This window comes from Lagenorhynchus albirostris, chromosome 6, assembly GCF_949774975.1.
Source record: "Lagenorhynchus albirostris chromosome 6, mLagAlb1.1, whole genome shotgun sequence".
NCBI classification, from domain to species: Eukaryota; Metazoa; Chordata; class Mammalia; order Artiodactyla; family Delphinidae; genus Lagenorhynchus; species Lagenorhynchus albirostris.
Genome location: NC_083100.1, coordinates 93,079,433 through 94,074,391, shown reverse-complemented (window position 1 = coordinate 94,074,391; position 994,959 = coordinate 93,079,433). Strand labels below are relative to the sequence as shown.

The window sequence follows — 994,959 nt, the reverse complement described above, 5'->3', positions numbered from 1 at the left end:
GTTGCAGGGAGTAGGGGCCACTCTTCATTGCGGTGCCCGGGCCCCTCATTGCAGTGGCTTCAGCAGTTGCAGAGCACAGGCTCTAGGCGCGTGGGTCTCAGTAGTTGTGGCTCTCGGGCTCCAGAGCACAGGCTCAGCAGCTGTGGCGCACGGACCCAGTTGCTCCGCAGCACGTGGGATCCTCCCGGACCAGGGCTCGAACCCATGTCCCCTGCACTGGCAGGCAGACTCCCAACCACTGTGCCATCAGGGAAGCCGAAATTTTCAAGATTTTTAAATGAGAAGAATATGCTGTATATCTTATGCCTCTCCCATTCTAAAAACCTTCTAAGGCAGAAAATTTCCAACTTTGGACAAGAAGTTTCGTAATTCTTTAATAATGCCTAAATCAAGTAAAGATAAAAAATTTTTTTATTTATTTAAATATTTTTGGCTTTGTTGGGTCTTTGTTTCTGTGCGAGGGCTTTCTCTAGTTGTGGCAGGCAGGGCCACTCCTCATCGCGGTGCACAGACCTGTCACTATCACGGCCTCTTTTGTTGCAGACCACAGGCTCCAGACGCGCAGGCTCAGTAGTTGTGGCTCACGGGCTGAGTTGCTCCGCGGCATGTGGGATCTTCGCAGACCAGGGCTCGAACCCGTGTCCCCTGCATTGGCAGGCAGATTCTCAACCCCAGCACCACCAGGGAAGCCTTAAAAAACATCTTGATTAACTGTTGTCTTATCACCGCCACATAGCTGACTTGATTGTTTTTTTTCTTTCCAATGGTTTAGTTAATTGCTTAGTCTTGATATTTCTTTCTCCTAATGCTAACAGCTAGCTCTTTTATCATTCAAAATAGTAGAATGGCCTAGCATCTCACTTTGAAATTAAACTGATATGCTTATTTCACAGACTTTTTGTTGAGTGGAGTGATCGTATCATAAAATCTCTCTCTGCGTGATTGTTTCATTCCTCTTTGCCTTGCCCTGTGACTGTTAAGCCCAACTGAGTGGTCTTAGGTCACCTTGAATCAGCACAAATCTCCTCTCTCTGCTGTACTGGATCCTAGAATTAGACATGAGCTCAGAGAGGTCCAAAGGGTAAATTATGGGAACTCTTATTAACAGATTATGGTGAGAGAAACAATGACTAAACTTGCTTCACTAGTCACATTCTGAGACCAGGAGCGAATTGATCATGGTTTCCAACCTAACACCTTTAAATTTGAATCTCTTTATTGCTATGGGACAGGGTAATGTTTTATGATCTGCAACAATATTCTTATGACCTTTTCTCCATCAAAAGTCATGATTCAAAAGAGTTAGCATGGGACCAAGAATCGATGAACTGCCACTACCTTGATATGTGGCCTTAAGCAAGTCATTTATCTTGTTAGGACCTTGTTTTGCTCATCTGCCTTGATTAGTGTTTCTTCACGTGGTGTCCTTTGATCTCCAGTATTCTGGACCCCACTCCAGGCCTACTGAACACCATCTCTGGGGTGATGTCCAGTAATCTCCATTTTTTTTTTTTTTTTTGTAATCTCCATTTTTAACAATCTCTTCAGCTGTTGTTTAACGCTAAAGTTTGACGTAGCTTCAGACTTCCATCTTCATCCTATTATACTAATTGATCCTTTTACAATAGATCATGTTCTTGACTATACTTTTGTTCTGGAAGTTTCATCTTCCTTTTTTATTCCCAAAACAAAATTCATGTGAAATACTGAGAAAGAGCTTTGGCCATCTTTTCTTATTTGATGACAAGATAAATAGGTAGCAAACAGAATTAGGAAACTGCAATTCTGACATGAAAGACTGTTTATTAACCCTCTAATTTTTAAAAGAAATTGTTTACGTCTCCTATCCTAAAAGAGCAGGCTGACATGTAATCTTTAGATAACTGTAAATCGTTACTATAAATTCTTTTTGATAATTGACAATGCTTTCTGCAATAATTAGTAACATTTGGGGGGTAGGGAGCTGTATACTCAAGAATTATTTGACATTCCCAGGAAGTACCAAAAGAGTAAGTATTTAAACAAGTAAAACAAAGGACCAATATCATAAGAATAATAGATAGCAACCTCTAACATCTGTACATCACTTTGCAACTTCGAAGTCCCTTTTGTGACCATGCATGTGCGTTTCATATATATATACATTATATATATATATCTTATATATATACAGCATTTAATATATATTCACTATATATTTATATATATATAAAGAATTATATATATATAGCAATCTATATGTCTAGGTTTGCAAATGACTTTGTAAGTAACAATGGCAGAGACCCCCTTCCTTGGGTGCTGACTGACCACTTATACTCACGCGTGATGCCTAAGGAGCTCAGACAGAACCTCCGCATGTCTACAGAGGGTTAACATCAAGACTCTCAAACAGGTCCACATCTCTCACAGCCAGCATCAGAGGGGTGAAGCCATGTTGGTTTGGGAAATTTATATCTAGGAACTCTTCAGATGCCTTTATTTTTATTTACTTATTTTTTAACATCTTTATTGGAATATAATTGCTTTACAATGGTGTGTTAGCTTCCGCTTTTCAGATGCCTTTAAAAACATGAACCTTTATTTCTGTTATGTCTTTACTGCATGTCTCTTAATACTAATCTTTGCATTTTCATTGTTTGGCCAAATTCTCAACTTTAAGTCATTCTTCCTCAGTATCTTGAGAGGGAGCCGATTAACTGAAAGAACACAGGCCCGAGAGACAGACAGATCTCTGTTTGAACTTGAACTCCTTAAATTGGTTATTTAACCTCCCTGACAGGGTTATATCAAGGACAGTCTGTTAAAAGTTGATCAAATCACCCTAATGAAATAAGGGACCCCTAGTTAAATAATGAATACTTTTCATCTGGGACATAATCATACTAAAAAATTATTTGGTATTTATCTGAAATTCAAATTTAAATGAGTGTCCTGTATTTTTTTTTTTTGAGTGTCCTGTATTTTTATTTGCAAAATCTTGCAACCCTATACACTGAACTTCAGGGGCTTCAGCTGCAAAGTGGGAATAATAGTGTTTTCCCTGCAGGGTTGTTTTGATGATTGGAGATAGATAGAATATGAAAAGCACTGAGAAGAGTGTTTGCTACATGCACAGTAAACATTTGTGGAATGAATGAATGATTTACAATTACAAGGTAGCTTATTTAACAGTATTTATATAGTCAAATGGATGTGAATATATAGATGTTATATTTTTTTTAATGAAAGTAAAATTTAATTTGGATAATTCAGAACTGAGAAGCTACTGGAAGGCCAAATTATCCAAATTGTTTATTTTCTAGACCAAAGTAACTCATGAATTTCCATCTCTATTTCACTTTATGCCATGTCAATACAGTCGGTGTCTCTACCCCAGTTTCTCCGGGGACAGACTGGAGATAATGATATTACCTCAGAGGGGAGCTGTGGGAATTAATCAGTTATTATTTTTTTAACCTCTGAAAAGAAACCACTTCTTATATCAATGTTTATTATTAGTTAGAACTAACATGAAAGTTTTGAGCTGAGAATAGTTTTCCAATAGTGCAGTAATTTGAGGATCTGTTGATTAAGCTCTGGATCCAGTTACAGGTACCAGTTTTTTAAAACTTAGAGGCTTATCTTGAGGAGTGAAAAATGTGGTTATGAAAACAGACATTGTCCCACTACTGGGAATATACCCTGAGAAAGCCATAATTCAAAAAAAGCCATGTACCAAAATGTTCATTGCAGCTCTATTTACAATAGCCAGGACGTGGAAGCAACCTAAGTGTCCAGCAACAGATGAATGGATAAAGAATATGTGGCACATATATACAATGGAATATTACTCAGCCATAAAAAGGAACAAAACTGAGTTATTTTTAGTGAGGTGGATGGACCTAGAGACTGTCATACAGAGTGAAGTAAGTCAGAAAGAGAAAAACAAATACCGTATGCTAACAGATATATATGGAATCTGAAAAAAAAGAAAATGGTCAGAAGAACCTAGGGGTAAGATGGGAATAAAGATGTAAAGATGCAGACCTGCTAGAGAATGGACTTGAGTATATGGGGAGGGGGAAGGGTAAGCTGGAACAAAGTGAGAGAGTGGCATGGACATATATACACTACCAAACATAAAATAGATAGCTAGTGGGAAGCAGCCGCATAGCACAGGGAGATCAGCTCGGTGCTTTGTGACCACCTAGACAGGTGGGATAGGGAGGGTGTGAGGGAGGGAGATGCAAGAGGGAAGAGATATGGGAACATATGTATATTTATAACTGATTCACTTTGTTATAAAGCAGAAACTGACACACCATTGTAAAGCAATTATACTCTAATAAAAACGTTTAAAAAATACATATATATATGGTGATGGAGCTAACAGATTAAAAAAAAAGAAAACAGACATTGAATGACAGCAACAACTGTTGAAAATACCATTAAAATAAAATTTAGTGTCTTACAAAAATATTTCTAAACCTCAGTTTATGATGTATGGCAATTTTAGACTATCGCTTAGTACAACAAAATAAGTTAGAGTCCTTTGGATTTTGTTGTCTGTTTCCTTGACCTCTAGGTGACCAGAATATCTTTCACTTTTTCTTTATCTGTGTCTCTACCATAAGGGAATAGAAGAAACTTTCCTAGCAGCAATTGATTTTCTTTCAGTTGGAAAGTCATGTGATCTGACATTACCTCTGAAGGTAAATGCCAAGAGTAGCCAGTTGCCATTTACCAGTAATTAATGTCCTTGATTATGCATGTGGTTTTGCAAGTTACTTTGGGAAAGAGTCTCTATGGCCAGAAAATCTAAATAAGATCAATACCCTAAAAAGACAGCATGTAAAAATGTATTCTCTTAGCATTTAAAAATGTATTCTCTTAACTTTAATCACAACTAAATATTATGCAAAGCATAGGCTCTCTGATTCCCTTTTCAAGATAAAGATAATACCTGCAAATGGTCCGAAGGGATCTAAACAGCAATCGTACAAATGGCAATGATGTCAAGGGAACGCCTGTGAGCAAGTTGACAGTGGTTCTCCAGCAGCATCCTTGGGAGCACATTATTTCCCAGGGGTGCCACATGACTTCTCCTCGCATCCAGCCGGAAGAAGGTGTACATAGGCTGCTGCTGTGTTCTTTTATTATTTTGTTTTCCACCCCAAGTGTCCAATTTAATTCTGTTTCTTTCTCATATTTCCTGCCTGAAACTTTCTGGAACTGCATTTGAAAAGAACTTATTTTTCTTTAAAAAGAGTCATACGTAGTCTGTTCCCTTCTCACCCTTCACCCACCCACCAAAGACAGAAGCAAACATCAGATTAAATGACCAGCAAGAGCTGAAGTTGTTCAAGGTCATCTTGACATGAAATTTGTAGAAGTTGCATTTGGGGAGCCTGGATTCCATTGATGGCCAAGAGTTTCCTTTGGACATCACAATTAGCCACATGGACCGCGGTTTGATTTCTGTAATTGCAAAGGGTGATATCTACTCCGTTTTCCAGAAGCAATCCAACAACCTGCAACACCACAGCATTCTAATTTAGCCTTTTTGAGTACCAATAGTGTCTTCTGGGTTGGGTATAAAACTTATTTAGTGGGGCACAGCTCTGATTCATGATATGAGAAAGGAGAATAAGAGAGGCATAAAAATGAAGGATTGTTGTGGTTGCAGGTGACTGCTATTGCCTTTTTTTAATTTGGGAAACAAAAAATCTCCATGATATGGTTAGCTTGGGGATACCTTTTTTTTTTTTTTTTTTTTTCGGTACTCGGGCCTCTCACTGTTGTGGCCTCTCCCGTTGCGGAGCACAGGCTCCGGACGCGCAGGCTCAGCGGCCATGGCTCACGGGCCCAGCCGCTCCGCGGCATGTGGGATCTTCCTGGACCGGGGCACGAACCCGTGTCCCCTGCATCGGCAGGCGGACTCTCAACCACTGCACCCCCAGGGAAGCCCCGATCTTGTTACTTTTTAACGTGACATGTTGTTTTTAAGATTTAGCCTTATACTTATGTGTACCCCTGGTCGTTTGCTTCTAATGGCTGAATGGTATGCATCCGCCATATTCAATGTCTCTTCGCTTGGTGATGGACATCTAAGTTGCCTCCAACTTCCCACTCCGCAAACGACACTGTAAATATCCTTGTTCAGGCCTTGTCATGCACTGTGCAAAAGTTTCACGGAGTGAATGGTTTGAGTTCATTTAATTTCACTAAATACTGCTGGGGTTGTTCTCCAGAATGACTGCATCAGTTTACATTTCCACCAGCAGTGCCTGTCTCTTTCCTTAAAGCTCTTCTAAATGAAGCAGACATTTGGCTGATCGCTGTCACTTAATCATCATTATCCTAATCATTAACATTGAGTAAGCAGGGTATTTGGAACTTTAAAAAAAGCTGAGGAGCAAATGATACACTCAGAATCAGGCCACAGAAAAATTTAAAACCAATATACATGTCTATTCCAGCAAACTGCTTTGCAACTTGGATTTATATACTTATATTTGAAAACAATATTTGCAGTATCATTTCAGTTAAAAGAAATGCTTTCAGAAACAAAAGATAATTAAAACCTGTCCTTCAATAAAGATGAAAACTGGATAATCAAATAACAACTAGACTAGAAATGCATATTTATATCACCAGCTCATCTATAAAGTGGAAATAAAACCCCAAAGATATTTTTTCCCAAGCTTATTACCCCTAGCAATGAAATGACAATGCATGTTATGGAATTGTGGCTTAACTCTTAAGTGAGAGCATTTCAAAAGTAGTATCTACCTCAAAAATAAAAACTAAAATTAATATTTAAACCAACTGCAACTCAAAAGTTATTAAGTCAAATCACTACATTACTGGGCAATGTGGTCGTTTATTTGGTAATCTACTGTCTCATACACTCAGCAGTGACTGGAGGAGGAAAATAATAATTGAATTGACATACAGCAGTATCGCTATACATAGGTAGCTCTTTCAATGAGAGTGGACGGACCCACCCTGCTTTTTATTAGTAAGCTCCATTTCCTTTTCTGATCTTCAGTCTGTACATTTCCATCTTAAGTTTTTTCATGAAAAAGATTTTCTCAATTTTTGTTTTAGGATTGCTTTGATCAACGATTTTTTTAAGCAATAACATTTCATTCCACAGGGTTTGCTGGTTTAGCATCTATTGAAGCCCCGTTCTTGTATCTTTAATTGTATGTATGATTAATCTACAATACTTGTAAAACAAAATCTTTTTATTATACTTTACATATGATTTGGAATCTTATGTAATTAAGACTTAAAGCAATGGGAGTCTCCTTTTATGTTAAGAAAATATAGCCAAGAACACATACAATACTGAGTGGCACAAGAAGGTTTAAACCATGTGAAGTTAACACATATATAGGTGATTAAACTAAAATGAAAGATTGTTGCTGGGTATAATTCAGTGGACATAAGTTTTTTTTTTTTTTTTTTTTTGCGGTACGCAGACCTGTCACTGCTGCGGCCTTTCCCGTTGCGGAGCACAGGCTCCGGACGCGCAGGCTCAGCAGCCATGGCTCACGGGCCCAGCCACTCCGCGGCATGTGGGATCTTCCCAGACCGGGGCACGAACCCGTGTCCCCTGCATCGGCAGGCGGACTCTCAACCACTGCGCCACCAGGGAAGCCCAACATAAGTGTTTTTATATACTTTTCTTGTCCTTCCCAGTTTAGCCTACTGGTTTAGAGACATTTATATAAAGTATTGCATGGGATTGTTTCAATATCTGAAAAGTCAAAAATAGCTTATTATAACGACTCTAAGGATATAATTATTTGAGATTAGGACACAGTTTCCTCTATCAGTTTACCTGATGTTCCTCCTCTGGGACATCCTTGGGGAGAAAAAAGAAAAAGTTGCAACATTTAGTATTATCCAAAATGTGATGAAAAGTGGAGATTTGGCTTACCTGTGGTATGTTTTACAGAGGAAGTTGGTACACTGTTGAAGAAACACCAAGCCAAACAGCAGTCAACATCATTCTAATTCATCGTGGCACTGATTTCTGGGACAGCTGTCAACCCACACTTCAACAAGGGATCCATTTAAAAGCAGCATAGATATTGATTTTTTTCTTTGATTATTTTCCAGTGGTTCACAGCTCACAGTACTTGAAAAAAAAAGATATTTAAAGCTGGTTCTGCGTGCACAAACCCTTCAGTTAGCTGCAGGGACTGCTTAGTTTACGGCCTGTCACCTGGGCAACCATCCACTGTGCATTTAGCTTGGAGATTTGAAAGCAGTACAATTTCATTCAAGAAGGAAAACAAGTGTGTACACTCTTCGAAGTTGCTGTTTAGATGTTTAAAAGAGTTCGACCCCTATGGACTTCCACAGTTGGCACAATTGCCATTATCACCTTATCCACTGAGATTTTTTCCAGGAAAGCTGTACCTTTATAATTGCTGTAATGTGCCAAAAGGGCCCCTTTCCAAATCTGAATATGGGTTACAGAGTGAGAATCCCAGATTACTCCCAAAGTCGTTGTATTCTTAGAGTCATGCTTGAGAAAGCACTAGTTCTCACTTATGTGAGAACATATTTCTTGTCTAGACTTGTGCTATTTCAGAGCGAAAGCTTCAGTAAATGGACTGGATTTTTGTCTGAGTCATAAATGGTAATAAATCCAGCTGAAAGAGACTTTAAACTGTGGTCTACAAAAACATACTCATGAGGAAGTAGACTCAGGGCACTCCAAAAAATAAGGTCACCTGGCATCCCTGTGCCGCCAGATTCTTTTCCACCACTTACTGAAGGATGCAGGGGTTTCTCTTCTAAAGATGTACTTAACACTACATATATTCAACTGAAAAGGATTTAAATATTTTATCATAACAACAACTAACATTTATTACATGCTTCCTAGGTTCGTCTTTTACATGAATGATGTCATTGAACCCTCACAACAACTCTATGGAATAGATACTATAATCACCATCTTTCCCATGTTACAGATGAGGACAATGAGGCTTAGACACTTTAAGCTAACAAATGGTAGAGCCTGGGATTAAATCTAAACAGCCTGGGGCTTCTCTGGTGGCGCAGTGGTTGAGAGTCCGCCTGCTGATGCAGGGGACATGGGCTCGTGCCCCGGTCCGGGAAGATCCCACGTACCGCGGAGCGGCTGGGCTCGTGAGCCATGGCCGCTGAGCCTGCGCGTCCGGAGCCTGTGCTCCACAACGGGAGAGGCCACAACAGTGAGAGGCCCGTGTACCGCAAAAAAAAAAAAAAATCTAAACAGCCTGACAACCATGTTGAAATATTCACCACTTTTACTAAGCTAACATGCAACACACACACACACACACACACACACACACACACACACAGTTACACACTCGCTCACACACACTTCTCTGGTGAGTGAACACGACAGGGTAAAAACCACTCAGAGATTGCTAGGTTTCTGTATACTCTTTCATCAACCAATTCAGTCTGACGCAGATTGACACGAATCCAAGTACAAAGCAGTTTGTTACTGCTTTACTTCCTACATCCTACCTTGTTTCTACTCCCAGGAGGAATAGTACTCTCTCTTAGCTTTTATGTCAAGGAAAGTTACAAGTACTGTAGTTTCCGATGTTTAGCACTTCTGCAGCGTTACCCTTGGGTTCAGGATGGTCTGCAATCCATGAATCTTTCACTTGGTTCCCCAAAGAGTAATCCTCGTCCTGTGTCTCGTTTTGAGAAATAGTCATTCATTCAAATCATGTTTTTTCAAGAAACTCAGGTTTTCAGAAAAGTGATGAGACAAACATGCAAAACTAGGGCAGTATTAGGTGATAAGGCCACCAGAGAGCTGTGTAAAATGCTCTAAGGAAGCGCGGGAGAGGAGTGTCTAACTTTTGGAGATATACCATGTTCATAATTAGGAGGCTTGATGTTGTAAAGACATAAATTCTTCTAGAAGTGTCACAATCAAAATCATAAAGTTATTTGGGGAGCATTAACAAGCTGATTTTAAAATTTATATGAAAATTTAAAGGGCCCTAAATAATGAAGATACCCATAAAGGGGAATAAGGTGCTATTTGAATGGAATAGCAGAGAGATCCCATAAACACACCCATACATACATGGTATACACACTTGGTATGCAACCGGGGTAGCATTGCAAATAGTGGGAAAAACATGATCTGTTCAATAATGTGGAGCCAATGCGGTACCCATATGGGAAAAATAGATCTTCTCCTCACACTATATGCAGAAATAAATTCCATTACTTCAAGACCTATATGTGAAAGGTAATACTAAAATGCTTTTAAAGGGACTTCCCTAGCGGTCCAGTGGTTAAGGCTTCACACTTCCACTGCAGGGAGCGTGGGCTTGATCCCTGGTCGGGGAGCTAACATCCTACATGCCCCGTGGTGCGGCCAAAATAAAATAAAATAAAAATACTTCCAGAATAGATTATAGTAGAATATCTTCATGAGCTCAAACTAGGGCAAGATTTCTTTTTTGGGGCGGGGGGAGAAGATTTCTTAAAAAAGACACAAAGTACAGTAACCATAAAGTAAAGTATTGAAATTTTGACTACATTAAAAGTAAGAACTTCTGTTCATAGAAAGACACCATTAAATGAGTGTGACAGGCACAGATGTGCCACTCAGAGCCCCCTTCAAGAAATGACTTGCTGCCCAGCTGCAAGTAGTGTGGTTTGATGACCGCCTCCAGCTATTAGCTTAGTCACGTTTGCCTAGCTGTGGAGCCAAGGTCATGCTATTCTTGAGGTGGTCCCCAGGCAAAAACTGACCAGTGATAGTCAAGGTCACTCTCGTCTTGGGGAGGTCCCTGGCCAACGACTAACTGAACTCGGCAGTGGTACAAGGGGCTTGTCATTTCTGCCCAACGGAACACTCATATAATGGAATATTTCTGTCCCAGTGCTCCCCGTGGGCTGGCAGAGACTCTCTGAGGTTGGAATTTTTGTCTGATGGCAATCCCTGCCCAACCTTACCTCCTCCCTTGTCCTTCACAGGTGTTACTCCTCAGTAAAATCATTTTCACTTTCAATTCCAGCTCAGTGTCTGCTTTGCAGAGCACCAATTTGCCAAAGCTAACAGGCAAGTCACAGAGTGGGAGAGATATTTGCTGCCTATATAAACAATATTGGGGTCATGCATAGAATATATAAATAAATTCTAGATGTCAATAAATGACAGACAGCCCTATAAAAATAATTTTAAAACTCAATTTTCCACTTTCACACACACACAAAGGATATCCAAATGGCCAATAAGCAAACAAAAAAGTGCTTAACCTAAACAGCAATAGGGAACTGCCAATTAAGATCACAGTGGAGGGCTTCTCTGGTGGCGCAGCGGTTGAGCGTCCACCTACTGAAGCAGGGGACACAGTTCGTGCCCCGGTCCGGGAAAATCCCACATGCCGTGGAACAGCTAGGCCCGTGAGCCATGGCCGCTGAGCCTGCGCGTCTGGAGCCTGTGTTCTGCAACGGGAGAGACCACAACAATGAGAGGACCACATTCTGCAAAAAAAAAAAAAAAAATTATCACAGTGAAATACTCCGTACACCCATCGGAATTGCAAAAATTTTGTAAATCTGAAAATTCCAAGTGTTGGTGTGGATAAAGAGCAATGAGGATTCTCATAAACTGCTGGTGGGAATATAATTTGCTAAACCACTTTGAAACACCAGCATTATCTAGTAATGTTGATAACACTCTTATCCCATAACCTAGCAAATCCACTCCTAGTATCTCTCACAAATATATACCAGGGCACAGGTACAGGAATATTTACAGCAGTATTACTCACCAAAACCTGAAAACAATCTAAATGCCCATAAGTAGTTGAAGAGATAAATAAATTGTGTTATATTCATATGAAGGAATACCACATAGCAATAGAATAAATGAATTACTACTATGCATAGCAGTGTAGATGAATCTCGAAAGCACGATGTTGAACAAAAGAAGTAAAATACACGCAGAAAAATAGAATGATTCTATTTAAGGCAGGCAGCACTAAAATATATTGTTTATGGATAGAATTTTATTACAGGTAATAAAACCACAAAGATTAACAAGGAAATCACCCCACAAAAGTCAGGATAATACTTGTGTCTATAGTGAGGTGGGTCTATAATTGATAGGGGGCACATGAATGCTGGAAATATTCTATTTCTATTTCATCTGGTTGATATGTGGATGTTTGATTTATGAAATAGTAAGAAAACTAATGAAATTTTTCTTACAATTACAGAAGATACACAGGAGCTGAGACCTGGCGGATGAGAATGAACAGGTCATACAAGAGCCTGTGGAAGAGCATTCCACAGAGAGAGTGTTGCCAGTGCAAAAGGCTAGGGAAAGGGAAGAACTTGAAGCTCTGTTCAAAAAACTAAATGGAGGTTGTGACTCAAGCACAATTGATTAAAGCAGAAAGTGGTAGTGTATGAGGATTGCATAGCAGGGTAATGCCGGATCATGCAGGTCACAGTGAGGAGTTTGAATTTTATTCCAAGGGCAATATAAAGCCACTGAGTTTTTAAAATTAATTAATTAATTAGTTTTTATTTTGGGCTGTGTTGGGTCTTCATTGCTGTGTGCAGGCGTTCTCTAGTTGCAGCAAGCGGGGGGCTACTCTTCGTTGTGGTGCGCAGGCTTCTCACTGCGGTGGCTTCTCTTGTTGTGGAGGACAGGCTTTAGGTGTGCAGGCTTCAGTAGTTGTGGCTCACAGACTTTAAAGTGCAGGCTCAGTGGTTGTGGCGCCCGGGCTTAGTTGCTCTGAGGCATGTGGGATCTTCCCGGACCAGGGCTCGAACCCGTGTCCGCTGCATTGGCAGGCGGATTCTTAACCACTGTGCCACCAGGGAAGCCCCCATTGATGGGTTTTAAACAGGAAACTGGCATGGTCTGCTTTCCTTTTTTTTCAGAAGGTCATTCTGGTTGATGTATGGAAAACGAATTGGAGGATGGATCCACTTCTAGAAATGGTAAAATAGCTCCTGCTGGGATAGGAAGGGATCAAGGAAGACTATTAAATTTGGGGCTTAAGCAAATGTAAAAATGGGATCTCATTTATCAAGATGTAGAGAGTGGGAGAGGAACATTTGGGGCAAAAAAATCAAGAATTGTTTTTTAGACCTACTTAAGTTTGAGATGTTTGTTAATCTTCTAAAAATTGTTATAAGTAAGGCAGCTGGATGCAGAAATCTGCAGTTCAGGGGCTGCTTTTTGGCTAGGAGATAAAAATTTCAGGGTCATCTACATATAGATGACATAAGATCACGTTTGAAGGTCAATGGTTTGGACCCTTTATTCTTTTCTAATGTAATCATAAAGGCTATACATTTTGGGAACTCCCTAGTGGTCTAGTGGTTAGGACTTGGTGCTTTCACAAAAAAAAAATAAGAAAAAAAGGCTATACATTTCCCTCTAGGCACTGCTTTTGCTGTATCCCACAAATTTTGATATGCTGTATTTTTATTGTCATTCATTTCAAAATATGTTTAAATTTCTCTGATGATGATTTGTTCTTTGATACCTGGCTTTCTTATAAGTGTGTTGTATAATTTCCAAAGAGTTGAGAGTCGTCTATATATGGATGTAAGGTTAAACTACCTGAACGTGTACCTGAAAGAAAAGGAGGGCCCACTCATTCATTCATTCAACATCATATATTGAATGTCTTTTTTTGTGAAAAGCTTTATTCTAAGCACTGGAGAAATGCCAGATAAACAAGATAGTAGGATAAATGAATACATAATCAAGGTATTATACCATCAAATTGTTATAAATGCCATGAAGAAAATTAAAGTGATAGAGATTGATAGTTGTGGGTAAGAGAGTGTTTGTTTTATTAGATTGTATGCTCATGGAAGGTCTCCATTACAGGTAAACATTTGATCTATTACCTGAATGAAGAGAAGCAGCCAGTCCATTGTAGAGTGGGTGGCAGAGCATTCTAGGCAGTGGGAATAGCTGGTACAAATGTCCTAACGTATACATAAATATAACATGTTAAAGTTACAGAAAGAAGGAAGATGGTGAAGGTATTAGAATTGAGATTGGAGAGGTATGTAGGGGCCAGATCTTGAAGGACCTCATAGACATAGTAAGGAGTTTGATTTATTCCAAGTGAAATATAAAACCATCAGAGCATTTTCCTCAAGGGAGTGACAAGGTCTGATTTGGTTTTTATAAAAAATCGTATCAATAGTTCTACAGAGAAAAGATTGTAGGGTGCAGCAGTGGAAGTCAGAGGTGAATGTAAAAGCAGCTGGTGCTTGGTTTACCATAAGTAAACCCAGGGAGTGGAAGCTTTGAAGGCAAAGAATATAACTATAAGAGTGCTCTTGGTTGAAGGACATTCTTATGAGTATATTTTTGTAAAAACTAAGGCAGAGTGAAATAAAAGGCCTTGGGAAATGACTGCTTGCGTGAGGTTTCTATTACTTCTTTGGCACAAAGAAAGCAATTTGGAATAAATTTTTATAGGCTATGATTAAAGATGCTCAGAACCAAACTTCTAATACTTCTATTTCCTCACCACTGGCCACCTCTGATCATGGTTAAATATGGAAAAACTACAGGCTTACTTTTTTCTCTTTCCCACTACGGAGAATCTGGTAGTGTTTGGGAAGACGTACACGTATGGGGCCTATTCCTTTTTTCGTTTTAAATAAATACATTTATTTATTTTTGGCTGCATTGGGTCTTCGTTGCTGTGCAGGGTCTTTCTCTAGTTGTGGCGAGCGGGGGCTACTCTTCATTGTGGTGTGCAGACTTCTCACTGTGGTGGCTTCTCTGTTGCAGAGCATGGGCTCTAGGTGCATGGGCTTCAGGAACTGTGACACGTGGGCTTGGTACTTGTGGCTCTAGAGCACAGGCTCAGTTGTTGTAGCACACGGGCTTAGTTGCTCCGCGGCATGTGGAATCTTCCCGGACCAGGGCTCGAACCCGTGTGCCCTGCACTGGCAGGCGGATTCTCAACCACTGCACTGCCAGGTAAGTCCAGGCCTATTTACTATTTATTGAATATTTAAGTATTAAGCAGGAAGAAGTTAAGACAGCTGGCCTGTCATCAATTTCTCTCCTATTACTAGGAGTGGAGAGGTCAACATACTCTTAGACAAAGAAAGAAAGTAGATGACCCAGTATTGTAAACATGACAATAACTGAACCTCTTGGAAGATACATGGTTATTTGCTAAGAGGAGCATCCTTGTTCGTGGAATGATCTTTACACGATATCCCTACTTCTTTAGGATTACTTGTGGTGAATCTATGAATTTAAGGAACATGGCTTCCTGAAAAATGTTACAAAACCATTCAGCTATATGCCCATAAAATGGAAATGTTTCATTACAGAGAGCTTATGTCTTACATGGGAAGAAAGGACCTGGGAGCTCGCCTCAGTTTCTCAGACCTTCCCCTGCTTTGCCTGTTCCTGTTGATTGATTATATTCCTGAAATTATTCATAAAGCTTGATACTGGAAGAGATCTTAGATTTGCATGAATCTGATTTGACAATATGATCCTTCGTGTTACACACACACACACACACACACACACACATATTCAGCTACTGGATGCAGTTATCTTTGAAACATGCCTTTTGAGTTCCCACCTGTAGGTGACATCAAACACTGATATTTTGAGACAGAAGAGCAGAAAAGTTAAAACAATAAGCAAAGATTCTGGGGACAGCAAGGAGCCCTAGAAGAGGAGTCAGGATTACTGAGCTCTCTTCTTTAATGTTATCTAGCTGTGTGACTTGGGCTTAGTTTTCCTATTTATATATTGAAAGGGTTGTGTAATATGATTTCAGAAACCACCTCTGGTTCTAAAAATTTGGGAATCCAAAACAGAAAGTAAGAAAAACAATTTCATTGTATGAGAAAAACCAAGAAATGAGGGACTTCCCTGGTGGCGCAGTGGTTAAGAATACGCCTGCCAATGCAGGGCACACGGGTTCGAGCCCTGGTCCGGGAAGATCCCACATGCCGCGGAGCAACTAAGCCTCTGTGCCACAACTACTGAGTCTGCGAGCCACAACTACTGAGCCCGTGAGCCACAACTACTGAGCCCGCGAGCCACAACTACTGAAGCCCGTGCACCTAGGGCCTGTGCTTCACAGCAAGAGAAGCCACCGTAATGAGAAGCCTGTGCACTGCAACAAAGAGTAGTCCCTGCTCGCCGCAACTAGAGAAAGCCCACGCACACAGCAACAAATACCCAACGCAGCCAGAAGTAAATAAATAAATAAATTAATTAATAAAAACAAACCAAAAAAAACCCAAGAAATGAGAAATAACACTGGGATCAAGCCTCCCTCTGGTGGTCACCACATTCAAAAGCCTGCCCTCATTCAGCCATATCCTCAGGGCCTTTGTATTCCCAGGTTCTTCTTGCCTCTCAGATCCAATATGTACCCCTCCAATCCACTTTATTCTCCTGTCATTTTGTACTTCTATTATGACAGAGGCAGCCTTGTTTTAGAGTTATTTTAATCTCTCCATCAGATTCTAGTTTCTAGAGGACAAGGAATGTGTTTTAATTATCTTTGTTTCTCCTATTGTGTTTATGTGTTTTACCCATAGCAAGTTCTTGGTGACTATTTCTCGAACTGAATATATGCCCAGAAGAGCGAAAAAACTGAAGAATTTTATGTAGTGGCACATTGCTTACTATAGGCACTTTGCTTACTCAAGTTCTCAGTAGAGCTATGTTTTTTGTTTGTTTGTTTGTTTGTTTTTATTACATTCTGGCGAGGTAGAGAGAAGGAGAAAGAATCTCAGTGAGCAGTAGTAGCAAATGAGATGCTGTAAGGTGGGGGGGACTTGAAAAGGACAACAGTTAAAGTTTTGAATCCAATGTTAGCTATAAGAATGCATTAATGAATAATTGAAAAAATCTGGGCAACCCCAATGTATTGAGTAGGAAAGGATTAAAGGATTTTAAAGTTCTAAAAAGAGCTCTTCTGCTGAGGCAGCAGTGGTTTGGATGTGAGCTACCTCTTCTGCATGTTAAGCACGACCTCTTTGTCCCCTGCAGCACAGTTGTAGAAATAGGTGGAAGCCTCTTCAGGAAGCCCATGAAGGGGGCTGTTAAGGAACACACTTTTCCTAGGAACACTTTCTCCCAAATCTCTTCTTTTCCACTTAAAAGGTGGTGGAGGGAGTGGAGGGTTGGGGGGTTGGTGAAGGAAAGGAAGGAAGATAAACTGGGCATCTTGGTGGATGGAGAAGAGAGACAAAGGAGATCACTGAGGTCCAAGGGGCGTAATAGTCTAGAGAAATTTGATAGAGAGAGACCAGGGTTTTCTGTGATGCTGAATGCAGGGGGTGGTGGTATTTTCGTTAACTAAGGTGTTTTGTTTTACAGCCCAGAAAGAGAATGTGAGCAGGGACAACTCCGGTTCTATGAGATGAAGCCAAAAATGACATTCCTTAAAGCCTTGGCAACAAAATATGATTTAATGTCAGCTTCATCTGGACAGATTTTATAAAAGACACAGAGTCTGGGATGAAAAACAAGTGAAAGATTTGAAATCACTCTTTATAGGGGAAGGATATGAATGGCCAACAAATGCATGTAAAATTGTTTAACCTCACCAGGGATCAAGGAAATGCAGATCAAACCACTTTTTGTTCAGCATGCTGGCAAAATTTTAAAAGATGCCTGATATTAAATGTGTGGGGAAATGACTATTCTTTTACACTCTTAGTGGGTATATAAATTAATAATGCTCTTTTTGGACATTGCAATCTGGTGCTATCTATTACATTTTAAAATGTACGTACTCTTTAACCCAGCATTTCCATTTCTCACTATCCACCCTAGAGTAATTCTCACACATGTTCACAAAGATGCAGGTATAATGAATTTTTACCCGAGGTTTTTTTTTTTTTTTTTTGGAGCTCTTTTATCATGGAAAATTTCAAACATGCAAAGTAAACAGTAGTAGTATAATGAGCCCCCATGCACTTGTCACCCATCTAAGGATGTTATTAATAGCTTAAAGTAGTGAATAGTCTACATGTCAAGTCATGGGAGAAAATTAAATAAAAAGTAGTACATCCATACTTTGAATTTTGGAATGCTTTGCAGCAGTATGAAAAAGGTGGAAAGAGCTTTATATAACTTTCTAAATGGGTTCCAACATATAGCTAAGTAAAAAAAACTGAGTTGCCAAATAACCCACATAGTATGATACTGGTAGGTTGAAGAGGTTCAGAGCACATGCTCAGGAGCCAGCCCTACCACTTAGGAAGTGTGTGACTTGGGCAAGTTACCTGTTCTCTTTCTGCTTCAGTTTCCTCATCTGTAAAGTAAGGATGAATGAAAATAATAGTATCTACCTCATAGGGTAATTGTGAGAATGTTTGGCATGCATTAAGTACTAGACATTCTTACTTGTACAAAAAATTGATCAAAAGAAGGTAAAACTCTGTATTTTATATATACAAATATTTATGTAAAAGCATAGGAAAGATTCTGAAATTATTCACACTTAACTGGTATTAGTGATTTTATCTTGGGGGTATGGGAATTGAGAGGACGGTCAAGGAGGCCATTTGTTTTATGTATATCATTTGACCCTTTTACTATGAGAAGACATTCCTATTACTTGTATAACGCTCTGACAAATTAAACAATTCCCAGGCTCTACCTTTGGAGATAAATAGTGATTTAAATATTTCTTACTTGGAAGTATATTGCAGTATATAGATGGGCAAAAGCAAAGAGCAGGGATAAATGGAAGATATAAGATACACTGCAGCAGAACTGCAGAAGCAGTTGAGATGGAAATTAATCCATCTAGTCTCATTATAAACTAGACTGAAGTGGATGGTGAAAGGGATTTGAGGAGCAGATCTGAAGAGCACATAAGCACACATTTGGAGATATTATTAATGTAAATGTAGTTAGTGGGACTTACTAATATTTTGCATTTATTCATCATCTGTGGCTAGAATAGTTCTTATCCCTCACAAGGAAAGACTGGAGATTAAATAAGAATATGCCTGTGTAAAATATGGTAATGGTCCATATATACCCAACACCCGTAAAAGAATATGCTTATTCTGTAAACTTGTACATAATTCTTATGATTCTTTTTTTTTTTTTTTTTTTGTGGTACACAGGCCTCTCACTGTTGTGGCCTCTCCCGTTGTGGAGCACAGGCTCCGGACGCGCAGGCTCAGCGGCCATGGCTCACGGGCCCAGCCGCTCCGCGGCATGTGGGATCTTCCCGGACCGGGGCACGAACCCGTGTCCCCTGAATCGGCAGGAGGACTCTCAACCACTGCACCACCAGGGAAGCCCTCTTATGATTCTTTTTAATTAATTCTTTTGTTTTCCACATTCTGAGTTCAAAAATACATTAACCTTAAAATATTTTAAATAGAAAAACATTAACTTGGGCAAACTAAATCAACCTGGCAACAGGTAGTGTCCTTGCTGGATCTACCAGATGAGAAGTTAAGTTACAACTTTAGGAATTAGAACTAGCTGTTCTTGACTTATTATCATCTAGAAGGACTTCAATTAATTTATACTTGAAACTTCCTAAAGGCAGGCACCTTGTTTTTAAGTTTTCATTTCCCATTTTCTAAAACAGCACCAGGCACCTAACAGCTGCTTTTAACAGGTGTTTATTGAATGAAGGAAGGAGTGAATGAATGGTGAGTGAAGGAAGGTTTAAATCACTTCTCCTGAAATTCTCTGGAGATTCCTGCCTTGGTGAGTGTACCTCTTTCTAGTTCAAGAAATAGTGGATTACTTATTTAGGATATATGATATTGCGTGTGTGTGTTCAGAAAGGTCACTTGATTATTTTCCCACTACTAATTTTACAAAGAGCTTTAAGAAGTTGGATAATCATCATGCATCCCTTTCTAAATCATATTATAGTTCTTCATGTCTTATCTCAGACTGTGGACACCTTGAGGGCAGGGATTATTATTCTTTGAATCACTCCTTACAATTGACCATGACATGCCATGACAGTGGCTACTTGATAAATATTATTGAATTAATGAATGAATAAATGCTGACAATTTTCATAACATTGATTTAGAGAATTTCTCATATTCTGTTCTCATATTGTGTCTTCCTCTTCCAGCTGTACCTTCTATTGCAACTGGTCTCACAGCTGTATTGTTGAAAATTCCTGATTCTCTTTGCACTGAGGGCATCAAGGCAGGTGAGGATGGTGTAATCCCACAGCTGTTGCTTCTCTCACTAAGACCTAATTAAACTGTGATGCCCCTACATTCCTCTGGGGACTAAGCCTAGGGTGACTTTTCCAGGCTTCTAATCTCTTAAATTGCCTATGCATCAAAATTCTCCCCGGGGCCATTATTGGTAACACCTTGAAATAAGTGAAAGTTAAGCCAGAGAGGGAGTACACTTGCATGGAAAAGCCCTTGCCTTTGGACTTGTAGCAAAATAGCTCTTAATACTGAAGAAACAAAATCTTTTCTGCTTTGTGAACCAGTGAAAATCTAATAAAAGCGTGTCTCTCCAGAGTACTTTACATTATTAGCGTCCTGGCTTCACACTTCACTTTAACAAATAACTTATTTTAAAAGTTTCTCCAGGGAGGAGATAAGGAACCAAAAATATCTTGGAAGAAAACTTTACCTAGCAACCTGATCAGGCTGTTTCATACAGTTTCTGAAATTTAACCTCATGCAGCAAAGTGTTTGTGGCTTTTTTAGTTTCTGATTTTGGTATGTACAGAAACTTCTTCATGGTTAAGCAAGCAGGGAAAAAGAGTAGTGCCTTACACGTGAGTAGCACTTTATGGCTTTCATTATATAAAGCATTCATTATAATTGCTACTATCATAATTGATCACTTACTACAGGACATTGTGCTAACCATTCTACATATGTACAGAGAACTTAATCTTTGCCACAGTCCTATGCGGTAAAGGAGTATTACAAATCCTATTTTACTAATGAAGAAACTGAGGTTTAGAGGAGTTATGTAATTTGCCCAATGTCATATAGTTAGTAAATGGCTGAACCTGGATTTGTTTGACCTTAAAACCTGCAAACTTATTTCACTTGGAGAGAACCTTAAAAAGTTTTACGTGAACAGCTCTTTTCCTTTCATATGTACCACTGTCCCAATGTCTATGTCTGTCTCCAGCTTTTTCCTCCCTTCTTTCCGTTCTCAAGAAAAGCCAACCTCACAACATATCCTTTCCCTCCTGCTACATGTGCTCCGAATTCCTGGTACCACCTTGCTCCACAACTCCAGGCAGCGCTGTCCACAAGGTGCTTTCTGTGAGTGGCACCTCCTGAAGCAAGACTTCAGCATGCCATGTGAATGCTGCCCCCTGGGGTTGTGTGACTGCCAGCTCTGTGGATTTCCTGCCTCTCACTTTATGAAGAACTTCAGTCTTGCATCTCCCCTCCATCATCAATCTCTCTCTCATGCTCCTAGATTATTCGAATCAGCATACAAACATAGCCACTATCCTCTACCTTAAAGACAAACAAAACCCAAGAAACAACACCAACAATCACCCTTGACCTTATATTCCTCTTTCACCTGCTTTATCAACAGCAATCAATATATTTTTAAAAATATTTACTTATCTATTTATTTGGCTGCGCCTGGTCTTTAGTTGCAGCATGCGAGCTCTTAGTTGCAGCATGCGGGATCTAGTTCCCTGACCAGGGATCAAACCTGCGACCCCTGCATTGGGAGCACAGAGTCTTAACCACTGGACCACCAGAGAAGTCCTAGCAGCAGTCAATATTTACCATCCCGAAACATTCTCCTTTCTCGAGTTCTATGCCATTACTCTTTCCGTGTTTTCCTATTTCTCTACCCACTCCTTTCCTCTCTCACTATATACTTTCCTTTATCCATTCTCTAAATACAAAATTTCTTCAAGCTTTTTATGAGGCTCCTCTTCTTCTTTCTATATTCTCTTAAGTCTTCTCATCTGTTCTTGTGATTTAAAATACTCCCAAGTGCATATCTTTACCCCAGATCTTGCCTCTGAGTTCTATTCTTACACCCAATGTTCTCCTTTACAGCTCCCCTTGAATATCTTACAAGCATGTCAAACTTAACGCTTCCCAAACCAAACTCTAATTTTCTTGCTCCTTCCCATCTTCATCTCAGAAAATGGCATCATCCTCACACAGTTGCTTAGGCCAGAATCTTGCAAAATATCTTTGATTCCTACCTTTCCCTTATCCCTGCATTTAATCCATCATCAAGTCCTGTCTATTGTTTCTCCAAAATACATATCAAATCAGTTTACCTTGTCTGCTGACCCCCCTAGTCAAAGCCTCCACACCATCTCTCTTTGGATGCTTTAATAGTCACGAGCTGTTCCTATTTCTTCTTTTGTCCCCCTCCCCAATCCGTTCCTGTAGCATCCAGATTTTTGCAAAATGTAAATTGGATCACAATACTCTCTTGCTTAAAACATTTTAGTGAGGTCCATTGTGCTTCACATAAGGGCCATACAGAAGGCCCTATACGGTCTGGCACATGCCTACCTCTCCAACTTCATTGCAACCACTGTGCTCTAAGTGTCCTCTTTCAGTTCACTAGACAGATCAGACTTTCCTACGTTTAAGCCTCTGGATATGCTATTCTCTGTCCTTAAAAGTCTTCCCTGCCCCCAACCTGGCTGCCTCCACCTTATCCTTCAGCTGGCCCCCAAGATTCTTCTTGTGAAGGTCACCAATGACCTCCACGTTGCTAACAGTGATACTGATACATGTAGCATCTCCTCTTTCTGTTTGTGCAGTAATTTCCAGTTTCCCTACTTGATCTTGAGTTCCTTGAAATCAGGGATTGTATCTGCCGTATGTCTTCATTTCCCTGCCGTCTACCATAATGGTTGGCTTATAGTAGGTATTTAATAAATGCTTATAAATGAATGAAGGTGGAAGTTCAGACCTCTTGGGAAAGATTGCTGCAGTAGTAACCCCCAACTCCCACTAGTGTAGTGAACAGAAACTAGAAAGAATATTAAGAGACAGGGATTCAAGTCTTGGCACTGGCAATAATTATCAAATTCTTCTGACCTAATTTAACTCATCTGCATCATCTACATCACTAAATTTTTGATATCTCTTGCTCTTAAGATTAAAAATTTTAATTGCTAAAGCTGTATTTCTGAGTCCTCTACCCACGAATCCCTTCTTGTGAGTTGCAGAAAATCAATAAATGAGATTTAATTTTTAAAAAACTTTAAAAAAATTTATTTTTTAAATTTATTTATTTTTTGCTGCATTGGGTCTTTGTTGCCATGCATGGGCTTTCCCTAGTTGTGGCGAGCGGGGGATACTCTTTGTTGAGGTGCATGGGCTTCTCATTGGGGTGGCTTCTCTTCTTGAACTGCATGGGCTCTAGGACTGCAGGCTTCAGTAGTTGTGGCACACGGGCTCAGTACTTGTGGCTTGTGGGCTCTAGAGTGCAGGCTCAGTAGTTGTGGCGCATGGGCTTAGTTGCTCCATGGCACGTGGGATCTTCCTGGACCAGGGATCAAACCTGTGTCCCCTGCATTGGCAGGCGGATTCTTAACCACTGCACCACCAGGGAAGCCCTTTAAAAAACTTTTAAAAAGCTTTTAATTACGAAAAATTTCAGGCCTAACAGAAGTAGGGGATAGTATAAATACCCAGGTAACCATCAGCAGCTTAAACAATAATCCACTCATGGCTAATCTTGTTTTATTTCTAGCTCTATCCACTCCTCCCTCCCCTCATTTTGAAACAAATCCTGGACATGGTATGATTTCCTCTGTAAATATTTCAGAATGTATGAGATATAATTACTAAATGCTAGCTGGCACTCCTTCTGTTCCTCAGTGACTTAAAAAGTGTTGTGTTCATTGCACAGCATGTTGCTCTTCTCAGAAACCAGATAAATAGCATAATGATTTTATTTGATGACTTACCCAAACTAAACTCTCTGAGGGGTAGGGGTAAGGGAGGGTGGATATTATGGCATCTAGCTCAGTGCCTTGCAATCAATCAACAGAGGTGGAAAGAAAAACAGAAACACAAGCGATGTGTTTCAGGTTTTTTAATACACTGGTACCCACATGGGTCTAGGGCCTTGTCTTACCTCTTTGCTTCTGTTCCTTTCCTGAATTCATTGCTCTACAGGAAAATTTTAAATTGTATTAAATCAGCCAAAGAACGGGGACTTGAGGGCAGAGTAAATTCTTCCTCCTCAGGAACAAAAAACATTAAAAAAGAAAAATCAAATGATTTCAACCTGAGATTTTTCCTAGCGGGACTCCGAGGGCGGGGCTGCGCGGAGGCCCCGCCCTTCCCCTCCCCGCCTCCGCCAGCTCTCGGCTCTCCTCCCCGCCACCGCCCCCCGCCCTCCGGCTCTTCTTCCCGGCAGCCCTAGCGCCCGCCTCGGCGTTCTTCAAGATGGCGGCCGACAGTGAGGTGAGGTGTTCACTCCCTCCGTATCCCTATCTCTGTATAAGTTTGCTCCTCCGTGTCAGCGCCCCGGAGCTCAATCTCTTTCTTTCCTTTCACTTCCCACAGCCCGAGTCCGAGGTATTTGAGATCACGGACTTCACCACTGCCTCGGAATGGGAAAGGTGAGTCGTTATCATTGGTTACCAGCACTTTGGGACCCGGCGTCTCCCCCCGCTACTCCCCCAGCATAGACTCCCCCAACCCAGACGCCACTTCTGCGGGAATAGTAAGACCCGTGGGTGTCCGGGTCTCCGCCTCCTCGCTGCTGTGGTCGGCCGCAAGCCTCTTCTGCGTCTCGCGTCTGACCAGCCCCGGCCCGCCCACATCAGCCAAACCCCGGAGGAGTTTAGTTTTCTCCGCTCTCCGGCCACTCTCCTTAGACCTTTGGTTCTCCAGAAACAGTTCCCAGGCTACCGCTGCCGTTCCTGCGTTCCTTTCCGTGTACGTCATTTTGTTATAGTGAGCAATAAACTTCGCAGGTGCTTTTTTCATCTTGCCGTGTACGTCCTTTTTAGGAGGAGGCCTTTCTTCAGAGTCCTGGTGGTTGTCCGTCTGCCACTCCCACCAGCTCCATCTTGTCTTTTAGAATAACCTTTCGAAATAGTCCGCGTCTGGCTTGGGAACGCTTTGATTCGAGTTGTTCCATTTCAGTGGGTAATGGGCCCAGGCTTCCGGTGCCATTAAACTCCCAGTTGAAACAGCTACGTCAAACTGTAGGATCGCTGGAATTAGTTGAAGGCCAAGTTTGGGGAGGAGTGATAGCTTGGATCCAGGTGTTATCAGTTTGATGTCCCAGAGGCCCTTCAGGTTTTCTGAGTGTTGAGGTCAGTAGTTAGCTTGTTGGAACATTTTATAATCTTTCTGGTTGGGAGAGGAAATCCATCTGGATGTGAATGTCATGTCATTAAACGGCATAGAAGAGATCCCTGCTGGGCTACTTGTTTGACCTGTTGTCCCTTCCCCCGCCCCCCCCAAAAAGTGGGTAAGACACAAGCACAGTGGCAAGGCTTTATTGAGCAAGTACTGTGTGTTCAGAACTATACTAACAGAGAAGAACAAAGCCAAAACAAAACTCTTTTTCCATGTGTTAAAAAAACAAAACAGCAAATAGTTAAATTACTTTAAGGATGCTATTGCTGTGGATTATAATTGTTGGAGGTATTTTCATAGAAAAGATAGGAAATGTGCTGGGCCTGGAAAGTGGAAAGTAATTGGTTAAATACGAGAAGGCCCTGACGTGAACAGAGACAGGTGAAAACCTTTGGGATTTAATGAAATGTCTTTACTGGAGTGAAGGCTGTTTGTTGAAGGGAAGTAAACAAGATTATTAAGGAGGATAGGACCAGGTTATAGATAGCTTCCAAAGCTAAGTAAAGGAATCTAAATTTGGTGCTTTAAGACCAGTGATTCTCAAACTTCAGTGTGCGTCAGAATCATAGTTGATGATTCTGTATGCCTGAGATTCAAAAATTTGCATTTCTAACAAGCTCCCAGGTGATGCTGCTGCTACTGCTGGTCAGGAGACCACACTTTAGAACATTAAAGAGCAGTAGTGAGGGGCCCTTGATTTTAAAGTGGCAAAGTGATATGAGAGTGGTTTGAGGAGATGAGGTAAAATGAAGTTACTTTGATTAGGTTGTTGATTTGGAGACTGAAGAGAGAGGCTAGGAGGGAAGATTGTTAGACATTTCAAAGAAGTCGATGATAGGCTTGATGAAATGTACAAGTAGAAAAAAAACCCTGTGGAAATGCAGTTTCTTGCCTGAGAGAATGAAGATAGGAAAGTGGCAAAGTGAGAAGAATCCAGTTTTAGACCTGTTGAATTTGAAATAATAACTTAATGTCTTAAAGGTAGTTGGAAAATGTAATTTGAATCTTGGAGAGTGGGATGAGGAAACAAGAGGAAACAAGAGTATTTAATGGAAAAATGATTACTTTCCACTAGCTAAATATTTAAAGTATCCTGAAGTGGACTGTTAAATCCTTTAGCTCCTTATTTGGAAGTAATTGTTAACACAGCTTTGAAAACTACCACAAAGTAGGAACTTTGAGTTTTGACTTTTAAGCTCTTGTTTCTAGAGTAAAACCAGTGTTTTACAGTTTGTGGGAAAATGTTAAGACTTTGGAGTCTTTTAAACCTTGAGTTTAATGTTTGAATGAAATTTCTTGTCAGTATGTTATGAGCCATATGGACAGTTTATTGAGAGAAGCCAATAACTCTTTTTATCCCTTGTCAATTGAAAAAATACTGAGTACCCATGTGTCAGGCACAGTGCAGGGCATTAGGGATGTGGTGGTCAGTGAAAGCATATGGTTCCTGCTCTTGCTGAACGTACAGACTAATGGAATAGATAGATATGAATCAAATAATAGTACAGGAGCCTGTAATTACAATTGAAATACTGAGAAGAGAAAGAAACCTGGTCTTTTAAGAGCATTTAACAAAAAAACGTAATACAGAATGAGAAGTAAGAGGAAGTGACTCTTCAGGTGAGATCTGGAGAGCTTTCAGGGATAAAGTTATTACATTTTTCTAATCAAATATCAATACTTACAGGATAGAGTCCTATTTTGGTTTGTTTTAGTACTGATAGGATTCATACAATGAATATTTTAAGATGTTCCTTCTTTTACCGTGAAAGCTGTATTATTTTAAATTATTTTTATTATAATACATCATTATAAAATAAAAAAGAAAGAAAAATCACCTGTAATCCTACCAGCAGGAGATAGCTACGGTTAATATTTTGAGAAAATTCCTTGTAATCTGTGTGTTGTAAACTTTTTGTGTTAAACTGTATTAATATTTATTTCTAAAATCATTTTTTAAAATTTATTTATTTTTGGCTGCGTTGGGTCTTCGTTGCTATGCGTGGGCTTTCTCTAGTTGTGGCGAGCAGGGGCTACTCTTTGTCGTGACATGCGGGCTTCTCTGTGCGGTGGCTTCTTTTGTTGTGGGCAACGGATTCCAGGCATGCAGGCTTCAGTAGTTGTGGCACGTGGGCCCAGTAGTTGTGGCACACAGGCTTAGTTGCTCTGCAGCATGTGGGATCTTCCTGGACCAGGGCTCGAACCTGTGTCTCCTGCATTGGCAGGCAGATTCTTAACCACTGCGCCACTGGGGAAGTCCCAATATTTATTTGTATAGCTTCCATTTTTTCATCTAACATATGGACATTATCTTATTTCCTCAAATGGGCTTCAAAACATGATTTTTAATGGGTGCATATTAGTCCTTTGAATGGATGTACCATTAATTTACAGCTGGTTGCTGCAGTTGGACTTTAAGGCAGTTTCTAGTTTTTTACCTTTATAAATGTAATGTGTATTTCACATACAGATTTTTGCTCACGTATGCCTACATTTAAATTTTTTAGTTCTTTTTTTGCAAACGTGTTTATTTATTTCTAGAGCACTCTTCATAAAAACTGATAATTGCCATTTTAACCCCCTCAAAATATTGTATTAATTAATATCTTTTTTTAAATTTTAAAGAGGAGGTAATTAGAAGGTTCAGTTGAATCATAAAAACTCCCATTACTACCGTTACACCAAGAATGTAAATAAATAATTTATAATGTCACTGACAGGAAAAACCTGTTACTTTTGAATATATTTTGACTAGAATTAACTCTAGTACTCTAGCACTCTAGCAATACTATGTAAGTGTTTTAGGAGAGCCGTGTTGCTGTTAGATTGCATCATACATATACAGTGTAAGAAGGCAGCTTATTAGAGTAATAACAGGTCTTCTGACAGTGTCCTTTAATATGTATTGAACACTGCTACTGAGATGTGACGGTGTTCATTTGCTGAAATTGAGCATGTTGCTAGTCAGCGTTCATTCTCTTTAATAGTTCTGCTTGATCATTAGAATTAAAATCAGACAGTGAATAGTTTAAAAATCTGTTGATTATTCCTTAAAGCTGACAAATCTACTTTCAGTTTCTTGCCAGCTGTCCCTTAAAACTTGTTTTGTTTTAATGGGAAAGTTCCCAAATAATATTTTTTGGGGGAGGGGGAGGCAAATCAGGGAATTCATAAGTATCTTTAAAGGAAAAGTTAATTTAAATAGATCAGTTATTTGGAGGGTAGTGAAGAAATCATTAGCTTCATAATTATCTTTACTAGTATCATTTTAGTCTGTCAGTTTTCCTGTCTCAAATTTATTATATTCATTTCAATATGGAGGGATTTACTCTTATATTTTGTAGAAGGCAGAACAGGTTTTGTTGGGTTGGCAGTAGACTTAAAAAAAATCAATCTAAGAAATCTAAACAATTTTGCATTGTTTTGATTTTTTTAGCAGAAACTTTAAATCCACGTATTATCAAGGGAATTTATTATTTTTTAAAATTTATTTATTTTTGGTGGCGTTGGGTGTTTGTTGCTGCACACGGGCTTTTTCTAGTTGCGGAGAGCGGGGGCTACTCTTCCTTGCAGTGCGCAGGCTTCTCAGTGTGGTGGCTTCTCTTGTCGCAGAGCATGGGCTCTAGGTGCGCGGGCTTCAGTAGTTGTGGCACACGGGCTGTAGAGTGCAGACTCAGTAGTTGTGGCACATGGGCTTAGTTACTCCGCGGCATGTGGGATCTTACTGGAAAAGGGATGGAACCCGTGACCCCTGCATTGGCCGGCAGATTCATAACCACTGGGCCACCAGGGAAGTCCCTCAATCTAAGAATTCTTGGGCTAAAGATTATTTTCATTTTCATTTCACATCCATAAATTAGGCTAACAATACTAAACTTGCTCAGCCTTCTTTGTTGAAAGTGTTAAAATATTAAAAAAAACTTTTAAAGGAATTATATAACAATAGGAAAAAATGTGGTTACATATTTAGAAAGTTTTTTCCTCTTTCCTAGGTTTATTTCCAAAATTGAAGAAGTCTTGAATGACTGGAAACTGATTGGAAACTCTTTGGGAAAGCCACTTGAAAAGGTCAGATCTATTTGCTGGTGTCTCTAAATGAGTATTTGCTTTAAAACTTCTATTTTTAAGTCTTTTGCTGCATTTGGTACATTTAAAGTAAATGCTTTTCAAGTTATATATAATCTATGAACATAGAACGGCATCTGGAAGAACTTGGATTGGAATCTATGGCGAACAATATTTGTAAGATACTTGTGACCTGTTTTTTAAATAATAAAATTTTGTATGTGTAATGTCATTCTTTGTGAGTGATTTTATTTCTGTTTCTCCTGATGTTTACTTCTCTCTTGCTTTCTCCCTTAGAATGTTCAAAAATAGTTTTTCAGATTTTTTTGGTCAGAGAAAAATTGCAACTACCAACTTCTTGGGTAGTATTTTGCGTAACTAATGAGGAAAAATCTTGGTTTCAAAAACTAACTTGATGTCATTAGTAGTTATTTTTCTCAGTTTTTGTTTTTTATGATACCACTAATAATGTTTGTCCTTCCCCTCTTCTTTTATAACTTTATGGATGTTTTGAGGATATTTGAGAATGAAAAACAAGAATGAAAAAAAAATTCAAAATTGAGGTGAAACTAATCCTAATTTAAGATATTGATAGTTTTGCTCATAAACCATGCTCCAAATGTTTACTGAAACACATACTCTGAGAACAAACCTAGATTTCCTGTATTTCACTGAAGGGAACTAACAATTTGATTCTAAGCTTATATAGATGCTCTCTTTGTTAGGTAAATGCTTTTCAAGTAAATTTGATCATTGTTTTTGTTAAAAATCTATTCTTAAAAAAAAAAAGAAAAATAAATCTATACTTAACTGCATTTTATCCCTATGTAAGGAACTCTCAATTCTCAATATTTGCTAGGGTTTTTCAGCTTTAATTGTGATGTTAGCAGAATTTGAGACTCTCAAAATACTATGATTTTTTTCTTTATCCATATGAATAAGAGCAGAAAAAGAAATCACATCATTTAATATAGTGTAATATATATACATTAAATCAACTGTGTTTAAATATTTTATGATTGTATTTTTGGATAGAGGAAATGTGAAGTTCTGAAACACAGATATTCTATTCCACTTGAAACAAAGACATAGCAGTTGATATAAAAGCCAATAAAAGGCAAAATAAGCTGGATATAACTGGAGTGGGAAGTGATTTGTACTGTCAAAAAGAGAGCTAAACTGTGTATTTGTGAGCTCTGATATTATATTCCTTAATGCTTTGATTTACACATATTCACTGGGTATCCTTTATGTGCCATGTCTGAAGAAGTAGTGAATAGGATAAGATCCTTGTTTGCCATTGCACATGAATTTTCATGAGAGAGAGGTAATTAATAAGTAAATAAGATTAAAATTCTAGATGCTAAATTCAACTTTGGGATTTAAGTTGGGTAATGTATTCAAAGTAGGTAGCATATTGCTATCAGGTAGTAGGGGCAAAAGGAGTGTTTTCTCCTTACAGGTAGTAGTAAATAAATCAAATATGGAAAATATGAACACATTTCAAGGTGAGCTGTAACTATGATGAATAAGGTTAAAGAAAGTGTAAAGGAGTATATATATGCTGTATATATTCAGCATAAAAAAGAAAATTTAGAGCATACCTTAGTAAGAGATTGTAGTTTATATCATGGACAGTGATTACCAGTTCTCTTCCTCCACTGAGGGAGAATTAAGAGAAATTATTTTTTAAATACCTTTAATTATGGAAAATTTCAAAAATAGTATAGGGAACCTCCATGTGTGTGTCACTCAGGTTCAACAATTCTTTTATTTCTTATTTCAATATTACCACTATCTACTCACCACCCCTACTAGATTTTTTTTAAATAAAGTTACATAATGCACAAAACTGCTTATTTTGATAAATGTTTATATCATGTAAGATTCCTCACTCAAGAGATTGGACATTTCTGTCATCCCAGAAATGTCCATAGTGAACCTTTCCACTTGATTCCCATGTTCCTCACTCATGTCTTCTCCCTGCAACCCCCCCTGCCCCCTGCCCTTCCAAGGCATCTGCTGTTCTTTTCCTTTTTTCTTTTAAACCATAGATTACTTTTGCCTGCTCTGTGATTGGATATACATGCTATCATACAGTACATGCTCTTTATGCTGGCTTGTTTTACATAATATTTGAGATTATTTTAGGTTGTTGCAGGTATCAGTATTTTTATTGCTGAGTAGTAGTCTGTTGTATGAATATACCACAGTGTGTCACTTGTTGACAGACATTTGCTATTATGAATAAAGCAGAACATTCTTACATGAGGCCTTTTGTAGAGGTATGTTTTTATTTCTCTTGGGTAAATACTTAGGAGTAGAATTACTGGGTCATAGGCTAAGTGTATGCTTAACTTTATGAGAAATTGCTAGATCTTTTGTAACATTTTACCTACCCACTAGCAATATGTGAGAGTTTGGGTCATTTCATATATTCACCAACAGTTGTTCGTTTTCAGCCTTGTAAATTTTAGTCCTCCTAATGGGTATGTAGCTTGTGGAATTAATTTGTATTTCTCTTTCTGGTTTTACTTTTGTATTTCTGTGATGAATATTGGTATTGACTACTTTTTTCGTGTGCTTGTTAGCCATTTGTGTGTTGTCTTTTGTGAAATGACTGTTCAAGTTTTTTGTCCATATTTTAAATTGGGTTGAGTTTTTATTGAGTTGTAGAGATCTTTTAGTTCTATTATATATTTTGCTTTTAAGTCTTTTCACAGATAGTACTTTTGCTAGGTTGTGAAGATATGTTGTCTTCTAGAATTTATCATTTTAGCTTTTATTTAGGTATATGACCCATCATGAACTAATGACATGTATGGTGTGAGGTGGGAATCACAGTTCAGTTTTTTACTTATGGCTATCTTGTTCTAGAACCTTATGTTGAAAACACTTTTTTTCTCCATTGAATTGCTTTGTTGCCTTTGTCAGACAGTTGACCTAGGGGGATCATCTTCTGGAATCTGTATTCTGTTTTATTAATCTGTTTGAAAATCCTGATGTCAATACCACATTGTCTTGACTACTGTAGTTTAGGGTTTCCCAGTTATGGCACTATTGAAATTTTGGGCAAGGTTGTTGTGGGGCTGTCTCGCGTATTATAGAATTTTAGTAGTATCCCTGTCCTCTACCTGTTAGATCCCAGTAGCATCCTACCCATGGTGAAAACCAAAAATGTATCTAGACATTGCCAAATGTCCCCTGAGGTGCAAAATTGCCTCCAACTGAGAACCACTGAATAGCTTTAGAGTAAGTCCCAAATTTAGTTAATGTAAATTCTCTAGCTTTTGTTGTTTTCCCAAATTGTTTTGTCTATTCTAGGACCTTTGTTTTCATTATTAATTTCAGAATGAGCTTGTCAGTTTATATAAAAACATTATAATTATGCTAGGACTATGATTGGGATTGTGTTGAATTTATAGATTACTTTGAGGAGAAGTAACATTTTGACAATCTTGAAGCTTGACATCTCTTCACTTATTAAGTTATCTTTATCGCAGCAATGTTTTATAGTTTTTGATGAGGTCTTGCATTTTTTTTGTTAAATTTATTACTAAATATGTTATATGATGCAGTTGTAAATGGAATTGTTTTTAAATTTTCTTTTTCGTTTGTTGCTAGTGCATAGACATGCAATGAATTTTGTATATTGATTTGGTATCTTGAGATCTGGTTAAATGTAAAGATTCATAATCTTTTTGTTAATTCTTTTGCATCTTCTACATGCATAGTCATTTTGTTTGCAAATAGGGACAGTTTTACTTCTTTTTCAATTTTTGTACCTTGCATTTCTTATTTTTAATTGCACCAACTGGGACCTTTAATAAAATTTTGAATGGAATTGTTGAGAGTAGACATCCTTGCCTCCTTCCCAATTTTAGGGGGGAAATGTCCAGCATTTCAATACTCAGAATTGTAGATTTTTCATATAACACAGGGGAAATTCTGTTCTTAATTAGCTGAGAGGTTTTTTTGAAATCATGGGTATAATTTATTCAAATCTTATTCTGTACCTATTGAAACAATCACATGGTTTTTCTTTTTTTCTTTTCTTTTTTTTTTTTTTTTTTTTTGGTACGCGGGCCTCTCACTGTTGTGGCCTCTCCCCGTTGCGGAGTGCAGGCTCAGAGGCCATGGCTCACGGGCCCAGCCGCTCCGCGGCATGTGGGATCTTCCCAGACCGGGGCACGAACCTGTGTCCCCTGCATCGGCAGGCAGACTCTCAACCACTGCGCCACCAGGGAAGTCCCTGGTTTTTCTTTTTTATTCTCTGAATATGGTTAAGTATGTTGATTAATTTTTTTTTTATTGTGGTAAAATATATACAGATGGTCTCCACCTTATGGTGGTCTGACTTAGGATTTTTCGATGGGTATGGTACAAAAGTGATACACTCAGTGGAAATTGTACTTTGAATTTTGATCTTTTCCCAGGCTAGCCTGTGTGGTACAGTACTCTCTTGTGATGCTGGGCAGCAAGCTGCAGCTCCCAGTAAACCATTCAGTCACGAGGGTAAGCAACTGATACACTTAAAACCGTTCTGTACCCATGTAACCATTCTGTTTTTCACTTTGAGTACTCAATAAATTACATGAGGTAGTCAACATTTCATTACAAAATAGGCTCTGTGTTAGATGATTTTGTCTAACTAGGCTAATGTTAAGTGTTCTGAGCATGTTTAAGGTAGGCTAAGCTAAGCTATAATATATGATAGATTAGGTGTATTATGTTGACGTAACGATATTTCTAACCTGTTACGAGTTTATTGGGCCATAATAACACCATCATAAATCAAGGATGATTTGTACTTATGGTTTACCACTTTAACCATTTTTAAGTGTAAAATTCAGTGGCGTTACATTGTTGAAGTTTTCATCAACCCAAACTGAAACTCCCCTCCCCACCAACCCGAAGCCCCTGGTAACCACTGTTCTACTTCTGTTTCCATGAATTCACTAATTTACATCCTTCATATAGGTGGGATCATGCAATATTTGTCCTTTTGTATCTGGTTGGTTTCACCTAGCATACTTAATGTCTTCAAGGTTCATCCATGTGGTAGAATGTGTCAGAATTTCATTCCTTTTTAAGTTGGAATAATACTCCATTGGATGTATATGTACCACATTTTGCTTATCCATTCATCTATCAATGGACACTTGGGTTATTTCCACTTTCTGGCTTTTGTGAATAATGCTGCTGTGAGCATGGGTGTGTAAATATCTGTTTGAGTCCCGTTCAGTTCTTTTAGATATGTACCCAGAAGTGGAATATTTGCATCATATGCTAATTCTATTTTTAATTTTTTGAAGAATTGCCATACTGTTGGCTGGCTAAAAATACTGTTTTTCTTTATCTAAAAGTATCTTTATTGTACTTGATTTTTGAAGAGTAGTTTTGCTGAAGAATTCTGGCTGAAAAGTTTCCCCTCCAGTTCTTTAAAGTTACAGTTCCATTGTCTTCTGTTCTCTATAATTTCTGCTGAGAAGTTAGATGGCATTTATATTTTTGTTCTAGCTAGGTGTTTTTTTCCTCAGGCTACGTTCAAGATTTTTTTTTCTGTATCTTTTTAAGCCGTCTTAACTATGAATGTGCATAGGTTTATTTTGTTTGTATTTTTCCTGTTTAGTTTTATTAATACTGAATAGGTAAATTTTTTGTTTTTCACCAAACTGGGGAAGTTTTGGCCATTATTTTAAAAATAGATTTCTGGCCTATTCTTTTTTTCTGTGATTTAAGTTATGTTTGACTTCTTGATACTGATCCACAGGTCTCTGAGGCTCTGCTCTCCTCAGTCTTTTTTCTCTCAGATAATTTCTCAGGATTTATCTTCTGTTGTCTCCAGTTTGCTGTTAAACCCACTTAATGTATCTTACAATTTAATTATTGTAGTTTTTAGTGTAGAATTTGTATTTGGTTCCTTTTATAATTTCCAATTATCTGTGATTGCTTATCTCTAAAGTTGTTTGAAAATATTTTCCTTTAGTCCTCCAATTGCAACATCTACATCTTGAGGTTGGATTTTGTTTACTCTATTCCCTTGCGTATACGTCACATTTTCTTGGTTTTTTATTTGTTTTGTGTTTTTTCTGTGTGTATACTGGATAGTAATTTCTTAATTTTACGCTTGTATTTTGAATGAAGTTTAGGGACTAGATTCTGTTGTGTTCTCTGAAGAATATTTTTTTGTTCTAGCAAGCAGTTTGCTTAATTGGATTAAAATTCCATTCTCTTTTCAGTGGTGACAACAGCTGAAATCTTTTCTTTTAAGTTCCTTCTTTGTCACTGTACCCTGGAGTCTCTACAGCACATGCATGGTTTAGCAGTTAACCAAGATTTGGGGCAGAGTTTATATGCAAATTTTGGGGCTTACCCCCTAGTTGTGCACAGATTAGACTGCCATTAGGTCAGAAATTCTCGTGGTGTGGTCTGAGGACCTCTTTTGGACCCTGAGAGCCTTTCAAGGTTGACAAGGTCTTGCCTTTTCCAACTATATTGTGTATGTGATGCCTTTTTTTCTTTATATGCTTCAGGAAGAACAATGGATTACAAAGAGTGAATGAAGATGCAGATATGAGAATCCAGTTGTCTTTTAAAAACTATATAATAAAGAGATTTACAAAATGTAAAACTCTACCGCTCTTCTTGTTAATATTTTTTTGTTCTGGAAAATATTAAAATTTTATTTTAATAGGTAATAAGTTCATTGTCATTTTAAATGATTTTTTTTTTTTTGAGGTACTCGGGCCTCTCACTGTTGTGGCCTCTCCCGTTGCAGAGCACAGGCTCCAGACGCACAGGCTCAGCGGCTGTGGCTCACGGGCCCAGCTGCTCCGCGGCATGTGGGATCTTCCCGGACCGGGGCACAAACCCGTGTCCCCTGCATCAGCAGGCGAAGTCTCAACCACTGTGCCACCACGGAAGCCCTAAGTGAATTTAAAAATTAAATTTTTTTTCCTTTCTAATTTCTTACATGGGGTACTCAGTACTTTTAAGAAAGTAAAGGAATCCTGAGGCAGAAAAATTTGAGACTGCTGTCTTAGACGAGAAGTTACAAAATGCAGATCTCATTGGATGCAGTTTCATTTTTTCATGGATAAACTCTCAAGTTTCTGTCTCCATTTGGTCACTCTCCAGAGCCTTGAAAAAATGTTTTTTTTTAAAAACAGATTTTATAAGTTTTATCTAAAGGAGGGTTAATCTGTCCAACCAGGCAAGGAGGGACTTCCCTTGTGGCGCAGTGGTTAAGAATCCGCCTGCCAGTGCAGGGGACACGGGTTTGATCCCTGGTCCGGGAAGATCCCACATGCCATGGAGCACCTAAGCCCGTGTGCCACAACTACTGAGCCTGCGCTCTAGAACCCATGCACCGCAACTACTGAGCCCATGTGCCGCAACTACTGAAGCCCATGTGCACTAGGGCCCATGTGCCGCAACTACTGAGCCCATGCACCGCAACTACTGAAGCCCACGTGCTCTAGGGCCTGCTTGCCACAACAACTGAGCCCATGCACCGCAACTACTGAAGCCCATGTGCTCTAGGGCCCGCTTGCCGCAACAACTGAGCCCGTATGCTGCAACTACTGAAACCTGTGTACCTAGAGACTGTGCTCTGCAACGAGAGAAGCCACCGTAACAAGACGCCTGCGCACCGCCATGAAGAGTAGCCCCTGCTTGCTGCAACTAGAGAACGCCCATGTGCAGCAATGAAGACCCATCACAACCAAAGATTAAAAAAAAAAAAAAGAGGAGGAAGTGGCAGTTATTGACTATTAGCTATGGTACTATGCAACATAATTGTGACTCCTCCTGTTAATCCTTAGACAAATTTTGGTGATGAACTATTACCGTATTTTATGGACAAGAAATGAGGCGTGGGTGCTTGTAGTAATTTCCCCAAAGCCATGTTGTCAGAAGTTGGTTTAAGCAGGATAGTAGGTCACGCTTGCCTTCAAAGACCCACATTTCTATTTTACTCTGCTCTTTTTGGCTTCAGAGATTTAAGAAAATGTAAAATTACATAAGGAAGTATTAGAATAGGTTTCTAAGGCAGATTTTGGAATTTTAGTTTCTTGGGCTTAATAAAATAGATAAAAATCTTGGTGGTATGAATATGATCCTGCTTGAAGACAAGGAAATTAAAGAAATGACCTTTTAAATTCTTTTTAGTCTTGTAATTTCGTGATTCTATGTATCTAGCAAAAATTTGAAGTACTTTTCATGAGATGTTAAGTTTAGGTATGGCATGATCTGAGAATAGAACTGTTTATGCTCTTTTTTTTTTTTTACTTATTTTGGCTGCACTGGGATCTTCATTGCGGCATGTGGGATCTTTAGTTTGCGGCACCCGGGCTTCTTAATTGCAGCATGAGAACTGTTAGTTGCGGCATGCGTGGGGGATCTAGTTCCCGACCAGGGATCCAACCTGGGCCCTCTGCATCGGGAGTGAGGCATCTTACCCACTGGAGCACCAGGGAAGTCCCAGTCAGTGACTGACTCTTATCTCACTGAAAGATAAGAAGAAAGATGGAAGAAAGATTATTATGGAAGAAAAATTCTTTCTTATGGAAGAAAGATTATTAACTTTAGAATATTAATAAAAGAAGAATGACTTTAATAGTAGTGAAATGTGTTGAGATTTTTCATACCCACCCAGTAGACTGGAATGACATTTATTTCAGTACTTAAATTTCATAAGGCAAATGTAAAATAAATTTTAATTATAGTTTTGCTCTTGTTGAGAAACTTCCCAAACTACAGTAACAATAGGTCAGACTTGTGACTGATACCACCATTATAAACAATTTATATTTCTTTATTTGCCTTCTCTCCAAACACTGAAGTGTCACATGGATCATTAGAGTGGGGGGAGTGGAGATTTTTTAAACGCTAAAGTTTTGGGAGACTAGACAGTTGAGGATCAGTCAGTGATGAGAATATGGTGTTTCTGAAATGAAGTAAATCAAAATGAAAGCAACATTGAGTTGCCTGTAACATTTTTAGGAATAGGATTATTTAAATTAATGTTTATACTCCTTTTGCTTTAAATAGTAATCATGTCTCTAGCTTTTCTGGATATTATACAGAAGGAAAAATATTTTATATTTCCTCTGCTTTCAAATTGGAAGTTTTTGGAGTTCTTTGCTGTTACTGTGTTAAAAATTTTATTGTAATAAATGGCAGACGATATCTTTAAGAGACAGCATAGCATAGCGATGAAGAGTACGGGCCCTAGGGAATTCCCTGGCAGTACAATGGTTAGGACTCCACGCTTCCACTGCAGGGGGCACGGGTTCGATCCCTTGTCAAGGAACTAGGATCCTGCATGCAGAGCAGTGCAGCCAAAAAATACATAAATAAATGAAGTGGTCCAAAAAAAAAAGAGTATGGGCCCTACAATCATATGGCTTGTATTAGAATTCTAGTTTGTTTCTTTTTTTTTTTTTTTTTTTTTTTTTTTTTTTGCGGTGCGCGGGCCTCTCACTGCTACGGCCTCTCCTGCTGCGGAGCACAGGCTCCGGACGCGCAGGCTCAGCGGCCATGGCTCACAGGCCCAGCCGCTCCGTGGCATGTGGGATCTTCCCAGACCGGGGCATGAACCCGTGTCCCCTGCATCGGCAGGCGGACTCTCAACCACTGCGCCACAAGGGAAGCCCCTTCTTAACTTATTTTTATTAAGGTATACTTGATGTACAATATTATATAAATTACAGGTGTACAGCAGTGATTCACAGTTTTTAAGGGTTATGCTCCATTTATAGTTATTATAAAATATTGGTTATACTCCCTGTGCTGTACAATGTATCCTTGTAGCTTATTTATTTTATACATAATAGTTTGTACCTCTTGATTTTCTCCCCCTTCCCTCTCTCCACTGGTAGCCACTAGTTTGTTCTTTATATCTCTGATTTTATTTCTGTTTTGTTACATCCATTTGTTTGTTTTATTCTTTAGACTCCACATATAAGTGATTACAGTATTTGCCTTTCTCTGACTTACTTCCCTAAGCATAAGACCCTCCAGGTCTATCCATGTTGTTGCAAATTGCAAAATTTCATTCTTGTTTTATGGCTGAGTAATATTCCATTGTGTGTGTGTGTATATATGTATCTATATATCACATCTTTTTTCCTTTTTGCTATTTAAAAATTTTTATGCCATTTTTAAAGATTATTTTCCATTTACAGTTATTACAAAATATTGGCTATGTTCTCTGTGTTGTACAATACATCCTTGAGCCTGTCTTACAGACATAGCTGTTACCTCCCACTCCACCCCTATAGTGCCACCCCTCCCACCCCATAACCACTAGTTTGTTCTCTGGATCTGTGAGTCTGCTTTCATTTTTGTTATATTCACTAGTTGGCTGTAGTTTTTAGATTCTACATGTAGATGATATCATACAGTATTTGCTTTTCCCTGACTTGTTTCACTTAGCGTAATGCCCTCCAAGTCCATCCATATTGCTGCAAATTGCAAAATTTTGTTCTTTTTTATGGCTGAGTAATAGTCCGTGTGTGTGTGTGTGTGTGTGTGTGTGTGTGTATATATATATATATATATATAAAACATATCTTTATCCATTCATCAGTTGATGGACACTTAGGTTGTTTCTATATCTTGGCAATTGTAAATAATGCTGCTATGAACATTGGGGTCCATGTATATTTTCGAATTAGGGTTTTTGTTTTTTTCAGATATATACCCAGGAATGGAATTGCTGCGTCATATGGTAGTTCTGTTTTTAGTTTTTTGAGGAAACCTCTGTACTGTTTTCCACAGTGGCTGCACCAACTTACATTCCCAATAACAGTGTATGAGGGATTCCTTTTCTCCACATGCTCACCAACATTTGTTATTTGTGGTCTTTTTTTTCTTTTTTTTTTTTTTTTTGTGGTACTCGGGCCTCTCACTGTTGTGGCCTCTCCTGCCGCGGAGCACAGGCTCCGGATGCGCAGCCTTAGCGGCCATGGCTCACGGGCCCAGCCGCTCCGCGGCATGTGGGATCTTCCTGGACCGGGGCACGAACCCGCGTCCCCTGCATCGGCAGGCGGACTCTCAACCACCTCGCCACCAGAGAAGCCCTATTTGTGGTCTTTTTGATGATAGCCATTCTGAAAGGTGTAAGGTGATATCTTATTGTGGTTTTAATTTGCATTTCTCTGATGATTAACAATGTTTTCATGTGCCTGTTGGCCATCTGTATATCTTCTTCGGAAAAATGTCTATTCAGGTCTTCTGCCAATTTTTTCATTCATATTGAGTTGTTTTTTTGATATTGAGTTGTGTGAGCCATTTGTATATTTTGGGAATTAACTTCTTATCAGTCATACCATTTGAAAATATTTTCTCCCATTCAATAGGTAGTCTCTTTGTTTTGTTGGTGGTTTCCTTTGCTGTGCGAAATCTTTTAAGTCTAATTGGGTACCATTTGTTTATTTTGGCTTTTATTTCCTTTGCTTTAGGAGAAAGATTCAAAAAAAAAAAATTGCTACATCTTATGCCAGAGTGTTCTGCCTATGTTTTCTTCTAGGAGTTTTATGGTTTCTGGTCTTACGTTTAGGTCTTTAATCCATTTTAAGTTTATTTTTGTATATGGTGTTAGAGAATGTTCTAATTTCATTCTTTTACACGTAGCTGTCCAGCTTTCCCAGAACCACTTATCGAAGGCTGTCTTTTCTTCAATGTATATTCTTGCCTCCTTGGTCATAGATTAATTGACTCTAAGTGTGTGGGTTTATTTCTGGGCTCTCCATTCTGTTACACTGATTTATGTGTGTTTTTGTGCCAGTATCTTACTGTTTTTTGTTTGTTTGGCCATGCTGCACGACTTGCGGGATCTTAGTTCCCTGACCAGGGATTGAACCTGGGCACTTGGCAGTGAAAGCGTGGAGCCCTGACCACTGGACCTCCAGGGAATTCCCCATGCTGTTTTGATTACTGTAGCTTTGTAGTATAGTCGGAAGTCAGGGAGCATGATTCCTCCAACTCTGTTCTTCTTTTTTAGGATTATTTTCACTATTTGGGGTCTTTTGAGTTTCCCAAGAAACTTTAAAATTATTGGCTCTAGTTTGGAATTCCCTGGTGATCCAGTGGTTAGGACTCTGCTTTCACTATGGGGGGCAAGGGTTCAGTCCCTGGTTGGGGAACTAAGATCCTGCATGCTGTGTGGCACAGACCAAAAAAAAAAAAAAATTCTAGTTCTGTGAAAAATGCCTTTGGTTTTTTTTTTTTTTTTTTTTTTTTTTTTGTGGTACATGGGCCTCTCACTGTTGTGGCCTCTTCTGTTGCGGAGCACAGGCTCCGGACGCGCAGGCTCAGCGGCCATGGCTCACGGGCTTAGCTGCTCCGCGGCATGTGGGATCTTCCTGGACCGGGGCACGAACCCGCGTCCCCTGCATCGGCAGGCGGACTCTCAACCACTGTGCCATCAGGGAAGCCCATGCCTTTGGTATTTTGATAGAGATTGCACTGAATCTGTAGATTGTCTTGAGTAGTATGGTCATTTTAACAATGTTAATTCTTCCAATCCATGAACACGATATATCTCTCCATCTGTTTGTGTCATCTTTAATTTCTTTCATCAGGGTCTTACAGTTTTCTGAGTGTGGGTCTTTTACTTCCTTAGATAAGTTTATTCTTACGTATTTTGTTCTTTTTGATGTGATGGTAAATGGGATTGTTTCCTTAATTTCTTTTACTGATAGTTCGTTGTTTGTGTGTAGAAATGCAACAGATTTCTGTATACTGATTTTGTATCCTGCAACTTTACTGCATTCATTAATGAGTTCTAGTAGTTTTCTGGTGATTTCTAAATTAAAATTTTTTTTATTGAGTATAGTTGATGTACAATGTTGTGGCAATCTCTGCTGTACAGCAGAGTGACTCACACACATACAGACATTCCTTTTTTCATATTCTTTTCCATTATGGTTTATCACAGGATATCGAATATAGTTCCCTGTGCTATACAGTAGGACCTTGTTGTTTATCCTTCCTATGTATAATAGTTTACATCTGCTAATCCCACACTCCCAGTCCTTCCCTCTCAGGAATTCTAGTTTTAGTGCTTATTTCCTTTGTGGCATTGGGCCATCTCAATTAGTTTTTGCTGCTGCTGAGGTTGCCTCTCTTAAAAGTATTCACCAGAAGCTTTAAAATGATATTTGCTTAAGTAGAATAGAATATAAACTAATAGAATTACTTAACATTTATTTGCTATAAAAAGTATCATTTGCTTCCTTAGAGCTCCTAGAAGTTAAAAACTTAGCACCTAGCTGGGAAAAAATAAAACTACGTAATGTATTTTGGCTGAAAAGTTTCAGGTAAAGGTTCAGGTTTCATCAGAGATAGATGAGACGTCTCTTCAGACATTTTTAGTTCTATTATTTCATAGTTTTTATCTTCGTATATTTTAAAAGATTTTTGGGGGACTTCCCAGGTGGCACAGTTGTTAGGAATCCGCTTCTCGTTGTGGTGGCTTAGCATGTGGTGGCTCTGTGCGTGTGGGCTTCAGTAGTTGTGGCACGTGGGCTCAGTAGTTGTGGCTTGAGGGCGCTAGAGTGCAGGTTCAGTAGTTGCTCCATGGCATGTAGGATCTTCCTGGATCGGGGCTCGAACCCACATCCCCTGCATTGGCAGGTGGATTCTTAATCACTGCGCCACCAGGGAAGTCCCTGGTGTATTTTAAAGTAAGTTAGTATTTAGTTGAATTTGTCTGCATTTAATTTTGTAGGTAGCCCTTTTCTTTATATTTTGATTTTATTTTTTATTTTTTTCCTCCTTTGACTTAGTAATTTTTCTCCTTTTTTCTTTGATTTTGATTTAGTAATTTGATTTTTTCCTCCTCATGAATTTTATATATACTGCAATTGGGAAGTCTAATGGGTGAGTCATTTTCTAAAAATTTGGTTGTAAATATGGCTGTTGAGAATTTTGACTGTATTTTTCTATAGTGAGGAGGAAATGTTTAAATTATGTTTTCAGGGTAGTGCCCAAAATATTAAAATTCTCTCCCTATTACTGGAGCCATGTAGTAAGTCTCTTCAGCTCCTTCCTTTTGTTTGTTTATTGTTTTATTCACTTTTCATTCATTCATTTATAGAGTTCCTACTATGGATCAGGAATTGTTATTCTGCTTCCTGTTGATTAAAACAACCTCTCGGCTTCCCTGGTGGCGCAGTGGTTGAGAGTCCGCCTGCTGATGCAGGGGACACGGGTTCGTGCCCCGGTCCGGGAAGATCCCACATGCCGCGGAACGGCTAGGCCCGTGAGCCATGGCCACTGAGCCTGCGCGTCTGGAGCCTGTGCTCCATAACGGGAGAGGCCACGATAGTGAGAGGCCCGCGTACCGCAAAAAAAAAAAAACAAAACAACAACCTCTCTACCCTCCCTCACCTCCAGATTGTTAAATACTTTAACTCTTTACTCCATAGTCATTTTATCTATTCCTCAGCTATCAGTATAGTCAACCCTCCGTATCTGTGGGTTCCACATCTGCAGATTCAACTGAGGATCAAAAATATTGTAAAAAAAAAAAATAAGTTCCAGAAAGTTCCAAAAAGCAAAACTTGAATTTGTGGCACTGGCAACTATTTACATAGTATTTACAACTATTTATATAGCATCTACATTGTATTAGTTATTATAAGTAATCTAGAGGTGATTTAAAGTACACAAGAGGATGTGCATAGTTTCTGTGCAAATATTACACTATTTTATGTAAGGGACTTGAGTATCTGATGATTTTGGTATCTTAGGGGGCTGTGGGAGAGACGTCCGTAGACCAGTTCTCTGCGGACACCAATGGAGGGCTGTATTCTTTCTGTTCCTCCCTCCATAAAGTGTACAACTAATGACTTGTAGGTGTTCAAGCAGTTAATCCCAAATTAGATCTCTGAACTCAGTTGCTTAAGCAAGTTATGGTTGGGACTTCCCTGGCAGTCCAGTGGTTAGCATTCCACGCTTGCAATGCAGGGGGCATGGGTTCGATCCCTGGTCAGGGAACAAGGATCCCACATGCCATGTGGTGCAGCCAAAAATAAATAAATAAATAAAAATAAAAAATTTAGGGAAAAAAATTATGGTGGAAGTTAGGTTTTATCATGTTAGTAGAATTAGAGTTAAGCCAGTTTAAAGGATGAAGTTCTTTGTGGACAGAGGGAGTCTTAACCCAGAGTCTTAGGTCTCTTTAATACGAGTTCTTAACCCAGAGTCTTAGGTCTCTTTAAATTGTGTACATGCTTAATTTTTTTATACATGCTTAATTTTTAATGTGAATATGCATGATTTTCCTGGCAGATGGTCCAGAGCTTTCATCGGATACTTAAAGGAACCGGTGACTCAAAAAAGATTAAATAAAAGCTACTATTTTAAATTTTGTTTCGTATGCATTTACTATTTAAAAAATTAATGTATTTTGTTTTGGTTGAGTACATATCCAAAGGCTTACTTGATCTTGAAGTTTTTTTCTTTAATTAAATTTTGGCTGCGTTCTTTGTTGCTGCTCACAGACTGTCTCTAGTTGCAGTGAGCGGGGGCTACTTGTTGCAGTGCGTGGACTTCTCGCTGCAGTGGCTTCTCTTGTTGAGGAGTACGGGTTCTAGGCATGTGGGCTTCAGTTGTGGCACGTGGGCTCAATAGTTGTGGCTCGTGGGCTCTAGAGCGCAGGCTCAGTAGTTGTGACGCACGGGCTTGGTTGCTCTGCAGCATGTGGGATCTTCCCGGACCAGGGCTCGAACCCGTGTCCCCTGCATTGGCAGGCGGATTCTTAACCACTGTGCCACCAGGGAAGTCCGATCATGAAGTTCTGTACCCCACACACAGGTCTAATAATTTTTAAGACAGTGAAATTTGTCCTTAATATACCTCTACCTCCCTAGTCTTTTACTCAGTCTCTGGTATCCTGGCCTCAAGTTTTGATGGTCCGCCCTACCCTTAAAATGTTGAATGCTCCAAAATTACCTACTTCTTTCCTTTGTTTCCTGTTTCTATCCCCATCTCCAAAATATAATGCTAATCTTACTTGGGTTAGTAGATTGTAGTTTTTTATTAATTTATTTAAAAAAGATTTGAATGGGTGATAATCACTTGATCTTACAAGAAGTATTTTGGTTTCGTATGTTACTAAAATGTTAAAGGAAAATAAAAATGAAATTGAAATTGTTACTCTTCCAGGGAGAGTTCCTTATCCTATCAATGACTAAAGTAATTCACAGGAACTGCTTTTGGGCTCCTAGCCTGAATTCCTTTCCACCATATAATGCTCAAGTTTTTAATGTTTTTAAGAGGACACCTGTGGAATTTCAGAAAAATGTAAGAAAAGTAAATAAACAGCTTTAGATTGTATGGAGAAATATTTGGGGGCAAGATATCTGTCATATGGCCTAGAAGGTTATCTTCTGAAGTCAGTTTCCTGAAATTGTCTTTCCTGTCCTTTCCATTCTGTAGTTTTGAGGTCAGAATATTTTTATTAAAATTTAAAATACCCTGTAATTACAAAAATAATATAACCAAATCAAATAATGTTTGTATTTCAAAAGTGACAGTTTCCTCCTCATCACTTCCTTTCCGCCCATCTCCTTTTCAGAGCTAACAGTGTTTAACTGTTTGATATTCTATCCCGTGTGTGTGTGTCATACCTTTAAAAAAAAAAGATCTGTTTTGTGCTACAACTGCCTTTTTTAAAAAACTTTATATTTTGTTGGCTTTTTTTCCAAGATAAGACACAGGCATTTATCTCATTATTTTAATGCTTGCATTGTAGTGTACTGTATAACTGTACCATAATGTCTTTGTTTATATTCCTATTGAAAGGATATTTAATTTTCAATTTTTGCAGTTGTAGCACTGGGGTAGTAAGCATTTTTGTACATACATTTCCAGACTTGTATGAATATTTCTATAACACTTCTAAAAGTAGGATTACTAAGTCAAAGGGAATGTGTTTTTTATTTTTGATAAATACAGCTTTGTTTTCCACCAAGATGATTGAATGTACTTCTGCTCTCCTCATGCATGGCACATGAATGCACACATTTCCTCAGTCCTCCAACACGATTTTCATTATATTTTTGTCAATATAAAACTATCTAATTTTTATGTTTATTTTCCTGAGCACTGTTGAAAATGAGTGTTCCTTCATGTTTATTAAACATTAGAATTTCCCTTTCGATTGCTCATTGCTCATTATATACATTGACCAATTTTCTACTATCTTTCTTATTGAGTTATAGAAGGGCTTTGTTAATAACTGTTTCAGATCTTTTGCCTAGCCTGTCATTTTTCTTTTAATTTGAATGTGTCTTTTGCATTACAAAAATTATAAATTTTTCATTTTAGTAAAGAACATAAGAAAACTTGTAAAAAAATTACCAATTTAACCATTGTTAAGTGTACACTTCAGGCATTAATTAAGTGCATTCACACTGTTGTGCAATGATTACCACCATCCATATCGAGAACTTTTTCATCATCCTGAACTGAAACTATACTCATTAAACACTAACAATATCATATGAGAGGAATCATCCAATATTTATGTCTGGCTTGTTTCTCTTAGCATAGTGTCTTCAAAGTTTACCCATATTGTAGTGTGTATCAGTTTCATTCCTTTTTAAGGCTGAAATAAAATTCCATTGTATGTATATGCTACACTTTGTTAATCCATTCATTTATTTGTCATTAGACACAGGTTGCTTCTACCTTTGGCTATTGCAAATAATGCTGCTATGAATATGGTTGTACAAATACCAGTTTGAGTCCCTGCTTTTAAGTCTTTTGGGTATATACCCAAAAATGGAATTGCTAGATCATTGGTAGTTCTATTTTTAAGTTTTTGAAGAACCACCATATTGTTTTCCACAGGAGCTGCATCATTTTACATTTCCACTGGCAATGCACAAGGGTTCCAGTTTCTCCTCATCCACACCAACACTTGTGTTTTTTTTTTTTTTGTGGCCATCTTAATGGGTGTAAAGTGGTTTTGATCTCATTGTGGCTTTGTTTTGCATTTCCCTAATGATTAGTGATGTTGAGCATCTTTTCTTGTGCTTATTGGCCTTTTTGTATATCTGCTATGGAGATGATTTTGCTCATTTTTGTTTAACATCTTTAATGGAGTATAATTGCTTACCAATGGTGTGTTAATTTCCGCTTTATAACAAAGTGTACCAGCTATACATATATCCCCATATCTCCTTCCTCTTGCGTCTCCCTCCCACCCTCCTTATCCCATCCCTCTAGGTGGTCACAAAGCACCAAGCTGATCTCCCTGTGCTATGTGGCAGCTTCCAACTAGCTATCTGTTTCACATTTGGTCCATGCCACTGTCTCACTTCGTCCCAGCATACCCTTCCCCCTCCCTGTGTCCTCAGGTCCATTCTGTACGTCTGTGTCTTTATTCCTGTCCTGGCCTGAGGTTCTTCAGAACCTTTTTTTTTTTTAGATTCCATGTATATATGTTAGCATATGGTATTTGTTTTTCTCTTTCTGACTTACTTCACTCTGTATGACAGATTCTAGGTCCATCCACCTCACTACAAATAACTCAATTTCTTTTCTTTTTATGGCTGAGTAATACTCCATTGTAAATATGAGCCACATTTTCTTTAGCCATTCATCAGTTGATGACACTTAGGTTGCTTCCATGTCCTGGCTATTGTAAATAGAGCTGCAGTGAACATTTTGGTACATGACTCTTTTTGAATTATGGTTTTCTCAGGGTATATGCCCAGTAATGGGATTGCTGGGTCGTATGGTAGTTCTATTTGTAGTTTTTTAAGGAACTTCCATACTGTTCTCCATAGTGGCTGTATCAGTTTCCGTTCCCACCAACAGTGCAAGAGTGTTCCCTTTTCTCCACACCCTCTCCAGCATTTATCGTTTCTAGATTTTTTGATGATGGCCATTCTGACTGGTGTGAGATGGTATCTCATTGTAGTTTTGATTTGCATTTCTCTAATGATTAATGATGTTGTGCATTCTTTCATGTGTTTGTTGGCAATCTGTATATCTTCTTTAGAGAAATGTCTGTTTAGGTCTTCTGCCCATTTTTGGATTGGGTTGTTTGTTTTTTTGTTATTGAGCTGCATGAGCTGCTTGTAAATTTTGGAGACTGATCATTTGTCAGTTGCTTCATTTGCAAATATTTTCTCCCATTATGAGGATTGTCTTTTGGTCTTGTTTATGGTTTCCTTTGCTGTGCAAAAGCTTTGAAGTTTCATTAGGTCCCATTTGTTTATTCTTGTTTTTATTTCCATTTCTCTAGGTGGTGGGTAAAAAGGATCTTGCTGTGATTTATGTCATAGAGTGTCCTGCCTATGTTTTCCTCTAAGAGTTTGATAGTGTAAGGCCAGTTTGATAGTGTCTGGCCTTACATTGTGTTTAATCCATTTTGAGTTTATTTTTGTGTATGGTGTTAGGGAGTATTCTAACTTCATACTTGTACATGTAGCTGTCCAGTTTTCCCAGCACCACTTATTGAAGAGGCTGTCTTTTCTCCACTGTGTATTCTTGCCTCCTTTATCAAAGATATCTCCTTTATCAAAGATAAGGTGACCATATGTGTGTGGGTTTATTTCTGGGCTTTCTGTCCTGTTTCATTGATCTATATTTCTTTTTTTGTTCCAGTACCATACTGTTTGATTACTGTAGCTTTGTAGCATTGTCTGAAGTCAGGGAGCCTGATTCCTCCAGCTCCGTTTTTCTTTCTCAAGATTGCTTTGGCTCTTCGGGGTCTTTTGTGTTTCCATACAAATTGTGAAATGTTTTGTTCTAGGTCTGTTAAAAATGCCAGTGGTAGTTTGATAGGGATTGCAATGAATCTGTAGACTGCTTTGGATAATATAGTCACTTTCACAATGTTGATTCTTCCAATCCAAGAACATGGTATATCTCTCCATCTATTTATATCATCTTTAATTTCTTTCATCACTGTCTTGTAGTTTTTTGCATACAGGTCTTTTGTCTCCTTAGGTAGGTTTATTCCTAGGTATTTTATTCTTTTTGTTGCAGTGGTAAATGGGAGGGTTTCCTTAATTTCTCTTTCAGATTTTTCATCATCAGTGTATAAGAATGCAAGAGATTTCTGTGCATTAATTTTGTATCCTGCTACTTTGCCAAATTCATTGATTAGCTCTAGTAGTTTTCTGGTAGCATCTTTAGGATTCTGTACATGTAGCGTCACGTCATCTGCAAACAGTGACAGCTTTACTTCTTTTCCGATTTGAATTCCTTTTATTTCTTTTTCTTCTCTGATTGCTGTGGCTAAAACTTCCAAAGCTATGTTGAATAATAGTGGTGAGAGTGGACAACCTTGTCTTGTTCTTGATCTTAGAGGAAATGGTTTCAGTTTTTTACCATTGAGAACGATGTTGTCTGTGGGTTCGTCATATATGGCCTTTATTATGTTGAGGAAAGTTCCCTCTGTGCCTACCTTCTGGAGGGTTTTTTTTTTTATCATAAATGGGTGTTGAATTTTGTCGAAAGCTTTTTCTGCATCATTTGAGAGGATCATATGGTTTCTCTCCTTCAATTTGTTAATGTGGTTTATCACATTGATTGATCTGTGTATATTGAAGAATCCTTGCATTCCTGGGATAAGCCCTGCTTGACCATGGTGTATGATCCTTTTAATGTGCTGTTGGAATCTGTTTGCTAGTATTTTGTTGAGGATATTTGTATCGATGTTCATCAGTGATATTGGCCTGTAGTTTTCTTTCTTTATGACATCTTTGTCTGGTTTTGGTATCAGGGTGATGGTGGCCTTGTAGAATGAGTTTTGGAGTGTTCCTCCCTCTGCTATATTTTGGAAGAGTTTGAGAAGGATAGGTGTTAGCTCTTCTGTAAGTGTTTGATAGAATTCACCTGTGAAGCCATCTGGTCCTGGGGTTTTGTTTGTTGGAAGATTTTTAATCACAGTTTCAGTTTCAGTGCTTGTGATTGGTCTGTTTATGTTTTCTATTTCTTCCTTGTTCCGTCTTGGAAGGTTGTGCTTTTCTAAGAATGTGTCCATTTCTTCCAGGTTGTCCATTTTATTGGCATACAGTTGCTTGTAGTAGTCTCTCATGATCCTTTGTATTTCTGCAGTGTCAGTTGTTACTTCTCCTTTTTCATTTCTAATTGTGTGGATTTGAGTCTTCTCCCTTTTTTTCTTGATGAGTCTGGCTAATGGTTTATCAATTTTGTTTATCTTCTCAAAGAACCGGCTTTTAGTTTTATTGATGTTTGGTATTGTTTCCTTCATTTCTTCTTCATTTATTTCTCATCTGATTCTTATGATTTCTTTCCTTCTGCTAACTTTAGGGTTTTTTGGTTCTTCTTTCTCTAATTGCTTTAGGTGCAAGGTTAGGTTGTTTGAGGTGTTTCTTGTTCTTGAGGTAGGATTGTATTGCTATAAACTTCCCTCTTAGAACTGCTTTTGCTGCATCCCATAGGTTTTGGGTCATCATGTTTTCATTGTCATTTGTTTCTAGGTGTGTTTTGATTTCTCCTTTGATTTCTTCAGTGGTCTCTTGGTTATTTAGTAGTGTATTGTTTAGCCTCCACGTGTTTGTATTTTGTACAGTTTTTTTCCTGCAGTTGATATCTAGTCTCAGTGTTGTGCTCGGAAAAGATATTTGATACGATTTCAATTTTCTTAAATTTACCCAAGGCTTGATTTGTGACCCAAGATATGATCTGTCCCGGAGAATGTTCCATTAGCACTTGAGATGTATTCTGTTGTTTTTGGATGGAATGTCCTATAAATATCAATTAAGTCCATCTTGTTTAATGTATCATTTAAAGCTTGTGTTTCCTTATTTATTTTCATTTTGGATGATCTGTCCATTGGTGAAAGTGGGGTGTTAAAGTCCCCTACTATGATTGTGTTACTGTTGATTTCCCCTTTTATGGCTGTTAACATTTGCCTTATGTATTGGGGTGCTTGTATGTTGCGTGCTTAAATATTTACAATTGTTATATCTTCTTGTATTGATACCTTGAGCATTATGTAGTATCTTTGTCTTTTGTAATAATCTTTATTTTAAAGTTTATTTTGTCTGATACGAGAATTGCTGCTCTAGCTTTCTTTTGGTTTCCATTTGCATGGAATACCTTTTTCCATCCCCTCACTTTCAGTCTGTATGTGTCCCTAGGTCTGAAGTGGGTCTCTTGTAGACAGCATATATATGGGTTCTGTTTTTGTATCCATTCAGCCAGTGTGTGTCTTTTGCTTAGAGCATTTAATCCATTTACATTTAAGGTAGTTATCAATATGTATGTTTCTGTTACCATTTTCTTAATGTTTTGCGTTTGTTATTGTAGGTCTTTTCCTTCTCTTGCATTTCCTGCCTAGAGAAGTTCCTTTAACATTTGTTGTAAAGCTGGTTTGGTGGTGCTGAATTCTCTTAGCCTTTGCTTATCTCTTAAGGTTTTAATTTCTTCCTCGAATCTGAAAGAGATTGTTGCTGGGGAGAGTAATCTTGGTTGTGGGTTTTTCTCTTTCATCACTTTAAATATGTCCTGCCACTCCCTTCTGGCTTTCAGAGTTTCTGCTGAAAGATCAGCTGTTAACCTTATGGGGATTCCCTTGTGTCTTATTTGTTGTTTTTCCCTTGCTGCTTTTAATACTTTTTCTCTGTATTTAATTTTTGATAGTTTGCTTAATATGTGTCTTGGTGTGTTTTTCCTAGGTTTTATCCTGTATGGGACTCTCTGCCCTTCTTGGTATTGATTGACTGTTTCCTTTCCCATGTTAGGGAAGTTTTGAACTATAATTTTTCCAAATATTTTCTCAGTCTCTTTCTTTCTTTCTTCTTCTTCTGGGACCCCTATAATTTGAATGTTGGTTCATTTAATGTCCCAGAGGTCTCTGAGACTCTCCTCAATTCTTTTCATTGTTTTTTTTTTTTAATCTGCTCTGCAGTAGTTATTTCCACTATTTTATCTTCCAGGTCCCTTATCCATTCTTCTGCCTCATTTATTCTCTATTGATTCCTTCTAGAGATTTTCAAATTCATTTATTGTGGTGTTCATCATAATTTGTTTGCTCTTTAGTTCTTTTAGGTCCTTGTTCAGTGTTTCTTGTATTTTCTCTGTTGTATCTACAAGATTTTGGATCATCTTTACTATCATTACTCTGAATTGTTTTTCAGGTAGACTGCCTATTTCCTGTTCCTTTGTGTGATTGGTGTGTTTTTACCTTGCTCCCTCATCCGCTGTGTGTTTCTCTCTCTTCTCAATTTGCTTACCTTACTGTGTTTGGGGTCTGCTTTTCACAGGGTGCAGGTTCGTAGTTCATGTTGTTTTTGGTGTCTGTCCCCAGTGGCTAAGGTTGCTTCAGTGGGTTTTGTAGGCTTCCTGGTGGAGGGGAATGGTGCCTGTGTTCTGGTTGATGAGTCTGGATCTTGTCTTTCTGGTGGGCAGGACAGCATCTGGTGGTGTGTTTTGGGGTGTCTGTGGACTTACTATGATTTTAGGCAGCCTCTGTGCTAATGGGTGGGGTTGTGTTCCTGTCTTGTTAGTTGTTTCACATAGGGTTTCCAGCACTGTAGCTTGCTGGTCGTTGAGTAGAGCTGGGTTTTAGCATTGAGATGGAGATCTCTGGGAGAGCTTTTGCCGTTTATTACTTGGAGCTGGGAGGTCTCTGGTGGACCAATGTCCTGAACTCGTCTCTCCTACCTCAGAGGCACAGGCCTGACAACCGGCCAGAGCACCAAGACCCTGTCAGCCACATGGCTCAGAAGAAAAGGGAGGAAAAAAAATTAAAAAAAAATAGTTATTAAAATAAAAAAATTATTAAAAATAACAAAAAATTAAAAAGTAATTAAAAAAAAGAAAAGAAAGAAGAGAGCAACCAAACCAAAAAACAAATCCACCAGTGATAACAAGTGCTAAAAACTATACTAAAAAAACAAAAACACAGACAGAACCGTAGGACAAGTGGTAAAAGCAGTTATATAGGCAAAATCACACAAAGAAGCATACATCTACACCCACAAAAAGACAAAAAGGAAAAAAATATATATAATCCTTATAAAGAGAGAGAGCAAGCAAATCAATAAGTCTATCAATGATGATAAATTCTAAATACTAAACTAAGATAAACATAAAACCAGAAATAAATTAGATGCAGAAAGCAAACCCCAAGTCTACAGTTGCCCCCAGAGTCCACCGCCTCAATTTGGGATGATTTTTTGTCTATTCAGGTACTTCAGTGATGCGGGGTACATCAAGTTGATTGTGGAGACTTAATCCGCTGCTCCTGAGGCTGCTGGGAGAGATTTCCCTTTCTTTTCTTTGTTCGTACAGCTCCTGGGGTTCAGCTTTGGATTTGGCCCCGGCTCTGCGTGTAGGTCTCCTGAGGGCGTCTGTTCCTGCCCAGACAGGATGGATTTAAAGTAGCAGCTGATTAGGGGGCTCTGGCTCACTGAGGCCTGGGGGAGGTGGGGGGTAGAGAATGCAGGGCGAGCCTGCGACAGCAGAGGCCGGTGTGACATTGCAACAGCCTGAGGCCCCATGTGTTCTCCTGGGGAAGTTGTCCCTGGATCACGGGACCCTGGTAGTGGCGGGCTGCACAGGCTCCTGGGAGGAGTGGTGTGGATAGTGACCTGTGATTGCGCACAAGCTTCTTGGTGACTGCAGCAGCAGCCTTAGCGTCTTATGCTCGTCTAGTGTCCGTGCTGATAGCTGCGGCTCGCGCCCATCTCTGGAGCTCGTTTAGGCGATGCTCTGAATTCCCTCTCCTTCTGCACCCCGAAACAATGGTGTCTTGCCTCTTAGGCAGGTCCAGAGTTTCTCCCGGACTCCCTCCTGGCTAGCTGTGGCGCACTAGCCCCCTTCAGGTTGTTTTCATGCAGCCAACCCCAGTCCTCCCCCTGGGGTCTGATCTCCGAAGCCCGAGCCTCAGCTCCCAGCCCCTGCCCGTCCTGGTGGGTGAGCAGACAAGCCTCTCGGGCTGGTGAGTGCTGGTCAGCACCCATCCTCTGTGCGGGAATCTCTCCGCTTTGCCCTCTGCACCCCTGTTGCTGCGCTGTCCTCTGTGGCTCCGAAGCTTCCCCCCCTGCCCACCCTCGGTCTCTACTAGTGAAGGCGCTTCCTAGTGTGTGGAAACTTTTCCTCCTTCACAGCTCCCTCCCAGAGGTGCAGGTTCCCTCCCAGAGGTGCAGGTTCCGTCCTTATTCTTTCGTCTCTGTTTTTTCTTTTTTCTTTTGCCCTACCCAGGTACGTGGGGAGTTTCTTGCCTTTTGCGAAGTCTCAGTCTTCTGCCACAGTTCAGTAGGTGTTCTGTAGGAGTTGTTCCACATGTAGATGTGTTTCTGATATATTTGTGGGGAGGAAGGTGATCTCCATGTCTTACTCCTCTGCCATCTTGAAGGTCTCTTTGCTCACTTTTTAATGCACATGTTAAGTTGTAAGAGTTCTTTATTACATTCTAGGTATTAATCTCTTATTGAGTTGGCCAAAATGTTCGTTCGGGTTTTTCCATAAGATGTTATGGAAAAACCCGAACGAACGTTTTGGCCTACCCAATATATGATACATAACCTGCAAATATTTTTTCCTATCTTCTTCCCTACCTTAGCTCTTTCCTATTTCTTCTTTCCATCCAGGGTGTTCAGAGGAATTCTCCTCAACTAATACCGTTATCTCATTACAAGCCTACACAGAAGCCTTCAAAGGCTCTTCATTGCCCACAGGGTGAAGTTGAAACTCCTAGAACTGATATTCATAGACATCAACTGTCAGGTCTCTCTCTACCTTTTTTCTCTATTCCTTCTAGGAAACTTCAGCTGAATTGGACTATTTATTCCCTAAATTTGACATCCAGTGTCCTGCCCCAGACCATTATCTGTTCTTTCTTATTAGCCTTACCTTACCTACAGACTAATGGGGATCCACTTTTCTGAATGAATCCATTTCTGACTCACTTGATATTTATCCAACCATCTCCTTAAGCTCTGACCCATATATTGTTCTCCTTGTTTATCTTGTTCGCATATGTACTATTGAATTTATATATGTATATGTGCGTGTTTATGTCTATCTGCCTTAGCTTCTACTGGAAAGAACCAGGCTGTGGTGGATCAAATTCTAGCTTTAGTACTTAATGGTATGGTAGCCTTGGACAGGTTTTTAAATCTTTGAACCTTTTCTTATCTATAAAATAGGGTTGAAACTTATATGACAGCGTTAGGAGATTTTATGTATGTAGACACACAATCATGAACATACACATATAATTACACATTAATTACTTGACTTAGTAGACACTCAGTGGGTGTAGTTCTTATCCTGAAGGTCAGGGAAGTAATCTGTACAGACATTTAAAAAATGTCTGGGGCTTCCCTGGTGGCGCAGTAGTTAAGAATCCACCTGCCAATGCAGGGGACAGGCGTTCGAGTCCTGGTTTGGGAAGATCCCACATGCCGCGGAGCACCTAAGCCTGTGCACCACAACTACTGAGCCAGCGCTTTGGAGCCCGCAAGCCACAACTACTGAGCCCGTGTGCTACAACTACTGAAGTTCGTGCACCTAGAGCCCATGTTCCACAACAAGAAAAGCCACTGCAATGAGAAGCCCGTGCACCGTAACGAAGAGTAGCTCCCGCTTGCCACAACTAGAGAAAGCCCGTATGCAGCAATGAAGACCCAGTGCAGCCAAAGATAAATAAATAAATAAAATAAATAAATAAATAGCTAGAGGTGCTGGAGAGGTGCTTGGTGTGGGCCAGGGTGCCCACAGTTTGTGTGTGGTTTTGGGAAACCAGCCAGAGCCCAAGGAAGTTTCACTCTTCTTCCTAGGCCTTATTCCTGGGAGTAAGCAAGCATGTGTGTGCATTCTTCAGGAGTAGAATCTCAGTTTCTTATAGCCCTCCTATAAGTCCCACTAGTTTTCAAACCAGCTAAGGAGACACATCTTCCTGGTATTGAACCCCAGGGAGGTGGTGCTCAATATGTGGCTTGGACCACTCACTCCCCACGGAGGATCTCTGAGCCTGTGATATCCGTCTCCTCTTCTGTGTCGCCTCCTAGTGCTGCAGATCCTGATTGCTTCTCCTCACTTTCTACCTGACTTTGTGTGGATCTTTCCTCATAGCCTTGGTTGAAGAAGAGTCCTTCTGTCATTCTCCAATTTGTTTTCAATAAGAATTCCTCATGTAGCTGTATTGTGATGTGTTCCTGTGGGGAGGTGAGCTCAGCATTCTCCTACTCCACCAATTGATCTCCTCCCTTGATGTTATCTTTTAATTATAGCCATCCTAGTGGATATGAAGTGATGTCTCACTGTGGCTTTGATTTGCAGTTTCCTAATGGCTGTTCATGTTGAACATTTTCTCATGTTATTTTAATTTATTAATTTATATTTTTTGGCTGCATTGGGTCTTTGTTGCTGTGCATGGGCTTTCTCTAGTTGCGTCGAGTGGGGGTTACTCTTCGTTGCGGTGCGCAGGCTTCTCATTGTGGTGGCTTTTCTTGTTCCAGAGCACGGGCTCTAGGTGCGTGGGCTTCAGTAGTTGCAGTCTGTGGGCTCAGTAGTTGTGGCTCGCAGGCTCCAGAGCACAGGCTCAGTAGTTGTGGTGCCTGGACTTTGTTGCTCTGCAGCATGTGGGATCTTCCCAGACTAGGGCTCGAACCCATTTCCGCTGCATTGGCAGGCGGATTCTTAACTGCTGCGCTACCAGGGAAGTCCCTTTCTCATGTTCTTATTGGCCACTTGTATATCTTCTTTAGAGAAATGTCTTTTCAGATCCTTTGCCCATTTTTTTTCTAAAGTAGATTTATTTATTTATTTTTATTTTTTTGGCTGCACTGGGCAGCATGTGGGATCTTAGTTGCTGACTAGGGATCAAACCCACACCCCCTGCAGTGGAAGCTTGGAGTCTTAAGCACTGGACTACCAGGAAAGTCCCTGCCCATTTTTATTTTTATTTTATTTTATTTTATTTTTTGTGGTTCGCGGGCCTGTCACTGTTGTGGCCTCTCCCGTCGCAGAGCACAGGCTACGGACGCGCAGGCTCAGCGGCCATGGCTCACGGGCCCAGCCGCCCCTCGGCATATGGGATCCTCCCAGACCGGGGCACGAACTCGTGTCCCCTGCATCAGCAGGCAGACTCTCAACCACTGCGCCACCAGGGAAGCCTCCTGCCCATTTTTAAATTGGATTATTTATCTTTTTATTATTCATTTGTAAATGTTCTTTGTATATTCTGGATATAAGTCCCTTATGAGATATATAATTCACGCATTTTTTCCCATTTGCCATGTTGCAGCATGTATTGTGGTCTGTCTTTTCACTTTCTTGATGGTGTCTATAGTTATTGCTCTTCCATTTAGGTCTGTCATCCATTTTGAGTTAGTTTTCATGCCTAGTGTAAGGATAAAGGTTCCAACTTCTTTTTTTTTGCATGCGGATATTCAGTTGTCCCAACATAGATAGATGGCTTTTTAATATTTGTATTTCAATACTGCAAACGTTCAAAAAGATTTCCTCCATCAGTGCATGAAAACTTTCATTTTTAGCTTTATACCAAGGTTTTGATTACCTTGGTTGCACATTAGAATCACTTGGGGAGCTTTTGAAAAATTCTAGGGTTTCGACACAACCTCAGAGATTCTGATTTAATTAGTCTGTTCTGGAGCCTAGTTATCAGTATGTTTTTGAAAGCCTTGTAGTTGATTATGAAGTCTAATTAGGGTGAGAACCACAGTTCTGTGCTCTTCAAAAAAAGAAATGGAAAAAAAACCCACTAGGTTTTATGCTTCACTATATTTTTTTCCTCTTCAATAATGTGTTGCTTTTGTCAATAGAAGAAAAAATTTTTTAATAATTTGTTAAACAGTAATTTAAACAGAGTTTTAGTTTTATAATGAAAGATTATATTTTTAATGGTAGCTTGTTTATGATGTGAAATTTGATTCTGGTAACCAATAAATCTTAAAGATGGCTTATGTTTAGGTGTTACAGAAAATCCCTTAATCCAGGAAGGCAGTGAGTTTATCCACGTGTTTGATTTATACCATGAGGAAATTAACTTCACGAGGAACTCAACATGAGGACTGTGATGTACATATGTCAGTTCAAGTCAGAGAGCATACCTTTAGGGACTGGGTTGTGTGGTATTTCAAGTTGTTAGACTAGACCTCTGACTATATATTCTGTGTACTTACTGAAATATTTCCAGTATATTTGGAAAACATGGGTTTCTTTGTGAATACTGATAAAGGTAATTCCTAAGATACTTATTAAGCATGTAGGCACTGTTAAGTTCTGGGCTGCAAAGAATAGACTGTAGTCTTTGCTCTTTACAGTCTAATGGAGAAATAGATATATAAGTAAGTGACTTGAATAAGAAGCCATTCTAATGATTTGAACAAGACATTGAGGATCATTACCTTTCATGGAAGTAAAGCAGATTTTCTACAGGAAATAACATTTAGGATGAGTTTTGAAGAATGAATATGTGAAGGGTATGCTAAGAGGAAGTAGAGAAGAGCAGGATAAATAGTTTGTGCCCAGATGTCAAAGATAAAGCACACCTCTGAGGAAATACAAGTTGTTAGGTTCGTAACACAGGGTAGGTGGAAGGTAACCATGGGAGATAAACCAGCAAAGGGGTGGGGCCAAGTCTGGTGGGTTTGTGTTTCTACCAGTCCAAGAAGTGCCTTCGGTTTTTAAGTAAAAATAAAAGATACATTCTTCATTTTCACCAAGAACTTTATTGAACAATGTATTCACCCTTTTGTTCCACTACCTTCTTCCATTTTTCAGGCAACTTCATAATTCCATCTTCCCAAAACTTTTTACCTTTTTAAGCAAAGAACTCTTCCAGGTGCCTTTTACAGTCTTGCAGGGAATTGAAATTTTTTCCATTAAGAGAATTTTATAAAGACCAAAATAAATGGAAATCCAAAGATGCAATGTCTGGTGAATACAGTGGATGAATCAGAACCAGCCAAGCTGTAACAGTTTTTGCCTGGTCATCAGAGAAACATGCGGTCTTGCGTCATCCTGATGGAAGGTTATGCGTTTTCTCTTGACTCATTCTGGATGCTCTTTGTTGAGTGCTGCTTTCAGTTGGTCTAACTGGGAGCAATACTTGTTGGAATTAATCGTTTGGTTTTCTAGAAGGAGGTCATAATAAAGGACTCCCTTCCAATCCCACCATATATACAACATCACCTTCTTTGGATGAAGACGGGCCTTTGGTGTGGTTGGTGGCGGTTCATTTCACTTTCCCCACGATCTCTTCCGTTCCACATTATTGTACAGTTTCTGCTTTTCATCGCCTGTCACAATTTATTTTAAAAATGGAACATTTTCGTTATATTTAAGTAGAGAATTGAATACAGAAATACAGTCAAGAAGTTTTTTTTCACTTAACTTATGTGGAACCCAAACATCAAAGCAATTCACATAACCAAGCTGGTGCAAATGATTTTCAGTGCTTGATTTGGATATTTTGAGTAGGTCGGCTGTCTCCCGCACTGTATAACATTGATTGTTCTCAGTTAATGTTTTGATTTGATCGCTGTCAACTTCAACTGGTCTACCTGAACATGGAGCATCGTCCAGCGAGAAATCTCCAGCACAAAACTTCGTAAACCACTTTTGACACATTCGATCAGTCACAGCACCTTCTCCATACACTGCACAAATCTTTTTTTTGCATTTCAGTTGCGTTTTACCTTTCTTGAAATAATAAAGCATAATATGCCGAAAATGTTGCTTTTTTCTTTCATCTTCAGTATTAAAATGGCTACACAAAAATTCACCAGTTTTGATAAATCTTTTCTTAAATGCATGCTGATATGACAGCTGTCACATACAGTCTAACAAAATTGTTTCAAATGAAGTTAAAGACAACTAAGTGCTACTAGAGCCATCTTACAGAAAAAACCAAATGAACCTTTTGGCCAACCCAGTAATGCCACACTTAGAGGTGCTTGTGATGAGCCATTTTTGTATTATGACTTATAATTATATTACATGTTTATATCCCTTTTTAATGTTTTTGTTTTATATATCATATGCATAATATATTGCTACAGTAATGCTTAATTTGTTAATAAAAATATACATATATGGAGGTGGATACTCAAAATCTTTTACTGATAGAATACCTGATTAAACATCTCTGAAAGCCACTTATAGGTTATGGAAATCCACTAAAGTATTTTAAACAGAAGAACAATATCAGATTTATATTTTAGGAAGAAAGATTGTAGGGTAGGGATACGGAGACCAGTAGAAAGCTATTAAAATAGTCTGGGCCTGACATTGTGAAGGGCTCAACTAAAAGAGTGACCTTTATCTTGCTGAGGTCTTTGGCCCTCCAAAGTTCTGGCTGAGAATATTTCTTAATTACCTAAAATTTATTAAGTTGAAAGATGAGTGGAAAGGATTGTTGGGTCCACATGATGATGTTTAGTGCATGTTGTTCTTACATAATTGCCATTATCTTTTCTCTTGGAAAAAAAGCGTCTTCCTCTCCCTACCTACCGCATTTTCCTCAGAAGTTTAATATTCCCCCATATCTCCTTATCTCTTTTTAAAGAGGTGTTCTATTGGTGTTTTTTCTTTGTTGGGTTATAGTTTACATACAGTAAAATGGACAAAATTCAGATTTACAGTTTATTTTGACAAATGTATGTACCCATGTTACTACCATCTAAAGTAAAAAATAATTTTCATCATCCCAGAAAGATACCTTGTTTTTCTCTCTATCTCTTAAGTAACCATAGTTCTTATTTCTTTCACTATATATTAATTCTACCCGTTCTTGAGTTTCATATAAGTGGAATCATACACTATGCATTCGTGTCTGACTTTTTGCTCAACATAATATTTTAAGAATTCATCCATGTTACACACATCATTTTTTGGATCGTATGACTGTACCACAGTGTGTTTATCCTTTCTCCTATTGATAAATATTTAAATTGTTTCCATTTTTTTCTTATTATTAATAATCTGCTATGAACAATTTGGTGAACATATGCTTTGATTTTTCTTGAGTATATTCTTAGGAGCAGAATTGCTAGGTCTTGTGTTCAGTTTTATTAGAAACTGCCAAACTTTTCTAAAGTACAAGATTGTACCATTGTATACTCTTAGCAGTATGTGAGATTTCAAGTTGCTCTACATTCTGACAGTTGGCATTGTCAGATTTTTATTTTTAGTCATCTTACTGGGTGTGAAGTGGTATCTCATTGTGGTTTTAATTTGCATTTCGCTGTCGACTACTGAAATTCAGTAGTATTTGGTGATTCATCACAGTTAACTATTTATTAGTCATTCATACCTTCTTTTGCTAAGTGTCTGTTCAAGTATTTTGCTCATTAAAAAATATTGGATTGTTTCGTTTTAAAAATTATTCTCGTACATCCTGGTTGTGAGTCTTTTGTCAGATATATGTATTTTGAGTTTTCCCATTAGTCTATGGCTTTCCTAATCATTTTCTTAATTGTGTCTTTTGATGAGCATGTTTATTTTAGTGAAGTTCATTTTCTCAGTTTTTGATTTTATTGTTAGTGACTTTTGTGTCTTGTCAAAGGAATTTTTGCCTATTTTAAGGTTGTGAGGATATTCTGTGTTCTCTTCCATATGAATATCTAATTATTTCAGAACCATTTGTTGAAAAGACCTTTCCCTACTGAATTGTAGAGGCTCCTCTGTTGTAAAAGGAAGTATTAGTGTGAATATATTTCTGGACTATCTGTTATGTTTCATTGATCTATTTGTCCTTATGCCAGTACTGTACTGTCTTAATTGCTGTAGCAAAGTAAATCTTAAAATCAGGTAGTATACTTTTCATCAAAAATTATTTTAGCTATTCTAGGGTCTTTGGATTTTCATGTTAGTTTTAGAATCAGCTTGGCAGTTTTTACGAAATGCCTGCTGGGATTTTGATTAGCATTGTGTTGAAGTTATAGATCAATTTGGGAGAATCAACATCTTAATGGTGTTGTGTTTTCCAGTCCATGTACATGAAATATCTCTGTTTAGGTCTTTAATATCTTTTAGTAATGCTTTGAGGTATCTTAGGTAGAGTTCTTGCTCATCTTTCATTGTCTTTTCACTAGATATTTGATTTTTTTTGATGTTATAAGAGTGGTATTTAAAAAAAATTAATTTCCCAAGCGTTTGCTCAGTATATGTATATAAAAATTCACATGATTTTTGTATACTGACCTTGAATTCCACAACTTTATAAACTCAGTTAGTTTTGGTACTTTGTAGATTCCTTTGGATATGTTATGTACATAATCATGCCATCTGTGAATGCAGACAGCTTTCTTTCTAGTCTGTGTGCTTAATTCTTTTTATTTTCTAATTAGGGCCATCAGAAGTTATTTTTGATGAATTACTAGATTAATTCTGAACTAGAGTTATCCTTTCTGGTTCTAGTAGTAAATATACACCATACTGGAATTTGGTGTCAAGTGACTGTATCATAATGGAATGGAAGGAGGGAGGTTGGAGTGTTGTTTTTCAGTTAAGCTAAATTATCTTAAAAAGTTTGTTTTGGATACAGAACCTGCATGCCCTCTATATTGAATACAACCAAATCCACCTTGAGATAGCTGTTCAGTAAGGTTGACAGTTGTACCTAGAATGCAGGATTAGGGTCAGATAATGTTTCTTGTATCATTTTAAGGGAATATTTCATAATGCCATTTGCAGCAACATGGATGGACCTAGAGATTATCATACTAAGTGAAGTAAGTCAGAAAGAAAAAGACAGATACCATATGGTATCACTTATATGTGGAATCTAACATATGACACAGGGCTTCCCTGGTGGCACAGTGGTTGAGAGTTCACCTGCCAGTGCAAGGGACACGGGTTCGTGCCCCCGTCCGGGAAGGTCCCACATGCTGCGGAGCGGCTGGGCCCGTGAGCCATGGTCGCTGAGCCTGCGCGTCCGGAGCCTGTGCTCCGCAACGGGAGAGGCCACAACAGTGAGAGGCCCGGGTACTGCAAAAAGAAAAGAAAAATAAAATATGACACAAATGAACTTACCTATGAAACAGAAACAGACTCATAGACATATAGAGAACAGACTTGTGATTGCCAAGGGGGAGGGGAGGACTGGGAGTTTGGGACTAGCAGATGTGTAAACTATTATATATAGAATGGATAAACAGCAAGGTCCTATTGTATAGCACAGGGAACTATATTCAGTATTCTGTAATAAACCATAATGGAAAAGAATATGAAAAAGTATGGATTGTATAACTGAATCACTTTGCTGTACATCAGAAACTAGCATAACATTGTAAATTGACTATATTTCAATTAAAAATATGGCAAAAAAAAATTTCAGGTTTTCTGCAAGCTTGAAAAGGGGACTTATCTCTCACTTTCCGGACTTTCCCCCCCACCTTAGTTTTAGCTTTCACTGCTTTATTGTGGGCATTCTTCCTAGCAAACCAAGCTCTTACGTATATCATTTATTACTTGCTGCAGTTTGAGACTTTTGGTACAGGCCATATATATCTTAACACAGGTTAACCTCACTTTAAAGAAACCCAGTGTATAAAAATCATAGTTTTTGATATGTATCATACATGGTGATTATTCTCCTAATAAAAAGATTCAGAATTATAAATACCTTGCCAGGAACACATAAAACTTAGGTACAGTCTGAAAAACACTTTTAAAAAATTCAGTAATGCAGAGAATCATTCCTTACATTTTTCCTGTCTAGTTTTGGGCTATGTGTATTTGGAAGTTGCTGAGTTGGTATTTCTGCCTTGTAGTGGTGGTGCTATGCTGTAATGACTATCTGTAATATCCCTCCAGTGGAAAGAATAGCTATGGGAGACTAGAGGACTTGTGGCAAAAATCCTTTTTTATGGTTATGTTGTGTAAGTAAGAGGGCTGTTTGGAATTTTTAATTAAAATATTTTCCAATGAAGAAGTTGCTGTTTAATTGAAAATATTTGAATGCCAAAGGTTGATAAAGAAGCTTGCAGAACCTGTTAAGCAAATAAGTACTACAGATTTCATGTGACTTAAATTGATTTTACAAATTTGCTTTTCTTTTTCTGAAGCAATTTCTGATATCCAGTAATTCTGTGTACCATGTAGTGATGTTATTAGATTTGAGATCTTTATAATAAAAATAATATTGTGTATTTTTTTATAATTTTTAAAATTTATGAAACTTAACTATTTTCAGTTAAAAACTACTCACAGATTCTGCTGTTGGTAGAGAAGGTGTTGGGGTTTTATTGGTGTGTGAAGAGGCATGGGATTTACTGTATATTCATGATTTTATATAGAGACTCATCTTACAAAAATTACTTGAAAATTACAATTTTGTAAGTCACTTGATAGTTAATATTCTAGGGGAATTTTCTTCTAAAGGAGCACTGATAAATAGTTTATAAAATAATTTCCTCTTTGTTTATTCACTTACATATTTTTCCTTTTCCTTTTATTATGGGAAGGATAAATATAGGATCGAACTTTTAGATTAATGGGCAGAAAAAGGGAAAAAAGATCTGTGGTTAATAAACCTAATGGTAACTATTGAATACCATAAAGTAGATGTTTTTCCTTTTTTTGTTTTTTTTGTTAAATACAGGGTATATTTACTTCTGGCACATGGGAAGAGAAATCAGATGAGATTTCATTTGCTGATTTCAAGTTCTCAATCACTCATCATTATCTTGTACAAGAATTCCCTGATAAAGAAGGAAAGGATGAAGTATTAGAAGGTAAGTTTGTACTACATATTTTTAAACTCTTGTAAGAGTGATTATAATTTTGAATTATGAATTTAGTTCTCTTAATTAAGTAGTATCCTCTGGAGATATTTTACATATGCAGAGTCGTTTCACATCTGAAATAGAGTATGATCTTTGCAGAGGAAAAATTGCAGCATCATTTATTTTAAAATTAATTAAATCAGCACATATTTATTGAATGCCTGAGATGTGCTCGGTACTCTGCTAAGCCCAACTGAGAAAAGTTTACATTCCAGTAGGGGAGATAAGGTCTATAAGTAAGTAACAATAGTAAGAGGTAAAAAGTGGTAAGTGCCATCCCAAAGCACAAAGTCTTACTGGAGTTCAGAATAGGAAAGATCACTTTTAGTCCAGAGAGATTAGAGAAGATGTTATAGAGAATTAAGTAACTAAGCTGGGCTTTGAAGAATTTTAAAAAAGTTATTGATTAGTCAGTGTCATGTTTTGGATATACCCCAGACTTCAGAGTCAGATCAAGTGGATTAAAATTCTGGTTTTTCTACTTACTAGTTACTTGACCTTTCTAAATTTGACTGATCTCATTTGTAAAATGGAGTAATACTACCTGGAGGGTTAATGGGAGGATTTCATAAGATACTGTACATAAGCACCTATCTCATGATTACTGATGTTTACCAGGCTCTTGTATAAGCATTGCAGTTAGTATTCAAGTTAGCAAACATCATTTGCAGCTTAATAAATAATTTTTTTTTTTTTTTTTTTTTTCGGTACGTGAGCCTCTCACTGCTGTGGCCTCTCCCGTTGCGGAGCACAGGCTCCGCGGCATGTGGGATCTTCCCGAACCGGGGCACGAACCCCTGTCCCCTGCATCGGCAGGTGGACTCTCAACCACTGCGCCACCAGGGAAACCCTTAATAAATAATTTTAAGAGTTAGTTTCTTCCCCAAAAAGGCATATATTTTATTTGCTAGGCATAATTTACAAACTTGCAAAGGCAACTTGATTTTATATTATCAGTCATTTTAAGAGAAAGATCCATTTTAAGAGTTTTTTTTTTTTTTTTTGCGGTACGCGGGCCTCTCACTGTTGTGGCCTCTCCCATTGTGGAGCACAGGCTCCGGATGCGCAGGCTCAGCGGCCATGGCTCACGGGCCCAGCCGCTTTGCGGCATATGGGATCTTCCCGGACCGGGGCACGAACCCGTGTCCCCTGCATCGGCAGGCGGACTCTCAACCACTGCACCACCAGGGAAGCCCCTAGAATCAGTGTTTCTGAGATGAATAGAGATGAGAGAATAGATGAATAGATGATGAGAGAAGGTGAATGGATTTAAGGTAGTTAAGGCATTATTGCTGCATGTGTGTATGTATTGGGCAGTTTTAATTTGGTCGTGATTGAAGCTGTAACTAATGGTAGAAGCTACAAGCAAACCATTAGCTCAGTTAATTTGGAGATACATGTTTAAAACGATTATCACAGGTCAGAAGATTTGAACACCGGTCTTTTATTTATTGGAGTTGCTTATTGTTTTAATTAGAGCATCAAGTCATTAGTGTTCTCCTATTCTTTTTTCAAATTAACAAAATACAAATTTGCTCAGCAAGTATAGCTATACAGCAAAAGGAAATTGGTTTTTTTTTTGGCTGCACAGCGTGGCATGCGGGATCTTCCCCGACCAGGGATCGAACCTGCGCCCCCAACAGTGGAAGTGCGGAGTCCTAACCACTGGACCTCCAGGGAGGTTCCAGGAAATATTTTTATAAACATTATTCTTTATGCTTTGAATTTATTATGCATTTACGAGTGTAAGTAATTATCATTGATGTTAGTATCTTATTATGGATAGTAATGCATGTACTTACAGATATATGGGTTATAAAGGAGAAGCTGCGTAGTGGTTTTACAAGAATATTTAAGACGGCCAGGGGTGAGCAAAGGCTAGCCATGGGAGGTGTATAGAGTTGACAGACTTCTAATTTTGGAGAAAAGTAAAGACAAGGGCAGGCTAAGAAGAACAAATAAAACAAGGTTTTCTAGTAAGGAATGAGAAATTGTTTGAATCATGATTTAGAAGAATGGAAAATATAAACATGGGAATGATATATATATCAATATATATTTTTTTATGGACTTTTTTTTTTTTTAAAAGAAAAGGGAGAGAGCAAGCGAGACACTGGTCTTCCTCCAAAGCTTAGAGTTAGCCTTAGATACAAATCGTTAAGCAGTCGCAAAACTACATGGACTAGCAAGACATGTCATAGAATGATTTCTTTAAATCATGTGATAAAATTCTGCCTTAGAATGAACATACTCACTTTTTAATTATCAAATATTTCTGTAGATGTTATTCCACAATCTATGCAAGATTTGCTGTGTATGAATAATGACTTTCCTCCCAGAGCACATTGCCTGGTAAGATGGTAAGTATACATTTTACTCAGATAACTTTTAGTATGTATGTCAGGAAGGCCCCATGACTGACTCCAGGTTTGATGATTTTCTAGGAGTTCCCACTGGGCTCAGCATGTAGTTGCTCTTATTGCTAGGATTTCTTAGAGTGACAGCATGCAAAGCAAAATCAGCAAAGGGAAAAGGTGCCTTAGGCAAAGTTTGGAGGAAGTGCAAGTGTTTAAGAGTCCTTTCCTAATGGAGTCACAGAGGACATATTCAGTTCCTTTAGCAACAAGTTGTGACAACACATATGAAACGTTTTCTACCAGAGAAGCTTGTTAAAGCCTCAGCTCTCAGGTTTTTAATTAGGGGCTGGTCACGTAGGCACCCTCTGACTGTTACATAACAAAATTTCAGACTCCTAAAAGGAAAGCAGGTGTTCAGCATAAACCACTTTGTTTGTACAAACAGTTTAGGCACAGTAACTCATCAGTTAGGGAAAATGGTGAGACGCCTCCACAAATCCAGGTTCCCAGGTACCAGCCAACGGGCAGCTTTAGAAGTAGGCCTTTCTGAGGATAGCAGTCATAGTCCTGCTGTTAAATCCTTTCTGAACAGTATGTGTCATAATCTAGGTTGTACCTAACTATAATTCTGATGACTAGCATAGAACGCTTAAATATCATAGGAAACTTAATATATATTGCTGAAAATTGAATTGACATAAAATGTTGATCTCAAACAGTTATGTGATAACATCAAAACTCTCTTACGTCTATTAAACTTTCTAAAGGTCTTTTAATCGTTTTTCAATTATTCTCAGCATCTCTTTATTTTGAAGAGGTTGGTGTTAAAACATACTACCATCAAAATGGCCCAAGTATGAGTATATGGTCAAGGAAGGAGACCTAGTTGAAGGAAATTTATATACTGGTTTTAAATTATTCTGTTGGTGTGAGTTGGTCTTTTGATTTTTTTTATTAAAGAATTTCTAAGGAAAGGGAAAATGACAGTATCTGTGTTTGTTTCTTTTTTCTTCATTCCATTGTGATTACTATATCAAGTAGATTATGTAGCACTAAAAAGAAGAAAACTATTTGCAAGTGCAATAAACTGGTTAATGTTTCACAAATAGTCCTGTTATTTTAATCTGATCTTTTAAAAACTGTGAACTTAACTACAAAAGGAATTTAATGAATAAATTACCCATTTAATTTAATCTATCTAGATTTTTATCTTTTAAAATGTGAATACATACATTTAACATGACAAAATATGTCAGAAGGCAGCTTGTATCATAGAGCATGCATTTATGTGCATTCATTCATTCAGCATTAATTGACCATCTACTGTTTGGTCAGACGCTGAATTAGACAAACTAATGTTTAATTTCTAGCTCAAGTACTTATTATCTCAGCAACTTTGGGCAAGTTATTTAATTTCTCTGATTTGGTTTCTGCATTGGTAAAGTAAGAATAATAAATAATAAGTGCCTTTGAGAGTAACTGTGAGGATTTAATAAGATAATAACACATAGTGCATATATCAAAATCTCACTGCTGTTATATAATTTCTGTTCAGCTTTTTAATATATATTTCAAAAAAGTGTATTTGACAAGTAGTCCATAGTTAAATATTCATTGAATAAATACATGAAACCTTTCTATGTATGAAATTAATAAATCACTTGTTAGTGATTTCTTTATTAACGGAAGTCACTTGTTAGTAGTTTTTTTTTAAAGTAAATTTATTTGTTTTATTTATTTTTGGCTGCGTTGCGTCTTCGTTGCTGCACGCGGCCTTTCTCTAGTTGCAGCAAGCGGGGGCTACTCTTTATTGCAGAGGACAGGCTTCTAATTGTGGTGGCCTCTCTTGTTGCAGAGCACAGGCTATAGGTGCGTGGGCTCAGTAGTTGTGGCTTGAGGGCTCTAGAGCGCAGGCTCGGTAGTTGTCGCGCATGGGCTTAGTTGCTTCGCACCATGTGGGATCTTCCTAGACCAGGGCTTGAACCTGTGTCCGCTGCATTGGTAGGTGGATTCTTTTTTTTTTTTCTTTTTTGCGGTGGGCGGGCCTCTCACTGTTGTGGCCTCTCCCGTTGTGGAGCACAGGATCCGGACGCACAGGCTCAGCGGCCATGGCTCACAGGCCTAGCTGCTCCGTGGCATGTGGGATCTTCCCGGACTGGGGCACGAACCCGTGTCCCCTGCATCGGCAGGCGGACTCTCAACCACTGCGCCACCAGGGAAGCCCTGGTAGGTGGATTCTTAACCACAGCGCCACCAGGGAGCTCCCAGTAGTTTTTTTTTTTTAATATTCCCATTTGCTTTTTAAACATTTTATTTTTAAAATTAGCATAAAGTAAATTGACCTTTTTTTTGTTTTTGGTGAACAGTTCACTGAACTTTAACACATGTATAGGTTTTTTTTTCCCTTAACATCTTTATTGGAGTATAATTGCTTTACAATGGTGTGTTAGTTTCTGCTTTATAACAAAGTGAATCAGTTATACATATACATATGTTCCGATATTTCTTCCCTCTTGTGTTTCCTTCCCTCCCACCCTCCCTATCCCACCCCTCTAGGTGGTCACAAACCACCGAGCTGATCTCCCCGTGCTATGTGGCTGCTTCCCACTAGCTATCTATTTTACGTTTGGTAGTGTATATATGTCCATGCCAGTCTCTCAGGTTGTCACAGCTTACCCTTCCCCCTCCCCGTATCCTCAAGTCCATTCTCTAGTAGGTCTGTGTCTTTATTCCCGTCTTACCCCTAGGTTCTTCATGACCTTTTTTTTCCCCTTAGATTCCATATATATGTGTTAGCATACGGTATTTGTTTTTCTCCTTCTGACTTACTTCACTCTGTATACAGACTCTAGGTCCATCCACCTCACTACAAATAACTCAGTTCGTTTCTTTTTATGGCTGAGTAATATTCCATTGTACATATGTGCCACAACTTCTTTATCCATTCATATGTCAGTGGACACTTAGGTTGCTTCCATGTCCTGGCTATTGTAAACAGAGCTGCAATGAACATTTTGGTACATGACTCTTTTTTTTTTTTTTTTTTTTGCGGTACGCGGGCCTCTCACTGTTGTGGCCTCTCCGGTGGCGGAGCACAGGCTGCGGACACACAGGCTCAGCGGCCATGGCCCACGGGCGCAGCCGCTCCGCGGCATGTGGGATCCTCCTGGACTGGGGCACAGACCTGCGTCCCCTGCATCGGCAGGCGGACTTTCAACCGCTGCGCCACCAGGGAAGCCCACGTGACTCTTTTTGAATTATGGTCTTCTCAGGGTATATGCCCAGTAGTGGGATTGCTGGGTCGTATGGTAGTTCTATTTGTAGTTTTGTAAGGAACCTCCATACTGTTCTCCATAGTGGCTGTATCAATTTACATTCCCACCAACAGTGCAAGAGTGTTCCCTTTTCTCCACACCCTCTCCAGCATTTATTGTTTCTAGATTTTTTGATGATGGCCATTCTGACTGGTGTGAGATGATATCTCATTGTCGTTTTGATTTGCATTTCTCTAATGATTAATGATGTTGAGCATTCGTTCATGTGTTTGTTGGCAATCTGTATATCTTCGTTGGAGAAATGTCTATTTAGGTCTCCTGCCCATTTTTGGATTGGGTTGTTTTTTCGTTATTGAGCTGCATGAGCTGCTTGTAAATTTTGGAGATTAATCCTTTGTCAGTTGCTTCATTTGCAAATATTTTCTCCCATTCTGAGGGTTGTCGTTTGGTCTTGTTTATGTTTTCCTTTGCTGTGCAAAAGCTTTGAAGTTTCATTAGGTCCCATTTGTTTATTTTTCTTTTTATTTCCATTTCTCTAGGAGGTGGATCAAAAAGATTCTTGCTGTGATTTATGTCATAGAGTGTTCTGCCTATGTTTTCCTCTAAGAGTTTGATAGTGTCTGGCCTTACATTTAGCTCTTTAATCCATTTTGAGTTTATTTTTGTGTATGGTGTTAGGGAGTGTTGTAATTTCATACTTCTACATGTACCTGTCCACTTTTCCCAGCACCACTTATTGAAGAGGCTGTCTTTTCTCCACTGTGTATTCTTGCCTCCTTTATCAAAGGTAAGGTGACCATATGTGCGTGGGTTTATCTCTGGGTTTTCTGTCCTGTTCCATTGGTTTATATTTCTGTTTTTGCCAGTACCATACTGTCTTGATTACTGTAGCTTTGTAGTATAGTCTGAAGTCAGGGAGCCTGATTCCTCCAGCTCCATTTTTCGTTCTCAAGATTGCTTTGGCTCTTCGGGGTCTTTTGTGTTTCCATACAGATTGTGAAATTTTTTGTTCTAGTTCTATGAAAAATGCCAGTGGTAGTTTGATAGGGATTGCATTGAATCCGTGGATTGCTTTGGGTAGTACAGTCATTTTCACAGCGTTGATTCTTCCAATCCAAGAACATGGTATATCTCTCCATCTATTTATATCATCTTTAATTTCTTTCATCAGTGTCTTATAATTTTCTGCATATAGGTCTTTTGTCTCCTTAGGTAGGTTTATTCCTACATATTTTATTCTTCTTGTTGCAATGGTAAATGGGAGTGTTTTCTTAATTTCACTTTTAGATTTTTCATCATTAGTGTATAGGAATGCCAGAGTCTCTGTGCACAAATTTTGTATTCTGCTACTTTACCAAATTCATTGATTAGCTCTAGTAGTTTTCTGGTAGCATCTTTAGGATTCTCTAGGTATAGTATCATGTCATCTACAAACAGTGCCAGCTTTAGTTCTTCTTTTCCAATTTGGATTCCTTTTATTTCTTTTTTTTCTCTGATTGCTGTGGCTAAAACTTCCCAAGCTATGTTGAATAATAGTGGTGAGAGTGGGCGACCTTGTCTTGTTCTTGATCTTAGTGGAAATGGTTTCAGTTTTTCACCATTGAGAACGATGTTGGCTGTGGGTTTGTCATATATGGCCTTTATTATGTTGAGGAAAGTTCGCTCTATGCCTACTTTCTGCAGGGTTTTTATCATAAATGGGTGTTGAATTTTGTCGAAAGCTTTCTCTGCATCATTTGAGAGGATCGTATGGTTTTTCTCCTTCAATTTGTTAATATGGTGTATCACATTATTGATTTGCATTTATTGAAGAATCCTTGCATTCCTGGAATAAACCCCACTTGATCATGGTGTATGATCCTTTTAATGTGCTGTTGGATCCTGTTTGCTAGAATTTTGTTGAGGATTTTTGCATCTATGTTCATCAGTGATATTGGCCTGTAGTTTTCTTTCTTTGTGACATCCTTGTCTGGTTTTGGTATTAAGGTGATGGTGGCCTCGCAGAATGAATTTGGGAGTGTTCCTCCCTCTGCTATATTTTGGAAGAGTTTGAGAAGGATAGGTGTTAGCTCTTCTCTAAATGTTTGATAGAATTCGCCTGTGAAGCCATCTGGTCCTGGGGTTTTGTTTGTCGGAAGATTTTTAATCTCAGTTTCAATTTCAGTGCTTGTGATTGGTCTGTTCATATTTTCTATTTCTTCCTGGTTCAGTCTCAGCAGGTTGTGCATTTCTAAGAATTTGTCCATTTCTTCCAGGTGTCCATTTTATTGGCATAGAGTTGCTTGTAGTAATCTCTCATGATCCTTTGTATTTCTGCAGTGTCAGTTGTTACTTCTCCTTTTTCATTTCTAATTGTGTGGATTTGAGTCTTCTCCCTTTTTTTCTTGATGAGTCTGGCTAATGGTTTATCAATTTTGTTTATCTTCTCAAAGAACCAGCTTTTAGTTTCATTAATCTTTGCTGTCATTTCCTTCATTTCTTTTTCATTTATTTCTGATCTGATCTTTATGATTTCTTTCCTTCTGCTAACTTTGGGGGTTTTTTGTTCTTCTTTCTCTAATTGCTTTAGGTGCAAGTTTAGGTTGTTTATTTGAGACGTTTCCCGTTTATTAAGGTAGGATTGTATTGCTCTAAACTTCCCTCTTAGAACTCTTTTGCTGCATCCCATAGGTCTTGGGTCGTCGTGTTTTCATTGTCATTTGCTTCTAGGTATTTTTTGATTTCCTCTTTGATTTCTTCAGTGATCTCTTGGTTATTAAGTAGTGTATTGTTTACTGTCCATGTGTTTGTATTTTTTTACAGATCTTTTCCTGTAATTGATATCTAGTCTCATAGCATTGTGGTCAGAAAAGATACTTGATACGTTTCAGTTTTCTTAAATTTACCAAGGCTTGATTTGTGACCCAAGATATGATGTACCCTGGAGAATGTTCCATGAGCACTTGAGAAAAATGTATATTCTGTTGTTTTTGGATGGAATGTCCTATAAATATCAATTAAATCCATGTTGTTTAATGTATCATTTTAAGCTTGTGTTTCCTTATTTATTTTCATTTTGTATGATCTGTCCTTGGTGAAAGTGGGGTATTAAAGTCCCCTACTATGATTGTGTTACTGTCGATTTCCCGTTTTATGGCTGTTAGTATTTGCCTTATTTATTGAGGTACTCCTATGTTGGGTGCATAAATATTTACAATTGTTATATCTTATTGGATCGATCCCTTGATCATTATGTAGTGTCCTTCTTTGTGTCTTTTAATAGCCTTAAAGTCTATTTTGTCTGATATAAGAATTGCTACTCCAGCTTTCTTTTGGTTTCCATTTGCATGAAATATCTTTTTCCATCCCCTCACTTTCAGTCTGTATGTGTCCCTAGGTCTGAAGTGGGTGTCTTGTAGACAGCATATATACGGGTCTTGTTTTTGTGTCCATTCAGCCAATCTGTGTCTTTTGGTGGGAGCGTTTAGTCCTTTCACATTTAAGGTAATTATCGATATGTATGTTCTTAATCCCATTTTCTTAATTGTTTTGGCTTTGTTATTGTAGGTCTTTTCTTTCTCTTGTGTTTCTTGCCTAGAGAAGTTCCTTTAGCATTTGCTGTAAAGCTGGTTTGGTGGTGCTTAACTCTCTCAGCTTTGCTTGTCTGTAAAGGTTTTAATTTCTCCAGCAAATCTGAATGAGATCCTTGCTGGGTATAGTAATCTTGGTTGTAGGTTTTTCTCCTTCATCACTTTAAATACGTCCTGCCAGTTTCTTCTGGCTTGCAGAGTTTCTCCTGAAAGATCAGCTGTTAACCTTATGGGGATTCACTTGTGTGTTATTTGTTGTTTTTCCCTTGCTGCTTTTAATGTGTTTTCTTTGTATTTAATTTTTGATAGTTTGATTAATATGTTTCTTGGCGTGTTTCTCCTTGGATTTATCCTGTATGGGACTCTCTGTGCTTCCTGGGCTTGATTAATTATTTCCTTTTCCATATTAGGGAAGTTTTCAACTGTAATCTCTTCAAATATTTTCTCAGTCCCTTTCTTTTTTTCTTCTTCTTCTGGGACCCCTATAATTCGAATGTTGGTGCGTTTAATGTTGTCCCAGAGGTCTCTGAGACTGTCCTCAGTTCTTTTCATTCTTTTTTCTTTATTCTGCTCTGCAGTAGTTATTTCCACTATTTTATCTTCCAGGTCACTTATGCGTTCTTTTGCTTCAGTTATTCTGCTATTGATCCCATCTAGAGTATTTTTAATTTCATTTATTGTGTTGTTCATCATTGCTTGTTTCCTCTTTAGTTCTTCTAGGTCCTTGTTAAATGTTTCTTGTATTTTCTCTATTCTATTTCCAAGATTTTGGATCATCTTTACTATCATTATTCTGAACTCTTTTTCAGGTAGACTGCCTATTTCCTCTTCATTTGTTAGGTCTGGTGGGTTTTTACCTTGCTCCTTCATCTGCTGTGTTTTTTTCTGTCTTTTCATTTTGCTTATCTTACTGTGTTTGAGGTCTCTTTTTCACAGGCTGCAGGTTCATAGTTCCCATTGTTTTTGGTGTCTGTCCCCAGTGGCTAAGGTTGGTTCTGTGGGTTGTGTAGGCTTCCTGGTGGAGGTGACTATGCCTGTAGTTTGGTGGATGAGGCTGGATCTTGTCTTTCTGGTGGGCAGGTCCACGATTGGTGGTGTGTTTTGGGGTGTCTGTGGCCTTGTTATGATTTTAGGCAGCCTTTCTGCTAATGGATGAGGCTGTGTTCCTGTTTTGCTAGTTGTTTGGCATAGGGTGTCAAGCACTGTAGTTGCTGGTCGTTGAGTGAAGCTGGGTCTTGGTGTTGAGATGGAGATCTCTGGGAGATGTTCGCCATTTGATACTACGTGGAGCTGGGTGGTCTCTTGTGGACCAGTGTCCAGAAGTTGGCTCTCCCACCTCAGAGGCACAGGATTGACTCCTGGCTGGAGCACCAAGAGCCTTTCATCCACATGGCTCAGAATAAAAGGGGTTAAAGGAGCAGCTGATTCGCGGACTCTGGCTCACTCAGGGGGCGGGGATGGAGGGGTACGTGTGTGGGGTGAGCTTGCGGTGGCAGCAGCCAGCGTGATATTGCACCAGCCTGCGGCACGCCGTGCATTCTCCCGGGCAAGTTGTCCCTGGATCTTTGGACCCTGGCAGTGGCAGGCTGCACAGGCTCCCAGGAGGGGAGGTGTGGACAGTGACCTGTGCTTGCACACAGGTTTCTTTGGTGGCCGCAGCAGCAGTCTTAGCGTCTCATGCCCGTCTCTGGGGTCCCCGCTGATAGCCGCGGCTCGCGCCCGTCTCTGGGGCTCCTTTAAGCAGCGCTCTTAATCCCCTCTCCTCACGCACCAGGAAACAAAGAGGGAAGGAAAAGTCTCTTGCCTCTTCAGCAGGTCCAGAATTTTTCCTGGACTCCCTCCTGGCTAACCGTGGCGCACTAACCCCCTTCAGGCTGTGTTCACGCCGCCAACCCCAATCCTTTCACTGGGATCGGACCGAAGCCCAAGCCTCAGCTCCCAGCCTCGCCTGCCCTGGTGGGGGAGCAGACAAGCCTCTCGGCCTGGTGAGTGCCGGTCGGCACTGATCCTTTGTGCGGGAATCTCTCTGCTTTGCCCCCCGCTCCCCTGTTGCTGTGCTCTCTTCCGCGGCTCCGAAGCTTCCCCCCTCCGCCACCCGCAGTCTCCGCCTGCGAAGGGGCTTCTAGTGTGTGGAATCCTTCCTCCTTCACAGCTCCCTCCCACTGGTGCAGGTCCCGTCCCTATTCTTTTGTCTCTGTTTTTTCTTTTGCACTACCCAGGTACGTGGGGAGTTTCTTGCCTTTTGGGAGGTCAGAGGTCTTCTGCCAGCGTTCAGTAGGTGTTCTATAGGAGCAGTTCCACGAGTAGATGTATTTCTGATGTATCTGTGGGGAGGAAGGTGATCTCTGCGTCTTAGTCTTCCGCCACCTTCTCAAATCACCTCCATGTATAGGTTTTTTAAAATTGCTACCACAGTCAGAATGTAGAACAGTTCTGTAACCTCCCCCAAACTCCTCTTCTCTGTTACAATGCTGACAGTCACTGATATGTTCTGAATCACTATAGTTTTGTCCTTTCAGGAGTGTCATAGAGATGGACTCAAAGAGTAATCATGTGAGACTGGCTTCTATCACTCAGCATAATGCTTTTGAGATCCTTTGAAGTAATTTTTTTTTTTTTTTTTTTTTTTTTGCGGTACGCGGGCCTCTCACTGTTGTGGCCTCTTCCGCTGTGGAGCACAGGCTCCGGATGCGCAGGCTCAGCGGCCATGGCCCACGGGCTCAGCTGCTCTGGGGCATGTGGGATCCTCCCGGACCGGGGCATGAACCTGCGTCCCCTGCATCGGCAGGCGGACCCTCAACCACTGCGCCACCAGGGAAGCCCCTGAAGTAATTTTTTATCAATAGTTTTATCCTTTTTATTGCTGAGTAGTATTCTGTTTTAAGGATATACCACAGTTTAATCATTTACCTGTTGAGGGGTAGTAGGATTGTTTCTAGGATTGGACATTTATGAATAGAGCTGCTGTAAATATTTTTGTATAGATGTTTTATATGAAAATATAGTTTCAGTTTACTTGGGTAGATATCTAGGGTGGGATTAAGTCATTTGGCGAGTGTATATTTAGCTTTATAAGAAACAGCCAAACTGAGTTCCAGAGTGACTGTACCATTTTGCATTCTCATCAACAATGTATGAGAGTTTCAGTTGCTCTATATCCGCAGTAGTACTTGGTGTCAGTTATTTTAGTTTTAGCCATTCTAATAGGTATGTTGTGATATCTCATGCTGGTTTTAATTTGAATTTTGAATATCTGTCATGTGTTTATTTGCCATCGTATATACTCTATGGTGAAGTGTCTGTTCAAGTCTTTTATGCACTTTTTAATTGGGTTGTTTTCTTACTGCTGTGTTTTGAGAGTTCTTTATATATTCTGAATACCCATATTTCCTCTGGACAGTAGTTTATCTTTTCATTCTCTTACTAGTGTCTTTTCCAGAATAAAAATTTTAAATTTGATGAAGTTCAATTTATTAGATTTTTACTTTATAGATCATGCTTTAGTGCCATGTCCGAGAACACTTGCACAAGGTCACAAAGCCTTTCTTCTATTTGATAAAAATATATAAACTTAAAAAATTTTTTGGCTTATTTTAGATTTATGAAAAGTTATAAAGATAGTACAGACTGTCCCGGGATACCCTTCACCCAGTTTTCCCTACTGTTAACAGTTTATGTTACCATGGTATGTGTGTCAAAACTGAGAAACTGGGCTTCCCCGGTGGCGCAATGGTTGAGAGTCCACCTGCCGACGCAGGGGACACGGGTTCGTGCCCCGGTCTGGGAAGATCCCACATGCTGCGGAGCGGCTGCGCCCATGAGCCATGGCCGCTGAGCCTGCGCGTCTGGAGCCTGTTGCTCCGCAACGGGAGAGGCCACAACAGTGAGAGGCCCGCATACCGAAAAAGAAAAACAAACAAACAAACTGAGAAACCAACAGTGGTACATTATTATTAGTTAAACTTTATTTAACTAGTTTTTCCACTAACATCCATTTTCTGTTGCAAGATCTAATCTGGGATACCTCATTGCATGTAGTTAGATCTCCTTAGTTTCTTTAGTCTCCGTTCTGTGAAAATTTCTGTCTTTCCTCATTTTTCATCACTTTGAGCTTTTGAGGGGTACTAGTCAGGTATTTTGTAGAATCTCCTTCAATTTGGGTTTGTGTCTTTTTAAAAACTTTTTAAAGTAAGAAAAATTATTTTATGGTTACACGTGGGTTATGACTTTCGGAGAGAATACCATAGAGGTGAAATGCCTTTTTATCATATCATATCAGAAGGTCATGTTATCATCATGACTTAGTCACTGGTGATATTAACTTTGATCACATTGTCAATTCTGTGTTTTATTCTAAAAGTTTTACATTTTATATTTAGAGCTATTATCTATTTCAAGTTAATTTTCGGATAAGATTCTTTTTTTTGCATGTGGATGTTTACTTGTGCCAACCTCATTTGTTGAAGAGTTTCCTTTCATCATTGACTTACTTCTGCACCTTTGTCCAAGATCGTTTGGCCATATTTGTGTGGGTTTGTGTCTTGGTTGCTATAGTTTTGTAATAAGCCTTTAAATTAGGTAGTGTGATTCCTTCAATTTTTTTTTTTTAAATTTTCAAAGTTGTTTTGGCTACTCTAGCTCCTTTGCTTTTCTATTTAAATTTTAGAATTGGTTTATCTGTGTCTACAAAAAGTCCTGTTAGAATTTTGATTGGAATTGCTTTGAGTCTGTAGATCAGTTTGGTGGAGAATTGGTATGTTTACTATGCTAAGTCTTCCATTTTATGATCATGGTTTCTCCAATTATTTAGGTCTTCTTTGATTTCAGCAGACAGATCCTGTATATGTTTTGTTAGATTTGTATCTAATTACTGCTTTTTTAAAAGGAGCTATTGTAATGGTATTATTTAAACATTTTTCATATCCAGCTCTTTGTTACTAGTATGTAGGAATATGACTGATTTTTGTGCATTGACCTTATATCCCATGACCTTACTAAATTCAGTTATTAGTTCTTGGAGTTTTGTGATGTCTTTTGGATTCTCTTTGTAAACAGTCATGTTGTCTGTGCATAGGGGTAGTTTTATTTCTTCCTTTCCAATATCTGGTTCTGTTTTTCTCCTTGCCTTTTTTTTTTTTTTTTTTTTTTTACGGTACGCGGGCCTGTCACTGTTGTGGCCTCTCCCGTTGCGGAGCACAGGCTCCGGACGCGCAGGCTCAGCGGCCATGGCTCACAGGCCCAGCTGCTCCGCGGCATGTGGGATCTTCCCGGACGGGGGCACGAACCCGTGTCCCCTGCATCGGCAGGCGGACTCTCAACCACTGCACCACCAGGGAAGCCTTTCCTTGCCTTTTAAACTGGCTAAGGCTCCAGTAAAATACTGAATAGGAATGATGAGAGTGGACGTCTTTGTCTTGCTCCTAATCTCAGAGGGAAAGCATTTAGTCTTTTACTATTAAATATGTTAGGTGTAGTTTTTTCATAGATGCTCTTTATTAGGTTGAGAATGTTCTATTCCTAGTACGCTGAGAGCTTTTATATGAATGGATGTTGAATTTTGTCAAGTGCATTTTTTGCTTGAATTGATATGATCATTTCTTTCTTGTTTCTTTTTTTTTAAATTATTTTTTGGCTGTGTTGGGTCTTCGTTGCTGCGCGCGGGCTTTCTCCAGTTGCGGTGAGAGGGGGCTACTCTTCGTTGCGATGCGTGGGCTTCTCATTGTGGTGGCTTCTCTTGTTGCGGAGCACGGGCTCTAGGCGCACACGCTTCAGTAGTTGTGGCTCGTGGGCTCTAGAGTGCAGGCTCAGTAGTTGTGGTGCACGGGCTTAGTTGCTCTGCGGCATGTGGGATCTTCCCGGACCAGGGCTCGAACCCGTGTCCGCTGCATTGGCAGGCAGATTCTTTTTTTTTTTTTTTTTTTAGCGGTATGCGGGCCTTTCACTGTTGTGGCCTCTTCAGTTGCAGAGCACAGTCATCCAGACACGCAGGCTCAGCGGCTATGCCTTACGGGCCCAGCCGCTCCGCGGCATGTGGGATCTTCCCGGACTGGGGCACGAACCCGCGTCCCCTGCGTCGGCAGGCGGATTCCCAACCACTGCGCCACCAGGGAAGCCCTGGCAGGCAGATTCTTAACCATTGTGCCACCAGGGAAGTCCCTATTTGTTTTTTCTGTAGATTTTTAATATGGTGATTACTTTGGTTGATTTTGGTAGATAGCTCTTTAGCTTTGCATCGCAAGATGAACTCTACTTCAGCTTCTTCATGGTGTAATTTGTATTTGTGCTTATGTGTATTGCTGAATTTGATATGCAGGTATTTGGTTGAGGACTTTAGTGTCGGTGTTAATAAGAAATATTGGTCTTTAGTTTTCCTATATTTTGATTTTGATGTCAGAGAAATGCTGGCCTCATAACATAAATTGGGAAGTAATTTGTTCACTTCTGTTTTCTGGAAGAAACTGTGTAAAATTGATGTTATCTTCTTTAATATTTGGTAGAATTGCCATTGAAACCATCTGGGCCTGGAGTTGTTTTATTGAGGTGGCAGTCTCTTCTAAGATCCAGGCTTTAAGGAGAAGTCGTAGTTGCAGTTCCTTGCCTCATGTACACCCATATCCCTGAGGGGCCATTCAAAACGTTTCAACCTGTGTACTGATTTGGATTGATGGAAAGTCTGTGCACAGACAATGCTTGATTAAATATAAAGGATACAGAAGGAAGCTGATGTGTTTAGGGTACTTTGTAGAGAGATTGGTAACATCATCAGAAAAAGTATGCAGCTTCTTACTCTGAGTCCCTCATAAGCAAGGGATGCCAATATCTGAGTCATATTATACTTTTGGAAGCGTAGTTTCGAGACCTAGCCTTATTTATATTTATTATGAGGCTCGGGCAATTTAGACATAACCTAGCCTGGATACATGCCAAAGACAGCTTCCCTTGGGCTGGTTATACCTTATCAGTCTCAGAGTGATATAATTCATATTATTTATGTGAATTTAGCTAAGCTAAATATGTGGTATTCTCAGACATAAACAGACTTTTCTTCCATCACTCTCTGTCTAGTCTATCGAAGCACCTTCAGTTTTGCAGACAGCTTTGTGAGCCGTACTAATAGGCTTTTAGCATCTGAAAGGCTTATCCTGTAAAATCCCAATCCCTAGTCCCTAGCTGTTAGGGCCTATATCCAGAGTTGATAATGCCCTGGTTTTCTTCAGAGTCACCTTTGCATGCTTACTTCTGCCATTCAGTTCCCTCTTTGTTTCTGTGACTCAGGAATCGCCTCTTTATTCTTTCGAGTTCAGCTGTGTATTTCAAAAACATCATCATGTCTTATTAGGTATTTTGGTGTGTTTGGGGGGAAGGAGGACCTGTGTCATGTCAATCTGCTGTATCACTTCCATTTTTTAAATTTGATTTTTCTTAAAGGTTAGAAGACCAACAACCATCTTTTGAGAACTATTTGAAAATTAGACATATTAAAAGTATGTGTGTTTTCTTTTACTCAGCAAACATGCTTTTTAAACACTTACTGTGAGCCAGGTACTGGGATATGAAAGATAAAATGTGGTCCCTGCCACAGTGAGCTTTGGGATTAGAAGAGGGATAGAGACAAGGGAACAAATGGCAACACTGTTGGTAAGTGCTCTCATGGAGGGCAGCACAGGGCTTGATGCAAACTCATAGGAGATACTGCCTTTCTAGACAGATCAAGTCAGGAAAATGTTTCCAGAAGAGGTGATGCCTTACCTGAATCCTGCAAGGCAAGTGAGAATAAGCCAGGTGAAGTTAGATGAAAAGGTATTCAAGGCCAAAGAAGAGCATCAGTAGACGTGATGATGCCTAAATGAACTTGAAACCTGTGAGTAGTTTGGTAAGCCTGGAGTATGGCAGCTGAGTGTGGAGAATGGCAAAAGATGAGGTGGTGTCTGTGTATTTGGAGCCTAAGGTGAACTGGGCATCTTAAGGAGATTTCATAATGTTTGCATACTTATGTTTTTTTACAGAATTTTAAAATTATAATTGTTAAAAATAAAAATTCTTAAAATTTTCAAGGATACAAATTAATCACCATGGTTCTTAGCAACTGAAGAATAAGATACACAGAAGTTTTCACCTATAAATATTTCATTCTTTTAATTGAACTAAAGTTAATAAAGCAGACACTGAAAATTTGAGGTATTATGCAAAATATTTATACCATACATAATACAGTTAGTAAAGACTGACCCTGTCAGAATGAGAAAAACTTAACATATGATTAATCAAAATTCTATTAATCTATTAAAGATTCTATTAATCTTTAGAAAATAGAACATTTATGTCAAATGCTGAATTTTGATGGTTTAAGTTTATCAATCTACACCTATTTTGATATATCCTAGTTTCAGTTTTTATATCAGGCACATGCCAGATTAGTTTTAAGCCTGTTTAACTTTTTAAAGGATATTTTATAAAACTGGTCTCAAGAAGATACGTGGGCATGATTGCTGCTGAACCTGGACTTGGGTCTGCACAGCACAGCCAATCAACTAAAACCGCGTTGTGGTGAAGTAAAGTGCATCATTTATTGCAATGTACCAAGCAAGGAGAACGGGCAGCTCATGCTCAAAAGACCCAACTCTGCAATGGCTTTTCCAAGGCACCGCATGGTCCATGATCAGCTTGTGCTCTGTTCTTGGACTGGTTGGCATCAAGGTGAAGTTTCACACATCATCAGTCTTCTGGCTCCAACCAGTTTGGGGTCTTCGTGCTTGGGGTCGGCAGTTTTCATCTGGTGGGGATCTGGTTTCTGTAAAAACAAGTTAGGAATGTGTGTGAGACCTTTATATCTTTCAGGGAACTGGGAGTTCAGTGACTCTGCTCTATGGCTGATTTATAGTCTAAATTGTTACCAGTTTCTTGGCCCAACATCTTTGCTTTGTCTCTACATGCTTACATTTCCTAATAATTAACTCTTGAGCCAGCCTTTTGAGATTCAGGGGAGGTCTGGGAGACTAAAGCAAAAGCCTCTTGCTTCAAAAAACAGGGACACAAAGGCTTGTTTACAGTTTCACGATCAAGTTTTATAGTCTAGGCAAGGTAACTGTTCTTAATGATGTGATCTGTTGGCTGATTCTCTCTGCCTCCTTATATAACCTATCCTTTAAATACCTTCTAATGGCCTGATGCTGAAATCATCATTAGAGATTTATTCCCTTCATTATTTGTTACTTATTAAAAGAAAATTAGCCCTAGAAATGACACAGACATTAGCCTTAGCAGACATTTATGTCCAAAGGTAAATTTATGAGATACTTCTTGAGCAGAGGGTGTGGTGGCCAGGATAATGAACCTCTGTACCTCCTAAAGATGTCCACATCCTAGAACATGTGAGTATAGGTTATGTGGCAAGAAGGAATCAAGAGAGCAGATGGAATTAGGGTTGCTAATCAGCTGATTTTAAGATGGGGAGATTTTTCCTGGGTTATCTGGGTGGGCTGAGTATAATCACAAAAGTTCTTAAAAGTAGAAAAAAGAGGCAGAAGATAGTCAGTGTCAGAGTGTTGTGATGTGAGAATAACTTGGCCTGCTGTTCCTGGATTTGAAGATGGAAGAAGGTCATGAGCCAAGGAATGAAGGTAGCCCCTAGAAACTGGGAAAGGCAAGGAATGGATTCTCCCTTAGAGTCTCCAGAAGGAATATAGCCTTGCTGACACCTTGACTTAGCCTGGTGAGACTTGCATCAGACTTCTAACTTATAGAACTGAAAGATAATAAATTTGTGTTTTTCTAAGCTGCCAAGTTGGTGGTAATTTGTTATAGCAGCTATATGAAAATAATACAGAAAGTGAGAGCATAAATGTTATATGCCTGAAGAGACTTTACTGAGATTAGAAAAATACACTGAAAGTACAGCTAGATTTAACTGAGGACAGATTTTTGTCTCTGATTTTACCTTTGTCTAGACTGGTCTTTGGGCTTTCACCTTCAATCACACTTCATTGGTCACCACAAAGAAACAGCAGCAGCGTAAGCAGCAGTCCATAAGAAATCTTGTCAGCTGTGTAGTTGAATAATTACGATAGCTTTTTAAAAAAAGATTCATATTTGTGATTTTAATGTATTTTTTTTCTAGTCCTAGAAAGAGATACGTGTAAAAGAACCTGATAGTTTTGAAAGAATGGTATTTAGCCCTAAGGACCTGTAAAATGTTCTTATTCTTTCAGAAGCAAACGTTTAGAGGACTTCCGGTAACTGTGACATGAAGAATTGTCAATTCCTCTCTGGAAAAAAAAAGTGTGAAAAAAAAGTATGAAACTGGAAAAAAAATAATCAAAACAACCATTTCAAGGCACTAGAGGCAAATAAATTTAGGAGCATTTATTCTTGAACAACTGCTAGAGCTTAGGTAAGAGTAGAGGGAACCTCTGGCCCTTTTGCCCGTTGCTGTTTCTGTCACCTCCCCCTCTTCTCCCCAGTCTGTGTTGATGAGAACTGTAGCTTTCCAGTCTAGGTTGGCCATGAAAACCATAAGCTCTATTGCCAGATGGGCAGATTTGATTCTGGGTGGAGGGCAAAAGCCTGTGGCTTTGCCTACTAAAAGTAGCAGACTCAATTGAGAATGGATGGGGAAACCCTGTACCTTTGCTAGGTCAAGGTTCCACACCTAGTCCAAAGCCGGTGGTGGATTATTCAGAAATGTAACAGGGAGATCCTGTATGAAAGCCATAGTAGAGCTGGATACACTCTGTACACATCCCTGTGTGATAGGGAAACTACATGTGTGCGTGGAAGACCCAAGAGAGCCCTAACTTGAGAACTGGTTGCAACTTTGTATGCATTCCCCAACCTGGACACACAGATCAGCCAGCAGAAGGAAAGCGTTATGGGCTCAGCTGTTTGAGCACAATCTGTGCCCAAATTACTGATTTACCACTAAGCTATACAGACAAGGGGTAGCCCCTAGGGAGCCAGGCTAAAAAATAAGATTACTGAATAGAGACATAAGTAACAATACTTTGGGGAATACAGATTGCACAGTTGTAGTCTGCAATTTACTAAATACAAACAAACAAAAAAGAAACTAACAACCAGCAGAAAGTTAAACAGGACCTGATTTTACTACAATATGTTATTTAAATGTAATTTTCAACCACAAATTAATAGATTTGCAAGGTCACACAGGGAAGTGTGACACCTGTAAGTCGAAAAAAACAGTCGGTAGAAATGGACTCTTTATTGGGTCCAGAGGTTGGATGCAGCAATAACTTCAAAGCACTTATAAGTGTGTTCAAAGAATTAAAGGAACTGTATCGAAAGAATTAAAAATAGACTAACAATGAGTCAAATAGGAAGCCTCAATAAATAGAAATTATAATAAAGAACTAAATGGAAATTCCTAGAGTTGTAAAGGATAGCTGAAATAAACTTTGACCAGATATGCTTAAAAGCAGATCTGAGATAGCAGAATAAAGAGTTGGTAGATTTGAAAGATTAATAGAAATTATCCAATCCAAAGAATAAAAGAAAAAATTAGAGAAAGATGAACAGAACTTTAGAGATGCATGGGTCAGTATCATTGTTCCAAAGTATACTGTAATGGGAATCCCAGATGAAGAGAAAGAAAAGGGCAGAAAATATTATTTCAGAAATAATGGCTGAAAACTTCCCAGGTATGATGGAGAAAAAAAAAAAATTCCTCAGGGACCCTAGAATCTCAGTGAACTCCAAGTAGGATAAACACAAAAGAGAACCACACCTAGATACATTCTAGTCAACTTGCTGAAACCCAAAGACAAAGAGAATCAAAAACAGCAAGGGAAAAATGACTCATCATGTACAGGAGGACAATACTGCTTGCTGACTTCTCATTAAAAGCAGTGGGAGTCAGAGGGCAGTACAGTGACATATTCAGAGTGCTGAAACAGAAAAAACTATCAACCAGGAATTCTATAGCCACCAAAACTAACTTTCAAAAATAAAGGTGAGGGGGCTTCCCTGGTGGTGCAGTGGTTGAGAATCCACCTGCCAATGCAGGGGACACGGGTTCCATCCCTGGTCCGGGAGGATCCCACATGCCAGGAGCAGCTAAGCCCGTGAGCCACAACTACTGAGCCTGTATGCCATAACTACTGAAGCCTGTGTTTCTGGAGCCTGTGCTCCACAACAAAAGAAGCCACTGCAATGAGAAGCCTACACACTGCAATGAAGAGTGGCCTCTGCTCACCACAACTAGAGAGAGCCCACGTGCAGTGTACAACGAGGACCCAACACAGCCAAAAATAAATAAATAAATTTATTAAAAAAAAAGAAAATGTGAAATAACAACATTGTCATATAAACAAAGCCTGAGAGAATTCATTGTAGGCTCACCTGCCTTACTGGCAGTATTAAAGAAAGCAGTAACGCGTATCCACAGGAAGAAATGAAGAGCATTGGAAATTCCCTAATAAATACAAAAGATATATTCTCCTATTTTTTTAAAACATAAGTTTGCTTAAGCAATAATTATAGCACTGTATTGTTGGGTTTGTAACATGTATCCATAATATATATGACAATATTGCACAAAGGGGAAGAAATGGAGCTATGTTGTATAAAATTGCTAGATTTTACCAAAATTAATAACCTAGCAGTGTTACTGAACCAGACTTGGGTCCATTTGCCTGTGTGCAGGCAAGCCAGTCTACTGGCACTGGGTTGTGGTGAAGGAAAGTGCAGCATTTATTGCAGGGAGCCAAGCAAGGAGTCCAGGGCAGCCAGTGCTTAAAAGACCCGAAGGCTTTCAAGGAAAGGTTTATAAAGACGGGGTGAGGGAGGGGGTGGTTTGTGGGGTGTGTGATCAGCTTGTGGACATTCTTCTGATGGGTTGGTAGTGAGGTAATTGGAAGTCAGCATCATCAACCTTCTGCTTCCAACCAGTCTGGGCCCTACATGGCCACAGACAGTTAACTTCTCCCACCTGGTGGGGGTTTCAGTAACTTCAAAACAGCTCAAAGGATGTGGCTCAGAATATTTAATTCCTCCTCCCTTGAGGAATTAAAGGTCCTTGACTTTGTTTATGGCTAAACTATTACTATTTTGTCTTGCTTGACTGTTTTTCTTTCTGCATTTTCTCACTTCTCTGATTAAGTTTATTCTTTGACTAAAGTTTTTCTACAGACAGAAGGTAGGCAGAGGACATGGGTGGGAGTCCTGTTCCAGGAAGGGCCCAGAGGGTCCTGCTAGGTTATAGTAGATTATAAATTAAAGATACAGAATGCAATATTAAAGGATCATTGGGGGAGAACATTGAAAAAAAGCAGTTGTTTATTGAACACTTCCATTTTCTCACTTTTTTTTTTTTTTTTTGCGGTACGCGGGCCTCTCACCGCTGTGGCCTCTCCTGTTGCGGAGCACAGGCTCTGGGCGAGCAGGCTCAGCGGCCACGGCTCACGGGCCCAGCCGCTCCGCGGCACGTGGGATCTTCCCGGACCGCGGCACGAACCCATGTCCCCTGCATCGGCAGGCGGACTCTCAACGACTGTGCCACCAGGGAAGCCCCTCTAAGTTACTTTTGTAGATGCTAGGGATTTAAATATGTCAAAGAAATGGTTTTGTCATTGTTTACCACCACCGTTTTTGGTGATCCATTATTTTATGCATATATTCTTTATAAAACTGTTTGAAGAGGCTCTGAATATATTTCTTTCTAAAGTAATACATGTAAGGATTTTAAAATTGTAGCAAGCAAGAAAGAAAAAGCCATCTCAAAACAAAAGAGACAAAAGAGTGGTAGATTGTCCTATCTTTCTCAATTGGAGGATGTGATGCTAAGGCTCATTTATATTTAAACTTAGTATTTAGTATACATATGTAATTTGTTAGATAAAACAACTCTATTATTAAGTATTGCCATAGTGGGATTTTTATTTTTTATGTTGATGCATTTGAGGTCTGAATAAATTTAAATCGCTAAAGTAGAAATTGTAGGAAATATAAAGATTTATTAATGAAACTCATTATCTTACATCACATTCCCCCTTCACTTTTCCCACTCTCTCCTCCACATCCTTCCCTTTTCCACATACACAGAAATGTGGGCTAAAACATCTCATGCTTTCTTAATTTTGGATAACCAAGCACAAAACCATGTGAAGTGTGTGTTATATCCATCATATACTTTTTATGAATATGAGATATATGTATATGTATTTTTGTGCATTGGGGAATTTTTTAATATGGATTTTACTATACGTATTGTTGTGATAAATATTTCTTTTTTCTCAGCATTTCATATAGCCTTATATCATTAAGTTCAGATTTACCTTATTTTTTTAATGACTGTTAAATTTTTCCTAGTATAGGGAGTACTGTAATTACCCATTTCTCTGTTGAAGGAGCTTAAAGTTGTTTCTGGTTTTCCACAATTAAACTATTATAATGAAGTTCATATATCTTTGTGCATTTGTATGAATGTTTTTGTAGCATAGATATAGAGAGATATAATTCAAATTTTGTGATTTTTTTTTTTTTGGCTGTACGCGGGCCTCTCACTGCTGTGGCCTCTCCCGTTGCGGAGCACAGGCTCCGGACGTGCAGGCTCAGCGGCCATGGCTCACGGGCCCAGCCGCTCTGTGGCATGTGGGATCTTCCCAGACCGGGGCACGAGCCCATGTCCCCTGCATCGGCAGGCAGACTCTCAACCACTGTGCCACCAGGGAAGCCCAAATTTTGTGAATTTCAAATATTGATAAATTTTACCTTTTTGTCCTATGGAAATGTTTTAAGAGTTTATACCACCACCTGTGTGGCATATCCCAAGCTCTTGCCAACACTGGATCTTATCAGTGTTTTATATTTTTTGCAGATTTAATAGGTTGTGATATCTTTTTTTTAAAGTGCTTTATTTATTTATTTTTTGCTGTGTTGGGTCTTTGTTTCTGTGTGAGGGCTTTCTCTAGTTGTGATGAGTGGGGACCACTCTTCATCGCGGTGCGCGGGCCTCTCACTGTTGTGGCCTCTCTTGTTGCGGAGCACAGGCTCCAGACGCGCAGGCTCAGTAGTTGTGGCTCACGGGCCCAGTTGCTCCGCGGCATGTGGGATCCTCCCAGACCAGGGCTTGAACCCGTGTCTCCTGCATTGGCAGGCAGACTCTCAACCACTGCGCCACCAGGGAAGCCCCTAGGTTGTGATACCTTGTTTCATTTACCTAGTCACTGTTGAGGTTGAAAATCTTTTAATAGAATTATTAGCCATTTATATTTCTCATTATTGGAAATATATATTAATTTTGCTTATTTATTAATTTTTTATTGTGGTGACACACAACAAAATTTACCATTTTAACCATTTTTAAGTGTACCATTCAGTGGCGTTAAGTACTTTCAAATTTTTTGCAGCTGTCACCACTGTCCATCTTCGGAACTTTTTCATTTTCCCATATTGAAACTCTGTATTCATTAAACAATAACTCCCCATTCCTTCCTACCCTAGCCCCTGCTAAGTACCATTCTACTTTCTGCCTCTATGAGTTTGACTACTCTGTGTACCTCATATAAGTAGAATCATAAAATATTTATCCTTTTGTGACTGGCTTATTTCACTTAACATAATGTCTTCAAATTTCATCTATGTTGTAGTATGTAGAATGTCTTTCCTTTTAAGGATGAATAATATTTCATTGTATGTATGTCCCACATTTTGTTTATCCATTCATCTGTTAATTGACAGTTGGTTTGTTTCCACCTTTTGACTGTTGAGGATAATGCTGCTGTGAACATGGGTGTTCAAATATCTGTTTTGAGTCTATGCTTTTAATTCTTTTGGGTATTGGCCCAGATGTGGAATTGCTGGTCATCCTGTGTTTTAGATTTTTGAAGAACCACTGTGTTCTTTTCCATAGCAGCTGTACCATTTAGCATTTCCACCAGTCATGCTCAAGCATTCTAATTTTTCCATATCCATGTCAATACTTGTTTTCTGTGTTGTTTTGCTTTTTTTTGTGGTATGCGGGCCTCTCACTGTTGTGGCCTCTCCTGTTGCGGAGCACAGGCTCCGTACGCGCAGGCTCAGCGGCCATGGCTCACGGGCCCAGCCGCTCCGCGGCATGTGGGATCCTCCCGGACCGGGGCACGAACCCACGTCCCCTGCATTGGCAGGCGGACTCTCAACCACTGCGCCACCAGGGAAGCCCTGTTTTGCTTTTTTAATGATAGCCATTCTAATAGATGTGAAGTAGTATCTTGTGGTTTTGATTTACATTTCCCTAATAATTAGTAATGTTGGCTACATCTTTTCATGTGCTTATTTGCAATTTGTATATCTTCTTCAGAGTAATGTCTATTGAAATCCTTTGTCCTTTTTTTTTTTTTTTTTTTTTTTTTGCGGTACGCGGGCCTCTCACTGTTGTGGCCTCTCCCGTTGCGGAGCACAGGCTCTGGATGCTCAGGCTCAGCAGCCATGGCTCACGGGCCCAGCCACTGCATGGCATGTGGGATCTTCCCGGACTGGGGCACGAACCTGTGTCCCCTGCATCGGCAGGCGGACTCTCAACCACTGCGCCACCAGGGAAGCCCCCGTTTGTCCATTTTTTAATGTTTTGTTGATTTTGCTCAGTTTTTAAAGCTCCCACCTAATGTTTGTTTACTTGATGAAGGCATGATCTCAGGCTCAAGTAGTTCTAGTAGGGAAAGTAAATCAATGATTTATATTGAACTTTAAAAAAAAATTAATTCCTCGTTACTGCCACTAGGAGGCTTAGCAAGTGTAATCAGGTTTCTTGACAAAGCCAGTGTGCATAAAAACAACCTTTTTTTTTGGTAAGGTATAATTGATATATAATGTTATATTAGTTTCAGGTGTACAACATAATGCTTTGGTATTTGTATATATTGTGAAACGATCACCATAGTAAGTCCTGTTATTATCTGTTAGCATACACAGTTACAATTTTTTTTCTTGTGATGAGAACTTTTAAGATTTATTCTCTTAGCAACTTGCAAATATGCAGTACAGTATTATTAACTGTAGTCACCATGCTGTACATTACATTGCCATGACTTACTTTATAACTGGAAATTTGTACCTTTTGATCCTTTCACCCATTTCGAGCACCTCTGACACACCACCTCTGGGAGCCAACAATCTGTTGTCTGTATCTATGACCTAGGTGTTTTTTTTGTTTTTTTCGTTTGTTTTCTGGTTTTGTTTTTTTTTTGATTCCATATGTAAGTGAGAATCATATGTTATTTTGTCTTTCTCTGTCTGACTTATTTCAATTAGCATAATGTCCTCAAGTCCATCCATGTTGTTGCAAATGGTAAGATTTCATCCTTTTCTATGACAGAATAATATTCCATTGTATATGTATACCACCTTTTTTTAATCCATTCATCCATCAATGGATACTTAAGTTGTTTCCATATCTTGGCTATTGTAAATAATGCTGCATTGAACATGGGGGTGCATATATCTTTTTGAATTAGTTTTTGTTTTCTTTGGATAAACACCCAGAAATAGAATTGCTGGATCATATGGTAGCTCTGTTTAAAAATTTTTTGGAGGCACCTCCATACTGTTTTTCCTGCTGGCTGCACCAATTTACATTCCCACCAGGGTTCCCTTTTTTTTATATCCTTGCCAGTACTTGTTTTTGTTTTTTTTTAATTTTATTTATTTATTTTTGGTTGCATTGGGTCTTCGTTGCCTCTTGCAGGCTTTCTCTAGTTGTGGCGAGTGAGAGCTACTCTTCTTTGTGGTGCGTGGGCTTCTCATTGTGGTGGTTTCTCTTGTTGCAGAGCATGGGCTCTAGGTGCGCGGGCTTCAGTAGTTGTGGCACGTGGGCTCAGTAATCGTGGCTCATGGGCCGTAGAGCGCAGGCTCAGTAGTTGTGGCGCGCGGGCTTAGTTGCTCCACGGCATGTGGGATCTTCCCAGACCAGGGCTCGAACCCATGTCCCCTGCATTGGCAGGCGGATTCTTAACCACTGCGCCACCAGGGAACCGCTTGTTTTTCTTTTCTTTTTGATGATAGCCACTCTAAAAGGTATAAGGCGATTTGTCATTGTGGTTTTGATTTACATTTCCCTGATGATTAGTGATGTTGAGCATCTTTTCATGTACCTGTCAACCACTTGTATATATTGATCTCTTAATGATAATAGAAAAAATACATTCGAAATCCAAGAAGAGAGCATATTTAACAGGGGTAATGGGGTGGTATTTGAGATAAATCTTCAAAATAAGAATCCATTGCTATTCTGTGATGGCAGTTGAGTGTAGGGGAAACATTCCAGGTAATGGAAACAAAGTACTGATCAGTAGGGGAGATGAACCTTTGAAAAGAAGGTACAAAAAGTATATGTAATGCAATCTTTTTTGAGGATAGGATGAGTAAATGGATGGATGGAATAGTTCTGGAAGAATGACCAAGAAACTGTTGGCAGTGGTTTCACTCTAGTGCCTGGGGATACCAAGGCAAAATATTGTTTTGTTTCCTTTCTTCCAAGGACATTAAGAAAAGAAAGAAGAAAACTGTATTTAAAGACCTTTAGAGCTTAAAAATCACAGCTCTGGGTTCTTTACAGTATTTGATGCTGCTTCTACATAACTAATTTTGATTTCAGGGGTAGGAGGGTGGAGGTGAGGTGAGAAGATGAAAGAAATTTTTGTTATCTAAACAGTAAACAGGTTATGGGTTGGACTTCAAAATTTTTTTTTTTTTTTTGTGGTACGTGGGCCTCTCACTGTTGTGGCCTCTCCTGTTGCGGATCACAGGCTCCGGATGCACAGGCTCAGCGGCCATGGTTCATGAGCCGAGCCGCTCCGCGGCATGTGGGATCTTCCCAGACCGGGGCATGAACCTATGTCCCCTGCATCGGCAGGCGGAATCTCAACCACTGTGCTACCAGGGAAGCCCTAAAATGTTTTAAATCTTTTTTTTTTATTGCTGTTTTGGGGGATTTCTTGAGAATGTTCATAAAAATAAGCATTCATAACTGTTTACATAGAGTTAAAATAAATTAGGCAAATGAGTAATGCCTTTTATAAATTTATTTAAAAAATATTATTAAATAAAAATACATTGGGGAGTGAATAGGGTAGGAATTTTCAGGAGGCAAGATCACCAATTTGACCTTAACATTTTTGTAAATTTTGGCTACAAATCTGTGGTTTTTAAAGGACTTGTCAACTAAATGAGAAGTTTTCATTACTGTGGGATACCGTAGCAAGAATAAGCCATTTTCTGATAATTTTGTGATTCCTATCTAATATGTTATTGAGTAAAAGAATATAAGAATTCCTTAATTAGGATACTAGAGTAAACCGTGTTCTCAGCACAAGTACATCATGGCTGATAATTCTTTTCCTGACATTTAGGGAATCAGTTAAACTTTATCTTTCCACATTAGTGGACTTAATGTTATCTGTTAATTAACGCAAGATGTCAGTGCTGGCTTTCATCTTTTATTTTTGAAAGCTAACTTTTAAGACAAACCTGTTATTTAATGTTTTTTCTTTGTGATTTCAGTAAACTGCTCCTAATTTGTAAAGAATAGAGAGAAAATAGTAGATGAATGATGGAAATTTTTCACCAAATGAAGGAAATACAGGTTGTTATAGATTCAATTGCCATTTAAGAAAGAAAGAAAGACCTGTGGTTCAAGCCTAATTTCCTTCAGGGAAATTTTTTCATGTTTCTCAAATAATAAATTTTTGTATTCTGACATTTTCCCCTGTTTAATGGCAGTTATTCTTTTTTTTTTTTTTTTTTTTAAGGTATGGACTCCGAGAGTTTGTGGTGATCGCCCCTGCCGCAAATAATGATGCTGTTCTCAGTGAATCTAAGTGCAATCTTCTTCTGAGTTCTGTGTCTGTTGCTTTGGGAAACACTGGCTGGTAGGTGGACATTTCGAAAAACCTTGAGATGAGTTTAAGAACTATTCTAAATTATAATTTATGAGGGAAAATGATTACTGTTAGGTTTTTGATTATGATTAAGATTAGTACTTGTACATTATTATATTGGAATAAGGTATATAAGGACAAACTCAACAAAACCTTTAGGGAAAGCATTTCTAAAGGGAAACTTACTGAAATATTACATGAATATTTAAAATGGAGAATAAATGGTATATTTTTGTATTTTGCTTCCAAATGTTTATTTAAATTTTGGTGCAAAATCTAATTTTAAAACTTGATGACAGAGCATCGCCTTGTTCAGCCTCAGCTAGGAACATGCATTCAGGTAACTCAAATTTTTTGTTTCTCTGCACATGTCTTCAAATGCTTTGAAAGTGCTACGAGTATTGATTTTGAGATTACAAATAGATTTTAGTGAGTAGGCTAATTTGCGGTTATGGAAATCTTTGAATAAGGAGGAGAACTATGTCCTCAAATGATAAAGTACAAAATAATTCACCACTAGTGTGGGTTTAATTTATATTGCTTAATACCTGTGAATCAAGTTTTATTATGATCTTGGAAAGCCTCATATGATAGGATCACTTTTATTCAAGAAAATTTTTATTCTGCTTTTTTATGACTTTCAGCCATTTTAAAATAGTTTTCTGACTACAAAGTGCCACTAAGTGATAATTTCTTCAGTTTATTAGTGTAAGGAGAAAAGGAACTAAGTGTTTTTGTTTTAAATATAAGTCTGTGGAGTATTCCTTGTTTAGTGCTTTTAAATAGTTGAGATTAAAATAATGTAATAGTGGAAAAACTTGAGATTTAGGAGTTATTCAGTGTTTAGTGAACTTACAGTCTATTCCTTTTTAATTATGCCCTATAGCCAGGTGCCACTCTTCGTGCAAATTCATCAGAAATGGCGAAGAACGTATGTGGGAGAATGTCAGGGTCCTGGTGTCCGAACTGATTTTGAAATGGTTCATCTTCGAAAAGTGCCAAATCAGTACACTCATTTATCAGGTCTGCTGGATATCTTCAAATCAAAGATTGTGAGTTGGCATTGATATTTTCAGTCTTATAAAAGCAGTAATTTGGTAATTTTATCGATTACATAGAAATATTTCTAATGTTGAAATGTAATTACTTAGAAGAAAGATGTAATTGACTACATAAATTACTGTGTTGTTTCAACAAAGAGTCCAATTAGATTTTTAGTGTACTAATGCTCTGATTTTGTTTGTTCAGTTTGTTAACATTTATCCCCTACGTTATTAACTCTTTATACTCCTTTTCCTCTAATGAGTAATGTTGCCAACTTCACCACATGAGTGAGCTTCAGCATAGTTGCTTGTTCAGGGCTCTGACTATGAGTAACTGAGATGTGAACTCTTTGGGTTCTGAATTGCTTTTTTTCCCCCAAGGGTCTATTTAATTTGATGTTTAAGATTAATCAGTCTTATATTCTATGACTGAGAACAGCAGGGCTGAATTGGATGTGCTCAGTATATCTTTGGTGTTTTTTAAAAACACTATCACAGAGATATGGATGATTTGCCTGTGCTACTCTGGGGGAAGAATTAGGGTCTAGATTGAGGAGCTATTTGTGAATACCTCTAGAAAAGAGAGCAAAACAAGGTAAGTAAGTGGTGGAAGGGATTCTCCACTTAGAGAAGTAGTTCCCTTGAGTGATTAAGTTGACATCCGTTACACTAAAAGTGATCAAACTTGATTAACAAACTGATATTAGATATCTCCTGGTATGGTACATTGAATAGGATATATCATCTGTGTTGCATTCCTGCTAAAAATGTTTAACATAAATCGAAACATGAGGAAACAATCACATATTTCCAAAATGAGCCATATTTTATAAAGTAAAGCCCAGACTCTTTAAAAATGTCAGTATCATGATAGGCAAAACAAAGGTTGGGAGCTGTTTAGCCTAAAGGAGACTGAAGTAACATAACATGCATGATCCTTGATCAAAACAAAATAGCCACAGAGGACGCAATTGGGACAGTTGGGGCAATTTTAATATGGACTATATGTTAGAAAATAGTATCAATATTAAACTTCTTGAGTGTGATAACCCTTATTCATAAGAATTACATGCTAAGTATTTAGGGGTGAATTGCCATGATGCCTACAACTTACTTTCAGATGTTCAGCCAAAAAAATTATTTATGTAAATATATGATAGTATGTGCGTGTATCAAAATGTTAATTGGTGAACTTGGTGAAAGTCATACCGGTATTCATTACGCTAGCTTTGCAACCTTTCTGAAGGTTTGCAAATTTTGAAAAGGAAAAAAATGTGAGAAAAAACGCTGAAATGTCTTTTTTAACATACATTGTTTGTAGAAAGATATTTAGGATTAGAATTTAATTTCATAAAAAATATGTTTTCAATTTTGAGGCCATAAATAGCAGGGTGGTAGGATTATCACCACCCAGATAAATCCGTTTGATATTTTTTAAAAAGTCTGCATATACTGGGTTAAGAAATTTAAGTATAAACTTCTCTATACCCTTAGTCCCTTTCCTCAAAATAACTATTGTTAGCTGTTTCTTGTGATTATCTCTATTAAAAAAAGCATAGAAGCATATCTTTTAGAAAGTTCCATGTCTGTATGTAACTTTTTTTCAGAACCTTTCTGGACTCTGAAATGCTTTAAGTACTGCTTAATTCTACACGTGTTGCTTTGAGAAATTTTTGAAAAAGTCAAGTATGCGTTATTTCTACCCCATTAGTTTTACTTTGTTCTCACCAGAAGTCTTCAATTATATTTAATTATTTTAGATCAAATTCTAGTCAGATGCAAATATTAATGCTTTATTCCTCTTCTTAAAAAACATTAGTGAACGTTATTTTCATGGATCTTTTATGTCACTCTTATGTTACGCAATTTCTCTTTACTGAAACTGGGGACCACCTTGATCTGTGGAGCCTGACTTTCATTATGACTATTTACTAATTGTACTTAAAAAAAAAGTGTTCTTAATCAGTTTATCACATCATCTGTCAGAACTTTCACAAACCTCTTGTCTAAATATGAAACATTTCTCAAAGTTGATTTGATAGAGTTGAACTTAAGATAATTGAGACCTGGTTTGGGTACTTTAGTTGTTTTACATAGTTAAAGCTACCCAATATGTGGCTCTCTTATACTTTCTTTATAAAGCTATCTTTAAATATTACTCTTTAAATCTACTAGAAGTGTTCCAAGGCACTCACCCTCCACTAGCAGCTTATTTCATTTTCACATGGATCTAATTATTAGAAAAGGCTTCATTGGCAGGGTGGCAGCAGAGGGTGCTTGTCCTTGGAATCACATAAAATTTAAGTTTAAATCCTCTTTTGCCATATAATCCTCTAAGTATTTGAAAACTCTCATACCCTAGTCTTTCCTTTTTCAGTTTAGACATTCTTCATTCTATCAGATGTTCCTTATATTTCATAGTTTTATATTCTGATTGTTGTTTTGGATATTTGTCTTTTTTAGAACTACATTTCTTCATGTTCTGGGGAAATTTTGTTTGCAGGCTCATTTGAATGAAGGCTTTATTTACAGTTTTTAACTTTCTCTCCCATCCTCTCTAGTGGTTTTGTAATTTTTGTGGTTGCTCCTTACCTGCAGAATATTTCAGACACTGGTCTTAAAATGGTGTTTGGAGCCTTTTGCTCCATATTGATATTGGGGTATTGCACATTGAGTCTTGGACTCACTGGATTGCTTGCTTGGGTCATGAGAGTGGGTTTGTCCCCCGCTCACACAACTTTCCCTAGCCCCATACCTTCCAACAAAGCCACTGCATGAAGCAGGAGTGCCCTGCCCCAGCGTCTGCCTTAAGCCGAGAGTCTTACAGTACCCTCATTCTGGGCGGAGTACTTTTGGTTCCATTTAATGCAGTCTGTAATCCTGGCTCTCACTGCCTTCGTCTGCATGTGGAACTCAGCAAGCATATGCCTTGAACCCCATTTAACACTTTGGATTTTCTGTACCTTTTATAAGGCCCACAAAGATATTCATGTGATGTTTGGTCCTAGACATTTCTTTTTGGTCATCTCTTTCTGTATTTGTCTATATTGCTATGTGACTGGAGCGGAGGTTATGTGTCAAAGTGACCTTGTTATGGTTTCTAGATCATTTACACCCAATTACAGGTGAATGCTCATTTGATATCTAGACCTGAGTAAAAAATAAATATTCCTGACCAGCCAGAATCTTACCTTGCTTGTCTAGGACACAGCAGCCCAAAACTGAATTATTCGCTTTTTTTTTTTGGCAGCTACCTTATTTTGTGACTTGAGATTGAGTTTGTATTCAGTTAAAGTTACTAATGACTCTGGAAACTGGGTAGATATGCAGAATACTATTGAATCTACATTTTCACAAGCTTACTAGGTCATTCCTATGCATATTTAGGTCCTATTTCACATTAATATAGGTTAACCATTATTAAGGGAAGCTGAAATTGTGGGATGTTTGGATGATATTATTAATTTTTATGATTTTTAATGAATATAAAGATAGATCTAAATTTTCTGATTCATTAATATAAACTACATGAGTGGCCATTTGTCACAGTCTAAAATTCTGGTTAAATATTTAAGACTGGCTTTAATTTGAGTTTATTTTCATTTAAAAGAAAGAAAAGACATCATCTTCTCAAACCTAGTGTTATACTTTATATAATAGTTTTACCTTATTTAAAAAATGAGTCACATTTTTTTCCACATTCAACATGGCTGAAGAGAATAGTAAGAAATTTGTTTGTATAATTAAAATTGTATAAGATATTTTGAAAGAGCACTTTACATAATAAAATTTAATATCTCTTTTCCTGGTAGTAGTTTAAACAGCTTTATTTTAATGTAATTTGCTCTCTGGCATTAATTCATCTCTTGAGCTTTTAAGCTGTGAGAATTTCTCCCATGAAAATGATTTCCTAAATTCTGCACCTTTGGCTCTAATAACTTAGTGACTTTGTTTTCCTTTTTAATGGCTAGAATATCATACATTTTTCATGGCTAGAATGTGCGTGCCATATCTAACACTAATCTGAAAATCCACATTTCATGAAGGTAGTAATTTATCCATTCCAGTAGTTTGAAATTTGGTTCTGGTATTTACAAGGGTACTAACATTTACATGGTATTGTCTTTGCATTTATTTCCTAGGGATGCACTTTAACTCCATTGCCTCCAGTTAGTATTGCTATACGGTTTACCTATGTACTTCAGGATTGGCAGCAGTATTTTTGGCCTCAGCAGCCTCCAGGTGAGATAATTTAGAACTATATTTAACTTACTGAATATAAATGGAGAGAAAATATATTCAGAAATTAAAACTGTTTAACAATGTGTTTCAAGTGTTTGAAATATTTGTAACTCACTTTAAATGTAATATTGCTGATTTCTTTGCCTTTATCATATTTTTTCTCTTAAAAAAAGCTGTGTAGGTTGTTCTAGAGACAGAATTATTCTATACTTGACAATCTGTTTTTTTTTTTTTTGGTGGTACGCGGGCCTCTCACTGTTGTGGCCTCTCCCGTTGTGGAGCACAGGCTCTGGACACGCAGGCTCAGCGGCCATGGCTCACGGGCCTAGCCGCCCTGCGGCATGTGGGATTTTCCCTGACCGGGGCATGAACCCGTGTACCCTGCATCGGCAGGCGGACTCTCAACCACTGCGCCACTGGGGAAGCCCTGACAATCTGTTTTTGAAAGCTAATATTATTTATAAAGCATTCCCTTGCCGTGGAACATCGTGTGCTGCAAATTAGTACGTAATGAGTAAAATGTCTACTTTCAGAATATAATAAGAGAAGCCACCCTCATAGGCTGCGAACAGACACGCACAGAACCTTATAGAGAGTAGAGTTTGAAGAAGAGGGCTAAATAAGGAAAGCAGAAAAGAGAAAAAGGTGTATATACATATACACTTACGCTGGGAAGAGCTGTAGAGTATTTTACTTTAACTTGCATTTTTATAAAACTGTGATTAAAATCATTTTACCTACTTAACCATTGATATACTGATTCATTAACAGTCATTAATTATTAGCCTATAATAGGCCGGCTCTGCCAGGACACAGATATGAACAGACATTATCTGAGTTCTAGAAAAGCTCAGCCTGGTGGACTTTTAGCTTAATTAAGTGAGGTTTAGGTTCCTGGATGTTTCTCTCACAAAAAGTGCAATTATATCCAAGTCTATCTAATAAGAAATTTAATATAAACTTATAAAATAATTACAAGGATTTTACTAGCCTGAAAACATTTTCCATTCTACCTTCCTCAAAGAGAAATAAATTATAATAAAATAATATTCTTTACTGTTTATTTTTGTTCCAAAATGGTTGGTTTGTTTATGAGATTGAAAATACTAAATTGATTATCTTCGGATGTTACTAAAATTAATGTAGTACATTTAGCTTTTGGTGGTTATATATACTACTGTTTTATTTTATATACCACTGAATAATTTGAAAGTAATGTGCAGTAAAAGAACTCCATCTAAACTACAGCAGAGGGAAATAAAAGCTAAGCTGAGATTTATATTAGAAGACTCAAATGTTTGTTTTGGTAATTTTAGTTTCCAGACAACAGTACGCCTTTGTTAATGTTCTATTGCTAGTTTTTTAAAATGGGCATCAAAATATTAACCTTCTTTCTCAGTGGATTGAAAACCATATAAATTTTTAATATTTTCTCTTTTAAGGGGAAGGGACTGAACATGTAATATGGGCCAGACACTGTGCCTGGCATTTTATATACTGTTTCAGGTAATTCCCATTTACCTATGAGACAAGTATTGTTATCTTTCTTAGAGAACAAAAGTAACTGGCCCAAGGCCACATGGTCACCAGGTGATAAAGTTCACATTTAAATCCTGGTCAAACTCCAAGTCCCATCATCCTTTCATTCTACAGTGTAGCTTTTCAACTTTTAATTTGAGTAAAAATTTTGTACAGTTATAGTCTATTAATAATTTTTAGCTTACTGGTTTAAAAAATGTGCTTAGGACTTCCCTGGCGGTCCAGTGGTTAAGACTCCATGCTTCCACTGCAGTGGGGGCATGGGTTCAATACCTGGTCAGGGAACTAAGTTCCTGCATGCAGTGCGGCGTGGCAAAAAAAAAAAAAAAAAGTGCTTATTGTAAATTTTGAACTCTTAATTCACATCTTATAGTAAAGCTAGTCATTGTGATCTTTATTGTAAGCATTCTTTAGTTGGAAAAATGGAATGAATTGACTTGAGAAAATTTACTGAATCAAGTAATTGAGCCATATTTAATAACTAATTTTAATAATTTAGTTAGGGTGTAGATAATTGTCAAACATAATTTTGGCAAATCTGGGAGTGTTCATAACTCAACAGTAGACTTTAATTTTAGAAATTCTTAGTGTAGTGTGAATAATTAAAAACAACCATCTATTATTTCAAAGGGAAATGTTTTTGAAGTCGTTTAGAAGTGTTTATTACTTCTTCAAGAGGGATGGAGCTAAGGGGTGATATACCCTCTAAATTCTCCTCTAATCTCAGATACCATTCATAATGGAATGGAAATTCTTTTCTGAACTTCAGATATTTCTGTGTACTGTCAGCTGATATAAGGTTTTATTAATGATGACTAATTTGGGCTATTCAGAAATTATTGACAGCAAAACTGATGAATGTAGGTTGATGATTAAATTTTTTAATACTCAGATAATCTTTCTTTTAGATGCTATTAATCACATTCTGAGAAAATGAAAAGAAATTTACAGGAATATTATTCTCTTGAGTGATATTTAAGGACTATTTCCGAAGAGTAAAATTTAGAGTGCATAGCTTGAATACAGCACTTTACAAATAGGAATTAAATGTGTCCTTTTACTATAACATTCTTGGGGGAAGTCTTTAATATCTGACTGTTCTCTAACTTGCTATATGTATCTTAATGTAGACACTATTAAAACTTTAATTTCTCAAAGGGCTGACCTACCTAGATTTAAATTCTTATTTCTCCATTTTTGGCTAACTGATGGAAAATTTTTTTTTTTCTTGTTCAGATATAGATGCCCTTGTAGGAGGAGAAGTGGGAGGCCTGGAGTTTGGCAAGTTACCATTTGGTGCTTGTGAAGATCCTATTAGGTGCGAATTTCATTATATCATTTGAATTATGGGACTTTTACTTTTTAAATTATATTGATGTTGATTTTACTGTGTTTTATAATACTGCAGCCTCCTGGAATGAATGTAGTACTGGAAATAGAGACCTAAATGTAACAATCTGTCCATCTTTGTGTTTTTCTCTGTAACTTAAGAAGTAAAAGAGGGTTTAAAGTAATACATAAAATGTACAGAATATAATTTGTTGATTATTCCATATAGAAGTGGTTCTTGGTATACTTTGGGGGAAATATTTTAAATATTGAAAAGCACAGACAATATTTTAGAGTTTGGGTGTCAGAAAGACATTTTTTTTTTTTGGCACGTGGGCTCAGTAGTTGTGGCTCTCAGGCTCTAGAGCACAGGCTCAGTAGTTGTGGCACACGGGCTTAGTTGCTCCGCAGCATGTGGGATCCTCCCGGACCAGGGCTCGAACCCATGTCCCCTGCATTGGCAGGCAGACTCCCAACCACTGGGCCACCAGGGAAGTCCCCAGACAATATTTTATATAACAAACTTTCATATGTCCATGACCCAGAATTAACAGTTGTTTTCATTTTTCGTGGCCACTTCTTCAAAATACAGAAATTAAGAGATAAGTAAGAGACACAAGTGTGACCTTATAGGTTACCCAGTTGCTTTTCTAGAAGAACTACTGAACTTAAAAAAAAACTGTTTCACAAGAAAATGCAGGGGTTGAAAAATTTAATCACTGATAGCAAAATATTTGGAAAATATAAATGGTGCAGATATAAAAACTGTCTCATTTTTTAAACTATTTGGTTATTTAAAAAAATATATTCACATGTATACATATATCTTTAATACTCTCACATAAAGGTAGAAATAATAATACTTTTAACTTAAAAATCATTTAAGGGAGACAATAAAGTGAGTATCTTTTAAAATTGATATTTATTATATGTGCCTGGCACTATACCAAGTAAGGAAGATACCTAAGTAAATAAAACAGACAGTTTCTGCCTTCTTGGCATTTACAGTCTACTTAAAGGAAGTAGACGAACTAATCACCTAAATAAACATACAATTACAAATTGTGGGATAATTTGAAGGAAAAGTACAGGATGTAATGACAGTAAAATGAGGAACTAGTTTAGATTGATATGCCATCAGTAAAGTCTTCTCAAAGGAAGTGAAATTTATTCTGAGTGTCAATTAGGGGAGGATTTAGCCAGGCAAAGAGTGAGAGAATGACCATTCCAGGTGGAAGGAACAGCATGTGCAAAGTGCCTTGATGCAGGAAAGAGCTTGGCGAGTTTACTGAAGAAAATAGAAGGTGGCTATCATGGCTAGAATGTAGTGAGCAAGGGAGAAAAGGTGTAAGGTGGATTACAGATATATTTGTGGCCCTCCAACTGGTTGATTTATTTGAATTTCACTTAGGGAAAATTTTAGGGGGAGAGAAATAAATTGACCTGGTAGAAATCTGAAGGTTTAATGATTAAATATTTCTTCCAAATTTATATCATGATGTGGAGTCAGTCAGCAAAGGAACAAGTGATTGAAGAAGAACACAGAAATAAGTTGAGGATAAGATGGTGTACATTGGCAGACCATTTAAATCAAACAGTGATTAGCAAATGTTGTGGGCACTATGCTTTTGAAAAGGCATCTTTGGTAGTGGAAGAGGAAATGAAGAGGCTTTTTCCGGTGTCTTCTCTCCTTGTCAAAGAAATTGTTCTATAGTTAGAGGGAGAGGCGAGGCCATAGTCATAAAAACTTAGGAACTGAATCTGCGGTTCATACCTAAAAATATTCAGGAGTGTATAGTTTTAAACCTCTAACCATTCATGTCCTCTGATATCACATACTGTTTGTGGTCATTTTTTTTACATTAAAAAGTAGTTTTATTTAAAGTAATAAATTCACGTTCAGTGGAAAAAATTTAGATAACGTTAAAAAAGGCAAAAATCATATGTTTAGTAGTCAGATTGTTTAGTTGCAAATGGTACTCGTCAACTCTAATTCAAGCAAATAATCAGTTTATTGGAAACGTATTTGGTAACTCAGACTCAGAAGTTTAATTGGGTCCATTGTAGAACTGGGCTCAGAAAATAGGCTTGAGCCAGTGGTGCCTAGTTGTCCGGTTCATAACCAAGGTTACACTGCATTGTTGTGTAGTGCTAGCCCTGCTCTCACAGTGAATTCCTAACTGTACTTGTAGATTCAGTGTCTCAGACAGGAGTTGCTAGTTAGTTGAGCATCACCAAATATCAGAGAAGTGAAATAATTGGCTCTTTTGGCTTCTGTATTCTACAAACATAAGAAGTGAGTTCAGAATCTAGACAGGAAAAAAACAATCAGTAAATTCATAACCCCCCTAGTCATAGGTGATCACTGACAACAGCTTGTTATATGTGCTTCCAGTATTTTTCATATGCATGAAGTAGGTATATATATGTACATGTTTATGTATATATATGCAACAAGGGCTCCCAACACCACCCTTAGGTTGATTTGCTAGGAAGACTCACAGGACGCAACCATAGTTGTGCTCATGCCTATGATTTATTACAGCAAAAGGATACAATGCAAAAAATGGCAGAGGGAAAAGGCACATAGGGTGAGGTCCAGAGAAAACCAAGGACAAGCTTCCTCTCCCAGTGTAGTCACACAGGACACGTTTAATCCTCCCAGCAATGAACTGTGACATGTATGAAAGGCTGTGTACCAGGGAAGCTCATTAGAGGCTCAACACTTGGGGTTTTTAATCAGAGACTGGTCATGTAGGCACCCTCTGCCTAGCATGTACCAGAAGGAAACCAGATGTTTGCATAAACTGTATTGTTTGCACAGGTAATTTAGGCAGAGTGAACCATTCTTATCAGGGAAAGGTAGGAATCCTCCTGAAATTCAAGTTTCCAGATGTCAAGCCAGGGGCCAACCTTGCAAGTAGGCCTTTCTAAGTATCAGGCCTGCTATGATAACTCTTTTCTGCACAGTATTTTTGTACATTTTATAAATGTTTGTCATCTTGTACATTTTTTGTGGCTTGTTTTTGATTTTATAATTTCACATGAAAACTTTCTGAAATTTAATATTCATCTATAATAAGAGGTCAGCAAACTATGACCGGTGGACCAAATCTGGCCAATATAGCCTGTTTTTGTATAGGTAATGAGCTAAAAATGCTTTATACATTTTTAAGGGTTTTAAAAGAAAAAAAAACAAGAATATAACAGAAACTACATGGTCCATAAAAAGCCCCAAATACTTACTTTCTGGTCCTTTGTAGAAAAAGTATGCCAATCCCTGATCTGTATCATGGTGTTTTCAAAATTGAGATATAATTTATGTACCATAAAATTCACAATTTTAAAGTATACAGTTTAGTGTTTTTAGTGTTTACAGAGTTGTACAGCCATCATCAGTATCTAATTCTGGAACACTTTCATTACCCCCAAAAGAAACCCCTCACCTCTTAACTGTCATCCCCTCCTAGGCTCCTTAGGCCCTCTAGCTCTAGACAAATATTAATCTACTTTTTGCCTGTATGGATTTGACTGTTCTGGACATTTCATATAGATTGGGTTATACCATATATGACCTTTTGTGTCTGGCTTCTTAGCATGTTTTAGAGGTTCATCCACATTTAGCATGAGTCAGTACATCATTGCTTTTTGTGACTGTATAATATGCCATGGTATGCAATACTACCACATTTTATTTATCCATTCATCAGCTGATAGACATTTGCTTTACTTATACTTTTGGCTATTATGTATAGCATAGTTTTTTCTTGCAGACATTAACTTTATATGAATGTGCTACCGTTTGCTAAACTGGGTGTTTACAGTTTTATTGTATTATAAATAATGACCACTTTTAACATATATGTACATCTCTGGTTATTTACTGAAGATACAATTCTAGAAGTAGAATTGTTGAGTCAGGATGTATATATACAGTATTAAAGCTTATGGACATATTCTACGTTTTGTTTATTTTAGTGAACTCCACTTAGCAACTACATGGCCTCACCTGACTGAAGGTATCATTGTGGATAATGATGTTTATTCGTAAGTATGTTAAGAGTAGTACTTAGAGGTTCACAAACTTCAGTAGAATAAATTAACTGCCAAGTGGTTAGCAATTTTTCTTTGTATCAGTTTCTGATACAGTTGGTTGTTGTTTTTCTGTTTTTAAAGATCACTTTTTAGACTGATTGATATGTATTATAGATGTGTTTTAAGCTGTGGGCTTTGGAGATAGGGTCCTTAGTTCTGGGAAAATGAGCAATCTGAATCTTACTTGGTTTTAGCAAAGGTGTTTTTAAGCAGTTTGGGATTCAATGCATAATTCTGTTGAACTTTTCTTAGCTGGTAAGAAGCATTTGATAAAGGACTTTGAAGAGATGATGGTTATCAAAATATGTGGGAATAATATTTCATCATTAAATGTCAAATAACAGAACATCCATGTCATATACTCCTGGGCAATACAAAATTGCACAGGAAAAAATTGAAAATTACAGCGAGCACTATCCTGGAAGAACATGGAGAAGGAGGAACATAATTTTAGTACAGTCTCATGGTTGATGCAGAACAGTGAGAAATAGATGACTTTTTTTTAATAATTAAAATAAATGTGTTGTATTTTCTGACAGTAAAAGTAACATGAACTTTTAAAATCAGATGATTTAGATGAATAAATTAAAAGAAGAAAGTAGGGCTTCCCTGGTGGCGCAGTGGTTGAGAGTCCGCCTGCTGATGCAGGGGACACGGGTTCGTGCCCCGGTCCGGGAAGATCTGACATGCCGCGGAGCGGCTGGGCCCGTGAGCCATGGCCGCTGAGCCTGCGCGTCTGGAGCCTGTGCTCCGCAACGGGAGAGGCCACAACAGTGAGAGGCCCGCATACCGCAAAAAAAAAAAAAAGAAGAAAGTAAAGACTACCTACAATTCCATTACTTAAAAAATAACCAGTTAGCATTTTGGGGGTATATCTTTTTAAGGTATAAATTTATATATTAATTTGCTTCATTCATTTAATACCTTTATTCATTTAATAAATGTAGATCTGTGTTGTCACTTTTTAAATTGCTGCATAGTATTCCGTTAAGTGAATGCACCATAATCTGATTAACTGAGAAAATGGGGCACTTTTGATCTTGTGGAAATTTTTATAGTTTCTTTTTTTATTAATAAATAATGTAACAAAAAGCAGATTAAAATTATTATGGATTCTTGCTTGTTTCTCATTTCATTGTCTTTATTCCTAAAATGTAATTCTCATTAGATTATCATTGTATGTTGCCTGTCAGGATCATTCTTATGTTTTTTGATTAGTTTGTTTTGTTTTTCCTTTTGTGCTTTTTTTGTCTATGAAGTTTGATGTCTTAAGGTTTTATTTTTTTTAACTTATCTAAATGGTCTGCATATGAATAACAGTAAGTTTAAGGGAGGCAAAATGGATTGCTTGTCCTTCTGTATAATGTTTTTATTGGACTGCATTTTGGTAAATGTATGAGTCTTGCAGATTGCCATAAATAGGATCTTGTGTTTATTGTTTTGCCTTTTAGTGATTTGGATCCTATTCAGGCTCCCCATTGGTCTGTTAGAGTTCGAAAAGCTGATAATCCTCAGTGTTTGCTAGGTAAGATATTTATGTTCCTTTCCTGAAATAACACAAATCTGTCTCTCCTCCAGATCAGGAACACTGAATGTATTCTTTATACTTTATTTCACCTATCCAAAAAGTATTTTTTATTTTTATTGTTTTACATTGTGACCTCCTCGGGTCTGTTAAAGTTCGAAAAGCTGATAATCCTCAGTGTTTGCTAGGTAAGATATTTATGTTCCTTTCCTGAAATAACACAAATCTGTCTCTCCTCCAGATCAGGAACACTGAATGTATTCTTTATACTTTATTTCACCTATCCAAAAAGTATTTTTTATTTTTATTGTTTTACATTGTGACCTCCTCGGTTAACTCCATTACTAGCAGACTTGCTTTCTTGTCATTTGGGTTTTTTGGCCTCTCCCACTGCGGAGCACAGGCTCCGGATGCGCAGGCTCAGTGGCCATGGCTCCACGGGCCCAGCCACTCTGTGGCATGTGGGATCTTCCCGGACCGGGGCACAAACCCGTGTCCCCTGCATTGGCAGGCGGACTCTCAACCACTGAGCCACCAGGGAAGCCCCAAATCTTTTTTCTGATAGAGGAAAAGAGGTGTTAATAATCTTGTACACATCATAGGGATATCTGAAGAAGTCAGTGGAATAACATAAATAGAAATACTTTGAAAGCTATCCATTGGTATTCAGATCCTATTATTATATCCCATGTCTAGAATTATCTTTCCCTTCCCATTTTTGTAGGTAATACCTCTTTCATGAAATCTTCTGAACCTATCTCCTCTTTCCAGTCTTTTTCTCTTATATTTAGTACACATGAAAATTATTTTCTCCATTTCTGTGTTCATCCATGCCACCTTTATTTCATTTAACCTGATAAATTACCATTCAACCTAGGAGTTACTGATGACAATATTAGGGCATTTCTCTAAAGCATTTTTTCTTGGGCTCTTTATCATTCATCATGTGCTGTTTATTAAATGCTTATTAGCACTGCCATCTGTGCTAACTATATAATAGTGAACACAAAGATAAGGTAAAATTCCTGCCATCAGTGAATTTGTCTTGGGGTATAGGGAGATAGTAGAGGGTTTATATCAAGAGTTTGAGTTGGATAGACCTTGTTTGAAATCCTAGATCCACCAGTTTGAGCAAGTTTCACAATCTCTTCCAGTGTCAGTCAGATAGAGGTAACAATAGTACATACTTCAGAGTGTTAGTAAGAGGATCAAATAAAATAAGATCATGTACGTGTGTGTATGTGTATCACATTTAACGCAGTGCCTACTATAATGAGTATTCAATAAATGGTTTCTCTTGCTTAATCATTGATTTACTAAATTATTAAATTTAGTCACTAAATTTCTTCCTAGTTCCTTATTATTCCTCAGCCGCTGACTTTTGTGATAATTACAGAGGACCTTAGAATTAAAAGTATTCTTCTCATTTTAAGCTTCTGCCCCTTAATCTCACCCTGTCTCTTTAACTTTATGTTTATATGACTAGATTATAGGATTATGTAGTCATATACTACAATAAGCTATAGTCATATAGTTTATATGACTAGATTATAGGATTTTCCTACTTGTCTGAAGAACTCCAGAAAATGTTCCAGGTTTATTCAGAACTAGTTGGTGAATTCTCAAACTTGGATATAATTAGTATATTGTATTGTCTAATAATTTTAGTACTGATGGTTCTTGTTAAGATTTAATTTCTTTGTGCAAACGTATCTCATAGAAGCTCTTTAGAAGATATCAAACCTTTTCCCCCTTTCTTATAATGACACAAAGCATATCATTAACATGCAGTTGAAGCTGAAATAACTTCATCCTACATGATTTTTTAATCCTGTAGAAACATGTCTTTAGAATTTATTTTTATTTTTCTAATGGATTCAGAATTCTAGTAGGGTGGCAGCTAGGGAAAGAAGACCACTACATATATATAGTAATATTCTTGTTACTTGTACAACTTAATGAGAATAGATACTATTTGTCTTATTCAGGCAAATAGTAACTGCTTAATATATCAGGTTCAATTATTTTTTCCTTTCATTCTAGAAGTAATTCTAAGGAAAAACTTTTACTATCCTGGACTATGGAGAGAAAGCAAGGCTACCTTTTAAATAGGATTACTTTTTGGATTGGGTAGAAAAACTGGTTCTTTTTCTATCATATCTTAGCTAATAGCTTTTGTGAAAAGACATGTACTTTTATTTATAGGACTGATTTCTTTCAGTTACGTTTCAAAAATGAGTAACATTTTTTTCTATGTAGGTGATTTTGTCACTGAGTTTTTTAAAATTTGCCGTCGAAAGGAGTCAACTGATGAGATTCTCGGACGATCCACATTTGAGGAAGAAGGAAGAGGTGACACCTTTCTCTTTTTTTAAAACTTATTTTCAAATGTTCCAGCAACTTTTCATCTATTTTTCTAATTTGAGTTATGTTGGGGAAGCAAGTTTTGATGAACTAGGCAGCTACCATTTTCTCCAGGCTATATATACCCTGAGTTAAAACATTGTGTGATTAATAAGTTCTTTCCACCAAAAATGTAAGATATTTTGAAAAGAGGTTTATTTTTGAAGTTCCCTGGGCAGAAATTATGTTACACCTTTGTCAATCATGCATCCATATAAAGCTGAACATGTGTATTAGTAAAAAGTCACTAATGAAAAGAGTGACTAAAATATTCTGTACAGTCATCAGTATATTCATCACTTTAACCTGCCAAGGTTGGTGATATAATATGTATTCATTTCTATTCTTTTTATAGAAGCTGCTGATATAACTCATGCTTTGTCAAAGTTGACAGAGCCTGCACCGGTTCCAATTCATAAATTATCAGTTTCAAATATGGTACACACTGCAAAGAAGAAAATACGAAAACAGAGAGGTGTAGAAGAATCACCACTGAATAATGATGTCCTCAATACAATTCTCTTGGTAAACTAAATGTAATGTTTTTATATGTCTATATGCACACTCATTTATTCATTATCTATTCAGTCCCATCTATGTGGCAGGCACTGGATTGGGAATATAAAATGAGTAAAACATCGTCTCCACAATGAGTTCCCACTAGTGTAGTGGGAAGAAGGAAAGTAAATAGTAGTTACAGTACCATGTTACATGTGAGAATTCTGGCAAAGGGGCTGTGAGAACACGGCAGAGGGTTCATCTGTCTCTGTCTGAGCAGTGGGGATCAGGGAAAGCTTCATAAAGAGGGACAGAAGGTTTAGAAGCAGAGGAATAGCAGAAGCCTGAGAGAGCATGTTGGACAGTTTGGTGTATGGCAGGGTACTTCTCAGAGGGTGGCCAGGGACGAGGAGAGTAGGAGGTAACCTGCCATGTTGAAGCACTGGGCTTCATCTTAACAGTTTAATGCCATTTTAAGCAGAAGGTTGACATGATCAGAATGGTATTCTCGAAAACTTTCTTTCACAACAGTCCAGAGAAAACTTCATAGCGAGTACTAGAAGGGGCTAGGGTGTCCCCTAGGTATAGGGTGGTGGAACAGGCCTGGCCTAGGAGCCATACACAGGGTTTAATCCTGACTTATGGTATGACTTTGAACAAGCCATTTAACTTCAGTTTCTTCATTTGAAATGAGTCTAATGAAAACCTGTGAGATTGTTGTGAGTACTAAAGGACCTTCTGTTACACTGGCATAAAACAGGCCTTTGCTAGATGATAGCTCCTCTTACTATAATTGTAGTTAAAATCGTACTTCTGGCAATTTGTGCACTGAGACGTTCTTGGGAAAAACCTTCAAGAGTAGTGCAATGAAAAGGATATAGGACTTGAAAACTTGATGTTAATCTTATCCCTGCTGTTTACTTGAGCAAGACTTTTAGCCACATTTTTAGTTTGTATATTTGTAAGATGTGGGCACTGATACGTAGCTCACGTAGTGGTAGGAGAATAGGATACTGTTTGTAAATGTGCTTAGTAGTGGAGGTTGGCACTTGGTAGTTCCTCTCATTTAAAAAAGTCTGTTTAGCATGTTCTGTAATATGTGGCAAAGTATGCATAGTAAAAGGAGTTACAAATCAGCAGTACCACAAAGCACTTGGGAGGAATAGTGATAAAAGGATTGAAAGTAAATTTCTGTAGAGAAGGCCCCTTCTTGAGAATGTATCCTTAGAGATTTTATTCCAATTATATAGCTTTTTACCACTTCTCCCCACCCTCTCTCACACACAGACACACAGACACACACACAGACACACACACACACACACACACACACACACACACACACACACACACACACACACACACACACACACACACACACACACACACACACACACACACTCCCTCACACATGTTAACAGAAATCATGTGGAAAGGATACACTGGTCATTACAGGTTTAGTCTGCTTCCCACTTTCTATGGGTATCTCGTAAGATAAAATTACGGGTCTTTAATATCATACTTGTAGCATTTCATGTATAAAAACCCATGGATGATTCTTCTCTACAGAGCCTCATGAATGTTTGGGTGTTTTAAAATTTTCTTTTATAATTTTGTCTTTTTAATAATAACGTTAAAAAAAATTTAATGACATTGGATGAGCCTGAAATCATAGTGAAGAGATTCTGGTTTTACATTCTGTAAACTGAACAATTCACAGAACCAGGTGGTTACACAGTCAAGAAAAATCTGATTTTAAAATTGACTAGTCACTGAAACAATGTATTTTTGAAGAAAAATAGAAAATGTTTGAGGTATTGTAGAACTAACTGGGCAGTACAGTAAGAGCATTCTCATCATTTTAAAAACAAAACCATTAAAGAGTCAGTGTTTATATGAGTTACAAAAGTCAACAAAATGAGAAATTTCGTTGAAGATGTGATTATTTTCTTTCTTCCTCCCTCCTAAGTTCTTATTCCCTGATGCTGCTTCTGAGAAACCGTTAGATGGGACTTCTTCAACAGACAACAGTAATCCTCCATTAGAGAGTGAAGAATATGTAAGTTAATTAATATTAAAATATTTTATTTTTTTATTTATTAAAAAATTTTAAAAAATATTTGTTTTATTTATTTATTTTTGGCTGCATTGGGTCTTCGCTGCTGCGTGCAGCCTTTCTCTAGTTGTGGCGAGCGGGAACTACTTTTCGTTGCAGTGTGCGGGCTTCTCATTGGGATGGCTTGTCTTGTTGCAGAGCACAGGCTCTAGGTGTGTGGGCTTCTGTAGTTGTGGCACGTGGGCTCAGTAGTTGTGGCTCACAGTCTCTAGAGCGCAGGCCCAGTAGCTGTGGCTCATGGGCTTAGTTGCTCTGCAGCACATGGGATCTTCCTGGACTAGGGCTTGAACCGCTGTCCCCTGTATTGGCAGGCGGATTCTTAACCACTGCACCACCAGGGGAGCCCTAAAATATTTTAAATGCATTGAATTTCTAGGGGTTTTGCTATATTTCTAGCAACTGTCATGAAATCTAGTTCACAACAGTGACTACTGTAAACAGTTTTATAGCTCTGCATCTGTCATTTAAGCTTTCTTTTCTCAATTTATCAAAGACTTGGATGAGGAAAACGTGAACATTTTCTAGCACTCACTATAAAGCTTTCTCTGTTTTGAAATAGGGATCTTTTTATTTTAAAAATCACCTTAGTAAAACTTGAGTGAAGATGATATCATGGCCTTCATTCAGACAATGCCCTACTATAGAATATTGGCATAGATATATATTTTGGGTAGAACTTTTCTGGAAACAGTGAAAAAAATAACAAATATATTGTGCATGGTTATAGGATTGCCTTCATTTTACACTTTTCATAAATCATCAAATTTTGCAGCAGATTCTTCTTTGTATTTCAAAACTGGACAGAGAGTGGAAAATTCTTTAATGAAGTAACATGTAAAATGAAGTAGAATTTTCATGTTTTCCTCTTTCAAGTCTTTGATAAATTGAAAAATGAGAGTTTAAATGACAGGTGTGCAGATATATCAAATTGTTAACAATAGTTATTTTGGGGAAGTGATTTCATGAACTGAGGAGGAAAAGTAGGCTTTACATTTTCAGTTTATACAGTTCTGATTTTATGTTTTTGACTTTGACAAGTGGGTACTCATTTGTAATTAGAAGATTTTTATAACAACACATGAAATTTGGAATATATCTTGAAGATTCCACAGAAGAAATTGAAGGCTATAACTTTAGGCTCACTAAACTATAGCTTCACTTTTTGATACTTACAGAGATCTTGAAAACATGGAGCTGCCTAAGAACAATTTAGGCAATAATGTATTAGACATATGATAAAAGCAGGTTTGGTAGGATAGATTAATTTCAGTATTAAAATCTCTACCTACACAGTTTTTGATTATACATGTAAATATGTTGTTAACAAGTTTTGCTTTGTTTCTGTTTTGTTAAATTTAGAATCTCTACAATCAGTTCAAATCTGCACCATCTGATAGTTTAACATACAAATTGGCTTTGTGTCTTTGTATGATCAATTTCTACCATGGAGGACTGAAAGGAGTGGCACATCTCTGGCAGGAGTTTGTTCTTGAAATGCGTTTCAGATGGGAGAACAACTTTCTGATTCCAGGGTAATAATTTCAGTTTCCAGCTTTAGAGATAGGATTTTTGTTTGTTCGCAAAATTTGACTTTTGACCCATTAATTCTCCTCTTCTAGGAAATCTGCCCTAAGAAAGTGGTAAGAAACTTAGGACACGATTTCTGTTCAGAGGTATTCACTGCAGCAAATTTATAATAGAAAAAAAAAGTTAAACAACCTAAATATCAAACATTAAAGAATGGTTAAATAAATCATGATGTGTCTCTATAATGGAAAGTTTTTTTCCCAAGAATCTCTAATAACATGGAAAGTGGTCACAATATTTGTAGTAAAGTAGAATATAGTGTTATGTATACAGAGTGCTTTCAACTATGCTTTCAATTATGCTGATAGAGAATACTGAAAATATATAGAATATATATAGAAATATGTATAGAAAAATAATTGGAAAGAAATACAACCAGATGTTAACAGTAGTTTTCCCAGGTGTGAATTATGTTTTTATTTTGCTCTTTATACATTTGTGTGTACATTTGTGTTCTAAATCTGTCATGAACATACATTTTTATAGTTGGAGGGAAAAAAACATCTTATAGTTCATAAGTTCAGGTATTAGACATTACCTATAATTTTTGGGTATAATTTATATTGACATTTCATTTAAAGAGTTTAGTTAGCATATATGTTGGTACTGCATAGGTTACTGCCCATTTACCTGTGCTACTCAAACTAAGGGAGGAGAGTCATGATATAAGTAATATAAAGTGGTATTTGATCCAAAAATGTTTACTCTTGGGTCATTTGCCAGCCTCTGCTTAGCTGGATTCTCTCTTGGCTGATTACTGGGAACCTAGTGATTTAGCCTAGGGGCAGTCCAGGCTCCCTTTAGCAAAAGGGAGGTGGAGATCAATGGAATTTATATTGAGAATCCACCATGATTGAGAAATGAATATATAATATAATCTCTTTTGTAAGGCATGAAATACTACATGCTAGCTACTTCCTAGGGTGAATTTCTAGGCTTTAAATTTTTTTCAAGTTTCTGTTAGCTTGAGAGCTATCACTAGTTTGCTGTTACTGTTGGTGAATTATGGACTAGGGGGATAAAATAAATTTTGATCTTTTAATTTTATTTGGTCCATCTCAGTTGCCTTATCTGTAGAAACCTAGTTTTGATTTATCAATGTGGCTAAAATATAAAAAAAGTATAAAATATGAATATCTGAAGCAATTTTACTAAGCTGTTTTTCCCATTACTTTATTTGATAGATTAGCAAGTGGACCCCCAGATCTAAGATGTTGTTTACTGCATCAGAAACTACAGGTAAAGATTTCCCAGTGACAGTATATAAATGTGGTCTTGGTTCAATCGGAGCTTATTCTGATATTAAATGTGATAATGGATTATAGGCTATTCTCATTGTGGTGCTGTAGGTTACTTAAGTCATTGTCATTCACAACAAGGTCCAGGGAAAGGGTGGAGAATGAAAATAAAATATTCAAGTAGTGGATAGATTTTTATTTTACTGTAACTGTCACTGACGGAACGGCTATTTCCTCAGTCCTTGTCCTCCCCGAGGAAAAACTTCAGTCGAGAGACATAGAGCAGTTTTAAGCAGCAGCAGTTTTATTAAGCAAAGCGGAAGTACACTCCTGAGAAAGGATGAGAGCGGGCTGTCTGGAAACCAGAAGCCATCCTGCAGTGGGGATAGGGTTGGTTTTCAGGAAGAAAGTCCCTTCGTGTGTCATTTGACTGACAAGTTGATTGACAGCTTTAGGTTACGTAACTTTTCTCCTTGTGCGCAGGCGCTTAACGCATAAGCACCCAAGTGAAGCCTATGGGCGTGTGGGGAAAACTGTAGTGCTCATTTATTACAAATACGGCAAAATGAGCCCTGGGTTACTTTGAATCACCTTTTAGGTCTTGGTGCTCCTGCGCCAACCTATGCTGGTGGGTTTTATCTAGGTTGGTTGTAATAAGGCTGGAAACTTAGCAGTCCTTGACCACAGAAGGGAGGATCTCTGGGCATGTTCTGATCACCGGTGTCCAGGTTGGGGAGAGAAGGATGACCCTGTCCAGAATGGGGCAGGGACCTGCTTATGTCTGACTAACTGCCTGACAATTCAAATATGAATGTTTTTTCAGATGTTAAATTGTTGTATTGAACGAAAGAAGGCACGTGATGAGGGGAGAAAGACAAGTCCTTCAGATAATGTAACTAATACATATTCAGGGGATGCTGGAAAATCTGGAGACCAGCTGGGGCCAGACAATCTAAAAGATATGGATAAGGAAAAGGGAGAGGTGGGAAAATCATGGGATTCTTGGAGTGACAGTGAGGAAGAATTTTTTGAATGCCTAAGTGATACTGAAGAACTTAAGGGAAATGGACAAGAGAGTGGCAAGAAAGGAGGACCTAAGGAGATGGCAAGTTTAAAGCCAGAAGGACGACTCCATCAGCATGGGAAACTTAATCTGCTACATAATGGAGAACCTCTATATATTCCAGTGACCCAGGTAGGACATGGACTGGTTCTTTAAGTTTTATTTTTTGTTGGTTATATAACTTCATCCTAGTAAGAAATAATTGCTTTGGGTAGAGGCAATTCTTTAAACAGTTCTATGTTCAGAGATCTATAAATTTGACTTTTGGGGCTTTTAGGTCTACTATTTGTACAACTGAGAAATGTTTTGAAGTTTCAGTAGATAGTAGCTCATCATGTATAAGGTGATCTGATAGTTCATCTTAAACTTAGTGGTGGGTACTCAGATGTTTAAAAAAACAAAATCCAAAAATATTGGAAGAACAAAAGTAAAAATTCTTTAATTATATAATTAGTTTTTATCTGTTCTAATATGCAGTTTGAATCCATTTTATACCATTAGGAAGTAGAACAGCAACAACTCAAAACCTAAGGAAGAGCAATAGTTTTTGTTGGGTTTTTTTGCATAGGTAATAAGTGAATACATTTTATTGTGAAAAACTCAACCTAGAAAAAGTAAAAGCCACCACCCACTAATTCCAATTCTAATCTGTAGAAGTAACCACTATTATTGGTTTGGGTTATAATTTCTTACACCTGTTTCTATGCTTTGATGTATGTATGTGTATGCATATGATACATAGTTTTGTGGATTTTTAAAAATGTGTGCATTGGTGTGTAGTTTTTTAACTTAATGTGTCTTGAAGATCTCTTCATGTCATTACATGTGGACCTACTTCATCTCTTTAACTGCTGTGTAATATTCCATGGCATGGAAGAGTGATAAGCTTATTGAACCATTACCCTCTTAATGTACAATGTTATTTGCAGCTTATTGCTATTACAGTGCTACAGTAATGTAGCAGATTCTTGTAGTTTTTCATATATTATCTGTTCACATATGAGTGTTTCTCTAAGGAAGAAATGAGAAATGGAATTTCTAGAAAATCATATATATAAGCTATAAAATTCCTCTTCAAAAGGGCTGCACCTATTTTATACTCTGTCACTGATGAATATAGGAGTAAGAGAATAACATTCTCTCCCCAACTTCCCTTTTACACTTTCTTCCTCCATAAATATGTATTGAGTGTCTAATACATGCCAACCACTGTCCTAGGCCTTAGGATTTTAGTAGCAAACTATATAGTAAGGTTCTTGCACTCACGTTACTTGTATTCATATTTAATTTAATTTTTTAAATTGACATTACCAGTCAAAAAAATTTTTGCCAATACGATGGGCAAAAGTGGTATCTCAGTGTTCTAGATTGTAGTTCCCTGATTTTTGATGAACCTAAGTATCTTTTAATATGTTTATGCCATCCTTTCCTGTGAATTGCATTCCATTTTTCTTTTAGGTTGCTGTCCTATTCTTATTGATTTATATGAGTCCTTCATATATTAGATATAAATCCTCTGTTATATACATTGTGTATGTTTTCTCCTAGTTATTTTTAAAACATTTGTTTACTTATCTATTGAGTTAATTATAACTAAATAAAGTGCACAAATCTTAAGTGTACAGCTTGGTGGGTTTTTTCATATTTAAAAACCCATGTAAAACTAATAGAATGTTATATGTCAATTATATCTCAATAAAAAAATTAACTCAGAAAAATAAAAAATATAAAAATAAAAACTCATGTAACTACCACCCATATCAAGATATAGAAAATTCTCAATATCCTAGAACAGCAATAATCAGTAGAACTTTTTGTGAAGATGGACACGTATATTTTCTGTGTTCTCTAGTACTATAGCCATTATCTGTATGTAGCTATTGAGTGCTTGAAATGTGGCTAGTGCAACTAAGGAACTGAATTTTTAATTTAATCTTTTAAAATTTAAATAGGCAGATGTATTGAGTACTCCCCTCCAGGTAATTCTGTTTTCTAACTTAGCATAGGTTAGTTTTGTCAATTTTTGGATATCATAAATGTAATCATACTTTGCTTGCTCTCTTGTATATGAATGGAATTATGTACTCTTGTGTTGTGCTTTTTTATTTAACAACCGTCTGTGAGATTCATCTATGTCATTATATGAATCAGTATTTATGCATATTGTATTACTTTATAGTATTCTGTTATATGAATGTGCCACTCAGTTCTTATATTGCTTATCCATTCACCTGCTGATGCAATTTGAGTTGTTTACAGTTTGAGCTATTATAAACAAATGAAAATTCTTATGTGTCTTTTGGTGAACATACTCATTTTCTTTTGGATATATTCTTTTTTTTTTTTTTTTTTAAATTTTATTTATTTATTTATTTTTGCTGTGTTGGGTCTTCGTTTCTGTGTGCGGGCTTTCTCTAGTTGCGGGGGCCATTCTTTATCGCGGTGCGGAGGCCTCTCACTATCACGGCCTCTCTAGTTGCGGAGCACAGGCTCCAGACGCGCAGGCTCAGTAGTTGTGGCTCACGGGCCTAGTTGCTCCGCAGCATGTGGGATCTTCCCAGACCAGGGCTCAAACCCGTGTCCCCTGCATTAGCAGGCAGATTCTCAACCACTGCGCCACCAGGGAAGCCCTGGATATATTCTTAAGAGTAGAATTGTTGAGCCCTGTGGTAGCAATATGTTTGAGCTTTAGTAGATATTGCTAAACAGTCTCCCAAAGTGATTGAACTAATTTACATTCCCTCCAACAATGCATAATAATTGTGGTTTATTCCACATAATCTCTTACATTTGATGTGTCAGGGGTCCCAACACCACTCCCAGGTTTGGTGATTTGCTTGGAGGACTCACAGGACTCAGTATATAGTCATGCTCACAGCTGTAACTTAATAGAGCAAAGGGACACAAAGTGAAAGGAAATGGCACATGGGACAAAGTTCAGAGGATATCAAGCACAAGCTTCCAAGAGTCTCCTCGCAGTAGTCACACAAGATGCACTTAACTCCACAACTGATCGTGACCACATGTGAAATGTTATCTACTAGGGAAACTTGTCAGAGGCTCAGTGCTCAGGGTTTTTTTTTTACTGGGGCCTGGTCACAAAGCACCCTCTGCCTAGCATGTGCCAAAATTCCAGACTCCCAGAAGGAAAGCAGGTATTCAGCATAAACCATATTGTTTGCACAAAGAGTTTACACATAGTGAACCATTTTTATCAGTTTGGAGTATGGTGCGACTCTGCCAGGATCCAGGTTCCCAGAAGCCAGCTGAGGGCCAACTTTGCAAACAGGCCTTTCTGAAGATAATAGTCTAAGGCCTGCTATGTTAACTCTTCTCTGCACACTTGATAATTTCAATCATTTTAATTTTTGCCTTTCTGAGGGGTATGTAGTAGTATCTCATGTTTTCACATTTCCCTGATGAATAATGACACTGAACACATTTTCATATATTTATTGCCCACTTGGATATTTTCTTGGTCAAGTGCCTGTTCAAGACCTTTACCTATTTTTTCAAAATTAGTCGTCTTTTTCCCTATTGCTTTGTAGGAATTCTTCATATATTCTGGATATGAGTTCTGAGGTGTATATATCTGTATTTGTCTGTCTGTCTATCTATAACAAATAATTTCTCCTAGTTGGTGGCTTGCCTGTTCACTTTCTTAATGATGCCTTTTGTTGAATAGGCATTTTTAATTTTAATAAGGTCTGATCTACCAATATTTTTCTTATGTGGATACTGCTTTTGTCTCCTGTTAAGAAATTAACTACCCCAAGGTCCTGGAGATACTCTCTTGTGTTTCCTTCTGGAAGCTTTATGGTTTTACCTATCACATTTATGTTTTTGATCCACCTCAAATTGACTGTGTTTGGTGTGTGGAAGAGATTAAGATTCTCTTTTTTCTGTAAGGGTGTACAGTTGTGTTCCAACACCATTATTCAGAAGACCTGCCTTTTCCCACGGAGTGGCAGTGACATCTTTGTTGTAAATCAAGTGATTGTATGTGTGTTGGTCTCTTTCTGGACCATTTATTCTGTTAGTCTCTTTGTTTATCCTTGTGCCAGTAATGTACTGTCCTTATTACTATAGTTTTATAAAAATCTTTCTATCTTGTAGTTTAAATCTTCTAACTTTGTTCTTCAAGATTATCTTGACTCTTCTTTTCCTTTTTATGTAAATTTGGGAAACTGTTTGTCAGTTTCCACACATAAAATAATCCTGCTGGGATTTTAATTCATATTGTATCAAATTAGATTTAGAATTAGCATTGCATTGCATTGGAGAGAATTGATATCTTAACAATATTGAGTCTCGTGACCATGAAATGTCTTTCATTTTATTGAATGTTCCCTTTACTTTCCCTTATCAGTGTTTTTTAGTTTTTAATGTAGAGGTTTTGCATATCTTTTATTAAATTTATGTCAAAATATAATATTTGTAATTTTTCAAATATTGTAAATGGTATTTTTAAATTTCATTTAAAAACATTTTCCCTGATATGTAGAAATAGTTTATTATTGTATATTGACCTTGAATCTAACAACCTTATTACATTCACTTATTGTTTCTAGTATATTTGGAGTTTTCTATACACACAGTCATGTTATCTGTTAATAGACAATTTGAATTTTGATTTTCTGGCCTGTACATTTTTTAATTCTTCTTCATTTCCTATTGTACTGGCTAGGACCTCAGGTACAGTGTTGAACAGTGGACATCCTCCTCTTGTTCCCAGTCTCAGAAGGAAAGCATGTGATAATCTTTGAGTGTATCTGGTGTAGGTATCATTTATCATATGAAGGAAATTTTCTCCTATCCCTAGTTTCTGAGAGTTTTTTTCATGATCAGGTATTGTATTTTATCAAATGTTTGTCTTGCATATTGAGGTAATAAGATAATTGTGAGTTCTAAATGAAATAGTGAGTTTTAAATATGATAAGTGAATGATACCATGTCTAGTCCAAAATAAGTACTCAATTTTTGGCTATTCTTTTTTTTTTAAAATTGGAGTAAAATTGCTTTACAATGTTGTGTTAGTTTCTGCTGTACAATGAAGTGAATCAGCTATATGTATACCTATATCCCCTCCCTCTTGGACCTCCCTCTCACCCTTCAACCCATCCCACCCATCTAGGCCATCACAGAGCACCAAGCTGAGCTCCCTGTGCTGTACACCAGGTTCCCACTAGCTAGCTATTTTACACATGGTAGTGTATATATGTCAAACCTAGTCTCCCAATTTTGTCCCACCCTCCCCTTCCCCCCAACCCCCCCGCCGTGTCCACATGTCTGTTCTCTACATCTACGAATAGGTTCATCTGTACTGTTTTTCTAGATTCCACATATATGCGTTAATATATGGTATTTCTGGCTTACTTCACTCTGTATGACAGACTCTAGGCTATTATTCTTTTTTTTTTTAGGCTATTATTCTTTTGAGGACTTTTTCTTATATAAGACCTAAGAGGCTAGTATCGCTTCTCAGGCTGCAAGGATTGACTTAAAGGTTTTTTAACCAGTTTTCATATTTTGAGATGGGTTGATCCGTTGTAATAATTGTGCAGTGGGATGTTGGGATGATTGCTTGATAATTTTAAACATGGATTCTCTTAACTTTTTTTCCCATGCTTACATTGTTTCTTTGCCAGGTGGCTGTCATTTATGACATTAGTTTTGTTTGTTTGACAGGCCTTGTCTTTTTGCTTCTTTATATTATTTTAAAAGTAATTATATTTTAGATACTTCATCACTAACTGTTAGTACTAGGACAGACTATTCTAATGCTAGAAACCAAGTGTATATTTTTTCAAATTTTGTTGGAGTGCATGCAGTTGGTATTGAGGTCTTGTGGCATAGACTGGGATGTTGGAATCTAGCGGAGCTAGATTTGTAGCCTGGCACCACCCTTATTTTTAGCTAGTATTGCTAGTAGAGGCTATGTTTCCTTTCTGAGCCTTGTTTTTCTCTCTTAAAAAAAAGTTTGCATTTTCTAGAATTTTATATAAATTTTATGTAATTACAGTATGGTTTTTGTGTGTGTGAATTCTTTTAGCATAATTATTTTGAGATTCATATATGTTGTTGTGTGTATCAGTAGTTCATTCATTTTTATTGCTTAGTAGTGTTCCTCAGCATGGATATAGCACAGTTCATCTATTCACTTTTTGATAGACTTTCCAAAAATGGGCATAAGGAAGCTTTTTATCTTGATTGTAGTGACTGCTTCATGGGTATGTAGTTAACAAATGTACCCTTTAAATTACTGTATGTTGATTATACTTCAAAAAATACTGTTTAAAAATTTGTCATATGATCAGTGGTTGACAAGAAGAAAAAAATGAAAGTATTTCTGTCTTGTTCTAATGTATCTTCAGTTTGAAAACCCTGCCTATTTATTTATTTAATAAACAAATATTAAATACTTTAAAAGCCAATAATAGTTTGTATTACTTTGGGTTGTTCAGGGTTAAATTACACATCATATTTAAAGATAATTGGCATGTAAGTGTTCAGTGAAGTTTAATATTTTATGTGCTTTCTTTTTCCAAGTTTTAATTAACAGTACTCCCTATTTTTAATGAACTTGTTGCATATATGTTGGTTTGATTGGGTTAATGAAGAATCAGAGGAAGTTGTTCTGGAAGCTCAAGCTTTATTTTTCTTCAGAATGCTATGTCTTCCTCATTTATTTCAGATGCTTTAGTTTCCACATTCAAATTTGTAATCCAAGTCTGGAATAATTTAAACTTACTTTTCTCTCAACATGCATCTTATGTATTTAGAAATTAATTTTTGTCTTACCTTTAGGTAAATCGGGGCAAATTTTTAATCTGTTTTACTTTCTTTAAAGTTAATCTTATTTGAATTATAACCATTGTATATGTACGTATAGAAAATGTTTGGAATTCAAAATGATCCCAGTTGAAACCATTATAATTTCAGACTTTAGAAATTAGCTTAAAATGTGCTGTTAATCCATTGCCATTTCACCAAAAAGAAAAAGTAAATAATAAGACTGTATATCGGTCCTACTTCTAAGAATTTAAATATACTCCCTTATTCCTTTCATGTAGACTTAGGTCAACCTAAAATTTATGGCTAGGAAAGGCTTAAAAATTTTTCTCAGCATTTTAGAGCAGGGGCTAGAAGAGAAATTTGTAGAGAATCTGTTAAAGCAGGAGTTCTTAGTTAGTGGATTAGATCCAAACTAATAGTTCTCAAAGCCAGCGTTAGATAGATGTCCTAGATTCTCCCTTCAGTTTGCCACTTGAGAGTTTGCCACTTCGATGATGTTGGGCAAGATGCTGTCTCTGCATTCGGTTTCACCACATGTAAAATGCACTGATGACTTCTCAGTGATTAGCGATGAGATCATGTGTATGAGAAAGCTTTGGGCATATTCAGAAATGGTACATATAAGAATGTGTGGCCCTCATGTTCTTTGCTGCTTGTATTCCTCTTGATCAAGTTTTTCACTTACAGTTGGCCAGAGTTCCCAGGTGGGAGGGGTAGTCAGTATCCTTTCAGTATCTCCTCCCTTCCCTCAGGAGGCTAAAGGACAATGAAAAGGAGTTCCTTTTTAATGGGAATAATGAGGGCCTCTGCTCCTGAGTATACTGCTTCATTGGAGATTCATGTTATTTTTGAATCTGAGGAATTTTGATATCATAGGGAAAGTAGAGTAAAAAACTTAAAATACAGCCTAAGTATTTTGTCTCTAATTGCAAGTGTTTATTGAGCTTGTGCCAGGATCTGTTCTTCACAACAGTGAGTCACATAAAGCTGGAGTAATTGCCCAAGGTTATACAGCTGGGATTCAAATACAGGCATGTTGTTTCTAGAGCCCAAACTCTTAACGGGTCTGTCATACTGTCTTACCAATTATTATTCAACCCCAAGTATCAGGGTGAGACTTTGAAAGTGATGCATGTTCATTGTAGAGAAAGCAAAACAAAAGCTCGTATTTCCATAATCCAGAGATAAACTGTTAAAGTAGTTCCTCCCCATTTTTTCCTATATCAAACCATTTCCGTTATTGTACATTCAGATTCTTTCCAATTTTCACACTGTTATAGATAATACTACAGTGATATTTCTAGAAGTGGAATTCTTGGGTCAGAAGGCATGATCATAAATGCTTGCCATGTATTGATTTCCAGATTGTTGTCTGGGAAGATTTATATTCTCTCCAGCACTGTTTGTAAGTGCCCTTGTAGGTTTGTTTCAAAAATGAGAATGATATAAGAAAAAAGTTACTTTCTTTTGTTTGTTGCTGTGTTTTGAATGCCATACCTTTACCATGCTTCTACTTTATTTCTGACAGATATCTGCAAAAATTATTTATCTCTGTGGAAGTGGTTCTCAACTGGGGAGTGTGTTTTGCCTCCCAGGGGTATTTGGCAAGGTCTGGAAACATTTTTGATTGTCATGAGGTGGAGTGGTACTACAGGCAGTAGTGGGCAGAGGCCAGAGATATGCTGCTAAACATCCTACAATGCATAGAACAGGCACCACGACAGTATCCAGTCTAAACTGTCAGTAGTACTGAGGCTAAGAAAACTTGCTTTTATTAAGCTCCTGAAATCTAGAAGGAATCTATTTATTGACAAGACACTTACTTCTGCTAGGTCTTATCCTATTTAGGAATAAAGGAGTTCATGTTTTTCTGGCTTTAACAACAAAGCAGGCAAGATTTGTTTGGTTAGTCTCTGGATTGTTGAGTTCTTCATATTTCAAATATAAAATCTAATGGAATCAATTCTCAGAGAACTTTCCTAAGCCCCCCTGAACAGTTTTGAAATGTTTTCTGTCTCTCTCTTAATGATTCTACAGTTGTATTTTCCTTTAGATTTGCCTTAGCTGCTGTTTTATTTGGGGTTACCATTAAAATATATAATGTCTCTGATTCCCCAAAGTAAAAAACAACTTCTTGTGGGAATTGGTAATTTGAATGTGTTTGGAACATAAACTCAAAGCTACTCCTCCAACATAAAATATAGTTATTTGGGGTTCAATTCTTTTCAGTTTTCTTCTCTTACTAGGTATAATAAAAACCTTGTTGCAACTAATAATGGCATTCATAAAAATATCTTAGGACTTCATTTCTTTGTCATTAATAGGCAGGAAGATGTTCAGTGCATCCAGTTCCTCTCTTACCTATGGTCAAGGAAACATGAAAATCTTATCTGTTGGCTGGCGGGGCGGGGTGGGGGGCAGTGCACTGACAGTCATACTTATTCTTCTTGTTACTTTTTCATGTAGGTTCCAGAAAACTTGCAAATTTCTCTGAATTCTTTTAAATACATATCTTGTGACTGCTATAGCTGAAATAATTGTTGTCTTTGTTCTATTTTTATAGTTCTGCTTTCTCTAAAAAAAGCTATTCACGAGCTTTGTCCTTTTGTGCTTCGCAGGAACCAGCACCTATGACAGAAGATCTGCTAGAAGAGCAGTCGGAGGTTCTAGCTAAATTGGGTACATCGGCAGAAGGGGCTCACCTCCGAGCACGCATGCAGAGTGCCTGTCTGCTCTCAGATATGGAGTCTTTTAAGGTGGGTCACGTTATCAGAGCTCGGGAGTCTATTTTGAGCTATTCTGGGATGAAGCTGTGAAAGTCACTCTGTAAAGTGGTGTAAAGGCCTGCATGTCTTTTTTTTTTATTAAATGTTTAAATTTCATTCGTAGTTACAACAGCCTACCTCCATCCCCTAAAGGTCATAGTCAAACTTGCTTCTTGAGTTTAAAAAAGAAAAGAACAATCTTTTTTAAAAGATTCTATATTTTTAAAATAAATTTATTTTATTTATTTTTGGCTGCATTGGTTGGGTCTTTGTTGCTACACGTGGGCTTTCTCTGGTTGCTGTGAGCGGGGGCTACTCTTTGATGTGGTGCATGGGCTTCTCATTGCGGTGGCTTCTCTTGTGGCAGAGCACGGGCTCTAGGCATGTGGGCTTTAGTAGTTGTGGCGTGCGGGCTCTAGAGCGCAGGCTCAGTAGTTGTGGTGCCCGGGCTTAGTTGCTCTGCAGCATGTGGGATCTTCCCAGACCAGGGCTCAAACCCGTGTCCCCTGCATTGGCAGGCGGATTCTTAACCACTGCATCACCAGGGAAGTCTGAAAAGAATAATCTTTGAATAATGGTTGGAAGTTGAGAACTGAATCATTTCTATATGAGGATTGGGAAGTTTTCTTCCTTTAGGTATGTTCAGTCAATTTAATGCAAGGTTTTTAGAAATCCTTAGGATTTAACATAGGCTGCTTCATTCAGCAAACCTTTGGTTACCTGCTTTGTGACAGACACTGTGATTAGGTAATTAAGAAGTACAATGTTTATCCTCAGTTACAGTCTATTGAGGTTGTGGGAGGAGATATGTAAATAATTACTATGTGATGAGTTCTCTTAGGAGAGCAAGGTCAAAAAGGTGACTGACTGTACTGAGTGGAGGTCATGGAAAATTTTTCAGAAGCATCACAGTTTAGGATGAATAGGCATTTGCTACCTGGAGAAGAATATTTTAGGCTTAGATACAGGCCTGTATCTAGAACACAAAGGATTCAGAGAATGGTTACACTTAGCTTATTAATTTAAAAACCAAGTGATGAAGAAAGTCTTTCTGGATCATTTATTTTTGAAAGCAGAGGCAAATCCATGTACATTAAAAAAAAAAAATGGGTAGCTCAGTTGGCCACAGGGCTTCCTTTTCCTATTATTGATACTCTGAACTGTCTCCCATGCCCAGACTTTCTTCCTTAACCTACTGCTACCTGTGATGGCCTCCATTTTTTCATTCCACAGCTCCTACTCAGTCCTGTTTTTGTGCTAGGTAGGCCAGCCTGAGTTTGATATTTCAACATAAACACCCCGTGAAAACCTATGCTACTTTCATCTTCCCTGCTAGCAGAGAGTGACAATAAAAGGGAGTCTTTTTATTCCCTGCTTGTTTCCCCCACCTTTCCTAAAAGAAGAAATCTTCAGTAAACCTCTCAAGAGCTGCATGTTTTCCATAGGGATTAGAAAGACACAGAAAATCTTTGAGTTCTATTCCGCTGTGAGGCAAGAAAAAGAGATGTGTTTTAAAGCAGATAGTTGGTACAGTGGATAAAGAGAAGCCAATTGGCTCTCAGGGTATGTGTTAAATCAAAAAGTTAGAGGAGGGAATTGGCTTAGGGTGTGTGTGCACAGTAGGAAGTACTGGCCTCCATAGCAGCTATTTTTTTTACCTGACCTTTAGCTGCCTTCATATTCATCTGTCCCTCTTCTGCTGCAGTGTCCTTGTAGAAGCATGTACAGGAGGAAATTCCAAATTGGAGCTGTAAAAGCTCTTCCCCATAGAAACCTTTGCTCCTCAAGGTGCTATATAATTCCTTTAACACGGTGCTTCAGCAAAACTGTGGTTCGTTAGACTCTTTTGGACTAACCTGGGTAATGTAAAAATCTCTTCAATAACATTGTTTTAACCAGAAAATAGATTATATGACAAATAACCAACTTACACATCTGCCCATATGTGGGAATCAGATAATATATTTAAGGAAATACGTAGTCATGCTAAAATAGGTATGGTTGCCTTTCCCTTTTTGTATAGGGATGACTTGGTATTAGGGGCCATGGGAGAGTCCCCAGAGCTTTGCATAAATGCTGATAGGTACATGAGGCACCTACACTGCACAGTTCCAGAAGGACAAGGCCTGTTCTCGAGCATGCCCTTGGAGTATATACCTGTAAGAGTAGAAAGAAGATCAGCCATAGCTGAAGTGAGTCTTGAGCCTCTCCTAGTAGCGCTATGTTCTGTCTGGTATAATAAAGACAACCAGAAGGAAGAATTCTGGTGTGAACTGTCTTTCTTTAACCCATTCTGTAGTACAAGAGTTCAGTCTTGTTTTCTTTTTCAGGTTCATTCTCTTCGCTCAAGGCCTATCTCTCTAGTTTCCTGAGATGTTTTCATGAGGGTGTGGTGTTGCCTGGTTAATATCCAGTCTTAGTACATGAATCCTGAATCATGCAGTAATCTTGACCCATTGCAGTTCACAGCAGTTTTTTGTTGCTGTGATGCCATAGCCCTTAGAAGTTTATGTTGTTGGCTGTCAGTTAAGAACCCTCCTAATTTCTCATCCCTTTGGGGATTTCCTAATATTGGTGGGGATGATTATACTGGCAGCCAGTAAGCTCAATAAGGAGAAGTTGGTAGTTTTGCTCTTCAAATTTAAGACTAACCATTCTCATCATGTTGGTTTTCATTTTGGTGTGAGGTTAATTTAATTTAAAAAGAAAGAAAATGACCATAATGCTTAACACTTTTTAGTAATGCTTACATCACTTACTGTTTCAGGCAATTAAATATAGTACTCATAGCAGGATGAATATGTTGTGGTAGAGAATTATAACCAAAAAGGTATGTGTTTAACATGTGTACACATATCTTTTGAATATTAAGGGGATGATATATATGCCCATCCTTAATACTCTACTAATATATTACTGGGCACTGGCAAAAAGACCTCCATGCCTTACCACTAACACTGTAAAAGCCTCTCCCTTTTTTTTCAGGCTTAAATGTAGAAGTACTTAAAGGATTTTGGCATGCATCATTGTTAATTCTATGGAATTATCCACTAAATAAAACTTTAATTAGTTTGGTTTCAGAAGCCTGAAAAACAGTGATTTTAATTCAAATTCCTTAGTGGCACAAAAGCACATTTTAATTCCAATTCCTTAATGGCACAAAAGCAGTTTATGTAATGGTAACTTGTTATATAAAGCATGAGAATTTGATGGTTGAATAGAACATTTTTGAGGTTAGCTGATATTTATTGCAGTATCAGTATTGACTTATCGAGGAAAAAAAGAGCAGAACTTTTCCATCATTGGGTTATTATTCTGATCATATTGTGTATTATTTAATTTACTTGACTTGAGCTTATTGATACTTTTCTAAGTATTGAGTAGTTATTATACTATAATTTTAAATTAACTTATATAACTTATAGTCTGAGATTTATTTTCACTTTACATCAAATTTTTATTTCCAAATTCATCAAATGAAAACGTTTTCTTTTTCTTTAAAATGGGGGCAGCAAAAATAAAGTACTTTTGGTGCTTTAACATCTGATCTGATTTAAAGGTGACATTGTAACTCAAGTCACATACTAGATTTTGTAAAGATTGGTCTTTTTGTGAAAGTGAAAGTATGATTTTTGAAAACAGGTTTATCAATAACTGTTGATTTTTATTTGATTCTGCTGAATTTTTTGTCTGTTTTAGGCAGCTAATCCAGGTTGTTTTCTGGAAGATTTTGTGAGGTGGTACTCACCCCGGGATTACATTGAAGAGGAAGTGATTGATGAAAAGGGCAACATGGTTCTGAAAGGAGAACTGAGCGCCCGAATGAAGATTCCAAGCAATATGTGGGTAGAAGCCTGGGAAACAGCTAAGCCAATTCCCGCTAGAAGGCAAAGGAGACTCTTTGATGATACACGGGAAGCAGAAAAGGTAACTGATGTTTGAGTATACTGCTAATTGTTGTTCTAGTATTTTAAAATGTATGATAGATATGAAAGCTTTGGACATACTTGAGAAGCAAAGCATTGAAATGTAATGAACCTTTTACATATTGAATATTCACATTTAAGATTTTAGAACTGGTTACAGGTAGTCCAAAGGATAAGACATGCATATTTTACATAGAATGTTTACCATTGGACCATCTCACAGCATATGTCAGAAGCCTTAAAAATGATCATGTCTTTTGACTTAGCAGTTCTACTGCCAAAAAAATGTATTAAAGGAATAATGAGAGATACATAAAGATCAGTGTTCAAGAATGATGTTCAAAAAGTTTCATAGTGAAAAAGTAGATACAGCCAACATTTCCAAAAATAAGGCTTTGTTTAATAAATTATGATATATCATTTAGTAGACTACTTTGCAATTATTAAAAAAACATTGGAGTTCTGGAGAATATTGGCAGCCACCTGATATCAAGTTGTCCCACATACCCTTCCACCCACCCAACTCCCAAAAAACCCCATGAAATTAAGTAGAGTACAGAAATCCATGCTGTCAGCATTACTACAGTTAGAGACTACAGTGATCTTTGAATTAACTAAGTAAGTAGAGAAATAAGCCAGATTCCAGTGGATTTCCCACCGTTGTAAGCCTGTGGGTGTAGAGAGTTTGGACAGGGAGTCTTAAGAAGAAATGCTGAGGGATACAGAAGACTTAAATGCAGCCCAGTCACTCCAGAAAGACTGCTCCTAACACTAAGTGTCAAAATACTCAACACAGGTAGGGCTTGAGAGTTAACAGCACTGGCTACAGGGAAGTGGCTTGACAGTAAGCAGGACCAGAAGTGGACATTCAGAGAGACTCTGCCTTAGGAAGAACCAGGTAGATAAGTAGGAATGATATACCCCTTAGAGATAAAGCATTGATGGGAACGAAGGAAACAAGGGGAAGATTAAAGATTCTGTAGGAATGAAAGAGAAATAAGACATATCAACCTCCCTCATCTCCCGCCATCCATTAAAGAAATTATGCAGAAGAGGGCACTTTTGAACTGTGACATGACCAATAATAGCAAAGAGCAGACCACATCTATATAAAACTACTATAAAAAAACAGAAAGCACAAATTGGATCATTTCAGCTAATAAAAACATTTCCCAGAAAACTGACCACAAAGCAGAAGAAAATTGTAACGTAACAGTCCATACTGAGTCAAATATTCTCAAACAAGCATGGGGGATATGAAAAATCATGTTTAATTAGAAATACTAAAAACAAGAGCACAAATGAATCCAAAACCCCACAGAGAAATGAAACTACTGTTGATTTAACTCAGGATAGAAGTATAAGAAAAAGACAACCATATCAAAAACAAAGACTAAATTACATGGCACCCACAGAAGAATAGGTTCATATTTAAATTTAATAAAAGACATTGAGGAAAAGCAGCAAAACAGCCAAGAGAAAGAAAATGAGATAAAGGAGTAAAGGGACTGGGGAGAAAATAGTAAAAATGAAAGATAGGAAAAGTAGGAATAATACTCATTTTATCAGAGTCCTTGAAGCAGAAAAATCAAAGCACTAGAACAGAACTAATACTTAAAACTGCAATTTAAGAAAAACTTTCTGGTTATGAAAGAAAACCCAAATTTACACATTGAAAGGGCTCACTGGGTACAGGGGAAAGTTGACTAGGAGTAGTGAACTCCAAATTATGTCACTGTAATACTACTAGACCTTAAATATTTAAAAAACAAAAATAAGAAACTCAGACCCTGCAGGCAAAAACATGAAAATAATTTACAAGGGAAAGAGAACGAGAGAGTTGTCAGATTTCTCAACAGCAGGGCAGTGTGGAGCAGTTTTCAAGAAGTATAAGGAAAAAATACACACTAAAGATTTTACATTCCACCAAGATGTCCAGGTAGTGAAGGCTATAAAAAATGTTTTCTCTGAGTTTTTGCCCAAATAACTGTATACGTGTGCCCTTCCTGAGGAGTCCACTACAGCTGCCCCAGTCCAATAGAACTTCCTACAGTGTTCAGAATGGTTATAGCTATGCTGTCCAAAATGGTAGCCCCTGGCCATATGTGGCTTTAATGAGCACTTGAAATGTGGCTTGTATAACATAGGAACTGGATTTCTAAATGGCTGCATTTGGCTAGTGGCTGCCTTATTGAACAATATAGTATAGGAGGATGAACTTAACCAAGAGATGAATAGGGAAATTTTGGCAAAGGGCTTATGGGTGAGCATTTCATTTATTTAATTTTAGAGCTAAGACTAAAACTAGATGGGGACATGGGTAGAAGAAGAATATGTAAAAACTGTATATTAGGGCAAAGTAGAGAGAATGCAGCTATAAAAGTTGGGATGGAAAAAGAGATAAGGAGGAAAGTAGAATGAAATCATTGACTGTTACATAGATAATAAGTGGTAAGCAAAGGATACCATTTAAAATTATCAGGCCAGTTCATAAAATAGATAAAGATATAAGTGAATTAAGGGCAGCATAAAAGGTATTAATACAAGGTTATATACTAGAATAAAAATATAAACCTTCTTAAGTACAATGGAAAAATTATTCAAAAGCAAAGAACACACACCAAATAGAGTAACACATAATAAAAATCATATCACATGCAGAGTAATTACAGTATAAGATAGTCATATAAAACCCAACTCTGCTGTCAACAAGGCATTCTGTTATTCTTTTTATGAAGTAACTATAACAATGTACCTAAACCTGTAGCCTTCAGAAAGGCTACAAAGTAAACAATGGACAGAGATTTACCAGGTAAATGAAAACATTAAGAAAGCAGGAGTTTTAATCCTAATGCCAAACAAAATAGAATTGAAGCAGAAAAGCATTAAATGAGATACACAAGGATGCTTTATAGTCTAAAAGTGATATTTCACAATGAGGATATATAGTTGTTAATGTTTATGTACTAGATAACACAGTAACCATTTGTATAAAACAGAAACCATGGGAGATGCAAAAAGAAATAGATCAAAACACACTAATAACAGGACTTTTAACACACTCAATACAAGACAGGTAAACAAAACTAAGAAAAGATCTAAACAAGATAATAAGGTTGATCTTTTAGATGTATCTCAAACACTATACCTTGATAATAGAAACTGTACTTTCTTTTCAAGCACACATGGAACATTCACAAAAACTGATAGTAGGGACTTCCCTGGTGGCGCAGTGGTTAAGAATCCACTTGCCAATGCAAGGGACACAGGTTCAAGCCCTGGTCTGGGAAGATACCACATGCCGCGGAGCAACTAAGCCCGTGCGCCACAACTACTGAGCCTGAGCTCTAGAGCCCGCGAGCCACAACTACTGAGCCCGTGGGCCACAACAACTGAAGCCCGCGCACCTAGAGCCCATGCTCCGCTACAAGAGAAGCCACCTCAGTGAGAAGCCTATGTACCACAACAAAGAGTAGCCCCTGCTCACTGCAACTAGAGAAAGCCCGTGCACAGCAACGAAGACCCAATGCAGCCCCCCCAAGAAAGAAAAAGAAATTTATATAAAGAAACAAAAACAAAAAACTGATAGTATGTTAGGGCACAAAGAAAACATCAGTGGGTTTCATAGTGGCAATAAGACCAATACTCTGATCTCTGCAATAAAACTAGTAATTAAAAATTTAAAACCCTAGGCCTTCCAACTGGAAATTTAAACAGCACTTAGGTGAAAGGGGAAATACAAAGAGGAACTATAGAATTCCTGAAAAATAATGATGATGAAAATACTGCCTAACAGAGCCTATAGGATATATTTAAGAAGCGATCAAAGGAAAATCCATAGCCCTAAATACCTACATCAAGAAAAAGCAAAAGAGGTGGTGCAGTGGTTAAGAATCCGCCTGCTGGTGCAGGGGACACGGGTTCAATCTCTGGTCCGGGAAGATCCCACATGCTGCGGAGCAACTAAGTCTGCGCCACAACTACTGAGCCTGTGCTCTAGAGCCCGCGAGCCACAATTACTGAAGCCCGTGCACCTAGAGCCTGTGCTCCGCAACAAGAGAAGCCACCACAATGAGAAGCCTGTACGCTGCAACTAGAGAAAGCCCACGCACAGCAACGAAGACCCAATGTAGCCAAAAATAAATAATAAAATAAATTTATTAAAAAAATTATTTAAAAAAGCAAAAGAATGAAAATTATTGGATTAATAAATTCCTAACTCAAAAACCTAGAAAAAGAACAACAAAGTAAAACCAGATGAAAATTAAGGAAGGGCAGTCATAAAGATAAAATGCAGATAACAGTGAGGTAGAGAACAGAAAAACAGATCAAATTAATCTGGTTTAAAAAAAAAATCAAAGTAGATAAGCCGTTAGCTACCTTAATCACAAAAGAAAGGAAAAACACGCATATGCAAAATAAATGATGAAAAGGGCAAATGACTATTGATTCAGAGGAAGTATTTTTTTAAACATACTGAAAATTTGAAAACTGAGATGAAATGGATGATTTTTTAGGAAAATGCAGTGTACCAAAACTGACCCCAGTAAAGACAAAGTATATATAAACAGACCAGTTTCCAAAGAAGAAATAGAGACAGTTATCAAGGAATAACCCTGTAAAAAAGCACCAGGCCTAGATCGTTTCACAGGAGAATAGAGAGACCATGTAGTTCCACTGCTGCACAAATTGTTTCAATGCATAGTAATTGAAGGAAATTTTCCAGAGTCTTTTTATGAAGTAACTATAACAATGTACCTAAACCTGATAGAGACAGCATACAAAAAAAAAGTTACAGACCAGTAATAAGAAATTGAATGCAAAAATGCTAAGTGAACAGACTCTATTATCACTTTAAGAAAATAACACATGTTGATTGAATGCGAGGGTGATTATTTGGAACTCTATTTATACAGTATAATTGACTGGATTAACAAGTCTAAGAAAATTGTATCATTATGAAGCAGAGGCATAGGAGCTAAAAAGAAAAAAACTTTGCAGATTATGTGGCAGTATACTGGAAAAAATCTAAAGAATCATTGTTAAAACTAATTCAAGCAAAAGAATTCAGCAAGGTAGCAGGATATAAAGTTAATATACAACTAGTAGCACTCATGTACACAAATAATAGCTATTCTGAAGATGTAAATGTCATTATCTTTTCACTATAAGAAGAAAAAAAGCCATTAAAATACTTGGGAATAAACTTTAACAAGAAATCCTTGAAATCTGAATAAAGAAAACAAAACGCTCCTGAAAAACACAGTTGAACAAATAGAAAGATAACCCTTGTTCCTGGTTAGGAAGTCTCAATATCATTAAGGTCAGTTCTACCTAAATCAATTTATAAATTTAGTGCAATCCCAATAAAAACACTAAAAGGCTTTATTATGGAGCCAGACAAGTTGGTACTAAAGTTCATATGGAGAAATAAAAATGCAAGTTAGGACTCAGGGGTTTGGAGAGTAGACGTTAATGGATTTCTTTTTGGGGTGCTGAAAATGTTATAAAATTGATTGTGGTTTTTGGTTGTACAACTCTGTAAATATACCTAAAACCACTGAATTGTACACTTTAAGTGGGTGAATTGTTGTTTAAAAAGCACATGCAGGAATAGCTAAGAACAGGTTGAAAAGAAAGAGCTATGGGGGAAGGGAGGGAAAGGGTGGCAACTAACCCAACCAGATTTTAAAGCACAGTACAAAGCCTCACTATTTAAATAATGTGATACTGGCGCATAAATAGCTCAGTGAAACGGAATGGAAAAGTCCATAACTACATGTGGAAATCTAGTATATGATGAAGATGGCATCTCAATCACTGGGGTATAGATGGCCTTTTTAATAAATGGTCTTGAGATAACAATAACCTTTTGGAAAAAGATAAATTAGTTCTCTCTCATATACCATAGACAAGAATGGACTGAAGATGAAGCTGTAGGAGCACTAGAAGAAAACATGGGTGAATTCCTCTGTAACCTGAATTTAGAGAAAGGAGTCAAAACCGAGATGCAGTTAAAAATATGATTGATAGAATTTGTTTAAAAAAAAAAACTCTTGCATGACAAAAAGAAAAGTAAATTCAAAAGACAAATGATAAACTGAGAGAAATATTTGTAAACTGGGAGAATATGTATTGCAGATAAAGGGCCAAATACTATAGAAAAATGGTCAGGAGATATGAGTAGAGAACTCACCATGAAAAGGATAATTACCCTTAAACCTATCAAAAGATGTTCAACTTCATTCATGATAAGAGAAATGCAAATTAAAACTGTACTGAGATAACCATTTCTCACAATCAGATTGGCAAAAATTCAAAAGCTTGATAAATAGTGAGACCATGAGGCACCAGGCCCTCTCATACAGTACTGGTAAGAGGCTAGATGGTCCAAGCCCCTGTGGAGGGGAATTTGGCAGTATTTAACAAAATTTACATATGCATTTACCCTTTAACCTAGAAGCAATCCCATTTCTAGGAATTTACCCTAATATTTTCAACAGAACAAAAATACAGATGCATTAAGTTATTCATTGCTGCATTACTTGTAATTACAAAATACTGGAAACTATCTACATGCCCAAACTTAGGAGCTTTGTGGAATAAACTGTGGTTCATCTACATAACTGAGTACTATGTAGCGGTTTAAAAAAAAAAAGAAAAAAGGAGAAAAACCTTTATTAACTGATAGAAATCAGCTTCTAGGATATGTTTTTAAGAGAGAAGTATTAAAAGTGTATAAAAGTAAAGTATAAAAGAGTATCAAGGAGTATAGTAAAGAAAAGTATAAACGAGTATAAAAATAAAGTATAAGAGTATAGCTTCATTTTGTGTTTAAAAAAACGGGGGCGTCAATTAAGAAAACATATCTATTTATGTTTACAAAAAGACACTCAGTAAGGATAAACCAGAAAACACTGAAATTAGTTACCCAGAAGGTTTGGAGGGGGAGGGAAAGATAGAGTGGGAGGAATATGGGGGGCAGGGGTTACACTTAGAAAAGAGTGTGCTTTCTGTATACATTTGACTCTGGAAAAATGTAATGGTCTACATTCAAAACTTAAATCAAGAAGAATAGAAAGAGGGGAAATAACCTAAGACTGAAAGCAAGCTGAGATAAACTAGCTGTATTTCAAACAAATAACATCTACACTGAAAGGGGGATGGAGTGGGAGGAAGAAATCTAATTCAGGTAATTAATGGACAAAAGATATGTTTGACTGTATACCCTCAGGTGTGGTGGGTGGCGGGAGACCACAGGAAACAAATCTTAAACTCGTACTTTCTAGGTTTGTTTTTATAGTGATATGGGTAAGCAATTCTGAAACTTGTAGATGGATTATTGTTTGAGCAAATGAGTAATTTGGTATTGTTGGGAGCCAGAATTCTCATTGTGGAAGTGAGATGCAAACGTGGAATTGAGGAAGGCAAAGAAGACCCAGTGGCAGTGATTGGAATTGGAGGTATTGGTATGGACTCATAGGTTTCTAAAATACGGATAGGTATGTGGGTATGTACATATGTATATATATAAGCATACATTTCCTAGCTCACTTCTGTAGGGATCTAGAAGCAGTGACATCCTGGTAGCAGTGAGCACATATATTTTGATTTCTGGAACATTCCTTACTAAAAGGAACCATGCTTTCTTCAGAGAAATGGCTGATTTCAGGATTGGGGCAGGGAAGGTGTAAGATGTATGGAAGATCATGTGTTGCCAGAAAATAAGGAAGTGTTTTTTAAAAAGATGGCGGCATTTCATAAGTAGCTAGGTTGAAGGGGCTCTTACTGGCCAAATCTGGACAATTTGAGTGCCAGATAAGGACAGTAATGAATTATAAACCATTGGATAGAAATCATAACCCATGGGTCCACATTGATAATATGTAGATAAATAAAGAAATGGGAGAGAAGGGAGGGCATTACAGCACAAAGATGAATGATATAGAGGATACGTTGGAGTTGGAAACTTCATTTTACAACCATATTTATAGTAACTGGTTCAGGTAAGAATCATCAATAGATATTAAGTCTAGGTGGAAATCTGGGTAAAGAGTGTCATACCTGCATGGTTTTAAAGTGGCTCTTTACAGATTATACTTCTGAATTGCAAGGGAATAAATAATAAGTATGCACTGGAGAAATGGGACAGTACCTTGACTGAATGATCAAAATGAATATCACCAATAAGGGGCAGATTGTCTGCATTGAGATGTGATAATCTGAAGAGTCCAACATCACTTATGTACTGTTTGGTCCAAGAGTGCATAATCTGCATCTAATAATGAGGAAACATTAGAGAAACCCCAAATGAGAAACACTGTGTTTTAAAAAGAGCTAAAAAAAAAAAAAAAAAAAACACAACTGTGGGAGAAGATTAAAGAAACACAGGAACCAACTGAAAGATTACCCAATGGCCAACACTGGAACAATTTGTGCAATAATAAATAAAACAGTATTGGATTATAATCAAAATATAAATATCCTTGAGTCTATAGTGATAAAAATAAATCATGGAATAAATTGGAGAGGAGAGACAAATCTCCCATGCATAAGAACTCTAAATCTACTCTGCCATCAAGGAAATGGAGCATATCTCTGCACTCCATAAGTGTGGGCTGTGCACGGTGACTTCCTTCTATAGTACAGTGTGCAGCGTAGGGGAAATGAGTAGCTGTACAGTGCAGAAACCTGACAAACACCACCTTAGCCAGGTGAGCAAGGGTGACAACAGGGATAATAAGTCACATCTTGATATGATATGATGAAAATGGCACTCTACCTCTTTGGTCTTCCTCCCCAAAACATATAACTGCAGTTTAATTATCAGAAAAACAGCAAATAAGTCATAATTGAGGGACTTTTTACAAAGTACCAGACTAGAATTCCTCAAAACTGTCTAAGGCCAGTAAAAACAAGAAAGTCTGAGAAACTGTCACATCCAAGGGGAGCCTAGAAACATTACTACTAAATATAATGTGATATCCTGGATGGGATCCTGGAATAGGAAATGGACATTAGATAAAAACTAAGGAAACTTTGTACACAAATATTGAGAGCCTCATTATTCATAATAGCCCCAAAGTGAAACTAATCCAAATGTCTATCAACTGATGAATACATAAGCAAAATGTTGTATATCCATACAATGGAATATAACTCAGCCATAAAAATGGAGTTCTGATATATGTTGTAACACAGATGAACCTTGAAAGCATTATGCTGAGTGAAAGAAGCCAGAAACAGAAGGCCACATATTACATGGTTCCACTTACATGGATTATCCAGAATAGGCAAGTCCATGGCGAAGGAAAGTTAGTTTAGTAGTTGCTGGGGGATTGGGGGTAGTGACTGCTTTTGGCCACTGGGTTTCTTTTTGGGGTAATGAAAATTTTCTGGACTTAGATAGTGGTGATAGTTGCATAACCTTGCAAATATGCTAAAAACCACTGAAATGTACATTTTAAAGTGGTGAATTTTATGGTATGTAAATTATATCTCAATTCCTTAAAACTAAGGAAATAGAAATAAAGTATGGAATTTAGTTCACCAAAAAAGGGAGGATGACTATACTCAAAATGTCAGTGTTATAAAAGACAGACTGGAAAACTTCCAGATTCATTGAGATTAGAAAGGTGTGATAACTAAAGCCAATGCATGATCTTTAACTGGATCCCGTATGGTGGTGGGAAAAGGTTATAAAAGACATTATTCAGTCAATTGACAAAGTTGTACTAAGGATAATAGCTTAGATTAAAAGTATTTGATCAGTGTTAATTTAGTTTGACTACATTCTTAATTTTAGGAAATACACACAGATACTTGGAGTTAAAGGGACATCGTATATGGAACTTGATCTCAAATTATTCAGAAAAAAATGTATGTGTGTATATATTTTATGCACCTACAGAGGAGGAGAGATACATGTGATAAAAGAGATGAGGTAAAAGGTTAGCAAATCAATGTAGGCAAAGGGTTTACAAATACTTTGTATTCTTGGAAATTTGTTTTTCTGTGAGTTAAGGAAAACAGCATTTGGAATAGTGTTAACAAGGATGTTCAACAGTGGGAGCTCATATTATTACTCTATATAAGAATGTAAATCTGTTCAAATACTTGGTAAAATAATTTGGAATATGACTTCAGTATTTGAAAAATAATAATTTTGGCATTGTCTATTTTTAGATAGATATCCTGAAGAAATTCCTCTACATGTGCACCACAAACATGAAATAATGTGACAGGAACATTATTTTAATAGCCAAAAAATGGGGGGGGCATTTTAATACAGCAGTGAAAATGAGTAGACTAGAGCATGTATCAGTATTAACATCTATGCATCTCAGAAATAATGCTGAATGAAAAACAAGTCACTGAGGAGCATAACCAGAAGCAATCCATTTATACAAAGAATTAAAACCAGACAAAACTAAGCAACACATTGTTTAGGGCTACGTACATATGTGAGACAGCTATGAAGAAAAACGAAAGAAGGGAGGGCACAAGGGGGACTTGGAAAGTACTGGTGATCTGTTTCTTAAGCTTCTTGGTGTATAAACGAGTGTTTGTGTTTTCTGTATTTATAAAATACTCTGGGTATGTGTATTTTTAAAAAGTTTTTAAATTTTAAAAACGTTTCAAAACGCAAAACCCTCCAAGGCAAATAATTTTAAACCATAAATCATTAAATGAGCAAAGCAAGTTATGAAATTGTGTATGAGTTTTTGTTAAGAAATTGCATATGCATCTGTATCTTTGTGTTTATAGAAATAAGTCTGAGAAGAAAAACACAAAACTGTTGTTCCTTAGGAAGTAGGATTTCTAGAGAACTTTTGCATTATACTTCTTTGTATTTACTTATGTACTTTTGAGATCTGTGAGCATTTATCAGCCAGGCTCATATTTTGAGATTATATTTCTTTTGTCTTTACTACTGTTGAATAAAGAGCTTAAAGGTAGGGTCCAAGTGTTATACATACTTTTCTGTGTGTTTTTTTTAATCAGAAAAATAATAAAACAATTTCCATTTTAGAAAATAAAACCAAAAAATTTAGAGGAAGGTCACTAGCAATGTTTAGAAATCTTAACTGAGGAATGCAGGTTACAAAACAGTATTTTACATACTTAATATTAGTTCACTTAATATATTATGTATATTCAAAATCTTAAAAATATCCTGGAATGAAAATGCTCCACCACTAACAATTATTATTTCTAGGTGGTATAATTTTCAGGTGGTTTTAATTTTCTTTGTATTTTCCTAATCTGCATGTATTACATATGGAAGTAGGAAAAAAAATTATGAGAGTATTCACCATTATTAAGGACTGAAGTTCTTAGATGATTTCAGTAACATTATTCTTACCTTTGGGAGTAGCAGCTACTTACCTGACTGAGCAGCGGTAGGTACTAAGAGAAGAGAAGAGAAGAGAGCTCATCTCTACCCTTGTTACAGATGTGAGTTCAGTGGTACTCTTTCATCGGGTTGGCCAAAAAGTGCCTTCGGTTTATCTTTTTGAGCAAAGAACTGTTCCAGGTGCCTTTTACAGTCTTTCAGGGAATTGAAATTTTTTCCATTTAGAGAATTTTGTAAAGACCGAGATAAATGGAAATCCAAAGGTGCAATGTCTGGTGAATACAACCAGTGAATCAGAACTTCCCAGCCAAGCTGTAACTGTTTTTGTCTCATCATCAAAGAAACATGTGGTCTTGCATTATCCTCATGGAAGATTATGCATTTACTGTTGACTAATTCTGGATACTTTTCATTGAGTGCTGCTTTCAGTTGGTCTGATTGGGAGCAGTATTTGTTGGAATTAATCATTTGGTTTTCTGGAAGGAGCTCATAATAGAGGACTCCCTTCCAATCCCACCATATACACAACATCACCTTCTTTGCATGAAGACCAGCCTTTGTTGTGGTTGGTGGTGGTTCATTTCGCTTGCTCCACGATCTCTTCCATTCCACATTGTCGTATTGTTTCATTGCCTATCACAGTCTGTTTTAAAAATGGAACGTTTGGGACTTCCCTGGTGGTGCAGTGTTAAGAATCTGCCTGCCAGTGCAGGGGACACGGGTTCGAGCCCTGGTCTGGGAAGATCCCACATGCCACGGAGCAACTAAGCCCGTGTGCCACGACTACTGAGCCTGCGCTTGAGCCGACAAGCCACAACTACTGAGCCCATGTGCCACAACTAGAGCCCATGCACCGCAACAAAGAGTAGCTCCCGTTCGCCATAAGTAGAGAAAGCCTGCGTGCAGCAACGAAGACCCAATGCAGCCATAAATAAATAAATAAACAAACAAACAAAAACAAACCCGGAACGTTTTCATTACATTTAAGTAGAGAATTGCACGCAGAAATATGGTCAAGAAGGTTTTGTTCCCTTAACTTATGTGGAACCCAAACATCACATAACCAAGCTGGTGCAAATTTTCAACGCTCGATTTGGATGTTTTGAGTATGTCATCTATCTCCCGCGTGGTATAACGTTGATTGTTCTCAATGTCTCAGTTTGATCCCTATCAACTTCAACTGGTCTTCCCGAGTGTGGAGCATCATCTAACAAGAAACCTCCAACACGAAACTTCTCAAACCACTTTTGACGTGTTTGATCAGTCACAGCACCTTCTCCATACACTGCACAAATCTTTTTTTTGCATTTCAGTTGCGTTTTTACCTTTCTTGAAATAATAAAGCATAATATGCCAAAAATGTTGCCTTTTTTCTTCCATCTTCAATATTAAAATGGCTACACAAATATCCACCAATTGTGCTAAGTCTTTTTTTAAATGCACACTGATATGACAGCTGTCACATACGATCTAACAAAATTATTTCGAATGAAGTTAAAGAAAACTAAGTTGCTGCTAGAGCCATCTCACGGAAAAAAGTGAACGAACCTTTTGGCCGACCCAATAAATGGCTGCTTTATTCTTTGACAACTGCATTGATCAGTTATCTAACTTCATGTCTCCTTCAGGTGCTGCACTATCTGGCAGTACAGAAACCTGCAGACCTTGCTAGGCACCTGTTACCTTGTGTAATTCATGCAGCCGTACTCAAGGTAAAGGAGGAAGGTAAATGTCTTATTTGATTAGTCATTAGTTCATTTCCAAAATAAAAGTAGATTTTGCCTAACTTATCTGATGATGGCTTTGATATTTTTAAAAATAGAAAGTCTGGAAAACATTTCTTCAGTTAAGAAGATTATAAAGCAAATAATATCTCATTCCAGTAAAGTTTTGCACTTCCCCAATCCAGAAGACAAGAAATTGGAAGTAAGTCTGATCTTTCCAAGTGTTCTCCCCAGTTGGCAATAATAATTTTAAAGATACATTTTTTAAAGGCTTTTTGCTGTCTTCCAATGTATGCCTCTCCCCTTTCGCACTGTTAGGAAATCATCCATCAAATTACTAATGTAGAAGCTATAATTGCTAGAGCCCGATCACTGAAAGCCAAGTTTGGAACTGAGAAATGTGAACAAGAGGAGGAAAAGGAAGATCTTGAAAGGTAATTGGTATCTGACTAACTCATTTTTATCTGCAAATAGGAAAAGCCACCACTCTCTTTAGAAAATTTTTGTAAAATATTGAGAATCTTTTGTAGTGTTCCTCTATTTTTTGTAACAAGCATTGGCTAGAGACAGAGAAATATTTGTTTATCATAGGATTTGACCTCTCCTGTATCTCTTGAGTATTTGCCACGTGTTTCCATTCCTCCCACTTTTAGAACGAAGGCTTCCAGGTCTCTCTTTCTAGGAGTGTCCTTGTTCGCTCTTGGAGTAGTTGCCTGTGGAGGAACTGGCTGTTTACTCTTTGTTACTTGCAGGGCCCCAGAGCTTTGCTTTCCACTCTCACTGTTCCTTAAGTACAGGCAGAGGTGTTCTGAAACTATTTCTGCTGAATATTCCTAGTTTTTACACAAGATTTACTAAAGAGTTACTAAATCTTCTGAACCAGATTTGTGGTAGCAAATGTGCATACCTTCTGTGCTTTGTGAATGTGTTTTGAAAGAGTGACCAGATGGCCTCTCCATGATGAGGCAAATGATTGGGTCAGTCTTTTCCTCCTTCCAAGATTTGGACCATTTCGAAGGGATCCTGTCACTGTGGGTCCCTGTTCATTTTTTGTCTGAGGTACTTGAAAGGACGATGTTGTTTCAATAAGTGATAAAGTGTTTCCAAATTAGCTACTTGAGCAGCTTGAATTTGTTATAACTAAAATTTTCATCAGTCTTTCCATGAGAAATGGCATTATTGATGATAAATAATTAATATTATATGACAAGGCATTTGCTATAGCTTTTAACAAGTTCTTGTTTGAATATTATATTTTTTGTTGAAATTTTTGCCCAGCCTTCTTTGCTCTTGAAAATTCCTTCCTCTTAAATGAGAAGAATATGCTCTAATCACAGGAATTGTTTCTAAGATAGCAGTATGAGTTAGTGAGCAGGTGGTGCAGAGTTGGTGGCTCTGTGCCTTCGACTCTCTTAGCTCCACCATACGTTGTCTGTGATATACTTGGAAGTAGAGTGTTTCTAGCACATAATGGCACAGCTTACAATTGAGACTTTGCCCAGCAAAACATGTATTTTAAGCACATGCACACACACGCACTCACACTCACACTCACTCATACACCTTAAAAGAACAAAAATAAGGACCATTGCTTTGCTGTATAAATTAAACATGGTTTTTGTTGTTAAAAATATTTTTAAAAATCTTTTATTTAGTGTAGCATCTTCTATAGTCTGAAAGAAATAGACTGAATATTTTTTTCTTACACTTTGACAGAGATGGGCTTTTAAAAAAATTTACAAAAACAGTTGAAAGGCAGTAAGATTGTCATTTGAGTCGATTTTAATTCCAAATGTTGATCTGTCCTGTTAAAAAATTTCCACTCCAGCCTTGGTGTAGGGTTTGCCAGTATCATTTTGACGGTTTGTCCCCCGAAATGAATCAGGGAGGATTGACCCAGTGTGAACTGAGCAGCTCGTTTTCTATCCTTTCATTACCTCTCTCTTCCAGGTTTGTGAGTTGCCTTTTGGAGCAACCTGAGGTGTTAGTTGTCGGTGCAGGAAGAGGACACGCTGGCAGGATCATTCACAAGCTGTTTGTGAATGCTCAGAGGGTATGTGAGATTCCTTATTGACTGTGTCATGATCTCTCCAGGCCTCTGCTCAGTAAGGTACTGTTTTGATTCCCACACATGGCCGATTCTACAGCTGCTAATAACAGCATTGGATTCGAACACTGAAGAAATAATGACTCTCAACAGTAACTTTTTAGTCTTTGAAATCCATCTGCTTTCTTACATGTTTAAATAAAATGATAAGTTTATTTTAGTACCTAAATTTCAGAAGTTAAAATGGCCTGAAATTCCTTGTTAACGAATCTGATAGGGACTTGTTTAGCAATGGCCAGTGCTGTGCTGTGGAAAAAATGTTTACTACTTTCAAATTAGAGTTTAGTTTTACCAGTTTTAAACTCCATGTACTGCAATGGATTCACAACTTAGCTTGGAGTTAGTAAATCTAACTATTCTTATAATGGTGAAGAGATCTAACTTCAGAGGGTTCCTAAGAAGGAAAAGCAAGATTCAGATTTTTAGGACTATGGAAAACAGTCTTCAGCACAGAAAGAAAGCTCAATTTGAAAACTTTCCTGGGTCATTAGCTCTACTGATAAAAATTTTAAAAATCGTATAGTACCTCTGACATTCTAAAACTGTTACGATTTGGATTTTTATGAGGATGGTATTAGTTATACTTTGGGTTGATTCTCTCTGTACTGATCTTGTTTACTGGTTAAGAGGTGCTGGTATTCCGTAGGTGATTCTCACATCAGGACTCATTAAAGATTATGATAAAAGTATTTTGAAGTGTACTAAATACAGGGTGCCCCTTATGTAGCACTGTGATGACACTGGAATGGCCCAGTTTTGAAGGTATAATTCTCACAGTCAAATGAGAAAAAGAATTTTCGTGGGTTTACACATGGAATAAAAACTTCATAATCTCCTTTGAGTCAGTCTGGAGTGCATCGAATATATGAATTTGAATATATTGAATTTGAATATATTCAAAATCATAGCCAAATATACTGATAGAAATTTTAGCAAGAACTAAAACCTGAGATTATTTATGGGGTGGCCCGCTAAATTTAAGGATTTCAAGTTAAAAACCAAATATTTCCTTATAAATTAAAGTTCTAGGAAACAATAGATGCTTACTTTGATTTATTTTGTTTTTCTCTCTGGCATGAAACCAGAACCAAGTCTGTTTTCACATCCTGTGATATATTTGCCAGTTTACTAGCCAGCGCTTATAAGCACATTTCCTTGTTAACACCAATATGAATTTTCCTTATACTGCAAAAACTCTTTCATTTTTTAAAACCTGTGTGTTAAGACAATTTAAAATCTGAAGTATTTATAAAATATTTTTAATGCTGAGAGTAGAACACTCTCATTGTTCTAAATACGTAAGCAAAATTATTTTCCCCAATATGGAAATAAGCTTTTTCCCTGAGACTGTAAGTAAAGTCTTACTGTAAAAATTTGGATAATACAGAGAATTATAATGAAAAATTAATGACACTGAAAAATGAATCACATTAATCTCACTACCCACTGGTGATCACTGTCAACATTTAACATCTAGTATATACAAATATATGTAAATTTTACAAAATAGGATTATATTACATAGTTTACTTTGTTCTTACTTTCCGCTCAATGTAATTATCTTTCTGCATTAGTAAATATAAGAGTGTATCATCTTTTCCCTGGGCTTATTGTATAGCTAATCCCCTTTAATGGATACTGAAATTGTACATTCATCCCACATTTTATAATTTTAAAATATTTTAAACTTTCAAACCTTGAAGTGAATGTTTTTAGGGAATTGGCAGACTGTAATCCATATAACAAGCACCTGGTTGGTACATTTTTAAACTCACCTTTTAAATATCTGGCTAATTAATAGAAACCATTCAAATTTATTCACATAATTTTTCATAATTGATACTTTATATCAATTCTATTAAATCAAGATGTTAACTTTTTTAAACTTATAAAATTTCACTGAAAATATTTTATAGCCTACAGTAATTTTACATATTTAGAACTTTTCCTTAAAATCATACATTTTAATAAACTTTCATCATGATTTTGTCAGTGGTATATCCATATTTAAATGGAATTCAGCAAACAGACCACTGATTGGATTTTGCCTTAGTCTTTCTAAATTGAATAAGTCAGACATCTAGTCTTAAATTCATTGGGTTATCTATTTTTCAAGACATGAGTACTTTTTTTAGTATCTTAATCTTTGGGAAAAGAGCTAGATTTTTGCTGAATCATTTCCCCATTAAGTGACACTCTGTACGTTGCCTCTTTAGCCATCAGATGCATGAGTAGTGAGATTTGTCTGCTCAGTTGGACGGCTAGGTGTGTTGTATGTGGTGTGTTTTTGTCTTGATATTCTTTTGATAGGATCATGTTCCTTAATGTAGTGCATGCTGTCTCTGAAATAATCTTGCAGTCTCTTGTCTAGCTCTTTTTAAACCATCTTGCTTGTTTCCCTTTCATCACTGTTTCTTTTCTCACCCTTTCTCAAGCTGACTGAATCTTCTGATGAGGTAACAAAATAGCCTTTGTCCCTCATAGTTCCTTGTTCCTTCCCATCCCTCTAACTTCATAAGGTCATTAAGACTAACCAACCACCTCTTTAGCAGTCTGGGTTTGGCATACCTTTCTTGCTGGTGTTTAGCATAACATGATTTCATATTTCCATTGCCAAAGCAATTATTTTTTTCCAAATTGATGGTATTGTGAAAGAAACATAGTGATCAGAGTTAAAATGAAAGCTCTAGTTGAATACGTATTTTATTCAATTATAATGAAAAAATAGATGCCTTTAATATTGAGAACTTCTCTTGTGGCCACTGCTACATTTCATGGACCTCTGTCACTTCCGCGTTACATTAGTCACCCACCCAGCAAACAAAACCAGTGTCCTCAGTTTTAATTTGACAAATGAACCTTAAAAAGAATTGAAAGAATCGGTAAAAAAATCATCTTTCCAGACTCTGGAGAGCAGCATTTCCTTACTGGACTGAGGACATCAGACTTGGACTTGGGTCATTGCTAGAAGAAATGTATAGAAACCAGAACAGCTCCATTGTCCCTCTTCATCAGATGTCTGAATATGGCCCTCACTTTCCAAAGCAGATTGCCTGGCAGTCATTATCTTCTGTCTGTGTCACCAGTTTATTTGTAATCTCTGGCTGCTCATGCAGTGTTTCAAGCTTCTTGCATTTTCTGTGTTGTGATTTTTGAGCAATCATAACATAACTGACTGCATTACTGAGTAATGTAGAACATTTTAATGTATTTATCATGCTTATTCAGCTGTCCTTCAAAATGATCTGAGTTTAGCATTCGGCCTGCTCTTGAACTAGCATGTGATTCTCTTCAAGGCTGCAGCCATGGCTCCGCCGGAGGAGGATCTGAAGAGGATGGTCCCCCCGGAAGAGAAGAGGCAGAACCTGGCGGCAGACTTCCCACCCGCTGCGGGCCGGGAGCTCATTTTGCGCACGACCGTGCCCCGCCCCGCTCCCTACTCCCGGGCTCTGCCTCAGCGCATGTACAGTGTCCTCACCAAAGAGGATTTCAGGCTTGCAGGTGCCTTTTCATCAGATACCTCCTTCTTCTAATCCTTCTAGAGTTCCCTCATTTGTGGCTTCACAGACAGTGCTAACCCCTTCTGTGGGAAGGAGGTTGTGCCAGTCAGAACCTGAGAGGCCATGAAGAGGACCTGTCCAGTTTGGTGATCAAGAATCATACCAGCATCTGAGAGACTTTCCACTGGGCTGTCTAGGGTCTTGTGGGGGCAGAGGAATGGGCTTCAGCTATTGAAAGATTTCTTTCCCAAAGAGATGGCCCTTGTTGTTTGGGGGATGGGGGGGACCAGAACAACAGCAGGAGGTCTGTGTACTCCCTCCAGCAGGATTGTGTTCATTTCTTCTTTTCCATGACTATCCCTTAGGCTATTGCCCTGCATTCATAGTCTCTGTAAACACCTATTATATTTATTAGTATCAAGTATGCAAAGTAGAGTACCAGTTAACTCAGATTTCTGGATATTTTGGTGGTAGCTTCTACTCCCAGAATCTGTTTTTAAAATACTAAATGACATTCTGTTTATTCAGTCACCTGGTGGCCATCTTTACTGTACTAATTGACTTTTGATGAGCATTTTGAATATTCTAGGAGAAAGCCTGGAATTTCACAGTCTATGTGTTTTTCCATGTAACTGTGACTTAAATGTATTCCTTCCGATAAAAAAACTATATATTAAATGTCACTGCAAATTAGTTTTATATCTCTCGTAAGGTTTGTTTCTCTGACTTGTTTTTTCTTTGGTTGCCCTGGAAGATATCACCCTGCAGATCATTGTTCTCTCTCTTGCTGTACAACATGCATTCCTTTTTTTGTGGTTGCTTGCAGTATCTAATGAAGCAGAGATGAGCACACGCTAAAAATATAGCCTCTGAACGTAGAGATTATTGTGCAGTTAGTATAATTTGGCATATGTGCTAATGTAATGAATAGAAGATTACTTCAGTGAACTATTTTGCTTTTGTATTATAGTTAAAATGAAGATAATTGATGGGGGATGTGTAGCACCCAGCATAAGGATAACAACAACATATTTCTAGTTATATGACGATCAAGATTTATCAAGTCTGTGTTGCTATATGGCCTCTGTTCAGTAATCTTAAATCTATTTTTAGGGCTAAAATTCCCACTTTAATCCAAAGTAAAAAATGATTATACTGAAGCATAGACCTTGCCTATGTAACTTTAAAGAATTAATAGAGCTCTGTAAACCCTATGTTATATTATTTTCGTTAAAAAATGTAAATATGTGTGTACATATATGTATATATATGCATATATATATATATGTATGTATGTATGTAGTATAGGAGGCTCTAGCTGATTACCTCCTGGCCTTCACAGCACTCTTCTCTGAGATGCTGGATTTGACTGCTGCTGGTAAACCACACAGTGCAGCCCGAGGACTGAGCGCAGTACCAAGGAGAAACATACCTTTCAAGGACAGCGTTTGTCTGCTTTCTAATGAGGAAGTTAATAACAAAAAAACATTTTTCAAAGAGAGGTTGGACTTTAAAAAGGCGTTGTGAATCTAATAAAAGGGAAGGTGTTGCTTTCTCTGGCTAATTTTCTCTTCTTTTCTCCCCTCCAGTGGGCATTTTGTTCTTATTTCAATTAGTTTTATGCTGTCTCAGATTTTCCTAAATATTTGCAGCCTGCTGAGTCTTGCAGGGATCTCAGGAACACTTTGTGCCTTTTTTAATGACATTATCCCATTTTACTTTTATTATAGTTAATGTGTTTGTTGATTTTAAGATATTTTAAAGTATCTACTTCGTATCAGGTACTGTACTAGGCAATTAAGGTAAAACAGAAACCGAACATACTCCCTCCTTTCAGTGACCTTCCCATCAGGTAGGGAAGACTGAGGTAACATTGCTATAAAACGGAGAGTGCAGTCAACTCGACGGTATGAACTAGAGGTCCAACGTTTATTTAGTAATTCATTCATTTGTTTGTAGTGGAGACTAATACATGCAGTAATAGTGAATAGAGGACTTCCCTGGTGGTGCAGTGGTTAAGAAGCCGCCTGCCAACGCAGGGGAAATGGGTTGGAGCCCTGGTCCGGGAAGATCCCACATGCTGCGGAGCAGCTAAGCCTGTGCACCACAGCTACTGAGCCTGCGCTCTACAGCCCACATGCCGCAACTACTGAGCCCGTGTGCCTAGAGCCCATGCTCTGCAGCAAAGAGAAGCCACCACAATGAGAAGCCTGCGCACCACAACAAAGTAGTCCCCGCTCGCCACAGCTAGAGAGCCCGCGCGCAGCAGCGAAGACTCAACACAGCCAAAAATAAATAAATAAATTTGTGTTTTTAAAAATAGTGAATATGAGGGGTTATGGGAGAGGTTTTTCAGTCAGGCTTTAGGGATCAGGGAAATCTTTCTAGAGGAGATGATTTCTAAGTAGGAGCTGAGGTGGGAAGTATGGAAAATTGCTTGCAAAGAAGAACTATAGTTATTTCCCCGTCCCTGTACGCTTGCCCTAATTGTAATTGTGTCGCTGCTCCCATGAAGTGGACTTTATCTTTCCAGCCCTTCATTCTGGACTTTGCCGTGTCTTTCTTTGGTCAATGGGGTGTTAGCAAGCGTGACACAGGCAGAGACTTGAAAAGTATTTGCACGTTGAGGTTTGCCTTCTCTTCCTCCTGGGAACTGTGAGACATGCAAAGAAGCCTGCAGAAGGAAGAGAGAGTTGGCGTGGTCTTTTATGCTGCAAAAATGAACCGATACAGGAGGGCGTAGGAAGATTGTTACGGGTAGAGAACACAGAATGTGCAGAAAACTCAGGAGCAAAGGAAAATGTATCTTTGGAGAATAGCCAGCATTTCAGTTTGGCTGGGTGAGGTACCCAGAGTAGAAAGAGGCAAGATGTGAAGATGGTGAGGTCACTGAGGTGAGATGAGGAAGTTCTGGGTAAACCACAGCAAGAAGTTAGGGCCGTGTCTTTGGGGCACTGGTGAGTCAAGAGTTTGAAGCAAGGGAGTGACGTGGTGGGTTTTAGACCCACCTCTCTAAATGGATTGGAGAGGCTAAGAAGTATTTACACGTCCTAGATCTGGTACTAAATTGGAAAGTAGCAATTATATCATCAGTGGCTTTTTCCCCCTCCTTTGTGCTTTGTAACATGTTGCAGAGAGCCTGACAAGTGCTTGTGGAACCAACAGGAGGTGTCCTCACGTGGGCCCTCCCACTTTATGTGTCCCTATACCACCATAGTAATCCAGATTTTTCTTCAGGATGGGATTTTTAAAACTCTCTAAGCATTTATTTTTATATTCCATTCATTAGTTCAGCAGATGTTTATTGAGTGCCAGCTATGTGCCAGGTACTGTCCTAGGCGATGGGGATACAGCAGTGAACAGGACAGGTAAAAGGCCCTCAATGGCGTTTACATCAAGGGATAAGTATGATCAAATTACCTGAGTGGGGGGATAGTGGTTTATGGACAGGTGATAAAGGAAGGCCTGTGAAGCAGTGACATTGAACAGAAACCTGAATGAAGTGAGGGAGTTGGCCTTGTGGGCGCCTGGGAGATGACCCCAGACGGGATAGAAAAAGGCAGAGGTATGAGTAAACGTGGTATGTCAGAGGCGCCGAGAAAAGGCCAGAGTGGCCAGGGAGCAGAGTAGGAGAGGGAAAAGGATGAAGAAATGAAAGTTGGGCAAAGGTGCAAAGACCAGATCACACTAAACATTAGGAGTTGGGATTTGTTTTCTTGATTGAAAGGGAAAGCCAGTGGAGAATTTTGAAGGGGGCGGGCGGGTGGGGCATGGTGTCATGATCTGACATTTGGAAACTCTTCACTCTGGCTGCTGTGTGGAGAATACACTGCAGAGGCAGGGGTGCAAGCAGTGAAACTAGGAGTGTTGATGGTTTGCACTGGAGTGGTAGCAGCGGAGGGGGTAAAAGGTGATCAGATTTGGTACACGTTTTGGAAGCAGAATGCACAGAATATGCTGACGGAATTACTGAGGGTATGAGAAAGAGTCAAGGGTGAGCTGGAAGTTTGGGGCCTGAGTAACCGAGTGATGCTGTCACATACTGAGATGGGGAAGGCTGAGGGGAGAGCAGGTTTGCAGGGAGGATGCAAATAAAGATTTGGAGTTAGGACTTGCTAACTCTGAGCTAACAATTAGATCTACCTGGGCGAGCCAGCGTCTGGGGTGGCCGCAGTGGCTCCCCGCCTCCTCCCTCCTGGGATTCACACCCTTGTGTAGTCTCCACCCCAAAATTGTACCAGAGCTGGGCTTTGTGGTGAGAAGAACACGGAAAAAGTGTTGGTGTGTCACTCCCAAGATTAGGTTAGGAAAGACATGCGTCTCAGAGTGGCTTTCTCTCTCGGATCACTCACTCTGGGGGAAGTCGACTGCCAGGTTGCAAACAACCCTAGGGAGAGGCCCACATCCTGAGGAATGGGGGCTCCTGCCAGAAGCCATGTGAGCTTGGAAGTGGATTCTCCCCAGTCTCAGAAGACTGCAGCCTCCTGAGGGACCTTGCACCAGAACTGCCAGGCTAAGCTGCTCGTGGTTTGCCGACCCTCAGAAACCGTGAGAGAATGTTATTTTAAGCTTCTGAATTTGGGGGCCATTTTATACAGCAATAGATAATTAATACAGTTAGAAGTGATTGTGTAAGTTTGGAGTTTAAGGAAAAGGTTAGGGCTTGTGCTATAAATTGGGAAATTCAGATACAGTATTTAAGCCATAGGACAGTATGAGACCACTCAGAAGTGAACACAATGCAAAGAGATGGTCTGGGGATTGAACCAGATATCAGGAAGAGGAGGAGGACGGCCAGAGGACACAGGGAAGGAGTAACCACTGATGTAGAAGGAAAGCCAGAAGTGTGATGTTCTAGAAGCCAAGGAAAAAAAAAAATTGAAGGAGGGAGTTGATCAACTGGGTCAAATGCCATTGAGACACTGAGTAAGATGCGGCCTAAGCACTGACTGGTGCGTACCTGTGCTTGCAGAGTAACAAATGCAATCAGAGAGGTAATACAGTTCTTACTGGGAAAGAACAGAGGTGACCACCGGGTGGGAAGATTCGTGTCCCCGCCAACCAGTGCTGCACTTAACACTTCCTCCCTATACCAGATGGGGTTTTGGTTGCTGTGTACTCCTCCTTGCCAGGAACTGAAGGACTACTCAGCTGGGTGAGTAGGGGGTGGGTGCAGGAGGGTAAGATGAGGGAGAGGGCAAGAGCATGAAGCCAGTTCAGTCTGTTTCAAGCCAACTGTAACCCGCTCTTGCTGCCTGCGCATTTCTTCTGGGCATGCAGGGTCATGGATAGGACTTGGCATTCAGCAAACAGTGAACGAATGAATGCATCTCAGTGGCAAAACTTGTCTTTGAATCTTCTCAACTCAATTTCTTTGTCACTGGGCACCATAAAACCAGAGTGTCGCAGGATATTAGCTCCTGAAAGCCAAAGGCTGCTGCCAGCATTTCTCTAGCTCTGAGAAGTGGAGCTTGGCATCAGCCTGTGAAAGTGGGCTGGCCTAATTCTTGAAATACAAAATAAAGCTAGTTCATATTAACACAACTTCTTTGCCAGCAGTTTTTCCCCTGGGAGCTTGTGATGTCTGACTGGTGGTTGTGGATAAATTGCCCCATGAAGGCTGGCCTACTGCAGGGATCATTTCTGGGCTGAGCTTACCTGCCAAGGAGGGCAGCCGGACCGAAGGCCCCTGCTTGGCCCCTACCTGGAGAGGACAGGAACGTGGCTCAGTCTCTGATTGGGTCTCTGGGGATGTGCCCCTCTCATCCCCTCCCCGAGGCCAACCTCGGCAGTTCCTGGCAGAGATCTTAATGTCGCCTCAGAGGCACATTTCCCTCTGCTGCTTTGTGGCTGAGTGAGCCTCTCAAAGGAAGGTACATATCTGCCCTATCAGGTTGAAAAAAAAAAAAAGCTGGATTTTTTTTTTCATGCAAAACCATGATAGAATGTTTATTTTTTGTTTAAGTTTGCAGGTTTGTCTCCATCTTTGTCCCAGAATAAGGTAGACGAATGGCCTGTGAGGGAGCCATGTGCAGGCTGGGCCGGCTGGTGCTGCAGATGCTGTTAGCTGGGTTCAAAGCTGGTGAGTTGACCGTCTATAGTACTGAGCAGGCCTGTGATAAAAAGTATTTCCCAGGAGAGAAAAAGAGAATTCGTCACTATTAGTTTCCTAAGGCTGCGGTAACAAAGTATCACAACCTGGGTGGCATAAAAAATGGCAGAAATTTATTGTCTCACAGTTCTGGAGGCTCCAAGTTGGAAATCAAGGTGTTGGCAGGACGGTGCTCCCCCTGAAGTGTGTAGGGAAGGAGCCTGCCTTGCCTGTTTCTAGCTGCCGGTGGTTGCTGGCATCCTTGTTCCTTGGCTTCCAGCTGCAGCGCTTCTGTCTCTGCCTCTGTCATCACATGGCAGAGTGTCCCTCCACCCCACCGTTGAGTCTGTGTCTGTTTTTTTGGACACCAGCCATCCTGCTCCAGTATGACCTCATCTGAACTAGTTACATCTGCAGTGACCTTATTTCCAAACAAGGTCACGGTCTGAAGTACTGGGGTTAGGACTTCAACATATCTTACTTTTTTGGACGGGCGCTGGGGTCACAGTTCAACCCCTAAAAGCGTCGTTCAAAAGACATCCAGATGGATATGTGCCCCTCTAGTTGCTGGTAGGCCCTGGGCCTGATGGCCGAAGCACAGACCTGGCTTAGGAGAGATCAAATCCCAGCTTTTACCAGCCACAAGACGCCAAACCTCTTCCTCTGCAAGATGGGGTGTTACAAAAACTAAACAAGATAATATCTGAAAAGTGCCCAGCATGCTCCAGGTACTTAGCTGTACTAAGTGGCCCAGCTGTGGACGAATGACCGCTTAGCTGTTGGCTACAAGCTCTGGTTTTCACGTGACGACACGTCCAGCAGCCGGTGTTCATAGAGATGATGCAACGAGAGAGGGACTTCGAAATCTCCTACCCTCTCATCAAACGAGTGGTTTTCTTTTGATTCCTTTCCCCCTCCTTGGCACCCGGCTCCATGGAGGAAGTTACAGTTAAAGGCTGAGTAGACTTTATCGAGGCGGAGGGCTGGGGCAGGAACCTGGGAAGAGTCCTGGCTCGTTCCAGGCTGCAGGCTTATCTGCAGAGGCCCCCAGCCCCGATGCCAGTGTGGCCAGAGCAGAGAGGGAAGCGGCGGCCGGTTCAGCACCTCACATGCCCCTTTGGGGAGTTTGGAGCTTGTTGAGTGAGAACAAAGAAGCTCTGGAAGGTTTTCAGTAGAGGAACAGAGGTGTGAGACGAGACTTACCCATCAGGAGCTAGAGTGGTCGCCATGGTGATCCCCGCACGAGATGGCAGTGGCCTTGACCACGGCAGTAGTGAGGGGGTGAGAGATTCAGCAAGCGACACTGGCAGGACTTGGAGAAGCCGGGGTGGTGGGCAGTGAAAGCCGGGGTGAGTCTGGACGCCCTGCTCTGACCCCTGAGGGGCAGTGGCTCTGCTGGGAGAGGGACCCGTGGCTCGTAACCAGCCACCTGGCGGCACGACAGCCTCCAGCGAGGGTACCCGGCTGGGCGCTCCAGTGCGACTTGCACCCTGTCTGTCACCTGACAGGATGGGCTGCAGTCTCGCGAGGGAGCCCAGTGCTCCCAGCGTCAGGGAGCCCCAGTCTTACCGCTGGCTGATAACGGGGGAGGGAGTGTGCACTGCGCGACTTACCTTTCCTTGAGCGGCCTCCGCTACAAACACTTGTCAGGACGCTGACCTGGGCTCCCTCCGTAGTCACATGATGTGACACACTGATGTGTCAATGTGGATCAGAACTTTCCTCAGGTTCTTCAGCCATTTGACAGTTTGAGTAAATAATGACTTGTCAGTGCTATTTATTCACATTCCTCTTTCTCAGCCCTGTTTTTGGCCCAGAACACTCTTTATTTTTGTCTGTGTTACATAATGAGGGAACGGCATTCTTAGTAACCCACTGTCACTCCTGTGTTATCTTGCCTACATGAAAAAAGGAAATATTTTTAGAGTGTGAATTTCCCAAACGTCCTCTACTATTTCTGGGGCTGAAGGCATAACGTCATGGCGGGAGGGTGGCATGGGGAGAGGGCCCAGTCGTCTCCTGTTTGGCCGGGGCTGACCCTGGGCCTCAGGAGCTGGCTGGACATCCTGTCTGCCCCATCCTGTCCCGGCTAAGTGGCGGAGGCTCCTCTCTGCCCAGGGTTTTACGTGTTCAGCAGCGGATTCAGGAGCCTAGGAATAATCTTAATTGATATTCTTCATTCCTATTGTTTCAGGATATTCAAAAGAGTGGTCGGGCGGGGGGGAATGACCACAAGCAGTGAACCCCTCTTCTTAAGCACACAAGTGACAGGCTCATCCCCTATGTGGGGCGTGCCTGTCAAACCGGGGAGGCGAAAGTGCCTTGCATAAGTTTGAAAGGCTCCTTCCTGGCCGGCCATCTGGAGGCTTCCCTGAAATGGGTGTGACGGGGCCAGTGAAGTCCCAACAGGATGGGCTCGGCTGAGCCAAAGAACGTCTATAAAAGCAAATCTGGGGGCTGCCCTGGGGGCGCAGTGGTTAAGAATCCGCCTGCCAATGCAGGGGACCGGCGTTCGAGCCCTGGTCCGGGAAGATCCCACATGCCGCGGGGCAACTAAGCCCGTGCGCCACAGCTACTGAGCCTGCGCTCTAGAGCCTGAGAGCCACAACTACTGAGCCCACGAGCCACAACTACTGAAGCCCGTGCGCCTAGAGCCCATGCTCTGCAACAAGAGAAGCCACTGCAATGAGAACCCCTCGCACTGCAACGAAGATTAGCCCCCGCTCGCCGCAACTAGAGAAGAGCCTGCACGCAGCAATGAAGACCCAACACAGCCAAAAACAAAAAAGTTTGTCCAAAGAGCCTGGGCGTTTCAGGTCTTGCCAATCTGGCTGGAGAGCCAGACATGTTTCCTTCCTGTGTTTATGGGATTCCCCAACAGCGTCCTGGTTGAAAACCACTTCTGGAAGCTGGTGCACAACCACCTATGGGGAAAGGTGACCCACCTCTAGGCTGGGAGGAGTCGAGACAGACTTCCCTGGGCTGTAATGGGAACAGTTGACCCAGCAAGTCCTGTGGGAGAGTCAGGAGACAGGGGACCCTCACCACTGAGAAGTCATCTGAAACCTTTGCAAATGGCCACATTATACATGATCTTAGGGCAGATCATCTCCCACAGTTAAATAAACTACTCCAGAGTTTCTCAAACATGAACAATGTACGGTGCCTCTTAAAGGACGAGCTTCTTGCAGACCCTGGCATTGCCTTTGGCTCACTTAGCAGCACTGTGATAGTAATCTCAACTGGGGACGTAGGCACCCCAATCTTCAGAGGAGCCAGAATAGCTGGTAGTCATCGCTTAGATTATCACTGAAATGAAAAAACACTTTTAAAAGGATCAGAGAACTCAGACCCCAGAGACTACATTCTCAGACCCTGTGGTGGGAGAAAGGCCTGTGCAACCTGTGGGACATGGCAGAGAGCTGCTTCCAGGTGGAAACACAGCACATTAGCTTAATACTCACAGTCCTGTGAAAAATGAGCAACACCCAGCTGAAACTACACATCCTCTCCAAGGGTTTACTGCACACAAGATGTTCCTGGCCTGAAGAAGTATACTTAGGCCCATGGGCGCAGGTGTTCTCCTAGCCCTCCTCCCACCTCTGTGGAGAGGACAGTTCTAGGTCTGTCTATGACCATCGTACGTACTCTCAGGGTTAGTGATGGGAGGAGCTGTGCAGGGTGGAAGCAGCTAGTCTGAGAGCTGAAGGGCCTGGCCAGATGCACGGGAAGGTCAAAGGTTCAGTCCACATGCATGTCTCGGGTGCAGCTTGAGGTAGCCATGACGTGTGGTCACTAGGCTGATGCACGGATTTGAATCATTCCTGGAAATAAGAAGGCTAGTGGGTGACTGTACCTGACCACCCAGCATCTGCCTCTCCATGTTCACGTAGGTTCCATGAGAAAAACTGGCTCTGTAAAGAAAGCAAGCTAGAGGGGGAAGAGATTTAGTGAAAGGGTGACTGGATGTTTGTGTCCCCCTGGAATTCATATGTTGAAATCCTAATCCCCAGTGTGATGGTATTAGGAGTTGGGGTCCTTTGGAAGGTGATTAGGTCATGAGGGTGGAACCCTAACAAATGGGATTAGTATTCTTATAAAAGAGACCCCAGAGAGCTCTCCCCCTCTTCCTGCCGTATAAGGACACAGTGAAAAGTCAGCAGCTTGTGTCCCAAAAGAGGGCCTTCACTAGAACTTGGCCATGGTGGCACCATGATCTCAGATTTCCAGCCTCCAGAACCGTGAGAGATAGATTTCTCTTGTTGATAAGCCACCCAGTTTAGGTATTTTGTTATAGCAGCTTGAGCTAAGACAGGCTGGCTTTAAATTAAAGAGTGGTTTTCAAATTTTTGGTTGGTTAGTGATGTAATTAAACACAATGAATATAATACAGCATTAGTGGCAGAACTTTATAAATGACTTCAGGCTTATATTTACAACATCATTAAAGGTCACATATTTTTCAATTTCATGCGGAAAAGTATTGGTTAGAGGGATGCAGTTGGGTTCTTTTGGTTGTAAGCAATAAAGACCAGAAGTAAGGATTCATGGGGAGCAGTGAGGGTCATGAAATGAAACTGAGCCATCATAGGCCTGACCACATGGAGTCTAGAGTCTAGGGTTTCGGATTTGGGTCAGCTCTAGAGAATCTTTGCAGCAGGAATTCCTGGCTTCTCACCCTAGTGTATGACCGTGAATGTGACTTGGCTCCGAGTAACTGTCTTTCTGTCCCTGTACGAGCTGGCTTCCTCCTCTTGTCCAGTTTGATTCCTCTGGACTTTCCGCTTGCTCAGGGTCCATGGCAAGTTCTCCACCTTCTACATCACCACTTTTCAATACCACCTTCTGTTGATAACTAGCTCGGTCTTTCACTTTTCTAGTTCCATAGAGAAGCATCCAATCAGCCCACTTCACCTTTTCATCCAGCCTGTTAGGCATAATTTGTGGGCCAGCCTTGGGTTGTCCCTTCAGCTGTGGTGAGAAATGTTCATGGATATCACATGCTTACTGCCCCCTTAGGAGGGTCATGAACCAGAAAGAATCCTTTAGAAGATGGTGTGGCTGTAACTCCAGCATGGTTGGGTTTATTAGTTATTAGTTATTCCTGAAGGTTTCTATTTAACTTTTTTTTTTTGAAACTTAGAAAGTTGCAAGGATAGTACAAAGAAATTCTGTAAATCCTTTACGCAGATTCACCCATTGTAAATATTTTGCCATTTTGGTTTTCTAGGCCAAGTTATCTGTGTTAGATAGAAATTATGAATCCCCCATCCCCCTTCTGCCCACCTTAACGTTTCCTCCCCACCACGTTCTGATGGAGAGAAATGACCAAAGCTATGTGTGGTCGATTCTCAGGAAAGAACTTGTCAGAACAGTCACTGAGCTGATTTAGGAAATACATTTTCAAATTTGAATCCTCCTTATTAGATGCTGTAGTGATCTAGTGATATTTTTATTATGTATGACAAAATCAGTGCAATTAAAGTTTAAGGAAAGATAAAGAAAATGGCATCCTAGATACTCTGAAAAACCATACCCATAGCAACTGAAATTCTGGATAAATACTAAATGTCTTTTAAAATGCATACTATGCAGATTTTAGTATATGTGTTGCCGAAGCGAGCACATATGCAGATTTTAATTTTTAAAAAAGATACAATTTACAATAGCAAAAAACATTATTTACCTAGTGATAAATATGGCAAAAGATATGCAAGCTTTTTAAAGGAGAAAATAAATTAGGAGGTCTTGCTATATGAGATAGTAAGACGCCGTAATGTTAAAGTAATTAAAAGAGTATGCTATTGACTCAAAGTAGTTCAACAGAACAGACAGAAACCCAGAAGTAGACCCAGACATATAAGGACACTTAAGTTCTGATAGAGACAGTAAGGCAGATCGGTGGGGAAATGATGGGATAGTCAATAAACAGTGCTTGGACAAGAGGTCATCCTTGTATCTCAAGAGGGAAAAATAAATGAAATTGGACCCATATATTACTCCATACTCAAAAATCAATTCCTGGCAGATTAAAGACTGTTATGTAAAAGGAAAACATATAAAATGTTTAGAATACTATGTGGGAAAGTAGCTTTAAATTTTTAGAGTAGGGGGGTCTTCTTAAATAAAACACAAAGAATATGACCCATAAAGGAAAAGACTGATAAATTTGGCTGCATTAATATTAATAAGGGAACTTCTGTTCAACAAACACCATAAAGAATGAGAGACAAACTACAGACTGGAAAAAGAGATTTGTCACAGTGAGATACCATTTCACACATACCAGATGGGCACAAATTTTAAAGTTAGATGATACTCAGGTGTTGACAAGGATTTCCAGCAACAGACACTCTTACCTGTTGCTGGCAAGAGTGTAAGTTGGTACAACTTCGGAAGATAGTTTTGCATTCCCTAATAAAATCTGAACAAGTACATACCCTACAGCCCAGTAATCTGTTCCTGGGTGTGTGCTGTAGGGAGTGGTTCTCAAAGTGTGGTCCCCAGAACAGCAACATCAGTATCTCCTGGGAACTTGTAGAGATGCACATTCTCCAGCCACCCAGACCTGCTGAGCCAGAAACTGCGGCTGGGGACAGTGGTTCTGTTTGTGGGGAAGGGAAGGAGATAACGGGAAGAGCGTACAGGCGTTAAAGGTACTGGGGATAGCCTATTTTTAAGCTAGGTGGTGAGTTCACTGCTGTTCACTATTTTAAAAAATAGTATACTCAGTGGGAACTGAAAGTTTCAGTCACGTGAGATGTAGGACTGCGTGACTGAGAGGTAAATGAAATGACGAGCAAGCCTGCCCAACCTGCCGGCCAGTTCTGGGGGTCTGGCTGTCAGATCCAAACTTGTCTGGTCCATGAGGCAGTTTGATGCCAGTTTTGGTGGCTTAGGTATCTACCCTGGCTTAAATGTGGATGGGGACAATTCTGGATCTTATGACGGTGGAACTTCAAAGGGATTAGTAGGGAGGATTAGGAAATGCGGACACCTGCCTTTAGCCTCTCCACTCCAGGAGTCAGGGCTGTCTGCCATTTTGCCACCTGACCTCACCCTCCCCTCTGTGTCTCCTCTTCTGTCACACAGGATGAGACCTATGGCTAAAGGCCATATGGCAATGTCTTATATGTACCTTTTTATACATATCATACAATAAAAAAAGGTTTTGGTTCTGAACAGTAATTTTTTAAATCTCTTAGTTCATTTACATGGACATGTCTCATTTTTTAAAATTAGTTTTTATTGGAGTATAGTTGCTTTACAATGTTGTGTTTCTTGCTGTACAGCAAAGTGAATCAGTCATATGTATACATATATCCACTCTTTTTTAGATTTACTTCCCATTTAGATCACCACAGAGCATTGAGTAGGTTTCCCTATGCTATACAGTAGGTTCTCATTAGTTATCTGTTTTATACATAGCAGTGTATATATGTCAATCCCAATCTCCCAATTCATCCCAACCCCCCTTGGTAATCATACATTTATTCTCTACAGCTGTGACTCTATTTCTGCTTTGCAAATAAGTTCAGCTCTACCATTTTTCTAGATTCCACATATAAGCGATATTATATATTTTTCTCTCTTTCTGACTTACTTCACTTTGTATGACATTCTCTAGGTCCATCCACGTCTCTGCAAATGGCACTATTTCGTTCCTCTTTGTGGCTGAGTAATATTCAGTAAATGCTGGAGAGGGTGTGGAGAAAAGGGAACCCTCCTGCACTGTTGGTGGGAATGTAAATTGGTACAGCCACTATGGAGAACAGTCTGGAGGTTCCTTAAAAAACTAAAAGCAGGACTTCCCTGCTGGCGCAGTGGTTAAGAATCCACCTGCCAATGCAGGGGACATGGGTTCGATCCCTGGGCCAGGAAGATCCCACATGCTATGGAGCAGCTAAGCCTGTGGCCCACAACTACTGAGCCTGCGCTCTAGAGCCTGTGAGCCACAACTACTGAAGTCTGCCCACCTAGAGCCCATGCTCCGCAACAAGAGAAGCCACTGCTATGAGAAGCCCGCGCACCTCAATGAAGAGTAGCCCCTGCTCACTGCAACTAGAGAAAGCCCGCACGCAAGGAAGACCCAACACAGCCTTTGGGTCTTTTTATAAATTAAATTTATATTAAAAAAAACCCTAAAAGCAGAATTACCATATGACCCAGCAATCCCACTCCTAGGCATATATCCAGAGAAAACCATGATTTGAAAGGATGCATGCACCCCGATGTTCATTGCAGCACTATTTACAATAGCCAGGACATGGAAGCAACCTAAATGTCCAGCGACAGGAATAGTTAAACAGGATGCAGCACACATGGACATGTCTCATTTACATGAGACATTTAGAAAGGTCATCTATCTTTACCCCAAAAAACTCTTGTAACAAATATTTCCCTGAAATAATGAGAGATGGTCAGTAGGTCATTTAGCCACATGACAGAGCAATAAGACTCACCTATAGGCCTATAGGAATGTCTTCCAGGCAGAACCTGAAAATGTAGTACTGCCACCTCAGTGGTGAATTCAGAGTCTCTCTCAGTAATTATCTTGGAATAGATCATTGAGCAGACAGAAAACTTGCTGTTTGTAACCACATACGTATTTGAGTTTGTCCTCTCCTTGATCACATGCCCCTTCCTCCAGCCCCCAAATGTAATCACTCTGTGAGTTTTCTGTTAGCCATGCCTTGCTTTTCTTTATACTTTCACCACACAGGAATGTGGTGTTAAACACATTCTTAGTGTTCCCCGACACATTATCAAGTTTGTGTGTTTTTGACCTTCATATAAATGAAATCAAAGTGTGTGTAGTCTTCCTGACTTGCTTGGATTGTAGTTTCTATTTGTGATAACCACTCATATGTTGACGTACATAACCTAAGTTTATTAATTTTCACAGCTGTATAGTGTTTTTTTTTTGTTTTTTGTGTTTTTTTTGCTGTACGTGGGCCTCTCACTGTTGTGGCCCCTCCCGCTGCGCAGCACAGGCTCCGGACGCACAGGCTCCGCGGCCATGGCTCACGGGCCCAGCCGCTCCGCGGCACACGGGATCCTCCCGGACCGGGGCACGAACTCACGTCCCCTGCATCGGCAGGCGGACTCTCAACCACTGCGCCACCAGGGAAGCCCTGTATAGTGTTTTGTTGTGGAACATATCCAGTTTATCCAGTCTTCTTTAAGAGCATTCGGGTGGTCCAGACATTTCGCTATTATAAACAGTGCTCTGTGAGCATTCTGGGGCCACTCCTCATCCACACGCAGTTTCTCTAGTGTATGTACCTGGTGAGGGATCTGCACCATCAACTTTATTGGATGATTCACAGTGTTTTCCAAAGTGGTTGAACTAATTTATACTCCCACTAGTTCTGGATGAGATTTTTTTTTTTACTCCATATTCTTGCTAGCTCTTGATATTGACAAAGATAAATTTTTTTAAATTAATTTATTTTTTGGCTGCTTTGGGTCTTTGTTGTTACACGTGGGCTTTCTCTAGTTGTGGCGAGCAGGGGCTCCTCTTCGTTGCAGTGCGCAGGCTTCTCATTGTGGTGGCTTCTCTTGTTGAGGAGCATGGGCTCTAGGTGCAAGGGCTTCAGTAGTTATGGCACTCAGGCTCAGTAGTTGTGGCTCGCGGGCTCTAGGGCACAGGCTCAGTAGCTGTGGCGCATGGGTTTAGTTGCTCCAGCGGCATGTGGGATCTTCCCAGACAAGGGCTCGAACCCGTGTCCCCTGCACTGGCAGGCGGGTTCTTAACCACTGCACCGCCAGGGAAGTCCCGACAAAGATAAATTTTTTTTACCAATTCGATGCATGTGAAATGTTATTATGGTTTTAAACTGCATTTGCTGAGGTTTACCATATTGGGTTAGTTACCTTAAAAAGAAAAAAAAAATGCAGAAGTTCTCTTTGTCTTGCCCATTTGGCAGTATTATAAACAACTTTCCTGGAAGCAACTGGGATTCCACATGGATATTCACAGCATGATCCCCCCAAACAGAGCAAAACATCTTCAGGGTTGTAACATGAAGCTGAGCTGCTACCAGCACTGTTATTCAGAAGTGACAGGCTCCTTGCTAGATTGAGTGTGAAAGTGAAAGCCTTGCTGCTTCTAGAATGGAAGACAAGTACCAATGACTTGTGTGGACTCCAGTCCCTTCTAGAACCTTATGCCTGGAAGATACAACTCACTCACTTGCTACATGGCAGCCTCTAGGATGGCTACAGGGTTTCCCTGTGGAGGCTTCTGCTTCAACAGTGGCTTCCCAGGTGTCTACACATTTCATGCTTGCCTTACAAGGGAAGGATCCATCCTAATCCAGTGGGCATTTTGAAAAAAGAAGGAACTGAAAGCCCTTCAGTAAAGAACAGAAAGTAAAGCCAAACCAAACTTAACTTCACAAATCTTTTTTTATAAGGTGAGAGTCTAGAGCTGGGTTGTTCAATATAGTGGCCATTGCCACCTGTGGCTGCTGAGCACTTGAAACATGGCTACTCCAGCTGAGGAGCTGAGTTTTAAATTGTGTTAAATTTAATTAATTTAAATTGAGAAACTGAAGCAATATAAAATATTTTTCTGTTAAACCCATTTTTGGTTTGGTAGTACAACATTTCAAACTGTTGAAAATTTACCATCTGAATTGATGTTCTCTAAGTATGAAATAATACACACTTTTGAAGACGGTATAAAATTTTTTATGTTGATTACATACTGACTAATCATATTTTTGATACGCTAGGTTAAATATATTGTTAAAGTACTTACCTGTTTCTTTTTGCTTTATTAAGTGGTTACTGGGAAATTTTAAGTTACATATGTGGAGTGACATCAGGGAAGATGGTAGAGTAGGAAGTGCCAGGAGTCCACCTCCCTACCTAGACAACTATACCGGCAGAATCTGCCTGATGTGACTCTTCTAGACCTCTGCAGTCTATTCAAAAGTTGCAAATTCCAGGGGAAGCCCTGACAGTAAATTGTGGTTAATTTTGGTTAATTTCACCTCTTAGCACATCAGTGGCTCCCCGTCAACCACTACCATCCCCCCACCAGAGGCAGCCATGCACATGTACTTGTAGTAGCCTGCGCACAGCTTATGGGAGCCAGGGTGAACAGCAAGAACCTTGTCCTCCAAATATCAGGGATCTGCGTTCTGATTGCTGCTTCTGATTGCAGAGATACAGACACTGTGGTGGGCAGCCATTGTTCCAGTCCCACCATCTGAAGAGACTTACAGGGGATTTAAAGACCCAGAGCTTATCCATTCCCTCATTCATTATTCCCTTTCTCCCCTTTTGGGCACTAGACATTTAAGGACTAGGACATTCAAAACCAATTGAATATCCATAGAAAGTCACTGTATATACCCAGGGAAAGGTGCAGGCTCAGAAAAGACAGGAGAAGACCCTGACTTTATACCTCAGGCTAATCCTTGGCACAAAGGCACCAAACAACAACAACAAAAACAACAACATCAGTAAACCCTGGAGCAGGCAGACAATCTGATTTCCAGAGTTACCAGTATAATTCAAATGTCTGATTTTCAACAAAATATCACAAGGAAAGTATGGCCAATTCAAAGGAAAAAGTAAATCAACAGAAACCATCCCTGAGAAAGACCAGATAGTGGACTTATTAGAAGAATACTTTAGAACAACTGTCTTAAAGATGCTCAAAGAGCTATCGGAAGATGAAAATAAAGTCAAGAAAACAATGTAGGAATAATTTGTAAATATTAGTAAAGAGAAGACATAAAAAGGAACTAAAAAAAAATTCTGGAACCAAAAAGTACAATAATTGAAATGAAAAATTCACTAGAGGGAGTCAGAAGCAGATTTGAGAAAGAAAAAGAAAGAAACTTATAGAAAAGATGATTGAAATTATCGAGTTGAGTAACAGAAAGAAAAAAAACTGAAGAAAAGTGAATAGAGCCTGCAGAACCTGTGAGATACTGTAAAGAAGACGGACATATGCCTCGTGGGAGTCTCATAGGAGAACAGAGAGACAAAGGGGCAGGGAGATTATCTGAAGAAGTAACGGCCAAAACCTTCTCACGTGTGATGAAATACACAAATATTAATATCCGAGAAGCTCAATGAACACCAAGTAGAATGTGCACAAAAAGGTGCACATTGAGACACATTTAATGAAACTGTCAAAGACAAAGACAAAGAGAGAGTCTTGAAAGCATTAAGAGAGAAGTGACTCATCACATATAAGAGAGAGATCTTAAATAAGAGCATGTGGAGATTTCTCATCCGAAACCTGAGAGGCCAGTATACAGTGGGTTGATACATTTAAAAGGCTGCAAGAAGAAGAAGAAGGAAAAAAAAAAAACCTTGTCAACCAAGAATACTTCATCTGCCAAAACTGTCCTTCAAAAATGAGAGAGAAATTAAGACACCCTCAGATAAACAAAAGCTGAAGGAATTCATTACCAGTAGACCTGCCCTGCAGGAAATGCTACAGGGAGTCCTTCAGGTTGAAATGAAAGGACACTAGGCACTAACTCAAATCCATATGAAGAAATAAATATTTATAGTAAAGATAAATACATGGGAAATTATAAAAGCTAGTAAATTGTAAGTGGAATACCACTTTTTTTTCCCTACATGATTTAAAAGACTAATGCATAGAAAAATTATTAGCCTATGTTTTTGAACACACAGTGCATAAAGATGTAATTTTGTGACATCAGTAACTGAAGGGGGTTGGGGAATGGAGCTGTATGGAAACAGTTTTGTATGTTATTGAAGTTAAGATGGTGTTAGAACCTTAGGATGTTAAATGTAATCCCTATGGTAACCACAAAGAAATTAAAATGTCTCACTACAAAAAAATCCACTAAGCACAAAAGAAGACAACAATGCAAGTACTGAGGGACAAAAAGCTATAAGGTATATAGAAAACAAATAACAAATGATACTTTATTTTTACTTTTATTTTTTATTGAATAGATTTGACAGTAAGACATCGTGTAAGTTTAAGTTATATAGCATGTTACTTTGAAACATTTACATATTGTAGTATGATGGCTGATGAGGCTATTATTTCTCACATCACGTAATTATAGTACAAAATTATTGTCTATATTCATTTCATTATACTGTGCATTAGATCACTATGGCTTCTTTACTACTTGTTGACAAGTTTGTACCCTTAAACACCATCACTCTTATCCCTATTCCCATCCCCTGGTAACGACCATTTCACTGTTTTATTACACGTTTAATTTTTTTTAGATTTCACATATAAATGATATCATTCAGTACTTTCTGACTTATCTTGCTTAGCATAATGTACTTAAGGTTTATCCATGTTGTCACAAATGGGAGGATATCCTCCTTTCTCATGGCTGAATGATATTCTATCATATATACATACCACTTTTTTTGTCCATTTATCCGTTGATGGGCATTTGGGTACCATATCTTGGTTATTGTGAATAATGCTGCAATAAACATGGGAGTTCAAGTATCTCCTGGAAATCTTGTTTTCATTTTCTTCGGGTATATACCCAAAAGTGTAATTGCTGGATCATATTTCTATTTTTAATTTTTTCCCTTTTTTTACAAATTGAGGTATAGTCGATTTACAATATTTTATAAGTTTCTGGTACACAACACAGTGATTCACAATTTTTAAAGGTTATATACCATTTATAGTTATTATACATTCCCTGTGCTGTGCAATATATCCTTGTAGCTAATTTATTTTATGCATAGTAGTTTGTACCTCTTAATCCCCTAACCCTCCTCGCTTCCCTCTCCCCATTGGTAACCACAAGGTTGTTCTCTAGATCTGTGAGTCTGTTTCTTCTTGTTATATTCACTAGTTTATTTTTTACATTCCACATGTAAGTGATATCATACAGTATTTGTCTTTCTCTGACTTATCTCACTAAGCAAGATACCCTCCAAGTCCATCCATGTTGTTGCAAGTGGCAAAATTTCATTCTTTTTTATGGCTGAGTAGTATTCCATTGTGTGTGTGTGTGTGAATGTGTGTGTGTGTGTATGTGTATGTATTCATTCCACATCTTTATCCATTCATGTGTTGGTGGACACTTAGGTTGCTTCCATATCATGGCTATTGAAAATAATGCTGCTAGAAACTTTGGGTTGCATATATCTTTTGAATTGATTGTTTCAGTTTCTTCAGATATAAACCAGGAGTGGAATTGCTGGATCATATGGTAGTACCATTTTTAGTTTTCTGAGGAATCTTCATACTGTTTTTACAGTGGCTGCACCAATTTACATTTCCACCAGCAGTATTTGAGGGTTCCCTTTTCTCCACATCCTCACCAGCATTTGTTTTCTCTTCTCTTTTTGATAATAGTCATCCTAACAGGTGTGATGTGATATCCCATGTGGTTCTGATTTGGATTTCTCTGACAATTAATGCTGTTGAGCACCTTTTCATGTGCCTGTTGGCCACCTGTATGTCTTCTTTGGAGAAATGTCTGTTCAGGTCTTCTGTCCACTTTTAGTTTGTTTCTTTTTTCTGGTTGGTTTTTTTTTTTTGATACTGAATTGTATGAGTTGTATATATATTTTGGATATTAACCCCTTATCAGTCACATCATTTGCAAATATTTCTCCCATTCAGTAGGTTGTATTTTCCTTTTTGCTGTGCAAAAGCTTTTAAGTTTAATTACGTTTTAGTTATTTATTTTTGTTTTTGTTTCCTTTGCCTTAGGAGGTAGATCTAAAAAAATATTGCTACAATTTATGTCAAAGAGTGTTCTTCCCATGTTTTCTTTTAGGAGTTTTATGGTCTCCAGTCTTACATTTAGGTCTTTAATCCATTTTGAGTTTATTTTTGTATATGGTATTAGAAAATGTTCTAATTTCATTCTTTTACACATAGTGGCCCAGTTTCCCCAGCACCATGTATTGAAGAAACTGTCTTTTCTCCATTGTATATTCTTGCCTCCTTTGTTGTAGATTAATTGAATTTAAGTGTGTGGGTTTTTTTCTATGCTCTCTATTCTGTTCAACTGATCTATCTGTCTGTTTTTGTGCCAGTACAATATTTGATTACTGTAGTTTTGTAGTATAGTCTGAAGCCAGGGATCATACCTCCAGCTCTATTCTTTCAACATTTGAAGAACCTCCATATTGTTTTCCATAATGGTTGGACCAAGTTACATTCTCACCAACAATGTATATATGTTCCCTTTTCACCACATCCTCACCAGCACTTGCTGTCTCTTCTTGATGAAAGCCATTCTAACAGGTGTGAGGTGATATCTCATTGTGGTATTGATTTTCATTTCTCTGACGATTAGTAAGGTTGAACATTTTTTCATGTGTCTGTTGGTCATTTTGATGTCCTCTTTGGAAAAATGTCTAGTTAGTTCTTCGCCCATTTAAAAAATTGGATTTTGTTGTTGTTACTGAGTTCTTTATATATTTTGGATATTAACCACTTATTGGATATATGGTTTGCAAAATTTTCCTCCCATTCTGTAGGTTTTTTCATTTTGTTAACTGTTTCTTTTGCTATGCAGAAGCTTTTGCATTTGATGTAGTTACACTGTTATTATTTTTTTTTGGTATGCGGGCCTCTCACTGTTGTGGCCTCTCCCGTTGCGGAGCACAGGCTCCAGACGCGCAGGCTCAGTGGCCACGGCTCATGGGGCCAGCCACTCTGTGGCATGTGGGATCTTCCCGGACCAGGGCACGAACCCGTGTCTCCTGTATTGGCAGGTGGACTCTCAAACACTGCGCCACCAGGGAAGCCCGATGTAGTTACATTATTGATGAGCTTCTTCCCTATGTTTTATTCTAGGAGTTTTATGTTATCAGGTCTTATGTTTAAGTCTTTGATCCGTTTTGAGTTAATTTTTGTGAACAGTATGAGACAGGGGTCCAATTTCGTTGTTCTGCATGTATTTCTCCACTTTTCCCAGCAAGATTTGTTTTGTTTTGTTTTGTGTTTTTTTGCGGTACGCGGGCCTCTCACTGTCGTGGCCTCTCCCGCTGTGGAGCACAGGCTCCGAATGCACAGGCTCAGCGGCCATGGCTCACAGGCCCAGCCCCTCTGCGGCATGTGGGATCTTCCCGGACCGGGGCACGAACCTGTGTCCCCTGCATTGGCAGGCGGATTCTCAACCACTGCGCCACCAGGGAAGCCCCCAGCAAGATTATTTGAAGAGACTATCCTTTATCCATTGGGTATTCTTGGCTCCCATGTTGAATAATGGTTGACAGTATATAGCAGGATTTGATTTGGGGGCTTTATTTTGTTTCACTGGTTAGTGTGTCTCTTTTTGTGCCAGTACCATACTGTTTTCCTTACTATGGCTTTGTAGTATAATTTGAAATCTGTAACTGTAATACCTCTGACTCTGTTCTTTTTTTTCTCAGGATTGCTTTGGCTATTTGGGGTCTTTTGTGGTTCCATACAAATTTTAGGATTGTTTCTTCTACTTCGGTGAAGAATGGCTTTGGTATTTTGGTGGGAGTTACACTGAATGTGTAGATGGCTTTGAGTACTGTGGCCATTTTAACAATATTAATTTTTCCAGTCCATGGACAAGGGATGTCTTTCCATTTATTTGTGTCATCTTTAAATTCTTTCAGCAAAGCCTTGTAGTTTTCATTGAACAGCTCTTTCACTTCCTTGGTTAAATTTATTCTAAAGTGTTTTATTATTTTTGATGCTATTGTGAATGGGATGGTTTTATTTCTTTTTCAGATGCTTCATCATTAGTGTAAAGGAATACAGTTGCTTTCTGTATGTTGATTCAACCACTTTACTAAAATCATTGATTAATTCCAACAGTTTTATGACTGACTCTTTGGGATTTTTCTATATATAAGGTCATATAATCATCAAATAGTGAAAATTTTACTTCTTTCTTTCTGATTCAGATACGTTTTATTTTGTTGTTTGCCTATTTGCTCTAGCTAGGATTTCCAGTACTATTTTGAATAGAAGTGGTGAGAGTGGCATCCTTGTCTTGTTCTTGATTTTAGAGGAAACACTTCAGTTTTTCTCCACTGAGTTGAAGAAAATGTTGGCTGTGGGTTTGTGATATATGGCCCTTATTATGTTGAAGTATGTTCCTTTTATACCTAATCTGTTAAGGGTTTTTATCACGAAAGGCGTTGTATTTTGTCAAATACTTTTTCTGTTTCTAGTGAGTTGATTCCTTCATTTTCATCTTTCATTTTATTAATGTGATGTACTTATTGATTTGCATATGTTGAATCATCCTTGCATCCCGGGGATAAATACCACTTGGTCATGGTGCATAATCCTTTTAAAGTGTTCTTGAATTTGGTTTGCTAATTTTTTTGAGAATTTATACATCAATATACATCAGGGATATTCGTCTATAGTTTTCTTTTCTTGTGGTATCCTTATCCGGTTTTGGTATCATAATGTTGGCTTTGTAGGATGAGTTTGGAAGTGTTCCCTTCTCAGTAATTTAGAAGAATTTGAGGAGGATTGGTGTTAATTCTTCTCTAAATGTTTGTTAAGATTCTCTAGTGAAGCCGTTTGGTTCTGGAATTTTCTGTGTGGGGAATTTTTGATTACTGATTCAATCTCTTTAGTCATTATTGGTCTGTTCAGATTTTCTCTTTCTTCCTGATTCAGTCTTGGTAGGTTATATGGTCTAGAAATATATACATTTCTTCTAGGTTATGTAATTTGTTAGCATATAATTGTTCATAGTAGTCTCTTATGATTCTGTGTGTTTCTGCAGTATCAGTTGTAATGTCTCCTGTTTTGTGTCTAATTTTTAGTCTTCTCTATTTCATCATCAATTAGTCCAGCTAAAGTTTGGTCAGTTTTATTTATCTTTTCAAAGAACCGACCTTACTTTTGTTGTTCCTTTCTATTGTTTTTTTTCTGGTGTCTATCTCATTTATACCTTTTCTTTTTTTATTTTCCTCCTTCTGCTAATTTTGGGCTTAACTTGTTCTTTTTCTAGTCCCTTGAGGTGTAAGGTTAGGTTGTTTATCTGAGATATTGCTTATCATTTACTGTATGAATTTTTGCTGCAGGCTTGCCTCTGAGAACTGCTTTTGCTACATCCTACAATATTTTGTATGTTGTATTTTCATTTGTATTAAAATAATTTTTCATTTCCAGTTTCATTTCTTTTTTGACCCAAGGGTTGTTTAGAAGTGTGTTTTTAGTTTCCACATATTTGTAGATATTCTCACTTTTCTCATTTCTAGTTTTATATTATTGTGGTCAGAAAAGATAGCTGGATGATTTCAATCTTCTTAAATTTGCGAAGATTTTTTTTTTGTGGCCTATCACATGATTTATTCTAGAGGATGTTCCATGTGCATTTGAGAAGAATGTGTATTCTGGTGCTGTTGGACTGAATGTTCTGTATATCTATTAAGTCCATTTGTTCTAAAGTGTGGTTCAATTCAAGTATTTTCTTGTTGATTTTCTGTCTAGATGATCTATCCATTGGTGATAGAGAGGTACTGAAGTCCCCTACAATTACTGTATTGTTGTCTATTTCTCCCTTAATATCTGTTATTATTTGCGTAATATATTTTGGTGCTTGGGAGTTGGGAGCCTGTATATTTACAGTAATATATCTTCTTTTTAAATTATTATTATTTTATTGAAGTATAGTTAATTTCCAATGTTGTGTTAGTTTCAAATGTATAGCAGAGTGACTCAGTTATACATATATTAATACGTTTTATATATATATATATATAATACATATATTCTTTTCCAGATTCTTTTCCATTATAGGTTATTATAAGATATTGAGTATAGTTCCCTGTGCTATACAGTAGGTCCTTGTTGTTTATCCATTTTATATATAGTAGTGTGTATTTGTTAATCCCGATCTCCAAATTTACCTCCCCCCACTCCCCACTATCCCCTTTGGTAACCATAAGTTTGTTTTCTATGTTTGTGAGTCTATTTCTGTTTTACATATAAATTCATTTATACCATTTTTTAAGGTTCCACAAATAATGATATCATATGATGTTTGTCTTTGACTTACTTAACACAATAATCTCTATATCCATTCATGTTGCTGCAGATGGCATTATTCTTTTTTATGGCTGAGTAATATTCCATTAAATTCACACACGCACACGCACACATACACACACCGCATCTTCTTTCTCCATCTGTTGATAGACATTTAGGTTGCTTCCATGTCTTGGACATTGGAAACAGTGTTGCTGTGAACACTGGGGTATATGTATGTTTTCAAATTATAGTTTTTGTGTTTTCCAGATATATGCCCAGGAGTGGAGTTACTGGATCTTATGGTAGGTCTATTTTTAGTTTTTTAAGGAAACTTCATACTGTTTTTTATAGTGGTTGTACCAATATACATTACCACTAACAGTATAGGAGGGTCCCTTTTCTCCCCACCCTCTCCAGCATTTATTATTTGTAAACTTTTTGATGATGGCCATTCTGACCAATGTAAGGTTGGTAAAAGGCAATATGATGATCTCAAGAATAAAATTAATAAACAGAAGGAGTACTTTACCAAATAAAAATTTTAAAAGATGAACTAAGCAGAAATTCTGGAATTAAAGAACTTGATAAGTGAGAAGAATGCATTAGAAATAGAGGAGATCAGATGGAAGAGAGAATCAGTAAGCTGGAAAATAGAAAACTAGAAATGAATCAGGAGAGAGAAATCACTTTTTTAAATGTGAAAAAAATCCTATTAGAGCAATCAGACTCCATTAAAAAGCCAACAAAAGAATAAGGATATTCCAGAAGGAGAAGAGAAGGGGAAGAGGGTGACAGTTTATTTAAGGAAATAGCTGAGAACTTCCCAAACCTGGGAAAAGGAACTGGATATAGAAGTCTACAAAACTAATAGCTACCTGCCACTAAGGCTGGAAGCACGCACACACACACACACACACACACACACACACACACACACACACACACACAATGCTGGTGGTTAAAAAAAAGGGGGGGGCGGTGGAAGAGTGGCAGGAGGTTTGTACTTAGCACTTGCAGCTATGGGTGTGCCCATGGCTCAGTAGGGGCATCCTCAAGTGGGAGGGTTGTAGAGGATTGTGGGTGGTTGTCTTGCCAGAATCCTGGGGCAGACAGCAGTAGACACTTTTCTTCAGTTCTCTTGTCTACTACCTCCTTTTCCTTTCTCTCCTCCCAGTCACTGAGGTCTCTCCTCAGAGAGCAGCAGATCCCTCTAGCTGCAGATGTGCAACAGGACAGATACCATTCACTGCTTCCATTCTTTACTCAGTCTGCCAAAGAGGTTGTGCCACCAACCCCTGGACCTGCTGCTGCCTTCTGTGCTGCTGCTGGCTACACTGCAACTCCTCTTGCTCCACAGCTTCCTCCGTGGTACAATCCACCCACATTTGGGTTCACATATGGATGATCTCTTGGGTTTCCTGGTATGATGTGTGGAGGTACTCTTTTTCGGTTAGTTATGGATGTCTGATTAATTATAAATTAAAGGGGAGAGAATGCTGACATCACTGTCAGTAATAACTTTAAATATAAGTGGATCAAACCCTTCCATCAAAAGATACAGAGGCTTCGGTTGCAGCGCACGGAGAGGACTGGGGTTGGCGGTGTGAACACAGCCTGCAGGGGGTTAGTGCACCACGGCTAGCCGGGAGGGAGTCCGGGGAAAAGTCTGGACCTGCCGAAGAGGCAGGAGACATTTTCTTCCCTCTTTGTTTCCTGGTGCGCGAGGAGAGGGGATTAAGAGCGCTGCTTAAAGGAGCTCCAGAGACGGGCACTAGCCACAGCTAAAAGCGCAGACCCCAGAGAGGGGCATGAGACAGACACTGAGGCTGCTGCTGCCGCCACCAAGAAGCCTGTGTGTGAGCACAGGTCACTCTCCACACCTCCCCTCCCGGGAGCCTGTGCAGCCCGCCACGGTCCCGAGATCCAGGGACAACTTCCCCGGGAGAACGCACCGCACGCCTCAGGCTGGTGCAACGTCATGCCAGCCTCTGCCGCCAAAGGCTCGCCCCGCACTCCGTGCCCCTTCCTTCGCCCAGCCTGAGTGAGCCAGAGTCCCCGAAGCAGCTGCTCCTTTAACCCCGTCCAGTCTGAGCGAAGAACAGATGCCCTCTGGTGACCTACACGCAGAGGCGGGGCCAAATCCAAAGCTGAGCCCCGGGAGCTGTGAGAACAAAGAAGAGAAAGGGAAATCTCTCCCAGCAGCCTCAGAAGCAGCGCATTAAAGGTCCACAATCAACTTGATGTACCCTGCATCTGTGGAATACATGAATAGACAACAAACCATCCCAAATTGAGGAGCCGTGTAGATGAAAGGCTCTTGGTGCTGCAGCCAGGAGTCAGTGCTGTGCCTCTGATGTGGGAGAGCCAACTTCAGGACACTGGTACACAAGAGACATCCCAGCTCCACATAATATCAAATGGCGAAAATCTCCCAGAGATCTCCATCTCAACACCAGCACCCAGCTTCACTCAACGACCAGCAAACTACAGTGCTGGACACCCTATGCCAAACAATAGCAAGACAGGAACACAACCCCACCCATTAGCAGAGAGGCTACCTAAAATCATAATAAGTCCACAGACACCCCAAAACACACCAGCAGACGTGGACCTGCCCACCAGGGCAGCCTACACAACCCACTGAACCAACCTTAGCCACCTGGGACAGACACCAAAAACAACAGGAACTACGAACCTGCAGCCTGCAAAAAGGAGACCCCAAACACAGTAAGATAAGCAAAATGAAAAGACAGAAAAAAACACAGCAGATGAAGGAGCAAGGTAAAAACCCACCAGACCTAACAAATGAAGAGGAAATAGGCAGTCTACCTGAAAAAGAGTTCAGAATAATGATAGTAAAGATGATCCAAAATCTTGGAAATAGAATAGAGAAAATACAAGAAACATTTAACAAGGACCTAGAAGAACTAAAGAGGAAACAAGCAATGATGAACAACACAATAAATGAAATTAAAAATACTCTAGAAGGGATCAATAGCAGAATAACTGAAGCAAAAGAACGCATAAGTGACCTGGAAGATAAAATAGTGGAAATAACTACGGCAGAGCAGAATAAAGAAAAAAGAATGAAAAGAACTGAGGACAGTCTCAGAGACCTCTGGGACAACATTCGAAGTATAGGGGTTCCAGAAGAAGAAGAGAAAAAGAAAGGGACTGAGAAAATATTTGAAGAAATTATAGTTGAAAACTTCCCTAATATGAGAAAGGAAATAGTTATTCAAATCCAGGAAGCACAGAGAGTCCCATACAGGATAAATCCAAGGAGAAATACGCCAAGACACATATTAATCAAACTGTCTAAAATTAAATACAAAGAAAGCATATTAAAAGCAGCAAGGGAAAAACAACAAATAACACATAAGGGAATCCCCATAAGGTTAACAGCTGATCTTTCAGCAGAAACTCTGAAAGCCAGAAGGGAGTGGCAGGACATATTTAAAGTGATGAAGGAGAAGAACCTGCAACCAAGACTACTCTACCCAGCAAGGATCTCATTCAGATTTGATGGAGAAATTAAAACCTTTACAGACAAGCAAGAGCTGAGAGAGTTCAGCACCACCAAACCAGCTTTACAACAAATGCTAAAGGAACTTCTCTAGGCAAGAAACACAAGAGAAGGAAAAGACCTACAATAACAAAGCCAAAACAATTAAAAAAATGGGAATAGGAACATACATATCGATAATTACCTTAAATGTAAATGGACTAAATGCTCCCACCAAAAGACACAGATTGGCTGAATGGATACTAAAACAATACCCATATATATGCTGTCTACAAGAGACCCACTTCGGACCTAGAGACACATACAGACTGAAAGTAAGGGATTGGAAAAAGATATTACATGGAAATGGAAACCAAAAGAAAGCTGGAGTAGCAATTCTCATATCAGACAAAATAGACTTTAAAATAAAGACTATTAGAAGAGACAAAGAAGGACACTACATAATGATCAAGGGATCGATCCAAGAAGAAGATATAACAATTGTAAATATTTATGCACCCAGCATAGGGGCACCTGAATACATAACGCAAATGCTAACAGCCATAAAAGGGGAAATCGACGGTAACACATTCATAGTAGGAGACTTTAACACCCCACTTTCACCAATGGACAGATCATCCAAAATTAAAATAAATAAGGAAACACAAGCTTTAAATGATACATTAAACAAGATGGATTTAATTGATATTTATAGGACATTCCATCCAAAAACAACAGAATACACATTTTTCTCAAGTGCTCATGGAACATTCTCCAGGACAGATCATATCCTGGATCACAAATCAAGCCTTGGTAAATTTAAGAAAATTGAAATTGTATCAAGTATCTTTTCCAACCACAACGCTATGAGACTAGATATCAATTACAGGAAAAGATCTGTAAAAAATACAAACACATGTACGGTAACAATACACTACTTAATAACGAAGTGATCACTGAAGAAATCAAAGAGGAAATAAAAAAATACCTAGAAACAAATGACAATGGAGACACGACGACCCAAAACCTATGGGATGCAGCAAAAGCAGTTCTAAGAGGGAAGTTTATAGCAATACAATCCTACCCTAAGAAACAGGAAACATCTCAAATAAACAACTTAACCTTGCACCTAAAGCAATTACAGAAAGAACAAAAAAACCCCAAAGTTAGCAGAAGGAAAGAAATCATAAAGATCAGATCACAAATAAATGAAAAAGAAATGAAGGAAACGACAGCAAAGATTAATAAAACTAAAAGCTGGTTCTTTGAGAAGATAAACAAAATTGATAAACCATTAGCCAGACTCATCAAGAAAAAAAGGGAGAAGACTCAAATCAATAGAATTAGAAATGAAAAAGAAGTAACAACTGACACTGCAGAAATACAAAGGATCACAAGAGATTACTACAAGCAACTCTATGCCAATAAAATGGACACCTGGAAGAAATGGACAAATTCTTAGAAATGCACAACCTGCTGAGACTGAACCAGGAAGAAATAGAAAATATGAACAGACCAATCACAAGCACTGAAATTGAAACTGAGATTAAAAATCTTCCAACAAACAAAACCCCAGGACCAGACGGCTTCACAGGCGAATTCTACCAAACATTTAGAGAAGAGCTAACACCTATCCTTCTCAAACTCTTCCAAAATATAGCAGAGGGAGGAACACTCCCAAATTCATTCTACGAGGCCACCATCACCTTAATACCAAAACCAGACAAGGATGTCACAAAGAAAGAAAACTACAGGCCAATATCACTGATGAACATAGATGCAAAAATCCTCAACAAAATTCTAGCAAACAGGATCCAACAGCACATTAAAAGGATCATACACCATGATCAAGTGGGGTTTATTCCAGGAATGCAAGGATTCTTCAATATATGCAAATCAATAATGTGATACACCATATTAACAAATTGAAGGAGAAAAACCATATGATCATCTCAGTAGATGCAGAGAAAGCTTTTGACAAAATTCAGCACCCATTTATAACAAAAACCCTGCAGTGAGTAGGCACAGAGGGAACTTTCCTCAACATAATAAAGGCCATATATGACAAACCCACAGCCAACATTGTCCTCAGTGGTGAAAAACTGAAAGCATTTCCACTAAGATCAGGAACAAGACAAGGTTGCCCACTCTCACCACTCTTATTCAACATAGTTTTGGAAGTTTCAGCCACAGCAATCAGAGAAGAAAAGGAAATAAAAGGAATCCAAATCGGAAAAGAAGAAGTAAAGCTGTCAATGTTTGCAGATGACATGATCCTATACATAGAGAATCCTAAAGGTGCTACCAGAAAACTACTAGAGCTAATCAATGAATTTGGTAAAGTAACAGGATACAAAATTAATGCACAGAAATCTCTGGCATTCCTATATACTAATGATGAAAAATCTGAAAGTGAAATCAAGAAAACACTCCCATTTACCACTGCAACAAAAAGAATAAAATATCTAGGAATAAACTTATCTAAGGAGACAAAAGACCTGCATGCAGAAAATTATAAGACACTGATGAAAGAAATTAAAGATGATATAAATAGATGGAGAGATATACCATTTTCTTGGATTGGAAGAATCAACATTGTGAAAATGACTCTACTACCCAAAGCAATCTACAGATTCAATGCAATCCCTATCAAACTACCACTGGCATTTTTCACAGAACTAGAACAAAAAATTTCACAATCTGTATGGAAACACAAAAGACCCCGAATAGCCAAAGCAATCTTGAGAACGAAAAATGGAGCTGGAGCAATCAGGCTCCCTGACTTCAGACTATACTACAAAGCTACAGTTATCAAGACAGTATGGTACTGGCACAAAAACAGAAAGATCAATGGAACAGGATAGAAAGCCCAGCGATAAACCTATGTACATATGGTCACCTTATCTTTGATAAAGGAGGCAGGAATGTACAGTGGAGGAAGGACAGCCTCTTCAATAAGTGGTGCTGGGAAAACTGGACAGGTACATGTAAAAGAATGAGATTAGATCACTTCCTAACACCATACACAAAAATAAGCTCAAAATGCATTAAAGACGTAAATGTAAGGCCCGAAATTATCAAACTCTTAGAGGAAAACATAGGTAGGACACTCTATGACATAAATCACAGCAAGATCCTTTTTGACCCACCTCCTAGAGAAATGGAAATAAAAACAAAAATAAACAAATGGGACCTAATGAAACTTCAAATCTTTTGCACAGCAAAGGAAACCATAAACAAGACCAAAAGACAACCCTCAGAATGGGAGAAAATATTTGCAAATGAAGCAACTGACAAAGGATAATTTCCAAAATTTACAAGCAGCTCATGCAGCTCAATAACAAAAAATCAAACAACCCAATCCAAAAATGGGTAGAAGACGTAAATAGACTTTTCTTCAAAGAAGACATACAGACTGCCAACAGACACATGAAAGAATGCTCAACATCATTAATCATTAGAGAAATGCATATCAAAACTACAATGAGATATCATCTCACACCAGTCAGAATGGCCATCATCAAAAAATCTAGGAACAATAAATGCTGGAGAGGGTGTGGAGAAAAGGGAACACTCTTGCATTGCTGGTGGGAATGTGAATTGGTACAGCCACTATGGAGAACAGTATGGAGGTTCCTTAAAAAACTACAAATAGAACTACCATATGACCCAGCAATCCCATACTGGGCATATACCCTGAGAAAACCATAATTCAAAAAGAGTCATGTACCAAAATGTTCATTGCAGCTCTATTTACAATAGCCCGGAGATGGAAGCAACCTAAGTGTCCATCATCGGATGAATGGATAAAGAAGATGTGGCACATATATACAATGGAATATTACTCAGCCTTAAAAAGAAACGAAATTGAGCTATTTGTAATGAGGTGGATAGATGTAGAGTCTGTCATACAGAGTGAAGTAAGTCAGAAAGAGAAAGACAAATACCGTATGCTAACACATATATATGGAATCTAAAAGAAAAAGGTTATGAAGAACCTAGGAGTAAGACAGGAATAAAGACACAGACCTACTAGAGAATGGACTTGAGGATATGGGGAGGTGGAAGAGTAAACTGTGACAAAGTGAGAGAGTGGCATGGACATATATACGAAACGTAAAACAGATAGCTAGTGGGAAGCAGGCACGTAGCACAGGGAGATCAGCTCGGTGCTTTGTGACCTAGAGGGGTGGGATAAGGAGGGTGGGAGGGACGGAGATGCAAGAGGGAAGAGATATAGGAACATATGTGTATGTATAACTGATTCACTTTGTTATAAAGCAGAAACTAATACACCACTGTAAAGCAATTATACTCCAATAAAGATGTAAAAAAAAAAACCCAGCAGTCTCAAAGCCATAAGTATTGTCAAAAGAAAAAAAATCAGAATAGACATAACCTAATAATACAGTGAGACTTTTTCAAGAAAATTAAAAAAAAACAAACAAAAGATACAGACTGGCAGAAACAAACAAACAAAAATGATCCAACTATATACTGTTTATAAGACTCACTTTAGATCCAAAGACAGAAACAGGTTAAAAGTGAAAGGACCAAGAAAAAAAAAAGTGAAAAGACAGAAAAGGATATTCCGTGCAAACAGCAACCAAAGACAGCAGGGGCAGCTATAATAATATCAGACAAAATAGTATTATTTAAATCAAAAATGGTTACAAAAGACAATGAAGGATATTATATATTAATAAAAGATTCAATAGAACAAGAAAGTAAAATAATTATAAACTTCATTAATGTATCTAATAACAGGACATCAAAATACATAAAGCAAAAAAATGACAGAAGAAACAGTTTTAAAATAGTTGGAAACTTCAATATCTCATTCTCCACAATGGATAGAAAAGACAGGTAGAAGATAAGTACAAAAATAGAGGACTTACGGACTTCCCTGGTGGTGCAGTGGTTAAGAATCTGCCTGCCAATGCAGGGGACATGGGTTCGATCCCTGGTCTGGGAAGATCCCACAAGCTGTGGAACAACTAAGCCTTGTGCCACAACTACTGAGCCTGTGCTCTAGAGCCCAGGCACCACAGCTACTGAGCCCACGCACCACAACTGCTGAAACCTGCGTGCCCTAGAGCCTGTGCGCTGCAACTACTGAGCCCATACGCCTCAACTACTGAAGCCCACGCACCCTAGAGCTTGCATGCCACAACTACTGAGCCCACATGCCTCAACTACTGAAGCCTGTGCACTCTAGGGCCTGCATGCCACAACTACTGAGCCCGCATGCTGCAACTACTGAAGCCCACGCAGCTAGAGCCTGTGCTTCACAATAAGAGAAGCCACTGCAGTGAGAAGCCTGTGCACCACAATGAAGAGTAGCCCCTGCTTGCCACAACTAGAGAAAGCCCGCGTGCCACAACTAGAGAAAGACCGCGTGCAGCAACAAAGACGCAATGCAGCCAAAAAAAAAAAAAAAAGACAAAGACTTGTTTTCTTTGTCAGGAGAAAGAAAACAATACAATAAACCAACTAGATCAAACATAAATATACAGAACATTCTACCCCAAAATAACAGAATATACATACTTCTCAGGGGCATATGGGACATTCTCCAGGGTAGATCATATGTATACTAGGCTATAAATCGTCTTAATAGATTTTTTAAAAATTTATTTATTTTCAGTATCTGCAAATCAATCAGTGTGATACACCACATTAACAAACTGAACAATAAAAACCATATGATCATCTCAGTAGATGCAGAAAAAGCTTTTGAGAAAATTCAGTGGAATGGGATAGGAAGCTCAGAAATAAACCCAGACACCTATGGTCAATGAGTCCGTGACAAAGGAGGTAAGAATATATAATGGAGAAAAGACAGTCTCTTCAATAAGTGGTGCTGGGAAAACTGGACAGCTACATGTAAAAGAATGAAGTTAGAACACTCCCTAACACCATACACAAAAATAAACTCCAAATGGATTAAAGACTTAAATGTAAGACCAGACACTATAAAACTTTCAGAGGAAAACATAGGACAAACACTCTTTGACATAAACCACAGCAAGATCTTTTTTGACCCATCTCCTAGAGTAACAGAAATTAAAACAAAAATAAACAAATGGGACTTAATTAAACTTAAAAGCTTTTGCACAGCAAAGGAAACCATAAAGAAAACGAAAAGACAACCCATAGAATGGGAGAAAATATTTTCAAACAAAGCAAACTACAAAGGGATTAATCTCCAAAATATACAAAGAGCTCAAATACCTCAATACCAAAAACAAAACCCCCCAAAAAACAACCCAATCCCCAAATGGGCAGAAGACCTAAATACACATTTCTCCAAAGAAGATATACAGATTGCCAACAAACACATGAAAGGATGCTCAACATCACTAATCATTAGAGAAATGCAAATCAAAACTACAATGAGGCATCACCTCACACCAGTCAGAATGGCCATCATCAAAAGGTCTACAAACAATAAATGCTGGAGAGTGTGTGGAGAAAAGGGAACCCTCTTCCACTGTTGGTGGGAATGTAAATGGTACAGCCACTATGGAGAACAGTATGGAGGTTCCTTAAAAAACTAAAAATAGAGTTACCATATGACCCAGCAATCCCACTACTGGGCATATATCTGGAGAAAACCATAATTAAACAGATACATGCACCCCAATGTTTATTGCAGCACTATATCCAATAGCCAAGACATGGAAACAAACTAAATGTCCACTGACAGAGAAATGGATAAAGAAAATGTGCTACATTTTTACAATGGAATATTACTCAGCCACAAAAGGGAACAAAATAATGCCATTTGCAACAACATGGATGGACCTAGAGATTATCATACTAAATGAAGTAAGTCAGACAGAGAAAGACAAATATCATATAATATCACTCATATGTGGAATCTAATTTTAAAAATGATACAAATGAACTTATTTACAAAACAGACTTACAGATATTGAAAACAAATTTATGGTTACCAAAGGGGAAACGTGGTGGGGAGTGATGAATCAGGAGCTTGGGATTAACATACACACACTACTTACTCTACATAAGATAGATAACCAACAAGGACCCTAGTATATGGCACAGGGAATTCTACTCAATATTCTGTGATAACCTATATAAGCAAAGAATCTGAAAAAGAATGAATATACATATATGTATAACTGAATCCCTCTGCTGAACATCTGAAGCTGTACATCTGAAACTAACACAAAATTGTAAATCAACTATAATTCAATAAAATAAAAAAAAAACCCCATGCACCTATGGTCAATTAATCCATGACAAACAAGACAAGAATATACAATGGAGAAAACACAGTCTTTTCAATAAGTGGTGCTGGGAAAACTGGACAGCAACATGTAAAAGAATGAAATTAGAACATTCTCTAACACCACACACAAAAATAAACTCAAAATGGATCAAAGACCTAAATGTAAGGCCGGACACTATAAAACTTAGAGGAAAACATAGGCAGATCACTTTTTTACATAAATCGCAGCAATATCTTTTTTGATCCACTTCCTAGAGTAATAAAAATAAACAAATAGGACCTAATTAAACTCAAAATCTTTTGCAAAGCAAAGGAAACCATAAATAAAAAGACAAGACAACCCTCAGAATGGGAGAAAATATTTGCAAATGAAACAACCAACAGGGGATTAATCTCCAAAATATACAAACAGCTCATGCAGCTCAATATCTAAAAAACAAACAACCCGATCCAAAAAATGGGCAGAAGAGTGATACCTCCACATATGTTCTTCTTTCTCAAGACTGATTTGGCTATTTGGGGTCATTTATGGTTCCATACAAATTTTACGATTTTTTTCTACTTGAAAACGCCATGGGAATTTTGATAGGGATTGCATTGAATCTGTAGATTACTTCGGGTGGTATGGATATTTTAACAATATTTATTTGTCTGATCCATGAATGTGGAATTTTTTCCATTTGTTGGTGTCTTCTTCATTTTCTTTCGCCAAAGACTTGTAGTTTCAGTGTACAAATCTTTCACCTTCTTGGTTAAATATATTCCTAACTACTTTAATTTTTTTGATGCTCTTATAGCATTTTTAACTGGTTGGAATTTTGAAATCTGGCAAATAGAGAAACCATCTTCATGGGTCATTCCATCTCAAACCATCATACAGTTCCTACATCTAAGAATTTTCTCCCTAGAATTACCACTTTAGTTTGATCTAAAGAGCAAGCTCCACTCAAATCTGACCTACTTAGACCAAAGTCTCACTTGCAGACACCTCATGCTGGAGGAAAAGCAGTGTGCTGGCTTCTCAGCTCTCAGCTGTGAGGAATCCTAGGTTACCCTGGTAATGAGGCAGAAAACTGCAAAAAGCCTGACCAGCAAAGCAGAAAGGAGGCCAAAGAAAGACCAACTAATTTATAAAATGAACGATACTATTGGATCTCATACAATGAAATACTGTAAACTTAATAAAAACTCCGTAAGGTTCATGATTGTATAATATTTATAAAAATAAGTCCTCTATGTTGTAAAATACTAGCTACTAATTAAAACTAAAGAGTGCTCAAACTAATGTGGTTTACATCCAAACAGTATTTACAAACAGGACTTTTGTGAATGTAGTTCTTCCTTGGCCCTGTATTTTGTGGAGTTCTGACACTTTGCTCTCATGATTCTGACGTACTGCAGGATTATGCCTTGGTTTTCTTTTACCATCACTCTTTTATTTTTGAATATCAATCAGTCACATTTTAATATTACCCTTGCACTTTAACATATATCTCCATCTGATCATGTTTCAGTATAAAGTGTTTTATCATCATCATTCCTTTTAAAAGAGGTTCCAGGAATACACTTTTAATAAAACAGGATTTTAAGAACAAAAAATGGTAACCAGGAGACAAAGGGTGCTTTGACAGTATGCCTAGATTTATGCATTAAAACAAACTAATTAAAAAATGAAGTTTAAGTGGCATTTTGTTTTCAGTTTTTAAACATTTTTAACAATTACTTTAGCCAGAACCCCTGAATTTGTCCACAAACACCATGGGTCCAATTAGCTTATCTTCAAAAGCATCTTTTCAATAGACAATTGGCTAAGAAATAAAACAAAGAAGACAACATTCAAAATGTGTACCCCAGTCCCATTTTGGAGGCATTTAGTGAACAAGAGTCTCTATTGCATACTAAGCAGGCAGGTCACAATTGGCCCAGAAGTCCTAAATAATGATGATTTGCCTCTGAAATTTCCCTTATGGTTTTACAATGTTCCATTTAGACACACAGCAGTCCAGAACCAATACTAATCCAGCAGCGTTTTTCAAGTAATCGAGAGTATATTTTTCAAAAACAATCTATGCATAATACTGTAATTAGGGTACAAAGGAATTGAAAGCTTAACAAAACCTTACCGAAACGAGAGTCTGCACAAAATCAAGAAGATCATAGAAATATTTAGTATTGTATCTCATTTTCTGTTAAAACTTTCAAAAGCTACTGAACACAAAAAGCTTCAAACATGAAAAGGGAAGTCGAAGTCTTGATTTTTGTTCTGAAAATTTTCATTCTTAAAATATTACACGAGAGCTTCCCTGGTGGCGCAGTGGTTAAGAATCTGCCTGCCAACGCAGGGGACACGGGTTCGAGCCCTGGTCCGGGAAGATCCCACATGCCGCGGAGCAACTAAACTCATGCGCCACAACTACTGAGCCTGTGCTCTAGAGCCTGCAAGCCACAACTACTGAGCCTGTGAGCCACAACTACTGAGCCCGTGAGCCACAACTACAGGAGCCCGCATGCCTAGAGCCCGTGCTCCGCAGCAAGAGAAGCCACCACAATGAGAAGCCTGCGCACCGCAACGAAGAGTAGCCTCCGCTCGCCACAACTAGAGAAAGCCTGCTTGCATTAACAAAGACCCAACGCAGTCAAGAAAATAAAATAAATTTATAAAAAAAAATTACACTAACATGAAAAATAATTTATGTTGAATTCTCCACATACGAACCATAATCTTCTATTCAAAAATGTTGATACTTCATTTCTTTACTAAATATCTTGTGATGTCTGATCCATGCTTTGATGCTAGAGATCGTCTTCTCACCTGACTTCTTTCCTTGGCTTGTCTTGCAGTTCTCTAAGAGTTAAAAAAAAAAATGCATGTGTACACATGTTAAAAAAAAAAGTACTGGCTACAGAAACTCAAAAACTCTTTGTATTCTGTTAAAAAAATATACATTATCAACACACTCATTTACCAGTGCTTTGCAATGAGGGGGTTACTAAGCCACAAGCAGAGGACTCCAGTAGCTCTGAGGTCGTAGGTTCACTTAGGACCAGATGCTGAGGAGAAAATGCACAGCTTTGGGGGCTGTCTTGCTACCCAGTGAGATGGTAAATACCTCATTTGTGGACTAGGGGAGGCCATGATTCCCCTCACCCACATGGCAATTTCCCAGACTGTAGTGTGTGCAGGGCCCACCCACCTCCTGTTCTCTGGGCTCTGAAGCCTTTCCCAACCCAACAGCCAAGCCAACGCAAAAAACCAAAACGAGATAGAACAGAACTGGATTCTTCTGCTGCTCCCACAAATAAAGTTTTTCATAAGACTCTGAAAAAGTGATTACAGAGGGTGCAACATTCTCTTTTGCTATATCTTCATTTTCTTATAGGTCTTGAATGTGCTAATAATTTGCACAGCTGAGAAATCAGATGACTTTTTTTCCCCAGCTGAAGTCCATGTACATGTGAAGTGATCCAGGTGGAAGGGGTAAGGAGAGAAAAAAGGTTAAAACTAAAAATAAATAAAAAGCCCTGCTTATGAGATGATCCCGTTTATGTAAATATTATGTTTGTGGAGAAATTGAGGAATCTGAAATATTAAAAGGAGGCTAAGAAAGTGCTCATATGATATGAACACTGGCAAAGGAGCTGAACAGTTCTCAAAAGTGTAGGACTTCCCTGGTGGTCCAGTGGTTAAGACTCCACGCTTCCAACGCAGGGTGCATGGGTTTGCTCCCTGGTCGGGGAACTAAGATCCCATATAGCGCATGGCACGGCCAAAAAATGAAAGAAAAAAAAAGGTGTAAATACAATTGATGAGCATTTTTACAAACATCAGGGTCTTTTGTAAACACAATAATTCTTCTCTCACCGCATCGGCAATAACAAGTGCAGTTAAACGGGCACTCCCGTTCAGTGCCGGGGGGGAAGGAGCGTATATGAGCGTAGTCCTTTGGAAAACAGCTTGGAGAAAATTTATCTCCTACAGTCTCAAAAATATCTAAACACTTGACTCAGTGATTTTTACATCTGAGAATCTAAAGGAACAACCTCAAAATGTAAAAAATTATATACAGAAAAACGCGGTTGGCAGCATTGTGTATATGCACCAAAAAATGTAAACAACTTCAGCGTTCATCAGTATGAGAATGGCTGAATAAACCAAAGTAGAAACATATTCAACAGGACAATAGCAGCCATTTCAGATGATAAACACTGAATGCTTATCATGGGAATGGGAAAATGCTTAAATGTTGCCATAATTAAAAAAAAAGTTGGATACAAAGTTGCATATTGAATGTGTGCTTCTTTCTAAGATTATATCTCAAGAGGCAGATCCTATGACCTTTTGCTGAACTGCCTGTTAAAAATTCATCCTAGTTGACAGACAATATTATGTCATTCTCTTCTTCTCCTCTTAAGCAATAGGTAATTGCTCCAAGATGTACCAAGGTTAACAGGTTTCACATTTAGGTCAGCAGTGTAATGTTTGCATGTTGAACTGAGTTGGTCCTAGAGATAATTTATTAATGTTCTCAGATATTTCAGGACATATTTAGCTGCAGATGCAAACATATGTCACTGTCCCCATTTACTAAACTTCTAGTTTGAGGATCTGGATCTTTTCAAGACTATGCAATATGTAAGTTGTATTCATTTTCTTCTAGGTGGTGGTGAAAATTTCCTGGTCCTAGAATGAATAGAAAGGGAAGCAGTTTGTTTTTCATCTGTGACTGAGAGCTTGCATAGGCCCCAAGAGAAAACTCAAGTGTTAAGTGATGAAAAGAATAAAATAAATCTCGGATCCCAGACTAGGGATATAGATTCACACACGTAATCTTCCACACCTGTATGCACAATTTTCAATTTGATATCTCAAGATGGAGTCAAATGTGTCTGCGAGCTTCACTGACCTCTTTGTGACAGATTGTGCAGAGGGTCTGCAGGTTGTCCAGGGAGCACTGTCCTCCTCCACCAGACACTGGCTTGATGTGGTCCACCTGCCAGAAATGCCCTTCCCCTGGGTTTCTTATCATTTCATTAAGCTGTAATAAGAACACAAGATCAGCAATTTTCAACATACACTGTGGGAACTGTTGGGTTTGCATTGTGCAATCATGTTCACACAGCAGAATCACAGGGAAAAATACATTAGGATGGTTTAGCTTTTTTTTTTTTATATAGCTTTTATTGTGAGTAGGAAAAACCCTCTAGGTTAGCAATTTGAAAGCAATAAAAAATATGTTTCTGAAAAAGGTTTTTTCCCCCCCTTACCTAACCCATTTTGAAAAAATTACAAGTATAAAATACCAAGCCTTCTGACAGACTGGGAATAATCAATTGCTTCTGCACCTTTGAGCTAGTTTATATAGTCACTAAAACAAAACTGAGAAAAAAAAAAAAGAACAGATTAGAAATGAAAAACTTCTGAATATTACTGACTCGTCTTTTAATTGTTGACCTAAATGCATTTGTTAGTATACCAATGACAGTTTAATATTAACAGATATCACCCAGAACTTTTATGCTATTACCTGGGAACCTCCTAAGTTACATGGACTGGAATCAAATTTCTAGAACAAATCTCTGTTGCTTGCATATTTGGAATAAAAAAGATGTTCATTTAAAGCAGCCACTATTTAGGCCAGTCCATATATGCATACTTCATATTTAACGAATAATAACCTACATTCAAACGGGATGTATTTTAGCATTTTATCTGAGGTAGTAAAACCAGCTCACAACATAGCAGTGTAGAGTTGTTTAAATATCACAAAGACGAGTGTGAAGACGATATTATAATATCTTCCTTGTTCCTTGGTCTTGAACAAGGAAGATATTATAATCGACTTCAAGGCTGCTGGCCATGGGAATCTGTGACATAGCTCTAAAGTGCTTTAGGAAAGTTGTCAGGCCCATGGATGGCTCAGGGACCTTAGCAGCAGTGTCTGGCCCAAGAGCAGCCCCAGGAAGCAGCAAATTGGAGCAGTAACCTTTGTCCACCTTAACTCTGTTACAGATGGACTGACTGTCTCTTCTACACTGAACTTCCCAAATTCTGTTAGAAGATATATAATGATTTTTATTTTTGAGGTTGGCATTGTGGGAGGAGACTTCATGTGGCAGTCTTGTGCATCAAGCAAATGGCATATTCTTAGGAAAAAAAAATCCATTTTGGTTCTGTCTTTTGTAACCGATTCTTCTGTGCCGAGCAGTCTCCATTCTGACAGATCCTGTGATCCAGAAGGTGCTTCTTTATTCTTCCCAGCAATTCGGAATCACTTGGGGCCAGTCTTCAACATCCTAAACTCACCTCCAGAAAGAATCACTCCCTCTCCCACTGGTCATTCCATCTGGGCCCTGCGGTGCTCCTGATTCTCTGAGTGCTTCTCTTTTAGATGTGTACTGTGTAACTTGTGCATTCTTGGACAGACTGCTTTCAAGATGTTCTTGAGTCATTTCATTGTGTGTCTTCTGGAAGCCTCCACATGGAGGCAGCAGCAAGCAACTGGAGTCTGGCTGACACCTCCGGGATGGGTGTGACGTGACCCTCACCAGTTAGACCAAAGGATCTTTCAGGAACTCTGGATAACATTAGGGGAAGAGTGCATTTCCCTAACAAAGTCATGCTAATTCATCTTTGCAGAAATGCTTATTAATTCTGTCATGATTCAGCAATACTAGGTAAATAAAAATATAAGATTTGACTCCCTGGCTGGAACTTACCCAATATTTTAGCAGACGGAGAGTGATTTTTTTCAAAACTAAGCTTACTACAAAATTACACATTTTGCTCTAGTTTGAAATTTAGTACTTATCAGATCACAACACTGGAAATCCAACTGAGTTTTGGGAGTCAAAGTAAATACTGAGAATAGTGTGCTAAGAATACTATTTTTGTCATGAATTACATTTTACAATGGGATAAACATATATAAGTTTTCTTCTCATTGTAACGACTACATTTTGGGGGTTATCTGTTTACCCCTTGTCATTCAATATTAACACCATGAAAAGTGGAACAAGCATACCGTAAGTGCCTCTCAATGCAATGTACCATCTGTTAAGGTCTCTTCCCAAAATAATCTAGTCAGAATCTAATTAAACCTCTAGATCTTATAACCATTATTCAGGAAATCAGGGGGGATAGAGAAACATGTCAGACAACATCATGAGGATACAGGGAGACAAATCCAGAATGTGGGAAATTCTAAAGGCAAATGTAACAATTTATAGTGTAAAAAAGGGATGGGGTGATATTACAGATTATATGGAACGTAAAAGGTGTAATGACCAAATGCAATGTGTGGGTGATATTTTGATCCTAATTTGAAGAAAGCAATTGTAAAAAGACATTTCTGAGAGAACATGGGAAACCAAACACGGACTTACTATAACTGCGGAATTATAATTGTGTTGGGTGTGATAATGGATATTGGGATATTTAAAAGAGAGACCTATGATGAAGAAACCATAATGGAAGAGAATATTAAAAAAAGAATGTATATATATGTATAACTGAGTCATTTTTCTGTACAGTAGTAATTAACACAACATTGTAAATCAACTATACTTCAATTAAAAGAATAAATAAATAAATAATAAAAGAGAGAAAGAAAAAGGGGGGGAGGGAGAAAGAAAGTCTTTATCTGTGAGACACACATAATGAAAGTATTTAAGGGTGAAATGAAACGCTGTCTGGAATTTGGTTTAAAATAATTCCAGGAGAGAGAAAGAATTGAGGTGAGGGACAGATGAAGATGAATGGCAAAATGTTGATAACTGTTAAAGTTTGGTGATGGGTATGTGGGTCCATCATTCTCTCTACTTTTGTATATGTATTTGAAAATCCCCATATTAAAAAGTTTAAAAAAAGAAAGTGAGTCAGTATTCATCACTCAGTGCAATGTTGCCTTCTATCAGTCACATGATTATAATTTACCTGTTCTAATGGGAGCTTTGAGGTCCAGGTAAGATCCAGAAGATTCTTCCTCTGACTTTTAGGGGCATCTCTCAGACGTAAAAAAAGTTCTTGTGCATTCAGATTACATAGCTGACACACGCCATGTTCAATTTCAAATACTTTGGCCCGCAGGTAACTGTTATTAGATCGAATCCAAAACTCCTCCTGACATTTCAGAGAGCAAAACCGTGAATCCCAAGCATTTGCTTTATGCTCTTGCTTACTGTGGCAAGTGGGTTGCTGACAGCGAAGGCAAAGTGGATTTCCTTCATTATCCACAGCTTGCAAATAGCCTTTGGATGTAGAAGGTTTCACAGTGAGATCAGCTTGGGCTGTGCTGGGATTTAGAAATGGGACACAAGCTCCATCTTCAAAAAATTCTCTAGAATGAGCAAAATATTGATTAGGTAACTAATGAAGGCTTACTCTATTCAAAGTAATTTTTACTTCATTTAAAGGTCTTCAAAGTTTCTATACTGATAAACAGTAAATATGGGGCCCACAGATTTTGTGATTCAGTGTGGAAATGAAATAGCTATAGTCGGCACACTCTACTCCACGGCAAGTAAAAGAAGGAATGTTGTGTTCAAAAAAATAAATTTGCAAAAAAATATGCTGCCTCTCTTGGGAACTTAGATGTCTTCAAGTTACACACTCAGACTCTCGAGAAGGAAAATGAGAAGTTAGAAAATGCTTCTTTAGGCTGGGAAAGGACAGGGTGATGGAAAACCTCAGCTAAAGTTAGTGGCTACCCTGCTCTCTAGATGTGTCAGGTCACACACCCCATTAGGACCGAGAGGCCGTTACCAAGGCTTCCAGGAACACTCTCTTCCGGCCTCTGCTGGCCTTCAGGAAAAAGATCATTCATATCCATTAAGTGACAGAGCCAGGGAGTTAACAGTGCTGATAGGAATTAGAACAGGAGACTTGCTAAATACGCACCTCCTACGGGTAAACTCTGAGTCGACAGAATTAAAATTAGAGATGAAACATGGTAGGACATAAACTCCATTTGTTAGAATAAAAGGAAAAGGTACATTACTCAGTTTTGTTGAAAAGTCCTACATGGGAATTACAATAGCTGCTTTGCTCATTTTCCATGGCTGGCTGTTAGAGTGTTAAAAGAAAACTTTTTATGATAGTAAGAACTCAAGACTGGGGGGCAGAGCCCAGATTTGACCTCAGCTCTGCTAGCATCTAGTGGCCTGGGGCAGGTCACTTGACCCACCTGCAGGATCCTTCTTTACCTCTAATTTCTAAGATGAGGGCATCAGGAGCCTCACAGGGTTGCTAGGAGGACAGAAGAGCTATTACATTGTAAAAGCTTTTTGTAACCTGTAAAGTAGCCACACAAAGGTAAAGTATTATTACAAAAATGAAAGCATAAATTTAAAGGAATAGTCTTAGTACTACTATGCCCGACAAGTAAAAAAAAACCCCTTACTTTGTAGAAGGGACCCCTGGCCTGGACCCCTTTGTGATCAGACGGACATGGCCCCCATCATTCTTCACCTTGTCCACTGAGGCTACAGCAACATCTTCTTTGGTTATGTATCTAAAACAAATACATGTGAAGTAGATTTCCTCTCTCCTATAACAGTTTCTCTAGTTCATGTTCACATTTCTCCTTGTGAAAGCAATAGGAGAAAAAGAAATATATGAGTCTATTCATTGTGCTAATACTTAAATTAGGGAATGGAATTTTTTCCCTCTACATTGGTCTCCACATGTAGGAAACACATCTCTTTGTTCCAAATTAGTTTTCTCAAGATTTATTTTTCTAAGAAATTCAAGAGTCATTCAATATCCTTTGGACAAATTTTCACTTAGGGGAAAAAAGGCGTGGGTGTAGGAATAAGAAATGATCAAATACATGCACCACTGACAGCCGTAAGTAAACTGCTTGCCAAGCTGTGCAGAAAATCTCTAACTGGATTTTCACCTGCCTATTGGTCTTCTCTTCAAGGCTCCTCACATCACCTTAATCAGTTATAACAGTGTATCAATGTATTCAGATAAAGTGATTCTCTTTTTAGTTAATTAGATTCAATCACATTGTCTATAATCTTAAGGTTGTTTCCATTATTATCAGCTCATATAGAGTTTATGGAATCTTCCACTGAAATAAAGCCACTCTTGATGTGGGATTCAGAACCTTATTACACAACACTATCAATACCACATAATGGTTTAGGGACTGGAAGTAAAGAGGAAAGTTATTCCAATTAAAGGTGACGGGGGAATTTAAGTAGGTGAAATGCAATTACCCAATTAATTCCTTCTAATTAGCATGGCCTAGTTTCTCTAGTAGTTTACACCTATTGCAATTTTCTTTAAAAATTACTTTAAACATGCATTTTTTTCATATTCTCAAATACTTCTTCATTTGGTAACTTGACAATAAAATTCAAGTTAAATCACAATGGAATTGTGCAGTTACAGGTAAAATTTTAGAAATTTGCTTTTATGTTGTTGAAGTAGATTTAGTAATTAATAGAATTCCTCCTTTTTATAAAGTAGTTTATTAATTTTTTGATGAGGTGATACATGCACATATTTCACAATTTTAAAGGCACGCACTGCTTTATATGGTGAACAGTGTTTCCCTTCCATTCCCATCCTTTTCTCCCCGCTTCCCCAAACTATCTCTGTTGCCAATTTTCAATACATCCTTCTAGAAATAGTTCATTTTTTATGTGTATAACTTTTATTTCTTTCTTTGTATTTTTATGGACATACAATTCACATACCATAAAATTTACCATTTTCAAGTTTACAATTCAGTGCATTTTAGTATATTCATAAGGCTGTACAACCTTCACCACTATCTAGTTCCAGAACATTTTTATCACCCCCAAAAGAAACCCATAGCCATTAGCAGTCACTCCCCATTATACTTTTTATTTTTAAAAACAAATGGTGGCATAATATACACATTAGTCTTCACCTTGCTCTTTTTACCTAAACATACATCTTGGAGATCTTTCCATTTTAGCACACATAGAATTGCCCTATTTTTTTAAATGGCTGCATGTTATTTCATCATTTCGACAAACCATATGATGTATCTTACCAGTCTCTGATTAATGTCCATTTAGGTTGTTCCAGTCTCTGCTATCACAAACAATGCTGTACAAAATATCCCCATCCCAAATATCCCTATTTTCTACACAAGAAGTAGCTGTAGAATAAATTCCCAGAAGTAGAATTGCTGGGTCAAAGATCTTGGGTGCTTTAAATTTGGACAGATTTTGACAAATTGTTCTCCTCTGGTTTTGTACAAATTTATACATCCACCAGCAATGGAGAGCCCGTTTCCTCACACTTTCACTAGCACAAGGTATATCAGTTAAAAATATCTCTGCTAATGGTGATAGGTATCTTGTTATAGCTTTACATTTGCATTTCTTCTGTTAAGAGGAAGGATGACTATCTTTTCACATGTTGGCATTTCTACTTGTGTGTCTTTCTTAAAGCAAAAAAAAGAATCACAGTGAATTCTTTAAGTATTCTTTAACTTGCCCTTTTAGCTCCTAAATTCCCTCCCCCCTCCTATCTTCAACCATTTCATTCCCTTGACAAAAGCACTTTGCTAAAGTATTCCGGCATATTCTAAAAGAACTCAAAAGCTTCTAGCTTTGATGGGCAATGGGATATTAAGCCTTGCCTCAGGGATTATTCAATGTTTAAAAGCTTAGAAGCTTAATTTAGTAACTTTAAAAGATGCTGAGAAAGCTGGGACTTCCCTGGTGGTGCAGTGGTTGGGAGTCCGCCTGCCAATGCAGGGGACATGGGTTCAAGCCCTGGTCCGGGAAGATCCCACATGCTGCGGAGCAACTAAGCCTGTGTGCCACAACTAGTGAGCCTGCGCTCTAGAGCCCACGAGCCACAACTACAGAAGCCCGCGTGCCTAGAGCCCGTGCTCCGCAACAAGAGAAGCCACCGCAATGAGAGGTCCGCGCACCACAATGAAGAGTAGCCCCCGCTCGCCACAACTAGAGAAAGCCCGTGCACAGCAACGAAGACCCAACGCAGCCACAAATAAATTAATTCATTAATTAAAAAAAAAGATGCTGAGAAATCTATTCAGAGATTTAAGAACTAAAAATAACCAGAGGTTACTTCCTATGAGAGGTTTAAGTACAAATTTTTGGAAACCACAAGAAATGGATCAATCAACCCCAAAGTGGGTTGCTGGCAACTTTTCAAACGTAGCTGCGTTACCAATATTTAATTTTCCATTGAGTTTTGCCAGAAAGTTCATGTAAGCACACCAACTTTCAAAAGGATTATGGTAAATCCGAATTTTGACAGATAGGGAAGGAAGAATGCTGTCTACTCAAATAATTCCTGGATGGGGGTGATCAGAGGAGATGGCAAGTTTTGCAGTAAAAGAGGAGTGAGTTGGAAGGTGGCCTGAACCAATGAGAAGAGTGGTGGGCTCAGGACTGCCCTGGTGGTGCAGTGGTTAAGACTGTGGTCCCAATGCAGGGGGCCTGGGTTCGATCCCTGGTCAGAGCACTAGATCCCACATGCATGCCACAACTAAAGAGCCCACATGCTGCAACTAAGGAACCCGTCTGCTGCAACCAAGACCCAGCACAACCAAAAAAAAAAAAAAAAAAAAGAAAGAACAGTGCTGGGCTCTAGGCTGTTGACTTGCTTTAGAGATCAGCTGTGGCTAGAGGATAAATTTGGCATTCTAAACCCACAGGTTTCCAAGTGAATCAGACCTGCCCTTTGACAAGTGGAAACCCACTTAGGAACCTAAACAATGGCTGGTGATCTTGGCTTCTATTTATATTTAAGAGTGAGCTGCTCAAAAGCTGACTACAAACTCTGAGCTTGGACGCAGCCTGCAAATGAGTGGATGCCACTGGAGGATAATCATGTTGGGAGTTCTAGCCATTGCTTTTGGGAGAATTCCTGAAAACTAGTATATATGTGTCTTTATTCTGAAGCCATTCCATCTTTTCAGAGATGAATCCTCTAATCTCATGCCTAGAAAGTAAAATGTGGCTGTTGGTATGGCAGCTGAGCCAAGAAAGGGACCTGGGGAGTGTAGTTTCCAGTATAACGCCTCTCCATTTATCTCCACTGAGGTTGGTGTTTCCAAGACTGGTGCCTCTCTTGTTCAGTTTCTCTATAGAGGACAGTGGGAAGGCAAGGCATCCAATGTCTAACTGCTCCTCATATAGACTTCCAATCAATGCTGTTGTGTAGCCCCATCTTTCATACCTGCTTTCAGAGAGACACAGTTACTCCAGTTTACTGAGACTTACTGGAGTTCTACAGCCAGAATCAGCATGCTTCCTCAAAGCATCCCCCTCTGCAGGTGCACATGTTTCATTTTCATGGCTCTGCTAAGTCCATGTCCCTGGAGCCCCCTCTCTCCACCTCTCTTTCATCAGTGACCAAGGTCTCTAGATCTACCTCTGTAACACATCTCTTTACTCTCTTTCCTCCATTCCCATTTCTAATGCCTCAATAAAAGCCCTCATCTTTTTTCTCCAGGTCTACTGTAATAGTCTCTTAACTTCTATGGTAAGCAGAATTTTAAAGATAGCTCCCTAGGAGTCCTGTCCCCTGGTATTCAATTGAACACTTATCTGGGTAATGCTGTAAAGGGATGCTGCAGATGTAATTAAGGTTATGAATTAGCTGACCTTAAGACAGGGAGCAATTCAAAGCATGAGAAGGATTTCACACACCACTTCTGATCCTGAGATGTAGGGGCCCATGTGCTAGAAGTAAAAAGAAGCTGAGAGTGGCTCCCAGTTGACAGTCAGCAAGGAAACCTAAGTCCTACAACCACAATGAACTGAATTCTGTTAACAACCTGAATGTGTGTGGAAATGGATTCTTCCCAGACTATCAGTAAGAGCCCAGCCATCTTTTTTTCAGCCTCGTAAAATCCAGAGCAGAGAAACAAGTAGAGCCAACTCAGACTGCTGACTTAAAAACTGTGAGATAAATTTCTGTTGTTTTAAGCTGCTAAGTTTGTGGTAATTTGTCACGGCAGCCACAGGAAGCTAATGCCACTTGTCTCCCTTCGAGTCTTGCCCTTTCAGTCTAATCTTCCAACTGCTGCCAGAGTGAGCTCTTAAAATACAAATCTGATTATTTACTCCGCTGCTTGTTAACATAGTTTTATCTTTAATATATCACCTACATATATTTTTATAAATAACACTGTGTGTCTGACTTGGTTTTATATTGATTTTATGACTTTTGCTTTTACACCTGACCAGCCTTCTTTCTGAGGTGGTGCTTCCATGTCTGCTGGAGAAGAAACAATGGGGCATGCTGTAAATTCAGTTAGGAAGGGTATTATGATCATGTAAAGAGAAGACCAATACTTCAACTAAGACTATGGTTATAAAAATGAAAAAAGGAGAGGACTGGAAGAAGTATTGAGAAAAGTAAAACAGGCATCGTGTTTTTTGTTAAGTGTGTGTGTATATGTATGTGTAGGTTTCTGTGTGTATGTATAAATACACACATATATTTTTAGTGTATTTTTTACATAAGGCAATACACACTCATGGGAAAATTCAACCAGTATAAAGAGTTGAGGCGATAGTCCAAAACTGGCAGCTCATGGATATATCCAACGAGTCAAAAGGCTTTATTTGACTCTTACAGTGTTTTATTTTTTAATCTGAATTTGAGTGACGTTAGATGGGTTATGTACTTTCTAATTTGCTATAGCTCTGCTCCCTACCCCATCCTTTTCTAGTTTTACACCTGATCTCATTCATTCATTTACAGTTCCTTGCTTTGTTTTTACTCACATGAGTTTGTAATCCCAGCAAAAAATATAAAGTCCCTACCATCTCCACAAATCTTCTAATCGTATGGTGTAGAGTAGAACTTCTCAACAGTGCACTAGTGACATTTTGAAATCAGTAACTATTTGTTTGTTCCTGTTCACTGCAGAATTTTTAGCAATATCCCAGCCTCTACCCACTAGATGTTCCCAGTTGTATCCCCTAATTGTGAAAATCTAAAAATGTCTCACAAGACTGCTACCCAGAGAAGAAATTGCCCGTTTGAGAACAAAGTCCTAGAGAAACCTCTGATACGTGTTTCTAAGGTATCCTCCCCGACACTTACTATGTCAATGATAGCAATTATATGTTTGTGTCTCCATCCTTTTTTATACTTATTTTTACCCTTAACAATTTATCACAAACATCGTTCCTTGTTCTCGCATATGAATATACCACAGCTCTATTCTGAAACAGCTGAAGAGATTTTCACAGTATTGCAATATAATGTAGTTAACCAGCTGCACCCCTTCACATCGCATTGATGGATTTTTTTCACCTGTGTGCATGGAAAAAGCTAGAGATCATAAAATGATGGAATGTGAGGATGAAGAGAGTACAGGTATATGGAGACAGCAAGAGCTAAAGGAAGGGGCTTTTTCTGCCAATGCTGCTGTTGGGTTTGGTGCTTTGTGATCTCTTCCAAAGCAAGAGTTGGGGTGTAGAATGGCTGACTGCTTTCCCTGTGAATCTTTGCTTCATGCTGAACAAGAGTCTACAGAGAATGGGGATTTCAGATCACACAAGGGGATGTCTGAGTGAGGCAAAGATGATGATGATGCCAAGAAAGGAAAGGTAGTGTGCAGAGAGTAGAAAGGGACCTATAATGATAAAGGCAAGACAGTTACAAATGTGAGACATTTAACCTTTCCTATTACGTTGTTTCCAACCATGGGCATGAAAATTGTTAACCTTCTGCTACTTGCCTGGTAGTACATCAAACAGAACCAGCTCCCATGCTGCATGGTACCCAAGATTCACACTCCAAGAATGAAGGGCAGATGGGGCCCAGAGGCAGGTTCCACTGTTATATCAGGGAAATGTTTTCCTCTTGTCAACCAGTAGCCCAGGCTGGGCAGGTCACAGGTCAGATCAACCTGGGACTCTGGCCTCTCTCTTGACGAGCAGGACCCATAGTGAGCAAGACCCCCCCCCCCCAGACAACTTGAATCCTTTCCAGCAGATATGATCAAGTTCACAAAATATAAGCTGTCATTTGATGTATAATTTTCTCTTAACTCATCAGGATCTCATTAGTGGTTAATAAAATGCCTTAGACCCTCCGGTAGAAATAACTATGACGAGTAATAAAGTACGAAATAAAGACAGACAACTCATACCTCCTGGTACTGTTTTGTTTGGTTTGCTGCTTTGTGATCTCTTCCAGAGCAAGAATTGGGCTGCAGAACAGCTGCCCACTTTTCCTGATTATCCTTTGCTTCATAGCAGTTAGACTGCTCCATTCTCGAACAAACCTCAAAATCTGGCAGAAAATGAGATAATGAAAGGAGTGTACAGCTCGCCAGGCATCTTCCTTTGAAAGTGAGGCTACTTATAACATCTGAAAACTGATGTTTCATTATATCCCCCAAATAGGCTTTGAGTTTCACAGTTTAAGGCTTCCTTCAATTTGATGCAGTTCTCCTCTCTTTATTGTGAACTATCTATGGCCAGTTCTGCATAGGTCTCGTTTAAGCCATAGACTCTCTAAAGGCACGCTTCAGGACACTCAGCCTATGTCTTTAATGCACATAGAGACCAAAAGTGGTCTGGCTGTTGGAAAGACACACCCCACCAGTGGCCGAGGCAAAACTGGTCTTGGGGACAGTGGGTCTTGTGGTGGTGACAGTCACAGTGCAACATCTGAGCATCGCTTGTACCTGACTACCTACGTTCTCACAGGAAAGAAGCCGTCAATAATAAATCTGGCACCTTTTATTAGGGTTGCCATTACTCTTACTTATTGGTCAGTTATAGGTAATTGGTTATTTTCTGGCAATCTGAGAATCAAGATTACATGATACCAAAGAAAAGAGCTCATGGCTACCTTTTCCTTTGAGACAGGTGCAGCCAACCAAGGGCAACGTTTCATTTCCGCTCAAAGGGCAAAAACATAATCACTATTTTCTTGTAAAAAGTGGTACACTGCCTGCTGGCTCAGCCCCTGCGATGCTGACCCTTCTTAGCAGTGAAGATAAATCAGCCACAGAGGAGAACTAAGGACTCCCCAACGGGTATGTGGCCTGCGGCTGCACACACATGCTTGCAGCAACGAATGGAGTCACCTCACGTGGTATTATCCCTGCTCTCAGAGCTTGTCAGTGTTAGAACTTAATCTACAAAGATAAAAGGTGGTTCTGTCAGATACAAACATCACAGTTGCTAATCCTGTGAATGAGAAATTAAATGATGTGAGGATGATTCTATACACAGAAACAGCAAACCTAGGTGTGATCATTTGCCAAGGAAACAGATTTCATTTTATTCTTAGCACCGGGGTAATTCATAGGCACTGCCTGGACTGATTAAAATGCAACCAGTGATTTGACTCTGCAACGGGCCACAAAGTGCTCTGCTTTTATTAAACTCAAAAAAGGTCATTAAAATTACTCAACAAATTTTCATTTAGAACAAACGCGCAGGACTATTCTTACCAGGGAGCGATTTTGCTTCAGCTGAAAGCTTGCTGGTAAATCTTCCCAAAGGTCTAATTTTATATCCAAAGGAATGAAATTACAGTTCATCTGGTTTCCATCCTGATTATAGATTAGGAAGGCAATATTAATACATTTTGTCTGTAGGCACTAATAATTATTTTAAAAGTAAAGAATTCTATTATGGCATCACATGCCCAGTCTCCTAAAAGATAAACTGAGGAGGCTCATTCTAGACAAGATTCCACCCACACAGCTCCCCTGAAAGAACGCTGAGTGGAGAAGGAGGGCCAGGCTCTCACGCCCTCTGGGTGTCCTCACTGCATTCAATCTTAAGGGTAAGCGATCCCATGCAGAGGGGTGTGGTCAGTCAAATACGAGGTTTAAACATGAAGTATTTCTTTTACAAAGGGAAAGAAGAATCTTTGTATACGGATATCTACTGTATAAACAATAGTTGAACCCACATTCTATAGAATTCTCTCAGCCAAAAGGTAACGTTACAGTTCCCACATCACTTTGGGGGAAAAAACATACAAAAAGTACTTACATAGTGATTAAAAGTTTAGATATGTAATCATTACTCTAAACTCTGCATTAGACACGGGATTCTGGCTGAAATGAACAGTTCTTTAGAGGTATACTATTAACATGACATAAGATGCTAAACATCTGTTACTGCTCCTCCTTTTAAAGGGTGCTCTTTTAGGCACTGAACTAGGATTTTTATCCAAATTTCTGTTTCTAGATTTTATTTCAGATCTCCTAAGGTAAAAAGGAAAGCTTTCATCTGAACTCTCCTGTAGCTGTGAAAATCCCTGTTGACATTTCATCTGCTTAGTGTCTCAGGTTTAGAAAACTGATTGAACAACATTTCACGGCAAGGGGACATGTAAGTATTTAGAAGAGTCATAAAAATGCACTTGAGACTAGTGCACAGGCGGGGCGTTCGAGCCAGAATGTGGGTCAGGGAGGCCACGGTATTTGCCCGGCGGTGGGCACACTCCACTCTCTACCAGGAGTTTGCAGTTTCTCTCCGGTCTCCACCCAAGGGGGAAACACCCTGATCAGATGATCCAGGATGCAGAGGCTTCACTGAGAGTAAAAAGTTTAAGGGCTTCTGAATTCCTGTACGTGCTCTGCCTGGGGTCCGCCTTCCGGCTTCTCGACCTTCCAGCCCCTGGGGGATCCGTTCTCTGTTATTCTCAGATCATGTAGACATGATGGTCTGAGAAGCACAGCCTGGAACTCCCCATATGAGGGGACAAGGAAGCGCAGGCACTTAGACCTGTCTCTAGGTGAGCAGAGGGGTGCTTGGTGCTCCCCGAGTCTAGACGTTCCACATGGTGGACCAAAGTCCAAGCCTTTAAGGGGAACGTGTCCTGTCTTCATTCTCAGTATCGCTCTTGGTGGTGGTCCCACAGTGGAGGCTGCCTGGGGCTTCTGGTATTCAGGATCCTAGCCATCTCTAATCTTCTAGCAGTATCTTCTAATATTCAGTTAGAACTGAAGATTATTACGTGGTACACCATCTATCTGTATCTAATATTTGGTTTATCAGAAAACCCATAACTGAGTTTGGGCAGCTCCAACCTAAGTTATCTTTAAAAAGGCATTCTGAGAATTCCCTGGTAGTCCAGTGGTTAGGGCTCCACATTTCCACTGTGGAGGACAGGATGGGTGAGGGTTCTAGCCCTGGTAGGGGAACTAAGATTCCGCATGCCGTGTGGTACAGCCAAAAAACAAAACAAAACAAAACAAGACCAAAAAGGCATTCTTTCAATAGGGTGACCCATGAGTTTAAAAACGCACAAATACTATTTTATGATACTTATGAAGATTAGAGGTTTGAAACCGTAGAACAAACAAAAGTGTTCATAATCTTAGCAATTTTTTCTCTCAAACACTCACACTAGTTATTCTCGACCAAAGATTCTCACATGGTCTGCAAGAACTTTTCAGAAGATCCAGAGAGTCACAAGAGTTTTATAATAATAGTACAACATCATTGGCCTTTTTCACTCTCATTCTCTTATGAATGTACAGTGAAGTTTCCCATGCACAGGCAGATCTGAGAATCCCACTGTCTTCTACTGAGACTTCAGAGGAAATTGCTAAAACTGTAAAACAATGCCACTTTCCTCACTGAACACTGTTTTTGTTTTGGCAGATATAATTAGTTTTCATAAAAATATGCTTCTATAAATATGTAATGGACTTACTCTTAAGCAAATATTTTAAAGTGTTTCCATTTTAATTTCAAACAGTAAACATCAATAGATATAACACACATAAACAAAAGCTCTTTGGGTCCTCAACAAATTTTAGGAGTGCAGAGAGGTCCTGAAAAGTCTGAGTGCTGCTAACCCGGGCTATGGCGGGAATCGGAGCAATCATATTGTTAAAGCTTCCTAGGGTTTACTCCACACGGATGGGCAGGCTTAGGCTTCTGTAGAGACGCTACTGCTGCTGTAGCTGCAGGATCAGTGCAGGAGCCAACTCTGAGTGAGAGCTCATGACGGCCAGGCACTGCGCTAAGTCCCCTACAGGAATTAGCTTATTTTGTCCTGGCAACAACTCCTCCATATTTTACAGTTGAGGAGACTGAGGCACGGAGCAGTTAAGTACTGTGTCCAAGATTCCACAGTTAGTGACAGGTTTGAACTGAGGCACCCTGGCCCTGAAGTCTACACTCTTAACTACTATGCTGTTTACCTATCATTGCCTTTAGATTTAACAGAGGAATTTGAAAATTAGCTTTAAGGAGGAAAAGAACTTGATGCCTATCTCATTGCTAATAAAATTAATTATCTCCACTGAAACATGAAAAAAGGAAGCCTTTTGTAGGTTTCCAGAATCCACATGATGCTTACCTTAGTATAGACGTGAATCCGGTCAGTGTTCTGACTCGCACAAAACATTAAGGTATCACACACTGGCAAAGTGTCCGTACTCTTCAACTGTTCTAATAAACAAGATAAAAAAGAACCTGAAGGTGAATCTGCCCTCTGTCCAAAACAGCTTATTCTAATCTTCTGTGGGTTAGGATGATAAAATGGCTATAACAAATATATCAACATATTTGACAAAGTACATGTGTCTGGGTGTGAAATAAAACATGGTAGGCCATCTAAGAGCAGATTGGCTTATGTGGTAACCAGTTGCTTTGAACTGTTGCTAATGACCCAACAAGAAAAAAAGAAATTCAGCATTCGCTACAAAGATAAGAGTCAGGCATAAGGGAGAGCTTCCTGCCCCTCAAGAGTCCTTATCGATCTTGAAGGCTTCTAGAATCTATTCCTGTTGCTAGAGAGGGTTTAAGTTAAGACTGAAGGAGCACCATTTTGATTATCAGCAGCAATACAGCTATGTCGAGGGCCACCTAAATGACTGATGGCCGATGGCCTGGTGCCTCACATTCAAAGGAGATGAGTGGAGAAGCCTCCTTTCTGATAATCCCTCTTTATTTTTCCTTTCTCAGTCCTACTGACCAATATATTCTGCAAGAGAAATAGGGTTATTCAAGCAGATCTAAATAATAATTACAGTTAGCACTTATCAAGCACTTAAAATGTGCCAGGTACTGTTCCAAGTACATATATTAACACCTCTCAGAAATTAAGTAGTGCATTTTACAGAGGAGGAAACTGAGGCACATTAATCTGCCCAAGGCCACTAGTAAGAGACCAGTAATCTGGCTCCAGAGCCTGTGCCCTTAACCTCTGCCATAGTTCCTCAGTGACCTTTTAAGGTATTTTTCCAGATCTAGAAGTCTATGATTTGTTTGAGATTCTCTTTAGCCATGTCATCTACTTTAATTTTTCTAATTAAGGCATCAGTCACTTTACAAACTTGGATTGTGGATTATTCCCATATTTCATAAATTCAAAATGTACATTTTTTTCCACACTTTAACATCTCTGAAATTGGCATGTCTTACAGTCAATAATCGTGGCATTTTACAACCATGGTTGGCCAGGTGGCAGTTGTGAGGAAGTTGTCACTGCCTGAGCATAAGCTTAGTCATAACTACAATATCGTTGTCACTTTGACACTACGCTTGAGATACAAGCATTGTTGTTACTGAGTATTAAGTTTAATTACCTTTAAAATGTCTTCAAAATGTTTCACTATGGTTTGGGATTGAAATGAAAAGTTATCATGTATACGAAAAACTTGGACGCAGAGCAGAAGAGCATAAATTTGTTATTAAAGAAGCAACTATGTATCACCAGAGGAATAACCAGAATTTCTCATTGAGAAATTTCTTATTCTTGCCAAGGAATAACCAAGTGCTCCACGGGACCTAAGAAAGGGAGATCACTGCAAACAGAGAAAGATGTGTTATATTTGAATCCTGAAATGTGCAAAAGGGTTGTCTATTACATGCCAAGCAAGGCAAGGGAAGGCAGGAGAAGCTGCCAGATCCCTCAGAACAAATGCAAGTGATGTCAAAGCAACAGAGGGTCTTATGATCTGGTCTGGGCTATCATTAATTTATTGTGTCGTAGCTTAATTGACAGAGTTGTTTTCTTCTTTAATGTACATAAAGTAAGTGCATCTCATAATCACTGTGTCTCCAGATTTGAAGAACTACGGTTAACGCATTAATGCTTAAAGACCAGAAGTCATTCTTTGATAAAAAGCATTTCGAGAACAACTCCAAGTCAGTGGACATTCTTGGTAGCTAGTAGCTACATTAGGGGACATATTTTTCTTTTCATTGTTTTCATGAAGTATAATTTAATGGTTTGAAACTACAGATAATGCATCTTTTGAAGATATAGCCATCCTTCCAGACCCCTAGAATTCCAGTTAGAACGAAACTACAGTTCCAGCGTGGTATATACCGCTCTGGTTCTAAAAGAGCATATGTGGATAGAAGAAGCATTTTACTATAATGTGCCTTCTCTGTCTTCCTTCTGTTTTTCAAGGAAATTCATGTTAGTGAGTGGACGTGAAGCATATCGCTTTTGTGGCAGTCTCAGTCCAGTGATTTGAGAAGTAAAAAAAAAAAAAAAAAAAGAGAGAGAAGAGGGAATAGGTATGGGGGAAATGCTGGCATTGTCTACTGGATGAGGTCAATGCAAGTTTCAATAGCAGAATAGAATTTTTAAAAGTTTAGTGATTTTTGGATACCAAGGGGGAAAAGGCGGGTAGGGTGGATTGGGAGATTGGGATTGACATACATACACTACTATGTATAAAAGAGATAACTAATGGGGCTTCCCTGGTGGCGCAGTGGTTGAGAGTCCACCTGCCGATGCTAGTGGTCATGGGTTCGTGCCCCAGTCCGGGAGATCCCACATGCCGCGGAGCGGTTAGGCCCGTGAGCCATGGCCGCTAAGCCTGTGAGTCCGGAACCTGTGCTCCGTTAACGGGAGAGGCCACAACAGTGAGAGGCCCGCGTACCGCGAAAAAAAAAAAAAAAAAAAAAGATAACTAATGAAAACAGACTGTATACCACAGGGAACTGTACCCAATGCTCTGTGGTGACCTGAATGGGAAGGAAACCCAAGGAAGAGGGGATATATGTACACGTGTGGCTGATTCACTTTGCTGCACAGCAGAAATTAACACAGTATTATAAAGCTAGTATACTCCGGTAAATAAATAAATAAATAAATAAAAGTCTAGTGATTTTTGAAAAGTATGTGTAAGTAAAGCTAACATATGTCTTCATCAGGGGACCAATTTGTAACTAATACACCAGTATTTCCCTGCCATAGATGGAGAGACTCATGGCCCAGCTGATGACAATTGCCAGTTGCTGATTCTGGGTCTGATGTTTAGTTAACCGAGCAGTACGCTATCCTAGAGCAACAGCTTCATCAGCACTGGAGGGACTGTCACAGCAAGAACAAGGAAACTAGAGACAAAGAGTCTGAGTCTACATTGTCTACTTAAAGGCCGTTAAAATTAACAGATCTAAACAGGATCCATTGTAAGATAGTTCTGGGAAGACCTTGAGGAATTAGAGGAAAGGAAAGCTGAGTAAAGAAGAAAGGAGGATGCCCTGAGCTCAGAAATACTTAAATGAACATTTCATTTTAGAGCTATGAACCCAACTCTAAATTATCTATGTTTAACAGCAACTACCTTAAAAGAAAAACTGACAGTCCATCCCAACCATTTTGGGGTTGTTATAATGAGAACATCAACCTGTGGGTTACTATGGTCACCAACTGAGTAACAAAGAAAATAACCCAAAAGTACGCACAATCTTTTGCCAGTTGGCCCATAAAGAGTGATGTATGACATATAGGCTGGTATTTGCTAACCATCACAGCTGTAAATGATGAATGGAAACAACAAAAAAGTAAATAAATCTGAGACACTACATGGCTGGTTCCAAACACAGTCATGATTCACACAGTCTTGAAATTATTAAAAAAAAAAACCCTCAAAACCCTAAATATAAAATATGCCAATTAATTGTAGCCATTTAAAAGAAATTCATGTGTGAAGGGTTAATGACCTCCTAAGTGGCTGTTAATAATCTGTCAATCTTACAACAATCCACATGGTCCAAAGGAACCCCCAAACATTAAAACCACCCTCTCACCGGGAGAATGGGCCAGGCTCGGTGGAGGCCGGGCAACAGGCCTGAGATAGTACATGCGGCCACGTATGGGTTTAGCTCTCTGTGTAACATCTGAATGTCAGCAGCTCTGCTCTTCCAGCCATCTGGTGCTTATGTATGTAGTTACAAGTAGTTGGTATTTTTAATACAAAAGGGAATACAAGGAACCTGGAACAAGGTAGTAATCGCAAGTCTACTAACAGTATTATGTGTCTACGTATATGGTTATTATTTGGATCCTGGAAATGGAAGCAAGACTTACCATCACCTGGCTGGGGTGTGAGTCTGTCCTCACCCTCAGTTTTTGAAACTTCCTCCTGGCTCTCAGCTAACGGTTCAGGTGCTGAATGTGCAAGGACTTGTTTTTCCCCGTCAGAACTAGTCCATATTTTTTCGGAGGTGTCTTTCCGAGAATCATCTTTCTCGTTTCTGTTTTTATACTGGGTGTGGTGGAGGCTATCTATTTGTAGAACAAATTTATACAACAAATAAACAAATTAGTTTATTAAAATCAAACAAATAATTTACATTTAGGTAAAGTCATTATGTACTCTAAGCCCAATATAGAAAAGTAAGGTTAAAAAAAAGTCACAGCTAGGTTTTATAAAAAGAAACAAAGTCAACAATGTTTGTTCTTTCTTTCAAAACATGCATCGGGAGTCACTAAATACCAAGTACTACTCTAGGTGCTGGAGAGGCAGAGCAGAAAAGACAAGACAGAAATTTCCCTGCTTCCTGGGGATTCCATTCCAAGGGGCAGAAATAAACAGGTAAACAAATAGGATCTTTTCAGATAAAGAGAGTAAGTGAGTAAGGGGATGGGGTAGGAGGAGAAAAGTCAGCAGGCCCTTTTGAGCTGAGAGCTGCTCAGGAATCTAGGAAGCCTGGCCCCAGGGGGCCTGTATTCTTAGATTAGATTCTTAGTGTAACTGGAAGCCATTAAAGGGTTTTAAGCAAAGGAATGTAATGATCTGAGTTTTTAAAGGATCACTCTGCTGTGTAGAGAAGGACCAGCCTCAGGGAGACTTCTGAGGTCCTGAGAGAGAGATGATGGTGGCTTCCAGTGGGACGGTAGCAGTGAAGATGAAGTGGCTGGAATCAAGATACATTGTAGAGGTTATACTAGCAGAACTTCATGAAGTGGCAGGAGAGGGAAGAATCAAAGATACTGCCTCTAGGTTTTTAACACGATGTGGGGAAGATGGGGGGAGAGAAGATTTAGTGTTAGATGTGGTGGTGGTGAATCAAGAATTCCATTTTGGACAAGTTAAGCTTGAGGTACCCATTTGGACATCCAGGTGGAGATGTTACATAGGCCACTAGATACATCCAATCTGGAATTCAAGATACGTCCAATCTGGGCATATGAGCTATAAGATGCTGAGTATAAGCACTAGCTGTTAAGAACAAAGCACAATACTAGTGTTCAATGTATATTATACCAAATTTTATCTAACATACTAGAGACTGCGTTAGCAACCTTTATAGGACTTTCCAGTCCTATATCCTAATATTGCTCCTTTAAGTTTTTGAATTCCACTGTTTCCTCAAACTGTTATATGGCAGGTATTGATTTAAAAATGTGGATGAATTATGGGGGGGGAGGGATAGTTAGGGAGTTTGGGATAGACATCTACATGCTGCTATATTTAAAATGGATAACCAACAAGGACCTACTGTACAGCACAGGGAACTCTGCTCAATATTATGTAACAACCCAATTGGGAAAAGAATTTGAAAAAGAATGGATACATGTATACTATAACTGAGTCACTCTGTCATACACCTGAAACTGACACAACATTGTTAACCAATTATACTCCAATATAAAATAAAAAGTTTAAAATAATAAACTAAACTAAAATGTAGATGGATTAGAATTAATTCCGCTTTTTAATGCTTTTGGGATGCATCCACACCAAGGTTGGAAATCATTATGTCAAACTGCAGTAGTATTAATCTAATAATTATAACTATCATACACAGTAATATCACCATTACTTAGAATATGTATTGCTCTTGGGGACTTCCCTGGTGGCACAATGGTTAAGAATCCACCTGCCAATGCAGGGGACGTGGGTTCGAGCCCTGGTCCGGGAAGATCCCATATGCTGCGGAGGAACTAAGCCCATGCGCCACAACTACTGAGCCTGTGTGCCACAACTACTGAAGCCTGCGCACCTAGAGCCCATGCTCTGCAACAAGAGAAGCCACCGCAGTGAGAAGCCTGCGCACCATAACGAAGAGTAGCCCCTGCTCGCTGCAACTAGAGAAAGCCTGCACACAGCAACGAAGACCCAACACAGCCAAAAATAAATAAATAAATAGATTGATTTAAAGAAAAAAGAAAGAATATGTATTGCTCTTAATCAGACTGTTTCATATTCACAAAAGGTGTTTTGTTTTTCTTAGACTGCTTGACAGTTTGCTTATTAAATCATGGTTCTAGAAATCTTCATTGCTGCTCTTAGTATCACAGAGGAAAATCAGAACTATAAAACCCTATTAGGACTTCCCTGGTGGTGCAGCGGTTAAGAGTCCACCTGCCAATGCAGGGGACACAGGTTTGAGCCCTGGTCCGGGAAGATCCCACATGCCGTGGAGCAACAAAGCCCGTGCACCACAACTACTGAGCCTGCGCTCTAGAGCCCGTGAGCCTCAACTACTGAAGTCCGCATGCCTAGAGCCCGTGCTCCGCAACAAGAGAAGCCACCGCAATGAGAAGCCCACACACCACAAGGAAGAGTAGCCCCCGCTCGCCGCAACTAGAGAATGCCCGCACGTTCAGCAACAAAGACCCAACTCAGCCAAAAATTAAAAAAAAAGAAAAAACCCTATTAAACTATGATTTTTATTGCTCAGTCACTCAATTTATAGACTTCATGTGAACTGATATTATTTTGTAGTCACGAGATATTTTATTTTTATTGCCTGTAGCAGTTGGAAATTGAATGAGATAATGCAAATTGTGGGAGACATTATATGGAATAAGCTTGTGGCTCCAATTTAGTTCATAGACAACAGGTGTCCACATTACAAATATAACCACCCAGATGGCAGACTTGTCAGTTTTGGTAGGAACACCCAGAATTGAAGGAGGAAAGACTCAGCTACTGATTACATTTTCTTTCACATCAAAACTAAGGCAGAGGAGAGCAAGGAAAGCAGGAAGGAACTGGAGCATCAGAGCTTCTATCTTTGCTGAGTCTTCGTTAATGTCAATACTCAGAATAATTCACATAAGATGGAAAAGTGGATGTGTATAATTATTACAGCTGATAAAATTTTATTTTATTTATGATCTTTTCCAGTTTCCAAAACGGTCAACTTGGCATTTTCAGTTGCCATAAAAATGGTCTCTAAAATTGGAAACAAAAGGAATACTAATGATCTTTTCTTAAGACAACCACAGTTGTTAATAATCATTTCAAAAATAAAACATCAGAAAATGGCATATCATGCTAGAAAAATATACTCTGAGGTATGTTTCTGATTTCTAGTTTTAAACAGCATGTTTTAGAAAAGAATAAATTCATAAAATAGACAGGAAATTGGTTTTTAAAAGAAGATCTATAGAGGAATTTTTATGATTTGTCATGGAAGAAACATTGGCACAATGTATATTTTACTAGGCAAAGAAGCTACGCTGGATTCATTTTGCTATTAAAAATAATAATCTGTAATTTATTTAAAAACAAGTATTATCTACAAAAGAAAGAAAACAGCAGGTCTATGACTATAAGGCATATTTGCTGCCATAGCAACAGAGCTTCTATTCCTGCCCACTGAATTCACATCCTGTTGGCATTAATCAGAAATGTCCATTTGTGCCAAATTAATGCCATGTCACAGACGCTGGGGGATATACATTCTTGACAGAACTGGGAGATTTTCACATTCCACAAGGGGATAAATTCACAGTCTTCACTATGTGAAGTTCTTCCTCCAGCTTAAAAGCTAAAGTTGGTACCCAGTCACACAGATCTCTGATGATAGCAGTTGTCTCTAAAAGCACAGGTTATCTGAGGACACCACTGACAGCCCCCCTCATGGTTGCCCTCTGTGTACTCACCAGCACTGCCCTGAGGATTCTCACACATTTCACAGCAAGGTAACACTGAGTTATTAATATAGGTGCAGAGAGCACACTGCCAGCCCTCACCAGGAAGGGGTGGAGTGGTGGCCTGGGCCTTGGCCTCACAGATCCTGTCTATGAGCGGAGCTTTGGTCTGCCCGGGCTGGGATGGTTTCTCCTCCAGGGGACTGCAGTGGTCATCGGTGGTGACTGATTTCATTTTTTTAGCTTCAGGTTCAAGATCACTTTCATAATCTCTTGTAGCTGTTTTTCCAAGGTCTGCAGGTACTACAGTATTTTTCTCCTGGAAGACCCTTGATTCATCACAGGAAGTCACCAACTGTCTCTTCTTAGGGTTTGGTAAAAAGAATGATCGAATATCATGCTGTTTTTCTTTTTCAAACTAGGAAAAATAAAGGTATTAAATTAAGAGGCTATTGAGTATGTTCTTCCTAAATGAAACAGGTTAACAAACTCTTTTCATTAGCCATATTCCTTTATCTTTTGAATCTCTTGTTGGAAATGAATTCAATCATGCAATGACTCTTCATATATCCATACATGTAGAATACCACTAACACCTCCATATACTTTCTGTGTCTAACTTTTTTTAGCACTTACAATGTGCCAAGTACTTTATATAAATCGACTCATTTAATCCTCATGCTAGCTCTGTGAGGCAGGTACTAGTGCTGTTATTCTTCCCATATTTCAGATGAGGACACTAAAGCTTTAGAGAAGTTAGGTAACTTGGCTATATGAGTTATATAATAAAAATATACTTTATAAACTATCTGCTCTAGATGTATGTCAAGGAAAGGAGGCAACTGTGTGTTTAAAAATTTCAAGTCAATCAAGACCTAGAAAAATGTTTTCATGACCAAACTATAAACACGAACAATGTTCATAAACAATATGTTTTTCATATTAAAATACTTTCCTGACCAGGGAGTATTTTTCAAATAGCATTAAAGATATCAATTAGAACAGCTTCTTTAATAGACACAATTTAATAATTATCTTTTTTTTCTTTCTTTTTTTTTTTTTTTTTTTTTTTTGCGTTACTTGGGCCTCTCACTGTTGTGGCCTCTCCCATTGCGGAGCACAGGCTCCGGACGCGCAGGCTCAGCGGCCATGGCTCACGGGCCCAGCCGCTCCGCACGGCATGTGGGATCTTCCCAGACCGGGGCACGAACCTGTGTCCCCTGCATCGGCAGGCAGACTCTCAACCACTGCGCCACCAGGGAAGCCCAATAATTATCTTTTTAAGAAATATATCTCTCTTTTCTCAGAACAGCAACTTCACTGTCTCATGTTTTTCATCTTCTTTTCAATGTGTAAATCTCAATCTCCTAGAGAAAGGAGGATACCCATCTCCGCAAATGATTAGCCAGCAGTTAAGGTAAATTAAAGGAGTCCTGCTAAGGCCTGCATTGGGTACCATGGTGGACACACACAGTGCCAGACTGCATTTCCAAAGATGGTCATACCAATTCTTATCCCATTTCGTGTACTTGTGACATTGACACACCTACATTTAGAGGTGGGGTCTGTGTTCCTCTCCCTTGAACCTGGGTGGACCTTTGTATCAGTCTCAACCAGCAGAATGCAGTGAAAGTATCACTGTGTGACTTTTGAGGCTAGGTTCTAGAAGCTAACGTGGCTGCTGGCGCTCTGTCTCTTCTTCTCTGTATCTTTTGGGAGGGACACTAGCCTTTGAAACATAGCCAGCATGTTGTGGGGAAGCCCAGGCCACATGGAGAAACCATGTATGGGTATTCAAGCTGACAGCCCCATGTAGGCCCCTAGGTGACAGCCAGCATCCATTATCAGACATGGGAGTGAAGAGGCTTTCAGATGTTTCCTGCTCCCAGTCTTGGGATTTTCCAGCAAAGGTCCCGGTCCTCATGGAGCAGATACGTCATCTCCATTGTACCCTGGTTGAATTCCTTATCCACAGAAACCATGAGAAATAATACATAACTATTGTCGTTTTAAGGCACTAAGTTTTGGGGTAATTTGTTATGCCACAATAGATTACAGAGACAGACACTATAGATAATGACATCCAAATAGTGCAAAGAGATAGTTTACATAATAAATCTTATCTTTCTTTCTTAGTAGTGTTGCATAAGAAAGATTTAGCCAATTAATGGAGACAGAAGGATTAGTGGTTACCGGGAGCTGTGAGAAAGGGAAACAGGGAGTTATTGCTAAATGGTTACAGAGTCTCTGTTTGGGGTAATAAAAAAGTTTTGAAAATAGTGGTGATGGTTGCACAACATTGTGAATGTAATTAATGTCACTGAATAATACACTAAAAATGGTTAAGATGGCAAATTTTACGATTATATATAATCACAAATTTTTTAATTTCAAAAAAGGTTAAAAAGGTAAGAAAAGAAGAAGGAATATTTATGTTGTTCCCATATTGGTAAAATTAAAACATATATTATAGGAAAAAAGGTACCACCCCCCAATAATGTACAACTTTGATTTTGTATGACTGTTATTTATATATTCTCATATACTATTAAAAAGTTATCTAATAAGTTGTGGAAGTTACAGAATTTAGATTAAAATATAAAGAATGAAATCAATAAGACAAGATTTTTAAAACAATGCACAAGGGAAATTCTAAGAAAGGGTGGAGGACAGCAGAGAGATTATCAGACTAATGGAGTTTGGTGTTAAAAAAGTAACAAGGATACAAAGAGAGTTATGTATCTAAAGAGAATGTTCTATCCCATATAATAGGACTGCAAAGAGAGCTTACAGAATTTTGAAAATATTGGCAAATGTTCAGCAAATGTGAACAAATTCTACCGGCTATTTCTAGTTAAACCATAATGATTTTACAAGACAGGTTAACTTTCTGAGTCCCTGTGCATGTCTGGAAATGAATGACCTGATTTTGCCCTAACTCTCAGTAGTTTTGTTGGGCATACAATTCTTCAAAATCTTTAAAGACATTGCTCTATTTCTTCCAACATCTGATGATACTGACAATGTTCCTTTGTAGGCTGCAAACTCTTTCTTCATTTTAGAGGCTTCTGGGGCCTTTTTATCCGTGGTATTCTAAAATTTCACAATGATCAGTGTCTATATATCTCTATCTGTGTCATCTATATCTATATGCTTTCTGCCCAGCACCCTGAACACCTTATTAATTTTGTATAGTATTGATCATCTTTAGTTCTTAGAAACTTCTATTCTTCCTTGATAGTTTCTTCCTCTTCATTTTCTCTTTTATCTTTTTCTGGAATTCCTGTTAGCAGAATGTTGAACCTAGATATTTATGGCATCTTTTGTTCTCATATTTTCCTTCCTTTTGTCTTTTTACCCTCTAAACTCTTGGTGTTTAGCTCTATTTTATCTTTCAGCCCTTCTATAACATTATTTTAGTTTGGCAGTCATATTTTTAACATCTGTGTTCTTTTTTTGTTTTGTTTTTTGTTTGTTTTGGCTGCAGTGCGTGGCTTGCAGGATTCCTAGTTCCCCGACCAGGGACTGAACCCTGGGCCCAGGTAGTGAAAGCGCTGAGTCCTAACCACTGGGAATTCCCTCTAATATCTAGAAGTTCCTTCTTGTTCCTTTTTTTTTAAATAGTATTCTGATTTTATTTATATTTGCAATATCATCTCAAATCTAAAACTATGAATTAGTTTTTAAAAAGTTATCTCTATGATCAATTTTTGTATTAGTTTATTTTTGTTCACATTTTTCATGCCACAGATTTCCTCCTCAAATTTCCAATGACCTCATACATAAGAATGAAGGAATAGGAGGGTTGCCTAGGAACTTAGGACACACGGGGCTTATCACCAAGTAGATCGAGTAGGACATACTGATTGAACGCGAGGGGTGAGGAAGATGGAGGGGACCACAGTGATACTCGGACTCCATTGTAGGGATGACATTTTCAGTTACTGTAACAGGGAATATAGGAAGATAAATGGGCTCATTAGAAGACAAAAAGAGAAGAGGTAAGGAAATAAAAGTTCATTTTTAGACATGTGTGAGGACTGGTGTGTGCCAGGGTAGCGAGTTCCAGGAAGCAGGTCCAGAGTTCAAGGGAAAGAGACACCTGGATTTGCACGTGTGGGAACCACTGACATACAGAGGTGGTTATAGTCAGAGGCCTGGATGTCATGAACAAAGGGAGGAGGAAGTAAGAAAAGGTAAAAGTCATGGACATGAGCAGAGGGACATTAAGGGTGGAATGAGGAGGAAGAGATACCGAGGAAGGGAACAGAAGGAACAGTAAGAAGGGTAGAAAAGCCAGGAGAGTAATGGCTTTAGTGCGCCTGTGTTTTGGTTTCCATTCATTATCCTAGGTACTCAGGAAGCATTTCAATCAGAAAAACCCATGTCCTTCAGATCTGGGAGATTTTCTTCTATTATTTTTTCTTCCTCTGTTGTCTCTGTCTTTTCTTTCTGGAATTCCTATTAGGCAAAATCTTCTGAACTGATCATTTGATCTTCTTCACTTTTTTGCACACTTTTCCATTTCTCTTTGTTTTACTTTTTGTGTGATTTCCTCATTATCTTCCTTTCCATCCTTGTCAGATTATTATTTTCTGATATTACAAGTTCAATTTCTAAGAGCTTTTCCTCGTTCTCTGATTTTTCCCTTTCCTTGTTCTTGTTTCTTGGGTGCAGTAATTTCTTTTACTTCTCTGTGAATATCAATGAAAGGCTCTTTGTTTGTTTACTTCAGCTCATTACACCATCTCTGCTTCTTTTGTATCCTTTCTTGTCTTGCATGCTTATTTTTGTCTTTGCATCACCCATGAGAGGATTTCCTCCAAACTTGGTGGCCTTCACTGTCCATTCACATTTAAGAATAAGACACTAAAATGCCATTGGAAATTCCAAGTGGGGGACCTCACTAAAGGTCATCAGTGACTGTTTGTCAGGGGGTCCCTTTCAGGCTCATAGTCTTTTTTGGGTCCAGTCAATTTCTCCAGAAAGGAGTCCTTCAATCTCCTGCCAGAAGGATACAATGCTGGCTACCAGTGATCTGGAGGCTGATCAGGAGAAGGGTGCTAAGGATTTCACCATTGATAATGGAGTCTTCCAGTTAATATGTTTATTTTCAATTTACTGCCTTACCCCACTCCCTCCACTGGCCCTTCTCCTAGATATGCTTTTTAAAGAGGAACAAGTAAAACAGCGAAATAAATGAATAAAATGTCAAAAACAAAGAATACAAAAAGTAAAATAAATAAAATATATAAAGCAGGCCACTGTCACCTATGCTGAATAATGTTTAAATAACATCAGCATCTTTTGTCCCATGCTACATTTTAAAGGATTTGTTTCCAGCTGTCCAAAACGTTTTAATCCCTCCATCTCCCCGCCACCAAAAAATAAAAATTAAAAAGATTATTTCAGATTTGTTTATAAAAAAACAACCCTCCCCAAAACCTAAGAAATCTTAAAAAAAATTCTCAGGGCCTTAAAATATCAGGTCTTACAGCTGACCTCTTTAATTAAGCTATTTAATTAAGCCGTTTTAAAAATAACTTCATTTACTATGTAAGCAGTGACTAATTTTAGAAATCAGCATTTGAGAAACTCCCATTATGTATCAGAAGCAGGTTGAGAGTAAAGGTTAGCAGTGACTGACAGCAATCAGAAATTGATGTATACCTCCACCACAACAAGGGTTAACTTACAGTGCCTGGGAGTAGCCAGTATGGGGGCAATTTTGAAATCATGGCTGCTTGGGTAAAAATAAAGTGAGACTGGAGAATATAAAATACAGAAAAGGAGCCGTGGGTGGAAAGGGGATCATTTTATATAATTTTGGGAACCAAAGGATACACTTGAGGTATAATTTTAGAAAAAGGAGAGGACAAGATTAATCAGTAGACTTTAATGTTATGATGGCTAAACTGCACAATGATGAATGTGGTTACAGGTAGTGGACCTTACGAGTTAGTGCCCCGGCCACAGGGCTGGCAGAAGCATAAGGCCTAACAGGAATAATAAAGACTTCCTTTGAGATAATCAATTAGAAACCTGGTCTATATTATCAGTTGTATGTTTTTAGATTGAAGCCTCTGAGTAGTCAGGCAGGAAGTTGGTTGGTTAGGTTTCTCTGACATTCAACGGCTATGACTGACAGAGAAATAGGTGAGAAAATCTCTGGGACACAGCCTGACGATAATTACATGCATTAGGTGGGAACAGAGAAGGGTTAAAAGGTTTACTGAATAGGAGTTCTTAACTTGGGATCCATGGGCCTCTCACAAGAGGCCTTCAGTGAGCCTGAGAAACCCCTGAAATTGTCCATCCAGCTCACACCCGCCAAGCTGTCATCACCAAGGAGCTGAATGAAATCATCTCCGGTGCCGCAGCTCTGGACTAATGAAAATCGAGTTTCATCCTCAGACAAGAGGCAAAGACGATTCAGCCAGCTGATTTTGTTTTTAGCTTACTGCTGTCCTTGTCAGAAGAAACTGTTGGTCCATTGGTTAAATTACTAAAGATAGCAAGATATTTGTAAATTATCTTACAATAAATCTTACAGTAAATCATGACTATTTGTAAAGAAACTGTATTAAGTGACCCTTTTAATGTGTGATGAATAAGGAACTTAAAAGTAGGTGCTTCTAAATAAGAGGAGCAATCTAAGATTATAGTGATTTTTATCACAAGGCTTTGGAGAAAATACAGTTAAGTCAACATGCCTGTGTAATAAGAAATGTAGAAAACGGAAGAACATATTCCTGCCCTCAGTTATACAGCTGACACTCAGTTACTGTGTTCCTGTCTTTTGTTCAATACTGTTTTTGAAAAGCAAAAGAAGAAATATTGCTTTTGGTGAGAAGTGCTGGGAATAAAAACTGCAAAATGCTTAAGGTAGCAAAATGCGTGTGTTTATTTGAAAGGTTCAGGGACCTAATACATTTGCTCTGTTTTGCACCATGGTAAACAACTGCTCTTTAGAGATAAATCCCCTGGCCATGATGATAGGATTAAAAGTCTGTTATTAGAACTGAAGGAGAGGAAAAGGAAATCTGGTTAAACTCATAAAACACAATAAAACACTTCAAAGCCTGGTGCCATTCCAGTGCAGCACACGCCACCAACAAGAGCACTGGTGTCGGGTTTAATAGACTTTGATCAAAGGGCAGCTCTGGGAGAAACCAGTACTGCCTCATGTCTTTCCTCTCCTGTTCCCCAAAGAATTAACAAAACCACCGTTTACAAATGGGTGACTGGGACATCTTGCGGGTCTCTTGAATGGCAGGCGACTGATGATTGGAACTGGAAGTAAAAAGGCTTCACTAACATTTAAACAAGCCAGGGGATATACAGTGACAAAAGTAGGGTTTCAGTCATCTAACTGAAAAATGAATTTAAATTCTCCTAAAAAAGAAATGACTTTTTTCAGATTTCACACAATGTCCATCCCTGTGTACTAATTAAATAAAATTTTGGCAGTGATCCACTCTTAGGCACAACAAGTTTTTCTCTGTGGGCATAGAGAAAACAAAGCAAACAAAATAAAACAACACTCTGGTTAAAAAACCAAAGTGGTAAAAAAGAAAATGTTATTACTTATTTTTAAAGATGACATCAAAAGCAGTGTAGGCTGGGCTTCCCTGGTGGTGCAGTGGTTAAAAATCTGCCTGCCAATGTAGGGGGCACGGGTTCGAGCCCTGGTCTGGGAAGATCTCACATGCTGCGGAGCAACTAAGCCCGTGCGCTACAACTACTGAGCCTGTGCTCTAGGGCTCTGAGCCCGCATGCCACAACTACTGAAGCCCTAGTGCGCCTAGAGCCTGTGCTCCGCGACAAGAGAAGCTACTGCAATGAGAAGCCCGCACACCGCAATGAAGACCCAACACAGCCAAAAATAAATAAATTAAATAAATCAATTAAAAAAAAAAAGCAGTGCAGGCAAATGTCTTTGGTAACAGCCACCTCAATAAGGGCAATTAGAATTCACAGCAAAATATTACACATAACACAGTGCACGGATCACTAGAACATGACGGACAGGGGTAAATTCATCAGGGCCGACGTGCCATAATCTCTCTCCTAAGCTCTAGGCCTGACCTCCAAATGCCTCACAGACATCAGCTGAGTGGTTCAGAGGCTCCTCAAACTCCAGGGGGCCTGAGCGGGGTCTTCACTCTGCCCGTAAGCCTGCTCACCTTCTACCATCACAATCTCTTTGCTCTTCACTGTTTACCAAATTAATATGAAGTCCTCTGCTATGGATTCTCCAGTTTTAGACTAAACTGGATCACTTCCTATGGCTTCCATTTGTCCTGCCCTTACCTACTGGCATGCCTCTGGTTATGGCATCTCCCTTAAATGCCTGCTTCAATCCCTTCTACTCCTCCTGTACCTGCTGCTGTTAGACAGGTACCTCCTAGGCCTCACTATGATGATTCTACCTCTGAAATGTCTGGCATTTTTCTATCTCTATTCCTACTACCACTGTTAGGAGTTCAGGGTGGAGTTTAGTGCCCCATACCCCGGTTGGGAATCCCTGACAAAGGAGACTTTTAAATAGTAATAGCCTTATGAATAAAAAGGAACTGGCTGGGGCTTCCCTGGTGGCGCAGTGGTTGAGAGTCCACCTGCCGATGCAGGGGACACTGGTTCATGCCCTGGTCCGGGAAGATCCCACATGCCGCGGAACGGCTGGGCCCGTGAGCCATGGCCGCTGAGCCTGTGCGTCCGGAGCCTGTGCTCCGCAACGGGAGGGGCCACGGCAGTGAGAGGCCCACGTACAGCAAAAAAAAAAAAAAAAAAAAAAAGGAACTGGCTTTAGTAATAAACCTGTAAGTGCCTAAAAGCACCCAAGTAAAATTTGGTAAAAGGTATATTAAAAAAACCAACCAGAACCCAAGGCCATAATGGGACTTCCTACTTCTCACCCCAAATCGAACAGAGAAGACTACAGGGCCTGCTTCCGGTGGAGACATAGTACAGGAGAAGCATGCCTCTGTGAAGCACTAGCCCTGAACTGTGGCCCAAGTTCTCAGGCTGAAAAAAATTAGATTAACAACTCCTCCTCTGGGGTTGGGGAGAAACCCCTGAGGAGTGGAAACAGAAAATCCCTTTACCACAGGTTCAAACTGGATGGGAGGGAGGACAGAAGAAATCCATTCCCCAGATCCCGCTGCCTCCAAGAACCTCTGTCCCTTCTCCCTCCCATTCATTTCCCACACTGCCACGAGGAGCACCTTGAGAAAGCAGAAATCTGACCATGCTATTTATCTGCTTAAAAGCCTCTGATGACACTACACTACTTCCCTAGGATACAGTGCAACTGCTTGGCATGGCATGCGTGGGCTCCACTCCATCTGATTGGTGCCAAAGGTTCAGGCTTCCTCTCCTTTGACTCACTTCTCAGTGTGCCCTGCACTCACACATTTGCATGGAATTCCCATTCCCAGGACGTCTGTTCCTATCACTGGGCTTTGGGGCATGCTTTTGGTGGTCCCTCTGCCTGAACCAGGACCCACTCCTTTTTTTTTTTTTTTTTTTTTTTTTAGGACCCACTCCTTTTGAACTCATTCTTCATAATCCAGCTCTGATGTTTTTCAAGGGAAACTTTCCCACATGCCCCAAGTATTTATTTATTCTATCCTATGTTTCCAGAGCCTGGTTATATATCTCTATTTTCACATTTATATTGCATTAAAATGATTCGCTTATGATCATCTCTCCCAGTTACAGAGTAAGCTCCAAAATAAAGTTAGCTGTTTTCCTTATCTTTGCACCTAGCATATAGTCTTTTTAAAATAACAGCTTTAGGGACTTCCCTGGCGGTCCAGTAGTTAAGACTTGGCGCTTCCACTGCAAGGGGCACGGGTCTGATCCCTGGTCAGGGAACTAAGATCCTGCTTGCAGTGTGGTACAGCCAAAAAAAAGAAAAAAGAAAAACAGAAAAAAAGAAAATAACAGCTTTAGTGAGATGTAATCTATTTATATACTATAAAATTCACTCTTTTAAAGTGTCTAATTCAGGGCCTTTTAGTATAATTATGTAACCATCACCACTGTTTAATTGTAAAACACTTCCATCACCCTCAAAAAGAAACCCCATACCAAGTAAGCAGCCTCTTCCCATCCCTCCCTCCCTCAAGCCCCTGGCAACCACTAATCTACTTTATATCTCTATGTACTTGCCTATTCTGGCCACTAAATATAAATGGAACCAAACAACATGTGGCCTTTTGTGTCTGTCTTCTTTCACTTAGCAAAACGTTTTCAGGATTCATCTATGTTGCAGCATGCATCAGAACTTCACTCCTTTTTATGGGTGAATAATATTCCATTGTATGGAGATATATATATATATATATATATACATATATATATATATATATATACACCATATTTTTTTGTTCATCAACTGATAGACATTTGGACTGTTCTCAATTTTTTGGCTATTATGAGGCATGCTGCTATGACATTTATGTACTAGGTTTTATGTGGATATATGTTTCCAACTCCCTTAGGAGTACAGAATTGCTGAGTCATACATTAAATCTGTGTTTTTACATTTTAAGAAACTGTCAGGCTGTTTTTCAAAATGGCTGCACCATTTTCCATTCCTGCCAGCAGTGTATAAATGTTCTAATTTCTCTGCATCTGTGCCAATATATGTTGTCTGTCTTTTTAATTTTAGTCATTCTAGTGGGTGTGAAGTGGTATCTCCTTGTGGTTTTGATTTGCATTTCATATAATCTTTTTTAAAATTAATTTTTATTGGAGTATAGTTGACTTACAATGTTGTGTTAGTTTCTTTCCTTTCTTTTTTTTGAGAAAGATGATTCTTTCTTTCTCTTGGCTGTGCCGGCTCTTAGTTGTGGCATGCGGGATCTTTGTTGTGGCATGTAGGATCTTTAGTTGAGGCTTGCATGTGGGAACTAATTCCCCGACCAGGGATCGAATCTGGGCCCCCTGCACTGGGAGCTTGGAGTCTTACCCACTGGACCACCAGGGAAGTCCCTACAATGTTGTGTTAGTTTCTGCTGTACAGCAACGTGAAAGAATTATACATAATAATCTTAATAACTGTTTATATAATGAATAATCTTTGAATACCCTATACATAGTAAGACAGGCTGGGACATGGGACCTGGGACCCTTTGCTGCAATGCTTGCACCTGAACAAACGTTTCCTCCAGCAACAAAATACAAAGAAACTATAAGAAACTAAAAATAACTGTGTGCATGGCAGTTGGGGCAAATTATGGACACCAAGATGCAAAAAGACCAAAAAGCCCAACTGCCACTTCTGAAGGGCCGGGAGCAAAAGCAGGGGGTTGGGAGCAAAAGCAGCGACTGCACATGCTCCCTACACAAAACACCACCGAAGGGGTGGGCAGACCACTTAAGCCCCCACTCTGGCCTGACCCCTGGACACACCCCTGCCCTCATCCCACATAAGGATCCAGCTCACTCCCCCTGAGCGAGCAAGCAAGCAAGGGAAGCTGTTGCTTGTTCCCGCTCCCCCCCTGCTGCAGCAGGGGGCCCAATAGAGCCTTGCCTGAATTTCTTGTCTGGCCTCTGATCAATTTCTATTGATTAAGGAGGCCAAGAACCCTGGTCCGTAACAGTAGTAAACATCCCATAAACACTAGCTAACCAAACTGAAGTGTTTCAATGTTCTTTTCATTCCACAGATAACTGTTGAGCCACAATGGGCTAACTCTAATGCATCTAGTATAGTTTGGCAAGGTTATGAAGGTAGACTTTGCAGCAAAAAGACCTGAGTTCAAATCCCAACTCTGCTACTTACTGGCTGTATGAACTTGGGCAGGCAATTCAATCTTCCTGAGCTTTAGTGGGGGCATGGTAACAGTATCTGCCTTATGGTGTAGCTGTGAAGGTTAAATAAGGTCATGAGTGTTCAGGGCTTGGCACAGTGGCTATGGGGAATACTCAGTACATGTTAATTATTTTCACTGAGTGAAATGAAGTCATAAAGGTAAACAAGAAAAATGCCTAATAATAGCACTATATGATGTAAGCTGTGACAGAGATATTTATGTCTCTATCCATAACAATGAGGCTACCCTCTTGTTCTTATTATTAGGCAATTATGCAAACTAATTACATCATGTTTACATAATGGTTTGAATTCTAAAATACATATTAAATAAATATTCTAATTTAAGATGTGTTACCTTCAAGAAAGTAGTGTTTTAGCATACTGAGAAACAAGAGATTTGGGATAAGAATGATTTATACTTCATGAATATAGAGCTCTTGTGGTCAACTTTCTTTTTGCTTTCACTGTTTTTTAAAGTAGACCATATGTGGGAAACAAGGTTATTTTTTATATGTATGAGACAATTTCTTATTTGCACTTCTTAGCTCACAACAAAACAAACATTTTGTACAATGCTGGCATTTAATAAAAAATGTAAAGCTTATTTTTGAAGTTTTGGGGCATATTTTTAAATTTCACAGCGTGCTTAAGAGTTCTCATTTTCAGGGACTTCCCTGGTGGCGCAGTGGTTAAGAATCCGCCTGCCAATGCAGGGGACATGGGTTCGAGCCCTGCTCTGGGAAGACGCCACATGCCATGGAGCAACTAAGCCCATGTGCCACAACTACTGGGCCTGTGCTCTAGAGCCCGCGAGCCACAACTACTGAGCCCACGTGCCACAACTACTGAATCCCGCGTGCCTAGAGCCCGTGCTCTGCAACAAGAGAAGCCACCTCAATGAGAAGCCCATGCACTGCAATGAAGAGTAGCCCCCACTCGCCACAACTAGAGAAAGCCCGCGCACAGCAACAAAGACCCAATGCAGTCAAAAATAAATAAAATAAATACATTAAAAAAAAAGAGTTCATTTTCAACTACATAGAATTTTTTTTTCAGCAGACCAGTAATCATCCTGTATATTTTTAATGCAAATATGGGTGTTTCAAATGTAAATTTGCTTTGGGTGAAGAATGTTCTAGGTGGCCTTGAGGACAGCAGACCAGGGGACTTAAGAATGATTATGACAGAGAAAAGGCAGGGTGTGAGCCAGGTCAAAGATGTAAGTACTACCACAAGGAAAGGAAGATGAGACAACCAGGGAGAGGCTAGTGAGAAGAAAGGAAAATCGGGAGATAATTGAACTAAAAGCCTACAAAAATGAAAACAACTGCTGAGGGAAAGCAGAGACCACAGTGTGGCTAAATTTGGGAACTATCTAGAGATCTGTTCCAAAATGGAAAGAGAACTACTGTCTGAAGTAACGAAATGGAAGCAGCTCTGGCTCAGCGAGATTTGGAGAAGAGAAACCAAGCAGAAAGAAGATTTATCCTACGCAGGAGCTGGACTTGTTACCCATATTAGGTTAGAATCCTTTCTTTTACTTATCTATGAGTCTCTTACACACCAAGTTTCTCTTCAGATACATTATTTTATATATATATAAAATAAATGAAAGGGACCTCAGAAGCCATCTAGTGATCTAGGGACTTAAAATGGCTGCATAAATGCTGCTGCTGGCTCTTATCCATTATGGGCCAAAAGAGGACCGGAAAAGGTCCTAAAGAGGTTAACGGAAGGGCCCAATTTCCCACAGCTATGGCTAAAAGAAGGGATACCCCTGAGATGATGGCAGGAAAAAATGAAAATTAGAGAGGCAGGCTTCCTATTTGAATACTCCACTCATTCTATTTTATTCAGAAACAGCCTGTAGTTACTTGGAAATGACAATATAGAATAATATAGCTCATACCTTTCTCTCCTTCCATCTGGAGATGCCCTACTTTATCACTCCATGGAAGCCAATGTAGGAAAATCAAAACACTGCAAAACCAAGAGTACTTAGAAGCCATGCACATTCAAACGTAGAATAAAGGAAGAAGCTTGAGAAAGTGGATTGCATCTGAGACAGTCACCCTGGTGATGGACTCCCAGGCGGGACTGGTTACTGAAGGGATAGCCACCTAGGCTTTCCTTGTGGTGGTGGAATTATTTCTTTTCATTTGAGTTGGACTTCAATTTGAGCTTCATTTGGGTTAATAAATAACTGCTTTAAAAATGTAAATATATCTAGGATGGGTAAAGAATTGTGACTCATACATTTGTGTGGATTAATTCCATGCAGGGTGTTATTTAAATACTTAGCAACAGCTACAGCAGGGGATGAACCAGACTTCTAGAGGCCCATGCTGTGCAGCATAATGACGAGGTCCAGGAGGCCCTAGCGGTGGGGTGAGGGAGTACAGTGAAGGGACTGAAGAAGTGGCTATGGACCGTTACCAAAATACTTAACATTTAACAGCCAGTACACCTATATCCATATATACTGGTAGAGTACTAGCCCCAGTTCCATACATTTTTTAATCCCGATAAATTAGCTGAGTTATGTGACAGACAGAGAATTCTGATTAAGAGAGGAGGGAGACAAAAATAATGCCGCTCTGGAATGAACCCCAGGGGAGAAATAAGGCAGGAAAGAGCAAAACTAATATAAAAATTTTTTTCAGGAAAATATTCTCTCATCCTCCTTCTCTTCTTCCTAACCAGAGGTCTCTCTGTCCCCAGGACCCATAATCATACTAATATTAGCTCTAGGTTAATTCACAGAAAACAATTTGCCAAAAGCCCATATGCTGAAAGTCAATCCACCTGAAACCCAATTCACTGAAGACCAACTTGCCAAATTTACCACATTTATTGGCCATCTAAAAAATCATTTATAGAGTCCACAGCATTTTGAATGTGATGATACTGGGAGGGTTAAGAAGACTATGGGGAACTAGGGACCCAGGGACCTGGAGTCTCCTGACTCTTTCTGCCTCAGTTCATCCTCTCCCTGCCCTGCAGGCTCACTCTCTGCACCCTGGTCTCCTCCTGTTTGAGCCTCCTGGTCTCTCTTTCTCTAGAGCTGACGGCCTGGGCTGAGCCATGCACTGACTAACACATAGTCTGTTCCTCTGGCCTTGGAAGGTCCCTCTTCTTTGCCCCAGCTCTAACCTCCAGCTGCAGCAGCCAGATGCCGGGACAGAGATAAAGTGAACGTTCCTTAAAATGCTGACACTACAGAAATATTCATAAGCTGTTAAAAACCATCCAATTAGAACTGTTATCAACATTTTAGTTAAACAAGTTTTTGATGACAATGGGCAAAATTAGTTAATTTGGCAAAGTTTAATCGGCAAAATTGGAAGTATCCTAAAAATGCTAAATGTAGACAATTTTTTTTAAAGGCTTTAAAAAAGGATCTGAAAGACATCATTATAGATAGAAAAATTCCCATAGGAAATGCTGAAATTCTGGCAACATTCAGAAGAAAAACATGTTGGTTAAATTTCCTTAGGACCTCTCAACAAATTGAACATTTCTTAAGATGCATGAAGCTGGAGGGTATAAAGACAAAAACCGATGAGCAGCAACCTCACCTAAGGTCCTTTAAAACACACTTCACATCCTGGCCAACAAACAAAGAAACAAAAACAAATACAAAGCAAAACAAAGCAAACTGAACAAATGGTCTCCACATTACAAGATTCCAGTTTATATAAAACCATCTGTGTAAAAGACATGCATTGAGAAATCTGTGCAAGGTAACACACTGAACTATGAAAGATAAACACCTAATTCAGGAACGCAAGATTTGGTAAGGATGACTAGGCAATTTTTTTTTAAACTTTGTACACAGATATACACTTTTCTTCAGAGACACTTAAAAACAATAAACATGTATAAATGTGGGAAGATGTGTTTCAAGTTCTTAATATTTATCTTAGAAACTAACTCAGACATAGTTCAACAGGGAATTTTAGAGAAAGAACAGCTACAAGTCATGGTTTTAGTTATATTTTTTAAATACCTATGATATCTATTGATTTTTATAGACCAAAATATAATATAATAAGCACTACTAAAAGAAAAGTTTTTAAAATAAAAGAAAAATGTCTTAGAAATAATTCTTCTATTTTTTTAGCAAATTTGACAGAATGGCATTCTAGTATTCTAGAAAAGAAAAATATACTAGCCCTCCAATAGGATACATAAGAAACTTAGTAAGATTCCACATAAAAAACATGTTTTTATGGAACTAAACTTGACATTAAAATTTTAATTTTGCATTATGAGAAAATGTGTACAGACTTCAATTTCACTCCTATAATATCTGATCCATTCTTTCAAAAATTAAACTCCCTATAACTCTCACACTATATTGCTCCAGAAGGGCTAGGAAAAAAAGCAGACAGTTTGAATGACTATAAGCTTCTGTATTATTTCTTATTCAGTTTATATATGGCCTCCAAAAAGCATCTGTTACTGTACAGAGAATATAACAAATATCCATATACCCACCATTCAAAATTTATAAGTACTAATATTGTAATAGTTACTTTTGATACTTTTTTAAAATGAAAGAAATAAAATATTTCTGATAAAGCTGCTACCACACTTTTAGTCTTCCTCAGACCCATTCTCCTCCTCTTCCAGAGGCAATAAATTTATTATGTATTCTTCCAATCTTTGTTTATATATATCATTACATATATATGTATTCATAAATACATAATATTTGTGTGTATGCTCTGCATTTAAAAAACTAACATTATGTTTTCAAAATCTGATCATGTTAATGCATATAAACCTAATTCATTCATGTTAACTTCTAAGTAGTATCTTATGACAATTTATGTAGCCATTCTCCTACTGAAAGGCATTTTGGTTGTTTCCAATTTTCTGCATTCTAAAAACTGACTTGGTACACATCCTTATACATGTACCCTTATACACACGCAGGAGAATATATCCCTAGCAATGGAATTGTTTGGTTGTAGGAATGAGGTACCACCTCACACCAGTCAGAATGACCATCATTAAAAAGTCAACAAATAAGAAATCCTGCAATCCCACTCCCAGGCATATATCTGGAAAAGACGAAAACTCTAATCGGAAAAGATAATGTACTCCAATGTTCACAGAAGCACTATTTATAAGAGCCAAGACACAGAAGCAATCCAAATGCCCATGTTTAAGAAGATGTGGTATAAATATACAATGGAATATCACTCAGCCATATTAAAAATGAAAAAAAGAATGAAATAATGCCATTTTTAGCAACATGGATGGATCCAGAGATTATCATAGTAAGTGAAGTAAGTCAGATAGAGAGAGACAAATATCATATGATATCACTTATATGTGGTATATATATATATGTCACAGAAATAATACATATATATACACACACACAAATAATGCTGGAGTGGGTGCGGCAAAAAGGGAACCCTCCTATACTGTTGGTGGGAGTGTAAATTGGTGCAGCCACTATGGAAAACAGTATGGAGGTTCCTCAAAAAACTAAAAATAGAATTGTCATATGATCCAGCAATCCCACTCCTGGGTGTATATCTGGAGAAAACTCTAATTCAAAAAGATACATGCACCCCAATGTTCATTGCAGCACTACTTACAATAGTCAAGACATGGAAACAACCTAAATACCCACTGACAGATGAAATTGTGGCATACACACACACACACAAACACACACAGTGGAATACTAGCCAGCCATAAAAGAATGAAATAATGCCATTTGCAGCAACATGGATAAACCTAGAGATTATCATACTAAGTGAAGTAAGTCAGAGAAAGACAAGTATCATATGATTATCACTTATATGTAGAATTTAAAATATAATACAATTGAACTTATTTGTAAAACAGAAACAGACTCACAGATAGAAAACAAACTTATGAATACCAAAGGGGAAAGGGAGGGAGGGGAGGGATAAATTAGGAGTATGGGATTAACAGATACAAACTACTATACATAAAATAGATAAACAACAAGATCCTACTGTATAACACAGGGAACTATATTCAATATCTTGTAAGATCCTATAATGGAAAATAATCTGAATATATATATATATGGCTGCATCACTTTGCTTTAGACCTGAAACTAACACAATATTGTAAATCAACTACACTTCAATAGAAAAACCCCAAAAACAACAACCAAAAAAACCAAACCAAAACATAAAATAAAATAAAGGAGCTTCCACTAACCAGATCTTTAAAAAAAAAAAAAAAAGGCAAAGATTATAACACACTAAATAATAATAATAGAATCCCCAAGTTCATAATGATATTTTTTTTTAAATGAGAAGCTTTTCTTCACAGAACAGCTAATAAATAAAGAAGCAATGATGGAATTGGAAAAAACACTATTTCAAAACTGGTTCAGGCAAAGATCAATGAATGCTAAAACCACTGTGTGAAAGTTTGGGGAACAGGATAGTCACGTGATCTCAAAGTATCACACCATAGATTACATACTAATTGTAAAGAGAAAAGGGTACCTTTATGAATTTGTCTTATTTTGGCGAAGCTAGTTTCTTTTCATGTTTTTTTCTATTCTGGTCTCCTCTGATGCTCACATGGTTTGCCTATTTTTCTGTTGGCTTGTTTGCTTTACTAATTGAATTGTATAAATTCTTTATATACTTTGGACACTGTAATGCAAATATCTTTACTGAGTATGTGACTTGTGTATGTTACTTTTTGTGGCAAATTTAATACATCTTTCCCTACCCTCAGGGTCACAGAGATAGTCTCCCATATTTTCTTCTTAAGGCTGGATTCTACTTAGCTTGTTTTTCTAAGGACATGAACAGTAAGCACTGATCTATAACTGTTGGAAGATACAAGCCACTGTTGCAGCCTCCTTATAATCAAAGTCATCTTTTAGTTCTTAGAGTTTTTCCATCTTTATGTGGAGGCTTTTCAATAGCATGAACGATTGAAAATTGCTATTTAAAACAATATATGATAAAGTTATATATTAAAAACAATTGAAAAGAATGTCATATAATCTTACATGAGTGAACAACATTTCATTCCTGAGCTCTTCAGACTTTTCATTTGGAGTCCAAGCTTCAGCAAACTGCAGGAAATCCCATTTTTCCTTATCACCCTCCTCAGCCTTAAGTTTTTCCTTCCTACCATTCAGTGTGCTCCCTGTAACCTGAGCCTGTAAGATGATAAAATATATGAATTTTACAACAGGTCACCTCACAGCTGACATTTACTAAGTAGTAACTTGATTTTGCATTTAAATCACAAGCAATCCAATAAAGAAAATCTTACTGTTTCAACTTATCAAGGGCTTTAGTAATATAATTATTTATAATTACAACCAAATTGCCAAGTCAATGATTCCTATGCTTAATGAGGAAAAGGTTAACTAGAGAAGCTATACTATTTGCTTTTCTCATAAAAACTTTTATTCTAATATTTATAAACTTTGAAATTGAACATACATATGATTGGCCATTTTGAATATCTATACTCAGTGCTTGAAAGCCATCCTCTAGACCTTAGTCAAGTCCTTTCTATAAACATCCCTCAAGGTTGGGGAGAAGAGACAGCTGAGTGGACGGAGCAAGCAACATCCCTAATACCTTTGCTAGAATCCGGGTACAGGCTGTCCTCTGTCCAAAATTTAGCCCAGAACTCAAGAATCCTGTTGAAAAAGGGTTTATTCTTAGCTGACAAAAAGCTAAGGGGTTTGAAAGCATTTTAGTTCCTTACTAGCTCATCCTCCCCTAGCTGCTAAAATGGTAGAAGAAGGGCTTGGAAGACAATAGGAACACACATAAATTCATGTCTGTCTCTCATTACCGAGGATAGCAGGTAGAGTACTACCAATTGAAGCCTTTTCTGGACTTGGTCCCTATCAACATCAATATCTTAGTGTACTTCGATATCCTTTGCCTGAAAACACTAAAACTCAGCCTCTTAACTCATGCAGGCTATGGGTAATAATGAGTAAGTGGTAACCTGGTTTAAATTCAAGCTTTACCTTGCGATTCAACATTCCCCACATAAGGGTGTCTAGAGTCCCATTTGCAATAAGGTAGTGAATATTCACAGAACTGCACTGTCCAATCCGGTGAGCACGGTCTTCTGCTTGTTTTATGTGTCCAGGGTCCCAATACAACTCAGCAAATACAACATGACTTGCAGCAGTAAATGTCAAACCCTATGCAAAATAAAGAAACTGAGATGCAAATAAACTGAGAATTTAGCATAGAGCCATATATAATAAAGTCTTTTGAGTATGTTCAATGGACAAGAGAACACTGAAGGACTTAAAAACAAATGAGTCTTTCATTTTAAGCCAAATTAAGAAAATTTAATTCATGAAAGGCAAATGAAGACTGCTTATTGCAAGATAGCCAGGTGAACTACAAAGAACACATTTAAAAGGTACTTCAATATTTCAAAAGTCAGTTTAATGGATACATATATAAACAAAATCACTTTAACCTCTGATGAAGACTGGATTCACATTACCACTGGAAAATCTAATAAAATATATTATAAATGAGAATATAATTTCTAACACATGGTATCCATGGCAACTATGACAGCAATGACATCCTCTATTCATTTAATTCATACTGCTGTTCTATAAAGCAAGAAAATCATGTCTACAGTCACACTCTTTTCTTTCTATGGAATTTCTCATGTTGCATCCCAAAGACTCTGACATTTACTGACTTGTATCTTGATGTATAAAACACAACTGCATTTTTGTGCAATTGCATTTTATATCAGTTTGAAATAATGTAACATTAAAAATATTAACTAAGTCTTGTTTTACAATTAATATATGAAATAATGCAAATCTCCTCAAACTAAAAATGTGTCAAAAAATGCATGACTTTAAAGTGGATAGGCCGAGCGAAATGTGGACCATAATTACGCTATTGCTACATAGTGGTAAGTGATATTAGGTGGTCAGCAGAAATACCTACTATACTTTCGAAGTGTCATCTAATCCAATCTATGCTGTTGTTCACGTGTACTGGAACTTCTATAAGTGACTGTTGTGACCGCTGTGCTGTTATTTTAACTTGAAGTATTTTTATATCACATAGCATCATACTAGCATTCATTAAATGGCGGCACCAGTTCTCAAGCTGAACTTAGAAGTAATAAAAACATGGAGAGAGTCAAATACACACCATGCTAAACTGTGCTGCTGTTTAGGATATAAAATGCCACACATTGAGAGATAATGTAGAAAAATTAAGTAGTATTGATATTTAAAGATGGACACCTTTAAGTGTGTAATAAGTATCATAGGACCATATAAGAATCCACGTTGACGTTGGCAGGATCAACGTCACACAAAGATGATACTAAATTGGGCTTCCCTGGCAGTAAGTGATTAAAATTCCGTGCTTCCACTGCAGGGGCATGGGTTCGATCCCTGGTCGGGGAACTAAGATCCTACCTGTGGCGCTGCATGGCCAAAAAAAAAAAAAAAAAGATGCTACTAAATTACAATGGAAGAGTCACAAACCTCCAAAACAAAGCCCTTTCTACAATACCTTCCTTTATTGCTATGAAGATATTAGTATTCAAGTATATGAGTTTTGAACTATACAAGGTCTTCAGGAATACAGCCTTGAATAAAATGTGAGTGCCTTGCAAAATCTTAATTTCAGAAAGTCTTTTATCAGGTCACTCCAAGACTCTCCTGCCCAGCTTCCTCCTACTTATCTTCTCCTGAGCTATCAGTATTCCATTTCTACTTTTAAGCTCTTTTTGATGATATTCTCTATGGCTGAAATATTCTAACAGATATAAAACTAGATTACTGGAAATTTAATCCAACATGAGGAAAGTGTTGAGACAACTCTCCTTTTGGCTAGAACTCCTAGTGAGTTAGTTCTAGAACTTCTTCATTCTCATGGATTCTCACTATATATACAGTTTTATATACATCAGTTAGCTGGGTAAAAGGAGAACTTTGGCCCTGGTCCAGATTCCGGAATCCACAGAAGCTGCCAGATATGCCATATAGCAGGTTGGATATTTAACAGCAATATGCTCAATTACTTTTCCCTATGTTAAATATCCTGGCTTAGACGTTTACATCAAAATATTTTAGAATGTTAGTAGGAAAGACATCCAGAAGGATCCCCTCTTACACAGGGTGGCAGAGACTAATATCTATTCTTTGCTTATTCCTTTGTAATGTGACACCTGATGTTTAATATGACTAACTGGAATAACGGTTACTTTCTCCAACTTCCCTTGAAGTTAGTTGTGGCCCTTGGACTAACTGCAGGCCAGTGAGATACAGCATGCCTTTCTCCAGTCAACTGCCTGGATCGCAGATGTGATGGATAAGCTCTAGCAGCCCTCTTAGATGGAAGCAACCTAAATGCCCATCGACAGACAAATGGATAAAGAAGGTGTGGTACATATATACAATGGAATATTACTCAGCCATAAAACGGAATGAAATTGGGTCATTTGTAGAGACGTGGATGGACCTAGAGACTGTCACAGAGAGTGAAGTTAAGTCAGAAAGTGGAAAACAAATATCGTATATTAACGCATGTATGTGGAACCTAGAAAATTGGTACAGATGAACCAGTCTGCAGGGCAGAAATTGAGACACACATGTAGAGAACAAACGTATGGACACCAAGGGGGGAAAGCCGCGGGGAGTGGGGATGGTGGTGTGATGAATTGGGCGATTGGGATTGATATGTATACACTGATGTGTATAAAATGGATGACAAATAAGAACCTGCTGTACAAAAAAAAATTAATTAAATTAAATTAAATTTAAAAAAAAGAGATATCTGCTAGGAGTGGTAAAGCAGAAAACCAGAAGGGGCCTAAGTGCTAAGAAACTACCATGCTAGCCTTAGACTGCCTATATCAGAGAATAAAACTTTGTGATTTTAGTCATTCTTAATTTGGGTTTTCATTTACTTACAGCCAAACCTAACTCTAAAGGACAAACCAAGGGCACTCTATGAAAAGTTCAGAAAGACAGAAGAGTTCTTTTCCCTCAGGCCACCTTGCCTCACAGACTCTGATGAAAACAACCAAAGATAAGTGCTATAAAGAAAGGGATGAGAAAAGTCTACGCAAATTCAAAGGAAGGAAAAGATCATGGAAAAGTATTATAATCACACTAGCTATATTCTTTTAGGAAATTATCTCCTTGAAAATTTAGGAAGCTTAGTCAGAGGTGTGGAGGTCTCCTTCTGTTACACTTTCTAGCACTCTCCAAAGTAGAATGAATATTTATCACACCAGATATAAAGTTATAGTTATGGTTAATCATCTTGACATTTTTATCATCTCAACAATTCATTATCAAATTTAGACCTGAAACTTCTTACCTGACCAGCAGCCTGAATGCTTAGAATAGCCACACGAGTCTCAGGATCCTTTTGAAACTGATTAACCAGATGTATTCTTTCTGAAGATGGGACACTTCCATCAATCCTAATGTAACGAGTCTACCACCAACAACAAGGGAAATGGCAAAATTAGGACAAGCTCCTATGCATCCACCTTATTATACATATTTTACAGCTTATTTTTATGTTCACATAATAAAACAGAAAGTGGTGAAGATGACAGGTTAGTAAATGTTACACAAGAAGAATTTTTTTTTTTTTTACTAATATCATAGTACTCTATTTGTTGTTTGATAGACAGTTGTTTCCACTTCTGGGGTATTGCAAACTGTGCTGCAGGGAATACCTTCACAGATGTCTCTGTCTCTTTGTGTTCCTGTGTCAGTTTATCTGAAGTATGTATTCAGGAGTAGAAGTCCTGGATCGATTTTAAATGTTATCCCTTCCAAGGCAGTCTCCCAACCAGATGATAGTGCCCAAAAAGTTGTTGCTAAGAAACAGCACAGAAGGCGTCCCCAATGGTGTTGACGATGAGCAGGAGTTGGTCTAGCTGGTGTCAGGACTTAATGAAGCTCAGGTTCTTGATGTCTCATCACAGAAAGAATTCAGTGAGAGACAAAGTGATAGGCAAGAAGCGGATTTATTCAGAGAGAAACACACTCCCCAGACAGAGTGTGGGTCATCTCAGGAGGTGAGAAAGGCCAATACAAGAAGAATCTTAACCAGATTTATTTAAAGCTTCTTGTAACAATTTTGTATTTTTAAATCTTTTAAGCTACTTGAGAGTGGGATCTATGTCTAGTTCATCTTCATACCATCAATGCCAGGTGTGATGCCACATATATAACAGGAGCTCTATAATCATTACTGGATTAAGCTAATGTTGTTATCAGTAACATTCTATGTAAATTAATAAGCAAACTTTAAATCATGGATCAGACTAATTCTAAAGTAACAGGATCACTAATTCCAAAGTAAAAGTAAAGTCAGACATGTGAGAAAAGAAAAAGAAGATTCTGCCCATGTATTAGGGATTCATGAAGAGTAGTCCGGAAATGTCACAACATTAACTGGGAAAACATTTTTTTTAATGTACCATCTGAGTTCTCTTTTCTCACATTATTAAACTTAAAAGAAATATGTGACATGGTCATCTCCACTGAGGTAGGGAACCAAGACACCCAAATACATTTTTACGAAGTGAGGAAACATTAAATGCTAAACTGAACAGTGCTATCTTTTAAGAACGATGTGAGTTAAGAAAAAGGAGCAATCAGTGTGTGTTAGAATAGCTAAAAAGAACTTATTACTCAACTTTGTAAAAACAAATATAAGCCCTGAATTTCAAATTGCCTCATTTTTATATGCACTTTTATGGAAAACGTTGCCTTAAATAGTTGAGACATACAAATACTCAGTTTTATAAGGGAATCATCAAGTTAATCATTAAATAGAATGCCCCTTATCAACTTTCTATGTCTTCACAAAACAGATATAAATTGACCAGTGATCCACTTAATATCCATCAAGGAAGATTACAGAATCTTTTGAGGGTCTTTCTAAAGAAAACACATTGTCAGGCTAGGGAGAGTTTTACCTACGTTTTTAACTCTTAGTGATGCTAAATGGGATTCTAAACATACCAGTAAAGTGGGAGTGGGAAGAGACACACTTAGAAGAGATTCCGGTGGTTTTAAGGTGTAATGAATCAGAATAAAAAATCTAACGTTACTGTTCAATCATTTAAAATTTATTTCTAAGGCTAATTATCTCTTCCTCAGAGGGTGTTTCACAGATACAATGTGATAATGATAAAGCATCTTTTAATATACAGCACTTTACTATATCATATTATCATAAATCTTTCTATGAAGAAAACACTAGAATTACATCTTTGGTAATGTTAATGAACATATTAGCAAATGCTTGAATATGTATACAAAGTTTTAAAAAAATATGGCTTTATTCCTCCCTTTAAAATATCCACCTGCACAGGCAAGTGGTTCTGCTGCTACATGTATATTAAGCTCATATAATTTGTCAGGAACTTTCTCTGGCCGATTCAGAGCACCTCTGGAAGCCCTTAGCACATATGACACATTTACACTGGATGTAACCAGGTTTACACTCTGAAAGAAAAAATGGCAGATGCTGTGGCCGATAGGGCTCTTGGAAAACAAGGTGGACGGAATAGAATGCAGTGAGGCCAGCAGGTTTGGTGGCGCTTACCTGGGCATATGTTTCAAACCCACCTACACTAAATCTTAATGATCATATTCTATAGAGTAGGCTGCCTGGAAGTTTAAAAGGTATGACTGCGGCTGGGCACTAAAATTGGCTGAAATCATTCTTTTTTCCCCTCAAAATCACCCACATTCTAAGGCCACCATGTTGGTAAACAAAAAATTTTAACTGTCTATACCAATCTCAAATGGTAACAAAACCAGAATTCACATTATAGCCTATCAAGGCAGCATATTTTAATCAATCCAGATAATTTGATCAGTGGAAAATTATGACTGGTATAAAAGGGAAAACTTAATAGTATATTATCAATACAACAGAAATATAATATTAGTATAACTGCAATAAAAATACATAATAATAATTTATAGATATAATACCATCCCATCATCTAAAGAAGGCAAAAAAGCTCAGTTATAAAACTACAATTGATGTTTAGTATATTAAAAACTGCATTCTAGGGTTTCCCTGGTGGCGCAGTAGTTGAGAGTCTGCCTGCCGATGCAGGGGACGCAGGTTCATGCCCCGGTCCGGGAAGATCTCACATGCTGCGAAGTGGCCGGGCCCGTGAGCCATGGCAGCTGAGCCTGCGCGTCTGGAGCCTGTGCTCCGCAACGGGAGAGGCCACAACAGTGAGAGGCCCATGTACCGAAAAAACAAAACAAAAAACAAAAAACCCCCCTGCATTCTAAGAAGTACTTTATAGAATTATGGTAACATACCTTGTTTTCTATGACGGCTTCTGTGCAAGCTTGGAGCATGCTTAAATGATGTGCAAAAATCAGAAATTTAAGCGAATCATTCCGAAGCATCATCTTAATATAATCCTTTACAGCACCTGCCTAAATATTAAAAGTTAAACCTTATTAATGTCATAAAAATGTTTATTAAAAAATCATGTCATTTTCTTTAATAAAGCAAGAAAAACTTGGAAAATCAGTAAGTTTCTATGAACTTTTAATTGTTTTGTTCTCTAGGTAGCTTAAAGTAGAAGCCCACAAGTAAAGGAGCACACGGAAGAAGAGGGACAAGAGAGGGAAAAAAACTGAGAAGTAAAACAAGAACAAGATAAGAATTAGATTTTAAAAAACAAAACAGGGAAAGAGTCTCAAAGGAAAGTAGGTAGTCAAGTTGGCTGTGGCCAGGAAGGGGTTGGTGGTTTTGTTTAGAAAGTAATTTTCAAAAAAAGCTCATATAGGGACTTTCCTGGTGGTCCAGTGGGTAGGGCTCTGCCCTCCCAATGCAGGGGGCCTGGGTTCAATCCCTGGTCAGGGAACTAGATCCCACATGCATACTGCAACTAAGAAGTCTGCATGCTGCAACTAAGAGCCTGCATGCAACTAAAGATCCTGCATGCTGCAAGGAAGATCCCACATGTCGCAATGAAAACCTAGTACAGTCAAGATAAATAAATAAATATTTTTTTTAAAAAGGGGCTCATATAGAAGACTAAGTGGAATAGAGTGAAGGAGAAAATGGAAGATAAAAAGTCAAATGACATTTTTTTGTGTGTGGGAAAGACTGAAAAAGTAAGAAAGCTGGGCTGAAGTTTAAAGATTATGAAAAGTTGGGCTATTCATTTTTTTAAACTAAGAAACTTAGGTAGGTTTACAAATAGGTTGTTGAAGGTGCAGAAAGGCTAAGAGAAATGGAAAATGAGGGGATTTAGCTTGCCTCTAGGACGGAGAAGTTCTCAGAAGAGGCTGGAGTAATGCGATTAAGAGCACAAGAGAGAACAGGGAGGAATACAAAAAAATTGTGAGGTAGAAGGGAGAAAATCAAACAAGTTCATACTGAATAGGGTTTTCTTAGTTAACTTGAGGCCAGGTTACCAATTAAGAGTAAGAAATCAATATGAGATGAATTAAATAGGAGTTAAATTTAAAGTGGATAGCATGAATTAAATTTAAAACATGAATATAGTGTCTCTTAACTGTGAAAAACTAGTTAGACATTTTGGGAAAAGATAGCAGGCTGAATATATTTAACCTCCACTCCTTCTCAGTGCTATATTTAAATGATAGAAAAATGTATAGAGAAAAAGAAAATTGGAGACAGATCAATAGCAACAAAACTTTGGAAGCTAAAAAGTAGACAGATGCCTGGTAACTGATTAGCCAACCTGACAGTTCTTAAGCTGCCAGTACAGAGTGTTGAGAAGTACCTGATTTAAAATGGAGTGATCTGAAAGTGATCAGGAAATGTCACCTCTGGAAGTGAGGATCGGGGTGTGGCTAAAACAGGAGGATTGTTTGAAAGATTGTTTAAGTAGCTGAATATGTGCAACACTGATCCATATCCTTTCTCTACGTAGTCCACATAATAGATGACTTCCCAATCCATCCTGGCAGAAAACTATAGATTTGTTTTCTGGAAAGGGCAAAATAGAGGGTATCTAGATGGAGGAATCCTACATTGATGGTAGGTCATCCTGCAAAAATCATGGGAATTAAATGAAAGTTACATAATAAAGGCTGAGATCTATCCCTCCCCCTCCCCCTTCTTATCCCCAAGGGTTCCAAAACAGACAAACAGGCTTATGTCCTCTAGGCAGGGGAGCAGAATCATATAAAATGATCCTTTTCTAGAATATCTGACCAAAGACAAAAGACTAAAGATATTGATTTTGGGGTTCCTCAACAAGACATCCCAATCAGATCACTTTTTATTGAAGGCCATAGTTTACAAGACATATCCACGAAGAGCTTCTAGTCAGCATTTAATGTCTTACTTGTAAATATAAGCAAACAACCAAGGATCACCAGACATTTATGGAAAGCAACCTATATGAACAGATAAACTATGCAGAGAGAGGAAAAAAACTAGAAGAGATTACATTTATAAAACAAGAACAGGATGCTACAAAAAAGGGAAGAGTTGGGGGGGTGGGGTGGGGGAGTACTCTTGAAGAGTAAAAATATAGTAGCAGAAATTAAAAATGCACTGGTTACTAAGCTAAGAAAATCTTCCAGGAAGTAGATGGAAAAAAATACAGAAAATATAAAATATAAGAAAATTATAGAACCAGGCCATGAGGGCAATATATGAAAAATAGAAGTTCCAGAAAACAATACAGAAAAAAAGGAAATAATAAAAAAATTAAGAATATTTTATAGAACTTAAAGCTGTAAGTTTCAAAAATGGAAACTGTAAAATGCCCACTGAAGATCCTTCACAATGGATGAAAATGGATCCAGAGCGAGGCCCATCATCATGAAATTTTAGAACACTGGGGACAAACAAACGATTCTCTAAACTTCCAGAGAGGGGAAGAATAGATTTCAAGAACAAAACAAAATAAAAAATTTGAATTGCATTGGATATCTCAACATCAATACTGAAAATTTTGAGAGAAAGTGATTTCTAACTAACAATTTATGTTCAGCCAAATGAAAAATCAGATATAAAAGTAGAACAAAGCCATTTTCAAATATGCAGGGGTTTCAAACAATTTACCTCCAATATACGCTTTCTTGGGAGGCTACTAGAGAATGTGGTCCAGCCAAACAATGGAGTAAACAAATAAAGAAAGTAATATATATGTAAAAAAAGAGGTAATTCAGCACACAGGAGAAATAAAGAAAACCCCCTGGATGAGAGCTCTGCAACAGATCCAAAGAGCAATGGTCCAGACTGCAGCTGATCAAATGCTGCAGGGAAGATTTGTTTAAGAAGATAAAATTAATGCAATTCTAATGTTTATAGGTACTGAGAGAAGACTGAACAACTAAGGTAAAGTTTGAGGATGAATTAGTGAAAATGAGTTGTAAAAGAAAAAAGAAAATATCCATAGTATATCGATAGTATATTACATGGTTCATCTGTAAATATTATAAACATGGTTCTAATAATATACATGGTGAATAGTGATCAAGCCAAAATTAGTATACATTTCTATAAAATTAGTAAAACTGTATCTCTTCAACTCTTTCTATTGATAGATTGATCTGTCAATTTATCAATCTACCTACCTCCCTACCTATCACTTTGTTAGAAGAATGGGAATAGGGGAAAGGTCTGGGTTTGAGGGTGGGGCTGAGGGGTGAAAGAGATAAAATTGTATCTTCCATATTGGGAAGCCAATAGATGACAGCTCAAATTACAAAGCAAGCAGTAATACACACCAAGAAGCAAGATAAACACATTGCTGAGGGATTTGAAGTAAATCCCCAAAAAATCAGCTAAAAAAAAAGAAAGTGGTTGCCTCTGGGGAATAAGTTTAGGGGACCATTATTTTTTGAAATGTCTATTTCTTCTCGTTAAATTATGATCATATGTAGCTTTGATAATAACTAAAAAAATTTTAAAACGGGGGCATTTTGAAATTGAAAAATACCTATTTAAAATTCATGCAGATGACTATGAAGTCACAAGATTGATTCTGCAAGCTAAATTTTGTATGTCTAAGTCTTCTAAACAATCAAAATTCACACAATGAGACTGGAGGCTGTTAAGAACTTTAGCCTTGGACTTCAGTGCCTCAGAAAGTGGAAATGAAGCCCTCTCAAAATAAGGAGCTATAAATTCCAGATATGTTGCCATGGTAACTGAACCACTTTAATAAACTGCATGTTTGCCTAAAGAGCTATATTTACTGTGATAAGCCTTTCAAAAAGTACATATCAAGTTGGAGTATTTTTAAGGTGCATTCATTTACCAGCCACTGCAGACTTGCAAACTATATAATCACTGTACCCCTAGTCTCAGATGCATTCCCCACCTCTTCACAAGCAAGCTGTTTCTGCCAGTCTCCTCCACTAACATCAAACCCTCCTCAGTACAACCAGAAACTGCTCATGCCAAAGCTCAAGCCCCCACTCCCTATTCCTTCCAATCACAGGTTCAGAAAGGCTTATGGTTACTATTAACATAAAGTTCAATTATATAAAGTTCAATGGCCTAAACAGTCTCTCGGGACTAACCTGTTAACTTAACCATCATTGTGACATTGCTTCCTAGGAGAGAATGTGTTTGGAGAACCAAAACATCTACGTAACAAAGGAACTTCGGGATTCTCTTAGGTTCTTAGGTTGGGGACTGCACAGGTTTGCATTTTAAAATTAACTATACGTGCATTTCCCCTGTTCTGATTCTATTCTAAATAAAACAGTCACTGCATTGTCATATTTTAAGGCATCTGAGCAGAAATTTGTTTTTAAAGTATCTTAAGTGCATATTATATAGGAATGGCAGGTTCTGTCAATGGTCAGCATTTTGATTATACTGGTTCAGGTTTTGTAGAAGCTGCCATGTTCACAATTCCATCTTATTTTACTGAAATTGGTCTGTTAGTACTGTGTCTGTGAGTCAAAGTTCTAATTTAAATAATTAATGAAGACCACACACTTCATCTCATTTAAAGAAATGCAGAAATAAAGAGAATATGTTGTACAATTTATTTCTACATTTTTTTTTCAGTGAATAGGTGTACATCATATTTTGAAGTAAAAGTAGTTAAAGAAAAACCTACATTGCATTAAAGACCTGATGAAAGGTACTTTACGTTGTCAGCCTTTAATCATAAAATAAGACTGAGAAAGAGTGAAAAAAGAAAACAACACCCAACTGGAGCTGTGACAAAGACTTTCTCCTTGACCGAACTTCAGTTACGCTTCTCTGAGCCCTGTTTTTGACTAGGCCTCAACTTTGGCCTTCTGTCTTGCCCTTGCCAGGCCCAGTCTTCACAAGAATCCTGCTAAGTCAGTTTATCAAGAATGCTTCCACACTTGACACCTGATCGACTCTTGGTATCTGATCAAGCTCCTCATCCCCACTTTTGATAGCTAATTCCTTTGCCTTCTTTTAGCAAGAAACCTGTTTTGGCCTTGGTTTCAAACTGACAAGTGCAGACAACCCCGCTGCAAGGAGCTCTAGAATCACCAGTTATCCAAGTAGGAGAGTGAGCGACCAAAGAAACCATAAATGATTTAATGAGCCATTCACAGTTTCACTGTACCAGCCTGCGTACTTAGACATGCATAGTTTAATCTTCCAGACAAGCACATGCTGCTGGCAGAAGCAACCAGTTTAGCAAGAATCCCCCTACCCTTGATGTCTCCTCTTAGTAATTTTCCATCCACCAACCTCTTGATCCTGCTTGTTGGCTATAAATCCCCACCTCTCCCTGTGTTCAGCGATGAGTGATCTCTCTCCTCAACTGCAGTAGCGTTGACTCCAAGTCTTCCTTACTGTTTTAACAAGGATCAGAAAAGAAGCTTCTCCTTAAGTTTTGAAGTCCTCAGGCCCCAGACTAAACGGCAGTTCTGTTTAGATATCTGGTGGGCACATACTTTAAGGACAACTCTTTAAGCCCTTATTAGTCAACAAGAGGTGAATTGTGATAGGTCTAAGCAAGCCTAGCACTTTCATTCCCCCTGCAAGTGATTCTGACTAGTAAGAAACATGGGAAGTTTGCTGGAGGTTTCAAAAAAATCCTAACTGACAAAAGGGACATTATGGAAAGCTCTTCCTTGCTTTGGACATATGGCCTGCACTTGATACCAGGAATTGCAGCGGTCACCCTGAGGCTACTATGGAGGCTATTGATGAAAGCATTGAATAGCCTTTAGTATATTCAGAGTTGTACATCCTTCACCACAATTTCAGAATATCTTCATTACCCCGCACAAAATCTTTCATCTCTTAGCAATCACCCCACCCCCACTGCAGGTCCCTGGATCACCCCTAGCTGTAGGCAAACACTAATCTATTTTCTGTATCTATGGACTGGACTATTTTGTTTTTTAAATTTATTTATTTATTTATTTTTGGCTGCATTGGGTCTTCGTTGCTGCCCGCGGGCTTTTCTCTAGTTGTGGCAAGCGGGGGCTACTCTTCGTTGCGGTGTGTGGGCTTCTCATTGCAGTGGCTTCTCTTGTTGCGGAACACAGGCTCTAGGCGCGCGGGTTTCAGTAGTTGCAGAACATAGGCTCAGCAGTTGTGGCTTGCAGGCTCTAGAGCACAGGCTCAGCAGTTATGGTGCACGGGCTTAGCTGCTCCGCAGCATGTGGGATCTTCCCGGACCAGGGCTCAAACCCACGTCCCCTGCAGTGGCAGGCGGACTCTCAACCACTGCGCCACCAGGGAAGCCCAACTGGACTATTTTGACATTTAATATAAGTGGAATCACATAATATGTGGTCTTGTGTGACTGGCTTCTTTATTAGCATAATGTTTTAATCCACATTGTAGCATTTTTCAGTGTTTAACTTCTTTTTTTTATTGCCAAATAACATTCCATTGTGTGGACATACCACATTTTATTTGTCCATTCATCAGTTGATATCCTCTCTGCCTCTTTTATTTTTATAATTTATTTATTTTATTTTATTTATTTTTGGCTGTGTTGGGTCTTTGTTGCTGCACGCAGGCTTCCTCTAGCTGCGGCAAGTGGGGGTTACTCTTCATTGCGGTGCGTGTGGTTCTCATTGTGGTGGCTTATCTTGTTGTGGAGCATGGGCTCTAGGCACATGGGCTTCAGCAGTTGTGGCACACAGGTTCAGTAGTTGTGGCTAGTGGGCTGTAGAGCGCAGGCTCAGTAGTTGCGGCACACAGGCTTAGTTGCTCCGCAGATGTGGGATCTTCCTGGACCAGGGATCGAACCCGTGTCCCTGGCAGGTGGATTCTTAACCACTGCACCACCAGGGAAGTCCCACCTCTCTTGTTTTTATTCACTTATCTATTTCACCTTATAGTGTTTCTTATTAATTTATTTGTGATAACTTACCTTTTATCCTTTAAAATGATCTTAAATGAAGAAAGGAAAGTAACAAGTAAAAGAGAACATGCATTGCTTATTCACCTCCCTACTTGCCCTGCAGACCATCACAAAGAAGGGCTAGCAATTTGTCTTCTGCTATCCCTTTCCTGCTGCCAATGGTTCTTAATTTAGAAACCATTCCATCAACCTGAAAAAATATTTTCAAATCTGGTAGAAGACAGCCTTCAGGGGAAAATGGTCATTCCATACTCTATCAGTGTTCTGGACATTTTTACAGAGCCCCATGCCAAAATTTCCCCATAGAAAACTTCCAAAAATAGTTTGGGTGAACTATTAGAAGCATGATTTTCTTATCTCTAGGCATGCTTATGAATCCATCTGTAAACAGAAATCTAACACTTCTAATACATCTAATCTTTTGACACTGGCCCAGTTTTGCAAGCAGCCCATTTTACACTGAGAAACAGAAGGGCTCTGATACCGTATGTAAGAAGAGAGTAACCCCAATTTAATACCTTAGCCAACACAATTTTACAAAAGAACCTGAGATCCTAAACCTTTCCATAAAACTTTTTGGAACAAGATATAATAAAGCAATTGTTCTACCTAATCATTCTATCTAATCTATTTATCTGGCAAGGATGGATGAGAGAGAACATTCCCATGAATAACCTACTCCATCGGGTTAACCAAATTTAGACAAAGTTAGAAAGTAAAGGCAATAGTATTAGGAACTTAACTTTCTTCATAAAGGTTGATTTCATGTGAATTTGATCATAAAAGTCATTGATCAAAAGAGCTAATCTAATTCTTTAAAAACTGAATCAATTTTGAGAAACATTCTCAATTTCTTTCTAAATTCCATCCATCGATCATGTCAATAAGGTTATCAACTTTGTACAACTGAAGTTAAGCATGAATAAATCTTCTTTGGGTGTGTAAAATGATAACATACAGAATGTATAGACTTCTAAATTCTATATCTTCTTTCTCTATGCCTGTACAGGGATGCTAAAAAATCACTAATAGGGAAACAGGAGTCACCATAAACCCATGGTCACCGACAAATATTAAATATTCTGCTATCCTAGTGGAATGATGGGTAAGTGCACGTACTCTGTAGCCAAACTGTCTATGTTCAAATCCTGCCTCCGTCATTTACAATCTAAGGGTCCCTGAGCAAGTCACTTAAACTCTGTGCCTTGTTTCCCCAACGTATAAAAGGGGATAAAAATTACTTACTACCTTTACAGTGGTAAGAATTAAATGAGTTAGTGCATAAAATATGCTTGGAACAGTTGGCACGTGGTAACACTGTAAAAGTGTTAGCTCTTATTATTACTATATTCCTCCAGTAAACTGCAAGAACAATTTCAACCTTTGCCACTTTCTTCGAAATCAGAACCTATGCCTCTTAGCTCTCAAACTTCCCACTGCCCAGAGAAAACAGAACTCATCACGTGAGAATTCTGTTACCTTTCCTTACTTTTACTCATCGTCACTTCCTTTCCTTTTGTACAAGAGAGGTATTTCTTCTCTTCTCTAAGGCAAATCTCTCCACCTGTGATCCAGACTTAACCATTCCTGCCATCCCAAAAACCTAAACCAATCTTCCTTCTCAAGTGGATATTTCCACATCTTTACTAAAGCCTTCCTCCATTCCACATAGCCACGTAGCTAACATACCATCTCCTTCCTGCTCTAAAATGATAATATCATTGTTTTATTTGCCCTTTATTATTACTGACCATCTCCTTACTAATAAACAGGGGCCTACAGTGCCCGGTTCAGAGCCAGACACCCTTTCCTAAACAAAACAATTGGCTCAGGAAGAGGCACCCTAGTCTCACGACATCCCAGTCCCTGTGTGGCAGGAACATTGCAGTGACCTCATTATACCTCACTGCATATTATAAGTAGGATTCTACCTGTTTAAGTGGCTGAGGCAACACAGCAAACAGAAAATGTGCTTTGTGTTTAAAGCAATTTGCCTGTGCAAAGATTTTAAGGCACTAAGAAATGCTGCCATCCCCACAGTGACAGGATATTTAAAATTATGGGTTGACTTAATCACTTTCATAGAAAAATAACTGGCATTTCTCTTAAAATGGTTTTCTCTAAAAATGAGACATTGTTACAAAGTACCAGAAAATAACCGGGAGTTCACATACAACTTACATCTGTTTTTTTCTAGGAGAGTATTAGGCTGATCCTAAATCTAAAGAGTCTGTTCAAGACTTGTGGTTGCCAAGAGGAAGGGAGGGGATGGGGGAAGGATGGATTGGGAGTTTCAGACTAGCAGATGTAAACTATTATTGTAGAATGGATAAACAACAAGTTCCTACTGTGTAGCACAGGAAACTATATTCAATATTCTGTGACAAACCATAATGGAAAAGAATATAAAAAAGAATGTATACATATATAACTGAATCATTGTGCTGTACAGCAGAAACTAAAACAACATTGTCAATCAACTATACTTCAATTGAAAAAAAAAGAATCTGTTCATTTTTATCGATTATATTCTCAACAAATATTACAGAGAAATAAAAATAATGTTACAGAGGAAGAAAAGTAATTATAATTATCTGAGATCCTTCAGTAACTGACTTTGTACTAGTAACAGTTATTATTTTACGGTCTTTTCCTTTGTTTAGTGTTTATCATTATCATTTACTGCTTACCATTATCATTATTAAATTTTTTATTAAGAAATATCTGAAAAAGAGATCTCAATAATGTAAAAACAAACATACTTAAAACTTATACAGCCCCTATCCCCCAAAGAAGTACAAGTACTTAATCTCAAAAGGCAGAACAGGATAAATGTTTATACAGCACATGGATGACATGTCAACACCATTATATAGTATCACACTGTATACATGAAAAATTATCAGATTAATATGACCTAATTTGCTGACATGACCTAATTTGAAACACTGGTACTGTATTCCCATCTGCCTAAGACATTGCAGGATATAAGAAAAAGAGAAAAGATGAGAGCAGATAAAGAAACCTGTCCTGGAGATCTATAAAACTAGCATAGATGGAGACCCATTTGTCTGGAAGATTTTATGCATAACTCTGCCTGGAGTAAAGTAAGAGCGGATGACCCACAGAGGTCCTTTCTAGCCCACTGCTCCCTAACCACAATGAATGGACAGTGTTACAACAGTGATATAGATGGATGTGGGAAGTACTTGCTTCCTCAGAAGATCTGACAAGAACAAGATTTTACACTTTACATGTTATTTATTATGAAGTTATAGCCTTTAAAAAATTAAATATCACAAATCATGAAGAGTTCGCTTTACTTTAGGTAGTAATTAAGTATATGCCTCTAAAATTGCATATCCTGGGGAATTCCCTGGCGGTCCAGTGGTTAGGACTCCCTGCTTTCACTGCTGAGGGCCTGGGTTTGATCCCTGCTCAGGCAACTAAGATCCCACAAGCCTCGTGGCGCGGCCAAATAAATAAATAAAATAATAAAATAAAATAAAATAAAACAGCACATCCTATAAGTATACTCACACAAATGCATTTACTTGAAAACTCATTTTCTTTAAATGTTCCTTCTTACTCTCATCAAGATTTTCGAATTTATATAAACTATCATTAGATAGTTCTAATTATCCTTAAATTTCTCGACTTAATTGTTCAAGTGATTCAATAAAAAGAAAAGCATTTCCGATATGATGCTGCAGAGTACAAAACAAATCTTCTATTACCTCATAGCTCGAGCCTTGTGAATTTGGCACAGATCATACTGAATGGGGAACTACGCACAAAAGGTATCTCCTGTTTCTCCCAGTCTCCGTGAATGGCAGAAACATCAACCCAGTTGGCCAAGCAAAAAAATCTAGTAGGCTTTTACCCTCTCCTCCATATTCAGTCGAACACCAATGTCTTAATATATTTTGGATTATTCTTTCTTTCCAGTTAAGATGTGGTACAGCCACTACCCTTGGTTCAGATCACCTAGGTGACCAGTGCGGCATCCCAACTGGATTCCCTGCCTACAGGCTTATTCCTCCCAATGCATTCTCCACAGACAGGCATACCTTGGAGATACTGCAGATTCAGTTGCAGACCACAGAAATAAAGCAAATATTATAAGAAAGTGAGTCACATGAATTTTTTGGTTTCCCAGTGTGTTCGAAAGTTATGTTTAAACTATGCTGTAGTCTATGAAGTATGCAATAGCATTATGTCTAAAAGAATGATGTACATATCTTAATTTAAAAATACTTTATTGCTAAAAGATGCTAACCATCTGGGCCTTCAGCGTGTCATAATCTTTTTGCTGGTGGAGCATCTTGCCTAGATGCTGATGGCTGCTGACTGATCAGGGTGATGGTTGCTGAAGGTTGGGGTGGCTGTAGCAGTACCTTAAAATAACACTGAAGTTTGCTGCATGAATCGACTCTTCCTTTCACAAACAATTTCCTTGTAGCCTGCAATGCTGTTTGATAGCATCCTACCACAGCAGAAGTTCTTTCAAAACTGGAATCAATCCTCTCAAACTCTGCCGTTGCTTTATCAACTAAATTTAGGTCATATTCTAAATCCTTTGTCATTTCAACAAACTTCACCAGGAATAGATTTCATCTCAAGAAACCACTTTCTTTGCTCATCCATGGAAGCAACCCCTTTTCACTAAAGTTTTACCATGAGATTGCAGCAATCCAGTCACATCTTGAGGCTCCACTTTTAATTCTAGTTCTCTTGCTATTTTCTACCGCATCTGCAGTTACTTCCTCCACTGAAGTCTTGAACCCCTCAAAGTCATCCTGGAGGGTTGGACTCCAACTTCCTTCGAACTCCTGTTAATGTTGATATTTTGACCTCTTCCCATGAATCACAAATGTTCTTAATGGCATCTAGAATGGTGAATCCTTTCCAGAAGGTTTTCAATTTACTTTGCCCAGATCTAAATGAGGAATCACTATTTATGGCAGCTACAGCCTTATGAAATATATTTCTTAAAGAATAAGTGTTGAAAGTTGAAATTGTTCCATGATCCACGGGGCTACAGAATAGATATTGTGTTAGCAGGCATGAAAACAACATGAATCTCAATTTATGTCTCCATCAGACCAGGTACATTGTCAATGGGCAGTAGTATTTTGAAAGAAATCTTTTCTGAGCACTGTTCTCAACAGTGGGCTTAAAATATTCAGTCAGTAAACCATGTTGTAAACAGATGTGCTGTCAACCAGGTTTTCTCGTTCCATCTATACAGCACAGGCAAAGTAGATTTAGCAAAATTCTTAAGGGCCCTAGGATTTTCAGAATGGTAAATGAGCACTTGCTTCAACTTAGAGTCACCAACTGCACTAGCTCCTATCAGGAGAATCAGCCTGTCTTTTGAAGCTTTGAACCTAGACACTGACTTCTCTCTAGCTATAGAAGTCCTAGATGGCATCTTTTTCCAGTAGAAGGCTGTTTCATCTACACTGAAAATCTGTTGTTTAAGGTAGCCACCTTCATTAATTATCTTAGCTAGAGCTTCTGGATAACTTGCTACAGCTTCTACATCAGCACTTGCTGCTTCACCTTGTACTTTTATGTTACAGAGATGACTTCTTCCCTTAAACCTCATGAACCAACCTCTGCTACCTTCAAACTACATAAGTCTCCTACATATGAACAAGTTCCATTCTGAGAGCATGTCTGTAAGTCCAGCAAAGTTAGCCTAGGTACCCAACTAACACAATTGGCTATATACTGCTGCTTTTACGCTTGCTTCCGGACATCCGGGGCTGGAAATAAAGATACTGTACTGCTGTACTCTATAGAGGACTGTACAGTAAAGTACAGAAAAGCACAACCACTTGTAGAGGATGCATGCATGTGATAATGTATGCCAGACTGTGAACTAACTTACGTGACTGGACACACGAACACATGATCACATCTCTGAAAGTTTGCAACTTGAAGGTTCGTATGTAGGGGACTTACTGTATTCTTCTGTAGCTTCCTCACCTCTCTGAGCCTTCAAAGAATTGATGAGAGTTAGGGCCTTGCTCTAGATTAGGCTTTGGCTTGAGGGAATGTTGTGGCTGGTTTGATTTCCTATCCAGACCACTAAAACTTTCTCCATATCATTGGTAAGATAGTTTTCCTTTCTTATCATTTGTGTGTTCACTGGAGTTATATATATATATATATATATATATATATATATATATATAATTAATATATATTTATGTATGCATTTATGTATGTATATACACACATAATAATATATAATAATTAATGTCTATTAATATATATATATATATATGTGCATTTATTTATTTGGCTGCACTGGGTCTTAGTTGCGGCATGCAGGATCTTCATTGCGGCATGCAGGATCTTCAGTTGTGGCATGCAGGATGTAGTTTCCTGACCAGGAATTGAACCGAAGCCACCTGCATTAGGAGCGAGGAGTCTTAACCACTGGACCACCAGGGAAGTCCCTGGGGTAACACTTTTAAATTCCTTCAAAAATTTTTCCTTTTCAGTCACAACCTGGCTAACTGTTTGGTGCAAGAGGCCTAGCTTTCAGCCTATCTCAGTTTTCAACATGCCTTCCTCACTAAGCTTAATCATTCTTATCTTTTAATTTATTTATTTTTTTTTGTGTGTGTTTTTTTTTTTAACATCTTTATTGGAGTATAATTGCTTTACAATGGTATGTTAGTTTCAGCTTCACAACAAAATGAATCAGTTATATATATACATATATTCCCATATCTCTTCCCGCTTGCGTCTCCCTCCCTCCCACCCTCCCTATCCCACCCCTCCAGGCGGTCACAAAGCACCGAGCTGATCTCCCTGTGCTATGCGGCTGCTTCCCACTAGCTATCTACCTTACGTTTGGTAGTGTATATATGTCCATGCCTCTTTATCGCTTTGTCACCGTTTACCCTTCCCCCTCCCCATAGCCTCAAGTCCATTCTCTAGTAAGTCTGTGTCTTTATTCCTGTTTCACCCCTAGGTTTTTCATGACATTTTTTTTTTAAATTCCATATATATGTGTTAGCATACGGTATTTATCTCTCTCTTTCTGACTTACTTCACTCTGTATGACAGACTCTAGGTCTATCCACCTCATTACAAATAGCTCAATTTCGTCTCTTTTTATGGCTGAGTAATATTCCATTGTATATATGTGCCACATCTTCTTTAGCCATTCATCCGATGATGGACACTTAGGTTGTTTCCATCTCTGGGCTATTGTAAATAGAGCTGCAATGAACATTTTGGTACATGACTCTTTTTGAATTATGGTTTTCTCAGGGTATATGCCCAGTAGTGGGATTGCTGGGTCATATGGTAGTTCTATTTGTAGCTTTTTAAGGAACCTCCATACTGTTCTCCACCGTGGCTGTATCAATTTACATTCCCACCAACAGTGTAAGAGGGTTCCCTTTTCTCCACACCCTCTCCAGCATTTATTGTTTCTAGATTTTTTGATGATGGCCATTCTGACTGGTGTGAGATGATATCTCATTGTAGTTTTGATTTGCATTTCTCTCATGATTAGTGATGTTGAGCATTCTTTCATGTGTTTGTTGGCACTCTGTATATCTTCTTTGGAGAAATGTCTATTTAGGTCTTCTGCCCATTTTTGGATTGGGTTGTTTGTTTTTTTGTTATTAAGCTGCACGAGCTGCTTATAAATTTTGGAGATTAATCCTTTGTCAGTTGCTTCATTTGCAAATATTTTCTCCCATTCTGAGGGTTGTCTTTTGGTCTTCTTTATGGTTTCCTTTGCTGCGCAAAAGCTTTTAAGTTTCATTAGGTCATATTTGTTTACTCTTGTTTTTATTTCCATTTCTCTAGGAGGTGGGTCAAAAAGGACCTTGCTGTGATTTATGTCATAGAGTGTTCTGTCTATGTTTTCCTCTAAGAGTTTGATAGTTTCTGGCCTTACATTTAGGTCTTTAATCCATTTTGAGCTTATTTTTGTGTATGGTGTTAGGGAGTGATCTAATTTCATACTTTTACATGTAGCTGTCCAGTTTTCCCAGCACCACTTATTGAATAGGCTGTCCTTTCTCCACTGTACATTTCTGCCTCCTTTGTCAAAGATAAGGTGACCATATGTGCATGGGTTTATCTCTGGGCTTTCTATCCTGTTCCATTGATCTATCTTTCTGTTTTTGTGCCAGTACCATACCGTCTTGATAACTGTAGCTTTGTAGTATAGTCTGAAGTCAGGGAGCCTGATTCCTCCAGTTCCTTCTTTCGTTCTCAAAATTGCTTTGGCTATTCGGGGTCTTTTGTGCTTCCATACAAATTGTGAAATTTTTTGTTCTAGTTCTGTGAAAAATGCCAGTGGTAGTTTGATAGGGATTGCATTGAATCTATAGATTGCTTTGGGTAGTAGGGTCATTTTCACAATGTTGATTCTTCCAATCCAAGAACATGGTATATCTCTCCATCTATTTGTATCATCTTTAATTTCTTTCATCAGTGTCTTATAATTTTCTGCATACAGATCTTTTGTCTCCTTAGGTAGGTTTATTCCTAGATATTTTATTCTTTTTGTTGCAATGGTAAATGGGAGTGTTTTCTTGATTTCACTTTCAGATTTTTCATCATTAGTATATAGGAATGCCAGAGATTTCTGTGCATTAATTTTGTATCCTGCCACTTTACCAAATTCATTGATTAGCTCTAGTAGTTTTCTGGTAGCATCTTTAGGGTTCTCTATGTATAGGATCATGTCATCTGCAAACAGTGACAGCTTTACTTCTTCTTTTCCGATTTGGATTCCTTTTATTTCCTTTTCTTCTCTGATTGCTGTGGCTAAAACTTCCAAAACTATGTTGAATAAGAGTGGTGAGAGTGGGCAACCTTGTCTTGTTCCTGATCTTAGTGGAAATGCTTTCAGTTTTTCACCATTGAGGATGATGTTTGCTGTGGGTTTGTCATATATGGCCTTTATTATGTTGAGGAAAGTTCCCTCTATGCCTACTTTCTGCAGGGTTTTTATCATAAATGGGTGTTGAATTTTGTCAAAAGCTTTCTCTGCATCTATTGAGATGATCATATGGTTTTTCTCCTTCAGTTTGTTAATATGGTTTATCACATTGATAGATTTGCGTATATTGAAGAACCCTTGCATTCCTGGAATAAACCCCAGTTGATCATGGTGTATGATCCTTTTAATGTGCTGCTGGATTCTGTTTGCTAGTATTTTGTTGAGGATTTTTGCATCTATGTTCATCAGTGATATTGGCCTGTAGTTTTCTTTCTTTGTGACATCCTTGTCTGGTTTTGGTATCAAGGTGATGGTGGCCTCGTAGAATGAGTTTGGGAGTGTTCCTCCCTCTGCTATATTTTGGAAGAGTTTGAGAAGGATAGGTGTTAGCTCTTCTCTAAATGTTTGATAGAATTCGCCTGTGAAGCCATCTGGTCCTGGGCTTTTCTTTGTTGGAAGATTTTTAATCACAGTTTCAATTTCAGTGCTTGTGATTGGTCTGTTCATATTTTCTATTTCTTCCTGATTCAGTCTTGGCAGGTTGTGCATTTCTAAGAATTTGTCCATTTCTTCCAGATTGTCCATTTTATTGGCATAGATTTGCTTGTAGTAATCTCTCATGATCTCTTTTATTTCTGCAGTGTCAGTTGTTACCTCTCCTTTTTCATTTCTAATTCTATTGATTTGAGTCTTCTCCCTTTTTTTCTTGATGAGTCTGGCTAGTGGTTTATCTATTTTGTTTATCTTCTCAAAGAACCAGCTTTTAGTTTTATTGATCTTTGCTATTGTTTCCTTCATTTCTTTTTCATTTATTTCTGATCTGATTTTTATGATTTCTTTCCTTCTGCTAGCTTTGGGGTTTTTTTGTTCTTCTTTCTCTAATTGCTTTAGGTGCAAGGTTAGGTTGTTTATTCGAGATGTTTCCTGCTTCTTAAGGTGGGCTTGTATTGCTATAAACTTCCCCCTTAGAACTGCTTTTGCTGCATCCCACAGGTTCTGGGTCGTTGTGTCTCCATTGTCATTTGTTTCTAGGTATTTTTTGATTTCCTCTTTGATTTCTTCAGTGATCACTTCATTATTAAGTAGTGTATTGTTTAGCCTCCATGTGTTTGTATTTTTTACAGATCTTTTCCTGTAATTGATATCTAGTCTCATGGCGTTGTGGTCAGAAAAGATACTTGATACAATTTCAATTTTCTTAAATTTACCAAGGCTTGATTTGTGACCCAAGATATGATCTATCCTGGACAATGTTCCATGAGCACTTGAGAAAAATGTGTATTCTGTTGTTTTTGTATGGAATGTCCTATAAATATCAATTAACTCCATCTCATTTAATGTATCATTTAAAGCTTGTGTTTCCTTATTTATTTTCATTTTGGATGATCTGTCCATTGGTGAAAGTGGGGTGTTAAAGTCCCCTACTATGAATGTGTTACTGTCGATTTCCCCTTTTATGGTTGTCAGTATTTGCCTTATGTATTGAGGTGCACCTATGTTGGGTGCATAAATATTTACAATTGTTATATCTTCCTCTTGGATCGATCCCTTGATCATTATGTAGTGTCCTTCTTTGTCTCTTCTAATAGTCTTTGTTTTAAAGTCTATTTTGTCTGATATGAGAATTGCTACTCCAGTTTTCTTTTGGTTTCCATTTGCATGAAATACCTTTTTCCATCCCCTTACTTTCAGTCTGTATGTGTCTCTAGGTCTGAAGTGGGTCTCTTGTAGACAGCAAATATATGGGTCTTGTTTTTGTATCCATTCAGCCAATCTGCGTCTTTTGGTGGGAGCATTTAGTCCATTTACATTTAAGGTAACTATTGATATGTGTGTTCCTATTCCCATTTTCTTAATTGTTTTGGGTTCGTTATTGTAGGTCCTTTCCTTCTTTTGTGTTTCTTGCCTAGAGAAGTTCCTTTAGCAGTTGTTGTAGAGCTGGTTTGGTGGTGCTGAACTCTCTCAGCTTTTGCTTGTCTGTAAAGGTTTTAATTTCTCCATCAAATCTGAATGGGATCCTTGCTGGGTAGAGTAATCTTGGTTGCAGGTTTTTCTCCTTCAACACTTTCAATATGTCCTGCCACTCCCTTCTGGCTTGCAGAGTTTCTGCTGAAAGATCAGCTGTTAACCTTATGGGGATTCCCTTGTGTGTTATTTGTTGTTTTTCCCTTGCTGCTTTTAATATGTTTTCTTTGTATTTAATTTTTGACAGTTTGATTAATATGTGTCTTGGCGTATTTCTCCTTGGATTTATCCTGTATGGGACTCTCTGTGCTTCCTGGACTTGATTAACTATTTCCTTTCCCATATTAGGGAAGTTTTCAACTATAATCTCTTCAAATATTTTCTCAGTCCCTTTCTTTTTCTCTTCTTTTCTGGAACCCCTATAATTCAAATGTTGGTGCGTTTAATGTTGTCCCAGAGGTCTCTGAGACTGTCCTCAGTTCTTTTCATTCTTTTTTCTTTATTCTGCTCTGCAGTAGTTATTTCCACTATTTTATCTTCCAGGTCACTTATCCGTTCTTCTGCCTCAGTTATTCTGCTATTGATTCCATCTAGAGTACTTTTAATTTCATTTATTGTGCTGTTCATCGTTGCTTGTTTCATCTTTAGTTCTTCTAGGTCCTTGTTAACTGATTCTTGCAATTTGTCCATTCTATTGTCCATTCTATCTCCAAGATTTCGGATCAACCTTACTATCATTATTCTGAATTCTTTTTCAGGTAGACTGCCTATTTCCTCTTCATTTGTTAGGTCTGGTGGGTTTTTATCTTGCTCCTTCATCTGCTGTGTGTTTTTCTGTCTTTTCATTTTGCTTATCTTACTGTGTTTGGGGTCTCCTTTTTTGCAGGCTGAAGGTTCGTAGTTCCTGTTGTTTTTTGTGTCTGTCCCCAGTGGCTAAGGTTGGTTCAGTGGGTTGTGTAGGTTTCCTGGTGGAGGGTACTAGTGCCTGTGTTCTGGTGGATGAGGCTGGATCTTGTCTTTCTGGTGGGCAGGTCCACGTCTGGTGGTGTGTTTTGGGGTGTCTGTAGACTTATTATGATTTTGGGCAGCCTCTCTGCTAATGGGTGGGGTTGTGTTCCTGTCTTGCTAGTTGTTTGGCATAGGATGTCCAGCACTGTAGCTTGCTGGTCGTTGAGTGAAGCTGGGTGCTGGCTTTGAGATGGAGATCTCTCCGAGATTTTTGCTGTTTGATATTATGTGCAGCTGGGAGGCCTCTTGTGGACCAGTGTCCTGAAGTTGGCTCTCCCACCTCAGAGGCACAGCACTGACTCCTGGCTGCAGCCCCAAGAGCCTTTCATCCACAGGGCTCCTTAATTTGGGATGATTCGTTGTCTATTCAGGTATTCCACAGATGCAGTGTATATCAAGTTGATTGTGTAGCTTTAATCCGCTGCTTCTGAGGCTGCTGGGAGAGATTTCCCTTTCTCTTCTTTGTTCTCACAGTTCCCAGGGGCTCAGCTTTGGATTTGGCCCCGCCTCTGCGTGTAGGTCACCAGAGGGCGTCTGTTCTTCGCTCAGACTGGACGGGGTTAAAGGAGCCGCTGATTCGGAGGCTCTGGCTCACCCAGGCCGGGGGGTAGGGAGGGTCACGGAGGGCGGGCGGGCCTGCAGCGGCAGAGGCCGGGCGTGACGCTGCAGCCTGAGTCGCGCCGTGCGCTCTCCCGGGGGAGCCGTCCCTGGATCCCGGGACCCTGGCAGTGGCGGGCTGCACAGGCTCCCCGGAAGGGCGCGTGGCTAGTGACCTGTGTTCGCACACAGGCCTCCTGGCGGCGGCAGCAGCGGCCTTAGCGTCCCATGTCCATCTCTGGGCTCCGCACTCTTAGCCGCGGCTCGCGCCCGTCCCTGGAGCTCTCTCAAGCAGCATTCTTAATCCCCTCTCCTCGTGCACCAGGAAACAAAGAGGGACGTAAAAGTCTCTTGCCTCTCCGGCAGGTCCAGACCCCTCCCTGGACTCTCTCCCGGCCAGCCGCGGCGCACCAACGCCCTGCAGGCTGTGTTCACGCCGCCAACCTCAGTCCTCTCCCGGCGCTCCGACAAAAGCCGGAGCCTCAGCTCCCAGTCCCGCCCGCCCCAGCGGGCGAGCAGACAAGCCTCTCGGCTGGTGAGTGCCGTTCGGCCCGATCCTCTGCGCTGGAGTCTGTCCGCTTTGCCCTCCGCACCCCTGTTGCTGTGCTCTCCTCCGCGGCTCCCAAGCTCCCCCACTCCGCCTCCCGAAGTCTCCACCCGCGAAGGGGCTTCCTAGTGTGTGGACACTTTTCCTCATTCACAGGTCTCTCCCGCTGGTGCAGGACCCGTCCCTATCCTTTTGTCTCTGTTTAGTTTTTTCTTTTGCCCTAACCAGGTACATGGGGGGTTCCTTGCCTTTTGGGAGGTCTGAGGTCTTCTGCCAGCGTTCAGTAGGTGCTCCGTAGGAGTTGTTCCACGCGTAGATGTATTTCTGGTGTATCTGTGGAGAGAAAGGTGATCTCCGCGTCTTACTCTTCCGCCATCTTCCCGGAAGTCCTTATCTTTTAATTTAAAGTGAGAGACATGCAATTCTTCCTTTCACTCGAACACTTAAAGGCCATTGTATGGTTATTAATTGACCTAATTTCAATATTGCTGTGTCTCAGCAAATAGTGAGGCCTGAGGAGGAGAGAGATGGGGGAATGGCTGGCTGGTGAGCAGTCAGAACACACACAACATTTATTGGTTAACTTCACCCTCTTATATGGGCACTGTTCAAGGCACCCCAAAACAATTACAATATCAATATCAAAGATGACTGATCATAGATCACCATAACAAATATAATAATAAGGACAAAGTTTGAAATATTGCGAGAATTGCCAAAATGTGACCCAGGGACACGAGTTAGCAAATGCTGTTGGAAAAATGCCAATGAGACTTGCTGGATGCAGGGCTGCCACAAACCCTCAGTTTGTAAAAAAATATGCGATCTGCAAAGTGCAATATAGTGAGGCTCAATAAAATGAGGCATGCCTGTAGCTACGGTTCTTTTTCTAAAGCGCAAATCTGATCATTTTACTCTACTCCACAATATCTGATTGCTCAGAACACTTAGGATAAATTACACACTGTGAACTGTGACCTTCATGATGTGGTACTGCTCTCTGTGGTCTCCAACCTAGTCTCTCTCAGAATTCCTCTCTGACATACTAGGCTTTTGCCATGACCTACTTTTGGTTCCCTAAATATACCATTCCTGGTTAATCTTTGTGAGTTTGCACAAATGATTCATGTGCTGAAATACATTCCATCAGCTCCATCCCATTCCCATTTCACTCCCCTCCACTTTGGTTTGCTAAATCTTAACTTTTTCATTCCTTGGAACATTTTTCCTGAATCCCCAAGACTTGGCCAAGTATCTTCTCCCATGTCCTTCCAAAATATTCTGTTTTTTAAGCCCTAAATATGCTCTATTGTAGTTGAACATTTACTTTTACTGTTTTCCCCAACAGACTCCAAGTTCCTTGAGAGGTAGGAACTACATAGTTCCTACTACATAGTTCCATAGTGTAGAGGTAATCTACACCATGTCTTGTTCACCATGCCTCTCTAGCACCAAGCATAATCCTTGCCACATAGTAAACACTCAATAAATGTCTGTTGAATTAGGAAAACATTTAGCCAAAGAAAGGAAGCTTCAACTGTTAGTATGCACACAACATAGTAACCAATTTATAATCTGTGGTATTTCAGAAGTTCATTTACAAAGAGGTTTGGGAGAACTCTGAAACACATTTTCACATGGAAACAATATTAAATGTAATAACCAGATACCTCCCCTCAAAGTTACCTACATCTATAATGTAGGAAGTCGGGGTAGCCTTCTGCTACCAATAATCTTTGGGAATATATTCCAATCTGGGACAACTGACTTTTCATCTCCTTTCTTTTTCTTCAAGGATCCTAGGAATTAGGTGCAACTTCCTATTGACTATCAACACTTCTGACTTCCAACTAGGGTTTCTTACGCACGCAGGAAATTATCTGCAAGGTTCTCATATATATTCTTTTCCTTTAAGCAGCATTCTATACTCAGTACTAAGTACAAAGAAAGCTAAGTAAGCAAGCAAACAAACAAAAAACAAGATAGTTATTAACTCTAAGAAAAACAATAATTGTCAAAGAAATGTAATTATAGCTCAACTGTGAAATGTTTAACAGTCATTATACTGTAAACAATGAACACTGATAAAACCAAAAATTATGATATGGGAAAATGGAACAGGTGGAATGTATTACAAATATTTTCTTCCAATCTATATTTTGCATTAGCATTTTCACAGCAGTGTCTTTCATACACAATAATTTTAAACACCACAAATTTTAAAGTTTTGAGTCCCATTGGTTTTTCTTTTAAAGTATGTGCTTTTTGTATCCTATCTAAAAAAATGTTCCTACCCAAAGGATGGGATATTTTAAAATATGTATGCTATTAGAAGTTTTATAAATTATCGTTTATATTTAAGTCTATGATTCACTTCAAGTTAATTTTTATGTATGGTGTGAAATAATGATCAAGGCTCTTTTTTTTTTCTTATGGATATCTAATTGTCCTAGTACCATTTGCTGAAAAGACTATCATTTCCCTATTGGGTTATCTTGTCCCCTTTCCTAAGATCAGTTGACAATCAATATGAATGGCTATTTCTGATCTCTCTTTTCTGGTTCATTAAATGTCTATTCTTATGCCAATATCACCAAGTTTTATCACTGTAGCTTTATAGTAAGTATTTATATTATGTGGTGTGAGTCTCCCAACTTCATTCAGAATTATTTTGGCTACAGTAAGTCCTTATGTACTGCTTCATAAATTTTACATTCAGTTTGTCAATTTCAATAAAAAAGACTACAGGGATTTTGATTAACACTGTATTGAGTATATAAATTAATTTACAAAGAACAGGCATCTTAACAATATCAAATCTTCTGATTCATGAACATGATCTATCTTGTCATTTAAATTTGCTTTACATTCTCTAAACAATGTTTCATAGTTTTCACTGAATATATTTTTTGCTGAATTTATTCCAAAATTAGTTCATGTTTATTGATGCTATTGCAAATTGTATTTTACAAATTTCAATTTCCAATTTTTCATTGCTAGTATATGGAACTACAAATGATTTTTGTATCTTGAACATGAATCCTGTGACCTTGATAAATTCAATCATTAGTTCTAGTAGCTTGAAGTGTTCTTTGATTTTCTATGTAGACATCATGTTGTCCTTTTTAATCTGCATATCTCTTATTCCTTTTTCTAGGCTATTGCACAGTTATGAAAACAGTGTTGAAGCAAACAGTGATGAAGTGAAGTGGTGAGAGCAGACTTTCTTATTTTGTTCCTGATCTTAGGGAATAGCATTCAGTCTTTGAGCATTAACTATAATGTTAGTTGTAAGTTTTTCAAAAATGCCTTTTACTGGGATGAGGAAGTCCCTTTCTACTCCTAGTCTGCTGAGATGTTTTATCATGAATGGATGTGGAATTCTATCAAATTTTTTCATTGGTATAATTGAATGGTTTTCCATTTTTACTTTGTTAATGTGGTGACATACCGTGATTAATTAATCCAATGTTATACAAACCTTGCATTGCTGGTATAAATACTTTTTAACATACTGGTGGATTTAATTTGCTAATATTTTATATTTTAAAATATAAAAATATTTTAAGGATTTTTATATTCATAAAGGATATTGGTCTGTAGTTCTATTCTGATGTGTCTGTGTGGTTTTGGTGTCAGAGTAATTCCACTTCATAAAATTATTTGAGAGATATTTATTCCTCTTCTGTTTTCTAAAAAAGTTTTAGTTAATAGATATGCACATATTTCTGACTGTTATGAGTCAGAAAGAATTGACTCCTTTATCTTTATGTAAGTTTCCTCTCTAATCCTGGTAATATTCTTTGCTCTGAAGCCTATATCATTTCATATTAATATATTTACTTCATCTTTCTTTTGATTATTGTTTTCATCCATTTATTTTTAACCTTTAGCCTTTGTACTTAAAGAGAACTTCTTATAGATATCATATAATTTATGCAATCTGACAATTCCTGTCTTTTAATTGCTGGGTTTAGAGCATTTACACTTAATACAATTATTGATAAAACTGGATTTAAATCTACCATTTTGTAAGTTGCTTTCTATTTGATGTAGTTGTTCTTTGTTCCTTTATCTTCCTTTTCTTCTTTTGGATTAACTTGAATTTTTTTTTGTCATTAGATTACTTTATTGTGTCCACTATATATATACCACTTAAAACTTTTTATTCTGAAAAAAGTTTAGATACATGAGAAGCTGCAAAAATAATACAGAGTTCCCATGTACCCTTAACCTAGCTTCCCCTAATGATCACTTCTTATATAATTATAGTACAATATCAACACCAGAAAATTACATTGGAATAATGATATTTTCTATCACTATAATTCTACCATTTTGAAAATGTTATAAAAATGGTGCCACGATATATGTAAACTTTTGATATTTGCTTCTTTCACTAAGTATATTGCTTTTGCATTTATCAATAGTCCATTCCTTTTAATGGAGTATTCCATTATATGTATGTACTACAATTTGTTTGAAGGACATTTGGGTTGTTTCCAAGTTTGGGGTTATTATAAATAAATTCTTGTAAAGATGTTTGTGTAAACCCAAGTTTTCATTTCTCTAAGATAAATATCCTGGTCCGGGAAGACCCCACATGCCAAGGAGCAACTAAGCCCAGGTGCCACAACTACTGAGCCTGTGCTCTAGAGCCTGCAAGCCACAACTACTGAGCCCGCATGCCACAGCTACTGAGGCCTGCACGCCTAGAGCTCGTGCTCCGCAACAAGAGAAGCCACCATATTGAGAAGTCCACGCACCGCAACTAAGAGTAACCCCCGCTCACTGCAACTGGAGAAAGCCTGCACGCAGCAACAAAAACCCAATGCAGCCAAAAATAAATAAATAAATAAATGTATTTTAAAAAAAAAAAGAAATGGGGGCTAGATACTCAAGAAATTTGGATTAAAAAAAAGTTTACATTTTTTTATGATTTACATTTTTTTATGATTACTTTTTATCTCAACTATTGGTTTATAAGCTTATTGAAAGAATTATTTTTTTCTCAGATACTATGTTTTTATTTCTAGCATTTTCCTTTTACTGTCTTTACAGTTTCTATATTTCTTCTGAAATTTTCCATCTTTTTCATTTATGTTGTTTACCTTTTCTACTAGCTCCTTTAACATATTATTCATAGCTTTCTTAAAGTCCTTGTCTAACAGTTCTAAAATCTGAGTTATTTCTCCATCTGGCTTTATAGATTACATTATCTTTGACAATGGATGATGTTTTTTTAAATTGCTTTTTTGTTTATTTCATAATTTCTATTAAATACTAGAAATTATGTGTGGAAGAACAGGACAGACTGAGATAAATTATATTTACACCCAAAAAAGGGCATGCTTCTTTTTCTATCAAGGTGATATTATGTGAGGGACTGCGACAATCTAGTCAATACTGAGTTCTATTTAGGTTCTCTTGCTTTACCTTCAGTGCACCACAAATTTGAAATGCCCCCAACAGTGGGATGCTTCTACCTTGTGAAAGTGTGTGCCAAGAATTCTTCTAAGTGTCCCAACCGCACTCTAAGCTTTCAGCAGTCCCTGCATGCCTGCACTATAGAGGGATATCTCTCTCCCCCAGTACTACATTAATCTTGATGGTTTCTCATTGTTCAGTTCATGATAATGGACGGAAGATTTCTTGGATCTACAGGTAGCACATCAGTATAAGGTAGGCCCTTTGCTCCAGCTGAGTCTTGGAGGTGTGGCTTTCCTGGTGTTTCTGTCCCGCTCCCCTAAGACAACCAAACTATGTCATATAACTGTGGGTGGTCCTGGGCAGGACAGAGGTTCCTGCCTCTCCTCCAGTAGTAACAGATTTCTGTCTTAATAAAGGTCCTGATTTCAATAGGGTTTCCTGCCCAACTCCCAGGTGTAGATGGCTTTTGTTTCTGTTCAGCTCCCAGAAGCAGTTGATCCTGAACTGGACTTTGGAGGCTCGGGGAGGGGGCTTTACCTCTCTCACAGTGGCTTAAGGCTTTTGATTAGTGTGAGTTGAGAAAAGGGTCCAGGAAATAGGTAGGGTATTGTGCTTGTACGCTACCAGTAGGGGTGCTCTCTCATCTCCTAGTCAGCATGTGGTAGAGGCCAATGGAAATAAAGCTTGTGAGTGAGTATGGACTCCCTGTGTCAGGAACTTCTATTATTTTGGACTGTCATGGCAGCCTATGCCCAGCTTTTATAATTTTGTTACATTTTATCTGTTTTCTTCTTATCCACTTTTATGGTAGCTACGTTCTTACTGCTGCTCTGCCAAAGGAAAACATTTTATATGTCTCATCTCTCCTCTCAACAAACTAGGAAAAGAAGGAAATTTTCTCAACCTAGGAAAGGGCATCAGTAAAAGTCTTAAAGATAACATCATAATCAATGGTGAAAGACTGAATGCTTTCTTTCTAAGACTGGCAGCAGGGAAGGCTATTCAACCCTACCACTTCTGTTCAAAATTGTACTTTTGTTCCTTCAATGTGATAGGCAACAAAAATAAATAAAAGGCATAAAGATTACAGGGAAGAAATAAAAGTACCTTTACATGCAGACAAAATGATGTCTATGTAAAAAATCCCAAAGAATTTACCAAGAAGCCATAAGAACTATTAAGTGAGTGCAGCAAGGTTACAAAATAAAAGACCAATATACAAAAATCAATGAAAAGCCTGTATTTAGCAATGAAAAAGTAGAAATTTAAATTTAAAAGTACTATTTACACACACAAAAAAGTACTATTTACAAGAGCATAAAAAGACATGAAATACCTAGAAATAAATCTAACAAAATGTATTCAAGAAAACTAGAAAGCGTTGCTGGGAGAAATTAAAGACCTAAATCAAAAGAGAGAGATACTCTCTTCATGGATCAGGAGATTGAATAATATTAAGAAGTCAATACTCAATACCACCTCACACCTGTTAGAACAGCTATTATCAAAAAGAGAGGAAGTAACGAGTGCTGACGAGAATGTATAGAAAGGGATCCCTTGTGCACTATTGGTGGAAATGAAAATTGGTGCAGTTGATATGGAAAATTGTGTGGAGGTTCCTCAAAAATTTAGCTGGAACTTCCGTATGATCCAGCAATTCCACTTTCAGGTATTTAGCCAGGAAAATGAGAACACTAACTCGAAAAGATATATGCACCCCCATGTTCACTGCAGCATTATTTACAATAGCCAAGACAACATAAGTGTCCACTGATGTATAAATGGATAAAGAAAATGTGGTATATAGGGGACTTCCCTGGTGGCGCAGTGGTTAAGAATCCACCTGCCAATGCAGGAGACATGGGTTCAATCTTGGGTCCGGGAAGATCCCACATGCCGTGGAGCAACTAAGCCCATGCACCACATCTACTGAGCCTGCGCTCTAGAGCCTGCCACCCACAGCTACTGAAGCGAACATGCCTAGAACCCATGCTCTGCAACAAGAGAAGCCACTGCAATGAGAAGCCCGCGCACCGCAATGAAGCATAGCCCCGACTCACCGCAACTAGAGAAAGCCACGCGCAGCAACGGAGACCCAAAGCAGCCAAAAAAAAAAAACCATGTGGTATGTATATATATACACAATGGAATATAATTGAGTCATAATAAAGAAAGAAATCTTGCCATTTGCAACAACATGTATTGTTGAGGGTATTATGCTAATAAGCAAAATAAATCAGACAGAGAAACTCAAATACCTTATGATCTCACTTATATGTGAAATCTTAAAAAACAAACAACTCCAACCCCCACCCCACCAAGCTCACAGATACAGAGAACAGACTGGTGGCTGACAGAGGCAAGGGGCTGGGGGCAGTGAGTGAAATGGGCAAAGGAGGTTAAAAGGTACAAACTTCCAGTTATAAAATAAATGGGTCACGGGACGTAATCTACAGCATGGTGACAGTAGTTAATGACACTGCATTGCATGTTTGAAAGTTGCTAAACAAGTGGATCTTAAGGGTTCTCATCACAAGAAAAAAATTTTGTGAGTATACATGGTGATGGAGGTTAACTGAACTTACTGTGGTGATCATTTTGCAATATATACAAGCATCAAATCATTATGTTGTACGCCTGAAACTAATATAACGTTGTATGTCAACTGTATCTCAATTTAAAAAAAGAAGTCAATTCTTACAAATTAATCCATAGACTCAAAACAATTCCAATCAAAATTGTACATACTTAAGCTAATTCTAAAAACTCGTAAGGAAAAGCAAAGGACTTATAAGGGACAAAACAATTTTGAATAAGAATAAAGTAGGGGTGAACACCATGTGATTTCAAGACTTATTATAAAGGTAGAGTAATCAAGCCAATGTAGTATTCTGTAAGGTCAGATGTATACATCGATGAAACAGAATAGAAAGTTCAGAAACAGACCTATACATATATAACCAAGTGATTTTTTATGAAGGTGCCAAGATAACTCAATGAGGGAAAAACTGTCTTTCCAACAAAGAGTGCTGGAACAAATGAAAATCCATATGCAAACAAACAAACAAACAAACAAAAAAAACCCCCACAAAATCAGAAAACAAACTGAACCTCCACCCTGAACAAGCCACCACAATGAGAAGCCTGAGTAACGCAACAAAGAGTAGCTCCCCACTGTCTGCAACTAGAGAAAGCCTGTGTGCAGCAACAAAGACCCAGCGCAGCCAAAAATAAATAAAATAAAATAAATAAATTTACATATATATAAAAAAATAAAACAGAAATGGGATCTACAGACTTAGAAGAATTATTTGGAAATGACATATATGTTAGAGAATTTGTTTCCAAAATATATCAAGGGCTCTTATAACCCAATATAAATATGGGCTTGATATGAACACTTTTCCAAAAAAAAAAATGAATGGCTAAAAGGCACATGAAAATATGCTCAATATCATTAGTCATTAAGAAAAGGCAAGTTAAAATAATCATGAGATACAACTACATACTGAGAAAAATAACTAAAATTAAACAGACTGACAATACTAAGTGCTAACAAAGATATAGGACAACTGAAACTCTGACACATTGCCAGTAGGGATGCAAAAATATGGCACTTGGAAAAACAATTTCACAGCTTTTTATGAAGTTAAATCTATGCTTTCCATATGACCCAGCAGTCCCAGTTCCAGCTATTTACTCAAGTGAAATGAAAATACGTCTATACAAAGACTTGTACATGAATGATTAAAACAGGCTTATTCACAATAGCCCAAACTGAGACCATGCCAAATGGCCATTATGTGGTAAAGGAATTTTTTAAAATTGTTATATTAATATAGATATATAAATATTTATGTATCCATACATTGGAATATCAGTCAGCAATATAAATGAAAAAACTAATGGATCAATATTCAAAAGCTTTATGCTAAGTGAAATAAGCCAGACAAAAGGCTACATACTGTAGGATTCCATTTTTGCGACATTCTGGAAAATTCAAAACTATAGTGATAGAAAGCAGATCTGTGACCACCAACGTCTAGAGGGAGATGTGACGGAAATGACTACAAAGGTGCATGAGGAAACTTTTGGGGGTAATGCAAATATTCTCTGCCTTGATTGTAGTGGTAACTGACTGTATGTATTTGTCAAGCCTCATCAAACAATATGTTTTAAAAAGACAAATTTCACTGTATGTGAATTATACCTCAATAAACCTCTCTTTAAAAAATTATGTTATAGAGAAAAAAAAATTACGTTATAGGGACTTCCCTGGTGGTGCAGTGGCTAAGAATCCGCCTGCCAATGCAGGGAACATGGGTTCCATCCCTGGTCCAGGAAGATCCCACGTGCTGTGGAGCAACTAAGGCCGTGCGCCACACCTACTGAGCCTGGGCTCTAGAGCCCGCGAACCAAAACCACTGAAAGCCTGTGCGCCTAAAGCCCATGCTCCGCAACAAGAGAGGCCACCACAATGAGAAGCCTGTGCACCACAATGAAGAGTAGCCCCCACTCGCCACAACTAGAGAAAGCCCGCATGCAGCAACGAAGACCCAACGCAGCCAAAAATAAATAAAATTAAAAAAAATTATGTTATAAAAGATCTCAGAATTGGAGAAAGATGACACTCATTAGTATGTATAAGTTCAACCATGCCGGTAAAAACAGCATACAATGTGTGATGCGTCTACTTGAGAGTCATACTGAGATTTAAAAACTCTAATTTGCAGTTTTGGACAAACAGAATGTGAACACATCTATCTGTAGGGATCTAAAAACATAATACCAATTAAAAATGATTGACTTACATAAAAAAAGATTATTTGTAGCAATTATGTAGGCATACCATGGAAAAAGCAGGCAACAAACATGAATATATATAAGTCCTTTAAATGAGAAAGTGTAATATATATTATACTCCCTCATCAAAGTATACCCATATATAGAAAAGGATCGATATATGAACAGGTATAATAGTGTTCATTATACTACTGTTTACTTTGAATATGTCTGAATTTTTCCATAATAGAGATTAAAAATTAAACGGAAAAGACATGTTGCAGGATGCAAATAAGCTGCATAATTTAAAAAAATTAAATACATTAAATAATTTGTATCAAGACAAACACATGATGGCCCAGCAATGAGTACCTTGGCAATAGCAGTTTGTTTAAACATGCGAGTAAACAACCCCACGACAGTCTGGGTGGCACCTGAATTTGGAGTTCTCATTAATTTTTCCCACTCTTCAAAGCTGGAATTCAATTCCTATGTAGGAGAAAATAATGTTTAGAAATACAGCATAAAGAACATAGCAATTAATGCAATAATGAATCATGTCCTACTTATTTTTTTATACAGAAATATATATATATATGAAGAAAAATTCCCATAGGTGCCAGTGTGTTGATTTAAAAAACATCAGTGTGGATGTAGGTCAGACACATGTTTACGCTAATGATAGAAAGCAATGACAAGGTGTGGGAGGAAACCAAGCCCTTTGCTAACATCATATATCAAACAACTGCAGCCTTCTCTTACAGAGGAGCATGTAGTCAAGTAAAAATAAAAATTTAAGAAAATTTTTAAATAAAATAAAAATTTTATGTAAAAACTTAAAGAACTCACAGTAGCAAAAATATATATGGTAGCAAAGCATTTTTTACTAAAAGCACTGAATTTATTTAAATAAGCATAAAGACGGGGAATATTAGTTAAATAAAATGTAACATAGTCATATTAACTCTTATTTTTCTTTTGTTAAAATAATGGATACAGAAAATCAGATCGTTTTTATTTTACCAATAATATATTGCTCAATGTTTACAAAATTCTTAGTCTCAGGTTTCAAGACAAAACAAGGCAATAAACAGTCTCTGTTGACAAAGTTATATCCAGATTTGAAGAAATTTCAGAGACTATAAAAGCACTGTACTCCCCAAAAGTAAGTGTAGACAAGGATTGCCTAATCTTGTATTACCAATTCTGGTTTCTAATATGTTGAACTTTACATCTTACAACATGATCACAGAGCTTCAGGATTTCAAGAACAGAGGGCTGGATCCAAATTATCCTAGAAGACAGCTACTCGTACTTTAAAAAAAAAAAAAAAAATCCTACAGCAAGAAAAAGAACTTCCCTTGATAATTATTGGGCTTCACACCCTACATATACTTAGAATTCTTTTTTTAACATCTTTATTGGAGTATAATTGCTTTACAATGGTGTGTTAGTTTCTGCTTTATAACAAAGTAAATCAGTTATACATATACATATGTCCCCATAGCTCTTCCCTCTTGCGTCTCCCTTAGAATTCTTAATACTAAGTCTATGTTGCAGGTGAAGTGCTTTTTTTCTCTATTTAGCAGAAATATATTTTTTAATGACTAAGATACTAAATCTTTTCACATTATTTGATGACTAAATTTAAATTCTTCCTGCTCTCTTCTTGAAATGATACAAAGCCAATTCATATGGCTCTATTAATTAAACCTATTTTAAGAAAGTGGACTTTTCCTTCTGTGAAAAATGAAATATGTGCTATCTTTCACAGTATAATTTAAAATGATTTCAAATAAGACTCTCAATCAAACACGGGTTCTCACCTTGGCTGCCGCTGCTGGAAGATCAAATGGAATACGCTGTCTGATTTTAGGGGGCAGCTGGGTTAAAACTTCAGCCTTTAATCTTCTAATCATTATGTCACTTAATAGCTGATGAAGTTCATTAAGATTTGAGGCCCCTCTGCAATCCCACTGAGGTCTTTTACCAAAATATCTGTTAATATAAAGAAAACACATGTAGCAAAGCTGAACTTTAGAGTAAGAAAACAATTTATCCAGTGTGTTCTTCCTTTTAATAAGGAGCCATGACGCTGTTTATTTCTTTTTTTTTTTAAGATTTTTTTTTTTTGATGTGGACCATTTTTAAAGTCTTTATTGAGTTTGTTACAATATTGCTTCTGTTTTTATGTTTTGGTGTTTTTGGCCACGAGGCATGTGGGATCTTAGCTCCCTGACCATTGTTACAACATTGCTTCTGTTTTTATGTTTTGGTGTTTTTGGCCACGAGGCATGTGGGATCTTAGCTCCCTGACCAGGGATCGAACCGGCTCCCTCTGCATTGGAAGGCGAAGTCTTAACCACTGGACTGCCAGGGAAGTCCCTTTACTTTTATTTTTGAATGCAAATTAGTTTCAAAAAGCTCAGCTTTAGAAATAGTAATGAATAAGATTACACATTACTCTCAGCTGTAGTAAATGTTAGTGTTTAAACATAGTGTTTATACTGAGTTAATAAAAGGGTGGGATGAACAGATAACTATGAATACCACTGGCATTTTGGATGACCTCACACGTGGCAGTGTGTTTAGCAGATCTAGCCCTAAATAAGCACTAACTGCAAGTACACCAGCCAGTATACGTAACAACCAAAACCAACTAAAATGATTTCTACAAATTCTAGGAGGCAATATTATCTCCCATTGAACTGTTAAGCACAGCAGAGAGATCACTTGGTGATCTCTTCTTCCTTTGAACCACTGGATTGACAGCAAAGGAAAAAAAAAAAGGTACAAATGCCCTATGGAAGAGAGATGGGAGAGAAAACATCAGAGGATAAGTGATTTCAACAAACGTTTAAGTCAGACAGACAAGCGGTAGCTGACCCGACAAAAGAAAGTAAGCTACAACTTAAAATGTTTGCAATAGGGAACTTATCCTCTAGATCTCTGAGAAGACCAGGAGTTGGAAGCACCAAGCACTGGGGTAGGTATTAAATCTAGTGGACCTATTGAACTTAGGCATCAGGACAGCTGGCCTAATGGCATCCCTGAATCACTGTGACAACCCCACACAAATCCACAAAATTCCCAATCATCTTCCAGGGGCCAATACTACTAAAAATAGCTACTAGAGAATAATTAACAAAGGAAAAATTCCTGTTAGGTTGTATTATAATTACTAATATTAAAAATTAAATAACTATTCATTTTAGTGGGATTTGGTGGTATATAATGCAAACAGTGTCATTTTGAGAAACCTGGAACTTGGCTGACATTGTTTTTTTTTTTAGTTTAATGTATTTTGATAGCAAACATACAGGAATAGTACCAAAAACATTAAAATCATGTATTTGCATGTAGAATTGATTAGAAAAGTATAGTGAATGGATGGAACTACTGTATGATAAAATGACAGACACCACTTAGTTGTCATCAATAAGAAATGTACTTGTTTTAAAAAACTAAGGGCTGGCATTGTAAAAAATTTAATAGGTTTAGTTATAATTGTTATAAATTGAATTACTGAAACTTGTTTATTGAAATATTTTGACTTTTTAATGCTTTATGTCTCCATATTTATATTAAAACTTTATACACTAATGAAAATGGAAAAATACTTGCCAATAACCGATTCTGTCACCTATTTTTCCATTCACAATCAAGATACTTAAGTACATTTTGACCTCACGGTAAAAAAAAAAAAGAAAAAAAATATCTAATTTTTGTCAATTATATCTTAATAAAACTGGAAAAATAAACTGAACAGGAAAAAAATCTAATGTTTAGGACTACAGAAAATGAGAAAAAGATGTTGGGTCTTTTTTTGTTGCCATTAAAATGAATTCTTAAGCACATTCTCCACCTTTGCAAAACATTGGGCAAGTGTACAACATGCTAAGTGAAGGTCTTTTGGCACAATTATTCCACTTTGGTATAGAAAGCACACAGGTGTTGTCACACAGGCTAACCACATAGGCCTCACTTGCCTCCTGCAGAGCACAAAATAGTTGAGCACCACATGCACAGGTCTGTTTTGAAGTCGGAGCAATCTAATTTCAGATGCCACACACTACCAGTACCAGGCCTGTAACAATGAGGTTTCTTCACCCCTCCAGGAGAAAGCACTCTATTGAGAGAAGCTTTTGTAGCCAGTTGCCTCCTGGGTGCTTTGTCACTGGTTGATTGCAAGCTCTATGCTTGGTGTAAATGATGGTTTAGAGAAATCCTTTCATCCACCCTCCCTAATCCTCACTTCTCTTTTAGCTGGAGTCAGACCCCTTGAGGTGGTATTGACTTTAAAGAGTGTTGGCTTCTGAGCCCCCAGACTCAAGTTTGGGGTGCAAAAGGCAAATGAGAAGGGGAGGGAGGGCTAAGAGATGCCACCTGTAAAGACCTGGTCTCTTCCCCTTAAATTTGATGTAAATTATACATACTTTTTAGAATATCCTATTCTTTCTTAAAAACAGCTTTACGAAGATATAATTCATAATTCCATACAATTTACCCACTTAAAGTGTACAATTCAATAACGGTTTCTAGTATACTCACAGATATGTGCAACTACCACCATCACAGTAAATTTTAGAACATTTTCATCATCTCAAGAAGGAACCTCGGGCTTCCCTGGTGGCGCAGTGGTTAAGAATCCGCCTGCCAATGCAGGGGACACGGGTTCAAGCCCTGGTCCGGGAAGATCCCACATGCTGCGGAGCAACTAAGCCCATGCGCCACAACTACTGAGCTTGCACTCTAGAGCCCGTGAGCCACAACTACTGAAGCCCGTGGGCCTAGAGCCCGTGCTCCGCAACGAGAAGCCACTGCAATGAGAAGCCTGCGCACCACAATGAAGAGTAGCCTCCCCCTTGCCACAACTAGAGAAAGCCTGCACGTAGCAACGAAGCCCCAACGCAGCCAAAAATAAATAAATAAAACAAATAAATTTATTAAGAAAAAAAAAGAAAAAGAAGGAACCTCGTATCCTTTAGCTATCCCTCCCTTAACCGCTGTCCTGTCTACCCAGCCCTAAGCAACCACTAATCTATTTTCTGTCTCTAAAGATTTTCCTATTCTGAATTTTCATATATATGTAATCATACAGCACTGTATAGTCTTTTGTGACTAGCTTCTATTACTTAGCATAATATTTTCAAGATTCATCCATGTTGTAGCAAATGATATTCCATTGTATGGATATACCACATTTTGTTTATTCATTTATCTGTTGATAGACATTTGGGCTGTTTCCAACTTTGGGCTTTTATAAACAATGCTGCTATCAAAATTCATGTACAAGTTTTTTTGTGGACATATACTTTCATTTCTCTTGGGTATATACCTAGGAGTTGAATGGCTGGCTTGCATGGCAATTCTACGTTTAATCATTTGAGGTAGTGCTAGACTGTTTTCCAAAGTAGCTAGACCAGTTTACATTCCAACCAGCAGTGTTCAAGGATTCCAATTTCTCCACATCTTCATCAACACTTGTTATGTGACTTTTTGAGTTTAGCCATGCTAGTGGGTATGAAGTGGTATCTCACTGAGGTTAGCCATGCTAGTGGGTATGAAGTGCTATCTCACTAAGGTTTCGATTTCTATTTCTCTGATGACTAATGATGTCAAGCATTTTTTTTTTCATGTGCTCATTGCCCATTTGTATGTCTTTGCTGGAGAAATGCCTATTCAAATACTTTACCCATTTCTGAATTCAGTTGTCATACTGAGTTGTACGAATTCTTAATATATCTAGATACAAGTCCTGTATAAAATGTATGATTTACAAACAATTTCTCCTATTCTGTGGGCTGTCTTTTCATTTGTTTCTATTTACAATTTTGTTTGCTTAAGTTACCATTTATTTCAGATGTTAAATCCTAATGTTATTTAACTTGTTGTGTTAAATAACATTAGAAGTGGGACCTTATAGCGTGTTGTTACTTGATGTTGGGAAGAATGATGCACACTGTGAATAAAGAAAGGTGACCAGTCTTTCCCTAACAGGAGCTATTCACCATCTACTTTTATTGTAGCCACTCAAACTTACTTTTGTATAGATGGCTGCCTATGGCATTTAGCTGCTGGTTTTTATTTTAGAACTATATTCTTAATGAATTTTTAAAAAATCAAAGTGACACATGCAATAGTTTTTAAACTTCAAATAAAAAGACTTCCAAGGAAATAGGGTCAGTAAGTTCAGGCTTTGATTTATCCTCTTTGCTTCAAACTCAGGATAGGTAAAATATAAAGAGAAAACAAAAATCCACATTTGGGGATAAAGACAAGGTAAATGCCTCTGTAGTCCAGAAACAGAACAAAAATGTAAAGATGAGAGCAGGGTTAAAGCCATGAAGCTGCTGTTTTATGTTTAAGAGAAGGCAGTAAGAATCAAGAATCAGGGTTGTAAGGACAAAGTATTTTTGGTACAGTGTTAATATAAAATGGATTTTCTAGGAACCATAAATGCTGTTAATGCAAAAGGATATTGTACTTTGCTTTATTAGAAAATTAACCCAAAGTTGTTTGCCACTTTGGAAAATCATGTCACTGGCAACAGTGACACTGAAGTAGCTGCCTTGCAAACACACACAGCTATATTAGCTTGTGTTTGTAGAGCAAGTGTTTATAATGATTCCATACAGACATCAACTTTCATCAATTTTATGATTCAGATTCCCCCCTTTAATATCTCTGAAATTCACAGAGATCTATTAGTTTAATTGTAGCAGTTCTTCCCTCAATGGTATGTAAAATAATAGTGCATATTATAATCAAGGCTGTCTTAGATTCAATAAAATCCAGTATATAAATATACTTATTTCACTCTTTTTAAAATTGACTTCCAGTGTAGTCATTCCTATCTAATGATTATACAGACAAGATGGTGGAGTAGAAGGATGTGAGCTCACCTCTTCCTAAAGAAACACCAAAATCACAACTAACTGCTGAACAACCATTGACAAAAAAACATTGGAACCTACCCAAAAAGATAGCCCACATCCAAAGACAAAGAAGAAGCCACAATGAGACATAGGAGGGGCACAACTGTGATAAAATCAAATCCCATACATGCCAGGTGGGCAACCCACAAGCTGGAACATAATTATACCACAGAAATTCTCCTACAGGAGTGAAAGTTCTGAGCCCCACGTCAAGCTCCCCAGCCAGAGAATCTGGCTTTGAAGGTCACTGGGGTTTGACTGCAGAAATTCCACAGGACTGGGGGAAACAGAAACTTCAGTCTTGGAGAGCACACACAGGGTCTCGTGCGTACCAGGACCCAGGGGAAAAAATCAGTGACCTCATAAGAGACTGGGCCAGACTTATTTGCTAGTATTGGAAGGTCTCCTGTGAAGGTGGGGAGCAGCTGTGGCTCACTGCAGCGACAAGGACACGGGTGGCAGTAGTTCTGAGAAGTACTCATTGGTGTGAACCCTCCTGGAGGCCACCATTTTCTCACCAAGACCTGGCCCCAGCCAACAGTCTGCAGGCTCCAGTGCTGGGACGCCTCAGGCCAAACAACCAACAGGGTGGGAACACAGCCCCACCCTTCAGCAGACAGGCTGTTTAAAGTCTTCTAAGCACACAGCTTCCCAATAAACACACCCCCTGACATGGCTCTGCCCACCAGAGGGACAAGAACCAGCTCCACCCACCAGTGGGCAGGTACCAGTCCCTCCCCGCTGAAGCCTGCAAAGCCTCTTACACAGCCTCATTCATGAGGGGGCAGACAGCAGAAGCAAGAAGAACTATAGCCCTGCAGCCAGAGGAACGGAAACCACAATCACAATAAGTTAGACAAAATGAGAGAGCAGAGGAATATGTCCCAGATGAAGGAACAAGACAAAACCCCAGAACAACAACTAAGTGAAGTGGAGAGAGTCAATCTACCTGAAAAAGAATTCAGAGTAATGATAGTACAGATGATACAACATCTCAGAAAAAGAATAGAGGCACGAATCAAGAAAATACAAAATCAAAAGATTTATAGACAAGCAAAAGCTAAGAGAATTTAGCACGACCAGACCAGCTTTGCAACAAATGCTAAAGGAACTTCTCTAGGTGGAAAAGACCACAACTAGAAACAAGAAAATTACAAATGGAAAAGCTCCTATCTATTTACATTCAAAAGTACATATTATTTTAGTTTGCATAATTTTTATTTTTCCCCTGTGTTATGCTGGGTTGTATTAGTTTTTTAAAAAATTACCAGTAGACATAGATTATTATATCTATGTATTTTGTTTCAGTATTAGGGGAGCATTACATAATATTTATTACAAAACGTGGGCATTAGGGTCAACAGGGTTGAGAAACACTGCTCTACAATACTACTACTTCCCTGCTCTTATTATGGTCATTTACACCTATTATGTACTATATATGTAAGACTAAGTTCTGAGAAAAAAAAGTTATTTAATATTTGTGCATGTCAATCTTTAACACAAAGTAAATAAATAAAAGCCCATGAGGAGCAATAAAGACCAAGTAAAGTAAACGAACAAACAAAACCCCCACAACATTTGAGGAAGATGAATGCACAAGATCTTAAATGCCTTAAATTAGAAAACTGTAAGTATTATGAAGGTAAATGTAACATGACATGCAATACAACACAGCTACAAAGATGGTGGAATAGTGACTCTTACCACAAACAAAATGTGAAGAAATAGCTCATAAGCTAAAAAAAGGTATTAAACAGAACTCCTCATACAGTCAAATTCTCTTTACCTGGATAGGTGTACACCAAGGCACGTTGGTAGTTATGAATTACTCCATCTCCTACCTTCTAATTGCTCCCACACAACCCTAAGTTTAGTTTCTAAAATGCAAATTATATTATTCCCTTCCTTAAAAACTTTCAAGAAAAATATGAGCAATGATGTTTCCCTCTTCCAATACCATAAACTCTTACTTTATTTTTAAGATTTATTTATTTGTTTGTTTATTTATTTTGGCTGCACTAGGTCTTCATTGCAGTATGCAGGATTTTTTTTTTTTAAAGATTTATTATTTATTTAATTTATTTTTGGCTGTGTCGGGTCTTAGTTGTGGCATACAGGCTCTTTGTTGCAGTGCGTGGGCTTCTCTCTGGTTGTAGCGTGTGGGTTTTCTCTTCTCTAGCTGTGGCAGGCAGGCTCCAGGGCACGTGGCTTCTGTACTTGTGGTGCACAGGTTCCAGAGCACATGGGCTCTGTAGTTTGCAGCACGTGGGCTCTAGTTGTGCTGTGTGGGCCTACTTGCCACATGGCATGTGGGATTGTAGTTCCCTGACCAGGGATCAAACCTGCATCCCCTCCATTGTCAGGTGGACTCTTTGCCACTGGACCACCAGGGAAGTCCCCAGGATCTTTTTTAGTAGCAGCATGTGGACTTCTTAGTTGCAGCATGCAGAGTTCTTAGCTGTGGCATGCAGACTCTTAGTTGCTGCATGCAAACTCTTAGTTGCGGTATGCATGTGGGATCTAGTTCCCTGACCAGGGATTGAACCCAGGACCCCTGCACTGGGAGCATGGAGTCTTACCCACTGGACCACCAGGGAAGTCCCTGTTACGGTTTTTAAGTGTTCCTAAAAATTCAGCTTGGAAATACAATACTAAACCAGGATTCTCCCATGCTTTATCAGTCTTATGAGATTAGATGATAGTCATAAAACATCACTAAATACGGGAAATTAGTTCTTCCTATTATCTCATACTCTCTCAATTGTCAGCCCCAGACTCATAATCATGAAAGTTATGAGTGAAATAATAATGACTGAAAATTTCCCCTAGTTAAAGTCAGATACCAAACCACAAATCCAGAAAGCTCAGAGAATATCAAGCAGGATAAACACCCAAAAAACTACACCCAGGCATACCACATTCAAACTTCAGAAAATCAAAAATAAGGGAAAAAACACTGAAAGAAGTCAGGGAAAAAAATAAAACACCTTACATATATGGGAGCAAAAATAAGAATTATATATAACTTTTCCTCTGAAACGAAAGCAAGAAGAGAGTAGAGTAAAATATTTAAAGTGTTCAGAGAAAACCCCACCACCCTAGAATTCTGTACCCTGCAAAATTATCCATCAGAAGTCAAGGTGAAACAAAGACTTTCTCAGACAAACAAAAATTGAGGGGATTTGTTCGTAAGACCTGCTTTGCAAGAAATATTAAATGAAGATCTTCACTGGGACAAAGTGAGACAGTGCCATGGACATATATACACTACCAAATGTAAAATAGATAGCTAGTGGGAAGCAGCCACATGGCACAGGGAGATCAGCTCAGTGCTTTGTGACCACCTGGAGGGGTGGGATAGGGAGGGTGGGAGGGAGACACAAGAGGGAGGAGATATGGGGATATATGTATATGTATAGCTGATTCACTTTGTTATAAAGCAGAAACTAACACCATTGTAAAGCAATTGCACTCCAATAAAGATGTTAAAAAAAAAAAAAAGAACCAAGTGAGAAAAATAAAAGTCCCCGTGAAGAGAAAATAAATAAATAAATGAAGATCTTTAGAAAGAGAAAAATGATGTAAGTCAGAATATCAGATCTACATAAAGAAGGCAAGAGAATTGGAGAATGAATGAGTGAAAGTAAAATAAAAACTTTTATTTTTCTTATTTTTAATTGATCTAACAGATCACAGTTTGCTCAAAATAATAATAGCAACAGTGTATTCCATTATCTCTCTCTATATATGCTTATGTATAACTGAAATGAGTGACAGCAATGATACAAGGTACTAGAGGGAAGAATGAGGATTATTTTGTTAATATAAGATACTTGCACTATTCATGAAGTAGTATAGTGTTGCTAGACCATGGTATAGTGATGACTTTTTAGATACAATACCAAAGGCATGATGTATAAAAGAAATAATTGATAAGCTGGATGGACTTCATTAAAATTAAAACTTTTGCTCTTTGAAAGACAATGTGAAGAGAATGGAAAGATAAACTCCAGACTGAGAAAAATATTTGCAGAAGACACACTAATGAAGGACTATTATCTAAAATATGCAAAGAACTCTTAAAACCCAAGAATAAGAAAACAAGTAACTCAATTTTAAAATGGCAGGACTTCCTTGGTGGCACAGTGGTTGAGAATCTGCCTGCCAATGCAGGGGACACGGGTTCAAACCCTGGTCCGGGAAGATTCCACATGCCGCAGAGCAACTAAGCCCATGAGCCACAACTACTAAGCCTGCACCGTGGAGCCTGTGCACCGCAACTACTGAGCCCACATGCTGCCACTACTGAAGTCCGCGCACCTAGAGCCCATGCTCCGCAACGAGAAGCCCGCAAACCACAACGAAGAGTAGCCCCCCTCCCGCAACTAGAGAAAGCCTGTGTACAGCAACGAAGACCCAACGCAGCCAAAAATAAATAAATAAAGTTATTTTGTTTAAAAAAATGGCAAAAGACCTGAACAGACATCTCACCAAGAAAGATACACAGATTTCAAGTAAGCATATGAAATGATTTACAACATCATAAGTAATTAGGGAATTGCAAATTAAAACAATGAGATACCACTATACATCTATTAGAATGGCTAAAATCCAAAACACTGACGACACCAAATGCTGACAAGGATGTGGAGCGATAGGAAATCTCATTCATTGCTGGGGGGAATGCAAAATGGTAGAACTATCAAGTCATGAAAAAATGTGGAAGAAACTTAAATGTATATAACTAAGTGAAAGAAGTTAATATGAAAAGGCAACACTATATGATTCCAACCAAATAACATTCTTGAAAAGGCACTATGGAGACACTAAAAAGATAAATGCTTGCTAGGGCTTACAGGGGAGGGAGAGATGATTAGGTGGAACACAGAGAATCTTTAGGGCAGTGAAACTATTCTAACAAAGGTGGATACATGCCACTGCACCTTTGTCAAAACCCATAGAATGTTTAATACCAAGAGTGACCCCTAAGTAAACTGTGGACATAGGGTGATAATGATGTGTCAATGGAGTTCAATGATAGTACAAATGTGCATTGTGTTGCAGAATTTCAATAGTGTGGGAGGTTGTGCATTTGTGAGAAGAGGGGGTATATGGGAACTCCTTGTACTTTCTAGTCAATTTTGCTGAGAACCTACAACTGCTCCTAAAAAATAAAGTTTATTAATTTAAAAAAGGGGGTGTTGCATATTTCAGTTTCTACCCTGCACATTTCCAAGATTCCCTCCCCAAAGCCCACTAGGGCAAAAGATCTTCTGAGCTAAGGGTGCCTGCGCTGATGTCAGACTGCTTGAGATCTTGGGCTGGGGAGCTTTTAAGTGCCTAAGGCCAAGGAATTTTCAGAGGTCTATGAGGCTTTTTTTTAATGAAGTAAAAAGAACAAATTTGTGTGTGTGTGTGTGTGTGTGTGTGTGTGTGCTGGGGAGTATGGTGTACAAAAGCAGGAGATTCTGGGACTAGGAAACATTCCTGACTTTAGGTCTTAGCCATTTCTTTCCTGATCTTTAGTTTCTAAAATGCGTAAAATGTGAAAGTCCACTATTTTGGGGGAATGGTTGAATAAAATGTAGGTCATGCCAAACATGGACTATTAAGCAACTATTCATTAAGAAGCAGCTGATTATATGTATGGAGTAAGAAAAATGTCAAAGGTATACAATAAATGAAAAACAGAAGTTGTAGAGTAATATGTTTGATACGAAAGATTATGTATATGTATATGTGTGTGTACATGTGTATGTCTGTATAATAATGGAAACAGCGCTGGAAGAATATGCAGCAAAATATAACATTGCTAATCTTGGGGGTAATGGTGGTGGGGATTAAAAGCGTTGACATAAAAACTTTTTTTTTAACTCCCATTTTGTTTTTAGAGGCATACTTCAGAGATACTGTGGGTTCAGTTCCAGACCACCACAATAAAGTGAATATCACAATAAAGCGAGTCACACAAAGTTTTTGGTTTCCCAGTGTATATAAAAGTTATATACAAGTTGCATACAAAAGCTGTATATAAAAGTATACTGTAGTCTCTTAAGTGCGCAACAGCATTATGTCTAAAAGAAAAGTACATACCCTAATAAAAATATTTTATTGCTAAAAAATACTCAGCTTCAGTGAGTCATATTTTCGCAATAATAACATCAAAGATTACTGATCACAGACACCATAACAACTATAATAATAATGAAAACATGTGAAATATTATGAGAATTACCCAAGTGTGACACAGAGACATGAAGTGAGCAAACACCACTGGAAAAATGGTGCTGATACACTTGCTTAGATGCAGGGTTGCCAGAACCTTCGATTTATGAAAAAATACAGTATCTGAGAAGCACAATAAAATGAAGTATGCCTGTACTTTGTCTACCTGTTTATAATAAGCAAATAATGCTTTTGTAATTAAAAAAATTCAATTCAGAAAAAAATCACAACAAATTTCACAATTTAAAAAATTTATAGGGGCTTCCCTGGTGGCTCAGTGGTTAAGAATCCACCTGCCCATGCAGGGGACACGGGTTCGAGCCCTGGTCTGGGAAGATTCCACATGCCGCGGAGCAGCTAAGCCCGCGAGCCACAACTACTGAGCCCGCGAGCCACAACAACTGAGCCCGTGTGACACAACTATTGAAGCCCGCACGCCTAGAGCCCGTGCTCCGTGACAAGAGAAGCCACTGCAATGAGAAGCCCGCACACCACAACGAAGAGTAGCTGCCACTCGCCGTAACAAGAGAAAGCCTGTGCACAGCAACAAAGACCCAATGCAGCCAAAAATAAAAATAAATAAATTTATTTTAAAAAAAATGTTTATAAACACCTACACTTGTTTCCAAATCCAGGAAAAGAACACATTTTTATTAGTTAACTGGACACACATCTATAATGCTTTTCCCACATTTTCCACTGCTTACCCTTTGATTGCCTCTGTAATATATTCTTTAAAGAAATAGGATAATTCAGACTTTACTCAAGCATGGATGACCAAATTTTATTTTCTATTTATAATTTTTAAAAGTTTCTTTCAGGTTCATAACTTATCATTACCATGTTGTGTAAAATTTTTTGGAATTGTCAAATTTGAAAAAACTTCCATCAAGTTTCTGCTATATATGAGCTGTAAGAATTGGAATTATTTACAGATTAATCCTCTGGCTCTGTACCTTTCAACCTTGCTTGTCTTCCATTACTTATATCCTTCCAGCGTGAGTGCCAGAGGACAAGCTCACACTGCAGTACAACTGCCATCCTTGCACTGTGCGTGTTCCTGGAAGCCATTCCTACATTGGGATGGCTAGCTATCACCTAAAAATACCTAAAAATGGAAATTACGGAGAACCACATAAACTCAAACCAAGTGTACCCCCAATAGAGTTTCCTCTTAGCCTGATCCAGAAAATGCTCGCTGACACCCAACACCACCACACAAATATATATATACGTGTGTGTGTATATATACATACATATATATAAAAATACATATATATATATAAATGATGGACTGAAAAAAGATCTTTCAATCTATTGAGATTAAAGTAGCCTACATCTATAAATTTGACAGGACACAAAATTGTGAAAATTGCCGAAGTCCTTCCCAGAGTCTTGAAATGGGCCTATATGTAAGTGAGTGATTCTGAAGTTTAAGGTTCATTAGTTTTATGGGAAGGAAAGAAAATTATAAAACAAGTCTGTAAGTACAATGGCAAAGAAGGTGTATACATGAAAGAGGAAAGGTGTAAATGAATAAGAAAAAAATATTTTTTAAAGACCAAGCAGCAGCAGTATGCCTTAGGGTATAATTAAACATTTAAACATAAAGAAAATGTAATTCCTAACAACCTAAAATTAACAACAACAACAACAAAATTTCAAATGTCTCTAAAGAAGTTAGGAAACATGAACCTTTAAAACTTTTTTGGAATTAATATAGCCATTTTCTCATTCAGATTTACAAAGTAAGTAAAAACTCGTTTCTCCTTTTCTAAACAATAAACATAAACTTTTTTGTATCTGTCTTTTTGACCATGTATAATTAAAAAGAGGCATTTCTACATAGGCACTTGATATTAGCTTATGATGATGAAATTGGAAGTTTATGGCAAAGAACATGCATGCTTATCTGTGTTCATGAACACACACATGCGCGCACACACAGAGTTAACTTTGGACTTTGGAAATTACCCTCTGACTTCTTTTTTAGAAGTTAAGTTCCCTTGTGTACTTTTGCAGCAATCCCTTTCTTCTACTCCCAGCTCCTGGGAAACACTGATCTGTTTTCTGCTCCTACAGTTTTGCACGTTTCAGAATGGTACATAAATAGAATCATACAGTATGCAGCCTTTTAAATCTGATTTCTTTCACTTTGCATACTGCATTTGAAATTCACCTATGTTATTGAGTGTATTAGTAGTTCATTCCTTTTTATTGTGAGTAATATATTCCACTGCATGGATATTTTATCATTTGTTTGTACATTCACCAGTTGAAGGACATCTGGATTGTTTCAAGTTTTAAGTGACTATAAATAAAACTGCTGTAAACATTTGCATACATATTTTTGAAAGAACATATGTTTTCATTTATCTTGACTAAATATCCAAAATGGGATCACTGGGTTGTATGTTAAGTGTATGCTTAACTTTATAAGAAATTGGCATACTTTTTCCCAAAGTTCCTATGCCATTTTGCATTCCCATCAGCAATGTATGTGAATTTCAGTTGTTCAGCATCATACATTACCATCATTTGGTATTGTCAGTCTGTAAAAATCTTACCTGTGCTAATGCATGTGTACTGGTATTTATTGTGGTTTTAACTAGCACTTCTCTAATGACGAATGATGTTGAGCATCTTTTCAAGTGCTTATTTGACCTCACCTTATTTTATTGGTGAGGCCTTTCAACCATTAAAAAATTTTTTCTCTTTCTTTTATAATGGAGTTTTGAGAGATTTGATATATTATTTGATATATTCTTTTATAAATTCCTTTTTATATTTTAAAATTTATATTTTATAGACATATATGAATATATATATTCCTTTATCAAATATGTGCTTTACAAATATATGTGTGTGTGTGTGTGTGTACCTTTTTTTTTTTTTTTCTTGGCACGTTGAGGGGCATGTGAGATCTTACTTCCCCAACCAGGGATGGAACCCATGCCCCCTGCAGTGGAAGCACAGAGTCCTAACCACTGGACCATCAGGAAATTCCCACAAATATTTTCTACTCACCTGTGGCTTGTCCATTCATTCTCTTACCAGTATCTTTGGAAGAGACCTTTTCAATGTTTATGAAGTAAAATTCATCACTTTTATGTTTCACAGTTCATGTTTTTTGTGTCCTATATAAAAAAATGTTTGCCTAACCCCAGGTCACAATGTGTTTTTCCTTTATTTTCTTTGAGTTTTATAGTTTTAGGTTTTATATTTTAGTTTACAATCCATTTTTAATTGATTTTTTCAATTTTTAAATTATGGTAAATACACATAATATAAAATTTACCATCTTGACCATTACTAAGTAAACAGTTCAATGGTATTAAATAAATACATAATGCTATACAACCATCACCACAGGTCATCTCCACAACTCTTTTCATCTTGTAAAACCAAAACTCTATGCCCATTAAATAGTAACTCCTCATTCCCTCTGACCCGCAACCCAGGGCAACCACCATTCTACTTTCTGTCTCTATGATTTTGACTACTCTAAGTACATCATATAAGTGGAATCATACAGTATTTGTCTGTTGGAGACTGGTTTATTGCACTTAACATAATGTCCAGGGTTCATTCATGTTGTGGCACATGTCGGAATTTCCTTCTTTTTTAAGACTGAAAATTCCACTGGATGTATAAACCACATTTTGCTACTCTATTCGTCCGTTGATGGACACTTGGTTTGCTTCCATGTTTAACTTATTGTGAGTTACACTGCTATGAACAAGGGTACAAATATCTCTTCAAGACCTTGCTTTTAATTCTTTTGGGTATATACCCGGGAAGTGAAATTGCTGAATCATATGGTAATATGAGCTCACTGCCTTCTGGCCTCCAAAGTTTCTGATAAAACATCAGCTGATAATCATTTTAAGGATCGCTTCTATGTGGCAAGTTGCTTTGCTCTTGCTATCAAGATTCTCTTTGTCTTTGTCTTTAGAAAGCTGGATGATAATGTATCTGGATATGAGCCACCTTCAGTTTATCTTATTCTGGAGTTTGTTGTGCTTCTTGGATGTTTATAATCATATCTTTCATCCAATTTGGTAAGTTTTTAGTCCTTATTTCTTCAAATATTCTCAGCCCCTTTTTTCTCTCTTCTCTTGGGACTCTACAATCCACCTGCTGCTCTGTTTCATGGTTCACACAGATCCCTTAGGTTCTGTTCACTTTTCTTCACTCTTTTTTCTTTCTGTTCCTCAGACTTGAAAATTTCCATTGTCCTATCTTCAAGTTCTCTGATTCTTAATTCTGCTTGCTCAAATGTGCCTTTGAATTCCTCTAGGAAAATTTTCCTTTCAGTTATTTTACTTTTCAGATACAGAATTTCTTTTTAGGATTCTTTTTTAGGTTTTCTATCTCTTTATTAATATTTCCATTTTGTTCATTCATCATTTTCTGGACTTTCTCCACAACTTCCTTTAGTTCCTTTGAGAATCTCTGAAACAGTTGTTTTAGTCTTTGTCTAGGAGATCTGCCATCAGGTCTTTTCTGGGGCAGTTTCTATTTTATTTTTTTCCTATGAATGGGCCATACTTTCCTTTTCCTTTGTATGCCTTGTGATATTTTTGTTGAAAACTGGACATCTGAATCTAATAATATGGTAACTCTATAAACCAGATTCTCCCCTTCCTCATGTTCTACTGTTTTTTTTTTGGTTGTTGTTATTGCTTATTGTGGTTTTGTTTTTCATTTTTCTTTTTTTTAATTTTTGTAGACTGTCTCTGGGCTAAGGATCCGCCTGAGGTATAAACTTAAGGTCTTTTCAGTTCTTTTCTGAGCCTGTGCCTTTTCCTGGGCATATGTGGTCCCTTTCAAATGTAACCCAGGTATATAGTTATTTTTGAATGTCCTAATGTCTGGCCCCCAAAAGGGGAAAAACAGAAAAGTGAAGGGAGGAGGTAAATGGCACTAGCCTCTTAAATTACCTGGAAGTGACATAATCTGGAGGGGAAAGGGCTTGCAATAATAGGGAAAGGTGAAACAACAATGGATGCTCCCACTTCATCTGCACTTCCGTGATCAGAAGCAGCAATCAGTGATCAGAGTACAGATCTTTGATAATTTGGAGAACAGGAGCCTATTTGTCCAGCCTGGCTCCCACAAGCTGTGTGCAAGTTGCTCCAGGAACACGTATATAGCTGTCTGCCACGAGGCTGGAGGTGGGCGATGGGTAGCTGTTTACTGTGGCAAGAGTTGGAATTGACTGAAATTAACCACAGTTTATTATCTAAGTCTTCCCCTGGAAGTTGCAAGTCTTCAATATACTCCAGATTTTCAAAATACTGACATCAGACAGACTCTGCCAGTGCAATTATTGTCTAGGTGGGGAGACAGATTCCTGATGTTTCCTACCGCACCACTTTCCAGAATCCTCTAAAACCCATTTTTAGTTAAATTTTACATAAGGTGTGAGAAATGAACTGAGCTGCTGCTGCTGCTTTTCTTTCTTTCTTTTTTCTTTTTTGCATTTGTATATCTAATTGTTCCAGAAACATTTGTTGAAAGACAACTTTCTCCATAGGACTGCCTTGCATCTTTGCCAAAAATCAATTGACTACCAGGCTTCCAGGTTGGTGAACACATGGAGATTTCAGGGAGAGTGGAGCACCTAGAGAGGGCATGGTAGCTCCACACCCTTTCCCCATACCTTGTCCTGTGCATCTCTTCCATCTGGTTGTTCCTGAACACTTAGGACAAAACTGGAATTTCTGACAAGACTAAGGAGGACCCGGGAAGAAAATTAATGTCAAAGAGTCTAGGGGCCCAGAGCTTCGTTTGAGCCCTTGAGAATCCATGCTTCCCTATCTGACCCTGGAATCTGGCCCTGAAGGTGTTAAACCAACCTCATATTATCAACCTTGACTTGGATGACTGATCCTAAAAAGAATTAACAAAGGCCTAGAAAAAAACAGCAGAAAGAAAGAAATTCAACAGAATCTGGCAGTAAGCTATACCTCAGGACAAGCAGAAAGTAAGATTTAACATACAATCTTCAGTTCACCATATCTTTTTTTCCACATGATCCAAGAAGGTGCTGCACAAACAAAAGACTCTGTACCTCCCAAGAAATAACTCATGAGACGTTAATGAGAAAATCCCTTCTTCCCAGAGCTTACCCTCATGACACCTTAATTCTGAATAAACTGGACCATAAAAGCAAATCAAGACCTATGTCACCAGACTAAGGACATTCTGAGGAAAGCTGGATTCCACTCAGTCAATTCCTCTCATTCAATATCTAGAAAACAATGCTCTATTCTTGTAAAATGGGCTCAGCAGACACAGTACAGGAGAATTCCAACTATTAGTTAATTAAGGGAAGGACTAAGGTTGTAAAAGGGAGTGACAGAGAAACAAAGGGAGAAAACAAAATAAGAGAAACAAAAGGAGATGAAGTAGAGGCAGTTGGGCTGGCATCATAGTCATGGCGGGAGGCAGAATGCATGGTATAGTAAAAATTCTACTGGTAATTTGATTATTATTGCATTGAATCTATACAACAATTTGAGAAAAAAGATCATTTCAAAAACATTGAGTCTTCCAGTCCATGAACACAGTATTCCACTTCACTTATTTAAATCTTTCATTTTTTCCTTAATGTTTTATAGTTTATACATATCTAACTTTATAAGAAACAGCCAAACTTTTTTTCCAAAGGTGGCTGTAGCATTTTGTTTTCCCACTACAATATTTGAGTGTTTAACAACTAAACAATTTGACAAATGATAGAAATTGGAGAAATTTAGAATATTCCATTCTCATATTAAATAATGATAAACCATATATGTAATCCAGTGTGTAGTTCTGGTTCTATCACCCAAGAAGAATACCACAGACTAGAAAATGTTTAGAAATGGGAATAATTTAATGTAAATATGCCAGAGGGCGGGCCTCCTTGGTGGCGCAGTGGTTGAGAGTCCGCCTGCCGATGCAGGGGACACGGGTTTGTGCCCCGGTCTGGGAAGATCCCACGTGCCGCGGAGCGGCTGGGCCCTTGAGCCATGGCCGCTGAGCCTGCGCATCCGGAGCCTGAGCGCCGTAACTGGAGAGGCCACAACAGTGAGAGGCCCGCGTACCGCAAAAAAAAAAAAAAAAAATGCCAGAGGGAGAAAATGAAGTAGGGAAGTTCTATTATAGGAAGATAGAATGAAAAATTGGAATTATTCAGAGTGAAAACACTAAGAGAACTTACAAATAGAACTGATAAAGAGCAACAGTCTAGATAAATAAAACATAAACTTGTTCCCCAAATCCTGAAATATTAGGATGCTCTGAAACTCAAGAAAGGTTATCACCATGAAAAGAGCAGACTGTACATTACAATGTAATCAAGCTGTGGAAAAGAGGAATCAACAAATTGTGATTTTTTTCACCCTAACCATAGTCAGTTGGTGGAATGAAAGAGATGGAAAATGCTGGAAGAAACATGAAGAATTTATTTCTTCAATGCAGTCAGACAGTTGGTTTTGGAAATGTTTAACATTTAGGGAACTAACTGTAGAGATCAAGAATTTTAGAAAGCCCAGTGTCCTGAGATAAAATATGCTGCTCAGAAGACCTTACATGTTTACCAGTATAACTGGACAATTGAGTGCTCTAAACTTGAAACTGCAGGAAGAAAACAGAGGCTGCTGTATTGGTTTAAGAGAGTATAGGAATTCAGATGCAGCTGAGCCACGTGCATGGGACAGATGGCTTCTCAAGAGTGTGTTCATCTCCTGTTAGTAAAGCTCTTTGAGCTCTGTAAACTAGCAGATTCTGAAGCACTAGGAATCAATTCAGTGAAAAGGAGTTCAAATGTGTAGAAGAAATTCACATAGATGGAAGTAATGTTTTGTGTTTCTTAAGCAAACCAAATCTTAAGATGTATTTGAGGGACTTCCCCGGTGGTCCAGTGGGTAAGACTCCGTACTCCCAATGCAGGGGGCCCAGGTTCGATCCCTGGTCCGGGAACTAGATTACGCATTCATGCCGCAACTAACAGTTTGCATGCCACAACTAAGAAGCCCGCATGCCACAACTATGAAGCCTGTGTGCCGCAACTAAGAAGCCTACATGCCTCAACTAAAAAAGATCCCACATGCCGCAACTAAGACCTGGCGCAGCCAAAATACATAAATAAATTTTTTAAATTAATTAATTAATTTTATTTTTGGCTGCATTGGGTCCTTGTTGCTGTGCTCAGGCTTTCTTTTATTTGTGGCGAGCAGGGGCTACTCTTCGTTGTGGTGTGTGGGCTTCTCATTGCAGTGGCTTCTCTTGCTGTGGAGCACAGCCTCTAGGTGTGCAGGCTTCAGTAGTCGTGGCATGTGGGCTCAGTAGTTGTGGCACACAGGCTCTAGAGCACAGGCTTAGTAGTTGTGGCACACGGGCTTAGTTGCTCCGTGGCACACGGGATCTTCCCAGACTGGGGCTCGAACCCGTATCCTTTGCATTGGCAGGTGGATTCTTAACCACTGCACCACCAGGGAAGCCCCAATAAATAAATATTTTTTAAAAATCACAATGAGATACTACTTTGCACCCATTAAAAAAAAAAAGATGTATTTGAATCATCAAAGTAATTGTGGTCAGGACCAAAAACAGGTGAATAAACTGAGGCAAACTACTCACCTAAATAAAGTACTTCTGGAATTACAGAGATAAACATATGAATCCCAGAACTGTTTTTCTGCCTATTTAGATAAATTTGGGAGCAAGTTAAAAATCTCCCTGGATCTATGAAAATATATTATGTCACAAAATAACTCAAAATTTTAATGTAACTTAGAAACACCATGAAAATCTGAGATTAGAATCATGAATACCCAGAGTGTAAGCTCCTTAATGGCAAGGACCATATCTTATTAATCTTTGCATTCCTAGCACCTAGCATTGTGCCTAACATATAATAAGTAGCTTATGAATTAATGAATAAATGGATGAACTGACTAATGAATACACCCCACAGTTCTTGAGAAGAGCAATTCTTTAGCAAGCAAAAACCGAAGCAACAACCAGAGTTTGGAAAGGTACATGTGGTTAAATGTGGCAAATTAATCATATTTATTACTTGTTTCTATGAAAACCCTTCTAACATGAAAGGAAAGGAATTTAAAAGGTATTCCAGGGGCTTTCCTGATGGTGCAGTGGTTAAGAATCTGCCTGCCTATGCAGGAGACACAGGTTCGAGCCCTGGTCCAGGAAGATCCCACATGCTGTGGAGCAACTAAGCCCGTGTGCCACAACTACAGAGCCTGCGCTCTAGAGCCCAAGAGTCACAACTACTGAGCCCACGTGCCATAACTACTGAAGCCCGTGCGCCTAGAGCCCGTGCTCCGCAACAAGAGAAGTCACTGCAATGAGAAGCCCGTTCACCGCAATGAAGAGCAGCCCCCGCTCGCCGCAACTACAGAAGGCCCGTGCACAGCAACGAAGACCCAATGCAGCCAAAAATAAATAAATTAATAAATAAATAAATTTAAAAAAAAATAAAAAATAAAATGTATTACATAATAAGAACAAAGAGAATAAGAGAGAGAGAAACAGAAGATGAGGATTTCAAGCAATTTTTGGAAAAGAGAAAGTAAGTAGAGGAGATGTCCTGGTTAAAACATGGTGAACTGAACACAAATAGTATCCTCAGTCAAAATGAGTCCAAAGACATAAAGATATATTAACCCACCAGGACAAATAGAATGAAAGAGAAACAGCAAACAATGTGAACATACTTCTGGAAGCAAAAAATAAAGTGAAGAAGCTAACAAAACAGAGAAAGCTGAATACTAAGGACCTAAAGAGGGGTGTCCACAAAATCCCAGAATGTCTCAGGAATTAAAAAGATCAGGTACCTTAGAAGGTGGGGATAAGTGTGACATGATAGCTAAAAATGGGGACACTGGTTGAAAGACTGTATAAGGCATGGTGACATGCCCTGATTCTCTCCCCATCCCATGCCACCCTGTTACTATCCCCCACCATGAGATTATAGTTTTATTCTACAAGAGAAATTGAACCAAAGTTTAACCTAGGGAAACCAAAAACAGTAGAAGGTGGGGGAAAGGTGCCATATGGAAACCAGATAGATTGAGATAAAGTCTACATACTAAGCATTGAGTACATTATTCTCCTTCCCTTGTTCATGCCAAAAACATGGTAGCCAGGTTTAAACCTCCGTAACACTCACAGCAGAAGAATGGATAGTTCTTTGTTTCTTTTAAAAATTTAAAAGGTCAGAAAGATGTCCTCCACATAATGACATTTGGGGATTCCCCAATGAAAAGCTCATCCTTTTCTAGTCAAAACGCTCTTCTAATGAGCTTTTTAACATCAGTTTTTAATACGAATGGCCATTAAGATATTGAGGAAAGCCTCCAATATGAACAATGAAGACCAAAACAATACCAAAAAAAAAAAATTCAGAGTAAACATAAAATGCAGCAAACAGAAGAAAACTTAAAATAAAAAATAAAACAAAATAATACCAAAAACCCACCCAGCAACAACAAGCATCCAAAAAGAGGAGGTTACAAGACTACAGGGAATAAGGGGAGAAAGAGTAAGAAAGGATGGCTAACAATTCATAATAGTTTAGCTCTTTTCTTTAGCTAAAACAAAAATTCAACAGAAGAACCATGTGATAAAGGAGGAAATCTCTCAAAAAAGTAAAACAAAAAATAAAAATAAGCAAGTTAAAGGACAAATATTACATAAATAATAGGAGCTCCAGAAAGAAACATTGAAGGAAAGGGAAAGAAAAAGTTAAAATGAATAATTCCCAGACATAAGCACTCAAGTTTTGAGATTAAAGGGACCAATTAGTGTCCATCATTTGAAAAAAAGAACACAAACCTAGGCACATATTTATGAAATTAAACAGTAACAGGGTAAAGGATAATCTTACAAGCTTCCAGAATAGGGAGGAAGACAAATATATGAAACATGGAAAGGATCAAAAGTCAGAATGGCACTATGATTCTTAATGGCAACCATGGTTATTAGAGACAATGGAGAAATGCTTCAAATTCCTGAGGAAAAATGATTTCCAAAACAAAAATCTATACCCAACCAATGTAAAAATCAAGAGATTATCTATAAGCAAACATATAAAGATTCAAAAAATGTACTTTCTGTGCACGTTTCTTAGGAAACCAGGGTTATGTGTTCAGAAAAAAACAGGAAATATGCTAAGAGGAACAAAGGAAAAAAAATGTACAAATGACCCTGTAACATCTGGTCATATCAGATGTCAAGGAAGCAATTAAAGACCAGTAGCGTTCTGTCAAAAGTACCATATTGAAGACAGTCCCTTTTGTCAAATGTGGGACAATCTGACCATCAATAAAGATAATAAATAAAATGGATTGAAAAAATATGAGATAAAAATAAAACCTCTCAAGCACTCAAGAGACTAGGATTAGAAGGTAATTTCTTCAACCTGCTAGTGTATGAAAAAAAACAAAATAAAATAAATGTTATGAATCATACGCTGAAAAGTACATAACACCATAGAAATCAATTTAAAAATTAAATAAATGGAAACAAATCTCTGTTCATAGGTTGGAAGGTTTAATATTATTAAAGTGGCAAAACTCCCCAAAATGATCTATAGATGGTACGCAATCTCTATCAAAATTCCAGATGACGTCTTTGCAGAAATCAACACATTGATCCTAAAATTTCGATGAAAGTGCAAGGGACACAGAGCAGCCAAAACAAACTTGAAAAAGAACGAAGTTAAAGGACTTAACTTTACTAATTTCAAAAATAAAAGCCCTCACTGGACACTATTAGAGAATGCTAGCAAAACAACTTATTATTTTGAACACTCATAAATAAAAAGGAAAAACTAAGCATTTATCCTGCCTTTTGTAAACAAAGAGAACCACTGAGTGTCCAAATAGTGGATGAGGCATGGTTGGTTCCTTTATAGAGGCATGGCAGGTAATAAATGAAGAAAGAGTATTAGAATATCACCATTTTGCAATGTCTAATGATTTAATAAATCATGTACTGAATGTTGACAGCTACTAACATGACAAAAAGAGAGTCCTTAGATATCACAGGCCTTCTAATGGAAGAACACAACATCCCTAGAAAAGTAGAATTGCTAAAAAAATTGAAATCTCTATATCAAATACAGAGGAACATGTTAAATAACACCATGGAGATGCAAGCAGCAAAATCCAGATTACAGAAACAATTTAGTTTCTTCAACAAATTAAAATTAACCAAATAACCAAGGAAATAGAGGAGAAACTTGGAGACTAAGAGAGACTTAGATTAAGAGAGATCTATCATTTGTAATGTGTGAGCCTTATTTGAGTACTGACTCAAACAATGCGGAAAAAACTTAAAAAACTGTACAATTATGATATTCACAAGATAACTGTGAATTGAAACACTGAGTTTTTAATGTTATTAAGGGATCATTATTAATTTTAATCTTTTTATGCATGATAATGGTATAATAATTAATTTTTTTAAAAAAAAGAGTTCTTACTCTCTAGGTATATTTACTGAAACATTTTATGGATAAATTGTGATGTCTAGGCTTTGCTTCAAAATAATACAGGGTGGTGGAGGTAAATGAGATTATAACTAAAACAAGATTGGCCATAAGCTGACAAATGTTGATGCTCATGAGGAGTACATGGGGGGCTCATTACTTTGTTCTGTCTACTTTTACATATATTGAATTTTCCCATGATAAAACATTAAAAAGAAGACCAGGAAATAAACTAAGAAACAAAAGTCATCAAATCCAGGAATGCAACGGCAAAAGAAAATTCAGAAAGACAGCTTTGCACCATGCCTAAAGAAAAACCAGTCCAGAGTGGAGCAGAACAGGAGGCTGTGGGAGGGAGGCCTCCAGGAAATAAGAAAAAAAAAAAAAAAGAAGATAATTCTATGAGTTTGTATGGCCTTTTGGAAGTTGGCAGATCTGTTGAAGTCTTTGAGTAAAAATAGAAAAAAAATAGTGATAGCTATATAGAAAACCAAAAGATGGAATAAAAGGGAATAATTAAAGATAAAAAGTTGACCAAGAAAGGAAGAGTCAGCTATTTGATTTATTAGAGAACAATATTATTTAGTCTATTTAGTCTATTTATTTAGCCAATCATATAAACACGGATACTGAATTACCAAATAATTCAAATACTGAAAAAGGAATAACAGAAAAGTGATGACATGGGGTGTTTAAATTACTACTCTTTCACTTTTTAGTTTTGTGATCTGGACAAGTTACTTAATCTTTTCAAGTCTCAGTTTACTCATCTATAAAATGGACATATCAATCATGTAGGATTGTTTAAAGAAGTAAAGATAATACATCTAAAATACATAGCATAGTATCTTATACATAAAATGGCATACCATATAGCCAATAAAAAAGATGTATTTTAGTTATTGATATAGAAAGACATCTTAAAAATTGTGTTCAATGAAAAAGCATATTCCAGAAGAGTATGCATACTATGGCCCAATTTATATAAAACTGCCTCTCTATCTCCCTACCAATCTATCTATCCTTATGTATCTAAGCAGAGAAGCTATCTAGAGGGGAAGTTACTATAATAAATTAGTCCTGGTTACCTCTGGACAGTGAGAGTTCAGTTAATTTGTACTTATTTTAAAATTCTTTTCTCTTTGTTTGATTTGATAAAATAAGTATGAATCCTTTTCACAAAAGCAATAAACTATCTTTACATTAGTAATATTTAAAAAATAAAACAGAGAAATTAAAAAAAAATAAAATAGGGAAATTGGGATTGACATGTATACACTGATGTGTATAAAATGGATGACTAATAAGAACCTGCTGTATAAAAAAAATAAATAAAATAAAATTCAAAAAAATAAAAAAATATTAAAAAATAGAAACAAACCAACAAAAACCTAACTTGAGGGTTTCAAATTTTGTATTTTGCATTAAGAAGTTCTCATCTTTCACTTTGTTACCTAAAAAAACTAATATACCTCCATGAAACAACCCTTCATGAATTATTTACTCTCTGAGGAAAGAGAATATTCCTAGTCCATCAAAAAGTCTACAAATAATAAATGCTGGAGGCTAAAGGGTGGGGATAAAAGGAAACCCTCCTAAAGTGTTGGTGGGAATGTAAATTGGTGCTGCCACTATGTAAAACAGTATTGAGATTGCTTAAAAAACTAAAAATAGAGTTACCATATGATCCAGCAATCCCACTCCCGGGCATTTATCAGGAAAACACAAAAACTCTAATTTTAAAAGATAAATGCACCCAGTGTTCATAGCTGAATCACATAAGTTTTGATATGTTATCTTCATTTTCATTCATGTCTAAGTATTTTCTTTTTTCTTTTTAAATTAAGTTATTTATTTATTTATTTTGGGCTGTGTTGGGTCTTCCGTTTCTGTGTGAGGGCTTTCTCTAGTTGTGGCAAGCAGGGGCCACTCTTCATCACGGTGCGTGGGCCTCTCACTATCGCGGCCTCTCTTGTTGCAGAGCACAGGCTCCAGACGTGCAGGCTCACTAGTTGGGGCTCACGGGCCCAGTTGCTCCGCGGCATGTGGGATCCTCCCAGACCAGGGCCCGAACCCATGTCCCCTGCATTAGCAGGCAGACTCTCAACCACTGCGCCACCAGGGAAGCCCCCATGTCAAAGTATTTTCTAATTTCCCCTGTGATTTCTTCTTTGACTCATTTATTACTTAAGAACATGTTGAATTTCTATATATTTGTGAATTCCCCTAATTTCTTTCTGTAATTGGTTTCTGATTTTATTCCGCTGTGGTTGGAGAACACACTTGTGATTTTAATCCTTGTAAATTTATTGAGATTTGTTTTATGGCTTAACATATGGCGTATCCTGGAAAACCTTACGTGTGCACTTGAGAAGAATGTGTGTTCTACTGCTGTTGTGTGGAGCGTTCGATAGATGTCTGCCAGGTTTATTTGTCTGCTAGGTTTATAGTGTTTTTCAAGTTTTCAAAAAAAATTTTTATTGAGTTATAGTTGATGTAAAGATTAATACAAATTTCATTTTAACAGTGTATAAAAACTTTGTCCCTGTATAGCTCCAAAAATAAATAAATAAATAAAATAACTTATAAAGACAATGTTAAAGCATGAGACAAGATGATAACTAAGTGAAAACAGTAGATGACAGCATCACATGTAGGCTATGTTAAACTTTAAAACTATGTAAAAATTATTAGATATATGGACAAGCATAGAAATAAAAAAATGAAAACAATTTACTTGTTAGTATAGTTGGATTATGTTATTTTTCCATTCCATTTTTATTGTATGGTGTTATATATTTTATTGTCTTCTTGTCATATATACATATGAATATTTTACTATTTCTTATATTAAGCCCAAATCTACCTCTCCATTAAGTTTCATTCCTTGATAATAATGTTACTCTCTGAGACCACAAAGATAAAAGTCTAATTCCTTTAAAACATGACAGATCTTTAAGTATTTAAGGACTTGTTCCCTCTAGGTCTTCCCTTTTTCAAATTCCTATAGGCTTCCTAAGATCAAGCACTACATCTTACTCATCTCTGTATTGCCGGCAGCTCTGAAATAATGTCTTAAATATAGCAGGCAATCAATAATATTAGGCATTTGTAGAGCTGAATATGAAATCCCCTCATTATTCCGGTAACCCTTTCCCAGATATGTTTTCATTTGTTAACAAGCTTCTTAAAATGTGACTTTTAGTTCCCTTTCAGTTCCTTGTATTCCTTGTCTCCAGTGACCTTCTAAAATCCACTCCAATCATTCTACTCCCACAGCAATCATCGATCCTGAAAAAGAGCTCTACCTGGTAAATTCAGACCTTCCACTCTTTAGTACCTCCGTCCTCCTAGCCCTCTTGTTCACTCACACCCACTGTAGCTTTACTATCTCATCAGGACCTTTCAGTCAACTTTTACCATATCCAAAATATCCTTCCTGTCTTCACATCCTTCCTCACCTTACTTTGATTTCCGAGTCCATACATTACCTTTGTTTTTATCAGTATAGTATAATTTCCCTTGTCCCACAGTCCATGCATTGCAAGCTAGTGAAAAAAAGAAAAAATCTTGGATCGACCCAACTATAAGCCTTTTCCAAGCCTCTACCCACGCTGCGGGGAAATAAACCTTAGAGAAGACTGGTTCCAGTACAAATCTAGAATTGCTGATCTCAATTGGTTATTCAGTGCTGCACCAATTCTACCACACTAATCTCATTATCTCATTCCCCCATTCAGCAAAATCTCACAACATATCAATATACATCAGAATCTCACACCATGTCAACGTTCATCAAACTTTTAACCCTCAACTTTTCCATTTCTCTGAAACTTTTCCAGTTTCCTAGAGAAAATAAAAGTATGCAAACTCTCTCAATTTCTAGCCAGCCCAGAAACTATGGATATTGTAAATAATATCATAAAGCCATAAAAAGGCTGAAGGTATTTAGGTATACAAAGAAAGGACAAATAAGTAAAGTACAAAACAACGTGTATGTTTATAATAACTAGTAAAAAATAGGAATTTGCTTGAAGAGGCACACAATTTATGCAGAAAGATTAAAAACTACACACAGTTGCCTAAAGGGAGGGAAACTGGGGTGAAAGGAAGATTTTTCAAAGTATATACGTTTCTATCGCTTTAGAATTTTGAACAATGTGAAAATGTTGTCTTAAAAAATAACAAATAAAACTTGTGAATATAATCATGCGTGTCCTTTCATGCATGCAGGGGGGGATGGGAAATTATTATTTAATGGGCACAGTTTCAGTGCCCATTAAAGTTCTAGAGATGGATGGTGGTGATGGCTGCACAACAATGTGAATGTACTTAATATCACTGAACTATAAACTTAAAAATGGTTAAAATGATAAACTTCCTCAAGTATATTTTAGTGTAATAAAAAAAAAACCCACAATAGTGATAACTAAAATAACAACACAAAACACCCTCCAGTGCCTTCCTACTGCTATTATGATGAAGAACAAGACCCTGTATAATATGACCCCTGCCTAACTCCATCTTGCCTTGAGACCCTCTCTTCAATTCACTCAAGAATATTCAAGCTGAACTGAACTTCTTCTAGTTCCTCAAAAGCATAGCAGTCTCTCTTGCTCTGAGCCTTACCACAGAAAATTCTTCTTCCTGGAATGCAAATAAATATCACTTACTCACAGGATGCCTCTTCTGTCCTCTCTGACTTACTTTTTTTTTTTTTTTTTTTCTGACTTACTTTTAGTTCACTCTATTAAACTGCCATAACATCCTTTGCTTCCCTTTTATGACACTCATCACAACTATAATTATCTAGTTAGCGTCTGACTAGAAAATTTAATGAAGGCTAGGACCACTTGAGTCTTGTTCTCTAATGCATACCTGATGCCTAGCACATGGCATGGCATGTAACAAGTACCCTATAAATATTTTTTGAATGAATGGATTAATTTAAAATTAAACCATACTCCTGATAGTATAATCAATGAGCAGAGTAGAACCATCCCTTACTCTAGATGCTACTTTGATTAGTGTGCCCTAATATTACTTTATTTTTATCAGTTATGACAGACACTTGACTTTAATTTACCCTAGCATTATTTAAAACCAGAAGTCTTTTTGAACTGAACTACTGATAAAAGGTGAGGATTTCTCAAATCCCTTCCACACAAAGCAGACTTTCTAAGCCTAAGTGCAGAATTTATCCTATTAATTTTTATCTAGTTAGTTTTCAAACTCATCTCTGCCATCCAGTATATTAACTATTTCTCTCAAATTCGAGCCATTTGCAAATGGAGTAGATCTGACCTCTATTTAGCCATGGATTAGAACATTAAATGCAACAGTGCTAACGACAAGGTACCGTGCACTTCCATGAAAGACAGCTTTCTTGAAGCTGACATGACCTACTAATTAACACTTTTGGAGAATGACTATAAATACCTTTATATGTACTATCACCCAGGATTTTCCCTCTCATAAAAATTTAGACAACTATTTCTCCTAAGAGGTAGAATGGGCACAAAATATCTTCTGTAAAGAAAGTTCAGAAATTTTGATAAATTACTATAAAGATATTCTTAACCTTTAAGCATAACATCAGGGAGGTGGCTGCTAATAACGGGATGCATGGTTGGACTATCTATGTGTCCTTTTTTTCTATGTAGAAGAACATTTTTTAAAGTTGCCATTGCCAAAGTCTTTCTTACTGCCAGGAAAAGTGAAAAAAATGTAACAGGAAGTCACATACAGGACAAGCCATTTAACCTTGCCAGGTTCCTATAAAACAACAGAGGGGGACTGCGTGATTGTAAAGTCTTTCTAGCTCTAACGTGCTAATGGTTGAAACTGAATGTGCTGTCTTCTCCAAGTCATATTTGTATTTATAGCTTCTTCTAAATATAACCTAGTAGAGTGAATGATGTAAGGAATCTTGGATATGAGATGCTCTGATTGAGTAATACTTTCTCTTGTTCCTCTCAAAGCAAACCAGGTAGGTGGTTACCTACACCTAGACTTCTCATCTCAAAATCACATTCATGTAAGTATACTTCTGTTTACCATCACTTATGTATTTAATAAACTTTACAAAGGTAAAGTTACATTTTTACTCAAACTTCATTTAATTTTATTTTTAATATAGTCATGACATTTCAAGTATAAAATAAGGGTCTAGAACTGAATAACTAACCATAATTTGGCTTCTGCAAAATTATAGTGTGAAAATGACAACTTCATAGAATCCAAACATTATGGAAAAAAATTTAACATTCCATAGACTAACTTAAAATGCCAAGAAGTGTCTTGATCTGAATCAGAGTCTATGAAACCATAGGGCTTTCGAGGTAAAGAAGTAAAGGAATAACATAAAACTTTTGAAATGGAATCTGAAAGAAAATGCCTTGAGAAGCATGATAATAATCTTGAAATGGCTTTCTCTCGTAAACAGGAAATAGAACACAATCTCTCTAATCATAAAGCATTTCATAAACTTTTCTTTGAAACAGTGTCTACATTAATAAGCAAGAAAAGGACAGGTATACACTTCTAACACTTCTAATGTCATGTGACAAGTCCTAATCAGAAAACAAACAAAAAAAGAAATGTATTCTGACCAGTTAGGTTTTGCTAGTCCCCAAAATGTAATTAATATATTAATATATCTGTTTCATGTAGGCAGACGTTTGACATTTATAATCTGCAAGAATTATAACTAAGGGCTCCCCAACAATATCTACCATTGTACCTATTTGGTATTATATCCTAAAACTATTTATTATTATTTGTGTAGAGTAAGACAACTGACTTTTTAATGATAACTTTGTGCTAGGACACCTTAATGAAATCTCTTTGGTTTTGAACATTTTTGAGCTCATCATCTTGGGCCTTCTAAATAAATAATATCAGCTGCACATAATAATAATTTTGCCTTTTTCTTTCCAATTTTTTTTTTTTTGTTGTTGTTGTTGTATGCGGGTCTCTCACCGTTGTGGCCTCTCACCGTTGTGGCCTCTCCCGTTGCGGACGCGCAGACCCAGCGGCCACGGCCCACGGGCCCAGCCGCTCCCCAGCACGTGGGATCCTCCTGGACCCAGGCACAAACCCGCGTCCCCTGCATCGGCAGGCGGACTCCCAACCACTGCGCCACCAGGGAAGCCCTTCTTTCCAATTGTTACCTCTTATTTTTCTTTTGAGTAGTTGAACTAATGCCCGCAGAATAAAGGTAAAGTGCGTGACAAATAACACCCTTGCCTTGGTTTTAGTGTTTCATGTGATGGTGGCTTTGGGATTAAAACACATACAGATACATAAACGTATATATTATAAGTGTTGATATGTATATAAATATCACACATGAATAACTTAAAATTATTAAAAACTGTAATCAAAGGTGAATGCTGGGGACTTCCCTGGTGGTGCAGTGGTTAAGAATCCACCTGCCAATGCAGGGGACACGGGTTCTGAGCCCCAGTCCAGGAAGATCCCACATGCCACGGAGCAACTAAACCTATGCGCCACAACTACTGAGCCTGCACTCAAGAGCCTGCGAGCCATAACTACTGAGCCCACCCACTGCAACTACTGAAGGCCGTGTACCTAGAGCCTGTGCTCTGCAACAAGAGAAGCCACCACAATGAAAAGCCCACGCACCACAACAAAGAGTAGTCCCTGATTGCTGCAACTAGAGAAAGCCCACATGAAGCAATGAAGACCCAACACAGCCAAAAATAAACAAATAAATAAATTTATTTAAAAAAAAAAGATGTATGCTGAACTTTATTAAATTCTATCTCAGCATAAATGGGGAAAATGAAATGAAGCTTTTCCTTTTCATTATTAACATGGCTAAATATATTAATAGACTTCCTAATATTAAACTATGGCTGCATTCCTGACATAGATTCCATTTGCATATGGTTAATATATTAGGCCATTTAATGAGTATCTGGTTTATACTAATATTGACTATTTCTGCATTTATAGTCTTAAGTAGAAAAAGAGCCTTGGTTCTTTTTGTGTGTGTGCTATCTTCTCTGATTTTGGGTATCAGTGTTAAACTGCCTTCACATAAACAATTTGGAAGGATTCTTTGTATCTCTGCTTTAGAGCTCTTTAAAAGGTATCAGAACATCACAACCACATAGGGATATTTGAGGGAATTGTAAAAAGAAAAAAATCAAATACACACACACATACTGAGAAAAAAGATAAGGGACTCATATCACAGATAAAGACCTGATGCTCACAATATATAAAGATTTCCAGTACATCAATAAGAAAAAAACCTAATAAGCTTAGTAGAATGAAGGGCAAAGAGCACAGATAACTGACAGATAAAAGTACAAATGACTCTTACATATATGAAAAAATGTTCAGCTTCACTTAGTAATGTGCAAGAAGACTAATGTGCATTAAAACTACTATCAAATCACACTGGCAATACAAAATAATTTCTATTTGAATATGTTGGCAAGGTGTGGGGAAAGAGACAATCTTACTGCTGATAGGAATATAAATCGGTATAAGTTTTGTGGAGCATAATTTGCAAACGTCTAAAAAATATAAAAATGCAAATGCCCTTTCTACCAGCAATTCCACTTCTAATAAATTTATCTTAAAGATTTATTCCCATGTATATTACATGAAATATTAAAATACCTAAAAATTATTGAGAGCTCACTATGTGCCAGTCACTGTTCAAGCCTTTATAAATATAAGCTAATTTAAGTCTCATAATAACTCTGAGGAAGGAATAATTATTCTGTTTTTAGAGCTGAAGAAATTAAGGGATAGGGAGGTAAACTTATTTTCCTAAAATGAAACATCTGGTAGGCACTGAATATGAAAATAAAACACAGGTGGTCTAGCTCTAGTTTTACATGCTCTTTGACACTATAATATACTACCTCTCAACACGTGCAAGGATATGCATTGCTGCACTGTATGCAACAGCTATATACCACAAATAAATGTCTATTAATAGTACACTGCATAAATCAATTACAGGGCATCCAAACAGTAGAATACATGCAGCATTTAAAAAGAAAGGTCAAAGCTCTTCTAGTAACTGATATGCATGGATCTCCAATACATAGTAGGTGAAGACAGCAAACTGCAGAACAGTGTGTATGTACATTACAATACTATATATGTAGAAATAAAATGAAATAACATTATACACACATAACCACATGTGCTTTTTCACATATAAAGTATCTCCAGAAGGATACTCCTTCTCCAGAAGAGAATGTTTAACTGAGAAACACAGGTGGAATGGGCACTTACTTTTCATTTTTGTGCAATGTGCACATCCATCTAGTCAATAAAAATAAATAATTTTAAAAATGAAATACTTGAAAGGTAAAAAATAAAGAAAGACAAACTGCCATTATCTACTCCTTTTACTTATTTTATATATGGGTCATCCACCCAAGATTTTACTTCAAATTATTCCATAACTACCACAAGCTTGAAAAACATTGGAACAAAGAATAACTAACAGAGCTTAATGTTCATGGTAAATATGTGAGGATTGAAACTTACAGAAAATAGTTTGTCTTACCTGACATGTGCATTACAGTATCTTTTGGCATACTCGGTCCATGTTCCAAATTTTTGTGGAAAGAGAGCTTCAATCTGCATAAAAAGCTGTAACAATACAAGTGTTCTCAATATGTTGTAATATTTTCAAGTAAATTAGTTACTACGATAAATCCAGTTAATGAAATAGTAAAAAGTAGAAAAGAAAATCTATCTCTTTTTCATCAAGGCTCCTCCTTCCACTCCATCCACCCAACCATGCCATCCTATTCTTCAGGAATAACTGCTATCCTTTTCTTCAATATACATTTCTATATTTTGTATGCCTATATATGCATATTTGTATATTCTCTTCTATTCAGACAAAGAGGATCATATAACATACACAACTCGAATTTTGTCCCTCAAAACATGTCTTAGACATCATTAAAGTACATATATACCTAATTTTACTTAGTTTTAAAAATTATATAAGCAATGTATAATAATAATAATAATAAATACTGCTTAAAGGCTGCATAGCAACTCTTTATTATGTAGACGTACTGGAAAATATTTTAAAGGTCTCCTGATAATGGACATATAGACTGTTTCTAGCTTTTATGCAGTTACAAAAATTAATAACTTGGTGTAAGTCTATGTGTATGAGTGCAAATACGTAAATATATGTAGGTGTACGTATATGTATCTACATCTACATCTATCAATCATCTCTCTATCTATCCATCCATCCATCCATCCATTCCCCATCTGCATTTATATTAGATGGGTTTATAGGGTACATTTTTAGAAATGAAACAGGTGGGTTTAAGGTATATGTTTTTAAAAATTTGATAGATGTTACTATGCTGCACTGTAAAAAGATGGTCCCAATTTATACTCCCATCAATAGTATCATAAAATATTTTCATTTTTATAACTTTAATAGAATGCACATAGTAGTGTCTCACTGTTAATATGCTTTTTAAAAACAACAGCTTTATTGAAATATAAATTCATATACCACTTTTACTGTTCACACTTTTAAAGTGTAAATTCAGTGGCTTTTAGTATGTTCAAAATGTGCCCCAGGGACTTCCCTGCTGGTGCAGTGGTCAGGAGTCTGCCTGCCAATGCAGGGGGCACGGGTTCGAGTCGTGGTCCAGGAGGATCCTACATGCCGTGGAGCAACTAGGTCCGTGCACCACAGCTACTGAGTCTGCACTCTAGAGCCTGCGAGCCTCAACTACTGAGCCCGCGTGCCACAACTACTGAAGCCCACGTGCCTAGAGCCCGTGCCCTGCAAAAAGAGAAGCTACCACAATGAGAAGTCTGTGCACCGCAACGAAGACTAGCCCCTGCTCGCCGCAACTAGAGAAAGCCTGTGCACAGCAATGAAGACCCAACGCAGCCATAAATAAACAAACAAACAAACAAACAAATATTAAAAAAAAAAAGTACCTCGATCACCACTATCTAATTCTGGAACATTTTTATCACTCCAAAAATAAAATCTATACCCATTACTAGTCATTTCCCATTTCCCCTCTCTTCTGGTCTTGGCAACCACTAATATATTTCCATCTCCAAGAATTTGCCTATTTTGGACATTTTATAGAAATAGAATAAAAAAATATGTAGCCTTTGTGTCTGGCTTTCACTTAGCATAATGTCTTCAAGGTTCACCCATGTTGTAGAGTATATTAGTACTTTACTTCTTTTATGGCTGTATTTTGTTTATCCATTCAGCAGTTATGGACAATGGCTTTTTTCCACTTTTGGGATATCATGAATAATGCTACTATGAACAGCTGTATATTCAATTCTCTTGGGTATATACCTAGGAATGGAATTGCTAGGTACTATAGTAATTTGATTTTTAATTTATTAAGGAACTGTCAAAGTGTTTTCCAAAGTGGCTTTGTTGCTTTACATCCTTTTTATATGACAACATACTCCTAAATAACAAATTGTTCAAAAAAGAAATCACAAGGGAAATTATTTAGAAATTAGATAAGACTTTGCAATAAATGAAACTGAGGAGATAACATACCAAAAATGAGATGCAATGAAAGCAGTGCTTAGAGGAAAATTTATATCTGTATATGTCTGTATTAGGAAAGAAGAAAGCTCTCAAATTAATAATCTAATTTTTAACCTTAAAACACTGGAAAGAAGAGCAAACTATACCCAAAACAAACAGAAGGAATAATATAACAAAGATTAGAATGGAAATGAACAAAATAGAGAATGGAAAACAACAGAGAAATAAATCAATGAGACCAAAAGTTGGTTCTTGGAGAGATCAACAAAATTGACAAAACTTTAGCTCCAACGACCAAGGAAAAAAGAGAGATGGCTCAAATTACTAAAATCAGGAATGAAAGAGGGGACATCACTATCAACCTCACAGAAATACAAAAAATTATAAGGGAATTCTATGAACAATAGTATGCCAATATATTAGGTAACTTAGATGAAATGAACAAATTCCTAAAAAGACACAAAGTACCAAAACTGACTCAAAAAGAAACAATCTGAATGGACATTATTCAATGAAGAGAATGAGTTGTTAACCTAAATCGACTCACAAAGAAAAGTTCAGGCCCATATAGCTTCACCATCAAATTCACCAAATATTTAAAAAAGAAGTAATACCAATGTTTTGCAAACTCTTCTAAAAAATAGAAGAGGAAGGAACACTTTCCATCTCATTCTTTGAGGCCAGTATTACCTTAATAACAAAACTGGACCAAGATATAATTTAAAAAAAAACTACAAATCAATATCTCTTATGAATATAGACACAATAATCATCAACAAAATATTAGCAGACTGAATCTAGCAACATATGAAAGGATTATATATCATGACCAAGTGAGATTTATCTTAGAATGCAAGGTTGGTTTAACATCTGAAAATCAATGATTATAATACACCCTATCAATAGAATAAAGGACAAAAAAAAATATAAGTACCTCAATAAATGCAGAAAAAGCATTTGACAAACTCAATATCCTTTCATGATTAAACACTCAATAAGCAAGAGGTAGAAAGGAACTTAACTGATAAAAGAAATTTACAAAAAGCCACAGGTAACACAGGTAGTACTTAAAGGTGAAAGACTGAGGGCTTTCCTCCTAAGATTAGGAACAAAATAAAGATGCCATACTTGCCATTTCCATTCAGAATTGTACTGGAAGTTCTAGCCAGGGCAATTAAAGCAACGTATATATGATCCTGTCTACAAAAAATCCTAAGGAGTCCACTAAAAACTACTAGAAATAATAAATGAGTTCAGCAAGGTTTCAGGATACATGATCAATACATAAAAATCAATTGTATTTCTACATACTTGCAATGAACATTCTACAAATGAAATTAAGAAAACAATTCTATTGACAACAGTATCAAAAAGAATAAAATATTTAACAAAAGAAGCATAGGACTTATCCTGTTAAAACTACAAAGCACTGTTGGAAAACAATTAAATCCTAAATAAACTGAAAGATATCTCATGTTCATGATTTGAAGACTTAATACTGTTAACATGGCAATACACTCCAAAGTGATCTGCAGGTTCAACACAACACCTATGAAAATCTAAGCTGGATTCTCTGTAAAAAATGCCAAGTTCTACAAAAAAAATCATATGGAAATTCAAGGGACCCAGAATATCCAAACACATCTTGAAAAAGAAAAACAAAGTTGGAGGACTCATACCAATTTCAGAACTCCTAATTTAGAACTTGTAATTTTATAGTTTTTTCTTAAAGAGTCCCAAACATCCCCAATTTGTATAACCATCGTGATCCACAAAACCAGGAATTACCCTTGCTTTGAATAGTGGCTATCCTGGGTGAGGAGTGAAGGGACTGGCATGTAATCACATGGGACACAAGGGCCACTACCGTATTGTCAGTGCTCTCTTTCTTACGGTAGGTAATCAGTAAGTGAGTATTCATTTTACTACTATCATTTAAAATACATATATCTTTTATACATCCTCCTTCTTAAATGATACATTTTATATTAAGACATAATAAACCCCATTATTCAGCGACATAATTTTGGAACATAAGTAAATTACTTGGGGTCCACTCTCCCACTTCCAGTGAGTATCCAGAGCAAAAATATAAAAGGTAAAATTGAGAATTTTACCATCACAGTCTATGTACTGTTATGTGTATATCAGAAGACTCCCAGGGTGGAGAACAAAAGCAGAGCCTTGGTAATACTAGTAGAGACGCGATGCAATAGCTGTTTCTCAGGCTTGGCTTAAGAATCAAAAATAACAATGGACACCCTTAGTTGAGTGCTTACTATGGCACATGACAAGGTACTTTCGAAGCAATATTTCCTTTATGTCTTACAACAACCCTACCAGACAATAGGCTCATATTTTTTTCTATGACTAAGTGTACCTTAATAGACAGTGCTTCCCTAGGTTACACTGACCCTTAGAGTGTTTCACCCTTCATTTCTTCCTCTCAGCCCTCCATACCCCATCTGCCTCTTAGAGTTGTAAAAGCTAAATAGGGAATCCAACAAATGCCTTATCCCTCCATTCAAAGTGGATACCCTATCTGGTCTTCATATAAGTTCTATTTTCTGTCTACCTTCCGAAATGTGGATTTTGAAGCGAAAGAGGAACAGAGAGAAATTATGTAACACAGTATAAAAGATACAAAGTAGATTCAACACCAGTCATAAGGAGCTTATAATGTAAAATAAACTAGATAAATGAAAACTGAGACCATAGAAGAACCATAAGAACACAAGTGTGAAGAATATTACAAATGTGTACTAAATATGAAAATCTTATAATGACGGTAAAAACTATTTTTTATATATACCTGCAAGCATGGCTATGGTTCACATGTAAACAGATAAAAACAGTCATGGTAAAAGATATATTTAACTATAAATAGATACCTAGAATTTCCCAATGTGCTCTTATGGCCTTTGAGGCATCTGATTTAAAATTAAAAACTGCAAAAAACAGTGATTGATTCAATTCTTTTTTTAAAGCCCAGAGTATAAGGATTTTAATACCTCTTCAGGTCTTCCAAGTGCTGGAGTTCCTGTAAGAAGAATGGCTCGTTTGGCTTTCTGTACTACTGGCAATAAAATCCTGCTGCGAGTTGCATTTCTGGACTTCATGTAGTGTGATTCATCTACAATAACTACTTTGAAGTTCTGATTATTCAGTGCATCTATCAAAGTCTCTGCATCTGTGGTTAAAAGACCATAACCCAGAACTGTCACTTTGCTGGTCGATATTCTCCTAGGAAAGAAAATCCATGTACTTTAAAAATATTTTAGTAACCAATTTATCATTAAAAAAATACATTTCTTTGGGAAGAAATACAGAGGAGAAAGAAGAGGAAAAATAAGAAGAGATGGTACTACCGCTGAAACCCAGTATCTCTTAAGATTTTACCATCTTCAAATATGACAAATCAGAATCCAAGTTTTAAATTTGGTTAACAAAACCAAATTTTTGGTTAACTGGTCTTTGGAATATTTTGACATCCAGGTAGCCACATTTACTAGGATAAGTACATTACTTTCTGAGAATATTTGCTTCCATGCACCTAGAATCATGCATAAAAAAAGTAGATACTCAAAGATTAGTTAACTATTCAATGAAGCCTTCCCACAAACAGGATAGCAGTGTTTTTCAGCTGAGGTGCTGTTGTGATTTCGAGCAAGATGATACTTAGTATTACAGGTCTGTCCAGAACACTTCAGGGCATTTCACATTCTTGAACCCTCCCATTAAAGGCCAATAGAGTCCTTGTCATTTTGACAACAAGTGAGGTCCTGGCCTGGGGTGACAGAGTGTGGGGAAAAGAGGAGGAGGGTACCACCTCACACAGAGACACATTGGGCTAAAGTTATCTCTGATCTTTTGGACTATCTCTATAATTCACGTATCTATAATATTCTTTATCAAACTGTAATGAAATTATTCATTTATATATTTATTTCCCTTATTATATCATAAGATGGGCTGAGGACAGGAAATGTGTCTTTTTCAGCTTTGTATGTACAATGCTACGCTCCCAATGAGTTTGTAGAATGAAATAATTATACAAATAAATGCATTAACAATAAAACATATCACTCTTGTGTTTTCTATATCACCAGTGAAAAACGCATGACAGTGTCAGTCTTCTGCAGTTCTCTACTCTCTAACAGAAAAGTCAGATCTCCTAAAGAGCCAGTACTAACATGAATTTTTTTTTCTTAAGGACAACTACATTTAATTCCTGGATAAATCTACTTAATATAGAGTCTTAAGAATTTCCTACTGTACTCAAATACCAGAAAAAGCTGCAGAAGAAAATTTTAGGGTTAATATCACTTAGATATACTAAGAGCAATATACAGAAGACAAGGGCTTCAAAGGTCACTGTAGCTGCTATCCTGCCACATCTTGACTAGTGGACAGTCCAGGAATAACTGGCATGACAAAAGGAGGTATATGTATTTGCAGAAAATACATGTTGCCACATGTTGCTATATACCTAAAGCTGTTTTCTTTAAGTACCTGGAAGACATTGGGTAAGTTTTTCTGCCCTTAGCTAACGTCCTGCAGAAAAGTTACACTGTAGGGTTGTAGTACTATCAAACATATCCCAACTATTATTTAAATAAAAATACTAGCCACTATTTAATCGCAATATATTTCCAAAATAACAATAAAAATTAGAAGACCTAAATGCTATTAAAAATGATAGAGGAGAAATATTTTAAAAATACTTAAATTTAACTTTTAAATAAGGTATAGCCTACAGAAAATGACTATAAAGGCCTTAATAAATTCTACATTCTCTAAATTCTTGTCTTAAATTTTATGCAGTTTTATTGTAAGAGAGAAAATTTATAATTATTGCATACATTTTATTTTGACCATGCAAATAGGGTCTAAATTTTCTTCGGCCCAGGAAGACATATTTCATTGAATTAGAGTTCCAAGGTTGAAAGAGAAAAAGGCTGCCATCTATTTTATCTGGGTCCTCCTTCCACATTTACAAAGGCCACCTTTATTTCTACAAACACTCTTTATGTTTACAACCTTAGAGAATACAATATAGTAGAATACTACCACACACGCACAAAAAAATCTAAGTATTAACATTTATTTCTAGTAGGTACATCGTTTTTTATTTGTGGATGAGAAATTGGTAATTTTCAACTTCTGAGAACATGATAATTTGCATGATTCACCCAGAAACTCAGTGTAATAAATTATTAATATTCAAATTGATTGGTTTATTCAAATTGATTGGTTTTTCCAATGGCTAGAAAACAAAAGGAGAAAAATACAGTAGCTATACTATGACTGATTTTTAGAGTAAGGACTTCAAATAACCACAAAATAAACATTTTCAATATAGAAAATATTAAAATTATAAATTAAAATAAAAAAGTAAAATTGCCTAACATTAATTTTCAGTTATACATAAAACTTGCATACTAACAACTTAGAAAGCAAACCCAGCCATAGTTGCTGATAATAAAAGCTCAAAATCTTCAAGTTGATCCTTGAAAAGTTGTAAAATTTGTTTTTCAACCCTAAAATAGTCTGCTTAAAGTAAATTTAAGGTATATACAGCATAGGTATATTCATATATTTTTAAAGCATGTATACTTTACATTTACTTTAAAAATATACCATAAAGGAGCTTATGACATCAAATACACAGTTGGGTTTTAGATAAATAATTCATATTTTAAAGTGTAAAATAAAATTCGCCATATTACTCTCTTCATTCCAAATTCTGTGATAATCTCATTCTAAACATGGCTATATGCTAAATACACACAGGAGGGCTTTTCTTTTCTTAAAGATTAAAAAGTTGTTCTTACCCAACATCAGTTTTATTCTGGATAACATTGATTTCTTCTGGACCCAGCTCTGGGATCCATTTCTCTATTTCTTCTGTCCAAGGGTACCTCAGAGATGAAGGGACCACGATTAAAAGTGGCCATTCCTCCTTATAGAAGTAAGCGATGCCAATTGCCTGAATTGTCTTTCCTAGACCCATCTAAATTAAAAATAAATAAATGCTAAAATATTTTGAAAGAAAATGTTTATCAAATATTTTATTTAAAAGTATTATCAAAATAATTTTCCAATGTAAAATCATCTGGATTACACAGTTAATAAAGAGCTCAAGATTATCATGACATTTAAAATTTATTAAGAAAATTATATTATTTTCAAGTCATTTGTGATTGAACTTAGAGACAAAAGGACCACTAATTTAAATAGTAGTTACACTGGTTTCAAACAAGGTTCTACTGTATAGCACAGGGAACTATATTCAATATCCTATGATAAACTGTAATGGAAGAAAATATAAAAAGAATATGTACATATGTAACTGAATCACTTTGGTATATAGCAGATAACACAACATTGTAAGTCAACTATACTTCAATTTCAAATATCAAAAAAATTAGTTATACTGATTTCATACAACTTAATTTTACAAAGATGTATGTGACCCTGTATAATTCTCCTCTTGGAGAACACAAGAGTAAATACCTATACAGTACAATATCATGTAATTTTAAAGCTAGAATAAGTCCTAAATCATGCACATTTTACAATAGAAGTAAGTACAGAGAGGTTAAACTATTTGTTGAAGTTCACAGTTAACTGGATGAAAAAGTAGTATGAAAGCCCACATCACTGCTGTCTCGATTGTTTTCATAGTTATATCACACTGCCCGATCTCTAAGCTGTTCCCATTTAAAAACTGGTTACTAAATGAATGTCTATAGTGGTTTTGTTCATAATAGCCAGAAACTGGAGACAACCCAGATGTGCTTCAACTGGTGCATGAATAAAAACTGTGGTAAATCTATACAATGCAATACCATCTAGCAATAAAAAAGGAACAAAACTGGTATAGACAATCTTATTTACAAAGCAGAAACAGACACAGACATAGAGAACAAACGTATGGATACCAAGGGGGAAGGGGGGTGGGTGGGATGAATTGGGAGATTGGCATTGACATATATGCACTACTGATACTATGTATAAAATAGAGAACTTCCCTGATGGCACAGTGGTTAAGAATCTGCCTGCCAATGCAGGGGACATAGGTTCGATCCTTGGTCTGGAAAGATCCCACATGCCACAGAGCAACTAAGCCCGTGTGCCACAACTACTGAGCCTGCACTCTATAGCTCACGAGCCACAATTACTGAGCCCACATGCCACAACTACTGAAGCCAGCGCGCCTAGAACCCGTGCTCTGCAACAAAGAGAAGCCACTGCAATAAGAAGCCCATGCACCACAACAAAGAGTAACCCCCGCTTGCTGCAACTAGAGAAAGCCTGCGTGCAGCAATGAAGACCCAACACAGCCAAAAATAAATAAAATAAAATAAATTTATTAAATAAATAAATAGTGTTTGTTCCTTTAAAAAAATAAAATACAATAGATAACTAATGAGAACCTACTGTATAACACAGGGAACTCTACTCAGTGCTCTGTGGTGACCTAAATGAGAAGGAAATCCAAAAAAGAGAGGATATATGTATACGTATAGCTGATTCACTTGGCTGTACAGTATAAACTAACACAATATTGTAAAGCAACTATACTCTAATAAAAAAAAAAATCTCAAATGCATTTTGCTAAGTGAAAGTAGTCAGACCCCCAAACTAGGTACTACATGATTCCATTTTTATGTCATTCTGGAAAAGACGAAACAACAGGTACAGAAAGCACACCCAGGGGCTGTGGGGTGGGAGGAGGACAGCAGCATGTGAGAAGATCTGGGGACTAACTGAACTGTTCTGTATCTTGTGGTGGCAGTTACATGCCTGCATGGAAGAACTCATGGAACTGTACACTAAGAAAGGTGAATTTAGAAGGGAGGGATAAATTAGGAGTTTGGGATTAGCAGATACACACTACTATATATAAAACAGATAAACAACAAGGACCTATTGTATAGCACAGGGAACTATATTCAATATCTTAAAATAACCTATAATGGAAAAGAATCTGAAAAAGAATGGATATATACATATACATATGTATAAGTACAACTGAATCACTTTGCTGTGTGCATGAAACTAACACAACATTGTAAGTCAACTATACTTCAATTAAAAAAAAAAGTGAATTTACCTAAAAGGGTGAATTATACCTCAATAATCCTGTCTTTCCAAAAAAGTAGTTACTATTATGAACCATGAGAAAGACTAAAAGACATAGACCCTGCTTACAAGACTCTTCAAGGAGAAAAAAGACAGAAACATAAAACAATTTAAAATAAGTTTTAAATGCTGAGTGAAATGAAAGAAAAAAGAGAAAAATAAAGTTGTGGACTTTTAGCAAGCTTCCATTATGGAAACATGGTAAATGGAATGCAGGAAGTGATTTTGTTTCTGACCTGGCATATAGTAAGTGCTCAGACATTATTTGAAGGTATGAGTGAATGGATGACTAAATAAAAATCAAGGACTTTAAATTCTCTGGGACAGGCAAGACCAAGGCACAGGAAAGGTGTTTACGATTTTTAACAAAAGGGAGGAAGGTAACTGAAAAGTATTTAGTCCAAGAGCAATTATATTTTTAGTTACCATTTCAAAGTTTTGAGGCATAACATTCAAGTACAGAGTCAAAACAAAGTCTAAAAGCTTTCAGTGTTGAAACAAGATGCAGGTGAAGATAAAACATTTTTTCTACCTAGTATTTTAAGAGTAAAATTGAGGATAAGTTCGGCAGGGCTTGTTAACAGGTTAAGGTAACTTAGGAACTGACACACACACATACACAAAGCACCCTACATATTTTATTATAAAATTAAATAATTTAACACCTTAATATTCTATATCTCTTTCCAAGAAGTAGCACACAACCCAACCTTTAGGCCTGCAGAGTCAAATTTAAGATTCACCTAGTGGTAAATCTTAGCCCTAAGAGAAAAGAACAAGCTTTCACATAACTTAGTTTTGTAAATCCGAACCAAAGAGTAATTATGCACCAATATAGAGTATAATGACTGATATGTTTCCTTGTCCTCAAAACCTGCCAATCCTCAGAGCTGAAACCACTTAAACAAAATTCTGGGACCAAGTTAGTTCCAAGGCAGTAGAAATTTAAGAATTATAGATCATCACCTGGCTTGAGATCATTAGTGTTGCTTCTTTCCTGCAACAACTCTGACCATGAGCACAGTTCCAGGAACTGAGCCATGGCCTTATTTTGTGTGTGTAGACCATACCACGAACCTGTGCCCTAGTTATGAGTCCCTGGTTTTGCTTCCTTCCATGATTTCATCACTCATTTTCTTAATTTCAATTTCTCTAGAAATAGGGGTCTGTTTTGCTTCCCTGATATCCTGGGAAATAGGATTCTTTCTCTGGGACTCAGATTCTATCACCAGGTCCTTACCTTTTGCTTGTTGCTAAATTTACTTAGTGCCAATCACCTGCCTACCTGGACTTTGGTGCTCTTCACTTAGTGTGACTAACAGTGTTCTGTGTTGGCCTGCCAGGCACCCACTGATAAACTAGTTTCCAAAATTTCCTAATATTGTCTGCTACTGAGATCAAGGATGTAGGTCTTTCCAGATACTATAAAACTCTTATCAGAGGAAAACACAGGCAGGACACTCTTTGACATAAACTGCAGCAGTATTTTTTTGGATCTGTCTCCTAGAGTAATGGAAACAAAAGCAAAAATAAATAAATGCGACCTGATTAAACTTGAAAGTTTTTGCACAGCAAAGGAAACCATAAAAGAAACGAAAAGACAACCCACAGAATGGAAGAAAATATTTGCAAATGATGTGACCGACAAGGGATTAATATACAAACAGCTCATACAGCTCAATATCCAAAAAATATACAATATCCAAAATATACAAACAGCTCATACAGCTCAATATCAAAAAAACAAACAACCAAAGCAAAAAATGGGTGGAAGATCTAATTAGACATTTCTCCAAAGAAGACAAACAGATGGCCAACAGACACATGAAAAGATGCTCAACATCACTAATTATTGGAAAAATGCAAATCAAAATTACAATGAGGTATCACCTCACACTAGTCAGAAAGGCCATCATCAGAAAGTCTACAAATAGTAAATGCTGGAGAGGGTGTGGAGAAAAAGGAACCCTCCTACACTGCTGGTGGGAATATAAATTAGTGCAGCCACTATGGAAAACAGTATGGAGGTTCCTTTAAAAACTAAATATAGAGTTACCATGTGACCCAGCAATCTCACTCCACAGCATGTAACTGGAGAAAACTCTAATTCAAAAATATACATGCACGGGGATGTTCATAGCAACACTAAACCCAGTAAAAAAAACCAAGCCAGTCTCCTTTCCTTGTTTTCTCCAGCTATTTTCATACCTGCTTAGGAGCCTACCCTGCTCTCCCTGGAAAGCAGTATGTGAGTAAATAAACTTTTTCACATCCTATTGACAACTGTGCGGCATCATCATTCTGGACATCTGAACCAAATTTTGGGTGAAAGAGTCCGTTCTGCCTCTTTAGGGTGACAACAGCCAAGGAAAGCCATTACTCAATATACATCAATAAGCAGGCATTGTGAACTAAATGAAAAGTTTTCCTTGAGTTTAGTTAGCTTGAATGAAAAATCTCAGAATCTGATTAACTTGGAATCACTGAAAAGAATGAATTTCTGAATCTGCATACCTGATTGAGGTATCTGATTTATCTGAAGATAATACCCTATCCTGGCTGGAGAATTCACCTAAAAAATGAAATTCCCATTAGTTTTTATCTAGTTATTTTTCACGGTAACAACCCCAAATCTTCTATTCATCATCTCTTTGTTAAAAGATCATGTAGTTAAATGACTAATGGTGATTTCTACAAATTAGAAAGATAATCAGTTGCTAATGTTCTTAGGTATTTATTTTTTAAATATTTGCTGTTGATTGTTCCTTTTTTGGGCACTATCAGTAGAAGATAAAGTTTGATAGGACAAACTCTAACAAAACATGATTCCAAATTAAAAAATAAAAGTATATTAGTGTAATTTCATGTTCCCATTAAGGAAAGAAATTATACATAGCATAGAATAGCTGAGCTCTAGATAAAATTTATCAATAGGAAAATAATTGGCTGAAACTACTTTTCCCCTAGAAATAAACTTTTTAATTATGTACATATAGGTGGTTCAAAGCTCTGAGCTCTAACTACCACAGAATTTGTTAAAGTGGAACCGTCCAGTGTTTCATAATGATTAAGCCTAAATCACCTACTTGGAACAAAAGCCTTGACTCAGTAATAATACAACTGTTTAGGTTAACTACATAGGAAGAATTAAAAAGAATACATTAACTTCAAGAGAACATTTTTTCAATATTTTCAAAATAATGAATCACTATTATACTGAGGAGAACAATTTTAGGTTTTCTAAATGTCTTTTTCCATAAAATTAAGAGCAACTAAATAACAATGATCCTAACTGACAAACTGAATTTCAGTTTCAATTTTTTGTATTGTGATGGCTTTTATACAGCAATTGTATACAAAAGATGCCTGCTGATTGAAAATTTTTTGAAACTAGAAAATTTCGCCAATTTTACAGTTATAAGCAGCTTGTGGATTGTCTTTAGAATAGGTGGCCTATTTGTTCTAGAAGATACCCCTTTGGAGGACTTTTAAGGTATGTAGATTTTAAATCTTAATGAGGAACTAAATTAAGTAAAGAAACCCACATAGAAAAATGTTAGACTGAAATCCTATGTTCTATTATTTATCATTGTTAAGGAAGTGTTATGTTTTAGCAGAAGTATTTAAATGTTCTTAATTTTCTTTCCTATATAGAGGTTTAGATGGTATATCTGAAAATTATTGTTTATTCTTAAAGGGGAAAGAGAGAAAGAGAGAGAGGGAATGGTGTGTGTGTGTGTGTGTGTGTGTGTGTGTGTGTGTGTGTGTGTGTTCATTCATGTGCTCTTGTCTCACACGGGACTAGGAGCAGGAAATAGACCACAGGAATATGGACATACAGGCCTGATCTTCTCTTTACTCAAGAATGAAGAGGCTATGCTTTGGGAAATGTGCTGTCACACTTCCCTGATGGTCTGGCTCTTCCTCATGGATTGAAGCAAGCTTTCCCGTGAAGGAAATACACTAGGATCATGTGAGGCTGGAAAGGAAGTAGGCCTTAGAGGGCAGCAGGACAGGGCAGAAATCTTCTCTCTCTAAAGACAAAGACACTGAGTTGAGGCTGAAGCACTTGAGTGAACTCGAGTAAGCCTCTACTCCAAAGCACGGTTCATGATGCCCATGAGAGGGATAGCAAAAAGTGAAGCAGTGAGAAGCCTCTGCAATGGACAGAGAGGCTGGATCTGAGCAAATGTGCTTGAAGAATACTATTTCTAGTATTAGCAGTTAACTGCTACACCCTTAGTGTTGTAGTTTTATTCTAACCAAGTCTCTAGGAAATTTTATTAAAAGTCACAGCTTTACAAATGGGGTAAAGTATTATCAACAGACAAATCTGAGTAGAGTATAGGGATGTTCTTTGTACTATTCATATTCCCGCAACTCTTCTGTAAAGACGAAGTAACTTTCAAATAAAAAACTGGAAAAAAAAAAGTTACTGCTCTATGATCTATTGTCGGTTGTGCTGAGAGGAAGGACAAGAGGGCTGTCCTATATTTTAAAAGGAGTGGCCAAGAAGAAATACTTCTAGACTATTCCAGACAGTACTAAAAGGAGAAAAACTTCTAAATTCTCTTTAAACTATTTTAAAAAGTCAGCAAAACATGGGTACTAAAACATGAAAGGCAGCACAAAAGATAATCAAAGATCAATTTCACATGTGATTATTGAGAAAACACTTTAAGGAGACTAAGAATATAGAATTCAGTAGACCTTTAATAGAATAAATAACATGACCAAGAGGAGTTCAAGTACAGGAATAAAAAAACTTTTCAGTGTAAGAAAGTCTGTTACTATAATTCACAACGTTAATAAATCAAAGGGAAAATGTCATATGATAATCCTTAGATGCTGAAAAGGCAACTAAAAAATTTGACTTTAATTTTTGAGAAAACTCTTTATTATTAACTATTACTAAAAGGAAAATCTCTTCACATTAGAAAAAAGTACGTATCTCAACCAAAAAGGCTGTACCATGTTTAATGGAGAAAAAACGTTCCCACCAATATCAGAAACAGGAGAAAGAAATGACAAATATAAACATTAGAACAGATGGGCAAAAAGTGTATTAGTTGCAAATAATGTGACCACGTACATAGAAACCAAAAGAATTAATAGAAGAATGATTACTACTATTGGTAGTAATACCTAAGTATCACCTAAAGAATTTTGGTAAGGGGCTACTTCCAAATTATTATGAAAAAAGTCTGGTCCTTCGAAGGAATATTCAAAACAGAGCAATGAAACAGGGGAGAATGTAGAAGCAAGACATATATGGGAATTTAGCATGTGATAAAGGTGGCATTTTGGGGGAAAAAATGGTTTATTCAACTAATGATGTTAGGAAAATTAATTAATAAAGGAAACCAGAATATGTTGCCCCAAAATATGCCTCTCTGACATAAAAATTATTTTGAGCTGAAGGCAATTAAGAAGTACTAAATGCAGAAAAAACTCCCTCCTTCCCACCTAAAGGCAGGAAATAAATTTTCCTTTTCCTGGAGACAGACTCTTATCAGTCCAGGAAGGCACCAGAGGAATCTACAAACAAACTTAGTTAAACTTATCTTCCTAGTTACATTTTCACCATTTACTACTCCTAGCCCAAACTCCTTTGCCTGGTCAATTCTTCACAAATTTATTGTCTGATTGTCTGAAAGGTATAAAAACTTCCTGCTCTGGTCACTTCTTTGAGTCTTCATTCTTATCTTCCTAGTTACATTTTCACCATTTACTACTCCTAGCCCAAACTCCTTTGCCTGGTCAATTCTTCACAAATTTATTGTCTGATTGTCTGAAAGGTATAAAAACTTCCTGCTCTGGTCACTTGAGTCTTCATTCTCTTGTGATGGCTCTCATGTATATGAAAAAATTCAATATAATTTGTATGCTTTACTCCTGTTTATCCGTCTTTGTCAGTTTACTTTTCACAGCCAGCCAGGGACCCTAAGAGGGTCAGGGAAAACTTTTTACTCCTCTACACTAACCACTTGGAAAAATAATACAAGTAGGTCTTTGCCTCACCCCTCACTAGAAGTCAATTTCCAGAAAGATCAAATATTTATATACTGGGACTTCCCTGGTGGTCCAGTGGTTAAGACTACATCCTTCCAATGCAGGGAGCGTGGGTTTGATGCCTGGTAGAGGAACTAGGATCCCACATGCCGCATGGCATGCCCCACCCTCCCCCCCCAAAAAAAATATATACACACTAAGAAGTAACACATATAAAAGTGATAGAAAAAAGATGTGTAGAAATAAAAATAAAAACAGAGTAGACATTTAAATTCATTACATCAAATCCAAAAAGCATAAAGGAAAATACAAAAAGAACTACGTGGAAACCAAAAAAAACCCAGAATTGTAATACAAATGACTAAAGGCCAAGTTCCTCAATTTATGAAAAGTTTCTACCAGAAAGGAAAAAAAAAAAGGGACAAACAATCCAACAGAAAAATGGAGAAAAGAACTGAATAACCCACTCACATATGTAAAGTACATTCAACAACCATCAAAAGATGCCAAGGTCACTCATACTTAGGGATGAAGAAATCAAAACTTTGAGAACCCATTTTTTCACCTACAGAATAAGATGAATAAAAACTAAAGATTTGATAACAGTGTTGGAGCAAGTTTGGAGAAATTTACACTTGTACACTATTGTAGATATAAATAGTGATTTGACCATCCAGCAAGTCCAATACTTTGACTTTATTCAGGGATATACTTGCATAGTATGCTGAATCATTAAAGAAGAGACCAGTTAGAGAAATTATGGTACCTCCATACAATGAGATATTATCTAATCATTTAAAAAAATGAAATAGATCTATATACTGATATGGAAAGGCTGGTAAGTCATAGGCTGCAAAATAGTATGTGGAAAAGAAAAATAGTATGGTAAATATGATCCAGTTAGTATTGAGAGAGAGAAGGGAAGAGGGGAGAAAGAAAGAGAGAAGGGGGGGCAGGAAGAAAGGGAAGAAGGGAAGGAGGGAGGATGGAAGGAACTACTGATAGTGTTACCACTGGAGGGAGGGCCTGCAGGGGTAGGACCGGAAGGAAAATGCTGACTTTGAGCTCGTATTAAGTCTTCCGTGCAGCGTACATATCCCGTCTGAAAAAATATTACTTGGAGGGGGATGGTAAAAGACAGAGAGAAAAGTTCTTTTAAAAATATGCAAGAGGCTATTCAAGAAGTAGCAAATTTCTGAGTATTAAATTTAAGTGTTGGGCTTCCCTGGTGGTGTAGTGGTTGAGAGTCCACCTGCCGATGCAGGGGACACGGGTTCGTGCCCCGGTCCGGGAAGATCCCACATGCCACGGAGTGGCTAGGCCCGTGAGCCATGGCCACTGAGCCTGAGCGTCCGGAGCCTGTGCTCCGCAACGGGAGAGGCCACAACAGTGAGAGGCCCGCGTACCACAAAAAAAACCACTTAAGTGTTTATGCCAAAATCTGGTCATCAACTGTAACCTTATAACAAAGTCAGTCTATTAAAGTACTCTGACATTTAGGTGGGGTGGGGGGTGGTGGAGGAGGGAGAGGAATAAGGAGAGGGAGCAACATGAATTAAACGCACATATTTAAGTGCAGAATGAAAGAACTCTTCCAAAAGAAATAATGGTAAAACTCACATGTAAGGAAAAATGAAGAAGCAAAAAATGTAGAAGCCTAGGGTTGCATGTCTCATCCTATTTCTGCTGATGATAAGGTCGAGACTCAGAGTAAGTCACTTTTCCTAATATGTTTGGATTTTCAATCTGTAACAGTGTGGAGGCTATGTATTATATTACTCATTTCAAGGGAATAAGTGGGAAAATGTATAAGGAATAATTTATGTTTCCTGGGGAAAAACAATTTCACTCAATAAAAGAAAGAACAATCGCAATGTTTTGAACTACAGAACACAGAAAGGAAAACAATGAACACAGACTATAATATTTTAGAAGAATTTTGAGTTATACGTGTAATGCGGGCAGCAATCTGTCAAAATCTTCTGTGATGTTCATTGAAGGGTAGCAGAATATGCCACCCCAAAATATGCCTCTTTGGCATAAGGATTACTCTGTGCTATATTTTTGAGAAATAGCACACACAGGAAAAGCTATGAAGATGAAGTAGAAGTTACCCTTTTGAAAGGAAAACTTATAAAAGAAAACTCTATTTTAAGGGCATCTCCCTCTCCATACCTGGAATAGAGGGATGACTCTTAAATTACAAGAAACTCTTACCAATGAAGAAGGCACTGACAAATCCACACAACAAATCTTACACTTGTTAACCATGCTTTTCCTGGAAACTTCCTATAAAACCCCTCCTCCACCCCTGGCCCCTGCCTTATTTCCTTTGTGTTTAGCTGAACATGGTATTTAAGGTGGTGGCTTGGGCCATTTAAGGAATTTTACTCATGTTTCCTAGGTATCTCCCCTGTATACATGTTAATAAACTCCTGTTCATTTTTCTCTTGCTAATCTGTATTTTATTACAGGGATTCTCAACCAAGAATTGAGAAGCATAGAGGAAAAATTATTTTTCCTCCTCTACATTCATATTTAATCTTAAAATGGTCACAAGATAGTAAAAATGAGGTAACTATGATGTAACAAGTTCAGATGTATATGTATTACCATTCAACCATTACTACTCCTAAGGTACAATTTGAATTAATAAAAGATCATGGGGCTTTCCTGTTGACATAGTGGTTAAGAATCTGCCTGCCAATGCAGGGGACATGGGTTCAAGCCTGGTCCGGGAGAATCCCACATGCCACGGAGCAACTAAGCCCGTGAGTCACAACTACGGAGCCTGTGCTCTAGTGCCCGTGTGCCACAACTGTTGAAACCCATGCACCTAGAGGCCATGCTCCACAACAAGAGAAGCCACTGCAATGAGAAGCCCGCACACCACAACGAAGACTAGGCCCCCCTCACCTCAACTAGAGAAAGCCTGCACGCAGTGACAAAGACCCAATGCAGCCAAAAATTAATTAACTTTTTTAAAAAGTTCATGATAGAATAATAGAGATTGATAATGCTCGATAGTTCAGAAGTAGATGTTCCATTATTTTTCATATCTTAAAAAATCTGTTTTGTAATATTAAAATCACATGAGAGGGCTTCCCTGGTGGCGCAGTGGTTGAGAGTCCGCCTGCCAATGTAGGGTACATGGGTTCGTGCCCTGCTCCGGAAAGATCCCACGTGCCGCGGAGCGGCTGGGCCCCGTGAGCCATGGCCGCTGAGCCTGCGCGTCCTGAGCCTGTGCTCCGCAACGGGAGAGCCCACAGCAGTGAGAGGCCCGCGTACCGCAAAAAAAAGAAAAAAGAAAAAATCACGTAAGTGAACTCTAATAAGATTCTTTACATTTTCTCCGTATGTATTATAGGATTAGTGCCTTGGCAATTTCTTGAAAATGAGAGCCCAAAACAACACAAAGAGCACAAATATAGATGCTTAGGGGGAAAAAAAAGAAAGAAAAAAGGAAAAAAAGAAAACATGATCCAATCTTTTGGTAATGTTCTAGGTTCTTAAAATCTATTATACTTATGAATCATTTGGATATTAGTTAAAAATTCAGACTCTAAGGCACCAAATCCCCAAACCCTGACTTGAAAGAACTGGACTTTTAAAATAAGGGCCCCTAAAGCAATTCTCATGGGGATGGCTCTCAGGCTGCATTTTGAGAATAACTACTCTAAAGATTAAACCTTAGAGAAAAATATCTCAGAGTGCTTTTGCCTAATTTTTTGCCATTTTCTCCCCAGGAGAAAAAAAAGAGAAAAACCAAACTTAACGTTTTCAGGACTTTATTCTTGAACTTCTTATTAATTGCTGGAGAACCTTGTTCCTTAACTGATTTTCAACTCCAATTCTAAGGCAGTATAAACACAGTGCTTTCTATTTCGCTATATAGTATACAGAATAACTTAAAAATATATATATCTTTATTGGAGTATAATTGCTTTTAGAATAACTTTAACAAAAACAGAATTTGGCTTCTAACTTCATAATCTATTTAGATAAACTAACAATTTAATAGAAAAAGAATTTCAGAAGTTTAATAAAGGCTCTGGAAAGGATTCTAATTTGTGTATTAATTTGATCATCTGTTATTTCAGGTAAGCAAAGCACTATATTTAAGCCATTATAAACAAAACTGTTTAACAACTGGAGGAATAAATAACTTACATCACTAAAATTTCTAGTTGTAATGAACAGAGACATCAAAAAGAGTGCATTTAAGGAAAGAAAAATGTATGAAAAATACAAAATTATCCATGTTGTATAATAACGCTATGAATATGCTGATCACAAATGTAAACAAAGGAGTCTTTCAAAAGTATATGAAAACAAGGACTAAGAAACAAAAGAAAGACAGTGAACATTTGCACTTGGCAAATTGATTATTGCCAATAATGATCAGAGATCAACTTGACCAGAAATTTTATAAAAGAGAAAACGATTCTTTACTTGGATAGTGTAAATAATTACAGCATGGTGTTTCATATCCTTTTTTATGTGGTAACACTATAATTAATTTGAAGACAACATCAGAATAAAGAACCTCATGTTGAAATTCAGACAGTATATTAAAATAATATTTTCTTCATTTATATAATCATGGTGGAAGTGAAGTAAATAAATAAGGTCACCACTTATTTCTGACAAGAAGAAAATTACTTTTGCTTTCAAAATAAGAAATCAAATGCAAATCAATCAAAAGATTCAGAGAAAAAATTTTACGAGGTTATTAGAATGTTTTCAGTTGAACTAGTACTTGTATTAATCTGTCATTCTTGTGTTGACACATAGCAATCACTTTAGAACCATTAGAAAGAAACTGAAATTTCAATCCAGTAATTTTAAAAATGTAAATTAAGCAATGTCAGAGATTCACTACTCAAATTCAGAACTGAGACCCATTTAAAATGGGTCATATATTATAATACAAAGGAAGTAAAAAGGAAGCCTTCATAAGTTTTTTTTTTAAGAAAAGAATAATAAATGGTTACATAAAATGAAAAGCGAACAAACAAGAAGAAAAAAAATGCTAACCACATCTTCTACCACTTGCCAAAATGCCACTACTGACTAAAAATAGAGCCCTACTGACTAAAAATAGAGCCCTACTGAGTTGGGTAGATAGCTGTCAAAGGTTAAAAAGTAAAGGATGATCATCAAAGACTGGGATTAGGCATTATTTACTGAAAAGGAAACAAGAATGTGAATCCAATAAGGCTGCAAAATCAATTTGTCATTCTAAGGAAAAGACATGGAATGCTATCAAAAATAAAAATTGCTGTTTAAATTGGCTTAGGCAATAAAGAAACACTAGGACTATTAAGAAATAAGAAAGAGAAAACCAGGAATGTTTGTAAACATTAAATACCTAAAAATTAATTTTTATATGTTTAGAGAATATTTAAAGAGATGATTTTGGGGGCTAAAAATCAACCAACCCACATCAAGATAAAATTTCCTGGGTCCGAACTATAAAGTCTTTCCCTCTAGAGTGGAATTTGTATAGATTGTTTCTGTATTAGACAGAGTTACAGATAATTTCTCCTACAATGCAATGTCACATGAACCCCAGGGAAGTATTATATAGCAAAGTGAAATATATTTGGTTTCTAACATTTTTATTGGATAGGGATGTGCCTTGTTTTCCCAATATAACTAAATATATTGTAGAATAACTTCTGTGATCTTTCTCTTCCTTTGTCTTCTACTAGAACTAATAATGGCTCCAAATTTCTTAAATGAATCTATATACAGAATATGCTCAGAAGTGCACAGCCCGTCAATTATTATTTAAGGAATTCAATTTTACTCCATAAAAAGAAATGAGATATGTCAAAATTATGATAATGGAATCATATGCTAGTCACAGTCCTCATTTATTAAATATTATCCATGTCAAAATAAAAAATTGATTCTCGTTTTTTTTTTTGTTTTTTTTTTGCAGTACGCGGGCCTCCCACTGTTGTGGCCTCTCCTGTTGCGGAGCTCAGGCTCCAGACGCGCAGGCTCAGCGGCCATGGCTCACGGGGCCCAGCCGCTCCGCGGCATGTGGGACCTTCCCGGACCTGGGCACGAACCCATATCCCCTGCATCGGCAGGCGGACTCTCAACCACTGCGCCACCAGGGAAGCCCCTGATTCTGGTTTTATGGAACCAGTTGACTAGAGAAAATGTATATATCTGAACTTCAGAAATTTTAGTGAAAATGTTATCTAAGAAAATTGTCTTATGACACAAATTCAAATTGGCTTTAGAATCAAAATAAATGTTACTTGCAAAGTATTAATACGTATAACAATAAATAATAAAAGTTAATTTATACGGAGAAGTTGCATATGTTAAGATCTAACCTGGGCTTGACTTGACTTTACGAAATGCTAGTGATGTTAAAAGTAGAGAAAACAGTTCATTAGATTCATTTGAACACTCTGTCATAAACTAATAAGGTAAAGAAAATTTAAAATACTATAAAAATGTTGGAATAAAAAAGTAATGGGGCTTCCCTGGTGGCGCAGTGGTTGAGAGTCCGCCTGCCGATGCAGGGGACACGGGTTCGTGCCCCGGTCCGGGAAGATCCCACATGCCGCAGAGCAGCTAGGCCGGTGAGGCATGGCCGCTGAGCCTGCGCGTCCGTAGCCTGTGCTCCACAATGGGAGAGGCCACAACAGTGAGAGGCCCGCGTACCGCAAAAAAAAAAAAAAAAAAAAAAATTAATGAATGTTAGGAATTAATGGTAAAATTTTAAAAGAAACTCAATTGAAAAGTTGATATATTATGAATAACCTAAAATAGGGATTTTAAATAAAAGTGTACTGAAAAGTGAAGGAATAGCTGATATTACTTCATTTATTTTTTCTAATGTTATTTATCATTAATAGCCTCAGTACTAATATTAATAAAAATATATAAAGAGCCATTTCATTTTATGTGTAAACTCACTTAAGACAGGGAAGCAAAAGGCCTTGGAGTAGCAAAAATGAAGACTAACTAAGAAGCAGACACAGGCCAGAGGTTAAGACTCCGCGCTGTCACTGCAGGGGGTGCAAGTTCTATCCCAGCTCAGGGAACTAAGATCCCACATGGCGCACGGCACAGCCAAAAAAGAAGTAAACACGTAACTTAAAACAGTCTAAGAGATTTAAGTAAAGGGCCTAACTTGTCTCAGTAGTTGATAACTTTGAGTAACTAAAAAAAGGTTAAATTGGGCTTCCCTGGTGGCGCAGTGGTTGGGAGTCCGCCAGCCGATTCAGGGGACACGTGATCGTGCCCTGGTCCGGGAAGATCCCACATGCCGCGGAGCGGCTGGGCCCGTGAGCCATGGCCGCTGAGCCTGCGCGTCCGTAGCCTGTGCTCCACAATGGGAGAGGCCACAACAGTGAGAGGCCCGCATACCGAAAAAAAAAAAAAAAAAGTTAACTTATGCTTTCAAATGTCATGGCAAAAAAAACTGAATGCCTCGCCGTTCTATAAACTTTTACTCTCTGGAAATATGTCATTTACTATAAAACAACAGGAAAATATTATCATTGTTAAAAAATATATTGTAGGCAGGAATTCCCTGGTGGTCCAGTGATTAGGATTCGGTGCTTTCACTGCCATGGCCCGGGTTCGATCCCTGGTTGGGGAACTAAGATCCTGCAGGCCACGTGGCGTGGCCAAAAAAATAAATAAATAAAAATTTAAAAAATAATATATATATATATGTATATATACAAATGTGTATATACATATAGTAGTTTAATTTTCTTTCTTTTGTTAATGCATTAAGTTTATTTACAAACATATTTAGTATGTTGAGTTTGTTGAATTAAGAAAAATATATGCATAACATGAGAGTTGTGAAGTTAAGTTTTACTTGGGGGAAAATGAAGACTGAAGCCCGGGAGACAGCGGTTCAGATAACTCTGAGAAACTGCTCCTGAAGAGGTGGGGGGAGGAACCAGGATATATAGGAGTTTTGCAACAAAGAGCAAGTAACTGGGACGTCAAAAGACTATCTTAAATAAAGAAAACCAGATATCTCAAATTAAGGAACTTAGCGCTTTTCTATGTATGGAAAGATCCAAGAGTCTGGGCTCACAGAAATCATCCCTTTGATGTGCACCTTAGCTATCTGGGACCTGTATTTTCACATCCTGAGTTTCCTCAGGGCTCACCGCAGGGAATGGCTGCAGTCTGATGGCTGCTAGATGGCAGGTATTCTTTTCAGCCCCGCGTTTCCTCAGGGCTCACCAGCTCACTTTGGAGGGCTGCAATCACTGGTGACTGTGACATCCTTTGTTTATTGATATGGCAGGAAATATTCCATTTATAAATATTCCATTCCATTTATAAATATTCCATTTATCAAGTTCAAGAGTCAGATCTTTTTTCAAAGAGAGTGCACCTCTTAAAATACTCCTTTTCATATGTGTTTCATGGATTATTTTTTAAGCAGTTGGTGTCTTACTACAAAGAAAGGTTCAGCAAATCCAGATCCAAAGTACAAAGTGATCATAAGTAGTAACTGCTACTTGTTTTCCACTAGAATAGTAAATACTTCCCTGGACCCTCCTCATAGTGGCTCCTACGCACCACAGGGGCTGTGAACCTCCAGACAGTCTGTCCCAGCACAGCTCTGTCGGAAACTGTGAAAGGCACAAAGACTGAAGGTGGAAGAAATGGAGGTAGCACACCAAGCCTTCCTTTCCTCACGACCTTGTTCCCCTGTGTCTAGTTTAACTTTCTGAATTAACTTTATAGCTTGAGAGAAAGAAAATATGATTAAAACTTGCAGAGAATGCCAAAGATTGACTCATGCTATTGAAAATTTTTGGATCACTTATGAATAAAGTTTGATAAAGGTTAAGAAAGATACATACTTCACATCACTGTAATATAGAAAAAGAAGACACTAAAGAATCGAGAAAAGCAGTTTTTAAACTTTTAAAAAGCAATGTAAGCCATTTTCAAATAAAACATTACACAGAAACTCAACATTTATCCAGGAGAAAAAGTGAGGCAGCTGTAGCTGAAGTAAAGCAGAAACTTCACAGCCTCATACCCTCGAGTCTCAACCTCAGTTCTGTGAAAATACAGTTCACAAACACCGGAAAGTCAATAAATTCGTCAATTTACCTTTTTTCAGTGCTGGCTTTATACTTACCTCTTCTGTAAGACTCACCTTAAATCTACCTCCTTTACAAAGCACTCTGACTTAATCAAGCTGGAATTAATGTTTCCTTCCACAAAAGTACCATGGAGGTTATATTGTAAACTTAATTTCCAATATTTCTAGTAGTCTACATTTTACATATATCATACAGAGACACACACTCCACAACCTTCATTTCCTGATTGAAAGCTTCTCAGATAGTGGACATGTTTCTTAATCTATATTCATAATAATTTTTCAAACAGAAGACCCTCAATAATATACAGGGGTAAAAGGTAGGTTAATCAATGGCTAAAGAAAAAAATGTTTAAAATCTTCTAATGTAAAGAAATAAGACTTGGATTGATAACAATCCCTAGCTGCTATCTGTGAAAAGTCTGGAGCAGAATTGTTGTCCAATTCCCAGTGCAGATGTGGCCCCTTAGGGCTGTTCAAGTTCTGTGGAAACTTAAGTCCATTACTTTAAAAAAAAAAAAAAAAAAAGCAGATTATGGGGTGATAATTAATTTTAACCTCCCCTCCAGATTTTAAATAATTTCTATCCCATTAAGAACATTTCAGTTAATAAATATTGGTGAGGCAGGAACGTTTGCAACATCCTCCTTACAATGTACTTGGAAGTATTACTATATAATAAAAGTGCCTTAGGGTGACACAATGGCATTAGTGCTTTGTGCCTTTCAATGCTTATGTGAGTTATAAACATTATATTCCAGGAAGATGCTTTGTGTCTGACTCTATCTGGGTACGGTTTAACTCACCATTGCTGTCCCCTCTGCATTTCATTTTGAATCTTGTCCAAGACTATGGAGAGAACATTGCAATAGCCCAGCTGTGCAAAACAGCAGGAGCCCTGAGCAAAATTACATCATTCCCTAAAGAAATCAGGGTAAACTTCTTTAAAATTGAAAATGAAATCAGTTGCATTAGTATTACACATTTCAAGTGTTCAAGATAAAAACATTTCAAACTGAGGATGACCAGAAGGAAGCAAGACAACTCAATGCTAAACATTTGTTTTTTTAAAGTTGATTTTCTTTTTCTTCTTCTTTTTGGCCATACAGCGCGGCATGTGGGATTAGTTCCCCGACCAGGGATCGAACATGTGACCCTGGCATTGGAAGCACAGAGTCTTAACCACTAAACTGCCAAGGAAGCCCTATGCTAGACATTTTAATAGTTTTTTTAAAAAGACCCCTGGGCTTCCCTGGTGGCGCAGTGGTTGAGAATCTGCCTGCTAATGCGGGGGACACGGGTTCGAGCCCTGGTCTGGGAGGATCCCACATGCCGTGGAGCAAATAGGCCCATGAGCCACAACTACTGAGCCTGCACGTCTGCAGCCTGTGCTCGGCAACAAGAGAGGCCACGATAGTGAGAGGCCCGTGCACCGTGATTAACAGTGGCCCCTGCTTGCCACAACTAGAGAAAGCCCTCACACAGAAACGAAGACCCAACACAGCAAAAATAAAAAAAAATTAAAAAAAAAAAGACCCCAACCTCTAAATCCCACTTAGAGGAATCTTTTCTCCATTATCTCCATGCCACAAGAATAATTAGAGGTGGGTGGTAGTGGACATAATTTAAAGTACTGGTGACTATAGACAAGATGTCCCTTTTGTTCAGATAAAGAGATGCTTATCTGAGATGAGCCCAAAGGTCTCAAACCAACAACAACAATTAATGAGACAAAAGAAGTTCTCTCTCTTTTTCTCTTATTCATTCATTCAGAAGGCATTAACTGGAAATCTACTATTCCCTAGACACTGCTACCTAGATATGGCTTGAGTCCTAGGAGTTCCAATCTTTGGGAGAGAACCAGTAAAGTACACTAGAACATGATTCAAACTAAAGTAGAAGTGAGAGCACATAGGAACCAAGAGGCTCAAAGGCTGGTGATACAGAGGTGATACAGATGGTGACACAGAGGAAGTGATATTTGAAGAGGGTTTTAAATGATGCTTTTGTTAGGTGAACTTGGGGAAAGATGGGGACACAAAAGGAAAGGAATTAATCAGAAATAGAACAGCATATATAGAGATAGCAAAGCTTAAAAAGTCATGGTGTTTGGGAACAGAATAGGGGAAAGGAATATCTGAGATATATTCCTCCTGTTCCTTACGTAAGTAATCTCATGAGAAAAGTATTATTACTCCCAAATGTATATAAAGAAACAAAGGCTCAGAGAGATTAACCTATCTAATATAACATTTATAATAAGTGGTAGATATTATAATAGGTAGGGAGATGGAAGTGTCACTAGAATTGATGCCAGAGAAGGGGAGAAGAGAATAGAAGACACAGGTAGCGACTACGATGTAGTGCTTTACTTTATAGGCAACAGGGGGAAATGGAGAATTTGAGGAATACAACTCTAGCAGCAGTAAAGAGTAGCTATTTTCATTTGATTCAGCTTTGGCCTTTGTAAAACAAAGGGAACACTTCCTAACTCATTCTACAAGGCCAGCTTTACCCTAACACCAGAAACAAAGATATTATTTTAAAAAACCCAAAAAACCTACAGATCAATACCTCTCAGGAACACAGATGTGAAAATCCTCAACAAAATATTAGCAAACCAAATCTAGGAATGTATAAAAAAGAATTATATACCATGGCCAAGTAGAATTTATCCTAGGTATGCAAGACTGGTTCATCAACACTTGAATGTGAATAAATGTAATCCATTACAACAATAGACTAAAGAATAAAGAAATCATATGACTTTATCAACTGATGCAGAAAAAGCAGCTGACAAAAACCAAATCCCAATCATGACAAAAGCTCTCAGAAAACTAGGAACCCAGGGGTATTTCCTCAATTTGATAAAGAGTTATCTACAAAACACCTACAGCTAACATCATACTTCATGGTGAGAAACTGGACACTTTCCTCCTAAGACTGAGAACAAGACAAGGACGTCTTGTCTCACCATTCCTATTCAACACTGTTTTAGAAGACCTAGCTAGTACAAAGAAAAGGATACAAAAGGTATATAGATTGTAGATATGATATTATATATAGAAAATCCAGAAGACTCACCAAAAACTGTGAGGGCTAATCAACATACCCAGTAAAGTTGCAGAATACAAAATCAATATATAAAAATCTGTTGCATTTCTAGTCACTAGCAACAAACTGTCAGAAAGAGAAATAAAAGGAAAAAACCCTGTAATTGCATCAAAAAGAATAAAATACCTTGGAATAAATTTAACCAAGGACGTGAAAGACCTGTACACTGAAAATTATTAGGACATTGATGAAAAAACAGAAGACATCAAAAAGAGGAAAGATATTTCATGCTCATGGAGTGGAAGAATTAATATTGTTAAACTGTCCATACTACCCAAAGCAATCTAAGATTCTATGCAATCCCTATCAAAATTAAAATGGCATTTTTCACAAAAATAAAACAATCATAAAATTTGTTTGAAACCACAAAAGACCCCAATAACCAAAGCAATCATGAGAAAAAAGAACAAAGCCGTGGCATCATGCTCCCTGATTTTGAACTATATTACAGAGTGACAGTAATCAAAACAGTATGGTATTTGCATAAAAACAGACATATTGATCAATGGAACAGAACAGAGCCAAAAATAAACTCATGACTATATGGTCAATTAATTTATAACAAAGGAACCAAGAATACACAGAGGGGAAAGGACAGGCCCTTCAGTAAATAGTGTTGGGAAAACTGGATGGTCACATGCAAAAGAAAGAATGAATTTTGATCCCTATTTTACACTACACACAAAAGTTAACCTAAAATGGATTAAAGACTGGAATGTAAGATCTGAAACCATAAAACTCCTAGAAGAAAACATAGGGGGTAAACTCCTTGACATCAGTCTTGGCTATGATTTGGAATTTGACACCAAAAGCTAAGGAAAAAAAAGCAAAAATAAACAAGTGGGATTATCTCAAACTAATAAAAAGCTCTGCACAGCAAATGAAATCATCAACAAAATGAGAAAACAACCTCTAGAATGGAAGAAAATATTTGCAAACCACATATCTAATAAGAAGTTAATATCCAAAATATATAAGGAACTCCTACAACTCAACAGCAAAAAAAGGCCCCACAAACAAAAACAAAAACCCAATTAAAAAATGGGCAAAAGACCAAATAGACATTTGTACAAAGAAGACATACAGATGACCAACAGGTACATGAAAAGATGCTCAACATCACTAATCATCAGAGAAATGCAAATCAAAACCACAATGAGATACCACCTTATACCTATTAGAATAGATATTATCAAAATAAGAAATAACAAGTGTTGATGAGGAGAAAAAGGAACCCTCCTGCACTGCTGGTGGGGAAAAAAATTGGTACAGCCACTGTGGTTGAAGGTTTCTCAAAAAATTAGAGATAGAACTACCACATGATCCAGCAATTTCAATTCTAGGTATTTATCCAAAGAAAATGAAAACACTAACTAAAAAAGATACATGTGCTCCCACGTTCACTGCAGCATTATTTACAATAGGCAAGACATGGAAGCAACCTGTGTCCATCTACAGATGAATGGATAAAGAATTTGTGAGATAAATATATATATATATATATATATATATATATATAAACACACACTCACACAGAATATTATTCAGCCAGTTGTGACAACACGGATGGACCTTACAGGCATTATACTAAGTGAAATAAGTCATACAAAGAAAGACAAGTACTGTATGATCTAATTTATTTGTGGAAACAAAACAAAACTGAGCTCATAGATACAGAAAACAGATGGGTGGTTGCCAGGGACTTCTCTGGTAGTCCACTGGTAGAAGAATCCGCCTTCCAATACAAGGGACGCGGGTTCGATCCCTGGTCGGGGAACTAAGATCCCATATGCCCGGGGGGCAACTAAGCCCACACGCCACAACTTTTGAGCTTGCACACCTCCAGGAGACAGCCCACGTGCTGCAAACTACAGAGCCCACGCACCCCGGAGCCTGCACGCCACAACTAGAGAGAAGCCCACGCACTGCAATGAAAGATCCCGCTTGCTGCAACTAAGACCTGACGCAGCCAAGAAAATAAATTAAAAAAAAAAAAAGATTGGTGGTTGTCAGAGGCAGGGGATTGAGGGTGGATGAAATAGGTGAAGAGGGTCTAAAGGTACAAACTTCAAGTCATAAAATAAATAAGTCATGGGGATGTAATGTACAGCTTGGTGGCTGTAATTAATAATAATGCACTGTATATCTGAAAGTTGCTAAAAGAGTAGATCTTAAAAGTTCTCATCACAAGAAAAATAATTTAGTAACTGTATGGTAACAGATGTTAACTAGACTTACTGTGGTGATCATTTTGCAATATATACAAATATCAAATCATTATGTTGTATACCTGAAACTACATATAATGTATGTCAATTATACCTCAGTACAAAAAAAAAGGAAAGAAAATTACCGATGAGAAAAAAAATCAAAGAATTTCTAAATAAACGGAGAGATAGTCTATGTTCATGGACTAAAGACTCACATCGTTAAAGTTTCTTCCCAACTTGGTCTATAGATCTATAGATTCTTCCCATCTTTACCTATAAATGCAATGCAATCCCAGTCAAAATCCCAGCAAGTTGTTTGTAGAGACTGAGAAACTGATTCTAAAATTTATATGGAAAGACTAAGGACCTAGAATAGCCAACACAGTACTAAAGAAGATGAACAAAGTTGGATGAATCACACCACACAATTTCAAGTATTATTATAAGGCTACAGTAATCAAGACAGTGTGGTACTGGTGAAAGAATAGATATAGATCATTGGGACATAAGAGAGAGCCTAGAAATAGACCCATACAAATGAAGTCAACTGATCTTTGACAAAGAAGAAAGCTAATTCAGTGTTGAAAGATACTCTTTTCAACAAATGTTGGTGGAATAACTGCACATCCATATCTTTATACCCAAAATGGATCACAGACCGAAGTGTAAAGTGACACTATAAAACTTCTAGAAGACAACAAAAGAGAAAATCTAGGTGGCCTTGGGTGTAGCAATGAGGTAGAAGACCAAAAGGATAATCAATGAAAGAAAAAATTGATAAGCTGGACTTCATTAAAGGTAAAAACTTCTGCTCTGTGAAAGAAACTTTTAGAAGAATAAAAAGACAAGTCACAGCATTGGAGAAAATATTTGTAAATCACATATCTGATAAAGGACTTGTACCTAAAATATACAAAGAACTCTTAAAACTCAACAACAAAAAGAAATAATCCAATAAAAAAATGGGCAAAAGAACTGAACAAAGATCTTGCCAAAGAAGGCTTAGAGATGGAAAATAAACAAATGAAAGGATGCTCAATATCATGTTATTAGAGAACTGCAAATTAAAAAATAATGAAATATAACTATACCCAGTACAAAGGCTAAAATTAAAAAAAAATTTTTTTAAACTGACAATACCAACTGCTGGTGAGGATGCAGGGCAAGGGGAATTCTCATTCATTACCGGTGGGAATGCAAAATGATACACTTCTGAAGACAGTTTGACAGTTTCTGACAAAAGTGAACATAGTCTCACCATGTATTATGGGTTGAATTGTGTCTCCCCCCACCCCCTACCAAAAGATATATTGAAGCCCTATTCCCTCAGTATTTCAGGATGTGACCTTATTTGGATATAGGGTTGTTGCAGATGTAATTGGTTAAGATGATGTCATACTACAGTAGGGTGAGCCCTTAATCCAACGTGACTGATGTTTTTACAAGAGGAGAAGAGACATAGACAAAAGGAAAATGCCCCATGAAGATAGAGGCAGGGATTGAAGCGATGCATCTACAAACCCAGGAATGCCAAAGACTGCTGGCCATCACCTGAAGCCAGGAGAAAGGCATTAAACAGATTCTCCCTCAGAGCCCTCAGAAGGAACCAAACCTCCTGACACCTTGATTTCAGACTTCTAGCCTCTAGAACTGAGAGGATAAATTTCTGTTGTTTTAAGACACCAAGTTTGTGGTAGTTTTTAATGGCAGCCCTAGGAAACTAACATAACAATCCAGCAACTGGACTCCTAGATAATTACTCAACTGAGTATACCCACACAAACACCTACATAATCCTCAAAACTGGAAGCAACAAATATGTCCCTTCATCTTGGTGAATGGAAAAACAAACTGTGGTACATCCATATAATGGAATTTTATTCAGTGATTAAAAGAGCTATCAAGCCACAAAAAGACGCAGCTGAAACTTAAATGCATAGGCTAGGTGAAAAAAGTCAGTCTGAAAAAGCTACGAACTATATGCTGCCAATCATATGACATCTGGAAAAGGCAAAATGATAGAGTCATTAAATACATCTTTGGTTATTGGGGGTTTTGGTCTGAAGGGAATTAAATAAGTGAAGCACAGGGGATTGTTTGGGCAGTAAAACTATTCTACATGATACTGTAATGGTGATTACAAGACATTAAGCATTTGTGAAAATCCACAGAAATTTGCATTACAAAAAGTACATTTTGATGTATACAAATAATTAAAAAATAATTCAGGAGGTCAGAGGGTCCCATGATGGAATGTGAAGTGTGATACAATAATTTAAATGTATTATAGGTATATGAAACAACCTCACTGAATAGAGTAAAGGAATAAGGTCTGACTTAAAATAATTCTGAAAATGAATGGAATCTGTAAAAATAAAGGTAAAAGGAACTGTACCTAAGCACTGTACTCTAGTTGATAATTTTCCTTTCTGTCGGGGTACAGGTTAATAATACTGAAACCACCACGCATGTATACTAGAAGTGCATAATTAATTAAATGAATGGCAGATGGTGGGAACTAGGATACTCAGTGATGGAGTAGGAGGATATAGTTAAGCAAGGGAAGAAGTTAGAATGACCCATGTGGTGATGGATTAGAGCTGGAGACATCAACAGGAGCTCATGTTCAGCTTAAATACAGATACAGATGGCTACACAGATAAATATTCATAAGTATGTACATACACACGCATATGTAAGAACACATGCATTTATCTCCTTGCTCCGTCAGCTAAGAGGATCTAGAAGAAATGACACCCCGGTAAAAATGAGTACACCTAGCACCTAGATCTGGTTCTAATATCTTTCTCCAATAGAAAGAACCCGAGTATCCTGGAGAAATGCGTGATTCAAGTACTGGGGTAGGAAATATACAGGATAAGACTGGCGCATCTTGTAGTGCCAGAAAGTAAGAAAATGCTGAAAAGCCAAAGAAAACAAAACACAAAACCCCAAACAGAACAGCCTACAATGAAGGGGGCAAATCAAAGGGACACAGGAGTGAATTCAAAGAGCTCCCAATGGCCAAAGGTGGAACCATTTTAGCAACAAAATAAAGTGAATATCCGTGAGTCCTACTGATATGAATACATGATAAAGTAAGTGAGTGAACAAATGAATTCTGAATAATTTATGTATTTATTTATTCTGCCTTTAAGGAAGTAGAGCATAAATCCCCATTTCTTAAGTATGGGCTGCATATAGTTACTTTCCTTCAAAAAATACAGTATGGGAAGGGACCAAAAAAAAAACAAACGCAGTAACTTTACAGGGGAAAAACCTGACAAACATTACATCAAACCAGGTGATCAAGATTAACATTAACAGTGATAAGTCATATTGATATTATGTACCCTTGGTATGACATGATGACAATGGCACTTAACCTCTGTGGTCTTCTTGCCCAAAACCCAGTACCTCAGTCTGATCATGAGAAAAACATCAGACAACATATCCCAATTAAGGGACATTTTACAAAATACCAAACCATTAACTCTCAAAACTGTAAACGTCTTCAAAAACAAGTAAAGTCTGAGAAACTGTCACAACCAAGAGAGGCTATTGGCTATCTGTCATGTCTATTTAAGACATGGCTACTAAATGTAATGTGTATACCGGATGGAATCCTGGAAAAGAAAAAGGACATCAGTGAAAATATGAGGAAATCTAAATGAAGTATGGTTTTTAGTTAACAACACTAGTATATGAATATTGGTTCATTAATTGAGACATTACTAATCTAAGTAGTAACGGGGGACTGGCTTTGAGGCATATGAGAACTCTCTGTACTATGTTCGCAATAATTCTATAAAACTAAACCTGTTCTAAAATTTAAAACTTATTTTTAAAAAAGGACATTCAAAAAATAGTAAAGTTGGCCTTAAAAATGAGGAAAGGAAGGAAGCAGTCAAATGATACTGATTTAGAAGAATATAGACTGTCTCAGCTGCACAAATGCCATCACCTATATCATTCAGCTTCATTCATTTGAGCACTATGTCTTGCAGATTCTTCTGTACTTAAGAATCCTGTTTCAAAACACAAAAAGTGGGCTTCCCTGGTGGCACAATGGTTGAGAGTCCGCCTGCCGATGCAGGGGACACGGGTTTGTGCCCTGGTCCGGGAAGATCCCACATGCTGCGGAGCGGCTGGGCCCGTGAGCCATGGCCGCTGAGCCTGCGCGTACGGAGCCTCTGCTCCACAATGGGAGAGGCCACAACAGTGAGAGGCCCGCGTACCGCAAAAAAAAAAAACACAGAAAGTCTAGTACCTGGAGACTTTGTATAGAATAGCAATAATGGACTTGGGTGCTGAATTATTTTAGGTTAGATATCAGCTCCTAGCATGTTCTAGCTGTATTTACTTAATATACCTGTGCCTCAGCTTTCTCATCTGGAAAATGATGGTGGTAATAATAATCATAATACTCTGTTGGGTTGTCCTGGGATGAAATAAATTAATACATGTAAATCACTAAAACAGAACCCAGCACATATGTGTTAATTAAGTATTAACTCTTTAATCAGTCCATTCATTCAACAGAAATGGACCACCAACAAAGAGGGGTTATGAATCAGAAAGAGTAAAAGCTCAGAGGGGAAAGTATTCAATTCAACTTGGGTCTGGTAAAGGGAAACAAGGATTTGTAGAAGCAAATGGAATAAAAATTATCACCTCAGCTCACTTTGTCAAACCAAGGTAGGCTTATATAAAAAGGAAAACTAAAATTCTTCATGTCTAGTTTAATTTCTTTGTCCTCAAACCTATAAAGTTAATGTTGGCAGAGACTATATCACAATATCAATTTTAAGGTCTTCTGATAGAAATAATCTTCCCGAGGGGGTTCTTCAGTGTTTCCAGACACCTACAGATTTCTGCCTGCAGAGAAAATGACAAGGCTTTTCAAACTTCAGCCTACAGAAAAACTTCTGCGAGCACTCAACAGGTTCCACAGCCTCTCCCCTCCAAACTTCTCTTCCAGAGAAGCACCTTGACCAAAAGAAAAGCATCCATAATGACAACTCTATGGTCTCTGTTCCAAATATATATCTATTAATCCCAAAATAGCCACAAAGTAAGCCAAGCCAAGTAGCTTAGCCTTGACAAATGGTTTCCTTTTCTTTTGAAAAAGGAAGGAAAGCAATACTTTATTTGGTATACCATCCCCCTGACTCCAAATGTTTTCTCAAGTAACAGGAAGGAAACTTAGGGAAAAGCTGGGGGTGGGGGCAGGGGCACGGGACTTAAGTAGAGTACTAACAAAAAATGTCACATAAGAATCTTCTGACTTTGATAATAGATTCAATAGACAAGACAGAATCCATGTACTGACAGCATTTTGTCTATAAGGACACAATTATTAGGCTATTCATATAAATCTAGGATGTTAATCCCACCTTCTTAAGTAAAAATGAACATGACAAAAATTTTCTAAATGCTCGGTTTCTACAAAGAATAACAGCCTTTATATACTTGACAAATAAGGTAGTAAGTATATAGGTTTGATATTTTCCTCATGTATATCGAATTAAATTACCTGTTGTGTGTTAATATGAAATTATTTTTCATATTTAAAATCTTTTTATGAATAAAAATTTTCAATAATTTTCAACAGAACAAGGACACAGTGGTTAAAAAATTATTAAAGAACAGTAAAGATAATAGTGCAACAGCCTCACTACAGACTGTGACCTGAATTCCATTATTAAAGGAATACAAATTCACAAGTTTCTGTATATTTACTACACGGTTCTTGAAACAACACTTGACTACATTAAACCAAGAAGGGGGAAAAGGATTTAAAACAGTTTAAGCTAAGTTTGCAAAGTTAGTTTTATTAAAAGTTGCAGCTTTGTTGGTTATCTGAAATATAGTTTTATAATTGAAATACTCAATGATCACACAATTAGACAATTAAACAGAACTTGTCATCATTCCCATTTTAGGTTAATGACTATCTCATATACAGTAGACAGATTACATAATTCCACAAAGATTGAATACATTAGAAAAAGACAATAGTAGAAAAATACTAGAAGAGAGGGGAGTTATTCCAGTGAAGGAAGTCATTTGCTTCTAAAGCTATGGAGGAAAGATCACAGCAGACAACTAAATTACACAATACTCTAAGTGGGTATTCAAGCATCTTAAAAAAAAAAGAAGTAGGTTCAATAACAGAGATGTAATATTGCTCTCCTAAAGCTTTTAGCTATTTGATGAGTCAAATATTCATTATATCAAAAAATACATATTTTTTAAAATAAATTTATTAATTTATTTTTTTATTTTTGGCTGAGTTAGGTCTTCATTTCTGTGCATGGGCTTTCTCTAGTTGCAGTGAGCGGGGGCTACTCTTCATTGTGGCGCGTGGGCTTCTCATTGGGTGGCTTCTCTTGTTGAGGAGCACGGGCTCTAAGCACGCGGGCTTCAGCAGTTTTGGCACATGGGCTCAGTAGTTGTGGCTCGTGGGCTCTAGAGCACAGGCTCAGTAGTTGTGGCGCACGGGCTTTGTTGCTCCACAGCATGTGGGATCTTCCCGGACCAGGACTTGAACCTGTGTCCCCCGCATTGGCAGGTGGATTCTTAACCACTGTGCTACCAGGGAAGCCCTCAAAATATATTTTTTAATTTAAAAATCAAAACTTGGTTGACCTCCAAATTATAAACTGCATTTCCTCCTATGACTTCACTACCATTTTGTGATAAGAGCAAGAGAAGGAGAACAGTATTAGAAAATAAAATGAAGGTCAAACCAGAGTTCATGTAATTTACATATATACAAGTTTCCTTCTACTTCAAGACTTTTAATTTACTCACTTTCATCCACACTAACTCAGTAAGATTCCACAGAAATGGCATTTCAGCTCAACCAAAAACAGAGGATATTAGTGGTTTTGAGCTGTGATCTTAGAATTGTACATCATTACGTTATTTCTGTGGCCTGTTTTTTGTACTTATGTGTAAAATTGAGGATTTTTCCTTAATTAACCTTATTGATAGGATTTGACATAATAAACCTCGGAAAGTCAAATAGTTGTAAAAGAATGAGAGTCTTTAAAATGCTGGTGAAAAAAAGGAGATATGAGGGACACAAAGTGGAAACTTCTTTTAAGTACTGAGAAAATATTAAATGGTTCTTTTAAATTTATTAAATAAAAAAATAAGAATGGTTTTGAAAGACAAGCACAAATCACTCAACATGTGACAAATGTAACTGTAAATAATAGGAGATGAAAAGTGATTGGTATAAAGAAAAACTCTTGTTGGCTAAAAGGTTCATCATGAACTCATCATGCACAATCCTTAGTCTAATGTCAATTGAGGAGAAGACAGGAGTTTGCTGGAGAATATAAAAGTTAAGAAGAGTTAAGGTGCTGATCAAATTCAATCCATGAATGATTCTGCACATTTAAGGCCTATTCAAATCTCTACAACATCAAATTGAAGAACAAGGTAGCAATGCAATGTCATAGCCACTAAGATGTTCCCCATGAATTGCTTGGGGAAATTATCAATATAATGTTACACATTATGGTATATTCCCCGTGGACATAAAACTGGTCTGTTTAAAAAAAATTATTGATACACACATCCATACATATATCACACACACATTTTATACATATTATATAAAATGGTTATGCCTAGTTTGGAGGTTGAAGGATGAATTTATATTCCTATTTGGTGAAAACATATTCAGGGATTAAAAACATAAGCTTCTTCTAGTCATTTTGGACTCTCAAATTTATAAATTTATGAAGATTCTTTTGGAATGCATCCTGTTCCAAAATAGGAATTTCTACTGTTTTCCAAATGTCTATGTCCTGTCTCTTTAATTACACTGTTGAAGTTTTTCACAGGCAATGACTGTTTCTAACTATAACATCTAGTCTAAACAAATGCCTATAGAATGAAGAGTTCAAACTAAAAACTTCAGTAATTATAAATCAGCATGAACTAAGAAACCCTATATGAACCTTCTGCTTGGCAATCATGTGCATATTATACTCTTATTCATTTTTTTCCTGAAGAAGAGATAGTGGAGATAAGCCACTGGTGAGTCTACATGTAACTAAAACTAAAAGACAGTTAATTGGGAGAATCTTTTATGGTTTCACTTATATTTTTAAAAAATTCAGTATCCATTTTCCTCACCTCTATTATATTTTTAAATGTATATGTTTTGCTGTTATCCTTAAAGATATCATGAAAACAGCAACACATTTTCCAAAATGATATTAAAAATTAGAACTTTATTGATCTACATCATTCTGAGAATGTATGTAAAGAGTATTGTAGTTTATGTAGAAAGAACTTCCATTTCAGTGAAAAAACCTAAATATGAATGTATACGAGTACATGCCCCTTAAAGGTATCAAATTGTTTAGTAATAGTAAGATGCCATTTTAACATTATGCTTCACACTCATACAAAACAATTAACAATAACCTTTAGAGCCAAATCTTAAAAGTTCAGCTTCTAAGCAAGCAGCATTATGACAAGTAGAAAAGAGTTCAGTTTCATTTGGGGCTGCATTCATGCTTCTGAGGCCAAAAATATAGAATTTTGAATCACTAATGTTAACACTAACATGTTCCAAATGCATGCCTTGTGCACGGGCATGTGCACACGCATGTGCACACGCACACTCTCTCTTTCTCATTCTTATTCTCTCTGCTGCCCCCATGCCCCGCCCTCCCTCGCTCTCCCACTGTCCTCTCCACATACAGATATATAGTCATATGAAAGACAGAGAACACAGGGTAAATAACAGATAACAAAAACTGGTTGGGGAATTTTATAAAAGACATAAAAATCATGAAAACACTTACTTCATCAGCCACCATACACCTGGAAAAAATAAAAATAAAACCAAATTAATCTCTTAATTACCAAAGTCAGCCATTTAAAAAGTTCTGATCGAGTAGCTTGCCACAAAATAGTTTACAAATGTTAAAGTACTAAGCCAGAGAGAGGTGTTTATAAGTGTGGATGAGAAAATGGGCCATTGCTGATTTATAAGACTCTCCAGCTGCCAACAGCATATGGATGTGGGAGTGTTAGAGTTTCAGGTGTACTGTTTCCTACATCCCACCAATGGCGACAGCTACAATGACCCTTCAAAATGTGAGCAAAATGGCAAGTGACTGTACCAATGACTTCCCTCTGTACCAGTGACTTCCCTCCGTACCAATAAACCTTAAAATTGGTCTTCCCTAGAGATTAGAAGAATGCTGTATTAAAGTGCATTAGCATGTTATAGGTAAAAGTATATACGCTATATTATACACGCTAAGCCTATTTTCAAGCTGAATTTTGGTTCCTACTATTATTTTACTGAGTTCTCTCTTCTCTGTTCTTTCTTGTTAACCTATAGAAGTCAATTCTATCCACTGAAAATTGAGGATGGGGGCATAAACTGAGGTCCTAAGTAGAAGAAAAAACCAAAGAGCAAAGAGAAAGAATAGCAGATATGGTCAAGATCATGAGGGGTCCCTTAGAAACAGTGAGTACATTGTAAGGAGAAAAACCTCTCTCTTAACTGAGGGGATTTCCAGGCAATGTAAAAAAAATACTGGAATATTATAAAAATCAGAGAGGAAAAAAGTCCCTATTTGTATTTTTTCCTTCCTTTATTCCCAATGGCCTTGACATTATACAATACTACATGGTTTCTTTTAACATAAGACACAAATTAATAATTTGGTAATAAATATATCATTAAGGAATAAGTTACAAGTAAAATGGAATTTCGTTCTTAAAATGAAAAAAGATGTCAGGTTACATATTAAGTATTTTTATGGAAAAATAAAACACAAATACTTTAACTGAAATTTAAAACATATGCAAGAATAAAAAGTTTATTACATTTTTTGCAAACAAGCCTAAAAAGCAGAAAACTAAAAAGCAATACTTTGAAAAATATGACTTATTTCCAGGAAGATTCATGCATATACCTACTTTTTCATTGTAAAATCCAACTCAAATTTGGAAAAGATGTCACTTCAAGTATATATGATATATTGAGTGCCTACTATGTACCTGGCTCTGTCCTATGTGCTAGGGATATAGCAGTGAATTTAAAAGTCTTTCCCTCCTAGAGGGTGACTGGAAGAATTTCTGACAATGAACAAATAAATGATTCAAGTGGTGATACATGCTATTAAAAAAAACTAAAACAGGGTAGGTGGAATAGGGAAATAAGGGAGGAGCTATTTTATAGGGTGGTCAGGAATAATCTTTATGATAAGGCAATTCCAACAGATCTGAACAAATCACAAATTTAATGAGGAAGGGAATCATGAGAAAATCTGGAGGAAGGGTACTCTCAGCAAAGGGATGAGCAAGTGCAAGAGCCCTGAGATAAGATAGTTATGATGTAGTTAAGCAAGAGGAAGGAAGCTAACATGATTAAAGTGGACTGAGTCATGGAAAATGGTAGAAAATAAGGTTGGAAGCACCTAGGGTCCTGACCACGGTGAACCTTATATGCAATGGCACGAAGTCTAGATTTTATTAGAAACCTTTGGAAGTAAGCAACATTTTACCTTTTAAAAAGATTACTCTGCCTTCTAGAGAATAAACTGTAGAGGGCAAGAGCAGAAGCACAGAAAGCAGTCAGGAGGCACCTGAAGTAGACCAGGAAAGGAAAAAGGATAGATGGATGCATGGTAGAGATGACGGAGGTGAGAAGTGGTCAGTTTAGGTACATTTTGAAAGTACAGCCAACAGGATTTGCTGATCGATCGGGATGTGGATATAAAATGAGAGACAGAGAAAAATGAATCTTAAGATACTGTCTTAAGCAATTAACTGAAAAATGGGGGTAATGCACTCACTGAGACAGGAAAGGCTGGGAGAGGAGTAGGTTTGGAGATGATAATCCAAAGTTCGGTTTGGACGTGTAACCTTTGTGATATCCATCAGATATCCGAGTTGAACTGTTGAGTGGGCCACTGGATATGTGAGTTGGGGGAATGGTAGGGAACTGGAGATATAATAAATCTGAGACTCATTAGAATGTAATGGCATTTGAATGAGAAAGGATCCAGGGTATTCTGTAATATGACAACTTGACTGTGGCTTGTTTTCCTCTATGCCCAACTCCAAGTTCCTTAACTTTCTAAAGAGAAGCAGAGGCTGTGACCTGAAGGCTGCTAGATAAGGTTTATGACTCTAGTGAAGAACTGGTATGCAACTAAATTGCCCTGTGGGTGGCTAACTGACTGAAAAGCAGCATCAGAGCCCCAGGCAACAACTAAGGGCTGTGGATAGCTGGATTGGCTTGGCTTTCAAGTATCTGAAGACCCCAGTTGTAAGAGTATCTTGGAGCCCTCTGGATATGCTGGATTTTAACAGGAGACAAGTGGGCTTTCCTGACTTTGGAAACTAGGGCAGTTCAAGTACATCAGAGAGCACTGGGCTTCCTTCAGGTATCTCTAGTGGGGCTGTCCTTCAACTTTAGGCACTACATCTATCCCGACCTCTGGCATTCCTGCTATTAAGGGCAGTTCAGCAACCAGACCTGATTTCCAATGAGCTATCACAGAAAAATAACAGATCATGTGAGAGGCCCAAACATTTGAAAAAGCAGAATACAAGTGAATAATCAGAACACATATCTAGTGAAAGAGAAGTGCTAGAAAAGATAAAAACCTACACAAAAATTGTTTCAGCACCTAAGTAAATTCTAATGCAACACACACACACACACACACTCATACACACACACACTCTTCCATGATTTCCAGACTAAAATGAGTAAATGAATTTTGGAAAAAATGTGATCATTATTGACACCTGAGCAGACTAGAAGACGAAGTGCAAAGATTATCTCAAAGCACAGAGCAGAAAGTTAAATAAATGGAAGTAGTGAAGGAAAAGAAAAAAACAAACAAAAACATTTGAAGGATAGATCCAGAAAACTAATGTGAAAAATAGGTGTTCAAAAGAGGAAAAGACACACCATATGAAGGAGAGAGAACAATTAAGTAAATAATAAAAGAAAATTTCTCTGGGCTAAAGAAACACCTCTGGTGGATAATTGAAAAGGGTAACCATGTTTCAGGGTGAATTGAAGAGAAAAGACAAGTATCTACTCACATCCTTATAAAATTCATTAATCTTATAAATAAAGAAAAAAACCTTGTAAGTATTCAGACAGAAAGAACAATTATCATTAAGGGAAAAAACAAGTGTATTGGAATTTTATCATCAACACCAGAGACTAAAAAACAATGGAAGCTAATCTAGACTACTTGAAAGGAAAGCAGAAGAACTCATGGATCTTATATCCAGCTGAGATACCCATTAATTAAAAGGGATGACAAAAAGATATTTGAGGTTAACCAAGATCTCCAAGATTATATCACTCAAGCAAACCATCTGAGGAAACATACTTAAGAAAAACAGCCAAACAATAAAAACACGTTAACACAGATTCAAGATAGGAGAAGATGAAAAGGAAATCTGGTGAGCAATATGTATGAATTTAATGGATGATGTGTATTCTAAATAAGGACTCTAGAGGAAGGGACACATTCTGAAAATCTGAATGTGCAAAATTGAAGGGAGGTAACAAAGGAGAGGGGACACTAAAATTATTCTAAAGCAGAATACCAAACAGATGATATTTAAAGCCCGGAGACTAAATGAGATCACCTAGGAAGAAGAGAAGAGAGCTACTGACTGAGCCGTGGAGCACTCCAACAATTAGAGGTCACGAAAGGGAGAAGGATCCAGCAAGGGAAACTGAGGACTGTCCAGTAATGTAAAAAGATACAGGAAGAATGTAGTGACCTAGAAGCCAAGTTAAGAAAGTGTTTTGAGAAGGAGAGAATGAACAACTATAACAAATGTTGCTGAGAAGTCTAGTGAAATGAGGTCTAAGAACTGATCATTTGATTCATAGCTCTGACAAGAGCAACTCTGATACAACAGTAGGGAACAAAAGCCCTACCTGAATGGGTTCAAGAGAGAATGGGAAGAGAGGAAGGGGAGACAGTGAGTAGAGATTATTGTCTTAAGGAATTATCCTGTAAAGGAAGCAAAGAAATATGGTAGTAGCCAGCAGGAAAACTAGGGTACAGAGAAGATTTTTTAAAGATAGAATAGTATACATAACCCCATAAATATCTTATTGGCTCTATGAGTGCAACATCTGTGGATCAGGAACTTGGGAATCAAGTCAAGACAATAAATAAAAATGAGAAGGTAGCTATGCATGAAGATGATAACAGAAGCAGAAATGAATGAGATTCTCCTGTGTAAACTGTAAAAAGGAGGGAATTTTTTTCATGGCTAGATCCTCGGGAAACATTCTTACTTCAAAAGCAAAGGGAAGGAACTAAAAGTATTCAAGGAGGTGGAGAACAAGGAGCAGGGACTAAGAAGTCCAGGGGAAACACATCCACGACAGGGTAAATGGGTTAACGGTGTCTAACGCCACGAAGATGTTGCCAAGGATGAGGGCTAAAAGGCCACCATACTAAGTTATCAGGAGCTCACTTGTAAGCTCACTTGCAATCCTCACTTGTTAAGGGGACTGTGGATAGTAAAAAAGGGAGGTGACAGATACAGAGTAATCAGAAAGGAATTTTGGTAGCAAAAAGAAAAGAAAAATTAAAAATAGGGCAGTAGCTATATAACATGTTGGAAACCTGAACAGTGGGCATGGAGTCAACAGCGAGAAGGGAAACGAGAAAGATGACTGATGGAGACCATAATATAAAAAGGGAAAATATAGCTAATCCAATTTCTCACTTCATAAAAATTTTATACCGCATTTGAATGAAACTAAAGTCTACTTTGTAAATGAAGGACTGCCCATAATTACTTTATATCCAAGGAAATAAAAACAGCTTTTTCTCCCATTGGGAAATGGCAAATACAATTCGAATTATAGGGACTTTAACCTACAGCTAAAAAGAAAACTTCCTTCATTAAAGAATATTCATTGTATTTGCTAAACCTGGTTTGGTATGCCAACAGCTATGCAATTTTATCTGAATTTTACAAGCAGTTCAGTTTTCCATTTTTACAAAAAATAAATTATTCTTTGTTCCAAATTCATTGTTAATTGTTTAAATCATAATTTATCCATCTTGGCTGCAGACATCAAAAAGCAACTTTTCATTTCACTGAGCTGTTAACAAAACCTTAAGGGCCCTTACATTAATCATCCACTTACAGTATCACTGCATCCATACCTCTGGTGTTTGCAGCAGCTGTATCTATGATGCACATGCTCAGTGTTTGCTATTTTTAACCCAAATTCTTATACAGATAGAAAAGAGAAAACTGAACAGCATTATACTTTCCTGACAATCACTTTACATACCAGCTAAATTTCTAATCTAATACTCATAGAACTGAATAATTTATGTTTAACCTGATGCTTTTCTCCAATTTCTTTATATTAAAACACCACCTTTTCTATAATTAACACCCATATCTCTTTTGAATAAATCATGTCTGTAAAAAGAAAACAGAAAAACTCTCCAAGAGAATATTTTGATTACACTGAGAATTTAATGCTCTAACTCTGTTTTGAATCATAAGTACAGAATTCAGGACTCAGTACGAGAAAACAGGATCTGCTTAATCAATTACCATGCATCTTCTGGCTTCAGAAGTGGGCTATTACCCCAAGGAGAATACTGAACTGCTGGCTACTGGATTTTGCTAACTGTCCATTAGCAGGAATCAACAATTTTATATATATATATATATATATATATATATAGTTGATAACATACTACCATACCACTCTTTACTATGGTATATTTGACCAATGCTAACTTAACATTACTTTAATAAATCCACCCACTCTCCCTTACAGACCAAGCTACAGGAACCATGAGTTCAGAGGACCAAGTCATAACATTTTTTCCAGCCACAGCAGTGTCTTAAAATACTTTTCCCCATAATTATCAAAGTTCAACGTGATAAAATGGCCTTTGTTTTATTTGTTTAGCTTTAATATTATTTATTTTTGGAATTGGAGATACATTATATGCACACGATTTAAGAGGTACAAAAGTAGAAAATCTCTCTTCAATCCCTATTCCTCAAGGATGTCCCAGATGTTGGCTGCTCTGAAGGCAATAAAGTAACCAATTTCTTGGGTAGCCTTCTGGAAATAGTCTTTGTAAGCACAAGTTATTATATGTGTGGGTATGTGTGCAAGTGTATATAAATATACATGTATATTTATATGTCACAAATAATAACGTAAGATTTACACCTTTACTGATTTTGTGTAAAATCCCAAAAGTGCACAATATAATATTGTAACATGATACTAACATGAACATGATAAAAGGAAAAAATTGAGGTTGAAAATTAGAAAAACATTCTTTGCTTTGGCAAATGGCAAGTAGATGTGGTCAGGACACCTTCAGCTTCAGCTCTCATCTAGCCTGACCTCTTCATGGTGTCTGGGATAGAACAACCACTTCCTGCAAAAGCTCTCCTCGGCCTCCCAGCAATCCTGACTCTCTTCCTAGCTTTCATCTTCTGCCCCATTCCCTGGTGCCTCCTCTTCCACCCACTCTTTTTTTTTTTGTGGTATGCGGGCCTCTCACTGTTGTGGCCTCTCCCGTTGTGGAGCACAGGCTCCGGACGCGCAGGCTCAGTGGCCATGGCTCACGGGCCCAGCCGCTCCGCGGCATGTGGGATCCTCCCAGACCGGGGCACGAACCCGCGTCCCCTGCATGGACAGGCGTACTCTCAACCACTGCGCCACCAGGAAAGCCCCACCCACCCTCTTTAGTGTTCAATCTTTAGTCATTCTCTCCTTGTGCTCTACCTAAATCCCTAAAGCTATCATCCATTCTCATAGTTTTAAGTATCACACATATACAACTCCTAAATCTGTACCTAAGGCTTTTACAATATACTCCAGATAGATCCACATTTAAAACCTCTTTTTGGACTCTTTTCCCGGAATATCCTGAAGTTCTTATGACATACAATGCATGTTTATATTTGAAACTAAAGCTAATTAAGCCCCAGATTTAAAAAAAAAAAAAAACAATCAAACCTCTGGAGGGTTTATTTAAACAACTGATTTGAGTCTGTGATTCTTACCCTTGAGTCGGAAATTTCTGTTACAAATAAAAACTACAAAACAACAGTATTTATTTTGGTTGCATATCAAATCGGTCTGCTGCATTTCTGTAAAAGCTTAGAGCACTGCTCTTATTTGCAAGCATATAATTAAATATATCCTAGACCTCTATATCCAGCTTCTTAGTCTCATCTGTTTTATGAAACGACTAAGCCAAGTAAGCTAAGCTGTGATAAAATGAGGTAAGATAGTACTTTGTAAAGGGAATACCATAAAAACTTTACTGCTGTTATGATGGTGATGATAAGTTCTATTCAATAGGGACTTCCCTAGTGGCTCAGTGAGTTAAGACTCTGAGCTCCCAATGCAGGGGGCCCGGGTTTGATCCCAGGGAACTAGATCACGCGTGCATGTTGCAACTAAGAGTTCGCATGCTACAACTAAGGAGATGGCAAGCCGCAACTAAGGAGCTCGCAAGCCACAACTAAGGAGCCTGCCTGCTGCAACTAAGACCCAGCGGAACCAAATAAATTAAAAAAAAAAGAAAGAGTTCTGTTCAATAAAATCCAAATAGGGCTTCCCTGGTGGCGCAGTGGTTGAGGGCCTGCCTGCCAATGCAGGGGTCGCGGGTTCAAGCCCTGGTCCGGGAGGATCCCACATGTCGCGGAGCAGCTGGGTCCGTGCACCACAGCTGCTGAGCCTGCGCTCTGGAGCCCATGAGCCGCAGCTACTGAGCTCACGTGCTACAATTGCTGAAGGCTGCACTCCTGGAACCCGTGCTCCGCAACAGGGGAGGGCACCGTGGTGAGAGGCCCACGCATCGCGGCGAGGAGTGGCCCCTGCTCGCCGCAGCTGGAGAGGGTCCATGAGCAGCAACGAAGACCCAACACAGCCAAAAATAAATAAATAAATAAAATAAACTTACAAAAAAAAATCCAAATAACTATCTTCACTGTCAGTAAGTAAATACTGGCAATGAATAAAGGGAAGATACAGAGGACAGCAGCTTCCAATTTAGCCGTTATTAATGGAAGGAAATTTGACTGACTTTAAAAACTGGTTTTATAAACACTGTTTCCATAAGGATGCAGTGCAAGAAAAGAAACAACTCAAAATGGCTTAATCGCTAAAGAGAATTAATATATCATATAATATATAGCAAGAAATTCAGGGTGGGATGGTTCCAGGTGATAAATTCAGTAGGTAACTCATGTCATCTTTCTACTGTGTCATCCTAAGTAGCTCTAGACAACATATCCTTACCCACCAATGTTCAGAGGCACATGGAAGGTATACCCAAAGAATTCTAGAGTCTGTTGACAGGGAAGGAAAAGGAGAAAGACTTTACGTGAAGCAACCCACATCTGCTGCATATTTGAAAAACAGGTTAAAATAACATTTAGTGTTTTCTTTTGTGTTAGTTCTTTACCTGTTATGAAACACTGGTCACATACAGGAAGGATATAAAAGCCTGGTAATAATTTCAAGGTACATAAGAGATGTGAGGTATTATAAACAAATCCTTGTGTATACCAAAAGACCAAAGAAGTTTTAAAAAGAATTGCTTTTCCTGTTCATGAGTTTTTTTTTTTTTTTTTTTTTTGGTACGCGGGTCTCTCACCGTTGTGGCCCCTCCCGCCATGGAGCACAGGCTCCGGACACGCAGGCCCAGCGGCCATGGCTCACAGGCCCAGCCGCTCCGCGGCATGTGGGATCCTCCAGGACCGGGGCACGAACCCGTGTCCCCCGCATCGGCAGGCGGACCCTCAACCACTGCGCCACCAGGGAAGCCCTGTTCATGAGTTTTTAAAAATTAAACTAGTCCCTAATGCATGATAATATTTTGAAAATATTATGCTTCGTTAGTCTGACTTCATTAGCACAAAATTACCCTATAACTTTTACAAGAGCAAAACAGGAAATAGTCTCTGCATCCTCCTAAATTGTTTTTAAAAAAGGTGTATCTCAGCTGTTTTGAGAGAATTATTATTGTTTTCAGGATGTATAATAATTCCCACTGGGCCATTATACCACATATTAGCTTCGACGCAATTATTTATTCTTGTTTATAAAACTGCAGGTCAAAACAGTTGATTATTCCTGCAGTAATTAGTGGAGAATTTTTAGGGCTTAATTAGACAATAACATTCATTACAATATTTTGGAGTTAAAAACAAAAACATAGTTCATATAAAAAAGCAACTAAGAAGTAAGTCAGCTCTGCGTGATCTAGTCTAAAGAGACTTTATAAGTAGTAAAAATGATTTACAGTTTTAGAATTCCTTAATAAAGACATGTGCACCACTGATACTTAAATGTTGCTAAGTACATGGAGGAATAAGTTAAATAGTTTTATTACAAACTGAGAGCTCTCTCAGAATATGGTAGGACAATAACCTTTTGTTTACAAATTCCTTTTGGCCTAGTTTTTGGACTTATTGAATTATACGTTAATAAAACCTGAGCACTTCTATTATAGTCTCTATCTTGTGGAGATGTGAGGGTGAATTAAGGCAAGTATGTATCAAAAATTATTTTCAGTTTCAATAACCACCAAGCACACAATATTCATTTGGTCATTCACCAAATATTCATTTGAGCACCACACATAGTGCTAGGCTCTTGGTCTGAGCAGTACACAAACATATAAGCCATAAGTGTACTAAGTGTTACTAATGTTATGCACCCTTTTGGGGTAAAGACTGTAAGGCAAAATTAGGGGATTAGTCACTTCTATCCAAATGTTCAATAAAGGTTACATTGAGAGGGACTTCCCTGGCAGTCCACTGGTTAAGACTCTGAGCTTCCACTGCAGGAGACACGGGTTTGATCCCTGGTTGGGGAACTAAGATCCTGCGTGCCGCACAGCACAGCTGAAGAAATAAAAGGTTTAAAACATTGGCTGGGTTCAGACTTCTCTGGTGGCACAGTGGTTAAGGATCTGCCTGCCAATGCAGGAGACACGGGTTCAATCCCTGGTTTGGGAAGATCCCACATGCCGCGGAGCAAGTACGCCTGTGCGCCACAACTACAAAGCCTGCGCTCTAGAATCCACGTGCCATAACTACTGAGTGCACACACCACAACCACTGAAGCCTTCACGCTCTAGGGCCCACATGCCACAACTACTGAAGCAAGCGTGCCTAGAGCCCGTGCTGTGCAACAAGAGAAGCCAGCGAAATGAGAAGCCCATGCACTGCAATGAAGAGTAGCCCCCGCGCGCCACAACTAGAGTAAGCCTGAGTGCAGCACTGAAGACCCAATGCAGCCATACATAAATACATAAATAAATAAATTAAATTAAATTCAAGTCATGTTTAAAAAAATATATTGGCTGGGTTCAAAATGAATGCCTCAAGCAGGTCCTCATATCTGAGTAATCATCAAGCTCATTTCAAAAGAAAATATTCTCCAAAAAACTTACTGTTAATTAAGAATTTTTTATGTCAAGTAAGAACAAACTCAAAACTAGGTACAAATTCCTTATACTTACAGAGTTTAGAAAGTATTTTTAAAATGAGAACACTTTTACAAAATGAAGAATAAACCACAAAATAAAAATAATTCTACTTAGCAATATTAATTTAATACGATAGATGGTGTCATTTTGCAGAAACTGAATTGATGCTTTGGGGTTTTACGGTGAAAAGAAATAGCTTTCTATCTACTTAATATATAAACTGTATCCATATCCTGTATTTACTTTTTTTTTTTTTTTTTTTTTGCAATACACGGGGCTCTCACTGTCATGGCCTCTCCTGTTGCGGAGCACAGGCTCCGGACGCGCAGGCTCAGCGGCCATGGCTCATGGGCCCAGCCACTCCGTGGCATGTGGGAACCTCCCGGACCAGGGAACGAACCCATGTCCCCTGCATCAGCAGGTGGACTCTCAACCACTGCGCCACCAGGGAAGCCCATGTATTTACTTTTTTAATGAGAGAGAATTTACAGCTGCACAAAGTATAAACCCAAATAGTAATGACCAAAATAGGTAGGCCTATTTTCCCCCTCACTCCGTCCCTCCTGCCACTGAACAGGAAGCTTGGAGTTAGTAGTCCATGCTGGAGCAGCAGCCAAGATGTCAGAGCCACACCTCTACAATTTTTTTGTTCTTTCTTCCTGGCAGGTCAAAAGATAGCTGTGACAATTCCAGGTTTGGCATCATTGTTTGATGCAGGAAGAAAGGAAGAGGACAAAAGGGTACATGCCAGCTGGGTTGACCCCATTTTAACAGGTTTTCCCAGAATCCCTATTCAGCAACTTCTACTAATGTCTCATTGGCTACACTGTGTCACATAACCACTCCTAGTTGAAATGGAGCTTAGAAAAGTGGGGTTTTAGCTGGTCATTCAGACACTCCCCCCCACCAGGGTTGGGTTGTGTCAGTGAGGGAAAAAGGGAATAAAGGTTTTGGGGAAAGTAACATCAGGCTCTGCCACAAATTCCAAGGCCAAGTTTAAGAAGTGATTTGGAAACACTGTAGACACCTCAATCACATAAATATCAAGTCAACTCTGAGGTGTTACGGAAATCTGTATCAAACAGGTATATAACTATGACTATAATTAAGAGGAGAAAAATTCTTCATTTCATATGGACTATCATGGTTACTGATATGTTAAAGTTCAGAAGCTAAAGAAATCAATCAGTTCCATCATGAGTATGATGTTCTGCATGCATGTACCCCTTTGTGCCAGGTGATACCTCAATTATTCTCTTTTCTCTATTCCAAGTGTTGTAAAAACCTTTATTCATTCAGCATTCCATAATAAGAAGTATTTGGTGTGGGTGTATGTGGGAGGAGAGATGCCTCATACAACCCTAAATGCAAAACAGAGTACCAAATGCCTGATTTTAAACTAGTTATTCAGATAATCCAGAATATTCTTATAGTACTGTTCTTTGGGTTATACTCTAAAGGAAAACTCAGCACTTAACAAAGAGAATTCTCACTCCCTTAAAACAAGAGTTTGCATATTACCGTCCATATGTCAAACCTGGCCTATCAATTTTTTTTTTGAAAATCAAATTTTATTGGAACACAGTCCTGCTTATTCATTTAATATTATCAATAGTTGCTCTTGTGCAACAAAAACAAAAGTGAGTACTAGTGACAGAGACTATATGACACGCAAAGCCTAAAGTATTTATTATCTGGCCCTTTATAGAAAAAGTTTGCAAATATCTATCTTAGAATACATCCATGGTGACCTGAAGGAAGTTTCTGGTACAGTGCCAATGGGCTATGAATTTAGCTTGATACATAAAACCCTTCTATTAAGACTGGATGAAGAAACAAAATGTGGATTTATCAGAAGAGTGAACACACAGAGCACATACCAATAGATGTAAATTTTATAGGGAATAAATTCAAAGCACTATACTTGAGTGTAAAAACAGAATTGTTATAAATTCAGAATTGAGGAAATACAAAATAATAGTAGAAAAAAGAAATCAGGGACTTGCCTGATGGCGCAGTGGTTAAGAATCCGCCTGCCAATGCAGGGGACACAGGTTTGAGCCCTGTTCCAGGTAGATCCCACATGCCGTGGAGCAACTAAGCCCGTGCGCCACAACTACTAAGCCTGCACTTTACAGCCCGCGAGCCACAACTACTGAGCCTGCATGCCACAACTATTGAAGCCCATGTGCCCTAGAGCCCGTGCACCACAACTACTGAGCCCATGTGCTACAACTACTGAAGCCCACATGCCTAGAGCCTGTGCTCTGCAACGAGAAGCCACCGCAATGAGAAGCCCGTGCACCGCAACGAATAGTAGCCCCCACTCACTGCAACTAGTAAAGCCGGTGCGTAGCAATGAAGACCAAAAGCAGCCAAAAAAATAAATAGAAAAAAGAAAGAAAAAGAAAAGAAATCAGACCCTATATATAAAAACGGCGACAATGTTACAGAGATAACCGATTAGAGAAAAGTTGTCTCAAACAGAAGAGAATCTTCCGCTTCACTCTCTCTGACCAAATACTGAGATCTTTCTCTTTCAAAAGCATATTACCAGCATTCTTTATAAATAACACTCAACTCAATTATAAGTGAACATCACAGAATATTAAGCAAAATAACATTTTTATAACATTTTGACATCATCATCTTGTGACTTAAAGTGCCTAAAAAAATTCTGCTAATCTTGTATGCTTTTAAGAACATAAATTGAAAGACTATAAAATCCAATCTAGGAATTGAGGTGTGATAGTCAAACAACTACAGTTTATATGTCTTGACTCTCATTCCTCCCTACTCTAAACCCTAAGTCTCTGGGCTTCTTTCCCATAACATAGTACGTGTTTTTAAAATCTGTGAATTTTAGTTGATGGCATACTTAATATGTCATCTGTTGAATGCACCGTAAAGATCTAACACTGTCTGAGGTTGTTGTTTAAAAATACCATATTACTAAAAAACAATCCAATCCAATAAATGGGCGGAAGACCTACATAGACATTTCTCCAAAGAATACATACAGATGGCCAACAAACACGTGAAACGATACTCAACATCACTAATTACTAGAGAAATGCAAGTCAAAACTACAATGAGGTATCACCTCGCACCAGTCAGAATGGCCATCATCAAAAAATCTATAAACAATAAATGCTGGAGAGGGTGTGAAGAAAAGGGAACCCTCTTACACTGTTGGTGGGAATATAAATGGACACAGCCACTATGGAGAACAGTATGGAGGTTCCTTAAAAAGCTAAAAATAGAACTACCATATGACCCAGCAATCCTACTCCTGGGCATATACCCAGAGAAAACCATAATTCAAAAAGATACATGCACCCCAATGTTCACTGCAGCACTACTTACAATAGCCAGGACGTGGAAGGAAACTAAATGTCCACCAACAGAGGAATGGATAAAGATGTGGTACATATATACAATGGAATATTACTCAGCCATAAAAAGGAATGAAATTGCGCCATTTGCAGAGATGTGGATGGACCTAGAGACTGTCATACGGAGTGAAGTCAGAAAGAGAAAAACAAATATCGTATAATATCGCTTTTATGTGGAATCTAGATAAATGATACAGATGAACTTATATGCAAAGCAGAAATAGAGACACAGATGTAGAGAACAAATGTATGGTTACCAAAGAGGGGTGGGTGGGTGAGATGAATTGGGAGATTGGGATTGACATATATACACTGCTATGTATAAAACAGATAACTAATGAGAACCTACTGTAGAGCACAGGGAACTCTACTCAGCTCCCTGCGGTGACCTAAATGGGAAGGAGCTCCAAAAAAGAGGGGATATATGTATATGTATAGCTGATTCACTTTGCTGTACAGCAGAAACTAACACAACATTGTAAAGCAAATATACTTCAATAAAAATTAATTTAAAAATACTTAGGACAGTAGTAGTCACAGGGAAAATTGAATAAAATGTAGATTCCCATGTTGAACCCCATCCCCTCCCCCCAAAGAGTCTTATTCAGTATATCTGGAACAGGAATATGTATTCTTAGTAAGCTTCCAGGCAATTCTGATGCACTGGTAAGAGGCAACTGTTAGAAAAACGTTGTGCTGGGTTAAACATAACTGTTGTCAGAAACAGAGTTACAGATGTAGAAAACAAACTTATGGTTACCAGCAGGTAAAGGGGGGAGGGATAAATTGGAAGATTGGGATTGACATATACACACTGCTATATATACAATAGATAACTAATAAGAACCTAGTGTATAGCACAGGGAACTCTATTCAATACTCTGTAATGGCCTATATGGGAAAAGGATCTAAAAAAGAGTGGATATACATTTATGTATAGCTGATTCCCCTTGCTGTACACATGAAACTAACACAACATTGTAAATCAACTGTACTTCAATAAAATTTTTTTTTAAAAAAGAAAGAAAATTGTCGGCTGAATCCTCAGAGAAGTAGTGGTGATCATGTGTGTAGATCGATTCTCTGCTGAGTTCAGCTCTGGGGCAAGAGACAGACCAGGCTCAAAGGAAAGGTGAAGTGAATGCAAAGCATATATACAATATAATCTAGAAGAGTAGGAAAGGTACCATAAAGAAAATGTCTTGACCACAGATGCCACAATTTCAATTTCTTGAACTTTACCATAAAGTAACAACTCCTTGAAACCAAAATGTCGATATATAAATCAACAAGAGAAAGAGAAATTCACCTTCTCAAGTATAGTAAACGAACACATATTAAAGGATTTGGCAAGAGATCTCACCCAGTGGAGTGTAAGGTTAGAGACCAAGGATGTAGGAATTCCTCCACTGACTGAATGGACTTAAGCAAGACCAAATGCAGAGGGTTTTCTCCACCTTCCCCTTTCCCTTAAGTATCAGAGTCTCTTATGTGCAGTGTGGTGATAACGAGCAAAGGTTCTACTCTAGGGACTGGTGATTAGTTGTTTTTCTAAACTTATTAGATGGACATTTAGGACTACAATAATCTGTGAGACTGCTGAATCAGTTGTTTCCAAACCAAACAAAAATCGACTACAGAATATTGCCTTTGAATTAGTAAATGGAAACACAATAACTGCCCTGGGAGCCCAGCTGTACTGAAGACTGGAATCCAGTTACACTCAATAATGGAGAACCTCTCCATCTAAGGATGAGCAGCATGAACACTGAAGGGCAGGGTGGGCAGGGCAGTCCAAGAGATGCACAGTGTCAGGGGATTTGCTCTAATGGGGTCACTGTGAAATAACAAGTTATTATTGAAAAAAAAAAAGAAAGAAAGAAAATTGTCAATATATTCAAAAAGAAAGAAAAATACCACATTTCTTTTTTCAGCTTTTTGAGGCATGGTTTATATGTAAAAATTACATGTTTAAGATATACAATATGATATTTTGATATATGTATAACATCACAATCAAGTTAATTAACATATCCATCACTTCCCACAGTTGCCATTTTTTGTGTGTATGTGGTGAGAACACTTGAGATCTACTCTCTTAGCAAATTTCAAGTATATACACCATGGTGTGTATTAGGCATCCAGAACCTATTCATCTTTTAACTGAAAGTTTGTACCCTTTGACCAATATCTCCCCTCTCCCCCCACTCCCTAGCCCTTGGTAACCACCATTCTATTCTCTTTTATTATGAGTTTGACTTTTGCATTTTTTAGATTCCACATATGAAATATGCAGTTATTTGTCTTTTTGTGTCTAGCTTATTTTACTTAGCATAATGTCCTTCATGTTTGTCTATGTTGTCATAAGTGGCAAGACTAACTGCCTTTTTAAAGCTGAATTATATTCCATTATATATAGAAATAATATTTTCTTTATCTATTCATCCATCAATGGATGGCTATCTTATCTTGGTTAGTGTGAATAATGCTGCAATAAAGATGGGAGTGCAAATATCTCTTCCAGATAGTGATTTCATTTCCTTTGGATATATACCCAGAAGTGGATAGCTGGATCATATGGTAGTTCTATTTTTAATTTTTTGAGAAAACTCCATACTATTTCCCATAATGGGTGTATCAATTTACACTGCCACTAATAGTGCACAAGTGTTCCCTTTTCTCCACATCCTTACCAACACTTGTTATCTTTTGACATTTTGATAACAGCAGTCATAAAAGGTGTGAGGTGATATCTCATTGTGATTTTTTTGTATTTCTCTGAAGATTAGTGAAGTTGAGCACCTTTTCATATACCTGTTGGCTATTTGTATGTCTTCTTTGGGAAAATATCTATTAAAGTCCTTTGCCCATTGTTTGATCATGTTATTTGTTTTTCTGCTATTGAGTTGTTTGTGTTCCTTATATATTTTGGATATTAACCCTTTAATGGATATATGGTTTGCAAATATTTTCTTTCATTTCATAGTTTGCCTTTTCATTTTTGATGATGGTTTCCTTTGCTATGTAAAACTTTTTAGTTTGATGTAGTTCCAGTTATTTATTTTTGCTTTTGTTGTTAAATCCAAAAAAAATCATTGCCTTGACCAATGTCCAGCAGCTTATCCCCTATGTTTTCTTCTAGGAGTGTTAGTTTCAGATTTTATGATTAAGCCTTTAATTCATTTTCAGTTGATTTTTGTATATGGTGTAAGTTAAGGATCCAATTTCATTCTTTTGCATGTGGACATCCAGTTTTCCCAACATCACTTACTGAAGAGACTATCTTTTCCCCACTGTATATTCTTGGCACCTCTGTTGAAGATTAGTTGACTAGTTGAATGCATATGCATGGCTTTATTTCTGGACTCTCTATTCTGTTCCATTGGTCTATATGTATGTTTTTATGCCAGCATCATACTTTAATTATTATAGCTTTGTAATATATAATTGACCCTTAAACAACACGGGTTCGAAATGCACAGGTCCACTTCCACATGGGTTTTTTTCAATAGTGAATACTCCAGTACTACACAATTCCAGGTTGGCTGAATCCGCAGATGTGGAGGAACAGTGGATGTGGAGGGTAAACTATGAGTTACAAGCATTTTCGACTGTGTGCCCTAACCCCTGCATTGTTCGAGGGTCAACTGTAATTTGAAATCAGTAAGTGTGATTCCTCCAGCTTTGTTCTTCTTTCTCAAGATTATTTTGGCTATTCAAGTTCTTTTGTGTTCCGTATGTGTTCCAACGGAATTGTTTTTAGGATTGTTTTTTCTATTCCTGTGAAAAATGCCATTGGAATATTGATACAGATTTCATTTAATCAGTAGATTGCTTTCAGTAGTATGGACATTTTAACAATTTTTCCAATCCATGAACACAGGATATATTTCCACTTATTTGTGTCTTCTTTAGTTTCTTTCATCAATATTTTATAGTTTTCAATGTATAGATCTTTCACCTCCTTGTTTAAATTTATTCCTAAATATTTTATACTTTTTGATGCTATTGTAAATGGGATTTTATCTTTCTGAAAGTTTGTTGGCACTGTATAGAACACAATGGCATTTTGTACACTGATTTTGTATCCTACAACTTTACCAACTTTGTTTCCTTATTTTAACAATTTTATGGTGTACTCCCTAGGGTTTTTTATACATAAGATCATGTCATCTACATTTCATGTCACCTACATGTCAGAGCATTTTACTTCTTCCTTTTGGATTTGAGTGCCCCTTCCTTCCTTCCTTTTTTTTTTTGTCCTAGCTCTGGCTAGGACTTTCAGTACTACGTTGAGTAGACGTGGCAAGAGTAAAAACACTACACTTCCGATCTATGTGCATATATGCATAAATATTTATAGCTCTCTAGAGGGTGTAGAAAAAAAATGATTCCAGTGATAACGTCTGAGAAGAAGAAATGGGGGCTTGGGAGGCTCAGAGAGCAGGTAAAAGAGAGAGGAAAAACTTTACACTGTGCATTATTTTGTGCCTTTTTAGTGTTGTTCCATGTACATGTATTACCATATTACCATAAAAGTAAATAAATAAATTTTTTTTAAAACCCTTATCTTTTCCAGAATCATCTTCAAAACTAGGCATAGGCCCTTCTCAAATCAAAGAGGTTCCCTCTGGAAATGAAACAACCAACCAATGCAATTGTAACAAGCAGAAGACTCAATAAGTACACCCAATACCTTAGCTTGTTTTCACTACTTTAGAGGAAATACTGTAGTTGGTAGGTTAGGTCCATGAAAGTCAGTCATTTTAGGTAAAAGAAAAAAAAATCAAAGAAGAAATGATCAGTAAAAGACATGACAAATTAAGAGATTATTTTCTTTTTAAAAAGAAGAGAAGGGGTTTCCCTGGTGGCGTAGTGGTTAAGCATCTGCCTGCCAATGCAGGGGACAAGGGTTCGAGCCCTGGTCCGGGAGGATCCCAAACGACGCAGAGCAACTAAGCCCATGAACCACAACTACCAAGCCTGCACTCTAGAGCCCGGGAGCCACAACTATTGAGCCCACATGCCACAACTACTGAAGCGCACACACCTAGAACCCATGCTCCACAAAAAGAGAAGCCACCACAATAAGAAGCCCGTGCACCGCAGCGAAGAGTAGCCCCTGCTCACCGCAACTAGAGAAAGCCCACGTGCAGCAACGAAGACCCAATGCAGCCAAAAATAAACAAATAAATAAATAAAAAATAATTAATTAAAAAAAGAAGAAGAATACAGGTAAAAGGATGCAATGAAATATATAGCACAGAATTTGATACCCTTAACAGCAGAAAACAAGAATCAGAAACCAAGAGATGAAATTCAGAATAAGCATACAAAATGTGGAGGGCAAAAGGCCATGATGCTTAATGGTACAGCTCTCAAAAGATACCACGAGTATTTATGTGCAAGATACGAAAAAATAGCTACTTCTGCTACATGGGAAAACAATGACCCTAAGTATAAATGTCTTCTCTCTCTCTCTCTTTCGTTTTTTTGTGTGTGTGTGTGGGAGGGCAGATACCGTTAAATGGTAACTTCAGTATCACTTTTCATCTAGGGCTGTAAAGCTACAGAATATCATATTGAAAGTATAGCAACCAGCACATTGCAAGAGTGCAGCAGGGAACAGGCAAGGGAAGCCCACAATAGCCCACATGTAATCACAGTTACTAATGAAAAACGTGATGATTTTAAGGGTTTCATCTTCAAGGAATTCATGGAAAAGACTGACAAGTACAGGTTTCTGATAACTGACTATACTGCTGAACTGAATGAATAAGCATTTTCAGAACTCTAATGGAAAACTGATGAATTCATAAAAGTGCTAACAAAAGATCAAGATGAAAAAAAATTAATTACATGGGACTGAGTGAACTGATGAGGATGATTATAATTTTTGTGACTTTCTGTTTGAATAAAAAAAAATCCCACAAGGATTCAGAGGCAAAAAATACACAAATCAATTTTCACTGCAAAGTAAAGGAGCTGTTACAGTGGAGGATTCCTGGACTGAATGTCAATATTATGACATAGTGTGAGTGTGTTTCGTGTTTGGTAATTGCAATCATTGTTGCTTTTGTTGTGGTCATCCATTTACAATGCTTGGTGTCAGTCTATTTATCTCTTGTAAAAATAAAATACAGTGTGTGTGTGTGTGAAAAAAAAAAAGTTAGAGTAGCACTGGGTTCTTGGCTGAAGAAATTAAGAAGGATCTCTGATTAAAGAGAAGTTTTAAGAAGGAACAGAGCTACATGAGTATGTTCAAATGCCATCTTTAAACTAGAAATCATTCTTATTTCTTCATCAGAGTAGGCCTATTTTAAAATGACAATAAACAGATTTTCTTTAGAAGACATAAACCCACAGGACAGAAGGAGAAATAGCAAGCAAATTTCAGAAGGTGGAAAGCAGATGAACAACTGAAAAGTGTCTTAGCAGATCTGACAAGTGGACCCCTACTTCAGCAGAGCATAAAGCTGAAAAGCAACTTGATTAGCACTGAAGAACCCCCAAAGAGTTCAGAGTGGCAGAACAAGGTAATTCTGCAAGTAGGGTGAATACAGGGAAGAAAACAGGATGATTGGTCAGAAGTTTATTAAACAATTGAACTCCCAGATCCTCTACTTGATACAATGTCCTCCCACACTCTATCAAAACTCTGAGTTTATCTGACACAACGTCCTCCCACACTCTGTCAAAACTCTGAGTTTATCCTCTGGAGAGGGTGAAACAGTATATCATTAAAAAGATATAGATCACTAGACATTTAAGGATAGCTAATAATATGAAAGACAGAATTCAAAACACAAAAAGAAAGCAAATTTAAGGAAACAGTGACTATTTAAAAAGAAAAACACTCAAGAAAAGTCATCATTAATATCCTCGGAGAAGAGATCTCACCCATGAATCAAGAACAGAATGCTAATGGGGGAGTGGGGGAGAATGCTAGTAAGAAAAAGTACTCCGAGGACTTCCCTGGTGGCACAGTGGTTAAGAACCCGCCTGCCAATGCAGGGGACACAGGTTCAAGCCCTAGTCCGGGAAGATCCCACATGCCGCAGAAGCAAGTAAGCCCGTGCGCCTCAACTACTGAGCCTGCACTCCAGAGCCCACGAGCCACAACTACTGAGCCAGAGTGCCTAGAGCCCATGCTCTGCAACAAGAGAAGCCACCGCAATGAGAAGCCCGCACACCATAATGAAGAGTAGCCCCTGCTCGCCACAACTAGAGAAAGCCCACACACAACAACAAAGACCCAATGCAGCCAAAAATAAATAAATGTATTTATTTATTAAAAAAAAATACTCAGAGTACAAAAAAGAGGTGTTGGGAATTAAAAACATAACAACAGAGATTTCCCTGGTGGCGCAGTTGTTAAGAATCTGCCTGCCAGTGCAGGGGACACGGGTTCAAGCCCTGCTCTGGGAAGATCCCACATGCCATAGAGCGGCTAAGCCTGTGTGCCACAACTACTAAGCCCGCGTGCCACAACTACTGAAGCCCACGTGCCCAGAGCCCGTGCTCCGCAACAAGAGAAGCCACCGCAAGGAGAAGCCCGTGCACCACAACGAAGGGTAACCCCCGCTTACTGCAACTAGAGAAAGCCTGCATACAGCAACAAAGACCCAACGCAGCCAAAAATAAAATAAATATTTTTTAAAAGACTTTAAAAAAATGATAATAACAGAGATTAAAAGCTCAATGGAAGAACTAGAAAACAAAGTTAAGGAAAATTCTCACAAAGGAGGGCAAAAGGAGGACAATCGATCGATAAACAGAAAAGAAGAGATAAAAACATCAGAAAACCAACTCAAGACATCCAATATCTGAATAATGTGGGGGAAAAAAGCAAGGAAAAAGCTGAAAAGAAAAAAGAAAAAAATAATGTGGAGAAAACCAGAAGAATATAAATAATGTTAATATTAATAATTCTTTTAAAATTTCCCAACTTAAGGAAATGAGCTTCCATATTGAATTGGCCCAGCCAGTGTCTAGCAGAAAGTATGAAAATGACCCAATAGACAATGTCTAAAACTGTAAAATAAAATGCCCATCGACAGACAAATCGATAAGAAAGATGTGGTACATATATACAGTGGAATATTACTCAGCCATGAAACGGAACGAAATTGGGTCATTTGTGGAGACATGGATGGATCTAGAGACTGTCATATGGACTGAAGTAAGTCAGAAAGAGAAAAACAAATATCGTATATTAATGCATATATGTGGAACCTAGAAAAATGGTACAGATGAACTGGTTTGCAGGGCAGAAGTTGAGACACAGATGTGGAGAACAAACGTATGGACACCAAGGGGGTAAAGCCGCTGGGGGGTGGGTGTGTGTGTGATGAATTGGGAGGTTGGGATTGACATGTACACACTGATGTGTATAAAATTGATGACTAATAAGAACCTACTGTATAAAAAAAAGAGAAAACCTATTTTTTAGGTTTACAGACATGTGCAATTAAAAAACAAAAAACAAAACAGGGCTTCCCTGGTGGTGCAGTGGTTGGGAGTCCGCCTGCCGATGCAGGGGACACGGGTTCATGCCCCGGTCTGGGAAGATCCCACATGCCGCGGAGCGGCTGGGCCCGTGGGCCATGGCCACTGAGCCTGCGCGTCTGGAGCCTGTGCTCCGCAATGGGAGAGGCCACAACAGTGAGAGGCCCGCGTACCCAAAAAAAAAAAAAAAAAAAGTAGAAAAACAAACAAACAACACTATTGTTACCTTGAAAAAAAAAGGACTATATATACATTTTCCTGTAAACACAGCTTTAGTCACATCCAAGTTTTGATAATAATATTTTTATTATCATTCAGTTCAAATTATTTTCTAACTCCAATTGTGATTTGTTTTTGGGGGGGTTATTTAGAGGTAGTATTTTTCATAACTTCTAGTTACTTTTTTGTTACTGATTTATAGCTTAACTACAAGTCAAGAAACATACTTTGTATAATTTTAATACTTTGAAATTTATTAAAATTTGCCTTATAACACAATGTGGTCAGTTTTAAAAATGTTCCAGGTGTGCTTGAAAATAATTTGTAATTTAAAGTTTTGGACTACAGTGACTATATATCTGCTTGTTGAATCAAATTTGCTGCTCACGTTATTTAAGTTTTTTATATCCTTACTAATTTTTTTGGGGGGTGGGGGGGTCTACTGGTTCTGAAAGAGGTATCCCCTGTCAGTGAATGACAGCAGTAGGTTAAATCTCCTATTATGACAGTGAATTTGTCTATTTTTTCCTTGTAGCTCTGTGGCTCTATGTAATTTGAAGTTAAGTGCAAACATATTAAAACTTCCTGGTAAATTGGACTTGTTGGGGAAAAAAAAAAGTTGCAACATAAGCACACTATTTACAGATATGGTGTAAACAACCAAAGACTGAAAGAACTGAAACTGACAGCACTGGGGAATTGCAAACTGTGGAGAGGAAGGCTGGAGGATATCAGGATGTGGCTATTTTTCATAAGGAGCCTTATAAGAGCTACTGATTCTTTAAACTATGTGCACAGAAAACTTTGATAGAACTCAAAATTAAATCAAGATCTTTCCAGTGGGTAAAAACAAACAAGTTACAATGCAATTATCCAGAAAGATTCATTTCTTTTTTTTTTTTTTTTTTTTGCGTTACGCGGGCCTCTCACTGTTGTGGCCTCTCCCGTTGCGGAGCACAGGCTCCGGACGCACAGGCTCAGCAGCCATGGCTTATGGGCCCAGCCGCTCCGCGGCATGTGGGATCTTCCCAGACCAGGGCACGAACCCGTGTCCCCTGCATCGGCAGGCGGACTCTCAACCACTGCACCACCAGGGAAGACCAAGAAAGATTCATTTCTTGATCAAAAGAACCATGGTTCCTTAATGACATGAATATCACCAGAACTATGCTTTTTCACTATGTTGAATTCAAGTAACCTGCTTTAAGGACACTAATGAACAATTATTCCAGAGCTCAATTTAATTCAGTTCAACAAATATTTATTGAGCTCTAAAAAGTGATAAGCTCTGAATATAAAAAGACAAAGATGTCCCAAGATGGAAAGGTCTAGAGCTTATAGTCCAAATTAAAATCTGTGAACATTTATTCAAATAAATGAGGAGCTGTCATATAAAACAGGAAGTAATCTTATTCTAGAGGGCATACACAGAACCAGGGGGAAGAAGCTACAGATAGAAAATTTTCAGCTCAATACTATTTTTCCCATAATAAGAATAAACCAATTTCACGACTTACTATAGAGCTATAATGATCAAAACAATGTGGTATTTGCATAGCGATATATATGAATATATATATGAATCAACAGAACACAACGGAGTCGAGAAATAAGCCCACACATACACAGTCAATTGATTTTCAACAAAGGTAACGTGGGGAAAGAACATTTGTCTTTTCAAGAAATGGTGGTAGAATAATTGTACATGCATATGCAAAAGCCAAACAAAATCCTCAACCTATATCTCACACTATATACAAAAATGAAGTTGAAATGGATTATAGAACTATATGTAAGAGCTAAAAGTATTAAATTTGTGGAAGAAAACATAGGAAAAAATATTTTTGTAACCTTGGATTGGGCTTTTTCTTAGATTAGACAAAAAAAGCACAAAGTACTGAAAAACTGGTAAATTGGACTTCATCAAAATTAATATCTGTTCTTCAAAAGACAAAGCTAAGACAAGCCACAGGCTAGGAGAATATGTAATAGCTAACAAAAGACTTGTATCCAGAATATATAAGTAACACTTATAATTCAATAAGAAGAAGATAATCCAATTTTTGTATGGGCAAATGATTTGAAAAGACACTTTATCAACAAAAACATACAGATGGCCAGTAAGCACACGAAAATGTGCTCAACATCATTAGTCATCTGAAAACTGCAAACTAAAACCACAATAAGATATCATTACACACCTACTAAAATGGCTAAAATTAAAAAGATGTATAATGCCAAATGTTGGCAAGGATGCAGAGTGACTGGAACTCTCATATATTTGCTGGTGGCAATGGAAAATATACATCCACTTTAAAAACAGTGCATTAGTCTCTTATAAAGTCAAACCTATATTTACCATATGTCCCAGCAATCCCACTCCTAAGTATTTATACAAAAAATAAAAACATACCCCACTCAAACACCAGCATGTGAATGTTTAGGGTAGCTTTAGCCATAATCATGAAAAACTGTAAACAATCCAAAATGCCCATCAACAGGCAAATGGCTAAACAAATTTTGGTATACCCAATCAATGGAATATTACTCATCAAAAAACTCCCCCCAAAAACAGGAAAGAAACATTCAACAAATGAATCAATCTCAAAAGTATTACGTTAGTGAAAGAGGCCAGACATAAAATGCTACATACTGGATGATTCCATTTATATGGAAATCTAGAAAACACAAAACTATAGGGACAGAAATCAGGTCAGTTGTTGCCAGGAGTTAGAGGTTAAGAGAGGGGATTGATTACAAAGCAGAGCAAGGGAACTTCCTACAGTGATGGAAGTCTTCTCTATCTTAATTTTGGTGGTGATTACACAATTGCATAAATTTGTCTTAACACATATAACTGTACACTTTAAAAGGGTGAATTTTATTATATGTAAATGATACTTCAATTAACTTATCTTTTAAAAGTATTGCAATAAATAAACCAATACTGTAATAAAGATGTCAGTGTGATTCAAATTATTGAGATTATTTATAAAGCTAAAAAAAGTCCCCAGGGCTTCCCTAGTGGCGCAGTGGTTGCGAGTCCGCCTGCCGATGTAGGGGACACGGGTTCGTGTCCTAGTCCGGGAAGATCCCACATGCCGCGGAGCAGCTAGGCCCGTGAGCCATGGCCGCTAAGCCTGCGCGTCTGGAGCCTGTGCTCCGCAACGGGAGAGGCCACAAGAGTGAGAGGCCCGCGTACCACACACACACACACACACACACACACACACACACACACACAAAGTCCCCAATGTTCACTGCAGCACTTTTTACAATGGCCAGGACATGGAAACAACATAAATGTCTATCGACAGATGAACGGATAAAGAAGATGTGGTGTATGTGTATATATATATATATATATATATGTATGTATGTATGTATGTATGTATAATGGAGTATTACTCAGCCATAAAAAGGAATGAAATTGGGTCATTTGTAGAGATGTGGATGGACCTACAGTCTGTCATACAGAGTGAAGTAAGTCAGAAAGAGAAAAACAAATATCGTATATTAATGCATATATGTGGAGTCTAGAAAAATGGTATAGATGCACCTATTTGCAGGGCAGGAATAGAAAGGCAGATGTAGAGAATGGACGTGCGGACACAGGGTGGGATGAACTGAGAGATTAGGTTTGACATAAATACACTACCATGTGTAAAACATATAGCTAGAGGAACCTGCTATATAGCGCAGGGAGCTCAGCTCAGTGCTCTGTGTTGACCTAGATGGGTGCAATGTATGGACACCAAGGGGGGAAAGTGGCGGGGGCAGTGGTGGGATGAATTGGGAGATTGGGATTGACATATATACACTAATATGTATAAAACAGATAACTAATAAAAATAAATATTCACTCAAATATATGAAACATTATATGAAAATGGGGATTTTTAGTGCTCTCGACAAGTTGTAAAATTGATACTGCTTTTTTCCTTCTAAAATTTTAAGTCAAGATAAGCCATCAACTTAAAACCTAAATCTAAAAACTACAGTAAAAGGAGATTGTATCAGAAAGATTTTTCTGACAATACTAACGTAGACCTAAAGTTTGGTACACTTGTAGTTTTAAGAGGTAAAGGTAGCTGACAAGCTGGACTGATAACATTCATGGATGCCAGGCATTTTCACAGGTGGTAGCACTGGGCACTGAGTAGATCTTAACCTTTAAACCAACTTACCCTTCCATCCCTTCCCCTCTTCCAGGCTCCAGTTAGCCCAAAGAGGAATGTCTGAAAAGTAGGAAAGTCTTACCAGAAACGCCTTACCCAAGCCAGAAAGGAGCAAATAGAAAAGTGGAAAGTTGGAATTGAAGGGCTATACCTTCAATAATAGGGCAATTTCCTATTCTAGAGGTTGGCAAGAATGTTCTACGTCACTGTTTCAAGTGTACCGGGGGAGACGCTCTCTGATTCCAAACAGCCCATAGCTATTTGGCATTAGGAGTTTGTGCCTCTGGAAAATAAGTCCACACTAGACTGACGTGCTGATTTCACCCCTGCTTCAAGGAGAAATTCTTGGATGAAACAGGAGATTTTGCATATTTTACAGTTGGGGAGATCTTATCAAGTGCCAGGGTTGGTGGGCCAACCCGTATACCCTGGGCTGGAATTCTGGCAGGTCTAGGTGAACTGAGGCAGATCACAGGGTATTCTATGTTGATAAAGAAGACTGAATCCCCTAAGATAGAAATCAAAGTTAAATGAGCTGTTGATCAAAGATGGGACACACTGACTTTCTCCTTTCAGAAAGCACCCAAGATAGGCTCACCCTGTGGTGGAAGTTTAAAATTCTCAGACTCCAATTAGAAACTCTAGATGGGGAATTCCCTGGTGGTCCAGTGTTTAGGACTCTGTGCTTCCACTGGAGGGGGCCCGGGTTCGATCCCTGGTCAGGGAACTAAGATCCCTCAATTCCTGCAGCAACCCACACACCCCCCCCCAAAAAAAAACTCTAGATGAATCTGGCAAGTAAAGACATTTTGGGGTGGAAAATTGACACAAGGCAACCTCAGTCATGGTTGACCATAAGGAAGCATCTGTTAGTGCCCCAAACACTGACAAACGGATATGAGTCCTCTGGCAAGGGGAACAAAGTCCAATAGCTGCCCCCCAAAAATGAAATAAGAAGGTTATGAGTAACAAAGAGAAGACTGAACGGTGCAAAGGCTGAAGAGGTAAATTAGAATAGAAGTAGAATTAGAGAGCAAAGCCAGAATTGGATGGCATGTCCTAAAATACTGGCTTGTGAGCGAGTGGAGAGGTACTTTAGGAGCTAACTAGGTGCAGTGGTACACCTTAAACATAGGGCCAGAAGTGAGTATTTCAGGGATGGAGTTTGCTTCACAGCTCAGGTAACAGAATCAAAGCCTGTTATTCTTTACCCTTTGATTATCCCCCAGGCTACTGGGAAACCTGAAGAGACATAGGTTAATTTAAACATACCCAGAGTTTTACTATCACCAATCCTGTTTTGCCATTTAATAAACTTCACAAACATAATGTTCATAAGGAAGCCAAAGGTAAATGAGTATATAATGTACGAATCTACTTATATAATGTTCAGAAACAAAACGAAACAAAAACTATAGAATGGTGTTCAAAGTTAAGACTGTGGTTGTTGGAGGAGGGGCCAGTGACTGGAGACAGCACACTCTGGGCTTCCTGGAGTCAGGCAACATAGAATCCTTGACCTGGATGCTGGTTACACAGGAGTGTTCTCCTTGTGAAAACTTAAGATGAGGACAGTTTCTATATGTATGATATACTTTAGTAAAATGTTTACTTTAAAAAAATAAGTAAGGGCTTCCCTGGTGGCACAGTGGTTGAGAGTCTTTCTGCCGATGCAAGGGACACGGGTTCGTGCCCCGGTCCGGGAAGATCCCACATGCCGTGGAGCGGCTGGGCCCGTGAACCATGGCCGCTGAGCCTGCGCGTCCAGAGCCTGCGCTCCGCAAGGGGAGAGGCCACAGCAGTGAGAGGCCCACATACCACAAAAAGAAAAAAAAAAAAAAATCAGTAAGAAACTTCTTATAAGCATCTTTTTTTTAAACTTTAGAATTATTTTTTTAATACAAAACAAAAACATCCTAATATGTCTATTTTATAAATTGTGAGTCTCATAAAGAACATTTTATTATTTCAAAATGTAAGGGAGGACTTCCCTGGTGGCGCAGTGGTTAAGAATCCACCTGCCAATGCAGGGGACACGGGTTCGCTGGGAAGATCCCACATGCCGCAGAGCAACTAAGCCTGTGCGCCACAACTACTGAGCCTGCACTCTGGAGCCCGCGAGCCACAACTACTGAAACCTGCACGCCTAGAGCCCGTGCTCCACAACAAGAGAAGCCACCGCAGTGAAAAGCCCACACAACACAACGAAGAGTAGCCCCCACTTGCTGAAACTAGAGAAAAGCCCACACGCAGCAACGAAGACTGAACACAGCCAAAAAAGAAAAAAAGGAAAGGAAAAAGATGTAAGAGAACAATACTTTTACAACCATTAATTTAATCAAAGTGTTCATCAGCATAGTTTTTATGTTTAAAAAGCACATAGTACAGAAGAACTTATGATGAAGAACTGTCCCCACCTTCATTCCTCCTCACCCCCCAGTTCCAATACCATTCCCAAAAGGCAACCTTGATAATCTTAAGTACTAATATACTTATCTTGCAATCTCATTATTCATCAACTCCAGATATTATCTGTTAACGTCTGTGGAAAAAGAAAATCATAAATTCATACTCTTTAACTCTAGCTTGACTAGAAAAGTATCTCTGAGGTCTGAGTACCAGGCTCTAGTTAATAATTCCTAATGAAGAAGTTTTAAAAACAGGATACTGACTTTTGAAAGCTCCCCAAGGGATTCCAATGCATTGTCAAGGTTGATAAAGGCTGAGGCCATTAGAGAAGAAAAGGTTGGAATATATTTACATTCCTATTACTATTGAATTTACAAAAAACCATAATTATTTTATACGTTGCATTCAAAAAGTTGAGTTTCTGCCCAAGTTGTTTGCTAAGAAAGACAAATGACTTCATTGAAATACTGAAAGTTTTGTTTGTAAGGACTATTAACACTATTTACACGTAACCTTCTGTCTAAAATGTTTGTCAGAGGAAATGGCATTTGTTAAAAAAGTCTTTTATAGAAAACTGTACCTATTCACTTAAAAAAATGTACTCTATGTTTGCCATAGGAAGTTGATTTTAACATCCAGATAATAATGTATTCATAATGACCTCACTGATCTAGCTCTAATTAATTCAAACTATTTATAAAAAGACAGTACAGATTCTTAAAAAATTAGGAACATGACTAAAGGGACATTTCCTCTTTGCAAGTGAAATAAAATGACTAACAGACTAACTTGGAAACAGAATGCAGAACCCTGATTTATCACCAAAGATTTGGCTTTCCACTAAGGAAAATCTGGCTCACTTCCACCACCCTCCAACCTCACCTTCTCCTTCTTTGTCCAATGGTAATAGTTATAAGAAGAATTCTACTACTTGTCACATTTGTAACTTCAGAAAATAAACTGTGGCTTCTAGTTCTAGTTCCATGAACTTTAGACCACTGGTTCTCAAATTTGATTACACTTTGGAATCACCTGGCAAACTTAAGACAACAAACAAACAAACTGATGCCTAGTGATTTGGGTTTAATTGGTATGATGCAGTTTGATGCTTGGGAATCAAGATTTTGAAAGCTTCTGTGGTGATTTTAATATGCAACAAAGTTTGAGAACTACCATGTAAAATGAATGTTTTAGAAATAACAGTTGTGCCCATCCTTCCCAACTTGTGTCACATCTAATTTTTTTTTTTTAACATTTCTTAGGTTGATAAAATTTAGGTTATATTCTATGACTATAACTGTTGGCTACAAAGCCAATTCTTTATTTAAAAATTGAAAAACAATATACAACATGTACGATATCAGGGTTTATATGAACACTGCTTAGGGTAGAAACAAGCAGTATGTTCAGTACATTTCCTTCTCTTCCATGCTACCTCAAGGTCAGAAGAAATCTCTTTTCTTCTATTAATTTCTCAGAATCATATTACTTTGAGTCTACCTACTATCTGGACACTAACTTTCTTATCTAGTTATTTTTGTTTTTTCTGAACTTTCCGACCATCTTTCTTGTCTTTATTGAGATAAGAAACATACTATTTTACCACAGTCCCAATATTATCCTGCCTCTTATTGATTCTAATTTATCATTTGTTTCCCACAGTCTTCTTGGACACAACTAAATTCCTACTTTAACCTAATTGTTTTTCTTGACTGCTGAACAAATGTCATCTGGAGCTTGTAATCACTGGATTTTGGGGTCAGTTTCACTGGTTGTTGTATCCTCTCTTGGTTTTCATCCTTGTTTTGATAAACAAAATCCTCAGCTATTTCAGAGATAAACGTCATTTACCTCTTCATTTATCTTCACACGTTTGCACGTGTGAAAATGACTTTATTTGGATCTCACATTTTAGATAGTTTGCTTGGGTATAGAATGCTAGGTTAAAATTCATTTTTCTTCAAAACTTTGATAAAATTGTCCCACTGTCTTGCCTTCTAGCATCCAAATGTGCTAATTTGTAGACTTCCATTTCTTTTCTCTAGAAGTTTTTTGGGATCTTTTTTATAACCCTGATATTTTGAAATTTCCCAAGAATGTGTTTCCTTCATTCTCCTTGGTACTCAGGGAGACCTTTTACTCTGTAATTGCATGCCTTTCTTCAACTTTCACTATGAACATTCTATATATTGCAAGCTTAAGTGCTAGGCACTATTTTAGGTTCTAGGATGGTAGTTTAAAAAAAAAAAAGTCTGCCCTCATGGGGCTAAAATTTTAGTGAGGGAAACAGACAGTAAACAAAATTAATTAAGTGTATAGTACATTAACTAGTGATAAGTGCTAAGGTTAAAAAATAAAGCAAAGGGCTTCCCTGGTAGCACAGTGGTTGAGAATCTGCCAGCTAATGCAGGGGACGTGGGTTCGAGCCCTGGCCTGGGAGGATCCCACATGCCGCGGAGCAACTAGGCCCGTGAGCCACAACTGCTGAGCCTGCACGTCTGGAGCCTGTGCTCCGCAATGAGAGGCCGCGATAGTGAGAGGCCCGCGCACCACGACGAAGAGTGGCCCCTGCTTGCCACAACTAGAGAAAGCCCTCGCACAGAAACGAAGACCCAACACAGAAAAAATTAATTAATAAACTCCTACCCCCAACATCTATAAATAAATAAATAAAGCAAGAAAGTAGAATAAGAAATAATGTGGAAGAAGGCTTGGAAATTTGGACAGGGTGGCCAAGGAAGGCCTTGCGCAAAAGTGAATTCTGGATAAAGACCTAAAGCAAGTAAGGAAGCTAGGGCATGAGGACAAGTGTGGTAAGGAAAGGCCATTCCAGGTGCAAGGAAAATGAATAAGAAGGATCTGAGACAGATGCATGTCTGCAGCTCTAGGGAAGCCAAGTGAGCTGAGGGAGGGAGGTTAGGAGCTTATGAGGTTAGAAAGGTAAGGAGGAGCAAGATTCTGTAGGATGTAGTGAGTCTCGGTAAGGACTTTGGTTTTTTACTCTGAGTGCAATGAGAAACGCTTCACTAGGAGAATCTGAGAACAGAAGTGAGAGGATCCCACTAACGTTAAACAGGATCATTCTGATGCCCTATTGAGAACATATTATAGGAGGAAAAGACCATTAGAAGAAAACAGTTGGAAGCCTACTTAATAATCTCAGGTACAGATGATGGTGGCCTGAAAGTGGTGGTAGCAGTAAGGATGATGAGAAGACGATCACACTCTGTGACTAGTTTGAAGGTAAAATTGACAGGATATTCTGACGTGGTGGACCTACAGTATGAAAGAAAGGAGTCAAGAATCAACCCAAAGTTATTGGCCTGAGGAAACAGAAGAATAAAGACATCAATAACTGACATAGGGTAGACTGAGAAGCCAGTTTCTGACAACACATATCAGGAGTTTGGTTTCAGCCTTATTAAGTTTGGGATGTCTATTAAACATCTAAGTAGGATGTCATACAGACAGGTAGATACACAGGTCTGGAGAGTAGGGAAGAAGTCTGGTCGGGAGTTACAAATTTGGGAGCTACCAGCATACAGATTAATATTTAAAATGTGGAGACCTGATGAAATCTCCTAGGGAAGGCATTAAAAAAGAGAGAGAGAAAAGGCCCAAGAACTATGTTCTAGGACACTATCATTCAGAAGAAGGAATAATGAGTAAGAACCCTCAGGAGACACGAAGAAGGAGCGGCCAAGGAAGTAATATCCAGTTCTGGTGCGGTGAAAAGGTCAGTGATTCCTCTCCACAAAAATCAATAATTCAACTGGACAGAATTTAAAAAACAACCATTTCAGGGCTGTACTTTGATACAGAAAACAAATTGAGAACATTTATGCTTAAAATCATACTAAAGCTTCAGGTAAGAACAGCAGAAGACCGTGGCCTTTTTGCCTGAGGCTGGTCCCATCTGCACTACCCTCCACTCTCCCAAATTCTGTTGGCAAGAACAGTAGTTTCTTTGTTTTTAATTTTTAACTTGGTAAAATACATATAGCATAAAATTTATCAACCTAAGTGTGCCAGTTTAAGTGTACAATGTTAAGTATATTCTTACTGCCGTGCAACCAATCTCTAGAACTCTTCATCTTGCAAAACTGACACTCTATACCCATTAAACAAAAACTCTTCATTCCCCGTCCCTCTAGTCCCTGGCAATCACCATTTTATGTTCTGTCTCTATGAATTTGACTACTCTAAGGACAGCAGTTTTACCATGATAGGCTGGCAGTGAAAACCAGAGGGGTTGAACTCAATTAGAGGTGGAGGACAAAAAACCCCATGCCCTTTAAAAGTGGCAGACTTACCTAGTGATTAAACTTTGAAAAGCAACGGAGGGGGATATAAAATAACATATCAGAAAAACATTTTAAGTATTCATTGTATAACAAATATATCGGAATTAGCATTACATGCCAGCCTTGTTAATACTTAAGTAAGAACATACTGGTATTCTGCCTTGAATGTATATTACCCTATTAATAAAAAATACAAATGGAAAAAAAAAAAGTAGTAGACTTAGATGGAAATGGACAGAGAAAATCCGCTCTACTCATCCAAGGTTGTGGTCCCAGCTGGGACAAGCAGCAGACAGACCAAAAATTTAATGGGGAATCCTAGAAATGAGAGTCATAAAAGGACTGAGATGAGTTCTCCACACAGTCCCTGGCTGACGAGGAAACTACAGACACATGCGCAGGGGAGATGTGAGAGAGCCTGGTGGAAAGTGAAAACTAAAGAAAGCTTGAGAACTGACTGCAATTTAGAATTGAGTACCTCAACCCATATACAAATTGATAGGCAGAAGGTGGAAGCCTTAAGGTTCAAGGTGTTTAAGCATAATCTCCACCCAAATCATTGGCTGATGACTAGACTATACACACAGAGAGACAACACCTAGGAATCTAGGTTAAAAAAATAAAAATAAAATCATTGAGCAGAAACACTGGGCTGTATACTATATAACAAATATAAAACAGAATCCAAATCTGCTATATTATCTAAAAGGGACAGTTTTCAACCAAAAACTACTAGGTATCCAAATAAACAGGGGGAAAGAATTAGTTAATGAAAATTGAGCAGGCCCAAGTTTAGCAGACAAAGTAAGTGAAGCTATTATAAATATGTTCAAAGAATTAAAGGAAAATACGATGACTATTGCTCAAGTAAGAAATCTTAATAAAAATTATAAAAAATAACCAAACGGAAAATCTGGAATGGAAAAGTACAATAACTAAAGTAAAAATTTCCTCAAGAGGCTTGTGGCAGGCAGAATTCTAAGATGGTCCCCAAGACGTACCCCTCACCCTCATGTACATATCCTGCATAAACACAGAGGAGTGATCAAAGGGTTCACAAATGATAGCAATGAGAAGGGATTATGGCATTAGCCTCAAAAGATGGAGTTGGTGCACTGATGAAGGACTAATGAGTTATAAGTCTCAACCGGAAGCTAGAAGAATGCTAATACAACCTGCTGGCCATGAGGTACTTTGGATGTGGACAAGAGACCTTACAAAAAAAGAGCCTAGATGGAAAACTTCAAAAAGTCTGTGTGCTAGGGGTGGAGAGCACCAACATTTTATGTAAAATGTTCGCATATATGTAAACATGCACATGAAAAATAGCTAACTGTGGCAGACTGTACTGCCTAAAAATGACTGCATCAGTACTTCCCGTTACACACATGTTCTTCTTGCAAGGTGATGTTGACTCTCCTCTCAAAATTAGGTTGGTCTATGACTGTAGACAAGGGAACACCAGGTGACTTCTGAGGCTGTCACAAAAGGTGATACACCTTCCACCTCATCCTCCCGGGATGCTTGTTCTTGGACTTCAGCTACCATGCCATGAGGAAGTGGAGAGATCTCAGCCAAGAGCCTGAATCAACTGCCTGACATGGGACTATGAAAGCCTTCAAGAAGACTGCAGCCCTGCCACTGTCTGACTGCAGCTGCCTGAGAGACCCTGAGTGAGAACTACCTAGCTGGGCCCAGCCAAACCTTTGAATCATGAGAGATGATAAAACACTAACTGCTGTTTTAAGCCACTATGCTTTGCAGCAATTTATTATGTAGCAATAGATAATCAGAATAACAATCAGAACACTTACTCTGTGCCAGGCACTGGGCCAAGTGCTTCACAATTATCATTTTATTTCATCCATACAAGTATTTAATGAGTAGATGTTATTATCCACTTTTTTGTAATGAGCAGAATGAGATCAATAGAGGCTACATAAGACCACAGTAAGTGGTAGAGCTGATACTGAAACAAAGATCCCTCTCACTCCAAAGTCGGAGTTTTTCGGCATTAGAAATTTTCTACGATGATAACAATAACTCATTTATTCAGAGCTATATGCAAGTCACTTTCTGAAGCATTTCACATGTACTAACTCTTAATTCTCACAAACACAATGTAGGGGAGCAAAATGTGCCACCCAAAAAATGTGTCTCTTTGGCATGAGGGTTAATTCAGGCTAATTATTTTTAAGCAACATAAGACTCAGGAAGACTTTCATTTAACCTCCCCCTTAGCTGCCTAAAGAATTTAGATAAAAGGCACATATCTGCAGAGATATCTGCAAAGAACATGTGCTAGATGTGGTGGGAGAAACTCTGGCAGGGCCTAGAGTTGGGAGTCCACTCTGTGTCCCATTGTCTCTGCTCAGCCCAGCAAACATTTGTTTATCAAACATTTGCTTTTTCTTCTCCACATGAAATGCCTTCCTCCCCTCTAAAGTCCCAAACCACTACCCCAACATCCTCTTTTCTCTTTAGCTGAAGATGGTGTTTAAGGTGAGGGTTTCAGCCATTTTCGCAAGTTACTCAGTTTTCCTGGGTCTCTCCCATGTAAACATGTAATTAAACTTTTGTTTGATTTTCTCCTGTTAATCTGTCTCATGTCAATTTAATTCTTAGACCAGCCAGAAGAAACTAGAAGAGTAGAGAAAAATTTCTTCCCACCCAAAAGCCTTATGATGTAAACAATTACATTTTTCTTTTATCGATTCGGAAGTTGAGGCACAAGAGCTTAAGTAACTTGCTCAACAAATAGCTAGTAAGGGGAAGAGCCACCATATAAACTGAAACAATAAATCTTCAGAGGCTTCTCATATTGTTTTTATTATTCTTAAAAGTATAGGGACTGGGCTTCCCTGGTGGCGCAGTGGTTAATAATCCACCTGCCAATGCCGGGGACATGGGTTAGAGCTGGTTCGGGAAGATCCCATGTGCTGCAGAGCAACTAAGCCTGTGCGCCACAACTACTGAAACTGCACTCTAGAGCCCGCAAGCCACAACTACTGAAGCCCACGTGCCACAACTACTGAAGCCCGCGTGGCTAAAGCCCGTGCTCTGCAACAAGAGAAGCCACCGCAATGAGAAGCCCGTGCACCACAACGAAGATTAGCCCCCGCTCACCTCAACTAGGAAAGCCCGTGTGCAGCAATGAAGACCCAACGCAGCTAAAATTAAATTTAAAAAATAATAATAATAAATAAATAAAAAGAAAAAAGTTAAAAAAAAAAAAAGTATAGGGACTTCCTTGGCCATCCAGTGGTTAAGATTCTGCTCTTCCAATGCAGGAGCGTGGGTTTGATCCCTGGTCGGGGAACTAAGATCCCATATAAGGCATGGCCAAATTAAAAAAAAAAAAGTACAGAAAGAGGTCTAGTCAAGATGGAATAAAAGAGACTAGATTTATCCTCCTACCTAAATCAAACCAAAAAACACGCAAAATAAATTAAACAATGGTTTTTAAGACATAGGACATGAGGCAACAAAAAGCAGTGATCCCTGAAAGAAATCAAAGAATTTAAGCCGTACAAGCGCCAAAGCTTACTGCTGGAGAGAGCTTCCAATAGGGACGCTGTCAGAGCTTGGTAGTCTCCACAGTGTCCCTGAGTTGTGAAGGTGCTGGGAGTCTCGGGAGACAAAGAAGATTAAGCTTCACAAGGCAGAGTACCAAAGAGGAAAGAGCTGCCCAGAGAGAACTCAAGTCATCTACAGAAGATACTCTCTTTAGCCAAGTACCGATCAAGGCATGCCTGGAAGCACACTACCCAAGTCCAGGGAATCATTTGAGATTTTGGGGCAGAACAATGTCCAAACCAGGCATACTTTCTGCTCATAATTCACAAAGATAATGGTATCCAGAAGGGTTTTGCTTCATAGTAAGGCAAAGTTAGCCCTAGAATAAAACCCTGCTTTGGTCCTTCCTACCTGACAAAACTTTAAAAACAGACCTAAAAGAATCAAATCATTTCCAAGTAAATCAGCTGTGTCCTAGAACAAAGCTCAACAATATGCATAAGAATATAAAAATTTCCAGCACCAACACGCCTCTGTCACAATACTTACTTCGGTGGTTTTTCTTTGTTTTGTCATTATTTTTTGTTAGAATTGCAATCAGTCCATGTGTTAGTTAGGGTAGGTCTGGCTATAGTAGCAAATAAACTCCACAGTGTGTAAGAATTAAACCAAAAAAGGAACTATTTTCTAACCAGACAGGAGTAGGAGAGGGGTGTTCCTGGTTGGCAAGCAGCTGTCCTCCGTGTGGTAACTCAGAGACCCAGGCTCCTGGAGGATCTGCCATTACCTAGGCTTTCCATCTAGCTGGCAGAAGTGGACAGTAAAGGAATACAGCTGGGAAGTGTCTTTTGCTGATATTTCATTGCCTAGACTTCAGCCACATGGCCTTACTTTCACCTATAAGGAAGGTGAAGTGTAGTCTAACTGTATACCCAAGAAGAAATGAATTTGGGATGAACAGCTAACAGTCTTGTCGTAGCCATTCTGTTAAAGCACTATTTATGACAGTCTATTTTCAGAGGAGAGATAGGAGGTACTCTGGGGCAGATTGTGTCAATAGTTAAACTTGTGGGTAAGGAAGTTCTCATTCATCCTGGGGGCTGCCAGCCATCTAAAGCTTTGGCGATTTTTCCAAGAAAGCTACACTCACTGATTCACCTGAAGTTAAACCACTGCATTATTTGATGCCAGGTCAAAGTTTGTTGGATGGGTGGAAAGTATAGGAGTGAGGTATACAGTCTATTCCTAGAGAACCTCAAACTATCACTCTATTGAGTGCAGTTGGGTCTCCTTCTGATTCAATAATCCCCACCTCTAGCATCAGAACACCCTTCAAATTGTCCTTAACTTTTGAAACGGGGACCAGAAGGGGCAGGTTTGAGAAGGAAATCAGTAAATTCAGTATTTTTAAATTGAGATGTAATTCATATACTATAAAATTTCCTCCTTTAAACTATACAATTCAGTGGGTTTTAGCATATTCACAGGTTGTACAACTATCACCACTATCTCATTCCAGGACATTTTCTATAAGTGCAATCATGATATGTGGCCTTTGGTTTGGCTTCTTTAAATCAGCATGTTTTCAAGGTTCATCCATGCTGTAGAGTGTATTATTCTGAAGATGAGTAATACTCCATTGTATGGATACATTACTATTTTTATGAATTTGTCAGCTGATGGACATTTGGCTTGTTTCTACTTTTTGGATCTCTTAAATAATGCTGCTATGAACATCAGTACCCAAGTATTTGTATACATATTTTGAATTATCTTGGGCACCTCCCTAGAAATGTAAAAGCTAGATCATATGGTAACTCTATGTATACCATTTTGATGAACCGCCAAACAGGTTTTGCAAAGTGGATGCACCATTTTACATTCCAACTAGCAATACACAAGGGTTTTAATTCATCCACATCCTTGTCAGCACTTATTACTGTCTCTTCTTTTTATTATAGACATCCTAGTGGGTGGGACTTGCAATGATGAGAATATTGTCATGAGCTTATAGGCAATATGTATATCTTTGTTAGAGAAATGTATATTTCAATCTTTCCCGCATTTTGAAATTGGGCAATTTATCTTTTCATTGTTGAGTTATAAGAGTTTTTTAGGGACTTCCCTGGTGGTCCAGTGGTTAAGACTCCGCACTTCCAATACAGGGGGCACTGGTTCAATCCCTGGTCAGGGAACTAAAATCCCACATGCTGTGCAGCACAACCAAAAAAAAAAGAGAGTTTTTAAAAATACATTCCTGATATAAGTCCTTTATCAGATACATGATTTATAAATATTTTCTCCCATTCTGTAGGTTATCTTTACATTTTGTTGTAGGTATCATTTTAAGAACAAAAGTTTTAAATTTTGATTAAATCCAGTCTATCTATTTTTTATTTGGTTGCATATTTTAGTCATCACATCTAAGAAACTTCCTACTTCCCAGTCACAAAGATTTATACCTCTTTTAAAAGGTTTATAGTTTTAACTCTTATGTTTAAATCTTTTATCCATTGTGAGAAATTAAGTTTTGTAACAGTGTAATGTAAGGATCCAACTTCATTCTTTTGCATGTAGATTAACAGTTGCTGCAGGATTTTTTGTTGAAAAGACTATTCTTTCTTCCACTGAATAGTCTCAGCACTCTTGTCAAATATCATCTGGTCATAGATGTATGCATTTGTTTCTGGACTCTCAACTGTATTCCATTGATCTATATGTCTCTCCTTATGTCAGATCACATAGTGTTTGTTACTGCAGCCTTGCAGTAGTTTTTTGGGTCTTTTACTGAGATATAATTGACATATAACATTACATTAGTTTCAAGTGTACAACATAATAATTTTCCCACAATAAGTTTAGTTAACATCTGTCATCATACATCGTTACAAAATTTTTGGTTTTTGTGATGAGAAATTTTAAGATCTAATTTCTGAGAAGCTTTCAAATATGCAGTACAGTATTATTAAGTATAGTCACCATGTTGGACATTACATCCCCATGACTTACTTATTTTATCACTAGAAGTTTACACCTTTTGACCCCTTCACCCATTTTTCCCATCCTCCCTAGTCCCCTGCCTCTGTCAACCACCAATCTATTCTCTGTATTTATGAACCTGAGTTTTTTGGCTGCAGTTACTGTTTTGGTTTTGCTTTTCTGTTTTTGTTTGCTTCTGTTTAGATCTGCATATAAGTGAGATCATATAGTACATGTCTTTCCAAATCTGACTTATTTCACTTAGCATAATGCCCTCAAGGTACATCCATGTTGTCACAAGTGGCAAAATTTCCTTCATTTTTATGGCTGAATAATATTCCATTGTGTGTGTGTATAAATATAAAGATTTATATATGACATTTTCATTACCATTCACCCATTAATGAACACTTAGGTTGTCTCTATGTCTTGGCTATTGTAAACAATGCTGCAATGAACACAGGAGAATATATATGTTTTTGAGTTAGTGTTTTCATTTTCTTCAGATGAATACCCAGAAGTGAAACTGCTGGATGATATGGTAATTCTATTTTTAATAATTTGAGGAAGCTCCATACTGTTTTCCATAATGGCTGCACCAATTTTCATTCCCACCAATGGTGAACAAGGGTTCCCTTTTCTCTACATCCGCACCAACGTTTGTGATTTCTTGTCTTTTTGAAAGAAGCCACTCCAGTAGGTGTAAGATGATATCTCATTGTGGTTTTGATTTGCATTTCCCTGATGATTAGTGATGGTAAGCATCTTTCTTTGGAAAAATGTCTATTCAGATCTTCTTCCCACCTTTTTTTTTGCGGTACGCGGGCTTCTCACTGTTGTGGCCTCTCCCGTTGCGGAGCACAGGCTCCAGACGCGCAGGCTCAGTGGCCATGGCTCACGGGCCCAGCCGCTCCGCGGCATGTGGGATCTTCCCGGACCGGGGCACGAACCCATGTCCCCTGCATCGGCAGGCGGACTCCCAACCACTGTGCCACCAGGGAAGCCCTTCTTCCCACTTTTAAATCAGATTGTTTGGTTTTTTTGTTATTGAGTTGCATGAGTTCCTTATATATTTTGGATATTAACCTCTTATCAGATACACAATTTGCAAATATTTTCTCCCATTTGGTATGTTGTCTTTCCATTTTGTTGATGATTTCCTTTGCTGTGCAGAAACTTTTTAGTTTGATATAGTCCAATTTGTTTATTTTTGGTTTTGTTGCCTGTGCTTTTGCTGTCAGATACAAAAAATTATCACCAAGCCCAATGTCGAGGACCTTATCACCTAATGTTTTCTTCTAGGAGTGCTATGGTTTCATGTCTTACATTCAAGTCTTTAATCCATTTTGAGTTAATTTTTGTGTATGGTATAAGATAGTGGTCCAGACTCGTTCTTTCGCAGGTGGCTGTCCAGTTTTCCCAATGCCATTTATTAAAGAGACTCTTATTTCCCATTGTATGTTCTTGGGGTTTTTTTGGTCATAAATTAATTGACCATATATATTCGTGTGTTTATTTCTGGGATCTACTACATTCCATTGATCTGTGTGTCTGTTTTTATGCCAGTACCATACTGCTTTGCTTACTATAGCTTTGAAATGCAGTTTGAAATCAGGGAGCATGATGCGTCCAGCTTTGTTCTTCTTTCTCAAGATTACTTTGGCTATTCGGGGTCTTTTGTGGCTCCAGTCAAATTTTAGAACTGTTTGTTCTATTTCTATGAAAAATGCCATTAGAATTTTGATAGAAACTGCATTGAATCAGTAGATTGCTTTGGGTAGTATGGACACTTTAACAATATTAATTCTTCCAGTCCATGAGCATGGAATATCTTTTCATTTCTTTGTGTCTTCTTCAATTTCTTTCATCCATATCTTATAGTTTTCAGTGTACAGGTCTTTTACTTCCATGGCTAAATTTATCTCAAGGCATTGTATTCTTTCTGATGCAACTGTAAATAAAATTATTTTCTTAATTTCTCTTTCCTGATAGTTCATTATTAGTGTATAGAAATGCAACAGGTTCTTGTATATTAATTTTGTACCCTGAAACTTTACAAATTTGTTGATTAGTCCTAACAGTTTTTTGGTATTGTTTTTAGGGTTTTCTATACATAATATCATGCCTTCTGCAAATAGTGACAGTTTTACTTCTTCCTTTCTAATTTGGGTGCCTTTTATTTCTTTTTCTTTTCTAATGGCTCTGGCTAGGATTTCCAATAATATGTTGAATAAAAGTGGCCTTCTTTGTCTTGTTCCTGATGTTAGAGGAAAAGATTTCAGCTTTTCACTCTTGAGTATGATGTTAGCTGTGGGCTTGTCATATATAGCCTTTATTATACTGAGGTACGTTCCCTCTATACTCTCTTTGTTGAGAGTTTTTATAATAAATGGCTGTTAAATTTTGTCAAATGCTTTTTCTGCATTTACTGAAATGACTATGGGTTTTTTTTTGTTTTTTTTTTTTGCGGTATGCGGGCCTCTCACTGTTGTGGCCTCTCCCGTTGCGGAGCACAGGCTCCGGACGCGCAGGCTCAGCGGCCATGGCTCACAGGCCCAGCCGCTCCGCAGCATGTGGGATCTTCCCGGACCGGGGCACGAACCCATGTCCCCTGCATCGGCAGGTGGACTCTCGACCACTGCGCCACCAGGGAAGCCCATGACTATGGTTTTTATCCTTCATTCTATTACTGTGGTGTATCACATTGATTGATTTGCAGATGTTGAACCATTGCTGCATCCCTGGAATAAATCCTGTTTGATCATGGTGTATGTATTGTTGAATTTGGCTTTCTAATATTTTGTTGAGATTTTTACATCTATGTTCATCAGAGATACTGACCTGTAATTTTCTTTTCTTGCAGTGTCTTTGTCTGGTTTTGGTATCAGGGTAATGCTGGCCTCATAAAATGAGTTTAGAAGTGTTCCCTCCTCTTCTATTTTTTGGAAGAATTTGAGAAGAACTGGTATTTATTCTTCTTTGAATGTTTGGTAGAATTCATTAGTGAGGCCATCTGGTCCTGGACTTTTGTTTGTTGGGATTCAATCTCCTTACTAGTGGTCTGTTCCGATTTTCTATTTCCTCATGATTTAATCTTGGTAAGTTGTATGTTTCCAGGAATTTATCCATTTCTCCTAGATTGTCAAATTTGTTGGCATTTAACTGTTTACTGTAGTCTCATGATCCTTTGTATTGCTGTGATATCTTTTGTTTCTGATTTTATTTTTAGTGGTTTTGAAATAGGTAAATGTGAATCCTTCCCTTACAAAATTGTTCTTCCTATTCTGGGTCCCCTTACATTTCCATATGAATTTTAGGATCAGCTTGTCAATTCTATACAAAGAGGCAGCTGGAATCTTGATAGGGATTGCATTGAATCTGTAATATAGATCTGTTTTAGATATATTGTGTTTTGACATGTCTATTAGACATGCAAATAGAAAGATATTAATAAGTCTAGAGTTCAGAGAAAAATCACCATTTTTACTATCTACTATGTTAATTGCTCAATCACTTATTAGATTGGTATTTCAGGGACACTGGACTCTACTGAGGACAAAAGAAAGTGATGCAAAGAACAATAAAAATTATTTGGAATCAAAAAATTTTATAATGACGAAATAGAGATCGATTCTAATCCCTTCATATGAAAGCAAAGCAAAATAAAACCACCCTCTACTAAACATAATACTATCACTAATATTCTATCTTGGGTTGTAGGCTGACAATGCTAATTTTATTATTTTGCTTTATTAGAAACAACACATTACATATATTATTTTGAATGTACTAAAATGTTTCATCTTAAAATGGCAGAAAAAAGGAATAGTATGATGGTTAACTTTATATGTCAGCTTGACTGGGCCATGGGGTGCCCAGACATTCGGTTGAGTATTATCCTGGGTATGTCTATAAGGATGTTTCAGGATAAAATTAGCAATTTGAATCAGGAGACTAACTAAAGCACATTGCCCTCCCTAATCTGGGTGGGTTCTATCCAATCAGTTGAAGGCCTGAATAAAACAAAAAGGCTGACCCTCCTGTAAGTAAGAGAGAACTCCTACTGCCTTGACTGCCTTAAAACTGAGACAATGTTTTTTTTCCTGCCTTTGTACTTGAACTGAAACATTGGTTCTTCTTGGGCCTCAAACCTATGACTTTTGGACTAGAACTTACACCTTGATTCCTCTGGCTCTTAGGCCTTCAGACCTGGACTAGAACTACACCACTGGCTCTCCTAGAAATCCAGCTTGCCAACTGCAGATCTTTGGACTTCTCAGCCTCCATAATCACATGAGCCAATCCCTCATAATAATCTCGAGAGAGAAAGAGAAATGGGGGGCAGGGGGAACTAATGGGATATCTATATATCATCCTACTAGTTCTATTTCTCTGGAGAACCCTAATACATATTTGAAGGGAAAAATAAAACACTGATCAAGAGAGGTTAAGTCACCTACTCAAGGTCAATACAACCTAATTAGCATTAGAACTAAAACTAGAATCCACATCTCTTAATAGCTAGTCTAACAGACACTGTGATTGGGAAATTCTAATCTAGATTTATTGAATCCTCTTTTCCCCCCTGACCATGTTACTCTTTATAATCTCCCCTTGAGTAACAACAACAACAACAAAACCAAATGAAAGCTATCACAACTATTTCTTATATACATGACAGGCAGATTCCCAGATTCTAACATTTCAGAGGACCACAGCACAGTAATGATGGAATTGGTAGTTATAGAAGAAACATAATCACTCTACTTTGTTAACTCTTTCTGCCTCATTCGTCTCTCAATTAAAACATATACACGAGATATTTTGGGCTGCAATACCATCAATATGCTAATAAAACTTATCTCTTCATCTCATTTTAATACATTTTCAGCTTATTCTAACTAACTGTGTTAGTGCCTCAATCTGTCCAGAGCAAAATTTGAAGCTCAAATCAAAGGAAAAAGAAAGAAGCATGCCCAGAGGAGAATGAATATTACTATAAATTCCTATTAAAAATGTCTTATTATTATTCTGTTGAAGAGAGACCCTGAGAGAAGAAAGCAGGATCCTTTGCTTCACCAAGGAAGTATGTTTATCTCTTTGATTTTTTTAAAAAACATACACTATTTTACATTTCTACTTGTCTTTCAAAATCTGAAAAAAATAAAGACCTTAAAAATAAGAACTGAATAACGAAAAAAGTTTTCATCCAGTTTCAGAAGCATAACATATCTGGAAATTCTCCTAATGAAGAAAACCTTTTTTTTGGACTTCCCTGGTGGCGCAGTGGTTAAGAATACGCCTGCCAAAGCAAGGGACACGGGTTTGAGCCCTGGTCTGGGAAGACCCCACATGCCGTGGAGCAACTAAGCCCGTGTGCCACAACTACTAAGCCTGTGCTCTATAGCCCGTGAGCCACAACTACTGAGCCTGCGTGCAGCAACTACTGAAGCCCGTGAGCCTAGAGCCTGTGCTCTGCAACAAGAGAAGCCACCGCAATGAGAAGCCTGTGCACCACAACGAAGAGTAGCCCCCACTCACCTCAACTAGAGAAAGCCCCATGCAGCAACGAAGACCCAAAGCAGCCAAAAATTAATTAATTAATTGTTTATTTTTAAAAAAGAAAAACTTTTTACAACATAGTCATTGTTAGCAGGATCTATTTGCAATGACAACATAATCTTCTGGAGTACCAACTCTGGAAAACAACTTAGAAAAAAGAAGCTGCAGCCTGACTTATTTACACTAATCTGACAGTGGCCATGAAAAAAAATTAAGTTAAAAATGGAAAGAATTTCAAACAACAAATCTTTAGTTGATTCATCCCAAATATTAAAGTTTAAAACTCTGGCTATCAAGACTTACTTCCCCTTTGTCTTCATCATCCTCATAGGCACACCACCACTATCAGTAACATTTCTCATTATACAAAGTCACTCAAAACAGTAAGGGAACACATCAGAATATTCAGAGGGTGGGAAAGTGATCAGTGAGGGGCGGGAGAATCTAGGTATTTGAGATTTTTTAAATTCTCTTCCTGACCTATCTAAGATTTGCTATTTCAAAATGTTTTATAAATGTAGCCATAAGAAGTCCCTACTGCAATGATAATTTTATTTTCCTGTCTACTGCTTAAATAGTAAATTGACTGAATGGCTAACAACTTGTGAACTTAAAATTTTCCACCCAACCAGAAGCATTATTATCAGTTAAATAATATTTCCAACTTCCTGCTTAATGATTTTTAAAAATATTTATTTATTTATTTGGTTGTGCTGGGTCTTAGTTGCGGCAGGTGGGCTCCTTAGTTGCGGCATGAGTGTGGGATCTAGATCCCCAACCGGGGATTAAACCCGGGCCCCCTGCACTGGGAGCATGGAGCCCCAACCACTGCGCCACCAGGGAAGTCCCCCTGCTTGGTGATTTTTTACATAAAATAAATGGAAGAAAATTTAATTCCAAAGGTCTCTGGTATCTGAGTAAGGGCAATTTCTCATTTTCTTCAAAGGTATTAGGTGCTGAATTTGATAAACTATGCTTCTTGTTCCAATAAGGTTTTTCAAGACCAAATTCCTTTAAGCACTCTATTTTTGTCTTAAACACATTTTATAACACATATAAATCATATCAAATACAAACTATGATCTCTTAGAGCTATGCTGTCCATTATGGTAGCCACTAGCCAAATTAAATCTGAGTTAATTAAAATTAAATAAAATCTTAAAATTCAGCCCTTCTGTCACACTAGCCACATTTTAAGTTCTTAAGCCATACTAGCTAGCAGGTACTATATTGGACAGCCATAGATATAGAACATTTCCTTTATCACAGCAAGTTCTATTAGATAGCGACAGAGTATAGACTTGAAAATGATCACTGAGGTCGATATTCTCATTTAGGATGAGTGTGAAAACCTGTAATGATTACCATCATCACTCCTAGATGGTTGATGTATAAGTGACTCACATATTATACTATGTATAACAATGGCAGGTTTGACCTTTGCAACCAATTAAGTGGTAAGCAAAATGCCTGTAAATTAGATTTGGAGACAAGTTCATAAAGAGGGTTTTTTGTTATAGGTAAGTATAATCAGTATTTATATTATAGTAAATCATGATACTAGAGTATAGTACTATAAGTATGGGTCTAAAGCTGTGAGCTTATAAACTGAAAATACTGTACTTATACTGACAGTACAACTCTGAACAGGCTCTTTGGCATTGGGGTATGATGAAAAAGATGTTCTAATGTCAAACTATTCAAATAGGGGTGCTGCCATTTTCTGGCTGAGAAACATCAAATTCATTGAGCCCAATTTATTCATCAGCAAAACCTGGACAATAGTTTATGTCTCAAAAAGACTGTCAGAAGGATTAAATAACTTAAAGCCTGTAAATAATTTAGCAGAGTCTCCAGGCAAAGTAAGAATCCAATAAACATTCTTAGCCTGGAAAAGACTGAATTAGATGTGAATTCAAATTAGAAGGCGAATGTAATTAAAGTAGAATAAAACCAAAAAATTACCTTACTTATTCAATCTTCAGAGAGATACACTTATACATACATGTGAATAAACCACCACTAATAAACACTTCAACTACTGGGTAAAAACAGGAAGGCACCAATAGACACTCTCCCCAACAAATCTCGCAAAGGCATTTTCATTACTTCGATTGACCACAAATACTACAAAACTCCTACCTGCCTGTAAATGAGACCCCAAGGGTAACTTTAAAAACATGTTCCCAAAGGGTGTATCCAGTTATACAAACAACCTATAACTATGATTCCATATAACTAAGACGAGCACACACATACAACCACACATAGCATTTAAAAGCCTGTGATTTGCTTTAAAAAAGAAAATCCAGTGGCGGAATTGGGCTTGGGGCATCTACTTGTCACACACACATATACATATTTGAAAAGATCTACATTAAACATTTAAAACAATTTTATGAGACAATGACATAAGTAACTAGAAATTTTCATTGGGTCATTTGTAATGTTCTTATCATTCCAGAAACTGCATTAGCTCTTGCTTACAAATGCCAATTATCCCTACTTTTCCTTCTGTTTTCCCATAAAAATATATCAGAAAGTTTCTCTTGATTGACATAGGAATTGGCTACCAATACTGACTTTAGAGTCTTAAGTTTGGGAACTAGGTTTAATTCAGAGAAAATAAGTACTTTTACCTTGGAAGGAAAAGTTCCAAATCCATCCATTTATAAAATCATGAGCTTCTACACATTAAAGTTTGCTGCATCTGTGGAAGATGCCAATATCTACAATTCTCATCATTATAGGAAGCAAAAGAGACAAGAAAAAAGGGCTAAATTATTTTTATCTCAAAGGAAATCTCAAAGATGTGCTAGAGTCAATTTCAACAAAGAAGTAAGGTCAGTTTTTGAAACCAAATTAAGCTGTTATCATTTTGACCTAAACTTACCCAAAAAAAGTGTTTCTCAGAGGAAAATGGGCGTTTGCTTAACACTTTTCCTCTTCAAAAAGCATAACATCTAAGGTAATACAACTTAACCAAATACGTTCTCACCTCCTTTTGTTCTTCTTCCTCCTATACAGCCCTAGAGCCCTCCAGTATCTTCAGAGCCAGGGTAAAATGGCACTGGTAGCACTGGAGGCAGTGTGGAGGCCCAAGATCCATGTCACACTGTTCTCCTTAGAACAGAGGTTGCAAACTGGCAGTCAGGCTTACAGGAGAATTTGCTTCAGCCCCAGAGTGCTTTTTGGAAATTCACATTAGTTGCTAATATGTAAAAAACAGAATATTTCACACACACAAAACATCTTTGAAAAACTGGGAAATCTAGCAACACTGAATGGGTCCTCTGACATGACAACTGGCTGAACCCGAGTAGCAGCTGTCCCCCTGAGAAATGATGTATGTGCTACTTTGCAAACAACCTGCCACACTGGGATGTGTCACTTGCCTGGCCCCTGCAAGCTGATTTCATAAAAACTTGAGGGGCGGTTCAGAAGCACCTACAGTAAGAACGTTAACTAGTACATATGCTGATTTTACAGCCTGGATATGCCAGGCATCTAACTCCTGCAGTATAAGGATCTTTCTACCACTTAATATTTTAAAAGCTGATGAGAGTTGCTAAATGGGAGACTATTTAGATGTGTTGGGACACTGGCTCTCCTTGAGAAGAAAACTGTACAAACCACTCCAATACCATTTAATTAGAAGCTTCTGTAGTTCAGGCAAGCAGAATGAGCTCAGAAACAGCCTCAGCCTGAGTAAAAACCAGCATCAAGAGGAATTAAAAATGGGGTGGGAGAAGTTATTGCAGTTCACAGAAGAGCAGAATGAGAAGAGGATAAACAAAGGTTAGGAGTGGAATGGTATCCCCTGGTTCGAGGTGCATAGTAGGTATGATGTAGTGATTCCTGCATACGTGGATAAGCCTCTTCATTCTATTGTTGAGGAAAAGAATCCTAAGCAGACTTATCAAAGGACACCCATGCAAAACATCTTAGGTTCAGAAATCCCTAGTTCTTGTTGCTTTTTAAAGTTCATATAAACATTTCCCCCTTAACTGGCAGTTACCTAATTCTGTCATCATCCTACCCATCTGTTCATATAAGAACTTAATGAAATCTACATCCAGGAGTACAAGACTGAGTCATTAAACATTTATTTTCAACTTCACATACATATTCAGTTTCATGTTCTGCAAATTGATTCAATCCACCAAAAGAAAAAAACAGAATTCAGAAAAATATGAAATGTCATTTCTGCATTTGTTCACCAAAGTTCCCTTGGAATAGCCAGTCTGATTACATCTGAGAATGATGATGAACTGTCACTTGACCTGCATTTTTAGACTTTAAAAGGTTTTAATGAAAAGATACCTAAATGAAGAAAAATAAAGGTTAAAATTAAAATTTTAAAAGGATGCCCTGGACAAGCCTCTTAGATAGCCTCATCCACCAGAGGGCAGACAGCAGAAGCAAGAAGAACTACAATCCTGCAGCCTGTGGAACAAAAACCACATTCACAGAAAGACAGACAGGATGAAAAGGCAGAGAGCTATGTACCAGATGAAGGAACAAGATAAAACCCCAGAGAAACAACTAAATGAAGTGGAGATAGGCAACCTTCCAAAAAAGAATTCAGAATAATGATAGTGAAGATGATCCAGGACCTCGGAAAAAGAATGGAGGCAAAGATAGAGAAGATGCAAGAAATGATTAACAAAGACCTAGAATAATTAAAGAACAAACAAACAGAGATGAACAATACAATAACAGAAATGAAAACTAAACTAGAAGGAATCAATAGCAGAATAACTGAGGCAGAAGAACGGATAAATGACCTGGAAGACAGAATGGTGGAATTCACTGCTGCAGAACAGAATAAAGAAAAAAGAATGAAAAGAAATGAAGACAGCCTAAGAGACCTCTGGAACAACATTAAAGGCAACAACATTCGCATTATAGGGGTCCCAGAAGGAGGAGAGAAAAGACCCAAGAAAATATCTGAAGAGATTATAGTCGAAAACTTACCTAACATGGGAAAGGAAACAGCCACCCAAGTCCAGGAAGCACAGAGAGTCCCATACAGGATAAACCCAAGGAGAAACATGCCGAGACACATAGTAATCAAATTGGCAAAAATTAAAGACAAAGAAAAATTATTGAAAGCAACAAGGGAAAAATGACAAATAACATACAAGGGAACTCCCATAAGATTAACAGCTGATTTCTCAGCAGAAACTCTACAAGCCAGAAGGGAGTGGCATGATATACTTAAAGTGATGAAAGGGAAGAACCTACAACCAAGAGTACTCCACCCAGCAAGGATCTCATTCAGATTCAATAGAGAAATCAAAAGCTTTACAGACAAGCAAAAGCTAAGAGAATTCAGTACCACCAAACCAGCTCTACAACAAATGCTAAAGAAACTTCTCTAAGTGGGAAACACTAGAGAACAAAAGGACCTATAAAAACAAACCCAAAACAAGAAAATGGTCATAGGAACATACATATCGATAATTACCTTAAATGTGAATGGATTAAATGTTCCAACCAAAAGAAACAGCCTTGCTGAATGGATACAAAAACAAGACCTGTATATATGCTGTCTACAAGAGACCAATTCAGACCTAGGGACACATACAGACTGAAAGTGAGAGGATGGAAAAAGATATTCCATGCAAATGGAAATTAAAAGAAAGCTGGAGTAGCAATACTCATATCAGATAAAATAGACTTTAAAATAAAGAATGTTACAAGAGACAAGGAAGGACACTACATAATGATCAAGAGATCAATCCAAGAAGAAGATATAACAATTATAAATAGATATGCCCCCAACATAGGAGCACCTCAATACATAAGGCAACTGCTAACAGCGATAAAAGAGGAAATCAACAGTAACACGGTAATAGTGGGGGACTTTAACACATCACTTACAGCAATGGAGAGATCATCCAAAATGAAAATAAATAAGGAAACAGAAGCATTAAATGACACGATAGATAGATTTAATTGATATTTCTAGGACATTCCATCCAAAAACAGCAGATTACACTTTCTTCTCAAGTGTGCATGGAACACAAATCAAGCCTCAGTAAATTTAAGAAAATTGAAATCATATCAAGCATGTTTTCTGACCACAATGCTATGAGATTAGAAATGAATTACAGGGAAAAAAGTGTAAAGAACACAAACATATGGAGGCTAAACAATACGTTACTAAATAACCTAGAGATCACTGAAGAAATCAGAGGAAATCAAAAAATATCTAGAGACAAATGACAATGAAAACACGACAATCCAAAACTTATGGGATGCAGCAAAAGCAGTTCTAAGAGGGAAGTTTATAGTTATACAAGCCTACCTCAAGAAACAAGAAAAATCTCAAGTAAACAATCTAACCTTACACCTAAATGAACTAGAAAAAGAATGAACAAAACCCAAAGTTAGCAGAAGGAAAGAAATCATAAAGATCAGAGCAGAAATAAATGAAATAGAAACAAAGAAAACAGTAGCAAAGATCAATAAAACTAAAAGCTGGTTCTTTGAGACAATAAACAACATTGATAAACCATTAGCCAGACTCATCAAGAAAAAGAGGGAGAGGACTCAAATCAATAAAATTAGAAATGAAAAAGGAGACATTACAACAGACACTGCAGAAATACAAAGCATTCTAAGAGACTACTACAAGTAACTCTATGCCAATAAAATGGACAACCTGGAAAAAATGGACAAATTCTTAGAAAGGTATAACCTTCCAAGACTGAACCAGAAAGAAATAGAAAATAGGAACAGACCAATCACAAGTAATGAAATTGAAACTGCAATTAAAAATCTTCCAACAAACAAAAGCCCAGGACCAGATGGCTTCACAGGTGAATTCTATCAAACATTTAGAGAAGAGCTAAGACCCATCCTTCTCAAACTCTTCCAAACTATTGCAGAGGAAGGAACACTCCCAACCTCATTCTACGAGGCCACCATCACCCTGATACCAAAATCAGACAAAGATGCTTCAGAAAAAGAAAATTACAGACCAATATCACTGATGAACATAGATGCAAAACTCCTCAACAAAATACTAGCAAACAGAATCCAACAACACATTTAAAGGATCATACATCATGATCAAGTGGGATTTATCCCAGGGATGCAAGGATTCTTCAATATATGCAAATCAATGTGATACACCATATTAACAAATTGAAGAATAAAAACCATATGATTATCTCAATAGATGCAGGAAAAGCTTTTGACAAAATTCAACACCGATTTATAAAAACTCTACAGAAAGTGGGCATAGAGGAAACCTACCTCAACATAATAAAGGCCATATATGACAAACCCACAGCAAACATCATGCTCAATGGTGAAAAGCTGAAAGCATTTCCTTTACGGAACAAGACAAGGATGTCCACTCTCACCACTATTACTCAACATAGTTTTTGAAGTCCTAGCCATGGCAATCAGAGAAGAAAAAGAAATAAAAGGCATACAAATTGGAAAAGAAGAAGTAAAACTGTCACTGTTTGCAGATGACATGATACTATACATAGAGAATCCTAAAAATGCCACCAGAAAACTACTAGAGCTAATCAATGAATTGGGTAAAGTTGCAGGATATAAAATTAATGCACAGAAATCTATTGCATTCCAATACACTAATGATGAAAAATCTGAAAGAGAAATTAAGGAAACACTCCCATTTACCACTGCAACAAAAAGAATAAAATACCTAGGAATAAACCTACCTAGGGAGACAAAAGACCTATATGCAGGAAACTATAAGACACTGATGAAAGAAATTAAAGATGATATCAACAGATGGAGAGATATACCATGTTCTTGGATTGGAAGAATCAATATCGTGAAAATGACTATACTACCCAAAGCAATCTACAGATTCAGTGCAATCCCTATCAAATTACCAATGGCATTTTTTACAGAACTAGAACAAAAAATCTTAAAATTTGTATGGAGACACAAAAGACCCCAAATAGCCAAAGCAGTCTTGAGGGAAAAAAACAGAGCTGGAGGAATCAGACTCCCTGACTTCACACTATACTACAAAGCTACAGTAATCAAGACAATATGGTACTGGCACAAAAACAGAAACATATCAATGGAACAAGATAGAAAGCCCAGACATAAACCCACACACCTATGGTCAACTAATCTATGACAAAGGAGGCAAGGATATACAATGGAGAAAAGACAGTCTCTTCAATAAGTGGTGCTGGGAAAACTGGACAGCTACATGTAAAAGAATGAAATTAGAACACTCCTTAACACCATACACAAAAATAAACTCAAAATGGATTAGAGACCTAAATGTAAGACCGGACAGTATAAAACTCTTAGAGGAAAACTTAGAAAGAACACTATTTGACATAAATCACAGCAAGATCCTTTTTGATCCACCTCCTAGAGTAATGGAAATAAAAACAAAAATAAACAAATGGGACTTAATGAAACTTCAATGCTTTTGAACAGCAAAGGAAACCATAAACAAGATGAAAAGACAACCCTCAGAATGGGAGAAAATATTTGCAAACGAATCAATGGACAAAGGATTAATCTCCAAAATATATAAACAGCTCATGCACCTCAATATTAAAGAAACAAACAACCCAATCCAAAAATGGGCAAAAGACCTAAATAGACATTTCTCCAAAGAAGACATACAGATGGCCAAGAAGCACATGAAAAGCTACTCAACATCACTAATTATTAGAGAAATGCAAATCAAAACTACAATGAGGTACCACCTCACACCAGTTAGAATGGGCATATCAGAAATCTACAAACAACAAATGCTGGAGAGGGTGTGGAGAAAATGGAACCCTCTCACACTGTTGGTGGGAATGTAAATGGATACAGCCACTATGGAGAACAGTATGGAGGTTCCTTAAAAAACTAAAAATAGAATTACCATGTGACCCAGCAATCCCAATACTGGGCATATACCGAGATAAAACCATAATTCAAAAAGACACATATGCCAATGTTCATTGCCGCACTATTTACAATAGCCAGGTCATAGAAACAACCTAAATGCCCATCAACAGACAAATGGATAAAGAAGATGTGGTAGATACATACAATGGAATATTACTCAGCCAAAACGAAATTGGGTCATTTGTAGAGACGTGGATGGATCTAGAGACTGTCATACAGAGTGAAGTAAGTCAGAAAGAGAAAAACAAATATCGTATATTAACACATGTATGTGGAACCTAGAAAAATAGTACAGATGAACTGGTCTGCAGGGCAGAAGTTGAGACACAGATGTAGAAAACAAACGTATGGACACCAAGTGGGGAAAGCCACGGGGGGTTGGGGATGGTGGTGTGATGAATTGGGCGATTGGGATTGACATGTACACACTGATGTGTATAAAATTGATGACTAATAAGAACCTACTGTATAAAAACGTAAATTAAATACAATTCAAAAATTAAAAAAAAGATGCCCTGATATAATTTTAAAATAAGGTAATTGAAATGTAAGTTAATAAGGAAATAGCATATTCACTGAGAGTATTTATCTTACCACATCATGAATATTAATTGAGTAGCAAAAAAAAGTTGATGGTTTCATCTAACAGATATTTTGCAGACCAAGTAGCTGACAATCTAAATGAAACAGTCGAAGAGAAATATCGATTTAATGCTGAGAACTCAGAGGAGAGTTACTAGGATAATAAAGAAGAAAAACAAAACACATGAAGAATGGATGAATAAATTATTTTAAGAGGGAAAATGTTTGGAGGTGAGGATCTTCAAATGCACATAAGGGCCTTGCAAAAATAGTTTTAATAATGTGTTGAAATGGGAGGCCACATGGTATGGTGGAAAGAACAGTAAACTGTAAGTTAGAAACCTGAGGTTCAAGTTTGGACCTTGCCACTAAAAGCTGTGTTTCAGATCTTAGCTGAATCATTTAACCTCTATGGATGGGTCTCAGTTATCTGTTCTATTAAATGGACAATAATAGTATACAAGGACCCCTCAGTTTTAGAATTCTATTATTCAATGATCTGAAAAGTTACTGTATATAGAATATAGAAGCTCTTAGAAAAATTTAGATTCTTTCAATGTAATGCTATCACTATTATTGTAGATACGAGGTTTTCATTTCCTTTAAAGTAGATGAACTGGAGACGTTATGTCTCTCTCGGTCCAATTACTCTTCCTATGGCTTAGTTTGTATTTCTTGTCACACTTTCTCCTGGACTCAGCTAGAGACTGTGCTAAGTGGTTTTCATTCTCCATATAAACAATTGAGCAGAGTATTACCTCATTTTCCCCCTTGTGCTATGCAGTCACAGCTTTCCCCCTTAAGACTCCCAAATACCAAGCCTCCTGTCCCATTCTCTTCTGTAATTAGACTCCCAGATGAGCGCTTCTAAACTGAATGTGGTTGTTCTTTCAGGTATATCACAGAGATCAGTTAAAGATAATGTGCACAAGTAAAGAATCCCAAAAGGCTGACACGTGATATATTAACCACCTCTAACTTCCTAACACCAACTTTGATTCACCTGTATCTGTACCATGCTCATTTCTTTCCCTTTTGTGAGGGGTCCTGCCCTGTCTTACATTCTCAGAAACTTCAGTATTGATTATCCTTTCTGTCATCTGTGCCTTCTAATTCTCTGCCTTTTCTGGATCATTTTTATTAGCATTTACACATGCTAAGAATTACCCACCTAAAAAACAAACAAGCATGCCTCTATGGTCCTTACTTTGCCTCTCTATATTCACAGCCAAGCGTCCAGCCTCATTTCGTGCCTCTCTCACCCCCACTACTCCAGCCCCACTGACCTTTTTATAATTTCTTTAAACAAGTTCTCTGGAAACAAAATGTATGCTGGCTCCTCCTTTTACACTACTAAGAAAATTACTTCACCTCTGTACCTTAGTTTTCTGGATTGTAAAGTGGGGATAATGATTTTTAAAGCAGGGACACCAGCTCAATATACATGAGTTGAATAAATAAATTCTGCACAGGCTTTATACTTTAAACAACGTATAGGGACTTCCCTGGTGGCACAATGGTTAGGAATCCGCCTGCCAATGCAGAGGACACGGGTTCGATCCCTGGTCAGGGAAGATCCCACATGCCGTGGAGCAACTAAGACTGTGCACCACAACTACCGAGCCCACATGCTGCAACTACTGAAGCCCGCACGCCTAGAGCCTGTACTGTGCAACAAGAAGCCACTGCAATGAGAAGCCCATGCACCGCAACGAAGAGTAGCCCCCACTTGCCACAACTAGAGAAAGCCCACGCACAGCAACAAAGACCCAATGCAGCCAAAAAAAAAAGTAAAATTAAATCATAAAAAAAAAAAAGAGTTAGGGCTTCCCTGGTGGCGCAGTGGTTGAGAGTCCCCCTGCTTATGCAGGGGACGCGGGTTAGTGTCCCGGTCCGGGAAGATCCCACATGCCGCGGAGCGGCTGGGCCCGTGAGCCATGGCCGCTGAGCCTGCACGTCCGGAGCCTGTGCTCCGCAACGGGAGAGGCCACAACAGTGAGAGGCCCGCGTACGGCCAAAAAAAAAAAAAAAAAGGCTACATTTTCAGTGAACTATAGTATAGTTATGTATAAAAAGTTGGCAGATAATCCAGGCATCTTATCCTTCCATTTCCCTCTTATTACCTGCTGTCTAGTTGCTTTATTTTTCATTAGTGCCACCATTTATACTTAGCAATGATCACAGATGGCTGGAAACTTGGATCAGTGCAAGTACTATTTGATAAATGCTCTGTTACTGCACTTGCAAAGCAAGAAAAAAAATCTTTAAAATAATCTTCTGGAACACCAGTGGATTCTTCTTCCATATGATATTTCCCTAAACACTGTTCGCTTTGCTGAAACATCCAATTACAACTCCCTATCTGTATTCCACTCTGTTAGTAAATGTGTATTTGTCCTTCCCAAAACCTAGCTTAGTCCCTTGAGAAACATTCTGAAACCACCTTTGTTCCATGCTCCCATCTTCCTTCAGTATCCCCTCTATACTTTGAACATCCTTCTACTGTGACATCTATCACACTGTAAGAAAATTTCTTTATGTATCTTCTGCTATTAGGCAGTGTATTTCTTTTTATCTTTTTTTTCTTTTTGGCCACACCATGCGGCATGTGGGATGTGGGATCTTAGTTCCCTGACCAGGGATCGAACCCATGCCCCCTGCAGTGGAAGCATGGAGGCTTAACCACTGGACCACCAAGGAAGACCCCTAGGCAGTGTATTTCCTTCTTTTCTTTAATTAATTTATTTTATTTATTTATTTTTGGCTGCGTTGGATCTTCGTTGCTGAGTGTGGGCTTTCTCTAGTTGCACTGAGCAGGGAATACTCTTCGTTGCGGTGTGTGGGCTTCTCATTGTGGTGGCTTCTCTTGTGCAGTGGCACGCGGGCTCAGTAGTTGTGGCTCATGGGCTCTAGAGCGCAGGCTCAGTAGTTGTGGCACATGGGCTTAGTTGCTCCAAGGCATGTGGGATCATCCCGGACCAGAGCTTGAACCCGTGTCCCCTGCACTGGCAGGCGGATTCTTAACCACTGCGCCACCAGAGAAGCCCTAGGCAGTGTATCTCTTGAAGATAAGACACTGTATTATTCATTTCTGCATTTCACGGGCCTCTCTCTGTGCCCAATGCAGAGCCATTCAATGGGTATTTATTTGAAATGACCTCACAAACTGGGTAGTTGGACCCTGTTTGAGAAACAAAGTCCAATTCTAATTCTAAGTCATTCCAATTGGGAATTCATTCTGGAAATTAGTTTTTACCTATGGAACTTATTTTTTATCATCAAAATAAAATGACAAAATAAAAATTTCTCACAGATCTGAGAAACACATATTTGCACACAATGATTTGGTGGTGAGAACTAAGGTCAGTTGTCATAAACAGCTTGAATTCTACTCCTATCTGGTAATACTCAACATTGAGAAAATCATCAAGAATTATCCACCTCGACATATGTACCTGCATACAGTAGGAGTAACATCTAAAATGAGATCATAGAAATTAAAGTGTAAGTGATAAAAAATAATGATTCTACATGAATCTGAGTAATGACCACCACAAGTACAATTGATTATAATTTAAAATTAAACCTCTATAGGTCCGTGCTGATCAAATTAACTTTTCATTGACTAAAAACAAGACTCTGAAAGAATGGCAAATCAATAGTTTTCTACATGTGCAACATACCCTAATTAAAATTTTATCTGACATGCACAAACACACAAAGATAAACATATATACATACCTAATATATCTATATCTATATATATCACAGAAATTAAAGTTACTTAAAATACTTTAGTGCTTCCTCTTTACTAAAGCAAGCAGCTCATAAAAATAATATTGGTTATTTGATCACTATTTTAGCTACATGATGAGGTATGAACATCCTAAGATAAAAAACTATCTGGCCATAAGGAGAGTTATTTTAATCATTATCAGATTAAGAATATGATTAATAATTTTAAATTCATTTAAAAAATGTATCCATAATAATCATAATAGACATCAGTTTGAATAGAATCTCTTTTTGAGAAGATAAAGGAGACGAATTGCTTGTTAGATTTTTTTTAAAACAAAGTCTGAGACAGGCATGCAATGTAATAGAAATCACATATATGGTACATCTGTAAGCAGCAGCAAAACACCTCTCATAAAAAGATTTATGTACAAATGTAGATATATTATGGTTATAACACAAGAAAAATTGAGAACAGAGGTTTCGTCTAGGTTCAAATCCCAACTATGTCATTAGATGGGCAAGTTACTTTATCTCTCAAAGCTACAGCTTCCTCTTCAAAATAGTTGGGATAACACCACCACCATTGCAGAGATCTTAAAACAATTAAATAACATAAATTTAAGTGTTTCTTTAGAGGCTTGTTTCACAGCAAGAGCTGCCCTTCTGTTATTTTCAAATGAAGTTAGCATTCTTGTCAACAACATAAAAACTTTTTTTTTTTTTTTTTAAGTATTGGTTGAGATTCTGAGTTTGGACAAAGAATCTTGGTTAAAAGAGGAAAGAGAATTCCAAAAAACAATAAGTCTTAGTTATTTAGCATGTAGTGAAAGAACCTAGAAAGCAGTCTTTAAAAATCAAACAACAAAAAAATCTCCATACAAACAAAATATAATTTGTGAAAACCTACCAAAACAACATTTTGGATAATACAACAAATATATATATAAGAATATTTAATGTTACTACAAATCAACCATTCACTCTCCCAGTGACCAGTTTTAACTGCTCCAAGTAACAGTTAACTACTGATCAATGTAACATTCTTCTCTTTTTGTCATTATCAGTAAAACTGCGTGAGTTAGCTGTTTAGGTGTTTATCAAGACCTGGAATACTACTTGCTAAAAAATATGTAATTGTGTTTATTTAGGATGTAATAAATATTCCAAAAGTAGGTGTGCTTTATTCTCTTGATTTTACCTAATTAAAACAAACAAACAAACAAAAAACACACACAAGCACAGAGAAGTGAATTACTTCAAATACTGAATCAAACTTTTTATCCTAAAGGATAAAAAATGTTATTTCACTTTTTTTAACAGGAAGTTTTCACCAAGGCAATGAAAGAAAGTATAGCAATTTCTTTAATGAATACAGCTCACTTAAGCAGGCTGCTGGAACATGGTGTAAAGAGAAATGGCACATATTGGCTTTTGCAAGTGTGGGTGTCCTGGTATTCTCAGGATTTTTTACCCACTCATATGAGTCAGTTTTATATAACACTGTAACATATAATTTCCCTCCTACTCACAAGCCAACACTTCAGAGATAACATCTCACCATGAGTTATTTAAGGAATATGGTAACTTACATTTTAATATTTTATAAAATGTGCAAACAACCAAATTATTACTATGTCAGCAACAAGCTCCTTGGCTTCCAAAGAAGCATTCCAGAGTGTTTCAGTACTGTAAGTGTTTTGCGGAACATGTTAAGAAAATATGTAAACTGTTTCTCTGTAATCAGATAACATAACGTCATTTTAAAATCTAGGTATTTTACCAAATATTATTCATTTTTGTAAATAAAGAAAACCAAGTAATTAGGCAGTGATTTAGCAACTACACTCTTACGGGGGGGATTACTTCCACGGCTACTAAGGATAGTTAAAGAACTAAGGTTCGGGCTTTTCTGGTGGTGCAGTGGTTGAGAGTCCGCCTGCTGATGCAGGGGACACGGGTTCGTGCCCCGGTCCGGGAAGATCCCGGGTTCGTGCCGCGGAGCGGCTGGGCCTGTGAGCCATGGCCACTGAGCCTGCGCGTCCGGAGCCTGTGCTCCGCAACGGGAGAGGCAACAGCAGTGAGAGGCTAGGGTTCAAGAGAAGTAGGATTGATTTAGTTTTACGGTATATCAAATATTCCATTTCTGAAGGGTAATTGGAAAGGTACATATGCGAAATAAGATTACTACAAATATAAAGGGACTGCCCAGATCATTACCTGTTGTTTATTCTAAAAGTCTTTTGTTTATAGTATTTTGGAAAACACTGATTCTATGACTAGAGTTTGAAAATCTTAATTATACTGAGACATTTTCTATTAAATTATTTATCATGATGAGAAAACCTTCATTTTCTTTCGTTGGAAGGAAGGCGTCTCCCAAAGGAAAGCAGGAAAAGCAGATAGGAATGAAGGATGCAATTTAAAATAGCAAATAGATACAAGAGTGAATCTCTTCCCTTAGAGACTCTTGGTATTCTCAAGAGAAGCACTGACTTTATATCTGATAGGAAATTAATTCAAAATAAAAAATACTGTAATAGATGACCTCATGGTACATGAGTCATTTCCACCATACACAGTCTACTCAAATTAGACATGAACTGTTTAAAGCCCACAGATGTTACACACAGCTTGGGGTTATCTCAGGGTGCTCCCACTGCTGCTATGTGATTTTTCTGTTTCCAGTCTTGAACCGTAACATGTCAGAATCTATAGTATAACAGAATGCCATGTCAGTATTTCACTGTGACATGAAGCTGAAATATTCTCATGGAAGGCAAGGTAATAGAATAGGAAGAGTACCCGCCTTAGAATGAGACAGAAATAGATCCAAGCCTCAGCTACATCTTTTATTAGCTTAGAAGTTTTGTACTTCAGATAAATTATCCTGAGTTGAGCAAACAGTAGGCTGTTTGTAAATTTGTTACAAACAAACCTCTTTGAGCTTTAGTTTCTTAATGGGTAAAAGAAAGTTATTAATAAGTATATACCTCATAGGATTCTAGCTTTCTATAAGTAAAGCTTCTAGCACCTAACATGTGCTTTTCAAATTAAATTCATGTACCTACTCCTTCCTATGCCCTAAGAAAGGGTACCGTTCAACACTACTAGTATAGTAATACATTTTCGATTGTGGTAAAGTGTATAAAACATAAAATTTATTATGTTAACCATTTTTAAGCGTACAATTCAGTGGCATTAAGTACAGTCACAGGGACTTCCCTGGTGGCACAGTGGTTAAGAATCTGCCTGCCAATGCAGGGGACACAGGTTCGATCCCTGGTCCTGGAAGATCCCACATGCCGCGGGGCAACTAAGCCCGTGCGCCACAACCACTGAGCCTGCGCACCGCAACTACTGAAGCCCATGTGCCCCAGAGCCCACAAGTCACAACTACTGAGCCTGCGCTCTAGGGCCCACGTGCCGCAACTACTGAGCCTGGGTGCTACAATTACTGAAGCCCGCGTGCCTAGAGCCTGAGCTCTGCAACAAGAGAATACACCACAATGAGCAGCCCGCACACCACAAGGAAGAGTAGTTCCTGCTCGGCGCAACTAGAGAAAGTCCATGCATGGCAACGAAGACCCAATGCAGCCAAAAAAATTTTTAAAAGTACAGTCACATTGTTGTGTAACCATCACCAACCACTATCCATTTCCTGAACTTTCTCATCATCCCAAACTGAAATTCTGTGCCCATTAAACGCTAACTTCCAATTCTCTCCCTTCTCTCCCTGACCCGACAGTCACTATCCTGCTTTCTTGTCTCTATGAATTTGACTATCGTAGGCATCTCATATAAGTGGAATCATACAATTTTTGTTCTTCAGCTATACATTTTAAAGTGTCAAATAATCCAGTGGCATTATACTTAATAAAAGAAAATCACCTTTCAGAAAAAAGCATTTAAATTAAGTAACTGCATACATATCAACATTATAAAAATGCTTACATATGTTCAAAATACTTGGGCTAGGAAAAGAACATTCATTGACTAATCAATTTTATGGTATAAATTGGAAACTATTACCAGTATGTATATAATACTCTTTATAAGTACTAAGTAGCAGTATACATATAAAAGGATCCAGGAAATGTACATTAACTTTGTCTCAAGATAGTAATATCTTAAAATACAGGGGAGAAGTACAAGACAGCAAAAAAAAGTAATATGGAAGTATCACATTAAATTTTTAAACATACTTTTATAATATTGTATCATACCACATTACTAGGTAAGCCAACAGCATTATACTGGTGCCTACAGATAATGGTGTTTTGGTATTTGTCTTAATAGAACCAGGGTCAATTTCAAAGATTTCTGGCACTGACTACAACACCGTGACAGAGTTTCCTATTAGCCCCCAGGTGGCAGTGTGGCCCAGAGCAGTAGCCCTCACTTTCTCAGCTCCAGAGCTCCCAACACAAAACCACGCCCTTTTAAAAAGGAACCTTACCTTGCCTGCAGACAAATGTACTTACAGGAACAAGCAGAGAACAATTAGTTTCATTCCAGTTTGAGTAAACAATATGAATCCTTTGGATTCTGCCATATGTTTGACTCAACCTAACTCTAAACCTGAATTTCCTCTTACAAATGAATGGATACTGAAATATTTTCAATAATACCTATGGTTTCGTTTCTATACAGTTCAGTTACCATGATAAACTGAAGGTTAACCATCTAAGCGTCAGACATTATTTGTTCTGAGATAGAAATCTTAAAAAAAAAAAAAGGTGGGGGAGGGGATATATATATTGGGTTGCCCAAAGAGTTCCTTTGGTTTTTAAGTAAAAATAAATGACACATTTTTCATTATCACCAAGAAATTTATTGAACAACGTATTCACCCTTTTGTCCCACAACCTTCTGCCATTTTTCAGGCAACTTCAGAATTTCGTCTTCCCAAAACTTTTTATCTTTTTCAGCAAAGAACTGTTCCAGGTGCATTTTACAGTCTTCCAGAGAATTGAAATTTTTTTCCATTAAGAGAATTTTGTAAAGACCAAAATAAATGGAAATCCGAAGGCGCAATGTCTGGTGAATATGGCAGATGAATCAGAACTTCCCAGCCAAGCTGTGAGAGTTTTGCCTGGTCATCAAAGAAACATGCGGTCTTGTGTTATCCTGATGGAAGATTATGTGGTTTCTGTTGACTAACTCCAGATGCTTTTTGTCGAGTGCTGCTTTCAGCTGGTCTAATTGAGAGCAGTACTTGTTGCAACTAATCATTTGTTTTTCCGGAAAGAGCTCATAATAGAGGACGCCCTTCCAATCCCACCATATACACAACATCACCTTCTTTGGATGAAGACCGGCCTTTGGTGTGGTTGGCGGTAGTTCATTTCACTTCCCCCACGATCTCTGCCATTCCACAACATTGTACAGTGTTCACTTTTCCTTGCCCGTCACAATGTGTTTTAAAAACGAAACGTTTTTGTTATGTTTAAGTAGAGAACTGCGTGTGGAAATACAGTCAAGAAGGTTTTTTTTCCGCTTAACTTATGTGGAACCCAAACATCAAAGCAATTCACATAACCAAGGTGGTGCAAATGATTTTCAATGCTTGAGTTGGATATTTTGAGTATGTCAGCAGCTATCTCCCTTGTGGTATAATGTTGATTGTTCTCAATTAACGTCTTGATTTGATCGCTATCAACTTCAACTGGTCTACCCGATCATGGAGCATCGTCCAGCACGAAACTTCGCAAACCACTTTTGACACGTTTGATCAGTCACAGCACTTTCTCCATAGACTGCACAAATCTTTTTTTGTGTTTCAGTTGCGTTTTTATCTTTCTTGAAATAATAAAGCACAATATGCCAAAAATGTTGCTTTTCTTCTTCCATCTTCAATATTAAAATGGCTACACAAAAATTCACCAATTTTGATTTTTTTTTAAATGCACACTGGTATGACAGCTGTCACAATACAATCTAACAAAATTGTTGAATAAAGTTAAAGACAACTAAGCACTACTAGAGCCATCTTCTGGACAAGCCCGAACTAACTTTTTGGCCAGCCCAACACACACACCCACACCCCCCCACACACACCCCCACACACCCACACACACACACACACACCCCAGCAAGGTATCATAGACCCAGAACTGAGATGCAACTCGAGAGAGTACTGGTCCAAATACACACCACACCCTCCACTCACACACCAGGACTCACAGAAGAAAATCGGCCATCTGCCTCTGATGGCCGTTCTCAGATAAGAACGGTGGAATTTTTCTTCTGCAGACCAAAGGGCTGTTTTACTTTGCACTTCATTGGTGGTTTCTTCCTTTTGTGATGATTGAAATCAACCACTCACTCTCCCAGTGACCAGTTTTAACTGCAGCCCAAAACAGTAACTAGTGATCAATGTAAAATTCTCATTTTGTCACTATTCCCAAAAGTCTAATTTTTCAGTAAAAAAGATTTGTTACTGAGAAAAATCTGCTATTCCTCTATGTACAATAGTCTAATCAGGTCTAACCTTTGAGTCTATACTTACACAAGAAGTGTTCACTTAATTTTGGGGTCTCAGTTACTTTGTCTTCACTTCTAGAGTATGCTTTTCCTGCCCTGTGTCTACTTTTGTGTCTGCAGTCATTCTGAAACCCTGAGGTTTCCAGAGATAATTCATCTACTCATGAATATTTAAATAAGTAATTCATAATAATTCAATCAAATATTTGAGTATCTCTTTGAACTGGGCATCATGTTATCATTCCCAGCTTCAAAGACTTTTAAGAATATGCCTGTGATCATAATGGTAGAATGGGTGAAACAGGAAGACCATGAGGCCAGCTATGGCCAAAGAACATGCTGCTTCAGCTCCACACCAGTGTTATTAAGTGCACAATACCACAGTAGGCACTACATAGATAATTTCTGGAAAGGCAGCCATTAAAATATTACTTTATTCCATTAGGTTGTTTTGAGGATTCATGAAAAAATACAAAGTGCTGATGGATATTTAAATTCATCATAGAATGTTCCCTTATTTTAAAAATAAACTGCAGCTCAACCAAGGAAAAATTTATAAGGTTAATAAGGCAAGTTTACAAGTGAAAATACTATAATATTCCTATAGATTTGCTGATCTAAAAGAGCCAACCAAATGCAATGTGTGGACCTTGTCTAGAAACAATTCAAAAAAACCAACAGTGCAAAGAAAGACATTTTATGATAAGTGGGGAAATTTTAATAAATATACTCCTCATTATCATTTTACTTGTTACGGTGATCACTGATCAGTGATCTTTGATGTTACTATTGTAATTGTTTTGGGATGCCATGAACCACGTCCACACAAGACAGTAAACTTAATAAATGTTGAGTGTGTTCTGACTGTTCCACCAACCAGACCATTCCCCATCTCTCTCCTCAAGTCTCACTAGACCCTGAGACATAGTAACATGGAATTAGGCCAATTAATAACCTTACAATAGCCTCTTAAGTGTTCAAGTGAAAGAAAGAGTCACACGTCCCTCACTTTAACTCAAAAGCTAGAAATGATTAAACTTAGTGAGGAAGGCATGTCAAAAGCCGAGACAGGATGAATCCTAGTCCTCTCGCACCAGTTAGTCAAGTTGTGACTGCAAAGGAAAAGTTCTTCAAGGAAATTAAAAATGTTACTCCAGTGAACATACAAATGTTAAGAAAGTGAAACTGTATCTTCAACAGAAATTAGCATACATGTTGATCTATAAGCACACTTAACTTTATTCCTCAAAGCATAAAAAAGCCTGAAAGCAGGTAGATAAAAAGCCTGATTAAGTAGGTTTATCTAAAATGAAAGTAGCAGTTAAGATCATCTATAAAAATTATATCTATTTTTTCTAGCTTTATTGAGATGTAATTGACATATAACCTGTAAGTTTAAGGTGTACAATCTGATGATTTGATATACATACATATTTTGACATGATTACCACAATAAGGTTAGTTAACACATCTATCACCATACATCGTTACCATTTTTGTGTGTGTGCTGAGAACATTTAAGATTTACTCTCTTAAGCAACTTTCAAACATACAGTACAGTACTGCTAACTATAGTCACCACGTTATACATTAGATCCAGAAATTATTCATCTTACAACTGAAAGTTTGTACCGTTTGACCAACAACTCCCCATTTCCCCCCACTCTTTGGCCCCTGGAAACCACTAATCTACTTTCTATGAGTTCAGTGTTTTTAGATCCCACATATAAGTGAGTTCATACAGTATCTCTCTTTCTCCGTCTGAATTAATGTCATTTAGCATAATGCCATCAAGATTCATCCATGTTGTTACAACTTTATCCATTCATCCATTAATGGACACTTAGGTTGTTTCCACATGGCTACTGTGTCCACTGTGAATAATACTGAAATGAACATGGGGGTACAGATATCTCTTCCAGATAGCGATTTCATTTCTTTCAGATATATACTCAGAAGTGGGACTGCTGGATCACATGGTAGTTCTATTTTTAATTTTCTGAGGAAATTCCATACTGTTTTCCACAATGGCTATCCTATTTACATTTGCATCAACACTGCACTAGGATTCCCTTTTTTCCACATTCTCGCCAACACTTGTTATTTCTTGTCTTTTTGATAAAAGCCTTCCTAACAGGTATTAAGTGATGTCTTATTGTGATTTTATATTTGCATTTCCCTGATGACTGGTGATGCTGAGCATCTTTCCATGTATCTGTTCGCTATCTGTATGTCTTCTTTGGAAAAATGTCTATTCAGGTCCTTTGATCATTTTTTAATTGGATTATTTGTTTTTTGAGTCGTATCAGTTCCTAATATATTTTGGATACTACCCCATATCTGATATATGATTTGCAAATATTTTCTCCCACTTGGTAGGCTGCCTTTTCATTTTGTTGGTTGTTTCCCTTGCGGTACAAAAGCTTTTTACTTTGATGCAGTCCCACTTGTTTATTTTTGTTTTGTTTCTTTTTGCTTATGCAAAATTTATACCTATTGATATATGCATCAATAAAGCTTTTTGACATTGCCAAATCTCTCTCTAGATACTGTTATAGGGCCCTCACTGCCTGGGGAGGGAGCAAAACAATGACTTCGCTCTACAACTCAAATTAATGCTATTTAGAATGTCAAGATTTCATTTCTCATGAATTAGATTACTCAGATTGTATGAAATTAATAAGTAAATTTTTGCTACTTATCTCTTCAGCTTTCTTATACCCAACTTCAAGGTTCATTCAGACCTTCACCTAGTTATCCTTATCTTATTGAGATGATAAGCATGGTGATATACACCATAATATTAAAATAATTTTTTTTTTTTTTTTTTGCGATACGCAGGCCTCTCACTGTTGTGACCTCTCCCATTGCAGAGCACAGGCTCCAGACGTGCAGTCTCAGCGGCCATGGCTCACGGGCCCAGCCACTCCACGGCGTGTGGGATCTTCCCGGACCAGGGCACGAACCCGCGTCCCCTGCATTGGCAGGCGGACTCTGAACCACTGCGCCACCAGGGAAGCCCAATATTAAAATACTTTAACAAAAAAACTTCTTGTAGCAAAACGACCAGGTGTTTCAACATTTTTGTTCACTGATGCAAAAATTCAATCTATATTCAGCCAAACTAGTAGGGATTTTAACACTACAAAAGCACTATATCTAAATGGGTATTATAACAAAATACTTTTCAATTTTAGGAAAGAAACAAAAACAATGAAACAAATTACATTGTCAAGTGATACCTTTAAAGAATACAAATGACTATAACATCATCTCATACTTTTGGTAAAAGCCTTAAATACCACGAAGTCTTCTCTTCCCCCATGCAGACAAATAATTAAAACAAATGGTTCTGCCAGGATTTCCATAAGAAATGAAAATCAGTTTATTTCAGAACACCATCTATACATGAGTATTAACTAATGATGAAGGTACCAGTGACAGTGTACAAGCCTAAGCCTAATATTCTTTGACAGTCGTCTTATATCTTACCAGATGTGAATAAGTAAATGACATTTACAGCAAACCTTCTTCTTGTTCAACCATATACTAAAAACTACACATATTAATAAGTTTGTCAATTATTTTCAGCCATGTTGTATACACATAACCAGACAAAAATACATATGTAAAAAAAATCACTTAATAATTACTTATGCAATGTATCTAACACTGAGCTTGGTGGAGCACAGATTCAAAAATATAACTCATGATTATTTATCATCTTTGAAAACTAGACAAAACAAGGATAGGTTACCCAAAATATTAAATACTAAAACAACAACAGGGACTTCCCTGGCCATCCAGTGGTTAAGACTTTGCATTTCCACTGCAGGGGTTGCGGGTTCGACCCCTGGTTGGGGAACTAAGATCCCACATGCCACGTGGCCAAAAAATAAAACAACGACAACAACAAATGAAGGAGTGTATCTAGAAAAAACACTTCTGGCTTCACAGCTCAGGAAAACAAAACAAAACAGTACGACGCAGTTCCAAAGTGAGGGGGACGCTTGTGTTGCTAAGTCAAGAATCCCTTCTGCAAGTCAACACAACAGGCTAGACAGACTGACCAGCAGCCAGCATATCCCTGGGTCCAGTCTGGCTGCAAGCAGAAATCAGAGGAGGCCAGAGCTCAATGATGAAACCCCAGGCCAGAGCTCAATGATGAAACCCCAAATGGAGGTAGCACAGAGAGGCTAAGAGAGGACTGAGAGTCTTTATACCATTAGTTACCCTGCTATGTGGACTTCTTTTGCTCAGGTCATATAATCAAAAGAAATAAATTACATATAAAAATACTGTCATAAACATGAAACCATAAAACACCTAGAAGAGAACATAGGCAAAACACTCTTTGACATAAATAGTAGAAATATTTTCTTGGCTCAGTCTCCTAAAGTAAAGTAAATAAAAGCAAAAATAAGCAAATGGTACCTAATTAAACTTAAAAGCTTTTGCACAGCAAAGGAAAACATCAACAAAACAAAAAGACAACCTACAAAATGGGAGAAAATATTTGCAAATGATGCATGTGACAAGGGGTTAATATCCAAAATATACAAACAGCTCATATAACTCAATATCAAAAAACCAAACAATCCAATCAAAAAATGGACAGAAGACTTGAAAAGACATTTTTCCAAAGAAGACATGCAGATGGCTTATAGGCACATGAAAAGATGCTCAACACCACTAAATATTAGAAAAACGCAAATCAAAACCACAATGAGGTTTCACCTCACACCTATCAGAACGGCTATCATCAAAAAGTCTACAAATAACAGATGTTGGAGAGTATGTGAAGAAAAGGGAAGTCTTGTACACTGTTGGTGGGAATGTAACTATGTCACTGTGGAAAACAGTATAGAGGTGCCTTAAAAAAACTACCTTAACTACACCTTAAATAGAACTACCATATGATCCAGCTATTCCACTACTGGGAATATACCCAGAAAAAACAAAAACACTTAATTCAAAAAGATACATGCACCCCAATGATCATAGCAGCACTATTTATAATAGCCAAGACACAGAAGCAACTTAAGTGCCCATCAGCAGACTACTGGGTTAAGAAGATGTGATACACACACACACACACACACACTCCCTCTCTCTCTCTCATACAATGGAATATTACTCAGCCACAAAAAAGAATGAAATATTGCCATTTGCAGCAATGTGGATGGACCTAGAGAATATTATACTCAGTGAAATAAGCCAGACAGAGAAAGACAAATGCTATATGATATCACTTATATGTGGAATCTAAAAAATAATACAAATGCATGTATATACAAAACAGACTCACAGATACAGAAAATAAATTTGTGGTTACCAAAGGGGAGAGAGGAGGAAGGGACAAATTAAGGGTATGAGATTAACAAACTACTATATATTAATTAGATAAGCAGCAAGGATATACTATATAGCACAGGAAATTGTACCTTTTATCTTATAATAACTTATAACGGAATATAATCTGCAAATACACTGGATCATTATGCTGTATACCTGAAACTAACACAATATTATAAATCAACCATACTTCAATAAAAATAAATAAAAATAACAATAAATAATTTTTTAAAAATGGTGTCGTAAAGAGAATAGGTTTTAGTCTAGAACATTACTGTAGCCCTCTCTGAGGTGATCTTTCGCAAATAGCAGGCTCAGGAAAAATGTTCCTTATTGAATGATGAGCAGTAATTTCTTAAAAAAATTGATGCTATGAATATAAGAAGGAAACAAAATGGAAATCAAAAGGAAAAACACAGAAAAAAGTACCTATGAAGCAGATGAAAATCATAGTTAAAGGGTGTGCCACAAATTTAAACTTTAATTACCTCTATAACACAAGATATATAAAGTAGAGGTACAGAAACTTAATGAAGTTATGTTAAAAAACAAAGAAATTAAATGTGAACTGACGGGTGTGAGAAGTAAAAGAAAAATAAACACCACTGAAATGAAGACCAAATGGAAGCAGAAAAGAGAATAGGCACTGCTAAAAAAACAGGGAAGTATACATAGGACATGACTGAAAGAAAATTTTCAAAGGGAATGAACAGACCAAAAGTGTTTTAGAGAAAAAATAAATTATGAAAGAAAATACAAAGGATAGAGATGATAGGTCAAAATCAATCAAAAAACATAAGCATACTTGATGGCTTCAAAGAAGAAAACCAAAATAAAAGCCCTGAAAAACTGTTCTCCATGTAATTCAAGAAAAATTCCCAGAAATGATAGAAAAGTGTAAACTGGACATTAAAATAATATAGCCCATCCAGAAAGAGATATAGATGCATCGACACCAAGACATATTCCAGTACTGGACTGCCAAAATGGGTAGTGAAACCAAAAAAAATCAATCATCTCTAAGAAGAAAACAAAAAACCCAGGCGGCCCTCAGCTTGTCTACAGTAAACAGTGGAGCAACGCCTACAACATCAACCAGAAAAGAAAGTGAGACTGAGGAATTTCTTACCCAGCCACTTCCTCATTTAGTATAAACTCTGTGTAAAGACGTTTTTAAAATGCAAGAAACTGGGGAATTGGTTTCCCATTAGTTTAGTCCTGAAAAACTTTGAGGAGATAACTTCAACCAAAGAACACTGTGCAGAAACAAAATGGACTGAAGGGAAGGCATGAAATCACTTAGTGGTTTAAATAATCTGCATACAGAAGAGAATGTAACAGTTACAGACAACAACAACATCGAAATTACATACCTAACAAGAGGTAAGAGGGGAAAAAGGCAAAGATCATTTAAAGATGGTAAAGGGGAATTCCCTGGCGGTCCAGTCGTTAGGACTCCTCGCTTTCACTGTCGGGGACCGGGTTCAGTCCCTTGTCAGGGAATTATGATCCCACAAGCTGCATGGCGTGGCCAAATTAAAAAAAAATAAAAACATAAAGTTGGTAAAGAAAATAATCTAAGTATATTGTAGAATAAATTATAAATATCTTTTAAAATACAAAGGTAACATCAGAAAAATAATTTAACCAATTAATATGATATGCTGAGAAAGAAGGATAGAAAGAGAAAAAGGCAACATACCAACTATCACTACACATAACTGGGAATAAGAAAACACTGCCTAATAAAATGGAGATACAAGTATATTATACAAAGCTATAGTTATAAAGATTACCAGCGGATTCAAAGTCTATACCTTTCAAATTACTAAAAGCACATACTAAACAGAAGAAAACTTGGATCACATAGTAATATATTTGGTGGTTCACAAAGTGATTATATAGTAACATATTTTTAGGAACAGAAACAGTAACAATTACTATGATGACGGAATTAAGACCAAGCATAGCTCTAATGTCAACGAATGAAAGTAAGCTTAATAATACTTAAGAGAAAAGACAAACTGAATCACAAAGTGAAATCTGAGTTTGAAATTTTAAAAAGCATCTAAAGGAAGTGTCTCAAAAATGTTGAAAATAGAAAGATGGTTAAAAGTACACTACAAAAAAATTATGGTGAGAAAGAAATTGTTGTTGGAATATTAATTATACAAGATTAAATTTAGAGTACAAAAGGAAAGTAATTGTATAATAAGGCTATTATTTAATGAATGACACAGAGTATAATCCCAAATGAAGATTTAACAGTAAAATTCATGCTCCCAGTACTATGGTGGTTCAGTTATTCTAAAAGCCCTTTCCTTTGCAAATACCTAGAAATATGGAAATTAGATAAAATACTATATTTTAAAATGCAAAGCTGGCCTGAAGAAAAGTAAAAAGAATATTTACAATGACCAGAAACAAAAGAGAAAGTCAAACCCAGAGTAACAGGTGAGTAATAAAGCCATGGGTCACAATGAAGGTGTCTACAGACACCATCAACAAGGAACCTTAACATTTAACAGCCAAGCAGAGCAATAGGAATAGGGTCTTAGATCTACACAAAATGAACAGTGGAAGTGAGGCTCCTAAACAAAACATGAGCCTAAGAAAGCTACAACATAAATGAAAGTGGAAAAGGGGTGACAATAGAAAGAGAGATATAAGCAAAAGGAAACCAGCAGGAAGTAGATTTATACATGTATGGTCAATTGCTGTGCCACAAGGGCACCAATGTAACTTATGGAAAAGAATATAGACTTTTCTACAAATGGTGCTGGAATAACTGGATATCGGTGTGAAAGAAAACTGAACCTAGAACTCTCTTCTCACCCCATATACAAAAATTAATTTGAGATAAATCATATATCAAAACACAAATGCTAAAACTATAAAACTTCCAGTACAAAACATAAGAGACCATATTTGTGATTGTGGGGTAAAAAAGACTTATTGGTGACAACATAAAAAGCATTACCATATAAGAACTGGATTAACTGGATTTTATCAAAATTCTAAAATTCTGTTGATCAAAGGATATTGTGAAGAAAAGTAAAAGGCAAGTTATAGACTGGGAGAAACTACCCATAACACATGTATGTGGCATAGGTGTTTTATGCAGCGTATAAAAAAAACTCCTTCAAATCAGAGGTAAAAAGACAACAACTGGGAATTCCCTGGCAGTCCAATGGTTAGGACTCAGTGCTTTCACTGCCACAGCCCAGGTTCAATCTCTGGTCGGGGAACTAAGATCCCACAAGCCATGCAGAGAGGCCAAAAAAAAAAAAGACAACAACTAAAACATGGGTAAAACATTAATATAAGATATAACTATCTCATATAGATAGACACCCAATAAGCACAGGGAAAGATGCCAACACCATTAGTCATTAGGAAAACACAAATTAAAATACAATGACCTACCACATGAAGATCCATTAATTTTGAATGGCTAAAATGATATAGGCTGAGACTTCAAGCACCGAGAACTCTCATATATTGCTGATGGGGTGGAAAAAAAGTTGGGCAGTTTTCTTACAAAGTTAAACAGATATACCTACCCTAAAATCTAGCAGGAGAAAGCATGTCCACAAAAGGACTTGTTCAAGAATGTTAATACCATCTTTATTCATAAGACTCCTAAATTAGAACCAACCCAAATGTCTGTCAGCAAGTGAATGAATAAAATAACTGTCCTACATTCAGAGATCAAAAAAATGTATATGAATCTCAAAAACATGTTGAACAAGAGAAGTCAGACACACATAAATTATATGATTTCCATTCATACCAAGTTCCAAAAAAGACAAACGTAAGCTATGGTAGAGTAAGGGATTATAACTCATTCAATATATAGGATTCCATGAGCCCATACTGAGGAGGGAAGGACAGATGGATGGGCAGAGAGAGAGAAAGAAAGAGATTGCTGGGCAGAGGAGGGCTCTTCCTTAAAGCAAGATGCCAGTCAATAAATCAACATTTTAACAACTACATGGCAAAAATTATTTTAAGCAAGAATCATCTATGGATGCAAATCCAAGAGGAAAAAATCAAATAAGGAGAAGCATATTTGCATGGTCTTAACATCTCATGTTAGTTGTTTGTTAAATAGGCAACAATTGAGTGAGGGAAAAATAGTAACTATATATATGGTAGAGAAACTACAACACTTTGACTAGCAATTAAAATTAATACCACCAGTGAGAGGCTGACAGATACAGTGTGCCTTCAAAAGCAATATCGTGACAAGGACAGGACCTTGATCTCACTTACGTACCAATCCAGAAAGGACTAATCTAAATCTTGTCATGAGAAAACATTAAAGAAATTGAGACACATTCTATAAAATAAACAGGTCTATATTCTTTAAAAAAAAATACTAATGTCATGAAAGGCTGTGGAACTGTCCTACAATAAAGGATAGAAAGAGATATCACTAAATGCAAAAGCTGATCTGGGACTGGATCTTTGCGCTAAAAGAAAAAAAATGCTATAAGGATACTATTGGTACAATTGACAACAGATATGTAGATTAAAGAACTGCATAGAAGTTAAATTTCCTGAATTTGATTATGTACTGTGGCTATGTTAGAGAATATCTTTGTTCTTAAAAAATACACACAATGTTGAAATATTGTAGGTTAAAGGAGCATGATACATGTAACCTACCCTCAAGTGATTCAGAAAAAAAACCCCACTAACATGCGTGTGTATGTGTAGAGAGAGACAAAGAAAGGGACAGAGGGAGAGGGAGAGAGAATAAAAAATTAAAGGAACCCCAATGTTCATTGCAGCAGTGTTTACAATAGCCAAGACATGGAAGCACCCTAAATGTCCATCGACAGAGGAACAGATAAAGAAGATGTGGTACATATACACAATGGAATACTACTCAGACATTAATGCCATTTGCAGCAACATGGATGGATCTAGCGATTGTGATACTGAGTGAAGTAAGTCAGACAGAGAAAGAGAAATACAGTGTGGTATTACTTATATGCGGAACCTAAAAAGAAATGATACAAATGAATTTATTTACAAAACAGAAATAGAGTCACAAACTTAAGAACGAACTTTTGGTTGGGGGGGGGGAAGGGTTAGAGAGTTTGGGACTGACATGTCCACACCGCTATATTTAAAATGGATAACCAACAAGGACCTACTGTATAGCACAGGGAACTCTGCTCAATATTATGTAACAACCTAAATGGGAAAAGAATTTGAAAAGGAATAGATACATGTATATGTATAACTGAATCACTTTGCTGCACACCTGAAACTATCACAACATTGTTAATCAACTATACTTCAATATAAAATAAAATGTTAAAAAAAGGTAAAGGAAAAGTGGCAAAATGTTTAAAATTAAACTAGATAAAAGGTATATGAAAGTTATTTCTATACTTTTCTTAATAACTTCTCTATAAGTTAAAATTATTTCAAAGTAAAAAGTTAAAAAATATTGAGAGGGACTTCCCTGGTGGTGCAGTGGTTAAGAATCCGCCTGCCAATGCAGGGGACACGGGTTCTAGCCCTGGTCCAGGAAGATCCCACATGCCGCGGAGCAACTAAGCCCATGTGCCACAACTACTGAGCCTGCGATCCACAATTACTGAGTCCGCATGCTACAACTACTGAAGTCCACGTGCCTAGAGCCCATGCTCCGCAACAAGAGAAGCCACCGCAATGAGAAAATCCGTGCACTGCAAGGAAGAGTTGCCCCCACTCGCCGCAACTACAGAAAGTCCGCAAGCAGCAACGAAGATCCAACGCAGCCAAAAATAAGTAAGTAAATTAAATAAATTCTTAAAAAAATTAAGAGAGCATCAAGTAACTAACACAAAACAATACATTCTGGTGACAGACATCAAATCAGTGGTTGCCTAATTCAAGGGGAAGGAGTTGACTAAAAAGAGGCCTATTCTGGGTGATGGAAGTATTCTGTATCTGACGTGTTTGAAAACACAGAAGTATACATATATCACAATTCACTGAACTGTACAGCTAAAATCTGTGCATTTTACTGAATTTAATTATACCTAAAATTTTTTTAAAGCCAATAAGGAAACTTAAGGTTTGGCATGGGGAGAAAATTAATGATCAAAATTCATAATCATAAGCCTACCTAAAAATGAATTTGATACTGCCTATGTGACCTGGAAAACCTTAAACCAAAGACTTAACTTTGTAAGTCCTTCCTAAAAGAATCTACTCACTATTTAGGTTTCTCAAAATTCCCAGAGATTAAGATTACCTAATTATTAAAACAAAATTTTTTTAATTAGCAAATACATTGGGAAATAAGCTATCATGAACAACAATAATAACAAAAGGTAAAATTAGCCTCCAAAACACTTCAGATATGTAAAATAAGTATATTCTAGATATTTACAGAAATAAGAGATGAAATTAAAAGTTGGCAAGAAACAAGATACCAACGTCATAACGAGGCAGATAGAAACTGGATATTCTAGGGCTTAAAAATATACTACGTGACATTAAGAACAGAAAATAAAATGTTCCTATTCTCCAATTTCAAGAAAGGAAGGGAGTGACTGTTCTTTGACATTAGTCGGCTAATCTCTCATCTATACTCTGAAATTCAGCAAGTCATTAAACACTCCTGTTTTTTACAGTCTACAGACTTCCTCCCAAACCAGATACAATACTAACTCTTTGCTTTGCTTGGAGAGCCATGTCCAAGGAGCACAGTTCTCCCTTGCTTAGCAAGTAATAAATTCAACTTCTTTGTTTCAGACTTTTTCTTTTTTTTTGGCCATGCCACACAGCTTCCGGGATCTTAGTTCCCCAACCAGAGATTGAATCCCAGCCCCTAGCAGTGAAAGTGCAGAGTTCTTAACCAAGGAACCGCCAGGTAATTCCCTGTGTCAGATATATTGTGTGGGCTTTGGTTTAAGATATTTTGAGTGATGGTCTCTTCCTTAAGAGAATCCAATAGATTAACTTACAGCAAAAGATAGTATTAGTTAACAAGAATATGGATAAACAAAAATATCCAACTGAAGCAGAGAAATTTAAAATAAGAAAATACAAAAATAGAAGATAAGAGATATATGGGACACTGAGAAAAGGTCTAACATAGGTATAACTGGAGGCAAGGAGTATTAAAAATGAGCAAAAATAACAGTTGAAGAGAAAACAACAGAGAATTATCCAGAACTAATGAATGATATCAGCCCACAGATTAAGAAGTATAAATGCAAAGAAAACCAAACTTAGGCACATCATAGTAAAATTTTGGATAGCTGAACAAAGAGAAAACCTTAAAATCAGCAGGAGGCGGGGGGAAGACCATTTATAACAGCACCAAAAATATTAAATACCTAGGAATAAAGTTAATGATATATGTGAAAGAACTATATATTGAAAATTACAAAAAATTTACTGAAAAAGAAATAAGGGAAAGAATAATTGAGATGAAGTAACTGGAGGGCAATTAAAGAAATGGAAGAATAGGACTTCCCTGGTGGTGCAGTGTTTAAGAATCCACCTGCCAATGGAGGGGAAATGGGTTCGAGTCCTGGTCCGGGAAGATTCCACATGCCACACAGCAACGAAGCCTGTGTGCCACAACTACTGAGCCTGTGCTCTAGAGCCCGTGAGCCACAACTACTGAAGCCCGTGTGCCACAACTACTGAAGTCCGCATGCCTAGAGCCTGTGCTCCACAACAAGAGAAGCCACCGCAATAAGAAGCCCACGCATCGCAACGAAGAGTAGCCCCCACTCACCACAAGTAAAGAAAGCCCTCACACAGCAACGAAGACCCAACGCAGCCAATAAATTGTAATGGTTCAATTATATTCCATATACAATAGTAAATAAATAAATATAACCAATCAATCCACCATCACCTCTACCTTATAACATATACAAAAATCAATTCCAAGTTGATTGTAGAGAATTCCCTGGCGGACTGGCAGTTAGGAATCCACACTTTCACTGTCAAGGGCTCGGGTTCAATCCTTGGTCAAGGAACTAAGATCCCACAAACCAAAAGGCCAAACAAACAAGCAACAAAAAACCCAAGTAGGTTGTAGATCTAAATGTAAAAAAGAGACAAAAAAGTTTTTAGAAGAAAACACAGGAAATTATCTTCACAACCTTGTAATAGACAAAGATTTCTTAAATAGGATGCAAAAAGTGTCAGCCATAAAAGACAATACCAATAAAGAATATTTAACAGGACATTAAATTTGAGAATGTCTGCTTATCAAAAGGCATAATTAAGAGAGTGAAAAGGCAAGCCATAGCCTGAGAAAAATCATTTGCAACACAGATACAAAAGACCCATCCAGAATATAAACCTGATAAGTCTCTACAAAATGATAAGAAAAAGGCAGGCAGATAACCCAGGAGAAAAATGGATAAGACATGAACAAGCACTTAACATAAGTGGATATCCAAACGACTAATAAGCATAGGAAAAGGTGTTAAGCTTCATTTGTCATCAGAAAAATGTACATGAAAAGTCAATAGCTATCACTATATTCCTATAAGAATAACTAAAATGGCACTAAACATAAGCAATATGAGGTACTGGTGAGGCTGTGGTACAAATGGAACTCTTATCCACTGTTGACACAAGTATAAATTGGTTAAATCACTTTGAAAAATGTTTGGCCAAGTTATGGGTTGAACTGTGTCCCCCAAAATTCATATGTTGAAGTCTTAGCTCCAGTCCCTCAGAAAGTGGGAAATAGGGTCATTACTGATGTAATCAGTAATTAAGTCATTAGGGTGGGCCCAAATCCAATATGACTGATGTCCTTATAAGAAGGGAAATTTCTGACACAAATAGAGGGAAGATGATGTGAAAAGACATTGGAAGAAGATACACATCTAAAAGCCAAGGAGAGAGACCTGGAACAGATCCTTCCCTCACAGTCCTGAGAAGGAATCAACTCTGCCAACACCTTGATTTTCGAATTCTAGCCTCAAGAACCGTGAAACAATAAATTTCAGTTGTTCAACCCACCCAGTTATGGTACTTCGTTATGACATCCCTGACAAACTAACAGAGGCAGCATCTACTTAGTGGAATATATGCATATTTATGACCAACAATTCCTCTTCTTGGTATATGTACAACAGAAATGTGTATATATGTTTACCAAAAAAATTGTCTAAGAATGTTCATAGCATTGTTATTTTTAAGAGCTCCAAACTAGAAACAACCCAAGTGCTCATCAACAGTACAATGAATAAATAAATTATGGTATATTTACACAATGGAATTTTATATAGCAATGAGAATGAACCAATTACAACTACATGCGACACTATGGAAGGATCTCACAATGATGTTGAATGAGAAAAGTCAGACATAAAAGAGTACATACGGGGCTTCCCTGGTGGCACAGTGGTTAAGGATCTGTCTGCCAATGCCGGGGACATGCGTTCAAGCCTCATCTGGGAAGGTCCCACATGCCACAGAGCAACTAAGCCCGTGCGCCACAACTACTGAGCCCACGTGCCTAGAGCCCAAGCTCCACAACAAGAGAAGCCACTGCAATGAGAAGCCCCAAATACATAATACATACAACGCAGCCAAAAATAATACATAATACATACAACATAATACATACAACGCAGCCAAAAATACATAAATTAAATAAATTTAAAAAAAGAGTACATATGGATGATTACAATTAACATAGTTGAACATGTAAAAGTAATCTGTGGTGTGAGAAATCAGGATAGTGGTTACCTTTGGAAAGGAGGGAGGCAGTAGTGATTGGGAGAAGGCAAAAGGAAGGTTTCTGGGATGCAGGTAACGTTCTATTTCTTGATTGTGGTGATGGCTATACGGTGAAAATTCTTCAAGTTATATGCTTATGATCTGCACACACTTCTCCATATGTTATTCATCATTAAAAAAAGTCCTTTAAAGCTGAATATGTGAGTTAACAGATTAAAAAGCTGAATCATAAACTATAAGAGAGATCTTAAGAACAGCCATAGGGACTTCCCTGGTGGTCCAATGGCTAAGACTCCAAGCTCCCAGTGCAGGGTACCCAGGTTCAATCCCTGGTCAGGGAACTAGATCCCACAGCCCTCAACTAAAGATCCCACATGCCACAACTAAAAAAAAAAAAGATGCCACATGCCACAACTAAAAGATGCCACACATGGCAACAAAGGTCCCGTGTGCCGCAACTAAGACCCAGCACAGCCAAATAAATAAATAAAATAAATAAATATTTATTGGGTTAGCCAAAAAGTTCGTGTGGGTTTTTCTGTAACATCTTGCAGAAAAACCCGAATGAACTTTTTGGTCAACCCCATTTAAAACAACAACAACAAAACAGCCATAATGTAGCCCAGATAGACATAGAAAATATGAGACATTAATGGAAGCATAGGATAAAGTGAAATGGACAAGTATAAGTCTAATTGGAGTAGCAGAAGAAGAAAATAAAGAGAATGGGTAAGAATCAATATTTGAAGAGTGAGAATTTCCCAGAATCAACATGGCACAAATCTCAGATTAAAAACATACAATAATCTCAAGGAGGATAAATAAAAAGAAAACCGGGCTTCCCTGGTGGCGCAGTGGTTGAGAGTCCGCCTGCCGATGCAGGGGACACGGGTTCATGCCCCGGTCCAGGAAGATCCCACGTGCCACGGAGTGGCTGGGCCCGTGAGCCATGGCCGCTGAGCCTGCGCATCTGGAGCCTGTGCTCCGCAACGGAAGTGGCCACAACAGTGAGAGGCCAGCGTACCAAAAAAAAAAAAAAAAAAAGAAAACCATATAGAATAAATTATAGCAAAATTGCAGAACTCTAAAGACAAAAAGAATATCTTAAAATCAGATACAGATAAAAGATAGTTTACAAAGAAATGAAAATTAGACTGATTCTTTTTTTTTTTGAAAATTTTCAAACTCACATAAAAGTCAGAAAGAATAATACAATGAACACATTTATACCACTCAAGTGTTCACACTGTTAATATTTTGGCTGACCTCCTCAAAGTTTCTCTAAACATATACATGCCTTTCCCTTTCAGGAAAATGTAGAAAATAGGCTATAGATAGCAGGATTCTTTTTTTTTTTTTTTTTTTTTTGCGGTACACGGGCCTCTCACTGTTGTGGCCTCTCCCATTGCGGGACACAGGCTCCAGACGCGCAGGCTCAGTGGCCATGGCTCACGGGCCCAGCCACTCCACGGCATGTGGGATCTTCCCAGACCGGGGCACGAACCTGTGTCCCCTGCATCGGCAGGCGGACTCTCAACCACTGCGCTACCAGGGAAGCCCGATAGCAGGATTCTTCATCCCCAAATTCTTTATCATGCATTTCCCAGGAACAAGAACATTCTTATACTCAACTATAACACCATTCCCACATCTAAGGTAATCAACATTAATTCAATAACAGCACTCTAATAGAGTCCAGATGAAGTTTTCCCAGTTAACCCAAAAGTGACCTTTAAAGCTTTTCTTTTTACTTATTCAGGATCTAATCAAGGTTTATGCATTATTTTCAGTTGTTCTAGCTCTTAGGTTGCTTCTCAATTTAGAACATTCCCACCACTTCCCTTGGTTCTCCATGACATTTAATCATTTGAAGAGATCAGGTCAGTTGTGATGAAAAAATGTCCCACATGCTGAACTGGTTTGATTGTTTCCTCAGGATTATCAGGTCAAATATTTCTGGGAAGAACACCACGTAAGAATGTTATACACTGGGACTTGCCTGGTGGTGCAGTGGTTGAGAGTCCACCTGCCAATGCAGGGGACACGGGTTTGATCCCTGGTCCGGGAGGATCCCACTTGCCATGTAGCAGCTAGGCCCATGAGCCACAACTACTGAGCCTGTGCTTTACAGCCCTCGAACCACAACTACTGAGCCTGCATGCCATAAGTACTTAAGCCCACATGCCTAGAGCCCGTGCTCCGCAACAAGAAAAGCCACCGCAATGAGAGGCACGCGCACTGCTCACTGCAACTAGAGAAAGCCCGTGTGCAGCAACGAAGACCCAACACAGCCAAAAATAAATAAATTAAATAAATAACTTAAAAAAAAAGAAAGTTATAGACCTCCTGTGTACCACATTATGCCGGTATCTGTACCATTATCGGAGATACCAACCTTGACCATTTTAAGTGTAATTTTTCTCTTTGTAAACAATAAGTTACCTGTAGGATAATATTTTGATACTCAGGAGCATACTTTTTTTTTTTTTTTTGCGGTACATGGTCCTCTCACTGTTGTGGCCTCTCCTGTTGTGGAGCACAGGCTCCGGACGCGCAGGCTCAGCGGCCATGGCTCACAGGCCCAGCCGCTCCGCAGCATGTGGGATCTTCCCGGACCGGGGAACGAACCCGTGTCCCCTGCATTGGCAGGCGGACTCTCAACCACTGCGCCACCAGGGAAGCCCGAGAGCACACTTTTTAATGGCACCTATGGAAGCCAGAAGACAGCAGAATACAGTGTTCAGGGTGCTAAGAAAAAAAAGGCTATTAAAGTAGAGCTGTATTGCCAACTGAAGTATCATTCAAGAATGAAGGCAAAATAAAATATATCCTGAAATTATTATTTCATGATCCAGTAAAAAAAAAAAAAAAATTAACGGGGAAGACTACGTATACACAAAAAGATTTTTTTTTCACAAAGCTTTGTTTTTTTATTCACTTGCCAGGGAGTTAGCATTTTAGCATGTCTTGAAAAAAGTACTTTACCTGCCGTCTCTTCTCAAGGCAAAAGTGATGCCATCTTTCTGGAAGGGAAGCAGCTTTGCTCTTAGTTTGTCAGGCAAAAAATCCAGCTGTTTATAAGATTCACTTGTCAGACAAGAAATCTGAGGTGTAAGAGACTTTTTTATGTCATGACCTCTGGGCATGATGATCCTAAAAACAAAAAAATCACAAGAAGGAGGGGTGGGGAAAAGAGATATTACTAAGTGTATTAGAGAATTAAACATAAATAATAATATGAAAGCACTTATCAATAGCCTTGACATACTAGATATAAATTGGTTAAATCATGTTCCCAGAATAAGCTATTAAGAAAATTCAAAGCACTGAGTCCAAAAGCAATTACTTAATGCACTAAGAACCAGCATACTCTACTTCATTTGTATTTCTAATTGAGCCATGATGTAGCCATACCCATTTTAAGCAATAAATGTATTATAAAAAGTTATAAATCAACTAGATTTTTACAAACTATATAATTTTTAAAATAGGGATGAATTTGTTACAGAAAGATAAATCCTTTTATAATTAATCCTTTAATAGGTGTTCATTTTCATATTATATTAGATTTTCTAAGAATGAGGTTAAATTGCATTAAAAAATTTTTTTTAAGCACAAAGGCATCAACTCCAAATTTATAATTAGATTAACTTAATATTATTGAATGAGATTGATTTTTAAATATTAAAATGAATTCTTTAATCACTTGAATCCACAGTATAAACTCTGCCTGATTGACATATATACATGTATAAATGTATATACATATACATTTATATATATGTATATACATATATAAATGTATATACATTTATATATATGTATAAAATAGATAACTAATAGGAACCTGCTGTATTAAAAAAAAGAAAATAAAATTCAAAAAGAAAAATAAAATTCAAAAAGAAACAACTCTGCCTGATTAGCACTTTCCTCACCAGTGGCTTTCCACAGTTATAATTTTAATTTTCCACCACATAAAAATTTCATATATCAGTAAATTCTTAGAACGCTGTAAGAAGAAAAGTCCTATTAAATCACTGAACTATAAAACTTCTCTAATAATAACACTTCGTATTTAGATTGAACCATTCATCTGTTTATATATAATCTCATTTTTAAAACAAATTTGCTTTAATTCTCAATTATTTGCAGACTTATAAAACTTTAGCTTCCCTCTCCCCCCAAAAAAGTAATAAACCTCTGTGTACAATGTTTAAGAATCTCAAGAATTCAACAAGTATTTATTAATAACAAATAAGTACTACACGCCACGATCTAGAGAACCAAGGATCACACCCCCACAGAACTAACATTCTTGAGGGGGAGATGAAAATAAACAAATAAATAAACAAGATTAATTACAGTATAGTACAAGTATTATGAAGAAACTTAAGAGGGTAATGGCCACTTTAGGCAGGATGACAAGGTAAGGCCACTCTTAGGTGATACTTGGTCTTGGTCTACAGTCTAAAGGATATGAAAGAACCAGTCAGGTTCAAAGTTGATAGAAGAGCACTCCAGGCAAACAGCATAAGTAAAAAGACCCTGAGTTGAGAAAAGGCTTAGTGTTTTCTAGAAACAGAGAAGAGGCCAATGTGGTTAGACCAACGAAGAGAATGATATGAGATGAAGTTACTGAGATAACCAAGAGTCAGATCATAGAGGTTCTTGATAAGGACTTTGGATTCCACTTTAAGAATGAAGGGAAAAAAAAAAAAAAAAAAAAAAAGAATGAAGGGAAGCCAAAGGAGAGGTGCTGTCAAATACACTATTAGGCAGATGTAGCTATTTAAATTTAACTAAATTAAAAATTCAGTTCCTCAGTTCCTCCATCAACCATGTTTCAAGTGCTCAATAGGCACATATGGCTAGTGGCTCTCATACTGAACGGTGCACACATAGAACATAGAACATTTCATTCTTCACTGAAAGTCGTACTGGATAGCAGTTACTGGAAAGTTTTAAGAAGGGGAGTGACACAATCTGACTTACATTTCAAAAACTACAAGAGGAGGACAAAGCTATCAATAGAAAGGCATGGGAAAATGTTCCTATAGGACTTTGCCAGTCCACAAAGCCCCCACCGCCTCAATGGCAACTGGATTTAAGAGATGATTTATGACTCACACTTGTCTGATAAGGTCCTCATAAGCACCAATGAGTCAGCATCCCTAGCACCTTCTCAATAGCAATAATAAAACTCTGAGTAAAGAACAGAGAATGGGGGGAATTCCCTGGCAGTCCAGTGATTAGGACTCTGTGCTTCCAATGCAGGGGGCACAGGTTTGATCCTTGGTCGGGGAACTAAGATCCTGCAAGCTGTGCAGTGTGGCCAAAAAATTTTTTAAAAGACAGAGAGAATAGAGAATGGTTCAGAAAGGGGAAAGCATGAAAGCAAGAAACCTATTATCATGCTGCAAAAGACATGGCAAAAATCATCTTTAGCAGTGGAACTGGATTTGGGAAATGTCTCAGAGGTAAAGCAAACAGGACTTGCTGATGGAGTACATGTGGAGAATAAGGGAAATGTGAAATCAAGATGTATTGATATATTTAGCATGATGGAGTTGTGCAATTTACTGAGAGCTTAAAGGCTAACGAACAAATGGATGGGGAGAAAAAAAAAATCAACAAATCCTTTAGCAATATATGTAGTTTGAGATGACTGTAAGATATGAAGTGGATATGCCAAATAGACTTGAAAAAACATGAGTCTGGAACTCTAGGTAGGGCACAAGAGTGAATACATATATTGGGAGACACCTTGAGATAGTAAACTTATATCATTTTTTGCAGCCACTCAACATCTGGGACCCCTGTTATGTTTAGAAATTTCCTTACATTACAAATATGAGTGGAAGTCAGATTATCACCTTCCGATAATAAAGCTGGAAATACCAGATTCTTGCTTTCCCAGCCTTCCTTATAGCTACTGATTTTGCTAATCAGATATACCCATTCCAGACTTCAATCTAGAAAGTCAAAATTCAGAGGAGTTGGGATTAAGTGAAATTTATCCTGTTAAGGGTAGTAGCATTAGAAAGAGCCATGTCAACTTTCCAGAAGCCCTTCAGAGTGAGTAGGATAAGGGATATCAAATTTAAGTGAGGAACACTGGCAAGAAGCTAAGAAAAATATACAAAAATGATTCTACTACCTATTATCTTTACTTTTTTTAAGTTGTAAAAAAATTTTAAAAATACTCCAAGAAAAAAAATATCTGCTATGTTGAGGTCACACTGCAACTTATATGATTTATTTTATGAGGACTGAATCAGATACTATATTAGTAAAAATAAACAATGAAACTAAAGCCATCTTAATAAAAAAATGTTTTAATAGCGTAACAAATAAGAGAAAAAATAATTATTTAAATATGAAGATGGAAGATGTCTAAAACAGAACAGAAATGTATAGAAAAAATTTCAATTAAACTAAAATTATGGTGTGACTGGCTCACTGATAATTCAAATAGGTACTTGAATACATAAAGGACTTAAAAATATGTACTGGTACAATCTAATTAATAGAAAAGGAATGTTTTAGTTAATACTCAAAATAAAGACATTTGTAAAAAGCGCTTTCCCATTTATACTATCTTTCTAAAGTACAAAACTTATAATGAAAAATACGTATGTAGATCAGTCATACACGTTCATGTGCTGCAAAAGGTCAGCTGTAACCAACATTACATTAATAGTAGAAGACTCAGGCTTAATCTTCTTTCTAAATTATCAAGAAACTAACAGTTATAATAAATATCTTTCTAATCATGAAAACTGTAGAGGATTTAGGTTAGAAATTCAGCAAAAAAGGTTTTATTCAATCTATACATACTAGTTTACTTTTAGTAAGGTTGGGGGGGGCATTAAGGTGGAACCAGCAATATATAACTTTTAATATCATGTTACTAAAATAATCAACACAATAACTATTGGCTAAGGAGATTTAGCGAAAGCAAATTTAGGAGAACTCATTTTCTAAGCAGTTATCCTGATAAGCAACACTTGACAAGAGAATAAAGAGAAGTTTTCTCAATCTTTTAAGATTTTAAGCTAAAGATGGCATTTGTGTAATCTACTGGGAACAAGGTAAATTCAATAGGAATTTACTGATGCATTCTTAAGTAAACAATGGAACTGTGTTGAGGAGAATCAAATATTGTTAAAATATACTACCAAGAAGTTTATTTTGGAAATAAGCAAATGGCTGGTGAGGGAAATTATGTACTTTGAGGAGATAATTCTGTTATTGTTTTTTTTTGTGTGGTACGCCAGCCTCTCACTGTTGTGGCCTCTCCCGCTGCGGAGCACAGGCTCTGGACGCGCAGGCTCAGCGGCCATGGCTCACGGGCCCAGCTGCTCCGCGGCATGTGGGATCTTCCCGGACCGGGGCACGAACCCGTGTCCCCTGCATTGGCAGGTGGACTCTCAACCACTGAGCCACTAGGGAAGCCCTATATAACATTCTTGAAATGACAAAATTGTAGAAAAGATTAGTAGTTGCCAGGGGTTAAGGTAGGGAAGGAGAGAAGAGGTTGTGACTCTAAAAAGGCAACATGAGGGATCCCTGTGGGATGGAAATTTTCTCTATCTTTTTTTTTTTTCTTTTTTTTTTTTCCTTTTTTTTTATTTTTTTATTTTTTTTTCTTTTTTCTTTTTTTTCTTTTTTTTATTTTTTTTTTTCTCTATCTTGATGGTGTCAATATTCTGGTGGTGATATTGTGTTATAGTTTTACAAGACATTACCATTGGGGGAAACTAGGTGAAGGGTACCCAGGATTGTACCTGCATTATTTCTTTGCATTATTTCTCACAACAGCATATGAATATACAATGATCTCAAAATTAAAACTTTAATTTTAAAAAATGGAAAAAGCAACACACTGGCTTAACCCATACCAATGAATCTAAAAGTTTTGGAAAATGAGGACCAAAGAGATAAAACTCCAAGAAGATCATGCAGCTAGTGGCAGAGGTAAGACATCTAACTGGGTCTTTGCTCCCTTTTTAACACAAGAATGCTCCATCTCTGCTTCAGGACTAAATCCCAGTGAAAATATCTATTTTAAATAGTCAGAGGACTTCCCTGGTGGTGCAGGGGTTGGAAATACGCCTGCCAATGCAGGGGACACAGGTTCAAGCCCTGATCCGGAAGATCCCACATGCCACAGAGCAACTAAGCCCGAGCACCACAACTACTGAGCCTGCGCTCTAGAAGTCTGCAAGCCACAACTACTGAAGCCTGGGCGCCACAATTATGGAAGCCCACACACCTAGAGCCTGGGCTCTGCAACAAGAGTAGCCACTGCAATGAGAAGCCCGCACACCGCAACCAAGAGTAGCCCCCAATTGCCACAAGTAGAGAATGCCCACGCACAGCAACGAACACCCAACACAGCCAAATATAAATTTTAAAAAATTGTTTTAAAAAGTCAGAATATTTGCCCTGTAAAGAATTACACTTAAAAAATAACCATTTAATGAATTTCATTCTTTCATGTATTCAACAAAAATATATTTGAGTGTTTACATGATACAGACATTGCACTAGGCTCTGGATATATAATAACATAGAACACAGATGCAATTTTGAAGAAATACTATAGAAAATGTATTGATACTAGGTGTTGAGGGAACATATAAGAGGAACTCAGTTTTCAAATTTGGGGGTTTGGAAGGCTTCTTAACATACAAATGCCCTGAATTGGAAGTAAAAGGAAGACAGCAGGAAGGAATTCTCAGTCTTCATCTTACTGGACCTACCAGGAAATCATTCCCTCCTCATTAAATGACTTTTTTTTCACTTAGATTCTAGAACACCGCATCCTCATGGATTTTATCCTACATTATTCCTCCTCAGTCTAAACTTTCCCTGGTTCTTCCTCATCTCCCTGTCCTCTTAGAGTGTACCAGGGCTCAGGTTTTAGTATCCTCTGATCTGTCCTTTAGAGATCTCATTAGTTTCATGGCTTTTAAATACTACCTCTATGCCAATGACTCCCACATTTATATATGGAGATCACACCTCTCCTGAACTTCAGATTTGTTCGTATATTTAAACAGACATACCTACCTAGCAGTCTAATGGGCCTCTCAAACTTAATATGACCAAAATGAACTCCAGATCTTTCTCTCAAACTATATTCCATCCAGGGCCTTCCCCCTCCTATCCTTCCAGTGGCTCACACCAACTCCTTGACTTCACTGTTTGTCTTATGCTGCACATCTAATCCATCAGCATCTCCTGTTGGCTCTACCTTCAAAATAAACCCAGAATCCCACCATTCCCTACCACCTCCACCTCTACCTCCTAGTTAAAAAAGTAAGTCTGATCATATCACTTCTCAGAAGTCCTCAGTGGCTCCTGATTATACTGGGGAAAAGCTCTATGAATGGTTTATAAGCCCTTCTACAATCTGCCAATCACCTATTACCCTATTCCTATTACCTCTCTACCTCACTTTTTCCTTTCTGTCAAACTCCATACTAGCTGGGCCATCTACCTAAACCACTCTCCCTGCTCCCGCACTGCCCCCATATCTGCATGGCTACTTCCCTTTCTTCCTTCTAGTCTTTCCTGAAATATCAATTTCTCAATGAACACTTAACTTGACCACCTTATTTAAAATTGCAACTCTCGTGCTTGCTTGGGCAGCACATACACTAACATTAGAACAATACAGAGGACATTAGCATGGCCCCTGCACAAGGATGACACACAAATTCATAAAGTGTTACATATTTTTGAGAGAAAATTTTAAAGTAAATGTGGCAAAATATTAACAACATTTGATTCTGGGTTGACGACATATGGGAGTCCTTTGCACAATTCTTGGGACCTTCTAATAAGTCTTAAGTTGTTTGAGAATAAAAGTTAAAATTTTGTAAAACAAAAAAACAGAAAAAAATTGAACTCCCTTTTATATCTCCCCTGTTCTACTTTTTCTTTCTTGATAACATTCATCAACTTGTAAAAACTATAAAATTACATATTTATTATGGGTTTTGTTTATTGTCTCTCCCCACTAAGGCATAAGTTTTGTAAGAGCAGACATTTCTGTCTGTTTTGTTTCCTAGTGTATTCCATGCACCTAGAGCAGTACCTGGCACTATACACCCAATATTATTTGTTATATTAAAACTTCAAAGGACGGGGACCATGATTAGACAGTCTAGAGGTAGAATAGTTCCTAGAGATGAAAAGGTATAAGGTGGGACCACTGGAGTACATGGCTGAACCAATGTGGAAATAAAGTTGACAGGAGATATGGCAGTCGAGGAACTAAGAAACTGACATGTTGCATCAGCTGGGCTGTACATTCGAATGTAGAAGTCAGAATGTAGGTAGACAGAAAGACTGTAAGCCAAGTTCAAGTTATAGCAGGGAAAATGGGGACACAGTTTGAAAAGTGATTAAGATTAGACAGGGTAGTTTATTGTATATGGATGAAGGCCCCACGTTAGGATATTAGGGTATTAGAATACCATAGAAAGTTCTAAGCTAGAAACGAGGCCTACTATAGAAAATTCTTCCTAATACATAGTAACAATCAAATCTTCTGTTCAACTTAAAAACAATTTCAGGGCTTCCCTGGTGGCGTGGTGGTTGAGAGTCCGCCTGCCTATGCAGGGGACACGGGCTCGTGCCCCGCTCGGGGAAGATCCCACATGCTGCGGAGCAGCTGGGCCGGTGAGCCATGGCCACTGAGCCTGCGCGTCCGGAGCCTGTGCTCCGCAACGGGAGAGGCCACAACAGTGAGAGACCTGTGTACCGCAAAAAAAAACCCCCCAAAAAACCCCCCAAAAACAATTTCAGTTAATATAGATAATTCAGTTTTATAAATTCATCCTAGTCAAACAAAAATTGTTAGTGGAAATGATCCTACTTACTATGGCAACTTAGCTACATGGACACAAGTAAATGTTGTAAAAATAAAATATCTTAAATCTTGGGTGACCTATGACAAAAGATTTGATTACTCACTCCTTCTCTTCTTCCATCCACTGATAATAGGAAGCAGCTGTTCAGAGGTGAGGGAGGAGGACTAGAATCTAGTAACCCCAGTAAATACCTTTCCCAAGTTAAGTAAGTACAGAGGTAACCAAGTATTAACACAAGTAATTCCAAGTTCCTTATTGGAAATACAAATTTAGCTTGAATAAATTGCTAGTTCCCACAAATGGTGAATATGGAGGTCTACTGGACACCTCTACATGGATCCAAAAACCACAAGTTACCGAACCAAACTTGGGTCCACATGCTGACATGCAGTAAAGCCAATATACTGACACCAGGTTGTGATGAAGGAAAGCATGGCATTTACTGTAGGACATCAAGCAAGTAGTCCAGGGCAACTAGTGCTCAAAACACCTGAAATCCCCATGGGTTTAAGCAAAGCATTTTTAAAGGCACACTGACAGAGGGGCATCCCAGGGCATGTGATCAGCTCATGTACAATTCTCTGATTGGTTGACGGTGAAGTAACAGGGCCATGTCACAGGGGTTAACATTATCAATCCTTAGGCACCTATAGGCCTGGGGCTATGTACTCATGGTCATCAAGTAGTTAATTTCTCCCATTTGCTCAGGAAACATGTATCAGATACTATTATATAGATACTTCATAGAGGAGCTAAAGGAGAGGATATGGGGGAGCGGTCTGTCCCAGGAAGACCCCATAGGGTCCTGCTCAGTTACACACAGACTAACAACAACAACAGTTTGATTATGAGCTTAAAAAGGTAGTCAATGAAGATGACTCTTACCTACTCAAATAGCTTCAGCGATTACACACAAAATCATATACTCAGTCTTAGAAACTATTCAGATTTGATCGGGACTTGTAAATTTCATATCTAAACATACTTCATGCTTACATAACAGTATACATTCAGCTTACATGTTTTATCTGATATAGCTATGGAATGTCAGTCAGTAAGCTACAAACTAAATTTGATAAATTAAAATCACATTTTGTTACTAAAATTAAATATTCTAAAATGATAAAAGATCAATTTCAGTAAACTATAAAATTATATAATGTTTTAGAAATCACTAATGTGGCTTTAAAAAAACTGCCATATCTAATGTCTAATTATTTTAAAAGCAAGGACAGGCAGGTGGGGGATGGAATGAATTGGGAGACTGGGATTGATATATGTACACTAATATGTAAAAAATAGATAACTAATAAGAACCTGCTGGAGAGGGCAGACAACAAAAGCAAGAAAAACTACAATTCTGCAGCCTGTGGAAGGAAAACCACATTCACAGAAAGATAGACAAAATAAACAGGCAGGGGACTTTGTACCAGATGAAGGAACAAGATAAAACCATAGAAAAACAACTAAATGAAATAGAGATAGGCAACCTTCCAGAAAAAGAGTTCAGAATAATGATAGTGAGGATGATCCAGGACCTCAGACAAAGAATGGAGGCAAAGATCAAGAAGATGCTAGAAATGTTTAACAAAGACCTAGAAGGATTAAAGAACAAACACCTAGAAGAATTAAAGAACAAACAAACAGAGATGAACAATAAAATAACTGAAATGAAAACTACACTAGAAGGAATCAATAGCAGAATATCTGAGGCAGAAGAACAGATAAGTGACCTGGAAGACAGAAAGGTGGAATTCACTGTTGCGGAACAGAATAATGGAAAAAGAATGAAAAGAAATGAAGACAGCCTAAGAGACCTCTGGGACAACATTAAACGCAAAAACATTCGCATTATAGGGGTCCCAGAAGAAGAGAGAGAGAAAGGACCAGAGAAAATATGTGAACAGATTATAGTCGAAAACTTCCCTAACATGGGAAAGGAAATAGCCACCCAGGTCCAAGAAGTGCAGAGAGTCCCAGGCAGGATAAACCCAAGGAGAAACACACCGAGACACACAGTAATCAAACTGACAAAAATTAAAGACAAAGAAAAATTACTGAAAGCAACAAGGGAAAAATGACAACATACAAGGGGACTCCCATAAGGTAACAACTGATTACTCAGCAGAAACTCAACAAGCCAGAAGGGAGTGGCATGATATATTTAAAGTGATGAAAGGGAAGAATCTACAACCAAGATTACTCTACCCAGCAAGGATCTCATTCAGATTCGATGGAGAAATCAAAAGCTTTACAGACGATCAAAAGCTAAGAGAATTCAGCACCACCAAACCAGCTCTACGAAAAATGATAAAAGAACTTCTCTAAGTGGGAAACACAAAAGAAGAAAAGGACCTACAAAAACAAACCAATAACAAGAAAATGGTAATAGGAACATACATATCTCAAGTGAACATGGAACATTCTCCAGGATAGATCACATCTTGGGTCACAAATCAGGCCTTGGTAAATTTAAGAAAATTGAAATTATGTCAAGCATCTTTTCCGACCACAACACTATGAGATTAGAAATCAAAAAGATGGAAAAAGACGGAAAAAACAAAAACACATGGAGGCTAAACAATACGTTACTAAATAACCAAGAGATCACTGAAGAAATGAAAGGGGAAATCAAAAAATACCTAGAGACAAATTACAATGAAAACGCGATGATCCAAAAACTATGGGATGCAGCAAAAGCAGTTCTAAGAGGGAAGTTTATAGCAATGAAAGGCTACCTCAAGAAACAATAAAAATCTCAAACAAATAATATAAACTTACACCTAAAGGAACTAGAGAAAGAAGAACAAACAAAACCCAAAGTAAGTAGAAGGAAAGAAATCATAAAGATCAGAGCAGAAATAAATGAAATAGAAACAAAAAAACCAATAGCAAAGATAAATAAAACTAAAAGCTGGTTCTTTGAGAAGATAAACAAAATTGATAAACCTTTAGCCAGACTCATCAAGAAAAAGAGGGATAGGACTCAAAACAATAAAACTAGAAATGAAAAAGGAGAAGTTACAACAGAGACCGCAGAAATACAAAGCATCATATAAGACTACTACAAGCAACTCTATGCCAATAAAATGGAGAACCTGGAAGAAATGGACAAATTCTTAAAAAGGTACAACCTTCCAAGACTGAACCAGGAGGAAGTAGAAAATATGAACAGACCAATCACAAGTAATGAAATTCAAACTGTGATTAAACATCTTCCAACAGAGGGAGTTTCAAGATGGCGGAAGAGTAAGGCTTGGAGATCACCTTCCTCCCCCAAAATACATCACAAATACATCTACTGTGGAACAACTCCTACAGAACACCTACTGAACACTGATATAGACCTCAGACCTCCCAAAAGGCAAGAAACTCCCCACGTACCTGGGTAGGGCAAAAGAAAAAAAAAAGAGAGACAAAAGAATAGGGAAGGGACCTGCACCAATGGGAGGGAGCTGTGAAGGAGGAAAGGTTTCCACACACTAGGAAGCCCCTTCATGGGCGGAGACTGCAGGAGGGTGGAGGGGGGAAGCTTCAGAGCCATGGAGGAGAGCGCAACAGGGGTGCGGAGGGCAAAGCGGAGTGATTCCCACACAGAGGATCAGTGCTGACCAGCACTCACCAACCCAAGAGGCTTGTATGCTCACCCGCCAGGGCAGGCGGGGGCTGGGAGCTGAGGCTCTGGCTTCGGAGGTCACATCCCAGGGAGAAGACTGAGCTTGGCTACATGAACACAGCCTGAAGGGGGCCAGTGCACCAGAGCTACCCGGGAGGGAGTCCGGGAAAAGGTTTGGAACTGCCGAAGAGGCAAGAGACTTTTTCCTGCCTCTTTGTTTCCTGGTGCGCGAGGAGAGGGGATTAAGAGCGCTGCTTAAAGGAGCTCCAGAGATGGGCAAGAGCTGCAGCTATCAGCACGGACCCCAGAGATGGGCATGAGACGCTAAGGCTGCTGCAGCCGCCACCAAGGAGCACCTGCAAGCACAGGTCACTATCCACACCTCTACCACCACTCCCGGGAGCCTATGCAGCCCACCACCGCCAGGGTCCCGTGATGCAGGGACAACTTCCCCGGGAGAACACAGGGCATGCCTCAGGCTGGTGCAACACCACGCCAGCCTCTGCTGACGCAGGCTCGACCAGAAATCCGTACCTCTCCCTCCCACCGGCCTGAGTGAGCCAGAGCCTCTGAATCAGCTGCTCCTTTAACCCCATCCTGTCTGAGCAAAGAACAGATGACCTCAGGCGACCTACATGCAGAGGCGGGGCCAAATTCAAAGCTGAACCCCGGGAGCTGTGCGAACAAAGAAGAGAAAGGGAAATCTCTCCCAGCAGCCTCCGAAGCAGCGGATTAAATCTCCACAATCAACTTGATGAATCCTGCATCTGTGGAATACCTGAATAGACAATGAATCATCCCAAATTGAGGAGGTGGACTTTGGGAGCAACGATATATATATTTATTTCCCTTTTTCTCTTTTTATGAGTGTGTATGTGTATGACTCTGTGTGTGATATTGTCTGTATAGCTTTGCTTCTACCATTTGCCCCGGGTTCTGTCTGTCCTTTTTTGTTTGTTTGTTTGGGTTTTTTTAAGTATAGTTTTTAGCATTTGTTATTGGTGGATTTGGTTTTTGGTTTGGTTGCTCTCTTCTTTCTTTCTTTCTTTTTTTAATTACTTAAAAAATTTTTAATCATTTTTTTCTTTTTAATTTTAACTTTATTTTACTTTATTTTATTTCATTTTATTTTATCTTCCTCTTTCTTTCTTTCTTTTTTCCCTTTTATTCTCAGCTGTGTGGAGGACAGGGTCTTGGTGCTCCAGCCAGGCGTCAGGGCTGTGCCTGAGGTAGGTAAGCCAAATTCAGGACACTGGTCCACAAGAGACCTCCCAGCTCCACGTAATATCAAGAGATGAAAATCTCCCAGAGATCTCTATCTCAATGCCAAGACCCAGCTCCACTCAACGACCAGCAAGCTACAGTGCAGGACACCCTATGTCAAACAACTAGCAAGAAAGGAACACAACCCCATCCATTAGCAGAGCGGCTGCCTAAAATCATAATAAGGCCACAGACACCCCAAAACACACCACCACACATGGAGCTGCCCACCAGAAAGACAAGGTCCAGCCTCACCCAGCAGAACACAGGCACTAGTGCCCTCCACCAGGAAGCCTACACAATCCACTGAACCAACCTTAGCCACTAGGGACAGACACCAAAAAGCACGGGAACTATGAACCTGCAGCCTGCGAAAAGGAAACCCCAAACACAGTAAGTTAAGCAAAATGAGAAGACAGAGAAACACACAGCAGATGAAGGAGCAAGGAAAAAACCCACCAGACCTAACAAGTGAAGAGGAATTAGGCAGTCTACCTGAAAAAGAATTCAGAATAATGATAGTAAAGATGATCCAAAATCTTGGAAATAGAATGGAGAAAATACAAGAAACGTTTAACAAGGACCTAGAAAAACTAAAGAGAAAACAAACAGTGATGAACAAAACAATGAATGAAATTAAACATTCTCTAGAAGGGATCAATAGCAGAATAACTGAGGCAGAAGAACGGGTAAGTGACCTGGAAGATAAAATAGTGGAAATAACTACTGCAGAGCAGAATAAAGAAAAAAGAATGAAAAGAATTGAGGACATTCTCAGAGACCTCTGGGACAACATTAAATGCACCAACATTTGAATTATAGGGGTCCCAGAAGAGAAAGAGAAAAAGAAAGGGACTGAGAAAATATTTGAAGAAATTATAGTTGAAAACTTCTCTAATATGGGAAAGGAAATAGTTAATCAAGTCCAGGAAGCACAGAGAGTCCCATACAGGATAAATCCAAGGAGAAACACGCTAAGACATATTAATCAAACTATCAAAAACTAAATACAAAGAAAAAATATTAAAAGCAGCAAGGGAAAAACAACAAATGGCACACAAGGGAATCCCTATAAGGTTAACAGCTGATCTTTCAGCAGAAACGCTGCAAGCCAGAAGGGAGTGGCAGGACATATTTAAAGTGATGAAAGGGAAAAACCTACAACCAAGATTACTCTACCCAGCAAGGATCTCATTCAGATTTGACGGGGAAATTAAAATCTTTACAGACAAGCAAAAGCTAAGAGAATTAAGCACCAACAAACCAGCTTTACAACAAATGCTAAAGGCACTTCTCTAGGCAGGAAACACAAGAGAAGGAAAAGACCTACAATAACAAACCCAAAACAATTAAGAAAATGGAAATGGGAACATACATATCGATAATTACCTTAAATGTAAATGGATTAAATGCTCCAAGCAAAAGACATTGACTGGCTGAATGGATAGAAAAACAAAACCCGTATATATGCTGTCTACAAGAGACCACCTCAGACCTAGGGACACATACAGCCTGAAAGTGAGGGGGTGCAAAACAATATTCCATGCAAATGGAAACCAAAAGAAAGCAGGAGTAGCAATTCTCACATCAGACAAAATAGACTTTAAAACAAAGACTATTACAAGAGACAAAGAAGGACACTACATAATGATATAGGGATCAATCCAAGAAGAAGATATAACAATTGTAAATATTTATGCATACAACATAGGATCACCTCAATACATAAGGCAAATACCAACAGCCACAGAAGGGGAAACTGACAGTAACACAATCATAGTAGGGGACTTTTAACATCCCACTTTCACCAATGGACAGATCATCCAAAATGAAAATAAATAAGGAAACACAAACTTTAAATGATACATTAAACAAGATGGACTTAATTGATATTTATAAGACATTCCATCCAAGAATAACAGAATACACATTCTTCTCGAGTGTTCATGAAACATTCTCCAGGATAGATCATATCTTGGGTCACAAATCAAGCTTTGGGTAAATTTAAGAAAATTGAAATCATATCAAGTATCTTTTACAAGCACAACACTATAAGACTAGATATCAATTACAGGAAAAAATCTGTAAAAAATACAAACACATGGAGGCTAAACAATACACTACTTAATAACCAAGAGATCACTGAAGAAATCAAAGAGGTAATCAAAAAATACCTAGAAACAAATGATAATGAAAACAGGACGACCCAAAACCTATGGGATGCAGCAAAAGCAGTTCTAAGAGGGAAGTTAATAGCAATATAATCCTACCTTAAAAAACAAGGAACATCTCAAACAAACAACCTAACCTTACACCTAAAGCAATTAGAGAAAGAAGAACAAAAAAACCCCAAAGTTAGCAGAAGGAAAAAAATCATAAAGATCAGATTAGAAATAAATGAAAAGGAAATTAAGGAAACGATAGCAACGTTCAATAAAACTAAAAGCTGGTTCTTTGAGAAGATAAACAAAATGATAAACCATTAGCCAGACTCATCAAGAAAAAAAGGGAGAAGACTCAAATCAATAGAACTAGAAATGAAAAAGAAGAAGTAACAACTGACACTGCAGAAATACAAAGGTTCATGAGAGATTACTATAAGCAACTATATGCCAATAAAATGGACAACCTGGAAAAAATTGACAAATTCTTAGAAATGCACAACCTTCCGAGACTGAACCAGGAAGAAATAGAAAATAGGAACAGACCAATCACAAGCACTGAAACTGAAACTGTGATTAAAAACCTTCCAACAAACAAAAGCCCAGGACCAGATGGCTTCACAGGTGAATTCTATCAAACACTTAGAGAAGAACTAACACCTATCCTTCTCAAACTCTTCCAAAAAATAGCAGATGGAGGAATACTCCCAAACTCATTCTACGAGGCCACCATCACCCTGATACCAAAACGAGACAAAAACATCACAAAGAAAGAAAACTACAGGCCAATAACACTGATGAACACAGATGCAAAAATCTTCAACAAAATATTAGCAAACAGAATCCAAAAGCACGTTACAAGGATGATACACCATGATCAAGTGGGGTTTATCCCAGGAATGCACGGTTTCTTCAATATACGCAAATCAATCAATGTGATACACTATATTAACAAATTGAAGGAGAAAAACCATATGACCATCTCAACAGATGCAGAAAAAGCTTTCGACAAAATTCAACACCCATTTATGATAAAAACCCTCCAGAAAGTAGGCATAGAGGGAACTTTCCTCAACATAATAAAGGCCATATATGACAAACCCACAGCCAACATCATCCTCAATGGTGAAAAACTGAAACCACTTCCACTAAGATCAGGAACAAGACAAGGTTGCCCACTCTCACCACTATTATTCAACATCGTTTTGGAAGTTTTAGCCACAGCTATCGGAGAAGAAAAAGAAATAAAAGGAATTCAAATAGGGAAAGAAGAAGTAAAGCTGTCACTGTCTGCAGATGACATGATACTATACATAGAAAATCCTAAAGATGCTACCAGAAAACTACCAGAGGTAATCAATGAATTTGGTAAAGTAGCAGGATACAAAATTAATGCACAGAAATCTCTTGCATTCCTATACACTAATGATGAAAAATATGAAAGTGAAATTAAGAAAACACTCCCATTTACCACTGCAACAAAAAGAATAAAATATCTAGGAATAAACCTACCTAAGGAAACAAAAGACCTATATGCAGAAAATTATAAGACACTGATGAAAGAAATTAAAGATGATACAAATAGATGGAGAGATATACCATGTTCTTGGATTGGAAGAATCAACATTGTGAAAATGACTCTACTACCCAAAGCAATCTACAGATTCAATGCAATCCCTATCAAACTACCACTGGCATTTTTCACAGAACTAGAACAAAAAATTTCACGTTTGTCTGGAAACACAAAAGACCCCGAATAGCCAAAGCAATCTTGAGAAAGAAAAACGGACCTGGAGGAATCAGGCTCCCTGACTTCAGACTATACTACAAAGCTATGGGAAGCAAAACAATATGGTACTGGCACAAAAACAAAAATATAGAGCAATGGAACCAGATAGAAAGCACAGAGATAAACACATGCATCTATGGTCATCTAATCTATGACAAAGTAGGCAAAGATATATGATGGAGAAAAGACAGCCTCTTCAATAAGTGGTGCTGGGAAAACTGGACAGGTACATGTAAAAGAATGAAATTAGAACACTCCCTAACACCGTACACAAAAATAAGCTCAAAATGGATTAAAGACCTAAATGTAAGGCCAGAAACTATCAAACTCTTAGAGAAAAACATAGGCAGAACACTCTATGACATAAATCACAGCAAGATCCTTTTTGACCCACCTCCCAGAGAAATGGAAATAAAAATAAACAAATGGGACCTAATGAAACTTAAAAGCTTTTGCACAGCAAAGTAAAACATAAACAAGGCCAAAAGAGAACCCTCAGAATGGGAGAAAATATTTGCATATGAAGCAACTGACAAAGGATTAATCTCCAAAATTTATAAGCAGCTCATGCAGCTCAATAACAAGAAACAAACAACCCAATCCAAAAATGGGCAGAAGACCTAAATAGACATTTCTCCAAAGAAGACATACAGACTGCCAACAAACACATGAAAGAATGCTCAACATCATTAATTATTAGAGAAATGCAAATCAAAACGACAATGAGATATCATCTCACATAAGTCAGAATGGCCATCATCAAAAAATCTAGAAACAATAAATGCTGGAGACGGTGTGCAGAAAAGGGAACACTCTTGCACTGCTGGTGGGAATGTGAATTGGTACAGCCACTATGGAGAACAGTATGGAGGTTCCTTAAAAAACTACAAATAGGGCTTCCCTGGTGGCGCAGTGGTTGAGAATCTGCCTGCCAATGCAGGGGACACGGGTTCGAGCCCTGGTCTGGGAAGATCCCACATGCCACGGAGCAACTAAGCCCGTGCACCACAGCTACTGAGCCTGCGCGTCTGGAGCCTGTGCTCTGCAACAAGAGAGGCCGCGACAGTGAGAGGCCCGCGCACCGCGATGAAGAGTGGCTCCCGCTCGCCGCAACTAGAGAAAGCCCTCGCACAGAAACGAAGACCCAACACAGCCATAAATAAATAAATAAATTTATTTAAAAAAAAAAAAAAAAAACTACAAATAGAACTACCATATGACCCAGCAATCCCACTACTGGGCATATACCCTGAGAAAACCATAATTCAAAAAGACTCATGTACCAAAATGTTCATTGCAGCTCTATTTACAAAAGCCCGGAGATGGAAACAACTTAAGTGTCCATCATCAGATGAATGGATAAAGAAGATGTGGCACATATATACAACGGAGTATTACTCAGCCATAAAAAGAAACGAAACTGAGCTATTTGTAATGAGGTAGATAGACCTAGAGTCTGTCATACAGAGTGAAGTAAGTCAGAAAGAGAAAGACAAATACCGTATGCTAACACATATATATGGAATTTAAGGGAAAAAATATGTCATGAAAAACCTAGGGGTAAGACAGGAATAAAGACACAGACCTACTAGAGAATGGACTTGAGGATATGGGGAGGGGGAAGGGTAAGCTGTGACAAAGCGAGAGAGAGGCATGGACATATATACACTACCAAACGTAAGGTAGATAGCTAGTGGGAAGCAGCAGCATAGAACAGGGAGATCAGCTCCCTGCTTTGTGACCGCCTGGAGGGGTGGGATAGGGAGGGTGGGAGGGAGGAAGACGCAAGAGGGAAGAGATATGGGAACATATGTATAACTGATTCACTTTGTCATAAAGCAGAAAGTAACACACCATTGTAAAGCAATTATACTCCAATAAAGATGTAAAAAAAAAAAAAAATTGGATTAGAGACCTAAATGTAAGACCGGACACTATAAAACTCTTAGAGGAAAACATAGGAAGAACACTCTTTGACATAAATCACAGCAAGACCTTTTTTGACCCACCTCCTAGAGTAATGGAAATAAAAACAAAAGTAAACTAATGGGACCTAATGAAACTTAAAAACTTTTGCAAAGCAAAGGAAACTACAAACAAGACAAAAAGACAACCCTCAGAATGGGAGAAAATATTTGCAAACGAATCAACAGACAAAGGATTAATCTCCAAAATATATAAACAGCTCATGCAGCTCAATATTAAAAAAACAAACAGCTCAATCCTAAAATGGGCAGAAGACCTAAATAGACATTTCTCCGAAGAAGACATAGAGATGGCCAAGAAGCACATGAAAACCTGCTCAACATCACTAATTATTAGAGAAATGCAAATCAAAACTACAGTGAGGTATCACCTCACACCAGGTGAATGGGCATCATCAGAAAATCTACCAACAACAAATGCTGGAGAGGGTTTGGAGAATTGGGAACCCTCTTGCACTGTTGGTGGGAATGTAAATGGATACAGCCACTATGGAGCACAATATGGAGGTTCTTTAAAAAACTATAAATAGAATTACGATATGACCCAGCAATCGCAGTACTGGGCATATACCCATAGAAAACCATAATTCAAAAAGACACATGCACCCCAATGTTCATTGCAGCACTGTTTACAATAGCCAGGTCATGGAAGCAACCTAAATGCCCATCGACAGACAAATGGATAAAGAAGATGTGGTACATATATACAATGGAATATTACTCAGCCATAGAAAGGAATGAAATTGGGTCATTTGTAGAGACGTGGATGGATCTAGAGACTGTCATACGGAGTGAAGTAAGTCAGAAAGAGAAAAACAAATATCGTATATTAACGCATATATGTGGAACCTAGAAAAATGGTACAGATGAACCGGTTTGCAGGGAGAAACAGAGACACAGATGTAGAGAACAAATGTATGGACACCAAAGGGGCAAAGTGGCGGGGTGGGGGTGGTAGTGGTGGGATGAATTGGGAGATTGGGATTGACATATATACACTAATATGTATAAAATACATAACTAATAAGAACGTGCTGTATGTAAAATAAATAAAATTAAATTAAAAAAAAAAGAATCTGCTGTATAGCACAGGGAACTCCACTTTGCTGTGCAGTAGAAACTAACACAACATTGTTAAACAACTATACCTCGATTAAAAAATAAATAAATAAAAGGGAAAAAATAAAGAAGAAAAAAAGCAAGGACCCTAGAGTCTTTCATTCTACAGGCAACTGTTTTTAGAATAATGATAAAATAACTCCCACTTATTGACTGATCTCTTTCTGTGAGGCAGTACACTGGGAAATTTTAGGAAATCTCCTGTAATTCCCAAAACAACTCAGAAAGATAAGTATCATTATCCTCACATTAAGGACAAGAAAATTGAGGTTCAAAGATATTAAATAAGTTATCACCAGTTAGTAACGTAAAAGTCTGAATTTTTGCTATTATGCAACACTGCCTCTTAAAATCACTCATTCAACAACTAATTATTGAGTATCTATTACGTACTAGGCATATAATAGGTATCACAGAGAGTACCAGGTAAACAAAGATGAATTTGTGTCATTGTAGCCTACCTTCCAGCTAAATCTAAGATGAAAATAAGAGTTATAAACAAATAATTGCAACACAAGGCAATAAGCACACATGAAAGAAGTATGCATAAGAATACCACACATAAGTGGGAGTGTTGAATCCTCTAAGGTAGCAAGCAATCAAAGAAGGCTTCAGTTAGGAGAAAAAATGCTTGGAACATAGTACACCTTATTTAAATATCTGATGTAACTCTTAAATTGAAACTTGAAGGAAGAATGGAATTTGCCGGTGGAGAATAAAGATAAGGATATTCTAGGGAGAAAGAAGCCATACTTCCAATACCACAGTTTCAGAAAATACTAAGCAGTTTAGTATAGCTAAAAAATAAGATGCTTTGTGATAAATGGTAAAGAAGTAAAAACAGGTCAGGTCAGGGAGGTTCTCATATGCCATGCTAAAAAGAGTTTGGACTTTAGTCTGTAAGAAATTGGGAGCCTTTTCCAGAGTTTAACCAAGTTGCTACTTTACAAAGATTACCTTGTCAAATTTCGAAGAATGGACAACCTTTTCGAAGGCTACCACAAATAGTCCAGGTAGTACAATTTATAATCTCTTTAGCTTCAGACTCCTACATCTAATTACCTACCTGACATTTTGAAAATCTCAAAGTGTTGGGCTGCACCTGGCAGGCCTACAAGGTCTGCACTTGCCCAGCTTTAAGACCGAAGAAAGAGCCTGGAGTCAGCAACAGAGGCATCAGTGGTTTAATGGATGGGGGAGTTTACATGTCTGAAGCAGGGTCCTGGAGCAATAGTCTACAGTGCAAGGTGGGCAGGACAAGGTGGCAGTAATCGCTCCCAGGGGTTAGGGGAGATTACCAGTTATAGGGGAATTGATGCAGGTGGGGGCATTAGCTACCAAGGAAACCAGTCCCACTACTGGCGCGCCCCTCACTGCCCCTTTGATAAGAACAATCACTAGCTGGGGCCTGGGGGAAATACTCACAGGAAGGTCAGTCAGGTGAGTTGAGTGTAGGTGAAGTATGCAGGGATGGAGCAGGGGACGTACAGAGAGCAAGAGAACAACCATCTTAAGTGGCCTGACCATACTTCTAGTGGCCTGACCATACATAGACACTTCTAGCCTAAATGTCCAAAACCAAAGTCTTGATTTCTCTATCAAATTGTGTGCTCCGTGACCAAATCTCTCAGTAACAGTGCAACCCTGCAAGTTACTCAAACCAGCAACCTGAGTTCATTCTTGATTTCTGCTTCTTAACCACCAAATTACATCCACTTATTATTAATTATTCCCCCAATATATCTCAAATCTATTCAGTTCTTTCCAGTTCCATTGCCATCACCAACCCCAAGCCATCAGTGCTCAACTGGAATACTGCAGTAGTTCCCAACTGGACTCTCCTACATTTTCCTTAATATCAATTCGTTTCCTTTAAGCACTTAACTGCGATTGGCAATTATTTTCATCTGTTTACTCCCTCCTATTAGAATGCCTTCATAATGTCAAGGACCACAAATGTCCTGTTTAACACTGTTTTACTTCAGTACTCTAGCAACAGCCAGGTCAACAGAAACAATATTAACAAAACCCTTTTTATTCTGGTTGAAAGTGATGTGTTTTAAAAGTAATTTGTCTTAATTAATGTTCCATTATAGAACCAAAGAATTATACTTTACAAACTTGAAATTTCTGTACATAGGAATGAGATTTATCGGAGATTAATATATTGAAAAAGTTACTTATTCTACTAAAAATAAAACAAACAAACAAAACCCAACATACACTTACTAAGTACCAGGCACTATTTCAGGTGTTTTACATATATTAAGTCATTTAAGCCTCATAATGGCCTATGACTTCTTTTATCTCAATTTTACAGATAAGGAAACAAAGACACCTGATAAAGTAATCTGCCTATGGTCACTCAAGTAGTACAAGGCAGAAAGCACAATTAAGCCTAGGCAGCCTGGATCCCATCCTCTTGACCATTATCTAATACCTCTCATAGTAGATGGTTAATATTTCTTGACCAAATAAACAACTGAGATAGAGAGGAAAGAAGAAGAGAAGAGGAATAGATTTAGGGGATATGATGAATTTGAAGTACTCTGAAAAGGCTATGAGGTACAGTGGAATAAGTAGTTATAAATAGAGATAAGAATCCAGAAGTCAGCAGGTCCTACAGAAAGCCACCTACAAAATGTTAGTCTCTGTATAAAAAGTGATTATATAATTTTTTTGTTTTTTTTTTGCGGTATGCGGGCCTCTCATTGTTGTGGCCTCTCCCGTTGCGCAGCACAGGCTCCAGACGCGCAGGCTCAGCGGCCATGGCTCACAGGCCCAGCCTCTCTGCGGCATGTGGGATCCTCCTGGACCAGGGCACGAACCCGTGTCCCCTGTATCGGCAGGCGGACTCTCAACCACTGCGCCACCAGGGAAGCCCTAAAACATGATTATATAATTTAAAAAATTAGATGTGCTCTTAAACTGTCACCATTTACCTTCAACTCTGTAATAAAAACATGTTTTAACAAAGCACAGAATGCCTCATTGAACACTGACCGTACTAAGAAAAATTCTGTATTGCCTTTAAGTAGTATTTCATATCTATATAAAGTTAAATTTGTATTTTGTTAAAATATAAAAGTGCAGATATTGGGACTTCCCTGGTGGTGCAGTGGTTAAGACTCCGCGCTTCCACTGCAGGGGGCGCGGGTTTAATCCCTGGTTGGGGAACTAAATCTGGCAAGCTACGCGAAGCAGCCAAAAAATTTAAAAAATAAAAGTGCAGATGTTTGTTTTGTTTTGTTTCTTTCAGATGTTTCTTTTGTTTTCTTTTGTTTCTTTCAGATGTTTGTTTTTAATTTGACAAAATGACACCAAAATACAAGAAAATGTGACAAGGGACAAGACAATGTCTAAAAAAGTGGAAGCACACCACACATGCCAGATATCAAAACATACTATCAAGTTATAGAAATTAAGAAAATGGGTATGGTACAAGTCACAGAAAAGACAGAAAAATGAAAGAGTAGAGAATCCAAACAAAACCAAGTGTATATATATTGTGAAACCAAATGTAACAACAAATAAAAATTATATATACATATTATGTTTTATTATCTACTTCTAATCATCATAAAGCTTTTTCTAAGCATCACAAATAATCTAGAAACCCTAAGGGAAAAGACATAAATTTCGACACTAAAATAATTTACACTATGTCATAGAAAAACAGCATTAAAAAGTTAAAAAGACAAATTTCAAAATGAGAATAAAGGCAAAATACATGACAAGGAGTTAAAAACCTAGGAAGTAATTTCTTTAAAATTACTAAGGGACTATGATAGATAACAACAGTCTATTCAAAAGAGTAGACAACAGGGCTTCCCTGCTGGCGCAGTGGTTGGGAATCTGCCTGCCAATGCAGGGGACGCAGGTTCGAGCCCTGGTCTGGGAAGATCCCACATGCCGCGAAGCAACTAAGCCCGTGAGCCACAACTACTGAGCCTGCAAGTCTGGAGCCTGTGCTCCGCAACAGGAGAGGCCACGACAGTGAGAGGCCTTCGCACCGCGATGAAGAGTGGCCCCCGTTCGCTGCAACTGGAGAAAACCCTCGCACAGAAACGAAGACCCAACCCAGCCAAAAATAAATACATAAATAAATTTATTAAAAAAAAAGAGTAGACAACAATGGACAATATACACATAAAAGATGCTCAACATAAACAGAATTCAACTAGACAGAATTAAATAAATGAGGGATCACTTTTCACAATCATACTGGATAGAATAAAAGATGGGAAACAGGTGCTCTCACACACTGTTAGGAAAGAAAATAGGCATAACCTTTCTGTAGAGCAGTTTAGGAATTACAGAGTATTGTATTAATAAATAACACTAAATAATACTATTTCTAAAAAGTTAGATTTAAGGGATAATCAGGCAAACATACAAAAATGGTGTTCATGACAGCATTGCTTTTAAAAGTTAATAATTGATCCAGCAATCCTACTTCTGGGTATACATACGTGTATATACATACCCAGAAGTATACATATACATGTACGTGTACATGTATATACATGTATATATCGGGACTTCCCTGGTGGCACAGTGGTTAAGAATCCGCCTGCCAATGCAGGAGACACAGGTTCGATTCCTGGTCTGGGAAGATCCCACATGCCACGGAGCAACTAAGCCTGTGTGCCACAGCTACTGAGTCTGCGCTCAAGAGCCTGTGAGCCACAACTACTGAGCCCTCGTGCCACAACTACTGAAGCCCGCGTGCCTAGAGCCCGTGCTCCGCAACAAGAGAAGCCACCACAAGAAGCCTGCACACCACAACGAAGAGTAGCCCCTTCTCGCCGCAACTAGAGAAAGCCCATGCACAGCAAAGGAGACCCAACACAGCCAAAAATAAGTAAATAATACATGTGTGTATATATATATATATACACCCAGAAGTATACATACGTATATACATATATCTGAAAGAACACCTATATCCAAAAGAACTAAAAACATATCTTGAAGAGATATACGCACCCATTCACTGCAGCATTATTCACAAAAGCCAAGAAGTGGAAGCAACCTAAATGTTCACTGGCAGATGAATGGATAAATAAAATATGGTGTATACAAACAATGGAATATTAATTCAGCCTTAAAAAAAAAAAGGAAGTCCTGTCATATGCCACAACATGAATGAACAATGAGGGCATGACGCTAAGTGAAATAACCCAGTCACAGAAGGACAAATACTACATGATTCCATTTATATGCGGCATCTAAAGTCAAACTCTTAGAAAACAGAAAGTAGAATGGTGGTTGCCAGGGGCTGCAGGAGGCAGGAAAAGAAAAGTTGTTGATCAACGAGTACAGAGTCTCAGTTTTGCAAGATGAAAAGGTTCCAGAGATCTGTTGCATGACAAGGTGCATATACTTAACACTACTGTTCTGTACGCTTACAATTGGTTAAGATGGTAAAGTTTATATATTTTTTAGCACAATCAAAAAAGAAGTTAATCAAAAATAATGTAAATATCCATCAGCTAGGAACTGGTTATGTTAGAAACATACAATGTAATACCAGAGAGCCATCAAAACTGATATTGAGGACTTCCCTGGTGGCACAGTGGTTAAGAATCCGCCTGCCAATGCAGGCCCGTGCGCCACAACTACTGAGCCTGCGCTCTAGAGCCCGCGTGCCACAACTATTAAAGCCTGCACGCCTAGAGCCCGTGCTCTGCAACAAAAGAAGCCACCGCAATGAGAAGCCCGAGCACTGCAACGAAGAGTAGCCCCCATTCACCACAACTAGAGAAAGCCTGCACGCAGCAACGAAGACCCAACGCAGCTAAAAATAAATAAATAAAATAAATAAATTTATTTTTTAAAAAGCTACTGATTTTCAGTCATATCCACAGCCTATTTTTGAGTCAAAAACAGTTTACAAAAAGAGCAAAGTAGGGGACTTCCCTGGTGGTCCAGCGGTTAAGACTCCACACTCACAATGCAGGGGACCCAGGTTCAATCCCTGGTCAGGGAACTAGATCCTGCAGGATGCAATGAAGATCCCTTACAAGGCAACAAAGATCCTGAATGCTGCAACTAAGACCCAGCGCAGCCAAAATAAATAAATATTTTTTTTAAAAAAGAGCAAAGTAGTATTATACTACTCATATACACGTCTGTACCTATTAGGGATCTGTAAGGATATTCAGCAAGATTTAATAGTCGTATCTTTAACAGGAATACAGATTACTTTCTTTTTTATATTTTCCTGTATTTTTAAATACAATGAGTATGTATTAGGTGATGCCAAAGGATAGCTCAAAAGAGGAAGTGACTGCCACCACTGGTTCCAGAATCCTAGGATGGAATTTCACATTTCTCACTATATGCCTGGCACCTATTGGGGGATCAATAAATATTTGAGAGGCAGAAATCAGCAGTGGTTAAGAGCTCAGGAATGAGACAGATCTGGATATGAATCTCAATTCCAAAATTTTCTAATCAAGGCCTTAAAGTCTTATTCAGGGTGGGGAGGGATAAACTGGGAGATCAGGATTGATATACATACCACTATATATAAAATAGATAACTAATAAGGACGTACTGTATAGCACAGGGAACTCTATTAAATACTCTGTAATGACGTATATGGGGAAAGAACCTAAAAAAGAGTGGATATATGTATATGTATGACTGATGCACTGTGCTATACGGTAGTAACAAACACAACATTTTAAATCAACTGTACCACAATAAAAATTTTTTTAAGTCTTATTGAACTTCACTGAACTCCAACTTCTTCAAGTATAAAACATCACAGAACAATACTTGCCCATTGCTGAAGGGAACATGTACTGAAAGCACTTAACACCATTCCTGGCTCAGAGGAAACACTCAATAAAATGATGGCCATTACTATTTATTGACTTGATTTACACTAGAAGCCCTCACGACAAAAAAAAATAAGCATTTATATAAGACTCTTCTGTTTAATTGTATGAAATTCCCAGCTGCATTAAAAAGCAAGAGTCAACACTTTCTTTGGTGGAACCAGAACACTGTGGCTGAAATGTACGATTACATTCCTATATCTAGAAGGATTACAACATAAAATTTACCATCTAGTTGATGCATAAACACAACTCATGAGTATAGGACACAGACTTATTAGTGCTTCAATTTAAAAAAAATAAAGAAAATATGCTTATTTCAGTCCACAAGTAGAATGGAAAAAGTAACTACAAAACATGACTAATGAAGATTTGACTTAGTTTAGAGAGAGATTAGAAGAACAAGTAACACTACGATTCATTTTGTTTGGCCTGTTTTCCTCACTACTTTTGGACGAGGAGCCTGTCTTTTTGGCACTGCTCTCCCCGCAAAGTCTGGCATAGTGCCTAATACAGTATAAGTGCTCAATAAATATTTACAAGATGATTTCTAAGAGAAAGTCTTAGTGAAACGCAGGGAAAATTGAGTTAGAATTTATCTGAGAAAGTCTCAGTCAAAATGATTGGCAAGAGTTTAAAATGAGAGCCATCAGGTTTGGGGAGGGAAGGCCTTTCCTGATAACACCTGCATCTCTTTTGTTCAATGAGTTTCCCAAGCAACCTCAAACGGAACGTCCAACAGTAAAAACACACTCAACTTTGTCCCCCGACGGCGAGGGGGGGGCATAAACCAGGGCCTAACGTGCTAAGCTTGTTAGGCTTTTGGCTCCAACGTCTTTCTAATGACCTGTCGACACTTGTTTAATGTATGCTTTACATTAAAAACAAACAAACCAAAAAAAGAATGGGACGATTCTTATCAATCATGAGCCCTTCTGTAGCGTTTCTCCTTCGAACCAGACTTTAGAAGTTGGTTTGTAAGAGTGGGAGGAGTTAGCTCAGAACTTCTGAACCGGTTCTTTTTAGTCAAACTGAAGACGTGAAGGTTTTAGAGGCACCCTCCACAAATATATGGGTGCAATCTAATCCTGAGCAACTCAAAAGACAAAAAAAGTGAGACTCGGGGAGTGAAGAGTGCGGTGGAGCATGGCATTCTGGACTTGGGAACTACCCTCCCCCCATCCCATTTCACCCACTCTTAATTAAAATGCAATTAAATTCCATTCAGCTATCTCTCACGTAAGAAACTACCAACTTGCCCGCCACGCCGCTCCCAGACGGCCACACCTGGTGTATTCGCTGCAGAATCTCCAACTCCCGCCACAGGTTTGGCCTGTGTCCGCCGCAAAGCGGAAGTCACTTCAAAGACACAAACTGAAAGTAAGAGAGTCTAAATACCAGGAATCTAAAACTCCTACGGCGTTCTTAGAAAACTCTTCCTCGACTACCTTTCGCTTGTAACCCTTCTCTCTTCTGCTAGGTTGGTGAAAAGGCTTCACCACAGCCCTGCGACTACTTCCCCGCCCCAAACTCCAAATCATTCAAAAGTTTGTCCTTTCTCATTGGCCAATGAGGCGGCGTGGGTACCGCCCAAGAACTACAATTCCCGTCAGGCCTCGCGGGAAGCAAACGGATGAGCTGAAATGGGCGGAGGCAAAGCACGCTGGGAACTGTAGTCGGCTGCAAGCCGAAGAGGGCAATCACCCCGCCTTTCCTCGCTGAGGCTGGAGAACCAGGTGTTCGGCTTAGAGCCTGTTACTGCTGAGGGGAGGAGCCAAGTCCTTAAGCAGCAGTCCCCACTTCCCACCACATGGAGGACGAAAATTTTCCTTTACTCCTATAAAGCAATATAAATACTCCTTGAAAAAATATGCTTGTCTTTCCAATACCTCCAGGTCAGTAAAAACTTCCAGAACTCCCCCACCTCGGGCTCCGACTCGTGGGAAAAGGTGGCTCTTTCACAAGTGGGCAAAATGGCTGTCCTCTTAGGTTTATCATTGGTTGTCCTTTGCGTCCTTCAAGGGCGGATACTTACAGCCGATTGGCTCTTTTTCCCTTGTGGGTGGAGAAAGACTTGTCCTGGCTCTCCCGCGGCCCGGGAGGAGATGAAGGGGTGGAGAGAAGGCAGTTTGTTCAGGCGTGATTGGATGATCCTCATGTCACTCCGAGGATGTACAACCTATGATTTGTCTACTGTCCCTCAAAGAGAACGAAGAGGCGGGGCTAGTGCGTGGTGGGAAGGGGCGGGATTTTGCCAGCCGTGGCTGCCGCTGGAGCCGGTGTCCGGGCTGGTGATGGGGTTAATTCCCTTTCGTAAGACTCTTACTTGCACCCACCCAGCCCCGCCGTCGCCCCGCCGCGCCGCGCTCCAACCACCTCCTCCTTCTCCTCCTCCTCAGTAACGCGGGTAAGAGATGCCCTCCCTTCCCCCCTCCAGCTCCCCGGGAATAACGCGCTTCGCTCCCCTCCCCCGCCCGCCAACCGGTAGCGCTAACGGAGAAGGAGGCAGTCAGGGGAGAAGATGTGGTGTGTGCGAAGGTGGCCTTCCCCCGCCGAGCGGTCGGCGCTCCAGTCAGGGCCCCGCCGAGGTGCTGCGGCTGCCAGCCTCGCCGGGAGGTCGGGTTCCGAGGGAGCCCCGGCTCGCCTGGCCCGCCGCTGCGGCTGCGACTGCATCTGCATCCAGTACCTTGTGCCCACCGCCCCCACCCGGGGGCCATGTGAAAAGCAAACCCCTCGAGGCCTAGCGGAGGAGGCAGGGGAAAGGTTCCCAAGTCCCTGCCATGGCTGCTGCTGCTTGCTTTTGCAGCCCTAGGGACTCGGGAACCAGCCACAGCAGGCCTGCCCGGAGCGGGTGCCGTGCGTGGCTCTGCTCTCCCGGGTGGCTGGCGCCGGTGCCTCAGGCTCCCCGGCCCACCCCACGGCCGTCACCCCCGGCCTTGCACCCCGAGAATTTTTAGAAAGGAAGTAAGGCATTCCGACCGTTTGGTGAAATGTTAGGTGGTGCATTTTGCGTGTGGTACCAGAAAAAGCACAATGGGAATATTACAAAGAAAGTTGAATGACTGTCAGTGCCACGGACTTCGGGGATCAGATTTACACACATTATGGGTGAGCCTTAGGCCCTGCCCCCCAGATTCTTGTGTGATTGAAGTTTTTCCTCGCTCTCTTTTTTTGTTGCTAGGTGCAGAGGAGAGTGCCTCTGCTCTTATGCAGAAACAAACTGTTGAGGCTATCAGGTCCCGCGTATAATTGGGGTAGCAAGTCAACTAAGTAAAAGACAAAGAGAGCTTAGTAAATAGCAGATGATTTTTCTAATATGATTTTCGTGAAAAAAAAAAAACTGTGTGTGTGTATATATATATGTGTATATTTGTATATATGTATATGCATGTATGTATATATCTCTGAGGTTATGGTTTGCCTGATTGTAATTCTGAAGAAACCCTCTGCTTTTAGCCTAAATGTCTATGATTACAAGAACTTTGGAATAATGAAAAGATGGTTAAAGTCAAACTGGCAGCCCAACTACTTGTAATATTTGAAACAGTAAAATTTGTGTGATATTTAACATAGTAGGATACCAGTGTGACTAGGTTAATTGGACACACCTCAGCTTAACAGAATTTGACATATTTGGCCATATTTGAGAGGGAATGCTAACAAAATTTGACATATTTGGCCATATTTGAAAGGGAATGCTTCTTTCTCACGCGTTGATTGAGTGCTCATCTTCTCAGCCCTTGCTTCTTTGTGGGGGGTGAATATGTTCTTAAATAATGGATTCTATAATTTGTTGTAGACATGTCTGTAATCAGAGGTAAAACCCCGGGCCCAGTCCTGAGGCTTACTTGTTACCAGAATAAACTTGGGTTCTGAAGAAATAGCTGAGTTTTGACTAAGCATTGGACCATTTCTTCAGGGTCTGAGAAGACTAAAATGGTTTAATGATCTTCCATATTCCATAACTAATATACCTAGATAGAGAATTGACAAAAATCCGCAGATTCAGGACCTGAAAGAAATTTGGATGGTGTGTTAGAATTAAAAAATGAAACCCTGAGTATAACCCTGAAGGGTGAGTCCCCTCAGCTCCCCCCAAAAAGTACCCATAGCATACATTACTCAGCATAGCATTTTCTAAAACTTGTTTGGGTAATTGATAAATTACTATAATGCTTTCAGATCTCACGTGCCTTATGTACAGAAAGGGTGATGAAAATGTAGGAGGCATCTGTATTCTCTTAATAGCTGCAGGACCCCTCTATGAGCCTCAGTTCAGTTTCCTCATCTATAAAATGGGGGTGGTTATGCTTAACTCACGGAGTTGTGAGGATTAGAGATGAAGTATGTAAAGCCTCTCACATTGTGCCTAACACATAGTATGTATCAATATGTTAAATATTAACTATTGTTATTTTCACACATTAAGAGAATGAGTTTGTTTCTCAAATGCATACAGTATTGTTGGAGCCTCAGAACATGTTCTGTTAGTGAGGAGTACTGTGGGGATTTTCGTTTATGCTGTGACTTTAAGTGCAGTTTGTAATTAGCCATTTTCAAAGGGAAAGGTTTGTGGGAAATTGATCATCAGGTACAAAGAGTTATTTATTTTACAGGAGATTTTTTTAAAATAATTTTTTGGAAACATCTAGTCTTTGTTGTTTTATTTATTTTTATTATTATTTTTTGGCTGCGTTGGGTTTTTTTGCTGTGCACAGGCTTCCTCTAGTTGCATCGAGCCAGGGCTACTCTTCATTGCTGTGCGTGGGCTTCTCATTGTGTTGGCTTCTCTTGTTGCGTAGCACGGACTCTAGGCGCACAGGCTTCAGTAGTTGTGGCTCGTGGGCTCTAGAGTGCAGGCTCAGTAGTTGTGGCTTGCAGGCTCAGTAGTTGTGGCTCGTGGGCTCTAGGGTGCAGGCTCAGTAGTTGTGGCACACGGGCTTAGTTGCTCTGTGGCATGTGGGATCTTCCCGGACCAGGGCTCAAACCTGTGTCCCCTGCATTGGCAGGCAGATTCTTAACCACTGCGCCACCAGTGAAGTCCCTATAGGAGATTTTTCTATTTTGCAGTAAAATGCAGGTGTTTGTTGACTATTTCAAATGGATTATCTGGAATAAAAGTGTGTGGTAAATTATTTTAGTGATAAATCATTATAATATCTTTAAATTTTATTTAGCTGATGTTTCAAGATCAAGTTTATATAGTTGCTTTCCACATTCATTGTGCTACCAGGGGCAAGCAACCGTTGAACTCTTTATGGTGTTAAGATTAAGCAAGTTGTTTGAATTCGTTATGGCCATAGACTTACTACTGTTTTGTTGCTGTTTTTAGTTCTCATAATATTACCAGTTCTTAAGTGTTTCTTTTCTGTGGCACAACATGCCAGACACACTGTTCCTTTCTCCTCCCAGGCACTTTTGAAAACATACTGGGTCTTCACACATAATAGTGTCCTTGGAGTTTGTACAGTGAGACAAATTTAAAGTTAGCCTGAAAACAGTTTTATTATGAAGACTTCTGACAGTAATTCCAGGCCAGGGTTCAAGGCAGCTACACCTTATGCTGAATAGCGAGCTGAAATATATAAATGTTATGGTGGACCTCCGAAGTTACTGAACCCAGTACAGTTGGATGCTCCTTCGAGGGACATTAAATGGCAGCAGCGTAGAAAATTTTGTAAATTGAAATACACTTTTTCAAATATTATGCAGAAGACAAGAATTGCCAAGTAATGAAAGAGATGTTCTTGTACTGGCACTATAGAACACATAATTATACCCATTTGAGTTAATGTTAAGTTTTGTGGGTTAAAATAAATATATTTATTTTTATTTATTTTATTTTTGGCTGCATCGGGTCTCCGTTGCTGCGCACGGGCTTTCTCTAGTTGAAGTGAGCGGGAGCTACTCTTCGTTGTGGTGCGCAGGCTTCTCACTGCAGTGGCTTCTCTTCTTGCAGAGTACGGGCTCTAGGCACGTGGGCTTCAGTAGTTGTGGCTTGCGGGCTTTAGAGCGCAGGCTCAGTAGTTGTGGCGCATGGGTTTAGTTGCTCCGCAGCATGTGGGATCTTCCCAGACCGGGGATCGAACCCGTGTCCCGTGCATTGGCAGGTGGGTTCTTAACCACTGTGCCACCAGGGAAGTCCCTAATGTTAAGTTTTAATTCCTTAGAAATAAAGAAGCACTGAGAGTTGATAACAGTTTTATTTTTTCCATTCTTGAAAATGTTACAATAATAAATCCTTAAGACTGATAGGTTTATATTATATTGTTGCTATTTGCATTAGAAAATCTCACTATTAACACTTTCATGATCTATTGTAAATATGTTGGGCAGCCTATATGTCAAAAAGGTGTGGTTCCAAATGATAGTGAACTTTTCAGATAGCACTTGCTGCTCCAAACCACAGAATCAGTACACTATCTTTTCAGTCATATCTACATACAGTGATGATAACTTACTACTTATAACTTAAGATGAATAAACTAAGATGTTATTATAAAGAGAAGGGAGCGTGTCAGTTTGTTCTCGGTATAATAGTAGTCTTTTTCTGAAGGAGTAAAATAATTTTCCCACCTGATCCCTGTGAATTCTGATAATGCTTACTAGTAATACAGACATGGGCAAAGAGTCAAATCATATAATCAAACAATTTTATTAAGTTAACTTTGCTTTCCAAATAAGGATATGTTACATAGTAACAGATTTGCTTATACCTGATAAGTATGTGTATTTTTCTAGGATTTAATTCAATAGTTATTGGCTGGTGGTTGAAATAAGAGATGAGTTATTTAATCCTGGCTCAAAACTAGTTCTCTACCTTATTTTCCTGCAATTTGTTTTTTTATTCCCAGATTTTATCCTTTATTATTTTGCCTCTTCTTACCTTTTTAGTTTCCACACATACCTATTAACTTGAAATTTTTTCCTATGAGTTTTGAAAGCCTACACTTCATGATTTTTGTTATTCTCTTTGCCATCTGAGTTGTAGATTTGCGACTTTTTTCTTAATTTCTACCTGTAAGCTCACTTCTCCAAGCAAATTGTGACGTTTTTGAGCCTTCTTATTTCATAAATACTAGACCACATAACATGTTTAAATGATTGTTCTTGTAGCCTGCTTGACTAAAGTTTTCATCTACAACTCCCTAAAGCTACTTTCTCTCCAAAAGAAATTAAGTATGGAACATAAACTACATTCATTTTTAACTCTTGACCTTTGTTCTTAAAAGTCAATAATTTGATATTGTCTTGTCTTAAGAGTTTAAAGTACTATAATTTGACTTCTCCCAACTTTAGCTTGATCAGTGACAGATATAATTTACTTTTGTGGTCTGCTTGTGCAATTAACTTCACTAATCTGCCTTCTACATGAAAGAAGTTCCATACTGGTATAAAATATCATCTTACAGTCTGAGTTAGAAGTTTAACTAACTGCAGATTTCACTTTGTTGTCTTGGCCCTCACTGGGGAGGGCAGCTATGGGATTTAAAGGGGTTTTTTTCTTTAAGTTTTCATGTTGTGGGGGGAAAAAATCTGTACCTATATGCAAAGCAATGGCTTAAATGAGCATAAGGCCTTCATGTTAAAAGTCCTCTTGGGGAAGCAGCTTATTACAGAAGTTCTGTGTTTAAAAATAAGTGTCTTGGGGCTTCCCTGGTGGCGCAGTGGTTGAGAGTCCGCCTGCCGATGCAGGGGACACGGGTTCGCGCCCCGGTCCTGGAAGATCCCACATGCCGCGGGGCGGCTGGGCCCGTGAGCCATGGCCGCTGAGCCTGCGTGTCCAGAGCCTGTGCTCCACAACGGGAGAGGCCACAGCAGTGAGAGGCCCGCATACCGCAAAAAAACAAAACAAAAAAAACAAAAAAAAAATAAGTGTCTTTTTACTGGAAACAACCCAAATACCCCTCAGTGACTGAATGGTTAAACAACATATGCTATATCCATTCCATGGAATACTATGCAGCAATAAAAAGGAACAAACCATAGTATATAACAACTTGATGGATCTTGAAGGAATTATGCCAAGTGAAAAAACAATCTTGAAGTGGGATAACCACATGGTTCCATTTATATAACATTCTCAAAATGAAAAAATTAGAATGCAGATCCGTGGTTGCCAAGCATTGGGGATGGGGTGGGAGGATAAGGGTGGTTGTGACTCTAAAGGGTTAACATGAGGGATCTTTGCAGTGATTGAACAGCTCTGTATCTTGATTGTGGTGGTGGTTACATAAATCTATATATATGTGATAAAATTACATAGAAACACACACGAAGGAGTGCATGTAAAATTGGTAAAATCTGAATAAAATTGTGGATTATATCAGTGTCAATACCTGGTTTTGATATTGAACTACACTTACACAGTCATCCCATGTTATCCACTGGAAATTGGTTCCAGGACTCCCCTTGGATACCAAAATTCACAAGTGCTCAAGTCCCTTGTATAAAATGGCATAGTATTTGCATATAACCTATGTTCATTTTCCCATATACTTTAAACCGTATCTAGATTACTTATAATACCAAATGCTATTAAGTCGTTGTATTGATAACTACAATGCAAACGCTGCATAAATAGTTGCCAGTGCACGGCAAGTTCAAGTTTTGCTTTTTGGAACTTTCTGAAATTTTTTTCCTGAGTATTTTCAGTCTGTTGGTTGGATCCACAGATACGAAACCTATGGATATGGAAGGCCAACTGTATAATGTTATCATTGGGGGAAACTGGATGAAGAGTACATGAGAGCTTGCTGTACTGTTTTTTACACTTCATGTGAATCTATAATTATTTTAAAATTATTAAGTCAGTTACAGAAAAAAAATACCCTTTACTTATATGTATGTTCCTGTACAGTATTGGGAAAAGAGCATCTGTTTTTTGTTTTGTTTTGTTTAATTAATTAATTTATTTTTGGCTGCGTTTGTCTTCCCTGCTGCATGTGGGCTTTTTCTAGTTGTGGCACGGGGACAACTATTCGTTGTGGTGTGCAGGCTTCTCATTGCGGTAGCTTCTGTTGTTGCAGAGCACGGGCTCTAGGCACGTGGGCTTCAGTAGTTGTGGCACACGGGCTTAGTTGCTCTGCAGCATGTGGGATCTTCCTGGACGAGGGCTCAAACCTATGTCCGCTGCATTGGCAGGTAGATTCTTAACCACTGCGCCACCAGGAAGTCCCAAAGCCTCTGTTTTTAAACAAATATCCTCTGCAAAATACCAGTCATACATTTCTTATTGTTCATGTACATCTGCATGCAATAGAAATACTTCTACGTCAAGCATACCCAACACGCAGTTTCCATTTTCATTTTATATGCCTTGTTTCCCCTAAATGCCAGTTCATTCTTATTTTATTAGGGCTTGCTGCCTTTCACTTTACAAGCTCACTTCATATGAACTAGAAAGAATCTGATATCAGTCATCTATATTGTTCATTTTCCTGTTGCTAGAAAAGGATTTTGTCAAGGGAGGCTGTACATTCATTATTCAACTAAATAATTGCATTTTAAGCAATTGATCATCTGTAAAACAAAATAAAAGATTTTGTTCTCTTGTAAAGACAGCAAATGAGGTATAATTTGGGGGAAGAAAATGATATTAGTGCTTGTTAAGTTATATTATGGTTATAATGCGACCATGAACCTTTTCATACAAAAGTATTAAATGTTTTAAAGCAATGTGGGAAGATTGTGAGGAGGTCAGAAGTACAAGTTGTAGGCCACCAATTTGGGGAAGGTACACTTTCTGTGATATGGTTGATCTTGATCCATTTTGAATGAATTTTTGTGTATGGTGTGAGGTAGGAGTACAAATTCATTCTTTTACATGCAGGTATCCTTTTTTTTTTCTTAATCTCAGCACCATTTGTTATTCTTTCTCCATTGAATTGTTTTAGCACCTTTGTTGACCATAACTGTAGAAGATTAGTTCTCAATTTTCAATTCTATTCCATTTTATTTATTTATTTATTTATTTTTAACATCTTTTTTGGAGTATAATTGCTTTACAGTGGTGTGTTAGTTTCTGCTGTATGACAAAGTGAATCAGCTATACATATACATACATCCCCATATCCTATATCCCCATATCTCCTCCCTCTCGCATCTCCTTCCCACCATCCCTATCCCATCCCTCTAGGTGGATACATATTCCATTGATTTATATGTCTGTCATTATGCCAGTAGTCCCACAATGCTTGATTATGTAACTTTGTAAAAAAGTTTTGAAATTGGGACATGTGAGTCCTCTAACTTTGTTATTCTCTTCCAAGATTGCTTGGCTATTCTGGATCCTTTTTATTTCTATACGTAGTTTAAGATCAGCTTGCCAGTTTCTGCCAAGAAAGTAGCTTGGATTTTGATAGGGTTGTGTCAAATAGGTAGGTCAATTTGGCAATATGGGGAATATTGCCATTTTAACAATATTGAGAGGATTTCTTTACTATTTAGTGATTCATTTTTTGAAAAGTAATAAACTTACTGCTTGTTAACCTAAATACAGTTGAACCTCCATATCTGTTGGTTCCACATACATGGATTCAACCAACAGTGAGTCGAAAAATAGTTTAAAAAAAAAAAATTTCCGGGAGGTTCCAAAAACAAAACAGCTCGCCATGTTTGGGAGACTATTTATATAGAATTTATATTATGTTTACAACAATTTACGTAGTATTTACATTGCATTAGGTATTATAAATAATCTAGAGATGACTTTAAAGTATACCGGAGGATATATGAAGGTTATAGGCAAATACTGTGCCATTTTATATGAGGGACTTGAGCATTCATGGATTTTGGTATCCAAGGGGGATCCTAGAACCAATCCCCCATGGATATTGAGGGATAACTGTATCATATTTTACGAAAAAATATATTTTCAAAACAAAAACATAACGAGAAGAATGGCATTGTCTTACATTTTTGCAGATCTCCATAATGTCTGGTTTATAAGAAGATAGCCGGGTTCTCATATATGTTTTTGCATTCACTCTAATATGATATGTGGTTTTGGTAGAAACATAAGACAATTTGGCCTCATACAGATACGTAGGGGAAAAGAGGAGGACCTCGTGCACCCTTTGAAAGCATTTTGATGATCTGCAGTGGTCATTGGTCCATACTTTGAGAACAGCTTGTTCAGTGGAAAGAAATATCTTTGGAAACTCAGAAATTTGGTGAAAGTCATAAGTCTGCCACTTAACAGCTGATGTGATTTTTGAGCAAGTTATTTAGCCTCTCAGTCTTTCTTCTTCTGTAAAATGAGGATAATGACACTCCCTTTTAGGGTTTTTATAGGGAGGAAACAAGATCATGCCTGTAAAGATTTGGGTATATAAAGACCACCAAAGAACTGAGGCTTGTCTTTTTTCATTTATATTTGTCCACCTCTATTCTATAGGATTAGCTAATTTTTTTCCACTGAAAGTGTACATACCACAGCATGGTGACCTTCATGTAAATTTGGTTCATTGTATAGTATTTACTTAAAAGCTGAACTTTATTCAGAAAATTTTCTACTGTCAGTCCTTTTAACTACATATTACGATAGCAAACAAGTACAGAAGAGAAGAGCCAACAAAAAGGGTAAAGGAATTTCTAAGAAATGGGAGAGTAAGTTGATGTCTCCTTTAAGACCATTTGTTGCCTTACTGCAGTCCTGCTATTAACTTTTGGAAGAATGAAGGAAAATGCAAAAATTCTGCCCTTAAATTAGAGAATGGTTCTTCAGAATGTATTTTCCCAGTTAAAATTAATAAAATTGAATTAAAATATAAATGATTCCAAATCCTCAGTGATTCTATAAATATTGAACCAAATTTCAGATAGACATTATTGCAGTTTTTTTACGAAGCAGGTTGAGAAACAGAATGAGGTGTGGGGTCCAATTTGGACAGGTTGGTCAGGAAGACCTCTTGACATTGGAACAAACACCAGACTGAAATGCGGGAACGAGTCATGTGAGGGAAGAACAACATTCTGGGTAGGAGGAACAGAAAGTACAAAGGCCATGGCACGGGGGCATACTTGGATGGAGACGGAAATTACACTTGTTTACTGAAGTTCAGCAGTGTTCTCCCAAAGACAGTTAGGATTTAAAGGAACAAGTACACTAAGAACACTCTAGAGTGTGGCTCTGGGGCTGTCAACTATGCATATTTACTAGCTAAGTGAATCATTTCCACTGTAGATCCTCTTAATCCCAAACGTACTGAGTTTTAAGGGACATTTGCAAAGTCTAAACCCAAATCTTTAATCTCCACTTATCAAAGGTTTCCTGTCTTTTCAGTGCTAAACCAAGAGATGCGGTAGTTTTTCTTACAATTACCTGCATTTACATAGACCAGTAGGTAAATTGTTGTATTGGAATGTGAGAGGTCATCTGGTCCAACTTCAGTGGTTCTCAAGGATCAGTACAGTGACAGTTACCTGCGCAGCTTTTCATAAAATTAGCTGCTTTTCCTTTCCTTTTTTCTTTCAGGGTGTATTAGAATGGGGAGATGGGTACATACCCGACTCATGCCTTTTTGAGCAAGCTCTTATGGGGACCTTACATGATGGGAAAATCAAGCAGATAATCATGTAGCCTTTACTTGAACTATTCTAGTGACAGGACTGCATTCTTAAGGGACTTGTCTCTACTATATGTCTATATGGTAGAGATAAATATATATATATTGGCGGGGGAGTGTAGGGAAGGACAGCGTAGTCAGAGAAGAGGAGATCCAGCTGGTCCCAGACACAGTTGAAATGTTATCATAAAGGTGCATCAATATCAGTCACCTGTCCTTCTCCCCCTCCCTTCACACCCCCAGAGAACAGAAGTGTTGGTAGGGATGGGAGACTTTAGTTGCCCAGGCCCAAGACCCTCCTGCTTGGCCCTGTTGTCTAAAATGAGAGAAATTGGAGGACTAATCCTACAGATGTCCTCAGTAGGTACTTCGCCCCTTTATACCCCCCCAGCTGTTTAGCGCCCTTCTTAGATTTGCTGGGTTATATTCCATATTGTTGTGGGCAGAGAATCTACAGCTAGTCTTCAAAGCACACTAGATCTTGTCAGAGAACCAGGCAACTAGACCATAATGGTATCTTTGTGATTTTAGATTTTGTTTTCCTCAAGGTGGTATGACCGTAGGAAATGAAAGTCTTGGTGGACACTTTGAAAACCTATTTTTAGATCATTTTGATAACAGTCAAGTCGATTTGAAAAAAATGATGCTTAGATTTGAGTGATTCTACTCAGGTAATATCGCCAACTTCTGTGTCTTTCGAAATCAAAAACATTTCATGTTTATTCAGTACACTCAACAGATTGTAAACTTTTGTTTTGTTTTGGGTGTTTTTGTTTTTTTTTTTTACTGCAATAGAAAACTGACAAGCTGAGCTATTGTAGAACTTGGTACATTTCTAAACTTAACTTTTTGGAAAGTTTATATATTTTTTAAACTTCAAAAAAATCAAAACAATGCATACATGAAAAAATCAAACAGTACAGTGGATCTGTAATTGATCATTATTCCCTTATCTACTGTTATTATCAGAATTGATGAGTCACTTGAAGAGAACTAGAATGTTCTTAGCATCAAAAGTCAAATGGATTCTTTTTTTTACTAGTTTTTTAAAAATTAACTTATTTAATTTATTCATTTTTGGCTGCACTGGGTCTTCGTTGCTGCCCGCGGGCTTTCTCTAGCTGCGCTAGCAGGGCCCTCTCTCCGCTGCGGTGCACGGGCTTCTCATTGCAGTGGCTTCTCTTGTTGTGGAGCACAGGCTCTAGGTGCGCGGGCCTCAGTAGCTGTGGCTCACGGGCTCTAGAGCGCAGGCTCAGTATTTGTGGCGCATGGGCTTAGATGCTTCGCGGTGTGTAGGATCTTCCCAGACCAGGGCTCGAACCTGTGTCCCCTGCATTGACAGGCAGATTCCCAACCACTGTGCCACCAGGGAAGCCCAAATGGATTCTTTTTTAAGCTTCCATCAGTTCATCAAAATCCATGTCAATTTGTTTTGTTACACATTAGAAGCATGGATTTCCTGGTTTTTTGGAGGGTGTTTTTTCAGTTTTCCTGGGGTTTCTAATTTTCTTTCTTTTTTTCCTGATTGACAAATAATAATGTACCATCAACATATCCTCAAAGTTATTCAATGTCTGTTTCATGGAGGCCTCTTTCCTTCAGAGATTTTCTCTTGGATTCTGTATCCTGCTCTCATCCTGGGACTTGACTTCACTGCCCTCCTAGGTTGAATCAACTGTTCGCTGGATCCTGTGGATCCTTCCTCTCTCTTGATTTTTACACTGATTTTGCTTGATAGTAGCCTGAAGTATCTTCCTAAGAAAGATTGCTTAGGAAGTAAAGCTTTGGAGACCTTATATGCCTGAGGTCTGTATTCTGCCATCATACCTGATTGGTAGTACGGAATGCTAAATTCAAAATCATTTTTCCCTTGTACTTAGACATAGCACTAGTGTCTTGTGGCATCTAGGTTGCTTTTCACAGATATGCTGATGAAATTTTCCAAGCATACAAAATTTTTTGGATGACTCAATTCTATAATTATTAACATTTTGTTCTATTAACTTTATCCTTTATCAATCTTATTTTTTGATGCATTTCAAAATACATTGCAAGGATCAGTATACTTCAGTCCTGAACACTTTGGCTTGCATATAAGTAACTAGAATTCAGTATTTGGTTACATTTTTATAGGTAGATATGCATACAGAAAAATGCACAAATCACAAACATACCATTCAGTGAGTTTTACAAATTATATACATCCCTGTCTATCAAGATATAGAACAGTATCATCACCCCACGAAACAAGAACCAAAAGTTCTGATTCTTTTCCACCATATGTTACATTTTCCTGTACTAGGACTTACATAAATGGAATTATACAATATGTATTCTTTTGTGTAAGGCTTCTTTCACTCAGCATGTTTTTCAAATTTATTCAAGTTGTTGCTTGTATGAATAGTTTCTTTTATACTAGAACAGTGTTTTATTGAGTAAATATATAGTTGGTGTTTCTATTCTGTTGATGGCCACCTGTGTGCTCTTTCTGATTTTTAGTTGTAAATGAAGCGACTCACAAGAGTATTTGAGAATAAGTTTTAAATCTTCAAATTAGAAATACGTGCTGGGACTTCCCTGGTGGCACAGTGGTTAAAAATCTGCCTGCCGATGCAGGGACATGGGTTCAAGCCCTGGTCCGGGAAGATCCCACATGCTGCAGAGCAACTAAGACTGTGAGCCACAACTGCTGAGCCTGCGCTCTGGAGCCCCGCGTGCCTAGAGCCCGTGCTCTGCAACAAGAGAAGCCAGTGCAATGAGAAGCCCACGCACTGCAACGAAGAGTAGCCCCTGCTCACCGCAACTAGAGAAAGCCCGCGTGCAGCAACGAAGACCCAAGGCAGCCATAAATAAATAAATAAACAAACAAACAAATAAATAAGAAATACATACTAACATGCAATATACTGCACAGAAACACATCGGTTCATTTCTTCTTTATTTATTTATTTGTCTGCATCAGGTCTTAGTTGCAGCATGCAGGATCTTTCGTTGCAGCATGCGGACTTCTCCCAAGTTGTGGTGAGCGGGCTCCAGAGCACACGGGCTCAGTAGTTGCAGCACGTGGGCTTAGTTGTCCCCATGGCATGTGGGATCTTAGTTCCCCGACCAGGGATCAAACCCGAGTCCCCTGCATTGGAAGGCGGATTCTTAATGACTGGACCACCAGGGAAGTCCCGTTTCATTTCTTCTTTATTCCATTCTTTTCCTAACTCTTGAATTTTTAATACAAAATTAACTCATAACTTAGCTGAGAATACTGTCATACTTTATGTGATTTCTTGCTGTTCTCAGTAATATAAAGAGCAGGTAAGAAGATTATTTAAAATCATCCCCTCTTTTAAAATTTTTTTATATTTTTGTTGAAACTTTAAAATTAACCTGTTTTTTCTAGTCCACTGATTGACTTTAGGTAATTAGGTGTAATTAAGAGCGTCTTTACTTAGAAGTTAGTACTTCAGCATATAAAGTCGTTGAATTTTAGAGATAGAAGTTTTTAAAGAATATGTTAGTCTGACGTTGTATGTGAATTGTCCTTGATCCAGAGAGGCATGACTTTTTCAGTTATGAATGCGTTTTGCTTGCTTTTTTTTTTTTTTAATTTGGCTGCATTGGGTCTTCATTGTGGCGTGTGGGATCTTTTGTTGTGGCCCGCGGGTTTCTCTCCGGTTGTGGCGTGCAGGTTTTCTCTCTCTGGTTGTGGCGCGGGCTCCAGAGCGTGTGGGCTCTGTAGTTTGTGGCACACGGGCTTTCTAGTTGAGACATGCGAGCTCAGTAGTTGTGGCACGCAGGCTTAGTTGCCCCGTAGCATGTGGGATCTTAGCTCCCCCACCAGGGATTAAACCCGTGTCCCCTGCATTGGAAGGCGGATTCTTTACCACTGGACCACCAAGGAAGTCCCCACTTGCTTTTTAAATAAAGATTATTACTTCTATTTGTTGTAATTTTGGAATGGCAGTTTACATTTTAAAAAGAAAATTTTTAATTAATTAATTTATTTTTGGCTGCATTGGTTCTTTGTTGCTGCAAGTAGGCTTTTCTCTAGTTGTGGCAACGAGGGGCTACTCTTTGCTGCAGTGTGCAGGCTTCTTATTGTGGTGGCTTCTCTTTGTTGTGGAGCACGGGCTCTAGGCACGCGGGCTTCAGTAGTTGTGGCACGCAGGCTCAGTAGTTGCAGCATACGAGCTCAGTTGTTGCGGCAAGCGGGCCCTAGAGCACATGGGCTTCAGTAGTTGCGGTGCATGGGCTCAGTAGTTGCGGCACATGGGCCCTAGTGCACATGGGTTTCAGTAGTTGCAGCGCATGGGCTCAGTAGTTGCAGTGCATGGGCTCTAGAGCGCAGGCTCAGTAGTTGTGGCACACAGGCTTAGTTGCTCCATGGCATGTGGGATATTCCTGGACCAGGGCTCGAACCCGTGTCCCCTGCATTGGCAGGTGGATTCTTAATCACTGTGCCATCAGGGAAGTCCCCAAGTTTAAAATTTTATATTCATGACATGGAGTGTTTTTTGTAGCTCTTTAAGTTTTGTTAAATCCATATGATAAATTAAGAATGACATTTTCCCATTGCCATACCACATTACACAAAGGATTTTATACTGTTATAATATCCAGTGTACACATACCACAGCTTTTTGTGTTAATTTTCTTTTTAATGAATGGTGATTTTGAAATTTAATTCAAGTAAAAAAAGTAAAGTGGTTTTTAGTATAGTATTCAAGCTGTATTTGTGGCATACGAAAGTTACTTCATGGCTTTTCTGAAAACTGCATACAGCTACACAACTTTTCGGTTGCATTTACCTTACTACTAAAATGGAAAATCCAATGATAGTGTTAAGAGGATTGACTCAAATGTTAAATGAAGCTTATAACTACTTTATTTGCATCTAACGCCTATCCTTTAATTTTAGAAAGGGCTTGTTTATCTTTTCTTGTGTCATTTTTTTCTTGGTTTATGTGGCATTTGTGAAAATGCTTGCAGAAATGCTAGTAAGGGATAATTGGTGTTCTTGTTTGTGAAAGTTACACTAAGATCACAGAAATGGCTAGTAATTAAATTGCTTCTGTTCTTCTTAAAGACATACCTCTGCCTTCAAGAAGCTCACGACTTAATCTGGTATCCACTTGAGTCAGAATTTCCGTATTATAAATGGCTGCAGCTTCCATTTCCTTTTTCTCCTCATCCTACTTGTCCTCCTCTTCTTCCCCTCGTCTTTGGACAAATTTGCTTAAAGATAAGACAGGATTAATGGAACTGTGATAAAGTAGAAACTGAGTCTCAGTGGGTGGCCTTTTTAATTAAATATATGAGGTTCCAAGGATTACATGAGATTTACGCCTTCTAAATGCACAATAGAGAACCAAGTGAAAGTTGGTGGTCAGATAACCATTAATTGAATTGCTTTTACATAGCCTGTGGTAAAATTTAAATACAAGCATTTTTGTCTTGCCCTCATTTCTCGCACAGCTTTTCACTTGGCATCCTATACTTCAGAGATATTAAATTATTTAACCAAAGTTAACATAACCAGTTAATGGCCTAGCCAGGACTTTATACTCCAAGTCCAGTTTTATACTATATCAAGGATAAAGGAATTAATCAGGTCACTTAATGTGCCTATTTTTTTAGTCCCAGAATGTAATAAGGGCACATTTATTGGGGAATATTTCAAAATAGATAGCTTGTCAGACAAATTACTATCAGACTCCATACTTTGTTCTTCTAGACTTTATAATGTTACTCCTAGAACTGCCAGTCGCTTAAAACTATTTACTTACGTACTTAAAAGACCTTCCCTCTTGTCCCCTGCATTGGCAGGTGGATTCTTAACCACTGTGCCACTAGGGAAGTCCCCTGGTGTGGGCTTTTTAAAGAGTTAGTATAAAACCTGACATATAAATCATGTTGAAATTTATTGGCCAATGTTGAATTTTTTATGCTGATATTTTAATATAGCTTTATTGAAATATAATTCACATACCATAAAATACACTTAAGTTCACAGTTCATTAGGTTTTAATATATTCACAAAGTTATGCAACATCACCATAATCTAGTTTTAGAACATTATCATTTCAAAAAGAAGCCCCATATCCATTAACAATCATTCTCCATGTTCTTTTCCCCTTCCTGCAGCCCTAGACAACCATTGATCTACTTTTCAGTCTCTATAGGTTTGCCTCTTCTGGAAATTTCATATATATGAAATCACACAGTATGTCATTTTTTGTGACTGTCTTTCACTTAAGCATAAGGTTTTTAAGGTTCATCCATGTTGTTGGATGAATCAGTACTTCATTCATTTTTGTGGCTGAATAATATGCCACTACATGAATATACCACATTTTTTTTCATCAGTTCATCAGTTGAGGGACATCTGCGTAGTCTCTACTTCTCGGCAATTATAAATGACACTGCTATAAACATTCTTGTACAAGTGTTTGTATAAACATATGTTTTCATTTCCCTTGGGTGTATACCTACCAGTGGAATTGCTGGGTCATATGGTAACTCTGTTTAAACATTTGAGGAACTCATCAACTGTTTTCCGGAGTAGCCGCACCATTTTGCATCCCCAGTAGGAATATAAGAGGATTTCTGTCTTTCTACATGCTCGTCAGTTCTTGTTATTGTCTGTCTTTTTGATTATAGCCATCCTAGTGGATGTGAAGTAATATCTCCTTGTGGTTTTGATCTGCATTTCTCTAATTATTAAAGTTGTTGAGAGTCTTCTCCCGTGCTTCTTATTGGCCACTTGATTTTATGTGAACTTTGATATCTAAATGTCGTTTGTGTAGCTCTTATGCACTCTACAGTTAATCAGTATATAGGCACTGTATTCCATATAAAATACCAGTATGTATACAAACACATTAAAGGATTAGCTCCAAGACGTATTGGAGAATTGGAGTGATTCATTAGTGTTTTCCAAACTTAACTGATAAATAGGGCAGTTACTAGTTTGCCTGGGATAGTCCCAGTTTATGCCTGTTGTCCTGGCTTAATTATAAAAGTGCCATCTTTCACTCTGAAGTATGCCCTGATTTGGATGATAAATTATATATGGCCAACCTACTGACAATTAACCTAGAGTACTTACTTAAATACATACTTGCTATCTACTAAATTAGAAGCTCCAGAAGAAAGGGGTGTGAAGCTATGTTTCTAGCAATTTCAGGGTCAAGCACATTTGTAATGTATCATTCTAGCAGAATGCTGGTGTTGCTCTATGACCCAAAACCCATTATCATTGTTTTAGTGGGACAGTGAGTTCCAAGTTAAAATTGGAGAGAAATAATCTAACCTGATAGCCTAGCACCACCCATCTCCTTAAAGTGATGATCGGGGAGGAGTATCAACATGCACATTGGACTGGCTTGTAGGGGCCGGAGGGTATGAGACAGTAAGTAAAGTGAAATAATTTACTGGAAGTAGGATGATCTCAGGACAGACCTCTAGTAAGAGGCAGTGAACAAAGCTGAGCTTCTCAATAATATTTTCCTTTGAGTTAGGTAAGAGTAAGAGAATTCATGAAGGTGTTCTTCATACCTGAGAACTAGGAGCAAGAATTAATGGGGATGGGGCTTCCCTGGTGGCGCAGTGGTTGAGAGTCCGCCCGGCGATGCGGGGGACACGGGTTCGTGCCCCGGTCCGGGAAGATCCCGCATGCCGCGGAGCCTGCGCGTCCGGAGCCTGTGCTCCGCAACGGGAGAGGCCACAGCAGTGAGAGGCCCGCGTACCGCAGGGAAAAAAAAAAAAAAAAGAATTAATGGGGATGGAGGGAGGCAGAAGTACTTTCAGACGTTGAGGCTATGTTAGAAGGAAGATAGAATGTAGTACTGTTGGGTTTTATTTATTTGGGGGTCAGTGAGATTTGGTAATATTTGCACATAGGGTTGTTTGTAAGCCAAGCACTTGTAAGATATCTACATAACTTATAAGATATCTATACAGTAGGTGTCAGAGATGCCCATCTGGGTTTTAAGATATATTTTTTTGTTAATTGTACAGTTTTTGTCTTCAAGATGAGTGAACACATTTGACTCAGTATAAAGTAGTATGCATTAATTGTGGAGGGTCTTGTGCTGAGCCATTCATACTTGCTTATATGATTGATTACCTTTTAGCACCAATGCAACAGAGTTAAGAAATAAGTTAGGAAATGGCTTAAAAGGTAGGAGTTTATGTGTATCCCAGCATAGCTGTTGCCTCATGATGTCTCCATTACCGGAAACTTCAGCTAACTTATTACCTATGATACCAGGCAACACAGCCTTAAATCTAAGTACCCACACTGTAGTAGCTCATCCAGAAAAGAAACTCTTTGGATGGGGGGGGGAACTTTTTTAAAAAGCTTTATTGAGGTACAATTGATGTACAATCAGCTGTATTCAAAGTGTATATTTTGAAGATGTGCTGGTTTTCTAATTGATACTCTGGCAAGTCTGCCATTATAATTTGTCTTCTAAGGATACAGTCACTGAGTAGAGAAATGAAATGACCCATTAATTTAACTTGAAGAAATCATTGCGAATTATGCACGGGAAGAAGATTACATTGAGTTGTTATTAAGACTTGTCCATATTTATAGAGCTGGTACTCTTCTCTCTAAAATTCAAGAGCTAGTGACTTTTCATTTGTACACATTTAGCTGAGCGAATGGAGCAAATAATTACATGACCGAATAAGGACATGGTATAATAAATGCTTGAGAAGTTCCAAAGAGTAACGAATGGCTGGGCTGGATTGGTGAGGGAAAGTTGTGAGGAAGAAAGTCGATCATGAAAACGTAGAGCAAACAGTAAGTAGGAGTTTGAGCTAGAGCTTGGAGAATAGATGTGATTGACCAGGCAAAAATGGGTGGAAGAGCATTCTAGATAAAGAGAGGAGCACCGGTGAGTACAGGTGATGAAAGGTGAATTGCCTAGCTTGGCTGTGGTCTAGAATGGATGAGGGGAAATCACAGTGGAAAGTTAAATTTGAGCAAAATAGTAGAGGATCTTAAATACCAAACTGAAGGATTGACTTGTGTCCTTTGAGTCAAGGGGAACTACTAGAGATTCTTTTGAGCAAGATAGTGTTGATACAGATTTCATTGCCTTGTTACTGGGACTCTGTGTTTCTCTGTCACCTCTTCCTCTTTATGCTGTAGACCTTTTTCCTTTCCTACTTCCATTGTGGTTGTCAGGAAATTTATTTTTAAATTGTCTTCGATAGTCAATCTATCACCTCTTTATTTTTCTAAGTATTTTTAAATCTCTCTACTTATAATAAAGTGATAATACCAGACCCAGAAGAGAGAGGGAGAGAAAGATATATCATTACTATTATAGAATTAGAGTATGGCTTAATTTAGAAAATATTATGAGTTTTCAAGTAATATGAATCGTAGACAACATTTGGAGTCCTGAAAGATTCAAACATATTGGATCCTCCTTGTATGTGATGATCCAAAGTTATACTGTTTCGTTACTTTTTTTTTTAATTGAAGTTTAGTTGATTTACAATATCGTGTTAGTTTCAGGTATACAGCAGAGTGATTCAGTTATACATATACATACATATATATTCCTTTTCAGATTCTTTTCCCTTATAGGTTATTATAAAATATTGAGTATAGTTCCCTGTGTTGTACAGTAGGTCCTTGTCATTACTTTCTTGACCTTTATTTTAAAATATATATATTTAGAGAATAAAGCACATTCAGCTTAAAAATATTCCCCCGCCTTTTTTGGAATGTCAAAGAATCCCTAGAAGTTATAAATGTAGAGTTGAGGGTAAAATGAGAAGAGTATTTTCCTATTTTCATTTCATTGTTTGATTTCTTAATTCAGATGTACAAATAAAAACTGTGTTTAAAATATGAAGAAATAGACATAAACAGTTCAACTGTTTATCTTAAAGCTGAACTCATGACCCTAAGTGGTGGAAATGCTTTACTTTTAAAGGGTTGTGAGAATCTAATAGTGCAGGTTTTTTCACAGTGGTAAATCACTGGAATTTGTGTGCTTTTAATATTTTTAGGCTTTTATATTAATTTTCTATTTTCATTTTTGTTATTATATTACCCTTCTTTTATTTCCTAGGAATTAATTGTCCCTTAAATGTGACACGGCATAAATTATTTTCATTTAATTTCCTATGGAAGAAAATAATAAGCATTTAAGACTCTCTAATTTGATTCCACTCTATTGTTCACTCATTTGTTTAATCAGCCATTCCTTGAAAAAATCATTTAGTGAATACTTGCCATGTGCCAAGCCCTGGCTTTGAGAATACAAAAATCAATGATATGTACTCTTGCCCTGGAGGAGCTCAATCTAATAAGTCATTACAAATCCACTTGGTAAGTTGGGGGAAGGGTAAGCTGTGACAAAGTGAGAGAGTGGCATGGACATACATACACTACCAAACGTAAAATAGATAGCTAGTGGGAAATAGCCGCATAGCACAGGGAGATCTGCTAGGTGGTTTGTGACCACCTAGAGGGGTGGGATAGGGAGGGTGGGAGGGAGGGAGATGCAAGAGGTAAGAGATATGGGAACATATGTATATGTATAACTGATTTACTTTGTTATAAAGCAGAAACTAACACACCATTGTAAAGCAATTATACTCCAATAAAGATGTTAAAAAAAAAAACAACCCAGAAGTGTACTCTCCCATGTGTTTTCCTGTGGCATTATATATATGTGTGTGGGTGTCATTTTCATATCAGTTATTACTGTGTACCTTGATTATGTGTAGTTCATCATGTACACAACCCTAACCTCTGCTACCACCTGCCTTTCCCCTACATCCAGTCAGAGACACTGCTCCATTTTAAAATTACCTGAGTCAAAAACTTTGTCAGCTTGATCATAATACCTTGTACACAATTGAACTTAATAAATGTTTGTAGATTTGAATCTAATTAGATATCTTGTATTGATTTGAGATAATAGTAGAGATCAAACTTACAGCTCAGGAAAAATTACTTAGAAACAGATTTAGAAATATAAACTTCCTTTTCAAAAATTCAGAGATATTCCACTTCAAGTTAAAATTCTGTCAAAACTTTGGCTTGCATAAAATTGCATAAAATTTCTCTCCTTCATGTCTCCAATAAAAAGCGATTACAGTCTGATAGCTGGGAGATAACTTTATTGAATGAGCTGATGACTTACTCCTAATGTCCGTATCCCATGAATACCATATCCCAGTCTCAACACTGGCATTAGTTGATATGAGCATGAGCGCTGAACTGTCCTTATCCTTCCTGATATTCTCAGTTTTTTCCTCTAGGCTGAAGCATGTCTTCAGGGCTACTTGAGGAACTTGTGCTTCTGCCTAGTTAAGAGAATTGATTTTCAAAACTATGCTGATTAACATGGTCCTGTTTTGAATTCTGCCATAGAAGGAACTGGTAATGTAATTGCTGAGTCTAAAGAATACTAACCGGAAAAAAAGGTTTTGTAGTATGCTTTTGTTCTATCAAGCCATATTAAAATTACCTCACTAAAGAACCTTTTCGGAGGGCTGGCCAGCTGCTCACCCATTTTGTTTCATGGTAAACTCTCCCTGCTGTCTTACTTCACTGAGACCAGTGTCCCGACCTTCGTTTCTGGGTCATCCACATGGTCTTCTTTTTAGGCTTTTTCTGATAGGTGGGGGCTGTTGAAAGAAGATAGAGAACTAAGCAGGTTTAACCTTTTTAAAAAGTGTTAATTACTTTCTGCTTTGACTTGGTGATTGTAATCCTTTTATAACTATCTCTCTTGTATTTCCAAACTTGCATTTACGGATTGTCTTTTCTTCTCTCTCTAAGTCGCCTGCCACCTCCTACCCTTTTTTTCATACATAAATTTCTCTCCTCTCTTAGTGAAGATATTGGGGCTATTTATTATAGTTTTGGGGTCACCGAATTAACCGTGGATACTTTAAAAGTCTCTCTCAATACTTTTCCTCTTTTTTCTTCTACCAGTCTCAACTGAAGAGGTGTCCCTTTTCTTCAAACCTACTCCAGCTCTCTTTAGAATGTGTTGATCCCTAACTGTGTACCAGGGACTATGATAGGATTTCTAGGAGACCCTGTAAGGACTAGGGTAGAATTCTGACTTGCCCTTAAGAAGCTTAATGACCTGTGTTTGTGATCCCATTTCCTGCTCCTTCCATTATTTGTTCTCAAACTTGTCATTTGTGCATTTTTCTTTGTACTTCTAGAATTAGACAAATTTTAAATGGGAAGGGAAAAGATTGCTTTCCCTCAAGGAGATAAGAGGAGGGAGTGTCTTTCAAATGATACCTTTTCTTTCTTCCCATTTGAGAAGATTTCAGAAAGGAGTATATTATATCTCTTGGGCTCTCAGGTGTGTGGTGGCAGGAAGAAAGGCTGAAGCTCTCTGCTGTGGTAAGGATTCCTGTATCTGATTTATTAATCTCAGCCTTTCAACATGTTTAAATCCAGTAATTCCTTATTTCACATGTATGAGCTATATATGTGTGTGAAATTTATGTATATTTCGACTCCAATTATCTGTATACCAGTACAATCTTATTGGAATGTGGTACTAATATATAGTTAATATGTGCTCTCATTTACTTTTATGAGTTTGTGTGTCTGCAGTCCTAAACATAGGGCAAAAAACATCTTGATACTGTTGATGGGTGAAAAGTTTTTGTTTTTTATTGTAGTGAAATACACATAGCATAAAATTTACCATCTTAACCATTTTTGTGTACAGTTTTGTGAATAAGTATATTCACATTGTGCAACCAATCTCCAGAACTCTGGCAAAACCAAAACTCTATACCTATTAAAAAACAACTCCCCATTCCCCTCTTCCCTAGCTTTTGACAGCAAGCATTCTATTTCTGTCTCTATGAATTTGATTACTCTAGGTAACTTAGGTGGAATCATACAGTATTTGTCTCTTTGTGGCTAGCTTGTTTCACTTAGCATAATGTCCTCAAGGTTCATCCTGTTTTAGCATGTGTCAGAATTTCCTTCCTTCTTTTTTAAGGCTGAATAATAATCTGTCTTCTGTATATAACACATTTTGTTTATCTGTTCATTTGTTAATGGACATTTGGGTTGTTTCCCACTTTTGGCTATTGTGAATAATACTGCTGTGAACATGGGTGTACAAATATCTCTTTCAGACCTCATTTTCAGTTCTTTTGGGTATATAACCCAGAAGTGGAATTACTAGATCATATACTACAGACATACTTCTTTTTATTGCACTTCACATAAGCGTTTTTTACAAATTGAAGGTTTGTGGCAACCCTTTGTCAAGCAAGTCTACCAGCACCATTTTTCCAACATTTGCTCACTTTGTCTCTGTGTCTTATTTTGGTAATTCTCACAATATTTCAAACTTTTTCATTATTATATTTGTTATGATGATCTTTGATATTACTACCGCAACTCGCTAAAGGCTCAGATGAGAGCATGTTTTAGTGATAAAGTATTTTTTATTTACTTTTTGGCTGCGTTGAGTCTTGGTCGCTGCACGTGGGCTTTCTCTAGTTGCAGCATGCGGGGCCTGCTCTTCGTTGCAGTGCTCAGGTTTCTCATTGTGGTGTCTTCTTTTGTTGTGGAGCATGGGCTCTAAGTGCATGGGCTTCAGTAGTTGTGGCATGCAGTCTCGGTAGTTGTGGCACACAGGCTCAGTAGTTGTGGCACATGGGCTTAGTTGCTCTGCAGCATGTGGGATCTTCCTGCACCAGGGATCAAGCCCGTGTCCCCTGCTTTGGCAGGCGGATTCTTTACCACTGCGCCACCAGGGAAGTTCCAATAAACTATTTTTTAATTAAGGTATATACATTGTTTTTTAGACATGCTATTACACACTTACTAGACTATAATATAGTGTAAATATGACTTGTGCACTGGGAAACCAAAATGTCTGTTTGACTCACTTTACTGCAATATTCACTTTATTATGATGATCTGGAACTGAAACTGCAGTGTCTCTGAGGTATGTCTATAATTCAGTTTTTAAGTTTTTGTGGAATTACCATACTATTTTCCACAGTGCCTGCGCCATTTTACATTTCCACCAGCAATGCACAGGAGTTCCAGTTTATCCACATTCTCACCTACTCTTTGTTATTTTCTGCTCTCTTAATAGTAGGTATCCTAATAGGCGTGAAGTGTTATCTCTTTGTTGTTTTTATTTGCGTTTTCCCTAGTGATTATTGAGGTTGAGCACCTTTTCATGTGCTTGTTTGGCCATTTGTATATTTAATTTGGAGACATTTCTGTTCCTTTTCCCTTTTTTCTTTTTTTTTAATTTATTTATTTGTTTATTTACTTTTGGCTGCACGAGTTTTCTCTGGCTGCATCCAGCGGGGGCCACTCTTCATTGCAGTCTGCGGGCTTCTCATTGCAGTAGCTTCTCTTGTTGCGGAACACGGGCTCTAGGTGCGCGGGCTTCAGTAGTTGCAGCACGTGGGCTTAGTAGTTGTGGTTCACAGGCTCTGAAGCACAGGCTCAGTCGTTGTGGCACATGGGCTTAGTTGCTCCGTGGCATGTGGGATCTTCCCAGACCAGGGCTCAAACCTGTGTCTCCTGCATTGGCAGGAGGATTCTTAACCACTTCACCACCAGGGAAATCCCCTTCTTTTCCCATTTTTGAATGGAGTTGTTTGTTTTTTTTGTTGTGTTGTAGGTGTGTTTTGTTTTTATCATAGCTTTCTTGGGCTTCAGTTTTAAGTAATACTTTTTAAAAATCAGACTCTATTTTATTTAATGACACACAAAATGTGTTAAAATGTGCTGTACATGTAACTAGAAGCCTAAATATTAGGTCCTTCGTAAAGTAATAATATAATGAGGAGTATTAGTATTTTTTTAGCAACTATCGAAGCTATTTATCAAAATAAAATTAAATACTGTATAGCTTCATGCTGTTTCCAGAGGTCTATGTTAGACATGCAAAAATACTTAGTATATGTGGTTTTCAGATTAACTAGTGTTCAGTAAATTCTTTTTTTTAATAAGCTTATTTTTTAAATTTATTTTATTTTGTTATTTATTTTAGGTTGCGCCAGGTCTTAGTTGCGGCAGGCCGGCTCCTTAGTTGCGGCACATGTGCTCCTTAGTTGTGACATGTGAACTCTTAGTTGCAGCATGCGTGTGCGATCTAGTTCCTGACTAGGGATCAAACCTGCATCCCCCCCATTGAAAGGCGGGTTCTTAACCACTGCAACACCAGGGAAGTCCCCAGTCAATTCTTAATAAATCAATCTAAGAGTATAGTATAATTACAAGATTTTTTAATTCTCAATTCGAATTCTGCCTTAATAGACATTTAAGAAGGCTTATAAACTTACAACTTGATTTTTTACAACTCAGTCATACTCAGGTTAAAAGTGTCAAGCATCTAAGAAATGCTGATACCAAAATTCAGATACCTATGTTAGCTGGCTATTTTATAATTATTTTAGTCTATAAATCTGGGATAAGTTCATTTTTTAAAAATTTTTATTTATTTTTTGGCTGCATTGGGTCTTTGATGCTGCTCGTGGGCTTTTTCTAGTTGCGGCGAGTGGGGGCCACTCTTCATTGTGGTGTGCAGGCTTCTCATTGCCGTGGCTTCTCTTGTTGCAGAGCATGGGCTCTAGGTGTGCGAGCTTCAGTAGTTGCAGCACGCGGGCTCAGTACTTGTGGCTCGCAGGCTCTAGAGCACAGGCCCAGTAGTTGTGGTACACGGGCTTAATTAGTGGTAATTAGCAATATAGTTATCTTAAGATAGTATTTTATTGTTGTTGGTTTACTTCTGTTTTTTGGGTTTTTTGCTTTTGCTTTACTAATGTGGAAGTTATGCACTCTGTTTTTTATTTCTTTTAGTGATTACCCTTTTTAACCATTCATGTTTAACCTAAGTATATCTTTAGTGTCTTATTGTCCTTCCCACACAATACCAAAGGTCTTTGAACTCATCTCTTATTAGTTTTCTCTTGTTCCTTTAATTATAAGCAACAGAAATCCAAAGCGTACTAACTCAACAAAAGGGGAAATTCATAACTCATATGAATGCTATGTCCAGGCCTCAAATGCTATTATCTGCCTCTTATGTCCTCTCTGCAGGCATTCTGTAGACAACTTCATCCATGTTACCAGGAAAAACTGGTTGCCTATAAATCCTGGCTTACTTGGTCCTTAGAGCTGTTGATCCCTGTAGGAATGAGCTGGTGACAAGGAAGATCTTATGGCACATTCTAAATGACCCAACTTAAGTCACAAGTTCAACCCTGAAATGTGTCCAGTATAGTTCATGGTGTATAGTATATGCCTAGGTCATGTTCTCACCCCTGGGGCTGGAAGTGGATGTTGAGTCAAGTGCAGGGTAAGGCCACTGGTGAGTGGTGAAATAGAAGAAATAGAGGAACAGGGCATTCAATAGACAGAAATAACAGAGGATAGTATATATATATAGTCATCATTCATTGAACAAAATAATGGACCCATAAATGAAGGTATGTTACAGTCCAAAATAAATTTTGACATAAGATCTTAGAATACATTAGCCCTATATTTCTTCACATTGAGGCCTGGAGTCTACAGTGCTGGAGAAGTACACATTTTAAGAGATTCAGTGTGGTAGATGTCATTAAATGATAATGAGTTGGGGTGGGGAGGAATAACAAAACAGTAGAAATATTGAATTATAGTTTAATTCGTTCAAGTGTAATGACAATTCTGTAAGCACATATCACTTTTCACATACAAGAAAGGTATATTATGTGCTGACTAAGACTGCAGACAGATCAGTACTGTCCAATAGAACTTTGCACAATCATGGAAATGTTCCATATCCTCACTGTCCAACATGGTAGCCACTAGTCACATGTGTCTACTGAGCACTTGAGATGTGGCAGGTGCAACTGAAGAACTGAATTTGTAATTTTATTTAATATTAATTAAATTTAAACAGCTACATGAGCTAGTAAGTACCTTATTAGACAGCACAGCTCACTAGACTTGGAATACCTTGAATAGTATCCTGCCCCCTCTATTTGATAGCTTTAAGGCATTAGGCATTTTACAAAACCCTCCTTGCCTTTATTTCCCCCATCTGTAAAATGGGATAAATATATATTGATGCCTATCTCAATGGGTTATTTTGAGGATTAAATGGCTTAATTCACGTACATGTGTTTGGCACTCACTATCTTAGTTTGGGCTACTATAACAATATCACAGACTGAGTGGCTTGTAAACGGCAGAAATGTATTGCTCACAGATTTGGATTGGAAGTCTAAGATCAGGGAGCCAGTATGACTGGGTTCTGGTGAAGGCCTTCTTCTGGGTTACAGATTTCAGACTTCTTGCAGTGTAGAAGGCCTAGGAAACTGTGGGGTTTCTTTTACAAGAGCCCCAATTCCATTCATAAGTGCTCCATGAATTATGGGCTTATGGCCTAAGCACCTTCCAAAGGCCCTACCTCCTAACACCATCACATCGGATTAGGATTTCAACATAAGGATTTTAGGGGGACCAAACATTTAGACCATAGCACCTGCTGTGCCACACTCAAGTGTGAGTCATTATCATCTTTATTGTCCCCATCCTTTCACCACCTTGGAATGGAAGCTAAAGAAATGAGGGGCCAGTAGTCCAACAATTAAAATTTTTTATTGGAGGTCTTTGGAACTGTAATACTTGGGCTGTTTATTGATAATGTATATATTATTGTTCACTGAGTACAGAAAATGGGGTTAAAATGTAGCTTAGGGAGATTTAGGGAAGAAATTTCAGTACTAAGTATTGTTCTTGGAATTGGTTGCCAAGGGAAATGCAGAAATTTTTAGTTTTATAAAGCCAAGGTCCCTGAACATACTTCATGGTGATTTGGTCAGTATTTTCCATTTTTAAGGTGGATAAATGTATTTTTAAATCTTTAAAGCGATAATCATGTTTTAAAAAATACTTTTAAACAGTTTCAGGTTATTTCCAATAATACCTGTGGCCTTCCTAATAGAAATGTTTAGCAGAATTTTTCTTCAAGGAAAATTCATAAAGACTTCTTTGAAAGGCAAAATACAATTACACAAAACTTAGAGGTTACTACTTTTTAATCTACTTCCGTTTTAAAATCATTTGTTTAATGAAACCTGAAAACCAAGATACCTTTATCACTGGTGTTCATGATTTCACAAAATATGTTACTTGTCATCCTTATTTTCATTCTTTAATACCAGTTTAATATTTTGTCCCCTAAAATGTTTTGAGATGTTGGAAAAAAATCACTGGATTCATTTTGTATTCTGATTTCCTTGATTTTTGTAATTTTTTCCATTAATTCTGTAATTTAATATTTTAGACAGTTGTTTCGTAGTTCATTGTCTCTTATTGCTAGTAAGTTGAAAGCTCTATCCCAATGAATATTTGAACTGTGCCCTGACAGAGCCCTTTAGCCTTTTGAAATGTGCAGGTGAAGTCAATTTCAAGTTTTTAGCTTTCTCATAGTTATATTGGTGAGCTTTGTTGAGTTAAATATTTTCGTGCATCCTCTTATTTAATTTCTCATACCTCCCTCCTCATTTTGCATATTGACAGTTGATTATTAACATCTTATGTAAGGGCAGTCCCATTTTTTGTGATTTGCTTGTGAGGTATACACTCTTAAATTTGTTTTTCTGTCTTCCTAGTATAAAAGCATATTCTGGTACAATTAATTTCCTTTTTTTTTCCTGTCATTTTTAAGTATTTCTTACTATATTTATATAGTTTCCTCCTGTGCCTGACAGATTGGAATAGAGTAGGTATGTTGACTTACGTGTGATTTTTAAAACAATTTTGAACTATGAACTAATTTTTTTTTTTTTTTTTTTTTGGTGGTACACGGACCTCTCACTGTTGTGGCCTCTCCCGTTGCGGAGCACAGGCTCCAGACATGCACGCTCATCTGCCATGGCTCACGGACCCAGCCGCTCCGCGGCATGTGGGATCTTCCCGGACCGGGGCACGAACCCGTGTCCCCTGCATCGGCAGGCGGACTCTCAACCACTGTGCCACCAGGGAAGCCCTGAACTAATTTTTTAATGCTTGGTATGCTTGTGTAAATGAAGTCTTCTTAAAAGTAATGGAACATTCACTTGCTAGACTAAAGGAAAAAGAGATACTCTAATTTATGTCTTTTAGTATGCCCAGTAGATATGGCTAAACAATCTATAAAATATTTCACTATCATCATGTATAATTCAGCTTGCAGCTGTTCCATACTTACTAAATCAATTCAGTGAGAAGTGAGGAGATTTTGAAATGACCAAATTACGAAGTTTTCCCTGCGGTAATGGCATAGAACTTATTTTATTTTCATTTACAAAGTCAGTACACATACGTATTTTTCTGCAAGACTTATCAGTTCTTCTGTTCCAGTCATGTAATGTTTAAAATTTCAGGTTTTTATGATTCATTAGTAACATTGTGGCCATACTAAAATTCGAAGGCTATGCAAACTAAAGAATTTAATCTAGACATGCTGCAGATGATATTTAGGTTCCTTTGTCTTAGTTCTAACTCAAACATAAAGCATTTTTACTCTACCACCAGCTGTGATATTTTGATACGTTCTTTCTAAATCAATTTTAAAACCACTTCATTAAGATTTATACTAAAAATGAAAATTATAGTTGAAATATATAGAATCATAGAATCTCTGAGTTAGAATAAAGTATACAAGCAGTGACGGAGACTTACAGTGCTTTCCCATGCCGGTATTCTTCTGCTTCCTTGGGCGTCTGGAACAGCACACTTCCCAGCCCCGTTGCAGTTAGGTGGTGCCGCGTGACTCATTCTGGAGTGTGAGAAGAGACCATAGTGGAGGCTAGGTGTTGAGATGGCAGAGCCACTTTGAGAAAGAAGCAAAGAGCCACAAGATGTAAGTAACCGAATCTAAGTCACCGTATGAAAGGCAGATGGTATATTTTAGGCTTTGCAGACCGCATACCATTTCTGTCACACATTCTTTTGTTGTTGTTGTTTTATATTGTTTTCACAAATCTTTAAAATGAAAAAGCCATTTGTAGCTCAAAGGACATATGAAAACAAGCCGTGGGCCCTAGGTTACTAACTGTATTAGACAGTCACCTGACTGGTATCAAACATGTAGTGAGAGACAAAAGTCTTTGTATTAACCCAGTGAGTTGTAGGTGTTAATTATCACAACATACTTGCCTAATACACATGTAATCTCATCTGACTCCCTAACCCCAGCAGATTCCTGAAGAATGCTTCTGATGTCAGGAGTCTCTATACTGCACACTCTATGAAATGGCCTATTCCACTGTTGGACAACTCCATGTGTGAGAGAAACTATTCTCTTTTTAGTGAGCCAGAGTCCTGATTCCATTTTATCTGTTGGTTCCCCTTCTACCTCTTGATAAATTTACACTTTATGGCAGCTTTTTATTATCCTAGGATAGTTTTTAGGTCTTCTCTGCTCTGTTAACTTAGAAGAAAACAGAATAATATATTAAACAATAAAAAAAATAGGCTCAAAGTAAAAGTTATGTAAACTAGAATATGATAAACTGCATTTAAGTTTAGAAAAATCAGTTGCACACATGGTTAGATAATTGAGTCAGTTCATGAGAAAAAGACTGTCATCTTAATTGTTCAGCTTTACTGTTTTATAACAGTAAAATGACAATTAAGAAGTTAATCCAATTGTAGACATGGCTTTTTGTTTAGGTCAGGTTACCTTTCTGTTGTACTGGGAGCAAGTCCAACCACGTCTATTCAATTAAAGGCAACAGAGTTTTAAAGGAAAAATTGACAAAGTTAGTCCAGAGGACTGGTTACCAGGAAAATCTAGAAACCATATCACAGAGGAGATGATTAAAGGAATCATGGATATTTATTTTTAAAGAGAAACAGGCCATTGGACGTCATATGGTGATACTCAAGGGGTTATAATGAAATCCATCTTTTATTAGTTTTCTTTCAGTGTCTTCACGGAGGATGACTAATGGCTGTTTGTAGAATAAGGCATATGGGCATCCAGGCTTTGGATGAGGCTGAGATAGCAGATTTTCAGGGTTTGTGCATTTTAAGCACTTGCTCCAAAAAGTGAATGTTAGCTTTGCATTTGATCTTTCTAGCCAGCATTTTCCAGTATGGCAAATTTCCATAGGATATTTGGTCAGTAACTTTTCTGAAATCATAAATTATATAGTCTGTAGTATATTAACCATATAGTAACCCTATCCAAAAAAAATACAAGGTTTAGTATCACATGATTTACTCTGTGCTAGTTCATAGTAATTAGTGATCATGTATTTTTTAGTTGCTTTTTTTGTAATAATTTTCCTGGGGATTGATATCACATTTACCAATTCTTAACATCATTTGTTGAAAAATGGGAGATCACTTATCAATACCTAGACTTTTGAAATTTCTTTTAACAAATTTTTTAATTTATTTATTTTTGGCTGCATTAGGTCTTCATTGCTGCGTGCAGGCTTTCTAGTTGCAGCGAGCGGTGGCTACTCTTCATTGCAGTGCGCGAGCTTCTCGTTTTGGTGGCTTCTCTTGTTGCGGAGCACACTCTCTAGGCACGCAGGCTTCAGTAGTTGTGGTGCACGGGCTTAGTTGCTCAGCGGCATGTGGGATCTTCCCAGACCAGGGATTGAACCCGTGTCCCGTGCATTGGCAGGTGGATTCCTAACCACTGTGCTACCAGGGAAGTCCCTTTTGAAAAATTTTATCTTCTTAGTTTTATAAAACTTTTCATTTCAGTCTTATTTACACTTTCAGGTTTATGAAAACCTGAACAGTTGAACTAATTTTAGGTTGGCTAGGTGCATTCACCTCTTTATCCCTACCTTACTCCTGTATTTTAGCAAGTTTCTTTCTTTTTTTTTTTAAATAAATTTATTTATATATTTATTTTATTTTCGGCTGCATTGGGTCTTCGTTGCTGTGCGCGGGCTTTCTCTAGCTGTGGCGAGTGGGGGCTACTCTTTGTTGTGGTGCGCGGGCTTCTCACTGCAGTGGCTTCTCTTGTTGCGGAGCATGGGTTCTAGGCTCGCGGGCTTCAGTAGTTGCAACACGCAGGCTCAGTTGTGGCTCGTGGGCTCTAGAGCGCAGGCTAAGTAGTTTTGCATGGGCTTACTTGCTCTGTGGCATGTGGGATCCTCCCGGACCAGGACTTGAACCTGTGTCCCCTGCATTGGCAGGTGGATTCTTAACCACTGCACCACCAGGCAAGTCCCTAGCAGGTTTCTTTTTAAAGCCAGTTATCCTTAATAACCTAACCTTGTTTGCCTGGGACAAACTCAACTGTAGGAAAAGTAAACATCCTGTTTCAACTTCAGTTGGTGTTCACTGTTCATTTCACTTAATTTCTGGTGGAAATAAATGAACTATTCCTTCTTTTACTTGCTACCTTTACCATTTGCTGTTAGGTTGAAAACTAGGGTGACCACATGTACCAGTTTACACCTGTTGTCCAGCAAAATAACATACCCCCTTTCACTCTGCCCAGTTTGGACAAAAAATTGTATGATTATCTTGTTGATCATTCACTTCTGGCAATGATTGGCAGAAATGTCTTGTATTAAAGTGTTCCATTTTGTTTGGCTGATAGCACCCTGATTCCTTCGTTTATCTCTTACATCAGCAAGTAGTCTATGAGATGATATTTGGAAATCTAAAATCCTTAGGATGGGAATATTTCATGAATGTGTGTGTCATCCTTGTGCAAGGGCCATATAATCTAATTTTTGTTTATGCACTGCAGAAGCAAATATAAGAATTACCTTTTAATTTAAAGAAAGAAATTCTCTCTGTTCTGAAGGATTTGGTACATTTCCTCATTTTCTGAGAATGAGAACTGCGTGACTATGTTGTTTCCCTTTTGCCCTTGTTGCTGTAACACTCAGACTCAAATCTGATCCTCAGTCAAGTATCCCTATTAGCTATTTTGATGGTTAGCATCTGTCTTCCTTTTGGTGGGAGTGATTTTATAAAGTATATACTCTTTGGCTCTTCGTTAACCATCTTAAGTTTTTGGCAAGGTATTGGATATAAAATCATAACAGGTACATTTTCAGCGCTTGATAAATGTTAATCATTACTGTTTTTGAAATAAACTTGAGTCTGAGTGGGGAAAGTACCCAAAGCCCAGTGGAATACTTTTAAAACCCTGGTATAGAGAAAGAAGACCAATCACTAAAAATAAGCTAGCCACCCAATACTAGGCTTAAGATCATTTTTAATGCTTACAGTTTGGCTCTGTATTATGTGTTATCCTGTGTATTTTGTATTTCTACCTAGGCAGTAAGTTAGTTATGTACAGTTGCTTACTTCCTATGTGCAAAGTCTTGTACTTACAAATAAGAGACAGCTATAAGGTAGATCTGAAAGAGTCACATTTCCCTAAGTATAGATCCTAGCATATAGATTCTTGTTGGTATTTTATAAATAAATACATAATATACATCCATGGAAGAGAAATAAGAAAATATAAACAAAACTATGAAAACTAACCACCAGTAAGTTACTGTCACCCAGAGAAAACCATTAACATTTGGTATATATTCTTCCAGACCTCTAAAAATGTATTTTCCATATTCCCTGGCAAACAGTTATCACTAAATAAGTCATTCCTTTTTTTTTAAACAAAAAATCAGATCATATTGTACATACTGTTTCATGAACTGGTTTGTTTTTTCTTTCACCTAAAATGTCATCATCTTGGCTGCCAACAAATGAGTTTCTGCAGCTTATTGAGTGTATTTCCATTTAGCCAGCCAGTCCTGTAGTGTTCACAGTTTTTCATTCTTTTATACAGCGCTATCATGTACATTGTAATGCTTTCTTTAGGATAAAATCCTCTAAGTGGTCTCCCTGGATCAAAGGTGTGTTCAGTATGAAACTTTTGATGATATATACTGCTGAATTGACCTACAAAGAGTTTGGACCATTTTTCACTCCCACAAACAGTGTATGAGAATGTCAGTTATTCTGGGCCCTCCATTCACTTGGCAGAGGCAGAGTTCTCATCTGTCATTGCTAGTGGAAAATGCTTTTTTTTTAAAATTGCTTTTCTTTAATTAAAAATCTTTAATTTCTTTTCTGTGAAATACCTATTTCTTTGCCTGTTTTTCACAGGTATGTTCATCTTTATTTGCAAAATAAGAAATATCCTTTAATGATAATTATTACTGCACAGAGCTAACTGAAGATTATTTACAGTCTCAACAATAACAATAAGCTAAACTACTGCCTTGTGCAATAAAAAGATGTTTGAGGCCTTCCCTGGTGGCGCAGTGATTGAGAGTCCGCCTGCCGATGCAGGGGACACGGGTTTGTGCCCCGGTCTGGGAAGATCCCACATGCCGTGGAGCGGCTGGGCCCGTGAGCCATGGCCGCTGAGCCTGCGCGTCCGGAGCCTGTGCTCCGCAACGGGAGAGGCCACAGCAGTGAGAGGCCCGTGTACAGCAAAAAAAAAAAAAAAAAAAAAAAGATGTTTGAGACTTAAATGCAGATATATGTATAGTAAAATTGAGAACTTTCCTTTTATTATTGAGGTATAATTGACATACAATATTATATTAGTTTCAGGTGTACAACATAATGATTAAGTCTTTACTTAATCATTATGTTGTACATTTAATCGTTATTAAGTGGACTGAAAAATGTAAAAGTTACTGGAGAGGCTGCCTGCTGTGAAAAAGCTGGTGCCACTTTCCAGCAGAGTTGAAGTTAATTAAGGAGAAAAACTACATTCACATAAATTTTATTACAGTATATTGTTTTAATTGTTCTATTATTAGTTATGGTTGTTAATCTCTTACTGTATCTATTTATAAATTAAACTTTATCAAAGTTATGTAAGTATAGGAAAAACATAGTATATATAGGGTTTTCTACTGTTTGAGGCATCCATTGGAGGTCTTGGAATGTATCACCCATGGATAAGAGGGGACTACTGTGTTTGTCTTTCTCTCTCTGACTTATTTCACATAGCTTAAATGCCCTTTAATTTCCATCCGTATTGTTGCAAATGGCAAGACTGCATTCTTTTTTATGGCTAAGTAATACTCTATTGTATATGTATGCCATAGCTTCTTTATCTGTTCATCCATCGATGTACCCTTAGGTTGGTTCCATATCTTAACTATTGTAGATAATGGTACAATGAGCAGAAAACTTTCTTAACTAATTTGAGATTCAGATACCACCATTGCATCTTATTTTATCTGAAATGGTCTCCTAAACAACTTCTACTCTCCCTGAGCTAGACATTTGTTGTTTAAGTACATAGAACACAAGATTTTCTTTCTTTGTAAACCTGACAGTTTCTTTGGAATACTGATCTAGGATATGTGTAAAACTCTTTGTTATTTTACATGTTCCCACTATTAGAAAGGGGATGAGTTAGGGGTAAGAGTGGTACTGCCACAAGACCTCACAGCACATTTATGTTGATGGATTTACACAGCTCTAGTAATTGGGGCCTCAGCTTTGAAAACTCAAAAGTTTCGTTTTTGTAGAATCACATAAAGTAAAGCAAACACTCAGGTCTTATATGTTAATGAAGTTTATAGAGACTGAATAAATGTGAATGTCAGTTATTAATTTACTGTGAGAGTTGAGTTCTGCTCCTGTCAGCATTACCACTGCATTCTCTTCAGATTAATCTGCATGGACTAGCCAGATTGTAATTAGAAGGCTGTTTGACAAGCAGGGGTTCAGATTAAAGTGAGTTGATTGGTTAGCTGGTCTACTAGGAATATACATGTCATAGGAAAGGAAGCAGTCAAGTGTAGGACTGGCTGAAATGCTTTCTCCATTGTTGAGATTGGCACTATGGGCTCTTCTACTTGTCTCCAAAGTCAGGTTCTCAGCTTTTTCAAGTGTGAAAATTTCTTTTTAAGTTCAAAAAAGGTCAGTAGTAGTGCTTTGTATGTAGATGGATATATGCATCCCTTGCTATAAATCAGCAGTACGCTAGCAATCTGTATCCCGTAGGCTGGTAGTCCATGCTGTAGCCTAATCTGTGCTTCTCTTTCAGACTTGGTCCAGTTAGGGCTCAATATAATTAATTAGTAATCACTGCTTGAGTTTATATATCCATGTTCTTTGGATACTGTTCAACTCTGGAGTCATATTTATAGATTTATTCCCAAAGATGGGTAATTGTAGTGTGTGTGTGTGTGTGTGTGTGTGTGTGTGTGTGTGTGTGTGTGTGTGTGTGTGTGTGTGCAAGCAAGCATATACACATAAGCTTTACTTTTCACTCCCAAAGTGTAGTCTTTTTACCACTGCAGAGGAGAGGGCCAGGGGTTCCCTGTTTGCCTTAAGTGCTGCCACATCTGATACACACTGGCAGAGTAGAGTATCCCAGAGTACATCAAGATGCAGCTGTTGGGCTTCCCTGGTGGCGCAGTGGTTAAGAATTCTTCTGCCAATGCCGGGGACACGGGTTCGAGCCCTGGTCCAGGAAGATCCCACATGCCATGGAGCAACTAAGCCCGTGCGCCACCACTACTGAGCCTGCGCTCTAGAGCCTGCAAGCCACAACTACTGAAGACTGTGTGCCTAGCGCCTATGCTCGGCAACAAGAGAAGCCACCGCAGTGAGAAGCCCGCTCACCACAACGAAGAGTGGCCCCCGCTCACCGCAACTAGAGAAAGCCTGCGTGCAGCAACGAAGACCCTACGCAGCCAAAAAAAAAATTTTTAAACATGTTCATGCTACCAGAATTCCTAGAGTTAGTATGTACTTTTTAGTTAGTGAGTAGTATACAATGTTTTTTTGGAAATTATTTTCAAATATGTCAGAGAGATCAATTAGACTTCATCAAATTAAAAGGTTTTGTATTTCTAAGGACACCATTAAGAAAGTGAAAAGACATAGGAAGACATAGAAATGGAGAAAATATTTGCAGTATTTATCTGGTAAGGGATTTATATGTGGAAAATACATAAAGAACTCTTACAACTCAGTAATAAAGACACATAACCTAATTTTAAAATGGGCAAATGATCTGAATAGACATTTCTCCAAAGAAGATATGCATATGACCAATAAGTACATGGAAAGAAACTCAACATCATTAGCCATCAATGGAAATGCAAATCAAAAACCACAGCGAGATACCATTTCATACCCACTAGAATGGTTATAATTGAAAAGATAATAAACATTGGCAAGGATATAGAGAAATTGGACCCCTCCTACACTGCTGATGGGCATTTAAATTGTACAACCACTTGGGAAAATACACAGTTGCCATTTGACCCAGCAATTCGACTCCTAGGTATATAGCCAATAAAAACGAAAACATACGTCCACACAAAAACTCGTAATGAATGTTCATAGCATACGCATGATAGCCAAAAGATAGAAACAACTCAAATGTCCTCCATCAACTGATAGATAAAACAATTTATATGAACTTTGCAGAATAGGGAAATCTATAAAACAGGAGTAGATTAGTGATTGTCTAGGGCCGGGTGGGGGAGTGTTGGAGAGATTAGGAGATAATGGCTAAACAGTACAGGTTTTCTTTATGGGATGATTTTTATGTTTAAAAATTGTGATAATAGTTAACTCTCTGAATATACTAAAAATTATTGAATTGTACACTTTAAATGGCCAAATTATGTGATATATGAATTATATCTCACTAAAGCTGTTACCAAATATAAATGTCAAGGACTTCCAGATAACTGAAGGCAATGATGGTCATCTAGATACTGCTTCCCAATTTTCCTTTAAAATATAGAAAAAGAAAAATTTAAAGACAGCATAATTTGAGAGAATTTCAGACTTCAAAATAGCTTTAAGTAAAAAAAAGATTTTACCAAATTCAGCATGTGATTTCTCACACTCTTACTCCATTCCTGCCTGCCACAAAACTTCGTGGCAAGCAAAGGCAAAAAAAAAAGCTCAACCATAAAAAAGACTGAAATTCTTCTGTTTGCAACAACATAGATGGACCTAGAGAGTATTATGCTTAGTGAAATAAGTCAGACAAAGAAAAATAGTCTGTTATCAGTTATTTGTGGAATCTAAAAGCTAAAAACAAACCGAATGTATATAACAAAACAGAAACAGACTCACAGATGTAGAGAACATACTAGTGGTAACCAGTGGGGAGAAGGAAGGGGGAGGGGTATTATGGGGCAGGGCATTAAGATACAGACTGCTATGTATAAAATAAATAAGCAACAAGGATACATTGTACAGCATAGGGAAATATAACCATTATTTTATAATAACTTTAAATGGAGTATAATCTATTAAAATATTGAATCAATATGTTGTACACCTAAAACTAATATAATATTGTAAATCAGCTATACTTCAATTGAAAAAAAGAAGGGGACAAAACACAGAGGGAAGCTAAGCTTGATCTAAACACTCAGCCAGAAAGACTAAGTTTACCCTGAAAATTCTAAAAGGAAAAAAAAAGGATCTAGATTGGAATAGGAACTATAGGGAAGGGACTTAAAAATGCATGGAGTTTAAAAGGGCAGCCTTCAAAATGCATAGCTTCTAGGAGAGACAAAAAGGCACACAAAGAAGGGAGAAGCACCCTTCAGCACGTGGGTAGTGAAGGGAGAATAAAGCAAAGGGAGGAAATTCATAATCCAGCAAGACAGAACCACAAAATTGTAGGATTCATAACCAACTTCTCCCCTTGGAATAAAACAATTGGCTAAAATATCTGGACTTTGCAATATTGACAAAAGAGGGCACCATTAAAATAGGAATCTGTAAAACATCCCAGTAAAATAGTGTGCAAAAGAAAAGTCATAGTAATAAACAAATTTATCTTTAAAAATGAAAATAAATGAGGTAAATTTCCGGCTCAACACAACTTCCCTGGTGGCACAGTGGTTAAGAATCTGCCTGCCAATGCAGGGGACACGGGTTCGAGCCCTGGTCCGGGAGGATCGCACATGCCGCGGAGCAACGAAGCCCGTGCGCCACAACTACTGAGTCTGTGCTCTAGAGCCCACGAGTCGCACTGCTGAGCCCACGTGCCACAACTGCTGGAGCCCACGTACCTAGAGCCTGTGCTCCGCAACAAGGAAGCCAGTGCAATGAGAAGCCGGCACACCACAATGAAGAGTAGCCCCCACTCGCCACAACTAGAGGAAGCCTGTGCACAGCAGCAAAACCCAACGCAGCCAAAAGTAAATAAATAATTTTTTTTAAAAAAAGTAGAAATTAATGAGAGAATAGAAAAACAGTAGACCTAATTAATATATACTATGATTTTTTTTAATTTATTTGGCTGCATTGGGTCTTGGTTTCTGTGCAAGGGCTTTCTCTAGTTGCGGCGAGTGGGGGCCATTCTTCATTGCGGTGCGCGGGCCTCTCACTGTCGTTGCCTCTCCTGTTGCGGAGCACGGGCTCTAGTCGCGCAGCCTCAGTGGTTGTGGCTCACGGGCCCAGTTGGTCCACAGCATGTGGGATCTTCCCAGACCAGGGCTCGAACCTGTGTCCCCTGCATTGGCAGGCGGATTCTCAACCACTGCGCCACCAGGGAAGCCCTACTATGTTTTTTTTTTAAAAATTATCAAATTTTTTTTTTAAAAATTATCAAATTAGACAAATCACTACTTTGATCATGTAAAGGAGTAAAGCATAAATATGCAAAAAGTAAGATAACAAGGTTGAAAATAGTTATTGAAAACAATTTTTTTATTTTAAAAGTCACAAGATAGGGAATTTCCTGGCGGTCCAGTGGTTAGGGCTCGGCACTTTCACTGCCAGGGCCTGGGTCGGGGAACTAAGATCCCACAAGCCGTGCAGTGCAGCCAAATAAATAAATAATAAAAAATCACAAGATATTACTTCGTAGACCTCACAGCAATAAATTTGGAAACCTAGATGAATAATTTCTTAGGGAAATACAGATTACCAAGATTGAGTTTGAAAACTTGAATGAACCAATTTCCATAGAAGAAATAAAAAATGTTATTAAGAAATTACCCCACTAAAAAGCATCGGGTCCGGATGGTTTCACAGAGGAATTTTACCAAACCTTCAAAGACCAGATAGTTCCACTGTTTTGTAAATTGTCCCAGGGTGTTGAAAGTGATAGAAACCTTCCTAGTTCCTTTTATGAAGCAAATATAATATTGATACTCAAACCTGACGGTACCAAAAAAAAAAACCCACAAATCAATATCCCTTATGAATACCGATACAAAATATTAAGTAAAATAATAGTGTTAGCCATTAATAATTATACTTCATATTAATAGATTTGGGAAGAAAAAATCATTTATGTCTGTAGATACTGGCTGAGAGTCTTCAAAAAATTCATTCATGATAAAAATAAAACACACACACAAACACACTCAAGAAAATAGGAATTGTAGGATACTTTTTTAAAATAATAAAAAAAATCTATATCTTAATCCTAAAGCCAGAAATCTTATATATTGGGAAATAGTGGAGGTATTTCCACAGTATACAAAAATAAGGTAAATGCCCACTGTCTCCACTAATATTCAGCATTGTTATGTAGGTATTAACCAATTCAATTAAAGGTATGATAATGGGTAAAGAAGTAAAACTGTCTCTTTGCAGGTTATGTGCTAGTATAGCTAGAAAACCCGTAGAGGATCACTGGTAAAACTAATTCAAACAGTAAAAAGATTTCAGTAAGGTAGCAGGATATAAAATTAACTTAGAAAAATCAATAGCCTCATATACAATAGCCTCATATAAAACAGTTAGCATTTAACAGTCATAATGGTAGTGAAAACTCCACTTACAATAGCGACAAAGATTAAATAGTTAGGAATAAACTTAAAAAGAAATGTGCAAAACCTATATGAAGAAATTTTTAACATTTTTGAAAGCCACAAAAATAGGATGACTCAAAATTATAAAGATGTCCGTTCTCCTTTTTTTAAAATTTAACTCAGTTGCAGTGAAAGTACTTTTTTTAAAAAAAAAAATGAAGTTAGACAATACTGATACTAAATTATATTTGGAAAAAACGATCCAGAAGTAGCCGGAAAGAGACTATAAAAAGAAAAATTGCCAGAAGGGACTACCCCTACCAGACATTAAAACATGCACTATAAAACTTCTACAGTTAAAAACAGTGTGCTACTGTCACATGAATAAACAAATAGAGCAGTGGAATAGAAAGCCCAGAAACAAACCGAGGTACACATGGAAACAATAAAAGTGACATTTCAAATCACTGAGGTAGAGATGAACGTTTTAATAAGTGGTGCCAGCGTATCTGGGTAGCCATTTGCAAACAGATAAAATTAGATCTACATCTTGCACAAGAATAAACTCAACAAAAAAATGTGTCCACAGATGTTCATAGCATTACTTATAGTAGCCAAAAATGGAAACAACTCAAATGTTCAGCTGATAAATGAATAAACAAAAAGTGGTATATCCATACAATGGAATATTATATGGCAATTAAAAGTACCGGTACTACAAATGGATGAAACTTGAAAACATTATGCTAAGTGAAAGATGGCAGTCACAAAAGGCCCCGTATTGTATTACTTTCTTTATGTGAAATGTCCATAGCAAGCAAATTACAGCAGCATAAAGTAGATTAGTGGTTGCCAGGGGCTGAGGGAGTCTGGGGAAAGGGGAAAGACTACTAAAAGGTACAGTATTCCTTTTTGAGGTGATGAAAATGTTCTAAAGTTGGTTGTCATGGTTATACATCCCTATAAATATACTAAAAACATTGAATTAGATACTTTAAATGGGTGAATTGTGTGGTATTTGAATTATATATCAATGAAGCTGTTACCACACACAAAAAAGAAGCAGCAGCAGCAGCTCCAAATAGATTAAGAATCTAAATGTTAAAGAGAGAGACAGGGGAATTCCCTGGGGTTTCCAGTGGTTCGAACTCCGCACTTTCACTGCTGAGGGCCCCAGTTCAATCTTTGGTCAGAGAACTAAGATCCTGCAAGCCCCAACTGGGAGCCAAAAAAAAGAGAAAGACCAACCATACAAGTACTAAAAGAAAACATGGCTTTTCTTCTTTAATGTTGGTTTAGGGAAAGACTTTCTCACTGTGACTCAAAATCCAGTAAAAGATTGGTAAATTTAACCACATAAAAATAAGAAAATTTTGTATGGCACAACCATCATGAAAAAAGTCAAAAGACCTGAAAAACTAGGAGAAATATTTTCACCATATACCATAGACAAAAAGGCTAATATTCCTACCATATAAGAATTCTTAATAATTAAGGGGTAAAAAAAAAATTGAGACAAAGGAGCAAAGACCTGATAGGAACTCATGAACAATGTAAATATTGATGCAACCCTTAAACACACAAAAAAGTTTAATCTCACTTAAAATTTGAGAACTACAAATTAAAACAGCATTGAGATAACATTTCTTATCTATCCAACTGAGAAAAATTAAAAAGAATGATAGCACATTCTGTTGCAAGAGTATTGGGAAGAGCCAAAGCAATCTTGAGGGGAAAAAAAATGTAGCTGGAGGAATCAGACTCCCTGACTTCAGACTATACTACAAAGCTACAGTAATCAAGACAATATGGTCCTGGCACAAAAACAGGAATATAAATCAATGGAACAGGATAGAAAGCCCAGAGATAAACCCACACACCTATGGTCAACTAACCTATGACAAAGGAGGCAAGGATATACAACGGAGAAAAAACAGTCTCTTCAATATGTGGTGCTGGGAAAACTGGGCAGCTACATGTAAAAGAATGAAACTAGAACCCTCCCTAACACTATACACAAAAATAAACTCAAAATGGATTAAAGACCTAAATGTAAGACCAGACACTATAAAACTCTTAGAGGAAAACATAGGAAGAACACTCTTTGACATAAATCACAGCAAGATCTTTTTTGACCCACCTCCTAGAGGAATGAAAATAACAACAAAAATAAACAAATGGGACCTAATGAAACTTAAAAGCTTTTGCACAGCAAAGGAAACTATAAACAAGATGAAAAGACAACCCTCAGAATGGGAGAAAATATTTGTAAATGAATCAATGGACAAAGGATTAATCTCCAAAGTATATAAACAGCTCATGCAGCCAATAATAAAAAAACAAACTACCCAGTCCAAAAGTGGACAGAAGACCTAAATAGACATTTCTCCAAAGAAGACATACAGATGGCCAAGAGGCACATGAAAAGCTGCTCAGCATCACTAATGTTGATTTGCATTTTAGAGAAATGCAAATCAAAACTGCAATGAGGTATCACCTCATACCATTTAGAATGGGCATCATTAGAAAATCTACAACAAATGCTGGAGGAGGTGTGGAGAAAAGGGAACCCTCTTGTACTGTTGGTGGGAATGTAAATTGATACAGCCACTATGGAGAACAGTATGGAGGTTCCTTAAAAAACTAAAAATAGAATTGCCATATGGCCCAGCAATCCCAGTACTGGACAGATACCCATAGAAAACCATAACTCAGAAAGACACATGCACCCCAGTGCTCATCGCAGCACTCTTTACAGTAGCCAGGTCATGGAAGCAACTTAAATGCCCATCGACAGACGAATGGATAAAGAAGATGTGGTAAATATATACGATGGAATATTACTCAGCCATAAAAGGGAACGAAATTGGGTCATTTGTAGAGACATGGATGGACCTAGAGACTGTCATAGAGGGTGAAGTAAGTCAGAAAGAGAAAAATATCGTATATTAACGCATATATGTGAAATCTAGAAAAATGGTATAGATGAACCGATTTGCAAGGCAGAAATAGAGACACAGATATAGAGAACAAATGTTTGGGCACCAAGTGGGGAAAGTTGGGGGGGGTGTTGAATTGGGAGATTGGGATTGACATGTATACACTGATGTGTATAAAATTGATGACTAATAAGAACCTGCTGCATAAAAAAATAAAATTCAAAAAAAAAGTGTTGGGAAGTAGGCACCCTTCTCATACACTGGTGGTAGAAATACAAACCGGCAACAGCCCTTCTTCTGGAGGGCGATTGGCAATAGTTAATAAATCTACAAAGCACTTTTGACCCAGCAGTCCCACTTCTGGGAATCTTCTTTAAAGACACCCTTGCATGTGCACAAATTTATTCATTTTAGGAGTGTTTGTAATTGCAAAATACTGAAAATAACCTGACTGCTCATACAGGAGAATGACGGCATAAATTACGCTACAGCCACACATTGAAGAACTATGCAGTTGTAAGAAGGAATGAGGAAAGTCTCTGAACTGTTAAGGTGTAGTTAAGTGAAGAGTAAAGTACGAGAGTATCTGTAATATGCCATTTTTCATGTAAGAAGGGAGATGTATATACAGATATCTGCTTATTCCTGCAAAAGAAATCCAGGAATGATAAACCAGAAACTAATAAAATTGGTTTCCTACAGGGAAGGGGTTCGAAATGGGGTAGAAAGATTAGCAATAATGGGGACAAGACACTGGGGAGCAAAGAGGAGCAACACTTTTTTGTATAACTCTGACTCTTAAAACTCATAATTTTTCACATACCCTCCAAAAATAAGTAAAAGTCAACCTGGATACATGTTTGGTGGGTGGTGATTCTAAAACGGAATACAAATACTAACAAATTGAACCTAGCTGTATTAGAAATGAATGACAAAATCACACTGACTTGAGTGGGGAAGAAAGGAACTAAGTAACTTTGGAAAACAGGATTTTGATTATGTACTCTAGGGCTGAAGATTAAAAGAACAAATATTGTACTCTATGTGGTAAATGTGTTTCTCACAAAAGTATTGTTTAGGAATTCTGAAACTGTCTTTGTGCATACTGAGTTTGAACAAATAAGTGAATATATGGTAGATAATGAAAGTACATTTTTTCTCTGTTGGGTAAGGAAGTTATAGATAAGGAAATAAGCAATAATGAATACTGTTTTCTTTGGAGTTGGAGGTATCCATATGAACCCATGATTTTTAACATGTATGCAGATGCAAAATTCAGAAATAAACATAGACATGTGAATGTGTGTGTTAGTGTACATGTCTTAGTTCTATCCTGAGAGTGACAAAGAGCAGTGAGACCCTAGTCACAGTGAACACATTAGTGCCCAGGTTTTCTCTAAATAGTGTTCTCCAGAAAAAGGAACCATGGATCCTTGGAGAAGTGGTTGAGTCAGGCTGGAGTATGGAAAATACAAGATGAGCCTGGAACATCATGTACCAGAAATTCATTTTAAAAATGGGAATATTGGATTTTAACCCACAGAACAAAATACATATCCAGACATTCATACATAGAAGTAAATAAATAGGGAGAAGGGACAGCACTTTCTTACAATCGAATTCCAGGGAAATTAAAATCACCAGTAGGCAGACAGCACTGTAATAATTATTGTGTGCAAGAACTATCAATGGATGCTAATTAGTGATAGAAATTATGATGAGAAACAAGATATTTTCAAAGTCACAAAATACCTCCCCACAAGATACTTATTAATTGCAAGGGGGAAAACAGTAACTGTAGGAAAACCATGGCAGATACCACATTAACCATGTAATCAAAGTAAAAATCACCATTTGTAAGATATATCAACATCATGTATACTGTGATTATGATGCACTGAGAAGGGCACAGTTTCACTTCTGTGGTGTTCTTGCCAAAAATGCATAATGAGGTCAATCTAGTCTGATCATGAGAAAACATAAGGTAAACCTAAATTGACAGTCGTTCTGCAAAATAACTGACCAGTGCTCTTCAAAAGCATACAGGTCACAAAAGACCGAGGAACTGTCACAGATTGGAGGAGAGTAAGCAGACATGACAGTGTAATATGAGATCCTGGATTGGATCCTAGATCAGGAAAGAAGACCTTAGTGGGAAACTGGAGAATTCCTTGGCTTAAGGAATTTGAGTAAGATCTGTAGATTAGTTACTAATTAATAGTGTTCTATCAGTGTTAATTTTCTGATTTCAGCAATTATACTCTAATTATGTGACATGTTGTCATTAGGGGAAATTGAATGAAAGTATATACAGATGCTCTCTACTATTTTTACAACTTGGGAAGTCTGAAATTATTTCCAAGTTTAAAAAGTAAGTAAGAGCTTGAGGTCCAAGTATCTCTTGCTGCCTGAACTCTTGATACCCAAACTCAGCAAACAGATTTTGATAACACCTCTGCTATCAGGACTCTCACTATTTGAACTAGGCTGAATAGATTCACAAGATACCTGTGTCTGTTATGGATATTTTTGTTGCAATATTATTGAAACTTGGCCTAAATAGGGTTTATTTTTATTCCTCAGGAGTCAACCATCAACTCCTTGCTTATTCTCTCTATATACTTTTCTTAGAGGGCTCTCATTCGTTTATTTGGCATTAGCTGTCACTCTAAAGGAAGAATTTGTTCATGCCACTAACCTGATAGTCTACATTGTCTCCCTAATCAGCCTCAGGAAAAGTTCCACCTGTTAAACTTCTCTCTCAAGGCATTGCCTCTTCTGCTCCTACTTACCATCTTTCAGCCTCGTTTTAAAAACTCTTGTTTCACTCTTCCTTGCACTTAAAGCTCTTGCCTTGCTGAGCTACTTTCAGTTCACCGAATTCACTCAATCCTATGCTTTTTGGCCCTTGCTCATAATGTTCTGTCTCCCCCACATCCTTCTTTTTCTCTTAATACTTCTTTGCCTGGCAAATTCCTTCAAATGATAGCTTAAATGTTACCTCCTCCACAAACATTCCCTGACCCTCCAGAACAAGCCTTCAGTGCCCCCTTAGGTGCTTCCGTAGCATCCTGTCCTAGCATTTACCCACACTGTTGTCATAATGTTTGTATCTTTCTCTAGACCGTCTGTGGTATAAAGAATAAATGAGAAGGGGGCAATAGCATTTTAAAGGTTAGAGACCAATAAGAAGCCTCTTGGGGAAATCCAAGTAGGAAATAATGGTTGCCTACATTAGGATATTGGCAGTAGGGGGTGGAATCCAGATACTCAGAAAGTAGGTTTGTAAGATCCTTGAGGGCAGTTTGTCCTGTTTGCCCTTAGATCTATAGCAGGGAGAATCTCACAAATCCTGCCTTATAATCATGACTCCAATTCTGTTTCCTGCACATGGAATATTTCACTATACCCTTAACTGTCTTGATACCTTATTTCTGTAATTGTCTGCAGAGGTCTGTGAGGCTTGCACTTTGGATATCCCACTGGTTATGAAATGTTGATTCAGTTCTTCTGACTAATTGGGGAGTGTCTCAGTTCTTCCTTAACCACTGTAGAATCTTCTCTTCACATGTTGAGTTGAAGAGGATAATTGGGCTTGTTTATTTGCTTACTTGCTTGTTTGTTTACTTGCTTTTGGTGGGTGGTGGCCAAGAGTAGATGAGAAACTAGTGGTTTTTCTGCCCCTATACCAGTTTCCCATGCTAAATGCCCTACTTCTTATTAGTTCTTTCATAATGTTCTTTCAGTTATCCAGTTTTTAAAGTGTTTGGATTACCCTTGACTTAACCTTCTCTTTCATGAGTCATTCATGACTAACCAGGTTTTGCTTTGAAGTGTCTCTCCGCTGTCTTCATTTTACCCCAACCATAGTCATCTTATATCTAGATTGTTATAAGAACCTCCCAATTTACTTTTTTTTTTTTTTTTTTTTTGCGGTACGCGGGCCTCTCACTGTCGTGGCCTCTCCCGTTGCGGAGCACAGGCTCCGGACGCGCAGGATCAGCGGCCATGGCTCACGGGTCCAGCCGTTCCGCGGCACGTGGGATCTTCCCGGACCGGGGCACGAACCCGTGTCCCCTGCATCGGCAGGCGGACTCTCAACCACTGCGCCACCAGGGAAGCCCCCAATTTACATTCTTAATTTCTCTGCCTCATTATCCTCAACTTAGGTTTGCAGGAACTATGTTGATTCTAAGCTTTGATGTTGAATTATCTCAGTGAATTGGAAGTATTGTTTTAAACTCTGATGTTTGATTTTAAAGGTCTTTCATAATTGAGCCAATATTTATTTAGTCTTAATTTCTGCATAGAGAGGAAATAGGTACCAACTAAGAGTAAAGGCTGTAGAATTTAAATCCAGCCTCACATCTTGGGTCTAACAGTACACAGGAAAAATCACTTAATCCATTTATGCCTCTGTCTTTTCAACTTTAAAACTTGGGGTAGGGAGGCAATGTTTCTTTTAAGATTATTCTCATGAGGAATAACTAATATTTGCAAACTACTACCTGGCATACTATATATGCCACATTTTATGATATTTATGATATTGAATCCACTCAAATGTAGTACTTTGTTATCATGTCTCTCTAGTCTGTTATAATTTTGCCTATTTTTTTTTCTTTTATAATATTGATATCTGAAGGGTTCAAGCTAGCTGTCTTGTAGAGTGGTCCACAGTCTAAATTTGTTTGATTGTTTCCTCATGATAGATTCAGTTTAAATATTTTCAGAGGAGTACTGTATAGGTGATTTTTTTTGTCCCCTATTACATTACATCAGGAGGCATGTAATGTTAGCCTGTCTTATTACTGGTGATGTTAAACTTGCTCAAACTTGCTCACTTCGTTAAGGTAGAGTCTGCTGGTTGTAAACACAACTTTTTCTCTTTGAAATTAAAAGTTAATGGTAACCAAAGATTATCTTCTTCAATAACAATCTTTCATCTGGTAGGTTTTTGTCATTTATTCATGAGCCTTGCTGGAATCAATTATTACATTAGTGGTTGCAAAATACTGATTTTCTACTTCTAAGAAAATGTTAAATTTCTAAAAAAATTAGCTCCTGTAAGATGGCCCTTGGTTATGGTAGTCATTTACTGTTTTTATTTAGAATGTCTTAGGAAATATGTGAGAAAATTAAGTTCAAATGTTGTTTTCACCTTTAAAGGTTGATCACTTAAAAAGTCACCTCCTAAGAGCTCAGGCACCAAAAAATTAAGAAAGTTTATCAGCAGTGTCAGTAATTAGATTTAGAAAATTAAATTTCTGTTATTAGTCCCACAGTTGCCCCAGTTCCTATAATTCAGTTGGGAATTATGTTTTTACCTTGTAACTACACTTAAATACTGTGTTAATAGAGTCAGTGTGCTTATGTTTTTGCAGAGGAAGTTGTTGAGCATTCTAAGAAGTACAGAATGAAATTTGAGGTGCAAGCAAAAAATTAAATCTTACTAATTCATATTGTTCTTAATGAGGATTTATTCTTTGAGAGTTTCCTCTATTACCTGACCTTGGTAGCAAGTTGTAAGCGCAGTCCCAAGATATTGTAAGAAACCTTTCTAAATCTGTGTCACTACTGTTTATGTTGAACATTTACAGGGTACAGACAGCTAATTTACATAATTAATGATGTAGTATCCAAAGAGAATGTTGAAGATTTTGTGTCTTATGGGCAAGTTGTAGGTTGTTCCTAAATTCATGGTTCACTATAGATGGAATTCATTATTGACAGCTAAGTCCTTTTCTTTCAGAATTAGAGGGAGGCCTCTACCTGACAGTGATGCAACTACATTTTAAAGTATTCTTAATTATGATTTTTCACTAATTCAGAGTTAATTGAATTGATAAGGCCTAACAATTTCCAAAGCTCAAAGATAAATAGAATCATTTGAAATATTATCATCCATGTATACAAGTGGATTTATCCTGACCTTTTTGACTAGTAGAAATACTCATTTTAATTTTGCTACGGTGAAAGTGGGTTCCTTCATTATTCATTTCAGTTTGTTTTTGTTTCGTAACAAGAGCTTTTGTTATGGTTTTTAAGGAAAGCTGCCTTGAATTTATATTTCTCATAAGTAACAAAAATTTTATCTGAGAAAATATCATTTGTGTCCTTTGATGGAAGCAGTAACCATTTATGGAATAGTCGGGGACTTGGTTATTTGTTTTTTGGGTACTTGGGCTGGTACTTGATTTTTAACCTCTTACAAGTAGATGAGTGCCAAAAAGTACAGGACATGGTAAAAGATCGTACACTGGGGAAATAGGTATTTTGGGAAACTTTAATGTGAAATCTCTCAGACAAGAATCACTGTCTTACCACCTTTGTTGTTTGACTAGTCGGGGAAGGTTTTGTGGGTTTATTTATATTATAAACTTAAATCTATGTATATAGGTCTAAAATATAGCCTATTTTTGAAAAAGCAATAACATTTTCTAGTTATAAAGTTAGTGTCTTTTCTTTTGCCATTTGCTAAGCTGATATACAGAGCACTGCTGATATGTTAAGAGTTATATAAACTCTGTAAGACTTAACCTTTTAGTGGCAGAGAAAAGTATTATTTCTGGTTAATGGTATACATTTTTTCTTCAGATAGTATAGGTAATGTATGTCTTGTCTGATTCAGGATCCTTGGAGCATTCCTGTATGTTTATGGAAAGCATGATCTTTGTTTTACAAAATACGAGACAGAGGCATGTGCTTTTATCCATTATTTTATTGGGTAAAATACTGTCTATTCAGTATTTTACCCAATAGACACAATTAGGTTTTTTTCCCATTTTATTTTGTTTTTATTCTCATAGTTATTGAACGCTGAGTTTCAGTTAATTCCTTTTCTTTTAAGTCTGCCACTTGAGCTAATATAGACAACAAGCCTCTGACACAAGGCAGAATTGTCTTCTGATCACAGTTCTATTGCTGTCTCCATCTGTTGGTATGAAGAAGTAATGCTCTTGCCAGATTAAGCCAGTTCATTTTAATTTTAGCAGAAACAAATTAAGAAATAAGGAATTGTGCTGTTAATGCATTTTCTTTCTTTGTGACAGTTGTCAGTTTGAAGATGGAAAACTATCATGGGATGTCAGCCTTTGTAGGCAGATTGTCTTTGAGTTTTGTTTTTTTAAGGCTTTTTGTTAGTGGCATTAAAAGTGTCAGACGGAGTTATTAAAAATCTGATATATTAACCATGCCTAGATTCCATACATTTTGTTCTTTAGGGAATTAGGGGAAAACATAATTATCTCAACTTTTGTCATCAGCATGCAACAAAAAATTAATAGCGAGAAATCTCAAAAATCCTGGTAGTCTTAGCACATTGCACAGTTTCATGGGCTTTTGCATCATTGCTTCTGAATTGCTAATGAAGAGCTCAATATAGCTTCCGATGCATTTCAGATATTCTGGTTGGTGACTGGCTAGAGTGTTACTGACATCATAACATACAGCTGTTGACTTTCTATTGTCTCTGAGTCCTCGGCAAGTGCTTTAGTCTACTCCCGCAGCACTCTCCCAATGCCTGACTAATCAGCCGGCTGTGTGTGTGGTGAGCTCTGTAGAGGAGCAATGCAGAGCATCAGTTTACAGATACTATGGAAGGTACATCTTCATTCACTCTGTATGATGAAGCAAATACCAATACGATGAAGGTATGTGCCTCTTAATTCACTTAATAATGTGTACAAAAGGTAATCAAATGTATGAAGAGTTACTCGTGCTCGCTTAGTACCCTAATTTCTGCTAGGGAGATGTGTGGTAAACATCCTTACTGTGTCCAAAGTGAGAGCATGTTTTTAAGTGGTTTTTGTTTATTTTTGCAAAGATATGTTTGTTTAGACTGATAGAATTAGGATTCGTTTACTTCTCAGCTGTAGTACAAGTTTCTTCTCCCCTACCCCCCAGATTTGTGATAGATACTCTTCATACCTTGTTGATAGAATGGTTTACCTGAGTGCTCACTGGTATTTCTGTATAGAAGAACAATTTGTCAGTCGGGAAAATGACTTCTCTTTCAGGTTCATCTCAAAACAGACATGCTGTGTGGTTTTTTCATCTTAAAATTTTCATTGTGGAACAAATACAGTGTGGATGAGACTCTTGGAAATTAAAAAACTAAGAACCTTAATTTTCAAAATCTATGTTAATTTTTGTACTCCTTTTTGGGAGAAGGGGTAGAATAGTTTTTAAAGTGCTTATAACAGCAAAACCTAGATTTGTCCTTGCTCTGATTAGCATAATCAGATATCACATTGCAAAAGAGTGCAAGTGCTAAAACCAAACTAATTTTTGAGAACTATCTGGTTTCTAACCGTACTATCTAAAAACTTTGACATTTATCTTGACATTTCATAATTCTTCAAAACCAGAATCGTGCCATACAGGTGAACTAAAATATGTCCATTAGTGTATAATCGACTTGTTTGGAAGATTTTTGAGACTTTTGCTTGCTTTTTTACCTGGATTTAGCCGAAATGTTAACAGTATTTGGAATTGCTGTGATGTTTTCAAACCCCTCTCCAATATGTAACAATTATTTTGATCTTGAGAAATAACTCATCTTTTTTTAGAGGAAATAAGAGGAAACTCACTAAATGGCCTTTATTCAATGCTGAATATCATTACTCCTCTTTCTTTTGTTTCTTTCTCATTCCCAACTGTGTAAGTAATTAGGATCATGAAAATATTAATAGCTATTATTAAATTTAGGGTTTTTTAATTAGATAACGTTATTTCAACCTAATACCAGGAGAATTTCATCATCATTTCTTTTTTAAGCTTCAGGTTTTAAATTTTATGTTGAATTTTATTAGATACATTATTTCAACCTAATACCAGGAGAATTTCATCATCATTTCTTTTTTAAGCTTCAGATTTTAAATCTTGTGTTGAACTACGAAAGAAAAAAATGAAAATTAACAGCACATACTCTCAGTTCTTACCTACAGCTGCTTTTATCCATCCTTTGTTGCATTCCACTTTTCTCTTTTTTAAATATCTTTCCTCTTTTTCATTTATTCTGTTCTTTAGGTTTCTTTCTATGTCTCTCTCTCTCTGCCCCCCTGCACAGAGAGAGAGAGAGAGAGAGAGAGAGAGAGAGAGAGAGAGAGAGAGAGAGAGTGTGTGTGTGTGTGTGTGTGTGTGTGTGTGTGTGTGTGTGTGTGTCTGAGTGTTTGTCTCCCTTGCTGTCTGTCTCTTCTCTCCCTCTGTCTCCCTCCACTGGCCTTTTGGTCTTTCCCACTTTGTCTCAGTCTGTCTCCCTTTCTGTCATTGCTGTCTGGAGTCTCAGAGTCCCTCTCGCGCTCTGACGGAATCAGTCTCTCTGTCTGTCTGTCTGTCTTTCCTTTTATGCTCACCTCACTCTGTCCCTCTCCCTGGTATCTCCCTCTCTCTGTGGGTGTCTCCCTCTCACTGCCCAGCTGTCTCTGCATCTGCCTCTCCCTTTCCCTCTCTCTGTCTCTATCTCTCCCTCTCCCTCTCTGTTAATCTTGTCCATCTTTCTCCTTTTGTCTCTGGTATGCCTTCCACTGTGCCCCTTCCTCCGTCTTTCTGTCTGTCCCCCACCCCTTCCTTCTCCTGTCTCACCCTCCTTTTACTCCTCCGTGCCTTGCCTTCTCCCTGCCTCTCTGTCCCTGTTTGTGTCTCCAGTCTTCTTGCTGCTGTTCTGTTAGTCTTTCTGCCTCCATTTCTCTCTCCCTCTTGGCATTTTGCTCCCTTTTCCACCCTACCCCCAGGTCTTTCTCGTTCCCGTCCAAGCTTCACTCACACACTTGCACTCTCCAAATTTTCATTGTCGTACAGGTTTTCAGTTTTCATTAGAACCAAATTTGCACTTGACTTTAAATGTTTTTTGGTTATTTAATAGCAGTTACTGGTTGCATTTTAATTTATGTTAAACTCTGCACTTACTAAAAGAAACTATTGGGTAATAAATATATTTTAAATAAACAGATTTTACCCTTTCCTCAATGTCTTTAATTTTTTTTAATTTATGTTTCGGGCCTTATAAGTGGATTGAAATGATCATATATTGAAATTGTCATTTAAAATATTTTGCCTTCCAAAGATACACATTTTAGACTGCTAAAGGGAATTCTTTTTCTCTAAAATGATTTTTCTACTAATTTTCCTGTTTTTTTAGAAAGCAGTTTTAGAATTTTCACTTTTCAAGATTCTTAAGACAATATCTACTTCATAATTGTGTTCCAGGTTATAGGTAAACTTGTATTTTTTTATACCTATATGGCTTTTTTTAAAAAATATACCATTCTGTATTTTCCAAATGTGTTACCGGGGATATATGTTGGGATTTTTAACTTTTTATTTTGAAATAATTGTAGATTCGCAGGAAATAGCAAAAATAGTAGAGAAGTCCCATGTGTATTTTTTAAAGATTTTTAACATTTAAAAAATGTTTTTCTCAAGATTTTGTGCCTTGTATCTCCGTATTTAAAATAGTTTGAGGAACAGAAATTCACTTAGCATTTACCTATTTACACAATCACAAACCTAGCAAATGTCATCATATTGTTTTTATTTTGTTTTGTAAAATAAATTAAGACAGCAAGTTGATGAAGGCATAGTATGTCTTAATGGCACTGTGGTTTTGTATAACTCACATAGAGCTATCAGGGAACACAATTAAATTTGCAGTTAACAAGTTATACATGTTTAAGAAACAAAGAAAGATGTATAAGATGAAATTCTTTTTCACAGCTGAGTTAAACGTCACTTTCATGTATAACCCTCCCTCCTGTGAAATTATGTAGCACTTCTCTACATCCTTTTGGTGCCTCTACTGATTGTCATAGTTCTTGTCTGTGCTGTATAATCAGACTCCTGGTCGTGTGGGGCATGGGGTAGGAGTGAAATAGCACCAAAACAAAAAACAAAAAACATTGTCTCTGCAAATCTTCTTGTCACACCTCCATAGCTGAGCAACCCCCATTCTAATTGATATATCTTTAATAGAGTTAATATAATGATTTTTCTCAATTAAGTTCCTCTAAGCCCTAGAGTTCCACAGGTGTACTTTAGTAACTAGAGAAAAGCTTGAAGACCAGTTAATATCTCTCGATCCAGCCCCAACTTCTCACTTGAAAATTACAAGCTTGTGTAAAATATATATATGTGTATGTATGTGTGTGTGTGTGTATACATGTGCATGTGTGGATATGTGTGTGTGTTTCTCCAGAGCCTACACATGAATCTTAATTAACAACCCTTGTTTTATATCATATATGACACACATGTAAAAATGTTGTATGTAACATGCATATATAAAATATAAAACAACAGTTGCTAACTAGGCTTTATGTATGTGCTTCTAGACAACCAAAAACCCCTAAAACCAAACCAAATATCTGTGAACATACACGTCCCTGAGTGCTGCATCTCTGCAGAAAGGATCCTTGGGTTTAATAAGTTTCTCAAGCAGGATTCTTTTATGGTCTAAAAATAATTAAGAATTACTGCTTTGAAACTAACACACCATTGTAAAGTAATTATACTCCAATAAAGATGTTAAAAAAAAAGAATTACTGCTTTATGGTATCTATAAATCATTATTTAATCTACTATGCTGATTTGACATCTCTCTTTTCCTTTATTTTCAAATAGAAGAGCATATGATTTCCTTTTTCAGCAACAGGCACTTACACAAAAATCATACACCATTTGTTTTGTTTTGTTTTGTTTTTTTCAAGGAGTTTGAACATATGCAATGCTGATTACCAAGCACATCTGATGGCAGGCTATAATATAGGATCACCAGAGAGAGAGAGCAGAATGTTTCATTATCTCAGTACTTTGAAAGTGCTAGCTAAACCACAACTTCTTTTAACAGGTAGAAAATGAATGACAACAAAAATTGTAGACTGAATGCCCCCATTGAATTCCAGTGACACAATTGTAAAGAAAGCAAAAGAAACTTATTAAATATTAATAACTGCCAAAACAGTATGATGTAGTGGACATAGCTTAAGGAATAATGAAAGCAAGCCATTAAAAAATTCAATGTGAAACGTATTACACTGGATCTATTCATTTTGTGCACAGCCATAGGAAGTTGAACCAATTAAATTGGACAGAACCTTAGGTACCTTAAAGAGAAGTTATATCTGCTCACTGTACAAGTATAGTGGATAGTGTGAATTTCTAGAGACCGGGAGGTTCTCAGCGGTGTTCACGCATGCCTAGCAGCATCTTCAAGCTATAATAGTGTTTGCACTTTGTTATACACATCCTTTTATAGAGTATGAAGGTAGATCATGGCCACTGAAAGACAACACCTGTTCTACCTCAAGCTGTTTTTAAGCTATTTTTACTGACTATGAAATGCTCTTTGACTGAAAAGAAATAAAACATTTTTGAGCCTTTTTCCCCTGAACAAAATCCCTAGGTGCTTTCTTGAAAGAGGGTTGTGATCCTTTGTTAGAAAGAATGTAGTTGGCAGTTCAAGAAGTGAAGAGTGGCACATTAGTAGTTATAAAACAGAATGTCTGCCAATTGTAACCTAAATTAAAATCCTATAATGGAAACATTTTTGTCATAAGGAGGAAGTGGGTCATGTTAGACCTAGTGATTCAAATGCTAGAGAAAATGAAGTTTCACATGTTGATGAAATACATTAAGCCATCAAAGAACCTTCGGGTGGATTAGATAAATGTGTCAGGAGCCCAGCATGAATTTTGCAAAGACTCTTTGATGACAGAGCTTAATACTTTTAAGGCCTGCAAAGAATTTCCATTGTGATCCTGTGATAAGAATGAAATGCTAGTCATGGATAAAAAGTACGTAGAGATAAATTCATTTAGTTATATTTGTAGTACAGAGGAAAAAAAAATCAAGTGAAATAGAGTTCTGAAGGAGTAAAGGGAACACCACATCAGAGTCTAGCTAAAATACCATAAACACAGAACGCTTCTGATAGAGTGGCCTGGGACTTGCCACAGTCTGTATAAAGGTATGCCTTCTCATTGATGGCATTAGGAATGGCTGAATAAACTAGGATTATGCTCATGATTTTCACTTTCATTCAGGAACTGTAAACTACAGACATCATATCTGTAGCACAATATTATCATAACCTAGCACAAAATACATTGGCAAGAACGTAATGAATGAGACTAGACTATGCAAAAGGTTGATAACTGCAATGGCTTGTGACACTAAGTAACCCAGGGTTAGGCCAAGCTTCACAGGTTAAGGGCATGGTCCTCCATAAGTCTACCCTCACTTCTGACCAACTGGCTACAAATTCGAAGGTTCCCGTTACCCCTTCAGGTTTGAAAAATTCACTAGAATGACTTACAGAACTCAGGAAAGCGCTGTACTTAACAATTACAGTTTTATTGTAAAGAATACAAATCAGAACCAGCCAAAAGGAGGGATACATAGGGCAAAGTCTGGGAGGATCCCAAATGCAAAGCTTCCCTTTTCCTCTCTCCGTGGAGGTAGGATGTATTACCCTCCCAGTACAGAGATATGTGACAGGATATTGCAGTTTGGGAAGCTCACCCAAGCTTCAGCATTCAAAGTTTTTATTAGTGTTTCATTACTTAGGCATGGTTGATTGAATCATTGGCCAGTCAGTTGAACTCAATCTCTCAATCTCCCCCCTTCCCTTCCCAGAGGTCATGCTGATATCATGTTGGCTCAGAGCCCCAACTTTCTAATCACATGGTTAGTCTCTCAGGTGTGGCCAATCCCCATCCTGAGTCATCTCATTAGCATAAATTATGTAGGGGCCCCACCATAAGTTACCTCATTAGCATAAAATATCAGGACCCACCATCAGTATTCCCTTCACTCCAAAAATTCCAAGAATTTAAATTTACTTATTTTTTGGCTGTTGCCATATGGCTTTTGAGATCTTAGTTCCCTGACCTGGGGTTGAACCCAGGCCAAGGCAGTGAAAGCACTGAGTCCTAACCACTGGACCACCAGGGAATTACCCAAAATTCCAAAAATTTAGAAACTACCTCCCAGGAACTGGGGACAAAGGCCAGCCAAATGCTTTACTACACAATATTTTATTTTCTAACTGTTGGTAGTGTCTTTGGTATTGTTTATTAGGGAAATAATTTACTTTTCTGGTTCTCGTTATTTTAAGAGATAACTCTGAAGTCAAGGCTGAATAAATAGATGTTTTGGGCTTCCCTGGTGGCGCAGTGGTTGGGAGTCCGCCTGCCAATGAAGGAAACGCGGGTTCGAGCCCTGGCCCGGGAGGATCCTGCATGCTGAGGAGCGGCTAAGCCCATGAGCCACAACTACTGAAGCCCACGCGCCTGGAGCCCATGCTCCGCAACAAGAGAAGCCACGACTTTGGGGGCCCCGCGCACCGCAACAAAGTGTAGCTCCCGCCATAGCTGGAGAGAGCCTGCGCATGGCAACGAGGACCCAACACAGCCAAAAATAAAAAAAACAAATTTTAAATAACTTAAAAAAAAAACACAGATGTGTTTCCCTTTAAATAGCTCCCTTTAGCTGGTTCCATAGCTTAAAAGCATCTCTAAGTAGATAATATACTATGTAAGGAATGAATTATAATCAATTCAAACTCAATATGGAACAAAAATCTATATTCTCTCTTCATATATGCCCATTATCTTAATTTCTCCTCTCACATCCTCATTATCTGTGCTCAGTTTCGGAAGTCTAAACCTTTGAGTGTTCTTTATTTCCCAAAGCACAATCAGATGGTAAGACCAGTCTTTTTTCTTCCACGTGGTCTTTAAAGGGAATCTTCTTATGTGCCAAGAGGTCTTATCACAGCCTGATTTATTTCAGTCCTGCATTTAACATATAGGTAGGGAGCTCCCGATATGGTCCATGATAGGTTTAGAGTTTAAGGCAAAATACATTTCCCCCTCACTAGCAAGCACTCTGTTAGGAGGTAACTTATAAAGCCTTCAGGTACAGAGTTACATTAATGGCCCAGACTTTATTGCATTGTCTCTTACCTTCATCTGCCAATATCTAAACACCTTCCGAATCTCACCAAGTTGTCCCAGAATTCTCCAAGGTATCTCGTTAGCTCCTGAACAGCCCTTCCACGCTCTTTCAATTTTGTACTTCTCTGGCCCATGGCTCGCTGCCGCTTTGGCTAGTGCTTGCCATAAATGGGCTCATGTCCCTGCCAAAAGTTCTGTCTCCTAGAGCTCCCTAATATGATTAGTCTTCAGGGTGCCATATTCGCTAGAATCTAATGTACTTGCCTCGATGGCTTGTGCACCACGAGCTGTCTCCCCCCGTCCCCTGCTTTGGTTCTCTAATGGAAACACTTCCTTTAGCTTCCGCTTCAGCTCAGACTAGAACCTCACTACATAAAAATATAGGGCTTCCCTGGTGGCGCAGTGGTTGGGAGTCCGCCTGCCGATGCAGGGGACGCGGGTTCGTGCCCCGGTCCGGGAGGATCCCGCATGCCGCGGAGCGGCTGGGCCCGTGAGCCATGGCCGCTGAGCCTGCGCGTCCGGAGCCTGTGCTCCACGACGGGAGAGGCCACAACAGTGAGAGGCCCGCGTACCGCAAAAAAAAAAAAAAAAAAAAAAAAAAAATATAGAAAGTCGTCTTTTAGGGCTCTAGCATACCTAACATCCAACTTTTTACGTTTTGATTTGGCTTCTTAAGCACTGTATATACGGTGATATAACATCAGATCTGGAAATGGCTATGAAAGGACATTAGCCTGTCCAGTAGACAAGTAGGACCTGAGCTGTCTCGTTTCAGTTACTTCCATTGCACTGACTTCAGTTAAAGAATCTCAGAAACCTCCAGTCTTGTCATCTACAGACTTCCCCCTGGAAGGACTGTGCCTAAACAGTTCTGGATATTGGAGTCAGCCATAATGAGGCCCCCCTATGGACTCACTCCAGTATTTATCCTCACCCATCATTCCTCCAAAACTCCACGGCTGTCCCAGCTTCCTCACTTTTAGCAAATTAATGTTCTAGGTAAAATAGAGAAAGTGTTTATATTAGATATGAATTCCCTCAGTTTCCTGTCACATTCCCTTCAGTTTCTGAGGACAGTGAATACTTGTAAGGCATATCTCTTCATTTGTGCTTGTGACCCCAATTCTTCATTTCTTTCCACTTCAGATTTTCCTTCTCAGTCTCGCCCTTTTTGCCTTTTAAGCCTCCAGCCTCTCTCCATCCTTTCTCTAGTGGCCTTTTCTCTTTGCTACACGCTTTCTATCGTGACAGCCTTCCCCTAACTTTGCATCTCCTGCTAACCTTGTTACCAAATCCAGTAGACTCCTTTTGTTCCTCCACCTTCCTGCTTATCTCCTAAAGGTTTGGTATTCCCCAGGGATTCTATCCCAAGGCCACTAATTTTCTTACTCAGTGGTTTCTCAACAACTTCATCTAGGTTGATAATTCAGAGCTTCCATCTATACAGCGATTCTACCCAGTAAATAGCATCAGCCCTGCCTTCTGTCCTTAGCACCTGATCATCCAACTCCCGGTTAGATTTCTCCACCTGAATGTCCTGAAGGTACCTTAAATTTACTGTATACAAAACTGAAATTATTGTTCTGCACCAAATCCTCTTTTTCCCCTCCTGTGTTTCCTGTTAGTGGGTAGCAAGCACACCTACACCTTTATTGTATCCTGTCATAACTATTCTGTCGCATCCCTAAACTTTCCCCTGACCACCCCTGTATCCAGTTGGCTTCCCCCAGTTAATTACTTTCTGTTATATCAACCTCTTCATTTCTAGAGGCAGTATATATAGGTAGTGGCTAATAGCAGGGGCTCTGGAGCCAGACTACCTGAATTCAGATCCTAACTCTGCCACTTAATAGTCATACAACCTTGGGCAAGCTGCTTGATTTTTCTCTGCCTCAGCTTCCTCACTTGTAAAATGAAGACAGTAAGAGCACCTACCTGAAGGGTAGTTATAAGGATTAAATGAAATATCAATAATACAGTTAAAGCATTGGGAATAGTGCTTCATCAATAATAAGTAGCTATTTAAGAGTTTGTTGTTAATATTACTGGTTTTAACACACATATCAGTAATTGTCTTGTTTATTTTGTTTCTGCAGTAGAATGTAAACACCATGAGTACTGGGGATCCTGCCTGCCTGGCTCAGTTATATCCTGAGCACTTAGAGCAACCAACCAAATGATGAGAATGAATGAATGAAATCTCCTTTTCCCTTTTCAGCCTTCACCTCTTAATTCTTTGTCTAAACTCTGTAGTCACTTTCCATCACAATTCTCATAACATTTTACCTGCTAGAACACAGTCCATCTATATTGTAGCTAAAATAATTCTCCATGGCTTCCCTTAAAATATGCTCCTCTATTATTCAGGCTTTCTGTCCCTTTATGAGATCAATACCAAACTTCTCAACTTCAAATACATCCACCCTTTGATGTTATTCTCCTGTTGTTAGAGCATTTTTAATGAAAAAAATGTCAAGACCAAAAAAAAAAAATTCAGTACTTAATTATAACAAACATTCAGTACCTACTATTCAGAATTAGCAAATGTTAACCTTTTGTTGTGTTTGCTACAGATTTTTTCTTTAAGAAATAAAATAATAAAGACATGATTAAAACCCCTTTACTATCTCACCAGAAACCCATTCTTTCTCCAGAGAGAATTACTAACATGAAGTAGGTGTGTATCCTTCCCATTCATGATTGTGTGGTTTTAAAATTTTTACCTAAGTTGCACTGTATTATAGAGATCATTCTGCTTTTTCACTAAACAGTCTAACATTCTTTTGGGGACTTGTATTGATACAGCTTTAGTCCATTCATTTTAATTGTTTTAGCGTGTCGTGCAATATGGGTATACCATAGTTGTTAAGCTTTTTATTTTAATCAGTTTCCGTATTGGTAGACATTTGGTCCTTCCTATCCTTTAAAATAAAACAATTCAGTGAATATTTTTGTACGTCTGCTCATGTACGTGTATGAGTCTCTTCACTGTGTAGATCCAGAAGTGGATCTGTTGGGCACAGAATAGGAGGAATTTAAACTTCGTTATCACAAATTGTTTACTAGTGTGAACTCACAGTGTTTGAGAGTGTTTCACCATGCCCTGCCAACTCTAGCTATCATCACATTTTTTTGTCCTCAACCTCAGTTCATACGCTCTATTTCCGTTAAATGGGCTTCTTTTTCCTTCTCTATTTTTCTACTCAGAATGCAATGAATTTGTGTAACACCTTACATCACCATATAACTTTTTACATAAAAGTAATTTGTCTCGTAATATGGTAGGACTCCACTAATAAATTATTCCCTCCCGGTCTTTAAACTTAGCAAGCCTTTTCTTCTCTTTTTAAATATCCTCTTAAAATTATTTTATGTATTTGTTGATAAGTGTCATTATTAACCTCCTCATTTGGGTTTAACAAACTCTTTCAGGTCAAGGTAGTTCTTTTCTCTTCTGGTCATTTTAAATAGTATAGCTAATACTTATTGCAGCTGTTCTACTTCCTGAGGTTACTCAGTAAACTTATTGGATGACAGCAACTGTTTATAAATCACATAGACATTTAGCATTTTGAAATGTTGCTGCTTGTATTCTTGTTCAAGTAACTGACAAGTGATTGACTCTGAGAATGTGAATTTCCACCATTTCTAAGTAGAGCATAAACAGTGGGGGGGGGGGGGTTCCGCCTTTCTCCCTAGAGGCCATTAGCCTATTCGTTGTGTCAATTCATAACCTTAGGAGAAGCTGTGTGTTGGTTTTGTGCGTTTGGTTTATTTTATAAATGTGCCTGCCTGATTACATTTTTTCTCTAAGGGAAGAAATACAGCATTGTGTCCCTCTAATGAAATGACCTTGAATAAGGGAAGAACAATGCTGTGTGCTTTGCCAAATTCTATTCAGGTAACTTCAATGATGTGACTCTTCCCCCCACCCCAATATTCATGTGAAGAGAACTCCTTTTTATTTTCTTACCTGTAGGGCCACATTACTTTCCTCCCCCCCAAAAATTTAACTTTTTGTGTGTGTGTGTGTGCCATGCAGCTTGTGGGATCTTAGTTCCCTTACCAGGGATCAAACCCAGGCCCCTGGCACTGGAAGTGCAGAGTCCTAAACACTGGACTGCCAGGGAATTCCCTTAAATAATTTTTTTTATGTTTTATCTAGAATAAACTGGTTTTCATTGTGTGAAATTAGAATATTTTTTCTAATAATATTAGAATATTATTTTTGATTGCCTAATTCTTCAATTCTTTTGTGCTGTAGAACCAAATATTAGACCATAGGCAGAATAAGGTGATCCTTTGAATTAGCAGTATCAGTGTTTCATTTTTATTGCCGAAAATTGTATCTGACGTTTTCACTGGAGAAACTATTCATTCATAGACTGCATATACGTTCCAAACGTTGATGGTAATTCTGCCCTGCTTTGTTACCTGGAGGAAGGCACTTAACTATGCATAGTTATCGTTTGTTAAGCTCCTAGGCTTCATGTTGTTCCTTTGCCACAAATTGAATCCTTATTGCCAGCCAAGTTTACATAGTTTAATACTTAAGATCACAAGAGATAGAGAGAATAAGAGAAAGTGGATGATTACCTGACAGTTCTGATAACTCAGTAGTGATTAGCCTGACTGACGATGGATAAGAAGTCAGTAGTACATAGCTCCTATCTATGTGAAAAGGATAAGTTTAGTACTTTCTGTCTTGAACACGTTACCGTTACCACACGTTCTAAGTATTTTTGAAATAAAGATGCTCTGTAAGCCCAAATTGCTCCTCTTTTTGGTACACCTGAATGATGATACAGCACTGTGGGTAAGAGCTTACAGTGGTGCTCCACTTACAGCTTACAGTGGAGCACCTGTCTGCCCCAGTTCATATCCTGCTTCATATCCCACTCTTACCAGCTGTGTGACTTATTTGAACTTGGACAAATCAACTTCTCCATGCTTTAGTTTCCTAAGCTGTAAGACAGGGATATTAATAGAACCTACTTTCTAGAATTATTGTGAGCTTTAAATTAGGTATTAGAACAGTACCTGCACATGGTGAGCTATTTATGAGTAGTTTGGGTGGTAGTTATTTGTGTTTCTTTTGTAAATTGCAGTTCCCATTTCTCTCTCCTTTTCTCTTTGATTTTAAGACCTTGTTTACTTTACAGATTTTGGCACTTCTGTGTTGGGAATATTTTTTATTACATCATTTGCCTTTTAATCTCTGTTATATTTTTGTTGTACAAAAATATATTAAAACGTCATTGTAAGTTTTGTTACTATTTTTCGTTGATAGCTTCTAGATTTTTACATCATGTTTGGGAAGGACTCTTTCACCCAGTAATTATAAAACATTTCCTATATTTCCTGTACTTTTATAGTTTTACTTTTCTTAGGTTATAATCTTTAGTTTTCCCTTTAATTCCCTTTTGCTTATGGTGCTGAGGGGGTGCCAACCTTTTTGTGCCTAAGGTTCTGAAGATTTTATTATGTCTACATACATACATGTGGCATTTCTCTTTTGTTGGCTACCTGGTAGCACAGAAGTTGTATGTAATCAAATCTTTGGTATGTCCCTAATAAGTAACATGTTACCGAATGGAAGAATGTTTTTTCAAAGTTGAGTATGAATTTTGAGCACATATATCCATTTCTTTTAGGTTGAAACAGAGTCTGAGAAACTCAGTTTTTAAATATCACTAACTGTAGGTACTCAGATGTATGCACTTAATAAATGCCAACTTTTTTTTTCTCTTAAGTTGTCTTTCTATTGTAGAAACCTACCAGATTCATTTAAGTTCCTTAATCACTTTGACTTACTATATAACTATGTATTACATTAGGATGCATTTAATTCACTCCTAAGTGTTGTGGCAGAGATGTAATATGATGTGTCTGTGCCTTTATGTACTTGATGCCTACACGTCCACACAGCCTTAGGTAACTGTAAAAGTGTAGGGTTTGTGCCAAGATAAAAGGGATTTTGTTTTAGCGAAGACCAGAAAGCTGGAATACCTCTTTTGCTTAAAGATTTAGAGAGGAAAACATTTGTATTTAAGACAAAGACATTAATATTCATGAGAAGAATGCAAAGCTTATGTGAATTTTGGACGTTAAATGAGAAGGCGCTAGTGAGAGCCCCTTGAGGCTGTTGCACTTCCTCCCGTAACTTAGCGCATCCACACAAACGCTCGTCCTTCTCCTCTGCTGAGCTTTGTAGGGTACATGCACGAGGAGGCCTGAGGTGTGCAAAGCCCCTGCGCACCTGTGGTGGGCCTGCTGTCAGTCTCCCATCATGCAGGGTGTAGCCAGGACACAGCGGACTAAGCCTCTGCCAGTTGTTGCCCTAGGGCGGTTCTAGCCATGGAAGGAAGCTAACATTTTTGGAGCACCCACTGTGTAAGAGAGGCTGTGGCGAGTGCTTTACATTTAAACCATTCAGTTCTTCTAACAGTTTATCAGCTAAGTATCTTTTCCCCACTTTACAGTTTAGAAAATTGTGACTCAGAGAGATTAAGCAGTTTACCGAGGTCGTTAACTGGCAGCGCTGGGATTTAAACTCAGGTCTAAGGCTAATGCATTTGATCTTTCTATTATACCAGTTGTCTCCTTCCCAGGCAATAACTGGCCATTTGGTTCAGCAGCATTCATTAATCTGTGGTCAAGTGGTGTGGCTTATTAGCAAGTATTGGTCTTACAGATTGGTTGTATGACTTTGGACAAGTCATTTTATTATACTCCTGGGCGCTAATAACTTGCATGGTAAATTATATGATTGGACTCAGTGATCCCTAAGGTTGCACAGGTCCTCAGAGGATCTTCTGATGCGTTCACCTTTTCACATTGTGCCTCTCCCTCATTACCCCTGCAGCTATTACCTTAGTGATGCCTTATTCATTTCTTAAATGGATTACAACCATGCTTCTTTAGAATTTCGATTTTAAAGGATTCATGATTAAATCCCAAAGTCTGCAGGAACACAAAGAATTTGGCTGCTTAGTGAGTGCTGCCATCTTGTGTCTACCATTTTATGAGAGAAAAATTTTTTAATGACAAAAATTATATTTAAGTATTTTTTGGTTTGTTTTGGGTGGATTTTTTTTTTTTTTAAGCCTAGCCATTTGATTTAGTGGCCCAGAACCTTGGTCATATTGAGATGACAATGTCAGTTAAAAACAGTTTTGACATTTGTTTATGATACCTCCTTTTCTGTTATCCTGTAGTCAAACAGAGTGACATTGAGATGTGAAAACTAATGTGTATCTGTATCAGGGTTCTAAATAATTCCATTTCAAAATTGTTTTTTGAAGAGTTGATGTAAGATGTGAATTCTTCTGTGATGCATGCTCAGCAGTATTAGTATTTTATCTCTTGATACTTGGACCTCATTATGCTCAGTTGTTTCACCTTAAAATTGTGCTGTTGTGTTTATTGACAACAAAATTGTCAAAGGAAGATGGAAGAGCTATATAGGATTTTTAGAGTGTTTTTTTGCTGTAATGTAGTCACTTGCACCAGAAAAGTTTTAAATGAAACTAACTTTCAAAACAGATGACACTGAGAGAATTTTGGCTTTAGTCTCTCAGATGTCTTTATAAATAGTCATGCCACCCTTTATAGGCAATGTGCGTTTCTTTGAAAATGTTAAATGGCTTATCATAGCTTTTGTTCTTTTGGACTTTTAAAAACCTGGAATGTGATTATTTTTCAGAATTACTGTCTTAAGTCCATAGAGTTGTAGCTCTGGAAGAAACTCTAAAAATCATAGTTCTTGGAGGCAAGTGTTCCTGGTTCTGATCTTGGGAAAACCTTTTAAAACGAAAATTATATCTGCCTTACAACACAGACCACATACTTGGTTCTTAATACATTCCCTTGCTTTCTTCTTCCTTCTGCTTTTACTGCAAAACTCTCTAGGTGGCCTCATGGTTTACCCAGGCTCGCAAAACCAATGCATGTCAGAATTGGTTGTAATTAAGTGTTCTGGCTCTTGTTTAGGACAAGAAAATAATAAAGTCACCAGCAGTAATATTTTTCATTTCCAATTTACTGTGTAGTGTTTCATTTCCCTCGGCTATTTTGTTATAATGTTTTCTTTTGTTTGAATTTTAGGCCACTGAAAGGAATGATATATTTGATCCAAGACAGTCCATTTCAGTCCAGGAATCTACAGTGGTGACAAGGACATGGGACTCCTCCTGCCAGATTCCAAATTGGTCAAGACAATTGACATCCTGGCTGACAACTGTGAGAAAGAACCTTGGATTATTTTATTTTATTTTTGTGGGACACCACAATCCCAAATCCATAGAACACATCAGGTAACCTGTCTTGTCACTTGAGAAAAACATCTCACTTTTTCTTTCAAAATCTTATATACAAAAAGCAAGGAGCCAAGAGTACTTAAGTACCCCCTCCCGCCTTAGTAACCTTACTGTTTTGAGAATGAACCACTTAACTTTGGTGTGGATATAATTAAGGAAGACTTTTTTTTTTTAAGCTTTTCAGATGTATTTATGGATTCCTGAAATCTGTTTAGATACTTAGTTGCAAAACATTCTTTCAGGAAAGGAACTCTTGAATTTTCTATATAGGAAAGACAAGTTCTACTGTTTTTTTCACCCCCCTCTAGATTTTATTAAGAAATTTTCAGAAATACGGAGAAGTTGAAAGAATTTGACAGTGAACAGCCATTTAACCATCCCTGCATTCTGTCGTTAACATTTTATCTTACTTGCTTTAACCTGCATCTGTCCATCTATATCCATCCCTCTACCTCTCCATCAATTCATCTACATTTTTTGGATGCATTTTGAAATAAGTTGTCTTTGTCCTCACCACACACACAAAAATTTAATTATGTGGTGTGATGGATTATGTTAATCATTTCACAGTATATAAGTGTATCAAATCATCACGTTGTACTCCTTAGGCTTACACATTGTTATATATGAATTATATCTCAATAAGGCTAGAAAAAACGGAGTGGTTTACATCAAGTTCTGCTGTTCAGGTTCACATTTCTCACATGTCCTAAAATGACAGCTTTATCTGATACATTCCTATTTGATATTCAGTGTAAAGTCCCCATTGTTGTCTTAAACTCACTAAAGATATGAAATATATTGGCATCTTATATATTTGGTCTTAGAGCCCATATGTGTTGTTTGGCCCTGAATCACATGAGTCAGAGTTTTCAGTGCTTGATTCATAACGCTGAACAGTTATTAGTGAAGATTCACAACTGTGTTTTGTATAGAATGTTACTGTCTATTTTTTAAGTTATTTCCTTTTGGAATTGCAGGTTAATGTAACAAATTAGAAATTTCAGAAATCTAGATGAAAGCTATGACAGGAAAATTTTTTTTCACAGGGTAATACTTATAATATCCCTTCAGAGAAAAAGATTTCTGATGTCATCTAAATATGCATTTATAATTCTCCAGCCATTATCTGACATCTCAATAGGGCTTATTCCTTAATGTTTCTTGGGAATTTTCACAAGTGGTGTGCGCATCAAAATCACCTCATACCCTTATTATAGCCCTTATCTCATTGTTTTATGATTTTTTATTTTTGAATATGTCTGCCACTAAACTGCATTTTACAGTTCCTTAGAAGCAGGAATTTTGCTTCTATCCGTGTATATTTTACATTATTCCTGGAACATAGAAGGCACTTAGTCAATGTTGTGCACTAACTCAATGTAAGAAATATTTCAAACTGAATTAATTTTTTTTTTCTTGCTTGCTAAGGCTTCACGTTCCCTGTAGAATTCTAAAATAACCTTTGCTAATGAGGATGTCTGATACTGTTACTGTAAAAAATGAAACTGAAACAATGAAGGATTTGGAGGCAGAAGTGAAAGATACAACCGGAGTTGAAAATCTTATCAAATCTGAAAACTATGGGAAGATTTTGGCAGAGAAGAATGAACGTTGCATTGACAACAATATTGATTTGCAGGTAAACAGGATTTTTTCCCCTGGCTACAAATACTAAATATTCTATATATAATTATACTTTTCATACAAAACTCACTTTCAGAATTGTAAAAGGGTAAGTTGACCTTTTGCGACATGCCTACCAGCTGTTTTTTGGAGTCATCTGGATTAGCTTGTTGAGTCTAGCTCTTTGATTTGCTTGTATCATGTAATATATTTCTTTTTATTTGTATGTGGCCAATATGTTTTTTTAGTGGCTTTATACTTTTTCGTTCCATTCTGCGCCTATCCGTGTTGTGAGAGTCGAAAATAACCTACGATTAGAGGAGATTAGAATTAGATTGAAACTGCAGGAGTTGTATTGGCAAAAACAACCCTAGGGGAAGCAATTGATCAACTATGACTGAGAAAAGAGGTTGGTGGGGAAGAAAAGGTCACTTGAGGCTTTTGATGCTACACATGTATGATGACTTAGAACTAACCACTCAGAAGGCTTTTAATTCTAGGCATGGATAGAAATTGATGAGTTGGTCCACAGATTCAAGATAGATAAAAATTGTTTCAAGTAGTACTCACAGTGTTCACTTCTCAGTGTTCCTGTTATCTATTGCTATACAACAGCTGATCACAAAACAAAGCTCACAATTTTAAAACAACATTTTGTTTTTTAATATCTCATGATTTGTGAGTCAGGGTTTGGCACCAGGGCTTGGCTGAGTGAATCTTCTCTCATACAAGGCGTCAAAAGAGATCCCTCGCTGATATTTAAATGGCAGGTGGGCTGGCCTGGAAGGTCCACAACTCTTTCACTCACATATCTGGCCCCTTGGTGGGAATGGCTGGAATGTAGGTTCAGCTGGAACTGGGAGCACCTACCTGTGGTCCCTCCAGCACAGTAGGCTCAGGTAATCAGACTCATTATGGGCAACTCAGAGTTCCAGAAAGAATGTTCCAATAGCCAAGCAAAGCTGCAAGCTTTCTTTTGACCTAGGCTCAGAAGTCTCAGAATGTCACTTCCACTGTTGTCTTTTGATGACACATGTCAATAAAGCCTGCCCGGATTCAAGGGAGGAGGCATAAGACCCTGCGCGCGGGCTTTTCTCTAGTTGCGGTGAACGGGGACCACTCCTCTCTCTGGTGCGCAGGCTTCTCATTGTGGTGGCTTGTCCTGCTGTGGAGCACGGGCTCCAAGCGTGCGGGCTTCAGTAGTTGTGGCTCGTAAGTTCTAGAGTGCAGGTTCAGTAGTTGTGGCACACGGGCTTAGTTGCTCCGCGGTATGTGGGATCCTCCCGGCCCAGGGCTCGAACCTGTGTGCCCCGCATTGGCAGGCGGACTCTCAACCACTGCACCACCAGGGAAGCCAAACATTTCTGTTTCAGTTTAACCCTATGAATAAAGAATTCATTTTTGGAGAAAATATTCTGTCATTCTTTCTATATCCTAAAGACCTTGAGGGCTACATGCCAAAACTTATATCTTATTTTTGTAGAATAATTTAAGAAGGTTCTTTTAAAGGTTATTTCATTCCTTCATTCAGTCAAAAACTTTATTCTTCATTATATGCCAGAAATGTGTTAGAAATTGATAGCAACTCATACAGCAGTAAAAAAGCATTTAGGCCCCACTGATTCAGTATAGTAAGGTGGTAATTATCTAAGAAATTTGGAGGAATAACATAATTTTTCTAGTCATTTTTAGTAATAGCACTTGCAAAAAATTGTCATGCCTGCAGTCAGTACACTCAGTGATGACAGAATGCCAGTATCCTGATTGGATCAGAGAAAATGCTTAAATTCTATTGCATTTGTGATTGAAATAGTAAAAGATTTCCTTCTAGTTTCTTTTCTACACCTAATGTTCGCTCTTTCAGGTCACGTTTATCAACAAGCGATTAATTTGGGTTATAGCATACGTTGAACTTACTGCAGGTTCGTTTCCAGACCACAGCAGTAAAGCAAATATTATGATAAAGCAAGTCACACACTTCAAGTTTCCCAGCATATATAAAAGTTATGTTTATGCTCTACTGTAGTCTGTTAAGGGTGCAATAGCATTATGTATTAATTCATAGTGAACTTTTAATTAAGGTTCAGACCTTAATTAAAAATACTTTATTGCTAAAAAAAACTGCTAACCATCATCTGAGCCTTCAGCAAAGCATAATCTTTTTGCTGGTGGAACATCTTGCCTAGACGCTGATGGCTGCTGACTAATCAGGGTGGTGGTTGCTAAAGGTTGGGGTCACTGTGGCCATTTCTTAAAATAAGACAATGAAGTTTGCTGCATCAATTTACACTTCCTTTCACAAACCATTTCTCTGTAGCATGCAATGATGTTTGGTAACATTTTACCGACAGTAGAACTTCTTTCAAAATTGGAATTAGGGCTTCCCTGGTGGTGCAGTGGTTGAGAGTCCGCCTGCCAATGCAGGGGACACGGGTTCGTGCCCCGGTCTGGGAGGATCCCACAGGCCGCGGAGCGGCTGGGCTCATGAGCCGTGGCCTCTGAGCCTGCGCGTCCAGAGCCTGTGCTCCGCAACGGGAGAGGCCACAACAGTGAGAGGCCCGCGTACCCCCCAAAAAAAAAAAAAATTGGAATCAAATCCTCTCAGACCTGGCTGCTGCTTCATCATCCAAGTTTATCAAATATTCTAAATCCTTTGTTGTCATTTCAATAATTTTCACAGCATCTTCACCAGGAGTAGATGCCATCTCAAGAAACCACTCTCCTTGCTCACCCACAGGAAGCAACTCCTTGTCTGTTAAAAGTTTTATCATAAGATTGCAGCAGTTCATTCATGTCTTCAGGCTCCACTTCTAATTCTAGTTCCTTTGCTGTTTCCACTGCATCTGCAGTTACTTCCTCCACTGAAGTCTTGAACCCCTCAAAGTCATCCAGGAGGGTTGGAATCAAATTCTTCCAAACTGCTATCACTGTTCATATTTTAACATCTTCTCATGAATCACACGTGTTCTGAATGGCACCTAGAATGGTGAATCTTTCCAGAGGCTTTCAATTTACTTTGCCCAGATCCGTCAGAAGAATCACTGTCTGTGGCAGCTATAGCGTTACAAAATGTATTTATTAAGTAATAAGACTTGAAAGTTGAAATTACTCATTGATCCATGGGCTGCAGAATGGATGTTGTGTTAGCAGGCATGAAAACAACATGAATCTTGTTGTACATCTCCATCAGAGCTCTTGGGTGACCAGGTGCATTGTCAGTGAGTGGTAGTATCAATATTTTGAAAGGAATCTTTTTTTCCATGCAGTAGGTCTCAACAGTGGGCTTAAAATATTCAGTTAACCATGTTGTAAATAGATGTGCTATCATCTAGGCTTTGTTGTTCCACTGATAGAGCACAGGCAGCGTAGGTTTAGTATAATTCAGAAGGGCCCTAGGATTTTCAGGATGGTAAATGAGCACTGGCTTCAACTTAAAGTCACCAGCTGCGTTAGCCCCTAACAAGAGAATCAGCCTGTCCTTTGAAACTTTGAAGCCAGGCATTGATTTCTCCTCTCTAGCTATGGAAGTCCTAGATGGCATCTTTTTCCAGTAGAAGGCTATTAGATCTTCTGGATAACTTGCTGCAGCTTCTACATCACACTTGCTGTTTCACCTTGCACTTTTATGTTACGGAGATGGCTTCTTTTCTTCAACCTCATGAACCAACCTCTGTTGGCTTTAATCTTCCACAGCTTCCTTACCTCTCTTAACCTTAACAGAATTGCTGAGAGTCAGAGCTTTGCTCTGAATTAGGCTTTGGCTTAAGGGAATGTTGTGGCTGCTTGGATTTTCTATCCAGACCACTACAACTCTCTCCGTATCAGCAGTTAGGCAGTTTCACTTTCCTGTCATTGGTGTGTTCACTGGAGTAGCACTTTCCTCCAAGAACTTTTCTCTTGTGCTCACAACTTGGCTGATTGCTTGGCACAGCAGCCCTAGCCTTCAGTCTGTCTCAGCTTTCGATATGCCTTCCTCACTAAACTTAATCATTTCTAGCTCTTGAATTAAACTGAGAGACGTGTGACTCTGCCTTTCACTTGAACACTTAAATGCCAGTATAGGATTATTAACTGGCCTGATTTCAGTGTTATTGTATCTCAGGGAACTGGGAGGCCAGAGGAGACGGAGAGAGACGGGAACGGCTGGCCAGTTGGTGGAGCAGTGAGAACGCACACACATTGGTTAAGCTTGCCGTCTTACATGGATGTGGTTTGATGCACCCCAAAACAATTACAGTAGTAACATCAAAGATCACTGATCACAGGTCGCCATGACAAATAAAATAATAATGACAGAGTTTGAAATATTGTGAGAATTGCCAAAACGTGACAAAGTGAGCAAATGCTGTCGGAAAAATGGTGCCGATAGACTGCAGGGTTGCCACAGACCTGCAGTTTGTAAAAACACAGTATCTGCCAAGTGCAGTAAAATGAGGTATGCCTGTATTGCATTTCCTACCATGTCTGTTGTGTTGCCCTTGGCAATAAGCACAAAAACGTTTTGACGACCATTCTTGAATCATGGCCCAGTTGTTCATACTACAGGAGAATTTCATGCATTCCCCAAACACTTACTGAAAACCTATTCCATGGCAAGGACATAGTGTAGCAAGGAAAAATGGGCCTGGTCTCTGACATCACATTCCGTATAGTATGGTGACTATAACGACTGGGGGAGGAACAAGGAGAATATGAGAATTTGTTTTATGTTAATCCACTGAATGCTATATTCGTTGTTTACTCAAATGTTTATTAAGAATTTACTGTATGTCGGTGTATTTACTCTGCTTGGAGATTTTGAAGTCCAAGATGCCTCTGTGCAAGGTGTCTGGCAAGGGGCTTACAGTTGGAATAATATACAGAGAAGAGACTTAAGTAATGGAAATTAGGAATGAAGTATATAAAACTAGAAAAAAATTGTCATTCTGTTTTCGCATAATGTAAAATAAAGTCAGCTGTTTTAAGAATCAACAGGGAATAGAGTGTCTTGTTGAAAAAATAATCCGGTTAATATACAGTTACCTCTTAACTTAATAGGGAGTTACCTATTATGAAATGCCTTTTTAAAAAAAATGCTACTAGGCATTTCATCTTCTTTTGTTACCTCTAAGATACTGCCTGAAGGTTTAATTTTAAATAGCAACTATTATTTTTACTCAAATTTTAGATGTATGTACCAATTAATATAGGTTCCCTATTAAGAATTTTGAATTAGTCAATATATTCTCTGCTTTCCTCTCTATCATTCTGAACGTCAGCTACCGTGAATATAATTTATATCTGTTGTCTTCCTTCAGCATAGTAATATTTAAAGTGACTTAAGGGGCTTCCCTGGTGGCGCAGTGTTTGAGAGTCCGCCTGCTGATGCAGGGAACGTGGGTTCGTGCCCCGGTCTGGGAAGATCCCACATGCCGCGGAGCGGCTGGGCCTGTGAGCCATGGCCGCTGAGCCTGCACGTCCGGAGCCTGTGCTCCGCAACGGGAGAGGCCACAACAGTGAGAGGCCCGCGTACCGAAAAAATAAAAATAAAGTGACTTAGGGAAATGGAAATGTTTTCCTAAGGAAGCATACATTTCATCCATTTCCAAGTCTTAATTTCCTGACCATCCCCTTAATATTTTATTTAGAAAAACTCATTTTTAAATGAAGGGATGTCATAGTATAAAACTGTAAAGAAATCTTATGATTTTCTACTGTTTGTTAAGGATAACGTTTACATAAAATGTTCTTCATTTGTTCACTGCTATGTGATCCAAACCCAGATGATCCCCTAGTGCCAGAGATTGCATGGATCTATAAAACAGATAGAGATAAGTACAGCAGGCTGTCTCGGGAATGGACTCAGAAGTATGCCATGTGATGCTACCTTAAAGTCAGAATAACCTTCATTACAACTGGAATAAACTTTAAATTATGGTTCCTTTTATGATTTTCTTATCTGGCTGCTCCCCTATCAGACCTCATCTTTTTTCATTTTATGTTTTGTTTACCTCCCTCCATTCATTCACATGCTCATCTGAGAATACTTACGTTCTTCCAGCTTTGGACAGTAACTGCTTTTAGAAGCTGTAAAGTAGTTACAAGAGAACAGTTACCCAAGATTCAGAAGTTTTTTTTAAAAAAATGGAGCATGTGTATTATGTGGCCAATGTTTTCACTCTAACTTTGTTATGAGACTAAAACCATTCCTCACTGCTGTAATGTGCTGAAGAATCATCTGAGGGGGAGGAAGGTGGAAGCTGAGTTGTCACATCAAAGGAAGCAGCATTATTCTAGCAGCATCCATTCTTGTTTAAACCTTCCACTGTTAGAGATTTGGGGTTACATGATGTACTTTATGCTCATAACTGATGTGGCTGGAGAATTGGTATTGAATTGATAGCATCAGCAGAATGGAAAATGTGATGTGTTTTATGCATGTCAATAAAGGAATGACCTGCTCTTGTTCTACAGAGAATGGAAATTGGAAGTCAGACACTCTTTGTATTCCAAAATAGGGTCTCACACATTTTGTAATTTTCATTTACATTGTTAGGAGGCTTGGAGCTATTAGCTAATCTATCTTCCAATACACTGTTTAATATAACACTGAGTAAATGATGCAAGTTGTCAATGGATAAGTGATAAACTGAGAGCTCTGCTACTAATTGATTTTTCTTCAATAAAGTTGCATAAACCAAAGTAATAATAATAATAATTTCATCAAGCTGGAGAGAGGCCAGCAGACATTAGGCATCACCTTGAATGGTTCCAAGCAGATATTATCTCATAGAGCTCCTTGACCATTTCTTCTATAAATAATTTCGCTTCTGTGACTCTCTATTCTTCAGAAATGTTAATTGTGTTTTTTATTCAGTTTTATTTGAAACTATAATCTTTTAGAGAATTTTTAAGATTACTTTCTTAAGAATTTCTTAAGAATGCTTTAGAAGTAATTCAAGCAGTATGTGTGCATTAATGTCAAGAAGTTCACTTTCCCACATAATTGCTTTGGAGTTGTTCTGAATTGTTGATATGGTCCCAAGTAATTGTACAAAGGGTTTTTGCTTAGTAATTTTTCTGTTGCCACACACACACCATTCCTCTTGCAAATCTTGAGTGATATGTTGGACTTTGTATGATTATTAAATATTTGGAAGGTTTGGGGTAGTGAGGTGTCAGGTTTCTAAATCCAGAAAAATCTTAATTTGTTAGACTGCCACTAACCTTTAACATAGGATAAATGGGTGGGGGGAGTGTTTGCTTTGGTTTCCTTTGTATAACTTAATCATGTGGTCGTTGTGTTTTGATTTTTCTCAGAGATAGATTTTTCACATTAAATTTAGGGTAAATTACTTGTGTTTATTTCTGCCATTTATTTGAAATGTAAAATTAGGAATCTTATGCTCTAAGGTTCAAACTCAACTTTCCCATGGTTTTACAATTGTATCTTTGTACTTGACAAATGCTTTGTCTAGGGATGATCATCTGTATACATGTACCTATAAATACAATCCAAAACGTATTTCGGAGCAGTTCAAACATTGATCCCTCTTCCCACAAACTACTGAACAGTAGGATGACGAGTCCAAATTGTGTTGGTAACCCTTGTTATGGAGGAAATAATGGAACTGATTTTTGTTAACAAGTAGGCCTCATGTGCCAGAGTGCATGAACAGCTTCTGATATATATGAGGGAATTTTCTATACACAGAATCAGTTGAAGCAGGTGTTTAGTATATTCTCAGCTTCTATAGCAAGCCCTGTGATAATTAATATGCGACTTTTACATCTTGTATTCCCCAAGTTAGTTCCAATGTATTTCTTTAAAAAGGGGAGGATAGGACAAGTAAGGGACAGGAAAGCAATGACAGTCTAATAAGGTTATCAGAAAAGCTCAGGGGGGAGACCACACTTCTCCAACAGTGAGGTTAATGGGCATCAAATTCCTTAATTGAGGAAACCTGTAAAGAAGTTTCTGTTTAAAGGGCTCAGTAAGATTATGTCCATGTAAAATCATACAAATCTTAACTATTTTTTCCTCAAAGATAAAAGGCTGTATGTAAACACCTGCTACATAGTAAAAGCCCAACAGATGGTAGATGCTGTTAGTAATATGATATTTATAATCATCATCATAATCGTTACTAATTATTTATTAGCAATAGCACAACTATATTGTTCCTCAGATTGATCCCTTTATTGTCATGCAACATCAGATTTTTTTTCTTCAGTAATTAAAAAAAAGTAAAATTTATTTCTTGACATAAGCTCCCAAAATTTTCAATACAGTACTTTTTCTTTGTATTAAGTTCCCTATCTGTATACTGTACTTTTGTCTTTAAAAGTATTTAATGAGTTCAACTTATAAAACTTAAAATTGACTTCCCGTAGTACATTTTACTTTTCTAATTATTTCTACGACTTGGTGCTCTTTCTGTTGAACCTGGGTGATATATACACATGATAGCTAGCACATTTGCTTTTCACAGTGCTTTATTATGACATGTATAAAGAAGATGTTCCCCACATCTTGCAGATGTAGAATGCTTTTACATAATATTTTTACTTCCTCCAATAACTTTCACATATATCATCGTTAGGATGGTGGATGGTAAGATCCTTTATCTTCATTTAATATACGGGGTAACTATAAACCAGAGTCCTTGACTTTCTCCAGGGACTTTACCTTAGATGTTTAATCCTGTGCCTTTGGATTTTTTTGGTTGTTGTTGTTGGAGTATAGTTGATTTATAATGTTGTGTTTAGTTTCAGGTGTACAGCAAAGTGATTTAGTTATACATATACGGATATCTATTCTGTTTCATATTCTTTTCCCATATAGGCTATTGCAGAGTATTGAGTAGAGTTCTGTGTGCTGTGCAGTAGGTCCTTGTTGTTTATCTCTTTTATATATAGTAGTGTGTATATGTTAATCCCAACCTCCTAATTTATCCCTCCCCCCCCTTTCCCCTTTGGTAACCGTAAGTTTGTTTTTCTAAGTCTGTGAGTCTGTTTCTGTTTTGTAAATAAGTTCATTTGTATCAATTTTAGATTCCACAGCCTTTGGGTTTTTAATCCTGTGCCTTTTTGCCCAGAGCATTAAATGGTATAAACAAATTAGTGATTGGGGGTGGTTTGTCAGTTTATTGATGTTTTTTAAAAATCCACTCTGTCAACTCAGAAAACTTTGTTGTTTTCTGTTATTCCGGTGGAAAATATCAGCCTGGCCTCTTTTGTTCTTACTATTCTTGACCTTTAGCTGACATTTACACTTCAATTCATTATCTTCTCTCAATAATTACCATTAGGGACTTCCCTGGCGGTCCAGCAGTTAACACTTCACCTTCCAATGCAAGGGGTGGGGGTTCGATCCCTGGTTGAGAAGCTAAGATCCCACATGCCTCGGGGCCAAAAAACCAAAACATAAAACAGAAGCAATTTATAACAAATTCAATAAAGACTTTAAAAATGGTCCACATCAAAAAAATTATTAAAAATATATAATTACCATTATCTTGAAAAGTAGTGAGAATTAGTAAGGTCTTCAAAGTATATTAAGAGCCTTAGTTGAAAGGTGTCAACTGTTATCATTAATTTTGTTCATAATAATTACAAATAAAAAATGATCCTCTTTTTGAAATAAGTTAGATTTACTATTAATTGAGTGATATTGATTGGTAGTTAGTTTTATGAAAACACAGTACAACTCATGAAGATTATTCTGTTCTTTCTTAGCAATACGTAAATCTCATAGTTCATGATTTCAGTGCTTTTGTTTTTCTTTCCTTTATTTTCTTTCGTAATAAACTTTAAACAGATCTAAACTCGTCCTAGCAGTACAAAGATAGCAAGGAAGATTACTGAAAATATTAGACCAAAAGAGACATTATGGGGAATTCCCTAGCAGTCCAATGGATAGGACTCCACGCTTCCACTGAGGTGGCATGAGTTTGATCACTGGTTGGGGAACTAAGATCCCTCATGCTGCATGGTGCAGCCAAAAAAAAAAAAAAAGGAGAGACAGAGCCATTATGATAAGCAAAGAAATGTTAGAAAACAAAACCTATAGATTATTCCTTAATATTAAGTTGACTACATGGATTTAGGTTTTTGCTTCTTTTGTTATTAATTGTAAAGGTCTCTGGTTTGGGATAGCAATTAAGACATGGGTAATGTTTTGAGGATCCTTCCAGATCCATATTCTGAAATAAATTTTAAATTTGTTTAAAGTTCTTTTATTGTAAACAAAAGACCAAAGTACTGAAATCATCAGTTATGTTTGTTTTTCTTTACCCTCGAAGTTGACCTACAGAGCAGTATGTTAAAAAGTAGTCTGTGTTTACTGTAATATTACCCCTTAACCATTTATTATTGAACCTCAGTTTTTCTCTAAGCAAGGAGCTAGTAGCTCTGACAGTGTATTAATATCAGTTTCAAACTGAAATTATATTAGGGATGTTTCATATTCTGAACCCATTTATTGGCCTAATTCCTGTCCTATACTGTAGTATCAAACAATGTAAATTATAAATTGGCATCTTTAGCCCTAAGCCTTATAAATTCTAATTTAATTAGGATCTTTCTGAAGTAGTAAAGTCTGCTAAAGGAGCTGCTAAATTTTTACAGTGACGATGAATGAAATTCTGTTAAAAGTGAAAAGAAAACTATAGAGATAAATTAATGAAACCAAAAGTTGGTTTTTCAAAAAGGTCAACAAAATTGACAAGCCTTTAGCTAGATGAACCCAGAAAAAAAGAGAGAACCAGAGGGGAAAAAAAAAAGAACCCAGGAAAGAAAACCTCAAATTACTAAAATAAAAATGAAAGTATGGGGCTTCCCTGGTGGCGCAGTGGTTGAGTGTCCGCCTGCTGATGCAGGGGACACGGGTTCATGCCCCGGTCTGGGAAGATCCCACATGCCGTGGAGCGGCTGGGTCCGTGAGCCATGGCCGCTGAGCCTAAGCATCCGGAGCCTGTGCTCCGCAACGGGAGAGGCCACAGCAGTGAGAGGCCCCCGTACCGCAAAAAAAAAAAAAAAAAAGGAAGTATGGACATTACTATCTATTCTATAAAATAAAAAGGATTAAAAGAGGGTACTATGAACAATTGCAAACCAACATATTGGATAACCTAATGAAATAGACAAATTCCTAGAAACACAAAACCTACCAAGACTAAATCACAAAGAACAGAAAATCTGAATTGACTTATAACTAATAAGGAGATTGAATCAAAAAATCAAAATCTCCTGACAGAGAAGAGCCCTAGATCTGAGGAATTCTACCAAGTATTTGAAGAACTAACACCAATAGTTCCCAAACTTTTACCAAAAAATTATAGAGCAGGGAATACTTTGTAACTTATTTTTCTATGTGTCCAGCATTACCCTGATACCAAAGCCAGACAAAGACACTGCAAGAAAAAACTACAGACCACTATCACTTATAAACATTGATGCAAAAATCTTCAACAAAATACTAGCCAATTGAATTCAGCAGCATATTAAAAGAATTACACACCATGACCAAGTGGGTTCCAAGGATGGTTCAGCATATGAAAATCAACCAATGCAGTATACCATATTAACTGAATGGGGGTGGGGGGGGGAGGTAACCTGATCATCATAATCGAACACAACAACCTATTAAGATTTTTTGTTTTTACACTCATAAAACTAGGAATAGAAGGAAACTACGTCAACACAATAAAATCCATATATGAAAAACCCACATTGAGCTTCATGCTCAATGGTGAAACACTGAAAGCTTTTCCTCTAAGATTAAGAACAAGGTAAGGATGCCCACTTTTACCATTTCTATTTAACATGGTACTGGAAATTCTAAGAGCAATTATACAAGAAAGAAATAAAAGCCATCCAAATTGGAAAGGAAGAAGTAAAATTATCTCTGAAAATGACATGATCGTATATGTATAAAACCCTAACACCTGAAACTAACACAACATGGTCAATCAACTACACTCGAATGTAAAAAAGTTAAAAAAAAATAAAAACCCTAAAGATTCCACACATGTTCAAAAAAAAACCTGTTAGAACTAATAAATGAATTCAGGTAAAGTAGCAGGACACAAAGTCAGTGCACAAAAATCAGTTGCATTTGTATACACTAACAATGAACAATCTGAAAAGGAAATTAAAAAGCAATTTCATCTACAATAGCATTAAAAAATAAAATAATTAGAAGTTAATCAAGGAGTTGAAAGTCTTGTACTATGAAAACTACAAAGCATTGCTGAAAGAAATTACAGATGACATAACTAAATTAAAACACATTTATGTTCATGGATTGGAAAACTTAATATTGTTAAAATGTCAATGCTACCCAAAGTGATCTAGAAATTCAATGTAATTATCCTATCAAAACCCAAATGTCATTTTTACAGAACTAGAAAACCCCATCCTGAAATTCATATGGAACCTCAGAGGACCCGGAATAGTCAAAACAGTCTTGAAAAAGAACAAAACTGGAAGAGTCACACTTCATGACTTCAAAACTTACTGCAAAGCTACAGTAATCAAAACAATGTGGCGCTGGCATAAAGACAGACACATAGGCCGGTGGAATAGAATAGAGAGCCCAGGAATAAGTCCTTGCGTATATGATCAAACGATTTTTTACAAGGGTGCCAAGTCCATGGAGAAAGGACAGTCTTTTAAAAAATGGTGCTGGGAAAACTAGATATCCACATGCAAAAGAATGAAGTTGAACTCTTACCTAAGACCATAAACAAAAATTAACACAAAATGGATCAAAAACCTAAGAGCTATAAAACTCTAAAACTCTTAGAAGAAAACATTGAGGGAAAGCTTTATGACTTTGGTTTTGGAGATGATTTCTTAGTTAGGGCACCAAAGGGGCCAGCCAAGGGAGCTCTCTCAGCCCCAGCCCAACCTCCAGGACACCCCATTGCCCAGGGATGCCTGCTATGAACTGCACACCCAAGAGGGAAGGGGGCACAGAGCCAGAGATGCCAGATCCATTTAAAGTCAACACCTTTAAGGAGGCAAAGGATGAAGACTGTAAAACCACAAAAGAGATTGAAGAAGGTGTGGGGTGAGACTGCCAAGATTCTGCACCTCAGCAAGCTCCCAGGTGTTGCCTGTTGACAGGTCTGTGGGCAGAACTTTGAACAACACTGAAAACAGCTGTTAAGCTGTGGAAGCTACTCTAATCAAATGATTAGTGCCCCTTGGCATCTTCCAGGATCACAGGCCCCCAGTGATGTATACAACAGAAACATACATCCGAGAGCAGTGACATGCTGATCTTGTCCTCGCAGACAGCAGGAAGAAAGTTACTGGAACAGTTCACTTTTTCCAGAGAGAGAATGTGGTATTTCCAAGAAAAGAGTCAATGCTGAGGCCTTCCCTGGTGGCGCAGTGGTTGAGAGTCTGCCTGCCAATGCAGCGGACATGGGTTCGAGCCCTGGTCTGGGAAGATCCCACATGCCACCAAGCAACTGGGCCCGTGAGCCACAACTACTGAGCCTGCGCATCTGGAGCCTGTGCTCCGCAGCAAGAGAGACCGCGACAGTGAGAGGACCGCGCACCGCGATGAAGAGTGGCCCCCGCTTGCCACAACTAGAGAAAGCCCTCGCACAGAAACGAAGACCCAACACAGCCAAAAATAAATTAATTAATTAATTTTAAAAAAATCATAGAGACAGACAGTAGCATGGTAGTTGCCAGAGCTTGGAATGAGAGGAGATGGGGAGTTAATGTTTAATGGGTACAGAGTTTCAGTTTTATGAGATGAAAAGAGTTACGGCTATGGATTGTGCTGATGGTGACACAACATTATGAATGTATTTAATACTACTGAACTGCACACTTAAAAATGGTTAGGATAGTAAATTTCCTGTGTATTTTTTCACAGTAAAAAAAAAATTGAGAAGGAGACTTGGCTTGGGCTAGGGTAAAATCTAAATATATGTAACCTGTTTAATCTAAATATATGTAACCTGCTTAATCCAGGGTCAAAAATTAAAGAAAAAAAATGGGGCTAGAAAAGTGAAAGGCATGCTTTAAATAACTAAATTCATTTAAAAAATAATTTATTCTTATTTAATGCCAAACTTGTTTTCTCTGCTTTGTTGTTGTGTGTGCATGTATGTATGGTAGATTTTCTGGTATTTATTATGTAATTTCGGTTCTTTGCTGTTTGAAATGAAATAATGAGTGATTTTTGTTGAATAATGCCACTTTGGCAGTTTATAGTTTACTTACGTAGCAGTGTATTCGTTTCCTGTTGCTGCGTCGTCGCATATTACCGCAAACTTAGAGGCTTAAAACAATGCCCAGTTATCAGCTCACAGTTACGTAGACTAGAAGTTAGTTGAGCTCAGCTGAGTTGTTTAGGGTTTCTCAAGGCTGAAATCCAAGGGGTTGTCCAGGCTGGGCCCTTATCTGAAGACTCTGGGGAAGAATTTGTCTTTACACTCATTCCGACAACAATGGCACCTCAGTGTTTTGCAGCTGGAGGTCTGAGGTCCATGTTTCCTGGCTGACTGTCGACCAAGGGCCACTCTGTGCCCCTGGAGGCTGCCTGTAGGCCTCTTCATCTGTCCCCTCCATCTTCAAAGCCAGCTGTGCAGTGTCAGGTCCTTCTCACCCTTTGAATCTGATCTGCCGCCCCACTCCCAACAGAAGAATGCTCTCAGCTTTTAAAGGGCTCACTTGATTGGGTCAGACCCAGCTGAATTATCTGTATGTTAAGATCAACTGATTTGGGACTTTAATTACATCTGCAGAATCCCTTCACAACATTCTTTAGATTGGAGTTCGATTAAATTACCAGAGGAGGGGCCTGTTAGGAGGCCATCTTTAGAATTCTCTCTCTCACAAGTAGTATTTGACTCACAGCAAGATTTTTTATAGGTGTGTGATATAAAGTACACAGGACTAAGATTCTAAAGATCTTGGGTTCTGTTTTACTATTTAGTAACTCTGATACTGGACTATAAGGCTCTTGAGACCAATTGTGTCTTATTCATCTTTATAGGCCTAGTGCCTGGCACAGAGTGGCTTACAGCAGGAGCTTAGAACATATTAAGTCACAGTGAGATAATTTTACCCCTCTTTGATTTTTCTTTTCTTTTTTTCCTTCGGTACGCGGGCCTCTCACTGCTGTGGCCTCTCCCGTTGCGGAGCACAGGCTCCAGACACGCAGGCTCAGCGGCCATGGCTCACAGGCCCAGCCGCTCCGCGGCACGTGGGATCCTCCTGGACCGGGGTACAAACCCACGTCCCCCGCATCAGCAGGCGGACTCCCAACCCCTGCGCCACCAGGGAAGCCCGATTTTTCTTTTTTTAATCTTCCTTCATCAAAATTTTCTTATGAATTAAAACTGAGACGGTTAATGCATGTGTAAGTCATTGAAAATTCTAAAACATTACTGTAGGGACAATATACAGCCTCCCCCAACCCCCCCTGCTTTTTTTTTAAATCTACCCTTTCCCTGAACCTTTTCAGGAACCTTGAGAATTAATACAAACAATATTAACTTTTATACTGGTAAAAGTAAACTGAAATAACTTGACCAGGGTCACCTATTCGTAAGAAGCAAAGCCAGAAATTTAAATCCAGTCCTACATGTGAATGCAGCTTTTACTTGTCAGTTAATCATCTCTCTTATTTTTAAAAAAAACTTTTAAGAGGAAGTGCTGTGCCTTTGATATGTAGAATTATAAGGGATTAAAGCAGAGGACCGGAGTAAATTCTTTTCTGCTGCCTTAGAACTCATTTAGTCATGTGCATTTTGCTCGTATTCATCTATTGACTTTTCTCGGATTTTTTTTTTCCTGTAAACCCTTACTCTATGTAACATAACTTCTTTTAATTCTGTTTTTAGTTGCGAATAACAGAAATCCTCTTGATTAAATTAAAGAAGTGAGTAAATAGAGAAGACAGAACCAACATGTAAAAGCTCTCTTAGGCAGTAATGCCGTGTGCATTTGTTCATGCATCTGTACCATTTTCTTCTCTGTAAGAAACAGAAGATCATTTTTTTTTATTTTCATTTTGGTGGTGTTACTGCTGATTTTTAATGTTGGATAATCCAGGGTCAAAATTCCCAAGAATATAGTGCTTCTTATCTCAAGAACTTTGGCCTCAAAATGGGAGACAACACCCTGGTACTGTAGATTCTCATTTCTGTTGGTCTACAAGGAAGTTTTTTTTGGATGTTAGAATGAAATGGTGGCTTTTTTTCATATGTGAAGCATACTGATCTAGGTATTAAGGACTTTGTTTTATGTTTGATACCAAACTGGCTCCCTGGTATTGATTGAGTATAAATGATAGATACCTGGACCTTGTACTGTTTGGGGTTGGTGTTAAACAAGTAGATTAGAAGGAGGTGGAAGGAAAGAAAACCTATCTGGCTTCGGTTCACAGGGACTTCAGCTGCTTTCCCAAGCCAAAGCCTGGTATTACAGACTAGAGCTACTCACCCCAGTGGGTTCCCTATTCGCGTGATTGATGATCTGGTGGTCAAGTTGAACATACATATTAGAACCTTGCCCACTTTTCTTCATTTCTGCTTCATTGCCTTACCCTAGATTAGGCAAGTAGGATACATATTAGAACCTTGCCCACTTTTCTTCATTTCTGCTTCATTGCCTTACCCTAGATAGGCAAGTAGGATTCCGTGCTAGTAAACTGGGGGTGTACTATGAAGTACAGTGCTGAAAAGACTCAGTAGAGAGGTGGTTGTACTCTGACTCAATGGTCATTTGAAACATTCTCCTTAGTAAGTTTGGAACTTTGCTGAGCACAGCCACTTAAAATTCCTCAGGACTTTGTGGGGTTTTTTTTCCCCCTAACCTTGGCTAAAGTGTAATATGTTATCGAATACCAAAGAAGTATATTTTATTTTGCTACTGTCTAAGAATTTACGTTATAAATTCAATTTAGCTCAATTAACACAGAAATTGTGGCTATTTGCTCACTTAAAGGACATGCCAACCCACAGAAGGATTTTAGAGAATCTTCTGCAAGTGTGCTTTTGGGAGGAATCAGTACTTCTTTACTTGAAACCAACTTTGATTTCCTCGTTTTCCATTCTTTGTGCAGTTAGTTTCTCTGTGGTTTAGGATTATGAACTAAGAAGCCATCTTTCTGTTTCAGTATGAAATTTAATACAAATCTTTCTTGTGTATTCAGCGGCCACTGCAGTCATTTGGACAGACAGGAAAAAGGTCTAAGGTATAGTAAATATTTTGTGCTGGCATGCCAAGGGCCTTCATGCTTGATGAATCTTTGTTTTCATAGAGCACTGCATTCAGTTTAGTTTTGTCATATTTTCTTTGGGGCAGAAAGCTTGTTTTGTTTTATTTGGGTTTTTTGTCTTGCCTAGTCGCTTTTGTGCACTGCTTTTATATCTTTAATGGTTCTTCATCTGTAGAGAAAATGGCTTTCTCATCATTCTTTGGGTTTTGCGATTGGAGTTATTCCCATTCTTGCTATTGCTATTATTTTCAAAACTGCAGTTATTGTTTTCCCTCATAACAAAAGGTTTTAATGGTATTTAATGATATATTTAACTTGCACATTTCACCTACGTCTGTACATGGCAGAAACTATTATAAAGAAACTTAAGAAACTCTAGGGGGCTTTTGGATATGCCCTAGATTTATGGAATGTAGTGTTAATTTTAAATACTTTTCTTTAGTCAAGCTCAAAGTTAAAGCTAGTTCGGAGCCTTGCAGTGTGTGAAGAATCTCCACCACCCCCTACAGCAGAGATATCACAGGAGAACCAGGTAAAAAAAAAAAAAAAAGCAATAAGCAAAATAAAAAAGGAAAAAAAATTAATTATTTAAAGTTGTGGAAAAACCTACTTCCTGGAGAAAATTTTTTCATAATGTTAAATAAAATTTGGATGTGCATGTACGTGTGTTATATATGTTTTTACTAAGTGAAACTACTAAGTCTAAGGCTTAGTGCAATGATTTCTCACTGGAAAAACTTAGAGATCATATAATTAACTGAGAATATGGCTTTAAGGGAAATTATAAGTTGTTATGGAAAAGTTATATTAAAGTACTACTTCCAGTTAATGTGATTGTGATGAAATTTGCCCTTGAATTTGCCCAAATTTGATTTTGGCTTTTAGAAATTTGTCAAACACCTCTTGAGTGTGAAGAGGAGACTACCTAAGACTTCTGCTTACATATCATTTTACTTAACCTGAATGCGTGGTGAAGTCTGTTTTCATATTAGCATGGCTCTAATAGTTGTCTAATATTTCTAATTCCTCTTCTGTCTATGTTTGCCAAGTATAGAACTACCAAGGCTCAAGCAAATAGTTTGGTTTTTTGCTTTTTATATTCTTTTTAATGCTATGACTTTACTTTTCTGTTAATCTCAGTTATGGATTGATCTTTGTCTTATTCTACATTTGGACATTTACATATAATTATTTTTGGACCCTCTACCAGTGTTTATCAATGTGATAACTTTGGCTCTTTGTGGCTTGTTCTACTTTTTAAGAGTTTGAATAACCTAAAATCCCTCTGTATTCCAACAATTAGTTTCCAAAGAATTGAGGCAATTTTGTGGTTAAGACACATGACTGAATAAAGGAAAAGAGAAAAAAAGCCATGACAGGTTGTATGTCTTTTTTTTTTTAATGCTAATTGTACGTTTGTTAATTCAAGCAAAGACAGTTATGCTTTGCCTTGATTTAGAAGATGATGACGTCAAAAGCCTACTATAGATACTGAAGATAGTTGTCACATATTTAGAATGTGTTCTGTTTTTAAAAGCACTACAACTCTGTCTCTGAATTATAACAAAAGGACTTTTTTGATAGATTATTTATTGTCAATGCACTTAATATCAGTTTCCTTTGAAATTCGTTCAAGTGTCAAGCAACATAGGGTTCAAAATTTACTTTTGATTTTTAAAAGTTCTTTTGTACATTCAGAGTAAAGAATGCACCTGTTCGGGGTGGAGCAGTTGGCAATGTAATGTTTTTTGAAAATTAATTTCTTTGTTTTGTTGACCAAAATGTTACACCATCTTAGCCTCTTGGAATAATTAGTCCAAGGAGATAGAGGAAATGAGAAGGGTCAGGCATTCATAAGACTGTTAGTCCAGAAAAGGTGCCTTTTTTGAGAAAAACTGTAACAGACATGATCTTTGATTTTATTTGGTACATTTCACCTATCTGAAAAATTATTGTGGGAGGCAGAAGGGGGGAGAGGGTTCTTATAGTACTGCATAGATTTGTCTAGTGAAAATTTATGAGAAAAAATTAATATAAGGAGTATATGTTGTATATTAATGTATATATTGTTCAAAACAGCTGAGTTACAGCATTTGGATAATGAATAAGATGGTTATGCCAGAGTTCAGTTATTCCACGTAATATAGTCTTTCTCAATTTCTCTTGGATACAGTTAACTTTTTCTTTTGGGATAATAACCTATTATTACCCTCTCTGAACAAAAGATATTCTTTTTAATAGAAAGTCTTTTTCCCAGTCTTGAGTTAACTAAATTGCATCTGACTGGGAATTGGAAAATAAGTTATTTCTTGTAAAATGTACTAGTACCAAATCCTTGACGGCAGAGATACTTTCCAACTAATAATGCTTGCTTCAGAATGTGATTTTTGAGGAATTAATCTGGAATAAAACTCATTGTTCCAAAGGTTGAGAGGCAATTAAAAGAGAGATGTAATTTGTGTCAGATGACAGCTAATGAGAGGGAAGTGACCTCAATAAATGATGTCAATTACAAAGTGAAGAGTAAAGGAATTACAGCTACCTATGGAGATATTGCTCTCATTTGAGTTATTTATAGTCAGGAGAGTTCGTGTATAAGGACTTAGGCATTTAAAATATGTCTTGTTTATTTGCTACTGAAAACAAGGGCTCAGTACCAACTGAAGACAAGCCTCAGTACATTATGCATACTGGATTTCTAAATACAATTCATCTTGATAAATAGTTTAATATCTGTAATTAAAATATGTGACTTTAGAAAGAGAATTTGGAAATGAAATCTGATAGTCATTATAAGTGCCTTTTAGTGAAGTTGTAAATGTGAAATCTTTTCTTCCAACCTGGATTTTATGGATTATCCTTGAGTAACAGCAATAGAGAAGCTGTAAGTCAGGAGAACTTCTAAATATTCTACTTCTGAAGCATAGTTCTGGGATTCATTTTTAAATATCTATTTTACAGTTAAAAAAGAATGAGGAAAGTGGATTAGAAAATGAGTCATAATGAGAAAAATGACTGGTTGATGAACGTATGACATTGATTAACGTATGAGATTTGGTAAACAAGACAAAGGAGGGCTTAAAGCAGGTGTTCATCGTTTTAGTGGAAATTGCCAGTGCATAGCTTTTGTCCTATATCCTGAGCACAACTTTGAACTGGGATGGAATGGGAAGCAGAGTTGAAAAAAGATGAAAATAGCAGTCAGCAACACCATAGGAAAAAATATGTATGTATTTGATCTGAAATTCTTCTGCCAAATACTATTTTGAAAAAAATTATGTGGGGAGAAAATGGGTAATAGAAATCCTGGTGGCTGCAAGTTTAAGATTCCTGAAATTTATATCTTCTTCAATATTGACTTACTGCGCCTACCGTCACCACCAACCCTCACCTAGAAAAGCGAAGTAATTGATTAATATTTTTCATCTCTAAAGAACAACTGTATACAGTAATTTAGCTTGCATATAGGCTGTACCTTTATCTTTAGTAGAAATGGTCTGGAAGTTAGTCTGCCTTTCTTTATAAGTTTGCCTGAATAAACAGAGCTATGTGATTTTTATCTATTTGAGCTATATGAATTAATTTCCGGTAATTCCTTTGGGTTCTGAAATTGCATGTAATGACATTGTTTCAAAAATAAAATGTAGACGTAGTTCTCCTTTTCAGTCTTAGAGAATATGGTTACTTTACAAGTAAATATTACATATCACTAAGGAAAACAATTTTGTTTGAAATCTTTCTAAAACAACTTTGTGGTGATTGAAGGAGGAACAGTGATAGTGGGCTCAAATAGGAAATAAGCAAAGTGGGGGATTTGGTTTTGGAAAGTTTTTATTTACAGTTTTATATGGCAAGAAAATGAAGAAATATGATTATAATGGACACTCAAAGTATTTTTTGATAAGTGTTGACCTGACTCATATGTTCCTATTGTCATGATTGATGATAATTGTCATACTTTTGCTTGACTGTGGCATCTCCACTGCAAAAAAAAAATAGGTTAAAAAGACCTGTTCTGTCCTCCAAGGGTTTTACAAGTAGATTCATTTAAACTATTCTTAAAAAAACATTTATTTTCTCTAAGATAATTTTCAGGATATGTTTCAATTGATAAATTCAACTCAAAGCCTTAATTTTAACATTTTTTTATCAAGAGTTGATTAAAACGGTAAAAATATTTTAAGTTGTATTCTAGTTTGAAGAATCTAATTGGATAAAATAAAAATCTTTTTCTCCATACAATTTTGTATTACTCAAAAAAATACAAATGTGAGGTATTAACTGAATCACTTTATATTTTCACTTAATAACTGATTTTACCTTCCAACAGGAGAAAATTCAGATCCAGTTAACACAATCATTTGAAAAAGAGGAGAAGCCCTCAAAAGATGAAGCAGAAAAAGAAAAAGCCAGTGATAAGTTGCCCAGAAAAATGTTATCAAGAGGTTTGCAATTTATTTCTGTGTTTTTTAAACAAAATTTTAGTTTTACTGTCGATAATTCCATCCTTTACCCCTTGAATAATTTTACATAGTGTATTTCTATTAAAAATGATCTCGAACAGACCGAAGGGATGATACTGTTCTGGGCAAAATGGCATAAGGCAGTTCTGCTGAACATCAGTAAGATGCTTTAGCCAAAAAACTGCAACACATGCAAAAGTCACCAAGGAAGATAACTGTCATGATCACTTATTGGTCTGTCTCTTGTATTGAAATAATGGAATCACTATAATTTGAATACTGATTCCACTAAAAATATTATTTTTTTTTAATTCCTTATGATACAGAGAGCTGATGCCAAAATGTTCAGTATCCAGTAAGAATATTCTTGGAAACCTAGAATGTTTATCTTTTATAATAAATTTTAAGGGACTTCATCATATATCATTACAAGTCTATAAAAATGCTTTTTTAATTTATAGACCCAGTTATGTTGACCAGTTTTATAAACAGCATAAGGCTATTACATTTAAGGGGAAGAAATAAACATGAATGTTTGTAAAGAAACATTTTGAAAGCGAGCTTTTTGTGATAGACCCGATCAAATCTAATTAAACATTCTTTCAGAGCTACAGTTCCTGCCTATCTCCAAATTATTGCCTGCACTTATACTTGTAACTGAACTAAGCAGACTCAATTTGCTTCAAACGTAGTTAATTGTCTAAATCATTCTGATTTTTTGCTTGAGACATTTTTGAATATGAGGACTGTGGTGAGTATATAAAAGGATCTTTAAGAATTCAGAACAAATTAAACTGGCACATTTGAGAGATAAATTTTTTTAAGAATGTACATAGACATACAGTTACGTAAATCCGTGTCATGCTCATTATATGGGAGTAGCAAAATTGTGGTCATCTGAATTCATCATAAATTCCATTTTCCTACTTTGTCAGTTTTTTTTCAATGTGGGGCATCTCATTTTATTTTAATATACATCATGTGTAAAGGGAAAGGGATTTGTTTCAAACAACTTTATACTGGGTTTTTGTGTTGTTGTTTTTTAGATTCCAGTCAAGAATACACTGATTCAACTGGCATAGATCTACATGAATTTTTAGTAAATACATTAAAAAACAATCCCAGGTAAAAATTAAATTTATAAGGTTTACATTGCTTCTAGAGTACCATAATTTTGTTATATATGTTTTCATTACTGAGTTAGAATAAGATTAAAATATTTAAAGTACACCAGAAACATTTTAGTTTCTTAGGGCTAAGATGTTGTTGGCCTCTATATGCACATGTATAAATATCTTTTGGCATTATGTATATCACCATGATATAAAGATAATTCATACTCTTTAGGAATTTGGGAAAATACAGAATCACCAAGCTATTTTGACTCTTAATTGAGATGAAGAGTTATCATTAATCATGAAATAGGAGAGAGAGAAATATACCTCATGATAAAGCACTCAACCAGATAACTTAGTGTATTCACTTATAACAAGTTTTTGGACTTAATTGAATGCAGAATTTTTGTTTCTTCTTGCTTAGTTTATAAACCTCCAACCCAAAGATTTTTAAGGTGCTTATTTGAGTCACAAATTTAACTAATTGTGAAGTCCTTTGTTTTGCCGAGGTACTAGATAAATAGATTTAGCTTTTTGACAGGTCATCGACCCCAGTGAGGCAGTCTCCCCACAGAGAGGTTTATCCACAAAATATCTGACCAACATGTTCATGGGGTAGACGACTTGAAGGTTAAGAACCCCTCCTCCAGATGTTAGCTTCCCAGAGTGGTAGTAAAAATTTGTGAAATATTCAGTTCATTGGGTAGGTGCACATGAAAGAAAACAAACAACTCTCTTTAGTGTCATTGAGCCTTATCTCATGTCTTGCTTCAAGATACACCTTTAATTTCATTCAGGATTTATTGTTTCAGTACCGTCTTGATTTCCTATTTTACATTTAACATAAACCCCAAAAGGGGACCCACCAAATTGAAAAGTGATCTCCCTGTAATATGGGCTGAAGATGTATAAGTGTGAGGTGAGGAAGAAGTCAGCCAACTCCGCAAACTTATTCCTCAGCGGTCCCAACTGAAAGGTGAATTCATTAGTCCATTGAACAGGCATTTCTTGGGTATATATCACGTGCTAAGCATTGTGCTAAACACTGTAGATATAAAGATGAACAAAATATAATCTCTGACCCTAAAATATTCACTGTCTGTGTGCTAGAAAAAAAAAAACCCATGATATGTAATTAAAATAGAATAGATGTTGTAAAAGAAGTTTTTCAGTGTGCTTTAAAAGCACAGGGAGGGGATCCCAACCTCTGAAAGGATATGGGAAGGCTTCACTGAAAAGATAATGCCTGAGCTGAGTCTTGAATTCAGAGTGCTTTAAACTGGAACATGAGCGGCACGAGGGAGACAAGAGCATCGCCAGGGCACGGTCGTACGAGAGAGAGGTGGCATATCCAAGCAAAGACGAGATTGTACACTCTGGCTCTAGCAGGGAGGCATGTGGCAAGTGATTGTAGAAAATGAGGCGGAGGGCGTTGTTGAGGAATGAAAGCAGGTTATGCAGTTGTCCTCAACCTAGGATAGTACCAACACACTGGGGTGGTGAATGAGTAAGGAATGCTACTGGTAAGCTAGGGATGCAATGATCGACGAAAAATAGCCTTACTTGAGATGCCAGTAGTTCATCGTTTGAGAAATACTGAGTATGGCATGCTACGTTGAGGAGTCATGACAGAATTTTCAAAAGGGTGAATTTTCAAAAGGGTGATGCTATAATGAGATTTATGTTTTAGAAAGATTACTTTGTCAGTGAGGGGCCAAGATCATAAGCAAGGACTGTGGGTTGACAAACATAGAGAAGAATAGAGAGGAAGGGACACATTCGAAAGACATCTAAGAAATACCGTGGCAGGACTTGGTAATTATTTGGATATGGAAGAGTAGCGGCACGTTGGAGCAGAACAGAACAGCTGCTAGATTTCTGGCTGGACTGACAGCTAGTTCCATTAACAGGGGAAGTAAATAAGGGCAAGCCTGAATGGAGTAAGGCATGTTCTGTTATAAATAAGTATAGTTTGAGGTGCCTGATGGAAAGCCACAGTGAGATGAAGTGTGTCAGCAGTTAAAAGGCTCTGGTTTTCAGGTAAATGAGCCTGGCTGCTGTTATCGGCAGCCATCAGTCTTCAGTAGAAGTGACTCTTGCTTTGTTCTGTGGAAAGGCAACGTGTTAAGGGTAGATGTGAAGGAAGAGACCATGGGTGTTAAAAGATTGCAAAAGAATCATGAGAACGCTTGTCTTAGAAGTCAACCAATCAGCAACAGTATCATGAAAGGTAAAATGAAACAATCCATTAGATTGAGGAACTAGGAAGTTGTTGGCTATTTTAACAAACCATTTCATTTGCGGTAGGATGGTGGAAACTAGAACTCAATAGATTAAGGAATAGGAGCATGGTAGAACATACATAGCTAGTTTGTATAAAATAAGATGGGATCTTAAACAGGCAGAATTTTTCTTTCTTCTGAACCTGTAGGAGAAACATCAATAAGGACAAATATAGAAATCTATATTTATACATTCCAAAATATTTTTCTTTTGTGCAATTCTCTTGTTTTCCTCTATAAATGAAAAAGTTTTAAAGTTATCTGCATATGTGGTTTTTTTTTTTTTTTTTTTTTTGCAGTACACGGGCCTCGCACTGCTGTGGCCTACTCCCGTTGCGGAGCACAGGCTCCGGATGCGCAGGCCCAGCGGCCATGGCCCACGGGCCCAGCCGCCCTGCGGCACATGGGATCCTCCCGGACCAGGGCATGAACCCACGTCCCCTGCATCGGCAGGCGGACTCTCAACCACTGTGCCACCAGGGAAGCCCCATATGTGTTTTTAAAGTGTACAATTTAATGGTTTTTAGTATATTCACAGATACGTGCAACCATCACTACAATCAATTTTAGGACTTTTTCATCACCCCAGAAAGAAACCCTGAACGCTTTTGCTATCACCTCTCTATGCCCTGAACCCTAATCTAGTTTGTCTCTACAGACTTCCTTGTTTTGGATATCTCATGTGAATGAAATCATATGTATGTGGTCTTTTGTGATTGGCTTCATTCACTTAGCATAATATTTTCAAGGTTCATCCATGTTGTGTAGCATGTATTACAACTTTAATCCTTCTGTGTATGCATTTTTATTTGAATAAATATATAGGTGAATCATTCATGTAATGGCTAATGAATAAGTTATTAGTAATGTCAGTGTGGATTAGAAAGTTGTAGCTAATGTTAAATTTTGTGAGAAGCAAAATTTGCCTAAGTGATAGCTCAGTGTTCTCTCAATGAAACACACAATTAATTGCCAGATATACGTGGCACAAAATTAGTAATAAGTCTGGCAAATTTCCATTAGAGCTTTCAAGATTGTTGCTCAGAGATTTCTAAATGTTAAGCAGATTTACTTTTAGTGATACTAAAATTTAGCTAATGTTTTATTTCAAATTTTTTCTTCAGATCATTAATCTTTTATCTTGTTCTCATCCCGATGAATAAACTTAACCTCAGGTGTTAAATAACAGTTTATCTGGAATTCCTGTTTCAAGAAATATTATCGGAAACTATAATAATACTCATTACTAGTTTAGAACCTGGGAACCTGAAGTTGTCCAAGATAGAGTTTACACTCACTCACATGGTTTTTATACCTGTTTTTGTATTGATTTTATACCCGTTTTGTGTAAATTCCACAGTGTACTAAAGAAACATGGACAATATAGGCAACTATATTACATCGCTAATGGAGGGGAGCAGCCCCATGGATAAATCCTGAGAATGGATATTGTAAAAGTAAACTGTATTGTTCTGGGGAATATCGTACAATTGTTCTGTGTTTGAAATATTTCCTAAAATTACTTTTACTGGAGGTAATGTCTGAATCATCTTATTTCTTGCCTGTTGCAGATATTTGACCCAAGTCATGTGGAACATTGGGAAGGGGGTGGTCAGATGGAAGCATTGTTGTTTTCTTCTTTTTTATTTGCCACTTGTATACCAGCTGCACACACTTTCTCTAAAGTCAGTTCTGGTATAATGACTAGAGCACTGGTAACTAAAAGATTCTTGCCCCTTCATTTTCACTTTAGATAGTAGTTTATTGGTCAGTTTGATTGAGATCTTTGTTTTTATTATTTCTTTAATAAATAGACAGCATTTATTGGTCTATTTTTAAACGTTATATGATAAGTTCAATGCGTGCCTACTTTTAGGTTCATGCGCTAATAAACCTTATGCCTTAAGAAAAGGAATTTGTGGATCTGTTAGTTTGATGTATGTAATGCTTCTATAAAGGATTATTAATTTTTAACCTATGGCCATTACCAAAATATCTAACCTTGATTACAGATTTGAAAATTTGGAAACTTAGACCAAGCTATAGATATATCATATACATATACATACATAGTATCATATACATACATACATGTATCATATACATACATAGCTATATGATACAGGCAGGAAGTGTAAATCTTGAGAACTTAGGAAAGCTATTTTCCTAACAAGTTCTACTTTTTACTAACTGAAAATTTCGTAAACTAAGTACGGGAACTTATTTAAATAAATGGCCCAGGTAATAATAGAAAATCCTCTGCAATCCATAGATCTACATGCGAAAGGAAAAAAAAATAAAAACCTGGATTTGTATCAATAGCTAGTAAAATCGTTAGATTTTGTTTACTTTCATGGAGACAACAGAAATTTGTTTTCAATGCCAGTTCATTCACTGAAGAACATTTCACATATCTTAGGCCTGCTGTTGAGCTCAAACAGAGGAAACAAATTTAAATGCACTGTTTCATGAATGCTGAATAAGTTGCCTGCCTCAGATTCCTTTTTTTCCCCCTGCAACAAGTATATAAAATACATTAGGAAAGTTACTGAAAATTATATCATCTCAAGACAAATTGACCCCCAAAAAATTAGAAGAAAAGAGGGTCTTATAGTTAAGTAAATAAGTCCTTTTTTGGGGGAAACCTTATGAAGTAAAAATTTCCCATCCTCCCCCAAAATTTTAAGGAAAAAAATATTAAAAGACATGGATGAAATAATCTGATTAATTTATTCCACACAGTTACATTTGTTGAGCTCCTCCTCACAATTATATAATGGTAATTGTGATAAACGCTATTAAAGGTATGAAAGAAACAGGTTCTAAGAAAGAATATAAGAAGCTGTCCTAGGCAAAGGAAACAGCTTGTTCAAGGAACCAGCTTGGCAATTACAGGGGTAAGCTAAAATGATAAGAGTTTTGTGAGTAAGGGGCAGGAAAAGAAGCTAAAGAGGTAGATGAAGACCAGATCATGCCCACCTTGTAGGCCACATTACAGGTGTTCAGTTATAACCTATGAGCAGTGAGAAACCTGTGATAAATATTTAACCAAGGCCATGACTTGTGTTCACATGTGTGTTTCTAAAAGATTGTTATGGATGCTCCAGGTAGAACAGATTAGGAGGGAACAAGGGAGGATACAGAGAGATAATACACTACTATTACAGTAGTCAAGTCAGAGATCCTGATTGCTTGGATCCAGGGTAGTGGCAGTAGAAATAGAAGAAAAATAGATTGAAGATAGATAAATTTTGCAATAGTAATTAACTGCATAGGAGGATTTTTAAAAGCACAGTAATGGGCCAAAAATGCTTCTAGTACAATATGCCAAGTGAAAGGTAGTGCCACGCTGATAATGCAGAATACTGAAGGAGAAACAGGTTTAGGGGCAGAATTGAATGTTGCTAGAATATGAGTTAAAATGTAATCGTGTTTTCAGCTTTGGGTTTGAAATCACCACATAGGCATGTTATTCTCTTGATTTTTTTCAACTGATATAAAAATATGTATGGTTAATATTACTCAGTTTTTTATAAGACTTCTTCCACAATATAGAGAAAAGATCAAACTCAGAGCTGATGTATAGACTTTCGGGCAACTTAAGCAAGGGCACTGTTTCCTTTTAAAATTTGAGAGGGATCTACTATATAGTGTTTATTTGGGAGGGAAACATTAACCTCTTGGCCTAGTTTTCTTGATCTATAAAATTTTAGGAACAGAACTGAATGATTTGTAAAGCTACTTCTAGCTTTAAGGTTCTTTGAGGGGTTTTTTTTGTTTCTGTTTTGTTTTGTTTTTCCCACATGCGCATGACATTTACAGTGAGCACAGGAATACTCTCTTGAGCCATGTTCTTGGTGTGTGGGCAGGGAGGTCCTTTGAAAGGGAGTGGTACCAGTAACTTATTTTGTAAGTGTGCTAAATAGGACCCTAGTGGTCTAAAGGAGCATGTGCAGGTGTTCCCTAGCGTCCCTATTTATTTTACATGTTGGAGGTCTTTGGTTCATTTTGATTCTTTGTGGGAAAAATTCCCAAAGTCTTAGAAATATATAATAGTGATTTTCAGAATGATTTGAAAAGTCCTCTCCTTCTGAATTAGAGTTAGTAATATAGTTCATACTTCTGTGCTATAGTTCCATTTATAAACTAGCATTGGATTCCCATAGGAGTATTCCTGTTGTTACTGGCATTGCATGTTCTTTAGAGTACTATTTCTATGGAGTTCAGAATAACAAAGTCATGAGCCTGACTAAAGATGTCTGTTTTCCTGCTACCTCTTAGCTTTATTGAGTAGGGAAGTAAGGACTAATATGCTGTTATAATCCATACATTCGCAGAACAGAATCTAATATAGTAATATTTAGCAGATCAAGATATATCTGTTTTAAGAATGGCCACATGATGGTAATTGTTGAAATTGGATGATAGTCTCTCTACAATTGTGTATGTGTGAAATTTTCCATAAAATTTTAAAAAGTCATCTTTTAAAATATTACTTTTTTTTAGAAAGCATGTAAACATTCTAGCATCAAGCTTGTGATGTTCTTCAGTATACAGGTTTTACCCCCCCCCCAAAAAAATAGCCCTGTAAATTCAACATTTATGGTATGATTAGGTCAGTGTTAAATTTTATATATAAGAGTTTTCATATTTTGTTTCAGGGACAGAATGATGCTGTTGAAATTGGAACAAGAAATTTTAGATTTCATTGGTAATAATGAGTAAGTCCTAACCTTTAACAAGAAAATAAATTGTCATCACAGTTCTTCAAGATTTAGTAAATTAGTTTTTCTTCTACTTTTAGGTCTCCACGTAAAAAATTCCCCCCAATGACATCTTACCATAGGATGCTATTACACAGAGTCGCTGCTTACTTTGGATTAGACCACAATGTTGATCAGAGTGGGAAGTCTGTCATAGTAAACAAAACTAGCAATACAAGAATGTAAGTATCAAGAAATGTAGTTATATATTATCTATGTGTTTGATACTACTTTATCTTTCTGTAGCACCTTTTATCTCAGGTTTTCCACATGTTTTAGCAGCCTAATTCAGCTTCGTGACAACCGTATGTGACGGGACCAAAAAGTAGATTTAACTCACAAGGTGTAAAATGCACCAGTCTGGACTGAAATAAGACAGATGAATGAGGATGGGTTTTAAAAAACCCTCAAAGGTCATAATATCAGTAATGTTTAATAATCATTCTCTTGCGGATTTTTGAATTAATATAATTTAGTTACCTGTGGCCAACCTCAGGCAAATTTAAAAAAAAGAGAGCAAACTTTAACACCCTTACATTTAATTAATTTTCTATCAGTTTACTGTCTTTTCCACCTTTGTTTTTGCTCCGTTTCTTCCACAAATCTCAGGACGGTGAGACTTACTGGTTAATCCAGTATCATCCATAATGTTTTGTACCCTTCTGGGCTATGTGTAATTGACTGAGGAAGAAATTTTAAGGAGTTAAGAGGAATCATTTGCTTTAAAAAGTGATACCTGTACAGTATGGTGAAATAGATAATCAGTGCTGATATGTGGGAGCAAAAGGCCCAATGCAGAGGCCTATTTGTGAAGCTAACGCAGTTGAGTTCAGCTAACATTATACTTCGCGGTGGTTTCCTATCAAAAGAATTTTCTATATCAATTTCATATGTGGCGGCAGTGGATCTGTGATAATGAGCAGCAGACAGCTTCAGATGCCATAAATAATGCTTTTCAGTTCATTGTTTTTCTTCCTTCCTTGAAGCTAGACTTCTCAGGGTTCTGTCTATTATGAACCCTTCAGTTTGCACGGTTTATAAATAAATAAATAAGTAAATTCATTAATTTCCTTTTTGTTATAATGGCCTTTACCCTTGTAGCTGTCATATTGTTTGCTTGACTAAGTTGGTTTTCTTCCATTTCAAGTAGTATTTTGTCAACTAAATAGGTATATTGGTGGAAGCTAGTATTTTTAAATGATTGTTACTACAACTAAAATTAAATTAATGAAGACAGATGTCTTTGAAAAGGATCCCATATTTTCAGGGGCATTAAATTTTACCTGCAAATGGGAATCTGATTTAATTTTCCTATGCCTGTCTTTCAGTCTTTTGAAAATATCCTCATCTTTCAGCTTTTTCCTAGTTAGTTGTATCATGGCTAAAGTTGGGTAGTAACCATAACCTACGAGCTGGACTTAAGGTGAACAGAACTCTACTTCATTTAACCAGTACCTTTCAACATTACTCAGAGCTGCTGGATGCCCAAGCATGTGTACATTAGCAGGCATTTTGACTAACATTTCGACTGGTGACTCTCTAAGGTTTTCAATACAGTGTAACCTCAGTTATTTGAATGCTGCAAGTGATGTCAAGGTTCTCTTTATCCAGATCATGAAAAGTTTAGCTAAACGCAGATGTTTATGATGTACTTAAAGAAGAATGGATCAATAGCGTAATTATTACTAGACATTTCAGATCATTGACGTTACACTGTATTCTTATTTTATTTCTTCTGGAATATGAAGAAGGATGTAAATCAGAAAACCTTAGAGATCTGCTCCACAATGAATAAAAACAAACTTGCCTTTTCCTCATAGGCAGATTACCCGCTCCAGCCTTGAACCAGTGGTGTTGTGGATGTCAACAACCCGGTGTCCACTGGGCTGTCTCATTGGAGCGGGAAGTTGGCGATTGCAGGGCAGTAAATTCAGGCATCTATAAAAGACAGAGGTAAGACAGTCTTAAGGTTAGCTGAAATGCCTGCTAATGCTGTTTGGTGTGGGGATCCAGCTGCTCTTAGAAAAGTTGCCAGGCTCTTGGTTAAATCTTATAGTTCATATTGGTATAACCATCTCTTTTTTCACCCAAGTACAGATTCCTTCAATAAGAAAATGTGATTTTGAACAGCTACAGAAATAGTTGATATAAGTAAATGGGGCAATCATGGACAAATAAATAACAACATACTGCCATTGTCAGAACTAAATAGATAATCCTTCAAATTCCTAAAGAAAGCAATCTTTTTCTTATCAGTTTGGTCATGAAATCTTTTTACTCTTTTATTTTTCTCTTTAGTTCTCTGTATCGCTTTATGTGGAGATGTGCTCTGTTTCACTTATCTAAGTATATTTTAAAATAGAGATTTCTTCGGCTTACTTACATAATTCTCATTTTATTTATTTTATTTTATTTTATTTTTATTTTTTTCGGTACACGGGCCTCTCACTGTTGTGGCCTCTCCTGTTGCGGAGCACAGGCTCCGGACGCGCAGGCTCAGCAGCCATGGCTCACGGGCCCAGCCGCTCCGCGACATGTGGGATCTTCCCGGACCGGGGCACGAACCCGTGTCCCCTGCATCGGCAGGCGGACTCTCAACCACTGCGCTACCTGGGAAGCCCCATAATTCTCATTTTAAAATCTTTTGCATCGGGCTTCCCTGGTGACGCGGTGGTTAAGAATCCACCTGCCGATGCAGGGGACATGGGTTCGAGCCCCGGTCCGGGAAGATCCCACATTGCCGCGGAGCAACTAAGTCCATGCGCCACAACTGGTGAGCCTGCGCTCTAGAGCCCGCGAGCCGCAACTACTGAAGCCCATTTGCCTAGAGCCCGTGCTCCACAACAAGAGAAGCCACCACACCACAGCTAAGAGTAGGCCCCGTTCACCACAACTAGAGAAAACCCGCACGCATCAACGAAGACCCAATGCAGCCAAAAATAAATAAACAAAATAAATAAATTTATTTTTTTAAAAAATCTTTTGCATCATTTGACAGGAGGTAGATACAGTACTTTACTAAAAATTCACTAGGTTAAAACAAATATTCAGAAGTGTTAACTTGATTACTACATATTGAAATATCTGGTCAAGTTTGCTGAAAATGTCATTACTGAGGTTTATTTGGTTTAGAAATTTATTTAGGGTATTCATAATATATTATGTGACTACATAATATATATTTAAAGTATATGTAAAAAATTGCTTAGGGGTTCAGTTAGCCTTTATTTCCTCTAAATATATTTTTTATATATCACATATTTCAGTTTTATAATAGGATGGTATTACATCTCAAGAGTGTTGAATGGATTAATTTGTTGAAGCTGAGAATACATTTCAGAAAGTGAAGTTTTATATAATTGTAATTTTCCAAGGGCAACAACCTTGTCTGTCTTCTGGATCTCAGCAGAACTTGCAACATTTCCATAGAGGAAAGACCGGCCAATCAGCCATAAAATATGTTGTTAAGAGTTCATAATCATTTCTTTAGGTTGTAACATTAACCTTCAAAAAGGAACTTCTCTTTTTAACCTATTTCAATTAATATAAAACAAAGATGTACCCTGCTGTAATTATGAATTCTTGGTAACTTGGTTGCATTTTGAAGTAGTCTCTTAAGCTTTATTAAATTCAGCCACAAAATATTTGATTAACACCAAACCAGGTACTATAGGAATGTAACATAAAATACTGTGCTATACTTTTTTCTTTGTCCCAGAATTGTTTCTTAGATTTAGAGGAGGCAATGCAAAGATGATATACAGGCTTTGAGTCTTACATACCAGGGCTCCAAGTATGGCTCAGTCATGTACTTGCCCTTTGACCTTGGACCCTTGCTTTAGCCATTTGAACCTCAGTTTTCTCAGTAATATAATAATAACAAACTTCTACTGAGTGTTTACTGTTTTAAGTGCTGGTCATCTATTAATTCATTTCATCTTCACAACAGCCATATGAAGTAGGTACACTGTAATTCCTGTTTACAAGTGAGGAAACTAGGGGAAATAAAGGCTAATAAGTAACTTGTGTAAGTCCTAAAGCACAACTAAGTGTTAAAGCTGAGTATTTGAACCTTAGCAGTCAAATTCCAGAGCCCACAATGTATTTCATACAGCCTTTCAGTCATGACATGGGGTAGTTAATATTTTCTCATAAGATTGTTTTGAGGAGTAATTGAGATAACATAAGTATCTATTAATGGCACTAGTGAGTGGTAACTTATATTTATCACCTTCTATAAAGCGTTATATTTAACTTTTCTGTAAATATTTTGTATTACCTCTTTTGTTCCCTTGGTTTTTGCTTTTTTTTTTTAGACCTGATCAGAAATTTAATGAACATATTAAGGATGATAAAGGTGAAGACTTTCAGAAACGATATATCCTCAAGAGAGATAACTCTAGCTTTGACAAAGATGATAACCAGGTAACCTAGCATGACTAGAGCATTTTTATAGGTGCTGGACTTATACCAGCAGACCATTTTCCCAAGATTAATTGTTCTCTTTTCTTCAGATGAGAATACGTTTGAAAGATGACAGAAGAAGCAAATCTATAGAAGAAAGAGAAGAAGAGTACCAGAGAGCTAGAGACCGAATATTTTCCCAAGATGTATGTTCTAACTTATATTTAGCCCTTCATGTGTAAATATATGCTAATTGCATTATAGGGGTTCACTCCTCCCTCAATCTATTGATCACATATACTTCTAACTACATTTGTTACATATAAAGTCACCCCTTTAGAAATACTGCAGTCTGTCTTGTTCATGTTAATGATTTAGTAGTTTATAAAATACTACTTTGCACCAGTTGTATAAACTTTTCAAAAGTTGAAAGCAGATCGACTAAGGAGTAGTATATTAGACTGAGTATATAGTTTATGTAATATTTTTTTCTTCCAGACTTCTCACAGAGTTGAGATTTTTAGAACATTGGTCACTGTCTACAAAATCATGTACTCTAAATCCTACTTGTTAGTGGACTTTTCTTGATAAATAACTTGTTTCTTCTTTTAAAATACAGCTAATTGATTTTTCAGTTTAATATTTGTTTTCTACTTTATAAGTGATTATATGGAAGAGATCTTTGTTGTTGTTGTTGTTGTTGTTGTTTTTTGGCTGCTCTGTGCGGTGTGTGGGATCTTAGTTTCCTGACCCGGGATCCAACCCACACCCACCGCTTTGGGAGCTTAGAGTCTTAACCATTGGACCACCAGGGAAGTCCTGGAAGAGATCTTTTAAGTGGCTGATTACTTTACACATATATTTAAGGGAGAATCAGTTTGATTTTACCAATATCTGTTAAGCACCTGCTCTGTGCAGTACAGGGTACTAGTCAAGGATATAAGAATATATGTAGGGCTTCCCTGGTGGCACAGTGGTTGAGAGTCCGCCTTCCAATGCAGGGGACGTGGGTTCGTGCCCCGGTCCGGGAAGATCCCACATGCCGCGGAGCAGCTGGGCCCGTGAGCCATGGCCCCGGAGCCTGTGCTCCACAACGGGAGAGGCCACAACAGTGAGAGGCCTGTGGACCACAAAAAAAAAAAAAAAAAAAAAAGAATATATGTAATTTGTGTTAATACCACCAGAGATAGAAGTTAGCTCTGTATTAAAAAAAAAAAAAAACGTAAATGACATTAAAATCTAGACTGTCAGTTAAAACTTTATAATATTCAACAAATCTTATTGATCATGTATAGTAGGTGCTGTGCTGGGCACTGGAGAACATATCCATGGACATTTACATTAATTTATCTCCCAAACAACCCTATATATGGTAGATACTATCACTGTTTTTATTTTATAGATAAGTAAACTGAGGCTCCAGGAAACTAAGGAAAATAGACAAGGATCATCCAGCTAGAAAATGCCAGAGTTGGGATTTCAGCCCATGTCTTCTGAACTCAGAGCCTAACCTAGATCTGTTTCCTCTCTCTAGTTTGTAAGATGGATGAGGTCTTTACCCATGATGAGTATTCAGATAATGACAACATGGTGTGTGATTTGTATAGAAACGTGAAGGTAAAATAAGGAACACAGCAGAGAAGCACCACAAACCAGAATTGAGGAGTGAGAGGGAGAGTTAGCTTCCAAGAGAAGAACTGAAGGAGTGAAGTATTCCGTGTCCAGGGTCAACATCTGCAGCGAGCCAGAGATAAAGGAGAACTTGACACATGAGGAATTTAGAGATTCAGAGTACCTGGATTGTAGCCTAGGTGACAAGAATTGAGGGACGTTTCAATTGGAGAAATAAGCAGGAAGCAGGTGACTTGCTCCTGAAAGCTAGTTAAGGAGGTTGGGGCTTTTAGCTAGAGCAGGGGTCAGCAAACTTTTTCTATAATGGGACAGATAATGAGTATTTTAGGCTTTTCAAGCTATATAGTCTTTATTGCAACAACTCAAATCTGCCATTTTAATATGAAAGCATCCATAGATAATACACAAATGAATGGGCATGGCTGTGTTCTGATGAATGTATATTTACAAAAACAGGTAGCTGACTGTAGTTTGTGGACCCCTGTGCTAGAACGAAGGGGGCTATTAAGGAGGGAACAGGCGTGATCAGATTGATATTTTAGAGAGATAGCTATGGCTTCTGCTGTTTAAATTGGATGAAAAGAGCAAAACTGGTAGCTGGAAAACTAGAAGACTGTTTGTAATAATACAAGATGCAAAACAGATGGTTGCCTGAGTTAGGTTAATAGCACTGGAGGATTTTGGCTGTAAGCTACATTGAGGCGTAGCTGCTAGTTCACTGCTACAGCTACTGCCAAAGCACAGGTGATCAAAATATTTGTTGAGTGAAGGAGGTGGAATCTACAGACAGGTGTATACTTCGAATATGTAATAGTGAAAATGGGTTCACTTGTTAGATATTTGAATTTCAAGCTACTTTGTACAACAAAAATGAATGGCTTCAAAAATGTGTATCTGTTAAAAATAAGCATAGTATCTCCAAGCCAAAATAATTTTTCATTGTCACTTATTTTGCAACTTATCACCATGTTTGATTTGAGGGGTGAGGGTAACTACTTTTTTAAAATTGTTACACGATTTTTGTTGTCATCGTTAGTTTCCAGATGGCGTTATCCGACAAATGCTCAACTTTTTATATCTGTTCTTTCTTTCTAGTCCCTGTGTTCCCAAGAGAATTATATTATTGACAAAAGGTGAGGGGCTTTTTAACATTTGTTTTGCTAAGTGTCTCACTGATGCTAATAAAAATAAAAATGTTTTAAAAAAAATAAAAATGTTTTATGAAAATGCCAACAGAATCCAAGATGAGGATGCTAGTAGCACCCAGCAGAGGCGCCAGATATTTAGGTATTGGAAGCATGTTTTCGTGCAGTACACAGCATTGAATATTTAAAGCATTTTTTAAATAATTTTCCTTTTTGTCTCTATTAGCTTTTCAAAGTTTTATTTCTAAATTACAGAGTTAATAAAGATTCTTCAGGGAGATCAACAAATAGCCATCAAAGCAGCACTGAGAACGAGTTGAAGTACTCTGAACCACGACCCTGGAGCAGCACGGATTCAGACAGCTCTCTCCGAAACTTCAAGCCCGCTGTAACCAAAGCCAGCAGCTTCAGTGGAATTTCAGTTCTGACAAGAGGTGATAGTTCTGGAAGCAGCAAAAGCATAGGCAGGCTTTCAAAAACAGGTATAAATATCTGTCTAGAACTGTGCAGTCAAAACATTAGTTTCCCTAATGTTGTCTTAGCTCTTTATTCATCATGTGGCTTCTGTAATTATCCTAAAATATAGGATTCCTACCAGCAGTACATTGAGCACCTCCAAAGTACTTAAGAGGTAACACGTTTACTGACATTAGGATTTATTCTCTGAGTGAGAGAGATTTACAGAAGGCATCTTTCCTTACCTAGGATTAGTTAACATTGATTGCATTTTCAGCTAATACTGTCATTAGCTGAAATTCAGCTAGTACTATCATATTATTGAGTGCATTTCATGATAAAGTTCATTTGCCATTCCAAAAAAAACATATAAAACTGCTGAGTTTTTGAGGAATTTAAAAACTAAAGACATATAATACAATGTAATTATTATGGATAAGTAGAAATTTCAATAACATTCTCATTCTACTAGCTTCTTTGCTTTTAGATTACATAACTTTTAGGCTCCTAGCATTTTTCTCTTTTCACTTTCACTGGCTTCGATACTAAAGTTCATGTCTCTTTTAGGATCCTCACGGATCTTTATTTGTATCCCAAAATAAGCATGAAAATCAGCAGAAATGGCTCTTTATCCTTTCGGGTAAAGCCTAGATATATGGTTTTACACAGATAACAATTGAAGGGAGAGGTGTAAATTTGAAGGTGACAGAGTAAATTTTTCTCATCTCTGACTGTAATTCAGTACTTTAAATTCTTAAGGTTTGTGAATTGCACTTGTCATCTTTTTAACTTATAATGTGTATATTTAAAATGTCTTAGTGTATATGATAGACTCTTGCTAAAGATAGGTAAATGAATATAAGAAATATGCATATGTACCAAATATGCATTTATTTGATAAACGGTCAGTCATCATGTCATCATAACAGGAAAAAAAACTACTCATCTGTTGTGAGAAAGTCATTTAGACACACAGCCAAATGAAAACATTTTTTTAAATTTATTTATTTATATTTTTTTGCTGCATCGAGTCTTAGTTATGGCACGTGGGATCTTTTGTTGCGGTGCGCAGGCTCCAGACTGCACAGGCTCTGCACAGGCTCAGTAGTTGCAGCGCACGGACCCAGTTGCCCAGCAGCATGTGGGATCTTAGTTCCCTGACCAGGGATCAAACCAGTGACCCTGCATTGCAAGACATATTCTCAACCACTAGACCACCAGGGAAGTCCCTAAAACATTTTTAGAACATGTACTATTTATAATCTATATTATCTTCAGAGATGAAAATAAATATTTAATTCTTTTATTAGGAAAAAACTTTTTTTCATATAGTTCTTGGAGATAGTCATTTTTGGCACAACTTAAAATAGAAGTTATCCTTCCGAGGCAGTCGCTGTAGTGTATCATATTTGTTTATGTCATTCATTAAAAATTAATTCTCCATCCCAGAGTCAATTCTGTTATTCAAAACCTAATTAACTATTTACATCATCAAAATCTTTTCTTTTCTTTCATTGTCTCATTGTCTACCTTAAGCCATTATACTGAAAGTCGGTGACTTCTTCAGTCTCCGTATAATAGAAAATTAAGTAGATTGGAGGCAGGAAAGCAGTTAAAAATAAATTATCAAATTAGCTTATTAAGTACAGTGAGAAATAAATTTTAAGCTGATGCTAATGTAAGTACTTGGAATATTTTTATTCTACCTTTGTCCCTTGCTATGATAAAAAATTGAAAGTTGACTTTACGTTACAGGAAGATGCTATGATTACGAGCTGAAAATGAAAGTCTGCAGTGAAACCTGACAGTTGTTTCTCTTGATAGAGAATTATCATTTTTGATATTTCCTACACTACTCTTAATCTTTCTGTGTTCTTATAGATAAGGGGTTTCTGATATAAGAGGTTTTGGGCATTTGGCTGTGCTAAGTTCTTTGTCCTGGGGGAAAAATTATAATCTGTATATTCCTAGGTGTTAATCTAAAAGGTAACAATATACATAACTTTGTCCTTTTGGGAATGTGGGTAATGTGTTTTTTGTGGCTGTCTGTGGCTGCTGTTACTGGGTTGGCCAAATAGTGCCTTCGGTTTTTAAGTAAAAATAAAAGACACATTTTTCATTTTCACCAAGAACTTTATTGAACAACATATTCACCGTTCCATTGCCTTCTGCCATTTTTCAGGCAACTTCATAATTCCATCTTCCCAAAACTTTTTATCTTTTTGAGCAAAGAACTGTTCCAGGTGCCTTTTACAGTCTTCAAGAGAATTGAAATTTTTTTCCATTAAGAGAATTTTGTAAAGACTGAAATAAATGGAAATCCAAAGGTGCAATGTCTGGTGAATACGGCAGATGAATCAGAACTTCCCAGCCAAGCTGCAACAGTTTTTGCCTGGTCATCAAAGAAACATGCCATCTTGCGTTACCTCGATGGAAGATTATGTGTTTTCTGTTGACTAATTCTGGACGCTTTTCTTCGAGTGCTGCTTTCATTTGGTCTAACTGGGAGCAGTACTTCTTGGAGTGAATTGTTTGGTTTTCCGGAAGGAGCTTATAATAGAGGACCCCCTTCCAATCCCACTATTTACACAGTCACCTTCTTTGGATGAAGAGTGGCCTTTGGTGTGGTTGGTGGTTCATTTCACTTGCCCCATGATCTCTTCCATTCCACGTTATCTTATAGTATCCACTTTTCATCGCCCGTCACAATGTGTTTTAAAAACGGAACGATTTCGGGACTTCTTGGTGGCGCAGTGGTCGAGAGTCCGCCTGCCAATGCAGTGGACGCAGGTTCATGCCCCGGTCCGGGAAGATCCCACATGCCGCAGAGCGGCTGGGCCCGTGAGCCATGGCCGCTGAGCCTGCACGTCCGGAGCCTGTGCTCCGCAACGGGAGAGAGGCCACAGCAGTGAGAGGCCCCCATACCGCAAAAAAAAAAAAAAAAAAACCGATTTCATTACATTTCAGTAGAGAATTTCATGTAGAAATACAGTCGAGAAGGTTTTTTTCACTTAACTTACGTGGAACCCAAACATCAAAGCGATTCACATAACCAGGCTAGTGCAAATGATTTTCAATGCTTGATTTGGATATTTTGAGTATGTCACCTATCTCCTATGTAGTATAACGTTGATTGTTCTCAATTAACGTCTCAGTTTGATCGCTGTCAACTTCAACTAGTCTACTCAGCTCTGGAGTATCGTCCAGCAGGAAATATCCATCACGAAAGTTCGCAAACCACTTTTGACGTATTCGATCAGTCGCAGCACCTTCTCCATACACGGCACAAATCTCTTTTTGCGTTTCAGTTGCGTTTTTACCTTTTTTCAAATAATAAAGCATAATATGCCGAAAATGTTGCTATTTTCTTCCATCTTCAATATTAAAATGGCTTTACAAAAATTCACCAATTTTGGTAAGTTTTTTTTTAACTGCAGCTGTCACATACAGTCTAACAAACTTGTTTCAAATAAAGTTAAAGAGAACTAAGTGCTACTAGAGCCATCTTACGGGAAAAAACCGAACGAATCTTTTGGCCAACCCAGTATTATAGACTTGCTTTAGTTGCATGCTTTGGCTATGACTTCTCTTGCAACTTATGTGATCAGTTTTGCTGTATTAAACATGTTCTTGGTGGAGAGGGGAAGCAAAATTGTACAGTAAGTCAAAAATAGTTCATGCTTTTATGTGGTAACTGCATGTTATGCAATGTGAATTTTATTGTTACTTATTTAAAACCTGCGTTTTTATATGAGGTTTAAAAAATTCCCTCTTTTTCATTACTCCTCCCCTAGGTTCTGAGTCTTCTGGTAGTGTAGGGTCATCTACGGGCTCTCTCTCTCACATCCAGCAGCCTCTTCCAGGTACAGCTCTCAGCCAGTCTTCTCATGGCGCACCTGTCGTCTATCCAACTGTCAGCACTCATAGTTCTCTTTCCTTTGATGGTGGCCTAAATGGGCAAGTCGCATCTCCTAGCACTAGCTTCTTTTTGCTTCCCTTGGAAGCGACAGGCATACCACCTGGCAGTATTCTGATCAACCCACAAACAGGTTGGTATCCAGAAAAAGGTTTATTTCAGTTGAGATATCAGGAGTTATCTGAAAACTAAAGAATATGTATTAAATGTATTATCTGTATATGCATTGTCAGCTTTTTATATTTCATGTGTGATTAGCATTTTCCCTAGAACTTTAATAAAAACACTTTATGCTAGAGAATGTTAAAAGACATTTATATCAGAAAGTATTTTTCTCCTTGTGACATCCATGACATCATCTTTTAGGCCAAATAATTAAGAAACAATTCATTTCCTAGAAATGGGACAACCACCTTTGAAAGAACTTTATTTGATAGAACAGTTTTACCGTGGGAAAAATAGTATGCATTTCATGAAGAAGGAGAACGTTAGCAGCTCTTACTTCTTACGTAATGCGGTGGAAAGAACCCATAAGTAATTGCTCTTCTGAATATGGTAACTGTTTTCTACTTAGGAAAAGCTAAAGAACATCTTATTAGTAGTGAAAGAAAATAGATAGTCGTTATGAATTAATATTGACAACACATTCTTTGCAATTAGATAGTACTTTGTATTTATTGAGTGTTTATCATGTGTCATGTACTGTGTTATGTGCTTTAAATACATTACTTATAGCAACCCTGTTAGGTAGGTGAAATCTACATTTACAGATAAGGAAACTGAACTTCAGAGAGATTAAGAAACTGCAGTCATAATACATTTCATTATGTATATTGGCAAAAATGACTTATATTGAGAAAATAAAATTTTTTTTAAATGGCAAGAAGTTTTGGTTTCTAATCAAAATAACATAGCCCAATCATATGGTAAGATAATGAAAATAACCTTAAGTCATTCAATAACTTTCCTTAAAGATTCAGATTTAGCTAATGTGGTCATATCAGCATGGCAGTAGTTGGGCAAGGTAGATACAGGTGAGAGTGTCAGAGTCTCTGAGTGTCCTGAAACCTGCCTTTTGTTTGTTGTAGAAAAAACCATGGCTGGGAACTTGTTACCTTCAGATTTCATTTGCATCTCTTTTTTAAGATAAAGTACTCAAACTTTTGTTTCTGTTGTAAAAATGGAATTAGCGTAAATAACTGACTCTTCAGAAACTCAGTTTTTGCTTTATAACCGTTATCTTCTGATCCTTCAAGTCTATTATATTACTAAACTTCCTGTTTTCCTGGGGCAGAATATAAGATGATTTAATATTTTACTATTTTCTATTATTTTTAATTCAGAATATTAGTTAACATGGTTTTGGTAACGTGGAAGCTTCATTTGAGTAGAAATGAGAAACTAAGCAACCTGAAATTAAATTGTATGCTTAATTTTAAATTAGCCCAAAAGTGATCTCTTTGTTTTTGAGAACAGCATCACCACACATCCAGCTTTTTTCACACAATCCTTAAGTTACTTTTAAACATGATTTCACTCAAGTCTTCTCTACCATTTTTTTTTTCAAAATTATTTATAACAATCAACAAATATCCAGCATGGCTTGCTTTTAGTTATCTATAACCATCACATAAATTATCAGGAAATTAACTGATGAAAATAATTTGACTTTGGAGAATTCTTTCCACTTGACAGCAATGGAACAGTGTATTCTGCTTTCCCAAATATTATTTTATTATATGTCACAAGTTTATTTTAAAGAGAGGATGTTTTGAAGGCAGTTTAAGACACATAGATATTCTTCCCATCCTAAAAGGGTATGTAGTCAATGATCTCTTTATTTCACATAGTCCTTTCATTTTTCTTTCTTTCTTTTTTTTAATAATCTAGTGTGTTTTTTTAAATCATTCAGTGTATAGCAAGGAAAAATACTACTCTTTGAATCTGTTTATGTGTACATTGAAAAAGTCTGGAAGGAAGGTATCCAAATTGTTGATGATAAGATTATGGGGAATTTATTTACTTTCTGATCTGTATTTGTTAGTTATTCTGTATTTGTTAGTTATTTCTAAGAATATTACTTTGCATAATAAGAAAAACTTGTTTAGAATGTATGTGTAGAGAGTTACTTAAAAGTATTCCTCCCGTAATTGGTAACCAATAAGAATAAGCCTCAAGATCAGTACTAAAGTTCTCTCTCGTTTTATTTCTTACCTATGAGTAAAGCTCATTGGAAGTGAAAGGAAATTTTTTTAGAAAATTATTTAGAATTTTTAAATTATTTTCTACTTTTAACAAGTTAGAAGTTATAAAATAAGGACACTGCCATCAACTCCACAATTTGAAATTTGAAGTTATCAACCATTTTAATTTTCATCAGCTTTTAATCTTACTAGTTAAATATATGCAGTGTGACCTGTAAATTAGATATTTCTTACCATCTAACAGGCTAATTAATAAATTTCCAGTATCCCAAAGTCAAGTATTTTTTTTTCCCCTTGAAACTGAAATGTTACACAATCCTGTAACTCAATCCCTTGAGCAAGATGTGTTTCAGAATTGAGTTTCTTGGAAAATACTGTGTCGTATGAAACAACTCAAGTGGTTTCTGGCACGGCACCCCCATAGTAAAACACCGCAGCAAAAATTTTGAATATTTACTCTAAGTGGGAAATATAAAGACTATTAATAGGCTCGTGTAAGGTCAGGCTTTGCTTTCCAAGGTAAGAAAAGCTTTTGGTTTCCAGAACCTTGACGCTTTTGGAATTATGAATCAGGACTGCAGACATGTGCTGTAAGTTGTCTGTAGAGAGACCTATATTCGGTCTCCATCGTAAATGATCTTTTGTTCTTCCTTTTTAAAATTTTCAGGTCAGCCCTTCCTAAACCCAGATGGGAGTCCAGTTGTGTGTAGCCCTCCTGTGACTCAGCAGCCAGTTAGAGCCCAAGTGCCTGGACCTCCACAGCCGCCTCTGCCAGCACTGCCACCTCAGCAGCAAGCAGCCCATCACATCTTCTCACAGGTGCACACGTCCACGATTACACAATGCTAAGTTCACCTGCCTTTGCATATTTGTGACTAAAGTCACTAATTAGAATCGAGAGAGCCCAAGTAAGTGTCTCTTAGAACTTTAGTATTCTCCACCAGTGATGTCCTACTCATCGCTCGTAGGAAGAGAGGTTAACTTCAAGGGCTTTTCTGCTAATGAAAACAGAATATATATTGGAAGGAAGGGAAATTTTTATCTCACGACCCTGTATGGTGAGTATTTTATACCTGCATTTCACAACAGCAGGCAAGGGACCAGAGGAATAAAAAGCAAAACTAAGATAGTTCATTACCCCAGTGAGCAAAGTGAGTTGTTCTAAGATTCAACAGATCAAGCACTTAGAAGAAACTGAGTTGACTCGCCTCGCTACAAGGTACTCTCCACCCCACCTGCTCTGTGAAAGATAAAGACAGAAACATTGATTTAGAATTCTCAGTAGTACTCTTAATAATATCTTGAATTTGTATAAATGTTTAGAGTTTACACATGCATTTTCACATTCAAGCTTTTCCCCTGTAGATGTGTTACTCATTCTTGCTGAACTTGACTATACTAGTGTAAATTCTTACTTTCATTCTATCTTTTAAAGGTTGTGTAGCATATCAAAGGCAGTTTGTACAGTTATTTGCACCTCTTTTTCCCTGGAAGACGATCTAAATATTCCACTGGTGAGAACATGCAGAGTAATGTTTTGAGAAAGAAGTATAGTGATAAACTTGAACTGGAGAAATTTCATTAGTTTTATTCACAAGTTATATTTGTACTGCAGGGGTGAAAAATGTATGAGCAGTTTGATAAAGTTATCAAATATTTTTAAACTAATGCAAATAATTATTGCTCTGGCAATTAAGACTTGTAATACTGGGCAAGGCAGTTTCTCTGCAGTAGGACTTCAAGGTGTTTGATGCATTTCCAAGACCATACAAATGAATTCATATATGTAGAGGAAACTGTCTAAAACTACTTCCAAAGACTCCCATACCTACTTCCCAACCCCGTTTGATTACATACACTCAGGTACATATTAAACTACATAAAACTCCCTCCCTGGCCTTCTCTGCCTTGGTTTCATTCAACTTGGTCTTGAAGTGTTTCCCTTTCATCTGCTATTGTGTGGTCATCTTTGCAGTGCTGTGAATTTCACCAGGAGCTTTATAGGGCTGATTTTCATTTGATTTAATTCAATGGAAATAATGTTAGTCAGGCACCTTCAAAAAATCCTAAGGGTTTAATCTGTGGTTATATGTTTCAGATTATTATCTCTTAGAAATAGCTTTGCCTGATTTAGCTTTAAAAGACAGTCCTAAGTGAAGATGTAGGCAGCTTAGTTTAGAAACGCTGTCTTAGGGCTTTCCTGGTGGCGCAGCGGTTGAGAGTCCGCCTGCTGATGCAGGGGACATGGGTTCGTGCCCTGGTCCGGGAAGATCCCACACGCCGCGGAGAGGCTGGGCCCGTGAGCCATGGCCGCTGAGCCTGCGCGTCCAGAGCCTGTGCTCCGCAATGGGAGAGGCCACAACAGTGAGAGGTCCGCATACCGCAAAAAAAAAGAAATGCTGTCTTAATAGACTATAACTTGAAATATTGGGGTATGCCTCAAACTCCATGGCTGTTTTTCCTGGCATTGCTTCAGGTGTTTCTGGTAATTCTTCGTCAAATACAAGAATAGAGAATTGATGAACAAATGATACTCAGTAGCGATCTCTTGCACACTGAGATAATCCATCCATGAAATTTCAAATAACCAAACACAGTAATGCTGTGATTTCCAAAGCCTTCAAATGGGCTGCGTTCTTGAAACCAGTCACTTTAAGTGGATGCTATTTTACAGCCAGTTGCAATTTAAGTAAGAAAAAGGAAGTGCTAACGCTTTTTCCTTTCTACTTAGTGTCAGAATTTCACTTTGATCAGCCAGTCTTCTAGCCCACGTTTTTCTCATTACCACTTGACACTCTAGCAGACATTAAGTCCTACCCTTAGTGCTCACAGTGTTCTCCTTTCTTTTACGCCCCAGCAGACTAAGGCTTTTGTTTCATCTGACACTGACCTAGTAGGTCACGGTTTCTGGAAGAAAGTTGTGTCTTAATGGTTGTCTGACTTAATAACACATTATATAGCTTGTACTTGGTAGTTTTAAAGCCACAACACCTCATTTAGTGTGATATGTGCTGTCATCCATTAGGAAGCTTGCTAATTTCTAGTCAAGAGGTTAGTGAGGAACCAGTGGCTACTCTGTAGATTTTCAGCTTATACTTTTTTTAGTATGTTAGCTCTAGAATTTTTTGTGGAATTCTAAACTAATCTAAGCCTTTCATTTTTTCCAGAAACTGTTGTGTTGATTTTGTGGTGGAAGGGCAAACTCATCATTATACATCTTAGTCCTAAGAATTTCTCCTTATCTAGATTATTCCCTGTTAATTTAGTTAATTTTAGTTCCCAAAATTAACTAAATCTTATTTAGTTACTGTATACTAAATAAGTATACTGTTTGGAGATATTGTCCAGGGAGATTCATGTATGTATATTGTAACCAAAACTAAGAGTTTTCATTAGATAAAATGACTTGGGTTCCTCCAGTGCTTGTTTAAATGGTTGTATACAGGTCACTTAATTTCCCTTAACCTGATTGCCACCTGAATGGTAGATTATGATAGTCATTAAACCAATATATATATTGTCCTTTGTAATAAACTATATAAATGTAAGACTGGGAAACTAAATGCCATTATTAGCCTATAGATGGCCAGCTGTATTCCCTAAAATTTAGAAAGGATTGAAACCTCTTTCATGTTTCAGAACACCTGTGTTTTGAGTGCCCTTGGGAAACATAAAACTTAAAATTTTTTTTCTCTGAAATGCAGGAGTATTTCGTTAGTAAAAAGAATTTCAAATAATTACAGTGGATTGTCAAACCACATGGGTTTGAACTGCGAGGGTCCACTTATACATAGATTTTTTTCACTAAATACATAACTACAGTATACATGATCTGTGATTGGTTGAATCTGTGGAGTAGAATCTGCAGGCACAGGACCAACCATAAGTTATACACAGATTTTTTATTATTATTATTAATTTATTTATTTATTAATTTATTTTTGGCTGTGTTGGGTCTTCGTTTCTGCGCGAGGGCTTTCTCTAGTTGCGGCGAGCGGGGCTACTCTTCATCGCAGTGCGTGGGCCTCTCACTATCTCGGCTTCTCTTGTTGTGGAGCACAGGCTCCAGACGTGCAAGCTCAGTAGTTGTGGCTCACAGGCCCAGTTGCTCCGTGGCATGTGGGATCTTCCCAGACCAGGGCTCAAACCCGTGTCCCCTGCATCAGCAGGCAGACTCTCAACCACTGCGCCACCAGGGAAGCCCTATACACAGATTTTTGACCGTGCAGAGGGTCAGTGCCCCTAATCCCTGAGTTGTTCAAAGACCAAATGTAGTTTCTCAGCTCCTAATATTCTCTCAATAAAAATTTTTAGTTAGAAGAAAACTGTGTTTATCTTCCTTATGTAAAAAGATCTGTTTGTGTGTGTGTGCACGTGCTTATATGTATGTGTGTGTTTTCTTTAGGCTATTAATGGTACTCACAGTACATTTTTGTTTAAAAATTGCTAAAATTTAGGCAGTTTGGTCCCAAAAGAGTTATCTAATCATACCTTATCAAATAGAGAGGATACTTGGCCATAGGTATTATGTAAGATATACTGTCCGATAATAAGAGTGAGTGAAGTTTTTCTTTTATTACTTAGTGTTACATAGCTAAGTAGAACAGCCCCGTCATCAAACCAGGAAGTAAGGATAAATGGTTTTGCTTTTACTGACTTAACCCAGGGGTCTTGTTAGATAATAGGATTTGAAATGTCTAAATTACCTGTTGCAGTGAATCTAATAAATACTTTTATGAAAAAAATTATCTTTCTAATTATGTTTTAAATTTAAATGTATGTTCTCAAAATTTTTCTATGTAGAGTTTCTTCGCTTAGTATTGTTTTTGTTGTTTCCTATAATGTTGTATTTTAGGTGACTTTGTAGTTTTAAGTTATTGCCAAAAAAAAGTGTAACTTTCCATTTTATGCAATTCTTCTAACATTTTATTCCGACATTAACATTGTTTGCCAACCTGTTATTCCTTAGCCTATTCGTCCTCTGCAGCCCTCTTCACAGCCTGTTCAGTACTCTACAGCCCCTTACCCATCCCCGTTCCTGCCAGTCTCACCCACCCAGCAATACTCCGTGGTACTATATCTCTATTCACCTCCTGCGTTGTTTCTGTGGATGGATGTGTGATGAATCCTTGTGAATGTGATTGATGTGATATGTTCTTTTGTGATTTTCTAAAGTCAGGGTTACATACATTTTGAAAAAGCATTTCTAACCTGTATTAGAAATAATTTATTCTCTTCCATAAAATATTTGTTATATTGGCTTATCACAGTGATTGTATAAAGCCTAATCTTTTCCTCCCTTTTCAAGTCTTAAGATGTTTTAGCTAATTTTCTCATTGAGGCCAGTGCAGGTCTGTGCGGTCCTGGGGTGGCAGCTTTCATCTGGGTTTAGGCTTTCTGTTCTTTCCCCAGTGCCCCAGGTCCAGTAGACTTAGTATCAGTCATTAGGGTGAATTGGAGCTTCCAATTACATAAGACATCCTCCTTAGTATATTTCCAAAGAAGATCTCTAGATATGTAATCTGTGACTAAAAGTGATGGTACTTCATTTAATCCAAAGTATGCCCCAAGTTATACATCTCAGTAAGAACTCAGATACACCGTTGCCATGTGTTCTCTGTGTGACCTTCTCTAGTTCCTGAGCATATGAGGGCACCATATAAAGTACCTCCTGCATAGTGCCTAACATGAAATAGATATTCAATAAGTGTTAATGTCCTTCCCTTTAAATGAATCTGCCTAACCACCAGTATACTTTTCCCAGTGATGCTCTTATTTTTCAGACTATCTGGCCATCACATTTTGAAATCACATCCAGGTTAAATTATAAGCTATATCTTAAAATCACTTGCCACTTTTTAGAAATGTTTTGTTTTGTTGGGGGTGTTTTTGTTTTAAGCTTGAGGCAACCTTATTTACCAGCCTTGGCTCTGAATGATTTTCGAAAATCACTTTCAGTCTGAAAAAAATGAAATTTTGCCAGCATTGAGAAGGTTGACAACATTTTTAGAAATACCATAAAAACCTCAAAAATGTTTTGGAAAAATGGCAGATCATTGGATTAAGAAAATGACTTTTTTTACCAAGATGACTCTGATGGTGGTATATAGTTATGGTATCTCTTTTTAAAATATTTGGCCATATTACGTTGTAATTACAGCTAGTAGGAATTTGTAAGTATATTTTCCTCTTCTGAAACTATTCATTGAATTCTATGAATAGTGCTAGACTCTGTCAGAACAACCATTTGGGAAGAGTAAAGCCATATACTTTCAGTCACTAAGTCAGGTTCCCTTTTTTTTCAGTCCCTTTATCATCTCCATAGCCTTAATTTACTTTGCAGAAACCAGCAGATTATAGAAATTGCAGACATGTCAACAGCTTTGATCTAACAACTCAATTACCACAATATTTTAAGTAACTTTTTTTCAAATTTTCCCTCTTAACAAAATATGGTACATATTGTCGCCAACCTGTGGCTCCTTGGGAGCAAGGGAATGCCTTTTTAACCCCATTATCGTCATATCAGTGATATTATGTAGACTAGTCAGAATTGATCCTTATGCTGTTGAGTCAGAGAAACATTTGTCAGATGGCATATAAATCGTAACTCTTTCTTGGCTGGGCACCATTGCCAGCTCTCTTAAGTAGCAAAAGCAGTAGGAAACTGTCATTTGGATTATATTTGTCTAACATCTGACTTAAGGATAAACACTATGGAAGAGTTTATGACCAAATTATTGTTGAGAGATTAGAGTGTACATCAGGGAGGGTAGATTTTATATATTTTATTTCATTTCTGCTAGTATATTTGATTGTTAGGTATGGGAGGAGATACAGAAATGCATAGAACCTGAATCTTGCCTTCTGGGAAGAAGGGCACCGATTTAAAGTAAAGAGTAATTAGTACCATGCGCTGCTAGACTCCTGGTCTTCGAAGTCCTTTCAGAAAATGTTAATTGTATAATATAAAAGTGTGCCTTTAGTCTTCATTTAGATAGTGTCTTTTCATTTTTTTATTGTGTAATGTTACACCCTACTCTTTTCTGCATGCTATACATTTCCGTTAGATATATTTTATGAGTAATTTGCAATGATAGCATTGTAATAGTCCTACCTTGCTGCCTTAGAGTTCTAATTTTCTTGAAGCTGTTCTTCTATTAAGTCATGTCTGTTGTAGATACATGATTTCCGTAATATATACTACTGCAACTCTTCTTAAAATATGTGAAGTATTTTTCTTTGATAAGTTTGGTCTATGTATGGAAAGCTTACTGATTTCTGACTTCTCCCTTTGTTAGCAGGACAACCTTGGGTCTCAGTTTAGCCACATGAGTCTTGCCCGCCAGCCATCTGCAGATGGTTCTGATCCTCACGCCACCATGTTCCAGTCCACTGTTGTTCTTCAGTCCCCACAGCAGTCTGGTTATATCATGACAGCAGCCCCTCCACCACCGCCGCCACCGCCTCCTCCTCCGCTACCACCTGGGCAGCCAGTCCCTACTGCTGGCTATTCTGCCTCTGGTCATCCTGTCAGCCAGCCTGTGCTCCAGCAGCAAGGATATATTCAACAGCCCTCTCCACAGGTACATTGCTTTTTCATCTTTTCTCTCCTGTGGAAGCCTGTCATTTAAGATCACTTTTAACTTTAGAGAGATTTTTTTTTAAATTTTTTTTAATTAATTAATTTATTTTTGTCTGTGTTGGGTCTTCGTTTCTGCACGAGGGCTTTCTCTAGTTGCGGCGAGCGGGGGCCACTCTTCATTGCGGTGCGCGGGCCTCTCACTGTCGCGGCCTCTCTTGTTGCGGAGCACAGGCTTCAGACGCGCAGGCTCAGTAGTTGTGGCTCACGGGCCCAGTTGCTCCGCGGCATGTGGGATCTTCCCAGACCAGGGCTCAAACCCGTGTTCCCTGCATTGGCAGGCAGATTCTCAACCCCAGCGCCATCAGGGAAGCCCCTAGAGAGCTTATTTTTAATTTCGCATGGATAGGATTTGTGAGAACCTGTAAGCAAAGCTTGTAGTCATCTTCCCTTTTGGAGATTTTCAAGTGCATGCTAGACAACCACATGACATGTAGACACTTCAGTTGGAGGGTTACACTATGTGATCTTTGAGTTTCCTTCTGACTCTGAGAAGTTTTTTTTGTTCTGATTAGCTTAAGAGAAACACAGTAAAGTAAATGCAGTATAAAAATAAAATGATACATTTTAAGAAGAGGTAGATCATTTTGGGGAGAGTTAACATCTTAACACCATTGAATCGTCCAATGCACGAACATGGTATCTCTCTCCATTTATTTAGATCTTCCTTAATTTTTTGTCAGCAGTATTTTGTAGTTTTCATCACACAAGTGTTACACGTATTTTTTTAATATATCCCTAAATATTGAATGTTTTAAGGTGATATTCTAAAGGAGATTATTTTAAAATTTTATTTTCTATTTGTTCATTGCTAGTATGTAGAAATATAATTGTTTTTTATATACTGATCTTTTATCCTGTGGACTTTCTAAATTTGATTATTCTACATATATTATCCTTTCCAATCTATATACCTTTTGTTTCTTTTTCTTGCCTTATTACATTAGCTAGGAGCCCTTATGTTGAATACTTTCAACACAACAGAGGGAAGTAAAAATCTCTAGAATCCATGTATTAACTTAAATATAAGTTTTGAAAGTATATATGCTTTCCTTGTTTCCAGCCATAAGGGTAAGCGTTCAGTCTTTCATCATTAACTGTGATACTATATGTGGGGATTTTTGTACAATTTTCTAATATTCCTAGTTTGCTAAGAGTCTTTACCATGAATGGATATTAATCTTGTAAAAAAAATTTTTTGGCATCTATTGAGGTGATCATGTGGGGTTTTTTCCCCTTTAGTCTACTTATACAGTAAATTACTTTGACTTTTGAATGTTAAACTAACCTTTTGTTCCTGGAACATACCTCACGATATGTAGTGATATATATATCATGATATAGTTATCTTTTTTATATATCACTGCGTTCAATTTGCTAGTATTTTCTTATGGATTTTTGCATGTATGTTCATGAAGGATATCAGTCTGTAGTTTGCTTGTAATGTCTTTTTCAGGTTGTAGTACCCAGGGTGGTACTGACCTCAAAATGAGTTGGATAGTGTTCCCTCCTTTATTTTCTAAAGGATTTTATGTAGAATTGGTGTTATTTCTTCTTGAATATTTGCTAGAATTGCACTAATGAATCCATCTGGACCTGGATTTCTTTTGCAGGGAAGGTTTTTAAATTATGAATTCTTATTTTTTAGTATTAAATAGATATAGGGCCGTTACAATTTCCTTTTCACTTTGGATGGTAGTTTGTATCAGTTTCATTTATGTTGTGAAACTTTTTGGCATAAAGTTGCTCATATGTAATATCCCCTTTTTATACTTTTAGTATTTTCAGGATCTAAAGATATTAGTAATTTCAGTCTTCTTTTTCCTTTATTAGTTTAACTAGAGGTTTATCAATTCTCTTGATGATGTTAAAAGAAAAACAACTTAGAAGGGCTTCCCTGGTGGTGCAGTGGTTGGGAGTCTGCCTGTCAATGCAGGGGACACGGCTTCGTGCCCCGGTCCGGGAGGATCCCGCGTGCCGCGGAGCGGCTGGGCCCGTGAGCCATGGCTGCTGTGCCTGCACGTCCGGAGCCTGTGCTCCGCAACGGGAGAGGCCACAACAGTGAGAGGCCCGCGTACCGCAAAAAAAAAAAGAAAAGAAAAGAAAAAAGAAAAACAACTTAGGGCTTCATTAGTTTTGTTTATTCATTTTCTATTTGAACTATTACTAATATAAGGTTTTTTTGTTTTGTTTTTTATAAATTTATTTATTTATTTATTTTTGGCTGATTGGGTCTTCGTTGCTGCACACGGGCTTTCTTTAATTGCAGTGTGCAGGGGCTACTCTTTGTTGCAGAGTGCGGGCTTCTCATTGCGGTGGCTTCTCTTGTTGCAGAGCATGGGCTCTAGGTGCACGGGCTTCAGTTGTTGTGGCTCGCGGGCTGTAGAGTGCAGGCTCAGTAGTTGTGGCGCACAGGCTTAGTTGCTCTGCAGCATGTGGAATCTTCTTGGACCAGGGCTCAAACCCATGTCCCCTGCACTGGCAGGTGGATTCTTAACCACTGTGCCACCAAGGAAGTCCCCCTATGACTTTTTAGACCCATGATTTACGTTAGAAGCATGTTAATTTCCAAACGTTTGGGGCTTATGGTTACCAATTTCTATTTTAGTCGCATATGGTCAGGGAATCTACTCTAAGCTTTCAGTGTTTCGGAACCTGTTGAGTCTTATTTCATGTCCCAGCATGTAGTCTCTCGGGGAATGATTTGTCTGTACTTGAAAAGAATTTGTACTCTATCATTTCAGTGTTTTGTGGGGGGTTTTTTGTTTGTTTTTTTGGTTTTTGTTTTTTTTTGCGGTACGCGGGCCTCTCACTGTTGTGGCCTCTCCCGTTGCGGAGCACAGGCTCCGGACGCGCAGGCTCAGCGGCCATGGCCCACGGGCCCAGCCACTCCACGGCACGTGGGATCTTCCCGGACCAGGGCACGAACCCGTGTCCCCTGCATCAGCAGGCGGACTCTCAACCACTGTGCCAACAGGGAAGCCCTGTGGCTTTGTTTTTTTAGATCAAGTTCACATAACGTAAAATTAAACAGTTTGAAGTGAACAATTCAGTGGCATTTAGTACATTCACAATGTTTTGCAACCATCACCTATGTCTAGTTCCAAAACATTTTTATCACCCCAAAAGAAAAGTTCATACCCATTCCCCTCACCCCACAGCTCCTGGCAACCATCAGTCTTTATTCTCTATAAAGAATGGATTTACCATTCTGGATACTTCATATTAATGGAGTCATGCAATACGTTATATTCTGTGTCTGGCTTCTTTAGCTTAACATAATGTTTCAGGGTTAATCCATGTTGTAGCATGTATGAGTACTTCATGCCTTTTTATGGCTGAATAATATGCCATTTTATATATATACCACAATTTGTTCATCTTCAACCATTATTGAATTTGAGATGTTTCCATCTTTTGCCTATTGTAAATAGTGCTCTATGAGCATGTAGCTTCATGGATTTGTTCGAGTATCTGTTTTCATTTCTTTGGGTATATACCTAGGAAAAAATTACTGGATGATATGATAATTCTATGTTTAACTTTTTGAGGAACTGCCAGGTTGTTTTCCATGGTGTCTGAACCATTTTATATTCCTACTTGCAGTGTATAAAGGTTCCAGTTTCTCCACATCCTTGCCAACATTTGTTATTTACCATTATTATTATTATTATTATTATTGCCATCCTGGCATGAAGTGGTTATCTCATGGTTTTGACTTGCATGTCTATAATGATTAGTGATATTGATCATCTTTTCATGTGCTTGTTGGCCATTGTTGATCTTGGGAGAAATGTGTAAGTCCTTTGCCTGTCTTTAAATCAGATTGTCATTTAGTTGCGCTGTAAGAATTCCTTGTATATTCTGGATTCTAGACCCTTATCAGATGTGTGTTTTACAAATATGTTCACCCATTCTGTAGGTTGTCTTTTCACATTTTTGATAATGTCTTTAATGTATAAAAGTTTTTTTTTTATTTGGTGAAGTTCACTTTATCCATCTTTTCATTTTGTTGCTCATGCTTTTGGTGTCATATGTAAGAATCCATTTCCAGACCGAAGGTCATAAAAACGTATCCCTGATTTCTGCTAAGAGTTTTATGGGTTTAGCTCCTATATTTAGGGCATGTATCTCTTTTGAGTTAATTTTTATGTATGGTATGAGGTAAGGGTCCAACTTCATTCTTTTGCATGTGTATGTCTACTTATTTCAGCATCCTTTGTTGAAGATACTTTTCTTTTCCCGCTGAATAATCTTGGTACCCTTGTCGAATATCAGTTGACCATAAGTGTAAGAGTTTATTTCTCAACTCTCATTTTTACACTATTTATATCTTTAGCCAGTACTACACTGTTTTATTACTGTACCTTTCTAGTAAGGTCTAAAATCAGAAAGTGTGAGTCTTTCAAAGCAATTATACCCCAATAAAGATGTTAAAAAAAAAAAAAGTGTGAGTCCTCCAACTTCGATCTTGAAGTCCTTGAAACCTGTTTTATCTGACTTTAATATTAGTGGCTTCTTTTGATTAGCACTTAAATGATATGTCTTTTTCCATCCTCTTATTTGCAGCCTTTAAAGTATGTTGTTCACATACAGTATATAGTTGGTATTTGCTGATTTATTCAGTCTGATTGGAGTGTTTAGTCCTTTTATCTTTAATATATCACCTGACATGGTTAGATGTAGGTATGCCGCATTGCTATTTGTTTTCCATTTGTCATATCTATATTTTACTCCTGTCTTCTTGCTTTCCTTCCTTTATATTATTTGAATTCTTTCAGGGTTCTGTTTTATGTCTTCTGTTGCCTTTTTGTCTACAGCCCTTTGAATCTTGTGCTTATGTGGTTTCCTTAGGGACTATGATAGGTATCTTTAGCTTATCAAAATCTACTTTGAGTTCATATGAAACTCCAAGAAAAATGTACTAGTCATGTTAAAAGTATAATTCCATTTACCCTCTTTCCATTGTTTGTGCTATTGTTGTCATATATATTGCATGTGTATACATTATAAAGAAAAATTTGATGTTATAATTTTTGCCTTAGTAGTATCTTTTTTTTTTAATTAGGAGAAAAGGAAGAATGTATTATTTATACACATCACACATACTGAAAAGTATAATAATGGATTAGATCCGAAATCAGGATATATCTATTGCTTGCTGATACCTCCAGGAAAAATTAAGGGATCACATGTATATTGTGTCTTATGTTTCAAAAACAGAAGAATATTACAGAAAATTTAGGCGGCTCTTGGCTTACAACTGATCCAGGAATTCTGTGCTTGGCTGGTTTCCAGATGAAATGGGCACTCTTTAAGATTTCCACAGATCTCTGGTCTTTTAGAAGTAACCCAGTCAGATAAGCAGAACCTAAGAGAACCCGTGAACCTAATAAAGTTAACACATACTTCCATATCACTAGATTAATTGTTTATTCTTCATCCCAAACCAGATCAGATAACTTTTAGAGAAATTCACAGCTGATACAGATAGCTCTGGAGGGAAAACTAAATCAAGATAGTCTTATTGGCATTTTTCCAGCTTTATTAAGTATAATTGACAAATAAAATTTGTATTGGCATTTTAATTTGCATTAGAAATATGAGAAAAATTAAAGAATGGAACCAGTGCAAGTGTGCATTAGTGTAGGAATGGATAAACTGGCTTATTTATGTGGTGATTGCTGTTCAGCAGTTAAATTGAATGAGCTAGCGATTTGTGCTCAAAAACAATGTTAATTGCAAAATAAGTTGCATGAAGTTATATAGAGTACCATAAATGTACACTTTTAAAATTCTCAACAATTGTATGTATGGATAACATTACACACACACTAGAAGCTTAAAAACATTTATGGGAATGATATATACCAACTTCAGGATAATGCTTTTTCTATGGGATATAGAGCAAAGGAATGTTGGAGTGAGCCATAGCTATTTCAGTAGTACTTGGTAAAAGAGAGAAAAATCTGAAACAAATATGGCCCCAAAATTTAAATCTACTAAATCTGATCGGGTGGGCAAATTGGTAGGTGTGTTTTGTTACGTATACTATGTTTGAAATTTAAAAAAATTTTTTTCAGGTAAATTTAAAGCTAAGAAAACCTGTTTTCAGATGATTACTATTTGGGAGAATTATTACTCATTACACTCCAATGTTCCTGGCAGGAAAAAAAAAATTCTGCTGCAAAAGTAAAATTGATTTTTTCTTTTTTCCTTAATGCTTATCCTAGATGCCAGCCTGTTATTGTGCTCCAGGCCACTACCACTCCAGTCAACCTCAGTATCGCCCAGTCCCTTCTGTCCATTACAGTTCACATCTAAACCAACCACTGCCACAGCCTGCACAGCAGGCAGGTGAGTATGTGAGGTTAGGAATTCTTAGCTTTCGGTATTGCTGTTTTTTCATCCTGCTTTTATTTCAGTCTTACTGTTAAGATACTGCCACACTCAGTCTGTCAAAGGTTTCAGATAGGTGCATACCTATGAATATGCAAACCAGTGAGATGAAAAGAGTGGGCCGATCTTAGCACCCTCCAGGGAATACCACAGTGTCAGGTTTCTATACTAAAGAGTTGGAAGCCATAATGAGAAGATTGTACCAGGTGAGCAGCTTCCAGGTACTCACTGCCATTGTAGCTGAAGCCTCCTCTACAGCCTGGTAATCCACCTGTGGTAAACAGCAAAAGGCAGACAAGGCAAGTTAAGATGTCTGCTGAACAGCTAACCAAAAACAAGGACCAGAATGACCTAAGTTTGGTTGAGAACTCTAGCCTAGTGAAGATATTTTGATGTCTTAGTCTCCGCAGGAGTGCCTTAAAAGGAATGAAGTTCTTACACATCTTTTTTGTGTTTTGTTTTTGTGGTTGTATAGTGAAAGGTATTTTTAAACCAAATGCAGTCTAATCCTAAGCATATCAAACATATTAGAACTGAAAAGATAGTTTTTCTTTTGCCCCTTTCAAATTTTCTTTAAGCATTCCGTGGAAACAACTGTGATCTCAGTATAAAAGCTACCTTACTAATTTGACTGAACTCATTCCTCTCTATGCTTCCCACCTACATGTGTACTTCTGCCCCAGATGTTTAATAAGGTATTCTTTTCAGCCTTTTATAACTCTAGGTGTTGAAGGAGAATTTTTATTGGTTTCTTTGAATCCTTTTTAGCTGCTTGTCGCCGTTTGAAGGTGCTCAGACTATGTCAGCATGATTAGCTGAGGCCACATAACCCTCCACCGCTACTTACGCAGTTTCTTGCTCTTGATAATGTGTGGAACTGTTGAGGGGTTCCACAGTTTCAGGAGAAAGACATCTGCACTGGGCGGTCTGATGAGAAGTGTTCTTGCCTCTCCTCACTTGTGCAGTCTTCACTCATCATTGTGAGTCATCAACTTCCTTTACCAGATATTACTCTTATTTATATCTCCCCAGCAGGGGAACCTCCAGGTCCTCAGTCTTGCTCTCAGGAGTTGTCTTGTACTTAATGTGTAGGTTTTTCCCTTTTTCATGTTACTGGCCTTGTATTGTATGTGTGACAAATGTTCTTCCAAAGGATGTTGAGTGTATACAGTGGTCATTTTGGCCAACTTAGAATTTGTCCTCTGTTCCTAAACTTTAATAATACATTCCACTTCAAATAACCTAAACTAGTATATTCTCTAATTTTGAAAGGCATCAGAAGCTGTCCTTTATACCTGGGCACATTGGTGATGACACTGCTCACTAACTTTAAATACATTGTTGTTTTATTCTAATAGAAATTATTTCCTAAGTTTTCCTGGGCCTCCATGACTGACTTTTCACATCATAATTGTCATGATTTTTTTCTTCCAAAATTACAATACAGATTACAGCTAATGTTATGATAATAAAAAAAAAATTTGTCTTAACTTTCCCCATTCAAATATCTTGCATGTGACTAATTAACTTATTAGTTCATTAGTACACCCTATTAATGAGGCAGGCAAAGAAACTTTGTTCCGTATTTGTGTGGGCTTCTTAGTTCTGTTCTTTTTCATGGCAAAATTTTTATTCCTCTCCATTGTCAAACTGCCTACAAAATTAAAACTTTTAATCACAGGTAGGACCAGTGTGCTCATACAATTGCCTCTCTTTCAAAAATATTCCCACTTAATGGACAGCAACTGTAAATGCTACGCCTCCTAATTCAGGGCCAAAATATCTACATGACAGATGGCATATGTTCGTCATCGGTGATGTTTCAATTGTGGGGTTTTTCCTAATGCTGGTTATGGTGAGAAGGAAGGAAACAGTAAGTCAGATTGCATCTAGACAGTACAGGCACAGAAAAGTGCGTGTGTCTGAATGACTTTTGACATTGTGTTTGACTCTTAAGAGTCAGTCATGGGCTTCCCTGGTGGCTCAGTGGTTGAGAGTCCGCCTGCCGATGCAGGGGGACACGGGTTCGTGCTCCAGTCCGGGAAGATCCCGCATGCCGCGGAGCGGCTGGGCCCGTGAGCCATGGCCGCTGAGCCTGCGCGTCTGGAGCCTGTGCTCCACAACGGGAGAGGCCCGTGTACCGCAAAAAAAAAAAAAGGAGTCAGTCATAATATAACACTTTATAACTAGAGTTGGTTTCATGTCATTCAGTTTGAAGAATAGAAGAGAAATAAATCCTCAGAGCACCCTTACATGAAAGCGAAAGAAATGCTGTTATGCTAATAAGTAGAAGAGAAAATTTCCCTTTAAAGAAAAAGTTCAGTTGTGCCAGTGCCACGTACTGTGTTGGTAATTATACTGAACCTTTTTGTAGAATTAGTAGGAGTTGGATGATTATATAATCTAAAGATTTTTTTATTGTTAGCCAATGGTTATTTTTTATGTCAAACTTGACAGAAAAAATGTGCGTTTATGTTTGTGTGTCTCCTAACAGAAAAGTGAAATGCACTGGGAAATGGACACAGGAACTTTTTGTTCTGATTTTCTGTACAGATTTATAGCAATTTCTCAGTAATTTACATTTTTATATGCAAACATCATACTTTTTGGATTTCATTTTTTATTTTTTTTCCTTGTAATATTTCTCTACATTCCACCATCCCCATCTGATTAAAATTAGAAATAATTTGTTACATCCCTTACTTTTCTTTTTCCTGTCAAATAACATTTAGTCAAGAAGCATATTGCTTTATTACATAAAAGGGTGAAACTAATAATTCAGCCAAATGATGAAAGCATTGATAAACTTGGAACAATTTTTTTTCACTGAGGTACATACAAAAAAATAATTCTTAAATGTTTGTATATGACTCTAAAGAAATTTCGCCCTAAATTAACGAACCCAATTGAATCAAATATTCTTAGATCAGGTAGGGTATGGGCAATAGAAATATAGGATTTTTTGTTATTTTCCCTTTTGGGGGCAGGAAGGAGGTTGGGGAAATATCTCAAGGATAAAATGCCTTTGGTCTTCCATGCAAGTGTGTACCAGAGAACTGCAGTAGTTGTTGATCTCCTTGACAATAATCCCATGTATTATGGGGACTGAATTGAAATCAGTACTAACATTACTGCTGGGGAATAAATGTACAAATCCTTTGTTATGAATGTGAAACTACTATGGTCATTAAAACAAGGTTGAGTCAGCCCCTGTCAACAGAAGCAGAAGAAATTCTGGCTACATAAGGCCTTTTGGACAATGTATTATATAACATGAAAGAAAACAAAATAGGAGTCAAATCCTGACAACCCTTATTTGTATTTAAGTGGTATTAGGTGTATCACTTAAAGCCTCCGGGTTTCCATTTACTCACTTGCAAAGTAAAGGAGTTTTACTGTATCATCTATTGAAGCCTCTGTGTACTCTAAAATTCCATGATTCTCTGTGTCTGTCTTATGTGAGTCATTTCTAGTTCAGAAAGGTGGAACATTGGAGAACTGGTGTGCAGTAGCTTAGTGACATACTGTCAAAACTGGAGCCATACAAGCAAAGATCTCAAAAGATCTGGTTACTTGCCAGCTGCAGTAATATGGATTTGTTATCTTAACCCTTTATCATAAAATTTACAGCTTGAATACTATGAAGTATACTACATATAAGAAGCTTGGTATACTATAAAGAAACTTTTCCTGCAGGTAGTAATTGTAGCAAAGATTTTAGGTTTATGAGGCCTGGCTGTTTTCTATGCAGCTGCTTTCATTCTTATGACTCTTTTGAAAAGTTTGCAGCTTCACCATATATGTTGAATATTTTGCAATAATTGGCCTTGTTCCTGAGCTGTTGGATTCGGGGCCGTAGCACTGTCTGAGAGGTTTACATTTCTCACAGTGAACCGGTCTCTTTTTCAGCTGCTTCCTGGCTTCTTTTTACTCAGGTTTCCACTGCCCTTTTTTTTTTTTTTTTCTTTTTAATGCTGTATTAAAGTATATTAACATTTGCTTATATTTTCCATTAATTGTAATGCCTTTTAATCATGCATCATACTCAGAAATAGCGATTTGAATTTAAGTGACAACCTTGGCTTAATATATTTATCTTTTAAAAATTCATGAAAGCTATTGCTTTAATTTCTTTTCCAAAGCAGATTTGAATGGCAGATTAATTTTGATTGGAGCTTTTCTTAAAAGTTTAATGTCTTAAGCATGCCAGACTCACTAGCGAAAGTCAAATACATCTCTTTCCCTGTTGCTAAATAACTTTTTAGGAATATTATTATGCATGCCATTAAATGGACCTAAGACATGTAAACGCATTTGAAGCTATTTGAAGGGATATAATTTAATTTTTTTCCAAACTGTGATATTGTATGCATGTGGGAAGCAAAATGACTTCATAGAACTAAATATCATTTTAGTTTTGCAACCTCTGTTAAATTCAAAGATTATCAATGCATTTATACCTTTAATCTTAGCTTTCCAACCAGCAGACTACAGTAGGGTCCTGATGAACCACAACCACAGGAGGAACATTTCAGGTTAAATAGTCTGTAAGGTGCACAGAATACTGGCAGCATTGCAGGGCACAAATTTAAAAGTAACCAGGGTGTAAAAGGCAAGCAAGGAAGAAAGGGCCCTATTGGATAAGTGGAGGAGGGGTGATATTGATAAGAGATTTACTTATGTCAAATAGGGACTCTATCTACACAGTCAATTTCTTTACTGACAACTTTTGACTTGAGTAATAGGAATTTTGTATTTATATTGCTGGGTAGTAGCGCTGACTATCCTTGTTTTTTCATTGTTTCTGTAAACATTTCTTAGCACTGCCTGACCAGCTCAGACTTAAACATTGTATATTACCTACAAATCCACCTATTTCCCTTTTCCCTTCTCCATTAACCTGCCGCCACTGGAGCCAAATGTATCTGGTAAGTACCCACAGATTTCCTTGAGTCGTATGCCCTCTTCCACAGGACTGTCATTTAAACAGCTGTGAGCTATAACCTCTGTGTGGCTGTTTTTATTAGATTTGTTTTTATGTTTGTATTTATGTTTATTTCAGGCACAGAAGTAGGAGAGCAGAGGGTGATAGAGGAGAAGAATAGCAAAGATGTGCTGGCAGCTGTGTGTTCTTCCACATTCACCTAACAGACTATCCTTAGTTGAACTTGCCTGCTCACTAGAATAGTGCCACAAACATAAGACAAACCAGATTACAAACTTGAGATTTTGGTGATTTGGAAACAGTTCTCACAAACTGTCTTGTAGATACCTAGTTACAATTAAATTTAAAGTTGGCAAAATGGCTCATCCAAAAAAGGAAGAATCTTCCCTGACAGTGCTTCTGCTGTACAAATTCAATCTTGAAAAAATTTAATAATACTGTTAAATGAAATAACCTTAGATTTATTAAATGGCTGTTCTGACTAAGCACTTCTTCAATTTCTTTTATTATCTTTCTAATTATGTCTAATCCGTATTATTAAGAATGCTTTCCTTTAACACAAATGCTATTTGAGATCACCTGTATAAAATAAAACGAGCCTGTTAAAGCCGGTGCAATACTTTTCTGCTGAGCACTGTGTTTCCTTCTTGCTCTCTTCTCTGTTGCAGTGAAAGAGAGTTAAAAATAGAATATTCTTTGGAGCCCTCCGGGGAAGAGCCTGAGCCATCAATTTACATTGTCCTAGTTCTCTCAGCTTGCAAAATTGATTGTGGTTTCCTCTGAAAGTGCTGGAAGAAACGGGATAATATTGCAGCAGTGCAGTCCTTTAACAAAGGAGAATGTCAGTGTTAAATAATACCTTATATTGAGATCTGGGTGTTTATATTCTGTTGTTTGGTATCACTTAATATAGGCATTGCTTGCTTTACAAAATAGATGCTATCCCACAATACTCACAGATTTCTATAAAAGATATTCTATTTTCCTCTTACACCCAGGTTAAATCCAGATATATCACAGGAAGGATTTTTTTTTTAATTATGATATACTGAAACACACTTTATTGAGGAAAGAATCATTTAGGTAGTAGCCAAGTTGGGGATGTATTGAGCGTCAGAATACTGGAAATACTCTTCTTGTAGCATTTTTCAAACATAGTGGTACTTTTCATTCTCTAGGAATCTACTTTACCCTTCCTAATCTTCAACCTTCTCCCTCTTTTCCAGATCATTGGATTTTTTTCTCATACTTGGCAGTCTTCAAACTATACTTTTGAAACTATCAGAGCTATGTCCCTCCCTTCCTTTGGTCTGAATACTTAGATAATGAACCTGAAGCACAGTGCCACTTCTCTAATAAGTGCCACTGTAACAGTTGATGCTCTGCAGCGTGAATGTTTAAACACAGGTTTAAAGCAACTTGAACAGTTCTTTAAGATGTAAATTTTATTAAGCAAGTGTGCATAAAGTGAGGCATGTCTGTAATTACATGGTCCTTTATGTTGCTAATAAAGTATTAATGATTTTGTCTTGCATAAACAATAGTAAGGGGCTTACCTTTAATTGGATTAGTAGAATGATGTTGTGCACTTCTTGTCTTTTTTAGTGCTTTCCAAGTGAATATTTCTAGTTTTGCTTGTGATTATAGTAACTTTAATAACCAACATAGATCCCATGGTCTTATGTCATTCAAAAAAAGTCCAGTAATCTTTTTGCAGCATTTAATATCATGTTCTTTAGAGAGTATACTCTAAAATTATATACTTTGTAACTAGTTACTGGACTGTTGTTTGTCGATAAGTATTGGAATGAGTGATCAAACATCACGACTTCTTGAAAAACAGTTCAGGTACTTGTCCTAATGCCAGTAGAATTTCCTTCCTGGGATACCAGCCATACAATGTATCAAATGTTAAATGATGCTTTTTGCTTTTTTTTCTTTTTTTTTTTTTTTTTTAAGTTAGATTCCTCAGCCCCTGACAGCTTCCTGTTCAGTGTGGTTCAAACCTCAAACCTGGTGGGTTTTCCTGCCTGGAATGTAAAAATGAATGTAAAGCTTATTCAGTATGTAGAAAAGAGCCACTGCTTCACAAGAACTTGAAGGGCTCACCCCTGTTACAGGACATGCCCCTTTATATACACAGTGTCCAGGTTAAAGCTGGCATTGCCCCATTGGTAAAAGCTCACTTCTTGGCAAAGCAGTTCAACTTGATGGAGAGGAGAGCCACATTTATGAAAATTCTGCTGGAGGAATCTTCTGTATACTCATCCGGAATATGGCAGGAGAGTATACGTTTTGAGTAAAGGCAGCTTTGAGGTAAAATAGCAAAGCTAAAACCCAAAGAGGAACATTGGAGATTGACATGGAAATGCTCAGGCTGAGTGAGAGACCCAGACCAGGGAACATGGAACCTGAAATATGTCACCATTTGAGCGTCTTCTTCCCCTTCCCAGTTGTTTTATATACATGTGAAATCTTATTATAATGAGACAAAGAAATGTAACCTTGAAATAAAGAGATCACAAACCATGCATCTGGGGAGTAGTGGAAACCCTGTGACACCTGGTCTTGTTTTCAGCCCGGAAGTTTGTATAGCTCCAGTCTGGACTAACTGCTCAACCACCTTTCACTCTGATTCTGTTTTAGGTAACAACACTTAATACTCACAAATAATCTTCAAATGAAAAAAAAAAACTTTCCTGGTTGATTGACTATTTACAATAATTCTTTGTTTTCCTGTAATTAAATTTCTGTTAAGACTTAGACTCTGTTTAACTTCTGTTAAACTACAGTAAAAGTCTTCATTAACCAAAATTCTCAGAAAATGGAAGGAGGTCAGGTGTTTAAGTGTTCTGCTTATTTGAGCAGTATTACTGTAGTACTCTTTCTACTTCAGCATTTTTCCCTGAGAAAAGTAAAGTTTACAATCAGACTACTATGTGCAAATGCCAGCTACAGCACTTAACAGCTGGTAACCTCGGGCAAAATGTGAACCTCTCTGTGCTTTTGTTTTTTTTTTCATCTGAAAAATGGAGATAGTAAGACTTCATGAGATTGGGAGCACTAAAAGAATTAGCATATGAAAGTGCTTAGAACAGTACCTAAAACCTAGTGAATGTCATGTAAATGTTAGCTACTATTATTGCCTTGTCCTGCTATCTAAGAAATGATAATTATGTAGTATTCTGAATGAAAATGCTTAGGGATTTGGGCTAAATTTGTGTTTGGGCTGGGTTGCAGAATGGAAACCAGAAGCTGCCATAATTTGTCCTAAAATACTTGGTCTTTTTGTCTTGTAATCTTCTTGACACATGCCTTCCTCCTAAAAGGCAGTAGAGAGTTCAGATCAGCTGAGTTTTTTTCTCATCCTTTTATTGTTAACTTGAGGTCTAAATATGTTCTAAGAAAATTTACTTAAATGCTTCCTTCCCATAGCTTTGTACAAGCCCTATTGATTAGCTATGGAAACATTGCATGGAGAAAGGTTTTGAAACAGAATGTGTTATATGGTCCATTTCTATAAACAATGTAAGTGGGTATGTATGTTGCTATCTATGCAGGGAAAATAAGGCTAACCATATATACAAGATGTAAATAGTGATTATCTACAAGTGACTGTTATGCAAAAATGGTTTTTTCCACCCTGACTTTTCCCCTTTTTTGTACTTTCCAAATTTTCTTCCATGAAAACCTATTTTATAATCAAATAAAGCTTTTTCAAAGGTGTTTTTAATGTCCCTTTTTCCCCAGCAGCGTTCAAATTAAACCTTCATTTCAAGCTTTACATATTAGGTATGAACTAAAACAGTTCTTTTCTTCCTTATCAAGTAAACACTTTGAGGTTAATTACATGAAAATTACTGTGATTCGGCTGCTGTGCATTTTTTTTTTTTTTTTTTTTTCCTTTCCTACGTGGGCCTCTCACTGTTGTGGCCTCTCCCATTGCGTTGCGGAGCATAGACTCCGGACGCGCAGGTTCAGCGGCCATGACTCACGGGCCCAGCCGCTCCGCGGCATGTGGGATCTTCCCGGACCGGGGCACGAACCCGTGTCCCCTGCATCGGCAGGCGGACTCCCAACCACTGCGCCACCAGGGAAGCCCCATGCTATGCATTTTTTAAGGAGAGGCATAATGAGTGATCCATGATTCTAGACTGAGGTGATTTGTATTCATGGGATTAAGTTTCATTTTAATGAAAAGGCAAATATGTTTAACCTTATTATATAAACATGTTATCTTAAAACTTAAGTACTGCTTTTGCTATCAAAAGCCATTCACTAAACGTGGACAGTGAGAAACTGGCCATTCATTCTCAGTCAGCCTGGTTTTGTGTAGAAGCGTGTATTATTTTGATTCCATTCTGTTAAGAATATGTTCTTCCTCGCTGTTTATTTAGTAAGTATAAATATTAAGTGCCCACTTTTTTTGCTTATTTGCTTGATAACCGATATGGATATTTTGGGGTTTTTTTCCTTTAACGGAGTGGGTAGGGTGTTACAAGCTTCTAACCCTGCCCTTAAAAAGCACACCATTTCTATTTGGGGGGTTTTTTAAACGGGTACACAAGCCATGAGAGAACAGTTAACAAGAACAATTTTATATTGCCTGTCGAGTTTTAAGAAATATGGAATAGGGCTTCCCTGGTGGCGCAGTGGTTGAGAGTCCGCCTGCCGATGCAGGGGACACGGGTTCGTGCCCCGGTCCGGGAAGATCCCACATGCCGCGGAGTGGCTGGGCCCGTGAGCCATGGCCGCTGAGCCTGCGCGTCCGGAGCCTGTGTTCCGCAACGGGAGAGACCACAACAGTGAGAGGTCCGCGTACTGCAAAAAAAAAAAAAAAGAAAGAAAGAAATATGGAATGAGGCAATGAACAAAATTATGAGAAGATTAATAAGAGAGCTTCTTAGGAAGGTATTTTCTTTTAATGTGTTTGACATTCTTATTTTTATTAGCTCCACTGTTATTTAAAAACATGTTCCCAGTTTATTTGTGCTACTTCTGAATGAAGTACTAATATTAGTTATTTTTTCTACTTTCACAATCTTTAAAATCTGGAACCTCTTAGTAGTTCTCACTGCTTTTCTACTTGTAAAATCTCTGGTTCTCCACCAATATTCTGCCTTCATCTTCCACTTTTCTTCCCTGTTCCTCAAATATGTTTTTTACTTTGTCCAGACCTTTTCTTTAAGTCCAGGCTCATATGTTACTTCCTCTGTGAATACCAGCCAGGATTAACTTCTCCCTCTTAATTTCATAATGCCCTGTTTATTCTGCTCTTCTGTTTCGGTGTCATGGCTAAGAATGCCTAATTTCAAAGATAGGGACCGTGTTTCACTCACCTTTTATCACCCTCCAGGCACATCTTGAGCTCACAGCATCTTTACACAACCGTCTATGACAAATGAGGTGCTAGAGTCAGATGTTTTAGATTTTATGTTATGTTGCACATTCTCAAAATGTGATGTTTGTGTGGAGATATATATATATACATTCGTAGGAATGGATATTAGTGGAGTTAAGGTTGCATTAAAGAATCTAAAATACCATTGGAAATTTATCGGTGTAAATTCCATGATGTAGTGTCCAGGTGATGCTGCATTAGACCACTGTGTCATGAAATCTATAGCTATGTATTGAAGTTTTCTGTGTCAGATTTCTTTTCATAAGAGGGAGTTGCAGGCAGGAGGCAAACAAGGTGAACCTCCAAATACTGGCAATGAATAAAATACAAAAATAGTTTGAAAAACACTTGAGTTTCTTAGGGGGGCGTGACTATTTAAGTCAAGGTAGTTAAGTCACATTATGTTACAGTGAATTCTGCTAGGTGGTCACATTTTTCTTTTTAATTTTAGTGGACTGTAATTCGGACAAGACCATTGTAAGAAGTTACTTTCCCAGTCTATAAAGAGCTGAGCCCAAATTCTGACCCTGCAATAGATGTATGTGTGGATGAGAGGTGGTGTTTCCAACACAAAAAAGGGTCTTCACATCCCATTTCCATTCCTGCCCTTTCTTTTCCTAGGGGTGGAAATGTGTCAGTGTACATTTCGATGATATTTGGACTTGAGTATGAATTTGAAATACTTGTTATTTGGTAAACTGAAAATAGGGTTGGTTGTTAATTATTAGGCTAAGGAGCAGGAAAGAAGCTTCTTGGGCTTCCCTGGTGGCACAGTGGTTGAGAGTCCGCCTGCCGATGCAGGGAACCATGGGTTCGTGCCCCGCTCCGGGAAGATCCCACATGCCGCGGAGCGGCTGGGCCCGTGAGCCGTGGCCGCTGAGCCTGCACGTCCGGAGCCTGTGCTCCGCAACGGGAGAGGCCACAACAGTGAGAGGCCCGCGTACCGGGAAAAAAAAAAAAAAGAAAGAAGCTTCTTTACCACCAGATTTGAGGACTATAGGAATTTCACAGGGAGAAATGTTTCAGAAACAGCATGTTAACAATCACTTTATTACACATAAGGACCGTAATATACAGTTTTTGGGAAAGCTAGATTGGTGAGAACTCATTTGAAACATGGCAATAAAGCACTGTTGCCGTAGAAATAGCATCATTTTATAAAACCCTTCACTGTTAAAGTATTCACTATAACTGGATTTGTACTTGATTTTTACTTTGTTGTTAATATGTTGCTTAGTTACTGGATATGTTTTGTATTCATATCTTTAGAGAAGGTTGATGTTAGAATTTATTCAATTATTTAGCCATTGAGTGGAATCATTGAGGCTTCCAGGCAACTTCAGTGAGTGATACCCTTGTCTACAATCAATACCTGAGATGGGATCTTTGCCATTCCTGTTGCTTTAGGAATTAATAAGGATGGAGATGAAATCTTGATATTTATAAGGTAGCAGAATAGATTTATGGTGCTATCAGAGAAATCATTTCGCTGACCTTTAGTTGTGGAAGTTTGTATAGGCAATGCCATAGTTTGGTTTATCGTTGTAGAAGCTTTTTAGATACCCTGATTAGAAGGTCAGTTAGTTATTTTTATCTGGTTTCTTTTAAAAAAAAACAAAAAAAGGATTTGTGGTAGTTTTTAGTAATTTACATAAGTCTTGAGCTAACTGGTTTACTTAAAGGAATCCTCTTAGGGTCAGGAGACACATATTGTACAATTCATATTCACTACTCAAAGCTTATCATTGTGGATTCTTGTTTAAATAACTGATAAATTCACTTAATAGAAGTATGTTTATACTCTTAACTTACTAGTTAAATTACCAACAGTGCCTTCAGTTTAGGAAGAACTGTCCCTTAGGTTTTTGATTTGTGAACTTTGGGCAGATTGCTTAACCCCTCTAATGATCTGTTCCTCTGTTAAGTGACCTTAATAATATAAGGAAATAACCTTAAAAATCGCTAGGTAACTCAATTTTTCCTTGTGCCCTTGACACATTCCTAATATAAGGATTCGTATCTTAGTGTGGTTTTTCAAACATACAACTATTCTATAAAAGTGGTTCCCCCCTGCCATTATTTTCAGTCTCCAAAAGGACTAGTTCTACTACTACCAACTCAAAACGCTCCATTTTTTAACAAGAGGCCCTGCATTTTGCTTTTGCACTGGGTCCCACAAATTATGTAGCCAGTCCTGGCCCACAGAAACTATTTTTAATAACAGACTGTACTATACACTAACTAGTAATTGTGTATATAAACCAAGTCTGTGGCCCTATAAATTTCCTCAACTGCAAAGGAAATCTTTGTACCCAGATTTTATTTGAGTGTTATTTTGGGAGGGCGGAGAGGGTAGCTGACTTGGGTTACCTACATAGTAAACCTTTTAAATGTTAGCTCGCATAACAGAAGATTTTTGAGACTTGCTGTTTAAACAAAACTCTGTCATCTTAGAACACAAAGTACTTGCTTAAAATACAAAAACATACTTCTAGTGAAATAAATTAAATTCAAAGCAGGATTTAACTCACTGTGCCATTACAGGTTATCAAGTTATGCCCAACCAGCAGCAAAACTACCAGGGGATAGTTGGAGTTCAGCAACCCCAGAGTCAGAGCCTAGTTGGTGGCCAGCCGAACAGCATTGGAAATCAGATTCAAGGAGTGGTCATCCCCTATCCTTCAGTGCCATCATATCAGGTACGTGGTCGCTCTTACCTGCATTGGGTAGAGGGGATTTTGAATAACTAAAATGTGTAGCTACATTCTTCTCCTTTTAATATGGGGAAAATGCTTCTGTAATACATAACTTTATAGTCTTAAGAGTTTTATTAGTCATTGCAGCTTTGTTCTGTCCTCACTTATTGCATCATTCATTCACTTCATTAACTTAGAAAAAAATATCTGAACCATATTAATTTTGAGAAGTAGATTTTTCTGGCATTGTCTGTGTTTCCAGCTATTCAATACATAAGTATCAATATATGAGCAAGTGTCTTATTCTATTCTTCAGTTCCTTAGAAAATCTCTTGAGGAGAATGGAATGGGAGGGAAAAATAAAGGTAGAGGTAGGTATATGAAATACAGTACAGATTATAAGTCAGTATTTATAGAATAGAGAAGGATGTGCAATTTCCCATGCTGGAACTGAACTTTTTCCCCCTCACTAAATCAAAAAAAGGAAGAGTATGTCATGTATTGAAAATGTCATGGATTTTAATTTATAGTTCTAAAGTAGAAATACCTACTGTTTCATGAATAAGTCAGATTTCTTTAGCCCATCTATGGCACATTTCCAGAAATTTATTTTACCTTCCTTTACCTTTCTGGAATAACCTGTGAGTGAGTTTGTTTTATTAGCCTCATGGTTTCCCATAACTGACTCGAATGTTAAGAAATCCAAAGGCCGTTATCATTCATCTCAACAAGGTAAAAATAATCTAGCTGGGAAGATAAATGTACATCTAAACACAGGTCAACAAATTGATGATAATATACAGACCACTAACTGAAGGAATTGTGAAATATGGCCATGAATAGGTTAGGGACTTAATACAGAAGTCTTCTAGAAAGGTATAAACCTTTAATCAGCTCTTAAAAGAAAATTATGGGCATAAATTAGTTAAGGCATTCTGAGGATGGGGAAGGATATGAGCAAAGGAGGTAGCATATTCTTGTAATTGCAGAAAATGAAAATTGTAATTAAAATGTAAAATGTGGAATTGTTGAGGACTTCTGAGCACTAAGAATATGTCTACTTTTGAAGCCCCTTGATAATAGAAAGCAACTAAGGAAAAAAGAAGATACATCCTGAAACTAGATTTTATATCTTTCTTTTCTCTCAAATCCTCCATGCTTTTTACTCCAGTCCACCCTGCTTAAGCCGAGGCCCATGAGACTGCCCATCCCCTACTTCTTCTGTAGCTAGATATTAGACAGGAGCTCTCCCTTCTCAAGGACCCTGGTCATGCTACCTAATCTAGTCTGCTGAGCATCTGTTAGATGCCCAGGCACTGTGTAAATAAGATCTCCCTTGAAATATAAGTTTAGGGACTTCCCTGGTGGTCCAGTGAGTAAGACTCTATGCACCCAGTGCTGGGGGCCCGGGTTCAATCCATGGTCGGGGAACTAGATCCCGCATGCATGCTGCAACTAAGAGTCCGCATGCCGCAACTAAAGATCCTGCGTGCCAAAACTAAGACCTGGTGCAGACTAGACTAAATAAATAAATAAACAAATAAATAAAAGAAAGATTAGTTTAACACTGGAAAATTAACTGGTGGATTAACTATAAAAAAAAGAAATATAAGTTTAAAATAAATTACATCCTTGTTAGTGTAGTTTTTAAAAATGGAGCTAGATACTGAAAGCGTTTCAGAGCTAAGACAATTATTATCATTTCTATAGCATACTTTTTTACAAGTTATAAATTATTTTCTCATGGTATTTCATGTAATCCTTCCACTGGGTGAATGACTGTGAGATGTATTGCTCTGATAAGCAGTGAATGACAGGTTGCTTCATGCTTCCTACTACATTTGGTTAGATAAGCTAGGGTGGTAATAAACTGTCATCTAAAAAATAAGCCCAAAGGAATTCCCTAGCAGTCCAGTGGTTAGGACTCGTCGCTTTCACGGCCAAGGGCCTGGGTTCAACCCCTGGTCGGAGAACTAAGATCCTGCAAGTCGTGCATCACGGCTGAAAAAATAAAAATAAAATTTTAAATTAACAAATAAATAATAAACCTGAAAAGTCATCTACTCAGTAGAGTATATTCTGCTGCTGTACATTCTCAAGTACGGTTTCCTCTCTTTTGGTACTTCAGTTTTTTCTTTACCACTAGTTACAAATTTATTCTGTAGCTTAAATCATCTAGATTGAGTTGCCATTTTTCCTAGATCTTGCATATACCCTAATTTAGATAGAATCAGAAATAATCTTAGGATGTTACACTGCCTCAGTAGACAAAAAGACTGAAATATATTTTGTCATAAAAAATTGGATACATCAAAGCAACAACTTTACCTTTGCTGCTGAGCCAAATTGAAAGTAGTTTAAGAGATTACTGTGTATTTTGAAAGGACTAGTTACTAGTTTAGAAACATGTTATATAGGCAAGACTTAGAAGTTAATCATCAACTTATAAATCACAGAGCCCAGGTATAGAGAATGATGAAGTGGTTAAAGAACTAAGGCTCTGGAGCCAGTGGGCATGGGTTCAAACCCCAACTTTTCTCCTTACTAGCTATACAACCTTGGGCAAGTTATTAACCTCAATTTTTAACCCCTTCTATAAAACAAGGATGATAAAAGTAACTTCTTAGGGTTGTTAGGAAGACTTGATGTAATAATATACATAAAGTTCTTGGAACCTGAACATGGTAGTAAGTACTCGGTAATGTTAACTTTGATTGTCATCACTGTTACTACTGTTGCTGACATCATCATCAGAAGCTTTTACACAGGCTTTATTTACCAAAATCATTGTAATGCAACTAATGTGGTGCACTTGTAAATTACAAAACCATTATGCCGTTGTGGTTTCTATTTTAGAAACTGGAAACTAGAGAAGTGAATCCATTATGTTCATGTGTTTTTTTGTGTTTTTTTTTAAATTTATTTATTTTTGGCCACATTGGGTCTTCATTGCTGTGCGCGGGCTTTCTGTAGTTGCGGCGAGCGGGAGCTACTCTTGGTTGTGTTGCGCGGGCTTCTCATGGCAGTGTCTTATATTGTTGTAGAGCACGGGCTCGAGGCCTGTGGACTTCAGTAGTTGTGGCATGAGGGCTCAGTAGTTGTGGCTCGCGGGCTTAGTTGCTCCACAGCATGTGGGATCTTCCCAGACCAGGGATCAAACCCGTGTCCCCTGCATTGGCAGGCGGATTCTTAACCACTGCACCACCAGGGAAGTCCTGATTATGTTCATGTGGTTTCTGTGTAGATGAATGTGGAAAACAGAGAATTGAAAGATCCACTGTTCATCAGATGCCTGCTGTGCCAGATCCTGTAAATGGAGATTATAATGGAGATAATACCCCTCCTGAGGTGGAGGTGGCATCCTGATTTTGCAGATAATGAACTCTGGGGCCTCAGAATCTGAGTTAAGTCGTTTGCCCAGTGTCACATATATAGTAAAATTGATGGAGTCTGTATCACATCTAGATATCTTAAGCTTCAGAGCTCACACTTTCTGATCCAGTGTATCTCACTAGTACCCCATCTGAGTTTTACTTCGCTCTACCTGAGGTAAATTGCATTACTCTTTCCATGTGAAAGGGTCATCCTTATTTGGAAACTGTTTCTTTTTTAAAATAACTTCTGGGACTTCCCTGGTGGCACATTGGTTCAGAATCCACCTGCCAATGCAGGGGACATGGCTTCGATCCCTGGTCCAGGAAGATCCCACATGCCGCGGAGCAACTAAGCCCGTGCACCACAACTGCTGAGCCTGTGCTGTAGACCCCGTGAGCCACAACTACTGAACCCGCCTGCCACAACTACTGAAGCCTGCACACCACAACGAAGAGTAACCCCTGGCTCCCTGCAACTAAAGAAAGCCCGCGTGCAGCAACAAAGACCCAACGCAGCCAAAAATTAAATAAATAAATTTTTAAAATAAAAATAAGATAACTTCTACTTTGGGATGTGAGTCATAACTCCTAGCCTACTGTACTATTGATAAATGCTAGCCAAAAACAATAACCAGCTAAATGGAACATTGAAATAAAGTGGTAATGCTGTAACTAACTTATCGGGACAGCCTATTGGCAGTTTTACCTTATTCCTAACTGCTCACACTTGAAAGTTTATGGAGGCTGGAGACATTAACATTTGCAAGGTTTTAAAGAACGTTTTTGCCTTTAAATTGCCTTTCAAATTTTAGGTTTCACTGCCTCAAGGTTCTCAAGGAATTGCCCATCAGACTTATCAACAGCCTGTTATGTTCCCTAATCAGTCTAATCAAGGATCTATGCCTACAGCAGGAATGCCAGTTTACTATAGCATCATTCCACCTGGCCAACAAAATAATTTAAGGTGAGTATGAATAAAAAGCCTAATCTTATAGCTCCTCATTGTTTATCAGGATTGTGGTCTGTTGCTAATTTTAAAGTTGCCTAAGGGGCATTACCTGAGATCATTCTCTAATCTAGAATAGAAAAACTACAATACGATCTATTTATCTAGCATTTTTTTTAACAAAATCAGTATAAGCAAGGCATTCCATATGTAAACCAATGGAGAATCAAATTTTCTCTCATGTGCCTGAAAGTAGTAGGCCAGTCTCCTTTTACTCACCTAAGTGGAATCAATAGTTGGCCATAGATCTTAGAGTTAAGAGCGTTTATGTGTTAATATTTAAGGTTTTTGTAAGAGTCTGGGGAGAATGTATTTCCTGTATATAACTTCAAGAGCAAAATATCTTGCTGGAATCTTTCAGGCTCTGGGGAGCTCCTTTTTCATCAGTAAGAGGAGGGAGGCATATGAGAAGCAAATGATAGTAGGTCTATATTAAAGCAAGTCGTGAAGTATTCCATTAGCCACTTAACTTAAAAGAACAGAAACTTCTCTGATAAGCCTAATGTGTTTAAAAAAAAAATAGTCTTCCTTTGAGTTGGGTACTTTTAGTCTGCTGTTCAGAGTGGATTACAGTCTTTCATTTATTCTCATGACATTTCTGTAAGGTTGCCAGAGTAGCCTTGGTGCTCTTTTTAATAAGGAGTCTGAAGGTAGAATTGCTGATAAGAGGCTGTCACCCAGTTATGGTTACAGATGGTATTTAGAGGTGAAGAAGGGGTTGCAGTATTTGCTTCATTGAATCTGTTTGGGAAAATGGGGACTTGACTCTCATTTTATTTGTTGTCATAAACACACATACATACACACCTGAGGAACTCACATGTTTCCTCCTCTCTGTGGATACCACAAACTGAAAAGGCCCAGGCTTTTTAAACAAGTTGGTTGAAATCTCACAGGCAACTTTGGAGTTTTATACAATGATGAGCCCCAGCTCTTTTGTGGTAGAGCTGCTGCACAGTGAAAATTTAAAAAACATTTTTTGGGGGCCTCACTGTGCAGCACACAGGATCTTAGTTCCCGGACCAGGGATTGAACCTGCATCCCCTGCAATGGAAGCACGGAGTCTTAACCACTGGACTGCTAGGGAAGTCCTGAAAATAGAAATTTATACTGTGTTAAAATTTCCCATTATTTTTTAAAGCCTTCCAGGTGATTCTTCTGGCAATAAGAGTTGAGACTCACTGACCTATGCTAACCAGCCCTTTTTTTCATCTGTACACTTCAGCTATGCACAAGTCTCCATAACCCAGTAATATTTTACACATTTGCAAGAAAGTCATAATATCTGTCATTGTAAAATTTCATCCAAGACCCAGTGTCCTAAGGTAAAACTGTGTCAGTTACTCCACACCAGCAAGTATAATAAATCTCAGTTTGTTCACAGGGGGAAAGTATATCTTAAACTCTAAGCTATAGGGTCCTGATCCAAACACTCATGTTTATACTAAAACATTACCAGATTATAAGATTTCTGTAAGAACACTAAGTGAGCCTTTGTTCTGAAAAATGTCTTCCTTAGCTTGAGTTGCTTAGCAATCCATTTTCTTGTGGCGGCTCCTTATGCAGAAAAGTGGAATTTGAATTATCTTTACTTTCAGCTCAACCAGTCAGTTATCACTGAGGCAATTTTGTGTTTGGATTGGATTGTGTTGTTATGTGTACTATGAGGATTTAGCATGGCCTGATACAAATCATGTGTCTTGTCACTTTCAGCAAGCCATGTACCAGTCAGAGAAACTAGTTTTACAACAAATCATGGTATTTCTGTCTATGATGTAGAGAAAAATCTAATTTCATTCCTACAGTCTGCAAAAATGGGCAGGCTAGTTGGATAATATTTTCAAAATGCTCCCATTTGGGGTTTTTTTGTATTACCATTTATTTTCCCATTTTTATCTTGAAACTCAAAAGGAGAATATACTTTTGTCTTTGATCTGCAATCTCAAAGGGCTAGCGTACAGAGAGGGGAACTTGAAGAGACTGTAACCTTTATTTTTCAGAACTCTAAAAAAAAGGTTTCATAGAATCTTTATGAAATAATGAAAAAGAAAACCTACTTTTAAGTCTTTTTCCCTTTTCCATCTGCATAGTCTGTTTTTCCTCATTTTGTAAACTAGTATCCCTCTAGTGTCCCCTTTGTCCTACTTCTGGAACTGTTTTGGATTCCTTTAATTTCTCCTAAACTTCTAGTTTTGCATTTTGGTTTTTTGTTTGCCTCAGCCATCCTTTGAAATAATTGTCAATAACAGAGTCTCAATCTGAACCACATGTTTTAGTGAACTTTTACTTCTGTTGTTATTAAAAAGGAATTTGTTAACACTTAGCCTAGAGAAATAAAATGTAATGAGAAAGTTACTTCTGGTGCTAAAACACTGCCTTTTCAGAATGTTTATTTTCTCTTCATTGGATATAACAGCTTTTATTTATCAGCAAAATTAATTAGTAAATTAAGTTATATGGACAAAAATAATGTTAAATAGGAAGGGAAGAGGATACTTATAGCTATTCCATTTCTTGTAAACTCACCAAAAATGAGTGATAATAGTAATTTTTTAATATAAATTTATTTATTTATTTTTGGCTGCATTGGGTCTTTCTTGCTGCCCGTGGGCTTTCTCCAGTTGCAGTGAGCAGGGGCTACTCTTTGTTGAGGTGCACAAGCTTCTTATTGCGGTGGCTTCTCTTGTCGCGGAGCATGGGCTCTAGGCGCACGGGCCTCAGTAGTTGTGGCATGCGGGCTCAGTAGTTGTGGCTCACGGGCTCCGGAACGCAGGCTCAGTAGTTGTGGCGCACGGGCTTAGTTGCTCCATGGCATGTGGGATCTTCCCGGACGAGGGCTCAAACTCTTGTCCCCTGCATTGGCAGGTGGATTCTTAACCACTGCACCACCAGGGAAGTCTCTATTTTATTTTATTTTTTTGGAAGTCTCTATTTTAGATTAATAATTTTTAAGTAGATATCTTTAAAGAATAAAGAGGAGAGGTGTTATTTCATGCAAAAATCTTTTCATTTTTCAGTCTCTCTCAGTGAGTTTCTATTGGGCAAAATAATTCTCCTGCATCTACATTTTGTCCGTTAAAAGAGTGTTCTCTCTATTTAACTTGTTTGGGTCTTCCTGATTATACATACAAGACAGAGTCATTGTAGAAAATTTGAAAATATAAAATTTTCAAAATGTAAAAAAGGGTGAAAAAGCAAATCAGCTACAATCTCACCACTCAGAGATAATCACTGTTAAATTTTGGTGTCTTCATTCAAGTTATTTTTCAGTGTACACATAATATGTGAACTTTGTTAGGAATCATATATTCTAAACATTATATTTTCTATATTTTTAATTACATTGTTCATAAGCTCTGGTTTCAAAATTGAACCAGGGACTTCCCTGGTGGCGCAGTGGTTAAGAATCCACCTGCCAAGACAGGGGACACAGGTTCAATCTCTGGTCCGGGAAGATCCCACATGCCGCGGAGCATCTGAGCCAATGCGCCACAACTACTGAGCCTGTGCTCTGGAGCCCATGAGCCACAACTACTGAGACCGCATGCCACAACTACTGAAGCCTGCGTGCCTAGAGCCCGTGCTCCGCAACAAGAGAAGCCACCGCAATGAGAAGCCCGTGCACCGCAACAAAGAGTAGCCCCGCTCACCACAACTAGAGAAAGCCCACATGCAGCAACGAAGACCCAATGCAGCCAAAAATAAATAAATAAATAATTTGTAATGAATAAATAAATAAATAAGCCAGCCCCACAACGTGGCCAAAATAACAAATGAAGAACTCTAAGAAGGAAATTACAAGTTTTGCAGTTCATGAAGTCTTACAGATAAAAGGTCAAGAAGCGTATTTATTCAAAAATAGGTAGTACTTTTTTGAAAGACAGAAGGCAAAGAACTTAATGTAAGGAGAAATTCAGTTAGTTTTTTTTTTAAACATAAGGAAAAAGGAGTACACCTCTTAATCTTCCCACCCACTTTTGAATTATTCGTTATATTTTTACAGCTTTCTTCCTCAAGTAAATTTTAAGCTTTTCCAAATTGTTTCTCAAAATCCATCCTGACTTTCTTCACAGCCCAAGAATTTGAATGGCTTGCCATTTTATTTGTTATTTCTTCAGGCCATAGGTAACCTAGATAACAAGCGATCCCCTGAGATACTCCAAGTTTAGGAAGCGGAAAAGGTTTGTGTTGGAAGTGCCCCTTTGGCATATTCTATTTATTTTATTTTGTGAATAACTTCTATTCCTTGAGAGTGTGTTTTATACTGCTGTGTAAAACAACTCTTGTGTTTCACACTCCTGTGTAAAACAACTCCTGTGTTTTACTTATCAGTGTTGGGGACAATATCAGACATGTTGATGAAAGGATCTTAAAAACCTACATCCTCTTGATTTCCATTTCCAGCCATGATAGAGTAATAGAAACCAAATTTATCCTCCTACCATAACTTTAAAACTAGAGACAAATACATGAAACAACAGTTTTCATTAGGCAGTGAGGGACAGTAAACCCTGAGAGAGGGAAAACAAACAAGTGAGTCTTCCGATTGCTCCAGCTTGCTGCCTGGGGAGAGCTTCCTAGCCACATCTCAGGGAGGAGGAACCCAAGCAAGACCCTCTGTCTAAGTTAAGGAGATGGAATTAGGAGTCCCAGGAAGCCAAGGTGGCTTAGAGTTTGCAGGGCAGCATACTGAAGAGAAGAGGGTTACAAAGAGGTTGCTCTGGAGATCTAAGTGGGACCCTTTTGAGTCTTAGTTGATTGCTGACTGGTGCATTTAGGTGCAAAAACTCCCCAAGGCAGGGAAAAGAACCATTCAAAAGGAACAGGCAGAACAATCCCTGAAGCTCACACAAGGACAGGAAGAGTTTAAATTCCTACCAGCCAGTATGTCAAAACCTCATAACACATGAGGCATTGAGTAGAGGACTTAAAAGAATACTGTCTCAGTAGTGGAGGACAATTAGCCTTAGATTAAAAGCTGCTCTGGTCCTGCCTTAAACAAGCAGGACCCAAAAGGACTAAATTGTCTCCAGATAACTGTGGCTCAGAACAAAGCTCAGAAATATTATTTAAAAATACAAGGGGGACTTTCCTGCTGGCGCAGTGGTTAAGAATTCGCTTGCGGGCTTCCCTGGTGGCACAGTGGTTGAGAGTCCGCCTTCTGATGCACAGAACACGGGTTCGTGCCCCGTTCTGGGAGGATCCCACATGCCGCGGAGCCTACGCGTCCAGAGCCTGTGCTCCGCAACGGGAGAGGCCACAGCAAGGAGAGGCCCGCGTACCGCAAAAAAAAAAAAAAAAATCCGCTTACCAATGCAGGGAACACAGGTCCAATCCCTGGTCCTGGAAGATACCATGCCACAGAGCAACTAAGCCCGTGCCCCACAGCTACTGAGCCTGTGCTCTAGAGTCCACGAGCCACAACTACTGAGCCCGCACACCACGACTACTAAAGCCTGCGCACCTAGAGCCTGTGCTCTGCAATAAGAGAAGCCACCGCAGTGAGAAGCCCATGCACTGCAACAAAGAGTAGCCCCCGCTCGCCGCAAGTAGAGAAAGCCTGCGCACAGCAATGAAGACCCACCATGGCCAAAACAAACAAACAAAAAAACAAGGATATCCAACAGTCAACAAGGTTAAATTCATAATGCCTGGCATCCAATCAAAAATTAGGAAGTATGCAAGGAAGTGAGAAACTAATAAGGCCAATAATGAGGAAAAATCAGTCAATTGAAACTGACTGAAACAATGCCAGTATAAAATTCAGACAGAGGAAGAAGAACTAGGAAATAATGAACAGAGCATCAGTGCTTTTCAGGGGGCCTAATGCATGTGCAATTGGCATCCTCCAAAGAGAGGAAAAGGGCGGACAAAAAAATACTTGAATAGTAATGGCTGAAATGTTTCAAAATTTATGAAAATCATAACCCCGCATATCCAAAAAGTTCAACAAACTCAGGCAAAAGAAATATGGAGGAAACTTTTCAAAACGTTATAAAGGGAAAATTGTAAAAGTAGCCAGAGAAAAAAAGACTCGTTACATATAGAGGAACAAAGATAAGAATTCGATAGACTTCTTGTTAGAAACAATACAAGCCAGAAGACAGTGGTACAACATCTGTATTTGGGGTTATGAGAGAAAAAACAGAATTCTATACCAGTAGAAATATTTTTCAGAAACAAATATGAAATAAAGACTATTTCAAACATGCAAAAACTGAAACAATTAATCACCAGCTTACCTGCACTGCAAGGAATGTTAAAGGAAGTCTTTCAGACAGTAAGAAAATTATACCAGATGGAAACTGGCTACACAACAGAATAAAAATGAAAAGTCAAACAATATACTGACTGGGACATCAAATATCTGAAAAAGTACTTCTGTAGAGAGGATATGAAGAATTCTCAAACCTCAGTAATTTAAAAAAAAAAAACACCTTCAGAAACAATTTGTTTAAAAAGTTAAACCTACGTGTGGAGCACTGCTATACAATAGTTAGAGGTACATGGTGAGGAAAGTTGTGGAAACTTAGTGATGTTCTTTTCTTAATCCAAATGGAGGTTACATAGTTCTTCATCTTATAATTCTTTAAAATGTATAATATATTTCTGGGTACTCTTGTTGTATATATATTTCAAACCCCTAAATAGGTAATAAAATCATTAACTATGGGGGAAGACTTTAAGAGATAAGGGGCAAGAGAATGGGAGGAGAGGAACTGGAGACACTAAGTAGAGACAACTTTTGAGAATTGCATCCCTAAAGGGAGCATTGAATTTCAGTAGTATATGGGAGGGGAAAATGAGGTTAAGAGAGTCCTGTTATTAATTGAAAAAAGAAGTGTTTGCATGCTGAAATGAAAGACACCAGAAAGAGGTGTGTTGCTATAGGAGAGAGAGGGTAGAGTTGTAAGGTCCTCAAGGCGGATGAGAGTAAACACTCAAATGGAAAGTCGGTTAGCCATAAATAAAATGCAGAGGATTTGCGTATGGTAAATGGAGGAAAAGCAGAGTGCATGGGCTCAGATATTAGTATGTAGATAGGTGTGGTGAAGAGTTTATGAAAATACTTTTGACTGCTTTATTTTTCTCACTGATTTAGGATTCAAGATATGAAGTGCGTTATCAAAGAGTAGATGAATGTTTTAAAGGTTGTTTTGATATAAAGATTCAGCACAGTTACATTAAGACAGATTTCAAAAAGAAAGCATCAAGATGTGAGGAAATGTGACAGATGTCTGATAAAAGCTTATAAACATCTGTATCACTTCTGTATGTTCTAGAATGATAATATTAATGATAATTATTTGTAGAGTTCTAGAATGAACTCCACAAATAATTCATGGAAATAAGTAGTTTACCCATTTGACAAGAACTAATAATAAATTATCACATGAGAAAATGTTCACTCTCCCCAACAATCTTAAGAAATGAGAACTAAGGCAACCTTAACCAAAAAAGGAGGACAAAACAGTTAACACTAAGCAGAGAGACAAACATTGCTGGGTGCTAGGTATATGAAAACTGATTCTATAAATCAGTCTGATGATATTTAACAAAACATGAAACTGCTGTACTTTTTTATTCTGTAATTCTACCTCTAAAAGGTTTACCACAAATATAATCCACCCCCAAAATTAAAATTGCTCCAAAAACAAGTTGTAAAAAATGTTGTTATTCATAGGAAAATCCAACAAAAGTGATCCAAGAGAAATATGGAGTAACCTTTGAATAGTTTACTTTCATTTTTCATTTTTATTTTTTCTGCTAGGCTGATTAAATTTGGTTTAAATTCTGGTGAAATTTGCTCAGGTTGTCACAGATGGTGAATCAGTCATTGGGACTAATGAGATTCAGAGTGCTTGTTTTTTGTTACCTGCTTCAGTCTCTTTAATTCATTATTAAAGAATTAAATGTGTGATACCCAGACTACTATAGTCCCCAAATGGATTATATCGATTACTTACAGCATCTTCAGGGAACACAGCACACGTCTACTAAGCAGTGTTATTAAGTTCAGGAAGTTTGTTTGACTATCACTGGCAGTAAGACGTCAGATGGTTTAAAATGGCAGAAAACCAAAGCACGCCTTGCCAAATATTCATCAATTTTCAATGACATCATCTTTAGTAGTCACTAAAAACTAGCACATGTGAGACTTGCTTTTCAAGTGAACTAATTATTGCTTAAGAAGAATACACTGGGTCCTGTTCTCCCATCAAAAATAATAATAATTTGAAATAACAGTCATTATATTTGCAAAACCATAAAGAGATGAATGATAGCAATGACATTTTTATGTAGGATTTTGAATACTATTACTTTTCCTAAATCATCAACCATTTTGTGGGTGACTTCATATAATATGACTTCTTTGTGTGTACCTTTTACATATGCACCATTTTTGTCTGTCCGTTCTACTATTTCCTTATTTATCTTTTTTGTGAACAGCATTATTGAGGTAAAATTCATATACCTTACAATTCACCCACTTAAGTGTACTGCTTAATAGTTTTTCGTATATTCACAGATGTGCAGCAACCATCACCACAGTCAATTTTAGAACATTTTTCTCTCCGGAAAAACAAACAAAAACCCTGAAGTAGGGCTTCCCTGGTGGCGCGGTGGTTAAGAATCCACCTGCCAATGTAGGGGACACGGGTTTGAGCCCTGGTCCGGGAAGATCCCAGATGCCGTGGAGCAACTAAGCCCACGCGCCACAACTACTGAGCCTGCACTCTAGAGCCTATGTTCCGCAACAAGAGAAGCCACCACAACGAGAAGCCTGCGCACCACAACGAAGAGTAGCCCCCACTTGCCGCAGCTAGAGAAAGCCCGCGTGCAGCAACGAACACCCAACACAGCCAAAGATAAAATAAATAAATTTATAAAGAAAAAACAAAACCCTGAAGTAGAAGCAAACCAAGTGTCCATCAGCAGATAAATGGATAAATTAAATGTGGTGTACACATACAGTGGAATATTATTCAGTCTTTAAAAGGAAGGAAATTCTGTCACATGCTACAGCATGGTTGAATCTTGAAGACATTATACTGTGTGAAGTAAGCCAGTCAGAAAAGGACCAATACTGTATAATTCTACTTATTTGAGTTACCTAGAGTCATCAAATGAATAGAATCAGAAAGTAGAATGGTGGTTGCCAGGGGCTGAGGAAAGGAGGAATGGGGAGTTGCCATTTAATGGGTTCATTTTCAGTTATGCAAGATGAAGAGTTCTGGAGATGGATGGTGGTAATGATTGTGAAACGATGTGAATGTGTTTAATGGCAGTGAGCTATATGCTTAAAACGATTAAGTTGATAAATTGTATGCTATGTGTATTTCATCACAGTTTTTAAAATTTTAATGTGAATATACTGATGAAGGGGGAAAAAAAGGAAACTCCGTACTCTTTAGCTATCACCCTCCAACCCCTCCACCACCACCATCATCTCCTAGCCACTAATCTACTTTTGGTCTCTGTAGAGTTCCCTGATACGGACATTTCATATCAATGGAATTATGTGTAGTCATTTGTGACTGGCTGCTTTCACTCAGCATAATGTTTTTAAGGTTCATCCATGTTGTAGCATATTACCAGTAGGTTACTCCTTTTTATAGCTGAATAATACTCCATGGTAGGGATATATCACATTGTGTTTATCCATTTGTCGGTTGATGGACATTGGGTTGTTTCCACCTTTGACTACTGCTGTAAACGTTAGTTTGTACATTTTTGTGTAGACATCTGTTTTCATTTCTCTTAGGTATATACCTAGGAGTGGAATCACTGGGTCATGTGGTAACTGTATGTTTAATCATTTGAGGATGATGTTTTCCAAAGCAGCTGCAACGTTTTACATTTCCATAAGCAGTGCATGAGTGATCTAACTTCTCCACGTGCTTCTTTCTTAATATAAATTATTTACTTTATTTTGTTTATTTTTGGTTGCATTGGGTCTTTATTGCTGCACGTGGGCTTTCCCTAGTTGCAGCAAGCGAGGGCTACTCTTCATTGCAGTGCACGTGCTTCTCATTGCAGTGGCTTCTCTTGTTGCAGAGCACGGGCTCTAGGTGTGCAGGCTTCAGTAGTTGTGGTGTGCAGGCTCAGTAGTTGTGGCGCTCGGGTTCTAAAATGCAGGCTCAGTAGTTGTGGTGCGTGGGCTTAGTTACTCTGCGGCATGTGGGATCTTCCCCGGGCCAGGGGTCAAACCCGTGTCCCCTGCATTGGCAGGTGGATTCTTAACCACTGTGCCACCAGGGAAGTCCTCTGCACATCCTTTAATACTTGTTAATTATCTGACTTTTTTATTATAACTATTCTAGTAGGTGTGAAGTAATATCTCGTGATTTTGATTTTGATTTTCCTGATGACTAATAATACTGAATGTCTTTTCATGTGCTTTTTAAGCCATTTGTATATTTTCCTTGGAGAAATGTATATTCAGATCCTTTGCTCAATTTAATTGGGTTGTGTGTCTTTTTATTGTTGAATTGTAAGTGTTCTTCATATATTCTGGTACAGGTCCCTTAACAGATATATAATTTGTAAATATTTTCTCTCTTTCTGTGGGTTGTCGTTTCACTTTCTTGATGCAGTCCTTTCAAGTACGAAAGTTTTTCACTTTGATGAAGTCCATTTTATCTTTTTTTCTTTTGTTGCTCATGCTTTTGATATCATATCAAAGAATTTATTACCAGGTCTGTGATCACCAAGATTTATGTCTATATCTTCTAAGAATTTTATAGTTTTAGGTCTGACATTTAAATCTTTTTTTTTGGGGGGGGGGTGGTTTGCCGTACGCGGGCCTCTCACCGCTGTGGCCTCTCCCGTTGCAGAGCACAGGCTCCATATGCGCAGGCTCAGCAGCTATGGCTCGCGGGCCCAGCCGCTCCACAGCACGTGGGATCCTCCCGGACCGGGGCACGAACCCATGTCCCCTGCATCGGCAGGCGGACTCCCAACTACTGCGCCACCAGGGAAGCCCCTAGGTCTGACATTTAAATCTTTGTCCATTTTTAGTTAATTTTTTATATGGTATGAGACAAGCATCCAACTTCATTGTTTTGCACATACTATTTAGTTTTCCCAGTGCTATTTGTTGAAAAGACTGTTCTTTCCCCATTGAATGGTCTTGGTACCCTTATTGAAAATCAGATGATCATAGATGTCTGGGTTTATTTCTGGACTGTCAAGATTGCTCTTCTAAGATTGCTCTACTAAGTAGAAGATTGCTCTTCTACTAATCTGTTTATCCTGTGCCAGTGCCACACTGTATTGATGAAGTTTTGAAATCAGGATGTGTGAGTCCTCCAGTTTGGTTCTCTTATCAAGATTGTTTTGGCTATTCTGGGTCCCTTGCAGTTCCATATGAATTTTGTAATCAGTTTATCCATTTCTACAAAGAAGTCAACTGGGATTCTGATGGAGATTGTGTCAGATCTGTAGATTAATTTGGAGAATTGGCATCTTAACTATGTTAATTCTTCCATTCCATGAACATGGGATGTTTTTCAATTATTTAGATCTTTAATTTCTTTCAACAATGCTTCTGTAGTTTTTAGAGTTGATTTTTCACTTGTTTTATTAAACTTATTCCTAAGTGTTTTATTCTTCATGATGATACTATGAATGGAATTGTTTTAATTTCATTTTGATTGTTCATTGGAAGTGTATAGAAATGCAGATTATTTTTTGTGTACTGATCCTGTACCCTACAACTTTGTTGAACTCATTTACTAGTTATAATACTTCTTAAATAGATTTCTTGGGATTTTCCATATACATGATCTTGTCATCTGTGAAGAAATTGTTTCATTTCTTCCTTTTCAATTTGGGTACCTTTTATTTCATTTTCTTGCCTTATTGCTCTGGCTGGAACGCTTAGTACACTGTTCCATACAAGTAGTGAGAGCTGACATCCTTGTCTCCTTCGTGACTGGACAGCATTCAGTCTTCCACCTTAATAAAGATGTTAGTTGTGGATTTTTCATAGGTACTCTGTATCATGTTGAGAAAATATAATGTATTACATTAATTGGTTTTCAGATATTATAAGACCCTGGCATTCCTGGGATAAATCACACTTGGTCAGATTTTAGCATTTATATTCATAAGAGATATTGGTCTGTGGTCTTGTGGTGCCTTTGTCTGGTTTTAGTATTAGGGTAATATAGAATGAGTTGGGAAGTGTTCTTTTCTATGTTTTTCGGAAGAGTTTATGAAGAATTATTGTTAATTTTTCTTTAAATGTTTGATAGAATTCAGTGGTGAAACCTTCTATGCAGGGGCTTGTGTGTGTGTGTGTGTGTGTGTGTGTGTGTGTGTAAGTTGTTTTATGATTACTACTTCAATCTCTTCATTTGTTATAGATCCATTCTGATTATCTGTTTCTACTTGAGTTCATTTTGGCAGTTGGTATATTTCTGGGAATTTGATCTATTTTCTTGGTATACAATTTTGCATACTATTTTATTATCCTTTTTATTTCTGTAGTCTAGTAATCGCCCCTCTTCATTTCTGACTCTGATAATTTGAGTTTTCTCTCTTTTTTTCTTGGTCAATTTAACAAAAAGTTGTTAATTTTGTTGATCTTTTCAGTGAACCAGCTTTTGGGTTTTACTGATTTTCATCTTGTTTTTCTGTTCTCTATTTTGTTTATTCCCATTGTAATTTTTCTTATTTACTTCCTTTGGCTTGCTTTTGGTTTGGTGATCTGTCCCCCAGCCCTCCACCCAATGTCTTAAGATGGAAGTGTAGGTTATTGATCTGAGATCTTTCTTCTTTTTTAATATTGGCATTTACAGCTATAAGTTTACCTCTAAGCACTGCTTTAGTGGCATTCCATAAGATTTGGCATGTTGTATCTTCATCTTCGTTCATCCCAAAGTATTTTCTGGTTTCTATTTTGATTTCTTCTTTGACCTGTTGGTAACATAGTATTGTGGTGTTTAATTTCTACTTACTTGTGTGTGTCCCAAGTTTTTTCCTGCTGTTTATTTCTAATTTCATTCCATTGTGGTTGGAGAACATACTTTGTATTATTTCTATCCTTTTAAATTTACTGAGGTTCATTTTATGGCCCAGCATATGGTCTCTCGGGAGAATATTCCACGTACACTTGAAAAGATTGTATATTCTGTTATTGTTGGATGGAGTGTTCTGTAGATGTCTCTTAGGTCTAATTAGTTTATAGTATTGTCCAGGTTTTCTGTTCCTTGTTGATCTGCTGTATTGTTGTTCTATTCATTATTGAAAGCGGAGTGTTGGGAATTCCCTGGCAGTCCAGTGGTTAGGACTCCCTGCTTTTACTGCCGTGGGCCTGGGTTCAATCCCTGGTCTGGGAACTAAGATCCCACGAGCCACACGGTGCGGCCAAAAAAAAGGCAAGTGGAGTGTTGAAATCTCCAGCTACTATCATTGAATTGTATATTTCTCCTTACATTCTTTTCAGTGTGTGTTTCATGTATTTTGGTGCTCCTTTACTAGGAGCTGATACGTTTACAACTATTATATTTCCCTGACCCTTTTTCATTATGAATTGCTTTCTTTATCTCATACAGTTTTTGTTTTAAAGTCTGTTTTGTCGGATATTAATATAGACATACCAGGTTTCTTGTGGTTACTGTTTGTGTGATATATCTTTTACCATCCTGTTATTTTCAGCCTTTGTGTCTCCTGTAGACAGCATATAGTTGGATCATTTTTTATCCTGACAATCTCTGTCTTTTGATGGAATCATTTAATCCATTCACATTTAATGTTATTATTAATGTACTTGGCTTATGTCTGCCATTTTGCTTTTGTTTTCTATCTCCTGTGTTTGTTTTTTTATTCTTCCTTTTCCTGCTTTCTCTTGCATTAAATGAATATTTCCTAATGTAGCATTTTAATTTCTTTCTTTCTATTTTACTTTTCTAGAGGATTTTTGTTAGTGGTTTTTCTAGGGTTTACGATATGTATCTTAACTTAGCCAAGTCAGCTTCTGATTTACGCTAGTTTAATTCTAGTGATATAAAGAAAAGTTACTGCTACACTGCTCTATTCTCTTTCCCCCCTTTTTTCTGGTATTCTTGTTATACATATTATATTAATATTACAAACACAATACATTGTTATAACTATTACCTTACCATCAGTAGGCATTTCCTTAGCCCATACAGCTTTGTTCCCACCCACATTCTTCATGCTATTATTGGCAAATATGTTTCATTTGTATATGTTATAGGCCCAACATTATATTATATACATATTATTTTATACACTTGCCTCTAAAATCAGAAGAAAGGAGGGAAAATATGCATTTCTACAGTCTTTCCAATTACATAATTACCTGTTCTTGGTTGTATTAGTCTGCTCAGGCTTCCATAACGACTGGGTGGCATAAACAACAGAAATTTATTTTCTCACTGTTCTGGAGACTGGAAATCCAAGATCAAGGTACCAGCAGGGTTGATATCTGGTGAGGCTTCTCCCCTTGGTTTGCAGATGGCCACCTTCTCATTGTGGGCTCATTTGGCCTTTCTTCAGCCTGTGCAAGCAGAGGAAGAGCAAGTTCTCTGATGTCTTTTCTTATAAGAGCACTAATCTCATTGGACCAGGGCTCCACCCACATGACGTCATCTAACCTAGTTACCTCTTCATGGCCCCATCTTCAAATACCATTACATTGAGGTTAGGGTTTCAACATATGAATTTGGGAGGGATGCAAGCATTCAGTCCATAATACTGTACTCTTTATCTTTTTGTGTTTGTTCTAATTAGTGCCTATTGTAAAGTGCCTATTGCCGTCAACAAATTCACAGTTTGTATTTACTAAGGAAAGTCTTAGTTTTGCCATCATTTTGAAAAATAGCTTTGCTGGATATAGGAATCTTTGTTAACAGGTTTTTCCCTTGACCATTTTGAATATGTTTTCCCACTGCCTTCTGACCTTCATCTTGTCTGCTGGGAAGTTAGCTGTTAATCTTACTGGGGTTACATTATAAGTAACTAGTCATTTTTCTCTTGCTGCGTGTCTTTGACTTTCAGCATTTTTACTATGGTATCTCTTTGGATCTCTGCATTTATTCTGCTTAGAGTTTGTTGAGGTTTCTGGATGAGTAGGTTATTGTTTTTCAATAAATTTGGGGTGTTTTCAGCCATTATTTCTTGGAATGTCATTTCTGCTGCTTTCTCTCCTCTCTGATAATCCCATTATACATGTGTAGGTTTATTTAACAACACCCCACATTTCTCTGAAGCTCTTTTTTCTGTGTTCCTTTTTCTCTCTGTTCTTTAACTTATATAATCTCTTTTAATCTGTCTTCCTCCACCAGGGCTCGAACCCGTGTCCCCTGCATTGGCAGGCGGATTCTTAACCACTGTGCCGCCAGGGAAGTCCCAATATTCTCTATTTGTTAATGCAACCTTGTCACCATTCCTTCTTTACTTCCCTATGCATGGTTTCCTTCGGTTTTGTGAACGTGTCTGTAATGGCTACTTTACGGCCTTTCTGATAAATGTGAAAAATCTGTTCTTTCTCACAGGCAGTTTCTGTTCCCTGCTTCCATCCAAAGTATGGATTACACCTTACTGTTTATTTTCATGCCTTGTAATTTTTTTTTTAATTAGACATCTTAGATAATGTATTGTAGCAGGTCTGGTTAGTGTTGTTCACTTGTTAATTTGTTTAGTGACTGACTGGATTATTTTAATGAAGTCTATTTAAACCTCCCACCACCAGCAAATGTTCAGCCTCTGATTTTTTTCCTCAAGCAGGGAAAACTATTTTGGGTATTCTCACAGTCATCCTGGAATCACAGTGGTTTCGGTTGGACTCTTGTTTCTCTTTTTCCTTGACAGCATCCACTAACTGCTAGCTGATTACCCTGTTGTTTTCAATAATGAACTGACTCATAAATTGCTCTACAAAGTAATTCAATCAAAATCTGTCTCCTTTGAAGAAAAAGTTTCTGTAGTCAATATTTGATTTTTATTCTGACATAAGGAAGGCTCATTCCTGCTGTCTTTTTACCTGTTTCCCTCTTGCAAACTAGCAAGCCTACAGTTTAGCCTGAATCTTGAATCTCCTCCCAGTTGTCTTTACCACAATCATCACTGTTCCTGAAAGCACCTGTAGGCTTGAACTTCGTCCCACTCTGTTGCAATTAAAGACAGTTCTTTTGGGGCTTCCATGGTGGTGCAGTGGTTAAGAATCCACCTTTAATCCAGTAGTTCTATTTCTAGAAATTTATCTGGTTGAAATACCAGCACAAAGGTGCAAAGATAATGCTAAAGGTGTTCACTGCAGTATTATTTGTAATTAATAAAAGCTGGAGGGCTTCCCGGGTGGCGCAGTGGTTGGGAGTCCGCCTGCCGATGCAACGGACGTGGGTTCATGCCCCAGTCCGGGAGGATCCCACATGCCGCGGAGCGGCTGGGCCCATGAGCCATGGCCGCTGAGCCTGCGCGTCCGGAGCCTGTGCTCCGCAGCGGGGGAGGCCACGGCAGTGAGAGCCCCGCCTACCGCAAAAACAAACAAACAAACAAAAAAAAGCTGGAGGGCTTCCCTGGTGGCGCAATGGTTAAGAATCCGCCTGCCAATGCAGGGGACACGGGTTCCAGCCCTGGTCCAGGAAGATCCCACATGCTGCAGAGCAACTAAGCCTGTGCACACAACTACTGAGGCTGCACTCTAGAGCCCACAAGCCACAACTACTGAGCCCGCATACCACAACTACTGAAGCCTGTGCGCCTAGAGCCTGTGCTCCGCAACAAGAAAAGCCACCTCAATGAGAAGCCCATGCACCACAACGAAGAGTAGCCCCCGCTCGCCACAACTAGAGAAAGCCCATGCACAGCAATGAAGACCCAACGCAGCCAAAAATAATAAATGAATAAATAAATTTTTAAAAAGACAGTTCTTTGGAGAATACATTAGGTGCTGTTTTATATCCTCTTTTCTCCCCAGAAAAATCTCTGAGCCAGGGCTCAGAAGCTGGGGGTTTGGACAGTGATTAGCTTCTCTAAAAGTGACACCCTATCCTATGAGCTGAGCACTTGGTAGAGGGTGGGGAGACCACAGCCTAGGATCACTGGCTTACCTCTCCTAGTGTGAAAAATCACCACTTCAGGAGCTGGGGCAAGGGTGATCAGGCCAGGGCCCCAGTATTCTCTGCATATCACACCCACAGTAGACCCTCTGTTGTACAAGTGGAGGTTGGGTGGAAAGGAGTTCCCGCCTCTCATGTTCATTCACCCCAGATTTAGCTTCAGCAACAGGTACCTGAGGGCAGGATGAGAAAGCTGACATACCACTCCTCCTAGGAAGAAATCCTCCCTCTGGCGCTGTGGGGAGAGGGAGCTCTGTGTTCTTGGCTACAGCTGTCTGGAGTAGAGTCTGTACTTCACTAAACTGGGAGGGGCAGGAAGGAGTAGTATTGGTTCAGATATCAAACTCACTTTTCGTGTTTGTTTCTGGTTTTTTTTTTCGGTACGCGGGCCTCTCACTGTTGTGGCCTCTCCCGTTGCGGAGCAAAGGCTCCGGACGCGCAGGCTTAGCGGCCATGGCTCACGGGCCCAGCCGCTCCGCGGCATGTGGGATCTTCCCGGACCGGGTCACGAACCCGTGTTCCCTGCATCGGCAGGCGGACTCCCAACCACTGCGCCACCAGGAAAGCCCCAAACTCACTTTTCTTACTGAGTTTTCATACATGTTCTTGAATAGATGTTTCTAGTTTGCTCTTCATCCTTAGGATCATTTCCATAGGGTTTCAATGGTTGCTTTTTTATAGCTTTCACCACTTTCAGTGGGGAGAGCAGATCGGTAAACTCATGCTGTCATGCCAGAAGTCAGTCTCTAATTGGTGAAATTTGATTCAAAAAAGAAGAAATTATATTGTTCTGGCATCCTGTCTTTTGAAATTATATTTAAAAGATTTTATGAAGCTGTTTGAGGAATGGTATACCTGTTCTTCAGCTGTATCACACAGGCATACAAGCATCGTCCTCAGTGCCAGTGACAATTTCACGGTCTCACAGACTTAATAAGCAGCTAAGTAATTGTTAAAAAGAGCACCTTAGGATCAGCTATACTAAAGCTAAAATTACTGTTTGGTGAATGTTTGCTACCACTTCAGTGAGCTACTAAAGTGATATATCCGTTAGCTCTGCACTGACAGAGCTGCTTGATAATAACCAGTTTATACTAGTGGGGTGGTTAGAGTATGGCCCTTCTCAAACTCAGTCATTCTCCCAGGAGCACCACAGATATCTTTGTGGTTGATTGTGTTTGATAATAGCTACCCTTATATTTCTCAAGCCAAAGGCATCTTTTATGTGAACTGTGCAGTGCAGACCCTTGGGTCTCATTCAAGTACTTGAAAACTACAAAGTGCATTTTAAGGAAAGTGTTAGCCCTTACTGCAAGTAATTCTACATCCTACCTATTTTTTAACAGGAAGTAATCCTCTCTTCAGGCAAGATTTCCCCCTCAGCTTCTCAGTTTCCTGGTAAAATTATGAACTGCGTTTCATGTCTTCTATCAAAGGACTAAATTCCTCTATAATTAACTACGTGCTTTAAATTCAACATAGAATACAATTATGATATGCCTGTAACCCAGCGTCTGCCAGAGGCTTAAATGTTTGCTTCCTTTGTCTTCTTGGCAGAGTCTTAGTATCCTCTGGGTTCACCAACTTGTCTTAGCTGCCGGGAAACAGAAAGTAGATTCGGTTCTCAGTGAAGACAACAATCTTATCCCAGATGTCCCTACACCATTTCTGTTTTGCTTTTAAGTGTTTTCTCTTCTCTGTTTTTTAGTATACTCAGTTTTTTTTTAATCTTTCACATTGGAAATAGGTGAGCTGTAAATGAATACTTCTAGGAATATAAACATTTAACCAGAAAGCCTAGAAAAATTGGCCATTTGCATGTAAGGAAAACTCCAAATATTGTACAATAAAAGTTTTATTTGGCATTTATTTTCATTAATTGAGCATATAGTTTGGTCAAATTCTAATTGGTTGAGGGTTTGTTTATATTGTCCTAGCTAGATATCCTCATCACAAAAATACATAAAGTAGAAGTCACCTTGAATTGCAAAGAGCTTATAAGGCAGAAAGCTAATATTTTCTTCCAGAGACAGCAAACCTGACTGAAGTCTACCCCTCAAATGAATTGAAGGTGACTTATATTTCAGAAGATCAGTGTAATTATCTTCACAGGGCATACTGTGACTTCTGAAGACTTCTGAAGGAGATTCAGATTATTAGTTGATATTAAATCCCTGATACAGCATTTAAAAGTTGAACTTTTCAGGCAGTTTTCAGAGTGTTTTTAGTGATTAGAATTATTAAATGCATGTGTGCATTTTTGGAAAAGTTAACTGCTACTGTCATGTTCATATTATTCTCTCAATCTTTTTTCTTTTCGTATGTAGTTTTTTTGGTTTTTTAAAATAAATTTATTTATGTATTTATTTTTGGCTGTGTTGGGTCTTTGTTACTGCGCGCAGGCTTTCTCTAGTTGCGGCAAGCGGGTCTACTCTTTGTTGCAGTGCACGGACTTCTCATTGTGGTAGCTTCTGTTGTTGCAGAGCACGGGCTGTAGGCACACGGACTTCAGTAGCTGTGGCACGCGGGCTCCGTAGTTGTGGCACACGGGCTTAGTTGCTGCGCGGCATGTGGGATCTTCCCGGATCAGGGCTCAAACCCATGTCGCCTGCATTGGCAGGCGGATTCTTAACCACTGCGCCACCAAGGAAGTCTTTGTATGTAGTTTTAACATAGTGGTGACACTATTGGATATTTTTTGTTCGTGTGGTGTAGGGTTTTTCACGTCATTAAAAATTTCTTTGTAAATATAATTTTTAATGTTTGATTTTATGAATATACAATAATTTATTAACCCTGGTGAGCAACTTGAATTTCTTCATTTTTATAGGGTCTTTAGAGTGGGATTAATAGATCATAAGATATGACTGTTTTTAAGTTCCTTGGTACATTTTTTTAATGTTTTTGTTTGTTTGGGTTTTTTTGTTTTTGTTTTTCTTCGGTACGCGGGCCCCTCACCACTGTGGCCTCTCCCGTTTCGGAGCACAGGCTCCGGATGCGCAGGCCCAGCGTCCATGGCTCACGGGCCCAGCCGCTCCACGGCATGTGGGATCCTCCCGGACGGGGGCACAAACCCGCGTCCCCTGCATTGGCAGGTGGACTCCCAACCACTGCGCCACCAGGGAAGCCCCATGCTAGGCATGGGCACGAACCCGCGTCCCCTCAACCACTGCGCCACCAGGGAAGCCCTGTTTGTTTGTTTTTAATAAATTTATTTATTTCTGGCTGTGTTGGGTCTTCGTTGCTGTGTGCGGGTTTTCTCTAGTTGCAGCAAGCGAAGGCTGCTCTTCGTTGCGGTGTGCAGGCTTCTCACTGCAGTGGTTTCTCTTGTTGTGGAGCATCGGGTCTAGGCGTGCGGGCTTCAGTAGTTGTGGCTTGCGGGCTCCAGAGTGTAGGCTCAGTAGTTGTGGTGCTCGGGCTTAGTTGCTCTGAGGCATGTGGGATCCTCCCGTACCAGGGATCGAACCCGTGTCCCCTGCATTGGCAGGCAGATTCTTCACCACTGTGCTACCAGGGAAGTCCCTTTTTTTTTTTTTCCCTTTGGCTGCCTCGGGTCTTTGTTGTGGTGTGCAGGATCTTTTTTTCTTTCTTTCTTTTTTTTTTTTTTTTGGTTGTGGTGCACAGGCTTATTTTTGCAGCATGTGGACTTCTCTCTAGCTGTGGCACCTGGGCTTCTCTCCAGTTGTGGTGTGCGGTTTTCTCTCTCTAGTTGTGGCATGCAGACTCCAGGGCACGTGGGCTCTGTAGTTGTGGCGCAAGGGCTCCAGAGCACGTGGGTTCTGTAGTTTGCAGCACTTGGGCTCTCTTGTTGAGGCGCGTGGGCTTAGTTGCCCCACAGCATGTGGGATCTTAGTTCCCGGACCAGGGATCAAACCCACGCACCCTACATTGGAAGGCGGATTCTTTACCACTGGACCACCAGGGAAGTCCCTACAGACATTTTAAATACACATAATTGTAAACAGAAGTGTACTGAACCCCCATGTACCCATCACTTAGCTTGTTCATTTATCAACTAATGACTAATCTGTTTTCATTTAAACTTCTATTTCATCCTCCTCCCATATTATTTTGAAAGAAACCCAGGTATCATATTATTTTCATTCACGAGTATTTCAGTATAGGTATCCCTAAAAGGTTTTTTTAAACCTAACTTAATAATACTGTTTCACATTCTAAAAAATTTAACAGTTAATTTTTTAATTATATCCAATATCCAGTTGGTCTTTGTATCACCAGCTACCTCACAAGTACTGCTTATGTTTTCACACATTTGTCTTGTAGAGTGTCCCAGAGTCTGGATTTGACTGATTGTGTCATCATGGTATTGTTTAACATGTCTCCCTGTATTTTCTGTAATTCAGTACTTGGATCTAATGTAGTATTTTTGATGCAGTTATGTGAGATGTAAATGCAAAAAGTTGTTAAAGCTAGATTAAGAAATAAAATACCATGTAAAGAAAGTTGATTTATATGATTAAAAAAGGGTGGTAACAGGGTTTTATAATAAATTAAGATTTCTGATTCCTTGAGAATTCTCAGAAAGAATTCACGGTATTGCTCTATGATTTTCACTATTTTCTTGAAATTGCTAAATGGAGAAAACTTTAAAGACATATTATGACAAATCCCATATTAGTTTGATTCTCAAACACTAACCATTGAAAAATACAGTAATAGCTTAATGGTTTTACAATAACAGCCTTCTATTTTTGTCAGTATTTCTATTAGAATATGTCAGAATCATGTTCTATTGTTTATTTTATTCCTTAGATAGTACCTCATGTCCTTAGATAGCACATTTTTTAGGGAATAACGTATTTTTTTCTGAGTCTCATCATTGTCTAACTGCATATTCTCTCTTCTAAAGTATAGCTTAGTGAGATCCAAATAAAGTACCTTTTTATTCTGTAAAATTAGTGAGTTATTTTTCTTCTTTTTAAAATAATTATTTGAACAGTACAAAAATCATATTTAAAATAAGTCATAAAAGAATAAGAGCGATGAAATCAGGAGTTATTTTTAAAAATCTGTGTTATTGTCAAAAACAAGGTGATTTTTATCCAAAAAGTAATTATTTATACCTCTCAGTTTAGAAAAGAGTTAGTTTTGACTTTTACTAAGCTGACCTACTTGAAAAATAATTTTATTTAAATAAATTTATAGGACTGTTCATTCAAAGAATCTTTACAGTCATCTCCACCTCATTGTGCTGTGTTTTTGTGTATGTTTGATTTTTTTCCCCATAGCTCCTCAGTGGGTTACTTGCAACCTCCAGGATCAGAACAAGTACAGTTGCCTCGAACTACTTCACCATGCAATTCCCAGCAGCTTCAAGGCCACCAGTGTGCAGGTATGAATAGACAATTGGAAAAAAAGAAGGCAATGGCTTGTGCATTTGAGAAGTAAGTTCCTTGGACATTTCTAGATAAAGGTTTTCAACTTGTTAGGTGCTGAGATGTACCCAGAGTATGCAGGGTGCCATGAGAAATCAGAGCTAACAGGTTCAGCCCACTTCTTCCTTTTCCCCTGCTACCACTGCCGCTGCTCTCCGATTCTCCTCCTCAGGCTCTCCTTCCTGCCTGCCTCATAAGTATTGATGTTCTCTGGGATACCTTCTCTCATTACTCTTCAGCTTCTTCCTCGGAAGTCCAGCCACCTCCTCGGTTTCAACAACAGCTTTTTGCCAGTGTCTCCCAAATTTTATTTCTGCCAAGACAAGACCACATGCTGGACATTCCTACTCAGGGATGTGTCCGGGGCACTAGATTTAATATTTCTCCCTCTTCCTGCCTCCCTTTCCTCACCTTCTATCTAGGGTCCAATACAAATGGCAAAATTATAACTCTCTTCCGTTCTCCCCTTTCACACTCAGGCTTCACCATTTCCTCAAAGCTGGTACCATCTTTCCTTCCTCACTGCCTCTACTTTTGGTCAGTTCTTTTCATGTCTTCACAGTAATTTCTTATGTGTTTTGCTTATTTCATGTTGCCCCATGTCCAGCTTTCCTCCTCCACAGCACATGCACACATATATACACAGTTCAAGAATCACTGTCCTGAAACAGATGTCTCTTCATGTCATTCCTCTGAATTAAAAATTTGCATAGATTCTCCATCTACACTCCCTAGCAATTAAGCCTTCTATTTATACGTATATGCTCAAGTCATACAGAACTCTATTTGTAGAATATACTATGCTCTTTCATGCCAAAGATACTTGTGTACCTGTTCTTCCCTCCACCTGGAATGCCTGTCTGCCATCCAGTTTGCCAAAATCCTGCTTATCCTTGAAGTTTGACTCAGAAATCACCTCTTCTGCAAAGCCTTCCTCAGTCCTTAAAACAGAGTTTGTTGCTTCATTTTCTCTGCTTCCATAGTGTCTTAAACAATCCTTTATCATATTTTATTGTAATGATCTGTTGACATATGTAATCTCAAAGAAGCAGAGAAACAATAAATGATTATCAAATACATGACTAATAGTGGCTGCATCAGCATGGGCTGCTGTGGCCAATGAGAACCTTGAGATGTTCCTAAGCAGTCAGCCCTTCTGTGGTGTGCCTAGCCAGGTCAGTGTGGTGCTATTTCTGGGGAATTGGAAACTACCATTATGATTACTGCAATGCAAACAGTGGCCCGGGAGGTGGGGCACAGGGCACCTTACCTTACACTGAAGTGGTGAGTAGCAGAGTTACATTCCGAATACTAGTAGTGCTGCAGTACCAGTGCCATGGCAGGAATAAATCAGATAAGAACGTAGATATTGTAGTCCACAGGTACTGTACAGCTAGCAGTGTTTGTACATACATATGATTATTATAACTCTTTAAAGTCAGCCAAGGAGGTCTTCCTAGCCTTTTTCAGATGAGAAAATACAATAAAAGAGGAAAAATAATTTCCCCAGAGTTATAGGACATTTCAGGGCACTGAAATTGTGCTTTCTGATTCCTGTATCCCAAACTTTTTCCCACCGCATGAGACCAATTCACTCAAAAGATGACTTTTCTCTGTATGTCAAAATTTCTATAGAATACTAATTTTTCCCAGAGTGTTCCTTTATGTATTTAGAATAATGCTCGTTTGAAAATGAATTTATTTTAAAAATTAAGCACTTTTGTAGATCATATCGCAATTGTCCTACTCTATACTAGGTCTTGTTGTAGATAATTGGACTTTCCTGACTTACTATGTTGAGGTTAAGTGAGATGTTTAGGTCTACAGAGTCAATTTCAATGTCTTTTTAAACACAGCACTTGTAGTATAAGCATTAGAGTTTAAATCTGGCTTGCATAAATAGCAGTAAAATTTTTTTCAGAGATGTAAAATTATTGCCATTATCTTGGTGTTTAAAGATACCAGCTATTTGCTAAAGTTTGCTAATTGCAGTGTCCTGATTCTGATTTTCAGCTGTGCCACCTCCACCAGCTGGTGGCGGAATGGTGATGATGCAGCTCAGTGTACCAAACAATCCACAGTCTCGTGCCCATTCACCCCCACTGTGGAAGCAAAACAAATACTACTGTGATCACCAGAGAGGACAGAAGTGTGTGGAATTTAGCAGTATAGACAATATTGTTCAGGTAAGATGCTTCTTTTATAATTTTAAAACTTTCAATATTTAGTTACATAAGATTGACCAACCTATAAGGCTTGATGCCGAATTTGAAATCTTCTCAAACAAATTAGTAAAGAAGTTTGAACATTCTCTATATCCAGACAATTTATTTCAATATTTAAATATGTTTCCCAACGTTTGCATAATTTAAATTTTTTTAATTTAAAAATTCAGAAGATAAACTAGATCTGAAATTTGGTAAAGAAAATGAATTAAGCTGTTATCCTACCTTTCCCGTCTGAACTGTATTTTACTGTAGCCAGAAAGTTGATGAGGGAATGCTCTTCATCATAGAAGAAATACAACTAATAAATTTAAAAGCAATGATAGAATTTAAAAATCACTATTTTGGAATCCTGTTAAAGTAATGAACAGGGAAACATCATCAGCAGATGCCAGAAACATTAGGAAACGATTTATGGGGAACTTTAAAATGGGTAGATTAGGCAGACAGCACTTGAAGCAACTGTTCAATTGTAGCATCAATTAAATTGGGCCAACCAAACATTATTTGCTTCCTAATGTGGTTTAGAAGCATCACCTATGATATACTCTTGTCAAAAATATTGAACCTGGGAATTTTCTGGCAGTCTAGTGGTTAGGACTCTGAGCTTCCATTGCTGGGGGCATGGGTTTGATCCCTGGTCGGGGAACTAAGATCCCATAAGCCTTGCAGCGCAGCCAAAATAATATATATATATTGAACCTGAGTCTAATCAAGCCTCTCTAAGTCTAGCTGTTAATTTACAGAAAATAAAGGAAGAAAATATAAAGCAATTTATATGTACAGTGGAATATTTTATTGGATAAATTGGCTTATTTCTTTAACAAATAAATGGCATTTTTAAGTGAAGGATGAGTCTGTTGTAGATTAAAAGAGACTTAAGGGCTTCCCTGGTGGCGCAGTGGTTGAGAGTCCGCCTGCCGATGCAGGGGACATGGGTTCATGCCCCGGTCCGGGAAGATCCCACATGCCACAGAGTGGCTGGGCCCGTGAGCCATGGCCGCTGAGCCTGCGCGTCCGGAGCCTGTGCTCCGCAACGGGAGAGGCCACAACAGTGAGAGGCCCGCGTACGGCAAAAAAAAAAATAAAAATAAAAAAATAAATAAAAGAGACTTAAGAGTTATAACAATCAGATGCAATATATGGCGATCTTCCTTGGATACTGAACAGCCAAAAGATATTTTGGGGCAAAAAGTGGACAGTTAAATATGTTAATTTTGTTAGTATGATAAAGGTGGGGTTTTTTGTAATAGTTCTTATCTGTTAGATAGAAATATTTATATACTGAAATATTTACAAGTGAAATGCTGTGATAATCTGAGATTTCCTTTAAATTGTCTAGTAAGAAAAAAAGCAGGGGATATCACAATCAAAGCTGGATGATGAGTATATGGAAGTTTGTTATACTCATCTGTCTATGATGAGTATATACTTTTATATACTTGAAAGTTTGTCTACAACATTGAAAGGTTTTTAATTTTTTTTTAAAGACAAACTAAAAAAATTTATCAATGCACATGACAAAATCATATCAAAATAAAAAAGGCAACAGTCACTTATAGGCTAGCTCACAAATTATAAATGGCCAGTGGCCATTAAAGAGATAAAAGTATAAAAATAGTTTTTTTATCTGTATAATTGGGATATTTAGGAAGACTATTAATTTTCAGTGTTGGCAGATATATCCAGTTGTAAACTCTCTTGTGACTCTTGGTAAATTGATTGATACAACTCTTTTTGGAGTGCAGTTTAGTGACGTTTTTCAAAATGTGGAAGGCCTCTGATTCACAAATTCACTTCTAGAACTTTGTCTAGTAAAAATTGTGGAACAAACATGCAAGAATATGTTTGCAAGGATATTTCTTTCTTCTCTGTTGTAACACTGAAAATCTGAAAATAGTCTGATATTCAGTAGTGGGTAAATTATTAAATAAATTTCTGTGCCATTTAGGAAAAATTTTAGAGCTGAAAATACAATGACTAAAATGAAAAAATACACTAAAGGAATTCATTGGTAAATTTGAGCAGGCAAAAGAAGGAATCAGAGAACTTGAAGATAGGACAATGTAAATGATTCAAGTCTGAGGAACAGACAAAAAAGAATGAAGAAAAGTGAACAGAGCCTAAGGAACCTATGGAACACCATCAAGTGGACCAACATAAACACTGTGGGTATCTCAGAAGGAGAAGAGAGAAGGGGACAGAGAGAATATTTGAAGAAATAATGACTGAAAACTTCTCAAATTTGATAAAAGACATGAATGTAAACATCAAGCAGCTCAACAAACTCCAAGTGAGGTGAACTCAGAGATGCACACTGAGACATACTGTAATCAATTTTTAGAAAGACAAAGAATATTAAAAGCAGCAAGAAAGAAACAAGTCATCACATATAAGGGATCGTCAAAAAGATTATCAGCAGATCTCTCATCAGAAACTTTGGAGACTGGAGGCAACAGGCCAATATATTCAAAGTGCTACAAGAAGAAAAACCGTCAACCAAGAATCCTATATCTAGCAAAACTGTCCTTCAGGGCCTTCCCTGGTGGCGCAGTGGTTAAGAATCCGCCTGCCAATGCAGAAGACCTGTGTTCAATCCCTGGTCCAGGAAGATCCCACCTGCCGCAGAGCAACTAAGCCCATGCACCACAACTGCTGAGCCTCTGCTCTAGAGCCCGCGAGCCACAGCTACTGAGCCTGCAAGCCACAACTACTGAAGCCCACGCACCCTGCGCACCACAACAAAGAGTAGCCCCCACTCACTGGAATTAGAGAAAGCCCATGTGCAGCAATGAATACCCAATGCAGCCAAAAATAAATAAATAAATAAATAAAAACTGCCCTTCAAAAGTGAGGGAGAAATTAAGAATTCCTAGATAACAAAATTTGAGCCCTGCCCTGCCAGAAGTTCTCAAAAGAGTCCCGCAGAGTGAAATGAAAATATGCTAAACAGTAACATGAAGCCATATGGGGGAAAAAGCTCTCAGTTAAGTACATGGGCAATTATAAAAGCTAGTAATATTGTTCCAATGGTTTATAATTCCACTTTTTGCTTTCTACATGAATTAAGAGATTAATATTTTTTAAACAATTTTTATCTCAAAGACACTGTTATTATAACTTTGATTTCTAACTCCCCATTTTGTTTTCTACATAATTTAAGAGACTAATGCACTTAAAAGAATTATAAGTTTGGGACTTCGCTGGCAGTCCAGTGGTTAAGACTCTGCGCCTCCACTGCAAGGGGCACAGGTTTGATCCCTGGTCAGAGAACTAAGATCCTGCCTGCCATGCAGTGCAGCCAAAAAAAAGAATGAATTATAAGTTTGTTTGGGGGCACATAGAGTATAAAAATGTAATTTTGTGGCATCAGCAACCAAAGGGGGTAGAGACAGAGGAGCACAGTTTTTGTATGTTATTTAAGTTAAGCTAGTATAAATTCAAATTTGAGCATTATATTTAACTTTTGGATGTTAGGTGTAATCCCCAAGGTAACCATGAAGGAAAAAAGCTATGGAATGTATACAAAAGGAAATGAGAAAGGAATTTTAACATTTCAGTACAAAAAAAATCAAGTAAACACAAAAGAAGACAGTAGTGCAGGAAATGAGGGACAAAAAGCAAAAAGACATACAGAAAACAAATAGCAAAATGATAAAATTAAATCCCCCTTGATTGGTAATCGCTTTAAATGGAAATGGATTAAAATCTTCATTCAAAAGACAGATTGGTTGAATGGATAAAAACACATGATCTAGCTATATGCTGTCTACAAGAGATTCACTTTAGATCCAAAGACACAAATAGATTGAAAGTGAAAGGATGAAAAAAGATACATCATGGAAATCATAACCAAAAGAGAACAGAGGTGGTTATGCTAATATCAGATCCAAAAACTTTACAAGATACAAAGAATATTATATATTAATAAAAGGTTCAATACAGCAAGAAGATATAACAATTCTAAACTCTTACACACCTAATTACAGACCATCAAAATATATGAAGCAAAAACTGACACAATTGAAGGGAGAAATAGACAGTTCCACATTAATAGTTGGAGACATAATACCCTACTCTCAATAATGGATGGAACAACCAGACAGAAGATAAGTAAAAAATTAGCTTAAACACAGTGAACCAACTAGATCTAACAAACATACACAGACTACCTGACAACAACAGCATATACATTCCTCTAAGGTGCACACTGCACATCTTCTTCGATAGACTTTATTGTGAGGCCACATGTAAAGCCTTAACAGATTTTATTTTTTTACAGATTTTATTTTTAACAGATTTTATTTATTTATTTATTTATTTACGGCTGCATTGGGTCTTCGTTGCTGTGTGCAGGCTTTCTCTGGTTGCAGCGAGCAGTGGCTCCTCTTCATCGCAGTACGCAGGCTTCTCACTGCTATGGCTTCTCTTGTTGTGGAGCATGGGCTCTTGGCATGCGGGCTTCAGTAGTTGTGGCACACGGAATCAGTAGTTATGGCTCACGGGCTTTAGAGCACAGGCTCCGTAGTTGTGGCGCACAGGCTTAGTTGCTTCGCAGCATGTAGGATCTTCCTGGACCAGGGCTGGAACCCATGTCCCCTGCATTGGCAGGCAGATTCTTAACCACTGCGCCACCAGGGAAGTCCCCAAGCCTTAACAGATTTTAAAAGGTAAATATCATACGAAGTATCTTCACCAACCAAGATTGTACTGGAGGTTCTAGGCAATGCAATTAGGTAAGAAAAAGAAATAAAATGTGTCCCAGTTGGAAATGAAGAAGTAAAATTGTCTCTGTTCAGAGATATTATGATCTCCCCACGAGACATTTATAACTAGAAAGGAAAAAATAGTAACTTGACAATGGAGAAACCTGGCAGACACCACCTTAACCAAGCAGTCAAAAGAAACATCACCAGTACTGTGGTGACAAATGGATGGCATGTACCTTCTCGCAGGATGCATTGAGAAGGACACAACATCACTTCTCTGGAATTCCCTTCCCCAAATGTATATCATAAGCTTTTTGATGAGGAAACAGTAGGCAAACCCAAGTTGAGAGCCATTCTACAAAATAACTGGTCTTCAGAGTGACCTTCAGAAACTGATCTTCAAAATGTCAAAATCATGAGAGAGAAGAAAGACAGACTTTTCTAGGTGAAGAAGGTTAAAGAGACAAGACAATTAAATGCAGCAGTTGATTCTACAGTGGATTCTGTACTAGAAGGAGGAAGTTTTTCTTTCTTTTTTTCTTCTGCTATAAAGTACCTTAGTGGGACAGTTGGCAAAATTTGAATAAATTATATAAATTATGTGATATTATGTTGTTAGTCACCTGATTTTGATAATTCACTGTGGTTATTTAAGAAAATGTCCTTGTTTTTAGGAAATAGACACTAATTATGTTGGAAATAGAGTGGTATCGTGAGCAACTCATTCTCTAATAGTTCAGAAAAGAAGTAACTATATATATAGAGAGAAAGCAAATATAATAAAATATTGACATTTGGGAAATCTGAAATTTTTGGACTACTTTTGCAACTGTTTTAAGGATGAAGTTGAAAATAAACAGTTAATATGAAAAAAAGAATGAAGTAGATGTGTATATTCTCTGATGGAAAAGTATCTACAATATTATTGTAAAGATACAAAAGCAAGATTCAGAAATAGGATGTATAGTCTGTTTCCATTTTTGTAAAACAGATGTATGGATGCATGTGCATGGAAACAGTTTACCAGTGTTTATCCTTGGGAATTGGAAATTATAAATTTCTATACGGTTTTAACTTTTTTAATAACAAAATAGCTATTGCAGTGGTGTAACAAGTACATATCTGTAATCAGAAAGAGTAAAAATTTCTGTCCAAAAGGAAATTTGCAAAAAGCCTAAAATGCTGACCTTTTTTCTTGATATAATTGCAGCACAGTCCTCAACTCAGTAGTCCCATTATTTCACCAGCTCAGTCGCCAGCACCAGCTCAGCTGTCTACCCTGAAAACTGTCCGTCCCTCTGGACCGCCACTTTCCATCATACCCCAGTTTTCTAGACCCTTTGTCCCTGGGCAAGGTAAGTGTGCACAAAGCTAGTCACAGCCTCAGAGAATTTTAGGACATCCATTCCCAGTCACTTTGCGATTTACTTGGTACCACTACCTTTCATTATTCCACAGGACTGCATTTTCACCTCACTCAGGCATCTTTATTTATTACCATTCACTCTCCTAACCTTAAGGTTTCATCACAATTAATAATTACTGGGACTTCCCTGGCAGTCCAGTGGTTAAGACTCCACGCTTCCACTGCATGGGGCACGGGTTCAATCCCTGGTCAGGGAAATAAGATCCAGCATGCTGCACAGCCTGGCCTCCCCCAAAAAAATTAATTAATTAATTCCTAATTTATTAATTACTTATAATAATTGCATGATGAATTAAAATGACTGACTTATTCTTCAGCTCCATTCCTCTGTAGTAGTAATAGGCTATGTGGTATCTGTTTTGTATTTCTAATTTCTATATTAAACTAATAATATCAAGAGTTTATTCAAAAATTTATTCAACAAATATTGAGGACTTACTGTGCCCCAGATGTACAAAGATGAATAAGGCCAAGACCTCATCGTCATCAACCCTCAGTCTAGTTGGAGGAACAGAAACTCAAGCAGATGATTATAAAATAACATGGAAACCATTAATTTTATTTCCTGGAATTTATCCTAAGGATAATGCACACAATGGTTTATGCACAGAAGAGTTTATTCTATGCCAGAAAAGTTCAAAAACAATCTAAATGTCCATTAGTAAGGAGATTAATTAGATTATGGATGTATATATCTCCATATAAGTAATTCTATACAGTAATCTAAAAATAATGTCTTAAAGAATCATTAAGAGGGGAAGTAGTCATAGTACAGTGAGTGATTTTTAAAGAACAAGTTATTTACAATGGCCAGGACATGGAAGCAACCTAAGTGTCGACAGATGAATGGATAAAGAAGATGTGGCACATGTATACAATGGAATATTTACTCAGCCGTGAAAAGAAACGAAATTGAGTTATTTGTAATAAGGTGGATGGACCTAGAGTCTGTCATACAGAGTGAAGTAAGTCAGAAAGAGAAAAACAAATACTGTACGCTAACACATATATATGGAATCTAAAAAAAATGGTTCTGAAGAACCTAGGGTCAGGACAGGAATAAAGACACAGACATAGAGAATGGACTTGAGGACACGGGGAGGGGGAAGGGTAAGCTGGGATGAAGTGAGAGAGTAGCATTGACTTATATACACTACCAAATGTAAAATAGATAGCTAGTGGGAAGCAGCCGCATAGCACAGCGAGATCAGCTCGGTGCTTTGTGACCACGTAGAGGGGTGGGGTAGGGAGGGTGGAAGGGAGGGAGACGTAAAAGGGAAGGGATATGGTGATATATATATATGTATAGCTGATTCACTTTGTTATACAGCAAAAACTAACACAACAATGTAAAGCAATTTTACTCCGATAAAGATGTTAAAAAAAAAAGGAACAAGTTACATGGACATTTCAAAAAAGAAGATAAACAGATGTCTAATAAGCCCTTGAAGAGGTGCTCAGCATCATTCATTGGGGAAAGGAACATTAAAATCTCAGTGATATACCGCTCACCCCCACTAGAATGGCTATAGTCAAAGAGACTAACAAAACCAGATGTTGGTGAAGATACAGAGCAACCAACATTTTCACACATTGGTGGAGGAGTGTAAAATGATACGACCACTTTGGAAAAAGATGTGGCAGTTTCTTACAAAGTTAATCACTTACCTAACAGTGCAGCAGTTCCACTCCTAGGTATTTACCCAAGAGAAATGAAGACATGTCTGTGCAGACTTGTACAAGTACATTTATAACAACCTTATTTTCTTATAACAGCCCCAACTGGACAGTGACCCAAATGTCCACCATCAGGAGGCTGGATAAAAAAACTGTAGTATTCCTTACAGCTCAGCAATAAAAATGAACAAAGCAAACCACTGGCGTGCAACAGCACGGATGAATCTCCAAGTCGTGTTAAGCAAAAAGCAAACCAGACACAAAAAGAAGACATGATTCTAATTTTATGAAATCCAACCGTAGGCAACTAAGCTACAATGTTAGCACTCAGATTGTGGTGTGAATGAGATATGGAATTGACTGAAAGGAGCTTGAGGGAACTTCCAAAGAGATGGAAATACTCTTCTCTCTGGGTCATGGTTACATGAACTTTTACAATAGTTACATTTCATCAAACCCAACACTAAAGATGTGTATTTTATTTTACATTAATTATATCTCAGGTTTTTCAAAGAATTACAAAATGCACACATATATACATGTGTAAGCACACGTACATAAAACCAAGACTGGAAAGATACACACCAAAATGTTAGAAGTAATGGAATTGCCAGGGTGGTCTCTAACTTCTCCTTTATAATTCTCTTATTTCCACATTTTTTACAAAGCCAAATAACTTTAATAAACTAGAAAAATAAAGCACGTTATAAAAAAATAAATTGAAACAGTGTGTGGATTGAAACAGTATGTGGCAGTAATAGCCTACCAGGAGGGGTCTATGGCTGTTGCTGACTACAGTCTCATCTCTGTATTTGCAAAGAATACTGCTCCATAGGCCTGAACTTAACTCTGACTTTTTTTTTTTTTTTTTGCGGTATGCGGGCTTCTCACTGTTGTGGCCTCTCCGGTTGCGGAGCACAGGCTCCGGACGCGCAGGCTCAGCGGCCATGGCTCACGGGCCCAGCCGCTCCGCGGCATGTGGGATCTTCCCGGAGCGGGGCACGAACCCGTGTCCCCTGCATCGGCAGGCAGACTCTCAACCACTGCGCCACCAGGGAACCCAACTCTGACTTCTTTGCAACTGTTTTTATACATCTTCATGCTTAAAATTGCATTTATGATCTCAGTGCTAAACCTCCATGTCATATCTTCCCTTCAACTATTGTTTGGGATGGAGCAAGTATGTCCTCGGTGTATTCTGCCAGGGAGCTGCCCAAGCACCCCAAAAGTGTTCATCAGAAAAGAGCCCCACAGGGCTTCCCTGGTGGCGCAGTGGTTGAGAGTCCGCCTGCCAATGCAGGGGACACGGGTTCATGCCCTGGTCCGGGAAGATCCCACATGCCGCGGAGCGGCTGGGCCCGTGAGCCATGGCCGCTGAGCCTGCGCGTCTGGAGCCTGTGCTCCGCAACGGGAGAGGCCACAACAGTGAGAGGCCCGTGTACCGCAAAAAAAAAAAAAAAAGAAAGAAAAGAGCCCCACAGAGTGGCAGGAGGTTCATGCCTTGGTTCTCTCTGTTAGGAAAGTGTCAAGAGAAGCACTGTATGATTTCCTGAAGATGCTGTCCTAGTGGCTACGCATAACCCTTCTCCAGACACTGAATGTGCTACATTGGGGGATTTACAGTTAAAATAAAATGAGAATATAACAAATGAGAACATTATTCTCCAGGACAAGGCTTTTGCAGTCAGCATTTATGAAGCCCTTTCCACGGGATGACTTATAGGCACTCATGCGTGAAAGAAAATAATTGGAGTATCTCCATCCTGACTACCCCTCACTTGTTAATTTAGGAAGGGGTTGCTTGCTCATGAGTAACACTGAGGAATTATGCCAGTCTTTCTAAGCAAGTTTACATATACATATACATATACATATGTATATGTATAAATGCATATGTTTATAGTAATTAATAATGAATTTGGAGAGAGAGAGAGCTTCATGTTTTTCCGAGGTTTTTTTCCATCCCCTGAAATGTAACTTCTGTTAATTTTTAAGCATCAGAGAAAAATGCGGATTTTAGCATCTCAAGTGGGCGTAATGAGCTATTACAGTTACTTTGGTGGATTTCGCATAGAATGTTAAGGTTTACAGAGCTGTTCTCTCCGTGCTAACCTGTATCCCCAGTTCGTACCACTTAACCTCCCTCATAACCATTGTTATTAGTCCTTAGTCCTTTCAGAAGTTTACCCCAGCTCTTTAAAGGCTAGATGGAGGCTTTTAATTCTTTTAAAAAAATATGTCAATACCTACACTATTTTATTATACTAAACATGTTTCCCCGTCTCATCCTGAGACAGCTGAGAAAACTGAGAAGTACTTCATACCCGAGGAAAACGTAAAAATCGTTTTTTATCAACTTTCAGGAGATGCCAGATACCCGTTACTTGGCCAGCCCCTGCAGTACAACCCTCCTGCTGTTCTGCACGGACACATACCAGCCCAACAGGTGTGAGAGCCAGCTGTCTGACCTCCTGGGCTTTGTTGGTAGAGCATCATGCTTCTGTTGCTGAGAGTGTGGAGTGCCCTGGCCCCTGAGTTGGCACCGCACTAAGGAGAACTGTGTGCCTGGGCCAGTGGATGTATCGGTGTTGCCCTGGCCTGTCCGAGAGCAGAGAGAGGGAGAAGGTGGTGGGCCGCTTGGTGGAGCAGGGGTCCCTGATTGCAGTCCAAATATTGGGGGGCGGTGGAGGCCATTGGGCGCTCTCACTTACAAAAGACTGTTCGGCAAGTGACTGGTGATAGTGACAGGCCAAAGTACCCCTGCCGCCGAGGCAGAATTCAGAAGGCCTGGAACTGGGTTTTTTTTCTGCTGAAGTAGAAAACCCAGACTGAGTATGGTTATGCGTTAAGCGGTCGAACAATCACAATCACGTGTTGCGGCATCGTTAACCTTATTATTCATGTTTGTGGATTTTCAGGGTCAGTCTGGCAGCAGGCATGGAAACCGAGGAAGGAAACAAGCTAAAAAAGCTGCATCCACCGACCTTGGTGCAGGAGAAGCAGGTGTGTCCCCAAGAGGCATCCGGATGTGGTTCTACAAACTGTTGGCCTGACAGTCTGTAAAACTGCCACACCACAGAAACGGGTTTTCCTCTTCTAGAGTCCTGCACAAAGTCTTAGAAAATTATGCCATCTATAATGTAGGGTTCTTGAACATGTTCTTTTGATTCCGTCTCGTTTCAGAATTTGAGAGTACTGAGGTACAGGTGGGTTTAGGAGGGGTGAAGGGACCAAAAGGATTCAAAAGGGATGTGAGAGAGGAACAGGTAGAATGAAACGCGTTGCCTCTGTATTCTTTGAGAAAGGAAATAGTCCTTACACCCTTTAGGCGACAGGCTGAACGAACAAATACATTGCCTTTCTATGGCAGGGTGTTTTCAAGTCGGTACCTTAACTTGCTTTTCAACAGCCGTGGGGGCGTTAGGGCAGGTGCTCTTTTAAAGATCCTGTGCAGTTTTACAATGGGAATTCGAAGTTCAGGAACCTGTGTGCCCAGGATCACACACCTAGTTTGGAGACGCCACTGCACAAGCTGCGTTTTGTACGTGAGGCTGCCAGTGTGGCCGCCTGAGGAGTAGGTAGGAAATGTTTAGAAGACAGCCGTAACACGTATAACTCTGTGGATTTGAGTGGTTTCAGAAAGTTATGTTCGTTTCCTGTGTCATATTTGTGTCTGCAGTACTTTTTGCCCACCTGTGGGTAACAGGGGTTATTAATTGCTCACCTTTTCCATTCTAGTTGTTGGGAAGGTCTTGGAAATTACTGAACTACCAGATGGAATAACTCGCATGGAAGCCGAGAAGCTTTTTGGGGAACTCTTTAAAATTGGCGCCAAGATCCGGTGGCTCCGGGACCCCCAGTCCCAGCCCCAGCTGCGTCGTCACCCCCTCTGCTGTGGCAGCGGGGACAGCACTGTCAACCCCGAACGCTCTAAACCCAGTGACTTGGCCTCCACGTACACTGTCTTAGCCACATTCCCCTCCATCTCCGCCGCGCAGAATGCTCTGAAGAAACAGATTAACTCGGTTAACAAGTTTAAGCTGAGAACGAGCAAGAAGCACTATGACTTTCACATTTTGGAAAGGGCAAGTTCTCAGTAACAGCCACCTTGGACCCATGGCCTTTGTGATTCCCCCGTCCTCGCCCATCTTTAACTGGCTTGGTATTTGGAGCTTCTGTTAACATGATAGAGACTCCTAGGATGTGTGGTCGTGGCGTTAACAACTTCTGAAGACAGGCCAGTGATCCAGCCAAGGGGGGAAAGTTCACCCCAAATGACTGTAGGAATCCACATCGGAATGATACAGAGTTAGCAGCTTTTTCTGAGGAAATGCTGTTCAACTGCCTCCTAACTTTTATAGTTATTTTGTTTTATATTTCTGAATTCTTGTATCAGATCCAAAGCTCTATTGTACAGCAAATTATTCTTCAGAATGATTACAAACAGTTGCAACCTGTATTTCTTTTTTTGCAGCCAGCACAGTGTGACCCAACATAGAATTTGGGGGAAAAAGAATGCAGGAGTGTAATAACCCAGTCACAACCATGCACTGTCTTTGGGGGGCTGGAGGGTGACTAAGGAGAGCCCACAAATAGAAAATTACTCTTCCCCTGTATCTCTAAACACAGAAACAATTTCCAGAAAATATAGAACTCCCTCGTAGGGTCTTTTCCTTATTCACTTAGGTCGTATGAATATTAAGGGTAAATTAAATTATGTTCTTAATGCCTCTTAATCAAACCACTTAGGTTCAAAGGGGAATAGGAATCATTCTAGGCAGGAAAATACTTCCACTTTTTTTTTTACATCTCCCTCCAATAATTAAATGCCACTTATTTTCATTCCCTTCCTTGTGGATTTTTTTTGTCACCTGAGGAAATGCATTTGATGAATGCTGGAAACTTCTTCAAGTGGTTTAGAATGTGTTTTCATTGTTTGCAGCGGATCACTGGACATCAAAGATTCATTGCACTTATGAACAAGGAACCTTTTTTTCAATTCGCAAGGCTGTACAATGTGTGCTGATGCAAGCCTTTTTCAGTTCAAGAGAATAAATGTTTACAAATGTATACCCACTTTGTCTTTTGTAAATTAAAATCATGTTTTTCAATGAGAGTCAGTGTTGAAGACTTAACCTGTCTTGAAGATTTCAATTTCAGACTTAAGGAAGGTGAAAGACAGTAAACTGCCTCGTTTTACAAATATTCTACAAAGCATCACTTTCTCTGTGGGAGTGTTTCTTGTGGGTATGACTCATGTCATTTCGTTCTCTCATAAGTTAATTCCAGTCAATTGTAGACAATTTTGAGTATGAAAAAACTTATAGTCAGAAAATAGAACATGAAAATAGGAACAAATAGAACATTTCATCTACAATGAAAATAGAACATTATGTTCGGTTCGGTAAAGAATTTGTGTTTTTAGCTGGTATTTTGAGCACCCAGTTGTCCCGTTTAGCTCAAATACTTTATAGAAAGCTTTCACCATTTGTTAGCCCAGCAAAGTCAAACCGCTGAGAAACCCAGAGTAGGGGTCGGAGGCAGGGCAGTCAGCCATCAGCCTGACTGGCTTCCAGCCCAGGCTAGGGGTTTACTTTGCAACTCAAGAGCAGTAGGTGTGAACCAGGCTCTGGTGCAGATGTTCACTCCTAGAGCATTCGCAAAGCCCTACTTCGTCCCGGGGAATCCCGGACTTCCCCACAAGCTGGTGCATTCCAATTATGAATGTTGTGCTCCTGGGAGAAGTGGGAGCTGCCTTTAAACCATGTCAGATTAAGGAGCCATACACAGAGAAAGAAGAGTGAGGACTGTGAGAATCGCTCACTTTCGAGGACTGGTGAATTTAATTTTTGACTGTAGAGAGTCAGAGATGGAGAGGACACGTAATTAGGGCCAGCATCGCAGCAAGAATTATTATTTAATCATGGGGGTGGAAACAAAACTACAATCCTATGGTCTATTTCAATTCTCTGAATATTCTCTTTAACTTTTGCAGTAGTAAGCCTGGTAAACCTATGTAAGGTTTTTTTTTTTTTTTGGACTTTTTAAAGATCTATTAGCAACTTTCAAATGTACAATACAGTATTAATGACGAGTCATCGTGCTGTACGTTACACCTAAAGTTTTGTTCTAGACCCTTGGTTTACCCTGGAGGAGCTGAAGACTGTCCAGAGGAAAGCGGAGCAAGGCTACTCCACCCCTGTCCCCTGACAGTCACATGGGAATACTGTTGACATCGCCCCACCACCACACACGTTACAAAACTATGCACGCATTCCCTACACTATATTCTCCTGTTTCGATCTAAAATCTGATTTCACCTATAGAAAAACGATGGGAGGAAGAAGCACACACAGGAGGCATTTAAAGGTGTGATTTGGCCCATACCCTAAACCTTCCTACAGGAGGCTTCAGATGTCCCACAGTCCTGGCTGTGGGTTTTCCCAGAGCACTGACCATATTTAGGGGAAGGTAGTACTTCTATCAGTAAGATGAGTTATTCTTACCCGTGCCAATATTAGCAGCTCCAGCAGCCCCTTGGGGGATGATAGAGGGTATTTAATAACTTTGTGGGCATTTCTGCTACCTTATGTATTAGAAAACTGAGAATATGGCTTACGGGTTTTTGTTGTTTTTTTTTGGCTGTGCTGGGTCTTCGTTGCTGTGTATGGGCTTTCTCTAGTTGCGGCGAACGGGGTCTACTCTCTTGCGGTGCTCGGGCTTATTGCGGTGGCTTCTCTTGTGGAGCACAGGCTCTGGGTGCACAGGCTTCAGTAGGTGCAGCACGTGGGCTCAGTAGTTGTGGTTCGCGGGCTCTAGAGTGCGGGCTGCGTAGTTGTGGTGCACAGGCTTAGTTGCTCTGCAGTATGTGGGACCTTCCCAGCCCAGGGCTCGAACCGGCGAAGTCCTGGCTTACGGGTTTTTAAGCCTTTGGTCCACAAAGAACATGGATATATTGGGTATGTTTTTGTGAATCTGGAGTACAAAGTGTGTTTGCCAACAGTAATTTAAAAGAATTAGCTTGTCATCTGAGCTGACAACAAAGTAGGGATCTGAACCCTCCCCCAAGCTAAGAAATTGGTTTGTTTGTTTTTTTTATTCCACCAGGGAGGGATCTGTGACCTGTGAATAGTGTGGAAACCTACAGGTCTCAATAGAGCCCACAGTGCCAGAGTGGCTTGGGAAGAGTCAAGCCAGCACATCCACAGCTACCTCGGGAAGCAGAGAGAGTTGGGTTCTCCACATCAGCAGCAGCAGAAAGAATGCGAGTGTAAGACCAGCAGAGGCCAGCCACAGGGCCTGTGTGAAGGCGGCTAGATCCCCACATTCCCAGTCTCCTGCCTGCCCAGCAGATAATGACATGTGGTATGTATTGTCTTTAAAGGCAATGAGCACAGATTCTATCTTCTACTAGTGACCAGTGTTGCGCTAGCGTGAAGGTGGCAGGGTTCAAAGCTGGCCCTGTGTTGCTTGGAATTCTCACAGCCTTTATGAGCTGATGCTAAAAGAGAACCAGAGACTTAGGTGCACTCATTCAGCCTATAGTCCTTAACAGCCTGAGAAACAGGCAGATACAGCAGCCCTTTTTAATCTACCCCCATGGCCACATGTGCTCCAGCTGCATTTTGCATGTGTGTAAGTCATTTTCCCCTTTAGTGTCTACACTTGGATTCATGTTGGTTTGATTTCACCAGCATAAAAGTATTGGAGGAGTGTAAGGAAAAGACTGTTGGACCTAATCAGAAAACTGAAGATGTTGGTTCTCTGCAGGGGGAAGCATTGAAATAGATAAATCATCAGCTACATTAGCCCCCCCTGAAAAAACAAACAAACAAACAAACAAAAAACACAGCATTGTTTCAGTTCTCTCTTGCTGCTTAACAAATCACCCAAATTTAGTGGTTTAAAGCACCAATCCTATGGGTCAGGCTCAACGAGGACAGCTTGGCCCTTCTCTACCTGCTATCAGCTGAGCTAGGCTGGAAGTTCCAAAGTGGACTCACATGTCTGGGCTCCATGCCTCAGTTCTCCATGTGGACGCTCTCTTCTCGAGGTATCTCATCCTCCAAGGCATCTCTGTCCACATAGCTTTCTCCAGCGTCATGGCCTGGACTTTATAAATAAGTCACCATGCTGTACATTGACTCCCCAGAACTTACTCACCTTACAACTGGAAGTTTGTACCCTGTGACCTCCTTCCCCCATTCCTCCCAACCCCATTCCTCCCAACCACCAATCTATTCTCCGTTTCTATAAATTCAGGGTTTTTTTAGATTCTACATGTAAGTGAGATCAGACAGTATTTGTCTTTCTCTGACCTACTTCACTTAGCATAACTTCCTTAAGGTTCATTCATGTTGTTGCAGACGGCAGGATTACTTTCTTTTTCTGTGACGGAATAATTAAAGGCCTCTTAAAACCTGGTCTTGTAAGCAGACAGGGTAGGGGGTCCCTGGAGAAAGACAACCAGCATGGCTTTCTTGACATAAGAGAAGCCATTTTGGCCTAAGCCATTTTTGATGTAAACCTGGCCACAATGCTTGCCCTTGAACAGGTCTCAGTAATAACGATCTTAAGGAAACAAAAGAACAAACTGTTAACAGGCAAGAGAAGTGACAATAGCAAAGATAATAAATCAGTGAAGACTCCCAGTTCTATTTCAATGGTAAAGATAGCCTGAGCACTTTATTGAGCTGTCTTGCAGAATTTCAACCCCCCTGTCCAGCACTCAACCACTAGATCAACTGGAACCTAAGAGATGATGCATAAACAAAGGAAAAGCAGTCAAGAAACAATAGTTCAGGGGCTTCCCTGGTGGCGCAGTGGATGAAAATCCACCTGCCAGTGCAGGGGACGCAGGTTCGATCCCTGGTCCAGGAAGATCCCACATCCCACGGAGCAACTAAGCCCGTGCACCACAACTACCGAGCCTGCACTCTACAGCCCACGAGCCACAGCTACTGAGCCCGCGAGCCACAACTACTGAAGCCCGCACGCCTAGAGCCCGTGCTCTGCAACAAGAGAAGCCACAGCAAGGAGAAGCCCGCGCACCGCAACGAAGAGTAGCCCCCGCCTCACCACAGCTAGAGAAAGCCCACTCGCGTCTGCTCGCAGCAAGAAAGACCCAACGTAGCCAAAAATAAAATTAAATCTTTAAAAAAAAAAAAGGGAAAAAGAATAGTTCAGTGATAAAACAGAGTCCTATTTCCTCTTCAAGGGATGTACCTAGCAATCTGAAACATATCTTTGAGTTCTGCAGGAAGTAAGGCTCCCACCCAGCTGGCAGATGGAATGATGATGTTGACCTTTCCTGACCTTCATGACTTCAGTCAACCTTTGCCCCAGTTCTGTCTGTGCTGAATTCTTCTCTGCACAAGACCTTTCACGAATATGTATGTACCCTTAGCTTAAAACGTACCCAATTTTACTGTTTGGGGAGACACTGCTTTGGGAAAGATCCCTGGTGTTCTCTTTATTTGCTGCAATAATAAATCCTTCCTTCTCCCAGTCTTTGTCTTGGTTGTGTCTTTTGGCTGGACACGCACCAAGAGGCAAACCCAGTTTTGGGGTAACAGTCTGGGAGTCCCAGATGTCGTTTTAAAAAGTCATAGGGTTGGGACTTCCCTGATGGTGCAGTGGTTAAGACTGTGCTCCCAACGCAGGGGGCCTGGGTTCGATCCCTGGTCAGAGAACTAGATCCCACGTGCATGCTGCAACTAAGAGTTCGCATGCCACAACTAAGGAGCCAGCGAGCCGCAACTAAGACCTGGCACAACCAAATAAAGTCATAGGGTCAACTCACAGCAGAGGAAATAAACCCTACCTCTTGATGAGAGAATTGATAAAAAGGCATGTAGGATGGAAGATAATGGTTGCAGTCATCTTTGGAAACAATTTACCACAAGCACAAATACCCAATAAAAATCCCCATTGAGGGACTTCCCTGGCCATCCAGAGGCTAAGGTTTCATGCTTCCACTGCATGGGGCACGGGTTCCATCCGTGGTCGGGGAACTAAGATCCCGCAAGCCACACAGCGCAGACAAAAAAAAAAAGTTAAAAAAAATCCCCACTGACTTTGCCTCCAAACCAAATCCTGAAGTTTCCCTCAGGATACTGAGGATTCTCTTCATCTTCATTACCACCACCCTGGTCCAAGCTGTCATCATCCTGTGTTGAACTGAAATGGCCTTTCTAACCGGTCTCGTAGCTTCCACTCTTGTTCCCATATCTTCACAGAGCCAGAATGATCTAAAAGATAATCAACTTATGTCATTTCCCATGCCCCAAATCCCTCAGTGACCTCCTATTATTAAAATATCTTGGTTTACAAAACTCAATCTAGCCCTGCCTACATCTCTGATCTTATGTCACCCCAGGACATTTGTGCTTGTTCTTTCCCTCTTTTTTGGAATGCTCTGTTCTTGACCAGCACCTTTATCTTTCATATAAATGTCACTTCAGCAGAAAAGCCTTTATGAGCCACCCAGTCTAATGTAGCCACCCAAACACAATCACTTTATCTCAATTTTCTGCTTATCATCACTATCAGATCTTTGTTTATTTTGTCTGTACTACTAGAATACAAATTCCATGAGATCAAAGATCTTACCTTGCTTGTGGCTGTATGCCCAAGTACCCATTAGTTGTTCAACAAATATTTGTTGACTGTTTGAGAGAGAGAATCAGGAGAACCCTGGTTATTAATCTGGTCTGGACCTCTTCCCCTAAGTGCTGTCAGGAGATGGGAGGGAACTGGAACAGAAACATGATTCACATGCCCTGCTCTGGCTATCTTGGCACTTAGCTTAGTTCCTTAATGGCTGGGGCTGGGGCGAGGTAGGGGCTGGTCTTCAGAGATGGGCTGGTTGGTCACAAGAGGAAGTGGAATAAAATGTGCATATGAGTCCCCTGGGAAATCTGGTTAAAGTGCAGATCTTGATTCAGTAGGTCTGGGGTGGGGCTTGAGATTGCAAAAGTCGCTGATGCTGCTGGTACTTTGACCACACTTTAAGTAGCAAAGCACTAAGGCATTCCTATTTTCAGATAAATAACTCAAACCACATGGCTAGAGCTGGGACTTGCATTGATCTCCTGGGAGAAGGAGGTTATTATTAATCTTGGTTATGAGAAAACTCACAAGTAGTTGGGAATCATACATACATCTGGGGCATATCACTAGCTTTATTAACCCCACATGAGAAAACGGAAAAAGCTTATTCAAATAACTCGACAAAAGCCAACAAAACACTCAGTTTGGGCCCCTGCAATGTCACATCAATACAATATATCCTTGAGCTATTCATCTTCAATTGTTGTCTACATTATCCTACATTCCACTTTCACCAAGACATCATCATCCTTTGTGGTCATCTGTCAAATTTAGACCTTTTAAATACCCTTCCTATATTTGGGCAAATCCCACATTACAAGTCTTTCTACCCCAAAAGAGCAGCTGGGATGACTCAATTCTCAAGTTCACTTTTGCTCAGAAAAGCTGTGATCCGGACGTGCAATCTGGGGCTCCACCAGCCACCCTCACATCCGGAAGAATCTGATTAGGAAGAGAACAGGGGAGGAAGCAGGCTCTACACAGAATTCCTCGTTGTATCCATAGTTGGATTGTTTCTGTGTGCAATCCCAGGAGATTTCAAAACTGCTCAGTCTCATCTTCCTGAGGGTCTGTGAGCAGGTAACCTTGAATTAATTACTTTTCTGTTTAAACTGGCTGGAGTGGATTCTGCTGTTTGCGCTATTATCTTCTACCTGTCAGGACTCCATCTGGGATTTTACCTGGTTACTCAAGTCTACTGAGATAAAAATAACATCTGGGGGCTTCCCTGGTGGCGCAGTGGTTGAGAGTCCGCCTGCCAATGCAGGGGACACGGGTTCGTGCCCCAGTCCGGGAAGATCCCACATGCCGTGGAGTGGCTGGGCCCGTGAGCCATGGCCGCTGAGCCTGCGCGTCCGGAGCCTGTGCTCCGCAACGGGAGAGGCCCATGTACCGCAAAAAAAATAAATAAATAACATCTGATGCTTCTTGAACACTTACACGTAGACACTGTACTGTTTATAGTGCTTAAAGTTATAAAAACCCAACTCAAAGGGGTTCAAGTAACCAAGGGAATTTATTGGCTCACTGTAATCGAAAAGATGAGGGATAGATGCTTCGGGTATGGCTGGATGCAGGGACTCTCAATATCAGGATAAACTGTCTTCATCTGCAATCTCTTCTATCCTGCAGTATAACATAGTGTATACTGTACTATGTGACTTATTTGGTTTTGATCCTATACTGTCAAGTGAAGTGTTGTTGGTTATCTTCCCATGTAAACATTTTATTCCAATTCCTGAAGCTGTGCTATCCAAAATGGTAGCTACAAGCCACATGTAGCTAGTAAATTTATTAAATTTATTAATTAAAATTAAATAAAATAGCAATTCAGTTCCTCGGTTGCACTAGCCACATTTCAAATGTTCAATAGCCACATGACTTTTCACTGTCCAAAATCTTTATCACTTCCCGGGTCTTGCATGCTCTGACCCTTGCCTACCTACGTCTCCAGGCTTACTTGGCACTTGCCTTCTCCCTGCCTAGGTTCTAGTCACACTGGACTTCCCTAAGTTCCTCAAACATGCCGTGCTGTCTTGTCTCTGGGTTCTGTGAAGTGGTGATCTTCTGCCAGACACTGGGATTCTCCCCATCTGTGGCAGAGGTTGGTTAGTGTTTCAGCAAACTGTGGTAGGAGGTGGACGTCTCTTTTCCTTGGCACGTTGTCAGACTAGGTTTTCCAGCCCCTGCACCTAGATGCGCCATGTGTCTGAGTTTTGGCCAGTGAAATTTAAGTAGAAATGATGCATGCCCCTCTGTGCTTGGCCCCTAACACCTTCTAAGAGATTCTCCCTGCTCTTGCTAATCAGAGTTGGGGGGCTAGAAACCAGGCAGTGGTCAATATCACCAGACAGCTTGATACACATGCAGAATCTCATATCCACCCCCAGACCAACTTGAATCAGAATCTGTGTGTTTTTTTGTTGTTGGTGGTGGTTTATTTATTTATTTATTTATTTATTTATTTATTTATGGCTGCGTTGGGTCTTCGTTGCTGTGCGCGGGTTCTCATTGCGGTGGCTTCTGTTGTTGTGGAGCACGGGCTCTGGGCGCACGGGCTTCAGTAGCTGTGGCTCAAAGGCTCTAGGGCACAGGCTTAGTAGTTGTGGCGCACGGGCTCTAGAGTGCAGGCTCAGTAGTTGTGGCTCGTGGGCTCTAGGGCGCAGGCTCAGTAGTTGTGGCGCACGGGCTCTAGAGTGCAGGCTCAGTAGTTGTGGCTCGTGGGCTCTAGGGTGCAGGCTCAGTAGTTGTGGCGCACGGGCTTAGTTGCTCCACAGCAAGTGGGATCTTCCCCGACCAGGGCTCAAACCCGTGTCTCCTGCATTGGCAGGCGGATCCTTAACCACTGCGCCACCAGGAAAGCCCAGAATCTGTGTTTTTAACCTGATCTCCAGGTGATATGTAGACATTGAAATTTGCTTGTTGGCTGCACGTATAGGATGTCAAGGAGATCTCCGGGATGCCAGGAAAAGGAAGAGCCACTAATGGGAGGATTCAAGAGTTCTTAACGACTGGATGGGGCAAAACCCCTCGCACAACCACCCCCTTACGCCTCTGACTGACATTCGTACGTGAAGCGAATGAGAAATCTTTCTTGAGTTTAGCCACTGAAATATGAGGATTGTTTTTTTCCCACGTGTAATTTACCCTCTGCCTGGAACATTTATTCTTCCCCCGCTACCCTCCAATTTCTGTTCATTTGTACTCACACTTCACATCCCACCTCAAGTATTTCTTCCTTCAGATAGCCTGCTCTTCCTCCAGAGCTCCTTAATTCAGTCCTCCAGACTAAGTCATTTCTGCCAGTAATAACTCTAATAATATCCTGTACTTTCTCTTCAAAGCATTAATCACAATGGTAATTATATGAGTAATTGGCCAATTAGTTTCTTAATATTTTTCTACCCATCAGTATGTAATCTTCAGGGCAGGAAAAACATCTATGGCTTTTGTTTACTAATACATCCCCAGCTCCCACCAGTGCCTTTCTCAGTAAATATTTGTCTCGTGATTAAATGAAGAAATGATCTGGCTGAGTCAAAAGCTTTGAATCCTGAAAGGCACATGTATATTTTTCTCAAGCACAGTTTTGGCAGGCAGGGAGAAATAATAGCTAACATTTGTAAAGCAGTTAATTATCATGTGCCAAGCACTTGCTAAACACTTACAAGGGTTCCTATTTAATCATCACAGTAGCCCTGAAAGGTAAATTCTATTATTATCTCAGTTTACAGCGAGGCAACTGAAGTATCAGAGAGGTGAGGAAATTTGCCCAGGGTCGCACAGCTAGTGAGTGTTGGCTGTATACCTGAAACAGGCAGCTGACTCCAGGGTTCATGGGCTTAACTGCTTACGTTACTGCTTTAAGCCTTGCCAAAGTAATGACTGCCATTTAAAAAAAAAATTATTTTATTGAAGCATAGTTGATTTACAATGTGTTAATTTCTGCTGTACAGCAAAATGATTCAGTTATACATATATATGTATATATATATACACATTCTTTTTCATGTTCTTTTCCATTATGGTTTATCACAGGATGGCTCCCTGTGCTATACAGTAGGACCTTGTTGCATCTTATCCAGATGTTGTTGCATCTTATCCATTCTCTATATAATAGTTTGCATCTGCTGATCCCAAACTCCCAGTCCATCCCTCCCCCACCCCCTCCGCTTTAGAAACCACAAATCTACTCTCTATGTCTGTGTTGATTGCCATTTTTTTTTTTTTTTTTTTTTTTTTTTTTGGCCGCACCATGTGGCATGTGGGATCTTAGTTCCCTGACCAGGGATCGAACCCGCTCCCCCACCACAGTGGAAGCTTGGAGTCTTAAGTGCTGGACAACCAGGGAAGTCCCTTGACTGCCATTTTTTATTTGTCTTATTCACCTGGATCTATAGGAGAAGCGAGAGAGGAGTGCCACCCTGTCTTTACTTATGAAAATTTGATTGTTGTGAGTGAAGCTTACAACATATTCAAATATTTCTTCTTCCCTTTTTTTTATATTTATTTATTTTTTAATTTTTGGCTGCGTCGGGTCTTAGTCACAGCACGCGGGATCACGGGATCTTTCTCTGCAGCGCACAGGTTCTTCGTTGTGGCGCGCAGGCTTCTCTCTAGTTGTGGGGTTCTGTAGGGTGCAGCACACGGGCTCTCTAGTTGAGGGCTTAGTTGCTCCACGGCATGTGGGATATTAGTGCCCCGACCAAGGATCAAACCCGCGTCCCCTACATTGGAAGGCAGATTCTTAACCACTGGACCACCAGGGAAGTCCCTCTTCTTTCCTTTTTAAATTTCATGTGCATCTATAAGCCTCGTACAGTAACTAAATTATCTTCTTCTTGGTCTATAGGTGAGTGAGTATGCTTTCCATAAGCAACTTACTTTTTTTACGCTTCCCCTTTTTCACTCATGAAAAAGCAAGAACAGAGACTATTTTTTTCCTTTACATGTTTTTTATATAAGTAGCTTTGCAATATGTAAGTCATACAGCCTCCTCTGGTGGTAAACAGGTGCAAGTTTCTACGGAACAAAAAAATGTCTTTTTTTTTTTTTTTAAAGCATGGTGTGGGATTTACATGTCAAGCTTCAGCAAGAAATACAGTTTGCTTTCCATTTCAAGCAATGGTAAAGTCTGGCACTGAACCTTCCACCTTCCTATGAATATTGGAATAAATTTGAGTGACCAGAGTTAAGAATTCAGTTTGTGATGGGTTTTTATCTGTGCGAATTGAAATAAAACCTTTGTAGTGGGGAACCTTTAACCTCATGACCCTAAAAACTCATTCAGTCTGCAAAGGACACAAGGCATTGTGGGGAAAAGAAAACTAAGTAGAGCTGCTGCTTTTCATCTTTTGGAGGAAAGACAATATAAAGCCAGGAATTTAAATATATATATAAAATAAAATATTCACAGGATAGAATGGCCATGAGCAACTGTGCTCCAGATGTGCCACCTTCCCTGGCCAGCTGTCTTCCAGTCTCTTAGACAGAAGCTGGCACTGAGCAGCTTGGTGACACAGCAGCCACCGTGGTTTGCCCCCGTGCTGGGTAAAGGGCCGCAGGAACTCCGTCGGCAAACCTGAAGCAGCACATAGGAACGGGTCACAGAGGAGAACTGACAGATTGGAGAGGTAGAAAGCCAGAGAATTCATGGTCAGCCAACTGGGAGGGTTCCCCATCTCAGCCCAGAACGACTGTGAACCACCTGTCTGTCTGTGGTGACAAGAAGCTAGACTTTGAGAGCTCACACTGGAGCCAAGCAGGTGGGCCAGGCTGTTGGGCTGGGGTTCTCCCAATGGTCAGAGACACACCAACCGAAACCTGGTCTTCATCTTCACTGCCTCCGGACCTGGGAACATGCCCGGTGTCTACCGTCCCTCAGAGAAGAGCTCATGGCAGTGAGGCCCATCTTTCTGCACCGAAGAAGCCCATAAATCCTTGGAACCCAGCTCATGGGAAGCCTTTTACCTCTAGAGCGAGGTGGAGTGGTGGGCTTGGAAAAGAACAGAAAAGAACGGGACATAACTCATTTCATAGGTTGCCAGCTGCACACCAATAAACAAGCTTCTGCTCAGCGGGTCTGACTGTAAAATTGAGCTATAATTTCCATCAGTGATTCAGGTCCATTTGAAAAACAGGGCTGATGCCACTTCCTCCAAAAGGCCATCCCTGTCCCTCCCTTCCTCTCTCTAATACCCTATACATGGTTCTTTCATTTTACCCAAACCGACATATTATGGTCACCTATTTACAGATCGGTTTCTCCCAGTGGCTAGACTGTAAGCTTTTTGAGGGCAAAGATAATATCTTTCAGTCAACCAATATTTCTTTCCCAAGCTCCTGGCCTACAGCCTGTCCCCTGTGGGCACTCAAATATGTGTTGACTGAGAGAAAGGAGAGAGTTCCATGCAAGAGGAACCAATGAACAAAAGCAGAGATGGCAAGGAACATGGCCTGGATAGACAGCGGATAGAATAGTCTGGTTGGCCCAGAGAGGTCAGGTGGGGAAGTAGAAGAACGAATGTTGGAAAAGCAGTGTTGGAGCCAAGTTGTAGAGGATTTTGAACGCTGAGCTACAGAATTTGTACTTTAGTTTTAGAGGTACTACAGAGCTAGTAAGGATTTTTAAGCTGTACAGAAATGCTGAAAATAATATGGGGGCGGGGAGGGCAGGGAAGTTGGCTGTGACATCATTTTGTGGGATGCCCTGGAAAGAAAGCAGAAAGAGCAGTGAGGAAAGCTGAATGAGTCTTTCAGGCGACTGGGGTTCTGCCTCATTTGGCTTCCGTGACTGAGAGAAGATCTGCTTGCGGGGAGTTTATCAGCGAGTAAATTACATCCGTAACAACCCTGGTAAAATGCAGAGGTAACAGAGGCTTAGGGTAATCCCAGGGGGACGGCTGGAGACTGGAGGCTCTCCAGAAACCTAATGAGGCAAGCGTCCCGGGCCTTTGTGCCCTCAGCTGAGCGCAACTCTCGGAGAAGGACGCGGTTTAGAGCCTTCCGCAGCCGACGTCCCAGCAGCTGGCGGAGCGAGCACCATGGCTGTGAAGTGGGGCTTTGGGCGGGGCAGCATAGCATCCACTACATTGATTTGTTTGTTTGTTTGTTTTTTGCGGTACGCGGGCCTCTCACTGTTGTGGCCTCTCCCGTTGCGGAGCACAGGCTCCAGACACGCAGGCTCAGCGGCCATGGCTCACGGGCCCAGCCGCTCCGCGGCATGTGGGATCCTCCCGGACCGGGGCACGAACCCGTGTCCCCTGCATAGGCAGGCGGACTGTCAGCCACCAGGGAAGCCCATTTTTTGTTTTGTTTTGTTTTGTTTTGTTTTTTCACTACATTGAAATGGAAAGGATTTCAGATAACATAAAGGAACTGACAGATTGCTGTGGCTGGTTGCACACAGAGTAAAGGGAGGAGACTCTAGTTTCACTCTCTGTGACGGAAGAAAGAAGGGCATGTTGATTCAGTAAGGGATACTTCTCATTGAATTCGACAATATTGGACTTCTAAGCTCAAGAATGGCAAAGAAATCAGGAATTTCTATAATTCCTGACTAGGTTTGTTTTTCCCCCACACCCAGAAGATTGACCATTTTAAAATCCCATATTGCTGGGGACTTCCCTGGCGGTCCAGTGGTTAGGACTCCGCGCTTCCACTGCTGGGAGCACTGGTCAGGGATCTAAGATCCCGCAAGCCGCGCGGCGTGGCCAAAAAATAAATGAATAGAATTAAAATAAAATCCCATATTGCTGACGAGTCCCTTGCCTACTCCTTGCCCTCCAGGCCATTGCCTGCCCCCAACCTGACTTATTTTTGGTATCCATGGTCTCCTTTCTGCACTCACTTGCCTTCCCACTCAGCTTAGATTCCCTGGTCCATCACATCACTCACTCTTGCTAATCTCCTCAATTCCCTTGTTCCTTTGTCCTTTCTCGTGCTGTCTAGGCCCTATGTAAATCCAAGTCTCCACATCCTCAGCGCTTGTACCCCAGGAACTGAGTGATCACTGAAGAAAATCACACAACTGGGAAAAGGCGGGGCCACCAATCTCACCAGGCCCTCAGCACTGCCTGGCACACTGTCTCCCTCGGCCCTTGCCTTTCAACACTCCTCAATATTATTTCAGACGTTGCTCCGAACTTCAAGGCGCCAATTTCCTTACCTTCCCCATCACTCTCAGCAAATGACCTCTCCTTCATAGGGTCCAGCATTCGGATGAAAACTTCCTCAACTTACTGTCCTGAAACTTATAAGCTTCTTTATGTCCAAAGTTATTTTTCCACTCTTCTTCCTGTTAATATGGAAAGGGTATCTCTTCTGTCTGCCTGTGCTCTGGATCCCATCCCAGTTTGTTTAGAATGGTGGTGATTACAAGAAGCAATATCCAACTTACAGAATAGCCTAACTTATGAGGACAGTTGTTCTCCCACAAGACAGGACTTGAGTCATCACAGACACGGGTGCTTTCCATATTCCATTCTACCATTCTCAGAGAGTTGGCAATGTCGTTCCTCTAGCCATAGCAGTACCAGGCAGCATAGGCACACGGAGAAGGGTTGTGCTTTCTCCCATGTGTCTCTTTTTTAAGGAAAACTTCTCCTAGAACTGCCTCCACCCCAATCCCCACTTCCCACGAAGTCCTACTGGCTCTAAGAGGAGATTGAAAAAAACAGGTATCTAGGGGCTTCCCTGGTGGCGCAGTGCTTGAGAGTCCGCCTGCCGATGCAGGGGACACGGGTTCATGCCCCGGTCCGGGAAGATCCCACATGCCGCAGAGTGGCTGGGCCCGTGAGCCATGGCCGCTGAGCCTGCGCGTCCGGGGCCTGTGCTCTGCAACGGGAGAGGCCACAACAGTGACAGGACTGCGTACCACAAAAAAAACAAAAAAAAACCAGGTATCTAGCAGTTTCCCTCTCAGTGGGGAAACTCTGCCAGCAAAGAAAAATGGGGGGCGTGGTAGAAGCATGATTGTTGGGTGGGCTATTAGCAGAATTTGCCATATATCACATATTCCCTCTCATCTTCCTAGGGGCCTCCCTGTTTCCTGTGTATTCAATCTCTCCAAGACTAGCTCCTTTCCATCAATACTTGATAGGGTACAAGTTTCTCCAATCTTTAAAAAAGCTGTTTTTCTCAGTCCAAATCCTTGTCCAGCTAATGTCCTTTCTTCCTCCTTCTCTTCACAATTACTGACACCCCCTCCCTATCTCCCTTTACTCTTCAACCCATTGCCATCTGGCTTCCACACAGAAGAACCCATCAAAACCCCTCTTGCTAAGTTGATAATCACCTTCATATTGCTAGAAACAATGGACATTCAAAAATCTTATTTAACTTGACCTGAGAGCAGCATTCAACACAGCGGCTTCCCACTCCCTTCTCAAAAATCTCTCTACCCGGGGCTTCTTTGGTATCACAAGTTCCCATTCTCCCCCTCCCCCCTCAACATACCCCCATACCTTTCCTAAGTCTCTGTTACTGGTTTGTACTTTCCTACGCAACGCTATAGATGTCGGAGGTCTTAAGACCTCCGTCATAACTCTGTCTTACCTCATTTTGCACACACCGTAAGTGAGAACATCCTCCAGAGCTTCAATTATCCCCTGTATGTAGAGAAATCTCACATTCCTATCTCGCGGTAAGAACAGTTTTCTGAGCTCCCAACCTGACATCTATCTGCCTACTTAACATCGCCTCCTGCTGTCTCTCCAGCACTCCAAACACATGGCTAATAATATTGAACTCACATCTTCATGCCCACGTCCCCACCTACCTGCTCTTCCTTCAGTGGTCCCTGTCACACTACCATCTTCTATACAGTTTCTCAAAACAGAAACCCAAGATCTCTTCTTGACTCCTCCTTCCTCAAATTCCATAGCTAATTGATCAACAAAACCTATTGGGTCCGCTTCCAGAATTCTCAAAAGCACCCACTTCTGGGTTCTTAACCAGTCTCTGCACTTTCACCCTTTCCACTTCCAATACAATCCACTAAAACTGCAGCATAGCTGCATATTAAAAACACACATCTTATGTGTAACTCCTCAGTTTAAAATTCTTCAATGGTTTTCTACAATTCTTAGAAAAATGTCTGCAATCCTTAACATGACTTCCAAGGCCCTGGATGAGCTAACCTTGCTATCTTTCCAGCCTCATTTACACCATACAACTCTTTGTATGTTCTAGTCACACTGGACATTTTTCAGTTCTTCAAGGGTACTTTCTCATTTGCTTCGTTCGGAGCCTTCACACTGCTGTTTCCTCTATCTCGAATGGTCTTCTCCTTCACCTAGCTAGATTTCCCCTCACATGCCATCTCCTCAGAAACGTCTTTTCTAACCCTGCTATCCACATCGGGTCACATCATCACATTTCTGAAGCACTCAGAATTTCCCCTCTTGTGGCATGCATCATCACTTGTCTTCCTCTTTAGACTGTGCAGTCACAAAGGCAGGGCCTTTGTCTGACTGCCTCACCTTCTTATCAATGCCAGGTACAATGCCTAGTTCGTAGCAGATGAGCAATAAATAGTTGATGAATGAGTGAAAGGCTATGAATGATTCTTCTAATATTAATTCTAACGTTAGAAATAAAGACATTGCTCTACCAAAAGGATATATATGTTGATGGAATCACAAGGAATCCATTTAAAGTTGACGTTGAAGATCAACTCTAATTCTTCCTGAGGCATGGTGTCCTATGTAAGCAGCAACTGTCTGTAATCAGCATTATATTTCGGTTTATAATAACACTGTATGAGAGGCCTGGTTGGAAAAGTGTAAATAAAAATCAGAAAGAGGGACTTCCCTGGTGGCACAGTGGTTAAGAATCCGCCTGCCAATGCAGGGAACAAGAGTTCGATCCCTGATCCGGGAAGATCCCACAGGCCGCGGAGCAACTAAGTCCATGCGCCACAACTACTGAGCCTGCGTGCCACAACTACTGAAGCCTGCACATCTAGAGCCCGAGTGCTGCAACTACTGAACCTGTGTGCTGCAACTACTGAAGCCCGGCGCGCCTAGAGCTCGTGCTCCGCAACGAGAGAAACCACTACAGTGAGAAGCCCGCGCAGCGCAACGAAGAGTAGCCCCCATTCACCGCAACTAGAGAAAGCCCGTGCGGAGCAACGAAGACCCAATGCAGCCAAAAAAAAAAAAAAAATCGGGAAGAATGTTAGCTATTTTTAGGTTAAATATTTGTAGGAAAGGGATATTTTCAGATGTAGCTCCTCCTTAACCCTGCAAGGATTGTTAAATGACTGTACTGCTGTAAGAGAAATTTAAATGATGTAGGATGTCTAATATAATAGCGTATGCAACTTTAAATAAACCATACAAGGCTTTAGCCAATAGTTAATAGAGACCATGTAATTTCAAGAAAGTATTAAGTATGAACAGTTTTCATTTTAATGGCAACCAACCACAAAGTGCCCTATCTTGATCACAGTACTCTGTCATCGTAAACAAACTTATCTATTCTTCTCTTTTGTATTACCTTGCAAAGTAGCTGGAAAATACATCATTATCTATTCTCTGCTTTTGACTTTTGAAAGCAGCTGTGGCAACAGCGTAGCTAAGCGTTTTGAGGTTTGGAATGATCTCTAACCAACCACAATGAAATTACTCAAGGTCTGCGTTCAACCAATACCTCCCCTCAGGTACACGGGCTGTACGGTATTACAGAAGGTGACTGCTGTGGTTCTTTTCTTCAAGGTTGAGCTGATAAATTAAGTCCAATAGAAATCAAAGCCTTGCAGTAAATCCCTACAAAGCCCGTTTAGTTCTATACCGAGAGACACCCACCCTATCGCACAATGACCACTAATCATAATACACAATTACATGGTCCCACTACGCAGGGTTCCACCCGGGGCGGGGATGATTTCCTCCACATTTAAGGTCTCAGTAATGCCGAGAACGGCATCTCCCGGTGACTAGCGCCACTTCTCTTTATAGATTGTGAAGTGGTTCTCACTGCTGCCCCCTTAGCCGTGCCCGGGAAACCACAGTGACATTTCCCACATTAAAGGAGCCAAGCCTAAGAAGACTACAATTCCCGTCATGGCTCAGGAAGGCGCCGCCGCCGCCGCCACTTAGCGATTAGTCATCCTTTCCGCTGCCTCCTTCCACTTCCGCGACTGCAGGGCCTGCGGCCTCGCGGGCGCCCGCACGCACCGACTTGCCAACGAGACAAGGCACGGGGGCACGGTGCCGACGGCGACGCGTGGCGTCATGTGTCGCGGGGCGCGCCTCGGCTTGCGCGCTTGCGCGCGGCCTGGGGGCCGTTGACGGGCTTGCGCGCCGGTGCGGAGCCGGAGGCGGGCCGCGGGGCCCAACGACGGAGAGGGCGGGGCCAGCTCCGGGACCGAGGCGACTACACACCGAGCGAGCGCCTGTGCCCGAGGGCAGCGATGCTGTGGTTCCAGGGCGCCATTCCGGCCGCCATCGCGTCGGCCAAGAGGAGCGGCGCGGTCTTCGTGGTGTTCGTGGCAGGTGAAGGAGGCGAGGGCGCGAGACGTGGCCGGGACACCCCCTCCGGCCTACTTCTAATCCCAGGGGCCCCCAGCCTTTCCTCCGGACGCCGAGAGGCCCGGGCTGCCCGTCTCCCTGGCGTCTCAGCTCCTCCCCCGTCCGTTTGGAGCGCACCGGGCCTGGCCCCCCACCGCCCGCTTCTCCCGGCCCCCGGCGGGAGGCACGGCCCCGGCCTCGCTCCCAAAGCGCGCCGAGCCCCACGGTCACCTCACTGCGCGGGGCGAGGGGACGGGTGGAGCAGGCCCTCGCCGCTCAGCCCGCAGCGCCCCGCCGAGCCTGACCCCGCGCGTACACTGACGCCACCGCCGCCTCCCGGGCCCCCCTGGTAGGGCGCTCTGTCCCCGAGGATCCACTTGGGGAGGCTTTAACGCCCGTGTAGTTAGTGTGTAGGTGGGAAGAGAGCCGGGCCATTAGGCAGGCAGTTTTACTTGTAATTAGTTGTGGGCTGTCAGGAAGAAAGCTGTGTCATCGGTAATCAACAAAGAGAAAGCACCTGATGTTCACGGTTACTGGCTTTCGTATGTTCCTGAAACGCAAACTTTTGAGGTCTATATAGGTTTGATTTTTTTTTTTTACAGTGATATGGGAGTGGTGAATCTAATGTGGAATAATTACTTTCTTGCAAGTTGATTTTTTTTAAAAAAACCATTTGTTTAGAAGAAGTAGACACACCAGCCTTGGTTCTTTTTGTTGTCTTCCTAGTCTCATAGCTACAGTTTCAGAAGGTGTACTAACTCATTTATGCCGTGTTGCTCTGGGTTATTTTGCTCCGTATTTTATTACTGAAATCTTCTAGATTTACCGTAAACCTTTGCTTCTGTGAGGTTTTGTTGGTCTTCATTACATGAACCAAATCAGTGTTTGTGACTACGTTAATTTGAGGTGTATTATTTCAACTATTTGTGTTTAGTAACGGTTTATTCATCATTAACTCATGACTTGGAAGGCTAGGTAATAATAGCCCTATAACTTTATGCATTGCGGTGAAGAGCAAGTTGCTGGAATATGAGTTTCATTTAACATTAAATTTGGAATTTTGAATTGTTTTAAATTATGCTAAAATGTAAGATGTAAGCCCAGTGTTGTTAATTAGAAGAGCTGAAGTAGTTTACATTCTCTTATGCTTTTTTAGAGTTATATGTCACATAAGTAACTGCGGTAAACCTGTAAGGAAATAAGTGGATTAAAAGGGAAAGGAGGGCTTCCCTGGTGGCACAGTCGTTAGGAATCTGCCTGCCAGTGCAGGGGACACAGGCTCCATCCCTGGTCTGGGAAGATGTCACATGCCGCGGAGCAGCTAAGTCCGTGTGCCACAACTACTGAGCCTGTGCTCTAGAGCCCGCAAGCCACAACTACTGAGCCCATGTGCCACAACTACTGAAGCCCACACGCCTAGGGCCTATGGTATGCAACGAGAAGCCACCGCAATGAGAAGCCCTTGCACCGCAAAGAAGAGTAGTCCCCGCTCTTTGTAACTGGAGAAAGCCCGCGCGCAGCAATGAAGATGCAGCGCAGCCAAAAATAAATAAATACATTTATTTAAAAAAAGTAGTCCTGGGCTTCCCTGGTGGCGCAGTGGTTGAGAGTCCGCCTGCCGATGCAGGGGACACGGGTTCGTGCCCCGGTCTGGGAAGATCCCACATGCCACGGAGCGGCTAGGCCCGTGAGCCATGGCCACTGAGCCTGCGCGTCCGGAGCCTGTGCTCCGCAACGGGAGAGGCCACAACAGTGAGAGGCCCGCATACAGCAAAAAAAAAAAAAAAAAAAAAAAAAAAAGTAGTCCTGATTTATTTAAAAAAAAGGGAAAGGAAAATTAATGATACTTAGTATGCTTATTAAGAGTACAGTAATAGTTTTAATGACATTTTAAGTTGTGTTTTTCATATATAATCTCAATTGATCCTGGCAGTTGGTAGAACAGGGCTTATTATGCCCATTTTATAGACGAGGGAACTTACATCCACGGTGGTTAAATGACATACACCAGTGTCACAAAAAGGATTTATATCTTGTCTTGACAGATTTTTTTTTAGCAGCTTCCAAAAAAAAGAGTGTCTTCTTTATTTCTCAAGAAAAAAGCTGAACAGTTGTAGAATTTAGGTAGTTATTGAAATTGGTGTAGAAATCAGGAAATCTAGGATTATGGTAGTCATATTTGTAAACAGAAAACACATTTGATGGTGTCCAAAGGTTCCTAGAAGGCACTCCTGGGCTAACCAGTTAATTTGAAAGAAGAAATGCTAGATTTAATTAACACATATTTGGAAACCCATTTGGAAACAGTAGTGCTAATTATTACAATAGAAAAATAAAGTTATAGATTTTTGGGGCTTTGTGTGTATATATAATACATACATTCTTCAATTAACTTTTTACTGATGAGCATGTATCTTATGCTTTTATTTATTTTTTTCTTTTATACATTTATTTATTTTATTTATCTTTGGCTGCATTGGGTCTTCGTTGCTGTGCTCAGGCCTTCTCTAGTTGTGGTGAGCTGGGACTACTCTTCGTTGCAGTGCACGGGCTTCTCATTGTGGTGGCTTCTCTTGTTGTGGAGCACGGGCTCTAGGCACAGGAGCTTCAGTAGTTGTGGCTTGAGGGCTCTAGAGTGCAGGCTGAGTAGTTGTGGCGCACGGGCTTAGTTGCTCCGCGGCATGTGGCATCTTCCCCGACCACGGCTTGAACCCGTGTCCCCTGCATTGGCAGGCGGATTCTTAACCACTGCGCCACCAGGGAAGCCCTGTCGTATGCTTTTAGGGTATCAGTGACTGTTGAGTGTTTGCAGGAGGACTGTTAGCAATCTGCCGAAGGAGTCAGTCCTTTGACTCATTGAAAATACTGTTGGTTTTTCTAGAGTTTTAGGAAGTTAATCTCCAAGATTAGGTAGGATTAGTGTCCCTCCAGGAGTATGTAGACAGTGGAGTCATGAAACTGCAACACTTATAGATTGCTTAGACCTCTGTTCTTGACTTTGAAGAATACAGCCAGAACTCATGATTTTCTTCTTTCGAGGTCTGAGACCTCGATAGTAATGTACCAACTCACTGAAAATTAAAAAGATATAATAGTTGGAAGGAGTCTTTATAGTTGGAAGGAGTGGTCTTAAGGGTAATCTTTGCTTCATATAACCACTCAAGTGGGAAGCATTTTAGGTAGATTGTTTATATTTTACTGAAATTTTCATGGATGAATTAAAGAATATGTAGGATTGATGTTAAGAGATTAGAGAGATTACTACTAGTTAAGTCAACGAGTTAACAAGGATTTTCAAAGTATTATAGCTGTGTAAGTTGAAAGAAATCAAACTGAAGATTTTGATTCTATTCTTGGGAAGACAGAATAATCTGACAAGGATTCTGAAGTAGAGGTGTGGGTTCACTGACTAGTGTTGCTAGTTGGCTAAAATCTCCGTGACTGACAGACACTATTTCATGCCTCATTTTTTGGTTAAAATAGACTAAAAAACCCTTTAGGTTTTGACCAGTTGAGTTTTTCTAGGTTGGAGTTACTGATTGTCGGGTCTGCAGCTCTTTGCTTCAGAGTTTGTACTATTCTTTTTTTTTTTTTTTTTTTTTTTTTGCGGTACGCGGGCCTCTCACTGCTGTGGCCTCTCCTGTTGCAGAGCACAGGTTCTGGACACGCAGGCTCAGCGGCCATGGCTCACGGGCCCAGCCGCTCCGCGGCATGTGGGATCTTCCCGGACCGGAGCATGAACCCTTGTCCCCTGCATCGGCAGGTGGACTCTCAACCACTGCGCCACCAGGGAAGCCCTGTACTATTCTTTTAAGTGGCTTTTCTTTTGGATACTGCTCATACCACCAAGGATGTAATGTTTTCTCCTAAAATCTTTGGCCCACCTAACTCCACAGCATAGTTCATAATTTGATTAAAAATAAGAAACTAAAGGTACTGAAGTTGGCAATTAATAATCCCATCCAGCAGTGTTAAGATAACTCTTGCTGAGTTAATGTAATTCCATTCAGTCTTCCATCACTTTTGGTCAAGCAGCTGCTGCTGCAGTAGCCTGACTCATGGACAGATATTGCTAGTGGGGTTGGAACACTTGAGACCCTATCTACGTTGTACAGCATGGGTGAGGGAGTGAAGGACATCGGCCTGAGAAGTGGCAGATCCATCCTTCCAGGCACCAACTTGACATCCCCACTTGGATGCCTCACAGGATTCTCAAGACTAAAAGTATTACTACTTGAACCTGTTTTGTTTTCCCCCAGTGTTCTAAGTAAATGGCACCACCTTACATCCAGTTGGAGAAACCTAAGTGTGGGCGTCATCTCTGGACCCTTAACTCTTCAGTCTCGTCTTGTCTCCTGCGCCCTGTTGTTCACAAGACTCATAATTACACAGACCCTTCCCTACACGGAAATTCCTTCTGTGTAGTGAACTCTTCTGGCTTGTGGCATGGCTCAGCTCTTGCATCCTTTAGGTCTTACCTTAAATATCACCTCAGAGAGGGTGACCAAACAAGTACTTTTTTTTGTATCTTTAGATTTTAAGCTCCACTGAGGGCATACAGTATCTCACTTGTTTTATATTTAGTTTGTAGCTCAGTGCCTAGCACAACGTAAATGTGGAATAAAATAGTGAACGTATGAAAGAAAGACTGAAGGAAAAAGATCCCTATCACCTCACAGCCTTCTCTAAGTTTAGTAAAAATGTTCCTATATAGCTATTTTCTAGGTTGAAAGTCCTGTCATTTACTTGGAATTTTACATCTCTCCTCACCCCATAGTGTCTGAAGATGTGCTCAGAATGATCTCACTGTAAATAAAAGTTTTCCCGTTTGCTGCTTCAACATCTAGGGGTCTGCTAATGGGCATTCTTTTGGTCTTGGTCTGTGGGTGCATTCTAGTCCCTGTCTACTTTTCCGTGGCCAGATTTCTCAAGCCCCTTATTACTGAATATTCCTGTATCTCATTTCACAAAAAATGTTTTTAACTATGCAGCATTAGTCAAGTTTTTGTAGGCATGCCAAGATACTATACCAGAAATTTAGCTATTCATTCCACAAAATACTTATTGAGAGCCTGCTATATTCCAGGTATTTTACTGTAGGCCAGGTTCTGTTGTAGGCATTTGAGTTATATCAGTAAATAAAAAGGAAAACAATCCTTGCTCTCATGGAACATGCATTCTAGTGCAGGGAGACAGACAATAAACAGTAAACATAATAAGTAAAACGCATAGTCTATTAGAAGGTGATAAGCATTACAGAAAAAAAAAGCAGGAAATGAGGGAGCTTTGGGAATATCTGAAGTGTGTAATTTTATTTTTTTGCCATGCTGTGTGACTTGTGGGATCGTAGTTCCCCCACCAGGGATTGAACCTGGGTCCCCTCAATGAAAGCATCAAGTCCTAACCACTGGACTACCAGGGAACTCCCTGAAGTGTTTAATTTTAAAGTAGTGATTAGGGAAAGTTTGTATTGAGAAGATAATATTTGAGCAAGGACTTACAGGAGTTGAGAGTTAACCATGTAGGTATCTGGGGGAAGAATATTGCAGGCTGAGGAAACAGCTAGTACACAGACCTATGGAAAGAATGCCTTTAATATTTGAGGAATAGAAAGGAAAGGGATAGGAAGGAAAGGGACAGCAAAAAAATAAAAGGAAATGAGGTCAGAGAGGTAACTGAAGGCCTGAGGTCATTTGTAAGGACTTTTTGCTTTTACTCTGAGGGAAATAGGGAGCTATTGTAGAATTTTGATCAGAGGGTTGACGTAATCTGACTTTTTATTTTATTTTATTTTTGGCTGTGCCGTACAGTTTGTGGTGGGATCTCAGCTCCCCCACCAGGGATTGAAATTGAACCCTGGCCCTCGGCAGTGAGAGTGTGGAGTCCTAACCACTGGACCGCCAGGGAAGTCCCTGATCTGACTTTTTAAAGAAAGGTGCTTTAAAAAAAATATATATATATATATATATATATTTATTATTATTATTATTATTAAATTTTTTGGCCGTGCCACACAGCATGCGGGATATTAGTTCCCCTACCAGGGATCGAACCCGCACTCGTTGCACTGGAAGTGCAGAGTCTTAACCACTGGACTGCCGGGGAAGTCCCTGGATATATTTTGGAGATACCGTCAGTTGAAGGCAAGAATAACTAAACTTTTTGGCCTGGGAACTGAAAGGATGGTGTTACCCATTAACAGATAACTGAAATGGGGAAGGCTAAGGGTGGATTAAATTGGGGAAGGCGGGAAGACACATGGGAAGAAAGTGGCCTACAAAAGAGTAGGTATAGAAAGATCTCATTTTTGTAAAGCAAAAAATGTGACCTGAAGCCTTTTTAAGCATAAATTGGCAAAGGTTGCTCACCTTTGAAAAAGCACTTAGCTCTGCTAACCTCAGAAATATTTTTCAGTGACTTAACTCAGGTAAGTTTCCCTTTGCCCACCAATAAGTGGTTATGCCAAAATCTGGATATTACAAGTCTAAAATGGAAATAATCTCTTGATAGGTATAACTTCTAAAACATTTTGTCCCTGAGGTATGGCATACAGTATATTAAATGAAATATATTCAGTGAACAACTAGATGAATTTTTGTAGATGAATACACTTGTGTAACAGATAAGATATAAACATTTCCTATCATACGATATTACTTATATGTGGAATCTGAAAACAAATGATGCAAATGAACTTATTTACAAAATAGAAACAGATTCACAGAGAATGAATTTATGGTTACCAGGGGGAACTGGGGGGTAGGGATAGATTGGGAGTTTGGGATTGACATGTACACACTACTGTATTTAAAATGGATAATCAACAAGGACCTATGGTATAGCGCAGGGAACTCTGCTCAATATTCTGTAATAACCTAAATGAGGAAAGAATTTGAAAAAGAATAGATCCATGTATATGTATAACTGAATCACTTTGCTGTAGACCTGAAACTAACACAACATTGTTAATCAACTATGCTCTAATATAAAATAAAAATTTTAAAAAAAAGATATAAATATTTCCAAGACCCCAGAGCCTCCTTCATCCTCCTTCCCGGTCAATAGTAGCTCTACCAAAGTAGCCACCGTGCTGAATTCTGTCAGCATAATTAGTTTTGGATCAGTGTAACTTTTATAATTAGTATGCCTATAACAAAAGACAGGTCCAAAACTGCAGACAGGATTGCACCTGCTTCTGTCTACCTTGGAGGAATTCTGGAAAATAAGTGGGGTGTGTGTGGAGGACACTGAACTCAACAGAAAGATGCTGCATAAAGGAAAAGTATTGTACATTTATTTTCTAAAATCATATGTAGAAAAGCCAAAGTAGTCACATTTCTGCCCATGACTTCTAATTATTGTGATAATATTTGCATCATAATTCGGATGTCTTCATTTAGAAAACACTTTGTATAATCTAAATAGCAGTATTTTGTTTTTCATTACTTTTTTTTTTTTTTTTTGTGGTACGCGGGCCTCTCACTGTTGGGGCCTCTCCCATTACGGAGCACAGGCTCCGGACGTGCAGGCTCAGCAGCCATGGCGCATGGGCCCAGCCGCTCCGCGGCATGTAGGATCTTCCCGGACCGGGGCACGAACCCGCGTCCCCTGCATCAGCAGGCGGACTCTCAACCACTGCGCCACCAGGGAAGCCCTCATTAATGTTAACAATGCATATAAGTCACACTTTTCATTTATGGAAAATTCAGATTTGGTAGAAAATATTATTTGTGAGATTACATTTTATTTGCAGTTCCAGATTTCCAGGGAAAAGAATCAGCAGATACTGGCCTTATGTTTTAAGAATGCTTGAAATGTTTTACAGGTGATGATGAGCAGTCTACACAGATGGCTGCAAGTTGGGAAGATGAGAAAGTGACAGAAGCATCTTCAAACAGTTTTGTTGCTATTAAAATCGATACCAAAAGGTTTGCTTATGTTTTAATCTTGTAATTAAAAATTTTTTTAACCATTGTCTTTGGTTGTGATTTATGGTGATAGTCTTAGACTATAAGAATGTTGATTTTTGTCTAAGACATTTTAGGGACTTAAATTCTGATTGCCATTTTTCAAGTTCATCATTATATCATACTGAAAAACTTATGAATTCTTGGTCTACCAAGTAGCTATGTGACATGCACCAGTAATGCAAAGGAACTGTGGTCCTGAAATATCTCTGAAAGGTTGACCACTCTTTTGGATCCTATTTCTGAAAATGGAACCATTTTATTCAATAAGAATAAGGACATTTACAGGTCCATTGTAGGACCTGATAACCACAAGTCTGTTTTATTTTGTTAATACATCCCTCTGCCCCTCGTTAAATTTTTTTTTTTGTGTGGGGGGATAGAGAATTTCAGACACACACAAAAGTGCTTGAGTAGTGTAATGAACCCCCTTGTACTGTCAACTACTTTGACAGTTATCAACTCATGGTCAGTCTTGTTCATCTGTTCCCTCACCCACTTCAACTCATCCCATATAATTTTGAAATAAATCTCAGTCATCAAATCACTTCATCTATAAATATTTTGGTATGTCTCTGAAAGATAAGGATTCTTAATTTTTTTAACATAACTGTAATACTTCAAAAATGAATCTAATTTCTTAACTTGAAATATCTACTCAGTGTTCAAATTTTCAGTTCTCTCATCAGTCATGGTTTTATTATTTAATTTATTACAGTTTGGTTCAGGATCCATCAAGGTCCACGCATTGTGATGCATTGATCTCTCAAGTCTCTTTTACTCTGTAGGCTTCGCTTCTGTGTCTCTCTGTCTTTTTCTTTGCAGTTTATTTTCTTGGGAAACCAGGTCATTCGTTATGTAGTTTCCTACAGTACTACTACAGTATTGCAGCTCTGTTAGTGTCATTTAGTTTATTACTCTGTCCTCTATTTTCTGTAAATTGACAGTTGGATTCAGGTTAGGTTTTTTTCCCCCTTGACTACTTCATAGATGGTGGTAAGTCTTCCATTCTCCCATTAGAGGGTACATAATGCTCTGTTGTTTCTCTTTATGTTAGCAGCAGCCATCAATGATAAATGCCTGGAAACATTAATTCATTAGCAGTTTTAAAGTGGTAGTTCTGTCCTTTTGATATCGGTAATATCAAAATGAAAATTACTGTCAAGATTAAAATATTCAGAAATTTACCTATAAGTTTGTAAACTTTTTATTTAAAAATTTTCTTTATTAACAAAACATCACAAAGCAAATCATAGTATAGTCTGCCTCACAACAGCAGCAGTTACTGAACTATACATTTGAGCTGTAATCGTTTTTTAAAAGAGTCTACTGTGTCATTGATATTGTTCATTTTCTTCCAGAAGCACCTTTTAGAGTCAGTAATGGCAGGAGGAATGTAGAGGTTTATTGGGAATGTGGAAGAAATGAGAATTTCAGAATTGTTGAGATTTATATACAGACTGATATATCCAGTATTTTTTAAAACAAATTTCTATTAGATGCAGGGATACCTGTGTATAGTGATGGTTGATAGTTGTTTCATTTTGGACAGTCTACTAATAGAATCTAGTGTGTCTTTTAAATTATGAAAAGTAAATTTTATTTATTATATAATAGTAACAAAGCTACCTAATGTTCTAGGAACATGTTAGTTTATGTTATGTCCTGCATTGAAAATAGATTGGAAATGCATCAAAAGTTTACAGTGGTTATTTCTGAAAAGGTAGGATTCTTGGTAATTTTTTTCTTTATACTTTTGTATTTTTAGATGTTTTTATGATAATCATGCCTTATATTCAGAGAAAATGAAGCAAATTTCTGGTTCTTAGAAGCATTAATTTGATTCTTGGTATTATTCCTCTACATTGATCAGTGTCTTTTATTTGTATTATAGTGTAAAGTCTCTCTCCCATCCCTGTCCCTGACCACCCAGTTCTCTTCTCTGGAGGCAACCAAATCAAGAAAATATATTTGTTTTCCTCCCCTTTTTTACAAAAATGGTAGTAGTTTGACATACCTTTTTATACTTTTATCCTTTTTGCAATTGCATGATTCATTAGTTTTTATTGGTGGATATTTAGGTTTTTTTGAATCCTTTGTTATTATAAAAGTATTATCACTTGCACAAGTAAGTCACAGGTATTAATATCTTCTATTACAAGTTAAGATACTGTATTCAGAAATACTTGCTGCTGAGGAAGCCACGTGGGGCAGATGCTAAGTTGATTTTTAGGTGTCAGATCTGGCCACCAGTGTGTGGGTTGCAAGAACAAGTGCTCTTTAATCTGAAAATTATAACACAAACCAAAAAAGGTCTGTGAGATAAGGATTACGTTTTTCCCCTTTCAGTTGATGGCTATGAAAGGAACTAATAGTTTAAGAAAAATACGTGTAATTGCTACAGTAAATTTTTATAAAAACAACTCAATATTTGGGAAATACTTGTATTCATCTAGTGATTTTCTGTTTGATTTTGTTTTACAGTGAAGCCTGCCTACAATTTTCACAGATCTGTATCCTTTCCATGAAGAATTGGTTTTATATATATTTTGCTTGAGGAGTTTCCTTTCTTTTGGTTGATTCATGACAATTAGAAATTATTCGTTTTTATTTAGGAACTCATGCATTCTTGTTTATGGAAACTTTATATTACTAAGTGTCCTTTGAGACAGTAAGTACCTTGTAGCAAATGGAATCGTGGGGAGTTTGTTGGTTTTTTTTTTTTTTTTTTTGGCTGCACCGTGCAGCATGCAGGATCCTAGTTCCACGACCAGGGATGGAACCCCTGCTTCCTGCAGTGGGAGTGCAGAGTCTTAACCAGTGGACCGCCAGGGAAGTCCCCTTGGGGAGTTTTTGTAAATTGTGAATAGCTGGAGACCAATATGATGCAGTTTGGTTGGAATGTTAAAAGTAGCTAGCAAGAGGTAAGATAGATGTAAAAGTTATGATAGAGGGGAATGTAGTGGATGTTTTCCACTTATATATGTGATATAGATAAATCATAATTCACATATCACATGCACTACAGGCATAGTGACAGGGTAGTTGAAATTATTTTGTGAACATGTTAGCTGATTATATTATGAAATTCACAAAGATGATTTCTTTTGCTTTGTTACCAATAGTGTTTCATAAAATTATTCTCTTGTTTCCCATGAATTGTTAGACTTAATTAAACTGTACAGATCCTGTAGTGTGTGTTCCATCCAGTTTCTTTATTGGAGACAGTGGAATTCCCTTGGAAGTAATAGCAGGAAGTGTTCCTGCAGATGAACTTGTTACCAGAATCCACAAAGTCCGGCAGGTGAGAAGAAACAATGTTCTTTGTATAAACATGGGTAAATGGTTTGTCAGGAACTTGACATTGGAATATTTTTGGAGCCACTCTGAATATTCAGGAACTAACCATGCTATTAAAAGGTAGTAAATACTGTCTTTCTGGACTGGTTTTGAAAATAACATTATGCAGTTCGAGGTGCCTATACCTAATACACGAGTGACTTCTTATTCTCCTTTCCCTTTTTCTCCCTCAGCCAGCCACATAATGCAGTCACTATTATTTTGTTGCAAAAGGGAGTTGCTGTCACATTAAAGTCCCTAACAGTATATTGCTTGACTTGTTTTAAGGACCTTACTCAATTTCTCACTTGCATCCACTTTGGGCAGATGGCTAATATAGCTTGTAACTTTTTTCCTTGAATTCTAATTGTAAGAAAAGTCAACAGTGTGCTTTAAATATCTTTTTGTGCTCTTGTCACCTTGCAGTTGAATTCTATAATGTGATTATGTCATATTTAGGATTATACATTTTAGATTGATTTACTTGGAAAGTTTAGTACTTCTCCCTTCTGTGGAGTACAAATTGACTTGCTCATGTTTTGGTCTCATATACCATGGTAAACTTAGATTCTTATCTGTAATTAAATTCCAATGTTTTTTCTCCCTAGATGCACTCGTTAAAAGGTGAAATATCAGTGGCAGATAGAGGCCAGTCAGAAAGTTCAGTCTCTACTTCATCCACCTCATTTGAACATAACAACACTTCTGAAAACTGTCAGTCCAGAAATGTAGAGCTCTGTGAGACACCACCCACTTCTGATACAAAGTCAGATTCTGCAACAGGTAATTTTTAATGTACCCTTTTGGGTACACTAAACACTCCACTTCACTATAAAGGCCGTGGATTAATATCCTTAAAAATAAGAATACTTTATTTTCCCTCTGCACGTTCATTTAACTTTAAATTTAATGTTTGTCATTTAGTGGCAGAAGGGGATCAAGTCAGTGACTCTGTCCTTCAAACCCAAATAGGCAACAGTCCAGAACAGCTGATAGTAGTAATTTCTGCTACTGTGCTATGGTTCAGGGACTGTCATTATGATACTCATGAGTTTTGTAAATCTCTTCTCAGCCAGAGGATATTGAAAGGACCAAGTGAACTGATGTGTTTGAAATTGTTTTTATAACATAAAATACTATTTACTTTTAAGAGAATAGTATTTGCACTTTTAAAATTAGAATTAAAAGTTAATTGTAAAATAGAGCTTGTAGCAGTAGGAGGTGTGACTGCAGAGGGGTTGATAGAAAAGGCAGAGGAGAAATTTTATACTGTATATTAGGGATCATGCACAGTCAGAGTTGTTCTGTGTAATATAGCTTTGTATTAGGCAATGTAGGGTTAGATAAGTTAAGAAGTTAGAATATTAGTATCCTAAAAGGTGATCGTGCTCCAGCATCCTGGATAGATAATCATCAAGCTTCTATTTGAATACATTTAATGACAGGAAGCTCAGTACCTTGCTAGGAAGCCTATTCTATTGTCAAAGCCCTAGTTTTTAGAAAAGTTCTTCCTTTATTGAACTGAAATTTGATGCTCTGTAATTTCCCATTAACTTGAGTGCTTTAGTGCTACTTAAAGAGTTACACATAACACTCTGGATTCTGTTATATTCCCACAAAGAGTGTTGATGTTTTTGTTTTAGTAGGCAGTTAATTTGGTTAGACTCAAACTGTTAGGCTCTGTCTTATCCGAGGTGAGTAGCAACTCTAATCTTAGTTCTTTGTAGCTTTTTTTTTTTTTTTTAGCTTCATTATGGAAAATTTCAAACATATACAGAAGTAGAGAAAATAGTATAAGAAATCCCATCCCATGAACCCATTGCCTATCTTCCAGCTTTTTTTTTTTTTTTTTTTTTTGGCTGCACCCCGTGCCTTGTAGGATCTTAGTTCCCTGACCAGGGATCAAACTGCGCCCACTACAGTGGAAGTGCGGAGTCTTAACCACTGGACCGCCAGACAAGTCCCCCAATTATTTTTGATTCATGGCCCATATTGTTTCATCTATGCCCCCTTTCCTCATCTCCTTGCCATTTATTATTTAGAACACACTTAGGCATTATATCATTTCATCTTTAAAAATGTTGGTACTGGGAATTTCCTGGTGGTCCAGTGGTTAGGAGTCCGCGCTGTCACTGCCTAGGGCCCGAGTTCAGTCCCTGGTCAGGGAACTAAAAATCCCATAAGCCACATGGCACAGCAAAAACAAAACAAAACAAAAAATGTTGGTATCTAAAAGATAAGCACTTTAAAAAAATAACCACAATACCATTATCCCTTATGAAACCTAGAAAGTTTAACAACAGTAATTCCTTTTTATCATTAATTATCTAGGCAATATTTACATTACGCTAAGTTTTTCAGTTTGTTTGAGTTGGAGTCCAATATATCATTTTTTTAAAATTAATTTATCTTTTTAATTTTGGCTGTGTTGGATCTTCGTTGCTGTGCGTGGGCTTTCTCTAGTTGCGGTGAGCGGGGGCTACTCTTTGTTGCCGTGCGCGGGCTTCTCATTGCGGTGGCTTCTCTTGTTGTAGAGCACGTGCTCTAGGCACGTGGGCTTCAGTAGTTGTGGCGTGCAGGCTCAGTAGGTGTGGCTCCCAGGGTCTAGAGCACAGGCTCAGTAGTTGTGTCGCACGGACTTAGTTGCTCCACGGCATGTGGGATCTTCCTGGATCAGGGCTTGAAGCCCCATCCCCTGCATTGGCAGGCAGATTCTTAACCACTGCACCACCAGGAAAGCCCTCCAGTTGTCTTCTTAAACCTAAAGACAGAACCTCCTCTAGTAAATTTTTATTGTTTTTGGATTTTTTTAAAAAAAAATACATTTATTTATTTATGTATTTTTGGCTGCATTGGGTCTTTGTTGCTGCGCGCGGGCTTTTCTCTAGCTGTGGTGAGCGGGCGCTACTCTTCGTTGTGGTGCGCGGGCTTCTCATTGCATTTCGGTGGCGCCTCTTGTTGCAGAGCACAGGCTCTAGGCACGCGGGCTTTCAGTAGTTGTGGCTCACGGGTGCTAGAGCACAGGTTCAGTAGTTGTGGTGCACGGGCTTAGTTGCTCTGTGGCATGTGGGATCTTCTTGGACCAGGTATTGAACCTGTGTCCCCTGCATTGGCAGGCAGATTCCTAACCATTGTGCCACCAGGGAAGTCCCTGTGTTTGGATTTTTATCAGTTGTTTTAGCTTATTGCCATCCATTTTTCTTTGTTTATGAGTCATAGATCCACCTAAGTTACACACAGCACTTTTCTTTTCAGCTTGTCCACAAATTATCTTCAGAAGTTTTCTTAAATTTTTTTTCTGATATCAAGATATAAATGTCGGGCTTCCCTGGTGGCGCAGTGGTTGAGAGTCTGCCTGCCGATGCAGGGGACACGGGTTCGTGCCCCGGTCTGGGAGGATCCCACATGCCGCGGAGCGGCTGGGCCCGTGAGCCATGGCCGCTGAGCCTGCGCGTCCGGAGCCTGTGCTCTGTAACGGGAGAGGCCACAGCAGTGAGAGGCCTGCGTACCGCAAAAAAATAAAAAAGATACAAATGTCCTTGGCATTCATTTTATTTACTAAAGAAAAGTGATTAATTTCCTACTGAACACACACTGGCTGCCAGAGGTTACCACTTCTTATCCAAGGGTTTCATTCAGTGGTATGCTGGTAAATATTTAACAAAACGTTATTTTTTGGGGGGAGATAAAAAGCCCTTATTTGTAGTGTTTGCTAATTTCCAAAGTGTAAATATTCCTACTGTGGCTGATTTCAAGTTACATAGGTGATGCACTGAATGCAGAGGTAAGAAGAGATGTGTACCTTTGGTTCTGCTTAATAATTCTAATATTTCTACTACTGCTGTAATAACTGAAGCACTTACTATGTGCTAGTCCTAGTAGAAGTCTCAGCGTTTTACTTCTATTAACACATACTTCTCATGACATTTCTATGAGGTTACTATCCCCATTTTACGGAAGAGGTACAGTGAGAGTAAGTAACTTACTAAAGTGACAGAACAGGATTCAGCCCAGACTCTGTTGCTCCGCAGTCCATGCTCTTCCAGGGATCAAAAAGGTAAAGAAGAATTAAGTTGATGGTGAGTGGTAAGGAAGGAAATAGCAGAGGTTCTGAAAGGGAGTACCAGACCATAGCTATCCTCTACAGCAGGCCAGGACAAAATTCTGTCCTTCAGGAGATCCTTAAAAGAATACTAGTGTAGATGTAAAAAGCTTTTCTAAGGAATCATTGTGGTGTGCAGAAGCAGATCCCTTGGGTCATCATAAGTCTAGAGTGATACTCAGTATCAAACTTGGCCTCTAGAATTCCCCCCTCCACCTTTTTTTTTTTTTTTTTTTTTTTTTTTTTTTTTTGACTGTGATGCACAGCATGCCGGATCTTAGTTCGCCAACCAGGTATCAAACCCGTGCTGCCTGCAGTGGAAGTGCAGGGTCCTAACCACTGGACAGCCGGGGAAGTCCCTAGAGCTTCACTATTGGATACCATAACCGCAGCCACAAATTAAATTAAATTAAATTAAATTAAAATTAAATACAATTAAAAATTTAGTCTCTCACCTGCACTGGCCTTATTACTAGTGCTGAGTAGCCACTTGTCCCTGACTAGTGGCTATCCTATGGGATACCAAAGATATTGCACCATGCTTCTTTAGAGTAGAGCCTACCCCTGGCCAGGCATGCTTAGTCTACTTTTGTTATATCTGTCACTGCCAGATTAATATTTCATGTTTTAGCTCAGTGGCTTTCAGCTGGGTAGCTGCCTTATTTCCCATTTATATACTTTTGTATCCAGATCCAGTCGTAAGAATTATCACTGGTAATAGCTCATTTCTTATCTCCTACTCCATTCTTAGGGAAAAAATGTATTGTTTAAGAAACAAGATTGTTAACAGACGTTGTAACCCAAAAGATATATACCTTTTTAAAAATTGGCATTGAATGCAATATTCTTCTTTTTTCTTTCTTTCTTTTTTTTTTTTAATAATTAAGGAGGAGAAATTTCAGGCCAGGCCACTGTGTCTCAAGAGCCTGGTGGATGTTCAAATCAGAGACCTACAGAGGAGCTCACCATCAGAGTGGAAAGGTTTGGTTTTGTTTTTGGAAATAGTATTTTGTTAGAAAGACAGTGGTTTTCAGTTATTTCATTGATTTGAATAAGAGCTAAAATTACACAAATGAAATTTCAGAATTCTAGGTTGAAGTTTTTTTATTACCTGACCAACTTATTTGTATCCATAAAAACTACATTCTAGAAGTAAAAACTTCTGTATCTCTGAAGTCGTCAGTCAGCTTCAGGTCTGATAATTTTAAGAATCCCTTTTTCACTAGTATTTTGGTACATGTGTTTCCATCTGTTACTTCTGCTTTTATCTCTCTGTGTCATAGGATAAGTTCCAGATGGGCAAGAACTTCAGCTAATTTTATGACTATGTACTGAGCCTGGGTTCTGCATAAGTGGGTGTCTATTAAGTGTCATGTGTTATTAGTTGGTCTCATAATCAAATTTCTGACTTCTTGTGGTTTCTAGTTTAGTATTTTTAATTTTGTAGTGATTATCAAATCATAGTCTTATACTATGATTCTTAAAAGATAACTGAGTTAATGGTGAATGGATAAGCAGGAATATTTTAAAATCTTGACTTAAAAATCATTCAGTGTAATGTGGACGTTAAGAAAAATTACTTAGACTTGATATTTTCTTGTTCACATAGATGTTATGGGGAACCAGAGTTCAAAATGATTGCTGACATTGGGTATTTGGGTTAGCTTATGATTCAGTAAAAATGTGCTTCATTTTAGCAAAACCTAGATTCTGATTGTTCTTTATGGGAGTTGGGGCAGGGCCAGAATCTGGAGGTGCAAAGCAGGGTAGATCTCTCACAGCAATGAGAAATGGTGTGTGTCTGGAAGAAAAGCAGTAGGGAACCAGAGTCCCAGGGGCTCATCCTCTTCTGTTTCTTTCTGCTTTGCTAACACCAAGCCCACCACTGTGCACCCTTACTTGCATCACCCTGGGATCCTGGGGTGAAGTGAAAATGAAAAATCAGGAAAAGATTTCGAGAGTTGTGGGAGGGGGTGTGAAGAAACATGGCAGGTAGCCCTTTATTGTGGGGTGAGATCAAGTGCTATTTAATTCCTGTGGGAAAGGGGAGTTTCTGTTATTACTTAATAGTCCTTTTTTTTTTTTTGGCCACGCTGCATGGCTTGTGGGATCTTAGTTCCCCAACTAGGGATCGAACCCGGGCCCTTGGCAATGAGAGCTCAGAGTCCTAACCACTGGACAGCCAGGGAATTCCCCCCAATAGTTTCCATTCTTACGTAAAGGGGTGTCTGCTTGTGTCTGCCTGACGGTTCTGTAAATAGAATATAATATGACATTTTTAATTAAAAAATATGTACACATATTGGTGTATATGTGTTATATAGTATAATGAGTCCAAAAAAGTTATGTTAAGATATGCACCAAAGTGTTTATACTGGTATCTATGAAATTGGAATTCGAGATTTTTTTCTTTGCTTTGTTCTGGGGTTGCCAAGTTTTCTTCATTGAGCATTATTACTTTTATAGTTAGCCTGTCAGGACAGAGTGGGTCTACAGCTGTTTGAGATTTCTTAAATTGAAAAAAACTATAAAGCACTCTTAGAAGATACATATACACAAAATTTGTTAAGCTTTTGAAAAGGGATACTAATGTTGAGATTAGATAAAATGTTGACAAGCTCTTAATAACAAAACAGTTTTCATTGGGAAGTAACTATTAGCTGCTTAGACAGCATTTCAAAAATCCGGGTCATATGATCATATAATTAAAATTGTGTAAGCACTTCAAATTGTTGCTTGTTACCGTATAGCTATATTGACTGTGTATTGACTGTACCACAATTTATTTGTCCATTCTACTGTTGAATTATTTTCAGTTTGGGTCAGTTAAGAAAGAATTGCTATGAACATTCTTTTATTACATGTCTTGGTGAACATATTTTTTGGGTGTATTTTCAGGAGTCTGAATTTCTGGGTCATAGATACTGGCTGAACAGTTTTCCAGAGTGGTTATACCAATTCATAACTTCCGTCAGCAGTAAGATATTTCATGGGTCCTTTTTTTAACCCTAATGTGTTACAATTAATTTCTCTTACAATTTTTTTTTGATGCACAGATTGCTTCACATTTGGTTAGTGGAACCTCTTCATCCTGGGCCTTAGGTCCTTTTGACATCCTTTTTGTAAAAAAGAAATCTGTAGACATTTTGCTAAATTTTTCCTCTGGTGTTGCTGTGTTCTAGCGCATCATTCATTTTTCTCACTGTGTGCACCTAAACTTCATCATCTCTTTGGGGTTCTAAACCATCGTTCTTTGAGCATCCCTTGATTTCTGGCACAAGTTGTTCAACTGAGTTTTAACAAATGCATATACCTGTGTAACCTAAATCCCTCTGAGAGAAAGTGCCATTAGTTTTTTAAAATTGAGATATAATTCACATACCATAAAATTCAAAGTATGCAATTCAGTGGGTTTTTATATATTCACAAGGTTGTGCAGCCATTACCACTGTCTGCTTTCAGAATCATTAGTTTTTAATTGCTGAGTTTCTCACAGTTCAGAATCAATTTCGGAATTACTGGTTTGTATAAATGTTAGCCTTCAGCTTTTTGCTTTTATTTTTTAACAGTTTTGTGCCATAATACTGTTTACGTCTTTGTAAGAAGTAAAGCATTTATAAGTCATTGATTTATACATACGTATTTGAAGATGCATATTTTCAAATAAATATTCAGGGAATTCCCTGGCAGTCCAGTGGTTGGGACTCTGAGCTCTCACTGCCAAGGCCCCAGGTTCAATCCCTGGTCGGGGAACTAAGATCCCACAAGCCACATGGCGCAGCCAAAACAGAAAAAATCAAGATCTGATAAATTGGGAGGAATGGGAACTAATGTTAAGTAGGAGGTAAGGCACTTAGAGCTGGAGTGAGGCTTCTGATGGTCCCACTGACTCCTCATGGATTTCCCTAGGGGCAGGGACCAGGTAGGTAAGTTGTTGCTTTGCCTTCAGGAGGTTTTTTGTCTGTCTCCACATTTCCCCAGTTTTTAGCTAAAGAAATCTTCTAAATGTAATTTATACTAATATGATGTATCTCACTTAATGTATTTTTTAAACTTTTAAAATACAGACTAACCAAAAAACTTGAAGAAAGGAGAGAAGAGAAAAGGAAAGAGGAAGAACAGGTAAAGTGCATGTGCCTGGCATTGTTTTCCTCTTCCCTTAAGTGAGGGAGCATTTGATTCCCTATTCAGTTTGGCAAACCTGGAATGGCTTCCTGGTTATATAGTTCACTGTTGCAGCACAGTGAGGGGAATTATCTGTCTTCTGTAGTAAGGTCATAGTATACACTTTTTTGTGTTCATTTTATAAATTGCTAGGAATAGGTTGGACCATCTTTTCTTCCTCTGCAATAAATCCTTTATGCTAAGAATAAAGGGACTTGAACTAAAATTGGTTTGATGCAGTTCAGAGTTTTAGTTCCTTTTTGTGAAAAAGAAATGCGTAGATATTTTGCTGAATTTTTCCTTTGGTGTTGCTGCATTCTAGTGCACCATTCGTTTTTCTCACCTTGTGCACCTGAACTCCGTCATCTCTTTGGGGCTCTAATATATGAAGGTTATCAGGTCTTCAAGCTAAATAAATGACTACCATGTCCTTAGAGGGCACCTCAGAAACCAAAGACCTGTAATGTTTTTTTTTTCCAATGACACTGACCACATCATAATCTTAACAGAACCACTGGCAAAGACTTATAAATTGATAGACATTTGACCATTAACCCATGCTGTTAATATATTCTACTAGACCCCTAGATTTTGTGAAGTTGTTCTGTTCCTTTAGCTGTACCCTATAACTGGCTTTCCCTGCATACAAAATAATATTAAGGGAAGATTATTAAATTTTGTTTTTGACTCATAAAACTTACTTTTTCTTTAATTCAGAGAGAGATTAAGAAGGAAATTGAGAGGAGGAAAACTGGAAAAGAAATGTTGGATTATAAAAGAAAGCAAGAAGAAGAATTAACAAAAAGAATGTTAGAGGAAAGAAACAGAGAAAAGGCAGAAGATAGGGCAGCTCGAGAGCGTATAAAACAGCAGATTGCACTGGTGAGTATTAAGTTTATTTTTAATGCTTGACTCTAGAACATTAGTGAAATTGTTTTTTCATGCACAATGGTTTTGGCTTACTACCAGACAGGGCACACGAAAATAGTAGATTTTAGAGACTCAGAGCATACCAATTCTGTTTTCTTTTCCTAGAAATTGTGTATTGAATTAAAATACAGTTAAGATTAAACTTGAGATGATTTTTTGTAAGTAGTTTTCTCAGTGTTATATTATGAATTTTATCAGTAGTGAAAAGGTAGTTTTCAAAGATTCCCCAGGAAAGAAGCTAAGAATTTGCAACGTCACAGGCTCCGCTAGTCATAAGCATCTTTTTTAGGACATTCAAAGGATTTAGACACATCAAGCTTTAGGATAGTTTTGCAACAATTGCTTTTATTTATTTATTTTTTAAAAATTAATTTATTTTTGGCTGCATTGGGTCTTTGTTGCTGTGCGCAGGCTTTCCCTAGTTGCGGAGAGTGGGAGTTACTCTTTGTTGCAGCGTGCATGCTTCTCATTGCAGCGACTTCTCTTGTTGTGCAGCACAGGCTCTAGGCGCACAGGCTTTAGTAGTTGTGCGCACGGGCTCAGTTGCTCTGTGGCATGTGGGATCTTCCCGGACCGGGGATCGAACCCATGTCCCCTGAATTGGCAGGCGGATTCTTAACCACTGCGCCACCAGGGAAGTCCCAACAATTGCTTTTAGAATTAAGCAGTTGCTTTTAGAATTAAGCAGTTGTATTACAACTGCTTAATATTGTTCGTTTATTTATTCATTCAGTAAATATTTATTGATTATCTGTTATTTGCCAGACCTTGTTCCAGACTTTAGAGAGAGAATAGTGACCAAAATCAAGTCCTTGTTTGTTTACTAATAACTCTGGTCCCTGAAAGTTGATAAAACTAAAGAATACCAGAATCAGAGTGATGAAGTTCATGTATGGCCTTAAGGAATTTCATGCATATTTATGTTCCTTATGTTTGGAAATGTGTAACTAGATCTTTCTGGCAGTGAAATATAATTAGTATCTAACAACTGTTTTAAAGGACCGTGCAGAGAGAGCTGCTCGTTTTGCAAAGACAAAGGAAGAAGTAGAAGCTGCTAAAGCTGCTGCCCTGCTAGCCAAACAGGCAGAAATGGAAGTCAAGAGAGACTCTTCCACAAGAGAAAGAAGGTACTTTATTTCCTGCTAAAATGTATGTGTGTACATGGCAGCTGAGGAGAAAAGCAGTTGTGGGCTGCTTTTTAACACTGATGTGTTCTGTGGATTAATAAATCGTTCTGCAAGAACATATTGATCAGTTTGGCAGCTGCCAGTGGTATTTGTCATTGAATGTGAATGTACAACGTAATGGTACTAAATACATGATGTTTAAAAGAAGGCTGAAGAAATCTCTTTTCAAAAGACAGCACATACATCAAAATGATTATAGTGATTATCTCATGTGTACTGGAATTCTTCACTTGTTAGAGTATCAAGTCAAACAGGATTAAGCAAAAGAGGGAATCTGTTGGCTCTGCAGCTGGGAGTTACAGTGATAGAATTGGTTAGGCATCACCAGATCCAGGGATCTGAAGGATATTATTAGGATTTTTTCTCTCTCCTTTTAATCTCTTGGTTTCTGTCTTCGCTTTATTCTCAGAGAAACTCTTTAGATAGTGTCAGGAGAGCCTAGGGCCTCCTGACACCTTCCAGGATCTTGAGCTTCTGATCCTAGAGAGGAAAGACTAATCCTTTTTCTCATTCACTGAGAATTCTGATTGGCCCTGCTTGGGTCATGTGGCCATCTTAATACCAATCACTATGTCCACTTGTATAGGCCAGCTGGTTGGGGTAGTAGACATGCCCACCCCTGTGCTGAAGGAGATAAGGAAATATTACTGATAATCATACCCAAATGAATGAATGAATTGGAGGGATAAGGCAGTTCCCCAAACAAAAATGTGTTGCAAAGACAAAAATTCAGATTTCCAGTACATACTGCTAGTAGGATTACGGTTAATGTTTGTTTTGTTCTTTGTACTTTTCTGTATTTTCTATATTAGAAGATTAACAAGTGGGATTTCCCTGGTGGCGCAGTGGTTAAGAATCCGCCTGCCAATACAGGGGACATGGGTTCGAGCCCTGGTCTGGGAAGATCCCACATGCTGCGGAGCAGCTAAGCCTGTGTGCCACAACTACTGAGCCTGTGCTCTAGAGCCTGCAAGCCACAACTACTGAGCCCGCGCACCACAACTACTGAAGCCTGTGCACCTAGAGCCCATGCTCTGTAACAAGAGAAGCCAGTGCAATGAGAAGCACGCGAACTGCAATGAAGAGTAGCCCCCACTCACTGCAACTAGAGAAAGCCCGTGCGCAGCAATGAAGACCCAGTGCAGCCAAAAATAAATAAATAAAATAAATAAAAACTATTTTCCGAAAGTCATAAAATACTTAAGAATATATTTAACAGAAGTGTAAAATTTGTACACTGAAAACTAGAAAACATTATCGAAATAATTAAAGAAGACCTAATTAAGTACATGGAAAGATATTTTGTTTTCATAGATCAGAAGTCTATATTGTTAAGATGGCAGTAATCCTCAAGCTGGTTTACAGATGCAACATAATCCCTATCAAAATTCTAGCTGTTTTTTTTTGCCAAAATTTATGCAGGAATCTGATTCTAAAATTTATATGGAAATGCAAGGGACCCAGAATAGTCAAAACAATCTGGAAAAAGAACAAAGTTGGAGGACTCAAACTTTCTGATTTTAAAACTTAACTATGAAACTACGGTAACCAAGACAGTGTGGTATTGGCATAAGGATGGACAGATGGGTTGATGTATAGGCATACCTCGTTTATTGCGCTAATGCTTTATTGCAGTTTTTTACAGATTGAAGTTTTGTGGCAACTCTGTTGTCAGTTGATAGTTAGCATTTTTAGCAATAAAATATTTTTTAATTAAGGCATGTACATGGTTTTTCTAGACATATGCTACTGCACACTTATTAGACTGGAGTATAGTATAAACATAACTTACATGCACTGGGAAACCAAAAATTTCATGTGACTCGCTTTACTGTGATAATTGTGGTGGTGTGGAACCAAACCCACAATATCTCTGAGGTATGCCTGTAGTAGGAATTGAGTCTCTAGAAATAAACCTATGCGTTTATGATCAACTGATTTTTGAAAAGTTTACTGAGACTATTCAATGGGGGAGAAAATGGTGTCTTCAACAGATGCTGCTTGGACAAGTGGATATCCATGTGCAAAATAATAAATTTGGACCATTATCTCACACCATATGGATCATCTACCTAAGTGTGAAAGCTAGAAGTATAAACTCTTGGGAGGAAAAGAAATGAGGAAATCTTGTGATCTTGGAATAGGCAGTGGATTCTTAGACATGACACCAAAAGCACAAGTGACAAAAGAAAGCAACAGATAAGTTGGACTTCATCGAAATTAAAAACTTTTATGCTTCAAAGGATATCATATATCATCAGGATAGTGAAAAGACAACCCACAAAATTGGAGGGACTTCCCTGGCGGTCCAGTGGTTAAGACTCCGCGCTTCCACTGCAGGGGGCATGGGTTTGATCCCTGGTCAGGGAACTAAGATCCTGCATGCCACACAGTGCGGCCAAAAAAAAAAAATTGGAGAAAATATTTGCAAACCATATATCTGATAACGGACTTGTAACTGGAATATAAAAAGTCAACAACAAGGAAGCAAACAAGCCAATTTAAATATGGGGAAAGAATTTGAATAGATATTTTTTCAGAGAAGATATGCAAGTGATTAATAAGCACATGAAAAGATGCTCCACATTATTAGTCATTAGGAAAATCAAATCAAAACCACACCTTCTAGGAAGGCTAAATTTAAAGTGACCACCAGGACTTCCCTGGCGGTTCAGTGATTGGGATTCCATGCTCCCAATGTAGGGGGCACAGGTTCGATCCCTGGTCAGGGAACTAAGACCCTGAATGCCTCATGGCCGAAAAAAAATAAGTAAGTAAGTAAGTAATGTAAGTAAGTAACCGCCAGGTCTTGGCAAGGATGTGGAGAATTTGGAACCTTCCTACATTGCTGATGGGGTTATAAAATGGTACAACCGCTTTGGAAAAACAACTTGGCAGTTCCTCAAAATGCTAAGCAATTCTACTCTTAAGTATATATCCAAGAGAGTTGAAAACAATGTCCACACAGAAACCTGTACATGAATATTCATAGCAGTGTTCTTCATAATAGCCAAAATGTGCTAATAACCAAAATGTCCATCAACTGAAGAGGGGATAAACAAAATATAGTATATAGCATACGATGGAATATTTTTCAGCAATAAAAAGGAAGGAAGTACTGACCCTTGCTACAACTTGGATGAACCTGGAACATATAATGCTACATGAAAAAAGCCAGTTACCAACAAGTCACACATCTTATGATTCCGTTATAGGAAGTGCCAGAAACAGGCAAATTCACAAAGACAGAAAGTAGATGAGTGGTTGCCAGGGAAAGGGAGAGGGAGGGATGGGGACTGACTGCTAAAGCGCTTGGTTTCTTTTTGGGGTGATGAGAATGTTCTGGAATTAGATAGTAGTGATGGTTGCACAGCTCTGACTGTATTAAAAACCACTGAATTGTACATTTTAAAGGTGAATTTTATCTCAAAACTGTTGTTAAAAATAATAAATGAGATGTGACTGTGAAAAAAGCCAATTTTCTTTTTATTTTCTCGAATTGGAGAAATATTTGACATACATTTCTCTAAGTTTAAGGAATACAGCCTGATGGTTTGATTTACATATATTTTGAAATGATTACCATGGCGCGTTCAGCTAACATCCATCTTCTCATACACATTTGGCCCTTGGACAGTGCGGGGTTGCAGTTGGCGTGCCACCCCCGCGTAGTCAAAATTCCATGTATGACTCAGTGTCCACGGTTCTGCATCCATGGATTCAGTCAGCCGTGGATAGTGCAGTGCTGTAGTATGTGTTTATTGCAAAAAATCCACCTCTACGTGGACCCGTGCAGCTCAGACCCCTGTTGTTCATGGGCTAAATGGAGATACAGTTAAAAAACCTCTTTTCTTACGATGAAAATTCTTAGGATTTACTCTCAACAGCTTTCCTATATATCATAACAGCAGTGTTAGCTATAGTCGTCTTGTACGTTACATCCCTAGTACTTACTTACCTTAAATTAGAATTTTATACCTTTTGACCACCTTCCTCCAATCCTCCCTCCCCAACGCTCCATAAAAACCTGTTTTCATTACACATTACCACTTCCATTTTCTCTTAGTTTTAATGATGTCGTTTGAGAATGTGTATAAGTAAAGATGCTGACTTAAATTTTCATTTTCTCATAGCAGTGTTGCGAGAATTCAATTCCGTCTTCCTGATGGTTCTTCCTTTACAAATCAGTTCCCTTCTGATGCTCCTCTAGAAGAAGCAAGGCAGTTTGCTGCACAGGTAAATTTATGTCTTGAGTTGTAATGAAGGTAGGTGAATGGGTTATTAGAATGTAGGAGGGGAAGTTTTCCAGGCAGGATTTGAAGAGTATGAATAAGTTATGACTTATCCCCAGGAGCGAGGCACAAGATGCCTCTGGGATGTTGTGGAGCTTCCGTCATGTATGAGTGCCATATGGGAACAGCATATCTGCTTGTTCTGTAAAAAGATGAATTTGCTGCTATTGTAAAATAGACTCTGGAAACTTTTCTCAGGGCTTAGTACATTCAGTTGGAGGAATGAAAAGCAAGTGATTTTCCAAAAGTCTAATCTGAAGGAGTTGTCCTCTGTAAAAGATGCATTTTTTCTTAGTCCTCTCTCTGAATTTTCTGCAAGTTGCTTAGAATGCTTTAGGGCTGGCAGTTTTCCCACCATCTGCCAGTTGATCAAATCTAAAGATCAATAATCTTTATTTGGCAACAAGTATCTTCTTCAGGAATTTACTTCCAGAACATGGCCTTATTCAAGATCTGAATGGTGGTGAAACTGACATCTTAGAAGAGAAGATATGAGTACTTTCTAGTTAGTTTTTAATTCTCTGATTGATTACTTTTTCAAAATGAGGCATCAGATGTCCTTTAGGATCTAGGCTTATTACACGCACCGGTATTTGTTTTACATATCACTTCAAGATTAAAATTAGGATTCAGACTTTTCTGCTAGACCTCTTCTGCATTTAGTCTGCCATCTCACTTATAGGTCCCAAGAAAAGGATGCCTAAAAAGTTATATGCCTTCTTCCACTGGTGAGCTTGGCTGGACAGTATAAAAAGTTATTTTAATAACCCCTTTCCCCAAGCTTTATAGTAGAATCAACTCCAGATAGCCTCTTTCATCCTTCTTTTGTCTTGGAGCCCCACTTAGGGCCTCCCCAAATGGGGTGCTTCTGCCACAGGTAAGTGAAGAGGGAATCACATGAGTAAAAAAGAAAGATCTTTAATTGCATCAGTCCTATTAGAACTTCATCTCAGTACAGTGACCTAATTTTGTGACCTTATGTTGAGTGAGAACAGTGAGAGAGGTAGTATGACCTAGAGTAAAAAATTACAAAAAACAGGGCTTCCCTGGTGGCGCAGTGGTTGAGAGTCTGCCTGCCAATGCAGGGGACACGGGTTCAAGCCCTGGTCTGGGAATATCCCACATGCCGCAGAGCAACTAGGCCTGTGAGCCACAACTGCTGAGCCTGCGCATCTGGAGTCTATGCTCCGCAACAAGAGAGGCCGTGATAGTGAGAGGCCCACGCACTGTGATGAAGAGTGGACCCCGCTCGCCGCAACTAGAGAAAGCCCTCGCACAGAAACGAAGACACAACACAGCCATAAATAAATAAATAAAAATTTAAAAAAATTACAAAGAACAGAAATTAGACTCTTCCTTTGGAAGATTTTATAAGTATAGGTGATTTAACATTGTGAAAGTGACTGTGATGCTTGCCCACTGTAAATTCCTGGACCTGGGATTATGTGTGTGATATAGGTTGATTATGGACCATTTACTGAGACAAGGAGGAGGCAAAAACTCCTGTCGTATGTATAATATGAGGGAAATTCTGGTCTATTCCAGATTTTTAATACAAAATACCTACAATCCAAATGGGTATTTGTGAGATATTAATGTAAGTTTGCCAAAGGACAGTGAAAACTCTAATTGCAAACTGCAGTCATACTTAAGATATCTAATTGTTCATTTTTATTCAGTATATTTATATAGTCTTGGGAAACATATTCTTGCTATTTCGTGGTCTTTTTTTTTTTTTTTTTTTTTTTTGCAGTACACGGGCTTCTCACTGTTGTGGCCTCTCCCGTTGCGGAGCACAGGCTCCGGACGCGCAGGCTCAGTGGCCATGGCTCACGGGCCCAGCCGCTCCGCGGCATGTGGGATGTTCCCGGACCGGGGCACGAACCCACGTCCCCTGCATCGGCAGGCGGACTCTCAACCACTGCGCCACCAGGGAAACCCTCATGGTCATTTTTGAGTTTTAAAAGCTTTTAGGTACTCTTTGGATTTGATAGCCTTCAGCTATTTTTTGAAGCACAAAGTTTTTATAAATGTTTTTTGATTTTACATTTAAGTGAACTTTTAAAATTAAAGCAGTCATTTTGGATGCATATGCGTTTGTAATATCTTACTTTAAAAAGGCTCCACTGTAAGGTTTTAAAACTTATTGTTATGTTACAGACTGTTGGCAACACTTACGGTAATTTTTCATTAGCAACAATGTTTCCCAGGAGGGAATTTACCAAAGAAGATTATAAAAAGAAATTACTGGATTTGGAACTTGCCCCAAGTGCTTCAGTGGTACTGTTGCCAGTATGTATATGCATATATATTTTTTCTATTCTTATAGTCCTGTTTGTTCTGCTCTTGATCTTTTCTTATAATTAGAGGAAGGGAAGGTGAAAAGTGTACTGTGGGTAATTAAAGTCCAAATTATCAAAAAATGTTAGATCAGTTTATTGTTCCATTATCCTGGGCTTTATATTTGTATTGCTAGTGAGACACAATATAAATTTTCAGCTTTTTCCCTCACCTATTTTCATGTACAAAAAACGACCAGTAGGAGAGGAAAAGAAATGTAGAATATCTGCCTAATCTACTGACTTGGTGTCATTTATTTATGTATGAGTGTATGAGTACTGTTTACCAATTTTTAAAAAAACATTTTAATCTAAAAATAACATTCATTTTTAAACATATTAATCCCATCTGATCCTAACAATATTTTAATCTCTGATTAAAAAAAAGGCTCAGAACCTTAAATAATTTTGCCAAGGTGCCACCTTAAGTGCCAGAGCTGGGATGAGAGCTTGGTTCTTCCATATCTTGGTTAGTATATGGTAGTGCCCCCTAACCTGCAGTTTCTCCTTCCGTGCTTTCAGTTACTCGTGGCCAACCGCACTTTGAAAACATTACATGGAAAATTCCAGAAATAAACAATTCATAAGCTTTAAATTGCGGGCCGTTGTGAGTAGTGTGATAAAATGGTGTGTTGTCCCATCTGGAACATGAATCATCCCTTTGTTCAGCGTATCCATGCTCTGTATGTTACCTGCTCATTAGTCGCTTTCTGGCCCTCTTGGTTATTGGATAGACTGTCGAAATATTGCAGTGCTTGTGTTCAAGGAACCCTAATTTTATTTAATAATGGCTCCAAAGCTCAAGACTGATGATGCTGGCAATTTTGCTAGTCCCTTATTGTGCCTAATTTATAAATTAAACTTTATCACAGGTATGTATGTATAGGGAAAAACATAGTATCTTTAGTGTTTGGTACTATCCATGGTTTCAGGCATCCACTGGGGGTCTTGGAAAGTATCCCCTGCAGGTAAGCAGGGGGACTACTGTAGCTTACCCAGATCTGAGCTTTAGCCCCACACCTAAAAGAGTCCTCCAGTAATCAGGATTAGTTGTATTCATTGAGATCTGAAACCTTTCCCTTTTTAAAAATCATTAAGAAAGACTTTTAAAATCAAACTTGTTAATTTCATTACAAAGTTTAGTTCTCTTCAAAATAATTGGTTCATTTCACTGAGAAACTACTTTCCAGTTTCTGTGTTGTAATTACTCCTTTAAAGAAAAAGAGCTCCAGGAGTTCCTAGAAGTTTACACACTTGAAAAACAGCAAAAGATGGCAATTTTACCTTCTTGCAGTAAACTAAAATCCACAGGACTTTTCCAGGTAAAAAAGTTTATCTGGAACCTTGAGTGTGATGTGGTTGGGCCGATGTTGTCTTTATCTAGGTTCTTTCTTAATTTTTAGGCAGGAAGACCAACTACATCCATGGTACATTCTTCCAGTGGCGACTTTTGGACATTCTTGGGGACAGTACTTTACCCATTCCTTGCCATCTGGAGATTGATTAGCAACTTCTTATTCAGTAATCCTCCTCCTGCACAGACCTCGGTGAGAGCAGCGTCATTGGAATCCTCAAACCTTGCATCGTCTGGCAACTCAGAAAAAAGGTATTTGTTTGTATTTTCCCCATTTGCAAAATATGTTAGTAATGCCCAATGCCTTATTCAAAATGAAAAATTTTGTTATGGATACTTTGCCTTTTCTCTGTATAAGGGGGAAAACCCAACATGTTCTGGGAAGCTCAATACCTGAGTTTTCTCAGCCATCTTTCTAAAACCTATTCCATGGAAAGCAACTTTCACTGCTACTGATTTTATTATTTCATTTATTGAATTCTCTTTATCCCATAACAAAAGGCATATTTTTTTCAGGTCTAAACAGTAATATCTTTTCTTGTTACCCATGTTTTGTCTGACAAGATACTTCATTAATTTCTTACAGTCATCTTGTATGATTACTTTAGAGGGATCATTGTGCTGTAGATAATTTAACTGCCTCCTCTGGGTCATTCAGAGAAGGACCAAACTGGATGTTCACTTGAAAATGAAGTAACTCTTCAGAGAGTTATTTTGGACTAGTTCCTTAACCAAGAGGCCTTACTTTTGTTGGAGATGGCCAAGGTTTGAATGGTAATACTGATAGACAACACTAATGATCTTAGCTCATACCTCTGTTAAAATTCTACATATTTGAAAGAGGTTTACAGGAATTATTTTCTTAGAATTCGAGATTATACCCCCTTCTAATAATTAATAGCACAGTTTATTACAATATATACCTAGTATTGTTCAGTACTTTATTGGGCCATTAATAGCAAATCCTCACACCAATCATATGTGGTAAGTAATGAAAATCCTTGCCTTTGTCTGCTGTAAGGAGATCCCTAATCTTGTGTGCTGTTGACTCTCTAGATGACAATTTGTGTTAACATTGTGACTGGGCTGATGCAGCCTTTATTTCTTTCTTAACTATTAAGCAGGAAGACAAGTACATTACTCAAGTGGGGACAAAGAAATTGTTCTCTATCTAGTTTTAGAACAGCATTCAAACTAGGTCTTGTTAGGTCTGAATTTCAGAGCTCTTACTGAGCAATGAATGGAAGCATTTCATCCTGAATTACTGTCATATAGAAGAGCTTGCTGTGTGGGTTTCAAAAATTTATTTCAGGTAAGGGAAAAGGTCTTGGGTTGGGGCAAAGGATGGGAAGAATGTATATCCGAGCAGGTGAAGCTTCGTGTTCCACCACTGATTTTTGTTTTTCTCTCTCCCTTCCCCTCCAGTGTTGGAGAATGTATTAGTGTAAATTTCACCTGTTTCCTTTCAATTTTCAGATGAAGAACTGTTTGTTCTAAATTGTCCATGCAGAAATAAATCACTCTTAAAAGATTCTGACAGGATTGAAAATTGCTAACTGACCATTTCTGTATATTAAGCTATGATTGGAGTTTGGGATAGCCTCTAGGGTGTTGTGTAAGTTATAAATAAATATTTTAGTAGATACATCAGCTTGCATAAATAATAAAGGAAAGATTTAGTTGGCAAGTGGTCCCAGTCTTCTAAAACTTAGTGAGTCACCAAGAAATACATGGACAACATGATGTGACTAGTTTGGCTTAGAGAACAGATGAAGTTACACCACCAAAAATGTATAAAGTCTAGTACTGCATTAGTAGATATAATGATCTCTGGACTTTTCTTAAACTATACTAATGGCAGTTTAAAAGAAATGGCTTTGTGTTCCTGCTGTTTTCATTTTATATCATCTTCTTTCCTCCCTCTTTTGTTATTTCAGGGAACCAGTCAGAAAAAGAGTGCTGGAGAAACGGGGGGAAGACTTTAAAAAGGAGGGCAAGATATACAGATTGAGGACTCAAGACGATGGTGAAGATGAAAACAACACTTGGAATGGAAATTCTACTCAACAGATGTAGTGTGACAAGTACAATATGTGCAGTAATCATTGTTTCTCTTACGATTTAATTCAACTAAAATTCTGCTGGAGAAGTGGGACTGCTTTATGTTTTCCAACTCATCTACAAAATGTCTCTTTATTCCTGCTTAGTGGGTTAAAGTTGTTTAACCTCAGACAAGTCAAGAGATAAAATAACTGGCTGCTAGGTCCTTGTATATGGTAACCAACTGCTAGAAGCCTAAAATAACAAAAGGTCTGCGACAGCCTCCCTTTATCAGCTTTCTTGTTTAGTATTTCATATGCCCATTAGCCCTGTGCTCTCAGATGATATGTTGTGTTTAGGGCTGTTTTGCTCCAGAACTCCTCAGCCCACACAAAGTAACTGGTATGTCACTGAATAATTTGATTTTGAGTCAGAGCGTTTTAACTAGCCAATCAGATGATAATTTGGGTTTAACTTTTCTCTTCTTGCTCATCAGCTGCAAGCAAAATCTTGTAGTTTTTAATCTTAAATACTGAATAAAAAAATCTTTTCCAAAAATCAGAATGATCTTATCTTTCCTTTAAGTTTTGTTATCCTAGCATCTTTTTGTTGCACAGGGCTGTGTGGAGGTCATGTGTCTCTGATACCCCCCTACCCCACTGTACTGCCCTGGAACTATCCCAGGAAAGGAGGTGACCACCTTATCTTAAATATCACTGCAGGAAGAAATTTTCTGACACACACCGATGCTATGTTACTGTCTCTCCTAATTCAGGGAGGCATCGCTTTGTTTGCATAATGTTATGGTCTTTGTTCTCATCGGACAAAACAACTGCTGGTCTACAACTAGTTCTCTGTCACCTTTATACTGAAGTTTTGCTCTCAATAATGATAATCACTCTTCAAAGAATTGAAGTACCTGTATTGTAGGACAAGAAGTAGGGAATTAAGATCTGCCTCTTGCTCATTTGGTTATTCTTAAGAATTTTAGGTTCTTAATCTGACTAATGTGCTACTATATGTTTATGGTGGTGGAGACACTAAGAATGTTTGAAAGAGGGAGTAAGTTTGACTGTTCCTCTTCTAATCTTTTGTGTTTAGATTGGAATAGAAGGACTCTGACTTTATTTTGTAATGGGAGGAAGAAATTTTCCCAGAGCAAACTTCGTTTTTCACCAATGAAGTAACAGTGACTTTAAAAAATGGTAATAGTGTTGGCAAGGAAACAGTGAGACCAGGTACGTTGTTAGTAGGAATGAAAACTGGGATAATCTTTCTGAAAAACATTGTCAGAAACCTTAAATATTTCATGCTCTTTGATCTAATACGTTTTTTGAAGGAATGACCATAAATGCAGGCAAAAGTTAGGTATAAACATGTTAAGTTTTATTTATTTTACTTCAGAATTAGAAACCAGCTAAATGCCTTCTGCAGAATTAACTTTTGCTGAGGAGAAATGGCACAATACTAATTGAACAATTCAGTTTAACGTATTTATTGAGTACCTGTTATGCGTTCCGGGAAAAAAGCAGGATACAGAGCTGTAGGTACAGTATGATCTCAGCTTTATAAACACATTTTATATAGAGGTAGTACTATGTATTAACATAATGTAAAGAAAACGCACCAAACGTTAATGGTGGTAAGAGTGATTATATATAATTTTAGTTCTTTTTTGCATCCTTATATGTTTCTCAATTTTCTGTAATGAAATTACTTCCATAATTTAAAAAGTAAGCTTGAAAAAGAAACATCTCCAGCAAGCATCCCATTTCAGTAAAGGTTTGTCGTCTTTAAAAACATAGCAATATGTGAATAAAAAACCAAGTTTGCCTTGAAAAAAAATCAAATAGAGATTCTTAGAGAAACGTACATAAAAGAATGATTCAGTCTTTGAGTAAGAGGATCCTTCATCAATTTTATATTTTAGAAAGTGTGCATGGTAAATTCAAAACCGTATGGAAGGCTATAAAATGACATCTTCCTCTTTGTATCCTATCCCCAGTTCTAGTCCCCAGAAGTAACCTCTATTAACAGTTTCTTTTGTAGTTTTCAGAAAAATTTTATGCATACATAAGCAAATATGTAATCTTTATTTTTTAAATAAATGGGATCATATTATATATATACTACTCTGCATCTTGCTTTTTTACGTACACAGTCTTGAAGATTTTTCCCCATCAACACATAGCTACCTCATTCTCATTAATGGCTGCAAAGCATTTCACTTGATAAACTTACCCATTCTCTGGTTGCGTTCACTGGTTATTACAGTTTTTGTGCTTGTGTTTGTTTTTCTATTACAAACATTGCTACAGTGAACATCTTTGGGAAGGTGTCTTCTTAGCTGTGGAAGTATACTTGAACGTCCCTGAGTCAAAGGGTGTTTGCAGTTTGGATTATAAAAAATGCTGGGGAATTGCCTCCTGTAAAGGCTCTGTGAATTTACAGCAGCTAACAGGTAGGAGGATGTTGATTTCCCCACATCCTTGGCAGCACTGTATTATACTTTTGCATCTTTGTCAACATGATAAATGAAAAACTGTATGCATTTTATATGCATTGTGTTGATTTTGAATGAAGGTGAGCATCTTTTAATATTATTGGTTATTTTGATTTATTTTCTGAGAACTGCCTGTGTTTTCTTTCATTTTGTGTTTATCATCTTTTTCTTATTGATTTATAACAATTTCACGTATATTAAGAAAGTTAGCCCTTTGTCTAGCATATGCTATACATATCTTCTCCGTGTTCATCTTTTGATGAGTATGTTGATGGTAATTTCTTGCCAGAATTTTTATGTGGTCCTGTATCAGCGTTTTTCTTTATGGCCTCTGGGTCTTAAGTCTTGATTATAAAATACTTTTCCCATTTCAGAAAGTAATTTAAAAAAAATTTACCCATCTATTCTAGCATTCTCGTGGTTTCATTTTTTTACATTTACATCTTGTATCCGAGTAAGGGATGTGGCTCCCTTTCCCCGCCTGTGGCTAACATCCTCAAGAGCTAACCTGTGAGCCACCTCCACGTATGGAGTGGTCCATCATCCACCTGCCCCCCGCCCCTGATTTGGCAGGCCGCCTCTGTCATGCACCCTGTTCCCACGCATGGCTGGTTTGTCTCGGCTCTCTTTTCCTTTGTTGATCTTTCTGTTCTCTCTGTTTCAAAACTACTTTTTATAACTAGTTTTATAATATATTTTATATTCTTTTTCCCCCCAGATTTATCCTGGATCTTTTCTCAAGTTTGTTTCATGTGAAACTTTACATTATTCTTTTTCATGTCCTGGCCCCCCCCCCCAAAAAAAAAGTTATATTGACTTTAGGTATAATTGAAAGTTTATACGAATGTCTCTGATATCCCTTTTAGAACCATCTTCACCCCATCTGATAAACTTTTTCTGTCTATTGGTAGGAGAAAAATGCTTGTGCCCTGCAATTCTGACTGTCAGGTTGGGGCCCACGGCAGTGGAACATTTTGATAGGAATTTTCTATAGATACAATTCAGGTAAGGAACACTTATAAGAAGCAAAATTTCGAGTGTGATTGGCCTTTTAAAACCAATTGAAAACTGCTCTATTTTAAAAAAAAAACTTTCTCCCAGATATCTAGGAAGAATATATAGACTAAACAAGTTTGAGTGTTCCATACTGTGACTGTCTGATTAGCACCTCCAAGGGGCATTGATAAAGACTCGCTGCTACTCAGCATGTTTTGTGAATGAGCACACAAATGCAGCGGGTGTGTTTCCTCTGCCCTGTCTCCAAAATGTGCCTGCCAGGAACACTGAGACGTGGCCCTCTGGCCTCCAAAAGCTAACAGCAGAGGATTACTGTGGTGAAGCTATACAAGCAGACAGTCATAACTTCTGTGGAACCTGCCTTCTCAAGGAGAAGCACCCATAGAAGATAGATAGGACACAGTTAATAGCACCTTTTTTAGTTTCTGAGGAACACAAGGTAAGCGTCTGGGAGGGAGCCTGAAGAGAGGGCAGGAGGTGACATTGCAGTTGAATTTTTATGAAAAGGATTGATATGGTTCTTACTAATGTTTTTGCCTTTAAAATCTCTGAAAATTAAAACAGCCCAGTTCAGTGGCTCACAGAACCAGTAGACGCATTCAGTATCTACTTATTTCCACAAGAGCCACTCGCAGGGTCATCTAATGCGCACGTGAATTCCTGATACTGGGGCAAGGTGGAGATATTTCCATTTTAATCAGAGACTTGAAATCCTTCAAGTTTAATTAGTATCTAATAGTGCAGAGACTTTTACAAACTCTGTTATGGGTAAATTATAAGATCCTCAGTGGTCCTGGAGGTGGCAAAGGCTTCAAAGAAACTAGGCCTATTTTGCAGAACTGGAGGAGGTGGTAACTTGAGGTCAGAGTGAAGAACTATGGCTCAATTCCTGTTCACCTGGTTGTGTTTGCTTTTGCTTGGAGTGCTTACAGTACTTGTAGGACAGAAATGCCACACCAGAGACTCCAAGAAGCATTAGAGCAAAGAGTACATACAGTGCTGTCTGGGCCTCTGTTGTACCCAGCCTGAGCCCCAGGAACTGAACGTCCTCTTCTCTCATGGGGCTGGCGGTGGGCTCAGCATCTAGGAGAGGACAACAGAGGCAGTGTGTGCATTGGTACAGACGGAGTTATCAGATGTATGTTAACCTAGATTAAGCCCGAGCCAGATCCTTGCGGTAGAGAAGCTACAGGGTGAGCACGTTGCGGAGGTGACGATACGAATCCTTCACACTGAGTTATGAGCCTCTGAAGGAAGTCACGTCATTTTAGTTTTGAAGCATCCCTCTGAGTGATTAGAGTATAATCTATACTGGATAATTGTCTCTTAATTTGTATAGTACTTTATACTTTTTCAGTCACTCAGCAAACATTGGCCACCTTACATTGTGCCAGGCACGGTGTTTGATCCTTGCATCGGCCCAGCGTTCGCCTAGTTTCTTGCCTAAGGCTGCACAGCAAGTTAGTGGTAGGGCTGGGACAAGAATCTAGACCTGCTGTTCCCAGACCAGGGCCTAGCTTCTCGATGTAACTTTAACCCTAATTCCTTTGTTCCATCCTAAGAATGTCTGGAGCATTCAAAGAACAGAAATGTTGGTTGAATGAATGAAGGGGATGGAGAGGCAGAGAGGAGGGTAGTAAACTAGAAGAAAATAGAAACAGGCCCCCTCGCCCCTCACCCTCTGGCTTTTGTCCCTCCCAGAGCCACGTCTCACCTTGCTGCAGACAAGGGTGTGGCCCTGCAGCGGGGTCAGGGAAGCCGTTGCACCGGACTATGGAGGCGTAGAACTTGGCCGACGCTTTGGGGATCCTTGGCAGAGAAGTGTCAGTATAGTTCACGAAATGCACACCGAACTTCTCTGCGAAGCCTGTGGCCCACTCAAAGTTGTCCATCAGAGTCCAAACCGTGTATCCTCGAAGGTCCACCTTATCCTGCACAGCTGCCCAAAGACAGGCCCCAGCTTGAGCTTCCCTGGTCTTCCCAAGACACCTTTCCACCAGGCCTACTGAGGCCGTGCCTGCCCACAGCTTTCCTACGGTCCCTGCATGCAGGTCAAGGTGAGCTTTTTTCAGCTCTTTAAGAGAGCTGCCCACCCTTTGCATGCAGGAATCGTTAGCTGGTCCTCCATGGGTGCTCCTGCATTTTCTAGAAAGGCTCAGCCCTGAATGGGAGTCAGGAACATGGGTAGAGACTAAATTAATCCTCCTGGGTCATGTGTAATCCTCCTTGTCTTCACATCATGGGTTATTGGTCTTGGACAGAGCCTTAGAGTGTTAATGCTCTTCCCTATAGAAAAATATTTTGTCTGGAATAAGATTTTCTAATCGTTTCTTTTTGCTGCTGCATTGCTCATTTTCTTTTACTCAGCATTACTTACCGTTTCTGTGTCATAGTCCCATCCCAGGTTGTTCTGCTGAGCTAAGGGCCTCAAACTTTTGCTTGGGGAACAAAAGATCATACAGACAACCCCTCCAGCCCATTCCATGTGGCCCCCACCCAGACTGTCCTCAGGAGGGCACTGCTGTTCAGGGGCATTGACACCAGAGGATCAAGCAGAGCAAATGACAGGCCAAGAACTCGGGTCTTAGCTGTATCAGGCAACAGGGTTTGCTTGCTGAGCTTATATCTAGGAAGGAAGACTCTTAGCGTGCAGCCCCAAAGGCTTAAACCCAAAACCAGCTAGAAACCTCATCTTTCTCATCTCGGGCTTGTGGATGCAGTACTGCCCTGACTGCAGACGTTAGCATATGTTTCCAGCAGTGAAAGGTGCACTTGGAGGAAGGGCGGGGGCCTGGCATACCTTTGAGCGCCTCGTTGATGTAACTGCGGAGGTAGTAGATCCTAGCAGTGTCGTTGAGGTCTGATTCTTCCCGCTGGGACACTCCATTTTCTGTTACGTAGATCGGGGGGTTGTTGTACTCCTCTTTTAACCAGTTCAGGATCCTCCTGAAGCCGAAAGGTGTCATCTTCAGCCAGAAGGAGCCAGAGTCTGGCCAAGAGCGATCTGTGACGGAGGCAACTCCCCTACGAGTTAAAACGCTAAGGTTTAGGTCTCGATTTGTAAATCCCAAGAGGCCCTCTGCACAAAACAGGATTTACACTGGAAGAAAACCTAGATTTTTGCCTAGACTCGAGAGTCGTAGCTACACCTAGAAGAGTCAAAAGGCCTCGGATTCTCTTTTCACTAGTTGTAGTGGCATCAGTCAGTGCTGGTGTAACTTTGGACAGGCCACCTAAGCTCTCTGTTCTGCTTTCTACCTGTAGAGAGGAATGGTCTTACTCATGGATCTAACCCTCCACGGCTCTGTTAACAGGCCACATCTCACACTAGATGTGAAAGGGCTCTGAGCTTCCCTTACCGTAATCTCCCATGGGATGCGAGTGCTGTCTTCAGAGAAGAGGCGCCCTTGAGTCACCTACGTCTGGTCGACGCCACCCGCAGGCCACAGGCACAGCCACAGGCACCAGTATTTGGGCCTCCATTCATGTGATGATGGGGTAGATATGCTGGGACCTGCCTCAAGTGCCCAAGACCCTTCCTCTCTCTCCAGCGATGGGCAAGGAGAGGGCATCAGGTTGTGCCAGAGGGAGCTCTGCGGGGGTGCACAGAAGCTCATGCATTTCATTAGGAGGAACAGCCATTTAGATATTTCTTAACGTCCAAATCCTTCAGGAAAAAAAAACGTTGCGTTTTATCAGGAGCTGGATTTATTGTTCACCTGAACTGCATGTGGGGCGTTTCATAAGCTTGAGCACAGGTGCCTGGGGAGACAGTCCCAGGACCCATGAGGCAGCAAGAGTCGAGTGGGTGCGTGAACGGGGACCAGCAGGGAGGCCTCTCAGCCCTGCTCAGCAAGCCTGACTCTGGTGGTTGCAGGATGCAGTGGGGATGTCAGCGCTTGTTTCCAAAGAAAGAACCCGGACAGAGTCACAGCTACTGATGGGGAAAGATGCTTTGTCAGAAGAGGGACAAAACAGTGTGCACACATAATAATCCTGATTTTTTGTAATAAACATTTCTGTATAACTATATACTATATAAACTGTATATAATATGAATATATAGAGAGGTAGTACACCCATACACACACACACATACTTCTGAAATGACACAAGAATTTCCTGTTCTTGCTTTCCAGTGTTTCTACTGTGAACATATATTATTTGTAATACAGAAATAATAGTTTAACCTTTACCCTCAAAAGGAAAAAAGAAGCTTGTTATTTTGACTGAAATAACATCTGGTAAGTGAAACAAATCTGATGAAAAAAGAAAACCGAAAGAAAAAAAACCTTTTTTTCATGTTTTTAAAAACTCTTAAGCCTGTCTGCTTTTTAAATGGAAAGCATCTTGGAAACCCTAGCCTGAATTACTATCTGACTGATAGAGGTTCTTTTAGGTATCTCAGGAGATGGGGCTCATCTTGCAAAAACCCCAGGATACACAGCATGAGGAGGCAGTTTCAGAGGCTGTACAGGCCTCTAAGTGAGAGAAGAGGAGCACTTTGCTGTCTTTTCCAAAGATTGTTCCGGGCACCCTTCCTTACCTGTCTGCATCGAAGGAAGAGATCCAAGAGGCATAGTTGAGATCGTAGGCCAGGACAGTGGTGTAGTGATTGAACCCAAAAAAGTCATAGGTGCCGTTGATCCTCCTCTTCTCACTCTCTGTGAACTCAGGGAGCCTGGAAGGAAAGGGCCATTAAGGACGTGGGGTTTGGGAAGAGAACGTGCTGTGGGGTGTTGGTGGAGGGCTCTAAACTCAGGTACCTGGAGGTGACTACGGGCCTCTGGCCGGGAGCAAGGAGAGGCCCTCCCAGCTGCTGCTGAAGGCACCTGAGCCTCCTTCTACCAGACCACAGACCTCGCCTCCCTCTTTCTCTTCCTGTTGCAAGTTTTTACTGTGGTTTGTTTAGGCGTGCTATTTTTCTCCAATGTCATCCTCATTAGTAGGGGAAATACTTTTACAAATTGAATTGACTGAACTTTTGAGATTTGGACTTTTCTGCTCACATGATTTCACTGCACTTTTTAAAAAATTAGTTAACTTATTTTTGACTGTGTTGGGTCTTCGTTAATGCAAGCGGGCTTTCTCTGGTTGCGGTGCGCAGGCTTCTCATTGCGGTGGCTTCCCTTGTTGCGGAGCACGGGCTCTGGGCGCACAGGCTTCAGTAGTTGTGGTTCGCGGGCTCAGTAGTTGTGGCACACGGGCCTAGTTGCTCCGCGGCATGTGGGATCTTTCCGGACCAGGGCTCGAACCCGTGTCCCCTGCATTGGCAGGCGGATTCTTAACAACTGCACCACCAGGGAAGCCCTGCACTTTCTTTTTAAACATCTGGTGGAACATTTTCCTTGTATTCTTTTTTTTTTTAATTGAAGTATAGTTGATGTACAGTGTAGTGCCAATTTCTGCCGTACTGCAAAGTGACTCAGTTATACACATGTAGACATTCTTTCCATGTATTCTTAGTGAGACTTTTCTATACAATTCAATCAACATGCACTTGTGTGCAACACTTAGAGGTTCATCTCAGCCAAATCCTGACTACATGCTGCAGGTTTAGGGTTGCCTAGAGAATGCCCTGCTTAGGTGCCTGACACCTCACCTTGACCTTTCTGCTACCATTAACCTGGGGAAGAACCTTCCCTCCCTGGGGTTTCTGAAATACTGGGGCAAAACTAAGCCCCCGTGCCCACGCCTTTATTTCCCCGCTCAGGAGCCAGCAGGGGTTCCTCAGGTCCCGTGGCGTCAAGGCTGAGCCCCTGTGCTCGGCCTCCAGGCCCGGCACCATGTGGCCTTGGCCCTCCCACCGCTACTGGGCCAAGTCTCCCGAATTCCAGCTGCAGGTGTCCCACTCATTCCGACCTCTAGGCCGGTGCTCACACGCCTCCCCATTGGATGGAAGGGCCTCTGCTCTCCCAAATGCTGTTCCTTCTCAAGGCCCAGGCTCAGCTGATGTCCTGTCTTGTCCGTGAAGTCTCCTGGGTCTACCCAGCCTGCCCTGATCTCCTCTGAGTTTTCCTTGCATGAAGAAATTGGGGAATAGAATTCCTTGGAGTGATGAAGGTCACTGTCTTCCCAGCCAGTGTGTCAGCACTTGAGGAACCATATTTGGAACCCCCTCTTTGTGTGGACCTTGCCGGGCCTGGCCCTGGCCTGGGTACACAGTAGGTGCTCAGCAAGGTTGTGTTAATGGACTGGAGCACTCAGTTGCTTGTTGGAGACCAGGGTTGACAGATCAGACCTTTTGGCTCAGCAGGACTTAACCCTAACCAGGCCAGCACACACGTGCGTTTTAAGGGCCAGGATGGATTATTTCATCCTCACAGGTGTAAGACTCAAAGGCTGTGTTAGGAATGCTTGCCTTTTGAAGTTTTACCCTAGCCTCCCCTTCTTATGGTCACATGAGCTACCTTAGAGCTTGTGGGTATGTTCCCAGAAGGCCAGGGCACTGCGTCCCCTTCCCCACGCCACACCTCTAAATCCCCAGCCGGACGACTCTTAAACCGAGCACGGGCCCTGCAGTCAGCCTGCTTTCAAATCCCAGCTCCATCACTGAACAGCTGGGCAGTCTTGCCATAATCTCTGTGCTTCAGCTTACTCATCTTTAAATAGGAGTGAAAGTGCCCACAGAAGATGGATCAATGTTAGCTGTTGCTGACGTTGCTGTTACTTCCTTGACGGAAGTAGGACTGCCTCGGTGCAAACCATTGCCACCCACTGGCCAAAGGACAAAAAGCACTCGGCTAAGAGTCACCCATTGCTACCCACATTCACTCCTAAGGTGATGAAATAGGATATGATGAGCTGGGGAATTTGTCCTCGGAGTGAGATGGTGGGTCGCTAAGAAGTAGGTGCCCTGGGGACGGATTTCCTGGCTATTCTGAAGAATAATAATAAGGGCAACTGCCTTTTGTCTTAACTGCCTGTCACAGCCATGCCAGGTCCTGGGCTAAGCAATTCACATACACATTCGCGTGTAATCTTCCCGGCAAGCAAGGAAGCTCAGACACGCCTAAGACACGCCTCTCTGACCCCAACAGCCATGCTCTCGTCACTGTGCCGTAGACCCAGGAGCCTCAGTTGGGCACCACAGAGCAGACATCCTCCCAGCTCTCATGGCTGAGTGCGTGGCAGCGCCAGGACCTACCGAGACTTGTTGAGGCCTGCCGCCAAGCTCCTGTCACGGACCCGTGTCTTCATCACCTCGGGGTAATCCCCATTCTTGAAAATCGGATGTGCGAACCAGCCTCCCATGAACTGCGGGTGGGGTTAAGGGGGAACAGTCAGTGCCGGCATTAACAGGCGGGCCCACAGCAGACCGGAGCTCCCGGCTCAGGCGTCGCTGACCCCAGGGCCCCTTCTCCCCAACCCAGTATGAAGCGTGCCTCTCTTCTGCGGCTGTTCCCATATTGCAGCTCAAATGCCCACAGGTCTTGTCACCCCGCTGGGAGCTCACTGTGGGAAGGGCAATGTTCTCACCCACTGTAGCTTGAGGGATGTGAACCGATTTGGCCCTGGACTTGACAAATGTGGCTGGCTGCCCTTAGGAGGGTCCTGCAGAAGAGGGGGAGAGACCCCAAGCCTCCAGGCCCTGATTTCCTCTCTTACCACAGAGCAGGTCCTTCCCCGTCCTCACGCCTAAGGACCCACCAGAACCTCTGGGAGGAACCAGGTGCAAGGCTGGTTGCCCAGGCAAAGGATGATTCTTCATGGGTTTTGGACTCGCAAAGTGAGGAACTTTTCAGTCTGTTTTCTTGAATGAGGTCCAGGCCATCCTTACCCTTAGGGGGTATATGTGGCAACCAAGTGCTAAGACGCTGTGGGTCCTGAGAGGCTTCTTCTGTCTCGACATCCTCCCCTCACCTGCTGGCTACTCCCTGAAATGTGGGTTGAGGACAGCCTTCCATTCCCAGTCAGAGATGAGGCTTGGAACATACTCACTCTGGTAAAAGAAGCTTCAGTTCACTCTGAGGTGAGAAATTGTTTCTGTGGAAGCTGATTTTATTAGGGGACATACATATCATAGTCCTGAGCTGCAGGATCACAGTTCATGGACGAGCTGTGATAATGAGACTACAGCCTAACATTTCCTGAGGTTTGTTTTGATTTCAGAAAACAAATTATTGCTCTAACTCACCAGTTCTGTGAGTCTGAAATGAGGTAATGAATTAATTTTGTTCCAAGGCCTTCCCCCTAGCTGGCTAGCAAATGAGACATTAAGTTCTTGTTTGCACTTTTTAATTTGACCACCTTTGTCAAGTTCGTTTGTGAAGAATTTGGCAAACCAAGGCCATTGGTGTCCTTTCAGAAATGCCAGTTTCCGGACTCCTCCTCAGAGCCTTTAAAAGTGGGGAGCAATCTGGAGAGAGAGAGAAGCTTGCTTTTTTTTCCTGATGCTGAAACATGGGAGAGGGTGCCTTCAGACCTCTTCAGAGACAGTAGCAGGAGCCAGGGAAAAGCTATGGCATGAAGAGCACCGTTCTCTCTCTCGTCTTGCAGGGGCCCAGGCTGAAATAAGGGTGGGCCGTGTTGTTGGGACCTGCTTACTTGTGCTTCCACTTCCCAGGAGCAAAATTCCATGACCAAAAGATGCATATCCTTATGTGAAGCTCATGGAAAATTTGGGGCGCTAATGAGTTTCACATAACCTAAAGCCCCCAACTTAAGGTAATTCTTAGGCAGAGTAAGTAAAATCAGATGGTGACACCTAGAGGCGAAATGTGACATTGCAGCCCAGTTCTATTAGCTCCTATAGTCAAACCAGATTGAAAAGGCAGAATTTCTTTGTTATTTAGCTTCAAGCCAGTGTTGCATCCAGTAAGAGCTATATGTATAAATTATTTTTTTAAGACTTGAAAGAAAACAACCCCAAAGAACTTTCATCACAGCAAACCTATGAGGTAGTTAGGTCACCTCCATTTCAAAGATGAGAAGACTACAGTACAAAAAGTTTAGATGATTTTCCCAAGGGCACAGAATAAGGTAATAGCAACGCAGGGCCTAGTTCCTAAATCTTTGTTTCGCAGTCTAATTCTGTTTCCATTAGATCGTGACAGGAGGGGAAAAGAGCAAGAGTAAGAACAATGCCCAGAGGAAGAATAGACCTGAACGTATCTCCTGGCGGCCTCCACCTCCTCCTGGTTGGAGGGGTCTCTAGGCTCAGCCCAGTCGCTGCTGATGGTGATGGAAATCATGCCACCTTGACGGGCGCGGTACACATCGTTGTACAGATGCCAGGCCTCAGCGTGAGCCTTTATTAGGTTGTGGCCAGCAATGTAGGGACCAGTGCCAGGCCTGGAGGAGATTCCTGGAAATATACACAGAGATGTCAGTGAAGAATAAATGTGGCCAAGAATATCACTTTCTGCCTATAGATGGCCTCTTCGTGTTTGGGAGAAAGGCTGAAGATTTTGGCTTGAGAAAGAATGGAATTCAAATCCTGTCTCCACTTTTTGAAGCTGGCCAGGTAACTTTGGGTTGAGTAATTCAGTCTTTCAGTTCCTTCCTCTGCAAAATGAGCAATAGAGAGTTCTTATGAGAAGGAAATGAAACAGTGTGTGTGCAAAGCACCCAGAAGTACTGTGTCTGGCAAAGAGAAGGCACTTGATTGACAGGTGTTGGTTTCTGTACCACTCGCCCAAAGAGTGGCTCATATGTAACAGGCAAAGTACCCAGAAGAGTGTGTGCCTCAGGAGGTGACATCCTGGCACTCTGCGGGGACCCACAGTGAAAGTAAGAGTTGGAGAGTATAGCTGATGGAAGCATCTGACACAGAGATTCCTTGAGAGCAAATGTTATGAGAGAGGCTGCCTCTCATATGTTGAAGGAATGATAAACCAAAGTGTCAACCAAGGACCAATGGGAGATACATCTGGTAATGGGTCAAAGCAGATCTCCCCGTGGCTCTTTCCAGCTTTTACATGTAATCCCAAGGAATCACATAAATGAACACGAATTTACTCTCTAAGGCTCAGAACTCAAGAAAAGGAAAATTGGAGGGTTCTCAAGGGACAAGGAGAGGTCCACAATTCCTTATTAAAAACTCTTAGGAACACAGCACTGTAAATCAACTATATACTTCAATTAAAAAAAAACAAAAAACCCAGGGTTTGATGTATTTTGGGATTAAAAGGTTTCTGTGTCTTGGAAAAGTAATAAGTTGCATATAACATAGTTACATATGACCCCAGCAGGGCCCAGGACAGCTCTCCACGATTAAGGACATTAATACGTCTGCTGCTGAACTTTTCCAATTTTAGCATATGTGCTGCCGAAACGAGCACTGCTCGTGCAGAACTTCTGAATGTTCACTCTAAGTGGGATGTCACCTCACATTGGTTCAAGTCAGGTTAAGCCCAGGTCAGCCAAATCATATATTGGAAACTTTTGCATTTTTGGAGTTGCAAAAACCACTGTGGATCTGTACAGTCTGATGTATTGTCCTTTCCTATATTGATTAGTCCACACCCTTGATCTCAGGCAGCTTCCTATCTGAGGCAGATCAGAGGTAGAGAGAGAGCAATGAAGCCATTTGGATGTATTGAGACGTGAAGTTCATGTTCAGCAAAAGTGGTGTCAGAAGGGGGAAGCTCTGCTGCCTGCCAGGCAGCCCTGAGCAGAAGGCAGGGATTATGAAGCACTGCCTTCGGGCTTTCGTAGCCGCCTCCTCCAGGGCCACCTGGATTTCATGTCTTTGTGGTGCTGAGAATGCCACACTCCAAAGAGCTGACAAGGGGGGGTCTGGGACCTTTACCTGGAGCTGCTGTCCCATAGCCATAGCCCTGGTTAGCAATGACAAAGGGCTCGTTCAGTGTGATCCAGAACTTCACCTTGTCCCCCAGCCTCTGGAAGAGCACATCTGCATACTCCTTAAACCGCTGTACAACCGTCTCATTCTCCCAGCCTCCGATGTCCTGGAGTGCCTGCGGCAGGTCCCAGTGGTAAATGGTCACCTGTGAAAAAGCAAGATCAGCATTTCCATCAACCTCCTTTTCATGGGAAGCCAGCGATGCTGTATGCACCAGCGTAAATGTCTACTGCTAAAGCTGAGGATGAATGATGTGACAAATAAGCCTCAGGGTTCTCTGGCCGGAAGGGTAGGACAGCAGTGTTGAAGTGTGAGAAATTCATACCTCTGGATCAGAGAAGCCTGGGTTTGAGTCTCAGCTCTGCCACCTACCAGCCATCTGACCCCAGGCTCAGACCCTGAGACCTCCATGTCCCGGAATCGTTGTGAGGCCGAAATCACATGGCAGAGGACACAAAAAGTGGCTGACATCCTGCCATCTCTTCAGCAAATGTTAGCTATGGTTGTAGTCAAGGATCAGAAATGCTAGAGCTTCAGAACCGCCGGGATAGACTGCACTGAGAGTCTGAGGCTCTGAGGCATTTTGCTTGTAAAGGGGCATCCCCATGGACATCTGTCTGGAGGTTCTTTCTGAGGACCTGGGAACCCTTTGCTGGAGAGGGGCCCCTATGGCCATGTCCGTGTGGTAGCCTTTCCTCTCTCCGGGTCTTCCCTTGATGCTCCTGACACACCCCCTCTTGGCCACACCGGGGGTCTCCACTGTCCGCAGTCTCCACTGGGCTGCCAACCATCTTCAGCTCAGGCCCAGTCTCTCCCTTTGCCTGAAATGCCCTTCCCCTGCCCACCCACCCACCCAGACTGTCCTCTTTCTTCAAGACCCACACCTCCTTGAAGCTTTTTCCGGCCACAGCACTTTTCTTTTCTGCGGTGTCTCAATGCCCTTAAGAACTACAGGGAATTCCCTGGAGGTCCAGTGGTTAGGACTCCATGCTCTCGCTGCCAAGACCCTGGGTTCGATCCCTGGTCGGGAAACTAAGATCCTGCATGACACGTGGCACAGCCAAAAATAAATAAATATTTTAAAATCTATTTAAAAAAATAAGAACTACAAAATCATTAAGCCCTGAGTTCTGTTCTTTCTGATGTTGTGAATTGTTATGTGTAATGGAGCTCGTTTCCCCCCAGATCTTGGGCTCCTGCAGGGCAGCCACTGGCCATCCCCTCTCCATCACAGCTAGTGGTCACACACACTGTAATAAACGCCGCATGGATGATTTGTTCCTGCAGTGTTAGCAGTGTGAGAAGTCCAGGTAGCACTTTTATTTGTAGAAATCTCTGCTTTTGGGGTGGGGGGTGGGGGGGAGGGGTTAATGCGGAGATTATGCTCTGGCTGCAGTGCATAATCTCCAATCAATACAGCAGAGGAAACACACAGTATCATAGAACTAGTGCCCTCCAGCTGTTTATCATAAATGGCCCAGGGGAAAAGGAGAAGTATTCTTATGCTCCCAAGTAAAATGTAAAAGATTTGGTGACAGTAAAGAAGCCCACAAGTGAGCTTCTGTATTATTATTCATAATAACTCATGGCTTAAAAACACGTGCACTTTTGCCTCAGCAGTTCTGCTCCTAGAACCATATCCTACAGATAAACTTCCACCCTAGTGTAATTATGCATCTATGGTTACTCATTGTAGTGCTGGTTATAATGGCAAAAGAGTGGAAACATCACAGGGAAGAGTGTCCATTAATAGGGAAGTGATTAGAGAAGTAAGGTACAAACGATTACCACATAACTAAAACAAAGCAAAAAAGCAACAAATGAGGAAACTATGTATGGATATGGAAATATCTGTAAGAGCCCGCCAGCTACAACTAAGGAGCCCACGTGCCACAACTAAATAGCCTGTGAGCTGCAACTAAGAAGCCCACATACCACAACTAAGGAGCCCGCCTGCCACAACTAAGACCTGGCACAACCAAATAAATAATAAATAAAAAATTTTTTAAAAAGCAAGTATCAAACTGTATGTATCATACCATTAGGAAAAAAGAGGGGAAAAGGCATATACATACACATATACACATGCCTACTGGTCACATACACAAAAGGACATGAGAACCCAGCAAACTTGGTCACCTATGAGAGAAACATGGCTAGAGGTCAGCGGCAGAAGGAAAATCTTTACTGATCATTCAAAAATTAAATTTGAAAACAGCATTTTTTTCACACAAGAAATGTTCTCTCCAGCCCAACTAGCTCCCAGGGGACTTGGCCAAGGCCAGGTCAGGGCCCCATCTCACCTGGGGCTGGATGCTGGCAGCCTGCAGCGCGTCGATGAGCCGCATGTAGTAGTTCAGGCCCGCTTCGTTGATGTATTTGGTAGTTCCGTCAGGGAGGATGCGAGTCCAAGAGATGGAAAAGCGATAGTGGGTCACACCCAGGTTCTGCAGGGCGACCACATCCTCGGCAATCTTGTGATAACTGTCACAGGCCACGTCTCCAGTGTCATCATTCCCAACTCTCAGTGGTGTGTGAGAAAACGTGTCCCAAATACTGAGCCCTTTGCCATCTGCTCTCCACGCACCTTCGATCTCAAGATGACAAGACATGGTCTAAGCAAGTCATGTAGTCAAGCCCTTCCCAGTCAGTGGGTGAGTCCTGACATAAGTCGGCATCACCTTCTCTGCCACCCCCCGATTTCTGAACTCCTACAGCTTCCTGTACATACTTTCTGAACATCACAGCACTGTCATGCTGCACTGCACAATTATCCGCTTGCTGACTGGCTTTCTTCTTACAAGACTGAGGTCTAGGCATTGCGTCTTTCATCTTGGTGGCCCAGCAGTCAATGCAGCAGTGTCTGGAGTATGGTGGGTGCTCACTAAAAGTTTGAATGAACAATTCCACATGCCTCAACCCCAATCACAGCCAAACAAATCCCAATGATGCCAGATGTAGAGGCAGAGTTTCTAATCAGGATGTGTATCACTGTTTCTGTGCCTCCTTTTCCTCCTCCCACCTAACCTATAAACTGACCACAAGCCACTGGGCAAATGCCTACCTATGGGCTTAGGTAGTCTGAGAGGTGTAATTTCCATAATTTACTTTAAAACACTTAAGCATATATAGTGTGATACTGTGTGATTGGCTGCAGCTAAGGTAGTGCTGGCATTCTCAGCAAGAAGACATGTCCAGGCTTGGCCTGCACAGCCCCTCTGAGAGTGGCAGGCCCTAGGTCAGCGGGAGTGCACCCCGTGTGGCCCATCTGGGTGCAGGAGATGGCTTGGTGGTTGGGAGACTAGTTAATGCAGGGGGACTAAGAAAATAAGTGACTATGTTGAAGATATTAGGAACTAGATTTCTCATCATTGGAGAAAAGAGATACAAATATGAAAAGTGGGAAGGCCAGCATTAACCCTGTAGAGTTGGATTGCAATGGAGGTATCTGTGTTTTTTAACATAAAGATTTGGGTGGATGTAGAACTAGATATATACGCACGTGTATGTGTGTGTGTGTGTGTGTGTATGTGTGGTGTGTACACACACATGCATTTCCTAGCTCTGTCCACTGAGCGGGCCTAGAAGTAATGACACCCCAGTAGCAGTGAGCACACCTAGCACCCAGGTCTTGGTTTCTAAATGCCCTTATCCAATAAAAGGAACCAGGGCTCATTAGAGAAATGGCTGATTACAGGGCCGGGGCAGAAAAGGTACAAGATGAGCCTGGAACATCTTGTTGCACCAGAAAGAATTAACAGAGTGCTCAAAGAATGATGGGCCATGTCAAAAGGACACAGGATCCAGCTAAAGGACAATCCACCAGGCAAAAGGTGGACGATTTAAGCATCTGCATACATAATAATAGCAAAAGTATAACCCATTGGAAAAAAGGACTTCACAAGGCCATACTGATGATATATATCAATATATATTTACATATAAGTAAAATGTAAATAAGTAGGAGAAAAGACAAAGCTTGACCTTTCTTTTGAATGCCACCTAATAAATATAAAAGCAATGATGAACTCAGAAAATCACCATTTGTCAACTCTCATAGTAATAAATGATTCAGGCCTGCAACCTGTGCCCTAGAATAAGTCCCTAACCCTAGCCCTAGAATAAGTAAGTCCAGCTATAAACCTGTGGGGCAGTGGTTCTCACCCAGGGACTATTTTGTCTCTGAGGAGACACTTAGCAATGTCTGCAGACATTTTTTTAGTTGTTACAGCTGGGGGAGGAGTCTACTGGCATCTAGTGGGTAAAGGCCAGGTTTGCTGCTAAACATCCTACATGTGCACAGGACGGGCCCACAACAAAGAACTATCCAGCCCCAAATGTCAATCAGACCCAGCTGGAGAAACCCTGCTACAGAAGATTCTGTCTCCCTGGAGCAACAGGATCCTGTCTCTGAAATCTTGGCATTTCCTCAAGTGCACCTTTCATGTACAGTGTTGACCAGAGCACCGAAGAGGACCAAGAGCTGAGGTTTTCTCCAGGCCATGGAATAGGATACATGAATAGTTCCTGTGTTAGTGTGCTTAGTTAACATATGCCTGGATATGGCAGAATTTGGTCTGAGACTTCATTATACCTTGGTAGTCTGGTCGTCTGGGGGTAGCTACCCTCACCTTCCTCAGAAACATTTTCAGCAGCTATGGTCACCTAGAAAAAACCCAAGGGCTGAGCAACCCAGAGTCAAGTCAGCTCAGACCACTGACCCCACCCAGGTTCCACACTGAGAATACAAACCCCTACTCCTGTATCAAAGAAAATAAATGGAGGAAGAAGATGTAAGGCAGGGTCACACCCCTAACTGCCTGGGCAAGTCACTCTTCGTTTTTTATCGTTCTTTTTTTTCTGAGGAAAAGTAAATCCTCATATTTTCTGTATTAGTGAGCTTCATTTAGCATGAATAAAGTAGAGGTATGATGCTATTAGGACATCAGAAAACGCCCAGGCCCATGTGATAGCCATTTTGATCGAACTGTCTGCTGGGAAGAGACTAGGTGAGAAATAAAGGCATCCAGCTGAGAATCTTCATATTTGCATGTCTTTGCCTAAGTATTTCTTCCAGGCTCCACCTGCTCCATCTGGCCTGCTAACAGCCATCTCAGCACAGCCCTTGTAACTGTGATGGCCCACCTGAATTTGGGGATGTGAAGAAGCCAAGCTGTCTGGGAAAAGGGCTTCCCAGACTCCCCCCGCAAGGTAGCCGTACTTCCCTCCCACAGGTCTATAAAAATCCACTGCTCCCACCTGCCCTCTCCAGCCCTGACCCCAGAGCCTGGCACATAGTAGGTTTGCTGTAGATGGTGAATTGTCCTGAACTCCTCACCTGATATGAAGCGGTAGCCACACTCCAGCTGAAGCCCTTGGGAAACTGTCCATAGAGAAACTCGTCTTCCTTGGGCAGCGGCATGCCGTTACTGATGATGACCTCCGTGTAGTACCTGGCAGAGGCTCTTGCTGTGCGAGGCCTGTTCACGTTATTGAAATCAACATGGTACAGTCCGAACTTGACCGTGTAGCCATTTAGCCACTCAAAACTGTCCATCAGGGACCATGCAGCATATCCTCGAAGGTCGACACCGTCGAGCCTGTAGGCTGGGAACGTTCCACAGACAGCAGAGGAGAGCTTTACACCAGGAGGACTCCTCACTGCAGGTAGTCCTAAACCACCAACTTGTGCACACAAGTAATGTGTGCCCTGATAGATCATCTTGTCTCTTTCTTTTTGTCAACACTGATGCCCCCATAGCAAGTATTAATGACTGATCTTTGCAAAATCAAATTCTTTTGTTGGGGTAAAGGGACATGTCTGAAATTCAAGAGTCTCAGCCTACTTTAGAAGTTAAATACAGAAATGTGAATTAGAGAAGAGTTTATTGCTCTAGGGTGCATGGAACCCACCAGAATATAAGCTCCGTGTCAGCAGAAAGTTGTTTATTTTGTTCACTGCTGTGTCCCCAGCACTTAGAATAGAACTTGTCACATAGTAGTTGCTCAATAATGAATGAATGGACCCATGAGAATACTCCTGTGGGACCCTGTGTGTACATTTGGGGAGATGGCCATTGCTTTTTTCAGATTCCCAAAGGGATATGTAACCCCAGACCGGGAAAGAATTATGGAATTAGGGTATAAAAGGGAGACCTGTTGATGGTGTGTAATCCACTCTGCCAAACCATTTCAGGCACATGACATGTGGACGTTGGGAGATTTTGTAAGGGGGACATGAACACTCACGTACCTTTCAAAGCTTCATTGATATAGGTTTTGTGGTAAAATATCCTATTGGTATCTTCCACTTTCGGATCTGTCAGCCCTGCTCCGTTTTCAGTGATGTAAATGGGGACGTCCCCATACTCTTCCTTGATCCAGTTGAGCAGTCTTCGCATCCCCCAGGATGCAGCTCTGTTCACTGCCGTGGAGGGCCAGGAAGAGTCTTCCCTCTCGGTCAGCTCCCGATCATCTTCATAGGAGGGCGGGTTTAACCTGGGTGTTGCATGCCGCACGATTCTGGAGGAGTAGGTGTTGAGGCAGAACACGTCGGCCGTAGCTGAGATGTACCTCTTCTCTTCCTCAGTGAAGCTGGGCAGGCGGGAGGTGGCTAAGTGCTGTAGTTCACTCCTGTTCCCCACTTTCCACTTCATGGCATCGGGATAGTCTCCGTTTCGGAAGATGGGGTGGGCGAACCAGCCCAGTGAGAACTGCAGCATTCGGTCAGCTGCCTCCACATCCCTGGGGACCCCCGGCGACTGGGGCTCTGCCCAGTGTGCACCGAGGCTCAAAGAGATGACCCCCTTCTGCTCTTGCCTGTACTTCTCATCGTAAGTGTGATAGACTCTGGCATGAGCTTTGATGATTGCATGGCCAATTCTGTAAGGTCCCCAGCCTGGGTCGTTCACATTTGGGGGAAATTTCCCTGAGCCATACCCCAACCATGCCTGGGATGTGGGGTCATTAAAAGTCATCCAGAACTTGACTCTGTCACCAAAGGTCTGGAAACAAAAGTCTGCATAGCTGTTAAACAACTCAATCAAGGAAGGATTCTCCCAGCCTCCAATATCCTGGAGGGCCTGGGGCAGGTCCCAGTGGAACAGTGTCACCATGGGAGAGATGCTGCTTGCCACCAAGCCATCAATCAGCCTGTTGTAATAATCAACACCACGTATGTTGACAGAAGTGTTTCTTCCAGTCGGGAAAATCCGAGACCAGGAGATGGAGAAGCGATAGGCCTTCACCTTCAGAGCTCGAAGCATGTTCAGATCAGCATCCAGATGGTTATAGCTGTCACAGGCTATGTCTCCAGTAGCACTGTTTTTCACGTTGCTCCCTGGTGTGTGGGTAAAATTATCCCAGATGCTGGGGCCTTTGCCGTCAGCATCCCAAGCTCCTTCAATCTGATAGGCTGACGAGGACACGCCCCACAGGAAGTCATCCCGGAACGTGCTGTGGTAGAACAAATCTCTTTCAAACTTGGGTTGGTTGGAGAACTTTTCCCAGACTACTTTAGCCTTGGAGGGTACCTCGGATGGAAACGTGAAGGCTCTGATTTTCCGGGGGACGTTTGCTTTACTGGGTGGTGGCAGTCTTTTTACTACCTTGGTGAGGAAACCATTCTTTTCAATCATGCTGGTGAAAAAGTAGGCAGATTTCCTGGGAGTCCTTGGCCTGCTGCTGTCGTTGAAGTTGACATGGTACAGCCCAAACCTCTGGCTGTACCCAGAGGGGCCTTCGAAGCCGTCGATGAGGGAACGAGCAATGTAAGATTGAACATCCACTGAGTCCTCCTTGACAGCTGTGGAGAAAACCAAAATTGGGATTGTTTTAAAGTCTGTTACTGATGTTGCCTTTTATTTTTATTATTTTTAAAATAGAGGTGTCTATTTTGGGGTTTGTTAGCACTGCAGCCTGGGAGACACAGAGTCAGGAAGCACTTGAATTGTGTTCCACTATAAAATGGGGGACGCTTATAAAGGCAAAAACTGCAAGGTTACATAAATTGTTTGTCGAGAATTAGGATGGGAGCTGGCAAGATGTAAGGGTGTGTGTTAAGCAAGGATTGGTTGGGGTCTGAAATGATGACAGAGTTGCAAAGGGCTGATGTTACTTTTAAAAGGTTTTCCTTTTAACATGAAAGTTCGGGAGGTGACTTGGGTTACCCCCAAGATATTAACCCTTTTTCCTCCTCATAACAAGTAAAAGGAAAATCCGTAAGACCCACACAAAACATCAGGCCACATCTGTGGCCATAAGTCTCAATCGAAAGGTGTGTCCCTACCTTAAAATGAATAATAAAGAAAAGGTGCCCCATCTGCTAGTGTCAGGACTCCTTGGTTTAATATAGAATACATAAATCATTTAATCTTTAAAAAATATGCTTTTGTTTTTTCTTCTTTATGTTTAGTAATATTGACATGAAATAATCACGCATTCCGTTTTTAAAAGGAGAAATAAAGCCTAAAAAAATGTATTCTCTGATTCAGTGGCTTGAATTGTGGTCCCCAAAAAGGTATATCCAAGTGCTAACCCCTGGTACTACTGATGGAACCTTATTTTGCAAAAGGGGTTTTGCAAATATAATTCACTAAGTTAAGGATCTCAAAATGAGACCATCCTGGATTAATCAAGGTGGGTCCTAAATTCAGTGACAAGCATCATCATAAGTGACACAGGGGAGAAGGCCATGTGAAGGTGGAGGCAGAGATTGGAGTCATGCAGCCACAGCCAAGGAAGGCCTAGAGCCCCCAGAAGCTGGAATAGGCAAGGAAGGATTCTCCCTCAGAGGCTTTGGATGGAAAGTGTTCCTAGTGACGTCTTGATTTTGGACTTCTGGTCTCCAGAACTGTGAAAGAATTAAAAATGTTCTAGTGAGTCAACCAGGAGTCAGAGCAATAGCTGTGGATGACTGTGTAAGAGGTAGGTAACGTCGCTCATTCACTCAATAAATAATTTAGTAGGCACCTACTTTATCCCACGCTGTGCTAGGCTCTGGGAACATAAAGATGAATAAAAGCCTCATAGGTTAGTGGGCAGAAGGAATTGCTGAGCCAGAAACAGAAGGGCCTATGGCTCCACTCACTGGATGTCTGGGCATATCATTTAATCTCTCAGAGCATCGGTTTTCACAGTTGTCCCATGAAGATAATATCTGCCCCCATTTACTGAACAAGGCCGTTTCAAGGATCACTTGAGATAATGTCTTAAAGGGATTCCTTGATACTCAGGAGAGTACAGGTGAAGTCTGACCTCACAAACAGTGGGATGTAGGTCTCCATTCCTTACTGCAGTGCCCAGGGCAGGGGTCCCTTTTTAACTCTTTCTCTTTGATTCTAGACAAGGCCTCGAAATCTTCTCAACACAGCCCTCTAGGCAGACAGCTAGCCACTATCAGTTGATTAGGACTGACGTACTGAGATGAAACCTATTTGCCGCTCCTTTTTACTTGAAATAAAAAGACATATAAGGTAAAAATGAGACTGTAGATATAGGTTAAGTGGACCAAAGTGAATGATATGGAATGTAGATTTCATACCCCGTTAAAGGAAATGAAGATCAGGCCAGGCTGGAGCGATGGGGGAAGATTTAATGGACTGGAGTCCCATCCTGAGTGTCCTCATGTCACCCTGTAATGCCATCATCACCATATATTGCACTTTTCTGTCTGCGTCCCTCTGTAGACTCTGAGTCCCCTCTGGGAAAAGAAGGTGTTGGTTCAATATGGTACCCCTACTGTCTTGCACAATGTCTGGCATGTAATGGGCACTCAATAAATATTTGTTAACTAAATGTGTTAAAAGATGATGAGGCTTGATGGATAGATAGGACTCAGATAGGCAGAGTGTAGAAGGGAGCGCTGTAGGCACTAGCAATATAAAAGTAAAGGCTTGAGGCCTTTGAGGGAGAGAGTTAGGAGGCTGATATGAAGGACTCACACTATTACTACAAATACTACTTTTTGGCTTCATTTTCTTGGGAGACTGTCTTTGTCCCTCAAAACAAAACTCTGAAGACTTGATGAAGTACCACCCACGTTCCAATCACCAGCATATCCACATTCTTACCCTTGAGCACCTCGTTGATATATTGATTGAAGTAGTCAATTCTCAAGGAATCATTGATGAGATCTTCACTTTCCCCTATGGGCATGCCATTCCCAGCCAGGTAGATTGGAACTTTGCCTCTTGTGTATTCCAAGGATACAAACTGCAACAGCCTCCTTATACCCCAGGGTACCACACGAATCCAAGGGGATTCGGTCTGGGGCCACGCAGGGTCCACGTGTTGGGAGAAGCCTCCAATGGTATCATAGCTGGGGACGCAGGTATCTCCTTGGGCCTTGCTGATGAGGCGGGAAGTGTAATGGGACAGACCCAGAAAGTCAGCGGAGCCCTTCAGGAGCTGCTTCTCTGCCTCGGTGAACTTAGGGAGCTGGGCCACAGGACTGGGGCACTGTTTGTTTGTCTGTTGGATCTGGGCTCTCAGGGCAGCCGGGTAGTCTCCATCCACAAAGATGGGGTGTGCAAACCAGCCCAGCATGAAGTGCAGGAAGCGTTCAGAGGCTCTCCGGTCCTCAGGCCTCCCTGGGGACAGGGGCTCTGCCCAGTCTGAGTTCAGTACAATGCCTACCCGCCCCTGCTGCTGTGGGCGATGTTGGCTGTTGTAGTGGTGCCAAGCCCTGGCATGAGCCTTGAGCACCACGTGAGCCACCTTGTGAGGAAGAAAGAAGGAAATACAGGTCTTAGTGACAACAACAGCACCCACAAGCCAATAACAAGTCAACAACAACAATGTCAGCAAGTTGACACCAAAGTCAGTAACGGTAGCAAGTTAATAAAGTCAACAGCAACAATGTCAGCAACATCCACAACTGTGTCAACAAGTCAATACCACCATCACCAGGTCGATAGCGACAGCACCACAACCACATTAACAAAAACAGGTGTCAATAGCTTATCTTGTGTGATCCTCACTTACGTGGCAAGTACAAATACTATTACTATGATACAGGTGAGGAACACAGGATCCAGAGAAGGGGAGAGCACAGGCAGTCTGACCCCAGGCCTGGATCATCACCCAGTTCTTCTGCCTCTGTCCTCAGTAAGTGCTTTTTTTTTTTTTTAATTTTTAAAATTTTTGGTTGCATTGGGTCTTCGTTACTGTGTGTGGATTTTCTCTAGTTGTGTTGAGTGGGAGCTACTCTTTGTTGCGGTGCGTGGGCTTCTCATTGCGGTGGCTTCTCTTGTTTCAGAGTACGGGTTCTAGGCATGCGGGCTTCAGTAGTTGTGGCACGCGGGCTTAGTTGCTCCACGGCATGTGGGATCTTCCCGGACCAGGGCTCGAACCCGTGTCCCCTGCATTGGCAGGCGGACTCTTAACCACTGCGCCACCAGGGAAGTCCCAGTAAGGGCTTATTGACTAGTCCACAACTAATTGGCAGGGGCAATCACTTTAGTTAACACACAAAAGAGGGGGAAATTATTTCTAGCCTTCCTGTTCTCCTTTCTACTTAATGAAGTCTAGGAAGAGAAACCACAACCAGGATCTGCTGTAGACTTAACTCATGGTCTTACAAATGTCAACATCTTTCCTTGGTGGAGCACCAGGAGAAACGGCAAAGGTGGGGTATCTGGAGTATAACAAGCCTACATCTGAATATTGACTCTATCACTAACATGCTCAGTAAACTCAAACCATCTTCTCCCTCGACTTCAGCTTCCTTGTCTGCAGGAAGTGGGTAATTATGGATCCATCCAGGAGGATTCAATGCAACTGTGTACATACAGCACAGAGCAGAAACTTGGAGTGCAGGAGGAGGTTTGCTACCACTTAGCACCTTTTCCTTTTCCTTTTTATCATGTGAAGATGATGACACCTATGTTTGAAGAATTTTACACCCAAAACGTACTCTAGGAAGAGAAGCTCCTGACTGCTTCTAATGTCCCAAATGTTAGTTCTTAACTGGGTGGGTCCTAATCTCCAACAGCAAAGTGTGCTCCTTTCCAAAAGGCAGGAAGGCTTCCCTTTTAAGCTTGCTGGTGTTGGGGCAGGGTGCTAGTGGAATACTAGGCAACCATCAGAAACTATCACTGTGATCATGTAATGAAATGGAAAAGGTTTAATGACATTTCAAGTAAAAAATGGGCACTAGAATGATAATGTGTCGGTGTATAGATCATTGTATATGTCTTTGATTGTAACAAATCTGCCGTGCAGGTGGGGGATGTCGATAACGGGGGACGCTATACATGTGTGGGGGCAGGGAGTAAATGGGAAGTCTCTGTGTCTTCCACTCAGTTTTGCTGTGAACCTGAAACTACTCTAAAAAATAAAAAGACACATGCACCCCTATGTTCACAGCAGCACTATTTACAATAGCCAAAAGATGGAAGCAACCTAAATGCCCATCAACAGACGAACGGATAATGAAGATGTGGTACATATATACAATGGAATACTACTCAGCCATAAAAAAGAACAAAATAATGCCATTTGCAGCAGCATGGATGCAACTAGAGATTATCATACTAAGTGAAGTAAGTCAGAAAGAGAAAGACAAATACCATATGATATTATATGTGGAATCTAAAATATGGCTCAAAAGAACCTATCTACAAAACAGAAACAGACCCACAGACATAGAGATCAGACTTGCGGTTGCCAAGGGGGAGGTGGGGAGGGAGAGGAATGGACAGGGAGTTTGGGGTTGGTAGATGCAAACTATTACATTTAGAATGGATAAACAACAAGGTCCTACTGTATAGCACAGGGAACTATATCCAATCTCTTGGGATAAATCATAATGAAAAAAGAATACTTAAAAAAGAATGTCTAGGGAGCCTGAACCAAGATGGCAGAGTAGAAGGACATGCTCTCACTCCCTCTTGTGAGAACACCAGAATCACAACTAGCTGCTGGACAGTCATCAACAGGAAGACACTGGAACTCACCAAAAAAGATACCCTACATGCAAAGACAAAGGAGAAGCCACAATGAGATGGTAGGAGGAGTGCTATCACAATAAAATCAAATCCCATAACTGCTGGGTGGGTGACTCACAAACTGTAGAACACTTATACCACAGAAGTCCACCCACTGGAGTGAAGGTTCTGAGCCCCACATCAGGCTTCCCAACCTGGGGGTCCGGCAACGGGAGGAGGAATTCGTAGAGAATCAGACTTTGAAGGCTAGTGGGATTTGATTGCAGGACTTCGACAGGGCTGGGGGAAACAGAGACTCCACTCTTGGAGGGTACACACAAAGTAGTGTGCACATCGGGACCCAGGGGAAGGAGCAGTGACCCCATAGGAGACTGAACCAGACCTACCTGCTAGTGTTGGAGGGTCTCCTGCAGAGGCGGGGGTGGGGGGGCTGTGGCTCACCATGGGGACAAGGACACTGGCAACAGAAGTTCTGGGAAGTACTCCTTGGCGTGAGCCCTCCCAGAGTCTGCCATTAGCCCCACCGAAGAGCCCAGGTAGGCTTCAGTGTTGGGTTGCCTCAGGCCAAACAACCAACAGGGAGGGAACCCAGCCCCACCCATCAGCAGTCAAGCGGATTACAGTTTTACTGAGCTCTGCCCACCAGAGCAACAGTCAGCTCTACCCACCACCAGTCCCTCCCATCAGGAAACTTGCACAAGCCTCTTAGATAGCCTCATCCACCAGAGGGCAGACAGCAGAAGCAAGAAGAACTACAATCCTGCAGCCTGTGGAACAAAAACCACTTTCACAGAAAGACAAGATGAAAAGGCAGAGGGCTATGTACCAGATGAAGGAACAAGATAAAACCCCAGAAAAACAACTAAATGAAGTGGAGATAGGCAACCTTCCAGAAAAAGAATTCAGAATAATGATAGTGAAGATGATCCAGGACCTCAGAAAAAGAATGGAGGCAAAGATCGAGAAGATGCAAGAAATGTTTAACAAAGACCCAGAAGAATTAAAGAACAAACAATCAGAGATGAACAATACAATAACTGAAATGAAAACTACACTAGAAGGAATCAATAGGAGAATAACTGAGGCAGAAGAACGGATAAGTTACCTGGAAGACAGAATGGTGGAATTCACTGCTGTGGAACAGAATAAGGAAAAAAATATTGAAAAGAAATGAAGATAGCCTAAGAGACCTCTGGGACAACATTAAACACAACAACATTCGCATTATAGGGGTCCCAGAAGGAGAAGAGAGAGAGAAAGGATCAGAGAAAATATTTGAAGAGATTATAGTCGAAAACTTCCCTAACATGGGAACGGAAATAGTCACCCAAGTCCAGGAAGCGCAGAGAGTCCCATACAGGATAAACCCAAGGAGAAACATGCCGAGACACATAGTAATCAAATTGGCAAAAATTAAAGACAAAGAAAAATTATTGAAAGCAGCAAGGGAAAAACGACAAATAACATACAAGGGAACTCCCCATAAGGTTAACAGCTGATTTCTCAGCAGAAACTCTACAAGCCAGAAGGGAGTGGCATGATATACTTAAATTGATGAAAGGGAAGAAACTACAACCAAGATTACTCTACCCGGCAAGGATCTCATTCAGATTCGATGTAGAAATCAAAAGCTTTACAAACAAGCAAAAGCTAAGAGAATTCAGCACCGCCAAACCAGCTCTACAACAAATGCTAAAGGAACTTCTCTAAGTGGAAAGCACAAGAGAAGAAAAGGACCTACATAAACAAACCCAAAACAATTAAGAAAATGGTCATAGGAACATACATATCGATAATTACCTTAAATGTGAATGGATTAAATGCTCCAAACAAAAGAAACAGCCTTGCTGAATGGATACAAAAACAAGACCCATACATATGCTGTCTACAAGAGACCCACTTCAGACCTAGGGACACATACAGACTGAAAGTGAGGGGATGGAAAAAGTTATTCCGTGCAAATGGAAATCAACAGAAAGCTGGAGTAGCAATACTCATACCAGATAAAATAGACTTTAAAATAAAGAATGTTACAAGAGACAAGGAAGGACACTACACAATGATCAAGGGATGAATCCAAGAAGAAGATATAACAATAAGAATTATAAATATATATGCACCCGACATAGGAGCACCTCAATACATAAGGCAACTGCTAACAGCTATAAAAGAGGAAATCGACAGTAACACAATAATAGTGGGGGACTTTAACACCTCACTTACACCAATGGACAGATAATCCAAAATGAAAATAAGGAAACAGAAGCTTTAAATGACACAATAGACCAGATAGATTTAATTGATATTTATAGGACATTCCATCCAAAAACAGCAGATTACACTTTCTTCTCAAGTGCGCATGGAACATTCTCCAGGATCCCGGGTCACAAATCAAGCCTCAGTAAATTTACGAAAACTGAAATCATATCAAGCATCTTTTCTGACCACGATGCTATGAGATTAAAAATGAATTACAGGGAAAAAAACATAAAAAACACAAACACATGGAGGCTAAACAATACATTACTAAATAACCAAGAGATCACTAAAGAAGTCAAAGAGGAGATCAAATAATACCTAGAGACAAATGACAATGAAAACACGATGATCCAAAACCTATGGGATGTAGCAAAAGCACTTCTAAGAGGGAAGTTTATAGCTATACAAGCCTACCTCAAGAAACAAAAAAAATCTCAAATAAACAATCTAACCTTACACCTAAAGGAACCAGAGAAAGAAGAACAAACAAAACCCAAAGTTAGCAGAAGGAAAGAAATCATAAAGATCAGAGCAGAAATAAATGAAATAGAAACAAAGAAAACAATAGCAAAGATCAATAAAACTAAAAGCTGGTTCTTTGAGAAGATAAACAAAATTGATAAACCACTTGCCAGACTCATCAAGAAAAAGAGAGAGGGCTTCCCTCTTGGCGTGGTGGTTGAGAGTCCACCTGCCGATGCAGGGGACACAGGTTCATGCCCCGGTCCGGGAGGATCCCACATGCCAAGGAGTGGCTGGGCCCGTGAGCCATGGCCGCTGAGCCTGTGTGCCCGGAGCCTGGGCTCTGCAGCGGGAGAGGCCACAACAGTGAGAGGCCTGTGTACCGCAAAAAAAAAAAAAAAAAAGAAAGAAAAAGAGGGAGAGGACTCAAATCAATAAAATTAGAAATGAAAAGGGAGAAGTTACAACAGACACCGCAGAAATACAAAGCATCCTAAGAGACTACTACAAGGAACTCTATGCCAATAAAAGGGACAACCTGGAAGAAATGGACAAATTCTTAGAAAACTATAACCTCCAAGACTGAACCAGGAAGAAATATAAAATATGAACAGACCAATCACAAGTAATGAAATTCAAACTGTGATTAAAAATCTTCCACCGGGCTTCCCTGGTGGCGCAGTGCTTGAGAGTCCACCTGCCGATGCAGGGAATGCAGGTTCGTGCCCTGGTCCGGGAAGATCCCACATGCCATGGAGTGGCTGGGCCCGTGAGCCATGGCCACTGAGCCTGCGCCTCCGGATCCTGTGCTCCGCAACGGGAGAGGCCACAACAGTGAGAGGCCTGCGTACCGCCAAAAAAAAAAAAAAAAAAAGTCCAGGACCAGATGGCTTCACAGGTGAATTCTATCAAACAGAGAAGAGCTAACACCCATCCTTCTCAAACTCTTCCAAAAAACTGCAGAGGAAGGAACACTCCCAAACTCATTCTATGAGGCCACCATCACCCTGATACCAAAACCAGACAAAGATACTACAAAAAAAGGAAATTACAGACCAATATCACTGATGAATATAGATGCAAAAATCCTCAACAAAATACTAGCAAACAGAATCCAACAACACATTAAAAGGATCATACACCATAATCAAGTGGAGTTTACCCTAGGAATGCAAGGATTCTTCAATATATGCAAACCAATCAATGTGATACACCATATTATCAAATTGAAAGTAAAAACCATATGATCATCTCAATAGATGCAGAAAGAGCTTTTGACAAAATTCAACACGCATTTATGATAAAAACTCTCCAGAAAGTGGGCATAGAGGGAAACTACCTCAACATAATAAAGGCCATATATGACAAACCCACAGCAAACATTATTCTCAATGGTGGAAAACTGAAAGCATTTCCTCTAAGATCAGGAACAAGACAAGGATGTCCACTCTCAGCACTATTATTCAACATAGTTTTGGAAGTCCTGGCCACGGCAATCAGAGAAGAAAAAAAATAAAAGGGATACAAATTGGAAAAGAAGAAGTAAAACTGTCACTGTTTGCAGATGACATGAAACTATACATAGGGAATCCTAAAGATGCCACCAGAAAACTACTAGAGCTGATCAATGAATTCTGTAAAGTTGCAGGATACAAAATTAATGCATAGAAATCTCTTGCATTCCTATACACTAATGATGAAAAATCTGAAAGAGAAATTAAGGAAACACTCCCATTTGCCACTGCAACAAAAAGAATAAAATACCTAGGAATAAACCTACCTAGGGGGACAAAAGACCTGTATGGAGAAAATTATAAGACACTGATAAAAGAAATTAAAGATGATACCAACAGATGGAGAGATATATCATGTTCCTGGATTAGAAGAATCAATATTGTGAAAATGACTATACTCCCCAAAGCAATCTACAGATTGAGTGCAATCCCTATCAAATTACCAATGGCATTTTTTACGGAACTAGAACAAAAAATCTTAAAATTTGTATGGAGACACAAAAGACCCCAAATAGCCAAAGCAGTCTTGAGGGAAAAAAACGGAGCTGGAGGAATCAGACTCCCTGACTTCAGACTATACTACAAAGCTACAGTAATCAAGACAATATTGTACTGGCACAAAAACAGAAATATAGATCCATGGAACAAGACAGAAAGCCCAGAGATAAACCCATGCACCTATGGTCAACTAATCTATGACAAAGGAGGCAAGGATATACAATGGAGAAAAGACAGTCTCTTCAATAAGTGGTGCTGGGAAAACTGGACAGCTATATGTAAAAGAATGAAATTAGAACACTCCCTAACACCATACACAAAAATAAACTCAAAATGGATTAGAGACATAAATGTAAGACCGGACACTATAAAACTCTTAGAGGAAAACATAGGAAGAACAGTCTTTGACATAAATCACAGGAAGGTCTTTTTTGATCCACCTCCTAGAGTAATGTTAATAAAAATAAACAAATGGGACCTAATGAAACTTCAAAGCTTTTGCACAGCAAAGGAAACCATAAACAAGACGAAAAGACAACCCTCAGAATGGGAGAAAATATTTGCAAACGAATCAACGGACAAAGGATTACTCTCCAAAATACATAAACAGCTCATGCAGCTCAATATTAAAAATACAAAAAACCCAATCCAAAATGGGCAGAAGACCTAAATAGACATTTCTCCAAAGAAGACATACAGATGGCCAAGAAGCACATGAAAAGCTGCTCAACATCACTAATTATTAGAGAAATGCAAATCAAAACTACAATGAGGTATCACCTCACACCAGTTAGAATGGGCATCATCAGAAAGTCTACAGACAACAAATGCTGGAGAGGGTGTGGAGATAAGGGAATCCTCTTGCACTGTTGGTGGGAATGTAAATTGATACAGCCACTATGGAGGACAGTATGGAGGTTCCTTATAAAAACTAAAAATAGGGCTTCCCTGGTGGCACAGTGGTTGAGAGTCCGCCTGCCGATTCAGGGGACACGGGTTCATGCCCCGGTCCGGGAAGATCCCACATGCTGCGGAGCGGCTGGGCCCGTGAGCCATGGCCACTGAGCCTGCGCTCTGCAACGGGAGAGGCCACAACAGTGAGAGGCCCGGGTACCACACACACACACACACACACAAAAAAAACTAAAAATAGAAATACCATATGATCCAGCAATCCCACTACTGGGCAAATACCCAGAGAAAACTATAATTCAAAAAGACACATGTACCCCAATGTTCATTGCAGCACTATTTACAATAGCCAGGTCATGGAAGCAACCTAAATGTCCATCGACAGATGAATGGATAAAGAATATGTGGTATATATATATACAATGGAATACAATTCCTTTTCATAAAAAGGAATGAAATTGGGTCATTTGTTGAGACGTGGCTGGATCTAGAGACAGTCACACAGAGTGAAGTCAGAAAGGGAAAACAAATATCGTATATTAATGCATATATGTGGAACCTAGAAAAATGGTACAGATGAACCAGTTTGCAGGGCAGAAAATGAGAAACAGAGGTAGAGAACAAACGTATGGACACCAAGGGGGGAAAGCAGTGGGGGGGTGGTGGTGGTGTGATGAATTGGGAGATTGGGATTGACATGTATACACTGATGTGTATAAAATTAATGACTAATAAGAACCTGCTGTATAAAAAAATAAATTAAATGAAATTTAAAAATTAAAAAAATAACTGTTGTCTATCAGATTCAGAATAAAGACTAAATACCTAAAAAAAAAAGTCTATATGTATATAACTGAGTCACTTTGCTGTACAGCAGAGATTGACACAACGTTGTAAATCAACTATACTTCAATAAAAACAACAACAACAAAAAGAAAACAAAGGCACTAAGCTGAGTGCACACTGTGACTACACTCTGAATGTAAGGAAGCCATGACTGGAAGGAAATACTAGTAGAACTATGAAAAAGATCTTTTCTTGGAAATTTTTCCTTAATGGTGTCATAATGTTTTATAAATAAAAGGAAGAATTGAAAGAGAAAAGTGAGGTGGGGCTTCCCTGGTGGTGCAGTGGTTAAGAATCCGCCTGCCAATGCAGGTTAGTGCCCTGGCCCGGGAAGATCCCTCATGCCGCGGAGCAACAAAGCCTGTGTGTCACAACTACTGAGCCTGTGCTCTAGAGCCCGCGAGCCACAACTACTGAGCCTGCGTGCCACAACTACTGAAGCCCGCGCGCCTAGAGCTCGTGCTCCGCAATAAGAGAAGCCACCGCAATGAGAAGCTCACGCACCACAACGAGGAGTAGCCCCCACTCGCTGCAAGTAGAGAAAGCCTGCACGCAGGAACGAAGACTCAACGCAGCCACAAAAAAAAAAAAAAAAAAAAAAAAATGAGGTGGACTTTCTCATAAAAGTCTCTGTAGAAAAGTCTCAGGAGCCACGGCTGTAGGGATAAGAAGCCTAAGGTGTAAAGGCTGGGATGAGTTTTACAACAAAGAGACAAACAGAAAGGTTCAAGCTTTCCCCTTTCAGAAGTGTTCTCTCTCTCCGTGGGTACGGTCACTTGCTGAACAAGAGCAGAATGGAAGCCTTGACTTAAGTGCTATATTTTGGCATTTCACTGAGTCATTTATTCACAGTATTCCAGCTCACTGTCATTGTGGGTATTTTGAATTGTTCTCTAATTTTCTAATGGACAGTTAAGTGTCTTGATGGCACTTAACATCTAGCCTGGGGCCCAGTGAATGCTCCTCTTTCAGAAGAGAAGAGAACCCAAAAGGTGCTGGGGGAAAGCTAGACTAATTGTCCTGAAGAATGCAGCCAGGGAAGCTGGTAGGTTTCCTGGGAGCTTTTGAAGAAAAAGGGAAATGATGGATGGGACCCATGTTAAGCCATTTTAAATTTTGTCTCAAGGATACACATCACCTTCTTGCTGAAATGATACCCTGATTGCCCTCTGGAAAGACCACCCTCCCCCACCGCCACTTCCCTGTCTCTCAGCCAGTGTGTTGAGGGGTAGAGCTGGGACCTGGGTCAAAACCAATCAATGCCACACAGTCCCCTAGCCTAGACCCAGTGACTGGTTCAGGGATGGGCACGCGACCCATGCGGAGACCATGAGCACGGGGAGAACTTTCCTGGGAACGCCAGAAGAGAGGCAAGCTGTCTTTTCTGTTTTCTGCTGATCTTGAAATATGAGAGAAGGATTGTGGCCATCTGGCTACCAGCCAGCCCAAGAATAAAGCCAGTGAAGGGAGCAAGAGAAGAAGAAAAATCGAGTCCTGGTAACATCATCTGTGGTCTAATCAAGCTCCACTCTGATCAGCTAAAACTAAGACTCTTCAGTTTCCAGAACTCAGAAATTCCCTCCTTGTTTAAGTCAGTTTGGGTTGGGTTTTCTGTCACTTGGAATTAAGAGTCCTGGCTGACATGGAAAACTTGCTTTGGAGTCAAGGGACTTGGGCTCAAATGTTGGCTTCACACTGCTAACCCACTAGCAATGTCATCACGACCAACTGCTTCTCCTCCTAAGCCCCGATTCCCTCATCCATCAGAGCCGTTCTGAGGAGGTGACAACAATTTTTAAAGTGCCAGAATAGTGTTTGGACAAATAAGGTGATTAAGAATTTATGGTTCCTTCCCCTCCCTCCCTCTGATTTCCTTTAAAGGAAAAAGAAAGGAAAGACTTGCTGATGGGAAGGTAAAATAAACATTTTTCCAACCCAATGTCCTTTCTCTTCTAACAAGTAGGCATTGCAAGGATGGGAAGTACCTTAAAAGAGGCCACCCCTGGGCTGGAGATGCCTGGTGCGTGTTGGCCGGTGCCGTAGCCCGCGTAGCTCATCACCCACGGCTCATGGAAGGTCACCCACAGCTTCACACGGTCCCCAAACGTGGAGAAGCAGAAGGCCGCATAGTCCAGGAAGATATCCACCATGCTCTCATTCTGCCACCCGCCGCGATCCTGCAGGGCCTGAGGCAGGTCCCAGTGGGACAGCGTGGCCATGGGCTCGATATGCGAGTCCAGCAGCCTGTCGATCAGCATGTTGTAGTAGGCGACGCCCCGGAGGTTGGGGCTCTGCCCCTGCCCAGTGGGGAAGATGCGGGACCAGGAGATGGAGAACTTGTAGACCTGGGCCCGGAGGCCACGAAGCAGGGCGACGTCAGTGTCCACCTTGTGGTAACTGTCACTGGCCACCTCTGGCGTTGCTTGGCCCTTGCCGGTGTTCTGGTGCCCGACTCTGTCCCAGATGCTCGCCCCTCTTCCGTCCTCGGCCCAGCCTCCTTCCACATTAAAAGCCCCTGTGGAGACGCCCCAGAGGAAACCCTCAGGAAAAACATCCTGCAGGAAAGCATCCCTTTCTGCCCTGGACTGGTTGGCAAACATTTCCCAGACTCTCTGATAGGCTGAGTGGGGCAGAGAGGAGTCTACTGCTGTCTCCAGGTCCAGCTGCAGGAGAGTCTGGAGGGTCAGGTTGTCAGTCAGAGAACAAGACCAGCTGTAGGAGTGAAGTGACATAAAGGGACACAGTATAAGTAATGACTCTGTAAGTTACAAATGCCCCCAGACCGATGAACAGTGACAATGTGTGTAATCAGTAAAGATTCCAGAAACACCGACCCAAAGTCATGGGCAGCAAGTAGATGGGACAATTATTATTATTGTCTCTTCTTAGGTGAGTTATCATTGCTCCTGCATGAGTGAAAATACTGTACCAATGCTACTGTTTGCTGTATTAGATCACCCTTGAATACAGTCTTCAGTTCTGATGAAAGTTTTTCTTCTTATAATGTATATTTATAAAACATAGCTAATAATAATGACTTCAATTTACTAAGCCTTTTGATTCTATGGTGACCACTATGATAAAAATGTATGTACATTATCTCATTTAATTTTCAAAATAAGTGTACAAGATAAGTACTACATTATTTATCTTCTTCCTACAGAGGAGGAAACTGAGACTTAAAGAAATGAGTAACTTCGGGCATCAGGGGGCCAGCAGCTACTTACCAGCTGGTACAGAAATATTTCAATAATTGAATGACTGGTACATCTCTACTGATGTGTACCACTCAAATGTCAACCCTGACTATAACCTCCTTTCTTCTTCATGCTGCCTGGATTATGGTCATAATGGCAGGAGCTCAAGCATCCATCCTGCACCATGAGGTAGAAGTTTTGTTAAGAATAACAAAGCAACAAGATAGGAGCCTGGATTCCTGATGATTTTTACCCACTCTAGACTGTCCATCTTCAGGCTTTATTTATATCAATAAACTTACATCTTGTTTTTTATAAAAAATGAGAACTCCTCCTAGATTACACAGCTTGCAAATGGTACAGCACAGAATCTGTGCTTTTAACCACATATCACTATGTATGTGTGTAGATGTGTAGACATTTATGTGCATGTTATGTTTTATTTCAGAAATAAAATATCTGAAATAAACATCAGAAATAAACATAGCTGAAATAAAGCATAACATAAAAATACTATTCTCATACACAATGAAGTCTGATATATTCTATTTACTTCTAATCTGTTTTCCTTCTCTCTCCTTCCTTCCTCCTTCCCTCCGTCCCTTCTTTCTTTATTGTTTTCTCTGAGTCCTGTCCTGCAGGCTGGAAAGCAGTGCGTGATAACATGCAGCAGTTACACCAGCAGAGGGCAACCTTGAGGAAGGATTGGTGGAGGTGGGTGTGTTTGGCCTGGAGAAGAGAACACACATGAGGAGAGGAAGTGGAGTACAAGAGCACCTCCCTGTCCTTGGGCCATCGAGGGGCTGACACTTATACAAGTTTGGCCCAGAGCACAGAACCGGTAGAAGTGACGGGGACACTGCAGAAAGACCTCCCTCCCGTGGAGTGGAGCCTGGACCTTCCAAACTTAAGCTCCTCCTATTTTATTAAGCATCAACTCATCCGCATTTGGTAGAAAAGTGGTGAGGGGAAATGATAGCCTATAGTTGTGGATTACCCAAAACAGATGCATGACTCTGGAGCGTACCAGGGGCATGGAGGGGTGCCCACTCAGCTGTTCTGACCCAACCCTTCTGACTATGACTGTCCTTCTGGCTTGGGTGAGAAGAGGTCTTGAAGAAACAAACTGCCCCTGGATAACACAGAACTTGCCATACAGGCCTTGGAGCTGGGAGTCCTGGGTTTGCCTAACTTGGAAAGAGATTTAGCACAGAAAGTCTCTATGCCCAGTCCTCCAAGTGTCCTCCTTCAGCCACCCCTCACCCCCCACTCTAAGCCACCTCAGAGCATCCCAGGTAATGCTCTTTTTCCCTCCTCTGGGGAGCAGTCTGTATCTCCTGCCATACTCTGTGCTAGCATCACTGGCGGGCCTCTCTGTCTCACTTCTGAGGCCTAAAACACTCAGACAAGAAAATGATGCCCGTCCTCTCAGGACGCGCTTCCACCTGCCCCTGCAGGTTCTCCATCAACATCCACCTGAGTGAGAACCCCCCGCCCCCACTCTCGGTTTAACGTTAGCCAATGTTGGATCTTCCCTGCATGCAAGGTACTGAGAGATCAAGGTGTTAGAGAATCCTGGAGCCGGTGTCTCATGTCATCTTGTGGTTTTGCAATCATTGTGATCTCAGGGTGCCCCCTTTCTTTTTCTTTGGCCATGTCATGCGTGACATGTGGGATCTTAGTTCCCCAAGCCAAGATGGAACCCGTGGCCCCTGCAGTGGAAGCATAGAGTCCTAACCACTGGTCCGCCAGGGAAGTCCCCAGGGTACCACGTTTATTATGACCTCTTGAGTTTTATTTTCTGAAAAGATAGCCCAGCACTCCTCAGCTGACTCCGCATGTGAACAGAGAGCAGTTCTGATCTACTTGCTCATCATACTGTTCATACTCCCGGTACAAAGCTTGACATGTGCAGCTGCTTAGGGTCTGGTGATCTGAACTGCTGATTTGAAGTGAGTTGAGAGGACTGAACAATGGAAGGAGACACAGCTGAGGACAGCCAAATGCTGGAAGAGAAAAAGTGCAAAGAGGTGGTGGCAACTGAAGTTTATGATCTTGGACAGAGCTGTGCTAGAAATGTCTGAGGTGAACTCTAGCTGAAGGTCTGGGAAGCCAATGATTGCCTCCGGGCCTTGGTCCTTCCTTGACACACGGTATATGATGCTCAGGTGTGTAACATACCCCCACGGAGAGCTGAGGGTTCTGGGAAGTTCCCTGCACTGGCTTCCACACCAAACTTTTCTCGAGAAGCACTTTGGAATATAAGTGCATGAGAATGATATAATTATGGAGATAACCTCAAATCTACTCTAATTTTTTTTCAGTATGTCACTTACAAATTTTGGTACTTCAGTCATGTGCAAAGAAATTATTTGCAATCCCACAATAATTTAAAACCTTTGTCCTGAGAAACTGCTGATTTAGGCTTCTGCCCTGCTGCACAGCTGGCTTTCCTATCTATGCCATCTCCTCACGGGTAAGATGTTTCACATTTTGTGTGAGGAAATGGTGCAGAGAACTCACCTTACTTACTCAGATCACATAACTTCAGGGATGGGCAGATCTATCATTAACCCAGCCTGCTCATCCACAACCTCACAATGCCTCCAACAAGATCTAAACTAGAAGGCAGGGGTTTAAACACCAGCTCTGCTAGCTGTGTGTACTTGGGTGAACTAGAGGAGAACCGTGTGGTGGCCAGAGACACTGCTCCCTGCTTTCCCCTCTGAGCCTTCATCTCTTGTCTCTAGAATGGCCACGAAGGACTCACTGGTCCAAGAGGCAGATGACAACAGTCCCCTGTGTTTACACATGTGAAAGAACAACAGAGTATTCTGCAAATATCAGTTATTGGTAGTCCCACAGGAAATCTAACATTACCTTTTCTTGGAACTTGATGAACAGCTCAGGAATGTACTAAGATCAAACCCAATGGTGAGCACTTGTTCTTCCCTTATGGCTGTAAGAGAATACATTTAATTCACTCCACCTGAAGCCCAACCAACACTATGCATGACTACTATCAACAGTTTTCCTCACTTATACACCACACCCAAACCCCAAGCAATGGCTCCAAACCCCTCTGGAAAATTCCACAGGCTAAAGATTTATAGAAGTCAAAAGTGATAGAACAGTGGTTCTCAAACTTCTATGTGCATCAGCATCACCTGCAGAGCTTGTTCAACACAGATTGCTGGGCCCACTCCAAAGTTTCTGATCACAGTTTCTGATCTGAGGTGGGCTCTAGAATGTGAATGTCTAACAAGTTCCCAAGTGATGCTAATGCTGCTTGTCTGGAGACCAAACAAGGAGAACAACTGACTCAAAACTCAAATATCAGAAAGGGGCGGAATTTTATTTTTTTTGTAAGAAACTATACATAAACATAAAATTGACCATTTTAACCATTTAGAAAGTGATGGGATTTAAGAACGGAAATCATTATACCATCAAAGATGAGTTAGGGCAAGAGTTATTAAGTGGTATCCATGGATGCAGTTCAAGAGGTCTGTGAAGCCAGCTCAGCACTGGTTACAGGTAGTAGAAAGGGCACTACCAACTTCTCCCATATTCTGACCTTACAGGGAGACTGAACTGGATATCCAGGCATGCAGGAGCGTGCCCCTTGGCCCTTCCTGCAGAGTGTCTAGTGGTCCTCAGCCCCTGAGGCCTTAGTGGACCTCCTACTTTCCCTTGGCCGGATTGGACCAGGAGCAACCTTCTTCTTCTCCTTCTTTTAATAGCCACACCATGTGGCATGTGGGATCTTAGTTCCCCAACCAGGGATGGAACCCGTGCCCCCTGCAGTGGTAGCACAGAGACTTAACCACTTGACCACCAGGGAAGTCCCAGGAGCAATCTTCTGATTACATGGCCCACCCATCAGATTCACTCTCAAGAATTTGAACTAAGAGAAACCAAGGAGATGCTCCATGAGCTGTGGGTCCTATACCTGAAGATTTTGATTAGGTAATGGGGAAATGAACAAAAGTAAGGTGGCTGAGGGGAGAGAGGCAGCCCTGCCAAGGGGGGCAGAGATGAGAGACCTTAGAGGGAGGGGTAAGGGAAGTGGACAGATGGACACAGGGCAGTTGCCATGCTTTCACCTGACATCTGAGGCCTGATGGTCTTTATTTCCATGAGACCAAGGCATCCTTACCATCCTCGTACAGAACCTCTCTCCTTTCTTGGGTCAGTGGGAGCTAAGGGATCAAGACCAACAACAAGAAGACAAGGGACACTAAACTCATCTGGGATGGGCTCTCAGACCACCCCTCCTCTGGTCGCTCCTCCCATTGGAACCCCAGACTTTTAAAATAGCTACCCCACAAGCCAGTGCACCAAATATCACTCCAAACCTCTCCAGTGATGGTCCACTCACCTGTGAGAAGGCTGAAGAACTGATCAGCTGGGTTCTTCCTCATGGAGAGGCAGTCCTGGAGTTTCAGATTGAAGATGAAAACTTCCACTTTTGGCTCAATAGTCTGAAATGATATAGGCCAGCAAGTGAACTGAAGCTGCCTAGAGTAAGTTTTTTGTTAACAGGGACAGATTTTAAAGATGAGAAGTCACGACACTCAATTTGGTTTTGGAAATGACCGCTAGCCATCTCAGTCAATAAAGAGAGCCGACTCTAGACTTGAGGGAGAAAAATCTACACTTTTCAATAACATAGACCATTCTCTACACTGACCCCCACCAAAGAGACAGGCTAATTTCTGCCATCACCTCAGGCTACAAGGTACCTCCTAGAACCAGTCACTGTGTTAGGACCAGGAACAAGGCTGTCTGCTCATGTCAGGGGCCTGTGCTGCTACAAGAAGCTCAATCAGGTGCCACTGTCAAGATGTTTATGGATGTCTAGGGTTTGCTTCAAAACAATCTGGTTTGAGAGGGGGAAGGTAGGGTATAGATGAAACAAGATCAGCCACGAGTTGATAGCTTTTGAAGCTGGGGATGGCTTCAGTTTACTTTTCCTTCTACCTTTGGATATATCTGACATACTCCATAAAGAAATTTAAAAGAAGCTATCTTCATTAGAATTGGAGCAGGTATAATTTCTCTCCCATTTCTAGCCATTTCAGTGTCAAAAGAAACATCTTTAGGCTGACACGTTGTTTGACCTCACTTTAGGTTACCTTTTTTGGGGGAGGTTGGGTTTTGTCATTTTTCCCACACTGAGTTTTCCTCCTCTAGTCGTTAACAGCCACTGAGAAATACCAATAGCAACTACTTAAAAAGAAGCCAGGCGGGTTCTTTATTTTCTCAGAGAAGCCAGTAACAATGAGCCTCAAGCCTTAATCTCCGAGAAACCAAGTAAGTCGCTCAGAACCAGTGAGTGGAGCTGTGACCCACGTAGTCTTGTTCTTTCCCTGGGCCAGGTCAGTGCGCAAAGCCAAACTCCTAAGGGAACCGAGGGTTTTCCCCTCCCTGGAAGATCCATATGCAGTGAGGCAGCCTGTGGTATCACAGGACTGGAGAGCTGCAGGAGCCCTCTGCTGAGTGGGGAAGCCTCTGGTGAGCAAAGCCTCTTCTGAGAAGGGAACGTGGGACTCCTACATGTACCTCCTGAAGAATTCAGAACCTGTGGGTCCTCAGGCCCTAAGACACCTGTGTGCCAGTGGGGAGCAGCAGCTGAGGCTCAGAGAGGGGGTGCAGGTGCTCTGAGGAGAGTGGAGGGATAGTGAGGGTTGGCTTGTCAGGATAAATATCTACATGACCACATCCATGAAATGTCTGTTTTAATCTCAGAATGAACACTGGAATTTGGATTCTCAGTAGTTTTCTACACAAGAGAGCAGAGGATCCATGTAAATATTTACCTTAACAAGCCAACCCTCATTATCCTTTCCAGGGAAGACTATCTAACCTCCAGATGTTCTCTATAGGAATCTCTCCAGATGCAACTCTGCAAGTATGTGGACTCTTTTATTTGTTTACTTATTTTTGGCTGCACCGAGAAGCTTGTGGGATCTTAGTTCCCTGACCAGGGATTGAACTCGGGCCCTTGGCAGTGATGAAAGCACAGAGTCCCAACCACTGGACCGCTGGGGAATTCCCTGCAAGTATATGGACTCTTGGAGGAAGTTCAGTTTACACATCAGCTGAAGCATTAAATGTCTAATATGCTCTCAGGAAACTTTGCCATTCATCATCAATATGGAAAACAGCTCAAATTACCTGCAATTGACTCAGCTTCTGCCGGAAACCTGCCTCGCTTTGGCATCCATAAGATAAATCTAGAGAGAGGAAGTCAACTGCGTCCTGGAAATAAGTAAATAGGATCATCAGAGCACAAGGAATTTCAAGACAAAGAACTGCTCAGAAGTATTCTTTTTTTGTTTCTCCCCTTATTACTAAATGGAATACTCCAAAGTGGGATTTTCCAAGGGAAAAGCAGGATGAGGAAAAGCTGGGGACACAGTGAGAATGTGTGTGGGGTGTGCCTACGTGCTGTGGGGAATACATCACGTGTGCACTCAGCAAAGTGCCTGGCACACAGGAAGCTCTCAATAAATGCGCACAATTGAATGAGTGAGTGAATGAAAGAAGCACCATATGCCAGAAAGGGTGGGTTTCCACCAAGTGGATGAGCACGAAGGAAGGGAGTCAGAGGCCAGAGCTGCCCTGAGCAGCACCCTCCTCATGGCCTTCCACTTTGCAGGACAGAGGCAGTGCAGCCCTCACCCACCCACAGGCCCCTTAGTAATTTCGGCAGACCCTACTGGGGTTTGGGGTTTTGTTTTAATTGTAGGCTATAGTCACTGGCTACATTCAGGCCACAGTTTAAAGTCCATCCCAGTTGGCCTTAGCCTGGTCCACATTATTACTGGAGAACAGAACTCTCATGGTCCATGGACACCCCCGTCTGTGTTCCAGTTAAGGACATACCCCTCTGCCCTGTCTCTGGCCTGCATATACTTTAAGAACTACAGATTCAGAGTCTAAACATATGCAGATACCACGGTGATCCCCTCCCTACCCTTTTCAGCGAGCCATTTCTATCCTGGCCATGACCAGATCATTGCCTGTCTTCTCCCCTTCTCTTCCCTTGGGACAAAGACCGTCAATAATGGCATCTGCTGACAACCCAGTGCACTGTGACATTTGATAACTGACTCTCCTCTGGCTCCCTATGGCTTTCCCAGTCAAGTTATCACTGGTGTTTACTCAACATTCCACAGGCTTGCTCCCCGCTGGTGAGCTCCACTCGAACCTTCCCCTCTGCCCTATCAGCGCTTGCTTTGTTTGTCAATTCCATACAGCACATGATCATTGAGTTCATACCCTTGAAAGTCACTGTGTTGGGTTTAAAGATGAGTGAGATCCACAGAAGCTTCCAACTTGATACAGAGTGTTAACAGATGCACCGACTATATGAAGAACAGGCAGAAAGTTCTAAGTGCTATATGAAAAATCCACATTAGTGGTCCTCAAATCTTGGTGGGGATTAGACTCACCTGGGAACTTGGGAAGCCTATGAAGGCCCACGGCAACCCTCCACATTAAGCCTTGGCCTCTGGGTTCTTTACTAGCTCTCCAGGTGATTCTGGTGCACACCAAAGCTTGGGAACCGCTGATCTAAACAAGTGGCTAAGGGTTCCAAGCTGGGAGAGATCACATCAGGTTGAGTGAGGGAGTATTATTAACAGAGGCCTCCTGATGGAGGGCACATCCACACAGATGTTAAAAATAGATAGAATTTTGTTGGAAGAGATTTGAGGAAGGCCAGGAGGATAGGACTTGAGGTAGGGAATGCAGGAGAGTCGGCAGGAAAAATAGCATACACGCTGGGACAAAAAGGTGAGGCCAGAGAGCAAGAAGGCCTGAGTGAGCCATATTCTGGAAGGCCCTGAGGAATTTCACCAATTCAGGGGAGTGTAGCTTCTCAGTAGGGAAATGAACAAAACTGTGCTTTCGGAAGGTGGCCCAGATGCGTGGCAGGAGTGGGGGCAGAGAGACCAGTTCAAAGACTGCTGCTTGACAAACACTTTTCAATCAGCACTTTGGTCTCCTGAGCTCATAACTGATAGCAATTATCGCCCCTCGTAAAAGAATTTAGATGGTAATATGGCCATACAATCAGTCTTGGACCTGGCCATTTCAGAACCTTATCATGTCTGGTTTTTAAATCCCTGAGCTGGTAAACCTGAAATTGGACCTTGGCATATGGGGCCTCCATCATAACACAGACACCAGTGCTGCACAACTACAGAAATCAGTTGTTTTCTCTGAGGGCGTTCCATACCGCCCAGCAGCCAACATTACAAGGGCCAAAGCTGTTAAATTCTCAGATGTTTTAACTTTTCTTATTAAAATTATATTTAAAAGGTGTATTTAGACGAGGTCAAAACCAGGATGGGCACTCTAGGGGGACATTACTTTTTAAAAAAAAAAAAACCTTTACCCTAGTATCTGTTTTGCTAAAAACACTGACCTCTCTTCTAAGAAGCTCTTTTAATAAAAAGTCAGAGGCAAGAGCAGAGGCATTTGACTTCTTTGTGCAGGCAAAATCTGACACTTGACCAAGTGAGAGCTGGGGCTACAACAAATAGGATTTTGTTTTAAAGTAATTATGAATCTAGAGAATGCATAACACTCATAAGAGGCATTTGTAAGAATGTCAAGCAAACTATTATACAGAGGATGGATAAACAACAAGGTCCTACTGTATAGCACAGGGAACTATATTCAATACCCTGTGATAAACCATAATGGAAAAGAATATGAAAAAGAATACATATATATATGTATAACTGAATCACTTTGCTGTACAGCAGAAATTAACACAACATTGTAAGTCAACTATACTTCAATAAAATAGATTAAAAAAAAGAATGTCAAGCCAACAGACAAAAATTTCTCTTGGTTTTTTAAAATTAAAATAGCAACTTTCCTGAGAAGTTACAGATACTATTTCTTTGGGCTGTCATTACCTTGGCAAGTGCAGACGTAGACGGTTCTAGCAGGAGCTCGGAGACCACCTGGGCTCGCAGGACGACAGAGAGCTTTTGGCCTGAAACCAACCAGAGGAAGGGCTGAAGGTGAGAGAGGAAGGAGCCTGTGACCCCAGAAGCCCCTGGCGAACTCATTTCCTCTTGACCTTTCTATTCCATGTTCACTGACTTTAAAAAGGATTTCTTAAGAAATCACTCACATGATTTTACCCTAGCTGAAAGATTTTAGAAAACAAGGTAGCTTTTTAAAAAATGTCCTGGGCTTCCCTGGTGGCGCAGTGGTTGAGAGTCCGCCTGCCGATGCAGGGGACACGGGTTCATGCCCCGGTCCGGGAGGATCCCACATGCCGCGGAGCGGCTGGGCCCGTGGGCCATGGCCGCTGAGCCTGCGCGTCCGGAGCCTGTGCTCCGCAACGGGAGAGGCCACAACAGTGAGAGGCCCGCGTAACGCAAAAACAATAAATAAAATAAATTTAAAAAAAAATTAAAAATGTCCTTTTAAAGAGTGTTTCATGTAAATCAGGATGGTGAAGTGCAGGACACTTGTAAAGTCTTTTGTAAGAATAAAAGCAGTTCCTTCCCCCAACCCTGAGCAATGTAAAAGGCGGAAAGGAGAGAACTGCGTCCTAAGTTCCTAATAAACCTTGGCCTCTGCGTGCTTTACAAGCTCTCCAGGTGATTCTGATACACACTAAAGCTTGGGAACCATTGGTTCCAAACAGCTAAGAGTTCCAAGTGGGGAGGGACTTTTGAAAGGCAGGGCATTCTCAGGGGACTGCTGTTACCTGTCCTTTTTTGCTGTGCAAATGTCCATTCGACACTTACTGCGCATGAAGGAAATATAAATCTGTGCAGCTTGTACCCACTTGCTTTGACATTTGATCACCTAACAGTGGTGCTTAAGCTTATGTGCATCAGAATCACCTGTCCTTCTCGTCAGCCCACTGGGGTGGGCCCAGGAGCAAGTGCCTTTTAACAAGCTTCCTGGGTGCTTCTGAGGCAGTGATGCTCAGACCACAACTCGAAACACGCTGCTGTGGACTTGGGATTCCTCAGTTGTTAGCAGTGCCATCTAACTCTTTGATGTGCATAAGTCTTTATCTCCTGCTGGATTGTGTGCTCCTTGAGGGGCAAACTTAAACATTTCTCTAGGCCCTCCAAACAGCAAGCTTAGGACTGGGTGCATAGGCAGGTGCTCAGACCTGTGCTTTGGAAACAGTAAACAAAAATTGAATGAAACCAGAGTTTGAGACTTAAACTAGAAGACTATATGTCTGACTTCTCTCCTGCATCCAAATTCTATACAGGAGAAAGATCTCCCCAGTCAATGAAACCACTATTAACAACCGCTGCCAACTATCAAAGTTCTTATTTTGATAAACATAATGGAACTTTGAAATCCCCTGAGAAGGGAATATCACTCAGAGACATTTAGTCCTCATTCTGATAAGATAACGATATTTGCCAGTTATTCAGTGATTGTGCCCGATGGAGCCATTTCATATTCCACAGATTTCCATGCTTCAGTCTATCATCACATCAGCTCACATAGAACACATGTTCTCAGACTGTGCTGAACACTTTAAAATGTACAATTTAGTATTATCTCTGGATCAATGACATGACACAAGAGTACAGTTAATCCCTAAGCACAATTGACCCACAAATCACTTCTATTTGACTTTACAAGCTGTTTTTAGAATCAGAGTGAACTAATGTACCTGAAGTCCCAGAAATTCTCATATCATACAAAATAAACTTCCCGATATGGTTCCCAACCTGTTCCCAGTGCAAGCACAAACTATACTTCTTAAAATAATGTAAAATGCAGATTACTCAAAACTAGATTCTCATTCTAAGCTTGCAGTTTCATGTTTTCTTGGGAATGAAATGGGGGGTAATTGCTCTGGCTTAAGATAATTTATCTTGTAATTTTTGCTGGAGATGGTTAAAAGTCGGTATTCTTGTCTACAGAACTCAAAGTCAGTATTTGCTGTGGGTTGAGAATTAACTGTTTCAAGGCCATGTAGAAAAATCACTGCACAGCACTGTGTAAGTTCATGTCCCTCACAGGCATTAGTAGATTTCACTAAGGATAAGCTCAATTCTGTTTCCACCACAAAGGGAAGTTCTTCCTCCAAAAACCATTGCCGCTGTCCATTAAAAAATAGTCCCTTTCCGTTTGCTCCTTTCTCTTTTGCCCTAAATGCTTCAATAAAAGTAATACGGACAGTAATACTGAACTGCCAGTATCAATGCTTCAAGAGGTGGGTGGGGACTCAAGTGTTGCTGTAGATTGTGTCCCAGTGTTGTACAAGAGGTGGGTGCTGTGTGCAACTCTACTCTTACGTGAGAGGGATGTTCACTCTCCTGCTCTCCCTCTGACTCTCTGCTAAGAACCTTCTTTTGTATCCTTCCCATGGTGCACATTAAAAACATCAATAGGAGGTTTATAATAACACATATAGAAAGATTAGAAAAGAACTTTTCAGAATTGTGGTAAAAATACATAACATAAAATTTACCATTAAATTTACCATTACCATTACCATTAAAATTTTTTTAAGTGGCTTTAAATACATCCACATTGCTGTGCAACTGTCACCACCATCTACCTCCCAAACTTTTCCATCATCTCAAGCTGAAACTCTGTGTCCATGATCAGTATCTCCCCCATTTCCCCCTCCTCCCAGCCTCTGGTAATCATTATTCTACTTTCTGTCTCTGTGAATTTGATCATTCTAGGTCCCTCACATAGGTGGAACCATACAATATTTGTCCTTTTGTGTCTGGCTTATTTCACTTAGCATAATGTCTTCAAGGTTCATCCATGCTGTAGCATGTGTCAGAATTTCATTTCTTTTTAACGCTGAATAATATTCAATTGTATGTATCTAGCATATTTTCTTTATCCATTCATCCTTGTCTGGGCATTTGGATTATTTCCATCTTTTGGCTATTGTGAATAATGCTGCTATGAAAATGGGTGTGCAAATATCTGTTCAAGTCCCTGCTTTCAATTCTTTTGGGTATATACCCACAAGTGCTAGATCATATGGTAATTTTATGTTTAATTTCTTGAGGAACTGCCACAGAGTTTTCCATAGTGGCTACACCGTTTACATACTGGCCAGCAATGCACAGGGTTATAATTTCTCTCTATCCTCACCAACACTTGGGATCTTCTGCTTTTTAAAAATAGTAGCCATTCTGGTGGCTGATGCACATAAGCAGGAGAATTAATCAATAAAATGTGGCTTAGTCCCACAATGGAATATCAGATAGCAGTGAAAAGAAGATACTATAGCTATATTCAACAATATGAATAAGTTTTTGAAACAGTTTTGTTGGAGAAAAAAGAAGTCCTAGAGGACTACAAAAAGTATAATACTCTTTCATGATGCTCAAAACCAAACCAATCAAAATTGAAAACTATATTGTTTAAGCACACATGCAGTTGGGATAGAAACTGTATTTTTAAAAAAGTAATGGAATCTCAATGAGATACCATCAGAATGGCTAAAATAGAAAGGATGAAAATGCCAAACGTTGGTGAGGATGTGAGGCCACTGAAATTCTCACACACGGCTAGTGGGAGTATAAAATGGAACAATTGCTTTGGGAAACTGGCAGTTTCTTAGAAAGTCAAATACATCTCTCCCCTGAAATCCAGCAATTCCACTCCTAGGTATTTATCCAAGAGAAATGAAAACATATGTCCATGCAAAAACTTGTACAAGAACGTTCATAGCAACTTATTTATAGGAGATAAAAACTGGAAATTGCCCCAATGCCCCTCAATTGTGATACATCCATGATAGAACACCACTTAGAAGAAACAAGGAGCAAATTACTAATACAGCAACAAAATAATCTCACAAACATGCCAAATGAAAAAAGACAAACAAAAAAGTACATACTTATGATTCCATTCGTAACTATGCTGATAGAAGTCAGATCAGTGGTTGTTCCTTGGGTAGGGATTGATTAGGAAGGGATAAAATTGATCAGGAATGGGATTTTTGGAGGTGTTGGTTAATGTCTTATATCTTGATAAAGGTATGGGTTACATGGATATATGGGTTTGTCAAAACTAATCAAAGTGTAAAATTAAGATCCATGCACTTCACTGTGTATAAATCATACCCTGATAAAAAGATTCTTAGGAAAAAATCAGAACTGCATTTCACCTTGTTTATTTTCTAATCAGCAGTAAATGGGAATTTAATTTTTTTTTTTTTTTTTTTTTGTGGTACGCGGGCCTCTCACTGCTGTGGCCTCTCCCATCGCGGAGCACAGGCTCCGGACACACAGGCCCAGCGTCCATGGCTCACGGGCCCAGCCGCTCCGCGGCATGTGGGATCCTCCCGGACCGGGGCACGAACCCGTGTCCCCTGCATCAGCAGGTGGACTCTCAAGCACTGCGCCACCAGGGAAGCTCGGGAATTTAATTTTTAAACATATTTTTAAAACATGGTGAATTTTGGGGGGCTACAATATATTTAGTAAAATCCCAATTTTTCTGTAATTAAATATTTTTATTCAAAACGTTTGACCTTGTACCTCCATTACGGACACCAAATGGGGAAGAGGGGAAAGCCATAGACTAATAAAAATGGATGGAATATTTAGCACAGTGGTAACCTGGGATGGGGTGGGGGAGAATGGGAGATGAGATAGGGAAGAATATACAAGTAGACATAAGTTGTGGTATGGTTTGTTTTGTTTTATAAACTCTCAACCTTCCAATTAATCTTTTAACATTAAAAAACTGAGATATAATTCATATACCATAAAATTCATCGCTTTAAAGTATACAATTCAGTGGTCTTTAGTACATTTACAAAGCTGTGCAACCATCTCCACTAATTCCAGAACATTTTAGTAACCCAGGAAGAAATTATATAACCATTAGCAGTCACTTCCCATTCTCTCTTCTAGCCCCAGATATAGCTACTCTACTTTAGTGTCTCTATAGATTTGTCTACTCTGGATATTTAATATAAATGAAATCATATAATATGTGGTCTGAGACTGGCTGCTTTCACTTAGCATAATGTCTTCAAGGATTATCATGTTGTAGTACGAATCAGTACATCATTCCTTTCAAGGGCTGAGTAATACTCCATTGTACTGATATGCCACTTTTTGTTTATTCATCAATTGATGGACATTAGGGTTGTTTCCACTTTTGGTTATTACGAATAATACTGCTATGAACATTTGTGATGCGTTTTTGTCTGGACATTTGCTTTTATTTCTCTTGGATATATACCTAGGAGAGGAATTGTTGAGTCATATGGTAACTCTAAAATTTAACTTGAGGAACTGCCAAACTGATTTCCAAAGTGGCTGCACCGTAATTCATTCCCACCAGCAAAGTATGAGTGTTCCAATTTCTCAGCATCATTGCCAACACTTGTTATTGTGTCTTTTTTAAAAAAAATAAATTTATTTACTTATTTATTTTTGGCTGCATTGGGTCTTCATTGCTGTGCGCGGGCTTTCTCTGGTTGCAGTAAGTGGGGGCTACTCTTCGTTGCGGTGCGCAGGCTTCTCATTGTGGTGGCTTCTCTTGGTGTGGAGCACGGGCTCTAGGTGCATGGGTTTCAGTAGTTGTGGCACGTAGGCTCAGTACTTGTGGCTCTTGAGCTCTAGAGCACAGGCTCAGTAGTTGTGGCACACAGGCTTAGTTGCTCTCCAGCATGTGAGATCTTCCTGGGCCAGGGCTGGAACTTGTGTCCCCTGCATTGGCAGGCAGATTCTGAACCACTGCGCCACCAGGGAAGTCCCTGTCTGTCTTTTTTATTACAGCCATCCTAATTGATGTGAAGTGGTGTAATATATATATTATATATATGTATTATATATTATATATAATTTTTTGCTGTTTTCTTACTCTTTAAAAAATTGAAGCATAATTGACCTACAACACTATGTTAGTTCCATGTGCACAACATAGTGATTCAATAATTCCGTGTTACAAAATCACCACAGTATTCTGTTATATTTTAATTGCTGGACTGAGTGGTCACTCCATGGGTGTTAGTTATTGTGTGGCTGAACCACACTGACTCTATTTTGTCAGCTCCATCTTAGGCCCACAGTCCTAACCCCTCCCCTTCCTGTGTGACTGAGCTTTAGCCTACTCACAAGTAATGCACCCAAGCCAGATAAGTTTCCTATCAACTTTTACCCTTGTCTTTATCAGATACAAGAACTGGAAGAATGCTCTTTAGCTGACACAGATGGTTAATGGTCCTCAAGGAATAATGGTCATGAGACCCCCAAGGGGATGGAAAAACTTCCAGTCCCACTGGTGCAGATGTGCTTCTCCCTTAATAATCAGACTGCATTTTTAGCTTTGGCCCCTTTAAATTCCCTTGTGCCCCTTTTGGCAGTAAGGAATGCAGCTGCAAATGCTTCCAGATCGCTGTTCACCCGATCTCACCCATATGTAAATTACCCACAATAAACTCCATAATTGCATTTTATGAAGTTGCCTGCTTCACTTTTTGGTCTCAAAGTTCCTTTTCAGTTTGGGGGATATTATTCAATATCCCCACCTTCAAAAAGTTATTTTGCTTTTAACCAACATATGTTGGTTAAAAGCGGCCATGGCTCACGGGCCCAGCCGCTCGGCGGCATGCGGGATCTTCCTGGAGCAGGGCACGATCCCGTGTCCCCTGCATCGGCAGGTGGACTCTCAACCACTGCGCCACCAGGGAAGCCCAACATAATTTTTAATAGTGAAAATTAAATAAACTTATATACAAAAATGAAAGAATATTTTAAACTCTATGATCCATTAATATAATGGGAACCTGTAACAACACTGAAAATCATGCTTTCAAAGAGTTTTTAATAAAATGAGAATATATTCATTAAATGTTAAGTTTCAAAGGCAGAGTATACAAGTATGCAGATGTATTATATACTATGTATAAAAATACACATACAGTATATAATAAAACCCAGGAAGCATATATAATCCAAAATTGGTTCTCAAAATTGGTGTACCAATTTTTTGGTGTACCTAGCCTAGATTCACCTAGGGAATTTATTAAAATCAATGTCCTGATTCCATCCGGGCCTACTGAATTGGAACCTTAAACTAGCCATGAAGCAGGAATACGGACAATTGTAAGCATGTTCTCACTATCTGTCAGCATATTATTATTTTATCTTTGTATTTGTCTCCCCTGCTGGAATATAGGCTTCAACTAGAACATGTAACTCGCTTTGCATAAGAAAAAGGGGAGGCTCAGGAATTCCCTGGAGGTCCAGTGGTTAGGACTCTGGGCTTCCACTGCAGGGGGCATGGGTTTGATCCCTGGTCGGGGAACTGAGATCCCCCAAGCTGAGGGGCATGACCGAAACACACACACACACATATAAAATAAAAATAAATAAATAAATAAAAGAAAACGGGGTGGATGAGAGGATGGGCAATCTTGAAATGGTAGGAAGAGTCAGGGATGCAGGACTGGAGAAAGGAGGACAGAAAGATAATCGGTGATAGTGCAGACTCAAGATTGGGCAAGGGGACTTCCCTGGCGGCGCAGTGGTTAAGAATCTGCCTGCCAATGCAAGGGACATGGGTTCGAGCCCTGGCCTGGGAAGATCCCACATGCCGCAGAGCAACTCAGCCCATGCGCTACAACTACTGAGCCTGCGCTCTAGAGCCCACAAGCCACAACTACTGAGCCCGCGTGCCACAACTACTGAAGCCTGCGCGCCTAGAGCCCGTGCTCCACAACGAGAAGCCACGACAATGAGAAGCCCGCGCACCACAACGAAGAGCAGCCCCCACTCACCACAACTAAAGAAAGCTTGTGCACAGCAACAAAGACCCAACACAGCCAAAAATAAATAAATAAATTTATTAAAAAAAAAAAAAAGATTGGGCAAGTGGGCTCAAAAGATATTTTTCAAAGGGAATGCTGGGCACTGTACAATGTAAACCACCCCTACCTACCTCCACTGGGAAATCTTCAGTACGGTATTAATTTCTCACTAATAAATAGATATGGGGGACTTTTTGTGGCATGTGGCTTTGTGGCATGCGGAATCTTACTTCCCCGACCAGGGATGCTTGAACCCATACCACCTGCGGTGGAAGCTCGGAGTCTTAACCACTGGACTGCCAGGGAAGTCCCAAAGGGACTATTGGAGGTAAGTGGAAAGAAATGCTGAGTCCTGCTTTAAGGAGGGTGAAGGAAGGTGGGTAATGAAGGCTGCCGGTGGGTCAGCCACCTGGGTCATGTGTACTCACCTTGAGAAGCATATTTTTCATGGAAAATCTCATAGGCTTTTCTGTGGGCATCAGTGAGGATCTGGAGACGTGAAGATCTTGATTCCTGGTGGGGAAGCTCCATTATCACTTCCTCCAAGTCACTAAAAGTGAACCAGATCTCAACTAGGTCCCCAAAGGAGTGGAAGATGAAGGAGGCATAGTCAGCAAAGAGATCAGCAAAGGCCTCAGTTCTCTGGACGGTGCTGGCAGGAAGGGTCTGGTGGTGCAGGACCACCAGGGGCTGAAGCTGAGCACTCTTGAGGGCCTCAAGGAGTTGCCGGTAGCACTGCACTGTTTCCTTGTCTGGGTTCTTGGAGGTTCCTTCTGGGAGTAGCTGTGCCCACGGCAGAAATACTTTGTAATGAGTGATCATAATGGCACGAACACTGCTAAAGTACTCTGGCAGGAAAGAGGGCAGTGGCTGGTGACAAACATAAATTTCTTTGTCTCCTATTACAAAGGGAGCATCCTGGTTTCCCAGTGGACCCCTCAGGTTGTGTAGCAAGTCGCTGGTTAGAGGACCAGCAGCTGAAATGAAGTTTCTATCAGATTCCCAGTCTAACCCCCAACAAGAAAAACTTAGGAGGACAATAAGGACTAAATGCCAGACTAGCTCCATCTTCAAGGAACTGTTAGGAGGTATGTGGAATACTTACTTTATAACTACAGTTGAGGTTGTAAAATATTAAGTGACTGTAAACACTTACTATGTAACTGGGTTATCTACGATAATAAAATCAGTATGTGATTCACCTATGTAACATCAAAAAAATTTAAAACTATAAGAGATAACACAAAAACCTCAAACTTCTCACACAATTTATGCCAAGGAACCTGGGAAGTGTCTGCAGAAAAAAAGTTCTCCACATTTTTTCTTACTTACAAATTATTTTAAAACTTATTTACATAGCAGAACAAAAGTGAGTTCCTCGCCAAACTTTTTTTCTCCTTTAAAAACATGTAGCGGGGGGGGGGGCTTCCCTGGTGGCGCAGTGGTTGAGAGTCCGCCTGCCAATACAGGGGACACGGGTTCGTGCCCTGGTCCGGGAAGATCCCACATGCCGCGGAGCGGCTGGGCCCATGCGCCATGGCCGCTGAGCCTGCGCATCTGGAATCTCTGCTCTGCAACGGGAGAGGCCACAACAGTGAGAGGCCCACATACCGAAAAAAAAACACACCAAAAAAAACATGTAGAGGGACTTCCCTGATGGCGCAGTGGTTAAGAATCCGCCTGCCAATGCAGGGGACATGGGTGCGAGCCCTGGTCCGGGAAGATCCCACACACAGTGGAGCAACTGAGCCCGTGCGCCACAACTACTGAGCCTGTGCTCTAGAGCCCGTGAGCCACAACTACTGAGCCTGCGTGACACAACTACTGGAGTCCGCGCCTGGAGCCCTTGCTCCGCAAAAGAGAAGCCACCACAATAAGAAGCCTGCACACCACAATGAACAGTAGCCCCCACTCGCTGCAAGTAGAGAAAGCCTGCGCACAGCAACAAAGACCCAACGCAGCCAATAAAAAAAAAAAAAAAAAAAAAAGTAGGGACTTCCTGGTGGTTCAGTGGTAAAGAATCCACTTTACAAGGCAGGGGACACGGGTTCGATCCCTTGTCAGGGAACTATGATCCCACATGCCACAGGGCAACTAAGCCTGCACGCCACAACTACTGAGCTCTTGCGCCCCGTCTAGAGCCCGTGTGCCACAAACTACAGAGCCCACGTGCCGGGGAGCCTGTGCACCACAACTAGAGAAGAGAAAAAACCTGCATGCCACAACTAGAGAGAAGCCTGGGAGCCGCAATGAAGACACCACGTGCCACAACAGAAGATCCCGCATGCCTCAGTGAAGATCCCAAGTGCCGCAACTAAGACCCCACGCAGCCAAAAATAAATAAATAAAAAATCTTAAAAATAAATAAAATAAAATAAAAATATGTAAGTAAATGATGAACACATTTTGTAAAAGATTCAAACAATACAGAAATATATATGAAAACTTACTAATTCCCCTCTTCCCTTCCCTTCATAGGGTAATCACTTTCAACACTGTGCTTCCTTCCAGTTTCCTTTCTCTGTACATATTAATGGCTGTTCAGGAGTTGGAATGCCAGTGTTTAAATCTCATCTGGCGAAAGTTACTAAATTTCTCTGTGCCTGCTTCCTCATCTGTATAATGGTGACAGATAGGTTGTGAGATTTAAATGAGGTCATTCATTAGCATATTAAGAACAATGCAACTGAATGATAGCTATTATTACATATATATAATGCAAACATACATGTGTATAACATTTAAAATATATAATTTAACATATATGGAATTATGTCTTATGTAGCATTCCTCAGTTGTTTTTTATTTTCCTTCACTTAATAGTGCTTGGAGCTCTGTTTATACCAGAATATGTAGACCCACTTCTTTTTAACAGATGCATAGCATTCCACAGTAAGGTTGTACCATAGTTTAACCTCTTGCGTACTGAACACTGGTTGGTTCTTAATTTTAATATGTTGCAAATTAATATCTGTATCTTTAGTTATACATCTTTGTCCACATTTCTTTTCTTTAAGATAGATTCTTAGAAATTAAGTTGCTGACTCAATGGCATGCCCATTTGGAATTTTTATTGTAATCCAAAGTCTTCTAAAACAGGCTTCTTCAAATTTAAATCCTACCTACAGTTAGAAGTGTGTCTAAATCTCTCTGGTTTGCTCACACCTGTTATAAAACTTCATATTTTGGACACTTGTTTCTGTTTAGAGGGGTAGCTTTTCAGGTTAATTGGCTACTTGTTTTTCTTCTTTATATCCTTTGTACATTTTTATTAACTTATTATTGATATAAGAACTCTTAATAGAGTTTGGATATCATGTATTAAAATGTGATAGAAAAAAAATTTCTCTCTAGTGTTAGTTTTAAAATTTGGTTTATAGTGTCCTTCAAAATACATTACTTGGTACCATATTTTTGAAAGCTTGTGTGAAATGTATTATTTAATATTCTTGTTTCTAATCTTTAGATCTTTAGCCCATCTTGAATTTTAACTTTGTTTGTGCTGTGTGGTAGGTTTATCAATTTCTAATGGGTTACTGAATAGGCCATTCTCTCCCCACTATTTGAAATGCCAACTATCAGAAATGAAATATCTATCTAGACATATGTGTTTCTAGACTTTCTACTCCTTGTCTATCTATTCCTGTGCCAGTACCACAGTATTTCAATTTTTATACCTGTGTAGCGTAGTACTTTTCACTTTATGATAGGACATGGCCTCTTCTATCATTCTTTTTCCTAGAATTGTCTTGTTAATGTATATATATATTCATTTTAATAGAAAGTTTTATTTCACTTAGTGGAATTTTCAAGGTGGCCCTGACAGCTTCATATAAATGTATCATTTTTCAGATTCCTGTGTTTATAATCATTGTTATCTCTCTAAAAGCATATTATATTAATTATAGAAATATTAAATAAATGCATTCTCATAAATATCCCCAAAATTTAGATAATAGTTCCATTTGCCTTATACCTAATCCCAGCTACTTCCTAAAAAGTATTCACCATTTATTACATGTGTATGTACATAAAGAATATACTTTTACCTAACAAGTTTACAAAATAAGAGGTACTATAATGTGAGTATTGATCTACAACTGGTATTTTTACCATATAGCACAACTTGGAGATCTTCACATTGTGCAAATATTGATATATCTTATTCTTTTTGAAAGCTGCACTTTGTGACCTTGCATAATCATTAATTTGTTGATTAGGTTTTAGGTTATTTTCCATTTTCAGTGTCACAATGAATGTCATTGTATATGCCTTTTTCTATACATATATAGGTTATTTCTTCAGGGAAAATATTGAAGAGTACAATTGCTGGGTAATAGGGTAGTCAGTTATATTTTAACTTCTAATGGTACTGACAAATTTTTCCCTAAAAGGAGTGTCCCGATTTATACTCCTACCAGTAGTGCATTACAACATCAAATTCCAGACAAACCCACCAATGCTATTACAATATTATCAAATTATTAGTGTGTTTATAATTTTGAATGATTTTTAAAATTGATTTGTATCAGCTCTGTATCCATTTTGGGAAATAATCTTTTTCCCATTATAAACTGAGAAAATATATAGCTATTGAAACATATATATAGTATATTCTTCTCATCTGCAGCTTATTTTTCCTGGACATTAATCCTTTCTCTCGTATATAGGTTGAGAAAACATTTTCCCAATCTGTAGCTCTGGTTTTTAATTTTTAAACTTTGGTGTAGTCAAATTTATTAATTTTTTTCCTTATGGCATCTCTGCTTATACATAGTTTTAAAAAGCCTATTCTACAAAGTTATAAGAAAAGCTTGTATTTTTCCTTTTTAAAATTAATTTTTAAAAATTGATACAATTGACATATAACATTATATTTGTTCCAGGTGTACAACATGATTGTATACACTGCACACATATCACCACAATAAATCTAGTTAACATATCCATCACCACACATAGATACAAATTTTTTTCTTGTGTGTGGTGAGAACGTTTAAGATCTACTCTCTTAGCAACTTTCAAATAGAGTGTTATTAACTATAGTCACCATGGTGTACATTACATCCCCATGACATTTATTTTGTAACTGTAAGTTTGTACCTTTTGACCACTTTCACCCATTTCACCCACCTACCACCTCCACCTCTGGCAACCACCAATCTAGCCTTTGTACCTATGAGTTCATTTTTTATTTTATTAAAAATATTTTTTTAGGGACTTCCCTGGTAGTCCAGTGGTAAAGAATACACCTTCCAATGAAGGGACACGGGTTTGATCCCTGGTCGGGGAACTAAGATCTCACATGCTGCAGGGGAACTAAGCCCACATGCCACAACTACTGAGCTCACGCACCTCAACATGAGAGCCTGCATGCCGCAAACTACACAGCCCATACACCCTGGAGCCTTCGCGCCACAATTAGACAGAGAAAACCCGCACACCACAACTAGAGAGAAGCCTGTGCACTACAACTAGAGAAGCCCATGTGTCACAACGAAAAGATCCCGCATGCTGCAGCTAAGACCCAACATAGCCAAAAAAATAAAATGAATAAATTAAAAAGTTACTCTAAAAATGTTTTAGATTCCACACAGATTATACACTATTTGTCTTTCTGTCTTATTTCATTTAGCATAATGCCCTCCAGTTTCATCCATGTTGTCACAAATGACAAGATTTCTTTCTTTTTAGGGCTGAATAATACTTGATTGTACATATATATACATTTTATGCATTCTTCCATCAGTGAACACTTAGGTTGCTTCCATGTCTTGGCTATTGTAAATAATGTGGCAATGAACATGAGGGTGCATCAATCTTTTTGAGTTAGCTTTTTCATTTTCTTCAGATAAATACCTAGAAGTGGAATTGCTGGATTTATATGGTAGTTCTATTTTTAGTTTTTTGGGAAACCTCTATGTTTTCCATAGAGGCTCTCACCAATATTACACAAGAGTTCTCTTTTCTCCACATCCTTGCCAACGCTTGTTATTTTTTGCCTTTTTCATAATAGCCTTTCTCATGGGTGTAATGTAATAGCTCATTGTGGTTTTGACTTTCATTTCCCTGATGATTAGTTATGTTGAGCACCTTTTCATGTATGTTGGCAATCTGAATATCTTCTTTGGAAAAATGCCTATTCAGATTATCTGCCCATTTTAGATGGTTATCTTGTATAAATTCTTTACATACTTTGGATATTAAGCCCTTATCAGATACAGTATTTGCAAATATCTTCTCCCATTCTTTTTCATTTGACTGATGGTTTTCTTTGCTGTGCAGAAGCTTTTTAGTTTGCTGTAGCCCTATTTATTTATTTTTGCTTTTGTTGCCTTTGCTTTAGCGTCAAATCCAAAAAATCATTGCCAAGATTGATATCAAGGAACCTACCACCTGTGTTTTCTTCTAGGAAGTTTATGATTTCAGGTTTAATCTCCAACTCTTTAATCCATATTAACTTTTGTGTATGGTGTAAGGTAGTGATCTAGTTTTCCCAACACCATTTATTTAAGAGACCGTCTTTCCCTATCGTATATTTTTGATTCCTTTGTTGTAAATTAACTGACTATATATACATGGGTTTATTTCTAGGTTCTCTATTCTGTCCTACTGATCTATACGTATGTTTTAATGTCAATACCATAATGTTTTAATTACTATACCTTTGTAATACAGCTTGAAATCAGGAAGCATGATACCTCTAGCTTTATTCTTTCTCAACACTGCTTTGGCTATTCTGGGTCTTTTGTGGTTCCATACAAGTCTTAGGATTGTCTGTTCTATTTCTGTGAAAAATGCCATGGAAATTTTGATAGAGATTGCACTGAATGTGTAGATTCCTCTGGATAGTATGGGCATTTTAACAATATTAATTCTTCCAATCTGTAAGCACAGAATATCTTTCCATTTATCTGTGTCTTCTTCAATTTCTTTCACCACGCTTATAGTTTTCAGTGTACAGGTCTTTTACCTCCTTGGTTAAATTTATCCCTAGGTATGTTTTTTCTTACTATGCAACTGTAAATGGGATTATTTCCTTAATTTCTTTTTCTGGTAGTTTTTATTAGTGTATAGAAATGCAGATTTTTGCATATTGATTTAGTATGCTGCAATTTTGCTGAATTCATTGATCAATTCTAAGTTTTTTGGTGGAGTCTTTAGGGTTTTCTATATGCAACATCATGTCATCTGCAAATAGTGACAATTTTACTTCTCCTTAATTTCGATGCCTTTCTTTCCTAGCTCTGGCTAGGATTCCAATACTATATTGAATAAGAAGTGAGAGCAGGCACCCTTGTCTCATCCCCAAGAGTATGATTAGCTGTGGGCTTGCCATTTATGGCCTTTATTTTTAATATTTGGCCATGCTGGGTCTTAGTTGTGGCACATGGAATCTTTGTTGCCGTGTGCAGGATCCGTTTTTAGTTGTGGCATGCAGGATCTAGTTCCCCGACCAGAGATCGAACCCGGGCCCCCTGCAATGGGAGCACAGAGTCTTAACCAGGGGACCACCAGGAAAGTCTCTATGGCCTTTATTATGTTGAGGTACTTTCTCTCTATATTCAATTTGTTGACAGTTTTTTAAAATCATAAATGGATGCTGAATTTTACCAAATGCTTTTTTCCCCATCTACGGAGAGGACCATGATTTTTATCCTTTTTTGTTAAACTGGTGTAATACACTGATTGATTTTCAGATGTTGAATCATCCTTGCATCCTGGAATAATCCCACTTGATCATGTTGTATGGTCATTTTAACATACTGTTGAAGTTTTGTTAAGGATTTTTGCATCTATTTTGTACATCAGGGATATTGGCCTATAATTTTCTTTTCTTTAGGTGTCCTTGTCTGGCTTTGGTATCAGGGTAATGCTGGTTTCATAAAATGAATTTGGAAGTGGTTCCTCCTCTTTGATTTTTTGGAAGTGTTTGAGAAGGACTGGTATTAATTCTTTAAATGTTTGGTAGAAGTCATCAGTGAAGCCATATGGTCCTGGACTTTTGTTGGGAGGTTTTTGATTATTGATTCAATCTCCTCACTACTAACCAGACTACTCACATTTCACATTTCATCATGATTCAATCTTGGTAGGTATGTTTCTAGCAGTCCACTTCTAGGCTATCCAATTTGTTGGCCAATAATCATTCACAGTAACATCTGATTCTTTGTATTTCCATGGTACAACTTGTAACACCTCCTCTTTCCTTTCTGATTTTGAGGGCTTTTTTTGTGAGTCTAGCTAAAGTTTTATCAATTTTATCTTAAAAAGAAATAAACCAGCTCTTAAGTTTCATTGCTCTTTCCTTTCTTCTACTAACTTTGGGCTTCATTTTTTTCCCCCCGAGATAGCAAGTTAGGTTGCGATCTTTGTTTCTTGATGTAGGCTTTTATCCCTATATACTTCCCTCTTAGACTGTTTTTGCTGTATCCCGTAAGTTTTGGTATGTTGTTTCCATTTTCATTTCTCATTATTTTTAAATTTCTTCTTTGACCCATTGGTTGTTCAGTAGGTTGCTTAATTTCCACGTATTTGTGAAATTTTTAGGCTTCTTGTAGTTGATTTCTAGTTTTATACCATTATGGTCAGAAAAGATGCCTGATATTGATTTCAGTCTTCTTAAACGTATTGACTTGTTTTGTGTCCTAACATATGATCTGTCCTGAAGAATTTTCCATGTGTGCTTGAAAAGAGTCTATATTCTGTTGCTTTTGGATGGAATGTTCTGCATGTCTGTTACATCCATCTGGTCTAAACATGTTATTTAAGGTCAGTGCTTCCTTATTGATAATCTGACTGGATGATCTATCCTTTTGATGAAAGTAGGGTACTAAAGTTCCCTGCTATTATTGTTTTGCTGTCTATCCTGTTAATATTTGCTGTCTATGTCTGTTAATACTTGCTTTATATATTTAGGTGCTCCACAGCTTTATTTGCACATTTTCTTTTCCATGTGTCCTAGAGATATTTCCATTTCAAACATCTTCATTTCCCTCATTTTAGTTTGCATAACTCAGAGCATTGCTATATCACAATTTATGTAGTCATTTGCTTATTGATGGACATCTGTCGGCATTTGGTTGAAAATACATTAAATTTATGGATCAGTTGACAACTTACAATATTTAAGACGTCCTATTCAGAAAGAAGTTACATCTGCTTACTAAATACTCATCTAATTTTCTTCATAAAGATCTTATACATGCTCCATCATCCATTAGCCACTTCGTTTCCCTGACAAGTAACATGTAGAGAAAGGGGGTGTGTGAAAAAGTAAGCACACTTATTCAGATGGGTAAAAACTGATTTTAGTTGTATTAATGGCCTCACTTTGCTTTAGAGCCCCTACTTTCACTAACGACAGAATTGGGGAGGAGAAGACAGATTCACCATTAAGGAACTCATCTTCCCTGGGCTTCACACTTTGCTTTGGGGTTCAGTATTTGATCAAATTGAAGTTCAAATTTCTGTCAGGCTGTTTCTCTTTTCGGAACCTCCTCACCCCATTTTCTTTATCAAGTTGGGATTCAGTGCATGGAAGGAACTCTTTCTTGCTGTCTTCTGAGTTTTTACTCGTTGTTCTTCCTATCACCTGTTACTGAACGTCCCTGCCTTAGTCCATGCCTTATCCTAGACTCTCCTGTCTCAACAGGAAGTCTGAGATCCTGTACACTGAAGTTTCCTTATTCCAACAGGCTCTCCTACCTCCATTAATTAGGAACATAGTTTTCACAGGAGCTTATACCCTGCAGCTGCTAACTGCAACTTCTCTATCCATTTCCAGTCTCCCTTACCCTATTGTACGCAAACCAGTGGAGACAGGTTTGTATTAGTGAACTCAAATACCACATATAAACATTCCCCAACTGGCCCCGCAGGCCCCAGAATCATCTGTTGTCAAAAGCTGCAGCAAAAGGAAATGCTACATCATGTACATACTGATCAAAGCTAAGCCTCAGGGACTATTAATATCATAAACAGCAATAACTCTTTTCCTGGAAAAATGCCATAAAATTTAAGGGTGGTCTGTAATATAGAAAATGACATATTGGGGACTCCCCTGGCGGCCCAGTGGTTAAGACTTCACCTTCCAATGCAGGGGGTGTGGGTTTGATCCCTGGTTGGGGAGCTAGGACCCCACATACCTCGTGGCCAAAAAACCAAAGGAAAAAACAGAAGCAATACTGTAACAAATTCAATAAAGACTTTAAAAGTCGTCCACATCAAAAAAAATCTTAAAAAAAATGTATTTCCCTTAAAAAAGCAGTTAGAAAATAATTCTGAGACCTTACTCTTAGGATATATAAGTTTAAAAAGTTATTAAAGAGTAATGCAAAAAGTATAATAAACTTTTTATTTTCATAAACTGTCTTTAAAAAAAACCAAAGAGAACTGGAATTAACCTTGGAAAGCCATCTCCAAGGCCTCTTAGCTTTCACACTAACAAATTCTTATAAGGACTCTCCTCACAGGAACCTACACCTAAATGTTTACCATAATGCCTTATTTCCACCCCTTTGCCCCAGGAATCAAGCAAAAAGGGAAAGACTCATATTCATGAATAAATGGAAGCAATAATTTATAATAGAAATAAAGCCAATAGACAACTGCAGAAAAAGTTATTTTGGTGAAAAAAAGTAGTTGGCAATTGAAAAATGTTATTTCTCCAATAAGACACCACATAACAAAAACAACAGACCTTTTCCTACACATGAAAACAAAGGTCTCAGTTATAGATGTGACACACTATTGCAATCCAACTTTTTTTAGGCAAGAAGCACACTAAACAAAGGGATAAAACCTGCGTTGGTATAAAAGGAATGTGACATATGAGGCAATCAACTTGGTTCTTCTTCCTCCGAGTAAATCTTCCTGAATCATCACTCCCAGAAGCACTTCTCTGGCTAGTAGAGCTCCACCCAGACTCCACGCCAGAGGTGGAAGGCCAGTTTCTCTGGTTACTTTCAATAGCTCAATCTTCAAGCAAGTAGTTAGGGTTAACTACTAAGTAGGGATCTTCTTCATAGCTCTCACTTCCTTCTGTGGAGCCTTTCAATCCAGCTTGGGTGAGCTCAATTAGAACATGATCCTATGAAACACAAACGTTTGTCCTCAGTTCTCCAGCAGTATTATAAGAATGCTAAGATACACAGGACTTGGACTTGACCCTTCTTCTGAATATTTGTGACTAACATTTTCTTTCATTTCCCCCCAGAAACTCTCTCAGAAAAAGGACTATATCTTAAAGTCAATATCAAGCTTCTGCTAAGTCACCTTCCCATTAGGATATAGACTTTTTCATATCATAAACTTCTTTTGAAAAATTAAGAAATACAACAGTAAGACTGACGTTGTGATTTTAATCAGGTTCCCTAGCATATATATCAACTACTTATAAATATAACTTCAAAAAAGAACATATGAATTTTACAATCATGCAATTGTATAAAATCCTCTGATAAGTATGTTTATGATTCTGTTTATCACTCTGATAAGTGTTTAATTTCACTTAATATTATGTTAATTTTTAATTATTGGCCACTGAACTCTTTTATATACCATCCATTCATAATTTAGTTAGAAGTAGAATCTAAAGATAATTAACATGAAACAATTTTCCCTCTGACCTATTAACTAATTAAAAAAAGCAGAACATGCCATGTGGCTTAATAAACTTGATGACAGATTTGAAGCCATGATGTAACTATAAGTCTAATACGTCCACAAATGAGAAAGGCTCCTACCGAAGGCCCATACAGAGGAACTCAGGAAATAGTGATGTGATCCTAAGAAGGTGGAAAAGGCCCACAGTATAAGCACTAATTCCACTAAGAGGGATTGGACACTTTCAAGCACTCACTCTATGTACTAACACACCTTCACAGGAAGCATATTTGATTAGCACAGTACAAGTTCCTTAATCTTCTATACTGAGATGGCTCAGGCGGTGAGTCAAACTTAAAAAGGTAAGCCCAATTTAGATCAGTTAATTTCACAACGTGTCCAAATGGGGATTTCTTGCATGGACCATCTTATCTTACACTGATCCCAGGGCCACAAGGGAGGGAAGGGCTGGCCTGATGCAAACACATTGCCCACCACTAACTAGATGGACAACTCTGAGCACAACGCCACCCCAGTTCAGCTTTATTTTTATACATATTATTCATTAAATTTTGAATGGAATAGTTCTTCCCACACCCCCACACCTGTAACCATAGACTCATCTAGTTCTATAGGGAAATAATTTTTCAGATGACAAACCCTGATATGTGACAACTATAATATTTATATAGTGAGCATTGTGAAGTCAACTGCAATCTCTGCCATTTGAACAGAAAAATTCAATCATTTAACAAGTATTTGAGCCCTCTATGACTTAGGCACCACTGTAGATTCTGGGGACACAGTGGCTAAAGAAACAAAGTCCCTGTCCTCATGGTGCTTGCATGTTAACGAGAGAGACAAAATAAACACCTAAATAAAGACTATACTGCCAGGCAATGATAAGCACTATGAAGAAACAAAGCAGGGTAAAGGGGTGACAGCAAGGAAGAGGCTATTTTGACTGGCCAGGCAAGAATAACTTCTCCGAGAAGGTAACATTTGAGCAGACCTCAGAATGGAGGATGGAATATGGGCAAAGAAACAAAGGGCATGTACAAAGGCCTTCATGCTTGGTGTGTCTAAGGAACAGTGACAAGGCCAGTGTCACTAAGCAGAATGGGCAAGGGGAAGAGGCTATGAAAAGAGGTGAATGAGGTGGGCAGGGGCTTGCTTGTGTAGGGTTCTGCAGGCCACGGTACGGAGACTGGATTTTATTCTAAATGTGAGAGAAGGACTAGAAGGAAGGGCACTAAAACAATTTGATTTGTTAAAAGATCTGTCTGGCTGCTGGGCAGAGAGCCACTGCAAGGGAGGACAGTTAGGAGGCACCCATGGAGGTCCAGGCACGGTGGCTTGGGTAGATGTGACGGTGGTGAGAAGAAAACAGAGAATACTGATACTGAAGGCAAGGCTCACAGGATTTGCTTATAAAAGGAGAGAAGTTGTGAGGGGAAAGAGAAGTCAAGGAATCAAGGATAATTCTAAGGTGCCTGGCTTAAAGCAAATGAGTAAGTGAAACATTGCAAGGAAAAACTGTTTTGAACACATTAAGCGTGAGACGCCTATTAATTTGCAAGTAGGCAGCTAGCTACATACATTAGCAATTTAGAGGACAGGTGAGAGCTGGAGATATAAATATGGGAGTCATCACAAATGGTTTTTAATTCATAGAACCAAATGAGATCACTTAGGCAATGAATATAAATAGAAAAGAGGTCTGAGAACTAAGCATAATACTTCATTTAAAAAGTGACAAGAGAAAGACTCAGGAAAAGAGAATAAGAGGAAATAACCAGTGAGAAGGAGAAGACCCAGGAGAACATGGTGACTCAGAAGCCAAGTGAACAAAGTATTTCTAGAAGGAGTGATCAACTTTTTTTTTTTTTTTTTTTTTTGCGGTACACGGGCCTCTCACTGCTGTGGCCTCTCCCGTTGCAGAGCACAGGCTCTGGACACACAGTCTCAGCAGCCATGGCTCACGGGCCCAGCCACTCCATGGCATGTGGGATCTTCCCGGCCCGGGGCACGAACCCATGTCCCCTGCATCGGCAGGCGGACTCTCAACCACTGCGCCACCAGGGAAGACCAGGAGTGATCAACTTTGACAGATGCTGCTGACAAGCTGAATACTGAAAATAATCAACTGATTGGAGTAGTGAAAAGGTATGTATGTAATGGTCCTTTAAGAGAGTAGGAGAATGAACTGCCTAGGGAAAAGTAATAGCATCGGGCAGTGCTACTGTGAGGTCAGTACTACTGTGACGTTGATAAGACAGAAGTAAAGAATTGTCCATTTGAGATTTGTGGTCATGAATTTAAAATAAAAGTGGGCACATGGTTGTACGCTTTTCTCCAGATACTTTTAACTGCATAGATATAGGTATAGAAAACGAATTAGATTGAACCAAATCTGGAATTTTGCCAAGCAAGTAATATAAAAGAGAATGAATGAAGTTGAAAGTATAAGAAAAAAGTGATCATGGGATAGATTTTAAGCTGGGTAATGGGGGAGATAACATGAGGAAGGATAAAATGCAGAAAATAGGTGACAGTGGTCAGGACACTCAAAGGTTTATGGTAGAGTGGAAAACAAAGGTTAAAAACACACAAATAATAAGACCCTAAATTCACTTTACCAGCTTTAAGTTCTGCTTATTTTAGCAGAAGAAATAAGTCAATTAATTGTTAATAATTCTCTCTTGTTTTATACAACTCCTAATTCTGACTAGATCCTAATGATTCAAAATAAATGAACATCTAATGAACCTACAAAGATTTGAGGCATGAACTCCTTCTGTAATACCTCAGCAAGCTTAATTATATACGTACATAGTGGGTGAGTCGATAAATGACTTTCTCTATGATTCTCTTTTTATTTATCAGCTCCTCTTCAGAATCTATTTCTGATTCGATTTCCTTCAAGTACCAATTAACAAGCTCACTCCTCTTTAATGCCGACTCATCCTCTTCTGTAACAACAAAAAATACATTTAAAAAGGATTAAATTATCCTTGTAGCAAACTGTATTGCCAATTCTTGGAGTCTGCATGCACAAGATAATGTACAGATTAGATAACCTTCAATCTGTCAGAAAACATATCTGCTGAAATAAGATTTGCAATCTTCCAGCATAAGCCTGAAAAATATTACTTGAATTAAAGTATGCCTTACTTTATCCTGAAAAGAAAAATCTAAAAAAATAGAGATTATAAGAAACAAGTTTCTTAAAGCTATAATGACTTCAAAGTATGAAGGTGTTTCCTTCACCTTCTCATGCTTCACCACCTATGATAATCTGTCAACAGCAGTTGAAAGCGTAAATTAGGAATGAAGTCACAGCAAGCAAAACTGCTTAAATACAACTATTCCTCTTTGGAAAGGGGAACACTTTATGGAATTGAGGTCAACCAAGGAGTGAAATCCATAGGTGTTCACTCAAAAATAAAAAATTACCAATTTATTCCAGCAAGGTCTATCCTTATTGACTGAACTACCTGCCCTTTAGAGTCCAGAACTCTAAATTCACAAGAGAAGTTGGAACCTGGCAATATTTTAAACTATCACAGATATAAAGTATACTAAAAGAAAACTTCATTTGTCTTGATTTTAGAAATTGCTAATAAAATACAAAATCAAAATAGGAAAATTTTAGCTTTACTGATGATGCCTCTGAAAAGTTTTATTATGGTTGTACTGAAATTTCAGTGGTTTGTCCAAATGCTTTTGAGTAAGTAATCTCTTTGGTTTACAGTTTAAAGTTTTGCCAGGGGACTTCCCTGGTGGTCCAATGGTTAAGACTCTGTACTCCCAATGCAGGGGGACTGGGTTCCATCCCTGGTTGGGGAACAAAGATCCCACATACTGCAATGAACCCACGTGCCCTAGAGCCCATGTGCTGCAACCAGAGAAGCCTGAGAGTGGCAACAAAGACCCAGAGTAGCCTAAATAAATAAATGAACTTTAAAAAAAATAAAGTTTTGTTAGAAAACAGCTGTCTATCTGAAGACTGAGAATTAATAACTTACCTGGCTGGGTGAATAGCGTCTTTTTTCTTTTTTTAGGGAAAGGAGGAAGACCTAGAATTTATCTGTGGAATGCACTGTGTGGGTGCTAATCGTATCTTTGCTCCATTGATGGTTGGCCATGTTTAAAACTTAGTTGCATGAGAGAGAGAAAGAATAAGTACAACATGAACACAGGAATGTTTGCTCCCAAATCTTTTTATGTGAGAAGGGACTGGAACTAAAACCTCTCTGTCCTAGTGGCCTCTTTACTGCCTTCTTTCCTCCTTCCCACTGGTCCACAGTTCCCAGGGGAATGAGGGCAGAAACTAAAGGGCTTAAATCTTTTAGTAAGCTAAGACAATCTCTGGTGTTCTCTTCCTCCATCGCAGTTAGGACACTCTGATGAGAATATGTCTGGAAGCCAGCATACTGACAGTCAAATAAGAATTTTTTGATGGTTAATCACCAAATCGAAGTTTAAGTTCAACCCCTTGATTTAATCACTTTTCCTTCTGCCTTGTGGCTAATTACAGGTTGAGAAAACCTGGATAGCATGGTAAAGCAGTTAAGAACAGGAAGGGTAGTAATGTTCAGGTATCACACTTTACCTACAGAGAAATGAGGATTTTACTTCATTTCTAGTCTGGAATGTACTTGTGCTAATAGCCTTTTGAGTTTCAATTACTTGTCTATGATATATAAACACTCTAGGAGTCCATCCATTTTAAACAAACCCATTGTAAGGAAAAGTGACTTTGCATCTGTAAAAACATTTGTTAAGTGCGTCTTTATATATTATCAGATCCCAAATTCAGCTTCACAAATATTAAAATAGGCCAAGGACATTAATGAGTCATAAACCTTTGACAATGAACTTGTGGGGAAATGTCTGGGCTGGTAGATATGTTGACATTCCCTAGTAGATTTTGTTTGCCAAAGTGAGCTTGTCTAACAGTTTCTCATCTCTTCTGACAAAATAACACAATCTTTAGCAATCAGAAGTTGTTAGCTGATTCACTTTGTCATAAAGCAGAAACTAACACACCATTGTAAAGCAATTATACTCCAATGAAGATGTTAAAGAAAAAAAAGATGTTAGACAAAAAAAAAAAAGTTGTTTATGTGAATACAGCTTATGTAAGTGACTCAGCATGTGAGCAGCACTAAGTATGTATGGCCTCACCTTCTTCCATCTTTCTGAGATGAAGCACAATAAGGTTAGAGATTCGGCAGTATTCGGAGAAGCCCAGCCTTAAGGAGGCTTTCGGAACAGCATCTTGGTTCATGTCTTCACTGTGGCCATTAATTCCATTCACAGGAGCAGGGATATCAGCATGACCTAAGTGAAATATTAACTGTTTGAATCTTCTTTCTGTGCCTCCAATACTCCCCTATTAAATGTTTATAAATATACTACTTATATTTTAATACTACTATTAATAATATTAATATAGATATATAATTATAACTATATTATATAGTTATAATTATATAACTATATATAAATATATATATTTATATATATTATATATATAAATATATAATATATAAATATGAATATTTTATAAATATTATATAAAATTTTTATATTTATAAAATATATATAAATATTATAAAAATATTTATATTTAAAAAATATATAAATATATATAATATATATATTTTATATATAAATATATAAAATATATATATTATAAAAATATTTATAAATATTATGTAAAAATATATAATTTTTATATTATTATATATAAATTATATATATAAATATATATTTATATATATATATTATATAAATATAAATATTATATAAAAACATAGTTATATAATTATATATAATATAGTTATAAATATTATATAAATATATATATTTATATATTTATATATATATTTATATATAAAATATATTTTTTTATATATTATAAATATTTATATTTATATATATAAATATTTATATTATATATATAAAATAATATTTAAATATTATATATATAATTATATATATATATAACTATATATATAACTATATATAAATATATATAACTATATTTTTATATAATATATATATAAAAATATATATATTTATATAATATATATTATATAAAAATATAGTTATATAATTATAACTATATTATATAGTTATAATTATATAACTATATATAAATATAATATATATATTATATATAATATATAATATATAATATATAATATATAAATATATTATATATATAATATATATATAATATATATAACTATATATAATATAAATAATAATAATATAGTATTAAATTAAATAATTAATTTAATACTAATATTAATAATATAAATATATTTATACTTATATATATAAGTATAAATACTTATATTTTAATACTATAACCATATAGTTATACTCAGTATTTAGTAATTGTATAAATAAATTAGAAAGTTTATAAATGCTACCAGTGAAGACAAAAACCCATTTGGAAGGGATGGGAAGATTGGGAGATAAAAGGATTTCATAATCTGAAAGTGCATTTGCAATATTAAGTCCACTGTCTCCATTTTGGTGTTTTTTCTCTCAGTCTTTCAAGCATATATATTTTATATCAAGTAATTATATTTTAACTTAGAAACAGTTAATAAAATTCAATATCCATTTTTTCCCCTTTTGCTAATAGACTTCACAACCATCAGTAAGTGCATTTTTACCATGACATCTCAGAGAACATTTTGGTCCCTAACTCTAGAACAGTCATGAACAGACACCTCACCATGGATGCCATCTGGGCCCTCATCTACCTCCATCTGGGCATCTTCGTCTTGATCTAGATTGACATCAGGTGTTTCTACACGGATGATTGATTTATTCAGTAACCTGAAAGCTTCCTTCACATGTTTAGGCTGGACCTAAGCCAATCAAGATGAAGTAAATCAGTAAGCCAGTCTTTTTGATATAACAAACAGACTTTCTCCATATGAAATTACAGTGGCATTTTGGTTTTCTCACATTCTCCCTCTACACAACATAAAATATGAGAGAACACCATAAATTCACCAGAATGGTTAAAAGGACCAACAATATTGAGAATGTAGACAACTTTCATTCACTGCTGCTGGGAATATAAATTGTTACAACCATTATGGAAAACTGATTTTCAGGCTTTACTAAACTGCACACACCTACAATCTATGACCCAATGATTCCACTCCTAGATACACACCAAACAGAAATGTACGTATAAATACATCAGATGAACTAAAAGACCTGCACATCCCATAAGAACCCAAATTGGAACTATCCAAATGTCCATTAATAGAAGAATGAGCCAATCACTGTGATAACATTCACTGATAGTTACGTGTATTTAACCACAACTGGGAGGGGAAAAAAGGTTGAAAACAACCTAACTAACCATCAGGAAAAGTATGGTTAGAATACTATATAACCATAAAGAAAAAAAGAAAAGGTTATCCTCAGAGAACAGTAGCAGTGACTGTAAACAAACTGAAAGGGTAGCTCTTAGAGATGCTAGTAAGGAATGTTCAACTTCCTGATCTGGGTATAGATTACATAGATACGTTCATTGAAAGTTAACAGAACTGTACACTTGTGATTTGTGCACTCTCTGTACGTATGTTTTGCCTCAAAAAAAAAAAGCCTACTTAGAAGAAAAATTACAAGTCTATTTGGGGGCAGGGGGAGACTGCTTTAAGTCTTTGTATGAATAATCAACAGTCTCTCTAAATCTACTCCCTTCCTAACGAGCTGAGCCCTATAACAATAGATAAAGCCAGCAGAGCAGCCTTTTTTTTTTTTCCTTTAAATACATTACCACCTGCAATGAAACTTTAAGCCATTTGAGAACAGTCAATATCAAGACATACCCTAGTAAACTTACTGGTCTACAAAAATAAGAGAGAATACTTTGGAAAGAGAAAAATATCAAACTACTTATGGAGGAAAAATTAATAATCAAGGGCTGGCCTCAGATTTTCGCAAAGAACAACTGATGTCAGGATACAGTAGAAAAATTTCTAAGAAAAGAAAATATGAGCCAGAGGTTGGATGTCATTCAGGTAAAGACTACAAATAACCCTGCTGAACATAACACTCAGGGAATATTATTCCCATGAACTCATCTTTTTCATCAAACCCTTGAAAAAAGGCCAATTTTCAATCAGTGAAGTGATAAGTTAGAAATCGTAACAAATTTATCTCCAATGATCATGCCTTGCACACATTTAGCTACAAAACTAAGACTTAAACAAACGTGGGAATCAAGAGTGACAGAACAAAATGTAAATGGTATATGTCCTGAAGATAGAGGGGTACAGGGAGACCCAAGAGATGGGAGTAAATTTGCTGATAGCCCCCAAAATGAGTGGAAGACGTAAATAAACATTTCTTCAAAGACATATAGATGGCCAAGACGCATATGAAAAGATGCTCAACATCACTAACTACTAGAGAAATGCAAATCAAAACTACAATGAGGTATCACCTCACACCAGTCAGAATGGCCATCACCAAAAAATCTACAAACAATTAGTGCTGGAGAGGGTGTGGAGAAAAGGGAACCCTCTTGCACTGTTGGTAGGAATGTAAATTGATACAGCCACTGTGGAGAACGGTATGGAGGTTCATTAAAAAAACTAAAAATAGAATTACCATATGACCCAGCAATTCCACTACTGGGCATATACCCAGAGAAAACCATTAATTCAAAAAGACATATGCACCCCAATATTCATTGCAGCACTATTTACAATAGCCAGGTCATGGAAGCAACCTAAATGCCTATCAACAGATGAATGGTTAAAGAAGATGTGGTATATATATATACAATGGAATATTACTCAGCCATAAAAAGGACAGAAATTGGGTCATTTGTAGAGGCGTGGATGGACCTAGAGACTGTCATACAAAATGAAGTAAGTCAGAAAGAGAAAAACAAATGTCATATATGAACACATATACATGGAATCTAGAAAAATTGTACAGATCAAACTTTTTGCAAGGCAGAAAGACAGAGAACAAACGTATGGACACCAAGGAGAGAAAGGGGAGGTGGGATGAATTGGGAGATTGCAATTGACATATACATACACTAATATGTATAAAATAGATAACTAATGAGAATCTGCTGTATAGCACAGGGAACTCCACTTTGCTGTACAGTAGAAACTAACACAACATTGTAAGACAACTATATCCCAATTAAAAAAAAATTTTGCTGATTGCCTCTCACCTGTAACAGATGATAAATCAAGCCATGGATAAGCATATCTGACTGTGCAAAGGTAAACAGTAAAGTATTATTTACTAAAATCAGGTGGTTGGGAGGGAAGGGAAGAAGAAAGAAGATGAAACATGCTAATTTTATCACTTCATAGTAGAGAACCAATAGAGAACTAAGGGTACAATATAAAGTTATAATAATAAAAGTAACCACTAAAATAACTTTCTGAATCTCAGAACTACACATACAAGCAAAAGCAAAGTAACCACAAAATGAAAAATCATGTCAACTATAAAAAGAAAACAAAAACGAAAACCCAAATAAACCTATCTCTCATACCAATAAATGTAAATGGGTTTAACTTACATGCTAAATAAATTTTCTTTGCATCACAAAACAAAATCCGACTCTATGCTGTATATGTATATAAGACACACTTAAACTTACTCAGAAATGCCGAAAAATAGTAAAAAGTTAGGCAAAGGTATACCTGTATACCTAACAAAGAAAGCAAGGTGGAGTTCAGGCCAAAAGGCATAAATGAGACAAAGTTAGAGGGTACAAATCTCAATGAAAATATATGTATCAGTTAAGAGAACAACAATATCAGTAAAATAGAATTTATAGGAGAAAAAAGGATAAATACAGAGAGACAATAACTATGTTGGTAGAGAAATAAAACCTATTCATAGGAGACTTTTCTTTTAATTAATTAATTAATTTTTGGCTGCACTGGGTCTTCATTGCTATGTGCAGGCTCTAGTTGCAGCGAGTGGGGGCTACTCTTCATTGTGGCGCCCAGGCTTCTCCTTGCGGTGGCTTCTCTTGTTGCGGAGCACGGCCTCTAGGCACGTGGGCTTCAGTAGTTGTGGCTCACGGGCTCTAGAGCGCAGGCTCAGTAGCTGTAGCTCACGGGCTTAGTTGTTCCACAGCATGTGGGATCTTCCCAGACCAGGGCTTGAACCCTTGTCCCATGCGCATTGGCAGGCGGATTCTCAACCTCTGCACCACCAGTGAAGTCCCCATAGGAGACTTTTAACTTTCAATCTAGAGAAGATACAGTAGACCAAAAAACCCCACAAAAAAATAGAAGACCTATGTAACATAATAAGGTAACCTCCCCCTTCACAGATATATAAAATTATATACACTGTAAACAGAGACTAGGCCTTCCATTGAAGTGCTCATGGAACACTTATGGAAATGGGCTCTGGGCTACAAAGCATCCAAAAAACCAAATTCCAAAAAACCAAAAAACTAAATGAGAAACATAGACATCATTTTCTAATCACAATGCAGTAAAATTAAAACAAGCAACCAAAAAAACATTCTAACTGGATATTATTCTAACTGGATATTATTAAACTCCGAAACAACTCTTGGTAGTGGATACTTTTCTAGGAAAATGTAGCTTACCAAAACTGACCCAAGAAGAGATAGAAAATCTAAACAAGACTGACTTCCATGGCAGAAATTAAGAAACATGCACCCAAATTGTATACACTAGACCCAGAGAGTTTTACTTGAGAATTCATATCAGTAAAATAGCAGATAATTTTAATGCAATAGAAAACCATTCTAGAATAGAGAAAAAAGGGGAAAACTTTCAAAAATGTAAATGAAATAACCACGATAATAAAACAGACTGCAAAAACAAATGGAATCAATGTTTTTTATGAGTACTGCTTTAAAAATTCTAAATAACAGCAAACAGAAGCCAAATGCATTAAAAAAAAGTGGGATTTATTCCAGGAAGGCTTGACATTAGAAAGTCTATTAATTTATTTTTCATTTTAATAGATCCAGGAGAAAAAAAAATCATGATTAACTCTATACACACTAAAAAGACAACTGGCCAAAAAAAAAAATCTTCTTGATAAAAATATTCAAGACATAATAATAAATGTATAGTTCCTATTGATAAAAACACATCGTATCTCAGCCACAGAGCCAATTAGGAACAAGAAAAAAATGTCCAATGTCATAATTATTAGACATTGTATTACAACAGCAAAGGTAAATTACTGGAAAATATGGGAAAAGATTAAGTTTCTTTTTCAATAAGAATAGAAAGAAAAACATATGCCATTTATCATTTGCAAATAAGAACAAAAATCTGGAAAATCAACAGACTCAACTGAAAAACTACTACAAACAAAAGGCATCAGTATAGTACAAAACTAGCATACAGAAATCAATAGTTCATATATACACGCAACAACCAGTTAAAATATAAAATGAAAAAAGTCTACCTTCAATACCCACAAAAATAACAAAATATCAAGAAATAAATTCAACAAGAAACATGCAAAAATCATATGAACTTTAAAACCTATTGAGTGAAACAAAAGACATATGTGGAAAAATCTAGAAACAATAAATGCTGGAGAGGGTGTGAAGAAAAGGGAACACTCCTACACTGCTGCTGGGAATGTGAATTGGTACAGCCACTATGGAGAACGGTATGGAGGTTCCTTAAAAAACTACAAATAGAACTACCATATGACCCAGCAATCCCACTACTGGGCATATAGCCTGAGAAAACCATAATTAAAAAAGAGTCACATACCAAAATTTTCATTGCAGCTCTATTTGCAATAGCCCGGAGATGGAAACAAACTAAGTGCCCATCATCGGATGAATGGATAAAGATGTGGCACATATATATAATGGAATATTACTCAGCCATAAAAAGAAACGAAACTGAGCTATTTGTAATGAGGTGGATAGTCCTAGAGTCTGTCATACAGAGTGAAGTCAGAAAGAGAAAGACAAATACCGTATGCTAACACATATATATGGAATTTAAGGGAAAAAAATGTCATGAAGAACCTAGGGGTAAGACAGGAATAAAGACACAGACCTACTGGAGAACGGACTTGAGGATATGGGGAGTGGGAAGAGTGAGCTGTGACAAAGCGAGAGAGAGGCATGGACATATATACACTACCAAACATAAGGTAGATAGCTAGTGGGAAGCAGCCGCATAGCACAGGGACATCAGCTCGGTGCTTTGTGACCGCCTGGAGGGGTGGGATAGGGAGGGTGGGAGAGAGGGGGACGCAGGAGGGAAGAGATATGGGAACATGTGTATATGTATGGCTGATTCACTTTGTTGTGAAGCGGAAACTAACACACCATTGTGAAGCAATTGTACCCCAATAAAGATGTTAAAAAAAAAAAGACATAAGTGGAAAGATAATGAGGTCTCTGGTACTCAGAACTGTTAACGAATGTTTGCATTTGTCATTCTAGACACCTGAAAGGAAGGCACTGCTTTAACCTCTTGAACTTAGGCATGGCCGTGTTAATTCCTCTGACCAATGAAATGTGACCAGCAGTGTCATGTCATTTCTAGATAGAAGGTTAAGAAATGGCATATGATTCACCTTGTCTTTTCTGTCTTCTGTGATCATGGAAGTGTATGTCAAGAAAGAACCTTTACATCAGCCTGAATTTCTGAGCGATGTGAAGCACAGAGCCTCTGGCTAACATAAATGAACATGAAGCATGAGCAAAAAAATGTAATTGTTTCTGTTTTAAACAGCTGAGATTTTTATAGTGGCATAATCTAGATTCTAACCGCTATTATGCTTTCTTAGAAAAAATCATCATAAAGAAGTCAATTCTCCATATTAACATATAAATTTAACATGTTCTCAATATCAATAATTTTTGGGGGGGTATACTATTTTTATTTTATTCATATTTAAATTTCACCTCAAATACTGAGCTCAAGTATATGCTGGCCCTATGTTCAGATTTTTGAAATAAAGATAAATGGACAGATAGCTTTAAGGGTGAATGTATTTCATATTTCACAATATATTCAACAATTAGGGAAAATCTAGGGGGTGGTATAATTATATACCTTTATACATTTAGTAGCACAAGTACAGGGAAAAGCCATGCAACTGGAGGAAAAACCCATTTCAGGGCTGAACAGAGAGGTCCTTGAATGCCAACAGAATCTCCCCTTCACTTCAGACAAACCAAGGAGTCTGTCAGTATACAAAAAACACTGAATTCAGGAGCAATAGGATAGGTATTAAGGAATTGGTTCTTGCCAATCAGGATTATGTGGGCCAGTCTGAAGTGAGCAGAGGTGGCTGGAGGCTGGAAATGTTGTAGCTCAAGTTCAGAATCTATAGATTAGAACAGCAGTCTAGAGACAGAATGGTTAGTGCTTTGTTCAAAAATTCCTGGGTTTTCCAAACAAGTTCCTAGGATGCTTTCCTCAAACAGTGAATATCACTCATCAATAAAAAACAAAACAAAACAAAGCCAGCTGGCTATTAAGTTCACAACAGCCAAAAGAGAACAATGCAGTGGAACATGCATTGGAACAAAAGTGCAACAATGCAGTGGAACAAAAGAGAACATTTAAAATATTGTGGTACTAATGCACGAGGAGGCTAAGACAGCATAGGAACAGAATTCAGGAAAGAGATCCTAACAAACACAAGAATATATAATAAAAGCATACCAAACCAGTGTGGAAAAGACGGATTGTTCAGTAAGTGGTGTTGGAACAACTAGGAAACTAACTGAAAAAGAATCAACTGATTTACACCTCACATCTTACAGAAGGATAAATACCAAATGTTTGAATGATTTAAATACAAACAATGAAACCATCTAAATGCTTGAGGAAATCCTGAGAAAATTCTTTTATAATCTTAGAGTGGGGGAGGCCTTCTAATAAAACAAAGTAAAAAGTGAACAAAGAATATGATCATAAAAGGAAGTAGAAATGGCTCTTAAATATATGCAAAAACACTCAATTTTATTCAGGAACTGCATCTGTGTATATATATATGCATATATGTATATTTATTTTATATCATATGCATTTACTACCTATTGAAAAACCAAAAAAAGGAAAGAAAAATCTGTTAGAAATTCTCCAAGACACATCAGTTCTATGAAATTCATTTTAAGAAACATTACAATGAAGAAAAAAAAAAAGGTACAAATGTTAGTATGGTTTTTAAGAATTCCCCTCCATCATGGCCTATTCTTTCTCTACAGATTCCACTATATTCCTCCCAATACCCTTCACTCTAAACTTTCCACCTTCACTCTAAAAATTCCTACCAAAATTCTATACACCCTTCAGTGATCCAGTTTAAATGTTGGCATCTCCCCAAACCCTCCACCTTTGTTATGAAATAATTCATTGATCTCTGTACTCTTTGCTGATGACACTCCATCTAATATCGGCTCTCATATTTCACATGCTTAATTAAACATATGTCTTGCTCCCACCAAACTATCAGCAATGGAAGACAGGGGCTCTTTTATTCATCTCCTAACTTACAAAGATGTCCACTAAATGTCAGGAGAATCAAAGAATAACAAGTAAGACAGTGTGAAAGTATTTTGTAAACAGTAAAGTACCACATCAGAGAATTTGAAAAATTAGACAAAAGGAAAAAAGCCAAAAAATGAAATCTATGAGATAGAAATGGTGAATGAAGTAAGAACAGTGGTTACTTCTGGGGAAGGAAGGGTGCAAGGGAACTTTTTAGGATGATGTAAACCTTCTTTGTTATAAGCTGAGTGGCCACAAGGGTGTACGTAAAAAGTCAAAGCTGTACATTTTTCTCTATGTGAATTATACCTCAATCATACTATTAAGAAAAATAGCCAAACTCCTTCCTCAAACAAAATCTTACACTGTCTAAAATATAAAGCTAGATAAAAGCAGGGCTTGTTTGCTTGAAGCAGAGATGAGGGCATCCTTCCACTCTGCCCCCCATTTACTCCCTAAATACCCACTGACATGTACCTGTAGAACCCAGGGCTCAAAGAACAATTTAATATACACATGTTATACAAAGGAGAATTCCCTTATTAGGAGACTGGAGGCTACATTATCATATCTGTATCCCCTCCCACAGGCCTAGCACATTGTAGGATTTAAACAAATTTTCCTTGAATGAATGGCATTAATCTTGAACTCACCTCTATATGTATGTACTCTATAATCTATGTCATGATTATCTCATTATCATTAATCTAACTACTACATTCAAAAAATGGTTGACAGCAACATTCTTCAAGGGGAAAACCCCAGGGTCAGGGGTCATGTATCCTATGAGCACTCAATAGTCATATAAAAATAAATCTGCAGCTAATGCTAGTATGTCTTATACCAAACATAAAAACAGCTTGTAAGCCAACAAATCAATTTCTCTTTCCCATTATGTTAGAGTGACTTTGATACCTCATCACAGCAGTGCATCCGAGCCATTGCTTCAGAGAGACGGATCATGCTCTCAAGCTGTCGCACTGTAATCCTCCATGAAGACTTGGTTACTCCAGAACCATCCCTCTGGCGGAGGCGTTTATACTGTTCCACAATGAAGTCCTCCGACTCTTTAGAAATCTGTTCCAGAATATCAGTGAAGTCAGAGCATTTCTACTTAATAGGAGCAGCTTTAAACATTAAGTTTAAGAGCCTTCCAGGTGAAGATACTCTGGGGGAACTAAGAAGGTCAAAACTTTGAAACCAATGACAAGAAATTAATACTGAAATGCCTTTCAAAAGAAACTAATACAAAGGAGGACTATGAATTCCATGTACTAATTTTATGAATAGGAAGACAGTAGAGTTAGTATTTAAGCAAATGACCATTTCTAAACAATGTATACTTTTATACCCAACATGCGAAAGCTCATTAAACAGATTACTGCTCAGGCTATTCTTGAGGCTCAGTTAATTAACTTATGCAGTCTTTGGGAAAAAGAAAAGTCAATATATATAATACTGCCCCCTATCAGTGGCTTCACGTTCTGTGGTTTCAGTTACCTGTGGTCACCTGAAGTCTGAAAATATTAAACAGAAAATCCCAGAGATAAACAATTTATAAGTTTTAAATTGTGCACCATTCTGAGAAGTGTGATGAAATTTTATGCTGTCCAGTGTCCCATCTGGGACAAGAATCATTCCTTTATCCAGTGTATCCACACTGTATATGTTACCTGCTTATTAGTCACTTAGTAGCCATTTTGGTTATCAGATCAACTGTTAGGGTAACATAGTGCTTGTGTTCAAGTAACCCTTATTTTACTTAATAATGGCCTCAAAGTGCAAGAGTAGTAATGCTGGCAATTCAGATATTCTCTTATTGTGCCTAACTTATAAACTGAACTTTATCACAGGTATGTACGTATAGGAAAAAACATCGTACATATAGGGCTTGGTACTATCTGTGGTTTCTGGCATCCACTGGGGGTCTTGGAACATATCCCCTACTGTAAATATACCTTATTATTAGTTAAATAATAACAACAAAATGAGGCATTCTAAAGAATACTGTTTTTCAGAGCAAGGAACTAAGCATATTAAGGAAGCATGCCAAAGTCAAGAGGGACCAGCGTAGTCATGGAGAATAAATGCCTCTGCAAACAAAAGTGCTTTACCCTTCCCTTGGGACAGTGAGAGTCAATCCCAATATTAAGTGAAGGTGATAGATAATTAAAATCTAAGCATAACTCCCAAAAGTCAAGCCAGAAAGAGTGTAAAAACCTCAACCAGAATCAAACAATTTTTTTTTTGTACTCTACTTTAGGAAAATGTCAAAAAAAATGCATTATGGAGGTTTATCTTAAAAATAAATGTCCAAGTGAGCACCCTGGATCCTGTATTGTAAAAGTTACTCATGTTCATTACAATAACCTAGAGGAATACAAGCTTCCCTCAGAGACAGATTTGAGAGCATTCAGTAGACTACTGATTTAAACACATGCAGTTTTAAGATTCTTAGGAATAATGGTTGAAATAAAAGGATATCCTACATTATTTGGTTATTCAAAACTGTTCACCCATAAAAATCTTTTTATTATACCTAAAAAGTTAAAGAAATTGAACTTTTCAGACTTTTAAAAAATTCCCTTTCTCAAGTCTCTCTGAGGAAACAAACTGTTCTCAAAAAAAACCAAAAACAAACCAGAAAACCCAAACCAAAATCAAACCAACCAACTAACCAACCAAATGACCTTAAACACCCAAACAAGTCAGGTTCAGTTAATTTCCATACAACGCTTTTGTTTAAATGCCACTTTCATATACTTATTATGCCCAATTACAGTACAAAAGGGCAGGTTACCTTGGGCTTAAACTGTCTTGCAAAAAGAAGATACCTCCTGATATCATCAAGGGAATACACACGATCAATTGATTCTTCAATTCTTGAATGCAAGTCTACTATTCGCCTGGCGATAGCATAGTCTGTAACCTAATTCAAAATAAGAAAGTCATTTTAATCAGTTATAGTAATATCCACTCCAGACTATCCCAGGCATTAAGAAATTTTTTATGGCTAACAACAAGCTCTAATATGCCACCATAAGATGTATTAATGGGTTCAAGTTTCTGATGAAAATTTAGTACCACATCCAAAATCAAAAGTTTAAATGTATACCTTTGCCCTACTCTAAGACTATTCCTGAAGGAATTTACTGACTTTAATATGGCAGAAATAAGATTTCTAGGGCCCTAAGTGTGTCTAGAAGCATTAATTCATGCAACCCTCACAAAAAATTTACTAGGTAGATAATTATTACCCCCATTTTACAGATGAATAAATTGAGGCCTGGAAAGATTAAGTAACTTGTCCACACAGTTAGTAATAGAGCAAGGATTTGAAGAGTCTAGTTTCAGAGTCCATCCTCCTAGCCAGTACATTACGTTGCCGCTTATGAACATACGAATGATGATCATCACAGAACCGTTATTAACATTGAAAAAAATAAAATCACACTAAAAATATGCAATACTCTCAAATAGTACAGAAAAAAAAAGTAGAGATACACAGCAAATGGTAAAGCAAACAGGGCAAAAAGTTAATGTGAACTGAATAAAGGGTATATGAGTATTATATGCACTATTATATTTCCTGCAACTTTTCTGTAAGTTTGAAATTATTTCTAATTAAAAAGCTAAAAAACTAATTTAGTAAATTATATATAGACAGAAATATATGAAAATCAGACAATGCCCAACAATGGGGAGGAGGGGACTGGGTTAAACATTTATATAGATTTGTGAAGGAAAAGAACCAAACCCAAACATAAAAAACGAAAACCCTCTAAACATTCACAGTAATGGGAGGCAAATTTTATCTAGATGAATTTAAAATTTTGCCGTAAGCAAGAGGTATGCATTGTACCTAATGTACTGTAGGACCTCCATGCTCAGCAATTAAAAGTACAGTACAACATGACCTTCTACAGAAGGTCATTTTGTACTTCTGTGCACATCTGAGATGTGCAATGTTGTTAAATATTTAAGTCTAAGTATAAATAACTCTAATACTGACATGTTAGAATGTAAGTAAATCTGCAGTTTTTTTTAAAAAAAATTTCTTTTATTTATTTATTTATTTATTTATGGCTGCATTGGGTCTTTTTTGCTGCGCACAGGTTTTCTCTAGTTGCAGCGAGAGGGGGCTACTCTTCATTGAGGTGGCTTCTCTTGTTGTGGACCATGGGCTCTAGGTGTGCGGGCCTCACTAGTTGTGGCTCATGGGCTCTAGAGCAGAGGCTCAGTAGTTACGGCGCACGGGCTTAGTTGCTCCGCAGCATGTGGGATCTTCCCAGACCAGGGCTCAAACCCGTGTCCCCTGCATTGGCAGGCAGATTCTTAACAACTGTGCCACCAAAGAAGTCCCTAAATCTGCAATTTTATATTCAATCTTAACACTCTTACACAATTAGGAAAAAAAATGTGACACATGCAATAATTTGATAGGAAGACAGAGGAAGACAAATGACTCAATTTGAAAAAACAAGAAAAAGAAAAATTTGTTTGGAACCCCAATTCTTTTCAACCTTAATGAAAGAACAAAAACAAAAATCTAATAAAAATCATGGGCTTCCCTGGTGGCGCAGTGGCTGAGAATCCGCCTGCCGAAGCAAGGGACACGGGTTCGTGCCCCGGTCTGGGAGGATCCCACATGCCATGGAGTGGCTGGGCCCGTGAGCCATGGCCGCTGAGCCTGCGCGTCCAGAGCCTGTGCTCCGCAACGGGAGAGGCCACAATAGTGAGAGGCCCGTGTACCGCAAGAAAAAAAAAGAAGAAAAAAAAAAAAAAAAAACCTCTTAAAGAGTATGGTTGGGAATTAACTGAAATACTGTTTTTTTGAGAATTAAAAAACAGTAACAAGGGGACTTCCCTGGTGGTCCAGTGGTTAAGAATCTGCCTTCCAATGCAGGGGACACGGGTTTGATCCCTGGTCAGGGAACTAAGATCCCACATGCCGTGGAGCAACTCAGCCTGCGCGCCACAACTACTGAGCTCGCATGCCACCACTACTGAGCTTGTGTGCCTCAATTAGAGATCCTGAGTGCCACAAACTACAGAGCCCACATGCCCTGGAGCCTGTGCACCAAAACTAGAGAAGAGAAAACCTGCATGCCACACTAGAGAGAAGCCTGTGCAACACAACAAAAGATCCCGCGTGCCGCAACTAAGACCCAGTGCAGCCATAAATAAATAAGTAAATAAGTAATAAATCTTTAAAAAAAACAAAACAAAAACAGCAACAAAACCAAAAAACTTGATATTCAACACAATTAAGCAGAACAAGCAATTCAAGTGATTTTCAGTTGCTTAATAAACCCCTGTCCAATCCTGTGCCACTCTGAGAGAAATGAAAGGTCAGTGACAACACATGCACCAGTTCTTCAGGAGTACATCCTCCAGGCTTGTCTCACTCAATTACTCAAACTGGAAATAATAAAGGAAGCTCAGAGCGATAGCTCATAGTTACCTCATTACATTCATCCACAAGTATAAAGAAGAGATCAAATCGGGACATGATAGGAGCTGACAAGTTTATATTCTGTTTCAATGATTTTGATCTGTCATAGTGTCCACTGATTGGGTTTGCTGCTGCCAAAATGGATGTCCTGGCATTTAGAGTAGCCTGACCACAAAAGGAAAAATCGTGACAGGTTTAAAAAGACAACTGTAATGGCATATGACAAAATGCTCAACCTCATTCATAATGAACTAAATGCAAACCAAAAGAATAAGATATCATCTTTCACCCAGTGAATCATCAAAATTAAAGTCTGATAATATATAGCAACAGGTACTCCCATATGATGTTGATGGTATGATGTGCACACCCTTTAAGCCAGCAATTTCTTACTAAGAATTTATCTTGCAGCTAGGTACAGGAAGATATGTACAAGGATGTTTACAATATTGTTTGTAATACTAAAGGCTGGAAATGACCTGAATGTCACTCTTTTTTATAAGAGTCTAATGAGCCAAACTGGGGGATGTACAATTGAAAATCATGGAGTAATAAAAAGACAAGTGGATCTAATATATACTGGTATAGAAAGATTACCAAAATAAAATTATGAAGTTAAATGAACAAGGAACAAAACTGTATGTGTATTATGCTTATTTATGATAAAATATTCCTAAAAGGGACATAAACTCAGCAGATACTTCTGAGAATCTATTGGTGCTAGGAGTTGGAGGGGAAGATTTTTTTTTAACTTACAGTTTAAAGTATTGCTTACATTTTTCTTAACTATTTGAATGTATTACTTTTATTTTTAAAGTTTGATTTCTCTCTAATGCTAGTTACAATATTGTACTTATTATTTTCATTTAAATAATCCATCGACTTGATTAATAATCCTCAAGGCTGTGTTTTCCGTTTCAGTAAACTGCATTTCATGTTGAAGTAATGCATTTTATCCAAGTGATCGTCTAGAGCTACATTAATCTACAAGGCTAAGGCAAGATGCAATGGAACAGAAGTGGACACACGTACCTTCACTCCTGCTTTAGTGATGGAGATGGTCTGCTGTTCCATAGCTTCGTGAATAGCAACTTGATCCCGCACCTCCATCTTATCAAATTCATCAATACAACACACACCCTGTAACCAAACAAACCTAGCATAAGAAACTGCCTTTCAGATGTCAAACGGCAAGGAAACTCAAAGTTTGCTACCACAGAGACCTTTCAGTTCTTTTAAACAACTAAGATAGGTAAGTAAGCAATCCTAACTCCCTCTACTAGAATAAGATAGTACAATAGTTCCCAGAGCTCGAGGGAACCATACTCTTTTGACTCATTTTAAACCAAGAGTGAAACTAAAAACATGCAGTTACTTATTGCACTTTTATTCAACATCAAAACCTTGTATAAATCTCAGGGTCAAAATATTCTGGGTTACTACCTCAGTGTTGACTTTAGGCTGGGAAAGTGAAGGATGGAGTTGGAACATAATGTTTATAAGTATATATAGCTACAATTTACACGCATTCACAGAGCTAACTGATCTATGACAAATACATGCAAAATGCAATAGATATACTCATAGATGTGTCACAGTCTAGAAAGGAAAACTGCTGAGAAGTACTAGTCACAGCAAACACACAAGCTCAGGGCAAGTAATACGTTCTAGAGAAGTTCAGAAAGTGCTAATTAATGATGACAATCCCAATTTCTAGATTAATAAAACCATGAATTATTTACTAAAAGTACTTATTAAAAAAAGGACATCTCCTTAATAGGAACGTATAGGCCTTTATTGATAGGGATGGGGATATTCTGATTTCTTTATATCCAAGAGGGTAAAACGTTCTTACATTATCAGCCAGCATCAAAGCTCCAGCCTCAATGACAAACTCATGAGATTCTTCATCTCTCACAACAGCTGCTGTTAAGCCAGCAGCACTGGATGCTTTGCCACTGGTATAGACAGCTCTGGGACTGAATTCCTCCACGTGCCTGTTCAAGGTTATCATATTCATTAATATATGACTACAAAGCAACCTTTTCAGGATTATCAGCTGGTTATGGCTTATGTCAAGTAAGAATTTAAATTTCTAAAAGAACATTTGAAAGAGGCATTAAGAAAAAAAGCAATTCATAAAGACACATGCCACAGACCAAAGAGAAAGCCTTTTCTCCTTTGGTCTTTTAAATAGGTCAAATCCATTCCTGTTAAAGGAAGATGAAGTTCATACATGGCAAAAACAATAATAAACAGTTCAGCAAAAATGATCTATTAGAAGGCCTTGCACTTAAAATGAAAACAAACAAAAAACAAAACAAAACAAACAACTACAACGAAAAAAAGAAAAGAAAACAAAACAAGATGGGACATTTATTCCAAAAAGGCAAGGCTGGTTTAACATCTAAGAATCAGTAACATGCCATATTAAAAAATGATAAGAACCACCTTAACAGATGCAGAAAAAGCATGTCAAAAAATCTAACGGCCATCATGATAAAAACTCAACTAACTAGAAGAGACTTTCCCTCAATCTGGTAAAGGGCATCTATGAAAACCCACAGCTAACATCATACATAATGGTAAAAGGCTGAATGCTTTCCCCCTAAGAGCAGGAACAAGACTTAGGGGTCTGCTCTTGCCACTTCTATTCAACATTATACTGAAAGGTTCAGCCAGGGCAACTAGGCAAGAAAAAGTCACCCAGATTTGAAAGAAACAACAACTATCACCATTTGCAGTTAACGTGATCTTGTCGACAGAAAATCCTATGAAATCCACTATAACAGTTAGAACTAATAAGTCAGTTCTTGCGATGCTGCAAGATAAAAGATCAGTAATTGTATTTCTACACACTTGCAATAAACAACCCAAAAATTTAACTAAGAAAACAGTTCCATTTACAATAGCATCAAAAAGAATAAAATACTTAGAAATAAGTTTAATAAAAGAAGAGCAAGCTTATACCCTGAAAACTACAAAACATTATTGAAAAATTAAAGAAGACCAAGATATCCCATGTTAATGGATCAAAAGACTTAATATTGTTAAAAAGCAAACATAATCGTGTACAATACTGTTCAGAGGCAACACTGCAGTACATCTTTCTGTGGTGGTGGTGGGAGAGGTGGGAGGCAGGGGCAGAGGAAATGAGAAAAAAAGAGAATTCTCTTAACACAGGACTATTACCTTCAAATCTAGAACTCAGTCCCTGATATACTTGAAGGAAATAGTATTTAATTATAAAACTTCAACTAAAAATGTTTCAGCTTCTAGAACATTTCCATGTTAAAAATTTCCCAGACAAATAAAGGAAAGGCAGCTTGATATAGTATGAAGAGCACATGCTTGGCAGTCAAAATGCTAAGTTCTAATATTCATGGCTTAGAGGCACTTGTCAGCTCTATGCAGTTAGGCAAATTACTGAGGGTCAGAGAAGTTTTGATTGCCTCCCTAAAAGAAGAGAATAATATTACATGCCTGTGTGGATGCTGGTAGGATAAGACATCACACACACACACACACACACACACACACACACACACACACACACACACACACACACACACACACACACACACACACACACACACACACACACACACACACACACACACACACACACACACACACACACACACACACACACACACACACACACCACCAAGAACACAGCAAGTGCTCAAAAACTGGTTGCTCTTATCTTGACCTCTAAGTTTCTTAAAAGTTTGAAAGTAAGCAAGTGTTTTATTATAGCTTTTAAAAATAAGCAAAAATTGCTAAAGTAGTACTCATACTGATAGGTTTAGCATAAAATGTCTCATCTTTATCACACTGTTTTTGGAAAGAGTGTCCTCTTTAAGAACCTTAAGGATGTTTGTATTCTTAATCTCAGCAATCCTATGCCTAGGAATTTACCCAAAGGAAAATAATAAAATAAAAACTTATACACATTATGATGTTCACTGTATTTGACTATTAAAATAAATTACTGTTAAATTGTCTAATATCAGGCTAGGGGAATGATTTTGTAAGTTATACCAACAAAAAACAACAATCATGAAAATAAAGAAACATGGAAAAATATTTAGGGTAAATTAAAATTATGCATGCTGTGACTTACAACCATGAGAATATATATTCATATATTCAAAGACTTTTACACAAAGATTAAAAAAATTCTATGTGGGACTGGAATTACAGACAATTTTTCCCTATTCCCCAAAATTGTAAAATGTTCTTACATTCTACTTAACAAATTAAGGTGTACTTAACCTAAGAGAGTTATATATTCAACAGTCATAATTTATACTCCTGCTCCGGTAAGGGCACACTGACTGCATTCTTGGTAGCACAGAAAGCCTGGAACTACGCATATTGTTTTCTCTGCTGTACTATCTCAGGCAAACACTTACTTGAGAAACTGGCTCTTAGCTGTACTTGGGTCACCAACAATGCAAACATTTATGTCCCCTCGAAGAGAGGTTCCTTCCCCTGTTGTCTTTGGAACACCACCAAAGAGCATCAGCAAGATACCCCGTTTTACTTCGTCATTGCCTGAAATGAAAATCCAAGGTATTTTTCAACATGAGGTTAAACAATTTCACAGGAAACTACAAAGGCATATTTACCAACCAAAAGAGCAGAGACCGCTGAAGAAAAGCTAAGACTAGAGTAAAAATATATGGTTCTTGTCCTGTGAATGTAAAGTCACCCAGTCACTGTCCTAATGTCTTCACCTAATCATAGATGGCAATGCTCACCATTCTAAGAGTCTCTCCTTGTCCGCAAGTCCTACTTCCTAAACAAAGCCTTTCCCCATGTCACAGTCCTCAAATATCTCTCCCCATAAATAAACTATGTCCACTACAGCCTACCACATTTGCTAGTTCTTTCTACAGGCAAGTCTTACAGCTCTACCAAGAGTTTGAGGAAATGGTCCATGACTTACTTCTTTTGTATCAGGTACAGTGACCCATGCTGAATATAAATACAAGCTAATTGAACTGATACGGATTAGATAAGATGCTGAATGTGATTTACAGCTGCTTCTGAGAACTGTTTATAAATGCAATATAAGAAGGAAATGCACAATTAAAAAAAAAAAGACAACACCAGATTTTTAGAAATGTGATACCAGAAGAAACATTTTTCCGTTTTAGTTATTATGACTTTCTGTGAATTCCATCAACAAAGTGCTAGGTACATTTATACAAAACACTCCTTAAAAGCAAAAAATTAAAAATCCAATCCAAAAACAAAATTTCTCTGACTCATAACCTATATGAAACAAATGTGTTGGAGGTGTGGTAGTTTTAAAATGGCCCACAAATTATTTGATAATCCGCTTTTCTAGATGGAGCTTAATTCTCCTCTCCTTAAGTGTGGCTGGGCTTAGCAACTTGATTCCCACAAATAGCCTATGGTAGAAGTGAAGGTGTCTTAACTTCCGACACTAGGTCCTGAGAAGCACTTTGCTTCCTCCTTGCTCTGCTCTCTTGGATTGCAGGCTCTGGGGGAAGCCAGCTGCTGTGTTGTGAGGACACTGAACCAGCTCAATGGAAGAGACTCATGTGGCAAGGAACTGAGGCTTCCAGCTGACAACTAGCACTAACATAAGCAGTGAGTAAGCTCCCTCGTCAGTGGATTCTCCAGGCCAAGTCAAGCCTTCAGATGACTGCAGCCCCAGATGACGTCTTGGCTACAAACTCATCAAAGACTGAGCCGGAACCACCTAGCTAAATCTCTCTCAAATTTCTGACCTATAGACTTTATGAGATAATGTTTGTTGTTTCAAGCCATGAAGTTTTGGTATAATTTGTTATGTAGCAACAGTTTAGTTTACAGGGGAATGGAGCAACATAAAATTTGACACCTACTCATTATAAGGGAGGACACTCTAAAATCCACAAAAGATTATTAACATAAAAGAATTTCAGTTCAATTTCACTGACCAAATATTTAAGTAGAAAAAAAGGTTAATTTTCAATGATTAAAAATATATACCTAGGGACTTCCCTGGTGGTCCAATGCTTAAGAATCTGCCATCCAATGCAGGGGACGCGGGTTCAATCCCTGGTCAGGGAACTAAGATCCCACGTGCCACAGTGCAACTAAGCCCGTGCACCACAACTAGAGAGCCTGGATACCACAACTACTGAGCCTGCATGCTCTAGAGCCCGTGTGCCACAACTAGAGAACCCACACACACCACAACTAGAGAGGAGCCCGTGCACTGCAATGAAGAGCCCACACACCACAATGAAAGATCCCGCGTGCGGCAACTAAGACCCAATACAGGCAAATAAATAAACAAATAAATATTTGTAAAAATCCCAATAGCTTAAAAATATATGTATATACCTAAGAGAAATACCCATAATCTTTTTTTTTTAAAAAAGATGTTGGGGGTAGGAGTTTATTAATTAATTTATTTATTTTTGCTGTGTTGCATCTTCGTTTCTGTGCGAGGGCTTTCTCTAGTTGTGGCAAGCGGGGGCCACTCTTCATCGCGGTGCGCGGGCCTCTCACTATGGCGGCCTCTCTTGTTGCAGAGCACAGGCTCCAGACGCGCAGGCTCAGTAGTTGTGGCTCACGGGCCTAATTGCTCCGCGGCATGTGGGATCCTCCCAGACCAGGGCTCGAACCCGTGTCCCCTGCATTAGCAGGCAGATTCTCAACCACTGCGCCACCAGGGAAGCCCCAAGTACACATAATCTTATGAATTCTTGCCATAACTCCAACTGAATGCGGAAGATAAGGATGGAAAAAACAAGGGTAAAGCATGAGGCCTGAAAATTTAGTCAAATCCTCAACACACAAGGGGATTTAATGAAGTGAGCAGCTAGTAACCAAGAGCTAAGAAAATATGAAAGAAGAAACCACAAGCTATAGGCATAGTAATATAGCCAAAAAACATCAAGAAATCTCTCTCCACCATGAAAACTAAAAAGAAAAATGAGATCAGGATATTAATCTGGCATATTAGAGTATACTTAAGTGCAGTTCTATCCTAAAGCCAGAAAAAAAGACTAAATGACCTTTTTTTTAAAAAAAAAAACTATGGTAGAGGGCTTCCCTGGTGGCGCAGTGGTTAAGAATCCACCTGCCAATGCAGGGGACACGGGTTTGAGCCCTGGTCCAGGAAGATCCCACATGCTGTGGAGCAACCAAGACTGTGTGCCACAACTGCTGAGCCTGCACTCTGGAGCCCGCAAGCCACAACTACTGAGCCTGTGTGCCACAACTACTGAAGCGCGTGTGCCTAGAGCCCGTGCTCCGCAACAAGAGAAGCCACTGCAATGAGAAGCCTGCATGCCACAACTAGAGAAAGCCTGCGCATAGCAATGAAGACCCAATGCAGCGAAAAATAAATAAATAATAAAAATTTAAAAAAACTGGTAGAGTGACGAGGGCTTGGCGATGGCCGCCCTGCAGGCGCACAAACGGCTGTCGGGAGGCTGCTGTGTGGCGGCCGCTGAGACCTTCTCTGTCTGAGCCACAGTTCCTGAGTCCGGGGTCCCGTTTCCCGGAACCTTCAGATTTAAAGTACTACATGAAAATGAAAAGAAAGGTGGTGTATGCTGCCAGCAGGCTGAGATTGGGTGCTAATGAGGAAGCCTTCATTTTAAAGGAAGATTATGAAAGAAGATGAAAACTAAGATTGCTACAGGTTTGAGAACAAGAAAGAGATATTGCTTTACAAATAAGAGAAGATATAAAACAGAGAAGAAATCAGCAACTCACTCGTTTGGCAGAAGAACTAAGGACAGAATGGGAGGAATCACAAACTCATAAAATAAAGAACTTGGAAAAACTGTATTTGCAAGTTTAAGAAATATGGGAGAGGGGCATCAACAAGCCAAAGAAAATGTAAGTGAGCACTTATTTGACTACCTGCCTGTGGTAGTGATACTTGTTAAAAGTAGATTACAGTTGTTAGACACTTATAAAAATGTTTTCATGGGCTACCCTGGTGGCGCAGTGGTTGAGAGTCCGCCTCCCAATGCAGGGGACACAGGTTCATGCCCCGGTCGGGGAAGATCCCACATGCCGTGGAGCGGCTGGGCCTATAAGCCATGGCCGCTGAGCCTGCGCGTCCGGAGCCTGTGCTCCAAAACGGGAGAGGCCACAGCAGTGAGAGGCCCGCATACCACAAAAAAAAGAAAAAAAAAAAAAGTTTTCATGTATAGAATTTGCTGCGGGCAGTCCGAACTTTTTTGTAAATTTAATATAATTTAAGAATTCTGCTAGGTTCATTTCCTAGTAAGAGTCATGTCAAGAATAATCTATTTCCAATGATGTTTAAGTTAACATTATTCTCTAACAAATTTATGGTTACCAAAGGGGGAAGGTGGGGGGGACAAATTAGGAAGTTGGGATTAATATATACACAGTACTATATATAAAATAGATAACCAACAATGACCTAGTGGATAGCACGGGAAACTATACTCAATATTTTGTAATAACCTATAAAGGAAAACAATCTGAACAAGAATATATATATGTATATAACTGAATCACTGTGCTGTATACCTGAAACTAACACAACATTGTAAATCAACTATACTTCAATTAAAAAAACCAAACATTATTCTCTTCCAGTCCTTAACTATCCGTGTAAATAAAATAGTAACCTTCAGGAAAAAAAAATTGTGGTAAAATATACACAACTTTTAAGTGGTCCAGTGGAATTAAGTACATTCATTATCTTTTATAACCATCACCCCTATCCATTTCTAGAACTTTTCATCATCCCAAACAGAAACTCTATCCATTAAACAACAATTCCCTATTTCCCTCCTCACCAGGTAACCTCCTTCTACTTTCTTTCTCTGTGAATTTACCTGTTTTAAGTACCTCATTTTAAGTGGAATTGTATAATATCTGTCCTTTTATAAATGACTTTTTAAAACCCCTTCTAAACCCATTAAAAAACTTTCATAACCTGACTTTCGTGTTTTAAGAAGTCACATGTTGCTGTTTTATAATCATTATTTTGATTTCAAGTTTATGCCACAAATGGATAGAACTCTTACCATGTATAGTAGGGAACAGGCTTGTACAAAGATTGTGGTATAGATTTTTATCTTGACTCATTTCAAACACTTTCTCCCACTCCTTCACAGTCATTTGGTTCTTAATGCTCTCAGCTGTCTGTTCCTCATCTCGGAGCTCTTTTCCTCCGAACTGAGGGGTGGAGAAGAAAGGAAAAAAATAGTAGTATAGAAACAGTCAAAATAATGTGAAAGAGAAGAAACATCACCACAAACGAAATATAGCCTGGGAGGTCAACTTCAGAATCTGCTGACTGTAAAGGTTTTTTAAAAAAATCTCCTAACCAGTATGGCCTAAGTTAAGATACTGAAGAGCTTGTCATTTGTCCAGTGATTTAAAAAAAACAAAAAAAGCTACCACTATTGTTTTGTATTGCTATCTAAATGAATCTAGATGCTCATGAGATGAGCCATAATAAAATGTTAATCACTGATATGAAGATGAAAATGAAGAAACAGTACATTATGTTCACCACTCATTTTCCAAACTTTTCCTCACTGCTTTCCCCTCCTGGAACAAAATCAAGCTCTGAAGAACTACAATACCTGGGGTCGATCACTCTCAGAAAGAGCAGTATACTGTACTTCCCAGATACTAAATTTTTCTACTTGTACTTTCTCGAGGAACGTGACAGAGGAACTTTAACAATTAAAAACAGAAAAACAAAAACAGAAAAACCACTATGAATAATAATAGTACCAATGCTCTTAAAGCATTGAGCTCTTATGTACAAAAATAAATAAGACTTTTCCTTAAGATCGGGAAGACAGACACGAAAAAATCTGGTTTTAAAACTAAAGAACAAATCTCAACCCAACCCTGTTTTTAACACTGAGTTTGCGGCAGCCTCAGGGGATGCCTTTCTTAAGCTCTGCCATTCTACTAAGAAGACTCACCCTCGGGTTGGTTGGTGCAACACAACAGGCAAGAAAGACCAGCCTGTATGAAAGATCCCTAACACCAAGTGCCCGGAGCCCTCGAATGCCTTCTGTCTCATATCCATCAACACCACTGACACGGTAATTAGTTTCTGCACGTGCTCCTGAAACAATGAATGATAGACTGTTTCACAGCTCAAATACTGAAGGTGCTGAGAATCAAAACTGCTCAGATAAATGAAACCTATAAATGCAAATATTTCATTTAGGCTTTGAAATTTTTCAGAACAGTAGCTTTTATAGCAAACCAATTTGTTTTTACTCTCATCATAGTTCCTTGCTCACCCTCTGATTGGTAGCCAAAAATAAGACAAGGAAGACGCAAGAAGCCAGATACTCTGCAGTTCGGGTAACTGAGAATTTGTTAAATTTGAGCCACAGATTACTGACCTGGTATGCTAAGCTTAGACACGTCAGGCACAACAATCAGCGTCCCTGTAAAGTCACACTTGTCACCAGCTTGAGCTGACTCCACAGCTTCAGCCCTCAAGATCACTTCTAAACTGCGAGGGATACTCCCTCGAGGAAGCTCAGCTTGAGTCTCTTGAATACGAACCTGTAACAAAGACAAATAAATTGCCAAGGATGAGAAGAGATCTATTTCAAATGCCATGCAATCTAAATTAAATGCCACAAATATCGACATATCCTAAATTATCTTACTAGTTTGCAGACTTCTGACATGTGCCAACATTCATCTTAAAAATTCTCTACCATAAAACTTTCAATTTGGTAAGAGATTACAGCTACTTAAAAACTTCAAGTTCACTTTTACTGTCATTAAACAACATGTATTTTTTTCTTTGTTCAAACTGACTTTAAATAATTGTTCTGTGTTCCATCTTCCTCTAAATTGTCAGGGAAATTTTATGAAAAATTTCACATCTTTTATACCCTCCACCTCAACACAACTGTTAACATTACTTAAGACACACATATTTTTACTGTATTATTTGAAAGAAGTTGCAAAAATCAAGATACTTCACCCCTAAATATTTTAGCACTCACCTCTTAAGAATAAAGACAGTCTCCTATGTAACCACAATACCATCAATTACACCAAGAGATTTAAATATTTAATTCCATAATGACTTCTTTATCTAGTCCATCTTCAAATTTCCCCAGTTGTCAAGAATGTCCTTTATTACAGCTGTTTTTTCCCCCCCAAACCAAGACCCAACCTAAATTCATATTTTGTATTTGGTTGTTATATCATGTTCTTTATCAAATATAAAGCATCTTTTACCCAAAGTTGTTGGTAAGAACACGTTTCCTATAAACCAAGTATCAGAATAAAACAAGAAAACTAAGTAAGGACTAAAAACTGAATTTAATATAAATTATTTATTTTAGTCTGGTACTCATTCTCCAGTGCTTGAGCTGCTGCAGCTTTTCTCTTTGCATATATCAGAGTTACTAAGCCCTGAAGAGCTTTAGCCCCTTCATTCTTACTGCTACCATCCAACTCTTGCCCAGTTACTACAACTGCCTATTAGTCTCTTGTTAAATACCACACACAGTTGTCTCATTAATCTTGCTTTAAAATTCACATCATCTGAAAACTTATCCCCTTGCTTATCAAGATAGGTCCAAGCTTCTCAATCTGAGATTTAAGGCTCCAAGTACTTCCATGCTTCATACCAAATCATCTCTCAGATGATCTCCAATTTGGTTCCTCTACTTTAATCATGATATTCCTCATTGCTATTGACAAGCATGTCCATTTTCACCTGTCCTTTTATTTATGCCTTCCTCCCTCCTAACCACCAACTCTAAGTCTTACACCAACAAGTCTCTACTTCTGCAAAAATTTTCCTAACTCTAGCTTGTAATAATAACAGTAATAATAATGGTTACTGTTTATTCTTTGACAAATACATTTTATTTGCCTGAAGGAGCTTCCAATCCAAGTTATTAATGGTTAGAACACATTTATATACTGATAATTGAAATTTGCATTACAAATTTTTAGCTTAAATCTGTAGTCACACTTGATGAACCTTGACTTACATAAAAACTGAGTTTAACATTGCCTAAGTAAGCTTATAATAATTACAAGTGCCTAGAAGTGAATTATTAGCATAGGCTGAATCTGATCTAAAAAGAAATTAATAAGCACCTTTTGAAAATCAACAAATCTCGATTTATTTGTATCCAGCAGGAATCTCCTTCTGTTGGCACAAACTGGATTTCGGCAGATGTTTGGCTGTGTATATCTGAATTGTTGTTCTACATCCTTGATCACTGTCTGACAGTCCAAGCACAGGAAAGTTCCGCTCACAAGCTCTGGATGAACTGGGTGAGTCCGTACCACCTGCCCACTGATGCGAGTGAGCAAACCAATTCTGGATGAGTTGAGTTCTCGAATTCTGTTTAAAGACAGATATTGTATTACTAAATATTCATTTTCAAACTAAAAATTTTCACTTTTAATGAGAGGATATTCAATGATAATTGATGCTTAAAATAACAACAACAAAATAAGAGACAAGGTATTCTTTGGACTCTCCTACAAGAATAATTTAGTCAACATGCCCATTCCTGAAGTATAATGTACATGCATCCACAACAAAATACATAAATGAATAAATAAGAAAAACTAAGTAAAGGACATGAAAGAAATGCAATTACAATTATAAAACACAATGATCCCATTTTTGTTTTATATGCAAATACATTTTTTTCTTACCTACATTTCTAAATAAGCATTTTCACAGTAAAGTTATCCTTGGGAAAAATTATCATAGGAAAATTTTTTTTTCTGAACTTGAAGGTTTAGAAAACACTGTATTTCACAAACCCATTTTATATTAAATAACTTGGTAATTTTATAAGTAATTTTAGTAGTTTAAGTTTTCAAAATATCACTTCAATTTCCTCCAACAAATTTATTCTTTAAATAACTGTTAAAGAGGAAAACAGTTTAAAAGCTATGCTATTTAAGCTCTTGACAATTCATTAATTTTTGTGACTGTTCTCAGTTTTCATATTTTCTCACTAATTTTTCACCTCAACATCCCTTAAAAGGTCTCCTAAAATACTATAATCCCCAGAAATTGCTTCACTTAACATACTTCCCATCCCATTTTCCTGGAAATACATATTTTCCAAAACTAAATCTTCTGGATAACTGGATATAACTCTTTATAGACCTAAGACTACAACCTTCTGAGCTTTCTGACAATTAAGTGATGACTATACTATTTGGGGAATTTTTTTTTTTCAAAGAAGGGTTTCTTACTTGTGTCTGGTAGGAAGATCTTGGAATGCAACATAAAAATCCTTGGCAAGAGGGATCTCTTTACGGTCTTTGACAAAGGTTTTCAAGGCCCGACACAGGTAAGGGTAAACTCTGAAAAACAAACAAAAAGTAAATCAACTGACAACTTCAAGAGGCTTACCAAGGGCTCCTTCCCCTTATGCTTCCCAACAGCTGAAAGTAAGGAATTTCATCTGGTTACAACCAAGCTTTAGAATTTAACTCTGTGGGACACTTCTATCATCTGATCCAGGTTTAGAGCATCTTCAATCCTCTCCTATTCCACCATAAATATATCTAAGACAATAGAAACACCAAAGATAAAATGCTGTTCCTGAAAACCTATTATTTTTAAATAATCATTTAGCATGCACACAGCAGGTCACTCCTCTGTCCAAGATGACTCTACTTGAACCACCTGGGCAGTATACTACCTAGCAAGGCAGCCTCCCACTTGTCAAGGCCTACTATTTTCTTCCAGGTTTTATTCTTGATTGATAGGAAGTGGATAAGGGCAGGGAAGGAATTTGTGTACTGATTTGAGAGCAAGTTGGCAGAAACGTTTCACTTGACTGGTTAGATGGAAGTGTGCATGTTCTCTTAACTTTTAAATAGCTGAGGCAGCTTGGTTTAAGTGGTAGGATCTGGAAGTCCTCTGAAAAATCAGCTACTTTCAGGAGACAGAACTGTGGCACGGTCTGTGCATGAGGTACAGGCACAGGTGTTTCCACCATCAGCCCTGATTTTCTATTTCCCTCTCACTTGTCAGTACAACTTTTCCTGCTACATACTATCACAATAAACTCTGCTGCTTATCCCTCTAACCGTTCTTGATAGCCATATATGACTAGAAACACCGAGACAAATTCTCCATCTCCCAGTACACCAGGTAAAAGAACAGGACTGTGACTCCTTACTCCTGGGTCTTCATTTCTCTTTCATAACAGTCCACAGTGTTTATTTTAACCTGATTTTATTTAAACTAAGTTTTGTGTAGAAAGATATTTCTGGCTTTATATAGCAATTGAAAGCAAAACAAAAGCCTAATGTCTAATTTCTGCCAAAAAAATACCATTCAGCTTTTAAAATGTTTCAAGGGATTTTATATGATATGGGGAGGGAGAGTGGATTAAATGAATGACATAGCAATAGCACTGAAGCCTGAAACAAAGCAATCCTCTTAACACCTGGAAAAACTACACAGAAAACAAAGGTTTTCAACATTCGCATGTGAAAAACAGTCAACTCCACAAAGGCTTAAATTAGTTCAGAGCAGCACTAAAATGACCACTGGCTGTATCGAAGGGCCTCTGTGACAGCTGCCCTTTTGCCTCACAAATGAACACTTCCATTCTAAGAATAGCTGGCTTCCCAGGCTACATGTCTATTTAAAGTGAAGATTAATACACCAAACCTATAGAACTCCTCTTGAATGGTGGTGGAAAGTTGCTGGTTAAATTGCTCCAGGTCCAAAAAACTCACAACCAATGTGTTTCTCTCGGGACGAATTAACTCCTCAGCTAACTGCAAGTACTTAATTTCTCCATCGCTGTTCTGGAACCTGTAGATACATGCAAGTCAGATTAAACCTAAGAATTAGGCAGCAAAAAGAAGAATGTGAATGCCTGATAATTCAGCATATTGGTTAAAGACCATCAGTTTTAGGGTCAGACAGGCCCATTTTAGTAGTTGTATAACTTGGGGCAAGTTACTTACCTATTCTAAACCTGTCCCTCTTCTGTTTGAAAAAAAATAATAAAAAAGATTAGAACATCATCTTATCTCTTAAGATCACTGTGAAGATTAAATGAGAAAATGCCTTTAAAATGTTTTGTACAAAGCTGGGAACATAGCAAAACTACGTCTTCAGATTTAAATCTGAATTTCTTGATTTAACACTTTCCAATCTTAACTGTACACACCAACAATAAAGGAATAGTTAGTATTTGTTGATTAGAAAATATTAAATCAAGATATCCAGGTTAGGAGATTGGTTCAAGATGGCGGAGTAGAAGGACGTGTGCTCACTCCCTCTTGTGAGAGCACCGGAATCACAACTAGCTGCTGGACAATCATCAACAGGAAGACACTGGAACTCACCAAAAAAGATATCCCACATCCAAAGACAAAGGAGAAGCTGCAATGAGGCGGTAGGAGGTGCGCAATCACAATAAAATCAAATCCCATAACCGCTGGGTGGGTGACTCACAAACTGGAGAACAATTTTACCACGGAAATCCACCCACTGGAGTGAAGGTTCTGAGCCCCCCGTCAGTCTTCCCAACCTGGGGGTCCGGCAACGGGAGGAGGAATTCCCAGAGAATCAGACTTTAAAGGCTAGCGGGATTTGACTGCAGGACTTCGACAGGACTGGGGGAAACAGAGACTCTACTCCTGGAGGGCACACACAAAGTAGTGTGCACATCGGGACCCAGGGGAAGGAGCAGCGACCCCATAGGAGACTGAACCAGACCTACCTGCTAGTGTTGGAGGGTCTCTGGCAGAGGCAGGGGGTGGCTATGGTTCACTGCGAGGACAAGGACACTGGCAGCAGAAGTTCTGGGAAGTAGACACCTCCTGGTGTCGCCCACCAAAGAGCCTGTAGGCTCCAGTGCTGGGTCGCCTCAGGCCAAACAACCAACAGGGAGGACACTCAGCCTCACCCATCAGCAGACAAGTGGATTAAAGTGTTACTAAGCTCTGCCCACCAGAGCAACAGCCAGCTCTACCCACCCCATCAGGAAGCTTGCACAAGCCTCTTAGATAGCCTCAACCACCAGAGGGCAGACAGCAGAAGCAAGAAGAGCTACAATCCTGCAGCCTATGGAACGAAAACCACATTCACAGAGAGACAGACAAAATAAAAAGGCAGAGGACTATACCAGGTGAAGGAACAAGATAAGACCGCAGAAAAACAATTAAATGAAGGGGAGATAGGTAACCTTCCAGAAAAAGAATTCAGAATAATGATAGTGAAGACGATCCAGGACCTCGGAAAAAGAATGGAGGCAAAGATTGAGAAAATGCAAGAAATGTTTAACAAAGACCTAGAAGAAGTAAAAAACAAACAGAGATGAATAATACAATAACCGAAATGAAAAATACACTAGAAGCAATCAGTAGAATAACTGAGACAGAAGAATGGATAAGTGACCTGGAAGACAGAATGGTGGAATTCACTGCTGAGGAACAGAATAAAGAAAAAAGAATGAAAAGAAATGAAGACAGCCTAAGAGACCTCTGGGACAACATTAAATGCACCAACATTTGCATTATAGGGGTCCCAGAAGGAGAAGAGAGAGAGAATCGACCTGAGAAAATACCTGAAGAGATTATAGTTGAAAACTTCCCTAACATGGGAAAGGAAATAGTCACCCAAGCCCAGGAAGCACAGAGAGTCCTAGGCAGGATAAACCCAAAGAGAAACACGCCAAGACACACAGTAATCAAACTGACAAAAATTAAAGACAAAGAAAAATTATTAAAGGCAACAAGGGAAAAACGACAAATAACATACAAGGGAACTCCCATAAGGTTAACAACTGATTTCTCAGCAGAAACTCCACAAGCCAGAAGGGAGTGGCACGATATATTTAAAGTGATGAAAGGGAAGAACCTACAACCAAGATTACTCTACCCAGCAAGGATCTCATTCAGATTCAATGGAGAAATCAAAAGCTTTATAGACACACAAAAGCTAAGAGAATTCCACACCACCAAACCAGCTCTACAACAAATGCTAAAGGAACTTCTCTAAGTGGGAAACCCAAAAGAAAAGAACCTACAAAAACAAACGTAAAACAATTAAGAAAATGGTAGTAGGAAAATACATATCGATAATTACCTTGAATGTGATTGAATTAAATGCTCCAACCAAAAGACACAGGCTTGCTGAATGGATACAAAAACAAGACCCGTATATATGCTGTCTATAAGAGATACATACAGACTGAAAGTGAGGGGATGGAAAAAGTTATTCCATGCAAATGGACATCAAAAGAAAGCTGGAGTAGCAATACTTATATCAGGTAAAATAGACTTTAAAATAAAGAATAGGGCTTCCCTGGTGGCGCAGTGGTACAGAGTCCGCCTGCCGATGCAGGGGACACGGGTTCGTGCCCCGATCCGGGAAGATCCCACATGCCGCGGAGCAGCTAGGCCCGTGAGACATGGCCACTGAGCCTGCGCATCCGGAGCCTGTGCTCCGCAATGGAAGAGGCCACAACAGTGAGAGGCCCGTGTACCGCAAAACAAACAAACAAACAAAATAAAGAATATTACAAGAGACAAGGACACTACATAATGATCAAGGGATCAATCCAAGAAGAAGATAAAACAATTATAAACTTATAGGCACCCAAAATAGGAACACCTCAATACACAAGGCAAATGCTAACAGCTATTAAAGAGGATATCAATAGTAACACAATAATAGTGGGGGACTTTATAACGCCTCACCTACACCAATAGACAAATCATCCAGACAGAAAATTAATAAGGAAACACAAGCTTTAAATGACACAATAGACCAGATAGATTTAATTGATATTTATAGGACATTCCATCCGAAAACAGCAGATTACACTTTATTCTCAAGTGCACACAGAACATTCTCCAGGATAGATCACATCTTGGGTCACAAATCAAACCTTGGTAAATTTAAGAAAACTGAAATCATATCAAGCATCTTTTCCAACCACAACGCTATGAGATTAGAAATCAATTACAGGGAAAAAAAAAACGTAAAAAACACAAACACATGGAGGCTAAACAATATGTTACTAAATAACCAAGAGATCACTGAAGAAATCAAAGAGGACATCAAAAAATACATAGAGACAAATAACAATGAAAACATGACAATCCAAAACCTATGGGATGCAGCAAAAGCAGTTCTAAAGAGGGAAGTTTATAACAATACAATCCTACCTCAAGAAACAAGAAAAATCTCAAATAAACAATCTAACCTCACACCTAAAGGAACTAGAGAAACAACAAACAAAACCCAAAGTTAGTACAAGGATAGAAATCATACAGCTCAGAGCAAAAATAAATGAAATAGAAACAAAGAAAACAACAGCAAAGATCAACTCTATGCCAATAAAATGGACAACTTGGAAGAAATGGACAAATTCTTAGAAAGGTATAACCTTCCCAGACTGAACTGGGAAGAGGCAGAAAATATGAACAGACCAATCACAAGTAATGAAATTGAAACTGTGATTAAAAATCTTCCAACAAACAAAAGTCCAGGACCAGACAGCTTCACAGGTGAATTCTACCAAAGGTTTAGAGAAGGCTAACACTCTTCCAAAAAATTACAGACAAAGGAACACTTCCAAACTCATTTTATGAGGACATCACCCTGATATCAAAACCAGACAAAGATACTACAAAAAAAAAAAATTACAGACCAATATCACTGATTAATATAGATGCAAAAATCGTCAACAAAATACTAGCAAACAGAATCCAACAACACATTAAAAGGATCATATACCATGATGAAGTGGGATTTATCCCAGGGATGCAAGGATTCAACATATGCAAATCAACCAATGTGATACACCATATTAACAAATTGAAGGATAAAAACCAAATGATAATCTCAAAAGATGCATAAAAAGCTTCTGACAATATTCAACTCTCAAAAGATGCATAAAAAGCTTTTGACAAATTTCAACACCCATTTATGATAAAAACTCTCCAGAAAGTGGGCATAGAGAGATCCTACCTCAACATAATAAAGGCCATATATGACAAACCCACAGCAAACATCATTCTCAATGGTGAAAAACTGAAACCATTCCCTGTAAGATCAGGAACAAGACAAGGATGTCCACTTTCACCACTCTTATTCAACAGTTTTGCAAGTCCTAGCCATGGCAATTACAGAAGAAAAATAAAAGGAATCCGAATTGGAAAAGAAGAAGTAAAACTGTCACCATCTGCAGATGATACTGTACATAGATAATCCTAAAGATGCCAGCAGAAAACTACTAGAGCTAATCAATGAATTTGGTAAACTTGCAGAATACAAAATTAATGCATAGAAATCTCTTGCATTCCTATACACTAACAATGAAGGATCAGAAAGAGAAATTAAGGACACAGTCCCATTCACCACTGCAACAAAAAGAATACCTAGGAATAAACCTAAGGAGACAGAAAACCCGTACTCAGAAAACCATAAGACACTGATGAAAGAAATCAAAGATGACACAAGCAGATAGAGATATATCATGTTCTTGTATTGGAAGAATCAATATTGTGAAAATGACTATACCACCCAAAGCAATCTATAGATTCAATGCAATCCCTATCAAATGACCAATGGCATTTTTTCCAGAACTAGAACAAAAAATCTTAAAATTTGTATAGAGACACAAAAGACCCCGAATAGCCAAAGCAATCTTGAGGGGAAAAAACGGAGCTGGAGGAACCACAGCTGGAAGTCCCTGACTTCAGACTATACTACAAAGCTACAGTAACGAAGGCAACATGGTACTGGCATAAAAACAGAAATACAGATCAATGGAACAGGATAGAAAGCCCAGAGATAAACCCACGCACCTATGGTCAACTAATCTATGACAAAGGAAGCAAGGATATACAATGGAGAAAAGATTCTTCAATAAGTGGTGCTGGGAAAACTGGACAGCTACATGTAAAAGAATGAAATTAGCACATTCCCTAACACCATACACAAAAATAAACTCAAAATGGATTAAATACTTAAATGTAAGGCCAGACACTATAAAACTCTTAGAGGAAAACATAGTCAGAACACTCTATGACATACATCACAGCAAGATCCTTTTTGACCCACCTCCTGAAGTAATGAAAATAAAAACAAAAATAAACAAGTGGGACCTAATGAAACTTAAAAACTTCTGCACAGCAAAGGAAAGTATAAACAAGATGAAAAGACAACCCTCAGAATGGGAGAAAATATTTGCAAATGAATCAACGGACAAAGGATTACTCTCCAAAATATATAAACAGCTCATGCAGCTCAATATTAAAAAAACAAACAAGCCAATCAAAAAATGGGCAGAAGACCTAAATAGACATTTCTCCAAAGAAGACATACAGATGGCCAAGAGGCACATGAAAAGATGCTCAACATCACTAATTATTAGAGAAATACAAATCAAAACTATAATGAGGTTTCACACACTGGTCAGAATGGGCATCATCAGAAAATCTACAAATAACAAATACTGGAGAGGGTGTGGAGATAAGGGAACCCTCTTGCACTGTTGGTGGGAATGTAAACTGATACAGCCAGTTTATCAGTTTAAAGAACCTATGGAGGTTCCTTAAAAAACTAAAAATAGAATTACCATAGGACCCAACAAGCCCACCACTGGGCATATACCCAGAGAAAACCATAATTCAAAAAGACACATGCGTCGCAATGTTCACTGCAGCACTATTTGCAACAGCCAGGTCATGGAAGCAACCTAAATGCCCATTGACAGACAAATGGATAAAGAAGATGTGGTACATATATACAATGGACTATTACTCAGCCATAAAAAGGAATGAAACTGGGTTATTTGTAGAGACGTGGATGGACCTAGAGACTGCCATACAGAGTGAAGTTAAGTTGGAAAGAGAAAAACAAATATCGTATATTAACATATATATGTGGAATCTAGAAAAATGGTACAGATGAACCATTTGTAAGGCAGAAATAGAGACACAGATGTAGAGAACAAATGTATGGACGACAAGGGGGGAAAGCGGGGGGCTGTTGTTGTTGGTGGTGATGGTGAGATGAATTGGGAGATTAGGACTGACATATATACACTAATATGTATAAAATAGATAACTAATAAGAATGTGCCATATATTAAAAAAAGTGATAAGTAATAAAAAAACTCAAAAAAACCCAACTCTATTAATGATATAAAAAAAAAGAAAGAAATACAGGTTAAAATCCAAAGATTTAATTTCTAAAGAGAAAACTGACAGATTAGCTGTTGATTTATGAACCAGAATACAAATAAATACACAGAAATGAGGTGCATCAGTGCCTAAGACCTTCAGGAAAAAGGAAACATACACACACACAAAGTAAAGCTGGTGTGTTTTTTCCAAAAGCGTATCATACGAACATATTTGATTTTTGTTCTTCTAACATAACCATGCAGATTAGTTTTGAGAAAAAATCAATTCCTCCTTCAAATACAGCATGTTCTAACTGCTAAATACCTAAATATCTATCTGCAAAGCACTATGCCAGAGGTACCACAGGCTGGAAATGACAGCATCGTCCCTCTGCTGGGGTTGACACTCTCATAGGAGACATTTCTACTAAAAAGAGGGACAAGACATCTAAATGTTCATGACAAATGAACGAACAAAATGTAGTATACACATACAACAGAATATTATTCAACCTTAAAACAGGATATTCTGCAATGTCTCAATATGGATGAATCTTGAGGACATGGTGCTAAGTGAAATAAGCCAATTACAGAAAGACAAATATTGCATGATTCTACTAATATGAGGTATCTGAAAGTCAAATTCAGGAATTCCCTGGTGATGCAGTGGTTAGGACTCCACGCTTTCACTGCCGTGGGCCCGGGGTTCGATCCCTGGCCAGGGAACTAAGATCTCACAAGCCATTGGGAGAGGCCAAAAAAAACCCCCAAAGTCAAATTCATAGAATCAAAGAGTGGTATGGTGGTAGGAGGAAGAGGAGAATGTGGAGGTACTACAGGCATAAAGTTTCAGTCAAGCAAGATGAATAAGCTCTAACAGATCTACTGTACAACAATAACACAGTAGTTAAAATTTTGTTAAGAAGGTAGATTTCATGTTAAGTGTTCTTTCCACAATAAAATAAAAAGGAAAAAGAAAAAGGAGGAGGTAAAAGAATGTAACAGGGGAATATAAACTAATTTTGCCTAACAGGAACATCTACAAAGGCTTCATGCATATAAAAGGTAACACTGGAATTCGGCGTTGAAAGACTTTCAAAATTTGAAAGAAAAAAAAAATGAGTGGTGGATAGATTGGCTACAGATGTTTGCAAGTATGTAGCAAAGTCAGGAAGGGTATGGGAGGAGTGTGGATAATGACAGAATGGCTGTGGAAGATCAAACTGGAAAAGGCAGCTGTGAAGAATTTGGATCTTATTCCATAAGCAATGGCAATCAAAGTTGGTATTTTGAGAGGGCGTTAACATTTTTTTCCCCAACAAATACAGGGATTATTTGTCTTGTTCATCATTGTGCCCAGGAGTCAGCTGCATGGCAAACTTCAAGGAAGCAAAGGTAATTACATTATTTGTTAAAATCAAACATAACTGAGGACCTGTGTAATGTGGTATGGTGGCTAGGGGGGATTAAGGATGGGATTTACATTCAGATGAAACGGCTGACAGGTAAATATATTACCAGAGATGACAGAAAATGGCAGCTTGGGAACATAAGGGAAGAAAGGATTGGTGCTGCCTGAAAGGTTTCTAGGGTTTAACAAATGAGGTATGATTCTTTAGCTAGGCTTTGAAGGATGAAGAGCTGTCAGGCAGAGAGTAACATTGCCAAAAGTAGGGTAATATAAGTTAAACTATGGTTTTAACTCTATCAGAATTTCACAAGACAGCAGAATTATTCACAGTGGTAAAAGTGTGGAAACAACCTACACATCCACGGATGGATGAAGAGACAAACGAAATGTGGTATAGACATACAATGATATACTATTCACCCTTCAAAAGGAAATTCTGGCGCATGCTACAGCATGGAAAACCTCAAAGACACACTATGCTAAGTGAAGTAAGCTGGTCACAAAAGGACAAATATTGTATGACTCCAAGTCTGAGGTACCTAGAGTAGTCAAGTTCATAGACAGAAAATAGAATGGTGGTTGTCAGGGGCAGGAGGGTCGGGGGGGAATGGTGAATCATTGTTTAGTGGGTGCAGAGTTTCAGTTTGGGAAGAAGAAAAGTGGTCTGGAGATGGATGTTGGTGATGGCTGTATAACAAGGTAAATGTACTTAATGCCAGTGAACTCTGTGTTTAAAAAAGGTTAAAATGGGGACTTCCCTGGTGGTCCCGTGGTTGAGACTCTCTTCCCAAAACAGGGGGCATGGGTTCGATCCCTGGTTGGGGAACTAAGATCCCATGTACCACAGGGCACGGCCAAGAAAAAAAAAAAGGTTAAAATGGTAAAGGTTTTACCACAATAAAAAAAAAAAAAAAAAAGAATTTCCTGCCATGTTATGAGCCTTAAAGACGTGGAAGTCATTAAGGCCCTTGAGAATAGCTAAAAGAAATTTTAAGGATGGGAAGCATTTTCGTAAGACATGTGCTAATTTTTAAAAGCTTCACTATAACTAGCGCTAACAACTTAGTGGAGTTTCTAAATATTAGTAAAACCGCATATGACTTTTTTTTTTTTAGGACTATGGCAAAGAGTCTCAGGCCAAGATGTCATCGAGGAGAACTTCAAATGCAAGAAATGATCAAATTAAAAAACTGAGCTCTTAAAAAAAAAAAAGAGAATTTCCTAAGACATTCCGCAGTGCTTCCACTTCTTCCTGGAGGCGGCAGAGTCCCACTCAGGGAAAGCAGAGCTATATCTGCACAATCTAAGAAAAGTAACTGGTGGCAGTGGCTGAAAGCCAGGGAGAGGGGGTTTGAGATGCCTGGAGCCTAAAAAAAGGCAACAGAAAAAAAAGAAAAGTGGGGTTTGGAGGGTTGGAAGGAAAGGAAGAGACGGAGGAAGTGCGTTCAGCGCCATAAGCAGGTCGGGCCCTCGCCCGAGCATCTGTCAACCACGGGGTTCACTCCGGCCCTTTCAACTCCACGGGCTCCAGGGCTGCCAGGCCCTCGGTGGACCCCAGTCAGGCCCCCGCCAGGATTCATACGCCAGTTCGGCCTCCCCCGCGACCCTGAGGACGCGCGGCCTAACTGGACGAGTTACTCATCCCCACCCAGCCTCAGGGTCCGAACAAGGAACCGGGGGCTACGCGACCACCAGCCTTACAGGCTGTGAGGACTGAACGACGGGCCTAAAGCGCTCGGCCCAGGGGACTGCGCACGGCAGGAGTTTGCGGAAGAGCTCCAGATGGATTTCACCCCCGGAAACCAGCCCAGCCGGCCCAGCCTCCTCTCCGCGGCCCGCTCTCCGAGGCGCGCGACCCCTCAGTTCCCGAACACGCGCGGGGCCCACGGCGCCCCCGGGCTCCGGAAGCCGCGAGGGGCGGGAGGGGAAGTTCCGCGGGTAAGGGGCGCCCTCCGACTTACTCCTCCAAGAAGTCCACGAATAGTTTCTGGCACTTCTCGGCCACCTCGTCGCGGACTTCCAGGTGCTGGCTGCCGGCGCCAGGCTCCGCTGCCGCCGCGAGGTCCATCGCTGCTTAATGCTGAGGGGCCGCCGGCGCCTCACTGGACCGCAGAGAGTTGCTTCTCCCCGGACGCTGCCGCTCGGCGCGCACCTCCTCTGCCCCGCCCCTTCGCCGGAAGGCCGGAGCCAATCGTGGCGCAGGAGCTCGGGGATTTCGCGCCAAACCTGTCCAATGAGCGCGGCGTCTCTCTCAGCCCCTCCCACGAAACGGAGATTTCGCGCCAAATGCAAAGACCAGAGAAAGCCGGGTGATCGGCCTCTGCGCCTGCGCAGTTGTTCGTGTCCGGGGGAATTTGGCTGCTGGAGCGAGTTAAAACGTAAGATCTTTGCCCGGGGGTGGTTTTTCAAATGTTCTTCAAATAGTTTCACTTATATTAATTGAGCAAGAGGCGTAATGCCTTATGGAAGAGAAAAATGAGTAAGATTCCGACCTCCTGCTTGAGCCATCTAATTGGAGGATATAAACTGTAAACCACCGGCTGAAACCCTGTAAGAGTCAAAAGTGACGTAGTAACAGTACCAGAGGGAGGGGAGAGAGGGGAGTTGGCAGAATTACTCTGGTTGGTGCTGACCGGGAAAAATCAGCGAATATTTGACGCTGTTGATTACTTCCCCTCTCAAACGCACTCTTGGTTTGTGTCCTCTTGACTTCCCCTCTCTTTTGCCATATTTTCCCGACTTCGTTTCACTTGATTTTTCTCTTATCTCTTTGGCCATTCCTGGTTAGCCTCCTTTGTAGGCGCCTCTTTAGGGAGTGCCTTAAATGTTCTCGTCCCAGAGCCCTCTTTTTCCATAAAGGAGCTCTCTTGGGCGATCCCCTTCACTCACTTGTTTTCAATTCACCAAGGCCTTGGTGCTGATGACTTCTGAATCTGTATCACCAACCAGTTCTGTTTCCTGGGGCTCCAAGAAATTACAAGAAGCCTGGATCAATTCCATTTTTTGAGGCTTCCAAGCACATTAAAAAAAATTTTTTTTTTAAACGCCGAACAGGATGACACGAAGCTACAGTAATTCTTTTAACACACACACATAGAGAAAGACACTATTCACAAGATATTTACAAGGTTTAACCAAAAACTCATTATTTGTGTGCTGTAGTGTATTAGTGTGTATATTGCTTCATTTGAAGGGGATGGGAGCCCTTGCAGGCCTGTACCCCTCAGCCCTTCACCAGCTCCAGATCTGCCTGCCTACAGGACATCACCACTTGTATATACTTTAGGAACCTCAAACTCACCTGTTTCATGATATTCACAGCCCTTCTGCACTGGCACAAGAATGGATCCAGGAGCTATCTAGGAGCAGATTGCTGACCAGATTCTGTCTCATTCTCTCAAAAGTCCTCCTTCTTTTCTTTCCCATTTTTCTTTTTCCCCCTTCTCTTTCTCTTCTGTCCTCAAGGTGGATTTCCCAGAACTAAAGCACTGTGTACAGAAGGAAAAAAGCAAAGAACAGGAGTGCAGAGTTCCAGGCTAATTTACAGCTCTGCCCACTGAGAAACTTGGAACTTGCTCTTCTCAGCTCTCTACACCTCACAGGCCCTCCCTTTCCCCTTCAGACATGCACCTCTGGACCAGAATAGGAGCTGAGGTCTCCTAGTGAGGGTACTGGAGCTACCTTCCATAGAAGAGGAGGATGTGAGTTATGAAACATATCTGAGCTGTATCCCAGAGAGTAGTATGCCTCTGTGTGTGTGTAAGCCTGAGACTGCTATCCTTAGAAAGGCCTGCTTGCAAGGTTGGCCTTTGGCTGGCACTTGGGAACTTGACTGGTAAACAGTTCCCTACACTGATATTACACTTTCCCTAAATGGTAAGGATGGCTCACTGTGCCTGAAATGCTTTTTACAAACAACGTGGTTGATACTGAATATCTTCTGACAGTCTGGAATCTTGACATGTGCTCGGTAGACGGTGCTTATGTGACCAGCCCCCAGTAACAACACAGGCTTCTCAAATGAGCTTCCCTGGTAGACATGTGTGTGTTATTACAGTTTGATGCTGGGACGGAATTAAGTGCATTCTGTATGACTCCAGAGGGGAAGGACTCTAGGAAGCTTGTGCTTGGTCTCCTCAGGATTTTGCCTCCTGTGCCTTTTCCCTTTGCTGATTTTACTTTCTATCCTTTCACTGTAATAAATCATAGCCATGAGTATGATTATATGCTGAGTCCTGGAGTCCTCCTAGCAAATCATTGAACCTGAGGATGGCTTTGAGGAACCCCCAACGCAATGTATGTATTTTTTAACCTTATAATAGAGAATTTCAAACACACATAAATGTAGACAGAATAGTATAATGAACTTTCATTATGTAACCCCGATAAGCACTAACACGTGGCCAATCCTGTCCCAACCACACACCCCATCTGCTTTTCCCTCTCCATAGTGATTATCTTAAACTTTTTATTTTAGAATCGTCTTTTAAAATAGTCTTGCAAAAGGTAGGATAGAGTTGTCATATACTCTATGCCCATTTTTCCCTGTTGTTAACATCTTACATTACCACAGTACATTTGTCACAATTAAAGAAGGAACTTCAGTATTATTAACTAAACTCCATACTTTATTTCGATTTCAGTAGTTTTCCCCTAATGTCCCTTTTCTCTTCCAGGATCCCACCCAGGATACCACATTACACTGAGTTGTCCTATCTCTTTAGTCTCCTCTGGTCTTGCAGTTTCTCAGAATTTTCTTGGTTTTGATGACATTGACAGTTTTCAGGTATACAGCTCGGGTATTTTGCAAAATATTCCTCAGTTGGGATTTGTCTGATATTTTTTCTCATGTTTAGACTGTAGTTAGGGGGTTTGGGAGGAAGACCATAGAGGTAAAGTACAGTTCTCATCACTCCCTTATGATTTTGAAGCACATCCTAGATATCATATCATTTTATCTGTAGATATGTCAGAAGGCATCTCTATAAGATAAGGGCTCTTTTTCCTGAGACATATCTTTGGCCGGGCTGTAGCAGTACAGGTTGATGATGCTGATTCTTTTAAAGCTAATTGTAATATTTTCCTTGATTACCAACACTTCAATATATTTTGAATAAAACCAGCAGATTAAATTTTTACATGGTTTAGGTGGTGTACAATATTCAATAATATATTTATCAAATCATATGATGAAATATTTTCTTCCAAATAAAGTCAATCCTCATCTTATAAAATATGTAATATATATTACCTCTTATTAACTAAACAAGAGAATTAGATGTTAGCTGCTGATCAATTCGTTTTTAGCAGTACATGATTAAATGCCTTTTTAGTCATTTGCCTTCCACTTTAGTTACTTACATATGAGAAGTTTGGTCATAATGTGTAGCAAAAGTAGTGGTGAGGGCAGTGGTAATGATGGCAGTTTCTACCTGTTTTTATATAATACTTATTTAATTTTTTCCAAAGGTGAGTGCCATAATTACACACACACACAGTTACTGCAAAAATATTTAAAACTTTCATTATATTTCTCAATTTATTATAACATCATTTTGACCATACTTATATTACATTATTATACTTCAAGAAAAGAGGAGCAGCATATAAATTTATTCTTGTTTTTATAACTATTATGAAAATGGGTAATTTAATTATATTGGTATTATTTTAATATCAATTGACTGCTTTTAATCATTAGTTTTACAAAATGTCTTCCAGATTTTCTCTCCCAGTGTTTTTTAAGACTATTTCTTGAAACAATATTAATATTTTTGTTTGCATTGAAAAACAAAGTTGGATTTTTTCTAACAGAACAGTAAGTGTGATTTAGCCAATTCATTTACAATGAGGACAGGCTTCGCTAAGTGTTATGGGGTGGATATTTCTGGACATTGAATGACCTAAATCTTGAGCTCTGAGGTTTTGGCCAACATTTATCTAAAGAACGTTATAAAATGAAAGAAGTTTATTTTCAAAAATTGTATAAGCAAAGGTTTGTTGAAATTAACTTTTTTTTTCTTCTCAAGTTTAGGAAAGATTTGGACAGCAGAAACAGAGTGAGGAATCCTCAGAAGAGATGGTAGGGCAGCCTTAGGAATAGATGTGATCACCCAGAGAGCATCTGAAGAAAGAGAAGAAGGTAGGTCCAAGCATGAGACCCTGGGGAATACCAGCATTTAAAAGGAGGCTGAGGGGCATCCTAGGACTTCCCTGGTGGTCCAATGGTTAAGACTTCACACTTCCAATGCAGGTGGCCTGGGTTCAATCCGTGGTCAGGGAACTAGGATCCCACATGCTGCAGGGCGTGGCCAAAAAATAAAAAAGGAGGTTGAAGAGGAAAATGCCATGGGAGAGACTGGGAAAGAAAAAGAACAGCCAAAGAAATAGGAGGAGAATCTGAAAAGCCAAAAGAGAAGACTCTGGAACTAGTCATTGTCAGTGGTAAAGGCTGCAGAGTGGTCAAGGAGGACAGAGACTAAACATGGCGGAAGGAGCTTCAGTGATGTGGAGGGGTGGAAGTTAGATTGCAGGGGAGTGAAGAGAGCAGAGGAAGCAGAGTGAGTGGCGACCACTCCTTACTAAGTTGGGCTACAAAGACAGAGTGGATTGTAAGGGACGTGCTCTGCTCTGTCTGGGTTGAGAGGCCCTTGACACAGGCTTTGGTGCTTTTGAAACAGTTGGCTGTTGGAGCACAGGTGCAGGGAGAGAGAGCCAGTCAGCAGTTATTCTCTCCCTCTGGCAACTGAGGAGAGGAGGGGAGACTACATGGTCCCCACCATTTGCGATGGAAGGGGTTATCTCACTCCACAGAGGCCTCCTGTTACACCCTCTTCCACTCGTACGGCCAGGGTTACCACCTATGGTAGCAAGGCTGCTGAAACCCAGTCAAACTCTACCAGCCCAGCCAATCGCCCTGGTAGAGAGCTTTGTTCCAGATTGCACAGAGTTACTAGATGGGCTAGCAGTTTCCCTGCACATAGCCCTTCTCCAAGAAAATTGGCCTTAGCTAATCCTACTTGTCATCCCCAAAAGGCAAATATGGGGAAGTCTTTTACTCTACAAAAGTATGTACAATAAAGGAGTACTCACTCAGAACCTTGCACCAGAATCCAGTTGTACCTGGAAGGACGTTTTGTATGCGGAGTAATTGGCATAGCTTCAACAGTTAAGCACATGGGCTCTGGATGTGAGTCCTGGCTCCAATACTTAAGTGATCTTGGGTAAGTTACTTAACCTCTCTGTGCAATAGGTTTGCTATCTGTGGGACAATAATAGAAACCATTAACAGCACTATCGTTATAAAGAGTAAATAAGATAATATGTATAATGAGTTTTTATCTGAGGGGTAATAATAGAACCTGCTAATAGGGCTGTCATTGTAAGGATTAAAAGAGATAATATGTATAAAGTGCTTCATAATATGTGCAAATATGCCTGGCACATATTAGATATCATACTCATATTCTATTTAGCCCTCCTCAGTACTGATTCATTATAACGCTATTTATCTCTAAAATATTTTCCATAAAAATATATTTGTAGGGGAATTCCCTGGTGGTCCAGTGGTTAAGATTCCGTGCTTGCACTGCAGGGGGCATGGGTTCGATCCCTAGTTGGGGAACTAAGATCCCGCATGCCACGTGGTGTGGCCAGACCAAAAAAAAAAAATATATATATATAGATATATATATGTGTATATATATATATGTATACTTGATGATATATATATATATATACTTGATGACATAAATACACTACGGTATAGCATGTGTGTGCTGTGTGTGTTGTGTGCGTGTGTGTGTGTGTGTGTGTGTGGTGTGTGTAACCTTCCTTTGAGTGCTCCTATGAGTGCTCAGCCAAAGAGAACCACTGTAGCCTGCTGTACTGTGTACTCTGTACCAGTAAAGGTTGGTTAGCCCACCACACCGCAGAACTGCACATCGCCATCTGCCGAAGTGAGTGTGTTCTGCAACTCACCGTATTAGGACTACCAGCTGGAGATGGGTGGAAGATGGATGTTATGAAGGGCTTCATAAACATCACTGCCACTTGGGAGGAAAGACTAAGAATGATATGACATGTGCCTGGGAGAAACTTTGGCCCAAGGCATGTTTTAACTTCAGAGTTATTGAGGAGATCCAAGAGCAAATGCCAGTGTTCCAGGAATGCATTTCCCTAAGGACTGTGCTATGAGGACCCAAGTAGGGCTGATATGGCTGGCATTCCCATTTGCAGGGACCCAGAGACCCCTTGGCAACATGGGATATGTGTCCATTATGATTAGACCTGTCTCCTTACTGTCTCACCTCCACCGTGAGACTTTCTGACCTCCCAGCCTACAGTTCTCTCTCCTTTCTCTGAACTCTGGAAACATTCCATCTCCCAGTTGGCACACGTAGTTTTCTGCGTGATTAGGTTGGTTTTCTTTTCAGGCTGTTATCTTTTGGCTTGATATCAAACATTTTTATTGACTGATTAAAACTGGGAACTTGGGAAGACTTAACATCTCTAAGAAACCAAAGGGCACGTTTTCTTAAGAAAAATTTTTATTATAGAAAATTTCAAATATATTAAAAAGTAGAATAGAATTATGCACCCCTATGTATCTATCACCTAGTTCAATCTTATTGGATCTATAACCCCACCATCTTCTCCTGACATTAAATTATTTGGGAAATTTCTGACGTTGTATAATTTCTTTTGTAAAGAGTCCAGTATGAATCTGTAAAAGACAAGCATTCCTGTAAAAAAACATACAGCCACTATATCAGATGCTCTTATGTACCCCTTCAGGTCCTCACGTGTCTCTTGTTCCAGTTCCATGAGCGCTCTGAGCCACTTGATGGTATCTCCTGCCCTCTGTGCCTCTCAGGTTTCCCTGTTGTCACCACAGAGGAACTGGCTCATGCCTCTCAGAAGCACCCTGGAGGAGAGAGGGAGTCAAGGTCACACAGAATCTTTGATCAATGGGAGAGAAGAGTCAGTGGTTAAATTGCTTTCCCCTAACCAATCCCTTACATGTGGGTATGTAGGTTAGGTTAGGGTTTTTCCCCCTCCCTTCTTCCCCTTGCCCCCCATTAGAAACAACAGTGCAATAAACCTCTTTGTATGTGCGTATTTCTGGAGGATAAATTTCTGGAAGGGCTGGTCCTAGGTGAAAGGGAATTAATATTTTCGATTTGCCTAAACTGCCAAATTGGTTTTCAATAAGGTTGTACCAATTTATTCTCTTACCAATGCACAGGGCATTTTCATTTTAAGTGAAATAAGAACCTTAAGCCAAATGGGTTAAATTCTGAGCTTAGAATTACAGGTGGCGGTCTGTCCGTGAGAAATGATTATTTGGGTAATAGAAGCTACCTGGTACCCCAGAGTCTCAGCAATCCCCAAACTTTGCTCCATTCATTCATTTATTCAATCATGCAACAAATATTTAATGAGTACCTACTATGCATCAGTACCAAGGTACTACTGATACTGCAGTGCCTGTCTGTTGTGTAGCTTATATTCTAGGGGGCCAGGCTGAAGTGGAGCACACTGAAAACTTGGATAGAATTCATTCCTTCTTGCTGTTGAGCCTCAACCAGGTAAATTGTTTCTGTTACAGTTAGCCCAATAATGACCCAGTGTTTTATAAAGAGATAAAACCCATCTTCTTGGCTTGAAATTGAAAAAGGAAATTTTACAACCCATTCTTCAAGACAAAAAGAGATGCATACTTTTCACGTGCAGTTGTGGCAGGCTGTGCCGGCATCAGGGGCTAATCATCCATCTTTTATCAGCCCCAGGAGACTCATTCTGGGCCTATAAGACTGATGGGTTGACAGGCAGCTCAGAAAAAGAGGCACTTACAAGCAGCTCACATACAACCAAACGAAACATTTTTCTGATCTGAATGCAAGTCCACCAGGTTATTGTGAATAATTAAGTGAAAGGAAACAAAAAAGAAACACAAAACCAAAAAGAACCCGTGCTCCTTTCCGCGGTTATAGAGGATTGTATGACTGATAGCGATGTTTAGAAAGCATTGCATTGCACAGTTATGTGGGAGGCAATAAGGACAGCTAGTCTGATTCCTAGCATGGCTTCAACTAGAATATCTGAGAGTGTGTGGCATGTGTGGGTTTTGTTGTTATATTTTTAATTAACAGGAACAAAGGGCTGTAGTGCTTCGTGCTGCTACTGGTTCTTTCTGTGCTACAGCTCAGTGTATGAATCCTGTCCTTCAGTCATCAGTGTGTTGGGGTATCCTTCAATGGGCAGACATTTCTGTAGATAGGGCTCTTAGAAACTTACAACCTAATGATGGAGGCAGGATATGAATACAACTAAAAATTGCAGAAAAATGCAAGTATACCAAAATACATAAAATATAAAGTGATATGAAAGTAGAAAGTTGAAATGGAGGATTCTAATTAGGATATTTTCTGTAAATTGAGATAACCTATGGGGAGGCAAAAAAAAATCTTTCATTCCTTATTTTATAATAAATTATAATTTTAACAATTGCAAGTAATACATATTCAGAGGGGTACAGATAAATAAAGGCAGAGAGATACAGATAAAAGACAATAAAAGCCACCCCAAATTGTATCACACAGAAATATTATTGGTTAATATTTTGATAAATATTGGGTGGGCCAAAAGGTTCATTCGTTTTTTTCTGTGAGATGGCTCTAGTAGCACTTAGGTGTCTTTAACTTCATTCGAAACAATTTTGTTAGATTGTATGTGACAGCTGTCATATCAGCGTGCATTTAAAAAAAGACTTATCAGAATTGGTGACTTTTTTTTTTTTTTTGGCTACGTTGGGTCTTCGTTGCTGCGCACGGGCTTTCTCTAGTTGCAGCGAGCTGGGGCTACTCTTCATTGCGGTGCGTGGGCTTCTCATTGCGGTGGCTTCTCTTGTTGCGGAGCACGGGCTCTAGAGCACAGGCTCAGTAGTTGTGGTGCATGGGCTTAGTTGCTCCGCGGCATGTGGGATCTTCCTGGACCAGGGCTCAAACCTGTGTCCCCTGCATTGGCAGGTGGATTCTTAACCACTGCGCTACCAGAGAAGTCCTCACAATTGGTGAATTTTTGTGTAGCCATTTTAATATTGAAGATGGAAGAAAAAAAGCAACATTTTTGGCATATTATGCTTTATTATTTCAAGAAAGGTAAAAACGCAACTGAAACGCAAAAAAAAGATTTGTACAGTATATGGAGAAGGTGTTGTGACTGATCGAACATGTCAAAAGTGGTTTGCGAAGTTTCTTGCTGGAGATTTCTCGCTGGACGATGCGCCACGGTTGGGTAGACCAGTTGAAGTTGATAGCGCTCAAATCGAGACATTAATTGAGAACAATTTATGTTATACCACTCGGGAGATAGCTGACATACTCAGAATATGCAAATCAAGTGTTGAAAATCATTTGCACCAGCTTGGTTATGTGAATTGCTTTGATGTTTGGGTTCCATTCAAGTTAAGTGAAAAAAACCTTCTTGTCTGTATTTCTGCATGCGATTCTCTACTTAAATGTAATGAAAAATTTCCATTTTTAAAACAAATTGTGACGAGCTATGAAAAGTGGATACTGTACAACAATGTGGAATGGAAGAGATCGTGGGGCAAGTGCAATGAACCACCACCAACCACGCCAAAGGCCGGTCTTCATCCAAAGAAGGAGATGTTGTGTATATGATGGGATTGGAAGGGAGTCCTCTATTATGAGCTCCTTCTGGAAAACCAAACGATTAATTCCAACAAGTTCTGCTCCCAATTAGACCAACTGAAAGCAGCACTCGACTAAAAGCATCCAGAATTAGTTAACAGAAAACACATAATCTTTCATCAGGATAATGCAAGACCGCATGTTTCTTTGATGACCAGGCAAAAACTGTTACAGCTTAGCTGGGAAATTCTGCTTCATCCACCGTATTCACCAGACATTGCACCTTCGGATTTCCATTTATTTAGGTCTTTACAAAATTCTATTAATGGAAAAAATTTCAATTCTGTAGAAGACTGTAAAAGGCACCTGGAACAGTTCTTTGCTCAAAAAGATAAAAAGTTTTGGGAAGATGGAATTATGAAGTTGCCTGAAAAATGGCAGAAGGTAGTGGAACAGAAGGGTGAATACATTGTTCAATAAAGTTCTTGGTGAAAATGAAAAATGTGTCTTTTATTTTTACTTAAAAACCGAAGGCACTTTTTGGCCAACCCAATATATTTCAGTATTATTTTAATGGCTATCTAGATTACTATAAAGTCCACCCATGTAGTATATTTTTACAAATTTAATTTAAATCTTTAGATGTTTTTGAGGAATTAATGAGTCAAAGGGGAAAGCATTTTAATACTCTTGATATGTGTTTTCAAACTGTCCTCCAGAAAAATGATACACTCTCCAGCATTGTGGTAGTACCATTGCCATTTTTTCCCTCCTTGCCAATTTAAGAAGAAAAAATGAGACCACATTTAGTTTTTACATGTATTCTAACGATTTTCTGGGGAACCTCACCAGCTTTCAATAAATACAGTTCAATGGACTTCACTAAATCTGGATTTCTTTGATTGTTCCATTGTGGCTTACACAAGGGTATGCTCTCCTGTTGCATTTCACACAGAGGGTGAAACTCTGAGACTACATCTTCCTCATTGTCTTAGTCCTTAGAAATGGATTCTGAGACAGAGATTTCTGTGCAGGAGATTTATGGGGGAGTGCTCTTGGGATCAATACCTAGTGGAGTTAGGGAAAGCACAACCGGGTAGAGGGAGAAATTGAACTGCGATGCAGTTGCAACAGAGACCTCAGCTGATCCCACAGATAGCCCTGGAGGTCAGATGGCCCCTCAGAGCTGTCCCACACAGAGGCAGGGGACTGGGCCTTTGACCCCAGCATCAAGCAGTCATTGGATGCAGGCTGCCCTTGGGGAGGAAGTGTAACTTTAGGTGGAGCACCTTCCTTCGGTCAAGGGCAATTCCTAGAAAGGGATATGGCTGTGAGTTTTCAACAGCCAGCACTCCTGTGGCTGGTGGTGAATGAGGTCCTGAAGAGGGTGTCTGGGTGGCACATCACAGAATCCACTACAGCCCACGCTTGCACCTCTCAGATCCACTTGCTTCATATGGTAAGTAACTCTGCATCTGGGAACAGCATCTCCAGGATCCTGGTTGGCTCTTTTCCTGGAGAAACTTACAAGAGGAAGGTTAGTAGGATGAAAGACGGCCCTTGCAGCTGAAGCTGATCTTGAGGCTACAACTGGTACTCATCATGACTCCTCCTCTACCACTCATTCTTATCTTTTTTTTTTTTTTTTTGCGGTACGCGGGCCTCTCACTGTTGTGGCGTCTCCCATTGCGGAGCACAGGCTCCGGACGCGCAGGCTCAGCGGCCATGGCTCTCGGGCCCAGCCGCTCGGCGGCATGTGGGATCTTCCCGGACCAGGGCACGAACTCGTGTACCCTGCATCGGCAGGTGGACTCTCAACCACTGCGCCACCAGGGAAGCCCTACCACTCATTCTTGATTCCCCTCACTCTCAGCCAGCACCTTTGCTGTAGGTGGCTTACCTGGTGCAGTGACAGAGAACTTTGTACTTGAGGGACCTAAGCTTTTGGTCACCATACCTTTCTCAGGTCATGGCTAAAACTGGTTAGCAGATGTACGAGGAGAAGCCCTACTGGATTATCTGATGTCAAACGTTTTCTTCTGTCCCAGCTGCCCTTCCTCCTGCCAATCAGATCAAATAAACCTGCCAACATCGTGTCTCTTCCTTGTCTCCTGCTTTCTGGCATGAGGAACCTGAAATGGCCAAACAGCAGTTACAGTTTCTAGTTTATGGGGCTCTATTGTGTCTCCTGGTGGAAGTGCTAACTCTCTGGAATCCAGGACCTCTAGATCCACACAGTCTCATTCTGTGGGGAAGAGAGCACTAATTTCCCAGGTGGACCACTGGAAGAGATGGTGAGCAGGGCCACTCCTTACACCTCTTGTATCCCGGACCCTTGTATTCTACCTAATGGGCACCGTGCATCTTGCAGTGGTTGTTGACTTAAGGTGTATAACATGTGCTGGAGGTGGTACCCCCTCCTTGTACAATATCTCCACACTGGCACCTTGGTCGAGCATTCAAAAGGTCCCTCTGTCCTTCTGTAAGACTTGAAGCTTCTGGGGGTGTGCAGTATGTAATAGATCAGTGTCGGGAGCTCAGCTGAGTTGGGAAAGAGCTAAATTGTCAAGTGTCTGAGTAGCTGATTAATGAAATAAGCCAAAAATGAAAGAGCTAAACTTTTAAGCACTTATTGTAATGGTGTAAGCAAGAGGCTAAACCCAGAGAAAGCAGATTTCTCTGTTCCTTTTCCCCCATGGAATGATGAGTGGTGGATCCGTGCAGATGTGGGGGTCATCTCATTGTTGAGGGAGCCTTGAACAAAAGGCTATGATAGTTTTAGGATCCTGAGGTGGAGGGTGGGGTCAGAGGGAAGGGCTTGGAGGGAAAAAGTCCTGGGTACTGAGTTGGAATGGGAAAAGACATCTTCAAGGTCCACCCTCCTTACCCCCAGCCTGCCACTTCCCCCCCAACCCATCTTCTATTAGGAGGTCTCAGCAAAGCTGCCTAAAGAAGACTTCTGCCCAAGGCCTCAGATAAAGAGACTTAGGAATGAAAGTGCCTGGGCTAGGGATGTAAATATGTGGAGTATGACCAGCCAAAGGGGTCTGCATCCTTGACTGCATCTCCCTTCAGAGACTGCAATGCATTCACTGTGCACTAACTCTGGTGCGGGGAGGGCAGCTTTCTCTGTCAGGTAGAGCTTTTGTAACTGGGTCTGAAAAATCACCCATAGGTTTTTAACCAGAAGCCAGACTCCTCAATCAGTAAATCCCATGGTATGGTGCCTAATGCTTTGTTATAAAGTGGGACTCAGTCTGAGTTTTAGTGTGGGATTCCATGTTGGTGGATCAAACTTGGTAAGCCCCTGGACTGCTACTAGATGCCATGTGGGCAGGAAAGGAAAACTCATAACCTGATGTATGCATTGAGTCAACTTAAGGTGAATTGCTGTTCTCTCCAGGGTGGAAAGTTCCAAATGTATTCAACTTACTAAAAGTAAAAGGTTGGTTTCCTCAAGATATGGTGCCGTACTGTGGCTCAGCATTGATTTCTGTGCTGGCCTAAAGGACATTTAGCAGTGGGAGTAATTAGCTCAGCCTTGGTGAGTGGAAACTAATGCTGGGCTCAAAGCCTCTCTCTGCCACCTGGTTACTCTTTCACGAGGCTATTGTGCCAGGCTTGCAATGGCTGACAACAGAGGCTGGCTGACATCAACTGGCCAAGACATTCTGTCTACTAGTGCCTCTTGTGTGGTGGATATTCTCTAGTGGGCATTAACATGTGTTACTAAGATCTTTACATTTTGTGCCTATGCCCATAGATCTATCCATATGCTTTTTCTATAAGCCTCCTTATTGTCAAATTTCCAGTCTTTTTCCTGGCCTCTGACTAATCAGCCTAGCCATTCACTGATGCCCGCAAAGGTTGTGTATGGTCTTACATTGGACCATTTCTCTTTCCATACAAAACAGACAGCTAGAGGCACTGTACTGGGCAGGTTTCAAGCCTTTCAAGGCCACCCTTGAGTGGTAGTAGTGCAGCAGCAGCAGCTACTTGCCGAGTCAGCCCAGCCATGAGCCAAACATGGCCCCTTTCCTCCTCTGCCAGCTGGTCTTAAGGAAGTCTCCTTGTCCCCCATGCACGGCCATAAGTTTCAGCAAGGAGAAGCACTGAAGCAACAGTGGTGATGACAAGGGACTCTGGGAGTCCTGCCTATCCGGCTTACTTGGGCCCTTTTCTATTCATGCCCAGTCTCAGACATACCAACCACTATCTTATGATGGATTGCCTTGACCCTTATAATTTGGTGGATCTGATAGAACACATAATGGGAAGGTCCGGCTGCATGATCACTTGATGTCCTATAGTCACATGCTCTATCTCCACCAGGGCCCTGTAGCAAGCCAGGGGCTGTTTACTGAATGGTGTATAGTTCTCTGCTGAAGACGACATAGCCTTGCTTCAAAAGCTAACGGGTCTATGTTGTGATTCTCCTATTCAGGCCTCCTATAAACTCCACATGGTACCTTTTCTCACCACTGATACTATTACAACTGCAGGTTCTACTACTTGAACCACAGCCTGGACCTGCTTAAGAGCCCTCTCCTGTTCTAGGCACCACTCAAACCTGATAGCATTCCATATAGATGGGTCAGAGCGAAGTGTGAAGTATTCTGTTCAACAGTTATTAGTTCCATGTATACTAGACTTAGAAAGTAAAAATAAATTAGGATATTATTGTTATTATTACACTTTTTGAACGTCTTATAAAAAATGGGGCAAACATAAAAATGTTATGGAGGAAATATCTCTTTAATCCACAATCATAAAACCAGCACGGTGCATTCTGCAAGTACTTCTGTGTAAACTGTCAGGGCAAAGGGAAGGAATTCCAGGGAGCAGATCTTCTTTTAGGATGCTCTTCTATGATAGGTTTCTTTCTTTCTCTTTTTTTTTTTTGCTGCACTGGGTCTTTGTTGCTGCGCGTGGACTTTCTCTAGTTGTGGTGAGCAGGGGCTACTCTCTGTTGCGGTGCAGGGGCTTCTCATTGTGGTGGCTTCTCTTGTTGCGTGAGCGCGGGCTCTAGGCGTGTGGGCTTCAGTAGTTGTGGCACGTGGGCTCAGTAGTTGTGGCTCACAGGCTTAGTTGCTTCATGGCATGTGGGATCTTCCTGGATCAGGGATCGAAACTGTGTCCCTTGCACTGGCAGGCAGATTCTTAACCGCTGGACCACCAGGGAAGTCCCTATGATAGGTTTCTTTAAAAACATTCAAGAAATGTTTTACTTTCTCATCGCCTAAAATAAAAATTAAAAAAAGCCCCAAACACACAGAACCTTCAGCATTTCGAATGATAAAGTCACACAGGCATTTTCAAAATCCATTTTGTGTATATGTTTAGCCCCAGCATGTCTGCTTTGCCTTTTTAAATATTCGAGTGAGTAATAAGAAAACAAAAGAACTTTGGAATTAGCATTTTAATGCTTCTCACAGGTGGAAAATACAATTACGTCTGGTTCTGAAGGAAATATTAAGTTGGATATATGGAGGCTGTGGCTAATAACCAGTCAGAGCAGCAATAAATCTATGTGTGCATGTCTACGGTTTTCCTGCAAATTGGAACATGTTAGCTATCCCAAATTAGATCCAGTCACAGCCCAGGTGCAGGAGTCTGTAAGGGCATAAAGCATGTTCTGAGTTACCCTATTTAAGAAAACCAACAACTAATCTCATTTAATTCCTAAAACTTGTCTCTGTTCAGCAATTTCTTAATATGAATTGCTGCACGATCAGCTCTTCTTTGTTAGAACAGCTTTAAAGAACACTCATACAAAGATATGTCTGGCTGAGTATGTTAGAAAAGTAGAGTGGTTAATTTGGAAACTTGTATAAAGATTTGACTAAATTAGAGAAATGAATAACTATTTTGAAGCTCAAATAATCCATTAATACATGTAATCCACTTATTTTTAAAAGCAGACAGGAAAAAGGCAAAGGGCTAAAAACAATGTTATGTTTATATCCTTTCAGACCTCTCTTGGAGTGCATGTACATATTTGGATATGTACATATAGTTTTCCATAAACAGTGTGACGTGGTATCTAGGCTAGGGTCCTGGTGGGAAACATGGCACACTCAGGAGGAGTATGCTTGAAGAGCGTTTTGTGAAGAGGCCATAAACAAAGGTTTGGGAAGCTTTAAAGGAAACCAGGAAGGGATAGTGAAGCATCCAAGAGCCAGCAACCATAGGAAGCTATTACCCACTTTAGGCCTGAAGGGGCAAAGAGAGGGAGCAGGAATGGGACCTGAGAAGAAGCTGTGGTTGTAGGGAGGAAGCTGTGACCTTCTGCTCCATGGAAGCTGTAGCCTTCAGGAGAGGAGAACAGCCAAGGCCAAAATGTAGCCCAGCAGAGAAGAAAAATAAATATCCTGATCTTTCTCTTCTCCCTCCACCTGATCTCCTGTTGGTGGCTTCCAATGACCAAACCCAGTTAGAAGACATTGGGAAGGTTACCTGGTTGATGTAGTCCATAGAAGTTGGCTTCCCTGGGCACACAGCAGAGAGGAGAAGGGGCAAATAATGTCCAGCTCACAAGAAGAGTTTTCAATGACAATGAATACACATATATGTAGTCCTAGTTTTGCATGTTTCTGATAAGTACGATTTTCAGTTTCAACCGTCTTGTTAAATCACACCAGTCCCCTAACAACATGGTTCAAATTTCAGTTACCTTAAAATACAAACATGATTACTAGCTCTTTAGTCCACATATCACTCCGTAAATAACAGATGTTTGTCATGATCTGTGACCAATCATGTCACTTCTTTCAAAGCTTGTCAGTGACTGATCACTGCACGTTATTCAGTTCATACAGAGAGCAAAGCATGGTAGTTATGTTGTCTCCTACTGATGAACCCATGTGATATTTTGCAAAAATAGGTAATTGAAAGTGGGAATTGTCTAACAAAAATAAAAGTGTAGCAAAGAAACAGAGTAAAATTTGAATCAAACATAAATGGCTTTATAGAGGAAATGAGAACATGGGAGTGTTGACACTGCCACCATTTGAGAAACTCCAGATATGAAGCTAGATGAACTTCTTGACATAAACAAAGGAAGTGGCTGTGTTGGAGAGGATGAAGATATTTCACATGAAGTGATAGCAGCAAAAAACTTCACAGTAAAACAACTCTTGGAGATATTTCATGACATTGAAAGTACAAAGGGCAAAGTGTCAGAAGCTTATCTGAATTTAAGAAGTAGTATGAAAATTCACCAAAACATAGGAGAGGTGGCCACTCCATACTAAACAAGAAGACGGGAAACACTGTCCAAATTACTCTTAATAGATTTTTTTACAAAGGACTAAAATTATAATTCTTAATGTTTCTAATATTTTAAATTATAATGTACAATTAAGTAAATATTAATTTTACTATTTTTAAATTTCCCTATACACTTGTAACTAACACTAAGAGAATTTTTAATACTTGACAGATTTTTAAGGTCACAGAACAATCATATTTTCCCCCTTTGATTTTTGACATTGCTTTGCACAGTTGGGGTTTGTATGTTCATTTTTAGGGTCCTGCACAACTATGCAAAGCAAGGACTGCCTGTATTGTGCTTTTCAATGACTGATTAACATTCTATAATATGAATAAAACATTATTTAATGACCTATTAATGGAAATTTAGGTTGATAACAATTTTTTTCCCACTGGTATAAACAATGCTGCAGTAAGTATTCTTATAACATCTTTTTTGAGTACCTGTACTCTTAGGATAAATTCTAAGAGTGAATGTTTACAGGGTCAAAGGCAGTGCACATTCACATTTTGATACATACGGCTGAACTGCCTTCCGGAAAGGCAGGCTGAGGGCCAGTTTACACTCCACCAACAATGCCTCTAAGTTCCCAATTCTCCATCCTGTTGCAAACAATAAGCATGTCTTATCATCACTGCCAGTTTGATATCTCACTGGTGTTTCAATTTGATTGCCAGGGAAGTTGAACATCTTTAAGAGATAAGGTTTTAAAAAGTTATCTGGAAAAAGAGTTCCCTAAAGACTACATTGAAAATAGAGCATTTACTTCCTCTAGGGACATAATGACATCTTTTTTTAAAAAAAATTTATTTTTTAACATCTTTATTGGCTTATAATTGCTTTACAGTGGTGTGTTAGTTTCTGTTTTATAACAAAGTGAATCAGTTATACATATACATATGTTCCCATATCTCTTCCTTCCATAATGACATCTTAATCTATGAAAAACAGCGGCAGCCACTAGTCCAACTTTCTGGGCAGCAATTAAGAGTCTGGCTCATTTTAATTAAGCAAGGTACAAACAAACAATGATTTGAAGAGAGAGTATATTAAAAAAATGGCAAGACTTCACAAACTGGTGGCTACCACTCTTACCTAGATGGCTTGTTTTAATTTTTTTTAATTTATTTTTTATTAAAATTTTTTTTTCTTAGAAAAGGTTTCCTTTTATTTGCTTAAGGAATACTACCCATTCCAGTTCTTATGAACACTGGCCTGAACCTCAGATGCGTTTTGAAATTCAGTAGTCTTTAGGCAACAGAAATTTTTTAAATTAAGCCATTACAAACTGGAAGAAAATAAAGGCAATTTAACTGGTCTCTAGGTGGAAAAATGCATTCTAGCTATAAAGTAATAGGAGATTGTATAATATATGTGTACATATGTATACCTATTCCTTACACACATATATATATAAGAAAATATATATCTATATATTAGACTACCTAAAAATTTAAAACTCATGTCAAAATATAAACAAAATTAAATAAATACATTTGTGATATTAACTCTTCGGTGTTTTTGTTGCAATATGATAGACAACAAATATGACAAAACGCTATTCTTATCGTATAACAAACCCATAAAAATCATGAAGAAAAATACTAAAATTTGAATTTAAAATATGCAAAAGACACACAAAGAAACATCAAGAAGGAACTATAAATGTCTGTGGTGTATTTTCCAAGAAATCTTTCCCAATATGATGTGGCGTCTAGTTTGTAAGGATCCACGTGAGGACTCTCTCCCAGGTCTCTGCTTTTTCTGAGCAAATTTCTCTGTGAATTGTATACTGTCCTTGTGTCCTTGCTTTCAGTGATTACTGGGAAGGTCAAAAACCATCCTTAGCATGGGTAAAAGATCTTAATACCACACAGTTTGTATATCCCTGGTTTTCCTTTCTTTTCTTTTCACCAATTTTCTTACTTATTATTATTTTGATATATGGCTTTATTTTGTAAACTATCTCAAATACATTTGGAATGACATAGGTTTTAAGTAAATCATTACATTTTATAACTTCTGCACATATTGCATAGCATCTCTCTGCAGTTTACCTTTGTAATTCTCTTGATTCTGTACACCTGAGTTGTAAACAGTCATAAGTATAAAGAGCCAGCCTCACTCCCATTGTCCCATTGCTTCCCTTTCCTAGTCCAGCTTGGCGTTCAGAATGAAAACTCAGCTGTTCCTGTTTGGCACCACCTGGTGGCCAGTTTGGGGGACTCTTTCGGCTATTCTGATTCTTCCTCACAAGTAGCAGGTGTCAGCTTCTAGGTGCCAGCACGAGTGCAGCTAATCCAGTCCTCCCACCAACTTTTGGGCTGTGCATTATTATCTCCATTTACAGATGGGAAAACAAAGAGATGAAGTAACTTGTCCACAATCACAAATTGAAGAAAGGACAAAGCTAAGATTTGAATCCAAGTCAGCTAGTGTATTAGTTTTCTTCTATTACATAACAAATTATGTAATAATTTGTATATGTAACAAATTTGTAATATGTAACAAATTATGACAAATTTAGGGACTTAAAACAACATCCACTTGTTAGCTCACCATTCTGTAGATCATAAATCTGGGGGGCTTGGATGGATGCTCTGCTTAGTGTCTCATAAGGCTGAAATCAAGATACCAACCAAGCTGGCCTCTTCTCTGAAAACCCTTGGAGAGGCATCTACCTTGAAGCTTCCCCAGGTTTTTGGAAGAAATCACTTCCTTGTGGTTATAGGCGTAAGGTCCCCATTTTCTTGCTCCCTGTTATAGATGGCTTATTTTTAAAGAAGGCCTTTGGGTCACACTTTGGTGTTTTAAATAAATATATTATACATTTTCACATTTAAATGAATACAATACACTGTCAGAGGTGAATATAAAAGTAAAATTTCTGTGTAAAACTCCTCTTTATCCTGGGTTAATTATTAACATCTTCTTTCCTGAACTGTCAAAATTAACCAGCCAATTTATAACTAATATCAGGCACATGTCATTTTGGGGGGCAGGGGTAGGGCAAGGAATAGTGACTTTATTTGGAAAGTCTTCTCAGCAGACTGAGAAGATGGTGGACTAGTGTCTCAAAGAACCATCTTCCCTGAGTTAGAATTCAGGCTTCTTTTATACTAAAAGGGGAGGTGGTAAAGTCCTGGAGGGGATATGCTAATTTCTTCCTTCCTGCAGCCATTCACAGGCGAGCCTGGTCAGGATGTTTCCTGTGAGCCCAGCTAACGTGACAGATGAGTGCATGGTAAGTAACATTATGTGTCCCTCTTTCAGTCAGCTGAGGTTCAGGCCCTTGTTCTCTCCTGGTTTTAAGGAGGACTTGGTCTCTGGGTTGGAAAGGATGTAAGGCTACTTCAATTGGATATAGGCAGACCATACTGTAATAAGCCTGTTGGTCTATTCCTTGCTCCAGCTACTAAACACTGGGGCTACTGGTGTCACTTTGGGGAATTTTGAAGGAAAGATCCTCAGGACAAGTGGTCCTGGCAGCTGCTAGCACCTTACCCCCAAAGTTCCCCAGCCAGGGCTGGCTGGCAATGAGCAGCCAGCCTCCTGGCTGACCTGGGAGCTGAGTCCAAGCTTGCACTGCTCACTGCATGACAGGCCAATAAATCGAGAGACAAGTTGTTCTAGCAAGAAATAGCGATTTTATTTGGAAAGCCAGCAGACGGAGAAGATGGTGGACTAGTGTCCCAAAGAACCAAGCTCTGAATATGGGGCTACAGAAAGGTTAAGACCAGGTGCCTGCCCTTAGCATTAACAATACATGTTTAGTGAATACAATTTATATCTTGGACCTGTAAAAGATCTTTTACCTATGTGTCTCATTTAATCCTCACAATTCTGCAAGGTAGGCATTAACTCCACTGTTCAGATGAGGAGATCTGAGACTGAGAATTATTTTCCAGCCATTTTTTGACTCCACATTGCTACACCAAATTGTTTAAAAAATCCAGTTGAAGAAACAGCAGGAATGAAGAGTAACAGGAATTTTGGAGAAAAATTAAGTGCAAATCCATGTGGTCTTGATAGTAAGAAAATATAGTTTTCTTTGGGTTGAATACCCTGCAGTATAGTCAATTGCCTAGATCAATATTTATTTATCTACCTATTTATTTATTTATTGGCCGAAACATCTATCTATCTATCTATTTATTGGCCGAACCACACAGCATGCTGGATCTTAGTTCCCTGACCAGGGATTGAACCTGTGACCCCTGCAGTGGAAGAGTAGAGTCCTAACCACTGGACCACCAGGGAATTCCTGATAGATCAATGTTTATTATTATTATTATTATTATTTTATTGGGGTATAGTTGCTTTGCCATGTTGTATTAGTTTCTGCTGTACAATGTAGTGAATCAGCTACATGTATACATATATCCCCTCTTTTTTTGGATTTCCTTCCTATTTAGGTCACCACAGAGCATTGAGTAGAGTTCTCTGTGCTATACAGCAGATTCTCATTAGTTATCTATTTTATACACAGTAGTGTATATATGTCAATCCCAATCTCCCAATTCATCCCACCCCCCTTTCCCCCCTTGGTGTCCATATGTTTGTTCTCTATGTCTGTCTCTATTTCTGCTTTGCAAATAGGTTCATCTGTACCATTTTTCTGCATTCCACATATGTGTGTTAATATATATTTGATTTTCTCTTTCTGACTTACTTCACTCTGTATGACAGTCTCTAGGTCCATCCACGTCTCTACAAATGACCCAATTTCGTTCCTTTTTATGGCTGAGTAATATTCCATTGTGTATATGTACCACACCTTCTTTATCCATTCATCTGTTGATGGACATTTAGGTTGTTGCTATTTCCTGGCTATGGCAAATACTGCTGCAATGAAAATTGGAGTACAGGTCTTTTTGAATTATGGTTTTCTCAGGGTATATGCCCAGTAGTGGGATTGCTGGGTCATATGGTAGTTCTATTTTTAGTTTTTTAAGGAACCTCCATACTGTTCTCCATAGTGGCTGTATCAATTTACGTTCCCACAGACAGTGCAAGAGGGTTCCCTTTTCTCCACACCCTCTCCAGCATTTATTGTTTGTAGATTTTTTTGGTGATGGTCACTCTGACCCATGTGAGGTGATACCTCATTGTAGTTTTGATTTGCATTTGCTAATAATTAGTGATGTTGAGCATCTTTTCATGTGCCTCTTGGCCATCTGTATGTCTTCTTTGGAAAAATGTCTACTTAGGTCTTCTGCCCATTTTTTGATTGGGTGGTTAGCTTTTTGATATTGAGCTACATGAGATATTTGTATATTTTGGAGATTAATCCTTTGTCAGTTGCTTCATTTGCAAATATTTTCTCCCATTCTGAGGGTTGTCTTTTCCTGTTGTTTATGGTTTCCTTTGCTGTGCAGAAGCTTTTAAGTTTAATTAGGTCCCATTTGTTTATTTTTGTTTTTATTTTCATTACTCTAGGAGGTGGATCAAAAAAGAACTTGCTGTGATTTATGTCAAAGAGTGTTCTGCCTATGTTTTCCTCTAAGAGTTTTATAGTGTCTGGTCTTACATTTAGGTCTTTCATCCATTTTGAGTTTATTTCTGTGTATGAGGTTAGGGAGTGTTCTAATTTCATTCTTTTACATGTTGCTGTCCAGTTTTTCCAGTACCATTTATCGAAGAGGCTGTCTTTTCTCCATTGTATATTCTTGCCTCCTTTGTCATAGATTAGGTGACCATAGGTGCGTAGGTTTATCTCTGGGCTTTCTGTCCTGTACCATTGATCTATATTTCTGTCTTTGTGCCAGTACCATACTGTCTTGATTACTGTAGCTTTGTAGTATAATCTGAAGTCAGGGAGCCTGATTCCTCCAGCTCCATTTTTCTTTCTCAAGTTTGCTTTGGCTATTCGGAGTCTTTTGTGTTTCCATACAAATTGTGAAACTTTTTGTTCTAATTCTGTGAAAAATGCCATTGGTAATTTGACAGGGATTGCATTGACTCTGTAGATTGCTTTGGGTAGTATAGTCATTTTCACAATATTCTTCCAATCCAAAAACATGGTATATCTCTCCATCTGTTTGTGTCATCTTTGATTTCTTTCATCAGTATCTTATAGTTTTCTGAGTACAGGTCTTTTGCCTCCTTAGGTAGGTTTATTCCTAGGTATTTTATTCATTTTGTTGGAATGGTAATTGGGATTGTTTCCTTAATTTCTCTTTCTGATATTTTGTTATTAGTATATAGAAATGCAAGAGATTTCTGTGCATTAATTTTGTATCCTGCCACTTTACCAAATTCATTGATTAGCTCCAGTAATTTTCTGGTGGCATCTTTAGGATTTTCTATGTATAGTATCATGTCATCTGCAAACAGTGACAGTTTTACTTCTTCTTTTCCAATTTGTATTCCTTTTATTTCTCTTTCTTCTCTGATTGCCATGGCTAGGACTTCTAAAACTATGTTGAATAAGAGTGGCGAAAGTGGACATCCTTGTCTTATTCCTGATCTTAGAGGAAATGCTTTCAGTTTTTCACTACTGAGAATGATGTTAGCTGTGGGTCTGTTGTATATGGCCTTTATTATGTTGAGGTAGTTTCCCTCTATGCCCACTTTCTGGAGTTTTTTAATCATAAATGGGTGTTGAATTTTTTCAAAAGCTTTTTCTGCCTCTATTGAGGTGATCATGTGGCTTATTCTTCATCTTGTTAATCTGGTGTATCACATTGATTGATTTGCATATATTGAAGAATCCTTGCATTCCTGGGGTAAATCCCACTTGATCATGGTGTGTGATCCTTTTAATGTGCTGTTGGGTACTGTTTGCTAGTATTTTATTGAGGATTTTTGCATCTATGTTCATCAGTGATATTGGGCTGTAATTTTCTTTTTTGTGTGATATCTTTGCCAGGTTTTGGTATCAGGGTGATGGTGGTCTTGTAGAGCGAGTTTGGGAGAGTTCCTCCATCTGCAATTTTTTGGAAGAGTTTGAGAAAGATAGGCTAAGAGATTAGCTCTTCTCTAAATGTTTGATAGAATTCACCTGTGAAGCCATCTGGTCCTGGACATTTGTTGGAAGGTTTTTAATTACAGTTTCAATTTCATTACTTGTGATCGATTTGTTTACATTTTCTATTTCCTTCCTGGTTCAGTCTTGGAAGTTTGTACCTTTCCAAGAATTTTTTCTTCCAGGTTGTCCATTTTATTGGCATATAGTTGCTTGTAGTAGTCTCTCATCATCCTCTGTAATTCTGTGGTGTCAGTTGTAATTTCTCCTTTTTCATTTCTAATTGTATTGATTTGAGTTCTTTCCCTTTTTTTCTTGATGAGTCTGGCTAATGGTTTATCAATTTTGTCTATGTTCTCAAAGAACCAACTTTTAGTTTTATTGATCTTTGCTATTGTTTCTTTCATTTCTTTTTCATTTATTTCTGCTCTGATATTTATGATTTCTTTCCTTCTACTAAATTTGGGTTTTCTTTGTTCTTCTTTATCTAGTTGCTTTAGGTGTAAGGTTAGATTGTTTATTTGAGATTTTTCTTTTTTCTTGAGGTGAGACTGAATTGCTATAAACTTCCCTCTTAGAACTGCTTTTGCTGTGTCCCATAGGTTTTGGGTCGTCATGATTTCATTGTCACTTGTTTCTATGTATTTTTAAATTTCCTCTTTGATTTCTTCAGTGCTCTCTTGGTTATTTAGCAGTGCACTGTTTACCCTCCATGTATTTGTGTTTTTTACAGTTTTTTTCCTGTAACTGATTTCTAATCTCATAGCATTGTGGTCAGAAAAGATGCTTGATGAGATTTCAATTTTCTTAAATTTACTGTGGCTTGATTTGTGACACAAGATGTGATCTATCTTGGAGAATGTTCCGTGTGCACTTGAGAAGAAAGTGTATTCTTCTGCTTTTGGATGGAATGTCCTGTAAGTATCAATTAAGTCTATCTGGTCTATTGTGTCATTTAAAGCTTGTGTTTCCTTATTAATTTTCTGTCTGGATGATCTGTCCTTTGGTGTAAGTGGGGTGTTAAAAGTCCCCTACTATTAGTGTGTTACTGTTGGTTTCCCCTTTTATGGCTGTTAGCATTTGCCTTATATATTGAAGTGTTCCTATGTTGGGTGCATAAATATTTATAATTGTTATATCTTCTTGGATTGATCCCTTGATCATTATGTAGTGTCCTTCCTTGTCTATTATAACAGTCTTTATTTTAAAGTCTATTTCATTTGATAATGAGTATTGCTACTCAAGCTTTCTTTTGATTTCCATTTGCATGGAATATCTTTTTCCATCCCCTCACTTTCAGTCTGTATGTGTCCCTAGGTCTGAAGTGGGTCTCTTATAGACAGCATATATATGGGTCTTGTTTTTGTATCCATTCAGCCAGTCTGTGTCTTTTTGGTTGGAGCATTTAATCCATTCACACTTAAGGTAATTATTGATATGCATGTTCCTATTACCATTTTCTTAATTGTTTTAGGTTTGTTTTTGTAGGTCTGAAGTTTGTCTCTTATAGACAGCATATATACGGGTCTTGTTTTTGTATCCATTCAGCCAGTCTGTGTATTTTTGGTTGGTGTTTTTTTGGTTGGAGCATTTAATCCATTCACATTTAAGGTAATTATTGATATGCATGTTCCTATTACCATTTTCTTAATTGTTTTGGGCTTCTTGTTGTAGGTCTTTTTCTTCTCTGGCGTTTCCCGCCTAGAGAAGTTCCTTAGCATTTATTGTAAAGCTGGTTTGTTGGTGCTGAATTCTCTTAACTTTTGCTTGTCAGTAAAGCTTTTGATTTCTCCGTCGAATGTGAATGAGATCCTTGCTGGGTAGATTAATCTTGGTTATAGGTTTTTCCCTTTCAACACTTTAAATATATCCTTCCACTCCCTTCTGGCCTGCAGAGTTTCTGCTGAAAAATCAGCTGATAATCTCATGTGGATTCCCTTGTATGTTGTTTTTTTGCTTTTCCCTTGCTGCTTTTAATATTTTTTCTTTGAATTTAATTTTTGTTACTTTGATTAATATGTCTTGGCGTGTTCCTTCTTGGGTTTATCCTGTATGGGACTCTGTGCTTCCTGGACTTGGGTGGCTATTTCCTTTCCCATGTTAGGGAAGTTTTGACTATAATCTCTTCAAATATTTTCTCAGACCCTTTCTCTTTCTCTTTTTCTTCTGGGATCCTATCATTCGAGTGTTGGTGTGTTTAATGTTGTCCCAGAATTCTCTGAGACTGTTTCTTTCTTTTTTTCTTTATTCTGCTCCTTGGCAGTTATTTCTACCATTCTATCTTCCAGCTCACTTATTCTTTCTTCTCTCAGTTATTCTGCTATTGATTCCTTCTAGTGTATTTTTCATTTCAGATATTGTGTTGGTCATCACTATTTGTTTGTTCTTTAGTTCTTCTAGGTCCTTGTTAAACATTTCTTGTAATTTCTTGATCCATGCCTCCATTCTATTTCTGAGATGTTGGATCATCTTTACTCTCATTACTCTGAATTCTTTTTCAGGTAGGTTGCCTATTTCCTCTTCATTTATTTGGTCTTGTAGGCTTTTACCTTGCTCTGTCATCTGTAACATATTTTTTTGTTGTCTCATTTTTTTTTGATGGGTGGGGCTGGGCTCCTGTCTTCCTGGTTGTTTGGCCCGAGATGTCCAGCACTGGAATTAGCAGGCAGTTGGGTGGAGCCAGGTCTTGGTGCTGAGAAGAGGACCTCTGGGAGAACTCACTCCTATTAATATTCCCTGGGGCCTGAAGTTCTCTGAGTCCAGTGGCTTGGACTTGGCGCTCCCACCATAGGAGCCCAGGCCCGACTCCTGGCCTGGGAGTGAATATCCTGCAAGCCATGTGGTGTGGAAAGAATAGGGTGTGTGTGTGTGCAGAACAATAAGAATAAAAAATAAAATAAAATTAGAGAAATTTTAAAGATTTAGTAGAAAAAATAAAAAATATGAATGAAACAACAACATGGTAAAACAGGACTACAACAGCAAAAAAAAAAAAGCTTTTGACAAAATCCAACATCCATTTATGATAAAAACACTTAATGAAGTGGGTAGAGGGAATATACCTCAACATAATGCTATATATGACAAACTTACAGCCAACATTATATTCAATGGTGAAAAAAGCATTTCCTCTAAGATCAGGAACAAGCCAAGGTTGCCCACTTTCACCAATTTTATTCAACATAGTACTGGAAGCCCTAGCCATAGCAATCAGATAAGAAAAAGAAATAAAAGGAATTCAAATTAGAAGGACAGAAGTAAAACTGTCACTGTGTGCAGATGACACGATATTATATACAGAAAATCCTAAAGACACCACCAAAAAAACTATTAGAATTGAATTCAGTAAAGTTGCGGAATACAAAATTAATATACCGATATCTGTTGTATTTTTACACTCTAACAATTAACTATCAGAAAGAGAAATTAAGAAAACAATTCTCCCTATAATTGCATAAAAAAAGAATAGAATACCCAGGAATAAATCTAACCAAGGAGGTAAAAGACCTGTACTCAGAACACTATAAGAAACTGATGACAGAAACTGAAGATTACACAAACGGAAAAATATACTGTGCTCATGGATTGGAAGAATTAATATTGTTAAAATGACCATACTTCTCAAGGAAATGCACAGAACCAATGCAATCCCTAGCAAAAGACCAATGGCATTTTTCACAGAACTAGAACAAATAATTCTAAAAATGTGTATGGAAACACAAAAGACCTGAATAGCCAAAAGAATCTTAAGAGGTGGAGTTATCATGCATCCTGATTTCAAACTATACTACAATGCTACATCATCAAAACAGTATGGCACTGGCACGAAAACAGATACGTAGATCAATGGAATGAACAGAGAATTCAGAAATAAATCCACACTTACATGGTCAATTAATTTATAACAAAGGAGGCCAGAACATACAATGGGGAAAAGACAGCCTCTTCAATAAATGGTGGTCGGAAAACTAGACAGCTACATCCAGAAGAATCAAACTGGACTACTTTCTCACACCATATGCAAAAATAAACTCAAAATGGATTAAAGACTTAAATGCAAGACCTGAATCCATAACTCCTAGAAGAAAACATAGGCAGTCTGCTCTTTTACATTGACCTTAGCAATATTTTTTTGATATGTTTCCTCAGGCAAGGGAAAGAAAAATAAACAGATGGGACTACATCAAACTAAAAAGTGTTGCACAGAATAGGAAACTATTAACAAAATGGAAATGCCATCTACTGAATGGGAGAAGATATTTGCAAACAATTTATCTGATAAGGGGTTAATATCTAAAATATACCAAGAACTCATACAACTCAATATCAAAAAAAGAAACCCAATTAAAAAATGGGCAGAGGATCTGAATAGACATTTTTCTAAGAAAGATATACAGATGGCCAACAGACACATGGAAAGATGCTCAACATCGCTAATCATCAGGGAAATACAAATCAAAACCACAATGAGATATCACCTCATACCTGTCAGATGACTACTATTAAAAAGACAACAAATAACAAGTGTTGGTGAGGATGTGGAGGAAAGGGAACCCTTGTGTACTGTTGGTAGGAATGTAAACTAATATAGCCACTATGGAAAGTATGGAGATTCCTCAAAAAATTAAAAATAGAACTACCACATGATCCAACAATTTTACTCCTGAGTATTTTTCCAAAGAAAATAAAAACACCAACTTGAAGAGATATATGCACCTCTTTGTTCACTGCAGCATTATTTATAATAAGATATGGAAGCAACCTGCATCCATCAATAGATGAATTGATAAAGAGGATATATATATATCCTCTTTATCCATTATATATATATATATAACCTCTTTATCCTCCAGTATATATATTTGGTATATATAGAAAATGGAATACTACTCAGCCAGAAAAAGGAATAAAATCTTGCCCTTCGTGATGAGTACCTAGAAGATATTATGCTAAGTGAAATAAGTGAAAGAGAGAAAGACAAATACTATATGATTTCACTTATATGTGGAATCTAAAAAGCAAAACAAGTGAACAAACAAAACAGAAACAGACTCATAGACAGAACAAACTGGTGGTTGCCAGAGGGAAGAGGGTGGGGAGATGAGTGAAACAGGTGAGGGAGATTAAGAGGTACAAACTTCCAGTTGTAAAGTAAGTCATGGGGATGAAATGTACAGCATCGGGATATAGTCAATAATATTATAATAACTTTTTATGGTGACAGACGGTAACTAGACTTATCTTGGTGATCATTTTGTAATGTATAAAATATAAAGTCAGTACATTGTACACCTGAATCTAGTATTATAAGTCAATTATTAATTTAAAAGTTAAAAATTAAAATTTTAATTAAAAAATAAGGCTGACCCATGGGCAAGACAACTGTAATGGTCTAAATACTTCCAGATATGTCAATTATATCTCAATAAAGCTGGTAAAAAATGAAAACAAACAAAAAAACCCAAACCTTCCAGAGCTTACAGGAGCTTCTGTGCTGAAAAATATATTCCTATCTGATCCATCTATACAGTAATGTACTGTATATAACAGTCACTTAAAGGAAAAATATTTTTTAAAAGTCTTAAACATGTTTCAGCTTGAGTTAACAAAGTTTGACTTCAGAAAGTACTGTTACTATAAGTTAAAGAGAAAAAGAAATCTGAAATTCAGGAAGTCATGCAATACAAGAGATGGGTCTATGACAAAAGCCTCATTACAAATTTGACTCTACTCTAGCAGAATGCTTTGTGCTCCATGCAACAGCTAGACAGAACTTCCTGTGGAGCCTGCTACACTCAGCCACTGCAAATGTCAACTGGTAACAACTTAGTACAAAAACTACTGTACTAGGAGATAGCATCTATTCATTGTTTAAGCATTATTTTCTTCTTTCATATTATAGTCACCTTCCTCAAGATGGTCCAATGAGTTTACATGTGATAACCCCTTCTATGTAAACACGTGTCAAGAAGAGACAAAAACAAAATTAGACACAGGCAAAAATATTTTGTAGTACAATGTAATAAAAAACTGAAAGACACAAATGATGGCATAATTGTCACCAAAGAATGTATGAACAAAAATAGACATAAATGAGATAAAAACTAATTAGAAGCTTTAGACGTGAAAAATATAGTCATTGAAATAAAAAAATACAACAAATGAGGTTAATTTTAGACAAGGCATATTTGAAGAATAATGAAATACATCAGAAGACAGGACCAAGGAATTCATCCATACACAGAATAGAGACAAAGATGAAAAATATGAGACAATAGAATGGTTAGAGGCCCAAATTTAGCTGTTTAGAGTTTCAAAAAAAAAAAAAAATGGAGAAAGTGGTGAAGAAGCAGTATTTGAAGAGAGACTTGCTGAGAATTTTCCGTAATTGAAAACAGATATGGGTCCTAGACAAAAGGCACACTGAATACTGAACAAGATGAATAACTGTCAAACAGATCATAAGGAATTAGTAGAATATCAAAGATAAAGAGGCAAGTTAGATGCTACCAAGGAAAGAGGCCAGATTATCTACAAAGGAAAAACAACTATACGGTACTGACAACAAACTGTTTGTAGGCAACAAGAGGATTTAATGGTGTAAAAAAAAAAATAAAGAAAGAAGCAGAAAGAAGAAAAATGATACAAGAGCAGAAATTAATGAACTAAAATACAAAAAATAGGATTAATAGAATCAAAAGTTAAAAATGTCAGCTGAAGAGATTTTAACAATAGATAAATGTCTAATAAGACAATAATTTTAAAAAGTTAGAGAGAAAAGGCACAAAATGATAAGATTAATTTTTTTTAAAACCATGAGAATACTATGATTATTCCATTAAATATAAAACTCTCTCTTGGGAATTCCCTGGCGGTCAAGTGGTTAGGGCTCTGTGCTTCCACTGCAGGGGGCCTGGGTTCGATTCCTGGTTGGGAGAACTAAGATCCTGCAAGCCGTGTGGCCTGGCCAAAAATCAAAACAAAACAAAAACAACTCTCTCTTAAACTATTTCAAAAATCAGAGACTGATATGCCATAGATATCCAAATTGAAAGAGAACAACATGAAAAAGAACACAGATATAAACATAGATATAAAATCTTTAAATATAAAATTAGCAACTATTAAGTGGACTGTAAATGTTAAGAATGTATATTATAATTATTAGAGCAGTCACTAAAAAAAAAATAGAAATAAGTTTACTTAAAATGCCAACAGGAAAACTAAAGTGAAATTCTAAAAACTATTGAAATAGTCATTTAAAAAAAGACAGGAAAGGAAAAATAGATAAAAAAAAAACAAGAGGGAAGGAGGAAACAAAAAATGGTAGATACAAATCTAACCATATAAATACCTACATTAAACCTTTTGGGATAAACTCTCCAATTAAAATGTAGATTGTTAGAATGGATAAACAAGATTCAACTATATGCTGTCTATTAGAAACTCATTAAATATAAAGACAGAGGTGGGCTGAAGGTAAATTATGGAAAAAGATGTACCATGTAAACAATAACCACAGGAAGATGGGAATGGCTATATTACTATCAGATAACACAGATTTCACGAGAGAGCATTACTGGAGTTATAAAGTGGCATTTCATTAGATAAAACGGCCAATTAATCAGGAAGACATAACAATCATATAAGTGTATATTCCTAATAACAAAGCTTCAAAATACATGAATCAAACATTTACAGAGTTACAGGGAGAAATAAGACAATTCCAAAATCATGTTTGATTTTAGCAATTGAAAGAACTAGACAAAAAACCCAGTAATACATTTTATAAACACTCTACAGTCAACAAGGACAGAATACACATTCTTTCCAAAAGCACATGGTTAGATTTACAAAGAGGTATGATGAACTAGTACACAGAACTAGTACACTGAAAACTAAAAAAAAATATTACAAAAGGAAATTAAAGAAGACCTAAAAAAAAATGGAATGTTTTATATTCATGGATTGGAAGACTCAATACTGTTAAGATGGCAATTTTCCCCAAACTGATCTATACAGTCAGTGCCATCCAAATCAAAACCTCAGCAGGCTTCTCTGAAGAAATTGATGATATAAAAATATAAAAGGAAAGGCACAGGACTCAGAAGAGTTAAAATAATCCTGAAAAAGAAACAAGGCTGGTGGACTTAAACCCTCTGATTTCAAGATTTATTTAAAACTGCAAAAATCAAGACACTGTGGTTTTGGTGCAAGCACAGACACACAGATCAATGGAATAGAACAGAGTTTAGAAATAGACCCATATTTATATAGTTAACGCTTTTCCACAAAGGTGCCAAGTTAATTCAACAGGGAAAGGATAGTCTTTTCAACAGATGGTCTGGATCAACTAAATATGTACCTGAAGGGGTGTGGGGTAAGAACCTTAACCCTTACAAATACTGTAGACAAAAATTAACTCGAAATGGAAAACAGATGTAAACGTTAGAGCTCAAATTACTAAAATTATAGAAGAAAACATAACAAAAAATACACGTGACATTGGGTTAGTTAGAGATTTCTTAAATAGACCACAGGAGCACAACTATAAAATCAAAAACTTCTGCTCTTTGAAAGGAAACTAAGGAAAAAAAGAAAAGGCAAGCTTCAGACTGGGAGAAGCTAGTTGCCAAACATATTTGACAAAGCACTTATATTTAGAATATATAAAGAGCCCTTATCAAGTAGAAGACAATCAACCCAATAAAAGAAACGAGCAAAAGATATGAAGACAGTTCACCAAAGAAGATATACAAATGGCCAATAAGGACATGAAAAGATGCTCAACATCATTAATCACAAGGGAAATGAAAATTAAAGCCACAATGAGATACTACTATACAACCACTAAAATAGCTTAAGTTAAAAAGACTGACATTTCTGGGACTTCCCTCATGGCGCAGTGGTTAAGAATCCACCTGCCAATGCAGGGACATGGGTTTGATCCCTGGTCCAGGAAGATCCCACATGCCACGGAGCAACTAAGCCCGTGTGCCACAACTACTGAGCCTGGGAGCCACAACTACTGAGCCTGCATGGCGCTACTGAAGCTTGTGCGATCTAGCGCCCACGTGCTGCAACTACTGAAGCCTGCGTGCCTAGAGCCCATGCTGCACAAGAAAACCCACCACAATGAGAAGCCTGTACACCACAACAAAGAGTAGCCCCTGCTCGCCACAACTAGAGAGAGCCCGCTCACAACAGTGAAGACCCAATGCAGCCAAAAAAAAAAAAGACTGACATTTCTAAGTGTTGGTGATGATGTGGAGCAGCTTAAACTCTCATTCACTACTGGCAGAAATGTAAGATGCTACAGCTACTTTGGAAAATGTATGGCAGTATCTTATAAAGCTAAATATACCTTCTTATAGTTCGCAGAAATTTCACTCCTAGGTATCTACTTAATAGAAATGAAAACAGGCCTGCACAGACTTGCAAGCAAATGTTCATACCACCATTATTCACTACAGATTAAAAACTGGATGCTACTTATATGTATATCAACTGGTAAACAGATAAGCAAATTATGGCATATCCATCCTATGGAATACTACTGATCAATAAAAAGAAGTACACTATTAATATATGCAACAACATGGATGAATCTCAAAAACATCATGCTTAAAGAAAGAAGTCAAACACAAAAGACTATATATTGTTCCATTTATATGAAACTCTAGAAAAGATCTTTGTTGCCAGAGGTGGCAACTATAAAGATGCACTGTGGAGCTTTCTAGGGCAATGGAAATGTTCTGTAGTTTGATTAAGGTGGAGGTTACCTGACTATATAAAATTACCAAAATACATCAAACTACACACTTAAGATGAATGAATTTTGTTGTATATACTAGCAAGTCTAATTCAGTAGTACAGACACAAAATAAGACATCATAATCAAGTAGTATTTATTCCAGAAAAATATCAGGAATTTGTATTACTATCATCTGTCATATTCAAAACTAAAGGAAAAAAATTGCAGCAAATACAGAAAAAGTATTTGACAAACTCAAGACTCATTTTTTTTTTTTTTTTTTTTTTTTTGCTGTACGCAGGCCTCTCACTGCTGTGGCCTCTCCTGTTGCGGAGCACAGGCCCCAGACGCGCAGGCCCAGCGGCCACGGCTCACAGGCCCAGCCACTCCACGGCATGTGGGATCCTCCTGGACTGGGGCACGAACCCGCATCCCCTGCATCGGCAGGCGGACTCTCAACCACTGCACCGCCAGGGAAGCCCTCAGGACTCATTCTTAACAGAAACTCATTAACCTGATAAAGGGCACCATACACTGCAATGAAGAGTAGCCCCCGCTCGCTGCAACTAGAGAAAGCCCATGTGCAGCAACAAGACCCAACACAGCCAAAGAAAAAAAATAAATTAATAAAAGAACATGGATCCCAGCTTCAACTTAAAAAAAAAAAATTCAGAAACAAGAAAAGCACACCCACATCACTGCTTTTATTCAACACTCTACTGAAGGGCTTAACTAATACAATAAGTAAATACGACACAAGAATTAGACAGGAAGAGCTAAAGCTGTCTTTATTTGCCAGACACTATTCTATGCGCCAGGTGTTGTTCTAAGAGTTTCATGCTTTTTAATTCCCACAGTCCCATGAGATAGGATTATGAAAATAAGGAAAGTTGAGGATAAGCAAGTTACCCAAGGTTACATAGCTAGTAAACAGCAAAATCAGGATCTTAACCCTAACCCTAATCCAAGTAGTATAGCCACAGAATCCATACTTTTTACTACTATGCTATCCTTCCTCGCATCTGGTTGTCTACTTTGAAAATACAAGACACTCAATAGAAACTATAGAACTAATAAGAGTTCAGGAATGTTGCTGCATAAAAAAGTAAATAAAAACTGATAACCGATAGTGTTCTTATGCCTAACAATTTAAAAAAGAGAAAAACAAGGTCCCATTTCCAATAGAAAAAAAATGGTAAGGTTTTCTAGCATAAACGAAAAATTAAAAAGTAATTTATTTAATTTAATTAAGTAATTTATTTTTGGCTGTGCAGCGCAGCTTGTGGGATTTTACTTCCCTGACCAGGGATCGAATCCGGGCCCTGGGCAGTGAGAGCATGGAGTCCTAACCACTGGACTGCCAGGGAATTTCCAATTAAAAAGTAATTTTGAAAGATATTAAAGAACATCACAATTAAAGAAAAAATAACAAAAAAGGAAGGAATATACCATGTTCACTCATTAGTAGACTGAATAGATGAAAATTCCAAGTCTTTTCAAATTATTTATAAATTCAAGGTAGCTCCATCAAAATCCCAGAATACACATATCAAATAAATCTGCAAAATACTAGACAATGTTTATAGAAACAAATATTTAGTTAAAATATAAAAACATGGAAAAGAGTTTTAAAAAACCCACTGAATTGATATAGTAGTTACACTAGGTAGGAAGGAATAGGATCAGGGTGGGTAAATGGGAAACCTTAACTGTATCCACTACTTTTTCTCTAAAAAAGAAAATAAAATATCTGAAGCAAATATGACAATGTTAAGATTTGATAAAGCCTGGTGGCAAGTATAGGGGTGTCCTTTTTATCATGCTCTAATCTGGTTGACATGTTTGAAATGCTTTATAAAAAAAAATTACATACAAAGATTACATCATTCTAAGATGTTATAAACTATTTATTTTGAAAGAAGCTATAATTCTATGAACTTGAGAAGAATAGCTCTAGGGCTGTTATTATTATACTATTTTGGGGCTTGGGGATTATGCAATACAGAAAAAAATAGGTATAGTTCATTTTATTCTTGGTGTAGCTTAAATGTATTTAACACTTCTGGGGTGCCTACCAAACTCAAGATACTTTGGTAGGTTATGAAAGAAAGATATAAAAATTGAGTCTCTACTCTCAAAGAGCTCATAATCTAGATGGTGAAATAAATTAACTTTAAAAAATAATGGGCAGGGCTGCCCTGGTGGCACAGTGGTTGACAGTCTGCCTGCCAATGCAGGGGACATGGGTTCGAGCCCTGGTCTGGGAAGATCCCACATGCCGCAGAGCAACTAGGCCCATGAGCCACAATTACTGAGCCTGCACGTCTGGAGCCTGTGCTCTGCAACAAGAAAGGCCGCGATAGTGAGAGGCCCGCGCACTGCGATGAAGAGTGGCCCCCGTTTGCCGCAACTAGAGAAAGCCCTCGCACAGAAACGAAGACCCAACACAGCCATAAATAAATAAATAAATAAATAAATAAATTTAAAAAATAAAAAAAATAATGGGCAGATATTTATGATCCAAGGATAATGTTCTACCTTTCTGAACCTCTTACTTTTTTCTGTGTTATTTTTCCTTTTCCTGTAGGAAATATCTGCATTACATTATTTTGTTCCTCACCATTATGTGTGGTTCACCATAAAATTAACATCAGCATCAACATATTTAAAACTCTAGAGGAAAAGTGTTTCTAACTGTAATTCTTAAACAGAAATTTCATTTTGGGAGGGAAGTGGGAGTGCATTTTAGTGACATTCATGAAATGCCAGTACCAGTTAAAAACAAAAACAGAAAATTCTGCAATATTTAAAAAAAAAAATTTTTTTTTTGCGGTATGGGGGCCTCTCACTGTTGTGGCCTCTCCCGTTGCGGAGCACAGGCTCCGGACGCGCAGGCTCAGCGGCCATGGCTCACGGGCCTAGCCGCTCCGCAGCATGTGGGATCTTCCCGGACCGGGGCACGAACCCGTGTCCCCTACATTGGCAGGCGGACTATCAACCACTGTGCCACCAGGGAAGCCCCTCTGCAGTATTTTTTAATCTATGTGAAATAAACTATTAAAGCAACCCAAGCTTTCAGCTTTAAGAACTGTATCCTTACACCCATCTGAATTTACCTCTTGATTAATACATGTTATGCATATATCAGTTTTCATTTGCTTTTAATCATTTACATAAACGGGATGTCTATTTTTTTTCTTCTCCCAAATTATAAATGCCAAGAACCAGTTATAAAATCACATTGCCATGAAGTTACACAGAAACAACTATAATTAGCTTTAAAATTTTATTGAAATTCAGGTTTAGATTATTTAACAATGTATTATATTGTATATTTTCTAACCAGTATTCTCACCTGCTTTACATTTCTGAGCACAATTTTTAAGAATTGATATTTTCTGCCTAATTTTCCATGATATGCCAATTATACATTCATTAAAATCTCAGATACTCCCCTAAAATTCTTACCTCAACGTCAGAATTTAAAAAAATAAGACCAAATATTGAAAATGTAAGACATTAATATTGTAGCCACTGCAATATAGAAAAGAAAATTTACACAATATTAACTGTTTAAAATTGCTGTTAACATTTATTGTAGTAATGCAATATATGAACGTTTAACATAACAATATGAATTTTTCATTAAAATGTTCAACCATTTCCTACTGAAGCATGTCCAAAGTTATAAAAATCTTCTCTTTTAAAGTAACCTATACTGAATTAGTCCAAAAGTAATTGTGGCACTTTGGATAAGACATTTATTTTATTGCATATTTTAAGTACCTAAGGTACAGCCTGATTAATAGCAGGTACTGGAAAGAATAAAAAGCAACAGTTTCCTTAAGGAGTAAGTCGTTTGGGGTCACGTGGAAACATTGAGGTCTGACGAACATTGTGCAAGCCCAAAAACAGCATAGTCACTCGTTCCAAACCTGGAGAAAACAAAATAATCATTAATTCATTTTCTGAAAATCTCCCAGGGTCTTTACCTATTGAAAACTACCAAAATAATATCACTGATCAACAAAATGCTTTTCCTTGTTAGGAAGAAAAATGACTTCTATTATTTTGAGTTTAAAATGGAATATTTTGGGTCTGATTCAGAAACAGATGATGCTGTATGTGGGAAGGACTAAATGAGATATTCTTAAGTTGTATGGATTCTGTGAAATGTGAACTACAAAAATCTATGTAAATATCCAAAATTTATGATCTAAACAAACAAAAAATATTTTATAAGCCTATTATTATGTTTTCAAATGAGACCAGATTTTAATTATGTAGTCCAGGCCATCAGTGTAAGACGAAAGTCATAAACTTGTTCACGGAAATTTGATTTAACAGAAGTTACCAGAAATTTATTATAATTCAATACACATGAAACATGATGGTTCCTAGCATAAAAGACTCTATAATACATTATTGTACTAAATGTTTTGAATGTAGAAGAGGCTGATTTTGACATGTGACTTAAATACTATATTACTGACAAGAATTAAGAACAAGTATCACCTGGGAAACACAGCAAAACTAGCAAATGAAACTTTTTGTGTGCAATATGATATATCTAGTTCACTGAATTGTAGCAGGCTAATACATCCCACAAAGAAGGCAAGGTCAAAGAATACTTTTATATATCAACAACTTTTAAGTTTAATACATTTGACATCTAAAAGTAATATAAATAAAAGAATTAATACTTATATTTCTATTACTTACTCAAAAACATCTGCAGACGTAAATTTGAACCTTGTATTATAGTAACCTAACACTAATCAAAAAAAAAAAGAAATCACCATATCCCATCTTCCACTCAAATATTAATTAACAAAAATAGGTAGTATTTTGATAACCATTCAAGTGTCTTTCTTCACAAGCACGATGAAAATTTACATAGTCAGTTACAAAAGTCTGTAAAATATCATGCAAAATGTGCATCATTCAATATTCTAAGAGAAAATAGCCATAAATTTCCCATTGAAATTTAAACTATGTATATATTCAATGTAGCATTGTTTGTAATAACAAAAGGCTGGTAATACCCTACATTTCTATCAATAGGAAGCTGGTTAACAAGATTACCATGCACCCTTTCAATGGATTCTATGTAGTGATTAAAAATGAATGAAAAAGCTCAAGTATTGATAAGGAACAACTTACAAAATATAGTAAGTGAAAATGCAAGGTATTGAAAGGTTTATATAATATACTATAATTTGTATAAAAAATGTATTTTAAAAAGTACATGTAGCTTTGCATATTAAAGATTATCTTTGCAAAGGCAAAGAGGAAACTAGAAACAATAGTTTTCTGTAGGGAGGTGAATGTACACTCTTCTATATGCTTTGAATTTGAAATTTTTGTAAGTATATTACCTGTTTACCAAAAACCCCAAAACAAACAATAGAAAACTTAAGAGTTTTTGATACGGACATCCAAAAGTTAAGTTAAATATTTACTCATTTTCAATCACAGAGCAGCATCTTACATATACTCTAGAAGTGGTTCTAAAAGCCAATGAAATGTTACATTTCAACAAAAACATTTAGCAGCAATCTGAACTAACCTGAGGGAGAGCTTTAATCTGGGCTAACCTGAATGAACTCATGGGTACAGAAAGAAAAGAGGATACTCAAAATCAAATTTTCATTTAGTCGTAACTCACTTAAAAAATTCTTATAATTCAAATTGTATTACACTTAGCACTTGTGAACTTATTTGTAAGCAATAACAATATACAGAATTTACTTTTTGGAGTCTAATGCTGAAGAAATTTCGTTAGAACTGAATGAACACTTTGACAAATGAAATCTGGGTTGGAAATATTGTCATAATACAAAGAAATATTACCAATGCCTCCACCAGCATGAGGAGGGGCTCCAAAGCGGAAGGAATCAATGTATGCCTTAATTTTCTCCAAATCTACAAAACAAACATAAAAAAACCCCCACATAATTTATCATCTTATTTAGCTTAAAAAAATTGCAAAAGCAATTACTGTACAATGAAGATTAAAACAAATGACTGTTTCTGAAAATTCTTTAAAGGGTTTTAAAATTTATTATTTTCAGAATATACATGGCCCTCCTCAATATATTTAAGTTGTTTACCAATTCCATGATGTAAGGCTCTCTCTGTTAGCAGCTGAGGATCATGTATTCTTTGAGCTCCTGACAGTATTTCTTCTCCTCTCATGAACATATCATAAGAGTTGGACAGTTTCTGCAGGAAAAACAAATAAAAAAATACCACTCAAGTGGCTATCACCCTATCACACATATGTGGAAAAACACCCTTTGTTGCATGAAGAGCAAGTCCATTTTTTCCTACAATTAATGATGGAACCTGCTCCAATAAACATGATTTGTTTCTCTAAAACAGGATTAAACTAGTGAGGGTTGAATAATAAGTTCTTCCTTGCCTCTATCAGATTTTATGTTCCCCTTCTCCCATACCTTCCAACAACAAATCAGAACATTATATCTTCTTTCAAGAAGTAGTGCTGATTCTTGTTTCACTTTATCATCTGAAATTTTTTAAGTGTGATATGATTTTGAGATCACTTTTGGAACTTCAAATTATCAACAGGTGTTAGTCTTTTTAACTTTTAAAACGCCATTATTTTAAGGAAAGTAAATTGAACATCAATTTACCATAGCTCAAACTATTCCTTATCAGGTTTTAACTTCTTTCCCCGTCTTTCAATAAACCAATGGTTCTCAAAGTGTGATTCCTGGACTGGTAGCTTCAGTATTACCTTATCAGAAATACCAATTATCAAGCCCCACCCCAGACCAACTAATCAGAAAGTCTGGTGATGGGGCCCACCAATCTGTGGTTTAAAAGCCTTCCAAGTGGTTCTGATGCCCACTAAAGTTGGGGAACCAGTGCAGAGGAAAAACAATGAAAAGCCACAAGACATTATTTAGATTAACTACCAGGATAGAATGTGAATTCTTAGTTCAAGGTCAATAATAAAATGATTTGGTAAAGTCTTCAAATCTATTAATAGTATTTGTTGTTTATATAGTGTTACTTCCTCATATATCTTTAAAAATGACATGAGGAACTTCCCTGGTGGCGCAGTGGTTAAGAATCCGCCTGTCAATGCAGGGGACACGGGTTCGAGCCCTGGTCCGGGAATATCCCACATGCCGCAGAGCAACTAAGCCTGTGTGCCACAACTACTGAGCACCTGCACCACAACTACTGAAGCCCACACACCTAGAGCCTGTGTTCCGCAAAAAGAGAAGCCACCACAATGAGAAGCCCACGCAGTGCCACAAAGAGTAACCCCTGCTCGCTGCAACTAGAGAAAAGCCTGCACACAGCAAAGAAGACCCAACACAGCCCCCCACAAAAATAATAATAATAAATTAAAAAAAGAAACACATGAAAATTATTTTTAATACAGGTTCTGTGGACTAATTTTCTAGAATATTCAAATTTCACAGTATCATTTTGATCTGACTGACAGAAACTAGTAGCAATACATATAAAAACGTGTCCATCAAAACTGCAAGTTACTAATGAAAACCATTATTCCCATTGTACAACTTGACACAGTGACAATAAAGTTTTCCCTCTTCCCCCAAACAGGTTATTTAAAGTCAAATTACTTACAGGATTTCTTGGGTCAGGCATGGTATAGAAAGGTCTTACAGCCAATGGATATTTATCAAGAATATAAAAATCTGTATCATACTATAAAAAGAATAAATATGATTAAATCAGATTTTTAAGAAGTTTAATTAAAGTAAAAAGGCAACCATTTCAATTAACTGTCTTTTTTATACATGTTTTGTTCTTCAAAATTACTGTAATTACACTCTATATACAGTAACTATTCTGCTTCTTTCAAGTAACACCTGTATCCTACAGTATTTTGCCATGTTATAAATTCTTCCAATATACTTAATTTTTAGGAGTTGTTGACTATTCGATCATAGTTCAAATATGCATTTTTTGTTTTCTTTTTTTGGACATGTAATATCTTTACAATTTCTCCTCCATTGAAAATTATGCTGTGATAAACTTCTTTGATTTTCATTTTTTTGCATTGCAATTCTAGCTCATTTAGTTTTTCAGATGCATTTTATAACTATTTTTGTTAAATTATCCCAAATCTCATTGGGTTTTACAAAAACTACATTAAATCTATAAATTATTTTGGGAAAAACTGACGTCTTTTACTATATTCATCTTAAAAAAACCTTGATTATTCCCCCCAGTAATTTAAATTTTCACTTAGATATCTAATATTTTAGATACTAATTTGGTAGTTTTCTTAGATGAAAACTACAATTGAAATAAATAACATTAACATGAAATTATGATACTTTTGTTAGAAAGAATATGTGACCTACATTTAGTTAAAAAGAAACCAGTCACGTTTCAACTGTTTTGATGTTAAACATTTTTCCTAAAACTGGAGCATAGAGAGAATGTCAACAGAGCTGACAAATTAGAAATGGCCCTACTGAAACATCATTTTAAAGGTATAAACTCAGTACTATGCAGTTTCACAAACAGGCTAGTTCCCCAGTCAGTTGAACAGTTTTGAGTGCAACCAGCAGGAGGAGCTCAAGGACTGTTTTTATTCAATTACACAATTTTCTTAATTTCTTTAAAGATCACACTAAGTTTAGTTTTTCTCTTCTTTGGAATTTTAGAAAATGAGATAGGAAAGTAGCTTTCATGTACGAGGCATAAAGGAAATTCATTCACCCTCTACTCCCATGAATTAGCAAGGGTAGTGAGGGAAGACCATTTCTAAATAATTTAAAATCATCTTGAGGTCCTCTCTAACTAATCTGACAATCAGACCTAGACATCACTTTAGAGGTACCTCAGTACAACTTATACAAAAATCAAATACTGACCTAATCATACCATTTGGGCAAAGCCTGTCTGAGTACTTTTTATTTTCCTAAGAATTAAAAAAAATATATTATCCCCCTTGGTTTTTATTTATTCTGGAATATTACCATTCTAGGAAGATTAGCCCCCCTTACAACTGTTCTCTAGTTCCAGGGTATGTTTCAAATTTATAAAAAGAAATCCAGCATGTACAAGAGTCCTTACCTTTTCCTTTACCAAACGACCCAACAGTTTTTCATTTGGTGTACTGAAAAAGAAACAGGAAATCAGATGTTTGAAGATCAAACAGCAACTTAAAAGAGTTTTAAGTTAATAAGGAACCTCTTCTATTTGAAGTTCTCAAAGGATAAAAAATTTAGCCAAAATACATAGTTGTCTATTCTGCTCCTTTTTAAAAAGGCAACTACTACTGGAAACCAGTTATGAGTGCACCTGGTACAGTTAGTAGGTGCTGCTCAATAATATTTAAATAAATAGAATTTAGCAATTCACTGATTCACAAATAGCATGGATGAAGTAGTTTCCTACAATTACAGATAATGAAAGTTTACCATACCAACATAGGCTTCTCTTGCCATTAAATGGTTCTACTCCAAAATGGTCTCTCCTTTTTTACTCTTTATCAAAGATTTACAAAACAAAAATCAGTATTTCCAAGTAAAATGTTAACAGTGTATATATATAAACCAATTACATTTCTATAGCCAGGACTTTGCTACTTTAAGTTCTATCCTATTTAAGAAAAATTTCCAAAATACTTACAAAAATATTATCCAACTTAAAGTAATTATAGGATTTATGGTTTTCCTTAAAATGTCATCTAGCAATGTACAGGATGATTAAAACAATATATATACATATGTGTACACACAAACACATATATATTTGTTAAACAAATAAAGGTAAATGAAGGGTTTTGGGTGAAATATGTTTTTAAAAAAACCCTAAAAAAAAAAACCTTCCCTTCCTATATTGATATGAATTATTGTGTTGGCTTAAATATTTTAACTTAAGAACCCTTGAATAAAACATAAGTAGACAGAAATCTCTAATCTTTATTAAACTATATAATTAATTTCAAAATTATAAACTGTTTGATCTGAATTTAGATAATATAATACAGTTATATCAAAGATCAGTGACTTGTATAACTTTTAGAGATCTTTAAAAGTTTCATACCCTAATCCTGTATGGGGACAGATTTAGGCTGTTGTCTATACCCTCTAACACCACTGATTTAAAAAGAGAGTTCACATATTAGATGATAAAATCACAGGCAAAAGGCCCTATATTTTCTTTAAAGCATTACAAATATGAAGCAGGGGGAAAAATGCACAAAAATGGTGTTTATAAACAAAAATACTGAAGCTTAGGCAAACCACATTAAACATAACATTTTTTTTTTTTGGCTGTACGCGGGCCTCTCACTGTTGTGGCCTCTCCCATTGCGGAGCACAGGCTGCGGACGCGCAGGCTCAGTGGCCATGGCTCACAGGCCCAGCTGCTCCGCGGCATGTGGGATCTTCCCGGACCGGGGCATGAACCCGTGTCCCCTGCATCGGCAGGTGGACTCTCAACCACTGCGCCACCAGGGAAGCCCTAAACATAACATTTTATTTCAGATCACACATTGAACAAAACAAGCATGATACTATATACCAAAATTAATAAAACTGAAGTTTATCAACTGGGTGAAAAAACCATCATTCATCAATATATTTATTCTTTTGTATCTTAAATCTAATTACTAAAGTTTTAAAAATCACAAAGACAAACAAACCTTAGATCATCTTCATCTCCCATTTCAATTCCAGCTTCCCTAAGCATAGCTAATGCTTCACAATACTCCAGTCTTAAAGTTGGCTCCAAAAATTTGAATGGCTCACATGGGAACTGTTTATTCACCGTCTGAATTTCAGTTTGAAACCTATTTGTACAATGATTAAGAGTTAATAAAAATGTGTGAAATAAATGTTTTCCCCACATGAGGTCACTGTGGCAATACATAAATGTAAAAAAATTTTTTAACCAATACTGGTGAAATAAGGAACATACAGCTTTTTTTCTTCCACACACTCAATACACATTTTTTTCTTAAACAAAGAAGCAACATTTTTAACATTTCATTGGAGTTATTATATGTGCAGTGATAAGGAAAGGACAACTTGAACAGGTTCTGGGGTAGAAACATGCCCTTTCCAGCTGAACCTGCTCATTGCCACAGATCTCCTAGCTCTCCCGGGAGCCTGTAGTCAAGCGGGCAGGTGACATGGACCCAAGAGCCTATATACTATTAGTTCCACGGTTCCACTGGTAACAATTTTGAATTCAGAGACAACTCAAAAGGAAATGCTTTTAGAGCAAAGCTCTTTCATGTAAAATCAGCCTCAGTATAGAAATTGCCTCAGGGACTTTTAGGCTCTTCAGTAGTAGAAACAGCAGCTAAGAAAAAATATCTGATAGGTATTGAATATCTGTTCATGTCACATAAAATCATGCTTTGAAACAGTGTATGTACCAGAAAAAAACTGTTATCAAGAAATTAAGTTAAATAAGGAAATTTAAATACTTAAAAAATATTTAGCACCAATTCTCAATCTCATTTGTCATCACAGTGGCATTAAAGGATAAAAAACTTTTATAATTCATATCAGCTCACATTGTTAGAAACAAAAAATACCCATTTTATGAGGCATTAAAAAATCTGACTTTTTAATACTTTAATAACACTTGTTATCATCAAGGAAGACCAAATTAATGAACACTTATCTTCCCCCATTCCCACTATACCATAAGTTTGTTTAGGAGAGTGCCTATTTCTTTCTCATTTTAATAATCACTATAGTATGTTTATTGTCTACCTTCTAAACAAGAGGCACAAGACAAATGTTCACTGCACTAAACTGCTGCTGTGGAAGATGCTAAGATTGAAAAGGTATATTTTTACAAAAGTATTTATGGATGAAATGATAGCTGAGGTTTGCTTCAAAATAAGAGGGCGGGGGGAAATGGGTAAAACAAAATTGGCCATGGACTGACAATGGTTGAATTGGGTGATGAGTATATGGGGTTTCATTAGGCTAGTCTATCTACTTTTGTAAGAGATCTAGAATTTTCCATGATTAACAGAATTGAAAAAAGTATGTTTACATTCTATGAAAACCGTAGAAATAAAAACACTACTACTTCCTGATTAGTCTTAAAGTTTTAATGGAAGTAATAAACTTTAGCCATTGATTTATTCAAATCTTGATATAAGTAGGGTTAAGATGACCCCAATAATTAATTTTTAAATTGCTTTGTTTTGGATATTAACCCCTATTCATGTTAATCAATGGTAATACAAAAATATGAATATCAATATTTTAACACATTATTGACTGGAGATGTATTAATACGTCTTTTGTTACCCATATGTCATTGACCAGAGACGTATCAATATGTTTTTAGAGAGTGATACAATTAACATCACTGTGCGAAGTTGTTAGAGCTTAAAATTGATCAAGGACAGCTTATGATTGTCATTATCATTCACATTTTGCTCCATTAGGTTTTTGTTCCAACCTTGTGTATATTATAAATGCAAGTTTATTACCATAAAATTTTCAAAAATGATACATCACAAAATTTTGAGTGAAGAAGAATTTTTCAGTGAATTTTATGCAGATACTTTTTCTGACTATCCGAGCGACATATATACTAGTGTCTCAGAAGACGACAGTTCTTCAGAATGTAGTTCTGATTTAGATGACGTGAACATCAGACCAAGAAAAAGACAAAAAACCTTAGTGATTGATCCTAATAAGGAAAGTGAAAATGAAACTCAAGGTGCTAGAGAATGCTCCTTTGCTTCTACAGAAGAGTGGATTGAAGACAACATTTCACAAAAATTATAACATTTTACAGATGTGTTAGATGTAACTATTAATGTAACAACACACAAAGTGTTAGTGAAATAACAGAATTAATTTTTGGTAACAACTTTTTCAAGCTGGTTGCTTCTCAAACAAACTTGTATCGTACACAGAATGAAAAATCATATAAAAAGTATGATAAGGCTTTAAAATGGACAGATGTAACCAATAGTGACATGATGAAGTTTCTTGGATTAATAATTTTGATGGGACAAATAAGAAAGTCACACTGGAAAGAATATTGGTTGACTGATCCCTTACTTGAAACACCTATCTTTCCAAAGATTATGACAAGAAGAAGGTTCGAACAAATAATGACATTTCTTCACTTTAACAATAACTCAGAAACTCTACTTCCTGCAGACAGAATTTCAAAAGTTAAAACTTTTTTGGATTATTTTCTACCAAAATTTCAATTGATCTATATACCCAAACAAGAGCTATCACTTGAGGAGGCAATGATAAAGTGGATAGGACGACTCAGATTCAAAACCTATAATCACGGAAAACTTACAAAATATGGAACTTTGGTCAGGATGGTTAGCAAAAGTGAAACTGGATATATATGCAACCTTGGATTTACATGGGTGAAGGAAAGAAACTGCAAGAAACTATTATTGGTCCTACAATCACCTTGGTTCATGGCACCATGTTTACCAAGACAATTATTAAAACAGTGTGTCCACATCTGAAATATTGTTGAAAAATAAAACCAGAGTTTGTGGGATTATAAGAGAGAATCGTGGTCTACCACACCAATTAAAGGAGAAATCTAAAAATCTACAGGGGGAGAAATGACATTCTTACGGACGGGAGAAGTGATTCTTCTTACGGAAAGACAAGAGGCTAGTCCACACAGTGACAACTATTCATGATGCCTACACAGCATCTACAGGAAAGGAAGACAGGAAGACTGGCCATTAGATAACTAAGCCCACCTGAATATTAGAGTATAATAAATATATTAAAGGAGTTGATCAATCTGGTCAGTATCTGGCAAACTTCAATATCCTCTGGAAAACTCAAAAATGGTATAAGAAAGTGGGTTTCTATTTGAGTAATTGTGGTTTATTCAATGCATTTAAAATTAACTGTAGCATTAATGCACAGAATAAAATGACTTACAAGCAATTTTTGTTAGCAGTAGCTAGAGAATGGGTAAGTGACCATTCTGGTGAATATAGTGGTAGTCCTGTACCTGGTCTTTCTGTGGCATTTCTAAAAGAGCCCCCCACAAAGATCCACCTTGCTGACTATTAGGTAAAAGCACATATTCTAAAGGAAATAATACGCACAGGACTAAAAATAAAAATGCCGCCAGAAAGTGTAGAGACTGCTCTTCCAGGGGAAAGTGCAGTGAAACACAGTGTATTTGTAATGCATGTTCTGTTCCCCTGCACAGAGTTGACTGCTATACTGCCTATCACACTCTAATGAAATATTAGAATGCTTTAGTAAGACATGTACAAAGTTTCAAATAAATACATTAAGTGCAGGGCTTCCCTGGTGGTAGAGTGGTTAAGAATGTGCCTGCCAATGCAGGGGACACGGGTTTGAACCCTGGTCCGGGAAGATCCCACATGCTGTGGAGCAACTAAGCCCGTGTGCCACAACTACTAAGCCTGCAAGCCACAGCTACTGAAGCCTGCACGCCTAGAGCCTATGTTCCGCAACAAGAGAAGCCACTGCAGTGAGAAGCCTGTGCACCACAACGAGGAGTAGCCCCCACTTGCTGCAACTAGAGGAAGCCCGCATGCAGCAACAAAGACCCAACTCAGCCAAAAATAAACAAATAAATTTATTTAAAAAAATACATTAAGTGCAAAAAAAGTTGATATTTACTCAAACATGGGTGTTTCAATATTCACTTACATAACAAATCGCTGGCCACAGGCATTCGTTTCTGCAAAAATCCCCGAGTCAATGATGTGTTAAAATACATTTGTATATTCTTCTGTGAGAGATAAGTACTAATGATAAACAGGAGAGGGATAGGACAAAAGCCAGATAACCCAGTTTACAACTGACATAGAAACTTAAAATTCCTAAATGCTATATAGAAGACAGAAAGAAGACTTTTATTTCCAAGTTGCCATGTTAAGTCTACTGAGAAAGCCCAGTGATAATGGTGTCTGAATCTCTAATTTGTAAGTAGAGAGTTGATTTTAATCCCAAGGGCCCAATTCATGCTTGGTCTGTTGTTACAAAAACCAAAGTGGAAATTTCATATTCCAATATTAAGTAGCAAAGATGTCAATACCTAAATTAATGAGTTTCACAAACCTCCTTGAATTATAAATGTAAAAAGAAAATGAGAAAAGCTCTATTCCTTCATTATAGTTTCGAAAGATATTTTGTTTTATAGGGAAACATCTGTCGTTCTGTTGACTATCTGAATGAAAAGTTGCTTAAAATAAACTCTATTGAAATGTTTCAGAGAACAAAGGTTAAAAGAAAAGGCTGGGAGGACTGGCCAACATCGTAGAGTAGGAAGACCTTGAATTCACCTCCTCCCATGGGCACACCAAAATAACTATTTACAGAGCGACTATTGATGAGAACAACCAGAAGACTAGCAGAAGAGATCTTCTACAACCAAAGATATAAAGAAGGAACCACAAAGAGACGGGTAGGAAGGGCAGAGATGTGGCATAGTCCACAACCATACCCCCAACGTAGGCAACCAACAAATAGGAGGATAATCACAACTGCAGAAATTCCCCCCAAGGAGTGAGAGGTCTGAGTCCTATATCGGGTTCCCCAGGCTGTGGATCCTGCACCAGGAAGACAAGCCCGCTAGAATGTCTGGCTTTGAAGGCCAGTGGGGCTTGCATTTGAGAGAACTGAAGCCCCCACGGGAAACAGAAAATCCACTTAAAGGGTGCATGTAAAATCTCACATGCTCTGAGACCTGGGGCAGAAGTGGTAATCTGAAAGGAGACAGGGTCAGACCCACTTGCTGATCTTGGAGAGCCTCCTAAACAAGCAGAAGGCAACTGGGACTCACCCTGGGGACACAGATGTTAGCAGCAGCCTTTTTTGGGAGCTCATTCTATCGTGAGGACACTGGTGCTGGCAAGCGCCATTTTGGAATCCTCCCTCTAGCCTGTTAGCACATGGGCCAGGCCCGGCCACCAGCCAGTCAGCACTAGTCCTGGGAAGCCCCAGGCCAAGCAGCCAACCACACAAGGATAAAGCCTCATCTACCAGCAGGCCAGTAGTAGCTGTAGACCCCTTTCCTCCCAAGCCCCCAGCCACCCTAGGATCTGGCCCTGCCCACAAGAGGGCCCAGGATTGGGCCCTGCCAAATAGTGGGCCAGCACCAGTCCTGGGACCTGTGCTGCCCACCAGTAACCAGCAGGCTCTGCACTAGGTAGCGCTTGGCAACCAACTGGGCTGGGGGCCAGCCAAGCCTACCAGCATGCCCACAGAAGTCAGCCCTGCCATAACAGAAGGGCCTACACAGCTCATACCGCAGGCACCCCCTAGAGCGTATCGCTCTGGTGAACAGAGGTGAGTGTGTTGCTGGGCCCTATACGATGTCTCCTACATAGGGCCACTTCTCCAAGATCAGGAAACATAATCGACCTACCTAATACATAGAAATAAAAACAGAGAATCAGGCAAAATAAGGTGACACTGGAATATTTTCAAAACAAAGGAACAAGATAAAACCCCAGAAGAAGAGCTAAGTGAAGTGGAGATAAGCAATTTACCCAATAAAGAGTTCAAGGTAGGGAATTCCCTGGTGGTGGTCCAATGGTTAGGACTTGGTGCTTTGACTGCGGGGGCCTGGGTTCAATCCCTGGTTGGGGAGCTAAGATCTCATAAGCCATGCAGCGTGACAAAAAAAAAAAAAAAATCAAGGTAATGGTCATAAAGATGCTCAATTCACTTGAGAGAAGAATGGATAAACACAATGAGAAGTTTAACAGAGTTATTAAATATAAAGAAGAACCAAACAGAGATGAAGAATATAGTAACAAATAAATACACTAGAAGGAACCAACAGTAGATTAGTTGATACAGAGCAACAATTTAGTGAACTGGAAGACAAAGTAGTCTAAACCACTCAAGTTGAACAGAAAAAAAGAAAGAATTTAAAAAAATGAGGACAGTTTAAGTGACCTCTGGGACAACATCAAGCAGACTAACATTCACATTATAGGGGTCCCAGAAGGAGAAAAAAGTGGCAGAGAATGCATTTGAAGACACAATAGCAGAAAACTTCCGTAACCTTGGAAAGGAAACAGATATCCAGGTCCATGAAGTACAGAGAGTCCCAAATAAGATCAACCCAAAGAGGTCCACACCAAGTCACAGTGTAATTAGGCAAAAATTAAAGATAGAGAATATTAAAAGCATCAAGGGAAAAGTAACTAGATACATACAAAGGAACTCCTATAAAACTGTCAGCTGACTTTTCAGCAGAAACTTTGTAGGCCAGAAGGGAATGGAACCATATATTTAAAGTAATTGAAGTTAATAAACCTACAATCAAGAATACTGTATCTGGCAAGGGAGGCTATCATTCAAATTTAAAGGAAAGATAAAATGTTTTACAGACAAGCAAAAGCTAAGAGTTCAGCACCACGAAACTGGCTTTGTAAGAAATGTTAAAGGGACTTCTCAAATGGGGAAAGAAAGGCCACAACTAGGGAATTCTCTGGCGGTCCAGTGGTTAAGACTCCACACTTCCACTGTGGGGGCCCGGGTTCAATCCCTGGTCAGGGAAGTAAGGTACTGCAAGCTGCGCAGAGCAGCCAAAAACAAACAATCAAAAGGCCACAACTAGAAATAGGAAAATTACAAAGAAAAATTCTCATTGGTAAAGGCAAATATATGGTAGAGGTAGTAGATCAACCACATATAAGGCTAGCAGGAAGGTTAAAAGACAAAAGTAGTAAAATCATCTATATCCACAATAAGTAGTTAAGAAATACACAAAATAAAAAGACATAAAATATGTCAAAAACATTAAATGTGGGGGAGGAGAGTAAAAACACAGGGTTGTTGAAATGCATTTGAGAGATCATCAACTTAAAATAATAATGTATGTACATAGGTTGCTATATATAAATCTGATGGTAACCATAAGCCAAAAATCTATAACAGATACACAAACACAAAAGAGAAAGGAATTCATATTAACACTAAAGATAGTCATCAAATCACAGGGAAGAAGAAAGCAAAAAGAAGAAAGAACAAAATAGAAATACAAAAACAACCCGAAAGCAAGTCACAAAAAGGCAGTAAGAACATACCTATCAATAATTACTTTGAATGTAAATGGACTAATGCTCCAATCAAAAGACACAGAGTGGCTGAATGGATAAAAAAACAAGACCCACAAATATGCTGCTTCCAAGACTCACTTCACATCTAAAGATACACTCAGACTGAAAGTGAGGGGATGGAAAAAAGTATTCCATGCAAATGGAAATGAGAAGGACATTACATAATGATAAAGGGATCAATCCAACAAGAAGATCTAACAATTATAAATATATATGCATCCAACATAGGAGCACCTAAATACATAAAGCAAGTATTAACAAACATAAGGGAGAAATTGACAATAATACAAAACAGTAGGGGACTTTAACACCCCACTTACATCACTAGACAGATCACCCAGACAGAAAATCAGTAAGGAAACACTGGCTTTAAAATGACACATTAGACCAAATGGACTTGATAACAGATGTATATATATATATATATATAGAACATTCCATCCAAAAGTAGCAGAATGCACATTATTTTCAAGTACACATGGAACATTCTCCAGGATAGATCACATGGTAGGCCACAAAACAAGTCTCAGTAAATTTAAGATTAAATTCCTATCAAGCATTTTTTCCGACCACATGCAATGAGACTAGAAATCAACTACAAGAAAAAAACCTGCAAAACCCACTAATACATAGAGGCTAAACAATATGGTTCTCAACAACCAATGGGTTACAGAAGATATGAAAGAGGAAATAAAAAAATACCTGGAGACAAATGAAAATGAAAACACATCAATCCAAAATCTACAGAATGCAGCCAAAGTAGTTCTAAGAGGGAAGTTTATAGCGATACAAGCCTACCTCAGGAAATAAGAAAAATCTCAAACAAGCTAAACTTACACATGAAGAAATTAGAAACAAGCAAAACCCAAGGTTACTATATGGAAAAAAGTAATAATGATCAGAGTGAAAAATAAATGAATTAGAGACTTAAAAAAAAAAGGAAAGATCAATGAAATTAAGAGACGGTTCTTTGAAAAGATAAAATTGATAAAACTTTAGCCAGACTCATCAAGAAAAAAAGAGAATCCAAATCAATATCATCAGAAATGAAAAAGAAGTTACAATCGACACCACAGAAATACAAAGGATCGTAAGAGATTACTACGAATAGCTATATGCCAATAAAATGAACAACCTAGAAGAAATGGACAAACTCCTAGAGATCCTATAAAATCTCCTATAAAATCTCCCAAGACTGAATCAGGAAGAAACAGAAAACATGAATGGACCAACTGACTATGATGATATTGAATCAGTAATAAAAAAAACTCCCAACAAACAAAAGTCCAAGACCAGATGGCTTCACAGGTGAATTCTATCAAACATTTAAAGAAGAATTAACACATATATTTCTCAACCTATTCAAAAAAAATTCCAGAGGAAGAAACACTTCCGAACTCATTATATAAGACAAGCATCACACTGACACCAAAACCAGACAAAAAAAGAAAATCATACGCCCATATCCCTGATAAACATAGATGCAAAAATCCTTAAAAACTAGCAAACTGAAGCCAACAATACATGGAAAGGATCATACATCACGATCAAGTGGGATTTATCCCAGGAATGCAAAGATGGTTCAACATCCACAAATCAATCAATGTGATACACCACACCAACAAATTGAGGAATAAAAATCATATTATCATCTCAACAGATACAGAAAACCTTCTGACAAAATTCAATATCCATTTATGATAAAAACTCTCAACAAAGTGTGTACAGAGGGAACATACCTCAACATAAGGCCATAATGACAAGCCCAAAGCTAATATCATATTCAATGGTGAAAAGCTAAAAGTATTTTCTCCAAGATCAGGAACAAGATAAAGGTGCCCACTCTCGCCACTTTAATTCAACACAGAATTGGAAGTCCTAGCCACAGCAATCAGACAAGAAAAAGGTATAAAAGGAATCCAAATTGGAAAGACAGAAGTAAAACTGTCACCGGTTCAGATAACATGATACTATACATAGAAAATCCTAAAGATGCCTCCAGAAAACTATTAGAACTCACCAATGAATTCAGTAAAGTTGCAGGGTACAAAATTAATATACAGAAATCTGTTGTGTTTCTATACAATAATATTTAACTATCAGAAAGAGGAATTAAGAAAACAATCCCATTTACAATTGCATTACAAAGATTAAAATATCTAGGAATAAATCTAACCAAGGAGGTAAAAGACCTGTACTCAGAACACTATAAGACGCTGATGAGAGAAAGTGAAGATGATACAAACAAACGGAAATATATACCATGTTCATGGATTGGAGGAATTAATATTGTTAAAATGACCATACTACTCTAGGCAATCTACAGATTCAATGCAATCCCTAGCAAAATAAAAGTGGCATTTTTTCCACAGAACTAGAACAAATAACTCTAAAAGTTGCATGGAAACAGAAAAGACCTGAACAGCCAAAACAACCTTGAATGAAGAACAAAGCTGGAGGTATCATGCTTCCTGACTCAAACTATACTACAAAGCTACCATCATCAAAACAGTATGGTACTGGTACAAAAACAGACACACAGACCAATGGAAGACAACAGAGAGCTCAGAAATTAACCCACACTTATATGGTCAATTAATCTACAACAAAGGAGGCAAGCATATACAATGGGGAAAAGACAGCCTCTTCAATAAATTGTGGTGGGAAAACTGGATACCTACTTGTCAAAGAATTAAACTGGACTTTCTCACACCATATACAAAAATAAACTCAAAATGCATTGAAGACCTAAATGTAAGACCTGAAGCCATAAAAGTCCTAGAAGAAAACATAGGCAGTACGTTCAATGACATTGGCCTTAGCAATATTTTTTTGGCTCTGTCTCCTCAGGCAAGGGAAACAAAAGCAAAAATAAACAAATGGGACTACATTAAACTAAAAAGTTTTTGCACAGTGAAGGAAACTATTAACAAAATGGAAATGCTGCCCACTGAATGGGAGAAGATATTTGCAAATGATATATCTGATAAGGGGTTGATATCCAAAATATACAAATTACTCATACAACTCAACATCAAAAAACCAAAAAACCCAATTTAAACATGGGCAGAGTATCTGCCCATGGGAACAGATATTTGCAAATGATATATCTGATAAGGGGTTGATATCCAAAATATACAAATTACTCATACAACTCAACATCAAAAAACCAAAAAACCCAATTTAAACATGGGCAGAGTATCTGAGTAGACATTTTTCCAAAGAAGACACACAGATGGGCAACAGACACATGGAAAGATGCTCAATGTTGCTAATCATCAGGGAAATACAAATCGAAACCGCAACGAGATATCACCTCACACCTGTCAGAATGACTATTATCAAAAAGACAACAAATAATAAGTTTTGGTGAGAATGTCGAGGAAAGGGAACCCTTGTGTACTGTTGGTAGGAATGTAAATTGATACAGCCATTATAGATAACAGTATAGAGGTCACTCAAAAAATCAGAAATAGGTACGATCCAGCATTTCCAATTCTGGATATTTTTCTGAAGAAATAAAAACACCAATTCAAAAATATATATACACCCCTATGTTTACTCCAGCACTATGATTACAATAGCCAAGATATGGAAGCAACCTAAGTGTCCACTGACAGTTGAATAAAGAAGATGTAGTGTATATATACACAGTGGGATATTACTTAGCCATAAAAGGAATGAAATCTTGTCATCTGTGACAACATGGATGAATCTAGAGGGTATTATGCTAAACGAAGTAAGTCAGACAAAGACAAATACCATATGATTTCATTTATAAGGGGAATCTAAAAAACAAAAGAAATTAAGAAACATAACAAAACAGAAACAGACACCACAGAGAACTAGCAGACCACAGTGGAAGAAGGGGGTTTGGGGGATGACTGGAATAGGTAAGGGGGATTAAGAAGAATAAATTTCCAGTTCCAAAAAAAAAGTCATGGGGATAAAATCTACAGCATGAGGAATATAGTCAATTATATTGTAAAAGCTTTGTATGGTGACAGATAGTAACTAGACATATCATGGTGATCATTTTGTAATGTACAGAAATACGGAATCACTGTGTTGTGCACTGGAACTAACACAGTGATGTAGGTCAATTACACCTCAATTTTTAAAAATGCATCAAAATGTTAATGATGGTTATCTCTGGGGGGTGGGATTATGGGTGACTGTTAATCTTTACTTTATGCCTTTATTTCTAGCTGTCTGCAATAAATATGTATTGCTTGTATTAATAAAATCAGGAAGAAAACAATAAATGTCATTAGGGGAAAAAAAAGGCTGTCTACAATTAACTATTCATCAAAGGTACAACGCAATGAATAGAATGCCTGGAAAATACTGGTGCTATGCTACAGTATTTTTATAAGATCAATGATTAATTTCTATGTTCTTGAAATTACTCATTAGACTTGCAATGGCATAAAAAAGTTTCAAAATATTTTTGAACTCTTTAAGTATTAATGAAGCATATCCAAATACATCAACTAATAGTTAAATCAATGGTCTTCAAATAGAAATTTCAAATACAGTCCTTTGTCAGCTATCAAAGTGCTAGATAAATCTGTTATATCCAACTTAATACTGGCAGTACTGTCACAAGTATGGCAAAAAGAAAAAAAAAAAAGAAAAGACTCTCTTGATCCCAGTTAACTTGCTTTCCATCTTCTTTTCTTATTTTCTCTATTGTAAACATTATCACAAGTGAACAACTTTCAATGTCCTTTTGAGCGAGAAACTATTCTGCCAGTTTAGAGGGTGTACCTGAAGTGAACATTTTACACAATTCAATTTTCTGAACATCCAGAACATGCCTAATAATTTTCTATAAATGTGTCAATTCACCAGGCCCAAATAAGCTGAAAGTCCCTTCAGTATACTAGTTTCTAATCGCTACTGAGCACTCATTGTAAATATTAATTGATCTAAGAATTAACATTCCTGACACAGGCTTAATTTACACAGATTCAGTAAAGATCAGAAACTGAAAGACTAGAAGGACTCTTGACCTCTGAGTTAAGTAGTAATATTATCGTCATTTAAAACAGCAGAGGAAACTGAGGCACAGAGTTAACTTGCACAATGCCCACAAAGATAATAGCAGAGTTGGGATTTGATCCCACAACCTGGATCTAGCTGAATCCAAGCTCTGAACCCCACACTACCTCCCAAATAATAAACTGCTATAAAAGTAACATATGCTCTATTTCTGAGAAATTCAGGATGTCAATATAGAGGAAAAAACAAATATAGTTAGGCAATTCACGATCTGGTAAACTTCTCCACGAAGATTAGGTTAACTAGCTGTAGTCCCAATTGGCTAGGATTCAGAAGTTACTATTTCGAGTGTGGATTTTTCCACTAATTAACTGATCAACCAACTGGCAAGTCTTTTTTTTCCTGTTCCCAATAAAAACTTAGTTTACATATTTCAGAATTGCTTTATTTTGAAGAACTTAAAGCTAATTTCTTCAAAATTTGAAGAAAATTTTGAAATTTATACCCACCTAAGGTTATAAAATATATATTTTTTACCTTTCTTGAAGTCCTTTGAATATTTGTACTAAAGTGTCAGCAATTTCTTCCACAACTTCATGGTAATGGTAATTAAAAGCCATTTCAATATCCAAGCCAACAAATTCAGTTAGATGTCTGTGGGTATTAGAGTCTTCAGCTCTGAATACTGTAACATTAATAAAAGAAATGCATAGTACATGTTGTTTAAAATTTTGGAGAAATTGGGATTCAAATATCAAATCCTATTTACTAGTACTCCAATGGCACTATTTTCATTATCATTATAGGGTTGGAAAAATCTTTGATAAGACATCTGTTTCAGCATTCTCATGGACGGCAAGATCATTACGAATTCCTACAGTCACGTAAAAGCTGTAACAAATGTAAATTAATAAATGAGGCTAGTGAAAATCCCAAGGGAATGCAAGGTCCTGAAGTGCCTTCTCAATAATTAAAATAGATTCAATATAGTGAGTTCTCAATTTTATTAAAACTGGACTCAAGCTAAATGAAATCTGTGCAAATGAAGTAACATTATACACACTCTAGCCATTACCTCAGTCCAGTTCTTATTATCCTCACTGCACTTTCCTCCTTTCCAGTCTTCCTGACTCTAGCTCTGCTCCATTTTTCATACCACTGCAAGACTGATATTCCTATAACACATCCTTCCTCAGTAACTTAACAAATGGTTCCCAAATGACTACTGTAATAAGACATAAAATGACAAAATGTCTAAAACCTTTATGCTTTCATAATTTAGTCCTACCCTGTATTTCCCATTTCTTAATATTAACTAGTCTTATTTTTATTTTCTCCCATGCACTTTACTCATCCTGCTTCCTCTGACTAGAATGTCATCTCCATTGTCTATATCTCCCACTCAGTCCTTAGAACCTACTTCAGTATGAATTCTCTTTTATGGTGACTCTAGCAAATTCCATCTTCTCCCTTTTTTTACACTATCTACACTATATAATTAACGCCAATCTGCTGATTGTACAGCACAATCTGATTTTTTGCTGTGAAAATCACTTGATTACTCCCTGTGAGTGCTCTATGTATGCATGTCTCATTCTGTCTTGGAAGCAGGGACAATGTTTATTCCCTTGTCACTCAAAGCATGGTCTGTCTGCAAATCAGCAGCATCAGCAGTACCTGGAAGCTTGTGAGAAATGCAGAATCTCAAGCCTCACCACAGACCTACTGGTCAGAATCTGCATTTTAACAAGATCCCCAGGTGATTCATGTGCACATTAACATTTGAGAAGTGCTGGTTGATTCTTCTCTTATGTACATGGAACCTAGAGCAAGGCTGTATATGCAGCAGGTGTTCAACATATAATTGTTTAATGAATTCAGAAAATTAAGAAACTTAATGATCTCAGTTTCTCTATTAGCAGGTATTTAATTTTTATTAAGCTATCAAAAAACTTACATATATAAAGTAATTTGGTAAGTTTTAAAGAATGAGGTAAAGATAGTTTTTGCTTATAATTAGCTTCATACAAGAGTTTGCCGGACTTCCCTGGTGGCACAGTGGTTAAGAATCTGCCTGCCAATACAGGGGACACGAGTTCAAGCCCTAGTCTGGGAAAGTCCCACATGCCGCGGAGCAACTAAGCCCATGTGCCACAACTACTGAGCCTGCGTTCTAGAGCCCGCGAGCCACAACTACTGAAGCCCACACACCTACAGCCTGTGCTCTACAACAAAAGAAACCACCGCAATGAGAAGCCCACGCACTTCAATGAAGAGTAGCCCCCCTTCGCCGCAACTAGAGAAAGCCCGCACGTAGCAACAAAGACCCAATGCAGCCAATAAATAAATTAATTAATTAAAAAAAAGAATCTGCCACATGATTATGTGTCCATGTTTGACTTGTAACAACTATATCTTAAAAAACATGTTAATATAATCTATTAAATATCAGACATTTGTAGTAATTTCTAATGGACTTTAGCATATTATCAATACTAAGAACAGTATAAACAGTAATAGTAAAACAGAACAGCTTTGCAATAAAATTGGTAGTGAAATAAACAGTGGCACATTTGTAAACTTACAACAGTAGTAAAGGAGCTATCAAGGACAACAAAATATATTATTTAGAATGTCTACCTAAGTACCTTGTCATTTTTACCTCAAAGTCTAGTGTTTATGTAGTCAGCATATAAAAGGATTTAAGCTTTCAAAATGTTTTTATGTAAAATGTGTTTCTAAAACCATTACTATGGTACAATTAATGAATTTTGAGAAAACCGTAACTGCCAAAAACCTTACCTGGTCCAATACAGAAAACCTTCTCAAAATCAGCACAAATACACATTTGCTTGTACAGCTGTGGAGACTGAGCCAGGTATGCATTATTTTTAAAATATGACACAGTAAATACATTGGCTCCTCCTTCACTGGCAGCTGAAATGCAAACACGTTATAATTAACCGTAAGCTTATCAACGCAAACTTCCAGTAAAAAGTTTATACTTCTGATTCAAGTACTTCACTAAAACAAAACAAAACAAAAAAACTGGAAAATCAAGAATTGCAGAGAAACCATAATCTATACATGTCTTATACCTGATTCTAAACAGTTTATATTTAGGACAGACTTACTTCTTTGGCTATATCTCCATTTTACTTCTTTGGATATATATGCTTTCTGCATCAATTTCAAATCTATTAAAGCTAATCTGGAGTTGTAAAAAAATTTTTTTAAACAAAAAAAGATATGATATTCTTAATAATTTTCTAATTATCAATAATGCAATGTTCAATTTTTAATTTATAATTAAATTATAACATACTTTTTCTTGTTATTTAAGTAACTCTAAAAAGGTTAAATGATTAAGAATGATTAATATAAGTTTCTCATGTAAGAATGAGAATTAATGAGATTTTCCCATCTGTAGTATTTAGTAATTTTACAATGTAGTTTATACAAAAAACAACTGCAATACCAATTAGAAAGAAACCTACATAAGGGAAGTAGTTTCTGGTGTACCTTACATTAATAAAAATACTGCTTCATGTGTTATTGCCTCATTTTATAATCATTATCACATAATGACTCCTGAAATAAGGGGATTTAGTATTACTGGTGTTAGTGATGTGTGATTGCTGCTATATAGCATAGTCTTCAAAATAGTCTCATGGCGATAAACCTCAAGGGACACTTGGGAGTCTCAAATTAAAAAACCACATCCAAAACCTAATATGAATCAACTTGGGGGAAAGCAATTTATTTTAAAAAACTAAGAGAAATATCTTAAAGCATACCTGAGATGATTTTAGGAGTTTGGATCTCCACAAAACCCTTGTTAATTAAAGTTTCTCGGAAAAGATGGCAGATGCCAGACTGGAAACGAAAGACTGCCTGACTAGTTGATGTCTATAAGACAATAAAAAAACCTAATTAAATCAATTTGACACATTAACTGAGATGGAGCATTTTCTAATCAGGTCACCTGCCTGGAAAGTTCAGAGAGAAAACAATTCACTATATGAGAGAAAAGTTAGGTTACATGACAATCAATATAAGGATATATCTTGGAATTTTTCATATTATAGAAGGAGAATGCAAATTTTGCCCTTTATTTCCAACCTCTCCAACTCTTGACTTTGCTAAACTGAGAGTCTATTAAAAAAACTGGTTTGGAGTTAAATTAGATAGTAGTTTAGGCATAATCTAAGGTGTGTAAAAGATTTCAAGCTACTTATGTATAGAAGGCTTCCCAAAATGTAAAGTCAAAGTAGGGGTTAAAAAGGTGAATGCTTACAAGGGCCAGACAAATAAATGGAATGAATGAATGGTACTTCCTGGGTGGTGCAGGGCACGGTAGAGAACAGAATGCTCACTATAGAGTACTAGCTAATTTTGCTACATGGGTCCAGTATTGATGGGTTCACCTCCAACTTTTTGAGAAAAGCCATCTAGATTTAATGCGAAAACCCTCCGTTTTTCAATGATGGCAATGAATTTAAATTTAAAAAAAAATGTGGGTCAAAGAAAAATACTCTTCAGGCCAAATTCTAGAGGCACAACCAATAACTTGTGTGAGCAAATAGCAAATACAGTAGGATGTCTAAGTACTGTGGCCAAAATTATGAAAAACCTGAGGTTTCTAGGCAGTACCAAAAGGACTTGATTATTGCTAGCCTTTTCTATATACTATAAATTAAAATGGAAAAGGTAAAAGCAGACAAAAAGCAAATAATCAGGTGAAACATTGAGCGTACAATAAGGGCAGAAAGGTTGGAAAGAACTCAATGTGACAAAGCATTTAAGTTTTAGGTAGATTATTTAAGTAAAGGAGATGATATGGTCAAACATTAAGAAAGAGAGATGATATTGGTTTTACTACAATGATGAAACTACTGAACTCTTTCACTTGTTACCAAACCAGAAAGGGAAACAGAAGACCTATGAGATTACTATATAAACCACCAGGGCCAACTACTTCTTTGTTATTATTATTAACTCTGTGCTCAGATCAAATTCAAAGAGTTGAGGCATTAACTACTAATCTCCACCTGGTCGTTCTAAAATGTACACATAACTTCTTTCACAATTTTGTAGTGATATTAATGGTTATGTTTTCACTTGCTGACTCCCTTGTTTGAAACAGGTACTACCTGGAAGCAAGACCATTATTAGCTTCATGTTCCTTTGTCATTTTAACATGAAGCAAGTCAGTATCTTGTGAACTATTACTCAACTCTCCTTGTTGCCTACAATTCTTTTTAGGGGAAGGGTCAGTCAGAAAGGTAAATTACTTCTTGTATTATCATATTACATACAGGCAAATGCCGATTTTTTCTATAAACCTGAGTCAGGTATGGTATCCTTGCCCACCTTGATGTCAGCACAATCATGTCACTAAATAAACAAATGAGGCATACCCTAAGATCAATGACTCTGTTGTCTAATCTTGTATCTTGGTTAACAGTAGCTCTTCCTTCCTAAAAAAAGATGAAAAAACAGATTTTACTAATTTTTTTAAGGACACAAACAACACTTGCAGAAGCCACGTTAATTTTTAAGTAAGAATAGGTGTGTTCACGTGTGTTCATGTTATACCCCCAAATCAAAGATCCAAGATACAAGAAGTGGAGCCAGAGAGAAGTTATTGTTAAAAGGAAGAGCTGGAAAGAAGAGAAATGAGAATGAATTGAGGTTAATGCTTTTTTTTCCACCTCCTGCCCCCAAACCCCTTGACTCATTATTGGGATATCAGAATAATTAACAACCGGCACCTTCATTGATCCCTGGATTTTGCCTGCTAGTTGAAGAGTGAAGGAACAGATAAAAGCTGACATAGTATGTTCAGGGCACCAGTGAAGGTACCCCATACACTTTCAGGGAGTCTGTTAAGTCACACTTATTTTTCATAATAATACCTTTTCACTCTCATTTTTTCCTGACTATACTGAGAAATTTTCCAAAGGCTTCATGATGTGTGCTATCACAACAGAATGAATGTAGAGGCAGATATGAAAATCTAATTGTTGTGTATTGAGCCAGATATTACCAACAATGTGGACATGTGACACAATGTCACTCTTGACACTAAATTATTTTTTGTTTTTGAAAATACTTTTCATAAAATGTTACTGCTGTTTTTATTATTTATATAGGAATACACAGACACATAATCTAATTATATTATTTTTAATAATGTCATAAATATTAAAAATTTTGTTTTAACTTCTAATACTGTAAATATTGATAGGTATACCTATAAAAACAAAAGCTTGTGGGGTCAATTATTTTTAAGAATGTAAAGGAATCCTGAGACCAAAAAGTTTGAGAATTGTTAATGTAAGAGTACATTTAAATAAAAATGAAGCTCAAATCAATTCATAGGTACCCTTCCTACAAAAGTAGCACATCAAGTTTTCAATGTTTTGCAAACTAAACATACAGAGGAAACACATTATTTCAAAAGTGTAATTTTCACCTCTTCTCCTTCCACCTCAGGACGAACGGCATCGTCCAGCTGCAGGGGCAGGCGGGGTTCAGCTGAACTGATCACATAAATCTGAAAGTGAGAGATTACCAAAAATATCAAAAAACACACAAAACCTGTTATCTTGTGTTTAAAAAAAATCTACAGTTGACTTAACATGAGAAACAATGTTTGCATACATCTTTAACTGAAACTACTTGCTAAAATCAAAGATGGTACATGTTTTTTCACCTATAAAATGGGGATAATATTTCTTGTGTACATCCCTGGGTTGCTGGAATAGTCAAATGAGATAACATAGGTACAAATACTTTGTAAACTCTAAGGTGCACACCAATGTCTTAAATAAGTAATAACTGGAGTCGAGGGGTCTGGCTTAAGGCCTCTCTTTGTCACATAAAAGCTGCTGTTAGGCAAATCACTTTACCTAGCGCTTCAACAGTCTTCTGTAAAATAAGGTCTGCGGTAAGAATCAAATGGAATAATGAATAAAAAAAACACTTTGCTCATTTGAAAGAGCCATTAACAAATAAGTTATTATAATTGTTAACAGCATCTGGCCATTTCTACCACTAGGACCAAAGTCAGCTCAATTCTGCTGTACCTCTCTTTCCTTTACTCATTCGTTTTCTAAATATCCCTCAATGCTTTCTTTCATCAAGTATGTTATAGCTCATTTCCTGCTGCTCTCCTGGTTGGGAGCTGCTGTAGAAAGTGTTCCTTTATGGTGTTAAAATCCCTAACTCACACTAACTGGACATTTTAGTGCTAAAAAGCAGTTAGGGGGCTTCCCTGGTGGCGCAGTGGTTGAGAGTCCGCCTGCCGATGCAGGGGACACGGGTTCGTGCCCCGGTTCGGGAGGATCCCACATGCCGCGAAGCGGCTGGGCCCGTGAGCCATGGCCGCTGAGCCTGCGCGTCCGGAGCCTGTGCTCCGCAACGGGAGAGGCCACAAGAGTGAGAGGCCCGCGTACCGGAAAAAAAAAAAAAAAAAAAAAAAAAAGCAGTTAGGTCATAAAGAATGAGCTTAGGTTTTTTTCGCCACTCTTAAAAAAACATGTTACCCTATTAGTTATTCCCAACTATGCCTGGAAAACCTGCTAAAGCACAAGAGGGAAAGAGACCTTATTTAGTTAATTCCAGAAAGGAAATTATATTCTTCCAGCTGGTAAATCACATTTAGCATTCAGCTCAGACACTTGAAGAAAAGGTGTCAGAAGGATACTCCAGTCCTCTTCATAGCATTAAAATAGAATTATTTGTCACCACCCCCTATACCTAAGTTGTCATGCTTCCCTTTGATGAGTTAACAGAAACTTGATCTCCAATGCAAAGTTGGAGAACTGGACAGCTACCTCTTTCATTTTCTAACTACTGGAAATTCATCATCTCCTTCATTAGGTCGTGAGCGCTTTCATCCCCAGAACTTCACATAGTGCTTGGCACAAAGTATACACTCAGTAACTGCTGGCTGAATAAATGATAAAAGAGAGTCACTGCTTATTATAAAATTCTATTTAGTATACAATATTTTATGCTTTGTGAGATACTTTATAATTATTTTTATTCAGGCAAAATTTGTGGGTTAGCTCTTTAGGCTTTATATTTAACATTTATTAAGGTTGAACCAAACACTAGATAATTAGAATATTTTAAAAATACATTTACTTGGGCTTCCCTGGTGGTGCAGTGGTTGAGAATCTGCCTGCTAATGCAGGGGACACGGGTTCGAGCCCTGGTCTGGGAAGACCCCACATGCCGCGGAGCAACTAGGCCCGTGAGCCACAACTACTGAGCCTTTGCGTCTGGAGCCTGTGCTCCACAACAAGAGAGGCCGCGATAGTGAGAGGCCCACGCACCGCGATGAAGAGTGGCCCCCGCTTGCCACAACTAGAGAAAGCCCTTGCACAGAATTGAAGACCCAACACAGCAAAAATAAATTAATTAATTAATAAACTCCTACCCCTAACATCTAAAAAAAAAAAATACATTTACTTGCTCTACTCACTAAAATCTTATTTATTCAAGTGTTGAAAAACATGTTATTCGAAGATAGGCTTTGTTTTTTTGGTCAGCACACCTTTAGGTCAGTTTGCCTTTATTACGTTGCAGACTTCATGGTGGGGTTAGTTTGAAATAAGACTTACACAAAGAGAACAAAGTAATTTGGCAAGTTAGGTTAGTAAAAAATACAAGATTTTCTAAGTCTTGAAGAGTTCCAAGACAGTCAATTTCAATTAAATACAACCTTACTCCCAAATTACTGTGTATGGATGAATCTGTCTTTCTGCATCTGTCTGTTTGTTCTATCCCATATATGTGTGCTCGCTCACGCGCGTGCCTAAACACACACACACACACACTCACACACACACACACACACACACACACACACACACACACACACACACACACACACAGGGGTAAGGGTGGGAAAGGACTACTCTGTAAGAGAAATTCAATGATGAATACTGTAGATATAAACTAGACCTGGATCTGAGACTGCAGGTTCAAAGTTGCAGGATTATTTCAATAGTATTAAATACATGTGAGTTCACTTATAAGATTTTAAAGGTCAATGATGGTGAGCATTTTTAGTTTCTATGTCTAAGAAAATGATGTGGGATAAATCTTGTATGAAAAAGTTATTGCTGGAATGTAAGTCCAATATAGTATTGTCTCTTGACTTCTTTATACTATAAAATATTAGAAATACAATGATTATAAGGAAATATAATGATTAAGAGTTAGTATAACTAATCAACCTTCAAAAGTACATCATTAAAAGAAAGTTCACAGCAAAATAGGTTCATAATAGTGAATAAAGCTTTTTAGATGTGTTTTATACTTTTCTGTATGTGACTATGGTAGATGTACCATGTCAACAAGCCTGGGCAAGCCTGCTGGATGAGGAGAGGCCACGGGGAGATGTCCCAGAAATATCAGTGACCCCAGGCAATGTCATGTGGTGCAGATGAGCCATCCCAGATAGGCTGACCCTCATTCCCAAACTGCACAGGATCATGAGCAAATAAATGTTTTTGTTGTTTTAAGTCGTTAAGTATTGAGGTGGTTTGTTATATAACAAAAGCTAACTGAGTCAGTAATCAATTTATAAATCTCAATATTTTACATCAACTCTAATTATTAAGAACATATAGGGATTTCCCTAGTGGTACAGTGATTAAGAATCCTCCTGCCAATGCAGGGGACACAGGTTCGAGCCCTGATCCCAGAAGATCCCACATGCCACGGAGCAACTAAGCCCGTGTGCCACAACTACTGAGCCTGCGCTCTAGAGCCCGCAAACCACAACTACTGAGCCCACGTGCCACAACTACTGAAGCCTGCACGCCTAGACTAGAGCCCGTGTTCCACAACGAGAAGCCCCCACAATGAGAAGCCCGTGTACCACAACGAAGAATAGCCCCTGCTCACCGCAACTAGAGAAAGCCTGCGCACAGCAACAAAGACCCAATGCAGCCAAAAATTAATTTAAAAAAAAAGAACATATAGACTTGATGTGACTAGTGATAAGAACTAGTTCATCTATTTCTGTATACAATTTTATATTTTGAAAAAAATTACCTTTTGAACATGTAACTCTACATCTTGCTGCGTACAGCTTCCAATTTTCTGATTCACTTTTCTCACAACTCCTTCCACATCTATGATGCTCTCTTTGTTAATGCTGTCGAAAGAAAAAAATGTCCAACTTTAATCATCTCATCAGAGGTGTCAGAATTCATTTGGTGTTGCAACAGTGAAGCTGAATATATTAAACTCTTCTTTAACATAGTAAGCCACTTGAGATAAAGCCAGTCTCTTTAACCTATTTACAATAAGCTACTATGTAGCACACCTTGTGAGATTTCTTGAGGAGATGATTTTCCAGATTCCATAATTTAGTTACCATGTATAAAATACTCTAGACATCAGAGGTAACAGGACCAGCACTGAACTGTGAAAAAGTCTTTCAATTATTTATTTTATTTTAATTTTAATATTTATTTATTTTATTTGGCTGCGCCGGGTCTTAGTTGCAGCACGCAGGACCTTCGTTGTCATGTGTGGGATCTTAGTTGTGGCATGTAGACTCTTAGTTGCGGCATGCATGCGGGATCTAGTTCCCTGACCAGGGAACGAGCCCAGGCCCCCTGCATTGGGAGCTTGGAGTCTTAACTGCTGGACCACCAGGGAAGTCCTCAATTATTTATTAAAGAACATTTCCCTGCCTATAGTTGAAATTTACTAAGATCAGCATTTCCTATAAGGAGAAACACTGGCTTCAGTAAATACAATTACTGGTATGTAATGGAATTAAATAATAGAAGGTCAACTGAAAAGATTTCAAGGTAATAAGAGGACATTAGGGTGCTGCGATTAAATCCTCATTGCCTGTAGTTTCTGAGTACACACTGTCATTGGATTTGTGACAGATAGCCTATTGGATTGTGCAATTCTAGTTAAGAATATCTATATGAAGCTTAATATATACTAAGAATAAAATAAATGAATCTCCTGACCAGTTTAATTCTATAACAAACTTGAATTTTGAACACCAGACACTCAAATTCTGAGATAATTTATTATTTGTGTCATAGTACATTTGTGGAAAAGGATAAGATTTAACTTTCAGATCTTGGAGAGTGATGTCGGTATGATGGCAGCTCAATAGGCCAAAGGCAATTCCCCATGTAAAACTATTAATTAAAACTCGCAGGGGCTTCCCTGGTGGCACAGTGGTTAAGAATCCGCCTGCCAATGCAGGGGACACGGGTTGGAGCCCTGGTCCAGGAAGTCCCACATGCCACAGAGCAACTAAGCCCGTGTGCCACAAATACTGAGCCTGCGTGCCACGACTAATGAAGCTCATGCGCCTAGAGCCTGGGCTCTGCAACAAGAGAAGCCACCGCAATGAGAAGCCCGCACACCACAACGAAGACCCAACGCAGCCATAAATAAACAAATAAATAAATAAATTTACTAAAAAAAAAAAACCTCTCAGGTGGTAACTGGAGCTGTAGAAGTGAGTTGAAAAGAGAAGGAAGGAAGAAAAATGCCAAAGTGACAACTGGGAGAGAGTGGACTTCCTGCGGCAGCTGACGTAACAGAAAGGGCAAAAATGGATTAGGAAAATCTGTCCTGGACTCCCTGTTTACCTGCTGTCATAAGGCCCAGTTAACTTTTGTGTTATGGTCTCATGGCTCAAGTCCCTACTTAAAATCCTGCAAGATGGATGACCAGAATCTAAACAAAGCAAAGCAACAACAAGATATAACTTTCCTAAGAAAAAGTCTATTCATTCTGAAAAGGAACTGGGTCCTTAGTCGTTGTGGTGCGATTTGACAAGATTCCAGAAATCTAACAATACTTATTTTACACAGGAGAACACTACAATCCATTTCAACAAACATTTGGGTTGGAAAAGGATCATAATGAAGATAATAGGTGAAAAATGGTGAACTAAGACAAAAATTTTCACTTTGCTACACTGCCTGGAGTTCTATAATGTCTGTTACCAACTACCTTAAAAAAAAAAATCAACAGTACACATACCTCTTGCACTCTCATAAATCTTCTGCACTAAACCTATCACCTAATATCTAGCTAAAAATCTTGTGTACTGAAGAAACTCAAAATTTATTATGGTAAAAGAGGTGGTTGGTGAACTAAAATAAGACTCCTCTGAGACATGAGGGGATCAAGAGGCTTCAGTTTATTGATAAAAGGGCCTTCTAATACTGGGAATCTGGGGTCGCTGAATCTTTCTTCAGTATGACTGCCACCTACCATTGCTTCAGTTTATTGATAAAAGGGCCTTCTAATACTGGGAATCTTTCTTCAGTATGACTGCCACCTACCATTGCTTCATCTGTTTGCGTGGGTAAGCTTAATACCTGAGTATATAATTCAGATCTTGTGAGAATTCTGCTGCTTATCTCACATGTTTCTATGAGGAAGGTTTTCTCTTCCTTACTGATCAGTGTATTGCTTCATGGAGTAATCTGACCTGCCCCTACTAGAGCCCCACCCTGAGACAGTCCAGCTATGTCCCTGACTCACCTGGTTCTCTTATCTCACCCCCTTGGACTCGCTAGTAAGAGGCCTTCCATTATCAGGAAGTTTTCTTCAAGCCAACTTCACGTTAAACACATCTACTCTTAAGGATTGAGCACTAAGCGAGTGTCCTTCCAAAAAGAAGCTGGAATGTGGTCAAATACACTGCCCAAGGCTAGCTAACAGTCCAATCAAAGAAAACAAAATTTTCTTTTCTTCCTCTCTCAAAAGTAACCAGATGACGCCTTTTATCCAGAACCTGAAACTTGAAACTAAGACTACCTTTAGTTCATTAATTCAATATTATATGCTAAAATACTTCATCAGCTAGACTAGAAAACTACCACTAGTTTAAACATTGTTTCCAGTACTAAACAACTGACAAAAGAACTTCTGAAAACCTGAAATATTTCTAAGCTAGGGCCAAAGCTAAACTTCTGCTATCACAAATTGCTCTACTGCATAAATCAGAAAGAAGGTAGGCTTTAACTAATATATAGAAGATTCCTATAATTAATTTTTTTGCCCTTCCAATCTCAGTATTTTTCCATATTATTTCTAGCAGCTATATACTATTAATAGAATAGCAGACTTAGATCTTGGTAAAATAATTTAGTTCTAATATCTCTATCTCTATATCCTCATCTATATGTATCTATCCCTATTGTTGATGTGAATGAATTCAGAAGAAAAAACATTAAGACAAAATTAAAGAGTCAAATTTATGAAAAAGGGTCAGACTAGAACTTGTTAGTTAAAACTAGTAAAAGATTATGCGGTCTTTATGTGTATACGTGTGTGTATAATTAGACTCAATACAAGAGATATTGGAATACTTGAATAAGCTAACTGCCAATAGAAGGATAAAATTACACGTTGTAGAAAAAGTCTAACATGATTTTAACTGACACTGTGTGTTAAGATGGCTTAATACTATATTGTGTATAGACTACAGCTTGACTGCTGCCATAAAAAGATCCTATTAAAGTCTGTTTTACATTTTGAAACAAATATGTCACTATGTCTTGTTATGTATAACAGGCAACTAAAAGCCTTCGGTTTTTATAGACCATATGGCAGGAAAAACAAAAAAAATCCATGGTAGAAGCTCCTGGGAGCTTCCTGGGAACTACTTTATAGTAGGAGAAATGGATGAAGTAAATTAAACATATCTTTTCAAGAGCTGAGTCAGCTATTTTTATTATTACCAACACCTCCCAAAACACACTGTCACAGCGTTTTTTTATACCTCTTTCATTTTCCAAACACCCTTTTACCCCCTGCATATAAGGAACCACTCTACAAATAAAATTAGTAGAGCCTTGATATTAAAAATGCCTTAATAAGCACAAAAGATTTTATGTCATCTATTAGGAACTGTCAACCGTTCAATTTCATTTGTTTACTTTGAACGTAAACTGCCTTTAGGAAAAAAAATGTAAAAATCACCATTCTTTATATAAAGTATATTATAAAAATATTTTGAGTGGGCTATCAAGTTTGTGGGCTTTTTCAATTTTTAAACAAATGATATAATGTATGAATTACTGAAGCAATTATAAAACACGCAACTTGGGGCTTCCCTGGTGGCGCAGTGGTTGAGAATATGCCTGCCAATGCAGGGGACATGGGTTCGAGCCCTGGTCTGGGAATATCCCACATGCCGCGGAGCAACCAGGCCCGTGAGCCACAACTACTGAGCCTGCGCGTCTGGAGCCTGTGCTCCGTAACAAGAGAGGCCGCGACAGTGAGAGGCCCGCGCATGGCAATGAAGAGTGGCCCCCGCTCGCCGCAACTAGAGAAAGCCCTCGCACAGAAATGAAGACCCAACACAGCCCAAAATAAATAAAATAAATTTAAAAAAAACAACAAAAAACCCCACGCCACTTGGGGAAAAAAACAAACAGTACTCAGTTATCTGAAGGAATAAAATACCATCTTTCCAACATGAGTGCCATACGGTTTACTATTTAGGGCCTCCCTAATAACCACAGGGATACTTCTGTTATCTGTAGTTTTATCAATCTTGATTGTAAGTTTTCATGTCTATATTACATAAGAAGCGACAAACTAAACAAAAGTTTGTTGGAACTATTAGAAGTAGGCACAACTGTTATATTAAGTAACAGCTGACTGCTGAAGAATATATATTAAAAAACAAAGCAAAACAAACAAAAACATGAAAGTGGCAAACAACACATTATAATCTAGCACAGTAACAGACGTTCACAATAGTGGCCTTGTGCCATTAAGAAAAAGGAAGAATGTAAAAAAACAGGCTTCAAAGATTCTGTTAAAGTTGTCAAAATAGTTTCAGTACTTGAAGGAAGTAAGCTTCACAGTCTAAAATAATGCACTACTGCGTACTGCCTTATTCTTTAATGTGGTATATCATCACATACACACTGCAAACCTACAGTGGGTATTATGCATTGTAAAGAGATTTTAAAAAAACAGATACACAAAATTTGACTATGAAACATTAGGGTTGATTTCTTATCAAATACAGCAGAATTTATCCATTTCTTATCAAATACAGCAGAATTTATCCAATACTGGCCTCTTCAAATTGACTACTCAAGGTTAAGGACGTAGGGGTTATAAACACATTTCAAAATCAGCACTGCATAAAACAGTCTTAAAACAACTTATCTGGAATTACTTCTTGGTTTTGTCACACAAATCAGTTTTTTGGGGGCAAATCTCACTTATACCTATTGTTTACTATCCTTCAGAAATGCTGAAGATCATGACAGAACTCTAGATGGGAGAGAAGAAGAGACTTAAAAAAAAAACCCAAAAAACTAAATGAATGGCATTAGAGGTCCAAGGAAGTAACATGTTTCAAAAAGGAGAGAATACTTAAATATATAAACTATAGGGTTAATAGACAGACATTAACCTCATATATACGCTTAATAATGACAGCTATAGATAGTTAATATATCAACTATAGGGTTGAGCAGCTATCTACAAACTTTTTTTTTTTTTTTTTTTGCGGTATGCGGGGCTCTCACTGTTGTGGCCTCTCCCGTTGCGGAGCACAGGCTCCGGACGCGCAGGCTCAGCGGCCATGGCTCACGGGCCCAGCCACTCCGCGGCATGTGGGATCTTCCCGGACCGGGGCACGAACCCGTGTCCCCTGCATCGGCAGGCAGACTCTCAACCACTGCGCCACCAGGGAAGCCATACAAACATTTTTGATAATTTGATTTACTTTACCAGTAAAAAAAAAATGGGGAGTATGCACCTCAATATGTATATATTTATTTTAAAATTATATACATGTAAATATTAGCTTTAGGCAAATATAAACTTGGGGAGAGATTCATAATTAGCAATAATGATCCATAATTAGCAATAGCAAATCCATACTTCACACAGTTTTCCTGATAATTTCTATCTAGCTAGGGGAGTACTGAAATCTTGTCAGATCTGATTGGATTATCATTAAAACACCACCACCACCACCACCACTACCACTTCATAATATGGCTGATACAAAGATCCCACACTGTAAGTGTCAGTGTTAACATTTTCTTGTTGTGCGTATGTTTTAAGTTTTATCTTCATTCTATAGTCTCTTGATAGAAATCCTTTGTCCATTTTCTGAGGGTCAGTCTGTTATTTTAATAAATATAATCCCCCCAAACCAGTTAGCCAGGCACGGTAAACTTCAATTGGCTACAATATGCTGAAAGTGAACCAGAGAGTTGGGGTACCAGTGTTAGCTCCTTTGTGTTACTGGAATCCTGCAGTCTTCCTTCAGAGGCCTCACATGCTATAGGTGACATGTGACCTTCTGAGATGCAATCCAAGTGATAGGCCCAGTGTTTATCTATAAATTAACTATTAGAAAAACTCAAATTTTTGCTTACACTTTTAGATCAAAAAGAAAGGAAGGAAAGGAAAGAAACAAGTTTAATTATTTTCTTTCCTTCAGTGGGTAATCTTGAGCAAATCACACTTTGGAGAACACTGGGATAGGGCATAAGAATCACAATGACTGAGAAAAGGCCGTTGGTGCGGGTAGCTGATTTATAGGTGAAAAGGAATTTAACAGTATGGGACTCTAGTCAAAGTGGTCACCATCTTGCATACAAATGGTGGAGAAACAGATCTGGGAAAGAAGTACTTCATCTATTTTTTTGTCACTGGGTCCCAGTGGGAGGTTCTGACTCTGACAAGTCCTCTTGGAGAACAAAGAATAATCACCCCCAATTCACACTACCCCTCACCAGTGAGGGATGGAAAATGGCAAGGTTTGTTCTTATATTTTTAAGTTATTTTTTAAACAGTGTTTTCTAAACATTATTTCAAAAACTTATTTTTTATTGTAAAAGAATATACTTTTTTATTGTTAACAATTCCAATGTTAAATAACGTGTAAATTTAAAATTTTAAGTTCCCCATCATATACCCAACCCCCTCTTCCTATAATCACTGTTTACCATACTCCTCCACATTTTTTCTCATTTGCAAAAAATATGGAATGCATCATAAATTTTGTGTCATTCTCCTACATTAGTTTTGTTCATGTTCTCCGTATTTAAGGTTGAAGAAGCAGTTTTATTTTTACAGCTCAAACGAAATTGATCTTAATAGATACAAATACCTAAAGTATTATTATTCCCATGTCACTTTGGCAATTTCCTTTTATGTTCCAGTTCCTGTGTGAAGGTAGGTGCTACTAACAATTTATAGTTGAAAAAACTGAGACTCTGAAAGGTCAAGTAATTAGCCCAAGATCACACAGCTAGTAAGATCATGTACTGATTACTGCACTCGACAGTTCTGTTACAGACTCACAAATTAGCACCAAATTTTAAATACTCCAGAATACAACATCAGCTCACTTTGAAATAATGCATTCTCATTTTTAGAAGCTCATGAGCTGCCAGATTCCTTTATAGCTTATGTGAAAGAAACTGAAAATAACAGGCCCTTCACAAATAGTTTTCAAAATGCCCAAGAATCATACTGCCTTCTCTGGTAACGCTGATGTATCTTGATGTTCTGTTGTTGCCAGCCTCAACATATATACATCAGAATCTTTGCATAAAAGAGAATAAAGTTATTACTTAAAGTTATATTTAGCTTAGAAGAATTAATCCCATAAACTAGGAACTTTTGACACCAGATTTTAGACCTACTTTTTTTTTTGCAGTACACAGGCCTCTCACTCTTGTGGCCTCTCCCGTTGCGGAGCACAGGCTCCGGACGCGCAGGCTCAGCGGCCATGGCTCACGGGCCCAGCTGCTCCGCGGCATGTGGGATCTTCCCGGACCGGGGCACGAACCCGTGTCCCCTGCATCGGCAGGCGGACTCTCAACCACTGTGCCACCAGAGAAGCCCCCAAGACCTACTTTTAAAGCACATATTTATCAAAGTTTTCAATACAAATGTTGAACTGGACAGGGCCAATATAGTTCTGTTTCTGATCCAATAGATAAGCACCTCATTCCAACAAAGAGGTATAAACTATCTAGGTACAGTTGTTCAAAGAGCTGCAATCCAGAACAATATAATAACCTCGCCTATGTTCACCAACTTATCCACATGATGCTCAAGGGGAACCCAAATGCCCACCACCCTCTGGGCCTCAATTGTGGATGATATATACATATACTTCCATCATAGGACCTGTAACATGCCTCTGCATGCAGTTGTTTATTTTTGTCCTGTCCCCCAAGTAAGTTCCTTATGTGATATACAGAGTCACTGAATACCCGAGCCTAGCAGAGTGTCTAGACTGGAGCAGGTGCTAATAAAAGTTTTCTAAATCAATGAACCTTCTTCTGAGTATTATTTTGATATTTACAGTTCTAAAACTTAACGTATAAACTGAAAATTTAACCTACCAAGTAAGTAAAATAGTTATTTTCAGGTGAAAGATCTAGAAAGGAAAGAAAATAAACTTGTATGTAGCTAGGTGACTCATTAGAAAATGAGAAACATACTTGTGACTCACAAGGACCAATAAATAACCTAACCACAATGACTAATATGAAGAAAAAGAAAATAAAATACATACATATACAAATATTACAGCCTGAGTAAGCCTTTTATTCAGAATCCGAACATCGCTATGCTAGGGGTGGGAGATGTTACATAAGCACGAATAGCAAAATTCAGTTTTTAACACCTGCACTTCAAACGAACTGTAGCCTTTTACAACACTTTAATTTTAAACTTAAAAACCTGCGTTTACATTCACTATAGTGAATACAGTTTACATTCACTATAGTCCTTAATAGCAGTTAATACAAAAAGGCCTACAGGGCCACCTTTAAAAAAACTTGTCTTGGGCTTCCCTGGTGGCGCAGTGGTTGAGAATCCGCCTGCCGAGGCAGGGGACACGGGTTCGTGCCCGGGTCCGGGAAGATCCCACATGCCGTGGAGCGAGTAGGCCCGTGAGCCATGGATGCTGAGCTTGTGCGTCCGGAGCCTGTGCTCCATAATGGGAGAGGCCACAACAGTTAGAGGCCCGTGTACTGCAAAAAAAAAAAAAACACTTGTCTTTTCAAGGCTCAACCATAACTAACACAAACTACTCTGCTCATTATTTTTAAATGGCACTAAATAAACAATAATTTTAAAAGGAAAAAAGGGATGACTTCTTGCCTCAGCTCAAACACCAGCTACTAAACATTAGAACATTAATGTCAACAAAAGATGGGGATCCACAAACACTGGCCTGGATAGGTATCCCATCTTCCTGCTTCCAGACAAATTTCATTTAAAGACCTCAAACCATTTCAGAGAATACAATTAAGAATCCGTTCTTAAAGATCTCTAGGGAATGAGATGTGCCAACCTTCCCATGTAACTCATTTAGTTGTTTCATTTCTGTATGCATTTAACCGTAAGAAAATTGATCTTTCCAACAAACTGATTAAAATAATGTGTTGAAGAGTCCTGTGGCACTTAAATCCAATTAGTGAGTCAACTTTTCGGATTAGTATTTTGATGAATTGGTTTTTCCTAGGAAAGATAATTTTGGGAAAACTGACCCCATATTAAGCTTTAATGTAGCTCTTAAGGAAAATACTAAAAAGCTAGAAACTGCTAGTGGTACAATCTAGTCAGTAAGGGAAAGATAAACACCTCAGATTTAATATCTAAAGTAAATGCTAAGATAGTTATCTATTTAAGATATTAAAAGTGACCTCATAGTTTGCCTCTTAAATGATTAGGAAACCCCAGCTGGAACTATCTGATTTGATATTTTTAATAGCGGAGTCCTTGCTTTTTTCCACCTGGTATATGGCCAGAGGGAATAGAGTTAAATGTAGGGCCTCGTGGAATTAACATATAAATACCATTATTTCTCCCACTTTTTTGTGTAGGAGTTCACATGTTTTAAATGTCCAGCCTCTTTGGGTTGCCCTTCAAGACGGAAATACCTTGAGAATAAATAAACAGTCCTTAGGCACTCCCCTAGCACTAAAGATAATGACAAGCATTTAATATAAAAAAAGATCTAAGACAGTATGAAAATTAAATGAGGATTAGAAATGGCCTTTTCCTCATGAACGTATTTCTAGCTATGCTGTTTCCTAAACCAAAGATTCTAGCAGAATGGTTAGTTGGCTTACTAACTAAACTGCTAGCCTCCCAAAGTGAATGTGTTACTAAATATTCATTTGAATTATCTCATGTTTCACTGATCCTCAAATTTCTAAAGTAAGCTAAAAACATCTATAAGTAAGAATTTTTGCTTTATTTAATAAGTAATAGAAGCCACTAGCATTTATATGTTACTGTTCATATGCTGGTTTTTTTTTGTTTTGTTTTTGCTGTACGTGGGCCTCTCACTGTCGTGGCCTCTCCCATTGCGGAGCACAGGCTCCAGACGTGCAGGCTCAGCGGCCATGGCTCACAGGCCCAGCTGCTCCGCGGCATGTGGGATCCTCCCGGACCGGGGCACGAACCCGTGTCCCCTGCAATAGCAGGCGGACTCTCAACCACTGCGCCACCAGGGAAGCCCCCATATGCTGCTTTTAATCATAATAGAAGGCTGATAATATATTAAGCAATGAAACTCACAGAATTTTCCAAATTTTTATTTTCTTATTATAATTATACTCAGAAACTAAGGGATAAAGAGGAATGAGATCCTGAAGAGTTCAGTGAAACAATGAAAAGAGGTGGCCTATAAACCTCTATTTTCATTACAAAAGTGGAATATATTCTACTGGTCCCAGCTGAGGAATAAAAATCAACTGTTCTGCCACAAATACACAATACACTCTTTAAGCTTGGTGTTAGATTATGGGATCAAGAGTATATGGGGCAGGGAGTTAGTAGGGCATTTGCAGGGCAAAAGAAACAAACAGACAGAGAACAGTGGATAAGGATGCAGTGAGAGTAGTTGTAGGAATGGAACTGGTGTTGTGTGAGGTCAAAAGGGGACAGACAAAACTAGGAGAAAATGGGGAGGTTGATAAAAAAAATACAAACCTTGATGAGGTCCAACAGAAGATTAGGAGGCATTAGAGGTAGAAAGGTGGAAATTATGGTTAGAGAGAATGGCTACTGGAGTTTAAAATGAAATTCTAAGGGGCAAAATCCAAGCTGTGGCCACAGGAGTGAGCTGTCAAAGTGAAGCAATGGTGAAGACAGGGGAGGAAAAGTAAGGAATTTTAAGGCCAACTTGTTCCATATAGTCACTTGAGAACATTTAGAATAAGAGGATGACTCGGAAGAGGAGGAGCAGAATCCTATCAGCCAGAAAAATAAAATGGTTTCAGTAAAACAACCTATTTCAATCTTTGGGCTTTTCATGAACTCAAAAGGTTGGAACTTCTCTCCAATTTACTCAAAATAGTAAGCAAGTTTAGGAGATACTACAGCTGTCTATCCAAATCCCTCTCCCCTTCTTCATTGCTAACAGAACCCCACCCCTGTTCAGTATCCACACTTTCCCTGGCCAAGTGCTCTAAGGGAAGCTGAGCCCATCCAGCTCCAGAGAGTGAATTGTATTTAGTCCCAGCCCATCCTGGGAATTTACTCCAGATTGATGGTATCTTTTCCACAGAGTTTCTCGAACTAGAAACTCTGAAGTCATTTTCCACCTCTTTCTTTTCCTCACCTCCACACATAAGCAGTCAGCAAACAGATAAGACTCTTATATTTGGACCCACTCACTGCACAAGCATCATTATCTCTTTTAAGAGTATAGTTTTGCTTTAACACTTGTTTTGAAAATGTGAATTAATCCCAACACAATTGATATATTAGGTATCAATCTGAGCATAATGAGAATTTTGTGTTTGCCTATACCAGATTTCACCTGTGAGAAACACTAGGTCAATGCAGACAACTGTACTCAGGTGAACTTAGCCACACAGGAATACATAAAACACACACCCCTCAAACATCTACCTGCGTTACAAGCCACACCCATCCCCATCTGGTGGTCCAACTTTCCTTCCAATTTCAGACAGCCTTCCTTGTAGCACTTGATAATAATTTCCAAGCTGCAACTCTTCTGATACCCACTTCCACTCAGAAACAGTATGTCTTTGTAAAGATAGTGAGAGATTTATTGTATTCATATATTTCTCCACCATTCAATATGTATAAAACTATTCTATGTTTTTAATAAAATTAGGTTCTTTTTATAAAACTATGTCACTGATGAAGGTTGTTTTTGTTTTTGGCTGCACAGTGTGGCACGTGGGATCTTAGTTCCGTGACCAGGGATCAAACCCATGTCACCTGAATTGGGAGTGCAGAGTCTTAACCACTGGACCGCCAGGTAAGTCCCTGAACTTTTTGACTGTTGTGCTATTTACCTATTTTCTGCACTAACCTTAAGGTTTTTATTTCATACTTTTGCATAGCACAGTATTTTTTTTAGGAATGCATTTATTACAATAACAGAACTGACTGAATATTAGCACCACTCTACAAAAAGTTAACCCAAAAGGGCACCCATACCTCAATGTCTAAGATCTCCTCCTTTGCTGACAACAGAGCAATTCTAGCAGACAGAAGTTTAGTTTGTACAAGTGTGTTACAAAGAGCGTGATATGTTAAGGAACAGTATCAGTTATCCATACAGCCAAGCTCTTTCATTTCCTTCCTGAGTCCAGAATCTTGGTAAAGGATAAATTCCTATTTTAAATTCTGAGTGTGGTCTTATTTCCACATCACTTGCATACACCACACAGCTGCTTTGTTGAGTGACTTTGTGTTTTACTTCTCAGAGCAAGAGCGATAAGAATATGTATAAGATGCACTGTGTGGCAGTGCTGATGATGGTAAGGAAAAGGCAACAGATTAAGCAAAAGAAGATGTAAACTTGCCTAGTGAGCTTTAGGTTTCATATTTATAATTATAGCTATCAAATATTTTTATATTAAAATTATTCAAGAAAAATAACTGTCTTTGCAAACATGAAACTCTACTTTCTAACTACCTTCCCCCCACCCCACTGTTTTTACTGCATGCTTTTTAACAATGGGGTGATTCCTTAGGAAGGCAACTACTGCTTTATGCTAGAGGAGACAAGCTCATTAGCATTACTGATGGTTAGAAAAACATTTCATTCCTTCTTTGGAACTGTTTTTAGCATCAATTTATGACAACACAAAAATCTTTTTTTATTACTTTATTATCAGCTATACTTTTTAAAACCAAAATTATTATTTTTCACCAGTTTTCATTCTCAAAAACTTGGGGACAGTATTTAAAAGTCATTATCACCCTCAAGAAAAAAAATAGCTATCTACTCCTTGAGGATATATACCAGAATAAACTGCACACTCTAGAAAAGATATTTTTGAGGCAAAAAGCAACAGGGTTTCCCTTTTCCAGTCACCAACGTATTTCAATGACATTAAGGTTGTATTCTAAGTGAGCTACATATAATGTGGAGGGCTTTGAACTAATATCCTTATGTAATCTTAGAGAGGCAGGATGACACAGAAGCATGAGCCTAGAGTCAAAGAGACCTTAGTATTTTAAGTATCAACGTTCTTATCTGTAAAAAATGAATAGACAAGAAAAAAAAAAAAAGACAAAATGGTATCCACACCTCACAGTACTGCTATGAGGACCAAGGGGGAAAATGCAAGTATGGCACTCTGCAGCTCCATACTCAGTATACAGTAATAGTTAGCTATTATTGCTGCTACTGTTACAATCAAATCTGTTATTTCCCCTGTACATGAGATAGGGAAGCTACTGGTGACCACTGCACTGAACCTTTACTGGGGTGCACCCGATAAATATAAAAATTCATGGTAGATACTGGAAAGCTTGGCAAGATAAAGTAAGGGCAATCATCATACTAAATTTTAATTGTAGATTAAGTTTCTTAAATATTAAAAATAATTATTTCACATGCAATAAAAGTCCAAGTGTAGGTGTGTATGGGGGAGCTTTTTTCCATGGCCTTTCATTTAAAAAATATAAGGTCACTGAAGAGTACCCCATCATAATTTATATAATCTACTCAATATACACAAGATAATGATGGGAGGTTAGCAGCATACACTTTGTATGAATAGTGTTTTTACCTTTTATTTTACATTGTTTTAGGCACGACAGTTTTAAGCCCCTCAAAGTGCTTTTTTATACTAGATTGTCACAATAAAGGCCTAAAATATGTAAGAAATCCTATTCTATATTGATATATGCTGACTGTTATTATTAATAGTACAGATAAACTTGAGAGTTGGTGAAAGCTAGGTGATGACCAAAATTATAATTTTAGGCAGTCAATAGCTCATATATTTCAAAATGATTTCCATTTGATTCTTATTTACCCCCTTCTCCTCTCCCCCTCAAAAATGAATAATGGTGAAAAAGACATATTCTAAGCTTTTCTTTCTCATATTTACATATTCTAATAGCAACAAAAACTATTAAAATTTAAACACAGAAACTTGAGTATTAAAAGTTTTCAGCAAAACTGGCAACAAATTTATTAGGTTTCTGGTTGTCAGAAATAATCTGTTGAATATTACTGTACTCAATGAGAAATGAGCTCCACAGATCTACATAGCTACCCATATTCAAATTAATAATTTTAAAATCCTGGGCAAGGTATAATAAAAGATTAGTTGAAAAGAGGACAGGCTATAAAGTTGCTACATACTAGTTTTTCAAGTAACGTACCAACATAAAATGCTTTGATGATATAAACTAACAATTCATTGAGGCAAAGAACTCAAAATGCCCAAACATGAGAAACCATATATTTGCCAGTTAAATCAAAACAGCACCCGTAAAACATCAATTGTGTAAATATTTTTTGAAATAATAAACCACCTTATCACAATAAAAATCTGTATTCCAATTCCGAGACAGGCACAAACTTGGTTTATATGTCAAGTAACTTCTTTCAATTACAGTGAATTAGTGCCACACCTAATCTCAGGCTTTAATATTTCCCAGGCAAGTAGAAATAAAAATGTTCAAAGAAGGGTCTTAGCTGTAAAGAATGAAGAAAGACTAACATACAGTAAACAATTTATGAAGTCATGTGCCTAGTCAGTGAGGAGCTAAGTCTCTGGGCCACTCTTACATTCCATTGCCCATTGGCACGTTGTAGAAGTTAAAGGTTTAAATCATCCTAGTAGTTCTATGATGACTTATTTTGTGAACCCAGTTTTCTTCACCAAAACCCCAAGAATTTTAAGTTCAAAATAAGCTTGGTAAGAATTAAGCACAACTAAATATGGCATAGATCAGTGGCCTCTCTTGGCAATATCAGGGACCCTCAGTAAACACTTAAATTAGTTTTATCATGTTAATTAAATACCTACAAGTATAAAACTAGTAGAAATAAATGCCTTATGGTTATAGCCCTTAACTTGAAATCAAAGCGAATTTTTACAGTCTTTTTTTTTTTCCTGGGCCATGCTGCTCACCTTGTGGGATCTTAGTTCCCAGACCAGGGATAGAACCCGGGCTCACGGCAGTAAAAGTGTGGAGTTCTAACCTATGGACAGCCAGGGAACTCTCCTCAAAGCGAATTTTTAAAGAAAATTGAAACAAATATTAAAAACAACAAAATTCAAATCAACAATATTAATTTAAGGTTTGTTAAAACTAAATTGCTGACATTTGGTTTACTGTATAAAGCTGTAGCCTCATATCCAGTTCTAGATTTAATTTTCTGTATTTTTATTTTAATACTAGTAATATGAAGAATGCTTGCTCATAATTCCATAAAACATTAACTTTGAAGTTGACTCAGGATAATTTGGCCTCATAATTAACCAAAGTTCTGCAAAAAGCAACCAAGAATGACAATTTAAATAAAATATCAGCTGATAATTTTATAAAACTATCTTATTCCAGTGAAAGTTAATAATGTAGTATTGTTAATTGAAATTTGAATCAAATGGGTATCTAATCTGATAAATACTAGAACTGGAAATAGAAACATTTTTCCTTATATGGAAACTATTGTACTATTGGGTATCTAATCTGATAAATACTAGAACTGGAAATAGAAACATTTTTCCTTATATGGAAACTATTGTACATAAATATGTACTATGTATTGTAGTACATATTGTACTATATGCTGCCCCTATATAGATGAAAATAGGATTCAATAAATGTGCTTGAGCGGCACAGGCTTTTAAAGTTCAAAATACTTCTTAACTACCAAGTACCACCTAGTAACCCAACTTGTCAGCATGTCACTATTCAAACTACAGTGAAATCTTCATTTGTACAGAACATGGATATCATCGGCTTCAGTTGGCATGAACACAATTTACACAGCAGTTCTCTGCTGTAAGTTAGCCTATAAAATGATATGGCATAGTATCCTTATGGAACTTTAAGATAATCACCAAAATGTACACTAAAATTTAAAAAAATATAGAAAACTTCCAATCTCCCAAGAACACATTTGTGGACCCCAGAGAAATGAAAAGAGAAACCAATCAGTGAGGATCATGAAGAACATGGGCTTAATAATAAGCTAAGTGACAAAGAATGAGGATTTAATGAGTAAAACTAAAGCCTTTAAAATAAGAAGTAAAATTAGAAAAGAGGTCATTGTAGACATGGAGAGATTGTCCAATCTGAAGCATGTATATTGAGAAATAGTGGGAAATAACAGGGGGAACCAGCAGGTAGAATTAATATTGAACATGGTTGGAAATAGGAAGCCATTACAGATTTTAGATAAAAATAGCACTTAGAAAGAAACTTCTGGCAAGTATGGACTTTTTTTTTTTTTTTTTTGCGGTACGCGGGCCTCTCACTGTTGTGGCCTCTCCCATTGCAGAGCACAGGCTCTGGACGCACAGGCTCAGCGGCCATGGCTCACGGGCCCAGCCGCTCCACGCCATGTGGGATCTTCCCAGACCGGGGTATGAACCCGTGTCCCGAACCTGTGTCCCCTGCATCGGCAGGTGGACTCTCAACCACTGCGCCACCAGGGAAGCCCAAGTATGGACTTTTTAAGAAAAGGATTTTGAAGGATGAAGAAAAAAACCAACACATCTTTTTCCTAAAAGTTCTGAAAGTTCTTTAGAATTTATACTACAATTTCACTTGATTTATTATTATTTATAAATAGAGCAGGTAATTTTCAAAGTAAAATTTTTCTGCTCTTGATTTTCTTCTTTAAAAATTGGTACTTTGAATATAAGATCATACTACTGCCTTTCTAACAGAAAGGACATGTGCTTTAGACTTGTTACCAAGGAAGATCAGGATTTCTGAACTACCTAGAAGTAGAGCAAAATCACATAAAGACAAGCTGACTGACATACCAGGAGCAACAAATCATATTCCTAAGAAAATTATCTTATCAACCAGCCACAAAAATTAAAAACTCATCATTTTTCACCATAGGGAGTCATGAGAATTTTCCTTTTTCACAAGGTAGCAAAAACTATTATACATTTATTGTTAATAACTCAGGACAGATACCTTAACATATGAGTAGTGCCAAAAGTTAAATAATTGTAACTTAAGTTCTACATGTTAAACCTATTGTATAAAATTGGGTCCATTTTGGGGGCTTCCTTGGTGGCACAGTGGTTCAGAGTCCGCCTGCCGATGCAGGGGACACGGGTTTGTGCCCCGGTCCGGGAGGATCCCACATGCCGCGGAGCAGCTGGGCCCGTGAGCCATGGCCGCTGAGCCTGCGCGTCCGGAGCCTGTGCTCTGCAACGGGAGAGGCCACAACAGTGAGAGGCCCGCGTACCCCCCCCCACCTGCCACACACACACACTGGGTCCATTCGCCTGTATATAACCAGTCAAAGGCTTTATAATATGCAACAGCTCTATTATGAAACCATCTTTTCCCACACATTACTAATTATATAAAGTCCAGTTTTTTAAATGAACTAAAAATAGCTACATTGTTCTTTGCTTTAAAAAAGAAATCAAAGTCACAACTTAATTGTTAAACCTGAATTAAGATTAAAATCAGATCTCAGGAATCCCCTGGCAGTCCAGTGGTTAGGAATTGGCTCTTTCACTGCCGGGGCCTGGGTTCAATCCCTCGTTGGGGAGCTAAGATCCCACACGCCAAGTGACGCAGCCAAAAACAAAAACAAAACAAAGAGATTAAAATCAGATCTAGATCTTGATTGAGTTCCATCCACTTCAAGATTATGAAATCCAGGTTAAATTATCTAAATTCTTCCCTTATTCTAAAAAAAAGATCATGCATACACTATCCCTTTTAGATAAAAGCCATTCTTTAACATATATTATAAGGGCATTAGTGAACTAAGTTCTGTGCGCAAGTATCTTTTCCAGCTGGTAAGCTTTGGTTGACATCTGATATGGTCAACTGCTGTCAGTCAAGTCCCAGGAGTTTCTGAGAAGATCCAAAATAAGAAATAACTATTTGTGGACTACTTTAACGTGTCTGCCTCTAGAGATATCAAATGAATTGACTGTTCTCTTGATAGTAGAATGCCTCTTAGTGATTAAGGGTAAATGGGATTTCCAAAAGACTTTCAGACGATAATCCTTTAAGAATGTAATACGGAGGTTATAATGCAGTTGAACAAAAAAATATATTCTATATGAACTATCAGCTTCATATATTAGTTTTCAGAACCAATTTAATATATAAAAGACAGAAGCCATAAAGTTTGTTGACTCGAAGTTGACTTTTCCTCAGTATTTTCCAGTATATTGAATATAATTTAGCATATATGTCTGTGGTTTTCAGGGGCTCTCTGTGTAGACAAAGTTTATTTCTAGGGACCACATTTACTATGTCCCACTTCATAGGATACAGATTGACCTGAAAAGGCTAGGTGACAAATGCACCCCACAAGCATATACCCTTAAGGACTAGGTATTAAAACAGCAAACCTAATCACCAAATGATACAGGTAGAAGAAATGAAAGTGACAGTCTCTGGGCAGCAGGACTGGGAGATAGGGAGAGGTAGGGCTAATGGTACTGAGACCTCTGAGCACATCAGTAAATTGATGTAATTCATGGCACTGGAGTCTTTAAACCAGAGGGCAGGTATTGCTATGATACAATAAAACTAAATTGGATAAATAAATCTGTTAACCAAAACCAGTTGCTAAGCATCCATTATATGTAAACCACTGTGCTGAGGGAGTCAGGGAAGGCCCAACCATAAATTAAGATATTAAATTAGATGAGTTTTTACTCTCCTTCTAGTTCTAAAATTGATAATTCTATCTATATTAACTCATCTTTGAAAGCATATATATATATATAAATAACAGAGATAAAAATCAATAGAAAATAGGGAGGGTGGGAGGGAGATGCAAGAGGGAGGAGATACAGGGATATATGTATATGTATAGCTGATTCACTTTGTGATACAGCATGAAACTAACACATCATTGTAAAGCAATTATACTCCAATAAAGATGTTAAAAAAAATCAATAGAAAAAATGTAACATTTACTCAACTGAATTTCTTTTAAAAAATATTTATGCCTATGAAGTACTCTACTACTTAAAATTTTCCATTTTTCTGAGTCTTCTTTGATCATCATGGAAATAAAATTTCAATTAAATTGAGAAAAACATGCAAATAAAACTAGCCACATCACCAACTCTTATAACTTTAGAGCTCCAGCAGGCACAACCACTACACTATCTCTGTATCCTGCCCCTTGTAAATTGAACAAAACAATAAGCTTCTATAGGAACCCTGAGCCAGACAATAATACTTTTATGGGGGGGAAAAAAGCAAACTTTACTTTTTTTTTTTTTTAAACCTTTTTGGTGTCAAAGTTAAAAGCTGTAACATGTTAGCGCATTTGTTTTACTTCTTCAGGATGGAATCATTTGCAAAATCACATTCTTTTATTTTAAACACTTCTATTATTTAGTTAGAAAACTTGTTGCTTAACATGCAAATCTCAAACTAGGGGAGGGAGGGAGGAAATGAAGCTCAACACACACAACAAAATAAAGTTGCTTTGCAGTGTTGACGCTGCCAGGCTTTTTGTAACTCTACTTGAAAGTAAATGTGACTTGTCTGTATAGAGTGCTGCTTCAGCAGTTCCAAATGAATTTCAAGTCTGTGCTCCATATTTTCTCTTTTATAACTTTAATGTATTCAGCAACACTGAACTGACAATTTAAATAACTACATTTTTAAACAAAGGAAGCGTTGATGTTAATGCATGAAAATGGTCCAAAGCCCTGGGAGCCCCGGTTCCCACCACTGTTTATTCTGACAACAGGATATAATTGCTTACTTACTTGGCAGCAAATTTAACCATCTGCTTGCTTGCGTGGTCTCCCACGGCTGCAAGAGCCTGGACATTAAACTGCTGCTGACGTAGGACTAAGAAGCACTGCTTCCCTGAAGAAGACAGAAAGTACATAAGGGTATTAAGGACATGCTACTTCAGGTTTTACAAAGAAGAAAAATGCTTCTCTACTTTATAATTGGGCCCAAATCTACATCCCCAACAGGGACATACACATAGGTATCTGGCTTTGACAGCCAAAATTCCCATACTCAGTTAACAAGCTTTAAAGAAACCCAAGTTTCTCCTACGCTTTTAAAATGCTTGTTATGAGGGTGTAGGCAAAGCACCAATTTCAAAAAATATTATCAACCAAGAAAATTATTTTGTCATTGTAGGGACTTATTAAACAAATTTCAAGTAACTTCAGATCACTTTCAACATTCATTCAATAGCTAGTATACTCTACAGGCAAAGGTACTATGCTAACCATCATAAGAGCCTCAATGATGCAACCATAAAAGTAGTAATAAAGTGCTTAGTCACAAGAACATAAACATTCTACGGGGGTGGTTCATTTTATTTCCTACCAAAGTACATTTCAAAGAGCATTTAGAATAACAGGCTAGCTTATTTCCTGTTCTATTTTTCTCATTTTTCCTTTATCGTCTTCCTAATTCTTCATCCTTTATAATAGTTCCACTTTTTTTTTTTACTCCAAGTAGGTTTTTTTTTTTAATTTAAAAAAAATTTTTATGTTTTTGGCTGTGTTGGGTCTTCGTTGCTGCGCAGGGGCTTTCTCTAGTTGCAGCAAGCGGGGACTACTCTTTGTTGCGGTGCGCGGGCTTCTCATTTTAGTGGCTTCTCTTGTTGTGCAGCTTGGGCTCTAGGCACGCGGACTTCAGTAGTTGTGGCACACGGGCTCAGTAGTTGTGGCTTGTGGGCTCTAGAGCGCAGGCTCAGTAGTTGTGGCACACAGGCTTAGCTGCTCCGCAGCATGTGGGATCTTCCCAGATCAGGGCTCGAACCCGTGTCCCCTGCACTGGCAGGCGGATTCTTAACCACTGCACCACCAGGGAAGCCCTACTCCAAGTAGTTTACTTTGTCTATAAAAGATCATTCTCTTTATGCCCTATAACTAGTTTAATTTCTACATAATACTGGGCCTCTTGACTCCCCCTCCTTTCATAAGCAACTGTCATTCCTTATTCTTAACCTTTTGAAAAATAATATTCATAACAGATCCAGTCACTCACCATCTTTGTGACAGGTCTTTTCTCCAAAGTATATCCTTTTTAAAAGTCTCTGATCAAGTTTTAGGAAACTACTTCCTCATAAAACACGTTAAATCTTTTCCAGACCACTTTTTTCATCAGATTGTCTTTCAAAATGTCAAAAGGTTTTGTTGCTTAAACTGAGAATTATTTTTACACTGAGAATTAGCTTTGCCTCCCCTGGTCCCACCAAAAAAAAGCAAAAACGTAAGCAAACTTATAGTTAATACTTTCAACATACAGTTTTGAAATGCAAATCTGAGAGCAACTGTGAGGTTAAAAAAAGGTTGCAAACAGAGTGCCAAGACAGACACAATCTATGGACTTCCAAGTCATATATGATTGACATATTTTTACCACTAAATAGATTTTATTTTCCCTTTCCTTTGGAGTATGATCCAGTCGCTAAGTAAAATCTTAAAAAGGGAAGTTACATGAACTGAACAAGTTCAAAGGGATTTTAAGATGCTGAATGGATAGAGAAATCTGCAAATGAATCAAATGACATTATCCCAAGAACTACTGAAACCACAGCCAGATATTAGCCCACTTAGAACAGAATGTTAGCATGAAATGGAAGGTAACGTGCATGATTTAGTAAGTACTTTAGCTGCTCTAATAGTGCAGACAGAGGAAGCACTGACCTGGCTGCACTACTAAGTAATCTTGTGATGAACTCCAGTGCTACACAAAGAACTTGGGAGAGAATGGAGGGCTCTATAGTACTTATAAAGGGTGAGCACAGGAAAATATCTTTAGGTCAGCACTAAGGGGTGACATTTAGTGTAAGGGTTTGGTAAAGAGTAAAATCTTTTTAATCAAAAGACATAGGATCATATCCTATCATTTCCTATGAAGGGGCCTACTGGAAAATATTAAACTAATTATGTCTCAGTTCTTCATCTGCAAAATGGGAGAAAATACTCCATGAGTATATTACTCATGGAGTTTTCTTGAGTTTTCATTTATAATCTTGAAGATTATATAAGTAATAAGTTTAGAGTTGTGACAGATACCCAATTAATGTTAACTGTGAATTAATGTTATTAATTAATATTAATCGTTATTACTATTACTAATAGGACCACTGCCACTGCCACCTACTTATCTGAAGACTGATGACCATTTCTGTTTCACAGCTGAATTACTATGTCCAAAAACTATGGTGGGTGCTGGGAACACAAAGTAAATATTTGTGACACTCATGATAGACTATTATGTGAAAATAGTGATAAAGCCATACAAAGAGTACAATCATAACTTTTTATAAGAAAGATATTAAAATTGACTGTGTAAGAAAAAACCATCAAAATGTGAAGTTGATGGTATAGGAAGAAAAACACCAAAATGTGGCTACTAATGGATGGGGAAATCACAGGGAATTATTCTGTTCTTCATATTTTCTGAACATTCTACAATAACCATGTACTACTTTCCAAATCAGAAAAACTATTTTTTAAGAGAACAATACAAAGAGGTAGGTACAAAAGAAACGTAAGGGTTGAAGGAAAATCGTGGCCATGTTCCAGATTCAACACAAGCAGTGAGTAGAACCTGGGAAGTTCAAGAGGCTAAACATAGAAGCAAATGCACTCCTAAGACCTGACATGCCTGCTAGGGAAAAGAAATCATGAAATCAATGGTTATGGGTAAAGTAAAGAATGTTCACTGTTCTCTTTTAATGTTTAATGTGTTTATTGTATGTAATTCTAAAAATTAAACCTTATTTTTTAAAAAAGCCAGTAGATGGGAGGAAAAGGGTGGAGAGGTGAGACCTCAGCATATTATATTATAAACCTACAGTAAGTAAAAATGTACAGAAACAGCCAGATTAATGCAGCATAAGAAGTGAGAACAGACCCTATTAGAGCAAAGAGATTCTAATTCTAGATGGCATTCAGGAGATAAACTAAAAAACTGAGTAAAAACTGGAACTGAATATCAAACTGTACAATAGAAAAGGGGAGGACTTTCTAAGTAGAGCAAAAAAACCACTCTGGGAAAAATATATATAATTGCTGAATGACACATAACCTATATGAGTTAATATCTTTAATACATAAAGATCTTAAAGATGTATGAGTAAAGAACACTGAGATCCCAATAGATAAATGCGTAATGGACTAGAACAAATACTCTAAAAGAAAAAGAAAAAAACCTAGTAAGTAAACATAAGGAGAAAAATATTACTGGAAACAAAAGTAATGCAAGTTGAAGCAAACAATGATGATGACACATTATACCGCTCATACTAGTAAAGATTTAAAAATATACAATATCATACAATGCTTGGAAGAATTAAGTGAAAACCGTTCCTTCATAACTTGTTGATAACAAGGTAAACTTGTACAATGCTTTCAGAGATCAATTTGGCAGTGGGCATTAAAAATGGGCTTAAAATGTTCTCTGATTCAAGAAATACATTTCTTAGAATATATGTTAAGGAAATTAAGTATGGAAAGTCTTAGTGACAAAGGTGTTCATAAAAGAACTATTTAAATAAAAGAACTGAGGTTCTATTATTACTCTCTATTTATGTAGTCTTCAGTACTGCAACAGATGTGAACTCTAGTGCTATGGTCCCAAGTTTTCCGTGTTCAAAGCACTTCTAAATACTAGAACCTTGAGATTTCCCTGGTGGCACAGTGATTAAGAATCCGCCTGCCAATGCAGGGGACATGGGTTCGAGCCCTGGTCCGGGAAAATACCGTGGAGCAACTAAGCCCGTATGCCACAACTACTGAACCTGTGCTCTAGAGCCCGTGCACCTAGAGCCGGTGCTCCGTAACAAGAGAAGCCACCGCAGTGAGTAGCCCCCGCTCACCACAACTAGAGAAAGCCTGTGCGCAGCAATGAAGATCCAACGCAGCCAAAAATAAATAAATTTATTAAGAATAAATAAATAAATAAATACTAGAACCTCGATGGTACACTCAGAAAGACTTTTAAAAGACTTAAAAAATTAGTACTGGTTTCCTGGTAAACACAGCTGTCCACTCAGACTACCTCTTATCAAGTATTTTTGACACCAAGTTCTTGAAAGGTGTTAGTAAACAAAATTGTTCTTTGTCTCTGGTCGGTGATACACTGCAATTCAATGTCTTGCAAGGCATTTTCTTACAGACATTGGTGAGTGATAACAAGGGGCAATGTGTGTGTGTGTGTGTGTGTGTGTGTGTGTGAGAGAGTGAGAGAGAGAGAGAGAGAGAGAGAGAGAGAGAGAGAGAGAGAGAGAGAGAGAGAGAGAGAGATCCCTTTTATGTAAATTTAAAAAACAAAGGATATGCTCATATTTGTAAATGCACTTTTTCCTAAAAGAATACACAAGAAACAACAGTGGCTATTTTGGGGGGAAACAGATTGTGATCTGACAGAGGAGCTAGATTTGTGAGACTTCCATTTGTCCTCTTTTTTTTTAAATTGAAGCATAGTTGATTTACAACACTGTATTAATTTCAGGTGTACAGCAAACTGATTCAGTTATATGTATGTATTTTCAGATTATTTTCCATTATAGGTTATATATAAGATATTGACTATTGTTTCCTGTGCTATACAGTAAATTGTTGTTGTTTATTTTATATATAGTAGTGTGTATCTGTTAATCCCATGCTCCTAATTTATCCCTCCTCTCATTTCCCCTTTAGTAACTGTTAAGTTTGTTTTCTATGTCTGTGAGTCTGTTTCTGTTTTGTAAATAAATTCATTTGTATTTTTTTTTAGATTCCACATATAAGTGATATAATATTTGCCTTTCTCTGTCTGACTTCACTTAGTATGATAACCTCTAGGCCCATCCATGTTGCTGCAAATGGCAATACTTTATTCTTTTTTTATGGCTGAGTACTATTTCATTGTGTGTGTGTGTGTGTGTGTGTGTGTGTGTGTGTGTATTGATATATATATATGTATTGGCACATCTTCTTTATCCATTCATCTGCTAATGGACACTTACGTTGCTTCCATGTCTTGGCTACTGTAAACCGTACTGCTATGAACATCTGGGTGCATGTATCTTTGCGAATTAGTTTTCATCTTTTCTGGATATATGTCCAGGAGTGGGATTGCTGGATCATAATGTAGCTCTATTTTTCATTTTATATCTTTCTATATATAGGAAGTTAATTTTTACTATAGCCATATATTGTTTTTTATTCTAAGAAGCAATTATGTAATTTCTCAGTTTAGCAAAGAGTTCTCACTGCTTAAGTTAGTAAAGGAACTTTATAAGACATGTTAATCATCTGCTACGTATTATTCATCTTTCTTCATGGAACTCCCCAATCAGGAGAGAGTTTATAGAAAAGAAATGAAACTCAATGTTCAAAACAGCTGAATGAATTCACTGCTTTTAGGTATCTTAAATTTAAATCCTTAGCAGTTAAAAATTTGTGCTGCATTTTGAGTCGTTTTTAAAGAGGCAGTTTATTTCTTAAATTTACGCAAGAGGTCTGTTTTAGAAAAATGTAAAGTTGGAAACCTTCCTTTACAGCACCAGGTGCAATCTTTATTTCTAAGCTGAAGAACAAACATGGTAGGTTGCCAGAACAAAAAAGTTTACTCTCATCTCCATTTTGGTGATGGCTCAGTAAGGAAGTAAGCCTTGGTGGGAGAACTAGTTATCAAAGATGTGAGGCAATCTTATGTTTTCATCTCTTCCTACTGTCTTTTAGCTTGCCAAGCTCCTGAATTTATTATTTAGATAATGTACCTTCACTTCCTAATAACCAAGATTAACATTTTCCTTCATCGCTTATGTTAATCAGTTATGGAATAAACAGCAAAGACCTAAATGTTTTAAAGTAGTTTCCATTTGTTATTTTCCCTGAAATATTCTTGTATGGCTATAAGTTGATGTTCTGACCTTTGGTATTAAAAATCCTAAACTATCTGACTACCTAAATAAAGTAGCTATTTTGGAAGTATATGTTAAGTTTTTAGGAAGAATAGTATTGAAATAGAATTATCTTGTGCCAATGACTTCCATGTAGTATGTATAAAATTTGAAAGGAACCGTAGATATTTCAATTACTTTTTCAATATGCTCATAAGCTTTCACAATCGAAAGAAACTAATGTTAAGGTATCATTAAGAGTTAAAAATTTCTCCTTGCTCCTATATAAAACTCTTGATTTTATGGGTGTGAAGCATAAACCTATTGTAAGAAATCCGATTTTTAATCTTTAAAAATGTGTAAAACACTGCCCTTAATTTGAGGAGAAATATACAGATATTTGTTATATAAACAGACTAGGTTTTGTTTTTTTTGCTTAACAGGATTCTAGTTGTCATACTTTTGACACTATGATTTTGACACTTTCATTTCCTTATTCATGGTTTTTTCAGAACTTTGCTTTACTTGAAATTGCCAGCATAGGTTGTCTGTCCAAGTCCAATTTTAATGTGATACTACTTCTGGAGTTAGAACACATGAATGATTCCAAATAAGTCATATTTATTGGTATAATTTTTTCCATGTAAGGAAGAAGGGAGTAGCAGCAATCAGGGTTCTGCAAACTCAAAGATTTTATTCATTTTTTCAGATAATCTTCTTTGGCAGAAATAAAAAACATTGACAATCATTACTGGCGAGAATGTGGAGAAAGTGGTACTGTCACATACTTGTGGGAGTATCATTGAGTATAGCTTTTTTGGAGGGTAATCTGGTATTGGAAAATTTTAATATGCATATGCCCACCCTTCAACCCAGCAATTTCACTTCTAGATATCTATCCTACAGAAACACTGCCTTATGTAGATCTATAACTAATATCATGGAAGTATCTCCAAGAAACACTGTTAATTGAAAATAAAAAAAGTTGCAGAGTAACATGTAAAAATACGGTATCATCTACATAAAATAAGACAAAACACACACAAAACAAAGAACCTTTATGTATTTGTGTGTGTGTGTGTGTGTGTGCGCGTGCACATATGTGCATTAAAAAGAAAGATTTTTGGAAAGACAACGAAAAAATTATTAAGAATTAATAGAAAAGGCTGGGACAAAGATAGGCAGTAGAGAAGAAAAAGGAATATAATTTCTGTACTCTGAAAAATTCATGTAAAATACTTTGTATTACTTGGGTAACTTACAACTTAAACACACATACACATACATACAAACTTAAAAACAAAGTAGAATTTTCCAAGTAAAAATTATGAAAACCAGATTAATGCAAAATTCCAAAAAAAACATATTATTGAAACTTAGCTAAAAGAATACTACCCACACCTTTACCAAATTCAGTTTATTCCAAGAATCCAAAAATGGTTCAATGTTAAGAAATCCATTATTGTAAATCACTAGAATTACATACAGTTGATTCTTGCTATTTGTGGTAGTTATGTTTTATAAAGTCACCAGAACAATAAATTAGCAAATATTGAGCCATTGCTCCTAGGGGAAATATAGGGTGAGGTTTCTGTGAATGTCTGGTTATAATATTTTCATCAGTCCATCAATACACAAATTTGTTCTGTATGTATTTCTGTTTAAAGACACCTTATTTAAAATATATATAGTTGATTCATTAACATAGAACTCACAGCCAACAGCACTATAACTCATGCTTGGACAAAACTTAGCTAACAACTAGTATTTTCTCCATAATGCATATTATGACTCTCTTGCATTTAGGAACACTAGAAAACACTTCAGCACTATGCTTGGGGGCCATTTTAAACAGTCAAATCACCAACAAAAAGCACAAGGCTGTGAAGAACGTGGCATTAAATAGACTGCGAAAAGGACACTTGTTTATGAGAGCTGATACAAGGCAGAGCTTCACTGTTTTTAATCTCAGCTGAAAACGTGTGCACTGGGAGACTCAAATTTCTTACCACTCTGCTCATGCGAATGTCTGGCATGTCTGTGAATGACAGTGAAATCACCGCAAGTACTGATTTTGGGGTTACAAATACATGTTAGCAAGTAGGTGAATTTGCAAATATACAATCCGTGAATAATGAAGATCAACTGTATTTTAAATTTTTTATTATGTGGAAAATTTCAAACAAACACAAAAGCAAAGAGAATCGTATAATGAATCTCTGTATAAATATATTCAGCATGATTTTTTTTTTCCAGCATGATATTTTGAGGGAAATAATTTCTGGAAAAGGTCTGATAAAATTTAATACCTGCTTCTGATAACAGAAAACTTGGACTAGAAGAAAACTTCTTTTGACCTACTTTTTAAACTTTGGCATTGTTTTGTAATGACATTTTATGCAGAACACCTAAAGTCATGAAATAACTCAGCAGGAATTTATATCTCCACTGTTTAAAAAATTCCTCATTGTGAGAATCCCTGCAATACTGGAGAATCCACTGATTATTGCAGAGAAACAAGAAATAAGATAAACATTTGAAAGAAAAGGACAAAATGATCGTTATTTGTAAATGATATCAACACCTACCTACAATCCTCACGTACCTCAACAGTTATCAATTCATGGCCATTCTTGTTTCAGCTTTGCTCCAATCCACTCATTCCTCAACTTCTGCCCCAATCCACTTATCCCTCAATTCCTGTACTATTTTGAAGCAAACCCCTGCAAACCCTCTATTATTTCATCCATACATAATTCAGTAAGGATCCCTAAGAGAGAAGATCTTTTTAAAAATAATGTTACAACAGTACTATTATTTCAACTGAAAAAAAAATTTTTTAACACCAAATATCCAGTCAATGTTCAAATATCCAAGTCTCAGTGTCTTTTTTTTTTTACTGTAGATTTAAATTAGGATCCAAATAAGTGATTGGTTGAGAGACATCTTAAATCTGTTTTAATCCATAGGTACCCCCTTCCCTTTCAATTTATTTCTTGAAGAGACCAGGTCGTTTTTGCCTAGTAGTTTACTACTAGACTGTGCTGATTGCACCTCCATTGTCATTTAACATGTTCCTTTGTCTTGTAAATTGCTGGTTATTGCTAAAGGCTTAATGAGATTCAGGAACAATTCTTTGGGCAAGACTACTTCATTGGGTGGTATTGTGTTCTTTCATAAATAGACATAAAATATTTCTGGTTGTCTCTCTATTATGTCGTTAGCAATCACTGATGATCAATGTCTAGATAATTCACTGGGGGCAAAATGATGATGTTCCAATATTCTTCATTTTATTAGCTGGACACTTCTCTAAAGAGACACTTCCCCGTATCTACCATTTGGTTAGCCAGTGATATACAATTCATACAGAAATGATACTTCCACTTTAGTATTTACCAGATTTGAAAATAATGAGCTTGTTCCATTGATGACCAACTAGGTTTTCTGTTTGTTTGCCTTAGCATTATTATAAACTTAGGGATTTAAACGTATCTGATGTGTTTCAACTCACTGCAGTTGTCCTTACTCATATTCAAACTGTTCCATTTTTTGGATGAGTGTGAAGGGAAGTATTTTTGGTTCAGGCTTACATGTAGCGTGCATTCTATCTTTTAATTTGCTAAATAACTATGTTTAGGAAACAAGGTGCCAGTTTGGAGAACAAAGGTTCCTAATCCAATGGGAGAAAGACAAGTAAATGAAGGATTACAGTACAATGTGATTATCTATTGGTCAAATAAATGGCCCAACCTTTCAGGAAGGCAAATCAACTAGCATTCTTCTCAAAGTCCAACAGTATTCATCTATTTGGGGGAGGATACTGGAAGAATAGATAAACTCTTTTTTTTTTTTTTGCCACGCCATGTGGCTTGTGGGATTTTAGTTCCCTGACCAGGGATTGAACCTGGGCCCTTGGCAGTGAAAGTGCAGAGTCCTGGGACTTCCCCAGTGGTCCAGTGGTTAAGACTCTGCACTCCCAATGCAGAGGGCCCAGGTTCAATCCCTGGTCAGGGAACTAGATCCCACATGCTGCAACTAAAAGATCCCGCACGGCAACAAAGATCCCACGTGCTGCAACTAAGAACTGGCATAGCATGCGTGACAGAAAGAAAGAAAAGAAAGGAAGGAAGGGAGGGAGGGAGGGAGGAAGGAAGGAAGGAAGGGAAGAAGAAGAAAAAGAAAAAGAAAAAGAAAGAAGAAAAAGGAAAGTGCAGAGTCCTAACCACTGGACTGCCAGGGAATTCCCGATAAACTCTTAATAGTAGTGATCCTGAGAGAGTAAGATATATATGTATAAAATGTTGGAATTTAAAAAATAATGGGCCTGTATTAATTCTATAATAAATATTTTAAAACACAGAGTAAGAAATGCTGTACCACAGAATGCAGTAAATAGTACAGAAGTAATTAACTCTGCTAGGGAGACAGAAGGTGTCCTAAAAAGCTTCTGAATTCTTTTCATATTCCACCAATTACTATGAGAGTTTGGGAAAGGAGCTTTATCATTCTGAGCCTTAGTCTCCTCATTTATAAAGTGGAATAACAGTGCCTATTTTGCCTACTTCACAAATTTGTGGGGATGATCGAGTGTGAAAAACTGTGTGAAAAGTATAAAGTTATAAACCAATATAAGTGTCACTAATACTTTCAGACAATTTGGAACACTAGGCTAGGACAATTTTCCATAAGGAACTGAGGTTTGTCTAAACTCCCCTAATATTTCTCCTTTGTTGTTAATGCTAAATTCTTAGTACTGTCCAAGAGAACTTTCTACAATGATAAAAATATTTTGTGGGCTTCCCTGGTGGCGCAGTGGTTGAGGGTCCGCCTGCTGATGCGGGGGACATGGGTTCGTGCCCTGGTCCGGGAGGATCCCACATGCTGCGGAGCGGCTGGGCCTGTAAGCCATGGCCGCTGGGCCTGCGCGTCCGGAGCCTCTGCAATGGGAGAGGCCACAGCAGTGAGAGGCCCGCATACTGCCAAAAAAAAAAAAAAAAAAAAAAAAAAAAATGTTGTATTTGTCCTTTCTGTCCAATACAGGAGCCACCAGCACTCAAAATACAGCTGGTGACTGAGATATAGAATTTTAATTTTAATTTAAATAGCTAAATGTAGCCAGTGAGTACTAGACAACCCAGTCTTATCCTTATCTTTCTCCTAACTCTCTCCCTATCTAAATATTACAAATGTAAGAATATTAACAAATGAAAAACTTCTGAAAAAACACTCTTTACTTCAAAAAATTAAACTTTTGAGAGGTGCTAGAAAAGTACCTTAGAGTCTTAGATTTCATCTGAGTTTTAAGGTTAAATTGTTTTTAAGGATGTCTTATAAGAACCTAAAATTAACTAACCATGGACTAATAGTTTATAGTGATTTAAGAAGGAAAACAGGTGTTTTTGTTTTGTTTTTAAAGATTTACTTTGATCTGTGAGAAATCTGCAAAACAAAAAATTCAATGATTACCAAAAAAGCTGTAATCATTTAATCAATCTTACCTTTAGCTCTGCTTGTATGAACCCTTGCACGCACCCAAACAACTTCATCAGCTTTTTGTACTGTCAAGTCACTAATTCGAACCAAAACTCGATCTGCAGCAAATAAATGAAACAATCTTGTAATTCAGAATTTACAAAGAGATCAAGATCAAAATTATTTTGATTTGATAGCTAGCATAGTACTTGGTATTATCTTAAATGATTCTCAATATCTAGCAACACTTTTTTCTTTTGCTTTTCTTTTTAATTGGTTTATAACATTGGTTTATAACATCACGTAAGTTTCATGTTTATAACATTGTATTTCAACATCTATACACATTACAGCATGCTCACCACCAAAAGTTTACTTTCCATCCATTACAATACAGTTGACCCTGTTACCCATTTCACCCTCCCCCCATGCTCCTTCCCCTCTGGTAACCACTACTCTGCTCTTTATCTATGTGTTTGTTGTTTGGTTTAGTTTGTTCATTTATTTATTTACTTACTTTTACATTCCAAATATGAGTGAAATCATACAGTATTTGTCTTTCTCTGTCTGACTTATTTCACTTAGCATTATACCCTTAAGGTCCATCCATGTTGTTGCGAATGGCAAGATTTCATCTTTTTTTTATGGCTGAGTAGTACTCCATTAAATATATAGACCACATCTTCTATATCTATTAATCTGTTGATAGGCACCTAGGTTGTTTTCATATTTTGGCTATTGTAAATAATGCTGCAGTGAACATAAGGGTGCACATATATTTTCAAATTAGCAAAAGCCTTCTAACTGGCAATCCCCTGACCCCCTAATTCAGTCTACATTGGAGTCAAAGAGATAATTTCAAAATGCAAATCTCCTGAACACTTCAATGACTTATAAAGCCAAATACAGCCTGTGTTGAACTGCCTGTGCCTAAGTGGACATGGTATTTTTGCTTGCCTGCCATAGTATGTAAGTCAGCTAGCCACATGGGGGAATTCTCTGCCAGGCCTGGACAGTCATAGTACCTCGTTCCCCAGGACACACTGACTCATCCAGAGAAGGGCATGTTACTCAAACTGAGCTAATCAAAGTCCTTCTCTGGTACTTAATATACAGATAATGGGAATGAACCTGTCTTCCCTGGGGTCGCTGAGCTGAGATGGTGTAAGCCCAGGGCTGCAGCCACCATCTTTCCTACTACCTGAATTTGCAGGATGAGAGAATGAGGTCAACAGCCTAATGGATGCAAAGCCAAGAAGTAGACAGAAAGCCCCACAGATAATGCTCAAACCTCTAAATCCTATCATGCCTTATGCCATCTCACACTTTGTTTCCTACAGGTATGTGAACCAATAAATTCCCCTTCTGGCTATCGGTGAACCCCAACAATTATGCCCCCCAATGCTAATAACAAAGTACTACATCTATCTAGCATCCCCCAAACAGGAAAACTGTGAAAAACTACGATGTGAAGATAGTGATACAAGGCAATCAGATCCCAAAATGATCCAGAAATTATTCTATTATTGTTCTAAATATGCAATAATTTGAATAGTAAAGAAAAAGATATACGTATTAATTTTAAATATTTTAATAGAAATGATACTACAACATCATGAATGATAAAAGACCACTATTCTCAAGGGTTATGGTGCCTAATTGTAACCAAATTTGTCAGTATGACATGTAGTAAATCCTAGTTACTATAATACTAAAAATACCTTTGTGGGGGACTTTATAATGAAATCAAATTATAAATATATTTTACCTACTTTGTCTAAATGTATTTATAATTTGTCTCTTGAAGTAAAGATGTAGCTTAGAGAGACCCTGATTTACAGGAGAATACCATAGATTTCATCACCAAAAGCAAAGAGAGTGAATGAGAAATTTTGAAGCATGAGGCATCACAAGAGGATTTCTGCAAAACTCTGTCCATGGACCTTATGAGTTAAGCCAACTTCCATGTCTGCTGTGTAAACTCAGACAAAAGCAAGTGTGAAAGAGAAAAGACAGACAAAGCAATTTTAAAAGACAGATCTGAAAATGCCAAGATTGAAAAAGCAAACGACTTACTAGGCAATCAAAACTCAAAACCAAACAAAACAGAAAAACATAAGTCTAAAAGAATAGACTTATAAATAAGTGGCATGATTATGGTAATTTTAATAGTACTTTGGAAAAGAAAGAGTAATGGCCCTTCTTTCATGTGTCATTCCAATTAATTAGCATAGGGGTTCTCAATCTTTAACATATCCACACATACCTGAGGCGCATGTCACACTCCCACCAGTATGACTGGCCGAGGCAAAGATCAGTGGCAGTAGGGTTTCAGTTTGAAAAACTACTACCTCCTCCATGGTTAAGTCACTGGTATTAGAATGAAAGAATGTGGAGAAATGGAAGCAGACAGGAAAGAAAACTTTATGTTGAACAATGTATTATGATTTTAACAGAGGTAAAACTAAGCACAGAATTTTACTGTTAGTTAATGTAATCAGATTACGTAGGTAGTTTATCCTCCTTTTGGTGGGGAGAGCTTGTAACTAGAAGACTCTAAGTAGTCTGGATTTGCTAGCTAAATAGGAATAGTAATCATGGCAAAGGGTGACTGGGGCTTATGTAAGAGACAAATTCCAATAAGATTTTTTTGCATTAGAGATCAAGGAAGTCCAGTTCAGGAAGACAGTTAAGCCGAAAAAGAGTCTCATATGACCCCTCCTGCTTGTTCTGGCAGGGGTAGTCCTCTCCTATACTATATTGCTTGTATCCCATTTTATACTCAATTACTTTACTTCACTATCTTTATCTTTCGAAATGGTTTATTCTTAGCAACCTATTTTGCCCTTTCACTGCACACTTTTCCAACAAAGTTGGGAAGGAAAAGTGGTTTTGTGATCACGGAATAAATTAAATCCAAAAATAACAATTAAATTTGACTTGGGGTATATTATTTTCAAAGCATCAAATTCACAGGCAGGCATCTAAATTAGAAGTACTTAGTGCTTCCAATGGGCCAGAGCTTAAAGGTCTGCAGTTGTACCAAAGTTTGACAGACATAGTTTGGGGTGTCTAACAAAAGAAAAATGATTGTTAAATAGTTGAGTAGGATAACTTTGTTGAAATCGCATATATAAAATAGAAACAAAAGGAAGACAAATGTTTACAAATAGAAAACCTACAGGTCTGAGAGAAACAATTAACAAGTCAATTTCAAAGAAATATAATAAAGTCAAGGAGGAAAGTAAAGGAGGTAGCTTCACAAAGCGTGCAAAAAAGGTTGCATATGATGAAGGCAGCTACTATCTATCTTTTATCTCCTAGGCCAGAGTCAAATCTTTTACATGACTACCTAGGAATACCTTTGTAATATAATTTACCATTTAAAATATACTAAAAATAAATAAATAAAATAAAATATACTGATTTAACATATTTTCTTCCTTATCGAGATTAGGGACCCTAAATTGACAATGTCTGTGCAGGGTTATGGCATATGCTTGGCATTTAAGCTTTTCAGAACTATGCCTTCAGTTATGTCAACCTTACTTAAAACTTCATAAAGAACTTTCCTGGAATTAAAAAGAAAAAAAAACTTTTTTTATCACGTAACTACTAACCTGGTTTTTCTTGTGATTGTATCATTGAAGATACTCCATATCTTTCTTTTGCATAATCCTACAAAAAACATTTTTACATTATGACTTTTTATTTAAACACTAATAGCATAGTAAACACAGAAATACAAATAACAGAAATAGATGAATTCATTTAAACTTTCAGGACCATTTTATCAATTCAGAGTAGTAGTTTTAAAGTGTGGAAATCTGTCATATCATTTACATATGCACTCCACAGACCCAGCTTCTGGTTAATTTGTTTTGGAGATCACCACTCCTGGATCGATATACCATACAAAATAGCACTCTCAAATAAAATTTACACACATGTACAACACATCTTAACTACTTTCTTCAAAAAGGAGATTATAAACTACTTCAAAGCAGAGTTATAAATTTCCTCTGTGAAGGGAGAAGGATGAGGTACCACAGTTTTATTAACTTCCTATTACAGGAAGAGATGTTCAAAGAGAACAAACATTTAGGGGTAGGCTTTCTGAGTACCAGATGTCCAGTTTTTAGAAATCAGAGATGCTGGATATAAGCTAACTACAACTTTCCTTTTGTAAAACATCATCAAAAAAATTCACCAGCTTCCTATTTCTAAAAACCATCTTCATGATTTCAGGTTTAAGTGGTTCAACACTGACAGTATGACACCAAAATTCTTGTTACAGATTTTAAGTCAGGAACAGGAGAAAGGAGACCTAGAGTCCAGATTGTTATTAACAAACTATACTTATTAAATTGGTAAGTGGCCTTTTATTTTAATCTTACTTTATCTAGAAAATGATCTCTTAAGATCCTTCTAGCTATAAAGTTATATAACTCTGCCACAATGTCTACCTTATACATAGAGCTACACTATCTGCAAAGGTGGTTTATATAACTAATCAGATCAAGAATACACAAAAATGGTTTCCTTAAAATTTACAAGGTAACTTAGGATGTGGATGAAACAATTAGTTTCTGTCACTACAGCTATTTGTTGGAATCCTCTCCTTTAGATTTGGAAGATATTAGATTTTGTGTTTATACCAAAACAAACCAGACAACATGTTAAGGTGTTTAATGAAGTTTTTTCATTTTTTTGCGAAATAAAAAAAAATACACCTTAAAGACGAAGATAACTCCAGCCCTAACAGAAAGATACAGTCACACAATGTAGCAGGAGGGCAGCATAAATAGGTTACAGCAGGTGAACAGAAAAAAGGGGGTCGCTTATTAGTACTGTTCATATTTCAGCATCCCTTATTCCATCTAATGTTCTTAAAATGCCCTTACGCAGTTTATCACAAATTCATATTTCCTCAAAAGAAAAATAAGGAGCCAGGTAGGGATCCAATTTCACTAAGAGCACACATAACTTGTAGAATGGTTTCAAACTTTCACTTCCGAAAAGCACTGAAGGACCGCAGGGTATTATGAATTACATAGATGATTTTGGGTCACATCATCTCAAAGACTTCAAACGCATTCTCTGCAAACTTCCCTACCTACCTTACTTGGGTTACTTAGGGGAAGAAAGAAAATAAAAATGACAAGTGTTCTTTAAAGCTGTCACATGGAAAATGGTCATTAAAACATGCTGGCAGATCGTTTTACGAAGTACTGTCATTACTTGAAAAACATTAGCAACACGAGGGCAGAGCAAAAATCGATTACTAGTGGACATTAAAAATTTCCGGGGAAGAGATGGATTACTCGAAGGACGTGCCTAACTCAGGGAGGTTAAATGTCACCCCGCCGCTCCTACTTCCGGGGCAGTTGGTACTTTACGGCGCCCCCCCGCCATCCCCCAGTCCCGGGACACGCTTCCTGCAGGCCAGGTCTCCCAGGGGCCCCAGTGAGAAATGCGATCCGGAGTGGGTCTGGCCACGCTGCTCGGACAAGGGCCCTGGAGGCCCGGTGAGGGCTCTGGGCGCCCGGATCCCAGGCTCGCGGCCTGCACGCAAAGTGCTGACAGGGATCCAGAGGCTAGGGCCCCGCTCACCATACTCCCTCCCTCAGCGCGGTCTGGCCCAGGGGTCTGTCCTCCCAGGCCCAAGGAAGGAGGAAACCCACTTCCGCCGCGTCCATGATCTCCCGCGGCTTCTCCTGACTCTTGCGGCAGGCGCTGGCGCTGGGCATCTGGGCAACTGGACTACGCAGCGAACGCCGCCCTCCCTCGCAGGCTTCCGTAGAGCAGGCCAAAGGGGATTCTCCCTCCCGCAGAGTCAGAACCCTCCCTGCCCTCCTGTTTCGGCACACGCACTCGGAATCCTTGTGGAGGGTCGGCTCCGGAAAGATCGCGAGAACCGCAGTTCTCTCGAGATCCCGGAGTGCTGTAAAGCGGACGGCTGCGCGCCGACGTCTCTCTTCTTTCCCCGCCCCTACGGGTGTTTGCCTGGAGTTAAGAGGGAATCCCCGGGAATTATAGTCTCGCGGGATTGACTCTGAGGCAACGGGTCCCACGGTACCAGGAGGCGCGCCCTTGTAAGCCTTCACTTTTCAGCCCTGTCATACCTGCGAAGTCTACTGTGTTGTCTTTCAGCCCTATTATTTACTCCTCCGTGCTTTAAGAGCGGCTTGTTCACTAAAACATCCACCCATGCTCAGAACTCGACTTTTCCTCCCTTGAACTTCTCCGCCTTCAAGACTCCCCAGTGACAGTGTAGCTGCCTGGACTCATGGCAGACCTCGTCGCAAAAAGCTGCTATGTACTGGGACACAGGAGTGCTGAGTTATAGGCAGTTGGCTTGCTAAGGTAGGTTTGGGTACTGGTACCCAAGTGATAGGTGTAAACACAATGGCGGAAACCCACACATTATTGCTCTGATTGCCTGGACCTGTTGCACAGTTAGAGGCGATGCAAAATGTTGGTTGTCCAATGGATGAATCTCCCCAAGTTAGGCTTAAAAAAAAAATTGCCATCCATGAGCCTCTTATTGCAACTAAAAGTAATTTGGGGGCTTGGTTAAATACTATTTCCTCTGCTATGCTTCTTTGCACTTTGTCAAGTTTTAACTATACTAGTAGTCTTAGCCTGGCACAAAGTGGCACACTTTATACTTGTTCAGGAGTGCAGATAGAGCCTAGTGCAAATGAAAGGGCTCTGGAGGCTACTGCATTCAGGTCCTGGGATACGATAGTGAGAAGACAGGCATGGTCCCTGTACTTGTGTAGCTTATCATCTAATTGCAGGTATGAAGTAGAGGTACCAAGTGCTATGAAAGTTTCTTTTAGGGCATTCACCTCAGGCTTCTCTGAGGAAGTGATGCTTCATCTAAACTCTAAAGTAGGAGTAGGGGTCAGCCAAATGAAGAGGGGCCTAAAGAATATTTAAGCCAGAGGGAGTTAGGGAGAGAAAGGCCATGGCTCAGTTTTGGATGTAGTGCATATGAGATGCCCTTGAGACCTTCAAGGGGAGAATATCCAGGTGACCTCTGGCTTTGTGGGATCTGGAGCATAGAAGAGAGGTCTGGGTTCCAGATAAAGATGGGCAAGACACTGGTGGGTAGGTGGTAGTTGAAGCCCTGGACTAGGAAAGAGAATGTTCTAAGAAGAGAGTGTTAACGTCAACTGCTGCCTAGACCTTAAGTAAGATGATGACTGAAAAATAGTTGGATTTAGCAACATAGACGTCATTGGTGTTCTTAGTAAACACTTCATGGTGAAGTGATGGGATCAGAATGGGCTGAAAAGTGAGTGAAAGTGAAGAAATAAAAGTAAAAGGAATATAACAAACCTTTATATAGTGCTTACTGTGCCAAGCACAGTTGTCGGTGTTTCACATATATCAATACTAACTCATTTAATGCTTACACCAGAGAGATGATATTATAATCTTTTTGCATATGGGGAAATTGAGGCAGAGGGAGGTGAAGTAACTTGCCCATGGTCGCAGAGCCATTAAACAATGTGTTTCAGATCAAGTAGTGTGGTGCCAGGATCCATGTTCTTAACCACTATACCTCAATGCTTTTCCTCTCTTCAGGAGATAATGAGAAGATTGGATGAGAGGGGAAGGAATAATATAGGTTGTAGCTAATGGGGAATAAGTCAAGTGAAGCTTTTTGTAAGAGAAGACTTGAGTGCATTTAAAATTAATGGGGGGGGGCGGGGCTTCCCTGGTGGCGCAGTGGTTGAGAGTCCGCCTCCCAAAGCAGGGGACACAGGTTCGTGTCCCGGTCCGGGAAGATCCCACATGCCGCGGAGCGGCTGGGCCCGTGAGCCATGGCCACTGAGCCTGCGCGTCCGGAGCCTGTGCTCCGCAACGGGAGAGGCCACAACAGTGAGAGGCCTGCGTACCGCACAAAACAAAACAAAACAAAACAACTAATGGGGGAACTTCCCTGGAGGTGCAGTGGTTAAGACCTCTCCTTCCAATGCAGGGGGTGTGGGTTCAATCCCTGGTCAGGGAGCTAGGATCCCACATGCCTCGGGGCCAAAAAAAACAAAAACAAAAACAAAAACAAAAAACAAAATGTAAAACAGAAGCAATATCGTAACAAATTCAATAAAGACTTTAAAAATGGTCCACATCAAAAAAATCTTAAAAAAAAAAACTAATGGGAAGGATTCATGAAAAAGTAGATGAATATGCCAGAGAGAAGGATTGAGAGATGGTGTAAGTTTTTTTTTTATAAGGGAGAGTTAGGATTCAAAACAGGAGGTGGGACAAGGGGAGGAGGGACGCTTCCTCTATCACAACTGGAGGTGAGGATAGGATATTGTAGATACTTGTTTTTAGGAATATGAGAGAACTCCCATGTGATGACTTCTGTTTTCCCTGGAGGAGGCTAAGTTATGAATGTTGGGGTTAGGGGTTCGAGGGGAGGGAGAAAAGGAAGATCGGTGATTTGAGGAGAACGGGAAAGGTTAGAATTGTCCTGGAGGTTGTTTGGTATTTGGTATTATTTCTGGGCATTTTAAGGACCCATTTAGGAAGAACCCATGAACTGGTAATGGAACTGAGACTTCTGCAGTAGCACGTGGCCGGTATGGTACAGTCACAAAGAGGCAGACAGTTACTTCAGTCAGTGTGGGGATTTTGGTGCTAACACTGCTCAGCAGAAGGGAGCCCAGAAGAGATCTGCCATACAAATGCCATACATATCCCAGGCAAATGAGAAGGAAATTTTTACCTGTAGGTTTTTGAAAGGCCAACATTGGGCATATCATTTATTCTTAAATCAGGATGGAGGAAAAGACAGAGATGCAAATAGTTGAATGTGGCTATGCAGATAGATAGGTGGCCCTGAAATTTGAGGAGTGAAGTTTAAAGAAAAGGAGTAAATTTTATTCCCCTTTTAATTGATCAATGATTATTTATAAGCATCTACTTTGTGCCAACCATTATGCCAGGTTCTGGCAATAAAAAGATAAATTAGGATCCTGGTTCTCAATAATACATATTCCACTTAGACAGTGTGTAACTAATGATAAAGAAATGTGAAAATCGTTGTAATATTGGTAAGTATGTGCGTTCCCAGAAAGAGCCCTAAGACTCACTTTGAATGGGCCAGTTAAGGGCACATGTCCACTACTGACCTAATCCTTATGGTCAGGGAAATGGAATGTTCTGATTGGTTTAGCCTAGGTAGAATTTCCCCTGGAGCTTGGGACAGAGTTAGCTTTACTGGAATCATGTGGAAACCACTGTCAGAAGCTATGGGACAGGGAAATGGATCCTGGAAAGGCAACTACAAATGTCCACTGCAAAGGCCAAGAAGATCTGGGCTTTGGGCAGATAAGCAGACTCTAAGGGAGAGCCTCCTCTTATCTGGTCAGGATTGCTTAGACATGCTGTGTTAGTTACTAACAGACTGACGCCCAAATCTCAGCAACTTAAAACAAAACCTATTTATTGCTCATGTTATGTCTGTAGTAGGTTAGCAAAGGGGCTGTGCTCCTGTAGTCACTTAGGGATCTAGGTTGATAGATGCTCCGTCTTGACACATGCTTCCGTGATCACAGAGACAGGTGAAAGAGAACCTAGCTCTTAAAGTGGCTGCCTGAAGGTGACATATTTCACATTCTACTCCTATTTCATTGGCCACACAAGTCACATGGCCATTCTTGAGTTCAACAGGGCAGGATAATTTACTCACTCCTCAGGGAGCAGCGCTGAACCTTTGTGATCAAGGAAACATTCTATCATACTCATGAGATTCCAACATAGAAGGAGGTCTATGAAGCTGTTCCATTTTAGGATTTTTTTTAAAGCTTTTATTCCCTCCATTAGGTATAGTCCTAATATATGAACTGATGGTCAGAAATTTGAGTAAAACTCCCATATAGTGTCCCTTAGCTAGGGTAGGAATCTTAACTTTCCATCTTTCCATTGCCCGTGAAGCCTCTATGTGAATTTCTTCCTTACCTTGATCCCCTTACCTTGATAGATTATTCTTATTTAGGACATAGCCCTGGGGCAATACTCTTGCTTCTGGCTCTCCTTCCTGATAGTGATGGGAGCAAAAAATTTGCCAGATCAGTGGCCACATATCATAAGGTCTTGTGAATCTGCTCTAGTGAAGATACAACTGCAACTAAAGCTGCGACTTGGTTGAATTTGCAGTAGTCAACTGTCAACCTCCTGGATTGGTCTGCTTTTTGCCAGAGCCAGACTGGTGAAAACAGGAATATGATGAGGACTATCAGCTATCAGGTCTTCAAGGGTTGCACTCAGAGACTGCCATTCCCCCTGGGGATGTGATACTCTATGATTTACTGTCCTGGCTGGGGACAGGGGAAGCAGACTGAAGAGTTTTCCTATTAGCTTTCTGCAATATGATACCCTTAACCCACAGGGCAAGGAGGTGTAAGGGAACAGTTCTGCCTTGTCACCTGACCTCCTTGCAGGTATCCAAATAAGCCACATAGGCAAGGGCTGACTTGAAGTGCAGCTAATCTGTCTTGGAAAAACACCTTGTGATCCTCCTATAACAAGGGGATGAGAAGCCGTCTCCCACTGGCTTCCCTGTCTCCTCTGGGAGGCTGTCTGATCAAGTATGGGACTTTCAGCCACCCGCCTCTCACCAGTGGAGCTACACAGTGTAAAACTCCATAGCTGAAGTCCAGCCTCCTCAGCAACAGGGTGTCCCATGAGTCACGTTGCAATCATCTGGTCCCTTTTGTTTCAGTGTTATCCTTTTTTGGTGTGTAGGACAAGGACCAAGCTGGGGTGGCACCTTTGGCTATTCTTTTTACTGTAAGTAAGTAGCAAATTGTTTAAATATAAAAGTGGTTGTCATATCTTTACTGAGCAAATCCGTCAGGGTTTGAACTTGGCCTTGCTTGTCTTGTGTGTTCCTGTGTTGTCAGGAACCAGTGTGGGCTTCTGCCAGCTACCAAATGTGTCCATTCCAAACTATGCACTTAGGGACCAGGAAAATGACCATGGGACCCATGGACCCATTCTAGGTGTTGCTGTTAAAAGGTTTCAAGCACCACTGTGATTCCTAATCCTTTGTATGTGATGCTTTTTCCCCTGGGAAAAAGAAGTTTGCAGGATATCTGCTATGTAAATTACCACTGGTCCTTTGCTTTGTTCCTAATTCTCTGGAATTTCACAATGTGTACCATCCTGTGGGTCTAAGTTCAACATTGTGCTGGACACTCAGCAGGCTTTTCAATCTGAACAGTCACTTACTTAGTTCTGGGGCATTTTCTTGAAAATTTTCTTTGATGATTCTCTCCCTTTCATTTCCTCTCTGCTCTCTTTCTTGACTTCTTATTATTCAAATATTGACCTTTTTGAGCTGGTCATCTTATTTTCTTATCATTTTTCTCCATTTTCCATCTCCTTGCCTTTTTGAACTGCTTTTGGGGAGCTTTCTTCAGCTTTATCTTCTAATCTTTCAGTTGAGATTTTCTCATTTCTGCCATCATGTATATAATTTCCCCAAGTACCATTTTGTTCTCTGAAATTGTTTTAAAAGAATAGAATCCTGATCTTTTTACCTGAATGCAATATCTCATCTTTCTGAGCATATTAATAAGGTGATTTGGGGGGGTAAGTTTTAAAGTATTCTCTCTGCATAGCCCATGTCTTACAAATTGCTTTTTGTTTGTTTTTGGTCTCTATCTTCCATGTTAGAGACCCACGTTAGCTGTCTGGTGAATCCTTATTTATTTTAATTTGTATGTCCTGTATATTGTGATGTTTTAACATCCGTCCATTCATTCACTCATTTGTTTATGGGTGAATCTTTGATTGTCAGTTCATGTTAAAAGTGGGGACTAAAAAGCTAATTAGAAGCTCTGAGCATTTGACTGGGGTTTGCCATTTTCAGGTTTTACTGTGTAATGATCTGGTTGGGCCATTTAATCGGTGACCCTAGGTGTCAGTATCTTTAGATCTTTCCCCCTCTCTGGTCAGATTGTTCAGGATAAAACTCTTCTAATCTCCTGCCTGAAGAGTAAAGGTCTGCCAATGTTCTGGGAATATTCAGCATTCGACATGCATGTGGTCACTGAATCCCCCTAGTTTTGGTGCAGCACCCAGTTCCTAAAGTCCAAGGACCTACTCTTTCACCCTCTCTAGAGAATACATCATGTCAGAGTGGAAGAGAACTGTTGCCAAAAGAGTGGAGTCAGGAGGGATATAGGAATCATACTTCTCATGTAGTTTTCCTTATTGTAACTTCTCCTCCCCACCTACATTTGCAGAGGTAGTTGGTGCTGCTTGTCCTGAGTCTTCTGAGGTTTCTTTGATATAAATTAGGTTGATTCTCAGCTATCCTGACTACTACCTTAGGATTCAGCTTTTCACATCTGCAAAGTTGGTTACCACTGCTCTGTCTGCTCTCCAGCTTCCTGAATTTTGGGGGCATGGTTTCCCCTTCTGTCTTCCCATCCTTTTGATTCTAGTTTCTGTAGGACTAGGGGCAGGAGCAGAACTGGATCTGCCATCTTAGCACAGAAGTCATTTTTCACATTTTATTTTATAAACTCAATGCATATAACACTTTTAGCCGATGACTAATGTTCATTCGTTCTCTCAACAAATAGTTGTTGAGTGCCAACTATGTGCTAGGCATTAGTCTAGGCATTTGGGATACATCAGGGAACAAAGTAATATAAAGATCCCAGGTTTTGTAGATCTTACCTTTTAGAGGAGAGAGGCAGACAATAAAAAATAATTATAAAAAGTAAGTTCTATAACATGTTAGAAAGTCATAATAAGAAAGAAGGAGGAGCTTCCCTGGTGGCACAGTGGTTAAGAATCTCCCTGCCAATGCAGTGAACATGGGTTTGAGCCCTGACCCGGGAAGATACCACATGCTGCAGAGCAACTAAGCCTGTGTGCCACAACTACTGAGCCTAGAGCCCACGAGCCACAACTACTGAGCCTGCATGCCACAACTACTGAAACCCGTGCACCTAGAACCCATACTCCACAATGAGAAGCCACTGCAATGAGAAGCCCACGCACCACAACGAAGAGTAGCCCCCGCTCGCCGCAACTAGAGAAAGCCTGTGTGCAGCAATGAAGACCTAACACAGCCAAAAATAAATAAATAAATAATAAATTTTTTTTAAAAAAGAAGGAAAAAGTAGAGAAGGTAAGGGAAATGGGAGTGCTGAGGGGTGGGAGGATGCGGTGGGTTGCAATATTAAATATGGTGGTCATGGTAGGCTTCATTGAGAAAGTGACATTTGAAGATTTGAAGGCAATGAGAGATGTGGCCATGAACATTATCTGGGGAAAGAGCATTCTAGGCATGGAAACAGCCAGTGGGATTTAAGGAAAGAGGAACAATGCCAGTGTTCTATACAACAGAGTAATGTCTTCAGGGCCTCTGAAGTGTGGCCTAAATGACTCCAGTTTGCTAAGCTGTTTTTAAAAATTGTGATTAAAAAACCACATAATGTAAAATTTACCCTCTAAACCTTTTGAAAGTGTACTGTTCAGTAGTGTTAACTATATTCACATTGTTGCATAATGGATCTGTAGAACTTTTTCATCTTGTAAAACTGAAACTCTATGCTCATCAGCAAACAACTCACCATTTCCCCTTCCCCAATTCCCTGGAAACCATCTTGCTAGTCTCTGTTTTCATAATTTTAACTATTAATATTTTAGGTGTTTCATATAAGTGGAATCATGCAATATTTGTCCTTTTGTGAATTGCCAAGCTTTTTGAGTTCTTGTATTGCAAATTTATTCTGGCTCCAGCCTTGCTGTCCTTCTTTCTGCTATTACTTCTCTCATGACTACATGTAATTCAAATCTTAGCACCCCTCTTTCCCACCTGAATCAGACAGGATGCCTTTAGCTGCAAGGAAGAGAAACCTGACTCAGGCTGTTTCCAACGGTAAGGAACATATTGCTCATATAGTACAGAGTTTAGAGGAAGGGAGAGCTCAGGTTTGGTTGATCCAGCCACTCAGCAATGTCATCAAGGACTGAGCAGTTCTTTCTTTTTCTCAGTTCTGCAGGTCTCATCCTTAGCCTGGTGGCAGGATGGCTGCAGCTAATTCAGGCATCACATCCAGTCATGACAGCATCGGATTTCGTACTCTCTTAAACACGGAAACCTTTCCTCAAAATCCCTGCATGAAACTTTCCTTCACATCTAATTGGCCAAAATTAGATTACATGCCTGAACCAGTTACTGGGTTGGATTGGGAGTGTTGCCTCCGTGGAAGCACATGGATAGATGGGAGAGAGATGGATACTAAACAAAATCAGATTCTGTTAGAAAGGAGGAAATGGAGAATGCATGCTGAGTAGACAGCTGTCATATTGTGACAGAGTAAGAAATATGTATTTGATCTTCATCTTTGGTTCCTGGCACAGAACTACTAATATCCTTGGAATTTCCTGAGTGATAGAGGTGATAGGAGTGTCTTTTGTTATTCATAGCAAGCCCCTTTCAACCACACCTGAGTGTATGTCAATGAGGTGATTGGTGGCTGAAAGCCCCTAGGTAGTTCCAGGATGGGGGCTGGTTGCCAGGGGAACCAACAAGATGATTAGAGGGTTGGAACTTCCAGCCTCACTTTCACCCCCCATCCCGGACCTCTGGGGAGGGGAGAGGGTCTGGGGATTGAGTTAATCACAAACTGCCAGTGATTTAATCAATCATGCCTACTAATGGAACCTCCATAAAAATCCTAAATGAAGGGGTCTGGATAGCTTCAGGGTTGGTGAACACATCCATGTGCCAGGAGGGTGGTGCAACCCAACTCCATGGGGACAGAAGCACCTGTGCTCAGGATCCTTCTGGACCTTGCCCTCTGGACTGCTTCATCCGGTTCTGTTCAATTGGATCCTTTATAATATCCTCTGTAATAAAACAGTAATAGTAAGTAAAATGCTTCCCTGAGTTCTGTGAGCCATTACAGCAAATTATCAGAACTGGGGAGGAGGTGGGCTTCCCTGGTGGCGCAGTGGTTAGGAATTCGCCTGCCAGTGCAGGGGACATGGGTTCAAGCCCTGGTCTGGGAAGATCCCACATGCTGCAGAGCAGCTAAGCCTGTGCACCACAGGTACTGAGCCTGCGCTCTAGAGCCCGAGAGGCACAACTACTGAGCTCACGTGCCACAACTACTGAAGCCCACATGCCTAGAGCCCGTGCTCCACAACAAGAGAAGCCACCGCAGTGAGAAGCCCACGCACCGCAACGAAGAGTAGCCCCTGCTCACCGCAGCTAGAGGTAAAAAAAAAAAAAAGCCTGCATGCAGCAACGAAGACCAATGCAGCCAAAATAATAATAAACTTAAAAATATATAAAATGTGAAGGGTAATTTCAAAAACAAAAACTGAAGAGAGGGTCATAGGAACCACTGATTTGTAGCCGTGAGACAAAAGTGTGGGTAACCTGGGAACCCACTACTTACAACTGGTATCTGAAGTAGGGGGCAGCCTTGTGGAACTGAGCCCTTAACTTGTGCTAACTCCAGATAGTGTCAGAATTGAATTGAATTGCAGGACACCCAACTGATGTCTTCAGGAAGTTGCTTGGTATGGCAAACCTATACATTTGGTGTCAGAAGTGTTGTGAGTAGGAACAGATCATAGTAGTAATAGTACAGGCAATAGTGTCCACTACACCAGCTGTGTGATTTGAGGAAAGTCATTTAACATCTCTAATTCTCAGTTTTCTCCAGAAAATGAGGATAATGGTGTTTCTCTCACATGAGGTTTTACTTCTTCTTTTCCAATTTGTATTCCTTTTATTTCTTTTTGTTCTCTGATTGCCGTGGCTAGGACTTCCAAAGCTATGTTGAATAATAGTGGCGAGAGTGGACATCCTTGTCTTGTTCCTGATCTGAGAGGAAATGGTTTCAGTTTTTCACCATTGAGAACGATGTTGGCTGTGGGTTTGTCATATATGGCTTTTATTATGTTGAGGTAGGTTCCCTCTATGCCTACTTTCTGGAGAGCTTTTATCATAAATGGGTGTTGAATTTTGTCAAAAGCTTTTTCTGCATCTATTGAGATTATCATATGGTTTTTACCCTTCAATTTGTTAATATGGTGTATCACATTGATTGATTTGCATATATTGAAGAATCCTTGCATTCCTGGGGTAAACCCCACTTGATCATGGTGTATGATCCTTTTAATGTGCTGTTGGATTCTGTTTGCTAGTATTTTGTTGAGGATTTTTGCATCTATGTTCATCAGTGATATTGGCCTGTAGTTTTCTTTCTTTGTGACATCTTTGTCTGGTTTTGGTATCAGGGTGATGGTGGCCTTATAGAATGAGTTTGGGAGTGTTCCTCCCTCTGCTATATTTTGGAAGAGTTTGAGAAGGATAGGTGTTAGCTCTTCTGTAAATGTTTGATAGAATTCGCCTGTGAAGCCATCTGGTCCTGGGCTTTCATTTGTTGGAAGATTTTTAATCACAGTTTCAATTTCAGTGCTTGTGATTGGTCTGTTCATATTTTCTATTTCTTCCTGGTTCAGTCCTGGAAGGTTGTGCTTTTCTAAGAATTTGTCCATTTCTTCCAGGTTGTCCATTTTATTGGCATATATTTGCTTGTAGTAATCTCTCATGATCCTTTGTATTTCTGAAGTGTCAGTCGTTACTTCTTTTTCATTTCTAATTCTATTGATTTGAGTCTTCTCCCTTTTTTCTTTTCTTTTTTTTTTTTTTTTTTTGCGGTACATGGGCTTCTCACTGTTGTGGCCTCTCCCGTTGCGGAGCACAGGCTCCAGACACGCAGGCCCAGTGGCCATGGCTCACAGGCCCAGCCGCTCCGTGGCATGTGGGATCTTCCTGGACTGGGGCTCAAACCCACGTCCCCTGCATCGGCAGGCGGACTCTCAACCGCTGTGCCACCAGAGAAGCCCCCCTTTTTTTCTTGATGAGTCTGGCTAATGGTTTATCAATTTTGTTTATCTTCTTAAAGAACCAGCTTTTAGTTTTATTGATCTTTGCTATTGTTTCCTTCATTTCTTTTTCATTTAATTCTGATCTGCTTTTTATGATTTCTTTCCTTTTACTGACTTTGGGTATTTTTGTTCTTCCTTCTTATTTGCTTTAGGTTTAAGGTTAAGTCGTTTATTTGAGATGTTTCTTGTTTCTTGAGGTAGGATTGTATTGCTATAAACTTCCCTCTTAGAACTGCTTTTGCTTCATCCCATTGGTTTTGACAATGTTTTCATTGTCATTTGTTTTTAGGTATTTTTTGATTTCCTCTTTGATTTATTCAGTGATCTCTTGGTTATTTAGTAATGTATTATTTAGCCTTCGTGTGTTTGTATTTTTTACAGTTTTTTTTCCTGTAATTGATATCTAGTCTCATAGCATTGTAGTTAGAAAAGATACTTAATATGATTTCAATTTTCTTAAATTTACCAAGGCTTGATTTGTGACCCAAGATATGGTCTATCCTGGAGAATGTTCCATTAGCACTTGAGAAGAAAGTGTATTCTGTTGTTTTTGGACGGAATGTCCTATAAATGTCAATTAAGTACATCTTGTTTAATGTGTCATTTAAAGCTTGTGTTTCCTTATTTATTTTCATTTTGGATGATCTGTCCATTAGTGAAAGTGGGGTGTTAAAGTTCCCTACTATTATTGTGTTGCTGTCGATTTCCCCTTCTATGGCTGTTAGCATTTGCCTTATGCATTGAGGTGCTCCTATGCTGGGTGCATAAATATTTACAGTTGTTATATCTTCTTCTTGGATTGATCCCTTGATCATTATGTAGTGTTCTTCTTTGTCTCTTGTAATAGTCTTTATTTTGAAGTCTATTTTGTCTGATATGAGAATTGCTACTCCAGCTTTCTTTTGATTTCCATTTGCATGGAATATCTTTTTCCATCCCCTCACTTTCAGTCTGTATGTGTCCCTAGGGCTGAAGTGGGTCTCTTGTAGACAGCATATATACAGGTCTTGTTTTTGTGTCTATTCAGCCAGTCTGTGTCTTTTGGTTGGAGCATTTAATCCATTTACATTAAGGTAATTATTGATATGTGTGTTCCTGTTACCATTTTCTTAATTGTTTTGGGTGTGTTTTTGTAGGTCTTTTCCTTCTCTTGTGTTTCCTGCCTAGAGAAGTTCCTTTAGCGTTTGTTGTAAAGCTGGTTTGGTGGTGCTGAATTCTCTTAACTTTTGCTTGTCTGTAAAAATTTTAATTTCTCCGTCAAATCTGAATGAGATCCTTGCTGGGTAGAGTAATCTTGGTTGTAGGTTTTTCCCTTTTATCACTTTAAATATGTCCTGCCACTCCCTTCTGGCTTGCATAGTTTCTGCTGAAAGATCAGCTGTTAACCTTATGAGGATTCCCTTTATGTTATTTGTTGCTTTTCCCTTGCTGCTTTTAGTATTTTTTCTTTGTATTTAATTTTTGATAGTTTGATTAATATGTGTCTCGGCGTGTTTCTCTTTGGGTTTATCCTGTATGGGACTCTCTGTGCTTCCTGGACTTGATTGACTATTTCCATTCCCATGTTAGGGAAGTTTTTGACTATAATCTCTTCACATATTTTCTCAGGCCCTTTCTTTTACTCTTCTTCTTCTGGGACCCCTATAATTTGAATGTTGGTGTGTTTAATGTTGTCCCAGAGGTCTCTGACTCTGTCCTCAGTTCTTTTCATTCTTTTTTCTTCATTCTGCTCCCTGGCAGTTATTTCAACCATTTTATCTTCCAGCTCACTTATCCTTTCTTCTGCCTCAGTTATTCTGCTATTGATTCCTTCTAGAGTATTTTAATTTCAGGTATTGTGTTGTTCATCACTGTTTGTTTGCTCTTTAGTTCTGTTAGATCCTTGTTAAATGTTTCTTGTATTTTCTCCATTCTGTTTCTGAGATTTTGGATCATCTTTACTATGATTACTCTGAATTCTTTTTCAGGTAGTTTGCCTATTTCATCTTCATTTATTTTGGTCTTGAAGGTTTTTACCTTGCTCGTTCCTCTGTAACATATTTTTTTGTCATTTCATTGTTCTTTTTTTTTTTTGATGGGTGGGGCTGTATTCCTGTCTTACTGGTTGTTTGGCTTGAGGCGTCCAGCACTGGAGTTTGTAGGCAGTTGGTTAGAGCCAGGTCTTAGTGCTGAAATTAGGACCTCTGGGAGGCCTCAGTCCGATTAATATTCCCTGGTGTCTGAGGTTCTCTGCTAGTCCAGTGGTTGGGACTTAGAGCTCCCACCACAGGAGCTCAGGCCCAACCTCTGGCCTGGGAACCAAGATCCTGCAAGCCAGTCGCTGGGGGTTCCTCCCATCCTCCCACTGGTGCCCACAGGCACCTCCCACTGGTGCCTGGTGCCTGGTAGGTGCCCTAGTTGTGCGGAGACACACATGTCCTCCTAGTCCGCTGTCTTCTAAAGTTTTGTTTTTTAAGCCACCCAGTTTGTGGTACTTTGTTTTGTCAGCCCAAGCTAACTAATATACCTGGGAACTTGTTAGATATGTAGTCTCTGGCCCTGTCTCAGACCTTCTAACATCAGAAACTCTGAGGGTGGAGGTCAGCACTCTGTGTTTTTTTTTTTTTTTAGATGTTGGGGGTAGGAGTTTATTAATTAATTAATTAATTTTTGCTGTGTTGGGTCTTTGTTTCTGTGCAAGGGCTTTCTCTAGTTGTGGCAAGCAGGGGCCACTCTGCATCACGGTGCATGGGCCTCTCACTATCGCAGCCTCTCTTGTTGTGGAGCACAGGCTCCAGATGCGCAGGCTCAGTAGTTGTGGCTCACGGGCCTAGTTGCTCCGCGGCATGTGAGATCTTCCCAGGCCAGGGCTCGAACCCGTGTCCCCTGCATTAGCAGGCAGATTCTCAACCACTGCACCAACAGGGAAGCCCTGAATCTCATTTTAAATAGTTGGGTTTGGAAAAAGATGCTAACCAAGCTTATTGGAATTATTTGCATAGTGAGGACCTGAGGACTCCCTTGAGTAAAGTTGAATACTCCCACCCCCAGTTTGGCTGCTTGAAACCCTTTTTTTCTTACTAACTGGTTTATGATTATGATGTGAAAAACATAGATGGTGCCAAGTTCTTTGGAGTTTATGCAAATAATACATAGCACACATTGTTATGTTTCTCTTCATCCTCTATGAAGGCCCACTGTCATCAATTTTATATCCTGTTCCCATGAGAACTTTACCTTTTTTTCTTCTTTGCATTCTGTTCTTGATGGATTGTCTAGTTTCTCACTTAGACAACTTATCCCTTTTCCCTGACGGCCCATTTAAAACTACCTTCTATTAAAAAAATTTTTTTTTTCCATTGAGGCATCTAGATACACATTTTCCTTGTTTTTCATTTGTCTTCTGAGATGATTCCAATTGTTTTACGGTGTGCAGCTGTCACTAGATACTAATGATATTTTCACTGGGTGAATTGCATTTCCCCACCTTGTTTCTGTATATTTCATTGTCTTCTGTATTTTATGTGAGTTGTAAATACATTGCGTAGAAACAACTCAATAAATGACAAACAGTAAAATGAATAATAAAAAGTTATAGTCCCATATAAAGAGAATGAGTGGGAGCCCTTTCCCAAATAGAAGTAAGCCAGGGATATCAGTATGTTCTGAAAATGCTGCCTAGCTGCTACTTTGCCTTAAAATATTCTTTCAGTCGCAAACTTTTTTTTTTTTTTTTCTGTATGCGGGCCTCTCACTGTTGTGGCCTCTCCCATTGCGGAGCACAGGCTCTGGACGTGCAGGCTTAGCGGCCATGGCTCACGGGTCCAGCCACTCCGCGGCATGTGGGATCTTCCCAGACCGGGGCACAAACCCGTGTCCCCTGCATCGGCAGGCGTTCTCTCAACCACTGCGCCACCAGGGAAGCCCCGCAAACTTATTTTTGTAATCTTCCCCTGCAATACACAATCCACTTTCCCTTCTATTTTCCTTTTTAATCACTCTAGGAAACATAGCCATTCATTTATTGTCTGGGCCCCAAATCTTGGTGCCATTCCTTATTGTTTTCTCTTCTCCCCAACACTGAAAAATCTACCAAAATCTTTCTGCTGTTGCCTTTTCCACATTATCCATTATCAAATTATCTCAAAGACCAGACTTTGTACAATTGTGGGGAACTGGAGAGTTCAGGGTAAATAATAATTCATTTGGCTAGATTATCTCCAATCTATTTTGTAATTCCATGTTTGACTGTAGCAATATCCAGAAATTCTATAAAGGCCTTAAACTCCCTCCCTGCAATAAAGTGAAATGTAAAATACAAAGCAAATATAAAGTATATTACACTTTTAAAAGAACTGTACATGAGGTAGGAGGTGGGGAAACAATCAAATGCTCAGTAATAGCAATTATAGAATTCTCGTGGGCCTCTTGCTCTTTGTTCCTGTTCATTATTCAGGTGCCCTTGCTTTCTGCTTTGTTCACTTTAACATAATACAGTTTTTCACTATAAGTTCACTATTGTCACTATTCAGGGAGCATGTGGTTTTATCATCTACCTCTTCTTTAAGTAAAATATTTTTTCTTTTAAAAATGTTCTTCACTGATAATTATGTTTTCTAGCCTAATGTCCTTTATCTATTCTCATTAATGTTTCTGAATATGACTTTAGACCCAAAGGAACTTTAAGTAGCTTATAAACAAGTTACACTAAATTAAAACACTTAATTCCATTTACTTCTCCTTTCAATGGGTAACTCTGATCCAAACTCAGACTGGTCTTCCTAATTGAGTCACTCAGTCCAAACGTTGTTAAGAAAATCTAGTTGCTATTCCCTGAGCTGTGGTAGGTCCTGTTTCTGAAGATGGCAGCAACAATATCTCTCATCCCATATGTTCTTTTGCAGTATGACTGTGCTACTTACTCCCTTATGAAGAAGTAGAGGTTATTTTCACTCCCTGTGAATCTAGACTGGCCAGTGATTTATTCTGACCAATAGGATACAGCAGAAATGATGCTGTGCAACCTCCAAGGCTGGGCCTTAAGAAATCTGCAGGTTCTACCTTCATGGCTTGGAATGTTCATTCTTGGAACCAGCTGCCATGCTGTGAGGAAGCCCAAGAAGCCATGAGAAGAGGCTTCCTGGAGGAAAACCAAAGACATTGACCAAAAACCCTTGCTGAGTTACCAGTTGGGATGTGAATGAGGCCATTTTGGACATTCCAGACATCTCAGGACCCTAGCCAACACTCTGAACTAGAACTGCCTGATTAACCCATAGAAACATGAGAAATAATAAATTGTTCCTTTTTTAAACCACTGTATTTTTGGGTGGTTTGTAATGCAGCAGTACCTAACTGGACCACTGGGGCTCTAACCACCTTGTTTTAAGGCCTTGCACCAAGTTCATTTGCTTACCTCACCACCTTCAGACCTTTGCAAGAAGTATAACTTACTTTCTGGGTCTTCACAATCTCCTTTTGGCTCTATGGACAAAATAGTTCACCCTTCATTGATTACGAAAATGGCCAAATGATAATCATAATAGTCATAGCACTTTTTGAATACTTATCATGTGCCAGGAACTGTCTTAAGTATAATATATTTATTAATATATTTAACCTCCAGAAAACTTTTTGATCCGGGTGCTATTATTATCTCCATTTTACAGATAGGAAAAGCAAGACACAGAGAGGTGAAGTAAGTTGTACAAAGTCCAACAGCAAGTGATGGAATCACCAGCAGAACCCAAGCATCAGATTCCAGAGCCACATACTTAGCCACTGTGATATACTGCCTCCCACAAATGATGCCTCAAGCTCATCAGGTTATCCCTAAAGTGACTTAGGTGAGTGGAGTTTCTTTCACTTATGTTACTTGATCCTTGTACTTTAATTAAGAAAATCCATTCAGGCTTTGATTGCCTCACTCACTTATAATAGACTCTGGGCTGTGCCCCATGCTGCCACTTACACTTGGAAAAGTGTAATGTTAGAAAAGTCTAAATGCTTGACTATTTCTACATTCGCAATTCAGGGTAGGATAGCCTATTTGCTCAGTTTTCACAGGTTCCTCATCCCCATGTGGCCACCAGAGAGGGCAGCAGAGTGACAGGCAGGCAGCGACCCTGAGGAGATGGCAGAGAAGCAGAGCTGGCAGGGAGGACCTAGGCGGTGCCGGCGTGGGGCGGAGCTCTTTACAATCGGATGGGGAGAGCCGCATGGGAGTGCAGCACAGAGTCCTTCAGCACCCTTCAGAGTGAAGGAGGGAACAGCTACTTCTTCTTATAACAGAGGCCAGGGGCAGCCAAAGCCGTGCCAGCCAGACTTAAAGTGGGAAGAAGCTTCTGAGTTTCTTATGTGACTGCAGCCTTAGGATGAGGTCCCAGTGCCACTTTCCAACTGGACGACCGCCTTCAGGTTCTTCCTAGGCAGCCATTCTAGAGATGGCACTGCAAGGAAGGGGTGTGGTTTTGCTTCAAGTAGCCTTAGAGTCCTTCTCCTCCCTGTCTGCCTGATAACTGCCTCAAGAACTCTGAGGGAAATAAAGCTAATTATAAAATTGGGTAGGCCTGTGATCTCATGCCATATTCAGAGGAAGGCCTTTGGAGACACAGTTTCTGGAGCCAGAGCCTCGTCTCTGCTGCTTAATTGCTGTGTGGCTTTGGGAAAGTTTGCTTTCTTCTCTGAGCATCAATGTCCTTAGCTGTAGAATGGATTAGTGATATTTACCTTGTGTGGTTGTTGTGAGGAATAAATAAGTCCCATAGGCAAAGTTCTTGGCTTCATGTATACCAAGCAACCATCAGGGTACCTATTATTTCCATACACCGTATATACAGACATCTGGATAACCATGAACTACCATGCGACCTTAGAATGGAGTATAAGCTGCAAAGATTGGAGCTGGTGTTTCATGCTCTGCTATACAGTGTTCACTCAGGAAAAAGACAACTGCCACAATTTATTTTAGAAAAGTGGTTATGAAATGTATGGTTATGAAACTAACTTCTATAAGTTTAAAAAGTATCTCAGTCTCGATCACATGTTCTTAATCTAAGGTTTCCTGGTCTCCAAGAGTCCATGACCCCCTTGAAATGGTATGCAACATTTTGTGTGTCTACACGTATGTGCACTTCTGGGGGGGAAATGATTCATAATTATCAACAGACTCTCAGAAGGGTCCATGCTTAGACAAAAGACTAAAAAACTCTAATATAGAAACAGGCTTTTAAATCTTTTCTTCTACTGAAAGTAACTTGGAGGCCTTCCCTGACTTAAGACAAAGCAGGCACAGCTCTGGAAAGCACTGGAAATGGATCTCGTCTTTCAGCCAGTCTCTTTTCCCCAGTGTGTCCCTAACAGAGTGGGAGGCTGGCTGCTCCCGCTGCCACAGGTAATGCCGTAAAGACAGGACCATGTGGATGAAGAGGTGTTGCCTTCTCTAATTAGAGCTGACAAAGACCAAAGGCTAACCTCAGCTGCACCTTCTGTCTCTGGGAAGTCACTTATGGAGTAGACCTATAATGAGGATTTGCTACCTGCAATGTAATTCTCAAGATGACGAATATCTAAATTACGTCCCCAGACACATACCTGACGCAAAGCCCTAAGGGCTGATGCCCACAAGGGGTGTGTGTGGCATTCTTCACTCAGTGGGGATTAATAAATCCCCGATATCACTCAGAATCTCAGAAGGGGCAGGTGTCCAAGAGGCCCTTTTGGCTTCTGCAATGAGGCCTGACAGCTCGTGCGCTGGGCTCTGTAATTTATGCCTCCGGCACAGAATCCACACAATGCAGAGATGGCCACATCAGCATTTGGGGATTTAAGGCCAGCTTCTCTTATCTGCAGACCCTCCCCCCTAAACTGTAAGGAGGATTCTGCTCATTGATAACACTATTTTTTTTAATACAGAAAGCGTCAACATTTTACTATTAAGTTTAATGTTTGCTCGTTTCTTGTAATATGTCCTAATTTTCAAAAAAAATTTTATTGGAGTTGACTTACAATGTTGTGTTAGTTTCAGGTGTACAGCAAAATGATTCAGTTATATATATATATATATATGTATATATATATGGCTGAATATATATATTCTTTTTCAGATTCTTTTCTACTAGAGGTTATTACAAGATATTGAGTATAGTTCCCTGATTCTACTTTCGTTTTTAAAGAAAATGAGTGTTGGTGTATAAAGTAAATGAAAATACAGTCCTGGGGGAGGGGATTTAAAGTAATTTAAGAGTTCAATGGATGATGACTAATTTTGCAACTGTTATTATTACATCTCTTTAATTAACAGATAATCCATGAATTATGGAGTATGCAACAGACTATGTTAGGGAAGCATTTTTTGATCTGTGTAAATAAGTTGAGATAAATAGTGGGTGCACCTGTTCCTAGTGTGTCCGGGGAATATATGAAACTCTGGCACAGGATGAATGTCTGTTGGTGTCAGTGTGACAATAACAAAACAAAGCTGGCACTGGGGTCAGGAAGTCTTTGGTGGGCAGGGAGCTACCGTCTGCAACCAGAGCCCAGTACGGCTGTGTGTTCTGATGCCCATCAACCAGGAAAGGGAATCTAAGGTTTCCAAATGATATTCCCCTTTCACAAAGCTGTTGTAGAATAAAATACAAATCCTTCCTGAATGTTCCTAGCTTTCCTTCCTTTAGGAAGTTTTCGGTCAATGGGAAACAAAGCCTTATTCAAAGGATTAAAGCCATAGTCATTCTATTGTTTACAGCTTCAATAATGTGGCTTTCCTTCCATGGACAACATTTTCAATTCACAAATCATCTAAAAAACAGGAAATTTGGGGGAAACACGTGCTTATGATAGCAAGAGATCTATCGTATGGTATAGAAGTTTACGCAAAGAGGCATCCGATTTTATTTAAGTTTTTTTTTTTTTTTTTTTTTTTTACTGTGCTGTACTTCTGTATGCATTCGAGGAAGATTATTCCTTAAAAGAAAAAGCCATATGGCTTATAACATAAAACTACTCAGTTCCCGCCCCTGCGGGAGAGCGGGAGCGGTGGGGAAGAGGGGAAGCAGATTCTGACTGTTATTTCCAAGGCTACACAGCAGGCAGTCCTGTAGAGGCAACAGGCATCTTCAGTACCCTCTTCTCCCTGCTGTCCTTAGTCCTCTGCTTCCCCTCTCACCCCAGCCAAGTCCTGGGTCCTTTCCAAGCGGATGGAGGGAGAAGGGCTGGCAACACTGGTTAGCAGGGTTGGAGAGAATGTGGCAGGCAGCTGTGAGCTCTGGCTGTGGGCGGTAGTCACGGGGAGCCGCAGAACATTGCAGAGGCAGTGGAAACCGTCACTACTTTTGCAAGCAGGGGGATAGCAGGGCTGTTGGGGGCCTAGGATGGAGCAGCAGCACGCAGTTTGGGCAAACTCATTCTGGAAATCTATTCTAGCTGCTTCTAAATAAACTACCAAGAGAATTCGTATTTTATCTAGATTCTTTATTTTGGTGACAGTCTTTTACACTTTTTATCTGTACACAGTAGATCCTTCTGAATAATTTTTAGTGTCTGGAATTCCCCAACATCATGATTTTTCCTCAGTTCCCCATCTCCTACCATTCCCTTTAACTTTCATCCATACTCCCAGGGAAAATACCACTTCTCCCTCAATGAAGGGTGACAGAACCTATTTACTTCATAACATTCTCTTCTGTGCTCTTGCTATGCAAGGTGCGGTCTGGATTCCAGCAGCAGTAACAGCAGCAGCTAGCTTGGTAGAAATGCAGACTCTTAGGCCCTACCCTATGACTACTGAGTCAGAGTCTGCATTTAAGGGGATCTTCAGTGATTTGCATGCAAATTAAAATTTGGGAAGGGCTGGTCTGTATCACACTACAGACCTGACTTAATTCATGCCACCAAGGCCTGAAGGATCCTACATTCTCTAGCCCGCCTGCTCCTCCAGTCTCCTCCCACTTTACTGATCATTCACTAGTTCTGGCCTCTGAGCTTTGGCACCCACTGTCCCCTCTGCCTGGAGTGCTCTTGCCCCCTCTTAGTATGTGGTTAACTCCTTTATTTCATTGCCGTGTCAGCTTAAATGTTACTTCCTTAGAGGAGGCTTCCCCAGCTACTCTATATGAAGTACCACCCTCAACCCAGCCACTCTCTATCCCATTACCCTGTTTTACATTTTTATTGGCACTTATTGTTATCTGGAATCATTTTATTAATTCATGTTTGGGTCTGTTTTGTTGAGGGTTGTATTTTCAGCGCCAAAACAACGCCTGGCACATCAAAGGTGTTCAGTAAATATTTACTTATTTTGTTTTAATTTATTTTTTTAAAATCTTATTTTTTGGCTGTGCCACATGGCTTGCAGGATCTTACTTTCCCGACCAGGGATCGAACCCGGGCCCTGGCAGTGGAAGTGCCTAGTCCTAACCACTGGACTGCCAGGGAATTCCCCTAAATATTTATTAATGAAGTTTTGGAGATCATGAACAGTGAGCACCTATGCCCAGACAATTCTAAGGTAAGAGGAGGAAGCCTCCGAACCAACTCAACAGCTATGTTTTTGAGTTCCAGATCACTGGTTCTCAAATCTGGTCCCCGTACCAGCAGTATCAGCATCCCCCTGGGAACTTGATAGAAAGACAGATTCTAAGGCCCCACCCCAGACATACTGAATCAGAAACCCTGATTCAGCAACTTACAATTAAATTGTTAAATCCAGCAATCTGTCTTAACAAGGCCTCCAGGTGATTCTGATGCACCGCCCCAGAAAATACCAACATCTTACCTGTATAGAGAACCTGCAATGTTCAAAGCCCTTTCACATATATCACCATATTTCTGGACTTCAATAAAGCCCTGAGAAGTAGACAAGGCAGGTGTCATTGCCATTTTATAGATTTTATAGGTGAGGAAACTGAGCCCTAAGAAATGATTCTGTTTGCCTGTGGTTTTATCAGAATCATCTGGGGAACTTGTTAAAATTGCAGATACCTGGGCTCTACCCCAGGCCTACTGAATGAGAATCACTGGGGCTGAAGCTCTGAAATCCCGAATTAAAAAAAGAAAAAAACTTCCTAGGAGAATCTGAAACTCCGAATAGTTTGATAACCGATTATGCTAGAGAATAGAGGAATGGGAGTTAGAATACATAGCCCCTCATTTCTAATGTGCTGCTGTTATAGAGTCTTGAGAAGAGTAATTGCAAATGGTTAGTCTTTAGTGAAAATAGTTAAACCAAAGTCTCAATAATTATGTCACTTTTATTAGACCCTAACTCTATTTGCTACCCTTATAAGCTAGGGAGAATCAAATCCAATGACAATGGGCTGTTTTTGGTATATGATTTAGTTGTGATTATTATGGAATTAGCTAAATGGACCATCAATTAAGGTTTGGTGGGTTTTTTTACTTTGAGATTCAGGAATTAAAAAATAATTCTTTTCTGCTGAGGGTGTTGTAAGATATATGACCTATTTGGTGTACTCCTGCAGTCCTTTACCAACTGCTCTGCTTCCTTTCCTTTCCTTACATCTTCTAATTAAGAAGAAAATTTTAGAAAAAGAACAATTTTCAAGCCCAAAGCTACAGCTGTTTAAGCAATCTTTTTCAACCTCAGACATCATTTATTTACCTGGCTAGCCTAGAAAAGATGAACTTCTCCAAATTGTCAGGTAACTCCCAAATCTTTCTCTCCTGCCCAACCAACTCCACAAACTCCAGACTCCTAAATTCAACTGCCTGTGGAATAATTCTGTTCTGAATGTCCTGCAGACTCCTCAGACTTGGAGTGTCCAAAACCAAATTCATTACCACGTCACCCATTCTTCCTCCTGGACACAGTCTATGTCCCAGCCAAAAATCTAAGCATTGCCTCTGGATCCTCCTTGAAGGAAGGGAACATGTCTTATTAACATTTGAATCACCACCTTGTGGCACAGAACCTGGTCAGTCAGACAAACAAACATACGTTCAATGAATACCTGGCTAGATTTCTGGATTCCAAACATGGCTGAGGGTAAGAGGAACTGAAATGTATTGAGCAACTATTATGTGTAAAGAGCTTTAAACACCCATTATTTATCTAGTTTTTAAAGATACTACTTTGAAGTAAATGTTATTCTAATTATGTACATGTTGAAACTCAAGTCTCTAAGAAATTAAATTACTTGCTTGAGGTCTCAGTTAGTAAATGATAGTGCTTGGAGTTGAATTCAGGCTTTTCTAACTCCAAACTCTATGTTCTTCTACCTATCCCATGTGGTCCCTAGAGTTACACTAGCATAAGCCATAGGTTTTAGAATGACTTCTCGCTCTTTGTTTGCAAAATATTAAAGCATTTATCTCTGAAGAGTAGTGGTGATATCATGTGTGGTAGGTAGTCTCCAAAGATGGTCCCCAATGAGCCCTGCCTCCTGGTATTCATGCCCTTTTATAATCCACCTCCCATGTATCTAGGCTGGTCCTATGTAGCCAGTAACAGGTAGCAGAAGTTGGTTCATAAGAAGCCTCACAATGTCCACCTGAAGTATTTGTTCGGGGGGCTAGCCAGCTGCCATGTAAGAGATCTGACTCCCTGGAACCACCAGGTTGTGAGAAGCCCGGCCTGTCCTCATGGAGAGAAAGAGATGTTTGACCAGCCCCAGCTTTCCCTGCCATCTCAGTTCAGGTACCAGACGTGTGAGTAAGGAAGCCTTCTTAGGTGTCCGGCCCCGGTCACCATCTGATGGCAACAGCACCAAACACCCCAAGTGGGAACTGCCTAGAGGAGCCAAGCGTTGTTCTCTCTTACGGAACCATGACAGATAATAGTACATTGTTCTTTGAAGCCACGCAGTTTTGTGGTGGTTTTTTAGGCAGCGATAGGAAACTAGAGCACCATGACCTTTTTTTTTTTAAAGAAAATAAGTTAATATTTATAAGTACGGCTTTTTAAGCTTTTTTTGTTGTTGTTATTTTTCCTTTATAGACTACACTCTGTAATATAAGTAGATTTCTAGGTCAGTTCTTAACAAGGTTTTTGACCTTGAGCAAGTCTCTTTATAGTAATGTCACAGAGCTTCACGTGCCTCAGTTCTAAAATGAAGGGTTGGACTAGTTAATCACTAAAGTCCATTCTAGTTCCAAAACTGTATCATTCCCTTCAGTCTGTCAGAGAACAATCGAATCTTCATCTGACAAGTTTTTAACTTGCAGTAAAATTTTATAGGCATAAGAATTTTCAGCAAAGCAATGAAGGCCAGGGAAGTACTGACTCAGCACAATGCCGTCTGTTAGCAGGAAGAAAAAAAGTCAGGAGCTACTATAAATCTCCTTTCAATGCTTCTCCCCGAAGCAAAATTCAAAAATATGATTATCTGTGACAAAAGACTTGAAAGTGAATTCTTTCAACACCGCCCCCCCCCCCCACCACCCCAAGCTGAGAAATCTGTTACTCAAGTCTGCAAGTAACTTCGGGACCTTTGGCAGAATACTCAGTGTTGCAGAGTTGAATCAGTCTCCGGAAGATCCCTGCGCACAAATGCTAAGTTTAGGGCCAGTGAACGAGGTGATTCCTAGAGGAAATAAACTCTCGCCTGAGAACAACAGCTGAAGTAAAATCCCATAAGCCAGGAAAACAGCCACACAATCACAGTAACAGGTGGTCGGTTTCAAAACACATTTCAAGGTCCGACTCTCGGCACCTGCTCTAGAACCACAGACGGCGGTGTAACTCTGTCTGGGTCTGAGTTAGTCAGCCCTGCCATGCTAGGAGGAAGATTAACTACCTTTGTTAGTTGAGCTGAGTCATGGTAGGTTAGATGACTGCCTCTCTGTGGTAGTAACTCTTCTATTCCCTGCCAGAAGGGCAGAGGGAATGAGAGAATTTGGGAACCAGAAGGGAACTTGGAGATTAAGTAGTTCTACCCCCTTGATAGCTGAGCAAAGTGAAGCCAAGACAGTGAAGTAGAAACTAGCTCAAGGTCACACGACCTGTGGAAGAAGAACATCCCCACCCCAACCCCTCCGCCCCAAGTTTTGTTATGAAAAATTTCAAACACACAGCAAAGTTGGAAGAATTTTTACAGGGAATACCCATATACCCGTTACCTAGATTCTACCTTTACCATTTTATTAAGCTTGTTTATCATGTATCTCTTCATCTATCTATCCCTCTATCATTCTACCTTATTTTTTGGATGCATTTTAAAGTCAACTGCAGACAGCTATACTCTTCCCTTAAATTAGCATTATGCTTTATCATTATTTGTTTAACTATTTGATACCCCAATTTTATACACATTATGGAACCAGAAAAATTTACCAAAAAAATCACTGGACACAATAAATGTAAATTAGCATCAACTAGCCTGAAAGGGAACCCAGCTTCTTAACTCCAAGGCCCTTGAGGATTCTTAATAGGAGCAAATTCAGAGAAGGCAAAAATATTGGTCAATGCGCAGCACTGCTTATGCTGTTCCCTTTACCTGGAATCCCTATCTTTCCCCTTCCTGTTGAAATCCTCCCCATTTTCCCGAGAATGATCTCAGACGTCTACAAGTTAACACAGCCTACCGTTGGACATGTATTCCTATTTTAGGAAAAAAAGTTATTCAAATCTGAAATGCCACCTCCTTCCCAAAGCCTTTCCTGAACTCTGAGTTTTAATCTTTCTAATTTGAATGCTCACAGGCCTTCCTTGGCACTTTCCCTACCTCATTCTACCCTGTTACAATTTAATGTGTATTTGTTTATCTATCACTACTACTGCCACTGCTACTGCTACCACTATTACCACTACTACTCTTGTGGTTAATTCCTCTTTGTAAGGGACTGTACCTTAAGACATGTCTGTATCTTCTGCAGTTCCTCGCATAGAGTCATCATTGAATGTTAAGTAACTTCAAATTTCAAATCAACAAAATTATGTTTGGGCAGCTCTGTGACACTCAGCTCTTGAGGCCCTCCTGTATCAGAGCCACCTGAGAGACTTGTTTAATGTGAAGGTTCCTGGACCTCCTACCCTCAGAAATGCTGATTCAGTAGGTTCGGGGTGGGGTCCAGGAAGCTACAACTTCAGCAAGTGCCTCCTAATGATTTCAGTGTGGGCAGCACAAGGATTGTACTTGGAGAAATCTGCTCACAGGTCCAAATAACCAATCTTATTTTATGTCAGGCCTGTAATCATTTTAAAACCAGTAAACCAAATCTGCCTATCCCTTTGATAGATCCCAGATAAAGGTGTGGCAAAGAAGGTGCCTGACATGGTGGGGTGTGACAGTCAAGGCATCACCCCTCACCACATCGTGTTCTGCCAGTCACCACTTCTGCTGTTGCCACTCACCCCCAAGTTTCCCTTTGTCACTTCCCTTAGCCATCACCAACTGCCACTACCCCTCGGGCTGCTCCCCCTCTGAGGCTGAGTCAGATCCATTGTGGAGCCCTTGAGGAAGCACATGGGGAAGCACATTTTGGAAGACAGGTTGAGGACGTTCTCGTTCTACATTCACATCCCAACTCTGGGAGCAAATGAACACGTACTTCTGACCCTGGCTTCTTGAGGAGCTCTGCAGACCTGGTTAGAAAGTTGGACCCGTGGTTTGAATTTCCTTCTGCCTTTGATTTTACAATGAGTGGAAACTGAAGTTGAGTAACAGATCTCTTGCCCAAGCATTGAGGGCCACCACAAAGCATAGAGCAATGGGACAGGAGCTGGATGAGATGTGGTTGCTTCCCTCCTTCAGGCCAAGTGTTTCTCTGTAAAGAATGTCATCTGCAGTCATTTCCACTGTCAGGTCTTACAGAGTGTTTTTCACATGTGCCGAAAATAATACCTAGATAAACTATCGACCAGAGAGTTGTTTCATAAAGCATAACCTGAAGCTTTGAGTTGAATATTCTTGAAGTCAGTTTCCCTAAGACATTCACGACATTGTCATTTTTAGTTCAACATATTTCTGTATTGTGGTGGTTCCCACCACAATGGCATCAGATTCACCTGGAGGGCTGGACCTCACTCACAGAGTTTCTGATTCTCTAGGTCTGGGGAGGAACTGAGAATTTGCATTTCTAACAAGCTGCAGGATGATGCTGAGGCTGCCATCCTGAGACCAGGCTTTGAGAAGCACTGCTCTGAGAGAAAACAAAATGGTCCTACGGATTAGACCTCTTGCCGATCTGCCTGCCTGCCTTCTTGTATCACAGTGGCTTATAGCAGTGATTCTCAGCCCTAGCTGTCCATTACAATCACCTGTGAAAACTTTAAAACATAGGGTCTGGGTAGGATGACCAAATGAATCCACAGCTCTGGCATGGGGCCTGGGTAGTTTTGAAAAAGATCCCGAGGTTACCGTGGTGGAAATCCAGGGTTGAGAACCACAGGCATGTCGCAAACTCTGTCTCTATTCTGTGTTCACATATGATTCTCTTTTGACATATATTTATCGACCACCCTGTATATACCATAGAAAATGAGAAAGTGTCAGAGAAATGGTCCCTGACCTCAAGCAGAGATAGATCACATACCCAGACATTTAAACAGAAAACTGGTGTGTGGCGAGTGCCAATTAGAAGAATAAACCATTACCGAAAACAGAAGGCTGGATGATTCAAGGTAAATCAATGCTGCAGTGGAGCCTCACATTGTTTGTGATAAGTTATGTATGCCTTTGCTACCCAGGAAACATATCCCTTTGGTGGGGGAAATTGCTCATTTACTGGTTCATTGACGATGCTCCATCTGATTCACCATGGTAGGCGTGATTGAACCATGGAAATGATGGAACATGAAATCAATAGCTGGTCAGCTGGCAACTATTCCTTTGCTAAGTATGCTATTAAGATTCCCTTTCAGAAACCCTGTGCTCAACAGAGGTGAATCTTTTCAGTGGAAAAATAAAACATACATTGTTTAGAAACTAATTCAGTATTCCTTAAATATGTAGAATAATACGAATTTATTTGTGAATCAAAAGATAAGTACCTTAAAAATATGTATGTACTTACATCCACTGGAATACAAAATAATTCAGTGATTCAGTTACAGCTGACCCACAAAGGGGAAAGTTTCTAGAAAGGAGAAAATATCCTCCTCAGGTGTTACTTATGTATTAAAAGCATTGTTTAATTCATTGTGCTATTTAATTTGGTGATATCTTTTTTGAGATTTTTTTGTGTGTGTGGAGGAGTTTTTCCAAGAATAAGAGATCCCAATGACAACAGAAGAAAATTGTTTTCAAGAAAAGGAAATACTTTTTAAGCTGTTACATTTATTTCCATTTGAACATAGTGGAGGCAGATTTTAGGCATTGTGGGAGGACCTGAATATGACCAAGTAACTTGCTCTCAAGGAAGCTTATAACCTAGTAGAAGGGAAAGATAAGTACCTATATGAAGCAAAATATGATACATGCCTTTAGAGAAGAATAAATTTGAATGAGGCTTCAAAGAGCTGGAAGCAAAGGAGGTCAAGGTTCAAAGAGCCTAAGATAAGGCGTACAACTGGGGCCGTGGTGCAGTGCATTATTTCATGGCCAATTTTCAAAGGCCAGCTGTTCACAGTCAGATGAAGACAGAAGATGGGGGTAGATGCAATCAATGTGAAAATCAGGGCGCCCTCCCTTATTTTCCAGGCAGTGTAGTTTCGAGATCAATAAGTTTTACAATCTCATTTTAGGAAGCAAAATGAAAATGAATCTGATGCATTCTTTTTAGTTCACTTCTTACTAATAAAATCCAATTTAAAGGATTTTATATGTTGGCTATGTGGCCACTAATATTTGGTAAAAATATTTAGCCTCATTAGTGATTAAAAAGATGAAAATTTGAACAGTACTACAATAACTGTTTTTGGCTTATCAAATTGATAAAGATTTTAAATGGCTCCCAAGTGTTAGGGAGGATGGCAGGAACAGGCCTTTTCCTTCTGCCTGTGAAGTACTTCTTGGTTCATCATAGCTGGAGGACAGTCCATGTGCTACAGCTCATCAATACTTCTAGGAATATATTCTAAGGAAACAGTACAGATATGTGCAAATACTCATGTACCAAAATATTCCTCAGTGCTTTGTTTACTATTGGGAAGAACCAGTAAAGAAATAAATGCCCCTAAACAGGGTAATATATATAAAAGATATTGCATTATAGTAGGAAGGAAATAGTGGTGGTCCACTCACCTGGAAACCTAGAAACCATGGTCTGGAAAAAATCTTCCTGAGTGTAAGTTGGTCTCCCCAAGGTCAATCCCTTTCCCTTCATTTCCTCCTCTTCCGATATTCTGTACACCTGCCAAACAGGGCCACTTGCTTTTTGTGCCCCGAACTGACCCTGTATACTTTCTTGCCTCCCTGACATTGCTCATGCCTTTCACACTGTCTGAGGACCTTTCCTTAATCTCTGAGGTTTCACATGTTGAAGACTCAGTTTTGTAAGCTGCCTTACGTGATGTTACAATGATGTTCTCCTACATCACTCAGATGGAGGATTTATTCCCTTCTCTGTACCCTCATGGCAATTTGGTTATCTTGCTATGGGTGGCCCTTCTTACCCTCTGTCCTGTATTAGAATGATCTGAATATAAATTTTATTTTCCCCATTAGATTTCGAACAGCTTGAGGACAGGGTCCAGTCTTCTTCAGATTTGTATCGCCCACAGTTATAAAGCATGGTGGGTATGGTTGTTGAATGAATGACTAAGTGAGTGAGTGAATGCAGAAGTGCACTTGGAGCTGATTCTAATGATCTCCACAGGCATGGGATGAACTTGGCAAGTGCAAAAGATGCTCTTTGGTGCCTCCCTTTTTGTGGCAGGGGGCTGATGTCTTCCATCTGAGCCACGTTGATGAGAATAGTAAAGACCAGGACTGAAAGGAAAGGTCTGAGAGGGGAGTCAAGGATGAAGAAGCAAACTGCAATCTCCCACCCATCCTCACACATACGCCCCTGCCCCCCCATTTAGTGGAAGAAGGGGAATCGATGAAGACCTTTGCAAAGGAAAGTAAGCACTTCTGATCAGTTATCAGTTCCTTTACCATCCCCAATAACATCTGTTTTAATCAGCAGGTCTTAAAGACAGCACATTTGCAACAAAATGAAGTGATGAGGATTATCCAGATAATTGAGGGGAAAAATAAAAATAAAATAATTTCAGTGGGAGAAAAATGAATTTGAATTTTAGTGATGCACATTTATTTATACATTCCCAGACTCAATAGATAGCATAAATGCCATTCATGTTGATGGTGAAAATGCCTTGACACTGTCAGTGAGGAAGTTAATAAGCTGAGCAGCTGAACTACTGTTCAAAATAGTCAAAATTAAGTCTTGCTAAGGCATTTTCTGTCCCCACCTGGTACAACCCATACCTACATGTTACATTGTATTAATACTTACCAATACACCTGCTGGCTTTTGTGGGCCTTCAGGAAATGCCTTTACTTCCTGAAGAACGCAACAAACTACAACCCAAAATACCACTGCAGTCAGCTGACACCAAACTGTGAACTGTGGTTCCCTTTGTGTCAAGGATTAGGTACTTGGGTGATTAGTATTTGCTGGTTATGCTACAGCCAAGTTCACAAAAGAAATTCTTATATAAAAAAAATCTATTTAAAAAATTATTTATTTATTTGGTTGCACTGGGTCTTAGTTGTGGCAGGTGGGCTCCTTAGTTGCAGCAGGTGGGCTCCTTAGTTGTGGCTTACTGGCTCCTTAGTTGTGGCTTGCCGGCTCCTTAGTTGTGGCATGTGAACTCTTAGTTGTGGCATGCATGTGGGATCTAGCTCCCTGACCAGGGATCGAACCCTGGCCCCCTGCAGTGGGAGCATGGAGTCTTAACCACTGCACCACCAGGGAAGTCCCAAAAAATTCTTATAAATATGGAGAATCCATGTAGTATGGATTCTACCGTATAGGTATGTATGAATCCATGCATGTGTATATGTATGTATTTATAGTTTTGGGGGGGACCATTACTCTTTTTTTAACTTCCTAGTGTGGCAAAATTAAGCCTCACTGAATTATTTTTATCAGTAAACAACAACAAAAACTACCTTTCACCAAACAAAGGTCCTCTCCCTCTGCCAAGTAGCAGTGATTTACAGACCTAACATGTGAGCAAATGGGAAATACTATATTTCCAGACTTGGGTAATGAATAACCTCTGAGGGCTTGAACTCTTCTCCGTTCCCACAGACTGCATCCACAGAGCAGTGCTCTTGCCCTGAAAGGAAGGATTTGCCTGGTTTGGAAGGAAGTGGAATAAATAGAACTGGAAGTGGCAAGGTCATCTTTAATATCCTATGAACTGCCTCTTAACAAGCTTCACAATTGCTTTGTTTCTTCCTCCTGCAGTGCTATAAACAGGCAAAGTCGAAGCAAACTCTTAGAGCACGCACGGTGTGGCGGAGGAAGCTCCCAGAGCCGTGAGGAAGGGGAGGCTGCAGGCTGCACGGGGCCCATCCCACACGCTAGGGTTACAATTGTATTATGGTGTGGTGGCCAGAAGGGAAAACTGCTTGTTTATAAAGGAAGGGGTTATATTGTCCTAAATTCCTGTGTATAAAATACAGGACAAACAAGTTACAGTGGGAATATTTAATTGGAGTATATGGAATGTATGGCATATTTGCCTTTCATTTGGCATTTCCCTACTAACTTTAAGTATCACATAGTAGTTGCATAAATACAAACATGTTATTTTAAAAATCCCTCTCCCGAGGACCCTGTTCAGTTGGCATTCCAAACACAGTGCAAGCTCTTTACTGGCATCCTGCTTCACAGAGAAATTTTTCTTCTTTTCCAAGCTCCTTCAGGCACATGCATACCTCTGTCTCGGCTGTTTCCCAGCACTTCTTTTTGAATGTCTGCCTCCTGAGGGGAGGGGAGAAAATCTAGGAGGTATGGAAAAGGCCCTAACAAGGTTGGGATGCCAGAGGGTTCCAACCCTGGTTGGGTTCCAGACAGGACTGGAATTTCAGCGAACTGGCTTTCAGTAATTCTTAGATAGTCCAATATATGTCATCTTGGAAGACCAATTATGTGGGCAGCACTGCCATTATCAGAACAGAACAGAATGATTCAGACTGGGCTTCAAGTCTAAGAGAGGGAGCCTCACATGGCTTAAATGCAGCTGGTCAAAGGGAGCATGAACCAACCCAAAGCGAGCTGGTACTTTGTAAATTGTTACTTACCCCTCTGTGTGGACTCTCCACATTTGGCAAAGTTGTCTAGGAAAACCTCTTCCCTCATATTTTGAAAGTGCCGTAGAGCTATGAACAGTTATAATTTCAGAAAAGTGTGATTAAAGGGATATAAGAAAGATACAGTAAAAGTCTCTAAGGGGTAGAAAGACAAACCCAAAGGGCAGTCTCTGTCTAATCTGAATTTTGACTACTTCTTCACAATTCCGAGATCAGATGAGTTATTGGCATTGCATATAATGGGTCAGAGCTGAGATGTTGTGAAAACTGCTAGATGGAGCTAGAGCTGTTGCGTGGCCAAATACTTTGATCTGTGGATAGCACTGAATATCTAGAGATCCTGATCTCTGGTAGGGTTCTTAAATTAAGTGTCTGGGGAGAAGACATTGAGGCACTAGTCCAGAAATTCTAACAGCTGTGCTCTACTAAAATGCTATGCTAGAATGGACCTGACCAGGCTAATCATCCTCTCAAGTGCCTCCTGCACTGTAATGGCTAGGAGACATTTTCTCCTCGCCTGTAGGGGGGTGGGGTGGGGGATGAGCTCTTTGTCCTCTGACCACCTGGAACAGCATGGCTGATTTGCTTTGTCTAGCAAATAAGAATCCTCACAACATATTCAACTGTGAGGTTGGGTGCATGCACGTGCACACACACACACGCCCGCTCACATTCACTTTGTACATTCACCTTTTTCAGCTTTTCTAAAATATGAAAGTGGTGAATCCAGATCGAAACTCACCACGCTTTTCAGTCAGACATTCCCTTTCCTCCCAGGACAGCAGAACCTCATCCAAATGTGTTAGCTGTGCAGTTGTGCTGTTCTTTCTTTCCAGATGACAGAATAGCCACACATATTATGATGATGAAACCCAGTTTTATTTTTTCTTTTCCCTTGTAGGTCTTTTCCCTTGTAGGTCCCTTGTAGGTCTGTCTGACACCATTTACTCTTTGGACAGAAAGTCCCGCAAGTCTGAACTATGAGATTGTGTGAGCCCTGCTCCCTGTTCATTAAAACTGCCCCCTCTGAAACGGAATTGATGAGTTTTCAGTGGCCATTTGTAGCATTTGAGATCCATAGGTATCAGGGTTTGATGCATGGCCCTCATCTCCGTGGGCTCCTGTGCAATGATTCTCATCTGTCTTGGTTACAAAGTGAATTAATCTTGACCTTGGCCCCTGGGGTGTGGTTCTCTGTCCTCCACACATCTTCAACTCACTTCTTTATCAGAAGCACTTCTTGTTTCAGGCCCAGGCTCCACTAATTTCAATCAAATCTAACCTTTTGTCTTTCAATTACATTGCTCTGATTTTAAACAAAACCTGTATTTCTATTATTATATATTATATTTCTAGAAAGTTCTCATTCTGAGTTATAATTTAATTATATGAATCATTAAAGCTTTGAAGAATGCTAAAGGGCAGAAAGGAATTAACAAAATGAAAGTTATTATTAGGAATTACAAATCACTTAGCGTTTCAACATCACACGTCAGATGTGGGCATTTTGTTGAAAGAGACAGTGACAGTGCAGAAGACCTACGATAGAAACGTGCTTCCAACTTGAATTCTATTGTTACAGCACACATAGGAGATTATCAATTATATTTTATATTAATAAGGTAATAGATTTAGAAATATTACTAGCAGAAAACTTGATGTATTAGCCAGAACTACACCACCTCTGGCCAACCACTCAACTGGATTTATTTCATCCATACTTTCTTTGGATGTAAATGAAATTGGTGTTTCACAATGAAAGTAGAATTGCTGGATATTCTTGTTTATGCCTTTGGTGGGCTGAAGAGTTAAACCACAGTGACAGCACTGTTGGTTAGGAAGGTAATGAAAACTCCAGGCAGTTTAGGATCACTCTTATTCGCAAGCATTAGCTAAAAGCTAGATTTAGGAAGAAATTATTTTAAGAATGTTAAAATTAGGAAGTTAAATTGAATACTTATCCAAGTATTAAAAATACTCGAACCATGCCATGCCGCAGAAGGTTAATAGTGAAACATTGTATGACTACACTAATATTTCTACCAAATTTCATTGGGTTTACATATTCAATTTTTGTGCCTTGAAAATACTGCTTGTTTGAAATCAGGGAGAGAAAAAATGTTTCAGGTACACAGAAAGTAGACAAGGCTGGAAAATCACAGATAAGTGGTTAGTTATTCATGCCGGGTTTAAAGCTGTCAGGTTCTGCTGACAGGCCATGCAGAGCAAATGAGAGAAAGAGAACAGTTTCTAATATGAACATTTACCACTGCTGCGCCACCCCCCAGCCATTCCCACTCAGTGTGCCCTCATTTGATAGGCCCCCTTCATCCAGGCCACTGCAGGGAGGGGTGCCGAACAGTGAGGAGAGCACGCTCACCACTCTCTGGCCTTCACACTGGCCATCAGTTCCATTTGATATGGCTGTAAATTGATATGGCTATATTTTTGAAAACAATGGGGATTACGGAGATGGTTCATGCTGAGTTGCAAGCCGTTGGCAGTGTTTTCCAAGAAATGACCAAGTTCTGTGATAACATATCCACAGAGAGGAAAGAATATGGATAGATGTAACAACATAGAAAAACACCCTCAGCTTGTCCTTTCGATTTTGTACCGTCCAGGCATGTAAGGGGGAGAAAGAAGATAAACTGTGGTGGTGGGAAAACATGCAGACAGGGAGAAGTAGAGAAAGAAAAGAATTTGGGAGGTGCCAGTAAAAAAGAGCAGAAGAGGAAAGCACAACCAAACACCAAAGAGTAAGTGGAATTGCTGTCAGAAGAGATTTTCCTTTGAATAAAACACTGAGGTACCTTCTAAGTATAAAAGAAATAAGAAAAGAGAAACAAACAAAAACATATTGAGAGGTGCAGTGATCCAAAAACAGAGGCGGAAGGTAGAAAGAGGCAAAGTGTGTAAAGACTGTAGCGAGTAACTTTTGATGTAGTAGAAGGTTTATTTTATTTCTTATGACTTATCCTTTAAAAAAGATACCTGCTTTATCAGTTCAGTGACCAAGGAGCTAATTATAGATAGCTACCTCAGAGAAGACTTGAAGTAAAGGGCATCTTCCCTTTTAGAACTTAACACGTTATTTAAAGATTGCTCCAGAGTGCATAAATTCCCCTAAATTCCAAATTCTGTTAAACTACTTCGAGGAACTGAGAGTTATATTTTTATGTAATCCACACACCAGAGTAATTTGTGGAGCCCTGGAAGGGAAATGTGAGTTCTGATGGTATCTCAGCTTGAAACACACAAAGCAGAACCTGAGGTCACACTCATAACCTATCAGGAATTAGAGGAAGTGATTCCACTTGAAAGACCCTAATGCATGTCAAGACTGGAGGAGATAGGTCCCTCTCCGGAGAGGGGAGAAAGGGAGAATAAAGATGGAGAGATGACCAAGAGAGAAAACAGTTACATGCATTGTGCCTGGGGAAGTGATTATCCTGTTGTGTCCTAAATTCTGAATCTGGATGTCATTGATGTCCTGTTCAGGCTTCCTCTGAATCCCTTAAACCATTGAAGCCTCTGCTCAGTTCCTGCACCAAGCTCACAGTATAGGTTAATATGTGTTTTTATTGGATTGGGATCTCTGTGGCTACCAAGGCTGAAAAGAGCAAGATGAGGGAAGGTGGGACTGACTTCAGGCTGACTCTAACCCCTGGAGAGCACTGGGCTGCATCTGCCACATAGACCTTCCCAGCAAATTCTTCATCAGCAGCAAGTGCTTGCTTTCGGTTATTACTTTGAAGAGCACAGGCTGGGTTTAGAACTAGTTGTCCCGCCTCTTCTTCCTTAGATTCTGTGCATACCTCTCTGATCACTTCTCATAGCTTATTAGAAGGTGGTTACCCAAGTACTTAATTAAGAGTATGGCTTCTGGACATAGACCACCTGTGTTCACATACAGGTCCACCCTGTACTAGATGTGTGCAAGTTACTTAACCTCTCTGAGCCTCAGTTTCCACATATACAGAATGGAGACAGTCGTAATATCTACCTCCTAGAATTGTTGGAATCAATAAATTAGTAGTATAACATTTTTTAGAACACTGACTAAAATGTTAGCTGTTAATGTTATTATAAATCTATTTTTTTCTACTAGAATATAAGGTCCTAAAAGGCAGGGCAAATTTGTATATCCAACCCCTAGCATAATAGAATATTCAATGTTTATTGAATGTTGCAGGGTAGCTTAGGTAGATTTGGTTTTAGAGATATGATCCATATTTACTATCCATTCACTTAGTCACTCAACAAATGTTTCTTGAACTTCTACTAAGTGCCAGGGATCTTGCTAAGTGTTGGGTGAACCAGAGGGGGGAAGGTCTCTTCCCTTGGGGAGTTTAGTGGTCGAAACTATCATAAAAGAATAAACACAGGGCTTCCCTGGTGGCGCAGTGGTTGAGAGTCCGCCTGCCAATGCAGGGGACACGGCTTCGTGCCCCAGTCCGGGAAGATCCCACATGCTGCGGAGCGGCTGGGCCCATGAGCCGTGGCCGCTGAGCCTGTGCGTCCGGAGTCTATGCTCCGCAACAGGAGATGTCACAACAGTGAGAGGCCTGCGTACCGCCCAAAAAAAAAAAAAAAAAGAATAAACACAAAAATAAATTTATAAATTTGTCTTAAGTGCTTTGAAGGAAAGGACTAGAGAGCCATGAAAGAGAAGAACCTTTTGTTGTCTTCAAGTCCCTGATCTGCAATACAGTGGGAAAAATACCAGAAGATGGAAAAATATGTGTATATAGTGTGAATAAATATGGGTGATCAAGGTAGAGACATCTGTGTAACTGATCTTTTGCTGGTTCTTCTTATGCTTTGTCTTAATCAACACATAATGCTCTCTGATGTCCATGCCTGGTTAGCTCATTTGGTTATCTAATGAGGTCAAGGTCAGAGGCCAGCATGGGTCAGTGAGCTTTTCTCCTTTCTGTGGCCAGATTGCACTCTTAACCTTAGTCATCTTTCAAAAGTGTGTATTTGGTCACAGGAAGGCTGTGTCAAGAGAATGTGGGTAGAGGAGTCCTAAAACTGCCCCAAATGCAAGCCTCACCGATAGTAGGTCTCTTGGCATTTTCTTATACTACCGATAGCATGCTGTATTTTATTGTTCTCTGACACTAGCGAGGGTCTTAGTCCCATTAGTGACAGATGTAGCCAATAATTTCTACAACTTTTTTCCCAGAAAACTGCCCTTTCAAAATAAGCAAACCACTTTTAAACATCACTTCTACTGGATGGGTTCTGTAGACTAGAGCAGTGCTTCTCCACTGGTCATAAGAATCACATGGGTTATGGATAAAATGCAGATTCTGGTGCAGTCGGTCTGGGTGGCACTTGAGATTCTGCATTTCTATCAAGCTCTTAAGTGGTGCTGTTGCTGCTGATCCATGGATCACACTGCGAAGAGCATGGGGCTAAACAGGCATGAATCAAAGCTAAGTCTAGATTTTAAAAGTACAGCAAATACTAAACACAGTGAGCTCAACCACTGGTACAATTTGTTGGAACTGTTTACTGTTGAAGGCACTTCATTGTTTACAGATAAGTTCTCCCCAAACAATGTTTCCTTTCAGCTTTTTTTTTTTTCCCAGTGTGTTCTAATTTCCTGGGGCGGGGGGTGGGGTTAAATATAAGACAGAATTCAAAATTCTTTGTTTTAGACAATATATTTATATAAATATGCAAACCTCAAAGGGCTGGAGCTGGGGCTAATTCCATGTTATGCAACATAAAATGCCTTTGAAACACACACAAAGCCTTTTATTTTTTGGAGGAGACTTTAGTTCCATCTTCAACTTACTCCACCATATGTGACAAGTGTAGTGAAAATCTTTTGTGTCTTCTGTATTTATTTTTGGTAATAAAAGGAGACAGCTCCTTTTTCCCACTGCCCAGAAGAGGCCTATTGCCCTGCTGACATCTCAGAATTCCCATTGATACTAAGATGATCGTGAGCATGGAACTGCCAAAGAAACTGCTTCTCTGAGGAAATTTCCATGGGTGTGAAATCATGGGAATCAAAATTAATGGGAAAGTCCCTCCAAACTTGTGAAAATTGCCAGGATTCTTATAGGAAAAGAGCCTAGAAATACCATGATTATCTCCTTTACCATTTGGTGAGATGCGTTTCTGTTACCTTTGGAGAAAACGGTCAAGATCTGCTCAGTGCCAAATGCTTCATGTTTTTCTTCAGATGCTTTGGGTGGATATACATTTGTAAAATTTGAATGTTTATACCTTAGATTATTTAATCCAGCCTCAGTGTTGAACAGGCAAGGACACCAAGTACGGAGTAACTAAATGACCTTTCTAAGGTGTTACATCCAAGCTAGAGGCGGAGCCCAAGTCTCCCGGTCCTTTCGTTTGCGCCTCCCTGCCTTGGTGTCTTCAGATAGTCCCAAGGGCAGAAACTCTAGGGCCCAAGGCCCTAGGCCCACTGATAGGAAGAAAATAGTCCCAAGAACACACTGATTTAAAGAAAAGTTTAGGATTTGCACATACCCTGGTTCCTCAGTTTATTTAAGCAGTCAACCAATAAATATTCAATTAGCTTCTACTCTGTGCCCAGGACTGCTTTAATATTTATTTATTCGCTCAGATTTTCTGTCAGTAAACTACTCTGAGGTGAGTTCAGCACTGTGAGTTGCTGAGTTAACTCTTGGAAGCCACTCGAGAGCTGTTGATTATAACAAACCTTGGCAAATTTGAAACCTCCATCACTTTTTACTCCTTCGTCTCATATCCCCCACATAAATCAGTGGCTAAGATTCTTTCCCAAGTGCCTCTTACATCACTTCTTTCCTTTCTTCATCTACTTGTCTTGAAGGCCCTGTTACACAACTGCCACCTCTAGCCTGTGGTTGAGGCTTGGGCCCGAGGCCCCTCCTCCCAGAGCTCCTTCATACCCCTGACATCCCTTTTCTTTTTTTCTTCAAAACATGCTTATCCTATATTTGTTCTCCTAAATTTGCTAGGTAACTGAAGCTAGTTTACTCCATCACCCTGGTTTCCTTCTTACAGCCTTTGACTTAGGTTCTTCCAAACTTCTCCTACCCAGTGACCTTGATTGCCTCATTTTTTCCCTCCTATTTGTCCTGCACATAGCTACTAAATCCAGGTTTCTAAAGTGTGGTCATCTGTATGAGTGACTGTATTGCCTGGAACCATACCTGAAACACTGCAGGCAATTAATAAGTGTCTCCCTCTTCTTTTTCTGGAGAAAGAAGTACCTCATAATTCTTTATATTTCATGTATGTAAAATGGGGAGAATAATAGTACCAATAACTTCATAGGGCTGTTGTAAAAATTTAGCTATTATTATTACTAAGAAAAATTCCAAGCTATGAATAGTTAATTTTATTGTCTTCTATCAATTGGTATCATTTCATGTATGCTAGTTTCATTTTTTTCAAACCAAATAATGAATAACTGGAGGGAAAGACAATGCTTTGCCTTTTGGAACTCCCCTCACCCCCCGCTCAGTTGCTTGGCATGGACTTGTGATCCTCGTGGGTGTCAGCAGTAGTGTTCAGTGGCTTCATACCCATGCAGGCTACTGGCCGGGGTCCATGCTCATTGCTAGGGCGTCTGTTCTGATGGGTCAGTGCTTGTGCCACATCAGTTGACAAATAGTTGCACATCATCCCTGCTTGATTAACTTATGGTAGCTGAAGTTTGACATCCAACTGAAAAAGTTAAAATATATTAAAGACATACAGGCTTTTGCTCTCTCCCTTCCACCCCCATAATATGAATTCTGTATTAAAAGTAAGTTGTAGGGCTTCCCTGGTGGCGCAGTGGTTGAGAGTCCGCCTGCCGATGCAGGGGACGCGGGTTCGTGCCCCGGTCCGGGAAGATCCCACATGCCGTGGAGCGGCTGGGCCCGTGAGCCATGGCCGCTGAGCCTGCGCGTCCGGAGCCTGTGCTCCGCAACGGGAGAGGCCACAACAGTGACAGGCCCGCGTACCGCAAAAAAAAAAAAAAAAAGTAAGTTGTAACTGTATAGGTTGAATCCCTCTCATGACTTACCTTATTTCGTTGTGCCTGGGTCTTAGCAAAATATTATGGGGAAGGGAGTGGGAATAATGAGAGAAACACAAAGATGTCCGGAGGGTGCAGGTGCAAGGTACATCTGGATCCCCACACTGTCATTAACCAGTGTGCTGAGATTTAGGACAAGTGCCTGCCTCCACTCCTGACCTGGGAAGGTGCTGCGGAAGGGACCCTAGGGTTAATTGGGAACCCTAGCTGAACAACAGGCATTTCACACAGTAGTATTAAAAAAAGCTGGAAAGGTTAGCGTTACCTTCATGCACTTCTCCCTCAGCAACTAAGAGTTGGTATTAAATAGCTAATGAGATGCACTTTGTCCATCTTACACTGTTGAGGAAAAATAAATTCATATCTTGGAATGTTCTTCCTTTGGAGGAGACCCCTTCCAGCTTTTACATGCAATTGCTCCTAAGCGTGACTTAAAATTTCTCTTCCCCATTCACCACCGAATTTTGGATCGGGGAATAGAGGCAGTGAATTAAACGTTAACTCTCTTCAGACTGTAGCACAGGGGAGCGTTGGCAAATCCCAAGGACTCAGCACTGACTTAAGCCTCTGAAGTTTGGAGAGTTTGGCAGACAGCAGAGAAAAGCTCCCTTCATCTCTTAAATTGAGTGCCATGGCAACAGCAGCCTCAAGAACTTGAGAGAGAGGAATGGGGGCGTGGGGAGATGGTTGAGAAAGAGATAAGAGTAGAGGACCAAATAGGCCTGGGATTTTTATATGCGACGCTTAACTTGAGAGAGAAGGAAGCGAGTGGTGAGGAATGCCCAAGACCGCCGCTGGAGTGATGTCATGCCAGCCAAAAGGCAAACGAGAGCCTGGCCGCCAGCTGAAAGGAACAAAGGCGGTCGGTGGGCGGATGTGGCGAAGGGAGGGAGGGAGACAACTCGCCCATGCTCGCGAAGCGCTTCAGCCTGCGAGTGACAGGCGTGGAGTTCTGGCATCGGGAGGGGACGCATCCCAGCCCACAAAGGCTGTGGTCCAAAGAATGGCCTGGCGCGTTATTTAATGCAAGCCCCGTGACTATACTGGAGTTGTAGTCTTTTGTGTTCGCTACAACAATGGAGAAGGAGAAATCAGGCCACGGGCTCGCGGCGCAGACGGGCTAGTGCGGATGTGTCTCGGCCCTGGCGGCAACGTGTGCTGCCGTTCTGGCCGTTGCCCGGCAACCGGACGCCGCCCGCCTGTGCCTGCGGAGCCCATTGAAAGAGCCGGCAGCCGGGTGAAAGGGAGAGACGCGCTGTTCACAGGCCAGGCTTGTGGAAGAGGAAACAAAGGACAGGGAGCTGGGGCAGGGATTGCGTGGGAGGAGGCCTCACACCATACGAGGGGGAACACTGGGAGCCTGCTTTTTTTTTTTTTTTTTTTGCGGTACGCGGGCCTCTCACTGCTGTGGCCTCCCCCGCCGCGGAGCACAGGCTCCAGACGCGCAGGCTCGGCGGCCATGGCTCACGGGCCCAGCCGCTCTGTGGCATGTGGGATCTTCCCGAGCACGAACCCGTGTCCCCTGCATCGTCAGGCGGACTCTCAACCACTGCGCCACCAGGAAAGCCCTGGGAGCCTGCTTTTTGAGGGGCCGGAGTTAGTACCCTGCCTTGCCCCAGCACATGGACCGCGTGAACAAATATAGCTCTTCCTCCACCTTGGAGTTCACAGCTTTCCTAGCCCAGATGTTGCATTAAATTGTCTGCCTATTGTGTAAAGCATGTAGGCAATCCCAAACAAACAACAAAAACAAACAGTGGCCAGCTGAAATCCATTTGTTAGGCCGGAATATTTTCCAAAGTAGGATCATGCACCTGGTGGGTAAAGAGACGCTCACTATTAAAAAGTGTTTGCTAAATGCAGTGTGGTATCCTGGATTGCATTGTGAAACATTAGTGGAAGAACTAGTGATTAAAAGTCTGTGGTTTATTTAATAGTAATGTAACAATGTTAATTTCTTAGATCTGACCAAGAGTCAGCAAACTTTTCTGTAAAAGATCAGAAAGTAAAACTTTGAGCTTTGAGGGTTCTCTGGTCTCCTGTTGCAACCAGTTAACTCTGCCCTAATAGTGGTAAAGGTCTATAAACAATATGTACAAGAATGGGCGTGGCTGTGTTCCCATAAAATTTTATTTATGGACACTAAATTTTGAATTTCATATACTTTTCATGTGTCATGGAATGTTATTCTTCCTTTGATTTTTTCAACATTTAAAAATATAAAAACTCTTCTTTGCTTGCAGGCCCTACAAAAACAGGCAGCAGGCTGGATTTGGCCAGCAGGCTGCTACAGTTTGTCATCCCCTGGTTTAGACAAATGGACCAAGGTTATGAAAGATGTTAACATTAGGAAAAATTGATGAAGGGTATATGAGAATTCTCTGGAGTTTCTTTGAAACTTTTCTATAAATCTAAGATTATTCCAAAATAAAAAGTTTACTTATTTATTTATTTATTGCGGTACACGGGCCTCTCACTGTTGTGGCCTCTCCCGTTGCAGAGCACAGGCTCCGGATGTGCAGGCTCAGCGGCCATGGCTCACAGGCCCAGCTGCTCCACGGCATGTGGGATCTTCCCGGACCGGGGCATGAACCCGTGTCCCCTGCATCGGCAGGCGGACTCTCAACCACTGTGCCGCCAGGGAAACCCTAAAAGTTTATTTAGACATATTTAAATGGCAAGCTTTTTAGATGGAATGTTTGGAAAGGGATTTGTTATGGTGGGGGGAGTAAACCAGAGTTGGTAGAGAGTGTGTGTGTGTGTGTGTGTGTGTGTGTGTGTGTGTGTGTGTGTGCGCGTGTATAGGAGACATAAAGGAATATTTTTCTTAGTATTTATTGACATATGGTACTAAGATTTCCAAAATGAAAATCCTTGCTACACCACCATATTGGCAATCAAGCCGGTAACATAAAACAGCCTGAAAACAAAATAGCATTCCAGTAACAGAGAACTCTGACCCTGAGGGTTGGGTGAAAAATATTTTCGACTCCCATTGAACCAAGATGGGAGACACCAGGACAAAGAATCAAATCTATTTTGCTCTAATACGAAACTAGAAAATTCTTGGCAAGCTCATTTTTTTTTTTTTTGGCAAGCTCATTTTTAACTGCACACCCACGTATATACACACACACTTCTTTTTTTTTCTTTCCTAGTATGACTAACATCTATACCTAATAGAGCACACACAAAACTTTGCTTTACACACCAGAGCTGTATTTCTGTCCTGATTTTACTAGTTATTCGACTACAGACTATTCTTTGTCTTTGTCTAAAAGTGGTATGATATTATGAGACCCTTTTCTTGTCTTCTTTCGAATTGAGATTTAAAACTTTCTGTCTCAGGTTGGGCACTACCGATTAAGAATGGATGATCAGAAAGTACAGGAGAGCATTTAACGTAAAGCACACATTCTTCCTGACTGCAGTACTAGAAGGGTGTGGGATGCAGTATAAAGATGATATAAAAGTCCACAGGTAGCTGATCGGTGTAACACCAGGCATGGTGAGCAGAGGGAAGCTCAGTAATGGGAATTGATGCTAAAAGTGAAGAAGAGACTTGCAGTAATGTTTCTTGGCAAAATATGGAGCAACTGGAAATTGACTTCAGGGATTTTCCATTACTCCTTTCATCTAATTTTTTTTCCTGGCCTCACACTCACAACTACTCCATATAAAAAATTTATTTGATGTTTGTTTTTCTCAACCAGAGATGTTTCAGGACTTATCTATTCAAAAACTTGTTTTTTTTTAAAAAAGATTTATTTATTTAAGTTATTTTTGGCTGCGTTGGGTCTTAGTTGAAGCACGCGGGATCTTTCCTTGCGATGCGCGGGCTCTTCCTTGAGGCGCGCAGGCTTCTCTCTAGTTGTGGCTTGCAGGCTCCAGGGTGCGTGGGCTCTGTAGTTGTGGCCCGCACGTTCCAGGGTGCATGGGCTCTGTAGTTTGTGGCACACAGTCTCTCTAGTTGAGGCGCGTGATTCAGTAGTTGTGGCGAGTGGGCTTAGTTGCCCCGCGACATGTGGGATCTTAGTTCCCTGACCAGGGATTGAACCCACGTCCCCTGCATTGTAAGGCGATTCTTTACCACTGGACCACCAGGGAAGTCTCTCAATAACTTTTTGAAACATGGATTTTCCCTGTGCCATGGATTGGCCCTGGATTGGTGCTGGGGATATGAAGAAGAATTAAAGATGGCTTCTAGACTCATTGTTAAGGGGCTTGGAGTGCAGACATGGCTGAGTTCTCCAGTGTTGTTGGTAGACACCAGCATCAGGATCACTAGGGAAGGTTTTTATTTACAGATGCAGTCTCCTGGGTCTCTCCTACACTTACTGATTCAAAAATCTCTGCATAGGGCTTCCCTGGTGGGGCAGTGGTTGGGAATCTGCCTGCCGATGCAGGGGACACAGGTTCATGCCCCGGGCCGGGAGGATCCCACATGCCGTGAAGCGGCTGGGCCCGTGGGCCATGGCTGCTGAGCTTGTGCGTCCAGAGCCTGTGCTCTGCAATGGGAGAGGCCACGGCAGTGAGAGGCCTGCATACCACACACACACACACACAAATCTCTGCATAGAGCAAGGGAATCTGTATTTTTAGCAAATTCCTCAAGTGAATATTTTGCGCACTAAACTTTTGATATCCACTGGAAATATGAATAGACGGGAAAATGGCCTATATAGAATGATGCTGATATTAACTGGTTGTCATAGAAGCACAGAAAAAGGGTGAGAGTAGGGTCATAGGGAAGTTCCCTAAAAATGGGACCTGAGCCTAATCTTAAAAAAAGGAAGACAAAAGTGGGATTGATGGTGAGGAAGAGCGTGATAAAGGGAAAGAGGCCAGGAAACAGAATCCCAAGTGTGAAAAACCACACTTCCTTATGTAGCTGGAGTGTAATTAGCAAGGAGGATGGATGGCTAATGGTGGGCTTTGAGATAGATACTGGAAAACCTATTGGAGCACAGGACCCACCTTTATGTCGCTCAGCCTAAATATAAGTTCAAGTCCATTCCTCCCAAAAGAGTATATGGGTTTTGGTAAAGGCTTGGCTTTTTCCCCTCACACTATATTCTCTGCAACACAGGCACATAGTGTTCTATGTGAAGGGTGATAACAGATAGGGACTTACTGGTCATTTAGACCACTGCTTCCAGACTCAAACATTCCTGGAAGTAGAGTTATCTTCCTTTTGATTAGAACAGGGCTATGAGCTCTGTAACCAAGGGAGGACATGGGTTATCCTTTAATGCTTTTAACAGAAGGCATGCAAATGCCTCTATTTGGGAGCATGGTTACGAAGTATCAATAGTTATGGGAAAAGAATGTGCTCTCCCTTGGCCCCCCCAACCTCTATTTCTAGTTTGGCCTATATCATTGCATCCTCATCAGCATTTCTTTCTTCTTCCAGTGTTTCTTTTTCTGGACTTTAGCAGGTGGCCTTGGCAGGGCAAGACTTTGATTCTTCTGAAAATGAGGTGATTGGGTGGTCAGCCTTATCTTCTTTCCCACAGTTTCATGTTTCCTTCCAGGTTAATCTGGTTTCTTTGACTACCCTATTTTAGGAATGAGGCATTTTGCTTGGTCAAGTGCATGAATTAATGTAGCTGGGGCAGCTAATCTAGACAAAAAAAAAACCCAAACAAACAAAAAACACAACACACAAACCTCCCAACAGCTGCAGAGACCATTATCCATGTTGTTTTTCTTCACCAGCTAGAGAAGAACCTCAATTCATCAAAAGAGTTGAAGACACTTGAAAAGTTAGCACAGACCATTTGGCTCCTGGAAGAGAGAAACATTTGTTTTGTGCTAAAAGTGACCCTTGGTGTCTTTCAGGTAGAAGCCATAGATTTTGGTGAAAGCTGAATGGTGACCAGTTACACAAAGGTAGAGAAGAGGGTTTTGAGGGATGGAGAAATAAGGGAGCAAATACATTCGTCTACCATCCTTACGTACCCACATCCATGCTCATCTCCATGGAGCAGTTGTGAGAAAAAGAAAACTCTAGTTCAGAGTATCTCGACTTAGGTACCATTAGGTATCGTGTTTTGGGCACGATAATTCTTTGCTGTGGAAGGGCTGTTCTGTGCTTTGTAGGATGTTTAGCAACATCTCTGGTCTCTACTCACTGGTTGCCAATAGCAACACCCACCCCAACCCCCCCAGGTTGTGACCCTTAAAAATGTTTCCAGACATCGCCTAACGTCCCCGAGGAGGTAAAACCAGCCCCGTTTGAGAACCACTGCTGTAGTAGAATCACTTATCACTTTAATAAATCAAGTACTATCCCAAGTGTTTGTGGTAGTGATGGGAGGACAGAATGCTCCAGTGCCTGCATATTTGTGGTTGGCAGCTTTCATAGGCAGATCAAGCTTAAGTGGACATGGAGCATAGCTTCACCTCAAGAATGTGACAGTCACAGCTGTGAGTTGCAGGACAGTTGAAAGAAGCAAATCCTTTTGGATAGGATATCCTGTGAGCATAATATGTGACATTCATCAGTTTTCAGAAGTAGCTTAAAAGTTGTGTTTTTTTTTTCTTCTGAGTCTCTGTGCTGCTGCTGTCCTCAAGCATATAATTTCAATTCTTCACAGTTCATAGGAATTACAGGAAAAACTTTTTTTTTCTCCCTTCATGTAGTCTGTGAGTCTCTTTGACAATATACTGGTATCCATAAAAAAGAGAAATGCACCTGAACTTCTAACTTGTGGTATTTGATTTTACTCAGAGCTGGAGAATGTTCCATATCCCAGGTCCCATTAATCTTAGGGTGAAAATTAAGCTATAGACTGCTACATCCTTCAGTAGGAAATTCCCATGGTTCCAGGCCCCTAGGGTGGGTCCCTGTTCTGGAGGAAATCCATGCTGCCTTCTCCAAACTGTGTTAAGCCTTTCCTTTGCTCTTATCAGGCTTGCCCTGCCTTTTAATACAATAAGGTCCAAACAATGAAAAAGTAATGGTGAGATTTAGACCAAAAAATCACAAAGGAAGGAAACTTTGAATTACTGTTTTCACTCAGGCTCTCATTCAACGGGTGCCTGTGTTATCAAAAGAACAGGGAATCATATTATACATCCCACAGCATATAATTATCTACAAATACACTGTTATAGGCTTAGAATCTTAAAATATCTCAATCCCTGTATGGTTACGTAAAAAATTCCAGAGTACTAGCCAGGATGTCTTGGAGATCTTGGAAATAAATTATGAGTTCAACTGTAATTAAACTTAACAGAATGCGGTTAAGACTGGTAGTTACAGTATCTTTGATCTTCGATCAGATTTGGTCTAGACTTTAATGCCATGCTTAGATATCCTGACCTTCTTCCATTTTTATATTGTCATCATAGTCAGATAGATATGCATTGACATACTGACATGAATACGCAGGGATCGAGTTGCTTTCATCTCTCCAGTACTGACGTTAGTTATGTCTCCTTTAAAGCAGCCGTTTAAGTCTGTGGAGATTTTTTATTTTAAGTCAGTTGTCAGTCAGTGATTGTAGTTTCACTCTGTTCTCTTGGGTGTAAGTTAACACTGTTGGCTTTACCTTGGCATGTGAGATAGTCATAATAACATAAAACTTCAAAATCTCTAGGACAAAATCGAGAGTTTGAGTTTCCCTAACTCTATGCAAAGCTGTAACTTAGCTGGAAAATTACATTTCAAGTGAACATTCTATAATGCTCTGAGGTACTGTAGTAAATGAGTGTGAAAATGCTGAGCACATCCCATCCTGGCACTTCTTATTAAGCATATAACATTCTCGAGTGAAAGTAATGTCAGAGAGTAATTTGGTTATTAAGGCAATAATAGCATATCTTGCCTCGGTGATAAAGTTACCTTTTGTTAACAATTTCTCTCCCCCATTTTAATAGGTTCATTAAGAAAGATATATGATGAATTTTCTTTGGAAAGACTCCCTGTTCCACATTGTTTTCTTCTATTCGATTCTACTACTGTGTCTAAGGCTGGGTGACAAAGTCCCATCCTTAAGGCTAGTAAATTCAAAGATTTCTCATAGATAACTGATAAGCTAAAGACTTCTTAAAACAGACCTAGCAGGATATTTTCCAAGTACTAATTCATAGGTGACAGGGTTATAGGTGATTTGTTAGATTTTTAAATAAATAATAAAAGCTACATTTTCAAAAATTACAATTATCATATATTATTGTGTATTTTAAAAGCTTTATTGTAAGTGGGTTTAATGGATCCAGTTTCCTAGCTGTTTCAAATTATTCAACCATAGAAATTCTGTAAAAACTTTTTTCATCCCATGAAAATATATATATATATTTTTTGCGGTACGCAGGCCTCTCACTGTTCTGGCCTCTCCCGTTGCGGAGCACAGGCTCCGGACGCATAGGCTCAGCAGCCATGGCTCATGGGCCCAGCCGCTCTGCGGCACATGGGATCTTCCCAGACCGGGGCACGAACCCGTGTCCCCTGCATCGGCAGGCGGACTCTCAACCACTGCGCCACCAGGGAAGCCCCCATGAAGATATTTTGATTGCTTAAAAATGCATAAAGGCAATACTTCCACTCCTAAAGCTTGTTTAACACAGAAAGGAACAAGTCATTCTTTTTTTTCGTGAGATTATCCAGTTATTCCAGCTCCACTTTTTTTTTTTTAAATTGGGGTGTAGTTGTTTTACAATGTTGTGTTAGTTTCTACTGTACAGTGAAGTGGAGTTCCCTGTGCTATACAGCAGGTTCTTATTAGTTATCTGTTTTATACATGTTAGTGTATATATGTCAATCCCAATCTCCCAATTCATCCCACCCTCCACCCCCCACCCCGTGCTTTCCCCCCTTGGTGTCCGTACATTTGTTCTCTACGTCTGTGCCTTGCAAACAGGTTCATCTGTACCATTTTTCTAGATTCCACATATATGCGTTAATCTACGATATTTGTTTTTCTCTTTCTGGGGAGCAAGACATTCTTAGCTTTTGGTTTAGGATATTCCTAGGGAGAAGTGAGTATATTATGTATCCATTTAAGCATCTCAGGTAGATCAAATTGAAACAAATGAAAGATTTCATTATGAATTCAATTGACTTGCTTTTTTAGGATAAATGATGCTTAGAATGTATTCAGATACATTCCTGATAAATGTTTTTAATTTGGTTAAATATGATTTAAGAAGGTCACATGTGCACACACAAGAGCAGCCTTGTATTGTAAAGGTATGAAAAAGTGAGCACAGCTACCTGCCGCGCAATTTGCTACAAATTTTCATGTTCTTTCTGTGCATCTATTCTTACTATTAGAAAGAAAAAGAAAAAGAAAAAAGTATTAGGAAGCAAAAATGCATTTTAGTCAACAATGTATGTTGAGTACTTACTATATGCAAGTCATTGTCCTGAGGGCTGTGGAGAGTTCAAAGCCATGTAAATTTTCTACCCTCACAGAACCCGACACATAATAGGTGGTTAATAAACATTTGTTTTGAGTGGATGCATGAATTCACAAAAGATAAATTGTGATAATGAATAAATGAGTGTAGAAATTCAGAGAAAGGAACCCTGACTGTGGTTTGGGACCACAAAGTGGGACCACTTTTCCATCGAGAAGGTGGAACTTCAGCTTGGCCTTGAAATATGGCAGGGAATAGATGCCTCAACTTTAAGGCCCTAGATTCACAGAGATAGGAAGAGAAAGAGAAGGAGGTCAGATACGAGAAGAACTGTTCAGCTGCAAAGAGGAACCCAGACCTGCTCGTTCTACCTCTGTTTTAGATGGACCCCAATTATATCTTGAGGAGACACTTGGTCTGGCCTTCAGGGAGATGGTTGAGGTCTCTGGCCTTCTATTTAGTTTCTAGTTCTTGTCTAACTTCTCAACTCCTCACGGATGTAACTCACTTCTGCCCAGCTGGGCTAACAGTTTAGGACACATGACACCTACCTGGCTACAGGGTCCTTCTGTCGGGTATGAGTTCAGACTCACTGCTGCTCAGAGCTTAATGAAAACTGAGTGGAGAAAACAATCCAGAGGGAATGTTGTCTGAAGAATTCCTCTAACTAGTATATTTATGAAAAAACACATAGTGACTCTAAGACAATTATATATATCATGATGTCATAGATGTATATAATAGTCACTATGCTATATATATGTAACATATATTTATATACATATACAAACATATATCTTATTTATTACATTGTTATATTTATTTCATATAATAATATGCATATATTCAAAAATTTACCCTGAAGAATACTTACTCTAATTCCATATACTTAAAACTTGGGTCACTCTGATATATTCTAGTCTGTTCTACTTTGTATTTCATTTTAAAAAACATTTATCATGGCTTGCTGAATTCATACCCTGTAACGTGTCTACACATAGATTGAAAAGCTTGGCTCTAGTCAGAGGTTCTCAAACATCAGTGTGCATCAGAATTACTTGGGAAGCTCTGTAGAGTGTGTTTCTCCCAAGGCTGTTCTTGCCTTTTGAGACAGACCACATTCTGTCTATGGAATATGCGTCTCTCTAAATAAATCCACTTCTTAGATATCAAAAAAAAAAAAAGAATTAATTGGGAAGTTTTTCAAAAAATTAAATTCCTGAGGCCCCTTCCCGAAAGATTGTGATTCATTACATCTTGGGGGAGGTCCAGGAGTCTACATTTTTATGAAGTACCCCAGTTTATATTGATGGTATATAGGTCATATTTTGGGGAACATGACATCTAGAGATTAAAAAAAATCCATCCCCAAATTAAGACAGACTAGCCAAGAACACATCCTGTTGCTTTGGAGCTTCTCACTGCCATTATTTTCACTAATTTTGACTTTTTTCCTCCAGTGTTATACCAATGCTTATATTACTAGATGTTTTTACTCTAAGAATATTGTTAAGGACAGTTATTGCTCACCAAAGAGCAAGCATAGTATCTTCTGTCTACAGACCTCAAAGAGAAATTTTTCTCTGTTCTTGGTATCAGAAACTATTGGGCTTATCCTGAGAAATTGTGTTTTTTTCTATCTTTATTTTTTACCTTTATTTGCACAATGATTCAAGTATCCAACTGTGTCCTCCTCACAGCATGCATTTTGTATAACAAATTTACCCTTAGCTTTATCTTATTTTCTAACCATAATAATTCCTTTGTTCCAATTTTGTGACCAACTTATTTTAAATTTTATGTCATCCTGCATGAAGTTTTGTAAACTCCCTGAAATTCTATTTTGGAAGAAGAGAGATATATAAGTAAAAAATAAAAATAACAGAGAAAAAATACTTAGGACTCAACTAATGGATGTTGTGTTTCTATTATCAAGCCTTCTGCTCATGGTTGTCCTTTCTCCCTGAACTGCTTCCATTCCGGTCCATCTTAATCTCACAGCTGAACAGCTTCAATCTTTACCTACTATTTGCCTTAACTAGAGGCAAATTAGTCTTTTTGCCTCTAGTTTGTCCTGAATTTATTCATCCTATATCATTCTATCAGGTAATTCTTCCTGAAAACGGTCTTTCATTTTGTCTTACTCCCGCTTAAAGACCTTTAATGGTTCCCTATCCTGTCCAAGCCCCTTGGCCTTGCACCGGGAGGCCCTCTTGAATCTAACCTCATTCAACTTCTGTGATGACCTGACATATCCTTGTATTTCCTGCAGATCTAGCACAGTACTAGGCATCAAGGGGGCAGTGCTCCATACATGTTGGTGTAAGATGATATAATCTGCTCAAATTCTACTGTCCCTTTTATATGTAACCTCTGAAGAAGATTTTTTTAAAGTAACAATACTAAGTGTTAGATACATTCAATCTCGAGACTCAAAGAGGCAGATACAGTCTCTTCAGTTAACTCATAATTTTTGTTGGGGAGAAATGATCTATGCATGAAAAATTAGAACTAACGATGCTGAGTACACTCTGATACAGTCCATGTGAGAGGTTCCAACAACACGTTAAATCCAAGTTCAAAGTGAAGAGTGTTCACTGTCATAGACAGAATCTACAAGGCTGTAATTGTACCTCTCAGTGGACACTCATTGCAGAGGTGCCAAGAAAGAAAAGCCAACTCATGGAAGAGAGAAACGAAGAAGCTGGTTCTTTGGAGAGATGCTATTCATGTTACCTGTAAGAACAGAAACTTTTACAAGCATAGCTTTATTTAGTATCATCACCTTATTTACTAAATATTTATAAAAATATATTAATCTTCCTCTCTTCCTTCTCAGTGTAGTAGTGTAGACTTAAATATGATTAACTCAATGTTATGTACAGGTGACAGGCTGAAGCAAGTTAAATGCTTGGTAAACTGCCCTTTGGTCGAGAATCCCATAATGAAAGAGGTCATCAACAGATCTCCAGGGAAAACCTGCAAAGGAACTTAGGTCTGCCATGAAAGCAAGTAAAGGTCCACATGCCCAGAATCTAAAACATAGTTATACAAAGTGAACCTCATGATATTCAGATAGTGTCTTAGAGAATGGGTAATATTTGCTCATTTGCTTTTTTTAGAGCCCTAGAAGGCCTCACTTGTTTTAAGCAGCTGCAAAACAACTAAACAGATTTTAGTGTGCTGTCTTTCATATAAGAAGATAATGTTCCTGACCTACCATCATTTATTTTGAGACTCTTCTTTCCACATACTCTTACCTTGCTACCCTCACAGCCGAGCACATATTTGCTTGCTGAAAGAATAATTCATGGAACAAAACAGAATGAGATGGGCTGCAATGAAGTTGGTTTATCATTTATGCTCTTAGATTTCAGTGGTTTGTGATAGCCAGGTGAACTAACCAGTAAAAGACACTTAGAAAACTCCATGCTTCCAGTGCAGGGGCTTTGGGTTCGATCCCTGATGGGAGATCTAAGATCCTACGTGCTGTGCAGCGCGGCCAAAAAAAAAAAAAAAAAGACGCTTAGATTAGAAAATGCCTTAATCTGGTTCAGGGCAAAAGAAATAATTACATTATGTGAATTCAGTTTTTCCCGAACCTTTGCATTATATACTTTCTAAAAACAGCTTTCTTGAGGTATAATTGACATATAATAAACTGCGCATATTTAAATATAAAATTTAATAAGTTTTGACTTAGGTATACACCCATGTAACCACTGCCACAGTCAAGATAATGAACATATTCCCTATTTATTACTCCCAAAAGTTTCTCCCTGCACCCTCCTACCCAACATCACCTGATAACTACTGATTTGCTTTCTGTCGCTCTAAATTAGTTTGCATTCTCTAGTATTTTACATCAAGTTACTGTACAATATGCGGTCTTGTTTTGTCTAGCTTCTTTTACTCAGGAATTATTTTGAGACTTACACAGATTGTACCATTCATCAATAGTTCATTCCTCTTTATTGCTGAGGAGCATTCTATTGTATGGATATACCACAGTCATTTATGCATACACCTGTTGAAGGATATTTGAATTGTTTCCAGTTTTTGACAATTACAAATAAAGCTGCTATAAATATTCATGTATAAGTCTCTATATAAATATATGCTTTCATTTTTCTTGGGTAAATATTTAGGAGTGGAATGGGTAGGTCATGTGGCAGGTCTATGTCTAACTTTTTAAGAAACTCAAACTGTTTTCCAAGGTGCTTGTACTATTTTACCTTCCCATTAGCAGTGTATAAGAGATCTAGTTGTGCACATCACAAACACTTGGTACGATTAGTCTTTTTAGAAGTGTCTTGTTTAATTTCCAAATATTTTCAGATTTTCCAGCTATCTCTCTCTTACTGATTTCTAATTTACTTCCACTGTGGTCTGGGAACACACTTTATATGATTTCTACTTTTTAAAATTTATTTAGGTGTGTTTTATGGCCCAGAATGTGGTCTATCTTGGTGAATATTCCATGTGAACTTGAGAAGAATATGTATTTGGTAACTGTTGGATGAAATATTCTATAAATGTTAATTAGATCCAGTTGATTGATGGTACTATTTAGTTCAACTATATTCTCACCGATTTTCTACCTGCTGGATGTGTCAATTACTGAAAGATGGGTGTTGAAGTCTCCAACTATCACATTTGTCTATTTCTCCTTGCAATTCTACCAGTTTTTGCCTCATGTGTTACGATGCTCTGTTTTTAGGAGTATCCATGTTAAGGATTGTTATATCTTCTTGGAGAATTGACTGATTTATCATTATGTCATGCTCCTCTTTAGTCCTGAAAATTTTCCTTGTTCTGAAGTCTGCATTGTCTGAAATTAATCTAGTTAATACAACTTTCTTTTGATTAGCATTAGCATGGTGTATCTTTTTCCATCCCATTTATCTTTCTCTTTTTCTGCCTTCTCTGGCTTTCATTGAGCATTTAATGTGATTCCATTTCTTCTTCTCTCTAAGCATATCAATTATACTTCCTTAAATAACTTTTTAAGTGGTTGCCCTAGGGTTTGCAATATTTCTTTAAAACTAATCTAAGTCCACTTTCAAATAATGCTATACCACTTCATGGGTAACTGGTAATTAATTCTTTCAGTTTTTTTAGGTTTAACTTTTTAAAAAGTTTGCCTTTGTTTAGAAAGATATTTTCCCTGGGTATAGAATGCTAGGTTGACAGGTTTTTGTTTTTTTCTTCCCAGTTCATTAAAGATGTTGCTTCACTGTCTTCTCATCTGCATTGCTTCTAATGAAAGATCTGCTGCCACCCTTATCTTTGTTCCTCTGTGTATAATGTGGTTTTTTTCTCTGATTTTTAAATGATTTGTTCCTTCATCACTGGTTTTGAGCAATTGATTATCATGTGTCTTGGTATAGTTTTCTTTGTTTCTTATGCTTGGGGTTTTTTGAGAGTCTTGGATCTGTGATTTTATAGTTTTTCATCAAATTTGGAAAAATTTTGTCTGTAACTTATTCAGAATTTTTTTTCTATAAACCATTTGAGGGACTCCAATTACATGTATATTATGCCCCTTGAAATTGTCCTACAGCTCACTGGTTCCCTTTCCTTCATTCCTTTCTTTCTTTTTAAGTTTTTTTCTCTCTGCATTTCATTTTCTATAGTTTCTATCACTATGTCTTCAAGTTGACTACTCTTTTCTTCTGCCATTCCTCAGCTCTTAATCCCATCCAGTATATTTTCATTTCAGACATTGCAATTTTCATTTCTAGACGTTTTATTTATTTTTTTGTATATCTTCCATGACTCTACCTAACTTTCTGCAATGTGGAATACAGTTATAATGTTTGTTTTAATATCATTGTCTGATAATTTTAAGATCTGTGTTTCAACTGATTGGTTTTATTTTCTCCTCATCATGGGTTGTATTTTCCTGCTTTAAATGTGTGGTAATTTTTGACTGGATGCCAGACATTGTGAATTTTACCTTGTTGGGTGGGAGTAGTGTGAATCATGAGGTCTTGCCTTTTGGTGGTGATAACAGGCACTATTCTCTACCCTATGTGGACACTAGGCATTGTTCCCTTTAATCCTTTCAGGTGGCTCTTTCCCCTGGCTTGAACTTGGGTCTTCCTCATATGCATGTGCTTAGCAGTACTTAGCTGAGTTCTCAAGGGGAACCCTCTGCCTATCTCTAGAGTTCTCTCTCTGTGTAGTTCTCCTCTCTTCTGTATTAGGAACTCTGGCTATCTTGATCCCCCCAGAGTTTCAGCTTCATCTTCTCAACTTGATGGGGTGGGGGAGTCACTGGGCTCTGCTGGGATCATTCTCTGTGTACTGCAACATGAAAACTCTCTCAAAGTGGTAAGTTGAGGTAATCACAGGGCTTACCTCAGCACTATTGACATTTGTGGCCAGTAATTCTTTGTTGGAGGGGGCTGGAGTGCATTGGAGGATGTTTACCACCATTCCTGGCCTCTACCCACTAATAATAGTGCCACTAGTTGTGACAATCAAAAATGTCTCCGCATATTGCCAATATTCCCTAGGGACCAAAATTGCTCTCAGTTGAGAACCACTGATTTAGGGATTTGAACACAGACCCCTCAACCTGGTTTTTAAGCCTCTAATATGTGGTCCTATCTAACCTCTCCCAGCCTCATCATCTAGCCTTTTACTCATTCTATTTTCTAGGCAAACAGCTGCTTGCTGTTCTCCTATCATGACTTGAACACCAGTACCCCGTGCCCCGTCTTGTGCTGTTCCCTCTGCCTGAAATGCCCTCCCCATTTCTCTGTCTTTCAAAATTCTCACTTTAGAAGTTCCATTATAACCACCAACTTCTCCACGAAGCCCTTTCTGATTTTCTAACTTGATATGATTTTCCTTTACTAGTGGATTTGTCTCACTCCCCCGACTTAATAATTGTAAGCTTCTTGACGCATCTTTTCCTTGCTTTCTGCACATGTGACACTGCCCTAAACTGCACATAGCAGGTGATCAAGATATGTGTATTGAGTTGTTAATTTGTGTTTTTACATATTGAGTTTCCTTTAAAATTATATATTACAACTCAGAAAGACAAATAACCCAGTTTAAAAATGGGCAAAGGGGGACTTCCCTGGTGGGGCAGTGGTTGGGAATCCGCCTGCCAATGCAGGGGACACGGGTTTGAGCCCTGGTCCGGGAGGATCCCACATGCCGCGGAGCAGCTAAGTCCATGCGCCACAACTACTGAGCCCGCCTGCCACAACTACTGAAGCCTGCATGCCTAGTACCCATGCTCTGCAACAAGAGAAGCCACCACAATGAAAAGCCCACACACCGCAACGAAGAGTAGCCCCCCCACTCGACGCAACCAGAGAAAGTCCGTGCGCAGCAACGAAGACCCAGTGCAACCAAAAATAAATAAATAAATAAAATAAAATAAAAATGGGCAAAGGATATGAATAGATAGTTCTCTAAAGAAGATATACAAATGGTCAATAAACACATGAAAAGATGTTCGACATAATTAGTCATTAGGGAAATGCAAATCAAAACCATCATGAGATACCACTTCATACCCACTAGGATGGCTGTATTAAAAAAGATAATAAATAAAAAGTATTGACAAAGATGTAGAGAAATTGGAACTCTCATACACTTCTAGTGGGAACATAAAATGATGCAACTTCTTTGGTGAACAGTCTGGCAGTTTCTCAAATGGCTAAACCTAGAGTTACCATATGATCTAGTAATTCCACTTCTGGCTATAGACAAACCCAAGAGAAATGAAACATATGTCCTCACAAAAACTTGTACATGAATGTTTATAGCAGCATTAGTCATTATATTCCAAAAGTGAAAAGAACTCAAATGCCCATCAACTGATGAGTGGATAAATAAAATGTGGTATATCCATACAATGGAACATTATTCTCCAATAAAAATAAAGTACTGGGCTTCCCTGGTGGCACAGTGGTTAAGAATCTGCTTGCCGATCTTCCCTGGTGGCACAGTGGTTGAGAGTTCGCCTGCCAATACAGGGGACACGGGTTTGTGCCCCGGTCCGGGAGGATCCCACGTGCCGCGGAGTGGCTGGGCCCGTGAGCCATGGCCGCTGAGCCTGCGCGTCCGGAGCCTCTGCTCCACAGCGGGAGAGGCCACAACGGTGAGAGGCCCTAGTGGAAAAAAAAAAAAAAAAGAATCTGCTTGCCAATTCAGGGGACACGGGTTTGAGCCCTGGTCTGGGAAGATCCCACATGCTGCAGAGCAACTAAGCCCGTGAACCACAACTACTGAGCCCATGTGCTACAACCGCTGAAGCCCGCGCGCCTAGAGCCCGTGCTCCGCAACAAGAGAAGCCACCGCAATAAGCCTGCACACTGCAACGAAGAGTAGCCCCCGCTCGCCACAACTAGAGAAAGCCTGCATACAGCAACGAAGACCCAACGCAGCCAAAAATGAAATAAATAAATTTATATATATAAAAAAAGAAAGTACTGATACTTGCTGCAATATGGATGATCCTTAAAAATATATACTGAGGGCTTCCCTGGTGGTGCAGTGGTTGAGAGTCCGCCTGCCGATGTAGGGGACACGGGTTCGTGCCCCGATCCGGGAAGATCCCACATGCCGCCGAGCGGCTGGGCCCGTGAGCCATGGCCGCTGAGCCTGCGCGTCCGGAGCCTGTGCTCTGCAACGGGAGAGGCCACAACAGTGAGGGGCCCGCGTACCGAAAAAAAAAAAAAAAAATATATATATACACACACACACACACACACACACACACACACACACACACACACAAAGTGTAAGAAGCCAGTCAGTCACAAAAGACCACAGATTGTATGATTCCATTTATATGAAATAACCAGAATAGGCAATTCTATAGAGACAGAAAGTATACTGGTGGTTGCCTAGGGCTTGAGGGAATGGGAAGATTGTGAGGTGATGGCTAAGGGATGGAGGGTTTCTTTTGGGGGTAATAAATGTGTTCTGAAATTGACAGCGGTGATTGATGCATGACTCAATATGCTAAAAGCCATTGAACTGCACACTTTACATGGGTGAATTGTATGGTATGTGAATTATATCTCAATTAAACTATTTTAGAAGTGTATTTCTGTAAGATTCAAAAGAGAAATAAATAATTTTAAAATTTGTAATATATGAAATATCAATATATAAAAATTATCTTGATACAAAATAAAAGCCCTTTTCTATGGGAAAACAACTGGACAGCAAAGCCAGTTTTCTTGGCAAGAAGACAATTGCTTAAGCTCTCACAAATCTTCCTGTGGACTAAACAGATGAATTCTACTAGGATGGATGCCAGTTTATTTTACTAAGATGTTGTCCTTTTCAGCACATTGTTATTAAGCTTTGGCATGTTACCACTTCTCACAAAATTGATAAAAGTCCCACCTGAGCACTCCCCTTTACTATATTTTTTATTCTATTATTAGATTATGCACCCAAGGCTTGTCTTTGGTCATTTCAAGTAACCAGAATAGCCATTACTTTCTGCGTTCATAATATGATCATCCTGAGTTAAATAAAGCAGTCTTTACTTGCATAAGGAACAAATACTTCAGGCAGAATAATTAAGAGGCAGGCTTGAAGACTAGATCTGATATACCCCTCTCTTTTCTGAGAGGAAAGAGACATATTCTCCTGAATAGGCTCTCCTCCTTCTGATACACGGTTATATGTTAGATGTTCTTTGTGCAAATTGCAGTAGATTTATGTCTTGAGTTTCATGGGTGGAAACACTCAAGAGAAATAGGAACAGTGTTTCAGAGGATTCCAAACCAATTTAAAAAATAATCTTGTTCTCTGCTGAAAAGAGCTTTATATACCCAAAGAATGGTAGAGTTGACTAGGTATTTAAAATATCATAATTCAACTTTTTGATATTATTATGACCACGATTAGTGTAAATAACTAGGCACTTAACATATTCTCTCCTTCTGTTATAATCAGTATAGTGAAAGCATAAGCTATTTCAACTGTTGCCACTAGGGATACTTTAGGTTATTAACTGGGATATTTTTCAGATATAAAAATAAATATGCTATCTTATACACATTCATTTTTAAGACAGGCATTTTAAAAACCACATGTTAATAAACCCCTGAAATTGAATCATGTTAATTCTAGGGAAAAAATGCACCTTGCTGGGACTCTATCCTGCCTATGTATGTGTGTGTTTCAGCATAGGATATAGTAGGGGTAATGGTACCCCTCTGATAGTTAATTCATTTTAGATAGTCTGTTTTACTGGAAGAGCCAAAAATATAAGTGAAAAGAACTTTTGAATTTTGTTTTTTTAACTAACGTTATCTTAGTGTGTAAGTAGGAAAAGAAAATCAAAGGCCTACTTGGCTGGGAACCTCTTAGTAATCAGCTTTGATATTTGTCTTTTGATAACCCAAATAATTTGGGGTAGAGGAAAGGCCAGCTCTTCAGAATTTGCTTCCATTGACCAGGGTCTGATAAACTTTCAAATTCTAACTTTATGTGGCAGCACCTGGAATGCTGGGCTTTGCCTGTGAACAGGCAGATAAATAAGTATGGAGGAAAAACATACACTATTTAGTGGAAAATATGAAAACAAGAAAAGGAACAAAAAAATAAAACCTGTGGGAACAGGGCACATTTGAATTTTGAATTGGAAAAGAGGTTGTAGGTGATGTCATTCAACATTTTAATTTTGCTCATGGAAAAAAAAAATGGATTCTAAAGAGGTTAAATGAAATATCCAAGATCAATAGAGAGTTAGTGCTGGAACCAGAATTGGAACTCAACACTCTGAGGTGTTTTTACTACTATACCAATCATTTATTCATTTGGTCATTCATTCACTCCAGAAATACTTATTGAGTGCATACGATGTTCTAGGTTCTGTGGTGGCACCAAGCTTACAATAGTGAATAAAGCATAAAATGATTCTCACCCTCATTGATCTTACACACACACACAAACACACTCTCACACACAAATCTTACACACAATTATGAACTCTGGAGGACAGAGACAGGGTGCTATAAGAACACACCATAGGGAGGCTGGTTAGTGGGCACAGTCAGAGAAGGGTTCTACCAGTATAAGTCCACACCCCATTTTTCTCATCCCTCAAGTCTACCCTTCCTATTTTGACTTCCAGGCCTGATTACATCTATGTTCACATTCTCTCTGCTTGAAATACTTTCTCTTTACTTTTTTACCTGGCAAATACCACTTGTCTTCCTGAGCCCTTCAGTGTCATTTCCACAGAGCCACATTCCTTGACCTCACAGACTAGATTACACACCCCCATTATACATTCTCATAGCACCCTACACTTCCTATAGTACTACTTCTCACAATTAATTGTGCAATTGCTTATTTAAGATCCGGCCTCCTCACTAGACTGAAAGCTCATTGCGAGCAGAGACCATGTCTTCTCTCCTCAGTTCTATAAACAGTCCTGCCACCTAGTAGACACTCAGCAAATATTTATTGAACGGTTGATTGAATGAGTGACCCTGTCTCTGAGCTGCCAATAGTAGTGTTGACCACCTTCTCCTTGAAACCTCAAAAGTCCATGAAGCCAGAAGCAACTTGATTCATTTAAGGGACACCTTCCCTGTTGTCCCTTCTCCTTCTCCTCTGTCTATCCTGAATTCTTACAGTTCTTGACATAAAACAGTCCTCTCTCTAGACCTTGTTTTCCTCTTTTAGTCTTTGGAAGAATTAACTAAAATTAGCGCAGAGATCTAATCAGTTTTGGTTGCAAATGGGAAGCTCCTTATTTGAGGTTTGTCTGTCCGTATGCCTTGCCTCCTGTACCTGACCGACATGCTCTGGAATAAAGAAACCCCATCCAGCTGACGGTCTTGTGAACGTTCCTTCAGAATGTACATTTCCTTGACATGTCTGGGGCAGGGGCATGCTCTGATGATAAGGAAGTTCTTTCAGCGTGTACTGGTCCATGCTTTCCTGAAGTGGCCTGACTTCCTGGTACAGATAGAGACACAAAGGAAGACTGGTTCAGAACAAAAATAAGTTTTAAAAATGAGAAATATCAAGAAATACAGAAGTCTCGGGGGGAAACCCATGGAAAAAGCAACCTGCTGATATGGGAAATAACAAAAGATACTAAAAAAAGGCGTACATGATTTTTCATAGGCCATTTGGACTGTACAAACTGGCTCTGCTTATTTAAGAACCCATTCATGCATCTTGTTTGTCCTTCTTCAACTCAGTTCAGTACATTAAAGAACATGTGTGAGTACTTACTTGGTGTAAGTACTCAGACATGGTGTTTGAGACTTATTTCTGTAGTCTAGCAGGATTATAGAAATGAATAAGACCATGACTCCCTGCAGAAAAACAACAATCTAGTGAGGGATGTAGCTATGTTTATGACTGTAATGCTAGGTATAAATAGTATCCACCAATCTAGAGGCATAAACAAAATGTAATAGGAGCCCAGAAGGGTGCATGGAAATTGGATCAAGAGGAATCAGTGATATTCTTCATGGAGGCTTTAGCATTTAATTAGGCTAAAAACAGTGGGCTTCAGCAGTCCGGCAGGAGTGGTAAGGCAGAAGGAACAGTGGCAGGGAGAAAGGGAGACATGAGGAATGCAGGCAGGGAGAATATTCCAGGTTGAGAGAATGGCTTGACTGAAACTATAGAGTTACAGTGCATTTGAAAACAGTTGTGTTTACCCCAAAATGCATGATGTGGGGCTGAAGACGTTTGGTAGGGAAGAAGAATAGAAAAGTATTTGAGACCAAATTGTAGAAGGTCTTTAGTTTCATGTTAAGGTGATTGGATTGGATTCAGGTAGGCTGGAGGCTTTGGAAAGCTCATAAAACTCAAGGTGCCTAACCATCCTCCAAATCGTAAACTCTATGGACATCTATTTTAATTTATTTCCACTTTATCCTTTTTACACTTCTTTCATGAAATAGGTTTTTTGGTGGATGTTTGTCTTTTTCATTTCTGTATTCCCGGCACTTACCACACAACCTAGCTCATATAGGCATTCAATAAGTTTGTTGAGGGGCTTCCCTGGTGGTCCAGTGGTTAGGGCTTCGCCATCCAATGCAGGGGGTGCGGGTTCAATCCCTGGTCGGGGAGCTAAGATCCCACATACCTTGCGGCCAAAAAACCAAAACAGAAAACAGAAGCAATGTTGTAACACATTCAATAAAGACTTAAAAAATTGTCCACATCAAAAAGATCCTTAAAAAAAAAATACGTTTGTTGAGTGCTATTCGCTTCCCCTCAAGCCTTGTTTATACACAAATAAAAATTTGTGTATCACAACACATCAACTCAGTTGCATGCAAGTGACCAATCTGGACCATTCAGGCTAAAGGAACCCTTCCCACTAGTCTGTGTTCTATCCTATAAATCAAGCCAGAGTTCTAATTTGTCTTGCTTTTGTGGGCATAGCAAACTCCAGTTCCTTTTGGATTTTCCTTTGGATTGCCAGTATTCTCTTTGGTAAGAAGACAGCCAACCTAGATAATTGAGGACAGAAAAGAAAAATCATTTTTCTACCACGAGCAGTCCTTCAGTTCCTCTTAATGTTCCTGATTATTGCTTTAACGCTGTACTTCAAATTGCCTGACTTAAGTTTCTACATTTCAGGGTCTGGTGCACAATTCCTTGGAATTCAGTTGACATGTTAACTTTGAACCTTCAAAGAAGAAAGGCTTTCACATGTGCCTGAATGGCTTGCCTTTTTACATACGGAACAGGCTTAGTTGCCTTTGCAGAAAATTAAATAACTCATCCTTTTTATGCCAGTGCCAAACATCAAAAGGGCCAACTACCTACTGAGTCGTGTTCAAAGACCAGCTTAAAAAAATCAAGAGAAGAATGAAAGCCAAGGTTTCTGCAAAGCAAATGCTTGCAAGAAACCTCTGGTAGTCATGGAGTAAAATCCCATTTTCATAGTTCACTCTGTGCTTTTAGATACATTGGGCCGGTGTTTCCTGTTGTATGTCTTATTCTCAGGGGTAAATTGGGTACTTTTGCCTTTCTGTAAATGGAATTAATTTGGGCCTCTCTGATGAGATGTGCAGTAAAAATGTATTACAATGCCGATGTCAGGGAAAGGAGATGACACTCTTGTGGGAAGAATGGTATGACCCATGGTACGGCTGAATCCATGGAATGCGTTCCATGGGTCAGAATTGTACCGCAGGAGCCTGTTGGATTAGTCTAGTTTATGTCACCCATTAAAACTTCTCTCTTCCATGAAACCATCTCTGTTTTCCATTGGTTCTGGGCTGAGTTGGAAGCTGACTTGGACCTCATTCGTCCATGGCTTTGCTTTCTGTCTCCCTCTCTTGCTCATGTGCCAAGTCTTTGTCATCGACACTTGTGTTTGCCTGTCAAAGACAATAGCCCCTTGCTCTGTTCTTTCTTTTTCTCTTTCCTCCCTCCCTCCCTCCCTTCCTTCTCCCTCTTGCTTGCTTGCTGGCTTTCCTAGTAGCAGTAACCGAAGTTTATTTGGAGACATCTTGTCTTTTATTTGTGTGAGATAGGAAGGTTTCCAGTAATTTACAAACAAAAAGCCTTAGAACTGGACTAATTTGGTGGGGAGGGACGGAGATGAGGGATAAGAGTGCAGGGCATTGATATCGCTACCTTTCTGCTCCCAGCTGCTGCTCTGCCAGACCCCATGTGTCACTGTGCCTGACCAACCCACTGTCCCATGCACAGTCCTCTTGAAGGGGCAGCTCTATATGGCTTGATTTTATACCATGTGACCTTGCTCCTCCAAGCATAGTTGATTGGACATGCCAAAGACAATCTGTAGACTGGCCAGTGACCTGTAGTATGACCTGGAAGAAAAAGATGTGCTGGGTCAATTATATTCTCTCCGTGAAGATTTTCAACAGAGATATATTGAGAATTTTGAGTGGGAGCTGAAGCTGAAAGATCATTAAATTAAGAGAGACTTAAGATGCCCTAAGTGAGCTGTATTTGTGAGGAAGAGAAAAGATACATAGAGTCAAGTGCTGGCATAAAGACCTCTAAAATTGCAAGGGAGGATTCCTATCAGAACTACTGTTTAATTCAGGCTCTGTGAGGCCTGGACCTGTTATTAAAGTTTTATGAGATTCTATCTCCTTGTTAGCCATGTGAATCCTTATAATAAGGCATTTTCTTGGGCCACCCTGAGTGAGTGCATGTTAGAAATGCTTTCAGCTGCAAGGAACAGAAAACTCAACTGGCAGTGTCTTAAATGTAAGGACGTTTATTATTTATGTAACAAGAATTCCATTTCCAGTGTTGGTTCTGTAGCTTCATGATGTCAAGAAAGATCCAGGAGCCTTTGCCCTCTACATTGCCTTTTTGCCTTACAGGACAGAATCTTCAGTAGATAGGGAGAGAAGCAGAGTAAACAAAACAAAACAAAACAAAACAACAAACACTTCTCCTTGAACTTTTATGATAATTTCTATCAGGGTGGAAAATCTTCCCAGAAAGCCCCTGGCAGAAGTCTCCTTGTGTTTCATTGGTTATGATTGGATCACATGGCCACCCTGGGTCAGTCACCAGCAAATTAGATTGCGATTACCCTACTGGATTAGAACCATTATGATTCATGTCCTGAGGCTGGGCCCACTGTTGCTGGTAAGAAATTGGAATGATATTAGCAAGAAAAAGGGAGAATGACTGTTGAATAGGCAACCAACTATCACAGATTAGATTTTCTGGAAACATAAAATAGAATTTGGGATGCAAGTTATTTATTAGGATTAAAATGGTATCCTGGATGTAATCCTGGAACAGAAAAAGGATATTAGGTACAAACTAAGGAAATCTAAAACTACGGACTTTTGTTAATAGTAATGTATCAGTATTGGTACATTAATTGTGAAAGCTATATCATACTAATATAAGATGTTAGTGATAGAAAAAACTGGGTATGGGGAATATTAGGAACTCTCTACTATCTTATCAATTTTTCCGTACATTAAAAACTATTATAAAAAATAAAGTATTTTGTAAAGCAAATAAACACCCATCAAAAGAAGGGCAGGGGGTGGGTAAGAGCATTGGGCAGAAGAAAATGTTGAACTGCAGTGCAGGCCCAACAGAACCTTGGCCAGCCCACTGGGGGGGCTCTGGAGACAGTATTGCCCATCTGTATGTCTGGCCTTTATCCTGCTGCCTCCCTCAGTCACTAGACTCAGACTGTGCCAGGAAGGCACAGTCTCGGGCTAGCTGAAGCTGGCCTCGGAGAAGCTGACAGCAGGAGACCATCTACCAGCCACGCTCCTTGCAGCTGGGTGGCAAGTCCCTCCTTGATGGGGATCTGGGTGGTGCATCTCCATGTCCACCGCACCAGCACTGTGTACCTCAGGGAACCTCCGTGATGGGTATGGAGACGTGCCACAGCTGCTGCAGGAGGTGCAGCCATTCTGACACTTGGAAGGGCACAAGTAGAAGAGACCCCAGTGAAGATGCCTAGGGAACTCCCTACCAATTGTTGCTGCCACCTCAGAGTCACGGGGTGTCTGCGAGACGCAAGAATTTCCAAGAACTATATTAAAGGGCTTTTAGCCTTAGGCTATTTACGAACTGTGCTTATTCCAAAATAGCATGTGCAAGTTGGTTATTTAGAACCTTAAATACATTTTTTCCCCATAGAAATAGTAATAATTAGGTTGGCTAGTAAGCCCACAAAATACCACAACATATCTGAAGTAGTAGTATGATTTCACCTTTACCAACTACTATTTATAAAACTGTTTGTTCACAGTAAGATACATTCTGGATTCTAGGAAAGGACATGTCTCCCACGATGGGTGATCTGGAACAGAGCCACAGAAGAGAAGGTGGCATTTTATCTCTTACATAAGAAAATCAAAGAGTTAGGAGCTCTGGATTATAGTTCTGGCGTGGCTGTTTTCTTAGCACCGTTAGGGCATCTTTTTTTGTTCTGCTGAAGGATGGAGTCTAAGTAGATCATCTCTAGAGCCCCTCCTGTCCCTAACATTGACTATCTCTCTACAGTAAATAGTTTGAATTAGGGAACAAAAAACATTTGTATGCAATAGAACAAGACCATGATTGTAAATTCATATTTTTCTGGGGCTTCTTCATATGCATAGAATTACACAGTGACATAATTTGTACAAAAATGGACCTCCGTGCTAAATCTAATGTGGATTTCCCCTGGATATAACAAAGAGGTCTCTGTCTTTCTCCAAAAACTGGGCTTGGTTAGACCAGAAAATGTCTTAGTCGGGGAATAGGGTGAAGAGAGTGAAATCCCCCTTCACTCCAAGCCCTGCCCAAGGTGGGAGAAAATTTCCATGGAGTAGAAGGCCAATGCTTTTGCTACTGTAGTTGCTTGTAATCACACAGGATCTCTTGGGAACTGCCTGTAGTCTGAGCAGAGATAGAGACCCACCCATTTGCTCCTGATCTGGCCTGGACTTGGTCTTTTTTGGTTCTCAGATCCTCAGCCTTGTGACACCATCCCCCCTCTTCCCTTGGAGGATATAAGGACACTTCTAGGTCATGGGACCTGTGTCAGTGCCCTCAATGTGTAGGGTTATTGTGACCATTTATTTAGGCCAAAGCTTGTGTTGGTAATTTGGGGTTGTTAATATTCATACCAGAGTATGATTTTGAAACTCTCATTTCCATATGTAAGCTACAAATTAGACAATTTACAGTTGTCATGAGAAGTCTCCATGTAAAGCTATTTGTAGTTCCATAGTGAATAGGACAATAGCTATAGTTATCCAGGTCATTCAGGAAATAGTCTTAACTTTGTGAATTCCAAAGGTGGTTCAAGTGAATGTCCCCGCCTTTGCCTGAATTGTCTGGGAAATTAGACAGAGCTGACGTGATCCAGAAAAATAAAATATGTATTTTTATTTAATTGTATGACTTAAGCTCTACTGCATGAGCTCATACAAAAATGACATTGATCACTGATCTGCACTGTGTCATTGAGTCTCCTTGAAACTTAACACAAGTCATTGAAATTTGTTTACCTTTAGCTTCTTCATTCATGAAATCAGGGTTGATAAAAATGTTTCCAAAACAGTGAAGTGTTTTCATATTTTTATTTTGTAGTCTTTTGAATGGTAGATTCTCAATTTTTTGTGGATACCTGTTACAGAAGAAATTTACATTTAATTCCCCCAAATCTTAAAGGTGCATCAGTGTTGACAATGGTCATTAATACACAGGGATCATAGATCCCAATGTACTACTACTAGCCAGCAGTTTCAAAATTTCCTCCAATATATCTTTTATTTATTTATTTTTTGCCACGCCATGGCTTGTGGGATCTTAGTTCCTCAACCAGGGATAGATCCCAGGCCCTCAGCAGTGAAAGTGTGGAGTCCTAACCACTGGGCTGCCAGGGCATTCCCTAGAGGTGTTTGTGTCTATACTCTTCAAGAAGAATCAAATAACACCTCACCATTTTAAAAAAAGTAATTTCATCTACCTAATGCAGAAAACTTGCTTGCTTCTCTCACCAGTGTGCACTGTCCTCTCCTCTGTGGTGTGACCTAATACACGTGCATAGAACTGCAGGTCAGGCTGACCCAGCTTTTTGCTTTGGCAAAAAAATGCTTTGGGTCCAGCATCCACTGGATACTCAAAAAATGTTAAATGTAAGTTTCTTAAATTCTCTTGGTCTCAACTGTCTTATTTGACAAATAAGATGGTTTTCTCCTACGGCAGATACTATTGATTGGCTAACCCTGTAATCATTTCAAACCCCTTTCCTTGTCTACTTCTCAGTATGGAATAGAGACTGGAAGATGAAATATGACTTCACTTAGCCTCCCTTGCAGCTAGGCCTGGCTCATGTGACCTGTTTCCTTTTTTTTTCTTAATTAATTAATTGTTTATTTTTTTATTTTTTGGTTGTGTTGGGTCTTCATTGCTGCACGCGAGCTTTCTGTAGTTGGGCGAACAGGGGCTACTCTTTGTTGCGGTGTGCGTGTTTCTCATTGCAGTGGCTTCTCGTTGCGGAGCACGGGTTCTAGGCGCAAGAGCGTCAGTAGTTGTGGACACGGGCTCAGTAGTTGCGGTGCACGGGCTTAGTTGCTCCGCGGCATGTGGGATCTTCCCGGACCAGGGATCGAACCCATGTCCCCTGCATTGGCAGGTGGATTCTTAACCACTGTGCCACCTGGGAAGTCCTGGAGCATTTCTGAGAAGGGTTCTTTTCCTAGAGAAAGTGGCAGAGACATGGGGAGAAAGCCTGTTCCCTGCCTTCTGCTTCCTGCCTTGAAAGCATTTGTGGGGGAAAGAGACGCCTGGAATTGTGACAACTGTTTTGCCTCCATGTGTAAACAAGCATGAGTATGAGAAGCCAACACTCTGAGGATGGCGGGGCCTGGAGATGGGAAGAGGCTGGCCCTTGGCCTGTTGCATCAACCTTGGAACTGTTCACCGATGGACTTCTTATTGCAGTAAGTCTCCTACGTACAAACGAGTTCTGTTCCGAGAGCGCGTTTGTAAGACCAATTTGTTTTTAAGTTCAACAAAGTTAGCCTCGGTACCCAACTAACACAATCTGCTACTGTTCTGCATTCGGGTCCTGTGCCTCCTCAAATAAAGAAATCCCCTTGCCATTTACTGCATTGTGAATCTCTTCGGTTCTTCAATTACTTCTTCCTCTTGTCTCTCTTTGTCCTTTCTCGGGGCCTCCAAGTCCATCAGGTCTTCATTAGTAAGCTCCGTGTTTGCATTTTTGAAAGTTTGGAACTTGAAGGTTCCTATGTAGGGGACTTAGTGCATATGAAGTAAATCACATGTCTTTAGTTCTTAAGGTCAAATTTAATTCTTCAGCAAAGTCAGGTTTTCTCTTCCTTGCAGCAAAAGTCCATCTTAAGCCATCTTAACCACTACAAAGGGATGATTTCTAAAGTCACTTTGTTCTATGGTTCTTTTTCCTCCAGTATTGACCAAATCAAATATCTTCTTGGTATTGTCTAATTACAGGTGAGTTTCATTTCCCTTCCTGTCTTCTCTTGTGGAGGTGCTAATGAACAGTGAAATAACAATAGAGCTAATTAATAGGAGACACAGAAAAGTAGGAGATGAATATTTCAAAATAAGCCACAGTTGGGGAGGGGTGGTGGTGTTTTGGGATGAATTGAGAGATTGGGATTGACGTATATACACTAATATGTATAAAATAGATAACTAATAAGAACCTGCTGTATAAAAAAATAATAATAAATTCCAAAAAAAAACCCCCCACAGTTAACATAACTAGAAAATAATGATGAGGAAAATGCACCAAGGAAACTGGGGTACCTTGAGGTGATCGTTTCCATTTCCCTTCCCTATTCCCAGGAGACTGAGGAGGCTACAAGAGCAGGACTCTAACAAGAATTTTAGTGAGTCACTCTCTCCAACCTATAAAACAACTTCAGCCTTGACAACAACACCCTTCCCCAAATAACTTTTACATAATCTGTGGAGGAGGGTAGCTTCCATACACAAGATGGAATATTCAGTGAAGAAGGTCACATCAGGACAATGGGGGAATAAATCTGGTTTTGTATTTGCATTGTGTCTCTCATCCTGGTGTCTGATAGCCCTTTACAAAGTCCAAGAAAAATGGAATTGAAAAGAGACTGTGGAAGCACCTGTTCAAAGCCATTTTCAAGCCGCCCACATTGGGTACTTGCTGGTTCCCTCTGGGAGGCAGAACGCTCAGTAGCTTCAAGAGGGACAGTGTAAGTCCACTTGAGAACAGGATTTGTACACCAGCATCTGTGAAGGATTTGCTCTGTTTGAGTCGCTGTGAATAACGGGGCTTTCCATAAACGTGCATAATAACCATATATATCAGATTGACTAATGCAACTCTGCTCAGGGGTTCTTCCTGTAATCTGCCTGACCTGATGTGAGGTCTCAGTGTGTGCCTTCTGGTGAGTTTGTATGTTTGATTAGTCAAAGCCTCTTAGGCTTCACCAAAAAATGAGTTTTTGGCTAGATAATTTTTAGATAATAATGTCAAAAAATGATGGGCAGTCCGAGTCATTGATAAAACAAAATTACGTTAAAGGAATATTTCTCAATCATGCTACCCTTTTACCGTTTTTCTCGCTAGCCTCATGTACCCACAGAGGTATAAATTCTCTCCCCTTGGGTGCGTGTATGTCTGTTCCCACATTTATCTAAATTTGCAGTCAGAGAAGAGATGCAGTAGCTCTTGAGTTTAGTGCAAATGTAAGAACTCTGGTCCAGGGTTGACCAGTTGTAGGAAAGATAATAAAAGACTGATCCTGATCTACTTTCATCACCCCTCTGGGTCTGAGTGGCTAATCTAGAGTGGGGCAACTGTCCTAAAATTACCTTTAGAATGATTCCTTACAGCTCTAACATGCCATGATTGTATTGAGTCTTCCAAATAAAGGTAAAGCTGTTCATTAGGAAAAAAATTTTCTTTTAAACTCTGAAAATGGTTTCCAGGGAACAAATCCCTTGTAACTTCAAAAGCCTTTTAAGTAATTGCTTTTTCACCACAATGTTTTCTGTAGGCAATGTACATCCTGAACAAGCTCCCACTATATTCCTTTGGTACTTGGTTTCTCATTTAAAATAGTGATGCCTGCCACTGCCTATAATATGATAACCATTTTAAGGATAGTACTGAAACCAAGACTTTCTTTTTTGAAAATGGCTTTACAATCATGTTCCAATGCATATATTATAATGAAACCTAGAGATTTGTTTAAAGTATAAACAGGATGCAAAAATTGTTTTTAGAGGGGGCAGGAGGAAACTGTGGGAAGTGATGGCTATGTTTATGGCGTAGATTGTGGTGATGGTTCCATGGGTGTATACTTATCCCTAAACTCATCAAGTTGTATACATTAAATATGTACAGCTTTTAATGTGTCAATAATACCTCATTAAAGTGGTTTAAAAATTATTTTTAGATTTCTCTATCATATCATTGTTAATTGGTAGGAAGGGTTAGAATTACATGATAGCATGTTTATAGAGCCCCTGTTAGCTTTCATAAGAGAAGCTGTGAGTTCTTTTGTAGAAAATTTTAAAACCTCAAGAATATAGGTAATAACTATCTTTTAAAAATAAGTTCTAGCAGTTTGCTTAGTACTCTATGAAACATGAGAGAAACACAATTCGTGATAATGAGAATGACGATAAAAATTGCTATCATTGAGTGCCTACTATGTGTCAATTGATTACTATCCAGCGTTATTTCGAATGTTTATAACAGTGATATGAAGAAAGTATTATTAGTTCCCTTTTACAGATAGAAAAATTGACACTCAGAAATGCTAGGGAGTAGCACTGGCATTTGAACTCAGGTCTGCCAGACTCCTTCCATTATGCCAGGCTGAAAGGCATTTCTGCTGATCATTTTTGCAAAAATGATTCATATACGTTAAGGAAGCCTGTTGGACCCAAACCATGGTATGAAAAACTAAAGTTAAACAGTCTGAATGAAAGCCCTATTCTTTTAGGAAAAAAAAAAACATTAGAAGAGAGGGTAGGGACATGAAAAATAGTAGCAAACACTTGTATCGTGCCACTTTGTATGAGGCACAGTTGTTCTAAGTGCTTTATGAATAGAAGTATATTTAAAGCTCATAGCAACCTTAGGGACACATGATATTATTATCACCCTGATTTTCCAGCTTAAGAAACAGAGGCATGGAGAGATTAAATAGCTCGCTGAAGGTATCTCAGCTAGTAAGTGGCAGAGCTGGGCTTCGATTCCAGGCAATCTGGCTCCAGAGTCCATGTTCTTAATCCTCTCAGTCTACTACCTTTGTTTAATTCCTTGTGTTTAATTCCTCTTATCAGATACAATCTAATAATGGGTCCTGCTGAACCTCCTGTAAACCAGGGTATGAAGGCATTTGAAGATCTCTTAGATGTCCCTATTATTTTGTGCTTGGAATAGAAGGAAGGAATATTGCCCCTTCTATGGCTGGAAGATTGCTTGTAGTCATACAGTCCCCAAGCAACACCATCTGCTTCCTATCATGGTAGGGTTGCCATGATAAAGACCTCTCTTTCTCCATATGGTCTCCTCCATATGTTTCCCTCCGTATTCTTAAGCCAGGAAACAACTGGCACTCCAAAGAGTTTTATAATAATTGTTATTAGGTATACATAAGTATAAAATATTCCTGTCTTTTGGAAGTTCATTGGCCAAAGAGAGAAGGAAAGAGAGAGACAGAGAAGAATGTGAACCAATTATACAACGGTAAGGGTCAATGTGATAAGGAACCAGTGTGGGCTGCCCTTGTCCAGGAGGGCTTCCCTGGAGATATAGGACTAAGCTGGACCTTGAAGAATGATTGTTTTGGCCAGGCCAGCAGGATGGTCAGAAGTAGAATGAAAGGGCAGAGAGGCACTGTGGCTAAAGGGGCACCATCTTTCCACTCCCCCTGCATCTATTTATGGCTTGTGTCCTGCTGCTGTCGCCAAGTGCCTCTGATTTGCCCTCTCTAAGTCCCAGCCCTTCCTTAGGCCCAAGAAGATGGATGGCTAACATATTTTTGTGTGCAAAAGGGGTGATCTGGGTCCAGTGAGACATCTGTCTTCTAGTGAGTTCTCTATGAAGCAATGAAAACTCTGTTTTTGAAGAAAGTTAAGGGAGTAGCTACAATACCAGTAGGCATTGACATAATGACTGGATGGATTGAAGCCTTAGGCTATTAAAGCCCCAGTAATTACATAGCACAACAACATCAAATTTGACAAGGGCTACAGTTTACTCTGCACGCAAGAGCTCATGACTGCCACATCATTCCTTTGCCGAAGTACACAAAGTCCCGTACCTGCTGCAGATGCGTTTTCTCATCTGTAAAATGGGGACAATAACTATATCTAATCTTGTTGTGAAGATTAAGTGAGTTTATGTACGTAAAGTGCTTAGACAAATCCCTGTTGGTTCATATGTCACGCATGGAGAAATGTTCTTCGAAGGAGGTCCCAGCTAGCTAGCTAGCAGAAGTGATACAGGCCATGTGTAAAAAATGTATGTTGAAAGAGATGAATTTTAGAAATGGGGCTCAGAGGGACAGATCCTTTTCCAGGGCCTCATGGAGGATATTTAGGAGAAGACATGCTGATCTCTATTTCTTTAAGGCTGTAACCTGTAAGGAGTGACTTTCTCTAAGAAATGTCCCATGAACCAGGTCTGGTTCATTTGCAAACAGTGGGGTATATAAGGAATAGAATTTGCCTTATTTTTCACATATTTTAAACAAACTGATAGTTGTTGAACAGAGCTTTATTATATTTCATATGAAGCAAAAACCAATGATAGGCTATAAGAAAGGACCCCAATATGATGCCTCAGTAGCTCTCATTCTTGAAAATTATCTGCACTTTGTGGTGGGGGTAAAATGAGATCAGAGGATTACAAAGGGGGCTTCAATTAGACTATAACATCTTATTTCTTAAAGCAAAGGAGTTGAAGCAAAAAGGCATAATGTTAACTCTTGTTTAATCTGTACACTATTAGATTTTTTTCTCTATTATTCTGCATTTTTGAAAATTTTTTATCTTTTACCCAGAGAGACGTTGCCCCCAGTTTATTTTCTCTTGCCATCCATATAAGCAACTTTGCACCATATTCCCACCCCCACTCCCGCTTTCTTCCACAAATCTCTCTATCACTACTAGAAACAGTAGAGTGTTTTGCATCTTTCTCTTCGGGGATTTCCACTTCAGCCTGACCAGTTTCGGTAAATACTAACCCAATTTTTCCTTTCATCTCAGCTAGCACACTTCGTAGCAACTATTTGCAGGGCTTCATTCTGAGAATAAGATGTCTGCATCCACTCCCCAGTGACGCAGCAGACATACGAAACCTAGTAAAAACGAAACTTCTGAAGCAGCCTTGATAGGATGATCTCTCTCACTAGGGAGAGCAGTGGGTAGAAGTGTTGTGAGGGACACAAGCAGTTACGGTGGTGGAGATGAGGGAAATGTCACCAAAGGGGTAGAGGGCTGGGAGTGGGGACACTTGGCAGACAGTTCCAGGACTACCTCTGTTGCCTTGGTGACAGCAAAGTGAGCAAGGAGGCAACTTGTTGGTTGGATAAGAGCTGGTCTGATGACTTGCTAGCCAGCTGGCCCTCTGATGCTGACTTGAGTCAACATGCAACTTGAGTTTGTTGCTTTCTGTAGAGGAATGAGGTCCCTTGAGTTGCACAGACTCTAGAGACCACTCTCTATGCTGGCAAACCTGTCACTAGCATTGAGCCCAGTACAAAGTAGGTCCTCCCAAATGCTTGTTGACTGACTGAATGATGACTGTCAACATGAATGCACCCTTAATTATAAATATTAAAATCAATAGTAGCCTTTTAGTGCATACAGACTTTCTGGTGTCCTTGTTTCCTCCTTGTTGTACAGAGTAGCCAGGGGCTGCGCTCCTTGGCAGAATTGTTAGGGTGTGTGAAAACATGCTCTGAAGCTTGTCCTTTCACCTTCATCTGGTCAGTTTCCCCTTGAATTCTCTGATTCCCCCTGAATAGCTTTTTAAAAAATTTTTATTTATTTATTTTATTTTTGGCTGCGTTGGGTCTTCGTTGCTGCACGTGGGCTTTCTCTAGTAGTGCTGAGCGGGGGCTGCTCTTTGTTGCGGTGCTTGGGCTTCTTGCGGTGGCTTCTTTTGTTGTGGAGCACAGGCTCTAGGCGCGCGGGCTCAGTAGTTGTGGCACGTGGCCTGTAGAGCGCAGGCTCAGTAGTTGTGGCGCACAGGCTTAGTTGCTCCGTGGCATGTGGGATCTTCCCGGACCAGGGATAGAACCCATGTCCCCTGCATTGGCAGGCAGATTCTTATCCACTGTGCCACCAGGGAAGTCCCTGAATAGCTTTTTAAATGTAAGGCCCTGAGAGAGACAGCCCATGTCTTCTGCAAGCTCTATGTGCCCTGCCAGGACCTTGTGGGCTTTCAACAAGTCATCTGGGGACTTCCCTGGTGGCGCAGTGGTTGAGAATCCGCCTGCCAATGCAGGGATCAACACGGGTTCGACCCCTGGTCTGGGAGAATCCCACATACCATGGAGCATCTGAGCCCATATGCCACAACTAATGATCCTACACTCTAGAGCCTGTGAGCCACAACTACTGAGTCCACTTGCCACAACTACTGAAACACGCACGTACCTAGAGCTTGTGTTCCACAACAAGAGAAGCCACCGCAGTGAGAAGCACGTTCACCGCAACGAAGAGTAGCCCCCGCTCACCGCAACTAGAGAAAGCCCGTGCGCAGCAATGAAGACCCAACGCAGCCAAAAATAAATAAATAAAATAAATAAATTTACTTAAAAAAAATGTCATCTGATGAGTTCCAGTTGGTTGGCAGATACAAAAAACAGCTGTGATTTCCAGAGACAGAAATCTGCAACTGCTGAAATTTGTTATCTTTACATTGTCTTTTATCTCTTGCTTTAGATAACAGTCTTCACTGTTTTGTATTTTACAGTCCAGTAAACTAGTTAAAGATCACCCTTTGACTGTTTTGCTATCTCAGTGCATGCACTTTGATTGCTCCCTTCAAACAGTTTGCTGCCAGTACTTTAATTATGAATTCCAAATGGCATCTTAAACTTGCTTAAGAAAGTTGAAAAGGATATTTTTGAAAATGTATACATTGCTCTTCATTGATTCACTGTTTTAGTCAACAGAAATGTAAGAAGCCACCCCCTGACTGCATCATCCTGGATTAGTTGCTTGACCATCTCTAGCTGCCTCAGTTTCTTCCTATGCGAGATAGAGCCAGTAATAGTATTTATCTCATAGATCGCCATAGAGATGAAATGCTCAAAATACAAAACTCGCCTTCAAGAATATGACAGTCTAGTTGGGCAACATTGACTCTAAATAATGTTAAATAACAGCACAGAACTGAGTTGCCAAGTGAGTGTACGGATGACACACACTCTGGAGCAGTTAGGCCTTCTCTCTTGTTTAGGAATGATTTTCTCTGTTCAGTCCTGTTTTTGTTCTACTCCCAGACCAGTCAGAGTCTCCTGCAGAGTTCTCACTGGCTGAACTCCCAGCTCATCCAAAGATCCCATCTGCTCCCAGTTCTGCCTCCCAGCTCTGCCTAAGCAAGTAGCACTCCTGGCCAAGCCTTGAGCCTCAAGGCTGGGGTGTCCACTGTCCTCTCAGCCACACAGATCTCTCCTTTTCTAGGACAAGTAACCTCTTCCACCTGCTCTGACATATGTTTCTCCAATGAGAAAGTTGCTCCCTGGGTTGTCAGAAGCAAAATTCTTGCTTGTTCTTTACTAAAAACTTGTAATCAGCTCTAGCCATGAATAGACGTCGGCCTGAGAACACCAGTTAGAAAGCCGGGTGCTGGATGTGGTGGGCTGACTGGTTGTTGCCAGGACAGTGTCATACAATAGAAAATCTATTTTTTCTGTAGAGGGTGTTTTTGTTTCACCCACTACAGTTGAATCAAATTAAAATATATATATATATATATATATATATATATATGTTTTAAACCATTTCGAGTTCCTCCATAAATGAAGTGGAAAATCAGAGATAACACATCGGATGAAATGCAACAGGGTATAAGACTTCCACTTGTTTGACATTCTTTCCAACACCTGGTACTGTTAGTCTTAACTTCAGTCATCTTGGTAGGTGTATTGGGGTTTCCCGTTGCAATTTTTATTTGAATTTTCCTCATGCTCAAAGACTGATTCAGTGCTTTTTCATATGTATATTGGCTGTTTAGATATCCTCTTTCATGGGGTTCTTCTTCAGGTGTTTTTGCCCATTATTCTTATTGGGTGGTCTATTTTTCTTACTGATTTGTATGAGTTCTTTATATATTTTGAACATATAAACACTATAAAGGCAACAAAAAGAAAGCGGGGTACTGGATGAAGGGGGAGTTATTTGTCCCACTTGTGGCAAAGGACAATCAGCTTTTGACATTAGTCAGGAAATAAGTCCCTCTATGGTCTAAATGTGTTAAACCTAAATTTATTTTTGTTTTTTCTGTTGCTCTTTGTCTTTGAGGTTGCTGATTTCAGGTATTTCTAGTTTGCCCTTTAAGCCCAAACTACATCAATTTTATGCACTTTTCTTTTATTAGCTAGTCATTTTATTTCTCATGATATTCCTAAACATATTCTCACTAATCTCTAATGCTTACCCCAGGGTACTCTGCACCAATATTTTTATTACTCACTATAATGCAGTTTCTGCGACCTCTTTAAGGTTACAAAATGAACTAACTTTGTTTTAGGGTCTTTGGAATGACAAATGTTAGGGGAATTTCTTATCACTGAGAATCACTGAGAAGCACTGAGAAGGTATAGTGAATGACAGGTACAACCTAAAATTAAATGGTTTGTGGCTCTTACCTTTCCATCAGAGCTCAGCAAGAATACATGCTGTTTCTCATGGAGTCTCAGCATCAGGCAAAGGCATAGATCTGTCACTCAAACCACATGGTGGCTCTGAGACAAACAGCACTCTTCCAGCTTATTAGTTTAAATAAGCAAAATGAGCTAATTCCTGCCCCAACCGTAGCCATCCAGGATAGAGATGTGTTAAAAAAGAAACAACAGGCCCAAAATGGAGTCACCTGTGCTAAGCCCCACCAGGACTTAATACCTAACCTAACTGTAGTTTCAGCTTCTTCCAGGAATGTGGCCTTTAATCAATCAATCTGGAATTACCTGGTCAGCCCTAGTAGACCTGCTGCCCGCTAGACCCCTGCCTTCCCCCAAAGGAAGGTGACCTTGCCTGAAATAATCCACTCTTTGCCAGAAATTTCCTTTTTTCCAAACCATCTGCCTATAAAAGCCTTCCATTTTGTACAGCTCCCCAGAGCTCCTTTCTATCTGCTAGATGGGATGCTGCCTGATTCATGAATCATTAAATAAAGCCAGTTAGATATTTAAAATTATTCAGTTGAATTATGTTTTTTTTAAACAAATGATGGACACATCCCAGACTCTTAGGAACTGGAAGGAGGCCGTCCTGGGAGGGTGGGACTCTATCTCTCCATTGATGCCTCTCCCACCCCCAAATATGGGCAAACTCTGGTTAAAACAAATATTGACGGTAAAGTCATCTTGAAAAGGGAATGAGCTGAGAAGTATGGGAAAAGTCTCCTACATCCAGCCGCCTGGGAGGGAGTGAGGTAGTGGCAGCCAATTTATGAGTACTTTCTTTCTTCCCTTTAGATTCTCCATGGGAGGTTTGGACTCAAGGTACTTAATTTCCACATATTTTGACAGGGTGTGTCAGTTAAAGGCATAGAGCAGAGCTTCAGCACAGGGGAAATTGAGCTCATTAATGTATTCCAGTGCACACACTGGAAAGCCCACAAGACGATTTGCATGCCTAATGACTGTATTTAAGTCCAATTGCCTCAGTAGAGCTTCCCCATACATTTCCAAGCCCTTCCTGATCTCTTGTATTTCTGATCCCCTCTAGCATCTAATCTGAATCACACACCCCTACTCAGTTATTCACAGCTCCAGGCCTGGAAGTGCTCATGATCAAGTGGGCTTAGCTATTGTACATAGGTGCTTGTGTACAAATCTCTGCTCCCCAACCCAGTTATACATTCACTGAGTGCAGGCAGGATCCTTATTAGGCTTTGTATTCCTGAAGCACCTAACACAATGCCTAAGGGAGTGAAAGCACAGTTGCAGCATTATCTCTTCCAGATAAGACAGTCTGAATGAGAGAAATAGGAAGAATAGAGAAGGCTCTGTTGTTTTCAGGGGGACAGTCATCCTTTCCAAAGTCATGGTGCTGGGAAAATGGCCTCTCAGTAAGCCAAGAAACGAAAGCAGAGAGAAGGGTGCTTTCCAAGTGTCAGGTTATACAAAAGATGGGACACAGAGCCATATGTGAGGGTTGGTCAGAAAGACATATGGTCAGTTAAAGTTCACTGGTCAGCGTGACCACAAAGCTCAAGGGATACTTAGTGTTGCCTGGTGATAAATTTCCAGTCAACTCACTATTCTCTTAGATGTCCATTCTACACTTTCTCTCTCCTAAACCATCAACACCTCCCCCTTCCTTACTCTCAGCTGATGACTTTGCTTCTTATTTCTTACTGAGGAAATAGATGTGGTCCGAAGAGAACTTCCATAAGCCTCCACCACCTGAACTCCCCACCCATCTCTATCTGCATCCATTTTCCCTGTCTTCCCTCCTGTGATCCGGAATGAACTGACTCTGCTCCTATCTAAGGAAGGCCAACCCCTCTCTTCTGCATGATTTGGCCTCTTTCTCTTTCCCACATTATTAGTTTTTTGTTTTTTTCCTTTCTCCTGGAGCTTTCCCATTAGCCTGCAAATCAAAACAAAAGAAAGCTTTCATTGACCCCATGTTCCCTTCCAGCTACCTCCTCAGTTTTCAGCTTCTTTTTATAGGAAAATGTTCAAAAGAGTTATATTTCATCCTTGAATCCACTTCCTTTCCTCCCATTCTCTCTCTTGAACCAATTTAAACAAGGCTTTATCTCTACCACCCTACCAAACAGCTCCCTTCAGCGTCACCAACGAGCTCCATGTTGCTGAATCCAGAGATCAACTCTCAGCCCTATCTGATGTCAACATGGTTGATTACTCCCTCTTTTTTGAAACACTTTCTTTACTTAGCCACTGGGGACACTCTCTGAATCCCTTCCTACCTCATTCAGTCACTTTTGCTGGATCCTCTGAACTCTGTGATGGTAGGCCCTGTGCTCAGCCCTTGGACCTCTTTATCTGCATCGACACTCACTCACAAGATGACCTCATCCAGGTGCATGACTTTAAATGCCATGTAGAGGCTGATGACTCCCTAATCGATAACTCCTTCTCCTCCATCTATGACTCCGTAATCTGTAAGTCTTGACCACTCCTCCGGACTCCAGTGGGGAAAATCCGTTGCCTACTTGTCATCTCCACTTGGATACGGAATAAGCATCTCAAATTAACATTTACAAAAACAAGCTTCTGACATCTCACTGCCTTCCTATTTCAGTCCAAGCTGCTATCATTTCTTGCCTAAACAATTAGAATTGCCCATTAATGGTCTTCCCTGCTTTCGCTTTCACCCCTCTGCAGTGTATTTGCCACATAGCAATCAGAGATTTGCTTTTTAAAATAAAGTCCGATCATGTTACCTTTCTTGTTAAAGAGAAAACCACAGGCCCCAGAATGGCATCAGTTGTGCTAAAGCTGATGATACCAAACCTAGACTTATTACCTGACTTAATTGCAGCTTCTACTTCCCCAGAAATGTAATCTTAATCAACCAGTCTGGAATTTTCTGATCAGCAGCAATGAGGTAATCTGTCAAGCAGGCCCTCTCCATCCCTCAGAGTAATAAGAGGCAGGTGCATGATAAAACCCTTGCAGGTTCCTTGCCCCACGAAAGAAGATGTCCCGACCTAAAAACAGTCCTTCCTTTTCTTTTGCTCACAGCCCCCTTGCCCCACCTTTTTTTCTTTAAAAACCTTCCATTTTGTATAGGCTCTCAGACCACCCTTCTAGTTGCTAATGGGATACTGCCTGATTCATGAATTGCCTAATAAAGACAATTTAGATCTTCAGATTTACTCGGTTGAACTTTGTTTGTTTTTTTGTGGTATGCGGGCCTCTCACTGTTGTGGCCTCTCCCGTTGCGGAGCACAGGCTCCAGACGCGCAGGCTCAGCGGCCATGGCTCATAGGCCCAGCCGCTCCGCGGCATGTGGGATCCTCCCAGAGCGGGGCACGAACCTGCGTCCCCTGCATCAGCAGGCGGACTCTCAACCACTGTGCCACCAGGGAAGCCCCTGAACTTTGCTTTTTAACAGTCTACTCAAACCCTCCAATGGCTTCCCATTTCTTTCAGAATAAACTCTGAAGTCGTTACCACGGCTGTCTTAGTCCATTCAGGCTGCTGTAACAAATACCATAACAAACAACCATAGCTGCTGTTGGCTTATGAACAACAGAAATTTATTTCTCACAGCTCCTGAGGCTGCAAGTTCAAGATCAGGGTGACAGTATGAGTCCTGGTGAGGACTCTCTTCCAGATTGCAGACTGCCGACTTCTCACATAGTGGAATGGGTGAGGGAGCCCTTCGGAATCTTTCATAAGGGCACTAATCGCATTCATGAGGGTTCCACCTCATGATCTAATCACCTTCTGAAGGCTCCACTTCCTAATACCATCACATTAGGAGTTAGGATTTCAAAACATGACTTTGGGGGGGACACAAACATTTAGTCGATAAAAAATACCCTATCTAATCTGGCCAGTGTCACCTCTCCGATCTCATTTTCTGTCCCTGTCCCTGTCCTCACTCTACTCCAGGCACCCTGGACCTCTTATAGCTCTTTAAACACTCTTAAGAAAACCTCCTCCTCAAGCTTTTGCATTTGCTGTTCCTTCTGCCAGGAGTGCTCTTCCCCTGAAATCCCTACTTCCTTTGTGCATCTGCTCAAATGTTTTTATAGAGATGCCTCCCCTGACTATTGTCTACTTTATACTAATTAGCTCTCCTCCCCTCATTTTCTCTTACTCTCTGTCCCTTACCCTGCTTTATATATATATATGTATTTTTTAATAGCTCTTATCATTTGACATTTGTATGGAACAGGATCCTGGTAGGAAATAGATGACACATTCGTTGGGGTAATTTAATGAAAGAACTATTTTCAAGGATGTGGGCAGAGTTAAAGAGAACCAACCAGAGATGGTTAAGCATCAGGGTTTGGCAAAGTGGGAAGCTATTTTAAGGAAAGCTTGGTGGCCCTGATAGGACAAGGAAGGAAGCTGATACTGGAACCCAGAGAGAACTGTTGACATGGTGGAGAGGCCTTCCATGGAGCTGTGGCCTTAGGTAGAGGAACATAGGCACTGCCAAATGACTACCTGATAGAGGAAGGGCCAGGGGAGAATTGCTTTCTTTTTTGTTCTGACCTCCTATCTCCTGCTGGTGCCCCACATAGGCTAAACCAATCTGGAAGTCAGTGGTCAAGGAAGCCCAAGTGAAGCAAGAGATAGAGGTCAGCCTCCTGGGGCACAAAGCAAGGTGGAAAAGGGTGGAGACTGGAGCTGGAGTAGAAAAGAGAGACTGTCCAGCACACGTTAGGTATCTGTATATTCGTTGATGGTCTTTTTATCCCATTAGATTGTAAGCCCTGTGGAAGCAGGAACTAAAACAGTGCCAGGCACAAAGAAGGTGCTCAGTAAACATTATAAAGTGAATGAGTGGATGACATGTGGGCGTGTAGTTAGATGGGCAGCAAGGTGTGATCTGTGAGGTCATGACCCTGGGACCACGTGCTTAAGGGTGAGGAGTCACTAGGAGAACCAGCAAATCTGACAGCCATCTTCAGGAACAAATGGGCAAAACTGGACACAAAGCTCAGCCCAGAGTAGGCAAGGCAGTCCCCCCAAACTCAGCCAACTCTGGCATTAGGTAGGACATACAAATGTGCTGAGAGTGTAAAAAGCAGCCAGCTGCAACGACAACAGTAGTTATAGCAGAGACAATTTGCTGGTAGAAGGAGAAAGTTCTTGCATTATAATCACTAGAAATCAAAGCACACAGAGAGGCCCCAAGAGCCCCATAGTCATCAGGAAGATTAGCATAAAAAGCCAGAAGCAGACAAACTGGATCCCTTTTGTGGCACACCCATGATTGGGGTGTACAGGGTCCCCTTCATCTATATAGGCTTGGCACTATAGCTTCTGGTAGGCAGACCTGGTGCCTTAACCATTTCCACACCAGAAAATTTAATCATATTTGTATCTTATGATTTTTAAAAGGACCCTATGGAAGATTCTGTAGGGGAAACAGAAGAAGCAATTTCTGTTGCATACTACATAGTAAACAACCGCAAATGTGGTTACCAGATAAGTTTGTCCAAATCCCTTTCTCCTTCTCCACCTCTTCTACCTTCTCCACCAGACAGCTCAGTTCAGTCCCCAACTTGTCTACTTACTCAGTCTGCAAAGCAAAGACCCTCTTCGAATGGCAGTTTAGGAAACATCTATTGCTGCCAGAGAAGGCCCTTAGGGGTTCCGCCCCCAACTCAAAGGAGCAAATAAAATATTTCTCCCAAGCACCCACATAGTCTTCCTGACTAGAGGACCATAAATGGAATTTTCTCTAACTTATTACACATATGAAAAATTTATCTAGGACAGTAAGTTGTTAAACAACCGATGTGTAGGTCATTCATCCTCTTCCTTCTCACCTCATTCATTTTGCTGCTTCTTAAATCTTAAGTTAAAGAAGCCCCTCAGGTACTGTGAACCAGACATCCCAAGCTAGGTAGACTCAACTCACCGCCCAGCACTGATGTATGTGCTGAGGCAGGACAGCCTCATTGGAGGCTGCTAGGCCGCATGTTCCACAGATGTCAGGTACAGCTCCGGTGCCAGCTGTGTTATCCTGGAACCAGCTGGGAGAAATACACCAGCAAGAGGCAATGCCCTGTAAGAACCTTCACTCTCTCTTCAATACCAGCGTGGAAGCGTGAGACTGTGTCAAAATGCACGATGGGGACAAAGCAGGTACTGATGGGGAAGGGAGACAGCACGTGAATAAGAAGGATCAGGTTGGAAAAGTCTTCTGGAGTATGTGGGTACCTAGGGGCACAAGGTGCAGTTTACGTGAGAGGTTGTGTGCATTTTCCCGTTGGGAAGCCACCTGAAGCCTCTGGGTTACTGAAGAGCTTGTTGTGTTCACAGAGCAGAGAGAAGGATTCAAGATGTCTCTGAAGCTAACTCAGCATAAGCCAGTAACAGGGCAGCTGGGAGGCCAGTCTGGGTGAAGCAGTGAGCAGGGGAGTCTAGTCGAGGACCAGACGGTAGGGAAAAGGTGGATGATGAGGGAGCTAGGGAAGCACACTGGCCAGAAAGGACATTGTCATTCTGCCCTGCCTTTGTGTGGCCTTGACAGTAGCGCTTCATCTGACCTGAGGGCGGTGATCCAGAGGGACAGCATTAACACCAGTTGGGGTAGAGTCATACTTACTGTGAAAATGCCCTTAAAAATCCAATCATTTTCAAGTTTTGAGATTTTTAAGAAAAGACTTTAGTGTAGAATTCATGCTCTTATTTATTTATTTATTGGCTGTGTTGGGTCTTAGTTGCGGCACTCGGGATTTTCGTTGCGGCGTGCAGGATCTCCTCGAGGGCTCTTTGTTTGGGCGCACAGGCTTCTCTTTAGTTGTGGCATGTGGGTTTTCTCTCTCTAGTTGTGGCGCGTGGGCTCCAGAGTGCATGGGTTCTGTAGTTTGCGGCCCGCGGGCTCTTTAGTTGAGACGCCCGGGCTCAGGCGTTGTGGCATGCAGGCTTAGTTGCCCCGCGGCATGTGGGATTTTAGTTCCCCAACCAGGGATCGAACCCGCGTCCCCCGCATTGGAAGGTGGATTCTTTACCACTGGACCACTAGGGAAGTCCCCATGCTCTTATTTATGCCCTGTGACAGGAATGTACCTTTTGACAAATTCACCATGTCCACTTTCCCCTGCAGAGTTAATGTGGATGTGCTACAATATAATGTGACCTGCCTTCAAAACCCTTATAACTGGCTTGCCATTTGGGTTCACACTGAATCAAAATAACCCTCGAGTTCCATCAGTGAGGGTGTGGTGCAGGAGGAGCCGTGGTTGGGTGTGAACTCTCAGGGCAAACTGCTGGTGTTGGTTTACTCTGATTGGCTGACATTCCTGAGCATCGACTCTAATCTCCAGATTCAGGGATGGAGGATGGAGAAAGACTCACATCCGCACTTAGACGGCCTTGAGCTCCAGGAGCTGGGAAGTCTCAGGGACCTAGCCTGTGGAGGGCAGCAGAAGAGTCAGCCTGCAGTTGAGTGGACCGCCCTTAAGCAGAGACATAATCCAGATACACATGGGGGGCCACACAGTGAAATGGCAGAGCTATGCATGGCATGGCACCTACTGTGGATGAGTGAATTCGTGGAAACTAAATTCCATTAAGATGCAGCACTGCTTTATACTTCTAAAAGCACTGGATAACCTGAATTTTGGCCTGAGAGAGAGACTCTCACTGATGGAGTTTCAGCAAACTTCTTTGAACTGCTGGGAGTCTTCAAGGCAGCAAACAAGGGGCAGCTGCTGGGCATCCGGCAGACTGACTTGACCGTGGGAAGCTTCCAGAGTCTGCCCTGCACTCAACTGCTTGGCCTAGATCAGCAGCTTAGAAAAGAAAAAAATAATCAGACACCACAAGTCTCCCTTATGGCTTAAGATTCTCTTCACCTCCTGGCACCTCCACCGGTATGTGGTGCTTTGGGCAGTGGTTCTTTTGAGTTTCTGCCTCATTCAAGAAGTCTTTGAAGTGAGTCTCAGCAGAAGCCAGGCTGGGGTAGAGGGCGGATAGTAGCTTGATCTCCATTCATTTTTTACAAAGGCTGCTTAAAAAAGAAAAGCTAATTGTGGCATCCCAATACCCAGGTGACGTGAGGGCTGCTACAAAGGGCCTCCTTGGGCACAGCAGTTCTGGGTGGTCGTCTGTCCTTGGCCTTTGCTTCAGTTACCAATTCCTTTAGGCTGTCTTCCTTCCTCCCTCCCTTCCTTCTTTCTATTTTTTTTCTTTTTTTCTAATCCACATATTTTACATAGGGCCTGACCCTGTCACTACCCCAGGTTTGATTAACTTAGGGAAACCCTTCATCGTACCCAGCTGCTGATTTCAGATGCAGGCTGGGGAGATAAAAAACTGTCAAGAGGGGAAAATGGATGAGCAGCAGATAAATGGGGGGAAGGCAATTTGCTCAGGCACGGCCTGCCGCTTGCCTGGCAATAATTAGAGGCATAAGAAATGTGTTTTTCCCTCCCAGTTTCGAACTCTTTTTCTTCTTCTCAAAAACATCTGAATCCCGTCTTTAGTGCGATCTTGTCCTCTTTGGCCGGCAGTTCCACAATAGTTACCAACTTAGGGACTGCCGAGAGAAGCCAGATATCTCTGCCAGAGAAAATGCATTCCTGAACCTGACATCTGGGTCTTGCAGCTGGAGGGAAGAAGGAGACAAAGAAGAAACAGTCCTGAGTGTCATCAAAGGCAGTTGATGGTGCCAAGTGAGTATGGAAATTACATACAGTACAGATGCCATTTACAACATCAGACCAATAATGCAGCTATTTAGGAAAAACAAAGATGTGCTTAGAAATTGATCACCCGTGTACGTGCAGTGAAAATGTTCATAGCTTGCAGAGTGTGATAGGAACGGGCTAAGCACTCATTTCCAAACAACTCACAATCTCTTCTGACTGCGATTCTGAAAGAGTTAGGCTGAAGTAGTCAGATTCTGCCACTCCTACCCCCTTGCCCGCCCCCCCTTTTAGGAAAACAGGAGACAAAAAAGTAACTTGAAATTGAGCTCTGCAAACACTCTCTACATGAATATTTAAAATTTTCACATTTATGCCAGCTTTCCTTGTAGACAGCAATATAGGTTGCTTTGTGTGACAGATAAGGGAATATGGAAGCAGGGAAGTATACCCTGTTATCTGCAGGCCCTGATGAATCACAAAGCATTAGTTCATTGTGCCCTGCAGGATTTGAGGCAGGAGGAGGAGCAGTGAAAGAGGAAATTGGAAATGCTAATGAGCATACAAGCACCTTGCCCCTCTTCCCTTTCTTTCCTCTTGGAGTTAGACCTGTTCAAGCTCAGAGGCTCCGGGATGCCCAGAGCCAGCACCGTGCAGGTTAGAGGCTCTGTACACAGTGGATGCAGAGTGAACGCTGCAGGAAGTGTGGCACAAATACCAGCTCCAAGCCTGGGAACACACATTTCAGAAAAGGGCTGTGTTACCTTTTCAAAGGTTTTGTTATTTGCAAAATACCCATCAACCAGGGAGAGGCCTTCTCTTTATAAAAGCGTCTTTACCAAGGAGAAGGCTGGCAGGAGATGGGATTCCTTTCCTTTAGTCTAAAAGATGACCTGAAACTGGGAGTCTCACGTTTCCATTGGAACGGCAAGTGGGTTTAAGTTAAGTGGGTTTTGTTTCTAACTGCTCCTTTAAAAATCGTCTTTTTGTTGCTGTTTAAAGGGAAATCACCACTTGGCGGTCAAAATGACATTCCAGAACTTCTGGGGATTGAGTTCTGAGCATGCTCAGTAGCATCTCTAGAATTTCTTTACAGGAGGGTGTAGGGGCGGAGAGCTGTAAGAATCGGGGTGGCAGGGGGACCTGGCTTGAGGCTGTGTTTGTGTAGCTGGCACGCTGTTGCCGCTTAGATTGTATAATTATTTGCAGTGGCTTGAAGAACCATTGAAGCAAAAGCCCCTAAACCTCCCCCTGACATCACAACTGACCTTGTCCTGAGTCTGTGTTTCTCAAAGTGGGCACCACTGGCATTTTAGAATGAACCGTTTTCTTTATGTGGGGACCACCCTGTGCTGCAGGACTTTCAGTGTTCCCCGCCCTGCTCACTAAATGTCCGGGAAGAGGGGGCAGCCATTGCGAAAAGCAAACCAATCATTCCTACATTTCCAAATACCCGTGTTGAGAAGTATTAGGTCTATGTCAATCCTCAGGCAGGTACTCTTTCTTTAGAGGAGGATTTGGGTGAAAGCCGAATAAACACATGCATAAACAAGGCAGAGTCCCGGAGAGACAGTGTTATCTGCAACGGTGGTTCTGTGTTTTTTCCCCACTTCTGTACCATTCGTGTGTACAATCCATGCCCATCAGTAACAGCTCTCATTAAAAGGATTTTTTCCCCCCATTTATTTAGGAAAGGGTCAGGGGTTAAATCTGAAAAAAATCTTTCCTTAGATTCAGCATGTAGGCCATTCCTACCCCCTACCTCTGATTGAGTGTCCCTGGTCAGTCACAAGTGCATTGGGCTAGGAAGCCAATTTATTATGAAATAGCTGTTATATCATGCAAGCCACTTAACCTCTGTATGCCTCAACTACCTCATCTACAAGATGGAGATAATAATCTATATTCTATGAACTTCATAGGGTTGTCAGAACAAAACTGTAAATATAAAAGCACTTTGAGGAGTTTAAAGCATAGTAGATAAAATTGTACGACTGCTATAAAAGACAGGATAGAGGTTTCTCAAAAAATTAAAAATAGAACTACCATATGATCCAGTAGTACCATTTCTGGGTATTTCTTCACAAGGATGCAAAGAAGGGTCTTGACGTATTTGCACACTCATGTTCATAGCAGCACTATTCACAATAGCCAAGAGGTGGAAGTAACCCAAATGTCCATCAGTGGATGAATAGATACACAAAATGTGGTGTATACATATACAATGGAATATTACTAGGCCTTTAAAAGGAAGGCACTCCCGTCACATGCTACAATATGGGTGAACCTTGAGGACATTATGCTAAGTGAAATAAACTAATTGCAAAAAGATCAATATTATATGATTCCACTTATATATGAGGTAGCTGAAGTAGTCAAATTCATAGAAACAGAAAGTAGAACAGTGGTTTATAGGGTCTGGGGAGAGGGAGAAAAAAGGGCGTTATTGTTCAATGGGTATAGAGTTTCAGATTTACGAGATGAAAAAGTTCTGGAGATCTGTTTCACAATGTGAATATACTTAACACTATTGAACTGTACACTTAAAAATGGTTGAGGGGCTTCCCTGGTGGCACAGTGTTTAAGAATTGCCTGCCAATGCACGGGACACAGGTTTGAGCCCTGACCCGGGAAGATCCCACATGCTGTGGAGCAACTAAGCCCGTGCGCCACAACTACTGAGCCTGAGCTCTAGAGACCGTGAGCCACAACTACTGAGCCCACGTGTCACAACTACTGAAGCCTGCGTGCCTAGAGCCTGTGCTCTGCAACAAGAGAAGCCACGACAATGAGAAGCCTGCGCACTGCAATGAAGAGTAGCCCCTGCTCACTGCAACTAGAGAAGAGCCCGCGCACAGCAGCAAAGAAGACCCAACACAGCCAAAAATAAATAAACAAATAAATTAAAAAAAAAATGGTTGAGATGGTAAATTTTATGTTTTATACCACAGTTTTAAAAAGTCATGATAAAAACAGAAGGTATTGTTATCAACCATAATACAGAGGTTGGAGGACTTACTTATTTCCCAAGTTGGGCAAGTTCTGTGAGTGGATCCACTGCCCCTGGATTCCTCCAGAATGTTCTGTAGAGGAATACGTAAGGAATAAAGCGGGTAGAGAATTAAATTTAAAAAGTAATTCTTAAAGTGGATAATATACTAGAATTCCCTAAGGATGGATATTTTTCAAAATACGCAGATCAGGATTCCTGACTGCAAATAATAGAAGTCACTCTGGTTAGCTGTATTAGTTAGGATTCTCCAGAGAACCAGAACCAATAGGGCCGGTATATATGTAGAAAGAGATTCATTTTAAGGAATTGGTTCATGCCATTATAGAGGCTGGCAAGTCCAACATCTGCAGGGTGGTGATAGCAGGATGGAGACCCAAAGAAAAGCCAAGGCTGAGGCCCAAGTCCGGTGGCTGTTTGCTGACAGAATTCCTTTGTGTTGCTGGCAAGGGAGTGGTGCGAGCGGTCTGTATGCTAGCCAGGCCTTCAACTGATTAGATGAGGCCCACCCACACTGGGAAGAATAATCTTCTTTTCTCAGGGTCTACTGATTTCAATGTAAATCTCATCCAAAAACACCCTAACAGAAACATCCAGAACAATATTTGACCAAATATCTGGGTGCTGTGGCCCAGCCACTCTGACATAAAATTAACTATCACATTAGCTTAAGCAGAAAAGGTACTTCCCGAAGGTGTATCACGGACCTCCCCTGATCCCTGGGAAGACCGAAGAACCCGGTTGGAAACTGGGCAGGAACTGACATAGTCTAGGGAGTCCACATTCCAAACTCATGCCTAACTATGCAGCTGCCATTGCCTCTGTCACTGCTCCAGGACACTGAACACTCAACCCGCTGTACTGTGTCTGGCTCTCTGCCGCTTGTTTCAGATTCAACATCCTAGGTAGGAGCACCCCATGGACTGAGCCTAGTTCATGTGCCATGGTTACCAGGGGACCAGATATTGAGCACCTGGCATATTCAACTTTGTGGTGGAATGCAGGCCCTACTTTCCACCAAGACACATGTTGGGGAATTTCCCAAGCAGAGGAAGGGGACTCAGATATTGGCCGGTCAAAGAAATAATACTACATATATTTCCACTCCCAACCCAAGGGAATGTAAGGGAAGGTAGGCAGAATTCTTCCCCGGGTGATTTTTTTTTTTTTTGCGGTATGCGGGCCTCTCACTGTTGTGGCCTCTCCCGTTGCGGAGCACAGCCTCCGGATGCGCAGGCTCAGCGGCCATAGCTCATGGGCCCAGCCGCTCCGCGGCAAGTGGGATCTTCCCGGACTGGGGCACGAACCCGCGTCCACTGCATCGGCAGGCGGACTCTCAACCACTGCGCCACCAGGGAAGCCTTTGCTGGTTTTTTTTTTAATCTTTAAAAATTTTTGGCTGCGTTGGGCCTTTGTTGCTGCACATGGGCTTTCTCTAGTTGCGGCGAGCAGGGGCTACTCTCTTCGTTGCAGTGCACGGTTTCTAGGCGCACAGGCTTCAGTATTTGTGGCACATGGGCTCAGTAGTTGTGGCTTGCGGGCTCTAGAGCACAGGCTCAGTAGTTGTGGTGCACAAGTTTAGTTGTTCCGTGGCATGTGGGATCTACCTGGGCCGGGGATCGGACCCATGTCCCCTGCATTGGCAGGCAGATTCTTAACCACTGCACCACCAGGGAAGTCCTATCTTGCTGTTTTAGAAACAATGATTTTGACAGTCTTTATATTCTATTTTCTTATGTCCTAATAACTATGAAACCATCATCAGGGCTCTGGCTGAGAAGAAGAAAAACTGCCTAAATTCCCACTGTACCTACAGGCCTCATTGTGGTGTGGACTTGAATGCAGATGCTCTCAGATCCAAGAACCTGAGACCAATTCTAGCTATCTTAATTTATTGGGGGTACAGCAGGGCTTACAGAACCAACAGGGGACCAATAGTGCAGGTTTGGGAGTGGGCAGCAAACAAAGCAGCCCTGAGTGCTGAGAAGCTGATGTTTCAGCAGTAATGGTCAGGCCCCGACATCACCCCTGTGGCTGCTGGACTCTTGTGGATTCCACTACCACCTCTTCTTAGTGAAGATTTAAAGGTCATGAGCCTGCCAGGCCACTTTGCCTGTGCCTTGATTCCTGAGGGAAAATCTGGTCTCAGGCTCTCCTTTTCTCTAAAATTATACATTAAGGGGAAATCCCCACACACAGAAAGGGCCAAAAGCAAACAAAATAGCAGAAGACACACACACACACACACACACACACACACACACACACACACACACACACACACACACACACACACACACATCCATGACTACTCTTCCAGCAATCAAAGCAGTGTGTGGTCCTGTTTGTATTTTGCATGGGCCTCTTTGATTCTACATTGCCCTGTTTCACAATCCATCTCGAAATGATTTGTCCCCGTCTCTTCTACTGGTTCCTGTTCATCCTCTTGTCCTCTGTGGTTGTCATTAATGCTGTTCACCAAATACTTTCATTTCTATCCCTTTTGGGTACATGATTGGATTATACTCTCTCATCCTCCTGAGGTCGAGTGCGGACACGTGTTTTATTTCGGCGAGTAAAAAGTGAATGGACGTGACTTCTCTGTGGAAGCTTCAAGAGTCTGTGCCTGATTTGCCATACTCACTTCTCCCTGATGTGGTTGGTGATCCCTGAAGCACATGTCCAGATGGAACCTCTGTCAGCCTGGGACCCTGAGGGATTATGGTGACTGAAGCCCCTGGCCAACCCAATGGATGTGAATCAGGGCAAGAAATATACCTTGATTACCATTAAGATTTTAGGGTTGTTTGTTACTGGAGCATAACTTAGATCACCCTAACAGATCTAGCTGATAGATCTCACCCTCTCACCACCCCTAGCTGAGCTTTCCTCAAGATCCGAGATCTCCTGCTGTCTCTCCCTCAAACAGTATATCCTTATTACAGCTTCAACTTTTGCCTGTAACACACTAGAGTTAGAAGGCAGCTGTATGCCCTGCCTCAGGCTCCCACTTACAATTTCCGCTAGCTACCTCCACCTTTTCAA

General features: G+C 38.7%; 7 protein-coding genes, 1 long non-coding RNA gene and 2 other non-coding genes across 28 annotated transcripts; 6 read left to right on the top strand and 4 right to left on the bottom strand.

The window, feature by feature from the left end:
* Window positions 1-24,386: 24,386 nt before the first annotated feature.
* RAB3GAP1 (RAB3 GTPase activating protein catalytic subunit 1) lies at window positions 24,387-149,790 on the top strand. Of its 6 annotated transcripts, XM_060152985.1 has the most exons (25): window positions 24,387-24,426; window positions 24,529-24,584; window positions 29,325-29,400; window positions 64,976-65,108; window positions 67,441-67,519; window positions 94,100-94,219; window positions 95,115-95,280; window positions 99,414-99,513; window positions 102,289-102,370; window positions 106,360-106,428; window positions 107,928-108,001; window positions 110,261-110,353; window positions 110,760-110,929; window positions 112,872-112,961; window positions 114,378-114,550; window positions 115,790-115,844; window positions 116,667-117,038; window positions 126,320-126,457; window positions 130,166-130,393; window positions 143,377-143,473; window positions 143,571-143,674; window positions 143,791-143,906; window positions 145,423-145,525; window positions 148,015-148,035; window positions 148,876-149,790. In XM_060152985.1, the coding sequence occupies exons 1-25, from the start codon at window positions 24,409-24,411 to the stop codon at window positions 149,110-149,112; spliced, it is 2,970 nt and encodes a 989-aa protein (XP_060008968.1). In that variant the 5' UTR covers window positions 24,387-24,408; the 3' UTR covers window positions 149,113-149,790. The 6 variants fall into 6 exon arrangements, with proteins under 6 accessions (XP_060008968.1, XP_060008971.1, XP_060008972.1 ...); XM_060152988.1 differs by lacking the exon at window positions 106,360-106,428; XM_060152989.1 differs by lacking the exon at window positions 116,667-117,038.
* A 3,925-nt stretch (window positions 149,791-153,715) lies between these two features.
* LOC132522406 (uncharacterized) lies at window positions 153,716-192,751 on the top strand. Its single transcript, XR_009541193.1, has 4 exons — window positions 153,716-155,161; window positions 174,405-174,439; window positions 188,281-188,378; window positions 189,559-192,751. It is a non-coding gene; the product is annotated as an uncharacterized LOC132522406 (long non-coding RNA).
* Window positions 186,181-455,856, bottom strand: ZRANB3 (zinc finger RANBP2-type containing 3). The gene is made up of 21 exons (XM_060152984.1): window positions 455,604-455,856; window positions 427,665-427,832; window positions 344,121-344,139; window positions 312,528-312,706; window positions 309,705-309,936; window positions 304,693-304,778; window positions 271,289-271,460; window positions 269,835-269,951; window positions 239,156-239,275; window positions 236,169-236,288; window positions 232,817-232,996; window positions 231,833-231,985; window positions 212,994-213,399; window positions 209,184-209,381; window positions 205,212-205,303; window positions 202,339-202,440; window positions 201,025-201,167; window positions 194,299-194,409; window positions 192,834-193,236; window positions 189,805-189,936; window positions 186,181-187,745 (listed from the first exon to the last, which is right to left on the bottom strand). The coding sequence occupies exons 2-21, from the start codon at window positions 427,823-427,825 to the stop codon at window positions 187,647-187,649; spliced, it is 3,225 nt and encodes a 1,074-aa protein (XP_060008967.1). The 5' UTR covers window positions 427,826-427,832; window positions 455,604-455,856; the 3' UTR covers window positions 186,181-187,646.
* Window positions 434,321-434,427, top strand: LOC132522543 (U6 spliceosomal RNA). Its single transcript, XR_009541282.1, has one exon. It is a non-coding gene; the product is annotated as a U6 spliceosomal RNA (small nuclear RNA).
* On the top strand, window positions 453,416-453,488 carry TRNAV-CAC (transfer RNA valine (anticodon CAC)). Its single transcript has one exon. It is a non-coding gene; the product is annotated as a tRNA-Val (tRNA).
* A 741-nt stretch (window positions 455,857-456,597) lies between the features above and the next one.
* Window positions 456,598-638,176, top strand: R3HDM1 (R3H domain containing 1). Of its 8 annotated transcripts, XM_060152975.1 has the most exons (27): window positions 456,598-456,751; window positions 523,624-523,832; window positions 525,267-525,477; window positions 542,626-542,667; window positions 543,134-543,223; window positions 547,022-547,136; window positions 548,201-548,279; window positions 555,213-555,272; window positions 555,356-555,496; window positions 559,631-559,739; window positions 559,829-559,924; window positions 562,446-562,483; window positions 562,587-562,637; window positions 562,751-562,977; window positions 566,746-567,000; window positions 569,739-569,890; window positions 574,041-574,142; window positions 576,376-576,657; window positions 582,947-583,070; window positions 596,003-596,157; window positions 600,341-600,492; window positions 622,877-622,980; window positions 625,037-625,209; window positions 631,168-631,312; window positions 635,424-635,506; window positions 635,979-636,063; window positions 636,799-638,176. In XM_060152975.1, the coding sequence occupies exons 3-27, from the start codon at window positions 525,307-525,309 to the stop codon at window positions 637,158-637,160; spliced, it is 3,393 nt and encodes a 1,130-aa protein (XP_060008958.1). In that variant the 5' UTR covers window positions 456,598-456,751; window positions 523,624-523,832; window positions 525,267-525,306; the 3' UTR covers window positions 637,161-638,176. The 8 variants fall into 8 exon arrangements, with proteins under 8 accessions (XP_060008958.1, XP_060008960.1, XP_060008962.1 ...); XM_060152977.1 differs by lacking the exon at window positions 562,587-562,637 and having other exon boundaries at window positions 576,373-576,657; XM_060152979.1 differs by lacking the exon at window positions 574,041-574,142.
* A 17,645-nt stretch (window positions 638,177-655,821) lies between these two features.
* On the top strand, window positions 655,822-690,020 carry UBXN4 (UBX domain protein 4). 3 transcript variants are annotated; one of them, XM_060152973.1, is made up of 13 exons: window positions 655,822-656,177; window positions 664,009-664,111; window positions 666,635-666,663; window positions 667,336-667,454; window positions 668,098-668,272; window positions 672,479-672,572; window positions 675,659-675,713; window positions 676,473-676,637; window positions 677,685-677,812; window positions 682,009-682,108; window positions 684,325-684,456; window positions 685,907-686,109; window positions 687,795-690,020. In XM_060152973.1, the coding sequence occupies exons 1-13, from the start codon at window positions 656,087-656,089 to the stop codon at window positions 687,931-687,933; spliced, it is 1,533 nt and encodes a 510-aa protein (XP_060008956.1). In that variant the 5' UTR covers window positions 655,822-656,086; the 3' UTR covers window positions 687,934-690,020. The 3 variants fall into 3 exon arrangements, with proteins under 3 accessions (XP_060008956.1, XP_060008955.1, XP_060008957.1); XM_060152972.1 differs by having other exon boundaries at window positions 655,823-656,177; window positions 682,006-682,108; XM_060152974.1 differs by having other exon boundaries at window positions 655,825-656,168; window positions 682,006-682,108.
* A 1,533-nt stretch (window positions 690,021-691,553) lies between these two features.
* On the bottom strand, window positions 691,554-742,731 carry LCT (lactase). The gene is made up of 17 exons (XM_060152971.1): window positions 742,092-742,731; window positions 733,796-733,875; window positions 731,040-731,123; window positions 729,241-729,343; window positions 727,740-727,818; window positions 723,648-724,374; window positions 712,295-712,940; window positions 708,478-710,028; window positions 707,563-707,831; window positions 704,528-704,818; window positions 702,171-702,369; window positions 700,522-700,724; window positions 698,565-698,674; window positions 695,964-696,098; window positions 694,218-694,441; window positions 693,132-693,356; window positions 691,554-692,500 (listed from the first exon to the last, which is right to left on the bottom strand). The coding sequence occupies exons 1-17, from the start codon at window positions 742,729-742,731 to the stop codon at window positions 692,280-692,282; spliced, it is 5,787 nt and encodes a 1,928-aa protein (XP_060008954.1). The 3' UTR covers window positions 691,554-692,279.
* Window positions 742,732-752,228: 9,497 nt separating this feature from the next.
* On the bottom strand, window positions 752,229-797,963 carry MCM6 (minichromosome maintenance complex component 6). Of its 3 annotated transcripts, XM_060152968.1 has the most exons (17): window positions 797,793-797,958; window positions 787,940-788,086; window positions 786,508-786,618; window positions 785,386-785,635; window positions 783,657-783,822; window positions 783,225-783,370; window positions 782,310-782,460; window positions 777,684-777,825; window positions 775,121-775,262; window positions 774,298-774,405; window positions 773,275-773,430; window positions 770,611-770,739; window positions 768,726-768,887; window positions 760,028-760,163; window positions 758,461-758,616; window positions 756,103-756,242; window positions 752,229-752,755 (listed from the first exon to the last, which is right to left on the bottom strand). In XM_060152968.1, the coding sequence occupies exons 1-17, from the start codon at window positions 797,897-797,899 to the stop codon at window positions 752,639-752,641; spliced, it is 2,466 nt and encodes an 821-aa protein (XP_060008951.1). In that variant the 5' UTR covers window positions 797,900-797,958; the 3' UTR covers window positions 752,229-752,638. The 3 variants fall into 3 exon arrangements, with proteins under 3 accessions (XP_060008951.1, XP_060008952.1, XP_060008953.1); XM_060152969.1 differs by lacking the exon at window positions 773,275-773,430 and having other exon boundaries at window positions 797,793-797,959; XM_060152970.1 differs by lacking the exons at window positions 752,229-752,755; window positions 756,103-756,242 and having other exon boundaries at window positions 760,056-760,163; window positions 797,793-797,963.
* Window positions 797,964-834,754: 36,791 nt separating this feature from the next.
* DARS1 (aspartyl-tRNA synthetase 1) lies at window positions 834,755-902,379 on the bottom strand. Of its 3 annotated transcripts, none has more exons than XM_060152965.1 (16): window positions 902,270-902,379; window positions 900,016-900,073; window positions 896,422-896,514; window positions 884,823-884,925; window positions 864,655-864,757; window positions 861,059-861,139; window positions 860,001-860,060; window positions 858,378-858,489; window positions 857,383-857,517; window positions 855,118-855,265; window positions 842,146-842,292; window positions 840,570-840,612; window positions 839,109-839,189; window positions 837,596-837,707; window positions 837,336-837,407; window positions 834,755-835,417 (listed from the first exon to the last, which is right to left on the bottom strand). In XM_060152965.1, the coding sequence occupies exons 2-16, from the start codon at window positions 900,038-900,040 to the stop codon at window positions 835,326-835,328; spliced, it is 1,407 nt and encodes a 468-aa protein (XP_060008948.1). In that variant the 5' UTR covers window positions 900,041-900,073; window positions 902,270-902,379; the 3' UTR covers window positions 834,755-835,325. The 3 variants fall into 3 exon arrangements, with proteins under 3 accessions (XP_060008948.1, XP_060008946.1, XP_060008947.1); XM_060152963.1 differs by lacking the exon at window positions 902,270-902,379 and adding an exon at window positions 902,080-902,246; XM_060152964.1 differs by lacking the exon at window positions 902,270-902,379 and adding an exon at window positions 902,009-902,132.
* Window positions 902,380-994,959: the final 92,580 nt, after the last annotated feature.

Bases quoted from the DNA above. Each gene is read 5' to 3' on its own strand.
- RAB3GAP1 (XM_060152985.1), top strand. The intron at 94,220-95,114 runs GTAGGTGGACAT...TATGCCCTATAG, and splicing joins GCTTTGGGAAACACTGGCTG to CCAGGTGCCACTCTTCGTGC. The intron at 114,551-115,789 runs GTAATAATTTCA...TTTATTTGATAG, and splicing joins AACAACTTTCTGATTCCAGG to ATTAGCAAGTGGACCCCCAG.
- ZRANB3 (XM_060152984.1), bottom strand. From the start codon at position 427,825: ATGCCCAGAGGTCATGACATAAAAAAGTCTCTTACACCTCAGATTTCT. The intron at 309,937-312,527 runs GTAAGAACAACT...TTTCTTTCCTAG, and splicing joins CAGAATAAAACTGATGTTGG to GAGAATATCGACCAGCAAAG. The intron at 209,382-212,993 runs GTGAGTACACAG...TTCTACAAATAG, and splicing joins GAATCCTCAGGGCAGTGCTG to ATAGCCTCCACCACACCCAG.
- R3HDM1 (XM_060152975.1), top strand. From the start codon at position 525,307: ATGAGGATGTCTGATACTGTTACTGTAAAAAATGAAACTGAAACAATG. The intron at 548,280-555,212 runs GTAAAAATTAAA...ATTTTGTTTCAG, and splicing joins ACATTAAAAAACAATCCCAG to GGACAGAATGATGCTGTTGA. The intron at 583,071-596,002 runs GTGAGTATGTGA...GTGCCATTACAG, and splicing joins ACAGCCTGCACAGCAGGCAG to GTTATCAAGTTATGCCCAAC.
- UBXN4 (XM_060152972.1), top strand. From the start codon at position 656,087: ATGCTGTGGTTCCAGGGCGCCATTCCGGCCGCCATCGCGTCGGCCAAG. The intron at 675,714-676,472 runs GTAAAGTGCATG...TCTTTAATTCAG, and splicing joins AAAGGAAAGAGGAAGAACAG to AGAGAGATTAAGAAGGAAAT. The intron at 686,110-687,794 runs GTATTTGTTTGT...TTGTTATTTCAG, and splicing joins TCTGGCAACTCAGAAAAAAG to GGAACCAGTCAGAAAAAGAG.
- LCT (XM_060152971.1), bottom strand. From the start codon at position 742,731: ATGGAGCTAGTCTGGCATTTAGTCCTTATTGTCCTCCTAAGTTTTTCT. The intron at 729,344-731,039 runs GTAATTTGAGCT...ATATCATTTCAG, and splicing joins AGAAGCTGAGTCAATTGCAG to ACTATTGAGCCAAAAGTGGA. The intron at 693,357-694,217 runs GTATGCCAGGCC...GTCTTTGGGCAG, and splicing joins CATCAACGAGGCGCTCAAAG to CTGTGCAGGATAAGGTGGAC.
- MCM6 (XM_060152968.1), bottom strand. From the start codon at position 797,899: ATGGACCTCGCGGCGGCAGCGGAGCCTGGCGCCGGCAGCCAGCACCTG. The intron at 777,826-782,309 runs GTAAGAGTTCTA...TTTTCATTTCAG, and splicing joins CCTGTTCCCTACTATACATG to GCAATGACGAAGTAAAACGG. The intron at 768,888-770,610 runs GTAACCTGCCCT...ATTCTGGAACAG, and splicing joins CAAGACAGTTTAAGCCCAAG to ATTTCTAAAGAGTCGGAGGA.
- DARS1 (XM_060152963.1), bottom strand. From the start codon at position 902,145: ATGCCCAGCGCCAGCGCCTGCCGCAAGAGTCAGGAGAAGCCGCGGGAG. The intron at 896,515-900,015 runs GTTAGTAGTTAC...TATTTGCTGCAG, and splicing joins ACAATCACAAGAAAAACCAG to ATCGAGTTTTGGTTCGAATT. The intron at 860,061-861,058 runs GTGAAAATTACA...ATCTTTTTTTAG, and splicing joins CTGAGGTGGAAGGAGAAGAG to GAAGGAAGAGCTACTGTTAA.